This window comes from Nipponia nippon, unplaced genomic scaffold, assembly GCF_047370975.1.
Source record: "Nipponia nippon isolate SJK-2023a ecotype South Korea unplaced genomic scaffold, ASM4737097v1 scaffold_16, whole genome shotgun sequence".
Classification (NCBI taxonomy): domain Eukaryota; kingdom Metazoa; phylum Chordata; class Aves; order Pelecaniformes; family Threskiornithidae; genus Nipponia; species Nipponia nippon.
In genome coordinates, this window is record NW_028262332.1 from 5,098,973 (window position 1) to 6,074,147 (window position 975,175).

Genomic DNA, 975,175 nt, shown 5'->3' on the forward strand with positions numbered 1-975,175 from the left:
ACCAGACAACAGTCCTGTCCCACCTGAAGCGAGGCTTTTCTGGTCACTACATCCTTCCAGCCACTGTAGTAGGTCAAAGCACCTCAAAATTTCCACTCTGTGAGGCCTGAAAGTGCAGCATATTCAGAAAAAAGAAAAAAACCTTGCTGTCTAGGGAAGTGGGTGATGGCAGAGCTGCTCCCAACCCATGGATGAGCTTCCTGGGTGGTCCCAGGCAAGAGAGGAGCGATGAACCCTCTTGGGTCATCTCATTCATGTGGGCTGAGCAGATTCCTATTAGCACCGCATCCAGAAATCTTAGCTAGGTGATGTTTATAACAGCTTAAGGTTTTCAGGTAGGCAGTGTTTCAGGCGTGCTGCATTTCTCCAACCAAAATAACATGGACAGGCATAGTTCAGCTGTCACAGGCCCACCTTTCTACGGTCACAGTGCGACACATTCATGGCACGCCTGAGCAAATACTGGACCCATAAAGTCTGATTGACAAACCAAGTGGTGAGGATGACAGGGGGAGGAAAGAGGTGAACAAGTAGCTTCTGCAGACGCTACACGTACTGGATCATCTGGCAGCACTCAGCTCTTCAGGAAAGCAGTAAGCTCTGAATTTTGGCCTGTGAAACAGCCAAACTGGGCCAAACTGCTTGTCTTTGAGTGATATCTTATTGATGGCAATGGAAGCTGACCTCAGAAAAAAATAAGTGGGGAAGAGAAGCCGCTGCTCAGAAACAGCACTGATTCATGTGTACCACAGAACGGAAAGCTCTTTCTCCCTGCTACTGCGGTGCAGACAGCAGCTACACCCCCTCACACCCACAGCGAACCTGGCCCCGAGTGCATTTCAAAACATAGTTTAATGACAAGGAGCGACTCAGCTGACAAGTAATCCTTTCTGCTGGAGAAGGGGCCTCTTGCTATGTTTAGCTTCCTCCAAAGAAAGAACAGCCTCTTAGAGAGAGAAAAATAACCCAGAGACTTCATCCTGGTGCTTGACTTGCACTATGCAGTACTTGGAAGGAGCAGGACTTGGCAGGAATTTGCATGCTTCGCATTGCAAGTTTGTTTTATAAACCCCCAGCTTTGTTCCCCGGCTCGCAGAGCATCCCCAGCCAATTAGATTACATAACCAAATGAAGTCAATTGCAGACGAGCACAAAAAGCTGCTGTTTGATCTGGGTTCAGAGAAACACCCTCCATCTAGTAGTAGAAGCTAATGAAGGCCGACAGCTCAGGAGGCAGAAGCAATATAGCTGTGCAGGGCTGGGACTTCAAGGCCACCCCTAGCCTCGGTGCAAGCAAAAGCGTGACTGGACAGTGAATCTGCAGTGCTAGCTGTGCCAAGCAAGTCAGATCTTCAGAGACCCCTTCTAGACCATCCTTTCCACCCCTTCCTGTGCCCCCTTCCCCTGCAGCTTTCCCCCGGAACATGAGTCTCAGTTCTCTCCAAATTACTTTGTTTTATTTTAGTTTTCTTCCTGCTCGCTGAGAAGTTGCTGCTGGGATTAAAAAGGCATCAGGCAAATCATCAGTATGAAAGAGACACGCTGAGAAGAGAGCAGATTAACCCACTCTGCAGAGAAAACTCCTCATTTCTGGAGTGTTTGTTTTTAAAATGTCACCTCAATGGGTCACAGAATTCATGAATAAAATCCCATCCTTATTTCCATTCAAAAAGGAATAAAGATTTATTACCCAGCCTCACCAGGAAAGCAGTATTGACCCACCGATGAGTCAAGGTCTACAGCATTGCATGCAGGAATATTTATTGCTTTTAATTACCATAAACTAGCAAGGAACTTGTTTTAATAGATTTTTATTATTATTGTTTTATTGTACTGTGGAAAATGTAAGTGCAGAGAAAAGAGAGACCGAATTGCCAGCAAAGCCTCCTGAGAATATAGTGATGGAATGAAAGACAGCTTGATGCTGATGGGTTAAATAAAAGGTCACTGGCACTCAAGAGATCTTGGCAGCACATTGGTAAACCTGCTTTGAAGCATCATTAACCCCATTTTACAGATGAGAAAAACAGAGGCGCAGAGTAGCCCTAAAGATCTCCAAAGACAGTATCTGGGATCCCCAGGGGAGGAAATTCAGTATCTAAATATCAGAAAATTCTGTCTCACATGGTTGCTTCTAGTTTGCAAACTGGAACTGGTGAATTCAGAAGTGTAGGGATACCCTGGCACTAGAAATTAAGTGAACATTTAGGGAGCAGCTGGTTGATGCTACCCTCTGAAACCACCTGCAGGATCTGGAGACATGTGAGCTCCACAGGGTAACCCAGGTGTTACCCACTGGACATCCCTTGCTCAGAGGAAAGTGAAGACCACCGCCTCATATCTACATCACATTCATTATGCATGGGCATTACTCAGAAAAAGCCTTTCTTGGCAGGCTGTGTTTGAACATGTGTGTGCTAGTCATCATGTTACCTGCTCTGTCTCCTTTCACACATCCAGCTTTCCTTCCCAGCCAATGGTGATGGGAACCTTTCAGCTGGAGAAAAGTAAGGCAGGCTTGGTGCAACAGAAAGTGATTGACAGGCAGCCTGTGATAATGAAGTCCATTTTTATTTTTTATCTCTTGTCGAGGTACAAGGACTCGGCCAGTGTCCCAGGTAATGAGTGTTCCCTCTCCCTCTCCCTCGCTTGGATATGAAAGTGTGTGTAGCCATGTGTGGCTGTGTTAACACTACATTACTAAAACCAATCCCAGGAGCCTGTTACTGCTGCACACCTCACCGACTCCAGCACTTCCTCACGTTGATTTGCATTCATGCAGTTTGTGTAAACAACGCTGTTCGGGGAATATAAATAACTGCAGCCAGGAATGCAGTTCGGCTGCTCGGCCTCAGGAGCTCAGCAGCATCCCTCAGTTGCTGCTGCAGGGCTGGAGCATGCTGCCGGGTGGACAACTCAGATCTATTCCCCAAAATGGAGGATGCTGCTGCACCCCAGCCTTTCTGCCTCCATCCCCAGCCCAAGAAGCCAAGGATGTCCCACTGGAGACTGGTTTTCAAGGGACCTTTCCATCTTGACATGAAAAACTGATGAAAAATCCTGAAAAGAGAGCTCAATTTTCATGCATTCATGATGCTTACATGCTGGGCCCTTTGGGGAGGTACTGTGTTTCAGGTTGTAGTTATTGGAGCTCTCTCTAGGTGTTGATAGAGAAAGGCAGACACCCAGAAAGTGATTCACATTTTCGGTGGTCTGCTTTACCTATGAGATGGCTGACTCCCCCCCATACATAGGATGTGGGGGGTGATCACATCACTGCCCCCATTAAGTGAGATAAACCCATATCCCTCAAGCTTATGCCCCTCTCTTCCAAAGACAGGCTCAGGATTTGTAATGTTTAGCCCAAATTCATTTAAACAAGAACCCCGGTGCACACCCTGCTCAGAGGTATCATAAGAAAAAGTCTTCAGTATGAAATCAGGTAAAACTCTGCCTGTTTCAAATATGCTTTGACCCAAGCTCAGAGATCTAAAGCCCAAAGAAATGCATACACGCACATGTTTGAAGTGAAGCTGCTATTGATCACCATGCTGTAGGGATAGCATACTCATGCTCGACCACCATAATTTCCTCATGATGTATTTGCTTCATCTCCCCTTGACTTCTGCAGGCAGGGGCAATGTCTTTAGAAGCACCACCTGGGAACTTCATGTTAATTAGTCATAAGCTTACATAAAACTCTCAGGTGGAGGCAACCAAACCAGATCAAGTATTTTTTTTCACTCAGAGTAAGAACAAAAACAGCTAAGAGCACTAAATATTAAAGGGATTAAAACTGAAATTTTCTGATCTTTTAAGGATTCACATAAAGCCTGGTCTGGAGTTGCAATCTTATATCCAGATTTGGATCCATATCTGCTCCTAAACTTAGACTAGAAGATGACATGTTTACAATTTTTTTCTCTTGAAATTTAAAATTCCAACAAAATGTTGGCAGAATCTCACAGATTTCTGAAGTCTGCATCTTTGCTTTACATTTAGGCCTTTCTCAATCCTTTTATTTTTTTGCTTTTTCTTTAGCTGAGCTGAAGTAACTCAGATTAACAACACACACTCTATTTAATTGGCTTCATATGGTTCTATTTTAACATTTGGATTAGAATAATATTTCAGAAAATGACTGCTATTATTTTTTTAACAGATGGTGAAAGATCCACCAACATAGGAAGTGAGTCACAAGTTGTACTGTAAATAATAAATAATAATAATAATAGTTCTGCTGACAGTGTAACAAGGGCTCCGATTTGCTATCACACAGGAAAGCTAATAAACCAAAGTGGAAAGCACCTCAGAAATCTTTTGTTTTAATTAGCAATGAACAAATTCATTCTGCCAAATGCTGAACCCACTGGAACACTGGTGGCTTCACATTTTGCTTAGGAGACAATTTGAAAAAGAAAGGAGGAGTTGGAGGGGACAGCCAAACTCTAATGAGAAAATACAGTACATGCATCTCCAGCTGGGTTTCTTTCAGGGCCATTTCACAAGTAGGGAAGTAAAAAACAATGCTGAAAAAATTATAGTGATTACAATATGAATTCGTGCATCTCTCCAGAGCGGTGGCCTTTGCTTAGTACCAGCCCCCCAGTACAGTCTATTTCCCTTTAAAACGCCCATGTGTAAGTATCCTTTCTTATCATATTTGCTCATGGTCGGATGCTGCACTTCATCCTGCAGCCACCTGAGTGGATTTACACATGCTCTTCCCACACATGCACCGCACAGGCTTAGGGCAGCTGTATGCTGTGCATGCCCTGCCACATAACCCTGCACACTCCCAAAGGACTGAGGAGAATCAGGGCGGCCGAGGGGGCCCCCAATAGAAAAATTCAGCCTGCTCACAGATGGACTCTTCTGAGGTTCCTCATGGTGTGGATGGGGATATCAGGTGGTGAGATACTGGGTCCAAGCCTAAATTCCTGCCAGCTAGTGGATGTTTTTTAATGGGCAGTCTGGTATGGCTCTCGTGCATCTTTAGGCAAGCAGGTGAAGTACAATAGTACAGAGGGCTATCATGCAGCAATCTGTGCTCTACCTGAGTAATGCCTATACATCACAGCTGGCCCTATAGATGTTCAGCTATATCATTGAAGAGCATCTACTGTATCATTGAGATCTAATGGTCTATATAATTCCTTTGGTAGTGGGACAACATGGCAATTGATTCTGTAGACAAAGAGGTGAAAGAATGGATGTACATACACAAGACCTTGGCAGAAAAGAAAGTTTGGCAAGCTAACAACTCTGAGTCTATGCCATGCCCTCATTTCCTCCATGTCTGTGTGATTGTCATTGTAGTGAATAAAATCTTTACAACCAGTGAGAGTTTTGGTTGTCTGTTGCTAGCAGAGAAAGGACAAAGTACACACAGCACTGCCCACTCCTCTTGTTGGTTCACAGTCACACTGTGGCTTTCTAACAGTGGGCTTAAAAATAAATGCTCTGGTTTTTGAAAAAGTTGGATTTTCTTTCTTGGTTCAGGTAACAGCAAGGAAATGCAGGCCTGGATTTTAACAGCCCTGCCGACAGCTTTTCTTGGCAAAGGGATAGTCTCAACTTTCATCCATGGGGGACTTTTTGATAATGTGACCCTCCTTCTCTCCCCAACTTCAGAAATGACTTTGGGGATGAAGTCAACATGAAGAGGATTTCATTACTTTAGGTCTCTCTAGGTTTGCTTAGCTGCCACTGCTAGGAGTCACCAGCAGCTTCTAACCCACCTTTGCTTGTCAGAGCTCACTCCATCCTTTATCAAGCTGAGAATCTGGAATAGAATGGAGACAGAGAAAAGATGCTCACTGTCCACGAGGAGCTGTATGGCTGAATTATTGCAAGCAGCCAAGGAAACTGTGACCTATGTGCCACAAATATCTGCAGCTTCCCTTTCCAGACTACAGAGCAAAATGGACCTCTACCAAGGAGCATTTCCTTTATTTGAAATGACTGATGTCCCTCACATTGCCAGAGACTGGCAAAGGACCCTTCTCTGAGCCAGGTTGCCTGACATATAGTGGCTGCCTTCTTACAACCTTTTGTAGACAGAGAAACATGAATGATTTGTTCTCTTTCTTTCTGTGCTGGGCACAGAAGCATCTGGACCTATTCCACCATTTCCCTGTCTGTCCAGCTACCTTATGTCTACATAAAACTACCTACTGCCATAGTACCTGAGTGACTCCTGTATAAAAGTGGCAGGAGAAAAGTCCCAGCAGACTTGAGAGATAAAGGAAAGGAGGAACAGAGGTAGCTTGAATGAGTTAGATTGCAATACAATACCAAGCTGCTGAAGCCTCACTGTTGCACAGGTATGCCAGGCCCTGATTTGCTCTATCTGTGGAGTATAACTCAACATCTGAACTCTAACAAATTCTCTGCAATTTACTCTGAAAATTCAGGTTTGATGGGACATCAAGGGCTCAAGCCCACAATGAGCTTGTTATCTCCTTCAGTGATTGAGTGCTTTAGATTTCCCCAGTGGGGACTCATTCTGACTAGATGTAGGTGTCATTTTCTACATCTGAGTTAATCATCTGGACTCCCTTCATCATCAAGGGAGAGAAATAACACACCTAGGGCATGACTCATCTGACTTATTGGATGTGTCCCTTATGCACATCCAGGGTGCAAGTAATCACCTGTCCTGTATAGCTGCTGAGAGGAAGGAACATACACTTGGAAAAATTCACAACAGGTTAAGCCTGTGCCAGATTTTGAGACTTACCCTATCCCTACCCCAGAGCCTATCTCAGAAGGTGTCTGAATTTCTGAATTCCTCTCATAATTAATTCATAGTTAATCTTGAATAGGTGTGATTTTAATAATCATTCAGTAGATCTAATACTGCAGAATTGCTGCACCATTGAACTTGAAATTACATGAAATGAGACAGCTATTTAAATAATGGCCTCTTCTGAGCTTGGGTGTTTGGGGCTTTTTGTTACAGAGGTATCCAGAAGCAGTAAGTCGCCATCATGATGTTACACCATTTCTGCAGCCATGTAGCCAAGCCATTAATATATTTTAGTGAGTTACCATCTACCTGGGAAGCTACTTGCCTATTTGTCTGCAGTTTCAGAAATGATACTAAGAAAGCGTCTATTCATTGCTTAGAGCTTTCTATTGTAGAATTAAAAATATGATAGTTCTTGTTCTTTGTATTTATTAATCAGCTATAATGAAGTAAAATATTGAGCTTTAAATGACTTTGTACATTAGATAGTTAATGGTCATCTCAATTAGCTGTACTTTTCCCACAAATCTTTTTAATGAAACTACATGCTTCTGGTCCAAAGTTTGGGACAACATGCATACAGTGTGCACTAACTCAGACATTGTACATGTCATGTAAAATAGTTTTGGTGTAGCTTTACTCATTTAACTGAAGCCAAATCTGGAATAAGCCTTTTGTTCTCCTCAAGTTTTTTGAACTTCTCACCTTCAAAATGACTGATGGATTGCAGTGAGTAAATAAATGGAGATTTAATACAAGCTATGATTGAGGAAAGATCTTTAAAGTGACTTAACAACTGCGAAAATGACTAATCATGACTAATAACCAAATAGCTATACATCTGGGGACACAGAAATATTCAAGTGGTTTTTTTAAAGCATCTTATGTTGCAGCAATACCTGAGCCCCCCTGGAAATAAGAAAACTGAGATTTGTCTTTTCAAGTTCATTTTTGCCCACACAATTCATATAAGTGTCCATATGAACTGGAGGATGAGCAAAGGTACAAAATTTAGGTCCTTAGGATGATTTTGCCTAGATTGCCTGTAAGGATTTCAGTGCCATTTATCAATGGAGATAGATACCCTAATAAATTTTAATTTAAAAGTCTCCTATATTGCAGTGATTTGGTTCCGTAAGTTTATAGCATGTTCCAGACATCTTATTTGCTACAGTGCCAGACAGTAAACCCACTTTTTCTTATGGCACCGGTGATACATTCTGGCATACTATCCCATGGGATTTATACATCAGTATTTTCATCCACCTCCTTAGATTCACCCTCTTGCCTTTTTATTTTATATTTCAGATTGTTTTCTGCCATCAAGTTCATCTGTTGGCCTGTGGCTTGCCGTGGGCTTTGGCTTCCTCTTTTGAAGGCTTGGTGGGAAAAGGATGAAAACCAGCAGAAAACACCAACTCTAAGACCAGAAATGTTGTGTATGCGAGGAGGATTAACAGGATTACCCAGGTGGACCAAACAGTTTCTAGCCCAGCCATATGTACAACCCAGAGTATGTGTCTAGAAGTGAAAAGATTTTTCAGTTGAGTCAGATGAGGCCATATATCATTGCGAAAAGATAATAATTAAGGAGGGAGCTTCACAGTCTACATCATCACAAGAAGTCATGTGCTTCAGTTTGCAAGTGGCCACGAGAAGGATCAGTCTAGAACACTCTGAAGAGGAACTGGTGAAAGATATTGGATGGGGAAAATCCTGAGTCTGGTCTAGGAAAAGTAACTACAGAAGAAGACACTATTGTGCAGCCCCAGTGAAGTGGTGTCTGAGTGGTCCACCACTGCAAAAATTTAATAGCCTAGCCTATGTTTGAATCTGTTTGGTGTCATCTGGGGCACTGTTTCTCATGAGCACCTGTTCCTATGGCAGTTAATTGTTAGATCATTTAAAATATGCTTTCTGGGAGGACCTGCCATTTTCAGGACACTTGAAAGTGATGCCATCCAGCCAAGGAAGAGAAATTATTATGTTCTTCAGGAAAGCAGCACAGCTCAATCACTGGGATTTGCACATCCCACAGTCAAAAAGCTGGTCTATTTTATATTAACTTCAGACACTAGGTAAGTTAGAAACCATCAGCATCTCCATGGTAGGATCAGGATTTATTACATTAAAGACTGTGACTTGAAGAGGTGGAGTTTCTCTCCTTGCTCCACATGCATCCTGTGCCTGGCAGCAGGAATAGCCCCGTCCCCGCAGTCCAGCTAACAAAATAATGACCTTGCAGAGATTCTGCAGACCTCAGGGGAAGCAAAAGGATCAACGATTCACTTCAGGACTTTTGTTTTACTCCAGTTGGCCCATGCCCAACCCAGCTTCAGATCAGTTTCCTTCTTAGGTGTGCTTTATCCTTAAGGGAAAAAAATAAAGATGGCATTTTTCAGAGCTCCATCTGGGTCTGACTCCAATGGATAGACTTACGCCATCTTCCCCTTTCCCCCACCCCTGGTCTCTGGTACCCATCTATGCTCTGGGCCCTTGTGTGGTGTTTAGCAGAGTGATGTCTCCCTGTGGGAAAGACTCTGCTATTGAATATGGGAATATGGCAGCAGGAGGAGAAACAGCACAGGAGAGAGCCTTGACTTAGAGAGATTTTCATCACCATGTGCCACCATCTGTGACCCCTTGTATGACGAGCCAAGGGGCTTTTCTGATTCCAATTCTGATTTGATAAGTGGAGGGAAGCATTGGTTTTTATAGCCCTGTTGAACATAAACATTGATTTTTAAGGCCTAATCGTCTGCTGCAGCTGAACAATATCCAAGGATTTTTTTTTATTATTATTTTTGTAGCTGAAATTGATCAGCTGGAGAAGGAAGGAATAAAAAGGAAGCAGAGAAACAGCTGCAGCTTAGTTTTTTGTGTTGCCCAGGCAAGGATGCTGCGGCTCTGTCACTCACACAGCCCCCACTCTGCTGGGATGCTGCCGGCAGCCAAGGATGTGCTGCTGAATGAGCCCTTGTCAGCTGCCATCCTCACTGGCTGGCTCCCTCATAGCTTCTATTTAGCTTCCTCACTGCTCCCTCATAAATATTCACACCACACAGCCAGCGGAAGACATTGTTTTTTCCTTAATTTCCATATTCAGCATGACATCAAAAATGATTCAGAGACAGGTTCAGCAGGGGCTGTGCATCCAGGGAAGAGGACAAGAGAGAGCAAGGTATATGTGTTGGGTGGAGGTGGGGGAAAGACAAGAGCAAGCAGCAATGAGGGAGACAGGAAACAAGGTTAAGAGCATGATGGAGGTAAAGAAAGAGAGCTGGGGATTAACTTGGTCGAACAATCACAGCAAAATGAAGCTGTTCTCATTCATAACCCAGGCAATCCATGTCCTCATCAGGAGGTTTTCATAAGTGATTAATGGTTAATTTGTTAAAATTCAATGAAATCTTGTTTCCTCTCTTTAAATTAGAATTCAGGGAGAGAGGGAGAGAGAGACGGTCCCAGTCATCCCCTGCTGCTTCTCGACAGAATATAATTCATCTGCCAGAACTGGCTATTGCTGTCAAAGGATTACAAATAAAATAGAAACATAGCCCAGGGCAACAGCCATGGAGCTCTGGAAGGCTCAGCTGAGGCAAAGGGGCAGAGCGGAGACCTCGAACCCCTGAATACGTTAGCAGGCAATCTTTGGAATAAAGCCAGAATCGGCATGGTCAAATCATGGGCAGTTCAGTCCTACACTGAATCCTAATCTCCTGCAATGGGACATGATTTCTACTGCTTGCATTATGATAACGAAGGCCCAGGATGAGCCACTAGCACTGAAAATGCATGGGGGGTGATTTCTATGTATTGCATCTGTGAATGTTTGGAAGACATGGGCACTAGTTTATGAAGCAGAACGGAAGGAGCATTTCATGGGACGGACACACACATTGGAGATTGGACTACTTTTTGTTCCTTCCTGCTTTATTTCATTAGTGAGACATTTTACTGATGGTATGTAACCACTGCTTATGTAGAGGAAAAATATATATAATTGGTTGTGAGCCATTACGGAGACAACCCTACTTCAGCTGTCAGACTAATTTGCTTCTATATAAAATCATTATCCTCATGAGATATTTCAGTGTATCTCAAACCACTGAATCTGACATTAGATGTTATGTTCCAAACCACAGACCTTGCCCTTATTTGCCTGAGATGGAGAACGTCAAACATTCATATCTTCTATTGATAGAAAGGGATTTAGTCAACAGTACTCTAGTGGTACATATTGCAACACACAATTCAGTACCTTAGGACTGTCTCTTAGACATCCAGGCTGGAGAAAAAGCTAGTGAGAAACAGCAAAATCTCCACATCCCATGGTGGGTGTTCTAGTAATTAATTAATACTTTAAAAAAAAAAACAACCCATACTTCATTTTCCACTAAATTCAGTTCTGTGTCAGTTACCAACTATGTGATGTTGCTACAATGTCTGCTAGACTGAAAAAGACTGTTTTGCTGATTTTCTAAGCATAAATGGAAGGGCTTTTATCACTTAAGACTTTAAAATATTTTGAAAATATCTTCATTCTAATTTCAAATGAAATGTTAGGTTTTTTCAGGTTTTCTTCTATGATTTTATGAAGTATACAGAAAATTGAATTGTTTCTATTTGATTGTTAAGATGAAATCCATTGGTGCAAACTCCTAGTGAACTTTCAGCATTCCCCCTTTTTCCAGGGACTGTGTTTCAGCAGAAGCACAGCTACTAATTTATACTAACTTCTTTTTTCTGAACTGAAATCTGTTTATCTGAAAATTCTAAACACACTCCATTTGAAAGCTCTGTCTTATATACATCTTCCTAAGGAATGGAAATGGAAAAATGTATGGAAAAAACTTTAAATTACCATTCAATTTCAGATGGTACCTCCAGTTCAGTTACATGTCTTCTCCCGACCATGTAACTAGTAAAAAATGCAATTGCTTTCAACCAGTGTTGAAAGCATGATTGTAATACACCTCTGTTGCTATTAAAAACACAAAAAGAACATTAGTTCATTTGGTGAGCAACACATAAGATTATTGCAGTGACACCAAGGCCTATTTATGTGGTTTAGGTACATTATAGTGAACATCAGTACTGAGGTTTATGTTTTTCTGCCATGGAGAACCTAGCCTTTAATTATGGTAGAAGAGGAATTCTAATCCTATTCCCTAATTATAAAAGATTAAAACTTTTTCTCTGAAAATACTTTTATGAGTAATTTTTTTCAAGATTCTTCCCTTCAAATTATGAGATTTTGTTATTGATTTTTGTAGGGGAAGAAACACCCTTCTTAATAAGTATACTGGTACTGGGCCTCTTTCAAGCTAGCTGTGCGTGAAATAAAAAGCTGAATTTATTCAGATGTTGAAAAATTCTTCTGATGTTTTTGGGAGGTTTTTTTGTTGGCGACTGAGAGTAGTAACTGATTTTCGTACACTTAATGGCTTAAGATACACTTGTCTGCTTTTATGCAGTGCTATCACTGTATAAAGGTCCAACACTGATTTAGCACGATTTTTGGACAGTGATTCACTTCCACTACAAGGAAAGGTGAAAAAAATTAGATCCTCAGTTTACTGACTGCAGAAGTATACCCCAAAAAGTGTTGCTCTTCCAACCTATAGATGTCATGCTGTCTTGCATTACAATTTCTTGTGCTGTTATATCCTGTAATTGCATTTCCCCAGTTTTTTGTGTCTGTATTTTTGCTGTTTCTGCTAAGACCTATGACAAGAGGTTCCAATCAAGATTGAGACCCTGCTGTGCCAGACACAAAACAAAACCTTGTAAGATCCAGTCCTTGTCCCCAGTAGGTTGAATGCTGCAGAGGAAAAGCAGACAGTCGGAAGGCAATCAAGAGGTGCAGAGATAGTCCATGGCTCATTTACAGTCTTCTGGCAGGTTACAGGCAAACCATCAAACTCTGTAACTTCTACCCTGCCTCTCTCTGATGCTTTATTATACTGAATTACATGTGTGTGAGAAACAGTAGAAAGACTAGAAATGCAGAATGGAAAAGGAGTCTGTGGGTGCTCAACATAGGTATTATGTTATTTGAGTCACAATGTATTTGGCCTCTGAACTGGGATTGAGAGGCCTAAAACTTCCACACTTGGAAATGTTGACCCTTCATCTTGTGAAATGTTCTGGCTTTTGTGTGTTTACAGCATCCACCTCAACTCTGCACTTAAATAAATGTTTGTGTTTAATGATTACTCCTTATCTCTCCCATACAGTGTTAATAAGAAATGGAAAATACTTCTGCTGTACTGCATGATCCATTGCACCTGGGCATCAACTTTCAAGAAATGACATTTCCTGAATACTGCTCATTAAGATTCACAAGCGCCTTGTGATACATATAAATCTTATGCGCCCTAGATTAAAGATGGGTACCTGAATAAGAGGCATGTGGAGTGATTCTCCAAAAAGGAGCACAGCAAGAAAATGTCAAAGCAATGAATGGCATGCAAACATTTTCTTTCCAGTTCCTTTTAGACAATATCCCCATTGAATCTAGTGAGAAGTAATACACTATATCCAATACTCAGGTCACTCAAACTGACATAGACATAGTAAATTTGTTAGGAGTTATGCTGATGTACACCAACACAATAGCCAGTCCATCATACTTATTCAAATTTAAATATTTTCCCCCTCTTTGACTTAATCAGAGTTGTTTTCCCCCTGGAGCATCAATAATGAAATATTTGAAGTATTTATTTATTGTAAATTCTCACTTTAATCAAGTGATTCTTCAGTGGACCTCATTTAGCCTTGAAGTAATTGTTTTACTGATGCTTCAGCGTAAAGAGATTAGACAATTCCTGATTAATAAGTTTCAGAACATATTGTCTAGAACATGCAAGCAGAGCATCACTCTTAAAAATATGGCCACATGGATGACAGAGTATCTAGGCTGTGGAGCAGATATAAGCATGCCAGTGGAGCTAGAATTAAAAGCTTGATCATTTTTCTCCTGTTTGTAGCAGGATCCACACGACATTACAGCAGAGGTGGATTGTCAGTGAGAATTCTCCTGCTTCGTCTTAATGAGCTTTCCACTCATTAATATTTGCATTATTCAAATCAATGACAACAAGGTTAGAGGCTTCCCACTGGTTGTTGCAACAATTTGGATTGATTGACGAGTTTTCAGAGAAGAATGAAAGGAGTGAGAAAGAGATAAGAAAAAGCAGTGTACAGTCCTTGGAACTAACGGCCAATGGAGGATGAAGGCAGACATCATTTTCAAGGCAGGAGACAAGTGCCCCAGAGAGGCTGAGAGAGATGAAAAGAGGGAGGTTACAGCTTGTGTAGTAACTGTAATTCTTCCTGGTCAGGGCTAGGAAATGTAAGTGAATCAAGAGACATAAAAGAGGACCGAGCAACACAGTGCACACACTGGTGCCACACAATTGCAACAGAGTGAGAGTCACCAAGAAGAGCTCCGTGGGGCTCAAGATGATTGCATGTATATATAAAACAAGGAGCCTCCCTGAGCCCAAAGTCCTTCTCTGCCAACGCAGTGCCAAGATGTTGAGCTGAGACATTTGCACTTTCGCCCAACACTGTTTTCTACATACTCCTGCAAGGGTGCAAGTGTCCTGTAAAGGCAGCTCCATCCTTTGAGATGGGAGGGAAGAGGACCTGGATATTGCCATTCCTCAATGATCTTCCCTTTGAGATTCTTGGGACTCCTCAAAACGGCCATGTAGAGGATAACATCAAAGGAAAGCCAAGTTTTGTTTTTCCAGTTGATTTTTTGGAGGTTCTTTGGACGGTTTGATGATATCCAAGAAAAACTCATTAAAAGTTTCCTCTTCAGTCTGTGTCTGCTGAAAGTCCTGACCCTTTCTCATTTGCTATAAATTTAGCTTTGGGACAGGATCTGTAAAACAACAGTGAGTCATGACCAAATGGCTAGTAGCACCAATGCTACATACCATTTTGGGGGAAGAAGGTATAATACCTACAAAAAGTGCATTAGCAGTGAACTGGCCATTTTAGCAATTTTGGTAATGTCCCTGGACAGAGTCAGATCATCTGGCACTGTCCGATAACCCGTTTCCTTTGTATGGGTAAGAGCATAAGGAAAGTGTCAGTCTCATCTTTGCTTAGCTGAATCACTGTCTTATCACAGCTCTTATAGCAGTCTGATAAGGCAAAACTGATGTGTCATATGGCCAAACTTTGCATTGCAGCAATCGTCCCATTCCCTGTTTCCATCTCTTCTCCCACTCAAGCAGAACAGAGCCCATGCATCATTAATTTATGTTGCTTGTCATTCTTATCTGTCCCTAGGCATTTAAGACACCAACAGAAACAAACACTAAAACTAAAATCCCACATAGGCATTAAGGTTCAGAGATACTGCCTTGCAGAAAGGGAGGCAAGTTTGGTGGCTAATTAAGACTGGGTATTTTCCTAATGGGAGTTTCCTCCATCTTTGCTTGCTTTCCCACTCATCAGGATGCAATTTTACCTACTCAATACAGTCAGCTTGATTTTGAAGGCACTCTTACATGCTGGTTCACCCATTTCTGGTGAAGAAATTAGTAAGTAATCATGAAATACTGCTAAGAATCCTCACCTTGACTTGTCTCATCTCCACTATCCCACTGTTTCCTGGCTTCCTGGAAGGAATGGATTTGAAAATGTTGAAAATTACAAGGTAGGGGGCTGAGAAACACACGCTTGTTGCTGTTAGTATTATTATCTGAGGAACCATGAACACAGATAGACAGCTTAGGCTGATAGACACACTGCAGCTGTCCCTCAGATCTCTAAGAGAAAAGCAAAGAGTCCATCACTACCTGGCAGTCCGTTAAGCAGCAGGGGAGTAGAAAGGACACGGAGAGGTCAATCTTTGCTCAACTCAAGAAATAGTATGTATAAGGATGAAGGAGATCGTCTCTAGCTTCAAACTACAAGGACGTGACTGATGCCACCTGAGAAAAGAGTAGCAAAGGCTCAGCAATGCCAAGATAACACTCTGGCTGAGACAGAAGAAGAACCTCTAAGCACATTGCTTCTGCAAGTCTGGCCAAAGCTCAGGAAATGAAGATAAGAGCCTGACCAGCGCAGAGGAGACAAGTCTGCAGCCGCAGCGAGTCCACAATAACAGTTCACTGAGGCAAAAGAGAAGTAGCTAAAGGCCATAGAGATTTCACATCATTATCGCTACTACAAGATTGCTATTGCTAAACCAGAACAGAGCTTTCTGCCAGGGTAAGAGCTTTTAAAAGCAGGAAAATATGCCTCTACCAGGAGTCTTTGCCTTGCATTCATATCTCGGCACTGTTATCCCACAGGGTCCCAAATCACTGGAAGGTTTTGGTGGTCAGGAAAAGAAACCTAGGGACCTCTTGAGCACTTGCAATTGGGTCACTGTGGGCATGAGCTTCAGGCTGTCCCATTTGCTGGACCGCAGCACTGGTACCATTAGCAGGGTACCTGCACTGCTAGAGTTATAGACAACACGTGGGAGTTTTCACCAAGTCTCTTGATTTCTCTAAAACTCTTTGATTTAATCCAAAAGCATCCCACACCTAGGATTCCAGGTCTCTACTGACACAGGTTATGCTGGAAGCTAACAGCCTTACTTAATCTGAGCGTGGCTTTGCTCTAAGGACGGGGATGCAGCTGCCAAAAGTAGTCTCCTCTGCTAACCTGCCTTCCCATCACAGGAGTGTGGCTCTGGGGTGTTTGGCTTGCAATCACTCTCTGATTTTCGCACATGAAGGGCATGGGGTCACAAGATCCCGTTCCTAGTGCCAGACAGCGGCACGGGCACGGCATTGCTGGGAGGGAATTCGCACTGTTCATGTCTCCCAGTCTGCTGTTGGGATGCAGCCTGGAGGAAGCTGTCGCCACATGGGTCCTAGCTAATGTGGGTTTTCATACAGCAACAAGAGAGACCTTTTAGGTAGGACTGTAAAATTCACTGTGCACCAGCAGATATAATAGATGAGTGAAGCGTGGGGAGGGGCAGGGGGGAAATAAGAGAGAATAAAAATTAAAGAGCAGTATTTGAAATCTAATCAAATATTCCCTCAATTTACTCACCACCCCTGCAGTGCTGTGCAGCTTTATTAGGTTTTTATTCCATATTCTCTTTTAAAGTGACATTTACATTAATTTACAGTACTAACATGAAACCCTATTTAAAAGCTGAGAGTTTTTGTAACTTTTTATTTTTCAGTGGCTGTCCCTGAGTTTCCAACTGACTAATAAGGAGTCTTTAGTTTAATTTCATGTCTGCAGGAGTGGATCAGAAGTCTCTTCAAGGTGAGTTCCTGCTGCTTTTGTTAAATGTGGAAGGGAGACCATCTTGGTGGGTTCAGGTGGTAATTGGCTGCGAAGCAGAAATGTTCCATTCCTGTGGCCCTCCATACTCCAAAGTGCCTTCAGTGCCTGTAATCAGTGCTGGAGTCTATTCCAGCTTCAAAACCAGGGACCAGCTGCATCTTGGGGGATGCACTGTAATCAAAGTGTCACACAGAGAGGTCTAATTTTGCTTTGAACCAGTGGGATTTTATTTCAGTTCAACAGAGAGGGACCTGGCTGGAAAAATGGGGTGAGCATATGCACCCAGAACAACAGGCATGTGAAAGTTAATTTCCCATCATTTTCTTGGCTTCCCCCCGGCCCCCCTCCCAGAAAATGTTAACAAGTTAGTAGCAATGCCCAGTGCATTATTCAGAAGCAGGAAAGGTGCTAGCACCTTCTTGCCTTGGCCAGAAGTGAGAGCAGAGGATCTTTTGTGTGGTCCTGGGACAGGACAGATGTGCACTTTGCAGACACAGATTCTCTCTAGTGATCCAATTTGTCCCCTTTTCCTACAATTTCTTTCCTTTTTTTTTTTTTATTCCCTAATTAACGCAGGTAATGAATTGCATATGGCCATGGAATTTACTTCTCTGTGTGAAATCTGTAGCAGCTGCATTGTTTATCAGTTCAATATGTTTACTACAGATGCCATTTCTGTGTGACAATTAAGTTGTTTAAAATCTCCTTTTCCCACCCGCTATGTCCCTCCCCAGCCTTCCCGTTTTCTTTCCAACATGCCTCATTACAACCTGATTCCTTTTCCAGGCTGATGACACACTCCAGCTAAAAGATCAAATCTGCCAGAGGTCTGAACCTTGTGTGGCCATTTAAAGTGATAGAAAGTTCTGAAATATTACTGTATTTTCTCTCCCACCAAACACAAGGTGAACTGACCACCAAGGTTGCAAATGATGGAAAATCAGACCCAGAGCCTTTTGCATGAGACTAACAAAAATTGATTTACCTCCCTTCGTTTAACCATGAGTGGATCCTACACATCTTTGGAGAAATATTGTGCTCTTCAGACCTTTTCAAGTATAATGACATCTGAAATGTACATACTTTACCAGTGCTATTGAACTGGACTGTGAAATAATCTTTGAGCAATGTCAATATGGCAAAACACACAGAGGGGGCATGATTTACCGAGGCCATAATTAAACATTGAATTTGCCTCTCCTGTGGGCTCAGCTGAATTCCCGTCAGCAGCCTCTACAGCAAATTGTTGCAACCTAATGTCCTATGTGTTTGGATTTTGTTAATTTATTTCCTGCACCTCATTTTCCTGGAACGAGTGTGGTTATTTATGGCACAGCAGCAAACACTTTACATTTATGGGGGGTTATGAATTTCAGTAATGGGTTTTGTGGCAATTTAATCTGTCCCAACTATGAGGCATTTTACAATGACAATTAAATTATTATTAAAAAAATAAACCTCAAATGACATTCTTATCGCTTATCAACATATCAAAAGTTTCACCGTGTTGCATTTTTGGACTAGGTTATAAATATTCCTCTGTACTTTTTAGAGAATCCTTGCTATAAACTCTGAGTGAACTTAATTAACTTCCACAGCTTATTTGAAAGCAAAATTCTTTACACATTCCACTGTCAGTGAATTAAACATTTTTTTTAAAAAGTCGTTTATTATATGCAAAAATGTATGCCAATGCTTAATATTTGAAGACTTAAATTTGATGTACTACATTTACTCCTGAAGAGGAAAGCACCCCATCGGGCGGGAGTGGTAAGTTTGTGAATTTTCTTGTCCTAACCTCATGGGTGAAAAAGCTTTTATTTCCATCGGTCAGCACTGTCTATGAAAAATGATCAAAAAAGTGTCAAGTATGTTAATTTACACTCCATTAAATTAATTTTAATACTGGCCTGCTGAGTAGCTAATTTTCAAAGCTAAATATCTTGGCTCTTTCAAAACATTTTTTTTTTCTCCTCCAAAATACCCAGAATGCTCCATTTCTTTTCGGGGAGCTGGGGACTTACATCTTCTTCAAAATCCAGTATAGATGTGCAACTCTGCTTGTGAGAGAGAGAACGTAAATTCCCCCTCTCCACCTCCTCTCCAGAGAGTGGCAAATGAAAACTTTCATTACAAAAGACTCCTCAAAGTTATTTTCAAATCTCTCTCTGAAAAAAAATGACCCCTAATGCACTGATTATGGTAATGCCTAGACTCTCAGAGAGACTGGGACTATATTTTGCTAAGTGCTATATAAAATATCAGATGGTACCTATTCTAAAGAGCCTGCTATCTCGGAAGACAAGGCAGACAAAAGGCTGGGTAAAAAGAGTCAAATTACACCTATCTGCAGATAACGCAGGCTGTTCTAATCATCATGGTGCTATCAGAAGGCTTGTGATCAATTCCTCGTTCAGCTGCCGCCTCCTCCAGTTCCCCACAAGCCACAATTATGATTTTAGGCAAGTCAAGGAGTGTCTCTGTGTCTCCACTGCCCCTCTGCGAAACAGTGGCAATAGCGCTGCCCCATCTCATGGAGGAGTTTTGAGGATGAAATTCACAGCTGAGTGAAGGAAGACACATAGGTCATGTACAAAGTCTACACTCAGTTGACCACATTTCTAGCCACAAGAGACTACTGTCTTTTAGATATATATGTGTATATGTGTGTTACATGCTATAAGCACTCATACCCCCTGGGCAGCAGCTAACTCTCAGCTATGAAGCCTTAGCAAGATCACAGGACTAAGTGAACCCTTGTACTCCTTCAGGAAAGCAGTCCGCACTGAATACAATTTTCTTGCTTCCTTTAAATACCCCACATCATCTAAGAACAACTGTATTCTCTGATTTTGGAATGTGTGGAAACGGCATATGCATCATCTTGGATCCAAATTTTCCCCAAAATAGGTGAGAGGCAGAAAAGAGCTTTAGGTCCTCAACTAAAAACCTCAGCTAGTGGTGGCTAATGATCTGCCTTGGTCTCTTCTGTTTCACTAAAATAGGAGAAATCCAGATTCAATACCAAATTGGTGCAGATTTGATATTGCAAAGGATCAGAGCATTTAATCTAACATTCCCACCACAGCATATATCCACACAACCTGTTTTTTTCAGATAGCGAACTTGGCTGAAGTGCAACCTGGTGTTGAGCCAGAACCTCCTTTTTTGAGCCTATATCTTTTAGCATCCACTGGAGCATCCAGTACCCAGTAGCGTGCATTAAAAGAGGAACTAAAAACTTAGCTTACATTCACAAGAAATTAAAATCATATGTGCTGTCAGCCACAAAGCTTGCTGTTATCTGGGACCTGTACAGAGTCTGTTGGAGACATTGCAAATCTTAGTACTATTTTCAGCCCACCCTGATGATGCCTCTCTCCAATGGGACATGTAACACAGTCTTCAACAATTTGTCTTTAAGCAAGAAAACATTACCTGTAAAGAGAAAAATCCCCCCGTAAGAAAATTAGATTCCCTGGGGTAAGGGAGTCATCCACCTTGATAAATCAAACTGCACTCCTTAGCAGCTGAAAGTCAATCTTGTACCTCATAAATCTATGGAAGACATCCTGCAGGTGTTCCAAAGAAGCATCACAGCACCTGCCCAGGTCAAGAGGATTCTCCTGCTTAATTAACAAAGCTATTCTGTTTTCCCCTCTTTAATTCCAAAATGGTAAGTAATTGGGGAATCAGCTTACAGAGATCAAAAGGTCTTGATTGCTAGTAAGCAGCCCCTAGGTTAAATTCAGCCATGGAAGCCTTCCACTGGTGGCAAGAAGAGAAATGTTTACTAGAAACTACAAACCCTATGGTTCAAGCTTATGTCTCTTTCCCACTGTGCCTTTGAATTTAGCTACATTTTCTGCATTTAAAAAGTTGTAAAAAAATTTATAACTAAAATCTAAGGGAATTAAAGCAAAACTTTATAAATGTTTTGTTTCCAAACAAAAATGCGGATGCACCGTCAGAAGTTTTCTTCTCTTTTCAGTTATGTTTTTTTATTTTACCTTCAGAAGAAAAAAATTAGCAGGAGAGGGCTTCCTCCCTCAGGCTGCTTGGTGAACGGATGTTGTTTTCAAGACAGCCCCATGCAGTTCACTAGCAACAACTTCAATGCTCCTAAAATTTCAGTGGCACTGCATGAGAGTCTGGAAACTTGGGGTAAAAAGAAAAAAAGCCTGTGAAATATGGTTTGGAGCAATGTCTTTTTTTCATTCTCAGGATGTGGAAAGAAGAGCTTATCTTTTGTATATGATTTTCCTCTCTTGAATTAAGCTTTTTTTTTTAATTAACACTCTGGACAGGTTTCTAAAATGAATTAACAGTTCTGCCAAAATGGTTATTGGGGCAAGGCATGCTTGTCCTATAGAGAATTTGGGAAGGCGATGTGTTACGCGCTATGAAGAATTCATGACAAGTTCTGAAGAACCATCAGAAAAGCACAGAAATTCACACTCTGGAGTACATCTTCACTGCAAGCAGAAAGTAACAGCATCTGCACAGAGATTTTGTTCCTCAAAAACAAGGGGTAAAGGAAGGAAAAACTTTCTGAATTCACATATTCAAACACTGAAAAATGGCCACAGTCTAGGCTGAACCGATTCTTTCTGAAATCCATCTGCACCAGGAGAACCAGAGCTGTGACTAATACATTATGTTTGGGTCAGCTGTGGATCGAGCTGAATTTGGAAGGAGAAATCTTAGGTCACAGATAGGTGATCTCAGGCAGCCAAACAGGCTTCCCTCCAGCCATCATTGCACTTAATGCGTCTGGAGACGGTATATGACTGCTTCTCCCACAAACTGTAAACCTGATAAGAAATTAACTATGGACAAGAAAAGCGCTTTTTCTTTTTAAAGAAGCATCATAGAATAAGCATTAAATGAACTTAAAGCTCAGCCACTCAGAGAAAGTTGTAGCACATAGATTTGGTGACTACAGATGCTGTAATTCTGCCTGTCTCCAACAAGATGACAATTGCTACAGTTAGCATGCAACACATTTCACTTCAGTAATCTGAATTTATGTGAATTGTGAATTGTTAAAGGTAGCGGTCCAGGCTCTTTTTATTATTAACATAAAGATGGATAGACAACTCTAAAGTGTCGTTCATCCTATTTTATAAACCTTTGTTAGAGAAGCTGTCTGCCCCTCCCTTGACTACAGAGGAAGCTTAGGAAGCCGGATTAGGTAAAACATCAAATTTTTACATGAGTAAAGCAAGAAGAGATGAATCTCATGCTTGAACAGCATGTCATGTATGGTTCTATCTTGACTCTACTATATGTTCATGTATCTCATGGTTCTACAAGGACAAATGGACTCTTGTCATAGATCATAGAAAACTCTATGTTGGAAGGTATTTCTTGCTTTAAAACGCCCTCTTACTTTGGCTTCCTGAAAAATAACTTTTTACCTTTTCCTCTCCATATTCTTTTTCCTAGAGACTGAATAACCTCAGTGCTCAACACTGAGTCCTTCTAAAGCTCTAAGATCTAATAACTCTGTTCCTCCCCCAGCCCTTCATCCTGCAATCCAGACTTGCAGGAAACTGTAACTTTACCTTGTAAGGAAACTGAAGGCAGATATTCCATTAGTTCAGTAAAAATTTGGAGAAAACATGAATTCCAATGGAGCTGCCATAGATTTCCCCGATTAAATATCTGTGTACCCAGATATCGGCATTTTTATGAATCCATGTTCATAGCAACTTCGTCAAGTATGATGAAGGAGAAGACAACCTGGATGGAAAACAGAGCATTCTTGCAAAAAGCCTTCATTCATTCTCCAGAATAAAAGAAAGAATGTTGATTTCTATGCCCAAGCATCCTGAGGGCTGGCTGTGCGCAGTTGAGGCTGTATAAATTCTGCGATCTACATTAGTGATCCCGCAAGGATGACAAGAGGCCTTGGTGCCAGCTTTTGTTGGACAAGACTTCATTCAAATTATTCTGATTTCCCTGACCCCAGAGTTTTGGCTACAACCAAGGAGCCACAGGAGGTTCATGGGATAAAAGCATATTTCAAAATATGTCCTAGTTGGATAATTCCACACAGCAGGAATAGTAGGAATAAGGAGAATATCAGAAAAGTGCAAGAGCAACATATTTTGCAGACACCAAGAGCATATTTTCAATCCTTCAATCACTTTTTGTCATTTTTTTCTCTCTTCACTCTAAGTAACTGAAACAAACATTTTGTCTCATCTTTCAGAAACACCTATTAGCAGAAAGAATAATGTACTTGTAAGGAAATAAGTAAATCAAAAGCAAAGGAGACCTTAATTGTTGAGACAAATGCTACTTGGTCTCTCTTTCTTAGCAAGTTTTCTCATCTAACCTCATTGTTAAAACTTGTTCAGTAAAAAACCCCCCCATGGAGGAAACATCCTGGCCCCTTAGAAATCCATGTCAAAACTCATACTGTCCTTAGTGAGAACAGGAGTCTTCCATATAACTAAAGCCCTATGACAAGTCTCTTTTCAAACTATTTTCATTTATAGGATCAAGAGATCTCAGGACTGGATTCCCCTGCATTCAAATTTCTCAAATTAGGAACAGATTTTCAAAGGAGTTTACTTCCAATTTTGACACATAAGTAAAATCTGGATTGCTTTAAGAGCTCAGTGTCCTGCAGAGAACACTGAGATTCTCATAACCAGATATTTGCAAAGATTCAGGACATAAGGCATCCTCAATGTCCCAGGTTCTTGCACAGGTGTCTAAATAAGAGCTGAGCTCTTTTGAAAACATAGCCTGTATTTTATAAAGCAAAGCCTTCACAGCACTTTAATATCAGAAATCTATTAAGACCTGTTACACCTTTGTAAAATAGGGTCATATTTTTACTCTTCTAATTTTACATATAGATAAAATGAGATACAGAGAGGTGAAGCTGGTGTGCTCAGGATCATAAAAGAACTATAAATTAATGCCGAGTTTGGATGGGAAAGGTCAGACATCACAACTCCCACTCCCTCCTTTAAACACTGGACCCCTAAAGTCCTTAAAGAATCCTTCAAAGTGATTAGAAATCATCAGATTTTATTCCATTTCCCCTCTGTGATTCATCTCACAGGCTGTATGACCTAAGAGCTTCATTCAGGTTTTGGAAGAGACAGAATGAAACATTTATTAATAAATAAAAAGAGTTTGGAATATTTAGCAGGACCAAAGTTTAAAGATTATAAAGATCTGAGGCTCTCTAATAAATATTAAATATACATTTTTCACCTCATTTTTGGCCAGACATGAAATGCAGTGTAGAATTGCAGGGACAATGAATTCTGAAGCCAACAGACCTTTATCTTTGTTATGGGCTCTTTCTAATAAGAAATACTTCTATTCCCTTCAGTTCATGCAAATGTGCAGTTACTCTGATTAGCGTAAAAAGCACCAAATGGCAATGGAAATCAAGGAACCTAATTATTTCCAGCAGTCACTTCAAAGATGCTCCACTGAAATGAAAGACATGTCTCTCACCTCTTGGGCCCTATTATGTTCTAAACTTTGCCTAGCCCTGCTGACATGCCACCTCTGCTTCAGACGGATTTGATGAATCATGAAAACAGCATCATTTACAGTTCAAGGTACCAAAGCAATTTTCCATTGGCACCTTTATGCCCTTGCTGCTGCACAAGAGAAGTGTATGAAAAAACTCCAGCGACTTTTCAGCAGTCAAGTGATTTCTGCAGGGGAAAAAAAACAAAAAACAAAAAACATAGCAAGTATTCTCTGAGAGCACATACATACACGTAGACAATGGTATGCATGTGGGTGGGTGCCCATGTATACTGGCATGTTTCAGTGCTCGCTGTCAGTGGCAAAGTAGGTTTTTCTGTAACAAGGATGCACAAGAAGGCAGGAAAATACAGAGGAGGGTAGCATGTCAGCAGTGTTTGGTGGCAGAGGCTGTAAGGCATCTCAGCATTTAGAGGGGTGAGTTCAAGCCTTTGAAGTTATGCTGAAGGTTGTCCTCAGACAACTCATTGATAACTGGATAACAGCTTGGTTGAACTGGTGAGTTAGGAGCAGCTCAGCATGTTGCTAACTACATCCCTACCCAGGCACTACTGGCTATGGAAACCAGCCTGCCTTGACCACTCTGCCACAATGGTGGACCTTTAATCATGCTTTTATAATTACTGCACCCTAAACACTGATCCCATCTTATGTATAAGTTTGTGCCACTTGCTTGCAGCCTACGATGCTAGCTCAGGGATTGCTGGCAGGCCAGAACAACCCTTCTGTGTCTGTCCATTTTTTCTGCAGTCACGAAAGGTGTGAAGGTCTCCATGAACCATGCAGGAGGTTTCTATGGCCTCCACCTTTCCCCCTTTTTTTTCCTGTCTCCAGAATAAAGTAGCAGGGATGGCCTATTAAAATCGCACCAACCCTCATTGTTATTTCAGTCTTTCTGTAGCAGGCAGTTGTTCTCATTACTTAGTCTAAGGAGGCTACCATTTTATATAGAAGTAATTTCCTTTCTGGAACTGTGTGAGCAGAGTTGAATATATATTTTCCCCCAAAATGTCACAAAGGTTTTTTTTTTCTTAATTATACCCCAGGACATTTCACGATTGCTTGAGAAATGCTGCAAAAGCTTTATTGAACTTTTTTTTTTTCCTCTGGTAAAATCTTCACAAGATGGTGGTTTAGTATTGACAGGTGTGAAATTAAGGGAGTTTCACAGTTTTATACGAGAAGTCTTCTCCATCAATGTGAATGTTAAATCTCAGAATTTTTTTAACTATCATTTTAACAAGGGCTGATATTTTCCAGTAAAAATACATAAAATATCACAGCAGTTTAATATAGTATTCCTTTAACAAAATTTCTGTGAAATATCTCCTGGCCTGACACCCTTGCTTTGACCATTGAATATCAGCGTCATCAGTTAGCCACTGAATTCAAAGCTAGAAGGAGTCCTTTAACGAAGTGAAAATAGGCAGACAGAAACCGATGTAAGCTCAGAGCCCTCTTCCCTCTGCCTCCGAATTCCCACATCTCTTGGAAGGTTGTGCTGGTTTTGGCTGGGATAGAGTTAATTTTCTTCATAGTAGCTAGTATGGGGCTATGTTCTGGATTTGTGCTGGAAACAGTGTTGATACACTGTTAACACAGGGATGTTTTCATTGTTGCTGAGCAGTGCTTACACAGAGTGAAAGCCTTTTCTGCTTCTTACACCACCCCATCAGCGAGTACGCTGGGGATGCACAAGAAGTTGGGAGGGGACACGGCTGAGACAGCTGACCCCAACTGACCAAAGGGATGTTCCATAACATATGACGTCATGCTCAGCATATAAAGCTGGGGGAAGAAGGAAGGGGGACGTTCAGAGCGATGGCGTTTGTCTTCCCAAGTCACCGTTACGCGTGATGGAGCCCTGCTTTTCTGGCGATGGCTGAACACCTGCCTGCCGATGGGAAGGAGTGAATTAATTCCTTGTTTTGCTTTGCTTGCATGCACTGCTTTTGCTTTACTTATTAAACTGTCTTTATCTCAACCCACGAGTTTTCTCACTTTTACTCTTCCAATTCTCTTCCCCATCCCACCGGCAGGGAGTGAGCAAGTGGCTGTGTGGGGCTAGTTGCCAGCTGGGGTTAAACCATGACAAAGGTACTCCTGGCTGAGGTGAAGTGAAATTTTCCTAATTTTAGAGAGTCCATGAAGTTTTTTCATCAAAAATCCAATTTTCAACAAAAGACCTGGATTCTGTTCCTGATCCTGTCACAGACTGTGCTGTAACTTCAAATGAAACCATTAATCTCCCTGTGTTTCTATTCCCCCAATAAAATGACATAGTCGAGCTTCCTTTCTCCTCTTTCTTTGTCTTTATGATTTATTTGTTTTACTTCTCTGCCATGTTTTCACTGTGTATTTGAGCTGGAGGCTGTAAATACTTTTCATAACAACGATATGTTCAGCCTCAGATTTGAAGATCATATTAACAGATCCTGAACGAGCACAGTGACAATTCAGGTTAGGAGCCGATTGACTTAGATCATCTGAAATCAGTTAACTCATTTTCTCATTTAAGTAATTCACTTTCATTATATTCATAAAGTGGCTTTTAAATGCATCTAAAGGGAAATACATGCAGGAGCTAGATTCAAATCCCAAGATCACTTTGAAACTTTGTACGACATTTTTGTACAGCACCTAGCCCAAAAGGGTTGATTCCTTGATTAGAGATGCCTAAAGTCTTTCTATTACTTTTGAATTTTAATCCTCATCTCTCCAGACTGCTGATTTTTCTCCTATTCACTGCCCTTAAATCCAATCTAATTCCAGCATACATCAAACCCTGGGGTAGGTTTTTCTGAAACTCAGCTGAATACATTTTCTTATGTTGTAATTTTTTCCCTTTTTTTGCCATTCCTATTTGCTTAAAAATAAATAGTATCTTTTCTGTAACTCCAGACAGAACACAGAGCGCTTGCCCTATTACACTGCAGCTGAATTCTAAGTATACAATTATACAGGGAGGATCTTTAGATAAACCAGCTTGAGGACTTTTGAACATTAAACTCAAATCAGATAACGGCTTTCATCCTGTGCACTATATTACACAGTGTGCTGCAACTAAGTGGAAGGCTCAAGGGAAAAAAAATATACCTTCCATGGGTATAAAGATGTCAAAGTAATAAAATAAGCAGATGCAAAATCCTCCAAATACAAGAGGCATGGAAAAGATTAAACATAGACTATGCTGCTTGTTACCAACAGCTTGTTGGAATCTCAGAGACTTGGCCTGGCAGAGTCTCTACCTGTCTTTTCATGTGCTGCTGAGGGCTAAAAAAAAAAGAAAAGACCAAATATTCTGGGTGAATGTTGAGTCCCAGATCAAACTGCTAATAGAGTATTCTGTGTAAAACAAGTGAGGCAATTATTCCACTCAGCTGTGCTCTGGTAGGGCCTTAATTGGAAGAGTGTGTTCAGTTTGAGCTCAGTGCTTTATTATACACATATATATTTAAAAAAAAAAAAAAAAAAAAAAAAGACCAAAATGGGGTCGGGGGAACAGAGAAGCAGCTCATCACAGGAACTCACATGTAAAAAAGTTTAGGAGACTAATACTGATGAGGAAAGCTTAATGACAATGGACACCTGAAGTAAAACCCTGAGTAGAAGTAATTATTATACATGCATTCAGCTATGAAATGCAGAGGTGAGGCAGAGCATTTGTTCTCATGGGGATGACATTTAGCCCAGGGAAGAGCAAGCAGCATACATCTTGTGCATCAGATAAAGATCTCTTAAGTCTTATACTGACAATGTAAGACATATTTAGCCTTTTTGCTGGCCATCTTTTATTGTCAGTGCAGAGAAAACCCCATCGCTTCATGTCAATATGGGACATTTTTACACAGGTTTGCTACAGTTGCCTTTAGACTTAAGGGCTTGCTTTCAGACCCGTCAAGCATGTGCCAGCACTGGTGCTAGGCAGAAGTCAGTAATGGTCTCTTCAAAACTGCCTCAAAATGCATTCTTCAGTGCTGTCTGCTCTTTTTCCCCAAGAGGACCATGTAGGGTGTGAACTTTCAGCTGGTTCTCTGGAGATAGCATAAATCCATTGCAGTCAAAGAAATGCATTCTCTAAGTCAGTTCAGAAAAGGTTTATAGCAATAATTTCATAAGGGTCTGAATAAACCAAAGCTGTCTGTTGCTTTGGATTGCACAATTCCAGGTGAGATATATCCTCTTCTGTCCTAACAAACACTTACAAGAAACATTGTGATTTCACAGCATCCTCTGGATAGCAGGTTTTCTCGAAGGCCGATAAGGCGTTGAGTGTGTTTCAGCAGCACAGGGAAGGCAGTTCAAAGTAATCATCTCGATGATTTGCCCAAAATTCTCCCCAAAGCTAACTCTTTTTCCTAAGTTCCCATTATTCTCAACTTTTGCCTCTATCTCTGCAATTGCTAACAATATCTTATTAATCAATGGCACTGATCTCTCAAGCTACTCTATGAAGATTCATTCTTGTGGGGTTTTAGCCCTCACTGAGTACTGGAAAAATCCTGAAAAAACTCACAAGTAACTTTTTTTCCTGAGAACAAACCCATATGCTTCTGTAAAAAATTGTTTTAAACATGTAAATTTATGAGCTACAGAGATCACTGGAGCGAGTGTCTTCTGCCCATGGTAAACATCCACAGTGCAGATCTCTCCATCTCAGCCAGACACCAAGCCACTTTCTGCCCACCAGTGAGAGCAGCACATGTGGCAGTGGCTGCAAGTCATCTCATAACATGATTATCTCATCGCATCTCTAAAGGGTCAGATGAAGTGTGCTTGTGAAGGACTATGCCTCCCAGCTGCTACAAAAGGGAGTCAGGACAGCCAGCTTAGATGCAGATGTCCACACTTAGAGTTAGGAGTAAAGCCAGGGGAAGTGAAGCCCTGTTCCTACACTGACTTGCTGTTTCACCCAAAACAAGTTATTTCCCCTCTTTTCTCCCTTTCCCACTCTTTTTTGCCTTTTGGATGGAATTTGCTATACACAGCCACTGTAAAGATGAGCTTGACCTTCTGGATGCCGGCCCACTGCAATCCATAATACCTGCAATTTGGGAGTTGCAAACACCAGTCCAGTCACTCTTATTTCTCCATCACTGCTATTGCAGGGTTAAAAACCTGAGAAGCAGAATATGCCAGGGGCTGCCTTCACATTGTGAGTGGGAATTAACAGCAACATAGCTGGTTTATTGTAACAATAATAACATTTCATGTAAGGTCTCCCATTTCACACTGTCTTTACAACATAAGATGATCTCTCCAGGGAAGATGAAAAGAATTATAATTACATCTGCAAAAACCCCAAAAACCTAGAGGGGTGTGGAAAATCATTTGCCATAAGGTGTGTGGAAAATCTTTGGGAACACAATACCGGTTCCTTAGGGAAATAATGGTGGATTGGGGGACAGACAGGTTATTTGTTTTGTTTTCATTTCATTTTGTTGCATTTTCACCCTGTAAGATAGACATGGAGGTTTAAAAAGTTGTAATATAAACATATATGCACTGGAAAATGTTGTTTTATAGCTATTAGTAATACCACCTGCAACAGGGCAAGCAGAATTATGGCCTAGAGATAATCAGACCTTATGCTTCAGAGTATATGTTGATTGCTTCTGGTGGTCAGGAAGGAGCACATTACTTCCTATCCCTCAGTGCATAACTGGTTGTGTAGATTATGTGCTATTGTGACAAGACATATACTTTATTCTATAGCATCAGCTAAGAACTACTCTTGTTAGGATATTGGGCTGCACAGCCCAATGATACGAGAGTTTCCTTCAAATATAAAGAGAAAACTAGCTAGGGATGTCTCACAGTTATTTTACATGTGAGGACTTGGTCTACTGGATGAAAAGCCTTTCCCTCCAGTCAATGTCCATCATGGATGTCTGCCTAATAAAGCACTAGAAGGAAAGCAGCCAGACAAGACCCCTGCACCTACAGGACTTCACATCATCTCCACATCACCCAAAGATTCAGAATCAGCATTACCCAAGTCCGTCAGCTCCAGCCTTTGCACTGGGAGAGGCTGCAGGACTGCAACCACTCATCCAATCAACAGCCTTGCAAGGAGCTGAGGAGGATTAAAAGGTAGTTGCACTGCAGTCTTGGTACTGCACTGGAATAGGGAACAAGGGGAGCTGAATTTTCCCCTATTTGTGTCATCACTGACCTTTTAGATATTGTGAAGCAAGAAGTGTCTTTCCAATGCGTAAGTCTCTCATTTGCCACTTCAAGAATCATGAATTAATAAAAATCTCTGTTGCCATTTTGTTGAGGGAATACAGAGGTGGTTCCCCTGAAAAATGGCAAAACTGAAACGAAAATCCAGTTATTCTCTTTCCCAGTCCAGGCCACTGCTTTCCATCACACCTCTAAATGGTTAATTCTGTTTCTGTAGTCTCCTCAAAGTCAAACTTTCATGCTGTTCTTTGTGGATGGCCCTCCCAATCAATTATGTCAGAACAATCACCAGTATGGTATAATAATGTATAATTTTTCATCTAAATTAAAATGTACTTAGGAGACCTTCATTTCCCTCACAATTCATTGCATTCATCAGAAATACAGCAGGAAAAAAAATACCTCTGAGCAAACACTGTGAGTTGTTTACAAATGCTTCAAGTGCAGTAAGACACGGATTGTTGTTCTGCAAGGCCCTCCTCTTCCCATCACACAGGAGATTTTCCAGGCAAACTCCAGAGAAAGAGATAGCAGGGTAGAAGGGCCAACTCTGATCTTTAGGAAAACAATTTGTGTAAAGAGATGGTGTTCCATTAAAAATCTTGTGGTGTGCTGTAAAACAGTAATTGCTATCTATCTAGAGACATCCTCATTTCACGTCTCTCTTAGTGAATGAAACTGCAAATTAATTACTATCTTGTGTATGCATCAAAGACCAATGCTGTGCACAGAAAACATCCAGGGTGAAAATCAGGCCATATTTATTTCAGTCAAGCTGTTTAAATATAGGTGGAAATCGTAATAGTCTCACAAGTAGTTTAGACAAAGCAGGAGAATTCCACAGCATCATCAATAAATCTTCAACTGACTCAAGATATTTTCTTATCAAACTCATTACAAGGCTGTTCATATATAGAAAGATATAGATACAGGTGTGTGTATATTAATAGAATAGAAGTTGGTTTCTGAATTAATGAATAGCACAACATTTCTATAGTCAGAACTATAAGCAAAAATCTTTTCCAGCATAGCTCATTGCTTTTAAATATATTCTCACAGCACAACTGTAGGTTAACTATTAATCCAACCACCCAACCAAAAATATGTAATTTTACTGCAGTCCGTGTTATGCTTGAGTGCACATACCACAAACGTGCACCAACCCCAGAGCTCCTTCACTCTGCTGGCTTCCTGAACCTTGCTATCCCATAGTTTTCTCCTTCTTTCCAAAAAGCTTCCCTGCTTTTACCTGTCCCTGCCGCTGCCTCTGATTTTGCACGTCTTACACAAAAATGTGGGTTACCTGGGATGTGGGTTATCAGAAATCCTCTTTTCAAGCATGATATTTTTAGAGAGACACAAGTTATCTCAAGTGCAAATGATAGTCCTAAAAATACTGTGCTGTAACCCTCCAAAGAAAGCTGCCATATATCATGGTTTTCTTGGAGATTACATGTTTTTTATTCTAAAAAATTTTGGCCAGGTGATTTTTGAGGACTTCATATATTTTTCCAAACAATGATGAACCTAAGAGACCAGGCACCTGCAGTCAGGCTTTTGCTCACCCAGGAACCCCACACATAACCAGCATCATGTTATTGCTGTCATTTTTCTCCAAGCAACTTCTCACTATAAATGACTTAACAGTATCAGTGTGGGCTTACAGCAAAACAATATCACTGTAAACGCTTTGTCCAAAAGATACAGGGCGAAAAATTTCATTACAGTTAGAAGAATCAATTAGCTTGTGAATGGGCATGTGGAAATTTCAATTCTCTCTCGCACAACTACATAATCGAGGGAATGCTTTGATTCTAAAACCAGTGAAGTGACTGCATATTTCAATCCTCAATTGTGTAGGAAAACACCAAATAAGATATTAACAATTTTTCACCCATACAGAAAAAGCTTTTTCTTCCCCCTTTGAAAATGAATAAGAAAAAAGGAAGTAAATTTGAGAATCTCCAACTCCCCCTGCTGAGTTAGTAGGACTAATTGTACAAATCACAACTCAGCAGTGTAAGTAGGCAATTGGCCATGTGGGGCTTAAAAACTCTAATTTCTAATACAATAGCTTCCAGCATCCTCACTGGACATGAATTTCTTTTCAGATGCATCCAAAATGGATGGCACTTTTCAAAAAAAAAAAAAAAGAAGAAGAAAAAAAATCCAGAAAAAAGCACTAGGAGGGAAGAAAGAGACAGAGAGCAAATGCAACTTGCTTGTCACATTGTAAGGGCAGCAGTAGAAGCCATTTCTTCTGAGTCATGCTCTCATCACTGGGCAATGCTGCCATGCAGCAAAATCTGGCTAGGGGAGAAGAGATGGGAAAAAAATCAGAAGAATTGCTTTGTCCATTTACATCCTGATCTCACTTTTTTCAGGGATTTATTGGAATTATACTAATGCATTTTAAAAAAGAAAGAAAAAAGATGGAAAAAGCACACTGTATTTGAGAGGAGATATGAACCATTATGTCTTTGTTTCACCTCAAATATTTATTTGTACATATTGACAATGAACATTTACAGCTGTCTGCTGAGGAAATATTACCCTGAGCTGTTTAAACTGCTGTGCTAATTGACGGTGAGTAGATTGGCAGATATTTCCCTTGGAAGTCCCTTGGAAGCCTTCTCAAGCAGTGTTTTGTATATCTCTCTTCCCCAGAGAATACAAATATCCCTTTCATCCCCCTGCTCCAGCAGAAAGGAATAGGGAAAAAAAGACCATTTGTGGGTTGATGACTATCATTTTGCCCATGTAGTATGTAGTCATGGGTGATAAAGGAGACCTAGTTCTTTGGAGAAGATAAACTTTTTCTGCTAGCTAGGTTTGCATGGAGGGATCTGTTCAGAGCAAAGGAATAATGGAGATTTTCTCTCAAGGCTGATCAGATGCAGGAATCCTTTTTGTCTATTGATGACTCTGCTTGGACTAAAACCTTCTTGCACTAAAACTTTCTTAGGTGAGAACCCAAAACTGGCTGTATACCACAGGTACACCAGCTCTACCCGTCTGCCCCTTGATGAGCATCAATCCCTAGAGGCACAGACATGGGCCACGGATATCCTCCTTTATGAGGACTTCATGCTGTTTTCAGTCCCAGCTCCATTGCACTACGCGAGCACGGTCTTCAGGCTGCATGGCAAAGCAGCCTCCATAAGAATTAATAGGTTTTATTCCCACCTTTGAATAACAGGTGTGACTATGAGTCGTTTTGGTCACATGTGGCAACAGCTCAGAGTGGTGTTAACAGCTCTGGGTGCACAGGAGAACATTTCTGAGTGGAGGGAGAAGTATGGCAAATCCCTTTATACTATCAGCATAGACCAGGCAATGGCCTTTGCTTATGCAGATCATAATCATAATCATAATCATTATCTTTTATGGTGAAGTACTTCAGTATTATGGGGCACAGGTACTTTTTTGAAGTGGTTACTAACACATTAAATAAGGAATTTAGAGATGGGAAACATTTAATAAATGGCTGGTTGGGGGAGCACTTAAACCATAAAATCTGCTTGTGATGACAACATGGCTTCAAGTTTGAGAAGACAGAATCATCCCTGACTTTCAAGCAGTGCTGAGGATGATTGGAAAGACAAGGCTATCATCCTTTCAATGTCTCTCCAACCAGTATCTTCCTGGGGAAATATCCTTTTGGACCGTGATCCAACTTAGCACTTCAGCATTTGGGTAGCTTTAAGACATGCACTGATTGCAAGCAAATGCCCTGTTAAAGATATCATGCAAAGCAAACGTGTTCAGTTCAGGGAGTCAGGATGAGGTCTAAGCATCTCCATGTGAAAGCATAAGTGGGAGTGAGCAGGTCTGTAATCAGCCTGTTTCACCTCCAGGTATCCATGTTTTTCTCCTTCTCTCTCTGTCCCCATGGTGGGACAAGGCTCTGCAACTCTGAGCGCAGATCATTAGAGGGGGGATCCACTGCGTTGAGCTGAGGGGAGGAATTTGTCCTATTACATCAGTTGCCTGTGTAGGCAACATGTCCCCTTTCATTGCTAGTAAGTGATCACGTCTCCTCAGATAGAAGGGCTGATGAAATCAGAGCAGCTTCTGTTGTTTCTGGCTCCAAGGTTAATTTTATCAAAAGCAAAGCTCCTTTGACTGCTATCAGCAGAAAGGAAAGTAAAGCTCTTTTTATTACAGGGATATCAATAGAAGCATTTGTCTGACCTCCCTATCACCTCTCCCCTCCCCACCCCCACTGGCTCCAAATTAGGGATGGGAGAATAGAGCTGATAAAATAGGGCTAAGATAAAAATCTTAATATTGCAGAACCCATAACACAGAAAGTAGGAAGAACCACAACTGCCCAATTTTGACCTTCAAAGATGGCTCAGAAACAAAACCCTAGGACTGCATCTGTTTTACCTATCCCAATCTCTGGAGCAGGTTAAACGAAGCAAACTCGTGTCCTAAACAACCAGGAGTTTTAGTTTTTTGAAGGCAAATCCAGCCTTACAGCAGCATATCTTTCCTAGTGATAGGATACTGGAGACAATACAAATAGTGATTTCTGACGGGTTTTAGCAGCTCCATCTCAGAGCCTGGAAAAAAATTAAGGCCCGAGATGTACAAACTAGAAAAGTGCGAGGTTAGAAGTCGACATGCTGATCTCTACCACTGCCTCAGAGTTTTTTCATTCATTTCCGCACTCTTTTGCCATCATTGTCTAGAGGTATAAGCAAAGGGAAAAGAAGACAAGGAAAAGCTGACTAATTTTCCTGGTTCCTTGTGGATTCCCAGAAAAGCTGATCTTTAAAACAGGTTTAATAACCCCAAGAGGAACAATAACATTAAGTGTAGCTATGTACACAAGACTACTGCCCAGAAAGGGGTGAAAGGATGTCAAGTGACTGAGGCGCTAAAGTGTCACTAAGAAAATGTGGGTTCCATGGCATCGATTTCCTCTGTGATCTTAGAGAAATCATATTGAGTCTGATATTCACTAACACTGAAGCACTTTAACATCATGGAAGAAGTGAAAAGTGAGTGTAAATGTAATATATATACCCACTTCATGGCCTGTTTATGCTGCCAGAGTAGTGGAAAGCAAATTTAGTGCAAATGAGAATCACACATTTTATCTTTCTCTGTCTCAGTTCTGCATCTGTAATACAGAAGTTAATAAAACTGTCTGACTCCCTTTTGCTCTCACTCTTTTTTTCACTATTTGTCAGCCCTGTTTATCGGGTCTATAAGCTCTTCAGTGCAAGAACTGTCTCACAATATCTTTGTACTGCCACTTGCACAAGGCCAGCTTGATCTGAGCTGGTACCTCTGGATGCAGTTGCAGTGAGCTTGCTAATAACGAAGTCCCCTCAACCAGCACAGGGATTCCTTTTAAAGTTGGGAGAGCACCTACATGACAGAAACTTAGTCGGGAGTCTTCATTCATTCTTTCTTTTTCCCTTTTCCAGAGGTTTTTTGACTGTTCTAGGATCTAAGAGAGACATCTGAAGCTGAAGAAAGGAAGCGCCTTGCTCACAGGTTGACACCCTGCCAGCAATCATAACAAACCCTGAAATTGGTATTTTCACCCTCATTTGGATGATCAGGTGCAAATATAAATTTTAATTATTTACATAATTAAGTCAGTAATTTGCTGCCCATCAGAAATGTTTGACGATATTTTGGTGCCATCTGTTTCCTAATTGAACTTAATCTCTAAAAGATGTTACAAAAATATCCACAAAATAATAATGATAACCACAAAACAATTCCCCCTCTTCCCCCCATAATTACTGCTATTTTCAGTCATTTCCTAGGGAAAAAAAGCCTGAGGTTCAGATGTGCCAAAGTCTCATAGATAGATAAGCAATGAAACAATAAAAAAATAAGTGCTCAGAAGGAGTGTTGAAGCTAGCAAGGTGCATAGGGAAGACCTGACTGCAGGGATATAGGTTGAAATAATAAAAAAATCAAACCAGCTCTGTAAGTGATGCCCAGAGCTTGTGATGTCCTCTTACTTTTAACCACATGAAAGATGTCATAAGGCTCCGAATTCACATGTGTAAAAAGAGCAAAATTGCAAGAATGCAACAAGTGGCACAGGCCTGAAAAGACAGCATAAAATAGGAAAATGCTTGGGCATAAGAACTACATCTGTATGCAGGCTTTTCTTCTGTACAGCAGAAAATGTAACCTTTCAAAGCAAATCACAGTTTTGGAGGTTTAGCTCACTGTCCAGCAGCACTTGAGCCAGAAAAAAATGATACAATTGTTTTGGTCCATGAAAATAAGCTGGAAGATCCAAGTTGCAAGCAGAATCAGGAAGCTTGTCTCCACCACTCCTTTGAGTACGGAGACAAATTGTGCAGACTAGCTCTTATTCTCTTTTAATAAATCAGTTTCTCGATTTGTTTTGAACACAGACATTCCAGGATCCCTTTCTGGGTTTGACCGTGTTGACAATTCCTGTAACTGAGCACTGGGTTGCAAGACAATCAGAACACGTTCATTTTTTAAAAAGAATCATTTTATCAAGCCTCAGAAAAGATGCAGCTCAGGTCTGGTGCAAGTCTGGCTTAAAGATTTCGGTTAGTAGTTACTTTATCCCTTGCCTTGTAGGAACGTAACCTTCTTGCTGATTGAGTTGTCAAAATCAAGGATCATCTGATGGCTCCCAACAGACCTATATAAAATTGGTGTACTCAAATCAATTGGCTTTGCTGGAATTGAAAGAACTAGCTGTCAACCACATATGGTGCCCATTTGTTCATGTGGACAGACTCCAAACATCACACCAGTGCTGTTAAAGTCAGAGCTCCTTCTCATAGGTGGCACAAGATTTCCATGGGAAAAACTTGCTGCCTTTTCTTTGATGACTTTTATGACAGGCAGATGGGGAAGATGAGAGATGCAGCTTATTGATGAAATTTGAAGGAAAGCATAAAAATCGCGTTTGTGTGTGTATGTGTGTGTGTGTGCGTGCGCCCACATGTAAGGACAGTTATGTGGAACTTCTGTTGGTATATTCCAAATGTGCCGTAATTATGACAGAATATAAAGATAAATATTTTTCTCTTGTGTCACAAGAAAGTCATCATGCTCAAAGAAAGAATCACTAAAATTGAGTAGCTAATGAGTTTGATAGGAAAGGCATATCACCATCTCTGTAGTCACATTAACTTTCCAATTTCTTTTCTTTTAATCTCTCCTTTCAATTGTGCATGAAGAAATCTGTTCAATTTAGTCTCAACCTAAAGGGCTTTTGTTTGTTTGTTTGTTTGTTATTTAATTTTCAGGAATGCCAGCAGATCTCTCTTTGAATTATTTCAATTTGGAAACAAATGTACTTTCCTCATATATTCTGACCAGACATTTCACACTTTGATTTCTCAAAAGTAGATCAGGATGGACTTGCCAAGCTGCCTTCTTTTGCAGAAGTAGTCGTGACACAAAAATTAAGTCAAGCTTGAAGAAAATTGGATGAGTGGTTGTAAAATTAATAACACCTACACCAGGAAATTGTGAGTTTACAAATTATGGCATTTTCTGCCAATTTGAATATTTTAATATATGTTCATAAGCAATTCCTTTCATGTATACTGGCAAAATAAGTATTTAAGTTTATAATTTTAAAATTATTAAAACAATATTTTACCAAATATATTTAATTCCCAATAAAATCTATCAAACAAGTCAAGTTTCATTTTTTTGAACTTTGAATCCTTCCAAACTGTAGATTCTGCCAAAATACTCTAAGTTTTTTTAATATAATTTAAGAGGCTTAAGATACTGTAAGCCCTTAGAGCAGTTTAAGAGGCTTACTGTAAACTCCCTAAAACTGCAGAGCAATTTAAGCAGTAAGAGCACCGCTAAGGTCCACACCCTAACCTGGAGTAAAGTGGCACAAGCCCCCTGGTTTCAAAAGAGCTTCAGCAGTTTTCCTCTGCCAGGAATCTGTCCCTAAAACTTTAGAAGCCTTAAGCCTCTTTGGGCCCTGTTTGCACAAGGCAAACAGGCACTCCAGCAAGCCCTTGTCAAAACAGTTTGAGCCGCCGTTGCTAGTACAACATCTTGAGTCCAAGCACAACAGACACTGTAGAGGTTTTACAAGTGTTTAAACTAGATCGGTTACTTAATGACCAAAGTATTGAAACTAGCACAATCCATAGGATTGCTCCTCAAGAAGAAAGAGGCACTAAAGGTTGCAGAGTGCTTTGGGGGGCGGCTCAAATATAAGACTTGCTATGGTCACATACAACAAACCATATTTTAGATTACATAAATTACTTCCTGCAGCCTGACTCTTCCGTTAAGAGCACAATATAGTAGAAAATTAGCTCAGCTTGGGAGCAGTTTCTCAGAGAAGTTCTGGCATCCTCCCATTCCCTCAATACCACTCTTCACCACATTGGCATGTGGCCACATCATGTTGTGGGTTCTCAAGTCTCAGCACTCTCTGCTTGGGCACCAAGTTAGTCCTGGACTTGCAGATCCAGAGCAGTTTTGCTTAGTTCACCATGACGATTTGCAGATCCTAGCATGCAGCTCCCAGAAGAGATACTCAGCTCATCCTGCACGTAGTTATTGGTATTAGCAGACGTCTGTAAAGCAATAGTGGAATTTAGCGTGCCCATCACACATGCATCCTCCTTGAGTTTTGATCTGACAGCTGCACCTCCATGTAGGCCAAACTGTAATATTCGACTCAGTCTTGTTGAAGTTCAGTCTGAGACTTAGTTATGGATTTAGGCTTTGTCACTGAGATTCACCTCAGTTCCAAAATGGGAATGTAAACCCTAGGAAGCACTGGTTCATCTATACAAGTCATATCTGGGTGTGAAATGCACTAATGAAGAGAGCTAGGACCTAGTACCTAAAAGGACCTCAATCCATGTGGAGCTTCCAGGCTTTCCAGTCCTTGATTCAAACTGCCTTTAATCAAGGAAGAGAATTGTGGGGGGACAATTCATTAGGGAGTAACTCATCTCCTGTATGATCAGAGCTGAGTATAGAAAATCTTTCCTGTTCTTCTGGAGAAAACCTTAATGGGAGCCAGCGAACAGCTTCACTCCACGCATGCCCAGAGGCTGGATGCCAATTCAATTTCAGCCAAGACCTACAGCCATTCGAATGACAAATCTTTCCTTAACACTCTTATTAAATCCTAATCTCAATCTTATTCATCATTATTAAGCCTTGAAATTGGGCTGAATATTTAAATGAGGTGAAATGAAAAGACAGAGAGGTGTTGGGAGTATGCGAAGTGGGGGGAAGAGAAAGATTTAAAGAGACAACTTGAATTCCCTTCATGAGTTGAAGAGTAATCTATCCAGATTCAGGAACTCATAGAGGCAAAAGATATTCAGACGTAGCTAAAAAGCGGCAGGGGGGGGGGGGATGGAATGGATAGATAATAGAGAGAGAAAAAAAGTAAAAGAAATTACCTATTAGAATCCAGACTTGTAATATTAGTCTTTCAAAGACTTCTTAGTAAAGTAGCAGGGACGTGAGGAAGAGGTTTTGCAGAGCAGAGACTAAGGACATATAAAGAAAAGATGAATTGAGGGATTAAATGTACCGAGGTGGTTTAAGGGATATTGAAATATGACTTCACCGAGGTGTCTGTTTTGCCCAGGCTAACTATGATGATAAAGAATGGGCTGTATCAGCTGGGTCTATGGCACCGAACTCCTGTCAGCTGCCTGACACCACAGGGGAGTGTAAAAATGCTTTTAAGTCTTGAACAGACACTGATGACGTTATTCCTGATTTCCCCATTCTTGTTACAGGAGAATCAGCACCTGCATTGCATACCTTCCCAACTAGGATTTTTTATAACAAAAATATTCTGATTTTGGAAACACAGGAATAAGACATGGGTTTAGTTTTAGCTGCTTAACCATGGAACCAGACCTTGAGACTGACTTTCTCCATGGGGGGCCAGGTTATGGTCTCAGCTTCTCCAGCCCTCTGTGACTCTCAGTATCAATCCAGTGCCAATCCCATCTTCAGACAGTTTTGCTGATGTAAGGGACATCACAATCTGCCTCACAAGGAATGGATATTTTTTGCATTTAAAAATAAATATTCAGATTTGGAGCATTTCATGAAGCAGGGTGACTCACACCATCTGCTCCTTCTGACATTGGGAAGCCTGCAGGTCTGCTTTTCAAATCACATTACATATATATAATACTTTTTTCTCATTGTTCCTTTTCCTTTTTTCTTTTTTTTTTTTTTTTTCGGATGGGACCAAGTCAGAGGAATAATTCCTGCTCCCTTCTCATGGTCCCTGCCTACCTAAAATAATTCATCCAGCTCATTGAAGATTTGTGCATATCCACAATCTGTATCCCAAAATGCTAAAACAATCTATTTAACCTTTACGCCAGCTAATGCATACATTAGAACAAGGACCTATATATGAACATAAAAAAGTGAGAAATTGAAACTCACTGACATAAAATCAAAGAGCTTGGCCATAAAAGGTGTCACTTTTATGTGATTATCTTGCCAATATCTCCATGTTGCTAAACTAAATCAAACTGCAATTTTTCCCACATGTATTGCGTTTAATGGAGTCCATTAATGGCAGCGATTCCTTATAGATCTCCGTGTAATGGAAGAATGGTTCCTTGTGCCATAACGCTGTGGAAGCGGAACCCCCCCCACACACACACACTGCCATATATCTTATGAGCTTGACCTTATATGACTCGCTGTGTCAGGCAACACCAAGCACTGCTTTTGCTAAGACAATGCTTCAGAAAGATAGAAAGGGGCATCAAGGAACTTGCTGCTGCCAGAAACTGGATCAGATCATGCCTAAAGACTACATTCTCCAGCTTCCTTCACTCACTGAGGTAGACACTATGTGCTGCTGAGCTCAGGAGTTGTGCAGCCTCTCAGTTACTGGAGAATTTAGTCCTCAAATTTTTGCAACAGGATCTCTAGCAGAGACACTGATCTCTCTTTTGTCCAGCAGAATGGCTTCACTTCTCCAGAGAAGATTATCTTGTTGACAAAAAAAAAAAAGAAAATATAAGAAGCTCCTTTAATCCATAGATATCAAAAAGTGGAGGCAAGTCTCTGCTTCCCAAATTTATAGCTAGGAAAGTTGAAATCAAGTGATTTCCCCATGTTTGCACAGGAAACCAATGGCAGAGTCAAGGGGCAGAACCCAAGCAGCCTATATCCTTGCCTCATGCTTTTGCTCATAGGTAAGGCTGTCTCCATGTACCTTCAGCTCCTCTTTTCCACTGCCATATACCTATGCTTGGAGAAAGCAGAAAACACAAAGTAGAGGATTTACAGGTCACTCTGTACAGTCCATAATCTGGGAAACCCATGACCAGAGCAGTTAGGGCTGCTCCAGTGTCTCATCAATGTCCTGTGCCCCAGGGGGTCCCTTACACCCACAGCACGTAATGTCCCAGCAATGCTCACTCACTGCATGAATACACACGGTGGGAACAGAGCTTACAGAGGGACATTGCTTTCGTCCTGTACCAGAATGAACACAGATTTTTGAGGGTCACTTTCTAATGCCATTGGTGCTTACTTCTCCCTGAAGAAAATCCTCCCTCCTGAAGCCTGTTGAAATCAATGCAGTGGCAGCACAGATTAATTTGACATCCACATGCTATTTTTTTAAATTATGTTATTAGGAAGATTTTACTCACTGTTGTTTTAAAACCCCTAGAAACATGAAAATTCCATTTTCCCTGCATCTATTCATCTTCATTAACCACGTGCTGATTTTTTTATTCTTTTCTGCTGTTGGTAGAAAATCCAAGCCAATGCAACTCCCTTTTATTTCACTTTGGTATCAGCCAGAATTGGAGATTTCTATGTTCTGTATGTGCCAGTGTCAAGGTCTGTAAGCGTGTATCAGCCAAGAGTGGGATCATTGCTATTACTGTAGCAGCATTCCTGGTCAAATTGAGTTGTTTGTTTTCTGTGTTTTTAAAGCAATGGATTATTTTTTTCTTAGTTGAAACAAGTAACATCTGCTGTCCAGAGTAATATTGCTCTAAAACATTTGTATCAGGGGGAGTAGGTGGGAAGGGGATAAGAAACAAAGAAATCAAAACCATGTACTTTTTAATCATTTTCAGAAGCAAGACAGGATTTTTTGGTGAAAAATAAAGACTGGAAGTGTGTAAGTAGCAGTTTTAAACTTGGGAATTCCTAAACAACTATTTCATGGCAAATTCAAAATTTTGTTCATTCCTTCTCTGCATCACAAATCATAATCAGTTTTTAGCTTGCAATCAAAAAATCTCAAAAAGTCTTCATAAAGAGAAATTCTTCTCCCAGAAGTTGACAGAGATTTATTTCCCAGAAGTCAACGTTCAAGTAATTATTTTGGTTTAAAATACTTTCAACAGCAACTGAAAGAACCAACCAGTTTTAGCCTGGGTTTCTCACCAGATTGTAACATATTACATCATATGACCCAGAGACACTGACTCAGCAGGATTGCGCAGCAATAGGTGCTTTCTATTCACATAGCTTACATGAGCAGCAAAAATAGACTGGTTTGGTCTCTGAAAACTTCAATGATTTTCCAGGTTAATTTTTGATCTTTAATGAATTGATTAGTCATTTTTAATATAAATGCCCTTTCTATGCCATCTATCTCTACCTCCTATTACTAGAGAAAAAAACGTCAATGTGTTATTTCTATAGGCTTCCAGAGGTTGGTACGTGCAAAAGAGCCACTTGCTTAGGAGCTGCGTTTTATGTGTGTCCAGCAATATGATACTCTGCTACAACATTATTTGTCATCCTCAAGAGATCTTCTATCCCACTCCAGCCCTACAGTCCTTCCTGTGGTCACTGGTACTTGGGAGTGCAGAAAATCTTACCATTTTTGTAATGTTAGTACGAGTTTGATAGTGATTTCCTGCAGTATCCCTCAAATCAACTAGTCACCTCATGGGAAAACTGAATGCAAAAAACTTCATCTGTCCTAGTTTTCCAGAATGAGCCCACTTCCATCCTCCCACTGCACCCCACATATCCCTACAGAACAGGGAGGCAGCAGCTATAGCCCAAAGGTGCAACAAAGGAAATGCAAATTTTCTCCACTTTTAGACTATTAAAAATGAGAAGAATATATGATTTTTCCACATCCCTTAAGGCCTTTTTGGTGGAAGTGTGGAGATGAGATTTGAGGATACGGGGTGATAGGACTCCTGCCACAGAAGATTTAATGAATGCATGAGATCCCAGGGCAGTGCGGACAAAGGGCAGGGGCTTACAGACACAGGCAATCCTATGCATTTTGTGAGACAGGTGGCCCTTCAGCACAGGGAATGTAGTTTATCTACGTCCTGAAAGACACCATGTAGTTTTATGGTGTCATAAAAAAGATTATTATACTAATAGGAGTTAATAATTCTAAAAGCTTCATGACCTCTTTGGTCATCTTGGCTCAGCTTCAGCGTGGGTGATTCTTTTTTTTTTTTTTTGTGAGTTGAGTTGGCAACGACCATTAAACATAAGAGGCCAAATCCTCAGCTGGTGTAACTCAGCCTGACTCCATTCAAGCCAGATGAGCTCTGCTTCTGCATACCAAAAGGTGAATCTAGCCAATGGACTTCTGTGATATTTTGCAGACTTGAAGAGAAGAAATGTAAAACTCTGACATGATTTACTCTACCCTGGGATCTCAGACTGCATTGTCCTACTTTTTGTCCTCTGCAGTGTCTTTTGAGTCACCCTTGGGTGTAAACGAGTTTCTGAACTGAGCTGAGCTATCTAGCATAATCATCTTAAGGAAACAAATAACTACACACACTGGCTGGTTTGTTGGTACTGAAAAACAGATGCAGTTTAGCTAATGCTAAGTGCCAGAGTCCTCATGTGTTCTCCTATGAGCAAATCAGAGGACATGTTTAGCAATGGGAATGTAGAGATCACAATATAGTGATTTGAACTGCCACATACTGCTTGGTGATCAGGCATGTCCCTGATGAGAGGTTACTCCCAGTTTCTGCATGTCAGTGTACAGACAGAGCAACAACTGGCTTAAACCTCTTTCTACCATCCAATGCACTAGTCTACTGCATTTAAACCAGTGCATTCACTCTACTGCAGCTCTCATGGTTAGTATGGCCTTGGGAGAAAGACTGCAGCAGAACCAAAAAGGTGCCTTCATTCCTGATTCCAGCAGCTGACCTCATCTCTCTTGCTCTCAGTTTCTGGGCTGAAAACAATACACTGGGCATTAGGTTTTCTGTTCTACAAAAGAGGTTTGCACTGAAGTGCTCAGAGGTGGCTCTCAAACAGGGAGAGGTGTGGCATTATAAGCAAGAACCGTGCTTGGCACACCATTGCTCTTATTGCAGGAGATGTTGGGTTCTCTGTTTCACCATCTTCTCTATGGACATTCTGATGTTTATATAGATATATTCAAATACATACATACCTATACACAGACATACACATACTTTTATATATATATATATGTATACATACATACATACATAAAAGCAACACTGAAGAACTGTTTATTCAAAGCACAGACCTGAGAAGATTAATTCTGTTCAAATGTGAAGGCAGCAGCTTGACTCCTGTGATGTTCTCCCTAAATATGCTAATATATGATCAGAATCAGGCCCCACGCTTCTCTGAGAAAACCCTCAGAAAGAATATTGATATCATGCCTTGTGCTGGCACAAACTAATCAGCATTACCTCTTAGTGTGAAGAATCAGGGCTCAAAATAGTCCACTCCAGTGTCTTTTGATTGCCAAGTGTTTCAAGAGAGAGGAACTGTGTGCAAAAGACTAATAAAACTAAGATCCACACTGCATTTGCATTTTCCACTGAGTTTGCCTGCATTTTGCATCCGCTAAGTACTGTTGCAGCAGTTTCCAAAGTGCGGTGCTCCTTACTTCTGCTGTGGTTGATGGGTCCTAAGCTCTGCATCTTACCAGCAGACCTGCCTCCTCACCCAGGGGCAGAGGCTCCTGGAGCTGGGGGGGGGGGGGGCGTGCAGTGCTGGGGGCAGGCAGAGGTACAGTAAATAAGGGCACAGCTTGAGGTTCCCTGGGTTGAGGCTGAAGAAGAGCACAGAGGACAAGCAAATATTAGCCCAGATTTCAGTGGCTACAAGTTAAACTGGAAAATGAAAAAGGAAAAATTAAATGGGGTGGGTGTTACTGCTCCTGAATCGAGCAGCACTGAAGCTGCCTCTCTCTCTCTTTCTCCTTTCTCTCTCTCTATCTCTGTGGCCTGTACAAACAATTCAGTGTATATGTATTTTTGGCACAAATCACAGTGTCCTGTGATTCTTGATTATAATTATAATAATGGGTTTCAGAAAGCCTGCAAGTGGTTCTGGGAATTATAATAAGGGTTTAGGACAGATATGTTGTTTATATGGTTAGTGTTTGTTGCATATTAAACCAAGTTTAGCAGAATAGCTGATGTTGTAAGAAATTGCAAAATACACAATTAAATGCAAACTAGAGGAAAAACACCTCTCTTCTCCTTGAGAGACAGACACGCTCATATTGTCATCTCCACCCTACGAGCACGGATTAAAGCAGACACAGATGGCTAGTTCTGTTGTGATGGTATTCCATTGCATTTGCCTTGTCTGAATTTCCGTTCCTACAATCTTCTCTTAATTTACCATGAGAAAAATACGTATTTGATCCTTTTTTCTTCATGTTCTACTCATCTCTCTTTATGATTATCCTTGCTTAAAGCATCCAGCCATGCAAAAGCTCCACTGAATCATGCAGTTCCCATTACAGCCAAAGTAGAATTATTCCCAACGATAGCATCTTTTTCCTGAGATTTTTTTTTCCAAGAGTCTTAATTTCTATTCAGTCACATGACAAGATTTCCACTTTCTCCCTTGTGAAATTATTTTATAGTTTAATAGTTTTCTGTAAATTGTGGCCAAAAGCCCCCAAGGTCCACCTGTCTCAGAGCTGGCTCCAAGTAACTGCTGATGTACGCGACCTTGGAAAGGCCCTCTGATTGTAAACATGGAGTCCATAGACGCTGGCTGGAAATAGGGGTCCTTGGAGATGATGCAAAGAAATAAGTGATTTTGTAAAAACCTGTATGAATTTTCTTTTCTTTGTTCATGGTTATGACAGATAGACTCAAACCCACAAAAGGGACTGCTGGAGTCTGCAGGATTTTGCGCCTGACTGAGCAGGAGGAATTGAGATTGCGCTCAGGCCCAAAGTGAGGTTTCTGCAGCAGAACCTGCCAGGCTGCGATAGGACTAAGGGTGGAACCGAGCACCGGCACTCAGGCTCAGCGGGGACCGTGCAATCAATGGGCTTACCCTGGGCTGACTCACCCTGGTCCCCTCTAAGATGGTTTCTGCATGCCTCAGAGCTGCAGCTTTTCTCAGTTTTGAAGGGGAACAGGGGAAAAATAAAGATAATAATAAATAAAACCCATGCATCTTCCTCCTGGCTGTGTTTTCCGAGGCTGCATCTCAATGCCTCCCCATCCTACAGCCAGCCGCTGTCAGATCCCTCTCAGAGAGAGCCAGCCACAGACACCACTGCCTTCCCAGCCGCTGCAGACTGCATGTTGATCGTGTTCCTCTCCTTTGTTAACACAATTGCCTTCACCTTTACATAAATCAGATTTAGAGAACACATTGCGTCTCAGAAGCCCTGGGACACCTCGAGGCCTCTCAGTTCAATGGAGCTCATTATGGAAATCAGCTAAATGCTGAGCAGAGAGATAAGTGCTAACTGTTTACCAAACCCCTCCACCAGAGATATACAGCAAGAGCTAATGGGAGTTCATTTGCAGCCTTACTCAGTCATTCAACCCTCTTTATCTGCTCCTTGGACTAATCTACAGGGAGAGATGCACAAGTTTGCATGAAAGATCTTTCTGTGTAGCTCCTCTTGGACCAGCAGGGTGGGGAGAAGGGACAAGGAGGAGCTGAGGTTATGCCATGAGGAACCAAACAAAGCCAAAATCCAAGTACTCAGCTCCATGCATTCTTGAAGGTTGCTGATATTCTCAGCTTTGTGGTCAAAGCCCAGCTTAAATAGAGATCATCGTGCCAAAGAGGAGGAAATCCTCCAGTCTCCAGTGCTTGCAGAGAGCTTCCATCTCTCCTGAGGATTAATGGCACAGAGTGAGCTAATAGGGGGTGAAAAGAAGGGCTTTCAGAAAGATTGTGGGGAGGAACAACGTAGCTCTGAGCTGTGAGGGGCACAGGTAGCTGTTATGCAAGGTGATGGAGCATCAAGCCTAATATGAAAAGTGGATGTAAAATGCTCCCAGCTGTGGGAGTGGGGAATTCTTTTCTGGAAGCATTTCTCAGCCTGGTCCATCCAGAGGCAAGTACAGGCAATCAGAAGGAAGATGTAGATGAAGATACTACCATAGGTACCTCCTGTGTGTGGAAGGAGGTCCTCAGATCAGCAGCTACACTAGAAAGTCTGAGTGTACCTGTACAGCACACATAAATCACAGCCAGTTCTAGAACAGGCACTTTTTTTACCAAAACTTTTTTATTTAGGACTGTGAAACTTTACCAGCTGGGGAATGTTTTTGACTTGTTCCTCAACTCCATATTTTTTAAGTTTTAAAGTTGTCAAAACATTTTGTTCTGACATTTTCTCTGAAAAATGCCAATTTTCCAGTTCAAGATGACTTTCCATTTTTAAATTAGTGCAGAATTATTAAGGTCACAATTTTAAAATAAACAAAGAGTTATGCTACCTTTTAACTATTTAATTAAGGAGGGGAGGGAGCTGTTTGAATACCAGAAGAAAACACTTCCAATTTTTCAAAGTGAAATATTTCTTCAGATTATAGGTTTGCAAAGGTTTCAGAGATGTCAGCTTCTTGTCTTAATTCAAGAGAGGAAAACATTTCAAGCTCTCCACAATATTTTTGAAAGAGGAAAGCCACTTTCAGTTCTAAAAGACTCCTTTTATGGAACTAGCTCCATTCGGAGGTTCTCATTAACTACTGTCAATGGCTATAATTTTTGTCTGTCCAACATGAAGAAGTCAGAGGGAGTATGATATCCATCCCTGACATACCACCTTCTACTGAAGGAGTGTAGTAAAGGCAGCTGTTTTTCCAAGAATAACCTCTCTCATTAGAATGCAAGCAGACTTTCCAAACTAAGATCATTTTTCTTCCTGTTGTCCCAAATTCCAATACTCTACCCTTTTCAAATGATTTTCAAGAGAATAGTTCAGTACTAGGTTTGTTTAATTTTTTTTATATTTTTTTTTACATCTTGTAAGTTGAACTGCGTTTCTCCTTCAGCTCAGAAAACCAAAGCAGAGCTTTTAGCTGCCACTGCTAACCCCAGCATTTTTGAAATGGTATATTATTTAAAATTTTGGACAAATTCTCTCCTCTCTGCCTTAATAATTTCATGCAAGTAGAGAGGGACAGAGAGTGGAAAGTAAGATATATCTTTGCAGTATTCTATATGTTCTCTAGTTGGGTGGGCTGGATATTCTTGTGTTTTAAGGACAATTTTGTCATTACATTCAGAAATAGTTTTCTGTTCTAAGAGCTGCAAGAGTGATTTATAGACAACACACATAAGGACAGACACCATAACACCAAAATGTCACTACCTCTGAGATGGAACGTGGCAGTTATTGACCAAAATACAGCGACGCTTTGCAAGGGTGAACATGCGGATTACTGAGGAGTCCTGAGTTTAATTTGAAATTGAAAGAGGATTTAAACACGTGAAAACAAAGTTGCCTGCATCAAAACTTTACCAAGAGGCTGGACTACTATTGCTAGTCCCCAGAAATGTTTGTAGGGATTCTTGGTGCTCAGCCCATGCTTAGCTGGTCCCGGCAGCAGGGATGGGAACTGATCCAGCTGAAAATTAATGTCATGAAACTCCACTTGGGGTAGAAACACTTCAGCATTCACCAACTGTTCCTTGCAAATGGTTCATATCCCTAATCACTTCTCCATCCATTTTTACAAATTAGGTCCCTTACATATTGTTTAAGACATTACATGATTAACAGCCTCAGCATCTGAGCTTTCCTGCATTATGTTACAGGAACAACATGATTTGTTTTTACTAGAAGTTCATTTGTATTATGAATGTCTTTTATTACTTTTAATATATCTTAAGTCAGTAGAACTTCTGCTCTTTGTCATTACTTATATCTATTTTCCAGCACAAAGTAAATTTGGGGAGAAACTACTTGCTTAGTGGACCTCAAGGTAACTCCCCCCAGCTGATTTGTTAGATCTTTTTTTTACTTACAAGGGAATTTGGTCGCTCAGATTTTAGCATTGTGCACTTTGGGATCAGGAAGGGAGCAGAATAAAGACATACAATCTGATATTTCCTCAGATGGAAATGGACTTCTCCATTTCTACTGACCTGCTGAGCTCTGCAAAGCTTCCCTAGCAAAACATGCAACTAAATAAACTTCACCTAAATAAGCAGGCATTGTTGCCAGGTGCTTTGAAGCCTCCCCTCCCCTCCCACCTTAGTGTTTGTACCCAAGTCTCATCAAAGCTGCCCTTCCCACCCTGGGTGTTTACATCAGCAATAACTGTACTATTAGCTAAAATCTGCAGCACAAATAAGGCTTGGGCCTAAACTTGCTTTGGTCTAAACTTGCAATCAGTTTTTGAATTTAAAATAAGGAAACTTCTAGAGGATTCAACCAGTCAGAATTGTTTTGCACTAGACAGAAGGGCTGATATGACTAACTAGATTTCTTCCAAGACTGATGTTCTAATTTCTGCAGGGTTTCATGGTGACCTTTGGTGCATTTCATGATCTGGTCCTTTAGAAAGCACTACATTACATCTCAGTCATTGTACAAATAACATCTTGGGATTATAGCCTGCTGTTAATAAATGTGGTTAATCATCAATAAGAGAGTTTCAGCTATTATACCCTGACGATGTAATTTTATACCTCGCCAATCCAGAGAAATCGGTTCCATTCCTTTTAGATTTGCTGAATAGATTTGGGGCCTTTCAAGGTTAATGTCACTAAATCATCTGCTAATTCTAAAGAATCATTTGAGTACCTGGAGACAACATTCTCTTTTCGTATGTCTAAGTTAGGTTTTAAATACTTACTCAGCTTTATATAATCTGCTGGGTTTAGAGGGAAGATTGATATTGTTGTTGCTGCACCAAAGCAAACATACAATGACCTTGATAAGTGGTCTATTTTATGCATAAGTTGCATAGGATGCATTAACACCACTAAAGTCATCAGTCTCAGACAGTTAGATCTTCCCTCATTAAACTCCATTTCACTACCAAGTCAGCTGAAAAAAAAAATAAAATTAGAAGTCAATGAATGGTCTTGTTTGTGGGGAGAAGGAATGTCTGTGCAGAAGCCCAGCTACAGTAATTTTATCTATGCTAGCTCACTACAGGCAGTAGGCTAACCATGCAGCCTGCAGCTCAGAGTGGCTTCACTTGCCTTCCTCTTAACTTACACTGTGACTGAGTGTAGACATACTAAATGTCAGTGAGAGAGCAAGAGCTTGCTGAAGACACATGAGAAAGTCTGGGTTTGTAGACTCTCATCATATGGAAATCATACCAAAGCAGAGTTCTCCCCCACCTCAATCCATTTCTGGTACATTTGGCAAGCAGATCTAGGGTGGGAAAGCTCTCAGGAAGATGGGTGAGGGTTGGTTTTGTTTACTTTGCGCATCCCTTTTTGGCCAGCACCTGCTACAGCAGGACTGAAAAGTTAATTTTGCCTTGTCCTAGATATGTCCGTGAATTGTTTATCAGTGTCAAATATCTATAAATATAAGGCACAATATATATAAGAAGACATATTATATATTAAGAAAATCCTCCCTAATTTTTTTTGAGAGGACACATGTTTATTCATGCATCTGTGGTGGCAACGGATTAAAATTTTTGTAATAAAAAAAAAGACTTTTCAATGCATAGAGTACATAACTTACTATCAATTTTGTAGAAAGTTTCCCAATTTTTAGAATGGCCCATAATGACTTTTATGTTTTAATCTGCACATTAGAAGTATCAGTCTTTGAGGAAACCTGCTCATACCTTCCCACCATGCATTGCAATGAGTATAGGAATGAAAAAGCTTTTCTCTTCTAGTTCTTGCTGACTTCCTGGCTTAGAAGCATGGGGATTACTCCTATGATATTTTATTTGCAAAGTGTTGTGAATCTGATCTATTAAACTTATTTGCAAATTGTTTCACTAGTTCTATAAACAGGATATATAATGGAGGAATAGGGAGGAGAAAATTGGCAAATAATGCTATCAAAATACTATAACATCAACTGAATAAATTACCTGCCAAATGCTGTTTGACTAGTTCCAATGTGATTGTCACAGGTAGAGCCTGAAATCTCATCCAGGCAGGAGGAGTGTATGGAGTATGATTGCTGTCTATAGGGTTCCAGGTAGCTGCAGGATACAGATCACCCTGCAGAGGTACAACCCAACTCTGGGCATCTTTTCTGAAGGAAATTCAGGCTCCCTTTTAGGGTATTCTGAGAATAAAATACCTGCTTGCAGAGCTGCTGTTGTTAGTCACTGGTATTGCTCATAATGTGCTAGGTGCGACGCCGATGAAAAAAACAGTCGCCAGCATTTCCCTCGCTCTTCTCGCTGAAGGATAGCAAGGAACGTAATTTGGTGGCTAAATGCAGTTCGTTTATCTCCTGCCTTTAGCCAACAAATTTATCACACACATTAATATCGAAAGAGGTTAGAGTTCAGTGAATGAAACATTTGTTTTCTTGTGCTCTCTCTATAAATAAACTCTCTTACTTTCATGGCAGTATTTTTACAAAGCGAGTGAGAGAAACAGACACATTAAAGAGACAGTTGTGTGTGTGTGGTGGGGGAGGCTGTGTGCATGTTAAAATGCTCCCACAGCAGACCTCTGTGACTCTGACTCATTACATCTTCTCTCTTTTTTCCCCTCTGTTTTTTGTTGTCTCATAGTTATTAGTCAGCCAGACATTTTTTATCTCTTGGAAAGATACTTTAGCTCATATCCAATGTAATCATCTCAGGGGCTTCTACTTTAGTCCCCACAGGCCTGGAGAAATGACATCTCTTTTACTGATTAACAAAACAATACAAAATGCTAAGAAAAATGGCTTTATTCTCAGCCTTTCATTAACTCCTGCTGTGCCTGTTTGATTTGAAAGAGTTTGTTTCCCAGTTTCAAGCCAAGCTACAATTTCTTTCTGTTCTTTGGCCCACATAATGCAGTTGAGTGAATCAATATTTTATTTGCATCCCTAACAGATAATAGTACAGCAGAGTCTGCAAGACAAAATAGTGACAGCGTCATTATGCCCAGCCCTGCTGTCTTCTATTTCAGTGTGAATTCTGTCACACCACTGCAGCACTATGGGGCTAAGTTAGACCTGAGTCTGAGACAGAAATGAACATAAGCATTTTGATCATTTAAGAGCAAGTGAAAATCCCCAAAAGGATGGTCTGAGATTTGTATGAACTCCACCCTGTCTGTGCCAGCAGAGCAAAAGAAAGTCATGCTCAGAGCAACATGATATAATGTCATGAATGACACAGAGGTGCAAACATCCTGCTTCGTAATTCCACGGACTGAAAGTAATGTAGTGACATTGCACTTAAGTACAAGGAGATGAAAAGGGTAAATATATATATATTTAAAAAAAAAAAAAAAAAGAGAGAGAGAAAAAAGAGAGATCTAAAGCAACCCCTGAAACCTATTTAGGCTTCCCATCCCCACTGCTAGTCAGCTCCTCCAGCAGAAGAAGCATCTTAAGAAATGGAAGAGAAACTTTATAGGGGAGAAAGTAGAGAAAGCAGGTGTTTAAATGACAGCACACAGAAAGGTAGACTGTCTCATAGCCACTAGGATTTACTCTTCTGTCCTGAACATGTCCAGTGGGCAAAACCTTGGTACCAAGATCCCACAACCACCAGCAAGGGTGAAGAGGATTTTGAGAACACCAAACACAGAGCAGTTGGGTTGTCTTGCTTGTTTTCTCTCTTTTTGTGCTTTTGACACAAGACAAATGATGACCCAAACATGCTGGAATTATCTCCTCCCTCCCCCAAGACGTTTCTTTATTTTGTTAAGGGTTTAACTTTTCACAAAATTTAGCTGTGATCAGAAGGATGATGGCCCCAGTCAGAGGAGTTCTATGGTTCCTCAAGAAAGCCAAAGGTTTGTAAGGTCTGCTTCCCTCATTGCCACCCCCAACAATATTCAGCCTTCGATCAGAGTTGTCACTTAGAGATCTCTTGCAATAAGCTACCTTTTTGCATCTCACCTGAATGGAGCCTTTACAGAGTCATGTGGGAATGGGATGGCTCTGCTAAATATCCCACCGGGCACTTCAGCACCTTGGAGAGCTGCCGTGTTGGGGCAAAATGACACACGCGATGCTATTTGTCAGTCACAATGTTTAGGAACTTTTCATTCTATAAAAAGATACCCTTTTTATTATTATTTTAGGGTTTGAGAAAAACAGATATCAAAATATCCAACTTTCTTATAGGACAGAAAAAGTATTTTCTCTTCACAGCACTCTGGACTCCTGAGTATCCATCAGATGTCAGAGTCTCACTCATGACTAAAGATGGCAAATACACCAAAAGAGATCTGGCAAATTTTGGAAATCATGCATTTCTTTCAAAAAGGAATTCATAAGCTCTTGCATGGACTTTCTCAGGGTAGTCAGGTGGGTTGTTTTTTGAACAGTCTGTGCCTTTAGCAACCCTTATAATTAAACTATCTTCAACATCAACTCAGTCTCCTCTATTGCAATCACCTCTTGCCAGCGTGGTTTTGCATATATCTGTATACCCATGTCCCACTCTGCACCACTGGAACAGGCACAACACTTCACTGGCCCAGGGGTACTATATTCCGTAATGTCTGCATCTTTTTTGATACTGCGCTCAGCCAAATACATGGATGGACTGATCATATCCTACTCAGGAAGCGCAAGATTTTCACTCATGTACAGTCTTTCAAAAAACTTCACATGAACTTTCAGGATTTTCTAGCAATTTCACATCAAGACTGATTTTCCCAAGTGGCTGAACCACAAAACTTAACGAAGGGAGTTTGTGATGGTTGTTCACAGAAGTATTTGTCAATTATTTTTTACAGCATATGACAGGGTTCGTGCCCTAAGAAGCCAGCCTAGCCTTTACCCTAGAGGTGAAGACCTTAACAGGCTCAAAATATAGCTTATTTTCTGTGTGGTGGCAATACTCTGGAGTCCCAGTAAAGGACGAGGACCTTGTTGTACTAAGAAAAAAAACTGCAGAGGTGTGCTGTAAAGAAAGTGCGGTCTAAAAGACACTACCTCTGCTCTCATGACCACCTTAGACACTATCCTGGTTTCCCAAGGATTAGGACCACAATGGTTTCACAATTACTGAGCAGTTGGGCACTGCAGCTCTGTCTCATCCACAGCAGGGAGCAAGCTATAAATAATCTTTCTAATTCTCAACGTCTCCTCCCCTTAGGAGATCTCCTTTCTCTAAATATTCCCTCATTTCAGAACTTCTGCTGAAAATTCTGTCAGCAGGGGTCAAGACGTAAAATTTTATACTAGATTTGGCAGAAGAAAGGGTAAATATTTATTTATAGCTCTTTAACAGTGATAGAAAAGTAATGACAGTGACAGTAGAATCCATCAGGTACCTTTATTATCAACATATGGCCTTAAATGAGGAAAACTGTCTCAGGAAAGCAGTGCAGCAGGCCACCACCCAGCCTTCCTGTTGGGCTGGAAGTCAAAATTTTTTAAACTGTCTGCACAACAAAACTTGCAGTTTCATATGGAAATGATTAAACCATTAAGCAAGATTAAAATGTCTCGCATGTCTCCTCACAGCTTTATGAGCTCACCAGTGTATGTTACACTATAATGAAAAAATACAATGTGGAAATGGAAAGTTAGGCGCTATTGAAATACATCCTAAAAGTAGAAGCAAAAATTCCCTCAGACCTTTTCAGGAGGACTTGTTTTGACATGTTGTTGTCAAAATTGTGGATCAAACTGATACATAGGAGTGTTGTTGAAAGGAAACTCAGTGCTGAAAATGACAAGGAAGTTTAGTAAGTGTTGTGAATTAGAGTACAGAAATCGGGTTCCAGTCCCCACCAAGCAGCTCGATGAACTTGAAGATCTTCCTTTCTATTTTTTATGCTCTCTCAAAAGTTAAGGCTGGAGCAAGGACTTTCTTTTTCATGTGTCTAATCAATGCCTACCTATTGCAGTGGCAATTCAGTCTTAGCTGGAACCTTTAGCTGTAAATCATATAATAAACCATAATATTATACAGGTAATCAAATACAGTCCCTAAAGATATATTCAAATCTGCGGTGATCAAGAAGGAATATTTTGTCTGGTTCATTCTTTAAATCACCATCTTATTTCTGATGAATCATGCCTCTGCACCTTCTGCTCAACAAATAGTTCTTTTTCTCCATGGAATTCAGTTCTTATCTTTCCAAATCATGCCATTATCCAAGACGCCAGTTTAAGCCAATTATTATGATATATGTGCCTACTGGTACCTGGACTGCAATCATTAGTCATCTGAACAGGCCACTAAAAAAACATCAGGTTGAAGAGGACCAGCCTGTTGCCACCACCCTCATTGTCCACACCCTGGACATGGCTCTCATCACACTTTGATCTCATGCAGAAAAATATTCTCCACAACTGCTAATGCAGGAGTTTGATTTTAAGTACTCTAAACTGTACGCTTAACCATACATCAACTCAAAGTCTGATGCAGCTTCTGTTAGCAGCTAAGATTGCCCATGACAGACTCTAAAAACTGCAGAAAGCTGCTTTGTCCTTTAATAGTGGATTTCTCTTTGAATGATCAGTGCGGAAAGGCCCATACAAATAATGAATCATGAATTAAATGGCTCAGTAAATAAAAAATGGACTTATCAAGGACACAACAACCACTGTTGTAAGCCAGACCCTCTAGTGCAAGGAAAAGATTGGCACTAATGTGCCACATGCTTCATTTCTTTCTTCATTTACAGAGGGAGCCATAAGCCTTAAGAACGAATGACATTTATATTAAGAGAAAGAAAAAGCAAAACAAAAGTAAAGTCTCCTAAGGAACACAATAAATAATATTGCCAACCTTGAGCAGTCAAAAATGGAGAGTCTATCACCTAGGAATCCTGGAGTAAAAAATCATGGGAATGTTTTTTGTGCTAACTTGGTGGAATTTTTATTTTAAAATAACAATACCTATTTTTTTTCTGGATTTTGAGACTATACAGGGGACTCATTTTATATAAACAGGCTGTCCTTCACAGCTAGAATGCTAAATAAGTTCCTATTTCTTTTTTCCTTTTCCTTTTTTCCTCTTTCCTTTTTCCTGAAGCTGGAGCTCTAAGGAAAATCCCAAAAGCTGCAGAACTCATTGTAAAATTGCAAAAACACATGTCCTGGCACGTCACATTAGTTCTCTTGCACAAAACTGTAGCTGTCTCTGCAGCCATCAGGCTTGAGAAATGCAAAGGCAATGTAGAAGGAAAAACAGCACGATCCTGCCGTCACTCCAGGCCCTGCAGTTGTCCTGCAGAGACACGGACAGCAGCTCTCTCTGCATGGATCTCCTCTCTATTCCTGACAATTCATATGAACCATGGTCCAGGATGGACCATGTTGTGGCAAGGAGGGAGGGAGCTGTCCTGAAATAAGAAGTATTGCTTGCAAAACAGAAGTGTTTTGTGCCACCAGAGAGCATGAAGAGACAAGCACTAATCCTGCATCTTTCCAGTTTTGGAGTGCTGTGCAGGATGCAGAGGCTGTTTGGGACATTGCTCTCACAGCCAGACCCGGAGCAGGAGGGAAGGGTGCACCACCCATGGGTGTCCCAGGGCTGAATGTCTGAGTCGCCAGACGATGGGCCTGTAGCTGCCTCCTCTGAACTCTGTGTCCTCACAGTCTCATTTCCGAAGGGTGTTATTTCACTGCTGCCTCCCAGATAATGTAACTGAATCATTCAATTGAGCATAAAATAGAAATTTGGCTTCTTATCTGCTGGGAAACCAGCTTTACTATTTTCTTTCTGCAAAATACATTTTTCACTATCTTATCTTCTAATAAACAATCCCAGCTCTGCAGGCTGCAGAAATGTTCTGAACACATTTAAGAGACATTTTTTTCCACCCTCTCGCTCCCCCTCTCTCCCTACCCCCTTATCCCCCCCTTCCCCCCCTTCAAAACGTCTGTTTTAAAGGCATATTTTTAAAGGGGATCCAATTTGTATTCCATCTTCCTTTCCTGAAGGTATATATTTTTCATAAGCCTGTCCTCTGCTTTTGAGGCCTCTCTATCTCAGTTTAATTTTCATTCCCAGCTCCCTTTCTTCCCCTGTGCAGAACTGAAACACCAACTCCCCCCACATCCCTAATGCTTTCTCTTGTTTTAAGAAAAAGGCAATTCAGACTTAAAAACTGTGCTCCCCTCCCCTGGACCTGCCACACAGTGCTTGCCTAACGGAAACTAAACGTGTCAGTGAAAGGTCAGCTATGAATTTTTAAAGCTTTCTATCTCACTCAGGCTGACATCAAAAGCATTAGCTGTAGCACTAAATCAGGGAGCGAGGGGGAATTAGAATATGCAACAAGTCCTGCCATAGAATGCGACACAGCAGAGGATATTCAGAGGCCCCTCTCAGGATGGGAAAAGAAGCTGCACCAAAATTCAGTGTCAAGGCACTGATTTCTTGCTTGTCTGCCCTCCTTCTTTGACAATCACACCAGCTAGCTGCCTCTTCCAAGGGATCAGTGAAAAACAGGACATGGAATGAAAATTTAAGAGATGCATCATGCATTGATGTCATCGCTGCAAATCAAAAGCTGATCTGGGAGGTGATTTCATGATTCCCCCTTATATATGACTCTATGATTTTCTCCTCGGATCCCCCAGCTATGCTCTAAGGGATCCTCTCTCTAGGTTAAAGCCTTTCTGGCTCCAAAAAAGGCAGAGTTTTTCTTTCTATACCAAATTAAGAAAGGTAGTGGAACAAAAATCAGTGTGATTCCTGCAAAAATGAGCAAATCATAGAAGAGAGAAAGCTACCATGTCCCAGCAGCTGTATCTTACAATGCACCTGGTTTGTTGGAGGCACACAGAGTCGCACTTGCTCTCTGGACCTTCACCGGCACTCACCTCTGGGGCTCCACTTCTTTCGCATTGTCTGTGTATTTTCTTGTGCTAGGCAGATAGCCGTGTCTCTAGGTAAATTTGTTTTGAATAGAAGATATCTGGATTTGCTGTAGAAGGGATTCAAAGCAACAGCTATATAGTAGAAATTTGTCATTTTGCTGCTTCTTCGCAGGCTGGTGTCACATCCTCATAGTTTGTGTCTCTTTTCCATAAACAATGAGCTCCATCCCAAGGTTAGAGTGCACAATATCACCTGCAACAACAGAACATGGGCACAGTTCAAGAGGTGATTTATTATTCATCGTTCATTTAACAATTTGGCAGCTGAAAGCAGAACTTATCCCATCAGGACTCCTATGTGCAGAGCAGCCATGAGTATGGCACAGATATGTTTTAGTGGGAACAAAGGATGTTCCCACTGAAAGGAAGAGTAAAGTTAAAAAAACTCTGGCACACGAAGCCTGCCTTGGCCTCTCTGCAAATCATTAAACTGGAGTGCAGGGATGTTCAGGAACATCATCTGGAAAGTCTGGCACTAAAATGCATGTGATATCTGGTCTGAAAGCCTTCCTTCCCTGTGCTGGAACAGGCCGATGTGGCTTATGGTTTTCCATTAGATAGTGCCAGATTGGGGTAAACTCCCAGCTGGTCCAACTGAGCCTAATAAGAACTGTCACCAATTGCAATGGGACAAATTCTGAACCCTCAGCAATGCATCTTTCACACCTTTACACCATTTCATCCCCTGTCCCTTTTCAAGCCCTCCACCATACTTGACTGGCTCTTTTCAGACCATTTCTTGATTCCTTTAGAGGAGGATGCAATGATTAGGAGTGGAAGACTTCTGCTTTTAAAACAATATAAATTCATAAAGATTTAAAGTGTTTTGTGGAAATATGTTTATTTTTAATAGAAAACATGTTTCTCATTGTTCTCCAATGTGTGACCACATTTAGTTTCAGCTTTTTATTTCATGTCAGCCATTATATCATAGAGAATATTAATTATGGCATGCTTATATCTAACATTTCCTAAAATCACAAATATATTTCACATTGCGTTACGAAGTTTTAAAATTATTTAATTATGCCCTTGTTTCTGAAATAATTTGGAGGGGGGAGGCATGTAACATTTCCATTTCCTTAAAAAATGCCAACATATTGACTTTTTTCCCATTCTGGATGGAAACAAATTCCAGTGTGTCACAGTTGAACAGAAATTCTGTTTTCCAAACAGCTTCAGTTTCCATCTGTCCATAGTGAATCACTGTCCATCCATCCACACAATCTTTCAACCTTATTCTTCATCCAGCTTTTTCTCTGTGTTTACATCTCTCCATCTGGCTACCCGTATGCTCCTTGATATCTCCATTTACCCTTCCATGGAGCTAATTTTCTACCAGCAGAACATTCACCAAAGACTTGGAGACCAATCATGTAGTCTTCTGAGCTCAGAAATGAAGTGGCAGAGATAAACGCTTGATGAAAAAGTTTGCATCTTTGACTGAAGAATGGCAGGACTGATGAAGAAAAAGTAGATCCTGAACTTCAGGGATGCCTGATATTTGTTTAACATGTTTAATGAGTGGGACAAGACATTTAAGCAGGAAGAATTATGTAGGCATCTATCCATTCCCACTAGAAGTATCACAGTCTTTCTTGATACTGAGAGATCATATCTGTTCATCGCCTTGTTTCTTCTGGCTTTCACAGTACTTTGGCAGAGGGCCTAGCTTTTCCTAGCTGAAGGTGGCCATAAAACCATTAGAGTACCCCATGTTGTTCCATATTTAAAATCCACATCAGATCATTGCAATGGTCCATAAACCCTCCATAAACCTGTGTAATGAGCTGTACTAAGAGACATGGTGTCTTGTTCCTGGGTGGCATAAGGCCAGCCCCTGAAAAGACTGCCACTATGTTATATGTGTCCGATGCACCTTCACAAGAGTGTCCCCATGCACCCACCCAGGTGACATGCCCAGCTGCTAAGATAATCTGTAATGTATTTCTTTTCTTGCTGGAAACCCAAATCTTTTGTTCGTACACCTGGCTGCAAAGGAATAACTTGACTTGAAGACAGTGGTAGACTACAAGATCCAGCGAGTCTTTTTTGAGTCATCCCCCAAAAAGCCTAGAAATAGTTCCTACCACCTCTCACCCAGTTCAGAGTTATACATAAATGCTTGATAAGTGGTTCAGGCCTTTTACTGAACTTTCAAATCATCCCCTATCCCCATCCATATTACAGCTACTGTGCAGCACTTCCATTTATCTTTTGACTGGATGAAAACTTACAATTCATTGCATTGAGATGTTTTTCATTGCACAATGCTCTGTTGCCCTGCTCTCATTTAGAGATGAGTTCGCTAATGTGAATAAAAGGACCAGGATAATCAAAATCCTAGTGGATTTAGGAATTTGAATCTCAGTGAGATAATATCTAACTGCATTAAACTTCTGTCAATAATCCAATCAAGAAGAATAACACCCAATTAAACCCTCACAGAGAAGAAAATTCTGATAGGAAATAAAAATTGTAAATATTTTTTCTGAATTCTGCTTATTTTTGCCACTTTTTTTCTTTGAATTTTCATGTTCTAGAGTCTGAAATATTGAGGGTCATTCTAGTTCTTGTTCACTTGCTAAACATCTCTTTATTGACATAGCAACACTTTTTATTTACTTAATAGTGAAAAAGTCATGTCTGTATTTGTCAGCTAACCAAATTATGTTCAGGCAAAATATTATTTTAAATCTCAAAACAGGGAAAATTAGGGGGAAAATGACAAGTGCTTAGGAAGCAAAAAGGATCTATAACATATACTAATGTACAATCCTACACAAAAGAGCAAAGAATATACTAGAATACATAAATCAGAGAACAACCTGAGTGACAAATGAGTTGTTCTTTTCACTAGATTGCGCATTGGTGAGATTTGAGCTGGAGGACTATGTTCAGGTTTGGCACAGCATTTAGGGGAAAGGTGGACAAAGTGGAGAGAATCCAGAGCAATGAGAATGATCAAAAAATCAAAGGGGAAAGACAGAAGCACTTAGGGTTGTTTAGCAGAAAAGATAAAGGAAGAATCAGGAGGTAACCTCCTTCCAAAGAATAAAAGGTTCAAAAAGGAAGATATAGGGCAAGAAACACGGCTTAAAGTGCAGCAGAGATAGTTATGCAAGGTTTTAGGAAGACATTTTTCTCATTCCAGGAAATAAAGCAGTGGAACAAGTTGCTTGAGGATGGTATTGATCCCCACCACAGGAAGTCTTTGAGAACAAGGTTAAGCCAAAGTCTGGAATGGGAACAGTCTAGCTAATCCTGCACTAGGTTGAAGAGCAGAACAGGTAACCTCTAGAGATCTCTTCTGTCCGTACTTTCTGGAGGTCTGTGACCTACAGATACTTTAACATCGTCCCTGTGTGGCTTGTCAGGGGTACCTGAGATGTCAATTGCTTCATGTTCACATCCCTATCTCTGCTCAAGCTTCCTTTCAGTTGTGACCGAAGCAGAATTTCTAGATACTCTTCTGAAAGGCTTGTAAAGCTCTGGTAAACACAGGGCATGTTGGGTATCCCATTTGGCTCTGACACTTTTTAAAAATCTAGTTATTATTGAAAGTTACTGTGCCAGCAGTTGTATTATTAATACTATTATTTATTATTTATGAAGTGCCGAGTGTGTGCTAGATGCTTATATGATTATACACTGAGTTACGCTGGAGTTGCACAGTCTACTGAATTACGATGTAATGTTATTACCTGCAGCCTTTGCATGAGAATGATATTTTTCATTTACTGTAGTTGGCTCTTTCATCATGTGATGGTCTGAACAGGGTCTGTGAATTTTAAGTCATTAACGTGCTAGACCTGATGCCAAAAGGAGGCAGTGAGGGAAATGGTACCCCCATTTTGTGGATGGAGGATAACATTGGGGCTCCAAGGAAACTAAACATCCTGGTGTCACACAACAAAGCACAAAAGCTCTCAACCCATTGTAAGCTGCTGGTTATTTTTACTGACTTGAATGAGAGAATTATTGTGCCTGGAAATGGAAAGTCTTCATTCCCTTGTGGACTCAGATGGCTTGGCTTAGCTGGGATCCTGTATCAATGACTTCCACACACTCGTTACATATTACATCCAAATGTATTCCCTTTCACATCAATACTCTTTCTACCACCATTCAAGGCAAAGACAGACTGTTCTTCTACAAGACAGAAGAATATGTGTTCTTAGATTTTCTGTATTCCATTCGATACTTGCCACTGTATAGCTATGCACTTGCTCATGCAGTTGTTCTAATGGGACTAAATTTTCAAATCTTTTGATCTCTCTTTACACAATATTTATTCATGTTTTACACAATGTTAATTCATAGTAAAATTCATGAAATTTTGGAGGTACACCATTGACTTCCCTTGCAAAGACAGTCAGGTGGAATAAACAAGATTTTTAAACTATCAGCAGTCAGAGAGAGGCATCTTTATCCATTTAAAAATATTAATCATATTGTTTTTAATCATCATCTGATCAGTTCTCATATCTACACTGTAGGAGTAGGACATTACTATGTCCATACTTCCAACTGCAATTTTAATCAGAAGAGAGACTGCTCTCTGGTTTAATGAAGTAAATGAGACCTCCGGTAATATTGTCTGTGTAATTGACATAGTTCTCTGGGAAACATTACACTTTATAATGAAAATACTGTATATAATTAGGATCTAATAGGAAGAAAATAGTAATTAGGCAGAATTAACTGAACAGAAGTAATCAAGCAAATAAAGGTTATTCTCTGGAGAGGACCCTTTGGGGTTCAAATGTGTACATCCTATGATTGTAGAGAAGTCACAGTAATTAACAAGAGTCTTTTCATTGCATAAGAATAGCCTAACATTGGCTACTGGAATGACCCCTGCAAATCAGAATGTGTTATTTCAGTCCTGTGCTTTCACAGGCATTGCGGGAAGGAGATTGTATCCAACACTGTATGTGCTTGCACAATGGCTTTAGCAGAGGTTATGAAGGCATCGAGACCTTTAATTCTGTTCTTGTCCCAGCCTTTGGGGGCCCTTGTTGCTTTTCACTTTCTCCTCTTGCTCATCAAAGTTTCCAGAGCAGCTTGCTGTACATGAATTTCACAGTAACACTAATCCACATAAGATTTCACAGTAATAAGCAGATTACACAACAGTCCATGAGTGATCCTTTCTGTGGAATTACCAGGGTAAGTCTAGCCAGTTGGTTAAGTACAGGTCTGAGCCCATTCTCACCCACATGGGAAACCTCCGAGCCTGTCCTATGAAACTCTTCAGGCCCAGTTCTGGAGCATGGTTGTGGGGAAAGCATGAGTGTTCCTGCAGTCTTAGGAGCATCTCAGCTTCTCATCCATGTGATCTGGGCAAGGGGGACAGCACAGGACCATGCCTATTCCAGCTCAACCCATGCAAAGTTATCCTGAGAGCAGCCCTTGCTAAGCACAGAGTGGACACTTCAGTCACATACCAAAACTGACAAGGTAGGCAGAAAGCACACAGGCCATGGTCCTGAGCCCATTCCTCTTCTAACCACGTAGACAAAAAGAGAAGAGGATTCAGTCTTGTTCAACAGAAAGGAATTCAGTAGTGTAAAGCTTCTTGAGCTTTGAGACATTTCCATCAAAGAAAACAGATAGCCACCAGTCTAGTATAGCACAACCAAATACCGGTATGAAATGGGATGTTCCTGATAGCGGAGCTCTTGGCACAATGGTTATGTGATCATTATGGACATTGACTGTCACTTTGTGAAGTAATTTGCACCGCTCTGAAAGCCACCCACCTGCTCCAGGACCAGGAAGCTTGCCCAGACACTGCCACCTGAGCATATTTCAGTTCCTCTGTGAGTGCAGAGTGGGTCTCATTGCAGGTTACAGCTTCTCAAGGATTCCTTCTGATTTATTTTCAGAGATTGATAGTAATGGTCAGACAAAGGAAGACAGCAGAAGTCATCCAGGGACCAAAGGAGAGATGGTGTTTTTCTTTCTTCCTCCCACCCTGTTCTCTCTACTGGAGTCAATCAGGGGCAAAGGAGAAACACCTGCTTTTTAGGTGAGCACAAGAGGCTGAAAGCAAAACCACTGATGACCAAAGATCTGTCAGGAGAGAGCTCAGAGAAGTACATAACATGAAACAGGATGAATCCAATACTTCTCTTAAGCAGAAATCATAATTGGACAAAATAGATGAGCCCAGGTGTGGCTTTAAAGCAGTTCCTATTGCTTAACAATACTCCTTCGATTCCTATTTATTTTTCTACTTTATTTATCTATGCATTGATCTTTTGAGTAAAGATGTACTACAACTATCAACATAACACTTAGGGTAAATTAACAACAAGAATGGCTTCATGGATTTTTTATTTTTACTCACATAGAGCAAAAGTGAAGGTCTCACACAGCTCCCAACTTGGATGAGATTTTCTTAAATTACACAGACTTCTTCCAATGAATTTGTTCCTTTAACCACTAACATGTGGCACCAACCACAAAATTCTTATTAGATTGGTAACCATTTCTCACCCTTATCCCTTCACGTTTTGTGAAGTGTGTTGTCCCTTAAAAGGGTAAGTAAAGCATGTTTCTTTAATGTGATGCCTAGTATATCATTTCACCTCTGATCTTTCAAGTTGTCTTGTTGGAACTTAATTCCCCATTTATGCAGATGTAGATGCACTGATTTCAGTGGAAAAAGCACTGCTTTGAGTCAGAGGATTTCAGCCCATTATCCTAGTGTTCAGGTCCATCAATTGTACCTGGCTAAAGCAGACCTTCTGGAAAGGAATTCAGTACTGATCTGAAGACTTCAGGATGGAGAATCCAGCACGTCTGTTAGCACTTTGTTCCAATGATTAATTGTCCTTACTGTTACAAAATATGTCTTACTTCTAATTTGAATTTGTCTGGCTTTAGAATCCAGCCATTGGTTTTTATTACACCTTTCTCTGCTTGATTAGTGTCCTTTAGCACCCAGTGTTTTCTCTCAGTGAAGATACTTATATCCTTTAATCAAGTCACTTTTCAGGCTCCTATTTTGATAAGTGCTTGGGTGAATTGAGGTTAAAAAAAGCTTACAGCAAAAGACACAAGTAGAACTTGTGGAAAATTTTTTTTTTAAACCTGAAATCTCAGTGTAGAAAGAAAAGAAAGGGAGAACTTAAATTAAAATTTTCATAATTTTTTCTCATCTTTTTAAATTTCAAGCTTCATTTTTTCAAATAAAATAATATTTCTGATTATATGTGGGTTTTTTTTTCAGGTGGAAGATGATTGAAATGGAACTATTTTTCCCTTTGCCTGCACTTTTTTATCTAGCCACTTAGATCTCTATTTATAGTCCACAAAGTAAAGTGAATGAAACTCTATCACGTCTCTGAAGGGAGTGCTTACAGAAGATCAGGCTGGAAGAGCTCTGTAGAGCAGAGAGGTGAAATGGATGAGCTGCAGTGAATAGGGTGTCTCTCAGAGGCAACACATTACTCCCTGCCCAGAGGGATAGGCTATGTTTTGGGATCTCTTGAGCTTTGTCTCCTATGCAGTTGGGAATCTCTCTTGCACAACTTTGGAGGTCTTTCAACTGTTTTTGCAGCACCAAATGCCTTGCAGAAAAGAGTATTTCAGCTACACTCATGGTGTTCCCAAATATATCTTTTTTTGTAACAACTGTGGAGAGGTTCTCTAGGGTCTACTTACCCCTTACTGAGCCATGATAGGTACTCACGGTGTGGGTTATAATCTAGCATGGCCTGGAAAAGGACCAATTCAGGAGTATCAGATCCACGCTCTGCTCCCAGAACCAAACTAATCGCCACAATTTTGTCTGGCTCTCAGTGCATGTTGTTAAACTACCTAAGCAATGTTTAATCCTTTTGGGTTTTGATGCATTAAGCAATGGGGGCTAAAATGCACCTTATAGATATAACATAAAAGCAGGGAGAAAAATGTGAGAGAAACATTGGGACTGTACTGGAGTAGGACTGAGTTTTCTTCCTGGCTCTGTTGCTGACCTTCTGGATGAACTTGGATAAACAATGTCTCTGTCCTGTGCCTCAATTTCCCCATCACTAAAATGATTGGGACAAATGAGCCAAGAGTGTGCCTGACCAAATTAAATCTGTGACCAAAATAAAGAGAAATAGAAGAAACAGAAAAAAAAATGGAAAACAAACAAACAAACAAAAACCACCAGCCACAAGCAACAATTGTACAGAGAAGTTTATGAAGCCTCACTTTCTCTGTCCTGGTGTCTGCTTCTGTAATGTCAGATAAGCTCCAAGCTCACTCTACAGCTGTCCTCCAAGGGCACTTCCAGATTTCACTCTACCCAATTGCATAAGTTGAGGAAATTTATAAGAACTTAATGACTTTATAATTCCAGCAACTCTCTTGGATTAGGTGGGAGTGAGGAATGGACTCACAATTTATTCCAGGGAGGACAAACACATGCACAAGAATGATTGCCCGGAAAATCTTTGTCAAACCAAACAAGTTTTTTGGTTTTTTTCTTCTTTTAAAGGTGTTTGATGAAAGGAAAAAACAGTGGGAGGGGGGAACCTATGGAGTAAGAAATATGTTTATGAGATCACTTCATTTAAACTCAGATTAAATTTTTCATTCTATTTGTAGGACACTTAATTCTTGAAAGAAACATTTTTCTTTTCTTTTGTTCAGCGTGTTGGTAAACCTGTAGAAGAAAAAGCCATTTTAGACCATTGAGGTGTTATGTTTTAAGCAAGTCTCAAAGAATGCTTTCTCTTTGCTTCAGAACATTTCTGTCCACTTCTTTTCCTTTTTTTTTAACAGAACTATTCACTCAACTCAGTGCAACTTTGTTGCTGTTTTTAGCCCAGACGTGAAAGCCCATTTTTCCAGCAAAATTACTGCTTCTTTAAAACTTTAGATCAACCCCTAAAAAATAATACTACCCCCCACCCCTTCATGACGTCTTTGAGACTGATACGTAAAAAATATCCTACGGCAGCCAAGAATTAATGTTATTATTGTTCTCTATTATCATGAGAAAAGTATGATCCAGACAAGTATCTAATAGCCACTTGTGCACACCAAAAGCAAGATGAAAAACCTCAGCAAGTTCAAAGTTTGTAGTCCAATTATGTTCTGTCTTGCGGGCCCTCTATAGGGGGTGAAAGTAAAGTCCCTCAAACCACGCCATATCATTGCAATATCTAACAAATCCTTTGGCACTCCAGCAAGGAGTTCAAAGAAAAAGCATCATCAGCTCAAATAATTACTGCCTATATTAAGTGTTTTAATATTGCAGATGGATGTAAAAGGCAAAGGACAATGGCTCAAACACAAAGAGCCTAGCAAAGTACAACCTGGGGAAGGCCACAGATATCCAGCACGTTATCCTTTTCCCTGTTCTGTTCTCTGCAATATTAAACCACTTAATCTGTAATTGCCTAAGCTTATGATGCCTTTGCTTTGAACTCTCTGTAAGAGTGCCATAGGATTTGTCAGATGTTTCTAAAACAAAGTCTGCCAGGAGGCTGAAAGGTCTCTTAGTAGCTATGACAATGGTTTAATGGAATATAATTTCCAGTAAAGGGAACTAATTTAATGTTTTCACATATCATGTAAGCAAAGCACCAGCTGAAAGAATGGGATGAAAATTATAGCAAGAGGCAATCAAGATAAACAGTGGTGTAAAATCATACCTCACCAATGTGCACTAAACATACTGCAGGAACTCGGCTTAGATATGAATTGTGTTTTCCTCTCAGTGAGGACAGCTCAGCCTGATAAAAAGGCACACTAGTCTCGGAGCCTGGCACAGCTGGGTTTCAAGCCAGCCATGCCAGTGATCTCCCAGATGACAGAAAATCACTTCCTCCCCTCTGTGCTCCCTTCGTACTGTTTGTCTTGTTTTGTCTTTCAAGACTGAAAACTCTTTTCTACCATGGACAGTCCCTCACATTGCAGAGTGGCTGTGATAAAGACATCCTTGAGATGGTGCTTGAATACACAGAACAAACATGCAGGGAAGGGAGATATGGCTGTCTGAGGTTTCCTAGGTATGATCAAGTCTCACCATTCTTCCTTAGCACATGGTGAGCAGAATCCTGAGGTACAGTCATCTTGTAGATGTTCCACATTTTCCTTTGATTCCTGTTCAGAACTCTTTGATGATGGTGTGCTTCTGCCAGGCAGCTATTAGCCTCCTCCCCAGCAGTGAATGTATCGCAAACAAGGTGGTGAAACCCCCTCCATGTGCATAGGAGTAGATTCTGCATAACCTGAAACAAAGTCCACCAAGAAGATTTGGCATTTATCCAGCAAAAGAGGATAGATGATGGAGATATTTATTATCATCTATTCCTATGCACTTGTGAGCACATGCTTGTAGGCATGTGCCTCATGTAAACTTATGCAGGAAACAGATATGATGAAAGTGGTTTTTCCAGTCAGAAAATCTGTCACAAGAAGAGGTTTATTGGTGATGTGTCTTGTGGTTTGGGTTTCCTGTGTTCAGGCAATAACAGTCTTGCCACCAAAATAAAAATTTGTTATTCCCCTGTTATTTTTCCCTATTTATTCCTTGGTTGTGGTGGCATATGTTGCTTCCTCTTGTGTGAAATGCTTTCTACTCTCAGATCGTTTCTCTGAAACGGAAATCTTCCCTGTGGCGTCTCTCAGGAGCATTTGCAAAAGTTCACATGGTTTCAGAAGTCTGGAGTGCAGAAGTGTTTAGTATGATTTGGCTGCCCAACTAAATAGTTGCTTTTCGGCATTCTACAGATGTCCCACTCCTGTTCTTTGAAGGAAATATGCTGAATTATTGAAATAAGGTAGAGCCGGGATTATGAGAGGAAGTACCATTTTACGATGAAAGCATTAGCCTTGAATTCAGGAGATATACCTTCTGTTTCTGACTCTGCCACAGATTTTCTAAGAAGCCTTAGGCTTATTACAAAAGCTGAGATCCATTTTTGTCTAACATAAGCCACACAAAATTTTTAGTAAGTTGCCTATGCTCCTGCTACAGTCAGTGGAGTGCGAGAGAGATCTCCAAAGAGAGCTTCACCCCACCCTACGATACATGACTAAGATAAATGAAATGATTCACATTCTGGAGGTGTTTCTCTGCTTAATGCTAACAGGAATCTAAATGACGAAGTTGGCCTACATACCTTTTAGATGGCTAAAATTAGGTGAGATTGCTTCCACCCTTTGTCTCACTCTGTGCCTCAGTTTCCCACATGTATAGAGCTGGTATGGTAATGCTTCTTTCCTCTGTCCTTTTGAATTCACTGGATTCTAAACATTTCTCTTAAAGAAATAACAAAATATAGCCTAACTTCAGCTGAGTCTTAGTAACACAGTTCTATAAATAACACGAATACTTGTTTGGGATTCCAGTAACTACAGCGTCTGAACTCCACGAACAGAGCATAAAACCAAGGAGTGGCTAGAGAAACAGGGTTTACTTGATTAAAAATGTTAAGAGAAATGGATGGGAAATTATCTGGCTACCTTCATTAAACATCTAAGGTATCTCAGGAAAGTTGGATGAAATTAGAAGAAATTATTAAAATGTAACCACAGATATAACTTTTATGATAGTGAATATATGTGCAGTAACTCATAACTAGAGCAGGTTGAAAAATGTTCTACTGGAATATTTTTTCTGACAAAAAAATGGCATTTTATTGAAATCAAACTATCCTGAGGAACACGTCAATTTAAGTCTTTTTTTTTTTTTTTCCTAAGAAATAGAACTGAAATGACATGTTCCCAATAAGGTTCAACTTTATCAGAACAGAATGTTTCAAATTTTTGGAGGTTGAAATGACTCCATTAAAAATGTTTTATGCAGATCGGTAATGCTTAAAATATCAAAACTGGAAGAAAGTACTTGGCATTGATCAAAAATAGTGCACTGATTAACCACAAATTATGTTTTTTAGAAGACTTCTTTTGGAAGAATTTCCCTTCCACCTCTTAAAAAAAAATAAAAAAATCTGAAAGTGTAGACCTCAGATAGTATTCAATATTGCTTCTACTTCGCTGCATGAAGCATTTAACTGGAAACAGATATATCTTCATTTTTATATGTCACCCACTGTTTTAATATATGGGTAAGAGAAAGAAAACAAAACCTTGTATCATAAGTATTTCTGTTGACATGTTATTAACAAAACAGCTACTGAAGATCACAGCTGCCATTGATATATCAGACTATAGGAGCCACCTTCAGAGGCAGAAAGATGATTCTTGTACTTCCTTCAGGGAAGAGTCTCTCAGCTTCCTTCTCAGAAGCAAATAAATCTGTTCAGTCTTTTCCTTCATGGTGTCCTGTTTAATGTGCCAGATTTCCGCAGAGTCCTTTTTTTTAACATATATGTAACAGATTGGACTCCCAGTGCCCCATGCCCTTCCTTACTTGGCAATTCCCTGAGGGTCAGTCTGGATTTCCTCTGTAAGTACAGTAGTCCCCAAGGTTTCTAATTCACATTCTCCTTGGTGAAAGCCCTGCAGCACTCAAGAAAGAGAGAGCTCAGACAGCTCCTGAACTCCATGTTTGACAGACTCCGAAGACTCATTTCATCAGCCGTTAATCTCCCACAATCCTCTAAGCTTTATCTGTTAAGACTGAAGCAAGCAGTGCAGCTTTGCCATACTTTAGACTTGTTATTAGTTTTCATAATTTTTCTCAAAAGAACATAAGACTAAATCAATCTCGCATCCCTAATATGTTGATAATCGTTTTGAAATATTTAAAGCTTCTCTTCTGAAAGCTTCACTGAAATAACCATCTCATCTCTCCCCTGGTGCTTTCTTGGCTCTTATTTTGGTGTTCCCTTTTCCCTTATCAGGCTTTCCCACATTGTTGAATTGCCATATGGCCAAAGATGCTCCTTTCTACTCCCACTTTCCATCCTGGGATTTGCTTCAAAATTTCCTTTTTGTCATTACATTTCCCCATCTGTATTTTCACACTTCTACTACCTTCCCACAGCTGACTTCTGAGGCTCCATGGTCTCTGGGTACCTACCAACTACAGTAGGTGCCTACTACTATAATGACTACAAGGCAAATCTTTTATTAATTGAACATTCCTGCATCAAATCCTGTAAAATTAGAAATGTCTCCCCATCCTGCAAAGATCCCAAGTCATTCCAAGGACCAGACTTGCAGCAGGTCCAGACCCATAAGAGGTATAAAATTAAAACAGATATGACTTTGACAGCAGTGGAACCACACTGCTTTGACCTGCAAAATAAAAAGAACCTTCTTTGTTTCCAGAGTCTACTGAACCACCCTGCTATTACCTGCAGTTAACTTACACTCAACATTTGCATGCTGTTATATGTATATAGATTACAACTCAATGTACTACATCCATCCAAAGGTGTTAAGCCACATCTACTTCGGTGTTAAAAGGAGCTCTCACAGAATTAAGCTGGTTTGACTAACCTACAGGATTGAAAATAGCCCCTAGACAAGCTCTAATGTCATTGCAGCAAGTATTCAGTGCTACTGGACCAGAATGTTTACCTCTGATATTTGTTTTTCCCTGATGTGAATAACCGTGCAAGATAGGGAACTAAGTCCCATGGCACTGTATCCCTGATACAATGATGTATTGAACTCTCATGTGAAGTAATAAGAACTGAAATTGTTCAGCACCTGAGATATGCAGGCCCCAGATCTCTGTGTAGCATCCGCCTGCTTATAGAGATCAAGGCAAGCAGAAAGCAACAAGATATTTAACAGAGGAATCTCTGCATCCCATTGCATACTAATTAAACACTAGACATAGATACATCAGGGGAAGCAGAGGGAGGAAGGAGGGAAAAAAAATCTCTTGGCAAGACAACGCTGCATTTCAATCTTTCACCTTCACTGGGTAATGGGATGTGATGGAACATTAAAACAAACAAACAGCTTTTGGTGTTTACAAGAAATGTTTAAATGGGAGATCACGAGCCAGAGGTGCTCCACAGAACATCTGGAGTACTGGAAAACAATGTGATTACGCAGATGAGTCACATTCATTAGGCTATAAAATCTCCAGTAATGAATGTACGAAAGGGACTTTCATGTAGATTGTCATCTATAGCCAGAAAAAACCCTGAAACCCCTAGATAATAGACTTGGCAGTTCTTTCCCTGCCTGCCCCCTTTTCCTCCTCCCCTTTGGAATGAGATTCCCAGTGTAATTACAAAGCTTCGTGCTTGCAGCTCAAAACCTATGTCCCTGGCGCAGGCGCAGATCTATGTGTGGGCATTAGCTGGGGAGAAAGGGAAGCAGGGATATGCATGTGGGTGTAACACTGCTCAACAGTCACTGGAACAAGACGTTCAGCGTCTTCATCTTCCCTATACACCTAGCACCAGCAGTGGTATAGGATACTTGTCCATATGCCCCCCTCCAGATGATCTCACTGACAGTGTAGACATCTCTTAGGCAGGAAAAGACACAACTTTAGGGGCACCTAGAGACATTTACTGAGTGGCAAGGTGAGAAAGGATGAGAATCAGTTGTTCATTGTTTCTTTGAAACTAGCAGAAGACGAAAACGAACTAAGAGGATATTTTCTTCACACAGTGTGTGGTTCAGCTGTGGAACTCCTTGCCACAGGACACTGTAGGTGCTGCAAGTTTGTATGGGTTCAAGGGAAGGCTGGATGGAAAACTAACATATTGACAGCTATTGAGTATGAAGAACCTGCATCTAGCCTAGAAAGGCTCAGAACTGCAAGTGGACAGTGACAGGAAGGGTGCAGGCAGAAGCAGCACTATGAGATTTCTCTGTTCTGATAGTCCCCCTGCGAGACTACATGAGAGACAGCACTGGACTGTGTAGGCATTTGGTCCAACCTAGCCTGACATTTTAGTACTCCTATATTTCACCTTTAGTGACTTGTAAGACCCGAATATGCATCAAGAGTGGAAGCTGGACTCTGTCACTAACTCATTCCACATATATCACTGGTCAACAAAGAGTCCGACATTTCAGTCATAGCCACAGAACTATTATCGTAGCAGCTAGAGGAGAAAAGATTCCCTTAACCTATTTTAACAATCTTGATGAAATTTCTTTGAAGAGGTCCCCTAAATGTCTGGGCTAGCTCCCTCAAAGCTTGGCCCCAGACACATTTCTAACCAGCAAGTCAGTGATGGCAGAGTTTTCCCTAAAGCAAGGTTAGCAATAGCTTTGACAGATGTTTCAGGATATTTTATCACATTAGACTTATTGGATGTTGTCAGCTAAACTGAACAGCATCACAGCCCCCCTTTTTAGCTCATTCTTGAACACAGATGTTTTAAAATAACTCTCTTGTGGGTTTTATCCATTGCTGCTGCCTGTGTAACATATCATCACTTCTTGAAAGTCCTCATTACTCAGAGGATTTTTTTTTCTAAAGGCCTATTTGTAGACTTGACACCTTTTTTTCATTTCCAGTAGATCTATTTCCCCCTGGACCATGTCTGTCTAGGGAGATCTCATTCAAGGACAATTGGGCTTCAAATTGGGAAATCAGACTACTAAATCCCTTAGTTATCTTTGAAAATCCCATCCTTGAAGCTTAAGTCAGATGAGAACTTCATCTGCTTTCTGTAATTTGCTGGTTTTCAACTCCATTTCTGGAAGGATTTTTTTTTTCATGGGTAGAGGACTGTGACCTTCATATAGAAATGAAATCAGTTCAACAGAATAAACAATAATTACATTTCCATAGGAAAATATATTTTCTATTTTCTGTTTCTGACTGAGGGTTAAATAACTACATCATTGCCATTTCTTTATTTTCTTTGCCTTTTGAGGGAAAACACAGTTACCTGAGCTGTTTTCATTTCACTCGCATCACATATTATATTTGCTCACTTTGGCCCTGTGTCTGGAGTGGCACTTGGGGAATTATGAACTTAGGGATCTTTCCCCAGCTTTGTCCCTCAATGGCCACATCTCACATCACCGCTTTGCTTCTTACCAGTTCAGCCTCCTTATCTGTAAAACACCGAGACACCATTAGCATGCATTAATTAATATTTATAAAGTGCTTTGACATCTTCGCATAAGTACAAAGCCTTCTGATAAGAGAGAGAATGCAAATGTCACATATGTTACTTGTACATAAAGGCTTGAGAGATCTGTCTGTGCTGGGTCCGCAATTCCCGGCAGCACCGCATGATGTGTCGGGGCTCAGAGCAGAGGCACTATGGCAGAGATCTCTAGCCAAGCTCTGTAGACTGAGTATGGTGGCTGCAAAACTCCTATCCTGCATCAGCACAGGAAGACTGTAAGAAATAAAGTAAAGCAGTCTCATTTTTAAATGAGGACAAGTCAAGGCACACAGAAATTTAAGGGTAGAGTTAGTTTGAAAGAGGCTGGTCCTGTGCTGTGAGTATTTCTGAGATTATAGGGATGAAAAGTGGTGTCTTTCAGTGTGAATGAGGATGGAAATTTGAGCCTGGTTGTGAATAGAGAAGGAGAATGGGTCAGATGATTGTTTCAGAACCAGGTATTTGTTTTGCTCTTCCCACAGCTGCTCACTACAGCTTCAAACTGAAAAAAATGAGAATAGGTTTTGTTCACGAAGTACCTAACTGGGACACTTTTGACAATTTCAAAATGTTTGGGACAGTTATATTTTTACTATTATTGAAGTGAAAAACTTGTCAAAATGGCTATCTTCCTGGGGAAAAAAACCACACCAGTGTAAACAGATCTGAATGCTCTCAGGTTAGCTGTTACCTGCATGTATTCATACAGCCCTTATACAGTACTCTCTTTCCCCAAACCTCTACCTGCTCTTCCTTACCAAGTGTTAACACGTTCATCATGGAGTAACACTTGGAGGGATTAAGTAGGTCTTTTCCCACATCATGTACATACCCAAAATTAATCGGGAGCGTGTCTTGGACAGGAGATCTCTGGCTGTGCGTGTCCATCTCCTTCCTGCCTGGCAGCAAGCGCAAGCTCCCAAACCACTTGGACTTTCAGCTACCACTGTGCAATGGCCCTGACAAAACATTCTACACCCTGTTCTCCGTAGAGCAAAGACTCCAAGGCCACCGCAGCCCATGGGGAGAGAACCTGGGTCTGAATTTCCAGACAGGTTTTTCCTAAAGAAGAGTGTCAGAGGCTGCCATTAGAAGTGGGTACCGAGGAGAGACTCCAGCATCTGCAGGGCAGGGGCTTACATTCACCCAAACATCGGCTCACCACTGTCTCAGCCTAATAATGTCTCAGTGCTTCCCAGGATAACAGACTTGATGGATTTCACACTTTAAGGCTTTTTCTTTGAAAGAGCCCCAGCTTTTATCTTAGCAAAGTACAGCTTTGTAACCTAAAAATAGTTTATCCAAGCTCCTTCCATCGGAACAGCAAAAGATGAGCTGGCGACTCTCAATTTTTGGTGCTTCTCTATCAGAAAGATGAAACATTTTCCCTGTAATCCTCCAAAATGGAATGTTTAGGGTTTTGGAGGTTACTGGAAATTTCCCTGGCAGCTGGTCAAATATGTGATCCCATTAGAGGTTCTTTGATGAGGAAGTATAGCTTGACTCAGAGACAAAATGAAGATGGGAGGGGAGAGCATGTCAAGGGAAAAAGAGAAGTAGAGAGAGAAAAGGAAGGGAAAAAAACTCCATGAACCAAGAAGTTTAATCTGCTAGAGTCTGTCTCTTCCTTTCACAGAGGAAGACAAGAAATTGCATCCAACAACTCACATAACTGCCCAAACTCTGATTATGAATGAGCAAGAAGCAGCTCTGCTCTCTCTGTGTAAGGGAATGAGATCATGGGGGTGCCCTTTCGGTTCTCTGAGGGGCCAGAGAAAGCCAAGCATTGCTTCTTTCCCACTGGCAAACCTTGTGGCACCAAGCATGAGAAAGCACCTGGCAATCTGGGATTAAAAAAATAAAGCATCCTGGATCCCAAGCTCTATGCTAACTCCTTGTCAGCTCACTTAGCACTACACATGCTGCAAGGTGCAGCCGGAGTCAGAGCAGCTCTTTTTGTTAGCAAGAGAAAAGGACAAGGAATCATGTTTTACATGCTCCATTGTGAATCTGTGAATGGCTTTGCGGTACATAATGCACAGGGTTTGTTCAAGGCATCAACAAGCCTCCACATCCTGGTGGTACAACCACTCAAAACAGTTGCATTAACCCTGGATGGAGAGGAGGGTGCAGGTGCTTTGTGGTGGGCTCTGTGGCAGCCACGTGCTGCCCAGCCCCAAGCTCTGCAGCAGGCACAGGAACTGCATCTAAGCCCAAGCAATGGGCTGCACCAGCCCCACGTGCAGGAGATCTGTCACAGGCATGCACATGGCTGCTGTCCATCAGGATATCCATCAGGAGATGACCGTGTTCCCCACAAGTCCAGCATGCTACAGCCAAGGGAGGGACGGATCCTTCCCTAGGATGGGTGTTGAATTTCAGAAGCTGCCTTTTTTATTTTTTGGCATCAGACTTACCCACGAGCAAGAAATGAATTCTTAGTATTTCTATTAGAGTGGCAAGACATCAAGACTCATTCCAGCATAATTTTTTACCTAAATGGATACTCATTCTCTGCTCTCTGGTATTAATGAAGAATCATTTGTCAGTAAAAGTAGGCAATGCGGGTTCAGATAAAATAAAAAACTGTTTCTGCCCCCTCCCACCTCCCTGAGGGTGATAGTCTGACCTACTGTCCTGTGCTGAGTTTACCCCCTAATAATCACACCTTTCCCCACCACCCTCAGCAGAGCACACCCCCTCCAAACCTGCCAGCATAACTGCACATGTAATTGTTTCCTAAACTGGTTTCTTCAGACTGGGACAGGATGGAAAAACCTCCTACCAAAACTGGCTTAAGTGTTTGGGTTCTGAGAAGCAATGAAGGTTTTTTTCTGCACTGTGCATGATCATCATTCATAAAAACCCAACAGAGCAAAGTCTACCTCCCTGCTGCATCCTTCTAGCTCTGCTGTCCTCAGGTAAGCAACGCTAAGCCAGATTTATTCCTCCAAACAGAATTTTGGGAAAATGGGGCAGATGGGATGCCAGCTCATGCTCCCATCACAATGGCAGCTTCCCAGTGCTACAGGGAATCAAAAGCACTATACGCTTGTATTAATTAGCAGCAAAAACTGCTATGACTCTGAACACCCAGAAGGAGCGGATCTGATGAGCAAGTGCAGGCTGCTTCTGCATAATCTCTTTTTAGATCAGAACCCCAATTTAACTCAGAGCCAACGGGGTACTTCATAATAGCACCAGCCCGCACAGGTTTAACTATGCCAGCAACATGAGGAATGCGTAAAATGCTGCAAATAAATCCCCAGCTTCAGGAACAGGGTGTCATTCCAAGTGGCAAGCCCTGTTCAGCATGGATTTACGACCCCCGCGGAGGCATGCACTGCCATCTGCTTTCTCCAAGCCCCGCCAAGCAGCCTGCATGAGACGTGCAGACTTGGTCCCTCCGTTTGAGCCTCCCAGAGTGTTCAGAAGGCTTTACACCAGGCAGGCTGCTCCGGTTGGTAAGCTCAGCAGCTGCAGGTTAAAAAAGGATATTAAAGTGGGTTATCTCTTGTGTTAAAAGGGGACTGTCATTTCCTATGAGGAAAAGGGCTAAACACGAGACTGAAAATACCCATGTTTTCTCAAGTCTGTATGTCAAAAGTCTATCTGCATGTGAGTTCATGCATGCAGCTTATATATTCACATAAGCCCTTATCTGTGTAAATAAGACTTTATCTATATGTGCGTGCCTGCATCTCCTACAGGACCAAGTTTTAATAGCCAGATTTAAAATACACTAGCGAGTTTCTCTAATTGTAGGCACCCAGTTTGGGGTGCTTCATTCACACCCTACCACACTTGCACCCTATCACACTCATTCACACCCTATCACACTCAGTCCTATAAATAACAGCATCGCCATAGCAGGAAATATCTTCTAATTAGCACCCCAGACACAGTCTCCTGGCTTGCTTCCACTCCTTCCCATTGGCACAGAGCTGGTGTCTCTTTTATTTTTTTCTTGCAACATTCCCTTAAAGACCCATTGATGTCTTGTTGAGACCATTTGCAAGAAGAAGATGGAAAAAAGAAAAGGTATCCAGTGGAAGGTGTCAGATGATAGTAGGAGATATATCATGTGCCTTCCTTCCCCTGACCCACTACTGAGCACTGCTGCAAAAACAGGCTCTCAAAAACATCAGGGTCATCGCTGTTACAGCTAGAAATGACCTCTTAGATCATGCAGTCCAGCTTCCTGCCTCTCAGGATGACTCCCTGGTGTACAGTTTATGCTGTTTTGTCCAGCCTAATTATCCATCCCTGCTGTTAATGGGATGGAGCACCAAACTCTTCTGACTGCCGCCATCTTTCAGGTATGTTTTATTGTTCTTCCCTTCTTGGTGGTTTATATGATTGATTGAGTTTTGAGACTACATTGTTTTAGGCCCTGACACTTTAAGCCCTTAAAGACAAGTAGCGTCCTCATGGTCTTGGACCTCAGTGCAACATGCAAACTGTAGCTTGAATTTGGAGATCTTTGTACATTAATATAAAAAGCAGACCTTTTGGAAGAGATTAAATTAAGTGTTAAGGAAATTCTGTGGTTTGAATTTGGGATTGGAGGTTTCTCTATCTCATGAACACAAAAAACACACACAAGTTCATGTGTGTCTACAAATAAAAACATAAGCATACAACTGTTTTCCAGATGTACCTATTTACTCACACACACACTATTGTCTGTACATATGTGAGCATGTACATAGGCATGACTACATTCAGTGGCATAAAGTCTCAACTGCCATATCTCAGCCTAGCAAGCAGCTTGGTTTTTCTCCTCCCATTTCCTTTGTGCCCAGCAGGCCAAGACTGGCTGAAAGTCTGTCATGACACGGCAAAGCTCTCATAATAATTCCAGTCTAGTCTAAACTCCTGTGCTGTCCTCCTTATGCACTGAGTGCCTCCTACCCAGGCTTTATTTTACTACATCTGGCACATGCTTTTCATTTCTAAACTGATTTCCAAATGAAAGGAGGCTTGCGTCTCTTGTCTCAGACTTTTTGTCAGAGTGGTCAAGGGTATAAGGTTTTAATGTGTTTCATGAAAATAAGTCATCAGGTAAAGGAGAGAGTGCTGTTAATGAACCTCAGCCCTTGATTAGCCAGCAGAGCATGCTCACAGATCATGGATGCTGCAAATGCACACATCTCAGGAAAAGATTCAGGAGTGAGTCCAAGAGACAAATCTCTTGGGACCAAGCTTCCTTTAGCCCATTGCTTACAGAGCCATCTCTGACTTTCTCCCACAAGGCTGACAAGCTCAGCTCACCCTGTGCTGCCAGGGAACACCTCTCACACTTGCAGTGAGGAGGGAAGATCCTCATTCTCAGCTCAGCTTGCTCCCAGGTCTCAGAGAAGATCCTCTCCTCCTGCCATCCCCACTCACAGTTTCCAGGACACACGTGCTTTTCCCTTGTGTCAGGAAGTTCCCCACCGTTCCCCTTTCACTCGGCCTTCTTCCTGGCCCACATGCATCTGCTTCAGCATCTGTGTCAGGGCTTTGCTATAATTATGGTCTTCTCTGCTCCCACCCCCACTGTCTTCCCAAAATTCCTCACGTCAGACGTTCATGTAAATCTGTTTCACAGTCACATGATGCTTTAAACTAAGCTTAGAAATGTTTCTTTTTAGCCTTTTAACTAGTTCCTCCAAGAGTCACATTGCAGAGCAGGGGATTTCACTGCTGTTTCAGGGAGCCCTGTGGCATGAAAAGGCAGGTGGCACTTTTCACGAGAGGGGACGAGGACTCTGCTGTCCGTGTTCAGGACTCTTCTTTCACCCAGGAATCCATGAGTTCTTCATTCAAGTGTCTGTCTTGCCACATGGGTAAACCACTTAGCTCTTCCCTTTGCAGCACCTCTATTTCTGCAGTAGCAAAGGATGCTAACAGCCTCACTTCTAAGTCCTTTCTTTGCACCCATAACAAAGAAAAACTTTGATTTTTTACTTAGCTGTCTCCTTAATCATAGAATCGTTAAGGTTGGAAAAGACCCTTAAGATCATTGAGTTCCACTGTTAACCTAGCACTGTCAAGTCCACCACTAAACCATGTCCCTAAGCATCACGTCTACCCATCTTTTAAATACCTCCAGGGATGGAGACTCAACCACTTCCCTGACTACCCTTTCGGTGAAGAAGTTTTTCCGAATATCCAACCTAAACTTCCCCTGGCGCAGCTTGAGGCCGTTTCCTCTTGTCCTATGCCTTGTTACTTGGGAGAAGAGACCAACCCCTACCTCACTACAACCTCCTTTCAGGAAGCTGTAGAGAGCAATAAGGTCTTCCTTCAGCCTCCTCTTCTCCAAACTAAACCACCCAGCTGCCTCAGCTGCTCCTCATAAGACTTGTTCTCTAGACCTTTCACCAACTTCGTTGCCCTTCTTTGGACATGCTCTAGTACCTCAATGTCCTTCTTGTAGTGAGGGGCCCAAAACTGAACACAGTACTCAAGGTGCGGCCTCACCAGTGCAGAGAACAGGGGCACTATCACCTCCCTGGTCCTGCTGGCCACACTATTCTTGATACAAGCCAGGATGCCATTGGCCTTCTTGGCCACCTGAGCACACTGCTGGCTCATGTTCAGGGAGCTGTCAACCAACACCCCCAGGTCCTTTTCCGCCAGGCAGCTCTCCAGCCACTCCTCCCCAAGCCTGTAACATTGCATGGGGTTGTTGTGACCGAAGTGCAGGACCCGGCACTGAGCCTTATTGAATCTCATACAGTTGGCGCTGGCCCATTGATCCAGCCTGTCCAGGTCCCTCTGTAGGGTCTTCCTACCCTCCAGCCGATCAACACTTCTACTCAACTTGGGTGACTTAAGACACAGGCAACTACTGAAAGTGCAAAACCTTCAGCAACTTGCACTCTTCCTGGAGAAAGAAAACAGAGAAACTGTCTCAGTAACAGGCAAAGGAAGGGAAAGGCCACCACTTTACTTCCTAATGCTCTGCTAACACCTCTGAGACCTCTACACCTGAAACTGCCCAGGGGCAGTTGGACCAGCCAGTGCCTTTTCCTCTGCCGTTTCCATCATGCTGGTGGCTTTCACCCATCACTGTCAGGAGATGCCGCTTCCAAACTGAAACCACCAGCAAACCTCAAGCTGTCGACCACCTGCGGCAGAGGAGATTGTGCTCACACAGCAGTGAAAAATAGACATGCAGCACCTAGCAGAGACTCCCAGGCGGCAGGCAGGGCTTGCTCTGCCTGCAGGGCTGCCTATCCCAATTGCAGGTGCCAGCTCTCCTAGCTGGTCCTCCTCCATCCCTGTCTGAGGCAGCAGGAACCATGTGCTGAGTCTGCTTCAGCTGGGAATTACACTTTGCATATCTTACATCTATCAGTGTAAAAATAGGATGTATGAATAAAGGGTGTTAAAATTGCCACCTCAGTCTGATTTCTCATGCTCTGTAATATAACATATGGCAGTGACTGAACTCCCAGGGAGAACTCGGGAAGCAAGCAGAGACAAATAAGTTGTTTAACCATTTCAGTGCCCTGGGCATGCTCTGCAGTCCTCCAGGAAACGTTGGTGTGGGCTAAGAGAGGAGTATGCACAAGAGTAAATGTGGGCAGCATTGTCAGTCTCATCTGCCCATCAGGCATGAGACTGAGTGCAGTGCTCTGACCCCAGCAAGCTGGATTACAAGTACCAGGCTAATTGCAAGAGCACCAGAATGCCATGTCACCTAATTTACCTTCTTTCACAGGTTGGCTGCTTTTGCCCTCTCCAGAGTGCAGAGGGTCTTGGCAAGCCTGCTCTGCACATTGCCTGTGGCACTGAGAGGGTTAAAATGAACAGTTGGGCCATCAGCTTTGCAATAGTGAATCTCATCAGAAAGGGGTTAGGACAAGGCAAATGGTGCTGCTATTTGACTTGCAGCTGCAAACTTGGGATGAACCTGCCAAAACCGTTCCTGCAAAGAGCAAACAATGACAAGAAGGTATCTCAGCATGTGGACAGAGTCTGTCAGCAGTGGTTCTGGGCCAGGAGGGCCCTGCTTTTCCAGCTGGACCAGTTGCAGTCACAGAGTTTTACAGGAAGTACTTGAACAGTGAGACACCACATCCCTCAACACTGCTTAATGCAAAGGCATAACAGAAAGAGGAGAGGACATAGCTGCTCAGATTCAATCAAATCCCTAGGGTCAAGATCGTATATCTTAAAGCAGTGTCTGATGGAAAAAGAGAATGATGGGTCGACTTTCAATAGCACAGTGCCCCCTAGCCACCAACGGGATCGTCCCTTGGGTGTTCCAATGAAGGGAAAAGCACCACAGATATGATGCTCCAGATAAAATGGATTTGGCTACAGGTTGTCATTATCCAGAAATGAAAGTGGGCTGGAGGCATAAACCATGTCCTGAATATCCACAGGAGTCTTCAACACATTGGGCATAGCTGGGATTCTGCACATGAACAACCAGGGTTGTATGGAGGGTCTGTGTGCTCTTCACGGTGGTTCTGTCAAACTGGAGGAAGAGTAGAAAGAAGACCCATGAGCAGCCCACCCCCGTGCTTGGACCTTGCCTGTGTGAATGAAGTTGTTCCTGTAACCAGATCGGAAAAAAGAAGAGGGCACTGGGGACTTCGGCCCAGTGTCACGTTCCAGCACACTGGCTTGTGGGCTTTTTAATTTCTTTTTTTTTTTTAACCTGTTTGAGTTTTGCCTTGTCAGGTTTAATCGGTAGTGTTTGTAATTCAGGTAGCAAATTGATTTTTGAAAGTGCTCTGTCCCTATTCAGTTCACGTTACTGTGGATCCTTGCATTAATTATGCACTGATATTGATGTTTTTGTCAGACAAGGTCTAATGTCACTATATTCAGAACTTACTGCTTCCTTGTTAAAAATGTTTCAGAATGTGGCCTTGGGAAAGATACTGTGTGTCACTCTCAGGATCAAAGATAACCTGGCAAGGAAATACTCTATTAGTACTGAAATTCATGTACCTTTTCTCCCTGCTCTACCATCTTTCTTAGAAGGAGCACGGCAAAGGCTGGTAAGAAGAGAGAGGGACCAGAGGATCCTTCAAGGAGAATTGAGCTGTCAACACTGTTTAAGCTAATAGGAAGGGACAACAGTTTTAGGATGCACATTGTAAAGGGAGACAAGTAAAAGCAGTAGTTCACACTTCATGGTCTGTGTAACTCCGTCCTGGCTGCAAAGCTACCTTTCGTTGAGTTGGGAGGAATCAAGGATTTCTGTCCAAGGTCTGCAGGTTGTCTCCCCCATCATGGGGAAGAACTAGGTATGTGGCAGTGTTGTTGGAAACCATCTGGGATTTTGTGTGCATCACAAACTCAGCGCAAGTCAACAATTGATGTCCTTGTGGAAAAGAGAAAAAAAAGGAGCCAGATCTCATTTTGGAATAGTATTAACAAGAGTGTCATATGAAAGGCACAGGAGGTAATTATTCTGCTCTATTTGCTGCTGGTCAGATCTCAGCTGGAATATTGTGCACACTTCTGGGCACCAACCCACAAGAAAGATGTAGACAAACTGGAATGAGTCCAGAAGAGAACAACAAGAATGATTAGATGTTTTGCAAATGTGATTTAAGAAAGACTGAAAGAATTGGGTTTGTTCAGTCCAAGAATGAGAAGACTAAATTGGGGACATGATAACAGTCTTTTAATATATAAGAGGTTGTTAGAAAGAAGATGTTCAATTTTACGTACTAGGGAAGAATAATAACAAATCAAATTAATTTCAGATGTGGGAAAAATGTTACAATTTTGAAGACAGTGAAGTAATCAAACAAGTACATAAAGAGGTCAAGAAGGGTTTTAAGCAAACATCCACCATGCATGCCCATAGTATGCTTGAAGCTGCCTCCATGAAATGGAAAAAAAAGGATTAATTTCTCTAAGTTTCTTCCAGCCCCATATTTCTCAGTCTCCATAATTTGATTCTTGGTTAGTTTGACATGTTCTGGTGAGATTCTCAAAATCATTTCAGGACAGCTGTGCTCATTGCTCTCAGATGTCTTTTGCACACTGTGAGGACCACCTTGTATAACCCAATCTCAGTAGTCACTGATCCCTTAGCTCTGAGTTGGGTTCAGAGAATAGACTCAGACATGAAGAGTAGATTATTTATTTAAACCGTGAATTGGTTTTTGTCAACTGTCTACTTTTCCAGGTCTTCAAAATTGGGATAAACCTGGTTCATAGGTGGCAGGACAAAGTGGTGCCAAGAGACATAGTTATTACTTATTAGAGATGGAAGCTTGTTGCACTTCGTATCTGCTGAAGTAGCCTTAAAATCCCAGTTTAATAACCACGTACCTGCATAATAAACACATTTGCAAAAGCCTCGTCTGGAAGCTGGCGACTTGTGGAATATTTTGAAACACTTTGTTAAACTTGCATTTCCCAAGGAGCTGAGGCACCTGCCTCAGCATCCACTATCAAGACTCAGTCCTGTATGTAGGCCTTCCTGTCAATGAAATCTCATTAGCATCACTTTGCCAAATTAAATGGATTAAAGTTGGGAAGCAGCTGGAATGCAGAGCAGTCACATTGACTGTTGCCTTAGGTTAGACTGAAATTAGCTGGCTTCAGGTTCCCTGTTGCATTTGACATTGCCCACAGTAGCCAAGCAGTACAATGGTTTTGCTTCTGCTTCACAAAGTAAAAACGGCTGTGTCTGTGTGGGTGGAGCTACTTTGTGGTAAGGGAAGTCACCTGGGTGATGGTCATGAATGGCAAAGATAAAAAGAGTAGGTGCCTTTTTGAGGGGACCTTGAATGCCTTTTTCGTGGCTAGGAAAAGTCTTCCCAGCAACTACTAGAGAGATTTTTTTCATCAGGACTATTAAATGATTCATAATTTCATGTATGCTTCTTTAAGCTGGGATTTTCATCCTGTGTACAGGAACATCACTGCTTTGCTTGGCTAGAAATTTTCTATCAAGTATTCCCATCAAAGCTTCATCTCTCCTGGCTAGCTCAGCTGTTGCAGGTGAGAAGTATTAAAACTTTAATGTTTGAAGGACTCCAGGGGCTGAATTACTCAGAATGAATAAACATTCTTTTTCATGAGACCGTGGATTTGGGCCGATAAATAACACTCTTTTACCATGTCTGCAGACAATGGCAAAATTCCAGACTGTGGTACAAAGCTGAGGACAGAAGAGTGGGAAGGGAGGGGGGAAAGGCAAGGGGAGATGGGGAATAGGTCCATTAATCCATCTGAGTAAAGGACAAAGAAAGAAAACGGAGCCTCTAGAATTAGCACAAAGGCTCAAAGGGACGTGTTCAGATGGCCTAAATTCTACCTAAATCTCTAAGTCCCTAAGCCTAATGTTTCCCTATTGACTAGGGATATGTGAAGGCCTAGAACCAGCCAATAAGAAAGTCATAAAGGCTTAGGTGGAATTTAGGCCACCTAAATATATACAAAAATCTTCATAAAGATGGCCTTGATTGTATATGGACACCCCTCTCACCTTTTCACTGTAGAAGGCAGTGAGCCCTTGCCATCTCTTGGAAAAGAGTTTGTTGGGAACACTGTAAGAGGTAAATCATCAACCCTCTGTCTCATGCAACATTTTCTGGAACAGGGAAAGATGTTGGTCTTAGGTCTTTATGCTCATCATTTCCCTAACAAGCTCCAAGTCCAGAGACCTGGTCTGGTTTCAATCTGGGTATCCCCAAAATTTAGATACATGTCTTCTGCAATTGTGATTCAGTATTAAGAATGCCCAGTTGGGAAATTTGGATTTAGATGCAAACTTCTGTAAGTCACTTGGATATGCAAGTCACAGGTGGCTCCATCTCTATCCTTAACAGATGACATCCAAACTCATCTGGGGGGATTTTTTTGGCCTATTCTGTTTCGTTCACACAGATACTTCTACTATGCTATTTGCATCTTTTGCAACCCCCAATTTTCCAGTTGTCCTCCAGCAAACAGCCCCTCCATATAATGACAATGGTCTATCATCTTCACAAAATGGTCAGGGTGGAAGCATGGGAGGTTGTAACTCAAGTGAAAGGAGAACTTTCTGTATTGGAGGAAAAGGTAAAAAGCTGGGGAAGCTGTTGTATACTAAGGCTTCAGAGTCTCTTCTGGGGCCTGCATTTTACCCAGTCCTTGCCTGAGCTCTGCAGAAAGAGCCCAGCCTGTAGTAAATAATTTCTCACTGCAAGCACGGGGATCACGGTCTGGCCCTCAGTAAGAAATCATCAGTAGGCCACTCTCCAGCTTTCCTCTGTTGCATCAGGGAATAAGGATAGAGAAAATGTTCCTGAAATTAATACAAACAAAGACACCCCTCTTCCCCTGGGGACATCTTCATTGCTTTCTATTCACTGGACTTTGCAGACAAAAAATGTGAAATTGAATTCAAGAGTCCACACTGCAAAACAAGGGCAGGAAAGCTATGTTAGGGGAGCATTAAAAGATAAATCTTTCTTTTTTTTTTTTTTTTTATGTGGTGTCTTTCCCTTCAAACCATTCCTAATCCCTTGACTTTCTGTTCATGAATAGATTGAATTTTTCACCATGACATTGCCTAAAGACAATGACCGATTTCACAACAAATTATTTATGTACTGGAATCTAGAGAGACTTTTGCTCATAAAAACACTCCAGCCATTTATCTTGATCTCCTGATATATCAGAGCCACGGCTGTATGTCTCTAAATTAACTGCAGATTAAACAATTCAAGCTGGTTGAAAAGTGTAAATGCAAGAGAAAAGCTCAAAGAAGAAGTTCAATCAATTTCCATGATTGGATTCTTATCAAGACAAAAATGTGAGCAGTTTCCATTGGCCATTTCAGGACAAACAAGCCAGGAGGTAAATAGACTCCAGGCATCTGTGAAGCTATATCATGTGTGCAAGGGAGTACGTTTAAATAAAGCAAACAAGCTTGAGTTTCCGCCGGGGTAGGCGTCTGCATCTGTGATGCTGAGCAAAGTTAGTTTGCAGAATGTTTGGGGGGCTTTTTTTTTTCCCTGACAATTGCTGGAAGATACAAAAATGGAATGACTGCAGCAATTCAGAAGCACGAAACACAAAACAAGAAATCAGAAGAGAAACAAAAATGGGAGCATTGCACAAAAGAGGAAACACTATACAGTGTACTCCAGCTCCCTCGGAAAAGAGAGAAAAAAAAGAGGCTTATTTCTGCAGATCTTCAAACAAGCTTTCTTGGCATCCAGGGGCAAAGCAAATATGCAGCTCAGCTCACTTTGTCTTTTTAGCTCAACAATTTTGATCCTTGTCTATGTACAACTCTTTTCACTCATTTGCATTCAACATGCAGCAAATACATAGGCACTCGTGGGTCCAGTGCTTAATTCTGTTTACATCCATGTGAACTCACACTAATGCCGTTAGTTTGGTTTTCCTCTAGCAACAGAATATCAACATGTGCCCCCCCTTGCCAGTCACTGCTGCTTCTATTAAGATGTTGTCTAGACACAGGGCAATGCAGGGAAACCTCAACACAATAAGTGCATCTGAACCAGTCTTTCAGCTTTGTGAACTTTTTTACCCTATTAAACTCTGATATAAGCATCAGGAGAGATGTGCCCTCTGCTCTGTTCAGATGCACAGAGCAGCGTTCTTTAAAGCATGGTTTTGCAGAGGAAGGAGTGCAGCGACTAATTTTTCTCTTTGGTGCATGAGGGCTGCAGTCCGATCTGGCTCAATCAAGTTCAGCTAATTTGGAAATGATGAGTAAGATGGAGCAAGCTGCAAGACAGTGTAAGCAGGTCCCAAAGTGGGAATTAAGGTACATAACTAATAGAGGCATGTAATCCATACCAATATGGTGTGAAGGTTGAAAGGGACTCTGACACCAAGTACAGGGGGAAACACAACTGGAAGACTGTAAGGCAAAAAAGGCTGCCTTTTATGCTATGTTTTTCACTTGCTTCCTGCCTTTAAAGTCACTGGGGTTTTGCACACAATTTCTACATCCCTCCGGGAGATGAATGAGCACCAGAAAGCCAGAGTTTCTCTGTGTGCACACAGTCATGAGCTGGTTGGTGGGAAAGTACACCAGTGCCCTCCGCAGGAGAGCTTTACCTGGTGTGGACCATGGGGTCATGGGGTCAACTAGATGACACCACAATATCCAAACCTATCTTAATAGGGTTGCATTCCTGGTGGTACCCGTGAAATTGGACTTTTTCTCACCAGCGCCAGGCAAGGAGCACACTCAACTCCAGGGCTGGAGCCAGGTCTTTGGTTCTGAATTCCAGTCTGGTTCATCTGTGAGTGGCTGTGATGCACAGCAAAGGGACAACCATTACATTCCTAAATGTTCAGCACTTTCTCCACAGGCAAACGTACATCCCAGCTTACACACTGATCCCTCCACCTCCACCCAGACAAACTTTCCACCCCTGCCAGCTCCTGAAAGAGTTTGGCAAGTAAAAGGTCATGAGACAGTGGAGGCAGAAATGAGCATGGAGTCTAGCAAGCCACCAAAAGGAAAGTGATGCCTAACTGGGAGATATTATCCCTTCCTTTCTCTAGTTCCATTCTCATTTATCAGCATGGAGAGGCCAGAAAAATAGATACCTCTTTGTAATCAGCACTGAAACCTTCAGGGTCATAAAGCCATGCAAGATGGTGCTAAGATGTGAACGAAGGTGTTTGATTTGACAAGAGCAATGAGCCTGTCCAACAGTGGGACAGGCAGGTATGATACTGCACTAAGCACCTGCACTTCTCAGGCTGAATATTTCTTGCTCCCAAGTATACAGGTTTGGCAACGCCAGGCAGCATATACCCAGCAATGCCCTTTTAGCCTCCATAGGTTTCTCTAACCTGCGGTCTGTGCTCCTGAGCTCAGGTTTCAGGCCATAGAGCCAAGTGGCTGAAACTAGTCACAGCCACAGTGAGAAGGCAAAGCCTTTCTACACCTGGTCTTCAAGAGCCAGCTGGGTTTCTCCATGAGCTAAGGCAGCATGGAAGACACCAAGGAAATGTACTATGTAGACATGGACTATACCAGTCTTCAGAAGGCATTGCCTGCAGCAGGTATGCCACCTGCAGTCAGACTTGTTTCTGCCCACCAAAGACTGGGAGTCAAACAGCTATTCATGACTGTGAAAGTCACTTGCAGGCCCATGGTTCTGCAGTTACTCTGCATGCTGTCCTCTGTTCCTTCTCCTCTCCATCATCATCTATGGACTTACAGTGTCTATACAAATTATTTGCTTCATGCTGATCCAGTTGCACACCTAATGAGGTTTTTTTATTCATGGTTAAATTTAATATTTAAGCATGCTTAAAAAAAGCAAAATGTGGCTCAGGAGTAGCAGCAGTGTGTCTAAGGCAGAACTGCAGGCAGACACTTGCTGCTTAGGCTGAGCCCTTGTCTCCTCATACTTGACATTTCAGAGGGCAGTGCTGGAGTTTGAGATCTGCCCCAATCCCACTCCCTCGCCTTCCCGTATGCGCTCACTGAGCTTCCACAGGGAGTTTAGTGCTTGGCCGTCATCGGGTGCACATGCATCAGCCAGATTGACAGGCTGCGAAGAGAAGGTTTAGAGCTGTCACATCACATCACCACAGAGCTCCTGTGCAGCACACCTGGATCTCCCCCACTGTCAGCAGTGCCAGCAGCCCTGAGATGTACCTGCTCCAGCCTCGGTCTTGGTAGCAAACAGGAGCACCCTGACCTCAGTGCAGGAGGCTTTAGCTTCCATACTCTTTTGCATTCTACTGAACAGTTTAATGATGCTTTTTGTGAGTCCAGACAGAAAGCAGAAATGCCTTTAAAGCAGCAGATAAGACCGAGGGATTAAAGCAATGGTGCTTTCTTCTTTCTTTTACACTACTTTAGAATGGGGAATGGATATTTCAAGGAAGGACCTCAGAGAGAATTACTCACTGCACACAATTTAAAGCCAGAGTCACTGTGGGAAAGCTGAGACTTAAGGCTCAGGCAGGAGAGACCACAGTTTCTGGATTGGTGGCCATGAGTTCCTCCCAGCACTGGCAGAGAAAGGGTTAACCCCTTTCCACCGGCCAGGAAAAATTGCCCTCATTGCCCTCATTGCTAGCAGGGCTGCAGCAGAATGAAAGCAGCTTGAGAGGTGGGACACTATAAAAGGGATGTGCTTCAAGTGGTCAAGGTTTGTACTTAGCGTTACAAGCAGGGGTGGGATGAGCTCCAGGGACTGACTGGGAAGGGGATTGCTTCCTCTGCAGAAAAGCTGGGTTTATAACTTCAGTCTAGTTGTCTTTCTGCTTTATGTATGGCTTTAAGGAGGTGAAATAGCCTTCAGTTGATTTGACATTAAACCTTAGCTGAACAGTGGTTAGATGCCTCCCAGCTGGAGAACTTTTTCCTGCTCTTGCAATAATGAGGAGAGTCAGGGGACTTGGGCTGATCAGGTTTTTTATTCATATGCCAGGACTGAACACGCTGTCACCACACTGGCTGAGTCAAACTGGGCTTTGCCTGGGTGATGGCAGCAGCATGGTACGGACCCAGGCATAAAGTCTCAATCATGCCACTGTTCATTTGGGTTGTTAATATGAGTCCAGCGAGTTGCTGACTCATAGGCAAAAGCCAAGAGTTGCAAAAGCTGGATCTCTCTGCCTGAGTGCAAAGATACTGGGGGAATTGAGAAGTTTCTGGGCAGACTAGAAGGTAGAAAGGAATATCCCTGTCTAGTAGAAGGATTTTCTAGGCATTTAAGGTTTTCAAGTAGCATCAAACTAACAGCACCACAGAAAGAACAGCAGTAACAAAGGGGAGTTTATTTAAGCATCAGCAAAATACACAGTGCTGAGGTTCTAGAAATGTTTCCCTTAAGTTCTTTCGCCAGTAATCTGCAAAACATTATTGCAATTGTCACATCTATTTCATAAAACACCAGGTTCTGTTTACACTTTAAAATATGCAACCTTTTTTTTAAAAAAAAAAAGGTTTTATGCCCTGGGAGTGTGGCTAACACAAATGGAAATAGCATGAACTTTGCCTATTAGCAAGCAGTTTTACTGCAAACACCGGCAGCACTTTACAGGAGCTTCAAGTAATTCTATGTTCAGTCTATATTGAGGAGGAGGAAGACAGAGATAATTCGCAGGATTGGGGTTTAGCTCAGAGAAGAGTGAACTCAGGTGAAACTGAGCCAGGCTGATGAATAAGACCTGATAGTAGCACAATAACAAACTACACTCAGAGGCTGCGCTATGCGTTGCCTTATGGTGACTTGATTTAATAGGGCAGTTTAGGGTTTTTCTGAGAAAAGCCCAGAGCCTAGCCCAGAAAGAAACAATAAAATGAAACAAGGGAAAACCTAGGTTTGTTTTGTTTTTTTTCTTTTGTGCCAGAAAATACAATCCAACCAACCCAATAGCAGGATCTGGCTGGAAACTGTCCAGTGCTCTTCCAAGGAGCATCCCACAGACACTGCAGTGTCTCCACTGCCATCCTGGCCATGGGTTAGGATATAACTGATGTGGCAGTTCTGGGTCTGCACCAGGACCAGGTAGGATGACTGTGGTAGATCTTGGGGCTGAAAGAAGGTCTCCTATATCGTATTCAGCCTCTCTTATTCTCAGAGCTTATATAAAACTGTAAGCAGCTCAGGGGAAATCTTACCATTGCATTTAACAGAAGTTTTTGGATTGCATCCTGTTTAAGCCCTGCTAGTGCATTTTGCTGCAAGAAGAGGGATTAGCACTGCATCCCCCCAGGCAGTTCAGCCATTTGACAGGGGTCCAATCTTCAGGTTTCAGAGCCCTAAATCTTCTCCTGTCCCCTCACCAGACCGGGATGCTTCTCCCAGCCCAGAGGGCTGCAAAGGCGATGGTGCCTGCAAGTGCTCTGAGCAAGGGCTTCCCATCTGCCAGCAAGCTCATAGAAAGGCACCTTGGCAAGGAGGCTGCATATCTGACATGAATGTAGTCCTGCAGCCCCTGTGGATGACATGGTCATGCAGAGGTGAAGGGCTTGTCTCCCCTCACCTTTGCAGATCCTGTCGCAATGAATATGCATTCGGTTGATGCGGGGCTTCACTGAGCAGCCATGCCAGGGAGAGCAGAAATGGACTTCAAGGCACCTTCAGGCTGGATGCATCTCCTCTCCCCAGGAATTCATTTATGGAATAAGCAGAGGCCTCTTTCGAGGCCTGTGTTCCACTAAGTGAATATATAATGATGCAGTCTATACATTTATACATCATCCCCTGCAAACAGGGGCCTATTTAGGACAAGATCAGACTATGCTTCTCCCAGCAGGGGTTGCATTAGCAATTCATTTCATAGCATAAAAGGAGTGTATGGAGACAATCATCCATAGCCTGAATAAAACACTGGAGGAGAAGCCAGGGACCAAGGGAGGAAAAGGATGATTCCTTTGAAAGGAAAGGGGTGGGGGTGGGTGGGTGGGGAGAGGGAGAGAGAGGGAGAGAGAGGGAGAGAGAATACAGCTCCTCTGGAAGGCAAAATCTCCTGGAAAAGTAATCAGAGAGGAAATCTGAGCTGTTTCTTATTATGGATTGATGGAAGAAGAGAAAAAGGGGGAACAAAACATGTATTTCCTCTCAAGATTGATGGAAATAGGACTAGCAAACAAAGAATGTATGAAAAGAGCTTGGAAAGGAAAAGGGGAGAAAATGTTATCAGAGACACATACAAATGCATATGTGTGCATGTGCGTGCACACACAGCCTGAAGGTGATCAGAAAGAATCTGAAGTAAAACAAAAAGATTTAGAAGTCCAGGGATCCTAGCTGAAAAAAATGTATTCTGCCTTCAGGATACACAGACTGAAAGATGAGAAATTAGGGAAAGTTGAAATGGGAAGGTGAAATATGGGAAAGAATGAGGGAGAGAAAAGGAATAGACAGAGGATAGGAAAGGTAAAGTGAGGACTTGTTTACTCTCTCTCTAATAGCCCAGACCTTTCCAAGGTGCATGTGGGATCACTCAGTCATCAAAGGATGTAGCTTTCTGAGACAGAATGAAGCACATGCCCACTGGCATCATTTGTCTTTTTCTCTATTTAATGGCCTTGTTTACATGAGGGCTAACGATTTCAGATGGAACAGCTCCTGTGGCTTTAAATTTGTGGCTGTCTGACAGGAGAGAACAAAGGTCCCAATGAGGGTTGGGGTACTGCATAATCTCCTAACAGAAACCTCTTTGAAACCAAATGGCCACACACAAAAGCAATCCAAAGTCACTGATGACCTTCCCTAAATTCCCTTTATGGCATTTCCCTGCCCTCCAAGAGAGCAGCGGCACACTCAGCTCTGCACACCCAAAACACCAGCCCTTTCCAAAGAGCTTTAACTTCTGTTTAAGGTGTTGGTGTCATCTGATGTTAGCCCTGCACCATTTGTTGATACCAGTGCTGTGGAGCAGCACCAGTATTTAGCAATATCTCTATATAAACCTCCTCCTGCACAAAGTGATTGAGAAAGGATTGAGAGCAAATCATTCCACAACTCAAGCCTCCTCTTCTTCAAAGTGTACCTCTTCAAAAGTACCTGTTAGAATCACTTAACAAATGATGCTCACAATTTCTCTTTTCTTTGGGTTATTTGAGTCCCATCTGCTCTTGAGGGCCTGAGGCACCTTGTGGGTAGCAGCTTTCACTATTCTCACCCCACAAGCAGCAGGCATTTTAAATATACATAATAAAAAAAAACTAAGGGACTGAAACCAAAGGTCTTAGTCTTATATTGCAACCACGTGCATCAATGTGGTGTTGGCTAGCAGCACTACCTTGGCATGCTTACACATTGCAAGGGTAGCCTCTGTCTTCCAGAGTCTCTCTAATAGTGCTCACATCCCTCTTCCCCAAGACAGAGCAGATGCCTGTTTTACAGCACTATTCCTCTGCTATGCGGTCATCAGTGCTGCAAAGCAATATTCGGTCTAAAGACTGTTCTCATTCCCTCTGCTGCCAACCTGAGTGACTGTTGCCCAAGATTTCCTCCAAATAGACAACACAGAGCTGCCTCCCCCCAGTCCAGCCTTCATTTATGTCTGGCCCTGGTTGTTCATGCCAATGAGTCTTCTGAGAAAGCTGCTAATTAAAGGCATGCGATAGTTAAACTTTTGCTAATCAAGACAAATGAATCAAGTCTCGAGTGTATGATAGTGGAGCTGAATCGCTCCTTCCCCCACTCTAGTCAGCCTTCAATTACAAGGCTCAGATATTATCGTGAAATATTTTCCCTGAAGCCCCATTCTGCAGCTCTTGGTTATGGTTCTCCTGATTCGTGGTGTTTATTTAGCGCTATGGGGGTGTTTTGTCAGCAGAACACGCGAGCGTATCCAAATGTTAACGAGCCCATTAAAGACAGACAAGATATAATCGGACCAGACACTCTGACTGACTGGCAGCCGGACAGACCAAAAATTCAAGGAAAAATGTGTTCCTTTGCCCAGTCACAGTGACAGATAGATTTAGGAGAGGAGCTTCAGGGCAAAGGACATAGGCCGGACTGGGAGCCTGTTCCAGAAAATTACGGTGAATGAACCAAGGGAACCATTGCCTTTTTTTAGAAGCTTAAAAATAAACAGCGAGAAAGCTCCTGGAGGTTTGAATGGAAGGAGGATTGGGCCCCGTTTTCACCCTCTTCAGAAATCAAGGGACTTTGCGAAATGCAGATAGCATGAACCAAAGCAGAAACTGAGCTACTGAGTTGGAAGCAAACTATCCTGACCTCTATTACACTTCAGAGTTGTTGATTTAACTGCTGTATTTTCAAACATCTAATTTGCACCCTCAGGTCACCAATATAAAGCTGCCAGACGGAGGCAATTGGAAAAAAAGAGAGTAGTCTGGGCTGGAGCAGAGGGAGGGAGAGAGTTAGAAAAGTAGCAAGACTTGCTGTAAGCTTAAAATCTGCTTGTGTGTGTGACCCGTGCTGCTGCTGAATCAGTGCTTGCTTTGATTTTTTGTTACACATAAACTACAGATCATATTTTTATGATTCCAGTATTTAGGAACAGAGAATGTAAGCGTGCCCATATAGGCAAGACCTAGCCCTGACCGTCTCACAGAGCAGGGTGGCTCCGCTGCCTGCCCTGGACCGGGGGCAGGCTCATCTCCTTGCAGCACCCATCCAGGCCAGCCACAGTGCCCGGTGTTGTGATGTGCCCTGCCAGGGGTAGCTGACTGCTGAGGTGTTGCACGAGGCCACCATTGCCCTTGGAGGCAAGGCAATCACAGGTGTGGGCAGAGCAATCTGCCTGCGTGTTGCTGCTTGGCAGTTGGATGCAAAATGGCGCTCTCACAGCATCGGGTCGCCGTGTGGGCACCGTTGTCAGCACAACTGTTGCTTCAGCTGCTTGCCACAGTTTTAATGCTGTGTTTCGCTCTTTTTGGAGTTTGCCAGAGAATGGACCCTGACATCGTTGCTTCTAATTCTACAAATGTCTTTGCTTTTCATGGCTGTTTGACAAACACGCTTATCGCAAACATATTTCAGTCTCTGGCTGGTCCGGGGGCTGTTTGGTTGTGAGTAGCCACTTAGTTTGTTACCAGTTATTTGAGCTGCGAGATCAATCAGGCAGTCACAACTTCTGTTTAGTTACCAGATCATTCACTTTTTCCTGTTTTAGTGCTCCAGTCTGTAAACCAACCTGCAGTTTTACATGGAAATGAGGGCATTCATCTGGGTATGCACCCTTGTCCATGGTAAAGACAAATGGCTAGTTGACTAATAAGAGAGGTAAAGAATGATCTATCAAATTGTTCTTCCAGTTTTAGGCAGCACCCTGACAGCATGAGTTTGAACCAGCTTAAAAAAGGGCCATTGTTTTCCAGGCAATTGAATGGAGGCAAAACCTCCAAGAAGTTTTGGGGGAAAGAGTCCTTAAGAAGGTAAATACTTGGGTGAGCCATCTCGGTGCTGTGCAAGTTGTCATCTTCAACATACACCTGCCACGAATAGGTTTTGAAGCGCTTCTGAAAGGAGGCATCCTGTTAGGAAATAACCATACGGCTGTCCTGGAGTTTTGGTCCCATTGTATGGCTGCATCACTGCACAGCATAACCCTGGAGGCTTTAAATTGCACATCCAAGCCAGCAACCAAAAAGAACAGTTAGTGCCACTAACAAAAACAACTCTTTTGATCTCCTTGACATCAGTGCAGCAAACATCCCACTCCAGTGCATTCTTGCATAAAAGAGAAGCTTCTTGCTGCTCAATCACACTGCTTTTAATAGCTTTCTGAATGCAAACATCCGCAGCTTTTATTTCAGTTTAATCTGCCAATTTTTCTAAGTCTTTATCACACTTTATCAAACAGTGTATCAGTGTGAGATATCCAACCCCCTCCCCTCAGGCACCTCTGAAATTGAAATCCCAGGAAGACAGCAGCTTCTTTCATATTTTAATTATTTTAACATTTTTCTTTAGTGGCCTGTGTATTATTATGACTTGTTTTTCTCTCTGGAACAGGGCTGTGATCCCACACTGGGTGGGAAATTTGTTTGTCTAGAGCAAAATAGCAGAAAGCCTCTAATGCATTAGATATGGATTAGAGAAATTGTGTTTGGGAAATATATAATCTCTTGGTAAAAGGGGAAAAATAAAAAGCCTATTTCATTTTGGCTCTAATTTGTTTTTCCCCGATTATAATTTTTAATGAAAAAGTGTGTTTTAACCACATGAGTGCTGCCTAATGTGCCAAGTGTTAGGTATAAACTCCATCTCCAATAATGTCTCTTCATTCTTTACCATTGAGGGCTCTGATTCAGGAAAACATTTAACCACATGCTTAAATCCATCCTTCCTGTAGAAAACACTCATGCGTGGAATTAACTTCAGGTATCCTGAGACTAGCTCATGTGCTTAAAGTTTGAGACACTGAAATATTTCTCAAGTTTCAGATTGCCTCCTGATTTAGCACCACGTACCTAAGACATTAAAAATGACATCAAGACTCACAGCAGCTTTGCCAGGTGTCAGCTTGGCCCTAATGTGATGCAGGAGTAGTCACAGCAGCCCAGGCACAGTATCCGCACCCTGCTATGCTGGGTGGAAGCAGGCAGAGGAGCAGGGCTCAGGCCCAAGCACAGATGAGGATCTTGCTTATTATTATTAGGATTTCTTTCACTGCAGGCAATGTTGTTTCCCATGTCCTGCATGGTATCCACTGCTTACTGGACAGGCATTACACCTAATGAGAGGACAGACATAATTAACTGAAGTTCCTGCCCTGTGCTGGACTCAGACATCGTGAGAGCTGGTGATCTCCATGCTGTGCAGGTGAGACCCTGCTGCCTTGCAAGGGTCCAGCTGTTTGCAACAGTGCTTTTCCAGTCTGGTGTCTGAGCCCTGGCTTTTCTCAGGCTCTGCTGCTTCATTGAGTGATCTGATCTGTGTCTGCTGTCCCCGTGTCACTGTAGGCTGAAATGTACCTTAAAGTCTACACATCTATAAGGAGAGCTGAGCCTGTGTCTATAAGGAAAAGGAAGCAATTAGGGCAACAGGAAACTTACCTCTCTCTCCTGCTAATCCTTTCCCCAGAGCACTTGGGAACAACCAAGGGGAAGCAGAAGGGCATGTGGCTGGGTCCAGCTCCCAGCCCCGTCCCTGTCTGAACATTGCTGTGGACTGACCCCCACCTGGAGATTTGTGCACGCCTCTTCCCATGGTTGAGATTCTCTTCTGCTGCTTCATTAACGAAGCCGTGCTGCTGGCCTCCATTTATTCACATGCATGACGAGATGTGCTCAGCAACCCAGCCCATCCATGATTCCATCCATGCAACTGTCCTGAAACATCCTTCAGGTCCTCAGTTTATTAAAAATACATATAAAAATAAATAAATATAACTAAAGAGTCACCCCTATTAGGCAACTGATGTTTGCTGGCCCCTCGGGTCCTCCCTGAGGCAGGTTTTGCTGCATGTCATTTGTGAGAACTCTTGAGGTTAAGCGTAAAAGAAATTGAATTTCAGCTTTTGGAGCAGTGTATTGTGAGTCCAGTCATCAAAGATTGCTGCAGCCCTCTGACTCCGAACACAGATGGAATCCAGCGGGACTGGGCAGGAGGAAACTAGATCCATGTGTGTGGGTTTTCTCTTCCATGTGCTGGTATAAATAAGGAGCGAGAACACTGAAGCATGCTGGACTTAGGTGCTTGCAAACCCAGGCAGGAGAACACAGTCAGGTCTGTGTTCCTCTAGACACAAACCCTGGACGAGCAAGGCTGTTTTCTCCAGTCAGTTAGGTTGGTTTTGACCTTCAAGTGCTACCATATTAATTTAAATAGCCTTGATACCTGTTCAATGAATTGTTCAAAAATTGTACTTGTTCAAAAATTCCAGTGTAACCTTGCCCCTTGTGCCCAGATCCTGAGCTGTGCCACCCTTGGCCCAACTCCTTGGGTTCCCAGCACCTGGAGCACTTCACCTCATCTTATAGTAGCTGGCGTAATTCCGAGCAGCTCCTCTTTCCCCAAGGGGTGGGATTTTAGCCATAAACCATGAGCTCAGGAGATTTTCAGAGCAGCAACCCACTTCTGTCCTCATTCAGGCTTGCCTCCCTAGCCGCTGGGTTGGTTTGGAAGATCTGAGTCTCAGCATTTCCCAGGGTCTGATTTTAAATTCCATTTCTCCCATTTTCCGGCAAATCGCTCCATCTCACAGAGCTTTTCCAGTAACTAGGCATTGTTGGCACAGAGAGGTCAGGCCCATTATTATTGTATTTACTCTGGACCCCAGCTTCTCCTTCTCATCCAATAAATCCATTTGAGAGCAAGGGTTTTGATAGACACTTTAATAGAGCTCTTCTTAACCTGACCATGTTAATGATTTTTTCGGGGCTGGCTCTATGCCAGTTCATGCAGCTCATTAGTTTTTTTTTTCTTTGTTATGAGCTGCATCTTCTTCTTTCTCTCCTCGACTCCTGCACAGTGAAGGTCACTGCTCCGTACTGCCCAGCTCCTGGAGACCAGACCCCAGCACTCAGCCTCTGGTCATGCACCAAGATTCATTCTGTTGCTCAAAGGCCACAAAGATTCCCAATTACCTGGCAAACACCCTCATCCCCGTAGATGACAGTAATATCAGGACAGTTTGCCTCTACTGTGTATACTGTTTATTTTACAAAGCACTGATTGACCTGATCTTAACTGGTGATGGAGAGGGGGAAGGGAAGGACATCTCTTCTTCCTTGACAGGAAACCAGTTCTGAGCTGTGCGCTTCTGATATTGCTGGCCCAGCCAGAGTTTTCCAGCTGTGGTGTCTGGGGAACTAGCTGCTGGACTGCCTCCCTGCTGATGAGCCGCTTTAATAGCAGAGCATGTTTTTTCTTCATCAGTAGGAAGAGTAACTAAAATTGTCTGTTCAAATGATATCTTCTCTCTTTCTACTTTATACTACTGGGAGAGTCACAATGAAGGAAACAAATGACATGGGCTCAGGATGCCGTACAGGGACTCAAAGGAAATAAAATTTGATTTTGAAAGGATAAAATGTTTTGACTTCCATGATGGAACAAGCAATTGTCCATGGATTTGCTGTGCTCCAGAAATGGAACTTCATGCTAAAAAGAGATTTTATGGAGCTCAAGCTATTATCTGATGATGGAGAGCTCCCAAGCCAGCCCTCATTCTCCAGCTGGCTTCCTAGCAGAGTTGTTCTGATAGCACAATATATCCTGGTCATAAGTATTGAGATTCAGTCATCATCAGCCAGTATAACTACACATAGAAGCGATCAGCATATAGTTCCAAAGGCTTCTACCAAACCAATTAAAGGAGATGCTGGAAAAGCACTGGGATCCCAGGAAGAGTGTTCTCTGCAGTTAGAAACATCTTCCAAGGAGAAACTACAAGGTGTTTCTGTTGTCCTCTGTGCATGGGTTCAGGTGTGCTTTAGGTACCATGGTGGTTTCCTGGTGAGCCTGAGAGAACAGGAGACTGGCCATGCTCCCATTCTGCAGGTGCACGAGTCCCACCTCAGTGCATTACTGTGATCCAGAAGGCTGTGAACAGATTCAACGACCAACAGGGATCTGCTTTTTGGTTGTTTGGGCTGAAAAGTCATGAGTATGAAAGCTAGTTTCACTAGCATCTTACTCCTCCCACCCCACAAATGTTACCAGGGCCACTAAGCTTTCACAATACTCAGAAATTTCTTTGAAAACCAGATTTCTACAGATGTGATCCTGGGTTTCCTGAAGCTACAATCTCCTCTCAATAGCTTTCTTGAGCACACAGAGTTTAAATTTAGGTAAATGTTTTCACTTTATTCATTTTCTGGCCACCAAGGCTGTGCTAGCACTGAATATAAGCACTCCAGCAACACAGAGACTAAAGCAATCCTAGGCAGTACCAACATGAGCCTTCAGTGAGGATGCAAACCAAAGTGTTCTGTGACATTTAGGAAACTATCCATCATTGCATTATATCCACAGCATTTTTATTTTCATTTCCACAGTGCTTCTATATAGCTGTCACCTGTGTGAAGCATGCGTAGCAGTTGGATCCTCGGTATTCAGCACTGCCACACTGATACCTACTACAGGACTTACAGGGTAGTTCCTTTAATTGGAAGAAGGGAAAATCTCTGTTCCTGTACTGGAGTTTATTTCACCACTGAATTACACTTACAGTTGCAGGTTTTGCTGGGAAACAAAAGCCTGTATGTCAAAATACAGGGAGAAAGAAAATGCAATCTTTCCAACTAGAAGCCTGACAGGCCAAGCACTGATTGAGATGATCAAGGATGGACTTTTGAGACTGGTTTTACATCTGTGTCATTTTCAAGTGTGCAGTAAATTTTTCCCCAGGAGATAATCCACTTAAGATGCATGTCCCTCTACATTCATCATTCCTGGGCTCGCCTCTTGCGTATTCCATAGGTAATTGCTGCACATACACTTTCTGCCATTTACCTTTCCAAATCACATTTCTCATTCTAATTAAAGAAGTAGGGTTTTATTGTTAATGATGGCCTTGTGCATGGAGATCGTTTCACTGTGGTATGTCAAAGGATGAGATCTGCCCTTCCCAATAGGTTTCCTGCACAGTGAAAGGACAAGCACTTTAGGGAAAGGAATCACCCAGTTCCTTGCACAGTCTGGTGAAGACAGCTCTTGAGTTTCGCCAAGCTCTCTCAATACATCACAGACAGAGAGAGGACTGCAACTGTGACTGCACCCTTTGTGAACCCATACCTTGTGCAAACCAACAGAAGCTCTGATAACCACAAATGATATCAGGGTCTTGATCTCTTCCAGCAGAAGAAAATAATAAACGCACTCCACAGTCCAACACCACTGCTTCATGTGTTTACAGCAGACATTATTCCCAAGGTTTTTAAGACAATGTCTTGTTTTTGCCCTCTAGGAAAAAGCCACTCTCAGACATTCTATTCTAATAGAATATAATTCAGGACATATATCTGGATTTCCATTTTCATATTACGGTTGATCTGTTTTTGAATTACTGCCCCAACTACAGTGCAAATTCTGATTATACAGTACCCACAGGGGCAGAGTCCCTTTGGTTTACACAGTCAGCTTTCCGAAGGAATTCACAATGCTAATACAATCCTATAGGCAGTTTTAAACATTCAGGGCATTCTTGCAATTCGGAGCAGAGCCAGCTGTCACCTGCAATAGCATCTCACAGGCTGCAGTAACGAGCCTCAGGCTGGGTCAGATTCTGCCGGTATTCGCACAGATCTGGAGGAATCCTGCTGATTTTATTGAGGCTCAGCTCTGTTTTACACTGAGGCTTACAGCAGATTTTGGTCCATTCTAACTTCTGTTTGCTAATTCCACCTTTTCTGTTTTTCAGGATCACATCACTCTTTTGGGGATCAGCCATGAGGGCTGGATTCACTCCAGAGCACCTGTGGTATTTTGATAACTTCAAATATTGCTAACTTCTCATATTTAAATATACAACATACAGACAGGGGCAAAGTTTAACTCACTCTAATCAAGTATAAAATGAACCCCGAGCTCACTGTTACACTTTAAAGGAGGGTCTTTTTTATGCTGATCATTAACTGCAGCAGGGATATTCCTTCCTAGAGATTTGTTATTAATGACTGCTGAAATTACTGATTTCAATTAACTATGTTACATTTATATTGAAATACAGTTGGTGCTGCTCCGGGGAAATATAAATACTGAAGAGAGATGGTGCCTCCTCTGTTAAAGAACTGCAAGAACAAACAGGACATGCAGCACCCCTTTAGTTCTGCACAATATGGATGCTGTACCCTCTTTCTCTCTCTTTTATTTTTTCTCCCCTTCCCCTTTTTCCTTCCTTCTCTCCCTCTTGCTGTTAAGAGCATCTCCCCTGCCTGCAGCCATCTGATTCTGTTCCCTGGAATGATGATGCCTCCAGGGACTCGTCACCCTCCCAGACCCCTGGCTCCATGCCTTTTGGCTTTTGAGATATTGGTGTCATTGCTTTCTGCCTCCATGGCCTTTTTCTCAGTTAGGCCACGTCGCCACTGAGGGACATCCAGTGCTAAGCCACCAAAATGGGATTGCACTAACTAACTTAGCACGTGAATTAATTCAATGCATCTCTTTCTTTGCTAGGGAAGGAAGGAGGGAACTGTTGCTAATAGCAGACATTTTGAAGGAGGTTATGCAGAGCTGTGGTGTTCAAAGAAAAGGAAAAGAGGGGGAATGGCCCAGGTCTAGCCTTTTAAAACTAATTCCAGGCTTTAGAGCCTACAGAGTTTATTATTGAGGGTCTCCCTGCCTCCATCTTTTCTCTTTTCCTGCTCAGTACTTTGTGTTGCTCTTTGAGATCTGTGCCCACACTTCTCCCTCTCCTCTCGTCACTCAGTCTCTAGTGTTCAGCAAAACATGAGTCAAACCCTTGCTTCCTACAAAAAGTCAGCACTGGCGCAATGTGGGCTGGACCACGCAGTAGTCTCATAGCGATGCAGAAGGAAAGAATTGTACAAATCTCCTGGCCTCCCCCAAAAGAGATCCTCATTTCTGACAGCTGCATAGGCACTAAGTCCTGAGCTCTGGCTCAGAGATGCCAGCTGAGGTGCTGGACAAGGGTTGGAGAATACAGATGTGGGGCTGCCTCTGTGCCATGCACCAAGCCCCAGTGCATCCTGCTCAGCTTATCCAGGCAACGGGAGATACGTATGTGTGTGCATTGGGTCCCACTGGCATTAAAGGACTCTGTAACTACTCTCAAAGGTTTCTATTATGTGCAAAACTGTCATTAACTCCCAGTGGTGTGATTGCCCTTTATTGATAATATAGAGCTCAGCAATCCACAGCCATGGCTTATTGTGCTTGCTCATAGTGGAAGGAAATGAACCTGCCATCCTTTCTCTCACAGCTTGCTATTAAGGTGTAACATGCACATGAAGGCTACACCCACCCTGACCTGCATTTGCCCACAACGGAGAAATCACTCCTATCTGCCTGAAATGACACCCACCAGCTCTGCTTAACTCCTTGGGCACCTCTGAGCTATAGGCCCAGAGAGGAGAGCTGGGAGCAAATGGCTGGAGACCCCAAGGCCAAGGACCACAACACTGCAGCGTTTCCTAAAATACTTGTGGTGAAAAGGGGCATGGGTCTCTGAGAAGTGACCTTCCGTGAGATTCAGCAAAAACACTGGGCAGATTTGCATAGGCTGAAATTCAAAGCTCTGTGGTCATGTGCAGTCTGGTGTTCTCTTAACATAAAAACATGAAAATATTCCCTCCATAAATACTTCTCATTACCTTTAGGTGATAAAGAACAGCAGCTCTAGGTGCATTTTTCACCATTTGCCTTGGCTGTGCTTTGTGGCTGAGGGAGAGAAGGTGGGAAAAGGCAGGGGAGAGGCTGCTGAGACTCTAGGCCTTGCTGGAACCGTGTCCATCAATCACAGGGTACAGTAAAACTTGATTTGAACCCAGCTTGTGGCACATACTCCAACGCAGGGACCACAAAGCATAAAATAGAAATCAGGAGCAGGGGCCGCTGGGTTTTGTTAGCACATTATTGCTCGGTCTTGTTTCCAGTCACTGCATCTGTATAACAACATCACTTCTATACCATGTAATTAGACACTTAATTTATTAAACAGCAACTGTAGTAAGCAGAAGCGGGAGATATACTTATCTTCTGACAAAGGAAATATGTTATGGGGGAGCGTATACTCTTCTGACTCAGCCTGAGCTGCTTCCTAACAGGCAGAGCACTTGACAGGAAAATGTTTTCTTGGTGTAGACTTTGGACCAGCCCTCAGGAGAGCCAGATTCTGCTTGTGCTGCCCTGCCACAGGTCTGCTGCGTGACCTTGGTCAAGTTGCTCAGTCTTGCTGCCCTCACTTGCCATGCATAAAATAAAAACAGTAATAATCTGGCCTTTCTCCCACACGTTACCTAGTTTGTTCCACTTTTCTTGTCAACTTTTCCAGGAAGAAGCTGTGCATCTTCTTCTGCTTCTGTCGGGCTCTGAGCGCACTGTGCCCCCACATCTCTCCGTGCTCCCCGATAATAAGTGCCTTTCCTTTCAGCAAGGTCAAAGCAGCAGATTTCACAGACTGCCAGAGAAAGGCAGCGTATTCTCAGGTTTGCATTTTCGAAGGTGAGAGTCAGAGAAATAAAGCAAATGCCATCATTCCAGGTCCTCGGGAAGAAATTGTCTAGGTGTGAAATTCAGCTAACAAAAAAAAAACTATTTCTGACAAAGATGAAAATGATGATAGCCTGCTTACTTGCCCATGGGAAAACACATGAGACCCAGCTCTTCCAGGCTTCATAAGCCTGAGGCTAAAGAAAATGTTATCTCTTTATTGAGGCCTAATGTACTGACAACACTACAGTGTGTGAAGCAAAATGTCCTCCAGTGATTCCGTAGTAAGACCTGCTGAACAGCTTGGCTGCTAGGGGCTTTGGCTGAAGCCCCATAAATTTAACATATGGTTTTGCACTGAGTTCAGTGGACCTTAGGAGGATGCTGACACATGGGAGTGCTCAGTACCCACGAGTGCAGATATGGCCAGTGAGAAGGGTATGTCCTAGGTGCATGAGAAACCAAAGCTCCCTTTGCTCCTGGGTCCTGGAGGATATTCAGAACATAAATCATTCTCATCCATTCTTCCTATATCGTGTTAGCAGACCTACATGGTCACAGCTGACCATGCTGGGTAAATAATCTAATGTAATTACAGGGTAAAGAAATGGCAAATTCTCTTCTAAACCAGAGTAGAGCTTGCATCTATTATTTATTAGAGGCAACCAGCAGAAGAGAGCAGGTTACGTGGTAATTACTTTTTGACCTCCTGGAGGTAATTGCATAATCATTTGCAGAGAATTGCTATTACAGTTGGGTGAATCCTGCAAACCATTTTATGTGAACAGTCATTTGAATTTTTAAACCAATTTCCACCTAACTATGGAGTTCTGATAAGGTTGTCTACCACCCCAGTGTCTGAACAGCTTTTTTCCCTGCCTTTTTTGGGGACTTTGTGTTCTTCTGATATTAAAGTAAATGAGCTAACTGGCAGCAATACTCACATCTATTTGATCAATCACCCAGATAAGCTTAGCCCATCCTTTCAGTGGTTAAAAACTGCTCACAGGTTTTAGATCTGGGCAGAGAGAGGTGGTTCCATTTCTGCTGATACTGTCAATAGGTCGATGTCTGTGGAGTTTTCTCTCTGGAGTGAAAATCAAAGTGCTGAAATTCTCCATGAAAATGCAGCCTCTGATGTGGTCACCTCCCTAGGACAAACAGACTTTGAAATAGGATCCAAGGGCGATGGGTTTGCTTGGCTTGCCTTTATTGGATGCCCAGGTCTCCAGCAGCTCAGAAGCTGGACTGCCAAGACCTGTGAGCAGGCACTAACAAGACATTTTCTGGAAGCTTTTTACTAGGTTTGCCACAGCTTTAGCTCCATTCTGAAATAGTGACACATGGGATGACTTGGCCTCTGGACCTTTCTCTCCATGACCTAGAGAGGGAGCCAAAAAGACTAACTCAGAGCAGACAGCCAGAGTTAGGCAAGACAAATCTCACTCTGATTTCTCTTTTAGTCTTCTTTACCTCTTCCCCCAGTATTATTGGTATCCTGGAGCCAGTCCCTAGAAGCTCTGATATTGGCTATTCTTAAATTCTTGAAACTTTGAAACAACTATACTTATGATTGAACTGTTAACATTGGAATCCCATCTGGAGAAGCAATATTCAAATCATCAAGGACATCATTGCACAGTCTTCTGTGGCACACAAGGGTTGTTTTCTAACACCCCTCTCAGTCTATGACTCCCTTCATCTTATCTTCAGAAGCCATGGGGACCCTGAGGGAACATCAGAAACCCTCCAGAGAAGTTTTAGCCCACCTGAAGTTTCTCTGTATTGCTCCCCCTGCAATAGTTGAGCCCATGCTGTTTTAAAATTTATAGTGTAATTGATTTCTTTATAAATCATTCAGCTCTTATTATTTATTAATTCTTCTGTCAAGGTTAATTTGAAATACTTCTAAATAAGGCTTCCTGACAACACCTTTGTTTATGAGATTGACAGCATGCCAGTGCACACTTCTCCATCGCTTGCAAAGGCAATCTGCACAAACTCATGTCCCAAGAAAGGTGATCCTGCTTCATTCCAGAAAAAAGATGCAATGCAAATCACCTGCAGGTCCTGCAGTTGTTTGTCATTAATATTGCAGAATCAGACTTCTGTTGTCTGGACAGGATTCAGATTAAAATGTCATGTGTGAGGAAGAGTGTGGTGGACAACTTGCTGCCATAACTTTGCAGGAAGACAGCCAAACAACACACCAGCTCATATGTATCTGAAATTGTAAAGAAATAGTGAATCAGGGTTTCTCAGATCATCTGAAGTGCAGCAATTATACTTTGTTCTGTTGGATTTGAACATAGACAGAGAGACAAATATTCAGTGGGCACTGCTCATTGAGAGGAATCACTAAGAAACACGATACCTAGAAATAGCAGAGCTTAAGGTAAAAACTGAAGGTGAGGAGCATCAGGAATAAAAAGAACATGAATACTCATGGTGTCTTCTGCAACTCTGCGTGATTAGTTGGGAATATGTCTTACTACCTGCCCTTAATATTGCCTTCTTTCTTTGTCTGTTTTAGCCTGTGAGCTCCAGACAGCAAAGCCCAGATGTCTTTTAATATCTGGGAAGCACCTAATGGTAACATGAGAGCAGTCATAACTGCAGACATTTTGCACTGCTCCATGTGGTTCAGCATGTTCATAAACTGCTGACTCTTATGGCTGCTGTCTGGTGTATGAATAGCGAGTCTTGGCTGTATGATTACATTTAAATGACATCTGCCGCATGTGTTTTCTTTTAAACTGGTAATATTTCAGGTTTCTCTTCCATGACAACAGTTCTGCAGCTGAGGACTGCAGCCCGGGTCCCTGCGTCTTGCTTCCCAAACAGAGGCTTCAGCAAAACACCACCGGAGCGTTACAGGCTGAAGCTTGCCTCTCTTTTTCCCAGCTCTCGCAAGAGAGACCCATTTGTCTGCCACCTTCGCATGTGCAGCTTGGATGCTCCTCTTAATGTGTATTTTGTTTGTTTTTTCCCTACTGTAGGGTGAATTAGCACAAACCTTTCTTGGAGTTTTGACTCAGTTTAATGAACAACTAATGAACAGGAGTAGAACCAGCACAAAAAAGACTGTATTGTGCATAGGTGAGAAAAGGGGGTTTGCTGGATAACCTGGTGTGCCCAGGCTGTGGTTACCGATTTCTTCTTCACTGTGCAGCAAAAGTGCCCAGAGAAGTAATTATTTTGACTTCTTATTCAATCTTCCTCTGCTTAAATTCTGTTCATTAGAATGGGATTGTGCAAAAGGTACCACAGCGCTAGCTGGCATTAGCTGTTGAGATAGATTCAAAGGTGACATAAATGCAGGATTATGCCACACAGCTGTAAATTTAAATAATTTAACGTGAGCCCATGTGGATCAGCGTAAGCTGGCATGCCATGCTGCCAAGGGCGGGGGGTGAGGTGAGGACAACCAAGGAAGGGGGGCAGCATCAGACAGTAACTTCAGAGACGTGAGAGGAGCACAGTGGTGGTCACAGTCTCAATTTAGGAAGCAAACTGACCTAGTAGGAAAGAAGTTCCCACTCAGAGCACCTGAAATAGAGCAGTGGATACCCCCGCAAGAGTCTGTGCTACCCAGAGTCCTAGGGATTATCCTGACTCAAAACAAGTCTTTTCCCTTCTCGATGTTTTTCTTTTGCCTCCCACATTTTGTCTTTTCTGTTTGGGGTTTTCAAAGCATGCTAAGGAGGTTAGGAACTGTGGTTTGTGGGATGTGGATGTTTAGTCCTTTGAAATTTTAGGCCTAAAACTTCAAGACCTTCAAAGCAGGAAAAATATCTCACTCCATGTTTGGAGAGCACCAGGCATCACCAGACCCTGGTATCAGAGGTTGCTGGGCATTGCCTAGCACATATTAAAAAAAAAAAAAAAAAAAAAAAAAGAGCTAGCAAGTGTAGCACAGTGCATTTAGAGGTTTGGGGCTTTTTACGTAAAATTTTACTAATGCCTAAAATTACGTCCTTTTTACACAAGTATTTTATTTAGAAAATTAAAAAAAACATGAAATTGGCCAGTCACACAAGGTGTTCACAAGTTATTCACCTGGTACAAATAAGGGCTGAAATATCACAGCATCCAATGAATAAATTATTTGATGAGCATTATCCTGCTAACTCCATGCACATCTCTGCAGAAAAGGATCTCTGATAACCTTGTGTTTCCTACATTGCTGTCCCTCACCCCTCACTGCCCCCCATTCTTCCCATATAAAGCCCTCTTAGATAAGAAGAAGAGATGATTATTAAGATGGGAGCAGAAGAGCATCCACCAAGGAATACCAATGAAGCAGTATCTTGGTGCATATATTTATCTGAGCCCTTTTCCAGTAAACCATCAGATATAGGCAAAAGAGTGACAAACAGTAAGTGATTCTTGTCATCGGCAGAATTCACATGGAGCCTCTGGTAACTGGCATTTTCTCTCCACAAAAGAAAAGAGATTTAAAGATTTGGTGAATGCTGAACAGTGCATTACAGGCAGCCAACATCAGTCAGCGGTGACCTGGACTGGCTGCAGCATAGGGATGGAGGAGGGCCGAAATTCCTCTATAGAGAGTGGAGAGCTTGCCCAGAGAGTGTGCGATGAGCTCAGGCAGGAATTTATGGTGGATAAAGAGCCATTATTGAGGGACAGCTTTGTAGACTGGAGCCCTGGACCAAATCCAGAGCTACGGGTAAGTGGCTGCAATGCCGCTAACATCAGTTGTGTTTCACACCAGCTCTGAATTTAGCTACCTGTCTCTGAATGGTAGAAGGGTAAACGGCTTGTGTTAGGGGAGGTACAGTATCATCTGGAGTCAGTTTTAATAAAGTCCTACTGACAAACACCCACAAAGTCTGTCCTATTTATCACAGAGAAAGTAGTCCAGATGCCTGAGGAGACAATCTGAAGCATCCCTCCTCCCACAATTAGCTTGAAAGCTCCTAGTTTTTACTTAGGCAGTAGATATACAACATCTCTAGGGGAAGGGGAGAGGAGCAGAGACAGCAGGAGAGCCCTGAACCCTGCCATAATTCCTCCAGCCCCACAGTGAGCTCAGCTGCTTTCTGGGCATGGCTCTAGGGGCAATGGTAGGGGAAGGGCAGGCAAGATACAGGGTACAATAAATCAGTAAAATCACTTTATGATACCACATTTGCAAGGTAACATTGTAGGATAGTGGTATTCTTTATAATTCTTATTTTGCTCATTTTCATTGACTGTTATTTCCATTAGCTTCATTTTATAACAGTTATCACCAGTGACATCAGCAGTCCCCTCATCTTGTGTTTGTTCCGTCTCTCTGTTTATTTTGCTGATAATTTTTTCCCCTTCTTCCCCATTACTTTTTTCTTAAGTAACATTACAGTGAGGTAGAGAAGAGCTGTCCATCTGAAAACTAACCTCTTTCAACCCAATTCTTTTTCTTCATTTTAAAATTAAAACAGAAAACTGAGAAATGGGATAACTGGTTTATTTCTATGTCTTGCTGCTGGCTGGCTGTGTTAGCCTGGTCAAAACTCCATATCCATCTCCAGTGAATTTGTGACTCTAAACAACTTACTGTGTCAGCATCACTGTAACAAGAAAATATTCAATAAACCAGACCTAATTGCATGTACTCACTGAGATTGGGGGTGAGTCTTTACACACCCAGTAAGGAAGATCATGTACATACTCTGGTTTCAACCTTGAGCTTTGGTCATTTCTGTTGAGTCCCAAGCATGCCCACTTTGCAGTTCTCTGTGTTCCTGAAATGACTCTAAATCACATATCGTAGGGTGAAAAAGATCATAAAGGAACAACAAAGGATCAGCAAACATAAAATAGAAGAATGGCAGCCTCCCCACCTTACGCTGCAAAAATCAAAAGGAGTTTTCAAACAGGACCATTTCCAGTCAGCTGGAGATTTAACTCACACAGTAATTTACTGCATCTGCACTTTTTCTGCCCCCCCGCTTCTCGCTTCTCTTCTTCTTTTTCTCAATAGTTACTTTTTTCTTGGCCTATAATAAGAGGAACCTAATGACCAAGCCTTACATGCAAATAAGCTTTTCCCTCCAATGTGTGCTGGGCAGAGGGGGAATGATAGGGGAGATTCATGGGGGAAAAAAAGCCATTTGTTGCAAAGAGCTTTTGTACTGTAAAGTAATTCTAGTATTTCAAGAAAAGGGGACAAGTTCACATAGAAAATTATGCCAACTGAGACTGTTTGAGTCTGCAATTTTCTTTGCACACTGTTGGGGCCAGTGATCACTCTGAATTTGTGGGTGTCCATATCCAGCCCGGCACTTCTTTTTTCTGGGCAGTCCAGTAGCAGCTCTTGTTTGTTAACTGTTTCCTTCTCTGGTGAGTGAGGTGTTTTCCTGGTGATTTTTATTAGATAATGGCTCAGCAGGAAACTGAGCAGAAGAAACATTTTCATAATTGATGGCTCAATTTCAGTCCTGAAAACACTCAATGGCTTTTTCAGCCTCACTAACACTGGAAATTATTAGAAATTATAAACTGAGATGTGGCTGGAGCATATCAAAATGGACAAGTACCAAAACCCTCAGGCTTGATGGGTTTCCACTTGGGGGGAGGGGATGTGTGCAGATTCTTGCAGAATTTCACAGAATTAAGCACAAGAATAATTCTTTTTTTTGGAAAAAAAAAAAAAGGGTGTAGGAGTGCCAAGCTGCAGGGCTGCATCAGGAGCCATTATGAAGTTTGATATGTAAGGAAAAATGAAGCTTAGAATAAGGATTATCATCAGAATTTTCAGGAGAGATTTTCCAAAGGACCTGGTTACCCTGAGACAGAAGAGGACTGACTTCTTCTTTCCCCTCACAGTGAGAGTTACTGGATTTTGGTCTCAGCTCCCAGTGGAAGACCCTCTATGTTCTATATCTGCTCACAAGCACAGGGAAGGAGAATCAGAGAGGGAACCTGCTATTTTGCTTTTGGACACATGTGTTTCTTACTAAACCAGTTTATGCTATCTCAGGTGGTGTTGAACACATTGACTGTTTTTTATTTTCAAAAGGCTAAAACAAGGGTTCAGTGGGACCTTCAAGAAGGGGGTAGAGGTGGTAAGACCTAATGGAGATACAGTTATTTTCTGAGCGTATGAACATTTTGTTTCCCCCATCCCCAGGACATGCTCTGGGATCTATATATCATTCTCCCACAGCAGTGTAACCTGGTGTGTGGAGCAGGAGGTCCCCTAAAACAGTGCTTCTCAAACATCTGAATCCTAAGTGTCCCATAACCTTACTGAGAAGGAAGGAAAGAAATCCATGCATCTTCTTGGATACTGCAGTCCTGGAGACTACCACTTTTAACCAAACAAAACTTAAAATACAGGTTCTTCTATTGCCCTAATTTCACCATACTGAATGCTATACTTGGAGAGGAAGGAGGGGTTATGATCATTTCAAGGACCACCTTCTAATGTTCTCCACTAGTGGAGATTTAGTGATAAACTCCTGCAAGAACAAATACATCTGGACTCACCATATAACACAGAGCTGGTTTGTTTTTTTTTTTTTTTCTCATGGCTCTTGAATGGTGGAACAGTTGAAGAAACAATGCATTTCTATTTTCCACACTAGCCCTAGAAGTCATTAGCAGCTGCTTGACCACAGCTACCCTTGTGCAGTTGCATTTACTCTGCAGCCACAGCTAAGTTTCAGCCTTTGTATATTCTTTTCTTTCAAGGACACACAAGCAAGGGAAGCTGCCTGCCTCCAGGCATCCCTTTCTGAAAGGCAAAGTCACCACAGAATACCTCACCATGAATATATCCTTCCTCAAGGCAGAGATTTTATTGCTGTTTTATTAAATTGCCACAGGACAATATCACTGCCCTGAAAATGATGTTAGGAAAGTTTATGTAATATATGTACAAGGCAGCACTCTGCTGCAGTGATGTTATTTCTACTATGCACATGCACCATGCATTTTATCATGACTAGAGTTAGCAAGAGCAGAGCTGATGGAGGTCCCAGGGATGTTTATGAGAACATCAAGGCTACTATACTATCAGGAGAAATTCCATCCTGGAAATGGCTTCATAGTGGGAATCATCTCCATCTCTGATTTTACTTTAACCAACAGCATCTATTAATCCATTTTACCACCTTGGACATGCGTATCATTGCATTACTGAGGGAATGAAGAGATTAAGCACTAAAAAGTGTAAAGGTGTGTCTTAGTTTTGCTGATGGTGAAGGCAAAAATGATTATAGATTAGATACCTGGAAACATCTGTCTTCGTGTCTGGTTTCCAGGGGCATGCCCTGCTGCATCCTGATCACTGGAGGTAAAGACAGTCTCTCCAAAGAACATGTCATGCTGGATGCCACCGATTCCATCCTCCAGAGCCATGGAGCAAACATAATGGGTCATAGAAAGACCTGTATTAAACCCTGATACAGCCAACCCATAGTTAATTCAGAGTTTTTATGATTAGAAGCAGAAGTTTTTAGTTTAATCCTTCTATGCAGGCATCAACCTGAGGGGTCATCAATTACTTTAAAAGCTAGGGTTTTTTCCTTTTTTTTTTAAGTGGATAGCTGCAAGCTTTGCTTTCTTTTAATGCAAATGATCTTATTTGGACCTGCTGACATTAGAAACCATTGCATGCATTCTGAATCTAGCACAGAGGCAGAGAAAATAGAATATTGCATCAGCTCATTTTATGAGAGCTCTTTAAACTGTGAAGAAAAAAAAAAAAAAAGAACAAGAAAGGAAGAAAGAAAAAAAAAAAAGGAAAACAACCACAACCGTAAGAGAGGATTTACTGGTTCTCTGTCCCCTGGCATTGCCCCTCTTCTCCCTTCTCCCCCCTTCCATTTCCATTGCTTCAGGGACTTTTACTACAGCCATGGGATTAATGGACACCTAATGCCATCTCTGTTTTACAGCCTGGAAAGTCTCTTGTCTAGTTTACATCGATTTTTCTTTTCTGATGCATTTGCAGAATCTGAGCTACCGATGGTGGGAAACATAGATAAAGAGGGAAGACGTGAGAAAGAGATACATCCTCTGCCTCATGCTCCCAGTACTGAAAATGCTTCTAGACTTTGGACCCTGCAGATGCTTCCAGCAGCAAATACCCACTTACTCTTTCCTGCCATCATAGAGGACAGAGGAAGGGCAGCAATGATAATCTTGCTCTCTGGTGGGCTGGTGTTATCCATCACTCAGGAACAGATAGGGAATGCATTGCCTTACAACAATTCCCAGTAGTGCAGTGAGGTCTCTCCTGTGTGATTGGCACTATGCTCCTTTTTATTGTAGTTCTATTTTTATTATAATTGCTATTAGCAAGACTAAGGTAATTTCCCAGGATCTTCTACGTAAATGAATGGACACAATGGTCATACTCATGAGGAAGCTAATACCTACCCTCCCGACTGTGCAGAAAACGTGACGTTAAATGCAGAAGAGCAATGGGCAAATCTCACAAGTCTGAATGGTATCAGAAATACTAGGGGAGGACTAGGGTTTTTGTGAAACTAGGCTTTAGCTGGGTCGTCAACCTCCTTGTGCACTACTCAGCATCATGTCATCCCCAGTGACTCTGCCCCAATCAGGGAAGGGTGCTGCTCTCTGTCAAACCTTACCTCTCTGCATAGGGAAGAGACAGGAGGTGGGAGCACAGCCTACTTCTCAGTTTAGTGGTATTGCTCTTTCTCCTAACAAAGTACTGAAGTAAAGCAAGGCTGCTGTACTGTGCACCTATGGGGTGAAATGACCTGCAGGCATGTCAGCAGGTCAGATCAGATCAGCTTTGGCAAGAAGATTAGTGGGGTAGAAAGAGCTCCATGAGCCTACTCACAGTCCCCAAAACCTCACCAGTAACATTGCAGTACTTGACAGCTCTGCAATATTTTGTTTCTTAGTATCATGCACAGGTGTCACTCATCAGTAATACAGAAAAGATGGATGATCTTTTAGTTAAGATGCTAAATGCTGCCTGAAGCCAGGCTGCTTTTTAGTAATAGTGACAAAAACACAGTGTCAGAAAGAACAGAAGGAAAATGCCATCCTGTGACCATGTTCCGCTCTTGAGCATCTTTGGTGTCAGCTTTGTAAAGCTGTTGGAACAGAAGATGGAAGAAAGGCTGGGAATGATGATTAAAGCTAACCCAACACCAGCTGCGGTCCATCTTCCACTGGCTCAGTGTATGAGTGAACCCTCTGAATAAAGAGTTCTTTCTTAGTCTGCTTTAGATACCTGTGGTATCTTTAAGTATCTTAGAGGCTCCTTAACAGACAGTTTGGATTTCCTGTTAGGCACCCGTTTAACTGTGCAGCAGAGATAGAAAGGGAGGAAGACTAATGCCATCCCATGTCATTCACTCTTTGTCATGCCACTGTGTGCAAGTGAGTGACAATGTTGTAGTTCGGGAGCGGCAGGAGCCATTTGGCTTTGAGTGATGGTGCTGCTCAGGTGGTTACGAAGGCATCTTGTTTCCATTCAACTGCCCCATAATGCACTATCATTTCCACAGTACCCTATCATATCGTGCCAGCATCTCAAGGCAACTGGGTCACGAGGCTTTTTTTCCCACTCTGAGCTCCCAGTTCCAAGCAGTTCTTCTCACTCTGTCATGAAAGGGAGTAAATTGTTGTTCAAACAAGTGTGACCCTGTGCTTTTCTGTCATCAGGACAGCTTTTTAGAAGACATTTAATGCTTAATATGGAGCTCTTGACAGAAATGAGCTATTCCTTGCTGGGCTCCTGACAGACTGCTGGAGAGTCTCAGGAGGGACAAAAGAGATTTATCGGAAAGAAGGTTTTCTACTACAGGCAAGGAAAAAAATAGGAATGTGGTCGTTAAAAGAGCAGAAAGCAGGAAAATGAAAGGAACCACGGTGATAGGTCCTGTTTCCCATCTAGCTGAAGAGACCTGCAAACATTCAGATTAATTTGGGGAAATAACTAGTATCTCAAGTTTTCATTGCAAGAAATTACATGTTGTCATCATTATTATTTATTTATTTTTACTCCAGTTAATAACTATATTCAGGAAATTAAAAGGAAAAATAGCATGCAGTTCTGTCGGGAAGACTGTGAGGAAACAGATCAGCAATTGAGGAGAAACAGTATACACATCTGAACAGCATTGTTTCTTTTCCCATGCATATTTTCACATTTAAGGGAACCTGGGTTTGTTTGCTGTGTTTTGCAAGGCTGGCTTTCATCCTTTTTTCAGGTCCTTATACAAATATCAGCTGTTTGAGGTGAATCCTGCAAACCTCCAGAGTTTCTTTTCTTCTGCTTTTGAAATTCTGCAAATTCGTATATTTATTCATTGTTCACCTCTCCCATTGTTTCACTGTGTGCAAGAAGAATTAGGTAGTGCCTTAGCTGACTGACTACACAGTACAAACAGTGAAGATACAGTTTTCCAGGAGTCCAAAGTCTAAAATCTTTATCATCCTGTGGAGTGAATCCTGAAGGATAAACCAGTGGGAAGAAATCTTTTAAAGGACTTGGTTGCCTTATTACTGTTCACTTCAATGGAAGTTTGACCTCTAAACTCTTCAGATATACTTTGACAATTGCACCCTACATCCATGTATTACTGAGTTCAGAAATAATAAAAGAAAGGAATTAAATATTTAATGAACATGATTTACTGCAATGTGTTCAGCAGCTGACTTGCAAAAACTATGAGGTGATCCAAACTCTCTACACTGTGGGACATGGCTACAAGAAAGGCTGGATGCTATAGAAACTCTGAAATGGGTGGGCCAACAAATATGGTGCAAACTGCTATCACTTCCTTGAAGTCAGGGGAATGATGCTGAATTTCATCTCTTAAGAATCCGGCCTTGAATCATCAAAACTTTCTGGAAAACTCCTAAAAAAACCCCAGACTTCCTCCACGGGAGATTAGAGTTGTTCAGAGATTAAAACGTTTTACAAGTTTCAGATGTTCACAGTCCCATGCAGGGAGACAAGGTGAGTCTTAGAGGTCTCCACAAAGCTGGACTTAATCTAGGAAGGATGGGACCATCCATGGCAAGTAGAGGGAGGAAAGAGAGGGAATTTCTGACAACAATTCATTGCACAGAGTGTTAATCGTCTGCTCTGTACTGCCCATTGCAGATATAGAGCAGAGAGATAGACCTCAAGGATGCTTCCCACAAAAAACTCAATGAAGACCATAAAAGCCACGGGCCTAAGCAATAAATGCTTTTCCTGAGGACTAGACATTTGTCCTTTCACTGTGTGAGCCCTCCATTTCAGCTCACGCTGTACCAATCATCAGACTAACCAAGTCCAGATACAATGCTCTCTTTATTGTTTTATTTTTACCACAAAAGCACCTCAGAGAAATAACCAAGGATCAACACCCTGGCACATTAAACATCTTAAGGAAAGAGAATAGAAAGGCTAGACTGTGCCCCAGAGATCTTACAATTTAATTGAAATTCCAAGAACACATCTAAATTTGAGGAAGGACTTAGTTTATTGCGTTTTTCTGCAAACCAGTTTTCTTATGTTCGTTAAGAGAGAAAGTATCCTTCTTCACCTCTCTGTTCTAAGTAAAATCCTGCTTTCTTCATTCCTTTTTTTCCCCCTCCAAACACAAGAGGAAAAGAGAATGAGAGGTGAGAGCTGATTGAGTGAGCAACAGCAGGGGAAAGAAATGAGTATTTATCAATATTCCTCTCCTTTTAAAGCACATCAATTCTGAAGCTGCTGACAGAGGTCTTGCTGTAACTGCTGGAAGAACCTCCAGGAGCTAATAATTTTATGTTGAGGCTTATGTAAAACCAGTTTTGATTAATTATTGATGCAAAGTTAGGAAAATGAACATTTGCTGTGCCTTGGCACAGCCCTATCAAATAAATGAAACTGCGGCTCCTGCACAGCATGCTGTTTGACCCCCATTCCTGTCTAGCCGCTCTTCATTAGTGGGGGAGGCCTGGGTTCCTTGTGGGGGGCAACGTGTCCCCTCTGCTTACAATGTCCTTCAGAGAGCTTGTTTTCAGGCTCCTGAAATCTAGGAGAAACCATGCCAGGCGCTACCAGCTTTCCTTATCCGCCTCAGGCAGAAGTGGTCCATATTAACTTTCACGTGATCGCTGAGCTGGGCAAATGTGCCTCTTTTTTTAACTTTTGACTTAAGATTAGTACCTGAAATCTCTGTCTTATTTTGCCATTGCTTTCTGGAGCTGGCTGGGGTTCAACTGAAGGCACAACGTTCCCATGTCCAGCATAGCACTCCTGTGGGTTCCCAAACAATGTATCGTGCACAGAAAGCAGTCTTGACAATAACTGCTCAGCAGATTCAATTCAATTCCATCTAATTAAATAGGTTCAGCAGCACAAAGACTGCAGAAATGGCTGCAATCTCATGCTAGACACGCAGCTGCAAAGCTGCAACACATGCTTGTAAAAGGTGCAAAAAGTACATTTAACCTTCTTTTAGTGGCAAGCCCCTTGCAACGTAAAAATCTCTACAGTGCACATATATCAAAGGGCTAGGCTACACTTAAACTTCTTGATGCCAATAGTGAGAGTCAGACCCAGAGATAGATACACACCTCTAGTCTGTATACATCTGTATTCCCACCCCATAGACACACACAAACCTTCTTTTCCATTCTGCAGTACCATTTTTTGCCTGGATCCATCTCCACTGGTTTGTGTGCAGCTGCACTGGTCACAGTGGGAGCCATAGCAGGTGGAGAGGGGAATTTTATCAACTGCTTCTAGGTAACCAAACAGCCTAAGTCATCTTGCCCACTAATGAGCATGTCATACAGCCCTGCTCTTCACTTCATCACTTTCGTGTCCTTTCCAGAGTGATGCCATTTTACATCCCGCAGCCTTTTATAAGCTCCTGATGTCCAATACAGATAGTCTCTTCTTATCATCTTTGTCTTTTTCTTTTTAGCACTCCTGGCTTCCCAGAACCATTTTCTAGGGCCGGCTTTTTTACAATGGTTTCGATTCTTAGCTCTTCACTCTTCCAATTGTTCTTTACAGATATGGAGGGTGGGTGACTTAAAAGCGCCCTGGCTTAATTCAGCTCCCCTTGAACTCACTAGTATAGAAAAACTGAACTGCACATTTCCATTGATTTCAACAGGGGAAGAGTAAGGCAAGTGCATTGGGCTTTAGAAATTCCCCCCCTTGATGTTTTCCCATCACCCTGTTCCCTGTCATTAGCGCACTTTGTACCACTGCTCCCAGTTCTGCTCTATAGTGTGCTCCTATTTTCATTCTCTTTCACACCTGTCCATCTCCGTGCTTTAACATGTTTGAATTTCTTTTTGTGAATTTTGTAGGACTATAGCCCTGTCTTGTGGAACAATTACTGCTGCTTTGTAATGGAGTTTACACTGAGCTATTCTCAACCAGAGCTTCATTTGCCTAGGAATGTATCATACAGCCATATTACGGAGATATCACCTGCAGCCTCACAGCTAAGTAGCAAAGTTTTCTTCTCTTGGACAGTCAACACTATTACCCTCAGAACCAAAAGCAAATTTTTAATGGGAAATTTTCAAATTAAAGTTTGTTTGACATTATAATTAACATGATCTTCACGTATGCACTATTGAAGCAGGTAATATCTGAAATTGTTGCTTCTCCTTCTATTTCCTAATGTCCAATTTTGTAGTGAAGTAGTGGAGTGTATGTCCTTAACTGAGCTGTGAATGGTACCAGGAGCTTTGTACTATACCCTAAGAGCAGTAAGAAGCCATTCACACTCATCTGTGCAAAGTTAAATCTGTACTCACAAAGGCCAGCCTGGAGATCATCCTGCAAACTTTCCCTGTGAGATTTATCCTGAGAGGCACATGGCTTTCCAGCCAACTGGATAAGAGTCCAAAGACTTGAAGTCAAAACCTTAGCGCAGTCCTACCACTTAGGTGTTTTATTCACCTTCAATGTACTCCCATGCAGCAAAATAATGTCCAATGTCTAGCTGGAGCTCAGGCAGAAACTTCAATGTGTGTAGAGACCTGAAGCTGCATCAAGGCAAAAGCCACTACCGGTGCCTTTCACACTTGCTATTCTCATTGAAAATAACCTAGGCAGCAGATCCCTTATCTGAACTCAGGTGCAAACTTATAAAAATGGCTTCTGAGGTCTTATTGATCACTCCTCTCCAGGCAGTTGTACAAGACATTCTTCCCTATGCCCAAAATTATGTCTGAAATCAGTTTAGGGAATGAGCAAGTCTTTTAATTAAAACAGTCTGTTATGATGAATCTGTTATTACAAAGTCTTACCTATGTAAAACATTAATAATAAAAATTTCATTTGTTTATGTCAGCACCAAACATTAATTTTTAATGGCGAAACGTATGAGTTATGAAAGGCATTAATGCAAAACAAATCACCAACTGAGAAGAGAAAGGAAATCCATTTTTTAGGGTAAGCAGTGGGAATGAAATATTATTGTGGTTCTAACCAGGGGAAAAAAATATTTCTTAGAGCTCCAAGAGCAATTAAAAAAACCCAGTGAAGCCTTGGGTTTTATCATCATGCTTAATATTAGTTCTATATCCAGCAAAGATTGTGTCCATTTCATCCAATCCGTGCCTTGATGCCATCTCTGAGGAAGCCTTTTACAGGAAATGACTCTAATTGCCATGCAACTGCCATGAAAGCAGATCGGATACATACTGCATAATAACCATCTCACTGCTGCAAATGAATGAGATCACAGAGAGCCCAGAAGTTAGTCATGCTCGCTTGGTGGGCCAAATTCATCACAGATGTAAATGGGAGACACTCTGTGTGACTTAGGAGTCACTCCTGCTTACATCAGCAATAAATTAACTCCAGGCATTAATTGCCAACTCATTCTTACAGCTTATGATTATAATTCTGCAGGAAAAATCAATACCAGGTTGTTTTCAAAATGGACCGTAAAGGAGTTGGTTGTGGTGGACTGGTCCTGGGTCCATGACAGAGCTACTGAGAAATCATAGCTTTTGATAGGACTTTTCCTTTTGTAGTACCTGGCAATCTCACATTTAACCCTTACTCTCACAACAGTTTCACAACAGGGAAATGCTATTAAGCCCTGAGCAGAAAGAAAATGGTAATTCTTAAGTGCTTAGGGACCAAGTCTCACTGGTACCGGGACAGCTCTTTAGCAGGGCTTAGGATTGTGTGAGCAACACAACCCCTGATGCCTCTGTCCTCAGCAGCCAAGAGCATCCTTTACCACACTAGTAATCTCCCTGATTTTCAGTGAAACTGTCCAGATGCATTGAGTGAGGCCATGTCTCCTTTTCTTATCAGTATGCTGTGGGAACCGTGGCTGTAAGGGGTTTGGAGAATGCCCATGAAGCCTAGAAATAGCATCTATGCATAGCAGAGATACATCAGGACCCAAAATGTTGTGATAACAACAGTCAGTGTGCTGGATGTTGCGCTCTGCAACAACAAGGGACCGAGACAACAGATTTCAGTGATGGGATAGTGTGAAAGTGGCAAAGCAGAACTCAGAAATCACTTAGCTCCTGCTCAAAGGGCCTTTGTGAGCCACATGGGGCACTACCCTGGCACAGCATAATTAACATTTCTTTTCACTACCAGTCTAGCTGTGGCTATTAAAGGACTGCTACAGAGCTAGAGAATGGGGACATCATTTGTTTTTAAGCTTTATGGAACTGGACTTTGTCTTTTTTTCCCTAGTTAAGACTTCAGCAATATAAGCAATACATCTTGTAGTTTCCATCTCTCTCCCACACTCTTCCTTTCTCTCTTTCTTCCTTTCTTTCTTGTCTCAGTATAAAAAAGTTGCTGATATTAGCAATAAAGCAAGAATTTAATATCATCCTACAGGGTGCTACGACAAACTGCCCCTTGGTTCCATCGATTCAACAGGCCTGAAATATAGGAAGGCACCTAAGGGGGAAGAATACAAGATGAACCTTGCAGATATAAATTCTGTAGTATTGGATTTCTCCTAACACATTTCAGGGCTGTGTTGTGTCACACCAGCATCTCTCCCTCTGATGCTACAGGATCTCTGTTACCTAAGCAATAGGTTCTTGTTGGTGAAGCATTTAGAGCAGGCTGTGGTATTTCATCTCAACAATAGCCTTGATATTACAATGTGTGACACATCCACTGCTTCATGCCTCCAATAGAGACACACCACCCAGCCTGAGGGCACCAGAAACCTGTCTGGAAGCAGTTTAAGGTTGTTTTCTTCCTCGCAGTATCAATGTGTGAGGTGATATAAATATAGGAGAGGTTGTGGGTGTAGGGGAGAACTTGTTGTACTGGGTATCAAAGACTTGATAGGAGAAGCAATTGCAAATATTTGGGATGTGTGTGATGCTGTAATCCGTTATTTCTTCTCCCACACACACAATTCCCCTCCAATCTCTAAGTATCCATTTGGCAAGGTTATAAAATAATCAAATCTTAGTCTTTTCCTCCTTTTGGATACTTAGCAAGCTCATTTTCAAAATTCATGACTTGAGAAATGAGATTCGGTTTACCATACAGCATGCAAAAAACTATGAACTTGCCTTTCCCTTCCTCTTGAGGGGAAGAGTCCAGATCACTCTAAAAGGCTTTCTTATAAGTTCTCAGTCTGGCACTTTTCATGATGTTGCATTCATATTACAAATGAAGTAGGCAATTGCCTCCATGCCATCCTCTTGCCCCTTGCAATTAAAGTCAGAGGAGGAGCAAAACAGAATAACTCATTGCACTGTTCTATCACTTTCGCAGTTGGCTTTGACCTTCAACGTCCTTTCATTTGAGATTTTGGTTAATTTAAAATTATACAAAATTGGACAGAGATAGTGCCTGCATGTGGTGCAGAATACAGTAGGATATGCAACAAATGATGTTTGCATTCTCTTTAACAACAATTTGCACATAATCTGGTTGCCATTAGCTCTGTAGGTGAAGTCTCATGGCCAGGGCCCTGAACCAGGCACAAAGATGATGGGCTCATGTTTGTTGCAGGAACAGCACCCTAAAATGCTGTTCAACATGATGTCTCTCATGTTAAAATGATATCAAAAACCCAGAGGTCAACCAGCAAACTGAAAAGACAAAACCATGCTTTTTTGGTGCCACTTTTCACAGAACTCCAAAAGCTTTTTATTTCTTAGAAATGAGAGTGGAGGGTGGGGGGAAATGAGCAGTTTCTGGCCTGGGTTGCTCAAGCTATGGTCTTCCTTGAAAGGCAGCACAGAACTCCTCCATATGTGATAAAGTTTGTGTATAATCAATAAAAAGAACTTGAGATCTACTTGAAAGAGGGAAAGGGTCAGTGTTGATAACCTTCACAATTCTTTTTATTTATTATTAATACCTGCTTGCTGGAACTCTGGCAAGAAGAAAGATGGAATACTAGGCACTAGGACTCCTCTCTCCACTCCCATCATCCTTCTATCTACCCAGCTGTTTTATTTTTCCTCTAACTCCACCTCTTTCAGTCTATTTTATTGAATCTTCTGGGATTGTGCCTAAGAAACAGTGAGTACCTTGGGGCAGCAAAACACAAGTTTCCGAAACAAGTTGTATTCAATATTTTTTTCTGGAACTGCCAAGGGGAACAACTGTGGTAAGGGCTGAGAGTTTTTTTAAAATTTTCTCATCTCCCAGTGTGGAAAATACCTCCATTCCACTGCCTCAGGGCAAAGGACAGGACACATCCCTTGCCACAGTGTCTAGTGACAACATTTGTCCCAGTGCCGGGTGCTTGTGATGTAACAGGACCAAGGTTTGAGAGAGAGAGAAGAGAACCAAATGTAGGACATATAAATTTCTGATGTGCATTTTTTAAGAAAAGGGGTTGAACCTGTGGTAGAAGAAGGCTGTCAATCCGACTAGCAGCCTACCTACTACTTTTGAGCTCAGGTAGCTAATGGCACCTCTGCATGGCCTTTTGCAAACAGGAAAGCTGTGACTGTGCTAAGGGTCAGCTGGAAGCTGGATGGTTGCTGTCAGGTACTGAGCCGCAGCTCAGTTTAGAGCATCCACCCAACTGTCTGTTACCTCCAGTATGTCCAGAAGTTTCAGGACCCACCCTGCTTTCTTCAGACAGGTACCGATTGCAACAGAGCCTCACAACTGACTTTTCAGACATACTGGGCGGGATGCTCAAATGGTCTCATTTAGCCAAAGAGTGGGTCATGTCCGTCTATAATAAAAACCCTTCTTAAAGCTAAAATAGGCTTTCTGAGGTTCTTTATCAACCAGGAATGTCCCTAGGCACAAGACAACTAAATAAATACATTTAACAGCTATATACTTCTCCAAATTCAGAAGATCAATCAATCAGAGCCTATATACACTGTAGGGTTTTGGTGGTGGTTTTAATGGAGGTAGAAAGAGACAATTTCTTCATTTGGGTGGAGTTTTTGCCCTGCAAACTCTGAGAAGCAGAAACCAGTCAGGAACACTGATAGCTTTTGTGTGAAAATTCTCCAGCAACTTTACTGCTGGTACTAAGTAAATTGCTTCAAATTTTGCAGCAGTCTTACAAAATAGTCATGGATGGGAATTTAAAAAAGGTAAGTTTCCTCCTCTTTTATCCTGGATCAGTACTCCTCTAGTCATTCTCTTTCCCTGTCAGGGCAATTGCCCCCAGTTTTACGTCCTCTACTTTCACTGGTACCAACTACCAGATCTACGTTTCCCTCCATCAGCTCTTTCATACAGGAAAAATGCTCTCATGTAAGGTGTTTGCCAATAATCATCTTCAGGTTTTCTTTATTCAGTTATAGCCCAGAATGATTTATTATAGTTATTTCAACTGTCCCTACCCTTTGGCTCTCAAATTATTCTCTTTACTGTTTACTATTATTATTTGTATTATTATAACTTCCAGTTGCAGACCAGAACAAGAACGTGCTTTGCATTTCTCACTGCCCAGATTCCTGCGTGGGTTGTCTCTTTGTTGTTTCACTGAGGGACAGTGTATGTATAAGCTGCAATTTTCCAGTATAGCACAGCTGTAGTTACCTGTGTAGATACACCACTGAATTCACAGGCATATTCACTATTTCTACACATGGATGCTTCATAATACTAATATGAGATTAGAGTTTGATTTGGGGCATCCACATTCTGAACTGTGGGGGCTCAGATTTCTTTCCCCCCCATCTTACAAGCCGTTGCTTTTAACATCCCCCTCAGGATTTCTTCTGTCTATCTGACACCCTTTCCTACTAAGGTGTCCTGGGTTGTTTCTTGTGAAGAAAGGAGGGCAGCTTGACCAGGAGCTTGTTTGCAACCAAATCAGCTCCTTGGACTTGTATTCTCCTGAGATAGTGGTTGCTATAGATTTCATGTTCGTCTAAATGCACCCACACCATATTTTGCTGTGCCTTAAAGTCAATTCATAGCCCTGTGAAAGCCAGGGGAAAACCCCATTGCCTTCATTTGGCTGTAGACCAGACCCGACCCTAACTGGCACTTAAAACTGTCAGCACACAAATGCAAAGCTGTTTAGCCAATGAGGAAGACAGTGCAAGATCAGATGCCATTTGCCACTTGAAAACATAAAAAGCACCCTTTCTTTGAAATGTGATCTGCCCATAATGTGATTTCAACAATGATGTCTATTATTTAGTACTTACTTTTAACTTGAATTTTTACCAGCAGTTTTTAAAAACTGTTCAGTTTTAATCTCATAGAAAGTTTAAAGCAATTTTTTATTAGTGCATAACTCTAAAATACCACTTTGGAATGAAGAATTATCTCTCAAGACTTACTAGATAGGCTTTACTTTACTGTTAGTTAATCTGTCAGTGTTTTATTAATAATCAGCCCTTTTTGTATTGCTATTATGCTTTTTTTTCTATTAACGCAGTTTATATCTCTAGCATCACCATTATAAAGAAGACTGTGAAATATCTCTCAGATATGCTGTGTAGGAACAAAGTAGATAAATATTGCTAACAAATCACAAGCACTATTTTTTGTTGAATTGTCTTGCTGTTAATAAACAATGAAATATTTAATACCAATTTTAAGAAATATTTTTGGAGGTGGAAATCAGATTACGGTATGGCCTACATCCACGTAAGGGAAGAGGGAGGGAGTGGGTATTCTTGTTTTATGATTTTTGCATCGTTGCTTATAATTCATTGTTCGAAACCAGCCCACAGCTCACTGCCTATGCTGGCCTTCATTTGAGTACAATTCTGTAGCAGGAATAGAACAGGCAGAAGCTTGAATCTGGTCTTCTTCCTCTGTTTTAGATTATTTATCCCTAGATATAGTGCACTGTCTTCATTCTTCATTCATTTAAACCCAGTCCAGAAATCAATGATAGCTAACTTAATGATCATGTTGAATTTAATAGGTTTATGCAGAAGGTCTGTGGTAAGCCTGTTGGTTTTACAGAGCACAACTCAATTCACTTCTCCAGTGATTCACGCCAGCATAAGTGAAAGAAAAACAGGCTACAGAAATCCAGTCTGAACATGGAAGCTTTCAGCTCTTCACTAAACCATACTTCTGACCACTTCAGTACATTTGGGTTATTTCATTGTCTACAGTGTTTGCAATCACTCCCCCGGAGTATAATCTGCAACCCGAATTAACACCTTATTTATGCTTTCCCCCTAGTCATTAAGATTGATGTGGAGTAAAAATAGTGCTAATATTGATCCTTTTTGGCATTCTGCTGGACAGTGTTTTTAACCGTGCTTACTGTGCCACTGATTTCTTACCCTTCCTTTGTTGTCTGGCTGGCAATTTTCCATCTCTGTCAATATCCATCATGCTTTGGAGAATTACTTGTGAGGTGCATCTCACATGTCTCGCAGAAACCTAAATAAATGCCGTCTTCTCCCATGTTCATTTTCAGAAGGATCTTACCCTTGACCTCACATTGATTTGGACCCCCCTGCTGAGTAATCAAGTGCTGCTTTGCACACCTAAATTTCTGGTGGGACATTATTTACCTACAATCATGTATGAGGCCAAGGGAGAGCTACTCAAGTAGTTTCCCTGCCCATCCGTAGGAATAGAAATTGGGCAGACTCAGAAGTAATTGCCAGTCCCTCTCGTTTCCTCCTTTTAAGAGTAGTACCACCTGTGGGACCTGATTTTGATCTCGCAGTTTAAAATCAGAAGTAAAACAGTTACAAACCATCCAGCCAAAAAAAAAGTTTCCCAATTTCTCTGATAATATCCTAGTGATTTTTCATTTTTTTAGCAATGTCAATAAAACATATCTCCTTTGAGGCACAAGGCTATTGCTCACCTAGATGCTCTGTTGTGACCATAAAGGGTGAACTCTGTTATAAATATTTATTTTAAAAACTGATTCTGCAGAGGTTAAACTACCTGCCATTACCTTCAGTGGAAACCATCCCATTGACTTCAATGGGTGATGATTATTGAGACCGAATTCTTACCACATAAGACCCATGAAACTAAGCTTTCCAAATGAAGCATATGTGTAAAACCAGAATCTGCATCTTGGGAGAATGAGGTGAGTTCTGCTGGGCATTAATGCCAAGATACACAAGTGAAATTATAAATGGCTCAAGCCAACACTGCATTAAACTGGTGCAGAGTTTAACTGGACCCTCAAGAGCACAAGGTTTTTTCCACCTTTGAAAACATCAAAGAAAATCAGAGAAATAACTTTTCAGTCTAATCCTCATGACCAAAAGCCCTGCTGAGCAGTCTAAGCAAGAAGTAAACATATCAACACAAATGGGAACTGGCTTCTGAAACGAAGGTTTGATCCAGAGAGCTGGATGATCACTAGAAGTGAAAAGGATCAGTAAAAAGGAATTCCACTGTATTCAATTTAAGTATCTGTTTTATCTGTTCCTTATCAACAGCTCTATTGACAAGGTCTGCATTGCTTCCTAATTGTTTGTCCCAGTTTTTTGTGCTTTTCTGTGAAGGGCTGGTTTGAAAAGAGGAGTTCAGTAGCTCAGCTGTGTTATTTGTAACTCAGCCATCATTGATTTTATTCCTTTTCTAGTTTATTAAAGGGCCTGCTTTATCTCTGTTACAACTCCCTCCACACACCCCACAACATTTACTGCATTCTTAAAGCTCTTTCTTATTCAAAACAGTCATTAATTTGTTCCACATATTTTAATCTTCCTCATATCTTCCACTTCTTCACTTACTTCTAGCCCTCAGCAGCCTGGAGAGTGCTGGTAGGGTAAACAGCACAGAGATGAACCCTTCTTCCTAGTGAAAGCACTGCTGCGAGGCTATTTCATGTTTGTTCAGCAGAAACTGGACCAAGATGTTCATCTGTCACTCAAAAGCCTTATGGACTCTTCATGGTGTTTATCTGGTCTGTCTCACACAGGACCAGAACATTCTTCTTGGGTTTCAACCTGCAGGGCGTGAATGTCAAACTGCATCATTGCCTACAATCACACCACTCGTGAAAATTCGTACCAGCAAGGGTCAGGCAGGAAAGCCCTCCCCTCTCTGTGCAAAGAGCAGCTCTGTTGCAGAGAGGCTCTGGTACACGTATACAGAGCAGGGTCTGTGAGCTCTCAGGTAAGTACAATGGCAAAGGCATCAGAGATGGGACCGCACGGCAAAGGCAGTACAAGAAGAGTTGCCAGCATCCTGCCCACTGCTCTGGCTTTGCCTCGGTCAGCAGTCCTGCAAGCAATGATGCAACATTCAATGTAAGACCTCAGTTCTTTATTCAAAACCATTATAAACAAACAACCCAAAAATCAAAGCTGGTTTTCAAAAACAAATCCTCGAAGCTGGATGAAGAAGAATTTCAGTAGACATTCATGTATAAACCCTTTTGCATCCATAAGTTGAACCAATGATGCAACCTCTGGAGTACTGCATGCAGTGATGCTTACCCCAGATGAGAAAGGACACTGCAAAATTAAAGTTCCTTAAAGGGATCTGAAGAAATTCCCACATGAAGAAAATGCTCAGTTCAGTACAAGGACAAATGCAAAAGGGATATGGGAAAATTGTATGAAATGATGAACAGGCTGGAGAGGATGGGCTGCGAGCTCTGCTCTCTGTGTCTCATGACAGGAGAACAAAGAGACAGTTGATGGGATATTAAGCAGCAGCAAATTCAAAACTGATAAAAGGAAATATTTCTTCACTGTTTCACTGCCAGAGGAAACCTCAGCGAATAAGAATTTAACAAGATTGCCTGGGGACTGGCCACTCACTTGCTTATATCTTCTTTAGAAGCATCTGGTGTTAGCCATAGTCATAGGCTGATAGCCATAATCATAGTCTGATCCAGGCTGACAATTGTATTGTTGCCATTTTCTCATGTCCCTTAGTTGTTTCACTTCCCTCCTCCACCTGGCTAAAGCTGATTAAAAATCCTGAAATTAATTTCGCACAACAATTCAAAACTATTTTCATCCCGAAAGGTTAAAAATAGACTCATTTTTTCTTTTCTTTTCTTTTTTTTTTTTTTCTCAGAAACTTATGGTGAAATATTTTAATGAAAACATTTACTGCAAACACAGGTGCTAGTAAACAAAATATGTCACTATGCATTTGGAAAATGTCTACAATTCAAGAGTTTGGGGAGAGACTGAATATTTTAATACAACACTTGCTTTTAATGAAAAATATGCCTTTTTTTTTAAATAAAAAAGATGGTTTTGTTATTTTCTTTTAAAAGACCCTGAAAAATCTTGATAAACTCAAGTCTGAAAGATGAGTTCAAATGGCCCTGACAGGGATTAGAGCAGCTAGGAAACAGCAGCAGGTCTCATCCCGGAGCAGGCACGATAGGTGAGTGGGATTCAACAGACTGAAAGATTTATCACAGGTTGAGGAGCGGAGGAGAGAAGAGGAAGCCACGTCCAGCTCCCGCTGTCAGCAACATCAACAGAAAATCCTTTTTTGACATGGGCAGGAGCAGGACACACTGTCCGCTACTCTGGGGTGGCTGGCAGGTCTCCCAGCGTTAGCCCTCATCCCTTTCTCATCGCTGGCTGTGCAGGGACCACAATGGGAGACAAAGCGCCGGTGTATTCTTGATTAAATTGATGAGATGGGGCTGCTGGCAGCAAATGCATCTCTCTCTCTCGGTCCCCCAGCACTTTGAAATGAGCCGCTCCTCCCTCCATTCCTGCCGAGCTCCAGAGAGAGAGGAGGAAGGAATAGGCATTAGCAGAGTCTCTAATTACGCAGGAATGGGGAGTGCATCCCTGCGGTGCATGGAGCAGGCTGGGGTAGGTGTTCAGCCATTCTGGAACAAGCTGAGTTACTTAAGGTTTCCTCTGTCTGCTGTTATCTTTGTCCCTTTGCTACATATTAATTGATCCTTTCTTTTTCCCTTTTTGGCTGAAACATCTGCTTTTAATGCTCACAAACAATAAATCCTTTCTTTTTTCCCTGCTCGCACAGGATGTAAATCCAAACAGAAGGGGAAATGGGGAGGGGGGGAAAGGGCTGCATGCCATGTTCCCAGCATTAGCATAATAACAGTGATTATGGCTCAGTGAAGCCCTGAGTGGCAGCAAGACTAACCTACCTTGGCTGAGCTAACCTAACCAACGTGCCTTTCCCTAGGAGACCAGGGCCTCCAAAATATGTCGGTGGGCTCACAGGGGTGCTGAAAGTTGGCTTGCCCCCTGCTGTCAGTATGGCTGACAGATTTCTTAAGAAACAGCTAGCAGGAGCAGTGAGGATGTCTAAAACCTTCCCTTTGCTTTAGAAAAGTCAAATAAAATAAAATACTCATATGTAAAATTGGCCACAAGCCTTATCTCATGTGCACACCCGACTGCATCTCAGCAAGGCACTCTGCTGAGAGCATAAACTCCTGAAACGCAAGCATCCAGTTGATCCAGTGTAAGCTGTATCTATCCTTTCCCCCCAAACTCTTGGGTGTCTGTACACATGGCCTGGGCTGCCTCCTGGCTCTCTCCCATCTGCTCACCTGCCTCACTGTCTGCAGTAGGCAAGCCCAGCCTTCAGCAGGGCTTGGAGACCATCACTTTATCCTTGTGGGTCACTGACACATGTGATGAAGTGTTCAGGATGCACCACCTCCAGGAAAGCACCTCTGCCTCAAAGCTCAGGCTGTTACTTGCACGAGGTGCTGCTTATTTAAAGGGGAGGACAGAGTGCAGGCACAGCTTTCTACCTCTTCACACCTCTGCAGTGCTCATGTTTCTCCAAAGTACACGTGCCACCTGCTTTAGTCAAATTCTGTCTCTGGCAAAGTCTGGACAAAAGGTCCTACTTGAGATATGAACACAAAGGAGCAAATACAGGAGCTTGGCTGGGATCTGCTTAGCAGCTGTGCAGGTGAAAAATAGGGAGGTGCACTCTCACTTTCATCTTCCATTTTGTTAGGTATGGGGTGAAGATCTCACTTCCTTTCAGAGGTGTGTGGGTGCCTTGTTCCCCTAGGTGCTCATGAAGAAACTCATTCTTGAGCTCCACACCTGCACAGCCTTATGGCACCTGCTGAAGCTAGGAATTTTGCAGCAGCAGGGCTTTAATTTTTCCATAAATGTGTTGTTATTATTATTATTCTGTAATTAAAACCACCTCTGTGCTCTTTGACTTTACTGCTTTGTTTCACATTAAACAGATCAGCACATCTAGCCACCACTGTGAGCCAGCAGCGTGACTTAAGGTCCCCATAATTTTACTTGTGGCAATACATAAGTTTACCCCTTGTCAATATTGCAAAATCCCTGTAACAGCAGCAGAGCAAGTTATCTGTGCCAAAGAAACACCCCAGAACTGCTGCCGGGGTCTGTTGTCAGCAGTGGGTCTGTTATTCCCACCTGCATTCATTCAGACGTGCCACACTGTCAAGGTATGAATCAACAGCCCCCCACCAGCCTCAGTCTGTGTGTGAAGGGAAAGAGATAAAGTTATTATCGTCAAAGAATACAAACCTACCTTCCAGAGCCACATGCAAGTGAGCCGGCTGTATTCAGCTTTGGGAGCCTAATGCTTAAGACTCAAAAGTCGCTTTAAACTAAATTTTCCCATTTCCAAAAAAAATAAAGTGTTACAACTACAAGCTGTTTCAGCAAAGCCTCCTCAACAGATAATCGGATTTACATAATTGGGTGCTGGTGGGACTTCAATAAATCATCAATGTGGCAGCGTGTTTATTACAGCCACGTACAGTCACTGCTCTTCGCAAATAGTTCCTGGTGCCCAAAATATACCACATGCAACTGAGGGGGAGACAGATATGTGGTTAGTCCTTGTGGACAGGAGAAATACAGACAGGCTGGGCCTAATTGCCACTGAGGATTTATTGCATATCAAGAGCTGTGAGCTCAGTGGTTTGATAATGGGCTGAGGCTCCTTTGACTTGACCACAGGTACAGATCTAGCCTACGGCATTTATAAGACAAGCTTCTAGGAGACAGCTGTTTGTGGGTCAGCTTAAAATCGGTTGCATTTCTCGTCTGCATCAACAAGCCTTGTTTTGATACTTCCATCTGATCACCTCCATGAAAAGCACAGATTCCAGAGAGGGAGAAAGAACTTCACTCCTACTGCCAGGCAGTACTTCCACCTCTAAGCCGTGCAGCAAGAAGGGAAACTGCTCTGCCATTATGGTGGAGGTATATATCTGAATGCAATATTGTATTGATTGCCCACTTTTCACCAGCCCTAGGCTTATGTGCACCTAAAATGAGCTGTGATCCAGCTGTTTCTTCTACACGTCTAAAAAGTGGGGATAAATCCTTCTCCAGGATGGTAGGGCTAAATGTGGGAGAAGGACAGAGGCTGCGAATGTGTTGCTGGTATCTGTGTATGGATAACACCACATGCCAGGGACAAGCAGTGAACAAAGGCGATTTGTGAGTTGGGAAATGGGATTGCCAAAAGAGATGGAACAGAAATGAGGTTTTAATCCCCCAGCCCAATCTTCCCTGGTACTGCCTGTCTGCAAGAGCAGGATTTTATCGGTGTTGTCCACAGGGAACTTTTCTGACCTTCAGTTTGCTGCAACCTGGCAAAGCATTGCACTTCTCTAAGATGTGCAAAAACAAGTTTTCAAAATACACAGATGCTCCTGTGAGCTAGCCATAGCACAGCACAGTCCACACCAGAACACACTGTGTAGACTGAGCCCCACAGAGGAAGACTGCATAGCTTACGGGTCCTGCAAATTCACAGGAACAGGTATATCAACATTTTCTGCACTCTTCATTGCCACTGAGCTGAAGAAGTCAAACACTTTGGGACCTGTGTATTTTCCAGACTAGATGAAAGCAACCTTCCCTATTTGCATTTGTAGGGCTCACCAGGTTAAAGAGGAAGAGAAAACTCTGTATAAAACCCACAGCTATACTACACAGGAGACTGACTTGAGTGTTTGCTTGAAAATTTAGATTTGCTTGTATTGTACAGTCTCCTGCAAGTGTTTTCTATACCCGATTCCCCCACCAACTCACCCCCTCTGCCTGCCTGTCTGCCAGATAGACAATGCCAGCACTAGCATTTTCTCAGCTGCCAAAGCACGTTGGCCTGGGACTTCATTTCTCTGTATCACAAGCTACCAGCAGAAACCTTGTCATTGCAATTTTTCACATATTTTCTTCTGCTCTGTTTTTTTATCTCTCTGAAATCTCAACTCCCCAGCTCATGGCTGTAGGCTATTACTAGACTGGAACAAAACTTATTCTCAGTCCTAAACAAAATGAATAAGGCAAAAGAAAACAGTCACAACAAAGAAAAAGTTAATTTTTGGGGTAATAAGCATCAGAGTTTCCATCTGCACTGGGTCAGGAGGGTCAGGAGAGTGAGAAGGAACACAAGAGAGGATCGCATACCTGCTGTCTACTCTGTGAGCAGTTCGACTGGTGGCTTTGTCTGATGAACTGGCAGGTGACAGGTCCACCAAATTGCTGTGTCCACAATATATCTATCTCATATCATGGCAAATTTCACTTAGAGGTTGTGTCCCAGCTGTGGGCTTGGAATTAGGGCAGCCAAATCTACCATGTATACGGATAGGGGACTATGAGCACTACAAGATGTCTTGCAATGAATGATCCATGATGAGATGCTAAAGCGATGCCCCAGGGGCACAGGGCCGTGTTTGACTAATACAAGACACCGTTCTTCCATGTGCTATCTAACAAGCAGCAAAGCCAGCAGAGTAGGCTGAGGCAACCCTTCCATTTTCTCCTTTCTTTTCTTCCCTCCTCTTTCCTTCCCTGCTTTCCTCCACTCTCTTTTTTTCCTTGCCCCCCCCCCCCCCTTTTAACTTTTCAGCTGAAGAAATGAGGTATGTTGTTTCACTGGCTAAGTAAACTTTGAGGGCTTTAAGAAAAATAAACAGTAAGTCTTGCTCGACAGGTGGGCTCTTCCCCACATCTCAGCACAAGTCACAACCCTAATTTAAAATCTGCAGCCAGTTAATGAGCACAGAGGAGACATAGGCTCGGTGCAGAGGATCTCTCTATCAGCACAAACACACACACACTTCCAGATGTTTCATCTTTTTAATAAAGATTGGAGCCGTGTGAAAAGGAAGGCTTCAGATTTGAAAATAACAAAGCAGGCCACGAGAAGGCTACTTACTCAGAGCATTGGTGCTGGGTTGGGGGCTTTTGTTTGTTTGTTTGCTTAATCCTGAAATATTATGCAGAATCCAGCCCTTGAAAATTTCTTATATTCTTGCACCAAAAGTGGTCTCCAAAGGACTGAGCAAAATCTGCGTATTAAACTACATGTATTCTCCTGCCCACACCCCCTCCCCACTCTAACCTCTCTCCGCACACTTACACAGACACACAACTGCTTTTCATAGCAAGGCTATAATTTAACAGCTAATGCCTTGCATGAGTACCACCCCTTCCCAAATTCTCCTGCTTTTCAGTTTCTATTCAAATTCAAAGCTAGATTATTTTAGCTCTACAGCCCTGGAAAAAAATATGAAATGACAATATTTGAAGAAGCTGCTAGTACTTCTTTCCCCCCTTTCAGTTCACACCCAGGCATTGTCAAGTGTAAGTCTATTCTTTTTGCCTCTGCAGATACAGAGACAATTGGGAGCCCAGTAAATACAATTCCAGAACTGGAACTTCCTATTTTAGACATGAGATAGGTTTTGATTCTCAGGTGAGCACCCAGAGATCTGACTGAAATAAAAAAAAAAAAAAAGCACCCTCTACATTTACACCAATAAAACTGGTCCAGACCATGGCTTGGGACTTACCCAGTTTGACTGAGGCACACCAAGGCCTAACTAGTTGCCTGTGAGGCAATGAACTGGTAGGCAAGACAGGGCTGTAATGCAGCAAGGTTCAGCATTTATGCCTTTGTACAGCACACTGTGCCAGGCATTTGCCCGTCATAGTAACCAATAATGGCCAGCAATGAGGGACATGGTTTGTTTTCACTTAAATATTGTTGTGCACCTAACAGTGAGTGGAGGGGAAGTCCTGCTTAGAAAATACAGCCTTAGATACAGCAAGGTCCTCTGCCTCTCTCAGAGCCAAATCAAGAACTTCCCAACAGGGCTGAACAACTTGTGCTTTTGCTTTTTAACACTGAATTACATCAAGGTGGGGAGACCTTTTCATAATTTTTCCAGCACTCTTTATGCTTTACACCGGGCGTGCCAAACCCAAGCTGTGGGGTACAGCAATGAAGCTGATCAAAATGAGATACAGTGAAGGGAATTATGAAAAAAAAAAAAAAGAAGCATCATAATCAACACCAGGTGTAGGCCAATTAAACAGCCGTTCCCATGTGCTCACAGGAGGGCACTCACTCACAATTTACCCAAACAAATCCATGCTTAAAAACTCTCAGGAGTTTCACAGAAAAATCACATTTCTCTTCAGGGCTCTTTAAAAAATATTTGAAAGCACTTTTGTCTGTACACACCAGCTTTGCACACCAGAAACAGCTCCTTCTCAGCCCAGGAGAACTGATGAACCTGGATTAAAGTGCTGGCAGATGCATTTTCCTTACAAAGAAGTAGGAGTCCTTCTTTCCGCAGCTCTCTTCCTTCAGCTGCCCCCTCTAATCCTCCTCTGACTTTCTTCAAGGGGGCGTTGGCTGTCGGTTCATACTTTCAAAAGGTATCTTAGGGGCAGCTAGGTGTTCAAGTCTGATTTATTTATATGATCCAAGCACCCAGCTCTCAGGCTCCTTTGAAGCCCTCCTTGGATCAGTGGTATCTTTAGTCCAAGCACGCTTTTCCTTTGCTGTCTCATTGTTTGATGTATAAGAAGGTGCATGTCAAAGTAGACAGTTTCACCATGTCCCATCAGAACCTACTGCTCACCCTGCCTCCATCCTGTCCAGAGCAGCTATCTATGTCTCAGCCCCTTTCACTGAGACAAGCACAGTAACCCCAACCATCCATGCCAGCTGTTGAGTCAACCTCCAACCACAGTAATGATCACCCCACATCATGCTTGGGCAGACATACACCCCAGGCCAAGCTCACTTCCCCTTCAATATACAAGTCAACTTGTACCACCTGAGTGTGGTCCCTAGTTACAACCCTGTTTGTGCCAAAAACACCTTTTCTTTGGCATGATGGAGCTAGTTAACTTGATTTGGCTGATGGAAACATGAGATGAATCTTGAGTTCACCCATGTTATTTTCCATTGTAGCGATCACTAGTGTTGATACAAGATACTTCCAGTCCTCCAGTGCCTTCTGAGGATTCCCCCCATTGGTCCTTCACTGGGGGCTCTCCAGGAGGCTCTTGCAATCCACAGGATACATGGAACAGATCAGTAAACATGTAGCAAAGGATTTCCTAGGGTTTTGTATGCCTCTCTCCTCACCTTACTGCCAAACACAAGCCTTAGTGCTACATGCAAAGGACTGCAGCACCAGCAGGAGCACAACCCACAGGTCACTTCTGTAGTGTAGCCAAGTAAAGGTGGGACAAAAAAGCACTATTTTAGGCTCCGAAGACACCAGAAGAGCCGGACTTAGGGATAGGAATCCTCTGTCCATGATCCTGCTTTTCAGTTGATAAAATCCTCCTGTGTGGTCTTCTGTCAACTGTAGTTGAAGCCTCTTCCCCTTACATTTCTATAACAATAAATTCCATCATCTCATGCTGACAATTGATTTTGCATGTGTAACTAACAGGCGTGGCAGGAAAAGGGTAAAGTATCATCCTCTGGGTCTAGACGTGAATTTCAAGGCTGCCTTCAGCTATAAACAGTTATTGATTATTCACTTGGAAAGTCAAAGGCAGAGAGGGATGATGCTAGCTATATAAACCTTGGCAGGACACTGGCTATAGATGCTGGATTGCCTTCATCACACTAGCCTGATGGCATCCGAGTACGTGCTGATCTTTGACCTTGATCTTACGATAACTGAAGAGAGGTCCTGGACCCCATCACAACAAAGCAGCAGCTTTGCCTGAATGCAGTAGGAGATGCACACACCTACCCCTCTTTGCATTCTTCCTGTTGTTTGTGGTCCACAGCAAAATTACAAAAGACAATCATCTGGATGTTGTACTGCTTAATGCTGGTCGTCATCTCTGTTTGAGGTTGTTGATTGTCATCAGGAAGGCTACGGCTGCCTCTGCCACTTAACATTAGGATTTATCACATCAAATGTCATCATCTTTTTAGTTTTTATTTTCAAGGGATTTCAGCTCTAACTATATCATCTAGGAGGGAAAGAAAGTGTGTTTAGCATGAATGAAACTGCCTGGAAGCTCTCCTAAGGGTTTTAAATTTTAGAAACAATGCCAGATTGAAGAAGCAGCTCCCTGAGCAGCAGAGCCAATGAAACTGGACAACCAAAGAATTTATGTCTCAGGACTCAATGCCCCTTTAAAATTTCTGATATCTAAGAAGGGTTGAGCTAACACTGTAGCCTGGGGATATTATTAGGGCTCCTCCTCTCCTCCATCCATCTGTCTGTTTTCTTGAAATCCACAGGAATTTAAGGTTTTTGAGAGGTTGACCCATCTGCCAAGTTCATTTGATGCAAGCCAACAGGTTCTGAGATTGTTACATGGGATCTGATAGCTGCCTGGACACTATATCACAGACATCTCAATTCCCTAGGAAACTAAGCTAAAACTCTTGGGTTCAGTCTCTACAACCTCCTATTGTGCCTAGTCTTTTATAATAATGTACAGTGAGCATGCCCTGCTTCTGCAAAATGCTAACATATTCAGTTTGTGCCAGGGCTGAATAGCTACCCATCCTGCAAACACAATTCACTGTTAGTACCATGCCCTATTCATGGAGAAAATACCTGTATGGCTTGGGGAAGACAATCCTTATGAGCTGAATCTGCAGGGCATGCTCAGTAGGGCTGTCTCTGTCACTGGGGACAAGCAAGATGACAGATGTTATATGAGGCCGTGGCTGAAAGAGGAAAGAAGCAATATATATGTATATCTATCAAACGGCCTGGCTTGTGCAACTAATAACACCAGAGATTAGATCAGTTTTACTAATGCTCATTTCTGCTGTTTCCTTGGGTTTTTTATATTCCCTTTGGCTTGAAGTATGTAAATAGACTGATTACCTGCTTCTTGATTCTGTTTCCAAAACACCACCTTTGCATCGCTTTCGCTAGGGAAGAAAATAATTGATGGTGTAAAACCAGTTATATATCTTTTTATTATTATTTTATGGCAGCATTTCCATCATTGTTATGATTGATCAAGCCTTTAAATCCTGTTCAGAACCTACATCTTTCCTCAGTTCCTGCCACTGTCCATGTAAGTACTACGAGTTCATATCCAGCAATTCTTTTCTCCTTCTTCCTGCCTATTCCTTTGACAGGGGCTGTCAGAAGAGGTTTCCATCTGCTTTCCAGAGCTGAGTAACCGGTTCATTATAAAGTCAACATGACAGGTTGTGGAAAATAGAATGAACACCTTTGCATAACCACTGTATTTATGCAAAGAGAGATCAGCCTTCAGTGGGGTTGCTTATTTTTGCAGATGCCCCTGGGCTGGGAAAACAGCATGGACCAGAGACAGTAAAAGGATTTTTGTTGTCAGTGGTGTAGAAGATTGCAGCTCCAGGGAAAAAAAAAGCCGGACATTAAAAAATAAAGTGCATGTTAGAAAAAACTGAAAATATTAGAGAGAAAGTGTCTGATCTAAATGGGCAAGAGCAGTCGTGTCCTCAGACAGCTGTCTCAGTTTGCCTAGCTTTGAGTTTAAGATAATTGAGGTTTCATCAATCTGAGAGCCTTGCGGAAAAAAATTTAAAAATAGGCAAGGGAGAGACAAGATCTGAGACTCAGATGTCTCCTTTTGCATGGACAAGGTTGTGGCGAGGTCAGGTGGATTTGGGATCCCCTACCAGGCACTTTAATTAGAGACAGTTACATCTCTATCAGGAAGCGCTTTCCCTTTGTAATGTGGCTGTAATATCCTGAGCCAACATTTGCCTTGAAAAGGGTGGCTAAGCAAATGTACATCTATGGGCAGGCTGTGGAAAAACTGGCAAAAGAAAGAGATTTCATCTTCCTCTTATCTCAGTAGGTTCTTGCTGGCATTGCCCCTTCTCATCTCTCTAGGGCAACACTGCAGTGACCACTGTAGAGCAAAGTCCACAAGCAGCTTGAATCCATTTTGCCAGAGATAACAAAGGGTAATAAAAGTCATACTAAAATCATACACATAGGTCTGATTTTGGGACCTGTTTCCCTGTCAGCAGACTTCGCTTACATGTGAATTAGAGGTTAGCATGTAGATAAAGAGAATTTTTCTTCCTTGCTTTGAAGCACCCCTCCAAACACAGTGAACAGAGGGGAAGGTGCAATGAGGATTGCTCACATTTTTCAGAAGTAGAGAAGTGCCTAGTATCTAGCAGGATTGGTGCCCTAAACATGCTGAGCACACACTCCGACTGAAGATCCAGCTGTCTGCAGAGCACATTGCACCACTGGAAACAGGGCCCTAGTTATTCAGAGGGCCTGAAGTTCAACATACAGTGAAATTTCAATTTCACAGGGATTTCACAGCTGAAAACATTCTCCCGCTACAAATAAATACATGAGTTAAATCCATGCATCAAGCACAATGCACACTTAAAAGAATGATTCCCCTGAACTGGAGGAAGGGCCTGTGCACCCATCACAGAGTGAAACTACAATGAGAAATGCAGGTCAGCAGCACAGCCCACATTTCAATAATGTCATCACATTTTTTCTGGACCCATCTCAAGTTGTTTATATCTGAAATTGACACATTTTATTGGGCCTAAGTAGTATCATAAAAACAATAAAAATCAGCCCTGACATTTTCTCCTCCCCTGCTGTCTCAGCTGCTATAGCCCTGACCTTCTCCTGTCTGTATCCAGTCCATATTTCAAAGGAAAAGAACCTCAAAAACTTTTTTGCTCTCCAAAGTTTGCTGCTGCTTGAAATATTGGAAGACCTTTTTGGGGGGTAAAATGACCATAAAAAGTGCTGCTACTTCAGCAACCCCAAAGTTTCACTTCATTTTAAAAAATGAGATCTTAACCAAAAAAGAAGATGCAGAAATGTGTGTGGTAGGAGCGTTATCTATCTCAAGAAAACCAGTGTGGATGGCCCGTGAAGTTAGGTTTTTATCACTCCAGAACATGACTATCTTTATTACATAGACTTGATCACACACAAAAGATCTTAGCTAGTGCATAATAACTTCTAATTCTCCCTGTCCTAAATCCTCTTAGGAATGGGGAAATCAACTCTACCTGACCATATCCATGCACTTTAAAATCTATCCGGTACCACTACGGTCTCCGATCACATCAGATGTAACACAAGTCAGACAGGGTTAGTGCTAGCAAACAGGCACCATCTGACCTCCAGAGTGATCTGAGATACAGTGAATGGTGGTTATGTTTAGCAAGTGTTCACTGGGTCTCTTACCCTCCAACACAACAAAAAAAGAGTTTGATGTCATGGGGAGTAATGGGGTGGACTTAAAACCAAGGTCATTGGTAAAAATTCCTTGGTAGCAGATCCATCGACTCATGCATTGTACAGGAAAAGCAGTCACCTGACACTCCCATTACTGCACTCTCAAAAGATCGCTATCATTATTCTCCCCTTTCAGCACCTTATACAAGTTACAGCCCATCTGAGATCCTCAAGCCAGCAGGATCCTGCACACGGGGTCAGAAAGCACGAGGCAATCCCAAGCATTGTGCTGTGCCTGATGGCCTGAAACAACCAACAGGATCAGCATTCTGCCTCCCTGAAATTATTCATGGCGCCTCAGCTGGACACAGTTTTCTTCTTTACTCCCTCTCCTAAATATATTGCATAGTGAGAGAAATCTTGTTTGCTCACCCCAAATGCACAAAAGGCTGCATTTCAGCAGTTTATGAAGAAAGCATTCTCATATTCAACCTGTAGGTCTGCTGGTAACACCTGTAAAATACTCTGAAACTTGTTGAATTATGTTGTGCAAACACATAGCATCATTGTTTAATCCTTTTAAATCTGTTTCTTTGCACCAGGTTTGCACCAGTCCCTGACAGAGACACCTGTAAAGGGTTAAATCAATAAAGCAAAGAGGATGCCTACAGGCAGCCAGTTCATTTCCCAGCATCAAAGATATTTATACTTTCTCTATGTCTGAGTTATTGTGATAAATATGTTGAGGTTGTATTATTAGTAAGATAGTTGCAATCTCATGGAACTACTTGCTGTAATACAGAATTCATGAGCTCCTGGCAACAGACTGCATTAAACCACTTAACAGAGGTCACTTCTCCAAAGTTTAGACATTTACATTCTAACCAGCAGCCTGGCTGCAAGCAGCGATTTATTCTCAGCTACTCAGCCACCAACCAGAGGCTGCTGGGGTGCTGAAGACAGTGGCTGTGTTACTGGAACACCTTACGATGACCTGCAGGACAAAGCCAAGAGGAAGAGTTAGTTTACACAGACCTGAAAATGACATTTTGTTCCTCTTCTTTAGAAAAATAATAAGCTGTATCCACAAGGTTAGAATAGCTATTTAATATGGCCTCCAAAAACAGGAGCAGAGCAAAGTGAAGGTGATGTAAAGAAGCCACAGGTACTGAGACTTGTAATGAGTGCATTAGTTTTTTCTTAAATCAGCATCTTCAGGGACGGCAGCCATAGCCCGTGAGCCAGAAACAAAGCCGATAGTGCCACCTACTCCTTTGCAGACTAGGAGTCAGTCCTGAATCAGTTTCCTGAAACAAAGGCTACCTTGGAAACCCACCTACAGCCTGCTTGACTGGCAAAAGGAGCTACTAAAGCAAGGGCATAAAAAGAGAGATAGTCTCCATTTTTCTCACTGATTTAGCAGGAAGACTCAGACACAGACACAAACATACACACTTACTTCAGTGGTCAAAGAACTGAAGACTACAGATTGATAGTGGCTTTGATGACTTACAAAAGAGTTTGCATTTCTCTCTGCCAGCAGTTTTCATTACCTGGTCCCCCGCTCTAGATGTCCCAGCTGGGAGAGACTGCTCAGTGCATGAGCTTCCCCCAAGGAGCATTGCCAGATGTGCCCCTTCCAGGTATGACTGCTCACAATCTGCATCCTGAGCATCATTCCCACACAGCCTCTGGCTGCAAGGCCTGAGCCTCCTCCAAAGTTGCAAAGATAGGGTTTGGTTTTTTTTTTTTTTTCAAAAAAAAAGATATATGTTTATTAGGGAAAGAAGAATTATGGGGAAGATGGTAGTAATAAAACACCATTCTGAAGTCTGGGCATTATTTTTTAAAGAAAAGGATTAGTTCATAAAAATGCAACTGGGTAAAAAATAGGTTAGTCCATCACATAAACACATTCTAAAAATAACTTCATTGGATCTAAAACATCTATAGTAACTTGAACTATTTATCATGTTAACATATATCTATAGTCACAATGAATTTATTAAGATGTTATATCCCATAATCTGCCTGATCAAACTCAGATAAATCGTTGTACTTTGAACATCTTGTTAACAAGCAATTAATCACAGCTCCTGAGTGCAGCAAAGGAGCCAATTTTGATATTTACTTTTCTTGGTAGCATAGGTGATGAGCTCTCAAGTCCTTCCTGATACCAGCAGAAGTCAGGTGTGATACACAGAGATGTCTCCCTTCATGCAAAAAATCTCATACAAATACCTGTGATACAGATCAGTATTAAAAAAAAAACAAACCATAAAATTCCCCTTGCACATTCTGACTTCTATGATCTGTACCCAACTGCTTTATTGCCAATATCCCACTTCCCAGCATCACTTTGGTTTGAATATGTCCAAGTTAATGGATGACCTGTGCATTCCTGATTCAGTCTTCTCCAAGTAATGTATATACCAAAAATACCGATCTGGATAATATACAGAAAACCAATTTATTCCTAGGATCAACTGATACTGTGGCATGCAGGGCAAATCCTTATTGTCTTAATCCCCACATATTGCTACCAGGTTAAATACTGGTTTGATGCACCCATATTATTTAAAATTTTCTTTCCCCTCCCTTTTTTTTTCATAAAAACTTCCCAGCAATCTTCTCTCTGTGTTCTAATACTGTAAATAATTGATCATACTGATAAAACATTTTGGCTGGACCAAAGCTAATATTTAACCTCAATATCTTCAAAATCAATCAAAGTAACACTAAGGGGCTCAGCGTGGAGCCAGTTTCACAGGGGCCATTAAACTATCATTGCGGTCTGGGCATTTGTTTGAATAAATTGTTTGTGTTTGTTATCATTTCTTAGTAAAACTAATTAAGGAACTAATTGATTGTTTTGTTGTTCTACTAATTAACTCCATATGGTGCACATCTCCATGGAGATACTGTATGAGTTATTGAAACTTCAGTGATTTAATGCGTCACTATTGGATATGGGGACAATTCTTTAAATCTAAGCATCTTTTCTATTTAAGTCTCCTTTTCAGATGTGCTTTCTGTCTTTTCTGCCTCTCTCTCTGTTATAAACATCCTATGCACCCAATTATATAAAAACAAGCAATTTGAAAGGCAAGCTAGCCAAAGAAGATGGAGATGTGGACAATTACCATGAGAGGAATTTATTCCATGAATAAATGAGGAAGATGCAGGCAACTTTTCTTCTTAGCTTTTTTCTTATCTTTAGGCTAGTGAGAGTAAAATCTTTAGGTTCACGCAGTAGTCAACAGAGCAAGGTAGGTTCCTTAAATCAGTAATTCAACAGGAACACAGCTCCTCCTCCAGCTTCTAGACAAGCCATCCTCTATCTACATTAAAAGCCGAGAAAGATTAGCACATAAATAAGTCCTTCAAGAAATCTCCTGAGTGCCCTCAACCATCACTAAAATCAGGACCTGTGCAAACAAGTCTCAGAAAAGCAATTAGTGGTGCTATTTATGTTATTCTACAGGCAACACCTTTTCCAGGGCTTCAGAAGCTACAGGTTCAAATCACACCTTTGCTACAGTCTCTTCATGCTTTATATTATGTTTGTACAGATAGACCATATGGTATCTAAAGATCCCAAACATCTGTGTAGCACAAGTTATTCATGTTCCTGGGACAGGGAACCTGATCCTATATGTGCCTGACTATTTTTACCCATTGTAGGTCACAGCCTGATACCTGCTCTTGGGTCACAATGGTAAGAATTGAATCCAGGACCTCTGATTTTAAAAAGCATTAGTTTTGTCTCTCAGTCATCACTAAAGTTTGAAGGCAGAGCCATCATTCTATCAATCAGATTAAATTAGTGTAATCATCCCTTCTACTGAGGCAGCAGTTGCTAAGACAGCCCTGTGGTCAGCTCATACAGACTCAGGTTTTACATACCAAACAAAATGCACACTGAAAATTAGGTTCAAAAACTAATTTGTACTCCAAATAATTTTTTGGTGAATAAATAAACACAGCATGGGACATATATTCAGGGCTCTCTTTAGTGGCTGGCTCTGATGAGAGTGCCTGGATAAATCCCTTCAAATTTCATCTGTAGTTGAGCTTAACGATGATGAGAGACTGGACTGGACATAGAAGAATTGCCATAGTATTTCAAGGCTTCAAGCTGTCTAGCTCAGATATAGAGGGCTGAGTGCATAAGCACCATGTTAAAATGACTTCCCTGGGGTCTGCGCTTGATGATGCGAGAAAGCTTTTGAGTTCCAGTGATCCTGAAAGCCACACTGGCAGACACTTTAACTTCCAGTAGAGACACCGATGTCTGCAAGGAGGCAGATGAAAAGGCACTTCCTGGTCTACTAAGTTTGCAGTGGAGCACCTGGAGAAAAACAAATTTGCATTCTTACTCATGTCCTGAGCAAGAAAAGGAAGGAGTTAGAACCAGAATGCTAAAAGCCTTGGTTAGGTTTGGTTAGACTTCCCTGTAGCCTCAGTTTTCCCCATGCTTGAGATATTTTTTCTTGAGTCCAAGCATTTAGGGAGTTCTCTGGAAACCTCAGCTCCTACAGCCAAGTGAGAACTTGATTCAGGGGTTTTTTAGTCTTTTTTTCTCGAAGAAATGAGAGTTATACACTCACTCTGTGTATTCATCCCCTCCCAACAACATTGGAACATGTTGGCCATTTTAAAGCCAGCTGGCCAGAAAGGTAAAGCACTTTAAAACACATTGAACTCCTGTAGATTTTGTCAAGATAGGAGGCAGATTAGAAGGCAGAGACCCTATGCCTTTACTCGGAGAATATCTGGAATATGAGGTCAACTATATTATTAGGTACCAGAAAATTCACATACAGGAAAGCCACTGAGGCTCTCAACTACAAGGCTTCAACGGGGACTCACAGCACTTTGGACATCAGAGAGACCAATACACACAGTATGGGAAGCGAGGCACCCTCACTGCTGTGCCTTTCCAACTGTGCTCTGGTTTGTTTTCAGATAACTCTCTAATTCCTGTCATTGGAGGAAAAATAATAACAGAAATGCAACCCAAAGTATGTTCTAAAAACTCCAAATCCTGAAACATTTTTCCGTTGGTATGTATGTATGTCTACATATATTTATATACACATATATCTGTAAACACAAAATCTCAGGCTTTTTAAGCTAGGTTTATGTTTTGGAAGTATTAGGAGTATAGTCTGACTCAGGGTTCAAATGCCAGGGGCTGGCATTGTTGGACCTTGTTTTTTGTGTCCCTGAGAACATTCATTCCTGACACTGCCATATTACCTAGGAATAAGAGAAGGGGAATGAGCAACAAACACTACCTCTAACATATGGAGGACTTGTCTTAGGTTGATGTCTTCTCCAGTGCACTTGCCTGTAGTTGGTGGCTGCTCCTTCCACCTTTCAGTCTTCCAAGATCCAACAAAAACCTACCAGAGCAACAGCAAACCCAACCAGCCCTCTCCATCCTCAGTTCCACCTTAATCTAGTCTGCTTAAGTAAGGAAAGGTCCAGAACCACCAGGACACTGCCTGGAGACTGACACAGAGAGACAGAGAGAGAGAAATTAAAACAGCAAATAGGAGGACACTTTTTTCTTCTTTATACTCCTTAGTATTCAGCCCTGACCTATTTTAGCCTTAAGCGTTGCGTTGTGACTGATGATTGCTCTCCTCTGGCCTTTGTTTTCAGCTTTCAGATTGTTGATGTATTACAGAAATGATGTTGTCTGAAGCACCTCGGCTGATCACCGAAGCAGCAATCAGCTCACCCTTCGATGAGCCATTGAGAGAGTCAGGCAAGCGGCCGCATTAGCCTGTCAATTTTGGCTCTTTGAACAGTTAGAACAATTTTGGTGAATTACAAGCAATAGAAAATCACTTTAGCTGCTCATTAGCTGGGAGACAGGAACGATGATAAATGCTTGGGACTTTGAAAAGGCTTATGCACGCAGTCTCCATCCACAGCAAGGCCCATTTAACCCTGGTGTTGCTCAGAAAGTAGTGGTAGTTACAAGCCAGATACCTACTAGGCTCTGCTCATGAATTGGCAAAAAACCCCAATCTCTAGCAGAAGCCACAGCTTTCAAAAAGAAGCATCTGTGGGATTTGAACCTCCATATCTTCCCCTGGACTGAAAAAGTAACTCCATCTCACTGTTGTGAGCAATAGGCTGCTATTTTCTGTGCAAGCTAGCTAGCTATGGCAGGGGGACACAAACTCATGAATTTTTGCAGGAACATGGCACAAAGATCCTGTTTTCCGTGGTCTGGTCTATCCATCTGAAACACAGTGACTTCAGCAGGCTTATTTTATTCTATCCACACACACATGACCCATGCTTTAGATGCACAAAAACATGTACTGGACAATGGAGTGGAGAAGGTCTATGGGAGTGATGCAATTGCATTGCTTAAGGTTGCTTTCTCATGTGGAAGGAGACCACTGTAAATACTAACGAGGAATATAAAGGCCTCTTGGCGCAACAGTTTTGTGAGGACAGAAAGTCCTGTATCAGTATTGCAGCCTGCTGACAATGCAAGTAAGGGCATGTTGCAATGTCCTATACACAAGTTTTGGAGGTTCGATATTAATAGTTATGGGAAAGTAACTCAATCATCGTTCTTGAACTGGCAGTTTCAGTCTGGGATCCTCTCACAGGTCGTATCTCTCAGACCCAAGAGGTGAATTATTAGATAAATAGGAGACAAAAGGATGGAAGAAAAAGACAGTAGTAGGGGAAATTCTGATAATATAAATGTAGAGCTGCAATAATCTCAGTACTCAGATGCTCCTAAGTCACTCACTCACACACTGGAAGCTGCTCAAACATCATGGTGATAAATCTTGCACAAGAAACTGGAAAGAAATAAGGATGCTGGAGTGGCTGTCTAATTGATGAGGAATTTTGGAGATGAGGAAAAATGGATCCCGATTTTATCAGGGTACATAAGGCTGCTAAAGATATCCTAGCAATTTGGGCCCAGTTTTGAATTGCAGTATTATTTTAGTATTGGTACCTCACCTGTCTAACACACATTACCTTAACTTAAATAGATAATGACTGTGAGGGGGCAACCACGAATGAGGCCATCTTTATAGCTCAGTCTACAAAGCACCAAGTATCTGTGATGAGGAAGCTTATTTTAAGGACTGAATAATCCAGATCTGGCCCTGAAATTCTGAGCATTCATAGACTGAGCTGAACCTCTGAGCACTTCGTCTCTTGTCCGTTGCTATTTTAGGCAGAGCGCTGAAGGACTGGTTCCTCCCGCCATGTCATTGAGAATGACAAAGCCTCTCTACAGCATTCAGGAGAATTGGATGGATGAAGGACAGGCAGGACAAAGAAGCTGATATTTTGAGGAGCTGCCTTTATTCAGATCAGGTCTTTTAACTTGCCCTCATGCCTTTGTTCTGCTGATTTAATGATTCCTTCCTCCACGCCCCCCTTTTATTTCCATTTGTGTGGATCAACCACAGCAGCAGGAAACCCTTTAATTGGCAAAAACATTTGCTCAGCTGAAGAGGTCTGCAGGTAAAGGAGCACATTCAATGAGGTTCTTTCAGCATGTAGGAGAAGAAATTGCCATATCTTCTCTACTGGCATTAACAGGAACATTTTCTGCTCTTTGGATTTGGATTCTGAGATATCCACAACTGGCAAAATAGGCATTGCTGCTCTGTTTCCCTCTTTTTATCAGGGAAAGATATGGCACAGGAAAGGAAGATGATGACCTGGGAACTAGGAGACCCAAGTTCAGTTCCCTGTTTCACTGCAAGCTTCCTGTTGGTCTTCCAGTAAGCTCCTGAAGTACAACACCTAGTTAGGCATTGCTCTGTAAAGCGCTGCAATACATAAGACATGAAACTAAGTCCGTTGACTTTCAGTTAAGCTTAAGCTCCTAATTCAATACATCACTCTGAATATGTCACTTGGACATCTAAGTCATTCAAGCCATATGGTTTTTAACAGAATCTCAGATCTATCCCTTTACAAATCTGGACCTTAGAGTGACTATTCACAGGTCACCATCTGAGACACAACAGTAACACTCCTGTACCAAGCTGGAGTAATGTGAGATTACTGTACTAAAGCCTGGGGCACCAAGATGTTTCAGTGAGGCATAAACAGCTCAGATCTGCAGTTCTTGAACTGTGGTCCATGGGCTGCAGTCAGTGGTCTGCAGTTGATCTCTTGTGTTTATAATGTAGCGCCATTCACTAGACAAGTCCGTGCCACTTTTGCCACCAAGGCAAAAGACCCACCCAGAAAACTGATAAACTCAGATAACTAGAAAAAGAGACAATTATGCTTTGGAGATTGATAACTCCATGACAATCAAAAATAAGGGAATAAGATACACCTGGAAGACAGACTTACCAGGGGACTTCACTAGCTGACATAGTGAGACAACTGACAGATGGAGGAAAGTGATACACAAGATAACTTGATAAGTCAGATAACTGATGGACTGAGACAACTTTATACTTTCGTTGATTAATACACTGAGGTGTCATAAAAAGAAGCAAACTCGATACATTAGTCCATCTAATATAGAGATGTGACAGATGCATCAAGAATACTGATGTATCAGGACTATGAAACCTCCAGTTGAGCTGGTGGTTATGCCCATAATTGTTACTTTCTGATTCTGCATTCAGATGGACAGAAGCCTGTAGGAGAATATCAAACTTACACCAAGACCTTTTTAAATAATAATTACTCCATAGCAGTGCTGTGAAATCTGTTATTAACCTGAGGCCAAAGGCCACTTTGTTAATCAGTCAGGGCTCATATTCTATCAAAAGAAGCTAGGGCTGATTGCTGGTCTAATCATAGGGTGACAGCAACTGTCAGACGTGACATCTCTACTAGAATAAAAACAACCCTAAGGGCCCAACTTTGCTGTGGGGGTTACGGACAGTGGCTCTTCTGCAGAAGGATTATTGGTTGGACATGGCAAAGTGACACTTCCATAACTCATACACATGGTGACCCTTGGATTCTCAGTGGGATATCTCCCTGCCTCAAGTGCTACAGCAAGTAGGAGAGGACCGGCTCTGCAGGGTAACAGCATAGGAAACAGTGAGCAATGAGTGTCCTCTCCTATACGCACACTTTCGGTTGGTTTTCAGTGCCTGGTACACTGTTTGCTACTGAGAGATGAGTGCAACAAAAGCAGAAATCAGTGGTATGCTTCCCCCGATCCAGTTCCTTTGCCTTACACAGCCCAGATGAAATCCTCTCCTTTGCCAGAAGAAACCCCGTGCATAGCTCAGGACTCAGGCAAGCTCTTGCCAAGAAACGGAAAAGCCTGTACAAGAGTGCAGAATGAGGTGGGAACATGTAGGAGGGAAAAGCAAGAGTACAATGCCTGAGAGCTATAAGGGGGCAGAGTTATTGAAAAGCAAGAAAAATGGGGGAATTGGACTCGGGGGAGGAAATTGAATTGTAAAGGCGCATAAGTGTGCAAGTGAAGCAGGGAATGGACTAGCTACTCTATTATAAAGCAGCTTTTGCCCTTGAGCCAACACTTTGCCACCTGCCCTGGGCAAGCTCCACCCTAGGTTCATCAAGCATGGACTCTGAAGGGAAGCTACAGCAGCTCCAGGTTCTTTACTTTCAGCTGCTTTATTGATATTCTCTCCATCTCCCCTCATCTTCTGCTTGTATTACCGGATTATTGAGTCTCATATTCATCTGTCTCTAAAAGATTAAACTGTCCCCCAGAAAAGGCCATCATGTCCTGGAGGAGGAGATCCCATTTCCACTCCATCCCCCAAGAAATAGAGTCTCTGGAAAGTTTTTCAGGTTGATAGGTTCCCGTCATTATAAGAAATCTTCTGGCTGGAAATGAGAGCAAAGCCTAAGTGACAGATGCCAGCAGGTTTCTATCCCCCATGGCACAAAACCCCATCTGCATCTGAAAGGGAGAGTGGGGAAGTGAGGAATCACTGCAGCCTCTGGCCAGCACGGTGGAGCTCAGCATTTTTGCAGGCTCCATGGGGCAGGGCTGACTTGCTGAGACGCACACAGTTGCGAGACACAGAGGTGTGGGGACTGCTTCCCATGGCTTTTAAAAAAAGAAGCAGCAGGTACCTCGCATAACATGTATGGGGGTCATGAGGACTTAGCCACACTGCTCATTTTGTCTCCCCGGGAGCTGGAGCTTTAGCCACACTCATCTTGTAGATCTGTATTCTTGACCTTTTACTCCTGAGACTGTCTCTGTGGCCTCCAATCTCTGCCTCTTATTCACAACAGCAATTTCCTTCCCATTGCCCAGGTCCAGTCCTCGTCAGTCATCCCCGACCTCCCCCTTTTCCCTCCCCTTCCAGGCCACACACAGACAGACAAAGCTGTGCATAAATCTTAGGGTTTGGGTTTATTTTTTTCCCTTCTCAGATCTAGACTATTGCTCAAACTCTCACTAGCATCCTTGTCTTATCCCCATTCTTGACAGCAGAAACTTCACACTCTGGCCCTTGCTTAGCAGGTGTGTTACTAAGATGCCACTGACAATCATCTGCACCCTGCCTGCTATGCTCCTTTCTCCCTGCCTTCGCTCCTGGTTGGTCTCCATAGTTCCTGAGCACTTCCAGGGTCACAGCCCAGTGCTCCTTTCCTGAAACCACTTCAGCTACTCAGTGATGTTCCCACATCTAGTGCAGTGCAGAAGGAAGCACCTCTTCCCTTCTCCATGTACATGCTTCCACCAAACAGAGCATCCCACCAGAAAGAGCAAGGTCTCTTCATGGTGTTCCCCCATCTGCTTTGTCAGCATGCAGCGAGGCCGAAAAACACCCCACAGCCTTCAAGCCACACTTGAACTATTCCTCTGCTATCAGTCTTCATGCCACGATAACATATGCAAAGCAACACCCACTCTCCACAGCTCCCCCACTGTAAGCCACAAATCCAACTAATTAAAAGCCAGACTCATCCACATCCCAACAAACATCGCGGTACATCTCTGCATTTGCTTGGAGCGAAATGCTAGAAGTGCACGACAGCAGGCTGTCGCTGTGACTTATTACTTTGTCATACTGTAAATATTATACAGGCCATATGGATTTTCAATACCTGAGCACCACACTGCCATTAATATCAAATGTAATAAGATATTATATGCATGACAATCACAGAAAGAAATTGCAAAGCCCAGAAACTGCTTGGTGGAGCTATGCACAGTTTGTTTTTGTCATGAAAAAGTCAGAGGAAGCCATAATGAATCATTTAGCTGACGAATTTTATCTCTTTTTCTGTTTGCAAACTCTCTGCCAGCAGATTGTCATTTTCTCAAATGTGTCCATTATTTGGAACTCGTCAGTGGACAATCACTTATGTGTCTAATCATGGGCCATTTCTGAAGGATTTGTTGTGGGTGTGCATCACACTAAACGTGAGCTGATTTGAACAATTCCCCAAGTCCCGTGATGTGGATCTCTTTCCTGACTGGATGAGATGGTTTGGAAGCCACTGTGGATATTAAGGACTGAGCATCAGAAATCTGCTTAGCATGCCTTTGGCAATATTCACTGAAGAACAGCTAAAAGCGGATTTGTGCAATATCTGGACCACTCTATTGCAGCTGCGTTAGCAGGTCAGGGCTACCTGGCTGCCAGAGGGGGATGATAACACCAGTGGGCTTCTCTGACCTTCTGGATGACCAGTCCGGATGACTGCAGCACTGAAATCAAGGGCACAGTTTTCCCTTGCAGGCACTGAAACCCCCACTGAAGTCCACACAACACCGGCTGCTTTCCTGGCTAATGAGGCTGAGACATTTTCTACTATAACCTGCTAAATCCAGTGGACTTGATGACAAGGAGTTTCACTGAGTTTAGGCCAGCAGGGCCAGTATTAACTTGGAGATAGAAAACCACTGCTTTGTCTCCTGCGGATACTTTTTCTTGTTGAAAGGAAAAAATTGCAAGAACCCAATAGAAAGCATCTCCCTTTCCATATCCTCCCTATTGCTTTCACAGTCTATGCTGGCTGATGGCAATATAAAGACAGTGCCCTTTGAGTATATGTAGTTTATAGGAAGCTTGCACTGACCATTTGCATAATGGACTATGCTCCCTAGTGCAGAGTGTGACATGAATAGCTTGAACACACTTTATTAGAGATTTAATATAGTGCCTTTCACAAGAGTCAAAGCACAGTGCCGAATAGGAAAAACAAGCCACTCAGAAAGCACATGGATAAGCACATAAAGCAAGAATAAAATGAGATTAGACAAGGTGGGGAAAAAGTATAAAAGAACTTGAGTTAGGTTTTAAATGAGTTAATGAGCCCACGGTATGACTGTCTGAAGGGAAATTTCTATCAGGCTGCAGAGCACAAGACAAAAGGCTCAAAGTGTGGAATTTGAAACCAGTGACAACACAGCCACCAAGAATAAATCTGACAGCGAATGCACAGAGGAAATCCAGTGCCTCAATGTTAGCAATAATGATCACAACTTCTGTTCATTTTTATCAGGTGCCTCCTAGCTGTAGCTGTCAGAGGGATTTATAAAGAAGATAGGCTCTCCCGATTTTACACATAGGGAAACTGAGGCACAGAGAGATGGGGTGACTTGTCCTAAATCATCAGTGGAGAATCCAGAAAGAAAAACATGTCTTATGACACCCAGATCAGTTCTTTATTGTCTGTGCCAACAGTTCCCAAACTGGCAATTGGACAACTGTAACTCACAAGGCTGCAGCAAGTCGCCCGCTGAAGGAAAATTGTCATCTACAAATTATTTTCATTTAAAAGTTTGACCCTTGAGAAACACTGGGGAGCATAAAGGGTCTGAGGTCCTAAATATTTGCGACAACTGCATTAAGCCATACAATTTCTCAGCAGAACACATAAACAACTAACTTTCTGTATGTTTCAGATGGGATCATTTTGTTTCCCTTACAACTGCTGGGCAGATACAGGTAGCTCTGACTGCATCTAATTGATTTGCTCTCTTGGCAGAGCTGCAGGTGCAGAGAGGAGGGCACCGGCTGTGTAGATACAGTTACATCTGCGGGAAAGAGAGGGAGAGAAATTGCCTTTTTGAAACCAGTTTCCCATGACAACGTTAGAATGGTTCAAGATAAGGATAGTCCACCCTCCATGAAATACAATAAAAATAAAATATAAAAAGAGAATGGCAACAAGGAGAAAAGCTTTTCAGTCATGTTAGAAAAGCTATTACAAGTAGCAGAACAAGCTTCACCATACCACGTAAAGCTGTATACAGCTGCCCACAGTACAATCAGGTGCAGCTTGAGTGATTTGGGCTCTTCAATAAATCTGAAGCTGAGGCCAAACTTGCAAATATTTACAAAGCTTTCAGTGAACCATCTGCTATTGCCTGGCTCCGTGAGATCTCTTTTTCTTCTTTCTAGCTCCACCTGTCTGACCTCTTCTGCAGCCTTCATTTGAGACACCAAAGAAATCAAACTTCTCTCACAGTTTTCCATCGCTGTGGCTGGTGTGGTCCAACACACCCCTCTTGTTTTATTGTTCTTCTTCACTGCTTTGTCTAAATCTTGCCTGCAGCGTCACTAGGGAAAAGATCAGTCCAAAAAAATGCATGGTTTGGCATTATTAAATCTTAATAATTTCCAGAACTGAGGTCTGGAGAGGAAAAAATGTCTAAAAAAGATTTGTTTATATTGAAACTCTCCAGCCCTTTGCTTACTCTCCTGAGAAACATTTGGATGGAAATCAAGACAGAAGAGACAACTTCTGCTGGGGAGATTTTAGGCTGGTAGAAAGATGGAAGTAAAAGAATGCTTCCTCCCATCCCTTCCCTCCCAGCATCAACAAGGTTGTCCACACACTCCAGTACTAAATGCCTCAGTTTCCCTGAGATAAACTGGTCCTATTGAATGCATTAAGATGACCATTCTGGATCTTAATAAAGGTTATTTGTAGGTAATAAAGTAATACAGTTAACAATCATCAGTCCTCTTGCAATGTGAGGGCTGCAACAGAGCCAGCATGTGCCAGAGGTTCTGCTGGGGCTCAGTGAAATAAAAACAACTTCTGGAAATGTCTGATAAATAAAAGCAAGAGATCTTAATGACTAAGTTAATACATGAATGAAATAGCAGTTTGGAGCTGGAAATGAAACCCAGACTTTTGTAGCTCAGAAACAGGAGACATCAGAGATGGATTTATCTTAAAATGGAAAGACATAGAGTGACAGAACCTAAAAATAAAATCTCATTCTTAGCTGTGCTGAATAGTAAACGATTAGCAGCATCCAGTTGGAAACACCACTTGGGCTATGACAAATACACTGACAAAAAAATCAGCCAAAAACCTAGGGAAGGAGGGCTAAATCTGTACTCTGTCTGCATATAAACTAATGCTGAAACCACCAGGAAGCGTCAAGAGACCCCTGAGCAGAGGAAAGGATACAGAACTGAGCTGTGCACAAAATTTCTTTAAAAATAATTGGAACAACTAACTGCCCAAGAGGAATGGCCTGAGTGATACACACCACAAATAGTGAGCACGCAAGACCTGAAATAAACAGCTTAGAAACAACTCCAAGCTGAGAGCATCTTTCTGACAGATTCAGCAGCGTGGACCTGAAGAAATGAGTAGCCTCATAGCCCCTTTGTGAGCAGTGGCTAATCCCTGATCCTACACACATTTACGCAGAGGAGAAACTTGACACATGACACATCAAGGTTAAAACTGGCAATCAATAGCTACAGCCTAACTTAGATATTCATTTGATAATGAGAAAATTTACCTCTTCATGTGTCAATTTCCTCATATGTAAATTAAGAACTATGATTAGACACCAAGATAATGACACTTGGGCAAACCATGGATATTTTTAAATTAATTTCCTTCTGCTACATACACCTGAAAGCTAAAAGACGAATGGATTTAGCCTGGTTTTAAGGAGAGCTGAGTATGATTTTTAGGACAATACAGACTTGGTTTTCAATGTTTACACAAATTTATTAACTATAAGGAAGGCACTGTCCGACAGCACCTCTCATTTTCCATTCAGTAAAGCACAGAGTAGCCCTTATGCAGATTATTGCAAGAGTGGGGTTTGGAGCAACCAGCAGCTTGAAGGGGACCATGGTTGAAACAAACACATTTAAACTGCTCGTGAGTTTCCTAACTATAAGTATCCTGATATTTAATAAAAGATCTTAATATATACTTGGGAAAACTGGCATGCAGAGCAGATCAACTCCCTAATTGACCAAAGTGATCGAAGAGGTGATATTGCCTTTGTTTGTGGATTGGGATAATTATTGATTGACCCTCCACTTTGAAATGTGTTAAACAGCAATTTTCATACACTTTCAAAAATATACTTGTAACATGACCTGAAACAGAATTTAAGAGACCCCATGCAGAAGCCATTTTCTAGTTCATTATAGATTTATATGAACAACAAAGAGTTATAATAACATGTAGACAAGACAACACGTTGTGCCATTATCAGCCATTGAAATCCTATTTTCTACACCAAAATTTCTAATTAATTACCAATATACATTACATAGTGATAAAGCCTGTTACTAGAAAAGGTCACACTCCCTACTACTTCATTTCACCCTGCCTGCCTGGCTAGGAATATTCACCACCTATCACAGCATCAAATGAGTTCCTACCCATGTCATATTATTTACAAAACCTTTCGCACAGCTCCAATACACTGGGAGTGCTAGTGATAATAAACTCTATTCTGACATATCAACGGCTCAAGGAAATTTTCTATTGCAATTTTCAACATAAAATGAAACATCCTAGCAGGAGCCAAAGCTGGAAGAATCTGTTCTGAGAGAAATGATTTCAGGTAATTTATCATTATGAAATGAAAATGCAAAAGCCATTGAAGTCTCCCGAAACGACACAAATAAACCTATGCTGTAAAGTCCATGATCAGTGAGGGTTTATATTCAGCAGCACTTGGTCCAATAAACATCGAGAAACTAAATCACTCTTCATATATTACAGTTACCTTTCAGGGTGTTAGGCAGGGAGCTCTTCATTGCAACTAGGATATAGTGTAACTTCCATGACATTTCCCTCCAGAGTTTCCCTTTGCTATTAATACTGTGAACAGTAAACTGGAGAACTGAACAGTATACGTGGGGTCAAATGAGATATTGAACTACTGCTCTCAAAACTTGTCCATCCGACTTTTGCTCGTATTGTCTGTCTGCCCTAGGCTTTGCTGAATGCAAACATGGTTGGTGAATGTGAATAGAGGTTGGTGAATGTTTTCAGAAATTATAAATTTGTCCAAAATTGCAGTCCCAAGAGGAAAAATATACAAATATTATGTAATAAGCCTGCATAATGCTTCTTCGAGTAACTGTGAGTGAAATAGGTGGTCTTCTAGGTTCAAATAAAATGTTTCTGTTGGACCTGAATGTGAAATGTATTGCTTTATTGACTGAAGAATTCAAGATACAAACCAAAAGCTTTCTTGTAGAGCTCTAATGAGGATTCAGTGTACTGCTGAGCTGGTGGACTTCCCAATACAAACAAGTCGAGTTCGGACTTTGCGCCTTGCATGACCATGCCAAAGAAATGCTCTGAAAAGCGAAGGTACTTGAACTGCCCTAAGGTCAGCAGCAGAAGTCTCCTAATTCAGGGAGGAAATGCTTGTTTCAAAGACTGCTTTGTGGGAAGAAGAGCACATTATATCCTGCATTCAAAACTTTGCGAAGTCAGCATGTCCTCATGGGTCCATCTCTGCTTCCTGAAATTAGACAGCTCTTCAATTCCTTCATCAGTCTTTGACTGGGAGTGGCTTGGGACCAGAATAACAGATGGGTTTGTAGATGCCAAGGAAAAGGTACGTAGGAAAGGCAGCATGAGGATACCTAAGTAAAAGAAACTGAAGTTGTTACACATCAAAAGTAATGTGCCTGAAAAGTGCTGCATGGAAGGCTGGAATTGCAGAAGTCATGGCAACTTTGGGTTGAGTTTCAGGGGTGTGAAATTTCCACCTCTTTAACTTGTACTGCACCTGATCTGTCTCTAACTGGTGCTATTAATCTCACTTGTCTGCTCAGACTCCTGCTGCCTGATGACTGGGAAAAAAGCAGGGGGTCACTCAAATGGCTCTTTAAGGAAATTTTCCTAGACCAGACACAGATGAGAACTGAGTTATATTTAAGAAGATTTTGTACCATGAGACTGATGGTTCATTGGTCTGATTATGGACAGTTTTGAGCCTCATAAGAGTGGTAAATATCAGGCTCCCTGAGACTTGCTGAGTGTATCTAAATAGAAATTATGCCTTTCTGTCAAAAATGCCTGTGTTTGTGCTAAGAGTGACAATCTCTGTCACTGTAAGCAGGTAAGCAGGGCAGCAGATGATATTAATGAAGCAGACAGAACACTATGTTGTATAAAGGTCCCCATTCTGTTTGCACAAGCAGAAGGTATTGACAGACACGTCCATCTTAAGTCAGGTAGAGCCCACCCATCAGAGGTGTTCACGGGTACTCTACTCCATCAACCCACTGCCTTTCTCCTGCTGCACCCCTCGATCCTTCTGAGGTCAATGTGCCATTATATTCTCTCCCATCGCTCCAAGTACAGGCAGACACAGCTCCAGCTGCGAGAGGCTGCAGAGGGCCAGAAAGTACAAACATCACCTGCCAGCTACCATGAGAAAATACTACCCCAAGGAAATTAGAGAGGGCACACCTGGGGATTTGGTGCAGGCTCCAGAATGGTACTTCAGCCCAGAAACATGCAGGATACTGGGATACACACAGCAATGTAGTATTTAAAGATGAAGAAAGGTGTAGAGCTTGGCTGAAGGCAGCTAAAGAAATAACGGACAAACCCTCTGATCCCTGAGTGATTGTATTAGAGGAAATAAATCCTCACTGGAGCTTGTTTGACTTTCACTCTCTAGTTTCATGCTTGGAAGTTCAGGTCTTTCTTTCACAACATACTGAAAGAGGATTTTCAGTTGATTGGCTCCCACAGATCTCTGAAAAGAGATGTGATGGCACTGGTGTCCTGTCTTCATTGGTACCCAGCAGCATCTCGGAGAGTTAAAATGATGTTTCAGAGAGAGAGAAAGAGAACGGACCTGCACAAACCCTATGTTTCCAGTCAGACACTCTGCAAGTTAATTCAGATGACACAGCTTGGGATGGAAAAGTTTCTTTTTCATTCTGTGTCTGATGCAGATGAAGGGTAATACATATGGAACTTGTTTTTCAGCAGCAACTTGAGAAGTAGTCAAAGTTTTAAATCTAGGGCAAGTAAATCAAGCAGAAATAAAGAGAAAGGACATGCAAGTTGTAGTTGTCCTTCTCTATCACTGAGCATGGAAGCTCTGGGAGGTCAGAGCAGAGGCTGCAGCCAGCATGCAGCACCACAGCGCGTCCTCAATGAGCAGCCCCTCTGCCCATCGCTGCCGACTGCTCCTGAGCCCCCATTTCTTGGTGAAGTGCCACAGATATTGCAACTACCTGGGAAAAAAGAGGAACAGCAATGCTGGGAAGAAACAAATTGTTTTGGAGTTTGCCTGGCTTTGCACTGGCTTTCCCAGTGCAGAGAACGAGGGCAGGGTCTGGCTGGGAGAAAAAAAAAAGAGATTGGGCAGAACATGTGAGGTGGAAATATCACAGTTTAACTGTCTGAACATCTTGGAAATACTATTCATATCCCCAAACTGGTAAACTCTAAGATATTTAAATAAAAACCCATTAACTCCTATATCATTAGATGAACTTCTTTCCCAGATGCTATTCATTTCCCTCTGCACCAAAACTCTGACTGTACTCAGTGGGGGACCTTTTGGTATGACAAGTATCTAAAATGGCCAGGATTTCAGTTATTATAGGTAAGTCCAAAAAGGAAAAACTGGTTTTAGAAGGAAATGTGCTTACACAAGCTGGGTAGATCAAACTACCTCAAATTACAGTAAATTTAAAAATAATCTGAACACCGCTCTTCCTGCAGCCTTGAAAAGCCTACCTAATTTTTTTTTTTAAATGGTTTATTAAAGCTTATTCCATTTTTAGGCATGTCTCCAGTTGCTGGTTCAGCTGGTCCAGGAGCATAGCAAGGACTGGTACGCTAAGCTCCACACATCTCCTGAGAGCTCCTTCCCTTATAAGATCTCCACTGGTTTTGCAAACATTGAAAGCGCTGGTGGGTCACTAAATTAATCTGAATCTAAATTACCAGAGGATATGTCTGTACGCAGAGCTGGGGGGAGGTTGGAGGGAGTCTGGCTGTTGATGCCTTCCTCTTTACAGCTGCAGGGCTCTCTATTGCCTGTCCCTTTCTGAACTGAGCATCCTTCCGCAGTATAAAGCTGTAGGGGCAGGTATTCTCATCCTAATGGAAAAGAAATGCAGGGAATCATTTTCCTCAGCTAAAAGCTGCTGGAAAAGAGAGTTCATTCTTCAGCAAAAAGTCAGATATGGCTTCTTCCTTTTTTCACAAATACATTCAGCTTTTTCCCCCCCCATGTTTACCAGATTTGAGAGCCTCACTGGGAGTACCTCAAAAGGCCCAGGAAAAAAAAAGTTACAGCTCTGTTGCAGCAATTCTGGAAAAAGAGAGATACACAATATCAACAAACTTCAGTGGGATAGAGTGAGGTGAAGCACACCAAAAAAAGTAATCAGGAAATATTTGTGTAAATACTACCGCAGTGCCAGCCACTCCTGTCTATTCCCACTCACTGTCTGTGAACTGAGAGCATCTGTCCACATCTCCATGCACCAGAAGGATTATCAGAAAAAAGAATTTACATTCTGTCAATTAAAATACCATCAAGCTAAGGATTAAAGTCACAAACACACGAATTAGAGATAGTGCCAAGGGACTCTACCTATCTATCTTTCATGACTTTTCTAGGTACATGTCATAGAAGCATTAAAGGCACCTTTAATCTGCTACATTTCCATGCATGGCATTTACTTAAAGCAGTGACCAATGAGTTGTCAACAAGCACAAGGCAAGCACAAACCAGTATTGTCATATGTCTCCCTCTTAGACTGCATGCACAAGTTGTACTTTCCATCGCATAAACTGAAATGTTCATAAAGTGTTGAATATTACTGTGACAGTCACTAAAACACTGCCCTCGAACCTTGTAAAAGTGCCTTTATGCAAGGGATCAAAATAAGAGCTGGGCAAAACTTAACTGACCCCTACCCTACACTGAGGAGAAAGCAGGCTGCTGTGTATTCCCCCAGCATTCGGTAAAGGACTATACACTAGCATTTACAGCATTAATTCATGCTAAATTTTAGCTTCAGGTTAAAGCTTGTGAGAATGAGGATGCAAGCAATAAATGGTTTGCAAAATGTACAGGGCAAAAAAAATGCTTGGTCACATAAAGTAAGCCAGTGATCGCATAAAGTAAGCCAGACCCAAGGAATGGGTTCAGCCCCTGTGCCAGATTGCACATCAAGAGATGAATGTACCAATAGTTTCGTGTTTTATGGTCTGAATTAACCCTGCTGGGGTTTACATTGACTCAAGGTGGAGCAGATGGCAGGAAGGTTTCCACAATGTAACCATGCTACATTTCCAGTTCAAATGGCAGCACTTGGCTCCACTAGCAAGAAGCAAGGAAAGAAGTTTGAGTTATTCTGTATTCCAGTGCAGAAAGACCAAAACGTTTTGATTTCAGCCTAAGTTACCTTCTGGGTATATTCACTGCACAAAATGGCCTTTCTTCCCTGATGACCATGGTGACAGGCAGCACAAAAATGCAATGGAAAAGAATAAGAATGGCATATTTTGTCTCATAACTGTCCTCATATCACATGCTTGGGAAAGAGAGTGTTGTAGAAAAGTCACTGTGCTGGAGCTTGAAAGAAGTGAGTTTAACCCCTGATTCTGCAGCCAGCTTCCTTTACAGTATTCAGGACTTCAATTCCTCCTGTGCTTAACAGAGGAACAATTCTTCCCTTTTCATCATACATTCATTGTAAATTTTTTGTGGGAGGAACTGTGAACATTTTGTGTACTCTGATCAGGAACAGCATCTCCAGTTGCTATCTTAATACTCCGTAATAAATGAGTGTGTGAATTTGTGCATGCTAGGGTCTATTCCCTGGGCTTGGCAAGCTAGCACAGTGGAGTATTTTTCACCCTGCTAGCCCCAGGCCTCGCAGTGCTGTGGCATCTGCAGGAACAAATGGAGTCTAGTTACAGTTAGGGAAGATTATTACAATTTGATTATAGGCTTGGCTCTGATGGTTCACACTGTGCTACTGAGAGACAAGAGGACAGTCCCTGTCCTTTGGAGACTGTGATACAAATGAGGAGAGAGAAGACAGGAAACCCACAGTGGAGAAAATGGAAGAGGCTGCAAACTCAGGGTCATTTTTCTATGTATTTTAACAATGATGGAGTGGCAGCAGCTTTCCTAGCAAAGGTCAAAATTTGTGCACTTCAGAGAGGAAGTGAGGGAAAGGAGTTGTGCATTTTTCCAGAAAAGTTTACCTTTAATCTGCAGCACCTCCACTTACCTCAGTGAATATACTCCTCTTGCTTAATTTCAGCCCTGGGTGGAGAAGGAGCTCCAGGTACAGAGGTGCAACACAAGAATTGGTCCAGAACTGAGGCAGGAGGAGCAACAAGTACCTTAACACACACTGAGCAACCACACTGTAACTCAGCTGTGAACAGCCCCTGCCACCACGAGCAGTCCTGTCTGCACTGTCCTTCATCTTCCTCTCCTGTGTCCCCAGTCCTGTGTTTATGGGACTCTTCCCTCCTTCTAAGCTCTTCTAGTTTTGTACCTTAAGCTTCCTCCGTCAAAGGTACCTGTGTGATTTTTTCAACATGACCTAATGCACACCCACTCCTCCTGGAGCCCTGAAGGTCTTTAATGGTTAGAGGTTATGTCCAAGCCCAAGTTAGCTTGGTCTTTCTAGATCCTTCCAGCAGTAAAACATACTACATAGCACACATTTCAAAAGTCCCTATATAAAAAGGCCAAGCCCCAGTATTCGTATTGTCTCTGAACCCTGCGCTGGTATCTCTGTCTTTTCCTGATTTCTACAAATTGCAGTGATGAAATTCAATAAACACAGGTGCAACCACTGGGAGGAAAAAGAGCATCTTCCCCCTTCTTTTCTTCTCTGCCCTAGCATTGCACTATTGACATGGGTGTAAGCTGCCTTCCAGCTCCCTGCTTTCTCTGGCCTGTTTTTTTCCCTGACTGTGGTTGCACCACTGCCCAAGAGCTCTCCACTGCTATGATGAATGAGCCGCTGCCTGCTGGTGAGAGGCAAACGTCTCAAAACTTCCTGCTGCTTTTACGAGCGCTGAGCTCAACAGCAAGCCCAATCTACAGGCAAGAGCAAAGCAACTAAACAGCAAGCTCCCCACTGCTGCAACCGCTAATGAGCCACTTACTTGGCATGAGCCCTCCTGCTGGCGATGGCACAGCACCTCACTGCCAGCTCCCAGCTGCCAGGCCTTGGGAAAGGGGAGAGCCGCGTAGCGGGGGGAGTCCAGCATTGCGCGTACAAGGCGTTCAATGGTAAAAGCTGGTATTTTTCAGCCACTGTTACAGGGATCTGAAGGGAATGGTTGGGGTTTTTTTTCTTCTTTCTTGCTCCATCAGGAAATAATTCTAACTCTTTGAGTCTGAGGAGCAAAAAGCAACACTGATTTCATCTTTGTGCACCAGGTCTGATGGGAAGCTGCAGCAGTGGTATCCATTTTGTACCTAAACACTTCCTCAACTCACTGACATTACATCAGGTCACTTTGTGGCAATAAGTGGTATCGCACATCTCAGGAAAGCACAGCTATTTACCTTTCTCCTTGGAAGCCAAACTTTCACCGTAATAGGTTGTTAATGTCTTTGAAGTTGCTGGTCCCTGTGTGTGGGAGGCAGCTTACACCTTCAAGCTGCTGTTGTCTGGAGAAAGACGTGAAGGTGAAGTTTAAGGGACTAACTCCACATGACCTTGCAGAATTACACAGCCCTGCTAGGGGAGCATATGAGGCTGGCATGCCAGCCTCCTGTTTTCCAAAAAAATTGTCTTTAAGCAAATGATTATGGCCCAAAATAAATCCTGTGGAAAACACATGCCAGCCCCCTCACTGCATTTTTGAATAGTGTTGCACTGAGACATCACTAAATTCAGTGGAGTTACACCCCTTTTCATCTGCGAGATCCATGGAGTTTGGACCCACTTCTACTACTAAAGGCAGTCAAGCTGCAGCCATTTACACCAGTGTTGGTTTTGGCTTACTACATCTACATTAGTTCTTGGTACAGTGTTCCATGATATTAGGTGCTTTTCTCAAGCAATGAGTGATGAATACACTTATAGAGAACTTTATAGCACTTCAGTTGACAATTTTCTGGGTTGAATGTGCATCTCCATCATAGCAGAGGTCTCTGCACCACAGATGGTGTTTTACATATAGCAGTAAAATGACATAGTTGGACCTGCAGCATATGTGCCTTTGCTGTGTCTCTGTATCCATGCAAGTCCACTGGGTTTCCAGCTAGCTCCCATTTTGCATACATCAGCTTAACATTCAGCAGAGGCAGATGGGATGCTGGCCTCTAGTTTTTCCTTCAATTGCTAGAAAAGATTGCAGTATTAAAGTGGAGAAAAAGAAAATGAACAGAACCTTCCTCATGAACGTTATAATGTTTCCCTGCACTACAAAGCTACCGCTTTGCAATGTTATAAAATTTCTGCTATCACTTTCCCAGTCCCCCCTCAGAATAAATTGGCAATGCTCACTTTCATGGGTTTCCATTTAAGAGAATCCTGCAGGTCCTTTGGTGTTTTTAGCTTGTGAAATATTTCCCACCTGATTCATGAGGATTATTATTAAAGTGAATTTAGCACTGACTAAGGCTCCTGGATTGTCCAGCTACAAATTATTACAGCAGAGACAGGGGAAGATCATTTCCCAGAGACTCTTGCCAGCATGCTCTGTCTGACCTCAACTAGGAGGAAGGGCAGAAGGCTATTTCCCACCCAGGCACTACCTCCTCCACCAGCCCTTTCTGCTGTGGGACCACGCTGTGATGGAGAGAGCTGACTTTCTGTCTTCTTTGCCCTGCACCTTTCTAAGGAAGATGCTTTCTCAGCTGGCGGTGGCTGGGGAACAGTGCTGTAGAGGAGATCTGTGGCCATGTCAGGCCCTGAACCCTGACCCAAGAAGGTCTGGGAGATACCATCAGAGAATGATCCCGCAAGGGCAGTCACAGCACAAGAGCAGAGAGATTGAGGAGATCAAGATACAAAACTTGTTAGCCTGGCTTAATCTCTAATAAAAATGATCTCTGCTTATGCATAGCTGGAAAACACACCAGAAATGTTCTGAAGGGAGTTTGGGGAGATGTGAGCAAGTTCCACAGTCTCTTTTCTAATTCTTCCAAACCATCCATGCCACCCTGATACGCACCCAAAAGAAATTACATTTCTTCCTTGATAGAGAGCAAGGCATGCAATCCCTCCTGGACCAGTCAGCTGCTCAGGGATCAATGTGCCCAAAAGACCCACCGTTCAGGCTCCTGGATGCCTCCAACAGTGCCTCTGTGAAGCTACAGCAAAGAATACATCCAGCAAAGTCGTATCATGCCTTGACAAGCCTTCGTTTCCACTAAAGTCCCTAGACATGAAGCGCTACGGAATTCCTCTCTTGTACAGGCAGGGAGAGAGGCAGTGTGTTTGCTGGCATGTCCAGCTTTCAAGCTTCTCTCCCTGCCTCTCTCCTGCACTGACTCTGCCAGGAGTGATGGTTGTGTTTAAGGGAGCCTATCTTACAGGCTTGTCATCCCTCTCTTACACAAAGACACACATAATTTTACTCCTACCTTCAGTTTTAAGGGTGAAGTAGTAGGGGGTATAAACAACACGAATGCTCTGTATTTCTTTGTATTTTCAGTTAACTGCACAGAATATTTTAGTTCACACTAAAATACTCCTGAAGGGGAAGCAGAACTTTCCTACCCCTTTATTTTTGATACCCAAAGAGAATCAAGATGCAGCTGAGTTGATGATATGACATCAGCTCTCGGTGATGTCGTTTCACACTGTTTGGCAGTTCTTAATCTTAAAACTCCAGCTTCCAGAGCCATGTGATAGGACTCAAAAAACGTAGGAAGACAATGTGGGTGTCTCTCCCTTTTCACTGATGAGAAAAATTTTAAAATTGTGACCATGTGATCCCTTCCAGGCTCTGAAAAGATATGGCAACAAACTTTTGGACCTCTTTCTTTCTTCAGTAAAAAAACTTGTGATTTTGGAGCCAATCTTGTGATTTCTAGAAGCATTTCACTCCTGACTCCTAAATGCTCAAGGTTGGCAACATTGACCCTACCCTATATTCTAGAAGCACATGACAAGGAGACTTGCTACATCAGCTAACTTGTAAACACTGTAAACTGTCTGTATTTATGTTGAATAATCACTTTTGCAGGGCAAGCGAAAAACAGAGCTCATAACACTCAAAAAAAAAGGGGGGGAGGGGGCTGAAATCAATACATCCTTAGCTCTCTTGTCTCAGCAAAAGGAGAGTCTCAGGCAGCTTTTTAACCCCTTCACACTCTAAAGAGGAGGAGAAATAACAGCCGGAACAGGACAATCTCTGTCTTGTCACACTTGTTAACATTACCTCTCTGATCTGATTCAAGATGTTGTGACAACAGCCTAAGCCCATGTCCAATAAATATTTTAAAATCTGAGACATGTATGGTAAAATATTAAGACCCATGGCAAATGTAATGAATGAGCCCATGGGAGCCAGGATCTTCGCCCTGCAGGAGGCAAGAGATGTTGCAGTCAGCCACCAGGTGCCCATGTCTTGTCTGATGCATCACTTAACTGGCACAGCAGACTCACTATGTCCAAAATAGCAGTCAGGCTGTCTCACGGGCCTGCTCACGTCTCTGTCCTCATCCTATTGCCTGTACTAACAGTGAGCAAACACATCACTTTTCCCATCTCATCGAGAAGGGTTGATGTTACAAATGAACCACAAAACCCCTACATCTGCATCCCAGGCTTGCTCCATCCTCCCTGGGTACTTCCTAGTCCCCAGAAGATGCCAGAGCTTTGCGGTGCTGCAAGCTGAGGAAATCAGGCCAAGCCTGCCAGCTCAGATCCCTCACCCTTAATGTATGCAGGTAGCACTACTTGTCCATATGATGTCATCCCAGAATTAGCATGCTGATTAACAGCTGGCTTCCTGCCATTCTAATAGGCTCTAAATACCTCTCCTAGGAGCTCCTAAAAGGAATTGGATTTTGGAAGGGGTGGGAGAGGATATTTTGTATTCACGGGGTCTTCTTCATACCCATAGGACGTTCAGTAATTCTCAGTAATTGTCCTACACTGTTTTTAAAGCTTGTTGTTTTCAAAAAGCATTTAATTGGCAGATGCTCCTGCAGCCTCCATCCCCCATTCCTGGCTCCCCCTTTCCCCCCTTGAATTATTGATCTTTAGCCAGAACAGGATTTGTCTTCATTATACGTGAGCTGCAATCACCACAGATATTAGTGTAAACTCCTGGCAGCAGATTGATTAGTTCCTTGCATACGGAAGCAGGGGGTCCCTCCCACAGCTTTATCAGGGATCCCCAGAGCCAGTTGTTCTTTACGGGACACAAAAATGGAAATTAGATTTCAGTTAAATACATCAGAAATTAGATTAGATGTTATTACTTCAAAAAGCCAAGCTCAGGGAAGCAGTGCACCTCAAAAGACTAAAAAAATATTTTGTATGGAAATATCAGCATCATCACTCCTTGCCTCAGTGATTTCCAAGTGGGAAAGACTTGAGTTTCTCTTTCCACCACTCATGACCAACAGGTCTAAGAGCAATCCTCCTCAGTGGGGTGCAAAAATAAACAGTGATAAGAATAAAAACTCACTCACCCTTGGAAACTAAAACTGCAAAAAGCAAGTCTGTATTCCCCATAGTCCTGGAGCATCGTTGTTGCTGGTCTTTGCTTGTTGTGAGGAAGGAGTTAGAGACCAAAAGCTAGTTGAGGAGAGGTATTCTTCCATTGGGACACATCACATCTGGTGTGTAAGGAAACTTCGGGACATGAGGGCACCCAGCTAGACTTCACTAAATAGCCTCTCCTGCAGTCACAGGTATCTGTGAACAAAGGGTCCCAGAAATGTGCACCAAGGCCACAAAAGCCTTCCCCACACAACAGCACGTGTGGCAGTCTGGCACACCATGAGCACTGGCAATGGTGATTGCAATGGCCAGGCAGCATCACCGCACAGGGCACCAGACAAAACATACCATGTTTGTACAAGACATGGTATCTGGCGACTACAGATGAGAGACTGGCGACACTACTACGTGAGAGACATCCTGGGGCATTGCTGAAAGTTCCCAAAGACAAATGTGACCTGGGATTCAGAAAGAAATACATTGGCACCCACTGGCAGCCAACCAAATGCAGGAAGAGCTCAGCAACATACCAGCAGCTGTGAGGAGAGCTGCTGCAAAGGGCAACTGAGCTGCATAGTCATCACAGGGCTTTTTTTGAGTCTTACACCAAGAATCACAAGAAATGGTCTTTTCCCTAAGGAAAAGTCTGGGAATTTTGAGATCATCACCTATTGGTAGAAAACCTTGTGAAATTTCATTCTATACTTAGCTAGTCCACAGAGTCATTTTCTGACCTTAGCCAAAACAAGCAAGCCCTCTCATCATCTTGTATCCTGATTGATGCTTTTCTTTTGGCTTGGAAAGCTATAGTCTGGGCAATTCCTGTTAATTCAAAATGCTGTTGCAAATGTCATTTTCCCTACCCACCACTCTGACCCCTTCACACTTTCTTCTGTTACCATCCCTTAGCTACTTCCTATCTATCACCCCTAAAACAACTTGTTTCCATTTCAAACCTTTTGTTGACTGTCAGACTAAACTGAGATAAGATAAGACAGCCTAATTACACTGGTTATTTTAGATAGCTCTGATTCCAACCAATCACACTCCAGTTATTACAGAAAGCTGCAGGTTTATTTAAGTAGAAATTAAAGTTATACAGTTAACATTTCTATTATGAGGACTCTTGCAAACAACTTGGTAATAGGCTGTTAGCACTTTTATATTCCTAGCCTCTTTGGCCTGGAAGAACAAGATGATTAACATATGTAAAAGCTCCAAATGATCAGCATCCTTGATGCTGATGTAAAGAACCTCCAAAGAGCCATTCCTCAGACATGTCCTTTTATAACCCAAACCATTTAATTTACATATTCATTTACATATGTCCCACAACACTTTAAAAGTTTCTCGTTGGATTGGTTCAATAGCAATTCATTTATGTTTATCTCACTTTCACATTTGTAACATCATTAGAGTCACAGTGAGCTTAAAATACTGTAACAAAATCCTTGGTGTCGGAACAGCCCCACCTCAGAAATGTCTTATTAAAATTCCTCATCATCCGGTCTCAAAACATCTTCTAATCATATTCCAGTGCAACAAATTAGTAAATCGCAAGGTTGCAGCTCACATTATCCAATTAAATGAAAATGAAGGACTTCAGCTCTGTCAAAGACAAATTATTCCTACTGCTGTTTTCAGCCAACTTGGCCTCCCATTTCTGGTCTCTTTATACCACCACAGCTACCAAGAAATATCCTACAAGCAGTAAAGATACGTTGCTTCAAGGACAATGCCAAAGCAAGTTTTCCAAATGTCCCATTTTCCGTTGCCTTCCATGGACCTTGTGGACTCCCGCAAGGATGAGCCCATGGCCCCCACGTCTGACAGATATTCACTGTTCATAGAGCATCCACCACAATGAGGTCCTGGTCTGAGAACAGCGCTTCAGTGTGCTTCAAGATTAACAATAATCCTTCACTTTTTCAATTCCCTGTCCCTAAAATAGTTCTCATCTTTTGTCACTCTTTCCTATTTATATTGCAAGCTCTCCAGACACATTTTATTTATAAGTCAGCACAATGGAGCCCCAAATTCCCTCATGAACATAGGTGATATTCCTTTCTTAATCATAATGATCAGCACCATCACTGACCCTTTCATACCATGTCCCAATCTCACTGTCATATGCAGCCATTATTTTTGAAGCCATTTGACACATCTAAGGTGGTTAAATGGCTTTCATCATTTTGGCAGTCAGAAAGCTTGCTACCATACAAGGACAAAGTTTCCCAGGAACAGGAAAGCTACTCAAGAACCTTCTTCTCATTTTCCAAAGCTAACAGTGTCACTGACAAAGGCATTCACAGGTTCTCTATGCAATGGGCTAGAATTAACGAAGGGGTGAGTCATTTTTCATTTGCAGAATTTTAATGACTATCAACAGCATTTGCATTCATGACATACCAAAGAGCTGGGAAATTTTTTGCACTTAGGAAACTACATCACTGCAATACTAGTTATGTCAAGGCCTTAATATTTATTTGAACTATTCTTGGCATGTTTTTTCTTCTCAGAGCACTATGGAGCATAGAATTACTGAAGTAAATATATATCCCCACATGCATGTTGCTATAAAATAGTGTAAATATACCACAGAACTGATCATCTCTATAACATAAATATTTTTCCATTGAAGGATCATATGATTTCATGAGTAGAGTTTTCTTTCATTTTCAGTTGAGTAATTGTGAGGCATGTGAATCTATGTCAGAGTGAAAATCCATAGCCAGGATTTTCAAAAGGAATAAAGGATATGGAGTATGTTTTTTTCATGGAGAATTTGGTATATCTCCATTAAGAACCTAAATTTCAGAGTTGTATATACCTCAAATCAGACACTTCCAATATGTCTCCAACTAGAAACATGAAGTGTGAGATAGGCTCTATCATGAGCCACTTCTGAAAAGTCATAGCCTGGCAATCAACTGAACACCAGAGGTAATATTACTAAGAGGTTTCCCCCACATGTTCAACAACCCCAGTTTAGAGAGGCTGCTCATAAGAGTTCAGTCCTGACAGCCAGTTCTGCTACTGGTTTCCCTGGTGAGAATGATGACAAATGAGTGAGTTCATGTCAAGAAAGACGACAGCTTTTCTGATTTAGATTTTCCATCAATAAGAAGAGCTCAGAGAGCAATAAGTTGTGCCTGTCGGGTCAACAACAGATTCCAGAGTGTTCTGATTTTTCATTATTTGATAAAATAGATAAACCTCATCCAACACCTACCCAGCAGTAGGTTAAAACCCTCTCCAAAGAAATTAAACACTCGTGCTCTCATGTCTGTGAATGAAGACAAGTACAGGCTCCTAAGACTGGCTCACATTCAACCAGCCATCAACTACTTTTCCAAACAGAAATACCAATGATCTTCCCACAAGTTTACTAGGAATTAACAGATACAGGCAAGAGTGGCATTATCTGGGAGGGAGGAAGTTAGCAGGTATGAGATCCCCCACTAGCATGATGAAGCATGGGGCATGTTTAGCTTACATGATGGAGAGTGGCAGTGCTGCTATCTGCCCACGCACATACACAAGCATTGCCAGGTGTGTGCATGCAGCCCTGGACATTGCCAGAGAATATATACTTTTTTTTTTTTTTCCAGCACTGTGAGCAGAATGCAAGCTCTGAACATCAGCTCTAAGCTCTCCTAAGGACTGACATGATGTAAACCCCATCATCTCACATAGCATGGCAGGCAGGTATGACAGAAAGGGCTTTGGTGAACCTGGTCAACGGGCTGAGTCTGACCAGAGGATTGCTGCTTCCACTCCTCAAATTTTAGCAGTCCTCAGAGGCAAGGAGCACAAAATTGGGACCAGTAGCTACACTTGCCTCTGTGCCTTAAAGGGAACTTTGATGGATTGGTTTATTTATTTTTATATCTTACGGTAGGAAAGCATGAACATTTACTGATAGAAAACTTATTTTTCTTTGGTTCCAATTCTAGCTGTAGCAGTGCTTTTCTTTTATGTTGGAATATGCCTCACAGTGCAGATTTTCAGCATAATAAACCTGAGCTACAGAACTGACCTGTCACAGATCATTACAAACCCATCTCAGATTTTAAACCCATCACAAAACAGTGAAAGACTCCATATTTTATCTTTTATCCTTTTAACCACAAATATAATTTATTTCATTCTTTGGTAGGACAGTGAACACAAGCATCAGTAACAGAGTAGAGGTACCATTTAAAACAGCTGGGGGAATCTGTAATCCCTAGGCCAACACTGCCTATGTTTTATATGATATTTTGTCTCCTTTGAATTCCTGTTCGTGAGGTTCTATGTTCTGTTGACATTCCCCTACTAATTAGAGAGACATTTTATGGTACCAAAGAGACATTCCTTCCCTTTCATTCCCAGACCTACGAATTCCCTTATTTCTCATCCTTATTTGATCAACAGGTAAAGAAATGACAAATTGGTCATTTACAATTCTCTAGATGAAACCTACATCTCTGTGTGTCTCTAATGAAGCTAGTCTAATGTGTCATGAATTTCTGATGCTATCTTTTGGAAACACTTGCAATGCAAAGCTTGTATGAAACAATGTACCTACAAAGCTATATTTTATAGTCTACCTCCTCACACAGGACTCACACACACACGTGAAAAAACACTTAACAGTAGTTATCTCTACTCTATTGAAAAAGGAACTTTTCAATTTTCAGTTATGTTAATACAAAACCTAATGTCCTGTGGAAGCTGATGCGAGTTGTGCATGCATGAATTATTATCGATTTTCTTGCAAAGACTTATCTCTAGACTACAAACAGTCTCAACATAAAAGTTAAGGTGAAATACTCTCTAAACTGTGTTACACAAAAGAAAACTATTTCCATTCTTCTGTGGGTAAACTGACGGATATTGCTATGATATCTAGTTAATCCTTTCTGGATGAGCATTAGATTTTTCTTGTCACAGCATCTTGTACTAGTTAAAAAAAAAAATGCTGTTGCCAAGGTATTAAGCAAGAAAATATTGAATGCTATTCTTGCAGAAGTAGCTCAAATAAACTATCAATGCACAGGATAAAGCAGAAAATGCATGAGTCAGGCTAAGCCATTATATCTGCTGGGGAGAGTGGGGAGCCATGCACCACACTCGGGCTCTGCCCTGAGCAACCAAAGAGCCCTCCTGCTGGAGATACTGCCTTGTGATTGCAGCTTTGTGTTTTGGTGGTGACTCAGAGTTTAAGCTTGTCAGAAAATAATTATTCCGCCTACCCAGGGAAAACATTGATCTTTACATGAAAACCTCTAAACTGTACACTTTTGCACATCATGTACACCAAACCAGAGATTAATAAATGATGCTACAGTACTTCACAGGCATTTCTACACTGCCTTCATTGTATTTTCATTCTCCTGTGTGGGGTATGCTCAGTGGGTGGACTACGTTTCCCCCAGCACACTGTAATTACATTTCTTGGCAGTTTTCCATTGTTCATCATGGGAGTTCCCAGCTGAAGTGCATCAAGAGTTTTGTGTCCAAATGAGGAGTCCAGACCAAAGAAGATACAGATATGTGAAAGGAGAGAACAGCAATGCACTGATCGAGTGTATTCCAATTTGTGAATACAAAGTTTGCTCATTTTTTCTCTCTGCAACTCCAGACTGAGAAGTTACCTTCTCTTCCTTCACCACTGCTCCATCAGGAAAGCTGCCCGCAGTCAGGGAGAAGGGCTTTTTCCTCAGTGTGTGAATGCTGAAAGAGGACTTCATTTTCCACCGGTTTTACCCTGAATGGAAAAATCTCTTTCTAAACCAGCTGTCCAGGAAGATGCTGAGACACCAGCCATGCTAAAGATAGCAGGAAGGAGCATGTAGTTTCTGATTTTGTTCAGAGCAAGTCTGCTGATTTACTGAAACTACTAAGCATTTGCACTGCTGTAAATTAAATCAAAAGCGGACTTGGACTTAATACATGGGCTGTACTTATCCCCCATAGCTGTCAGTGTTTTGTTTTTTCCTCCCATATCACAAAGGCAAGTAACAGCACAGGATCCCCAAATACACTATCTTCTGTTCACTACAAGGAAAATGAATTCATCCTGATCACTCCAGTAAACACTAAACCCGCTAAGGCACATATTTAATCAAATAATTAGGAGAGGTGCAGGGGAAATGTGTGCTGAAAAGATAATGTTGCACTTTAAAGGATTCATTATTGGTTATTACGTTTTACATAGAATGTCATTCTCTTTACTGGTTAAAGAAAAGGTGAAGGAAGAAAAACAAAGTCATACAGACTAAATGCTTCAGCTCCATCTAGATTATATACTGCTAAGAACCTGCCTGAAATTGGAGGTACCACCTTTCAAAGAAGCACTGCCATTATGTTGCTAACATGGCACTATCTGATTTTCCTCTTTTCAAAGTTATTCTCTACATTGAAGCACTTGAGCAAAGAGATACATGATCATTCTGGCAGAGCATTTATATCCTATAACCCCAAGAATCAGCATCCCCAGCCTGCTTGCAGAGCATGTCAAACCCACAGGAGCATGCAATGCAATTAGAGCCCAGGAGACAAAGGTATATATCACCATCCTACACAGGAAGGCGCCGGAGTATACAAGCACTTGGCAAAGACCGAAGAAAGATGATAAGAGCAAAGTGCAAGCACATGAAGCACGGCAAATAGGAGGGAGATACAGAAAAGGAGGGTGTAAAATTCTGATCCTCACCCTCATGTCAACATCCAGCAGTAGTTTTGATTTAACATGATGTAAATTAAAGGACAATCCAACCCACAAAACCTCTTAAAATCTTTTCCTGTGCTTCACAAACTGCAGGTCTCTTCACCCTCAACTGAGGAGTATTTTAAAGCCAGAAGACTGACAAATAGTTAAAAACCACCTTTTGAAAAGTGTCTGCTGCTGGTTCTGCTGTTAGTATTGAGATTTCCTGTCAGCCTTTACAGAAATTCTTTGGGAGTCTGACAGGATTAAGGGGATTAATACATTAAAGCATTATTACAGCTTTCACAGGGGATTTTCAAAGACTTTACACTGTGATCTATTTGTCCTGTTACATAAAACGAGCATTAACAGGCCGATTGAAAAGAATCACTGCAATCGATAACCTTAATTTTTGTAAACATATTCTGCTATCAGAATGAGGAGTTGAGGTCACCAGTCCTCCCACAGTGTGTTACTTAATTTAAGCTGCATAACTGTATTTTTGGTGTATGCCAAAGGTTGGTCTGGGTGTTATAACCTACTCCTGACAGGGAGAAATTTGTTAATACTGAATCACCAACCCCAGCTTCTCAACACCTATGGTGTCCCGGCTGACTCATTACCTGGATTACACATAGCCTGCTATTCAGAGACCCATGCTGTGACTGTATTGCCAAATGGCTCCATTTGGAGGACAGAGTTTTTACCCTAATTAAATGTTCATGGGTAGATGGGTGGCTGTCAGTTGCTGGGGTACTGCTGATCTCCTGCTGGAGAAGATCATCATCCTGGGGAACATCAGTCTGCCAAGTCCCCTTCCCTGCCCCAGCCCTTCCCAACACCAGCTTGATATTGCAGTCTCCTTGCATGACTAGCTCAAAGAGAGGTAACCCTACTGCCTCCATCCTCCAACAACTCAGCTCACTCCTAATTTATTTCAGGATCATAAGCGGCACTTGCCCTTGCTGATTTTCCAGAATCCCCTCACATGGGCAGGGTCTGCACTCCCCATCAGCACTGCACTCTCACCCTCCTCTGCATTTCTGTAGAAACAATTTCACGCCATCCCTTAGCATAAACTTCAGTGTTTTGTTGAGAAAACTTCCCTTCAAAAATTTTCACAGGAAAAAGGGCATAACCTCTCCCCTCTATTTTCATTCTCTGACTGCTTCTTGTCTCTAAAATATTTAGGCATAGAGAGACAGATCCTCATGTCTTGCAAATCATCATAAATCAGTACAGCTGAGGATCAGGGCAGCATTTTCCACAAATATGTCTTCTAAAATAGAGGGGCACTCTCTTTAACTATGGGCTCTGCTATAGAGGGGGCCTGGGTTCCAAAGCTTTTCCTTTGCCTGGTACATTTGGGATAATGTAGTAGGCACAGTCTTTGCTTATACGTGTCCTGAGCTTCCAGATAGTATAGCCCCAACTAAACTAGCATCTACATAATTCACAGATATTAAGGGATCCATGAACCTCTAAATTAGGAAAAGAAGCATTAAACTTGGCTTTCAGATCAAGACCTAAAATATAGGAAGATTAAACCTGAGAATTTTATTTTTCTAAGCCAGACTAGGTATCCCATTTTCAGTGAAATACGATAGCTATTTTGTGTCTAATTTCCCTAGGCTGTTCTGAAAATCCAGGTACTATGAAATCCCTCAAAGGCTGAGCAGGGGTCACTCACCTCACACCCATTATCTTCTCAAAGTGGTTGCTTAGCCATTGAGTCTAGTCTCAATTAAGAGCTATTAATGAGCTACTTGTATCAGTGCAATGTATATTATTGTATAAACGTGATTGTCAATTTTTGGTTGCTATGAAATGCAAGGTTGGCTATGTGAAAAAGGCTTCACACTGAGATTTCAGCCTTGCCATGCCAGGCAGAAAAGAGTATGTTATCTCACAATAGTTTAAAAACTGGTTAAGGAGTTACTAAAGCATTGAAGCAATCAGTAGTCTGGTGGGTGGAGGGTTAAAACTAATTTGAAGTTATGTTGGGAATCAAAGATCTCCATGTGGGGAGAGGCTGCAGTTGGAACAGAATATCAGGCAGGATTAAAAACAAAACAAAACAAAACAAAACAAAACAAAACAAAGCAACAACAACAACAACAACAACAACAACAAAACATGTATATCCAAATCAACATCCTCTCCCCTGACAGCAATATAAGAATATGGGCTTTGCCTAAGAGCAGGAGACATAGGCACATGATTAAGTAGGTATTGTAAATGGCTTGCCAACTGGATAATGGAGAATCAGAGAAGTCTCTTGGATCTGATCTAAACATAGGTAAACAGAGCACAGTTTTCTTTTATTTCTCTCCTCCTTTCTCCATGAACTGTGCTACCTGTACCTTTATTTTACAAAATATTTTTTCAATTTACATTTAATTTTGTTTTTACTTATATATATATATATATCTATATATACATTTGCCCCATTTCTCAGAGATCAGTCTCAGTTCAGGTCTCCAAAGTATCTGGATTGCAGATGTGGTAAGTTGCGTCTTGTGATAAGAGGTAGGGGCTGGCTCAGGAGATGATCACGCAAGGGGCTGCAGGGAGAGGCACTAGCTGGGACTGCTCCTTGGGTTGGTGAATTCTGTACCATCAAACCCTGCTAGTTTACTTCTGGCCACAATCCTCTCCTTTTAGTTTTGTGGCTCTGGAGAAACTGTCGTATGTTTACTGGATTCAATTGGAATGGCAGTGTGCACAAGTCAGGGAACCTTTTCCAAGTCAGAGGTCAAGAGAGGCTTTCCAAAATTTCTTTACTCCCTTATCCCACCCTGCACCATTAAACCAAAGTGATTTGCAACACCTGACATAGGCAAATGGTTAAAAAAGCAACTCTAGCAAGTGGTTGCTGCTGTTCCTCTTAGTATTGAGATCTCCTGTCAACCCCTTCACAAAAATACTTGGGTAGTTTGACAGGATTAGGAAGATTAATACATAAATGCATTATTACAGCTTTTATAGGAGATTTTCAAAGACTTTAAGAGTGAGATCCATTTGTCCTGTTACATAAAACGTACCGTAATTGTCTTAATTGCTCCACTGTGACTAGGTATTGCTGCTCAAACAGTACTGCATGTCTAATTGTGCCAATTGTTCCAGATTCTTACAGCAGTACAAAAAACCAAGGTGAGCCAAACATGGGACTGCTCTCCAAAGATTTCTCTCACCACAACGCAAATTGCCTCTCTAAACTGGACACAGGGAACAAAACTGATTCTGTAATCCTAAAAAATCCTGTTCATGCATACAAAGCAAATGCTGTGCAAAGTTAGTCATGAGGACAGATTTGTTTTCTTTCACCCACAAAGTAGACATGAGTGCAAATTTCAAGGGAGCAAGTCAGTAAGTGAAGTAAAAAATTCACTGCTGAAAGAGGATGATGTCCTTTTTCCCCTGTGTTGTTTTTGTAGAGGAACCAATCATTACCCCAAAGCTCTTGCTGAAGTGTCATGCAAAAAAAGACAACAAAGAGACATGACAAGATATGTGCTGTGCTGCTTATGCACGGCCATTGGCCTTCTGGCCATGCGGACACCCAGGGATTTGTCAGTGGTAAGAGTCCCTCACTGGAGGCACGGTCATGTATTAATTTGTTCATAACTTTGCATTATTGATAAGATCTGGTTCTCCCATGAAGACACACTAAAAGACATAGGATCTTTATGCCCTGCAAAGAAACATGCAAAAGTGATACCAGAGATACAGCTGGGTGGGTCTCACTTGCAGTGACATTTGAGAGACAATTACAAATAGACGGTAGTTCAGGCAGTTCTCAGTAAAATACTTTTTGCACCAAAAAATGCTGATTTACCATGGAAATATGCAAACATCGTTTCAGCTCCTTCAGGAAAAGTGTGATGGCTAGGAAGGGCAGCCTAAGTTACTGGGGGAAATGACTAGTGGACAAGAACACAACTGGATTCTCACCTATTAGTCTAGCGTTTGTCTAAAAACTGCCATCTGTCAAAAACTGCCATCGTGTGCTTCTAAGAAAAAACGTGAGAATAATTAGAGTAGATAAATGAGTGAGAACCTACATTTCAGGAGACTCTTCTCAGCTCTCAAGTAGATTAAACAATGAAGTACAAGAGCCGGTATCCTTTTGAAAACTCTCCCTGTATTTCCTGGTATATTGGGTTATTCAGCCCCTGTTCCATACCCCAGGCAGATCCCTGGCCACATGCAGAGGAGACTGGCAGAGTTGCCTTGGCTGCTCTGGGGGCTACAAGCCAGTCCACAGGCACCACAATGTACTGGGTCTTGGAGGGAACTCAGGCTGTCTGAATTGGATCAGAATGCCTCCTCATGAATGAAACCACACATTTGCCTCTTCTTCATAGCCTTTCTCCTTTTAGAGAACAAAAATTTGATTATAGAAGTGAAGTAAAACAAACTTTATGACATGGTCACAAATAATCTACCTTGAGTTTTCTTATTCCAGTTATTTCTGAAGTTCTCTTGCGTACTTGATTTCACCTGACTAAAAAATCAGCTGGATTTCCAAAATTTATTCCACAGAAATAGAAATGAAAATGCCCATGGGGGTAGTAAGAGAATAGGAAAAAAGTGAGATCTGCTGTGCTGGAATAAGAATTTATCATTAAGGAAATAAAAGAGTCTTAGGGTTGGGAAGAAGTCCAATCTAATCTACTGAGGTCCTTTGTCCAACTGCGACATCCCCTTCCATAAAGAGAGCAGGTTCTCATTTCAAAAGCATACAAGATCACTGTACAGGCAATTGCTGCTATCCCCTGTGAAAGCCTTTCTGCAGTTAGGGAACAAACAGCATCACACTGATTTCTTTCCCCCCAGATTTGCTACAATGGGAATTGTATTTCTCAGCATGCCTTCTACATCTAAATTATTCTTTGAGTTGTTATGCATTCCATGGGGTACATTGAAGTCACTCACACAACGTCTCCCCATTTGAACTCTCTTGGATTGCTTTGGTCTTTGGAAAGCATGGGTAATATCTGCTGCAAACACAAGCCTTTTTTCTCACCATTTTCTTTAAATTTTTATATACAGGCAGGTTGGGAGAGGTGTTTCCTGTGGTGTCCGTAGGAGCCATGCTCACCTGTCCTCTCCTCCATCTATTTAAATGTCTGCATCTGCTTTAAGCCAACAGAACCCAGCTGTGGTAATAAGTTTGCCCCCCGTGTGTGACTTTGTTAGCACTCAGCTTTGTAAAGAAAGGAGATGGATGTGCCCAAAAGTTGACTGGGGAGAGACTTGAGGCTAAGGTTTAAATATCTGTCACTAGATCATAGAAATAGGGAGGAAATACATATATTGATGGACTGTTTGCATTTCTTCTCATTGTGGGCTTTTAAAAATGCTAATTTGTGGGTTTCAAGCCTGTTAATACGCTGTCAGATCGAGATGAAAAATTATGTAAAGTGCAGTAATTGAAAAAAGGAGAAGAAAAGCACAGAAATTAAAGAGAAATCTTTGTCCTAATTTGATTTGTGACTTCATTGTAACAGAATAAAGCATGTATAGATATTAACAATTCATTTACATAACCAACTCCAATCAAGCAATTCAGATAAATGTGCATTCACTTCTGGAAAGGTGGGAGGATTCATTTTAACCTGTTAACACCCTTCCTTTCAGATACGTTCTTGTCTACTTTCTTCCATTACCAGATAAAGTTGTTTATTGGTGAACAAAACAACTTACTGGATGGTAAAGCATTTAATTTTCAAAGCTTCAGGGTTCAATCAAGGCATTAGTCTTGGTCTACATACACCAAAAAAGGAAGACAGGCCTTGGAAACCAGAAGGAAAAAGGGACACAGTGAAGAAGCAGTATTGCCTGTAGTCCCCGTTTGAGAGATGGGAAACTGAGGCGGAGAATAAACTGCCTTGCATGAGCTCTCATGGGAATTCTTTGGAAAAGGATCCTCTTCTCTGAGACCAGCTGAGGGGTCTCTGCTGCCTCCTCCTATTTGTCTTACATCCTTTATCGTTGTATCTAGGCATCACTGACAAGATTTCTAATAGAACTTGCCACCATTTAAAACACTTCATACCATTTACCACACAAGACACATATGCATTTTTTCTTGCCCGTCACATGCAAAGAAGCAGAGGCAGAGACGTTTAAGTGGCTCATGTGAAGTCAAAGAAAAAAACCCTGAGGCACAATAAGCCATGAGGACTGGCTGATCCCCAAATCTCTGTTTATGCTCAACTTGCCCACAGCACTGTGCCATGAAGGTTGTTGGTTGCTTACGTTGTCCCTGGTCATAATAGAAGAGTTTTGTAGTTCTCCACTAAGTAATAAAACAAAAGGCAGTCAGATTCCCAGATCCTCCATTTATTGGTATAGGTACGACTGTCTTTGTCTACATACACTACTCAAGTCTAATTAGAACTGTAAAGGATTTTCATGACTTTGTAGTTTTCCCTGCTCAAAAGTAAATCCATCCTTAATACCATGGAGAACATGTTCTGAGAAAGTCGGAGGGAAGAGAGAATTAAAGGAAAGCCCGAGTGAAGATATGGGAGAGGATGCCAGGTACAATCACTGAAGCAAATAAAGTGAATTAGTTTGAGAGGCAGCTAACCGTTCTGCTGAGAAAAGGAATGGGGGACAGAATGGCAAAGCAGGGAGATCTGAGTGGTGATATAAAGCTAACAGAGACAGCATTAGGGAGTTCAGCAGCCACATGTTTTGTTCTCATTTACATGGGTATGAGATCTAGGTGACCAAATTGACATGAGGGTTATTTTTACACTATTTGTCTCTGCATAGCAAAGAGCAGAATTTGGCCTCCTTTTTGTCATAAAGTCTTTGATCTGTCACAAAAGAGTGGATTTTTTTTTTCCTCTTCTGCCAGCTGTCAAGTGAATGATGGGTCGATTGAAGGCTTAAGCCACAGAAAATAAATTTTCCAAAGCCAGTTGCTTCCTGTTAGTTTATACACAGTATTAACAGACTTGTTTTATAGCCCATCCAGGATCACTTTGATGCTTAGGTGGCCTACTTTCCACCAAAATCATGCACTCCTTCTGTTTCCTAGTGGCCAGACACCTCGGTGGCTAGGACACTCAGTAGGGAGAGCATAGCAGTTTAGGTATAGTCCCTGTGACATCTTGTTTCTGTGGTCCTGCATAGAAAGAAGTAAGCAGGGATACCAGCAAGACCAACTTTGGATCCTGCAATTACCACTGTCCTTAATAAAGACTTATCAAAAATGGTGTAATGCCTTTCCGTGAACAATTTATTAGCTATGGCACATAATTTTGCCATTTGGAGTTCATTCTGCAGAGGACCAAGATCTGCATTTGCATGAAGGTCTGCCATTCACCGTCTTTGAAAATGCCATAAGACACCTTTTGTATTTACAGGAGTGTAGTTTGGGATAATTCTGGGAAACAGAATGGAATTTCATCAGCATGAATTGAGCCAGTCATGGCCTGGGTCTGCGCTTTGAAAAAGCCGCAGCCACCATTAAAATCTTGTGATCACCTATTGATTAAAAAGAGAATGTCAGGTGCTTCTATGAGTGCAGGTCTAGGTCTTGAAGGCACTAGCAACCATAAAATGCTACTGTTTTGCAGTTCAGTTTGATACACAGTTTACAGTAAGGGAAAATTCCCTGGCTGGGTGTAATGGCCTAACTTTAACCTTTCAGCTAAGTTTGGGGCTTTTGTAGATTTTCTTAAGCTTCAGATAATTTAGAGCTTTTCAGTGAAGCAAGTGTGAACATGGTATTGAACAGAGCATAGACAAGAGATGTGGCAGTGTTTTGACAAGCTGCCAAGAGCACAGGATGCACCTGCAGGCATGTGGCACCAAGAAGGCATCTCCCACCTCCATCCAAGGGGAGACCACCTTGCACTGGGGAGGCTGCTTTAGCCAGCTCGGTCAGTGCTCTGGGGCAGAGGAGATATCTAAGACACAATTTCCATGTGACAACTTCATAGGAAATATAGACCTTAAGGTTGAACCAGATCCAGAAATGTAATAAATAAAACGTTAAAAAAACATTACTCAGTTTGAGCCAACTGAAATACCCTGGTTTCAAAACAGCAAATCAAACTGTTGCAGTTCTCTTTCCCTTATTACAAAAACTAATAAGGTTAACTTCTTCACATGGAAACTTCTTATTTTGCAGAAGCTGCATTTTTCTATTTAAAAAAAAAAAAAAGGTAAAAATCCTAAACCAAGGCTTTCTAAAAGAAAATTTTAGTAAGTTGATAGCAATTTAATTAACATGGATTAACTAATATGGCTACATAACACCTTCTGCTAGAAGATATTCAGTCTATGTCGAAACCAATGTCTTTTTGAAAAGCTGGCTTTTGCAGGAGGGCTGGGCGTTGCACGCCTGTCTCTGGATTCTTAAGCAATCTTAAGGACAATCGAATTTCATTATTATCATCTGTTTTGGAGATGAAGAAAGAAGAGTGGTTTTTTTCTCCCATGGCAAAGACAAGACTCAGGAAAAGGGTCGGCCAGTGAGCAGTGACGGTCTGCTTTGATGGTTTCTTATGTTTGTCTTCTGGCTGTAGCTTCCCACATGCTCGGCATCCTCAGCACCCAGCCAAATTCACTTTCCTGGGATCAGCTGCCTCCAAAAGCACCAACATGCCTGTGCTATAAGCCTGAAATTTTCTGAGCAGTGTTGGAGAAGTGGCTTATTGAGAAACCACTTGTCCACTTCCCCAGCAGTTTTGTTTACACCCATTCCTCTGTATCCAGATGGAAAAAAGCACAGAGGGAAGCAAATAACTGGGCTGATTTCATCTCTAGTCTTCCGTCAGCTCCACTTGCAGAACACTATTTATTTATTTATTTATTTATTTATTTATTTATTTATTTGCACTTCCTTGCTCTGTTACTGAACTCCTGTAATTGAATTGCCCGTACCTATGGAATCCCTCAGTAGAGGAGAGGGAGAGAAGAGAAAGGGAAAGGGAAATAAGGAAAAGGAAAAGGAAAAGGAAAAGGAAAAGGAAAAGGAAAAGGAAAAGGAAAAGGAAAAAAGGAAAAAAGGAAAAAAGGAAAAAAGGAAAAAAGGAAAAAAGGAAAAAAGGAAAAAAGGAAAAAAGGAAAAAAGGAAAAGGGAAGGGGAAGAGGAATTAGGGAAAGGGGAAAAGTGAAAGAGAAAAAGGGGAAAGGGGGAAGGGGGGAAGGAAAGGAAATTATAAGGGAAGAAATAAGGGAAGGGAAAAGAAGGGAAGGCAAGGCAAGGCAAGGAAAAGGGAGAAAAGGGTCCACAATTTGAAAGTGGATGCCCAGGTCTTTAGCAGTAAAATAAAGCTATTAATTGCAGAGAAGTGCAAGCTTTAGGCTGTTCTCTGGGAATGCCCCTCTGCATCCTCCTCACCTGACAGGAGAGGTGCAGCAGGGAGAGGTGAGCACAGTGCACGGGTACCTGGCAGGGGAGGTCTGCAGTCCTCTGGAAGCACTTCACAAAGATCCTGCTTAAATCTATATAAATATTCTTATCTGTGTCCCCAAAAGGCAGCCACAGCTCACATTTCGCCCATCACTGGACGACAATCATGGCTGGGATAAAACAGCCAGCTATACATGCTGATGGACTGCAAAAGCAGCAGTGCATAGTGCCGGTGAGCACTTTGATTTCCCCAGACAACTACCAAAGACTCCTGCGTAGGCTATTGTCTCAGCAGAGATCCGCTGGCTGAGCACTCTCTGAAATGTATTTTCACACTCTCTTTAATATTGCTCAGCGAATGGCTTCATTACGCTTCTCCAGACATCTTCTCACCGTGTCTATCCCAGGAGGACCCAAGCTCTGGGAGAGCATTTTATGTTTGCCTAAAAATGCACCCTATTTATAACTCTGTCCACCGTAGCAGGCAAAGTACTTTTTGCTAGACCCTTTGCCTGGCAACCCCAGCTCTCTCGCGTACACCTAGGTACGTATTTTTTGTCCTCTCAGTTTTCTTATTCACTGAGCCACAGATAATTATTGAGCTAGGAATGATAAAAGACAGGCCATTTAATAAAGTAAAGGAAAACAAGAATAAAAATACGACCAGTTTGTGCATCAGCCAAAATGCATCTGTGCCTCAGAGGTTGTGGACAAGTTTGGCTTTCTTCAAGATGCCCTTGTCTATCTTTCATAGTGGCAGGGAAGGAATAGTCCACCCATAAGTTTAAGGTTCCCTCAAGTCCTCATATTTGTGTGGACTCTTCCAATTAGTTCCCTCCTTTACTGAGCCAGCTGAACTATGTTCTTAAAGTTTGACAACGGGGGTGCACATTCCCCTTGCAGTATATCAGACTCCATCCCAAGGAGATGTTGTGCAGAAGAGATGCTGAGATGTTGCATCCTCTGTCCGAGGATCGGGTTAAGGGTGTGCCCCAGCAGACGGGTCTTGGGAGCTTCCTGCAGAACCAGACCTGAGGTGGATTGGTATGAACCAAGGACAAAGAATGGGCAAAAAGTGATCTTTCAAATAGCCAAGATTTAGGTGTCAGAGGTGGCTCAGGTGGGACTCTGTGGATTTGAGGCCAATTTGCTGGTGATTCCCAGTTCAGTCAAGGCTTCCACAAAACAGAGCATGCATCAAATAGGGAAATCTGTGGCCTTAACAATTCTTGATGAGTGAATGTTATAAGAATATTTCTCAGATTCCCAGCTATTTTCCCCAGGTTTTATGTCCAGATGATACCAATGCTTACAAACAGCATTGGGAGGTATTTCTTAATTCCTGAGTTTGTCACCATTCTTAGGATTTCCTATCTTCAACACTATAGCCATTTTTAATTGTTAGGTCTCACTTCTATCTCACTCAGTGCAACGATGAAAGCAAAACTGTGGCTGCAGCAGGAGTATGTCGCGTGACTGTCTGTTCTTCTGTAGGTGGTGGTGTTCAAAATGGAACAGAGCAATAGGACAGGGACAAAGCCCTTTCCTTCCAGTGCTCTGTGCTTTGGGACAGCAAACAGAACTGCTGCTGTTCACATTTCCAGGCTATCCCAGTTATTTACCCACCAGCCTCTGCTGGGCAGTGGTCTTTTCACCTTTAAAAGACACAATCAGAAGAGCACTCAGCACCAACAGTAACACCATGGACACTTTTATCAGCAATTCCACTTAAAACTGCTCATGTTTTGCAAAGACATCACTGTCCCCTAGTTAGCCAATGTTCATGGCTAGTCATTCCTGCAATGGGAATTTCAGAGCCACATAGCTGGTGAGTAGATCTGGACTATGCTCAAGTAAGTCCTCTGGTAATGCAAAGCAGCACCACTCCATTGCAAATCCTTGTTTGCTCTGCTCATTGTTTGCTCCATGTGATTCATTGTGCTCCTAATCCATCAATGGAGAGGTGGAGTGAAAGAGAGGGGGAGAAGGAGCTTCAGAGAGGCAAGGGACAGACGAAGGGCAGTGTTGTGAATTACAACATGAAGGTGATTTTTACCCTTTATTGTTCAGTGCATTTGCCGTTGACACAGATTATTATTTGGGTCTTAGTTTACTTCCAAATCCAACCACAAATAACTGGGTGTTGTAATATAGTACAAAGTGTTCATACCTGATAAATCCTGCTTGGCTCAAGTACCTGGCTCAGCTGAAAGCATGACAGCATGCTGAGAGTAATTAGTCAAAGTCTCTTCTCTGACCGATCATTTATGCAGGACCAGAGGAAATGTTTGTGATAAAGAAGTCATCTTAGTGATTTCTGCTCCCATCAGCTGTAGACGTGGGTGCATTGTGGGTTCTGGATTCTCCAGCATTTTCATAGCATTGCCAATCTAGATTGAGAAAAAGACGACTCTTGTTCTCTGCATTTTACCATAGTACTTGATCAACCAAAGACACAGAAATATGCAGATATGAATGCAGAATGACCCATATTCCCAGCACATCAAGTATACACCTGCATGATAAACAGATTTTTTACTTGTCAGTGTGTATCATACAGTGAATATCATAGAACAACACCACATCGCCCAGAAGGTACAGGTTCACAGTAGATCACCATTAATATGATCACCATATGTTTTTGGTTTCCCAAAAGACCTATGTCTTAAATTCCCCTGCATACTTCAAAGAGTTGGAATAATCAGTACTTATAGGTGTAGTACTTATGTGCACTGAAAAATTGTCAGGATCTCAGGGGCAGATTCATACCTCAGTGCTGTAACACCTGAAAAAACAAGTGCCTGGAAAAAATAGAGACTTAAGTGATAAAGCTTTGTCCCCTCTATTGTGCCAGGTCCTCCCACACACTGCTATGGAGGGCTGAACACTCTTTTTGTAGTCTTTGGATAGGATCAGTCTTTTTGGATGATTTCTATACATGCTGTCTCCACAGTTGTCCTGTTTCCTATTTTGCAAGACTAAAGTACAGTTTCCATAAAGAAACAAGTTGTGTTTGTATACAAATACGCACCACACAACACATGTGCATTTTGGCATTCAGGTCTTTACGCCTCCCTGTCGATAAATATGCAGCGCAGAATCACACTTACAGCTACAGGCATTCGGCACAATAGATCTCCATCCCAGCCCTGCAAAATGCAAAAGGTTGAAGAATTTATAGTCATCCCATTAGGGCTGCATGTAGCTAGGCATATATGTGGCTACAGATATGCTTACAGTCTTCGCAATCATGCTAACTTGTGGTACAGAGTTTTACATGACATGCATATATGCATGGCCTGTAATGCATGCATACCTTTCAGCCTGATATTCATATGTGCAATGGTAGTCTGGGCAAAATGTGCATGCACCTGCCTCTTCATGCTGTACAGTTTGGCATATAAACACAAGATAAACACACACAAAATCCATTCATAAATTAACACAAGAAGCAAACCTATACTTTCCTTCTCACATGGATATGCACATACAGAACATTTTCCTATATATTTGCAGCAGACACAAGCTTATGCGTGTAATGAAGTCCATGACACGTAGGATCCTAATTGCTTTTGTGAAGCCAGTTGCCTGCAGGCTCAACACCTACATAAAATATCCAGATCACACTAGCTTTTTCTGTCTATAACTCTCTTGATCCCCTTTGCGGAAAGCAGGGCTGCATTAAGAGCTCTCAGAGAGCAGAGCTGATATTGCTAACCAAATTGAAGACACGGCTTTGCAAGATGTTTAAAATCTAGCAAATCTGTAGCTAACATACAAATCTCCAGAGCACTATTAAAAAAAAAATAATCAATCAGATTCATTTCCAGACCTAGAATTTTGGGATGGGTAGCCAGCTAGTTATTTCAAAAATAATCAGCTGCAAATGATCAGTTTAAGGCATTTTCAGTCTGTGAGTCACCAAGAAGCTAAATACTTCCACATGCCACATCTGAGGGGCTTGGATTGGGGTTTAGGCTGCAGAAGGGGTCTTTCGAATTGAACAGACAGGCATTGGGTAGAAAATCTGCTTCAGCTATCATTTTTATTAAGCTTAAAGGAAAGGTGGGGCAAGGAAAAAAGGAAGCCTCTGTGATCACAAAATCAGCTTGTAAGACAGAAACGGAGAAACAGCAGGTTGGATGATTTCTGGTGCCAAAATGGAAAAAACCTGAACTTCCAGTAGCTGATCTCCTCTGCCTCATGCAGAGGAAGAGCAGGGAGTGTGTGAACACCTCAAGTTTCACTGTGCAATTACTGCCTCTGGTTGTGTGCCCCACACAGGCAGTAGGAACCTTCCCCCAGCTCTTATTCAGCCCAAATTTCGTTTTATCAATACCATTCTCTTACAGCAGGGAACCCCTCGTTTTCTCCTAAAGCCCCTGGTATTACTTCTTTGGTGCTCTCACGAATGCTTTTTTCGATGAAAGCACCATGCTCCACAATATTATTGTAGTAGGGGCTTATTCAAACAAACAGCATGGAGAAAACCTATCCCTCTCTTACTTCATTTTGTAGCTGCACATTGCTTTATCCATGCCCACTGTGGTCACACCCATGGGCTGGATTTTTCTTTTCACTTCATTTTTTTTAAGTTTTCATTTGTTTGACTAGTGTCAGATTGACCAAGGAGCAATTGAGTTCCTGGCATGGCTTAATACTCAGCAGTGTTTTATCCTTTCACTTAAGGATCAAATGCAATAACTGGGGACTGAAAAGGTACCAAAGGATTTAATGGATACTAACAACACTTGTAGCTAGCAGTGGGTCCTGGTGGTAAAATGATCCAGATGCCAAAAATACAGAAAACCAAAGGGTGTTCTGAGCTGCCAATGGGGTTTGCTGTATGATTAGCATTAACCCATGCCAAAGCAAAAGATGTCAGGGTTTCAAGGCATTAGTGGATTCCCACAGGGATCAGGAAGTAATTTCTTTCCATGCATCGCACAATTAGTCTAGTGAAAAATGGCTTGCGGGCAGAGGTCATTTTCCTCTGAATCATCACAGACTGTCCACTGCCAAAGGCAGGAAACAATGCAAAATGCTTGGGTGATCTCAGGAGATATGGCAAATCCTGTGCTCCCGCTTAATGCAGAAGCCCAAGCTCTCCTGGTAGCTCCCCCAAGGAAAGTGGAGTTCGGCACAATTTCCACACATATTCGTATTCAATAATTGATGAGCTCAGTGAGTTCCTAGCAAAGTAGCTGCTTCCAGCCATTTCCTTTATTTAAATGTAATTGTTTGTTTAAAACCGTAAAATGAAAGCCCAGAGGGAGCCAGAGAGTTTGACCTACTGTGCCCACTGTAAGAGATCCACAGCCACAGCAGGGATTTTGCTCCTCTGCAATGCTGACACTTTCCAAAAGTTGCTGTTAAGCCCAGAACTAAAGCTCTCTCCCTTTTGCTAAAGGAGTCTCTACTGCCTCTTGGCAAATTATGGCATATAACACCCATGTAAGTGTTCTTTTTCTATTTAATAAGGTACACACACTATACATATTCACCTGCCCAGCCACCATGTAGCAAGCCTACCTTGACATGATCCCAGAGAAATATCTCAGACAAGTGAAGAGATTGGATGCATCATGAAGTCATCCAGATGCTCTGTTGGAGCCTCTTTGTCTCATCCTAAAAGTGGTATCTAATTGTGATCTGTTGTCAAGTGACAAAGGCCAGAAAGCAAGGGACAGACGCTAAATACCTTCCCCATGTGACCCTTGCACTGTAATGAGCACCCAGAAGCCCTGGTGGTTACATTCCCCAAGCTTCCAGCATCTGCAAAGTTAAGGTGAGACTTGTACAGAAAATATATTTCTTCACAAGCTTTCCACTGCTTCCTGCTGGCACTTCTGTATGGGCTGGAAATACCAGGAAAATACCCTTAGTCAGAGATATTTCAGTCCCCTGCCTTTCATCTGGATCTAAGAAGAAATACAAAGTCAGATGAAAGTAGTGCATAAAAGGAAGGAGGGAGTTTCCTCTCACCATCTCAGGAACTCTTTTTGGATTTGGTGGGGGTTAGATATGCAGGTCTGCAGCAGTCTTATCCACCAAAACATCAAGTGTAGTCAGTGTAGCAACTAGCCACACCAGAGCTGTCTGCAGGTCTGCCCTACGGCCATTACCCAGTTCTTCAGACTCTTGGGCACCCCAGGAAGGTGCACCCACATACCCACATACTTGCCATCCTCTGCTGCAGCCCTCAGAGGGACATCCCAGCAGCACCTGGCAGCCCAGTACTCTCCCACGCCCCTTCCTGGGGAAGCTCCCTCACAAAACACCTCCTGATCTATGAAGCCAGGTGGAGCGTTTGCCATACAAACCCCACCCTCGGGAGACATGGTCTGGCCGCATGCAGCCATGTTTCTGGGCTCATTGCCTTTGGGCAGAGAGTGATTCAGGAGACAGCAGCTTCCCTTAGGAAAATTTAGGCATATCTGACCAGTCCAGGAGGGTGAAACGTGCTGTTTGCTTTGGCCCTGATCCTGCAAAGACTGAGAGGTGTGTTAACTTCATGCACTGCAAATAGTGCCACCACAGCTGTTATAAAGGCAGATAGGTAGTTTATCTTGCTCCTCATCCTTGTTTTGCAAAGCAGCTTGACTCTCTTTGCACTAATGCATCCTGGACCGAACCTCCATGTCTATTCCTGAGCATGTTTGTAACTGAGATAAAGCCAGGCTGGGAAGGCAGAAGCACATCTGGCTGCAGGATGCTTGTAGCACCTGAGGCAAACCCCCATGTATTGTGTGTGTGTGGTTAAACCTGCACTGTGTGTGCTTGATAGCTGGGTATCAGCTAGGTATATGGCTATGTAATTATACCGCAATTAAATTTAATAGCTTTGCTAACAGCTCAACTGCAGGAGAGTTTGTCTAAGAATTTTTGTACTGGGATTATTAACCGTTTGATGGCTTCACACATCTATTTACACTCATATACTCTCCCCTAAAATTATATTTACATTCCATCTAGAGGTTTATAAAAACATTTTTGTTGTGATTGTTCTTTTATAAGCCAGCATTTCTCAGTGCAAAACTAATCAAGCAGGGTGGGTTGCACAAGTGGGGCGAGTCCTGTATACTAATGTCCATGACAGGAAGGTCTTGGTCCCATGAGCTGGGTAGTCCTCTGGAAGCAGTGGGTTTAGCTCTCCTAAAACACAGCAAGGAAGGTCTGAGGTTCCCTCAGGAATAGAGATAAGGTGGCACTGAGATGTTGCAGAGGGAGGCAGTAAAAGAAAAGGCTGATGAGGTATAGCATAGAAGCCTAAATTTCAATTTGAGACTGGTACTTTCCCATCGCCTGGTCTGTGCTCTCTCACCTAATGGACTGTGGTGAGCCAACTAAGGACTTCCATCTTAAGGTCCAAGTTTGAAGCAAACCTGGGTGCTGGAAAGAGCCACCAGCTGGTCTATGGCAGCAGCAAGAGCAAGAGCAGTAACCCAGGTTTCCACTAAACAAGATGCTCTCCCCTCCAGATAATTCATTGCTTCAGTAGGTTCTCAGGGACACAGTGGAATATATCTTATCTTCAAGGCTCAGATTTCCATGCCAGTTTAGCATACAGTGAATTTCCATCCTTTTCCTTGTTCAGTTTACAGGACTCTGTTGATCTCTTTATTCTAACCTTTTGTACCTCATAAGGTCTATATTTAGGCATCCTCATTTCTCTCTATTTATTAAGAGCAATGATTTCTGGTTTGCAGATTGGAATCTGCTTAAGCTTTCACTGTGATTTATAAAGTCCTATCTCTCCTACCATGCTAGGTTTTGTTTCTCTGTTTTAACTTGTTTTCAGCTTCATAATGATTTTAATCAGACAACAATTAACGATGCAACTAAGAGGAAGGGACACTGAGGGATTGTTACATCTACTGTATTACAGTTATTTGGATTTCAATAATTCTGTCCTCTTTTTCCTTATATCATTTGGAGGCACGTTACCACAAATGTTTAGCAACATGTTTAATAGTCAATGCGGAGGATCACAGGCAGTGGACATGGTACGGTCCAGTGAAGAGAGCTTTGTGCTAGAAGTCATGATACATTAGCTTTTAATGCAAGTGGTGTTTATGGGCACTGAAAGATATTAACCTTTACCCTGTCACTGCATAATTCTAAACAAGAAGATAAGGGTCAGGCCTTTGGGTACAAGAAGTCTTCAAGTTACTAAGACCCATTGCAACAACCTTTATTCAAAAAAGGTATAAGTTTTGGGAAATATACTGAAAAAGAAGGAAAAAGAAATAATCTTTTCACCTTAACCCTGTGTACTGAGTTTGCATGGCAAGGTTTTGGTGGCAGGAAGGCTACAGGGGTGGCTTCTGTGAGAAGCTGCTAGAAACTTCCCCTGTGTCTGATAGAGCCAATGCCAGCTGGCTCCAAGACGGACTCGCCGCTGGCCAAGGCTGAGTCCATCAGCAACAGTGGTAGCGCCTCTGGGATAACATATTTAAGAAGGAGAAAAAAACCTGCACAACTGCAGCCAAAGAGAGGAGTGAGAACATGTGAGAGGAACAATTCTGCAGACACCAAGGTCAGTGAAGAAGGAGGGGGAGGAGGTGCTCCAGGCGCCAGAGCAGAGTTTCCCCTGCAGCCTGTGGTGAAGACCATGGAGGTTAACATAGAGCAGATATCCACCTGCAGCCCATGGAGGACCCCATGCTGGAGCAGGGGGATGCCCAAAGGAAGCTGTGACCCCGTGGGAAGCCTGCACTGGAGCAGGCTCCTGGCAGGACCTGTGGATGTGTGGAGACAGGAGCCCACACTGGAGCAGGTTTGCTGGCAGGACTTGTGACCCTGTGGGGGACCCACGCTGGAGCAGTCTGTTCCTGAGGGACTGCAGCCCATGGAAAGGACCCACGCTGGAACAGTTCGTGAAGAACTGTAGCCCATGGGAAGGACTCACGTTGGAGAAGTTCCTGGAGGACTGTCTCCTGTGGGAGGGACCCCACACTGGAGCAGGGGAAGAGTGTTTTAAGATTTAGTTTTTATTTTCTCATTACCTTACTCTGATTGGATTGGTAATAAATTAAACTAATTTCCCCAAGTTGAGTCTGTTTTGCCTGTGACATTAAGTGGTGAAAGATCTCTCTCCGTCCTTATCTTGACCCACGAGCCTTTTGTTATATTTTCTGTCCCCTGTCCAGCTGAGGAGGGGGAGTGATAGGGTGGCTTTGGTGGGCACCTGACATCCAGCCAGGGTCAACCCACCACACCCTGATATTAATTTTCACTTTTATGCATCATTAGGGTGACAGTTTTTAGAGAACATTGGAGTATTAGGAATGAATCTTTTCAGGGAAAAAGAGGAAGTCGCTTGATGATGTGGTCTGTTTGATGGCTCCAGCTATCTCCTTGTAGAAGACATTGCATCTTCTAAGCCGCTTCTTAGCATATGACTGCCCCAGAGTATGACAGGTGTCACCTCTAGTCCTTTCATTAATGCAAACTGTGGTAGGGACTCCCTGCAACACTGGAGGTTTTATAACCAGTGTGGTGATCTATGCTTTAACTGCAAGGCATGGGTGAACTGGAGGATATTTTCAGTCTTCGTATTTGAGGCAAACCAAAGAAATATCATGTTATTGCTCTTTGAGTGCTCTCTTCTAATTGGAGTTTTTGGAGGCTTTTCTCCCCACTCCCATCTATGTAATGCAGTTTTCCATGAAATGTATAATGATACATTAATAAATCACTAGGCAAAATAAATATGCAGATCTTTTAGTCATGAATGTTGTGAGAAATAAACCTTTTGTAATTGATAATTAATGTCTTCAGGATCAATATCTGGCAGAAGAACCTATATAGTAAGTCTGAATCATCTATGGCTACTCAGGAATGTCTGATGCTTTAAAAACAAGCCTGAGTACCAGCCAAGTGTATAAATTACAGCTTTAATATAACATAGCTACCCAATGGCTTGAAGTAGGATCTGCTAGCGGCAGACACTGGCCATTTGGCATTTCATGAGCACTAACACATTCTTTCATCATGTTGAGATAGACATAGAGGGAAGAGTATTACTCCAGCTTGGGAGCATATCATACAAAATTCAGAAATGGGCTATCTTGCTTTCTCCTGCTGTTAGTAGTCCTGGGAGGTGCTGTAACTAAAATAATGAAGATACAAAATCCATTGAAAGAGGGTGCAAGAACGGACCTTTGGGATGTATTCCTACATGTGTGCAATTAATTCCAATAGCCCAAGCAGTGACTGCTGCAGCCCACAGAGAGAGCAGGCTGCAGTAGCTCTTGTTATGTTGTGAATCCTGGGGGAACTGATATGCAGAGCAAGTAAAATAATCAAACTCTCCATTCAGGCTTTGAAATTTGAGGATGAAGCTAGACCTCACTGCTGAGATTATCCTGTCCAGCATTTTTGATAGATCTCTATTCTCTGTGTGTGTGGACATAGATGTTAGGTGCACTATATGTCCGTGATATGTTTTCTCTACATTGACACACGCACAGTAACTAAAAGGACAAATGTAAATACACAAACAAATTCAGGCAGCTCAGATTATGTGCCGAGAGACTCAGTTATCATAAAAAGACCAATAAGAAAGAGTAGAAGGATGTTTGACTGCTGGAATGACTCTTGTTTCCTTTTCATTATTCTTAATAAAAGGAGATGGTGCCGAAAAATTGTGTTTCCTTGGTTATTTTTCCCAGGAGATACTTTATAAAACACAGAATATATAACAGACTGTGTTGCAAGCAAATACCTTATTAAGTGAATATAGTTAGAAAGAAAGGGTAACAGAAATGAATGGTAATATTTTTCCCCTTTTACACTTAGTAAAAAGTGCAATAGTTCTTGCTATGGATTTAATAGTAGCTGCCCTCAGAGTGGTAAGAAAAAGAATCTCACAGCCATGGTGTACACAAGAACTTTTTAAAATACTAGTACTGAATCATTAGCAACCAAAAAGATACCGTAAAACTCCTTGAGCAGACAGCAATAAGATTTCACCTGTGAGATCCGGTAGTGAATAGCAGGCATTTCTTCTTCTAGAGTCCAAAAAATGCAGGTCTCTAGGAAATCACATAAGGCCACGCTTAATGGTGGTATCTATGTATGAGCCATTGATTTCCAGTATTTAAGGACCCAATTCAGCAAAGTGCTTAGATATGTACTTGCATCGCATTATCAGGGCTGACTGCCAAGCACCGCCCCTTGACCAAGCCATCCCCAGTCTGCCCCAGGCCCCGAGCCCAGGAGTCCTGCCTTTACCTGCTGTTTCCTGGAATGGAGGGTGGGATTCAAGAGAAACCTGACCCAAAAGCCCAGCTGTTGCCTTGGGCCCCCAGGATGGGTTTCAGCAGCAACCCTATGGGAAGTGTTATGTGAAACACCATATTTGGGATGGCTTTCCACTGTGCAAAATAGCTGCTAATTTTGTCTAGATTCACAAACTTTCCAGTAAAGCCATCCCATAACCTGGCCCATGACTCATAATGTAGGCAGTGCCATCCTGAGACATGGCCCAGAGCGTTGAGCAGAGCCAAGGACAGATGTGTTAGACATGCTGTGCTGCTAATCAGCATGAGGGCTTCCACAGCTCTTCAAATTATTCCACTTTTAGGCATCTAAGTTGGAAACATAAGTGCTCAAGATTTCCACTGTAGTCAACAAAGAGAAGGTGACACATCCAGAGGGGAACTGAGATGTAGGTGAGCTGCGTCCTCAGGGTGTCTGGCTCTTTTATTGACTAAACAAGAAAACACACCGAATTAGTCCCTTAATCTAGGCACATCAAGTGCCCCAAGTTAGCTGAGATGAACGTTAAGCTTTGGGTAGTAAAGAAAATCCAAACCAAAGTGCTAACTGGGGATGTGCTTGTCCAGTGTTTCTCTGGGAGGGAATTTCCAGCTCACGGGTCTGTGTCCATGGGTACAGCTGCTGACTAAATGCAATTGCGTTCATGAAAGAAAAACATCAGTTGACACAAGCTTATCAGCAGCAGCGACACGGTTGCCTGATGGTCTTGTGATCCAATGAAAAGGTTTCTGTCAGAAGGCAAAAGCGGCATCTTTTAGTGAAAAGCCCACCAAAGCGGGACACTTACCAGTTACACAGCCTCGTTCTTCCAGGACAAGCTCTGCCAGCCAGGGAATAAACCTGAACAGCAGAGATAAAGTTGTATTGTTTCCACTGATGCTAGATGACTTTTTCTTTTTCAGCAGAAGCCATCCTATTCAGTTACATCATTTTTTATTATATTTTTTTCCTCAAGGATTTGAGTCACCTTCAAAAGGAATCCTCCCCCTCCTTGCTGCTATCATTCTAGCATCATTCAGTAATGCCTGTAAAAACAAAAACAAAACCTGTGGAGGAAAAGAATATTTTTTTTTAAGAAAAAGAAAAAAAAAGAAACTGCCAAAACCAACCAGAACTTTTATTTCTTGTTGAGTAACCATATTCCATGAGGCATGGCGAGCAGACATTAAATTCTCACTCAACTCAAAGGCAAACCATTATTCTGTAATTTTGTATGTAAATAAGATGTATTAGGAAATCGCTCAAGCAATTAATTAAACAGCTGTTACAGAATAAGTGATAAAGGAAACAGGGGGATGAATATGGGGAATTTTCCTTGCACAGGCATCAGTATGTATTTATTTATTTATTTATTTATTGCTTGTGTAGATGTGCATTACAATTCCTGCATACCTTGGTATCAGCTCTGAGCATCATCAGTGGGATGTTATCCCATGTTGTTGGATCCTGACTTCATTGCTACAAGAGGAACGGGGAATGAAAATGATTTGGAAGGGGACAGGGGTCTGTGGTTGTTGCCATATGAGGCTGCCAGTGGCATGACTGCCAGCCTGCATGCATGGCCTACACCTTAGCTGAAGGGGGGGGGGGCTTTATTAGCTTCCAGAAGCAATCTCTTATCTTTGAGAGGGGCGGTGACCTGGGAATGATGATGCTGATGAGAGTGAAGCTCTCCAGGCCAAATACCAAAGAATGTCCAAGCCTCGGCCACAGCTGAGGTCCAGCTGAAGCAATTCAAGGCACACAGCAAGGCACAATCTGGGACTGATGAGCAAATGAGACAAGACAGATGAAAAGTAGAAGGTAAACTGAGAAAGATAAGATTTTACCAAAAACACACAAAAGGCCTAAAGACCCCAAGTCTGATACTCCCAGATCATAGAATCATAGAATGTCCTGAGTTGGAAGGGACCCACAAGGATCATCAAGTCCAACTCCAATCCCTGCACAGGACAACCCCAAAAATCACACCATATGTCTGAGGGTGTTGTCCAAATGCTTCTTGAATGTTGTCAGGCTTGGCGCCATGACTACCTCCCAGGGGAGCTTGTTCCAGTGCTCCACTACCCTTTGGGTGAAGAACATTTTCCTAATGTCCAACCTAAATCTCCCCTGGCATATCTTCCTGGCGTTCCCTCAGGTCCTATCACTGGTTGTCAGGGAGAAGAGATCAGTGCCTGCCCCTCCTCTACCCCTTGTGAGGAAGCTGTAGACTGTGATGAGGTCTCCCCTCAGTCTCCTCTTCTCCAGGCTGAACAGACCAAGTGACTTCAGCCGCTCCTTGTACGGCTTCCCCTCGAAACCCTTCGCCATCTTTGTGGCTCTCCGCTGGACGCTCTCTAGTAGCTTTGTATCGTTCTTGTACTGTGGCACCCAAAACTGCACACAGTACTCAAGATGAGGCTGCACCGGTGCAGAACAGAGCGGGACAATCACCTCCCTCAACCAGCTAGCAATACAGTGCTTGATGCACCCCAGGACACAGTTGGCCCTCCTGGCTGCCAGGGCACACTGTTGGCTCATGTTCAACTTGCTGTTGACCAGAACCTCCAGATCCCTCTCCATGGGGCTGCTATCCAGCCTCTTGTTCCCCAGTCTGTAGGTACCTCCGGGGTTGCCATGTCCCAGGTGCAAAATCATGCACTTGCCTTTGTTAAACTTCACACAGTTGGTGATTCCCCAGCTCTCTAATTTGTCCAGATCTCTCTGCAGGGCCTCTCTGCCCTCGAGAGTGTCAATGTCTCCTCCCAATTTTGTGTCATTGGCAAACTTTGATAAAAAAACTTCAAGTCCTGCATCTGATCCAGGTCCTTCCAGCTGGACTGTCCTTTCATTCACCTCCCTGGAAACACTAGCTCCATCAATGGAGCAGGATCAAGCCCTCGACAGGTCTTCCCTAGATGTGGTGCATGCAACACATTTCTGAGGTGTAACAGGAAAAAACTGTAAAGGTTGGCCAGCATGAAGAGAACCACAGAGAAATGAAGCTCAGTCCACATTTTCACTCTGCTTGTTCTGCTGGTCCCTCTTTCTTTGCATAGCATTTGGTCTGAATCCTCATCTTGGAAAGATTCCTCTCACCCTCAAAGGTCTGTGGCTTACAGGTATATTGAGGATGTCTACTCCTTTCTGACAAAGCCAAAGCAACTGAGGATGCTAGTTATGGTCGTGGGCTCCTGTGTCATAGTCCTGCTGTTCCTCACTGATGGGACTGGGCTCAGACTCATCTCATGTGCACACATTCAGCCCTTTAGGTACAAGACTGTTGTTTCGATTTCAATAGTCTTTCCATTTTGGTAGCAGGCTTGGCAGCCATCTTCACAGCCATTTCCATTTGCAGTGAGAGCAGCCTGTACCACTGCCTCACTGCAGGTCTGTAATGGATGTGGTCCAGCTCTAGACAAGGTCCAAATTGAACAGAAGCCTTCCAGCTTCTGAGCTGCACTTGTGAGGAAGGGAGACACAAATGCCTTGATGGCCTTGAAAGGTAGAGAAAGGCTAGCAATAAGCAGCATTAAGGGATATATTCACCCCTCTGTAGAGGTCAGCAAAAGACAATGTATCAGAGCCTCTCTCAGGCTTTGAGTGCTTCCATCCTTTCAGCTCAGCAGAATGAATGCACTGGGTGAGTGGCTGCAAACTGAACCTTGTGTAAAGATGGCAGTGTTGTGGGAAACAGGGCCTTCAGAGTATCCATAGCAATTTGCTTAGCTCTGGGCCCATATTGTGTGATGTTCCCAGCCTTATTAAAAAGAGCTCACTGCCTCTCCAGTGGAAAGGATCAGACCCTTGAAGAGATGAAGGATTGTTCTGGCTAGTCAAGGAAGTAATTTTAATTTGCAATATTCAGCTTCCAACTGTTCAACAATAGCAAGAGGTTAACAATGTGGAACTGGGTCTCACTCAGAAGAGACATTTTTTTCTCAGTCACTGTGCACATGTCACTGTCGGTCCTCAGGCAGCTCTTTTCTCCTGCTCCCTCCTCACCAGCTGAAGGGAGCATATGCCCAGACTCCTGCCCCTTGGCAATGCCAGGGACTCCTACCTGTTTGCAGTTTTCAAGGCAGTATCAAAATGAACTGGATTTGAACCTGAAGTCAGTAGTGACTTTTGTCACTCTGCTCTGGCCTCGTGGCCAAATGTTCTCCTTCCATTGGAGGATCCGGAGTTCTCTCTCCAGTCCCGTGAGATTGCTCTTGATTGCAACTCATTATCTCATCTTAGACTTTGCCACTAAAAGGAGGACCCTGGATATTAAATCAATGAGCAGAACAGATCCTCCTACCACACCACATCTCTGACATTTCTGAACAACAGGTGATCCCAATGCTCTCTCTCACCAACAATTTATTCCACCTCCACTTTTCTTGCTAGAGATGTTGCACTGTTCTAATGTCACCTTTCCAGGGACTTTGGAAACCATGAATTGAGCCTCAGGGTAGTAACATTCTCCTGACAAGCTAAACCTTCTGCCTACATCACATAGCAAAGCAGCTGCAGACTAGGTAGACCACCACTGTGGTCATCAGGAATCACTCCTGCAGGCAGGTGAGATTTCACTGTCAGTTTGAGGTTAGTGTTTGCCTTAGCCCATCTGGTAAGCTTAGCTCTTGCAAGAGATGAACTGGAATAAGCAAAAGTAGTGAAGAACATGATTTCACTTGGACTAATAGAGTCTAGGATGACCCCATCTCACTGAGATGCCTAAATTGGGGACACAGCTGCCCTCCGCTCCCTGTATAGCCACAGAGAGGGAAAAGTGCCCTGGAGGGTGGTTCAGAGAGCAGTACCTTCTTTGGGGGTGCCTCCAGAGCCAACCGAGAAAGGCCAGGCTCCATCAGTAGTCCCAACTCAGGAGCTGAAGTTGAATGCCTCAGTGGTCCCAAATGATTTGAATTAGTGCCAGAAAGTGGCATTGCAGCTCCATGTTCTGCCGCTCCACTGTGCTGTGAAAGCAGGCATCCACAGTGCTCCAGCTTCAGCCCATTACCTCCTGGCTGGCCATCTCACTGAAGCTTAGAGGAAAGCTTCAAATGAAAAGTGGACCGTTTTTTTGTGGACAGACATTGGGTTAAGGGAAAAGTGTGACTTGCATCTTGAACAAAGGGTTCAGAAGTAAAGAATAAGGATCACAAAAGTGCTGGCCTCTGGTGACTCCTTCATTAAAGGGACAGTCCAGGTCTCCTGAGAAACAGACCTTCTGTGATTTTGCAGGGCAACAGCTTTTCTGATTTTCGTGTCTTGGCCACAAACAGGCAGTCTGAAGCACAGAAATGCAGGGACGAATAGGCTCCTTTGGGCAGCAAAAGACAAGGATGGATCAGTCCCAGAGCAGCCCACAAAGTGCCATTGCCACATCTTCATGGTGCACAGGCTGCGCCCTTTGGATCATTTCTGTTTCTACCATGTGTCATTCAACCACTTACCACTATGAGTCTGTTCTCCTTGACTAGGAGGAACTTGATACCCAGCTAATTAAAAAGGGAAAAGCCAAGAGCAGCCAGAGGGAAGGGGCTAGCTTTGCTTCTTGCTTGGAAATACAACATTTTCCCCATTTGCTCACTTCCAGAAGAAGAAGAAAAGGGATGCATCATGTCATGGCTCCAAAATGACTCAGTGGGTCGTTCTGATGTCAGATCACCTGACCTCCAATTAACAGTCCCAGATAAGCGAAGGACATGGGTATTTTCTTTTTCTGTCCACACTGGACAATTATTCCAACAGCTGTCCTAGACGTGAGAGATTTAATAACTGAAAATGAAGGACATTTATCTCTGAAGTAACTGTTTTGATAAAAAATGGTAAAATCAATGAATTCATTACTACACACTGACAGTAATACTAGGGGCGGGGGTTGGAGGAAACAAGCTTGTGCTGTTATAAATTATTTCAGTCTGGTGGCATTTTGGTGTTCAAGAAGGTGTTTGTGTGTAATGGAAACATTTGTGGCCTTTATCTGGAATTGCAGTGGTCTAATATGCAGAGCACACCTTCTGCAAACACCACCACAAAAGGCTTCTGAACCACCTGCAATTTCTGATCTACCCTCATCCGCAGAGCTTGTGGGAAATTATATCCAGGAACGCAGTCACTCAACACTTCTTATCTGCTGAGACAACGAGGGAGGCATGGATAGAGATCTCATATCAATGCCTCTGTTCTCACTAGCACTAAAGCCTGAATACAAAAACCTTCAGCATGCAAAAAAGTTAACTTAGCACAAGCCAGATTTTAATAAAGTGACTGACTTAACTGGTTCTGGTAGGGTTAGTCACAGCAGCAAGTGTGTAAGTAGCTAGTCCTGCAGAATGTAACTTTCAGGAACTTTTTTAACATTTCATTTCATAATAGGTGCAGTTTCAAAAATTTTTTCTGCGCTATTGAAAAATTACTACTGAAGAAATGTAGAAAATGTTAGTTTCCTTTGCAAAACCTTTTTAATTACTATTGGAAAATTCCAGCAAAAAATCTTCATTTCCAGTTTTGCAGCCGCTGTCTGTGTACTTTCCTTTCCTTTCCTTTCCTTTCCTTTTTCCTTTCTCCCTTCTTCTCTCTTTTTCCCTCCTGTATTTGCCACTCAGAGAAGAAGGAGGAGAAATAATTGTATTGTCAAACTTTCTTTTACTTTTTGCATGTTACTGAAGAAAGTAAGAATAAAAATATTTGTAACAACATTTCCTTTTTAATAAAGATTATTGTTTTGGACAGAACAGAAAAATCAATTAGTTCTGTTGCTCATTTGGGATTTATTGGACCACCCAAGTTTAGACAGATCCTGAAGACTTTCATCTTCCTTAGAAGTGAAAGGTTTTACCCCAATTTAATTTACCATTATGTGAGGTAGAAATATGTGCTGAAAGTGCCATATATTGTGTTCTACCATCTTGAGGCCGTCCAGCTGTCGAACTGTATAGAAATAACTCAAAACGTTCAGCACAGTAGGTTCACTGGGTGTTCAGTGTAAACAGACACTGATGGGATTTATGGGTGTACCTTCCAACTCTTTTTTCTTCCAAAAAGCAGAGGTGGATTTAGTGACATGAACCTGAAAAACCCCTCGTATGCATTAGCAAAAGTCATTTAGTCCTTGCTCATCACACCTGTGACACTGAAATCTAGCTTGGCAGCTTCTCTCTTCTCATCTTGTTTTGCTTTTGATCCCAATATTTCTTGATGGGGATTTGCAGTGACTGCCTCTCCAGACTGTTCACAAGAAGCCAGTATACGATGTGAAAATTCTAAGCCTGCAGATCTGCACAGCTACACTGCCATCAATGGACTGGGGCCATCTGACACCAGCTGAGGATCTGGCCCATCACCCCTAGCCAGAGAACCAGCAATGGATATCTCTTGACTGGGCCAGTTGACCAGGCCAATACACAGCTCTATTGAGGAGCACAAGAGCTTAGATGCAACAGATAAGTCTGAATAAATCCATGCTGTACTTCACCATGCATCTGCCCTAGAAATAACAGCCTCGTCAGAGCATAGTGTACTGGCAAGAACAGCAAAGCATCCGACATGATGAATAATGTTTACATCGAGAATCCAGATGTCATTTTCCATCCTGTAGCTTTAGAAATAATGGCCTGTTACTTCTTATTAAATCAAGGGTAATCCATTCACCTACAGGCCCAATGATAGCCGTCTCTGCTAATCTCCACTCAGGGAGCTATATTCATCAACAGGAAAGGCCTGTGTTTCTAGCAACAACTGGAAGCCCAATGATCTTCAGCAATGAAATTTCAAATATCAATTAGTATTTTAAAAGTATGGGTCTGTCAGCGCAGTCCAGCTTTACATAAAACCCAGTTTTCCATCAGTAGTGTGACCTCCTGTGTCCTCAAGCATGCAGACCCCAATATGATTCATTTCCTTCACAAACCTTTTTCTTTATTAGCAATAAAAAGCTCAGTGACTCTCTTCAGTGATGATTCTCCCAGTGTCATACAGCACTTCAGCCAGTTCAGTCCTCCTGCGGATGGATCTGACTTCAAAATTGGCCCTGCTTTGCGCTGGGGGTTGGACAACGTGACCTCCAGACAACCCTTTCAACCCAATTTTTATGATTCTATGAGAGAAGTGGTGATAATAGCAACAATTAAAATGCCATGACCTTGAAAAACAACAGAAAGTTCTCTTTAAACAACCTTTATGCAGCTTTTTTTTCCTAGCCGGGCTGAACCACTGACATCCTGGCAATTATGGCAATGTGCACCTGTCTTCCTTTGTCTTTTTGCTGAAGTGTGAAGTAAGGTTATTTTTCTGTGCAAAAAAAGGAAATTTAGAAAACAGAGATTAAATAAACAAATGTGTGACCAATTTATTATGAGATATTTCCACACAGCAAGATCTGGTCACATCTACTTTCAGATTCTAGTCCTTTGCTTTGGGGCTTTTGGACTGTAATTGTGTTCAGTCTTCTATTTATACAATGAATCTATAATGTAATTTCATGAGGTACTGAGATGCACTGAAAAACATATGAGCACTAAGTTGCTCTGCCTAATCCATATGAAACAGTGTTGGAAATCAGCCTGGTAAACATGGCAAGAGAATGAGCAAGGATTTCATCTGGGGCTCTGACACTAATCTAAAAAGGATTATCAAGGAGATAGCCTGAGATGCAGAGCACTTGAACAGAGAGGACAACGAATCCTATTTAAATGAATGCATTGGATTGCAGGTGGCTTGTAAGCGATTAGTACACGGACTTCATACTGACCAAGCCGGTAGGAGTTCATCCCTCACAGCCACTGCACTAGTTACATTTACTGCTCCATTCACCAAATACAAATAGAGGTTAAGAGAAACAGATGATTTTTGAACATTAGCTTTTAATAGGGACAGCATGTCTGGTGAGATTAAAAGAATGAAAAGCCCTTGCTGTTCACAGTTGTAATCCACCCCCAGTTGTCTCACTGTCATTTCTCCACAAGCTTCACCACTTGTTGCTTTGGGGAACCCGCATCAACACAAACTGATATTAAGACAGCCAACGCTCTGTGCTTGGTGCCCCAGCAGAAGGCAATTCTTACACTGAAGTTCACACTATGTGCCAAAGGTGGTGGTGCTTTGTGACCATGCTCCACTGAGCTCCCTGCTCTATTTTGCTTGTCTTACTTGCTTTTTAAATTGTATGTTGTTCCTAATTACAGATCAGTGTGCAACTGTCCATTTGGGATGATGGAAAGCAAAGGTCAGGCCAGCAAAATATTTAATTGCAGTTTTAACTTAAAATGTGAGAATTACCCCTTTTGAAACCAAAGAAATAACTCATTCCCTCCTTTTGTGGCAGAAACCTAAGAGCCTGCTGATTCTCTCAGTCTCATCTGCTTGTCTTCCTCTGGCAAATTGAAGGTTTTTGTGGCTTTTGGCCTTTTGAACTACAGGATTTACTTTCCACATACCAGGAAATGTTTTGTGGATTGTAGCATGTGCAGTCCTGTGTTCCTGTATCCCATGTGCCTGAAGCCAAGCATCTAGCCAAGATCAAGAATTTATGCGATGTTTCAATAATGACTGAACAAATCTATGCTAATTCCATAAAAGAGCTGTCATCCATCCTCTTGCCATTCTCTTTGGTTTTTGGCTAAAAATAAACTATGCATGCCCTGAAGTCCCCTAAAATCTTTGTAGGTTAGTGGGGTATCATGCAATGAGTGAACAACTTAAATATAGCCTCTTTAAAGCCTGACAACTCTTTGCATGCCATGGTGCTCCTAACATACCTGAGTATTACTGCAATCACATCCACCTAGAGCACGATGACTTCACAGTGATGTGGTGATTTCCTGAACTTAAGCACAGGAAGATGGAAAACATAAAGATATTCTCGCTAGTCCATTGCATTCCCACTTTTTTCCCTTTTTTTTTTTTTTTTCCCATTCCTTCTGACTAAGGCTAATAAAGATCATGAGATGGGAAATGTATTAACTATATCAACATTTTTCCACCTTTCACAAGCCTTGTCAAATTCTTTTGCCAGTTTTGTTGAGTAGTCTTATTTCCACACACAAACACTCCCATATCACTATTTTATCAGCGTGGTTCAGTGTATGGTTGAATTAAAAAATTTACTGGATGATACAGAGCATTCTTTGTTTGAAGTGAAGCTGCCACAAATGTATCAAAAGCACCTTTTCCTTTTTTTGCATGCTGTACAATGGAAGCTGTTATGTACACCACAAGCATTTGTCCATTATAAAGTTGTATTTGATTCAGTAAGACTGGAATGAGTTCCAGTAAGTTAAATATCTCAAAAGCCAGGATTCCTTCTTTCTGGAGTTCATGTCCTTAGCTCACTTAGCTTTCCAAACATAAAAGTAATCATAACATAATAACATACCCAGGGGATCTGAAAACCTCACTGGGTAGTTCATGGGGTGTATTAAGCCATCTACCATGCCTTTCATCCACTGGAAGATTTGTGCAAAATAGAGAACATTGTTATAAAAGAAGACAGATCATAAAATAGAGGGCCAAGCCCTCAAGTTGTGTATCATAATAACGCCAGTAACACTGTACTGATTTGTGCCAGCAGAGAATCTGGCTCTTTGTATTTGAAATAGAGGTAAATATCTCAGAGCAATAGAAGTGAAATATGCTTTAGCTGTACTTTAAGGAGAGATTCCAGCAAACTTTATGTTTAAATTTCTTGGTTGATTAGCCCACAATGGCTTCTAATCGCTTGGGAGAATTTTTTAAAATCAAACTTGAATATACTCAAGACACAGAAGCTGAGAAAGTTGTCTGCAGTTCATGGGGCCTAACTTCTATTTTTTAACGGGAAAAAAAAATACTTCAGCTCATTTGCAAATAGCTATTGCATCCAATATTGAGGATCTGAAACTAGCAAAGCCTATTGTTTGAACGAAAGCTCAAAACCTCATTTTCCACTCATCTTGCAAAGGATGTGCAGTCCTGTGGAAAATGATAGAGTAACATTAATATGAAAATGGAGTGATAGATAAATGGGATCTTTTGTGTTTATTTTTTTGAGCTAGCCCTTGCAGGTGAGTGTTTTTTGTGTGTGTTTGAAGATGAGATATGGATGCATCCTAGCAGCCCTCACACAAGACTAGACAGAACAACTTAAATGCGGATCGGCATTGGGTGTAACCCGAAACACTTGTTTTTTCCATGGTGCTCCAATTCCATTCCTCACCTTAACTTTCGCTGCAGCTGAAGGTGCTCAGTACCTCTGAAGATCCAACTAATTTCATGAGGCACATCAGGTTTTCAGTAGCAGAGATAATGCAGACATCGCTGGGAAAGCTGCCTGCACCCCTGACTGCCCATCTGTAAAATGTAACTAATTTCATTCACTGGGGAGTGCTGGGAGGATTAATTGGATTTAGTAGCCACAATGTACTTTACATTGGTTGGGTGGAAGGAGCCTGATAAGAGTTGAGGTGCAAATTTCTCAGAGGTGCAAGGGAAAAACTGACCAAGGAGGAGGGCAATTATTTAAAGAGTCAGTGAAGCAAGGAAAAGACAATTAGCATTGGTATCACCCTAATTCACAACAATTTACAACAATGAGGCTGAGCCACTCTTCCCATCAAGGCCAGAATGCATAATTCCTTGACCTTATTATAAAACATAATTAAAAAAACATGAGCAAAAAGGCTGCTTGTCCACATGGGCAAACAGAAAACTGAAGGACACATGAAGGAACTGAAGGACAATGTTTCTTGGGATCCTGTATCTGAAAGAAAACAACAGTAGGTCTATCAGATTTAGGGGTACTCAATGCAGCCGTGACAAACAGGTGACAGAAAATTTGAATCACACAGCCTCCACTGTATTTTGTATCCATAAGGAGTCTCTCATCTGGACCTTGCTTGCAGGGAATCCCAATGGTAGTGTCCAAATGAGCAAAGAACCACATAGCTGGCCCATTCTCCTGCATTACACAAGGTTTGGTTGTTTTTTTTTCCTGTATTCCTGTAGGTTATCTTAGATGTTAGCCTCAAGTCTCCAGCAATGCAGCATGGAACAAACATTAGAGAAGCAGATGGAATACCAGCAGCAGCAGCATCAATACCTTCTGAGTGGATTAGAGGATGGAGTACAGCTGCCACTTTCTTGATCTTTTATTAGTACATAATGTTATTAATTACAGAGTTAAAGGAAAGACACTTTGTAAGGGGCAAGGGAACAGACCTCTTATGGAATTGTGACTGTTTTATAACATGGTCTTTACGTTCTCTTCTGTGTCTTGTTTTTCGTATGTGGCGTATCTGTTTTCTATAGGAGGATTTTTTTTTAAGGAGTATGTGGAGCTAGGGACTTAGGGCAGGTCAGTTTGCAATAAGAAAAGTACATCTACCTGACCTTACCACCTTTAAAAGTCCCCCCTATGATTTTTTGTTGTTGTTTATGGTGCTTGTGTTTGAGTCTTGTCTGTCCAGGAAGCAGTGGACAGACAAGTGGTAGATTTCCTGTTTAACTGTGATTGCCTTCCTCTCTTCCATTAGGAAAAAAAAAATGTTCCAAAGAACTCCTTAACTCTATTAAAAAGAATATTTTTTTCTTCATAACACTTGCAGAAGATTTCTTATTATGCTGAGGAGGAAAATGTTCATCAGCATTAAAGGGCAAGAGATCTTTGATAATACGAACTTTACACACTGTTTTTCATACATGCATCTCAAAGTCCTTTATAGACCATAAAAGTAACATTTTCCCCATTGTACAAAAACAGAAGGCGAGCTGAAGGTGGAGGCCAGTGGCAGAGCTGGGAATAAAGAACCCAGGTCTCCTAATCCTGAGGATATGTCCACTCAGTCCAGAGATCTCTCTCCTGCCCTTCACACTAGTACATCAAAGTGACACCCCATTTTGACATGCTAGCGTGTGTGCTAAGACTGGTGACAATATTTTAGCCATGTATCATTGCTTGCTACATAACTTCAAAGTTTTCACTAAGCTGCACAGGCTCGCATTGCTGAGTGGGATAGGATAGATTTCAGCTATTTTTCAATGAGGCAGCTATGAAATCTGACTCTCTATCCGACAACATCATTTTTGGGAGAATCCTTAACTACCAAATACAGCATGTCTGGAAATATACACTGTCAGAAATTGTTTTGATGCTTCCATATTGGCAAGGAAAACAGTCTTGGGTACTGCACACCAAAATCCACAATCACCTGTATATATTTGCCCCCTTTCAATTGTCTGAGGGAAAGAGCCAGGCTTTCCCATCATAAAGCTGTGCTAAATGTTAAAAAAGATCGAATAAATCTAAAATCTTCCTTTCCACTTAATCAGCAACATCCTCAGGACTGAACCCCATTTCTCCATCACATCCTCCAAACTATGCTTGTTAGGTTCTTTATAATCTTTCAATGCAAATAAAATTTTCAAAATTTATCCCAAAGGCCATTTGGAGAGATGCTAACCAGCCATATCCTAAAAGCGTGGGAATAGGCAGCCCCAGCCAACATTAATGTGGTACAAATCAGTCTAACTTTACTGATTTTGGTGTATCTGCAAAACGTATATGAGCTGAATATCAACATCCTTGCTTTTTACAGTTGTTTGCAAAACACCTAGTGCAGTGTAGATGTTATTTATAAAACTATTGATTTTTATTATTCATCTTTATGCCTGCCTTGTTCTCTGTCTGCTGGCTGATCACTGTCAGATGTACTAGATTGTACTCATGGATTGGACTGGAGTTGATGGGATTAATTGATTTGATTACATTGAGTGAAATCAGTGGATTTCACATCAAATAGAATCAATAATCTGAATTACATTAGACAGATGAGCAAACATTGGACAGGATCATTGCTTTGGTTTTCATGGGCTGTTACAGTGATTGAGATCAGCAGATTGAATTCATCTGTGCGAGATGCAGGGACTGGTTCCATTTGAATCGCACTGGTGGGCTCAATAACTCCAATTCCTTTTTAACTTGAGATTTTACTGATCTATATTATAATAATTATACCTAGCGGCAATCACCCTCTCTGGTACACACAAGAAAAGTTCATTATATGACACAGAGATGAAGTGGCTCATTTTCCCCCTGTTCTAATTTGGTAAATGGTGATTACAGAGGTAGGAGCTTAGTGAAACCCGATGAGCCTTGATACGTTAGTTAGATTTTTAGCAAGTCATCTTTACTGAGACCTAACTGCATGTAGCCAAGTAAGATGACAAGTCCAAAACTCTTGCTTGCTGGTAGTGGTGTTATTCTCTTGACTATCCTCCAGCATGTCAAACACTTCTGTGTTAGAAGGACAGCACAAACGGCTGTGGCATCACACGTGGCCGTCTTTCTCTTGTCCTTAATCAGAAATGTTGTACTGCTCTCTAATCCCCAAGAGCAAAAAGAATTAATTAGATTTCATCTTTTTTCACTCCTGAATGCTAAGTGTCTCTTCCTTTTTCTCTCTCTTCCTGGAGAAACATGAGGAACTAATGTTTAGAAAAAAATATTATCTTTTGCAATTCCCACATGATGCTGAATTCCATCTTCTGCACGAAACTGCAGTCAAATGTCACTGTAACAGAGGGGTAGGATGTTAGCAGCATTTCCTTTCAATTCAGTGATCAAAAATAGAAGATTAGTGGTCTTTTTCCCAGCTTACTGACATAAAAACCATGGGACTGGTCTGCAAAAGTAAAAGGCAGACAGTGTTGGCAATGAAAAGAAAGTTCAGTGGGTCATGACCGAAGCTGTCATTTGAAAATAAAAGTTCAGTCATATTTTCACATACATAACAATACCAGATTAGGGTGCACAAGACAGAAGTTTTGACAGGAAATCAGGGAGGTTTAGAAGAAAGGATTAGAGACAGAGGCTGCCTTCACCTGCGAAACTCCTTCAAGGTCAGCTCAAATCTTCTGTATTTATCACACGTTTGTATCCAGCAAGCATTTCTTGTTAAACTGATTTAAGTTTGTACTGAAAAATCTACATTATTGCTAGAAGAAGGGAGCTCAGACTCTTGCTCCTTTCTCTCTTCTTCTGCTCTTTAGATTTTCTTTCTGCCTAAGAATTGAGGCCAGAGACTGAATCCACAACTGGCATCCCTGGAGCTAAACAGATTTCCATCAGGTTTGGTGCTAACAGAACCATCCCAGATGAGGGGTGGATATGAAGGAGGGACAAGGCTACGCTTCAGGACACCTGCCTTTCTCTTCTTACTTTACCTGACTACATGGGTGAGTCATCTAATTTCTCCATGTTCTCATTGCTCAAATACACATACAACAAAGGACGTTGTGGCAAAGGACGGAGGATAAAAGCAAAATAAAATTATTTGGAAATATAGACAATGCCAGGGTCTGCCCTTGCATCTTTCCTTTACTTAAACTGTGAACTTTTTATTTACAGCTGTAATTTACAGTTATAACTTACTGTTTATTTACAGAATATTGACTTTATTTTAACTTGGGGAGTCTGACATTTTTATTATGGAAAATGGTTGTGCATTGTACTTATACACAACTGGACAAGGACATTTCCTGGTCTTTGTCTGGAAGGGAAGACTGGATTGGGCTATTAAAGGACAGGGGAAAATGTCTCATTCAGAATATGAAACACATAGCCATGTTCCACTATTTAGCTATTTAAACAATGTTCTCCAGCCTTATTGAATGCTAAGGGATTCGCTCAGTTTAAAAACACATTAACGCAGAAAGTCAGATTCACATGTTATGCACAAAGAATAGAAAAGCTGCAGCATTCAGCTCATTAATATCTCAGTAAGTCCAGCTTGCAACTCATCAATGTTGCTAGCTATCTATTGAGACCTAGTGTCTCTCATCCCCTTCCTCCTGCTCCGTATGGCTCTCCCCCTCTCCCTGTCTCCCTAGGAAGGCTGAATCTCATCTTTTTGCAGTTAGAGGAAACCAAAGTAACTGGACTTGCTGCTGGAACAGAAGAAATATGTGATGTTAACAGTTCATTGAACTGTGAGATGAACAAGCTGGGTGTTGAAAAGGAAATCCAAGCTAAGAGTACCTTTCCAGTGTTAATAAAGCTTTTTCCTTTTGTTGTATATTTCCAAACACTGATTCTAGAATGGTTGTCATCCATTTCCTTCCAGAATTAGACAACAGGACAAGTTTAAGGTATCTTGGACTCATTTATCCTTGCTAAATGATAGCTCTCACTGCTGCATTAGGAGATCTGTTTCCTCCTCCATTTTTTTATTAAAAATTCTATCATGTCTACAGCTGTTATTGCCTTTTGCTGCAAAGTCTTCTACAACAGTTTTGAGTCTGTCTCGCCTGCATCCCCCTTTAAACATGAAGCGATAAGCCAGAAAGCAAGATGTGAATTTACTAGGAACAGAAGCAAGACTGCTTTCTAGTCAGAAGAAGATGAAGCAGTATCTCTTCTGATACATGAAGGCACTTTGCTCTTATATGATGACAATGTTTTTGCGACCCAGACTTGTTGATGATGATGGAGGAGACTTCATACAAGAGCAACCATGACGACAAGTGGAAAAGACACAAGGAGCTGGGTGTACACTGTGAAATAGTAACAGAGAAAAACCCACACAGGTGAAGTTTTCCTTGAAAGCCATGATTTTCTTCAGAATGTGGTGCCTTAGAGAAAATGCTTTCTCCCCCTTTATTTCCAGCCACTGAGACATTACTATAAAAGCCATGTTATTTCCACCTTCTTAGAGAATTAGCATAGATAAGGAAGGTGGAGGTGTGAGCTACTGTTGCCAGATGTTTTTGCTCTCTCTCTATGTGAGCAGATGTTGCATCCAGGCTGCTCTGTGCTATTCTTGGCAGGAGCTAACTCAAATAAAACTTTGCACTACACTTTTAGATGGAGAAGAGTTTTGGTTGTTTTTTTCGGGAGCATTATGTGTAGCAATTGCATAGCCTGAAATGATTTAGAGATCATCTATGTTACAGTAAGACCATTTGGCGTTTACTTTCATGAGCCACAATGGAGACCTCATGCTGCAGTGAGGTTTGTCTTGAATTTGTGTTTCACTGTCACAAAGCCATCATCATCTGCTTCTGCTTCTGAGCTTTATCTTTTGCTCAAGAGAGGAGTACCATATATTATTCACATCGCATTAGTGTTCAGAACATGTGAGGTGCTGGACAAATGCATTATAAGAAAACAGTCCCTGCTGTGAAGAGTTTACAGCCTAGGCAGAAAAAGCAGATGAAATTTAGAGGAAAAGAGATGTAACAAAAACCCAAAATGAGATAAGAAAACATTCAAGGTGTCATGATTAACAGATGTGATATTAATTCTTTTTTTAATATTTCATTTTATTGGCAGAGATGGTTGAAAATTTTTCAAAACTCCCTCCTGCTAAAAAAAGTTCACTGCGAAAACACAAAACCGGTTTTTGTTCTGTCTTTTGAATTGAATTTTGATTTTCATAAATGCTTTTCATCTTTTGAAAACTCAACTGCAGAAGTGCTTTATTAAACCATATTTTCAAAAAATCACATGCTAGACTTGTCTTTAAAAAATGAAGCCAAAAAAAATTCACCCAGAATTATACTCTCGATAAAAAACTCTCCTTCCTTCTCTTACAATAATTCCGTATTTGGTGCAGCACTGACACCAGGTACCGTGTCATATGCTCACATCCTTCAACTTCTATGTTATCATTGCTTTGTGTTCATCCCCTGGTCACCTCCAGACACATCTGCCAGGTATCTCTGTGCTTTATTTTGGCTATTTTCGGTCCTCATGGTGCGTAATCACTATCACACTTACAGCAGCTTTCTCCTCTTTTGAAAACACCTTTTGCCTGTGAAAGACCAGTTCATACATAGCAACTGGGCTTCTTCCAGGCCTGCTTTTGCCAACCATGAAGCTGCTTTCCATCTCCCAGGAGGGTAAAAGTATCTTTCTTCTTGCAAAAATACTGGCCACCATTTTCTATAATGCAAATGCAGGTTGTCCTGGTTTCATCTGGGATAGAGTTAATTTTCTTCTTAGTAGCTGGTATAGTTCTGTGTTTTGGATTTAGAATGAGAATAATGTTGATAACACTGATATTTTGGTTGTTGCTGAGTAGTGTTCATACTAGTCAAGGACTTTTCAGCTTCCTATGCTCTGCCAGGTGCACAAGAAGCTGGGAGGGGGCACAGCCAGGACAGCTGGCCCAGACTGGCCCAAGGGTTATTCCATACCATATGGCATCATGCTTAGTACATAAGCTGGGGGAAGAAGAAGGAAGGGGGGGATGTTTGGCGTGATGGTGTTTGTCTTCCCGAGTAACCATTATGTGTGATGGAGCCCTGCTTTCCTGGGGGTGGCTGAACACCTGCCTGCCAATGGGAAGGAGTAAATGCATTCCTTTCTTTGCTTTGCTTGTGCGCACAGCTTTTGCTTTAGCTATTACACTGTCTTTATCTCAACTCACAAGTTTTTCTCACTTTTACTCTTCTGATTCTCTTCCCCATCCCAGCGGGGGGGAGTGAGCGAGTGGCTGTGTGGTGCTTAGTTCCTGGCTGGGGTTAAACCATGACACAGGTCCAACCCCTACCATGGCATCTAACCTACCGTGGGCTGCCCTAGGCAAAGGGAAGGTTGGATAGGAGTAACAAGGAGGGCAACAGGGATCCGCACCCAGCAAAACCCTTCTTTGTTATAACTCTCCTCCATAATCCCATAGAGAAAGACAAGACTTCTGCTCTGGCGCTGTCACTCCTCCTGTCCCCTCAATTCTACTTTCACAGGCTTTGTTAAACTGCTTCCAATCCTTGTTATTTCTCCCCACTCCAGGGAGTCTTCCTGCTCTTTCTCCTCCTCTAAAACAAGCCCTGCTGTGAGCCTGCTGGGGTGATCACCCATGAGCCTCTCAAACTGAGCTGGAGTTTGGTTTCCATCAGCCATTTCTGAAAATTTCTTCTGACTTACCTAGAAAAACCACAGACCTGGTGGCTCAGATGCTTAGCTGCCCAGCAGACTGCACAGTCATTTACACCAGCAGGACATGCAACTATCAAATCAGAACAGGAATGTCCTGCCCCAACCTTGCACTCATTTGTAGTGGTGCAAACTGTTCCAGAGCACACAGGAGTACTAAGCCATGGTGCTTAATAGCAACAACCTCATTTTACTGTTTAAGTCTCCTGTGTAGTTCCTCTCCATCCCTAGTCTCACCCCCAGCACAGCTCAAGCCTGCTCTAACCGAGAGGAGATGTACCATTCCCTACCCATCACCAGAGAAGAGCTGTGCATCCTTTGGTTGCACACAGCAAACTTATTTTTGTATCTTTCCAGTCTGCTCACCAGTCCTGAGGGATTTGGTGGCTCCTTTGCTGGCTGCACTCTACATCATACTTCTGTCATCTACAGAAATACGAGTTTACCTGATACTGGCTCTTGGAGGATCTCCTATCTCATGAAGACTACAAACATGTATCTCTTATCATAAGCCTGCACATTTATCACCAAAAGTCCAGAGCAAGCTGGTAGCTTTGTAGGCGGCAAATTGTCCATTTAACTATGGGATTTTAGTTGGCTTTTTCTAGCAGGTCTTTTTTATTAGCAGCTCATCTTCAGTGAGTCCTTGAATCATACAATTGCCTTTATGAAACTACAGCAGAGAACATCCTTATTTTATTTTCCTCACTGCCTTTCAGTTCAGTAGCAACATCCTTGAGGTGTCCTGTAAAATCGTGAAACACGGAAGCAATAGACTGTGTTTGCATCTAGAAAAGAGATGGCAAATCCAAGTGTGCAGTCACTTTGATGTGATTTTTAGGAGCAGATGCTAACATGCCGGTGCTAACATGCTCTTTTTAGGCTATTCATATTTCATTAAAACCAAGCAGGCTGCATCACTGTAAGAAGTGGGGGAGAACCACTGTTTTGTGTCATGCTACAAGGCTGAGTTCAGACAGAGAGGGGGGAGCTGAGCAGGCACTGGGCATTCTGTTTCATGGGAAACACCCTTTAGAGGAAAAGAAATATATTCAGAAGTGCAGGAGTTGGAATATTTTATTTTGAATGAGGAGGAATAACTTTTTCTGAGTTTAATGTTAATCTTAATTCTTTTTATGTTTTAATGTTAAATCATTTGGATTCAGAAATTCCACCTTTTTCCTTCCAAAAAAGATCAAAAAGTCTTTTGATATATTAAAATGTCCACATGAAAGTCCCAGCTACTGTCCATCATCTTTCCTTGCATCCCTTTGTGCTGCTGCGGAAATCAGCAACTATTGGATTTCCTAGGTGTGATTCTCCCATCTACATTACAGATGGTAGCTGGTTTTTAAGTTTACTGTATGCTGTATGCTCTGCTTTGTTCAAAGGGAGTGGCTGGGTAGCAAGGACAAAGTCCATTGCTCATCTTGCTGCCACATCATGCATTGGATGGGAAGAAACCTGCACCATCCGTAAGGGCAATGGTGTTTGCCATGTGTGAGAGTGGCCTGAATGCTGCAGGGACTCTTCTGAGTGAGAGTAGCAGCATGAGTGGAATTAGCTGCAACTGAAGAAGCTCCTAACAGTGAGAGTTAGCCTGAAGGAAGCCCACTTCCAACCTATTTTAAGCTGTCTCACTCTATTTCAAAAAATTCCAGGTTGGGTTCAAATAAAATGTAGCACTGGTGTTTAGACGTCCCTTTGGCTTTCTTGGTCTGTTCACATGAAGGAAAAGGTGCTGTTCAGTCTGCCCTAGGATCTGGCCAGCTTGGTCCCACCACCAGTCAGCTCCACATCCCTGCTCCACCCTTGTTGCTCTCACTGTGAGTTTTTCCTAGTTGTATTTCTCAGCTGATGCCGTGCTGTTTGGGTTTGGCAGCAGACACTCACATCAGTAAAACTGGAGTCTGGTTAAATTGCTGCTCTGTTTTGTCCTGTCCAAAGGAGTGTAGTAGAAGAATTTTGCGTTTTCAGGTTTCTAGGTGTCACAGTAGGTTATTGTTCGGATGCTAGTTTCCCATTTGTTATCAACAGCTCAATTTTCTGCTTCAACTGAGGTATGTTTGCAGGGCATTGTGGCTGGTCTTTCTTTGCTTTGTTTTCTACTAGATTTCCAAATTTCCTTTCCTTGCCTCTCCTCCAGCTTATTGAATTCCTATTGACATGAAACAGACTTCACCATCTCAGTTGTTTTTCTCTCTAAGCTTTTCAATGTCTCCACTGTCATCTCTGGTTTTGGTTCTCAGACTTACTTCTCTAGGCTATTTTCACAATTTATTGTTGATTATTGTTGCCACTTTTAGTGTAACATTTATTTTCAGATATAAACTCAGGTTTCACATTCAGAAAAAATTTCTATTGGAAAAATGAAAAAGCTATTGAAATGTAAAACTTGCTGAAATAAATCATAGAATAATAAAAAAAAAAAGTCTTGAAGATGTTCTGTTTCATTTATATAAATATACTTAAAGGAACAGGTGGCATTCCAGGGAACTATCAGCAGATGGCAACTCCACCAGCAGCAAGCTCAGTGGGAGCAAGCTCTGCTACTTTAAGAATGAGGTAACTATTTTTCTCCAGTGCATAAATCTATAGATTATAGCTATTGCTTGACAACCTGCCACTAATTAAATTATAAATGACATGACAAGAAAGAAACACTTTAAAATCACTGGATAACTTTTTGGGACACTTTTAGTACATTTCAGCTTTGCTCCATTTTCTGAAGCAGAGTGACATCTCCCAGTGTTTATATTTAAAGTAAATTGAACCAGTGAAGAATCTGACACATCTCACTTCACAGGAAACTAGGGTGATTGCCGAAGGAGCTGCAGGAGTCTCTGCTAACCGCCTGGGCTCGTTCCTCATTTCCCTGTTCAGTAACTCTGCCTGGACTAGCCATAATCCCTCCATGAGCTGCAGCTGATTTAACAGGTGGGGAAACCTTCTGCAAGTGGGAAGAGAGTTACTGCCCTTCGTCATCCATCTCATGCTGGAGCAGAAATAGCCCTGTGCCTAACAAATGGATGATCCACTAAGGGGCTTGCAGTTCCATGACATTAACCACTGCACATGGTGGAGGCCATAACAAATAAAGTCTCAGGCTCAGATAATGCAGGCTAAGCCCAGAAAGGTTCACTTTTCTCAGGTCCACCAGCAAGGTCCATTGACTTTGGCAGAGATAGTCCATACTCACACCAGTTCTGAAATATTGCTGTATTCATTTCCCTGATACTCATTTCAATGAGTTTCATGCAATGTCATACATTGCTCAGGTTTGCTTTCTAGCTGTGTGCTCCAGGTCATTTGGAGCTTCACTGATGCCGCTGCATGCAAGGAAACAACATGGCTTTTGCGTGCCAGTACCTCACTGGAACCCATGTCCCATCTCTGGGTGCTTGCAGAGCCATGTGTCACCCTGCAGATAATTAGCTGATAAAGCAGATTCATTGCCTCCCTTTTTCCACTGGAAAATGACATAAATCATAGCAGATTTTTTTCTTTGATAACTTAATGCTGCAGATGTGAAGTGTTTGGGGATGAATAGGATTCAGTGTTTGTTAATGAGAGTTTAATGTCTTCAACTTCTGCATTAAACTCCAGTTAATTAATATTCATTCAATTAGAGAATGTAAAAATAAATTATACAAAATTAAGCTTTACACAGGAAGCAAGTGACCTCATTTCTGCTGTTTTCAGGTGCTAATTAGATTAGCCTCTTTCCTATAAAGGGGGAGGCACCAAGCCCTTGCAGCTCTAAAGGGAAGCCTTGCAGTTGGCTGTAGACCTTCTCACCTGGGAGTGCCTGGTTTCAGTCTGCCCTGAGTTGGTGGAGACCAAAAACTACAGCCAGGTAAAGCACAATGATAGTCTGTTAGTCTGAAAAGCTTGCTGGTCAGTAGAAAGACTCTCTGGTGGAATGTTGGTGTTTTTATGGAGCTGGGTGTTGTTGGGAGAGAAGGATATGTGCTCAGCTGGTGGCAAACTGGGAGGTGTGTAATAAGTCTTGGGTTTAGTCTGGTTCTGCCTGCTAGCTTTGGTTGAGAGATTCTTCCTCCCTTTGTTGCTTCCCCTGCCCCCAACTCTGAAACGATTGTCTAAACTTAGAGTGCTTTAGGAAATGCAATAAATGGTGCTCTTTTGGAGTTGAGTGAGTTTCTTTGACTTAGAGAGAAGATGTTGTTCTCTGAGATAAAGAGGTGGTGTGACTTGAGCAAGGCTAAAGGTATGATAAAGCGAGCCAGCCTGAACTGTCTTTATACAGACAGACCACAGGGGTCCTAAATAATCACTATTATCAGCTTATTTAATGTAACTTTGAAGTTGTCCTTGCTTTGAGTCAGGGGTTGTACCAGATGACCTGTAGAGGTCCTTCCAACTTCAATTACTCTATAGTATTATGTTCCTTCTACTTACCTAGATCCTAAAGCCACACTTGTCTTGTGTTGCAGAAATACTGTAAAAGGCAGTGAGAGCCAGTAGAAAACTCAAACTACTTAAATACCTGCTGTGGATTATTGCATACTGTGCTGGGGGTGGGGAGGGGAGTAGTGGGCATAAAGGGTTTATGCTGTTACCTGTTTTATAGTGTATCATCCATCACTTTCCTCTTAATCTGGTAGTTTCCAGTAGACCTGAATATCAATTCACTTTTAAAATGGTGGGGGGGAGGGCATATGTGTGAATAAAACTCAGAGGTTCTATCTTATCTTTGGAGATTGTCAAAAGCAGAAAACACCATTGGATAAGGATGGTTCAGTTACTAAGTGTTTGAGGAACTGGTTTTGTGTGTACTGTGAAGAAGAGTCAGAAGTAGTACAGGCTATCAGTGACACTGCAGTGAGATTGCTTATGATGATAATTACTTCCTGCAACGGAGGAGGGTATAATAAAGTGATAAATGCTTTAGAACAATTTAAAAAAAAAAAAAAAGTTGCAACGCTACTGACAGAGAGATGTGGGACCCGATTGTGTTTCATTATGTCATCTCATCCTGGAGAGAAATGGGATCATTCTTAGCGTGAAACTTATTTGACTCAGGTCATCATAAAGACATAATGATTTGCAAAGGATACACAAATGGACTACAGTGTTACAGCCACAGGCACCTTGGCAGAAAGGAGGATATTTCATGGAAGGGAGGTCAACGATTCTACAAAGGACAGCTTTTCCTTTGCTGTCTGGTCCTGCTGTGGCCCTTTAGAGTAGAACATGATAACTCTACCATGGTTTGCCCCATTGTGAATACCTATGAAGACTGCCATCCCACTGCCTTTTTTTTCTCTTCTACTGCTTTGTATCTTTCTCTTGTTCTCTCTGCTACACCTCCTCATTAGCTAAAATATCTTAATCTTCAGAACCTGTGCTTGGTTTCAAGCCAGATTCCTGCTTTCCTTGGCTCACTCCAGTTATCACAATAGTTGGTACCAACTGTTAGGGCTGTGCTTAAGGCCTCAATTCAGGGTATTGCTTGCAAGAGATGTTGAGGTGCTTCTTTGTCTGTTGTAGGTAATGCTGAGAGGCATGGGCTGCTGTAGTGATTCACTGGAGTGCTTTGTATTCCTCAGTGTCACTCAGACTGTCTTAATTTACTGTGTTCTACTAAGCTGCAAGGGGAGGAGGGAGGCCCCCAAGTGTCAGGTTTATAGAATTGTTTGGGTACATGATATTCCCCTGATCACAATACCACTGTGTGGCAGAGCACTTCTGCACATCCTTAACTCATAATACGTGCTTCAGGTCTACTGAAGTCAATGAGATCTGGTTCTGTGTGCTGAAGTGCTTTGCTGAATTGACATGCTTGTCTTGAGTCTTGAAGTTACTCATCTCTCTGGACCTGGTGCTGTTAGTAATTAGTCCTGCTCCTGGCTTGGAGACAAGCTCCAGGCATTTGGGAAATTGGCAAGGCTGTAACAACACTGATCTCATTAAAGGGTTAAAAAATAGAGCACACTTCCCAGGGTTATTGGATTATCCTTGATCAGACTTGTGTGGGCAAAGGGCAGGACGTTCCTCATCAATTGTTTTCTGCTGTAACCAAGAAAATACAATTGTCCGTATATATCCCCCAAAAACCTCCTTGCCGAGAGGGAGGTAGAATCCTTCGGGAGGTCAGAGATCTTACCCTTCGTCCTCTGTTTTCCAGGAAAGCTTTTCATTACTGAAGTAATGTCTGCTTGAGCAGAGAGCTAACACACACACTGTGCCTCTTAACATCACAGCTCTGCAGGTTAGGTTTCTCCCTAACATGATAGGTTTTCCTACCATATCATCCAGACAGTATCTTTCTTTTCTTCTGTGGTAACTGGGAAAACTGGCAGTTGTGGGTCTGTCAAAAAAGGATACCAGCCTCATATTCCCCACTCTGACCCACTGCTGAGTCAAGAAATGTTTGCACTTGACAAGATTAATCTCACCAACTATTTGAAGACTTTACTGAAGTCTTCCATTTCACTGCTCACTCAGGCTGCTCAGGAAGATCAGAGTGATTGCTGATGGCTTTGCAAACTGCTCTGGTGGACACTGAGTAAATATTTTAGGAAGCACAGCTGCAAAACACTCAAAATCCAGCCCTTTCAATGACAAGCCTTACCTAACCAGCCCAGTCAGAAGGGGAAACACCAAGCCCTTGACCACAAATCCTCCTTGTTATTCTTTGAAGAAGGACTGGAGCCATGCTCAGATACCTCACAGCAGCATACCCTGATTTGCTGGTGTTTTCTGTACTGTGCTTCTGGGCAAAATTGGGCAAACGTGAGGTCAGAAGCTGGGCATGTACCTGGGGCCTCTGCTCACATGCTTCATATCAGTTTGGGATTAATACTTCTGCATGCTGAAGACTTTTACTTAATTCCGTGAAAATATTTGGGGATACCTATGCTTATTGTTCTTTCTGATTATTGAAAATTTATTAATGAGTGATAGGTCTTGTGAGTTAATCATGTGTACATTAAATGAGCTACCAACCAGCTATGTATTTCTGCCCAGCAGCCATGATATTTGGGGTAGACCAGAAGGGATGGATATCCCACTTCAATTTTGAATTTTTCAGAATCTGGGTTGTAAGTATGGAAGGGTTCCTGAGAGTACTTCATGCCCCAGTTGTTACTTACCCAACTGAGTTTGAGCTTTGTACTTGAATTAAACCTTTCAAATCTTAATTTAGTATGGACTGTTTTAACAGCAAATCTAGTAGAGGCTTTGCCATTGCGGCCAAAGCTCTGGGCAGAAATTCAGAGAAGGCAATCCTCAAGCATAGCAGGCAGTTTCTAGGCTTTGGGAAATTAATATAGTATTGCCTCTTAGCCCAGGAGAGAGTCCATCCCTGTGTTTCTTCCATGTTCTCTCAATGGGATTCAAATATGGCAAAGATCTCATTTTAAGCATTTTGAAGGAAATCCAACTGCTTTGTAAATTCTGGTAGCTTCAACAAAACTAGTTGGTATCTATGATGATATCTGAACAGATCTAAGATTTCTCCAAAAGTAAATAATTAGGATTTTTTCCATGTGAATCTCGGACTATACTTAAAATTAAAACAACTTTCTCAGACTTTGTTAGAGCTTTGTATCATTTCCATATGTTTAAAAGGGCTGCACCACCCTTCAGTTAAGGTGTCCCCTCACCTCTTTCCATCTCACAGGTGAAAAGATGGGTTTTATAGTCTAGCTCTGAGGCCTGAATAAGAGGGAGCACTGCTGAGCAAAATGACCTGACTCCTGGTGTGCTATGTCTTCCTAAGTCAGCTCTGCTTATTTCTTTTCATATCTATTACTTCCCCAAGCACACACACACTAATGATACTGGTAATGGCAAGAATTTTATGCTCATTTTATATTTATCTCTCTTTCCTTGGCTTCTGTCCAGTCTGAAAAGTTCCACTAAAAAAAAAAAGATAAAAGCTGTTGTGTCTGAACTGATTATAGGCCATCAGACTTGATGTCCCTTTCAAATTGTGACCAGTCTTCAGGGATGGACAGATCTGTGTTCCTATGTGATGCTGATGGGTCATGCGTTCCTACCAGAGAAAACAGAAGGACGGCAGGCTCTGAAGCTTGCTTTTTTCCTTGGGTGAAGGGGACATTTTCTAAATGGGGTTTTATTACGGTGACAGTTCTGAGTGTGAATCACCCCATTTATGTGATATTTCCAGCAGCTCCACCAATTATGGCCACCTTTGCCATGAAGAACAAGGAAATTAACAGCAGCTAATGGACTGACAAAGCTTTCAGTGCCAAGTCACTAGCATATGACAAGGCAGATCAGTCCCCGCCTGCCTCTTTTCTTATTTTCTTCACTGTCAGATATTTATTGTAATAGTTGAAAGGCAGCATTTAGCTAGCATAGCACTTTCTATTTAAGGTGCTGTGCAGAACAGGGCATTCCACAGATAAAGAGAAAAGTATGTTTCAGGATGATATTGGGACTGAAATGGAAATTGCCTTAAATTGGGTTGGCGAGCATCCTTATTATTCATTGGGATGATTTAAGTACCTGTTTTAGAAAAGAAAAAAGAGTAAAGGGGGTGGTGGGGGGGAAATATTCTAAAACTGAAACTGTTCTCTGCTCACTCATTAAATAAATTCATAACCCAGCAATGCCTCAGGGAGTCTTCCTTGCAGCAACCTCCAGCCTAGCCAGGTTGCAGAAGGACTCTAGGGGTGGTCTGTCTGACAGCAGGTCTCCTTGGATCAGCTTCTTAGAGGGCTTCTGCAGAGAGCACCCTTAGGGGGAATATTTGCTGAATTTGAGGACTGGTAATGGCTAAGGAAGAGATTCTGTCCTTTGCCTCAGACTCTGTGTGCAAGTGCTCCAAGAGGCAGGAGAACTGTCTGATATAGGATTCATGTGGGACTGTCCCGTGAGGATATAGCAGACTCTATAGTACATGCTATTGTGTGATTCACTTTTGTGGAGCAATTTGTAAGCTGCATAGGAAGGTACTAAAAATACGAGCAGCCCAGGATGAAGTCTCCTGGACTGATTAATCTCTCATCTTGCTGCAGGGTTCCCAAGAGATGAACATATCCTTTCCCTTTCCAGTCATTGCTGGTGTTTCCATGGTGGGTGCTTCAGGATTTTCATGACAACACCAGAAAGGACTATTACAGCAAATACTGGCTTTTTCCATCGTCTGGATTGTAGGATTTTACCTGATGAGTCTACAATGAGCCTTTGATAGTATCAGACTCCTAAACACTGGCATCTCATGCCCCTTTTTAGAACCTAAGATTCCTAAAGTGCTTTTGCATATGTACATGCCAGAATTACATGTCACACTTTTGAGTTGCAACCAGTTTGGAGAAGTACATTATTGCAGGTGCTGTGGGGCAGCGATACTGTCCCAATATTCAGAGCAGAAAATGAGGAACTACAGTATCTAACTGCAAATGAGCAAGACAGTGCTTATCAAAGTGTAATTACCCTGATCTGTGACCTTGAGGGAGCTGAGGTTCTGATAAGAAGCCCCTGGGAAGGGTACTCTCCTGTCAGACTGAGAACATGCACAGAGATTAGCTTCTGCTGTTATCCTAGTTTCTCCTTTTTCTTCCTCCTTTTTTCTTTTTCCTACAGAAAAAGCTTTGTGAGGTTTGTGTCTTTAAGATTCCTGGGCAGCAGTCCGAAGAAAATCACTTTCACATCCTTTTTCTGGCAAGGTCTTGGACATTTCTGGGTTCCTCGCTGGTGAACTGTGGGCAGCTGTATGTCCTAGTGTCACCTGTGGTGGTCTGCTCTTGATAAAATTTTATAGTTCAGTATACTCATATTCCCAGTAGCCATTAGCTCTGCAGCCTGAGCATCATTTGATGGGCTGATGGTGTTTAGGGGCCTGAACACACAGTATATGAATAGCACTGAAGGCAAAACTAAGATGATGGTTTCCCCTTGGGCATGTGGATCTTCACACCCTGCTGAAAGCCCTTTAATGGTTTAGTTCAGACATAAGTTTAACTCCACCCTCTCCATCTCCAAGTAAAACCAGATACAACACTTGCGCTCCAAGTCATACAACACAAGATGCCTCCTTAGCTGCCCAGGTTCACCGTAGCAAACTAGAACTGCATTCCACCTATCCTATACCATTTTACACTTCAAATAGCCCCTTCCATCTCAAAGCTTACTTACAAACAATATCCTGCAAGTCCCACAAGGAGAGACTTGAAGAGTGCAGAGCAGAGGCAGTGTCTATGCTTGGCAAGTAGTGTGGCCCTACAGGAACAACTGTTGAGAGCAAAAAAAAGTTGATGCAAAGGCCCAGTACCCATGCTATAAGCATTTAAGGGGAATTAGTTTAGGCTACCTCTGGTCTGCTCTCAAAGCCTGACTGTCAATTAGTGTTCAGAGTACATTAGGAACATGCCTCATCCAAAAGTAATTCAGTTCACGTGCACCGAGCCTGCTTCACCATGTGAGCTGAAGTGTAGTAAATAGGGAGATTTGATATTCAAAAGTACACTTCTGGTCTGAACTAAAGTGAGGATGTAGGTACAGATACACAGGTAATGTATAATTGCCTAAAACTGCAGAACAAATTTTGACAGAGCTATGAACAGGACCAGGCAGACTGGTCTTCTACTCTTCTCTATCAACTGGTGATGCTCTCAACTGAGGATGCTCAATGCATCCTCAGAATGGACAGTACTTCATAGTTCATGTATATTCCCTTCCAATTGGGTTTAAAATATCTAAATGTCCAGCTGGGTCTAAACAAAATTAACTGTATGGTATGGACCCATGATGGGGGGCTAGAGATGAGCTAGGAAAAAGCAGTTGGGATTTCATATATGAACCATATCAAGAGGAAATAGAAAACCTTCCATTGCAGCTTTTGCTGGGAATGTCATTTATAAGCATTTGTCAGAGGATTACTTTTTGTTTTGTGTCTGGAAAGTGTTCATTATTTAAAAAAAAAAAAACTATGAAAAGTATTGGACCTGAGGCAGATCCAGATACCTCTGAAGCTGAGTAAAATTCAAGTCCACAGTTTCAGTTTTGAAATGAGGGTATATAAATGGGGTCCTGGATCTTCCTATCATTGTAACGTATTTTGTTGCCCAAAAAGAACTCAAGTTACTGGAAAAAGAATTGGCAAGTATATCACAAGAAGCTGTGCAGAACTGCTTTTTTGTGTATATTTCTTCTAACATCTCTGACTGTGGAAACCACATGGGTACAATTCAGTTTCACATAACCATGCCTGCTAACCATATATAAATGAGCAAAGCCTAGATACAGATGTACACTGCTCACATAAGTTGGCTTCTGCGTTAGGAAACAGATGTGTTCCTCGTAGGCTTCCTAGGTTATTTAAATATCCAATGCCACTGTATTACATATGGCCCTGACATGGCTATTTTACACTACGCTATTGCTTCTCTAAAATGCTAATAACAGTGCTGTGCCCTCCCATGTTAGGATAAGCGTGGATGTATTAGATCCAACAGGATAACAATTTAATATCCCATTGGAGCAATTCAAGAAGGGCTATTCTGGGGAAGGAGAGGGTAGAAGTTTATTCTTTCTTACCTGCATCACCTTGTGTCTGTGGCTTCAGTTACACTTGGTTGCCTGTACTTCCCAAAGGCTACCACTGGTTTGTTCCAGGGATATTGTGTTCGTTTATAGAAAACCTCTGGAAAGTTGAAACCAGAGGAGACTCTTTCCACAAAGACTGTGTCTGCATTTGTCTTCCTTTCTGTGGCCTCATGCTCATAGGCAACAAGCTCAGAGCTGCTTCCTTGCGGGTTATTTATCAGTCTCAGGAGATTCACTTCCTTTAGGGCCTTTGGGAACATCTCTCCTTTCTCTGAGGTTTGTATGCAGAGTTTTAGGGATGTTGTCTTAGCAAGCCAACACGTGCCCTGAGGGTCCCGAGCTCATCCTGGCCACTGCTGCACTGAGAATATTGCCGCAAGTGGCATGCTGGCTGCTCTCGAATCCAATGTCAGCAATATGAATTGACAATGTCCTGGTAAATCTCAAACTGAAACTGCAACTTTCATTTTGCTGCTAATTGTTTGGAGTTCTTTGAACTCACGTCTGTGGATGGCACTTAAAACTGCCTCTGCCTGGTACTCCTCATAAACAGATGGAGCGTTTGTTGACGTTTCTGTGACAGCTTGAAAACTTGTCTCCTACCTCTGAGCTGAGCCCTTTCTGCCTTGTCCTCCATCTGCCATCTCATTTTAAAACTAGCAGAACAACTCGAGTGAAGCAATTCCGACTTTTTCCATCTGTGCACAGTTAATTAAGAGGGTAATGAGAGCTCCGAATGAACAAGCCCTGCATTAATTCAAGATATGATTAAGGGAAACATCCAAAAATGAAAAATATATATGTGCCTACATACATACATTTATAAAAAGTCTGAGTCCCTTTTGTCTGTCCCTGTACTTGCCAGCATTATGGCTATGGATGATTAAAAAAATAGGAAAGATGACTATGGAAAACTGAGTCTATATTCTGAACGTGAAGTCTGTGTATAAGCAGCTCAAAGGTGTAGGGACTATTCTATTGTAGCCAAGGCTCTGAATGTTGGGTTCCCTTCTTGTAACGTCTGTGTGTGTGAAGACGGGTGCTTGATAGTGGGAGAAGAAAACGCTGTTTGCTTTTTCTTTAGGTTTGAAAGGTGAGCTACAGAACCAAAGGCATGGAGAGATGCACAAGCCAGAGAATTGCCCCAACTGAAATTAACTTAAAATGTATGGTTCTTCATGATATCTGCTTTTGTGGCCATCTCTCTGTGTGTTTTCATCCAGGCAATATGTGATCACATGAATCTACCTTGGGAAATTTTGCAACAAGCCAAGAATGTCACAGCAGTTACTCAATTAGTAATTCTAGCCTAGGCTGGAAAAAGGGGATATATTGCCTAATTTTGCTCTAGGTAGACTAAAGGCAAGAAGCCCAGTCTGGGACCCAGGAGTATGGATCATAGAGGGAGTGAGGAAACCTCCGGTCCTGCAGAGTTTAAAATCAGGAGGAGTGTGGTGGTTGGGGGAAGGACAGGGCCATGATAATGTGGGAGGTGAAACAGGACAGGCAAGAAAAGAGGGCATGAAGACTTCGGAGCGAGCAAGAAGAGAGGGCTGCAGAGCAAAGCAGCAACCAATGAAGACCATCAGCTTTTCTTCCGTACCTTGTGGCTCACTCCAGTTTTGTAACTTGAATTTTACTTTACTGGGGGTGGAAAAATGAGTGGCACTGAAGAGGCTGAGTGAATTCCTGTTTGGGTTTTTTCCCCTTCTTGGTTTCTTGCAGCAGCAGGAACCACAGAAAATATTTCTAAACAAAGCCTGAAATTGGCTGTTTGCATTTTGCCTGTGAAATTTCCTGTGGCTCACAAATTGGACTCTCATCCCTTTGCTGCCGGGGAATGCAGACGCATTAGCAGCGACTCAGCAGAAATCTCAGATGCAGCCAGCAGAAAGGGGCTCAGTTTCACCTGCTAAAGGCTTTATTAATTTTAAAAAAGCTTTCTATGACTCCTGGTGCTCACTCATTGTGCAGCCTGTTGCCTGGCAGATGCCACTGAGAATAACCCTTTAAAGCCTGCCCTGTGTGCTGTTTGCCAAAGGAGGGTTTGCACAGCAGCCTGGGAGATGGTAGATTTGAAGAGCTGGTGGCATTTACACACGGATCCCAAGGAGACAGCCAGAGCATAGTGTCCCAGACCGAATGATTACACAGAGGAACACAGGGTAGGACATAAGCTATCAAAATAAGTATTCTTTCTTATTTCTAAAGGATTTCCAGAGCTCTGTAGGAAACAGGGCTGGAAGGGAAATCAAGATATAATCCCCTGCCCCAAAGGAACATCAAAATTGTCACTCCTGTCAGGCATTTGTCTAATCTGTACTCAGACCTCCCAGAGTGGGGATTTCGCACCCTCCCTGGGCCATCTTTTCTGGTGTTTAACTACCCTTGCTGTTAGAAAGTTTATCTTAATGTCTAGTCTGAATCTCCCTGGCTGTAATTTAAGTCCATTACTCCTTGTTCTACCTGACATGGAGACCAAATTTATTCTCCTTTCTGCACAACTGTTTCTGAAAACAGATATCTTCCAAAAGATGTATGTAGAATTCAGCCTGCAAGGAGGAGCAGGGACACAAACACTTGCTCCAAAGTGCTCTGACACACTTGCATGTCAGGCCTCTCCTTGTTCCTCAAGGTAGTCAATATTTGTACCCCAACACCAGAGCTGGGCTGATTTTTGCACTGGTTTGGTGAGGCTGACTGACACAGTGCAAACCAGAACTGGAAAGTGAATTGCCCAGAGAAGCGGGATATCAACCTGCGTCTACAAAACAAAATTTGCTGCTATACAGTATCTATCCGTACTGCCTGCAATGTGACTTGAGTTTTACAGGCTGGCCTTTGGGAACACCTGATTGTTAGCACTTTTTGCATTGGGACCTTCGACAGTTATCCCTGGGAATAAGGACACGCCCTGTGCAGGTATCCAGAGCTGTTGTCTTACCCTAGTAACCCAAATGCCATTTCTGAGGAGAAGATGGCAAGTTTAACAGTATCCTAAGACAGTGCATTGCCTTTGTATTGAATGTGCATGTACATATGCATAGAGAGTACACACTAGAGCAAAATTGAATTTATAGTCTGAGGTATACTATATTATATTATTGAAGACTTATACTAAATAATCACATAATTATCTGTGTGTGTGTGTGTATATATATACACAGACCAAGTAACAGGAACTGCAGGGTTCTGCTACCTAGAAGACCTAGAAGTCCTAGACAAAAATCTCTGCTTAGGCAGACCGAATACAGGATGGTGTGGTGAGCCTGTCCGGCCTTCTGGGGCTTATAAGCACACAGACACAGGTAAACATTGATCCAAACACAGCAAATTCCTGGGGTACCTGAACTTCCAAAGCACGAGACAATATGTCCCACTGATCAGAGCTTCAGTCACACTTCAGTTGGTCTAATTTTATGGAAAGTAAATTGTTGTAAATTGATCTCCTTTTTTCCACTGCAGTGTGTCCTCTGCTCCGAGATCTAAATCTCTACCATGAACTGCTCCAATGAAACTTCCCAGCTGAGTTTTCAACACTCAAGAAATATCTTTCATAAGGCTTCTCCTTAATGTTCAAACTTTTGGAGGGTTAATCTTCTCATTGCACTTGAACAATAAAATGGACAAGTAGTTTTTGCACAAATCTGAAGAAAATGAAATTCTTCCCCAGGCTGGGAATTTGTTATAAGTTTTCATTTAAAAAAAAATATCCCCCACCTTTCTACCAACTAAGTCAAACTCCTTGAAATAAGGGCTAGTAATGGAAGTGCTGACAGTATCTTAACTAGAGCAGCGTGAAAGGAGTGATATAATAGTTTATTTCAGGTAATGCCATGGTGATTTTTAATTTACATAATGTCAAAAATGCAATATGTGAACTTTCTGAAAGCAAAAAAGGTGGTGATAAAAACATCTATTTATTCCTCCTGCCTCCTTGCAGAAAAGAGAGAATGAACAAAGCCACAAGGAAAAACCTCAAGGCCATGGTATTTGCATGAAGCATGCTACACATAATGTACCCTAGAAATGTTTGAAAGAGAAGCTGACCCCATATACTTACTCTTGTCTCAAATCATTTGCTAGTTTAATAGCTTAACATTTGCAAAATGGTGTTTAGATTCTTTTCCTCCTAGCATTAAAATATAACTGGTATATAGTGAATGTGAGCGATCTGTGGAGGACTTCCAGGTCCCAAAGTCAATTCTCGTAACAGTTCAGCACGGCCTAGCTGTGGATGCACAGTGTGTTGTGAATGGAAGGGCCTGTGAGGTCCAAGAGCTCTAGTAGTATTTGGGCGTTTATAGGTCTGGGGGATTTTTAGGGACTTAATAAGTCAAATACCTGCTTTTTTTTTTTTTGAGAATAAATGGTCCTCGTTCCTGGAACAAGGCATCCAAGTGGCGTCCTCCAGTCCCCAGCTGTGCCACTGTGGTGAGCTCTGGTTCCAGAGCTGTTGTATGTGTTCCTTAACAGGCTTCCTTCTGGCCATGGATAGGAGGACAGATTTTTGCCCTGGGAGCTCAGCCGTGCCATGTGCTGGTGCATGAAGGCTTTGCCTGAGTGAGTGACAAAGGGACACTTAGCCTGCTCCCTTGCCCCACTCCCTTGAGCCAGTGGCTATTTGGAGGACCCTAGCTATCTTAATCACAGACTTACTCTGAGATGATTCTGGAGGTTACTAATAAGTCTGCTGTCCATCCCAGACTCTGTGATATAATTGCATTGGAGTTACTAAGAGGTTGCTGTGAACAGAAAAGGATCAACCAGCTCCTTCCTAAAGAAACTAAACAGCAGATCTATAGTACACTTACTGCTCAAAGAAAGTTCTTTTTATTCCAGAGTAACTGTTTAACCATTATTCTAAAAAAAGAAAATGCAGTTTGGTATAACCAGTCCACTAAAATCCTAGTTCAGAGTTCCTAATATTGAACCAGTCTGAGTATCTTCTGGGACTGGAATTAACTTCTATGGCCCCTTCTGTTAGTAGAGCCCCATCAGGCACTGCTTGCTTATAGATTATTTTATTAATTATCTCTAAGACATAGGGCTTAAAGATCACTGTGGCAGGCATTGTACAAACATAGGAGAAGGAGCATATCGTGTGCCAAAGACTTTATACGGGGTGGACAGACCACGAAATGTGGGGAAACGGAGGTCATGTGTGTCACCAGCATTTCACAGGAGCAATGCAGAAGTGTTCCAGTTGGTATGAAGTTCTCAAAACAGAATTTTATCAGATTTTCAGCATGTCAAGTCCTTGTGCTAGCCCTCCACACAAAGGGTAAACTCCAGCTTGAGCTATTAACACAACCCAGTGTGACACAATAGAGCTTGCAGCCGCTAAAGCAGCCTAGCGTGACAAAAAATTTCTGAGAGAAGTTAATAGAAATCCTGCATGATAAAAGAATCCACAGAGCAAGAGAATCCTTTGTGACAATATTGTACTTTGAATATCATTCATAAAAATAAAACAAATAAGTCAATTGTAAGGTCCAGGATACCATAAAAATGAGTTTGGATAGAGACACTTAGAAGGAAAATTTGCTTTAAATCTGTGTAACCACCTTGAAGCTTCACACATTTACAGTTTTAATCTAGCACATTAGTGAGATTAGTACATGGGGTTTTTGCAATTAAACTGCATATTTTATCACTTCTTCTACTTTCATGCTATATAAACTTCCAGGAAATTACAGGCCTATAAATGTTGCCAGAGCCCTGCCACTGTGGGAGACAGAAGAACAGAGAGACAGAAGCAATGTGGGTAGCCGCTTCCTTTTTTCCCCTAATTGTGTCATTAGTCAATAAAACCAAACCTTCATAGAGGCAATTGTAGGATTAAGACGCATGCATACAGGGAAACTCAGAGCTCAGGTTCCTGCAGAGACCTCTGTACCTGTAGTCACAAATGCTTTCCAAAGAATGTCCAGAATGAGTCTCCTGTCTTACTGAAGAGGAAATGGAAAAGGAGACGGCAATGGTAGCATTGGCAGAGTTTCCCAATGGAGTACCTATTGGCTAAATCATCTCCTTTGATGTTAGGCTAGGTCACTATCTGAGGAAGGAGAACTTTCTGTTCCTCAGCCCTTATGCTTGCCAAGTGCATAGATGTTCTTCCACTTTCTGCCTATGTCCTCACATGGCTATTTCTTCCTCTCCTCCTGTGCTGACCATCAGTTTATCCAGGTATGTCTTATGTTATCACCTTTTACATTGCCTGTGAGTTTTCTGTCTTCCTCAGACATTCATTCCTAGTGTTCCCTTAGTTTAAATCTGAGGTGGACGTTTCTGTATTACAAAAGATGTGTTAGTATCAATGCTTGCAGTTCTTTTTAGGGTTTGAGAAAGCTATGCCTTGGTCATATCAACTGCAGCTCAGCTTTTCCTGCTTGGACTACAGAGCAGGTGAATGTGCTTGTTTCCCATTTTGCATCAGACTCCAATGTTTTGGAGGGTGCAGGAGTCCAGGCATGTCTCCAAGTCAGCCTTTTTCTAGTCATGAACTCTGAGTATTGCACTGGATCACACCTGTGTGTCCCCTGGAGAGAACAGCAACCCTGGAACTTGTTGACCATGTTGATCTGTGGGTCCTAAACTCCAGACACTGTGTCAGAGGTACCTTCCACCACATCCAAAGTGCTTTCAAGCATGTAAAGGAGGTTTGGGCAGTTCTACCAAGTCATATGCTGTAAAAAGACAGATAATGTTCTCGGCAGAAAGGGACACAAACAAGAAAAGGGCAGATGCCAGCATTTCTGGAGATTGAGGCACCTCTGTTGTAGGAAAACAAGTAAATAAGAGCTGAGCTTTAGGCAAGGTTTGAGTAGCTTTAGAGTCAGTCTGGAATCTGATCCACTCAATCCAGTACTGCTGATGCCTCTAGCATTGTAAACTCAGCTCCCTTAAATGTCACTTTGGAAGGTGAACAGATGGGAAGTGGAGCTAGAAATATATAATCATGTTAGACTACTTTTAAGAAATTCTTTTTTTTTAAAAAAAGTTCTTCCTTGCAAGCCCTTATCTACCCTGCATTCTCTTCCTTCCACTCTTTTAATACTAACAGAATTCTGATCTGGTGCACTTAAGCAGATCTTTGTCAATTCAAGCAAACAGCTGAAAGAAAGACCCAGCTCGATGAATGCTGGACATTTCACTGAGATAACGGGAACATTCCATCTGACTGAGCCTGGTGAAGCTCTCAGCATCCCTTCCTGAGTGCAGCTTTTGAGGGTGACCCAGTAGTAACCAGACTTCAGACGCGGTCATGTCTCTGACATGATCAGCAGCCTGGGGAGTGAGAAAGCACCAAGAACTGAAAGCAGAGCTTTCCTCAATGAATCAAAGAAGATTTGCTGAAGCATCTCCAAATAATGTGCAAAAATCTCTGTGCACTTGTGTACCTAGCCAGGAGGGAGCTTGCTTTTAAAACTCCTGGCAAAGCCATTGCATATAGATTATGAGCCTGCGGATTTTGGGAAATTATGGGCAGAATGTAAAGACTCTTGCTTCCTGACAGAGGCAATAACCAAATTCCTTCATCTTACCAACCTACATTTTCAAAACTGACAAGTGATTTGGGATGCTAATGCTTCAATAAACCCACAGCTATTTAGCCTAAAGAGAGCAGTTTCTCAAAGGCAAACCTGTTAAACACATTGCACAGGAGCTCCTCTGCTAACAGCAGTTGTGTCTCCTCCAGAGCTCCTTGCAGATCTGAGATCAGGCCCACCTGCTGCATTAGATGCCTACATGGTAGAGAGAGGGAAGGACTGGGAAAGTAGTGTTTAGTAATCAACACGTCATCGCTCAACGGTCACATCCTAGCTTTGACTTTGTACCATAGTTGCTCTGCTATAGCAAGATTTGCTATGCAAGTGCATGCCTATCACATGAGTCGAGTACCCATCAAGTTCTCATGCATACCAGACACATGCTCCCTTCTGCAAACAACAGAGCTGTGCAAAAGCCTTGGAAACAGGGAAAAACAAATGTCTCTGAGTTCGCACCCCTCCTGTGTAGCAGCCTGCATCAGAACTAGCATGCTGACTCTGCTAGGTGCAAAGAAAGGTAAAGATGCACCTGGTAGATGTAAAACCAACATCCTCAAATATTTTTTAGGTACTTAACTCTACTGCTTTGTCTGGGACAAGCTCAGTCTTATGTACCAGATGACAGTTAATGCTGCAAAGTCCTGCTTTGTATCTGGTGTCCTGAGCTGGCGCTGCTGTGGGACATCAGCAAATTACCAGTGGCGAAAGACTCTCTAGCTCTGCAGTGACACTTGTGATGTTTATTTCCCTTCTACTTTGCAACTACAGACTGGTGGACATGCCAAAGGATCTGCTGGGAATACAAACTTCCCACTGTCTGTTTGAATAGATAACACAAACCCTTCCACCCCATCACAGATTTATCCTCTTGTGATTCCCAAGCCCCCCCAGATCCTTCTATCTCATATTATTGGTGCTACCTGGGGAGAGAACTGGAGAGGGGAATAAATAAATAATGTAATTTGTATAGTCCAGTCTCATTTGCAGTTTGAATAGCACTCTTGTCTCCCACAAACCTACCTGTGTTCAGAAAACTTGGTTCTCTGGAGGGCTGGTTGTGGGGGAAGGTTGGGTGTTTCCCCCCCCCCCCCCCCCCCCCCCGATTTGTGTCTCCAGAGAAATGAGTAAAGCATTACAGATGAATGTGGCATAGAAGAAAGAACATATGCTGTACATGCGTTTAAATAGCATTTATCTTACTTTTCACTGACGTAGTGGTGAAATATGTTCTCTTTGCTTTCAAATTTTAGGGATGAACAGATGGTAGAAAGCTTAGTTTTGGGTATTATGTCCATCAAAATAACCTGTATTGCAAGTACCTCTTACTATAATTAGGGATTTTAGCTGCAGTAGAATCTGGACTCTAGGAAACATCCACTGCAGAAGTAGTATGCCAAAAAAAAAAAAAGACTGAATGTTGTCCTATGTGTGTTTTTTTTGTTTGGTTTTTTTTTTTGAAAAATATAGTTCTTCAATGGTGTGATAAGAAACGCACTCATCTTTTTGGCCCTGCTTTTACTATGGATGGAGTAAAGCCTGAAGAACCCAGTTTCTGATGTGACTCCTACCTCTCCCCATCCCCAAATGCTCTAGTGTACTTCCAAATGTATTCAGTCAGCACCGTAGGGACATACGAAAAGAGAAAAGGAAAGATTTGCTGAAGCTTCTTATTCAAAAAGAAAAGCCCAACAGGCCCAAGAGTGTCTCACCTATTTTATCACTGTTTGGATATTCCTAAAAATTCTGATATTCCCAAAGTAAAATAAATTTGGATGCATGTTCTGCCACAGCCATCCTGCTCTAAATAACATGTGTTGTACCAAACCAGTAGGAAGTGAGGGATTCTGGTGTTGTATAAAAAAATTGCAGTCAAATGCTGCAAAGTAAGCCTAATCCTTTGCTTAAAGTGCTGCAGAAAGGGAAAACTTGGCCCTGGAATTAAGTAAGCTTTTGGGGAGGAGGATCATGTAAAGTATATGTTTATACCGTATCCAGCATGATGGGAAACTCGTCTGATGTTTGCCTCTAGGAAGAAAATGCTTATGTACTGCCGTGTTTGTATAGACATGTGAATGATCTCATTATGGGTTTATATATAGACAGGCAAATTCTGAAACATTCAAAAGCTGTCTTGCACAATTTTAGAGGATTTTAGTTTTGCGTTTCTTTTTTTTGTCTGGTTTTTTTTTTTGGGCTAGTATTTTTTTGTTGTGGGTTTTGTTTGGGTTTTGGCTCTGATCTGCCTCTTCTGCTCCTCAGCACTTTTCCTGGTTCAGTGACTCAATTTCTCATCTCTTTGGTCGGTGTGTGTTTTGCATGAATTTAATACCTGGTCAGCATTATCCCAGCTTTGTGGAGAAGGGTCTCTTATGCTGCCATTTCATTCTCGCAGCTCAGATTCAGGTTAGTTAATTGCACAGAAGGGATCTTCTAGCAATGGGTTTAGAGACTTAAAATCCCAAGAGGGAAATGTATAATTCCAGCCACTTTGCTGGAAGGGTGCCCAACACAGCAGCAGCATTTAAAAAGTCGCCATTTGCCAGTAATAGCTGCAGAGTGGCAACAGTGGTTCGGTCTTTTCTCCTTATGCTTAGAATAACTGCCTCAAGGATGCTGAAAAATAATTATGGGAAACATACTTCAGACACATCCCTCATTTTTAGAGATGTCAATCATTTTAGTCCCAAAATTACAATGTACAATCAATGTCCTTCCCATTATTTTTCCTTCAGGATTGTTTACCTCAGAACTAAAAAAAAAAAATCATTAAAAAAAAAAAAGTGATGGATAGAGTTATCTGCATACAGAGAAGAAATCCAACCATATTTTATTTACCTACATAAATAATTCTTTTATTTAGTGTAGACTGTATCTCACATTTGGGCCCTGTCAGACTGAGATTGTTCTGATTTTATTTATCTACCTACACTGACAAGTGTATTTGTTTAAATTAAAACTGGGGGCTCAGAGACCCGTAAAATGTTTAAACATGAGCACAGTTACAAATTGTCTGGTGTGTATTTACCATGGCCCCCCGCTGCTTGATACGAAGTTACTTAATTGTGCTTGTTTGCATCATCTGTTCTATAATGCTAACAGCATTTTATTCATGTAGTAGGAGCCTATGTTTTTGCATAAAGAGGAAATTATTTTTTTTTTTCTGTGCTGGAGCAGGTTACAAATGCTGGGATTGATCATCCCCCCCCCCCCCCCCCCAAAAAGAAGGAAACAGTTGTTCAGCTTTTTTTATAATTAAATACTGAAAATATTTTTATAGGGATTTTCTTTTTTCTGAAAAACAACAGAGAATTTTGAAACAAAATGGAGAATTGTCAAACCTTATTACACAAAAGAAATAGTATCAGTTTTCATCCATTTTTTTCCTCCACTGTGGTTCTGACATTATGAATAGCTGTTTTAATCTAGGGTGCTGCCTCTTCATGGTGTTTTGGGTGGCTATAAATGATACTGCACCAGATTTAATCTCTTTTAAGGATAATACATTTAAGGGGGCGAGGGCAGGAACCACGTTTCAGGATTTAGCTTCTCTAAAGCTTCTCTTCATGGATCCCTGATTTGGTTTTAAATAAGCCTGGCCAAATGGCAAGGATACCAGCTTCTAGTGTTTCCCTGGGCCAGGAGATGTCATTAATTAGACGAAGGAGGAAATGTGTCTTTGTGCTTTGTATGATATACATAGGTATATACGACATTCGACAAATAATGTGGCTATTCTGCTATTCAGGTCATAAAATTCAGCGCAGTTTGGCTCAGGTTTGTCTGCATGCACTTGTGCCAGCAAAGGCTCTCACCAAGCACACCACCTCTTTTAAAAACATACAGGTCAAGCACGCTGTGGTGTATGTTCAAAGGATAGAAGGATAAAAGCTGAAGCTGTTTACAGAAATCTTTGGCAGTAAGACTCAAAATTCAGGGAAACTGTAATGTGCTTCCAAGTTCTAATCCCTATCCACACTAGATTTGCTAGTTTGGAGTGTGTGTAGCTAGGCTTGCGTTCGAGCAAATCCACACTCGCTCTGCGTGGAAAAAGAGTGTGCTTTGCATCATTTTGATAGAAGGACACGTTTACTAATTTAGATTCTTCCTTTGGAAAAATGTGGTGTAGGACGTAAACTTCAAAGGTAACACTGGGGAGAGTAAGAGCATAAGAACAGCCAAACCAAGAGCCCCATTGCTGGCTGGTCAGTCTCAGGCACAGGGACATGAGCCAGGCAGGGCACCTTCCCTCCTACAGTCTCCCACCTACAAGAAATCTCTATTAAAGCATCTCTCTGTGTTTAATAGCTTCTAAATTTGTTTTCTCCTTTATCAGACCTGTCTGCCTCTAGTTGTCTTAGCAAACAAGAGGAAGCTGATCCCAGGTGCGTTACCCCATCAAGCAGTCATGACACAGTCCAAACATGTCTTTATATCTCAGTATACACATGCAGATCTACACATGGCTGCAAAAGTCCTCTCACAAGTACCTGGAGATGTTTATCAGCTCCCAACTGATAGCCAGACCTCTGCTGCCTCCCACAATCCACCTCTCCCTCCCTCCCTTCTTTGCACTAGGGTGGCTGGGCAGTCACAGTCTTTATTCTGCAGCTCCTCTTAACTCCAGCTCCAGTATGACCTTTTGACCTGTAATTTTTGGAAGTGATTCAGTCTCTTTCCAGTCTCTGGAAGTTAAGGGTGGAGGTCACAGCTGTAAAGGGCTTTATAGCAAACACAGCTTTGTATAGTCTTTGTAACCACATTGCTCATTGTAGCAGAAATAGGTTGGGGCAAGAATTCAGATGTGAAAGCCACACAGCCTAAACTGCACGTATTTCCTTGTAGTTCACAAGGATCCAGTGTAAATCTACCTTACTCCACAGAAATTATACTTTTTCCCATTTTCTGAGAATAAAAGAACACTGGAAACAGGAGCTTTCACTACTGCCCATTAGTACAAGTGCATGCTGTGTTACCCCATTACTGTCACTCTGTCCAATCTTGGGGATAAGCAGAATTTTGTCCAAAAACTTCTGGACAGGTTTTGCAAGAAGCACAAGAGTTATTAGTTATCTCTGGATGAAATGGGGGATGCAATGAAAACATGCCTATCAAAAGTTCACGGGTGAAATGTATCCATCTAAGAGATGACACAAACACTTCCCTACTGGCAAACCAGTTTTTAAGCCTAAGCAAAGTAACATTGTTCCTTTAAAGAATTCTTATCACTTTCCTACCTTGAAACATCTTAAAAACTCTTCTCCTTAACAATTCCAACCGCAGAACTCTGACATGTCAAGGTTATCTATAATTTCTTCATTTCCTTTCAGAAGGGCTTCCTACCTACACACTACATCATGCATCTTTTATTACCACCTTAACGTATTTATAAAATATTGATAATTCATTCCAAATGGCTTTGCAAATGAAGCCATGTGGCATGGTATTCCCTTCAATTAGCAGCGTGTTCATCTGTTTACTGAAATGACCCCATATTCAGAAGCTGTTCCTGAAAATGAGCCCTTAAAATAAGGTTTTGCGTATTTTCAGTTCTTGTGCCGATTTTTGCCTCCAGTGATATTCAACACACACAGAGTAATTTTTTTTTTTTCATTCTATGAAGTTGCTCTCATATTACACTGCACTAACTGGGGACAGAATGGGGTTAGTGGAGCTACTCTGTGTTGGGTTTTTTTTTTTTTTTCTGCAGCAGCAGAGTGTAGGGTAGATTTAGCTGAGACTTGCATTGCTTTAACTGAGAGCAGCAGAGGGTTGCTCTGGATTTGTTCTGGAGAACTGAAGACGCAGTAAGATTCGTCTCCATTGACATCAGTAGAGCTGAGTTTTGAATTGAGCACCCAATGTGTAAATTAACACCTGGAATTAATTTAGCATCACACTTGCTAATGAGAAAATAGAAATGATAGTTTATAAAACAAAGAAACACATAATTCAGGGGAAAGAATAAGTGATGAGGGCTTGTTGAAAGACTCAGCTGCAACCTCCTTCATAAGGCAAGTTTGTTGTTAAATTTAATGGGCAACAGGTGCTGATTGGTAGAGTTATAAAATGAACTGTTAATTTGCTGTTCTAACAGTGGAGAAGCTAAATTATGCAAATTGCTTTTAAAACTAGTCTGTTCCCAGCACACAGTATTACAAGGTAACACAGCCCTTTCCACACCATTATTTTTAGGACTCTTCCCCATTGCCATCACTGGTAAATCTTAACGCTTTGAAGTGCTGCAAGGCTTTGATTCCCTCTGGTCTGCACACTCACCAATGCAGCTCTGTTAGGTGCCGCTGTGCTGTGTCAGCTCGGAAAGGGGCTCCCTTTTGTCACCTGTGTTTGAGCACCTACATGAGTGAGATTTTAAACTGACAGCCCAAAAGAGGCAGCGATGCTTGCTGCTTTCAGAATGACACGCAGGGAGAGAGATCGCGCTGGGAAAATGAGCGTGCACCTCAGCGAATATGCAGACTTCATTCATCTGCTTCACAGCTGCAACCACATCACTCAAAGACTAGACTGGGAAGGTGTCAGCATTTACACTTTATGAAGAATGAAATGTATCCTGCCAGATCTGGTGTTTCCAATGAAGCTATGAAAATGTCAGCCCCGGTAAGCTCAAAATTGAGCACCTGAGCAGATGAAACACACAGCCCATTACGATCAGCATACATGGGGCAACGGGTAGCATGTTTGCTGAGCGCCATATGATAAATGCACTGTGGATGCACAAAGAGCTGCCTCTCAGGATAATGCTGAAACACATTAGGTCTGATGTGTGAGTTGTCCTGGGCTTTTTGTGCCACAGACGTGGTGTTGGCACCAACCACAGTACTGCAAATTTAAAAAAAAAAATCTGTCCACTACGATATCAAATTTGCTCCCGCTCAGAGCGGGGATCAGTGGACCACATTTCTGTAGAGTTAGCCAGAGTTCATCCTGAGGCCATCTTCTGCTTTCATGGGGATGGTAAAGGTAGCATCCAGATCAACATCTTGAACTTTCTTAGTTGGTGCCCTGATAAGTATGTCATTTTTCACATTTATCTAGTGGCCAAGTCTATATAACAATTCCTCATCTTCCCAGGCCCCCTACCAGCTTCTGGGACACGCGTGGGCTCAAGAAACTTGTGTAGCAGGACTGTGGGAGCACTATCCGGCAGGGCTGGAGAGGGGACAGAGAGCAGGAACCTCGACATTCACTTTCGTAACCTGCATCATCCCCCGAAATGAATGAAACAGGTCTCACAGCCTGCACCCGCTGTCCCAGGGCTCTCTGCAGGCTCCCTTGTCACATTGTTGGGACTTCTTTTGGAACCATAGCACTTAGAGCTGTAATTTATTTTTTTGAAGAAATGTGAACTCCTGGATTCTTCAGGGAGAAACTATGTATACTACACTGACGGTAGTCTAGATTTTCTAGCTGTTTCAAACTGGAAGTCTTTGTAGGTTGGGGGATTGCAACATAGATGAAGACTTTTTCAATATCCATAAAAAATAACTTCCAATTGAGCAATATTTCTACCAAAATGGCTTTTTTTTCTTTTCAGTGAGTTAGAGTAATTTGTGCTGGTAGGTGAGCAGAATTCTGCATCTCATATTGACACTGAGGAGAGGTATAAAAGCTATTACACCCAGTGCCAATAGCTTCTGTTTTCTAATCAAAACAATGTCAAATAAGTAAGAGAATAGGAATGAAATAAGCCAGTCCTTTCCAACTTACCTATGTCTATAAACCAAGCAAGAAAGTGTGATGGCATTTCAGATATTTGGAGCAACCAGCTCTGAGGTCTTGCAAAACCCTGTGGTTTTCTTGTGTGTTGTTTGTTTGGGATTTTTTTTATTGCTATTATCATACTCACAACTGTTAAGTGAATCGCTGAGAAGGTTTCAGCTGAACATCCAGCAGAAACATGCCTAGGGCAAGAACAAGGTTTATTTATTTAACTTCAGAAACAAGGAAGGGAGGGGGGATCTCTCATACATGTCCATCTTCACCTAAGCATTGCTTGTCTGTTTATTTAGCCAACATCTGTTCCCTCAGCACATCTATGCCTGGCTCATCTGCCCCCGCAAGACCCTCTGCCCTCCTGCCTTGTGCACCTGGGAGCGAGGAGCTTCTGCCAAAATGCATCAGGCACTGCTGAGGGAGCAGCACACTTCACGTCTCCCTTGTGCAGGGAGAGGAGCTGCTCAGTTTGGAGGACAGCAATGGGCATGTGTACCCCTGCCCCTCTCCTCTGGCCCCTCAGCTCTGCTACAAAGAGCTGAGTGCTTGCAGCCCCCATCTTGACCCCTTGCTTTTGAAGGCACCCCCCACTGCCTTTGCAATCTCTTCGTGAATTGGGCATTCCTTCCCATCCCTGGTGGAAGGGTTTGTTTCCCGGACAGCACTGGCATTTCTGTTTGTGTTGGAGAGGGCAATCATGAAGGGGAAGGGAGGAAGCCCCAGACTGTGCTTCAGGAATACTTTAATTTAAGGGTTCCTAAACTTTTTTGGTTTTGCAGTCATAACCCAGTTCTGTGCTGTGTTGCGCATGTTGGGTAAAGACACGGGCAAACCCCCTCCTCATCTGCTTGTCCTTGTGCATGGAAATGAAAGCTCAGACCAGGGAAGAGATGTTGGGCTGTTCAGGCAGTGGCTTCTCCAGAGGAAACAGCACAGGAGATTTTTGTTATTGTTATTTTCTTTTCCATATCAGTTATGAAGGAGTTTGTGTATGCAGGGTCGTAGATGATTCATTTTGACTAGTTAAGATCAAAGCTCCTAGAGTGCAGCCATCCTTAGTAAAACTGCAGCTATCTCCATTGAGGCAAAGACTTTATATTGCTAAGAAACCATCTGTGAGAGTTGCAGGTACTTTACCAGTTACATCTGCAATGAGCTGATATCTATGCAGAAAGAACTGAAAATCTCAGCTTCTTTCCTCAGCCATGTCTTGGGCTCAGTGTGAGTCCACGGCAGCCCCTCAAGGGCTGCAAAATGATCTTGATTATCTCATGGCCAGGCCAAGAGCCTGTTCAGCATGCAGATCTCTCTCCTTGACATTATCCTTTACCAGGGATAAGGCTCGTGCAGGAGTTGACAGGAGCTCCCACGTTAGCACAGAGGAGATCAGCCATGTGTGCACCTGGCACAGTGCTGAAGGGGTTAACACCAAGCGCAGGAGGGATATAGCCCCCCAGGCCGCAGAGGGGTATTGGAGCACATGAAGGTGTGTCCCAGAGAAGTGTCCCACTACCTCCACACCATGCATGGAGGACCAGGTGTGATCCTGGCTCATAGTGTTCCGCAGCTCCTTTTCCCAACTGGATTTGAGACTGCTCTGCTCTCGTTCAGATTTGCTGCAGTCTCTTCTCCTTTTATTTTTGACCACCTTTTGTTCCCTAGTCCCTCCCTTCCCAGGGTAGGAGGCGGCACAGGTGGCTTTGGCTCCCCAGTGGCAATGGGAAGAGGGAAAGGGAGGTGAATCTGCTTGCCAGGAGGCTCCCTGTACAGAGCACTTCTCATTGCCCAGCTATCAGCATTGAAATCAACTTATTTCCCATACCGAGGGGTCAGACTCTCACACCTCATTTCTTTTCATTAGATCTTTGATTAAACACTTCCCTTTAAGTACACCTGCTGATATCAGTGTTTCCAAGTAGCAGGCTCAGTTTTAATATTCTGGCATCATCACTCTGAGAAGCACCTTATATCTTGTAGCTTCATTAGGTTCATCTAGATTTCTCAAAGAGAAAGAGACCTCTTAACATGGGTAGAGGACACCAGAGTTCAGCCATCAGCAACAGGCCTGAACTGGGATACCCCAGACTTTCTGGAAACATGATATGTACATTGACATTTCATTGATTATTAAATACAGAAATGTTTTTTTAAATAAACATATCGTTACCCTGTTATATTTTATATGTTGGTATATTACTATAGTAACAGTATTATGTCTGTTCTATTTTAAATTAACCTAGGACAAGAGGAAATGGCCTCGAGTTGTGCCAGAGGAGGTTTAGATTGGATATTAGGAAAAATTTCTTCACTGAAACAGGCTGCCCAGGGAAGTGATTTGAGTCCCCATCCCTGGAGGTATTTAAAAGATGGGTAGATGTGGTGCTTAGGGACATGGTTTAGTGGTGGGCTTGGCAGTGCTGGGTTAACGGTTGGACTTGATGATCTTAAAGGTCTTTTCCAACCTAAACAATTCTATGATTCTGTGATGTATGTATGAAATAGAGGGAAGATAGATGCTAATTGGGGAATTTATTCTCAACAAAACCAGAGCTGGCTATCCCATGCAAGGAAGACAGTGCTACCAGTAAGGCAGGCTGGGTGGTGCAGACTCTACCCTGCTCCACTGCTGAGTGATCAGGGACGCGGCGCCTGGAGCTGTTCAAAGTGCTTTTTGTGGTCCCTAAAACAAAGCTATCCACCAACCACATCATCGCCAAGGGGATTATAAGCAATTTGGACTGTTTATTGTTCAAAGGTGATGAACTTTGCTGTAAGAGAAAAAGGACTGCGTTTAGCTGCTTAAATTAGGAGCCAGGAGTCCTCCTCTACTATGTTCCTCACTCTCTTGACCTTAGACCCTCTGCAGGTATTTAGGCATGCCCCTCATTCAGTGGGACACAGTAGATATAATGGCTCTTACCTTTGCCCTGTCCCCAGTGGTGAGTGGGACCAGACAGGGAGTCAGGGACACGTCTTTGAGCGGTACCAATGCCACAGCATGCTCCACTAAAAAGCAAACCACTCTCCTCCTGCACTGCAAATATTTGCCTCCTGCATGACACAGGGACAATCCTGAGCACTAGAGAGCATCTGTGGCAGCAGTGAAAAGACATTAATGAATCTCTGCTGATAAGCACTATTTACTTGTTTTGCCTGACCTCCAACTGATAAACCAGAAGCACGAAATGGCACATGCTGACAAGTCTTGCTGCTCTGCTCTGCTCGAAGAGAGCATTTTTCCTCCACTCAGGTGTATTTGCGTGTTTTTCCTCCCCTAGTTTAGTTCCATGTCACTAAAAACAGTTTACACAGCAGTGGTGAAATGAGTTTGTGCTGTCTCACTGCCTGCCCTGGCTCTGTCTCAGGGTGATATTTCCTCTTCCCTTGCAGTGTCCTTGCTTTTGATGGTCTTTGCATACGCGGATTAAGCTGTGAAGGAGTTGGAGGATGCTACCTGCTTTTTTTTTTTTTTTTATCAAATCCTAGATTAGCCAGAACTGGAGATGAAAGATCAGCCCAAGTGAACTTGATTAGCGGGTGCTCAGGAGATCTGAATTTCACATACAGTGTTATGCAGTCACTTGGACTATAATCCCAGCGCAGTGCTTAATGATATAAACAGTGCTAATAACTGTGGGTCACCTGTCTGGGGAAGACAGATAAGGAATTGAAAATTATGCACATTACCATAGGTGATCTACTACCAAATACTGTTGAGTAGAGACCTCGATTTTTTTATTTTTTTTCCCCTTATGTTCTTGCCCTGATTGCACAGCAAATAAATTGGAAATTCAGAATTAAAAGGTCTGCTAATTCAAATTGATCTGCAGCCTCTAGCACCCTGTTCCCCACAGAAGGTGTAAATGGATCCTGGTATCCACCCTACAACAGCAAATCTTAAGTCTTCTCTGCTGCATTATCAGAAATAGGGGAGAAAAGGCTATTTTCAATGGCACCAGGAAAAAGAAAAGTTTGCAGAGGGAGCAGGTGATGTTCTGCTTTGTTGTATCATACAATTATTTGCTAGCAGTTAATATCCACAGTCCTATTTCTGTCCTTACGAACCAAACAGTAGCTTCAGCTTGAAAGTCATGCTTCACTTTCAGGACAAAATGGCCTGAAAGGCCATTCTGGCCTTTGGAGGGAGCTGGACCTGCCACAACCATTACTGTCAAGCAATGGGGAGAGGCGCAAGACAGGGCAACAAACGGCCCCTCCCATCACTTTTTAGACTAAGGATTGGCAGGGGTGCACAGCATAGTGGAGGATGATTTATTTAAAATCTGACCTGGTAAGAAAATCAGTCCCAGCACCCTAGGGTGAGTTTCGTGGATGTATCTCTGGCCTCTTTCCTATGAGAAGATAGGGAATAACAAATAAATAAAATAGAGGGAATAAATTAACATATTTAAATGCCCAGGTTCAGAACTGATCAGCCTCTGCGATGCCACAGGCAGGATGCCAGCTTTGGGGCAATGCCACAGGCTATCTGGGCTCATGGGACAGTCCCTCCTGTATAGCCACACAACAACTTGCAGGAGATCTCATATGGGAAAGCCCAGGTCATAGCAGCCCAGCCTTGGAATACGCAGACCTCATTAGAGATGGTTTTGGTTTTGGTTTTTTTTATTATTCTTCCTCCTTACATGGATGTAAATTGCATTGGGCCAGGTAGAGTCATCTGCCACCTCTTAAGTGAGCCTAGGTCCTGCAGGGTGAGATTGGGATGGCATGGATTATTTTTGGGTACAACTTCTGAGCCCACGTTACAGCTGCCACCCACCAGGCTGGAAACTGCAGGTGAAAAGTGCCCTTTGAGCAAAGTGAAAATAAAGAGAAAGCAGTGCTGTTACTGTAGATTACATTTCTCTCTGCTGCTAGCCATGTGACAGACAGACTGTGTTTCTCTATTTGTACCTGGAATGCTCCAATTTCTCCCGATAGTCTTAAAACCTTATTTTTAAATCTTTCTTTTGACACTTACACAGTGTGACTTGATTTGATAAATAAAACCTTCTGGTGCTGTTGTTCAGGTCTGAGATTAAACACTTGATGCTCTACATAAGGAAATGCTTTTGATGGGTGAATTTAATAGCTATTTGTTACTAGCAGGACTAAGTTAATTGCAGATGGTTCAATTCACAGGTGAATTGTGGTAGGACCACATAGCCAAGCCTGTGAACACAAGAAGACCCCTTGCTTTGAATTGTCTCTGCTGAATATCACGTTTCATGCTGTTCATGATAATTTGGTGGCATTTTATTTATAAGAACAGAAGAAGGAAAGTTACTTTTCCAGTAACTCAGAAACGACACAAACTAATTTTTAAAATTTACTGTGGAAGATATTTTTTTATTGCTCTGGAGCAATGAGAGCCATATCTGAGTCATCCTTCTCGCTGATTATGTCTAGTTCGTGAATAATACTGCAGTCTACTGTACAAATTTTACATCTCAAAGCTCTTAATACTTATATCTCAAAGTATTTAAGGCACGCTGGCTGGTATAGTTATCTCCTCATGGCAGATGCGGAAACTGAGGCATCAGAGGAGTGGTGTGTGCAGCAACACCCAGTGGATCTGCAGCAGAGTGAGGGCAGAAATGCAGGATTGGACCGCTTCCCATTTCAGCTTGCTCTTGAGTTTTTTGCTTTATTCATGATGATGTTAATTATTTGCATGGCAGTAGCCATTAGAGGCCCAGAAATGGACCCATCTCACTGGGTCCTTCATGTAGTCCTGCCTGGGCACAGTCTGTGTCCCAAGAGGCTTCTGATGCTGTAGGAAAGGTAGATAAGGGAAGGCAGAGAATGACTTACTCAAGTTTTGTCTCTTGAGAGCTGGGTATATGGTCCTGTGTTCTTATATCCTGCAACAGCAATCAAGCTAATAGACCATATATTACAGCTCTTGGCCTTCTTGTTTAATGTAAGAATAGTGGGTTTAATTTAACTTTATTTTATTATGTGAATCTAATGTTATGTTTTCAACTGTTCATTTACTAAATTCCTATGCATTATGGCTTGTGTTGTCCTTTGTATACTGACTCTGCAGTCAGTTTCCATGCAAGATCCGACCTGTAACTGAGAGACTAGTTGGAGAAGTAGAAATTATCCATACCCCAGTAATGCAGAAACACACATGTATATGCAACCCCATTTAAACTTAGTCTGGGAAGGTTAAATGCTATGCAGTCTGTATCACTGACATACAGTAAATTCCTTTGCAGAAGTATGAGCTCGTCTGATCCTGTGAAAAAATGTAGCAGCAACAAAAACATGACACACAAAGGTCAAGGCAACATTGACCCATGAGAACTATCTGCTACAGTCAGCTCTCTCCTTATGCCAGTTTTGATGAAGACATGTCATATTTTTGAATATACATACATATGCATACTTAAATATCTATATAGTTTTAAGGCTTTATTTGTTACTTATTGTAGTTGTCGCTTTTGGTGTATGTTGGTGATACAAATCTTTAAATCCCTACATGTTTGGAGTCTAAGTACTTCATATAGTGAATCTCACCCTACATACGATCAGTTTGATGTAACTGCACTGATGCAGGTCATCTAATTTCTTAAATCAACTTTGAAAGTGGGTAAACTCAGGATAAGAGGAGAGAGGTGATCCATCCCCTATCACGTGAAAAAAAGGAATAGCTGATTGTGCAGTGGATCCAGGGGTCCTAACTCTTGTTTTGCTTTCGACCGTTTTGCATCCCACCTTTGCTAAGTTCCACTGTGAACTTCGAAGAGTTTCACTTTCATATTGATTTTCCGGGTCTCAGTCCCCTAGTTTTAAAACTACTGAAGTGGTAAAATACCTCATGGCATTAAGGACAAACAAACTCTGCTGTTGTCATGAATGCTATTGATCAAAGATCACTTAAACTAACAACATTACACCATGTCGCCCCTGTTAACCAATTTGCTTAAACTGTCCATGTGCACCTGCACCAGTTCCTCTGTTTGCCAAGACAGGGCAGGATAATACTTATGGAAATTCCCACGATATAAGTAATATGGGATGATTATAACCGTATAGATCTTGGCAAAAGGTGTTGCTTAAGAAAGCTCATACTCAGTCAATTCCTGGAGATGTTCAACACAAATAATAGCTTACAGTATGCAATCGGCTTCCTGGCCTCTTGCCTGAACCCTTCATGGTTTCTGTTCTGCTCACGGACTTCTGCATTTATAAGCACTTTCTTTTATCTAACCCTGAGAGTCCATCATGTTTTATTTACCCTTCTTTTAGCTCTACCTATACATTTCCAGCTAGACAAAAATCAATAAGCGTGTTGCTAATTTTATCTGGAAAAAAAGAAAATTTACTAGAGAATTAAACGCAGTTGGTTTTGAAGGCTGGTTTCTGAGGGTTTCTTTTTGTCTGGGGTGGGGGGAGGGTTTAGTTATCCAAACTCACTTGCTTCTTTTTTTTCTTGGTAATCAATGATTGGCACAAGCATGGATTTTAAACATCTATGTACTTAATTGTGCTACAGAGCCAACATTTTTGCAACTGTTTTGATTTGTACCTACCTTTTATAACAGATGCAAAATTAAAAGATAGCTTGATTTTCTAGAGCAATTTGTCAATGGAGCCCTGGAAAAGGCAGGCGATTCCTAGGCTGGCCTTAGGGAAGTTTCAGAGGGCCTAATCACAGCCTCTAATGGGGAAAAAACCCCAAGGTCTTGATACTAGGACACCACTTTGGACCGGGGACCACTTGACTGTACTCTTAACACTGCTCCAAATGCTCGGAGGTGTTGGTAGATTGCAGCCATACTCTGTGCCTCTATTTCCCCATATGTAATGGCAGGGGTTTCTTATATTGACCCCATTTGCCAAACAATGAGAAGATCCGAGTATTGCTGTGCTTATGTCTCAGCCTTTCCTTTCAGCATACTTTCTACGTTTTCTTTACTCTTGTTTGTCTAGATCTGTGACATGCTATATTTCAAAAAAGATATGTAGATTTATTTTCCTTGTCTGTGTACCTAGAGAATAGCGAATGAACATGCAGCATAAATTTAAAAAATAAGTAAGTAAATTAAATAAATATTCCAGTGTAATCAGTCTGCCAGCAGAATCTTTCAAAAGCACAAAAAATATTCAGGGGAGAAATAACTCTCAGTCCATTTATTTGATTCACTTCTAAGAAAAAGGAAAAAAAAAATCGTTTGCTCTTAATTCTGGATGGAAATGTGCTTTGGACCAGATCCTGAAAGATGCTGAGCTCTGAATGTTAGCCTTTGAACACCTTCTGCAATGCAATAAGCACCTTCATCCTCTAGTGAATTCAGTGGGAACTGAGCATCCTCAGCACTTCGCAGGATTGTGCCTTTTGTCAGGAGACTATCAGCGGGGCTTGGGTGCTTATTTGGAAAGAGATACTTCATGTGCTGGCATGATAATAACTAGATCTAGGAGTATCCCCCTGGAAGTAGGTACTTGCTTTAGATCTCATAGACATTGTCTTAATTGTACACTAAATCAGCACTAGATAGGAGACAGTTCAGCCACAGGCAGCAGAGCAGACTGCACTGGTCTCTGGTGATACTATGTATTATCAACCCCAACCAAATGCTTTCTAAATAAGGTTCATGTTTTGTTCCATAAACTCTGCTGGGTTGTTACTCAGAGTGATCTGTTAATGCATCTCTGAGCTAGATTTCCTTTATTTCCTTTCTTCCCTTTTTTTTTTTTTTTCTTTGGTGGATAATAATCAACTTGGAGAGGGTTTTTAAAAGGAGAAAAGGTTATTTCATTGACATCAATTTTTGCATTAAATGTGCACTTGGCCAAATGCCAAAATATTAAATATCTTTGCCATCTGCCCCAGCTGAATACAATTTAAGATTTATTGATTTTCGTTATTTTATTTTTTTTAATTTTAGCTTGAGACAAGGTTAAGACTTAAAAAAAAAAAAAAAAAGTATCTCTTTTCCTCCAATAGCATCATAATCTTTGGCTAAGACCAAACTGCCTAGTGACGTGCAGCTGGTGCCAACTGTCTGGAGTCATAAATGATCTCTTTGGAAATGCTTCCTCCCCTGGAAGCCTGTGACTGTACACAATGATTATGTCTGTATGTGTCAAGAAGAGAGGTTGTGTGGGGAGGTTGCTCCTTTCAGTTATGGGGAGACCTCATTAGAGAGGTTCATTAATGTGCCAGGGATTGCAGTCTGTGCTGTTTTCAAACAGATCTAGGGCTTTCCAGTCACTCTCTTCCTCCAAGGACAGCACCAGGGAGGCAATTCAGGAGCACAAGAAGATATTAGTGGAGATGCTCTGCTGAATGTCAGCTCTTTGGAGGAAGAACTGAGCTTTTTTGTGTGTAGCACACCACAAACCGTGTTCTTGGGCAATGACAGGGATCTCTGGGCAGGAGCCCAACAGTGCGAATAACAAATGCTTAGGTAGTTGCTTAAAAGCTTCCTTCCGAGTGGTGTAGCGGAAGAGGAAGGTGGCATTTTTTAATGCTGAACCACGGGGCTGACGGCCAGGCTTGCATCCCATGGCTGCAAACCTGTGCTATGTAACTTAGCGTTAGTGGTTAGACTCTGCCACTTCTCTTCATCGCCTTTTCAGCAAATCCTTACCAAAGGACACAGAGAGACAAAAAATCTTCTTAAGCCACTGTAGTGATCGAGGTTCAGTCAAGGGCCAGTCCCTCTCATTTTATTCTATCTTGCTATCTGTTTTAATGACCTCCTGCTTTAGCAAGTTCTGCAGCTTGAGTTCAGCCACAGAAATTAATGGGAGCATTCAGAGGAGTTTGATTAGCTCCAGTTTTATTTACATAACCTTGAGCATCACCTAAGGAAAATGCTAGGTATGTTTGCAAGCAGTTATTTGTATGGTATCCACTCCCCTTCCCATCTCCGTAATGTAACATGATTTGCTTCCATGGGGACTCGTGTTATTCAGCTAAAGTGCGCTTCCAGGAGTCCAACTAATGCCGATGGTGCTATGCTATGGTGTGTCATGTTCTTGTACCGTTTCATTATTGTTTTAACCTTATTATGTTATGAGAATCTTTGTGTGGTTTAGTGCACTGGATAAGTGGTGCAGGTCACTAATGTACCTCTAATCTGGTAATAGATAATTAATAATGATTATAGCTTCGCCATATGATCCCACTTCCCTTTGTGAACACTCCAAGTCACTTTATACCCTATTGCCAACTATCTGTTTAGAGGCTGCGCTGTAAACGATACCTTTCCCACATCACCCACCAAAGAAGCATTACACCCCACTGACCTTCACTTCCACCAATTGTATGATGTGTCCATGGGTCCGTCATGAGGACTGCACGGGCCTAACGTGGTCTGTGCTGGTGTTCTCAAAGGGAAGTAGTTAGACTAATCTACAGTTTATCATTTCTTGAAGCATATGCCGTTCAGATTGTGTGAACAGAAAGGGCCAGCTTGCCGGCTTTGTAAATGAAGTCAGATGCTTGTTTGCAGTAGCATCCCTCTTTTGACTTCAACTGAGCTGCGCTAGTGTGCGTACACTGATCTAGCTCTGATGACTGTTCCTCCACCAGGCTGAAACCAGCAGCCTGCAGGAATGGCTGTTTCCCACATATTTGGAAATTCAGTAAGGTCATTTGCAGCATAGATTCTTGCACAAGGGCAAGTAAGATTTTCCCATCAGCGTAAATGTGTGTAGCACCAATACTAACAAACTTATCAAGCTGTGCATTGATAACCCAATCCCCTGTGGCAAGAAACACATGGCACAGTTTTCCTGGACAGAACTGAGCCATGTTTGTTTTTCACCATTACTGCAACAGGAGGATTTCTGTAAAAAATATTTTCGATTTTCTTTTTTTTTTTTTTTTCTCACAAAACATTTCCCTAGGCACAAATTAAAAATAACTGCAGTGTTCTCTGATTGTTAGGAGAACTCTGAGCTGGAGCTTTATAACTAAGATGAGTCTTTACCATAAATCAGAGGAGCCCAGCCTTTATTGCAAGGCGAGCCATTCGCTTCTGGACAGAGTCAGAAAAGGGCAATTTCTCCCTGAAAACAGCATATATGCTGCCTGCCCAGCTCTCCTAGAGAGCTTTAGATTTACTGAGCATGCAGAGCATATTAACTCTACTCTTGCATGTATATCCAGCAGGCATGCAGCTCTTCACTCAGGAGAATCCCTGCGAAGGGGCATGGCTGGAAGCAGGCTGCCATCACTGCAGGATTTTGTGCCTAGCTAGGGGAGCCAAGCTGCATGCCTTGCCTCATGCATGGCCTCAGGAGCAGTGCTGCTTGCCACCTCCCCCAAAGGCTCCTGGTCTGGCTGGTGGTGGGCAAACATTAGCAGCCTAGTAGAGAAGGTGCTGGTGACCCTCTAGGAAAGAAGGGAATGAACTCAAGGCCAGGTGAGGTGTCCTGGCAGGTTGCTGTCCTTCTTGTCCATCACCATATTTGTGCTAGTCACAGGTGCAGTGAGAACAAAAGGACTGGGGACAATGTACCACGAAGCTGCATCAGCAGAGCAGTTTGTCCACCCCACAAGCTACACAGGTGCCATCGGGATCATCTCCCTGACCCACGCAGCCAGGCATCCACCAGTGAAGGATCGGGACATATGAAACCTCTATCCCTGGCTTTCAGGTTTTTAGCCCCAAATGCCTCTAGTAGATGCAGAAAAAGCAACAGTCCTGCAGCCTCCCAAAGCTCTATCCATCCAGTGATGATGCTGTATTTCTCTTTTGCAATCATGGAAAGAGACACATCCTTACTGCTTTATTTATAAATTCCAAAATGAAGATAATGCTAATTTTAAGTGTCCACCAGAATTTCTTTGGACCAAGTGCTGAGATACTGTGGATTGCATTTTATGTGTTAGTGTTCAGACAGCCTATTGCCAAGTTAGTCAGTCCTTAAATAACAAATGGTCAGTGTCGCTATGAAGAATTCTTCACCTGCCCAACAGACAGGAGTAACCCATACAGTAACCAGTACAGGCTATCCCTCTGCTTGTTGTCACAGGAGAGACTGGTTTTAAGGCCTTTTTTCTCTGGTCTTTGTAATCCTGGGCTTTTCAACTTAGGACACTACGCTAAGCTAATATTTTGGTGTGGAAAGGGCTTTTGAACACTGGAATAGGGCCACCTATCAAGCTTTCAAGTTCTGGACTTTTCAGCACCAAGTCCATATGTTTAGTTTATCACATGGGGTTTAGCCTCTGCACCTAAAAAAAAAAAAAAAATTGATATTTTGTATTGATTTCAACCATAAAGTAAATACAGCAGGCCAGATTCTCTGCTGGTTTATACCTCCTCAATGCAATCTTCTGGAGATCCAATAGGATTGCTTGGGATGCCACTCAGGCTAGAATATGGCCCTTTAATATTTGTACAAAATAAAAAAGAAAAAAAAAAACTTTTCATTATTTAATATCTATTCTGGAGTTTGCTTTTCCAAATGTGCAAATACAAATCAATAAATGCTCTTTACAGATGTTCTGAGATGTCTCTGAGTCAGAAAATCCACGGGCTCCCTGAAGAGGGAAAACTGCCTCCATCTTTGGCAGCAACCATAGAAAGGCAGAGGGGGAACAACAATTCTTTATTCTCCTTTCTGCTTGCAAGCATTGTCTATAAAGCATCAGCAGGAAATTCTAGGGAGATTTTGTAAAGTAATCCAACGTGGATAGGTCCATTTAGTTTTGATAGAAAGTCTGTAGGAAATGTTCTAGGAAAATCCGTTGAGATTTCTGAGGGTAATGTATCACAGCAAATGGCCTTTTTAAAGTTTAGCAGAAAGGCAAGAGGCAAGAGAGCATGTATTCCTTATGTTACAAATGAGGCTGGGGTCATAAGTGTTTACAAATCAGCCCTTTATTAAAATCCTCTTTAATAGGGCTTTCCTTAGCACAGCTCCTGTTGAGATTAACAGGCCTGGACATGAGAGGCAGCGATGACAGCAGCCCATTAACTTACTGCTTATGTGACTCTCGTTGAGTCTGGAGAGACCAACTTCCACTGGCAGTAACGAGCCAAGCAAGAGGGCTTCTTCCCTAATACCGCTCTAATGTATTGGTAACCACATTGATCCCATCTTGGCTCACATTATAATATACTGTTATTAAAAGCTCTAATTTGAAACATCAAGATATAGTCAAGGATGTGAGGGCCAGGCTGTGGATTCTCACCATTGGCTCCCACTGAGCGTGTCTAGATGTCACACAGATTGTGTCTTCAGAAAGTACAGGCTTTGCCTCGGGTCCCAGCTCTTACCAAGCTGCAGACTTTTTTTTTTTTTTTTTTTTTTTTTCTTCCCCCCCTCCCCCTGGAGATCTGAGACCAAGGTCTTTGGTAGTGGTGCATCCCTGCTGGCAGAGCACACTGCCATTGACTCTGTTTTTTCTGCATGAGCTGAGTGGTAGTAGGTAGTTCCTGAGACCCGGACTTTTTCACCTGCAGAAGGAGGTAATTTAGCCCCCAATTCATGCTTTTATTCCAGAAGAGCACCAGGGAAGGTGACCCAGTCAGCAGAGTATTCAAGAGACCTGGGTTCACTCCCCATATGTCCTCCTGGATGATATTGTTCAAGGCACATCATCTTGCCATGCCCCACTTGTGAAACTCAATGACACTGACCTTGCAGGAAAAGTGCTGTGAGAGCTGGTTGCTGGCAGTACCCAAGACCTAGCAGGTTTTTCATGTTTGTGATCATTTAAACCATGTCAACCTAGTAGCTGTCAACTAGGGAGCATGGGAGGCACCAGCTGCTGTCAGCATGACTATAGATTGGCATTCAGTGAATGAAGAGGCCACTCATGTTGGCATAATCCAACTCTTATATACCCTCACGCTCACCCTCATTTATCAGCCTATAAATTATTCCGTGCTCTGGTATCTTTGCATTTGGCTCATCAATACTTTGGACAAGATAAGTGTCTCATGAGGTATAAAAATACACAAAAGCTGCTCACTGTCCGTATTTGCATTTACACTCATGTCTTTTGGACATATATTTGTACAACTCCTACTGCCCATCAGTTCATGTTTTGCTGAGTGGGTGTGTAGGGTCTAAGGCAGGTATCATCTTCAAACTCCCCCTGCACCACACCAGTACCTGGCCCCATGTATCCAACCACTCAGCTCAGCTGTGGAGTAAGGTGGTGCAGTTCCCATTGAAGCCAATGGCAGATAGCCGCTCTGTGCCCAGGGATGAATTTGGCCCATTATTTACAAATAATTTAAACCAATTCTGTAAATGTTTGTGTGCCCGAAGGTCTAGGGATGATTTACAGCTCTCTCAAATTGTGTAGACCCTTGATCCAGCAGTGTCATTCACAGTAATGGGATGTCTCAGCTGTCCAAACAGAGACATGTTTTAAATGTTAAAAATGTTCCATGATCGATTTTTTTCTGTTTATAGTAAATGCCTTGATTAGATTCTCTTGTAGGTGCTTCAAAGGCAGACTTCCAGTCACAGTCTTCCCATATTATGAAATCTAGTTCGTTCTTTGCTCTATTTCTTATTTTTCCTTCCCTTAAATTAATTTAGTGCTTGAGAAAGGTGACTGATTGATGGCCCTGAGGACTGAGGCTTTCTGAAGCAGCATCTAGGAACACTGTTCTGCTGCCTGACCTCCAGGCAAAGGGGTGATCTCTGAAGGCAGAGGGGCACGTGAGACATCCATCCCTTTGGGGCATAAGGGGTACCCAAGCCTGCCACATTCTGGCCGCCACGTTAAGGTGTTTAGCTTTATGCCTTAATAAAAGGCAGTCAAATGTCATCTCTGTTTTACATAAAGAGAACTGAGACTGTGAGGAACCAGGTGATTTGCTGGAGCTGGGAGAAATTGCAAAGCAAAGGTGGGAATGGACAAAATATGTCCCAGTTGGGTACTTTAATCTCAGTTTATTCCTTCCTCAGCTGCATTTCTATTAAAAAGAAATGCAAGACGGGTTAAGGTATCCTCGTGAAGTCTGCTCTGAACTGGATTGAGACCATCAATTTATTTCACATCCATCACTAACCAGCCATTAAACGCAATGGCTTTCATTCTCCCTATTGACCTGGTCTGTAATCAGACCAGAGACCTTGAAATGCGAACAATGCTCTATCCTATTAACAGACCCCTGAGCCATCCAATCCCCCTGATAATCGTGTCCTTTTTTCTTTCTTTTTTTTTTTTTTAATTTTTAATGGAAATAGCTCTTCTTTAATCCATATCTCTCTATTGATCAAGAGATCAAGTCTACTTGATGTGCACTGTGTAAGGTAGTATGATGCTAAGAACAGCTTGTGACTTAGTATGAAAGGTTCAGTCTAACTTTCACTAATGAACCTCCCTTTTTTAATATTAGTTAATTTGCAACTTTCCCTTCTGAATTTTACCTCTGTTCCCCCTCTTTAGTCAAGATTATCAGCCTTCCTTCCCCACCTCACAAACTCACTGGCATATGCGGATATTTCATCTACAATGCCATAATGTCATAGGAGTTAAAACAAATAACATGAGCCCACTATTTCTCCTGAGAATATTTGAGATATGTATAGCACACAGTGGCAGAACAGAGCCTCACAGACAGAAAGAAAATTTCAATCCTTTTTTATTCTCCAGATTTGGATGGTTAATTGGTAGCAAGATAAAATTTCTCCCAGAACCATGTAATATAGGAGAGGGGGAACGGTCTTATCGGAAGACTCTCTTGTATTCATTTGACTTAGAGTCAAGGGGGTTAGAGGACCTGTGTTAGGCTCAGAGAAGATTATTTCACACCAGACATCAGATCACATGGAGAGCTCACAACACTTTACTCTGCCCCATTTTCCTTTCGTGGACACCAGTTTGCATATCAGTCTGCCAATACCATATTGATCTAGGCCCTCCATAAGAGGAGGCCCAGGCCTTTTCACTGGCCAATGTGTTAATACTACATTTTTGATCATCACTGTAACGTATTGTGCAGCTTCTTTCCAGTAAAGTTCAGCTCAGAGATACCTATCACAGCTGTCCTGCAGAATTGCCAGTTTTCTCTATTAGACAAGAGATGTTATCCTGGTCGAGCTCTGGGGTTTCCTGCCCCATTAGGGGATCAGGTTGTTTCTACCCACATCTCTGATTGTAGAAATTGCTCTACTTCTCTACTAAATGCTGGCTAGCGTCCTTTCCTACCCTTAAAAATAAATACATCACTGATCCTCATTATTTAATTTCCAAGGACTATACATCGATTGTTGAATAAAGCTGTCAAGAGTGAATTAACAACTCATCTCTACTGTTACAAACCTACAAATTAAGTTGAAAGGGGCCTTAGCTTTTGGATAGCATTCCAGTATCAACTGTCTTCCAAAGCAAACCTCTCTGTACCATCACAACCAGTGATGTCTGCACCATTCCTGTTTTGTTTGGATCATGTCTAACCCCAATTTGTGCTGAAACAGAGCCAGGCAAGAGCCATTCTGGATATCTGTAATTCTTTGGGCACACTGATGGACAGACCCAGATGGTAATTTCACGCGTGGAGAAGGGTTAGGAAGCACGTAAGCCCTAGTCAGCTAGGTGCAAATCTTTTAAGAGCCTAGGCTGGTTATAAAGGAGAACACAGTTAATGTAAGAACTAATTCAGGGTCATGACAAAGCAGAAGGAAGTTACTGTGCATGTTTGAGTTCATTTGTGCACGTGCCTGGAAGAAGCACTGCTTATATTCTGTAATTTCTCTTCACAATATTTTGGATACTGCACTTTAAACCTGTTAAGTGTGAGAAGCAGTTATATGTGGTAGCTAAATCAAGAAATTAACTCCTATTGCACAACCTCCTTCCATTAATTTATTTATTTAGTGAATTTGGGGCTAATGAAAGGTCATGAGTTGGCTACTCCTTATTTTAAGGAACTTCAATCAAGCAAGGATACGCAGCACAGTTTCTCCTTTGATACTTGCTGACATTTGTGATTTTGTGCTGTCCTGGGCTAGCAATGTTTCAGAAACAATTCGCTCCACTTTTTCTTGGGACTTGGTTTCCTTATTGCAACTAGCCACAGGGGAAACAACTATGGCTATGGTTTCTTTGACAAGGATAATGGAGACCTCAGAAACCAAGAGAGAGAAGCATTAACTCACTGCTGTCTGGAACCATACTGCAATCTCCTATCTGGTAATGATCTCTCTACATCTCGTTGCCATGTCAGACCTTTGTTAATTTGTTCTATGATGTTTCTCTCTGTGCTTCTCCCCAGCATGCATCTTCTCTCCTTGTTTCATTTGCTAAACATCATCATGACTATATTTCATTTATAGACCTCACAGTGTGGCATTATACATGCCAGCATCACCAGCACTGTTTTTACAGATGGGGAAAGAGAAAGGCAAAATTATACTAAAGCTACACAGTGCCACTCAGCAAGGTCATAGGAAATGCAGAAGTAGAAATAGGTCTTTGGTTCACTATGACCAGGTGGAGGTGAGATGAAGCAAATGCATTTTGACCAGAGTAAAATCAGAAGGGGTAGGTGGATTTCCCTGCAGGAGCTAACAGCTGGGGTTCACCTGTATCTTTCCCCAGTAGTCAAGCCACATATTGGTTGAGCCGGAATATCAAGTCACATTATAACTCAATTGCACTTGCAGTCATTCACTGCCAATTTTTTTCAAGCCTGAGCACAGCACAGTTGGTCAGGCACAAGGAGCCGGAATAATCGGAGAGGGGGAAAGCACAGGTAATGTCTCCAAATGGCAAATAGCTTCTGAGCTGTTGAATGCACTGTCGCTCAGGAGTCTTGTCATGACGGCTGCCTTGGGCCATTGTACTGCCTGCAGGGCTGTGCTGAGAGCCCATGGGAGATCAGCAGTGTGTCTTCCCGCTGTGGGCAGGAAGGAGGTTTGGGTTTACAGGTGGTACCGAGGCAGGAGAATAAGGTGACTAATAGGAAACAGAGACAAAAATGTTGCTTTAAAGGAGTACTCTGGAAATTATGGTGCAACCAGACTATCATAAGGCATTGGCTGAGTGTGTTTAAGGTGTTACTGCCTCCATAGATGGACGCTGCCACTGCTTCACTGGAAGGGTAATGGTTGTCTATAGGACTTTTCACCAGTGCTATGCAGGGACACAAAGAGTGCTTATACAGGCAGATATAACACATCACCTGAGGTGATCCATAACTGTTTTTAATTAATTAAACTGCTGGTGAAGGTCTGTCTATCTCCTTAGGGCAGAACTGGGGCATGGCAGCCCAGCACAGCAGGGTCACAAGAGGATGCCACCTCTGAATCAGCTTCAGGTGGGATATAGGATGTGCCTTGTCCTTACAGGGAGTTTGATTGTCTGCAAGTTCTCTGAACCTTGGATTTATTCAGTTTGACTGGAAATCTTGTGACAACAGGCTTTCTTTGTGAGATGTTGAGCAGCGCTCCCATCCCTGGCTGCACGATGTCTTTTTAAGCATGACATTCTACGGTGCCAGGACAAGATTTGAAGGGCGTGCTTCCAAATGGTCTCACAACTGGAAATGTTCATGTAGCAGGGGTATGTTACAAGCCAGTCATTCTCCTCCAACAGGAGCTTTCTGCCTGAAATTAGTCCCCTCTGTGTTATGTACCTGTCCCACTACATGACAGCATTATGCAATGGTCCTCGTTGCTATTTATTGTCTGTGACCGAACGTCTTGCATGTGGCTGGGTTGGAATTTGGGTTTTTGCTGATGCTAGGAAACCATGATGCTTTGTTCTGGTATTTTATTTCTCATCCTGTCTCCATTGCTTGGGCTGCCCTTTACTGCATATCCCCCATTGTTCCCTAAGGGTCACCAAGGCACGGTGAGAAGGCCAGGAGTTTTGTGCAATTTAAAATGTCACATCAAAGTAAGGAATTCATCCTAGCCCAGAGACACAGGCTTGAGACTGCTTATACTTCATTCTTGATTATCTCTTAGGTCAAGGTCCTTGCAAGCAGGAATAGCATTTAGAAAGCTCCTTGGGCTCTGCCTCTGCCACTGACCTTCTCTGCAGCCTGAGGCAAGTCACTTCATTCTTCAGGATTTCTGTTTCCCCTTCCACCTTTCCTTCGTTTGTTTGAACGGTGTGTGCTTGAGGCCAGGCAGTATTTCTAAACGTGTATATCTTGCCTAGAGTGACAGAGCCCTGATTTCATTTGGGACCTGAGCTACTGTAGCACAGAAGAATGAACTCATTCCCACCTCTGTGTCTCCCACAAAGTGCTTTGGTACCAGAATGAAGTGGCATTTAATGAGCAAGCAACTCCGTCTTGCAGTCAATGTCAAGGGAGAATGAGGGACACAATATGTCTGCTTACCAGGTATGCCTTTCAGTTCATGTGCATCAACTCTGTATTTCTGGAAATAAGGGAGCAAGATTCTTTTCTGGAGTCCCAAGGTGTTCATATAGCAGCAGAGCCTGTAGTCCATGGATCTGTTTGAGCACCTTCCAATAACAGTTGGAGCAGTAATAGGCATCAAAGCATGCTGGGGGGAAGCAGGATTAATAGAACCCAGTGGGAGGCACGTTGCATCGTTATCTGCTGATGACATGATTAGAACTTTTCAATAGAAGCTTAGGTGTGTTCAGGGGGGGGGGGGCTCATCATCTGGCTCAGGCTCTAACCATCATTCAATCATAAAATATTTTCAGGTGTTGGCAGGTGGAAAATAGAATGTCTTTAAGGAAAGATTTTTAAGATAATTTGAGCACTCTTAGAGTACAGAGGGAGGTCATGCTAATTGTTGAAATCAAGGTGATCTGAAGCCAGTTGGAGAAATGCTCTCAGTCCCATACTGTAGTCCATTTTATTACAGCAAGATCCAGAAGTCCTGCTCACAAAGCATTAGACCATGCGCCAGCTCATGCAGCCATCTCTGAAAAGGACGCTTCAAGACACACAGTGCATTATAAATTGATGTCCACATGAGCATGCATTCCCACTCCCTACGGTAAATGTAAACCCTGTTTTGTTAAGAATTCCTGGCATGATTCTTCTGTTTCCTTCCTGAAACCAAACAAGAAGTCAGGGGACTTAGAGCAGTGCAAAAAAAACCAACTTATATTCAGCTTTATTTCAACAGTCTTTCCCAAACTCATGCTCTGTATCCCCTAATATTGAGAGGAAGAATAATACACATTTACCTAATGTGATCAGGGTAGTTACCCATTTTAATAGACAGTGAAGTGTGAACAGGAATTGTGCAAAGACAGACCTGTATTATGAGGAGGTTAAATATTGTGAGAGCTTAACCGAAATAATACTGACAAAACACAGACTTCTGACTTGCAACCTGCAACTGAAATAATTCAGCAGACTGGAACAAGTCTAGGTTTTGGGGGTTGATTTTATTTATTTTTTTTGTCTTGGAGCAGTACAATTTGTAAGTAAAAACTAGAGCAGTTCTCTGGAAGAGTGGCCGCCCCTTTCCCTCCATGGAAGCTAATGGCTCATCTACCAATTCAGCAGGAGTCAGGAGATAGTCATCTTACTGTAATATCTTTTGTCTTTCTCCGCCGACACATCATTGATGGGCAATTTTTCTAAACAACAGTAAAATTGCAGTGCCTGCTTCTCTGTCAATAAATTCCATTATTTCACATGGAGGTTGGTAGCATAGCTAGAAAATGCCAAAATGATTACATTGAGGAACTACAGATCTGTGGTCTGAGCACTCTATAAATCTATGGACAAAGTTTGATAAAGCACATTGATACTTTATCTGACAAGACCCTGTCTAGATTTATGGGGCTCAAAGCTGTTCGCACTGTCATCCTTGATTCAATTAATGCAAAAGCACTTCCCATCTTTACACTTCTTTCTTGTTGGGCAAAATGTGATCTTGACATTCTTCCCCCACTTTAATGAGCAAAATATAAAGTGATAGAATCAGCCAAAGAATAATAGCATGGCTCTGGAGCTGGTAGGATAATGCAATCAAGCACTTTCAGGTTAATGTGCTGTGATCCATGGAGGATTTGCTTCAGTGTGTGGTGCCATCAGTTTTTCCCTTAATCTTCTGTAGTCCTAATGATGAGCAGCAAAATCAGATGAAATTGTGGCAGGTTGAAAAAATGTTGTACTTTTTCATTTGTTTTAAAGTTGCTAGGATTGAGGCACTGAGAGATGTGGAGAAAGAGTAGTGTCCTGGTTTCAGCTGGAATAGAGTTAATTTTCTTCTTAGTAGCTGGTATAGTGCCATGTTTTGGATGTAGGATGAGAATAATGTTGATAACACACTGATGTTTTAGTTGTTGCTAAGTAGTGTTTACACTAAGTCAAGGACCTTTCAGCTTCCCATGCTCTGCCTGGTGCAGAAGAAGCTGGGAGGAAGCACAGCCAGGACAGCTGACCCCGGCTGGCCAAAGGGCTATTCCATACCGTATGGCATCATGCTCAGTATAGAAACTGGGGGAGTTGGCTGGGGGGCAGTGATCACTGCTCGGGGACAGGCTGGGCATCCGTTGGCGAGCAATTGCATTGTGCATCACTTGCTTTGTATATTATTATTATTATTACTACTACTACTATTTTACTTATTTCAATTATTAAACTGTTCTTATCTCAACCCATGAGTTTTCTCACTTTTACTCTTCTGATTCTCTCCCCCATGCCTCTGGGGGGGAGTGAGCAAGCGGCTGTGTGGTGCTCGGTTGCTGGCTAGGGTTAAACCATGACACGTAGTTTATACTTTAGTACAACTGGGATGTAGCTTGGGGGAGAGGGTAAATTACATTGCTTAAATTACATCCTGCTTCTGTTTTCTGGAAGTGACAATGTGATGGGAGAATAGATTTGGTGCAAGGACTGTCGTGGGGGTAGCTTTTGAGAAATTATTGTTAAAACCTTGATTTTTTTGAGGACGAAGGAGTTCTGTGTGACAAGCATGTCACAGCATGGTTTGGTGAAGTGTAGGGTTATAGCAGCCTCTGTCTCCTGTTCGCTTTTTGCCACATATAGTTGCAATAATGTACTTCTGTAACTTGCTCTGGCTTTGTCTTGATTTGCTTTATTGCACAAAAAGCGTCTCTAACGCTTTGCTGTTGTGTTGATGTCTCAAGCCCACTTTTACATCCCTTAAAGTCCCAAAATCCTGCTGATGTGAGAATTCAGGACTGTTTTCCTGTTGGGATGCAGTTAAAGGAGTGTTAGAGTCAGATATAATATCTGGCATTGGTGTGCATTGCAGTGTTGTATAGAGGTAGTATCTTTCCATGGAGAAATCATGTAAAGCAATTGACCTGCTAGATTAGGACGGTTTGCTGTGATTTCTGCCCAAGAAGAGGGACTTTCTCCTGACTGTGCCTCGCTGAAGTTTGAGGACTGAAGTGGCGCTTGAGAAGTGCACAGGCTTTGTGATGACCCCTGGGGCAGGGACAGATTCACCCTATAGCATTGTTGCCATACTGTGGAGATTGCTTGCTTTCCCCTGACATCGTGTAACTCCTCTCTGCTCCCTGACAGGAATACAATTTACTGCAATTTACTATAAATCCTCATAAAAGCCCTTCTCTTGTGACACACTCAGTCAGAAACCCTAAAAATGACTGACAGGCTCTTCATAAATATTTATGATCTCTAAAAAAAGATTGAAAGAAAGAAAAGTTAAATTCTTCCCTCAATGAAGTTTGACGGTGGAGACTTTTCTGCAACAACCAGGTCTACCCTTCCTCTGGCACGAGCTGCAGGAGCTGGCACAGGAGAAATGGCCTCATCCTGCCCAGCAGAGCTGGCCATGTGTGGGGTAACCCTCATTCCCAAATGCACATAGGTACAGAGAGCCCAAACCAGCCAGTTCGGCCATCGTGACAGAGCTGCATCCCCACGCACAGCCCTAAAGAAGGCAGCCCTGCTCCTTTTTTTGCTCATGGCATAAAATCCAGAGAAAGCATGGTGAGAGTAGAAGTGCAGGAGACCTTTAAAGCCCTAAGAAATTGCCCAAAGTAAGCAAAGCTTCTTTTCTGACTGCCATTGCACAGGGCTGCTGCACTTAGTCGTTCCTACTCTTTTCGCCACAGGGAAGACAATCATGATCCAAAGAGGGTCCTTCAAGGCCATGTCTCCCAAGAGAAATTAGCCACAGGCATTTGAGCCCATCCTTTAAATCCTCTGGGGCTGATTAAGAGTTTATATCCACTTTATTTCACTACTTTGACTTCTGTACTTGTTCAGTTTATAAATAGTTATGACATTTACTGCTTTTAGTTTGGGAGGAAAAAAGCAGAATAGGTTTGAACCAAGCAAAGTATCAGTCTTTGTGATGCAGAGTCAAGCCAAGAGAGGAAATTTGAATGTGGTAAATTAAGAGAATGTTCCTCAGATGAAACTGTCTCCCAATCATAAGTCATGTGACAATAAATTTCCGTTGAGTGACAACAATATTAACAAACTGAAAAAAAGATTGATGTGCATCACAGGTCCATGAATGCAAAATAAAAGGGAAAGGCTTGCTAGCCTGTGATAGGCAAAGTATAAATATGTATCACTTGGTTCTAAAGTGAGTTATGATTACATTTTCCTACTTGTACCTGAAATCTGTAGAGGTTATTCATCTTATCCCTCTATCAGCCACGACAGTTATAGCCATGTGGTGCATACGGCATAGATACCTGTTCAGCAGATAAATCAGCAGGCATGAAGGGACCTGTTGTTATCAATTTGATCTTCAGTATAAATATACAAATATGTGTACAGCATTGTTGTCACTGAGAACAATTTCCCTTCTTCTTGCCGATACATTTTTAAGAGGTTCTTCCAAGAGCCACTTTCCGACAATGCCAGAGGGAGATGGAAGGAAGCAATGATCAGGCAGGAGAACTAGATTTATGGACTGTTGTCTATTTTATTTAAAAAAAAAAAAAAAAAAAAAAAAAAAAAAACCACACTTCCTTCTAGCATCACTTGTCCTCAGAGTACAATGCTGGCTGGACGCAGCAAGCGAGGGTAGGGAAGAGAGGCGACAGGGACAGTTACGGTCAGTGAACATTTGTAAAAGGAAACCATTCCTGATGAGGCTGAGTGGTATTGCCTCTCAACTGGTGCTAAAGAGCTAAAGGTTTTATGGTGCAGCAGAGACTGTAGTTTAATCCTGATTTACCACGGCAGTTCAGCAAGGAGGAGAGACTCATACAGGACTCAGCCAGGCAACTTGAATGCCGCTGGGACCTGCTTGCTGTACACAGACCAGAGAAGCTGGGGAGGGCAAACGAGGGGAGATTTCTTCTCCTTCATTTGCAAGTCAGATCACAGCGACAGGCACAAGGATGTGGAAACGCTGGGACTATGTCACTGCATCACACCAAGCAGCATCTGAGCAGGGGGCACATCAGGTCATGGTCGGATCTGAGTGCAGGAATCAGAGGAACGCTGCTCCAGAGGAGTCCTCCCTCACCAGGCACTGTTTTGGCCAGGCCACTCATCTCGGTCATTCCAGGTCCCAGTCATGAGGATTGGGCAGGAGACAGTGCTGCACAGTCCCAGCTTCTCTCAGCTGCAACATCCTTGCGGAGGTACCGAGTGAGGCAGTATGGTAACAGACAGCAGCTTCTCCCAGCATCAGGGTACTGGAAGATCCCAGCAAAATGGGAAGGCAGTGAGAGTGACTCCAGTGCTATAAAAAGGCATCTTAATGGGCACATTGAGCAGCGTCCTAAGGCCCAGGCTATAAAGGCTTGCCCAGCTAGAAATGCTGATGTGTACTAAAATTAAGATGTTGAATTCACTCTTTGCCTCCCTTGTGACGATCGCTGTGTGCATTACTCCAGTCTTACAGATGAGGAAATGGAGGCTCTCCACATTCACCTGCTCAAAATCTCAGCAAGATGCAAAAGCAGCAGCAGCCATGAAGCGAGTTCCTTGCCCTCATTTCATACATGGTACCAAATATCTATGAAGATGATGACAACATGAAATAGTTTCCATCCTTGACAGCTACATTCTGCCCTCTTACTTTTTGTAAGTCTGGAGGAAAGGAGCGTTACTCTATATAGTTACAATTTCCAGGTAAGGCTGGAATGCAATCTTCTGGTGACGTCTGCCTTGGTAGCCCAGGGGAAAAGGCTTATGCCTGAACAGTTTTGGTTTTTAAATGCTGTCTCTTCTGTGGAGGCTTTTGTTACTTAATTAGTACCATCCATTTAGCTTGCATCACAACTGTGCTCAAGGTCCCCAGCAAGGATAGAGTCCCAGATTTGCCAAGAGGTAAAAAATATTGTTTCCAAATAAAGTATTACTTGGATAGGTCCTTGATAGTTACAAATCATGACCTTCAGGCTCCATCCCATCTTAGAGAACTTATCATCTCGACTTCCCTGTCAGGCAGCCTTGTATTATAAGGCTGTAACACTCATAGCTAGACACCAGGCTGTTACCTCAGATACACTGTGGCTTGGTACACACCCAGGTTATAAAGTTTTCTGACCCTCTCTCCTTGAGCTACAAACCCAAGATTGTGCCTTCATTTTTACCAGCTGCAAATATTTCTTGAAGTATGGCAAGGTTCAATTTTTATTTCCTTAAAGAAACCTCAGGATTTACTCAGGAAAGTCAGAGGTTAATGAAGGTGTGTTTGATTTGGAAATGAGAAGGCAACATGGAAGTGCTGGGGTGCCAGGAGTCTGAGAGACAGGGGAAGCAGCAAAGTTGGCTCTGAAGATGGCTGAGGACGTCACCTGCGAGGCATCTGAGATGCTGCATGCTGAGTGTGTTTAACAGCATGTAGGGAGAGTAGATGAATTGGGTTGTTTTTTCTAAACTATGATACTTTAATGGAAAACAACTTCTGTCCTTCAGCCGTGAGAGCTATTCCTATTCTTGAACTGTGAAGGAGGAGGAGTGAGCAGGAAAATGCCATATGAAATTGTTAAGCTAAATTCAGAGACAGTACATTCTGGCCAACAAGGAAGATGTAACCATATATCACAGCATTCTGTTAATGAGGATTCATTTTTAGCCCAACTTGTCTGTAATGAAAAACCCTAACATTTAATTTCCATAAAGCTAGAATTAAGGCTGACTTTAACCTCAGTGTTCTCTACACATTAGCTTTTTGCTATGATGTAAATCTCTCTGCTCAAATAGCAATATAGGAGCCATCCCCCTACCATAATAAGTGGGTAATGCTGACTCATAATTCATTATACTGCGTAATTCCAGACCGCAAATGTGCAGCTTCCATTGTTGGGAATACTGTCATTAAAAAGGTACCGTTGCTTTAGTAAAAGATTTGTGAAAAGGGACAATTTGTCGCAAATCGAGACTTCTATGTTTGTAGTAAAGTGGTGGTAAAAAGGAGGTAGGTAGATACACTTGTTTTGTATCCATAAAAATTGGAAAACTTCTATTTTCCCCTGCATTTATTTCCAACTATGTTAGTGACTTACATTGCCATGGCAATTTAGGCACCTATTTTGTGTTCTCCAGTACCAAAGTACCTTTGAAAATTTGGACCTTAGACATTACAATGATCATTTTGCAGTTAAAGCTAAAGCAATCCACTACCAAGTGAGCTACAAAGGACAAACCTTTTGTCCCTGTGACACTCGAGCATGCTCTAAATCGCCAGTTTCGCTCACCTGCAGAGTTCTTTTGCATCAGTGTAAAAACAGGACTCAAAACGATTGCAAATGAAAAAGACAGCAGCCGACATGCACATTGATATAAATGAGTGAAAGTTGCAGAACAACACATTATTGGATATGTCTCCATTTCATCCCCTGCCAAATGAAGACACTGTCTCCTTCAAAAGAGGGCTGTGGGGTTTACCTCCTGGATGTCTGGAAAGTGCTCAGAGGGTCTTGGATGGAAAATGCAGAGGAATCACAAAGTATTGTTGCACTAAGGCTGCCTGGAGAAATTAGGAATCCTAACGTTAATTAGAGCTGTGTGAATAATTCATAACAGATCATTTATTAAAAGAATGCTGCTACTTTTTTCTGTTTGCAAATTGTCCGTAAGCAGATGGTGATTTTTCTGGATTGCGTTCATTATTCAAACCTATTTGCTAAATTATTTGGGGGAGTAAGCTCTGCTCTGTGTCTCATTCAGGAGGAGTTAGCTGGGCGTATTTAACGGTCAGAATTCACCATGAGAGTGTTAGTTTTCATTGGACATATTGATCACCTGGTGTGTTTCTGTTCCTGACTGGATGTGTTACCATTTAGAATAGAGACTCCAGCACGAATACTTATATGCTGTATACGGCTCCTTGCGCTCCCCCATCTGTATGCCACATCAACCCACTGTCTCTCTGTTCAGAACTTGCCTTTGCATAGAATTATTCAGAAACGTTTAAATCAGAATAATTATTCCTGAATAGCACTCTCTGTGAGCACTCATTCTATAATGAGTGCTGTGTACCAGTTTAGTTTAATCTGCTTGAAAGCGAGCTAAACTAAACAGGAATAAGGCATGCCAACTGCAAAAGAAAAGGTGCCACAGAATTTAAATTCACAGCCTGTCTCTGGCTTTTAAACACAAAATACCTTTTCTGGGTCAAAGAGGCCCCTGAGCAGCGAAGCTGTGGAAGCTGGAGGATTGCAGAAGGGGAGGGAGAGCTCTGTAAATACCCTGTTCAATGCACCCACTGTTAAGAGAGGAGATACTCAAAGGGACCTTGAGTCTGACCCCAAACAGTTGGTCTTTGATTATACAAATTAATTCCCATGTGTATATAAACCCTTTGGCTCAAGTACTCTCTCTGTTTTGGGGGTGTGCGGCTCCTAGCACAACAGTGCCCGGTCCCTGATGCACAGCGGGGTTAATGAGTCAGCTAGCATCCCATAGCAAGGGCAGAATTAGAATTAGACACCAGCATCCCATGACCACCTCCAAACCTCCATTTCTAACCTCTGAATAATATTACCCCTCAATGGAAGTAAACAGAAAGAAATAGAAAGACTATCAAAACATTGGTGGATAAATATTCCTTCTGCACTACAAACTGTTGCTTACAGCTAGTATTTTTTGGGTAATGATCTGCTTTTAGATTTTCTCCGAGATGTATATTCAATCTCTTTGACACTGTCTCAGCCTTATCTCTGCTCATTTTTTTCCTTCCTTAAATCTCTTTCTTTACCTTTAAAATGCTCTTTCCCCAAGCAGTTACGGGCATATCATTGCCGTTGTGCTCTTAGCATGCAGCTGAACAATTTGGGAAGCAGAGGGAGGCTGCTCACAGCACACTCCACACCCTGGATGCAGCTGAAGAACTGGCTGCAGCTGCCCCTCTACCTTAAGCACCACCAAGTGTGGTGGCACTGCATCCACCCACAGCAGAGGTAGAATTAGAACAGAAACTAGCAGCAGGACACTACTTTTTTTAAAGGAGCTTAAAAATAATAACAATAAATTTTAAAAAAGAGGAAACTTAGCCAAAAAGGTCTTTAAAGTCAAAAGTATGGATTTCATTTTCTCAGACTCAGCAGGAAGGCTCCCTGTGCAATCACAGATGAGATTTTCACAAGTGCTTAAAGCAGTTGCGTTCCAGTAAGATCCAGGCATCTGACTGCCACAGTGGTAGTGGGTGGGGTACTTCTTGCCAAACTTCAGCTGCTCAAGTCTGGGACCTAGCTTCACCTGGCAAGCTAAGGTTCGTTTACAGCCAAAGGAGGGAGAGGCAGTCAGGTGGATGCCTCAGCTACAAGAGATTAGTTTGCCCTCTCCTGCAGCAACAAATCTGCATTAGATTCCCTAGTGAGGCCAAGAGGAAAGATGTGATAAAAACAGGAAAGGGTGCCTGGAAATGTGTAGAAAAAGTACTGGACATACATGTACATAACAGGAGGTTAATTTAGTGCATTAAGAGCAGTCCATCCCTTCTGAGCTTCCCACGGGCTGCAAGGAGGGGGAGCAATTAAGAAGAGCATGGAAAGCATAGAGTAACTCACCAATACTTCTGTATCAGTCTTTACTTGGAGACAAAATTGTGTAGATACTGGGAGGGTTTGCAAGGAGGTAAAATAAAAGATGTTCTTAGAGATAAGATGTTATAAGCGATGTTTGAACTAACTAACTTGAGAGCAACAAATAGCCAAGATACTAGGAGGACACTGGCAATTAAAGAACATGCATTTTAATGTGTGACAGGGCAGAGAGATTAAGTGCAAAACAAGCCATGCTGCTCTGACTGACAGCTCGGTCAAGGGCTGCACTCCACCACTGGCATCCGACCCTTTCCCATCCCATCACTGGCATCTTCTTCCCTCGCTCCACACCATCCTTCATCCTTTAGTCGTGCCTCTGTACAGGCTTGACGTAACTTCCCCTAGCACTTGTTGGTTGCATTAGTCCTTCTTACAGCTTTGCTGTCTAGCAAAGGCTTAACAAGAGTTTAATTCAAAGTCTTTGGTATGTCCCAGTCCCCTGATCCTTTTGCCTCAGTTTCCCTGGAGAGACACAGTGCCAGGCTGGGCTTCTGCTCTGGGGGAGGGCACAGAAGCGTGGTCCTCACCCAGTGAAGAATGAGGCAGCAAGGATCCTTGACTCAGATATACCCTTAGCATGCCATTCCCTCTGTTCCTACAAGGTGCTGACCCCATCCCTTTCTGTGCAGTGGGTGACCGACTCCAACACACTGAAGCCCCGTGAATGTGTTGGTGTAAAGTATCAAGGTGATGCAAAGCTTCGTGCTGACTCTCCAGACAGAGAGGAAACATTCACCCAGAGGCACCACGTATGGTCGAGAAAATGCCTCCCCAGAGACAACTTCAAGCCGAGCAGAGCCATGGCTCTCCCTGTCCATGTATTTTCATCACGATGTTTCTAGACTGCAACAGGGAGTTAAAAATGAAGTTCTGCAGGTCATTTGCCAACCTTCCCACAGCGAAGTCTATAAAGAACAGCAGCTAATGTTTCTTCTGTGCTTGTGTTTCCTGGGTAGGGTATGTTAATATAGCCTGTCTTTATTATCCTATCTGAAAAGATATTTCATTTTACCAGTTTTTACTGCACAATCTCAATAACTGGAACTTGTTTAAAGGCTCACTGCTCCAGGAAAATGCATTACTTCTTGGCTTTTAAATCCGCCAGCTCCCATTTATTGGTATTAATAATACATTGGGAAAGCTGTTCTTTTTATTTTATTTTGGTCCTCTGAATATTTTTTTTTGGTAGCTCTAAAATCAAATATTTAAAAAAGAAAATGTTTTCAAACAGCATTTCTGTATCCTAGAGGTAACCACAGTCTGTGTGCCATTAAGGAGTCATTTGCAGTGTTGAGGAAGGGGGAAAGGCAAAGAAAAAAAAAAAGAGAAAGTAGCAAAACTGTTTCATAATCATTTATGAGCTCACAGTGTCCAGGGAAAAAATTTTTAATAATAAACAAAATACCTAAATTAGTTTCCATTTAAAGTTTAGGCGTCTGTAATTTATAAATGCTATTTTAGCAGAGAAATGTTGATGAGGGCTAGGGTAATTATTCGCATAAGTGGAAATGCAAAACTTTGGTGCTTCTATGCAGTTCATTCTACTTCTGCTAACACCACTGAGCTTTTTTTAAGCTCATCTCACCCAGGGAATTGCTGCCTGCGTGTTTATGTATTTACTGTAGAAGATGCTACTTTTTTTTTTTTTTTTGCCAAGCTAGCATAGGCTTTTTAATCTTTGACTCGTTTCAGCTTTACTATTGTGAAGGAGGATATTAATGGTCAGGCACTTCTCTCAGGAACACTGGTGTAAAATCAGAGTAAATGGGCTGAAGTCAGTGGAATTTCTCCACTTCTTAAGCATAACCATATCAGAATACAGCCCCCAGTGCTCGAAGGATCTGGTAACCTAGGATCACCTCGTGTTTACCTTCATCTCTCTCCTGCTGTGCTAATCAAAATGGGAGAGAGGAAGTTTGGCCAATAACAATTTTTTTTTTCCTATGCTGTATAAATGCAATCCCTGCATTATTATATTGAAGCTGGGAACCTCTAAGCAATTACTTCCCAGCACATTAGTGTCCATGTACTAAATGCTAAAGTGTTTATTCAGTGCATTGCAAGATCAGGTTATAGCTGAGTCTGTCCATCATGCCAAGAAATTATTGCTATAAGTGCTTTAAGAGCATGGCCAGTACAATGGAGATATAACCAAGCTGAAGGACTGCAGTACTCCTGCTCGATGTAGGGAGGTCAGGCATGTCTTTATTTAGAGGAAAAAATAGAAAAAAAGAGGCTGCAAATGTGTTCAGATGCACAAAATCTCATCATCAAACACACATTGCTGTAGGAACCAAAAAAAAGAGACACAAACAACTTCATACTGAAATTGAGTGGAAATTGGAATAGTGAAGGAAATATGCTTTCTTTTTCAATTCCAGATGCTCATGCAGTCTTTTGCCTGGGATTAAGAGGTCACTTATTGCAGCCTTAAAGGATAAGGACTGGGCTAGATAGGAGAAGCAGCAGCTGTTTATTCTGTAAATGTTTGAATATGAATCAGGTCTTCCTTCTCAGAGCTTTGCTTATTACTTTTATTTACCAGGATAATATCAGAAGTCTAATTAATTCTCCCCACCTCTTTCAGTGCTCAGTGTCTTAGTGCTTCTGCAAAGCTGGAACCCTTTAGAGCTTTCTATCTATTGAACAAAATATCCTTGTTTATAAGGATGGCTATGTCTTTATCTTTTCAGCTGAGATTGCCTTAAAATGTACTGGTGCACAGCACACAGATAATGCTGGGGGAATAATCATTTCTCTTTTTTTTTTTGCATTTGGTTATCAACCGGTGGTTTATTTCTGTAATCATCTTTATCAGAGTCCTTGCTACACAGTGGTTAATATTCAGGAATGATTCTTCTCTCTTTCAAAAGTTAGAAACATCAGTTGTCATGAGACAAACTGAGGTCCAGAGCTGTTAAGTAACTTCTCCAAAATCACACAGGGAAGGATTTGAAGGTTGGGATTCAACAGACCTAACTGTGATGTTCAAAAACTGGTGTCTAGCCCTCAAGTACTTCTGCAGACTATTTCTGGGGTGAATTGCCACTCTCTGGAGGTATTTCTGGAGACAACTCTTAGACTGAATGCAGCCCTAAAAGGGGTAAAGTTGGGCATAATAACTGTCAGTCTGGGCTTCTGCTGCGATAACTAAGCCAGAGGACCTGATTTGGGCTAAAACACAGGCCTGAACTAACAGGCCTTCACAGTTGCCTTATTTTGTCGTATTTCAGCCCATTTCCAATCACCACCTTCCAGAGACAAGATGGGAGGAGGGCAGTTTCCTAGGGCAAAGATGGCAACCAGCATTTCACCAAGCCTGCAGCAGACACTGGTGACTCCTGTGCCTCATTGGGATGGTGCCAAGGGTCACCCTGGGGCTGTGCGCATCCCCAGGAGGAGGAGGACAGTGCAGTTGGTGCTCACAGTGATGCACCCCGCTTTCCTGGATCAGGTACCAGCTACCACTGTAACCTTGAGCTTCCCTGCACTGAGGTGACAGCCCCTCCTCTAAAGCCTTGTCTGTTTTGACTGTAAGCTCTTTAAGTTGGGTCTCTCTTGTAATACTTGCACATCCCGTCCTAGAAAGCTGCCACAGTAACGGCCCTTATCTTGATGAAGGACTCAGTGTGCTGCTCTAGTGCATTGTAATAATAATATCATTAGAAAAGTTCCTTCATATCATCCAGCCCAAGGACAAACAAGATCTCCCTCTGTGCTAATTCAACAACGATTTTGTTTATTCTTGATTATTTCTGTTGGTGATTCTTGTATTACTGGAGTTCTTTCTGTTTGCTCACAGCACTCTCTCTGCTGCTAAAGCTTTTCTTTTTAAATATTTCTTAAATATTTCCAATTTTTAAAATGTTTAGGTAATTCCTAGTGACTCCTCTTAGCTTTTAAACAAAGCTTCTTCCTTGTTGTGTCTCTGGTACCCCAAAATACTTGTTCAGTAAAAATAGCTTGTAATAACATTGCGGCCAAAGGAGGTGCATGAGGGAACCAGCCATTTCCTAAACACATCACGAGAAGTTCTGTGTTGATTATGCATTTGTTATTGATAATTATTAATTATATGCTAGTTATCACAGCACTCTTTTTTTATTGGCGTGCTATGCATTTTACAGAGGCAAAAGCCGTTCTAAGAGAAATGGCTGACATTAGCTCAGCACAATGATTAATAACTTTATGATAATGATGTATATCTACTTATCATTGAGCTCTGAAACACACAAGAAAGTCCTATGCAAGCTTATTCACACCCTGCTTGGTACATGAAGGGGTGACTTTGTCGCTGAGATTGGGCCACTTCTAGAGCCAAAAGAGGGAGAGGATAATTAGTCCCCGTTAATTAGTGGAGGGTGGCTGAGCTTGGGCCTCTTGGATTTTTGCAATGTGATTCTACACTTGGATTTTTGAGGGACTCTAAAGATATGCCTAAGCATATGCAGGCAACTGGGCTTCCTTGAGCAGGCTTGAGTTCTGAGAAACACAAAGTAGGGTAAATCATGTCCCTTCCTTGGTGTCTAAAGTTTTGACAACTAAACAGGAGCCACCTCTGAAAATCTTGACCCTGCTGCTCCCTTTGAGCACTTCAGTGCTGGAAACTATGTGAGAGCACAGCCTCAGCCATCAGGATTGTCTCTCTTTAGTGCAACTTCTCCTCCACCCATCCAGAGTACTGGAGGCACAGGGGTGATCGAGATGCACTTTGGTGAACAGAGTCACTCAGGATTTACACCAGCATCCAAACCCTCCTCCTCATGTTTCCTTAACTTTGGCTGTGCCAAGACAGTATCTGTTTTGATTTGCAGCCTCGGTGTTATTTGAATGTACAGTAAGTAGCCTCTTGCTGGCAAATATGAGATGCTGATAGCTTCTGAAATCTATATTCCATCCTTGAGATAACAAGACAACAAATTTTTTACATGTTGGGGAAAAAAAGTGACAAGCTGTTAGGGGAGGAGATCAAGATACTTGCAAGCACGTGTCCCTGTCCCTCCACTCAGGATTCAATCATTTCCCCAAGCAGATGACAGAGTCAGGGTGATGGAAATGTCCCATTTCCCAGAGAGGGGACAAGAGGGAGGGGGAACCTCAGCATTGGGACTGGATTGATTTCCCTCTGCTAGAGCAATTACACTTCCAAAGTGGCAAAAAAATAAATAATAATAAATGAGTAATAAACACCCCATTTGAATCTTTAAATGAATATCGGATTTTAATTATAAAGGTTTAATTTTCAGAATGAAAAAGCTACTTTTGCACAATTACCACGTGCAACTTTTAATTAAATTTCAAGAACTTTCTCTTACTTAAAAAAATCTAATTAATAATACTTAGGGAACTATTAGCGTAAAATAAGTCATGGAAAGGGGGAGAGAAATATAAAACATATATTGTACAAAATTACTTAGGCGAAAGAGAATTGCTAATTCTGAAAACAAAGCCAAAGCTTCCTGCTTTCCTAATTCTGGCCTATAAAGAGCATTTTGCTGAATGAAAGCATGAGAAAGACATGGGAATCATAGGATTTAGAACAGAAAATACTGTTATGTTAATGAGCTGTTGCAGAGACCTGTAAGACTAGGCAAGATGATCTGTTTTACTCGCCAAATGTTCCTTTATTTGGGGGGAAATATGACACTGGTAGATAAGACGGTTCCAGGGAGACAGTGAATGAAGGGGTAAAGAATGAGATGGGAACCCACAGGATTACTCCCCAAAGAGCCTTAAACCCAGCTTCAAAGAGAGGAGAACGAGCCAAGCCTCATCAGCTGGGCAGGAAAACGTGGGCAAAGAGGCAGTACGCTTGTTTGTAACCCGCTGGGAGGACAGGGATGGAAGGGATCTGCAAAAATCACAAGCAAGAGCAGATGAAAGGAAACCTTTCTGAGCCATTGCACAGCCCTCCAGAAGGAAGGCTGGAGGGGACTACAAGGGTCTGTTTACGCCAAATGGTCCAAGCAGAGCAGCCTCGGAGCAGGAGGGGGAACACCGATATGATGTTCTGGAGCAGAAGTATATTACTGCAGGAACTAAGAGGGAAATTAAGTCAGGGTATACAAGGACACAAGGGGGGCAGGCAGTGGTAAAACTTGTTGCTTCACTAATGGAACAACAGCGAATGAGTCACTTCACAATAATATTTTGCCCAGGCCTTGTTCCAGCTGGGTTTTAAATTAACCAGTAGATACAGCTGTCAGCATTTCTTTTATGAGATTGCTCCAACACAAGAAATCCTCCATGGTCTAAACAATGTGTTCTGAAATATCTGTGAGTGTATAAAGGAGGTTGAGCCTGTCTAATCTAGTGCTCTACCAGCATGGCTTTGACTCAGCTAAATGTACCCTGAATTAAACTGAAACCTAAAAATCCTGGACATAGTGTCCTTTATGGCCAGTTCACCCAGAGCAAACTTCCACCTCCATCTCCCTTCAGGGATGGGAGGAAGGATGCAAAACCAAAGATTTGAAGCATTCCTTTAAACAGAGGGTGGGGGGGGGGGAACTGATGTTTGCAGCCCCTTCTCCTAATGAGCTCTCTGGCCAATATAGCTGAAAAATAAATCAATGAGCAGGAGCAAAGTACCTGGAACAGAAACAGTAAAACTTTGGAGTGGGGACCTGCCTGAAGACCCCAAGGGCAGAAACATCCTGCTCTTTGCAGGCTGCTTTTGCAGCAGGCCCCTGGGTTGTGCCTAGGCTGCTCCCAGACAGCAGCTGAGAGCAGAGCATGGGCTGAATCCTCCAGCCTCCCTCCTCCTTTTGCCTGGCCAGCAGGCAGAGAGCCTCTGGGCAGACCGCTGACATGCGTGAGCAAGCCTATTGCTGTCATGCCAAGCTCAGGTAGACCAGGTCCTGTATACCATCTGGGTGGTGTTGTCTGGGTTTTTCTGAAGCAGGACTGGCACATCTGCTGGCTGGGCTGGACTATGTTGATCACTGGTTGGTATGGGTTATACTGCTGGGACTCAATAGTCTTTGGCTAGTTTTCTTTACTGTGATAACTTCTACTTGGTGTTGCTACCCTCACTCCTGTAATGCATCCCACATGCATCAAGCATTTAGATGAAACGTTTGTTGTAGCGTCAGGGACCCAGATTTCCCTTCTTTTTTCTTCTCTGCTCTTGTATTTTAGAGGGTCTGTCTTTGGTGTCTGGTAGGAGAACAGGGCTGTAGGCTCGAGGGTCTCTTGGGCTACAGCCACACAGGGAGACAGGAGATCCACAACGTGCCTGGCACCCTGTGCTCACACCAGAGGAGCAGCGTGTTGTTCCCCAGAAAGCTGAACGTGCAGCAAGTCCTAAGGGCTCACCTGCAGCCCCCATAGCTTGTCTGAACTAACTTTAAACCACTTACCTCGGGATTTGTTGACAGCTTTTTGGACTGTTTCACCACCTGTATTGAGGGCCATAACCCTAAGGGGATAATCTGGAGCTCGCTCAGGTATATCTGCCCCTTTCCACACAAGCCGCAGTCAAGAGAAGTGAGCACAGTGTGTGGGTGCCCTACAACCAGAAAGGGGAGAAAGATAAGGGAGGTAAAGAGAGGAAAGCATTGACTTGAGCAATTTCACATTTAAATCAGTATAAAAAATGGTGTGGTCCAGAGCTCCCGAGTGCCTGGGGCATGTGCTGGACTGCACTTATCTCTGCTCCTCTAGTGGACTAGGAACGGGAAGATATGTTTTTCTCTGGAGCTATGAAAACATGTCACAAAATCTGCTCCTTTTGTATTCCAAATAATTTTACTTTGCAAGAAAGAAACACCCTGGGCTCTTGAAAAACAACCGCCACAACAACAACAAAAGGGAAAAAAAAAAAAAACAGAATAACACCCAAACGAGTTTAGATTCTCACATCCCTGCTAGGATGTTCCAAATATAACCACAAAACACAGTTCTTAAGCCCATATTTATTACTATACAAATCTAGTTTAAAAACAGCTCTACAGGGGTTTGTGTTTAGCGGTAGCACTAGATCAGAGTAAAAAGGACATCTTGTTCCAGGCAGAACTGTAATGCTGCACTGACCTCCAGTGGAATTTGAAGTAATACTCCAGTTGCAGAAGCTTCTTTGCAGCCCTCTGGATTCAAAACTTGCCTTGTTTTGGAGCTTCACGGGGGCATCAAAATCTTATGGGGGTCAGGGAATTTATTACAGATCGCTGTATACTTAGGATAAATATGTTAAAATACTGTAAGGGCATTTGTTCGGAATAACGTTTCCAGTCTAAGTCTAGCCTCATCAAGTTTAAACTTAAATATGCAGGTATTAAATAAGGCTTTCCAAAATCAATCAGCTTGAGGGGGTTTTAATTGATGGAGGTGCAATTTTCCTCCACTTTTCTATTGCAGAGAATTGTTAAAGATGATTAATTTCCCTTTTCCCACCAGAAAACCACTTATTTTGGTTTGGTCACCTAACCAAGAAACTCTAATGATAGTCGCTACGTGGTATTTCCTCTCAGCACTTAGTAGGAGATTTTCAAGGTCAAACAAAGGTGATCAAACAACAGAGTGACACTTCTCAATCTGTATGTGAATGATTGATTGCCCCAATCAGATATTAGAGCAGCACCGCTTGACATTGTGTCCTTTGATATCCTGATCAAAGAAAGAGAAGTACGTAGTACACCCAAGATATTCTCCAGAGTGCCCTAATTTAACAGTCCTAAGGTCACCTGAAGGAAAATGTGGCATCTTTTTTTCTGGCAATCTCTAGCCACGGTGGCTCCGCATCTGTTGTGCTAGGAGCTGCACGTACGCAGAATAAAAAGGCTGTCACTGACACAGATAGCTCACAGTCTGAATATTAGAAAAACAGTTCAGCTTCAGTTTTAAAAGACAACGTTTTCTGAAAAAAGTCCCTTTCCCCTGAAACAGCTAGAGGGCCCTTCCAGGTTGTTCTCTGAAGAGCAATTAGAGAACTATTGTTCAAAGTGTGCTCAACAAGGAGGCAATGAGGACTTCAAAGAAAAGAGGCAGAGATTGATAAAGCCACTCTAGAAACAAGCAGGGGGGAGTCAAACAGGCAAGGGGACCTGAAAGGAGAAGGAGAACAAGAGAAAGGAAGGCAGTGCTCTGGGGGGGTTTCTTTGTTGTTGCTTTTTTTCAAGCAAGATAAAAATATTTCCACTCAAAATATTCAAATGAAGTGAAATGAAATGTTTTGGCTTTGGGTTGTTTAACCTTGTTTAACCTTATTTAACCTTTTTCTAAGTCCTTCACTCCAACTATCCTTTAATCTTAGGCCAAATTTGAAATGAAAATTGCAGTTGGACAAGTTGGAGAGTTGGATTTCCTAAATAGCCTCGCAGGTCCTTCGTGGTGTTTGCTCTGCACCCATCCACATACCCTGTGTGTGATGAGATGTAAGAAGCAGGCATGCAAGGGGCAGAAAGGCAGTGTATCATTCACCATCTTACACCCCACTATGCCAGCAAGATCTTGTTTTGACTCAGAATCATGTAACTTAGCACTTGTGCTCCCAGGACACAAGCATTTTTAAAAATCCCACTCATTTTGCATGCCCTGCTTAGACTATAATTCATCTGAAGCAAGTACCATTGTGTTATGTGTTTATATCCTGCCTATTACAGTGGGATCCTGCTCCATGAATCAGGCTCTTGGTTACTGCTCTGTCATTAACATACAGATCCTCAGGGTGTACATACACATGATCACACGAGTCCACACACACAAGGAAAACCCAAAATTTCCTTGCTGTGGTGGCAGAAGCAGAGGTATAGTTCCTTGGTTTAGATTTTGGAAGTATATTTTCTGATACTTTAAAGCAAAGCAATCAGATACAAACCTGTCTCAGGAAGACTGACAGCAAGGAAAATTTCAGCCCAAATTTTGCCAAAGTTATAATCAACTGACAACAGTGGTTTTATAATGAGAGGTGTCAGGCAACTTCAATAAGTACAGATGCCACTCCACTGTACAACATATTGTGAATACGGTTTAAGATATATGCCAAAATATTTAAATATATAGTGATTTTGGTTTTGCCAAAGACACTGATCCACCTATAATGGAGTCTTCAAGAGATTTTTTTATTTTTTTTTCCCCCTCCGCTGGTATTACACAAGCTACAAAAAACATCATATGAGATTTCTTGTTATTAGTAACATCACAGAGCAAAAGTGTAATGCACAGCAGGTGGAGAGACACTGCGTATGTAATATACTGCCTGCTTACTGGGATTTTTTTGTTCAACAGACAGTTTTTGTTATTGCAATAGGGTCAGTCCAGCTGTGACTTTTCACAGAAAATCCTCCCCGTATGGCTAGAGCAGTCTGAAACACCTTCCTTTCACTCTGGATATAAAACCAGCTGTACTAGAAAGGCCCTGTCGCTGGGTGAAGTCCCATTGAATGCTGTAAAAGGGAGGTACTTGTGAATGTCTTTGGAAGCTGCCAAGTTTTAATGCCTGTGGTGTATTATTCCCTTGGGAATGCATGAAAAATGTCAGTTAGTGAAGCAAAGAAATGGGATCTTTAAAAAAGAAAAGACAAAAACAAAGGAAGAAAAAGACTTAATTGACCTTCTAATGATGATTCTTTGTGAAGATCCAGGGATCCACGATTTCTAATTGAAGCTAGAAATGCATAAACAGTGTCATTTGGGGTAAAATTTACCTCTACGCAGAGCTGTGGTGTAAGGTAGAGGCAATCTTTCTGTTTTGAGCACCAGCATGGGTTTTAGGAGACTCAAGTGCCAAGTGCGATGGGTCCGTAGTGTGACTTTGTTCAGGGCGCTGCTTCTCCCACCTGCTGCGTGTACAGCCCCAGACATGCCAGGGCTGCTGGTCTCGGGAGGGAGCTTAATTCAAAGGCATCATCTCGACTTCTACTTACTTCTCAGAAAGGAAAATGTTTCTGTGTTTAATCTGTTGCCACTCTTTTAGCTTCTACTTGCACGCTAATTGTAATGCAGTAAGTGTAGCAAGTTTATATAATCTATCATATCTTAATTAAAAGGTCTGCAGCTTTCGCTTGGACTTTGTTCATTTCGGTTTAGCATTACCAAAGTAAAGCGATTGGACATTATTGAAAAAACATGTCTTGATGGCACTGAACCAAGACTGCTGACAAAAATGTTGGCAGAAAACTTCACAAGTGTGACTGTTCATCATGCTTTGCAATAGTTATTTATTTCAAAATGTCAGAATTTTCCACAGACCAGAAATTCCCATTCCTTTCTGTTTCTATTACAAAGTACCTCAGCCTACACTCCCCTACACCCAAATGCTCAGGCGCTGAATCTGTAGGAATGCATAGATCAGCAAGACGTGCCAAGAGCTACTGAAAGGATAAACAAAGTTACTCAAATTATTCTTACAAAGCAGAAAAATATGGATGTAATTTTATAAAATTATTTGCTGAGTGTTGAACAATGAGACGAGCCCTCCAGCTCAAGTATATAACATCTCAATTATGCAAACCCTGGATTCATTATTCCCACTTTGATGTCATACTGCATACAAGTATATTGCTGTAATTCCTCCCATCACGTGGCATTACTTTTTAGTACGATATGGAAAACGGTATTTTTGTGGTAGAAATTTAACCTGTCAATTAGTAGGATGTGTATGTTGTGAAAAAGTGGCAGAAGACTAAGTTAGAGAAATACTTTCTCCCTCTCAAAAGGCATGTGATTTTTTTTATTTAAACATTTCTTCATCTGCTTTATTACTTTAAAATCCAAACAACGTTTATTTCCAGGGCCCCAGGTATCACTATCAGACTGGGTAATAGAATATACTGTGTTCTCCACTAGTTCACAGTCTTCAAATCCAAGGGTGGACTTTTTTTAAGAAATCTCTTGTTGAAGTTTCAGTGTTGATGTAGAGTTAGCCTAGTGGTATTCCTGTGGTCTGTGATACATGGTCAGACTGGACTATCAAGACAGCCCTTTGCTGTCTTAAAAGCAGTTCTGGGAACTGGCAGAAGTGTTCACAGCTGCAGTGACCTATAGGCAAACAGCAAAGACTATTTGTAGGAAACAAATTTCACTTGCATTCACATCAGAAATCTAATTTAAAGGATTAGATCACCCCATCAGAGAGCTGAAACAATATCCTGCCACGTATGCCCAATCAAGAGCAATCAACACAGCTCTGAATTTTGTGACTGCTTATAACAAACTGCCCATAAACAAGCTGCGGACCTAGGCAGGAACTTCAGATAACAAATTAATTTGAGCAAATCTCAGCAACAGCTCCTGGACAACTTGTGAACAGAGAGGAAACTAAATTAATCAGATAAATGATTTGCTCAGCTCTGGTAGAAAATGTCAAACACTTCAAAACTAACCTTTTGGCAGCAGGATTGCTCTTCCCGGATCTATTTAAGATTTCTGCCTTCTGCATTTGTCAACACAGCTAGGATGCAAGTGTATTTCAATAAGGGTAATGTGTCATTCTTAACACGTAGGCACAGACCCTCTAACTACCTGCAGCAAGCGTGCAAACTCCGCCACACAGACGGCACTGGCTAGAAAGGCAAATGCTCTTTCCTGGGCTAAGGGGAAACTTTTTCCAGCAGCTTGTAGGTAAGCCTGAGCAGAATATTTCTATTGAAATTGATTTTTCTCCAAAAGGTTTTGACTGCTGTTTTTCTAAGGAATATTTCAATGAGATCTGTTATATGGAAATATTAATTTTGTATTTAGAAATTAGGCACAAAATTAATTTTTCGTGCTGGAAGTTAGAGTATTTTTATTCTGAAAGGTTGCTATAGTGCCAAGAGCAGCGATAGCTCAGCTGGCTCATGTTACCTTTCCCTTCAGCAGCAGGACTCCCCAGCTAAGCCTTGGCTCCCATGCTGGTGCGTGCTGGACCCCAGCTGCCCTCCCATCCCTGCCACACAGCGCCAGGGTGCCCTGTAGGGCTGGGTGCCTGTCCGAAAAGTTTTTCTGGTGGTTGCCATTTTCCTCTAGAGCTAAACCACACTTGCTGTAAACCAGCATAGCACCACTTTCACCTGGAACGATTGTGGCTTTCAGCCAAAAAAAAAAAAAAAAACCACCAGAAAACCTTTCTGTATTGACATGGACAGTATTAAAAAAAAAAAAAAAAAGAAAAAACGTTTTACAAAAGGAGAAGCAGCATTTATTAGTATGGAATAGCTACACATCTTGCTTCATTTCAAACCTTCTAATCGTCAGGAGCAACATTCCCCCTCTTGCAGAGGATCAGCATAAGGTCCCTGCAGCAGCCAGATCCCATTCCTCCCTTGTGCCCCGGGGTGAGCAAAGGATGGGAGTGCGTGCTGTATTTTATACACATGCTTACGTTTCATTGAAGTGAGTGCTTTGCTGAATCGGAGCATCGATTCTTGCCTGCATGGTACATAGCCCTTTACTCTTGTAGGTGGATTCCCCATGACCACAGGTGAGGAGACCTTGTTACACACTGCACACTGGCAGGTCTGCAGCATATTGATTAGTCATGGGTATGTTTGGAGTGGAGTCGTCTCTTTACTAGTTGAAGTACAGGGTGTTCAATGTTTATTGTGTTCTTAACAAAGTCTGTTATCAGCAAGTTTGAAGTTTGTTGCTATCTTCTAGCGTCTTAGACTAATCACAGTAATGAAGGCATTGAACAGAGCCCTTCTCAGGTGGCATTTACCATTGTTTGCTGCAGATAACTTAAAGCTTTCTGATTACAGTCAGCTTTTATCACTTCAGAGCAAATCTACTCCACTGAAATGTGCTAATAAAACCCACGGAAGCAACAAACTGGAAAGAAGTGTTACAGCAATAAAGGAACATGAGGGAAAATGTACAGCTTTTGCCGCTGTTATCATTTTCAATTTATTAAGATCTAACCATTTTTGTAATATGGAGCTATTGCTGGGGGTTAATTTAATCTTCTCTAATACAAAGCTCAGGTCAGTTTTCAGTGTCAATTTAGATGTAATGCATATTTCTGCGTTACAATCAGAGAAACACCCTTCGTGGCCCCATGACCATATGCTCTCAACAATCCAAGTGTAAATGTCCAGCACTTTACACGTCCATTTTATGAGATTAGCTCCAGCCTTTAAACACGCAAGTCCCAGTAAAAACATTTGGCGTCGTGGCTCCAAGGACGGAGCGGGCTACTGGCTGCAATAGAGAAGCACTGAGTTATGACTTGTAGCAACCAATCCACCTGCCGCTTGTGCTCCACTCAGCCAACCATCCTATATTTATCTACTGATTTTCACTGTAAAGGGTCCCAGAAGCAGATCAGAAAACTGCTGGGCTAAATCCTGAGATCTTCATTTGATCTTTGCTGAAGACAGCAGTTGTTTTGCTTGTATAACGGTAATGTAAAATCCAGTAAAGATTTTATGCTGCCACTGAGGAGGCTAAAGACAGCAGCCAGGGCAGCAACCTACATAAAACAGAGAGAGGTGAAAACTGGATCCAAATATTTGGACCAATGCAGGAGAAGAACAATCGATGTCCTCCATATTTGCATGTAGGAGACGCAATATTAAGACCTGATCTCTATAATCACACAAAATAAATAGTATCAAGCTTTGTATCTGCTTTGTATGAGATACACCAAACCGGCTAAGATTTCAATACACATCTTTGTGTTCAAGTTATTTCTTGCAAATCAAGGACATCAAACCTCTTCCATATCCCACCTCCTCAATGGATACCTGGTTTAATGCAGTCCTGCTGTTCTATGATCTCTTTTGTTGTTGTCTTTTCTGAAAGATTCAACTCCTGCTTTTTCTCTTTTGATGTGCTTCTGTGCAGTTAATGCATTCATCTCACAATAGGAGCTGGAGTGGAAAAGCAAGTTACTAGAATATGCTTCCCTTCTTTGGTGCCTTGTAGGCCTCTAGATTTCATTGAACATTGTTCAGCCTCTGTGGTTAGAGACTGCATGTGTTTGGACCCCTTAACATCTACGTGCCCATCATGGGGGACATGTTTCACAACCTACCTCCTGATTCATTATAGCCTCCTGGCTTCATTTTGTTCCCTTAGAGGGGATGCTTTTAAGAAGGGAGAAGGAATGGGGATTAAAGAGGAGGCAACAGATCTCATACAGGTATGGAACCATCTGAGATACCAAGTCTCCTGAGACATACAGGAGGCTTAAGAAGAGGGCTGAGCAAGAAGTGCCATATAATAAGAAACACCAAGACCAGAGAATTGATCTGTCACAGTGCTGCCCCATGTGCCTCCAGGTATTCAAAGGACAGAGTGCTCACCCTGTCCCGGTCCTTATTTGACCCCCACCCTGCTTGTGTCCAAGTAGCTCATAAGCTCCAATATGCTCAGCCTGACATAATTGGCTCCCTCTCCTCTAATGGAGCAGATGGAGAAATTGAATCTTCAAAGGATCTAGTGATTTAACAAGGTCACACAAGACAGAAAGGGCAGAGATTGAATTTAAGTCTAAAGAACTCACGTTCTTCTCTTCCTCTCTCTGGATTCCCATAAGAGCCCCAATTGTAGAGCCAGGGATGGCAGAGTTACTAAACAGAAAGGCAACATATATACAGTATTTTGTTAAAACCCTTGCACGGACATCATACGTTGTTACAGTACCTCTGAGAGAGGCCATGCAAAATCTAGCAGGCAATTAATGAGACTTTCAAGCCAGTGGGTAAATTAGATGCTAGCAGAGAGGCTTCAAGCTTCATAGAGGGCTTGGGGTGAATAGGAAGGGTGGATGCAGAATTGCAACACAGCAGGGAGGGATGAAAGGTATGCTACCCCCTCCCTCACCATCACAGCTCCTGGCACAGGCACCTACGGCGCTGTGCTATTTAATCCCAGGAAATGCAGCAAGATGCTGTTTGTGTGGCTGGTGTGATAACGAATGATGTACTGTGCAGGACTGAACTGAGTTACATTGGATTGTATTACACTGAAGTAGAGTGAGGAAAATACCAATCCTCTATGAATCTCAATGATTGAGGCTGGGAGAGAGTGTGGAATGGCAGAGTCTTTGAATGCTCTGCCTGCGAGGTTGTGTGTCTTGTTTAGAGCACGCTAAAAGGCATTGCTTGCTGCTGAATCAAGATTTCCTCTTAAACTCACTCCAGTAGCTTTCCTGTGTTTGCCTCAAGCCACCAGGCAGAGATTAGGGGTTGTTCCTGACAGAACGACTTCATCCTCCCTGTTGCAAGTGCCTCAATACTGAGGAGGAGACCGTGTGGGGTGGGAAGGGCTGCCCAGGGGCAGCTGAAAACGGCCATGCAGTCTCACAAGAGGAACCCCAGGTACAGACCAAGTGTAGGCAAAAAGCCAGAGATGGACTTAATGAGCTCATCCTCCGCTCTGTGTTAGAAAACACAAAGCTCAGGAAGGCTCATGGGGACTGGGCACAGAGGGCAGAGCAGGTAGGGCAGATGTGTCCCTTCGCTTCCGCACTCTCCCAGTTCCCCAGCAAGCAGCAGTTCAGGAGTTGCATTGTGAGCAACTAATGAGATTAATGCAAATGGGTGTACTGAGTTATACAACATATATATGCCCTTCACACAATGACGGACACCTTCTGCTACAGTTTATTTTTCTAGCAATCATCAGTAGCACTAATAATAATTAAATCTTAGAGGCTGTAATGAATAATACATAGCAGCATTCTGTTAGCAAAACAAAAACGCTTTAAAAGATTTTCTCCTAAGCTAACATCAGTGCTTATTTCTTGCAATGATATTTTTTTTTTTAATGTATTAAGCACCTTTAAAGTTTGCAGTATTGAAACATAGATAGTACTGAGTCACTGATGCACAAAAAAATCCTGGAAACAATTTAAAGAAAAGCAGACACCACTAAGCTGATCATTTTTATTTGTGTGTAACGGGCAGAGATGAGCAGCAGTCAGAGCTCAAGCTGGAGCAATGGACAGGAATGTAAAGGGCTGGGGGGAGGCTGAGGTAGCAGGGTTTGAATCCTTCTGTCTGACCTTGGACACATCGATTAGGGAAGAAATTAATCTCTTCCTGAAGTTAGTCATCCAGCTGAGGCTAATCAGTGAGGCTTCTCAAAGCCAAGGAGAGGACAGTACTGCAGAGAACAGCACCTTCCAGGAGAGTTTCGGTGGCCGAGGTTAGAGGAAGTGATTTGGGCCAGTGTTATCTGTGTAGGTATCTAAAGGTATCAGTCAGGCACAAACATCTGCTGCTCCGCACAAGCACTACTGCAGCTGCAGTCCCACAAATGAATAAAAGTTCTTTTGCCAAGACAGCATCGCCTGTTTCTGGAACTGCAAATGACAGCGTGTTCCCTCTTGCTGCTGCGTTTGCAGGGCTGGAGGAGAAAAATGACTATGTCGAATGTCCCTACTTACACCAGCGTGTAACTATTTGGTCACTCTCAGAGAGGATTCCAAAGGATCATCACTTACAAAGTGGGCCTGTAACGCAGTCATTACTCAAGGAGTAGAGCATCTGAAGGCTGAGACTCTGGGAGATCTGGCCCTGAAAGGGAATGAGCATCTGTCCCCCCCGCTGCATTGGACACTCAGGCACTGCAAAATCATGTGACAATGTGCATGTTACTGCTGGATTCACTCAAATTTAAATATCTTGTCTCTAGTATGCAACATAAGTAGGCAGTATGGGATGTAAGACACCTGGTAAATGAAGAGGTGAAAAGTCTTGGCCATATTTTCTTTTCAAGTATACCTCAGTTGCATGTGGATGTCCTGCTACTTTATAAGTTGCAATCAGCCCAATTCTAAGCAACCATTGGATTCAAGTCCTACAAGGGTGACAAGTCTGGTGTTGTGTTATGCAACATACCAGTCACCAAAACGCTAACCAGCAAGGTCCAGGAGTGGTTGGCTTACTCATGGGACTCTACCTAATGAGTAAACCAACAGTAGAAAACAGCAACACCATTCAGATCAAGAGGGATGGATTTGGAGCTGGCAGCAAATGAACTGCAAAAATAGATGACCTTACATAGCATATTCAGAAATTTCTAAGAAGAGAATGGCTTGCAGGAGACCTGATGCCAAAGAAGAGCAGAACAAAGGCAAATCCGATACAGGACTCAAGAAAATGATTGGAGTTCTTTGTCCAGCTATCAGTGTGACCGAGCTTGTAACCTCTGTCATGCTGCTATAGAAATGCCAATTCAGAGATGGAGCTGGTACTAGAGGGCAGCCTCGACGGCGCTAATACGTCTTCACTGCTTGTGCAACCACTTAGAGACTCTACATCCAAGTTCTCTGGTGGAGTTACACCGCCAGAAGGTTTCACAGAGAGTCAACCAAAAGAAAACATTAATGTGAACCTGATCTGAAGAGCAGAGAAGGGACAATTTTCCTCTCTGATACTAGATCAGACATTGGAATAGCCTACCAAAAGGAGCAACTTGTTTAATCGGTATAATCAGATATCACAGGGATAAGCACAAGATAAATAATCCAATACCAGAGCTACGAGCATGGCATGAATAACACAATACCCTAGCAATGAGCTCAACATAAATAACCCAATACCACAGCAGTGAGCTCAGTATAAATAATCCAATACCATGGTGATTAGCTTAGCATGAACACTGTGATACCACAGCAATTAGCCTGGCATAAATAACCCAAAATCCTGGCAGTCAGCATGTCATGAATAATCATATCCCATACCAACAACCACAGGATAACTAAGGCAGAAAGAAGACAGGTAGAAGAGCACTGGTATGTGTTTATTAATACAGTTAGAGGTTTATACAGCAGTATCAGCTTTGGAGCACTCCCAGTTCTTCCCCATGCAGCCAGCAAAATCAACCCCTGCAGCCACCCACAAAATCAGATTCGTGGGCTGTGCACACAGTGTTTCTGGAGGGGACAAAAACTAGTGGATGAAATGAGGTGGATTTTGAGGTATTTTTAAGCAGGTGGGATGAACCCAGGCATGCAGACAGTATTCTCAAAAGCACTTGCTGTTTCTCTAATTCTGCTCCCAACAAAGTCAGCACAACTGAAAAACTCCTGCGAGAGCAACTGCACCAGAGCTGAGCATCCTCCAGATATCCCCAGCAGCCCACGACCACCAGTCCTGCTCCCTGAAGCGCTGAGCACACAGTGGCCAGCAGCCTGCGTGCAGGATGCAGGCAGAGGGGAAGGATGGGTGCAGTGGGGCTGAAGTTCAGTTTTTCCTGCTGGGGGTCCCTACTACAATACTGCCATGAATCCTGCTCCCTGGCCCTGCCGGCACTGCCAAGTCCTCCTCTGATTATGAATTTTTGCAGTGTTACCACTCGGAGTCCACTTAAATGAATGCTGCATTTATATGTGAGTCACAAATACATCTTTTTATGCACTCTTAAAAACCAGAAGCATAATTACTAAGGTCAATATATAATGTTTATTTCCTTTATAATAGACATTATAATTTCACTTTAGGGAAAAGAAACTGTATGCATAAAAATAATGACAAATATTAAAGTCACCAAAATAATGGAACCAGATCACTCTACTAATCCTAAATTTAAATGCATTAACGATCCCTGTAACATTAAAGGTCTGATAAGCCAAATTAGGTTTCTTGTAAGCATAATTAATCTTCTTTTTCAATGAAGATATTACAAGGGAGTTAATTTGAATCCCAAAGGCATTTTTAAAATTGAATTATATAGATAAAGCAAATATTTGACCTTTTACTGATAATTACTATAAAAAAAATCAACATGCAAATGAAGCTTATGAAAACCTCTCCTGAAAATGGTATTATTGGGGTAATAAAATCCTCTACAACCAAAGCGCAATAATTTAATGACTTAAAAGACAGGTAGCCCCTACCTTCATCTATAATTTGAGAGTATTCAATTACTGTAGTTGGGCCTGTGTTTATTAACAAATAATTGAATGGAATAAAACATAGATGATTATGTCAAATGCACAGATTATCTGGTTTCATTCGTAGGTCATTAAATTTAAAAGACTGCTAGTTTTGGTTCACCTTCTATTCTGAAATGATTTTTTTAGTGTCATTAAATGATGGTAATATTTATTGATTTAAATTGCCCTCTGATTGGAAGGTACTTTTTCATGGCACTGAATCAGGATATTTTTTTAAGAAAATTTCCATTCAATTCAATGGAAACAGCATTCACTCCTTTATCACGAACTGAAGCTCCTAAAATCTCACACAGCTGGAGACTCATTGCTGGATGAGTTTAGGAAGGATTCAGGCTCTTCCAAGGTGCCAAAGGGTCTCTGATGGTGAGCATGGTACCCACAGGCTGGTTGGATTTGCAGAGTGAGACAGGCTGGTGAGGATCTGCAGGATTAAACTGTGGGTCATCAAACAAGTAACAAGATCACCCAGGGAAAGCCATTTTTTGCCAGGGTTTTGAATTAAACTGGAGGTTCCTAATGCCTAGGACAACATTTCCATGTGTTTGCACAGCACCTTGCGTGGGGGGACTGGCTGCCAGGTGTTAGTCTATCGATTATTGTTGCTTACAATCACACATGCCTGCATGGAGTCTGTAGTACAATAGGATAAATCTAGGGCAGTTTCTCCAAAATCTCTGATATTAGTCTAAATTCTTGTCCCTTTTTGTCAATCAGAGCAAAGCAGAGTCTAGCTGCTAGCTGCTAAAATGAGCATTTTTGTATAAGGACCAAGTTCTTATGGCATGAGCCATCTGAACACTTCAACTTGACTGTCATCACACAGGCACGATGGCTTCATTCTTTTGTCCTTGCAGTTGTCTGAGCAAGATGGCCTTCCCTGTTGAGGTTCCCCAGCCTTGGTGCTGGGTGGGCAAGCTGCTGTGAGCAAGGCTAGACCGAGAGAAGCAGTAAGCGGGCTTTGTTTTGTAGGAGGAGAGAAAAAGCACTGAACTTCTCACTGCTGGGTGACTATTGTTGGCCAGGGTTTTTATTAGCTGGAAAAAGAAAGTACAAGAATAGATGCTTATCACTAAAGCCTCAGCTGATATAACAACTAGGTGACGCCCATAAAAACAGCAAGCTTCCTATTAGCCACCCTTTTGGCACATGGATAGCCCAGGAATTAAAGTAAAAATTTTCTCATACTTAGCATTGCTCCATTCAGCCTAAATTTGAGGCCCAACAAAATGCTAGAACTAAAGCTGATATTGTAACCATTCTGCCCCTGTTATCCTGGTAAATTAAGGACTTCAGCCTTCAGATCTGTCAATCAAGAACCTCTCACAAGCAGAAAATTCACTTTAAAAATGTATAAAGAAAACAAAATGCTCTGCTGTCCCTGGCTGCCCACCAGCTCAAGACAATGCATATTGTTATGAGCATGGAAGTATTTCCAGTCGACACCAAGGTGTATTGTGATGACACCGCCTTGGAGCAATGCCGGCCCATTTGGGCTGAATGTGCAGTGAGTAAATGAGCTGCTGTTTCTGAGGCCAGTGAAAGGAAATTTACAGGTCTAACAGTAAGCGGTGTCACATCAAGGAAAGAGTGGTTGTACAGCCATGACTCCTAGGGTTTATTTCCAGCTGTGCCACTGATTCATCAGCCAACTCTGAGTCACTTAAATGTTGAGTTTCTCAAACATGATCTTGTAATTTGGCCCCTCCTTGATTTTTATTGTTGTTGAGTCAAGTACAAGTACTTGGTGAGACACTCCAACAGCTCTCAGCATAGATGCTGCTCTGCTGACATGGTGCTTGGTGGGAATTTCTTTCCAGGAGAGCAGCTAGACCTAACGGGTTGCTTTTGTGAAATTTTACCTCCCAATATATCCTCATTATGCTTGTGTGGCTCCAAGAGCCCTGATCCCTGCTCAGAAACTCCAGGCATTACTGTAATATCAACAGTAACATTTCCAGAAAGCTCAGTATGCTTTGTATGTCCATCTTCAAACTTCTTGAACTGCTCAGTCTTAGGATTGAGTTATCAAGAAAGTCAAAGGAGCAAGTGAAGCTTATGTAGATAGACCTAAGCTCATTTTAAACTAGCTAGCTCAGGCGTCTGCAGTAGTCTAGCAGCACAGCTTGGGTCTCAGTTCAAGGTATAAAAGCCACCTATGATACCGTCAGTACCAAGCAGGCTAGCCAACAGCAAGCCCAGGAGGTGGTGCAGTCACTCTGGGGCTGCTGGTTGGCCACGCTGTCAAGCACTTCAGAGCCTGGGAGCCAACAAGGCTCCTCAGTCCTTTAGGCTCTTTTGAAATATCTACGTAGGAGCACGAAATAACCTGCTTTTGTTCAGATCTGGTTTTGACTTAAATAGTGCTGATGGAAGATGCTCTCCACTACCAATTTTAATCTGTTCAAGGTCATCAGAAGCCTGCAGAGAAGCATCATTCCTTTATCAAGAGACTTTTCCGAGACAACATTAGCCAGTCTATTCTATCTCAAGCCCCTAGCCTTTAGATATAATTGCTTTATTAAATGTCACAAATGCTCATTTGACTTAGATGGTGTCTCTCTCTCTCTCTCAAAAAGAGAGAATGTTAATTTAGACACAGAAAATGGCCCATTTGCTGTTGAATTCAAAGCAAATACCCTGTCTCTGACTCTAAACACAGCCTCTTCTGTTGGAGTGTTTGCAGTAAGGGACATTTAAATGGCCTGAAACAAAGTCATTTTCTTTGTCATTATTACACTGGAGTTTTCTATCTCTCTGATTAGATTAGAATTGAATCTGGTTGAAAGAAATTGAATTTGTACATTTCCCTAATCATACAATCTTCAAACACTGAACTTTCTAGTACCAATTAGTCTGTCCTGATCAAAACGAATCTTCAGAGATGTCCCTATTGATGGGAACAAGCAATGAAAAGCTGTTGATGAAAGTGATGATTGATTGATAAACTGCCACCTGCATAAACACTCTCATGCTCTATGCAGGTGATTGCATTCGTGGCATCTTCAGAGCTTCTCTGAAGCTGGTGACTACTGAAAAACATGCTGGTCTGTTCTGTATTTGCAGAAAATTCACGTCCTTCATTCTTGTGGTCATGATCAGGGTGGACTTGCTCTGTCATGATACCCCTGACTTCCACTTGGTTGAATTCTGGTATTTTCACCTGACCGGGCTGGCAGTAGGAATCTGGTTTAGCATGCTGGGTCTTGTAAATCCCTTCTGTAAGCAGCTAACTGTCCTTGTGCCTTGTGTGCCTCCAGAAACTTCATCCAGGATTCTCTTGGACACTCATATTTAAGCACTGCAATACACCTTTGTTGTAACACTTTATTTTCTGGACGTAGAACTATTTCCATTTGTCCTGTTTCCAAACTGAAAAAACCAACATTTTGTACCCCTGTCTTTTTGCAATAGGTACCATCTCTAACTTCAGTCTTAAACAACCCAGCTAAAGATGTCAAAGGGCGATTCAGTGGCATATCCTCCAGCAAGAAGCAGTGGTGATGTATGTGTGCACGTGTGAGCATGTCAGCAGCACACGCGATAAAAAATTATCTTGAAAGATCAGTGCCACTTGTCAGTCTGTAGCTCCTGTCAGCTGTGACCCCACTGCGGTGGGCATCACCGAGAGCAGGAGAAGGGAGCAGGGAGGGCTGATGAAAGGAGCAGGGGGAAAAAGCGCAGGATTGTTACAGATTAGGGAGTTATTGATGGGAAGTTAATGGCAAGTATTCAAGGCAAAGGAGATGGTTTCTGACAGCCAACCAGAGTTAAATGATTGCTGAAGTGACATTAAATTAAGCTGGTTTTGACACAGATGTATTTACCTCTATGTAAGCAGAGAATCACCTCGCTGGGGCTGGGGTTTTTCTTCATGTGAAGAGTAGAGACATTAAGACAGTTTTAGTGACTGCTCAAATGGAATGTGCTTTTATATTGAGAAGGGTTGTTTCAAGGAAACATCTATCAAAAGGGAAAAAAAGATTTTGGCAAGCAGAAGCACTGTTAGATCAGAACCAGAGAGATGAAGTGCAGGATCATTGTTAGTCGAAGAGTGAAAACAAAATAGGAGAACTCCAACTTTGAAACACTTGGCTTCATTGCTCTTCATTTCTCAAACAATCACAAGTGCCTCAGGTCATCTTCACACAGGTTTTTTTCCCCGCATTTTGAGCACTATTCCACAGGGGCACTCTCTGTGTTAGCTCACGTTTCTGCTGCCTTGTAAACCGATGTACTGTGGGAAAGGCTCTCCTTTCCTCAGAAACAAGATGTAGCCCTCTCTGGCCTGGCTCTTTGGCAATGTATAGTACAGCAGTAGTATTAAAAAAAAAAAAAAATTAACTGTCCCACGTGAAATGAGCAGCTGGGCTCCATCTATAATCAACAGAGAGAGGGAAAGGTATTTCAAGGGGGTGACTCACCATGAGATATGTCTAAGATAAGAGTGCTCAACAGACTTGTCCTCATCTCCACGGACTACAGAGGAGTTTAGATGAGTGGCATAGTGGTAGATGGCAATAATCAGATAAAATGAATCCATTCAAAGTGGCTAATCCTTTCCAGATGGCTTGGGGGATGAACAGAAGTCCACAAAATTGGAGTTTGAGCAAGAAATCAGTGAGACTGCTGAGCGCCCTTTAGCTTTACAGATCGGGAAGGAACAGGGGCGATTCTAGCAAAGCAATGTGACGTGGTCTTTGCAATGCCTCAGAGGGCAGGATGCATTTCTGACCCTCTGGGAAGCCCAAGCACAGGCTGGGACAGCTCAGGTCTCACAGGAGACTCCTAAAGCAGGCAGCACCAGAGCATCTAGTGGCAAAGCTCCTGGTTTCCATTTGTATATCCAGGCTCACCACCACTCCAAGAGTTCATCCCATGGACTCTACACAGAGGATCGAAGTTTGCAGCCTATGCTCTGCCTGATGCAGCAACCTAATTCTTTGCAGGCACCAAGAGGGAATTCTGCTCAGCTTTCTGTGTAGTGGCTTCTAGCGCTCCTTCTCCATCTGGTCCCTCTTGGAGGGACTGCAACAGTGCCCTTCAGAGGGAAGTCAAGGACGGCTTGTCCCACATCATACCTCAGTAACATGTATCAAATAATCTTCATGAACAGTGACACCCCCGTGAGAGAATTACAGTGACACTCATTTTTAGCATCAAACAGTGGCTTTGCAGAGGCTCCAGCTCAGAAGCTAATGAATGGTTGCTCAAGCAAGTTATTTTTTGCCAGCTGTTGGCAGTACTTATTTTGCCTTTAATTGTGCATTCACATGCCTGGGTCTGATAACAGTGGCTGCTGTGGAAAAATGCAGTTTCATGAATAATAAACGGTCCCTCAAAAAAAACCCCACTCTGTTTTAGATACCAGGAACCCCCTGATCCACTGTTGTCAGCTTTGCAAAGTCTGGTATTCACCAACATGTTCAGCATCCTCCTGAATAATGATAATTCATCTGTGTTCACTTCACTAAACTATCATATTTTATGGAAGAAGTTAATTAAATGGTGATTTGCACTTCCGCTGAACATTAAACATTTAATGCAGATGCTCCAGTCATTGCCTGAGCTTTAAAGTGGGAAATGGCTTCAAAACTTCATATTTCCTTAAGAGGTTTAATGATGCTAGATCAGGCTATTTGCATACATACATATACGGGCGTATTTTATACCAGCATTTATTGCAAACAAACCCAGCTTTCTTCTTACCATGTTCTCAAGAATATGAGGCGGGACACACAGATTGCAACTGAAGGGTTCTCTCTGGATGATTTGCCCCTGCCACCATTAAATTAATGGGCTCATTAATGAAAGATTTTCTAGGAAGGCATTAGAAAGGAACAGTTATCTACAGCAGGTCGCCTCTCCTATAATTTAGAAGAAATTAATTGGTAATAAATTAAGAATTCTAAAAATTCATTCTTGTACATCAGGAGTGGGGCTTATACACATTGCCTTCAGCTCAAGTGTCACAGTAAATCCTTTGCAAAGTAAATAATTGTTGGGATGGGGGAGGAAGAAGAAATTAATATTAATGTGCGTTGAGGGGATGACACAGAGGTGAAATGTAAGGCAGCCTCTGGATGGTGTGCAATGAGTGTTCTTGCTTTCTGAAATATGAATCTTCGTAGGAGGTAGTAACATAAAACACAAGATACTGCTGGGTATCTTCCATCCTTCATGCTCTGGGTGGCCCTGATAAATTACACCACTCTTGTCCAAATGGTCCTGTCTGTGTAGCAGGTCACATTGACGGTCGGGTTTTCACTGGCTAAGCAAATGGATGGCTGTCAAACCTTATCTCGGTTTGTTTTTGCAGGACTGCAATGATCGTTTTTGTGCAGAAGGGGTGTAGAAGTGGGCCCTCACTTTTACAGAACTTAGCACTTTTTTTCCCAATTATCCACCAAAAAAAAAAAAAAATTGGAATTGCTTCAGTTTTGGAATGCAATGCGTAAAAGTGGAATAATTTCTTTTTTTTTTTTGAAGTCGCGTGCTTTCAAGTGAGGGAGAGATGGGGAGAGAGCGGAGATGTTTCAACACATCTTCAAAAGCAAAGAAGTTTCATTCTCTCCACCCCCAGTAACCATTTAAAAAAAGAAAAAGGCAAACTTTTTATTTAAGTTGTTCCATTAATAATACTGCAGCTTCTAAGTGCCAAATTGCTTGGGTCTTTCCCTCCTCCCAAATACGCACAACCTCAGTTTGAAATATAAGAAGCTCTGATTTGTCATTCTACACCAGGATTTTCAGATCTAAACTTCTTTTAGCTTTTACCCAATAATCTCTTTCTCAAAAAAGGGCTTAAGCAGTTATTGTTGCATATAACAAATGCACTTAGAGTACCAGTTATGCTTTAATGTACATTAATTTTAGATTTGCTGGCCCTTTTCCAACTAAGCCTGTGCCTAGAATTTTTTTTAGACTATGAAAAATTATTCACAGATATGCCATGCATTAAGTTAGTAAATGAATATAGGTTTGAATTCAATTTGTTTTAGCAAACTACTGTTATAAAGAGTCTAGTGTAGCGTGAATTATTATCCAGATTTACGTTGAGCATCTGACAAAATGTTAAGCTAGTTTTTCAAGTATCCACTAATTCTAAATAAAGGCGGAACCATGCCATTCCTGCATGGCAGTTCCCAATGCCAGCTTCACACTCCATACACGTTTTTAGCTTGATGCTGTTCCTGCCATTGATATCTTCCGTTTCCAGGTGCTTCAGCACAGGCAGGATTTATTCAGAGCCTGATCCATGCTGGCTAGCCTGTTTGGACAGCAGTATATGACTTTTCAGTACCAAATCAACTCAAAGGTGTGTTGTCTTCTGCTCTTCCCATGTCCTAGATGCACTTCAGGACAAAGGGCCTGATCCTGGGTGATTCTGGGTGCACAAACGTAACTCTAAAGGCTCAGTATTTTGGGGGATAAAAAGCTCTGCAGCAGTTTTAGCTGGGGGAGTAGAGCAGTTCGTGCCGTGCAATAGCCCACAGTGATCGTATCAGACCAGACTGAGAGCCGTTTTCCCAAAAGACACAGGGAGAAGCAAAGGAAGAGATGGGTACTCCTAGGCATGTAGGGAAGGAAGGAGAGGGGGATACAACAGCTACCTCCCCTTCAGGTATGTTATCCAGTGTAAGAAGCATTGTGCCTTGCCAGACCCTTCCTCCTCAGCAGGCAACAAAAGGAAAATGTGGGAGGACAGTTCCTTCTCAGCAAGGGAGGATGCTTCTGCCTCCTAGCCTCTGTCTGGTCTCAGTCTAAATCCAGCAGGGCTTAGGTGAGCTTTGCTTTGAATGTAATTTTTTACCCCAAAACATGGTATGTCTGTATGTGCTGGTTTTGGCTGGGATAGAGTTAGTCCTCTTCATAGTAGCTAGTATGGGGCTATGGTTTGGATTTGTGCTGGAAACAGTGTTGATAATACAGGGATGTTTTAGTTACTGCTGAGCAGCACTTACACAGAGTCAAGGCCTTTTCTGCTTCTTACACCACCCCACCAGCGAGCAGGCTGGGGATGCACAAGAAGTTGGGAGGGGACACAGCTGGGACAGCTGACCTCAACTGACCAAAGGGATGTTCCACACCATATGACATCATACTCGGCATATAGATCTGGGGAAAGAAGAAGGAAGGGGGGGACATTTGGAGTGATGGAGTTTGGCTTCCCAAGTAACCATTACACGTGATGGAGCCCTGCTTTCCTGGAGATGGCTGAACACCTGCCTGCCAATGGGAAGGACTGAATGAATTCCTTGTTTTCCTTTGCTTGCGTGCATGGCTTTTGCTTTACCTGTTAAACTGTCTTTATCTCAATCTACAAATTTTCTCACTTTTACTCTTCTGATTCTCTCCCCTACCCCACCAGGGGAGAGTGAGCGAGTGGCTGTGTGGGGCTTAATTGCCGACTGGGGTTAAACCACAACACTGCACTGTCTATTTCCACACTATCAATGAATGTGAACTTTAAGCTTGCTAAAATTGGGATGGGATATGTCAGATGCAGGGCTAGGGGATGGGGACAGAGTTGCTGCCCATCACAGGCTTTGGGAGGAGTGACAAGTCTCTAACACTTTATTGCCACATGAAGAGGAGGCAGCTGACAGAAGGTGTCCAAAGGACTTAAAAAAAACATGGTTAAGGTCTGTATCCTCTTCCAGAGGTCAAATTATATGAGTAAAGCTGGCTTACTCTCCTACCAGTCATGGCAGCTCAGGCAGTAGAAGACAGTCCTCATGGTTAGCAGCTTCAGTCCCTGCTTGAGACATATAAGGAGGAAAATGGTGGATTTACAATAGAGTTGTACTCAGGCCCTATACACAGGACCATATCTTCATCTCCAGAAGGGAGCCAGGCAGCACCATAACAGAACCCCCATACCATTCACACCATTAAACTGCTCTTACAGTGGGCCTGAATATCTGATTAAACATTCACTAGGCTGAGCTCCAGTTTCACCCTGGAAAGAAGCCACCAGCACATCACACCAGCATTGCAAGATTTACAAGGAGCAGATGAAGTCGAGTCCTACAATAGTTCATTATAATTAACAAAGCTGGAATTGCACTGGGCTTTGAGCTGTATATCAATGCTAAATATCTCATTACTAGTATAAAATATTTATGTCTCACGGTCTTTATCACAAATGCAGGCTCGCAGTTAGTGCGTCCTGGTCCAGAAGATGAATTCCATGGAGAAAATGAATTGCTTGGATTAAAAGGCTGGCAGCCCTGCAGGATAAAATTCCTTACTGCACGTGACCCCAGTGATGGAGGAAGAAAAGACAGCAATGAATGCACAGCCTGGGGCTGCAGAATTATGGTCCACTCTCCACTTTTCCCCCTTGCTGTCTCCTTAGGGCCAGATCAATCCCTGGGCTGTCACAGCTGATGGCAATTTGTGCTTTTACTTCATCAAGGACTGACAGGCACTTCTGGGTCCAGTTTGAGCAGCGATGGCAATTGCTGGTGCACATGTGTCCGTGAGTCTGAAGTCTTTCTCTGTAGCACAGCCTGGTCTCCCTCCAACCGGAGTGTCTTGGGGGATTTCCAAGCATTGAGGGGGGAAACAGGGCTGATTTGCTTTTTTCCCTGATCAGAGTGCACCCCAGAGGGGTGGGGGGCTCCTGCACTCAGGAGCTTTGGTGAGCTCCCTTTGGGTCTCCTTTTCTCTCTCCACTGGGAAGGATGCACCTCTGCGAGCATAGCCTTCCTCTGGGCACATCAGCACCCCGTGTGCTTATCCCCAGCTAGGGCAAGGCTTCAGAGCCACTGTGGCCACATGTAAAGGAGAAGTAGAAGTTAATCTTTATTATTCTTTTTAATCTTTTCTCTGGAGAACAAGGGTCAAGTCCTGGGCAAAGGCTGTAACTCGTTTTTGTTGGCTCAGCAGTGCTTCACTGAGGACTTGAATAATTTGGAGGTGTGAATACTGTGCTGGGACTTGGAAGAGCTGCTTCCCTCCCTGCCACAGGCTATCCGTGCATCTAGGCAAGTCGCATTGGCTTGACTCCCTTCCCCTTCTGCAAATGGAGGCAAATGAATGTCCTCGTTTCTTGCCTTTGCCTGGCCTGTTGGTGTGGGGCTGAGCAGGTATTGCCTTGTAGAATCATAGAATGCTTTGGGATGGAAGGGACCTTTAAAGGCCATCTAGTCCATCCCCCCTGTAACTGGCAGGGACATCTACAACTAGATCAGGTTGCTCAGCCTGGACTTGAATGTTTCCATAACATTCCTCATAAGAGAGGTGCTCCATCCTTCTGATAATTTTTTTGGCCCTCCTCTGGACCCTCTCCAACAGGTCTATGTCCTTCTTGTACTGAGGACCCCAGAGCTGGACGCAGTGCTCCGGGTGGGGTCTCACCAGAGCAGAGAGGCAGAATCACCTCCCTTGACCTGCTGGCCACACTTCTTTTGATGTAGCCCAGAATACGGTTGGCCTTCTGGGCTGCGAGAGCACATTGCTGGCTCATGTCCAGCTTTTCATCTGTCAGTACCCCCAAGTCGTTCTCGGCAGGGCTGCACACAATCCCTTCATCTCCCAGCCTGTACTGATACCGATTACCCCGAGCCAAGTGCAGGACCCTGCACTTGTCCTTGTTGAACCTTATGAGGTTCACACAGGTCCATTTCTCCAGCCTGTCCAGGTACCTCTGGATGGCATCCCGTCCCTCAGGCGTGTCAACTGCACCACTCAGCTTGGTGTTATCTGCAAACTTGCTGAGGATGCACTTGATCCCACTGTCTATGTCATTAATGAAGATATTGAACAGCACTGGCCCCAGTACAGACCCCTGAGGAACACCGCTCATCACTGTTCTCCATCTGGACATCGAGCCATTGACCATTACCCTCTGGATGTGACTACCCAGCAAATTCCTTATCCACCAAATAGTCCACCCATCAAATCCATATCCTTGCAATTTAGAGAGGAGGATATTGTGGGGGACCGTGTCAAAGGCCTCACAGAAGTCCAGATAGATGACATCCGTAGCTCTTCCCTTGTCCACTGATGTAGTTACTCCATCATAGAAGTCCACTAGGTTGGTCAGGCAGGACTTTCCCTTGGTGAAGCTGTGCTGACTGTCCCAAATCACCTCCCTGTCCTCCATGTGCCTTAGCATAGATTCCAGGAAGATCTGTTCCATAATCTTCCCAGGCACAGAGATGAGGCTCACAGGTCGGTAGTTCCCAGGGTCCTCCTTTTTACCCTTTTTAAAAATGGCTGCAATATTTCCCTTTTCCCAGTTCCCAGGGACTTCGCCTGACTGCCATGACTTGTCAAGTATCATGGTGAGTGGCTTAGCAACTACATCAGCCAATTCCCTCAGGACTCTCGGATGCATCTCATCGGGACCCATAGACTTACAAACATTCAGGTTCCTCAGGTGGTCACGAATCTGATCTTCTCTTATAGCGGGAGGACCTCTGTCCTCCCAGTCCCCATCAAATGGCCCATCGACTCGGGAGGTGTGAGGAGAGAGATTGCTAGTGAAGACTGAGGCAAAAAAGTTGTTGAGTACCTTAGCCTTCTCCTCATCTGTTGTTATCGGCTTACCACTATTGCTCATCAGAGGGGGTATGCTTTCCTTAACCTTCCTTTTCTGGTTAATGTACCTGTAGAAGCCCTTCTTATTATTCTTCGCATCCCTCACCAGGTTCAGTTCCAGCCGAGCCTTGGCCTTCCTGATCCCATCTGTACACAACCAGGCAGCGTCCCTGTACTCTTCCCAAGATACCAGTCCCTTCTTCCACTGTCTGTGCAATCTCTTTTTGGCCTTTAGTTTGGCCCCCAGGTGATGGCTCAGCCATGCCGGCCTCTTCCCTTCCTTGCGCGATTTACTGCACCTGGGGATCAAGAGCTCTTGTGCCCTGTGGAAAGCATCCTTGAAGACCTGCCAGCTCTGTTCTGCTCCCTTGTCCCTGAGAGCCATTTCCCAGGGAGTCCTGTTGATTAACTCCTTGAAGAGCTGGAAGTTTGTTTTCCTAAAATTCCATTGTACTCTGCACGTGTTCAGCAACAGGAGCAGGAGAGCCCTGATCTCCACTGGGACCTCTGGGCTCCACTCTAGTATGAATAAACAATTTTCCCCTCTGCTGCCTGTTACTCCAAATTTGTAAATAATTCTTAGACTCACTATGAAGCTCAGGTATGAAGGCTGAGCCACCCCAGAGACTCAGCAGACAAGCAGTATGCTGGTACGGGTCTTAATACAGGGAATGAGCAGAGGAGCCCCTGTGCCTCCAGTTGCCCATTCACCCAACGGGCAAAGATGTGCTGGGCTGGTGTCACACTGTCCTCTGTCCCCTCCAGCCTGCAGGTCCCCCTGTACCTTGCACAGTTAATGGCTAAACCCACGGCCTTGCAGGGAACTAATGTGCTGGCTGGGAGAGGGTGCATGCCGGGAATCAGCCAAGTAGGGAGGAAACAGGATTGCCAGCATTTTTTTAGCCACATCAGCTCCTACTAGTGGAAGTAGCAGTGCTATGGATCCCAACCTGGCTGGAGGAGGGCAAGGTGGATGGATTGCTTTGCCCACACCAGCTTTCGCAAGTGAGGTGCTAAACTGTTTACCTCAGCAGCGTTTAGATTCCAAAAGCTGGTATAGCTGTTACCAATACACTCCAAAAAATGAGGCAATTTTTTAAATTCCAATTAACGGGTGAACAATTTTTGATGGAGGGAAGTTGGGAGCATGGAGGCACATTTTGTATACTTAGGACGTGTATTTGGGAGATTAACACCTTCTAGTAAATAGGTATTAACTAAAATCTGTCTGAATTATGCTTCTAATTACTATTTCATTTGCAGTGGTGTTGTATTTATTACAATAAGCTTCTTGTGTATTTATTGTATTATGTATTGGAGTAAGACTTTGGTTGCTGAATGTATGTGTTAAATGCAAGGGCTAATAAGCATTACAGTCAGTATAACTGCAAAACCCTTGATAGGAGTCATTTTATTCAAACCTTGGAACCTTTCTCTTTCATTAAATGCAAGAAATATTCCAGGTGCCCACCTTTATTCCCATCTTTACATGGTATTGCTCAGTCATCTTTGTTTATTATTTCTCTCTCTAATTTTTTAGCATATTGCCTAAAATGCTAATCCTAACTTTTTTCCCAATAATATCTATCTCTGTTGGAGGTACAGTTAGTAGCTAGATCACCTTGTGCTTTTGCTGGAATTCCTGGAGGTATCACTTTGCTGCTATTTTTTGAGATGGACCCTCCCCTCCATTTTCATCAGACTCAGGTAGGCTGCATCAATCCAAGTTTCTGAGCTTGGTTGCTTTTTCTTTGTACAGTGATGGCAAACTACAAAGTGACCTAAGAAACAGCTGTGGATGAAGATCTCACTCTAAGGAGCCCATTCCAGATTTCATGCTATAATATATTGAGTCTTTACGCAAACTCCACAGAGCCAGGACGGCTATAAATTGTAGTTAGACAATTGTGCATTTAATGTTTCTCATAAACGTATAAAGTTTGTCTCCAGAAAGCTATAACAAAGGAAAGCAGATTGAAGCCAGGAAATGTCTCGTTAGCATGTGATGGAAATGTTAATCAGGAGTCTTTAAGGAGGATGTAATTAATTCCCCACACACTGCTGTGTGAGGTTCTTGGGGCCAATCAGGAAGCAAAGGGCAAATCAGTTGGAGGGGGAGGTGGGGAAAGGTTATTCTGCTGTGGGAGAGGGGCTGCTTGGGGTTGCTCTGGGTGCTCTTCCCATTTTATGGGTATTGTGGTTGGCCTGGAGCAAGGACCTACCTGAAACCTGGCCTCAGTTCATGGAAACGGGTGAGTCATGTCATTGCTTTCTGCTTCCTCATCAGAGAGTTGAAGGTATTCATATGCATTCAGCAAAACTGTGCAACAGATACTGATAAAACAAGTAAATCATTTGAAAGCTCTTGCTAAGCCAGGTTCTGCTGAATACCTGGTCCTCCCTCTTCTCTTTTCTTCTGAGTCCCTCTCCCTGCTGCTCTCACACCTGTATTTTGTTTTGCTTGTGCATTCTGCCCTATGTTGACTAGAGTCTCTCTGGGTCAAACAGAGTCTCTGATCTTGTTTGTGAAATGCAAACTAAACTCGTGGTGCTATAAAAATGTCTTATAACAGTAATAATTGTCTGTGGTATTGACTCCTATTCTTACGGTGTATTCTTTAAGCTTTGATCACAACGAATGCCAGGCTCCCTGTGCTCCAAGCAGTGTGGTGCCTCTGATGCATAGCGGTGGCTAAGAGCTGTGCATGCGTGCGTACCTCTGCAGGGATACCCACAACTGCCTCTGGAAAGCAGCTCTACTACACACACAGAAAGTGGAAGGAGGATTTCGTTCCTCCTTGGGGCCAGATAGAGTAGTGCTGTCCGTTTTCAGTGTGATCCTGGAGGAAAGCTGCAAATGCACACAGCTGCTCCAGAGATCTCAGCTAGAGCTTGTCTTGGTCTGGGCAGCCTCTTTCAGAATCTGAGCTAAAAGGTTGCTGTGTTTTTCTCCAAATGAGTTTCATTTGTTTCTATTTCTACTCCAATCAAAGCAGAGCTTCAGCTTTTATGCCGAAAATACAGTCACTGTGTTCTAAACATCCCTCCGTATGGAACCTCCTGCATCTTTCCAGTGCAAAGGGCTTTCCATCTGAATGGAAATAAAAGTTTGAGTTTATTCCCTTGGACCTAAGCACTTCTGTTAGTTATCACTTCTGGTTTGCATCCAAATTTCATCCTTGTTATTGCACTCTTCGCACTCTGCCTGAGGCCTCAGCATTATAACAGAACAAAAATTCCCAGTCCCTGGGGATCTCTATTGATGATGACTCTTCCAACATCTGGGACTCTCCCACCCCAACAGATTTGCAAGTACAGAGAGAGACTCTTATTTTACTGGCTAATATTGCAGAAAAGAATAAAACATGCAAACCAGTGAGACTGTAAACCAAACCCATTAAACCTGATTATTGTCAATTTGTGCCTAGTACCTGCGGCTTGTAGAAAGTTCTTGCCTGTGGTTAACTGGCAATTGTTGTTGTTTATGTGTTTGTTAGCTTGTACCCAACATATGCTTAATGGCTCTTCTGCTCATTTTTTTAGCTGTGGTTTTAATCTCTGTTTTTGTAAGACATTGTGGCCACAGCAGTCACAAACTGTCTCTTCCCTGCAAGGTCTACTGACCTTTTCTAAGAGGTCCCTTTTGTGACAGGCTTTGAACTTTTGTCCTCCTCTCTAGCACTGCTTTGGGCTGATGAACTGCAAGGAAGAATACAATAGTGAAGAAAATATCTATGACAAGAAGTCCTGGCTCAGGGCTGTCAAGGTGGGATCAAGGCCAGACCCATTAGAGAGGGCTGCTAGATTCAAGCGTGATCTGGGCAATGGGAGAAAATATTCCAGCTACTCCAGAGCCAGCTGGTTGTTACTGCTCTCCTCATGGGAGAAGACAAATTTGGGTTTGTTTTTAAACTGGATCTTCTAGTACCTGAAATGGTTTGTATGATGACTCTGGATGTAGGACCCCCACATAGGAAGACATGCCCTTCAAGGATGATTTGGGAGGACTTCAGATACTGTTACTTGGAGGTGATTGCCTGAAACTCCTGTTCAGCTGCCACCTATGCCTAGAGGTGCCTGAACCCCTTGGTGTGGGGCCCTGGTGTTTCCAGAGATCTTTTTCAGTAGAGGAATACTGTGCTTACTCTGTCTATACACCAAATTGTATCCAGAAACTAAGTCTTTATTTAAGTCTCTGAGGAGGCTGGTGTTTTTATTGCATGCATATCGAGACTGGGAAAAATTGGTATTCCCACAAAATGTTGTCTCTGTAGTCAGAGGAAGAAGTTCACAGTGTGGCTGTCCTGGGAGAATTGCTGTCCTAGTGTAAGGAAGGAGTCCAGGATTCATGGTGCAAAGAGAGCAAAGGACCTGGTGGCACACAAACCAGACCTGGGCACTCAGGCCTAAGGGTTTGCCAGTAGCTGTCTGATTTCTGACAACTCTGATATTGGGAATACCCTAATTTCAGCACATGGGCTGTCTCTCAACTACGCTCTTAAGCCAGGGATCAGTGGTCCTTCCCTGGCCTGCCCAGCCAAACCTGGGAGGTCCCAAACCTCTCCTATAGCAAGCCTTTCATGGCAATTGCAATAGCTGCTCTCAACTGGAAAACGAGTGTTTCTGCTCACGTTTTAAACTGAGTCAGTAAGAAATGCAAACTATTAGTTCAGTGCCTGTGTTTCTCTTACGGGGCTGGAGGACTGTTACCTTTGCTTAGCTGGTAGAATAGATATATTCCGTAACTCTTCAGGGAATTAATATTCATGTTATTAATTTAACATATTGGTCTCAGTTCAACATCTTTTTGGTTTAATAAGCAATTGCAGACTCAAAATGATGAGCTTGGTTGAAAATGCTGTACCTCTCTTTGGGGTCTGGGGATGGATTTTTACCAATTAAAGTGGAAGTATGTTTGAACTGCACAGTGGAAAATCAACATCCAAATTAGTAGCATGTAAGATTAAAAATTCTATGGCAGGAGAACCTCACCAGAGACCAGTGTAACCCCCAACTCAACGAGGCTGTCTGGGGGAGCTGGTTTTGCTCCCTTTGTGTAACATTTGTCCATGGGAAGCTCATGGCTCTGACAGGGCGAGGGCATCATCCTTGGGCAGTGCTGCAGCCAGTAACTCTGGAGCAGAAACCCTTCTATGGGGCTGGTGCAACAGCACCACAGTGGGTCTCTGCAGAGGGTCAGGTGCAGCATCTCTTGCCAAAATCTGCAGCCAATCCTGATTTTGGGTATTTGGTTGATTTCTCCCCGCACCCCTCCACCCACCCCACCCCCCAAGCAAGAATATCTTGGGAAAGAGATCCTACAGATGTGAGTCCCATAGCTCCGGGAGGCCCCAAGGTCTAGCTCCTCGCTTTGTTATGGGGTAGCTGAAGGTTTCTGCCAAAGGCATTCCCAAAATTCCCGCTTTTGGGCTCTCTTTCTAGCCTTCCAATTTAATAGGTGTCTTCGTGCCTCCTATCCACTGCTGAAATACAACGTGTGACATGCTGGGAATAGTCTTTAAACCAACAAAGTGGTGATTAGAAAAATCTCTCCCACACTCATGTTGGAAGATACCAAGGTTCAGGCGCTCCTTTATGGCCAGCTCAGCCCCTCCTCACTCCCCAGGAATGATTGCCTCTTTGAAGGCTGTTCTACCCAGAAGGACAGAAAAATATACCTCTATCACCTTCCTTCCCTGAGGTTATTTTCTAATGTGTTTTCATTTTTCAGCCCTCTGTCCCTGTATGGAGTTCTTTTCATGGATGCAGTACAAAGTGAAGCTGATGAGGGAAAGCTGCAGTAACATCAGGTTATTTATTGGAATGGGTAGCAATAATAGATGATTTGGAAGAAGTTTAAGGCTTTTTAATGAGCAATTTATCAGGAACCTGCTTCTGGAACGTACTTGTTGGGGTTTTCTACCTTAGTCCCAAGCAGTGGCTGATTTTTTCCTAATCTCTGGGAAGTACTCAGAGTGATTTGAATGTGATATGAACACCTGAGAGACTATTTTTTATTTCAATTTAAAAAAAAAATAAAATCAAGCCTTTGAACAAAGCACCCTGTTAGCCTTTGTAGTAAAGGTGGGTTTGCTTTGCCCTGCGTTATTGTGTGGCACTGAATTTCACAGCTAAAGTCCACGTTGCATTTCTGAAATGTTTTCCCATCTGTGAGTATGGGGTTGTCACTCCTTCAGTGCCCGGGTGTCAGCGCTGCTGTGAGCTCTTCTGTCCTACTTCTGCTAACCTTGAACGATATTCACTTCTGAAGTTGATATACTTGGTCCCTTCCATCTCACCACCCATATGTATGCAATTGTATAAATAAAGAGATAATAAGACTCCACGCCATTAAATTCAGGGAACTGATGCATTTCAAATGCAGAAAACAGAAGCAACTGAAAGTCTTGCTAATTTTTACACTAATTTACACCAGAGGGAATAAGAAGTCTCTTAAATCAGATGCTAATTTTGTTTACTTAACTTCCTAGCCAGCACAATGACCTTTCATCCATGAGTAGGAACAAATTAGTGCAGAAGTTCTTTGTGGGAGACAGGAGAACTTGCCTCAACCTGATTCTGAATAATACCCAATTAAATGTACTTCTAAACAACTCTGCCTTCCCTCCTAGAAGGAAGATTCAGATAAAAGAACAAAACGATATGCCTTTTATTTGCCACTTTACAAAATCCCTTCACGTAATGCAAACAACCCTAACCCTAGTGTGTCTGATACAGGATTTGCAACGCTCTCAGTTATTGGTAAGAGGATAAGAAGCTTATTACCGTTTACTGGGGGAAGATAAAAGATCCCCTGTTCCCCTTGCTAGGAGGGGAATGGATTTCCATGTTTATCAACAATCAGGAAAGGTGGGTGGGTGGGAGGTATTTGGGTAACAAAGCTGTAAACACACACACACAAAATCTTTCTGGCAGAAAGAAAGAACAGGAGTTCTTCATATTTGGTAATGGGATAAGAGACATTGAACACGCTCTTTGGTGAGATAAGGAGCTTACAGTGAAGTGGAAATGCTTTTTGGTATCAATACAGAGATCTAGAGGCCTCCTGATGATTAGGAAGCAGCTAAGCGGCTACCTGGGGATTTGCGAAGAGAACAGGGGGGCTCTTGATGTGGCAACAGCTCTGGCGCGTATGCAGCCATGGTGCGGAGTGACCAGCCACCTGCAGCTCTTCGTGCTTAGACAGAGGTTTCCCCACAGGCTGTGGGTGGGGAACCAGCCAGTGAGTCCCAGCTATAGGACAGCAAATGAGATGGCAGATCCCAGTTGTGCCTTTGGTCACCATGGATGTGACATAGTGATGGATGGGGGACGGCACCTTCGATCTCAGGGCGTACAGGGCTTGAAAGATATTTGAGATACAGGCATCTCCAGCATCATCCCTTCTGCCACCTCACGCTCTGTCCAGGCCACAAGGTCTCTTCTCCAAGGAAAATCAAGCTGTTTGTGCTTGGCATGGGAGATGGTGATGAGGCAGGAGGAAAAGCAGAAATCCAGACCCACACAGTGCATTTGAAGGGATGCCTGTCCCTTCCTCGCTCTTGGAGGCAACGTTTCATTTCCCTAGCCATGCTCTCCTTGTCAGGTTGATGTAAATTTAATATCTTTGGGTTATAATGACAGAAAACCAAACAATTTCCAGGCATTTGTCACACAGTAAATGAAAGAGACAATGCAGCAGCGGGCAGACCATTTGATTCACTGAGCTGTAAAGGCTGCTGCCCGCAACACCACGTTCAAACACTCATCGGGAGGAAAATTGAGTGAAGCACCCGGTGGGAGGAGAAGTGTCATGGCAGGCTCTGACGCTGCTTGGTGCATCAAGTGCTGAGGCACCGCAGGGGCTGGGTGGGCATCAGAGGAGGTTAAAAGTCAAATGTATTTAAATGTTAAATCTGTGGCACAAGTCTTGTTTAAAATAGGCTCCTTCTAGCTGGAGGCTGGTGGTGTGTTTTAGATATAAATGGCTTTCTGCTGCAGCTGGAGTGGAAGAGGGGTGACCTCTAAGCCAGCACCTGTGCTGTGTTGGTGGCACGCAATATCTTGAACATCTCTGGCACCGGCTCTCCTGCTGCAGCCACTGTTTCCCACGTAACTCGTGGTGCGTGCCTGGTTCGCAAGGAGCCGTGAAATGGCAATGGGGTGCCCATGAGCAAGCCTGCCTGCTGCACTGGGGTCAGCAGGAATTCTTTGGTTTTTCTTCCCCGAATGCAGATTGGGGCACATTGCTCAGGCTGGGCCAGATGTAGGGTCAGCAGGATCTCGTCTGCTCGACTGTGGCTCGTGCTTCTGTGTCAAGGCACAGCTAGAGCAGAACCCCATCAAACTGCTCTTCCCTCCTATCCTGCTAGAAAGAAATAATTCAGCATTTTTTTTTTCCCCCCAAAGAAACTGAGGATGTTACCTACACAGTCCTAGGGACACTTAACAAGAGCAGACATCTAATTCCTCTCTTTGCTCTTTTGTAAATCTCCACCACGGAGTCACAGCTGCTGTTGCATCTATCTCTGACAATGGAAGCTTCTTCTGTGGGTCTCCTCTCCTCCCAGGAGCCACAAGAGGACCCCGGTCAGAGCAGCAGCCTGGGCTTGTGAGGACCCCAAGCACAGATCCAATGGTCAGGACAGCTCCTACCTTCCCTTCAGAGTGACTTTATTCGTAAGCATGGATATCATTATAGCAGTACAATTCCTGTAGCTGTGGTTTTCTAAAGACAGAAATGAGAGAGTCTTGTGAGGAAGTTGGTTTTTTTTAATGTGCTAATGCCACTGAGGGAAAGGAAAAAAAGCTATCCAGCATACCAAACTTTCTTCAAACACATAGAGCTATGCAGACGAGACTGTGCTTCCTACCCCCAGAACTCCCCAGTTTTAGTGCTTTGTGTCAATCTTACACCCTTACCAGTATGCACCAATGTGCCTGCCTCCAGCTAAAACATCCCAGGAAACTTCAGATAAAAACAGTAAGAGAAAAGAGATCCTTTCTTTACTTTGTTTTTTATTCAGCTCTTTAACCTAGTAACTCTAATGTTTCTTTTTTTAGTTTAAACAAGGACTTTCAAGGTAGCAATGGCTCTCTGTGAAAGGAAAGAAGAAAAACATCTAGACTCCCCTAATTTTTTTTTTTTTTTAAAAGTCAGTTTTCACATGCTTGTTAGTTTTTGGTAGCTTCACAGTCTGTCACTTAAATTAATTTTTCAGAGGTAGCCACTAATTGTCTTTATTTTCTGGAGACCCCAGGGTGCAGTGCTCAGAGCTGAGCACTCTGCAACTGGAAGAAACTTGCATTTTCCAACAAAGTACGTTTAGGCTGAGTTGTGACTTAGGAAAAAGAAACTACAGACACCAGTACACCATGGGGGCCGGTTTCAGGTCTTGGGTAGTTCCTGCAAAACAAAAAAACAAAACAAAAGCTTTTGTTAGTTCCTGCAAAAACCAAAGACTTAAATGAGCCATGATGAGGAGGGGTGAACTCCCTGTAAGCTTGTAGCAGAAAAGCATGAGCTAAACGTGGGATCTTGTACTAAGCATATTTTACTATAGGTGTCATGCTGCATGGCTCCTTTTTGGTCCCCAATGTGAAGGCCCACTGCCAGGGGATCTGTTGTCCTCTCTGGAAGCTGCTTCTCCCATTAGGACCTGGGGACCATGCGTTAAGATACAGGGAGAGATTATTTTGCAACCAGCGCTAGCTAATCCTATCGTATTTCTCTCTCCTTCCTCCAGTGTCTGGATGAAGAGCTTGGGAGCCGTCTGTCCATGCAGTGCACAGGTCACTAGGTTTCTTCCCTGGAGAAATGTCCACTTAATCCTCTATATTGCAGTAGGGCCAAGAACAGCCCAGGACCGCTGCTGCCATGTGGTGTGTGACAGTCCTCAGCCCAAAGGGTTCAGACTGGAGGGTTAAATCCATATTCATGGCTCTCCCTCCCACCACACTGCGGATCCAGGACTTGGGCTGCCTCCCTCACAGATGGGAAGGCCAGGAGGATGCTCCTCGGATCCAGATCCAGAGCTCAGGTCTTTTCAGATAAGGATTTAGGTTTGGGCTTCTCTCCAGTTGGGACAGGCAACAGATTCATGCCTCGCTTATCCTCCCCTTGACAAACCCTCCAGCTCAGAGGATAAGCTCCAAGCCTAACTAGTTATCAAAGGGATCCAGATGCCAGCTAGCCGAGTGTGCTTTCTGGCAAGGGCCAGCGTTGCGCTGTGGCCTCTCCAAAGGATTGCAGAGTGGAGTGGCAGTTGTGAAACTGCTCCGGAGGGGCTGGCAGCAGACCAGGCTGCCAGTGCATTTATTTATCGGTGGGAGAAACTTATGCACTAAGTCTATTGAGGTGCACAAGTTATTTTCTTCATGGATATTGCTCTGTGAATTGGGTGGGGGTGTTTATTTTTTAGAGCTGTGAAATGTGTCTGTTGGCTTTAGGTAGGAGCAGAGAAAGAGGATGGAAATGTGTCCCCTCTGAGCTCAGTTTCCTGCTGCTGCATGCCAGTTTTATGGTAAAACTCCCCAAATCTCTAGGTTTTTGGTCTCCACGCTAGGGCCTGAGGACCTGTGGTGGGATCTGTGCTGGTCTGGCAGGAGCTCAGTGAAGGGTGAAACAAGACAGGGAAACCTGCTGCTCCAACCAAGAGTGGGAGAGGGGAAGCACATTGTATTGCTTTTCACAAGAAATAAGAGCGATGCTTTGTGTTTGTTTTATTTTCCCCACCCACAAGTCCTTGCAAGGGCCATGGTTCAGCCTAGCCCCTGTGCTTGCAGCCTCTTCACCACCCAAGCTGCAGGTCCAGCTTGCAGGTCCAAACCCTGCTCACCCAGGGGACCCAGGCACGCGCTGCCCACCCAAAAATAAATCACTGTGACCCCCCTTAGGCAGCTGCTGTCCCGACCGCACGCCCCGTGGCGAGAGGCTGCTGGCGTGGCTCTCCCTGCCCTTGTGCCCGCGGACGGCAGGGGAGTTCTCGTATCCCTTTCCAGATGAATCTTTCTCTCTGGAGTTTAACTCCAGCAAAGGAATGATTTGCTCTTACAGCCTGTTAATGAATTTCTGAAATAAGGAATTAATTACCGTCTGTCTAAATTAGAGTTGTCCTATCCTTTGAGATCCATCTTTTTGATTCTAATTAATTTTAAAAATTACTTTTAGAGTCTTCAGTAGAGATTCTAATTTATTTTACTCTAATATTATTTCTCTGATAAGCAATTTAATTTTTAGATCGGAATCCGCCTAATCTCAAATTTGTCACACAAACTCTGCTCTCTAAGATACTGTTTACAGCTTTTTGTAGATGACAGATCATGATGCACAAATCATTCTTTCTTCTTTTTCCCTTTTAAACACCTGAATGTGTGTGTTCAAAGGAGATTAATTGAAACCCCTCACTGTGCTATGTTTAGGAAAGATCCTTAATATTTTAGAACCAAAACCAAATATTAGTTATAAAGCTTCTCTAATTTCACTTTTTCATGGAGAAAAATGCATGTCTAATTTGCTTTTTTTAAAAGAACATTTGCTTTATGGGTATTTGCTAGAGTTTGACAGTTATTTAACTGGCTGTTTTTATTAACTCATGTTCTCAGCATCAAGTGCAATGGCAGCTGGGGAAAATTCAAATATCAATTTTATGTTCTTATCAAAGCTGCCATCCCACAGGCTGCAATAAACTGTGTTGCAAACTTCATTCTGACTCCTGAATTTGTCCTGCTTGAGTTTTGGACTTCAGATCGTTATTTTTGTTTATTGTGGGGATTGCAACACCTCAGCTGAGACTGCAGCTCCCGGTGTAACCAAGCGCTTCCTCCCCCCGTGTCTTCAGGCCAAATAGAAAAGGCTGTGAAGGGCGAGTCCTCAGCCAGATGCTGCTTTTCATCCTCAGCTGGGTGGCAGTGCCCACACGGGGCCACAGACAAGGACGGGTATATTCGTGAGGCTTGGAGATCAGGGAAGGGCAGCTGGTATAAAAGACTGGGTCTCCATCATGCCGGGTGGTGTGTAGGCACACAGCCCTCTCCTCAGCAGAGGAAAGGATGAACCGGAGTAAAGGGCTGAGCAGACACTGCAGCCTTTCCCTCACTATGGGCATTTTTTTTTTCCTTTTTTTTTTTTTATTTTTCTGTAAAACATGCTTGAAATTTGGTAGAAGGTTTAAAAATATAGTAGCAAGGTTCGGAGACATAACCTGAAGTCTTGCACTGTCTACCAAAATTATAGCAAGCAAAGCCCTAGAGAGTCCTGGAAGTCTTTCTGGTGACCTCAGGGGAATTTGGATTCTCCTGGTATGTCTTATTCGCGGAGACGACCACTGTTGCTGAGTACCTTGCTTGGCTGCTTCTCTGCAGTCCCTCCATGCCCCACCTTGGGGTATGCTGCAGACCATTTTTTGGGCCTGGCACGTGTTGAAGAGCACCGGTGCATGAAGCGGACGCAGTTGCTGGGCTATGCATCTGCTCGGTGTCTAGGGTGTCCTGTAAGAACCTAACTTCCTACATTTGTATGCAAGCTAGGAAAGAAACTCCTTAGTCATTTTGGACAATTTTATATTATAGTTTGTTTGGGTTCTTAAGCTCCTTCTATTTGTATTTTTTAATTCCCACCTGTGTGTGGTATGGATCTTGGATTCTAAGAATCCCAGATGCTTAGCAGATGGTTAGCTTGAAAAAATAATCAAAGAGGCAGCGAAATTCTGTGTTCATGAGCTCCTATTTATTTCAATCTGGTGTTTTGCCTCACAACAAGACTAATAAGCAATTACTCTAGCATCTCAAATGCTTATGCAGTGTAAATGCATCTGTCAACCAGATTCAACATCATCAATAAAGCTGCCAAAGCTGTTCATAATTCAATGATATATGCTTTGAGCATCTTTTTTGAATATAATTTAAAGATTGCAGTCCTATGATTCCGACATTATTTTCTATGTGTTTAAAATACCTCCAGCTGGAAAGATCCATGTATGCATCACATAATCACCTCTGCTTGTGTGGACCACTAGAAACTGTGCCATTTGGCTTGTGTGCCGGTCTTACTTTCTGGCCAGACTCTGACAGGGCTCCCACAAGGGCTGCTGGGGCTGCAAGAGTCTTTCTGGGATTTGCAGTATTTCTTTCCTTCCTTCTCTTCTGGTGAAATTCACCCCTGTCAAGAACTTCATCAAAGTGCTATAAGCCTTATGTGCTGCGCGTGAAGGGAACTTGTTAACAGGGAAGGTGTACTCTGCAATACCCTGGGGGAAGCTTTGTTGTTTGTTTGTTTTTTTTTTAAATATCTTTTGCAGCCAGATATTGTTAGGAAACAGGCTGACGTGATCAGTCTCTACATGTATGTACACACATCTTAATTTCTTTTCTGGATTTCAACCCAATTTGTCAGAGATGTCTCAAATATGTTTTCATTAATGCATATGAACAAATCATGGTGCACTTCTGTAAACTTAGTTTTAAAATTACTTAGCGCTTGAATCCTGCACAGGCATTGAGAGTCCCCCATATGCTCTCCCACCACCTTACACCTCCCTCTTTTCCCCTCGCCCTACCACTGCAACCTCCTTCCTCTGCTCTGCACCTTGCTGTGCAAACATTGTGTAGCGTTATATCATACCAATGCTTGTGGAAACAGTCATGCTGCAGAAAGACATAATATTGATGCCTCAGCTGAAGAAATAGCAGCCCCACAAGCTCAGCTGTTCAGTAGATCCCAACATGTCCATGTGGGAAAGGTGTTCGTGAATGTCCCAGCTGTGGGAGAAGCTTCAAACAGATCTTGCAGTTTGCCCTAAGACACAAATCCATGGGAGATGGTCCTTTATTAGTGTCAGTGCTGGTGAGGGGATACTTTCAACCTAGGGCATCACATTGAGAAAATGAGTATTTTGTATGGCACATGTCAGTTGGTCCAGTTGGTCCCCACAGGTCACTGGTCTGCTGGCGGGGACCAAGACCTGCCTGGGGTCCCAGCTTTCACACCCGTCCACTGCTGCAGCGGGTGAACTTGTAATTACTCATTGGCCGTGCCCAGAGACCTCGGCGATGCTGAGCTCCTGTTGTGCCAAGCACCATGCAGAATCATGCTAAGATAAGCGTCGTCCTCCTCTGCGCTACTGCTTGTACCGACATGAACTAACAGGTGGAGAAATGCGGGGGGCGGAGGGGGGCCCTTTGCTGCCGGCAGGCTTTCGGGCGGGCCGGCTGCGAGCACAACTGGTAGCTGTGCATAGCCAAATCATTAGCAATTGTCCTGGTTTGCCACCTGCCTACCCGTTATTTTCTGATCATGCTCATCCTGTTGGATAGGCTCTCGTTCCTGGATGAAATGAGGAGGGGGCATCAGTTTAGCTTTGCCAAAAGGCCTCCCTGGGAAGCGCCGTGCTCTGCTTGCTGCGTGAAGGATTTCACACACCACTCATGCCATGTCCGGAGGAGCTGGAGAGCCGCAGTTTAACTCCCCCATCCCAGCAGTGCTTCGTGCCCGTTGCTGGGCATGATGCCCAGCAGCTCTCAGGGGCCGGAGCCAGCGAGGCCGGTAATTACTGCTGAGCAGGGTTTGTCACACTTGCATCTTGGGGCTGCTCCTGCAGCCCCTCCTGGTGCTGAGCTTTCCAGCCCCCATAAGCGGAGCTGCCCGGGAGCCAGCGTCTCAACAGGTCTGGATGGACCCAGCTCTGCTTTCCACGTAGGTCTTCCCTCTGAGGGACAGAAACAAACTTTTTGTCACTGTATAATGGGATTATTGCCACTTTCTTGTTTACCAGCTTTCCTTCAGATGTCTGTGCATGGTGGTTTGCTGTCAGGGTGCTCTCGACGCTTATTCTTCCAAGTGTGGTACACATGTTTTCCAGCTTCAAGTAGAGCAGCTAATCAATTGCAAGAAAGTGATGCTCGCTGGAGTTTGGATCCTTCTTATCTCCGCTGCCTAATTCACACAGACCCTCTTGGCCATAGGCTTTTATTGCAGCTCTGAGGAAGGACTGACTGTTCCTCCCATCAGGATCATTTTCTATGAGTCGAAGTCCTCTGTTCGCTTTGCACACTGAGTATGCTAATTTACTCTGCCGCTGTTTTCTAGCCACCCACTGGTGTGAGTTTCTCTTTCTTTTGGTTTGCATTGTGCCTTATGCCAGAGTTAATGGAATACAGATTTCTGAGCAGAGAGAGATCCCAATGATTTTTTAATATTTTTTTTTTAAGTCTCTGCGTGAATAAGAATCTGAGTCTATCAATGCAAGAGGCAATCCTGCACAGTTTAATTTCTCTGCTCTCTCAACTGTGTCAGTTCCTGAAGGGAAAAAATAGTTAAAGCAACACACTAGGAGCAGTAGTCCAAGGTTAGAAAAAGAAGTGTTTTGAAATTGGTTCTTTGGAAAAGATACGTCTCAACTTCAGGCAAGGCAGACCAGGGAGGGTGTGAAGGTCTGAAGGGGAAAAGCTTGGTGTGGGACACCTGCCTGGCTCATGTCCGCAGATGATGCTCTGTGTGGCCCTGGCCATGTTGCACGTGCGCTACAGGACGTGATAGATGTCCGTGTGTCTGTCCTCCTGACCAGGAATCTCGGTCAAGGGCGGAGCCTGTTTGACTCTAGTCCTTGTCCTGTGTATTCGAAAGCTTTCTGGGGAGGACCATGTCTCTCCTTGGCCCTCTGCCATGCCAAAAGCCTGCAGGCAAAGAAGGTGAGGAGGTCAGGGCAGGTTTTAATGTCACCACCACCGCAGAGGTGGTTGTGGGGTTTACCTGCGAGTAAGAGGGGCTGCCTAATGCATGGCTGCATTATCCTCATTGCCAGCCCTGTAAAGTTTCTCTTTTTCAAGAGATTTTGGAGTGATCACATGCTAATCTCTTCCCATGTCAACAGAAAAAACATCCTGGCTGAGGTTTATGCTAAACTGAAAATATTTTGTCCTAGCATTAATTCCTTTATTGGCCTCCAGGAACAAGCCAGATTGCTTTGACTGACCTTAGGTTGGGTGTTGGGTTTTTCATTCCTAGATTGCCCAAAAATTAAGTGCTCATCTGATGAATGCTGGGAAGAGGTCAGCTGGATTGTGTGTGTCTCAGCACTGGGCTGGGTTTTGGGGGTGGGTTTTTTTGGTCTGTTTCCCTGACATTTTGTAAATAGTCCCATCACTGCTGGAGATGAGTCCTCCTGTTTCTGCATGCACACATGTTCTAATAGGTCCTTTGGAGCCTTCAGTAAAAATAGACTTAAAATCCATGTTTGCCGGGAGCATCCTCTGTCTCGACCTGTGAAACCAGCGAAGTCGAAGGCTTACCAAAACACCAGCCATATACAGTGAACCTAGACTTTTACCATTGGGCTCATGAGGAATTACAGGATCGCTTTGCATTGCATATTTTTACACAGGAGATTACATTGCATAATTTTACTCCATTTCATGCTTTCACAGCTGAGAATTTTTTTAAGACCATGCAATAAGTGAAAAAGTGAAGGTGGCTCCCCCCTCCCAGCAAGCTCTGTTCAGCTGAGCTCTCAGCTGTTAAACCCAGCCTGGTTTTATAGCCAAGAGGTACAAAGAAAAAAGACGAGAGAAACATTTACAACACTTTATGAAGTATTTTACAGAAGAGTGATGTGGCATATATAGGCTGGTTAATAGTGTGGTATAAGTGTTTTACTGGTACTTGTAAGTGATGCAATTGCCACACAAGCTCATGCTAATAAAACCTTTAATCGGCACCATATTACTATGGTGTCTTGAGCCAAATCCTGTTGCCATCACTCACGCAACTGATCCGCAGGGAGCTGATGGGGCTCCCTGGGGAGGGAGCCAAGCCAAGGCCCCGAGAGGCTTCCACAGCTACGTGCCAGCACTGTGCAAGCTAACGGGCACGGTGGGCTCAGCAGGTCCCCCACCCCATAACTGATGCAGCCGTGAAGCCTTGTTTTTCCCCAGGCTGGAATATGCTCTTGCTCTGTTTCACAAGATGGTGGTTCTTTGCTCTTTGCGTTGAGGCAACGTGCATGGTTTCTGTAGAAATATCAAGTAGGCTTGGAGGCTGCAGTCTCTGGCGGAGGCGCTGTGGCAAGGGTGATGGCCATGCAATGCCCAGGGTGGCCACTCACCGCAGCATGGCATGGCCCAGGCCTTTGAAGGGCGGAGGGTGTATTTAGACTAGAGAAGCTCCAGGGTTCACCTCTCCATGCAGGAGAGCATGGCAGTGGCTGGTGAGATTCCACTCTTGGTCTTGCTGAGGTTGCTGCTGGGAGGTCTCCCATGGGACACGTCAGCAGGTAGAGCACTGCCGACAAACTCCGGCAGGAGCTGCAGAACTGCTTCTGAAAAGTGGAGCCTGGAGGGAAAACCAGCACCATGCAAGAGACCTTGAGGGTCCACGGAGAGCAGATCATTACAAAGCTTCCCTGCCTGCATAAAATTTTCACGATGTTTCTCAGATTCCCCGTGTCAAGTCTCCGTGTAAATTCTGCACTGTTTGTGGAGGTTACCAGGCCAACTGACTTCATATTGATCTTTCTCTCTGCATTATCATCAGATGTAACTAAAACCAATCAAGGAGCAGCTGCATGCAAGCCCGCATTCAAGCGGACATAAATACAAATATCCGTCCTGTTCTGCAGGCTGAATTCCATCAAACAAATTGGCTTGGGGGTGGAAGTTAGCCCTGTTTCTGCTTAAAGTCACATTTTTCTAGCAGAAGAGGTAGAAATATCGGGTTTCAGAACCATATGCATCTCTGCCTTTACGCCAACAAAAAACAATCAGGCTCCAATCAAAACTTGTCCCCTGTTATCTTGACAGCTGCTGACGATGATGGATGGAGACAGGTTTAGAAGATCAAATGCGAGACAATCTGTACTGCATTTCAAACCACCTTAGGCTTTTAAGTGCCGATATGACATCTGGTGGACTCAATAACGCGAACTGCACTTTAAAACACCTCCGCTGTCCCCATCAACCCTTATTTACCATTGTTATAAATTAATAGCTTTCTCCAAGATATTTTAATGTATTATCCCACATGTGCATTTTGTGTGTTGTTCTGTTAGGGATAGGCCATTGAGTGAAATTATAACCGCATGGTTCTTTTTTTTCCTTAACCACCAGTGGTTTGCTATTTTTTATTATCTTTTCTGCCTGGAGGAGTTTTAGAACAAAGTAACTTTTAAAATCACAGTATTTCTTTAATGCAATGTCTGGAGATAAGTTTATTGTGCTTTTACGGGATATAAGTAAACACATTTCTTAAATATATTCCCATCTACAAAAAAAAATCCTGCCGTGGCTTTAGGCAAGCAGAATACCAGTGGAGACTGTCAGAGCACCAGTGTGTACCACAGGCCAGGCTGGTATGGGTTGGTGGGATGGTAGAATCTCTTTCTCCATTTTTTTCATGCCTTGAGGGCAGGAGAATATGGGGAGGGCTGCGGGGCCTGAGCTGCAAGGGGATGCTGGTGTAGCTGTTTGCCAAGTGGTGCATTGGGATCACAATGTGGATTTCACGGCAAGCGACGCTGGAGGGAAATGATGAGCAAATGGGCTCAAATTATGCTCAGGGGAAGCGGAGAACTTGCCTCTCCCATTCGCAGCAAGATAGGTGCACAATGGAGTTATTTAATTTCATATTACATGACTGCTGGAGAATGCATAATTTGCTCTGATGACTTGAGGCAAAGCAGGTTGGTTTTTCACATCTTTGACATCATTTTTCAAGGCTGCCAACATCACTTGCTGCCTTGAGGGCTAGCACAGCTCAGAGCTGAGCACTCGGATACCTGCCCGCACCCCGGCTGCATCTCACGGGAGCTGTGGGTGCTCGTGCCGGGGCAGGAGGAGGGGACGGAGGATGGCCATGGCACCCCTAAGACCGGTGCAAAATCAGGCAAAGTGTCAGGGTGTGATTTCTCTGAGTCGTGCTGGCCCTGTGTAGTGCAGCTATCTTAATGAAGTCTTAACGAACTGCTGCTTCAGTGTTTTTTGCTTTTGACATTCCTGCTTGAGAATGCACACAGTGGAGTGCAAAAATAAAGATTGCATCTCATGCATAATGCATGCCCCAGCAACCCGCTTCAACAAATTACCCGAGTAGCTTCTTCCGACGGGGTTGGGGGGAAGGAGGGGAAAAAAAAATATTGTAACAAGTATCTTTCTAAAGAAATGACAAGATAAACACATAAAAAATAGGCATGTAAGAGCATTTCTCAAGAGGGGTCAATTCCAAAATTAAAGATGAAGGTTATGTTGTTGCCGAGTACGGAGCAGCAGGTCTGAACGCCAGATGGGGCAGGGGCAGCAGCGGGTCCCGTAGCGCTTGCATGGACGGGGAGAGCCCGGAGCTGCCGCGGAGGTGGCTGAGGGCTTGACTTAGTGGCATTTGGAACTTATTAGAGGAGTGACTTCATGGGTAGATAGGTAGGAAAAGGGGTTACTGTTGGTTTATTTATCACTTTCCATTTGCTGGTTTGCAAAGACGTGCTGCAACTCTACATTGATGCTGAAAGCAAGATTTTTCTGCTACTTCTCTGGAGACAGGAGCGAGCTGTGCAAAATATAGATTTTTATGTGTGTGGGAGGATGGTGAGGAGGGGGACAGAAAGGTAGGAATGGGCCACTAAAGTGACTTGAAATCTTTCTTGTCGCCAGCCCTGGAGGAGTCTTGGTTTCCCCCACTGTTGCCAGTTGCTGCTCTGCAGCCTGGAGAAGCTGGAGGATGAAGCCTCTCCTCCCTGCATGGGGTATTTTCTGCAAACATGCTACAGCCTTTCCCCCTGCAAAAAGGCATAAAGTGACCAAGATCCTTCCCCGTGCGTGCTTCACCCCCCTGCCAAATCTGAATTATTCACTGCAGGATGGCAGGAGAGGCAGCAGCCCACTCCCCTACTCCGAGAGCAGTTCCCTCCGGAGCGGTGCGCCGTGGTCGGTGCATAGCGTGAAACGTGGATGCCGAGCTGTGGGCTCAGCGTCAAACTTTGTGGTGAGGAGAAATGGCATTTTAGGAGCAGAGGGGGTTTACTTTGCTTTTGCTTCACCCTGGAAGGGGAGGGGTTGGCCCGTCGCCCCAGCGGGGCTGCTGAAGCGAGCAGAGGCGGGTGGTTCGGTGCTGGGCTGCCGGCAGCACCCTGCCGAGGATGGGGCACCCTTGAGCGCTTTCTCCTCTGGAAGCCAAAGCCCCTGAACAGGGATGGGAGGGGAGCATCGCTGCAGCACCAAAACATCAGCAAGCACCAAATGTGCTGATAATTGTACCTTGACAATAACGCCAGCGGCTTCTGGATCATTATGATTCAATGTAGGGCACGTTTTAAGACTGTTTGCAATTGGGTTTTTTTCATTTGAGTAATAAAATGTCAGTAAGCCCTGGCTCCAAATCTCATCTTTTTAACGTCATTCACCCTGACGAGGCCAGGCCCGATCCAGCAAGGCGCGTTGGGGTTTGTTTCAGCTTCCTGCAGGCAGGAGATGGGCAAGGCGGGAGGAGCACGAACGCGGAGCAGCGGCTTGGCGCTGGAGGACTGGCGGCCGCAGGTTCGGGCTGGGCTCTGCGCAGCTTCGTCCAACGCTGGCTCCCAAAGCTGCGGCACCGCTTCTCTGCCAGCACAACTTGCTTTTGCCATCTAGCGGCTGTCCCAAAAAGGCTCAAAAATGGACCTGGGGAGTCAAAGTGGAGATCGAAGAGGTCAGGAAGGGAAATAGGGGGGAGAAATGTAGGGGGGGGGGGGTAATCTGTGCTATTCAAGCAGCTTTTTTCCGAGTTGTTACAGACATGAAAGCGAGACCAGCGTGCCCGGCTTTGCAGAGCGCACTGCTGATACCTAAAGGTTAGCGCTGGAGTTAATCGGCCTGCGAGGCCCGGCCAGAGCGCGGCGTCCCCGGTGTGACGCTGCCAGCGACACGGCTGCGCCTGTTTGCAACATCCAGAGGCCAAGTGCCCTCCACCAGCAGCAGCACCCGCACCCGGCGGTGCGAATCGCTGTGCGCAGCCGCCTGGGAGCGGCTTTAATCAAGTCAAAGGGCTTTAATACGCGTAGGAGCGTGGGCTCGTTTGCACTGAAGTGGTTTGACCTCGCAGGCGCTCTTGCTCGCAGCAAAGCCACGCGTCTGCTTCCAGGTTCGTGCTTTAACCCACAGCCCACGCCTGCCCGGGGTGGAAAACCTCTGGACAGCCACGGCTTCACGCAGCTCGTGTCCGCGGGGGACCAGGGGCCAGGCTTTGGCCGCTGTAAAGCGGGATTTTGGTGTCAATAGAATTCCAAAGAGTTTTGCTGCCTTCTTTTTATATTTTTCTTTCCATATAGTCATTTCTGTTGAATTTGGAACTGATGACAGGATTTGCTTTCCGTCTAGTTTAGGAGTGTTTAAAATAAACCCAAAATGTAAAGCGGGCTCGTTCCCCTCTGCTCGGCTTCTCGGGAGGCAGCGGGGGGCGAGCGCTCCCCCGTCCCCCTCCCCGCAGCCCCATGAGGACCCGTCCCTCCCCGCCCCGGCAGACGACACCCCGCAAAGCCTCTCCCTTGCAAAAAATGGAACTGGCAGCTTTTGTCGAGATTAAAATACCACCCAGATCTGCTGCACTTTTGTTTTTAAATGCTTGAATGCATTAGCATTGATTTATTTGTAATACAACCAACCACCTGTGATTTTTGAATATTATTTCTATTTGTTCTCTTTGGCAGAGGCAATTCTAAGGTTCCTAAGCTGGGGCCGCAGCCTCCCGGCCGTGCTGCCGGGGCGGGGTGGCTTGGGGCTGGCCAGCAGCACCAGGTCCCCGTGTGTATCCCTAACGCACGGCTCTGCCCCCAACGGCACTGAGTATTTCCTCTGTTCAGTGCACCTGTGTAGCTGCACGTATTGTAGGGGACCTAAAGAGGAGGAAAAAGCCTTTTCTTTCTCCTTTTTTTTTTTTTTTTTTTTTCTTAATCTCCACTGGCCTTCAGCAGCCTATGAGAGAAAGGCCACAGCCTGTTTACTGCCTGCAGGCCTGGGCAGAGAGCGGAGAGGTTCGAGGTCACAGGCAAGGACAACGGACCCGCCGGTCCCCCGTACCTACTGGGGTGCTCGCTGCTGAGCTGCCCTCCCAGTGATGCTTCCCGTCACCTTGCACATGTAATGAAGCATGGGCAGGAACTCACTAAGCAAATGAGCCCCTCCTTTAATTCCATTTGCTTACGCTGCTTATTTTTCTCACGCATAATTGTTTTTAAAGGAAAATTTAATTTTGTTTAATGGGAACAAAGTTTAACACTCCGTAAGCTCTGTCTTCTGCAGCCTTCCATCTGGTAAGCTTTTTTCTTTTTTAATTATTTTTAAACCGGCCCAGTAAATTGTGTGTGTTTAAGAGGCACTTCTCATCAAGATGAAATACTTTGATCTCGCAGGATCATCTGTTTTTAAAGAGGTAATGATATATCACATTTCCCCCCCGCTAACCAGACCCAGCAGTGGCTGCGTCCCCTCGGCCTGCCCAGCACCGGCGCGGGCGCGGGCTCCGCTGGGAACGGGGTGCAGCAATCGGAGCGGGGCGGAAGGGGAAAGGGGTCAGGAGAGGAGCTCGGAGCGGGCACAGCAGGGCCCATTAAGAAATAAGTAAGTGGCAAATCATCTCAGGAAAGGAAACATTTGATTTATTTATTTCTTTATTTTTAAGTACAGATGGTGTGGGGGGAAAAAAGGCTGCAAGAAGACCAAGAGCCCTGGGTGTACTATATATAGATGTACAGCTGTTTCCTTCAGGTGTTATATCTCAAAAACATAGGATGATTAATTTTGAAAGTTGAAATGTATAGCAGATTCTGATTACATCTGAGTGTCTATAATTTAGCTACTTAGTAAAATTAACTTGACGTTTTTAGTGAGCTGTGAGGACAATAATGTGTGAAGAGACTGAAGAACAAGTTTGACTGCATGCTCTTCCCTTACCTCCCCCCTTTTTTGATTTGCAAAGTTTATTTTTAACTTTTCCAATTTTTCTGGCAGCTTTCCTCCAACCCAGACAAATGAGTTTGCCTCCCCCTGCTGTCAGCTGAAGACAACGACGTTTCATTACGGAGCTCTCCCGTCCCTGGATGGATGGAGGTGCAAGCAGCCGGCAGCCCTAACTCCAGCTGGAGGTGAGGCTGTGGGTTGGGATCTCCAAGGCACAGCCCGTTTCTCCGAGCATGACGCCTCCAGGAAGGCTGCGGGACCTCCCGTCAAATCCATTTTCATTCTTTGGAGAAGCCCATTGCTGTGAACTTGCAAAAAGCAGGTCAGACCAGGGGACCGCAGAAACGGGCACCCTGAAAGTAAGTGCATGGTTTCACGTTGTTTTTCGTTAATAAAAACTCACCTGCGCAATGTTTGTGTGGGCATACGGAATGTGACAGCCCATCCCACTCACCAGGGCCGAGGACCAGGTTATCTGTGACCTGGGCGATACCCAGCTATCGTACTGGCGACCACCCAGAACGCAGGAGCGCAGCTCTGCCCAAAGGGAGGATGCAACAGCTCCGACCCTTTAATATTAAGCTGCAATTTAGAAGCATCTTTGTGGTATTCAGCATGAGCTGTATATCATCAAACTGTTGGGAAACTAATTTGAAGGAAGGAGGGGAGTTCTTCGGACTTGTCTTGGCCTCTAGATGTTGTGCACGTACTACCAGACAAATCAGAACGGCCCCAGCTCAAGGGGTGTAATAGCTACCTAGCTCCACAGCCGTGTTTCAATGAGCACAAATTCATTTTTTGTGAAAGCCTATTACACGTTAGTTATTTTCTAGAGTGCAATATCCAAGGACTCAATATAACCACAACTCTGTGTTGAGATTTCCCAGACCTGGTGCTAACCTCCTTGGATGACGAGGGTAAGTGATCTTGTATAATGGGGACATCATCAACTTGAGGGGAAAAAAAAAAATCATACTTTGTGAAATTCATTTAGTTCAATAAAGCCACGATTGGACCATAAAGTCTACTTTTGTAACCAACAATCACTTTAAATTATGGTCTCGTTAGGGTTAAACGAAACTATTTTCCCCGTTCGGTTTGAGAGCAGGCTGCTGGCAGTCAGCTCTGCTGTGAAACCCAGTGCTCAGGCAGCTCGAACCAAAGGCACCGGGCAGGACGAGTGGAGCGCAACTAGGCATGGTTAATGCTGGTGTTCTCTGGCCTTGCCAAAATATCGCTATTATATGTATCAACATGGGAGATAAAAACCCATGGTAAAAGATTTATTTAAATTTAAGAAACATTTTTCAGAGGTTCTACCTGAAAAATGGACTTTAAAACTGTTTGGCTGTGTCCCTCACGTGGCCTTCTGCCCTCTCTGTACAGATCTCGGGGAGAGCGAGGGGGACAGGGGATGACGTTAACGTTTTACCAACAGCAAGATGTCTTTCGCTTCTTGAAAGCAAGTTTCCAAGGCCCCCGCTTGGCCGTGACAAGCCATGCCTTACCGCGCCTTACAAACACTGCCCGTAAGGACTGGGCTCATTTCAGCTGAACTCAGGAAACGAACCCGCTAACGCGGCTGCTTTGGTCCAGAAGTGCTCCAAACAAAATAACGCAAACAGATTTGTGATTATTTTTCATTTTAATTGTCTGATTCTAAGTAATATTTTCAGACCTACCATCAATCTAAGTTTCTAATAGGGCAATAAGAAAGCTCAGCATCAGGCAGCTTCCAGACGAATCCTCCAGATACGTTGAAAATGCTTTAAAATATTGAACATTTCTCATATTGCTACAAAACAATGACAACTGGCAGATTTTTGTTTAACCTACATTCTTTTAGCAGTAGAGAAACAGTTTGGAAGGTGGATCACATTCTTGACTCTTTCAGGACCTGTTTGACTATAACAACAAATACTTTTATAACATGACAAGTACAAATATAAAATTTCACATGAGCCAACTTTAAAAAAATCTGGATTTTTCTTCAATACCTCCAGTACCTTACTTCAGTAATAAATATTAAAAACCATCTTTCACATTACAGAAAATGTTAAATAAGTTATTTACCAAAAGATTTATTTTTTCTTTTTTTTGGTCAAAGGCTGATTCCATTAAAAGAGCTGAAACAAACATTTTTACATCAATAAATAGTAAGGCATAAAGAAGCAAACAACAATCCCAGGACCAGTCTTTATTAGTGGAACTTTCTCCTTCAGAGAAGCCTTTTTTTGCTGGTACAGGAAGGTGATTTTTGATTCTCAGCTGGTGAGACCTGGTTAGAAAAGCAGTAATTATTACTATTTTACAGTACGTCAAATGCACACAATTTGTCCCTACCCCGGGCCATAATGCTGCAAACGGATCTGTAAATAGGAGCTTCTGTGTTCAGCAAATCTTCAGATTAAAGTGGGGAAGGCTTCTGTAAGCAGAAAGACTTTTTTATGTCATCGCTTTCTAGCTCAGGTAGGGCTGAGACAACAGGAGAGCAGCGCTCAAGGCACCGCTGAGGAGGATTGAGGAGTCAGGGAAAAGGTTAGAGGGAAATTTAAGGAGGGGCTGGGAAATGCGCAATCACTCAGCGTGGAGTGGCGGGAGAAGGATGGGATTTAGGAGTCAAGAAGTGTATTACGCATCCTTCTGGGAGTAAAGGCTGAGCCTTCTGGGAGAAAGCAAATCTGAACAGTGATTACTTAAACACTCAAACTAATTTAATACACAGCATTAGCAAATCGCTGTTTGCAAAAGCTTGCCTGTTGGGCCTATATTTTTTAAAAAAGCACCACCAGTTATTAACACATACACAAGCTTTAAATAAGGGTGCCTTCTGTGAACTTATTCAGCAGACAGGCTATTGGACTGTGATCTGCTGAAAATAAACTACTGGAAGAAGATGACAGACGTGAATATTAACCTAAGGAAAGCATCAGAAAGGAGAGGGTTTAGCTGTTTACATGGTCAGTCATAAAACTCTAATTTAAACATCAACCATTGCAGAATATTTATCATACTAAACTGCTGTCACCCGGACTTGATTCGGTAGCAAACCTAAAGCGAGTCGGACTGATTCTGCAAAATACTACTGACACAGCAATGCGTATTTCTAATGAGTATATACCAAGGAATTAAATGCAAGAAAAAATTCGACTTACTTCCAAGTTTCCTCTAGCCTTCTTCAAGACATCATGAGTTAAAACCACTGGAAAGAAAGAGGAGATTAAAAAGAATACTGCACAGTCTTTCTATATTCTCTGTATTCAAGTCTTAAGACCAGCTATTAAATAATGAATGAACTCACACCTACATGATGGGCAGCAACCAGGCAATCACACACAGCCCCCTGCCACCACTTCAGCTTTCTTACTCACCCACGTCCACAACTCGGGAGGCCTCCCGAGCCCCGTTCAGGAGCTCAGGCTGATGTACAAACCCAAAATCACAGGGCAGTGCTGTACAAGCAGGCAGAGTTAGGGAAGAGCAGGAGTCACCACTCAGGACCACAGGGCAGGTCCGAATCAGCGCCACCACTAGAATGCCGTTTCCTACCCCTGGCCTACGTTCCATCCAGCACATCATCTGCTTTTCAGATCGAAACATCAGGGAAGTGTTTGTTTTTAAAGTTTTTCTACCATACCAAGAACAAGACGTGTTAAAACACGTATAGCTCCACTACATTTAACATCACAGATAGGAACAGCCCCCTGGAATACTGATGACCTGGTTCCCTCGATCTAAGTCATCAAAGGAAGACTTTCTGTTCATTTTAAGAGGAGATGGTGCATGAGCCAACTACAATTTGACCTCTTAGGGAGCCTCCTTGGGCTAGGGGCGGTTCGCAGGAGGGGGAGAAAAATGGTGCAGTGGAGAGGTTATGGGGGACCAAGGGCTAGGAAGAGGACAGATGGCAAAAGGTGTCAGCCAGCTCCTCCAGCAGTTCAAGGACAAAGCAGCCTATATATGCTTAGGGGAAATCACGTCAGTGGCTTGCTCTGAAGGGTTCCAAGTTTCCTCTGCTCATCCAGCTAGTTTGTCTCTGTGGGGACAGCGCGAGACCTGTGCGCGGAGGAGGGGATGCTTCTAAACAAAACTGATATTTAGAAATGTCAGGTTAAATATGTGATTCTCTAATCTGTGTCAGCTCCATAACTGCTGAAAAATACCATTCACAAGTACCAATTTAATATTCCAGTCTCAAAAATAAACAATTTAGCCATAATAAAGATTTTTCATTACAATAATAAGAACCCAGCCACTCCAAGGGTATAGCTGTCATGAGATAATTATACCCTTGGCAGATTACTGCAATTTGGCACTGCATTGTTACATGTTCAGAGGTTCAGATGAGGTTTATAAGCAATGAGTTCTCTCGGCAGAGAAAGCACACTGAAGACTCTGAGCCCCAAGAATGTTCCAGTCTCTGCCTCTAAATGTATTTTGGAACGCTCAGGTAAATAACAGAGGGAACCTGGATATCCTCAGCGGCGTGGCCAGCGAACAGGATGTTTGGAGAATGAAGGAAGGCAAGGTCACCTACTGCCATGCCTTTGCTTTCTCACTAGCAAAAGGAGAAAGGAAGAAATAACAAAAACAAGCGTAAGCATCCTAACAGAATCCAGCAGCTTCATATGATCCACCAGTTTTTTCATAGGCTTGGTCAGGAATTTGTGTACAGATGCAATTTAGAAACATTTCTGAAATTGCTCTTTAAGGCAAAGGTAACTTGACATCCATAATTCCCATAATCAATGAAACTTACGGAAAATCGTATCTAGGTCTTTCTGTGTAGCAGAGTGCTCTCTGCTCATAAAGAACTCTGCTAGTAAATTCATTTTACCTGGCAAAGTAGATTTTTTTCTAAATCAAAAATATTAAATTCAGTACATGAAGAGAATTTAGAGGATGTGACACTAATAGCAAAGCTGCTGCTAGCCAGGCAGTACTTTGCATTAAGGAGATTTCAACAAATGCAGGCTTCATTTTATTAGGACCTAGTTCAGATGAGGTTGAATGACCTGAAAAGGGGTGAGCAAAAGAAGAGAGAGATGTACTGTTTTCCTTTTGAAAGCATGGGCAGGTGGAGTGGCTGGGGGGATAACAATCTGGCCAGAAGGGTAAAATCTCTGCAGATTTATACTCTGCCCAGCCCTACTGAACTTACCCAGTGTACCCGAGATCTCACTGGAACTAGGAACTGACCAAACTAAACCAGTAAACCTACCCCAGGGATATTATTTGGACAGACAGAATAGCTTTGATTTTTATATGACAACCCCCAACTGAGCTATTTATCATTAAAACCTGAACAAAACATAATTTTGGATTTAATATAAGTAACTTGTACATCATTTAATACAACAATCCTGAAAGAAGTGATGAAAACCCAGCCCATAAATGCTTAAAAAAAAAAAAATTAATCTGCAGACAGAAGATACACGTACCTTAGGTATAAAAATTACAGGCTATGGAGCAAAATGACATTTATTCCTCTACACTGCATTTTAATGAATCAAGTAACTTATAGTATTATGGCCATTTTCATAACTTTGGTATGATGTGTAACATTGTACAGTCTAGATGAATTACCGATAATACAAGTGCCATTCCAGCATAGACTAACGAGTCAGTCAGTCCCACCTCTTAAAAGAAGGTAATGAATGATAGTTGTTTGTTTGTTTGTTTGTTTAAGAAAAAAATTAAATCCTCCTCCCGCAATACACATATTGCCATAGCATGAAGGTAGAGAAGAGGTTAGCTCCATTCAAATCTCTTCTAATGAGTGATTATATCTCTTAAAACAGTCACCTGGCTTAACACAGCTACACTATAGCCCATGTCCCCCTTGTTTTCATGGTCCCACACAACTTTATAGATAAAGCTGCTAAGGGTAAAATATACTTTCACAGCATGTCCTAATTTTTCTTTAAAAAATGACTCATAGTAAGCTTTTGTTTCCCTTGTTCTGAGCCTTCTGTTCTCTTGCACTTCTCAGTCTGGTGTAGAGCATTGACAAATCTCCTTTGCTGCTGCTTTGGCTTTTCTCAGTATTCAGCTATCTAGTGCGATACACGCAACAGACAGGCACCTCAGAAAACCTAAAAGCCTAATTCCACATTTATCAAGACTGAGGCAAAAATCACAATTTTGAGAAAGACAATGTCAAAAACCGGCTGGAATGGTCTACAGCAACAGTAACTTTGCCTCTGTCAGGAACTGTTGTAGGATAGAAAACTTGGGGAATGGCAGTATCTGAAATGGAATAACTCAAGTAATTAGTGGCAGCTGCATGGATTGACACATTATCAGTGGGTTGTGTAAAACCATGAACTGCTTCTCATGTTATTCTATGCAGCCTTTTGTAGTTGGGCAACTTCTCTCCACCTGAATGAGGCTCCATCAGTTCTGAACAGTCTGAACCTCATGAATTGTTCATCACTAACAACTGAGTGTGCACAAGGAAATCTCAGTCAGGGCAACTGCAAAAAAACGGGTGCCTATATTCGTTTTGTTGTTTCTCCAATTTTAGAGGTAGCTACAGACTAAAAAAATAAAAAAAAGAACCAGTAATAAAGCATACACTTACACTGGTCAATGATGACTTTCTCCATGTTTTCCTTCAGCTGGTTTGTAGAGTGCAAGCGTTTCACTGTGCTATGTAACTTCTTCTCTTGCTCGGACAGTTTCTTACGTAATCTAAATATTTCTGCTTTCATTCCTTCATCCTACATTGAGAAAAGAAAATATTATATTAAAGCATTATATGAAAGTACTTTGTTAATCGCTAAATACTTTTGTACAAGAGCCCTCAAGCTTCCTTAGAGTATGAACAACTTAAAGGAGTGAAACATCACTGAGTCTCTGTCCTTCCACATTCACCTCCCCAACGGCACATGATTCTATGACGTCTGCCAAGAGACAACTACAATTCTTAGCTGGCTTTTAGTGCAATTAATTTTTCTGCTAGTTTGAGAAAATTCTTAACACCAGCACCTATTTTTCTTTTTAAACTTCCATTCCTCTCTCCTTTTTTTTTTCCCCCTCAGCTAGAGAATACAATGGAGGCCAGTGCTATGGGATCAGCAAGTATCCTGTCTGCCAGGTTCAGAACTTCCAGCTTCTTCCTCCAGTGTCCTGTAGTAGCTGATGTTGCCTTTATCAAAGGGCTGAAAGGCATCGTACAAATGACCGGGACACTTCTATTGCAAAATTATGTGAAAGTATCATTATCCGAGGTTCCGTTTTCATCACCAATTCCAACTAAGTTATGGTTAATATCTTTTAAAACAAGTAGCCCTGACATAATCTGCTGGTATCACTGATCTGGATCCTCACGCAAACTTAAGCTTGTACATTTTTCTTCTTCTTGTGCCAGTTGTTAAATAATAGCACCTTCTGGAATTCGCCCCTAGCATTTAGCTCTTCAGAAGAACAGATTACTCACAACGCTTATGGGGCTGAAGAGAAGGCAGTGAATGCTCAGTATCTTTTAGAATCAAGCTTCAAGAGATATTCTTTCATATACTGCACTTGAGACATCAAAAGCAAGCTAAAGTCCTTAAGATCTCAGGACATTAGATAACAAAACTCTAGAAAAGATTCTATTAGAGCCTAGCTAGGTGCAGTCCTGGGAACTCAGATCCCCCACACATGAGAAGTGACTGATCCAGGTAAGGAGGTTTAGATCAGTATGACACTACAGCAGTAGCTGCACCACACATACACTGAAAGACCTGTGTGTGTGATATGTTCAGATACTGCAATCCAGGCCAACATAGAGCTGTCTATGTAGAATATACACATAAGGAAAAAAATGGAAGTATACACACTGTTCGAGACATCCCAAATAGGGAGCTGAAACATCAGTGAAGTATGTGAGACAGCACAGTTCATTCTTACTGCTTTTGTGATTTTACACATTTAAGGATGCTAGAAAATAACAACAAAAAAATTATTGAAATTATATATAAAATGTTTACTTTCCTAAAGTTGTGGGTTTTTTTTTTTTCCCAGTGATATTCTGCCTCCCTTAAGAAACACATAGAAAAACCGCAGTGAAAACACTTTAGATTTATGTTAAAGCCAGAGTTTGAAACAGTTTCATTACTGAGTGGTGGTATTATGACAGTATAGATAATTCATTCCTCATTCAGTTTACTTCCATTCATTTGCATAGTGCAATCCTTTTTAGTTAAAATGTTATAAAACTTGTCTCGGGGTTTTGTCACACTTTTAAAAAAGCGTCCTATTTTACAGCTTAGGCATCAAAAACGTAAAAGGAAAATGTAGCTCAGATTACATCAAAGTTGCTGAAGTTTCTGTTGTTACTAGTATATACATAATCAAATTGAATTTGGTTCTATAGCAGGGAGTCCAAACCTTTTCTTGTAGAAATGGAATGTTTGCCACCTGCCTAGGTTTCCCAAATATCATGTAACAGGGTTACAGATTACATCTTTAATATAAAGTATTTTGTAAATAAACACCCCAGCGTGCAATACGATCAGGATAGAAACCAGCACACATTCAGCCTTAGCCTTCAGTGATGAGAGCTACCTAAATCCATGTGTCCAGAGACTGGGCATCCTGGGTTCATGATTTTCAAATGACATGTTCCTAAATGGTGCACCTTCCTTGTCACATTACAACAGTTAAAAGAAAAAAAAAAAAAACCACACACAAAAAACAACCCCCAAAACCCCAAAATGAAAGATAATAGTACCTGAGTGCCATGAGTAGTACCGTCTACAGCTTTCAGTGGAAGGGAAACTCTCCAGAGAAGTTTCAGCAAACGTGCAGCCTCTTCTAAAATCTGCTGTACTGTGTGAGTATTTGCGGAAAAGCTATGCAGTGATGCCTGGTCTGGTACCTATATCATAGGATTAGAGACACGTTATATTTTATGCTTAAAACGTTATGAAAATGTAATCTTAATTAATGGGTTAAATCAGTTGGTATGATTTCATATTTAAGATGATGTACACAGCTATTGTGTGCCACAAAAGCTAACTCGTTAGTTTACAAAGACTGCTGAATAATGCATTATCTGAGAATTTCAGGAAGGGAGGGGATTTATCCTAATCAATAACCATGATTAATAATAGATTATATTTACTAGATTTGCTATGCCAAATGGCAATAGTTGGCAACTCTCCTCTTTCTCCATTTGCATTTCATGTCACGTTATTTGAAAGTCAAATGATTACAGACATCAATTTAAGCAATATAGATGTTTCTTCCTTAGCAGACCCTTTAAACTGTTCCATTTAATGCTAAAATAACTATCAGGACACACATAAAATGTTTTCCTCTGCTGACAGATGAGAAAACCAAATTGAAGAAATTGCATAAATGTGAAATAAAGGAGGGAGAGAATGCAAGGGGAGCAAATGAATTACCAGAGCAATGGTGATAGAGAAGGGGAAGGGTAATGAAAGCAAAGCATTCACGGTTCCTGCCCCATGCAGCATATCCTCTGAATACTTATTTAGCATTGTTATCCACCCAGAATCCGCCTGTCACATAAAATATCCCATTTGCTAAGTAGTTTGAAACTTCAGTGATGTAAAGCTTGATAGGAAACTGCAAATTGTGAAACTTACTCCTTTTATCTTTACACCAACGAAACAAGTTAAAAACTTACAGAGAGATTACTTTGCAGTCATTATCAGTATCTTAACTAGGTCATTTGAAAATATATGATACTTCAGAGGGTCTTAAGTGTCATTCAGACATCATTTTACTGTGTGAGCACACATGTGATACCACAAAAAGAATTTCAGAATTGTTGAAGACTGCATCTTCAATAGCTTTACTAATTATAACTAGAAAAATAAGTAGCGCGAATTTATCCATGCAGTTAAGGCCTTCTGGTTTTTGAAGAGCAATGAACATGTTTTTTACCACGTTTATATTATCATAAAACCATAGGGGTGAAAAGGATCTTCATTAGTCACCTAGTTTACTTTCCCACTCCAAGGCAGGAAAGCATTACATGTAATTTTTCAAACATTCACGTGATCTGTTCTCAAAAGCACCTCCAGGAGCAGTGTCTCTGAGCAGCCTCCATTCCAGTGTTTCGCTGTTTTTTACCACTGGCATGTTGTTTGAAATGCCTGATCCAAGCCTCTCCTATTGCGGTTTAAGTTTCTTAGTTCCTTATTAGCTGCCATGGACATGTACAGATTGTTCCTGCCCTTTTGTTGAAGCTTGTAAATAGATTTGTCTTATTTAATCCACCCCAAATATGCTATCATTAACTGTAGCCAGAAATTAACAATATTAAGTAAGAAAAAATTAGCATAAGTAAACACTATTTGTTCTCCTGATTCTGGAGGAAAAGGATGATATATCTCCTCATTCTGGAGGAAAAGGACTGACATGATTCAATACAAGGCAAACATTTTATTGGCTTAAGAATTATTAAGACTACAGCAAGAGCACCATGACTTGATATGACTGTCACACCTGGTGCAGAAAGGATGATACACTACGTCTTAGAAGACAATATTTGATCATTAATGAGACATTCAAGTTTCTAGACGAACTACTGATATTGCTGAAGTGTTCAATTGATACCAGGAAGTGGAAAAATATTAAAAAGCTTCCCTAAATGAAACAACCTTCATTAGCATACATCAATCATTAATGTACAGTTGTCACCTGGTGTTAACTAAAGGGCTGAATACAAGTAAGTGGGGAACTCAATCAGCTGTATATCAGATTTCTTTTAACTGTCTCATATTTCCTGGGTTTATCCCAAGCCTTCACCTCCTTAATTATTTTTATCCTTATCCTTACGTTACTGATACATAGTCACAGTTTAAGCCCTTTCTAAAGCATTTGAGAGTTTTATCTGGGGTTTTTTTGTTGTGGGTTTTTGTTTGGCTTTTTTATCGTTTCCAGTGTAACAATCACCAGTTTCCATAGTAAAAGCAAGTAGTTTCACCTCATTTCAAGTTGCAAGTAAAAGTGAGATTGCTTATTAAAGGACCGGAAATAACTAATGTATCTGTAGCCTCATTAACCCAGAATCACAAATAGGTGCCTGCATCTAGATGAGAGTTCGACTGTCAAGGTTGAGGTGTCCTGACAGAGTTATTCAGTTAATGGTGCCTGCTGCACCATTAACCTAGTTCTTTGCTTTTGTAACCTATACAGTTTGCACCTCCAGGTAAAATTCACCATCGTCTAACAGCTTTCACTGTTTACCTTTATTCCAGGCTCCTGCAGTTTCGTACCAGTGACCTCTCGTAAAGAAATCTCCATTTCTGCTAAAACCTGTTGCCCTTCTGAAATCTGTTTCCGCAGAGCGTTATAATCCTCAATCAAGCCAAGAATGTGGCGCCCATTTTTGTCTGCCCACATACGATGTCCAGGCACAAGACGAGGGGTACATGCCGTACTGGAAGATGAAGTGCTACTGCAGTGTGAAATACTGTCTAAATTGTCTTTAGAGGCCGAGTGCGTACCTGGGACGGAAAAATAGTTTAGATTTTTTTTTATCCTCACTAGACTTCTCTTAAACAGCAAGTCTGGGATACTGATAACACACAATTTAAGATACTTGTGGATGTACCTGCTTTCGCTAGCGAAATGCAATGTCCATGTTTCTGCAGCTTACAAATGTTTCTGCTGGTAGCAGGGCATTTGCAAAGATTTTCTATACATAAAAACAGGACAAGGAAGAGTGTATCAGTGGAAATCAACATGCATTAAAAAAACTTCCTAGCTCTACTTCTGTTTCTTTTTTTTTTGCTGATGCTGCACTTGGACTCAGGAAGCAGGGAAACACAGCTAATTTTCCAGTACCATGCCATGTATCTTCTACTATTTACCTACGTTAATTTTTTTAGCATCTATCCAAAGTTCTAGATATCTCCCAAAATCAAGTCATAGTCAGAAAATTAAAATACATCCTGATAAAGATATTTTAATCAACAAATGTAAGCTTCCCATTAATTCCACAAAAAGTATGACACTCTCCACAGCTATACCATACTTAAGATCATATCTCTATCCCCCGTCTTCAGACCTTCCAAATTCCTTAAGTACCTATGAGTAAAGACTAATCACGGTACATCTAGAAAGCTAACAAATTCAGCTGTTGACATTCCAAGGAGTCTTTCTGGTCTACATCAAACCAAGCTGTTCTAACTCTATTCACCATTTTCTTAAAGAAATAAGGAGCTTCTCCAGCTCTTATCTACTCTACCTGATAGAGGTCAAAAGCAACAGCTAGGATTCTACCTAGAAACTAAGCAGGAACAACTGCAATGTGAGGATACTGGTGGTACAGGTTCCCCACAATAGCTGTTCCACACCTACTTGATCATGCCTGGCCCTAAGGAACCAGCCCCATATGGAACAATCGACTGTAATTTAGTGTTCAAGTATAAAGTGCAGAGAATAGTAGCAACCCGTAAATGTTATCATCTGCTATGTTCCGCATCTTTCTTACTTGTACAGAGTAGCCTAGAGTTATGCTCATTATGTATTTCATCTGAAGTATGATTCTGATTGCACACGATGGACCCACAAAAGAAGTAAGGTGGTAAAAAATCCCTGTTGTGTCTCAGGAGCTCTCACAGTAATCCTCTGACTGGTGCTGTTGCTCTGTGTGGTGCATAAGATTTAGGTAGGCATGGTCAGGTGAAGTGTATGGACCCAAAAAGCCCCGTTATTATTGCTTCCCATAACACAAGGTACACCTGTACAGGCAGTAGGAGAGGTGGCTTTATGCTGGATGTATGGAAAGCTGCTACTATGCGGAGTACTTTAACAGCAAGGAAGAACATTCTTGTGCCCTCTGTATCCCACGTACATCTATATTGGACCATAATCTAACCCTGTGTGTAAACACAACGTTTTCCCTGATTTGCTAAAACAGTATCATTTAACAGTGATTGAAATAAAGGTAAAATATTCCTCAAGGGCAAAAAGGGGACAACTGATTTATACAAAGACCATTTAGTGCACTTATTGATCATTCTTGAGTAATACATCGTCACCCTTAGCAAACACTACAGAGCTCTGCATTAAAAAAAGAACCCCCAGGTAAGCAAAATTCATGGCACTTTAACGTAGGCATCCTTCCATCCCAGAGACTGTCTGCAAGTGCTTTTCTTGAATGAAACGCAAGTGACGGTCGGAGGCTAGAAGACGGTGCAGTGTGCACTTCACCTCCCCAGGCACTAATAGCTCTAACAGGAAAGGGATTTGAAAGGCCCATGGGCAGCTCCCAAACGTACAGCCGATGTTGTATAAAGCTTTCAGAGCATCTTTAAAGAACAAGGCACAGGTTCTACCGTATAACAAAAGCATGTATGGGACAGTACCATTCATGCCTGCATAATGCTGGGCTTCTTGTTGGAATAGATAGTTGATATTCACAGCTGACACTGATCCCACTTCCTCTCTCTTTTCTTTTGAAAGCTGTTCCTCTAATTTCTCGTGCAAAGACTTGTTTGTCTCTATGCTTCTTTCAAGCTGCACTCGCAAACTCTGTATTTCAGTCAAGAGTTCATGTAAGTCAAGTGGATTATTCTGATCTTTTCGGAATTCTTCTGATGCATCACATCTGGGATCTGAGACAATTTCAAAAGAAACACTTAACATCTTTAACAATTAAAATAATATTAGCCATTATCAGAATGCTGAGCAAGTAAATTATAGCCAGCTTTATCCTCAATATTAAGAATTAACTACAAACAGCATTAAGATAATGGTTTGACAAAAAGCATGTCTTAATTGCTTCTACCCTTGAAAGATTTAAAGAGCCAAAAATTATTTTTCACTTTGTCCATAAAAGCTAATAAGTCTCATGCCAAAAGCAAAAAAAATATAATAAAAAGAGAATGAAGAGGATTTACAAAATCTGAAGTGCATTAATGCACAGTCTGGGGAAAGTAAAAGGAATGGGTAATCTCAGAGTGCGGAGGAAGGATGGGGTAGAATTGGGAGTTTAATTTTATACACAGAAGAAAAAAGAAAACAGTGATCACCTCGCAACCAGAGGAACAAATCTGAACCTGAAAAAAGCAAGGGCTGTGTTCATCTTTTCATAGAAGATCAGTACACAAACAATTGCATGTATTCTTTCAGGCTGAAATCAAACTGTTCTCCAGACAGTGGGAAGGGGCTCAACTGCATGAGGAGGCTGCTGCTGCTCTCTAATGACATTACCAGTTCTGCAAGGAGACTTACTTCCATCCCTGAGCCAACTTTGGCTTGAAGCCCTATGCCAACAGGGCTCTTCTGCTGCAGCCAAGCATGAAATACAGTGACAGCAGGGCATATTACTTAGAGTAGCAGGAAGAAAAAAAATCAACTTTTACAAGAACTTCCAATGGGAAATTTGCTGATCCTGTAACGAGTATGCCGCAATGAACAGCATTCCACTTCTTTACCTAACCATACCATCAGCTATGTGGTGGTATAGCTTCTCTAAAAGGGGCAGGAAGAACTCGTGCAAGTCTCATTCCTACCCCTCACCCTTAGTGACAGAAAAGTGGACAGGAAATTATTAAACATCTCATTCAGAAAACAGTGCCAGCACTTTTCCCCAGCCCTAGGGAGAAGACACTACCCTCACATTCAGACAAGAGAAAGCACAAGCTACCTGAGTAAGCACTACTGTGAGGATGCAGCAGCATGTATTTAGATGACAAGTAAGTATCTAAGATCCCCATGAAGCTTATCCAGCCTGAGCCACTGAATCTTCAATATTTGTTTTTAGCTTAGCTAAAAAGATCAAGGAAACTTGGGTGCGCTTAGTCAGAACATATCACACATCTCAGCTTCACAGTTACACTCCTAAGTAAAAAGCAGCATTTTATCATCAAGTTGTCAGTTCTGCTTTGCATAGCAGACACAAGTAGAAACAAAGAAATACTGACCTGGCCTTACTGCCCTTTGACGAGAACATATTCGGAGAGGGAAGGGTTGCAAGGGCTAAGGGTATAGAGACAACTGTACATTTATACCTGTCCTCTTCCTTCTTGACTCTTCCAGCTTTTCATAAACCTTCATCTCAGTTCGGAGTGACTGCAGTAACTTCTCATTCTCAGAGAGCTGACGTTGCTTTACATTAATTTCTGTTTGCAACCTGTTAAGTCCCAATAAACAGCAAAGTAAAGTGTTAAATTCTTATCTTTTGTCTCAAAATCTAAAATCCATTCCCCTCTCCTCCATAATTCTTCCCTTGCCTTTTGAATATATCTATGCACCTCATTAATGTTAATGGCTATGGCTAAACACATGCTTGTCACATTGACAATTTTCTTCTCTAAATGAATGTCTAAATGTGGACAGAATCGATACCTGTTTAATTCATTACGACTGCTGTAAATCTGACATGTCAGATATCTGGTTTCATCCTCCTTTTGGCCAATTTGTTTGTGCAACCTTTCATTTTCTTTCTTAATGCATTCATAATCCTCATGAAGATGCTCAATGATTGCATTCTTCTTAGAAAGAGATTCTCTTAACTTTTCGTTTTCCTTTTGTTTATCTGAAACAAGAAGAAACACAAGGTGTTTGCAGTGCCCGCAACCCACTAAAGCTCTGCTTTTTAATAAAATCAGCTTTTTCAGAGACTGTCAGAAAATAACAGCTGCTCTTGCGAGTTTTAGGATTTCGGATTTTCAATTTTCTAACGACTTTTGCTAGATGCAGTTTCTGTAACGTGCAACATTTAACCCCCAGGACTCCCAAAGGCTCAATAAAAACCTGTGTACAGTCCTATACGCCAAATGCCCACAACACCGTTTGGAATTTGGTCAGAAGGACAGTATTCAACAACTAGTGTCAGCAGGGTCCCAAAGCAGGCACATGAATTCTGCCAATCCTCACAAAATAATGGATTTGACTTCTCTTTAGGAAGAAAAGAACTCAGTAGGATTGTTCTAGGGCTTGTTGCATCCATGTTCCTCTTTGTCTCAAAGAAATCTCTCTCTCCCCTCCTTCCCAGCCCCATTCATCTGCCGAATGTATCCTATCAGTCCTTCTTTCCTCGGCACAAGCTGTTTCCCCAGACTGGTTCTGTGACAAAGAATTGCTGATAGGGGCAACTGAGCATTCAGTTGCAATCAGAAAGGCCTATGGGGACCCCAAGATTTTTGTGACCCTACATTTAGCGTTGGAAAAGGATGCGGCAAAGAAACAGCAGGGAGGAATCGTTCCATCTCCGAACAATCAGAAAATCATTCCCTTATCTTCAGTAGTCCTGTTGAACGCATATGAAAATGGTAACCCCCACGTGCTGTTAAAAATGTGCATCACCAGTCTTTCACTACTGAAAACCTAAGCTAAGACTAGACAGAAAGCACCTGAGACCAAAACATGCAGGAGGTATCTAAGAGGCTTTTCTTTCTCTAGTGCATCCAGGAATAAAAGGAAAAGAAGATCACAAACTCCAGAGATACCGACATTATTTTAAAACACAAGGGCAACAATTCTCTCTTCATCATGGTTCTTATAAAAAAGAAACCCTGATATTATCAGATCATATTGTCAAATGTGGAAACAAACAAAAGCAGGGACATATTAATTTAAAAAGTAGAACTTGAACAAACTGATAATCACCAAGAGGCACTAAAACAGATGAGAAAATACACAACTCTGGAAGAAGCACCAGTGCTTTTACACAAACAGTCTGAATACAGAGACTTATAACCTAATTGTAGGTTAAGCTGCTTTTAAGAACCTAGTTGGCGAATTGCTGGTTTTCTTGGGGGTAAAGAAAAAGGAAGACTTAATATTTTCTCTTCATAGGTGTGAAAATGAGGAAAGTTTAAAATTAATCTCAAAGACTTCTAAATGGATTCCCTCAGTTCTGTTCTCTTCTAAATTGTTTCCAAAAAGAAGATGACTTGGCCTGTCCAGTCAACCCTCTGCAGCAGACTTCGGAACCTTCTGAACTCCTCTGTACTGAATGGTTTCATTTGCAGCAATAATGCTATTCTGTGGCTTTTTTCTTTTTTTTTTTTTTTGAGAGCTTCAGAATGGAAGCATGGGGAAAAAGGAGCAAGAAAATGGTAATAAAAGGCACAGGGGGAAAAGGACAAAGAATGTATAAAAAGAAAGGAATGCAAAAAGAAGAATGGCGAAAGGAAAGTGAATACCATATGGAAAATGCTATGAATAAACAGAAAGAAGGAACATTACTGCTATTTCTTTATCATTGTTAGCCCCAGTTTTAATGCTTATGGTTGAGCATGGAATTTCAAGGGGTGGAAAGAATGGTTAAGTCAGTTAATGAATGGGCTGTTAATATTCTATTGTTTTCTGAACTGAAATGAGTTGTGGTCTACTCCTGTAAAGCACAGTTTTACATTTTTACCTCTGGATCCTTTTGCTAGCATTGCATTCAGAACTTGATTTTGCTTCCTCAGGAAATGTATTTCAGAAGTCAGGGAATTATGCTGCTCCGAGCCATGGATAAAAATGTTTGCAGAACCTATAAATATATACATAAAAGATGATTTATGAGTCATCTCTAGGTCATTAAAGATTAAATAGTTATTATTAAACAGCAATTTAAAAAATGGCAGAAAAACATGTTATGAAAGATATTTCTCCCCTATATATTTTGAAGGTTATCCCTACAGACTGAAAGGCAGTTCAGGTTAATGCCAAGTAATCCAAAGCCCTGCATCACAAGTACCTCTCATTGCTGCGCAACCATTACCAAAATTGCAAAATTATCCCTGGCAGTCTTTACCTACCAGCTAAAATTCCAACAGGACAAAATGCAGGAATATTTTGTGACATTGCTATTCTTTGAAAATAATGCAAACGGTACAAATGTTTTCCATATATTTCAGTCTTGCTCTGTTTCATACTTTGCTGTATTTAATGACACCGTTGCAGAGGACCACTGGATTCTACAAACTGATCCACGGTGGGTAATGCAGGAAATAACGTAAATAGTCTGGTAACACATTTGTTACCATGCCAGTCTAGAGCATAAGGCTGGAGTCACTGTCTTTGCCTCTGCTTACAAATTGAGAACCCATTTAAAGTCCCAGGCATTAGGACTCATCCCTCTTATATTCATGTATTTAACATTTAGATATCTGAGCCAGTGTTGATCAACCTATGGCTTCCATCAATAGTCGTGGGGAGAAACAGGCACCTCCAGAGAGCAACTCATCCGATGTATCCTCTACACACCTCTCTGAGGATGAGATGCCCTGTTCTCCAAAGAGACATACTTTTCTCCAGTGCCTCCCCGAGAAGCTCTGGGTAACCAGCACAGACTTAGATGTCTGACTTCTAGAAACCCTAAGGCTGATGAATTCTACTCTGAGGATCTTATTGCGCTAGTCCTATGAATATAAGTGTTAAATCGTGTACCCAGTCAGTCAAATTCCAGCCTAGGTAATCCTCATAATGTACTGTATTTATGCTACTCATCTCACAGCAATGAGTAATGTTACAGTACAATCTGAAAAGTGCCACATTCCACTCTCGAGGTGGCTGCCTCTGAAATGCAAGTCAAGTAATTGTTATTGCCCTTTAAAACCTGCTTATAGTCAGTAAAACACTTCAGGACCCACTGGAATTAACATTACTATTAAAAGTATTTTTCAGTTGATTGGTTATCCCAGTATCTCCTACGCTTTAAAGCTTGAGATAAGTACATGAGTGTCAACTATTTGGTTAATAGAGAAATAACCAGCTGGCAAAAAAATTAGCTGAATGTGTGAGGAGGATGCCTTTCAGCTCTGGCAGTTCAATTCAATTTGATGTGCTGCACTTCCTCCGAGTAATCTCATTTTATTGTAATCCCAATTGAAGCTTTTACCCACTACCTAACTGGGATGTAGTGTGCCATGATATGCACCTCTTGTCGTTACTGAAAGACTCAAAGGCTCTAGAAGCCTGGCACTAATGGCATTTTACTATCTATATGTTAAAGAGTTGAGGTAGCTATGTGAACTCAAAAGGCTTTTTCCTTTCAGATTTTAACAAAGCAATTCAACTTGAAGTGGCAAGGCTTGATGGTCTCATCTTGATTCTAATTTAATTTATTGCCCATCACCCAGCTTTATCCTATTTGAAAAGTTATGCTATCACAGTTCTACTGAAAAGCTTTGGAATATAACTATTAGTTATCTTACATAATAAGGGATAATGTAGAGCCAGTGGTAATAAGGCCACAATCCTGCAATCTGACCCACTACTGAGACTACTACTTCTGTGCAGAGCCCTGCTGACATCAATTACGCTCTCCATAGATGCAAAGGTCCATCTAACCAGAGTGAAGTGGAGCATCGGGGCCCACAATTGCAATACACTCGAGTTTTCATTATGTTTTGTACTGAAAAAGTGAGTGCTAAAGAAGCGTACCTTGAAGGTTTCAAAGGAAACACAGACTGAAAGACAGGCACTATTGAAAACCCCAGCAAAGAGGAAGGAAATCTTCATTCCCAGGTAAAGCAAAATAAAGGCATACTAAAGCTGAAGATAAGTCTGAGTAGATACATTAGCTACTTATGGGTTAAAAAAAAGCAAACAAAAGCCCCTTTTAATGTTAACTGCTGTTAATAACATTTGAAACCTAGGAATCTCAAAATTAAACCTTTGATTTTATTTTCAAGCCTAACATTTGAAATGATTGAAGCAATTATTTTGGTTCTACTTGCACTGCAAACCTCAGCTCTATAGTAACGATGTAGTCATTACCAGCACTTGAGTCATTTATAGAATACTAGAAGCCCAGAGGCATTTAAATACTTAGAAAATCTAAATATTAAAAATAGCATGGCAAAAATAGTGGGCAGATGTGTGTATATACATCCATATAATATTTATGAGACAAGAATAATTCCGTGCATTAACTTTGGTTGAACAAACAACTCAATATCACAGGAATTTAACAGGCTCTCATCAACAATGAAGTACGTTACAACTTGGTTTTGTTTTTTAAAGGAAAACAAACTAAGGGTATTAAGTTAAAAGTAAAAAATTGCTTTGAATTATTATGTCCAAAAGCTAAAATCTGCTTCAACTTCACTTCAGAACGACTTCTTACACTGAAAGTCAAAAAAAGCCCATCCATTAGGAAAAAAAGTAGCATCATTGCTAGAGATGAATAGAGAGAGCACGCATATCTGATAACATGAAAGAGATCTTCAAAACAGAGAGAAACGGGAAGCACTGAAAGAACCTAGTAACAAAAAGGAGCTGTTCTAACAGGTAGTCGCTTTTTTCCTTTCTTTTCCAAATTTCTCCTCCATGTGTTGGTGGATGCACTAAGGCAACAAGAAGACAGATGGAAGGCATAAGACAGTTTATAAAGAAAATATACTTTCACTGCATTAATGGATGCCCTTGCTAGAATCTTTATGAAGCTGTAAAAGAGTTGGAAGTGTTTCAGTGTGGTTATTTCACAAGAACAGTATGCCTTTCCAGCAGCGTAAATACTTCATGAATGAAATGGATGCTTTTTATACACCTTTCCATCACTGTAAATTATTCCTGAAAGCAAACTGCCATTTGCAGGTAGTCTCCATTTAAACAACAACAGAAATGGATCACGGGGATGATGTAAAACATAATGAATCTAATGCCAATATTAGTGAAACTGAGTAAAAGGAAAGCATGTATGTGTTTATTGCCTGCTTCCACTCTGAGTAATATTGCATATTAATCAACTGTCCTATGGGGGGAAATGGAGAGCAAGAAGAGAGTAAAGCGTAGGAAAGTATGCCTGGTACGGTGTGCCTGAAAAGGTGCTACCAAAGCATCCTCAGTGAAAGGCTGGCTACCCTCTTGTTGAAAAGTTTTAAATGCACCACAGAGCTTGGCTTTCAAAGATGCTGAACACTAGCAACAGAAAGCAGTGACTCTGAATTTGCATACCTATTTTTAGTATTTTTCATCCACTGCTTTATATTAGAGTTTGGAATGAAAACCAACTCTATGTTAAAATCACCATCAGTTTCTGTCAGGTATTTCTCATTAAAAACTTACAATGTCATTTTGTGCAGATCACATTTATCAGGCCAATCAATTCAAATGACAAGCTGAACACCACGGCCTAGGCTCTGTCTTACAGATATTTTGTCCCTGTATGTAAACATAAGCTGGCTTTAAAGCAGTCAGAAAATTCCAGAGAAGGCATCTTCAACAGTCCTGTTAGCAGCGGTGCCGCACTGATCACCCCAGGTAAACACAGAGTGGGGATAGGAAAGCTAATTCCACAGCATTCCTACTTTGGATCAATAGCAGCGGCATAATTTAGAGCAAAGCACCTCCTCCTCTATTCATACTGGGCACAGGCCCCAGTGAAATTATGTTGATAAAATGGGCTTCCTCTCCTGCAACTGCCCCTGGCTGGACATGGCAGAGAATTAAGAGAGGATGACATCCTAAAATCAAAGACCATTACAACAATAATGAGATTCCAAAGGCACAAAAGAAAAAAAAAAGAAAAAAGAAAAAAGAAAAAAGAAAAAAGAAAAAAAAAAGGCAGGCTGTTTGCTGATAACAGAACTAGAAGGGTCTTTCAATTACTCTGCATGAAATTCAACCACAGCATCATCAAATGTCATAAAACTACCTGGTAGTCCTGTTCTCTTAGCAATATGTGCAACTGTAGGTTTGAGGCTGTGTGGTGTACCTGTATCCCATAAAAGATTTGTGCATTGGTACTGGATACACTTCAAGCAACGGACTGAAGGAAGAGGGCACATTAGATCTGTATTTATGCCACTCTACAGGCAGCGTAGAAAAGCTGTGTCTGCTGCTGAAGCTCAAGACGCCGCAGCACTGAGAGAAAGGCACATCATTTTCCAACTGTAAAGGGGTGGGCTTTATTCAAAAAAGCACACAAAACATTACCAGCAGCATTTGATCCCTCAGGCTGTAAGCAGGAAAGGTGGATTTAATTTGTCATGAAATAAATTCTTACCTTGATCTAGTTCCTTGTCTGTTACTTGTCTCTCAAGCTGCTTCCTCAGTCTCTCATTCGTTTTTATGGAGTATTCTAAACGTTGTCTCAGGATTCGAATTTCTTGCAGATGCTCCGTTAATAACTCTAAATAAACCAAGAGACCACTTCTTATTTAGAGTAAATGATCATATTCCTTTACACTATGTACTCCCGTCAAATCTAATGTGTGTTAATACTATAAAAGGATACAGAGCTGTTCAAAATGGCAGATATTAAATATCTGACTCCACAACATTCTCTTTCTATATAGTGCCCAAACGGTGCATTTAGTGAAAACTCCTACTCTACATTTTAACTTAAACAATGGTCCAGTTTAAAGGCTCTTTAAATTTCTTCTTCCTACAAACTGCAGTAGATAACAATTTTATCTAGTTAAAACATTCCCCGTACTGGGAAATGAATCCAAAGTTCTGCAATGCAGCTTCACATTCAGGCTCGATGCACCAATAGTACACATTTTTCCTTATAACAATAGGAAGCTTACCAGAGTAACTCAGATATAAATTTTACTTTGACTTACACAATGCATACCATAATAAATAAATCTGTTCTATCAAGTTTCATTACCGTACCTTTTCCTTCTTGCTTTGCCATTCTACAATTTTTCTTCCATTGGCTGTAAGTTTCAGCTTTGCTCAGGAACTTATCTGTTCTAACTGTCACTATCTTATTTGTCAGTTTATCCATGTCATACACTCCTGGTTTACTCTGCAATATTTTTCTCCTGAACAGTACGTGCTATCTCAGCTATTAAATTTTCATCGCTGCCTAGAACAAACTACTGCAAGCATCACTTGTGCTTAGTGAAACTATCCAGGTCAAACATGACACCACTTATTAATTATGCAGCACTTACAATTCTCAAGGAAACACAACACTGGCTTTTATAAAATTAGAAAATCTTTCTTTTTCAATGTAATAATCTCTTGACAATTGTCTGTTTTCCCCTTATAACTTGTCTATTTAAAGACCGTCTGGAGTACTGTAAAAGATGATAGTCTAAAACAACAAAGACACAAAATATCATAGTTAATTTTGTTTCAAACAGGAGGTAGTTCAAATCGTTGTCATCTCTATATGCCTTATTACTGAAATTGCAATGATTATGCAAGATACTGGAAAGCTGAAGCAGACAAACATTCTTCATTATTTCTTAATTAGTTCCCTTGTGTCTTACTTATCACATTTTCCCAATACCTAGCGAATCTTCAGTGGGAAAAAAATTACCTGGGGGAAACTTGTTTGGCAGAAGCGCCAGTGTGCCATGCTGTCCTTCTAGGTCATGCCTGTGCTCAGGTGATCCCAGAGATGACTTTTCTGACAAATCAAAGTCAGACAAGCTATGAAGAGCAGATGGTACAGGTGATTCATCCTTCAGTTGCTGGTACGTTGTGGTGTTCTTCTCATAATCCCTTTTGTGCCAAACAAAACGTTTTAAAATATAAAAATTATTTTTTTTTACTTTGGAAGCATGACAGAGAGCATGGTGTCAAATTTACAGGACACAGGTAAAGCAAGTGAATTTACGTGAGAGAGCATGACAAAAAACCACACATCAGAGGTATATATCAAGACTGAAATTCCGACCTCCCTGAAGCCAGCAGGAATAACCAAGGGACCTCCAGCCTAGCGTTCACGTTCCAGCACTAGGCAGTCACCTTCGCGTTAAGGGGACCTCAAGCTGCCTTGAACAGGCAGCTGAGGATTTCTGTGGCACAGAAGAATCCCAGGCTGGCATAAAACCAACATATGCAGCATAACACCACCTGCTCCCTTCACCTTCAGCACAAGGGTGTTTTGAGAATGAAGTTCAACAGCACCGTACTTCAGTGATCCTGAGCCAGCCCCCAAGGTCAGGGAAACAGAAAGTTAGCTGACTATCCCTCCTAGCACCTGCAATTAGGATAATATCTGAACATACACAACAGCAGATTATGGCCCATGTTTTGTTTGTTCGTGAAAGGAACAATCCTGGTAGCATGATGCTTCCTCTCAGTATCTCCGCTGTTTGCTGAGAAGTGGGGAAAAAAGCCCGAGTTTATTTTCTGTGGATGTTTTATTAACAAAATCGATATTAATGAAAAAGGCAACATAAGCAAAGCCCTCCCAAAAAGCAAAACAGTGGAAGTTCTGCTACAAAACATGAAGCATCCTTATCAACTTATCAAACAACCGTATGTTTGATCAACATTCAATAGCACTCTTACCTTTGAGCTAATTCATAGAGTACAGTAACTTCTGTACCTATTGATTCTCCTGCAAAGCAGAAATATCTGATTAAAAACAGATATTGAGAATTATACTTTTTTCCCCTCCATCTTAAACTATTTAAATATAGAATGGTAAATTAATGAGAATTTAGAGAAGTCAACAGATACTCAACACACTGTGTATTAATGTCAAATGCTGTACATGAGCAAAACGATTTATAGCCCAGCAACAAAGCAATAGCTTTCCCAGGAGTTCAAAAAAAATTACTAGGTACCACAGGTGCCAGATTTTACAGCCTTGGTGTTTTAGTTAGCATACAGATGTAAAATATTGTGCTATATGGCAAAAGGATTGTGGGTACACGCCACTACTTCTTCAATAAAAAAATATATAAAAACAATTCCATCTCACTTGGATTTTGTCCACCCAGAGTCAGGCTAACCAGTTACCCTTAATGAAAGGGCATACACAGGATTTTGCCTGCAATATTCTCAGTGGTATAGCGTGTGAGCACAAGCACGATTCAGTGCAAGAGACCTGGGCTCAGACACTAATTTGAATACGGAAATAAGAGTTTCGTGGTGTCACCTTGGCTCCCCATATCTTAAAAATTTTGTGCAATTAAGCAAAAGTGGCAGGCAGGAGTTGCACAGCTGAAATTTCAGGGGAATGAACTGAAGGTCAGGATGGAAATGCAGAGACAGACGGTTGTTTATGCTTCTTCTTTACAGTCAATTCTTAGTACGCTGGATGTTCTTTATAACCCTACAAACATCATTTTATTTTAATGTGTGATTCAATGCAACACCATTGTGTTAGATATATTGAATTGTCTCAGTTGTCAGTGACTTTTCATAGTATATAGGATACCATCTGTTGGTTTGGGGACTTTTTTAAAGGCATTTAATGTTTATTCACTACACAGTCTTCTCATTTGTAATGCAAGGAATCTCTGTAGCCACTGAAATCATTGAATACACTCAATCTTTTATTACACGCTATGACACACTAGCCATAATACCTTTTTCTCATATACAACTGCTTTATATGAGCAATTGAAATTGCAACATGCTGCCACTATCTTTAATGAAAGGCAGGATACAGATCATCGTATGGCTGGGCCCTGAATGTTTCTGAACAAAGTGATCTTCTAGAGGCAATTTCAGGCAGACGTAGGGGTCAGGGTCCCTATTTCAGGCCACCTCAAGTGTCTCACTGAAAATGACAATTTTGCAGCTGACATCTATGGAAGTATTGCTAGTTGCTTGGGTCAGAAAGAGCAACACTTGTGAGGATAGGAAAAGGTCTTTCGTGCTGAATTTCACTCATGTTAGCATCCCTTTTCCATCACTTTGCCGCTAACTTTCTTCAAACCATGGACTGAAGGCAATATGCATGATATACTCTTCCTTCAGGTGACAAATGTTGATTTTGATGCTCATTTTACAAAACATGGTCGCATTTTAGCTCTCTATTATGAAAGATAGCGTGCTTTTCTTAACCAGCTAGGCTATTTGGCAGCAAGATGCAGGTCTCTTAGGAAAATAATTAGAAATGTCAGGAATAATACATCTCCTGATATGGTCCCACTTCTCAGACATTTACGGCTTTGCTTTTCCAACTTAATGCTTTGCCAAACAATAGGTGGGGGAACTGGGATAAACCGTCAAAGGACAAGAGCATTTTCAGATGTGCAAGCTCCCATTTTCCAGACAATATGCCAGTTCTCACTGATAACTAAAAGGGCTTTGCTTACTGGTGCACATTACAACGTCCTTTCGCGGGTATACACTCCATTCAGCACTCGGCTTTCTCTAACACCAGGACAACACCTCTCTGGTTGACTTCCCCTAGGACCCCTGCACAGGAGGCTCTTTTTCTGCTATTATGCCCTACAGAAACCCTCAAATACACACTGATTTGCAATACCACAGTCTCTTAAATTCATGAGCTACTCAGAATTCTGAAAGGAGTTATTCTCCTCTGCCTTCTAACCAGATAGATTTTCCTTTTCTCCTCCCTTATTTTAGTTTTCTGTGTGCACCATTTGGGTGGGTTTCTCCATAAAGTCTACGGCTCTTTTCCTTGGTGCATCCAGTGACAGACGATTTTACACCTGCATACAATTTAACTTGTGTTATTTCTACAGGAATATCAATAATGTGCAAATCAGCATAGTATTATCTTCCAACTGTCCCATGCAGGATTCCTTGCAGTTTCTTTAAAGGCATTGGCCATAGAAAATTGCCTAGATGGACTACTCTGTGATAATTTCTTCTTTCACTCTAAAAGCACAGCCCAGATCTCCCACACTGCATTTACCCTTCTCCCAATCAACTGCACTTTAGGGGAAAAACTTCAGGAACCTGTAATTTTTTCTTTTTAGTTAAACATAGACTGTGTTAAACACCAGCTGTGAACCATGCCCATGAGAACCCTTCAATGGAGATACCCTGTGCTTAGGCTCAACAAAGTCAGCTGGGCTGTTTCCTGAAACACAAAATCCTGAAGCCTGCTTGTAACTAAACTTTTACTAAACTATATGCACTATATTTTGAACAGTGAAAATATGCATGTTCTAAGATAAACAACTCAAAATGGAAGGTGTCAATACAGAGGACAACTACAAAAGTAAAATCCAGTCTTGTTGGAGCACTAAAATGTTATCTTCCAAGACAGTGCTCCCTATAAATCATTTAAAAGCAACCAAAAGGAAGTAAGGCTTCCTTTTCACTAAAAAGAAAAAAAAAAAAACACCTTCAAATTTCAAGAACATTAATACCTCTCAGACTATAAGCACAAAATACTGCCACTTACCATACAGGAATTTCCTTTCTAGCTTCTCAAACAACAGTACACTTTGATTCAGTTGTTCGCGGAAGCCTTCAGCAACATAATAATCTACATCACTGGCTTGAAGCAGTTCCTCAAAAGCTTTAATAAGGCTCGTCAGATGTTGATGGTAAGCGACACAACCACCGCGGATCTCTTTAATTTGTTGGCGTTGAAAGAAGAGTTCTCGAGCTTGTGACTGAACTAATGAATCATAGCTGGGAAAATGAAATTATCTTTAGAGTAATTTTCTGACCATAAATAATATTTAAATATAAATAAAAAGTGAATTAAACTTATATTCCAAAGCTATAATTTTATATCACTCAATTTTCTTTTAAAATGCTTTTACAGCCACAATGAGAAATGTATTGTCTCTAACTGCCGAGTTTTGTATTTTGGGGCATAACTTGTGAGTTATTATCCTTCACTTAACTGCTTCATTTATAAGATAGGCAGAAACTAAAGTGATGACTTGTTTGTCTGCTTGGAAATAACCTGGATGGCATGCAAAGGTGTCAAACTAAATAAGAGTGAATACACGAAAAGAATTTTTAAGAATACACATATTTTTCCTGACTGGTTGTCTTTTGTTTTGTTTTGTTTTGAACTCACTATGGTAGAACAGATGGAGCTGTCCCTTCTTCTGAAACTTTCCTGCCGGGAGCACGGTATTGGAGTTTCTGAGCTGATGGTTTCACCCAGTCTGAAAATTCGGCACGTCTCTGTATGTTTGTTACCAGAGACACAACCATGACAACTACTGTACTGTCCAAACTCTTGTACTCCACAAGCCAGGATATAAATTTCCACTCAGATCAACTAAATTTATTCTGCACTTGCAAATACAGACATCCCCTTTATACTGCCACTGTCTCTTTTTACAGACAGACTTCTTTCTACAGAATCATACATTAGCGGAGAGAAAAAGGGAGAGGATCTGAAAAGATGCAGGGGATCAAACAAAATATGGGGCATAAACAAAATCTATGACGGTGTGGGTTGTTATAGAATTTTTATTGTCATTTGTATAGGAAGAAATGCATAACTCACTTTTGGGTCTGTCACTTGTGACTCATGTAGTTGTCCTAGACAGTGGCCATAAAAACTTTACAGCAATCCATACTGTCTCATTCCTTAATTTACACAGTTAGATCTTCCTTTGTAAAATGGATGAGGTGTATTTTCAAGGTATGTAAATTTATATGCATTATGTAGCACGATTGTATTTTATGATAGTAATACTAAGAGATATACAATAGTCCATGTTGGTGGTTGCTCAGTGTCTCCAAATATTTCTACTCAAGCATTCTGAAGAAAGCCAACAGGCCAAATACCTTTCTTTGTTATACATCCTGCCATTCCACAGGCCCTCAGGACAATAAAGATATTGGGGGGCTGGGGGGGGGGGGGGGGCGGGGGGAGAAAAGAGAAGGAGATGTTAAAAAAGGTTTGGTCTTATGGGATCCCAACTTATGTCTGTGATTTGTATATGTGCTAGCCAAAATGCTGCCCGCGGTCTTATCATACAAAAAACCAAGACTGATACTTTCCAGCCCCCCGTAAATTATTTTCCAGCTCATGAGCTTATGCTATAAAATTTCATTCATTAATTTCTCTATATATCTACTTTCACATCCTTCAAAGGAAGGCATTACAGCACTCAACTGCAAAATAAATTATAACTAGAGTGTAAACTTCTTATTTTATACACAAAGTGTGGTCACACAAACAGAAGGGTTAGCATGAATCTGTCAGCCAATTGCCCACGGAAACATTTCTATCTTAAATGAGGTGTTCCATTTTCTTACAATTATCACCTGAAAAAAACCTGAATGATGCAAAACTGTAATACTTTGATTACAGAGATCAGTCCGTCTCACAGAGTAACCTGAGGAGATCTGACTTTGCTCAAGAGAGGATGTCTTGCAGCAAAGAGAGTGGTGGACCTGAGGTGTGGGGAGACACACAGGTGTCTGGCATAGAATCATCACAGAGGATGATACGAGCTTATCAGGAGCAGTTCTGTTGAAAGAGAAATACTGTTTTGTACTTCAAGGCATCTTTGAACTAAACATTTCAGTTGCTTTATGTTAATGTTAGTGAAATTTAGGCTTTACTATAACAACACGCTTCTATGTGAATAAAATTATCTTCCTATTACCTTCCTATGTTATTTGGTATTGCTGTTTACAAAAAGGAACCTGAAACAGTAATAGCTTTACTCACTTGGATGGTGATGTTTCTCTCAGTTTGTTCTGAAGATGATACACTTCATCAAGATGCATATTTGCAATTTGGTTTTTCTCAATTTCTGCCTCATTTGCAGAATGTCGTTCCTTAAGGTTTTGTTCTGTCCATGTATCAGGTCCTTTTGAAGACTCTGAATTCTTGTTTTCAGTGTGGATCTTGTAATCCATCAGCTGAGGTACACTAGAAAATGGTTTGATTTCTTGCATAGCTGTATCTTGCACTTGAGTCACATGTCCTTCCACAGGCAAGGCTGTGTCACTCAAAACTATGTTGGAAATACCACTCGATAAAAGCTGGTCAGAGGTCTGTAAATGAAGCATGAACATTTTGTACTTTTCAAGCTCAGACTTCATATTCTTAATTCTTTGTTTCAATTCTTCTATGTCATCTATGACTTCACAGTCATCAAGTGCATCTGTACGTGTTACACTCAATTGGAGAGAACGCAGGCACTTGGAACCTGAATATGCGGTGGCTGAGTCAATGTCGTCATGTTCCATGGGATGAAACTCTTCATTTATCTCTTTTAATGAATGCTGGATATTCACGTTGCTAATGTTACGATGATTTTGCATTTCTGAAAAACAGGAGGCTTGCGTGTGAATATTAATATTTCTTTATCTCACATTCTGTTCTTAACAGCACTAGAATGAATTCATTTACTTCTATAGTAACAGAATAAAAATGCAGAATAATTATAAACTATACAATATTAGTTTTGGACCTTTGACCTCTTTCTATGATTTGCCCATTAACTCAACTGGCACATCAAATATTTCAAACCCCTTATCACCTTTCAAATAAACAATACTCAAAACGCACCCACTTTCTTTTCCCAAATGATTGAACATTACTTTTGCGATACGCAGTCCTGAATCAGACACCGACAAAGCCCAGTCCTTTCCAGCCACAAAGACGATAACCTCAAACATAAGGCACTGAGATTGAGAAGTAGACTCTATGACTTTAAATGGTTCTTCCTAAACTTCTAATTAAATATTCTTCTTCTCCTCACTTCAAAAATCTATACAAAACCAACTGGAACATAAAGTCAGTGGAATTTTAAAAAGATTATCAACAAAATAGTAAAATTTGAAAAAGGGGCTTTAGTAACTTCTTTTTAAAATGTGTTCTAAACAAAATCCATAAAAATGTTCGGTGTTAAAGGTTTTACTGGCACTCATTTGGCATGCACAGCACATCCCTTAGTTGGCTTTGCCATTCATAAGTAATGCAATCACTCCAGATTCAGACCAATAAAAGCTATATATTCCTACACATATTCTATGTTTATAGTTCTGTGTATGTTGAGGGCTGTATGTGTAAGTATCTAAGAAAATGGTTATTTTCTGGTTATCCGTAAATTAAATTTTCCCCTTCTATTAGTTCTGCAAAAGATCACTACGAATTAGAACCTCCCTTTCAGGAGTCATTCATTGATCTTGCGGAGGTCTTAATACTTTCAAATTGGTTTCCACGGAGAATTCGAATGCTCAGGTTCAAGCTCTACATCTGATCTCGGGGTCGGGGCGGGCAGCTGTATATGAAGGCCCAAGTCAAGCCCAGGCACAAGGAGAATAAAACCAAACACAACTTGAAGCTGCGATACTGGGATATCAATATATTTGAAATTAAGGGTAGATGATGCTCTCTGCAGTATACAGATTGCTGCACACCATTATGTATGTCATTCCAAAGGTTACAGAATCACAGGACAGAAATACTTCCAAGAAAATGCCCATGTATGAATTCAAGAAGACGCATTGAATAACGGAATGCAACACTGAAGTTCATTAGCTTCTCCTCCTTTTCTACCAGTCGGTCGCTGCAGTAACACAGATGTCAGAGAAGCTTGTGCACCGAGATGGAAAAAAGCCAGATACCAGATGAACTCTTAAAGTCTGCAATCCTGATCTCATGCAAACATTCCAGATAACAAAAACAGGAAATAAAAACAGAAATTAGGGAAGAAATATTTCTGATTAGAATACTAGTTATAGTTTTTAATGAAACACTGCCCTTTAATTAAAGGAGAACTAATAAGCTCTCTGTCCACACACAGAGAGGGCACACATAGAGCACAATCCTGCAAACCAACTGACCGGCTTCAATGAGACTACTTACACAAATAAAATTAAAGATGTGACAAAGGATTACAAAATTGGCCATATCCTCTGTACTCTATACACAACACGTTAACCAGGTTATTCAAGCCCTCCCGAAAAAGACTAATGGATGATGCAGAAACACATAATACACAGTATTAAGCCTATTTACATTTTCATTAAACAATTCCATTAGGTTTCAACCTAGTTGAATGCCTTCAAATAATTCAGATAAGCAAAATTCTATCATTCAATTGCTTCATTCCAATAGTTCACAACTAGATGCAGAAGCAATAAGTAACAAACATTTAATTCAGAGAAGAGTTCAGAATTGAGGACACTAGCAAGAGAGATCAGAGTTAGGCATACAACTCGCTATTTTTACTGGAAACCAGACTCATAAATCCCTGTGGCTCTTCTGAAAGAGTAACCCTTAAAAGACCAACTTGGATTCTTAGAGCAATTAATCCATACTAGCTAAGAAAACGAGATTTAAAACCCACAATGGCAAGGGAGACAATTACCTGCAGTAATTTACAATTTTGCACAATCCAGAAGAAACAAGAGTTTTAAAATTTTTTTTTTGTTTTTTTATACTATACCATATAAATGCTTTACCTTGATAGTTTTCCTGGTTTGTGTCCATCGCGTATTCATTCTTGCTCCTTGTACCCAGATCAACACCTTGCAGCTCCGTCTGGATCTCACTATTATCCAGTTTGAGCAATGAGTCAACTGGAGAATAGTGGGGGAAGGTAAAACAGAAGTCAGTAAGTGACTGAAAAAAAATTAAGTGGGGATAGATTAAAAAAACCCAAACAACCAACCACCCCCTCACCCCCCCCCCCAAAACAAACCACCCCACAAATCCAAATCTGGTTCTCTGACAATTTGGAACAGGAAAATCACCTAGGGAAGAAAAACTATTGAAAATGTAATACAAACATTACTGGTCATATGGAACTGTTTGCACGTATTTTTAAAATACTTGAACTAATTATAACTACTAAGAATGTGAATTGCAAAGGCTTCCTACCAACAAATGAAGATAAACATTTGCAAATCCCCTTTGTAATGTACCAGTTAATCAATTTTTAGTGCATTTTTAAATGTTTTATGTTAAGCTTAGAGAAAAGGCTAAAAAGTTTCACCAATAGGAGCACTGATCATAAACTAATCTTCTACAATCTCCCATTGCATCAAGTTTCGGAATCACTAAGGGCGCAGTACAACTGTTATCCAGGGTAAAGAAATCAGCAGGGAAAGGAAATCACAAGACTGCAGCCCAAACAGGTTCCGATTCATTCCAGGATCCAATTCAAAAGTGCTTCCCTCCTCAGAATTCTCCATGGATTTTGCACCTACCAAACTAATTGCCAGAGTCCTACCAACGTGAGTACTTATAATAAGGTTGTGCCGCACCTGTCCCTTACCGCACTAACGTTATCATTAACAACAAAGCCCCTGCAACCTCTGCGTTTGACAGTGGCTGACTTGCTACTTGATTGAATCTTATTTCTTATATTTATACCTCCTCTCTCCCCCACCTATCCTTTACATCTCTACTCAGTTTTTAGTCTAAGTGCATTTTTTTTTTTTACCACTCCAAATCTTTATATAATACCCACTGTTCTCTATCTTACAATTTATCATATTTTGCAATCCAGATACTTTGTCAACAACTGAGTTTAAATTAACCTAGGCACACTGGAAACAGACACGTATGACTGGACTGATCAGTGGAATATTGGAAAAACTTATTTATGCAGCATAAACAAATACAGTATTTTTATAATCTCCTGTCTCCATTACAGACAGTTTTCATTAGACTTGGCATCATATAAAGGAAATTTTTTATTTACCTAAACATTGACATACATGTGTGCATGTGTGGGCACCCTGTGAAACTGTCATTTATTATATACTTTACGCCATGTATACAAAGCACTTGGTATTCCATACAAAGCTGTTTTACATTCTAGTGGCAAAGATAAAAGAAAAAAAAAAAAAAGGTGTTTATCAAGAGCTGTATATATTTGCCTACCCAAGAAAATCGTAAGATTAAGCAGCATTGTACATAACTAAAAATGATCTGGTTTACTTTCTACTACAAGAAAAGCAGCCACTCTTTCAAGCAGCATTACAAGTCATTACGCCTGCTCTTTATTTACCTCTCACTGATGGGCTTTCCTGTGCAGGCTCTTCTTGAAGGTTTTCAGTTACAGACTCATTCAATAATAACTCTCCATTTGTTTGTGGCTCAAATGGTTTGTTTCGTACTTCACATGCTTTCAGACCTTCATAAGGCACCTTGCTATGACGCCGTAGTTTTGAATCTGACTCCCACATACAGGAGTCCAAAGGCACGTTTGCTAATGGTCTGGATGATTTTAAGAGAACGGGCAGACGGGACTTCTTGGGCAGGTAAGCAGAATCAGTCTGAAAAAGGCACGGAATAAAATGGGGAGTTGGTAGCTCGCATGTAACAGTCAAGTAAAAGAAGTATAAACAAATATTCCAGGAAAAATAAAAATTTTCCAGTAAGATCAGTAAGGTGTCACATTAAATAGTTTTGAAAATGAGATTGCAATACCCTTGCAATGTGGAAAGCAAACATTCAGGGAGAAAAAAAACCTATCCTACTGGTTCAATTTTCTGTAAGTGCTGCTTATGCATCCACAGCCACACAGTGAATGGCTCCCAGTTCATGAAGCAAGACAGCAAATCCACCATTGACTAGCCAAGACTTTTAATCAGTAGGTGTATTAGTTAACCCTGAATTTGTGCGTGCCCCGGGAAAACAGTTTCTCACCCAAACTGACCTCTCTAACTGCTACTTCCCAGTCTCCTGATTTGTATCATAAATGTCTGACAGCCCAGTAACTGCTTCCCTTAAATCTTTTTCTTTTTTTTTTTAATTGAGGATCCTCCTAATTTTTCACAAATTACCAAACGTATTTTCCTTTCTTCCTTTTGCCTCCATCCAACGGGCCCTACTTTGTATCAGCCTTCTTTCATACCTTTGAGCAAATCAACATAGCTTTGCATCAGCCACAGAGGAAATTTATTCTGCCATAGAGAAATTTTTTTATGAACAAGAATAGCTTTTCAGCCATACACTCTATAAATTGCTTCCGCAGGATTCCTGTTTCCTACTGTAACAGACATTGTCACTGGAGTTGGGGGCAGAAGTTAAATTCCTTGAGTCACTACATTTTAGTCTCTCACCTTTTGAAGACTGCATAAAATATGTCTTTGTTTGAACCACAGAGCACAGAATAGTGCTATCTCCAAGAAGATAAAAACATGCTATGTGTTGATGAGAGCTACAGAATTGTGTGTAATAATAATGAAAATCAATAATGGCATGTTCAGATAGATTTAGTTTATTTTTTTGCTGTTCATTTGCTCCCCCAGTGTCATAAGTCCCATAATTTCTTTTACCACCCAATGTATTCTGAAATACCTTTCCACATTCATTTCTTAGCAATTATAGTCCTTACACAATTTAAAATAATAAAAAGCAAGTTCCATTTTCCTAATGACGTACTCAATTCCTTTCATACATACATGAATACAATATCATTTGGAGGCTGAAAAATAAATCCAGGCGGGATGAACCTCCTGCTAGTTTTACTAAACTGCACTAATAACGTCGAACAATTTCCAGCTGTCTCAGGGCTGTTGTACAGACATATATGTCACACAGATTACCCAAAGCCAAGTTCAGCTGGCTACATGAAATTATTTATAAAAGCCATTCAGAAGCCAAAGATACACTGCGTTAGTCCCAACAAGAAAGCTTTTAAAGCAACTGACTCAGGGATTGCATTGAGGTTGCAGCTGATAAAACTAGAGAGGAATCTGGAAAATGATGAATCAAAACAGTATACTGAAACTCAGTGAAAACAGAAACTTGAAAAAAAGAGAACTGCAGAAAGAACTCTAGGTATTCCCTGTGGAGGGCACTTTACTTTCCTTCAGAGAGACTGTCCTTCGCTCCTGAGAAGTAAGACCAGCAACTCAAAGACACCGTTAGTGTTCTCAAGCAAGCCATCACAAGCAGATCTTCATTAATAGGCCAGCTAGGTCCTCACCCCCCTTCCCCCTCTCCAACCCATCTTTACTCTTCCCAACTTCCACCTGCCCTCGTCTCGACTTCCACCTGCCCTCGTCTCTTCGCGTGTTCCTGAAGCTGCCCTGGATAGCACCAACACAGATGAGAACGCACATCCATGCCCTGCTGTCTCAGACTAGCCAAGGCATCCCAAAGATGCAGGAGCAGCTATCACAGCAGTCAACCTGCCAAACACAAGTGACCAAGTGCCAAATAGACTAAGAACATTAACGACAGCCCAAGAACATTTCCATTATTACCCTCTTTCCTCCCCAAACATAATTTTTTTAAAGGTAGAAAATTTACCGCCCATAAGGAAAGCTTAAAAGACTAAGAATGCACCTGAAGATACTCTGAAAGATTTTGATTACAAGCAAATTGTTTGGTGAAACAAGACATAGCTTTTGTGAGTTACTTAGGTTTTGATTTTTCAGGGGTATCATAACCTACTGCTAAGACTGGCATGAATTTTCTCGGGTGTTTGCCAGGGACCAACCATGCATGCCAAAATCTCTTCCTTAAAATCCCAAACCATACTGAAATGTTTATGCCTGTACAGAACAAAGTTTTATCGCTACCTCTTGGTTTACAAGCCCCTTCCTTCAGTGAAATGAATCCAACAAGAACAAGCCAGAATAAAAATGAGTTGCACCCACTTGCTAGCTCGCAGAAATCTCTTGATCGCTAAAGTCATGGAAACCATTCTTTGCAAAAGGCGCTACAACATTCTCTGTTAGCATTGCACAAAACCAAAAGCAATACTCTCCTTTGTCTGCTCTGCAAGAGCGAAGATCTTCAAAGAGTTTTCAGCTTCACTTCTGTAACTGCTACTGAAACAATGCACATGAACTCTTTAGTAGACACTGTTTTCCCACTTTTCTGTTTGGGATCACAGACTGCCCGCATACAAAAGACTCGAAAACTTATCTGGCACAAGCAAATTACATCTGTACTCACAAAACAGATTCTGTGCACTTAGGTTCCAAACAAATAAGAAGAACTGCCCGCACAGTTTATAGAGTACTACTGGTCATACTTCTCTAAAAGCAAGACACAATGATAAGACGTTAATAAAAGCCTAAAATTAAGATTTGAGTTTGTTGAAGTCTACCATTAACTCTTTACCGGCATGCTCTCAGACATTATGCAAGTCTTCGATTTTCCAGAACGCATTTGCCATTTACACATAATAAGCTATCAGTTCAGAATGCTCTGGTTCTGCACATCATGAATATCTATGGAGGCATTATATGGGATATCTATATATTATATGGAGAAATAAGGTAGCACAGAATCAGGCCATTATGCTATAAACTATCTCTTTTTCCAAAAGCTATAATATTTACTAGTATCTGGTCCTGGTGAGGATTGAAATTCAATTAATTAATGTTCTAAAGCACACTGAAGTATGCGATGAAAAGCTCTGAACATTAAGAACAATTATCTAAAATATATTTGGCTTACTCTTTTTCTAATTCTAAAAATTACACAAAAGCAAGATTTAATATTAGAAATGAAACATATTTTTCTCTTTTATAAATCTATTCCCCAAGTATCAAAAAGAGAATCTTAAATGAACTTACTCCATTTGTTCTCCTTGTAAAAAAAAGTCTTTCATGCTGTTCACCCTTCTTATACACATTTTCTTGCTGATGTTCTCTTTCTGCATTTAATCTTGAATATTTTGGTTTTTCTTCTGAGGCTCCTTTATTGCCTTCATGTTTGAATCTCATGACATTACTCTCTAAAGTCATTGTTTGTGTAGCTGCATCTTTCAATTCCACTTTCAACAACTCAATATCCTTATTAATCTGTGGCATTGCATCTGGATAAAGCTGCTCTTTCCCATCAAAAGTTGATTTCAATTCTACTTGCTGCGTTAAGAATTTATTGACCTGCTTGAAATGTTTGAGTTCAGCTCTTAGTTGAATAATCATTTGCCTAAGATCTTTTTCATCCTTTTTCTCTGTGTCTTCACTTGAACATTCTTCCTCAGTTGCGTTCAGATGATCTAACAGTTCATTCACAGCTTTCATTTGTTCTTCTCTTCTATACTCAGGAAAGAGAAGAGAAAAGAAAAAGCATGAATTTTGATTTTTATTTAAGCAAACAAGAATACCTTCTAAGAAACTCTTTTGCAGTGTCTCGACATATCTGAAATTCCCAGGAGATTCCGTCTTACTCTCTAATGAATTGCTCACTAATGAAGAGAGGTTTTGAAACCTTTTCACAACATGAGGTATATCATATATTATCTCGTCAGTGCTTTTCTCCTATTTATGACCATATATGCTCTACTGCCCCTCTCCCCATTCCTGAGCAGATACCAAACCTCTGGCAACTAAATCAATTGCTTACGCAACACAGAAATATAAGAAATATGACTGGATTTTCAAAAGAGTTTACCCTCTGATTTAACTACCTTAAAAATAAAATTCTACCAAAACCGCAGGAGACTCTAGCTGTTGAGTTTTTCTGAAAATCTATCGCTTCATGTATTTCTAAGGCAAAAGGGAAGATGGAAACTGAGAAAGCAGCCAAAAGCCTGCAAAAACAGCTCACTGCAGACCACCAAACTGCCCCACAGATAACTAGTGGTCCATGGACAACAGTTTGGAAAGCAATATTTTAAGTGAAACTGAAGCCAAGTAAGAGACATTTAAAGCATAAGCAAGCCCTCAAATTCTACAGATGATTTCATGCATCCAATAGAGAGCTGTTTGTGCTAGTAAACATATAAACCGGCATTTAAAACAACCGCATTTGTATAGCCAGCCTCTGAAATGGTAGAAGCTAACTAGGCTTTTCATGTCTTTCTCTGGCATCTAATGGCATCAGTGAGAATTAAGTTATGCAAAGTACAGGCTCACAACCAGTCAATCTGGCCATTTATACTTGAACATAGAAAAGATTACACACTAGAGTGGTAAAGATGGTGGTGCTGGAATCACTCATTAGCAGACTTTTAAGTAAAGTTAACAAATAAAACAATGTTATCTATTCATCCTCTAAGAGAGTAGTATCTCCTCATTTACCACTACCTAGTGCTTTGACAACTAAGACCATTTATGTGTGTTAGAGAGTTTTAAACAGTAATGTAAAAACACAGAATTGCTTGAGTAAAGCCAACCGCAGTGGATGCTGAACACAGAAAACCCGATTTGACTTGTGTAATTCCACAGGGTACTCTGCTGCCAGCATTGCCGAGCACAACGTATACGGAAGGTCATTCCAATCACTCTCTGGAAAGCGCTATGGCTAGCTGAAGGGGGGCACTGATGGGCACTGAGAAAAGTCCCGTAATGCTGTACATAGTCATTACAGGGTGGAGAGAACTAGGAAAGGAAAATGAGAATGATCTCCAGCAAAGCTCTAATTCAGTTTTCAACCAGGAGATTAAGTAGTGTAAGCATGAAATTGGGGGAAACAAAACTAGTCAGGGAGTGAGTTTTCTATATACTCTTTTCTTGCTTGGTATTGTCCAGTTTCTATGGAAATGAGCATTTCAGCGGGGAATTGATCATAGAATCATAGAATCGTCAAGGTTGGAAAAGACCCTTAAGATCATCGAGTCCAACCGTTAACCTATCACTGCCAAGTCCATCTATACCATGTCTTCGAGCATCGTATCTATCTGTTCTTTAAATACCTCCAGGGATGGAGACTCAACCACTTCCCTGGGCAGCCTGTTCCAATGCTTGACCACCCTTTCAACCATAGTGATCAAACCATAGTGTAACACACACACTTGAAAAACATTGGTTACACTAGGGCTTATACAGATTTAGTTACACAAGTATTTTCTCCTGCATGAAAAGTGACCTAAGTACTTACAACATGGTTCATCTCAGCACAGTCCTACAAGTGATTACACTGGAATAACCCATTAGTCAACCGCAGCACATGGGCACAGACTCCCTAAACTGCTGACAGAGAGCAAACCTCTGTCCAACCAGTTCAGATGAAACGGCAAAGGCCGCAAAGCGTACAGTAACGTCCATTCAACACTAACCCTGTGAAACAGTCATTGTAACTCCATTTCCTCCGTCCTCACTTCCTTACACGTACAATTTTTACAGCAGTAGAGTGTCGTCCCCTCCACCACACCACCTTTCACTGGCCTGTGCTCTCAGATATTTTATTTAAAAAAAAAACCAAAAAAAACCCCCACATAATATCATCTGAGCCCTTTAACACTCCTCGACCCCATCCTGAAAACAATCAGTCCCTACAGTAAAGCTCCGTATACCAGTAACTTTGGAGAGTTTTTTTCTTGTAATGGGTTTTTCATAAGGATTTCTACCGATAGTATGTTTCCTAATTACTTAATTGCATGATAGACTAAAATGGCTCTGAAGGCGCCTTGCCAATCTCTCAGGTAAATTAGACAGTGCCATTATCTAAATTCACTTTAGCAAAATTACTTTATTCTCTTCTCAAATAGAAATACTGTCAAAAGCAGTGCATATCCCTCATACTTACGTAGATTCCAGTACAGATGTTCTATTTTCTCTTAAAAGAGATGTGAGCAAGTTCTCTTCTGTTTCATGTTCGCTCATTCCTATTCTGCCAAGGTGCTTGCCAGTTGTATCATGTTCAAACTGAGGCTTATTGGGACTCCTATAACGTCTATCTTTGCAGAAATTCTCTGAAGAGCCTGATGGAGTTATCTGTTAAAAAATTCCAAACATTTTCTTATTACACAGGTATGCAATGTTCTACTAAATCCAGGGCCGTAATCTTTTTGTAATCGGGTTTTGCAATTCCTGATGCTCTTTATCTACATTAAGAAGCATCCACAGACATTTCACTTACTATTTATTAATAGAAAAACTAATTAACATCTATTTCATATGATTAATTCATAGTGATAGTAGTAAGTAGATTTCCCTCAAGGTCTTTATCTATGAAGAGGCATGAAACTTCTGGAATGTTGCCTGCAGATTGCAAGCTAACTTTATTAGTTCACCTTTGAATCACCTGTCTTTACAGCACCAAATTCTGTCCTGGGGTCTCCAGATGTAAGCCCTGATGACCAGGACAGGATGCAGCTTGAAGTATTTACAAACTGCCAACTTTTTGTATGCAACACCATAGACGTGTCCTAGGAAGTTTCTACATGGGCTCTCTCCAGTAATTGAACCGCCATTTAAATCAATGAAAGTTTTCTGTTTCAATTACGTGAGAATTTACACTGGGCTCATTTGGATACAGTTTCCATCAGCAGACATCAGCAGTGAGAGATTAAGATGTTTAAGAGTCAAGAGACCCTTTACAATACATCATTTACCTGCTTATCCAGCTCAGAAGAAAAATCCAAAGATACCTGAAGGCATACCTAGCAAACAGAGAAAACACAGAAATCACAAATTTCAGGGAACAGAACGTCATTATTCTCCGACATCACTAATCAAAATGCCCCGTTCTGTGTCATATTTTAGCATGTTATAATTTTTAAACCAGAAAGGATCAACTTAATTGGACTCTCTGATCCTCTAAGGTCCCTTGAAACCTGCATTACTTTGTGATTCCATGATGCTTTATATTACCTCACTTTTGAATGAGAGAATAAGAGCACAGCAGATTCCTGTACGTACGAAAACGCAGCCAACAAGTTACCAAGACATTAAGTATTTCAACCCTAAAGAAGGATGTACGGTATTTTTCCCTCAATCATAGCAGCAAGTGAATCTTACACAACTTGGACTGTGGGCCTGGCTGCAATGGCGGCTGAAGATCAGTGTGTGCGTATGTAAAGAAACACAATTTCAAGGGACTCTCTGTCATCCCCATTGAGGAAGATTATGAGTACTCAAACAAGAGAAAACAAGGACCAGAACGAAAGCTACCCTGACTGCAAAACCCTAGCAGCAGAAAAATACAGGAAAAAGCTTTCAGAAACTCTTTGGGATAACAATTAGTTGAAAGCAAAATCAGGTATCAAGAAAAGTATGCTTTGTTTGCAAAAGACTTTGTGTCCTAAGAAAATAGGAATTTTTAGCGGCATGCAGAGAAAAGAGTACTGTACCCAGAGCGGAGCCCTACCTGACTGACCCTCTCAGAAAACTGACTGTTCTGCATCTTCCTGTCATTGTCACCAGCTTCGGTCTGCATCGCAGGCTCCTCTGTTATTTCAAGACACTACACAAAGTATGGAATGATGTGAAAATGTAGCACAAAAAAAATACTGTGATATGAAACATGCATAAATAAGTCAGTGACATGTCTTAAAAGAAAAATAAAAAAAGCCTGTAATACAAAGTAACAAACACTGAATTAGATTTCTTCAACAAGATCAAAGGAAATTAATATAAAAACCAGGAATGACTCATATTAAATACAGTGAAACTTTATCTTATACATTCCTTCATTTTTATTTAACTCTTTCTCCTCGGAATTTACAAAAAAATATAAAAAGCACTTAACCTCTTCTGGCAAAGGACCTCTATATCTTCGGTCATGTTCTCATTGTGCCTATTTTATTTCCCAATTTCCAGAATTTATTTTCATTTGCTACCCAATTCCAGGCTGTTCTCCAGCATCCACAAAATAGATGGTTTTAAAACAAAGCACGTGTAGCTTGCTATACACTAAAAAGATTTACTGTAACACTGAAGGTTACAATCTGCTTTGTCTTGCCCAAATTTGCCCATTTGTAGCAAACGGTGCCAAATCATCTTTTTCTCCCTATTTGCCAACCCATCTCCCATCACTAATATTTCCCAAGCAAAGAGGAGGAGGAAGACTCAGCTTGTTTAGTAGCAGAACCCAAGTTCCTGACATCAGCATAACCGACAGCAAGATCCCTTTGGTTTACGGGATGCTACATCTCGGCAACGGATCGGCAAAGCACGGGACGAGACGCACACATTGCTCCTCTCTCAACGGCAGTGAAGACCACGCCTGAGCGAGCTTCACCTCCACGCAGTTCACGGAGAATATTTTCATCTCGCTTACAACTCACCTCCTTTCCTCAGTTTCCTCTGACAACAGAGGATAGAGTTTAGCCTTGCCTATGTCGGTTTAATACTGATCATAAGAAGAACTCGTATTTACAAAGAATTATTATATTCAATAGCCACATTCTGGCACAGCCTGCCAGACAACAACCTGAGTACAAGAAACGCCTTTCGCCCCACTTTGGGATCCATCATGAGTGACCACCACTCCCCTGGGAGAAGACCAAATTGGACATTTATATCATCTTGGTTTATAGCAACATTTCCCCATCTAATAGAAAAAGATATATAGGATCTTTGCTGCTAGAATCTCATTAAATAGTAGAAGCATGCGAGAGTGATGGTAAATATTAACGATGCTATGCCTAATACGCCTAAACCATAGGTAGGATACAGCACAGCGAATTCAAACTTGCATTTAATAAAAACACTAGTCTTAAAGCACTTATGGCAATAATACAGCACTGCTGTGTATAACAGTCATATTTTGGTACAACTTGGGCTAAAGAAAAATTACCTTAAGACACAAAAAGCAGAATCTTGAGGATAGTTATAGAAAATTGAGATTATAGGTACAGAGACTCAGATGACAGACTGGAAGGAAGGAAACTGGTGCCTAGGGGTCTTAGATGTGATATTTATAGCTTCGATGGATATACAGCGCAGTGCTGAAACTTATGGCATGAAAAGAGAAACCTGCTTCCCCAGTATCACATGCTGGAAGGTCTTGGCTCACGGCTTGTCAGTCCATCACAGACAAACAGGATTCTGCAGGGAGCGTTATTTTTGCTTCCGAAGAACACTGGGAATTGAATGCAAGTGTGGGTTTGGGTTTTTTTAATTGAGTATGCACAGAATGGATGCATAGATATATATATTTGAAATAAATGAGAAAAGCCTTTTTATCTTCCAACCCCTAGCAGTATAAGCAACTCTAATGGTGTTAAGTATGAATTTTAAAAGGTAGGAACCGGATGGCACAGCATATCAATATATTTGCCTTTTACTATTAGAAATCTGCATTGAAAACTAACTTCTGAGTCATGCTTGAATTATTTTGGTATTTTCACTCAGACTTTGTTTTCTAGGACAACACAAAGTAAAGACAATCTGAAAACTAGAGGAAGACACAGACAGGATTGTGATATATAGCAAGGGCATGCATTATAAAAAAATATATTTTTCTTGTAATCATGGGATGCCAAAAGTCCAATAATGTTAGCTATTATAAAAAAAAAAAAAAACAACCTGCTAAGGTTTAATCTTCCATGTGTAGATTCAGGTGTATTAAAATTAAACTTCTTTGCACATATAAGATATCCACCCAAAGCAGCCTTTTATGACTCACCATTTTTTAGTATTTGCTTTTCCCAGACCAGTATTTGGCTTAATAAGTGATGCTTCGTAGAATGAGACTATTACATAGGACCAAGAGGTTATGGCACACTATTACAACAAATGACTGCAGTTTGAGGCTGCTCCTATGGTCCTGTGTCTGAGAGGCTGAAAAGAAACTTTCTGTGCTCCAAGGAATACAACCTAATGTTCAACAAAATATTAAAAGAAAATAAGTGTCTTAAGGCCAGAAAAAATGTCTACCAAGAATAAGCTGCCTGTTTAAAGTATTTCCTTGGAGACTGAAAACCTTGAGAATGTTTTCCCTAAATGAATCGGTGATATGCTTGGTTTGCAAAGATCCCTGGAGCCCTGAAGGCTGAAATCACTGAGGCTGCTTCTCTCGGAGAAAGCAGATGTTCAGAGGACAGTACAAAAACAACCTTTTTCTCTCCTCCTTCTCCCTCCCTTCTGAACATGAAGCCAAGAAATAGAGTACTAGGGGCTGTCAGACCTTTGGGAGATGCCCTGCAGATGCACCAACATGCAGATTCATCTCATTTGTGCTCCAGCTTTGTGAAGGAAAAGAAAGATGAGTTCATTTTAAGAACCTGAGAAGGATACATCTTCCCTTGTCTGTCCAAATTCCTCTTATAGCACATATGTTAGTGTCATCTCAGCACTACCTGCCAACAAATTCTAGCCCAAAATATACACAGAAAAATAGAACTTAGGTTTTTTGACAATGGTTATTAATATGCAAAACACACGCTTGTCACAATCCATAACCCGAAATCCAGGTTGCCATTTACTGTCAAGATTGATTAAATGGCACATTTTAAACTGAAAACTTTTAATTACAGATCCTTTCACTTTTGAGCTCCATAGTACTATTATCATTCTGGCACAGGTTAAAATACTGTATTTTACTTCCCTATTTCCTTTAGCAGAATTTTGAGGTTTATTTATATTTCACAAGCTTCACTCTTTGTCATTCTACACCTAACGTCACGTAGACAGCTTCTTGAGTAAGTAGCCCTACACGCACTTTTCATGCCGCGACAAACGCAGGAGCACACAGTATCTTGTCACGATAATCTTAGCACAGACACGAATTCCGTTGGTCTTAACCACGGCATCAGTGGGGGTGCAGCACCCTCTGCAGGGTGACGAGGCAAATTGCTAAAAATATTAATCTATAGAAAGTGCAGGCACTCTGAAACAGATTGCCCACAAGCTTTTCATGCAAACCTATTACAGTAACATGTAAATTCATTATTTTAATAAAAGCCATGGCACCCCTAAAGGTCGATCTATATTTTAAAATGTATTTCAATTAAAGGCAACACGAGTATGTCTTAAAACTGAAAAAGCAAGAATATTTCATGACTTTTGATGATTGCTCCCAGTGCATCTGCAGCACATACGGTAAGACATGACCCTTTTTCTAGAGTCCTGCGGAATAAACTGTCCTGCAGAAAAACCATCAATACCACAGTCCCAGTTCTAGAATTAGGCAATCCCTACATGTAACTGACTCAAACTATTCCTCATTTTTTGTTCTTTTGAGTTTAATTCAGAAATTCAAGACACAAAATACTAGCACCATCATTATTCCTTTTATATTTTTACCTTCCTATTCAACATGTGGTGCACCAGAACAATGTAACTGAAAGCAAAACCCACGCTACAATATAAAGGAGAGTACTACCAGCCACATTTCAAGTCATACTTTCAAACAAGCTAGAAGGTTCACTAGAATCTACCAGAGCCTCCTGAACATCCTTCATCATTCACACATAAGACGACACATGGGGACCCAGCACCCCAAATGCTTCTCAGTGGAAGTGTTTTGCCAAGACTACTTCTTCCTCAGAGCTAAAAACAGTCTTAGCTTTGGGCAAAAGAATGAAACACCCACCAATGATTACTTCCTTGCACCTCTCAGCAATCTACCACAATGCTGGCCACTTCTTCACATACTTCTATATTCTATATGAAGGAACAACCATGCATTTAAGCGACCCAAAGTGCTGTTCTTTCTTGGTGAACCCTAGTTGTTTTGTAGATGCAGAGGAAATATGAACTAAGCTCTTACGGAATTAGACACAGCGAGAGAATGACTCTTGAACAGTAGACAAGCAGACATTCAGTAATAGCTAAAATGTTATATAACATATTGCTTTCTTTGTAAAATTAACTATTTCCTCCCCATTCAATTGGCAAAACAAATATGTCACAGACCCAATTAATATTTTAATGTGTAAATTGTTTCCTTAAAATCAACTTGACACATCACTGAACACTTGCATTGAGCTGATTCTCTGTTGTGCTAACATCTTAAAGTTGTTTACATCATTAATTTAAAAAGTTATTATAAGGAATTAGCAACCTAAGCCCCGAGGGTTTTACACTCGTTCTGCACTGATGTAAATGACTCCACAAGATATATTACATGTGAGAGTCAGATTCGCTTCTTCAACTCAGAAAACCTACCTCATTGTGGTTTAATATTTTCAGTGCTTCCTTCCCTTGAGAATCTGTTGTACAAAGTCCAAGCTGCTTTTTCCTAAGTTCTTGATTAATCGACTGCAGATCCTTAACCATCAAGAGAAGGTCAGTAACCTAAATAACCACAGGAAGAACAAGCAAAACCAGTAACATCCATACTAGTATGAAACAAATGATGATATATAAATCTCCAGCTAAATCTAAACTGCAGAGTTGGAAGGCCTGGGCTTCTACATCTGCTCATGAGGCAATCTCACTATGCATGAAAAACATGATTATATATTTGTGAGTTAGTGTTCAAGAAATCTTGACTTGTATGACTGTAGTTTCCAACCGTGTTATTGAGGTATCAAGTTTCACAACTCAGTAGCAAGAAGAAACCTGAGGGCACCTCACACCAACAGGATGACTTGAGAAGAATCACTTTAGCGCAAGGGAAACCAGCATTACAGGGAAACAGTAGCATTCAGAAACAACCTGTTCTTCTATCTCAAACACCCTTTATAGGCCATTATCATTCCGAGTCGTTTCACAGATACAAAATCTGAATGGATAATCATGTACAAGACTCTTAAACAGACACTACTGTCACAGACTCATGCAGTGTACGAATAAGACAATGTTTGCAGAAGAAAGTGAAATCTTTTTATTAGACCATTGATATATCTGGAAAAAGCAGATCAGCTTTCAGGCATACAAACCCTATTTGAGGTAAGAAACAGTTTATAAACATCTTTTGCTAGTGAGCGTCTCTGAACCTACTGAAGGGAGTATGTTCAGGGAGAAAAGTGGTATAACCCCAGAATGGGACTGGGACACAATCTGGGGCTTTTTTTATTGACACCTGTTCAGTGTAAGGCAAACTTCTTTCCTTCAGATTACCCACGTCCAGATTTTGAACACCTGCCTACAAATTCAGCTGGCCAGGAGAAATATAAAACTTCACTTATGTCCACTCCCAAGCGACCATATTCAAAATAATGCCTTATCATAAATTGGTGCGTGGATCAGAGGTCACTGCACAGGATAAGGAGTCAGAAGAACAAGTTCTGAACTCCGATTCTGATTTATCGTATGACAATGGTCTGCACATTTAATTTCTGTGAATTTCAGTTCTCCTTATGTAGAATGGAGACAACATTAACTTACCTCAGGGTTATTTTATAACATGCCATATTTACCGAAAGATTTGCAAATCCTGGGATGGAGTGTGCTGTACAGAAGTATAAACTATAGACACCACTACCATCTTCATGATTAATAAAGATGCATGGAATACACGTTGTGAGATACTTAATGCAAAAAATTTTCTTTGGAGTTGGTATACTTCGTGATGACTAAAATATGGTATTGAGTCTGAAACTTGAATCCAGGTATCTAACTAGCATAAAATCTTTGCAGCAAGCCACCTATCTTTCAGCTGATTCTGAAGCTCATGGGTGTAACAAAGACTAAATCGTTCATAAAAGGTGGATCACAAACCACAGAGACGAGAACTTCAAATCCTTTCAGAACTACCCAACTGTACCTAAATAAACCTTTTTGTGAGAGATGTACAAACTACAAACGAAGCAGAATTAAGCCATTGCAAACAGTAAATAATAAAAAAATCAATACCTTTTTCTTAAGTTCTTCAAGAGACAGATGGTCTATCTGTAGGTTTAAATGATCTTGCTCTCCTAAACAGATACTCATATAAGATGTTTGATCTCCGCAGAAAGACAGTGTTTCATCTGTCAAAATAACCAAGGACAGGAATTATTTCAGAAACTTTATTTGCAGGAAAACATAGCATAAAATACAAAGACAGGACTTTTCAAATAAGAACCTACTAGTAAGTCTGTGGGAGGCCAGTTAAAATGTTTCATCCCCCAAAATACGCTTTCTGTTTAATTGAACTAATTTTGTCCTCATATTTCTTTGTGCTTCTGACACATAGACACGCTGTATTTTCTGCGGCTGTACTTTCTGTGGTTATCAGCATGAGCTGTGAATGTAATTCTGAATTATAATTTGCATATTTAGCATTACAATTAGAAATAATTTTTAGGAAGGATAAGTAAGGCATGAATAGTTTTAACTATATTTTAACTATATTTTTACGAACATGAACTCAAGGTCTCCAGGCAAAAAGCCGGGTTAGACAAAGTTACTGCATTTATTTTGCTTTTGGGTCAAAAGATTGCATTAATTGAATTGAAAATAGCTACTTATTAATTTCCTCTGTAACTGCAGGAATGATTTGTTATGTTTCAATAAACACCTGTTCATTTACAATACAGATGACAGTTAATTCTATAAATATATCTCATTAGATAGGGAGGAAGCATATCTAAATTAGGACAAAGAAGAGACATCCAAATCCTACTCCCAGCTCTGACACTGATCCCCATGGCTGCTGCAAGGACCCAGAGCTTCACAAATGATTACTAACTTTCAGAGCCTTCATTCCTAGCAGCCTCACACTCAGCACAACTGCTCTTGAGAACCCAGGAGTATGCACAAGACCCTTTGGCCTACCCTGGTTCTTCATCATCTCTGTGCTTTTAAGGTTGGAAGCTGAAACGGCACAAGCTTACCTTTTGTCACTTATCATAGCTGTCAAGGGAGTGATGCTAAATCTAAGTTTAAAGGGGTAAGTGAACAGGCTTTATTGTTATTTATATATCCCCTATGGAATAAAACAGATACATCTGTACATATGCAGTAAACAATATTTAACAATGGCCACTTACACTATTCTTTTCTATATCTTAAGTATATACTAAAAACACCTCCAAATAAGTACAACAAAAAAGCCAGAAGATAAATTATATTTAAAAGCTCCGCTATTTCTGAATTACAAAATAACAAAACCTCAGGTTGTTTTTTCTGTCTCTGGAAACCCTTCTTCTGTTAGGAGGAGCCCAGCCATTTCCAGAGACACAAGCTCTGTACCAAAGTATGGTGAAATAATAACGTTCCACAGTCAGAAAGTGATCCCATGGCCACAGATTCATTCAAAGCCAGGAATCTCTGACTTCTGCAGAAAACAGTAAATTCTATGGGTACAAAATTGTAGGCAGCTTGAAATGATCACTGCAGTGGAATTGCCATAGAATTACTAACATTTGCTGCATGGAAAGAGAAAAGCTGTCCCTCTGTATATGCCCTGATTGCTCAAAGACAATCTGTTACAAATCCCCCAAATAATTTTCAGTATAGAAAGCCAAAAAGAAGTTTTTCACGCCTTTTTCTACTCTCAAACGTTTCTTCTCCATCCCAGCAAACTGACTGTAATAAAACCAGTTTTCTTTTGTGCAAGAAGATCAAGAAAAGGGATGGGCTGCACATGTATACAGACCTTGTCGGTTTTTAATGTCCTTAATCTGATCTTCTAAGACCTTCTGCAGATTCCGATTAGCTAAAACGTCGTCTTCTAGTTGTTTTCGCAACATGAAAATGTTGTTTAGTTCCGTTTGCAAGCTATTTATACTAAAAAAAAAAAAAGAGGAAAAAAAAAAATCTTAAAAGATTCAATTCAAAACATTTTGTTGTGCACCTCAGCATCTTTTATACTTCCAGGCTTCCACAAAGAGCCCATTTCACGTTAGCCATCGCTGTTTTTCATGACACAGTTACATCATTTTGATGCATAAGAATAAACAAATCCCTTCATAGAAAGATGAGACTAAACCTTTACATATACGTCCTTTTCTTGCTGTTTTGAGCTGTGCTGCTTGTAAGTCAGCTTAAACATGGAAGATATATTCAACCAGCAAACTTCTGTGTAATTCCTTTTAAGGCAAATCAAAATTACTAACTTCTGAAAAGTATGCCAAAAAAATATCATTATCACATAATACTGATGGCTCTGTGTATTCCATTATAAGGTGACCATGGAAACTTTGTTCCTTTGCTACAGAGCTACACTATATAATCTAATGCTCCGCTTAAGAAAAAAATTAAAAATCGTGTTTCGTTGAAAATATGACCCAGACGCAACTGTTTTATTTCTTCATTTATCCGAAAGTCTGTAAAAATTGCTTTTAAGGTCTAAATTGTCTCAATTATCTCAATGGGGTGTAAATGCCAAAACTTACAAATGATAATTTGTCAACGTGAATTAATTCTTTAAGCAGCTTTCTTCCAAGGTGACCACTGAAGCTCTGACTGTAGCATCAGTCACCGTCCCCCAGGCCTTCCAGTGTCAGCACCTCTAGCTGTCCCTTGCTAGATCTTCCCCGTACCCTTCAACAACATCGACAAGACAGTTCTGATCTGTCCATAAAAAGACTTAAGTGCAGTAAAAACTGAAATTGTAATAAAATGTAATAAATTGGATTTAATAACAAATAAATAACAAGGTGTTACTGAACTCATTGTATTATTAATTTTCACATTTACTTCACTCAGAACCTCAGTGTTTTAAGATAAATTAAGCTGCTGTAGAATTTCCAATCCACTGCACATTTTAAATGCCAGAGAATTCAAGAATCTTTAAAAAAAAAATTTAAATCCATCTTACTGAAGACTATACAGGAACATACAGCACATCATACTTGCATGAGAATAACAGCATATTGTAGAAACGCATTAATTAAAAGACAGCATGTATGAAAAGACTCTCAGTCTGCTTTCTGACAAGTGTGCTGTTGTCAGTGTTTCCTGCACAAGAAACTATTGCTTTAACCAATTCTCCCTCGCTCAAGAGTATCTTTGAAGAGAGAGCTCTTAAATGCTCAGCAAAAAATTAAGAATAAAAGCGAACCAACACATTACTAGAAGCTAAGTAAGCACATTTTCTCCTTTTCATGAGGTAAAGGTTTTATAAGGAAAAGCATTGATTCCCTGCTTGAAGAGACAAGAAATGTCTTGGTCCTGACATCCGGTAGCTTATTTTGAAAAATAACCATCCAGGTTGCTTAAAATAAATAATGCCTAAAAGAAGACATGTCAGCAAGAAAACAGATGTTTCCCCAAATCCATGCCACTGCTGATGGCAATTACACAAATGAGGAAGCTGAATTTATCTGCAGGGCTTGTTCATCAGCTCCCCAGAACTTTGGGGGTTCAGGTCTTCCGTCATGACATTTACAGCACGTCTCAGCCCACAAAACTACGAGAAGAAATGAGAAGACCTGCCTCCAACTTTCAGCTCTACTGTTGAATCATTGCCCATCCTCTGCAAATCGCCGCACAACACACACTCCTCTGTGCATCCTATAACTCCGTATCAAGAAAACAGAACTAATGATCCTGCTTCTGATCCTACAGAAGTTAATTGGAAAACTCCTATTACCCTAATGATTATAACTACAGTTATAATGTTCCTCATTTGAAAGATATTCTAAGAAAAACGAGTATCAGAGCTGTTACTTTGCTGTCATTATTACATAGCGTTGACAATCGCCTTACCCACAGAGGGTGTTTCAATGGCAGGTCACACCCTCCATATCAAATATTAAAACAAACTGCCTTCTTCCTTCATTTGGTGATTGTTCAACAGAAAAGTCATGAAAGCCATTGCTATTTTCCCAGAGATAAGAAATAATCTCCATAATCTGACTTCTATCACTATTTCTAATGAAAAAGATTCAAGTATCTAAAAGAGCTTCTGAGCTGTAGCCAAGCATAAGCTGGCATTACTATTAATGCGCTTAATTCAAATACCAGACCTCATCTACTTTAGTGCTACTCGCTTTACGGTTCCAATCTACAGTGGTCTATAAACCAACTGCAAAACACAAACGCACATTCCCACAAAATTGGCAGGTATGAGCCATTGCCTTCAGGCAGGAAGAGTCAGGAGCTAGCTCTCAAATGCTGCCAATACCTAATTAAGATATTTGTAATTATAACAGTAAAAGTAATTTCTTTTATAAAACGTTTAAATTTATTTTACCTAAAGGCTAAGAATTTTCTTTATTTTATCACAACGTCTCCTCAACTGCCAAGCAATAATAGGATACAGAGTAGGCCACAGATTTCTTTCTAAAATGTCGTGTTCTTTGATTTTAAAAGGTTAAAAACCACTTGCTTCTGCCATACTTCTGAATGCTTCACATTGAAAGCATACTATGCAAACTTCAATTATTCTGTTTTGTTTAACCTTCTCCAAAATCTTACTGGCTTATATTCTCATCAAAATTCTCACAGCGCCACTTTTAAGATAAGCATTATCTGTATTTCAGGAGTAAACCACGGCAAATCGGCCAGCACCCAAAAGTTCACTGCGATTTGATTTTTTCCCCTATATTCCAACACAAGACATGTACCTCCTGAAAATCTAGCTGCTTACTTTGGTACCCAAATGGAAGCCTGGCTCAAATGAGATTCCAATCCAAACAGAAATATTTCAGAAACATTTAAGTAATTTAGATAATATAACCCCCCTTACAAAAATAGTTCTCTTTGAAGGAGACTACTACAGCTAGTTTATGCCTTATGAACAATTGGCCAGTACAAAATAATCAGCACTCCAGTTAAGCTGCACCTTTTTTCACAACTTTTGACTTTTGCCCTTTGAGTTTACATTACCCACCAAAACAGAAAAAGTACTTACCTCTCCGATTCCTTGAAGGTCTTCACTAGCGTAGAATAAATATTTTGTTCCTTTCTTAAAGCAAGGATCAGCTTTTCATATTCGGCTTCCTTATTTTCCTAAATTAAAACAAGACCATACTAAGCTTACAATGCCATTTTTAAGTTTGCACGTCGACCACTATGTGTATGCTTGTGTCCTGAAGAAAATGTGAAAGAAGTAGCAACCCAAATTTGCTGAACGGGACTGCCCACCTCCAACCTCTAATATGAATCTGGAAACTATTCATGATACTTAAAAACAGCTACTGTTAAAGGAGGCAAATAGTGTCTCACTATTTTCCTACCGTGAGTCACATATCTGAACAGTGGTTCATCATTTTTATTATTTTTATCACAGTCTAAAAAGCTTTCCCCGCCCCGTCCCCAGCATCCTTACATCCAAAGTGTACAACTTACCAACGCCGGACAACCCGGCAGGCACCTACTGCAGAGGAGGGGAAGGGAAGTAGAGAAGCCCAAGCTCCAAGCACACATTTTAGAACATCGTCCTAAGAGTCCTCCCCGTATTCTGGATAAAATTGACTTTCTTTGGGGGAGAGGTTTCTGCAAATTCTCTTCCGTTTCTGAACGGAAAGGACTGTATCGAGCCGACAATTAAAGGATGAACATGTCAGATACACACTCGTCGAGTCAGCTTTCTGCACACTCAGCTGGCCTCACTACAAGCTGCTTCTTGTGCAAAGAAAATAAAATTGTTTACCTGCAGTCTTGCTCACAGAAGGTATATTATTATTATTAGAATAAACCCAGGCTCTTATGCTACATTCTCAGTAAGGATCCACCAAGTTCCCACCATTTTTTTCACTCCAAAACAACCACACAGCCATTTTTTTCAGCAGGAAGCAAAAAATGCAGCTATTTAAAGGAGTATTGGCTTGCACTTATTACATAAAAATATCTAAGATATCAGCCATCTCAGAAGAGAAATAACTGGGATATCTACAGCAAATTTAGCTGTATTAATGTCAGAGACATACATTCTGCCTCTGGTTGAGAAGAATAGTAGGCCTTGTTGCTTCTCTCAGTTTTCTATTTCAACTGAAAACAAAGGAAGAACAAAAAAAGTGCCACAGCTAAGGGGGAATGTTTATGGCTCTAGCATGACAAGATAACTCTGGAGAGCAAGAATGAAAGGTAATTCTATTTTCTCCGTATTACAACCTCAAGATTGGAAACTAAACTCTCAAGAGATACTAAATCATTAGTGAACAGATCATTAACAAGGAAGAAATCTACACCCAGGGGTTTTAAGCAGCTGTTATTACTCCAATTGCAATTCCTAAGGAAGGAATTGCAACAAAAATTCAGCTACAGTAGAATCTCGTTAATTCACACTAACGATGCAAAGACTCTGTTAATTTGAAGAATTCGGTATTCTGCAAAGTAAACAGTACAAAAGCAAGGACAACTGTTGTTTACTTTTAATTATTTACACCCATACTTCACAGTATGCTAGCAAATATGTTAAATAATATTTTGCAAGTGTAATCAAGTTTTGATCAAATTACTCCCGTTAAGGTAATCTGCATGTCAGATCTTACTGCGGAAAGAGTAGCTTCTACCACCTAACGCTACGGATTCTGTGAAGAAGTGACCTTGCCTTTGTACACGTGCATCATGTTCATCTACCATCATTCCTGACAGTAGCTGTATTCTAACAAACGTTTCCAGGTTCTCGTGCAGTTTATACATGAAATGCTATTCTGTATATGAAGTGCAAAATACTGAGCTTCATATCGAGTTTATTATCTAGATGAGCAGAAGAGAAGCACACAGCGATGGCTTCTGCTGACTGAGTACTGAGAAACACAAAGGCAAACAGATGGAGGTGGGTGATCCAGAGCCCATTAATAAAAAATCTCACAAAAAAAAACATGTAAAACAGTACATCTTACAGCCTGAGTTAAGGAGTCTTATCAATGTGTTGGAATCTCAGCCTTTCAAGAACAGTCACTAAACATAAAATACACAGATTGCAATTTAACTTGGAAAAAGTTTGATCACAATGACACTGATCAATGACATAGAAAGCAACAGGAAGAAAAAAAAAATCTTTTGACTTAATTTAGTCAGTTAACAGTCTGTTAAAAGTTCTAGTGAACTCCTCCATATGTCTGATACAAGCCTTGCAATTATTACTGAAGACACCGCAAAACTATATCCTAATTAAAAGCTCTTTCTGAAGCACTGGCAAAGTAATGTCATTGAAGAGTTTACGGTACAGAAATTAGATAACGGTTGTCACCAATTGTTCAGGGTCTATCGCTGCTGTATTAACAAAGCAGCGTTATACACGGAACCATGCTCCGGTGTCCTATGTCTGTTTTACAATTCACATATTAATTTAGTTCTACATTTGCACCAAAATCTCAGTAAGCTCATGAAATCCTCCCAACTCTTTTTTCCTGCATAACGGGAGACATGAGCTGTTTCTTCATTTCAAATGTCACAGACTATACACAAATTATTATGAACTCTAAATTCAACTCGCTAGATAGAGGTTAGCAAAATCATGAAGAAATATTCTTGATTTTTCAGAATCTTTCATGAATAATAAGGATGGGAAGATACAGCATAATTTTTTTTTTTTTACATTATTACTGTCATTTCTAAATAAAGCGTAGGAGTGAATTATTCCAATCAACTCCCCAACGGTACACAAAACATAAGGCAGCTCTGTAACTTAAATAGACCATAATGCTGTGGGAGTTAATGAAACATTAAACCTCTTGACACATGGTGTGAGGGAAAATGTGTTAGAGGAGATAGCTGCAAGACATCCAGGACCATATTGCAGTGAGAGATTTATATTCCCATGAAAGGAGGCAATCTAATACATTAAAGTCTATATTTAAGTCTGAAATACTATTGCTAAGCAGTAGTGGTGGAAAACATAACTTATTTTCATTAAAGGTTTCTCAAATTGTAAGCAATGGAAGTAAAAGGTTTATACCTCCACAATAAATAACTTACTGGCAAAGTCAGAAGAATATCCAGTTGCCTCACTGAACACTCTCTTGCTTACAACAACCATTGGGATCATTGCAAAACCTCTGAAGGTTAGAGGACGAATAATCGAGAGAAGGCCATAACCTACAGCTCATCACTGATTCATTCGTCCATCCATCCACCAGTACCAGAACTTGGTAACTTCTTCTAACATTGCAGTAAACTTTATGTATGGTCCCCCATAAATGAAGCGATCACTAATAAGATTAAAATTGTTACGGGCCACTGAGTCATATCTCTAAAGAAGAAAATTACTATAGCAAAAGACTTTGTTGGTGACTTTTAGAAGATGTCATCTCAACCACAGAAAATGTCACAAAGCTGATGGCTCTGAGGAACTTATGGCCCTTCTTGGTGATGTGCGAGGCAAGACTACTGGACCATATACTCCCAATATCACTTCATCAGGCTAACCCCTTTAAGATTAAATTTCTGCTAATATGGAAATGGTGAGATACCCCAACCACATCCATTCCCATCACCAGGCCACACTCAGTGTCACAGGAAAAAAGCATCATGTTTGAAGCGTGTGAAGACATGGTTATTGACAAAAAACTTTGCTGTTTTCAGCTATAAGCTAATCTCACCAAATCAGCAATTGAACTACCACCTTGTTTATGTGTTCACAACATCAACTTCAAGAGACTGAAAGCAACAACTACAACACACCGATCACTATTTAATAGACAGGACACTTGTATAAATAAAACCAAGCCAACTACACCCCTTCCCATAATCACGACGACTCAGCACAATGTGCACGCTGCATCAATTCCAACAGCAAGGCACGTCTGCAGTACTGCAGCAACTGCACCAGCTCCAGTTCTCACGACACCCGTAACTGCAACGCTCTAGCTACATCAATAACTTCCATGCATTGACTATAATTTCTCCAGCTGCAGCAAATTAGACATCACAACTGTATGCACACAGTATTCTTCAGTTCCCTGACTGCAGAGTATTAACTCCCTAAATACAGGAGTAATTATAATCAAAGTCAAATATGTGCTGATCATACAGGAATTAGAAAGTGTCTTGTGTCTGCAGAAACATCAGATTTGCCTTGCAGTGTATCAGCTAACTACATTTCCTACTCCACCCTCAAGCGGTATATAAGCTCCCCTTCCCAAAAACAGACATCGCGGAAAGGCTACATTACAGCAAATCCAAGAAGGTTTTTTTTTTACAGTTAGAGAAATCAATTTAGAATTAAAACTCGTATCACTGTGGCCCCTTACTGCAGTATGTGCCGCGTGCAAGATTACATGTGCAACACAACAGAACCCAGAAGCACAGCTCAAGGACTGAACAAGAGTCACTTTTCTCAATTTTGCTGCTTTTCTCAGAAATAAAATGAACCACAAAGGTCTAAAAATCTGTGTTAGAAATATATTTACCTAATAAATGCTCCAACAAAAAGACCTTTGTAAGTATAGGAGTATTGGTTGCGAGAGAAGAGCATTAAGCACAAACCCAACTAAAGCTTCCAAAACTACATGGAGTCCATTGCACTTCTAAATTCCTTGGCTGTAAAATATATTTCATTCCGAGATTTCATAGATACCAGAGTCAGCAGATGCATGACTAACCTAATTATCAGTGGCCTCGCACACTCTCTCTCTAGCCCATGACAGTGGCTCAAGAATCCAAAGTCTAATTAGAAACTGTCATTTATCTTCCCTGGCCTGGCCAAGGCACCCAGCAGAGCTTTGGATGTTGGTTGCTTTAAAATTTATCGTTACATTAAAATAAAGTAAAAAGGTATGATGAAAGAGAGAAAGTTCTGCATCTCTCAATTCAGTTTCTTCAACTTTAAAGATCAGTGAGGCTAGAAGAGCTCGGCTTCTGTTCTCTCTGGTGGGGAGGATCCAGCTGTGCATTTGTTGACAGTTGGTGCAGCACTGTAAAGTCATCAAAGAGTCCAAGGCAGCCAATGAGAGCAGCGTTCTGGACAATCTGTGCCCAAAAACTTATGATTAATATGCCGAAGCGGGTTCTTACAGGAGATATCTTACACAGAGGTTGAGCTGAGCGGACAATGGGTTGTGATTAGGTATTGTTCACAATCACTAAGTGAGACAGCAATAGAGAATAGATCATGATTAGAAGGTGGGGACCGGGTCATTACCATGCATGGCTTCGCTTGCCACTGTTCTCTCTCCTGGTTATACACCTGTACTGGAAGTGGGGTGTACAGAGGAAAGTTAGTGTTTGATTTTCATTAATTCTGTACGATTTTCCATCACTCTTGGGTCCCTTTGTGACAGAAGCTATGTGCATGCACTGCAGTTTGTTTTACAGAGGTAGAATTTCTACTCAACTTTTCACAGACTTTATTTTCTCTGCATGTATATTCATATATACTTTGATCTACTCTGCACTGGTACCCTGGCAAACAGTGATGCAGCTCCTTTACTCTGAGCTTCTCATATAACCCATGACTCAACGTGTGCTTGCATCTGCCTAGTTTAATAATAGTGCCCGTAACATATTAAGCATCTCATCACGAGTAGGTTCAGAATGTGACACAAGACATAGCACTCGTGTTTCCTTTGCCATCAGCTCACTTTATTTTAAACTTCCTTGAGAAAATCTCATTAATGACTGATATATTATTAAAGAAACAAAATAGCTTCCTCCATCACAGACATCCTAGTCTAATTCTTTTTACTTTGCCTGATGCTTTTGGAGACCTTAACATACTAGGCTGCAAACAACACAAAAAAAGACAAGAGATGTACCTTCAAAAGCAGCTTCCTTGTTCAATAATCTGTACACAATAATAAAAATGCACCAATGGAGTCACCGATGGAGTCAAAGTTCTTTGCCTTAAAGTAGTTTTCTTCTTGCCCTAGACATATCTTCACTCCTACCTCCGTTTTTTATCCTCACACTCCATTTATCTCCTGTGGTCACTAGCTCTGTGCAATCTTTCCCCTTATCTATCAGAAGTACACAAACTCTCCTCTGCATCTCTCTTCAGAAACGCAGACACCCTCCCACTCAGGGAAATATGGCTACCCTAATGACCACAAAACTCTACCTTTTTATGGCAGGCAAAACATTTTACACACCTTCTGAGAGTAAAGACTTTAGTGATGCCATATAAACTCATCTGAGTACAATACTATGTATTGTTAAGATGCCAGATCAATACCTCCACAATCATACAAATCATATGACACAATTATTAACAAAGCCATTGTTATCTTTTTAATAATACAGAACATTTTGATATGGTACTGATACGAAGGAAAACCAGCCCCTTGCTACGTGGGTGAATTACAACGTGTATGAGTCCACACCTATGAAGCCAAAGTCAAAATTCCCTTCAATTTGAACTCAAGGTATTTATCTGCAAATGATCAGAGTTATGAAAAACTCACCTCTAACTCTCTGACTATCTTGATGATTGACTGTTGAGACTGTGCAGCACATTTTTCCTTTACTAAGCCCTCATTTTTCAGTTCAAGTTCTTCATTGGCTCTTAGAAGGTTCTTGTACTTATTCAGGAGCTCCTGCAATTCTGCATCCTTTTCTTTAACTGTTCCATCAAGTTTCTAACAAAAGAAAACAATGAGACAGTTTTACAAAATTTACTCTAGTTTTATATTGCAAAATAGACAAACAAAAAAAAAAATTCGGGAGAATATCCAAGGATGATCCAGCACATATTCTTCACGTACCTCGCAAAAGACGACCTCAATTTAACATAATACAAGCAAAAAAAGATCGAACAGAAGCTTTCCCCAGCTATCCAATCTTTTAAGTATTAAAAAATAAGTCAAGGCATGCACCTTGGTCTCCAGGTATAGAGCAACCTCAACTACTACTCTTTGCATTGCTGGTTGAATACCATCGGTACTTTTCAGGGTTATGCCTCCAGCTATAAAAAAACTGAGCAGGGGTCTGTTAATATTCAGGCAGCTCCCTTCTCGCATACATTGTTTTGAATGGGATCCAAAAAAAGAAGATAAAATATTTCAGTATCTATACCTATTCCTCAACTTCTAGTTTCTGCACAATAAACTGAAAATCACAGGCACTTCAGAGCTTTTAAAGTATCTTACTACAACAGTGAAAATTCTATGTATTTCTTCCTCCTCTCTCCACACGCTTCATAAAACCCTAACAAGAAATCTTGTTGAATGCCACACACTCTATAATTATGTGTCTCTTCTGCAAATACAGTATTATAAAAAGTGAAGGATTATCATCAAAATCAACAGTAATTCCAACTACAAATGCGATTTTGTAATAATTTGTCATACAAAATCAAATGATAACTTTCCATTTTTCATTTCAACTTAAGTCTACTTACTTGAAGCAGTAGATCCTTTTGATTGACACTGTCTGTTAGCCGCTTGATAACTAGCTCTTGGCTCTGCAACTTCTGATTGCTTTCACTCAAAAGAATATTGTAATGATGTTCAACTGCTTTTTCTTTCTCAGTCATTTCACCGTGTAATTTCTCTAGTTGATTTCTAAGGTCCTACAAAAAATAAAACGGAATATTTAGCAAATCAACTTTAAAAAAAGTTTAAGACTAACAACCCACATTATTAGCTTAACTTTTCATTGCTTTAAATTACTCATATCACTGAATAGTCTGGAGAATGTATTTAAGTCAGTATCTTTCTCTTGGCATCAATGAACACCATTAAAGAAAGAAAACTTTTAGATGAGGTGTCAGTATTGCCTTCTAAAAATCTCGGTTGTTATTGTTTAAATGCCTTTCATACAGAATGACTGGACTCCAAGGCTGTTGGGAATATCGTGCACGTAGCTGTTGCTGCTGTCAGAATGAACACTCACTTCTGAGTCAATTTACTCCCTTGCTAGAAATAGGAGAAAATTGGTTACGGGTGATTCAGTTTGTCATTTGCTCTTTTTCTCATCACACCGTGAAAATTCTTGCACTAACATTGTATTACTAGTTACTTTTGCATCAAACAAAAGGTCAGAAATGTTAAAACATTTTCTTTCGACAAGAGCACAAACTTCAAATGACCAATCAGGTCGGTCTCGCGATTAGAAGTTGTGAACAGAACTTGACCGTGCTTCTGGCTGTTAATTACTTCCTGCAGCTCCAACATTAGTTGCATCATCTCCACACCTTAGTTTCCCATCAGAGAAATGTATGCTTCTTGTCCATTTTGCTTCTAAAACACAGAAACAAGCTCTTTCAATAGGCTTATGCAGTAGCAAGTCCAAAGGACTCTTGAGATCTGTTAGGATCAACATGGGCTACTGCAGTGTAAAAAGGAGTACCTCCTAGTTTGCAGGTCACGCGTTTGACGCACACCACAATTACAGCTTTCTCCTCTGCGCTCCTACAGATCCTGCTCCACTTCACTTGACAATCCACCGTCTAAAACCGTGGCTATCTATGGGGTTTCAAAGTCTGACCACCTGATAAAGCCTTGAGTTCCAACCAATAACATCAAACAATTCCTCTTCCTTACATTTTGCTAGGAACTGTGACAATCGCTAAATCGATGGAAATATACATGAAACTATTAGCATGTAATTAATAGTCAGTTCCCAGTTACAGAGTGGAAAATATGCAAGAGCACAGGGCAGTAGAAAAATCCGTAACACGGCTTCTCTGTCTTTCCACCTTCTCTCCCACCACCTCAGTCTGTGTCGCTTCAAGCTTTTCTGCTGCTTTGTTGGAAATGTCAACACTGCCCACTGAAGGAGGCACAGCTTGCATACACACTAGCCCCATTTTATAAGCTTTTACTCTGCAAGATCTAGAGCATTTACTGCAGGGATGGTGTGGAAAAAAAGTAGTAGAAACTCGTAACAAAGGAGCTGCTGTCTAAAATTAAACAATTAAAACTTACAGAAGACTTTATACTCTCTAAAAGTCTCTTCAGACCCAAAGAACCAGGTATCGCAGCCTACATCTTAAAACAAATGTTTTCCATTTATTCCCCAAAAGGGCCCATTTGTGAAGTACCATAAGCCCTTTAAATAGTCTGCACATATGGTAGTCACCTATAAACTTTACATTTACCTCCACCGGGATTTAAAATTCAATAGTTGGTTCTTATTCTAAGTACAAAGAAATAGTACTAGTGACACTTTAATTGCCATCACTTTACAAACTGTTTTATGTCCTTTTCTTGACTTAATTACCTTGCTTCATGCAGGTTCACATCAAATCCTTAACATCATTTTACTACTTCAGTGTTTTACTTCTATTTATTTTGCCCATTAAATACAAATTGTCATTTACAATGCCTTTTGGTTTACTTGCTTAATTTTAGCTTCATTACCAAGATTCAGCTAAGAAACCCCTAATAGCTCCCCAAAAATACCCTCAAATGTTATTCCGTTTCAAAGAATGATTAAGCTTAGACCTTCAGTTCTGCAAACTAACAAAGTTAATTTTTTCAGGACGAAAAGAACGACTTGCCTGACTAAGAAAACTGAACAATTGCAGAAGCAGGTCCGAGTTTTGTCTATATACACAAACTCTCAAATATGCTTCTATTTCTTCCTAACCACTAACTATAAATACAAACTGTGGTGTAGCATAGATCTTTTGGAAGTAGTGTAAGGTCTGATAACTGCAAAGTCTTTTGGCTTCACGTTAGGGAGCTCTCCAAGCGGGTCCCGTTCAGCCTGTTCATGTACGGCACGTGAACTGGAAGCAAAGGATCAACTGCAGCGTTATGATTTTCACTGCATTGCAAAGTTCACTCCTTGGCTTTCTATTTTTACATTGTTTTTATACGATTACGTCACTGAGAGGCTTTAAGAGAAGACATTACCTGACAGGTAATTAAACATCAAAGGAACACTTTTGACCTGTCCTGTAACTTCAAGTGACCAATACTCTGTGACTTCGCTTTATGAAAACCATAACCAGCTTTAAGAAGAAAAGATGACAGACATGCATGGATGGAAAAGATGCTGCTGCAATAACAGTACTACACCCCCTATTACCTAACCTCAGTCGTCGTGGGGTACAATACTTGCCAGGTACAGAAACTGTGCTTCTGCCTTTGAAGCAGCAAAAGTATTATAGCTAGGTTTATGGGAAGAGGTGGATTGACAAGGCATACAATTGTGGAAAAAGTAAAAAAGCCTGCGAGAGACTTGCAATTTGCAGATACTTCGCCTCTACTCTTTCTGCCCCCAGAGTTCCCTAAATCCTTCCCAAAGCAAGCTGGAGCTGAAACTGAAAATTATCTTCTTTGCATGAGCTAGAATTCGGTAACACACAAAACTATCCATCACTATAGCAGGTTGCTTGAACTCATTGACCACTCAAATTGTCTGGGAGAAAATCTATTGGATTCTATACATTGACTTGCAAGGATAATATAGTACCTACAGCTCTCGGAGCATAAACTTTGCAATTCCCTCTGCCAACCTTCTTCCCCAAGAGACTTTCCTATGATTAATGATAGTTGAACTAAGAAAAATGAATGTGAAACACTATAATATAGGAGACTGGAGCAGATGCCTCCCCCTCCTTGTTAGATGGAAAACAGGCTGGTGAATAATTAAGTCCTGAAGCTCCAAAACCTCCCTCTCAGGCTAAACTACAGGTAGGAGGACTAAATAATAAATTCTGCCTAATGAGTTATTCTGCATTTCCCCAACCAACTGATCAAATATGAATACCTAGTGAATACACTCTAATTGTCTACGTTTAGGCCTGGAGAGAGAATGGATACTTTAAGTGTTTAATCATGTAAATTTGAACAAAGTCTTCGATCAAGAAGCACTGGGTCTCTGTTACAGACACAGTAACATAGTGGACACAAGCAACATTAGGGATGAGTTGATGTTTATTCCTCATCAATTGTATGTAAGAATATAGGCCCAAAGTTTCTTGTTTCAGAGAGCTGAAGGTGATGCTGAACTACTGCTTACCAGCAGCTTTTGGGAAGTACGGAACTGAAAGAGTTTTTGCTTTTAAAGTTGACCTAGCAAAAAGCCAGGGCACCCGCCCACCCGGAGGCAGGGACATCGCTCACAAACATCTACACCCCTATTGTACCAGAAGACTCCTAATATCGGCCACAGTCTCCGATTTGGATGATCAGCTGCCGTGTAGCAGTCTTAATTTAGTTTAACCTTCTTCCATTGCAGAACAGTAATGCCCAAATCATCTCCGGACAATCTGGGTTTACAACAGGGCAAAAGTACTTTTTCTGGATCTCTAAGGTTTTTGGTTTGTTTGGGATTTTTAATTTTTGTTTGGGTTTTTTTTTTAAATAGATATATGCAAAAATTGGTATTATCCCAATTACAATATATGAAGAGTCATTGAAAATTTCCCTGTGAGTGAGTGAAGAGCTAAGACAGCAGTTCATTACAGATATTGAGGGCATTTTCTACAGTTTAGGCACATTCTTGCTAGTTTTATTCTAACAAAATAGAAACACTGACAAATAGGTATCGCGGAGCGTAAAGAGAACAGAATTTTTAAGGCTGTCTCATAAAAAGTTTGCATCAGATCACTGAAGTGGTTTTCTATTTGTCAAAGAGCAAAATATCACAGCATATTTTTTTACTCCCACATATCTACTACTTAATGGGCAACATTTCACAGGCAACGTTGCTATATCCAAATGTACTAGCAACTCTGAAATTGAAGCAGCTGTTCTGCAAGGAGCGGGAAATAGGTTAGGGATATAATTTTTATAAGACTGCTCATCTTTTGGCAGGAATGCTTTTCCCCAAGGAGCTAGTCATTTACATGAAAAACTTGGACATAATGGAATGAAACAGGCTTCTGTAATACAAGTAACTTTGAATCCCCTGGCAACCCCTTACTCAGTCCTATTTTTCCTGTCTTTCCCATACCGAGTTATATTCTAGCTCCCTTGAAAGACGAAAAAAGTTCTGAATAGCGAAGATAGTTAAATATAAAATACTTTAAATCAATAAAATCTGTTCTTTGTGGCTGTTTTACTGACAGGAGCGATCTGTTCTTTCTCTCCTTAACCTCAACACCCTGAAGAAATTTCAAAGCACACCAAAGACAGAGACTTTGTGACAGCAGCCTAACCACAGTTGACAATCAGCCGAAAATGCAAGTTAAATTGGGGGCAGGAGAGGGCGAGCACTTATTTGTTTGTGGGTAAAGAGATCCCTCTACTGGCTTTAAGTGATATTGCAGGGACAGCAACTGCCACGTATACCTGTGTTAAGGTTCCTATTTAACAATTGAACCAAAACATCCACTGAATAAATACAAGCTCATTTAATCTTTTATGTAGTTTAATATAGCAGCAGACTAATCCCTAACTGAAGAGGACCAGCCTCTGCATGCAGGCAGGACTCTAGGCGAGAAGAATTTAGAAAACTCCACGTGATGACATACAGGTGGGAATTACGTTTTATGTCAAACACTCAGCAGAAGTTGCATCCCTTTTTCAAAGGAAGAAAAGAAGAAACCTGATCATTCACTTCGTTGCATGAGCTGTGTGTGTTGGAAGCAGAAGTGCTTATCTAAACGCCTACAGCAAGGTAAAAAACCCTAAACAGAATATGATGCAAGTAAAATTAATGAATAAATAGAGCACAACATTTTCATGTTCAACTGTCATCAAGTAATCCTGTGCTTTGGAAATGTTACAAGCAAAAATTACTAAATATACAGTCTTTACAGTGACCCTGCTATGATAGCAAAAAGCAAGCTGAAGTTTGGCTTAAGGTTGCAACAACTGGCTACTTACTTCTGTTCTGCATTAGAACTTAGAAGAAAGTTTAATTTAAGTAGTGTAATTTAAGATAACGTGTAGACATGTAACAAGACAAATACAGCAGCAATATAAAACGTACACTGTCGTACATGTTCAGACTCTCCCAGCAGAAAAACTGAAACCAATAGTAACCACGTATTACTTATAAAGGCTAAGGATTTTTTCTAGGACCTAAGACTGTCAAGATGATATTTATTTTAAAATCTTTTTCTGTGCAGACTACGTGCCTGAATTTTCCTCAATCTTCTTGGCCACGTTCCTTGGAACACTGGCATTAGGCAAACGCATTTACCTTTCCAAAAAGTATTCAAATTAAAAAAACTTAATCTTAGAAAAGGACATGCTAGAAATGCTAAGTTATTTTTAAACTTTATGAAATAAAGGAAAAAAGTGATAATAACATTAATGGTTTTGTCACTTCTGCTCTTCTGTAGTTGTGCTTCATCCAGCTCCTTCTCCATTTTCTCTCTTTCTAAATTCAAATCATTTAGCTCTTGATCGGTCCTTTTAATCCTCCTTTGTAGTTTACGATTCTCAGCATCCTTTGTAAGGTTTTCTGAACGCAGCTCTGCTAAGAGGGTCTCTTTTTCCATCAAGAGAGCTTGATAATCCTCAGCACCCTGAAATACAATGCAGCATTCAAGTTCTATAAGGGTATTTTGTAGAGACTGGAAGTCTTTACTCTTCTTGTATCCAAACTCACTCCCCCGCACCTCTTTCCAGTACTTCAAAATTATGGTGGAAAAATACAGTGAAATGACAGTTACTCACACAACAGGGAAAATGTTACACTGAAAGTATTCTCAACTAATGTAACACAGCTTTCAATGACATCCAGCGCAGGATAACAAAGTCTTAGATAACTAAGAATTAGATAAAGGTTGACCTGCAAAGGAGTCCATAGTGCAAATGAGACCATATTATTATTGGTTCCCAAAGCTCTTATTACATAAAGCTTTCTACTTTTGGGTCAGTTTGAATTCAGACCAGGTTATGTAGTTACCAAGTCATCAGCTTATTTTCTTAATATGAAATAGCAAGTCTGATTGGTGTTCTTCCCGTCACATACTGTTACAACTGGCCTCCTTGAAGTTCACAACACAGATGACAGGAGCAGCGGGTTATGCAGCGTGATCTACTCACAGAGAACTGCCTTCAACTCAAGTTTGTAGCTAAGTAGCAGAGTAATGAGGAGAAAGGCTTGCTCTGTCACCCACCGTGCAATATGGATTCTGTGGACAGGAGGGATTAGTTGCACATTTTTTAAACCTAGACTTCTCAAAAATAATCAAGCTCTCATCAAGAGTTAAAATTAGAGTAATATTTCAAAGCAGGACTTCCATGGTATGAAAAAGCAAACCTAAGCTATAGATTCACACACAGACCAAAATGACCAGAAGAAGAAATAGGATATACTTTTCTCAATAGTGCACACTTAAAATTTGGGCTTAAGTGAAATAAATGGCTTTTGAAGAAATGGAGGTGCTCTATGAGAACTAAACATTACTACTCTGAAATCCATTAGACTCTGAAATCCAAAAACAGTACAGTCAGTCACAAAAGCTTTAGGTGTGTGCACTTCGGAGGCAAGCGTACCAACCTCTTCCATTCCTGCTGAGCTAGGAGACCAAGTGGATGAACAAACATCATGATGGAAGGTTCATCACTGCCTCTAATCAGTATCAGTTAGTGTCATCAGACATAGTTTTAGATGAGTTGGAAAACATTACAAAAGACATTATGTTGTCTGTTTTAATATTAAATTCTTACTTTCTCCCATTTTACATTTTAAGACCTTTATAACACATAAATGATCATCATAAAGTCCTTTCTCCTCGACACACATGAAAGCATTACTAAATGACATTTTCACAAACAATGCTCCACTATTTTATAAACAGTGGTATCACATTTATTATATAAATAAATCCAAACAAGTGTCTCATACCCAGTGCAACTCTGCTAACATGAAGAGTGTGCTGTTACCATACTTTTGGAAGAACAACCAAAACATTCTTAGGTCAACAAAGAAAGCTCAACATCATCTCAACTCCACAACTATTTGCGTCTTTATTTTTAACTCATTTTGCTTTCACACATTTCTCCCTTAATAATTCTCAGTTGTTATAAAAGAAAAAACTCAAGAAACAAGATAAGTAATCTGACATTTTAATGCTCTAGCATTTAAATAATTTGATTTGGGAAATATTTTTCACAGTAAGAAAAATTAAACTTTTTTTACACATTTTAAACTACTTTCTATTCCTCTGCTTTCAAAGATACAAAGCACTACCTGCTGTGTGGAATCATGGAGAAGGGAGGAGCAGGGATGGGGGAAGCAACATTAATTGCTTGCTTCTTACCTTGAATTTTTGGATGTGTGCTTTGTGAGTTGCCTCTCTTGCCTTAACCAATGAAGCATTTAGATCTTCTATTTCAGAACCAAGCTCCTCATTCTTTAAGTAAAGTAAAATGAATACTATGTAGAGTTATTTCCAAGGGATGGTGATTCAGTAATAGCTATCAGATCTCATTATCCATTCATCCAACAACACAAGACAAATACTTTAAAGAACAAAGACACCAAATACATCATAATAAATCTTGTATAACAAAATTCTTGTTCTTATACAAACACTCACTCGACTGCCTATACCTCAAGTTAAATATTTCCCATTCTTCCACAAAATCTGAATTTCAGCTGATGTTGACCTCTTCTATTTTAGCTGTCTTTATGACAGCTCCACTTACTCAGCAACATAACATACTTCTCATACCTTTTAAGTGGTGCTCAGGGCTGATAAAAATCAGTGTGCAACTGAAAACATTTTTCCTCAAAGTTCTTAAGGGAGAAAGTATCAGTTAAGTATCCTTTTCCTCGCTTCTCCAGTCCAAGACCCAAAACTCTCGATAAACAGAACTGCTTACAGATAAGACAGCAGCGATTAAGGACCCACTAGAAATCTACTGGCTACAGTGAGATGGTCAACCACCGCCACATACACAACGCACACACCTCTCCCAATGATAGTTCCACAAACCAGCAAGTCATAACCATCATACCTCTTTTTCCTTTGCTTTTAATGCAACAGTTAGCCCTTGAATAGTTTTATCCCTTTTCAAACCATTCTTCTTTTCAACAGCAAGCTCATTTTCTCTCTCTTGTAGCTCTTCTTGAAGTGACTAAATTAGATTATGTGAAAGTTGCATTAACTTCCCACTAAGAGATACTGTAACTGCACATTAATAAGTACATTCTCTCAGAGTTCTTATATCTTATTACTCAGATTACTAACATAAAACATAGTCCCAAAACGCGAGCCATCATCTTAAAGATGTGCCTGGAATATAGTATAAGAAGCCTAATCTCGTGGGCTGGCCGTGGGTATCAGCTTCAGTATTTGATGAGCGTGCCTATCAGCTTTATTGAAAATGGCTTCAAAAACAAGGTGAGCCTCCCTGTCATCTAACATAAAAGAGAATTTACCAGAGGACTTGCTCTGCTTCCTTTCGAGTCAAGGCCTCTCTGTATCTATGAATGCATAACAGAAGAGATCCCAACATGCACTGTAAGTGGTCGAGGAAACAGACACAAACTAGAACTTACCTGAATTTTTTTTTCAAAGGAATTTCTCTCATTTTCGAGCTCCATTCTAATAGCCTATAAGAACAAAACAGTTGTTACAGTCAAGTAAATTAATTCTGAACACAAATGTAACCCATTAAGCACTCAAATGACGCAAAATGAGCTTAAAAACCTTGGGGAGAGGTGGAGGGGAAACGACAAAACTTAATACACGCCTTTTGGCAGGAATATATTGAATCAGGTGCTTCCTGGAAGTCTACAAATCTGCCTGGGCACAGTATGAGCCTGTCCAAACTAATAAGAAAAAAAAAAAAAACAACACACACACAAAAAAACCACACAACATTTTCTTCCGTGAGACAGGACAACTGTACTTGCCGAGTTAATAAAAATGTATTTTTATGTGACATTTCTCTATGTCAGCAAGATGCTTTTATCAAGGGAGATTTTAATTAGCACTTTTCCTTGGAGAGGTTACAGAATTTTTTTTTTAAAGTAATCATATATAAAAACAGAGCTGTGCAAAGGTATTCATCAGATTTTTCTCCAATACTGCATCCCAAAATGATCATACAGTCTACCTCCTATGAAATGATTAAAGATGACCCTGTTTTCACCTTGACACACAAATACTCTTGTGAAACCAGGGTAGTTTTTCCTGATGCATATTGATTTAATTGCAAGACCACCCAGAACTGAAAACTTTTAATTCCACTAATCAGTCCAGTCGTAGAAGGTTCTCTTGTCTATTCTTGACATAAACAAAAAAAAAAATGTGGAGGTACTGATCAATATTAAGTTCCAAAACAAAAGGGAAGAAAATTCCTCGGAAGCATGACAGCCTCCATGACTACTTTCCTAATTCTGCCAGATTTAATTTCTTCTTTGAATAATCAATGGCGGGGGTCGGGGGGGACACACGCAACACAACAAGCCTGAAGTCCTGTTTCTACAGTTCAGTTTTCAGGATACCTGTCTTCCTGTTTAAAAGCCAAGTGAAATAAAAGACTGACTCAGCACCTTTTGTAAGCTAAAGGCTAGACTTTCACTTTGAAATGAAGTGCCTACCTCCCTTACCACAGCTTTTTCTCCAGAGCATAACAGTAGAGATACTGTAGATATGTAGAGATACAGTAGAGATACTTCCCAAAAATAAACTCTCAAGTCACATTCTTAACTTTTACAGTTATGTCACCTATTCAGGGATCTATTAACGTCTAGCATTTTTATACATATACTTCTGCAAAGCAATTGCACAGTATCTGTAATACAGGCATCAAGTCAATGGGAAACATGGCCTCTCATTGAATGAATAGTAAGCACGGATAATAAGGATGAATATTGACCACCAAACCACAATATTACCAATGAATGTTAAGGAAATGGAGGAGGGAGGGAGAGAACAACTGTGGAGAAGAATATTTTTAAAAATTGGCTTAAGTCACTCACATACTGTCATGCACAAAACCTTTAAAATCCTACAACACATGAGATTTATAACATACAACTGTTCAGTCAGTTTCCTCACCTCTATCTCACTATCTTTTTCATGCCTCAAAGCAAGGGTAAGTTCTCTGATTTTTTCTGCTGACAAGTTCCCATCATAAGATCCACTCTGAGACTTTTCCTCTTCAAGGTGTTGAATTATAGCTTCTTTACTTTTCAAAGACAGATTCAGTTGCTCTATAAGTCTAAAATTATAAGATTTTTAATATTAATCTTGCATCATCTACCACCAATTCTCCAGTCATTGCAGTAAATCTTGCAGACAACTTCCCTAGGTGAAGACTCCAGACAATACTTGTAAAACTTGAGAGTACTTTCACAACCCCTTCTCCCTCCAGAGAAACCAGAAAAGGTGCCGTAACTTTAAAGCAAGCAAAAAACAGGGTTGAGCTATCTGCAAAGTGCTCATCCTTACTTTCCTCCAGTACCATTTCAAAAGTCAACACTTAAGCTTCAATATTTTAGTTACATTGTCCTTTATAGCACACACAAAAAGCTTATCAATCTATTCCACTTCTTTGCACATACACCACCATATCCTTACGCGCCATCATTAGTGTCCCTCAAGCACCTGGTTTCATTTATATTTGCTCCTAAGCTGGTTCTCGTTTCACATAAGCAAAAAAAAAGTTAGGTCAGTGCTACCTTCTTTGGTCAATACACATCTTGACACTTCCAGTATTCCAACTGATAAAAACAACAATGCTTGAGTTTTCCGACAGACATAAGGGTTACACGTGAAAACTTTCTGGCATAAGATGCCAGCTGCGATTCTCTTAGTATTTTGTAGCCTAGATGGTGAAAGTATCTTTTTAACACAATATGAATTCCAGATGTGCTACTCCCAGACAAGTTTAAAGCATTGCACGTTAATATTTGATTCACTTCAAGAAGTCAAATATTCTCTTCTTCCATTGGCACTATGTTTTTCTGGTCCTGTGAATACTTACACTGACCTACCAGCATGTAATTACAGAAAATCCTGCTAAGACTGGATCACGGCGGGGGGCAGGGGGAATACTTTCTTTGTCATACTCCCCACAGCCTTCACTTTAGTGATCCAATCCTGACGATTTGTCTCCACACTTTAAGCACTGTTTTCACACAAGTTATAGAGCTGGCAACTCAAGTACCTCTGAGAGGGACTGGTTTTATAACTCCTTCCCAGCTCAAGTCACTCAGGACAGCAACTGTATTGACGCAGATGACTAACAGATGGAAAGAGGAAGACAGGAAAGGGAAAGGGGGGAGATAACCTGAGAGCCAGGTTATAATTACTGTGGTGGCACACAAGTTGCAGTATCAAAACCTGTTAGAACAGTTCCAGAATTTTATGCCACTGTAGACTTCAGAATTGCAGTTTTCAATCTCTGTGCTTTTACAAAAACTGGAAAACGCTGCAAGCCTTGCTTTGGTCCTACCATAATTTAAAACCTATGACATGAAAGCCTCAAGCCAACATAACTTTCGGTTTCCAGGGTAGACCAATTATGCAGTTACTCACAGCGCAGTTACCTGCGGGTTCAGTCACAAACAGGCAGGAAAGAATACTCCAAAGTATAAAGAATCATAATGATCTTTTGATCTCCACTCCGGGATCAAGTCCCCAAACTAACTAAGCTTTAGTAGGAAGCTTGCTTTTACCCTACATATCTTAAAAAAAAAAAAAAATCCTCCAAAGTATTGAGATTTGAGTTTACACATTTTCCCCACCTAAAGTTATTGAGCACCTCACACACCTTTCCAGCTACCTGCCAAACAAAACAAAGCCAGTGCTTTGCAAACACAATCAAAACCGTGAAGCTCAAACACAGTATGCTTCTCTTCCCATCAGATTTACCAGCCTCAACAGATACCTCACTGGCACTGAAGAGCACATTAACACCATGAAAGCAATGAGTGAACACAAATGGAAGAGTCAAGTTCTATTCAGCAACAGTTTCAAGAAAGCAGCAAGCAGGAGGTAAGCTACCAAAGTTACAAAGATGCTTTAAAGCAGGACACGCTCATGTCACATGCATACTGATTCTTTGCTGTGTTCATTTAATAGCTGAACAGGAAGGATGGCCAGTTAACACTCACTCATGGATCTGAGGGTAGGATCAAACTATTGAAACCTATATCCATGTCAACTCTTCACACTTTAAACAGTAAAGAATTCCAGTGGTTAGAAACATCACCAGCAAGACTTCTGACCTGTCTTTCTCAGCTCCTGTAATCATATCCAGATCCTTTGCAGGGGCATTCATAATTGAAGAAAGTTTCTGCTCAGCAGCTATTCTCAGAGCTTTCTCCTTCTCTGTCATTGCAATGGCTTTTTCCACGTCTTCTTGGGCAGCTTTAAGATTCTGTAATTAAAACACACAATCCTGATGCCTATAAGAACAAAATGCTCACAATTTTTTTTCACATACTGAAGTTTCTTCTACCAAACATATGTTGGTATGTTTAATTTAGCAACTTTTACCAAGTAGTTCAAGCGCTTTGCAAATGCTTCTGAACTCTTTTGCATCTGCATTTTCAAGATTAATCCATTTTCTGTGGCACATAAAGAAGGGAAGTTTGTTTCAAAAAAATAAAACGAAAACCCTAACTGATAGCAGAACTGGAAACAAAAGTGTCCCTATGCTATGGCTTTAGAGTTAGCTATTATAATTTGGCTTTGTCCCACTGTCCTCCCACTATCATAATAAATAGCTACACTTAAATTAAAGAGGTCAAAGAAGGGCATTTTTATTCAATCAGAGATGAAATTAATATTCACAGGCTCACTGTAGCTAATTGGAACTCTTCCCAACATAATTTATAATATTTTGCAAGAATTGATAAAGTATGAACCAGCCATTTTTCTCTTGCACAGCAATGGAAACAGAGATAACACGCAGAGATTCAAGTCAACTTCCTCTAGTGACCCAACACATAGAGACAGGGAACACCAAAAAAAACCCACACTTGTCATACACTACATAAAACTTGTTTCAGATCTTTATTTTTATATTGTAAGCTTCCCTGCTGTGCTCACTGAATTTTGCTTTCTACGAAATAAAAGCATCCTTGTAGCCTAAAAAGTAATTCCCCTCTCGCCTTCAAGTCTATACTAAAAAGCATATCTCTTTGGGAGAGGATGAAGAAAAAGTCCTTCACCACTAGACTTCACCACTCACCCCCTCTCCTGAAAAACTGTTCTGCCAGCATTCATCTTTCAATCAAAAGCTCTGAAGGAAATTAATCTTTGTTAGCGTTACCTGCATCTATATAATTATATGGTGCTATGTAAACAAGTGACTAATACTCCTCTGCAGTGTTCACATTCATAAGCACAATAAAATTAATGTGAGAGGCCAACGCTATCTTCAGGCTACAGAAGATACTGTATCACCATGAGATGAGAATATTCTGCCTGTCAGATCTGGGAAATACCAGTCTGATTGGCTGTTTTGGTATAGAATAAGTAATTTAGGAACTTCTCTACCTATTCAATAGCACAAAGAATGCTTTGAGAAATCCCAATTCCACTAAACTGGAAGAAAGGCAACGCAGATTCCCCGCTCCTCCTCCCTGAAGGTGCTCACTGCTTTATGAATACTGCTAAATCATCCTGATAGAAAATACCATCAGGAGATTGCTACCAATACCTTCCACGACCAATTCATTCTTATAGGGATGGAAAGCAAATATTGGAATATACCTACTTGTGCTATTTCTATTTACTTACAGAAAGAGCACCAGACACCTATCCCCTTCACAAACACAGCTACAAAATCCCACACCTGCAGAGAAGTGTATACAGTCAATGATGCAAACCAATCAAGAGCTTATATATTTCTAGAACCTGACACAAACATTTCCAGCACAGACCATTCAATATTAAATTTGTTCTTTACAAGACACTGAACTTCTCCTTTCTTCTGAGGAAGCGTGTTATTCATATAGAGAATTTTTTTTTTGCCTTTACACTACAAAATGAGGAAAACATGAAGCGATTCCCCTGTAAAGATACCAGCAATGGCTCAACAATAAATATAGGAGTAAACTGTCTCAACCACAGACAGCAAGGAATTAAAAAAAAGACATTGTTAAGAATAACCCTGCGGAACAGGAGAATGCAAGAAGGTGATATAGTGACAGCAGAAGCCATGAACATTTGGCAGACAATGGTCAATCTAACAACAGAGTGTAAGGCACGCAGGCGCAACACAGGGAAGCGCCCACCTACCCGCAAGCCACCATAAGGAGGTGGCCGCTCTCAGCCTGTAATGACCACACAAGAGCAGAGATACAAATCTGAGATTCTGTGGCTTTCTATATGGCAATACTGAGGTCCCCCATACAGACGAGCAGGGACAGGAGTGCTTACAGAGTGGTTTCAGCTATTTATGAAGCTGACACCTTATCAGTAGAAGTGTTCAAAATCCAGCCCCTCTTCCTCTAAACAGAGACTGCAGTCCTGAAAACGTAGCCCCTGCACACTGGAATTCAGGAATCAAAGGTTTGTGCTGAATGTACCTCAACACCACCAATAGGTACGAATTTCCTGAAGAACTACTATCCTCATATTTGACAGTTCAAGAGCAGCTAAAAATACCTTCCCTTTCATTGTTTTCTTTTATTTTTTTGTCTAGTTTTGTACTGGCTATTTTTGCAGGAAAGCGGAAACAATTTTGAAAATATAGGTAGATCACAGTATCAAATCTCAGCCAATAGTACAAAGACAGTACCAATTTCTAACTATTCCTTCAGTTTTGGCCACTCACCTCTTCCAGAAAGTTTATTCTGCCAGTCAGGATTTCTTCCACTTCTTGCATCTTCTTCTGTGCCTCTTCCTTCACACGCTGTATTTCGGCATCACCACCCTGGGCCAAGCTTTCAACTGCCTTACTGAAAGACCATAATATAGATAGAAATCCCATTGCATATCAGAGTGGAAAACATTTAAAGTGCAAATGGCTGATGCACAAGCAAGTGTCTTCCACTTTATCTGTGCCTACTTGGCACTTTAAGGTTAAATACAAACATCTGCACACTATATAGCAATTTTGGTGGTATAGCCGAGAGTTCCACACACAAGCCTTGTCACAGTGGATAAGCAAGCACTTTATATGTACGATGAAAAAGTGTCATATTCCCTTCACATTTGTAAAGCTTCCTAACACAGTATCAAGCCTTTGGTAGAGTTGTGTTTTCTACAGAAAGCAGCATTGGAATAAACTGAAGATACACAGCTGTCGAGACCTTTCTCATTACCTTTTCAGTAATTGTTAATACCTTGTAAGAAAAGAACAGCTAGCGTTTCCTTACTAAACAAAGGATGACCACTTGTTTATGATTTCCCCCTAAATTTTGCTTCCTGTTATGAACTTGTGCAAGGTTCCATTCGAAGCACAGCAATACCTTTTGACAGCTACCTGGAGAGACCGAACAAAAATTGATCTGGTCCACAGGATCTACTTGAAACTAGGCCTCTCTGAACTACCAAAAAAAGGCTAATTGGTAACAACTCAATGCCATGTGAGGCAGCCCACACAAAGAGAATTCCATTGAAACTGGGGCCCATGTAGCAGTCAGTAGCTGTCAGTCATTGCCAGCTCGGATTAGTTTTGAACCAGATATCTAGAAGGAAGCAATTTAACAGGCTATTGTCAGCCCTCCCCAGAGCACATTCCACCTTGCTCACGCCATAAGACAACGTAGCACATGTAATTTTAAAGTAATATTTATTTACAAAAGAGGTTTTAAAAGAAAAGCAGGAATTTTAAGTGCATTCATTTTTATAACATTAAAAACCACAAAATTCATTCTAGATTAGTTCTGAACTGCTCTCTCTGCCTTACTGAGAAGTGTCTTGTGTACTGCCTTCCCAATCCAGTGCTGTAAAAAAGTTCACCTGTTCAGACAATTAAGCTCTTCGCTTAACTTCTACAACAGGAATGCTAAGCCACTCCCAACTAGGGGGTCATTTATCTGCCTGAAAAATACAGTAGAATGAAGGATAATATCAAAGTCGCACCATCCAGTATAGCTACATTAACGTGATTGTGCATTTAATAATTCACACATGTAATTTCTGCAATGAATGAAACAATTTCTAGATAAATGCCCTTAAAATACTACTTTGGGATCCTCATATTCCTAAAACATCAAGAAAAAAATAAATAGAAGCAAGATCTTGGAAATCCTAAGTAACAAACATCAAGAAATATACTGGTACTTACGAGGCTTTGATGAGTAGTTTCTCTCTCTCCTGCAGATCACGCTTCAGACTTTCTATCTCAACCTTCAGCTCAATGTTCTAGGACAAAAGAATGAAAGTGCCTGGAGAGAATTCAGAGGTCACCCTACCCAAAAATTATTGGCAATGAGTAGATCACTTTTTGCTTGGACCAGCAAATATAAAAGTATCATTGGGCTAAGAATAGCATAGAGACATCTTAGCTTTTAAAGGACGTATTTTGCAAGGTTCAAGACTTTCGGAAATCTCAAAAAGCATTTAGGACCATCATATTCAAGCAAGACAAATCCCCTACACACACGAACACACACTTTACTACTATAACGAGGAGTAGTGCGGATCATCTTGGGAGTTTCTAGGGCTTCCATGCATGGTTTTTTCTTTGAGCTATGAGCTATTTTCTTTTCATTTTGTTATAAAAACCTGACTGTATCAACTATCAAGTTTTTTAATAATCTTAAAATTATTTTGTTATAGCCTGAGAAAACTACTCATGACATAAGCACACAATGTACAAAGAACTACTTGGCCTGCAAGTTGACAGATACCACTTCAATACATTAGCAATTACAAGAAAGACACCAGTGTAGAAGACCAGGACAGAAGACCAGTCAACAACATTTAGTTGAAACCATGACCTAGCAAAACATCAATGTACTTAACTACTGCGACAAGCATCAAGAGAGACTTAAGTTTCCATCCTATTACAGAAAAGGGACCAGATGCAAGTATCTGTTATAAATAACGTGCTACTGGTTATCAAAATGACTTATTTTCCCTTCTAGAATGCAGGCACCACCAAAGGTCATAAGAAATGCTTCCTATCATCTGTAAACCTCAAAAAACGAGGATGCAAGACACCACTCGGCTCAAATCCTTATTCCAAGTTAAAAAGATACCAGGGTTTTTTTCTACAAACTGACAGAGGAATCAAATAGATTTCCTGAATCCTGTACAAATACGCATTCTTTCAATTTAGAGCAATAAAACTAGAAGCTATACACAACCCTAATACAACTTTATCTACATGCTTCAAAGGAAGCAACTTTGAGCTGGAGTGCCCAAACAATGTCCAAGAAGCTGCACTGACATCTAATAAATCCAGGAAAGAATAGAGGGGTAAACTCAACTGCTCGATAGTAGAAAGCAGAATAACTACATACCAAATTCAGAGGAAGCGTGATGCTTCTATTCCCCATTCAGTGCATCATTTCAGTAGCACAACTACTGAAGATTCATAACCACTTACTGGAAACACAACATCTCTTAGTCTGCCCCATAACTACGGACACTCACGCATTTGAAACTAATTTTTCCACACCTTATAAAGGTCATTTTAATTTAGTTATTACTGAAAAGGATTAGGCCAGAATAAAATAAAGTTATCATACCAAAATTTCCAACAATAAAAAAAGACTCAAAAGTTGAGTAAAACAGGTAACCTCTCTACAAAACAAACTCTTCAAAGAGATATATGATTCTATTAAGTTTTTCTAAATGCATACGATTTTGTATATTTCTTCAGTGGGACCATCAAACTTCTGCTGCATTCGCTCCTCCAGAAAGTATATACGAAGCTTCAAGTTGAAGTTCTCTTTTTTCAGATCAGTGATTTGCTGTGAAATAAGAAGAAAAATGAGCAAATTACGTCACGTGTTTCAAACCAAGTAAAATAAAGAGTGAAAACTACTATCATTTGGTTTTGCTCTCCACAGCACAAGATTAGAATTCAGCCCACTGGACATGGTTAAACATGCATATAAGCGTGGGTGATACACACACACACATATATATTGAAATTGTGAAGGTGTTAATAACAACATACAATACCCAAGTCAAAATGAAACATCCTTCCCTCCAAGATCGTGTCACCCAGGGAGCTCCAAATACTCCAAGCCCTTCAACAGGTTTCCGTCTTCTCCAGCTTCAGCACGTATCACAGAACATATTTTTTTCCCACCATCCCATCCCAGTCATAATGTTTTTTTCCCCCCCCATCTCCATTCCTCACCTTAACAAAAGAAGAAATCCCACTCCAGCCTACCCCTTCTGAATGTTTTGGGGTTTGTTTTTTGGTTTTGTTTTGAATATAAAACACACAAACTTTGTGTGTTTGTGCAAGATGTTATCATTTAGCTTGTGTTTATTTTTAGCCCTGCCAAACTCAGACACTAGCACTTAAGCAAATAACCATTATAAAATAGTATTGTTTAAAAATTTATAATACATGCTGTCGTGTAGACAGTGCTCCTTAGAGCATTCCTTCTTTCAGTACTAAAACATTGTCTGACTTTACACAAAAAGAATCCAAGAGAGTTTTTTAAATCTAGAAATATTAAGTAGTTCTTTCTTCTATAAAATAGAACTTGAACAAAATATAAGATGTCATGTTGAAACAGAAGTATTTTCTTGGCAAAAGCTTAGGATGGCGGCCTTATTCATGGGAAGAAAAGCCACAAGCACCCAAGGCATGTGAGCCCAATCGAACACCACTAAAACCTTTCTCCCATCCCATATTTCATAGTGCAATTCTTTGTGGAAAAAATTGCTTATGATTTTTAACCTTCTAGTAGAAGTAGTAACATAGTTGATGGTTTCATTAAAGAAAAGAGTCTCCCTCTAAATTTTTCTAAGGGACTAAGCATAAAACATTCATTCAAGTAAGACTTGTGTCCCCTGCCAGATGCTTTCAGCCAAAGGAAATCTAATATGTTACAGAGCTACTAATAAAATATTTATGTAGGCTTTTCCAGAACAGTATAGTACCACTTGTAAAAATTATTAGCAATGCAATTCTTAAAATATTTGGCTTGTGAAACCTAAGATTATTTCTGTAACTGCACTCAGAACCTGCATCTGCAAACAATTCTTCAGTTTAATAATCTTTGCCCAGCAAGATGCTTCATCATTATTCACACAAGTAAATATCATCCAGGCAACTGAAAACACGCTTGACTACTCAAACTTTGTGGCCCATTCACAGATCCTGAAGAAGCCTGTCTTTAGAAGCAGTAGCAATACGTATATTTATCTTTGTTTTCCTACAATTCCAATTGGATGACCACAAACAGTAGTGGATATAAACTTGAACTATGCAAGTCTTGACTGTTTAAAGCACGATACCTCATGAGCATCACGGACTACTTGAGTAACTAGAATGACTATTTTGGAACACTCAAATAGATGTAAGTATGAAAACAATGCAACTTTGTATTTCAATTCAAGTAACAGAGCCCAACGCAGAATACTGCTCAAAACTGAAATCCTTATTCAGAGTAAGCAAAGAAATTAAAGATCTCTTAAATGAAGCAAGGCTGCAGAACTGGGCGAGATCCTGCGTGTCTTGCTGGCAAGTTCAGCACTATGTTCAACTAGTGAGTGAAGACCTTATAGCATTTGGTTCGTTTTGTTGGGTTTGGGGTTTGTTTTTTTTTTTAAGCTGTCAGTAGATCATTCCTAACAGTCAGCCTCTGTTCATTCAGAAAAAGTCCAAGTGCCAAAGTTACTCTGAAAACGTATCAGCTGAACTTCTTCTAGTTAGTCTTCACATACGCAATACATTTCTGAGTCAAAAGGAAAAAACAATTTCAAAAGAACCCTGCATTCCTTAATTTCACTCACATGTATTTCAGTGACAACAGAATTAAACCGAAGAGCTTAAGGGTACTATTTTCAAAAGGCAAACAGACTACGCAATCATAAACCAAGATGTGAAACAAATGTTGTCTCTGACACTCAGTTTCTCGGAGGAAAGTTAATTCAGGCAGGCTACAATTAAAAAGTTATAGCTTAATAAAAGACAACGTATAAAATGTGAACGAGTTCACACTGGAAAAGGGATTTTAATGGCAATCCTCTCAACTTATACACTGAAAGACTCGGTCTTAATTCCTTTATGCATTTTGATTTCTGTATTTAAAAAAGGAATGAAAGAAGAGAAATAGCAGACACTTCTTGAAAAACCAGGACAATGCAACACACTCTACACAGAACATTCCACACCACAGACAGCGTGGCAGCAAATACCACTTGCCCAGCTCGGTTTAGCTCCTTTCCAAGTCTGCATAAAGCCATTTTTATGCAAAATGGCATCTGTCAGCAGAGGCTGTGGTTTCACAGCGCAACACGGTTTTTACCATCAGAGGCCATTTTACAACACAGCGAAACTCTAAGTGGGTTTGGGGAGACAAGAAAAAAAAAAAAAAAAACCACACAAATATTATTACTTACTTCCCTGACTTGATACCAATCACCCTTTCTATTCATGAACATCTAATATACCATAATGAGGTCCTCAATTAAAGATGGCTTCCACTTTGCCCATGTAATCACATTTTCTATCACAGGGCAGTTCCTCCCCCATATTGCAAGAAAGTGGGACACACCATAAATACTAAAAATATTTACATCTCTAATACTATCGAGCTCAGCATCTTCTCCAGGTCTACACATAAAAGGACCTTTTCTACATGGATCCACCCTTTAGCCCATGCAAGGGTCATTGCATCCATCCTGTTCTCTCTGAGCTGCAATGCAAAGAGCCCACTCTTTTCATTACTTCCTTCTCATATCCTATATAAACAACATAGCCTCAAAGATCAGCAAATTCATGCAGTAATAACACACACACACAAACCACCTCCAAGCAGGAGATATCAGGATCTTTACCCGCTAATTCAGATTTGTTTTAAAGCGGGATACGAACAGCCTTACCATGTCAGTCCAAAAGCGCATCTAAATGCAGCTACTACTGGATGCTTGGTAAACAGTAAAATGACAAAGAAAGTAAATGCTCTCTTTCTCAAGTTTAGCCTTCTAGCTACCAGCAATCTTAAGGACTCAAAACCAGAAGTTATAGAAATATCTGTTTTTAATTGTGTTTAATGGATCCTTCTTCCTTTACTTGAATAGATTTTTGAGCTTCATTATACTGTTGGCATCCATAAAAGCCTATAAGAAGTTTTACAGCTCAGTTTTAACATAAGGGGCCCGTACGCACCAGGAAGCCAGAGGTCTGTGGGGCAGCCCTTTCTCCTCTACATCACACAGAACAAATAACAGATTTTTCCTCCCTTCTACAACTTTTTCCCCCTGCGCAAACGAACACTGCAGATAACAAACCACTTGCAGAATGTATATTCTAGAGTGAGGTCTTTGGCACGTATCACAGTAAAAGATTTTAAGCCCATACCAACGCCAAGGCAGTGTCTTTCTACCCCAGCCAATACACAAAAACAAAAGAGAAAGTGAAATAGATCCTTCACCAAGGCTTTCCAAAACCAGCTTTACATTGTGAGCAAAGAGCATAGCTTTCTCCTCAGAGGAATATAAGGGCACAAGAAACTGAAAGAAACTGAAAAAAATGAAAGAAACTGAAGAAACACTCATTTCAAACATAACAGTGCTTACAAAAGGTACAGCAGCAGAAGCACACTAAAACTGCAGACGTTTGAACACATCTTAACGACAGCAAGCCACAGCCGTTATCTGTAGCAGTCATCTCAAATTTTTGATTGCTTCCCCTCTACAGTTCCTTCACACAATTATAAGAACTTCCGTTAAACAATTTAAAACTTCTTACGGGGGCGTTGTCCTGCAACACAGCTATATCCCAACCAAATCATCATTCAGCAGTTATAAACAATTGGCTTATTCAATTTAAATAACCAATAAAATATATTAAAAAAACCTAATGTTTTGCTTTATATTCTAGTAAGCGCCAAAACCAGTTTTATCTACAGAACCGTCACAATGATACTACACCTTTACAACGGAAGTATTCCAAGCACACTCGTACATAAGTGTAAAAGGTATTAGACAGCAGTTGAGGAATTAAAAAGCAAAATCCTCTACGAGTCTAAATGAAAATAAACTTGATGCTTCCCTGAAATAAATCAATTGCAGACTTGCAAATCAAGTTCTTATGTTTCTGGTGATTGCAGGAACTTTTGAGGAAAGGGTGCCAATTTTCCTTTCGCAATTTAAGAGCGGCAGTTGGCTAGACTCAACAACAAATTTTTGCCTCTGTTTCTGAAGGCAATACTTAAGAAACGGAGATTCAAAGCACAGATAGCCAGCTAGTCACACCTCCAACAGATCTGTGTTGGCTGACACAAACTAAGAACCTGACCCAGAGATTCAACACTTTAGCCAGCATGTTAGGAATATCTTGGCCATAAATCTGTCACCGAGTCTTATATTAAAAGTCTGCTTACATTTTCATAGTCCTTCATGGTCCGAGCTCTAGCTGGTGAGACTGTATCTTCTGCCACATCTGGTAACACTAGACATTTAAGAAGACAGAACAAGTTCAGACAGCAGAATCTCTAAGCTAGGCTTCAATTTGGAAACAGCAAAGGCCTACACTAATGTAAACATAATAAAAGTACAACACCTTTTGGAAAGCGAGGGAGACCTTTTTTTGTCCCTCGTTTACATTATGCGTTAGTGCTACTAAGTAGTTAGTATCTGGATTTCTTTCTGATCACAGTAAGTTGTCTATCACTTAAGCTCCCGAATTCCAACATCACCCATTTAAACCAAGATGTACACTGAAATTAGGCTACGTGAGGTGCCCTTTCAAGAATAAGTCCTCAGAGCAAGTACAAAGAACTCCCATATTAGAATAAAGTCCTACTAAACTATTAGAAAGCAGTTCAAACCTTTCAGTACCTTACTGGTCACAGGACAGGCTCCACCTTAGACTCAGGGAAACCATGGACAGAGGAAATGGCCAGTATCTATGTTCCTAAAATGTCATCCCTCCTGAACGTACATGTACTTAAACTTCTGTTTGCACACACATTCTGTAACAGCCACATTTAACAGGACTGCATAACTTATGTCCATTCAAATCTGTAAGAGTAAACTTTTAATCAGAATAACGAGATTGTATAAAACATGTAGCACTTATATAATCTTAAATATAAAGAAGAGCTATCTGAGGACTCAGACTGACTCTCATGACAACTAAAAGAAAGTATTTCATTTAAAGTACTTCCAAAATTGTTATGCAAGTCTGTAAAGCAGTCTTTAAAATAACCCCAAAAATACCAGTCAGTGGTTCTTAAATCTTGACATTCTGACTAATTTCACAAGACAGCTCTCCTAGAGAACTTGCAGAGTACAGTAACATTATTTTGCAGCATTGGTATGTTTCTTACATTTGCTTCCTTTTGTGAGCAAATAGATCTTCCTGTTAAACCATCTAATTTGTCTTAGTTTCAATTACCCACTTCATCTATACAATGAAGTCAGCCAAGTTATGTTGCTGGATACAAGCATGCATAAAGAGAAATCAAAAACATACACCTCAAATTTACGGAACAGAACATGGAGCGGTTAACAACACAGAGAGAAGGTTTCAAAATAATACTATTCAGCCATTTTACTTTAAAATAAGTGTTTGAACCAAGTCTCCCACATCTGAAGATGAACAGAGTTACATGCTCATCATATAGAAAAACATACTGAATTACAGCTTCTGTTCAACAGGAACTAGATCAGAAAGCTTCTTAATGCATGAGTAGATAAAAGCTAAGATACCGAGTCTAGATCAGGTCTTCGGGCAGGAACTAACCCTGAACAGCTGAACTGGAAAACCTAACGAGACGCAGCCTGCAACTTCCCTAAAACTAAGCAGAAGATGAAACAGTAGCACTGCCTCGCTGGATGTTTTAAGTATTTTAAGTGCACGCTCCACAAAACCGCTGATCATCTTATGCAAGACTCAGAGCCGTAAGGACCACAGGCAGCAGAGCGGACAGCAGTAATTGCAGCAGTTGCTGGCGTTTTATAGTCTTAAGAAGACATAACTTGCAAAAAGCTGCACCACTTAAAAACATTTTCTGCCTCGTTCTCCCTCAGGCACGAGGTTTTTCCCTCAGGTTTCGAGACCCGCACGCAGCACCGAGCCCCGGGCGGGGCCGCTCCGCCGGCAGGGCCGGGGCGGTGAGGGCTCGGCCCCCGGGCCAGCGGCGAGGCTCCGTGCCGGGCTGCCGGCGCCGCGGGGGCCTGGCGGGGGGCTCCCACTCGCGATGCGCCCTTACCTTCGCCGCCGGCCGGGCCGGGCTGGGGGTCCCCGGGGGAGACGTCCGGCAGCTGGGAGACGCTGGGGAAGGAGGAGGACACCAGTGAGGAGCCGAAAGCCCGGGGGGGGGGGGGGGGGGGTCGGGGCCGGCAGGCCCAGCCCCGCCACACGCAGCGGCGCGGGGCCAGCCCCCGCCCGCCTACCTGCCCTCAAACGCCACCGGCAGCGTCGGGTCCTCCCCCGGCAGCGAGTCCATGGCGCGGCGAGTCCCGCCGGCGGCCGGAGCTCCGGCTCCTTTGTGCGCGGCTTTGGCGGCTCCGCTGGAATTCAAACGGCCGCAATCGCTTCCGCCATCTTTGCGTCGACGGAGGTGAAGCCGCTGAAGCCACCGCGGAAGAGCGCACGAGGCGGGCACAACGGAAACTGGAGGGGAGCCGCCATGTTTGCTGCGGGCGGCGGCTGAGGGTTGGCGGGCAGGCGCCATGTTGGCTGAGGGCAGAGTCCCGCGGGGGACGATGGCGGCTGCCAGCTGGGCAAAGGGAGAAAAAGCCGTCGGGCCCATCTTGAATGAGGGAAGGAACGGGGACGTCCGCCAGCCGCCATCTTTTCCAAAGCAGGCCAGGCGACGAGGTTAAGCTGTCATCTTCACTGAGGACGCAGCGGGGCGTTCCCGGGCGCAGCTGCCATCTTTGCTGAGGGCAGCGCGGGCGCGCCTGGCGAGCCTGCGGCCAGGCGCCAGAGGGGCCCGGCCGAGGCGGGAGCCGGGGCCGGGGGTCGGCGAGGAGCGGCCCCCGCCTGGCCCCGGGCGGTTTCGGGCCCTGCTCCGAGAGACAGGCGTCTGGAAGAGGCTTGTGCTGGGCTGTGCCGGGGCCCTGGCTGCTGCCAGAGCCGCTGGAGCGGATTGTTTCCACGTCCTCCGTGGCGCCAAACCGCCATCAGACGCGGAGAGAGAAATAATTGTGCTTTAGTTTCAAATTTTAGTCGCTATTCTTTGTAACTGGCAGGGGTGAAAATCTGGGAAGGCAGCGGCTCTCATGATCCGTCCTGCATTGAAGCAGGCTGATTTCAAAACAGTCGGGGTTTTTTTGTAAAGCAACGATGGAACCGTTGCAGCTCTCCCGCTTTTTCGGGGAGGAAATGCAATTATGTTGAACATTTGAGAACATCGGCACCTGGAAATGCTAAACTGAATTAAATAGTGCCGTCGTTGCCCCTTCTAGCCGCCCCGCTCGCGGGGGTGCGCAGAGGGCCTGGCGCGGGGCGGCTGCTGCGGGAGCAGGTGGAGCTCCGCACCTCGCCTCGCTTCTCACGCTCGTCGTTCGCTCTCTTTTTTATTTCGTTACTGGAAACCTGTGTGTAGGATCGAAATACTTCCCTGCAATACTTACAACCCCAGCCAGGGCATTATGCTAGGACTTAGTTGCAGCATTACCTGTAACACGAGGAAGCTCCATCCCAGCGAGGCGCCCGCCTGGCGCTCACCCGCAGCTTAACCACGTGCTTAAGCATTAGATTTGGTTTCCTCTTTGGTACCGAGTGTGTCACGTTTCACTTACTCACTATCATCTGGGCTGTCTCAAGGGGATTCTTGCCTGGCTAGAAAATAGGACACGGATAAGGGCTGACCATAGGCCGTGGCAACTCTGCGGGTATATTATTCCAAATTGTCATGGTGCCCCATTACTTCCATTCTCTCCAGGTACCTGCTCCAGCTCTACTCTCTATTCAAAACAAGTGGGAGTTGTGAGCCTGTAAAACGCCGTAGGCCAGCGGTAGCAGCCGTTGCAACCACTGGATGTGCATGGACACAGTGGGCTTCCCATCCCTGCTTCTGTCTTTCAACTTCATGTGTACAAGTACACGATGGAGCCACTGTCGGTGCCCCAAACTGCCAGGAAATGGCAGGCTCTACTTAGCCCAGCGAAGCTCTTCATCTCATCTCCTATCCACTTGGACATGCCTGATGCTTTGCACTTGAGGTCTGACGGCCCTAAGAGACGTTCGGTCCCTTCAGCCCCCCCGTGGCCCTTGGGGGACACTTGTCACCTTACGTGACCGGGTCCCCTTTTGCCGTAGCCTCACCTTCTGCCAAGCTGAAGTTAAGTTTGCAAAATCAGGTCTGCCATATGGCACCAGGATCTGATCAGCCAGTCTGAAATGTGGCTTCACATGTTTACGGAGCAGATCTTCATAAAATGAATGAGTCCACTTACTGAAAGGATGATACCAATTTGCTCTTGTTTAAGGTTACAGTAAGGTGTTACATATTTGATGCATGCCATTAAATCAGCATCCATCAGCCACAAGTACAGCACAAATCATCCGCTGCTTGCGTGCTCTGGGCTGGTAAAGCTCCTCCATGGCTGCAGAGCCCTGGTTCATGTCCCAACAAACAGAAATCAGCAGGGCCCTCCTTGTTAAGATCATCATGTCACGAAATGCCTGTCTGATGGATAAAAGCATATAGATATATACATGTACATACACACAGACATGACAGAAAATTTCCCTGGGTTACTGCACTGCCCAGTGTTTTAAAATCTGCAGCAGCACCAAGAAGCTGCGAGGGGCAGAAAGGGCTGGGAAATGTATTGTTTAGAAGCAGTGAACAACTTGCCTTCTGATAATCTGCTTGAAGTTGTTTAACCTTATCTGAATTAGTAGTACATTTCGGGAGATTATACTAAATCCTCGCACCAGGAAGCCGTATTGGAATGGCGCTTTCCTGCTTTACAAGGCAGCCTGAGATCCTTACCACCTCAGAAACAAAGTCCTAAAGGGAGTCTAGGAAAGAAATGCTTGCGGCGAGTGTAACGGTATGGACGAGTTGACCACAAAGGCCCAAGGAGCAGGATGAAAGCCTGCACCGCGGCTGGAGCGCGATGGTGGCACAAGGAGGACGGATGTCACCGCCAGATGAGCACGGGTCCTCCTTGCCGTCCTGTTCTCAAGCCCCTCGGGACCTGGTTCAGCCTTCAGTTATGCCTCCTCCTGTGACAGTTCAGAGCAACACCCCTCCTAAGCCAAGTCATACACAATCAAACTGTTCTGCTAATGCAAATCAGGCCTCAATAAACTCCCTGGAATTTCACCAGCGTGATCCCTGCTTATATAGCTCTGGCTCAGTTAAACATTGGAGTGAACACTTTGTTTTAAGTGCTTGCTTAATTGATGCTGACTTACCTCTCTTCAAGTTCTTTGCTTAATAAGGGTCAAAGAGTTAGACAGAACATTCAGCAGGAAAGACTAGCCTTTAGCATTTGTATTTGCGTCTGCTCCAAAAAAAATCAATTTCTGAACACTGAGAAGTGAGAAAGAAATGCAAGTTTTCCACAGGCCCTTTTGCAGACACTACCAGAACTATTCAGAACTACTGATGCCACAGATGCGGATTTCAGAGTATGCGAGAACATAAATTTCCTTTGAAAGATCCATTCTGGTTATGAAGAAAAATCTGATACAATATCCTCTTCCGATTTCTAGCTTTGCTCTGTAGGTTCCATTTTTAATGGCTGCATACATCTCTGACAAAATACGTCTGTGTGACTATTACAGAAATAATGGGGAAACAGGCATTGACTGTCCCGCTACCAAACATGTTAATGAAAGCAGCTGAAAGCTGGAATGATTAATAAGCAGATACAAGAGATCATAGGGCTCATTTTTTAGATGGATTATCTGACACAATGTCAACTGTACTTATGAATATCTGATGTTAAAATACATTTTTCTGCCATGGTTCTCATCTCACATACTGGGGTATAATGAAGGAATAATTCTCTTGGAACAAATGTCATTACTGGGATGAGATCAGATTCAGTCCTTTAGGTTTCAATCTAGCTCTGGTTGCTATCAGTGGAAAGACTCCTGCTGGACTTTAATGAACAATAAACAAATGCAAAAATCCAAGTGGCATAGATACAAATTATATACATTTATTTTTATTCATTTTAAATAACATTCTTCTGTATAAATTCTGACATATATTCAAATCATACACTTTTTTTTTTTTTAGAAATGCATTTGTAAGCATAGCATATGCTTAGGAGACGCCTTATTTGGATGTGTAGTAAGACTGATGGGTTTCAGTTGGGAGCAAGTACAACTTTTAAGGCCCACATTTTTCTTATTTTAATCCACCCCTCTGACACATGAAGAGCAGAGTCCTGTGGGAGCTCATTTTAAAACGTCACTTTAAAGAGAAACGTATTTTTAGGATTCAATCATACCCTTTATTTAAAGAAGACTGTGCAAACTTTCTGCCACATTTACATTGCATGTAACATTTGAGACAAAGATGCTGTACAGCAGTGGTTAACCGGCCCAGGACACCCGAAGGATGCTGAATACATCCCCTCCTCTTTTGTAAATGGCTTCCAGCGTACTAAGTTTGCTCAGCCTGGTCCAAGGGAATTATCATGCCAATGGATGACATCTCCTGACAGCTCCCCGGGGCTAGCGCTCCACGCAGTTATTTCTAGCTACAGTGGTTCATCAGATTCGAGATCGTATATCCACATTAACCCAATCACAGTTTTGCATGTCTGCTGCACTCTGTGCTTACCAAATGCTCTCCTGTGTTGTGAGCCATCCAGGCTGCCCCGTGCCTTTGACACATCATTGCTTTTTGCCCTTTAACCGCTCCGTTATATCCTCTCGCCTTTGACTGCAGAACTGAACTCGCCCCATCCAGACCAGCTGGACCCACAGGGCCCTCACACCCCTGAGGATCGTGCCTTGAGAGCTGGTTTCCCATCTTCACCCAGCCCTCACCTGCCTTGTCGTACCTTCTCTATGCTCCACAGCTACCGTACCATGCCATCGACCGCCTCTCTCCGCAACAGCCACACCACTGCAGCCAGACAGCAGCATGCCCAGTTGGGTGATGCACGGTGGCCCTTCAGGAAAGCTATGTGTATCTGTATTGCCACATCAGCCCTACAAGTCACCCAGATGCCTTCCCCTCGTCTTGCTGCCTTCTGAGTTGGGCCTCAATGCAGCCCTGACCGTCCATTTCTGGTGTACCTGCCCACACCCCAACGTGGTGTAAGACAGACCTCAACACCTGGGAAGCTTCATGACAAGCTGTAACACAGGGCAGGTCCTGGTGGCCTTTAGCACCCTGGCACGGGTGTTTTAGCTCTGCACCCCCTCGAAATACAATGCCAGCCTAAGCTGATCAGAGATGTAACTAGCTCAGCTTCTTCCTCACCTCCTGCGGTGCCCAGGGGACAGCTGCATGACTGACGGAGAGAGCAAGGAAGGTCTAATCTCACATCACCAGAGTCGAACATAAAGCTGTTTATTCTTTCTCTGCTGAGGCATCGATCTCCTTTTATAAATGTTGTTCCTCTGTGCCAAAGGCCTGGCTGGCTGGAGGTGGCGGGTATTTTCCTGCTGAGTCACTGTGCCATCCGACAAGCGTTGTCCCAGTGCCACATCCTTGCTGTGCTCCAGTCCCTCCTAAAGAGCGTCCTGTGCTTTCCTCTGCTGTCCAAACCTGGGCAGCCCGGCCCCCCTGCCCAGCCAAGCTTCCCATCGCATCTGCGGGGGCCATCCAGATCCCTTCATCCCGATGTGTGACCCACGGGCAACAGCACGGCTGTACCACCCTCCCTCGCAGACCGACCGCGAGGCATCCCGACCTCCTCCTCTGTTCAAACCCGAGGCTCAAACACAAAGCGTTTAGAATAATTTGGAGGTCAGAAGCAGCCCAGATGCAAACACCTCCTGTGCTGCGGTAGGCATGGGCTAGGAGGGCTCAGCATCTGAACTCACACTCCCGTTTGGCAGATGGTCATTATTTCTACAGTGAGAGAAAAATCAAAGCCTGTTCCTGTTACGAAGTAGCCTACAGTCATACCAAAATTTGAGGAAGAGGTGTTTTGTGGCAAAGATGAAGAGATCTACTAAAATATTTTGGAAACCTTAAAGTGAACAATCTGTCCTTTACTTTGCCTGCTAGCATTAGTCCCAGAAGCTAGCACTTCCTAAGTTACCTTTCCCCAACCTATGAAGTGACCAAGTGCAAGTGTATCACTAAATCAGCACTGCTAAATAATTACAATTTTTAGGAAATTTTCTATTTTGTCACCACTCTGCTCTTTAAAAGTTTGATGAGTAACTCGAGGATTAGCAATATCCAGATTTTCTCCTCCAGTCCTCCCCCGTTTTATAACTAAAAGTAACATTGTTCTGAATGACATCAGCCAAATTCATTACATAAACTAAGGGACCTCTCCCAGGCCCGCAGCAGGCAACGGGAGCTTTTCCATCAGCTCAGGCCTATATGCAATGTCACATCCTACCCTCACCGTTTCCCTTGGTCATCCTCAACTATCTTCCTTCTTACTTGCCGTGCCTCATCTTTAAATCAGGCAGCAAAAGTTTTTGAGGCAGAAATGGCATCTTTGCGCATGTGTTTAGAGCGCCTATTCCCCCCCTCCCCCAAAGTCTCCAATGATAAGAAAAGCCTCCATGCAGCACCAGAAAGCAAATAAATAATCACCACATTCTTCCTACCATTTCTCGTCTTGAGAAATATTTACTTTTGCCTGGCTCTGAGGATGCCTCAGTCAGCTCCTGCTGACCTTTAGCAGGTACTTCATGTATCCTCAGCATCAATCGCTTGCAAAGCACCAACACGCACAGCAATGCAGCTTTAGTTCTGAGGTTGGTCATGAGTTAGGTGAAATACTTGTTTCACGCCCTGCTTAAATGGCATGGTATTGATTTTCATGGGTCGGACCTGGCGGCCCCCCAGCACGGGGCGGGCACGGTGCCTGCCTCGAGGCACGCACGCACACTGCAGGTACCGAGCGAGGAGCTCCGTGGTGCAGCCTCCCTGTGCTGTGCTGCCCGTTAGTTGTTCCCCCTCTGCTAACAGTCCGCCAGCCTCCCACAAAAATCAGGGGAATCTGCAAAACCTAAAGTCTCCTGTAGGTTTTTGACAGCTGATTTCCCATCACCACCTTGTGCTACATAAATTTCCTGAAAGCATCCATGCACTTTTAGCTTTTAAGCGTAGAAGCGCACATCAGCTCCTGGAAGCTCTTCGGCTGAAAGCCGTTTCCACCCAAATCCAGGAGATTTTTGTTTTTGCCCTTCAAGAGGCCAGAAGGCTGCGCTCAGCCCTCCGGCAAGTCTCCCCCGTCGCCGTGTCAGCACGGGAGAGACGGCAACGAGATCCACTCGCATGATGAGCAGCTGCTTCGGAAAAGCTCGGCCATCGAGATCAGGCTCTCAATGCATTCATGACAGCGTATTTGCATTTTGTATAAAGCTTTAAAAGCAAGTAACAGAATGGTACATCCGATTTTTGGACACCTACGCGGCCCTAGTCATGGCAACACTGGTATTCACTCTATCTTTAAAGGAATGGGAAAATTTGACAGATGCAAGTAGGGAGCACTCACATTTTCTCTAGAAAAGAAAGTTATTCAATGACACTAGAAGAAAAGCTTTAAGCAGTCGGTGTTTGCCAGAGTCCCAGCTCCAACAATATTGCCATCTAATTTACAGTATTTTAAACAATCCTCATTTTTTTCTTTTTAAACAACGCCACTAACCGCTGTACAATTAAAATCTAGATGATAAAATATGACTTGGGGAATAGGGGGGGTTGGGGAGGGGTTCATGGTTTTGTCGTTGGGGTTTTTTTGGTTGGTTGTTTTGTTGTCTTTTTTACAAATAATTACAAATACAATTCCAAGTAGATATATTACATTTTATATACAGAACAGACCATTTCTATCAGGGTAGGGTATTAAGCCTAGCTTTTATTTTTACACGGCAACCCTGAGATGTCTTGTCGTCTTCCCTTGCACAGAAACTATACAAGTTCATTAACTCCTTCTAGAAAAAAAAAAATGGATTGCTATGTTTTAATAGCATCATCATCACCCTGTATAAATACTCAGAAAGGGAAAAGCTTAGTCTCTTCCCTAACTCCAATATTTTCATAATTTTTTTTCCTGTTTCCCTGCTTAGTGGAAACTGATAATGGTGACTTTTTTCAAGTGTGCAACTCACTCCTCTACTTGCCTTTTGGTAGTACAGCAAACAATTATTTCCCTTTTTTTGTCCTCCTTTTCAAAGAAATTTATATCAGGAACTAATATGAAGCCTTTCCAAAGGTCTGTTTCCTGAAAATCCACTGTTAATTCATGAGCTACTTTTCAAACTAAAGGATGCAGACATAAGTGTTAGGTTGGCTGGAAATCAAGTAGCTTCTGATTAATCCTGGGGTACTGCTTTCCCCACCCCACCACCTCTTCATAAAAACATTTTCAGATCAGCATAATCAAGTCTTTAACAACAGTGAGTTCTACGGATCTTTATGGAGAACAGGACACTGAATGCATTTCACCATATTACCTGAAATTCGGATGTACTACACTTTTTTCTGTTCACCTGCAAGCTACAGCATGCCCAGTGTTAAGAGTATCTGAAGAGCAAATTCCTCTGCATGGAGCCTTGGCACGGATCCTGATACCCTTCAACAAGCCCCGTAACTTTTTTTAAGCCAACTTCGGAATAGCTGGATCACTTCTTCTAAGCTTTATAATTATGCATGGGAGTCGTCAGCGTTAGCTGTCCGTTCGGCGCGACTTCATTCCCATCGTCTTCCAACAGCCCCGAAACATCAGCGTTGGGTATGCTGTCGTGGTAGCTGCTAAAACTGATGTTGTCCTCTTTGAGTTCAATGGTCCAAAAAGGAGCGTTAAGTTTTCTGTTTTGATACTCACGGTACATGTAGACAGCACCCACAAAGCCCATTAGTAGGACCACAACAATGATGATAACTGTCAAAATAATGATGTTAAACTGAGTCCATGAAACATCTGCAAAAGCAGAGGTACTATTGTCAGAGGAACTTATAGGAAATATAGTCTGTATAGTTGTGGGTGACAACGTACTGTTTATCACTGCCGTTGAAAATGATGTTGCCTTGCTGGCATTTGGAGCAGAAGTTGTAAACTCCCTTGTTTCTGGGCCAAGAGTGGCTTCTACAAAACAAATAAAAAATTATCAATAAAAATATGCTAAGCTGGAATCAAACACAAACATAAAAGATTCGACATTTATATCACAGTTATTATGGCAATTAAGTTCACACTGTTAAAGCTGGTATTTTTTCAAAATAGTTTACAAAAATGGTTAGCCAGGGTTGGACTTGGTTTGTTGTTTTGTTTTTTTTTTGTTTAAATAATGCTGTGTGCTAAGTGCTCACTGACTGCAGCATTCCTGTGAAAAATCTGGTGATGGATGGATAGGTGCAGTAGCCAAGACTCAGTGTTAGATACATGAGCTCAGGAGGAAAGCAAGCCACCCAGGCCAGCTCATGTTCAGCCCATGAAAATGGGGCTCTACCAAGCTCAGCGAGAGTTTGGACTTGGAACCTAGCGAAGGCAGAGTTTCACTTGTTGTCTACGTGGGCTGCACAATCAGGCTGAGAGGACACAGCGACTCCAGGAGCTTAATCCTCTCACAGTGCACTAGGTGCAGGATTATGTTCACAATATTATTATTTCTGCCTTACCTGTACAAGATGATCAAAAATGAAAAAATGAACCATGAGTATTCCACTGTCACAGTGTTTAGCAACAGGTTTCAATATTTACCCTGCTTTATGTAAAAAGGCAAAATAATCCCAGTTCTGCTTTTGAATGAAGAAGTCATACAGAAATCTCAGGCGAACCCCCAGTCTGCATAACCAGAAGCAGAAGGTAACCAAATCACAAGAAAAAAAAAAAAAAAACGACCGTGGATGTTCTTATGAAGCTTTCGAACACAGCAGAAGCCAGTCTGGATCCTGTTTTGGTTTCAGCTGCTGGCATATGTCCGCACACGAAGGATGAGAACATGGGAACTACCAGAGCGTGCCACAAGCTCCGTCTTCCTCTGCAGCCTGTTCCCAGGCACAGAATAGCCAAGAACCTGCCTTGCAGACACGGGGTAGCTCCCAGCTCAGATCTAGGAGTCAGCAACAAGTTAACACTGGAGATCTCCTAGGTGGGATGCAAATTCATTACACCTTCTTCAAACCGGTTGAGCTATAGACCTCAGAAAGCACCATAAAAGCCTGAGTATTAAGCTCCAAAACATAACTAATAAAGCATTTTCTTCACAGGAATAACCTGATCTATTTTAAATTCTCAAGTCCAGGCAACAGGAACCCTCCAGAAGCTGAAGCCTCAATTGACCAAAATGTTCTCTACACCTATTGCTCCACAGGACTCTCTGCACCCTCTTTCGCACTCTCTTCCATTTCTCTTTCTGCTATCAGAAATGCAACTTCATTTTAAACCCACTTACAGCTCAAGCAATTACAGCTGATGGTGCTGTGCTGTATTGATCCAGCTCTCCTGAAGAGAACGTCTACTTATTATGACTGAGGAGGAGAGTCACTTCCGAAGGACTCATTTTGCACTAAGTTGCATCTCCTATGGCAACAGGAGCTGGAAATATTCAGCACTTCTCCTGCCGCGGGCCCTCGGGGGAGCTGCCGCAAGTTAACTTTGGGCTGTCACGTTCCCAGTTCAGGCAACGGAGAAAGAAACTCCTCTGGAGGGGGCATCACACACCTAATTTAGGCTCCTGCTCAGAGTCCCTCCCTGCAGCAGCTCCTCTATTCTTTGCAGGCCCTGCCTTAGGTTGATAAGGATACTCGGGATGCTGAATGCCAGAAGGCATTTCTCTATGGGATAACAGGCAGAATTTAGCAGTAGGAAGCAACGTGACAGGAGCAAGAGGTTCCTGGATACAGCTTTGGGAGAAGGGCATAAGGAATTCAGTCACCCTTTCCAAATTCCTTCATCAACACTCAATTCTTGGCAAACCCTGCCAGTAGCTATAATTAGAAAAAAACAGAACAGAGACAATGGCTGATTCACCAGCAAGGAAACAGGACTTTTCTGGGCTTTATTTGTGAGTCAGCATCAGCTAAGCCCTGGCAAGGGGACATGGGTGAAGACATTTCCTGGAACTGATGGTAACGTCATGGTGAAACAGTGCCCTGCTCTGACCGTGGACTGTCGCTTTTGGGCCGTGACACAGCGCTGCCTGTTTCCGCTCACCAGGGCCGTGCCAGCCCTCCAGATGTCCTAAAGCAGCTCTTTGAGAGCGGCAGCTGTTCAGTCAATGGGCTGCTTTGGCAGCTTTGACACGAGCGTCGTATCCAGCTGCTTGATTGAAATGCAGTCTCTGCAAAGCTTCTGCTACCTCCTGCGATGAATGAGCACCAGCAGGAGCCAGGGCCGCGCCAGCAGCCCACGCGCCAGCTCGCGCGGAAGGCTGTGACGCTCGGCTGGGTGGCGCAGTGCCACGCTGCATCACTCGGTCCTTGCCGCTGTGCCTCACCCTCACAGCAGGAACACAGCCACCCAGGTCGGAAACACTGACTTTGGGCATCCCACATGTCCTTTGAATATTCTCTCCATCAGCCTTGAAAGCATCAAAGTCTTGGTCAGGTTTAAGACTCTGAACAGTCCCTGCGGCTACTAGAGGCTGGTACAAAACACGCTGCCTTTTTTCAACTGCGACCACTTAAGAGTCTCAGACTCCAACAATTTAATCTGCAGATCGGGTGGGTGATGATTTCCCTCTAGAAGCCACTCGAAGCCAGGCCACTCAAATGCACTAGTGGTTTATGAAAACGTTAATCTAAAACTAGTTAATGCACAGTACCTCAGCATGTTGATTTTTAGGCAAATTGTGTGTAAGAAACTGGAAAGAATCTGTACGCCTTTTTAATTGCTTAATAAGAAAGGGAAAAAACAGGTGTCAAGGAAACAGGAAAGCTAGAAGAGCATGTCCCAGTCCCTTTAAAAGGGGACAGTCTATCCCCACATCAGGAATTGCCTATAACAATGCCATTAAAATAAAATGAATGGTGAGAACTGCAAGTATACAAGCAAAGCCATACACATGGATTTTAATGGAGCAAGGTCATGCAGTTCTTTGTACAAAGACAGAGCTGTGCAGAGGGAGATAATGGATGACCCGATGCACACCTGCCATTTCCAGCCCTGTAACGGTACAGTTACCACTAATGAGCATTCAACTTTTTTGTATTGATCACCTCCCAGCACAGAGAAGGATTCTGTGATTACACCTCCAGAGAGCAGCATGGGAGTGAAAACCAACATTAGCGCCTAATAGAAGATCTGAATTAAATCTCTGTTGGTGACAAGGACAAATTTGGGCCCAGATACTTTCCTGAACTCTGGGTTCTCTTATCTAACACATAACACCTGTAATGTTTCCATGCATGGAGCTGGAGATCCACCTTGTGGACCAACCTCCTGATAACCACTGAAGGAGCAACTTAAGAACCATTTTCTCTCATTTTACTCTGAGTCCTCCTGTTATGCAGTAGCCTCTCTAAGTACCAGAGCTAGTTTGCGTCTGAGATGCTACATACAGTGTCTCAGGTGTGGACTGAAGACTGACGAGAGACCTCCAGAGCAGGTACCAGTAAATTCTGGCATTAACTCGTGCAAGTTTAGATCTCACCTCTCTGAGCTTTGCCTTCCCCATTTACAAAGAAAAAAAACCAAAAAAAAACCCCAAACATCTAAACTTGGTCCAAGTAGTTATTGTTTGCAGAGTACGAGGAGTGACAAAATTTATTATAAATACCCTTTCTAGGGAACTAGACAGTGCTATTGAATGGTCTAGTCAATAAGGACAATTCACTGGGCGCTAGGAGATCAAGTATATCAAGCAACAGAAATGTGAAAACCTAGATTTAAATACACCGCAAATAGCTTTTGTTCTCCAGCTTGCTCACTAGAGGTGCCTGCCACAGTCTGGGAATCAGGGTGGTCACAGAGCTAACTCTCAAGCACAGATTTCAAGGCCCACAGGCACCCACATGTTATAAAGGTCTGGTTTCCTTCCCTATACCACAGGCCAGATGAATCTAAACCAAATGTGAACAATTAACAGCATTCCCTCCCCGGCCTTCAGGCAGCTTGTGTCCACCTGAGCCGCACAGCAAGCTTCGACACTGATTTGAGGAGTATGTTTTACCTTTCTTGGTGCAGTTGGTCCCCTCGGGGTCTCGGACGTAGCCGTCCTCACACTCCTCGCAATGAAACCCAGCAGTGTGGTACAGGCAACCGATGCACTCCCCGCTATCCGGCTTGCACACGCTGGGTGACCGTGCTGGGTCCACGTTCCCGTTGCATTTACATCTCACACAGATGCTGTCGGAGTTGTAGTAGCCATTGTCGCACTGGTTGCAGTTCGGGCCAGTGTACCCAGTTTTGCATTTGTCACACCTTGGGGCAGTTTCACCAGGCTCTAAAGAATACAGAGAGGAAACCCGGTGGGTGCCACAGCCCCTTGCAGAGAAGCACCCACTGTGGAATTGTTCTGTGGGACCTGACCACAAGTCACTATGACAAAAATCAGCAGCCACTGAGTATTAACCAATCTCAAAAATTAAGCTGAAAATATAACTTTTGAACTGCAGCATTTCTCTGTTCCTAGGGGGAAAAAAGCTTTGGCGGTTTCTGATGCCTTGTACCAGCCTCAGAGAGCATGCTCAGCATGTTTGCTAAGCACACAAATTATTACTCCTGACCATTCCCATCTCAAACAGACAATTTCAGAAAACAGCTGGAACTATATCAGGGATGTTAGCAATCTACAGGAACTTTTTGGCCTATATGAAGCCAGAGGAGGCTTGACTGCAAAACTGATTAAGGAAATATCAAAAGAAGTCTTACATATGTTTATTACAGCTATGACTTCTCTTGGTTACATCAAAATAGAGCAGGAAGATTGCGGAATCTCTGTTTGGAGTCCCATGGCGATGTTCAGAAGAGGGCTGACAGAGGCATGGATGGCTACGTGGCACTGCTGGCCACCTCCCGTACCTCTCCTGGCTGCCACGAGCCCAGCAGTTTCTCTCTGCAGAATTTTGCAGGTTCTTCAGAGCAGGCTGCAGCCTGTAGCGAAGCATTTCTGATGCCTTCCGCTGCGCAGCTGCTCTCAAAAAAGACAACGCAAGCACCAGGGACACATCCTGGCAGGCACTGCTTCCAGCAAGGTGCCCCAATTCCCACGAATGGGAGATTCACAGGCTATAAACTGCCTCACTAGGCTGATGCACACTGACTGGCAATTTAATTGAAACATATTGAGAAGAGCTACATTCATTATCTGAGAAATTAGACCAAAACGAAAGCCTTACGTATTCGGCAGGTGCCAGTCGATGCCACGGTGGAGCAGGGGCAGCGATGGCAGGTGTGGGCAGGACGGGTGCTTCTGTAGAAGCCCTCCTTGCAGAGCTCGCAGTGATTTCCCTTGGTGTTTTCCTGGCAGTGCAGGCAGATGCCTGGGGAAGGGACAGGAGCACAAGCAACCGTTTGGCAGCAGGAACTGGAACAGAACATTTGGAGCAAGAATCTGCATGGAGCGCTCTCAATTATCAGAGCTCACAGGTGATTTTGGATGCCCTCCGGCCAAAACACGATCCTGGCCTCTTATGACCTTCTGATGGTCGTCCCCCCTCCACACCACACACACGTAATGTGAAAAAGGAGGCAGCTCCAGCAGAGAGGCCCACCGTTCACCGCTTTAAAAGGTCAGTGCAGGTCAACACACGCTAGCAATATTAAACGGTCCTCAAGGAACGAGGCTTCAGTTTGCATCTGTGCCAGTGAGCCGGGATCTTGGTGCTTCAAATCCCTCGCTCTCGTGAGGGACCCCTCCAGTTTATACCTTTGCCCTTTGTTGTGTGGGACCTATTCCTACACCGCAGAGCTGGTGGTCAGGGGTGAGGAAGTGCCACCCTCCTGCTCTGGGGGCAGACGGCTCCGTCCCACCAGTGCGGCTCCAGCTCCTCCATCCCCGTCACGGGAGGAACGTTTGCTACAGGGACAAGGCAGCAGTAATTACTGACCTTCCCAGAGAAACAGAGGGGAACTGGGGGTTCACGTGAGCCACCTCCCCTTCCTGGGGTAGACCCTGAATCAGAAAATCGATGTGCCACATCTTAGCAGAGGCTGCGTCCTAACAGCCCTCTAAATTGCATTTTGATACTATTGTGACCAGAGAAAGAAAAATCTCCGTAGTTATAAAAACACAGCCTCTATCAAAAGCCCATCCATCAACAGGAACATCCTGTAATTCAGCAGGCTCCTCGTCGAGGTGGCAGCGACCTGAGGGAAGCTTATTTCATTAAATGCCGTGTACGAGACTCTGAAAAGGCAGCAGCCACCTTCTCACAAACCAGGGCGGCACAGAGCAGTTTATTCCCTGCATGTATAAGCACAGACAGGAGATTCACTGAGCTAATCTAGCAGTGCTGCGGGGGTATGGAAAAAGACTCATATCAACATTAACCACAGAAAAAATCCTGAATTAGGTTAATGCTGACTGTTAAGAAAACCAGAGCAGATTTTCTTATTAATACTGAAATGGTCTGGCTCCCTTGCAAGCCCAACACACTGCACGGCTCCTCCTCTTCTCTTTCCACAGCGATGACTCTGCAGCCGAGCATCCCTGAGCAAGCCCGGCGCATCCTTGCAGCCGACCCTCGCGCCCAGGGCGGGAGGCAAACCCTGGCAGCTGCCGCTTTTGGGAAGCAGCTGATTCACCCGCACGGCGCGGCTGGCAGCACCCCAATGACTAAGGACACTTGCTCAGCATCGGCTCCCACACACTGTTTGCTGTTCACCCAACAGCTTGTCAGACACGAGCCGGTGGTTTTTGTGGGAGAGATGTCAGGATTAGAGAGGAAAATTATCTGCTGGTCTCGGTTTCTCCAGTTGCAAACCTCGATCAGCTGCTTCAGCGGGATGCCTAGGACAGACTGGCTCGTGGAAGGTCAATTTGCCCGATCAGCACTAAGGGTGCCTTGAACCGTACTCTGCAGGCATTAATGGTGGTATAAATCTGGAATCACACCTGCGTTTTCTGTACAGTCTTGGTCATTTCAGGACCAATGTCTTTCCCATCGGCGCAAATTACTCGCATTTACCTACACCAACCCTGCAAAATGACTGCGTTTTCAATGAGTCAGCAAGTTGCTCAGCCATGCAAAGCACGCATGGGCTTGCAATTAGGTATCGCTGTGGAAATCCTTAATAATTAATAACACTTCCCATCCTGATAATGCCCTCGGGAAGGATCAGACCTCACAGTACCCCAACTGGGAAGAAGCAACCAAACTCATTGCACAGACACAACACAGGGCATGAGGGTCGTGTGGAAGGAAGCGCTGTCGCCTGGGGAGCTCCGGCCACCCCATCTCCAGCCCAGTAATTTTAAATATTCCTCCTGGCCAGAGCAACGCCGGCTGCAGAGCCGGCAGAGGGAGCCCGAAGTACAGCGTTAATGCGGAAGAAACCTTGAAAATTCAACAAAGACAACACACAGTTGAAGTAAAGCTGGGGAGGTCACACAAAGTGCAGCCTCTAGAGCAGGCTGAGTACACTGCCTTACTTATTAGATGTCAGATCTAATTTTTAATTGACTGTTCTCTGTTCTGGTTTTGTTGGGTTCCCCCAATCCCAGCAGCAAATAAAGCAGATGGAGGAAAATTTTTAAGAAGATATTTTTGTCAAATCAACAATAGGTCATTAACCAAAAAGAGGGTTTTTCTTTGCAATGCTGAGGTCAGCGCTGGCCAGCCCCAGCAGAAGCACTGCCTGAACAGCCCCATCCCAGAGGCAAGGTCTGTGCTGGGGTTTGTTTTGGTTTTGTTCTTTTTTTTTTTTTTTTTAAATCAAGAGCAGGGCGAACATTGAGGGAGAAAAAGGAAGAGCAGATTATCCTACTCCTTCACAAAACCCACACACCCAGCTCCAAATCAGTAACACAGCTGATGTGCGCACAGCTTTAGGTACAATCTTATATCCTTCAGTACTGGTAGGACATAAGGACATGAAGTTCAGTATAGGAATGAATGCAATAATTCATCCTCAGGGAGTGTGGATCTGGTGCCTGCCGCTACCCCTGACACCCACAGAAACACCCTCTGTGCCGAGCAGGATCAGGGCATTGGCTGGGCACAGTCAGCACTGCGCCCGCCCGTTCCTCTGCTGCAAACACAGGGGCCACAAGGGAACAGATACCGGTGCAGAAATTGCCCAGAAATACCATATTTGATGAGCTCTGCCTCTCTGCCAGCTACACAAAAAACCCTGCAACATTTTTTAAATTATCACTCCTTTCTAAGCTCCTGGACAAACATTACAGAACTGCATCTCAGCCTGGAAGTTTTGATGAGAATCTGGATTTTGAAGTATGAGTTTTGTTGCTACAGTGGGGATTGCGCAGGCAGTCACATAACATTGCTCCTCCGGGATCTCGCCTTTCAGCGGAGATGGGAAGGCAATTAGGTCCCCGCCTGCCCTCCCATAAGCTATTCAAGCACAGGTGCTTCAACATTTGCACTCCATCGACATCCATGTGAGTGGGAGACAGTCAAAGACATGATCAAGGAAAATGAAAAAGGCGAATTTATAAAAAGTGGGCAATATTAATTAGGTGCTGCCAGTTTTTTCCAGCACTAATCATGTTATCTGTGGCAATAACAGTCACCTTACGTCAGCGCCAGTACAGTATATGTTTCCAGGTAAACAGCAGTTAAACAAAAGCTCCTTAAAAGCCCGTGTTGTGTATTTGTGTAAGTGCAGAGAACAATAGAGCAGTGATTTCTGATAGAGACTGCAGAATAAAGGCTCTGCACTGCACCCTGGGGTAAATAACGCAGCCTTTATTGACTTCCTTGAGAAGAGGACTCGCTCCAACCTTGCCACACATTTTAATTTCAGTGTTAAGGTAAAGACTCTGGGTAGTCAAGACAGAAAGATGCAGATGAAGAGGATGAGAGTGGAGGTCTGCTGAATGAAAATGGCAAAAACCAGAGGCAGAGAAAGACGGGTAAAGCCTGCACCCACCACAGTCACAAAAAGAAAGTTACCTGTTAAGCTGTGGCAGGTTTTGGAGTGGTTGTTGCACTGGCATGGCTCGCAGGTGGTTTCATTAAACCTGTAGTATCCATCACTGCACCGGTCACACTTCAGGTCCGTGACACCAACTTTACACTGGCATTTCCCAGAGCTGCACAGAGAAAAACCAACAGTGAAATACGGATGTGCTGGGAGGCATCCAAAGTACAAACCCATCGTCAGTGTTTTGGACTCCCTTTCCAGAGCGGGGAACTCTGCGCAGAAATGCCTGCTGGAAGTGGGATATAAAACCCATGAGCAACAATTTCCAAAAAGTGATAGGGAGTTGAAGAAAGGCTGAGTGTTTGCAAAACCAGTTGCCCTGATGGCATTTCCAGCTGGGCACCAGAAATCATCACTCGCTCTGGAAAGCCTTGGCCCAAGGCCATCCCCATGTATCAGCCCCCAGCAGATGCTCCAACAGCCCCTCTCCAGTCCCAGCTTCATCAAGCACCTGCCCCGGCCCCGGGTCCCGCAGGACACTGGGACACCCGTGCTCCCTGCGCCTGAACGATAAAAGAGCACCCGTGTGGATGATAACCTCCCCTCCGCATCGGTGCTGAGCAGCACCTCCCGGATTTTCGGCCGAACGGACAATTCCCTGCCCACCACCTGCTTTCCCAGCTCTCCCCCAAGGGCCAGGGCAGCAGCTCAGGTGTCGCACTCGGGTTTCCTCCCCAGCAGCCGGCCACATGCGCTCCCTCCGCTCCTCCTCCATGATCCTGTTTATCCCTTCCACGCAACATCCCCACGGCCACCTGGGCAAGGCCCCTCTCCCCAGTCGACTTCTCCTACCCAGGAGGAGCCAGGGAAAGACAGAGAGGGTTTTCCCTTCCCCTGTGGTTTCCACTATAGCTAACCCCAGGCCGGAGCCTGTTTACTTGGGCACCGAGGCTGACTGCACGGAGGGTGGAGCTCTGCACAGTTAAAGTAGCGGATATTGGTGTTAGTTGGCATGAACAAATACCAGGAGGCTATAAAAAGCAGGGGTTACCCTCATTCCTTTGGCTTTCCATGCCAGTCTCTCCACATAGAGGCTTCAAACTTATTGCTTTCATAAGCAACTTTATATACTAGCAGCATTCAGGCTCAACTCTCAGCGAAATCACAGGAATGGATAAAATGCTCTTTCCCATCCACCTCCCAGCACGGCGACTGCCAGCTATGGCTCATCCCACCTGCGCACCTGGCAAACGCCGAAGCCGAGGGGGAGAGCGTGCAGAAGTGCCTCTCCGTATCTCCGATAGACCTGGGGCGACCTGCGGGAAACCTCACCCCCTGCGTGCTGCGCAGGGAAGCCAGGACAGCAACCCAACCAAACGTGATTTGGTCTCTGCCAGGAGATGGATTTATTTGCAGCTGCAGCGGAGCACCCCTGCACACCGCTGGGTGCGCCCTCCTCTTAGCTCTCCCCCTGTATAACCTCCACCCTATTCACGCACCTTTTTAATTCAGTATTTTGGGGTTCGGTGTGCCGGCACAAAGATGATCTATTGCTCTCCCTCGCTCCTCCCGAGGAAGGGCGAGCAATGCACAATTTGCTTCTAAAAGCCGCTAGAAAAATCAGCTGATTAAAACTAATAGAGGCTGAGGCTCCAAATGGCTTGATGCACTGTTGATGTGTTGTTTTTAATTAAAATGCAGTAGATTGCAATGCTTTTGGGAAGACATTGCTTCTGTTAGAAATTAACATAATTTAGTATTTCTGTTGTTCGTTTGCTTGCCAAAGGAAGAGGAAATACTCAAAGGCACACCAAAATACGGAACTCAGCCCAAGTGGCTACACAATTAAATAGTTCCAGAATATGAAACTTCAGGCATATTCAATGGACTGATTACAAGAAGGAAAAAGAAATACGATGTTTTCTTACTCTCCAGACCATTATCTGGAATTGCAGCAGGCAGATGCAGAATTCAAAGGGATGCTGTTAAGCAGCTCGGTATGTTTGACTTTTAAAGAGCTTTTCACAAGACCTACCATTAATCCAAATGTTGTCACAGTGTTTAAAATAAGAGCAAACAAAAAGCAGTTTGTTTTTATTTGCTTCTGACCACTACCAGACAGCTATTCCTGTAAGTGGGCAGAGGACGGGCAGAGCCAAGCAAGGAAAAGCAACTAATTTGGGGAGATCTGATATTTAGCCTGAAAACTCATCTTCTGGGGATGTGCCCTACGAGTACGACTTTACAGGACCAAGCACTAGAGGTGTATAATCTTCACCCTCCCAGGCTTCCTCCTGGAGACCAGGGTACTCCGGTTTACTCTCTCCTGTCCCTTGATCAAGCCTTTATCTTAATGACACCCTCCTCTTCCTCCCGGCTGGCACCCTTCCATCCAGACGCCCACTTCATTTCTTTCAAGGAGGTTTGTTTCCCCAATGACCCTGCTAGAGCTCAATGCAGCATTTTGGCGCAGCGTCCCTTGGTTTTACTCGTTAGCTTAAAAATAACAGGAAAGAAACCTATTTTAAAAAAAAAAAAAACAGACAGTTTTGGAAAGTTTGGTTTTAATGCCTCTCAAGCAGACCTTTTCTCAACATGTTACACATGGCACAGAGCCAAGTTCTGCATGTGCAAGAATTAAATCACTCAGCAAATATAAAGCTTTGCCTGTGGTCATTGCTTCCATAGAATAAAGCCCCCTTACAACACTCCTTTTCATAGCTCCAGTCCAGTAAAGACTGTCAGACACTTTTTAAAGCAAAGGTCAATGATATAAATGCATTGAAACCACAAAAAAAAAAAAAAGAGTCCTGTTAACAGACCGATTGTGCTCATAAAAATCCAGAAACTTGAAAGAAAAGACCCACAGTTTAATACTTGCACAGTGAGAACTGAACTGGATTTTGAGTATCAGCCAGGAATTTCTTTTTTTGGGGGAAGTGGGGGGAAGGAGGGGGAAGGGAGGAGGGAAACATTTTGATGCAGCAACATCAATTGCTCAACTCCATTTCAGATGATTATTAACTCCACTAAAGCCAGCCAATTTTTAGCTCTCACAAAAGAATTGATGGAAGGATGTGTTGGGACAAAAACAGACTTCCAGTAACAAAAGCCTCCTGCCAGCCTTGGTTTCTATTAGATTTTACAAATATACTTACTTTAAAGACTGTGTAGGTAGTGTATATCACCATCACATCATCCATCAACTTTATATACATTTCCTAACGATTAAAAACATCAACAGCACGAGAGATGGTGGCAGAAGGAGCAGGCAGCGATTACCTGGCCGGCGGGGATAGGGGCAGATCACGTGCAAGGCTCGGATCCGACGCCAAGTGATCCGACCCTCCGGGGCCGAGGGCTACACGCCAGGCTGGGGAACCCCCCAGGGCAGGAGCTCCGGCGCCTAGTTGCCCTCAGCCCTTGGGCTGCATGTTATGCCTTAGGAGCTGCTGTCTCCATGCCTGCAGGGCAACAGCCTGGGGCTGGACGGCGCTCGCGGCAGGCAGGAGGCGGCTGCCCAGGGCAGCAGCATGCCAGCAGACACTGAGGAGAGGGCTGTAAATAAAAGCAAAATATTGGGCAAGAGAGAAGAGCCTACACCCCAAAATATGGCTGCAAAAGCCAGTCTGATTCACTTCCACCCCCCACAGCCCCCTTCCACTCCACCCAAGGGGAAACAGCCACAGGGTGCACGAAATCCCCTCACCTACCAAGTGATTCGGCAACAAAACCTTCCCCGTGGTGGGATTTTACATGGGACTGCAGCTTTACAGCTACAGAAGTTACGGGGATACAACAGAGAAACCCCCGCCGTGCATTGCTCTGGGTGCTGGTAAACAGCAGGAGCGCAGATTATTTTGACCCCGCTTGGAAGTGTCCTAGGAGCAGAGCACAAAGAACAGGGAAACCCAAAATCCCATCTCATGCCTGGCCTGAAGCCGCAGGGCATCATGCAGGTAATTTTCTGCCAGGTCTGGTGGCCAGGGAAGGACACGCCGCTGGGACAGGCTCTGCCTGGGAGCTCGGGCAATGCCCTAACCCTGCACCGCTCGGCACGGGACAGCACAGGAACTCAAGGCCTCATCACAAGGCGAAAAACAAAACCGCATTAAAATATCTGTGATCTGAGAGAGATCGCAATGTGCGGTTGCGTCTGCAATGGGTCTCCAGTCCTCCTCCACAGAAACATCCTTAAGTTAGCGGGGACACAACAGACACAAGATGGATGGGAAGACAGAGGACCATAGCCCTAAGGGCTGTTCAGAGGCATGCTGTGCACGGTTTAATGGTGTAACGGAAAACCCTTAGCAAGCTCTAATAATTTATTTTCTTTTTTTTTCTTTTTTTTTTTTTTTTCCAAGGAGGAGGGAAGGGAGAAATTCATTTTGAATGTTTTCCCAGCTGCCAGAAAAACCTGGATGCCCAGCTGCCATTGAGAGCCCAGGGGCTGCTTGACCAAGTCAGAGCCAGCCAAAACGGTACAGCACCAAGTTTTTGTGCCTTTATTTTTACAACATGAGACTGGTAAGATGTTGGGGCAGGCTCAGAGAAAGAGGGAGCTCCCATGGGTCACAACACGCAGGCGAGCCACGCAAAGCCCACCACGGCTTTGAAGGAGAGCTTTGCCAAACACATTTACCGTCTTTATCTTGAAGCGCAGAGCATATGTATGCACCCCTCACACCACAGCATCTCCCAGGACCACGTCACTTGCCAGGACCGTCCCCAGAAGAGCCAGCGAGGGGCCACGCTGCCCTGGGAAAGGGGAAAGCGAGGGCTCCTGCCAGCCCTTCCCCGACCCAGCGGCATCTCCAGCTTCCCCTGCCGCCCCGTTCCCTCCCAGCTGCTGCCTTGTAATCCTCTGGTTACCGACATGCCCATCACTCATCCCAGCAGGGCCCGGAGGTGTTCTGTAACATATACAATTAACAGCAACGACAGCGCTCCGTATGAATGAGGAAAAATGCGTTGCTGAACTACGAGCATCTGTAAAACAACCCTCATGAAAAGGCTTTGTCACACTTTGATGGAATAAGACAAAAGGATGCTGCACAAGATTAGGAGGATTCAGAAGAGATGTCGCTAAAAATGGTGTGTTTCTCCAGCGAGCCCAGCTCCTTTTGTGCTGATTTTCTGTGATATCTGACAGCAGCCAGGGGATAAATCTCTCTTACATTTTCTGGGCAACTTAGAAAAGTTAACATTTGAAAGTTAAACGCCCAAGACACTTCCATGGAAAACCAACGCTGTTAACGCTCACCTCGAGCAAACCAAGAACCCTCGTAACCCACGTGTTGATTTTCCTTTAGGTCAATACCTTTTAATACCAGCACGTGGGGATGCAGAGAGCAGGAAAAAGCCCCATGTTGGGTTTCACCTCCCTGTTCCCTCAGCTCCAACCAAAGCCACTGGCAGCCAAAACGCCTCGGTGGAAGGGTTAGTGCAACCACGGCCAAGCCCCGCGCCTGCCGCCCCGCTCAGAGCTGCCTTTGTGGAGGGCAGAAGAAGCGGGGCTTTATTGCGGCGAACATTGGGCCATTGTGCGCCACATTCCTCGCTTTGTGCCGGGGGACGGCATCTGTTTATATGGCAGCCCTCGACGGAGCGGGGACACTTCACAGCTCTGAAAGGCCATTCTGTAAATGTCAAAGGGCCACCTTGTCTGGCCACCGCCGCCTCCGCGGCCCTGTCTCCCCCACTGAGGATGCCCCGCGCCGCTGGGAAAGCCGTGGATCTCCAGCCCGGGGCTGTGCCGTCTCCTCTGGGTGCCCTCCCGGCACCAACCGCTGGGACCTCGGTGGCTGGGGAGGGAGGAAGCAATGGGAAGAGCAGGATGGCCCCAGGGAGCAAGGTTGGATGGGGTCCCTGACAGCTTGGCACAAGGAGGAGCGGCAAAAGCTTAACTAACTGCAAAATCTCAACCTCAAATGGCGGGTCCCAGCTTCTCAGAGCATGAGAATGGGACAGGCAACCTCAACACAAAGGAGGATGCATCAATGGGGAAGGCAGGGAGACGGGGCTGGTCCCCACTGGACACACCAGTTTTGCCCAACGCAGTCCCTCCATCCCCCAGGTCTCTACTGATGCCTCCTCACAGGCAGCAGAAAAAGGCACGGGCAATAAGCACTGCCTGAAATCAGGCCAGGCACCACTTCTCCCAAACCAGAATTCAGCCATAAGAGGTTAAAAAGTTGAGCCAATTTTTTTTTTTTGGAGGGCAGTCAATGTTTACCAAAGTGGCAAGTCTGCAACAGACAACACAGGAACAGCAAAGCGGCTGGGAAATCAACAAAATAACAGGATTTCTGAGAAGCCACAATCATTGTAGGGGAGATGATAACAATCTACCTTTCCCTGCCACTGCATCCAGTCACTCATTCATTTCCAATCCCTGTCTGCAACCGAATAAAAATGGGTGCAGGTACAATATTTACCTGCTTGTGGGGGCAGAGAGGAGGAGAGCTAATCGGATGTAAAGGATATAAGAGTCTGTAATAGGAGAGAGATTTAGATAATTAAAGCACACAGAAAAACATGCTCTAACAGGGTATTCTTCTGCTTTTATGATGTCCACATGTAACAATTTCTGCTACCAAAAAAAAAAAAAAATCTGTTCTCTGCAGAGTGATGCTGACAAGGCATTACTGGGAGATAATGAGCCACTGCTTGTGCTCAGCCAATCTATAAAAGGGAGAGCAGTCTTTTTAAAATAGAGAAACAAACCAAAAAACCCCCTTTTTCCCTTTTTTTAAGTAAGTCTTTGAGGTGTTGGGCTCCCAAGGTCTTATCGCCAAAGGGGAGCAGTGCTGCCCAGTGTGGTTTCCTGGACTGCTAAAACACAGTACAATGGAAATATAGCTCCCACGCAAAGAAAAGACATTTCAGAACTGTGATGACACTCTGAAGACAGAAAATGAAGATTTTCTCTATGCAAATTGAGAACTCCACCGCCTTCCCCCAAATAACCTCCTGTGGCTGGGATGGCCCTGGGAACATGAGGTCTCTCATCTCAAACCCTTGCCACGAGCACCCGTCCTGCCCAGGCTGGTGAAGCTCCGCAAAAGCCTTGGATTTCAATGGATCTGCATTTTCTGACTAACAAATTCTGCCCCACGTAGCTTCACACCGCATGATGTTCAAGCTGCATCTAGTCTGTGGCCCACCTGGGTGCTGCTCAACGCTATCAGGACCCATGTTCCTTATCACTTCCCCCCCCAAGGTCCCTCTGCATCTTTCCACATCCCACCACCTCTGCAAACCCAACGTGCAGCTCTCCCTGCCCAGCATCCCCAAGCCTCTTCAGAAACCCCAGCCCTTATTCAAAGACCTTAACAAAGAACATTGTCCAGTGCTGCTGACCTTACTCTCACCAGCAACAGTCCTGCAAACCCCTATGAGTAAGGGTCACAAGATCAGCCTCTCCAAAGAGAAGCCCACTACAAAGAAAGCATACAGCGACGGAGACTGCCCAGCCAACAGCACTCCCCTTCCAGCCTCGCAGCATCCCTGCTCCAGGGGACAGCCACGTATAAATGCTCTCAGGGACGCTCGGCCTTAATTCTTTTTAATACAAACACAAAGCATGAGATCCCCTTGAGGGGGCAAAACATCTCTGAATTAACATTTTGGCATTTATAGGCATGCCTTTTTTTTTTTTTAAAAAAAAAAAAAAAAACCAGAAATGAGTGACAGGAGCTCTCTGACACGACTTATGCCAAGCCTGTGGCACGAACTGTGCGTGAACCAGGATCAGACGCGGCAGAGCTGTCTCCCCAGCCAGCAGGAAGGAAAGGCTGCTCTGTTCGCAAAGGAGCAGAACGCTGCACGCTCGGCCATGTGTTTCAGGGCAGGATGTGAACCAAAGCTAGCATTGCCTCCGAGCCGCGCGTGGGAGCCTCCGCTTCCCATCGCCCTTCTGCTTGTGGGGAAACTGAGGCACGGGCAGAGGGAGCAACTTAAACTGATTCGCAGACCTCAATTTAACACACATCTCTTCATTAGAGACAACGATAGCATTGTATGTGTGTTTAGTTTACAGCTATTTTTGTTAAGGGAACTGAAAAAACCTAACCCAGATTAGATGGTTAACCCAGGTTTAGCTAAACCACATGGCAACCCTTAAACACCCACAGCAGCCACAGCTCTCCTCTTGTTCGCGAGCGCAGGTAATGGTGCAACAGGAGTTGCATCACCTTGTCTTCCCTTGGGACCAGAATAAGTTAAACACACAAACAACCTCCCAGGGAATTCGGGAATTGAGGGCTGAACCCTTCTGCGGGGCAGCGGCGTCTCATAGCATCGTCCCTGCTTCGCAGCCCTTCTCCTCCACTCACATCCCAAATCGCGGGGTGCGAGAGCAGCGGCATGGGGACACTTGCTCATGGGCTAAACACGCTGTCCCTGCGGCTGCGGGGCCACGCTTTGGGGAAAAGCCACAAAGGCTTGTGTGCTGGGCTAGGAAAACCTCGCATGAATGCCTTGCAAGGGGTAAATCAGGGTCATACCCCCTCTCCCTCCCTGCACTGGGGTGCTGGAAAGCCCTGCACCAGCACACAGCAGATGAGCCCAGTGCATCCCAGCGGTCTGGGACCCTGTCGGCTCCCCTTGGCCAGTTTTTACCCATGTTTGCAGACCAGCGTGGGGTTGGCCAGTGCTGTTAACAAGGTAAAAATAAATTAATTAAAAAAAAATGCAGAGTCATTGGAAATCTCCTGCTCACCAGGATGGTACCACACACTGCCTCTTTCAGGCTGGGCTCTTCCTGCGTGCACTCCTGCCCCTTTAAATGAATCAGCCAGAGGACAGGTTTACACAGGAAAATTATTTCCGCATGCATTTAAACAGCTGCGCCTGTACAGCTCCTCATGTCGGTGCACGATTGCTGCTTTGCAGCAGGGAAAGGCTTCCCCCGAACCAAACCTTTCCTCTCACCTGGGAAGCGCTCACCACGTCCCGGGGCTGCCATGGGGAGCAGCCACTGTGCCGGCTCGCCGTGCCACGAGTCAGCTGGGGACACGAGTGGCATTTTGGGCGAAGCCACACTGCAGGACGTGGAGGGCAAGGGTGTGCCAGGCGCTGCAGAAACACTGCGAGGAGCCCCAGCGCTCCCACCACTGCCCTGGCCAGCGGGGCTGGAGACCACTGTCCCCCCAAACCACCTTTGCTGCCTCTGCTTGGCTCCTTGCCCAGCCGCAGGGAGTGGGAGATGAGAGTTCAGGCAGAGGACTCTGTTCACATAAAGAAAAATAAATGCACAGGGGTGCAACCCTGGGAGATGTGGGCTGGCCAGGCTGGAGGTGGTGACCTTCTCCAGCAGCATCACCTTCACCTTTGCCTCCTCCACCAGGTAGGAAAGTTCTTGCTTCCTTGGTGGACAGACAGATGGACAACACAGCTTTCAACTCGAGGTGCTCAAAAGATGAGAGATGCAGCTGGTGGGGGGCAGCTCCTGGCTGGGGCCACGTCACCATGGGCTGGGGCCACCACCAGGCACCCTCCCCACCCAGGCACCGTCCCCAGGGCTTTGCAGCAGGAGCACAGCCCTTCCAGCTCACCCCGTGCACCCACATGAGTCACAAGTCACCGTCCTCATTCTCCACTACCCTGTGACCTTGACCATGGCCCTTGAAACTTCAGCTTCTTTCTCCACCCTTCCTCTATGGACTCTGAACACTTCCAGGCCACAGCTATCTTTAGCAAGCATCTACGCAGCATCTAACCCAGTGAAATGTGGTTTTATCTGAGGTTTCTAGGCGTCACCGCAACAGAGACAACGCATTCCCTGTCTCCGAGATGTGTCAGCCCTCTCCGCACAGCCCAGGATTGCATCCAGCCCCACAGCAAGCTGCAGCTTCAGCTCTACACAGCTTTTCATCTAACAAAAAAACCCACCCAAACCAGAGCACAGAAATCCTCTGCCATCCCAGAGGGGGAACTGTGTGGATCTCCCCAGATAATCAAATTTAAAACACCACCAAAATAGACCTTTGATTAGCGGCCATGGAGTCCATTCATAGCGACAGCATGTCAGGTCAATGTTCACTCCCAAAATCAACTGTCTGCCTCGGGAAAGGGATTTTTTTATTTTTATTTGATGGTCTGCATTCAAGGTCTAGTTAATAAACAGTGTGCTTGGGTGTGCCATCTGGCCAGCCATACAGCATGCCTAGAAATAAAACTAATAAATCGTCATATGGTGGTGCTTTAAAAGGCAGTTTTACAAAAGCCTGGGCAAGCTGACTGAAACCTATCAGGCATGTTTTGTGTGCCCCGAGAGCTGAGCCTTCAGGCAGTCTGCCCCTCGAATCAGCCACTGTCAAAAAGGGTCAGAGTCCAAAATTACGCTGCTGTTTTACTCAGAGACTCATCTGAACAGCAGACACTTTTTTCTTAAGCTAGCACGCAGGAATTCACTTGTGCAAGTTAGAGTTGGGCTGGTGCTTTACAAAATAAATAAATAAAAAAATACAACTTACAATATTTTTAATGTCAACAAAACAGAAGCTGGTTGCTGGTGTTGGGCAAGGCTTGTGTGCCTCATCCCAAGTGGGCACTGCCTGGAGGGACACGCACCACTTACCCAGGGACTTGGTGGCAGGTAGACACCGAACACAGAGCTCCGGACCCAATGTTTTCAGCACAAGAGCCAAAAATCTCATTCCTGGATTCACACACACAGCTCCTTGCAATGCAGAAGAGGCTGTCCCACCCGTCGGGATAGACCCCAACACAGGGACGCACCCCATGCTCCTGCCCCACCGAATTTTGGATCCCACTTCATTTTCCCCATACACATCGCTATGCACGAGCCTGCCCCCAGCCCTACAACACAGACAACTGACCTAATTTTCCTCTTTTTAAACACCCAGAGGTCATCTCCATCCGCAGCAAACCCCACTGAGCAGGGAAGAGAACCACAGAGCGATCTCTGTTAGCATCAGTCCTCCTCCCCAAGTCTTCCTCCAAATTTTACCCTATGCTGCCTCTTCTAAATGCCTGAGGATCCGCATCTCCCATGTCCCTCAAGGCTGTAAAACGGTGCTGAAGAGGAGAAGCTAGGGAGGTCCTCTGCCATTTCTGGGTCCATACACGCTGGGGCTGGGTGCGATGGCTCGCTACGTGCATGAACTCCACCTCGTTCTCCTTCACAACTTGGAGCATCTCACCTTAAGTTCCCAAGGGCGTTTCTTGGCTCGCTTCACACAGTGAGACGTGGGGAGATATCACCCACATCCATGCTTTGCCTGCTGCCCGGTGACTCAGAGTCAGGGCGAGAACACTCCCTCCCAGTTAATCCAGTTGCTCCAGTACCACATCCCTCCTCTCCCAGCTGCCAAATATAAGATTTGCCCTATCTGCCTTTCTGCCCAATTTGCCTTTCCAGTAGATCTGACCAAACTCAGATTTTCTAGTCTGTGGCAAACCCTGATGCTTCAGGACACATCTTCCCATACCTAAAACAACCACTAAAAAAGCAAGTGAAAAACTCTACACTTTCCACCCCCAAGAATCACCTTTTTTAGTAAGAAGCTCACTCTAGTCAACTGGAGCATTGCTTTTAAGTTCTGATTTGTCAGAGCTTATGCAAGCAGAAAAATGCAGCATTGAAACAAGAAGGAAGGACATCAACCCAGGGTGTTTGGAAAAAAAAAATATGTATAAAATAATTACAAACAGCATGTCCCTGCAGAACATTTCAATTCTGACTCAGCCCCAGCCTTGGCAGGAAAGTGCAGGTGTTCAACACACACTGAGCCTGGACCAAACCCCAAAAGACAATTTGTGCAAGGCAGCCGGTGCAGAAGCCCATTGCATCTGCACGCAGGGCCCTGGAGAAGGGTCAGGGTCTCTGAGAACACCTTTGCTGCCGACTTTCCGGTGCCCAGGAAGGCTGGAAGTCACTGCAAGGTGGTTTGATGAGGGCATCTCCTCCAAGGAGAGACCCTGCATCTCACTGCCCTGCGAGCACGAGCAGGGGACCCAAAGGGTCTGGCTGCTGCTCAGACCATTATTTGCAGGAATAAAGTGAAACCCTCAACTCAGCAACAAATCTCTAATGACTGACAGATTACTGAAGTTGGAAAAAAAATAATTGCATGCTGGCTTTTAAAAGGCAAAATGTGAGGGTGGCTGAGGTGAAATGAAGAGGAACACATTCATTATACAAGAGCTCAAAGCATCAGCTACGGCGACTTTCTTGACACAGCAAAGGAGAGGAGGCGGCAGGGTTAAACCCCAGGCAAGGCAGGAGCCGACACTTCTGTCGGGCTGCTGCTGCTTTCATGATGCTCAGCAAGGGCAGAGCACAATGCTTTGCTCGCCTCTGGTGTAACGAGCATCCCTTTGGAAAACATACCTCTCCAAAGCTCCTCCGCTCCCCTCCTGAACTCAAGCAGGAAGGCACTCCTGTCCGATAGGCACTAATGGCATGGACAAGGCATTAGAGGAGAGAGGTTCTGCTTCTGTACAACTCAGAAATGCAAGTTAACTCCCTTGTGGGCTGCCAGGGCTTTTGCTACAGCTATGGGTATTTTTATAATCCAGATCTTGAAAGCGAGGAAGAATATGCTTCATGAATTTTTATAAGGCCGGCTTCCTATCTGCTTTTTTTTTTTTTTTGCCTTTTTTTTTTTTTTTAAATACTAGCACCAGATGCCAAGATCCATTCTTGCCTGATCTGCATCCCAAATCCCAAAATATCCCCAAATCCCAATGCCGTGCACACAGCCCCCTGGGAGGCTCAGCGAAACGCCGCCTTACTTACTCATCACACTGGGCGCTGCTGGAGCCGGCAGGGCTGCAGCCGCAGGGACGGCACTGCTGGCTCCTCCGCTCCGGGTAGAACCCCTGGGCACAGCTCTCGCACCGCAGCCCCACGTAGCCCTCGAGGCAGGGGCACTGCCCCGTCGTACTGTTGCATTCGGCCGCGCTGGCGCTCCCCACGGTGCTGCAGTTGCACAGGTCTCCTGCAAGGGGAAAGAGAGGCTGAAACGGGTGTGCTGGGAGCACGGCGCCGAGCAAGAGCCTGAGCGGGGCCAGCGTCGCCGTCAGCACGGCTGCCCTCCCTTTACTCATCCCAGGTTGGAAACATCGTCGCTGTAAGGATGATATTTGCTTTACAATGTTGAGATCATAAAAAAAATGTTGGAAACACCCTGGGGTTTGAACCCCCATGGTTCGTGTTTCAAATCTCTCTCAAAAAGAGAGCTAGAAGATTACGGGTATAACTACTTAAATAGGTATATATGTAGCTCTATATAATGTCTGTCTGTATGTATGTATACAAACACACACACTCACGGTTGTCTGGTTACGCAACTCCAGGAGCTGACAAGCGTTAGCTGTTGTAATATTAGGATAAAATCAACAACAAGTGGCAGAATCACTGATTATGAAGACCCTCCAGACCACTGGAACACCTCCCATTTACCAAGAGGCTGGTCTTTACGACACAGGACACACACAACACACCTACACGATGAACCAGCACCAGCATCTCCCACTCCTGGAGAACGGACACAGAATTTCCCGATGGGGAGCTGAGGGAGCAGAAGAGCTCCAGGCATTTGGGCCGGTGGCAGGGGTCCTGGCTGCACCAGCCCAAGCTCCCCTGAAAATCTGTCCTCGGGGGAGCACTGAGCACGTGGAAACGGCTTTAAATGCTGGGGTGGTGGAGCTGGGGCAAGACGGAGACCTCCTGGCTACCACCCTTCACCACCTAAACCACAACGGGCCACCTTCAGCCCCGTGGCAAGTGGGGACAGCTCTGAGGACCCACACATGTGCCTTGGGGACACTCCGTCACAGGGGTGAGGGAAAGCACACACCGAGCAGCTGCTTTCTTGAGAGAAGCAAATCTTTTGATCAAGTGATGAATTCCCAGTCCGCCTGCACATTATTTCTCATAATGCTTTAAAGCACCAAATGCACCAAAGAGAACAACCTCTCCCCAGCAATTTGTTTCTGCCAAGGGTTTTATCTCCATTCCTTCATTGCAAAATACTTAGTGCCTTAATAATTTAAAGTCTTTTTCTACCAATGGTGAATTATAAACAAAGATTATTTACAGAAATAGTGCATAAAGCGTCAGGGGCTTTATGCAACCGTTGGTATTTGTTATTCCCCGAGAAAAGCCAGCATTCCAGGCACTTCACAGAGAGGGGAGAGGCCAGGTCTCCATCCCAAGAAAACTTGACTTAAACAAAGCTCAAATCATGTCAAGACCACCCAACACTAATGCTCCACGTCAGCACTAGTATTTCAGGTTATTTAATATTTATATTGCACACTTGTGCCCCAAACCAATGGAAAGGGCCTCAGCAGGTGCCTGGATCAAACCACACTTAAAATCCAGTGACTTAATGAAGATTAATTTATGAATATGTAAGTAATCTGCTGAAATCAGATCACACTGAAGATGTCCAAGTGCCTTTGAGAATACAAGCCCTAACGTCTCCCCCATCACAGCAGCACTGTAAAGGCTCCCCGATGTCCTTGCCCTGGGTGCGTTCCCCAGTGGACTGCAGCAGAACGGGAAGGCAGATTACAAAGCAGTTTGGTAAACATGTTAAATGAACATAAAAACACAATTATAGGTTGACTTTTAAAGGAACGCTACAAGCTAAGTGGGAGGAAGGATCCCCCTCTCCCCAAAAAGGGACGCGTGAAGCCGCAGGACCTCTCCAACCAACAGACAGCCAGGCTGCGGCACCCCAGAGCTTTTACTTTTTATCTGTTTTCTTCCAACACACAAAGAAATATGAGTTATTGAGCTTTATTACCCTATCAATACATCCACAGATTCCCCACAGAAGTCATTTTGTACCTACACACCTGTGAAATTGCACCTAAATTTTCTTCAATCTAAACTAGCAAATAGGACAAACACCTCAAGATCTGCAATTATGCACTTCAGCATCCACTTCACATAATGAACTAAATTCCCATCTCAATTATTCAAGCCAAACCTTATCGATTTGGGCACTTGGGCTGCTACCAGCCAACAGGAACCGCAAAAACTTGTTGCGCAAAAGCGCTTTAGAGTTTGTCAAACATGCATCAAAACAAATTTACCTTTCAAAGCTCGTTGCTAGCAGTGCTATTAGACCTGCTAGACTTGATTAAGAAAAGAAAAAAGCATCGCATCAGTTCTAATGGCTATGTGAGGTGCTGAGAGGGCAGGTCCAGCACAGCGGCGATGAGCTGCCCCGTGCAGAGACCCCCTCGTGCCGCAGGAGCAGCGTAGCCAGAGCCGGCTGCACGCCGAGTCCGTCCCAACACTACAGCAGCACCAGCCGAGACCTGAACTTCTTCAGCTGGAAAGAGATGGGCACTACAAGGCAAATTCCCATTCAAAATGCTGCTGTTGATGGGGAAAAAAAATTATTCCATACCGACGAGGGCCATGCATAAGCACTGCTGTGCTCCTGCCCTCTCCATCCTGCAAACCAGCACTGATGGACACGGCTCGCCAGGAGCCATCAGAGCCCAAAAGGACACACGGGCACAGCCGATACCTGGGCACATTGCTGTAAAAATCAAATAGCCTTATCCACAGTGAGAGCCTAAAAGATCCTTAGCTGAGATAGGGCTGTGCCGTAGCAGCTTTATGAACTTGGTTTTGTGGCCATGCTTGTACTAGGGGAAAAAGGAGGGCTGTCCCCAAATATATTATACTCACAGGAGAGGGAGGAGCTGATTTTGACAGTGTATTACCTTCCATGAAAATCAGCCATGGCAAAAAAAGTTAAAAACAGAAGTCAGAGAAGAGGGGCTGCATATGCTGGCAAGAGCCTCACATTTCTTTCGCCCTTTATCAAAGGACCTCAGTCACCCATCAAAAGGGTCCGGCCACTGCCAAACTGCAGTGCAACTCATTGGGAACGTCATCGCTACGTACAGGAGCCCCATGTGCGCTGGACGGCTGCGGGAGGCGAAGGCAGGATCCATCTGGGGCCCGCTGCCTTCTCTGAGGGATGCAAACACAAACAGCCTTGCTGGAAAGAGCAGCTGACTTTGGGTTGATCTTGGCAATGGCACCAACTACTCAACCAGGTTTTCCTTCCAACGGCAGGGCTGTTTGTGTGCTGAGATGCTTTTGGAAAGCCATACGCTTTCCAAAAACACACACAGCAACTTCCCAATGCCTTCTTTTTTTTCCTGCAGGTCTTTGCCCATCAAAATTGCACAAAGCCAGGTCAAAACCTGGAGGCAGCTCAGCCTCAGCAGCTGAACTCAGTGGCAACGCAGATGCCACCAGCTCTGCACACGCCAGTTCCCCGGGAGAGTGAGAAATGCTGCAATAATCCAAAATAACACAGGCAAAAAGCAGCTTTTTGTTCACAGGCTGGTGGAGCGGTGGCTCCAGCTGCCTCAGCAGCAACGGGGGAGGCTGGTTCTGCTGCCGGTGGGGGCACGGAGCCGGGCCCGTCTGCTGCGGAAGCAATCGGGAAGCTGCGAAATCGCCCCCGAGTGCATGATAAGGCATGACGGGGCAGATACAGAAGACATCTCCCAAAAGGGTAGTTTCCTTCCAGGCCCTGCCTCCCCCAAACCACCCCAGAGATTTTTGGGGAGGAACGGTGGCCCGCTTCAGGGCAGCAGCATCACACACGGTCCCCCCTACCCACACCCAAGACACCCTTGCTGCACCCAGCTCGGCTCATGCATCTGGCTGGCTGACAGAGCCCCAAAATGCCCTAAAGCCCCTTTGCTTGGGCAGCAGGGAACCAGACAGCAGCATTAAAATCCATTGCTTAGCGCAGCGTCGAGGTTTGACATGATGATGTACCAGACTATGAAAACCCGAGGCTTAATTTCAAAGACACTTTGTTGTCCCGATAGCAGTCGGGTTCGAGAAGGCGAGAAACATCCACAGCCAGAATAGGAAAGCGGTAACAAACATCTACCTTAGACGTCTGGGAACACACCAAAGATGAGCACTACAGAAGAAGATTAAGGAACATTATGCTGGCTCCTAGCCAGAGCCTGGATTTTTGGAGCCTTTATTCAGTTTTCTCAAGCAAACGTTTTGCTTTTGAAGGTAACCTTCAAAAACACCTTACCGAGAGCTTCTGCAAACGCAAAGGAACACGCAAGGATGGATGAACCCCAGCACTGCCCCGCGCTGGGATGCTCAGCCATGGTTGGAAGTATTGTGTTGAGGTTGGGATAACACCATCTGCAACGGGAGCCAAGGACAAAGACCTCTCAGGGATGGGGCACTGGTCCAAGATCCAACTCCTGGCTCTCCCTGACTTTCCATAGTCACTCACCCTTGCTCTGCCTCAGTTTCCCATCTGCAGGGTGTTCACCCCCCCGCCCAGGGCCTCTGAGCCCTGGTCGTCTCTGCCTCTGCTTCCCATTTCTAAAACGTTGAGGTTTCCCTTCCTTCCCCATAAAGCACCATGCAACAGCTCAAAGCACTTGGCTATCAGTGATAAAAGCCACCACCTTTGCTCGTGAACGTGTTGACAGGCTTTAATTAATTAACAACCCAATGACGTTTTGAGATCCCAGAATAGAGGCACTATAAAAGTGCGTATCACTGCCACATGTTACTCCTTCAAGCAAAAAAAAAAAACAAAAACAAAAAAACAAAAAAAAAACCAACACACCAGACTGCTCCCTTCATGAGCAGCATTTTAACCTTTACTTTTCATTGCTTAGAGGCAGGTGGAGTAAAAGAAAAGGTTTACAGTTTGCTACAGCAAGGGACACGCTGCTGTATGGGAGACACAGATTTAATACGCAATTTCAGTTAGCTGTAACCCCGAATTGATTAATTATTATGCAAAAGTCGTAGGTTACTAATAAACTGGAGAATAGTTATTTCTATTTTTTTACTGCATTGGATACATGCCATGGCTGTGAGCAGCACCAGCACAACCAAGAACCTGCCAGGTTTGCAGTGCTCGGCGCGAGCCCCTCCAGCCCACACCCCCGCGCAGGGATCTCGTTCTCCAAATCCCACCCCAATGCAAAGCAAACCCCAGCGACGTCCCAGCCTGAGCCAGGTCTGATGTGAGACCGCGTCCCTTCATCTCCATCCCCTCCCAGTACTTAGGTAAGGCTCATTCTGGTGTAAAAATAATTTCCCGAATTATTTTTTCACATCCTTTCAGACTACCAATGTTTTAAGTCTTCACACGTATTTTAAGTGTGATTCCTTCTCCCATCCAAACCACTTAATGAATGAATAATTTAAAAACAAGTGAAATATTTACAAGTGGTAAAAGAAGAAATCACTATGAAACACACGCAGATGTCTATATGAAACCATATTTGCTGGGTACACCCTGAAACAGTGCAAATCCTGAATGAAGTCACCGACTCACTGGGAGCCGACATGGAAAATCCAAGATGCACATTTTTTGTTAGAAGAACACGCAGCTGAAAGAGCAAGCTGTGAAGTCCCAGGGATGCTCTTTATTGTCCTGCTTCAAAAACATCCCCAGAGAGACAGCCATTTTCTATTCTCTGGACTAGAAGATAAAAAAAAAAAATATATATATATATATATATAACCTGGAGGTACTGTTAGTTTTTTGGGTGCTAGTGCTGCCCCAGCAGCCCTGGGAGCCAGAGGTGCGGCACCAGTGTGGTATCCCACTGGATTTAAAATAGCAGTAACGATGCCAGGCTTGGGGCATCTCCTGCCATTTGTTGATAGAGGCAAAGCCAGACATCCTCACCTCCCTCCATCGTTTGCACCCTAATTCCTCCCCCTGCACACGTGGCTCCAGGTGGGCAGCCCAAAGCCCAGCCAGCCCGAGGAGGCACCCACTTCTTGATTACCAAATGCTTTTAGTTACACTGGGTTTATACCAACGTAATCTCACTTCACACCAGTCCGACCTCCCAAATATTAACACACCACCGACTCAATATCCCATTCATTTGCACAGAACAGATGAAGCTAGTGTATTCACGGCATCCCATCCCTGGAAAGGCTCCATTTTGGTATTAATATAGCCGTTCCCCCCCCCCACCGCCATACTTTATTCCCAAATTCAAGCCCTACCTTCTCTCCATCTTCCCTCATTTCCCCTTCTCAATCCCTCTCCAGGCACCATTTCTGACAACACAGGAATAAAGGGATCAGGCAGCAGGTTTAAAAATCTATCCAAGGCCATTTCCTTTCCCCTTGTAATTAAATTGTGGAACTCATTGTCAGGGGATGTTCTGGGAGCCAGACATACCTACGGCTTCAAAGGAGGACTGGATAAGCTCACGGAGGATAGGTCCACTGGCAGCTATTAAACGCAGGGACCTGCGGGAAGCATCCTGATGGGAAAGTCCCCGAAACGCTGGCTGCAAAAAGTCAGGATTATGCCCGGTCCTCTTGGCATCTTCTTCTGGCCAGTCTTGGATGGGTGAAGCTTTGGTCTGACCCAGCCTGGCAGTTATGATTTTCTCCCTGTTTTCACTGCTCAGGGACAGTTGCAGCTCCAGTCCTCCCCCCAAACAAACAAATCCCCTTTAAACAGTTAGACATGGCTATTTCCACTGGGAATTTTTTCTTATTACAGCCAAAGATGCAGCTGTGCTGCACCGCTGCTCTTCCCCCATCACCTCTCAACAGGGTATTTCCTTTAACCCCAGGAAGATATTTCATCCCCTCAATACGATCCACCAGTGGGCTAAACCTCCCCTAGCAAACTGGACGAAGGTCAGGACAGTGCCGTCCCAGCATGGGATATACGATAACAAGAGCATCTGTGCCATCTGTTAAAAGAGAAGGTCCCATTTATCCCAGCCCTTGCAGAACATTTTACTGAGCTCCAGCCCGTCCCTTCTGCATCTCTGATGCCACCAGCTCAGCGTGGTCAACTCTTGCCCTGGACTGGCTTTTGCATTGAACTCTGCGCTCCTCACTTGGGTAGCTGAGTGCTACCAAGCTGATGCCGTGAACACGGGAGATGTTACTCCAGTGTAACAATGCTTTTGCCTTCAACCATTGCAGGCAGCGTGCCTTCACCCCATGGCCTGCAGCAGATCTGAAAGGGTACAGGCTGGTTGAGCTCTCCCTCAGGGAGCTGAGGAACATCTGCCATGGGCTAAGAGCTCCTGCAAGAACGGGATCAGAGATGAGCTGATGCACTGTAACTTCTTAAAGAGAGGTGTGCTGCCGAGCCCTAGGATTCATTCGCATCTAGACAGCACTCCACACAAAATAATAGTCGACTCTTGCATTACGAAGCTGCATTAAAGTGCTCAGACCTGTAATTCATTCTCACTTGAGGCTATAATGCGAAGCCAAAGCAGTAGGAAAAGGATCTCTGCCTACCCCCAAAAACGTGTCTTCTGTTATTTTGCATTCTGTTTATTACTGAGTGCATCAGATTCAGGGCACTTACAGACTCCTTCAAGCTCAGGGCACTGCAGAGCCAGGCGTGCTGCTGGTGAAGAGAACAGCATCATTCACATTAATGCTGTTAAGAGCTTTACACAAGTCACTTGTGTTGTTCCATAAAAGGATTGTATGGGTCAACAGAGAGGAAAAGACAAGGATTTCTCAGTGCTTATACATCACTTGTAATATCGTTAAAAGATTAAACATATTTATCGAGGAAAAATGAATCAGATTCAATCTCTCTTATCACTTGGAAAGAAGCACAAAGCCAAGGTCCCAACTCTCGGGGTCACCAGCAGCCACACAAGCACTTTTCCTCAGCGTCAAGCAGGCAGACTTCGGGTTTCGGCCAAACCCTAGCTCAGCCCAGCCCATGTCACCCCTCTGCCTTTTCTTTGCATTTTCAAAGGGATGCAGCATCACTCCCCGCTTCAGTTCACAGCCCTCCTACCCCACCAGCCGCGAGCAAAGCGACCGCTCCTCTCCTTCGGCTAACCACAGCCAGGACTCACAGGCCTTAAACAAATGCAGAGGCTTCTTACTCCTGGGATTAGTTATTTTTATTCCTTTCCTGCACCTGCAATTGACCATACAGGCATTTGGTTTCTGAGGAGCTCCTGAAAATTCCTCAGTGCAATGCAAGCACTGAACAACTTTGTTGCTTTCCCTTCCTTTTTGATGCTAAACAAGTTAGCAACCTGCGCAGCAAGCTTTGAACCAGCTCATTCCCCAGTAAACGTGCATCAAAGAAGTCAGACTCACAGGTGTAAAGCTGTCTTGGGAGACTAAAGGATCAAACCCTGCAAACATAAGCAAAAAAGTAAAACATGGATTCTCATTAACCTCATATTCTTCCTGCACTGGGAGATCCCCAGCTCGTGGCACCACCGAGGCTGAGAGCAGGGCAAAATACCCGAGGAGCTCCCATCGACGAGACAAGAAGATGTCAGAGAAGCAGGAGTGGCCCAGTAGTTAGGAACCAGATTATAACGCAGAAAGCTGTGCAGGAGGGATTACACAACTGCAGCTAAAGAATTATTCCTATATAACAATAAATTTCCATACGCAGACAAAGCCTCTGGATCTCTACTAAGCAGACTGCATATAAAGAAGAATGTGGCCCTAAAGTGTTTATGATACAAGAAGCTACAGTAACTTCAAATACATCAAATAAATGCTTGAGGATTATGACCTCAACAGCTAAAAAATGGATCCAAGCTTTTTAATTAATTTGAAAATAGTTTTGTTGGCGTTTTACTTTAGTTGGTTAGATTTTCCCACTAATATTTCCACAAACGTCTGCAACCATATAAATATTCCGTGTTTCTGTTTGAAAATCTCCATATTTTTACCACCCAGCGTGTGACACAGCCAGCCCAGCTCGGGGTTTAGAGATAAACAGGATGAAATGTAACTTTGGCAAACACCTCCACAACAGCACCCAGCAACCCTGGCAGCTCATACCCTCCTTACAGGCGTACTTTCTGCAGCACCTCTCAGGATTTGTCAGCAAAATGCTTTACTTCGAAGATCAAGACACTTCACATGGGACAGGGCTGGGAATTTATTAGCAGACTTCAATTTCAGTATCTATCAAGCATGTCCTAGCCGAGAAAGGGATTAAAAAAAGCTGCATGAATAATATGAACTAGAATCATCCGTTGAAGTCTTCGTGTGCCCAGATCCCTGCAAAAAGTAATTAAAACCACAAACTTTACTTGGCGCTTTGGGGAATTGCAGCTAATGAACGAACGCGTTAATTTATACGGAAGCTTTAAAGGCAGTACGAAGAAAAACCCTGAGCAAAAATCATCCTTTCAACCGTTAGTGTTTGGACTATAAAGTTGTGTTGCATGAATAACCAGCAAGAAAACAGGGGTTAGGAGATGAGTTGGAGGATGAGCTCGGATGAACCCCCCCCTCTTATCGCTTCCCCACCCTTCCCAGCGAGGCTCCCAGCACGCAGCCAGGGCTGGCAATTGCCTGGGTGAGGGAAGGGGTCGGGGTTTAGCTCAAGCTGGCTCCTCCAGTCCAGCTTCAGACTCCTGCACGGGCTTGCACATACATGAAAACCCAAGTTACTTTGCCTTCACTGCTGCTGCTTTCCTATTTAAAAAACACAACTGCATTGCAGACGTCCCCCAGGATGGACGCTGCAGGGCAGGATTTAGGTACATTAATAGGATATGATGGGGAAGCTCTACCCTTGCCACTCAGGAGGTATTTATTCAGCGGTCCAGGAAGCCACAGGTCTCCAGGCATCTCCCAAGCCACGAAACCCACCCATCTGGAGATGGCAGCAATGATGGCACGAAGCAGCGGGCTCTTCTCAGGAATCCCTATCAGCCCAGTAAGCGCTGACCCCCCAGTCCCATGCAATGACCAGCCCTCCCTTCGGAGGATTTGCTCCCACTTCTACAGCCGAGGGAAACGGGGGAGCCAGGCCCTCCCGGTCACTCACCCTGCTCTGCAGGGGAGCCCAGGGATAAATCACCCTGTTGAGGAAAAATCCCTTGCTCCTTAATTTTTGGCCCAGACGTGGCTGGAGCAAAAGAAGGGAGAAACGCCCCAGGTATGTTTGCATTTCAAGTAGAGCAGCAACGCATAAGCTGAGACACTAGCATGACATTAGATCTTTAAACAAAAGGTTAATAAGGCTTTTTTAAGCCTGTAACTTTCCATATTAGAAGAATTAATCTCTTTTCTTTCCCTCAACACTGGTATAAATCAGTTGCAGCCCCACACAGTGCTCATGCTGAGATAAAACAGGCAGGTGACACCAGCCCAGGCTCAGAGCCATGCAGAAGGAGGTTTGCCCCAGTCCCAGGGACATACCCGATTCCCTCCTCAGTTTTCAAAAGTCATAAATTTTTAGATGCTTCTCTGCAGTGAATGTCCAAACCTTTCAACAGCTGCCTCCATCCAGCCCTGAGATGGGCTGATATGCCATGACGTCCCAGGAGGGAAAAGCCGCATCGCCATTAAGCAAAGGAAAGGATTTGTGCATCCTTCTTGCTCAGCAACAAGCTGCAGACTCCTCTGGGTGACATCTCGGCAATGGCACGGTAAAGCCTTTTGTTTAAATAACAGTTGGGATCGCTACTCGAGCTTGTTGCAGTAGAGATAAGCAAAACTTTCTGTTCCTGATGCGCTTGACAGCACCCACTTGCCCAGCTGCGGTCGGAGGCACTGCCTGTCAAACAGCCGCAGATTTTCCTTGGCAGCAGCCGCCTGGCTGAGAGCAGATGCTCCTGCGGGACAGCCCTGCCTGCGCAGCCCTCCTCCTCCTCCCCAAGTAAGCTGTTGCAGATGTCTCTCCTGAGCAATTCACACCCTGACAGCATCAGCACTCCCCCGACACCTTTTGCAGGCTTCCAAGACCAGGCAGCAGTAACAGCCAGGTGTGGAGTTTAAGACCCCCCCCTCTCTGTCCCCCTTCTCAGGGATTAGTTGGGGTGCTGGCTGGGGACCCGCAGGAATGAGCTCACACGCCACGAAAAAGGGGTAACAACAAGGTGCTACACTGGGGCAACTGGGTGGCTCCTTCAGCATTGCAACTGGTGCTGCTGGAAGGCAAGCGGTGTGGGATAAAGCAGCTGAACAAGGCAGAGCTAACTGGAAAGAAATATAAAAGCAAAGAGCAGGATATAAAATGCAAAAGCCAGCAGGCTGGCGGGAGGGGGGAAAGAGAAACCAGTTCTGCAACACCCATCTTCCACCAGTACAAAGACAACTCTGCGTGAACCCATCTGATCGCTGCCCAGCCAAATAAGCCAGAAAGCTCAGCTCAGCGTTTGGCACGCCGCGTTAGCCCTCGCGCCCAGCTGAACCAGCACAAACCGTTTGATGCTGCTGAAAGCCCCACAACGCCATCAGGTCTGTACAGGAGAACTTCATCCTTGAGCCGCCTTCTTCTGGCATTAATTTGTTGTGACCAAATCAGACACTGTTGTTAGTGGTATGAACCGGTGCAAAACACTCAGGTGTCCCCAGCCGAGGCTCCCAAGGGCTCTGCCTCATTAAGAGCATCTTAAGTTCCCATCCATCAGCTGCCCACCCAGGATAGTGGGTGCAGCCACCAGCCTCATCCCACAGCACCTAACGGGTCTCCTGCCAAGCAGCAAGGACCTCCAGCAGAGGACAGAGAACGGGTAGTGGTAACTCCTCAAACCACCACAGCTGGTCTTGCTCTCGTCACTCCTGTAGAGTCACTGCCAAGAGCCATCAATGAAGGTGAACCTCCAGGCAGGTTCACACAGAACCCACGATACGTGAGCTGTGACCATTTGAGCAGCGACATAGAAAATTTAAAGGCTGCATTCTCCATCTTTGCTCCTTTATGTCACACCAAGGCTCACCCAGGAGCCATGGTGCAGAGACGACGCCAGTGCAGAGGTGAAGGGCCCAGTCCGCGGGCCGGCACGCAAACCCTGGCCTGGCTTTATCACCTTATTTCCCTTCATGTTATCAGCTCTGACCATCACCCAGTGAATATCAGGACGCATTAAGGCAGCATCCCACTGGCAAGAGAGCTGCATGCTGGCAAGTTAAACAATACAAGCAACTTCTCCTTGCTTGAATTAACAAATAAAAACTTCCTTGTGAGGAATCCTAGTAAGATGCAGATTACAGCCACTAGATACCTTAAATATACAGCAATTAAGGAAGGCATCACCAGAGACCTGCGCTCTCCATCACTAAGACAGTTACGAGCTGCAAGTCAAGAAGGGCAAATCTTCTGCAACCCCAAAACCCCAGGTGAAGCATGCAGAGGAGAACTCCTTTGCTCCACTAACGAAGCCAGGGCTTGCCTCCCCCTCTTTATCCAAGAACTTTTTTGCACAAACTCAGTGGCTGTTGCTTGTTCCCCTCTCCCGAAGCTGCCCATGCTGCCAGGGCTCCACTCCCAGGGAAGCTGCACAGGCTGCAAAGCAGGGACTTTGTCCAGGTTGCAAGGAATTAATCTGCCCAGCTACAGGAGCTGCCTCCTGCCTGCACATTTGTCTGACACAATTAAGTTACTTAAAATGAATATACATTGCTGCAAGGCATGCAGCCTTCCAGAGCCTTTTCCCCTCTGGACCTTGCCTGCTGACAGGCCTGCAGATGCAACAGCTTCTCCTTTCCTGAGTCACTGCAATTAACTCCTCATGCTCTCAGTGTTAAATTCAGCTTCAGCAGGAATGGATGCGATCTCCAACCTCCTCCTTCCAGACCACCCCGGACCCAGCTCGGTGCCCAGCATCCACTGAACTACCCACCCCGAGAGCTATGGGGGTGCAGACAAGTGGGTTTTGCAGTCCCAGGCCATCGCTGCCCCAGGTCCACAGGCGTGTTCACACTGCCTTCGATAAGAAAAGGGAATGGCCAAGTTCAGACTGCTGTAAAACCATTTTTTGCTTAGTACAGAAATCATGCATCGGGGATAATGCATTTGCTTCAGCACCCTCAGCTGCTGTGGCTGAAACCTGCGCCCAAGGGAGGTGAGCTGCTGGGGACCACGACAGCCTACATCCCTCCATGTAGGTACAGCATGGTACAAGCCGCAGAGCTTGGGCCTCTGGGGAGGTTTCCCAGTGAGGCAGAAAATACACATGGCTGATCTCACTGCAAAATGCATCTTTTTTTGGTAGCAAAGACATAACCCAATTTCTTTACACCAGAGGTAGCCATGGTGTAACCAGGTGCTCCATCGACATACAGAGGGAGCTGCAGCTTTCCCTCGCCACTGACACTAGAGCTACCAAAGCTTGCTCCAACATAGCATGGATGTGGTAAGAAGTCATCCTTTTTCTTTCTCTCATTTAAAGCAGTCGCTCTTTCACTAGGAGGAAAGACAGAACAAAAGCGTGGAGATGCTAACAGCAACAGCGCAGGCATGCAATCAACCCATAATTCAATACAAAAATGCTGGGAACCATGTCCTCCCCCAGTGAGGCATCGGCGAGAGGCAGAGGAGCACTCTGCATCTCCTGGAAGCAGCAGATGCTCCCTCAGAGGGCTGCCACGGCCACCCGGCCAGCTTTGGGGCACGCACAACCTCTGGAGAAGGCCTTCACCTTTGGGGGCAGCGCACGCATCATGCGCAGGTTTCCCTCCGAGCGAGCAGGAGCGCTTTTTAAACTGCTCTAACCATTCCCCAAGATGTGAGATGCCTTCAAAGGGAGATTTGGAACATCCATGAGAAGTGGAAGATGGACCAAGGGGGTTCACGCTGCTGCAAGACAAGAAGCAAGGTCAGACCCTGAGCCCCACCTCAGGGCAGGACCCACTCCTCCAAGGCACCCTGCGGACCACGGGACCACGCAGACACGGGTGTCCCCCTGCCCCATGCCACCGGATAATCCCCCGGCTGCACAGGTGCTTCCATGACGGACCACAACACCCCCTCTCCGCCCAGCTCCTCCAGAGCAGACCTCCCTCGTCTCTGCGGCAGGACAGCCATGGCAGTTTAAGATGAACAAAAACCAACGGCAACGTGAGCAGTTCTCTTTAAACCCTTTCAAGACAAAATCGCTGAAGGGGCTCGTGCACGTCTTCTCAGCTGTTTTAGCATGAAGTGATGCTCTCCACAGACACAGGGCAAAGGGCCACCGTGCACAGCTCTGCATGCAGGCTGCAAGAGGCATTTTTTACAAGTTTTTTTGCTTTTTTAAGGAGGAAGAGAGGGCAGGCTTGCTTTGGAGAGTTTTAGGCCATTTTATGTTTAAGCTTGTGGAGAAAATCTGGAATGAAAACTTTCATCAGTAACTCAAGCAGGTGCCCAGGGCAATTCCTTTCAAGATTCAGCTCCTCCACCGGAGGAGCAAAGGGACAGACCCGCTAACAAAGGCTTCTTTTATCCACACTGTTAATAAACACTCACTGAAAGTGTTAATAAAAAGAAGCTTTACAGAGCCTGAGCTAAGACCCCTGTCCATCTCAGCTTATTGCATTTTCAAGCTTGGAGATCAAGTGAAGCCCCAACACCACAAGATTCATTCCCAATACACTTTCCTAAGTTTTTTCCTACTCTAAATAAACATATTTAAATGCACACTTTTACTCATCACAAACAGCAAAGTATCTTTGTTCCTCTCTCGTTCACTTTAAAGGCTGCACAGGGGAAAGGAGAGGGGACTTGAAGAGAGAAGAAAACCCTTTGACGGTCTGAAGCCAGCGAGTCCTGGTTCTCTCATTGCTCCCGAGCTCAGTTCCAAGTTTAATAAAGGTGTTTTGTCTCCTTGCTTAATAAGTGGAATTACCATAGCAGAAACTCCAGTGGGGGAGAGGGATAGCACGAAGCATGAGTAATCACAACTGGTTTCGGGCAGGTTTTGCCATTTGGGTCCTGTTTCAAGGTTATGACGACATAGCGCTATGGGCTAATTTGGAGTTACCGTAACTCTTGCCAGACAAGGAGTTGTAAGTTATAATGTGCTGCAAGCAGGGAGAGATAGTGGGATAGGGCAAAGAAAATACCTTCTGAGCTGGGAAGAGAGGTGTCCTGCTCCATAAGTTTTATTCCCTTATTTTATAATGCAACCCTGTCTTTGCCCTGCTACACTTTGCACGGGACATGGTGATGCGTCTGCTTCCAGCTCACATTGGGTGACTTTAATTCCCCCTTTGAGAACTTGTTTCACCTTTGCCTCCATCCAACACCAGCCAGACTGGGTTGCAAATACTGCAATGAGATGAAATTTGCTGGCAAATTCATGGAGGAGAAGTTTAGCTTTCAAAGAGGGAACTGATACAGGCCAGGGCACGTCATGGAAAAAAAAGACACCTGGATGGAGAAAGCTGTCAGTTATCACTGGAAGCGGGGAACTGCAGCAGATCCAATATCATCTGCCAGGGACCCGCTGAGTGGGAGCAGACAGCGGCAGGGGACATCTCGCTGCAACTAAGCTCCAAACCTTTCCCTATCAACTGCAAGGATGGCATAAATCGAGAGAGGACAAATCCACCCCATGCACAGGGAGCAGGGACAGAGTCCACTCGCAGGGGGTTTCTGAGGGCAGCCGCCAGCCCCTGCCTCCCGCTCACCTTTGCTTTAAATCCCCGAGCCCTGCAGCAGATTAATTACCTCAATCAAGGCTGCACATCGGCTTTTAATTTCTCTCTCCTTAGTCATCACACTGCTGCCGACACTGACGGATGCTGTAGCTCCGTCCAGGGCTGGCTCCTGCCTCAGCCACGAGGTATTGCCTATATTTATTTCTAGCAATAGTTCACCTTCAAAAGGAAAGTGTTTCCATTAAACAGCACAAGTTCAGCAACCACAAATAAAACAGTGACTTAATGTCTAAGCCAATTCTCTGAAACCTTCACAATAAATACCAGGCCATCCATGGAGTACAACAGGTAGCAGCCCTATCCCGCAGAACAGCCAAATCCTCTTTAAATAGGCAAAACCTTTAAAAGCGTGACAGGGAGGACGGAGGCAGCCAGGCACAAGGTTTTCAGGCACGCTGTGCAGCACTCCCCGTCTCACCCACAGCTTAGGCACTAAGCTAAGACCAAGTCTGAGCCAATATGCTAAACCCAAACTACTGATTTGCAGGGTCAGCGCCAAGGCCCCCCAGCAGCACCACACCACCGTCTTGCAACCAGGATGGCATCACCGAGCGAGAACTGTCCTCGCCAAAGGCGGCATACTCAGTTTTGGACTGGCAAAACCAAGCCTGATCCCAAGTCAGAGATACTTAAAACCACAGAGCTTCCTCTGTAGCCAGCAGGTCAGCTAGAAGAGGTTTGTTGACATTTCTATCCCAACCATTTCCCAATTTTTGAGGGCTTTATAATGACTGTTTTGGCATTGCAGAAGGAGGAGCAGTGCCTCCTCTTCCACCAGCTCTGCTGCTGAAGAGAAACCCTGCAAAAAGAGCATCTGAGTCCTGTCTGCAAAGGGGCATCCAAAATCCTACCAAATCCAGGGGAGCTGGAGGTACCCAACACAACCCTGGCAATGCACAGAGAGGCTCTAGCTCCATATGGCCGATAGTATGCACACCATTAAACATATTACCTGGTATTACATATATATATATATATATATATATATATAGGTGGGAGAGGAATCACCTCTAAGGCAAGGGCCATCTAGCTCAGATACGTACAGGGCAGCGGACACAAGGGAGGTCCCTAAGAGGGATCAAAGTGATGGGTGGTAGAGCAGAGAGAGGAAGGCATCGATTCCCCAACCCACAAGCTTAAACTCACCACCTACACACCTACTGGAAAGCTTTTAAGGTGTCTGTAAACCAAGAGTCAGTGACAGCCATTGCTCCAGGCACCCCATGACACCAAACTGGGGTGCTGGGGGGAAAGACCCTCTCCTGGGCACAGCAGGACCATCACTCCCTCCATCCCACCCCAAAGCTCACCTTCTTCTGCAGGCAAACCAGCACCGCCCTCGTACCCAAACGCCCCTTCAGAGATCACTCCATTTCTTGTTTATTTTTCATTTTAAATGGATTAGACATGCACAAAAGCCTCCCTTGAAAAGAAACAACCAAGATGTGAAAAGAATGGGAAGACCCAACTGCGAGGCGTCAGCACTAATCCATGTCAAAGGGCATGTCGTCGACAACTTACTGTGAACTTCCAGGAGGAAAAAAAGTAGTCAGAAGAAAATAGTTAAGTCCAGACAAATGTTTGTCATTCATTATCTGGAGTCAAGTTTGCATTTCATAACAACACAGCCAAGCCAAAGCAAGCACGTTAATAATAAAACATCTTTTACAGGGAGCTACACGCCAGGCGTGCAGCCTGCCCTTGAAGGGAGAAAGGCTGGAGGCAGGTGGAGGCTCTGTTTGCTTTTCTCCGATAACAGGTATTTAGTTTTCTACGTCACTTCGCTTTATCTAATAGCCTGAAACCCGGCCGAGCAGCCCGGCTCCACCTCCCCATCTGCTCCCCTCGCCAGCCGGCCCCGCGGCAGAGGGGATGCAGTGCAAGACTGGACCAATGCCACGCAGCCCGCTGGCTCCCCCCGACCCAAACAGGGGCACCCCCAGTCCTGCCCGGGAACTGGGGAGCATTGCTGGAAAACTCCACAAGACAGATCTTAACAGGACGCAGCCGTTCACAGGGAGGGCAGTACCGGGCAATGGGATGGCTGCACTCCTGTCCAAGTCACACAGGGAGCTTAAAAACAAGGCAAATCCCCCCAAATCCTTTCTCAAGCACTGGGACCGGGAAAAAACCCAACTGACCACAGCAGGGAACGGCGAGCACGAAGGGACAGCTCTTATTAGCTGGGGAGGCTCCAGCAAAGACGTCTCTTGTATTGGCACAAAGTGAGCAAACACCCAGCCCAGGCAAGAGCCGACAGGTCGGCATGCTCCACTTTAATTCAAATAACCCTTTGGTTTTGATAAACAGCCTGGAGCAGATTCCCCACCTTCTCTGGATATCCTGGGGTCCTAATTGCATCCCAGCCCAGCTCCCCACGCCCCTCAGGCTGCAGTTCGGGGTAGGAAGAGGTGCACAGAAACAACCCCCCGTCCGCAGGCTCTGCCTGCTGCAGGCGTTGTGCAAGGCACCATGCCCTCTTTCCCCATCCAGCAGCACCGCGAAGGTGTGGATGGCTCTGCCCCATTACTCATGCGCCTGCAATCAAGACATGTTTCAGGGAAGCAACTCGGTTTGTAGAAGCCGTATCCATACATACTGCCTGTTCCCTCCACGCCTGATGCAGTGCATCCCTCCCAATTTTTCCCCCAAATAAGTGGCTCCTTGCAGTGCTCAGGTTAGCACGTCTCCATTTGGGGCAGGGAAACCAGAAAACCGTCTACAATATTTGCTTTGTTCCCAGTGACAAAAGGCAAGAGTTATAGCAGACAGAAAAAGAAAATATATTAAAAATATATATATAATACATATGTATATATATGTATCTTTGAAATAGAGGGCAGGAAGAAAAGGGAATTATTGAAGTTTTTTTCATGGACCAAGAAGCTTTGAAAAATTTGGAGGGAGGGAATAAAATGTCAAGTTTAAACTGTTTTCAATGGAAAAGTCCATTAAAGGAAAAGGGGTCTTTTGCAAAAAGGTGTACATTTTGCCGATTTTGACAAAAAGCTCTGTTCAGAGGAGGGAAAAAAGCCTTTCATTAAAGGTTTTCAACTAGCATTGCTTTGCATCTTTACAGCGCTGCTCATGAAAGCATCCTCACAAACCTGTTGTTGCTGGAGCACGATGCGCCCAGGGAGGAGGCATGTCTGACCAGGGGCTGGGTGCGGGCAGGGGCTAGGAGACAACCCTTGCCTATACCGTAAGAAGAAGCAGGTGTTATAAAAGGCAGGGGGAAAAAAAATAAATTAAAAAAAAATATATCAACTTCCCCTCCTCTGTTTTGCCCCCGGGGAAGGGAAATGCTGATCCTCCAGCTCACAGATGGTCCTCCTGGAACGACCTCCCGATTTCCACCCTGTTGGCCACGTCTGGTGATGGGGAAGGATTTTAGAGGAGGGATGAAGGACATCAAACTCCCTCCCCAACGGCAGCGGCAGGAGCACCGCACATGCCGTGCGTGCCGCAGGATGTGCCACGGGATGCGATGGGTATTTCCCGGGATGAAACACTGCCTTCGCCCACCGGTCCCTCCCCAACCACAACCACATCTCACGCCGCAGAGGAGGAAGCTGCGGGTCGAGCACACACCTCCCCAGCAATTAAAGTCATTTTCTTAATATCGACCAGTCCCGGCCATCCTGTGACGGGCCACAGAAAATATTAATTATACCCGCTCCAATTTAGACAGGTTTCTTTCTCATTCAGATGTCGCTGGACCTGAGTCACAGCCAAGCTGGGATTCAGCAATTGCACATGAGGAAAAACTGAGCATCACCTGAACAGTTCTTTTTCCACCTTGTATCGCCCTGAAAATTCAAACAACCGCACATGCAGCGATCAATTTAGAGTAATGCCACCAATGAAACGCTCAAATTAATAGCAATAAAGTGTAAATGCTCCACATAACGGCAGAGCCATGCTTGGGAAAACGATCTGTGAAAGCTTAAAAACCAGCACAAGATGAGACCACAGGGGAAAAAAAGCAACAAAACAAACAGTCCATTTCAATATCCTTTTCATAAGCAACTAAAACGAACCCAGGAACACATCAGAGAATAATCATTTAGCACAGATCAAACAGTAGAACTAGCACATTAAAAATACATGCAGCATTAATCAGCTACACAGAATTATATGCCATCATTTCCATAAATAATACAGGATCAAAGCAGCCCAAGCAGCACTATCAGTTAATATAGTCAGCCAGTCAGTCAAAATAGAGTAAAGCTGCCTGAAAACTGCGGCAGTATAATTTGGCAGGAATAAAGCAGATTCATCTGAGAAGTGGCATGACCAGTTAAACGGGTAAAGGTTACCCGCAGCATCTTAATTATACAGAGGTGATGCCACAAATGAGGGGGGGGGGGGGGGGAATAAAAAAGAAAGAAAAGGCTAATGCAGCTTCAAAAATATTTTTTTTTTAAAGCTTAGGGAATATCAATGTATATCTTGTCTAGTGATAAGCCCCCTGAAGCCAAGGTGCAGGGGAGAGGTGGGAGGACCAAACCTGCCAGGAACATCCCCAGTGGCACCAGTCCCATATCGGGGCTGGCTGGTGATGGCTGGAGCAGGGGTGAGCCCTGGGGTTGCGGACTAAACCAGAGCCCCTTCCCCGAAGGCAGAGCTTTACCGGAGGGGCTCTCCTTCACCAAGGAGAAATATGCCAGCTGCAGAAACCATCCCGCCTGCTCGGGGTGAAGGCTCACCACCAAGGGCCTTTAAATATACATGCACCTATCCATGCATATCAAATGCCTGTGTCATTAAGCCTTTTGCTGAAAGGCTGCAGAGCCATTTAGCTGCTGATTTTTAAAACAGGCATGCAGAGCAGTGCGAGCTATAAATAGCAGAGATGCTTGCCTCGTCATGTTTCTGGTGGCTTATTTATAAGGACAGGGGGCAACTGAATTAAAAATGTTAAAAAGAACGACTTGGGCTTCTTCCTGGTTTCGCCGCCAAGCTGCCTCAAGAGCAAAATCTTCGAGGTTTCGCTTTTTTCTTTTTCCAGGCGAAAATCAAATGCCTGTCTTTCATGCTTAGACTCTGAATCGGTTACATTTACAAGGCAAATTTTAATTCATACAGCAGGTGTTCAGAAAAAAAAAAATCCTACTTTAAGCAGCACAAGACCAAACTAAGGCTTCGCCTTAGTTCATGCAGAGGAAGCTCCTCATTTACTGAAATAGGGAGCGTGTGTGCATGAAGCAGGAGCAGAGGCCGCAGAAATCTTTCCCAGAGGAGGGGGAATAAGAGTCCTGAAGGGGGTTGAGCAGAGCTATTGCCAAACACGAGGGCTGGCAGCCCGTCTGGCATCATGACCCCACTACATTTCATGTGACGAAGGACGATAGGAATTTTGCATGGGAAGATCTGGATGAGCATCAGCAAGAGGAGGAATTCAGCCTCCAACAAAAGAGCCGCTTCAGGCAGCTCAAACCGTCCCCGGCCGATTAGCGCTCCGGCAGCGCGTTTAGATGGTCTATTCTTCACAGGCAGCTAGGCGCAGTCCAGAAAAACCACGTGAACCAAGCATCATGCCCTCTGTATTCAGTGCCTTTTTAAATAGCTGGGGAAAACAAGGGGTGACAGCCAGGCTGCCCCGGACCCGCTCAGCTACAGGACCCCAACCATTTTGGATGGGATCTGCTCAGCCGTAGGAGAAGCTGGACCGCTTTTCCAGCATCCCTGGCTGTGAAGAAGCAGGGAGAGTGGATGGGAAAAGGAGCTGGGGGAGGATGGCGGGGGAGAGCAAGTGACCCCATCAGAAGAAGTAAAGTCACCACCTCTCTGGGACTGGCGGATGCGGAGGAGCGACCAGCACTGTCGGGAGGTTTCCCATTGAATTAGGGGGGGGAAAAAAGTCGTGTCCAAACAAATGAGATTCAATTATTCCAAGTCCAGAATGTCTTGTTCAAAGTGCTTCCAGATTGACAAGCTTTAATCCAACAAAAGACCCCTCCAGACAAGCCCTGCCGGGATTTTTGGGAGCGTTTCCCCCCAGCAGGGACCCAGCAGCCCCCAACTCCACACTGGGGCTGGATTTAGCCCCAAGTGCAACAAGGACACAGATTTTACAGGGCAGCCTCAAGGCACAGGACCCTCGAGCTTACTGGAAGCAGAAGCAAAGCAAGAACAACCATTTCATTTCAGTGTGACCCAACCCAAAAGTCAAATTAAAAAAAAGCAAATAATTTCCTGTGAACCAGAAATCTTGGTTTTCAGCCAGTTTAATGAGACTGAATTGCAACCTGTTCTGTTCTCCTGGGGTGGTAGAGACACACGACCCCCCAAGGCAGGGCAGATGGCTAGATTGCAACCTAGCCTTTAGCTCATAACACACATTAATATCCCCAACCAATTATAAAGTGCCAGACCCTGCGCCTCCCCGGCCCCCTACTCCCACCGAGCGATGCCTCGCTGCACAAGGCAGCCCTGTCGCGCTCAGAGACGCAGCACGAGCCGGGGCAGCAAAGCCTGCGGATTTCCAGGACCTCTGAAGCAAGTCCAAGCCCTTGCTGCAACCTTATTTAAAAGCTCAGTGAAGTCTCAGGTGCAGTCTAGGTGCTGCACAGCAATCCAGCTCCTTAACATTTTTTATTTAAGTGCTTGTCAGAGCTAAAGCAGAAGGAGCCTTCCTTTCCAGCCAGATGACTGCAAGAGAAATCCCTGCCTTCAGCACCAAGCATAGGCATGAGTTTATTTCTAATACTAGCAGATGCGTCACACCACTGCTAAGATCTCGGCTGCTTCTTGGAAGCACCAGTGAGCACCCTGGATCTGCAGCAGCGCTTCCTGACACTCAGCTGGTGTTGGCTCTGCAAATATTAGCACCAGCACAATGACTTAGCCCTGTGTATTTATAGGCCACAGGCTCTTGTCAAAAAAAAAAAAAACCACCTCTAAAATCTTTCCCCTGACTTCAGCAGACTCGCATCCGGGGCCTCTGTTCCTCAGGGACGGCTTGTTCTGTGCTTCTCTGCCCACAGCCACGGGGTGTGGGAAGTCCTGGATGTCCCTGTCCTCATGCTGCTCACCCGCACACAGCTGGTGGGGACGGACTTGGGTACAGGCTCAATGCCCACCATCACCCATCTGGGTAGATGCCAAGATGCTGCAGCCACCTCCAAGGACTATGGTTCCCTCTGGGATGGACTTATTCGCCCCCTGAGGTTACACCTCGGCATAGCCCATGAGATGAGCTCTGCTGCCAGCCCAGCACCATCGCTCCTTAATTGCAGTGGTAGTTTCCCCTCCGGCACAGCCCGGTCCACACCGGGCAGCAGGCAGGATCAAGCCCAAGATGCCTCCCCAGGAAGAGGCACGGTCCACTTGCACCCCAGCAGGACGCTCCAGGGGCAAAACCAGCCACTGGCCGGGAAATCCATCCAACACTCGCCCACGCACTTCCCAGCTGTTTGAAGACACAACCTTTGCACCCCATGCAAACCCCAGTCTGTGTTGCAAGACTGTCCCCGTCCCTCCCGCCCCCAGTCACACTCCAGCACCCTGACCACTGTGTGCTGCCCCAACTGCCCCAGCCCCCGGGGACCACAACCACCCTTGCAGAGCCCGGCGGACCACTGGCATCTGCAAACGGGGCCAGGACACCTCCTGCCCACTGCACAGCTTCACGCAAACAACTTCATTTGGTGTTTCAGCAGCTTTGCTGCAGAGGCTGGCAGTGGCCTCCCCACAGGCTGGTGTTTGGGTATTACTGGGAGCAGCCAGATGAATAACTTCTACCCACCATGCAGCAGCAGCCCTATTTTACATGTGGTATTTTCCAAGTGGCAGCTCAGTGATGTGATGATGTCCGAATCTCAGCTATCATTTAAAAGAAACCAAGCAAAATCCCAGCACCGCTCCCTGCAGAGGGAAGCTAACAAGCAAGACCTTGGGTGCTCCATAGGTCCTCCCAGAAATATCCTAATTTTTTTATGAGCATCGCTAAGTCCAAGAATCTCAAAATCTTGAGTCAGGACAGTTGGATGCCTCTGATTCAAGAATGACTCAGACAGGAGCGTGGAGGCAGGGAGGAAGGCAAGGGAGTAACATTTTCTGCTGTGGGCAACATCCCTTTATTTTAAGCTCAAAGATACAAACCCCACAATTTATTACTTGATTCAAAAAAAGCGTTCTTTACCCTGGCTGCTCCCATACTGATCTCAAGTAACACAACCATATTCCTTATTCTCAGCCTTCATGTCTGTAACTTAATTTCCATTTCTATCAAAAAAAAAAAAGTAAATCCCACTGACATCTTGAAAGCGAGCTCTCAGTAACCACATTGAACACAACACCAAGCCCTCAAATGAGGAAAGCCTAAGCTGCCTTCCCGAGCGATGAGCAGAAGGACAGCCCCAGCTCGCCCCACTTGCCCCCCGTTGGGTCAGAGGCAGAGCAGGGGCATTCAGGCAGGTGCCTGCGTGTGAGCCCAGCGCCGAAGGGCAGGACTTGCGCTTACATCTAAAGAGACAGATTTTTAAGGCTGCAAAAGTCCATTGCAAACATAAAGTCTCACCTACTGCTCAGCCCAAGCCTTGGAAACCAAGCCTGCTGCATGGGCGTTAAACATTTACATGCATCCCTGAGAGAGTCCTGTGTCACGCTGAGTATGCGGAAAAGCTGATCACGGGGCAAACCTGGGTGGGAAGACCTCTACCAAAGGGCTAACGGCTGGAAAAGAAGAGGGAAGAAGAGTCACACAGAGCTGCAAAAGGGACCAGCACTGGCAAGATGTCCCAAAACTGCCTTCAGCAATGTGGCCATTCCTGTCCCACCAGGACTTGAGAGGCCCCAGTCCCGGTGTGGCAGGGTCTGGCTGTTGATGGCTCCATGGCTTGGGCCAAACTCTTTCCCCTATAACAGTACTGCTGGTGCTGTAGGGACCCCTCACAAGACCTGCCCCCATGGTGCCTCCTGCACACAGGGAGCACATGGACCTTTCTCCACGCACTGTGCACAAAAGCAAAACCCTCCACCTCTCCAGCTGGATGATGAAGAAATGAAGCCAGCGCTCATGACTGGGTCCACTCCTCGCCCCACTGCCTCTCCTGAGCCCAGCCAATTAGCCAGGCCACCCCCCATTGCCCCAGAGATTTGCCAGGCTCCTCTTTACAAGCTAAACCCATCAGTTAATCCCACCCAAAGCCGCAGCCACCACCCGTGGGGGGGCCCTGTCTGCACCTCCTCCATCTGGGCTGCGAGGATCCCAGCAAGAGATGGCCCCATGCCGGAGGCTGGAGACCCATCAAACATCATTGCACACCCTGACTCAGCTTTCACCCATTTCCGCAGCAGCGCGGGACGCCTTCCCGTGGTTAACTGCTCCGAGCAGCCGGGCCACCTGCATTTCCTGCCCTGTGGTTGCAGCAGAAATTGCTCATTGTCCACTCCCATGAGGTGCAGAGGTGAGGAGCCAGACTCAAGGTCATGTCTGGGACCTGGCAACCTAGGAAGCGTTACAGAAACCATGGGGAGGAGAGAACGCAACAGCTTGCGAGATCTGAAACACTCAGTACGGTCTAAAGATGCCTAAAGCCAGGGTTTGGGTGCAGCTCTTCTGCTGACCCAGCCGCCGCATGGGGACAGCCAGGCTGTGCAAGGAGGTTTGGGCTTTTCAGCCCACCCATCTGCTGTGCGTGGGGCTGGAAAAGAGGCAGAACAAAATGTCCTTCCGAGAGACCCATATTGTTTAACACCACCGTACAGAAATGGGTAGAATAGAGAAGTTTTGTTCTTTAGGCAGGGAAAGTCCAACCAGGACTACGCTGGTCACAGCAGCTGCATCTCTGCTCCAACACCACGCATCCGAACAGCAACCGTTCCCAAGTCAGCTTCCCCAGCAAAGCTGCAGCTTTTGCTTTAAAACAAGACTATTTTGTATAAAAGGGAGGGGCAGAGTCTCCGTGGCAGGTGTTCGAGGCTTTGGCGATAAGGCAGGGGATACTTCTAAGCTTGTCTCCACAAACATGAGGATTAGCAATTTACCGCTCTTAAAAACAAAATCTGGGATTTTAACATGATCACAGGCTTGGAAAGAAAAATAAACATCGTAGAACTGGGAAAGGGAACAGAACGAGAAGGGAGCAAGCAGGCAGCTCAGCAGTAGCTGAAGTACTTCTTAAATCAGAATGAGAAAAATGCATTAAAGTCAGAATTTAAATCTTGGTGGCACTAAACAAACACAATGTGAGGACTCACACCAATTTCTTATCAGTAATAACAGCATCAGCATTAAAGGAAGCCTTTCTAATAACATGCATGAGAAAAGGCCCATTTGTTTCATGCAATAAAGCATATAATGCATTAGTTCCTTATTGAATTGAAAAAGTAATGTTGAAAACATGCTTGAATTAAAGAAAAAGGAAGGTTCCAGCTAAACCTGTGGTGCCCACTGGCTTTACTGTGCCTTCAACGCTTAACACCCTTTGGGAGCAATCCGCTGTGCAGGACTCCAGCAACGCTCAGCACGGAAAAGCCCCACATAAAACCCACGGAGACCAGCTCCCGCACAGACCATGGCCATACCACCCACCCGTACCACCTTCATGAGCTCCCACGACGTGCAGGGGGTGCTGCCGAGCCCAGCATCTCCTCCCGCTGCCGCCTCATCCCCCCAGGTGCCCTAAAACCCACCAGACCCACGAGCACGCCAGCAGTCCCCCATCAGCCAGGGTTAATCTCAACCTCCCACACTAACAAATAACAAATTAGCCTGTTTGAGAAAACATAATCTGCCCATGCATTCCTACCCTGGCCATCACTGTGGAGTAAAGGCACCAGAGAGCAATTTTGAGATCAAGTGGCTGTAGCCATTAATAATTAGCACTTTAAAACTTCAAAGGGCGATGCTGGCCTCCACAATAAAAACTCAGCACACCCACAGACGGTGGGGAAGAGTTATCACCAGCACTCCTGTTTCACAAGCGAGATCTGAAACGCAGAGGTGAGGACAGCCCGCGGGGGGGGTCTGCGGCAGCACTGGGATTAGACACAAAACCTCCCGACTTGCATCCCTGACACCTCCTGTGGCAGCAAACAAAGGGACGTTATGTGAGCACCATGCACGGACACCCAAGAGCATCCCAAAGGCTTTCCTAAACCAGCGACCTCATGCCTTGCAATACCCTCGCGGGACACTTGTCACTTGGCCCATATGAAAGGGATGCTCTCAATAAAAACATTGGAGCCTGGGATGGAAGAGGCGGTGCCTCTGATGACGGAAACAAACTCATCACACAAGGTCAGATAGGGAAATATTTACTTGACACGACTCAGGGCAGGTACACGCGTCCCCCGTTTGGGGCCCAGAAGGTCGCTCCGTGCTGCACATGCCAGGTGAGTCGCTGAGCCGATGACGTCTGATCACGGCACAACAGAGAAAATCGCTTTTGCTGTAAGAAAACTCAACCCCTCCTATCTTTATCGGCAATTCCTAGTCTTAAGCCATTCTGTCTCTTCCAGAGAAAGACAGAAACCTCAATGGAAAAAGGAATTAAAGTCTGAAAACAAGAGACTCCAGATCTTCAACTGATTATATTTCTAGCCAAATAAAACAGGTTGATTAATCCACTTGTTCAGACTGCTACAGCTACCAAAACAGCAGAATATATCCCTTTCACATTAGGGGAAGCTCACCACACTTAAACAAACATCTTCCAGGCAAGGAGAAAAAATAAATAAATAAAAAAAGAAAGAATCAGTGCTATAGCATTTGCACGTGTCTGAACATAAATCTTTGGAAACGTGAAGCGAAGCCAAGTTCTCTGGTGAAATAAGTGGACAAAGCTCCATCCATGGCTCCAGCAGAGTTTTGTCTACTTCATCTATAAGTAAACTGGAGTCTCAGCTTCAAAGACCGTCAGTGTTTTCATCCCCTGGCATCGTCACTCAGCGCTACACCCAGTGAGAGCTTCAGCTGAAAGCACAGCCCTCCCGTCCGCCCTTTACCTCTTCCCTCCTCACTGATAGTTCCATTTATTCCCATTGCCGTAATGCTTTCCTCAGCTCCGCACAAGCCCCTTGACTGTGACGGGGGCAGGATTGGGCCTTGAGCAGGCTGCACTGAGATGCACATTTCCCAGAGCAGAAAAAGTCCATGGCTCTTTTCTCCCCTCACACAGCCATCGGGTACCACGCTAGCGTGGGCTCTTCCCAGCACCTGCCGAGCTGCAAAAGCGCCTTCAGATACAGGTACGAACACGGGCTCCAGCGACACCAAGTTATCGTTAACCCCGTTCCGCTGCCGGCACGTGGAGGCCGGGGAAGCCTTGATGCTTACAGAGCAACTCTGCCTCCGAGGGAGCCCCCAGCGATGCTCAAGGCCAGTGTCCAACAGGGTGGACGCTGCCCGATGCGACGGCGATGGGAAGGACCTGTCTTAAACTCCTCCACGGGGCGCACGGTGCCCTGACGGACGCTTTGGGGAGCCAGGGCCAGGGCCGCCCCGCTGCGCCCCAAAGCCACCAGCAGCGCCTGTAACACCAGCGGCACGGCGCGGGTTTGGTGCACCTGCCCCGCCAGGCCCCAGCCCGGGGCCGGCACCCCCGCCCTGCCCACCCGGCCCCGCATCGCGCACAACGGGCCGGGCCGTGAGGTGCTCGCGGGGGCCCCCGCAGCCGGAGGGGGCCCGGGGAGCCGCCGCCCGCTGCGAAGCCACCCCCGGCCGCGCCTTTGTCCGCCCGGCGGAGGGAGGGCGGGCGGGAGGCGGCAGCCGCGTCCCGCTCCCCGCCAGAGCCGCCGGCCCCGCTGCCCGCACCCCCCGGCCCCGCCACGGGCACGCGTGTGCCGCTCACCTGCGGGGCCGCTGCCCGCGGCCGCCTCCTCCTCCTCTTCCTCCTCTTCCTCCGCCACCGCCGCCGCCGCCGCCTCCTCCTCCTCCTCCGGGGGCGGCGGCGGCGGCGGAGCGCTGCCCCGGGCGGGCGCGGCGGTGCCGCGGGGCCGAGCCGGCGGCGCGGTACCGGGGCTGCCCTCAGCGGGGCCGCCGCTGCCGCTGCCGGGCTCGGGGGGCGGCGCGGCGCTGGAGGGCAGCCCGGCGGCGGCGGCCAGGAGGGCGGCGAGGCAGAGCAGGGCGAGCCCGGGCGCGGTCCTCGGCCGGCGCCTCATGCTGCGGCGCGGCGCTCCGCCATTCATTCATTCATTCACCCAGGCGCTCCTTCACCCACCGAGAGGGGCCAGGGAGCGGCGCCGGGGAGCGGGGCCGGGCGGCGGCGGCTCCCGCCCGCCTCAGCCGGCCATGCCGCGCCGCTGCCGCTCCGAGCGCCCCTCAGGCGGCTCCCGCCGCGCCCCGGCCCGGCTGACAGCGCCGCGCCCGCCACCGCCGCCAATCAGCGCCGCGCCCGCCCCACCTGACGGCAACTTTGGAACGCTTTGTGCGCGACGCAGCCAATCAGCGGCCGCCGGGGGCGGGCGGAGGGGCGGGGCGGAGCGCGGGGGGGGCTCGGCGGTGCGGCATTGTGAGGGCGGGGGCAGCGCCCCGGCCCCCCGGCGGCCCCGCCAGCCCGCGGCCGCACGCCTCCCCTTTATATCTGTGTGTGTGTCTATAGTCTATGTTTTTAATATACATTTTTTAATTTTTTAATATTTTTAATATTTTTATTATTTTTATTTTAAACATTAAATCCGCCCCCCGCTCCCCCCCAGTTTTGCAAAACAATGAGGAAGGCGCCGGGCCGCGCAGCGGGACACAAAGCGGGTCGCCGGCGGGTCCGTCCCTGCCGGAGCCGCGCTCCCCCCTCCCACCGGTGCGGGAGTCCGGAGGGGTCCGGCAGGTGGGGGGGGGTCACCGTCCCCTCAGCACCCCCCCGGCCGCCCCTTGCCATCGCCCCCTGCCCGCTCCGCCATCCCGTCCCCACGCCCACGGTAATGCCGCTGTTCCCCTTTGTGCTGCTCCTCTTCGGGGCCGGAGCTGTCTCCCACCCGGCGCGGGTGCAACCCGGGGTCCGGCCGTGAGGACAATGACACCTGGGGGAGCACCCAGGCCGCCCCCCACCCACGGTCCTGCCGGGGCCGACACCGGGAGCGACCTTGCCCAAATCCCCCCAGTCCCGGAGGAGCGATCGGCAGCGCGGCGGCGGGGAGGAAGCACAGTGACACATATATTAATTATTTACGGTACCCAACTGGGCGATCGCTGGTTCACACGCGTTGAAGCAAGACGCAGGCGTGCGCCGCCAGCCTTGTGCGGTGGGGAAACCGCTGCTCTGATCAACACAAAGGCACGTGGCTGCACGCCGGGGTGTGCCGGAGCAGCTGGGTGGGCCGTATGGAGCCATATGGGCAGCAACCACCCCTATGCATCCCGCTGCAGGAAGGTCCAGAGCGGGATGGTGCAGAGCACTGGGGGCACGGTGGCTCTCAGCTGCCCATCCCTGCCCGTAGGTGCCTGGCACCGCCAGGCGAGTGTTTACATCCTCTCGTGTTCCTGCGGGAGCCCGCGGGTGCTGACAGGTGTCTGGGATGAGACAGCCCCACCTTCACCCACCGCGCGGCCTAGGCTGCGAGTCCTTCCCTAGCGCAATATTTAGGGGTTGCCTACAAGGGAAACGCTTGCTGCTGTGGGCTAATTATTCTGCAATAACTCACTACTCTTCCCCCGTATCCATTCCCTTCTCAGAAATAAATGGGACTTTATTCCTGCATAATAATACAATTATTATTCCCCAGCAGCTATGCTGCGACATTTCCCCCATGGAGACAAACCCTTCTGAGATTTGCTTTTTTTAATTGTTGTCAGCCTGTCATTCCGCATGGGGACCGAAGAGTCCCTCCGATCGGGGGAATACAGCTGGTAGAGGGGGAGGATGGTTTGCTGATCAAGTCTCTCCTCCAGCAATTCGCACAAGGTTATTGTCTGTGGGAATGGGAAGGAAGAAGCCGAGCGGAGGAACGATTGTTAAGGAAAGAGTTGTCTGGAACAAAGAAATTCCGTAGTTTTAAATAAAAGCAGTGCAGCCTCAGCAGCCAAAGGATGGACCCTGCGCCCACCTCCCAGCTCAGGGATGCTCCCCGCGGGGGCACGAGAGCCCGCACAGCGCAGGCTGCCAGATCTGCTCATCTGGTTTCCAAAATATTATATTCTTCCTTTCTGCTTGGGAGGAGCAGTTAAGCACATCACAACTTTTCATCTCTTTATCCTCAGGCGGCCTCGTGCTGTCACCCCGACACGGGAGGGAGACAGGAGGGTCCTGCCTGGGTCAGGCGTCTTGGGGCATCCTTATCGCAGCAGGGCCCATGAAGGAGGACCGGTCATCCCTTGGAGGAGGGATCATGCGCAAAACCAGAGAGTACTTCTGCACATCTGGCCCAGCTGGCTTATTTCAGTGCTGACTTATCGTGAGAATCATTATAGAGAGCTGCAGAAATACAGCTGACTGTCTCTGCTGCGTCGGTGGTACACACAACCCAGAGCCCTCGTGGTAACGCCACGTCCCGCTGGCAGCAGGGGTAGAAACCCACCGGGCTGAATTCCCACGTTCATGGAAATCACCACCAACCCCCAAGGCTGTGAGTCTCCGCAGCAAGGGCTGGGCACAGGCTGTGAAAAACGCTGGAAAAAGGCTATGGAAGATGCTGGGCGGAGGGGACAGAGGCCCCGGGTGACATGTCCCAGGCCCTGTGCAGGGACAGCTTCAGCAGGACTCACCGCTCCCCCTGTTGATGTCCAATATAGTTGCAAGTGCTCCACACCCCTGAACACCAGACCCAAACCATCCCCAGCTGAACCCCGAAAACCAAGCGCCCGAAAAGCCCCTGGCCGCTTCCGAGGACGTTCAGCCAGGGATGCGAAGGGCACAGAGCAGACCTGCGCGGGCACCGCGCCACCGAGATTTTCACGCTTCCCTTCCTTTTATGTTTTCAGTTTGCAATGCGAAGGTGAGAAATGCACGTCGGAGCAGGATGGATCCTTGGGGAACGAGGAGGGCTGATGCAGAGGTCGGGTTGCGAGCAGGCAGCCCAGCCTCCATGCCTGCCCTTTTCATAAGTTTTAAGGGTATCGACATCCTCCCTGGAACTGTTCCTGTTCCATCAAATCAGCAAGATTTTCTTCCCCAGTGGAAAGTTTCCATCAGATATTTAGCAACCAGCTCTTTCTCTGACCTATTTGCAAGCCCCAAGCCACCCTCTCTCCCACCCACTGCTTGAAAGGCTTGATAATTCCATGAGATGTTAATTCTGACACAGCATAACGCATGATACAAAAACTTTTCTTTTTTTTTAAATTATCATTAATTGCAACGCAGGAGTAATGAATCCCCTCTGCAGACTTAGTTTTCAAAGCACCCAGCAGCGTTTTACTGCCCAGCTCCCATTAGGTCAACGCGTATGAGGTGGTTTCTAACAGTCCCGTGTGCCCTGGGGTAGGTAGAGCCCAGAAACAACGCGGCTGCACAAATCCGCCGTGGGGACCAAGGAGCAAAGCTAAATCGCAGCCTGCCCCGCGCGTGGAGGTGTTAGCATGTGGCTGCCTAAAAAGCACGCAGCAAAGGGGCACTGTTGGTTTTAAACATGTCAGGATCATCTTTTAGGGCAAAATTATGCTCTAAATGCGAAGGATTATCAGTGAGACCCCACGTGCTTCATCAGGGCACGCAGCCTGTGAGCCTGAGCCGCACATGATGCTGGAAACTTTTCCACCTTCGTTGAAGAGCCCGACCCAGTGGGTCTTGGCAGGACTTGCCCCTGAGGAGGGTGCTCTCCCCGCCCGTTGCAGAGCCCTATCAAACATCGCCCTAATTTATGGGAGATCAATGTATTCTTTAGGTTGCACATCCTCAGTGACTATTTTCATTATTCCACAGGCACATTTATCATTTGTTTAAATCACCAAATAAAGGGTGGTTGAGAGTCGAAATCCCCAGCAGCATCTCTGCAAACCCATGCGTGAGATGCAGGAACCGACTTAAAACACAAGCAGAAGTCATGGCTTTATTTTCACTTCTGGAGCCGAGTAAACAGCACGCGTGTTGGGAAGCAAATAATTTTTAAAAATCTTTCTGTTTTCATGACCAGGCCAACATTAGCAACAAGAAGACTGCAGTTAGAGTGCAGAGCTCTGTGTCTTCATCTCTTTCTCGATGTATTTTAAAAATAAAACACCTTGTATGTGGTTGTTCTGAAACGGCAGCCTTGCCTTAGCTGAAGCGCATGCATTGCCTACATTTATCCCCTGATTTGAATATAAATGAAAGCGAGTGAATTAAAAACGGAGCCTGGAGAGCCGTCTCTGCAGGCGTATGGCTGCTGGTGGCGGGGCTTGGCGGGCAGCAGGCCCACCTTGGCGCATGGGAAGAGCATCCGCACCATCACCGAGCCTCCGTGAGCCGACAGATTCCGCCTCCTTTGGGGTCCAGTTGTGCTCACAGGGAATTTACCCTTGTATGTGTCTCCGAAATAACAATGTTCCTTTAAAAGTGCCTTTGGCTGACTGCTCTGGGCATAAACCCCATCACTGCAGAGCGGCGCTGAGCGTCCCTCCCTCCCGCTCTAGGCAACCCCCCAGGAGCAGCCTCATCCCAGCCCCAAGCGCAGCGGGCCTTTGCCCTGGCCACAAACCATCCCACAGCCTCCACAGGCCTCACGCACCTTTATTTTTTTTTGCATAAAGAAACTGCAGCGATGAAATAGCAGATGTCTGGCATCTTTCTTGCAACTTCCCAGACAGCAGCAAAAGTCACATCCCCGGCCAACGGGGCCGCAAAACGCCGCGTGCCGCAGCAGCCGCCGCTCCTACTGCGAGCATAAATAAACCCAGTGTTAGCACAGGTCTGTTGTTATTTCAAATAAATGCAATTAGCAGCCAGACCTCCCTCTCTTGCAGGGGGTGAATATCAGCAGCAGGGAGCAGGATGCAGTGATGGTACGTGCACCGCTAATGGGTCCCAATTCTGCACACGCTTAAAGAGCGGCCTAACTTTAAGCACATTGAGGTCATAGAAATATAAAACTAAGCTTCTTTTCACATCAAAAATGTCCTACAAATGCAGAAGACCGAATAAATTGGCTACTGCTTAAATTTATCACTGCCCTCCAAGAGGCTGGATCCAAAGGGCTGAGCAAGGAGGGACAGGCTCTGCGCTGCTGACTCCGATCGCTCAGAAACTACAGTTTCCCTTCCATGGGTAGTTGTGGCACTTTCCAATGTGTTTTTATCTCCAAATCCTGTTGTCCATCCCAAATTTCCCAGAGAAAGTTTTCAGAAGCGTTGATGGAGAGCGATTGCATTTGCCGTGTTAGTTGAAGCATGGCAGCAGAGGAGGCTGCCCCGGGCGCAGCGGGAGCGCAGCGGTGCGTGCAGCCTGCCAGGGGGCAACCCGGGAACCAGCAGTTCGCACACGTGGGAGATTGAAATGAAATTCATCTGAGTGGTAACGTCAAAACTAAAGTGAGCGATTTGTTGAAATGAAATGCTTTGGAAAAAAATTATCCTCTGAAGGTCAAAGCAAATGGTTCAGATTTTTTTCCCTGTCAATAATTTCCTACGTGTTCCCACAAAATGGTTTGATTTCAGCAAAACCACTCTCTCCAGTAAAAATTGCTTCCACTGAAACACTTTCTAGCCCTCCCGCTGCCAAAAGAGCTTTGCCTGCAGCCGAGCTCCCCGCAGAGCTGCAAATGGGGGCCAGACCCCCGGGGCTGGTCTGTGCCTGGGGGTGCTGGCCCCGGTGCACCTCTCGGGGCCAGTGCCGCTCGGCTGACCCAGGGAAGCTGGGTATGGCTGCAATCACACCCATGTGCCCCCACGGGCAGCTGCTTCGGGCTCCCACCCACAGATTTTCCTTCCCACTCCCCTCTTGCACACACATCTCACGTGGGTGCACGCATGCACACACATACTGTCCTTGTCACACACACACACTGTCCTTGTCACACGCACATACTGCCCTTGTCACACACCCAACAGATTCTCTCTCCACTGCGCACACCGTGCTTCACAACCAGACATTTTCTCTTGCCTCCGACACAGCCTGGAACAAGCCTCCATATTTTTCCCCTCCAGCCCAGCCCAGCATCGCCCTGGACCCCTCTCCCCAGTCCCTGGCTCCGGGGATGCTGCACTCCTGACTTCGAGGGGCATCCCTCCATAGCAGGTGCTTTCTGCTCCCCTTTTTACTTCTATTTCTGTCAATGTGGGGCCCAAAGGAGGGACAACCCTGCTGCTTGGTAGCAGCAGAGGAGCATCCCTTCAAATAAGATTTAGAAAAGCAGTGTAGGAAGGTTTTCCGTACTGCACATCCACAGAAGAGAACAGCAAATCCTCTCGTCGTTTGATGGCAGATCGTGGAGGCAAGTCCTTGAGCGTGAGACACTGAGCTACCAGGGATTATACAGTTCCTTTGAAAAAGGGCTTTTCTTCCAGATCCCTTTAGCAAATCTCCTGCTATTACCCACCCCAAAGCACTGGTAACACTTTCAATCTCTCCTGCTTTCTGCCACAGACACACATTTTGCCTTTCACTCCAGGGCTCGGGTTTTTTCATCCACTATTGAAAGCACGTTATTGCCTGGGACATGGGGTGGGAGGGGATCAGGGACTGGGGGGCCTGTCCAAATTAAACAGTGATTCCCACATAATGCAGGGGACTGGCCACACCGAGCCAGGTGCTCTCCCCAGAGCCCAGGCTCCCTCCCAAAACACTCAAGGCCGATTTTGGTATTTGACTCTTTCAACGTGTTTGTGTTAATGAATCCCCACGAGGCCCCGGCAAGGCTGGGGCTCGTCCCGGCTCGCAGCAGGGACCGTCGCTGCAGCATCGCCTGAGGAGCGGGCTGGGGGGATGCGGCTGGAGTTGGGATCAGGCTGGACCGAAGCCCAGCTAAGCGCAGTGATTGGGACAAGACGCTGTCAGCGTTTGACCATTTCAGCTGCCAAACCCTGCATTCCCTGCACGATTCAGGAGAGTCTTGCTGTGTATACAGGACAAAAGGTCCCTGATATTCACAGAGGTGCAGGTCGGACATTTAGTGGCCATTTCAGCTCTCCCTGGACAATCCATCAGCTGCCAAAGCAAGACCTCTTATTTCTGCGTCTCTATCAAGGGCCCAAGACTGAGCTTCATCGCTACGAGGAGAAGCCACAACCAGGCACCGCCGGATCCCAAAATGCAACCACACCTTTGGTGAACCAGCTGCTCTCAGCACGTCCCAAAATCCAACCATGCCCAACTGCTCGCAGCTGCCCGGAGCCAGGACGCAGGCAATGGGGTGGATGCGAGGAGCCTGGGAGCAGGCAGCGGGATCGGCTGCGTCGGTGGGAACAAGGCCAGGCACGCAGCGAGAGCAGGAGCGCAGAGGAAGGGGCCTTCCCATTGTCCAGGACAAAAGACCAGATGTGCACCCAGGGTAGGGAAAATCCCACCCTCTGAAAGCCAGACCTGGCGTTTCCACTCAGAAGGGCCTCAAGGCTGTCATTACGAGTGCGTTCTGCACCAGTGCAGCTAGGCCCCTTCTTAACCGATTTCATTAATTCAGGACAGCGACTCGTCCCCCCGCTTACAGCAGGTTATCCCAACCAGCCGTACCCTGGCCAGCCGCTCCGCACCTGCAGAGGTTTGTGTCAAGGAGGTCACTTTTGCTTGTCTCTGATTTTTTTTCTTAAAAGCCAATAAGCAAAATAAAGCCCCATGATGGATTTTTTTTCCTTTCTTTTCTTGACTACATCCTTGCTCCCGAGTTAATGTCCTTCATTAGCCCTGGTGGATAAGCGCAAACATATGTGCTAATGCATCCTTTTGGATGCCACTGCAATGCTGAGTGTATCCATACAATCATCTAAACCCATGGATCTCCACATTAAGCCCTAGCCATTAAGCGCTAGCTTGTGCCTTAGCTAACACGTCTTTCAGAAAAGAGCCCAGTCTTCATTTCAAGACACCAAGAATGAAAAAAACACCATTTTCCTTTGGATTTGTTCCAAAATATTGGACCTGTTGGGGTTTTTTTTTAGCAATGAAGGTGATTAATTTCCAGTTTGACTTCATCTGGCTCTTGCTTCCAGCCATCCGTTTGTGTTTTTCCCCCCTGCTAGATTACAGAACCTGCAATGCCCGCTCTTTTCTCCCCGTGAAGGTATTTATACACTGTCACCAAGTCACCTCTCAACCTCTTTTTTTAATAATGCAAACAGATGGAGGTCTTTAAGTTCTCCCCCCTGTAAGGCCATTTCTCCAGTCCTTCAATCATTTTTGTAGCTCTTTTCAGCACTCTCCAACACCCTCTCTTAAATGCAGACACCTGAACTGGATGTAAAATTCCCGAAGCAGTTTCCCCAGTCCCATAAAAAGGTAAAATCCTCTCCCAGCTCCTACTCACCATTTCCCTTCTCACGCACCCAAGAATCTCAATCGGTCCTTTGGCTCAAACATCGCGCATCGCCAGGAAGCTCCCACCGAGCTGGTGCTGCACTACAACCCCACCTCGAGTCCTTGCAGAGAACTAAACCAGCCCAAAGCACCCCCTTTGCTAAGGCTGGAGCTCCTTCTTCCTTCCTAGGTGTTCCTCACTGAACTGCTCTGATTTCACATGTATTCAGGCCATAATAGTGTCTTTTGGTCTCTTGCTGTAAATGGATGGTTTGCGAAATGCTGAATACTGACCTATAACCTGGGAAAAGGGAGATTTTTTTGCATCAGATGTTACAATTTCCCTGTTGTCCCTTTTCTCCTGTTCTCTGTCATCACCACTCCTGGGTTTTGGTGCTCAAGGGTGGCAGACATCCATCCATGGCTGGGCTCAAGCCTGAAGACACTTGCAGAGCAGAGGATTGAGCCAGCTGGCCACAGCTGGGTCACGTCCAGGTGCTACGTGAGCTGACATTGCTGTGAACGTGTGCTGGGCAGCACGGTGACAGCGGTGGGGAGCACGGCTGGCAGCCAGCGCGGCCCCAAGCTCATGCCATTTCCCTGGGCAGGTTTCAAAAGAGATCAGCACTGGTAAAAGGGAGAGATTTTCGGCATGGGCATCTGGTGTGGCCAAGCTCTTCTGAGCAACGCAGCTGCCAGCAGAGCTTCTGGGAGCTGAAATATCTGAAACTCTTCTCCCTTTCTTTTCCTTTCCCAGTTCAGCATTGCAGCTATAGTGTATACACACACTTTTCCATCTGGGAACAACTATCCATCAGCATCCTCTGGGCTGCAAGCAGCATGGTCACTTATAGGCAGTATCACGGGACAGTTTTAAAGAAATCTAAATAACATGCTGGAAAAAAATGCTTCTTGCTGGAGAGCTGCTAACAATTCCCTCCTCTTTAACCAGCAGGTGATTTCTCTGTGGCAAACACCGCTTTTGTGGGAGGAGGATGTTTTTTCCACTGGGAAATAGCTAAATTCTCGGGAAGCGATGCGAGGCTTGGCCTGCATCCATCCCCCTGATGTGGACGGCCGCGGGGTGAGCAGGGGGAGGCAGGCGGAGAAGGCAGCAGCCGACCGCTGCATGTCAGTGTTGCTCCACGCAGCGCACACAGCTGGGCAACATCTGCCTCCCGCGCTGGAGAGAATCTGCTCTCACCTAAAGCACTGCGTTATTGGGGGGATTGGGGCTCTGAGGACGACGTGACAGCACCTCCCAGACAGAGGGACAGGCCTGTGTGTGTGGCACAACTGGTCAACGGTGCCCACCTCCTACTGAGGGCTCAAGGGGTGGGAATTGCATCCCTGGTCCAGGAGAAGGTGTCTGGCTGGCAAGCCAGGGGAGCATGGCCCTGGGCTGCAGGGACACATCTCACCCCGCTCCTGAGCCCCATGCAAAGCACAGAACCCCTCAAAATCCCGCCACGGGGTCCAGCTCCGCATGGTTGCAAGGATAAAGGATAACCTAATATTCCCGCTCCTGGTTTCTATAGGGGCTGGGTTCAGAAGTCAAAGCCAGTGTAGCCCCGGGCAGGCGTGCTCCAGACATTACCCTTGTTCCCAGTGCTGTGCTGGTGTAACCCCACCAAACAGCAGCGCCAGGACCTGTGGGCCCGCTGCTGGGCTCCCCAGTGTAGCAGCCTCCCTGCACGGCTCAGCCGATGCCCAGGGCAGAAGGGATGTCATGCAGAGCATCCCACTGGGACTGTGCATGGCTGCCCATGAAACCCCGCCAGTAATGCAGAAGAGAGACAAAATCCCTACATGATGAATAATTATTGCCAGTTAGTGATGTGGGGTACTCAAACCTCCACACCAGCCTCACACAGCTCTTGCTGAATTCAATAATAACTCATGCTTTTGACTTCCCCCCCATCCCCTCCAGGTCCTATTGGAGAAGAAATCTATAATTTGGGGCCCGGATTTTCCTTCTATTGCCTTGGTAACATATTTCCTTGTTGTGTCCATCACCTCAAAGAATTATATGTTAAAGGTGTGAGGAGAAAGGTGAAAAGCGGCGTGGCCGCCAGAGGAAACCCATTGTCCTGGGAATCCAATGTGCTTCCCACCTGCAGACTCACGTCTATGATTAACCACACAGGTGGCCAGGGCGGACCCATGGTTTCATGAAAAGGGAAACAAAAGATAAGCATTTTGCTCTGATTTAGTGGAATAACAGTACTGATGGTGCCTCATGAAAGGGTAGACGGGGAGCTGGATTTATGTTGTGGAAACTCAGCTGTCCAGAAGTGAACAAAGCTCTTGTTGACTTTGGGGGCAGAGGAGGGCGTTGAATTCAAAGGCTGCAGATTTGTTGGCTGCATGCCCAAGTCCTACAAACAGCCAGGAGGGCTTGTCCAGGTGTTTCACCAGGCATGAAGTGAGTCAGTTCAGCTCAGGAGATGTCCTCTCCCTCCATTTAGAAAATCCAACATTGGGCTCTGAAGGGGAAGCCATCCTCTAGACCAGCAACGCTTCTCCATGCTTCTTGTCCCCGTCTCCAATAAAGGAGGGGGTGGGACACTTCCCAGCCTTAGGGGGAGGTCCTGAGGATTGATTCATCAAATCTCGCAGTGGTAGCATTTCCCCAGCATCTGCCCCCACGAGATCTCTGGTGCCTGCAGACCCGGCAGGTGAGATCAGCCCCACTGCATCCCCGGGAGCAGCCTGGACGGTGCGAGACAGCAGCCACCACACCAGGAACATTGGCAAAGGGACAAGGACATGGATTCATGGGAATGACCAGGAGCTACCAGCTAAATAGCTTTGGGCTTTTTCATGTGTAAATTTAGTTCTAGCATTAGAGTTTGTTATACGGCATCATTTGTTGCAGAGAAAGCACAGCAGTCGGCAGAGACATTGCCCTAGAGAGAAAGTGTCGTGATGCCCCATCACGCTCTCAGCCACATGGGCTGTGCTAGAAGAGGGTTAATCATCTCTTTTTTTTCTTTCGAACTCATTTGCTACTGCAGTATCCACAAAACGCCGCTGTGCTCCAGGGAGATGACAGGCCAAATCCTGGCTCACTTCAGGCCTGAACACAACAGGGAGCAATCAAGCTCGAGCTGTGAAGCCAGCAGTGATTCGTGACCCTGGTCTGGTCGGCCCAAGAGGCTCCGTGACCCGCTGGGGAGGTGCCGGGGCAGATTACTCACACCACAAGTATGAGCAAGCGGGGAAGGACGGCCGCGCAGGGCTGCATCGCAGAGCTGGAGGCTGAAGGCAGAGACATGGAAAGTCCACGGAGATGCTGGGAGAGCCCCTCAGCCTGTGCAGGGCCCCATGCATTGCCCAGTGCTGGCACCACCCAGCATCCCAAAACCTTGTGAGCAACTGCATGATGGGCAAGACCGCAGAAAATTAAGCCCTGGGTATGTAGTCCTGCAAGGCTTCCTCACCCGGACCCTCGGTGAGCTTGACTTGCGTGAATCCTGCAAACCTCAGCTTTGCAGCTAGGGATTAACTTGCAGACTGCCTTGCGGGCACTAGGGTGCACACAGGAGGCCCCAGCCTGACAGCTACTGGAGGACCGGAGTCGTTTTGAGGATCAGACCCGTATTTTGGCTGCAGCTTGGCTCACTGCACTCTCTAAGCTGGACCTGAGCTTCCCCTCCCCAGCTTTGTACTACATGGGTGTTTCTGTGCAGCCAAGAGATTTGCTCGGAGACTCTAAGATAAACTTGGGAAATATTCTCTCAGCCAGGAAGTTATATAAAGTGCATTCCCTATGATGCACGGTTTCTCTGTCAGCACCGTCGTGCCTATGCAAGGAATATCCATGGTGATGGTGCCCACAGCATCTCGCCTGTATCGCCTGCAAATAGCAGAAATGCAGCTCTGATTTAAATAGGTGCAGGTGCTTAGAAAAACCACTTAAACAGAGTCATTATTCTGTTGGACAACACAAGCGTGGCAAAATGAAAACATCAAAAGATCACAGCCATTTCACAGAAACAACATGTTAGGGACAGAAAGAGAAACACATTGCTCTTACCGAGTCACAACATCCTCTTCCCAAACTTTTGGAATGAGTTATTTTGAGTTTTTCCATTTTGAAACAATTTTTAATATCTAATTTTAGACTATAAAATAAATCATCAGGAAAACAAAAATGTATTAAATTATTAAATGTGTTTGACCAAGCACAAAATATTCTTTCCAGCCTAACTCTCACAGAGAATTTTGAAACTTTCCAATGTCTCTCCTGGCTGGAAGAAAAGTCCTCGCCAGATCGCGGATACCCAACCTGTCTGTCCACAGCAGACACAGAGAAGGTGTATGAACCCAGCCAACAGAGCATTGCATTGAAACCCTCTGGCTCTGCTACCGAGACTTCATCCTGAGGAGACTGAGACGTGATAAAATTCACCCTTGTTATGAGAATCAGCACAGGCCGCTTGAGTTATTTTATTCTTCAGGGCTGCTGAAGCACTGAGGTCTTGGATGGGTGGTAGCACAAGGGTCATCATCAGCTTTTCACCTGGAGAGGGGATCCTGGCTCCAAAGTGACTTTTATTGCTATAAAACATCTCCAGTACCTTGTGCTTGAAGCAAAACCTCCTAAAATGTGGATTCTTCCTGACGCTGTCCCAAATTTCCTCTGACTTCAGAAAGTCGTTCAATCTGGATGCCCAGCCACACGGTGAGCCGGGCTGGAGGGGAGAGAAGGGGATGCTGTTTCCAGAGATTGAGTGGGTGCTGTGAATCTGCCAGGGGGTAGGCTTAGCCCCCTTTTCCAACCAAAACGTTCATCAAGGTCACTACCGTGAAGAGCGGTCCCGCAATGCCGAGAACCTCGGCTTCATGGACAGGTAGCAAAACTGCACACCTTTGCGCAGTAAAAAGTGCATGGCTGGTATTCCCAACATTTTTCCACTGTTATTATTATTTACTTTGTTGCATCCACATAATTAGGGCTTGCAAGGAAAAATGTGGAAAAGGATCCCATCCCAGCATAGGCATAGGAAGTACATCAGGAATATATACAGGCATATGGTTTTAAAGCTAACTTAGCTGCCAGCCCGGCGGAGCATGCGTATGGCTGAGCCACCAACGAAGGGGAGCAGAAAGGCAGCTCGTGTGTCTGGTGACCCCCTTTGGCCACGAGAGCCACGAAAACAAGACGGTATCTGAAAATTTGCTGCTGCTCTGTTTTTCTACCATGCCAAGGAGTGCACGGCACCTTCTCCTGCCTCGGCCCTTCCCCATGTCTTTCAGCCACATGCAAGGCAAGAGCAGCCCTGGCTTATACAGGGGACTTGTTATTGAACACCCTGAGCGTAAGGCATGTTACGAGTTATTTGATTATTACGCTGAAGTGGTTGAGGGACTCGAGACATCGAGCTGGGGATGGTTGAGCCATCCCAAAGGGAAGAAGGGAAGTGGGGCTTCCTCTTTTTACAACCAGGGCTTTGTCTTTCTGCTTAATGCAAACACCAGGCTCTGCCATTCCCCTGGATCTGAGGCTCCCGGGTGGGTCACAAGCTCAGATATTCACTGCCCGAAGAACAGCAGCATCCTTCTCCAGCATACAGAGCCAAAGAGAAATCCCTCCTTTCTGCAATAACAGGCTCCTTCAAGCCCCTTGCAGTACATCTATTCATTAATTCACCCAGAGCCACAATCTAGCCACATGTTTCTGAGCAAATCCAACCTCCCCTGTTAACAGTCAGCATTTACAGCACTCCCTTATATATTTTCCTCTGCTACGGACAGGATCGCATGTTGTTTCCCAGCTCTTTTGGAGTGGTCTCCCCGTGGTTACCTTCTCCTCCTCTGCCTTCCCCAGCTGCTCCTACCCCGCTGCTTCTGTCCCCATCCCCTGCAAGGAGCCCTGCAGGCGACAGGCACCAGCCAAACAGCTCTACCTTTTTTTCCTCAGCCCCAGAAGCAGAAACTTTTGTTGTTAAACCTCTTGGAAAAAAAATGACTGAATAAACGCCATAGGAGGAGAAGTTCCATTTCAAGATCTAAGCAAAGTCAGGACAAATTATACAGACCGGCAGGAGAGGGTTACTGTCCCCAAAGGGCAAGTGAAGGGCGGAAGACAGGGGAACACAAAGGGAAATGCTTCATTAACTCCTCCTGAGGTTATCTGCTCAGTTTAAAAGCTAATGCCTCCTCTGAAACGGTACAATGCATCAGCTTGCAGCCCAGTTCATTACACAGCTATTCCGTGCAGGCACACTTCTACTGGGGCCTTTCTTAGGGCTGTCTTTGACCAGAGCCACCTGCCACCACCGAGCCAAGCTAATGATCTGCCCCTCTGCTATTCTTTTCATGTTTTCTGAAATCACCCAGCTTTATGATCCTCTTCTCCATTATCCAGGAATAGATCTGAAACTAAGTGGCTGCGGTCTATGGGGGGATATTGTTCTTGCACTTCCCCGAGTCCTTGAGGACTTTCAGCTAGACTGAGCTGTTCGGATGAGCACACCGATAAGTCTCGGCATGGCAGCATTGGAGAGGAGTGGGTTTTATGGGAACTGAGATGCTCCAGGGAATAAAACCCCCTGGACAGAGTCCCCTGGAGCTGCCAGTGGCCTCCCTCTTTGACGAGGACATGGCTGCACAACATCTCTCCCACTTGGCTTTACCCAGCGGGCACCAAATATCCCGGCACAGGCTTTTGTTACGGCTCCAGGCACCTCATCCTGCAGGGTCCTGTCGCAGTGCCCGTTTCTTCCTTGTCTCTCAGACAGCTGTTTACATTTTTGTTTTGTGTGAATAATCTCAAATATGAAGGCTTTGCTTTGCTTTTCACCCCATTAGATAATATTAATTACTGCAGGGAGCCAAGTAGCTTGGAAAAAGGGGAGGAAAAAAACCACTCTGGAAAAGTTGCAGGCCTTGCAAGTATTTAAAGGGCCATCTGCATCTCCTCCAAAACTGTAAAGACAAATGAGAGCAGCAGTAGCGCATATTTATTCAGTAGACATCATGGCAACATTTCTGCTCCTGTCTCAGCCAAGAATTAGCACCAAAAATGTAAGGCTTGCTATTCTTCAAATGCTCCTCTCCGTTGGGAATGTAGCAGAGAGGTTGTTTGGATGCATGAAGGGACCCGACCTCTGGAAGGAGTCACCTGGATTTTTGGGTCAAATGCCAGCTCGGCCCTCTGCCTCCTCCCTCCACGTGCATCTCATCTGGTGACTTCCCCTTTAGAGATGCTGCACGTCTTCTCCTAGAAGGTTTTCCAGCAATGTTACGGGTTGGCTGGCCATCGGAAAGATACTTGACTCAAGTGAACTAGCAGTATCCTCCGGTGCATAGGGATGCAAGCAGAAATGCAGATTTCTGATCCTTACCTACTGCCCCATATGCACGGATTCCCCTCTGTGCATCTCTCATTGGGGATTTAGGTACCATCCCCAAGAGAAATATCTCTTCACTTCACATCTGGACACAAATATTGGTTAGGCATAATAAGGAAAGACTGAAATCCATTTTAACATGTGCAGTGAGACAAGCTGTTGAAGAACAATAATAAATAACAATAAGTTTATTAATAATTCATCCGTTTCAAGCAAATATCTTCTCCAGGCAGTCATTCCTGCCTACTGCCTCTCTTTGATATTAAGCAGGGCTTCTTAGGGCTGTCCCTGACTTTTCGTTTGGGTACCAGCCAGCAAAGCTTCCAGGTGGATGATGCTGATTTACAGCCCATCTACGTTTGCTGCTATATTTACACTGGGTTGGGGTTTTTTTTGTGAATTACCTTTCAGGATAGTCATCAGTTTTGAAATATAGGAAGGAAACAGCAGCAGCTGGAGGAAACCTAAAGTGAAATTCAGTCACAAATCTTGTATATTAATTCCTGTTCCATCCCTCTCCTTCCCCAGCACTTGCCTTGGGAAGTCATGCCTGTTACTGGCATGCTTTTCGCCAGAGATATTATATTGCTATAAATGTCAGACATTTGAAGAAGAATACTATCTATTAGCATGTAAAAGAGTATTATTGTCTGCAAGTTACTAGGTTCAAAGGCGGCATTGTGCTTGGCAAATTGCTGTCTGCAGCTCCCAGCAAACACATCTCCTAGTACCCTGCTCCTGGAGCTGATGGCACACGGTGTGTGGAGACAGAGGTTCTCATCCAGCCGCAAGCACAGTGCTCAACAAAGGGAGAAAATTAGGTAGGAAAACTGTACAAATGTCTTCAATACCTTTTTGTTATTCTTTTAAGTTACTACTAACTTTCCCTTTTAAAGTAATCTTGGCTTCTAGATCTTTCCTTCTACTCCTATACTGAAATGATATGAAAACAAGAGAGACCTTCAAAACGTGCCCTAAATCATCTGCTGCAAAGGGAGAGCTCTGCTCGGTCCCTGGGAAGGAGCCAGTTTGAACCATCTGAGCATCTGGCTGTCGACTGGAGGGGCATGGTGCTCTCACACCCCAGATGTGCTCCTTCTGACAGGTGGTAGATCCTTTCTAGCTGCTTCCCCAGCAGCGACTTGTAGCTGCTTTCCATTCCCAGCCCCTCGCAGGACAGCGGGGTGGGGTAAGGCAGAGCTCGGGGTGTTGCTGTTATACTGCAGAGTGCGGGCAACATGGCTGCACCTTTGAACTTGGGTTGAAATGGCATCTTGGCACGCTCTGGAGTGCCACGTATAACTAGTGCTCAACTCCTACAGCCTTGCAGCAGCCAGCTCAAAGCATTTATTAAAGAAGTGTGAGTCATGCTTTGTCTTGCAGAGGAGAATCCATTTTCCTGGTCCTGTAACTCCGCAAGATCTCAGCTCCACAGGCATGTCTGCTCCTGGGCCACCCGACTCTCCCTGTCCCTTCCCGCAGCCCCGCTCCTCCTCGGCTCCCATCTGCTTCTTCCCACTTGACTCATTCGATGGAGGGAGTTGTATTTGTGGGTGTTGTGCCTACACTTTAGATTTGAAATTTAACTATAAGATGCATGAATTGAAGCTAAAATCCTTGCTGTGTGAAGTGTGATAGTAAGCACCCAGCACCCAGGGTGGCAGCTGGATGTCTCAGGTAGGAGCAGATGGCCCAGGAGAAATCACAGGGTTTGCTGCCAACTCTGGCCATGCTTCTGTGGGAAACAAATAATTGTGGGGAAGGACATATGGATGGGTACAAAACTATATGCAACGCCTATACTCAGTGATCTACCCAAAAAATCACAGCAGCACAGACACCCCATGGAGCTGCGCTGGCCCCTCTCTGCACCTCGCAGCAAAGCACGTGAATTTGGGCAGAGCACGGTTTCAACGCGGGCAGCGAAGCTTGTGCCCGTGAGCATCGGGATTAGAAAAGAGCAATAACCACAGCGCCTTTGCAGCAATAGGCTCTGATGCAGAGGAACTGAACCGGCTTTGAGGCAGGGATTTGGGGGAAGCCAACGCAGAGCAGGTGGTTAGAAACTACGTTAACAACCCCGTTAACAAGCACTGCAGATTAGACCCAACAACGGCTCATCAGCATTCAGTCCAAAGGCCACAGGCTGCAAAGGGAAGAGAATAGAGGAAGAACAAGAAGGAGGGGAGATGAAAAGAAAGCAGAGATGGGAATTGGTTTTAATAATATTGTTTCCTAATTACAGCATGGCACAGAGAGCAGATGCAGTCTGCTTTGACGTTTACAATTCAACAAAGGACGTGCCAAAAACACGGCGAGCAAACTGCTAACACGAGGGAGGCAGCAGCAGCACCTGCAGCGGCAGCGGTGGTGCAGCACGGGGGGAGCGGGCGTCCAAGCATCCAGCTTGGGGCTGATGTCACCCTGTATCGCTGCTGCCCAGCACCCTGCTGGGGTTTCTTTTGAAGCTACAAAAAGCAATTTAAGGGCTTTTCCTGACCTCGGTCAGGAGGTGTGTTGGTGAGGTTTGCAGGGAAGGGGAAGCACCTTCCTCAGAGCAACAGGTATATAGGGTGAGGGATGGCACACGCAGCACCTGGTGTGGAGAGGCACATTTCTCCAGCAGCTCCGTGCGCTGGGAGTGGGAATGTCTCTTCAACCATGGCAGATCCATCCTCCCAGCACAGCAGGAACATGTTGCTTTCCTTATTACATCCTGAAACATTTATGATGGGAATTCAGTAGCATTATCCCAATATAAGAAACCAAAACGACTTATTGCACAACCCAGCAGCACAGCTGGGGCTGTGGGACAGATCCTTGAGCCTGCCCCTCGCCCTAACTGCTGCCCCACAGGAAACCGGGCGAGGATGGATATGTATGGGGTCGGTCCACACCGTCCCCAGCCCAGGGCCCATGTCTCTGAGCAGTGTGTGTGTAGGAAGAAGACTTCAGACTCCTGAAAAACTTTCCTGCAGCTTGGCACGGCATCTGTAAGTCCCTTACACTCATTCGAGCTGTGCACAGAAATCCACAGGATGAGGAACACTAATGCATGTTTTGGTCCCAGTCCAAAATAAACGCCGGCTATAATAACCCTCATGGGAAAGCTAAACAGAGGACCCCTTTGTTAGGGACAACTCAGCACGTTACGCTTCATTTGGGCCAACAGCACTTCCAGCACGAGGCTCGGGGCACCATCTGCTTGATGTGGGCAAGGTGGGCTGAGGCCAGAAACCAGAGAAAAAGGGGGATCTCGGGACAGGGAGCTTCGGATGATGCCTCTTGTGTCTCCCTGGCCCATAAAGACTCAAAAAAAGCTTGGAAGAAGAAGGACTGGCAGGTATGTTGGGCCCATTAAGGCCTCTGCTGGAGGTAATGGTTTCTAATGGGGCAGGGAGCAGCGGTGGTGTCTCCTGTCCCACTCTCCTTTTGTGTATGAAGGGGTCCTGCTTCAGGATCCTCTCTCTCTGGCTGGTTCCTGTTTGGTTCCCTTCAAAAATAGCAATAGAGGAACAGCAGCATCGGATGAAACCTTGTGGCTCTCTGCTGAGGCCGGCACAAGCTCTGGTCATTTGTGGAAGCTTCTATACTGGTGTAAACATGACGGAGTGACGCAGGGGAAGGTCTGCCCTGACCTGAAGGGGACAGGAGGGAGGGATGGCCTGCAGGCTCCTGCATCAGCTCCAGCAAGAGTCAACGGATGCAAGGTGGTAACAGAGACCTGTGGCCCATGTCCCGCACCTGGCAGAGGTGCTGATGAGTGGGACCAGCCCCAGCAGGACATCGTCTGGCTGATGGGAAGGGGCTGTGCTGGCTGGGGTGGGAGGGACTCCAGGAGGCAGGGAGATATCTCCACCACGAGCATGGGCTGCTCTCCTCTCTGAGGTGTGTGCCAGGTAAAGGATGTCCTTGCTGTCCCAGCTGCCAGGTAAGGCCATGCAGTTGGGGTGAATGAGCTCTGCAGGTTGCGGGAAATGGCTGTGTTTGGGGGAGTATGGTGCAGGGGCTGGTGGGGTGAGGAAAGGCTGCTGTCCCCAACCTGGGGGATGCGGTAACACGTCTCCTTTGGTGGCTTCACTGAGCACAGGCTACTTAGGAGGTGACCACCAACATGAAACAGCAGGCTGGCCCTGAGTGTTTCATCCCAGTGCCTGGTGTGCTGAGGCAGGGATAACCCTGGGTGCTCGAGGTACCTGCCTGGGTTAGCTGTGTTTTGCTGCCTGAAACCCAGGAGGGTACCTGGGGGGTTTAATTGCTGTGTAAAGTCAGAAACAGCCTTTCTGGAGCGGGTTCCCAGCAGTGGCAGCTTAGGGACTTCTGGGGAGTGGTCCCTGGCTTCTGCCCACCCTAAGTGTGCAGACGAAGGTGGTGGTGGTCCTGGGGGCCAGCTGGCCTAGGAGCCAATATGGATGCCAGTACCCCATGTAACTGTAACTATCGTGTAACCGTCTGTCTGCTATGCGTTGGACTCAGATTTGCTGGGAAAAGCCTTGTTGACTTAAAAAGAGACAAAAGGAGGGGGCACGAAGCACGGAGGGAGTGACTGTGATGGGCCTGTGGCTTGAGCTCCTGCAAAGTTAATGTTGCTCCCCCACTCATGGGTGAGGTTCCTGGTGCTCTCAAAGTGGAAACCCAGATACGTTTCAATCCCACAGGGGAAAAGCAGGAGAGATTTATTTTTCTGACAGCTCACTTATGATGTACAGTCATCTGGCAAAGCAATTTTTTTTTTCCCCTCTTATTTATGAGGGCCAAGGGAGTGCAGTGCTGCAGAGGAGCAGTTATTTGCAGCTAGGGTGCCGTCATTGCTGCTGGCAATTGCTGCTGATGGGGGGGTCCTGCTTCTCACCCTGCGGCCCTGGTAGCTCAGGGAGGAGAGAGGCTTCCGCAGCAGGCAGGGAGTTCAGAGTCATGAGACGCTGCTGTCTTCATTGGCGCATGTGAAAATTGCATTGGCTCCTCAATGGTATTTAGACTGCTAAATTGTGTTGTTCAATACCAAAGCTGTGGCTCAAAAAAGATGTAATGCTTTCATCGGCTTAGGGGGAAAAGTGTGGAGCAGAGAGGGGTTACTGCTGTTTTCTAGCAGACGTGGCTGCAGGTGGCTCTTCATCGGACGGAGCTGGCATGTAACAGGCCAGCTGCAAAGAGCCATAGGAAATCTGTCTGTAGCTCCAGGGTGTGAATGGTGCATGTGAGGATTGGGGCTCAGGCCCCGAACCTGCAGCTTCCCAGCAGCTGATTTGAGCAGCAGAGCAGCATTAGGTGTCCGCAGATGTGTTGTACTCCTTGGTGGCTCTTGGGAAAGAGGAGTTTTGGTTCCTTTATGCTTGTAAAATGCTCTGCTAGCCTAGAAAGGAAGCATTAGAGATGTGCAAATAATTAATTGCTAATTAGTTGGGAGATTATTCACAGGATACAGCCAGAGGCTAAGCAGTTCCTGCAGAGGCCGTGCAGAGTGCTGTTATCTGTGCAGGGTCTGCGTGGTGGGTGCTGCAAAGTTGCCATCCCCAAAGCAGCAGAAGGTGCAGCAATAGGAAATAGCTGAGAGGAAAAAAAGAGGTGCTTTGGGAGCTGGAAGGGAGACCAGATGGTACTGGGAACGAGGGGATGACAGGGTGCCCTTTGGGTGGATGAGAGCAGTCAGAAATGGGATCAAAGCCTCTGTCATGGGCATCCTGAATCGGCTTTCCCAAGGGGGGCATTAAACAGAGCCCCTGTGGATGCTGCAACAGAGGGAAGAGTGGGGGCTTTTCAGGGGAGAACCGAAGCTGTGTGTGATGATTAGAGGTGAATTGTCACCAGCTGAGTTGAGCTGGAGGTGGGATTTAACACACCTGTTTCTGGGTGGTCAGCGAGGTGTGTCCCGGGGAGGTGGGCTCCTCCAGCAGCCCTGCTCCAGCCATTGCCTCCCCGCAGCGGGGCTGTCTCTGGGATTGCCTGGGGTAAGCGTGGGGGCATTTTTTGCTGTATAAACTGGTATGGGGGTGGCCTGGCTGGGGTGAGACTGGGGAGATGTGCACTGGTTCCAGTATGGACACTTCCCCCAACAACAGCAGGGTAGCCAGGGGCTGGGGCTCACAGGCACGGGGTGGGGAAGGGGGCAGAGGTGCAGCCAGGTGGTTAGAGCACCCTCCTGCCCCGGCCGAGGGATTTGCTACGGGCTTATAGGGAGCTTGCTTCCCCCATGGCAATGCCCATCCCTGTTTTACACCTCTGAGACTGGGTCGGTGGTTGGGGGTGCCACTAAGGGTAGCGATGGTTTCTCTGTCACCTTCACCAGTCTCTGTTACCTGTACCTCTGCACTCATTAACATGCAAGGTTTCCCCAGTTTGCTTTATTTATAAAAATCCTTGCTGTTGAATGAGCCATCAGACATCAAGTTGAATTGACAGCAAATTGGTGGTGAAGATGCAAACTTGAGGCATTCCCAAACTTCCTTTTCCCCTCTACCCGCCATGCTGGCCCCTCGGCACTGCTGGCTGCGGGGCTGCCCCATGCTGGGGGCTGAGCAATGCTTTTCCACCGGTTATTTTAAACCCCTGTGGCTCCTGGCCTGGTTCTTGGTGGAGAAGGATGGAGGGGATGGCCAAGGTCCCAGGCAGCAGCTGACATGGCTCCTGTTTAACAGAAATCACCTTCCAGATGGGCTTTTGGCTCTGGTTTAACTACGCCAGTCCTGAAAACATATACCAGTGAAACATGCCCAGCTCTTGCTTTTTCAAGCTGTTTGGTTGCCCTCTGAGGACAGCAGTTGCTTGGGTCTTGAGGAATGTCCTCAGTGACTGAAACAGCAATACAAGGTATTGCATGAATGCAGAAAGGGTTAATGCACTTGGGTTGAGGTTGAGTTGAGGCTGAAGCTGCTCACCTCAGTCCAAACCAGGAGATCTTCCTGCTGGGAGCAGACTGATGCAGCTTCTTCAGCGTCAACGTGGGAAAGCGATAAGGGGAGGCCCTCTTCCCGTCCAGCTCATGATCTGCAGTAATGAGAACTTGGCCTCAGTCTGCTCTCTGGGCTGAGAGCGAAGGCAGGAATTAAAGCATCTGGGCCCTGGGCAGCTCGTGCGTTTGGGTGGTCCTGCCCCGGCGGGGAGTGCGTGCTGGCAGTGCTGAGCCTCCACCCTGCTCCAGCGTGAACGTGGATGAGGAGGGAGTGGGGATTTTGCAGTGCAATAAGGGCCCTGACGGGTGGGCTGAGCCAGTGGGGACCAAGTCCTCCGGCTGGAGGGTGGCACCTGGGGGGAGCTGGGAGCAGTGCCCCGTGCAGCTGGTGAGTAGCTCATGCCACTGCTCCCCGGGGCTGGCTGGTCCCCAGCAGACATACCTGCTTTGTTGGCTTTTTTTGTTTTGGTTTGCTTTGTAGAAGTTCAGTTTGCTGGTTTTCTAGTGAGGCTCTTTAGCTGTGGTGGGTGTAAATCTCGGGAAGGTCCCTGCAGACCCAGGAGAAATGTGTCCCTCCAGGAGCTGCCTTCCCGTGGTGCAGCATCAGCTCAGCTGGGGGTGGCGGTGGCTCCTGAAAGCTGCCGCATCCCTGGCAGGGGATGCAAGGAACCAATTAATGTCAGTTGGTTTTTTATTTGTTCCCAGCTCTGGCTGACATCTCTGGATGATAACTAAGGGTGTAAAGAGGTCCTGCCCATTGCCTCCTGCCTGTACGGGTAAAAGAGTGCCAAGCCTGGGTGGTGCCTGGGGCATGCTGAAGCCCAATTAATGTGCTCAGAGAGGTTTAGAGAATGAAGCTCCAGTCTCAACATGTACATGATTGATCATGGTGTCTTGTTTGGTTGACCCATGGGTGAAGCTCAGAAAAGAGCCACCTGTGTCCTCCTGTTGGATCTCAGTGCTGCGTATGCAGGAGAGGAGCTGCTGGGGGGATCTGTATCTCTCCATAGGTAGGTGCCTGCTGCCGTGTAGTTTGTTAAGGCACATCACGTGCATCTCTTCAGGCCTGTTACCTCTCCTCCTGCACGATCAGAGAAGACAGTGCCCAGATCTGGGGAGCAAAACACCCCAAGGGGGCTGGACCAGAGTCCCCAGCCGTAACAGCAGGAGATGTTGTTTAGGGAGATCGTTTTAAGGAAATCGGATGTGAACTGATCTTCTCTCTCAGCAAACTGCCAGTGGGTTTCTCTAACTCGCAAAAGGTGTGCGGCATCCACCAGCAGATGAGGCACACGCAGGTTTTCTGTGTGCTTTTACCCTGTGTGCTGGAGATGGCAGCAGAGCACTCCTGGCTCCTGTGCATCTCTGGTGTTTAAATGCGCTTTTTCTCTCTTTGTGTCCAAGACTGCTAGAAAGTTGGAGTATTGATGGCTTTTTAAAGTGCTTGGTGTGTTTGTGATTGCCGGTCAAAATATGGATCGGCTCGTATGTCTTAACCATTCATCAAATTGTGTTTCCATTGATTTTCCTGGGATTGTTGTTTTTCTGAAATTCCAAGTCTAATGGAAGATCTCAAAGCCGGAGGCAGCTATTAAATCATCCAGTCTTACCTACCGTACAACACAGGCTGTGCAGCTCTGTCCTTTGGGCTCTGTACCAAGCTGGTATTTGATTAAAGCAGACTTCTCTGTGTTTGCCTAGAGGCTGTGTTATTTTGGGGAAGGGACAGCTACCTGGTGACTTCCCTCCTGGGGCTGGTATGTTTGTGTCTCACACTAAATTGTGACTGTAACTGGAACGTGCAGCCTTTGTTGGTTTTAATGCTGTGTTTCTGGGTTGGGTTGGTGGGAGCTCACAGCAGATGCTTGAGTGAAAATCTTCTGGCCCTTAATGGTGGCAGGAACGAAGGGGTCAGGTGTGGAACATCCTCAGGGATGTGCAGGACCTCCCTGAAGGTCGTCCAGCTTGGTGGTGTGACTGTGTAAGTCCAAACACGTCCTGCTTCATCTGCTTGGGTCGTTAGGTTCCCAGAGTGATTATAGGTTTCTAGAGAAAGTTGAGGGGCGCAATGAGCTGCAGGTAGATGCATAGACTTGCTTCAAAGCCTTGCAAACAAGAGCATTGGCAGGATGTGGTCTCCATGTGATTTGCCCTACCTCAGCGGGTGTTCGGAGGTATAAATACAGGTATTTAAGTAGCAAAACATCATGAGGTTGTGCCAAGGGAGGGCTGGCTGCAAATGTGCCTGTTCTCACGTGGTTTCTCTAAACACCTGCTGTTGGCCACTGCTGGAGACAGGACGCTGAATTACAGACATCTTTGGTCCAGCCCCATGTGTTAGCTTTTGAGACTGTTGCAGTGAACGATTGCAGTTGCAAGCTGGCAGCCTGTCTGGCCCAACACTGGGGAGGGAAAACATCCCCTGGCAGCATCTATAAATTTGAGGCGACATATTTGATACAATGCACTGACTGCAGTGGTGTATCATCTAGGAGGTGAGGAACTGGGCTCAGGAGGCCCAAGACTCAATGGACCCTGTGCCTATCATCTCCTGTAGGGATGCATTTAACTCACTTCTAGGTAGTGATGTGAATTAAACTATCTGCCTAAATGACAGATCTGGGGGAGTCTAACAGCCGCCGACATTATCCGTCTCCCACCCTAGTACACTTACGCTGCTGAGTGAAGAGAACAGTCCGATAAAAGATGAAGTGTCTTTGTAACTTGAAATGATAAAAGTGAAAACAAGTAATCTTTTTGTGGCACAGCTTTCATTTTTGGTTTGAAAGGATCCAGTGTTTCATAGGACTTATGTGGAGGGACAAGAATAACTTTTTGGTTTAGTTCTTGGCAAAAGCAGAGTTTGTTTTGATTGTGTTTTTTTTTATTTTAAAACAAACTTTTAAATATTTTTTGGCTTGAGTTTTTGTTGGAAATCCAATCCCCTTACACACAGATTTTTTAATTGCTTCTACAAAAAACAGCATTGAGTGGAAGAATGTTGTTCTGAGCTGCAGAACGTGTACAGCTCGGCACAGCCGACTTCAGCCGTCGATCTGCGCACCGCTTCGAAGCGGTCCGAGATGGTAACTCGGGAAAATGAATTGATGTCAGTAGGTCTGAATGCATGATGTGGAGACCTGTGCTTCCAGCCTGGGGGGGGAAATGGTGAAATCTGCGGCAAGGTCTCGCTTGAGCTGCACCACAAGAGGGCAACCCGAGGCCACAAATGCTCTGCTCAAGCCTGGGAGAAGCTGGTAGGAGCACCGGGGAAGGAGGACATGCTGGGAGAGGTAGCCAGCACCTCCCTGGAGCAGAGCAGGACCTGCCGGAGGACAGGGTGGCTGTGGCACCCTGAGTTGTGGGTGGCCGCACGACTGCATGCAGCAGTGCCAATTGCAGGTGGTTTTCTCAATGGGGAGCAATTTGTTGGCATTTGTTAAATTCCTGCCGGATGCTTCTCTGGTTTGTGGATCAGGGCAGAGGTTGCTGCTATCAGTCCAGGTTAGTGCTATGGGACTCTGCCCCGTTAATTAATGTCTGCCAACATCCAAAGCAGAAAAGTGGCTGAAATTAAAGGTGCAAAATGCATTTCCTAGCAGAACTGACGCAGGTGCTGTTGCTGCAGGTCTTGGAGGAGGCTTGAGGTTTCTGTGCAGCCGAGACATTTTACCCTGCCCCTGCAGAACAGCCAAGAAGGCTCCAGCCCGTATGCAGAAGGCAGTGATACAGGGCCCCTGGCCAGCCTGCAGCCCACCTTGCCCAAATCCCATTGCAGCAATGGAAAATGCAATTAGGTATTTGGTAAAAGCCCTCCCTGCAAAGGGTGGCCGAACGCCGAAGCGAGGCCTGGGGACGTGGTGGAGCATTGCAGGCTGTTTGATGCTGCGCAGAGCCAGATGCTGTACCCTGCTGTCCTGGTGGCATCTGCTGCTTCATGGCACCCTCCTCCTGCACTTGGAGGGCAGGGGATACAACGTGAATGCAGCAGAATATCAAGCTGAAATTGGGAGTAGAGAAATAATTCCCAGCTCACCACTGGCAATGTGAGTGGAAATGACCCTGTGGAACCAGACAATGGTTTTAAACTTCTCTGATGCTGGAAACATCAGTCTGGAAATGGGTGGAGTAAGCTGAAAATGCCTTAAAACTGGTTTAAAATGGCTGGATTTTCAAAAGGGAGTTTGGAAAAAAGCATGTCCACTTGCAGAAGGATGAGTGATCCCTGCCTGACAGCCACGCTCCTGCTGGAAAGGGAATTCCCTACCGGGAGGCGATTGCTGCCCGGCAGCCCCGGTCATGTTGGGCTGAGCCGTGCTGGGAGGCTGTGCCAAGGCTGCCGTGTTCGCGACCTGACTCAGAACAAGGGCTCGTTTAAACAGTAGCAGGAGCTCAATTAAAATGGAGACACTCTAAATTTAACAGTACGTAATGGCAGGAAAAACAACCTGCGATGAGTTAAAGAACTGACTCAGGCCAGCGAAGGCCAGTCCTGAAATAGAGCTCGAATGGGGCTTGTTGAAAATGCTTCCATCAGAACAGTTTCCTGATGGAGAATTTGGCATTTCTACTCAAAGAAATCTTTCAAGAAAAGCATCTGCTTCTGTGGAAAATTTCATCTTTTTGGGTTGGAAAAATGGAGCATGTGAAAACTGAAATCTTTCAGTCCAGCGATGTGTCGTGCCAGTTTTCAGGCAGACTCCACCTCTGTGTTGAGCTTCACTTCTCATTCCTGTGGTCCCCCACTCGTCTTTACAGGAGGGGAACCCCCTCTAATTATTAAATCCACTCCTCCCCATCTCCCAGCTTTTTTTAGCAACTGCCATACACACGGTTAAAGCCTCCCCCTCGGTGGGGAGGACTGTAGGGTCAGCTTTTGGAGCAGTATTTGTGGCAGCTCCCCTGGGACACCAAATGCTCTCCACTGCCTCCACACCCTGTCCCTTCTGACATGGGCTTCTGGGAAACCCATCTCCATCCCATGCTGATGTTTTGTGCGTCCTGGGAGGTGCCTGTGACTGGACAGCCAGGAAAGACAACTCATCCTACCGGGCTTATTTGTGACTTTCCTGAATTATTTTGCAGCAAATGGTTTGTTCTCCAGGTGTTTCTGTATTTCCTTGCTGTCTCCTTCCTCGTTTCTATTCCTGTCCCTGAGCACCCAACTCCTTATGGAAATCTAAGATATCAGATGGAGAAGTTGCCTACCCAGGTCCATGCAACAGGGTCAGAGCTAGTCCTAGGACCTGTTTGTGGACTCAGGATGTGTTGCCCTGTAAAGCAAGCATTGTTGGACGGACTTTATTGTGCCTTCCTTCAGCAGCAGTGAGAACTTACTCTTCAAAACGGAACGTGTGGGAGGCAGCAACATTACTGGGTGACACCAGGGTGACACATGAGTTTGGGTGTTGAGGATGGCTCAGAAGAGGCCTCTGCATTATGAGTAATAACCCTTCCAGTTATAGTGCCTAGGATAAACATGATGAAAGGGAAGGAGATCAGTGTGCAGGTGTTAGATGGAAATAAGCAGTTTAAAGCACATAAATGGTCTAAAAACTGTTAATTGTGCAACTGTCCTCCATAGCAGGCCTCATTGCCCCACTACTGAAAGCTGAGGCTGCTTCTGGAGGCAAGGCATTGAGCTCCAGCAGTGCACCGGTGTTTGCTGTGTTTGGCAGGTCCTGTGTTTCCCAAGCTATCTTCTACTGGTATGTTGAGCTGGAAAAAACATAGTGCATGGTGTGTTTTGTTTTTAATGGCAGTTCTGCTTCTGTATTCAACTGGGCCCAAGAAGAGGAAGCAGTCTTAAAGGTGTTAGAGGCCCGGGGGACAGTCTGGGTGTCGGAGCAGTGTTGGTGTGAGGTTTGGGCAGGGTAGGGTTGGTTTGCTTTTCTGCCACGATTCTCCCTGTCTGTACAAAAGAACAGACCGTAAAAAGGAGATGCACCTAGCCCTGGATGAGACCTGCAGAGGAGATGCTGGGTGGTTTTGAGTTCTCATTCCAGTTATCTGTGTCCTTTCTGCCCATTTTTCCCCTCCCAGTCATCGACGGGGGTAGATGATGCTCATCTGATGGTGCTAGGATGTGCCATGTGCCTAAGACTATGCAGTGCTTTGAGGTCCTTAGGCAGAAGGACTTGCAGAAATGTTGAAAAGAAATAATCATATGGCGGGATAGTCATCATAATCTGCAATAACCCAGATCTGAAACAATCTGATACAGAAGTGCTTCTATCCACTTTTTAAACATTACCTTCAACACTTTTCCAAGGCTGGAAAAGCTACAGGGCGCTTGCAAAAAAGATACTTACGTTCACGCTTAAGTGCCCAGACTTGAAAGTAGTGGGGGAAAATGTCTTAAATACTATGTTTTCCTCAGACCACATCGGCAGCGAGCTGGCGGAGGCTCTCTGCAGTCAGCAGAGGGAGTGCCTCACGTTTGTGTCCCATCACCTGGAGAGCTGTGCTGAGAGAACTGCTTTAATTCCTAGCAGCCCTATGCATGCAAAAAAGCCTCATAGAAAGGGGGTTTTGTGCGTGTATGTGGTTCTTTGAGGCCTGGGCATTGTCATGAGATGGGCTCACTGCTGATGTGAGCGAGGGGCTGGGCTGAAAACCTGCTTGGACCCTGGGATGAATGTGTTTTCCCCACGTGAACTTTATGAAAGGACTTCTCAGTCCATTTAAGAAAACAAAAAAGTGTTAGGAGCAGAGGCTTGGCCAAAGCTTGGGGTCCCGGTGTGGAGACTGGAGGGAACAGAAAAGCCTCAGTGGAGAGCATTTTCTAAAAAAACAACCCAGGTACAGGCCAGGCTTGTGTTTCTGTGCTAGCACGGGGTCTATTTACCAACCTTCCTCTGCCCATAGAGAAGCAGAGAGGTGTTTTAAAGAGAAAATAGGAGAGAGCCTGCTGTCCCAAGAGCTGGTGTGTCCTGTTTTCTGGTGTCTCGGGCTATAAAGGCCTGTTAAAGCACAGGCAGGGCGCTGCAGACTGACAGATGTATTGTTTAACATCAAGGCCGTGTGACAGTGCCGGCTCCAGGGCAGGAGCAGCAATGATGGAGAGCCCTGCGTGCAGCTCCCCTCTGTCCCCATGGGATGCTCCGTGCCCCTTTGCAGGAGACGAGGTCTCACACAGGCCCCATGGGCCTTCCCTCTCCTCCCCCCAGTGTGGGCCTGGGTCTGTATTATGACAAAGCCATTCAATCAATTGTATTTACGTGCCAGGTTTCCCCATAGCTCTTGGGAATAGGTGTGCTATTGTCAGAGGCAGCCTGTTCTCTTCTCAGTGGCCGAAGCATCTCCTAACACCGGGGAACTATTGATTCTTCCTCTGCCGCCAGGATTTTTGAGAAATGAAACGGAGACAGAAGGTACCAGCTTAACAAACTGGTATTGTCCCAGTTGACTTTATTTGCCTCTGCTTCTTGCAGCCTCAGGGCACTGATTCCCCCACCCCACACCCTGAGCAAGGCGGTCCTGAGGTCAGGCTCTGTCATGCTGGGGGCCATGCTCCCCTTGACAGTCTGCAGCATACAAAGGGCTGATGAGAAAGGGATTCAATCCAGTGTACTGGCATTTGTGTGTGGTGGTTGTATTAAAAGTACTTGCTGTCAGCCTAGCTGTCATTTATAATTGGCTTTTATTTTCCTGTGTGCCTCCTGGCAACAGCAGCTCTTCCCAGGCTGCTAGCAGGGTGCTGGGTCTGGGAAGGCTGCTCAGTGCCTGAGAGGTACGTGAAAATGGTCAGAATTGGCTCAGGAAGGGTAACGTGGCCCCTTCTGCCTGTCTTTAGGTTGCCTGAGCATCCCACCAGAAGCATTTCCCTCCACAAACTCGCTGTCAAGCACTGGCAAAGGCCATCTGTGTTACGGCTGGGTGGCTTTTGATTTACTGGGGAAAGTGCATCACGTTTGGGGTGGGCAAGTTTGCAGTCACTTGGTTATGGCGCAGTAACCAAGTTATCATGCAAGCACTTGGTTATTTGGGGGAAGGTGGAGGAAGGCTGGGTTTCGCTGTGGTGCTGCCTGGCCGTGCTCACCAAAGGAGCACCAGAGAAGAGTGCTCAACATAATGCATTTAGGCCTGGAATTAGCTTTTATCATTATGGTATTCTTATGCATCACAGTTACATAAAAAGCAGCAAAATGTGTGGAGAATAGGTGAGTTCAGAGCATATTTATAGTAACAATACTGTACAACGCAGACGGGGTTGGAAGAACCTCTTGCAGTTGCAATCTCAAATGCTAAAAGCAGAGACCCCCTTGGCTCAGGCCAGTGAGCAGTGCATGGGGGTGAATTTGCACCTCGGAGGTGGCTTGCCCAGGTGAGTGCCACTGATCTGCACAGCGAGAGTTACACCAGCTGGGCCAGCCACAGCTTCTCTGTTTTGAGGAGACACACTAAGTTTTGGGATATCCTAAGGTACAAATCTTCTACAAGTTCTGAGTTGCTGTAAAGAACCTTTTTATTTTTTTAACCTTACCCCTAATCCTGGAGCACCTAAAGTTGCAAACACTTGAAAGTCATACCAAGATTTCCTTGAAATAATCCCCATAAGCATTTGAGATGTCACTGTTGTGTAGTCTGTGTATCCTAGACATTACTAGTTCCACCTGATTGCATTGTTGTGTTTGCAAATAGAATAATCTAATGACCTAATTTCTGAAGGAGGCCTGTTATTTATTAACTGTGATGTAAATTGTACCAGCATCAGAATAAAGAACATCAGGGGTTTGAATTTCTGCTATTTTTAAAGATCCAAATCTCTAGGGCAATTAATCATTTTTCTGACATATTGAATTCAGTCATGTGTTATAGCAACAAAACTTCATATGGGCAGTTTATGATGCAACATTAACTTGTCAGCAAGAAGGACAATTCATGGCTGTCTATGAGTAGCAAGTGGCAGGCATTTGGACAACTGTCCGATAGTTTTGCAAGTATCAGCAAATTTTGTTGGCAAAGCCTATGTAGGCAGAGCATAGTATGTGCTTTTGCTCATATATATTAAAAAAAACCAACAAAAAATATAATCCCCTGCCAGGAGTTTCCACTTATTTTCCATAACAAGAGCTGGAGGGTCTGTAAAAGCTGGCCTCATAAAAAGAAATTGCATCGGATGAATTTTTCCTTTAGAAGGAAGATGGAAGAAATTTTAGTTTGTTTGGATGCATGCTTCTTCCTTAGTTTATCAGCTACGTTAGTGCCATCTTCCCAAACTGTAGTTTGTCACCTACGTTAGAGCAGCAAGGAGGGCTCTCGCTTAGAGACAGGGACTGTGTGAGCAAAGCGATGGTGCCTGCCATTGAAGCGTACAACGATAAGGGCATGGGAGCACCAAGAACAACAGAACAAACTGCGTTTTTCAGAAAAAGCAATGGCCTTGGCACACCAGAAGCCCGGCTGTTGTTGGGGGGCAGGGGGAGGAGTTGAGATATTGGAGGAAAAAGCTGCAAAAGCTTTGAAGGAGGAGAGGGGTACGCTTTGCTGTTGTTTATGGTGGAGCTCTGAAGGGTCCTTGAGAGTGCGGGGAAGCGGCTTTGCTTTGGTGCAGTAGAGAGAATGACAAGATAAATGCAAAAGGAGGAATTACACAGGGGAAAGGCAAATAGATCAAGTGAAATTTTTACGGTACTGTTCCAGGCAGATACACGCTGAAGCAAGACTGTCTGCCAAGGCCAGAGGAAAGGCGGCTGCAGCAATCTGACTATGAGCTAACACGTGGACCTGAATGGGGATTTTGGCAGGGTGGAGACAGGGATTTCGGCAGGGTGGGGGAATACAAGAGGCCATGTTCTTGGAGTGGTAAACCCTGCGCAGTTATTGTGCTTGAGTCTGGTCTGGGAGCAGGGAGCAAGCTGAGTGAGTTGAAGCAATGGCTGGGTTATTGGCAGGAGGGATGGGAAGGTGGTGGTTCACAGCAAAGACATGTTGGGGAGGCTTTCTAGGGTGGTGGGGAGAGAGATGAAGAATTTTAACTGGAATAAGGCTGGGTTGAAGACTATGTATACACCAGAGGACATAGGTGGGAAATGAGTGGTAGGTGAAGTAGCATGAAATTGTTTATGTTCCACAAGGCAAGAAGATACTAAGGATTAAATGTTGAGGTAGGTGATTATGAACTGCTCTTCTGCTCATAAGTGGGTTTAGACTGAGCCTTAATACAGGATTGAGATGATGAACTAGGGAAAGTGTGGGGGTAGTGCTGGCCTTCACCCAGCCACACACAGACCAGGCTGAAAACGCCCAACCTCACAGCACGCTCTCCCCGTCCGTCAGCGGGGGATTTGGTGCACAGTGGAAAAAGCAATGCTCCAGAAGCCCACTGTCAGTGGGTAGTGGGGTCTTCAAAACACAGCTGGAAAAGAAAGCATAAATGCAGAGGCTATATAATGCAGGGAGGCTATATAATGCAGATGCACACACAGTGTCATGTGCACAGCGTGGCTCTGCGGCGTTTCTCCAGCGCTCCAAAGTACCTTTGTGGCCCAGGAGGAGGCTGGACTCTGCAAGGCTGCTTCTGCATGAATGGTTGCGGTTTGAACGGGATACGTGGGCCGTATGTATGGCATGTCCTGGCTGCTCCTCCCTGACCACAGATCACACCCTTTTTCCTGCTAAGGGATGCTGGCCTCATTCTTCTAGTTGGGAGCAGAGAGACTTAAACTACTTAGGTTTAAGCTGGATAAAAGAAGCTTCTATAGCAGCAACTTATGATGGAAAGCATAAGTTACATGCCATTTGGGGATGGGAACATATGGCCTCCAGTATCTTCACATACCTCCCAGAACACAGTAATTTTTGTCTTGTTTGTCTCACATCAGTTGATTGCTGTAATGTGTTGAAGACTGACTTATGAAGGACACAGACACAAATTATCCCAATCAAAGGCAACAGAGGGAGTATAATAAGAGATCAGCTCGGCTGAGTTGGGAGCTGCTCAGTGCCCTGAGACTCAAAAAGGAAAGACAAAAAAAAGTAGAAACTAGATCAAACGAATAGGCATGCCTCCAAAAAATAGTAGAAGGAAAAATCATTGTGAATGAGACCAAACAGGCAGCTATCCTATGCCTACTGCAGAGGGAAGCTAATGTTAAAAGATGCGAGAACATTGCATGACTTCAGCATGTCCATCCAAACCTGCACAACTGCAGTTTGCTGTTTCAGTTAATGCTCTGTGGGCATTGATGATGGTATGGGCTCACACTAGAGGTACTTAAATAATTGGCTGGGATAAAATTCACCCTGAAGTACCCAGAATAGTGCCAAAGAGGTTTTTGAGCACCAGTTTGTTCTTGGCTCTCTTCAAGGACTCCTGGGGATGAGTGAGGTTACACAGAACTGAAAGGGCAAACCTAGTACTTGGCTTTCAAAAGTGGAGGGGGCGGGGGGGGGGAAGAAACTAGGAACTACAGAGCAGAGGAGCTTACCTCTGGTGTCTGGAATAAGGCAGTGGCTTGTGACTGCCTAGGGGATAACAAGGCCTTGTAAAAAATACAATGCCTTAAATCAAGCAAGTTTGCTTCAGCGATGTAGCAGGAGGGATGGGGATGGATGTTATGGATGGGGAGGAACAGTAGATGATGATGATGTAGGTAAGGTTTTTGATGTTTTAGTTCTTGATGTTCTTTTATACAAACCAGAAAAACATGGCGTAGATTGTAATTTGGCAAGGTATATATCAGTAATTCATTTCAGTTACTAATTACTCTCAGGGAATATCACCAAGCTGGAGGTGTGAAGAACCTCTTAGGTTCCCAAGAGGTCAAGAACAGTGCAGTGCCGCTTTGTGCTGGTTTTAGGACCACTTTATAGCTGCATTAATAAGCTGCATGATAGGATAGGACATAGTCTTATTAGAGTTGCAGGTAACAGCAAGGTGGAAAGGCTTCAAACATACTGGAAGATGGGATTCAGCTTGATCTTGAGAGAATCCCTCCTAGAGGAGAAAGAAACCCTGCATGTTTCTCTAAAAACAAGAGTGAATATACGTGGGAACAGTCCACTGCATAATTGCAGGATGGAAGAATTTGCCACTGCAATCCTGTGGAAAATAATCCAACATTTCTGTGAATCACAAACTAAGCACAAGTGAAAAATATCACGCTATTGTGAAAGGGGGAGGGGGTAGATTAAGCACCATACAGGGACACATATACCAGAGCACTGTTTCTGTGAAGCTGCCTTCAACTCTACATGCTTGGGCAAGGCTTCTGTAGAAGACTGACCCAACTTTGAACTTGCGCTGAAGGAAAATGGGGCAAGATAAGTCAGTTGTGGGGCAAACAAAGAGAATGATGAGAGGTGTTGGCTTTGCCAGAAGGTCCCCAGAAACTGCCAAGAGATGGGAGGGGAGATAAAGGGGAGGTACCACATTCAAAATTGGGAAGAGTTTATGGGAGATCTCTAGATAAATAGGTTTTTTCAGCTCTCATGCTGGTGTTTGGGAATGTTGGGACAGGAGGAAGCCATAATCTGGCAGCCAAGGCTCACTCTGCTTCTGCTCACCGTGGTGCTTGGCAGCGGTGTCTTCACCTGCTTTCCCTCCAGTGAACTGCTGGCAATGCCTAAGACATAATCTCCTGTACCTGTTGCTTGGGAACTTCTCCAGATACTTCCAGGTTGTGATAAAGTGGCTCTGTCCTGCTCTTTTCCAAGAGACAGAGTAACTTGTGATAGATATACATCCACAGAGAGACGAGTTAATCTGCGTAATGTCAGTGGGTGTCATGCAGCGTTAACAGTACAAAACCAGCTTCCAATGCAAATACAATTCAGGGAAGCAAACCGGCCATCCCACAGTGTTAGCTTCTTTCAAATGTAAATCGAGATACCACCTGGATTTTTTGTGAAGCTGAATTTCAGTGCAAAATTTATCAATTTGAGCTTACCTTCGCTCAAATCCAATAAATGGCTATGGGTTGAAATGTTTGTCTGAGTTAGGAAAAACATGAGGTGGCTTTCAGGTAAGCATCACAGGTAAAAATCCCTGTTTCGGTTGTACCTGTGAGGCTTTTCAAATCTACTTTTCTAGTCAGAGATAAGCAGGGGTAAATGTTAAGTGATGGATTTTCAGAACAGTAATAATTCTTTCCCTCAATGACTGTTTTCTTTGTGCACTAGCAGTTCATTGTCTTGTGAAACCTGAAATGGATTAGATTGCATTTCTTCTTTGTTTTGGGGTTTGTTTTTTTTTTTTTGAGGACTTACGTAAACAAGGCCTGATTCAAAGCAGCCCATGCTGTATTCTTAAGTATAATAACAGTCAGATAAGGCCACTTGCCTCACCCACAGGGTAGCACGGTGAGTCTGTTGTTGCCGGTTAGGGGCATCTGTTCTGAGCGTTTCTGGGGCAGAAGCTCTGCTTCTGAGACAGCTCCATGGGTTTTCCAGGGAAATGCTACTTTTTCAATTCTACCAGAAAGAAAAAGCAGTCCTCCACTAGAAGAAGAATCAAATTATGGTCTCTAGAACTGACTGTTCTGGTAGAGCCCAGGATGGGGGCACACTGATGTTGTGCATATCTTTTCACTGGAGAAGATATTACTGTTTATTTTCATGTCACTTTAACGATGTGAGTAGAGATGCCATCCTGGCACTGCAGAGTGTCATCAAAGGTCTGCTTGCAGCCAGCTTTGCAGTGATGTAGGTTCTTGTGATGTTCCTGCAAGTTTTTAGTGATGCTGGATCTCCTGGAGTCTTGAGCCTTTATCTGAGACTGCGATGTCAGCTTACCTGGGGTGCAGGCTGGCTGCTACTCATAACTGGCTGCAAAACACAAATGCTGTGCCTTATGTAGTAAAATACCGTGTGCAAAAGCTCTGTATCTGCTGAAATGTCTTTTTGCACATTGTCAAACACTAAGCAAACCTCTCAAAGCCTCCATGAAGCCTTGCTTTACAGAACCAGGGCAAACCAAGTAAGCGTAGGGGGTTTGTTTTAACACAGATGAACTATTTCAGCCTTTGGTAGTTCTCCAAGCAGATGCCAGCTACTTGGACACAGAGGAGCTTGCTTATTCCTGCATTCCTCTCTTGTCCTGTGCCTCAAATTCCAGTGCACTGATGACGCAGCCAGAGGTGCCCTGGTTGGTTTCTAGTGAAGACAGCAATATATTTTCCTGTCTACGTGTTTAACATTACCTGCACATCTTCCCCCAGCTCCTCCACCGCCCGTCCCAAAGTGCACAAACTTAGACCCTGTCACCCCTGCAGTCTGGAGCCTTATTTTTCATCGTCAAATTCACACTGAAGGGAGGGAGTTTGAACCAAAATTCCTGACTTTCTTGTTGCTCCTGGTCTGTAGCCAGAAGGCCTCAAAAAGCCATCTTGCTGCATGCCAGGCAGCTGACAGAACACCTCCTGTCAGCCCACTTGTCTCCACAGGGAGGGGTTTATCCTAAAGTTGCCTGTAAAAAGCAATTAAACAAGGTGCCCAGGAATGTATGGATTTCTAATGTTTTGCACTTTACCATGCACCGGTTGGTACTGGCTGCACAGCAGACCTTATTGGGTTTGTCACTGAAAGCTTCTCCCCATCTCCTGCCTCTGCCTTAGCAGATGACTGCTCCCTGCGAGAGTCCAGCTGGCTGTCCTAGATGAGATCGCGGGGCCTCTAGTTTGTTCTGATTCTTTCCCTGCTTGCCAGTCTTTTGACAGAAACCTTCTAGGCTTGAGTAGGAGGATCTCTGTCTCGGGGATCTTTGCTTATTAAAGCCCAGCTCTTTCATGACGACCTATTACCTTCCCACGGCTGCCTGATGGTGAGCAGAAATGCCGAATCCATATCAGAAGCACAGAATGTGTTTTAAAGTGACAATTGCTTCAAGTTCAAACCACTCCTTTGCACAAGTGCTTTCCTGGTGGATGTCTTTTCTTGAACCTGTCTTTTTTTAATTTTTTGTCTCTGGTGGATGGTGTTGGAGCATTCCTTGGCTGTAGCATGCGAATCCCTCAAAATCCCTTGATCCCCCCTGTCTAGTTTCAGACTTGTTTATGGAACAGAGTCTGTGTAGGTATTAGTGGCTGAATTGGCAATGGAGGAGCAGAAATGTATCACAGTGTCAGACTGGATTTTCAGCAGTACTTGGCATAGGTCAAAAAAAAATCATGTCTTCATGATTGCCTCCAGAGCGATCCAGGCTGGAACATCCTCTGAGCAGAGTGGAGCTGAGCTGGGTAGCCTTTAAATATGAAAAGTAAAATTTTAGCTATAGTATCTTGGCCAATTATCCATGTTGACTTGGCTGTGGGACCTGACGGCACAGCCGTTCATTCAGTAAGTTGGCTTCTGGGGTCTGACAAGACAACGCTGGAAGCTTCCTCTAGTCTTGCACCCTTCCCCCTCTGTGTACATGAAGCCAGTGGGGAAATGCAGTGTTAACTGATATGTTGATGGTTATCAGAGATGTTTTCCTTTTATTTAATCCAGACTTTTCAGCATCTCTCTATCTAATGGAGCAGCATGTGACTATGCACAGCTAGTCCCTTGTAAGAGAGATTACATGCTTGGGAACAAGTGAGTTTCTGCATCATCTGCCATGGACTGTTGACACCGTATTGCTGATGTACCCTGCTGATGGATCCCATGCGTTTCTATCCAGACTGTGGTACAGCTCCATATTACGTCCAGATCTGCCAATAAAATTACTGGGAGGCAAGCTAATGCAGGAGGAGGGGAAACCTCTTCTGATCTGGTGACAGCACGTCCAAAGCTTGCATTGCTGCTTGGGTGTGCAATGAAATAGTGGTGGTCTCTGGAATGTCAGAGAGTCTATGGCCTGTTGCAGGTGTTGGGATGACTTGGGAGAGCTGTTTAGTTGTTTTGGCTGAACCCCTGATGCAGCAGAGCAGTCTGAAATGCTCTCTGCAAGCAGAGATGCCAAGTCTATTCATGTTCTGATCGGACTTAACTAGAACTACCTGCCGTTGAGGTTCTGCTTTAATTATCCTGAATCTTAATGCAATATGTTAATTTCTGAGTTTGCATTGCTCAAGAGAAGAGCCCAGCATTCTCATATAGGTTCTCACTTCATTAATGTATGATCAGCCTATAACAGAGCATTCTCTGGTATTAAAGTGGCTCCAAGACCCAGACAAAACTCCTTGTGGATGCCAGCGGGCCTCAGCCAAGACCCAGAAGAGTCCACAACCGCCTTCCTGTTGAGCAAGTCTCGGATCAGAGACGGCCACCTCCCTGCAAACCCTTTTCCCCCATCTTCCTCCTTGTTTGAAAGAATGTTGTGACTGCTTTAGACAGAGAAAAGTTCCTGCACACCTCGCTTCTCCTCTGTGTGTGATGCTTTCATGCAGCTCATTTCAGCCTGGCCTATTTTGGGTTTCCAGGTCAAAAGCAGGAGGGCATCACCACCGAAGACCCCTGTTAGCAAGGGCTTTGGTGGCTATAATAGAAGGATGCCTTAGTGTCCTCTACCCCTCCTACCCCATCCTTCTTCTGCACAAATCCTCTCTTCTTTGCAAATTGAAAGAGCTGCCTGATGAGGGCTGTGGGGATTACCTGGTTGTGGGCATGAGCTCGGTGATATTTTGAGCAGGGGCATGTGAGGGCTGGGTGCGGTGGTGCTGGGGTGCAGGCTGTTTGCCTGGGAGATGTATCGGGCCTGTGTAACTTTGCAAGGACCTTGCCGTGTTACACAGCAGCTTTGTGGCTGAGCAAAAATAAATGAGCGACTTATCCCACTGCCAAGGACCGTCAGTGGGAGGTCAGTGTTTGATATTTCCACACCCAAAAAAGCAGCCCCAAGCTAGAATTACAGTACAAAATACCCATTCAGACCTCTCCAGCCTTCTGTTTTCATTGACTTCCATCCCCTGCTTGTACACACAGAGTCCCTTCCTTTCCAAAAGAAAACAGTATTGCTGATAAGGGACACTTATCTCGGCAAGTCATTACAGAACAAGTGAGCTTTTGTGTTTGCATCTGATTCCTGTCGCAACGTTAACAAACTCCTAGTATGGAAGCTTTATTTCCACTCTAAAGATGGCCCTTAGGGTACTATGTGAGGTGCATTATGTGTCTTTCAAATACTTCCCACAGATGTTTCTTCCTTCCTTAAAAAGGAAAAAAAAAATACTACTTAAGATTTCAGCCTTCCATTTGTTCTGTAAAGGATTTTTTTAAACAATGATCCTTGGCTACGCTGCACATGGATATTTACCTTTCCCGTACTCTGCTGAGATATTACGCCTTTGTTCCTTTCAAAGAATTAGCCAGTGCTGGGGTTTTCTCTCCCATCGCAGCGGGTTCCTGTTAAAAACTGAACGCTTATCCACAGTTTCAGTAGTTCAAATTTAGTGTGTTATTTCCAATTGCAAGTGTTGGGACACAGCACGTGCCGCAGGTAGGTACCGCGGTACTGTGATACAGGCATTCATAGAATCATAGAATCCCAGGTTGGAAGGGACCTCAAGGATCATCTGGCCCAACCTTTCTAGCACAATCTAGATGAGATGGCCCAACACCCTGTCCAGCTGAGTCTTAAACGTGTTCAGTGTAGTGGAGTCAACCACTTCCCTGGGGAGGTTATTCCAATGATTGACTGTTCTCATTGTGAAAAATTTACCTCTCGTGTCCAATCGGAATCTCCCTGAGAGTAACTTGTACCCATTACCCCTTGTCCTCACCATGTGACTCCTTGTAAAAAGGGAGTCTCCATATGATGGAGTTCCTTGTGATGGAACCTCTGCCCCAGAAAGGCTTTCTGATATAAGTGGAGAGCTCAGCACCTTCCAAGGTAGTCCCTAACACAGAGGACTTTATGGAAGAAAGAGGGTTTCCAGGGCAATTTCCAAGTTATGTCAGCCTTCTGTAATTCTGTCGGGCTTTCTATCGAAGAAGGTTGGACTGCTTTCCAGGTGCCAAGGACAAAACTTCTGCACCCACCCAGGGAAGCGGGTCATATAAAAGTGTCACCAAGAACCAGGGAGTCTCAGGGATGGATGTGGCTTTCCTATGGACTTCTGGTGTGATGACATCTGTGCTCAGAGGGTGCAGCACCTGCACTGTAACCTGAGGCAGAGCAAAGCTATCCTGCAGCTCTCCCCAGTAACACTTCTGCAGCTGCATGGTGTGATAGCAAAGTGTGTTCAAGCTCAACGGCAAGTTGGTTGAAGCACGGAAATAAGAGGGTGGGAGAGAGGGCTCTCCCAGCACAGTGTCAAAACAGCTACTCTGTATCTCCCTCCTGCAGCCAGAATCTGATGCAATTCTAATTTTGATTATTTCCACCAAGCAAACTGGAGTGGGCTGTAACTATCCTTGACAAATAAACTAAAAATGAGCTGGTTGGAAAATGTTCTCCTTCTGATAGGAATTTTTTTTTTTTGTAGGGAAAAACTCAAAGCCAGAATATTCCAATTCTTCTGTGTCACTTTGTGTTGTGCTCTTGCTGTTCGTCAACAGACCTCCTTGCTCGCACTGAGAGTTCCCTGATGCACGCCTGTCTCGGTTCGTGTGTCGTGGGAGCCCCAAGCAGTAGCGTTGTGCGGGATGCTTTGTGCCTGGGAATGCTGCCTGTTAGGAGCAGAGGGATTTTGAATAACTGATTACAGCTTCCCATGAGATATGTCATGTTTTGGGTTTTGTTCAGAAATTTTTGATGTTCCTTTGGAAGGAAAGGTCACACAACTCTTAATCAGAAATCTAATTTTCCAGTGAATAAGTTCAAATGGATTTTCTTTTCTATTTTGTTTTCCTTTGCTTTCCACCTTTTAATTAAAACAGCCCAGTTTAAAACAAATTACTCTTTAAAGAAGTCCTGTTGACATACCCAAAACATCCGCCATCTCTAATCCTTTTTAAATAAAGATTAAGTCTGTGGCCCGTTCCAGACACCTGCCCAAATATATGAGCCTTGCAGTATACTCAAGCGTTCAATCATTGGGATAGTTTTGGTCAAAGGAGAATTTCTAAAGCCATCAGTAAAATGTCCCCAGTCAAAGGAAATGAGAACATGAAGTCGTTTAGAGGAGTAGGAGGCTTGGTGCCTACTTGGGGATGTCCTCCTTCAACTGTGCCAGCTCTAGCAATATACACAAGGAGCTCTTAAATGGCTGTATGTCCTACGAGTGTGCACACCTGGCTGGTTAGCCCTATAGACCGCTTTATATTGAGTGTGTGTGTAAAGGTCTGAAAGATTTAACTAGCTGCTTCTTGTAGATATCCCTGAGATATATTTAAAAGCATGAATAATTTTAAACATTTAAGTAGTCTTCAGAGGGATTACTTGCATGTCATGGCATGTAGGCTGTAGCTTGCAGAGCTCTTCACGAAGAGTTACGTATCTTTTGGCCTTGCATTGGAAAAGGGAAATTGAAAGCGTAGTAAATGGCAGAGCTGGGACTATGTCCCAGCTGACTCTGTTTCACTTGCCGTCTGTCTCTTATCCAGCCTGGTGCCTGCATGTTGCCCTTTTCTGTCTGTAGCTAATTGTTGCTGCTACTCAAACTTTGACAGACTAGTGAACGCGGTGGAAGCTGACTTTTAAAAATAGAAATATTGTGAGATGCTGGATTTCTGTTGTCCTCTGGTAGACTGTTTTCCTCCTACCTCTGTATCCCAGTTGTGTTCCAACCCCTTTCCCAGCAAGGGGAGCTCACCCTCTGACTGCAGTGGGAGCAGGACTTGTTTTGTGGGCATAGTTTCTTGAGGTACTGGTTGGATCTCAGTGGATGACTTGTGCTGAAAGGCAGGGGTGCGCATCTGCAGCTTGCAGAATTCAGCAGAAGAGGTGGTTGTTTGGTTTTTTGTTTTTTTTTTTTTGTTTTTTTTTTTTTTTAAAAAAAACACCTAGCAAAACAAATGCCTATGATACTTCTGAAACAACTCTTTTACTTATTTTGACTATTCTGGCAGAAACAGCTTTAACACCCTTGTACGCACTGTACTGCGTTAGCTGTAATGACTCTCTACTGTCATATAATCTAATTGCAAAAATGGACCAAATTCTGCCAACGGCATGAAGCCAGAGCACAGAACTCCAGAGCCCTAATCCCCAGCTTTATATCCTCCCCTCTTGCATGTACTTTTTTCACCTCCAATGAATAGAAGGCTTCAGCTTTTTAAACTCCAGCAGGACAACACACGTGTGGACTGACTCTACCACAAACTCCTCAGTAACACTCTCACTGTCTGGGGGAAGTAAATATGCGAATTTCAAAAGTCTTTCTGTGTGGAGAATCTGTTTGGATTTGCGCAGGAAGTGGGGAGCAGGCATATAGGTAGCAATATTAATGAAGTTTTTTATAAAGACTTCATTCAAGGCTTTCAAAGAAAATATAACTCTTATGGGACCCACAGTTTATCTGCCAAGTCCAAGAATCTGGTTGGAATTTAAAATATATATTTAAAGGTCTCTGAGAAGTAGAAGATTGGAAGGCTGAGCAGCACATGGGAAGTTCCTGCTGGAAGAGGACACTGGTCACTGGGGGGCTATGCTCTGCAGTGGGGTGCACGAGCCATCAGAGAATCACTCCTTCTCTTGGCTGGAGAGTAATAGGAAGAGGAGGTGACTAGTACAAATCCAATCACCACCTTAAACCGTTGTGCCATGTTAAAGTGGTGAAGTATGTCCAAAAGTCCTCCTTCAGTTGATGGACATATGTGCTTTTGCAAGACCTTGAGTTCAGACCCCTTCCTTCTTTCTCCCTCATGGGAGATGGCTGTGTTGGCTCATTTGCTGCCTTAAAAATGCTATTAAATAGTTTTGGTTTGTTTCCTTGAGGGTCCCAAGGTTGCTCGTTGTGGGATTGAGAGAAAAGAGCATGCACCAGTCAGGTAAACTGGTCAGAAAGAGTACACTGAGGAAGGGATGTCCAGGCAGGACAGAGGCAGCAGCCTGGCATTTGTAACAGGCCTTTTCCATCCCTAAAGTCCCTGATGTGTCTAAGCCCTCTGGGGAGAGGGGAATCAATCTGAGAAGTCTTTTGCTTATAATTTAGGGAAAGCTAGTCCCCTGACAGGAGCACAGAGGTGTCCATGGACATCCATGTGTCCATGGGACATCCTGCCCAGGAGTAAGTGGCATGTCTTAATGATCTCGGAGGATCACAGCTCAAGAGGGTTCCCTCCCAGCCTTGGTTTTTCCCCCGGGTGCAGTAATCTGTTTCCTAATCTGCACTGGACGGTGATCAGAGACTGAGGCCTGCTCACCTCTTCCTTTCTCAACTGGAGCCATGGTTGGCTTTGCTCAGATGCCATACAACTGTAATACTCCTGTCTCCTTTGCGATGTGTACCTGTGGCTTTCTTGGAGTCTCTAGAAGTCCTGTTCTGGGGCGTGAGGTTTGTCTGTGTGTTTGTGTCATACAAAAGGCGATGTATTTGTTCACTGGTTTGGGACAGATCTTGTTAGCTTGGACAAGAAGCAAACAAGTGCAGGCCTGTGAAAGATCACTTTTAAACTTGACTGTTTACAATAAAAGGAATACACGTGTTCCGGACATCCGGGCAACGCATGTGAGATGTCAGATGTGCTTGTGCCAGCAGGATGGTCCCTGCCCAGAAAGCTTTAACAGATGATGTGAAAATGCACTGTTTATGATGATTCTACTCTGACCTGGCAATGATCCACTTTGTGTATTGCCCCTGTGCTTTGCACTCCTAGTGCAGGCAAAGTAGTATAGTTTCAAAGTCAAATGGCAAGAGCACAAAGCTTCGCATTGACCTTAATCTTGTTTAGAAAAATCAGCAATGCTAATTTGGAGCGAAGGCAGTCTCTGTCCCTGGGTCAAAGACCCTGAGAATGTAGGAGGACTCGTCGTGTAGATCTGTCCAGCCTCACGCTCCTGTCCCGAGCAATAGCAGGAGCAGCTAGGGAAGAGGGCAAAGACCAGTACATAGTGATAATCTTCCCCCCGTGTATGTTTTTCCAGTGACTTCTGTTTAGGGGTTTTCTCAGCTGGTGATATTGCCTTTTGGATTTAACATCCATTGACGGATTTTTCCAATTGCTTTCTGCGACATCCCGTAACAATGACTTTCACAGTTTAATTACGTGCTGTGCTTCGCTGTGGGGCTGCTTCACACTCCGACTGCCTTCATTTTGCCAGCGCTATGCCCAATTTCCAGACCTGTATTGATGGCATCAAGCTGGTTAGTGTGTATACTGGACGTGACACCTTAGGTACATCAATAGCAGTTTAACATGGCGGGAAGGATCCTGTGAATGCTGGCTGCATTGAGCTCCCAGTGTTTCTTTCACGTGGTATCGTTATTCTACCTATTCTGCTACATTTTCACCTTTGCTGGGTCCTGGCCAGGTGTCACTGTTTAATGCAGTGGCTTTGTTGATATGTTACTGATAATCCTCTTTTCTTCTACCAGCCTCACAGTCTCACTGTTAGCAGAACAAATCTCTATTTCCACTGCCAGGGGATTCGCAGGAAAATTCTGGCTCTAGTTAAGCTGATGATAAAAGTCTTGGGGGTTTCAGAGTGACCTCTGTGCTGTATTTCCATATCATCACAAGACTGTATCTCAGTGGCAGCAGGAGTAACTACCTGGAGAACAGGGTCAGACTTACTCAAACAATTTGTCAGGCTTTAAATAGTAACAACAAAACGGGGCTCCTGTTCTGGGTTTGGTGCGGAGGCCTCAGACAGCTCAATCCAAAGTATATCTTGAGTTCCCATCCTTTCCTGACCTTCTTTTCACTGAAGAGCAGATCCTTACACTTTAGGTCAATGCAAGACCAAATATGAGTGTTTACAGAACAAAAATAACCCAAGGATTTTTTTTGCTTCAGCATCAAATGAACAGAAAGGATTTCCAAAAAAACATAACTTGGAAATAGATAATAAAATTAGTGAGGAGGCTGCTCTCAGGAGCAAGTTTACAGGGAGAAGTCAGGATTTTTTTTTTAAGGCTAAAGTAAACTTTGAAAATGCCCACCCTGTTGAGAAGGGTTTTTTTTGGTGACTCTAGTGGCTGAAACACCCAAAAGAGGGAGGATATTTTGGCATGTGGGACAAACAGAGGCTAACAGGAGCAGCAAACTTGTGACTCCCTCCATGTGTAAACTGAAGGTGATTCATCAAGGTTTTTATTTTAATAGCAAGGCCACCAAGCCAGCTGGAATACATCTGAGGTGAATGCCATGGAATAAAAGGATCAGCTCAGGACAGCGGAGCGGTGACCGGATGCCAACGCCCCGTGGTAGGTACCCAGACTAGAGGCTTGTCCTACCAGTGGTCAGGTTGCCAGGCTCAAAGGAAAGAACGGGCAACTGCTGCTGCTTTGGCAGGGAGGAAACAAAAACAAGGACTAACCACTCCGGCCCTTTGGACTTTCATCACTTTTGTATATGGTCTGTTAAGTTTCCATAGGCCTAAAAACTGGAAACAAGCTGGGGCCCTTTTCTCCCCCGTATCCCCAAACCCAACTACTTTTATTCTTTGGCTGTGGAGAAAGGAAGCTACTTCAGTAGGAAACGGTTATTTTAAGACAATCTAGGAAAGGCAATGGCTTTTAGCCAAATTAATAACATAACGCAACTGAAATGTTGCTTTTCATGTAATGCTTCCAGTGTTAACACAATAACAAAACGCAGTGACTTTCTGGAGCTGCTGGTCCTTAGTCTGAGTAACTGTACTGCCTGCTCACCTCGCTCTTCTTCCAGGGTGTCAGCCTGGAGCAGAGTTATTGCTTCTTTAATTCCAGCCAACAGAAAGGCAAGTGGATACATATTTGAAGGGGTAACTTGAGGCTCTGGACCTGCTGAAAAAATAGCAGCTTTCCTCTGGAAAACTGAGCATAACTGAGAGCCTCATGCATAGAAAATAATCTCTGACTTCTTACAAATAATATTAAAAAATCGTATTTACTTCAGTGGACACATCTGTGCTTTTAACTGTTGATCAACAACATGCAGAATGTATGGCGTAAGGGAGAAGCAGTTGTATCAGGGGCTGCGTGGCTGGCATACAGATGAGCTCTGACAGCTATGCTGATCCAAACTTCAACCCAACTTTGGGGGCTCTCTTTTTCATACTGTTTTGCGAGACAAAAGCACACAAGAATTTTGAGGTAAAATGAATGTTAAAGACTAGAGGTTGAACCCAAGTGTTCTGCCTAGACACAAGCTTATTTTGCATATACCTAAATAAGATTTAAGCTCCAGTTTCCTGGCATTTTTGTGTGGTTTTTTTTCTTAAATATATATAAATGAAGAAGGTGTTTATTGCTGAAGGAAATGCAGTGGGAAGAGCACAATTTTTTTTGGCTTTCTGTCTGGTCTCCACAACAGTGACAGACTGTGAAAATACAAACAAATCTTTATTTCTGGACTAATTGCATCAAATTATTCTCAGCTTGTTGTAAGCTCCTGGCTTTGAGCGAAATACAGTTCTGTCACCCTGTTTTCACACTCCTCGTTGCTCCATACACCTCTGTTCCCTCTTTCCTGTTAGTTCTTCCCGTAGCCCTGTCCAGGCTATTGAAACCTGTAAGCTCATCCAAAAACTACTGAAAGACACAAAGCTTTCTTTTGACTTAATGAACTTTAGGCACATAAAGCCTAAACTAACAGAGTCTTGCTCCCAACCCATCTGTGGAAACAAATTCAGACACAAATTCAAATGCTGGTTTGGAAGCACTTTTCACCATTTATAGAATACTTTGAGATCCTCAGAATTTTGTTTTCGTCCTTACCGCCACAGAAAAGTCTTCAGTAATAGAGGAAGATGGTGGTTGATTTGATTTGTTTGGGGAATCTTTTCGCCTGGATTTTCACAGGCTGGACTTGCAGACGGTGCAGCCGATGCCCTGCTCCTGCTGCACAAGAGGCCTTCCAGTTGGATGCCAACCACCTCCCCAGAACCCCTGCTGCTTCATTTAACTAGTTGCACTGGGGGGAATAAAAAAAAGTGGTTTTTCCTCCCTGTCAAAACCTTGTCTGATGTATTTGACCTCTGTGTTCTGTCTTGTTCTAGTGTATCAAGCTAGTCCTGCTGTCTCTCACCAAATAGGCCAGTCGCAAATGCAGACTTTCTGCTTCAGCTGAGGACAATTTTTGCAACTGCTTCCACAGTCTGACCTCTTCCATGAGAGAGACAGTGAATGCCCCTGCTTAACCTAGTGAGAGGAAGTGGTGTGGTTTAATAATCAGTTTTCTTTTAAATCCATCTGTTACAAGTAATTTGTGTACATTAAGGATATCATCATCAGTTTAATAACAGGGGTGGAGACCCATATATAATTTCAGATATGGAAGAAGGGTGAGGACAGATGGGAATTTTCCAAACAGCCCCTCTAAATCTTCGTCTCGGGTTCGTGGCAGAGAAGTGACTCTGAAGGAGGGCAGTCTGAATATTGGGTGTTATTATGGGACAGAGTTACGGAGTCATTTAGGCACTGTAGGGGGTAACAGAAATATCCCCCTGTGATTCTGTTCCCTTGCCTCTTCCTCCAGCCTCCCAACCCATGTACTAAGTTATCTCCAACAAGAGCACTGGAAGCACCAAATGGGAGTTTGGGTTTGAAATCTAGATCCGTTGGGGTTTTTTTCCTCTCTTCCTAAAGTCTGATCTTGCACCAAATATTATAGAAGATCTCATTGGCTTCAGAGATTCAAGCTGGGAATTGCTTTATGTTTTAGAATCATTTTTCTAAATGATGCTTTAAAAGACTTTTTTTGCTTCTGCTCTATTAGTTTAATGCATTATTTTGGCACAGAGGAGGTGGAGCCCGTAATATCCTGTTCCTGAGGAAGGAGTGCTGGGTAACACTGTGAGCCACTGTTCCAAGCATGAGCTTATTTACTTTAATTAGAAAGTGCACTTGTTAAGTCCTCAATTAATTAGGTAGAGCAGCACCTATTGAGAACAGATGAAAGAGCTACTGTGTGAGAGGGGGGAGGGAGGGGGAGATGTGAAGGATGAAAAGAGAAAGATAACACCAGTGCTGGAAAGTACATGGTGTTAGAGAAGCCAGAAAGAGATCACAGGTACAGCTCTGTTGGACCCTAAATTGGAGTTGCTGTTCGTAAATTGGCTTCAGGTATGGTTGCTGGTGTGGATTTTGTGGGATTATTTGGAGTCAATCTGCAGTTTTAAAGCAGACCATTGACTAGGACTTTGAGATGGATTTACTCTAAGGTCCTGCTCTATGCCCTGCACAACTTACCATGTTCTAGAGGCGGTAGGTCAGTCAGGAATATCTTGACTAACCCATGGTCCTTGGTAGGGCAAAAAATACAGCAGAAAAAGTGCAGTAGTTTGTTTTAGACAAGAAATAGTTCAGTCTGGTTTAAAAGACATTTGAATGTTTGCTGCTGTTTCATTTCCCTTTCTCTCCTTTTGCGTTTTTCTTTGAATTAATATATCCAAAATTTCAAAGCAAACAAGTGAAAATCACAGTTTTGAAAGAAAATTATCATGTTATGATTCCAGAAGCACACTATTAATACCAGATGTTTAAAAAGTCATAAATACGTTTCCCAAAAATAAGGAGACTGAAATGATACGTCATGAATAGTTCTTGCCTTCTGACTTCTGCAGGTCTGTAGAGCTCATGTCTCAGGTTTGCAGAATGCTTACATGGAATAGAGGTTTTGCGGGTTTGAAGCAGAAGCTGAATTTCTTGCACAAGATTCCAAGAGTTGGGGTTTTAAGCAATATGCCAAGCATCATGAGACTTTTGATAAAATCAGGCAGGGTTGCCAATTTTAAACTTAAACCCATCTCCTCATCTAGAGGTTCACTTGAACTCCAGCCCAAAACCAGTGGAAGAATTTTGTGAAGCTGGGCTGAGCCTTGGGACTGACCCTTTGCCTGGCAGCCCGATGTTTGCTGTAAAAGTCTGTGGTCATTTTAAACAACGTGGCTAATCAAAAATCCATTTAGCGGGTGGCTGCAATACTCTCCAAAAAGTTCTGTGTTGACAGATCAATACTCTGGTGCTCTAGATGGATAATAGGTTTTCTGTGATCCTCTGTGCATATGAAGCTTTTTCAAACTTCTCCTGGAATGTATATGCAGGAATGTTTCAGAGGCTTCTGATGAAACTTTATGCTCTAATGATGACTACGTAGCAATTTCCAGGGAATTGTAATAACATAATAAGCCAGTCTTTTCAGAGGTTGAAGGAATCTTTCCTCAACATTTCTGAGGTTCACTGTAATTCCCTGTCTTTTCCATGTAGGAGTGCAAGTGTGGTTCCACGATGGATAAAGGCAGTGTTCGTGGTGGGTAGCAGGAACACTGCGAGCTGTTGTAAGCCGTTTCCCAAAACCTTGGAATATTTCTAACAAATAAATTTGTGTAATGGTACAGGATTAGGTAATGGCAATCTTTGGAGCCTGACTCTGCTTAATATTCATTTCACTCATATTCCACTCTGCAGTGCCTCTGAAAGCAGAAGCTTGGTGTGAAGCAGAAGCTTTTGGCAACTGAGCCAGTGAAATGATTACTATGAAAATAGGATCGTTTGAAGGAGAGGAATGGGGTTTGTATGTGTTAAATACAAGATGAACAGACATCTTTGGAGATGTGCTTTCTGTCCCCGAGTGTAAGAGGGACTTGCTGCGCTATTCCTGCTGCTATTCTTTCATTTCTTTCTTGGCTTTGTGAATGTTAAAGCGAAATCTGAACACTCGGATCTGAAGAGTCCCTGCTGTCTCTGTCTGCTTCCATGCTCAGTCCAGCTGCTTTCGCTCTCTTTGCTTTTTGTGCCCGTGTGCTATTGATGCTGCAGCCCCTAAAATGCTGCACTCCCTTTTATTGACTTTGTTCCATCAGTCTGTACTGAAGCCTTTTCTCTCTTCCCCCACCCCCCAATACACAATTTAACCTTAAATAATAACTGCGGCTTTAAATATAGTAGCTAACTCATGTACAACTTTGTAAATCATCCTGGGAGGTTTTGTATGACAGAGACAAGTTCTGAACCATAATGACTGAGGTTTCTGAGGCAGCACAGGCATTCAAATACAAACCTTTCATTTACTTTAACGAGGAACAGAAATCTGTGTGTACATCTCCAAAATTGCTTCAAAATACTTAACTGTTAATGTGTGAACAATCCTGTCGCCCCTTTGATACGACGGTGTCCTGAGCTGATGCTGCTTTTCTGGAGAGTAATAGCAAATGTCAAAACAAGGTTTGCTTCCTTTGTGGAAGAGGAACCTGTGATGTGGACTTAGTGGCTTTGATGTCCCCACCAAACAGGGGAGAGATGCAAACACATGCAACTTCTGGGCGCTTCAGCCCAACAGCATTTCTCAGGCTTCAGGCATCAACTTTGCCTCAGGAACTGACCCTAAGCTGAAGCCAAAGAAACAGGACAATGATCTTGCTGCTAATGCAGGTCTAGAGTCTTGTGGGTGAGTAGTAAATATCCCCACCACAGACATTTCTTCCTAGCTACAGGCTCACCTGGGCTGTGAAAAATAACTTGGAAGATGTGCAAATTGGGAACTGGGCAAAGAGTTCTAGATGAATCATTTACATGCTAGAAGTTGTTCACTTTAGGTCAACCAAAGGTATTTGTGAATCTTGCCCAACTTTAAGTACTTTTCTGCTGGAGAAGGAAAAGTTGAAGCAAGCCCAGGAAGCCTTCTCCAACATTTGCACACTGAAACGTTACCTTTTTTCATTTCAGAATTTTTCTGAAACAAACTTTGAAAAGTAATCAGAAAGTTTTGGCTCATCATGAAATACCTAAGGTTTTATGGTACCCAGAGTATTTTCTGTTCTCAGCACCAGGGTCGGCTACAAGAACAGCCTGACTGTGCTATGGGCCTGCTGCAAGCCACTAGAAATCTTTTCCGTTGGCATTGCCACATTTCTGAAGGGGAAGCAGTTTTTCAGCTTTGTGTTAATTTGATGTGACTAAGACTGTTTTACTTGAACAAATGCTTATGGAAAGCAGACATCCTATAGAATGGCAGTGCTGACCGATGTGATCTTGAAACGAGTTTCCCAAAACTTCTCAATGCACCTTTGGCACCAAAGCAATGAAGCCTGGTGAGATTCTGCCAAGTCCTACAGCAGCTAAAATCATGCACACATACGCATAACTTTGACGATGAGAGACAGAAAGCTAACTACGTTTTAAACTCAGCATTCAATAGAGTTAATCTTTATAAGTTACTCTTAAAGCAGCCCTAATTTTTCTAGCAATGACTTAAAGGAAGCCTGTTTGGTTAATACAGAATGAATTATAAAAGTAATCTAAAATTCCCTAACACTGTTTCTCTGATTTGTCTGTACTGAGGGATTCAAAGAGCAGGGGAATAGTTCGGGGGTTTTAGAGTGGTTTTATATTTTTGGTGCAATCCTGAAGAGTTGCCTTCATTGAAGTACCAAAGCTAGACCACTTGACTTGTGTAATTGGTCACAGCTGAATTCAACTTGGACTTCAAATCTCAAATATTGAATTTGTGCACTGTGCAGGGTTTTCAGAGACAAAATATCCATTCATATTTTTGAAGATGAAGGAACTGCAATGCCTTCCCAAAATGATAATAAGCAGACTGAGAGGCTGGTTTTACATTGTTAGGGAGCCATTTCACATTCAGCTTTGCTCAACTCCCATGTACTGGGCTGGGTTAAGGAGATGGGAAAATGAGGTTGTGTAGATTCGGCTATAGATTGTAGAGAGTGAAGTCTCACAAAGGTTATCCTGTTCTTTCTGCTTATTTTCAAAGGCTGGCGGCAATATCTGAAGATGTACTGCTCTAAAGATATTTTGATCAAAAGCTAGAAAATTAGGCCCATTAAAGCATTGATTGAGGCTACTGAAGTGACTGTTGTTGGATTTAGAGGCACAATGTGACTCTGCCCGTTTCTGCTGTGACATTCAAAGCGGAGCAAATTAGGAGTGCTAGTACTAGCCCTTCTGCAGCAGAAATATCAGAGTAGAGACAAATAGCCCCAGGCAATGAGCTGCCAAGTAGTGGAAACTGAAAAATCCATTTCTAGTTGTGCCAAAATGTCGGAGACCTTGAACGATGCTGCTGTGAGAAAGGCAGGCGTTCAGCACAGCCTTTCTGTAGTCCTGCGACAGGCTGAGGGTGGATGTGGCTCATCTTCACCCTGACGTGTTGCATTAATCGTGTTACAGCTGGATGCTTGACTTTCCCTCTGAAGAAGAGAGATAATGGGTGAAAACAAAGTAAACAGATGAGTTTAGGAAGGGAAGTTGAAATTTGGGAAACATACCCACAGAGGAGTGTTCGGCAGGTGTCTCAGCTGGAGAGATGCCTCATGGTGTCAGGTCCCTTCTGCATTACCTCAGGAGCGGAGGTTTGTGCCTAGAAACACACGGGTTGCTTCTCAGAGACACAATTGTCTGTGGGGGGATTAAGAGGGAGGATCAGCTAACCAGCTGGCAGGCATGGCTAAGGCCATGGCCTCGGGCAGAGCGAAGGAAGTGAGCGGATGGCAGGGAAATGCAGTGGTGTAGCTGTGGGAGCTGAGGTGCTCCGCGGTGGGAGGCTGCCTGCAGGCGCCATTTCCACCGGCAGCCCTCCACAGCGCTCATCCCACAAGGCAAGACCTCAGCCCAATATCTGCTAGCACAGCTTTGAACATGGCTGATCTTCGGAAAAACGATGTCCTGCTCTGGCTGTGAATGCCATCAGGCCTTGCTGAATTCAGGTGGGCATTGCATTAGGCTGGACACATGAGACGAAGCCTGGTTTGAAGACCTGTGCCCATGCTGCCACTGGGACCAGCCTGGGGCAGCTGTGGGCTCACCAGCCCCGCACCTCGGTGCTGCCACTTGTGCTCCAGGCCTCGGGCTGCCTGGGGGACATTCAGCCAAAGGTTGCTCCGATTCCTCTGCTGGAAGCAAAATCAACATTTGAGGATGTTCAAACTCTCATTGCACAGAGACTATCTGAAGGGGAAGGTTTTGGTCTGTCTAATGGCTGAGCTCAGTCAAGGCCTGATGGGTCTCCACTTGCCAGAACCATGGTACCAGGCCAGTGGCCAGGTGAGGTGGACATCTGCTTTTCCAGGTGGGTTAGGCGGCAGCTGAGCCAGGCAGCGTCACGCCACGGGGCTGAGGAGCGGGCCGTGGACTGCTTCCCTCCTCCTCCTACTGCAGTCTGCTGCCCAAGGGCTGGTGGTATTGAGCTGAGAGTGGAAAGAAGGGAAGGACAGAGGAGGGCACGTCTGCAGATGGAAACATGCGGAGCTGCGTAAATGGGGTGGCACTGGCACCGGGAGCCTTGTGTCTTGTCCCCATCCAGCGGCTGGCAGGTGAGGGCAGCTCGGAGGCTTCCCCGAGGCCTCTGGAGGTGCCCACCTCCACCTGAACTCATGGCAAGCTGAGCACACGAGCGCTTTCCAAAACCTCTTTTGCTTCAGCTTGAGAATGAGAGTGCCATGCTTTGAGGGGAAAAACTTTAAAAAAAAAAAAAAAAAAAAAAAAAAACCAACCTCAGTGCTGTGGGACAATGGGATTTGCACCATACTGTTGTCCATCATGCAGAAACAGCAGGGTCCTTCCTGCACGCAGCAGCCTCCTTTGCTCCCTGGCCCCAGCATGTGCCGAGGAATGTCTCGGACAGCCGTTCATCTAAATCTGGTAGCAAAGCGATGGGTACTTGGGTTTGGCTTGCTGGAAAGCACAAGTGTGTCAGCTGGGGGTCTCAAGCCCCCGTCAGTTTGTGATGTGCCATGTTAGACTCCATCGGTTGTGCTTAATTACTCACCAAGTCACAAGGGGGCACCCATGGCTAAAGCTTTAATTAGCCATTAAGACCTGAGAGCCTTGATGTCCCGCAGGGTTTCCTCTGGCCCCCCAGCAGGGCTGTGGCTGCCCTCTGTCAGGGGTGGTGGCTGCAGTTGGGAGGAAAGGCAGGGGAATCGGAAATCAGGTCTTGGCAAGGTGAGAAAATTTCCAGTTACTTTTCATAGAGGAGGAATCCTAAGACACTTCCCTTTGTCTGGAGGCTTCCCTTTGTCTGCTGAAATCATGAAATATTAAGGTAGGACCATTAAAACAATCCTTTTAGGTATTTTGCTTTATTTTTTTCTCCAGACAATGTTTGGATCTTTTTTTAGTTTATGACAAGTTCAGCACCAACTGTTACACTAACAAGAGACAGTCCTTTATAATTAAGGATAGGTTCATTTTTTGCAATTTACGGATGGAATTAGATTTCTGGGATAAGGGTAAAGCTTTCTAGTGACTTTCTTCGTGTGGTATTTATGTAGCAACCTAGAATTTTATAGAGTTTTTACAGTTGCATAAGGACTTCAAAATACCCATAAGTAAGCTGGTACTTCCCTGTGGATTGAGTTATTGTCTTAACTTTTCTGTTTATTTTCAAAATTGCTGATTAACTCTCAAAATTGCCAAACACCTTTATCCCTCTGTGTCCTTCAATAAGAGATATGGTGTTCTACATTTCTAAAATGGGTTCTAAATTAAAAGTTGAATGGAGATCCTGGCTGTCTTCCCCCACCTTCTCCCCGTTCTCCTCTCTGGACCGTGCTGCTTCCACACCTGCATTAGTGTTTCCTTCCAGCAATGTTATGCACCTGTATAGGTCCTTACAACTGCAGCTTTAGAAACTCAAAACCACAAAAGATGAATTCCATCGGCGAGCAACACCGACAGCACTAGTAGTTCTTTCCTCCCCTGCACCAAGAATGGAAGGAGCTTTTCCCACTTTGATCAGGAAAAGCCTGAGCAAATGGATAGGCTCTGCGGCATATCCCAGGGTCACGGAGCAGGAGGCAGGGATGGGAGCCTTGCACTGGGGGGTTCCATGCAGGGAGCCTCCCTGCTCCTCTTTCTCCTCGGCACAGACAGCATGAGACTGCTGTTTTTGTGCTGCTGCTGCCGGGTGTCTGCACGACAAGGGTAAATGAGCCTTGAGAAAGTATCACGCAGGGAAGAAATCCTGGCACTTGCCAGTAGAGCTTTGCTAGCTGTAGAAGTTGAATCCCTGGAGACTCCTGTAACCCCACAACCCTACCTCTCTGCTTTCTCACGATTGTTCTCACCTGGCACACAAGAAGCCCAGCAAAAGCAGAGGTTCCTAATTGCCCTTTTTTTTTTTTAAAGCAGACCACTCTAATTTCTGCTGAGTGAGCAGAAACTCTCATTAATTTGGAACAGGGAGGGAGGAATGTGTAATGGGCAAGGAAGCATGGATGAACTCCACACTTGTCTCCGCAGTAAATGAACCTGCGGTGAAGCCAAAAGCCCTGTCATGAGCTCTGGAGGAAGGTGCAGTTAATATCTGCAGCTTTATGGCATGCTTGCTGTCCAAAGCACGAGAGCTTCACCCTCGCATGTCCACAGCCGCTTTGATTTTTGTAGTGGTGGAATTTAATTGTAGGTTTCTATTTTAGTGCCTTTTTTTTGTTGGTGTTCTTTAAATATTCTGGCTACTGTGAATACTGTTTACTCGGGGACAGTGGGTCAAAGCTAGAACTATCAGCTTCTATCAGCTGCTTTCCAAAAATAAATTGGCAAATTTGTGGTAACTCATTATCTTCAGCACATGGCTGATGTGTGTAAAGCCCGCCATCCTTGCATGCATACAGCCTAATGATGTTAAAACAGGGAATAGTCACTGTGATATGATACTCTTGAGTGGCCTGAGAAAGTTATAATGTGTGTTTCTTTCAGCTCAGTGCACTAAAAAGAAATTGTGCTGGGCAGGGCTTGCTCAGCTTGTCCAAGTCTTAGGTTGTCTCTAAGCTTGCTTTGTCTATAAGTAAGGGAAGTGAGGTAGGATGTGAAATTTGTGGCTTATGTGGTCTGGGGTTAGTGTCCCCTCAGGGCTCTTTTTCCCCCTTTTTCTTAAAAATTTCAACTGTGGAGTCTTCAGTGCCGGGAACATTTTCTTTGCACTTGTCCAGCCTGAGCACAATGAGGGCCCCAGCTGGGTGCCTGGAGTTTCTATAACATGTTGAATAATAGGAGGTTGGACATGACCAGGCTTCTTTTGGTACGATATAGAGGGGATGTACTTTGCTGTATGCACACACATGTCCTAAGGAAACTAATAACTTCTGTTGATGTGTATGGTCTAAGAGGATGTTAAAAAAAAAAAATATTGCAGTTCAAAGGATGTGGGGAAAGATCTATATAATAGAAAAAGAGTTAACACAAGGATGCAGAAGTGAAGAAGAGGCATGTGTTAAAGAAACCATAGTTATTCCAAGTCCAGGAAGAAGGTGTAACTTCTATTTTGAGCCTCCCAAATCCATTGTGAATGTCTCTTGCCATCCACTATAATCTCTGAACTCCGGTAAATCCCTGGCAGTGCTTGTTCTGGGATGCTCCAACCAGGAAGAAACTTGCAGATCTTGCAGCTGCCGAGCCTCGTACTGAGGAAACACCTGGGTTGTGCCAGGCTGATGTGCAGAGAGTGAGACCAGCCGATACGCTGATGTGAAACCCTGGATCTGGTTTGAGCTGATAGGTAGTCGCTTCAGAGCGTGCTCTGATGTCCCAGGACAGTCCCAGAACCAACCAGTGTGAAATGCTGTTAGTTTTACTTCCATGCTGTGTTTGGTGAGGGCGAGGATTAGCCAGCCTGGCAGGAGCAGCGCAGCCAGCATGTGAGGTCCTCCGGTAGCACCGCAGCCGGGCAGTCGAAGGCACAGAATGTGTAAAATTGAGCTGGATTTGCTGCTTTGTGTGAAAGTCTCTTTCGTTCCAGAGCCTGTGTTTGTCTGGTGGTTAAAGGGAGGGCAGAAAGCCAGGAGAGAGCAGGGATCCTCTGAACCCAGCCAAAGCATTTGTCAGGGCAGCTGTCATTTTTGTGCCAGCCTAGTCAAACCAGGGGGAGCATCCAGTTGTTTTGGGGGTGATTTTTAAGCAGGGGAGAGAGCAACGCCTTGGCAACAGTCTTGGAAACGATGGTCATCTTAGCTTATCATTTCGTTTCCTTTTGGAAAACCACAAGAACGAGCCAGATTGCTTTGTGTTAGGACACCAAGTTTTTGTGCTGATTGCATGTAGGAGAAAAATGAGGCATCTCAAATCGTAAGATTGTTAAAATGATGCCCTGTGTTTGTCAATTGATATTTTACAAACAGAAGAAAAAAATAGGTAATGAATAGAAGAAGATGAGGGAAGTGTTAGGATATCAAATGAATATTTTTGGGTGTAAGAAACCCTTTTGTACGTACAGAGAATTTCTGGGTGGTTTGGGGTGCAGATGTGGGGTGTTTTTGGAAAATCAAGCTGTTGAAACAATGGGTTTTGTGGGTTTTGTTCTGGGATCACAAGTAGGGTTACAACAGTGGAAGCACCTTGAACCAGTCGTTTTCAAAATCATTGGTGTTAGCATGTTAGCCTCCATCTGTGTTTACAAACTGAGAGTAAGAGCTTTATTTCCATTACATTAACGAAAGCTGGTTTTTAAGAGCCTTACAAATAACAAAAGATCCAAAAGCCCTTTGTCAAATGCAGGTCTGTGTCCAACATGACTTTAGAGTGGGCTGTTGCTCTCCTTTCCCCTCCTGGCTTTCATCCCAATCTAAAATGGTGGTTTAATTATCCAACGCCCTGCACCCAATTTTTCTTTCTCGTTTTCTTTGGTATTTAAAAGAAAGTTGGGCAGGACATTAATGTGTTCCACCCCCGTAGTTTATTTAAAGCCCATCCTGCTCACATTTTGGTCAAGCTTAGCAGAACTCTTCCCTTTGGAAGAGGATCATGACATACTAACCTCAGGGGTTTCAGCTGAGATGTGCTTGTTTGACTTTTCCCCGGGTTCAGTGACCTGGTTCCTCTGTGCGCCCTCCCTGATGTGAGCAGAGTGGAGGACACTTGAAAGAGAAAGCTTTGAAACTTGCCCGATGTTCAAAGTGTCCCTCCCACACTGTTTGCATTGGCTTCTCCTTGTTTCTTACCTTCCCTTGTTCCTTGTGGGTCCAGTCTGAAAAAGGACTGTCTAAATAGAAAATAATAATATAAACTAAAAAAGAGTCTTTTTATTATAGTTAAGCTGGAAGGATTAATGGCAAATTCTTGCAGAGCAGGCACTGTAACAGCTATGGTTACTGAGCAACAAGCCCCGGAGCTGGTTAAGCACCCTTTTGCTTGTCTGTCCTGGACACTGTAAAAGGCTCATCCAAATCCATCCTCCCTTTAGTGCCACAGGGCAGCCTGTTGTACTCTAGAAACATAAAATAATTCAGGAACCCAACTTTAAGAACTATTCCCAAACTCCCAAGCTTTGTAACTTGAAGCATTAAACCTTTATGGTAAAATCTCATTTGAGAAAGGTGTTCAAGCCAGTGGGCACAGCAAGTACTAAAACTCCAACCCAGTCCTTGAAAGCCAGTTTCAGGGTTGGCTTTATGTCCCAGAAGGGGAGCAGGTGGTGTCAGGATGCGGGATGCTGACTGAGCCGGGGCTCCGCCAGCTTCTGCTAGCAGCGAGGCGTGGGTGAGGCATGGGCAGGACGCGCCCCGCCAGGCTGTCCTGGCTGCTCTGGGCAGTACCAGGGAGGCTTCCCTGGGCCTCCCGACTGCTCTTTCTGCTGGGAGTCAGGAAGCTTTGTGCGGGTGTCTGGCGGGGACATACTTGGCAGTGCCAGTTTCCAGATGGCCTAAGGTCATGCTCACAATGTCATAATAAAGATAATAGATTTGGGGCTGCTTTTCTTTGCCTTCTGGCTTGCAACTTTGTTTAGTAGAAGTCTTTTCAAATCTGACTTTTTCATTTTTCCTTCTAGAAATACAAACTACTACCAACATATTTTGTTTGATCTCTTTGAATAAGAAAAGGATACTCACAGTCCTAGGGCCTTAGGAAACCTCTACTATTGCTCACTTCTAAGAGGTAATAGCAGAGCACTTTGATACTTAACACCTGCCCTGCAACCACTGGTCCCTGTTTGAGAAGATGCAAGGACTAAACCAAACTGTTGACGCTTTGCGTCACCATCACCCGTAGGCTGCTTCCCAAAGCACTGTACACAGCTGCTCTGCTGGCTTTGGCACTTTAGGACAGGTAACACTGTTAAGATTTGCCTTTCTCTTTTTGGTGGCTGCTCGAAGTCTGTCCAGTCCCACCTTGCAGTGCTGAGACAGACTTTCAGTCCTCTCACAGACATGTGGAGATAGCCATGCCTGTTTCTTAACATCTGGTGATCTTGTTTTGCTAGAGTCTCTCTCGGGGACTTACAGGTATAGGTGACCTCTGTTCTTGGCACCTTTGCACATCTGTGTTCAGCCAAGTGTTTTGCTCCTGACTGGAAATCACAGCAGGTTGGATTTGCTTTCCCAGACTCCCTCTTCCTTACTTTGCTCCTCTGCTTGATGCCTGGAAATCCTGCTGCCTCGCTCAGACTGCACTGGGAAATCTTAGATGCTGGCTGATGCAGGAAAGGCAACCAAAGCTGGCAAAACTGGTTGGCTGTGGTTTGTGTAGTCCATATTCTGCTGCTTGTTGCCAGCAGCATGGTCTCCCTGTGTAGCGTGCCATATTATTTACATTTCTGCTCAGCGTGTTCTTCCCCGGCACAAAGAACAAAAGCAAGTTGGTATGGATGGGTGAGAATGCATAGCTTTGTTATTAAAATTGGGACTTTTCCTGCTTGGACTTTTGCATTGGAAATAGCATGCAGTGATTAATCTCCTCCTGGCTTTGTTCTTTTATGGCCAAGGGATTGGCTCTTGGAGGACTTCCTCCTTTTTTGGAGGGGCTTTGCAAGGTTGATTAATCTGTAGTAATAGTGGCTGAAGTCACCAGAGTTTCTATAGTGACCAGATGGAGATAAGAAAGTACTTGCTAGTGGTGGTTGCCGAAGATGCTGGATGCCAAAATTAGAAACTGGTTTTAAACAGAACAGCCGAGCAAAGGAGCTCTGTGGCTCCACAGTCAGCTTGGACCTGAACATCCTCTTTGTTTGGTTGAACAAAAAACAGATAAACAAAACACTGAAGGCAATTAGCTTTGTTTGCTTGCCTTTGTCCCCTCTTCCCCCAAATCATTGTAAAATTAGGAATAATGCCAGTGAATTCTGCAGCTATTCAGTGGACTAAAGCTGGTGCACAGGAGATGAGAAACAAGTAAGTATGATACTGCTCTTTTCAATAATCAGCCCATTCAGTTTTAGCTTTTATTCCATTTACTTTCTCTGTTCCAGATCTAAGGAGATTTCTTTGATCACTCTTGTAAGTGAAAGTACCAAGCATTGCTGTAACCACATATCTAGGTGTTGGTACCACGCTTCTCCTGGGAAGGTCTCTGCTTTGCCCTACGCTGGCAGTCTCCTTTCTTTAGAAGTTTTACTGCAGCCTCTTGGTTGTGTCTGGGGTTGCAGATGTCACCTGTGGATCAGATAGCATGTCAGCGAGGGGGTGTGCTGGGCATGGGGCCGTGCTGTTAAGGGACAAATTTCCTGGATGTGCATGCCATGAAGCTCACTACAGAAAAGGGCTAATTCCAACCTCCCCCTTCTTACAAAAGCTTTTTGTCTACCATGTGCATTGGCTGGGACACAGCTCCCATCAAAACTTGTCACATGAACACCGCTGCATAAACCAGCTATGGTGTGGAAACCCGCAGGCTGCTGGGAGGGGACCAGTGCTGAAGTGCCATAGGTAACGTCTGTGCTGTACAGTACACGAGGCAAAGGCAATGTCTCCTGATGGGGAAAAAATGCAAGTGTGGGGACTTTTGGGGGCTGGAAGCACCCAAGCTGACATTAAGCCTACCTGAACTTGCTTTCACCATAGCCGCAACCCTCAAGCACCACTCGGCCCAAGCCTGCCGTGGAGTGCACCCAGCCCTTGGCCTTTCTGTACGTGGTCTGTAACAGCCACACGGGAGAGGTGCAAGGCACTGGGTGGGAGTGGGAAACGTGTTCCCGCAGTCAGCTGTTTACTCCTACAGGTCCTAAAAGTTTCGTTGTGGGTTTTTGCATGAATATGCTCGCTCCGGTCTAAATGAGGGCTTTGTGGTCCAGCCTGTTGTTATTTGTAAAGAGCTCTGGGAACCGCTGCACAAACTTGGCTACGTGACTGCAGTGGAAGGTGACAGGCGTGCAGGGCCTTGGGGCAAATGCAGCCCAGGTTGAAACAGCCTTCCCCATCCCTTCAAAAACCACCTTGTCATTTGTGGGGACAAATATGGGGACTTCCCATGTTGATGAAATGAAAATGAAAGAGAATGTTTGGCTGGGGTGCTGCTGGTAGCTCTGTGCGTTGTCTCCCCAGCTCTGTATCAGTCTTTGCCTGTGACAGTGACCTTGCTGCTGCCTCCGGCTCATCTCCCTGGTTAATCGGGCTCCTCCCTGCCTTTCCAAGGCTGTTACAAGGTCGTGTTCACAGTTTGAGGGGCTCTGTGTGAGCAGTGCAGCAGGACAGGCCATAAATCACTGATAGCTGTGGGGCCGCTGGGCCCCGTTAGCGGTGTGCTCAGCCAGTGCCACGTGGCAATGCTCTCCGTCCAGGATCGCTCCGGAGGGACTGGTGCTCAGGAGCCTCCTTGGGCTCCCTGGGAACACCCCAGCCGATGCTTTACCTTCTCTAACCCTTTTAGCATCGCTTTAGACATATGGCCTTTGATGTGACTGCAGCTGTTGGCAGCGTGGAGTCTGCCCAGAGGGCAGTGAGCTGCCCACAAGCACCACACTTTCAGGATCTGCCAGCACAGCCTGAGAGCAAACAGGGTTGGGCTGGAGCAGATCACTCCAGACATTTGCTAATTCCCAGGAGTGTCCCACCTCTATCTGCAAAGCTTTCTTGCAGCTGAAGGCTGCTTCCCCCCACCACCGCTGTCAGGGTACCCAGGGAGGATGGGGTGCACACACGCAGTCTAGGAGCAGCACGGAGGCACTGTGCATTAGTGGTGCAGAACACAGGTATTGAATCTCGCAGCAGAGACAGGAGCTCTTTAAGGCCTGTTCTGGGAGAAAGACGTCTGGAAGGGGTAACTTGTGCAACCCTACCCTGTGGGAGATAACACCCACCCCACACAAACCGGTCAACGCTGCTGATGGGATGACAGCAACAACTGCCCCAACTTGTGTCTCCTCTAGGTCGTGACAGGAGGCGAGCAAGGCATGTCTTCACGCCCCGGTGCATTAATAAGCTGTTCCTAGTTGAGGCTGGTTGATGTCAGTTTGCTACCTTCACTTTATGTGGTTATTTCTGGCCAAGGAAGCTTAAGCCTTCAGTGGGTGTTTGGTATGTCAATAACTATAATTAAGCTTTTGTGGTTCTCTTGCAAACTCTGGAATCTATAATTTCCAGTATAGTCCCCTCCTAGTATTGCTAGGGGGAGAAGGTGGTCTTTGTTGGACTAAAAAAAATAATAAAATTTAAAAATCAAAGCTATAAAATAAAATGCTGATCAGTGCCATTTACAAATATTTTAATTCAATGTTATTTCCCCTTTAAAAGAGGAGGAAAATAGAAAGCTTTGCATTTCTTGCTATCTTCCAGCTACTTTGGGGAAAGTTTTCTACCCAGAAAATAGTTTGTTCCTGTTGTTTAATAATGACATGTCAGAAAAAAAAAAAAAAAAAAAAAACAGCTCGGGATGAAGGGGTGAAGAGTACAGAGAAACTTTGTTTGCCCCACAAGGTCCCTTTGCTGACCACGTCCATAGGACAGGCGTGTTGTGCAAGACTTGCCAAGTGCAATGGTGTCGAGGGGAGGCTCGGCGGACTTGCGGCATGGTGGGGACAGATTCCTGGGTTCTCCGTACTTTCCTACTCACTGTGATCAGGATGGGACAAGTTACTAATGGTCTGATTTTATTTTCTGAAGTTGGGGTGATAAGTACGGCTCCCAGGGATTGCTTGGGAATGTGTGAGTGCTCGGGCATCTCTCTCAGAATTGCACTGTTGTGTATCTGGGGCTTTCTGTATATCCAGCTGGTGAATCAGGGAAAACTGCGTGGGTGGGTGATGAATTAGAGATCACACTAATAACTGCAAAGTGCTTTTGGGATGCTATGATGAAAGGCATGTTAGGGGCATCAAAGTGTTTTTTGTACTAACGACCTGTTCATCGTGCGTTTGATGGGGATGGCTGATTTGGGTGTTTTGTGCGTGTTATTTCGAGGAAAGCGAAGGTGAGAGCCACATCACCCACATCAGTTGGCGACTGAGGCGGTGTTAGCCATTTGACGGTGAGGCTGTCAGGTGCACTACGTCGGTGTTACAGAGAAAATACTGTACCTGCTCCCTGCCTGGGGCGCATCCCCCGACAAGAATATTAACAAAGTATTGTTGCTTGTTCAAGACTTTGAAGATGTAAAATATTAAATAGTCTCATTTATTCCATTCTGCTGATTAATGCAAGTCTTGCAGTGAGTTTTGGCCTGGTTTGTGTGCGAAGTACGAGATTTGATGGGAAAAGAGCCGCTGTCAGAGCTGTTGGAGAAGAGCATCTCAAGATACGCTGACCAGTGGAATGAGATTAAAAGTTGCCTGTTTGAATCTAAACAAGAAATGGTCTAATGTTAGCTCACAATAAAGAAATACCAGAGACAAACAGTATAAGAAGAAAGGCTGGTGTTCAGGCTGGCTATGAAGCAAGATGACACTGATAAAGCATAAATTTCATTTACGTAGGAAGCAAATGTCGAAGCACGGCAATTTTGCCAGTGGAAAAGTTTGCCGATGACACACAAATGAGATCTTCCATATGAAGAGGGATTTGACTGTTTTCTGAGAAATTGGAGAGTAAGCAGTGCTTCTTCCTTGATTTTTGGAGTGTGCTTGACCCTGAACTAACCCTCATCAGTGACAAGGCTCTTCTTCGGTCCCACAGACTTTGGGGGAATGGGAAATGGGAATGAAATGGCTTGAAAATGTCTTGACTTGTGGTCTGTACAATGGCTCCTCTATAGTGATGCCACTGGATGCTGCAAATGAGGACTTACCCCCTTGGCTACATTTCTGAAATTTCTAAGGGCCAAATTCTCTGTGCTATTCCACAAATAAAAATTTCAGCTGAAGGCAGTTCATTGCAGTTCTTGCTGTACTGTGAGCAGTGGAACTGCAGGAATTTTGCGAACTTTCCTAACATGCACTCCTTTTTTGGGGGTTGGTTGTTTTGTTTTTTTTTTTTCTTCCCCTGAAAGCATGAAGAGGTTGCTGTTGAGCGTTGGCAGTATTTATGTATTTATTTCTGTTTGCAAGTATATACAAATCTGCTCCCGGGTCTCTACATGGTGAATGGGGGATGCCCAGCTGCAGTCAGTGGCACTCTGTCAGTTTATGTCAAGAACAATTCTGGCAGCTTAAATCCTCCTAAACCACGTTAGGAAGGCTGATACGCTGCCTGCTATAGAGTAGCTAGTCCAGGAAACAGTTTTCTGGTGCATCCCAGTGACTCTCTCTTCTGTAAAAACTTGAGGTATCTTGTGCAAAAGGATTCAGAGTTCTTTTTTTAAAACAATCCTAATAGGAATAGTGACTTCATTTATGTAGGATTGACCAATAGGTAAGACTTTTGCTAGGAAAATCCTAACTAAAGTAAAGGCTTCTTGTTCCATCCTGATTAGCAGTGCGGAGATGCCCATCGTGCTGCACACACAATACTCTGGTTGCCTGCTCACACTGGAAATTCAGGCACTGCAGAGCTGCATGGGCTTTGGTCCAGGTGTGTAGTTCAGGGGGATTTGCCTTTGGCAGGGAGAAACTGCCTTCAACAGACACATTGATGGGATGAGAGTCCCTAATGCTCTGATTGTTGCTTTAGAAAAGGGATTTATGAATCACACAGAACAGACGAGCCCAAGAGCCTTAATGTGGGTGGAGGGAGAAGACCAGCAAAGCAGTTTGTCACAGAGGCCGAGAGCCAATCTGTTACTGGTAGATCTTTCCTTTTCAATGGAACCGTGCACCAGAAAGGCTGGAGTCAGCCGTGGGTGTGTACAAGCGAGAAGTCCTGCTGAAACCAGGACACGTTCTGGAGGCCTGAGAAGTCAGTATGAGTCTTTCCGTTGGCCCTGACAGGCTTTGGACAGGGTCTCCATGCTGGGAGAGCTGGAACAATGCTGATTAAATTGTTTATACTGTATCTAACTTGCTGGAACATTAACCACTTCTCATTTGGCACGTTCAGTCCCATTAGGGCAGAGCTGAGTGCATCCTGAGAGGGTGTTTAGTGGGCATGGAGCTGGTCCAGCCCCTGACATACCTGGGCCTTGTGTCCACCAGATCCAGCGGTGAGTCTAGCAGCATGCAAGGGCTCCTGAGCTTTTGGTCCTTCATGGAAGGTCCCACTGTGAAGCTGTTTTGATGCGCTCTGTGCAGTACAGTTACATTTAAATTACAATAAAATTTAAAAAAAAAAAAAACCTACACCCCAAGCTCTGAAAACAAACAAGCAAACAAACACAGTCCCCTTCCATGAAACACATTTCAATCGCTTCATTTTATTTCCCTCTTCTCTAGGGAGGAGGGGATTTATTTCACCAGTGGGTGTATAAATATTGACTTGATTTTTTTTTTTGGACTTGGAGGAACAGAGACACAACCAGGTCTCTTATTAGTTCTTACCCAAACATCAGTAAATACAGTCTTTCTGCAGTGGCTCCAGTTTGGAGAGCTTTACCAAATACTATTGCTATTGAAGTGGAGAGAGAGCAAAAGTGTGCAGATGTGAAGAAGTGTGTTTGCTGGGAAAAAAAGAGCCTATTAGCTTTGAAGCAGATTTGTGTACTCTTGGTTAACGTACCGAGCATGTGAGAAGGGAACTTCTCTGTGAAAATGGGCTGTGTCTCTGCTTTGTGTGTTAACAATTCAAGAGAAGGATGAAGAAATCGAGCATTGTTCTGCTCTAAGTGGCACAGATTGCGTTTCAGTCAGCGCAGATAAAGCGCTAGGAATTGTCTACTGTACTCCAGAAGATGTATTTGAATTGCATGTTTAATCAGCCGGGTTGGTTTTTTTTTTTTTTTACGGGACTTTATAGCCAGATAAAACTGAATGATCTGTAATGAACTGTGCATCTGGACGATGGCAGGTTGTGGTGAATATAAAAGCTGGTTGGGAAATAGATTTACACTTTCTCCTGCAGGAGAGGCTGCTGCCAACTGCATAGTAAAGTAATAACAGTTCACTGGCAGCGCTTTATGTCTGAAGGTCTTAAACCTCTTTACGCGTAAGATGATCTATATCACAAGCTTCACTCTAGAGACAAGAAAATAATGGCACAAAAGCAATGGTTTAAGTTGCTTCAGGTCACCCTGCTGGTCACTGGAACAGTGAAAACCAAAACGCAGCTCTGCTGAGATCTAGGTTAGTGTGTGATGCTTTGGGCACTGCTGCCTCCGGGCAGAGAAGAGCCGACTGCTTCAGCCCGAGACATCCAGGACCAAAATGGCTCTTAAGGAATGAGGCGACACCTCTTTCTCACTAACCAGCTACATCACTTTTCACCAGAACAGGGATGAGCAACTGGCGGCAGAAATAGCTGAATACAATTGCTAAAGGAAACTATGTCAGAGCACCTTGTATCTTAGATTAAGTAATTCTCTGTGAATGGTTGGTTTGCATCTTAAAGTTACTCTCGGGCCACACGAATCAAATTGCAGTTGTTTTGGTGTTGATACCTCAGAACTTAGTGGAGCACAAGCTTTTGCTGAATGTACGTGTGTGCACACATGCGAGGGGTCTCTCATCCTTGTCTGCTAAAGAAGCTTTTTTGGTGTCGTCGTGAGCCCAGAGCAGCAGGAGCCCAAGAGATGCTCATTGCAGCTCTCTGGTCTTACTCTCCCTTCAGTTTTGCTCTGGACTGACTATTTCCACTTCAATTTCTTCCTGACACAAGGCAACTATGATTTCTCTCTTACAAGTAAACTGCTCCCCCAGGCCTGCCCAACACCAGTACGCAGGGGTTACCTCTCCTACAGCAGCTGGAACTGACAGCTTTCCACTTTCAAAATCAAAACCAGAAACAACGAATACATCTTGTTTTACTCATAAAAAACATTTATTTTCTTTCTGTTTTAAAGAGCGTTATCTTAAATGTTGGTCATAACAAAAAGTTGTTTTCATGTTTTCTAAGCTGCTCTTCCTTTCCCCTTCCCATTGAAACTGCTCGGAATCTGGCCCAAGCTTAGTTTCTGTTTGTCTTGCACAAAATCTCTGTACCAGGCATTTGCATTGTAACGTGCTGTTTCTTGAAGGCCAAGATCTTGCACTGATTTCTGTCTCCCTGTCCAACTCGCCCTTGAGGCTTGCTGGGTGTGCAAATGGGCTCCAGCTGCCATAAGCGCCATGTTCTCGTGTTTAGGCACGTGCATCCACAGTGCAAACAGCATCTCTTCTCTGAAAGGACGTAGCGTGCCTCGGTAGTCGGTGCCTTCCAATGTTTGCTGCCTGCAGCCACCTAGCCGTGTCCAATGTATTCAGAACAGGTCAGGCTCACTGCTCCCTACATCGGTTCTGCGTTGCGTGGGCAGGGACCTTGGCACAAGCACTGGTCCACACCTGCGTCGTGCTACCGGGACATCCAGAAAGCTCACAGACCACGCTAAAGTGGGCAGTGCTGCCTAAAATTCATAAGCATTGTGTATGTGTGACTTACAGAATTTCAACTTAAATTTTACACGCTGGTTTATGCTTCCTGCCATAGTAAAATATGCTGCTGTAGTAGCAGCCACAGGGGCAGTTGTCCTTAGTATGCAGGACAATGTTTAGATCACCAGGCACTTTCACGTACTGGTGTAATGCCCATCTTTGCCATGGGAGAAGGCACTCTCAGGGTGGTTCTGTTTCATGAAGAAAAGATGTGCTGTTTCTTTAGAGAAAGATCACCTTACCTGTGCTCGCCCAGGATAGCACACGTCCGTCTCCACCAACCGAGCAGGGTCCTTTGGCACGCCGGTGGGAAAAGCACTCGTGCTTGCTGATGCATTGCTGCATTTAACCAGCTAACCTCCAGACTGGAAGAATTGCTGCTCCATGTGCAGCAACCCAGTGGAGATTTTTGAAGGTGGATTATTTTTTTTCCCCATGGTAAAAGGGTGAAACTGGCCCTGGTTATCTGCTGTGCAGTTCAAAAGGTAGCACAGGTCACCACCCTGTGCCGAAGACGGCAGAACAGCCTGGTCTGGTGTTTAGATTGGAGGACACGGCTCAAAGCTGCCAAGCGCTGCTGACTCTTGTATTCTCTGGTAGTACCGGTGAATAGATCCTAAAGCAGGGGTAGACTGAATCCAGCTTAGGAACAGATGGACAAACAAGGAAAATAAAGGGATGTTACCAAAACCAGGCAGCCTTTGCCTGATATCTTAAAGACAAGCAGCATCTAGGAGCTGTAACATCTTCCTGTCGAAGCATGGCGATGCTTTACTCCATCGTGGCTTACCTGTCAGTTCAACACTGCCTGCTTGTAACATCAGCTGAACAATTTGCTTTACAGCCATCCTGTAAACCCGTACTTCTCTGAATATCTAAATAGAAGCGTATGACAGAGTTGTAACCAGCAGGCAGCGTTTCCTTGGGAAGGGTGGGCTTGGACTTGTATCGCTGCATTGTGTTTCCTTCCATTCCAACGGAAAAAGGCTTTGTTTAATAATTAACAGCCATTCCTACCTCTCCCCCGGCTGGGCAGCCTGATGCGATACGGTGTGTCGCTGAAAAGCACAGAAAGATCAGTCTTTGCCAGACATGGCATCCCCACAGCACCGGTCAAGAGACAAAAGCCTTTACTGTTCCCAAAAAGAATTTAAAACATTTTACATCAAATGGCTGCAGAAGTTCAAACGTGTCCCTGCTAGCCTGTGGCACAGGATGGGATAGGGTTTGTCAGAAAGGCTGCAGAGAGGGGGAAAATAGCACTGGGCAGGAACTTGGTTACATACATGATTTTTGAGCTTTCTGGACATCTCCTCCTGTATAATTAATACTCTCCATAGCGCACTGGGAACAAGAAACGCAACCCACAGCAGCTTTTGCATCACAAAATAGCTGTCAAACAGCAGTCCCTAAAATCAGAAGTGCTGCACGTTCTGCTCCTCAGCTGAAACCTCGTATTCTTGCAGTGATGGCTGAAGCCAGAAAGAGAAAATGAATAGGAGCATCAGCTAACTGGACCCCAGCTGGGCCAGCTTCTTCAAGATGGAGAACTTGACTCTGCCATGGGTGGAGAGACTTCTCAGCAGCCAAATGAAGTTCTTCAGCAGGTTTCTGCTCATGACCAGGTCCCTACAGTGTAGGGAAGACTTTAGTCTAGGGCTTGAACTACTGCCAGTCATTCGAATAGAGCTCATGAGTGTGAGAGGTGCCAGTATGGTCATGTTAAATAGAGAACCTGAACAGAAAAGTCGTAGAGGGATTAGGAAGTCCTGTGCAGTGAGTGAGCATCACAGCAAAGTGTGGAGCACATAAGGGCAGAGGGACTGGACTGCCATTAAAGGGAGCAAGAAGGGATAAAAATGGTTTCAGAGCCACCCCAACAGCCAGGGATCAGTACCAGGCTCCCTGCCTACAGCTCTGCAGGGGCTTCTTGCTGCCAGGGCTGCTGAGGTTTGCAGTGTAGGTGCTAGGTCAGCCCTTGACAAGACATCCCCAGGAGCTGGAGACTGGCACGGCCAGGCCCTCCCATGCCACTCCCTGGGTTACCATGACTGTGTGGGGGCTGGGGGATGAGTCCCGTTTCTGTGGATGGCTAATCTTCTGCTCCTGCTGGGTTTATAGGCGTGGATTCCGCCCTCCCCAGTAGCCCTGCTCCATGCAATACGTGTTCCTGGGCCATGCCGCATGGCCACATAGCTGTGTCCTCCCACGATGGCAGAGACCATCACCCCTTCATGGCACTGGCGCTTCCCACAGGGTGGGTTCCCTTTTCCCTGTGGCTCCAGCACCTCTTAACCAGCTACCAAGTTTAGACACCTCCTGTGATCCGGGCAGGGTGCTGATCCTCAGCCCAAGGGGAGTGAAAGGCTCTTTATCCCACCTCTCCTTCGCATGTTTGTTCGATCCCTCCCACGGGTTTTTCCGGTGCCTTGGGTTTCGCGCTGCCTGTGCCTTCTGCCTGGGCATGCTGCAATTTTAAATCTGAATAGGGTATTTATCTAAATATATCCAAACGTATCCCTATAATTCCTTGTGAGTTCTGGGGGCAGTGAGTGATTCAGGATAGTTTTCTGATTTGTGCAAAGGTAAAAATGATTGAACTGTAATTCAGTGTTGTCCTTCAGGCCAAGCCAAACTGGGAGGGCAAGGCCCAGGGTAGCGTCTGGGGTTCCTCTGGTCCTGGAGGCCGGGCACTGTGAGTCGCGTAGCGCAGCTGTAACGCGTGCTCGCCATGGCTCCTAGATGCCTTCACGCTTGGTTTTCCAAGAGGAGCAAAGGTACAAAATTATATTAATAAGAGCCTTGATGCTTAACTAAGCTACGGGTCCTGAGGAGAGGTGGGTACTGATTCTTCTGGAAACTGGCTAAAAACGGACAAATATTTTAAGTGCAGTATTTATTCAGGCAGTAATGACATGCTGCTTTTTTGGAGAGGTGCATTTTGTCAAAAGCAAGTGTTCTGTTCCCCGTTCCCAATGTTGTGTGGTGTGTGGTGGCATTTCCTCCTCCCCTGTACTTTTCTTATTTTGGCTAATTAAACTAGAACAGTCAATTCCAATTCCTTTTTTTTTATTTCATTTCACTGCTGTGCTGATTTACTTCAGTTTATTTAGTGTTTTAAAATGGCTTCTATTTAAATTTGGAAGGGAAGAAAAATAAATCTGCTAAATATATTTCTATTCAGATCATATGTTGTGGCTTTTCTCTTTTTGAAGAATGAGGTCTAATTTTTGAACCTGAATTCACTTGGCACTAGTCTTGGCTTCAGCAATGTTGGGTTTCCTATTGTTTTAAACTAATTCCCTTTTTCCTACTGCTGAGCTACATTTATGTCTGCATGCTAGCAAAGCTTTTCTGCATGTGTTTGGTTTGAAAGTGTTCATCTGAGCACAGTTAAGTATGTGCAGAATATTTGAGGACGGGGCTCTCAGTGTGGTTTATGGTGCAAGGCTGGGGACCTGAGCGTTGCCGGTCCTTGCCAGCTACCTGTACGCATCCTATTTGTGTACGCCTTTGCAAAAGATGCAGGACTTCTTTTGGCTTTCTCTGTCCTGTGCTCTGGGAAGCCGGGGCCTTGTTCTCTTCTGGGTAGCGTGGGTCTTTTTGAGGGGAAAGAAGGTTACCAAATACTTGTTGCTTTTGGAAGAGAAAAAAGGTAGAAAAGAGCAGGAGTATACAAGGTATATTCGACAGCACAGGAATTTTCACACACTTCTTTGCAAAGTTTGTTGTTGGTGGTTTTTTTTTTTTTAAAGATTAAAGCTTTATCTTAAACACTTAGGCTTGGCTAGAGTATGTTTCTCAGTGAGGAATGCGTGACTGATAAACACGGAAAAAACAGCTGGGGAAAAAATAGCTAAGAAAAATAGAGATTTTACGTGATTTCTGACAAACTACGTGGCTGCCTTTTGGCCCTGAAGTCCCAGTCCTCAGAGCTGCTCTGGATGGGTTGTCTGAGCTCCTGGGTCTTCAGAGGGTTTGAGACAGGTTTGTCTGTGCAGAGGAGTTTCTTACAAGTATCTGGGTGTGTAACTTAGCTGCGCTCTTCTGAAAAGGTTTTCTTGAGGACACTGGACTGAGAGGCTGTTAGTTATCTACCCCAGTCATAACACTGCTTGTTTCAAATTTTTTGTTGTTGTTAATTAAAGCTTCATCTGTGTAGCAAGCAAGGAAGCAAAATGCAGATGCTTCAGAGCAAAGGTATGAATGAAATTTTATGCCTATAGAAACTGGGAGATGCAAAACCACAGTCCCGGTAAGCAACCACAACTAAGTCAAATATACGTATTAAAAGTCCTCGGTATGCACGGGAACAGAAGACGTCATATATGCGGGAGATCTGATTTATGGTGGAAACCTTAATTTTTGGCCACATTCGGAGGTCAGTTATTTGAGTAAAACCTGCATTGCTGAGTCAGGCCAGTGGGTCCTTGAGTCTTCGGCTCGGAGCGTAACATCGCTCCCCTCTAGCTTCAAGTTCAGGTACGCGGTGCGTCGATGTTGACCCTGTTTATGGCTGTATTCTTTTCATGGGCAGTGTCTAAGCTTAGTGCCCGCATCCAGGTTTGAGGTGCTTTAGTTCTGCCTGGTCCTTCCCCCTGTCTCGGGGGATGATGCAGCCCCTGTCTTTGTGGAACGAGACCCTGGGGTGGCTCAGCTTTGATGCCCAGACCTGTGTTGGATGCTCAGCACCCTTCAGGACCTGTCCTTTGCCCTGTAGACCTCGCAGCTCGAGCCTGCAGCCTGCCCTCCACCCTGGAGCAGCAGTGACCATGTAGCTCCTCACCCCCAGCCCTCCCCTCCTTCCTCCAGCTTCATCCCAGCTCCATGCCTTGCTGGTGGGGTGCCCGGGGTGCCCCCCTGCCTCCCCATGCCCGCAGAGCGGCGCTGAACCTGCCCCTCGGAGGCTGGATCTCTGCTCATTAGCTGATGTTTGCTGAAACCGGATACCTGGGGCACCCCAGCCAGCAGCGGAGTCCCCTGCCTGCAGCTATTTAAAAGGACAAGGGCAGCCTTATAATTTCCACCTCTTTCACATCCATGTCCCTCCCAGCGCCCGGTCCCAACCTCTCTTCTCTCCTGGATCCCTGCAGCATCCATGACCCACGAGTGGAGCGACGGCCGGAGGGAGACCTGCCCACGCCACTCCTGGGGAAGGATTATCTGTTGAACTTGGGGGAACCTCAGGCTTGCCAGAAAGCCTTGGCTCGCTCAGGGCCCGTGAGCCTGGCAGGCGCTCGCTGGCTCCCAGCGCAGGAGACACCTTGAGACTGACGGGGAAGGAGGGAGGAAGGAGCTTGGGGTTGTTTGGTGGGGTTTTTTTGCTCCTTTTGCTTTTTTTTAATTGTTATTATTATAAGAAGTAGAAACTGCCGTAAGCTGCTGGGACAGATGAATGCCAATGAACGTGGGGCTGTGAGGAGACGGTGCACAGCCTCTCGCCTCGCTGCAAAGTAAGTGCCCAAGGCGGAGACGCTGTGCAAGGGGGAAGGGAGCAGGGCCGAGGGGGCACCCAGGGGTGCGGGGAGGGCTCGGTGTGGTGGGTTGCCCTCGCCTGCCTGAGGGAATCCCATACAGCCGAGGGCTTTGCTGTGTCCTGGTGTGGACAAGAGGGATGTGCCGGCTGCCCTGGGGTGTGCACAGTGGCTGGGTCCCAGCTCAGTGGGACTTTGCAAGAGCTGGAAGAGGAGGGGGCACAGGGATGCAGGTTTTGCCCATGCTGGCCAATGCAAAAGTCCCCTCTCCTGGCAGAGCTGGCTAAGTGGGCTCGGGATCTGATTTACTCTGATGGCCCGTGCGTAAGAAAATTCATTCCCCTCTCCCTGCCCTCTGGGCTCCAGCTTCCATCACTTGGTGCTGGGAGGAGGGTGGGGTCTGGAGATGCCCCGCACCCAGTCCCCTGTCCCCCCTTCCCTGGGGAAGCAGGGGAGGCTTTTCTCCTGCGAGCCTGAGCCCCCTCCACCGGCTCCCAACTGCCTCCGCCAAGCCCCGAGCCCAAGGGAAGAGCCGTGTCAGGTACCTTGGAGCACGGGTCCTTTGCCAGCCCGTGGCGCGGTGGGTCGAAGCCAGTCTGGGCAGAGGGCTCCTGGCCCCGGCAGGCGAGCGCGGAGGAGCAGCGGTCTCCAGCAGCAGCCTCCCCCAGACCCGGGGCCTGTGCGTTTCCTCCGTGGAGCCTGGAAGGGGTCTTCAGTTGCTTCTCGGCAGCTCTTCTGTCTGAGAGAGTTTCTTTTTTTTATTATTTATTTACTTTGTGTTATTTTTTGCAAGTGCTTCAGTATTACAGAGGAGGGCAGCAGAGAGAGGCAGCAGAGACATCCTTAAATAATTTTCATTTCTCAAAATCTGCCTTTTCCTCTTCTCTCTAAGTCCAGAGGAGAGATCCTTGGGGGGGTGGGAGGCACATCTGCACTGCAAATAAAAATAATAATTACAACCACCAACCAACCAACCAAAAAAAAAAAAAGTAACAGCTAAGAAAAAACACTCAATCAAGGACTTTGGAAATCAGAGATCACAGAAATTGTACCATTAATAAGGAGGAAAAAAAAAAAAAAAGGCAAGAAATCCAGCGACCATGAGCCAGCCTGGCTTCCTAGCGTGTACTTTCTGTTCTCTCTCCTTTTTCCCAAGGTAATTGCAGTCTGCCGAGAGGGAGTTAAATGGGATTAAAAGATCTGTGTAAGCAAAAGGACCCAGAAGAGAAGGAGGAAGGAGTGAGCCGTCCGGGCCAGGGGGTGTCTTTGACACAGCTGAGCCCCTTAGAGAGGCAGAGAGCTGAGCTCCTGGGAAGGATGTACCCACAAACCGGCCTGTCCCCCTTTTTCTGATGGATTGCTGCAAAAATTGCCCGAAAGAGACAATGCACTAAACGTGATGGAGCCGGAATCAGAGCCGGTCTCCAGACTCAGAGCTACAGCAGCAGGCAGGGGGTGAGTACAAAGTCCGACTTCTCCCGGCGCCGGGGAAGGGGCATCCCGGGCGGGGATGGGGGTGCCGGGGGATCCCGGGAGGGCTGCGGGAGGGGAGAGGCGGCCCGAGAGGGGAGCTCCGCTCCCGGGTGGCTGGGGATGGGGTGGGGGAAGACATTCCTTCTGCCAGGGGATGATGTGAAAACTCCTGGGCTGGAGAGGAGAATGGGCTGGGAGAAGGGAGGCCGCGCGGGAGCGGGAGGGTGGGAATGGGGCTGGGGTGTGCGGAAAGGGGGTGAGAGCGGGGGGCTCGGGGCCGGGAAGGGCAGGAGGAGCCCCCCCCCCCCCCCCCCATTCCCACGTACCCGGGGAAAGGAGCTCGCAGCCCGGGAACCGGTCCGGGGGGTGGGCGCCGATGTCGCGCCCACGCGAGATGCAGGAACGGGCAATCCCAGCTGCCCGCTGCCCATCGCCCCCCGACGCCCTTCCCGGGCGGGGGCAGGGGCAGGCTCCCCAGCCCTCCCGGGAGCGGGGGAACGCCGCTCCCTGACCCGGTCCCGCGGGGACGTGGGGGCACGGGTACCTGGCGGTCGCTGCCGCCGCGGGAAGGGCTGCGGCGCGGGCGGGGGCGGGCGGGCGCCGGGCGGCATGCTCGGGGGCTCCGGAGCCGCACGGGGCACCAGTGCTGCTTCCCATCCGTATGCCTATTTATGAAAAAATTACAGCACACACCCTGCCCGTCGTCTTTCTCACAGAGCCGGGGCCAGCTTTTACTATTTTCATTGTTAAATTTGTTGTTGTTGTTATTTTCCTGGGGACTAGCAAAGGGTTAATCCCTCTGGTTGCGTTGTCGGATGTAATGATGATTTACCGACACTCCCTTGGAAAGCCTGGGATTCTTCTGCCTGGCAGTTTGAAAAAGTTGTGTACAGGATCCCTCTGCTCCGGCCAGGCTGGGGCTGTGAGATGGGGTGAAAGGGTGGAAAGGGGGCGAGGGGATTTGGGGGCACCCCCTCCACCCCGGGGGTGGCCGCCCCGTTCGCGCAGCGCTGGAGCCCGGCCGGGGCTGAACGTGCAGTTGCCTTTGTAGGCTCAGCGCAGCTCTGCCTGCCTGCATGTCTATCCCTGAAGTTATGCGGAGATCAGAACCGCTCCAAGGCGGCAACCAGCTCCCCTTGAGAAGTTTTGCCTGTGTTTATATACTCACAAGGACCCAATTTCAGTGCTTTAGGGTGTTTTTTTTTTTCCCCCAGATGTGGCTATGGCACGTCTGGAGATGCTGGTAACTGCAGCATCTCCCAGTTGTACCTTTTTAACGTTGGGCACGGTCTAGAGGGAAGTGCCTGCATGGGACCCTGCGAGGGTGGCTGTCTCTCAAAAACGGAGTTGAAAGGGGAACAGACAGATAAGGATTCCTTTGAAAGACCAAGAGCAGCACGGCGTCGCAGCGAGGGGAAGGGCCCCGATGCCGGGGGGATACTTGGTAGGAGGCACAGTCATTTCACAGAGCGCCAATTTCTGAGCAGGATGGAGAAGTTGACCACAATCGTGCTGCAGATGAGGACAGGGAGATCCTGCTGTTGGACCCTGCCGAGGCCAGGGTTAGGAAATGGGGACCCAGGAGAAGGCAGCGTGGCTGCCTGCTCACCGAAGGTCTGTGTCTGTTCTTGCATCTCGGTGTCCCAGGCCAGCAGCGTGCACAGCCGCACGGGGGCTGAGTGTTGCAGTCCCATGGGAAATGTGTGCTTTGATCTTTTCTGGTGACTCTGAATATGTGTGCCTTTTGTTCCCAGGATCTCCTCTGGGTTAAATACCTCGCCAGCGTGCTGCTGATCCGTTCCCTCCTCAGCAGAGGTCGCTTGCTACCCTTCGCATTATCTCTCGATGGGCTTTTTGGTGCCGGGTTTTGATTTGCTTGGCAGAGTTGAGTGCTGTGCACCGTACCATTCCCACAGCTGGATGTTCCTGTTGAGGCTGTTAGTCGTGGAGAAGGTCCTCTGAGCCCAGAGCTGGCTTGTGCCTGGGCTCGCCAGGCCACTCTTGTGCTGCCAAGTCTCCCTCAAGGCGGGTGAGGGTGATGCTGCCTGAAGGCAGGTCGTAATGGGAACCTTCTGGTGTGTTCCCACATGGCACCGGGCGTCCCGCTTGTCCTACAGCATCCTCTGAGAGGGGCTGGTGGCTGGGGAGCTGCCAGAGCTGCAGGAGACCCATGGATGGAAGTGGGAGGGCTGCCTCACCAGGGAAGGAGAAGCAGTTGTAGAGTGCACTGAAGCCTTGTCCTGGCTCGAGCAGCCAAAGCTTGTAAAACCAGAAGAACACAAGGTTTGACATGCTCTGCAAGCTTAAAATGCCCCTGTTGATCATTTCCATTGATGCATTTTTACTGAGCACAGGCTCACTAAACCACAGAAGAAGGTTTTGCATTCAGCTATGCATTGAGCATGCATCCAGACCATAGCACTTGTGCTGTTCAGTTGTGGTTGTGCCACCTTGGCCCCTTCCAGCCCCAGTGCCGCGTGCTGGCCGTGGAGGAGGCTTGCCTGATGCTCCTGGAGGCCTCCCATGGGTGCCTGCTTGTTGTCACAGCCCTGGGTGGGTTGGCAGAATGCCTCTCTGGGGGCTGCCTGGCCCACATGCTGGACGAGAAAGCCACAGGCACAGCGGTACAGCACCCACCTGGCACCACCAAGGTAGGTCAGCCCCTAGGAAGGCCTGGAAGGGCTGGAGGAAGGCACGGCTCCTGTTTGAAGAGGAAAAGACCATTGCACACAAGCCGGGCAGGTGATCTGGGGACAAATTATGGCACTGCCGGGCAAATTCAGCAATGGGAGCAACAGGCAGGCAAATGATGTGTGTGTGCCTTGGGGTAGAGAGAAGGCAATTGCACAGCCTCCTGGAGCTGTGTCCCAGGAGGGAAGGGCAGTGTCACAGCCAGGGTTACAAGCTGAAGTCCAGTGTCCAGGTCCCCCCCCGCTGTGGCCTTGATGTGCCGCTCTGAGCAGATCTTTTTAATAAAGCTCCAACTTCATCCCCTTTCTGCGATGGGTTGAGGGAATAAAATCTGCCCTGCTTGAAAGCAATGTTTATGGAGATTACATTATTGACCAAGTGTCACCCGGGTCTTGTGGTGAGGGGGCTGTAGGAAATCTCTGACCAGAGATGGACACAGAGCATGTGGGGGTTTTTTCCCCCCTCTCTCTTTCTTTGCCAATTTGTTGGGGGCATAAGTAGAAATGACGGACGCTTACTGAAGTGCAAATGGAAACAATGGGGAATTCTATACGGCTCTGCCAAACCCCATTCACAAAATGAAGGAATGCAAAGGCGTTTGTTGGAAGGACAAAAAAGGAGTTAGATGACAGATCACGCTTAGCACTTCTGTTTGTGGAGGGCTCCAGTTACTAACTGAGAACACAAAGGCCAGGGCCGGTAGCGAGTGTTGTCACTGCACACAGCAGCAAAGTCAATAACCCAGGCAGACAGGGGCGGTGAGCAGAGGACACCACCTAACGGGTTGTCAGGAAAGATCCCCCGTTGTCGGAAGGTGCTGGGAGGTATCTGGGAGGGGGTTTCAGTCGTCACAGCCTCCTCAGGCACCCTTGCATCTAGCAGGTGAGGAAGCAGGCTGTCCCCAGCAGGAGCTCAGAGGAGCTGGTTAGCTCCGGACCAGCTTTGTGCAGTGAATACATAAGCTCTAGTTCCCAATTAGGAGACAAGGACCAGTAGTTTGAAACCCATCAGCCCTCCGTCTGCAGATAAACCCTTGAACGACCAAGGTGCGAGGTGTCTGCAGGAGGGAGGATTGGCCACACTTATGCTTCTTCTCCACGTTCTGCGTACCTGCAGATCTGCTTTTCCCCCCTGGAGAAAACCTAAGAGGAGCTATAGGTGCTGGGGGAGCAAATATGCATCCAGACCCACCTTGTGCCTGGCCAATACATAGGCTTTTAGGAGAGCAGAGCTTCTTTGCAGCATTTGAGCCCTCCTGCGGTACCATTGCCAGGAGCTGAGGTCCATCCCCCTTGTGAATGCCATTCTGCCCTTTCATCGGGGCCGGTGAGCCGCTCTTAGACTACCAGAGGCCTCCTCTGAAGGAGGCAGCTGCTTTTTCTGGGCCACAGTTGCGAAAACCCTGAGGTAAACCTCTACAGGCACAGCACTAAGGGCATTTTCGTCCTGAATTAAGATTAGATTTGACAGAAATGGTGCCAGAATTCCCTGGGGGTTTCTGTGTTTGCACACACGCCCCAAACTCTGGGGCAGGGTGGAGCAACTGAGACATTCCTCTTCAGGATCACCCCAGGGATGGGTTGGAGTCTGGCCTAGAAAGGTTCCCATCCACTTGGCCTACTGGAGTCTCCAGTAATAATGGTGGGATAATCTTTGAAACCCTCTGCTTTGTGCTCTGCTCGGAGTGCTGCTAAAGCTCAGGCAGCCGTGCTGACATCCCACTGCTTCATCCCTTCCCCTCGTGGCTGCACGTGCAATGAATCTGTAGTTGTCATCTGAAAATCTGTTTTGAGAAACGTGTGCCCAGAAGCAGTGGGTTGGATTCTGGACGGTTTGTGTACTTGGATGACATTTTGGGGAGCTTTTTTGAACATTCAGATCTTAGAGGGGTATTGAATTTCATTATTCCCCACTTAATGTCGACAGTTTCTAGATAACTCTTAGATTTCTCAGTATTTTGAAATGACCATGGAAATGTATCTATCTGTGCCATATCTGCTTGTCTGTTTTCTCCTTTTTCTTCAAAATTTAGGTGCTGAATGGGGGTTAAAAATGAATGCCATTTCAGTCATCTCAGAAACTCTCCCCTTGGCATGCTGAGTTTTGTAACAGTGCCTACGTGCACCAGACAAAGTGTAATCAATAGCTGGTTTATGCTGCAGAAAAAGTCCAGCAAAGGACTGTGCAGGGTCGATACAGGGACATCTACATAATGATATGTTCCTGTTGCTCTCTCCAGAAACCACAGGTGAGAGGAGAAATACCATAGTTTCCAGAAGCCCCAGAAAGAGAGCAGAAATCTGCTGTGCAAAGGATGATACTAGCACAAAATAAGATTTCTACCCCAAAAAGCTGTGAGTGGAATTGATGCCATGGTGCAATTTAAAGCCTCAGTATGTAGGTTGTGATTTTTTGTTTCCTGTTGACTGTCAGAACTGCTTGGGAGTCTTATAAAATATCACCTCCCATCACGTGCAAAGGATCTTAAGCAATATAGACTTTTTCTTCTTTTAAAATACATTGTCTGATCTACAACTGAAAATGTAGATTTGCCTTTCTTGCAAAGCAATTTTCAGCATCCAGCTGGCTTTCTGGTCTTTTGGACAGAAAAAAAATGCACCTGAATGGAGGAGAGTGGGGGAAAATCGTTTTTCCACCCTGCAAGAATGTTTGCAATTTCAAAGACATTTCCCCACCGCAAATGAGGGAGAAAAAAAAATATTAAATGCTACTTTGGGCCCTTGTAATATTTACTTCAGCTTTGGCCCATCATCGAAGCAAACAAGATGTCAAAACCATTTGAACCTTTTTTTTTTTTAAGGCAGGGGCAAAACTTTTAATTCAGAAATGCTGAAATTGTTCCGACCAGTTCCAGAAATTGTAAAGTTAAATTAGTTAAATTGTTCCGACCAGTTCCAGAAATTGTAAAGTTAAATTAGCTGATCACGACTATTTTACAGGTTGCTTCAGTTTTGCCAAACTTTTTTTTTTTTTTATCGATAATTCCTGACCAAGCCTACCCTAGAGACTGTGGCCTTACTATTGTCTTTAGTTCAGTGTAGTGCTTTATTCCTCTGTTACAGCAGCCAGTGGGTGTCAGGTGAGAACCGGTATGTTCAACAGGATTTTTCCTCTACTTTTGCTCTTGAGGTTGCCACCCTGAACATGATTTTACTGGGGCAAGTAAAATTTTACTATAGCAGCAAGACACACTGCACAAGCCACCTGGAGAGGCAATAACCCTTCTTTAGCCCCCAAGTCACAACTTGCTGCTCTCAGAAGTCTGATTTCTTAATGCTCAGTAAAAAGACAGCAAATGAGTCTGGAAGCTGAAAACCACAGCTTTGCAACTGTATGCTAATTAGCAGGCGTGATTTCACCAGGTCTCCGGATTGGTGCGTACCACCACGTGCAGGGATCATAGAATCGTTAAGGTTGGAAAAGACCCTTAAGATCATCGAGTCCAACCGTTAACCTGTCACTGCCAAGTCCACCACTAAACCATGTCCTCAAGCACCACGTCTACCTGTCTTTTAAATACCTCCAAGACCTCCTGCCTATCCTGAACCCCCAGCAGAAGTGGTGCGCTAGACCTTCTGGTTGCTTTTTGTAGGAACTCCTTAGGAGCGTGTTCTTGGCTGCTACCTGCATGCACCTGGTCCTCACTGGGAAGATACTAAAATCACCATCAAGGCTGACAAGTGTTATTGCTGGTCTTTGCACTTCTCTGTCTCTCTCTGTTGTTTCTTGCCTTGCACTTCTGACGCTGGTTAGTTCCCGTGGACTGATCGCAGGAGTTTGCAAAAAGTAGCTAAGCAAAATTAAGCTGTAGTCAGTAGCTTCAGTTTGCTATAAAGGGAGTTTGTCTGCACTGGAAAACTTTTAGGGTTCACATGAGCTTGCATCATAGGTATTTGGGGGCACTTCTTCACCTAGTGCCTATAGCAGTGGGATCCTCATTCTGGTATTCCAAGGCCCTATGCAATAAAAGAAAGAAATGCCTTTAGTGGGTAGCTCTCGATAGAGTCTCTGGAAATCACTGGTTGTGGGAAGAAGCAGAGATAAAGGCAAGGTGCGTTTGATACCTCTATATAAGGAGAAAAATCTTCCTTTACTATTGCTACTCAAGTTGCTTATGCAATCCTGTGGCTGCAAAGTTGTAACGGAAAAAGAGCCTGCATTATAAAATTCTGCAATAATTAACAGCCCCATCAGTCACAGGTCTGCCATTTGGAGCTGCTTTTGCTTTTTCCATTAAGTTGGTAAATTTTGCCAAAGTGTTTTTCTTCAGTGTTTTGGCATTTGGCCCCACTCAATTCTTACGGAATTGGCTGTGCGAGGGGTCCAGGAGCAGGGCTGAGGCCAGCTGGATCCCACACTGCACATTCGTCTCCTTTATAGCCCCGTCAGTGTCGCTGGAATGAAATTACGTGCTGGATTTTTCCCCTAAGGCTTGTTCCCCTCACTCTGTTGGTCAACGGGGATTTTGGAAGCAAATCTGGGTTGTGAAGGTACCCCTCCAAAAAAAGATCTGGACTTCAGTTAGGTGTGTTGTGTGCACCAGTGTTTGTATGTAGCTGTACAAATCTGATCCTCACCAGAGAAAAGGGGTTCTTAACACTTGGGACTCCTGCTGCCATTGGAGATCACATCATGTTGGTCTCCTCCTTCCCATCATCTTCCTGAGCTCTCATCAGGCAGTCAAGCCCAGCTGCTGATACCTGGTGAGGTCTTTGCTCCATGCACGTGTGGAATTGTGTCCACGTCTTAAAACTCCATTGCTCCTTTAGAGGTGAGCACAGGAACGCAGGTCTTTCCGCAAAGTGGATTTTAGCCTCTTTTAAGTCATAAAAAGACTTCTGCTGGAGGTAGCCTTGAAGGATCATCCTATTCTGCTTCCTTTCCTACTTCCCCTGAATGAACTGGGACAACGGCTCTCCTTGTACTCAGCTGCGTGTTCAGCCCGAGAGCTGTGTCCCATGGGATGAATTGGGCAGAAAACACCCAAGTCTCCCCAGCCGGAGATCTCTTGAGCATAGTGAGGGTTTCCTGGTTAGCACATGGCTGGCTATAGGACATGGCGAAAGAATAGCGTGATTTGGCTATTCCAAGCTGTTGTTCCTTCATGCATAAACTAAAGCAGCCCCTCCTGATATGTGCAGCCCAGTGCTGGGGTAATGGAAACAGCAAAGAATGATGTGGTTCATCTCATTTGTTTCCCAGCCGATGCGAGGCCACTCCAGCATTTAATCCCTTCAAACCTTAAAATATTAGTTAGTGGCTGGATTCCTGCATGGATTTTTACATTCAAGGCCAGGTTTCCCCACTGATGTGTAAATCACTGTGGCTTCACTTGAGCTGGGGGACAGAGTCTCCTGCACTGGGTGAGGATCTGGCCCAGGGTAACACATTGCCTCAGAGGATGCTTTCATGGGCTAAAGCTGAGACTTGATGGCAGGAGAAGAGTGGTCCCTAATCCCATTTGATAAATGATTTGTCTTTGCCAGATCTGAGGAGAGGAGCGAGCTGCACTTTGGCATTGCTTTGCATATCCCAGTGTTTGCACTGGCTTGGCTGAAATGAAGAACAACCTGTGGATGTCCCACACTGCTTTCTTCTGGCTGAGGACTTTCTGTAGTTTACATTTTTGTCTCTGTTCCTCCAGCAGCTCTTGCTGATCAAGCTGCTGAATATCATCTCCAGAAGATGAAGGAATTCAATCTTCAAACTTTCCACTGACAGTTTTAAATGAGCTTAACCAAGGAGCTTCCTATGTTCGTTATTTGGCTACAAATCGAGGAAGTTGGCGGGGGAAGAGGGGGGCTACAGCTACCTATCTGGTAAAAGTGTTCCTCTCCGCTGGCACTTCAAGGCTTAGTTTAGCTAACTGAAAGGTTTGTCCAGTTCCCTCTCGGGCATGAAAGGGTCTGTGAGTGCACTGCGCTTGGGAGTCTGCAGCTCTCACACTTTCTAAAATTTCCTGCCATACCAAGCTAATGAGAAAGTCGCTAGTGGCAACAGGATAGGGTGCTCAGTGGTTAGAAGCTGCCCTCATCTTTGCATCTGTGTGTAAAAAGAGCAATAGATCCATGTAGGATTTCATATGTTTAGAATGTTTTTAAGCATGTAGTAAAGCAACAGGACTCAGAATTTGTTTGCTGAGATGCAGGTGACACGTCACTGCATGTCAGCCCATTTTCTACCTGTGTCCTCACAGACATGCACTCCTGGCATATCTTTTGACCTTCCAATTTTGAATTATTTCTCCATCCTCTTGCATTTCTGGTGTCCTAGATGGGATGAGTGCCAAAGAGTAGCAGTAGCGAAGGGACGACTGACCTAGCACTGATGATATTACGTCTCAAAACACTGGTGTGGTCCCCTCTAGTACCAGTGGGAAAACCTTCCACTGAACCCAGTGGGCTTTAGATGACTTTTAAGTAGTAAAATGAAATCTCAGTCAGAAGCAAGCGCTGTTCTGCTGAGCACCCGTTCTCCATTTCCCGGAGAAATGTGGATGCTGCCACTGACTTCACTAGAGAAAGCCCTTAACAGAGGGGCTACTTTTTGTTACTCGTGTTGTAGAAACTCATTATTTTTCTTCTCTCCCAATTTTAGGGGATTCTGCTTTCTCTGGACTGTATTATGTTTTACCTGGTTCCTGGGATTCACACAGGGAAATTCTGAAGGTAAATTACACTTTCTTTCTTTTTTTTTTTTCTCTCCTCTTTCAATCAAAGTAAAAGCCAAGGGCTTTGGTATCAGTTTAGGACCATCATTTAATAATATCTGAGCCTCGTGCACAGAATTAAATGCATTTATTGGTGATCTTTGCCGTACTGATGATATAGATGACGCAGTTAACAGCTGGCAAAAGAACCAGTTTTTTACAGGTGATTACGTGCCCCACAGGATTTTCAGAAGTGCCTGTCCATCTGGTGGGAATGAAGCGCTTTGTGTCTAAAACGTCACCGGCATCTACCTGCACTCGCTAGGACTTAACTGCTTTTTTAGAAAGTGCCCCTGGAGGCTGGGGCATTAAGGAATTAAGCGTCTCTGGTAGACGCTTTTTTCCTTGACTTGAATGCAACCCGATCGTGCCTGTGCAGGCACTTAGGATGTTGTGCATACAGAAATGATGCGAGTTCTAAAAGTAAAAGCAAATTTAAGGACAGAAAATCCCAGAGGGGTGGTTAATAGTAGAATGACTATGTCTGGCTCAGTCTCTGTGCTGTAGGGGAAGTATTCTCTAGGGGAGTGATCATACACCTTCACCATATCTTTACACCCCTTCTCCAGGCATCCCCTCCCCAGTGCTGCTGGGACAGGACAAAAGGTTGGGCTACAATAATCGGTGACCCCACAGAGGAGATAGAAAGCTTTAGAGTCAACAAAAATAAAAATAAATGTGTCTTTTACAGTTGATAGTGGGAGCTGAGCATGTCTGCAACATCTGTTTGTAAAGGAGCCATCTTCTCTTAAAATAGCAACACCTCTTCCACATGGATGCTTTACACGAGTATATGCTGGAACTGAACAGCCTCCTCTGCAATCGGTAGACAATAAGTGGACTAGCAGGCTCCAGGGCTCTCCTCTTAGTCTCCAAAACATGAAGGAAAAATAGAAAGTTGGTCAATGCTCAGCTGTAAGCCAGCCCATGGAGCACTTTTTACAGGGGGGGGGGGGGAGGAAAATACATCCCTGCCATCAGCAATTTTGAAAAATGTAATATTTTCCAAATTCTGCTTCAATGTAGAAGAGGTGAACATCTGGCTGAATTACTTAGTCAAGCAGTTTTCAGAGCAAGTTTTATGTCAGCTCATAAAGAGGCAGAACAAATACTGTGTCTTGGCGTCCCTTTTTTCAAGTAGATTTTAATATGCTGTTTAGATTCATCTTTCTTCATCATTTTACTCCCATGATAATTATGGGATGGTGCCATGTCTTTTGATTGTTACCATCAATCTAAAGGAAACTCTTTCACTTCACTCCTACTGCATTACCTTAGTGTGGTAGGTAACTTCCCTCTGAGATACTTTCCCTATAATAAAGGAATTTAAAAAATCTTTCTTGGTTTCCCCCCAGTCAGACACAGGCTGCTCTTCTGGGTACCAGACAGTAAAAACTTCCAAGGAAGCAAAGGCTGTAAGGAAACAGTGACCTGAGACTGTATTATCACTCAGGATTTTCAACCATGAGATTTATAAAAGCAAATAAGAGCTTGTTCATAGGTTTGTGTGAGGATGAAAGTAAGGCAATGCCGCGGGCTTTTGAAAACACTGCAGTTATTGCTATAAGGCTTAGGGGTCTTCCTGCACACTGGAAAATCGGGGAACGCAGAGGATGATTTTTCCATAAGTGTTACAAATCCAAAAGACCATGAGATTAGTGAGTTCACCTGATGTGCACTGACTGTCTGGGCAGTAACTTTTGGAAATGTAGCGTTTATTCAACCCAATTTTGGCTGTGGGCATCACATCTCAGCTGCTGGAATCTAGGAAGCTGCAAGTTATTTTTCTCCTGCCTTTTGGCTTCTCTTTCTTATAAAGCTTTTTGCATGGGGAAAGCAGGAGGGAAAGAAAGAGGTGGGAAGGAGAGCAATAAAACATTTTATCCCCTCTTTCAGAGATGATCATGTGATTGTTCAGGAATCTCTGTGCATCTCACTTCATGCACAGAGTCTGCTAGAAGTTTTTCCCAGTTGCTCAAATGTTGCTACAGGAATGTTGCAGCTAGCTTGAAGGTACCTGGGACCAGGCAGCTTTAAGTGAATGGTTTTTTTAAATAATGTGTTTTGATGGAAAAATCTACAGAGGGAAAAATTTGAAGGGGAAAAAATGCTTTGCTAAACTTGGAGCTACTTAAGGAAGCCAAAATTACCTTGCATTTTACGTTAGTTGATGACATCCCATCATCCCGAGGGATGTGCCCCACCAGCCCAGGGCAGTCAGCATGGGATGGAGAGGCAGACGGGCTGGGTGCGCGGGAGCCCTGAGCTGTGTGCCTGGACCTGGTGCTGGAAAATCCACGTACATGTCCTGCATGAGGTCTGTTTTAATCAGGTTTTGCGTAGGCATCTAGAACTTGGCTCTACCTTAGTGGGTTTTGAGTGAAAGGAGTGGTTGGGTTGTGCTTTTTTTTCCTTAAGCACTGTTGGATGCAGTTGCTAACCAGGCAGTTGGATTGGTGTTGCAAACAGCAGCGGCATCCTCTGAGCCGGGAAACATCCTTATGTCTTTGCAGAGCAGCTACCAAATGAATAGCTCCTGGAGTGTAAACCATCTCTGCCTAGCGGAGATACGCCACTGTCTGTCTCTGGAAGAGAACCTTATAATACATGTAGAAATTGGAAGCTGGAGTCTAGCTCCTAGTTTAAGTGGTAAATTTATTTCCTTACAGCTAAATCCTGATGCCTTTGAAGTCTGTGGCAAGGATCCCACTTGAGTTTGCTAGAGACAGGCTTTGGCCTTTACTATTCCACGGGCTCTGGAGATTATCCAGTATGAAGATACTGCTGTGATTCCTCTATTCAGTGCAGAGAGGGGAAGGCTCTACCTCTGCTATGCTGAAGGACAGCCCCGTTGGGCAGAAAAACAGTGGGGGACCAAGGATTTCTTACTATGGTGGAAGTACCATTATTAACACTTATATATGCTGTGCAGTAAATTATCCCCTCTGCATAGAGAGGGAAAATTTCCCTCCCCTGTCACATCTGATGCATCTTCTCCAGGGTAGTCTGCTAGAAAATGAGTCAAGCTGACGGAGGTAGGAATAAAGCTGAGCTCAGACAAAGTAAATATTGATTGACTTGGTCTTACATACCAAAATGGCCAAGGTTTTTGCCAAAGTCAAGGAACAGAGGTTTTCTCGTTATCCTCCTCCCTTCCTGGCCAGCAACATTACAGGCCTCAGACTGGCTAGAGTCTACAACCCTTCTGGCCAACACCGAGGATCTCAATTTTAAGTGCCAGTTCTCCAAATATTGGGTATTGTGCTGAATATTTCATAGTTAAGGGTGAAAGAGGCTGAATTCCAAGGCCCCTTTAGAAAAGGAGTTTGTTTTTTTCTTCAGACAACCTTTGATTTACTTTTCCTTTTAATCTAGGAAAGCTGCAATCCCATGATGTTAGCTGATCTGCAGCCGTGATTGGCACTGCCACATTTCTTGATTGTTAAATTCTTACCTTGCAAGATCAGCATTTGGATTATACAGCCCAGGCTAGCTTCCCCAAAGAGCGCTTAAATACACAAGAGTTAGCTGGTCATGGAGTAATGGGGGTTGCATTTGGGCAGGGAAGAGGGAAGGAAATACATTTATCCTAGCTCATTTTCAACAGCGGTAGTATCATGGTAATCAGTATAGCCTTACATTTATCTGTCTATACCATGTAGGTAACATCCTTTATTAGACCAAATGTTTGAGCTGGAGTAAGAGAACAAGCTTTTGGGCACATGAGCACCTTTTTCAGGTCTGGGCACATTTACCTTTGCAGCTTTACCTTTGCAGCTTTTCTCATGTAGACCTCAGCATCTCCCCCAGTTAAGTAGTTCAGCTAGACTGCTGCCAGCTGGCTCCAGTTTGTGTTGCTGTTGCCTGCTAATCTGTCTTGGACTCCGAGCTGTGTGTGACTTCTGTTAGACCTTGGGGCCAGAAACCAGAGGATTCTGCTTGTCTGACCCTTGCAGACTTTTCCTGGAGTCAGTGGAGAAAGATAGGTGCCTCTGGACAGCAATCCCTCTCACTCTCTCTTGAACAAGGCACCCAGCTCCTAGGTGACAAATGTCGGAGGCCAGTGCTTCTTCTACTGCCTAGTGGCAGCCATAACTAATTTCTCAGCTCTTCACAAACCAAGTCTGGTTCCTCCAACTTATTAAAATAATTTAAGGCTGTAAGATGATCTTCTGGGGAAAAAAAAGTACTGCTGTTGAGAATGTTAAGTGGTTCAGTGAAATCTAGGTGCAATTTTTTTCATGCTGGGAGGCACCTTTGCTTCCCTAAACTCTCCAGAGTCTCAAAGATCAAAAGCTGCTTCTTACTAATTTGGAGAGAGACAGATACAAGGCTTTTGCTCCCTTTGAAAGTTCTGTTCCTTGCCTTCTGGGGTTATAAAATTTTGCAATCCCAGCTCAGTCTGTTGTTCAAATTCCTTTCCAGCTGTGTGGTCAGTACTCAGAATTAAATCCCAGAGAAGTGGACTATTGGTGCTCAGTGGGAAATTTCCTTGTAGTGAAGTCAGCTCCCTCCAGAACATCTGGAGCTGGTCCCTGGTGGGACAGGAGAGCTAGCCAGATGCACCATGGAGCTGATGCATTTTGGCAATTGCTGATGACCAAGTTGAGCATGCACTTGCTCCTCACGCTATGTGCAGAAGACCTGCATGCTCTCTGTTCTGATTATTTGAACATGTATGTGTGAGAGGATGGTTGGGGTTTCCTGTGTCCTGTTACCCTTTTGCATGGACTGGCTTGACCCCCGTACCCATCCAGCCCTTGGGTTGCCCAGCACCTCACATTTTCTCTGTGTCTCCCTTTCAGATGTGGATGTTCTTCAAAGACTGGGCCTGTCAGGGAAAAGGCCATCGAGCGGATGGTCCTCATCACGTACGGTTCCTCAAGGGGTCATTCCTTTCAAATCAGGGGTTATCTTCACTCAGCGAGCACGTGTCGAAGCACCGGTCAGCACCATCCTCCCCACAGGCTCCAGCTCTGACCTGCTCCTAGTGCTGAGCCTCTGCTCCCACCGCATCAACAATGCTTTTCTCTTTGCTATCAAGAGCAAAAAGAAAAAACTGCAGCTGGGGGTCCAGTTTGTGCCTGGGAAGATCATAGTGTATGTGGGCCACAAGCGCTCTGTATATTTTGATTACAATGTCCATGATGGCCAGTGGCACAATATGGCCATCAATATCCGTGGCCAGACAGTCACTTTATTTACTTCTTGTGGGAAGCGCAGAGTACATGCGGATTTGCATTTTAAAAAGGACGAGGCATTGGATCCACATGGATCTTTCCTCTTTGGGAAGATGAACCAGCACTCCGTGCAGTTTGAAGGAGCCATCTGCCAGTTCGATATTTATCCTTCCGCCAAGGCAGCTCATCATTACTGTAAATACCTAAAAAAACAGTGCAGGCAGGCAGATACCTACCGGCCAAACCTGCCCCCCCTCATCCCCCTCCTGCCCAGGGATCCCAGTGCCTCCCCACGTACCCCACAGCATATGGACCCCTCGCTGCAGGGTCTGAGAAACCTGACCACTGCTGCCCCATCCTTGGAGTCTGGCAGGGTCACTGCACCCCTCAAGTCTCGGGGTTCAGGTGCAGCAACCGCCACCTTGGTGTCATCCCCACCATCGCTGCCAAAACTGACAACCAAAGCCACAAAGGTCGCAGTGGCCCCATCTTCTGTTCCATTGAGTACTGAAACACAGCCACCCACCCATTCGGTCCCTCGGGGGACGGTGACGACCCTCAGGGTGTCTCGGCCCACTCCCAGCACACGCATGGAGAAAAATCCCCTTCCCACTGCCAAAAAGGCCTCACCAACAAGCCAGAGCCCTGCCACAGCCGGCAGGAAGGAGTCCAAGCAAGAGACCAAAAAGAAGATCAACCAAAAGCCCACCATTGAACCCTCTGAAGCACCCAGTACTGTAAAGCCAATGAGGAGGATGACTGATAACACAACCAGCAGTGTCCACTTTGTCACCCTAAAGCAAACCCTGCAGAACCCAAGCAACGGGCCCATTCCAAAGAAGCACGTGCCGTCCCCCACCAGGAAAGTGGATCCTAGTAACATCCCTCTGGTGTACACCAAACCACCCCTGGGGTCTGCCCGTCCCGTCTCCAGAGCCAGAGCACAGGCCTTCAACCTCACAACCCCAGCTGCAACTGATGGCTATCAAATCTTTGACCCGCTCGGACCCACTCCGTTTCCGTTTTTACTGGGATATCCAGGAGTGAAAGGAGAGAGAGGACCTCAGGTAAGTTAAAGCTCTTAATGCTAACTCTTTCCAGTTGCAGATTAGCTAAATGGTTGGCAGACCATAAACCTATAGAAACAAGGGTTTCTATAAAGCTTAGTGGAGTGTGACAACTTGAAGTAGCAGCCAAGCACTATTACATTGCTGATGATTACAATTTTAGCATGTATCTTATTGTAAACTTGAGTGCTCTGTGGTGGTGGATTCCCCTTAAAAGTTTGTGATTAAAGTTGCTGCTTAATGGTAGATTTAAGAAAAGAAAAGAAAAAAAAAATCCCACTTTCCTGCCTACAAGTTGCTGGTTAAAATTTTGATGGCCAGGTTGGGGCTCTGTTCCACACCACTGGTTTTACTCAGGGCCAAGAGGACAGAACTGCCAGTTACCTTCCAAGGAAAACCCAGGTGCCTCTAAAACGTGCCACAAATTAACTACTTCTTAACCCTAGTTATTAATATGTTTTGTACCTGAAACTCCCATTTCCAGAAAAGTGCCCTGTTTCAGCAAATGCAACTACAGAGGTTGCTTCAGGATTTATTTTTTTTAAACACTCTCCTCTGTTTTTAAGGTATAAGTTAATTTTTTTTTTTATTTCTCATAGCCCACACTTAAAATGTACAAAGAGTTTCCTTTATAAATTTAACTACTGCATTCCACACACAATAACCACTCTCAGGGTGTATATCTTGGCTATCGTAAAAGTATACACACATTTTGTAATGCTAAAAGCAGTCAGGCCACACTAATTATCTGCTAGCTTTTTTTTTTTTTCCAAATGCAAGAATGCAAACAGGATCTTTAAACTGGCCAACTTTTAGGAGGATTTAGTGTTCCAACCGAAGCCTTTTGCTATATTGTGTATACGAGAGAGGGGTTGTACATGTAAAATAAGTTTCTCCCAGACAGAGTCTTTAGTTGCCAAGTTCCAGCCTAGAGCAAATTTTTACAGCTGACTTCTTAAAATAGTGAAAGAAGGGTTTACAATGGAAATATTGAGACTAGCTTAAGGAACACAATCGAGAGCGCTTGTCTGCAGATGTGCTGCTCCTTGTTGCAAGTAACACCTAAAGTGAAATGGTTGTGTTTTGCTAAGCCCTCAATGGTGCTTGCCCTCAAGGTTTGCATTTCGTGCCTGTCCCATTTCAAAGCAGCGTGGCGATTTCTCTCCTTGTAATTTGGGTGGGGAGTCACTCGTGGGGGTGTTTTGTTCGAAGGTTCCCAGCTCTGGGAGAGGTGAGGATGCTGCCCCGGGCAGGGGGGTGCAGCGCAGGCAGGCCTGCGCCCCTGCCTGACTTTACAGGCACACATCCCTGGTGTAGTCTTTGTACTTAGAGAAGTTTTGCTAAATCCCTGAGTAGACAGAATGAGCTTCAGTGATTTTATCTTTGGGCAGTCTTCTGTGTTTCGTGGAAAGTCATTTCAGGCATATTTCCAAGAGGAGAAATTCAGCAATTGTGAACTTCTCTTAAAACACTACTTACCTGTAAGGGGTAAATCTGGGTGGCCTGCTCTGAGCCCAATGAAATCCTGGCCTTTTGCACCTTCTTGCCCTTAAGTGTCATGAGGGTGACCAAGCTCCAAGCCCCCACTTCCCCCTGCAATGTAAAGAGCTTATTATTGAACTGGAGTGGAAAATCCCTCTCAGCTTGTGAATCATAGCAAAGAAATGGATTCAGGCTGTGGAGGGCTGAGGGAAGAGATGGCAGGATTTTTCCATCCCCTCTGAGAACAACTGGAGTCCTGAATCGAGAGGAAGGAGAACATTTTAAGGCTCCGTCTGGCCTTATCCTCTTTGACTGCTGGAAACAAAGTCGGCACTTTGGAAGGGAAAGGTTATGGCTCGGCTGGAGCTGGCTGCCGTGTGGTGCTTGATAGCTCCTGTGACTCACTCGGAGATCTCTGTACCATACTGCGTTGGATGTCTCTGACGTGGGAAGAGAAAGGGGAGAAAAGACCGGAATGGGGATGACATGTTGAGAAATTAATGTAGTACTTCTATGGCCAGACGAGCATGTTTCAGAACAAGTGCTGATAAATGCTCCGTGCTTGAGTAATTACCTGGCGCCGTCTCCGTGTTGTTGGGCAGACGTTTCTGATGAGGTCAGTACAGCCCTTCCTGCTCTGCCGTGCAGTATCGCACCCGGCGCTTTCCCTGGACGGGGCAGGTTATGGGCTGGGAATGTCATACATGGAGTCTGGCACACGGGTGGAAGGATAAGATGATTAATTAGTTTTCCCAGTTTTGTTGCCTGATACAAGGTCTCTTCAAGACGACTGTCACGCCGGGCAGAGAAGTGTGAATGGGAAACTCCCTTCTACCTTTTCAGCAAGGATTGGGGCGACTTTGGTAATGGTTTATGGGCAGAGGCAGGCTGGCAGCCAGCAGCACCCTGCCTGTCCGGCTCTCCACTTAGAAAGGACCATCTCTCACCCTCATCATCCCACAATCGGGATGTGATTGACAGCTGGGGTGGGAGGCAGTGATGACTCAGGCACTGTGGTCTCTGCAGTTCTGGCTTTGTGCATGCTACCAAAATAACTGTGGCATCGTCCTAGCTGGGCTGAAGGGCCCCTTCCCTAGAATTGAGGGAGGTGCCCGCATGGTTAGAGGAGTGCAAGCAAGGGGCTGGAAGGATCTGTTCACCTAGCAGTAAACGGCAGCGCCCTCCATGGATTAATCTGTCCCGAAAGACCACCACGGTGCTGCGCAACAGGAAACGGAGACGCTGCGTCCCACATGCAACTCATGGCAGAGCGTTAATTCTTCAGGAATGTTGGGTTTTTCTGGGCGGATAGAGAAGGAAGGGTAATGTGCTCTTAAAAAAGAAAAATTTCTTGGGAACCATTAATAACCACAAGCATTTGGGATCTCGGCTCTACATTTCTTTTGGACGGGGGGAAGTAGCAAAAAGAACACCTAAGCATCATGCTACGTCAGTAACTCAGCACTGACTCAGCAGCTGGCAAACGTCGCTCTGAATCATCCCCACGGCTGCAGCACCTCTGCCGAGCCTCGCTCGAGATCTCCCGTCCCTGTGCGGGGCCAAGCAGGCCTTTGCTCGGCTTGCGGAGCAGTGTGACCCCAGCACATGGCTGCAAGTAGCTTGGACACCCACAAAAGAAAAATAGTATTTTGTTGCCAGCATGTCAAGCCCTTGCAAGGCTGTGATGTGATAGGTGTTTTGAATCCTTTGGCGGATGGGGTATTGTTTGCTTGTCTATACCAGCAGCAGGTTTGATGGGGAGATTCAGGGGGCTGTAGCCCTCTCCCCTGCCCATCAGCACTGCCTGATGGGATGTGCATGCTCTGTGTTACGTGGTAAAGCTGCAGGAAACCCATTGCCCTGGCGCAGCCCTGGGGTCTAGCTGGGTTGTACGCAGCGTACCCCAAGTTGGACTTTTCTCCTCCTATACAATAAGGCTGTAATTCCATAGCTTTTTTGCCCCTGCCAACAAAACGCCCCAAATTGACTCTTTTGACTAGTGTCCGAGGGTTATTTTTAGAGCAAGAAAACCATACCTGATGCTGAACGTGCAGAGGAGTGGGCTGAGTTCACTAAGAGGCTGTGGAAGCACTGAGTAACGCAAGAGGGGCAGGGAGGGAGGGAGGCAGCGTGTTTCAAATGACTCCCCAACTATCCAAGCCGGAAGAGTCCCCGGGCGGGTGTGCCAGCAGCCTCCAGTTTCCATCCGCGCAGCGCGGTACACGGCCAGGAGCCGCAGGTTCGAACCCTGGTGTGGCGGTGCTCTGGCAGGCAGCCTTCTTTCAAAAGCAGATGTGTTTCGGAGCGCGTCCCCAGTCTAGACTGCTCCAGCTGCCATCTTCCGCACGAGCAGTTTGTCTTGGAGCCCAGCTCCTTTCATAAAGCAGCAATCCTTGCCAATTCAATCAGTGGGTAGGGGAGAGAGAGGTGATTGGGAATGCTGATAAAATATGAAGTGCCTATTTTCAGTCCTCCTTGTACCAGAAAAGGCTACTCAGGCTGACAGCCTATGATAAATTAAGGAACACACAATGTGTTTGAATGTCTCTTAATGAATGAGTCATATTAATAAAAAAAAAAGATCGCATGCTTTGTGTAATACATGGGAAAAGTTTTAGCCTCACTCACACAGTTGGATCATAATTTTTTGCTAATTTAACCAGAACTATCCCCAAAGGGAAATCTTCTTGCAGGCAAATGACTAAGCACCAGAGAGCTCTATTTGCGTAAGACAAAGCTCATTTTGAAGAGCAGTAGTTGAAAGTGTGATTGAGATAAATGTGCTGCAGGGGATATAGGGATGTATTGTATAAATATATACAAGTATTTTTATAAATCTTTAAAAATAGAAAGTGAGTGATAGGGTATGGGATCCCCCTATTTCTTCACAGCCTTTCAGAGCTTCTTCCAAGGTCTGAGATTGCTCGAGAGCCTCCTGCAGAGACTGTTCCCAAAATGTCTCTATAGAAAAGCCACTTTCATCAAGCTGGAATACTAAAATTTTGCTATGTATTGTGCTGCTACTCTATTAGGAATCCAATTGTGGACAAGGACTTTTCTGTAATAGGTGTTGTACAGACCCAGAATAAACATCTGTGTCTATTGTGGAAATCGTATTACAAGACTGGCTTTCCACCAACATCTCAGTTCCTGCCAGATTTATGAGGGCTTTTTCTTTTTAGACTGGTTGAAACCCAGATGTGTCCAAATTTAATATGATAAGCCTGCCTTGGAGAAGAAAGTAACCAAAGTGCTGGGTTGGTTTCTGTGGTTTTTTTTCCCCAAAACTGCAGATTTGTTTTAGGCTGTACTTCAAGCCAGGTTTTAGTTTAGGCCCTGTCGCCCTCTCTGCGCAGTGCCTGGCAAGGACAGTGAGGTGAAGCAGGGTTGGCATGTCTTTTGAAGATGAGGTCTTCTCCTCCCCTTCTGTTCTCCTGAGCAGGGGATTTTTAATTCCAGTGCTGCCCCTGTAGCTGCTCAATCCCTCCACGCTGGTGCTTTCCAGACATACACGACTAAATGGTGGATTTGTGGCAGTGGCCTTGGATGTGAAATATGCCTCCTCCTCCTCCAGGAAGAAAGCAAGGCAGGTTCTCTATCTGCAGGGGTAAAGTCACTGATCAGAACTTGATGGCAATGTGAGGAGAAGCTTTTGATGCATTTTCTGAATTCCGTTTTAAGTTGGGTTTCACCACATGCAGTTAGCATCTGGGAAAGAAGAACGTTCTCTCTTCTCTCTTCGGTCCCTGCAGTGCAGGATGCCCACCTCTGAAACAACCACTTCTGGGAGAAAGGAGAACTGTGCCACTAATGCTGTGCAGGGGTACAGAAGAGGGGAGGTAGCAGCCTCTCTCTTTAAGGAGAGACCTTAAAACATAGATGTGTCAGTCTATCAATGTGCACTGGAATAGGAGCTGAATTGTGTCCTGAGTAATTGTCTGCTTTTTGCTAGGAGGCTGAGTACTTGCCCCTGGGGAAACGACTACAGGAATACTTTGCTATCTGAGCAAGCTGATTCAGCAGTCATTCAAAAGGAAGCCAGTCGTTTCCCAAATCCCTAGCACCAGTTCCTGTACCAATTGTGCTTCCCTTGAAGCCCTCTCCGAACAGGTTCAGCCTTGCTCAGGCTTTGAGATCTGAAGGCACCCAGCTCCCAGCGGCATTGCTGCAGGCAGAGGAAGCCGGGTGAGGGGGGTCATGATGTGGGAGAGGCAGAGGTATAAACTGGCTGATCTCGGCAGCAAGAGGAAATGGTGAGATTTCTTTTGTCCTCAGGGTTCGATGTATTTCCCTTTCAGACAACTTAATTTTCCATTTGCAATTTGAAGCTCAAAAAGCTAAGGAAAAAAAGTCCCCTTTGCGCTAGAGAGTTTCCCAGCAGCAGCTTAGAATAAATCCTATAATCGTTTGGTGGGATCAGGCATTGTTGCTAATGCTACCGTGGGAAACCGAGAAGGGTTAAACTTTTATGCGGCTGCCATTAGCTGCTTCACAGAACTGTTCAGGCTGGTTAACAATTCAGCTGTTTGGCTTGAGAAGAGAGAGTATCTGCTTCTGCCGTGTTTCTCCTTGATCTCTGATTTTGCGTTGTGTGATAACAGGGTGTATGTTCTCCGCCACCAGTTTGCAGAAGGGAGTAGGCAAGAAGCCAGAGAGACAAGAACCAAAGTGCGAGGAACGGTAGCTCGCTGCAGGAGGCTGTCAGCTTTGCCGACCTCGTGGGGCGTCCCTGCAGTGGGAGGGCAGGAGCAGAGAAGTGATATCTTCCTCTGGCTGCCAGGAAAAGGAAACCTTCCTGCTTCTCCGAGCGCTGCCCACTGCTCCCTATGGAATTCCCCAGGGATGCTCTAAAGGGTACAATGGAAAGGACCACACAGGCTCTGTGTGATCAGTTTAACTCTTCCCTGCATTAGGGGTGAGAGTGGAGATGTCTCTGGTGAGTGTAGGGGCTGCCTGGGCGTTACCTCCAGGCAGACTCTTACTGGTTTGCTGCGCGGTGGCTCGTTGATAGACGCCTCTTACTCTCCGTGTCTGAGAGCCTTGCATTTTAAGTGGGATTGCATCCATCATCTGTAAGTAGCTGGGCCCTGATCCAGTCTTACTCTTTTCTGGCTGCTGCTGCGGATGTGCATTTTTCTTCGCGTGTATTTCGGAATCGCTCTCCCCAGCCAAAGCCAGTTGTCTGACGTGGGCCTCTTGTTCGAGGACTTGAGCTGAATGATATAGAGGCATATGTATAGGGCACGGGGTGGAGGAGAAATGAGTCACTAGGAAGGCACAGTACGTGTCCCATCCGATCCAACCACCAAGGAAGCATGTGAGAAGCTAGAAGGTGGTCTTGCAGTGTATCGTGTTTAACAACTGCCTGTGTTCATCCAGCTACCCCAGTCCTCTTCCACCTTGGCTTGCTTCTAATTTGTATGTGGTCATGCTCTTGTCTTATGCAGTTAACATACTGGCTGGCAACTTTTAGCCACTTATCCTACGGTCACCTTATTCCTCTTACCCTTCAGGAGAGGGGAAAAAAAAAGGCTGAAGGAAAGGCAAATTAAACCAAAGCAAAGTGATAGGGACTCCTGAATTATGTACTGCTTTTTCTGTGCTGGTCGAGCTAAATGCCTTTCCCTTAACTCCGTATTCCCACTCCAGTGCAGGTATTAACTCTCTCCTTATATTTGTGTTAGCTTCAGTTTATTCCGAACAGCCCACATTTTTGGAGAACGTTTTTACTCAAGTGGCCAAGTGCAATTGCAGCTGCTGTTAGCAAGAAGGTGGAAAAGGTCACCTCAAATCTGGTACGCACGGAACGCAGTTCTCGGGCAGTTGCATCTTCTCTTTTACTTCTCTTTCTAGGGGTAAATGGGGATGGGTTTTGATGGAGAAGAGGTTAAGGACTTGAATTAATCTTTGGTAAACTCTATCCACTGTCGCTGGATCAATTGCATCGGATTCGTGTTTTGATAGTTATCTTCCCAACTAAAAGGGCAAGGGGATTTTTTTAATAAAAGCCTGGATTCTGGAGCAGAATTATACACGAGGCTTAAAAAAAACCTTACATTCGTGTGTCTATTTGCACAGCTATATAATTGCATTATGCATGGGGCCCTGAGCTGGCACAATGGCAGGATAAATTCTGTGTGTATTGCTAAAATGAGGGTCAGCTGTATCAATGAGGGTTGTTAATACAAGGACCAGTAATACTGTGTTAGGCAGCAATAAGCAACTTGCAAAGAGGTCAGATGAAGCGTCCCAAGCTACAGAGGCTGGAAATCTCCAGGACAGGCAACGGTGTTGGGTAGTAGCAGTGAGTGATATGGTGGTAGAAGTCCATCCCCGTGTGTCGACGTGTGGGGCATTAGCTATTCTATGCTGTGTAGGCTCTTACACTTTTAAAACAATCCTTTTTTTGTCACCTTTATTACAGATAGAAATGACTACAGAAAAAAAATACATTAAGATTCATTTGATGACCTGACAAATTAGTAGCACAGAGACACCTACCCTGGGCTTTGCTTACTCCTCCCCTGACTTTTTTCTACTGTACCAAGTTTGGCTGGATGTCTTTTAAAAAAGATCTCTTTTACGCTAATTAATTTGCTGCTTATGTATAAGAGGGTTGGTAACATCAGGGGAATGTTTATTCGTCAGTTACCCATATGGTTCAGGCAGGTTTCCTCTGTTCAAAATCTTATCCTGCGCGTGAGGTTTAGGGTAGGGATCTCCAGGGCTTATTTTTGTTACTAAATCACGCACTTGATGACTCCCGTATTAGACATCGTGAACTTCTCACTCTTCCTTGGGGCCAGTAACACGCTGCAGAGCCTGAGCAGTCCTGCCTGGCAATCCTTCAGCAGCAACAGGGCCAGCCTCGCAGCAGGCTCCGCTCAGGGCGATCGTGCACGTGAGGTCCTACAGAGACGACCCAGCGGGAAGGGAGCGAGGCCGTGCTGGGGCCAGAGTGCGGCCGTGGGGCTTGCGCAGCACCTGCTCTGTGCAATGCACCCATCTTCCCCGTGGAGCGTTGCTGCTGCGCGGTTGGAGAGCTCAGGCTGCCTTCCAAACATCCTTCAGTCTGCTGCTCTGGATTGCTTTCTCCCATGGATGCAATGAAAACTTGTCTTTTGTAATAAGCTACTAGAATATAAATCCTCTGGGAGACACTTTAATTAACAGTTATTCTTGTTAGACATGTTTGGCTTGGGGGAAAAGAAGTTTTGAGGAGTTATTAGGAGTTGCAAATGGCTTTCCAGAAATGCGAATTCTCCAGTCCATTGAAAAAAAATGAATAAATAAATGAATAAATTCAAAGGAGTTCAAACCCCATTGGTTAAGTATTTTTCCTAACCTGTTTCAGATCAGTGTACAGCTGGGCGCCTGATATCTCCGCGTTGTTCTCACCCTGTTCCAAGAAGCCCCACTACTCTGACATGTATGAGTTGACCTCTCCTATATTACAGAGCCATATTTAAGAATTTCCAACATTGACATCAATTTTATTACATTTTATAACACGCTGCGTTAAAATATGAAGTGCTGGGATATGATTATGTTGCAACTCATGTAGGAACCTACAATACCAAGAACTATACATCCTCAGCTGGTATATATTACACCACACAATGTTCCTCCCTGGCCAAGGTGCTAACACATTACTTCTGTTGCATGCTAGCACGTAGCAGGAAACTCCAAAGCTGAGAGGCAGTTGTGTTACCCCTGTTACAGCACGGGTCCAGGAAACTGGAAGCGTGAAACACAGCTGTGATCACGGGAACGCGGTCCACAGCAGAAAGATGTGAACGCTCTGTCTCTACTCCATGGAAATACATGCTTCTGCAGATGTTATTGTGCATGGCTTTTATCCCTTTATGGTAACAGCATAAGTTGAAGGGAAATTCTGGCTGTGGTGTTACAACTGGCCCTTCTCCCCAGGTCTTCTCCAAATGGTTGTATTATGGGTCTCCCTGAAATACTGTCAGAAGCACCATCCTGTTATAGAACCATCATTAATACTTATTTTTATTTTTCTAGGGTCCACCAGGTCTGCCGGGCTTACCAGGACCACCTGGCAAGAGAGGTTCCCGCGTAAGTGGTTTAAAAATTTCTCTCCGTTTGTACTTGTATCTGCCTGTCCTACTGTTCCAAGGGCTGTTGTGTGTTCCTGTGGCTGAGTAATGATTGTTTCAAACCCTACTGCTGAGGTCTGGCGTTCCTCTTTTCTTTCACTCCCCGTTCCAGGTTTTCAGGAGGCCACACTTGTGATTTGCAGCTTCCCTGAGCTAAGGTTTGGCATCAGCAAAGGCTGGGGATGAATATTTCCAAATGGCTATCAGAAGAATGAGCTCTGTCTGTCTCATTTTGTTCCCAGTATCCATTCCTTGATGCAAACCTAGTGCTAAACATTAGCTTTAGCTGCTTTTTGTTCTGTCCTTTGCTCTTCACAGCTTCCCAAATTGCTTCCTTTGAGGTCCTTCACTATCACTATGCCTTCACTAGTGGGACCAAGGACTCAACATACAAGGATGAGCTTTTGTGTTCCCCAGAATGAGACCTGCTCTCTGACTCCTTTTTGGGATCTAGAGCAAAATGTCTGAGCTTTTCTACAAGATCCATTGTAAATTCTTGGATTTCTTCCTCCCTACGTTAAATTCTGATGCAGATCCTTGAACATCGAGCGCTATGCTGAGGAAATATCTGGTGCTGAGTGCTGTAGCTAGCTGTGAGAAAAGCTTTGTGCATTGGCCTAGCTGCAGAAGTAGTCTCCCAAAGCTGGGCAACACACCTGACCTGGATACGGTTAACTGTTGGCACTATTTTCACGGTAGCAAGGTGCTGTCCCGCAAGGTACGGTCATGGAGCCCATTTCCTGAGCACTGAGCTGATGTGGGTTGGGAATCAAAAGATGCAAGTGTCTGAGGCTGGAAGGAGGGAATATTTGGATCCTTGATCCAGGCAGCATCCTGGCCTGGCAGTAGAGGGAGATTTCCTCACACATACTTGGCTAAATCTCAACCCCATGTAATGTCTTTAAAGAACAACCAAGAGGCTAAGAGCTAGAAGGCTGTGAGGACTCTTGTTACAGTCCTGTGAGATCTTGCAGTAACTAGTAAAGATAAACGCAGCTCCTTTCTACAACAGTAAAACCCAAAAGGTCTGCAGGACCCCCTGCAGCCTGGGCATGGGTGTCAACAGACCTGAACACTGATTTGGGCTATAAGCGCAAGGCATTAGATAGCACCGGGCTCACGTGTTTTATGGACAGGACAATCTGTTCCACGCTAGATATGTTCTTTAGTGAAACATCAGCACAACTGGTTGTACAGCTCTGTCTTCTGTTTACAAATACCTGAGCAGCAATCACATTAGCAAATTGCCTGGAGTTTGCAATTCTTAGCAAGTCCCCATTAAGGCTGAAAGTTTATTCTTAGCCCAGTTCATGACTCAGGAGAGGTGTTTAGTGTTACGTCTTGCAACCCTGTGGTGTGCAAACTAGACTCCATGTCTGGAGACCCCAGCTGCATCCCCTGCCTGCTGTGTGAATGACCAAATTCCAGCTCTACATCCAAATTCCACTGCCTAGCAAAACTAGAGTTTTTCTGAAGAAAAAAAGCATTGTGAAAGCTGTGTCATAACTTTCTGTGTTATTCCCCAGCTGTGGCATGCTCCATCCTATATTTAAGATGATCCTCTGAAAGACAATAAGCAACAGAGGATTTCTGAGTTTAGTCCCTGCCAGAGGTGCTGAGAATCGGCCCAGGAAAGAATTCCCAGTCAGGAAGCGCTCAGCACAGCTGAGCCTGCCTTGGCGCAGACCTCTGCAAAGAGGCTGTGCTAATTTTGGGAGGGGGCAAAAGGGTCACTCTGTAAATGTCTGGCCTGGAACACTGGAGACAGAACTGCTCTGTGTACAAGTTGTTTTGACTTTGCAACATGTTTCTAGTATTTTTTTTTCTTGTGGATCTTTGGGGTTTAAGGATTTCATTGCAAAGAAGAAGAGCTGCCAGAAACTAAGACAGGCTTAGGGGAATTCTTGCATCTTTTGCTTTTGCTGTGCACGAGCCACTTAAAAATAAATGTGCAACACTGCAGGGGTTGTGTTCTACCTCTGCCTAACCTGATCCTCAAACAACGCAGCCACACAGTTCTTACACCAGCCCAGCCCATGGGTAACCCATGAGGTGTCCCCAGAGGCCCCAGCCCAAGACTGGAGCTCCTGAGGGGAGGGGAATATTGCATGCAACTTTGCAGTGCTTGATGCCAGGGGAAAGGAAGGATTTTTTTTCTTGTCACCAATGCAGTTTATGGCATAAAGCATGAGACATAATTGCCCTTGTTGTAGCTTGCATAATTTCTACGTTATTAATGCTTATAAAGTTACTTGGCTCATTTAAAAATCTAGTCACAGCATTTGACTCATGACCTTCTGTGGCTGTGAAGTCCATAAAGTGGCTCTTTTGCTGATGTAGCGCAGTATTTCCACTCCTTTGAATTCTATATTGTCTCTGTTTTATTTCCCTTTCTACCCTCATAGTGCTCAGGATAAAACTCAAACTCTGATTAGCTTTTGCTTTGAAGGGTGAGATTGTGGTCAGTGACAGTTTGTAAGAAAAGCTGGCTGATCCCACGATTCTGTCTCCTTGTTTCCAGCAGATAAGTATCGCTAGACTTGCCTGTACAGTCTGAATGTTGCTCTTCCATGTAAGCAATGCTACCTGGTTTGCAATAACAAGTGCCAGTCTTTGTAAAAGCACGAAAGAGGTTGTGTTCAGGACACATCTTGGCATTCAAGTGCAACCCAAGGCAGGGTAGCTAAGTGGACAGTGGCAGTCGTCTTGAAAATTACAATTTCTCAATTTTTTAAAAGCCAATCCCCATTTTAGGAGCATGGAATTAATTTTACACCCTATCGCTCAGCATCAGGGACCCACTGAGACAGATTGAGACTATACCTATGCTCTACTCTCTGCAACTACGAAGGCAGAGATATATAACAAATGAAGGCTGGGTGTTTCTTGTTCTCATTATTGCCTAGGGACTTCAAGGGAAAGGAGTAAAAATGTTGCCGTTCTGATAACTGGAAATGATGGCTAATAACACTTTCTCAGGAGCTCTGCAAACCTGTACTGGTGTATTGGTCATGTGCACTTTACAGGAAGGTTTTCTCTCTGTCTGTATCCAGCTAAGATTGTTTTCAGTTTTTATGTCTGCATTAAAGAATTTGAGGCGTAATCAGGAGATCTGTCCACACCACTTCTGCTCGGATGAACATGCCATGTGCCTTGGCAAGTGTCTGTGTAAGATCTGAGGTGCCTCCTGAAGGGAATGGCGGTTTTAGCAGTGAAGAGTTTTCCCGGGTTTCTGTGATGTGGAAGCACTTTGCCAGGCACGTAGTGGGATGCCTTTTCCACAGCTGTGTGTGTGAGCGGTGGCACTCAGGTACATGCAACCAGCCCCGAGCAGTTCTGTGCAAGCAATGTGTTGCATTTCATTTCTGCAGACAACCTTTGCATTTCTTCAAACATCAAGGTTTAGCGGCGAGGCAGTGACCGAGGCTGGGTTCTGCTAGCAGAGCTGTGCTAACAAGCTCTACAAGTAACTGTCAACAAAGGGCTCCCGGTGGAGCAGTAACTTCTGCAGCATTGTAGCTTATTCCTGCCTCACCCGGGACTTGGTTAGCTTCGCTCCCAGGTTGTCTGCATGAGGGCCTTTTGCCAGCACACCTACGTTGATCACAAGTTGTGACTCGTTGCAGTCCTCACTGGTATAGCTAGACCAGCAAACTAACCACGATTTAATCAGGTCTGCAGAAGAGTACTGTGAACCATGATGCTCGTCTGGAAGGCAGCATTTAAGACCGTGTGCAATGTAAACTCCAGTTATCTGTCCACCTCCTACGTGAAGGAGGCAGCAAGCCGACATGTGACATACAGGAGTCCGGTTGTTGGCTTCGCTCCTAGGACAGCAAGAAAAGAGCTGTGGTCAAACTTTCCAAAACACTGAAATAATTTAGGAAGCCAGCTCCCCCTGGAAGTCAATCTCCCTCTCTAACTCAGGTGCAAGGGGAGTGTTTTACCCATGTCCGTGCAACGGGTCAGAGGCAGAATTGGGCATAAAAATCCTGGCATACTGCAATTGCTCTTGTTTTATTTAACCTCTCTGATACAATGCAGGAGAAATCCAAATGGATGGGTGAAGAGAATATGTATGCACTTCCCGATGCTTTGGGATGCTCTTGCCATCCTCCTGTGAACCTTAGCAGCTTGAAAGGTTGCAAGGTCCCAGTGTAACGTGTCCCTGTCACATTTGGTCTGTGGTTGCAAAAAATCTCTCTTTCCTTCAAAATGCAGGGCTTCCCTCCTAAAACAAGCAAGAACTTAGTCAGCTGTAGAGGTTCCCCAGTATCCTCATTCCATTTGGAGGATTTTCCAATTTCTGAAAAGAAGTGTTTAAAGAAACAGTTTGTTTGGCTTCACTTCAAATATTTAGCTCATTTTTCAGCAAGCCAGAGGTCAGAGTGGGATCTGTAGGTCAGGAGCAGAAAAAGTTGCTTTACACAGTGAAACCCCAAGACATAATGAGTTTTGAATGAGTGGTCATTCCTCTGACTGAAGCTTTCTAGCATTTAGCAGGAGTTAGGAGGATTTTTTTTTCCCTCCTTGTGAATGCTGGAGGGATGGGGGGAGCTATGCACAGTTGCACTTTTGTTAATTTTTGCGGGCTGTGAACCAGTACACATAAAAGCGCTTCTGTGAGCAGGGTCCCATCTCCAGACGCGTCACCGAGATGAACTGGATGGCACACTAGTTCTCAAGTAGCATCGTTCACATAAAAGACATTCCAGGGAGATTACAAACCTGTCACCTTTGGGAAACCCCCCCTCATTTGGAGAACACATTCAGGGATTGTTCTGGTCTCCGTGCCACTGAGCCTTGGGCTACTGCTGTCCAGTGGTAAAATTTTCCATGGAATTTCTGGTGCAAGGCTTGGAAGATTTCAGATGCAAGTTTGCTTGCTGCTAGATGGGATTGTTTCAGCAGTTATAAGGCAGCTGAAGTGGATGGCTACACAGGCACGCATGCAAGTAGTAATACATGCTGTGGGATTTTTTTATTCAGTGGTCTCAGCGTTGTGCTATCCTGCGTGTAGAAAAGAGGAGCAAAACTAATGTATTGATGATAAATATATTTAGGAGAATCCCAATTTCTAGATATGAGTGGGAAATTGAAATAAATCCAGGACAACATGAGTAAAATATAGCAATTAACTATAGAACTACAAAGCAATTAACTCTTGAACTGCTTGTCCATGAAAAGAGGGCTATTTCTGGCAGCACTGCTGGGTGCAGTAGGAGAAGAGGAATGAACATTGGACTGGGTTTAATAAAACAAGGGTGGGTAGCTTGGGGGCATGATGACTGTGTTATTGGGGCTTGCAGATGGGTGCTTGGATTAATTTGTAAGGCCTGCCTGTTCAGATTTTGTATTGCTAACAGCTCCTGAGACGGATGCTGTCCCGTACCTTTTGTTACCCAGCCCATCTAACTGTACCACACCGCATCTTCCTCCTCTGCCAAGAATGTGGGTGTAATCACAGATTCAGGACTAACCGTGTTGGAACACATCAAGATCAGTTATTTTTTTACCGTTTTTAGGACTACTGCCAGACCACACCCTTTTCTCTCCACAGTTAGGAGAGCAGTTTAAAATGTCTAGCACGAGCCCCAGCCTTGGTTACAGCAGTTCCTTGTGTGCCAGACTGGACTTCCCACTGTCACTTCATCAGCAGGATGTGGCCACTTCTCACTAGGATACGACCAATTGGTCTTTGGGAACAGGATGGGTTTCTGACCTTCCTTTGCCTGGATTATAAGCTATGAGTCTCATTGAATTCAGTGGTAAAGCCTCCATCTTATGTCAAGAGCCTGTGTTTCTCATAATCACGTTTTGTCACTGGATACTAGGACTAGATTCTTTCTCCCCTCTTCCCTCCTTTTTGTTAAGGCTTTTTATGATTGTATTGCTGTGCTTTGGTTCAGCTCTGGAAGAGCCTGCACCAAATTTTGCTGGAGGTGTGATTAGTGTCTTATCCAGGAGCCCTTGATTGGCAGCTGAGCTTCCTACGTTCCAGGTTTCCTCCTGGAAACTATCGTTTTCAGCTAGGAGTCACACCAAACCACGCTGTTCCCTTCAGTCTGACGCTGTTTTAAGCCTGCCCCAGGCTATGGTGGAGCATGGATTTCAACTAACTGCACTGAAATGGGCTTTGAGCCAAGCTGCCTGACTCCAGAGTTGAATAACAGCTGAATTCCCTCCTCAAATCTAGCAGCAGTCTGGATTTATGAACCCTGTTCAGAGCTACCTAGATTATTGCTTACGTGTAAGAGCTTTTTAGGAACTCATCTTTTATAGAGACTTTACTGTTCTGATTTCTATCACTTAATATTAATTTTTATACATATTTGAGACTTGGAAGATTTGGGTTGAAGCACTTTTGCTACCACAGACTTGTCGAATTACCTTAAGCAGCACATTGAGTCTCTGTTTCAGTGTCCCACCCAATGAGGTGAACAGATGATGCCATAGTTTGCTGGGAAGATGAATTTATTTAAGACTACTTGGTGCTCAATTACTCTGGTTACAGCAGCTACATGGGTTTTCAAATGACAAGCTGATGCTCAAACACCTTAATTTTAATTAAAGTTGTTGCAGTTTCATTGGAAATTCACAGCCAGGCTAAACTATCGGAGAATTTCAGGCTGACAATTTGGAAGGAAATTAAGAATGGGACAATAAATGTATTTGGTTTCAGGCTGAAAATTTGGAAGGAATTTAAGAATGGGACGTTAAATTTATTTGGGTAAAAAAAAATGCCATTTGAAAAGTTCAGCCCCGGGCTTTTAATTAAACAGCCTCTTACAGCAGAGCAGCATGTGTTGTGAAATAGTACTGAGCACTCAACAACTGCCTATACCGCAAGATACAATAGCTAAATAAAAAAAGCCATTATTTTCTGTTACAGTGTAGTAAAAATAAAACTGAATAGACATCAGCACACTGATGTTCTCTCCAAAGAGAGCAAGGGCACTGAACTTGGATGGCAGTCGCATGTCTAACTGCGGTGATTTTCCTTGGAAATCAGACCCTGAAGATTTTGGCCCCGCATGTGCTGAAGAGCTCATCGGAAATACTACAGCTTACTGCAAAAGCGTCTGAGTAGCTTTTTATCCCCTAGCCTGTACTCCTCCGAACTAGAGGGTACATTACAGTGTTCCTCACGGTGGTGTAAAGCTCACACACAGTCTTGGCAGAACAGGAGCCCTTGGAATTGAATCTTCAGGTTGTTTCATCTCCCAGGAACGTGTTCAAGAGGACTTAGAATTGTTATTACTTCTGCCTGAAAGGTTAACAGATCTTCTGTGCTGTATACAATCCCAGGATAAACTATTCTTAGCTGCTTATTCCAGATAACTCCCTAAATAGCCTTTGGAAAATTTGCAAGGTTGTTTAAGATAGGATGCAAAAGGAGATACTGCTGTATGTGATCTGAGGTAGATACTCTGACAGTGTCATTGGCTTGTGAGACCTATGCAAAAGTACAGATTTAAATGGTTTAAACAGGGACTTACATCTGCTCCCCCTGTTTTACTGTCCGGCCATCCATTCTCTTTCTAACCTCTAAAGGCAAAAATCTGGTTTCTGGGGAAATGAGTTCATCTCAAATAGCTGAACAATTTAAAATTTCCCTTTAGTGATTAGTTGTGTTCTCTTCCATTTTGGCCAAAAAAATTGTTAACACCCTGCCATGCTTCCACTCCTCGCTGCCTACCTCCATCTCTGTCTGCTGGGGCTCCTCGCAGAGCTTTGACTCCCCTGGCCCCAAGGTAGTTTCTGTTCCTGGTTGTGGCATGTTTGGTGTACCCAAATCGTCTTCTTGTCATGGCACATCTTGTGGCGACAGACACACATCGCCTTCTCTAAAGGTAGGTGGGAACCAGCAGCCAAGTTTCACCGCTCCGAAGGCACTAACGAGGGTCCTGTAGAAGCTTGCTGGCTGCTGGTGCTGTGCCGTTGGGTCTGCCCACAGCACAGCCCGAGACTTTCTGCCGCTCCCGGGACTAATGCAGATGCCTACCGACTCCTTTTGACTCTGTTTTGTGTTTGTTGTGTTTTTTAGGGTCCCCCAGGTCCCCACGGAAACCCTGGCTCCCCTGGCCCCCCAGGCCTGAAAGTAAGTATGAATTGGTGTGAGAGCTTTGGCCTCCCTGTTTCAGAGGACGTTCCAGTGGGGGAAGCACAGACTTTTTCATCCCACTCCGTACAAAATGACGAGTAGCTGAAGCCGTTTCTCCCCTCCCCTCTGCTCACACGCAGGCCCTCCAGCAGCACAGCCAAAGCCTTTTCCTGTGCTTGTGAGAGACCCTGCTGTGCACCTCAGTTCTTGGCTCTCCCTAATTTCAAAGACTGCCTAATTAGGATCCTGCTTAAGCCATGCCTGTGCTAGGGAGCAGACTGCTATGTTGAGACAAGGGCAGTAGAATCCTCCCACTCCAGCGCCTCACCAGGTCCAGATTTCTTTCCTTTCTCGTTTCTCTTCTCTGGATTTTGCAGCCTACTCATCCACCTTTGGGTCTGGACAGCAGGGGGGACTGGCAGCACCCGGCTTCTTCTTCTGCCTCCCTCCTGCTGAAACTCCCTCGTCTTTCCTTCCCTCTCCAGAGTTTCTGGGAACCCTGATCTCCCTCAATCCTCCCAAACTCATCCCGTTGCTTCCTTCTAGATGTCCTCATCTCTCCCACGAGGTCTCCCAGACCTCCTTCTGCAGTGCCAGGAGCCCTGTGTTTTGTCCTTTTCTCCTGTCCACACGTTTCCCCCCAGGGTGCCGCAGCCGGGTGGGAGCTGGACCTTGAGCACGGTGGGAGTCACCCTCCCCGCAGCCGCACTCCCTCCCTTCGCGTGGGACTTTAGCACAGATGCAGCTCCAGTGTGCTGCAAAACCCTTCGGAAAGATGTTTTCATTCCTAGTTTATTCTTGTGTATAAGGTTTTCTGTTACCTAAAGATTGTGAATTTCCTGGGAAATTGGTTTGGATTGTTTTGGTGTCATTGTTTACACAGAAATAGATTTATATTTTGTAGCACCTATCGGGGACTGAAGAATAGTTGAGTTTTGAAAGGCAATGCTTAATAGAGGTTTTCACTACTAAGGAAGCCGTAGGATGTCTCACCCAAACAGAGAGAAAGGTACAAGCAGGAGTCCTTTCTCTTCATGATCTCATCAGTAGGCAGAGATGTTATGAACACTATTGATGCTCTGGGAAAAAGATTCTGGAAACTTGGCATGCTGCCTCTACGTGATTAAAAATTAGGCACTGGAGACAGGCTGGTGAACAGCAGCTGTTTTAAATTCTAAAGTGTAGTTATATGGCCTGAAAAGTGAGGCTGTAAAAGTTCTACATCTTAGTGTTCTGCATTTATTCTCCATCAATGACTTCCAGATCACACTTGTTGAGCTTTATAAGTCAAATCAAAGTTCTTTTATCTAACTTCCAGTCCTGCAAATTCAGCCTGGTCCAATCTGTAGAGTCAAACTATGTTTCTATGCTATAGGATTTTTTTTAAAAAACACTTTTAGCCTAATGCCTTGTCAGAAATCATCATTTGGCTGTAAAACTGTATTCAGTTGGCCTCCTACTAGAAATAAAAACTTCCTGTAAGCATTTTTCCTCCATCTCGATGCGCAGTCTGGCAGCAGGAACCCCTCAGCAGACAGATAGCTGTAATAGTCTGCAGCAGAGATACGGTGTCATCAGTCTGTGCGATATATTTTAATTTTGTCCAACCACCATTTGCAGGGTTAGGCTGTTCTACATGATGATTCATCAAAGGAAGTATTCAGTTTGCAATGGGATGCAAGAGCTGTAGCTCAGCCCAGGCCTGGGCATAATTTCACCTCTAGCAGGGGAGAGCCTGCTAAGCCATGATGGCAAGATCTTGGCATATGAAGCACTTTTTGGAAGGTGTGTATCAGATCCCAGAGTTTTGACTTCCTTCCTTCCTTCCCTTCATTTCTCTGGTGTTACACCAGTCCCAGAAGACGGACTTTGCACAAAAATTTGGTGTTTCACCCCCTTACATTTTAAATGCCTCTACCCTTCACCAGGCTTGACAAGCCTGCCCCTGGGACCTGATATCTTCATAGTGGGCCCAGCCCATGGCCAAAGTTATAGACTTGGGAAAGCTCAGCCTGGGCAACAAGGCAGGGTAGCCCCAAGTGAAACTTCCCTTGCTGAGGGCCTTCAAGTGGCTGCTGGACTAGGTCTTCCTTAGATAGCAGTTAATACCATGGAAAAAACAAGCAATCCAAGAAAGGAAACTGAAGTTTCCCAGATAGATACAGCTTGGAAACAATGACTAACACCGAGGCATTGTCACTTAGGAAGCAACCCAGGAGCATAGTATTTATCAGCTGAATTACCAGCGCACTCATAGGGAGGGCAATCAGCTGCGTAGGAGGGGTGTGGTGTGGCATTGCAGCTGGCAGAGGGGTGCGTGTGCGTGTCTCCCGTCGGGTTGTGTTGCACTGGGGAGCACCAGCGCTGTGTCGTCGGACTGCTGCATTTCTGAATCTCTCCTGTGCAGAGTCCAGCTTACTCTCATTGTCGCAGCTGAGCACTTGCAGATCCTTGTACTTAGGAAGCCGATCTTTTGCATAGAGCTGTACGTAGCTATTGAGCCGTATTCCCGCTGATCTGTTTAGGCAAGGTTCCACTGACTTCAGTGGTGTTACACCCACTCATGCCACCTGAGAATTTCACCCATCAGGCTTTCTCAGCAGTTTATAATGTGCAACTGCTTAAAGAGGGCTTCTTGCCACTTTTTGCATTCTGTTTGTTGTCCTTGGCAGTTGCAAAATTGCTATTGCATCTAGTTAGCAAAGACTGATTATAGTAGATAACCTCTTAAGTGGCTGTAGGTGTGTGCTGGGCTAGGGTTGTGGCTGGCTGTGTGACCTGTAAGCTGCTGGGGGGGCAGGAGGGACGTTTTTGCTAAGGACTAGATGTAGCTCTGAGGATGCCCTGACAGAGTTTGGGACTGGGAGGAGGGTTAGCTGTCAGACAGGGTGTGTTTTTGAAAGCCATTACAAGAGCTGGGTTTGCATCTCTCCTCTGGAGGCTTTTGGCATGCTTATGGTTTGCTTAGTTAGCTGCTCTGGATAAATCTGCCATTAAAGCGCTAGGAAAAATTGAATTTTCCTTTTAGTGAATGGTTTGGCTCCAAGATAGCTCATCAGTTTGGCTCACTGATGTTTAAAATGCTATTAGTGGGATTGCAAAGCTGAGGTGTTTAAATTGCACAGCTCCAGACTTCTCCCAGGTAGGGAAAAAACAGAAGAAAACAATTTCTTCCTTTACAGGAGGAAGTACCGTGCTCAGTCAGTTGGGATGGGAAAGAGAGAAGTTTGTGGGCACGGTGCCGAGGCTTAGCGATGGATAAGGCTTAAGCTAATTCTCATGTTGTGGTTGCTGTGCGAGACAGTTGGGCAATTAATCCACAATTTCAGCCCTCAGCATCCAGGCATCTGTTCCCTCCAACCCTGATGCCACCTTGCTGATTAACCTTAGGGAAGTGTGATCCTACTTGTGGCCGAGTTCTCCGCCTGTGTGATGGTCTCAGCGGTGTTGAACACAGAACTGTGATGCAAAGCACGGTCTTTGCTAATGTGATCTGAAGCTTTCCAAGGAAAAATGTAAGAGGCTTGTATTCCTTTACATGGCTCGAAGTCATTGCATTGAGCACATGGCAAGATTTAGGGAGAGTGATGGGTGTCTACCTGCTGCAGTAAATTAATTTTGCAGAGTAGAAATTAATATCCTGCGATCCTGAGGACTGCTCTAATCTGTTCCAAGCAGTTGTAGCACCCACTGACTGCTCTGAAGTTCAGAGTGGGAGAATTGCCCTGATAACAGCTGCATGCAAACCAAGATTATCTGCATGACTTCATTTACTGTTTGGAAACCAGGCAGCCTTCATTCAGAATTTGTGCAGATGCATCTGTCTTGAATCAGCAGTGCTCCCTACAGTCCGTAGCCAAGTAGTCTCCCTCCCTGAACCCTGCAGCTTGTGGTGGATGGTGGAGGAGGAGAAGGGAGATTTACTCTCTGTGCAAGGTGGGAAGTATGTGTCAAATGTAGTCGCAATGAGGCTGCATGGAAAAGCTGCTCAGCTAGCTATAACTAGACCTTTGTGCTGCTAATGAGAAATGCCAGTTAATAAATATTATTACTCCTTTGTAGGTCTTCCCTTCCCCTCAAGCACTTCACTTAGCAAGCATTCGTTAACCCTCACAACTGTCCCGTGCTTGGTGGTTGGTTTTGAATCCCGTGCTGCTGATGTGGCACACAGAGGTTGCGACTTATCATCCCAGGGGTGTTAAATGGCCAGTGCCACAGGGGTACCTGTGTCCTGGCTGTACCAGAAAAGATGTTGTAGAGGCCTGAACTGCTTTGTGTGCTAAGCCTTACCTCTCCCCTGCCAAAAGAATCTGGCATGCTTCAAATCTCTTCTAGTGTTTCCTATTTCTATCTCTCACCCTGTTAGGTGCGCAGATCACCTTCCCACCTTGTAAGAATTTGAACTGGGATTTTCAAAGGAATCTACTGGAATTAGGAGTTCAAATGCTCCTGAAATTCCAGCCTGTGTTCGTCAGAAGATCACAGTCTTAAATTGTAATTTCTCTCATCACAGTTGTTAAAAAGGAAAATAAAGAATGCTGCCACTTAAGATAAAGTGTGCCTCTTTCTTCTGCCAGCCTGAAAGCCTCACAATTGCTCTGGCTGTTGGTAGTGTCTAATTAGTGTAACTTTCGCTGCAGTTTCATCTGTTCCCCACAGTTAAAAAAGCAACAGCAACTAGCAAGTTGTTAAGAAGCATGGTTTAGCTACAGTAATAGGCTTGGTAATTATTTTTGTGATGGTAGTTGTAGACAAGAAAGAAATCACAGCTGTCTAGTCTAATAAGTATCAAAAGTCCTGCCATTGCCTTCTTCCAGTTATCCTTTCTTTAGTCAAGTTAATATAGTCAAATACTATTTAAAACTCAACCCTTCAACAGCAGCAATCACTCACCAAAACCAGTCCCAGAAAAACAGCTATACCTGGGGACTTTAATACGTTTGGGATGTCGGGGCAAGATGGAGACAAAATAAAATGTTTCCAATTTGGAGGCTTGGTGGAAGCAGAACCACATCTATAGCCTGGGTCCTTGGATTATGTCATTAATTAAAGTTTTTCATTTCAGGGTCAAAAAGGTGATCCTGGATTGTCGCCTGGAAAAGCGCGCAATGGACAGAAGGTAAGATGTTGCCCAGAGTCCATAGGCATCAAGGCCACAGTGCACTTTAAGCCTTGTGCATGCACGTGGAGGGAGTCCATACTGCAGCCACAAGCATCACAGCTACTCAAGTAGACTTAGGACTGAAAATTAAGTCTTAGACCCCAGATTCAGTACTAAAGAGAGTTAGCTAAGGTGTTGACCACAGTGCAGTGAAATGCCTGCTGCCAGAGCTTTTTGTTGTCCAAGCATTTACCCATTTTATGCACAATCTGCAGCCCAAGCTTAAGTCCCTGCTGCTGCAAGCATGTGGCTACTTAAGCTAGGTATTTAAACCAGCGCATATGAGATACAGCCATACCTTGCCAGCTCTGGGCATGCAACTGTAGAAAGAGGCACTCCCAGTATAAGCAATAAAAACCTTGAAGGCAAAGGAAAGGATGTTGTTGCTGAGGAGCTGAGAAACAGTGCTTTGCCTCACATCACGTACGCAGCCTACAGCAGATCGAGACTTTGAGCACAGCCTCGCTGTCCCACTGGTGGAGAAAGGGAGGCTTCTCAGACCATTGCGCTGCCAACGCATGGACCCTGCTCTGTGGTAGCCAGAGGCCTTTCCACCAAGGTCTACTCAAATGAACACAAAGCACACAACAGGGAAGCGTAGCTGATTTCCGGATTTAGCAATTGTTAAGGATCAGAGTTCTGCTAATTCTTTTCAATAAGTTACAACTTCCATTTTTGCTGTTTCACAGCTGAGCGATTTTTACTGAGGACACGAGGCCTCACAGAAGTCTAGAAATGAATAGAAGACTGATCAGGGCTCCACAACATCTACCTCAATTAGTTCTTTCAGTGGTGCTTGCACAATACTTTATAACTCATGTCCAGGGCAAGAAGCCTGGTTATCTTCCTTTCATCATAAGCCTCGCTTTAAATGTACGCTAATAGAAAGCATCAGCCATGAAGAACGTAGGCCCTTCATTTGAAACCAGATGCCTGGATGAAGCACAGCAAGCCACACAAATGCAAGATGGAGGGTGACACTAGAAAACATTGAGATGGCTAAGTCTGAAACGATGCTTTTAACAGCATGAGATGCCTTTTGAAATTTCTGTGTGCTACATTGGAATGGCATCACATGGAAATCATCCACCCGCAGAGTCTGGAACCATTTTCTTGCAAGCATGCTCAGTGTAAGAAAGGGAGAGATCCAGATCACTTTTAGCTCATGTTAACAAGGCTTTATTCCTGGTAGCAGTAATAGAAACAAGGAGTTTCCAGCAGGAGTTTGGAGCGATGCCTAATTTTCAAGCTAGATACCCCAAATGTATTTTCAGTAAGCAGGCACAGTACAGTGGTAGAAACTCTAAAGGGATTTTTGATCCTAATCAGAGGAGGCCAAAATGGGCTTGTTTGTACAAATGGATTGGATGTTAGAGAGATCTCGCAGCAAAGCATTTTTCCATTCCTATGATGATTTGGGTATGCCAGCTGGGATGTGATGCAATCCCTTTTCAGAAGGACAGGCCATTGAAAAAACCCTCCTACCAGCAGCCTGTAAAGGTTCAAGCCATGTCATACAGGCAGGTTAAATAATTATACCCTCAGCGCCATCTGAACTGGAGCCGTGGGCTGAGCCAGTGCAGTAGCATAGTGTAAGCACAGTCACAGGATTTGGCAGGAGGTACCTGTTGTTCTTGTTGCATTTAAAAGCTAAAATTTTCTTGCCTTGGCGATTTAGATGCCTATCAAAAGGCAAATGAAGCATGTGACTGAATGAGATCATTGAAAAAAAAGTATTCATTCTGCTGGTAAAAAGCTGGACTCTGCAGCTGCCATTAATTAACTGGGTTTATTATTTATATGAGCCAGTTAATAGAGATGATGTTTAAATCTACACTTCTTATCCAGTCAGTTTTTGAAGACTTGCAGTTAGAATCAGAAATATCAATAGTTGGCTGCTACTGTCAGCAAAATAATTTCAGTAACAGTACGCTAGGCATAGGGAAAATGTTGCTGAAAACTAATTCAACTTGCTTGCTTCCTACAGGGAGACGTGGGCTTACCTGGTTTGACTGGGTTCCCTGGACCACCTGGTAGAAAAGTAAGAATATGTTCTTTTCTAGTATATTAGACCACTATTTTTATTTTAAAATGTTCTTCTCTAACTCTACCCAAAAGGTTTAATTAACTCCTAGTACCCAGCAAAAAAATCTTATGCCTGTTTCGCAGGTGTACATAAACTGGGACATAGGCTGAAGCAACTGCCTAAAGGTTGTACCAGCAAGACTATGTAAGAGTATGAAATGAAATTCTGGATCCAGATTTCTATTCCTTCTTTGTATTCCATGTCCCATTGCACTGCATCATCCCTCTGCACCCTGACACTGGGTCTTCATCAGCAAGCTGAATTTAGGTCTGGTTCAGCCAATATGTTAACTAAATGGATCTACAACCGACATCAATACTCAAAGGTTGGATTCAGAACAGGTTTATGCGTTCCAAGGAAACCCTCACTGTCTCTCCTGGTAAAGCACATTTCAAATGAGATATCTGTATGCCTTCCCTCTATTTCGCTTGGAGACTGACAGCACTAGTCAGGTTTTACTTTATTTGCTTCCATATTGATGTTTCAACACTGTTACCATCACCAACAACATACCTACGCGTAAGTAAGGATACGTAGGAATAGAGCACAAGATCATCCCTGCCTTCATGTTGCAGCAGTGTGTGTACTTGTATGCATGCGTGCAAGTCTGCACAGCAATACCTTAGCAATCCATACTTTGAGCTCACGTCTTTTATACATCAAGGACGCTTCAGTTGACATTCTAGTTCCAGGCTGTGTTGGTAGGTTGGTTTGTTTTTTCGGAAGCTGGGCCTGTTGCAGGGAGCTGTTTGATAGTTGGGCTCAGCGGACGTGACTCCCCTTCCCAGCAAGCCAATACTGACGTAGCAAAGCTGAACAGTTAAAATTAGCACCTTGTTTCAATCACTTCATCAGTCAACAGGCCGTTGAAGAGATACTGTTCTTCAGGCCAATTAGCTGCCCACAAACACCTACTCAGGTATGCTTTAAGACTCTGGGGAGAGAAAGAGGGTGTGGAGGAGGCTGAAAGAAACCCTCCCTCTCCGTGATTGTTTGTTGTATGCTTTGTATTGGAATCAAATTGCCGAGAGTAGGGACTGGGTTCGTTTTTCTGCTCCCAAGGCTGGTCATGCTTGGGGTGCTGTACGGAGCTAGGAGCAATAAAGTGATTAATTACCAATCTTTTGCTGTCACAAACAAGTTCTAACAAATAGCGTGCAAAAAATACCATTTTCCTGGTGTAACAGCTCATAAAACAAAACCTTGTGGTTACGATCAGCAAAATGCAATGTCAGGAGTGTAAGGACTCGTAGTGGAAAAAGTGGAGAAGGAACAGGAGATTGAACAAACATTCCTGAGTCCAGCACATGGCCTTCACATCTGATTTCGGCTCCCCCAGCACAGGGCAAAGGCAGGGATATGCTTCTGTTTCTTCAAGTAATGAGCAAGTTGGATGCTGAAATTTTTCCTTTGGTGCAGCTTAAAAAAAACACCTCCCAGTAGCACTAGTCTGGCAGTGTTTTTGGTGTAACCTGGCTTTTATTAGCATCCTGCATTAAGAAAAAATTTACAGCTGTTGGAGAAATGTTTGGAAAAAATCTTTTTTTATCTGGATTCCCTGCTGGCATTCTCCCAGTGAAAATATGCTGGTGTTTGGCTGAAGGTGGGCAACACATCTTGGCTACCAGAAAACAGCAACGCCTTGGAAATGGACATCCCTCCTGTTCACTCCATGGAGGGACTGTGAGAAGAGCTCTAAGGGCTTTGACCTGAAAATGCTATGTAGAAACTTTCAAATAGGCAAAATATTTCAGCAGGGGAAACAAAATACTTTTCCCACTAAATGAAACAACTGGCTCAGCAGCATGAGCTGAAGCCACAACCAAGTAGCGAATGGTTTTGGATAGTGTGGCTCACACCGCAGTGCCTGCCTTGTGAATACAGACCTTTGCTCTTTGTAGGATTGGGGAGTCTGATCTCAGAGCACCCCCAAAGTCACTTTGCCTGCACCCATCTACCAGTATAGGAAACGGCGGCGGATGTAATTCTTATCCTCTCCACACAGAGCAAATGTTGGTTTTGCTGACCAGTGGTTCTCAGGAATGGTGGCAGGACTTGGCTGTCTGCTCTGTCCTTCCCTCTGGTGCCTACGAGGTGTCTGTGGGCTTTGGCTTTTGTTTGTGGGCTGCAGACTACAGCTGCTTTGCAGATACATCTCAGCAGAGCAACTGCATCATTGCTCCCAGCCATGGAGGAGAAAATGGTTGTAGCAAAGTGCAAAATTGTAGAAGACAGCAGCAGTGAGAGAGAAAAAGCTTCGTTAAAGTCACTCGGAGAGAAAAGATAGAGCTGGGAATCGGTCAGTGCTTCAAAACACATCCTGTCATGCAGATCTCATTCGCTGGTCTCTTCACTCTTCACATTTCCTATCAAAGTGCAGGATGATCCTTTTTAGTTAGGAGAGCGTGGATTATAAATATCATTGCAGATGAGTAAATCCTTCACTGGAGTGCAATTTCCTTTCTAAATCACAGCCCTTTGTGTTGAGCACCCTGTAATCATCAGGAAGTGTTTGGATAGAAGAGCAAATGCAGTTGTTTTCATACCCTCTGCCCTGTCATTTTAGTGCTATTTGAAGAGGATTTTAGCAGGTAAATACTTTCACGTTGCAGCCAACTGTTAGCATGCACAAGCTTTTCTGTTTTCTGCTCGGTATAATTAACCTGAGACAGAAATAGCTGCAGTATACTATGAAGAAACACACATTTGAAGCTTCCCAGAGCTCATTATATATAGTGAGGAGCACATTTAATAGGATGCAACAGTAGTAGAGTGTCTACATATTTAACTTAAGTGCCATTCACTTACCATTATAGAGATAGCAATTGAATGCTTGGTGCAGACGTTAGCTCAGGACATGCTTTGAGCATCTCAAGGGGCTATCATCTAGCCACCTGCTCTGGGTGGACATTGCAGGCTTGAAACGCCTGTCCTGCAGGAACTCGAGCAGAACAGAGCGATTTGGAGCAGCCAAGCTAGGCACCTCTTTCTTATCAGTGGCGGGAGCAGGACATCTCTTAAGTGTTTATATGCATGGAAGGAGGTGCTCCAGCCGTCTGGAGATAAAGGTAGTTCCTACTCTAGGCTGTGGCTGGAGGAGTTGGGCAGAGGCTCCAGGAGGAAACCCCGTGGGCAATATGCTAAATCCCAGGGCATGTCTGGAGATGCTGAACGCAGGGCTGTTTCTGTTGGCAGCTGTCTCTGGAAGAGGCGAGGGGGTGCCAGAACAGACTCTGTCCGTCTGCAAAACGCCCTGCTAGTCCACGCTTTAGGGATGGGTGATACTGGTACTGGGCTTTCCACAGCTGGGTGGGTCTGCACCTTCACAACGTGCCTTCACCTTCAGGGCAGACACCCAACCAGGGTAGAGCACCCTCCCTCCTTTTGGCTGATGCTGAGCCTCTGTCGAGGAGCCAGGGAGAGGATAAACAAGAGAGGATCTCGTAGGGCAGATTCCTGGAGAGGGGCAGGGAGTCCCGTCTGCTGGTCCTGCTCCAAGAGACGCTGAGGCACTTCCAGTTAGGAGCCACTGGCTGAAATGCACTAACGGTACTTGGGACTTTCTAGGTGGTTCAAATAAGGGCCAGCCGGTAGCCAAATGGCCTTTTAGGTCAGCCACCACCTTCTCAGGGGGTGCAGCTCAGTCAAAAGACCAGGTTGTGATACATCAGCAAGGTCAAGGAGGAGAGAATCGGTGAAAAGGGAATCAACATTTTTCCAGGCCAAAATGTCTGAAATAATGAGCAAGGAGGAATGCAAAGGGGAGTGGGTAGTAGCCAGGATGGCTGAGAGCATTGCATACCTCCGCCAGCGAAGGCTTAGGCTGCAGGTCTGGAATAGCCCATGGGAAGAATAAAAAAGCCGTTAAGCAGAGGTGTGGACCTGGGAGCAGAAACAGGCCTGGGTTCATCTGGTGAGTGAAGCAAAAGGCTGAGTCCTCGGCCAAGCCAGGGTTTGGTTATGGCTTCCTGAGCAGAGGGATGCTCCCCTGTGGGTTTTGCAGACGGGCAGTGCGTGCCGGCAGCCCTGGCTGGGGACAGGGCGAGTAGCAGAGACCGAGTTACAATTAGCAATTGTAACCCACCCTGAAAGCATTGTGTTATTTCTGTAGTATTTGTGTGAGGATTGCTTCTTGTTTATTTTCTCTCTGCATTTGTTTCAAGTTAAATTTTCTGCCCTTTTTTTTTTTTTTAATCTTGCTAGTAGCCCAGCTAAACAGTCATCTCTGTACCTGAATTTAATCTTCTGATTTGCTCTGACTCCACTTGATGGAAATGAGTTTGTTTTAAACAGCTGAAGCAAGATAATAAAGGAGAGGGAAGAAAAATCTGAAGTGCCTGTGACTTGCAGAATTTACTCAGTGTTTGAAGAAAGCTCTATGTAAATCCTGGAGAAAGCAAACTCTTAAAATACATACTGATCAGTCTGCAGTTGAACAGGCTACCTTTGTCCTGCCTCAGTGTCTGCATCTCAAAAAAAAATACTGAAAAACTGAAGCAGGTTTATGAAAGACCTGTGAGAATGATTTGAAGCCTCCAACACTTGCCAGCTAGCAAGCTGGATTAAGAAACTCATTCTAATTAATTCAGCAGAGAGCAGGTTAAGAGACAGCTTGCTCACTGTTTTAGGTAGCTTCATAATGAAGGACTCTGGGTCTTGTCACACCTTGTAATAATTAGATTAGAAAAGCTGGAAGCTAGACAAATTCAAGCTAGAAACAAAATCAAGATAGTTTCTTGTGACAGTAAATGGTTATTTTGATGTTTCCTATGGCATTTCAAGCTCTAAAGCGAATGTGAGCGACTCATGCTGTGTAGTCCCCCAATTTGCCCAAAGCCAACATTTTACCCTACAAGCCTGTGGTTTCCTATGGATTAAGGGTAGCTCTGCTAAAGGTGTAGATTACAAATAGATCTGATTATAGACGCAACTCTATGTCTGTGCATGGGGCAAGTCCTTCCTGAGTAACCACCAGGCCCGAGCCCAGCGGGTGCAGGCTGCTGCTGCCACACCGCATCCCAGCAGAGCCTGGGAACGTCGGCAGGGTTTGGGTGATGCAAGCACAGAGCAGCACATTAAAAGTTTGCATGACTGTGTAGTGCCATCTCATATCTAAAGACCTGCTTCTCCTCAGAACCTTACTCCCACCTGTAAAGAGAAATTCAAACCAAAACCAGATTATTTTATTATTTTTATTATTATTATTATTATAATTCATCTCTTTCATCCTATTTCAACAGGGATATAAAGGCTACCCTGGACCACCAGGTCACCCTGGAGACCAGGTGAGTCTTCCCAGTTTCCAGCACTGAACCTTTTAAAGAGAGCTGGATTTGCTGACTCTGCTGCTAGTTTGGATCCTGTACAGCCTGCTCGGTGCGGACGGCCAGCTCCGTCCAGGGGCAGGCTGGTACGCACAGGGGATGCGCAGTCCGCTCCCGTACTGCCGGCAGCTGCGTGCATACGCTGACCGAGCATCAGCAGGTTGGTGGGAAGAGACTGCCTTGGAGTTTCTAAATTTAATTTCTAATTTTTATTGCTCGACCACGTTAAGTTTACGTGGTGGAAGAAATACCAGTTTACCTTGCTCTCCCTTTATTTTTCCTTTTACATTAATTTCACCTGGAGTTTACTAACCACATCATATTAAGTACTAACATGTAATTCCCCTCCCATTCTTCCTCTCCCCTTTTCTCCCCCCTCTTTATTTGGTTAAGTCTGATGTTTGCAGTTAAGAAAAAAAAAAAAAAGGCAATGAATAGCAGGCCCTGTTAGCAATGATGTTAAAGGATATTATACATGAATCCATCTAGTTTTGAAGAATTTTGGCAGTGCTTGCCCACCAGTAAAACTGTTCCATATGCCAAATATAGATGCAGCCTTACACCTTCTCTTAGCCTCCTTGTTTCAAACTATCTGCTCCTTTCACTGCAGATGGAGGAAAAAGGAGAAATAGCAACACTTGCTTAATGTACGGATCCTATTGACTTGGCTTCTGTGTGTTTTCCCCTCTCATTAATTTATTCTACTGTCTGCCGTTAATATTTTCTTCCTCTCTATAAATTTGCATCAGGTTAATCTATTCCACCCTCCTTTCCCCCCAGCTCAAAGAATGAAGCAGCTAAAAAGGCTTCCCAAGTGTGACATTCACCTTACCTTCTGTGCCTTTTCTTTTTTCTTTCCAAAGGGCGAACGAGGACCAGATGGAAGTCCAGGTGCCAAAGGTTATCCTGGCAGGCAGGTGCAGTAAATCTCATCGTGCTGTGCACAGACTAGGGATTTGGGTGTGCAGGTAGCTAAATATATGCCCTGCTAAATACATGCCCTGCTAAAGACAGTGCAGACCTCTAGAATGTGTCTGTATGTTTTCCTTCTCCCCTCCCCAAGATTCTGTATCAATGACATGGCCTTTCAACTCTAGAGGACACTAAGGTTGTTAGAAAGTATTTTACGTCTATGATGCATAAAACCTGAGTTTCTACAGCAAAATCTGACAAATTTTTGCTTCAGTATAACAACGGGGGGAAAAAAGAAAAACAACACAGCAGAGCAGAGAAACATACCTGCAAGCTGCTAACCTTTCATTTTTAGGCACATTTTGCATCTAATGTTGAACATGTTAGAAATCTGGGACAGAAGGCGGCGTATTACCGACAGAAAAGATTTAGATGAACTCTCATTAGTAACATTCACTAGCATAATCGTATATATACGTACCTATAAAATTATACATGGACCATAAATATACATAAAAATCATATTTGCAGTTGCACAAAAGATGATGAAAGAAAACCAGGTCTTTGTTTTCATTCTGAAAAAAATGCACAAAGACAACTTTAGGAATGGAGGAGTGTGCAAAGGAAAATGGATCAAAATTGGACACTTTATTGTCTTACTCATGTAAGATGCTGAGTAGTAGGAAGAAAATTAAGAGGAAGAATTTATAAGACCTGAAATGGAATCTGTTGGAGGGCAGAAGACCTGGCCCTGTAAAATTTCACAGGCAAATGACTTTGTCATGGTTTTCTAAAATGGACACGTTAATTAATGTTGGGTTCCCCCACATTTATATTTAAGTACATAGCTAAGAGACTAGGCAGATGTCAAAGACCTCAAGCAGTCTGCCATGAGCATTTTAGACTTGTCGTGAGTTCATATGTGAGTTTTTACCCAGATGTGCAGGTTGTTGGACTAAATGTGAATTAGATGTGCAGAACAAGTCCGCCTTCCCCCTGCCTCAGACTGTTTTAAATTTGAAATTAAATTGATACCTCGCTTAGCAAATTTTAGGGGGAATGCACAGATGCGTGCTGGAGAGCGCGGATAGGAGAACTGGATGAGAGCTTTATGCACCTGACTAAATGCTCCATTCATACTCTGAAAGGCTCTTAGAGATTTGCATGCCAAAGAATCTCCTAGGTGTGAATGTGTGTTAGATGCCTAATATGAAGCCATCGGAGCTGTATTGGTCATACAAGGTTAATGAATGCTGTTCAGCAATTCACAGCAGTATTCTACCCATCAGATAAGCAGGGTGAAATCTTTGTGCTTGACATACGAAGAACAAAAGTGCTTTCTTAAAATGTGGTTTGGGTCAGGAAAGTGACTTTTTTGGTTTTTTAAGGCAGCTTTTTCAGCATATCTGAATGCCGTGTGTAGCCAGCATCAGAGCTGTTTACTTTACTGAGATTTTACTACTTGTTACTCCTGTCAGCTGTGCTGGCTCTGCAGTGCTATGGGAGAGAGAGCTTGGCTCTGTTTTGATTTGCGCATCATAGGCAGAATTATTAACTTCACTCTGATGGATGAAATCTTTGGCAAAGATGCATGAGCCAGGAAAGAGCACAACCTGACTTTCATATCCCAGGCTGTGTGTGCAGTGCTGCCAGCTAATGAAAATATGGACTTAGCCTTTTCTTTTTTTTTCCCCCTTTCCAAAAAAGCCCAACAGCATTTGGAACTTGAAAAAAATTGACCTGGAAACTTGCTAGAAGACAAGAAACATGAAAATTCATTAGGCATTTTTGAAGGGTTCTTTTTCACAGTGCTTTAAGTGAGCAGCGATAGGCATAGAAGTAGAATGGGGAATGTATTTTCAATTCTTTCCATAGCTGTTGATGCTGCAAGGAGTTAGAGATATTGCAGTACCTGCGCTGCTAAGTGACTTTGTAGGCTGTAGAAATTGGAGGGGCTTTCTCACTGCATCAGGGCCAGCCTGTGTTCCCTAAACAGGTATTGAAATACATTTGTCTTTCGCTATGCATGTGTTCAGTTAGGCAGGAAAATGAATCGAGAGCTGTTGGGTACAGAGCATCGCTGTACGTTGCATCTGAAGTGTAACACAACCTCTGTGCACCCTGCTGCATCAGCCTTTTTGGTCTTTGTGATCAGAAATCTCTACTTCAGCCCTGGGGAAGGTTCACTATGTGCAGCAGTCTCAGATTCTGCAGAGTCCCAGCTCCCCAACAATGGGAGATTTGTTATTTGTATCGCTTTGTCCTTTTTTCTCCTTTGTTGATATGCCTTGGGCTCGGCACTGAAAGCAGAACCATGCAGGGACAGTGCTGGGGATTTGGCACCGCTCATTAGGTTAACTTAAAGCCTGTCCACATTTGTCTTTGTTTTTTCCCTTCTGTTCTAGGGTTTACCTGGCCCCATAGGGGAACCTGGTCCAAAAGGCAGTCGGGTAAGCAGCCTTTCATTTGTCTTTCCTCTACTTGTTTTTACCAAAGGCTTCTTGAGAAACTTTATGCTTAATTTTGCAATCCTGAGACTAGTTCCTTTAATTCATTGGATTCCGGGGATTTGAACTGCGCACCACTTGTTTATTGAAGCACTGCTGAATTTTTTAAATTAAACATGGAATGTACCAAGATCAAAGTTCACCAACAGTGCTGAAGATACAAAGTCAACCCCTTCAGAGCTCACATTGCAGGAGAGGAAAGAATGGCATACAACCTCCTACCAAAGACCAAAGCCTGAACTTTCTGCAAGCCCCATCTCCCAAAGGCCTCTTTAGTTTCAATAAGTGTGGTTCAGCGGTCTTCGACCATGCTGAATATGGGCTCTTTTGGGTATAGTCCCGAGTTTGGGAGTGATTTATGTCGTTATGGAGAATAGCAAACCAGCATCTTGAAGCCATACAAATACAAACATTAATATCTCTGTTCTGCCTGGTTTTCCTCACCAAATTGAATTGCTGAGGGTTCGTTCTCACTGCAAAGGATTTTTTTTTTTTTTACCAATTAAGACTCTCGTTAATCACATTTTGTTCTTTTCCTGCAATTATAAATTCACAATGAGATTCTGAGCCAATAAAATCCCCCCTTTCTCGAACATGTGATACTTTCTCTATGTGCAGTAAATTCAACCAGCTGGCTTTCATCATCACTAGGAAAACTGAAGGAATAAACAAATGCTGACCCTGTAGCTAGCTGTATTCCTGAGCTGGGAAGGGAGATGGCATGTTCAATGCCCTGCAGGAGAGGAAGATTGACACAGCACAGCTTGCTCACCTTATTTCTGCAAGTGATAAAAGTTTTCCCTGGTGCATCTCTTTCACTGGCCTAACCAGGACCTCATGTAATTATCATGGGATAGACATGCAGAATGTAAGATGTGAAAATTATTTTCCACTTTGCACCCCTGAATGCTGAGGACTGAAATATTTATAGCTACCCAAGAAAGCCATTTCTCAGTTCAACTGTAGTCAATCAAAATTGGGTACTAAGGTGAGATATCTGCATTTTGTGGATTGAGGGAGCCAACTGTGGGCTCTTCTCCATCCCCCACCTCTATTTTTATTTCTGTAGGAAGTAGTTCAGGAGTTACATGGTTTATCTTGGGGTTCAGGAGGCAAAGGCAGACAGCATCATTTTCATGTAGCCGTATTTCCCGGCTAGGTATGATCCCTAAAGGAAGCGCAACCTAACGGAAGCAATGGACTGGTGAAAAAATTTGTTGGGATTGACAGTAAGAGATTTAGCGATGATGGAGGAAGAAAGATGAGAGAAAATCAGTGTTAACACTTGGCTCTTGTAACAGTGAGGTGCCACTGAGGGGGCTCCCTGCTGAAATTCACTTCCTCTTGATTCTGCATGTTTGGCACAAATTAGTCGTTTGCAAAGGACCAGCACACAAGGTAACTTTGTACTAACTGCTGAGCAAAGAGGATTAAACACAAGGCTTCAATTGTTGCAAGGGAAGGGAAATATAGCATTTGTGTCCTGTCTGAGCAGGATCCTAAGGCTGTAGAGAAACATTGTGTACTTGAAAATGCGATGCCTGCTGATGAGTGTGAAAGGAGCGGATTTTATGTGAAACACGTTGGTGCAAAGGAGGCTTCTTTGCAGTTGGGTGTCAGAGGATCCGTATATGTGTACAAGTTGAGCCTCATACACCAATCCTAAGAGCCTGAAATAGCATGTTCAGCCTCTCCCTGCCCAGGAAGGGCCCTTGGTGCTTGGGTTGACAAAGTGTTTGCGAAATGTCTTGGTAGTGCAACAGAGTTTGCAGGGAAAGGTTTTAGGCAGAACCATTACTGATTTGCTCCTCTCTCAGGAGCTGTTGGCAGCCTTGCATGCCAGGAGGTGGTGTTTGCGTGAGAAGGGGCTGCAGTGTGTGACCACCATGCGACATAAGGCAAGCAGAAAGGGCTTGGTACAACAGGTCATTTTTGCAACACAGTTGGGAATGAGTGCCAAAGGCAGGGAAAGAGAGAGCCCTCGTAGAGAGGAAAGGAGGTGTAGGCATGTGGATTACTTTTGCTATCACTCTTGCTAACCTTGAACCAAGCTCCGTTTCCCTCAGGTACACTCAGAGCCAGCCCAGGTAAGGTTGCTTCTTGCTGGCCTCTTCCTGCCTGGAGTCCTCATGATCCCTGGTGTGAGGGTATGTGCCCTTGGACTACATCGTGGAAGCCAGCACCATGCAGTCCATGGGCATATACACTTGCCTCAAGGTTTATTTCATCACGGCTGCCATTGACCAACGCTGGAGGATGCTCTGCTGTCCAGGAAAGACAGACTGACTGGTTGCTAATGGAGAAGTGTATTTGACTACTTGTTTCCTCTTTTCTTTAGGGATATATTGGTCTCCCAGGATTATTTGGGCTACCAGGGGCTGATGGAGAACGAGTGAGTATTTTGTGAAGAAAACCTTAGTGTGTTGCTTGAATACAGTTCTTCAGAGCCTCTTGTAACCTTCTCTATCCCTTGTTCCTGAGGAAAGAGGCGAGCATGCCTAATGTTTAACCATGCCTTCTTTAGCCTGTTTCTACCCTTGCATGAAGACCTGTGTCCCTGTATGGTGTCGACATTCAGCTCAGGAAAACCTAGGCTTCAGACAGGGTCATCAGACCTCACTGTTGAGTAGAGAGGAGTTTTTCTATATTTTCCTCCACTTAAAAACCTGCCTTCCTCCTCCCCCTTACTAGTTCATCTTAGTGGGATGGGGCAGGGAGGAGAATGTACGTGCAAATTCCCTGCTTCCACAGGAGTAACATCTCAGCCACAGTGTCCCAGCATTTTGGGTGTCCAACTGGAGGTGTCTGGAAAGAGCCTGGCTCCTGGAAGGGACGGTGCCTGGGGCTTTCTGACAATGGCTTTCCTTCCAGTTGCATTGAGTTGGGCAGTCAAGACTGGGGCCTGTGGATGGGCAGCTGTGGCTGCTGTTCCCATGTATCCTCTCTTCCCCCCATCCTTTCCATCATGCCTTCTCCAAACCCATGTGTTCAGAGCTTTGCAAGACCTCCCTTGCTTTTTTGCTCTTCTCCCCCACATCCCCCCACCTTCCTGATCTCTACCCATCCAAGGACCCCTCTTACCACTGCAAGAGCTCCTAAGGAAGGTCGTTGTAAGATGAAGACTGTTTTATTTCAGCTTTTTCTCCCTCAAATGCAAGCTCCAGAAACAAGAGAGGCCCTGGGAGCATGTGGGAGTGTGTGTGTGTGTGTGCCTGCCTGAGAGGGGAGTACCCTGCGCTAGAGTCACTGATTTAATGCTTGTATAACTAAATAAGAAACATAAACAGAAGTTATCCAGTGAGCGCCTTGGCAGTGGCCTTCATTCAGTTCCAGACCAGTAGCTTAATGACTGCTCCTGCTAAGCACAGCTTCAGCCTGTTGCCCTGGGTGGGGATGCTGCCTGCGCCTGTCCTCAGGGAGGGCCGTAGTTAGTGGGTGAAGGTTAATTGTCTTCTGCTCTCGCAGCTGACTGCAAGTAGCTGACATTTTGATTCCTGAACAATGCTGCAGTCATTAGCCTGTTTTGCATTCCCCTTTCTCTTCTAGTGTTGTTTTGTATTGTTGTTTGGCTGTTTGCATTCTCAACCAGACCTATTATTTTTTTTCTCTGTGTGTTTTCCTTGCAGGGGATCCCTGGAGTTCCTGGGAAGAGGGGCAAGATGGGTAGGCCGGTAAAGTTTTTCCTCGTCTATTATGCAGACCTTGTTGAATGAAACTGGAAGCAAAACATCTGGCTTTTGGCTGGGTCCCTTCATATCTTCTGAAGGGAATTAAATGGGGAGATCAAACAAACCTTTCCATGTCTCTCTTCTCAAGCAGGAAGAAAACTGAAGATACAAATATTGTTCTCTTCCTTTCTTCCATGCTCTGCCCACTTCACAGGCATTTTTGTTCTTTTTCGCACTGTCTCCATGCTCCCTTGGATCTTACACTTCCCAGATTCTCTTCTGCAACGTCTTCCCCTCTGTCCTCCCTCTGGCCAGCCTCTTCCCTGAATGCACTTTTTAATTCCCCACCATGATGGCAGCACCCCAGGTGTCTGTGCTCGCTCCATCACATCTAATGCTCTGTGCTCCCACCAGTCCCATCATGTTTGCCTCTTTTTGCTCTGATTCTCTCCAACCCTTGGAGAGGGTACCATCTTGGTTTGTATAATGCAAGCACACTTTTGTATTTTGGACCTTTTTGTCCTTGGTGGTGGTACAGAGCTAAAGTAGTAACAGAAGTGACATGAAGACATGTTTAAGGAGCAAGGAGACCAGGTAGATTTGAAAGCTTGGCCAGGAGGAAGACGTGTTTGCAGGTAGGGCTGAATACAAGGTGGAAACTGTGAGAGCTGCATGGAAGAAGGGGGTTTGTGCTGACTGTAGCAAAAACCAAAATAAAAGCAGGCGGGAAAAGTACTGAAATGAGTTGAGGAAACAGGGAAAGGACAGAAAGGAAAGCCTTTGCCACATCAGCCTTCTTCCAAGCAATTCTGCGTGCTTCCTTCAGCAAAATGTATAAAGTTTTTTGCTCCAGGAGTCAGTGGAGGCATGTCAAGCAGTCGGGCACGTTCGTGCTCTGGTGTGTTTCATTGCCTTTGCACCTTGTCCTTCATGTTAGCCTGAGTTTCTCTCAATCTCTTGACATTGTTGCACTCACAGGCTCCTTGTAAAACATCCACTCACCCACACACGGAAAAACCCAGTGCTTTCCCCTTGTCACCCTTGCATGCGAAAGCGTGCTTTCCAGGAGTCCCACGCCTACTGCTTGCTGGTGTTCTCACAGTAGAAGCCATGCAAACATCCCGACAGTGCCACATTCGTCCCGGCTGGCTGTTCTTCTCTCCCTGGGTTGGGGGGAGGTCGAGCAGATTTTTTTGGGGGGAAGTAGTGGAAATCTGTACCAGATATTACCATTTTGTAAGCTGCTGGTTGCACCAGAAACCTCTGTGATGAATAATTGCAGAGAGCCGGTCGATGTAACGATGACTCATTGACCAGAGTAAAACAAACAAAGCAACTGTCGTTAGGTACAGGGTTTCTGCTCTCTGCCTTCTTTCTGAGCATGCTGGAGGCTCAAAGCTTTCCAGCTGTTGTTTGGCTAGCGTTTGCAATCTTCCAGGCAAGAGTTTTTGTCTGGCGGTCACTGTTACAAACAAGGGGCTCCCCTGAGATCAGCGGGGAATCTCTCAACCGTGGAGGCATTTAGGCTGGGATCTAGAGAAGGGATTAAACGGCTGCACGTGAGCACCTTTGTTCTACTCGGCTCTTTCAGAGAGTTTTGGCTCCATCCTCGTTTCATGATATCAGGTTTAATAAGAGATCTTGAATGGACCGATGCTGACGATTTGTACTTCCGAGTGTGAACAAAAAGATTGTGACATCCAGAGTTATTCAGGAAGTCACTGGGAGAATGGAAAGTAGGAACCAGCTGACCTGGTTCCCTTCCCAACACTTATCTCCTGGCCTGTGCTGTCTCCCAGCTGGTTTGCAGTGTTAGTGAGCCTGCTGTGATTTTTCTGGTCTCTCGCATCCCCACGCCGCTACGTTTGCTGGCGCAGCTACTGTTCCTGTTCTATTTCAGTGTTGTCACTGCGATGGAGAGCTCTTGGAAGCCCTTATTAGCTACCATCCAAAGCTAGTAAATGTTCTGGAGAGTAGGGAAGGATTGGTATCAAATATATTTCTCTACCTAGTTTTGTTTAGGATGAGAGACGGCAACAGATTAAGTGCTCAGCAGAGGAGGAGCCGGGGGGCTGGGGGAGTTTGCATGTGACACCGTGGGCCTCCGAGAATGATGTAAGAGGGAATGATTAAAATAGAAGAACTGGACATGAGTCAGATCTTGAAACCCTTCCAGGGAAGTGAAGTTTTGCAGAGCTGTGAGGGACATGGTGAATCTGTCGTGGAAACAGCTGACTCCACCTCCCGCTCTGCTCTCCCCACAGCACATCAGCAACGTAGGAGGCGAGTGCATTTCTAGCGTATGGACCCTGGCGAACTCCTGAGCAAGGAGAGGGTTGGGGGTGGGCTAGGGGGAGAATCGTGGTTCAAGTACAATGCACTGGGGAGACTGAAATAACATGAGTCTGTACGTCTCCGGATTTGCTGCCTGTTTTGGAGGTAGGCTGGAGGCCTGGAGTTGAAGCAACTGGTTGCTTAAACTTTCAGTCTTGCCAATGCAGTGGCTGAAAAGAATGGCTTTTTATGGTGGTTTTGTGGATTTTTATGGTGTTCAGTTGAGCAGCTGGCAAATATATATATATATATATATATATATATAAAATAGAGGATAAAAAAGGCCCTATTGCTGTGAGGGCAGCAGGGCTGTGGTCTGCACCATGCTGGGGGAAGGAACGACAGAAGCTGTTGTTACCTTCTATCTTGGCGTGCATAGGCGATTTATCAGTCCTAATTCGTCTTTAGAAAGGAGATGTACTGTTACTGATGGAGGTAACCCAGAGGAAGAGGAGATACAGCTAGTCATCGTTCAAGGAGTGCGAAGCTGAAAGTGATGTGCTTGTCTTGTGCTGTGGGAGATGGGTAGCTGCGATCAGAAATGTCTGCACTGCAGATTATATTAAACTTCAAATAGAGTGTAATATTTTCAGTTCTCTAGCCCTATTAGAGAAAGAAACTTAAAGGGCAACTGTCAGGAAATGTATCCAAAGAGCTTTGAGCTCTTTTTTTTGTTCATCTTCGTTATTGATGGGTGCTCGTATCTCTTTTTTCATGTGGAGTATCAATACTGCACCAGCTGTGCTATCTTATGCCTGATTTTTCCTTACAATGTGTTTTATTAGTAGTTTTATTTTAAAAGGGATAGAAAGGAAGGAGCAAAGTTTAGTTCCAAGACATACTTAGTAATTCTTGGGTTTGTCTGAGATCTATTCACAATTTAGCCAAACACAGCTGAGGTTTCCTTATATTTTTCTGAGAACTTGTTGGTGCTGCTGGTCCTGTGCCTGGAGCTCAGTTGAACGCACAGAGCGTTGCCGTGTCAGGTACTGTGCAAACACCTTGTGAAAGAAAAACCCGGGCCCAAAGAGTCCATCAGATTGGATTACAGAACAGCACAGGATCAGGCCATCCCCAGGGCTGGAAGGTTTAGGTAACAGTAGCACGAGCAAGTCATTAATACCACAAGCTGGCATTTCGGCTCCCTGCCTGTCTGGCTGTGCTCATCGTTACTGTTCTTTCTTTTGTCCTCCTGTAGCTCATGTTTGTGAGTGATACGCAGCTGCGTCCCGCCAGCTGCTGGGTGGCATGATGGGGGTTCCTGCCCGCCTGCTAGCCTCAGGCCAGGGAGGCAAACGCCTCCTGACAGCACAGGCTCTGCCATCAGCGGCCTTAGGCAAGCGCCAACATGTTGCCGAAGCGCTGCTCTGAGGAGGTGGCTTGACAGGTGGAGTAGACTGTGTAAGTAGCAGGCACAGAGGGAGGGTTTGCACTCAGGATGAGTGGCCGGACAGGCTGACACCTCTGCCTGGGAGAATGGCTGGGGTCTGCCAAGGCAAGGCGGGGAGATGCTGCATTGCTTGGTGGCTGTACAGGAGGAAGAAGAAGATACGGGACTTGGTTTCTCCCCATGACACACCAGACAAGCTGTTTGGCTGTTCTTAGCTGTGTGCAAAACAGGGATAATGTACTCTGCTCTCCTTTGAGCTCAGCAGCTGAAACTTAGCGTGTAAATACCAAGGATTACTGCTCAGATGTCAAGGAAGAGCTGCTATAAAGTGGCATGTGGATTTTACGTATTAGGGATCAGTGCATAGTTGAGTCTAGAAGTCTCCCTTCCCTCTGCCTGTCAGCCACAATGTGGAGGTTGTGGGAGCCAGCAGTGATCTGGCAGCCACTCTAACGTAGCCTCAGTATTTGTTGTGAGCATCAATGCGGTGGCAAGCTGCCGAATCTGGCATCCATTTTCCATGAGCTGACCACAGTTGGGGTCCCCCTTGCCAGCTCTCAGCTTGTAATGTGGTGGCGCCTTCTTGCCAGGCTATTTTTCATGTCTACTGTCTTCTTCTATGTTGACTTATAAAGTTAATGTCTTAACTCCTGCCTCCAGTGAACACCAAGTCTCAATATATTCTTTTTTCTTCATCTGATAAGTTGTTAGAAGGGCACGTGATACCTCTGCACTCCCCACCAATATGGGTAGGCTGTTCCATCATATGAAAAGACATTGTCTTGTGGGAGACACTAGACAGCAAAAAAGCAGGGCTGCCTTTGGGTTAGGAAGGTTTCGTTTTACAGCTTCCCCCAACCTTTTGATATGTGGCTAAGATAAATTAGTGGTGAACGTAAGTGCATGGGGCTTTGCCAAGTTACACAGTCTCAGCTGTTGTCCGTGCAAACAATGGGGGGACATGTTTTGCCATGTGTCTGGAAAGGCTGGCATAACCACAAATTACTGAGAAAATAAATTTTGCTCCTCTCTGTAGGGACTAAGATGATAAACAACTCCTCTCTTCTTTCTCCAATCTTTTCTCTGCCTTGGATGCAGCTGAGGTCCTTCCTTGCATTTGGAGCGAACCAAGCAAGAGTCTCCTGCACTGCACAAGTTGAGATTTGGGAAACTGGTAACAGCATTTCAAACTACCTCTTCTTTAATGAATCATTGCCAAACTCCAGTTGACTTGAGTGGGCTCCCTGGGGGTGCAAAGAGGCAGCCCATACGGCTTTCTCATAAGAAACATGACAGAGGCATACACCCTAAGAGCTCTCACCTACAGCGCTGAGTATTGTGGCTCAGATGGGCTGCTAAGGGTCCAGCTGTGTCTCTTTTGTCACTGAGACCTTGTTACCTACCAAAAAAAAAGGAGGAAGAATAGGGCTGTACTTCTCTTTAAGCACTGAGAAACGTTTTAAAGAAATATTGTAATTAAAATTGAAAAATTTCTAAAGAAGTAGGGATAAACTGTGGTTTCCCACCTAGCTAGGTGGTAGTTCAGTGCGTTGGTCAACAAGCCACTTCCTAAGATTTGGAAGAAATGGGAATGATTTTTTAACTGATCCTAAATGATGTTATCCATATAGGAATGAGAGGAAACGGCCTCAAGCTGCGCCAGGGGAACTTTAGGTTGGATATTAGAAAAAACTGCTTCACCAAAAGGGTAGTCAAGCACTGGACCAGGCTGCCCAGGGCAGTGGTTGAGTCCCCATCCCTGGGGGTATTTAAAAGACGGGTAGACGTGGTGCTCGAGGACAGGGTTTAGTGGTGGACTTGGTAGTGATAGGTTAACGGTTGGACTCGATGATCCTAAGGGTCTTTTCCAACCTTCATGATTCTATGATTCTATATATATCCTCAGAAAATAAATATTTGCTCTTCCACGTTGCTTCAGTGCTCAGGCCTAATTCACCTGAGCATTTGGTGAACTCATCCTCCAACCCATAAAGCATTCCTTCCCAGCTGGTGTCCCAGTTCAGGTTCAGCTGCAGGCCCTGTGCATACAGAGATGTGCTTTCAGATGTGGCCAGCTAAAGTGAGTGGAGAAATGTGCAGGCTGAGGACCTATTTGTGCAGGTAAATCCACAAGATGAGCTGCAGGAAGGAGCACAAATGGCCTGTAGGAGCTGAAGGACAGGACTTGGGTAGATCTCTCTGTCTTGTGCCAATACCCCAGCATAGCACTAAAAAGTTTGGTGCCTTCTTCAGGAACTGATTGATTTTGAAAAAAATAATATGCTTTTAATCATTCTGTTTGCATGAAAAGTCAAGTGGAGGCCTGAAAATGAAAATGAAATGAAATGAAAATTCATAATCAACAAAACTCCTCTGTTACTGAGAGAGTTTTAGTTCATTGGAGTTTTAGTTAATTGGATTTTTCCTGTTAGCTATCTAAGTCAATTCTTTGCTATAATTTTTCTTTATTAACCTGAATTTTTAAAATAGATTTGTTGTGAGCAATCAGTGACTTTTTTAATGCTTAAGTTGGGCACTGAAACTGGGCAGCTGGTCTCTTCTCCCCTCTGGGCCTGGTTCACCACTATGAAATGCAGGCGCAAGCCCAGGGCAAATGTCACCATCCCTTTTTGGCCTGAGTTGTGTTTGACATGTCTGCGGTTTCCCAAATCTCTGTGGTGAGGTGCTTGCATGGTTACTTATCACTCTGATATCAGCACGTGTTCCTGTGTTCATGATTACATCATCTGAATAGCCTGGCCAGGTGGACAGTATTAGCATGTATTTAATTTTTTAAAGAATAGGCCAAACAAAGTACTGAAAACACAGGGAAAAGGGTTTGAAAGGTGCCGAGGCCCATAACTTCTACTGAAAGAAAAGAAACAAACCCAAAGATGGTTTGTGTCCAAGAATGTCCCTAAGTGACTTGTCCATCGTCATTCAAAAAGCTCATGAAGAATTGAACCAAGGTCTCCTAAGCACAAGAGCATCTTTCTTCCTTCAGGGAAACATTCATTCATAAATCAGATTAAAGCCCAAAAATCATTTTCATTAGAAATTATAAGGAAAAAAACAATGCATCTATCACTTTTGACTCTGAAAACATTTCGATCACTAAAGCTGCTTGGCTTTCTTAAATAGGAGGCTGCTTGGTTTGGAAATCTTGGCCATAAATAATTAGGAACGGTGGCAAATTCAGTGCTCTTCAGCATTAGGTAATTGGGGCTGTGTAATCTGCAGATGGAGCAAAGCAGATGGGCAAGAGGGTGGAGGGGGGCGGTCAGTTACCTTCAGTGATGTTTGGCTGAAAGGGCTTCAGGAGACTTTTGCTCATGTTCAGGTGGAACGAGCTGCCCTGGAGGGCTGTGCGCCCACAGCTGGAGGGATAGTTATGTTTAACAATGCCACGACAGCTTTATCCAAAGAGGGTGTGACACGGAGCTGTGAAGTCTCCAAGGGAGAGAGAGCAAACCTCCCTTTCGGGTGACAACGGAGCAGAGCTGCAGCAGGACCGTCAGTCCCGTACCCAGCGCAGGATGGCATCGCCCTTCTTTGCAGGGATGAAAGCTGTCACAGTCCCAGGTCTAGACTGAGCAGAAGGCAAGTGCTCCTGCATAGCTGAGTGAATTAAAGCTAGTGAGCAGGCACGCCGGGAGCACAGGGTTTGCCAGGCTCCCTTTAGGGTGACTCTCGCCGCTCTGGGAGCCAGCGCTGGGTTGGAGCCAGCCTGCCTGCCTTCGCGCCCACCTGTGGAGGGGCTCACGTCTGCTCTCTCCACCAAGAATGCTGTCAGAGGTGTAAGCTGCCAACATAAGCTACGCTTGTTTATTTTATTCTCCTTCTTTTTTTCCAGTGAATGCCTTCTCTCACCCTCAGCCCTGCTTCCCCACCACCACCTTTTTTTTTTTTTGTTTAAATTGTTTGACTTGCAAGCTCCATCCCTGGGGAGACTCCTGGGCAGTGATTCACCTGGCCAGAGCCAACTGGCAAATAGAGTCTTTCGCAGACAAGACAGGAGGGCTGGTTGGTTTGAGCAGCTTCACCTTCAGCCAACAGGAAAATAAAAGCCTATTTTTGGAGAAGGATTCTGTTGGCGTGAAGACCTGCCAGGATTCCTCAGAGCAGCAGCTGCCAGACTGCCTCCCTTACTCTATCAGGGAAAGTGTTTTAAACTGAATCAGATGTTGTATACATACAGCACACCTGAAAAGGCCTTGGGGAAGCAAAGGACACGGTGCATCTCACCCGTCTCTGCTTCCCTGAGGACAGGTGCTTCCAGGGACAAAAGGCAAGAAGTGGTGGTAGCTGCTCAGACCAGGAGCAGCCCTTTGGCTGACAACAGCAAGAAAGGGCAGGCTGCTCTGTTTGTTTTAAGCAGAGGAAGAAAGGGAGGGGAGGTGGAGGGGGATGTAATCCCCTGAGGCAGGAGGAGCTGGTTCCAGTGTCCTGTCTAGGTCTGGTCGTTCTCAGCAGGAGTCTCCTGGCGTATGAAAGGATGCCCTTTGCAGGCAGTGTGGAGGAAAAGGAGTTAAGGTGCTATTGAAGGATGTCAAAGATAGAGATTTAGTTACTGGTTTGGCTTCAGACTTCTCAGTGTTACCTGGGATAAATCAGTTTGCATCTCTCTCTGTCTCAGTTCCCTCTCTGACAGTGGTTCCTCAGCTTCACCAAGTGCAGCGAGGACAAACTGTGCAACCGCTGTAAAGCTCTGCTTGGGGTGGGGACAGGAGAGCACAGAAGCACATGGATCTTGCTTAGTGCAAAGCATCTGCTCGTATGCTTTTTCTCCAACTCCTCTTCAAGCCTCATCTTGCTTCTTTCATTGAACTTTTCCTTCAGACAATGTGAAATCCATTCAGCTGGACTTTTTTCCCCACCTCCTCGTTGTATTTCCTAGCTGTGAGATAGAGCCAAAAGTTTTGTCATACCTGACTTCACCACTGTGGAGGAGCACCCCACTGGCTCTCAGCCAACCTGTTAGTCGAGCATTTTCATCCTGGCTCTGCTGCCATTTGCCATCCCTTCCTGATCCTGGTCCTTCTCTAATGTCCCCTCCCTCCCACAGAGTGGGCAGGATGCATGGGTCGATATTTTTCACTAGTGTGTTTTTCCTTGCCATCCCAATTCTTAAGCATAATTTCCAGGGACCAGTCTTCCTGGAAAAACAGCTGCACCCTGAAAAACGGTGGATTTTCTGTACCAAAAAAACCTCTGCACTCACTTTGGGGAGGTCAGGAGACTCTGAATGTGCTGGGCTCTTTAATCTCTTTCACAAGTCTCCTGTAATGGGCTGCCAGTTGCGACCTGCCTGTCCGCCAGCACCATAAAACGAGCTTCCTGCCCCATGCGTTCTCCCTCAGTTTGGGCTCCTCAGGCTGCTGGAGCAGTGCACGGGAGAGGAGAGGCTTACAGGAATGAAACAAATGGGATGACAAAGTCCGCTTGTAATTTCTAGGCTGCTTGTTTCGGTTGAATAGTGCTAGTTTTGTTCCCGGGGAACATCTCTGTCCTTTGGGCTCAGGCAGGAGGGGAGAGGCATTGAAAAAATAGCTTTTACAGACATGTGAGATCCAATAAATTAGGACACTGTGGTCACTGGAACTGTTATTGTGGTTTAAACTGCTACTGCTTACCCCATGGAAAGAAACTGCTTTCTTTTTCATTAGGGGCTTAGAAGATTGATTGTTTCCTGCTGTGCACAGGACTGTGTTGGGATAGCTTTCACAACCTGGTTTGGGTCTTTGGAGACTGTGTGGATGCTGAAATATCCTCCTTCGTGCCACAGCCACCAGCCTTGGTCTTATTTAATGTGTAAAAGACTGCTAATACTTGTGTTGTCAAGCTCAAATATTGGGCTAGGATGTCTGGGGTTAGTTGAATTGAAGCTGCTCTTTGCATTTGTCTCCTTCTCTAGGTTTGTTTTACAGCTCGGGCCAAAAAGTACCAGGGGACCACTCATCACCCCAGAGATCTGTGAGCCTAGGCAGGGAGGGGGTGCTCATGCCAGCAGAGCAGATGGCGTGTTAAGGAAGATCAGGTGTTGGCAAGGACGGGGCTTCGCTGCTGAGTGTTGTCTTGGGCCTGGCTGTTGTAGCAATGATGCCAGCCCATGCTGTTCTGGGCTTTCTTCTCTGTTTTCTGCCACTTTGACCCTTTTTCATCCCATCTTCAGGATGGGCAGAAACCCCAACTCTGCGGGGTGAGACACAACGTGCTGTGAACGGGTTTTATTGTCGAATCTCTTACGTACTGGGTAGCTTGGCCAAGTGACCTCAGGTACTCAGCTCTCTGCCTTCAAAACAGGAATAATCTGCTTTTTTAAATACTTGGAGATCTATTGTTGGAAAGCCTGTGTAAAAGTTATATTTTTTTTAACTCTATTACCAAGTGCCTCAAATCTCCTGTGTCTTTATCTTTAAGCAGTGAAGTTAGTACGAGAAACTGAGGCATAAAAAGAGATTAGTGGGAAACATATGAATTTAAATAGCTCTTTATCTGGACACTTTTATTCTGGCAGGGGAGTTCATTGTTTATATCACGTTGGAAGAAATTTAAACCAAATTTAGAAAATGCTCTTAGTCTGGAGCAAGCATTCCTCTAGATGATATTATGCTGCTGTAGTTATAGTGATTTAATTGTACTATTCAAAGTAGTAGAACCTTCCCACATTGGCAAGACCTCAGCAGCCCCAGGGCCAGGCTGCTCAGTGGCCTCCATGGGTCACCCTGTGCCCAGCTCTGCCCTCTGAGAAAGGGAAGATAATCTGGGGGAGTGCTGAAGGCTGTGACTGAAATCTGCAGCAGCGTAAATACAGTATCAGTCTATGCACACTCATATTTTCCTTGGCAAGTTGTATGATAGTAAACAGCAAAATATTCCAAGGCAGTCTTTTCTTTTTTTTGTCTTGACTGAGCAATGAGTTTTCCCTACACATCTCTGTTCTGATCTTATTGATTCAGTATGTAGCAGAGTTATTTTTCCGCTTTTTTCATTAAAGAAAATTGTAGCCCCCCTGCCTTCTTGTTATATTTGACGTCTTTGTCTCTAGATGGCAGAAGGCTGTTTCCAGCGGTTGCTTACCACAGCTTCTTGGCATGTGCACAGGCTTGAGGGATGTAGTGCCCAGCTGGAAAAAGACAGACAACTTTCCCATTCGCAGTGATGCCCATAAAGTAGAAGTATTGAATCCCAGCAAGCAATAGCTTGTGTGCATTCAGGAGTGCGTACTAAATACTGCGGGGAATTGGTACAGAAGTAGTGAAATGCTGGGTCTGAAGTCAGTGGCAAAATTTTGGTTGTCTTAAACAGGTCTCCCATCTCTCACCTTAGTTTTGACCAACTATCTTTTTACCTAGTTGTGTTGACCAGGAGTTGTGAACCCTCGAAGGTGAAGGGAGGTCTTGGATGACATCTTTAACTGCAGAGCTTTCCAGTATAGTTTTCCTGTTCCGTCCACTGTGATCATTTCAGTTTTCAGTGTTGCCGATAGGTTTCCAGATAGCTCGTTGCTGTTGGCTGTCGCATTTTGCTTCCCTCAGGTTTGCTTTTCCAAGGTAACCAGTTTTTGTGGTATACAGGGGAGCAGGCAGAAAGGAGCATTGCTCTGGCTCAGCAAGGACCATCCCCTCCCTGTCTGCCCCATCCCTGTCTCTTAAGCTCTTAGCTAGCCCAGAATGCAGTTGTGTTGTCCTTTGTAACTCACAGCCCGGCGGAGCCAGAGAAGGGTGTAAGGCAGTTCTACTGTGACTCCTAGTCTGAGTCAAAAGTAACGCACCCACTAGCAGTTGCAGCGTGTTGGTGTGTCTCTGGAGCGAGTCTTGTGGTGTAGCCTCATCTAAGCAATACTGCTTACTCTCCAAGACTGCTGCACCATAAACAGAAGAGGGAGCAGGGGTGATTGGAGCTTTGTTTTGCAAGTTCCCACCCCGAACTGAAGCACACAGGTAGATGCTCTGGCTAGGGAGCCTTTTATATGCAAATATATTCCTTAGTTTTCCATCCTGATGCCCACAGTTAGAATAGTGTGGAGCATAAAGCAGGGGTTTAGCCCTGGCTGAATGAACTAAGCCTGGGGTTAGGCTCTGAGTATGCTCTGTCCATGGGGAGCTCCTCTAGCAGACGACGATTTCCCTTTTGGCTCAGAGTCGAAGGAGGTGGATGCGGTGTCATATTTTACCTCACTCCATCTTAAGGGGCACGCAAGAAAAAGAAGTGGAGCATTCTCCTACCTTGGTGTCACAACCTCCCAAAGCACCCTCCGCTGCAGCTGAAGTTCAGAGTAGCCCCGAAGCTGCTGATGTTTGAGCTGATCCCTGATAGCCCTTGGCAGCTTGCTCCCTGCCAGTCCTTTGCTGAATGAAGTTCAAGCTCAGGGGAAAATTGAGTCCAACCCATCTTAAACTCAGCTGCTTCCTCCTTGAAAATGCAGGTGTAGTGACTAAGAGGGTTTACTAACCAGAGGTTACATACCCCTGTGCTGAGCTCTTTCTGGGGGAGACAGAGCACGACAGGACAGGGGAGAGCAAGCTGCTGTATGATTTGTTTGTAACAGGGAATTGGGGGGCTTGGGGGAGCACAGGGTCTGTCCAAGAGTGCGGGAGAGAACGTGTTGCACCACCATGTTCTGGCTCTGGCTCAGTACCTCCACTCCCTTTTCTATAATTGTTTGAAGTCTTCCAAATTTGTATCCGATATAATGAGATGAAGAAGTCTTTTGTGGTGACTTTTTCATGTAGTAAACATGGTCTTTCACAGCTCTGGGGTGTGGACCGTAATGAGCTTGGAACAGTTTGTTCCTCTGGCAAGCTGAAAGGTCGTGAATGCATTGGAGTGAATTCACTAGGCATCTTTGATCAGCTCCATTAAGCATCTGCATGGGCTCCAACAGGCATTACGCTGTTCAGCTGTCCTCTGAGAAGGGGGTACTGTTAAAATGACTGTGTTAGTAGACACGATGAAATAATTCAGATTGACAATCCATTTTTGAGGATAGGCATTGCAGTGAAGTTTATGAATTGTTCCAGAACATACAGGATTTGGGATTGACTTTTAAGGAAGCATCCTATCAGTAGGATATTTCATCCTGAAAGAGGATAGAAAGCACTGTATCTTTAAATACAGAGTTTGATCTACCAAATGTGGGATTATCATTTCATGTGTAAACTACACGACATAATCTTCAGGGCTGTATATCCCTTGTTGGACTTACTGGAGTACCTGGGTTGAACCAAAAGGAGGACAGAAGCACTGATTTCCACCCCTTCTCTCTGCTATGCACACTTCACATTGTCTTTCAACATGGTGCTGCAAAAGCCTTGCCTGCCATACGAAGCACGCCCAGGCCTGATAATTGGTGCTAAGAAAAGGCACGGCCAATTGAGGGCTGGACATAGCCTGCAAGACAAGGTGTGAAGGCGTCAGGTCCAGCAGCCTCAGCAATGGGTGCTTTTCATAGCACGGCCAAGGAAAAAGCCTTCCTGTCTCCTCGCTGATTCTTCCTCTCAAGGCTCCTGTTAGTTAATGTGCAGCTTATGGCAGAGCCTTGTAAACGGTACTTCTGGTTACCCTTCATTGGCCCCAGGAGAGAGCAGTGAATCAGAGCTCTTGGCCTCGTGTCACTTCTCACTGAGCGGATGTGCTGGTGGAGCAGGAATGGTCTGGACGAGGACAAGCAGGCTGGCTGGCCCACGCTTCCTTGCGACCTGCTGTCTACCAAAGTGCTGCACTGAGTGCAGGGGGAGCCGTTTTTAAGCTGACTGTCTTTACACAAGGGTGCGTCAATAACTAATACTCGTGTTTCCCTCCTCTCCTCAGGGTTTTCCCGGTGATTTTGGGGAAAGAGGACCTCCAGGCATCGATGGGAACCCAGTAAGTTGATAGCTTTTTCCCTTCCTTCTTTCTATTGCAGTACTGCATCATGCTAGTTAGAGCTGAAAGAAGCTTTTCAGTTTGGTGGCAGCTGCTAGCATTTTGTTGTTGTCCCTCCTGAAAAACAAGCATACGCCCCTGCCCTGCTCAAGCACGTTGCGAGTTCCTGTGTTCAACTCAACATCCTGTAACTGCCAGGTCATCATGTTGCCATTTGCTTTCTGTCTCCGTCTGTCGCCTTTCTTGCGCCTTGGTCTTGATAGATGCTTTCTCATCCTGAGGACATGACTAGAAGAAAAATTAAGAGAGAAAAGGCAGGGATGTTGCTCCTGATGAGCAGGCAGTGGTTGGAGCGTGTCGTCCATGCCACAGGGCCTGATGCAAAGCCTGTGACAACCACGGGAATCACCTTGTTGACTAGTGTGCTCTGGATGAAGCTTTGTATCAACATAGGAGAGAGACATGGGCCCGCAGACAGAGGGATGCGTCATCATAAGGCACCACAGATGGCTACTTGAGTGCACAGGAACCCTCAGAGGAGCAGACCATGTACTCAATTGTGTAGAGGTCTGAGGTACATAAAGAGGCACGTTCCTCTCCTTTTCACCACATTTCATTTTCTGATGCAGGTTAGCAAGCTGGTACCACTTGGTTTGCATCTCCCTAGCCTGTAGAAGTAAGCTTCTAAAGTACTCCAAGCTCAGTACCTTTCCTCATCTGAAGTGAATGTTAATACCGGTGCAAGAAGTGCCAGATTCCCCGCACCAGTGTCTGGGAGCACTGAGGGACAGACACCATAGCCCAGGCTTCTGCTGCCCTGCCCCATGCCTCAGCCAGCCCCGGCACTGCAGTGGGAGAAGTCCGGAGGCTCCTGAGTTCTTGGCCTCTCTCTGGTCTTCATCTGACCCCTGCTGGCTTTCGAAGAATGGGATGTGTCTCCTGGGAACTGGGTCAGGGTGGCTCCAGAGACCATTTAAGCATCTGGATGCTGATAAGGTTTATTTTGCTCTGCTCTTGTAGCACTTAATACCAAACAGTTGGGTATGTGCTGTGTTTTCCTCTGCTCACAAAACATGCCCTTGTGGATTACAAAAGATCTCAGATGTATTAATTATTCTAAATTATTTTCTGAATGACTTTGTCAGTTCTCCCTCAATTAGCATGTGAGCAGTACTGATTCATCTTTGAAATTCCTGCTTAGTTATTCACACATAATCACAGTGCTGCTCTTGGTGTTCGATGGAATGATTTGTGTGAAATAACCCACTACGCATGTGTGTCTTCAAGTTCCCATTTCTCATATATGCCGCATAAAAGTTATTTTCACAAGTGACTCTAACTAGCAAGCCAAGCTCAGCTACACTCCAGCCTTTGTGGGAATTCAGCACAAGAGTCACAAATGCAGTGAACTGGAAGGATTAGATTCCCAAGGAATACTTCTGCAGGACTTTTCTCATCCTTCAGTCAGCTTAAGCCATGGGTCAGGGTGGAATCAGTAGTCCCAAAGTAGAAGACTTTCTAGATTGTATTTCCAGCCAGCCCACCAGGAAGAGCAGGAATCCTGGAGGTCAGAAAGGCTTTTTTTTCCAAATAACTTGTTTTGTTTTCTTTTAAATTTGCAAGTTGTCTAAGCCCCATTCAGAAGATGTGCTCAGTGTTAGCTGAATGCCAGTTCCCAGAGCATCAGAGAGCAGCAAATGTCCCTTCCGTTAATTCATCGAGAAGGATTGCTCTTCTTTCATCTTATCAACGGCTTTTAAATATTAATGTGCCTTGGAGATTGTAGAATGAAAACAGACTGTTTCGGCTGACTTAAAGGGAGGTTCACAGGGTCACAAGTGGAGTCACAGATGCAGAAAAATGCCAGAAAGTCTGTTTGTGGAACACACAAATATGCCGAATTTGCTAGGTGGAGTATGCAGCTAAACTGTAGGCAGGCGGGCAGGCTGCCACGGGTCCTGAGCTGCCCCATCCTCTGTTTGAGCCACTGAGCCCTTACGCTGCTGCCGCCTCTGCCATTGCACGGGGATGGCTGAAGCCGACAGTCTCTGATCTTCTTTCCATCCCCTGCAGACAGAGCAAAGACTCTTCCAACCGCAGGGGTGTTTTTCCCTCCTACCGACTTGCGGAGAACTGTTGAGCCATCACATTCCAGATCCCCGTTCCCGGAGCACTTTAGCCACTCCAATTAGTCTCTTAATCACAGGAATTAGACATGGGAAAGGACTGTTGATTCATCTCCTTGTCTCTTGTCCCAGTGCCCAGTTCATGCACTGAAAAAAGGAGAATAGAGCCCAATTTCCCTCGCAGGTCAGGGGCCAGCCTGTCATTACTGATAGCCAGGAAAGAGCACCTGTAAATCCACCATTTCCCGGGCCAGGGAATGGCTCAGATTAACAACTAGTGCTGTCCACCTCTCCCAGGGGAATCTACCCCCTCCTCTTCCAAGAGGAAATCCTCTTCTGTTAGACGTGAGGCCCTGTGTTTCCACATTTTCTTTTTTTCTTGAGGATTACCCACGTGACATAACTCAGAAATCTAGGCAGTCCCTCCTGCAGCTGGTGGGACCAAAAGCTGACGGTCCACCCAGTCTTCACCCTCAGAGCCTTCACAGCTTACTGGGAAACCCAGGCCACCGTGCAGCTCCTGTGTTAAGCATTCCTGGGGATATTCCCTCTTCTTGCTGAGCCTAGTAATGCCAGGCCTTGACTAAAAGCTTGAAGCCGACCTTATTACAGTAGCTCTGAGGACGCAGAAATCCCACCCGTGAGGAACAATTGCTCCACAGATGTCCAAATTATGCAGGAAAGGAACCGGCCATAAAAAAGCAATTTTAGGCTGGTTGAGATTATGAAACGCTTTTTGTGTGTGCTTGCCCAATAGTCCTTTACTCCACTTCCCATAAAATAAACACACGTAACCCTGTACCCAAGGAGGCTGAGCACATTTAGTCACATTGCTTCCCCTTCTCTTTCGTTCTTTCACCAGGCAAATCTTTCCATAAAAGGGGAGCTTTATTGCACTGAAGGGGACTCCACCAGATGTGCACCATAAACTGAGCTGGTCTGTCAAAGAAAGTAGCCAGCGTGATCCAGAGCAGGGGTAGGGTTGTCTGAGCCAACGGGAAGTTTAGTATTTCCAATGCACTTGTTTTGAGAGGCCCTGTTGGAGACAGAGGTGCATAAGAGCAGGTCCTGGCCCTGACAAGCAACCCACTGTCAATGCGGCAAGGGAGTGGGTGATCCACTGAGGGAGACGCGGGGACAGGCTGAGCATCACATAGGGATTGCTAAAGTCCTTGGGTACCTGGATAGGTGATTTGTGTGGGTCTGACACAGCTTCTCTCCTGCGCTTTACCTGGAAATGCCATCAGGCACCTGCCGGCACTCCGGGCACCTGCATGTTTTTGGAAAGCTGGCACGGAGGGAGTTTGTGGTGAAGCTGAGAATTCAAACCAGCCCCACAAACCCAGATAGCAGTCTGTCCCTTGAAGTGATGCACTGTGAGGTGCTCATGAAAAGCCTCTAAGAGGAGCTGGTGCTTTCTAGAATGCCCTGCTTGGGAGCAGTAAGAGATGGCAAATGGGCACAGAGCCCAAGATGAAATCTCTGCAGTCCATCTCCTGCTCTCTGCGGTGTGATTAAAAGTGACTCGTCCTCCAAGCAAGTGCTGGGTTCCCTGCAGAGAGCTCCCTGCTCCAGGGACAGAGGTGCTGAGCCAGCTCCCTGCAGATAAGCTGCAGTCCAAAGGTTAGGGGCTTTTTCTGAAAATGAAAGAAACAGCTAGTTGATGGTCTGGGTGGGAGCCCAGATGGATGAGGCAGGGTGCAGAGGATGCTGCTGGTTCCCCACCTTAAACCAGCTCTTAGATACAGGAGGAGCAGCCTTGAGCACCCTGTGTGCCAAACACGCTCCCTGAGCCCATCAGCCAGCACCAGCAGCTGGCATACCCTCTCTGCAAATTATCCAGTTTAATTTTCATCCAAGTCCTCCTTTTCTTATGAGTTTTCTTCTTCCTTAACCACTCCCCAAAACCTCACCTTTCCCAACACAGACCAGCAGCTTTCCTCTCCTTCCCACCTTGGCTTTGGTGCCCCTGTGCCCCCTCCCTACCCCGGTCCCTCTCCCTGCCCATGCCTTCATCTCACCTGGGGCAGGCTCCCACCCACTCCCCTGCCCGCACAGTGAAATGCTTCTTTTATCCAGCCTGCTGCTGGGAGGGGAAGTCAGCCCTGCAAATAACGGCCGAACAACAAGCAGCCCTGTGTCTGGAGAGGCTGCGCTCGCAAGCGCACTCGCTAAGATGGAGGCTCTCAGTCGGTTTGGCTGGGGAAGGGGCTGTGGGGGGGACGGAAGGGGGAGGGGACGGTCTTTTCCCTTCCTTCAAGTTCTTGAAACACTGAGCTCCCTTTCAGCCTCTGTTTGTCTACAAAGTGTCCGTAAACCATGTTTGTCTTTCCTTTTAGGGAGAACTGGGAGCCCCAGGTCCTCCTGGAGTCCTTGGACTCATTGTAAGTACAAAAACAAATGGAGATCTGGCTTCCTGGGGCTTTAACCCTTTCAGCCTGCATAACTACGCACAGATTTTCTTCCTGTGGCAGGGCAGTGAACAGGACGACGGTTTGTCTGGGGAGAGAGGAGGGCAAACCCTTTCTAAGGAAAAGGGAGCAGATTAAAGGTTTGCTGTTAGTGCCCTTATTCCTAGATAGCTTACCCTTTTGATAACATTTACCAGAGTATTTCTTCAAAGATGCAATATTTATTCCACACGAGGATCCATCGTCTTTTAAAAAGCAAGCCCCTATAAGCAGTAACCTAAGGACGCACAGTTCTTGCTCACTGGAGAGACTGTGGGCAGGAGCTGTCTGTCCTCTGGGTATACAGGAATTTTACAAGCACTCTCACCATCCCATCACTAATCCAGGTACTTATGCACACAGCCAAATTCCACCCTTCATTACGCTCTTCCCCAGCAGGAGATAAATGACTGTAAGGATGGGTGGCAACTCATCCTCTGGCAGCTGCGCTGGGGGTTAGTGAATGCCCAGCTGAACATATTAGGGTTTATTTTTAGGTCTCAGTACTTGTTTCGAGTTATTTCCTTCCACGCACAAACAGTGTTAGGGTCTGTTAGTACTACAGCATTCTTTCAAAATGATTCCTCCTCAGCTGATAATCCATGAAAACTTCACTTGCAATGAATGGTTAAAAACCTCCCCCTTTTGCCTTTTCATAGCTTAAATTATAGGCATGTGTATGTCAGCCGAGAGCAAGGCCTCGATTGCCCTAGATATTGCCCAAATGTAGAGCACCAAACCCAGAAATCTTAGACTCCATGGGGGAAAAGCAGAGAACATGGTAGAACAAGTGTACCCGTCTTGCAGATGGGGGATTGGGGCAAAGGTGGATTAAGGCTTCGCTAAGTTTTTTGTGGAGCCAGGAATTAGGTCTGTGTTTCCCCTTGGTGGTGGAGATGAAAGTAGCTACTTTAGCCATAGCAGCAGAAATGATGTGCTCTTGGCAAAGCTGTAAGAGGAAGATTGCTGTTTAAAAGAATACGATTGAAGGTATAGTCTAAATTGGATCATGTTTCTCCTAGCTTTTGGAAAGATTTATCTTAACCTGGTTGCTATTATCTCACAGATATTTGTTTGTTGGAAGGTGAAAGGTCAGACACAGTAAATGTGACTAAGATCTTTTCAGAGATGATGGAGTCAGGCGGCTGCCTGTCCTCCCCTCCTAGGTGCCCCCACCGGTGCCATGCTGATACGTGCTTGGGATAGATCGCAGGGGCTAGGAAGGACAGGTTTTGCCTGGAGATGATCTGCAATGAGGACAGGCAGTGTGTGGTTTCTAACCTCCCTTTGTGATCATGATGGTTTTGTCCCACGTTGGCTGCAGCAACCCAAATGGCACCAAATTCTACGTGAGGTACAACTAAATTGTTTTTTCTCCTAACTGGCCCCAAGGTCTGGCATTGCATGTCCTAGACCAGGATTTAGCTCCATCACTGGGTATCCGGAGTCTGTCACCTTCTGTCTTGATCCATTGTTATGTTTCCATTGTTATGTTGGTTTCTACTGACACCTAAGTTCTAAGGTTTTTGCTGGAAAAGGGCAAAACCAGCAGTTGTCCTTCTGCTGCTAAGCCTGGTCTGTCTTAAATTTTAAATTTCTTCTCTCTTCCCATCCAGACAAAGAATCATTATTCCTGTTGTGAGCTTCTTACTAGCCTTACTTCTAAGGCAGAAAGTCAGTCCTTTGCAATGCTGGTTTTTCAGGAGTCACTTGCTGCAGCGGTAGCCATCAGCTGCTGTCTTTCCCAGTTAATCTGTTGGTACCGCTCTGACTAGATAAAAATTTCAAACTGAGGTTAAGGCCAAACTGAGTCAGATCTTGTGTCCCGGGGTAATATGCAACTCCTGAATTCAGGATGCTGAAGCACCTCTGGTGGCATTGATTTAAGAATGACCTCCTCTGTCCTCCTGGGGAGAAGGGGGCACATCCATCCTGCCTTCTCCTCTCTGCAGGACAGCACCAGCCTCATTCCCGGGGCTCTGCAGCATGGGGCTCACGCTGCAGGGTATGGAGAAGGCGGCTGGGTGGTTGCTCCAGGCTGGCCCCGGTCAGTCGCTTCCTTCCTTCCCAGCTACAGCCACCCCCGGGGGACCGGCCGGGTTCCCGGCTGCCTCCCCGTGCCCTGCAGGTGTTTGGGTTCGCTGTTTAAGAGAGGCTGAAGAGCAGAATTAGATGTAACTAAAGCCTCTTGCTCTCCTAATTAACTGTGCGGGCAAAGCTTTAAGTAAACGCGTTTCTACAAGAAGCCTTTATGCTGGGAGGTATGAAAAGACATCTGTTCAGGCGGCTGCAGCCCAGTGCTCCCAGTGTGGCTGCGGGCCCATGACTGCTGACCAGAGAAGCGCTCCTTCAGCAGAGCCTTCCCTGTTTATTTACACATTGCAGGCCAGGCTGGTGCACCGTATCACTGACTCCCTTCACGGGCAGAAAGCAGTCAAAGCCTGTTTAAACGTCAGCCACTGAAGGCTTTCTTTTATACACGCACACGCAGGTACACACAGCAACCGTGAACGCCAGTGTCCTCCTGTGCTGCAGTTTCTCGTCCAAGTCCCAGTGCATGATGCCGTGCTGACTTCTTGCGCAGCAGAATAGCCACGCTGATGAGATGCCCCCGTCCTTACCTCCTGTTTCTCCTCTTTCCTCCCCATATCACTTTTAGATATCAGAGCTCAGTAGCAACCCAGATTTCTTGACTATTGCCTTTTTTGCTGCTTGGGTCTGTGTCCCTTGTAACACGCCCTCAGACTCCCTCCAGAGAACTCGGGAATACTGTGGAAGATTCTTTCTGAGAACATGAGTTACTTCATGAAGAATAAGTACACTCCAGGATTGTCTTAAACCAGCTCAATATTTTAATTTTTCAAATAGTGGAAGATGGAAATTAATCCTTTCAAAAGTTAAGAACAACATACAAAAAAAAAATTTCTCAGATCCTACCACAGTTGCAGACTTCAAGGTGGTTTCTTAATCAATTTTCCATTATTTTGCCATTAATTTGCTAGCCTATTTTTAAGTGGACCCAGGAACCTGGCTCCTGTTTTTGGATTCTGACCGCACTCCCTGACACCCATAGCTTCTGTGGTGCGGGAGCAGGATGCTCACGGGTTCCCTTGGCATCCAGCACACTCTGCCCCATCGCCGTGGCCGTGCACAGGGCAGCAGCACGACGGGGCCGGGTGGGCTGATCGTGGGGGACAGCTCGCATCTCCAGTGTCAAGCTGCTTTGGGGTCTCTTCTTTGTGGCAAGAGCAGGATGCGAATAGGAGCTGCTTTTCCCTCACGTGCCTGCGAGGCAAACACCCTGTGCTGCTTTTACTTAGAGGCTATCTACACATTAAAAGTCTCTTGACTTGTGCCAGAATGCTGCTTCTGCTGAAGTCAGTGGTGCAGTTCCTATAAATTGGGGGATACTGAGGGACCAGATAGGAGAGGAATTTCACACCACATACAGCTATCTGTTCATTTTGCACCTATTAACTTTAGTAATTTTCTTTCCCTTACTAGGGTGACATGGGCCCTGTTGGACCGATAGGCTATCCAGGACCAAAAGGCTTAAAGGTGAGAGAATAACTGAGCTGTGTGAGCTTTTGTTCCTCCATGGCAGGGCTGAAGATTATTCTGTTCTTCTGGGTGATGGTGGTGGTCCTGAGAGAAAGGATGGGTAGTACTAATGCTTGGCCATGGACCCGGGCACAGGACTGTTGAACGCAACATCCCACTGGCGTCTGCAGTAGGTGTAAGCCAGTGGAGAATCCCAGCAGCAGTTTCCCTGTGTGCCTCCAGCCCACGAAGGGTGTTTAAAGAATGTGTGTTGGAACACGCTTGGGAGCAGCCTGGCATTTGAACTTGGGGCTGTGCCAGGCCAATGCTGTAGCCCTGAGCCACCAGCCCTATCGGGGACATCAGTGTCATACACCTGAGCAAGCTGTCACAGTGGCTCAGTCTCACTCTGGACTTTCTTTTGTTTCAGGGGCTGATGGGAAACCCTGGAGAACATGGACTGAAAGGTGATAAGGTGATCTGAATACTCCCTTATTGCACTGTGTTTTAATTTTGCATGTAAAAACCCCTTTCTAGTTTCTCTTTCTTATTCAGCACCATGGTACTGGTTCCACTCTGACTGTCTCTTTGCTCCCATCCTCCCTCCTTTCTTGACACTCCAGTTTTGATTTTTCTTTCTTTTATGATATCTGCCCCATCCGCTTTTCCATAGAGCTCTAGTGTAGATCAATTATGCTCAGATCCTCTTTGGAGCTTCTGTTTCACACTGATGATGAAGGTAACTGTGAGATTATCTGGTGTTTCACTGGGTTTTTAAGGTTTTATATTGGTTCCATGATGGGATAGGGAGGAGGATGAAGACCTAACAACACTGCCAGTGCGTTTGCATTAATGCATTTGGGGGAAAGACATGATGTGACAAAGCGGCACAGCTCACTGGTTCGGGCAAACCAGCTGGGTCCCCGGGAAGAGCTGTTCTGTGTTAGGTACCTCTGCTGCTGTTTGGAAAGGCTTTCCTCGGTTCAGCTTCCTGCCATGAGGAAATTGCCTTATGCCAAACTGTGATACAAACCACTTCAGAAAAAGAAAAATGGAGAGGGGCATTGATCGCAATGATTTGGTGCTGCTGGCACAGAAACACACAGCTTGAGCTAAATCAGCACAAAGCTGTGTGTGTAAATGTCTCACTGTCATGAGAACCATCGTCCTACAGATATTCGACTGTAGGATTTGTTTAGTCTGAAAGAGTGGGAGGTACAATCATTTATTGTTGGCTCTGATTGCTCAGGAGGGCAATGGAAAATTGCTATTAAGTGTATTCTCCTCCTCCTGTCTGATGTCTTATTCTCTTGTTAGATGTTTGCTTTTAGAGAATGATTTAGCAGCCCAAAACTGCACATGGGGGAAGTAGTGTCAAGCCAGTTGATTCCACTCTCCTTATATTATAGCAGCTCTTTGCCAGGGCTCCTGTGTCTGCAGTTTCCATTTCTCCCCTGTGCTGCCTGTTCACTTTTGTAGAGAGGAAGGCCAGGGCAAGAGAAGGGCTTTTTCTTTAGGACAAGCTGGTTTCTTGACTCAACACCAATTCCCAGAGCTCACAGGCTCTTCTCTCTGCTCCTTGGAAGAAATGGTTGAATATCTTAAGAATCACCAACATTTAAATCACTATTTAGCAAAATTAACCTTCCTGGACATTACCGTCTCTATCACTTTACACAGACTGCTCTGTTTATCCCCAACATTTCTCCAACCGCTACTATAACAGTAAACAAATGGTTTGCAGCTCTCCCTAGAGTTATCCTTACAATAATTCCAAGTGCAGAATTATCCAGCATCCCCCAATAACCACATGCTCGGTCTTGCAGCCTCTCCCCTGAGGTGCAGGAAACCTTTCACTCCATCCCTAGCTACCTCCCCACTGCATTTTCCTTGGACAGGACAGCCTTCCTTCCTGGCTTTTGTTACTGCCCTTTCCTAATCCGAGACTAATAAACCATCTCTCTTGCACAAGCCTCCTCTGTCCCTAATGAGTTGACTCTAGTTTGAATATCCTGGGTGCTATCAAACACTCAGATCAGATGATTTCGGGGTCAGAGAGAGCTTCCAAACAGCTTGTGCATATCCTTTCCAGCAGTCCAACAGCCAGAGGGCTGGGACATACGAGATAAAGGAAAATCAGACCTACTTAGGCATTGACGGCCACAGTTCTCATCTGCTCAGGTGAAGGCACGCAGCTCTGGCCTTGCAGTTTTTAGGCAAAGCATCCGAGTTTGCTGTACCTGTTTGAGTATAGCTGAAGTTCATCAGCTCTCCTTACATTTCAGGGAGGATTTGGCCTGAAATAGCTTTGTGGTTTTTTTCAGTTATTTGGTTTTCTGATGTGCTGCTCAGCTATTTGGCCCAGTTTATAATACATCCCTTTTCCAACTGATCAAAAGGCTGTTGCATTCATTTACTCACTCCCATGTTTCTTTAGTGAATGACACCTTTAAGCATTTTTATTTTCTCTTGCTCTGATTTGGGCATCATGAGTAAAAACACTCATCCCTTCTTACAGATTGTTTACATTTGTGTTTTAATTGTTTATGCTCTGGTACCACTAAGGAATTTAAATGATATCTGGTATTGCTGCTTTTGCTCAGCTTGTAGCAAGGGAAAAAACTCTGCCTTCAAAGAGCTTGTGGTCTAAATGCACACGTGGTAGGAGGAAGGGACATTTATGCCCTTCATGTTGTGTGAGGGCTTCTGAGTTGCAGAAGTGACTGAGGTGGAGGTTGCTAGAGGTGGGAGGTACGCTCTGGCCTCGTGGACCCTCTCCTTGCCAGGATCACCTTTCCTCTTGCCGCCTGCCTCATTTCAATAAAAATGTTTTTCATCTCAGCCGTTAGTAAGAAGCTGCATCCTAAATCTTTCTTTGCCCCCCTTGTTTTTACAACATGCTTTTTAATTGAAGCTGATCTTGGAAATACCTGACTTAAGGAAATCCCACATATAGGAAAGTAGAGCAGGATCTCTGTGTTCTCTTAGTGCCCACTTGGGCTTGGGTCACAGGATGGGCCCTGCCTGGAGCAGAGGGACTGACTAGTGTCAGAGTCTCCCTTCTGTAATCTCCCACCAGTCCTGTCACTGCTAGTGTCTGCTGCTATTGCTATTTTTAGGCTGTGACATCTTATTTAAAGGCTTTCTCTGGTTGCTTACTGTTCTTTTTCTCTCCATTAGATTTTGACTTCATTATAACCCTCCATCATCTTCTTCAGACAAGCTGTCTTACTGCTGTGACCAGAAACATAAGCAACCTCCCTGACTCTTGTATTTATTCTCTCTGTCTGTCGGTCTGATAGTTTGCCTCTTGCCATTCTTGAAACACTTCCAGACCACGGTTTCATGCAATCTGCCTCTGCAGAGATCCTTATTCATAGCTTGGTCACCTCCCAAGTAACAGAGTTCCCCTCTCTGCTGGATGTTGAAGATACAATTACAAGGGTGAACTTAGCTCACCAGTTGGGGATGACAGTCCAGCCACCGTGGAGCAACCTTTCCCCTGCACATTGGTGTGGCTCAAGAGCACCCATCCCACTGTACTACTCTATGAGCATATTATGAGGTCCCTGAGTTCCCTTTGAAGAGCAAATTATTTCAGACTTCCAAGCTGGTGCTGCTTTCCTGCAGTGCATTCACCAGGAATGCTGCAAGAGAAGAAAGGGCTGGCACCATACCATGCAGAGCCAATGCACAGCCCATACAGCAGAAAGCTGTGTTAGAGTCCTGGAGTCCTGTTTACACCCCAGCTTGTGAACAGAGTCCAGAAATCAGTTGAAGACGCGCGATTTTCTGTAGGGGTTGAGCTGCCAACTGTCCAAGCATCTTTCCTGAGACTATAGGTGGGCACCTCAAATGGCTAGTCCATCTCTGAAAGACGTGAGCCATATGCTAAGTGTGTTGAATGTGCAGGATGAATGCATCCAGGTACTAGCAAGCACAGATGATGTCCAGGCTCAGCCAACAGTACTTGTTGGCCTTTCTAAACATGCCCATTCCAGCAGCAAATCAGCACCTTACACCAGAGAGTCCCAGCCTACCAAAGGCTGAATCTTGTTTGAAGATGTCGGGTGGATTCTCTGGAAAGCAGTTTCTAATAAACCCGTTTAGAAACAGAGGCTTTTCCCAAAGGGGTGTGAGGGATTATTGCAGAAGTGCAGTAGTCTCCCATTACATGGCCAGTGGGGAGGGGGATAAATGTACTGCCTCTCCCCTCTTCTCCTCCACCATGGTTTTCAGAAAGCTGGTAAACAGAGAGTTAAACTTCATATAAAAAAAAAAAAAAGGGGAAGAAAAAAAGAAAAGCCCTAGACATTTGGCAGCATGTGAAATGCTGGGTCAGCAGGGGCAGAGAGTGGCAAACCTCACTGCTCTGTGCTGACAGTAATCAGTAACCTTTCATAATTAGTAATTCACGGCAGATGAGAGCAGCCTTGGGGCCCTCACCTTCCATCTGCTGCCAGCCAAGGACTAGCCCAGGTTTGAGGGTGAATAGGGATGTTGAGAGTGTCCCACGTCACTGCAATGCTGCATCGTTCAGAAACGCCGCTACCATTCCCCTTTGCCATGATAGAAATAGAAACCTGCTCCAGCAGTGAGAGGGTTTTCCCCTTCCATGAAAGGGTGTTTTTCACTGTTTTTTGGACTTTGTTTCCTATGTTTCCTATACATAGACCTGTTGGAGAGGATCCAGAGAAGGGCCACAAAACGATCAGAGGGATGGAGCACCTCTCTTATGAGGAAAGGCGGAAAGAGCTGGGCTTGTTCAGCCTGCAGAAGAGAAGGTTGCGGGGTGACCTTAATGCAGCCTTTCAGTACTTAACAGGGGCTTAGAAGAAAGATGGGGGCAGACTTTTTAGCAGGGCCAGTAGCGACAGGACAAGGGGTGATGATTTTAAACCAAAGGAGGGTAGATTCAGACTGGATATAAGGAAGAAATTTTTTTACAATGAGGGTAGTGAAACACTGGCACAGGTTGCCCAGAGAGGTGGTAGATGCCCCATCCTTGGAAACATTCAAGACCAGGCTGGATGGGGCTCTGAGCAACCTGGTCTGGTTGTAGATGTCCCTGCCAATTGCAGGGGAGATGGACTAGATGGCCTTTAAAGGTCCCTTCCATCCCAAAGCATTCAACCATTCTGTGATTCTGTATTGCCACACTAATGCTAACCAACCCCTCCTGCATCCCCCATAAAAGCTTGATACCACAGAATTTAATGATGTTTTTTACAGTTTCAGTTTTCCCACAAAATGGGTCATCCTTCTGTTTCCATTTATATGTTTTCATAGAGGCAAGGAGAGGGGACAGAGAGGGTTGCATCTGCTCTTACAGGGAGAAGTGGAATTACTGTGTAACCCTGAAATAAAGAGTGGTCTTGAGAAAGCCACGTGATGTGATGAGCACAGAGGAAAGGTGGAGGAAATCTTAACTACTTGTTCACACAAAGGAGTTTTATGAATCAGGCCATCTGTAACTTGTAAAGGACATGGCTCAGTAAAATACCTCTAGTAGTTTTGCAGTGTTAGCTCCCCTTGTATTGCTAAGCAGAAAGCCTTGGGAAAAGAGATGTCCAATTGAGAGCAAAATGAGTTTTTTGCACAGCGACCTCCTCTGCGTCCTACAGACAGCAAACACACCTCGCACTTGCAAATCTGTCACTTCCCTTTCTGTGCCGTGTGGTGTGAAGAAGGGCCTCAGGGTCTCTGAAGCTACATTTCTTTTCATAGGTGAAACATGAAACGTAGGCAATATCCCATGGGCAGAGCCTGTTTGCAGTTTCAGATGATACGTTCCTCCTCCTTCCCGTGAGCAAAGTCCTTGCAACCCCTTTTTGTCATCTTGGCATCGCTTTTTTTAATAATAAACATGCCTGACCTCTTTCCTCCTTGTTTTTTCCTTCACGTTAAGGGCACCCACCGTGAGTCACAGTTTCAGATTTACTGTGCTCAGGGCAGGTGAAAGGGGATGCTCTCGTCCTCAGTTTTTGTTTAAGACACCAATCGCCGTTGCAGATGAATCATTCATGCTGTGATGTTTTGCTGTGCTATCGCAATAGCACGTGAACATCTTGCATGTAGCCCAGCTAAAGAGAAGAGATGTATTTTGTCTTTCCTTCTTCCTTCTTACCCTCTCTAATGCCCATTTCTCAGAGGTGTTTGAAAATTGTTTTCTCTGTCATGCAGTCGGTGTCCCATGTTGCTTAAAGGTCAGTGATAAAGGTTTGTTCCTGCCTTTTGCTATGCTCAGGAAACTCTTTTCTTACAGTAGGCATTTCTTAATATCCAAGCATTTCTTCCAAAACAGTATTTCAATGGCCACTTATGCTGTCCAGGTAGAAAATTGCTTAATAAAAAAAAAAAACAGAACTTTTTTTTTGACCCTCAGCGTAGGTGATAAAGACAAGGAGTTTTCACAGCAAACCTCTCACTTTCAAGAAAACCTGTTTTCCTGCTGTCTTCTGGCAGGAGCCAGAATTAGAGTTGCCTGCCGATTTCAGTGTTTTAAGCCTTGGACTAGGTAAAATAAGTAGAAAATTCAGAGAAGATGAGAGAAATCTGGCAATGGTAGGAAAATGAGCTGGGCCATACAGTAGATTTTTTACCATCCGTATTGTATCTAACACTTCGGGTTCATCTGAAGTGAAGCTGTGTAAATAGCTGATTGTTTCCATTTGCTTGCATTGCCAAAACAAAAAAAAAAAAAAAGGATAGATGGAAAATAGTTTAGATGAAACAAAATGTTGGTTATTTGACTTAAATTAAAATATTTTAGGTTAAAAAACGAATGAGTAAAATTAATTTAACTTTTAAGAGCAACATTTCAATTTTGCTATATAAAAGATTTGTTTTGAAGATGGTTCAGTAAAATGTTCTGGGAACATTTACCAAAACATTTAAGCAAATTTAGCATGAACCCATGAAATGTTTCCATCATGGAATCTGCATAGTTCTTCATTATTTTTCTTCTGAAAAAGTTGTCTCTCAAAAGTCTTTCCCAACTCAAGCCTTAACCATTCACAATTTCATTATCCCCTGCATGGTACTGAAGTCGTTAGAATTATTTCAACTCTCTGATAACAAGTGGGTGGTTTTTGCTTGAGTAGAAGTAGCCTTCCTCTGTCATCTCTTTGTAGACTTTGGCTCTGTCGCAGGAGTCCATATGTCTTCCGTGTGGACTATGTTTAAACCTATAGCTCTCTGCTTTTGTATGACTTGTTCCCTTACTAGGAAGCCAAGTTAGAGGCTTGTGCTGTGCATGGGATGGAGTTCCTCTAAGTTATTTCTGTTGGGTCTTGTCAGGGTTCCAAGTTTTTATAGTCATTCCTTCTTTGGCTTCCCAAGTAGAATTTTCCTTTCCTACCCCATCATTGACTCATCCTTTAAGTAAATCACTAAATAAATAAGGTTAGAAGGGACATCAAGAGGTCATCTGGTCCAACAACCTACTCACAGCAGGGCTAAGAGGTAATGCAAGATAGCGCACCGCTCCTAAGAAAACCATCAGGGATACTTATTTTCTACCCAGGGAGTCAGAATCTTTTAGGATGGTCCAAAGAGGGGAAAGAAAGATAGCTTGGCTAGGAAATACTGTCAATGACGGTGTGCTCAAAGATGGGATCCCCATCCCAATGAACACCAGCCTACCCCTCCTGGGGAATCTCATCCTAGATATTGGCAGTGAGATGGTACTAAAGCATAACTGGAAGTTACTCTTGTTTTCTTACGGAAGACGATTGATCTTTGATGCCAGCACTAGGATACACTCACAGAAACCCCAAGTATTGTTTTCTTTTCTATAGAGCCTATGAGAGAAATAATCCATTCATCAAGAACTAAACTAGCTCTTCTGTTTAGCTGAATTTTAACGCTTCACTGCCTTCACGGTTGCTCTTAGCCAGAGGAATGTAGTCTATCTTCTTGCAGCTTCTATAGAAACACAAGCTTGGAAATTTATATTTTTCTCTCTCCTGCAGTTTCGTTTCTCCCTTTAGAATCAATGTTGGGAAATACATACTTCATGCGGGATTGTTGTTACAGTTAATACGATCTAGTTTGCCAGCAGCTCAGTTTTGAATGCAGCTAGTGATGAGACTTTTGCTGTACAATGCACCGTCTAGCATCTACCTGGGCGTTTTGGCCATTGCTGTTGCCTATTTTAACTCTCTGGTGATGTGTATCCAGGGTGATCAGGGAGGAGCAGGTGTTCCAGGAGATATCGGCTTCCAAGGAGACAAGGTAATTGTTTTTCTTTTCTCCATCATCTTTTTCCCCTTACATAGTAGTATGTGTGGCCACCAGCTTTCTCAGCTCATCTTAAGCCATGATGAGCTGGAATTAGCTGCATCCTGCTGTCAGGTTCACCTGCTTGGATAGTTCTCCTTTGGGGCACACCGTGCCTTTCTAAAATTCATATTAATACATGGATTTTGTTGTTACTCATAATAAAAGCAGTTCTGCTAGGGACTTTCTATAAAAGGAGCCATATCTTCATGCAGAAGCGATGGATGGGATTGATGGGGATGGGTGTGAACGTGTGTGGTCCAGCGGCTGCAGACTTGGAGATTTTGTCTGCTCAGTGCAGCAACTTAAACCCTGACCCAGTGAAGCACTTAACGCCATGCATAACTTCTAAGCAAATGACTTTTCCCCTGTGACTACAACATGATACTGACTTCAGCTGACTAATGCTGTACTTAGCACTGCACTGGGGCCTACATGGCTCGGAGCCACAACTAACTCCAACAGCTCGTGTGTTCTTCGGGGCTAAATTGGGCCCTGGCTTTAGCAGAAACATCTCACTGACGTTAGTGCAACTGTCCCAGCTCCTTGCAGGCTGAGCTTAGCCCTTAGAAAGTGCTCCTCTCTCTGCTGCAGAGGAGCTGGAGCCTGGGGAATTGGTATTTTTTGATGCTTCTTTGTGTTTTCTGAAAAAACATGTGTCTCTCTCTCAGGGCAGCCAGGGTTTGCCTGGGGTCCCTGGGGCACGAGGGAAAGCAGGCCCCCTGGTAAGTAACCAAGTGTCCCCTGCTTCCTAATCTCCCTTCTAAAGGTTTAGTGCCCAGCTGGAAAGGCAGCTTGGCAGGGGTGTGCTGTTCTAAACAGGAAAGCCAATAGCCAGGAGCCAGCTCACTTTTCTCCATGTTTTTCTGATTTCTGCAGGGAAAAGTCGGTGACAAAGGTCCAGTTGGGTTTCCAGGACCACCCGGCCCTGAGGTATGTCCCACCACCTCCTTCTTGCATCTTTCCTTTCTTTGGTAACTTCTGCGGCATCCTTTCTTCAGCAAACCCATGTGATAACACTTCTCTCCCGTCTCGTTTTGCCTCTGCAGCAGTAGTTATTCGATGTCTGCAGCTTGGCACCCCACTGAGAATCAGCTCTCTGATAAACACCCATGTGGCATTTGACAGACTGTTAGAGATGCCTATCTCCTTTCCCCATTAGAGCTTTTTAGCTCTCGAGCCCTGTACAGGCAGGCCCACACCGGGTTTTGATTAGGAGGCATATGTATATAGCTGCTGCTAATTCGTACAGAAAGCAAGAGCCAAACGCTGCCTCCGATGTGGGCACCCAGCCTGACGGAGGGAGGGGACGGCTGCCACCGCTGCTGCTCACTGTGACACCTGAGCTCCAATACATTTACCTGAGCTCCAATACCTTTACCGAACCAAAACTGGTGTGTTCTGGGGTCAGAGCCTTTGCTAACGATGGGCAAATGGATTGCATTAGCATAATGGCACACCAGGGCTCCAGAAATGCCGAGGCAGAAAGAGCTTTGCTGTGCTATAGGATTTACTGTTATTTAATGAATTGAGGCCCACTTTTGTTCAAAGTGGGAGACAGGGCTAAGTATCCATCTTGTACCCTCTGACCACTCTGCGCTCAGATTTCCTGATCTCCAGTTACCTTTCCAAGCCTTTTTCTTCACAGTCTTCCCATGCAAGTCCTATATGTAACAGCTTGTTCTGTTCTTGAAGGTCAGTCCCCAAAGATTGTCTCTAACCTGGCAAAAGCCCCAGACTGTCTCCCAGCCACCGGCCAGACTCTGTGAACACTGGTCTTTCTACTTGCCGTGTTGTTCTCTGGCCCTCAAAGTTGTTCTTCAACTGCTTTTGCAGGGCAGAACACTCATTTCTTGAATCTTGCATCTCACTTTCCACCTACCCTCCTCTTCTCAGTGTAGGGCTTCACTTCTCTATTAGGGTATGATGGTACATGAGTGGTGATGAGTGGTAGGGAGGACCAAGATGGGGCTCGTGACCCATTCTACATCTCATGGTTTCCTGGTTTTTCCTTCCACTTTTTGTCATAGATATTGTGGAGGGTTTTTTCAGTTTTTCCCCCCACAAAATACCATTTCAAGTTGAAAAAGACCCTTACTGCCCTTACCAAAAAAATTGTCACGGTGATACCTTAAACACAGGACCAGCTTCCCCCGGCACATTGTCATTTTTCTCCTTCATAAGCAACCAGACAATGTCTGTAAGATGCTAGAGAGCCGCTTCCAGCACAACTGATGGTCTGTTTTCCCTTCATCAGTGTTCTGGTGTTTTGCTGGGTCTGGAAGGGCTCTCAGTCGAGTGCTGCCACTTAGCAATCGTTCCTCTTTGTTGCTGTTGGAAATAACCACAGATTCCTTTGTTTCCCCAGCAAAGGGCTGGTGGGTGGAAAGGAGTCACTGCCTGGCTGAAGGCGGCAGCTAATGAGCATGTCAGCACCTTTCCTAATTCCTCGCCTGCTTCCCTTTGTCGCTGAGGCGTGCAGTTCGTTTCTCGGAGCAGTGAGATTATGCACTGACTCATAAAGATTAATTAAAACCCAAATTGCTGTTTTTAGCTGTGTGATGACAGGGAGGCCCTCACAGCAATAAATCTTCTAAGAAGATGGACCTAAAGGGAACTGCTGGGAAAGGCTGCTCTTGAATCAAACCGATAGTGCTGCTCCCATTGTCTTGTTCATTCCGTCTAGAAGCCGCGCGGTGGCCCACACACGGACAATGCCAGCGCGTAACAAATGTCTCTGCCCTTAGCCTTTAATTAAAACTCTCACAGAGCCTTTCCTCTGAAGCTGACTATAAAAGTCCACCTATGCACCCTGACTATTTCTCATTTTCTTCAGGGCTTCCCAGGTGACATTGGCCCACCAGGAGAAAATGGTCCTGAAGGCCTGAAGGTGAGTGGAGCAGAGACTGAAGTTCTGTGTGGGGTGGGAAGCAGCCAGGGAAAACAAAGTAGTGGGAAGGGGGGGAGAGAGAAAGCCCTGAAGATTCCTAAAGATTGTCCTGGCCAGCGTTTCAGCTTGGTCTGTTTGACTTGAGGTCCCTCCAAGTGCAGGGTTTTCTTTTTTTCAATTTTTTTTCTGTAACAAAATTGACATTGGATGATGTCCCATGGCTGTGAAAGAGACTTTCTCATTTTAATTGCCCTTCTGAGCTTATGTTTCTATTTTCTGAGTATCTTTTCCTTTGGCTCTTTCTCAGGGAAAGCCAGGAGCACGAGGTTTACCTGGGCCAAGAGGACTGCCTGGACAAGAGGTGAGTGTCTTCAGACCAAAACCAGATTGAATTTAAAGAATAATGATGAATTTTGAATATTAATTAAATACTCCGGTCCCTCTAAATCTGGAAGCAGATATTAATATTCAGTGATCAGAGACCCGCAGCAGAGGAGCTTCCACTAAGTTGTAGCCCTGTGATCTTTGCTTCCAGTCACTGCTGGCATCTGCTGACCCTAAACACTCTGCATTGGCTTTTCTTCTAAAGTCTGTTCCCCCACACCCACACGCATGCAGAACGGGTGTTAATGCCCTTTTCCCTGCACATCCCCTTGCACGGGCATGCCCTGACCCAGCTTTTGCTTTCTGCTCCTTTTAAGTGTGTTTTGTTTCAACTGTGAGACCTGCAGTCTCCACTCTCTCACACGGGGCAATATCCTTATGTAAAGAGAGCACATAAACTGAAATTGCTGTTCTGCAAAGATTCATTTGCTCCAGCATCTCAGAGCTTGCAGCTTTCACTTACCACTTCATTTGAAAACTTAAAGCTTCATTCCACTCACAATCACTAACAAGGGACAATTGTCATTGATTTTATTGTCCTGGAGCTGCAAATACTTTATAGCACCAGCAGAGAAGGCCTGAGTGCCCTCTGTTTATCCTTTTGTAACTCCAGTGACTTCAGTGTAGTTTCTTCCCATTTAGGCCCGTTAAGTTTTTTGTCCAGAGTCATGAGACATTGTGCAAATAATACTCCGTGCATGCATGGGCTGGAGCTCGGTCTGATAGCACTAGTAATTCTTAACTTCTGGGAACTCTTCTGCTTGCTCTCTAAATGGGATTAATGCAAATTAGCTCATTTATTTGCACGAAATAGGAAAAAAAAATTCTAGGCGATTTACAAAGGGAATCGAAGCCCTGCATTCCAGGTTCAGGCAGGCATGACCAAGCTGCCTTCAATTTACTCTAGTTAGTGAGTGTAAAAGTAAGACTGAAGACATGGACATGGAGTTCGACATAAGCTGTGCTGAAGGACTTCGAATGTGCACCAGACCACACCACTGTGCCTTTATGGCCGCTGTTACCTGAGGCGGTAGGTCAAGGCTGTGGATTACATCTTTAGAAATGTGGCATATTGTGGGTGTTTTGTCTGAGCCCATTGAGCTGGGTTCCTGACTTCCAGTCCCGTCTTCAGCCCGCCAGCTCGTGCCACTTCATTACCACGGCTGACCACCTAAATGAGAACAGCCAGAACTGTGGCTGCCAAGGGTGCTTTTAATTTCTCTCTTGGCAGTTGGTTTTAGACACTTGAGATAATTTTTGCGAAGCTTAATTGAAGGTCTCCTAGAAACTGTAGATCTGATCCTATCACATTAGAAATTGGTGTAGAGCCAAGGGAGAGGACCGAGTCCAATTGCTGTGTGAGATTTTGAGATAGCTCCATCCTGCAGCATGTATAGTCCCATTTGAAAGCAAAAGGGAAACCTTCGTACAGTTGCCAAATGGTTCTGTGGGAAATTTTACAACACCCTTTTTGTGGGGGAAAAAAAAAAAAAGGGAAGAAAGAAAGAACAAGAGTAAGAGCTCTACAGCATTCGTATCCCTGCCAAATCAAATGAAGCAGAGTCATGTGAGCATGTCCAGAGTACCCTACGGGTCAAATCCAGCCCATGATAGGCCCAATCAACTGGCGTTGACTTTGGTCAAATTTTGGATGGCCTTTACTGGCAGGACTTGACGTTAGATTTTTTTTTTCCTGAGATGGGGAAGGGAGATGAGAAACCTCAGAAGTGCTGAACTGCCTGCTCTAAGATTCAGAAGGACTCGGTTGTTAAAATGTGCCAGCTGAGCACACAGCCTGTGTTTAATGGCTGCTCATACTGCAGACCTTTCATTCTTGTTGCATGGTGAGTCCAAATTTTGTCACTACTTTGCCTTTTATTTTAATTTCTTTTCACCTCAGGGAGATGAAGGACCCTTAGGACCACCAGGAGTCCCTGGCCCAGAGGTAGGTTTCAGTCATTTACTCAGTTACTACCAGCTCTGTTGACCTTGCAATGGAATTGTAGTTAAATTAACATAAAGCTTCAAACTTCCTGGTTTGGAAAGTGATCTGCCCTTCTAAGAAATATTGTATTGTCCAGGGCTTGGTCCAACTGCTTGATCCAGGATGGCTGAAAGTCAAGGAAGTGTCTTGCACAGGGTTTTGAGTGGGACTCTAATTTTATAACTTGCTTAAAGTCTCAGACCTTGAAAAACCCTCTAACATTTAAATAGTTCATCCTCAAGGTAAAGCGCATTGACTGGAAACCATCTCTGTAACCAGCCCTGATGTTTCTTCCTTGATTTATAGTATTTTTCAATGAGTAGAGGGAAAAGCCAGAAAAAAGACCAGACAGTGAAACAGAGTCCTTTTTGACCTCTGCATCACTCTGAACTCACTGATGTATCACAGAAATACAGTTAGAAGCAGCAAAAAGAATATTATCGTATCTGTGAGCTTGCCAGCTCGGGATTTTTTAATGTTTATGTACATAATTGTCATTGCAGGATAGTAAAGTATCTTGAAAATTGGTAACTGTGCTGGAGCTTCTAGGTGGATCGAAAATAAATGTTTTATCTTGCATTTCCTCCACTATTCTGGTAGACACTTTTATTCCTTTCTGGAGCAACGGAACAAATCCAGTTACTCCAGTGCCTGGGACAGCACCATAAATGTTCTTCTAGCCAAAGGGAAAGCTCAACATGAACCTTTTGGTCTGCAGGTTTATTTCTGCTTTTCTGAGCTGTAGATGTGAACGTCAGCCTGTCTTCCCCCACTGTAGGGACAGTCCTACTCCCAAATCCTCTCTGGATGGAGCCAGGGATGGAGCCCATAGGAAGCTTGCATGGCCGAGTCCCTGACAGCGTTAGGAAAGTACCATCTCTGAATGCTCAGGCTGCTGGTGTCCTTGCTGCATTGCTACAAGAAAACTGCTGGAAGTAGAATAAATCCAGCTGAATGCAGCACATGATAACCTAAAGGGCAGCAGCAAAGCCCTTGGCTCGGTTGATTATAGTCCATGCATAATGTTTCTGATGTGATGTTTAAGTAATGGAATGGAGCTGGAGGGTCAGAAATGGGCTGAAGCTTGGAGTAGCTGCCTAGGCATGTTCCCCATGGATCAAACCCGGTGTCGCTTGAGACACAGAGCTTTCCTCTTGTGTTGCCTTGGCCTCAGTAAGGACTGCTACATCCCTAGCACCCTGAATTCACTCGGAGCATTGCTTGTAAGTTCACAGATGCACTGCTGTGACCAAGGGCAGCTGCAAGCTTTTATGTTTACTGTTCTTCCATGTATTTCAGGGTCGATCTGGCCGGAAGGGATTTCCAGGGAGACCGGGTCCTGATGGTCTAAAGGTGAGGAAAGAGTTTGCTCATGATCAGAGAAGCAGTGGGTGGATGGGAGGAAAGGAAGAAGGAAATATCTTCTCTCAACTTTACCATGGTCCAAGCCTAGGGTATTCATTCCAGAGAGGACAAGGGACACTGAGGATTTCTCTTTTTCTCTGAATTTTGGTCTCTCTGCTTCTGCTTGGTTTCTTCAGCAAAAAGAACGATGGTGCATTTTTTAAGCCATGTGCTTTATTATAAACAAGTGTGTTCCTCCTTTGATATTAACCAACGCCCCCCCACCATCTCATCTTATTTTCCATTGCTTCTCCACGTTTTTGTTCTAAAACAATGCACATCATTCCTATCTTTGCTGCCTAATTAGCAGCAGGAGCCATCCCAGGGCAGTACGCTCCACAAACCCACACTCAAAAAGAAAGAGAAAACCCAACAAAAACAACCTCTTCAAACAGTAAATAGCAAAAATGTGGTCTGGCAGCACATCTGGAGTATCTGCCTACTGAGAAAATATAGCTGCCGTCACCCGGAGACAATCCTGGTTAGCGGTGAGTCTGGCCTCTGGATGGCCTGTCCAGGGGCACTTCGCCGGCCTTCGCGTGGTGCCACGGCTGCCCTTATCCCTGGTGGGTTTGAAATTCTTCTCCTCCTGCTGCTTTTCTCTTCACCCCTCATTTTTCTCATTCTCTGAATTTCTCTCATCCTGCACTGACTTAGCTCATGTGAGTTCTTTCTGTGGTTTTCATGTGGATGCTCCATGTGACAGTAACATGCCTATGCTTGAGCTTTTGCAAGAGCAGAATCAGGGTGCAGCATTGCCTGGGAATATTTGGGTTGTCTTTTTTTCTTGTGACGCTTCTGCCAGCAGGTGAATTTTCTGGATCTTTTCTCCTCTGTCATTCAGGAGCTAGACCTTCCCATCGTGTCCACACTCTTGCTTTCCCTAGATGCTTCTCAAATTCTTTGGTTAATCGTGGTCTTTTCCTACTTTCTTCCTGCTGTTGATTTGTTTCTGTCTTTGCCTCTCTGTTTTACTTGGGTCAGAAACACCCCAGCTTCAGGAACATCTCTGATGAAAACTCATGCCTTATTAAACATGGGGATAAAGCAACCAGGACTAGGCTATGCTACAGGAAAGCAGGCAGCTTATGTTTCAGTGTCTGAGTTTGGTTTTGTGAAGGTTATTTTACCACAGCAGGACCAGCTGCTTTTGGGGCATTTCTGTCCAGATCAGTGAATCTTTGCTCCGTGTTTGTGTCAGCTGTGTTTCTTGCTTTGGATTATCTTTAAGGTCATACTGGGTTTTGTAAGATGACGTTTCTTGCTGTTTTTCCTTGATTTGCACACAGCAGCCCAAATCATGGGTGTACAAAGAATCACAAGGGTCTGACTGGGAGCAACAAGTAACGTGTGTGCCTTGTCTCTCCTTGTCCTGCAGGGTGAGCCAGGAAACCATGGCCGACCAGGGAAAGTTGGTGAGCAGGTAAACTCTTTGTTTTCCTTGTCTGTTTGATGACCGCCTCTGTACAATGTCTCCTGGATGACCAGGCTGCAGGCAGAGGATGGGGCTTCTGGCCACCTCAAACCTGTCCATAGTCCTGGTGCTCCAGCTGGGGTGCTCTTAATCTGGCTGAAGCTCCTGGTGAACAGCACTGACAGTGACCATGGTGTCTATTTTAAACTGGAGGTTTTCCCATAGGTAGAGCGCTCTGATAAAGTCACAGTTCAGGTGGATGTGCTGTCAGTACTGGCAGCGGTACAGCACATACGACCGCTGTGCTTCTCAAGGAAGCAAAGCTATGGCCAGGAAAAAGATTACGCATTTCTGTGTATTCCTCTTATCCCTAAAAGGGTGGTTTCCAGGCTTTGCCTATGTAGGTTTTAAGGGTAGGATCCTCTGCTTTGGGATCTGTGCTGCTTTGACTCCTGTCGGATTTTTGGGGGAGCAGAGGAGACAGCAGCTGAAGAAAGCAAGCCCTGGGGAAGAGAGGCTCTGAGCTGTGTTTCACTGTACCGCAAGAGAGAACGTTCTGCTGGGGTAGCAGGGGACATGCATCATCCCTGTAGGCTTCAGGGGAACCACAGTCATCAAGGAAAAAGAAACAATTGTTCCCATGTCTCTGTGATTGAAACCAACCAACTTGTCCACCACCAACCCTGAAATTGCAGCCACAGAGCCTCCAACATGTTCAATGCTTTCGTATGTGACCACACCAAGCTCGCTGCAGCAGCTGGCCCTGGGGAAGAGGGTGTTGCTTCTCAGCACAGCGGTCCTTCCCAGCCCTTTCCCTGCCGAATGGTCAGCAAGTTTGGTTTAGTTCAGCTTGTCAGCCTCTCTGGCTCTTCTTTCCGCTGTATGCAACAGCTGAGGGTCGCTTCTTCCATGGGTTTCTGACCAAGCAAGTCCAAAAAACCAATGTGGATCCTTTTCAGTACCAGCAATCTGAGGAGTCTCAGTATATATCAAGGATAGTTATTTCTATTTGGAAATTAGAGGTGTTTCTATATTGTGGTTAATAATTTACTCCATGAAGAGCAACAACAGAAGAAGCAAAGTGGTTCCACACATGTGACTTCTAGTTGCAGCTTTATCAGATTCTGCACGATCTCAGGCAACACCTTCCAGTGCTCTGTGCCTCAGTTTCCCCTTCTGTGGAAGGCGTGAGACAGCTCTGAACAGTGTTTGGCACAATGCCTCCTGTTTTCAGGTGGCACCTACAGATACTGTTGTATTACAGTTAAAAATGGATATTTAGAGGTGCTTTGAGATCCTTAACAAGATGTTGTCCTTGAAGGACAAAGCATCATTAGGATTATTATTCCTTAACATCCCTCAGGACTGACCTTGGATGAAAACTGTAGGCACTGTTCACCAAAAAGAAAACACAGCTGGCCTCTGCTGACACTGAAACCAGCACAGTGGTACGAAAGCTGCCTGTATTATTCTTAGTCAATTAGCCTCTGTCTAGAAATATCACCCAGAAAGAATTTCCATTTCCGTACCAGTCAAGTCATTAGAACAAAAATGTTGCACCAGGTTCGTGGGAAATAACCTCCTTTCCCATCACACCTTTGCTGAACAAAGCTGGAGTGTTGGATTTTCATTCCTCCCTCCACCTAAGCTTCAGCATTTGGTGTTGGGGCTGGGTTGGCTTTTTGCAGAGCTCTGAGAGGTCGGGCTACCAAGGTCACTTGGCACTAAAAGACACTTTCATCTCACCCCTGTTTTCTCTTGTGGAGGCCTTGATGTTTTCTGTTCCGTAGGCGCAATAGGAGTGGCCAAACTTTTCAAACTTGCTGCTCTGCCCTCCATACGAGTTCCCTCTGAGTGGAAACCCCCAGCATAACAGCATGAGAAAAGATCAGCCATCCATCTCACTGGAGTTCCCTTCCCTTTCTAAGGGACATCTGTTCAGGCAGACATGGGAGTTTCTGTAAGGTTTCCAGTGACACTTGAGCTCTTGTTGGAAAAATGAGGTTTTAAGCCACAGGGCAGTCCCTGATGCATTGTTTTCCTATTGCAAGGACACTGACTCAGGAAGTTCATTCATAAGATGCTTGTTGTCTTCATATGCTGGAAGGACTCCAGCTGCTGGGCTCCCCTGTACCCTGGAAATGTGTGATTTAACCCTTCCTTGCCAGTAGATGGAGGCAGAAGAATATGAAGAAGAATACGGGGCCTCTGGCCCAGGCCACCAGCCTTCCTGTTCTGGAGCTGGGAATGCAGAGCAGGAGAATGCCACCGAAATGTCCGTGCTGAAGGTCAGGCAGTCCTGCGGGAGAAGCAACACCCAGCAGAAGACAGGAGAGCAAACTGGGGAAGGGTGCTGCAAGCCCATGGACCCCCCCTGCTCTGCACTAGAGGCTGAAAATATCCGTGAAGAGTTGTGCCAGCTGAAAGAGGCTAAGGTAGACCTATGTCCTTTATGGGAATGAGGAAGTCCTGTCATGGCAGGAACAGCTTTCTGAATCCCTCCTCCTGTACAAGAAGTGACAGCACTTCTCGCTTGCGTGGCAATGTTGGGGTCAGCCACGCACCCATCACACCGTGCTGGGAAGGGCAGTCACTCCACGGCCCCTTGAGGGTATCTCTTCCCTCGAGGGAGAAGCACGTTGTCGCAATATCAGATATTATTCTAAAATAATCTGTTAAAGGAAACCAGCACCACTGGTTATCTCCTTGATGTATTTTCCTTGTGCTGCTCTTGCAAAGGAGGGATGTGCTATAATGTCAGTTTTGCAGGTGGGGCCTCACCTGCGGAGATATGCATTGACTTGACCGAGTTCAGGTGGGTCGCTGAGAACTGAGCAGGGAATTGCACTGGCATTTTCCATGTCTTAGAGCAGCACCTTTCCCAATGCATTTACCTTCTCCTCCAGAGTGTCTTTCTGAGCCGCAGACCTCTCATTCAGGGGTTTACGGGCACTGTGGTGTACGCAGCCTCTTTGAGCTGAGGAGGTGTTTTGTTAGCAGGTCTCCACCTTTCCTTCCCTCGCTCCCCAGAGGGCAGTGGGAACCCAACGCAGCCTCGGGGTACGGCTGAGCTCCGGTGCACAGGGGGTTAAACCACATGGCTTTTCTTTGCGGGTCAGAGCGTCCTCCCTTAAACTGTGATATTTACTGTTTTACTTTCCCTTTCTTTCATCTGAATGGGAGGATTGTACATTTACTCCCTCCCGTCCTTTGTCCCTGGTTTGTTTTGTTTTGAGTTCTAGCGAACCAGTAAAACAGAAAGGCCATGATCGGTTCCTGCTGGGAGCGACTGGCGGTCCCGTCCCTGGGAGACCCTGCTCATGCTGGGCTCGCCTTTCGGTTGTTTCTCTCAAATGGGCTATGATTTATGCAAGGCTTCATTGCTGACTTGCTCTCTGTTGATGGAGCCAAGAGGGGGGGCTTAATTATGACAGGGCTGGACAATAAATGGGGTAAGCCAGACAGGAGTTAGGAATTACAGCCCGCCGGTCCCCCCCTTTCCTTCCCCCAAAGCCCCCAGCAACTTTTTAACAATCTCCATCCCTTTTCCGCCATGCCCTTGGCTGGGGAATACAGCAGACTGAATCATGAGCGACATGCTGAACTCCCCGTCTAATATAAATGTTTTACATTCTTTCCTGTATACTGTGGGCCTTTATCCGGGCAGCCACCGCTGCTGGGACTTCACGTGCATCATTACACACACTGCCTGGAGTCGTGTTTGATGCAGGGCTTCTTTTCAACCCTGGGAACCTGGGAAAAATATGTTATGCCGCAGCCATTTTAGTGTAATGGCCACAATTCATGTCTGCTTTGATTTAATATTTGCTACCGGTGGCTATTCTGGTCCTTAAAACCTAAATCTTTTGCTTCTTGTGTTCTTTTTAGTGCCTATCCCATTTTGGCTGGTGAAGAATATTGTTACCCAATCTCCCCCAGTTGTTTCATATACTCCCAATAATTTACTAAGATTTATTTTGTCTAGACATATCTATCTAGTTTTGCGTCTGCTTGCAGACACAGCAACGTTAGTTAATTTAGCCCAGAGCAGACAGCATTGGCTGCAAACACTGCAGAACTACCGTGCTGGAAGCCTGGCCACGTCACAGGGTCCCTGCTCTGCCGTCTTGCTTCAGTCCCTGCTCTACCATGGTCACACCGTGGGATGCTCCTCTTGCTGGCTACACAGGGAGCAGTGACGTCTTCCCTTGAGCAGAAACACGATCTACCAGTGTAGACAGAATTTTCCCCAGTTTTGAAGTGAAAACCAGGCCAGAAATTTTGGCTGCGCTCCCCCTCCATCCTGACGTTTACCCATGCCGCAGGTGCAGTGTTTGCCTCTACCCGGCTCGCGTTGGCAGTGCCGGCAGGTTTCTGCACAAGCTGCGATAACAAATGGCGCATCTGTGACAGCGAGAGGGCTCTCGGGAGGGTGTTGGGTTTGTGGGCTGCTTGGCGTGCTGCAGTCGGTGCTCTGCAAACCGTCTGTAGAGCACCACCAGGTTGGCGGGGCAGCACAACTAGTGTATCTCGCTTCATGACCCTGATTCCTTAGAGGCTTTTTGGCGTGGGAGCTGATGCTGCTGTGGACGGCGTATCAGAAGTATTAGCCTTCAAGCCTGAGTTTGGATATGCAGCGCCGCACCCCAAGCCCCTCAGAAGTGTTTTTGAAACAATCTTGTTCTGAATGGTAACATCTGCTGCAAGAGCAGGGATCTCTTCTTCTTCAGGGACTGACCCAAGTAACCCAGAAACATCCTAAAGAGAGCATCTTCCCAGAGTTCTGCAGTTTTTCTGAGAAACTGGAAATTAAGGAACAGATTTATTCTTTCTCACTTTATTATCTTATTTTTGCCTAGCAATGCCTTTCCTTGTTTCATCTCATTGCTTTGCCATTCTCTCCTTTGCCTCAACATTTGCCTTCTTCATGGCCTTGGGCTACTGGAAAACTTCAGTAACTGGATACAGTTATCAGCTGTGTATCTGCACTTGTGTCTAATTGAAAGGATAATTGATTCAGCAGCCTTCAGCAATGCCACCCAGTGGCAACCTTGCATATGCAGATATTGCAAATTTGCCTGCTCTCCGTTTGGTTCCTGGGCTGGGCGATCTGCTGCCGAGTCCAGCGCTGCTTTGCTCCCACGTGTGCCCTGGCCATGCAGCCTGGCCGCCACAGCACGCTTGCGCACTGGGAATGCTTCGCCTTCGAACACAGCAAAGACCATTCCAGTGCTGATGTCAGAAGGGTTGGTGACGGCCAGCCCCCGACGGGATGGTAGAGCTTTCCTGGTAGTAGCTGTCATCCCATGGTTAATTGATATTTCCATCGTGGCACAGTGGCATGCCAGTTTCCTGGGACATCTCTGGATAAGTTTCTAATGCAAGCATCTAACTCCAGGTTCTGACATACCCGCTGAGCTCTTTGCCTTCTCTCATGAGTTTTTTCCAAATGCTTTCCACCTGGATGTTTCTCCCATGCCAAAGTGTGACACGGGCAGCTGAGAGCAGAGTGTGTGGCTGCTCCCTGCAAGAGGTGAAGCCAGCTGAGCCCACCAGCATGCCTCAGAGAGGAGCTCCTGTCTCCGATGATGTTCAAAGGATGGCATTTAATTGCACCGTGTGAGGAATGTTAATACATAAAGTCTCTTGGTGTTTGGAGTCGTCGTCAGCAGCTGTTCCCTCTAAAAGTCATTGGAGAGGGACCCACGTTGTGTTTCATGTCTCTCAATGGGTCTGCTGAGCCTCACACACATGAGAATAGCAATGAAGCCAGTTATTTTGTGCTACAGCTTTACGTTATGAGCATAACTTCATGGAGAGAGAGAGGCTTTTGGTGGCAGGAGGAGTTGCACCACCTGTGAGTAGGCTGCTGTGTGGGTGCTGGATGCTTCTCTGTAGCTGGGGGTATCATTGTACGCTGTCAATGCACGGGTGTAAACAGAACCACAGCGATGCGCAGGCTGCAGAGAGCTCTGCAAACTGCACACGTGTCAGGCCAGCTGGGAGCAGAGGAAGCAAGGAAGAGAGGAAATTTTTGTTTCTTTTCTCGCTGTCCCCCCAGAAAGGAGACAGCAGGGTGAAAAGCTCCCCCTTTTCCGAGACCACACTCCAGAAGCTGCCTTGCTAGTGTAGCTTTTCCCCCGTTGTGTTTGTTCAAGCTGAATGTTTTCTTGAGTGTGTCATTTGAAAACCTCCTTGATGTTGAAGTGAAAAGGTGAGATGCATTTGCATAGAGGAATTTTACAATTTATTATGAGGCTTTCAAATTATTTTTAAAAACAGGAGTAGGATGATACCGCTGGAGAATCCATCCCCTGTCTCTGACTTGCGCAGCAGCCACCTCCCAGTACCACTCAGACTGTTGCCTAAAATCCAACAAGCTGGGGCATGGCTTAATTTGACACCGTCCATGCCAACAGTGGGCAAGTTATGAAGTGTTTCAACAGGAGATGAATCCCTTTAGTTACAGACTAATTGGAGGAACTAAATATAGATATCTATCTCCCAATGACCCTTGCATGAGGATCATGCAGTGAGAGAGAGCAAGCCTACCGTGGACAGTCCCTTGCATCTCTAGGACCAGCAACCCTCTGAAGTTGGTAGGGAGGCTGCTGTATTTTAATTCTGAGGAATCTTAGCTTGAGATTACATCTGTTTCCATCTTCCTAATTAAAAGCAGTTCTGTTTGTTTCTTCATTATCCCAAACGTTGTTAAATCTTGACAAATCCTGAACTTAGACTGGGGTTTTTTTCCAGGATAGTTTCTGAGTAGTGTGATAGATCTGCTGCCCTGCTGGCCCTTCTGGCTGTGTCCTTGGACCTTTATTTCCTACTGACATCCCAACAGCATGACATTATCCAGGGCAAAATTAGTTTGCACAAGGGTTTGAGGCAGCGCAGATTAACCCAGAGGAAGTCTACCCAGTGCAGCCGTTAAAATGATGGTAGCTCTCGGAGTCTGTGCAACCCAGGGGCTCCCGCTGTTGATGCTCTTGGGGAAGCTGCACTGACATTTTGGGAAATGCTTGCAAAAAAACCACACTATGGACTCGGCCTTTCTCTGAAACGTGCTTAACTCATCCCCTATACTGTGTGTTGTGGCTCTTGCAGATCCTCGTGCTGCCATTCCAGCTGGCGCCTAAAGCAGAACCAGCTGTGGAATTAGACATTCCCATGGCCGGGAGCTACTTTGTCCGCTCTGGTAGCCAGTAGGAATTACTGAGCAGTATACGAGGGCTGCTGTGCTATTTCAACCAGCAAGGTGGACCAAAGAAACTGTTTACTTTCTCAGCAAACAAAACTGAAAATTAATTGTGCTTTTCTCTTTCCTCAGGGTCTAATGGGTTTCATTGGTCTGGTAGGGGAGCCTGGAATAGTGGGAGAAAAGGTAAGATTGCTTGCAAAGAACTGGTTGTTGTAATTTTTGCAGGATGAGGGAGACTGGGGCAGGAGGAATATTGTGGAGATTTGTCATGTCAGTGCAACACCCAGCTGGGAATGCGGCACATCCAGGGTGTCTGAGCTAGTCTTGGGCCAGGCAAAAATAATCCACTTCACATTTAGGAATGAACATGTGCTTGCCCTCCAAGGAGGTGCTGTGAAACGTTCTCTGAAAATTTAAGCTTTATTCATTTGTAATCTGCCAGAAAGCTTGTATTCAACAGTCAGTTCTGTTTTTTCTGGGAATGAGGGACCTATCAGCCCCATGTTCCTGCTCAAGGGAGGAGTCCAAGGAGTTCAGGTTACAGATTTGTGCAGAGGTGTGTCCCAAGCCCACGCTGAGTTGCCAGTGGGGTCGTGCAGGACCAGGGCTGAGCCTGCACTGAACAGGAGGTCGTCAGCAATTTCTCAGGTGCGGAGAAGGTGCAAGAGTGCAGCCACCTATCCGAGCAAAGGCTGGTCCAAATATTTCCCTTTTTATTTGATGAGGACCATCCCGTCCGGCTGCCCCTGTGGTTGCATTGGGCATGCTTACTAAGGGCTGGTGCCCTCTCGTGTACAGTACAGATATGTACTTCTTTCAGGAAGAAAAATGGCTTTATTTTCCATAAAAACGTAAATGAACATTAATTTGTTTTCTATTAGAGTGTAAAATTTTATTCAGGAGTAGCTTCCAAAGACAAATCATCTGTGTCATTCATTGTATCTCAGTTGCAGACTGCTGGTTTTCATTGGTGGTTTAATTATTCACAGGCCAGCCATAAAGATAGTAAAGAGCATAAAACGATGCATTCCACACATCAGTTCTCTCTCTCTCGCTTTTACTACTTCAAGGCTTGTCCTCTGGGTAATGACGTCAAGGCTCTGTGACAGTTACACTGTGTTCGCTGCAAATGCATTTTATTGCTTGTCTGGAGCAGCCTTTGGAAAGCCCGTTGCACTGATGGTCTCTGGTGGGGCAGTAGCAGAAGCAGGCTCAGTTCAAACTGTCAAGGCATACAAGAAGTAAAAGGAACGATGTGATGTGGGCTGCGTTTTACAGAAGGAAAACAGAGGAATAAAGAGTCTGATATGTCCAAGGTGGTTACACAGAAAACTGGTGCCTCAGTGAGCTGTCTCAATGGCAGCTGCAGCCCTGAATTGAATGGGGAATAAGGGGTCTGCCATGCAGGAGACGTGAGAAGATCTTTTTTTCCCACTCCAGTAAATTCACATCTGGCCCTACGACTTCTGTGCCAATGCCTTGACCACATGAGCTATCCTCATCTTGCAGATCGACTCTGTAACACGATGATGTTATGCTGGTGTGCAGGCAAACCCTGGCTGTCCTTTGAAAATCTGCTCTAGGAGGTCCTCAGCACAGCTGTGATTTCTATCAGACGACTTCTCTACCAGGACAAACTTACCGATGACAGAAATAACTATCGTGAAATCAAAACCTCAACCAGGCCTCCAGTTGGCATAGCATCCTACAGCTTACTATGCTGTTGTGAGCTAAATGAAGTGGGAAATATGCTTTCATTAGACATAGCTGAGTCAGCAATCTCAATCCTGAGAGCTGCAAAACTTAAGACTGAAGCCAGTAGAATCCAAAGATTATCAAAGAGAACAATACAGTTAAGACATACTTAATAAAATCCATGCATTCAGGGGGAAAAAAAATCCTTGCATTCATTTACAAGGGCCAACTGGTGACAACACAAACTCTGGGGTTTGTTTTTAATAAGCTGCTTAGAGCCCAGAAAATATTTCCCCTTACACTTTAGCTGTTGGAAGGTAGGTCAGATTTTGGGCGTAAACTACTTGGCAGCATTTGCTAACTCCTCCTTCCTCATCCCCCCAGGCATACAAACGTAACACACCTAATTCCCAGTGCAGTACCGGGGCTGCCAGGGAGAGTACAGGCAGTTGCGGTGGGAATTGCCACTGTCTCCAAAAAGGAGCAGTGGATGTGCCGTCGCTAGAGCCATGCCTTCGACTCGCCCTTGTGTCAGCAGGTCATGGTGGTGGTCACGGTGGTGCTCACGGAGGCTTACACCTCGTCTCCCGTTCTTGGCTGAGCTGTAGCGCCAAGGATGTACTCAGGGGAAATGAGATGTTCTGCATGTGGGGATAAGTAAGACTGTTGGAATTAATAAGTGATTTTTTGGTATGTTAATTTTTTTAATGCCAAATGGTGGCTTGTTTTAGAAGGGATAGCACCTTTAGGGTGGGCCGTGGAGACATCTGGCTCTGAACCCCTCGTCAACGCAGACCTCCAGATTGTTGTTGTTTGCACTGTGGTGAGCCACAGGATAGGGAGTCCCCGCAAAACGCCTACGGTCTCCTTCTGAAAGCACCAGCCATCTATTCCAGGCAGCATCGCTTTTTTTTCCAACTTGATTCCCTGCTCTCAGCAGGGCCTCATGACCACAGCTTTCAAATCCATGCCTCTAAAAATGCCAGAACGTGTAGGGATTATGATACTGCAGAACAGAGAGGGATGTCATGGCTTGGGTGGGGAAGGCTGGAGATCTCCTGGGATCCAGTCCTAGCACTGTCCGGAGTTGAAGGTGGTCTTGAGTGCATTGCTTGTTTCTTGTTCCTCAGCGGTTTGATAGCAAAGTGAAGTCCGCTTTCTTGGGATACGGAGGATTAGCTAATTCTTGCTGTAGTTCTTTAACTACTCTGATGAGATGGATACTTAAGAGAGGGTGATGATTACTCTGTATTGGAAGCCTTTCTGGTAGAAATCTGATGGCATAGACTGCTATTTGTGGATCTTTTAGTTGTTTCATTGCTCTAGATCCCTGTTGCTGCCAGCTCAGAGTGCTTGTTAGCAGAAGTCCTCACTTCCCCATGCACCTGTGTCTCTCCTAGGGCGACCGCGGCTCAGTGGGACCCCCAGGCCCTCCAGGAGTCAAGGGGTCGATGGTAAGGAGTAAGTCTGCATTCTCTCGCTCTTGCTGCTGCCTCTCTCTCTCTGTCCTAGTGAAGGGTACAGCTTCTCCTGGTCTTTTAGTTACGTGACAACAGCTGCAAGTTCTTCCTGTCTCTGTGGGGATGGGAATGGCCATTTGACTACTCCCCAGCAGTCATGTTCAGCAGTCTCCCCTTCAGAGAAACACTGGGTTTCGGCACATGTTCTGCAGCTCCATCAGCTGAGGACCTGTTGTGTCAAGTAGAGATAACTGGGAACTGCAAGCTATGGCACCTGAAGGGTTGCCTGTTTCCAAGCATCCTGGCTACTAAACAGATGGGTCTGGGAACAAGGATCTGTTGTTCACATCCCAGCAAGTTGCCAGGGGCAGCTGGAGATGTGGGGCCGCTTGGGCAGCACGCTCATGGTGTTTTGCTGTGCTATGTGCACTGCCTTTTGGGGATCCTCATTTAGGAGTTTAACAGAGGGGACCTCAGCCAGATCTTGTCTCCCTCTGATAATTACCTCCTCTCTATCATAGTGCAAGACCCAAAGACAGATTTTCATATTAATTCAGCCCGTTCTCTTCTGGGCTGTTCAGAAAATCTAGCTGCTTATATTGCCAGCAAGGTTGGAGCTGGGCTTTTGACAGTCTGGCCTTCTCCATCTGCCCCTGAGCAATTCTGCCCTGACAAATAACAGACCTGCCTGACCTTGCAAGCAACCGACAATGCCTTTTTTCCTGTCTTCCCGCTTGGAGGAAGAAGGGCTGAGCAGATCCCGAGAATTCACACCAGGCATGTTCTTCTTCCTTCCCTTTTAGGGGCACCCTGGGACACCAGGAGGAGTTGGTTTTCCTGGGATCCCTGGACCAACAGTAAGTAAAGGCTATCATCACCTTGTAATACCACACACCAAAAATCAGCATCCCGTATCCTGGGCATTCGTGGGCTGAGTCAAGCAACTGTGTCCCAGTTGATTTGAGTTTGATATGAACAAGAGATATGGGGAAGGGATGGGGAATGGGTGGGAGCAACATGGAAAGAGATGCTAAAAAATAGCGGTGCTTAATTCAAACATCTGGAGCCCATTTCCCTAGTGGGAGATCCAAAACTCAGAATCCAGACTCAATCTTTTAGCAGGACACAAGCTCGCTAGCTCAAGGTGTTATTGCAACTGGGAATTGTTAGCGGCAAGGTGACCGCATCATGCAACACAGCAACCGTATCACGTGGTGACCACATCATGCGATAGAGCGACTGTATCATGTGGTGACTACATCATGCAGTGACTGCACCATGCATTTTCAGAGACCCTCGCCGGAGTGAGAGGAGCAGCAGAGCAGCTGCCCCCAGATGCACCCTCCATCTGGATGGGCTCATCTGGTGCATGTGCAGCTGTGCCCGGAGCGTGCAATTGCTGCGGAGGTAGATTTTAGTGTGGCTCCAGTTTCCCACAGCTGTTGTTTAGATGGAGCTCCAGCTCTCCCAGCAGCACAAGTGCTGCTGTGTGTCGTTTGCTGGAACCAACAGAAAGGCGGCTCTGGGTGGGTACAGGGAATGGATTTTGCTCAGTGTGTGAATTCCCACAGTGTTGTTAATTGGGAGGAAAATCACAGTAGTGAAATGCCCGGGCAGTGCCAAAGGTTTGGCCTCCAGATCAGCAGCAGCTCGGCCCACTGCGGGGAGCTCGGGGACGCTCTGGACCCACCAGCTGCAGCCAGCTGCTGGCTGGGGAGAGATTTCACAGTTGCGAGTCAATGGAGGTGAGGGAAAGAAAAGATCTGAGCTCAAGCAGCACCTCGGGGTGACCCATCCCTAGCTGAAGAGCAGCAGCGTGGCACTGGCCAGGCCCTTACAAAAAAAGGAGCATGATGCTGCCCACAGCCCCCAGCAGTGAGCGGCTCTGTGGCCTCTCATGGCAGCACTTGCTGTTGACAGCAGGCTAGGAGGCAGCTGGATATCTCTAGATGTCCCTTTTTTAGCAACTTTCCCAGCACATTAGCTGCTGCATGGCTTGGGGACAGCTGGAACACTAGGCAGGCCCCCTGCTTACTCCATGCCCATGAGCACGGGGGAGGACAGGAGTGCGTCCTTGGCAGAGGTGGGTTCTGCACTGGCCCTGTGGCAAAGAGCTCCCAGTCCTGAAGCACTATCTAGTGCACCACTAACTAATACCTTTAGCTGAGGCTGAGTTTTGTCTCACTTCAGTGGGGTACGACGACAACAGTATGAGTTGAAGCATCAGCTCTGACTGGAGATGTCGAAACCTCTCTGCAGAGCTCTGGGAGCCGAGAGCGTCCCCAGGTCCTTCCGCTTCCTTTGGTTCCCTGTTCTCCTGCAGGCAAATAACTAACAAGTTCATCCAAGCAAAATGTTTCCTCCAAGACTGCATTTTAAAAAGGCATAATTCAATAAGTCAGACTTCCCCACAAAGCCAGTAAATCAAATAATCCCCTAATATCAAATGCCCGCTCATTAACTCCAGCTGTTTCTGCCTGTTTCTCCACCAAACATTCATTATTTCCTTTCCAAGCCAGACCTGAGGCACACTGCTGTTGTTTGTCCTAAACTGTTAAAATCTTTGAACTTAAGCTATCCAGTGAGCCTTAGCAGCTCTGATGGCTGATTCGGTAGAAGGTGATTAGAAGCAAAGGTATAGTCAATGGTAGGAAACTCTGCCCTTAATTTCAGCTCTTAATTTCAGCTTTTTTAAATTGAGGCTTGTGAATTCCTTTTTCCCCTTCTTGTTCACAGTCATGGTACGTCTTTTGTGTTAATACACAATTTTGAAAATAATGTATACATATAGGTATATTAGAGGTCACTCATCTTCTCCTAAACAGTTCCATGAGATTCCAGCATGATATCTAGTTGTTCCCTCAACATTTTGCCATCACAATGAATGTTTCTGTGCTTGTATTTTCATAAGCTATTTGGGATAGGCTGAGACTTCCAGGAGGATATTCCTAATACCAACGAAGAATTTCATTTCAGTGTGTCTTTATCATAAAAATCTCTATAAAACAGGCATCTGACACATCTACTGCTTGTCTGTGCCAGTCACTACTGACCTCACTAGCAAAACCGAGATTTACTGTGATTACAAATATAGTTACAGTCAACTAACTTTTCCATCTTGAGTGAGAACAGCTAAGCATTTGTATTCTGAACTTCTATGCCATGCAGAAAGACACCTCCATTCCAAAAGCAAAATCTTTATTAGTGGCAGTGGTACAAGCAGTAGGAAGATCACAGTCCAATTTTGTTCTGATCTGTGGTGGAGTTTGCAGGGTTGACAGTTGGTAAAAGCTATTAATATATAAACAGCAAAACTTGAGGTGGAATGTTTGAGAGAATAAGAATGGAATGTGTCATTTTGAGGTTTTCTTTTCTGACAGCAGAAAGGCACTAACTTTAAATACGTATTTTTAAAGTTATAATACAGAAGTAAATCCTGTTAATTGAACATACCCTTTAATTTTTGAAACTGATAAATACTCTAACAGAAAAAAAAAGCTGTTTAATTTTCTTCTGCACTTTCTGTATGCACATTAATGAATCAAGTGTGTACAAATCCACGTTAAAAGAAAACCTGAAACCTTTCTGTAAGTGTAAGAAGAACAGCAGCAGCATCCACAACACCAACAGTCCGAATGAAATTAGCATCTCTCTGCCAGCATGAATATTTATACAGCAGTAACAGGGCAACAGTTACTTGAAGATAAAATCAGTATTTGGCTGAAAAGGTCAAACTTGGATACCTAAGATGAGGTGTCTGATTTTGTATTTGGACAACGGAAAAACAGATCCTGGTTATTATTATTTTTGTACAGATACTGAGCAACAGCTGCTTTTAATAGCTTTGGAGGGGATTCTGGATGTTCGACTTGTCTTCAAATCACACCACTTACACAGACAACAGGCTGCAGATACTTAAGCACGCAAACCTCAGCCAGGATCCTTGGCCTAAATGTTCACAATCCAAAGACAATCAGTGAGTTAAAAAAGACCATTTATAGACAAGTAAATACGGTAATGTCTTTGGCAAGAGTTTAATGAACCAACCTGCTGGTCAAGGGTCTGCATCTGAGGCCCCTGCGGATGACGTAGGGATGTGGGGTCTTACCAACAGCTGCTGCCTTCCTCCTCCTCCATCTTCATTTTGTTTCCCTTTTCCCCTTCCAGGGTCCCGCAGGAGTCCGTGGTGCGCCAGGGATAAGAGGGATGAAAGGCCGCAGGGTAAGCGCTTTCCACGAGCTTTTATCCCTCTCCTCTTTCAGCCGTTGGAAAAGTGATCTGGTGGATTAGTTTGGGGGTGTGAAGATGAGCAGCAGTTGGGGCAGCGCCTTCGCAGCCATGTTTCTGCTGTGCATAAAGACTGCAGTCATTGAAGCAAGTCTTACTTGGGGGGGACGCAAATGCAAGTGATGTGTATGAGCAGAGGGTTGTCCCAGTGTAGAGTTTATTGTGGAAGTGGTCCAGCTTCTCTTTTCCAACCACCTGCAGTGTCAAAACAGGTTTTATGGACAATTCTGGTGAGGATGGTGAAGATTTAGTCATCTGAAGACGTAACTGGGCTGGGGAGAAGGGTGCAGGTAGAAGACCAGAAAAGGTGCCTTTGCTGCCAAGGGAGAGAGAGCAGCTGAGATGTGAAGTGTTGTAATTTAACTGGAGGCAGATAAAGGAGGAACTGTTATGCCATGACATAGAATTAAGAGACGAGGCAGGCAGAAACGGAGCTGACAAGGAGCCAAACAGCCTACTCTTCCCATGTCTCCCCTTTCAGTCCCGCAGGATTAACATCTTCTGGCAGTGTTCAGCAGGGTTGTGAGAAAGGTGTGTTTTGCATTGTCAGTAGATCAAATTATCAGCACACTCTCTGTCTTTCTATGGGTTTTTTCCAGCCCATAACACAAGCCCGGATTTATCTGTACATATCTAAACAGTATGACACTGGAAGCATGTATGAATCCTCGCTCTGCCTGGAAAGAGCAGACCCCAGCTTAGTACTGGGTCACGCTAGCATCACTGACAGCGTTACAAGTACATGTTACACTGGATAAATATTTCACAAGCACTCTGTGTCAGTTCATGTGTGCTTCTTCCTGCTCTCTTTGGGTGACAGCCGACAGCAGAATGACCTCTAGACCTGCCAAAGCTGCTTGTTTTCCTGCCGGTGGCATCCAACCCATGTCCTACTGAGCTCTTCAATCTTTCTTGTTCTTCAGCAGGACATTTATTGCAGGAGCATCCCTGCTTTGGGCTGGTTTTCCTTGTCCAGCTGCTTTACAAAGTATTAATAGCAAGTGCACATGGGTTCTGCTGAAGGCCCCAAAACCAACATATTTTGCATTTCTCCCTCCAAGGATCTTATGATATCTGTTTCCATGTTTCATTTTCAAAGACGTAGGCTGGAGTAAACTATACGTTTTACCCACCCCCAGTCTCTGCTTCTACTGCAACTCCTGCTCGGGGAATTTGGGACAGCCAAGGATTCCATATGTTTCCTTATACCAGAGCTAATACTCTCTTCGAATAGCTGGGACCAGCAAAAGGAAATGGAATAACCACCTAGAAAGCTTTATAACCACGGAGTTATGTACCCTGGAACTGCTTTAAGCTTTAAAAGCACAGCTAGAAGGACACCAGTAACATCCAAGCCCAGCAGATGCATATCAGGGTTCAGCTTTTAACTTGTGGCTGGGAAAAACAGCTTCCTTGCCTCTGTTCTCCTTGGTGGGAAGGCCCGTGGATCTCATTCCCCAGCTTCGCTCTCAGAGGGGCCCCTGGGGAGCAAGGTTTCGCTGTGGTACATAGCAGCAATTAACTGAGCTGGCTGGGACATCCATGATCACAACAGATGAGAAACTGGAGGCACTTTCAATGAGAAGGCTTTGAATGGACGGTGGATAAAACTACAGCGCAGAGCTGAACGGGAAATGCCTTCTGAATCCAGGCTGCCGACTGTGCAGACTCTTGGAGAGGTGGGTCCTCCGAGGAGATCAGCCGTTTCTGCCAGTGCCTTTAACGTGTGCAATGACAGAGAGAGAGTCCCAGCACTGCCTTCCCCAAGCTGCCAGCCAGGGATGCCAGCCGCATCCCTGGCACTGAGCCTCTCCTCACGGCAGGCAGCCGCGTGCAACTGTGGTGCTTGGCTCTTGCATTGTGCAAGATTCACTCACGTAAATCTTTTTCGGCTTCTTACATCTGTGTTGGCCTAAAATCCTCAACCCACGAAGAGAGTACAGCTGACCGGGCTGTTTTCAGCTCCACTTGTACTGTCAGGAATGACGAAGGGGATATTTATTATCACACGAGGTAAAACCAAGAGCAAAGTTGGATTCAGCTCCAAAGAAAGAAGGTTGGCTGGCACAGCAGGGACCTGCCTTTGGGTGTAGCTAGATCCAGAGAGAGGATGCCAAACCCTCAGGAGAAATCCTGCAGGACACCAACTGCTGCCAGCACTGTCCCTCCTCAAGACGACGTACCGCATAGTAGAGACGTTCAGCTTCATGGCCTTGCATTGCGTTCCCTCTCCAGATGCTGAGTCCAGCAGACCGTGCGCCAGTCGTTCCCCCTGGACATTTCTGCACTGAGGAAGCCCAGACTTCAAAGTGCATCCCAGCCCTGAAAACCAGAAACGCAGCAGTGGCTCTATCGCAGCTGGCTGCAGAGCCCTGCAAAAAGTCACCCCAGGAAGGGCAGGATGTGGAGGCAGAACAAGAGGCAGTGCCCAGGGAAGAGGGTGCATTAAGGTCTTGGTCTTGCCCTAAGGACACCGGTGTCAGAGTCTCTGTTGCTGGTGCCCTGCGCTGATCCTGCCCTCAACACCCGCTGCTGGACTGTGGCGTGGTGGAGATTTGGTGCGTTTGGGCACCGCAGTGGTATAATCAGTACAGAATTTGCAAGACAGACAGACAGACATCCTAAGATCCCCAGCAGAGAGGAAGAGCTTGGGCTTTGCTCTGAAATCTTACAGATTTCAGTGAACATGATGTGGGAAAGTTGGTATTGTAAGGACCAGCAGATCTCCTGCCTGGAGGATTTCTGGTTTGTATATCTCTCACACATTTTCCTTCTCTTCGTACTCTCAGAAGATATTCCAGGCACATAGTATTCTTTGTCTTGTCCTGCTATTCCGGCTCTTGGTTTTCTCAGGATGGGGAAATGATCCCCCAATTGTAATTTCAGACATTACGCTCTGTCTATCCTAGTTTACAAAAGGGACGTAATTCAATTCAGAGTGGAAACATGAATGCAGCCTCTGCCAGATGTTTGTGGATTCCATGAGCTCTGTTTGTGGATACTTCATTAAAGTAATTTTGCTTTTGAAGGAAATGTAAATAGTAAATATGGTTTCGATTGTAAAGAACAATGGAGACTTTTGGGGGTCTGTATTTATGTTGTGATAGCTTTTGTATTGTCAAGATATAAGTACAAATTTTAAAAAGAAAATTCTTTAAAGAGTGTAACCTTCTTTTGAGTCATGACAGGGCTATTGTTCCTTCCCAAGTCTTTGTTTAGCCCATGAAACTGATACTGAACAATCTTCCACAAACGCGGTTTCCCCTCACCTCTTCCCTAAGGACAAGAAACTTGGACCTGTGAGCCCAGGCTTATTTCCCTTCATCCGTACTCAGTGTAGCGCTTAGACATGTGCTTAACATTCAGCTAGTGACAGCTATGCACATGTTTAAACCTAATTATTTAACCAAATCAAGGTTTAAATTTGGAGGTGGCTGATTCAGCAAGTCCCTCATCCTATCTCATTTAAATTCAAAAGCACATTTCTGTTAATCAGCTTGTCACAGCAGAAAAACATGTGGTCTCCAGCATCCTCTATTGAGGACAACGATATCGAAAAGCCCAAGTATTGACTGAGAACCTCTACAAAAGGCTAAATATCAACTGGAGCCATGACTTTGTATCTCAGATCATAAAGCTGCACCTGAAATCCTGCTGTAAAGTGACTTACCTTGCCCCGTTCTACTGGCCAAGGTGTCTGTCAATATTTCTGGCATTTTATCCTCTCACTGGAGGGATTGCTGAGTGCCGGCTCAGGCGACTCAGAGGAGCTTTTCAAGTCCCAAAGCATATTTCTCTTTTCCACCGCACCATTCATTCATCAAGCCCCTGCTTTAGCCGTTGCCCAGGTGAAGCCTGCAAAGAGGAGATAAGGCGTGCGCACCCGCGCTCCCAGTGCTCTGCCGCTCCGTGCAGGAGGGGACTGCCGCCTCCCCGCCACACCGACCCGACGCTTCGCAGCATCGCTGACCAGGAATTTGTAAATGCTAGGGATTTGTAAAGTGGTGTTATCTAAGCAAACCTAAAAATAGTTGCTTTTTCCAGGCCCAGCTGAGAAGTTGTTCATGGAGAAAAAGCAGAGGTATATTGTTTTACTCCCAGGGATCTCTCTAGTTGGCTGAAAAAGCATTAGATGTGTTTGAGGAAAAGTTAGCGACAGATCTATGGCCAGCGATGTCTCCCTTCAGCCTCAGTCAAGGCATCTGCTTGCTTTTCATTTGGCCAGACTGTGATAGTGAAATATCAATATTTGGATAAAGGGGTAAGGAAGAAGCTTTGGATTTCTGGAAGGGAGCTACTGACTGCTTGTTCGTGCTGCTGCTTCTGCGATTCAGAGGCTGGTTGCTGTCTCTCTTTGAGCTCTGAGTATCTGTTTAAACAGGGGGAAATGCAGCGCTGCTTTGCGCTCACCTTGTTGAGTACTTAGCTCTTTTCTGCAGGAATGTCATCTACTCTAGCAGTCCGGTATACCTCTATTGCCCTGCATGGACTAGCAATAAACCCAAGTTGCAAAGCCTGGAGCTGAATTCCCCTGCATTTGTGAGCTGACGCTGTTCATATCTAGCCAACATCGTAACACTCTGTTTAGTCGGGGGTTGCTGATGGTGCTGCTCAGCATTGCACGTCTCTGAGGGAAATGCTGTCCTGGCCAGTGTACCCACTGATTGAGTGGCACTGTGACCTGCTTCGCTACCACTGCTGGAGCCTATGTTAACAATAACTCATGATCGCAGGGGGCAGAACGTGACTGCAGGTGAGACTTGCAAGGATATAATGCTAGCTGTCTACTACCTAGCTCCGTGGGGACCTACGCAGGGATTACAGTGAGAAATGTGCCCACATAAGACACTGAAACTAGAATTTAGAAAATGCTGGGCTCTGCCCAGCCCTGAGTATCTCGCTGCCTGCTGAGATCTGGGACCTCAGCGCAAAAGTGACTTACTGCAGCTGGAGCATCGGCATTGGGACATAGGGTCGCAGAGCTGTGATTCCCTGCACAGTACCAATTTGGCTCCTCTTGCCTGACCACACGACCAAAGGGGAAACTCATCTCTTTAGGTAGCAATGAGTAATGACACTTGGTCCTGTGGCTCATGCGCTGCGGTGGGACTGCCCAGGCACATCCCTGTGCTGTGGCTCCCTGCATGACCTCGGGTGAGCTGCTTTGAGATGGACATGGTAGTGCCTTTGAGCCGCATATTCATGTCCAGCTGGCTTTGGTGAAACAGTTGAGCAGGTTCTCAAATGCTCCATCAGCCACAAACCTGTATTTCTCTGTGCCTTGGCTGCCCATGTGCAAAGAGGCGGACAGATCTCAATTTAACTCTCCTTTTTTTTCCTTGTTTACATTGTAAAGCTACTTGGAGCTTGCACTGTTTGTACAGCCCTGGCCCAGCGGGACCTCTCCTGAGCTGTGTACTGCCATATAAATACTAACACAGACTAAAGAAAAGCTTCCTTCTCTGTTTCATGGGCTTCTAGAGATGCTGACACCAGTGATAAAGCCATGCCTTTCACTGCACCCTCCTTACCCAGCTCTTGGGACAGGTCCATGCTGTATGTGCCATTAGGAGGACGTCCCACAAGATGCCTCTCTACACGCTCGCCCTGGTCCCTCTGCCGTGCTCAGGGCAGGCATGCCTGGCTGTTCAGTTAATTTTGAAGCACTGAGGGTCCAAAGGGGGCCTGGGGAGCTGAGCTCAGCCCTGCCTGCAAGTCCGAGCCACGGGTCTGCAGGGGAAAGGCACCGTGCTGTGCCTTGCGGCGTTTGGCATGGGATGCTCCCTGGAGAGCTGCCAGGACCTCACTCACTCATCTCTAACTGGCATTGTCAGTAAAAGAGAGTTTTAAAGATTTAACTAATTGACTAAATGTAGTCTTTCCTGTCAGGGTGAATTAGGGAAAGCCTTTATCCTGGGTTTCGGCCCAGTAGGCTGGAGAAGATGAAGCTTGCCACATGCATTTGCGAATACGGGGTCACTTTCTCCTTCTTTAGGTCAGATGCCGATGAGATGTGTTGTGATGGGATTAGGCAGGTGACTGCTGTGAAGTGAGATTGCCCTGGCAGATCCTGCGATGCTGGTGACAGGACTCTGCTGGAAGAAATGAGGATACCGTAAACACTTCCCCAGCCAGCCAGCCCTGCCAGGTCGGACCACAGAGAACCACAGCCATCACTGCCTGTGCTGCAGCGCTGAGTGAGGCCTGAGGGCACCCAACAGCCTCCACCCAGCTCAGAGCAGCCCAGCACTGGCAAAGGGGTTGGACAGGGCAGGACAGGCTACAGAAGTTGGGTCTGGAGGGGCCAGACATCCCACTTCCCTTCCCCGGCAGCGTCTGTCCTGGAATGGAAACCTCTAACCTGGGTCATCACTGTTGTTTCCATGTCCCGCTTGCCTCTGATCCTTGGTCCCACCTTCTGTAATACCAGGGCTGAGCTATTGAATCCTTCCCCTCTGCACAAGCAGGTCACCCCATCATCTCGGATAGTAAAGGCATAATAGCACAAAATACAGAATGGCTGCTCAAAGAGGGGAACAGTTTGTTTTCCAGGGAGGATGAGAAGCTGGGTGGCAGGGTGCTTTCCCAGGGTGCCAGGGCCATACACATCCTGACACCTCCCTTCTCTTTGGGCAGCCCAGTGCCCAGCCCAGGGCAGGTCTCTGTATTTTGCTGGGTTGCCGGGTGTCCCGGTCACTCCAGGCAGCTCCCCAGATGCCTCCAAGCCTTGCTCTCCCGCTACTCCAACTTACAGTGCTGTCTAACTTAAGCTGCCAGTAGCCCTGCTGTTAAATGACCTTCTGTTTTCTGTCATTGTGCTTTGAGGTTTACAGGGACATGGATTAATAAAACCTTTGGTCTTTACTGCTCTCTGATCTAGTGGCCAGCATGAGCCAGGGCACTTGGGGTCTAGGGCTGGTGAGAGCTGCCATTACCTCAGTGTAGCAAAGCGCCGACCTGTGGAACACCTCATCTGGTTGTGGTGTTCCCATCTGGTGCACAGTCCTTCTTGGTCCATCTGTCCTGGAGACCAGGCTAAGCATTCTTTAGAACTGTGTCTTACTGGCATGCAATACAGGCTTTTGGTTATTTAATCTCTGGTACACTCAGCGGCACGGGGTTTTGCCAAGCGCGGTAGAAGTTTTTGCATTATTTTATATTGACAATGTTTGTCTGCTGTAATAATTTGGCTACGTTTCCTATACATCTTCTGCTGCTACGCTGCCTTTCTTTGTGAGTCTCTCTCTCTTTGCCTGTCATACTGGAGTTGCTTTTCTAATGCGTTGGCTCCCTAGCCCTGTTATTACTTTTGGCACTCGCTTTGCATCCCGATTAAGCACATTGGCTCCTGTTTTCTCTATTTCCGCATTGGCCTGCTCTCAGGATTCCTCTTACCACTACATTCTAGCACCGCTCTGTGTTTTTATTTATTATTTATATTGCAGTAGCGCCTAAGAGTCCCAACTGAGCTCACGGCCTGATTATGAACATGACGTGCGTTAATAGAGTCTCTTGATATGCCCTTTTTTTAGTGTTTTATTTCCCCTGACCACGGCTCTGTTTATTCTCTGTCAGTGTGACACACTGGTTTCTGGGGTTCAGAGCGCTGTGCGTTCAGCTCTTGTGAAATAAGCTTGAAAGCTAGATCACAGTCATCCCCTCTTTGAGACCAGTGCTCTCCTCGCCTAGCGCCCTCTGGAAGAGCAAGGACACCCCTTCCTCGAGGATGCCCAAGCTGTACCACGAGATGTTCAATTTTAGCTACTTGCGTCCAGGATCGCTCTCTGTCTGGACTCTTGTACGTGCCATGAGCATTTGCAGCAGTGTGTATGTCCCGTACACCTCCCAGGGTCCCGTACACCTCCCGAGGTCCTCATGCCCACTGCATGCACGTGCACATCCAGGAGCAGATACCGGGCGTAGGACCAGACGTGCCAAAGCAGGCGCAGCGGCTGCGCTCCTCCCAGCATGCATATGCATGAGCACCTGCCTGATCCCTAACAGCAGCCAGTTCTTTAACTAGCAGGTAACTGTAGCTGAAGGCTTGGCATTCGGCGGCCAGCAAATATACCCTGCTCTTTGGGAGCAGTTTGGGGCCCAGGACAGCTGTGAAGGTGCTGTGTATGGTGGGGGGCTTGTGTGCCTCTCAGTATTTTGTAGCTTTATTGCACTGGCTGAGATAGTGTGGTGTGCCAAGGGTTAAGGGTAGGGGCAGTTGGAAAAGCGGGGTTTCTGGGAAGGAAGAGGTTCGCTATCAATAAGGCTAGAAGTGCAAGTCTGTGCGTTGCAAAAGCCTTGTCATGTAACCGTTGTCTGAAAATATGGCTGTTCCTGGCCTGCCTTTCTTCTCTGGCTTTGGTTTGTGGTTGGTAGCTGGTTTAACAGGAATAAAAACTATTTTGGTGCTGTGTGCTGGTAAATGGTGAGAAATGAAGCAACAAAACACAGAAGGGATCTTTTGAGTCCTGGGCTCCAAGCTGCTGTGCTCAACCCAACCAGGTACAGGTTGGCTTAGCCAGGACTGATCTCATGGACTTTCCTGGTGGCCAAAGCTAGGGTGACTGCTGTATTTTCCAGTGAGACATATACTCTGTGTTCTTATTTTTGCCTTTTTTTTGCCTTTTTCCAGGGTGCCAGAGGGCCTGATGGGCCAGTAGGCGAGCCGGGGTCACGAGGTGTCAAGGTGAATGCCAGTGGGTGGCCAGGTTGCCCAAGGCTGCTCTTTGCTGTGTTGTGAAATGCTCTGGACAGGATCAAGGTCACATCCTCCTCCACGAACAGGGGATGCTCAATTGCTCCATGAGGATCAACCAGCAGGGATGAGTCTTTCATGCAGCTGGAGTAAAATCTGTCCAACATGGGTACCAGGGCCCTCGCTGCAGGGGTCTGAGACCCTGAATACAGAGGCACTCCACAAATATAAAAGGGCCTCTGTAAAATAAAGGGGTCCCTCGCAGGAATGGGAGTAGCTTTAACTGTCAGTGAGCGCGCTGGACTGTTACATCTGAACGAAGCACAAAAATCAGAGCGATTTAACATAACTGGTAAAATATGACCTAAGGGAATAAGTATCTGTTCTGATGTACTTCACGTTAATTAGATCAGGATAGGAAAAAACACAGGGCAGGAGACGCTAGTGCAAAGAGAGCCTGGCTAATACCCTGCCTGAACAGACCCTCATCCAGGTCGAGCCTGCTCCACGACAGGCTTTGAGAGGGGTGCATGGGAGAGTTTCTCCCTTTGGCAGCAGCCTGATGTGAGAGCAGTGTGGCAGAGCTGGACCCTTGTCCTGCCATTGAATGTCACAAACTCCATCCCCTGCATGGCACGCATGGCCCTGTGAATACAATTGGGATGGCAAATCTCCCTTATTTCATGCCCTGCCAGATAGGGCTGGGCCAAGTCTCCGGAGAATCCCAGCTTCCTCCAGAGCAGTGTTTGCTCAAAAAACCTTAGGTCATGCAGCCCAGTGCCCACACTCCCTGCTGGGTGGGGTGTTCCTCAGGGCAGGACGCTGGGCATTTGGCCTCTCAAAAGCTGCAGGGAACTGGAGGGGATATTTGACATGCAAAAATGCAAGAGCAGATGGACTGGGGCAGATCATCATCGCCAGTATTGTTTGTGTTCTTGCCAACATGCCTTTGTCTTTTTGCTTTGCAGGGCCGACCAGGGGAGCCAGGCAAGCTGGGGCCAGATGGGCTGCAGGTATGTCCTCTGTGAGAGCCAGTGCCGGCCAAACCTGGCATGGTGTCCGACCCCCATGGGGTACCCACACGTACACAGTGCCCAGGGAGCTGCAGCTTCTCCTGGCTAAAGCGCCACAGGTCTCTCAGCACATTCCCAGCTGCTAATTGCTGTAACTGTGTGTTCACAGGGGAAGATGGGTGAGACTGGGGAGACAGGAGCACGTGGCTTCCCAGTAAGTGTCTATCTCCTGTGCTTCCTTTCATAACCTCGGTTTTATGCAAGTCTGTAAGTTTGGGTCCTGGTCCAGGAGGAAGAACCTGGACAGTGTCTCACACTTACGGGGCCACCTCTCCACTCCTTTTACTGGAGTGTTTGAGATGCACAGCACTGCCAAGAGGCACAAAAGATTGCTATGGGGTTGGAGCTGACCTTGGTATTTTCAATTTTTCTAGGGTATCCAAGGACCTTCTGGACCTCCAGGAGCAAAAGGGGCTCCAGGCGACCCGGCAAGTGCCTCATCACTCTCTCTTCATCTGTCTTTCCTTGCACACACACAAATACTTCATTTGTCTCTCTGTCTGTCTCTTCCCCACCACTCATTCCCATTCCCAGCTTCTCTGTCCTTGCCAACTGCAGCATGGCCAGAGATGTGAAAGACTTGGCTAGAGTCCTAGGAAGCATGAGGAAAGACAAGGTCAGACCCCTGGAAAGCAAAAGGGGGCCATGGATCAACCAGGGAGAGTGTAGGATACAGCCTGGGATGCATTTCGGAAAGGAAGGGAGAAAAGAAGGGCAAGGTTGTGTCTGGGATAGGGTCAGATGTAACACAAGTTGGGCTGGGCTGGTAGGTAGAGCAGAAGTGGGACCAGGAGGGAGGCTGATGGTGTCAGAACTGAGCCCAGAGCCTTGGGGAAGGCACTGGGAGGTGACAGGTGAAGACGCAGACCTCAAGGAGGGCCAACAGGACCACCGAAGCAGGAAGAGGGGTCATCTTCTGCTCTCTGTGTCTGTGGGGACTGACCTGGGCTGTCAAGGGATAGGGTAAACTAGGCATTTTCAGTTGCTAACTGCAGTTGTTTCAGGTAGGAGCCAGAAAGATGAAGGGCCTTCTGTGCTGTTTGCCTAATAAGGTGTCTCAGCACACCCATTGCTGGCTTTTCCATCTCACTGGCCATCTCTGGCACACTGCATAGCTCCACTGTGATGTGGGAGGGAACTGGTGTTTTATCTTACAGGCCATGAAAGCAATGGCCCTTCAGAAATGAAAACAGTTGTATGAAAAGAGCCTTGTGTCTCTGTTTTTCAGGGTCCACAAGGACCACAGGGGCCACCTGGGCCTTTGGGAGAAATTGGGCATAAGGTAGGTCTGACCTTTGCTCCTATTTGTTTTCCCCTTACATCAAGAGTGGTAGGAGTAAGAGAGGAGTAAATGTGCAGAGGTGCATCCTTCCACACCTGGGGACACAAGTGGGAAGGATTTCTCTCAAGTCTGAAAGCCAGCTTCCAAAGCAAATAGTGAATATCAGAAATTCAAGCATCATTTTCATCACAGCCCATAGACACCCAGTTGGTAGACGTGCAGACCCGTCTTCTTGACACAAGAAACATTTCAAAGCTGACCATGCTAACAAGCATGTCCCGAGCATGGCTCTACGACCACACCAGAGACCACCTTTCTGCACCAGGGTGCAGAGTCAGGGACCAAATACAGCAACAATTCAAACTGAAAACCGGTCTTTTCTTTCCCCCTCTCTGGTGCCATTGCTGACAAGACACAGTTTTGTGAGCCAGCCCGGATTGCTATGGTAGTCCCATCACAAGCCGCTGCAGCCAGTGGAAGAAGCTCAGAGAAATGCCTTTGCTGCTGACTGTGCTTTTGGGTTGCCGTTGCCATGAAGCAATGGCACAAACACACCATAACCAAAGCAGCAGCAGCTGCCAAACAGTGCCCTGATGGAGTGCAGGAGATGCCTCCATGGTTTCCCTCTAACTTGTCTGCAGTCTTGGCTTGGTTCCACTCCCCTTGAAGTATTATAGTCTTGGCTGTTTATATTAGATGTGCCAGTTCCCCTTGGGTAGCTCCCTTCTGTAGGTCCTGAGCTGTAATATAGGTATGATGTTTCACTTGGTTGTGAAAACAGCAGCAAAGGTGCCTTTTAATGCAGCCTACTGCAAAGTGTATGAGTCATGAAAGTTTCCATTCTCATGGCTGCTAGACTAGATGGAACGAGCTCTCAGCGTGGTAAACCACACTGGGGAGCTGGAAAGCTGCTACCAAGCCACTCTGGATGTTGCCAACCAAGAAAGTACAGAGCTTTATTCAAATCTGTGACTCTTCCAGGAGCCTTTCTCTGCACTGGCACCTCTGGAGAAACCAAAGCAGGATTTTTGCTTTCGTTGGAGCTTGAATTTTCTCATTGCGTGACTTGACCATTTGTTCGTAAACCCAACATGCGCCCTGCTCCCTCCTCTGCTTGAATCCATTTCGGCAAGCCAGGAACTGGCTTTATTCCCTGGACAGCCGAGTGCTCCTTTTACTATGTGCTCTTTTTTCCTTTATTCCTAACTGCAAAGAGAAGAAAGATTGTTTTCCGGAAAGCAAATATTATAAGTAAATAAACCACTCAAATCCTTTAAAGACAAGCTTTGCTGTCCCATCTTTGGGCTTGTTTTCACAGATTCTCATTTCCCATGCTTCCCAGAGGTAGTAGAAAATGTACAAAGATTAAAGCTCCCAATTAATCTCAGTACCAAAGGTATCTAATGAACGTGACCCCTCTATCGCAAGGCTGCACATGGCAGCTGGACACCGAGTAACAGTTTGCAAGGTCATTCTCTCATCTTCCCTCTTTCTATCTTACTTTCCATAGTTTTCCAGGTCAGGCACTCATTTTTGGCTCCCTGAGGGATGCCAAGTGCCTCTGCCAGGGTCTGTGCTCAGATAGATAGGGCCACGTTGTCTCATCTGCCAGCAACTTTCTTTCAGTTAGTCCAGCCTGGCAGCAGCCCTGGCCTGGGGGTTTCTGGTCCAAGCCCGGCCGTTGGCATTAGGATGTTTGCTGACCTGTTAAAGCCAGAGAAAGTGGGTGATGGATGTCAAGGCTAATCTGGCCAAAGTTTGCGCTGGAGGGTTTGGTGTAACCTTGCTGTTCTTGGCTCCCTTTAGCTGTCCTGGAGCTGGCCGCAGTGTTGCGCCCCTGCCTCTCCAGGAGCATGGGGCGAACAGCTCAGCTCGAGGCTGCGTTATCTGGGGCAGCTGCTCCTGCACAGTCAGGGCAGTTCACTGTGCGTGCAAACCCTGAGGCTGAGGTAGCGCCTAACCCTAACCGAAACGAGACTTGATGGTACGGAGAACGTGCTCACGCCAGCCATAATGGAGAAGTGGGATTGCAGGGAGCGAGAGCACAGCTGAGCGCTTTCGTTACCCACTCTATCAGCCAACCTGCTGGGCCCTTGTTGAAGGGCTTTCAAGTCTAATTCTGGACCTTTTCCCTTCTTTCCCAACTAGCCCCAGTGCTGCTCCCCAGCATGGTTACTAACTTTAGAAAGCAGAGGGGTTGGAAGGAGTTAGAGAGGTGCTTGGCAGAGGAGGCTGGGGGGCTGCCACAGGGCTGGGGAGAGGGGAGGCGAGAGACGAGCAGAGCCCTCCCAGGAGCCAGGCGCGAGGGGGTACTGGGCCTCTTTGATGCTGCGTACCTTGAGCCAGCTCCGGGGAGGTAATTACATTGCAACCAGGGCTCCGCTGTCCCAGGAGGGCTCTGCTAAAGGAATTATGTCTTTGATCTTGCTTTCTACTTGGTTACAATGGGTTTTTTCATTATTTTTTTTTGTTTTCCAGGGACCGCCTGGCTCAATGGGACAACCTGGCCTTGCAGGTGAACCTGGCATGAAGGTAAGAAAAACCCTTAATGCAATTTCTCTGTCAGACCAAGGAGATAATAGCAACTTCTGTTCCTGCAGGACTGGGTAACATTGCAGTTTCACCTTGCGGCAGCCAAAGCAGACAGCATATTCAACAAAAGATAAAGTTTAAAAAATAAAATCAGGTTGACTTTAAGCCCTTGGTTACAAACTCCTGAGCCTCATCCCGAGGGGAAGGCTGTCGGTGCTGGGGAGAAGCACTGTCCCAGGGGTCTTCTGCCTCAAGAGCTGCGAAGGGCCTTGGAAATGAAGCTCAACTCTTCTGCAGATCCAAAATCTGAGTAGAGATCTAGGCAGCTTCTAATTTGAAACAAGAAGAATCTTAAGAAGGTCCCAAACTTAAAAATACCCTCAGGCAAGGTCCTGCCACAGTTTCCAAGCCTCAGCTCTGTGGGGACTGAACTCCTCTAATGGTTATGGGGGAAGGGTGCTCTGCTCCAGAGCCATGAATGCACCTTCTTGTCCATATGGAAAGGCCTATAAAAACCATCTCTTTGTTTGAATAAGATCCCTGTGCTGAGCAGCTCAGAAGGGTTTTTATTTTATCCTAACCCCCTTTCCGCTTGGTTTGAAGAGTTTGCTCCTCTGTGGAGAGCTTTTGAACAGACTCTACGTGGGGATTAAATGCAATTTCCTCTTTGCTGTCCTTCGCTCCCCACCCCCCGCCCCATCCTTTGCCATGTTTTCCTTGGCAAATCTTCTGACACTTCACTGGAGCTACCGTGTCTTTGGCGTACTGATACTGCACGAGTGTTTCGGCTCCCATGCTCCTAGCTGCCACCCTCAGGAACAGGACACGATGATTTGCACAAACAGCCCTTTACCTGCTGTCAGTGCAACACGTCCTTGCTGGGGAGCCAGAGAGTGAGAGTCCCATGCTGCTCCTTCTCCGAAGCTGGGAGGTGCTGGGACAGGCTGGGGTTGCTCTGGGCAGTCACTGCTTGCAGACCAGTTTGCTGCAGGACAAGATGTATGGACAGGTCAAACCGTTCTCCTCTTCTGCCTATGTGTTTCCCGAGCTCTCTTCCTTGCAAAGCACTTAGCTGAGATGGGCACGCATGGGAGGTAGCTGCCCTGTGGCCGTTGTACCCCCAGTGCTAAATGGCAGCCTCACAGCCTGTTGCCAAGGTCCATTTGTTTGCCAAATCCAACACCTTCAGTGCACTCATTTTGGTGCCGTCAGAGATTCAGGTTCTTCTCCACCCTCCACAATCATGCTGGGGCTCAAGGAGCTGTTGGCTTTCTTCTCCCTCATGCCAGCTGTGTCTGCTGCAGCGCTGCATTGCACCCATCATTGCTGCTTTTCCTGGTGAAGGGCCATGCCGAGGGAATATCTTCTGGCTCTGCAGCTGCAGGCAGCACAAACCACTCCTTGACCCCTGTCCTGTTGGGCATCGTTGCAACAGAGCCTGCGAGGCGTGCACTCGCCCTCTGTGAGCAGAGGCGCTGGCGATGCCAACCTGTCCTTTGGACCCCCTTGCAAACTGAAGTGAAGGTGTTTGTGTGGGAGAAGGAAACAAAAAGCCAAAACGAGGGGTGCGATGGGAAGTGCTTCATGCTCACTTGCTGTCAGTAAACAGCTTGTCTCCATGTCTGTGGTTCCTTCTTTATAGGGTGATCCTGGCCAGTTGGGAGTCCCCGGAGAGCAAGGCCTCGTTGGCCAAAGAGTAAGTATGGTCACCTTCTGGTAGGGCTTCTCTGCTGCGCCAGTTCCCCAGAGGCTCTGTTCCCTGTTCGCCCACAGCCTGGGCCGACAGACCCTGCTCCGGGCATCCTGTAACCCTTATGGCCCTTGTTTCTTCTGCGGGTGATGGAAACACCTTCCTCGCAGAGCCTGTCAGCTTGAGCTCACCAGCTTACCTGAGCCTCCCCGATGCTACAGTGCGGCTTTGCCAAGTGCTGTGACAACCTCGCGTATGAAAGGGGCAGTGTGGGAACAGACCCGTCCTGTTCCCCAGCCGAGCGCAGCCGGGAGGGCACAGTCTGCACGGGGCAGGGAGATGCTGGAGCAGAAGGCGGGCATTAAGCACGGAAACACTGGCTGCACTATGCACACGGAGGAGGGAGCCAGGGACGGGATGAATGCATGGATTGAAGCCGGCAGTGGCTCTTGTCCCTTCTTAGGACTAAGGTCAGTTGTTGGAGCAGGATGGGGAAGCCCCAGGTTAAATGAATACAGACTGAGCCCCCTTTTCAACACAGGGAAAGAGGTCTTCCCGCAGGCCAGCAGCAGGGTCTGTGGAGGAGAAACTATGGCTCAGAATAAAGCAAGAGGCTGAACTCCTGCTCTTGCTCCAGGGAGAGCTTGTTCAGCATTAGAGTATGAGACAGGACATGTGTCAAAGTGCAGGGCTGGGCTCCTGTCACTGCAGCCTGACTCACTGCCACGAGTCAGCTGCCAAAAGCATGGGAAAAAAAGCATATTTGGGTACAGCCTTATGTTGCTTGCTTCTGTCTTGCAGGGAGAATCAGGGCTGGAAGGGGACAGCGGGCCACCCGGGCCGGACGGTGTCAAGGTAAACCTCACTCTCATGGTATGTTTCAGCTCTCACCCACATCTCCATGCGCTCGGGCCCTCTGGTTCCCGGGGGCAGGTTGAAACCAAGGGGGTTGTTGGGTCCTCTCTGCAATAAGCCTCTGCCCTGCTCCCTTTTTCTGCAAGTACACAGAACGGACTCCTCCTGTTTCACTCCTCTACCCACATTTTTGGCATCTGATCAGATCTCCAAAAAGGTCAACTTCTTCAAAATCTAGTTTCCAACAATTTGTCTGTTTTATTTGAGTCTTTACAGATTAATTTTCCAACTAACCAGGAATTCCCGGGCCTGGCAGGGGAAATCAAGAATTGTCCGTCACTCTCCCCTGCACTGCTGACCAGAACATTGTTAGCAAGTAAAGAAACCAGATCCCCTTCCTCTTGGCAAAACCCCAGGTGCTCGCTCAGGGCTTGCACTGCGCTCTTTATCTAGCTGCTGTGAGTTTGCTACCTTGCCTTTGGAACAGGACTCTGATTTCTGTCCCTGTACAGCCGGCCTTTCCAAACAGGCCAACAATTTTGTTCCATGGAAAGAAAAAGCAGCCGGTCCCACAACAATGCAGTTTATTGCTTCGCTCTGGTTAAACTATTTGCCATGTGTCTCTACATCTGCTTATCTCTGAATGTTGGACCAAAAGACGCCTCCTTCGAGACAGTCAAGACTTCTGTATTCTCTTACCACCTCTAACTGTCCCCAAGAGTTCTTGAACCAAACCAGATCTTTTCAACCTGAATGTGTCTCTGGGCAGTAGAAGAGCCACTGCTCACTGCAGGAGCATTCATTTAACCAGGAGAGATGTTGCTATGCTCTCGCTAACACAGGTGCAAGTGGAGAACGACTCCATCAAGGCTGGTTGGTTGCACAAGCGTGGGTGCTGCTGTCAGTACAGAACGGGCCTTGTGATTGTCTCCATAAAATTTTGTGCCATCAAATGTAAGACCGGTGATTTGACACGCTACCTACTGCTTGGACCACAAATCCTTCACAGGGGCAAGATGACACTGTTTCGCAGTGTTTATTCGAGCCCTGGGCTGATTCCCATTTGGCAGCAAGAGCCAAGCGGCCGCTCCAGACAAAGCCGTCCTATTAAAAATCTTTCAGCATCCCGAGCTCAGAGCTTCTGGGTGAGGCACGGGAGACTTTCAGATCTTGTCTGTCTGTCTCATTCCCGTGGGAGTTCAGGCCTTATTGCAGGAGAAGCAAAGGGGTTCAGATTACCCTGTGTAATGGGGGAGTTCCTTCTCCTCCAGCCAAGAGACTTTATAAAAAAAGAAACCTGGTTTTGCTCATTTTTTAAATGTCAAGCGTATTATGACTCATCCTCATTCATCCTTTTGCTTGCAGGCTCTCTTCCTCTCAGACTCCTGAAATATTAATTATGTGGTGGGTTTTTTCCTTGCAAGAGCCGTGTACAGTGACCCATGTGTTGTGTGGGTATGAAAAGCTCCCACTCTCCTCTCTTCCACAGGGAGACAAAGGAGAGCAAGGCCCGGAAGGAGAGAAAGGAGAAAAAGGCAACGAAGGACTGAAGGGAAAAGAAGGGCCTCCTGGATATCCCGGCATCACAGGTGTCCGAGTGAGTCTGCAAAACCAGCCCGCTCCCCTCCATAGCTGGGCCGTGGGTTTCCTGTAGGAACTAGTGCTCTCCTCCCGGTGCTGCACGGGAGGCGGTGCGTCTATCTCAGATCGCCAGGGTATGAGTATTGGCCCAGCACAGCTTCTGCACCCTTCATAGGGCCACCTGCACTCTGCTTTCCAAATTAGCAGTTGCATCTAGCCCCAAAAGGATCATCAGAGTGCTGCGTGCTCTTGTCTAAATCCCTGCATGCAAGATGACTTTAACCTTCCTTCTGGCTGCAGCGTGAGCCCAGAGGTGCAGTACGTGCTCCCCAGCTCAGGCGTCGGGGCACAGCTGGCACACACCGAGCTCTGGCCTGCAGAAGGCAAACCGGCTCAGCTGAAGAGTCGAGATCCTTTTACAACGAGAGGACAAAAGAAAGTTTGCAGTCTTGTGTCTGGGAGGCTGGATTGCATTTAAATCCTAGCAAGAAATAAATAGGCTTTTTCTTTTTTTTTTTTTCCTTATTTTTATCGACAAGGGTAGTAATTACTGTAGACGTTAATACTACTATAACAGGGCATGCCATGTTGCAGCAAAGCACCTGGGGGCAGATTGAGAGGGAGATGCAGGCAGTGAACCAGGACACTGCTTAGGGCAGGAGGTCATCTGAGATGTGACTTGTTGCAAATGTCATAAAGTATGTTATTTTTGTGAAAAACTACATCCAGGAGGCTGTTTGGTCTTTCAATCGAGATACACACTTGAGATGTGGATCACTTCTCTGGTCTGCCGTAGGCTTTGGGACACTGTGCCTCTCTACTGCATCTCTAAAATGGACCAGCTCGCAGGGTATTAAAGAGGGATGTACAGAGGGCTGCGAGGAGCTGAGTTTCTCCTGGCTGTCACAGCTGGCCTTGGCCTGGAGTTTGGAAATGGCCAGATTTTGCCTTCTCTCACTCTTGTTTGATGATTACTTGCTTGCTTCTGGTTTTCCCTTCTAAGGTTTCCCCCTTAAAAATAGAAAACAAATAGAATAAATTAGCAGGAAATTATTCTTGAATCCTCAATGAATATCCTAGGCATTTCTGGTTCCCTTGGAGTTCTGATCTCGGTGCCATAGAAAGAAAAAATGTGATTCTGGCTCCGAGATGAGAGCTGCGGGGCCAGAGGAGTCAGGCAGGGTCTGGCCTGGGGCTCGTTCGGTGGTGCCAGATGGAGAATAGGTCTGCCCAGTGCCCCAGTGGGCTGCTCTGCAAGCCAAGTCAGGCCCTTCTGCTTGAAATGTGGAGTTTATCAGCCTGATGACATGATTTATTCATTGTAATTATTGTTGTGGATCAAAGTTGTAGGAAGCATGGACTCACAAGGCTCTTTCTGTGAAGCCATAGCCCGGTCGAGTCGGATGCGGCCAGCCTGGCCAGCGTGGCCGTGCTCACCCATAGCACAGGTCTTGCTGCTCCTGCAGCCAGAGATCATGCCAGCTCCCTCCGGGAGGCATGTGGTCAGCCTTGGCATGTCAGAAGGAATGAGTAGACCAAGTTTGATGGCAGCTCTGAAATCCCTGCCCGGGATGGGTGGGAGGCAGCAGGGCAGGCAGGTAGCTCTGAGCACTGGGTGGATGCTCAATGTTGAAGTGTGTTGGTTTTCCCTTTGGTGATGTTGTGGCTGGCTAGGAGGAGGGCAGGGAGAAGCGTGTGAGGGGATGGAAGCAGCAAAGGGGCTGGATTTCTGTTATTTTGGGGCTGAGGTTGGGAATTGAGCACTGACTTGACTAGAAAGTGGAAACATTGGCTTAATACTGCGGTGCAGCACCATAAATGTGCAGAATAAGGCTGTAGTCCTGCCCCAAATAAGGCCATCCTTGGCCACAGCCCCTGTACCCACAGAGAGCTCTTTGCAGGATTGGGACTGTACCCCAGGCGAGGGGTGGTCCCCAGTATCCCAGCTCCCTCCCAGCTGCAGGCTGGCATGGCTGGACAGCCGCCCTCAGCGCCCGGCCCTCCGCGTGCTGTACTTCTGGCTGGTTCACATGTTTATATTGTGCATGTTTTAGGAACCAATAAAAATACTAAAATCATGCAAAAGCCATATTAAGTTATAAAGTATAAAATATAGATTCTTTCAGACTCCATCCCTGCTGTTTGCCAGCATGTCCCTGGGAACATGATGCCGTTTTCTGTTTTGTTTAAAAAAAAAAAGTCAATAGAGCCAAGATTCCTGCTCAGAATCACTCCCTTTTGGTTTTTTTTACTGCAGAGTGCTTTATTTCCATCTACTATTTTAATATGCTTCTTTGTATATCCTTATGTCTAAACTCAAGCAGACTTTCAGAGACCTGCGCAGGCTCCAGATAGCACTGCCTCTTCTGCCAAACGCCTGGCCATTACCTAATATACAGGCTGGTGTTCCTGTGCTCGCTGAGGTAATTTAAAGATGGAAGTCCTCTGACAGAAGTACAAATAGTTTTTCTCTTTCCATTTTTTCTTTGAGACTTTTATCCTACCTTCCCATGGAGAAAATGTACAAATATCATTGGGATCTTCCCTAGATTTCTGCGAAGATAAAGCTGACAGCTCAGAGATGCAAACTGCTAGAGATAACTGCAACCCTCTCCTTTTCAACTGAGGATTGGAAGCTGAGATATAAAGTCAACCCATCCTCTGCAAGACATACCACAAAAGCCACCACAGGCACAGCCCACCACAAACGTGTACAATGGACAAAGATAACAAAAATCTTGTCAGGGAAAAATCCTGAAGGTATTCACCCACGGGCAAGTGCCAAGGTTGCACAGTGACAAACTCCTGTCCAGGATTTGTAGGGTGGCATGGAAATTGCCTGGGGAAGGCGTGGAGGCACTTGCATCGCAGGGAGGAGGCATGCTGGGTTTGCGTGTGCTGCAGATACTGTGTGTTTACACATTACGCACGTTGCATATGGTTTTAATACATGTGGTGTGATAGTTTTATGCTGTCCAATGCTCAGTTTAGATGGTTTTAAAGAGAACTTCATCTTTAGCTATTGCATCTTCATTTGGTCTCTCCTGGCCTGACACCCAGGAGTCCTTACATCCATGCTTCACTGCGTTCCTGCCTGGATCCACTGACTTTTCCCTGGGCTAGAGATGTTTGCTTCTGCTCCAATATTGTTGAGATAACCTGTTCATCTACAAAGAGGCCAGGGGAGACGTTAATGCTTCTGTGCTCTTAGCAGGAGAGACACACACAAGGATCTGTTTAGTTACCTGTGCCAACAAACTGACCTCCATCTGGGAGTGTGTAGCTCATCTTCTGCTTCTGGAAGAGATTCATGTTACCTCGAGGAAACTGATGCCCATCTGCAGCCGTGGACATAGAAACCAGCTTCTCCTCCGCTTTGGCTTGGCCCTGTGTTGCCCTATGCCTCAGCACTAGAGGGGACCCACAGAGACGTGCCCTCCACAAACAGCAACAGCCCCTGGAAAAACCCTGTCCCTGCAGCTACGCCACTTCTTGAAGATTCTTCCTTAACACCACAGACATGTTTAGTCTTAATCTTTATTTTGCTTATGTCTAAAGGAACATGACACTTCACTATCAAGTGTCCTCTTGACAGATGTAGGAAATGAGGTGCCTGATTGCTCTGAAATGATCTGCCTTTATCGCTGGTACATTTTGCACATACTGGCCTGGGGCAAAGGCCTGGTGCTGGCAACGCCCCGTGTAGCCGCAGAGCAGGTGGAAGCTGGGGAACTTGGCAGGGCACATACAAGCTTGCACACCACGTGGCAACGGGCCAGCACAAGGGATGGAAAGAGGTTAGCAGTTCTTCGGTCTGCACAGTCGTAGGGCTCCCTGAGAGACAGCAGATGAAGGGATGTCCTGGAGCACCTTCACAGGTGCTAAAGCTGGAGGAAGCATAAAGGGTCAGTGCTGCCCTTCTGGGTCATGCAGGAGATGTTCATCCGGCGATTGATTCCTACAGCCGGGACAAGTCTGGCTTTACTGAGCCAAGGTTCTGTTTTCCAGAAAGCTGTCCCGATGCTGATATAACATTACCAGCCGAGCACAACCAAACTTCCCTTGGTGCTTAAGAAACATTTTTCAAAGATCGTTAGCTTTAACGTGGCTCAGCCATTTCCAGTTAACATATCTGAAAACCGGTTTCCACTGTGGTTTTAAATCTCAAACAAAAGCAGCAGGGAGGCCCCAGCTGAGTCTCCAGGGGTAGTTTGTACATGTTTCAAAGCCAGTGGATTTCAGCAAACAAACCTGGCAGCTGAGATGGTCCATGAGTCTCACAGCTGTGGCTGGCAGGACTCGAGGCAGCTGGAGCTGAGATACACAAGTATCCGCTATCTTTTGGTCACTTTGTCCAAGTTCACACTGCTCCGTTCAACTCCAGTTCCTGCTCAGCAGCGGGATGGGCCAGTTGTCATAAGAGAGAAACCAGGGCACCTGAAACACTAACACACAGCTGAGTGCAGGATCCACTTCAGATTTCAAAGATCACATCAGACATGTGCACCTTTCCTGAGCAGCTGTCTTGTATATTATCTCCTCCCAGTCGTTTCCATCTTCTTCTAATACAAAATTGTTGCCTTCCCTTGATCTTCACTCTCTTCTGGACTTGGCCATTTGTCCTCTGGTTGGCTTGTTTGAGCAGCAAAGAGCTGAAGATCTCTTCCCCTTGCAGAGCACCAGGGACTGTTTGGGCATCTCCATTCAGAGAGACTGGCTGGAGACGCAGATCCTGGGGTCAACAGTGCGGGGAGCAGGAGCAGGAGTTGTCCACTGGAGATCCAGACTTTCTGTACAGGCAAGGCAGGACAAGGCTATGTCTCTGCAGTTTGTGGGGAGACTGGAAGATACAACAGCCTGTCGAACCTTGGCATGGCATCCATCAGCAATGCAAATGTCACAGTGTAGTTTGCCAAAATAAAAAGCTAATCTATTTGCCGTCCTGTCATTGTATGAGGGGATGGTGCCACGGAGCCTGAAATATCCAAACAACGTTGTTGGAGAGTAATGTACGTTTACAAAGGATCCAGCTGCCAGTCAATCCTGCTCTTCACAACAGAGGATAAGAGTCAAAGGTTGAAGTCACTGGTATGCAACCATCAACCTGGACACAGGCAAGTGGTCCCTGAGAGTAAAACCCCCAAAAGTGCTCCTCTGCTGCTTCTCCTCTCCACCTACAGAAAATACGGCATTTCAGCCCTTCCCTCGGAGGACAACCAATCCGCCGGTGGCTGTGTGAAAGGCCCAAGCCAGTTGGCAGGAGGGAGGTGGTGGGTTTCCAGCTGCTCTCCATAGCTCTGCACTGTGGTTTTCGTAATGTGCTGGTTGTCATACAAGGCAGACATCTGATAGCGAGGTTTTTTACAGTTCCAGGAAAGCAATTGGAGAGCCTGTAGGTAATGAAATACAACATGCTCTGAAACAAGAAAATCCCTCGTTGTTCAGCAAAACTGGGAGCCGAGTTCTTTTCTTTTTCCACTTCCTTTTTAACCTGAAATCCTATCTGCAGTGTCATTCAAGCCACGTCAGGACTCGGAAAGCTTTGAGCCAGACGCTCCGATGGTATAAATCGCCATAAACAATTACATCAGAGAAGATCTGGCTGCGTGTGCCGGCCCTGCTGCGTGGTGCAGATGTGCACCAGCAGACCAAAAGAGCTCTAAGGGCTGGTAAATCCTTTTGCTCTCATGCGACAAGGTCCAAAGTCCTTTTGTTTGGTCTCCAAGAAGGTAGAGTGACGGAACTGGGCTGGCATGGAGAGCTGAGAAGGTTTTTCGAGGGAACTCACAGTGTTTTGAGAAGGATAAAGCCACTATCCAGCCCAGTACAGAGCGCTGGGTGAACTCGTGGCTCTTGGCTCCAGTGCTGTGGTCTCAGCCATGTCGCTCCCCAGAGCGGCAGCAACTCTACACAGTATTGGATGTTGTCCTGAGGACAGCATCCTTCCCATCATGTTCTTGTTTATCCATCACCTACAGGCTACAATCCTGAAGTGGAAGGAGGACTTGCTGGCCAGGATGGACCTTCTGCTCTGAACTAGCAGAGTCGCTCCAGAAACGGCACGCTATGGTCACAGCTGAGATGGGGCTGGTTTCTGGGCTCTGTAATGCCAGGGTAGAGCAGGAGCTCATTCTCATCCGAGGCGCTGCTCTATTATGGAGTTGTCCAAACATCACTTACAGCAGAATTTGTCCCAGAGTGGTTTTTTGCTCTTTGTTCTTTTCTGTTTCCTGCCACTGAAAACATGATTCAAAGATTTTCTGCAACAAAGTGCCTCGCTCTGCTGTCTCTGAATCCAGCCATTCACTCTGAACACATGAGCTCAGCGACAGCTGGCAACGCCACATCACTTATATGGCATTCAGCTCCCTGAAAACACTGAGGCTGCCGAAGGACAATCCGGGAGTCCCTTCTGGTTTTAATCTCTGCTGTCCATGCAGGAATCTATGCTTTTTTTGATAATGTGCTGAGCTGTTTTTTCCAGGAAAAGCTGGGTTTTGTGCCCTGGTCTATGGGTTGTCTGTGGAGCTCTTACTTGAAAGGATTTTCAAGTTGGAGGGGGTTACCCTTCAACTGAGCAATGGAAGGAATGGAGAATACTGGGCTCGGTGTGCAGGGGAGGGCTGTGGCAGCCCCAGCAGTGTGCCAGAGGTAACAGCGAGCACTTCACACCCTTAATCTAGGAAATGAGTATTGTTACCCCTAATCTTGCCCTTGAATAACGCGTTAGCAGTAGAGGCACAAAGTAGTAAAGTGACTTGCCCAGGGTCATGCAGGAGGTGGGTCGGTGGCAGGGGCAGAGGGACGGGGAGCTCCGCAGCCCCACTCCTGTGCCCTGTGCAGTGGCTCGGTGCGGGCTGCGTTGGCCCGCAGGCCAGACACATCTCAGTAGGTGTTTCCTGGCACAGCTGTGCTTGTCAAAGGGCACGGGCCCTTTGCTGCAGAACTGAATGTCTCCTGGGCTTGTGCATGATCCGCATCCCAAGCCACAGCTACCCCTGCTGCACGGGAGGAGGGGACAGATCAGGACACACTTTTCCTGCCCTACGGCCTGTCCTTTCCAGTAGCTGCTACATCAGCAGGGCCAGTTCCTATACTGGAGTCTAATTTCTATAGCTGAAGGTGCTTGCACTTGGCCATGGCATGTCATTGTGTAACAGCCTTGGACTATCATTATTCGTGTGGACCAATATCTAGCAAAGCCGTAAGCAGGTATTTGCCTTGCATCAAAAATCAAAGGCGAATAAAGTTGCTCAGGAATGTAGTCAAACGTGCTTAAACTCTCCCTTGAACGGGGCGAGAGCAAGGGTCAGGGCGAGTGCCTCTGCGCAGAGCTGCAGCCCACAGGTCTCTCTCCTTCCCCTTCTAGAAGCGATGTTGTCATCCCTGGGCAGCTCTGCCCTTAGCTGCAATCAGCATCTCCTCCTTTTGCTTTCATAATCAGTGCATCGCTGATGGTCCTAGGCTCAGCCTCTTCTGTAGAAGTGTAAACGTCCCATTTTATGGAGAGATACATGCTGGATTTTCTTGTTTGGGACATTTTATTGTGAGGGTTTTTTTCCCCTTTGTCTGCTATTCTGGTACCTGTGACTCAACCCACTAAATCCATTGAAACCTTCGGAGTGGACCAGCATTGCCTGTAAGCCCTGGGAATCCTGCAGGGAATCACAGAGCTCTCCCAATCCCCAGGGAACCGGTGCTTGCAGCGACCGAGGTTGCTCTCCTGCAGCGGAGGGGCCGTTCGCCCTTGCAGTGAGTCAGCCAGCACTGCCTGGCCTCTGCTGCTCGGGAAGGCAGGCTGATCCCAGCTGGTCTTCGTTTAGAGTTAATAGGAGTCGAAATGAGCCAGAATTTGAAATAAATCCCATTGACTTGGCACGGTTTCTTTCCTGACTCAGACGAAGGAGATGCACTTTTTGTGCAGTTACTCCCAGATTCCCCTCCTTATTGCAAGAGAGGATTTCATTCCCCTCCTCTTCCACAACCCCAGGGTATCTGTGTCCTTCAAAAGGAAGATATTAACCCTTAGTGTTTGGGGGAGGAAAAAAAGAGCACAAGTAGTGCTTATTAGTGTAAATCGGAGTTATGCTGCCCAAGCGCTCTGTCTATTCCTTTCTTCCCAGTTATCAGCTTCCAGCACTGGCTAATTCTTTGGAGCATTTTGGTGTCATCGTGTATGAAAGCTTCACAGCTCAGTGGGGATGAGAGCCTCCACTTTTCCTGAGCTTCCCACCCACCGATCAAGCCTTTTGGTGGCACTTTTGTCTCCTGTGCTTCCTTAGAGATGCGGAAATAGAGGCAAAGAGGGGGAAAAAAGGGATTTTCCCAGAAACAACAAATTAGTGGCAGTTCAGGGCTATCAGACCAAACCACACCAGCTCAGAGCGCACAGCACTGCTCTGTACATGATTCTCTTTGCTGCCTTATGCTGTGACTGCTTAGAAAAAACAAGTTAAATAGACCTCGTCATCCACAAAACCAAAAGTGGCATATTTCAGAGCAACATCTTCATGCAGATAAGAAATTGCACTAAAGCAGAGAGTTTGGGATACAAGATTTTGGGTTGGATTCCACATTTTAAGCTGAGGAACTCAGCTGAAAGGAAAGTCGGAGTGACGCTAGCTGTAGGCTTTCCATCTGAGATCTTTTTTATAGGATTTCCCCATCTCGCTTTTTCTTTGAATTCAGCCAGCCAGCTCTACCTGCACTCATCACTCGGGTTTCCACAAGCAGGCCAAGAGCCCATTACTTCCCAGTGATCCCAGTGAAGCCCTCTGAACCTCACAGTACAATTGGGTCTTTCTTCTCAAGAACAGTTGAGTCTTTCTTCTTTCCCCATACTCATTCAGGAGCTGCTGCCCTGTCTCCTCCCCTTCCAAACTACTGCTAGGCAGAGTGATTATGAAATGTGTTTCTTATAAATCCGAAACATTTATGTCTTCAAATGCCCAGCCCCAATAATCCCACTAATTTCCTGAGTGCTTGTGAACTGTCCTCCATGGGGGGAGGCTTCTCTCGATCAAAGTTTATTAAGTAGAGGTTCTCATATGGAGACATTGCTGAGCGGTAGGAAATGATATGGGGCTTTTTCATTTCCCTTTAAATGAGCTCGCTGGCTGGGCCCTGAACAATATGGGCATGGTCATCCTATGTTTCATGCTTCCTACCTTTATTCCTGCCTTAGCTTTTCTGCTCTTTTACATCCAGTGCCTCAAACTATCACCATTTTTTTCCCCATCACCATTGGCACTTTCTTTTCTTTACTCAGTAGCCGCATTCTGGTTCTTCTATTTCTTCCTGCCTCATTTTTGGTAGGGAGGAGTGACCTCAGACTTTCACTTAATGACATCAAAAAAATTTGAAAATATACTCCCGCTCCACAACAGTCCTGAGTAATCCTGAACCTGCCTGAGATGGGCTTTGGGAAGCGCTCTCATCGGTACTGTGCCCTCGTAGATCTTCCCTCCTGTGCCGTGCTGTAAGTCTGCAAGCAAAGCAGAAACGTATCCATCCTCTGAAGTGCCAAGAGCCACAGTCCCCCTTGAGTCAAACCAGGGCGGTGAGTCACGTCTCGGTAACCACTTCCCCGGATCTAGTGCGTGTAGCAGAGCATCACCGAATGTGGGGGACGTTTGGGTCAGCATTTTAACACTGCTTGTTGTTTGGCTCCATTTGGGGCATATCTCTCTGCAGTTCATTCAACTTCCTTATTTTGTTTTTCTGGATGTTTTTGTCGTAACATAGATTTCAACTGTTGATGTCTTGAGAATTTAAAGCTGGGCTGCTCATCTCTTTGCTCCCAATAAAGGTTACTGCTGTGCCGTGCAAGAGACCTGACTTTGCTGCCAAGGCCATCAGCAGCTGAAAGCCTCTTTTTTCCTTAAAAATTAATCAATTTGCATTGGAAAATAAACTATCCAGCTTTTCACTTAGGGGAATATCTAATGCCATACTAAAAAAAACTTAGAAAATTTGGTCCTTACTGAAGCTGGCAATGAAATTTTAGACCTAAGATGATCGTATTTTTGCTTTCCTTGGATATTTTTGGCATACCTGAAGGCATGTGACTTTGTAAAACTGCTGCTTTCCACTGTCCCTGGTCACAAATACCATCATCTTCTGGAGGCACTGATGTGCTTCTCTAGCGAAGAATGCAGTATATAAAGAGAAATCACTATTTAAAAATAATCCTGCTCACAGAAGAAGCTTGGAAAGAAGATTTGTTTTCTCAGCAAACTGGTAACCCAAAGCACACAACAAAATGTGTACAAACCCCGAGAATAAAAGCATCAAGTGTTTAGTGCCTTGGCACACTAACCCAACTGATTTGAATCCAGCAAAAAGAACTTGGAATTAATTATTCTTATGTATAGGCTTTTGTACATTTTCTGCCCCTCGTTGCTGCCTCTGCTAAAGAGTAGGAGCCCTAGGAACTTCACATTGCAGTGAAAGAGGTACCAAAAGATGCTAGATTCCTGAGGTACTTTGGAGGCCCTGAATGAAGTTACAATCTCACTGAATTTTATTTTTATCCTTTTTATTGCCCCCTGTTCTGGCCCTGATTTTCCATCCCTGGACAGATGAGTCAGAAGAATGGAGAGAAAAAGGATCTGACCTTTTCTGAAGGCTACCAAAGTTATTGCTGGGCTTGTTATTGCCTGTGTAACATTTGGCATGTGACAGTGTGGTGATTTCTGGGAACTGTGCACACCACTGCCTATGTGCCCTGTAAACGTCTGGGATTGCAACAGTCGGCAACCACATCTGGAACATCACAAGTAGAGATATTGCATATCTGGGAACCCCAGACAAGTGTTGAACTGCCTCTAAATTCATCTGGGCAAAATTCCTGCGCAGTTGGAGAAAGCACATCCAGGAAAATCAGACATATAGTAGGCTTCCCGCTCACCAGCAGAGCTCTGCTGGCCAAAGTCCTAGAAAGCATGCTGGTAGAGCACAGAAATGTCCTCTGCTGATAGAGCTTACTCCATTCGAGGAGGTGACTCAGGCTGCAAGATCCAAGCCACGTCTCTGCTGATGGTGTCGCCAGCACGGTTTGACCCATTTATTTATACCAGCAAATCTTTTAACCGGCAGATGAGAGCTGACAACAGTGAGGGAGGCTCAAAGGAAGATCTCTTTGGTTTACTGCGAGAGACAGCTGGTCTCACTATCACTGACAAGAGTTGGAGATGCTGCCAATTTTTTTTCTCCTCCAGCAATGAAGAAGGGGCCGCACCCCAGCTGGAGGACCCAGGAGAGCCTTCTGGAGTAGATGAACATCCCTGCTCAATGAGGCCAATGCGTCATAAGGGGGAAAGCCGGTACAGGCAGTTTATTGGAGCCCATATCTGTGTTCGGACTCCACCAAGAGGGAAAGACAAGCTGAAGGAACCCAGAGAAAGCTGAGCCCCTGTTTGAACATGGCACAGTCTTCTGTAGATCAAGTTTATTTTTGTGAGCAGGGCTTCGACTGTCAAAGTTGGGTTTCATGTTTTGTTTTTTTCCTTCTCCCAGATGACTCGAACCCTATATCTGTACTTCATGACTGTGGGTACAAGCATGAACTTGAATGCTGACAGATTTTAGGAGCAGTGTGGAAATTTTGTTTCTCAGATGGGCAGATTTAAGGCCTGAGCCTGTCTTCTCAAAAAGCAAAGACGTTTCCCGGTGCAGAGTAGAAGCAAGTTTCAGTCATTGCTTCCATGGGCGATGCATCCAGGTGGGGGGAACCAGGCTGTACTTCAACTCTCCTGAAGTAGCTGCGAGATCCTCGTGACCTCCCCTGTGAACGGGGTCTATCTGCCCTGCACAATGATACAAGGGTACGTCTCATCAATGCACAGATGTCTGCATTTTTTACAGACAGTGCAAAGCATCCTCATCCTGGGGATGGAACCGTAACATGGAAGTATTTTTTCAAGAGCTGTTACAGCACAGCAATTCAGGAGCACATCTGAGTGTGCAAAATGACTCTACTGGAGAAGATCAAGGGCTTGGCCATCACTGGGGTCAGGAAAAGATTTAGATTAAAATAGGCTTTCTCCTATTTGCAAGAAACATCTATTGCCCGTGCTTCCAAAAGATCTTAGTGCACAGTCCAGGGAGACTGATGGAAAAACACTATACAACTAATTAGAAATCCCAGTTGTGTCTTTATTTGTTCACATCTTGTTTTGACAGCAAATGTTTGTGAGTGATTCCACTATTCGGTCTCCAAATTTTCAAGCCGCTAAGCATCACTGCAGAACAGGGTCTGCGAGCATTATTGCTGCTTCACTACACACATCCCGACCGATCCGTGGGGAAGTTGAGGGACCTGGTACCAGGTCCAGTGGTGAGCTAGCTGCAGAGCTGGATGGGGATGGCCATGTCCCAGGCTGATGCTTTCATTGGGGAGGGTTTCTCTGTACTCCTGTCAAAAGTGTAAATCATGTGGGTGACGCTGGAGGCTTGGCACCCACAATTCATCGTGTATTGCGGCTGCTCAGCGTCTGTGGGAAAATAAATCCAAAAGTGATCTCTTGGAAAGTGGCAGCAAAAAATAGCAAGGAAAAATCCCGAGCAGTATGGAAGAGACAACAGAACAGGAGTCACGTACTCCTCGGCAGGGACCTGTCCTTTGTGAAGCTCTACTAGCATTGGCAAGGCAGGCTCTTGAAATGTTTGATTTAGGTAAAATGGAGCTATCCCCTTCAGGGAACTGAAGAACTGGCACAACTCTTTAGGGCTATAATAAGTCTGAATTGCTCCTTTGTGTTAAGAGCAGGCACTTATGAGGCCCATGTTTCAGATCAGAGTGAAAACCCTCCGATACGGCTAGCTTTATAAGTTGCTTTTGTTCAGCTGAGGCTGCACCATCAACGGTGGTGAAAATTATACCTTCTTAACTGGGAAGCGGGAGAGCAGAGGGAGAGATGCAGTGCGGGTGTGTAGATGCTGTTGAAAAGTTTGTTGCCATTGCCAAAAAGCATGAGTTATTTTCTTCAGTGATACTTTTGCTTCTTTCTGTCAAATCCAAAATATGTTGTCTGCCTTGCAGCCAACGGGATCAAACACTGAAAAAATGAACTCCCTGGGCTCCCTAAGGAGGGTGTGCTATACTTAGTTGCTCATCACAGCTAATTTCTGCTGTGTGCATGCAAGGAGGGACGGCAGGTTCTGCTGCTGCGGGGCACCCACGCGAGGTGCACAAAGCAAGCCAGCATTTCTGTCTGTCGTTGCTGTGGCTCCCACCTGAAGTTTTGGATCCCACTCCATTTCTGGATGCCCGATCAGTATATTGTGATTTCTCTGTGCGGTGTGTTGCAGTAATAATAATACAAATAGAGGGAAGGTTTTTGCACTGGGAGCAGAAAGCTGTGCATGGCAGGTGGATAGAAAATGAAACCACTGCCTGTTTTTACAAGGTAAAAATAAGGAGAATTGCTGTTGAGGCAATGGTTCTACTGCCACTATCCTAAAACCATATAAAAAGTATCAATACCCAATTCAGTGCCATACTTGATGGTGAAAAATACAACTCTGTCTGTAGAGCAGCGGTGCACAGATGGCAGCTCTGTCTGCAGACCAGAGGAAGCATTGGGGGGGGGGGGGGAGGGCAGGGTAAATGCCTTTTCCACATTTCAGCCTTTGCTGTAGCAATGCCTGTGTAGGTACCGTTTTTCAGTTCAGTGGGTGCTGTCTGCAAGGAGCACTTCTGAGATCCCTCTTTTGCATCCTTGAGGACAGATGGACACATCAGATGGCAGTTTTCCATCACCTGCCTTTGACATGTGATCTGAAGATGAAAAATACAACCTCTCAGCCACGTTGCCCCACAGTCACCTGGGCACAGAGAGCTTTCCACCTTTAAGCAATGAGGTTTCCTGCTCCTCCATGTGTTGGAGCAGCTCAAGAACAAACTCAGCCATACTCTGACTGTAATACCTGCGAATCGTGGCCTTACCTGCGTGACTTCCTAGCCTCCTCGTTGGCTCCCGTGGGGGTAGGATAGGATGGGTGAGGACACTGTCAGGGTTGATGAGTGTACCAGGGAAGTGGCCTGGGAGTGGCTGGTTGGGATGGGACTTCTTTGCTTTCCTATTCCAACAGGTTTTTTTTTGTTCTCCTAGGGACCAGAAGGGAAACCAGGAAAACAGGGGGAAAAGGGCAAGCCTGGCCAGAAGGTAGGAACATCTCCCATTGATAACGTCTCCTCCTCTGGATCTCCCTTTCTTTGCTCATCTTTGATATGTATCTGTAGAAGCAGTTTTGTCCTACATTAATGTCAGTGCTTTTGTTCTGCAGGGCAGCAAGGGCTACCAGGGGCAGCTCGGCGAGACAGGATCTCCAGGGAAGGAGGGGCCGAAGGGGAACCAGGGCCCTAAAGGATCCCGAGGTACCCTGGGACCTATGGTGAGAAGAGCTCTGCAAATGGTTGAACACAACACGCAGAAACATGACTAGCAGTGGTGGACACAGGCCTGAATGAAGCAAAGAGCCCAACAGAGGCTTCAGGGCACAGAAAGTGAAATTACGTTAGATGGGTTTAATTGGTCAAAACAGCTTAAAGCTTGCTCTGAGCAGCACAGGAGAGACTCCATAATGGTGGTTGTGTTGGTGCCCCATGAACCCAGCTCACATTGCATCGTGGCGGTTCTTCACAACTCCCCAGATGGACTGAAATATTGGGGATTTTTCTGGAGAAGGGAGTGAGCTGATATAAGCTATTTTTTGCTAAGACTTTTCCCATTGAGACTGCACACTCATGGCAAGAGCTGCTTCCAAGTAAAACTGTGTTGTTATAAGGAACTCTGCCTTGGACTTCTGCCCTGTTTCTACACCCACTTTTGATCTACTTATCTCAAACACTTGTAGCAAGAAGAAATATAGCAGGGGAAAGGATTTGAGTTGGGGATTGAAGGTGAGGCTTTCAGAGAGAGCAACAATAGTATGGCAGAGAGGGAAGAAAGTTAATTTGCTTTAGGCACAGGAGACACATGCATTGGGACAGCAGCAGTAAGTAATAAGAACCTCCTCATGTATTGCAGGCTGGTAAGGATACTTCTTGCACTGTATTTGGTAGAACTTAGTGCAAAAGCAGGAATTATTTATGAACCGGGAATTGCGGTGATGTTTCAGAACAGTAGCAAATGAGTGATGGAGTAAAGGTTCCTCTAATAGTGTTTTCCTGCACTAAAAATTATGGCCTCCCCATATATCCTCCCTTCATATTCTTTGGCAAAGCCTCCATGGGTTATTTCACAAGGAAGCAAAGCAACATCTGAGCAGCAGTCTGTTGGACTGAACACGCCTCTGTCTTGTGGAAAGGGCTTTCTTCCACGCTAAATGGGATTATATGGACAGTTTGCAGTTCACTTTAATCTGATGATCTGATTTAAACCCTTTTGTTCAATCTGCTAAAGATGCAATAAACAGCTCTTGCAGTGCCCTCATCACAACCCAGAAAACTCTTTTCTTGGCCTCAGAACCCACACCAAAAGGTTTCCTCCCAACAGTTTAGGATTAGTTTAGGATGCATGAGAATGGTCTCGCTGGTGGACTTCGTAGCGCAAAGCTAATTTGAATATAAAGATGTCCAGAAGAGCAGATGAAGAGCACGCACTCTGCAGCCATTTCTGGTAGTAAATCTGAATGAGGTGGGGAACCTATTGCTACAGGCTGGCAAAGACATAGAATGGACTCCTAGCATAACTCTCCATGTGTAAGAGGTTAGAGCCACGCAAGAGCATTTCAGATGGCTGCAGCAAAGCTCACTGGTGGCCAGGGGAACGGGTGGCCATGCTTCCATGTGATGCTGAGCTTTGCTTTGCATAGCCCAGTGCATCCTCTTCTTGTGGGGTGATACCCACAGCTACTCTCATGGTGCTTTCTGTTCTTGCCTCTCCAGGGTGCCCCAGGAAGGATGGGTGCTCAAGGGGAACCTGGCTTAAAGGGTTACCAGGTAAGGATTTTATTTTCATCCTCCAGCTTCTATCTGTTCTCAAATGCAACAGAAGTGCCACTCCAGGAGGCAAAATTGTTCTGAAACTATGATTTATTTCTGATCTTGAGTTCAGTTTAGTTCTTTCTCTAGTCTCCATTCGCACCATCATGACTTCTGCAGATATATTTAGTTCACCTCTGCCATGACCCATGTGTTCCTCCAAAGCTGGGATGCACAACACAGGGCTTGCAAGATCTGGCAGAAACCAGGGGGCACCTTCAGTCAAGCAGCTCTTTCCTGTCTCCTCACATGCTGTCTGCTCTCCGCAGGGCCATGCAGGACCACCAGGGCCAATTGGACCACCAGGGCCAAAGGGGGAAAAGGTAAGTTCACAGAGTTTAGCCATCTCATCTTCCATTGGCACAGAAGCTGAGCTGACGTAGAGACAATTGCCCCGCTGCCATAACACCCATGCATCCGCGCTCTCCTCCTCTACCTGCAGCAGAAGCAGAGGTGCCTCCTCTACAGCACGGCCACCTATGTAACTCCTGCCGCAGCTTTAGTTCTGCAAATCAGTGCCAGGACACCAGTGCCACTAGCGCATGCTTTCCAGTCACCACGTGTCCTTGCGCCGGTGGCTGAGCCAGCCGGCATGCGTTCTGGGGACATGTTTTTCCTGCATCCACAGAAATTCTGCTCAATCCCCAAGCCGAAAGAAATCAGACTAGTAGCTTTCTGCGATCAAGTCAGAATAACACCCTGCACAAACTAGCTGATCTTCAGCAAGCTGCCCATCTGTTCTTAAACCAGCCGATAGCGTGTTGTAAGCGAGGCAGAACTGGTCTCCTCTCCATTGCCCTTGCTCCATTTTCCTCATCGCCTGCCACCCCCTTACCTTGCTCGTCCCCCCCCACCTCTCGGTGAACCCCCTTGCTGCAGCTGGCCTGAGTCAGAGCGCTCTTTCCAGGGCGGCTTTCCCCTTGTGTTTTTCCCCTTTTGCTGAGTCAGCACAGCCGTAACCAGTTCAGGCTGGAGAAGTGACTCACGCTTTAATGGTTTCCTGTCGGTGGAGCTGGCTGCTCCACGCTCCGAGGACGGCCCAGCTGGCGTTGGCTGTACTCGCAGTGTCGCTGGAGCCCCTCACGTGCCTCCAGTAGCAGCAGCAATGCTCCCTCTGTCAGTGTCAGAAGGAAAGAGATGGTAATTGGGACTGGGCAGTTGTGGGGTCCCCATGAAGAGGAAAGATGCGTGAACTCCTTTCGCTCATTTTCCACTCCACGTCGCCGAGAGAGCTTTCGGCTTTTCCTCTGCACGCAGGTGTGATTGCAGCCGTACGTGTGCAAGCAGGAGCTTCATTGCTTGTAAAAGGAGTTTGTAGGACAGAGATCCCAAGGGCTCGCCTTTGCTGGGGCTTTGAATGTGTCCTCTCAGCTCAGGCTCCTGGGTGTCAGGACACCCTATTCACGCTGCTCTCTGTGCTCTGCCTGGATTCTCCTTGTGCAGCAGTGAATCTGTGCTGGTGGCCGGCAGTCAGTGGGGCAGGGCAAACTGTTGTGTTTCACTAAGACATTCACATGCCTGCGAAATTTTGCTTTGGGGCTGAACAATGGTCATGCTGCTTTTTCTCTCATTTTCTGCTGCTGAAGCACATCCATGGAGGAACAGCTGGTGATGTTCCTGCCGCTCCACATCTCCATCGCTGCCTTGCTGAATCTCCTCTCCACCCCCAGCCTTTCTAACGCTGCCCCGTTCGCTTCCCAAGCTGCACTTCTTGCTCTTCAGACATCAGCAGCGTTCCTCCTCAGGTGTATTCTGCTGAGGGGCCGAGCGGGAAGCGGCAAGTGTTAACCAAGCGCAGCCAGCCTAGGATAATAATGCGAGAGCTCACGACCAAGCACACTGTCAGTTGAGAGCCTGGCCAGAGGTTTCTCACAGTCCCACTGTTGAAACTTGAGTATCCTGGCAAAAAGTCATGCGTCATGACTACCAAAAGCAAGATCAGCCATTGGCCTTACAGCAGAAGTAAGAGATGTGCCGCTATGTATCTCTGTTGTTTAAATTGCAGCTGTTGTTTTATTTTAAAACATTGAAAGTTGCCATCTTCTTGAAAGCTCCCATCGTTTCAGTAGTAAATGGTCCCCAAATTATTAATCTGAAGCGCTCAGTGAAGCACTCTCCCCTTCACCAACAAAATATTCTTCTGCAAACGGACACGAGAAGAGCACTCCCTCAGAGATAACATGGATCTTGTGTCATCAGAGCACAGCAACGCTGATGATGATAGAATGAATTCTGCATGCAAGTATCCAAGCTGAAGCCTGACAAAGACACGAAAGCATCTCCTGCATCCTGCTGAGAACAGTCAGATCTGTTAATGACCACTGACAGCCGGATCTCACTCACGTCTCCCTGGCAGGTCAGCGGGTCTGCTGGCACCTTGGTGGGGAACAACTCCAGCTGAACGAGGAGAGCACAGCATCGCGTGCTGAGCCTCCAGCACCGTTTCCTGCAGCATCCAGGTGCTCCACAAAAGTCTTGCATCTAAGTTTTCTTATCCATCCTTCCTTCGTATCTCCTAAGAGTTGCCTGGATCCCAGCCTAAAGACAGACAGATTCCTTCCCTCCGGACATCTGTAACCTCGCACATGCGTGCAAACATGAAAATGGAAGCCTGAATCTGAAAAATGAAGAGGAAATGAAAATGGGACTGTGACTGCTCTGTGAGCTTTAAACAACGTGGGAAACTTAGCTGTGCTGAAGAAGAAGAATATATAATGGTGGGGAAGGTCTTCCCTTTTCCAGAGAAGAAAGTGGCTTGGTGAGAGGCATTATTGTGGAATCCAGCTCCCTTGTGCCATACCAGCCAGCTACTCCACCGCATTTAATATGTTTACAGCTCCTCAAAGAGGCCTTGCTCAGAGCAGACGCCTGCACTTGGCAGCTGCTTAAAGCAGTCCAGATGGGATCCTTTTAAAAATTACAAACTGGTGTATCTCACTTTGGGACAGGAGCCAACAACAACAAGCCTTCCCTTCTTCTTCATGCATTTTCCATTTGTATCCCAACATGTTTACTTTGCTGCCCTTTACTCTAACTTTTTTTCACTGCAACTTTCCAAAGAATTAGCGCAGACCTTTCATCTCCTCTTGAGCAGCTGAGGCATCAGGAAGTCCTGGAGCTCAGCCTTGCAGTCCTAGGGTTGACCAGGCTGCAGGATTTTCTCAGTCAGAAGACAAAGGACAAGGTGGGAATTAGACTCAAGGGGACACAAAGCCACAATTCAGCTTTGGGGAGAAAGTCTGAGAGTCTCGATGCTCTTCCAAGGTCCCCAGAATTCTGAGTTTGCTTTGAGTTCATCACGCTCGTCTCGGCTCCCAAATGGCAAGGTGTTCACATCCTGTTTGGGAAGAAGCAATCGGTGCCGAGACTTCTGCATAGTAACACGTATACTGGGATTTTTTTTTAACTAAGACGTGAGAAATGGTGGCTTTGTTTCCCTTCTAGCCTACGTTCTTTTGATAGTGGCTAGAAAGCAAACCAGTTGCCAGGTATTCTGCTGCTGAATTCAACCAGCAAGTTCAGTGGGGCTGGAAACTGTTGGCAGAGCCTATTAGGCATTATTTTCCTTTCTCTCTACGCTCCCACCCAAATTTCTTCATCCATCTTGCTCAGTACTATATTCTCAAGCCATCCTGGCACAGTTTCTCCCTATATATTTCTTCTACTGTGATACCTCCCCAAAACCCCAGACAAGTATGCTGGAGTTCCCCACCCAGCACAGGCTCTCTTAAGGACACTGTAACCATAACCTGTGAGTATATATGAAATCCTGGCAACATTCACCCAACACGTGTCGCAGCAGCAGAGAAGGAAAACGCCACTGTCATCAAGCATGTAATGGAGAGAGATGCACTGAGCTCTTTGCTACCTGTTGAGGTTAACTGCAAGAGACACTGCCAAATTTTGAGCCTCATTCTACCAAGCTGTAAATGTCAATACTGGTGCTCGGCCTGTGAGAAGTCAGTGTGGGTCAGCGCGTCTCTCTCAGCAGTGGCACAGCCCTGATTCCAAGCCGTGAGCCAGTTCCTACAGAAAAGAAGCTATTGGCTCCGCTATCTGGGTTTTTTCGCTGAGGGCTATTCACTGCTCCAGGGGTGTCATTACCAAACATCACACACAAGCAAAGCACCCCAAATGCCTTCTCCCAGACACAGAATCACTGAGAAATTGCCCAAGCACCCTTACTGTCATCAGCTGCAACTCAAACAGAAGATGAGAGTAGCCCAGACAGAAAGTCAAAGACAGTGGTAAATACACCAGAAAGGGCTGATGCAACCACTGAGAATTACAAAAGTCTGTGGAAAACTTGGCTCTGCATAGCTATGGAGATTTGGATGTTCAAGGCTCTGGAAGTACCCCAAGCACTCCAAACACAGAAGCTCCACTGTGTGTGTCCACAAACACTCCTCTCTCCACTAGCTGCAACATCAAAGGAGCTCTGAGACATGTTCATCCTCAGGAGCCAGAGTGCCAGAGACTCAGTGATATGAAGTAGCCAAAAACTGGAGGAACTGGACTGTAACTGTCTTCTATGGGGAGGAAAGAAACAGCCATCTCCAAGCTAGACTCCAGAGAAAATAGGACACCATGCCCCTGAATGACTTATACAACAGAATTAAAAAAGATAGTGTCTGTGTTAAGTCTTGAGGGATCGCTCTGTGGATGTTTTAGAGAGACTTCAGTTATAAATAATCAGGGTGGTGTTATCTACCAGCCAAACCATGAGCTCTGAGCTCTTGCTGTGGAGCATCCCATCGAGTAGAGCTGCTCACACAGTGAGTGTGTAAGGGGCTGACCCTCTCACCTGACCAACTGCAAGACAAGCCCACAATGGTGGCACACAACCAGGGACACATCCAGACCACCCTTGTTCCTGTGACAGCCCAGGCAGCACTCAATGAGGGTGGGGAAATGCTTGATTAAAGAGTTTGGTTTGACTGTCGGCAATAAAATTCAGAGGCAGAGAACTATTTCCCATATTGTCGTAATTACGTGCTTCTTGCTTAGTTTTAGGAATTGTTGAAAATAACTCTTTGCACCTGGTTCCTTAGGGAGGACAGTTAGATCTGGCAGCAACAACCACCATAGAAACCAGGAAAGCAATGTGAAGAGTCAGTGTGCTCCAGGTTCTGAAACAAAACAACAACAAAAAAAAAAGCTGTTTAGACTTTCTTTGGATGAAAAGTTAGTAAATTCAACAGAGGCTTTGACTTAGGAGCCTGTGATATGGGAGGACTGGATCGGGTCTGTACAGAAGTATCTGTCATATAATCTGCTGTCTATGTTAATACTAACATTTTTATTCACAGGGAGAACAAGGTGATGATGGGAAGGTAGAAGGCCCACAGGGACCACCTGGAGACAGAGTAAGATGTTAAATCCCTTCTCTAATCAGTCCTGGCCTGATTTTTGCAGGTGGATTAGTTGGGTTGCTTCCTTACTTCTGTAGAACATGCACAAGCCATTGAGATATTATGGATGCTAGATTGTTTACATCCACCTTACATCTTTGTTGTGTTGTTGTAGGGCCCCTTTGGTGACAGAGGTGATCGAGGGGAGCCTGGAGACCCTGGTTATCCTGTGAGTCTTATTCCAAATACACGATTCAGAAATGTTTGTCTTGGGGAAGTGCTTCCTATCTGCATCAGCCTACAGAAGGTCTACCCTTTGCCCAGTAGTCACGATTCATAACCCGCTGTTGTCCCTTGTCAACTGCTGCACACGGCTGTGTTTCAAACAAGCAGTAATTCAGATATCTTTACCTAAAGTGGTAAAAATTTTGCTGAAGGCAAATGTAGGTCCTGTAGGTCAGCGTCTCACAATGCCGTGCACCCACCTGAGCACACTAGACTGAAAGAATGAACAGGACCATCTCATCAGAGGTATTTGTGATTATCAAGGAAATACCCTGGGGAAGGTGTGTACAAGAGGTCATGTCAATGCTGGAAAAAATTCAAGATTGATGTGCCCACAGCTGTAGACGCTTTCATGGGAAGATCTCTGTTAACTTGGAGGTTTGGAAGCTTCCAAGATCTTATCAGGATTTCTCTCAAAAGCAAGACCAGGGTTGTGCATTATTCCCCTGTGCTCCTGATGTCCTCTTCGCGGGACATCTCCAGCTGATTGATGTTGATCTGCAAAGGCTTTATGGACTAAGTATTACCTCCATCGAAAAGCAGCTGGTCAGAGCGACCCATTGCAGTATTGTACAGAAGAGTTTAAATTCACCAGGGCAGCAGTACTGCTGCCTTATTCTGTAGGACAGCAGCCTCCAACTGTTTGCTTACATTAATGCTGTGTGTATTTACAGATGCATTAGAAAGCCTTCTTTACTGCTTAGATGGCGATTAGCAGTTCCTCTTAGCTATTCCTTTCCAATGCGTATCCATGGAGCATGTGCACTACCTGCAAGCTTCAACATTTCTGTTAGCAGAATGCAGCTATGTATATCTTCTCCTGCCCCATACAGCATGTTACATCCATTTTTGTTTCCCATTGCCACAAAAGTACCCAAGAACAAACACATGTTCCCTCTCCGTTTTTTATTTAAGGGTCAAGAAGGGCTTGATGGAGAAAGAGGAAAACCTGGACAGCAAGGCTTACCTGTAAGAGATGCTGCTTTATTGTAAGCTACCCAATGTTGCGTGCATGTGGAAAACAGATGCAAAAAGGAAGGCAGGTAGGAAGGGCTGCAGTAGGGAATGTGTGGTGAGCTGTGAAATGCAACGTGTGCATTTCCAGAAGCCGGGCCAATAGATTGGGCATTTTGAGTCATGTGTTGAGACTAATAAATGGGTGACGGAACAGGGGGCACTCCCAGAAGCCTGTCTCCAAACCTGCCTTTTCTGAATGATCCAAGAGGGACTAGAAATCTTAGGAAATGGGCAGTGGGAGATAACAATGACAGTGGAAGGGTCCGCTTGGAAATAATACATTCGGCGTGCTGCTGGTGAGAGCTGGTCCAGTGTGAGGTGAGACCGTATTATTCTGTCTGCATGGTAGAATAATGCACTTAAACCAGTGCATTTATGAAAGACTAAATTAAACCCAAAGTTAAGGGAAGGACTTTTTATTCCCTTGCTACATACAGCGGCATCTAATTTGTGTATGTGACTATTGCAACTGTGAGTGCACAGCACATTAAATGTAGTTTGTATTGGGAAATAAAGTTGAATCAATTCCCGTTCTTTGTATGGCTGCTGGGAAGAAAAACAGATTCTATTTTGGGGTAAGATCTTAGTGCTCTGTCATATGGCCTAGAAATGGGTAGAGCTGCTGCATTCCCCAGTGGATGTAGTCTATTCTGTGAGGTGGAGGCCCCTCAGATGTCAGTGTTTCAGAGGGAAGCAGGAGCTTTGGATTGTCTTTAGTAAAGAGCCATTAGAAACACGTGGCTCAGAAACAAGCTGAAGAAGGAAAGCTCTGCAGGTGTGTCCTTACTTACCATTTCTTTGATATTAGTCCAGAAATTGCCCCTGACACAAATACACACAAAAAAACCCTGGATGGTCAGAAGAAAAGATGGAGACGTGTGTGATGGGGAAGAGACCAGTAAAGAGGGTAATGAAATACCCTCTCTGCTTCACTCCTCCATAGGTAGCTCTCTAATATCTGACATCCAGGAGAAACCAAGGAAAGGGCTGCAGCATGCAAAAGGGAGGTAGTACTGACACTAAAGATGTAGTCACTGTATAAACTGCTCGTTCTGCACGTAGCTTCTGCAGTACCTTTCTCAAAACAGGCTCCTTCCTGCCCACTTCTCAGCACTGTTTTCTAGGTGCCATCTGGAATTTAGTGAATGATTTCTGTGAATACAAACACCACCCAAGTGAGGGGGTAGCATTGCTTCTTCTCCAGTTGACACCTTGTTAAATGCTCTCTGGAGACAGTTCCTTGCTCCCTTTTCCCCAGGAGGCCTGTCTGAGCACAGGCTGTTCCCCTGAATTGTTTCCATACGGTCAGCGTTGTTAGGGCACAAAAAATGCTGTTCTTTTTACCTCATGCAAAATACTGCCAGGAGAGAATTTCAAGCAGATTTTTCTTGCTTATGTTTTGTAGGGGGATCCTGGACCACCAGGCCAGCCAGGAGCAAAGGGATCCAAAGGTGATGTGGTAGGTTTCAGCAGGAAGGATTTATAGTGTCCCAAGTTTAAAGAAAATGTCTAATTAAGAGGACTCTCATGTTTTTCCCCAGCATGTGTGATTTGGCCTACGGTCTATGCCTTGAAAGACTGTGAAGAACCTAGTGGGAGGGCTGTAAATATGTATTTGAGTGCCCAAGCCCAATAGTTTGTTGGTTTGGTGGAGCTGGAGAAGATCAAGACAATTACAGCTCCAGCATAATGGGTGAATCTTGGGCAGGTCTTTAGTCATTGCCATGGGTTGTGTCTCTTTCCCATACCCCTGTTTGTGGTGCCTCCAGCCACAGCTGGCTCGTCTGTCCCTAAGGAGGTCTGAGCCAGGCAAGTGTCTCTCTCTTTCACGTAAACATTTCTGCCTTGAAACCTTCCAGATTTGGAGTCCATTTACCCATGCAGTTATGTTTCTTGGAAGAGTCCCGCTAACTTCTTGCCCTTATTGAGCAAGAAAACACAGCACACATGGGTTCTTCAAGGTTCATTGAGGTACCTCATACCTATTCCTACTTCCACATCTGGCTATAATGACAGCTTGCTAATTATTCTCACAGATCAGGGACTTTATTTGCTAAAACATAAGTATGTGAGCTCAGTACTCAGCAAATTCCTGCTCCCTTTTGGCAGATGTCAGGATTTTTAATCTGACACTGCTGGGGTAATGCCAGAAGATAGTTTAACCTACGGTAGGTGTTCTTGGCAAAAAGCGTACCAGGCGATAAGACAAATAAACTCTACCCATCGATGGACAATCTGGAACTGCCTTTGGGTCTAATGAATAGCAGAGAAAGCACCCCCAGGAGCATTTCTTTCATGTAGCTGGCCTGCCTGGTCCTCTGCAGATGGAGAAACAATGCGCAGAAAATGCAGTGCTTCAATTTAAAAGTGCTTTAGTACATGACCTCACTGAGAGAGCCCTAGTGAAGGTGATGAGGCTGAGTTTTCCATTCATTCTGCAGAAATTAATCCTTTTTACAGCTAATATACCCCAGGAGTATTTCTTTTATGTCTTTACTCACAAAGCAGCATTGCAAATTTTAGCCACAAGGTACCCTTTTCATTTGCATTAACTTTCCAAAATAGAGGGAGCTCCCTCACAGAGAAAAGCTGTTACTGAATGCCCTGCAGAAGACTTGCCGGGTCCTTGGTTCGGCGCTGTGCTGCCAATGAACTGACAGAGGATGCAGGTTTTAAGCATCTTGTTCTAATGTTTGCCAGTGCACTGAGTCCTCCCTCAAGTTCATCCTGCTTTATTTGTCCTCATCTGCTCTGTATTAGGAAAAATGTAGGTCCTTGCCTTCTAGCTATCCATTCCTGCCCTAGAACTCTCAAGACATACGAAGAATCATTTGTAATAAAACCAAATAGCAGTTCATTCCCCAGTGTTGGAGCAACTGACTTTATAAATCTCTTTTTTATAAAACTCTTTCCAACCATTATCCAAAAGCACACCCTGAAGTCAGGCTCCCAAGTGGAGTTGTGCTAGAACTGCTGCAATTTTAGATGTCTTTCTTTTTTCACTTGCAGGGTCAAAAAGGAAAGCAAGGAGCACGGGGCAATGCAGGGAGCAGAGGCTCACCGGTAGGTAAAAATTCCGTTTTCTGCCCCAGCAAATGCTGTCTGGGAGCTCCATCACTAACACCTTTGTGATTTTAGGGCATCCTTGGGCTACCAGGTCCTCGAGGAGTGGTGGGAAGGCAGGGTCAAGAGGGTGCCCCTGGAGTGGATGGAGTGCCTGGGAAGGATGGTGTGCCTGGGATGCTGGTGAGTTTGCAATTGTAACCTTATAGCGTCAATAGCAAACGCAATTTAGGAGCTCGAAAACTAAAAGGTAGCACAGGAGAAATGGATGTAGTCCAGCTATAGATATTGCAGTTTACATGTACCCGGAGTGGATCATATGCTCCTCTTCATATCTCACATGCACATAGAGGCAGCAGCTGCCTTTGCATGGCCAAGTCTGTAAATAAACCAGTGTTTCTAGCCTGACAGATACTTGCATGCACAGACTTCTAAATACATCTCTGCAAATCCACCCATGCCCAGATGCATGGTGCTTGCTGAGGGCAGAATCACACCACTCCCCTGTCCACCCAGAAGCTGCGCAGACATGGAAAAAGCGTCTTGTTTCATAACCTCTTCTGGATTTCTTTTCTAGGGAGAGCAGGGTGATGATGGGGAAGAAGGTGTGACAGGGATGTCAGGCAAAAGAGGGAACCCTGGCATACCGGGACTCCCCGGGGCACAGGGACCACCAGGATTCAAGGTGAGTTTCTAACTCCCTAAGATACTGCTACGAGCAACCCAGTCTGTGAGCCTGTTGTCTCTAGAGCTTGGATTCTCCAAGGTCTAATAAAGTCTCAACTCCTGCTGCCACCTTTCTCTCAGCTAGAGGCTCAGTAGATCTTTCTCTTTATCCATCCATCCATCCATCCATCCATCCATCCATCCATCTATCCATTTTCATGACGCTGATGGCAGCTGAATGTCCCAGAGACCTTTCCTCCTTAGTCAATGTTCACTGAGCTCAGGAGCCTACAGACACACGTACTCACACTACGAACACTTCAGCCTTCTTTCATTAGAACCCTGGCTAAAAAACCATGGCCATGGAGAAGTTGCAAAGGAACTGCTACAGCCTGCCTGTAGGACGTCCAGGATGGACAAGTGCATGGGAAATTCGGGTGTCCTCTAGCTGCTGCCCTGTGAGGCCTGAACTGTTGAAGGGAAATTTGTGCTATTTGTTTTTTAGTATATATTTACTGGATTGGAACAGCTGGAACCAGTATGGGCTCGGACATTGCTCTGGGTGGAAGCAGGGACAAGCTGCTTTAGTGGCCTTGGGGTTTCTTAGTGGTCCTTGCCCTGGTCCAGGCTGGCCACAGGATCTAAACTGGACCAACAGCAATTAAGCCATTTGTAGAAAGACTCTGTAAATAGAAAGAGTCTGTAAATAGGAAGACTCCAGCTGGGTTTGGGGAGACTACCAGGTCTGATTTCAATTATGCCTCCCATAACACATCACTCTTAAACTGTCACTTGCTGCCCTCCAGCTGCCTTGGGTAGAATCACAGGCCGTTACCAGAAATGACTGAAAGACCCTTGTGTCGTTATGACAGACTCACACCCTGGCTCCAGGGAAATTTGTTGCCCCTTTTCCATCCTAGGCTCTTGCCACCTTTGCTCGTCTCTCCCAGTCTGCCCCAGATCGAGTAGCTGGGGCTTGTGCTGCTCCTGGTGCTTGGCAAGGGGAAGAGGTGGGGAGCAAAGTGTGGTGCTGGGTCTCGGAAGCCCCTCTCTGGTCCTTAAGTTGTGGAGTTGGTGCTGGGAAAATGTTGGCTTTGCAGCCTCTGGATTGAAGTCCTCCAGCTGAAGTCTTGGCATGTCTTCAACATTTTAGATAGATTAATCATCAATTACTAGCCTGTTGCGGGGAAGAGATTATGAGAAACTGCAGGGCAGGACAGACAATGTACAAACAGAAGACATTTTACCCCCTTGCTGTCCTTAGCCCCAGTGCAGGCAGTGCAGCTCTGCTGAAGCTCCTGCTTTGTGTGAAGCTCGGGAGGGGACACAGCCATGCCCATCACTGGGCTCACACTGTGCATCCTGCAACAATCTGCCTTAGCAGACCTGAGGCATCTCCTGATGAAACCACATTCCTTATCCTGATGAGCCACTCTTTTCCAGCTTTCCATCTAAGGCTATTTCGGCTGAGTGTTGTTATATTTAGCTCCTGTCCTTTGGAATTACTTGAATTCTGTTATTTTTAGGGTGAAAGAGGATTGCCTGGACAGACTGGCCAAACAGGGAAGCGAGGATCATCAGGAGGAACGGGCCTTCCAGGGAGCCCCGGCGATCCGGGACCCAAAGGACAGCCGGTTAGTGATGAATGGAGCTGATCAGACCTGACTCCAAGCTGTTGCCTGCAGGAGAGGGTGTGGATCCGCAAGCTGGGATAGCAGGGTGAACCCTGGGAGGGTCTTTGACAGGGGAACCCATAACCAGCTTGTGCGTGAGTGCAGGAGCGTCGGCACAGCTCTCTCCAGCGTGCACAGTTCCCTGCTCTTCACTGCTCGCTTGTGCACAGAGATGTCTAATCCACGGCTGCGTTCCCCAGCCCAGCGTGACCATTCACGTCATCCTCGTGCCTGTGGTTACGAGGCCATGGGGTGTGCTGGCAGCCAGGCTGCAGAGCCGTCTCAAACACCCCTCAGCAGTGTCTTTGAGGAGAGCTGTTATGGGAGTGGGGCATGGAGCCTGCGGGAGGTGTTGAGGGTAGGAGGTGAACTGTGCACTCCAAGCCATCCAAAAGGTGCAAAGGAGGGTCTGTAGCTCTGCTGGGACATGCAGGAGGTGCAGGAGCAGGCATCATCGGTGCAGTTTTGAGGGTAGTGGAGCTGCGAGTTCAGAGCACGCTGTGGGAGAAACACCGAGAGCCCTCAGTCAAAGCAGAAGTTAAATTCCCACACCTGTCTCCAAGGCAGGCTCCTAATCCTTACCGCTTTTATTTATTGTGCTGGTGGGATTGCCCAGTTTAGCACTGATGTGTCATGCTTTATCAGCCTGAGGCTACATTGAGAATACTTAAGCTATTCAGACTGGGACCAGCATCGGAGTGTCTAGTTAGGCCACAGATGTAAAACTAACATGAGGAAAAGAGAGATTAGGACTAATACAAAACAAGGGACAAGAGTAACCCCAACTACCTCAATTAAAATATACTTGTTTGTATATTTCATATAAAACCCTGTGATGGCAGTATTCAAGCTGAAAGATCATAGCCAACAACATAACAACAACATCATTTTGCCTCTTGTGTGCACAAGTGGCAGGTTCATTTGCCCAGTATTGCTGTTGTCTGCCTTGCTGCGTAACCAGTGATTAGGTCCTCTTAGCTGAGATGACTCCATGGCATTTAAACCCTTCTGACTTCCCATTTACTTTTGCCCAAAATTCCTCTAGAAAGAGGGCTTGGTTGGTTCTCCTAACACAGGAAAGACCTTAGTCCTCCGTTAGTAACAGTTTTCCTTTCCAGGATCCATAAATGGGCAGTTAAATCAATTTGTATCCTTGGAAAGATTCTTACGCTCCACCGAGTCCAACCAAGCCCTTTCTTGCCAAGCAGTTTCTCACTGTCGTGGCAGGAAAAACTTCCTGACAGTGAGATCTCTAGACTGACTCTGGAATAGCCTGGTAATAGAGGTGGTGGAAACCCCATCGCTTGAGTCATTTACAACTGGGCTGAACAAGACATTGTAAAACATCCCATAAAGTACAATCCAGCGTAGGTCACATAGTCCTGCCGAGAGGCCGAACAAGCCTTTTCCATCTCTGATGTTCCTAAGGCTGTAGATGAATCATCTGGTGTATGTTTCTGACCCATTTTTTTAACCGTTGAATCATTTCACATTTTGACATCTGAGAAGCCCAGAAATATCAAAGGACATACATCTCAAACGTGGTGAAATGAGGGTGTTTATATAAGGACATGCTACCCGGTGTGGTTTTTTTATTCTCAGAGTGCATGCTATGTGCTAATCCAAGCTTGATGGCCTTCCAAATATTTTATTATTATTTTTCTTAAGAAATTGAGTAAAAATCCCTGCAGGGTTGAATAGGAAAAGAATTAGGGGATACGCACAGTTTTCCTGGGTTTCAGTGGGAGGTTATGTTGTAAGAACACGCACTTTTTTGACAGGTTGAATGAGCATAGTTTGAAATTATCCTTTAGTAGGTCAGTCCGGTTGGTATTAGAAATAAAATAAGAGCTTGTTCTAAAGAGCTTTGAGGCTGGTTTTTTGCAGCATGAACTTCCAAGATCAATCTCAGAGTAGATGCTCTCCATCCTCCTTCTGCTGACTGTGGTCCAAGCTAGACAAGCATCTGCTAGAAATAGTGTAGGTATGCCTCCCATTTTGGGGGCAAAAATGCTTAGTCTCTGAGATCTAAGTAATCTACAAGTCTATGAGATCTTCTGGAGTTGCTTCTAGCCTGATGTTTCTGTAATTCCTCCGTCAGATTTCTTTCATACTTCTTTCTCATCAGTCCTGCTTAGACTGGAGAATACTACTGGATTTCTCTTTCTCTGAAGCTGCTGAACTCTTGGCGCATCTTCGAGTGGCCAACCGTTCAATGTGAACTTACTGTTCCTCTTTGTTCTTCTGTTTGTCTTGGCTGTTATTTGCAGGGAGACTTTGGCGAGGCAGGATTTCCAGGGATCGCGGGCATGTTTGGGCCAAAGGTAAGAGGCTGTCTTGTGACCAGTTGGCTTTCTAGTCTCTCTTTACTGGGGACAGACAATGCAATACTTCTCACAAAGACTTTATTAGCAGCTCTGAAGAAACTATTGAAATTGAATGGTGATTCCAACTTGCTTGAGTTTATGCATCTTCATTTGTTAAATGAGTGTGCATTTACATATGCTTTGTTGGAGCTTATTCCTGTTAAAATGGGTAGGTGGTAGAGGGAAAAGGGCTGTCCTATAGACCCCGGAGCTGTTTTCCCCACCTGAACGTCTGTCAGACACTTCTATTTCCAGCATCAGTCATCAGTCTGTACCTGAGGCACCGATATGCATTCCTAATGTTGAGAGCCTTGATTTGAAATTCAGACTCATTTTATCAGCATGTAATTTTCCTGGTGAAGGGGGACCAGTTTGTTTTCTGTAGAAAGTTAAGGGCTTGCAAAACAGGAGTGGGAAAAGAATTTTTAAAAAATTGGACTTTCCCATTCCCATCTACAAGAGGCAGCACCTCTGTCCTTGCAGCAGGGCTGTAAGCAAGGGCATAAACACGCAGTATGTTTATTAAAGGGACCTGGTGTCTCATTTTTGCTTGCAGGGCCCCCCAGGAGACCTTGGTTTCAAAGGCATTCAGGGACCACGTGGGCCGCCTGGTCTCATGGTGAGTAGTTTTTCAGTTTGTTTGCTTTGGGAGGATTTTCTTCCTTCTTCCATCCTCTATTGCTGTGAGGCTACAGGGTGCTGTAAGGAGCACAGTGCATGGTTCACCGCATGCCTGGCAGACAAGCCACAGCTGTGGTGCCACCTCTGAGCCACTCGAACACATCTGTAGGTAACCACGCATGCACAGGTCTCTTCTGCCTCGGGGACAGTCATGCTGCTATGAGCACTGCACAGACCACTCCAGCTACACTGAAATCTTTCTATTTCTGGAATTTCTGTGGTTTCACATGGGTCATGACAACCATACTATGAGGGCTTGTGTCTTTAGACTTGCATTTTGAAACAGTTTTTTATTTCAGCTACAGCAAATACCACGATCTGAAAAAGTGGCTGAAAAGTGGCAAAGAGATTCAGTGTCTTTTCTGAGCCGGCCGTAGTGAAAGCAGCCATCAGTTCCCATGTGGTGGTTCACGCATATCTTTTCTTTTCTAGGGAAAAGAAGGAATTATTGGTCCGCTTGGCATTCAGGGTCCCACGGGAAGCCCAGTAAGTATCTGCTTTTTTTCCTGCCTGTATTTTTCAGAAGAGCATATTGTTTGAGATCTGAGATGCTTGAGGCCAGCATAAGTAAATCCCAAGTCCTGCTGTAACAAAGGAAACAAAATGGTCTTTAAGATGAGCAGCTTGAGAGAAGTGCAAGTTTAGTCTCTGGCTGCATATATAGTTGCAGGGAGATTATTAGCTTAAAAGTGAGGAGCTACTCTGCCTAAGTGCAAGTTTTCAATATATTGGCTCAGACTAGAAGACAAGAATGTTATTGCCATTTTTCAAAAGCAAGCTGCCAGATTTTCCAAAGAACTTGGCCTGGGGGCAAGAAAAAAACACACAGGAAAAACAACCCCAAAAACTGATAAATGTGAACTGGGAACAGCTTGATTCTGGGAAGTGTTGAAAATCGCTGCCTGCCCCAAAACGCCAAAGGCGCTGAACACGGACTAACATTCAGGTCAGTGCTTCATAAAAACATGAGCATGAAGTTATTCAGAGTTCGGTACAGAGGCTGCTGCTGGCAGGGATGCAAAGCAGTAAGATGAACTCGGACATTGCCAAAACATCCAGTAATGGCTATTTTTTTTGCCTCGGGATGGGTGGGCCAATACGACGACCTGAGCTGATTTGTTTAGAGATGCACTTGGGTCCTTGCAAGGAGCTTCTGGGTGGCAACACATCCAGGCAGCACAGCTTGCTAACAGTCACTGACAGCCACCTCGTGTGCTTTAACAGGGGCCCAAGGGAGACAAAGGCAGCCGCGGAGAACTGGTAAGTGCTGGTCCGCACCCCTGGGTGCATCCTGCCGTAAGAGGGTCCCTGCCATAAGGCGTCCCTCTCTTTGAGCAACCCAGAGTCACGCTGGGCTCCACTGCACCCGCTTGGGCTCTGGCTCAGCGTGGTGGCATCAGGCTCCCACGAGGGCAAGACATACACATCTATACACATGCACACACACGTACGTGCACACACACCCACGTGTGCTCATATACGCCCACTCTGCTGTTAAAATTCCCATTTACTTAACCCAATTGCACAGCAAAAGCTAACACTTTCCAGATGTCCATGGTGTCTCCAGGAACAAACTGCAGTGAATGGCAGCTCAAAAAGCCACAGGCTGTCCCTGCCAGGGGCACGGGACCTGTCTAAGTAGCAGCGTTGCCCAGTGCAGCCCCCACAGCTCGGGGAGCAGTGCCAGGGTACCTTCTCGCCGTCAGCTCTTCCTCTGGTCCCCTTCTTGCGGGGGCTCTGAGGGACTTTTACACCTTCTCATAGCTCCTTGGTGTTCTCACCATACAGGGGATGTGTGGGCTATACTGTATACGTGTTGTTCATCCTCCTTGTTACCTATAATGCGGGTCCCCCGGCTCTCTGGGGTGCTTCCTTTAGCAGCGAGTGGTTGTTCCGGCATGCAGGGGCTTGGTCCAGGCATGGGAGCCCAGCAAACACAGCTGTGTGGCCAGTGCAGAAGGCTGTTTCATGCCTTCTTCAAATGAGACCTCTTAGAAGCAAACGCCCCACAGATACCCAAAATCCCAGTGCACATTTCTAACAAGCCAGGGCGCTGCCTCTGTTTCTTCCTGCTCACCGTTTTCCAGCTCCGTGGGCACGGCAGAGGACAGCATGCTGGTGGGGACCTGAGCCCCAGAGCGAGCATCTGCTGGTGTCAGGGCCATCAGCATCCTTTGCTGCAATAACCTCGCTGCCGTTGCCAGACACCATTGGGCCCCTGTTTTCACTGTCCTTCCAGTGCAGCACCCAGCCCTTGTGCAAGCACCTTGGGAACAGCACACAGCTGTACAGGGAGATTTTGGGTTATTTATGAGCATCTTCTGACAGCATCTTCCTTTTTTTTTTGTTGTGTGTGGTTTGTTTTTTTTTTTTCCTGCAGGGTCTGCGAGGTCCAAGGGTAAGTATTTGAAATCACTTTTTCTGACTAATGTCTTATGTTTAAATAAAACAGTTGCTTGTAGCAAACGTAAAGCTGCAGGGTGGGTTATTGTGCACACAGGGAATGTGGTAAGTACCTGGGGATATGGCATTAGTGATAGTTAAGGAGCTGAGGGCTGGGAACAAGGGATGCAGCAGGAACGGAGCAGATGCATACAGATGCACCCAGAGTTGGAGATGGAGGAAATAGGGCCACCTCCCGTCTCCTGACGGTTTGAGGGAGAAGATGCTGTAAAATGTCAAAAATCTGGAGGATTTCAGCGGGGAACAGATTCACGCTGGCAACAACCGTGAGAAATGGAAATATGAACTGGAGACATTTCACTAACTGATGCCACTCTGTCTTTAGGGTCCTCCAGGCCCACGAGGACACCCTGGCCCTCCGGTACGTATATGTGGAAAGAGTTCAAAGACATTATTGAAACAAGCTAAAATTATTGCCATGATAGTCTCCAGAGGGACCATTCACTCACTGGAAATTATAGCTTAGCCCCATTCCTCATATGCAAAAAAGTGTGTGTGAATGGACTAGTGTTTCTTGTGCTTTAATCCAAACCATCTCCAAGTATTTTATAGAGACAGCATTGTTGCCTCTCGCACTCGTCGGCATTGAGGGACTCCAGGGGAAAGAGGATTTCAAAAGGACATGAATGACTATCTTTGCAATAGCGACTGCCCGTCTTTCTCGCTGATGTCCCTTTTTTGCTTTGATTTCTAGGGACCGCCAGGAATTCCAGGCTCCTTTGTAAGTTGCTGTTTTCTGTACATTTGTTAATGATGCTAATAAGTCATGCAGAGCCAAGGTGCTGATGGGACATCCAGAAAGAGCTGCTGGGACCCTGGAGACACACGCTCAGGTCCAGCAAGAGATGCTGTGTTAGCAAAGCAATGCTTGAATCGCAGCCCTAGACCGAGAAGCATTTGCTTGCATCAGGGCACGTTCAGCTTCTAACAATCTCAGTTACCATCTTTTTCACCCACACTAGCAACAAGATGGCTTTGGGGCAGCTTTCCGGACACTAATCGACTCGAACACTGCGCTCAAGACAGAGGTAGGAGGGTGCTTTTGAACTCACTGGTCTTTGCTGGAGCTGTAGGCTGGGAACGGTCACAGCGTTGCTTGTTCTTTCTGTGTGCCTAAAGTTTATGTACACAAGGCTCTGGTTTGTCTGCTGTTCTCGTGGAATAACTGGGGTTTATGCATGCAAAGATCCAGTTAAAGGATGGGTGTGGGTTTTGAAGCTTCAGACCTCATGACACTGCCGTCATGACTTTGCCAGCGCTTCAGAGATGTCGCAGTCAGGACAGTGCAAGGGCTGTAGCTCGCTGGATGCCAGCCAGCACAGCCTGTCTTTGACCCGCTGAGTTTCTCCACAGATAAAGCAGAAACCCTTGTGGTTACAGCACCTGGTGCCCCCCAAGGCACACCTGACTTTGCCTCCTTTTCTCTCCAGGGTTACCAACACCCAGACCTTCTCATGCTGGACCACGGAGGGGAGATCTTTAAGACTCTACACTACCTCAGCAACCTCATTCAGAGCATCAAAAGACCCCTGGGGACCAAGGAGAACCCTGCACGCATCTGTCGAGACCTCATGAACTGTGAACAGAAGATGAACGATGGTAGGAACCCTGAGTGTGCAAAGGCTGCATCCTCCCAAAGGGCCATTTCACATGGGCCAAGCAGGCCTCCTTCTCTGGGACCAGTAATGCAGAAATCAAAACTTTCCTTTTCTCCTTCACAGAAAAGTTTAAGTGTCCTTGTTAATACCCAAATCCTCTGTTTTTTCAGGTACCTACTGGATTGACCCAAATCTTGGCTGTTCCTCAGACACCATACAGGTCATCTGTAACTTCACCAATGGTGGGCAGACGTGTCTCAGCCCCATCACCGTCTCCAAGGTACACACAGCTCGACCCCAGCACGGCATTTCCCATACCACTGTTACAAAATATTTACCAGGGGAGCGTTGTCCCAGGACACTGGATGGTGGCCACTATGACACAGCATGCTGGTTTCTCCTCGAGGCAGTTCGTGTTGCTGCAACATTCCAGACTGCTCTCGCGCAGTTAAAAAATATACCTAAGACTTGTTGACTCTTGTCAAGACAAAGCAGTACGTTTCCAGCAATGTTTAATTAACGCATAACCTTAACAGAGGCCAGTAATTTTGCAAACACGCTGCTCCCAAATGCTTTGTTGAATTAACTTACGTTCAGGTCACTTTTGCATTTTGTTTTCTGCCACCTGAAAAAGTGAGGTCAGCTTAAATATACAAGTTTCCAGTGAAGTTAATGCTACAGGATTTTTCTTGAGGAAGCACCTGTACCAAAAAATACCAATAACAATATGCGGGTTCATCTGCAGATGAACTAGAACCTGTCACTTTGCTTCTTTGCAGAAGCATGTATTGAATTCAAAGTTTCCATTATTTTCCTCCTACTTAAGGACCTGACAGTTTGTTCTGAAAAATAAAGGACCTGCTGTGTCCCCATGAAAACTTTCCAGGCTGACTTGGCACCTGGCCCTTACGCCCATTCTCAAACCAGATCCAATTCTGGGTGCCCATGTGCGGCCACCTCCAGACTTAAGCAGAGTACAGAGACCACCTTTGCTGTCCCATCTCGCACTAACCCTGCCGCTAGCTCCCTCCAGCCCCGCGCCAGGGGGTTTGCCCTAACATCTCTGTCACCTTCACAGCTGGATTTTGACGTCGGTAGAGTCCAGATGAACTTCCTCCGCCTCCTGAGCTCGGAGGTCGTGCAGCACATCACCATCCACTGCCTGAATACCTCCGTCTGGCGGGAAGGCTCATCCGAGAAACCTTCGGAAAAAGCCGTGCGCTTCAGGGCCTGGAACGGACAGATGTTTGAGGCAGACGGGCAGCTCAGGCCAGAAGTGGCAGCTGATGATTGCAAGGTACGTTGCTGCGAAAGAGGGGAGAAGTGGAGAGAAATGCCAGGCTGAACCCACTCAGGGCACACGACAAGACTCGAGTATACCTGTGCTTCTCACTCCCCCCCAAACAAGGGGAAGAAGGGTCTAGTTTACCTGTCCACCACTTTAATTTTCCAGTCCGGGTGCTACAGCAGCTCCTGTTAAGCAGATCACCTTCAAACAGAAAGCAAAAAATTGAATTCCAAAGTTGTGTGTCACATGTAGCAGCAGTTGAATGGCAGAAGGGGGAATTGGCACCCAGCGGCGGTGGTCTTGGCTCTTGCCTGATGCCATGCTGTCGTTAGCCCTGCATTAGGGGTTTGTGTTTGCCGATGCCATTCCAAGCTCACTTGCCATCAACTCAACCTGGATAAAAGGTTCCCCAAAATGCTTTCTAAGCCTCACCCCAGACCCGCTCAGCCCAAAGGGCAGCCCCTTGTCTCACGTAGGGCTTTTCAAGCTTATACCTCAGTGAAACGCATTCCTTTCCAGCAGGATTCACCCCCCAGTTAAACAGCTTTTTCTCTGTCCCTCCTCCCTGCACAGATCAAGGATGGACGCTGGCATCGGACTCTCTTTTCATTTCGGACGCAGGACCCTCAGCAGCTGCCAATTGTCAACATCTACAACCTTCCCCCATCCGAGCCAGGAAAGCAATATCACCTCGAGGTCGGCCCCGTGTGCTTCCTTTGAACAAAGCCATCGAAACCGGGCTCCAAGGCTTTGACGCCAGGTTTGGCCTATGTCTTCACACAGGCTCTCCCACCTCTTGGCAGCAAGGACAGCTGGGCTGTATCTTTTGGGTCAACTCTTGCTCTAGCCTTTGGCTCAAGGTCTCAAAGAACCCGTGATCTACTGAACTAAGCAGATTGTTGAAAGGAGGAATAACAAGGACGTAGGGGAAGCGGGTATCAGTCGGGACGTGAACGGTGAAAAGGGATCAGGGGACTAGATGTTGCAAGCGGTTCCACACACAAAGCTTTTTCCATGACCAAAGAAAATATTGAGAGAAACCTCAAGCAACTTGCAGCGTGTGTTTTCCCTCCCTCCCCCATTTTGTCTTACCTGGTTCCTGAGTTACCAAATGTTCTTTCCATTGAAAAGTAAAAGATAGAGCTTCCCTCTCAGAGCTTGTTGCCTTCTGGATGGCCACGTGCTGCATCAGGTCTCCCAGGCGGAGCTGCAAGTTGAATCTGGCTGCTCTGTGTACCAGAAGCATTTTGATGTGCAATATTAGAAGAAACAAAATATATATATTATATTATTTAAAGCAAAAAGAAAAAGGAAAAAAAAAAAAAAAAAAAGAAACAAAAACCTAAGTTCCTCCTTCCATGGGTGAGTTTAATCAATGTCCCTTCTCTTGCGTGGTGTTGGGGTAGGGGAGAGTCCTGAAGGCAAGGGGGGAATGGAAGGAGAAGAAGGGAAGAGATTGGTGCTAAAATAGAGAGGATGGGCTCGTCTGATTTGTTTCTACCTCTCACTGTGAAATCTCTGGTGCTCTTAAAAAAGTGTGTTATTTTATATATATGACTTTAAACTATTTAAGGTTGTGAAGGTGCTACAGTGTCTTGCCACAGACCCAAAAAAAAAGCCCATAGGGCCATCTCTCTAGGAAGAGAGGCGGTTACGATCTACAGCTGAATCAGAGAAACGGTCACCTTTAAACGGATCCTTTAATCGCCGTGGATGTCAAGCGTGTGCAACAACTCAAAGCGTGTCCAAAATAACTTACAGGATATTTTAAAAGCAAATTTGCTTTTTTTTTTTTTTTTTTTGTAATTAATCAGCACTTCACTGCTTTGGGAGGGGAGTGAGGGATACAGCTCATCTGGAAGCACTGAGCCTCAGAGAGAGCTATTTTTGAGTCGGTTGTCATGTAACTAGTTTTGCTGTAGTCGCGTTGGCCACGCGTCTGCGCCAGCTCACGCGTGCAGTGATTCCCTGGTCTAAGCTCGTATTTAAACCCCAGCTCTGCAACCCTTCTGTCTGGCCCCTCTGTCAAGACTGACATGATGGTACCTTGTTTCAGAACCCAGCCGGGCTTGGAGGGGTTTTGTTTTGTTAAGTTTTGTAGAAATTTAGTATCTATATGTAAATTTGGAGGATTTTTTTTTTTTTAAAGAAGATAATTATGGTAATCTTTAATTCTATATAAGGAATAATATTGATGTAATCGGAGCTGTACTGTATCGGAAATGCTTCAGTGCCTGTTTGGAGTTTTCATGTCTCATATGGACTATGGATTTTATTTTTTTGAGGAAAAAAAAAAATTATATGTGAGTGAGTCTCTCTTTGTGTATTCCTTTTTTTTTTTTAACTACTGCCTGCTGGTTGGTTTCCAACAACCATCGGAAAAGGTTAACAAGATCTGTCCCAAATACCTCACCCTCCACGCAGCCCTGCCTCCGCTCAGAAATACCTCACCCCGGCACGGCCGGCTCGCCCCGGCACCCCCAGGCCAAAATCACCATCGCTCACCGCCTGCTTGTTGCCTTCCTGTGCGCACACACTCCTGCGCTCCCGGGTTTCTCCCTCTCTCATCCTCTCGCCATCGATTTTGTGTGTTTTCTTGATGCTGGAGTTACCATTTGTTCTCATTAAAGCTTTTTTCCTTTTCTTCTTTTTTTTTTTTTCCTGGAGTTTAAATAAATATTTAAAACTGAAGCAATGAAATGGGACTGGTACAGTTTTTTTCACTTCTTCAGGGTGGGTGAGAGGTGCAGAAATAGCCCACAGGTGCCAGCGTTGGTGCAAGAGCCCAGAGCCCCGCAGCGGAGCCCAACCCCAGCCCTAGCCCCTTTCTCTGGCGCCGGTCCCAGGACGCCCTGCCCAGCCCTCAGCACGATGCTGAACACAGGACAGGGCTGGGACCCCGATGGCTGCCCACCCTGTGCGTCACCCCACCAGCCCATCCCTCACCCACGTCCCCATCCTGAGACAGCACTGGGGAGCAAGAAGAAAGAAAAAAAGTAAAAATAAAAAAAAAGAAAAAAAAGAGCTGATCTTTTTCATTGCTGAAGCCTAAATCACATCTCAGTTGCTCCAAGCCGATTTTGAAACCCAGCTTCTCCTTGCTCAGGAGGTGGCCTGGCCCCAGCCCAGCTCATGGACTAAAACCACGGCTGTCTCTGCTGGCACAGGCAGCGCTCACGCTGGGGACAGCAGGGAAGCCCCCGTGGCCTCCAGCCGGGGAGGGGGACACAGGGGTGACCCCCCCACACCCCGTCACGGGAGCGGCTTCGGCTGGTCCCGGGTTGCGTCAGGGGCTGCGCCGTGTTTGCTCACCCCGTGCCGTGCCCGTTCCCGGCAGTGCTCCCGCGGCCGGAGGGGCCAAGGGACCCCCCCCCCAGGCACGGTGACGGCGCCAGGTCCGCTTTGGCAGCGCGTTTAAAACCGGCTCGGTGGGGGCTGACCGTCTCTCACGTGAGCCAGCCATTCCTGAAACACATTGCTTGCGGTCAGGGAAAAAGCAAACATTTAATAAATAAATCAATGCACTTAATTATGAGGGCAAAGTTGGAGGAGATGTAAGACATTGTTAAACAGAGAGATTCTGGTTGTTCCCCTGCCTTGTGCACCCCTCCACCCCCAGCCGGGATTTATTAAACAAGTCTCTATCTCTACCAGTTATTTTAGATTACTTAAAATAATCAGCTGTGTCTGTTACCAGCATTCTCAGGCCAAAGGCCACTTTGTCACTGCAAGGCTGGGCTGAGACAGGCAGCACGCACAGCAAAGCCACCTGCCCGCAGCAGGGAGCTCAGCTGGACAGGGCAAAACCCAGCAGCGGCCGCGGCGTCGGGATCCCACCAGGCTGCTGGGGGCGGCTCGGGAGAGCAGCACCGCTGCGGCGGGGAAGGGGGCGTTGGGGCTTGGTTTTGTTTTTAAATGGTGCAGCTTACCATAGAATCACAGAACGGTTTGGGTGGAAGGGACCTTTCAAGGCCATCCAGTCCAACCCCCCTGCAGCGAGCAGGGACATCTTCAACCAGATCAGGTTGCTCAGAGCCCCGTCCAGCCTGACCTTGAATGTTGCCAGGGATGGGGCATCTACCACCTCTCTGGGCAACCTGTGCCAGGGTTTCACCACCCTCATCGTAAAAAATTTCTTCCTTATATTTAGTCTGAGTCTCCCCTCTTTTAGTTTAAAACCATTGCCCCTTGTCCTATCGCAACAGGCCCTGCTAAAAAAAATCTGTCCCCACCTTGCCTATAAGTACCAAAAGGCCGCAGTAAGGTCTGCCTGGAGCCTTCTCTTCTCCAGGCTGAACAGCCCCAGCCCTCCCAGCCTGTGCTCACAGGAGAGGTGCTCCACCCTCGGATCATTTCAGTGGCCTCCTCTGCACCCGCTCCAACGGGGCCATGTCTTTCTCGCATTGAGGACTCCCAGCCTGTACGGGGCCTAATCCTGCTGTGCACACCGAGCTGCAGAGCCCCGTCCCCAACAGCACCCACGCGCTTCCCACCCCGATTCCCCCTCCCCAAGACCAGACCTGAACCCCAGCACCAGCCCCGCGCCCCAGCGAGAAGCGACGCCGGTGCAGACCCGCGGGAAGCCCTCACAGCCCGCAGGCGAGCAGCCAGCCCCCAACCATCGCCACGGGCATTGTTTGCCCTGGGGAGGAAAGCCACGTCCGGGGCCACGCGGTGCCCCCGGGGCCTCCAAACACACCTGGAGCCAGCCGAGTCCTTTGCCAGGCACTCACAAAATTAATTGCTGCTTCCGAGAACAAAAGCCTGTATTGGTGCAATGTGGGGTTGGGGCTTTTTTTGGTTTTTTTGGTCATCTTTTCTGCTGGAGCAATCCAAGCTTTTGCAAGCGTAACTTTCTCCAGCTACTATTGCTTCATGCCTGAGCAAACAGCCAGCGGCTAAACAAGCACATCGGGACTGGGGACATCCAGCTTTGCGGGCGGCCGTATATAAGGGATGGAGCTAAGCCACGTCCCGTCAGAGCAGGACCCTCCTCTCGGCCGGCCAGGCGATGCTGGCCTCCCTCGCCCTCCTCCTGGGGCTGCCGCTCGCCCTTGCCACCGAGCCCCCCAGCTGCGCCCCGCTCGTCCCGGTCACCTTCGACGATGCCACAGTGCCTAGGGTAAGCCCTGCCCTCAGCCGGGGCGCCCGTCCTTGCCTTTCCTATCAGCAATGCTCACAGTTACGGGTCCAGAAGAGGTTATGAACCCAGTCGGCAGCTTGACTCTTATCTCACTGCCTGTCCGTGCTTATTTTCCTAAAAAAATCAAGACTGGTGCACAGGAGCATGGGGACGGGGTGAAGCCCTGCAGCTCTGCACCCATAAACTCATGGGCAGGCGCTTTTGGAGAGCTCCTGCTTCCATCTCCCTGTGCAAACCAGGCTGAGCAGCACCGTCCCCAGCGCTTTGCTGCTCAGGGCACAGCATCTGCTATTACTCACGTGGTGCTCGCGGGTCAACCTGGCACAGACCCCGACCCTTCCCTGCTCCTCTCCGCAGCTCCTGGGACAGTGGACCTACATCGCTGGCGCCTCCAGGTACCCACCTCACCTGGAGGAGCTGAAGGCAGTGAAACACGCGGTTTTTTCCTTCTTTCCCGGCAGCCACGAGGACGAGCTCAATGTCACCGAATCCATGAGACTGTAAGGATGGGGATTCGCCCCCCTCACCTGGCTCCCCCGTCCCCAGGGGCATTTCCACCCACTGGTACCATCCTCCAGGCTGACACACCCCCACAGAGTTGGGGCTGGAGAGCAGCTATGCCAAATTTCTTCAAGCTCTGCAGCCCGGCTCAAGTTCAGAATCCCTTGGGTTTGGTTGGGGCAGCCTGGGGGGTACTTGCCCCATCTGACCTCTCTGCCCCGCAGGAACGAGACGTGTGTGATGAGGAACAACAGCAAGATCCACGTCTTTCGGCACAACTCCACCCTGGTGCACGGTAAAGCCCCAGCCGCGGCGCAGAGCTGGAATGGGGGGGGGGGGGGGGGGGGGGGCGCCACACTTTGCACCCTCCCGCTTTTGCCCCTCGGTATTTGGCACCCTGACGCCCTGGCACCAGGCCCTTTTACACCTAAAAACATGTCTGGAGGTGGGGGGAAAAGGTTTCCCCCGGCCCATGCAATGGGTACAGCAGTACTGTGAGACCCAGCCAGGCCCCACTGGGACGAGCTCCGTGGGGTAAAGGGGGTGAGCAGCCCCCGCCACGCTGCCAGCTCTGCCCAGGCCGAGCCCCAGCATGGGGCGACACTCGCCAACAGGGGACCCTGCTCTCCCCGTGCCTTCCAGTTGATGACCAGGTGTTTTCCATGGCCGAATTGATCCAAAGCGACAAGGACCTGCTGATCCTGAAGCACTTCAACACCACCATCCTGGGTCTGAGCCTCTCGGGTGAGTGGATGCTGCCCTGGACCCGTGGGGCACATCCCTGCCCGGGGACGCATCGATGGGCACAGGCATACCCAGCCCTCACGGGCAGGGCAAAAACCCCCTTTTCCCCCCCAATAGGCAGAGGGGAAAGATGGGGGCGGGCAGGCAGCAAGCTCCCCATCCACACCACAGCAACCACCAAGGAGCAAAGCACCCCGTAAAACTCCCTTTTCTTTTCCCCCTTCTCCTTTTACTGCCCCATTTCTCCGGCAGCGCGAACACCCAACGTTAGCAAGGAGCACCTGGAGGAGTTCAAAGCCCACTTGCACTGCCTGGGCTTCACCGAGGACGATGTGTTCTTCACGTCCGAAAAGGTCTGAACCCCTCCCCAGGGTGGGCGAACGCCAGCCCGGGCCAGCTCCTGCCACCAGCTGGGACGGGGGTCCCAGGGGGGACGTCAGATTGGTTCCCCCGCTGCAGCCCCTCTCCTCCCCGGTCATTCCTGGCTCTTGGGGCAGTTTTGGGGCAAGGGGGCACCGACAGACGCTCTGCCCCTCTCCTGCAGGAAGCCTGTCCCCTGCCCAGGGAGAAGACAGGCGAAGGCGATGCTGAGCCGCAGCTGTTGTAACCCCCGTGGGCTGGGTCGGCCGCTCCATCCTCATCCTCCTCCAGCCCCTCCGTGGGGACGTCCCGGCCAGGTTCGGCTCAGCCTCAGGACTTTCTATCGAGGTTTCATTTTTCCCTCCCAGATGAAATGTGCCATTTCCCTGTTCTCACCTGGACCCAAAATAAACCCCTGTGTTACAACCACCTACCGCTCCTGCTGCATCTTCACCAGGACTGCGGGCAGGACCCCCTCCTGCCTGCCCTGTCCACGATGCCGCATCTCCGAACCTGCTCAGAGGCATGAAAAGCCCTGGACAAAACCCCGCCGGGGCCGAGTGTGGCAGCCATCGTCCCCTCCAGCCACAGGGCATTGGGATGCCAGCACCCACCCGTCATCACTGATCCCATGGAGACAGATACTCACAAACCCACCGACCCCTTTGGGCTTCCTCCACCGTGACTCAAATCAAGGCAGTTTTAGCACCCAAACATCCCACCTTGAATTTTCAAGTCAAATCCCATGAGGCTCTGCCTGCGCTGGGTGCTTGCACAGGGGTCACAGCGGGTTGGGGTGACATCGCGCCTTCCCTGGGTGTCTCTGAGCAGGGGAAGGGGAGAGGACAGGAAAAACCATCACCCAGGGCCAGACCGAGGGACTTGGGCATGCTCTGCTACCGGCAAGGAGAAGGCAAACAGAAATAAAGCCAGCAAAGAAGGTCCTGCCCTGCCCGGTGGCACAGGGACAGGAGTGGGATGGGGGGGGTGAGGGAGCCACCACCGGGGACGCGTCCGGCAGAACCAGGGTGACCTCCTGGGGCCCTTTCTGCCCCATTTTTATGGCCTGTTTTGGCAAGGAGGGGGAAAACACCTTCCTGCCCAGGAAGAAGGGGGCTCTTTGAAGCCCCCCAGGCTTCCCCCAAGGTGGAGGGCGGCTGCCCCCCAGCCAGCGCCGGGGTGGGGGCTGCACGGTGCCTCATCGGCAGAGCAAGAGGGGACTACGGTGGCTGCTCACGGGGAACAACACAGGCAAATTTAGGGCAGATTTTAGTTTTAAATGCAGCAAGTGCATTGCCCCCATCGTCTCCAGTCACATCGACAGCCCGCAGCTATTGACACTCACTGATGGCAGCCACAACCGAGGCTAGGGCAAGCGCAGAGCTCGGTGCCAGGCACACGGCTCTTGCCTGGGCAATGTCCCCAAAAGGGGCTGGTTGCGTCACTGGTACAGAGGCAGCAGCCCCCGGCACGTCCCGTCCCGCCCCGCAGGGCCGCAAAAGCAAACGGCCGAGTGAGCGCGTCCGTCCGTCCAGGCCTTCGCTCGCTCCTCGCTTGCAGGCAGCCATGGCCGCGGCCGGGGTCGCCGCCATCCTCAGCCTCGCGGTGCTGCTGCCTGCGGCCGCCTTCCCCTGCAGAACCCCACACCCGCAGCGCCCGGACAACACCACAGCCTCGAAGGTAGGAGAAACCTGAGCCCCGAGGGGCTGCCCCACTCCTGCAACGAGTTTGTGTGTGCTCTGCTAAGCCTCAGCGTCCCCTGGGAAAGTGGGAAACCTTCCCTTGCCCCCCGGCACATCTGCCAAGGCGCCCTCAGCAAAACATCTGCAACAGACAGGACATGTTTGCTTTCCAAAACACCTCGAATTACCCAGTTTTCTCGTGGTTCCCCAGCAAGTCCCAAAGGCGACCTCGAAACAAGGGGGGCTGGCTGGGTAGTTTTTGGTGCAAATCCCCCGCAGCAGCACGGGGCTGTCCTGGCCCTGCCGCACCGCGCAGGGGGCACTGGAGCCAACGCCAGCACCGTTTCCCAGTCCGTCTGTTTTTTTTCCCCCCTGTGCATTTGCACAAGTTTCATTTTGTTGCTGCCAGTGCAGTGCAAGAGGGAGAACTAGCAGAGGCCTGAGGTCAAAAGTAACGATTTTGCCATAGGGAGTGTGGAAATCTCTTCCCCAAAGCTCCCCCTGCAAACCCAAAAGCTCTCACCGCCCTGCCCCTCTCTCCCCGTAGCTGCTGGGGACGTGGCTGTACGTGGCCGGGGCCGCTCAGTTCCCCCGGCACCTCCTGGAGATGCTGCTCATCGACCACGGCCACCTCCACGTGGAGCCCCACGCCAGCGAGCGGGAGCTGCTCATCACCCAGCGCGTGGCTGTGTAAGACGCAACCCTCGGGCCTCTCTGCCCGGACCCATCTCCTCCCACACGCTGCCGCCCCCGCAGCCGTTTCAACACAAGATACAAGCAAGGTTTCAGACTGGTTTTCCCAAGGAGAGAGTCTCTCATGGCTGCTCTGTGCATGCTTTCCCATCCCTCCTCTTCCTCACCCCTTCTTTTATTTACTTATTTCAACAGCCCCCAGGTTTAGGCAAATTTTGCAGGGCACAGAGGTCTTGCAGGCACCAACCCCTGCAGGCGTGGAGGACGCAGGCAAGGAGAAGACCTTTCCAGAGAAGACCTTTCCGAGGTCCCTGGGCCACGGCTGCTAATCCTGCCGGGCACCAAAAGCTATTTCCCCCCACCCAGGGTCAGACTTTAAGGGGATGAATTTTTCTGGGCCAACACAGGCAGCCCTCTGCAATTTCAGTTATTTTGGGGTAGAAAACACCTCGGCACCAAGGAGGCCTTGAGCTGGGCAGGGCAAGGCTGAGACCAGGAGCTGCAGGGGGAGGTCAGACAAATGCACGGGAGAAATGGCTTAGTTTTAACAGCGAGAGCAGTTAACCCTGCGGAGGAGCTGGCACAGCCGGGTTCCCAACCCACGGCTCGGGGCACGTGGTCCTTTCCAGCCCGTGCGGGGGGATCTTCGCTCTCCTTCCCCATCTCACTCCCTTCCCCTCTCTCTCCAGGGGGGACCAGTGTCTCACCAACAACTCCACCTACTTCGAAATCGCCACCAGTAACACCACGCTGGTGAAGCACGGTGAGCGGCACTGGCGGGCACAGCCTTCGGGGTTATCACCCAGTCTGGTTTTTGGAAGGGCTGAGACACGCAAAGGGCCCGTGTCGATGTTTTACATCATCTGACACATTTTATTCCCGGGTCACTTTGTCGGTTCGAAGCCTTGGTGGGCTCCAAAGGGCTCCCCGGGGCCGGGGGCACCCTGGCTCTAGACCCCATGAAGCAACGCCATGCCGGGAGCAAGGAGCAAACCTGCTCACATTGCAAGGAAGGAGACCGCCTCATTTGTAAAGTTATTTCACAACCCCCGTGGGAGAGGAGCGGAACATTTCTGGCAGGTTTCAGCTCTGAGACCAGTTCCTCCTCACTGAGGACGGGGGTGAGCCATTTGGGGTGGGAATTGCAAAGCCCACAGGCGCAGTTGGCGCTGACCCTGCCAGGATGGCATCGCTGCGAGCAGGGAACAGCCGATCCACGCAGCTCCCCCTGCTCATGCCCCAAGCGCCAGCGAGCCACGCCACCCAGCACATTGCAACGGGAGGACAGGAGCCGGGGGGCTTCGGCTCCTTCACGCCCCAGGCCCACGTTTAAGAAACCCAATTCAAATAAATCGAGAGCCGAACAACTCGCACCACGTCAGATCCGGGGGGCTACAGGCATGGCCCACACCCGGGCTGCAGTTTATTGCTGCTGCAGCACTGAAAACCTGAATATTGTGGCTGTTCCCAACCCCGATTCTGTTCTCTCAAAGCCAAGACCCAGCAAACCGTGGGGACGCTGATGAACCTCAGCTCTGAAGACCTTTTACTCATCCAGTACCAACTGCAGAGGGACAGGACGTATTCGGGACTGTATCTCTATGGTACGCAAACTCCATCCCAAAGTAACTTAAAGCTATCGTGGGACACCAAAACACGCACATAAAATTATCAGCTACAACCACGCAGAAACTTCATTTCGGCAACAGTCAGAGACTTTCCTGAGACGGCCGCCCCAGGGGTCACGGGGGTATTTACAAATCCCATTAAAACCTGAATCTCCTGGCAGAGCAGAGAGACCAAGTTAAAGACAAAACCCGCTTACGCCATAAATATTCAAAGAACAGGAAGCAAATACAATTCAGCATCAATATCATCGTAAAATCTCAATATTTCCAAGCCAACCATGATTTTTCAGTACTTACCTCCCAGGGCAGAGCACGTGGCTCTGCAGTACGGGCACAGGCAAAGCCGATCAGATCTACCCACAGCCCCATAACACAACATTTTAGACCTTGAGAAGGCTTCCCACTGCCCTTGCAAGCTGCAAAGCAGCTGCTTAAGAGAGTTTGAAGACACTTAGAGAAAACTGCCTGCATACTCAGCCTTGGGCCCTCCTGATGCCCAGGAACATCAGACGATTCTGTAATCCATTTAAGCAGACAGGACCAGAGCTCTCTGGGGAGAGGGTTAAAAAAAAGTGATGCCCAAAGGTGATTTTGTTCAGGTGTATTCACCACGGGGGCTGAGAGACCCCAGCAGAGATCACCTCCGCAGCGAGCGTTGGTGGGAGCATGGGGAAGGGAGGCAGCAAGGGCAGGGATGCAGCACGAAGGGCCGAGCCGAGGCCATCAGTCCATATTTAATGCCTGGCAAATGCTTCTCCTTTTGCAGCCCGAAACCTGAGCGTGAGCACAGCCCACCAGGAAGAGTTCGAGCACCACGCCAAGTGCCTGGGGCTGAGCGAAGAGGAGATCGTGTACGCGCCGTGGAAAACGGTACGTGGCTGCTCACGGGCGGGCGAGGGTCGGCAGAGCCGCTGCGGCCCCCCACCCCGGGCAGGGGTGCCAAGAGCCCAGGCTGTAGCTCCAGCCACCAAACTGGGGTCTTGGAGAGAGATTTTCAAGGTGGTGGAAATGATTTAGGGGGCTACATAAAGGCAGGCTTGCTTCGACAGCAATAGTGGTTTAAAATAACACCCCCCTGCAAATATGTGACTCCCCAAGGCAAAAACTGCACCCAAGCATCTCCAGTGGGAAACCTGGTGGGAAACCAGTGGGAAAGCCTGCCTGCCCCTGCTGGGGGAGAGACATCTAAAGCATGGGATTTTTGCCCCGAAATTCCTGATTTTGCCCTGAAATTCCCCATTTTGCGCCCCAGCAGAGGCGAGCGGCCCCCAGGAGCTGCAGCAAGGGGCAGCAGGGGCCGGTGCCCCGGGGCGCTGCACGGCCCCGCTTCAGGCGAAGCCACGGCAATTTAAACCCCTAAAAACCTCGGGTTGTTTTCAGATCGGGGTTTGCTTTTCTGGCACCCCGAGGTGCTGCGTGATGAGCGGGTTCCAAGCCTGGCTGGCTGTAAATGAGGTTCAGGAAGGCTGCTCAAGCCAGTCCTCCTCCCGCCCCGGCACGGGGATGTCCAGCTCCTTGTGGGCTGGGGTCCAGCCCAGAGCTCCCGGCCCCATGGGACATCAGGAAAGAGGCAACACCATCCACTCCCACAAAAACAGACTTTTTCCTTTAGTTTTTCCATCAAAACATTAACCAGCCCTAGCCCTAACCTCTGCCACCCGATTTAGGACATTTTATCCTGCAAATGACCCAGTCCCCAAGCCAGCTTGATGGGGCTCCCTTTTGCGAAGCGGGCGGTGAAAAAATACCTTACCTTTTCCTGTCCTGGCCATCCATTCCTGGCCTGGCCATCCATTCCTGGCCTGGCCATCCATTCCTGGCCTGGCCTGGCCATCTGCTCATCCACAGCAGGAGACTCGGAGCTTCCAGAGGTGCCCAAAACGCTGCTCCGAGCTGCCGGACGGGACCCGACGTAGCGCCCAACATCCCCCAGCCTCAACGTGATGCTTTTAGAAATATCCCCCACGGGTTCAGGGGAACTGGGGACAGGGACGCAGGCAGAGGTGGAAACCCTCGTGGTGGGGCAGGGGCAGGTCTCCTCTCCCCGTTAGGCAACGGGCAGCACCTGGGAGGCAGGGCCCAGCTCCCTCATGAGAATTAACAGCTGAATCACATTTAAGTTTGGCCAAGACAAATTACATGTAGAGCAAGCCAAGGGGAGTGGAATAATCTAGAACTGCCTGTCCTTACAAGCCCTGGTGCGATTGCTCTTAGCAGAGAAGGGTTTCATGCCCAGCTGAGGGGCAGGGCACCGTGTCTGAAGAGTAAAATGAAACCGATTGAACAGACACAGAATAGATTTTGGGGACCTTTGTCATCAGGCTGAAAGAGGCGGACGTGAACAGAGCCCTGGCGCAGGGACTCGCGTACCCCTGCCCCAGTCCAAGGCGTTAGCAGAGCCTAAACCACGCTAATTCTGAGTGCCTGGTAGCAGGAGATTTTTATTTCTTAAAAAGACTGAATCCCCCTTTCCTTCAGAGCATGCTTACGGCCCTGCCGGCGTAGCACAGCTTTGCTCCAGAAACCTGCTTTCCTCCTCGCAGCACAGGCGTGGAAAATGGCACCGGCAGCAGCTCGGCACCCGGAGAAGCAGCGGCTGTGACCGGGGCCGCGTGGGGAAGCCCCTAGCTTCTCTAGGCCCTCTTAGACTTATAAGCAGACAAAAAGGAAAAGAAAAATACTTCTTTCTTTAGTAAATTCCCTCCTGCTGGTGCGCTGGCAGTTTCACTTATCCCATCATTGTTGTTTTGGAAGGAGCTGTGTCAAGCTGAAGAAATCGGAAAAGGAAAGGACCCGTGCACGGAGCCCGTGGCTGCGGTCCCGGCGTCACCTCCTCCGGGCGCCCGCCAACCTGGGAGCACCGGTACCTGATCCCACCTTAGCCAATAAAGGTTTTCCTCAAATTCGATGCATTTTGTTGCTGCGATGCTGGAGCGCAGGGGTTCGGAAGAGAGCAGAAGCGGGGCTTGCAAAAAGAAATTGAACACCCAGTTCACCTCGTGTGTCATCCAGCTGGGAAAAGCCAACCTTAAGCAATCGGGGATGCAAGACGAGGCGACACGTGGAGGTTTTTTCAGCGCTGACTCCGTCCGCTCAGCTTCACACCAAGCTTGCAAAGAGCTCTGCTAAAAGAGCAGTCCTTAAATGAAGCAGTAAGAGAGGCTAACCAGAAGAGGGCAATCATTAACTATTTTAAATGAGTGTGCCAAGGATTTGATGAGTTACTGGAACATACAGAAGGCTGGAAACTTCTCCTTAACTGTACAGCCTGAGAGGAAGAGGCTGCTTAGCCAGAAGCGATGCTCTTGGCAGCAGCGTGACTGCCAGACGTAGCCCAGCTGGGGCAGATGTTCCTGCCCAAACCCTTTAGACTGGGAAAGAGCTTCCCAGTAATGTTCATCCACAGCAAGGTTTGCAACATAATATGACAACACTGAAAAATTATCCTCCTCTTGCTAACTCAACCCCGGCTGGATTTTTACTTCACCAGAAAAAAAAGGGTTGTGTTTCCTCATTTCCCAAGCAGCTCGGCACCCCGGAGGCGAGAAGGTTCCCATCGCTCTCGTGCCTGCGGCACGGCCCGCGCCGTCAGGCCCCTCACGCATCCCTCATCGCAGCCCCAGCCCCGAAGGGAGGAAAGCACGGTCGCTCCATTTGCGAAAGCAGGGGGAGTTTAAAAAGAGGCGGCTTTTGCTGCCTGTCTGGAAAGTAATTCAGTCTCAGCTCTAACCTAGTAATTAAGCACTGAAAATATCTCTCTTCCTTAAAAAGGAAGGAAAGGAGAAAAGCTGGAGGGCGCACAGCAAAGCAGAGGGCCCTGCTCCTCCTTCTGCACCACCAGGGTGCCCTGTCCCTGTACGGCACCGTTCGCCGGGCAGTGTTTCAGCGTCAGATTCCTGTAGTAAAAATGAATTTTACAAGGTCAAGTACAGCCAATTCCCTCCTGGTCTCAGGAATCAGGTACCTGACCAGCCCCTGCTTCAGACACATCTTTATCAGCTTGCGACACAAAACATAACCCCCCACTGCGAGGAGCGGGACGCTTCCAGGGTGGGAGAGGGCAGCGGTGCGAGAGGGGATGCTGCCAGCAGCCTTCAGTGCTGCGGTCCAGAGAACGTCGATAAGCGTCTCAGCTGACCGAAGCTGACACCGCTGGAAAGCAGTGGCTCAGATTACAAGGACCCAGACTTTATGAGTAGATTTATAGCTGAATAAAAGTCCTGAATTACAGTCAGAGCCATAAGGAACTGACAAACCCAGTCTGGCCCCCGCAGCAAGTTTTGTTAACGAAATCAGAGGCCACTTGCCCTACCCGCTGTGGCTCCTGAATGACCTTCAGGGATAGCTCCTGGTTGGTTGTGTATTTGCTGAAGAAAATATTGTACAAAGCCTTTCTTTTGAAAACCCTGTAAAGCCAGGTTCCTTCGAGGGCGTAAGTGGACGGCAGAGTTTCCAGCTTTTCTGGGAAACTCGCTTCTCTGAGCGGAGAGTTATGGATATTGCACAGACGAGCAAAGTCCAGCAACACGCAGAGACAGGTTAACGGTATCTGAACATCCCTGACTCATCACTGCCATCTTAGCCTTGATCTTGCTGATGCTATCTTTAAGAATTCTGTTCTCCCAGGGCCTCGCAGGGAGGATCCTTCCCAGTGTCCGTGTCCTTGGTGAGAACCATCCCAGGCAGAATCTGGCCACGAACAGCACCAATAAACCCCATCAAGAGAGAGATGCAGACACGTGGTATCTCTTTGACAGACCTTTATTAGCAGACTGTTCCCTACATGAAGAATCCGAGTTAGATTTGCATTGTAACAATTTGTGGTTACAGCTACAAAGATGGTTGTCATTTTGCATTGATTTTTGCATTCTGATATTCGTATTCCCATTAGGCCACACTGGTAGGAAGGAGCCACTGCAGAATTTATGACAGGTCTCAAGAAGGGGGGTGGAAAAAAAATCACATCACTAATCCAGATTGGTTAGATTTCCACGTGGTTAACTACTGACAGCACCGGATAGTCAAGGCAGAGCCTCACCTGGAAGACTCTCCATGAACCACCAAAATCTGTCAGCAAAAAAGCAGCTGCTGAGTGCTAGCAAATCCTTTTCCAATTTCTCGCACACCTCTCCCCAGTGCCCGTTTGCGTGTGAAGAGCACTGGCTCAGCAGCAGGGGCTGCTGATTCAGCCTCAAAGCACAACCACAGCAGCTTGTGTCCAAGTGCAAGTTTCCTTCCATCTCTCTGGAAACTTGTATTTCCTTTAGTCCCTGAGATTTCTCCCCTCCCCCCTCACCTAAAAATTCCCCAAGATCGCTCTCAATTAGCCGTTGTGACATCCAACATACACAGACCTTCTACTTCCCAACTTCAGCCATCCACCTGAAACCCTTTCGGCCATGCACCGAGGCAATCCCAAAATAAGGCGAGCCTCCCGGTGCCCCCTCTCCCCTCCTCCCACGGTACTGCGTCCTCACCAGCTCCCTTCTCTCCTACGGCTTCTTGCTACAGAATTTCTCTGGGCTGAGGTCCTCCAGCAACAACCCCAGGCGTGGGAAAGGCAGCTCAAGCCCCAAAGGGAAGGTAGGCAAGCGACTCTAGCATCCCTCCCCACGACTCAGCTGTGTGATGCAAGAGAACAAATAGAGAACTTTTTAAAACAGGAGAAATACAAGCACAGTAACAATATTTAAACAAGTCTATAAAAATAGTCTGACATAACTCTGTTCAAATAAATACAAAATAAATATGCTTTAAGCAGTAAAACAGTGGAATGCAACGCTGGTCCATTTTGCCCAAAATGAAAAGTTGGATGAGGATCTCCCAGGCCTCAGAAGCCAGATCCTATCAACTAAAGTAGCCCATAACGCAGTCAGAGAAATTTTAAAGCCATCTCTTTCCCTTAGCCTTACAAAAAGCACCCTTTGAAAGAAAAGCAAGCGTGTCTTCAGGACTGAAAGCTCACCTCTCCCAGTGACAACCAGCCCCTCTCCCTAACACCCCTTCCGACAGCAGACATACTCCTGGCTTGGGGACTCCATCCCGCTAATGCAAACCTGAACGTCAATCTACAAAGAGGTCTAAAGAGATAGATAGCAGCGTAGGCACAGGGTTTGGAAAAGGTCCACCAGCTACCCTCGGCACCAGGCAGAATGGAATTCGGAGGTCCATGCAACGCTGCACAGGGGCTCTCGTGTCGTGCTGGGAGCACAACTGCACAGGAGCTGTGAAATATTGTCTTTTGTTCACTAAAGCCATGCATCAAGGTGCCAGTCCATCCAGGGCTCTCCTGCCTTCCCCCTTCCAAGCCCCTGCTGAGTATAAGACAAGCCAATCCTGGCATGCAAAAGATACAGGCATGCAGGCTCTAGTCTGCTGCTTCTGTTAGTAAGTGCATCTTGTTAGTGGATTTATGAGACACACTTAAACCTATAAAAAATAAATAATCCTAATTCTTCATCAGGCTGGCCTAAATAACCTTCAGCCCAACTGGATAAACCGCTGCCCACCAGCCCTCAAAACCAGTATAGTTCAAAGTTACATTTCATGTCGAGTCTTGGAAGCAGAACATGAACGTCTCCTACCCAAAGGAATATATGTAAACATAATAACAAGCCTGGTGTGGCAGCAGCTCCTACACAAGGTTTGTACAAATTTAAACAACAGGTAGGAAGTTTAACAACTGAATGGAAAAAGAAGCTCTCTGAATGGAAAAAGAAGCTCTTTCAGCAAGTCAGAAGGTGCTCATCTGCAGGCAGCTCTGTACACACAATTCGCTGAAAGCAGAGCTGTTACCCAAATCTTTGCTACTCTGCCATACTGCTGGGAACTGACCTCAGCAACTCACGCCTTAAGATTCTCCCAGGAGTTCGCCTCTTGGTCTCCCAAAAGGCCCAACAAAAAGGACCCACGTGATGGTTTCTGTGGAGCTCGGAGTAGCAAGATGGCAAAGGACACCAGATCCTCCCCTTCCCCTTACTGACTCACAAACTATCCGAGATTTCACAGCTTTGCTTAGTCAGCTTAGTGTCAACACATTCACAGAATGAGAGATGGCTATACGTCTTGGGATTGCACCCCAAGATTTCAGAGTTCAAAGTCCTCGACATCTCCTGGTCACCGTGACTGCACGCCCAGAGTCATCTTCAAGTTTTCATAAACCACGTAGCTGATGCTTACAGCTGGGATCACCTTCATAAAGTTCGGCGCCAGACCCCGGTAAAGACCAAATGCTCCCTCTGTCTTCAGAATGTGTTTAAACAGTCCCCTCATCGTCACTTCGGGCGCACCCTCCACTGAAGCTGCAACAGGGAAAGCCACAATAAATAATGCAGCCTACGTGGTGAAAACACTTTAAGGTAACACCTGTCTCGCAGAGCAGTTCTGATTCACGTGCTTCTTGTGGATGTTCACAGACCAAAGGTGCTTCACGGGGGATAGCACTTAACTTCTCAGCAAGCTACGACAGTGCTGCACATCGCAGCCATTTTCCCAAACTGCTCTGCAGACACCCTTAGCCCAAAACTCCTGATTTGAGCCAAACAGAACCTCTGTCCTGGAGGTGCTCGGCCCAGATGCTAAGGGCAGCACAAAGTCCACTGTCCTCTTGCACCATGGCAAACAGCCTCCTGCTCAGCTGCACAAGCCAGTTAAGGCTGTTGTTGCAATGTTTACACTAGAGGACCTTTACCCTGCTCAGAGGCCGTCACAGGAGTTCCCACAGTTCCCAGAAGTTCTCACCTTGGGCCTGCATGCGTGTCCTCACAAGAGCCAGCGGGTAACTGGCAAGCTGTCCACAGGTACTGGAGATAGTGCCACAAGCCAGCAGAACAAAGACTCCGGGGTCAGCGCTGTTGACAGCATAGCGTTGCAACCAGGCATTTTTTAGTGTCTGGAAGGAAAAAGCCAGATGTTAGCAGTGAAGAGGCAATCAAAACAATATCACGTTACATAAAAGATCTAGCGTAAGGGCCCAGAAAGCTATGCGCTAATTCAGCCAGAAGCACTAGGCTTCTCAAATCTTTCTGAGCTACTGCTACTGTAGTGCCTAGGGAAAAATCCCTTCTTTAATTTTCTGCTGCAATTTTCTCATAAAAAAAAGAAACAAGGAACCACACATGATGTTGACTAGGAAAGGAGAATCATTGTATTGGACTATCTTTTAGGTGATTTTGGCTAAAAATCCATTTGTGCCCGTAAGGCTGACCAGGAAAGCTTTACCTCCTGTAGTAACTGACAGGTCTGACAGTGATACGGCTACACAAGCAGCACAGCCCTACAATATGTTAAAGGCTTCATACCTCATAGACTGCCAGGTCAATACCAGCATACGGAATGATTCCTAGCATGTTGGGGATGTAGCCTTTGTAGAAGGCAGCCATTCCTTCCTTCGAAAGGATGTTTTTGGCACAATCCCACATGCCTGAATATTGTCCTGTCTTCCTTAGAGCCATCCGTGTTTTCAGAACCTGAAAGACAAGAGTAAATACCATGAAGGCCTACAGGAGAATCAATAGGAGAAAAATGTATAGACAATGTCATTCTTAAGAGCGTGATGGTCAGGACTATGGCAAGCATCATGCCAGCAGTATTACCTGATATCATCTCTGAGAACTCATTAATTAAGCTATAATAGCACTAGTGTTCTACCCACATTTTCCCACCTTGGCACCTTGCCATGACCCCTCGGGGGCTGGGCTATCAGCCACCTGCCTCACCTCCATCGGGTAGATGCTGCTCTGTGCAATGGCCCCAGCCAGAGACCCAGCTAACAGCCGCTCGTGAATCCTCAGCATTTCTTGGTCAGTACCAATGAACCGCTTGATCTGTAGAAGCCAAGACAGACAGACGTTGAGGATCACTGACTTATCTTAGCCATCTTTTTCTTTCAGCCTGTCCTGCTGCAAACCCTTTTGCAGCCAGACTTTGTGCCCTTTTACTCACCTGCTCATAGGCCATGAACTTAATGGCAGATTCCGGTGCAATCTTCAACACATTGATGCCATTCCCTCGCCACAGTGACCTTGGTCCACCCTCTCGGATCATTTGAGTAAAACCACCAACAATGCACATGTTGTTACTGCGGGAGGCATGAACCTAGGAGAGAGAGCGCAAGCTTGGATTAGTTCCAGTCCTGATTACGACAGTGCTACGTTTTTCCGTAATCCAGGGACAAAAGGGCGCTTTTTTATTTACCCAGAGATTTGCCAAGGCTTTAATCCCTTCCAGATAACTTCTACAACAGGAAAGCAAGCTTCTTTTCTTTTTTCCGAAGCCTAGTGTTAACTAATGAATCTAATCAATATCTCCCTCTGGAATGGGAGGAAAGGTTAAATAGGTAACTCCCATACCTATCGTAGCATCAGCTACCCAGTGTAAACTTCTCAGCTGGCTCAAGAGCAGGTACGGTGACAAAGCAGGCTAAAATCAAGTTTTTCTAACTCCTTTCTAACACTGATAATACTTACACTGAGTACGAGCTCTGCCAGCCGACCACCACAACCACCTCAACTCTCGTGGCCTCGAGGTCTCTCATGGGAACACAGGACTTGAACGTGTTTCACCAAAACTCAAGTTTTCCAGTGCTCTAAACCACAAAGCTCTCTAACTACTGACAGTTTTCACACATCTACCTCCCAAAAGATTCTCTATATTTTTTCTAGTCAATGAAGAATAACTTTTTAACGTGACTTTATCATTCAAATAATCCGAAAAGCTTTCAAGAATAGCAATATAAGAGCAATGAGATTAATCCCGGCCAGAGTGCTGTACTGTGTTGATGAACATTATCACCTGCTAGGCATCCAAGAATATTACAGGAATCTACGTGGGTATTCAGACAAACTGGAACTGCTCCATCATACCTGCATGAGCACTTTCAAGCGGTCCAAGGGAGCTGTACAGGTTCTGGAGACGGCACCTGCACCTCCACCTGCAACCAGATGTCTCCACCACATCCCTGTCTGCCTCTCTTCCACTGTGAACTCATCAGGGACGGTCAAATTCTCTCCTACATCAAAGATCTGCAAAAGTTTAAGGTGTTGAAAAATGTTTCATCAGCTAGTGATCTTGCCAAAGTTTTATTGCTCTTTATCAGTGCTAAGTGTTGAAGTACTGGATATGCTTATTCCAAGTCGGGAGCTTATCTATAGCCATTAACTGCTGCGTCTGGCCACAGGAACTGCCACTGCTGTAGCATGTCACAAGGGGAACCTTCACATTTAGAGATTTCTGTCCAAGGAGCTGGCAACTGCTGAACATTTGCCTGCATTGAAATACTGTGGATCGTAGTAAGGGACAAAATGACCAACTGCAGGCAGCTGCATGGCAAAAAAGCTGGACCTCTCTGGAACCTTCCAAGCTTGCAGCCAGTTTAATCTCGTTATATGCTATTTACACACACAAATATCTCCAGGAGGGACGGCTGCCTGTCAAATCAGTTTCTAGTCTTAACAGGTCCTGAACCAGCATGGGCTGGCCACTGGTATGAGCTCTTAGAGGTGCAAGCCAAGCGAACACCCTCACCATCTTGCAGAACGTGCAGTTGTTATCACCTGTGCCAGAGGCTTCAGAAACTGTGCCAGTGATGGGTGGCAAGATAACAGGACAGGACAGGAAGCAATTGGGCTTCCAGGGCTACAAGGCAGCTACTGAACCATGAAGAGGAAGATAGGGACTGCCGATAGCAGCTCCTGGGGGCCAGGACTCTGCCTGAGAAGCTGGGGAAAGACCAAGACCTATTGCAGAGGAACCATTTCTTACCGTGGAGTGCTTCCAGTACAGGATGATTTCAGGAATGTTCTCCACTGGGTGCAGCAGGTGATAGTCTCGCCACTCATTCCAATCAATTGTCATCGTCCCATTTTTATCCATGCTAAAAAGATTTATCATTAGATGAGTACAGACTCCCACTGGGTGACAAATTCCTCCTCCCCTTCCCTTTGATTATTCAGGCCTACACCAAAAAAAGCTTTGCAAAGCAACTACTAAAAGACTTCTAAAGAGACACAAGACAAAGCTCGGAGATCTTCTGTTCACCAAACACTGCAGAGAAGTAGAAGTAGGCTCCCTTTTTCCACCCCTCTCTCTCCCCTTTAACTGACCCACAGGAGTAGTTGCACCCCCTCCTACTGAACTTAGGGACATAACTGACACTGAAGGGAAAATAATACTTACTAGGTGACAGGACCCCAGAAGTGTCCCGTCCTTATTCTGACACACAGGCAAACAGACAGAGGGAAGGTAGCAGAGGAAAGAAAGAGGAAAAAACAGCACAAATAAGTGGTTGTTAACATGTTAGTGCCACATGCATAAAGCGCTCAGCATTTCCGAAGAGCAACTGCACAGTCCCTCTCCAAAGCAGCAAGCTCAGGGCAGCAGGACAATCAGACAGGGATGCAAATCAGCTCAGGTGCAAGCACTTCCCCACAACAGGTCAGTAAGATAAGAGATTCTGACAGTAACTCTCCATAATGCATTACAACCTCCTAAGTGTCAAGTCATGGAAAAAAAATAAAATTAAGAGTAACGGTCAAAAAGGGAGGAGCTGAAGTCTCCGGAAAGTGTGTACAGGGTAGAAAGAGGAGATGGGTTCCACGTCCCTACACTTCCTTCTAACCCCCTCAACAGTAAAACAGAAGAACCAGCTGCATCCTCACCTCTTCAGTATTTTCTCAGCCTGCTGTTCAGAGATCTTGACTCCCAGGTCCCGAAGAGACTGTACAATCTCCTGAGCATCAATACGGCCTGCAAAGATAAACCGGTGAGCTCAAGTATATGTATTAACAAGCTAACACATGCAGTAGTCTATTCATGAGCATGAGAAAGGTGTTTACCATCATTCTTCTTATCCAGACTCTTGAAGACCAGTCTCAGCTTCTTTTCGTGATCTTGGAGATAGTGAACAAATTCCTCAAAATCCAGCTGTCCATCCAGGTCCTTGTCTCCAGCCTTCACAATTTTCTGTTTAGAAAACAATCAAAAACTGTCAGTTCCGTCTTTCATTCAGACGGATCTGCCCCTTCTACCGTATTTAAAGATCGTTTCCTACATGACTTTGACTTTTCCTCCAGAAAGTAGATGACAGAATTATGATAATTCCTCAAAGAAATGTGAGCAAAGCAGTGGTGTAGAGGAGTCACCTGGTTCCAGGCACCTGTCTCCCAAAGCTAGCTACGCAGTGAAATGCCTCATGCTTTTATCAGGGATACTCTGCTAGTATCATGTGTCTAATCTCAGTCCTGTATCTTGACTAACACCTTACACAGCCCGTGTAGAGGTTCCTGAACTACGTATGAGGCAACAGATTTGTACAAAAAGTGAATCACAAAACTTCAGGTAATAAAAAAACCTGAACAGGAGAAGGAATTTCCTGCCTACTACGATTCTTAGAGAAGTAAGCTCCCTCTGGCAATAACTAACTCCAACCAGAAAAAGCCTGTCCAGCTCTAGTGGACACAGCCGAAGATAAAAACCCCTATGAACTGGTTTAGGCACCCTGGAGCTATGTGCTTTAATTATACAAGTTTCCATGAGATGCATATAGAACAACAAAAGGTTCTTAGTAGGACGAAGCGAAAATCAAGATCAGACTCTGTGCCAGACATCTAGGACAAGGTAAACGACTAATTAACTCACTCCAGCATGGGGCAATAGCAGATGGACTGTCCTATCTAAGGGCACGTGGCTACTTGCTGACAAGAGAGGTGATCTCTGGACTGCAAGAATGTGGCTCAGGGAGTTCCCAGTCCCTTTCTTGTTCAGTCACTTGCCTTTGACAGCCTCTAAATCTTTTTCAAGATGAATCAGTGAGCAACGCTAAATGAGGTGTGATTCAGTCTAATGCATCACCTAAATTTTTGTTTTAATTCTTGTAACATTTATATGAACAGCAGGTGGGTTGTTAAGGAAGCTCTGAGCCGAGATCAAACACTAGGCTAACCCTCTGTTCACCAACATTTTGTTCAATATTTAGGCTTCAAAGGTAATAGGCAAACCTAAGCTTATTGTGATACTTTCTCAGCCTATGAGCACCAGTCCCCTTCATAAGCCTTAAGTCTTTGTTTCAATGCCATTTTAAATTACTTTGATACTAAATACTTCACTGTTAAAACTCTCTCTCACCCCCTCGAGTCCTGTCACTTTAGCCCTAATGCTATGAGGATTATTCATAATCATTTTATGAATCTTAAATAAGAAAGTGCTGTCCCAGCTGCCCTGACATTTGAGGTGTGCCCAGTATTCTTAACCCGCAATTTATCATATGACTGTTGTAAAGTTCAGATATGACCCCACGTTCAACTTGTAGGCTAAAGATAGACCAACACCCCTCGCATGTCAGCAGATTGGCCTTCAACAGCTGAATCAGGGCTTCCCTCTGACTGGCAACCCCCAGCCAGCTGACAGGCACCAATAATTCGGAGGCACTGTAAGAGATGCGACTGTGCAACTGCTCCTCTTCTCTCAGCAGACCCCTGACAACCGCAGGGATGTGCAATGAGTGATCGGAGACGGCAGGTAACAAAGCTGCCTTGCTCTGCTAGCCTTCTTCCTCCACAATCACAAAGCAGAAGTGCTGCAAGCCTGTCGAACAGTAACCTGCAACCCACGTGTGAAGGGCAAGAAAGCCAAGCTCCCAGCATCTTCTCCAGAGATACGAACAAATATCTGCCTGCAGCTCTTCACCTTTAACTGCAAATACGAAATATCCGTAGAGAGAACTGCTCATTAACAGCTCTATCGGCTGCAGACGTTTCTATGGCCACCTGCTTAACCCACAGCCCCTGCAGCACGCTTTGGGACCCCACACGTCTTAAAGCCTGCTACATCCCCTGTTTGTGTATCTGCACAAAGGTATAAAAAGCCTACCCAGCTTTGCTGTTCAATAATCAGCTGTCTGGGCTCTTAACAGCCTGGTCATGAAAATCACACCAGCAGCAGCAAGCTAAAAGCAAGGGCTGCGACACAGAGTCGGACGGAGTGCTCCACGGATGCCGTGCATCTCCCTTCTGCAGCCAAGGGAACCGTTCTTGCACAACCTCCCCCGGCTCAGCCCACCCAGCGCCGCTCTCATAGCGCAAATCTGCTCCCCCTCACCGGGGTGAGACCTGCATCGGCTTGAGCCGTCGACATTAGGTGACACCTCCCGCCAGAAGGGGGGCAGGCGGAAGGGTGTAAGAAGGAAAAGGAAGAGGATGTGAAATGGCGTATTTGAGCCGACCAGTTAAAGCAGAAGAATCCATAGTTTGAAAAAACCCCTTTTTCTATTTAACTTGCATTGAATCAACTGGTTTAAACAGTCTTAGAGGCACCGAGATCTCATCAGATTCAAGCCAAAAGAATCAAAAAGAAAAAAGAGTCCACTCCACACTGCTTTGGCAATCCCTGCCAAGGGGCAAGAGAAAGGTGGCCACGCTGTACCCAGCTATTACGACGGAGCCGTCATGAACCCCCTCCGAGCAGCCACTGGGGCTGCTGGAGACCACCCCTCCATAGCTCGCTCCCTCCCGCTCCTCCCTCGGGGCCATACCTGCTTCCACTGGCGGTAGGTGGAGAACTCCCGGGAGGGAATCAACAGGCTGAGTCGGAAGATAGATTTGAGTTCAGCCGGCAGCCCCTTCGACTCAAAGTATTCAAACTCCGTCTGCGACTCCCCGAACACTGGCACATACAGACAGAGGCAGAGCATCTTTCTGAGCCGGAGACTCAGCTGCCCTGCTCAGACTGACCGGGAAGGGAAGTAAAACTGAATGATTCCCCTGCCCCGAGCTAATTTCAGTGCGTAGTGGAAAGGAAATGCCAGCAAATCTCATGACACATGCCTATGAGCGCACCGGCTTCAGGGGGATTGGCTGTACAAGCCCTGCCCTTCTGCTTAAAAGGGAAGCCCTGGCTGTACAGTCCCACCCAGCTGCCAGACACCAGATCCGGAGGAGGCATGTGAGCTGCCTCCCATTGCTCAACACCAGCCTCCCATTAAGACCTTACATCACACACACCGCAAGTTAACTCTTACCGGGCGTCTCATTTAACCCAAGAGGCTTTGGCCAACATCCAAGACGCTCACTTGCTGTTCCTTACATCCGATCGGTCCTTTCTGCTCCTGTGCTCACCACTCCAGGGATTTACACACACAGCACAGTAGGGACCAGGCTTGATCATAACCTCTCCCACCACACAACACAGGAGGACTCTCACTGTCTTCCTCTTCCCAAAATTCTTCCTCTAAAACACAGCAAGAGCAAGATGCCACCCACTTACTGCTGTCATACACGTTTGGGATATCCAGCTTACACAAAAGCCTCGAAATTCCACTTTTATAAAGTTATTTTCCTATGCCAGACTTGATTGGCTTTGGTTGGAAGTCCTCCCAAAAACACTTGTGCCAGCTAGGAGCAGGCAACCCCTGCACACCAAGAGCTCCTCTGCAGCACTCAGGAGCTGCTAACATAGGCAGCAATAAAGCCTGCGGAGAAGGTTTGCCATCGTGCTGGATACCCAGAAAACCACCAAAGTCAAGGGCAGGCTTCAAAACAGACCCAGCTGCTTCAAAGCCTCCTAGCTAAGCATCCACACAGCAATTACAACAGCTCGCTAGCCTTTCCTCCTCTCCCAACTACAATTAAACATTGCAGTTGGATACGCACTATAATGAGAAGTGGCCCGGGCAGAACAACATTTTCCAGTTTCTCCCATTTACAGTTTAACCACTTTGTAGGCGAGTTCCTGAGCTTTCATCAGGAGCAAGCCAGGCTGAAGAGGGAGTGTGGCACAGGCATCATTTAATGCAGATATAATTACAGGCTTCTGAGCATTTAGTGGAGTTTGATGTATGGGATAACACCTAGCACTACAGCAAGCGTACCAAAGAAGTGCAGCAGGTAACAACACTGCTCAGTACAGAATTACTAATTGCTAACATGAATTTTAAAATAAAGTTATAGCCTTGATATTTGTCAAAGAGAAACTATTATACAGGGAAGATGCAAAAACCCATAGCCAATAACCAGAACACTAAAATCCTGCCTGCACATGAAGTAACACAGCATGTTTGCTGAACTGGTTTACGCCAGTCCAGCTCACAGCTTTCCCCACCACTGCAGACACAGCAACATTTTCTTGTGGTTGCTCTGTTTAAACAGACTGCCTGGCCAGTGCAAAGTCCAACAAGCACTCCCCTCCTCAGATCCTAATGCACAAGGGGCCTTTACATCTTTACCATGGTATTTTGTTCTTTAGATTTAAAGAAAAGCCAAGGTCTGTAATAAGCTGTTTGTGGAGCTGCATGTCAATCACACAAATTGGGAATATTTAATCTGGGGCTTTATTTCAAGGATTTTTTTTTTTTAAGCTTAATAGATCACGACTCGCAGCAATTCGGTACCCTTGAGAATCGTGACCTACAACGGTTCCCTACGCCCTCCCCTGTCACCTCACCCACCATGGCACTACTGCCACGTTACCTAACCAGGCTTAACCTACTCCCTGCTGACGTCTCTCCGCACGAACCAGGATCTTCTCAGGGACTCCAGATCCTCTTAAAGATCAGCTACAGCAGCTCGCTACATGCACACCAACAGCACACCCCAGCCTTCCCACCAAGCTGGGTCTCACTTCAAGCAGCCCCCTAATACCACGCACCACCAGCCAAAAGCAAGCGCCTTCATCAGCCTGACCGAGGCCAGCAGCTCCCCCCTGCCCAGCCCCAGGTAGTAAGTGAACAAATGTAACTCAGATTTGCCCCACCAAGCCTTAAGATCCTCCGTGGTCCTTCCCACAAGTTGCCAAGCATCACTATTATAGCTGCTTGGCAGCTCAGTTGCTATGCCAACATGATGCAGATTTTCCTAATAAACTCTGTCTGGAGTTGGCAGCTAGAGACAAAAGGCAAAATCTGCACATTTTAGGAAAAAAAGCCCTACTACCTACGTCAGAGGAAAGGAGAAAGGTAATGAGGTTAAGAAAGCTGATTTTAAGCAGGGTATTAATTACAGGACAGCAAGCTAAGAAGGAGAGACAGATTACGAATGAAGTTTATACCAGCAATTCTGGTTACAATGACAAAGGGAACTTAAACAGGCATTAACAAGTATTTAGATTTCACCTAAAAGAATCCTAGTAAACCTGGAACTACTCAAAAGCAAGACAGCTCTCCAAAGCTGCAGGGATCGGTGCTGCTTGACCACAACTAGTACAGGGTCACTGCCCAAGTCAGCGGACGCAGCCGGTCCCACTCCCCCGGCTGCGGTGTGCACGGGCTGCACCGCTGCGGGCAGCGGCACACCCACCCCAGGGCTTCAGCCGCGACCTACGGACAGCACATCCCTCATTAGCGCCGTCTGTTCCTGGTCAAACCAAGGACGGGGCACAGAGCTCAAATAAAGTCAGTCCTTTCAAGTCACTCCTCCCTCATCCCTCTTCCATCCACCAATTCTGCCAATGAAGCCAGAGCTGGACCTACACGTTTTTGGTCGATGTGAAGCCAGCCTAGCTAACACCCTCCTCTGCTAAAGGGAGCGCTAGATGGGTCCGTCTTCCTTCTATAGAAGTCTCGCTTTTCTTGCCATCAAGGAAGCTGCAAACTCATTGTCCATTTTATTTATAGGATTTGGTTTTTATTTAAATGCTGCACGAGTTACCAGTTTCAACACCCTGCCATTTCAGTGCTAACCTTTCCAAGTCATTTGTACTCTTCTAGGCATCTGCTTCATCACTGGTTTACTACATCAGCTCCAGAAGGTACCTCCCAAAGGATGGGAGGATGCAGCCATACAAGGAGCAGGAAAGTATGCTGTTTAATTTTGAATTTACTTTGCTAAAAAAAAAGTCTCTAAAAATACCAAGTGCCAGTGAGCGTCAGAGTCGCATAACTAACATCCTCCTTCACAGGCAAAACAGCTTTCTGGGCGCGTACACCATGGGCCAGAGAGAACCGCTATTGCTCGAAGCTTTCACTAGGCTCCACTGACTTGGTATTTTTTTAATTTCTGGAAACTAGTTTATAATTAATTGTACAGTACAGAAAGTCCTCACAAAGCACAAAGAGTGTAAAGTATATGAAGGAGAGGAGTTAATCATTTAAGAGACCCCAGCAGAGCAAAGAGCTGCAGCCAGCCAAGGCTGTGCAAGGGGAAGGATCGAGACCGGGGAAGGCAGACAACACTACATGGTATTTGACATAAACGTAACCAGGAAAGGTGACCTGTTCCACTGACAACACATAGATCCAAAGTTACAAGTCCAGATGGTGACATCAGGGGCAGATCAGACCTCTCTCCTGTGTACACACAGCCAGGGGCCAACGCATCACATTTGCAATCGGTATTTTCTCTCACATTTGCAGAAACAGCCTCATGTTGAAATCATTACCTTCAAGCAAGGATCTGAGCAGAAACACGCCAATTGCAACGTGAAGATTGAAGAGCCAGAGCTAGGAAGCACCTCAGGTCAAATTTATCGATACATGCAAATTCCTTACAGTAACCAAAGTTATCGGGCATGATATTTTGTCTGGTTTTAGCAGATATGTAGTTGCAGGCTTTTTTACAAAAGAAAGTGGCACACCAGTCAAGAGACTTCTCCCAAGGTCACAGACATTCAGTGGCAGAGAACAAAAGCTATGTGTCCCCCACATTTTCTTTAAACACCAAATAATACTGTTTGCTCGCAGTGGTTTATAGTCTGTCCCTAAGGCTGTATGAGACTTTTTGCAACACTTCTCCTTCAGACGGGTAATTAGAACACAGATATCTGATCAAGCACAAACAAGTCACTGGAGCTTAACAAGTTACTGTCCATCAGCTGAGCCACGACGGCTGGATGCAGTATTAGCCGGCCTGAATTGCAAGGTAAAACGTATCTGCATAATCCTCCACAGAAGAGCTTTACGCTGCGTTTTACTTTACAATCAGGGCAGGCTAAAATTACACCGTCAACCTCCTGGCAGATGGGAAGTTGCTTCCTAAGCTGCAATAACTCCATTTTACCACATCCTTATCCTCTAGGTATTTCTCCATTAGCCAGTTTTAGGGTTCCTATGCAGCAAAACTTCCCAGGGTCACACAGGAAAGAGGAGATTGGCATCAGCTTTCAGAGAAAGCTTCACTTGCAGGTGTGAACAGATGGGCTCTCCCCGACTGAGGGACCATTGTTCCCCGGGAAGACACCAGAGATTTTCAGCCCTACGCTTTCAAGGTTTTCATCACAACCGCCTTCAGTTCTGAGCCTCTGTCCTTCTTCAGCCTCTGTGCACAAGAGTCCTCCTCTTCTCAAAACGCGCAGGCTCCTCTTGTTGAAGGGGATGCACAGTGCTAACTGCTAACGACGGGGATGAAGGCAAAAGTCCCTGCAGATTTTTCAGTCTGATTCAAGCAGGGAGTGGCTTCCCCAGAACGCAAAATGCCACCCTGCCTGTTTCCATTCAAAACGGCAGCAGAAAAGATATTCATCCCCTCTACAACATGAACCTGTTCGTCCCCCATTTTAGAGAGAAAGCTTACAGCAACAACCATGCCCGATTCCCTGTCAAATAAGCTGGATCCTGCAAGTCACGCACCCCTACCGCTGCTGCAGCCTTTTGGTATTATCCCAAGCTTCTGCCACTTGCAGGGGTTATGCCCGACTCCTTCTCCCCTAATCCCAGGTCGCACCCTTGGTCTTAAACCACACGTAGTCAGAGCTGACTGCACCATCCTCAGGAGGGATGGACAGCATTCCCTCCCCATCAAAAATAAACCAGAATTGCAGTCAGCCAGCACCGTGCTAGGAGCCCAGGCGCTAAACTAAGCAGCTTTTGTTCGCCTCCCCCCAGACAAAGCCTCACCATTTATTCTCCGCCAATTGTGCGCACCCACCACCTCCCCGCTCTCCCACCCCCCGGGAAGTTCCCGTCCTCACGCAGGTTTTAGTCTCTCCCTTATGCCACCCGCTCCCCGGGGACAGCCTTTCCTCTCTTCCAGGCTGTGCCATTCAAATCATACAGCCAGTTACTCATTTGCTCAAAACATGCTAGCTTTTCCAGAGGCTTGCCAAATTACCAGAGACCGACTCCGGAACATTTTAGGATCTATTTGATCTTTTGCCGGTCTCCAGTGCAGGGGTGGGACTCGCCACTAGCCGGCATTATCATTCCCTGCCCTCTCAGTCATGCTTCTTACAAGTTGCCCAGGAACCTTCGAGACCCCCACATTCCCCCTTGCCCCTAAACAGCATTTTTCCCCCCTTTGAACATCATGCCTGAAAGGTCAGATCACCTCCTCTCTTCACAGTCATTCCCCTGGTCCCCCCGCATTTCCCTTCTAGCAAGCACACGCATTGGACCCTGCTCCCTTTTCCTGTGCCTCTCCCCCCTCCCCAAATACACACACACACCCCCCGCTACTCGCACGCTCCACCTGCAACACCCCTGCTCCCGGCAGACCGCACACTCCGCTGTCATGTGCGCCAACCCCTCCTCAGGCCCCTGGATATCCCGTTACCTTTGGAAAATGCTCTGCGGGTCCAACCACCAGTAGGATAGTTGGTCTCCTTTCAGTGGGATCAGTCCCTCTGTCCTGTGGCTTCCCCAACATCTTTGGCCCTTTCTCCCCGGGGCCTGGAAGTGGGGTGATGTTTCTGGCCTCATCCTCTTTTTCATCTGCAGGACCTTGGCATATGGCCCTGGGAAGGAAGCTAGACAGAAAACGCCAAAGGGTCTGCAGCATTGCTGCTCCAGCGAGCGTCCCAGGCAGGGAAACCCTGCGCGCTCGGGAGCTGCCCGCTGCCAAGGATGATGTGACTGCACTACCAAGCACCCCCAAGACGGGAATCGGTACGGCAGCCAGCGGGAGGTTCAACCCAGCGACTCCACGGGCTCAGATTCTTTACAGACCGCTCCTGCAGACGCTTCCTGCCTGCCTTTTGAAATTGCTGCTACTGCAGTCGTGCCTGGCCTGACAAGCAGCTCATTGTACCAGAGCCTCAGAAATCTGATGGTAACAGACAAAGCACAAGACCCCTGGCACAGAGAAGCCGAGACGCTGAGCTTTGGAGACTGCTTGGACAGAGAAGCCAAGATGCTGCGCCTAAGAGGAAAGCTAAAAATGAACCTCTCCGAGAGAAGCTTCTCAGAGCTGCCAATTAACCCGCGCGTCCCAGCTCATCCTAACGGCACATCAGACGAGCAGCGAGGCTGAACACCCAGGCTGCGTCCCCACTGCAGCAGTGCCCAGCCAATCCTCGCTCCCAACACTGCGGTGCTCCGGAGCAAGGCAGCGCGCGCAGCCAGGCGGGAGCGCGCCCTCAGCGCAGGAGGCATCCCGCAGAGGAGCGCGCCTGCCAGCTCCGTGGGCAGGTACGGGCAGGGAGTGCAGCAGGGCAGCTGTCCGGAGCGCAGAAGCCACGGCCCGGAGGCAATTCACCAGCGCAGGATTGTCCGAGGCGTGTACGTACCCGCTTCTGGGGCTCGGCAGCTTCGGCTGCAGCTCTTTGTTAGAGCAGCAGATGGTTCTCCGGAGAGAAGCCGGCTTTTCCCAGCCATGGCTGAATTAACCTCTAACTGCACCCTCTCTCCCTGGTCTATTATAGTCTCATCCGTCATTACAATAGCTCTTTGGTGCTGCATTGTGCTTCTGCCATTTGGCTTTCAGCGCAACACAGCAACACGCTTGCACAGCATTTAGGGCTATTCATCTATGCAAGATCTAATACACAGTGGTTAAACTATTGCCGATCAGTCAAACAGGCCGAGTTCTGCTGAAGGAGCCTTTAACCGTACAGCCAAGGGTAGGATCAGCCAGCGCAGGGCTACAAGCATAGACCGATATATAAGCACAGAACACATGACATTCCCCAAATTTCTACCAGAAACGGCATGTTTCCCCTCTGCCGCCACAGCAGCAATTGCTCATAACCCCAGCTGCAAGGCTGGAGCTATCGGCCCCCCGACTGGGGCACCACCAGAGAAGTCAGCCCACCTCGGTGGAACCGAGCAGCCCACATCTGGTGGGGACAACAGCAGGCTGGAGGCAGTAAGGGCTCATTTTCCATTTTAAAGGACCAACAACTTACTTTGTAGTCCTAGACTCTTGCCTGCCTTTTGCATCTACAGACAGAGGGCACTGCATGCCTCGCTTTCCCAAGTATTGACTTTTCCATAAGAGAACGGTTTGGGTTTTTTAACACGCAGGGTAAGTAAGTACAGACCACAGCTTCCATCACCTGAGGCTCCCTACCCACAGCAGCACAGCAAGGTCCACGGTGAGCAGGGGACCTCTGTTTTCAGCTTGTAACTTCTGAGAGTGGCGGACTGTAGGAAACTTTTGTTTTACAGATATTAGATATGAAAATACAATCCAAAATCTGGAAGGACTGCAAGCTTTCAGGAGCCAATCTGCAAATAAATTTTAGAGGTAGAACAAGAAACATCACACTTTCGTGAATTTGCTAATGTTGAATTCCTCTAACCAACCTGAGTAATGGAAAAAGTGAGAGACAAGCACATAGAAGGCATCACATTAAAGAATTCTTCTGCAACTGCTCTTCAGAGTTACTTAAGAAGAAAAAAATGCTGTTTAATCCTAAGGTCTGCATACAGTTCACAACAAAGTTTTTACCTTAAAACAACACACACGAAAAAACCACAACAAAACAGAAAAAAATACAAAATTCAGGGGCGGTAACACTGGGGTGAGGGTGCAGGGAAAGCCCTGTCCCTCTCTCAGGAATGGCACGGTCCGGTTCTAGTCGGGATGTAGTCAGAAGCCCAGGCACAGGCAGAAGAGAGTGAGGAATTTTTGTCGTGCCTCGATTACCTTGAGCTGTTGCCAGTCATCACAACTACAAGCACAGAAGTTAAACTATTTTCTAAAACGCAGTGATTCAGATCCTTTAAGATGACATTTGAAAGTTTCTAATGCTGTCAAGCCACAGGAGGAGCAAAGCAGATTTTCTGAACTAGGCACGGTTCTTCAAAATCAGCTTCTGTTAGCCTAAGGCTGTGGTTTCACAAGAAGCAGCAAACCGATCTGAAGCTTACTGTCGCTAAGAAGTCGTCTCACACACCCGCGTCAGCTCTGTACTTACCTTGCTCCCATGCTCCTCCGACAGCCTCATTAACCCAGCCAAAAATCACAGAGCTTTCTGCTGGGCTAACCAGTTGAGGCCACTCATGGATGGGGTCCAAAAAAGCCTGACTGCTTTTTCCCTGACTGGGGAAAGGGCATTAGAGCTGCCCGCGGCGGCGGAGGCAGGCTGGCTCCGCTGCTCACAGAGCTACAGGCCACGATACAGAAGGCAAAGCACCCGCGTGGGACTTCGCATTTGTCCTCAGTGGTCACATAATGCTGGGCTGCTTCTCACAAGGACCCGTTAAACCAGCTGATGTCACTTGACGCTATTTCTTACAGCTTCTCTGCATAGTATTAGCTTTAGTGGTGTGTGCATGGCAGGGACCCCATCTTCCTTTGTTCACGCAGAGATTGCATAGCAAAATAATAATTTGTGCAAGAAATTACATGCCTGGGGTGCAATTAAAGCAGAAACTTAGCAATGCTTCCTTGGCCTTTGTCCTCACTAAAGGAAGCCTCAGAGGTATTCTGCCACCGCTCTAATGCACACAGCTCCTGCAGAACAGGCAGACTTTTCTAATCATATTTGGGGGGGGGGGGGGGGGGGGGAAGCATTTCTTTTACCAAGTGGGGAATTTTATTAGGTCAGAATAATAAACCTAGTAATGGCAAGATGATTATAGCTAGAGGCAAGACAACTGCTCTCCTACAGGGAATCTGTGGGGAAGTATTATCCTACCACCACCACCACGAAGCCAATCATTCACACATAAGAAAAGATGCAATAAAGACCGAGTCCAGCCTGAACGGTGACACAAAGGAACAGATGAGGAACAAAAATTCCCTTTTTCTAGAAATCATGAACGAACACCTAGACTGCATGGCAACAGCTTTCCCAACCTAAGCTTCATTAGGAAACAGTCAGCCCTCCAATTCCAGCTGTTCTCATGAACCAAGCCCAGGATTTTCAGGGCAGAAAAGCGCCAGGACTGCTCTGAAAGCCGGCTCTTGGCCGGCACACCAGTCCCTGGGGACAGAAGGCGCCTGTGGCAGCTGGCCTCAGAGCCCTACGCCACCAACACGGATAGTCATTAGATAACCCGAGGAGAAGCCGACAATAAAAGTCATGTAATCTATCCAAACGGAGACAAAGGAGAAGGGAAAGAGCAAGAGAGTGACGTGTCTTGCTTAATTAAAACAGTATTTTCCTCAGTACTGCAAGCTGTCAGAGGGAGGTTCTGTTTCAAGCCGCAAACCCAAGGTATCTTGTAACCTCTTCAGCCACATCATGCAGGCCACATCTTAGTACCTGCTCAGTTTGAAACTCCAGCTTTCAAACAGGCACTTGCCCTTTCCAGCCTGGTAGTACCAGGCAAAAATTCAGACTCAGACTATTTGCTTTAAGATGGCTTCTAGAAGATGTTTGAGTAAATGCACAGCGTTTTCCAGCAAGAATGTGAGCCTCGTCACCAGACAACTAGCTACCATGTAAAAAATGTGGGAGGGAGGGTGAAGAGAAAGGGGGCAGAGGGAAGGGAGCCGTGCTCGGAGCAATGACCCTTCTCCGGCGCAGGAAGAGCTGCCACTGCGGTCGACGTCTCCAGTTCCTTAGGTGACCCCGCAGGAATCGGCAGTGACTCATCTCCTCTGGGAGCTCTCCTGGAAGCACCCCGAGGACCGCTGCCTACGCTGTGCCACCCAGAGACAGCAGCCAGCCCACCCCAGCTGGGATGGGCCACCATGACTCTTTCAATCACCTCTTATCTTCAAACGCAACTTCTGAAAGACAAAACTTTAAAAAAAACAGTAAGTACTTCCCACTTTTTAGAAAGCCGACATTGACCCTGCGCAGTGCTTCTTGCACCACGCCACAAAATCTAAACATCTTGGCCACTGCTGTTTAAATAATTAAACTGTCTAGTGACATTCAACTACATTAATATATTAAGGTGACACGGCATAGTTCAGTGAACACTACAAGGAAACCCAGGTCGTTATAGGAACGCTGGCACAAGTGATTAGCTATTCTAGTTGATATATTAAGGCAAGCAGGGGCCAGTGCCAAACACAGATACAGAGAGTGCTGGCCAGGGACGGGGAATACACAGCCACTGCCCAGAACAGCAAGTTCCACCGAGGTCGTATTTTATCACATGAAGAACCAGTGATTGACCAAGAGAAAGGGCATCCTTAGTACTCAGAAATTAGAAAGTCAGCTTCTCGCTGCACTAGAAAGTTAACCAGGAAAATAGCTAGCGAGAAACGATGGCCCTCCGGCAGCCCGGGCCCAGGCTTGCTCTCACACAGCCCCTCTTCTCCATAGGCTCAAGGATGTAGATTCACATAGCAAACAGCTTCGCCTTTCCAAGCAACTCATGATCTAAAAATTTCAACAATTTCTCTTACGGCAGAATTCTCCACTGTAAGCCACTTTAACTGCCAGAAACTCCCCTGCAGCTCGCTGCACGTAACTTAGAAAAACTCAGACGTCTCCATTGCCTCTCTACATTGACGCTAGTTATCACAGCTACGCCTCTCCACTCGAGACAAAGTCTGGGGCATCATTAAAGCGCGCTCATGTCCCACATTCAGAGGGACAAATATAGCGATAGGACATGAACAAGAACAAAGACTCATTTACCATTTGCTACAAGTAGGTCTGAAAGAAAAAAAAATCCCTCCCCCTTCTCCTCCTCCCAACACCATATCATGTTATAATATATGCAACAGAGAGCATGGAACTGCAGCATCACCATTTTGCAGGGCTCTCAAACAGGAGACCAAGTCCTTATTATGGCTTTGATGTCATTTTATTAACACTTGTCACCCATTTAAGGGTTCTGCTCAATATTCAGCCAGATTCGTCACTGGTTTTGTTTCTTTTAAAAAAAAAAAAATTAAAAGCAATAGTAAGTATACTGAAGCCCTGGGGTTTTTTACCTGCCCTTGTCTCAGCAGTCTGACTAATAATCCAATGTGGATAAGGATAAGGAGACATTTTCCACTACTTACCAAGGCATCTAGCCCTGGTCACTAACTAACGCCCCACAGAAGACGTGCTGAAAGACCAAAACCCTGCTGCATATTCTGCACAGGCACAGTCAGTTGCTTTGGATCAGTTTTGTTGCTCCTTTTCACTGGGGCTCTGGGGATCCTACAGGCATTCACTTCACTACAGAGCTCGGGATACACACCATCCTGTGGGAAACATAACACTGCGAGGCCACATCAGTGACATGCCGGATGCCTTTCTGCAAGAGAGGCTCTCGCACAACGTCGACATTTAAAATTGATATGCTCAAGTCAAAGTTGCATCTCCGTCTGACAAAGGTCAGCCAGTATCCTTCCTTCATTATCGCTCTGCAAACAGGACAAGGGTCTCAGCTAAATAAGCCTGAGAACCACCAGGCTTCTCCAATTTGCTGCAAGGTAGGACGAAAAACAGTCCTGGAAGAACGTCGCAAGATTGCATCTCTCAGGAGTTATATACCTGGTCCTGTACATACACAAACATAAAGCAACACTTATCCACAATTGTTTGTTTATACACAAGGCAAACTTACGCAAGAGCGAGTTTCTCTTGTATGTATTTGCATCCAAAACCTCTCTTCCAATCTAGCCCTACCATGAGTGGACATGCACCGCCAGTTTAATACATTAATCACGCTAAGGCACGTCTGATGACCAGAGACCGAGTAAAGACTTTCACCATTGCTGGGCGAGATTCCCTGGTCTCCAGCATCCCTCTCCTCCTGCCCTCCCGTAAGACCACTGGCTCCCGGCAGAGCGAGGAGCGCAGGCAGCCAGCGTGCCAGCAGCCTCCCCCGACGGTCAGTGTCGCAGCGCACCCTCCAGTCCAGCAAAGCTCTCGCGTTAGGAGGCTGCTGGCCAAGTCTATTAATAACCGACGCTGCGCTGAGAAGTTTGCTTGTGCCAAAGCCAATCCCTGTATTTCTTCTCAAAGGCTGTGCAGTGGCTGTCGAGAACTCCTTTGATTGATTACAAAGAGTTCATTTGCATCTTTAGCATGCCTAAATCAGAGAAGGTAACAGAATACAGAATTCACACCAACTCATCCACTTACCGCAGATTTAAAGGCTTTATCTACAACTGAATCATTGACCTACAGTTCTGCTCTTGCACCAGGCTTCCCAAGTGCATGAGAACAGGGCCTTCATCATACCACACGTTTCATAATTTACAAAGAGCAAGAACAAGCCCCCACTCCCTACAGACCCAGCAAATATGATCTTTTTTGATTGCTATTTCAATGTGCATTATACATAAACGTGATTTAACATGTTATTGAAAGCAGTTTCACCTTGTGTTAAACTGGTTCAGGGTATCTGTGGATATTTGTCCTTCGGGATTAGTCAGGAGATGGCTGGTTGAGAAGCTGTTGGGAAATACCTTTCCGCAGAAGGAAGGATATTAACTGGAATTTCAAACTGTAACACTGCTTCATTTGTTTGATACGACCTTGTGTTGCTCAACCCTTCATGATGAATTACAAAGGCCTGGCTAAAAGCTCCACAACTGCCCCAGCAGGATTCAAGACACACAAGCCATAAAGATGTTGTATCTAAATGTAGATAGGTTTGGAGAGATAATTCAGTCTAGATTACAGAACGGTATTAGAATTTTGCTCTTTTTATCATAAACAGACTTCTGAAAAGCCATAAAAACCTCAGGTCCTCCTCTTCCAGATGACTGTGAATGGAAAGCAGGTAAAAGCATCACACAGAAAAGATTCCCTGCCTCCTCTGCCCCTTACAGTTTCTGAGAATTTTAGTACATTATGCATAACATAATACAGAGTATTCAAAAGTCCTGGAGAGTAAAATAGTTACAGAAATAAAAAGAGTCTGAAAGGAAGAATTAAATGATGTCATGACAGAAGATAAAGTATTGATCAGAAATAAGATTAAACTTCTTTATGATTGCAACTGCTACAATAGGAGTTTCTCAATCCATCCATGGAGTCGCTTGCGAAAGAGCTCACTGATCAGCTATCCCAGAACAGCATGGATACAGCATTCTCTGACAGCTGGAAGAGTCCGAGACACGTAGTTAAAAAGCAAAGGCATTCAGAGGAGACGCCTGAAGCAAACAGAATGCCACAGAGTCCGGCTGCAGCAGCGCAAGCAGTTATGCTTCTTCGGTACACGTGAAAAGTGAACAACAAAACTCATGTGGGAGTGTGGACAGCCAGAACTTGGAGATCAAAGAGGAGACAGCAGGCAAAGAAAGAGGTGGTGAAAGCAAACGTGAAGATCTTGGCAGAATGGGAGCTGATGTAGTTTCATATGGGGAAGCTGATACCGAGGCAGCAACAGGCAGTCATATATATGAACTTGGGAGAAGAAAGCATCACAAGGCCAAGGAGGACATCATCCTTACAGCGGAGGCAACTGGACAGTTGTAACTGAAAAGAGACAAGGGTTATGTTTGCTCTGTCTCTTAAAGCTGAGAGAATTAGTCCACCAGAAGATGCTCAGCACCACCACAGAAGAGGTAGCTGCAGACAAAGTTCACCACTTCAGTCTGTCTCTAGGCAGCTGGGATCAATTCCACCAGTTCAAACTGTCTGGAACTTCAGCAGCAGAGAAGAGGTTTTAGAATAGCACTCCAGCCCTGCAGTTAATCGGGATCAGTAGGAAAACAGTTATATTAGCAAATACACAAATGCTACCATTATACATCCTTTCAACAATACGACATCTCCAGATACAAAGTAGAAAACATAGGTCCAGTTCAACTACCCGTATTTTCATTAAGTGCATATTTCCAGTTCCATAAGTCTATATAAATATTTTCATGAGGGAAGTCAGAAAGCAGCAGTAACAGGAGATTGACTATTCCAGAGGTAGATGTAATTTAGCAGTAAAAGACTATCCCTTTGCACAGCAGAACAAGAAGGCCTTTAAAAAAATTCTTCACATGGTTATCACTTTACTGCTCAAGCAAAGTGAAGTATGTGAATTGCTTCACACTAACCAGTGCAAACAAGCGTTTCTTTAGAAGGCTCACTGATTTGGCACGCTGTATTTGTCAAATGGTTTAAAGATAACAGCATGGGTTAAAAAAAAAAAATGCATCGTTTACATAAGCAAATTCCATCTCAAAGGACATCTAAGTACAACCCCTTCTCTCCCCCACCACAGAACGCCACCTCTAAAACAGAAGGCAGCAATTTTCCAAGAATGCTACAAAGGGTTTTATCTCAGTAAGAACTCTCAAGCATTGAGGGACCCAAAATACCGCTCATTTTCTTTTCAAGTTGCAGCCCAAAACTATTATTGTTACCACAAGGACTTTTAGCCTACTGACGCAAAGAAATTAGCGACTCATAGCTAAGACTGGCGATAACCTCACATTACCAGTCTAATATTTTCTCCATCTGTCTCCCAAACGTTAAAGGTAGCTCCCGTATCAAATGTACTGTTGCATGGAAGGAAAAATAAAACGCACCAGAGCCACCAAGTAATTAACTAATCACAAGCAATCCATGTGATTTATGCCTAAATCAGTCTCCAAACACCACGTCCAATATATCAAAAAGGTTTTCATCTTGACGCTTAAGCACTTTTCTTGAACGCGACTTCACATTAGTTATCCCAAGCGTCAAGGTGCCATTCTTAGCTAAGGATGGGGCAGAAAAAGGAATGACTTATTAATAGAACTGCCTGGGAAACAGGAAGTTTATTTGATTTTCCTAAAAATTACACAATGCAGAAGCCTTCTAGCCAGCTCTCTGAGGACTGTTCCCACATGTTTAACTGGAACTTCAGAGTTTTGAACTCTGCATCCTTGTTCTTAACGGACACTTTTTACGCTGCTGAAGGGGATGCTTTGCAATACTAACAATGCTCTACAAACTCTATTCATCTAACCGGCCGCTTCCCGCGTGGCGGAGGAGAAGGCAGAGGAAGCAAAGGGCTGAGGAACAATACTGACAGACAGGGGCTTCAGCAGAAAGACCGGATTGTTAAGCAGCATCCAGACAGCGCTTCCCTCCGACAGAGCAGTTCCAGTCCCTGCAGAACCGTTCCTCTCGGCCGCTCCCGCAGCGTGGCACGCAAAAAAACTATCTGTCGGGAAGTAAAAACGCATTTGGTTTTATGGTGCGTCCTCCTAGCCTGGAGAACGTCAGGCTGGATTGAATAACATGCCTGGGAGGAAGGGGGCATGCAAACCGAGACGGGCGTGCAGGCGTAAGCACAGAACATTCCGGTGGATGAGAGGCTTTTGCCAGAGGCAAAGGATTCGGCACCCATGGGTGGCAGCAGGTCAGCATTTCACAGGGCATGCACAGGTGATTTATATGGTATAATCAGATTTCATTACCAAAACGCACACAGCAGAAAATCACCATGGCACTAACGTTATTTTTAGAAACAGCACAACTAAGCCACTCACAAGATCCTCGCACTGCCAAAGAATTCTCATGCTTTTCAGCAGGAAGGAAGATGACAACCAAAAAGAAATGTTACAAGTTAAGATGCTGGAGATTCAAAGTTAGAAAGGAACTAGCAACTCTGGAAAGGACAGACACATGCAATTAAAGCACCCAAACAAACTGGGGCACCGCTCCCAAAGCGGGGAGAGAATAAGATCTGTCACTTGAATTAGATGCCTTTTCAGTGACTCAGAAGTTATCGTTAAACTCTTCTTCCTTCCTGCAGGATTGAGGCACTCCGAGACGTACGCCCTGACTGCGCCCAGGTGTTTATCTCCTATCCTCCCAACGTACTCAGCTTTTTTATGGCCCTGCATATAAAACACAAGAGACTCCGCAGGGACAAACTGTGCGAGCCCATTACTCCCATTCATACAGACGCACGGTACACTAATTACAGTGAAACAGAGCAACGTCATGGTGAACCTTGAAGCCTCAAATCCTCAGGGTACGACATCACACAAAGAGCTGTGACCACAAAAGGGCGCAGCTCCCAATACCGAAGCAGAAAGTCAGTGCGCTGCGCGTGTTGTATACCCCGTGCGCAAACTGTACAAATACAGCAGCCTTCCTACATTTTAAGATATTTCAAACTCCTTAAAGTAGACCAGTGAGTTTGGCATGTATAAGCCATCTTGGGCAAGAAACTTGAGTAGCAACGTGGTGCCAAACAGTAATGTGAGGAAACGCAAAGACGCAAGGAAAACTGCACGACAACCTGACTGCACCTATCCCTTCCCAAGAATCTTTTGCAAATTTAAGTAAGCATGCGAGCTTCCAAGCCCTCGGACCTGGAGAAAAAGGATTTTCTTTATGGTTCCTCCTGTCCAAGCAATAAGTTTTCCATCTTAAATTTCCGCAGTTCATGCCGTACGTGTCTACAGGTAGTAAGCAAGCCGATTCCTCCAGGTTTAGCGGCCAAGTCAGCAGGGCTGCTTTGAGGGGAGAGCGCGGAAAAGCCCAGCCGAGCAGGGCAGCGCCGTCTCCCGCCCCGCACACGCCGGGGCCCTGCCGGCTGCGCAGGAGGAGGGCAGCTGGATGCGGGTGCGGGCATGCAACAAGCAGGCGCCTGCTGCCAGCGTTCGCCTGGCGGGGCCGCTCCCCCGGCGAGGCCCCCGGACGGCGGGGCCGGGCGAGCTCCGCGGCACGGAGCCGGGCGCCGGGGCCAGGCTGGCGCTGCGGGGCGGACGCGGGACGAGGAGGGCGGCCAGCCGCCCCCGCACCGCCCAGCAACACGGGTCCGGAGCCCGGCCCGGCTCAGCCCGGCCCGGCCCAGCCCCGCCGCCCGCCGCCCCCCCCCCCGCTCACCAGAAGGTCCAGCTCGGTGCGGTGCAGCCCCAGGCGGCCCAGGCCCACGGCCAGGTCGTGGATGCAGAGCGCGCCGTCGCGGTTCACGTCCAGCTTCTGGAAGAGGGCGCGGAGGCGCCGGTCCTGCTCGGAGGCCTCGCACAGAGACCGCCCGCAGGGGCCCGCGCTCCCGCCGCCGCTGCCCTCCGCCCCCGTGCCGGGCGCCGCGCCGGCGGCCCGCGGGGAGCCGCAGGGGCAGAGGACGCCGCTGACCACCGGGGAGGCGAGGGAACGCCGCGCCCCCGGCATCGCCCGCGCCCGCCGCTCTCCCACACGCACCGACGCCGGCAAATGGCGGCGCTTCCGCCGCCAGGCACCGCCGGGGAGCGCTTCCGCCTTCGCGCCACGCGCCGCCGCCGTCACGTGACGCTGCGCGCCGACCAATGGCAGCGGCCCGCGCGCCGGCATCGGCCAACACGCCCCCGCCTACGCCCCCAGCTTCCACACGCTCCCACGAGCTGGGCGAGCGCTGACGTCCGAGGGACGCCTTCCCCTTAACCAATCGGAAGAAAACACCGCCGGGGGCGGTACAAGCGCCTGAGCCAAACTGCTATTGGCTAAGCCCCTGGGAGGAGGTGAGGATAATGCGACACCATGTCCAATCAGATCAGGAATCGGGGGTCAGTTTGAGCTTGACGGACGCGGCACGTATCCGGTAGCTTCCAAAGCAGGCCGTGCTCTGTGTTGATGGACGGGAGAAATACCCAATGGAATTAGAGCGGGGAAATTCATGGGCGGGCCCAGGCCCTCGCAGGCCTCACGCAGGCCCAGTAGCCTGAGACGAGCGGCGAGGCGGGGCCGCCTCTCGGCCCCCCGATGGGCAGCGCGGCTGGCCAATCACAGCGCGGCGATGCCGGCGGCAGGCGAGACCTCCGCCTGACGGGCAGGTGGGCTGCTCAATCAGACGAGGCGGGAAGGGGGGCCGATTCTGGAAGCCATTACGCCAGCGCCGCAGGGCGGAGGCCGTTGAGCGGGGTTTGCTGGGCGGCTGCCGTACGCAATTTGCGTATCGTTGGCGGTGCCAAGGGGGGAGCGGGGCGGACGGACACCTCCGGGCCCCGGGGGGCCTCGGGGCCCCCCCTGTTGTCCCCGGCCCCGGGGGTGAGCGGGCCTGGGGGGGCCCTGCCGCCCCTCGGCCCTGCCCTGCCTCCCCCAGGGCCCCCCGGGCCCCCCCCGGCCCGCAGGTGTCCCCCAGCGCCCCCTCCTCCGCGCCCCTCACGGCCATGGCGTCGCCCCCGGCGCCCCCAGCCAAGAAGCGGAAGATGAACTTCTCGGAGCGGGAGGTGGAGATCATCGTGGAGGAGCTGGAGCGAGGCAAGCACCTCCTCATCAACCACTTCAACGCGGGCGTGCCCCTGGCCGCCAAGGCCGCCGCCTGGCACGACATCCTGCGCCGCGTCAACGCCGTCGCCACCTGCCACCGCGAGCTGCCCGAGGTCAAGAAGAAATGGTCCGACCTCAAGACCGAGGTGCGACGCAAAGTGGCCCAAGTGCGGGCCGCCATGGAAGGGGGAGGCGAGAGCCAGAACGGCAACGGCAACGGGCCGGAGAGCGAAGACCCGACAGGCGCCGCCACCGCCCCGGTGATCCTCACCCCCATGCAGCAACGCATCTGCAACCTGCTGGGAGAAGCCACCATCATCAGTTTGCCGAGCGGGGACTGCAGTGCCGGTGACGGGACCGAGATACCCATCACCGCGTCGGCCACCACGGTCACCCTGACCCAGAGTGAGTGCTGCGCCTGCTGAAGATGGAGGGGCGTACGGGGGACCCTGACAGCCGCCCCTGAGCGGGGAAAGCCCCAGCAAAAGGAAATCCCCGCGGCTCCGTAGTGAAAACGCCGTTCCCCGTACGTCCTCCTGTTGTAGGGGAGTGGCTGCAAGATACGCACGGACTGAAAGTCAGCCTCCATAGCCGGGTTCGGCCTTAGGAACAAGGGAAGCCGGTGTCCTTTGCACCACGCAGGTTGTTCAGTCCCCCTCTCTGGGAACAAAAGCAGGGGGAGAAACACCTCCAAGGCTGATTTCGCAGTCCGCCCCAAAGAGCCACTGTCCTTCTGACAAGTGCCATTCTGGGTCTTGTCTTTGCCCTCATGCCGCTTGGAACGATTGTTCCGAACTGGAGGTTGAGAAATGATTTTGTCTAGACAGATAAGGCATGCCCTATTCCTTTGGACTGTACAGCCTAGACGGAAGCTCGAATGAGGGTGGAGTAGACTTAAATAGGCCATTTTGTGCATTGCTGTTCGTTGTATGTTATCTCGCTGAACAGGCCGTATTCCTGTGATATTCAGTGAATAGTCCTGTAGATAAAAATCCCCGTATCGCAGCTACTTCTTACCCCCTTTCTGTCCTTTGTTCTCAGTTCCTGCGGAGACAACCTACCACAGTCTGGAGGACGGAGTTGTGGAGTACTGCACAACAGAAGCCCCCACCACAGTCACCGCCGAAGCACCCTTGGAGATGATGGCACACCAACACGAAGTGTCCACGAAACCCCAGGAGCTGAAAAGCCGAATTGCTCTGAACTCAGCCAAGCTCTTGCAGGAGCAGCGAGTGACCAACTTGCACGTGAAGGAGATTGCCCAGCACCTGGAGCAGCAGAATGACTTGCTGCAGATGATTCGTCGCTCTCAGGAGGTGCAGGCATGCGCCCAGGAGCGACAGGCACAAGCCATGGAAGGAACACAGGCGGCGCTGAGTGCCCTCATCCAGGTCCTCCGCCCCATGATTAAGGACTTCCGTCGATTTTTGCAGAGCAATACACCCAGTCCGTCGGTCACCGCTGACCCCAGCCAGACGGGGCAGCAAGATGGCATGATCCAGTGAAAGAAACAGTGATCGGACGTCATTCTTGGAAAAAACCTGCCTGTGCTGCCGGAGGACACAGGGAGCGAGGGGTGCTAGCTCTTGTCGATACGAAACGGCTCACCTCAGAGTCTTGCTGAGCCTGAACAGCTTTCTTTCTCTGCTAATCTTATGCTAATCTGCCTTTTCAGACTCATCATACAGAGCCATAGCAGGATGTGTAATAAACCAGGAACTTAACGTTGGTTGCTTTAGTTCCTCAGACAATAGATTTATTAAAAAAACAGTTATTTTTTTATTTCTATTTGGAAAAAAAACTCTCCTCAGTATGACACTTGTCTCTGTCTCTCTCTCAAGATCTATAGCCTTTAACTGACTTCTGATGTGGAGAGTCTTGTTGCGGTATCACAGCACTGCAGCTGCCAAGGTACAGTTACCATAAACTGTAGTGCACGGTAGTGAATGCATTTCTGTCTCTTGCTGAAGGTGTTTCCTGGAAACGTGGTACCAGCTGTGGTACAACCTTCTCTCTGCACCGAGAGTTATGGATACTGCCCTTGGAGCGTGACATCCAGCCTGTGCAGACCAGCGCCAAGCCTACCTGCAGTTTAAATCCCACCTGCATCCCCTGAGGATATAAATGGGATTAGAATAGTGCATTCGCCTCATGTTCTATTTGCGTGCGGTCATGAAATTTCACTATAAACTTGGCAGATGTGATGAAAATTTTATGTCTCGGTTACCAGATGCTGTGCTGGGATACGTATCGGAAGCAACGTATTGCCTGTCTCAGTATAGTTAATACACAGGGGCCTGGATGAGTTTCACTCCGGTGGGTGTAACGGGTGAAACTCCATCTCTGTCTCATCTGCATCGTTTGTCACCTCCATAATACCTTGATCCATCAAAGTGGAACTGGACTGCAGAGCTTCAGCCACGCACTAATTCTCAACATTTAGGAATTTATCAGCCACTGAGTGAATTTTGGAGCATTATTTGGTTCTGCTGGTGGCAGTGGTATTTGTTCTGTACTTGTCAGAAGCTGGAAGCGAGTACAGCCGTTCTTTGTTAGCCTGCTCTAGCTGGCTTCCAGTGGCATGCTGAGAAATGGGTCTGAGGTTCACCTCACTGTTTTCTTGCCGTTATGCAGGGTAAAACGTTTGCAGCCACTTTTCGCTTCTCTGAGGTGTTCAGGCCGTGGGGCTTGGTCCTCAATGAGAAAGCTTAATTTCACAGGATGGTGAACACGATTCTCACAGACTTGCAGTAATGTCATAAACTTTTAGATTAAAAGCTCCACTTGTACGTGCATGGAAACAAACATAAAAAAAAAAAAAAGAAAAAGAAGGAAGCGTAACTCTTCGTCTCCCTGTACCTTGCAAAGTGTGTCACATTTAACAGGCTTGTTGCTTGCCAGATACTGCTTTTGAAATGGAACTTTTTCAGAGCTGGTATTTGCTTGCTGTGAAGTCTCCTTTCGGGCTGAGACGTGGTGAGCAACAACTGATGAGGGAGTGTGAATTTGCACAATCAAACTAAACCTTTACACAGCCTTTTGGGGGGGATGCTGCTGGAGGACCCCCGGTTAGCGCAGTAGGCGAAGAGGCTACCGCTGCCTGTCTCTGGCCTTTCCTCACCTCCTCTCGTCTGCAAGTCTGACGGGGGAGGACAGACAGCGCCGTGAGAAGGGTTTGGCCCCTGGAGGACTCCCGACCCTTTGGCACCGACATCTCTGTGCTGAGTCAGGGCGGCGTCGGCTGCGCCTTCCCGCCTTGTCCGGCATCTCGCCACATGAGTAACACTCGCCTGACTCTTCCTCTCAGACTTCGTGGAGTCAAATCAATTGCTCAATTGAAATTTATTTTTAAAGTAAAAACTATGTCATATGTGTTGGTTTACCTCATTTGTGTAATGATCTCTCCTTTACAAATATGAATTTTAATAAAAAATACATTTTTGGTAAACAATGTGTGTCAGTACATCGGCATGATCCAGGGCAAAAACGAGTTCACGACAAGTTTGCAACACGAAATCCTCGCTGAGAAAGGGCCAAAGCAAACTGTGAACAGCCACGTGTCACCGTCGCTTTTTCTCTTGTTCGTGAACTCTGTGGCCTTGTATTTACATAATTGTGGTCTCTTTTTTTTTTTTTTTTTTTTTTTTAAATAACAGCTTTTACAGCCTTACCTTGGAGCACTCATTATTTCATCGTGTATGACAGATTACCAAAGTATACTAATCTCCCAGCTGCTCAGAAGGTGCCACAATAGCCTGAAATGGTGGATGAAGTACCAGCCTTTGGCTTTAAATTGCAGTGTGTGTTTTTTCAGTGACTAAGCGCTTAAGGTGTGTTACTCTTTCATAGGAATATACGTGTTGCCCTTGGAACCACCCATTTTTCTTGTCTTTTCAGGGTAAATATAGAGCTTAGTCAAGCCAGCAGCATTCGGGTGCAAGTTCCGCATACACATTTTTGTCTCATTAAAAAGATGGAGCAACATTTTAAATACAGGGTGAGCACTGTGACGAGGGGCTTGGTTGTTGCTCATGATGAGGTCATCAGACTTGGGGAGGGAGAGAGAAAAGTGTCCCTTAAAGTCAAAACCAGGAGAAACAGGTAAACAGGGCACTTAACAGGGCAAACATATGCAGGGCGCTCAACAGGGAACTGGTGCCCACACAGAACAAAAGCTAAGGAGTAACATCTATGTTCATTTGTGCTCCTCTACTGTTCTTTTTGTACCTAGAGATTTGTATTCAGCATCCAGAGCGGGGAAGAGCCGCGCAGGGGTGTTCTGCCACAGGGTACCTCGGAGGCGAGGACGAGCAGCCTTCGTACCTGCTGGAGGAAGAGAAGTTCAGTGAGGGACTTTTGCTGGGTCAGAAGATGAACAGCACCACTAGCTGCTTCAGGAGCAAAAACCCTGGTTGTGATGTGTGCAGCTCAGGCACGGCTTTCCAGGAGATGGCACTGTGCAACGGGGCAAGGCGCGGGGATCCTGAGCTGCGGCAAAGAACCGCGCACTGCAGGGCCCTGGCAGGATGGTCCCAAAAGTGACCCTTGTCATCCAGACCGTTTGTGATCCTGCTCGTTCCGCTCACTGATGAATCTTTTCAGGACCGAGAGCCCTGAGAGGAAGAAATTGAATGGGCAGAGCTCAGCGATGAGGAACACTGGTACCCCTAGAAAAGTCAGGATGCCTGGGAACACAAAACAGGTCCCTCTGCTTCCCACAAACATGGGCAGAGGACACTGAGATGTCAGGAGCTCACGGCTCTCTTTGGGGTGAGTTCACTGCAGAACCGAACCGGCAGGCACAAAATAAAACCCCACACAAATTCTTTAATTATAAGCAAAGGGACAGTTTTTAAGATTTTTAGAAGACGCATAAATACGTCAGTATCCCACAACTACAGTGCGCTGCCATAGCTACATCGCAGCTCTGGGAGTGGATCCCCGCCAAGGGACAGAATGATATCACCTGCGTATTCACCCAAATTACCTCCTCCAGCGTGTTTTTAAAGTTTGTCAAGCCTGTTTTGGCAAAGCATTCTTCTGGCTTTTTTGTGTTTTTGTCCTGTTGCCATCTGAGAGGTTATTGCCAGCAGGTACTGTCAGCACAAGTGCGGTCTGTTAAGTATGAAAATTGAAGTATTTAAGATTCTTTGTCTTTCTTGAAAGCATCTGACAAGCAGCTTCACACAAATGATCGGCACAGCTTCCAGGCTGCGTTTTGCGAGCAGGAGTAAAGCTCACATCGCCTGGAAACTGGGCTCGTCAGCCCTGGGTTCCCAGCCCTGCAAGGTGATTAACCCAAGGCAGAAGCCCAGCCCCAGCAGGGGCAGTTTTTGTTACCTCTGCCGCCTGGGATCCCAAATTAGAGGTTGCCCTGCCAGGGAACCACGGACTTAGAGTTGTTTCTGCTCCGTTTGGGGTAACAGCGGCATTTGTGGGGCTGCAGCCAGAAGCACGGAACCAGCGGGAGAGCCCACGGCCAGCGAGTCTCTTGTCCAGGAGAGCGCTGAAGGCGACACCTGGGATAGACACAGGATAATGCTTGATAAACACAACAAGCCTCGAGGTGAAGCAGGTTCAGTCTGCAGATTTTGGAAGGGGCAAACCAGCTCCCGACAGGCCTCCCGGAAAGAGTCCTGCCGCACATTCCCAGGACACACTGGAGCAGATATGGAAACCAGTAAACAAAAAAAGCCAGGCAGCTGGATTTTCAGGTCTGGCCACATGTTTGGGAAAGGAATCTACTGACTCCAGATTCCTGAGCTCCCTTTCTCTCTGTGGATAACAGGATCCCCATCCTGGCAGGCCAGAAACCCACTGTGCAGGTGTGTCCTTCGCGTGTCCAACAGGAAACCCAGCCCGGCACAGAAAGTGAAACAGTTTTGGCCTTTATGATGATGAGTTCAGTTAAATATGGAACGAGCAAAAAACACAAGCAGATCAAAGTAGAGCTCACAACCTGTTATTAAATTAAGCTGAGAAGACGCAAGCTTGGAATAATGCCACACCATAGGATAATCCTATGTAATGAGGATAGATCCCTATTCCCCTCGCAGGGTTTCCGGCAGCCTGCGCGCTACGGACGGGGCTCGCACCGCTGCAGTGTCCTGCCCCGGGGCCTGCACCCTCTGCCCCGTTTCGGGAGCTCCCCGGCCCGGGTCTGCCCCCGGCGCTGGGGAAGGCACCCACCCGCCATGCAGCAACTCGGAGCGGTGCGTTGCAGCTGCTTGGCCACCAGCAGCGCAAAGAAAACATTTATAGCATAAAGCGTCGCGTGATAATCTTTTCTTTTTGGATGACGAGGCTGAAAGCTCATTAACGCTATTATAACAGAGGGTACAGGTGCAACAGAGGAGAGCCATTATTGCGTTTATGCTGTTGCAGCAACGGGTATAATTTAGTTTTCAAACTTTAATCATTTGGCTGCTAGGACAAATGGATTAGCGTAATGATGTTTTCCAGAGGAAGACGCCAATGATGTAGTTTACAGGGCTCGATGATTTGCTCGCGTATCTGGGATTCCCATGGGATAAGAGATAGGATTTGATGGCTCACCAAACGCATTACAGAATCTATCTCGCTTCACCTCCCTGAGTTTTGTCCCCTCTGAATTGATCTTGCTTTGTTTCTTCCCTGCTGCTCTATCTCAGTCCTCAAAGCGGGAAGGGAGGAGGCAAGAAAAGCCACCTCTGTCCCTGCTCGCTCACGGTCCCAAGGCGAGCAGACCGTAGAGATCCCGGCCCCTGCCCGGCGAGACACACCTCGGGTGACAGCAGAGGTGAGGCCCAGGCTTAACGGCAGAGGCCAAGCTGATAAATTATCCCAGACGGATAAGAGGATGCCCTGAGCCAGCAAAAGTCGAGGAAGTGGTGGCGGCACTGGGGAGCGGCATCAGGAAAGGCTGAGGTCAGGCAGAGCACGGGGCAGGGAGGTGGCTGAGGTTCACGGAGCAGAGGTGAGGTGGGCACGGTGGGGCCGAGGTTGTGGAAGAGACATCAACAGGATCTGAGCCTGGGGTAAGCAGAATTAATAAATATCAGAGCGCCCTGTTCACGTACACGGCCCCTTAGTGAATGGATTGGACCTGGATCGGAAAATAATATTAAAGCCAGTGGGATGGTGGACGGACAGAGACACCCCACGCTCACATTCCCTCCGTGGTGCCTCCGTGGGGCTCAGACTCGGCCCCGCTGACACCTCTCCCGGCAGGGCACGTGTTTGGAGGAGCACTGTCCCTTTAAAAAACGTGAATTTGTCATGAAACAATTATGCAGCATAAACACAGAAAAATCAACAGGGTGAATTTCGAACTAATAAAGATTTAATCTCAAAGTCATGAGACTGCGTTTGTTAGGAAAATATACATACCCCTGAGAATCCAGCTACGGTTGCTACATTACACACTGTTCAGCAGCTCACTGGGCATTTTTCCAAATCCGTTTATTTTTAACATCAGTCACATTATTCAATTAATTATAAAAACAGTGAGGTTTTCAAGAGATGGTTCTGATAAAACTGCAGAGTAAATATGCGTGAGAACAGCAAGGATTAAAATCTCTAAACCTTAGCATTTGGGGCTGTTGCTATAAACAAGAGAAGTCCGAGGAGGAGGTTATTTATCAGAGAATCATACCAGATAACACACGGCCTCCTGCCACACCACAAACAGAGAGATCATTTGTTCTTTACCTAGTGGTGGAAGCAAAAGATCGACACGTCTGTCAGCGGTACGCTCGGGGAATGAGAAGTGTGAGGGACTGGGCTGGATTCTTCAGATGCTTCCAGCATTCGAGCATCCTAGCTTGGCCAATATTAAATATTTAGCAGGCTGAGCTCTTTCACAATAAACAGAGAAACAGAAAGCAAGAAAACCCAGCCCATCTCTAGCAATGTCTCGAGGCCTTAAAAACACCAAATATCAATTGATGGGACGACTCCAGACCTACCTTTAAAAGCAGCCTCCACAAACCCTGCTTCATGGGAAGACTGGTATCTCCTGCGATGGTTTCACTGTACTGATATGCAATGCTTTCCCAGCCCAAAGTCTGTGTATCTGCTTAACCTGGTAAGCAAGAATCATAACAACACATTTGGCTTAATCCAGCTTTTAACTTTTATCCAAGTACGTTGCCATGTACTTTTCCCAGAGATTTTTTTTTTTTTAAAGACTCACATTGTGGTAGAATTGTTTGATAGCTCTGGTATTGTCTGCATAGATGGCAAAGATTAAAGGCAAGGAGTCTGGGCATCAAAATCCGGCAAAGAGAGAGAGGACTCCCTGGCTTTCATCCAAGCTTTGCCAGACAGGCAAATCCGCCTTGGGAAAAGTCCCTCCCTTGTAAGCCTCAACTGCTCTGCAACAGAGACTCTTGGGCACATCCCTAACTTTAAAAAATAGGCAAATCATGTTGATGATTGCAGACTCCTTCGGGACAAGGAGAGACATTTTGTTCTGCTTGCCCTTAAACGATGGAATCCTGCCTAACCAGGGATCCCAGCCCCAGCACAGGACATGGCAGCAGCACATAATAACAGGGAGACATTTTGATGAAGAGATGTGCTTAACCGGTTGCCACATCTCACACACGGAGGGGTGAGACTCCAGCTCCTGGCCCTGCCTCGCGCTGCCCACAGGGGTGTGCGGTGCCAGGGCCTCCCTCCCACTCTGGGCCAGCCAGCCCAGGCCCCGCTGGTCAGCCTGACCCACGGCCCGCTATGTGGTACCCAGAGGCCCAGAGCGAGGACGAGGAGGCCACACTGCTGTGTTTGTGACATAGCCGCTGGAAGAGATGTCACCGAGAGCTGCCTGGGCAGGGAAGGCACTGGGACAAGGACAGAGCAAGGGCTGTCAAGGGGCAGTGCTGAAGAGGGCACAGAGAGACCATGTCTGTCAGAGCTGTCTCTCCCATCACCTCAGCCCAGGCAGGGACACCTCGACTGCAGGCTCCCGGAGCCGAGGCCCGCCGTTCCCTCAGCCAACCCCGCACACTCCAGTGCCAGCTCGGGGCTGCTCGGCCTGGGGAAGGACTATGGGGCATCCTAGGGGCGCGGGAAGGCCCGTGGGACCCCCTACCCGGGGGCCACACGACCGGTCAGGCCGCGCTCCCGCCACCGGGGCCGCCGCAGAGGCCCCCGCTTCCCGCCCACCCCCTCAGCCGAGGGGGGCGGGACTTGCCCAAACCGACAGCCCCTCCTCCAATCCCCGCGCTTTCTTCCCCGCCCCCGTGCCGAAGCAACCAATCAAAGTCTTGTTCTGCTCGGCCCGCCTCCTTGCTGCTTGCCCAATCGGGCGGCGCAGTTCTGGTGCCCCTGTGCCCCCTCCCCGGGGAGGAGGGTTACGTAGTGTCGGGTTGGTATTCACGAAGCGCGGCGCTGGCGTTGCTCTGGCTTGGGGTCGCCTACGCCGTTAGCGTAGCGGCCGCAGTTGGCGTAGCGCTAGCAGAGGCGGCTGTGGCGGGGAGCAGCGGTGGCTGTGGCGGACGTGCGAGGAGAGGGCAGGAGGTGCGAGCAGGACCGGGCCGGGACCGGGCCGCAGGTCGGTGGAGGGGGCCGGGAAGCGGGTTGAGACCTCCCGCAGGTCGTCTCGTTATTTTGGGGCTGGGGAGGAGGGGTGAAACCTGGCTGCAGCTCGGTGCACAGGCTGGGAGGGGGGGCTGAGACCTGGCTGCAGCTCGGTGCATGGTTCATGGGGCCAGAGGTGGGCTGCGGCCCGGCCACGGCCCAGTGCAAGGTCCCTGGGGCTGGGAGAGGGGCTGAGACCTGGCTGCAGTTCACTCTGTGGTTTGCAGGGCCGGGAGGCAGGCTGAGACCTGGCCACCATTCAGTGCATGGCTCAGAAGGTGAGCTGAGACCTGACCACAGCTTAGTGCATGGCCCAGAGGTGCCAGGGGACGGGCTGCAACTTCACCACAGCCTAGTGTGTGGTCCACGGCACCCGGAGGTGGGCTGAGACCTGTCTGCATCTTGATGCACGGTCCAGGGGGCTGGAAGGCAGGCTGAGACCTAGCTGCAACTCGGCGCAGGGCAGGTATGGCTCATGGAGGGGGCTGGTGGTGCGGAGCAGTCACCGATCTGCCCCCTTGCTCCGCTCAGAGTGGTGCCTCTGGGGAGGTGCCGGGACCCTGGCGCAGTGGGCAGAGCTGGCTGGATTCACCCGCTGCCACCCCAGCGGGAGAGGGGCTTTAACCCCACACCCCTGCAGGCAGCAGGAGCTTTGCCTGCGTTGGTTTGCAGTCCTTAATTCTTAGTGTCGGCGAGGATTGTTTACTGCCTGGTGTTTGTAACCTCGTCCCTTTTAGATGCTAATCAGCTCTTGGCCTCCCTGGCTTAGGCGTTGCGTAAATGTGTAATGAAATGACCGTCTCCAGCCCCAAAACTGAACTGTGCAGGGCACGGCTTGGTGTGGACCTGGTGTTGGGGGAAGGCAGCGTACTCGGTGGGCCTGGCTATTGGACAGCCAGATGACCTGATTTGGTTGTTACACTGTGTAATCTGGAGCAGACTGCTTTTTTTTCCTCTGTGCTGGTTTCTCCATTTATAAGATGCAGGTGCTGATACTTAGGGCTGGTCAGAAAAACAGAAAATAAACAGATTTTTGCAAACCTAAATGATTCTATGATTCTATTCTATGATTTCTTGAGATGGCTTTGCTTAGTCTTGTTAGACTACGTGTTAGATGGACCTTGCTCTGTAAACTGCTTCTAAAGATGATGGGAAATAGAGCAGATTTTTATTAGCTGCTTTGCAAAACAGAAATTATGAGGGGATGACAACAGTGAAGCTTGCTCTAGGCAAAAAGGGGAAAGAGGATGTTGGGGCCAGGCTAATTGGGGCCATACCTCTTGAGACTGGTATGAGTCTGGACTAAATAGTACCCATCCAAACAGGTTTTATAGGAGGAGGAGGAGCCCAAAACTGGCTGGGACTAATTTACTCATTTCCCTCCCAAAGGCTGACCCGAAGACCTGTATCAAGGAGTTGCACAAGAGGAGGAGACAGAAGCTGGAAGCTTCTAAATGTGCTGCCCACAGACTTAAGGCTTCTTCAGAGACTCGGGATGACTTCCCAGGAGAGATGCTTTCTGGAGGGGTTGTGCTGAAGACGGAGCACTGCAGCCTCTAACTGGGACAGCTCCTGCTGGTCTGGAGCTGAGACCGACTTCTCTCCCTCCCTTTTCCCTTGGAGATGTTGCAGAGATTTAATCTGACCTCTTCCTCCTCACCTGAAGCCTGCCGTGGCGATGATCCCGCAGCCGGATCCGACCACCAAAGAGAAGAGAATTGTGCGTTTGAAGCTGGGCCATCGTTGTAACTGAACTGGAACTTGCTCCCTGCTTGCGCTGCTGGAACGAGTACCGTTCCTCTGCTTGTCTGTGTGTGTTTTGAGCCACTCCTCCCCAATCTTGTTTGGAATTCCTGGGCTTTCCACGCTGAATTTGCCCATGGCTTTCCTGATGAAGAAGAAGAAATTCAAGTTTCAGACAAGTTTCACTCTAGAAGAGCTGACTGCTGTCCCCTTTGTGAATGGGGTTCTGTTCTGCAAAATCAGGCTGCTAGATGGAGGAGACTTTGCTAGCTTATCTACCAGGTAAGAAGCTGCTTGCAGACTTGTTTGCTGGCTGTGCTTCTTTCCCTGGTTATTCTTCGCTTGAGCGGTTTAGCATATGGCTACCACTTGCCTACCCCTTGATGGGATTTTAATAGTTCTGTTGTAGAGCTCCACATGCCACATCATTCTCCGGAGCGGGGGAAGAACATAGCTGGAGTGCTGTGAACCTGGGTGGTGTTGGCTGATCAGAGCTGGATTGCATTTTTCAGAGATGGGGGTCACTCCCCTGAAATGGACGGGGGTTTGTGGACGAAATCCTATCTTATTTTTTTTCCCCTCCTTGCCCAAGTTCTCACATGCCGTTTCAGACCCTATTCTATATTGCTTTCATGCCTGACTTGAAACTCAACTCTGTAGAAAACTGTATCTAAGCAAATCAACCCTTCCCAACTTTGCTCTCCCCCTTTGCTTCCGAATTACTGTTCTTGGTAAGAGTAGAAGTAGCTTGCTTTGCATTGCAAATTGCTGTGAGGGAAAAATGCTGCCTGGAGTCAAAGTTGTCAGTGTTAAAGACACAGTTTATCTCCTTGAACTGATGCCATTGTGTCTCCAAGTATTTTCTTTTTTATGTGATCTGTCATATTGGGATCGTTCTGCTGCACATCTTATAAGGTTATTCTGCCATCGTGTATTGGCATTTCTCTTGACTCCTTCAGGCAGGTCTGTCCCCACTCCTGCTACTAATTGCTAATAAAAACTTGCTTTGTTTCCAACTATGCACCAGCAGTATGCAAACGCAAATTCCATAACAGCCCGGACTTGCTTTCTTTCTGCCTCAAGATGTGAAGGAAGCCTTCAGTGGCTTTCAAAACTTGTTTTTTTGCTTTCCTGAGTGACTGCTCAGTTTTAAAGGTACAGGATTGGTTTGTGCTAGCTGTTAACTGCTTTCTCCCAGAGCTAAAGCCTGGTTTGGTCTGGTTTTCCTCTTTGTGGTGCTGCACACTGAGCTTTCTCGTTTCAGGAGAAAAGATTTTATTGGGCAAGCGTAAAACATTTCTGTCTTGCAAATAGAAGTGATAGGGCATTGCTCAAAGCTTGGGTTTTCTTCCAGAGGCAGGGTGCAACCTCATCTGAAGTCTATAGAAGCTGTGGGTGCAGAACACCTCCAAAAATGGACTTTGAATTAATTTCTCTTTTGAAGAAAATCTATCAAAAGAGCTTTTCCTTATAGTGTTCTCCCTTGAGGCTAGATCCTTGGGTTTGGTGGAAGCAGCTTATCTAAGGAATTCAAACAGTATGTGAACTTGGAAAGAAATTAACCCCTCTGCTTCCCAGAGTCACAATAAAATGAGTTGAACTGGAGGGTGTCTCAGGAAAAGCCTGTGCTGAGAAATGTCGATCTCCCTCTCCTTGTCGTCCCTGAAAGCCGCGTCTAGGAGCCGTCGCCAGGGTTTGCTGATGCTGCCAGCCGTTCGGGTTGCAACGGTTGTTTTCTGAGCTGGCTGGGGTTCAACAGTTCGCTCAGCGTGGTGCGTTGCAGATGTGTTCCAGCAGCGAAATCATCTGTAATTTAAACCAAACACGTACATTACTCTCAACTGGCTTGATTGCTTGTAAACGAGCAAAGGGGAAGCAGGCTGCTGGGTTTGCTGCCTTTCCCCTAACCTGTCTGTACTCTAACTGAAAGCACATGGAAACCTGTTCCTGCTTGAAAAGTTACTGGTCTCAGTGGTATTGAGTCATTTGACCTTTTCCAAATATTTTCCCCTGTTGCAGTTAGAGAAACTTCAGCAGGGATGAATTTCCAGGAACAGCGAGGAGGAGAGTTACTGTGTGGAGAGGCTCCCGGATCATGCCTTGGGTCTGCTCTATGCTCCTCTAGTCATTTCCATGACCTTTTTGCTACTCTTTGCATCTGGGGAAAGATTAAAGGGAAGGAGATGCTATGTCCATGTTGTGTTAGAAGTCTGTAGATTATTTAGGATCTGTGATCGTTTCTCTGAAATCGACCACTTCCAAAAACAATTGCGTTTGAGATTGTAATGTCTGTCAGGTCATCTTATGTGAGTTGCTTATGTAAAAAAAGTCTGGTGTTTGCTCTGCAATCGATTTGGGCTTCTGTGGTCCGTGGCAATAGGAGGTATGCAGCTATAATAGAGCAGACCAGTAGCTCTTTCTGCCCGTGAGCTTTCAGAGAACTGATCTGAACAAGGTGGCCCATGTCATTCGGAGTCTGTAAACGGGGGGGAGAAGTAGGTATAGGAACCGTTCATGGGAGGCACTAAATCAGTTTCCTTTTTTCTCAATGAAGTGACCTATGATGTAGGCAGAAGAGTGTTGTCTGAGAATATAAGAATCTCCAGAGGCAGATTTTTCAGGTTATTTACAATAGACTTGGCAGCTTGTGCACGTCTGTGGCGAGAGGTGGGGATATGATATATCCAAGGAGTTGCTGGGTGGCGCTGGGTTAATTTGACCGGTGAGCAGAGCAGAAGTGGAGGCTGTACTGCCAGTTTGCGTCAGTCCATTCTGGTCCCAAGTCCACTTCAGCCTGGGTTGCAGGTACCTGCCGCAGCCTGGTGCCGTGGGTCCGGCCGGGCGTATCCCGGGCTGTGAGCTGCTCACACCTCCTCTGCCCAGGCTGGGACAAAGCAGCCTGGCTGGAGGGGAACCTGTCTGATATGCATTAAGACTTAACGCTCTTAGGAATTCAAGGCACTCTGGAAAAGGTCCAGGTCCTGTCAGCACATTCGGCTTCAGGAATCTGCCTCTCTTGGGTTTTCTGGTTTGTTTTTTTTCTTGCAGGCAGGTACCCTTTTTCCACATTTGCCGTGCTCGGGCCTTGCATTAAACCACGGGTATTTTAGTGACTAAAGTTGCAGCTGTAAATTTCCTTTCGCTCATCCTTTCCCCTCCTTTTGTAAAGTCTCCTTACGCACTGGCGGGGCTTCTGAGGATAAGACTCACCCGTTTCAGTTTACAGTGCTCTGCGTGAAAAGCATCTATTGTCTGCAGGTTTATCGCCCTCCTGCTGGATTATAGAAGTTGGTCTTCTGAAAATGCATCTGAGCCAGGTGTAGGCCAGGCAGGTGCTGTATTTCCCCATGGAGAAGTCCCGGTATATTCCTTGAATAGTATTAATCCAGATACTTAAATAGCACAACCACCAGTGAATTCAGCTGCCTCCCAAGTAGCTTTAAAAATAGCAAACACGGAGCAGTAGGGATGTATTCATGGCAACCGTTTTTGTGAAGCAGATGGGCTGCTGCGTTTTGTACCAGTTTGAGCTTTTTTGGGGGGGTGCGCGTCTTTGTTCCTAGAGAGATGATACGATAAGCTCATCGGGAGGTTTTGGATCTGGGGATTGGCGCAGGCAGCAGCCTGGATGTCCAAATGAGTGCCTGAAGCTACAGACTGATGTAGTACGTACATGTACATCTTTGGGTATCACAGAAGAGGAAGACTTGATTAAATTCCCTCCCCCCTCTGCTTACAGCATCGGTTAGTGTTGAGTGACAGCCAGATGCTCTTTGCCTCGGTGCTGATTGATTTCTGGCTGTGTGTTGGCAGCGAGCGTTGCCGGTGCATGATGTGAAGGAAGTGGAAAGCCAGGTGTTATCCACAGACTCCTGACACTTCATCCTACATTGTTCTGTTAGCGTGCCAACAGTTTCACTCTGGTATTTCTGGATTTGAAGGAAGGGATTGTACTGTGAAAGCCCCTGGCTGACTTCAGAGGAAAGACTGTTTTGCATGAGTTGAGCAACTTTGAGGGCATTTCCCACCTTCCTCGTTGTCTTCTGAAGGCACCTCAGACTGTATTTCCTTTGGGACCGTGCTTTTCCAAGCATATGCAGCATTTCAGCGTGGTTTTCTGATCCTGGCACTCCTGCGCCGGTTTGAACCAAAGAACATAGTCTTCTGCAGCCCAGCAGCTGTGTGCGTGCTCCATCTGGGACGAGCTGACCCTGTTAGGGTGGTCCGGCCTCGCCTCCAAGTATTTTGGTGCTGTAAGCCTGAACCAAGAATGTTCTTAGCCTTGCAGTTTTTAAGAGTGAAAGGCCGCTTCCTGCGCCGCGGGCTTTTTTTGTGTGCGTATGTAAAGCTGCATCCAGAAAGGCAAAGGAAATGCTGATATTTGGGGAGGCACCTCGTACCGATAGTTCCCTGTGGACTGCGGTCAGCTTTGGTGTAAGTGTGCCTTTGTCATCCTTATGTAGGTACGGACCTAAAGCTACTTGCTTTCCTCAGCTGGCGGGATGCAAAGCATTGTTATATCCTAGTGGTACACACAACTTTTTCATTTCTGTAGGATGTAAGTAAAGGGGGAGAAGCACTGCCCTGCTAACACCCGGCTAACACACATTCAGAAACCTTTCTGAAGGGAGGCACAAGTCGTACCAGCTCTGAAATGCAGCTATGTCTCAGTGGTGAGAGTTGGAAATCAACTAATTCACTGTGTTCACGTAAATAGTCACCGTGCCTGATGTTACAGGATCCTTCAGGTTCACCACGTTGGGCTCTTTCATGCTGGAAAATTGTTAACTGTTTGGTTAATCGGAGACTAAAGGACTGATTCAGCCCAGTTGAGATCTGAATCTTCACCACTGTCTGCCTTTAAAAAAAAAAGGTTAGTTAACTAAATACTTTCTTCTAGAGTCAGCGTCCCCAAGAGGGGAAGAAAACTAGCTGTAGTGAAAGGAGAGGATCGCAGGCTGAATTCTGCCTCTTGACTTGAGGGGGATTGCCAGGGTGTAGTAGAGGAAGGAACTTGGTTGTGGCTCTGAACTGTTCTCCCAGTTCCATATTTTAGGACGATGTGCGCTTGGCTCTGTCCTCTGCTAGAGCACGTGGTGTCATAACGTATTTTAAAAGTGGTTTTGTTGCAAACGTGTCTGAAAATGTAGACCTTCCCTATCTATAAATATATTCCTAATACACAGATCGAGAGAGTGAGGTTTAATGCTCCAGAGCAGCTTCACATGCTAACATCTTTCTGTCCTGGCTGCAGCCTCAGGAGTGGGCTGGGGCTGTTAGTGGAGGAGGCATTTGAATACAGCCTCTAGAAGTGATTTGCAATAAAATATAACCTAGTTCAAGATAATATTGAAGTGTAGTACCTGCACTGCTTGCATTCTGAAACAAATATAAAGAGCAAAGATGAGAAAAAGGGGTTTCATTCCAGCAGTGTAGCTAAATGTAGGTGAAAGTTGTGAGAGCAGAAGCAGTGGATGAGGTTTAACCTCTGGCAAGTTGAGGGTGTTGGAAAAAGTGCAAAAGTGACAGAGCACCGCAAGGTCCCCGGCGCAAACCATCTTAAGCTGTACTTTGAATTTGCAGAGCATTTCTTTCACCTTTTCTGGGCTCTGGCTGCTGCACCTGCAGGGTCCGACCGCAGAGGCTTTGGGGTGGGTTGATTTGCTTCGTGCCGGACTTGTCTCTTCCTGTTGCGTTGATCGCTGCGTTGGAGCCTGTCGCAAGACGGGCAGAATTACGTTAAAACTTTCCTGCCACGGGGGCTGTATCCTGTTGAGTAAAGAACAGTCTCTGTTCATGCTCAGACTCCTGTTCCGCCTGCTCTTGCTCAGTCAGGGGCTGCTTTGTTGACCAGAAGCTGTAATCTAAACCTCTGTAACCAATACACTGTGTGTACAGCACTAGTAAATATGTTCGGATACAGCCAGCTTTCAAACTTCCCCCTCATCGCCGATTCTGAACTGGCATTGCTTTGACAGCTAACTCTTAGCAACAGCCTTATCTGGGTGACTTAAACAGCCCTTGGCTCAAAAAATTACTCATTGGAAAGTAATGTTCTACTTTGAGACTGGGGCCCTGTGGCCCGCTTGATTTACAGGGTGGCAACGCTATCAGCTCTGGCTGAGAACAAGGGGAGGTAGGAGAGGGTGCCCCCCCCCCCTCCCCCCCGCCCTTTAAGACATGTATTTATTTCTGAAATTCAGGGGAAAACCTAAATGGCTTCCAGTCTGTTTATTCTTTGTGCTCTTGAGCTGCCATCAGTGTTGACTCTAGCTTTGTAGCTGTATTTCAGAGGAATTCATGCATGCCTTCGGGAGCCCGTGGTCTCACTGCACAGTGGTTGGTATTTTAATAGGCCATAAGCTGCCAGTGGCAAGTTGTTCTGGTACCAGTTTCTAGATAAATGAGGTAGGTACAGATTTATTTCTTATTATTATTTTATTGCAGGAAGCTACATCTGGTAGTGTTTCAGGAAAGAACCCAGCGTCTCCCTCACTTCAGGGCAAGGCTGGATGCTCACGAGCCTGATGGAGCGGGATGGTGAGCTCTCGCAGCATCCACCTGCGCTTGGCTCCGTAAGGTCCCATCCGTGCAAGGACAGACTGATGTGGCTCTGTACGTGGCCCCCCTTTTTCAAACAGGGTATGTGCTGCATCCTCTGTGGGCTGCCGGCTCTGCGCTGGGCTTGCAGCCTGCCCTGAAACGGGTCGGGTATTATTTTGTAGCTGTGGCTCACTGTATAATAAAACAGAAGCCTTTAGGAGTGCCCTGGACCAACATTTGGATCTGTTGTTTCTTCTGTAATGGCCTGTGACCTCATATCAGTAATCCGTGCTGTAAAGGTGATTATTTCAGGTGTTATTTCAGCTGGCTGGATGTGTTACCCCACCCCAGTACCAGCCGCTTACCCTGCAGGATGAGAGGCTTTTTTTTTTGCTTGCCATTTATTCATATTATGCCTTTGTGCACACGCTGGGAGGCACGATACACATTGTTATCGTAACTCTGGAATTGGCATCATGATCTCTCTGGTACCATACAGTGGGACTCAGCATCTCGTTTTAGTGCCTGGGTTTGAAAGGCACTTCCCACTAGACAAACAGTTGTGCCTGTGTTCGCTGGATGAACAGCCTTCTTGTTTGGTGTATTTTTAATCTGATGAGCAAGAAAGGGAATTGTTCTGCAGGATTCGAAATTGCTGATCTTCATGGATGTCATTTTCACGTGCTTCTCGTGAGTCTCCTGTGTAGCCCAATTGATAAGGCTGAGGCGAGGAAAAGATCGAGGAAATGGGACTGGGTTATGGGGATGAGGAAGAAAACAAAGGGGAAGCACATGGCGACTGGAGGCTTGGAAGGAGGCAAGTGTGGAAGAGACAGGATGTTCTAGATATGCAATAGCGTATACAGTCTGTATAACGGACGCTTTCCCTGCAGATAGAAAGTAGCTGAGCTGGCAAGAGAGCGGGATTATGCCTTTCCTTTGGCTGAATTTATCATACTTCATTGGTGAGAGGAGGCCTTGAAGGAGGTCCCATGTTGTAGTAGGAGATGGGACTAAAGCTAAAAATACCTTTACAGCTGCGTGCTGTATTCTAAATAAGAAGTGAACACTGTCTGTTGAGCATGAAAGCACCGAGGGTGCTTACATGGGAGGAAGGAAGAAAGTATATGGATTTACTGTCCTGGAAGGGCTAGAAAGCTGCAGCACTAACAAGCAATACAGTTTTAGGGACCTACAGAGACCATCACCCCTGCGTGTGGTTGGTAACTAGCCTGAAATGCGCTTCTCTGAAATAAACAGCTAAAGCTAGAAAACTCTCTTTTGGGATTGCGGCTTCCTAGCGCTGCATGTTTGCCTAAAGGACGCAAGTCCCTTCTGTTGCCATTCAGTGTCTCAAATGTAGAACATGAAATTTAAGGTCCTGTTCAGTGCCTTTCAGAAATTACCAACCTTTATGCTCCAGTCTGGCTTTGCCAATGGAAAAGCAGGTCAAGGAACCCGTAATAGGAAACCCTGGGAAAGCGATGTGGCCTCAGGGTTTAAGTTCGGGGTAGTCAGGTACCGCCATTTTTGCTTCCAGAGTAAAACTTTGTATGAAATGACTGCGGCAAGAGGTTTCGCTAATGGATATTGGGTTAATGATCAACAGAGACTCCCTCCGCCAGCTGCCACATGAAAGAGCGGTCAGCACATGCCTACCTGTGCTCCGGCGCTGCGGCTGGAGTTTTCATTCCTCCTGAAAAGCGAGTGGTGAGCGTCAGGAGTACGAAATGGGGTGGCCAGAGTGAACCCTGCCAAAGGTTTCCCATTGCCTTGTTCTCTGTCCAGTCACTTTTGTTTCCAGTCCTTAAGGGATAATATTGCTCATCAAAATAAAAACGCAAATGGCCAGGAGAGGGGGAAGGAAAGGCTTGTCTGGAAAAACTCAGGCTTAGAGAATTTTTTTTTTTTTTTCCCCTGGCCTTGCCTCAGGCTCTTTCAGGCTTTATCCATGCTTGAAACAGCAAAGGTGAGGTCGGATGTGGTATCATGATTTTCAGTGGATTTTTTGTTCGCATGTGTATAGGTTGGGGAGAGGGCTGCCGGCTTGGCTGTGTTTTCATCATGCTTTTTCTGTTTCTCTTGCTTGTTCCTGTTCTTCCCATCATTGCCTAGGCTGTGCCTGCGTGTCACAGAATATGAGGGAGGAATCTAGGATATTTATAATTCAGCAATCTTTCCAGATCTCTTAATGCTCCATTTCCCTGGAATGGAGCGTTCACACTTTGATGTAGGCTTGCAGTACCAGGTCAGCCCCAGCTAGTGCAGTGTCCTGTTTCCAGACGAAGCAATAAGGGCTGTTCAAGAGGGAGTCTGCTTGCCTCTGTTAACCGATTAATTATGGAGTAACCCCTCTGTAGGAAAGCACTTTTCCTGGCTTCTGTCAGCGGCCTGCTATGTTTTATCTCATAGTTCAGTAACACTGGGCAATTGCATCTGCATAAATGTTGAATTCCTTTCAAGTGCAGTGCTGCTCATCTTCTGCTTTCAGTAGCCTGCAGTGCTCCTTGCTGCAAGGGAAATTCTGCGTTGTGGAGAAGTGTATTTCCTATAACTGTTTCTTAAATTTGTTGCCTTTTGCTTTGTTGAATACCCTTTTTCAGCTGTACTGGCAGTAGCTGGTCATCCTCTGGCCACTGTTCTCTTTAAGGTCTGTTTCTGATGTAGGTTTATAGAAGGGGTTTTCCTGCTTTCTGTGCAAGTACGTCTGTTCTTGCAAAACAAATCTGCACGTTGTCTTCCCTCCAGAAGTGATGCGTACACATCTCCACTGTCATTTGTTCTCAGTAGGGGAGAATCAAGGGAATGTGTCTGAATACAGCTGGTAGTGACAGCCACAGAGGAGGTAAAAACTCTGATCCTCAGAAACCTGCTGCTGCCAGCTGAGCAGTGGGAGCCTATGCTGACATCTCCCGGGGGCTTAACCAGCACTGACTGCTGTTGCAAAATGCAGAGCTCTCCCATATTCTGCTTTTAACCAAGATGCAATTTATGAAATTGCCTTTCCCTGATTAGGACAAGTTGCATCATGAGATATTGGTCTTCATTAGAGAATTGCGTTTGTCTGGAGCTGTGGCTTCAGAGGAGCAAAAGCAGCTCTAACTGCTCTGTCTCAGACCCCTTTCTCCTCGCTCTTCTTGCTGGCTCTGGCACCGTGGCATAACACCAGGGCTGACAGGCTCCGGATTCGGGGCAAAAGGGAAGGGAGAGTTGGGACAGGCAGGGTCTAGAAATCCCAGCCCGTCAGCACCAGTATGGTGATGAGTCAGGGGGCAGCAGGCTTTACTCAGCAGCCTTTTTTAATTTGCAAACCTCTTCTGCTGAGTAGTCTTTTTGCTGATAAACCCTAACAGCGAGAGATATTGGTGGAGGGGACGGAGGTTCAGTGAGAACATGTTTGTACCTTGTCCTTAAAACCAGCGACCTGGGTTGTACTGCTAAACGGTGCCTTTATAAAGGAACAATCATAAACCACCTGTATTCGTCGTGGAATTAAAAGGCTGCTGTTAACATACAAAGGGCTTTCTCCTGGACTATTGTATTGGTTTTGACTCAATGTATACTGTATAGAAGTGACTCATAGGGGAACATGTCTGAGCACGGTAGGGTGTTACCTCTTGGGTAACTAAACCTACTTTTAGCACCGGGGTTGACTTCAGGCAGCTTATTTACTGCAGGGCTCTTCAGCGTACTCGAGCCAAATTGCAGTGATGTTACATTACACGGTATTAATGAAATTAGTCCAGAAATGAACTTGGCCTTGTGTGCAGGTTAATTTGCACTATCAAGACTTCTCTGGTACAGCTATATTGGCAAACTCTCCTGGTTGAAACAGGGCTGATATTGGCAAAAAAATGTCACTTAACTATTCTGGCATCGGTATGTCTTCACATGCCATGAATCTGCCTTAGAGGCAAAAAGATTTGTCTCGGTGTACATCACTTGAGTCGGAGGTGTTGTTCCTAGTCTTGTGTCGATTCCTGTTCGGGTTTTCATTTTCCAGATTTACTATCCCAGCAAAGCCCTGGAATATTGAGTTGACCTGTATCTTGATTTTTCTCATTTTGGGGGCATGTGTGGATGGTTTTTGTTTCGAAAGGTGGCTTTCTTTTTTCTTTATAAGAGCATCTTGTTTACAAACACGGCTTTCTTGCATCATGGAGTTGTAGCCACCTCTTGTACCCTGTGTGGTAGGGATATTATCAGAGTTCTCCATGCCGGAGTTTACATTGCTGTCTGCCTTCACTAGGAGTTTAAATTTACTCAGCAAAAGGCAAATCTGGAATCTCTCAGAACAACAGCTAACACTTAGGGGATGAAGAAAGTTTATAAATATATCAGCAACGGATAATCAGTGAATCTTCATTTTACATCTACAGTCTGCCAGAAGTGAAAAGGCTTTCGAAGCTACAGTGTGCTACAGAAACACATTGCCTCTGAAACGTGGCGGGTTGATCTACCTTAACCTTATAAGCATCTGTACAGCACAAACCTTAGAGGTTTTCTGAAGCGTTTGGGACCTTCTGAAGCTTTAGTTCCTCTGTCTGTTAGAACCACAGAATTGCGATTTGTCCAAAGGGCAAACGGGCCCTCAGAGAGTCGGGGATTTTTTTTTTAACCTCTCTTTTGTGGTTTTTTTTTTTTTACTGTGCAGTCGACTTGGTGATGAGCCTGAACACCCCCTCCCTCTGCGCCCTCCATCCCCTGGTCACAGGGAGGTCTCAGCTTGGGTTTGCTCATCCCCTGTAACTCCATCGGCCTTGGCCGGAGGCGTATGTAAGAGTTCTGGAGCCCTTTTAGTTCAGTTGTTCCCATGCCTGTTTTACACATAGAGCACATTTGATCGTTCAGTGGTCATAGTTGTGGAAAATCAGATCTGAAAGGTGTTTATGCCCAGAGTTAGACAAGTTCTTCAGAGTGTGCTGGGTGTGAACGGCAAGGTAGCCCAGTCTTTGCAGCACAGAGCAACCACAGGAGCAAGAGGAACGACACATCTGAGAGACTGGAGAAGGTAGCACCAACATACAGCAACCTGAGTGTAGTAGCTGGTGGCTGACCTGGGCAGACCCAAGGGAAATCTGCAGTGCAGACCTGTTCTTGCTTCTTCTCTAACCGAAATCCTTGTGAATTTGCTTGTGAGAGGAAAGCACCGGTGGTGGGCTTGGCAGCCCGGCACGTGGTTCGTTCTTGGCTAATCCAGCTCCAACGTAGTCTATCAGAACAACAGAAGTAGGAGTTGGTGTGGTGACTCAGTGCATGATCAGAGTTCAAAAAAAGCAAATGCGTCTTTCAGCGTTCAATACGCACGTTATTACAGACTTGTGTTTCAGTAACTGAGTCATCTACCCAGTTATTCCTTTCTTTACACTTCAGAGTTTGGTGGTTCTTTGCTTGTGATGTTTTTGCTCCTGGCACGTGTCCCTGGCCTCTGACCAAAAGGAGCTTGTGCTCTGTAGATGTGGCAAGAAGTCCTTGGATATGTGCTGCTTCGGGCTGGTCTGTCTTCAGCACAGTGTGTAACAGTAGATGTATTGCACAGCATTTACTGTTACAGCCCCTTCTTGTCCTTGTTCTCCTGATGTCTGGCTTTTCTTCTCTGCTTCAAGATGACAGAATGTAAATTATAAATACCTCAAAGCAGACTGGCTTTGCTGGGCATGTGCTGTCTGTAAAGTGCCATGTACACGTCCCTTGCTGCTCTGCAGCTGAGTCTGTTAGAATTATTTCCCTTGCCTTCTCCCTGCTCCACCCTTACTTACCCTTCCAAAACTCATCTGACTTGTTCTATAGCTTAAGTTTTAAAGGGTCATTATTCTGTGACTTTCTTTCTCCATTTGGCACAATTTTTACTTCGTTATGCAACTTCTGCTGCAGCACTCGGTCACCAGCTGCATGCTATTTTTTAATAACTTCCATTGTTTCTCATAGTATTTTTAACATCGTTCATCTTAGGAGGAGCTTAAAGGTTTTAAGACTTAGATACAAGGAATGGTTGGAAATATTTTTTTTCTAAAATAACCCCCAGTGCTAGGTTTTAGAAGCCCTGGATGTACTGGAAAGTGTGGCTTACCCAGTGCAGCTATCTGGAGTACATGAGATGGACTGCACTGGAAAGCTCTTGCCTATGGGACGCTCTGTGTGAGGTGCAGGATTTCATGTCTATCACTTATAAAAGACACACGTCTGGATGCATGTGACTGGAGTCCAGACATAACCGAACTACTGCCTTTCAAAGAAGCTGTTGATACACAACTAGGAATGCTGATGCTGGAGGGTTTTCTACCGGTGATTGACTGCCACCCCCATTCTCCAGTAGGTATTATCACTCCCTGGCTTGTACTGGTGGACCTTTATCAAGATTGATCACTGCCTTGGAGGGAACTGTAATACGCAGTTCAAAAGCTGCGCTTCTACGGAAATAGGCTGCTTCTGGAAATAAGGTTAAAGCCATAAAAAGTCAATCACTTGCCTGCTAGATACCAGCTTATTCCTAAGGAGGATTTCTAAGTCATTCTTTGTATCCTGTTTTGATTTCATGCTCACCTCGTTGTTTTTGCTCCAGTTCTTTCCTCGTCTGCCTTTCACATACTTGGTGCTGTCGTCGTCCCCTGTCCCCCAGTGAAACGGTCTTGACTGCTCCTTACCTTGGTTTCTCAGCTGTGGCTGAAGTTTCTTCCATTAGCTTTTTTCTTTCCTGTACAGTTGCTGTTAATCCTTTTTCCTGTATTTGTCTCTTCTCCGGTCAAATAGGGATTATGCAGGCTGTGCTGTTCACTGTGTAGGTGGAATCTAGTTTCCTGAGCTGACTTTCCCTTGCTCCTCTTTCCCGTTCGCTCTTCACCCACCTCCCCACGTGCCAGCGAACAGCAGGAGCAGAGGTACATCCATCCCCTGGTGTGAGGCAGAACTGAGCAAGCATGGTGAAGCCCTCCAGAAGTGTTGGAGCTTGCCTTGTTCCCCCCCCAAAAACGCTGGGTCATGCGAGTGCTTCGTTCTAAAAGCATTGGTGTTCAAATTTGGCATTTAGAGAGCCCATACCTACCTCCCCTCTGGTGTGAGTGAAGAACTAAATTGCCAGGTATAAGCTAACACCCAGAGGGGGCTGTGGGTGGGTGTCCTTCTCCACTATGGGTCATTGGAATGGATTTGCTGGGAATTCAGAAGTGAATTTTGCAAGTAGGTGGTGGATGTGATGACCTTACTGCTGAACCCTGGTTTAAAACACTTGCAGTGAAACATCCAAATAAGACTTGCTTCAAATGACAAAGGCTTGCTTAGTTCTCTTAGTAACACAGTCTGCATCATCTGTCTCCGAGCCATTTTTCCATCATAACTGCTAATGTCTACTACACAACAACCAGCACTTGTCAGCTGGAGAATACGGGGTTGTTTGCAGTGGGGGAGATGTCCAGCTCTTTGGGTTGGCAGTTGTTCTGGTCAGTGATGTAAGCCCAGGCAAAACAGAGTAACTTTATTGTTGGGAGCCCTTTCTGTTCTTCTGCTCAGGGAAGGCAAAACCCCTCCATGTAAATGACTGGCCGTAAAGCACTTGTACGCCTCCAGGTTAAACTGTCTGGGGTGTCCATGCATTGTGTATCCAGCTGGGTTTTTATGATCCTGTATAGTGCTCCCCAAGGAGTATAGTGTGTCACCTCTCATTCTTGGGGTACGTTTCCACTGAGCTTCCCAGCACCGATTGCTGCATCGTATTTGCTTCTGCTTTCCGCCTGTGTTTGACCTGCATGAGCTTGATAACAAGATAAAAAAGACAGCAGCCCTAAGCCTTTACTGCTATGATACATGCCCACACGGCTGTTTGCTGTGCTGTCTGCCGATGGTGCCTCTTGTTTGCTGTTGATTTCTCTCCTTTTCCTTGCCAGGCATCTGGATGGCAAAGCCTCAGAGCTGCAGTTTTCTTTAATAGTATGTGCACTGCAGTGAAGTGCCCTGTCCTAAGCACATTATTTGGGGATACCTACAGGTTCTGGATCATATATCTAAACCAGCTAATGGCTAAATGAAGGCTCACTTTCTATTTTATATATATGTTCACCCACCTTTGTATTTTCCATGCTCTATAGGCAGTGATTAGGCCCTCTGTTTGTAGCAGAATCTGCTGTGTCAGTAGGATGGTATAAATTTTGGCGTGTTGTGAGCACAGTGGTGCGAATACTGGTTACTGACCCAAGCATCTTAGAAAGTCAGTTTTGGAACAGGTTTTTTCAGGGACTTTTCCTTGCCCTTACGAAAGGTCTCTCCTACAGCTTTGCACTAGACAACCTGGTTAAAATAGTAGCTGTCTTCTCTGGGGCATAACATAGGATTGTTCCAGACTTTGTCAAGCTAAGGGAGTGGCAGTGATCCTGCTCTAATTCAGCCTTCAGAAGTGCTGGGGAATAGATAAGGCTGCCTTAATGGTGGGTCTCTGCAGCTGAAAGCAGAGCTGTGTAAAGAAATGCTGTAGAAGATGCCCATCAGATGCAATCTGCTGAAATAACTTGGTTTTGTTTTTTTTTTTTCTTTTCCTCCCTCTGTGATTGAGGGGATTGTACCTGCATTGCTGAGGTTGTGTTACCTTCCTCCCCAGAAGACCCTCTGCTAGTGTGTGTCAGGGCTCCTTCGAGGGCTGCTTTTCAATGCGTCCCACTTAAATGAATCTGAGCTGGGACTTGGCTCCTTGGCCTCTTTAAAATGGTGTTATCTTTCTTGTGCCTCATCAGATCGAGATGCTGCTTCAGTGATGTTGCTCTCCTGCGTGCAGTGGTGAACCAGCGAGGAGGACGCAGGGCAGCGTCTGCTGCGAGCAGGCAGGAGGATTACCTCTGCTTGAAGGGTCTGACACAGATCCACATCTCCGAGAGGGGGGACAGTCAGCGTGTGGATTGGGCAGCAGAAATAGGAAAGCTTGCCCTCCCTCTTTGTGTAGATGAGGAGGAGGAAATCTGAATAAGAAGCTCTTTGTGTGCACTTATCTATATACTGTCTCATTTAGCCTAAGGTTTTCCCACATCTGCTCCTGTGCATGAAACATCAGACTGAGACACATTGCTCTACTGAAATGTTTGGCATTAGAAAGTTATTTTTTGTTGCCGTTGCCCTCCCAGTAAGCCTGTGGCCTTTTTATGATGTTTCGTACTTTTAACTGTCTTATGTCTGACTGCTGCCGTAAAGTAAGAGTGAAACATCTGCTTTTCTAAATGTTCCAGCAAGGCAAAACTGTTTCAGCGGGTTGTGTGTTTGAAGCATGATACCCGGTTGGGCGCAACTCAGCTTTGAGTCTGTAAATAAAAGTTTTAATCTCTGTTCTGGTGTTTCATTAGCTAGGTTTTCATGTGGGACAGAGGCCCGCAGTAGCCCAAGATAGCATGGGTCGTATACATGGCCTTTTTCTAGAAGCGTTTGCTTTAGCTAACTTGCATTCATAGTGAGCTTTGTGGCTTTCTGTAACAGTGCTACTCTGTCCGTGGCACTAAAATCACAGTTGGTAAACATCTCTTCTCTAAAATCTGTTCATCGCGCGTTCCTCCGCCTGTCGCCAGAGCCGCAGTAAGGCTGTGCGTGAGATCTGAACCCAAAGAGGCCTTGGTGGCTTCACCGAGCTCACTGCTTCTTCTCTAAAAGTAGATAAACCGGTGGGTCACTGCTGTGCATCGTTCCCCTTACTTGGGTTCACGCCGTGCTATGGTGAAACATTTTCTAATTGCTCTTTTTCTGGTAAATCTTCTCTCGAGAGGTAGGATGGTGGCTGGGGGATGCAGTAAACCGTCCCTTCTGGCTGGCCAAGGAGCTGGAGGTAGATGAGCAGCTCCAGGGTTGGAAGACCTCGAGAAGCTCTTTCTGGAACTCCACTTCTCACAAGAGCTGCCACAGGGTTGCATCGCTTTATTCTGAGGAGGTATATTTAGGTCTGGAAGAGTAATTACACAGCTTTGACTAAGTTTCTAGTCAGAAGAGGGCAAAGCTTAGCTTGGCAGGGATTCAACCTTCTGGGAGTCTTTTTGCAAAATGGTACAGACGGCTTTTTTAAAATAAAACTTCTGAAGACCCGTTGAATTGGCACCTAGTACCAGGCACTGGTCTGATCTATTTCTGGCTCTCCAAATACAGAGTACAGCTTAAAATTAGACACTTCTGGTTTTAAGCTGTTAGTTTCTGCTTTGCTTTTAGGTGCCTTGTGATTAGGATGGAAGGAAACGCCTCTCGGTGCAGCCCTCACCACGCTTCTTGTGTGATTTTGGTTTCTGTGTGATGGTTCCTAATTGTACATCAGAGAATATTCTAGGGCTAAACACAAAACTGCTCCTCATCTGAGGCCACTTTTTTCCCTATTTTAGTGTTCTCTAATTACCAGCCTAACGATAGCTTGATGGGAGGTGGATAGACAAAGCCCATCGCTTCCCCACATGCCATCTTTTGGAAATGTGGAACTAATTTTGTAGAGTTTGGCTTGAAACAATAGTGCTGTCGCTTGCTTGTCTACCGCTACAGACCCAGCCCCCACCCTTAAAAGCCATTCTTTAAAGTGAAAAAGAAAGCTGAAAGTCATTGTTGAATGACTGTGAAACTTGTGACTGGAAAGCAGCTCTGCATTTTATCTTGTAAACTCCTTTCCACCCTGCGCAGACTATTCCAAAGACATAAAAAGCCCCAAGTTACGCATGCACCTGCAGCTCGGGTTCGTGTTCACAGTGCTGTGGGTAACATAACCCCCCCAAATCCTTTTCCTAATCCCTTGTGCCGTGTGGTATCTACAGCAGTTTTGGAAAGCAAACATACATCCTTAGTAAGAAGCAGAATGTCTGTTAACAGATCTCGTGCTAACGGCAGATTAGCTATGAAGGAGCTCTTTATTTCTAATGGGTACTTTTTGCCGCGTTTTGAAGTAATTAGCCTTCATTGGACTTCGCAGCATCCAGCAGATGCTTAATCATAGCTGCATTGTAATGTGAGCAAGAACTCATGAGTAAGGAAACTCGCACGCTAGAGCAGTTCTTGCCGATCCCACTGACGAAGCAGCTGCGGGGAGCCGGGCACATGCGATGGGCGTTCGGGAGCTGAAGCTTGGTCGCTTAAATATTCACTTGTGACAGGAGTTAGAGCTCTGAGCCACGTTTTATGAACGAGGTTTGCAGCAATGGGCTGTTGTACCTGTCTGATCGGAAGATGGTTCACTTGTAGCTGCCTTCCAGGATTCAGAAGCTCTGGTGTCATTAGCAGAATTAGCATTAGCCTTGCTCTCTAGAAAATAGTGGTTCCTTTTTAAAGACGACTAATGCTGCTAAAATATTGGGTGTTTTCTGCATCCCATGTACCTTCCTTGCATTTCTGAACCATGTGAGTTCGCAAGTGTTTTTCTTTTCTGTTAAATGCCTTTTTTCATCTGTATCTGAGTTTTCCTTCCTTTAGGTCATTAGAGATACCTACTATTAAGTCAGGTTTAAGGTACCTCATATCTGAAATTTAACTTGCCTAATTTGGCTGGCTCGGTGAATAATTTATTATAGGCAAAGCCTTTTTAATTCCTCTGGAAGTGTTTCTTCTCCTGTCTGAAGGAGCTGGAGTGAGCTGAGTGGAGCAATGAGAACCAGATCTCATCTTGAATTAATCCCAGATTCAAAGGTATTTTTGGCACTTGGATGTCTCACTTTTCAATGACTTCAATAGCTAGCCTGGAAGGCGTTTAAGTTCACTTCCTTAAAGGAATTGCTGCCTTCTGTTTTCCCTGGTTTTCAACAGGGATGATCAGCCCTTATCTGCATTACAGAGGATTACAGGTTTCAGTTATTTGTCAGCCGCTCCTTTTCTATTCCCCGTGTTTGCCTTGGCCAGCATGTTCAGGTCCCACAAAATAGCTCCGAGGACTAGAGGGGACCTGCTGGGTCAGGATCCAGTCCCAGGTCCTGTCCCGTTGGGCTCACCTGGAGGTTGCAGAAGGGTTTGTTGGGCTGTGCACCCACTTCTGCCCCTTCCTTCCTAGGAGGAGAGTTGAGGCAATACCAAGACTGATCCTTCTCCCCTTTGCCACCGATCTCTTTGGCTCACATCGTGCCAGGATCAGATGGTGGGAAGCCTCCCTTTCCCTGCTAAAGCAAACATGTTATCGGGTGCCCTTGCCCCTTTGTCCTGTGCTAAGAGGAGAGATAAGAGTGAGATGCAAACTTGCTAGCTCATAGCTGTCAAAAGTGCCTTCCCTTCCCCCTGCCACGGCCTCATTACTTTGAGAACTTAATTGGCTGAGGGCCAAGCTCAGAGCCATAAACAGATCAGGTCCTGCAGAGGCTCCATGGGGAACCAGAGCCCCGTGGAAGGAGCCGCACACCTTGTTTCTGGGCTCCTTTGAACCTGCCTCCTTTGAAGGCTGAAATCCAGCTTCCCCCGAGGGCTCTGCAGAAGCCAAAGCTATACCTGAAGCGATTCCTGCGCTCGGGAAGGCTGCTTCTCTTCCTCCTGCGGCTCAGGCTATGGAGCCATGCACTTCTCCACTTGCCCTGGAGATGCAAGTAGGCTGCTCAGAAACTGTGCAAGGAAAACTGCCTCCTCCCTGGCTGAGACTGCTTTATGGTCTGAACCCCCCCATGATTTGAAGCACAGTGTTGGCTTGGTGTGGTCCTGTCCGCGTGCACCCAGGATCATTTCTGTGTGCGTTTTTGTCCTCCTTTGAGCTGGCCGTCCTCACTGGCTTCGTCCCAGCATAAGAAGCAGGATGGCTGCCTGGGAAGGACAAGCCGTCCAGGACACATAGCACGTTTGCTGTACAAAGGCTGTACAAAACAGGCACGTTGTAGGAAGATAAGCTTGCGAACCTTCAGCCCAGTTCGGTTACGGAGGTTGGATCCATCCGGGCCAGACGATGAATGAGCTAAACCGGCTAAGCAGGAAACGTTGGAGAGCTTGTGAGAGCTGTAAAGGCAAACTCTGTTGATGAGTTGATCAGTCTTCCCTGTAACCTAGGTCAATTTTGCCTGTATTGACTAGTGAAAAGCTTAATTCTAACACAACGCCTTTGTGTGGTGCAGTTTCAGGTGGTGTGGACCAAGCTGTGTTGTAGAGGATCTTTGCACGCCAGGTCACCAGGCATTAAAAAAGATACTTAATAGTCAGGATTGATATGGCTTTGTACCTTTATTTAAAGGCTGTTGGTTTTTTGGTTTTTTTTTGCTTTCTCATAGAGAGGAAGTTCAGGAAAACTGTGTCCGCTGGAAAAAGAAATTCACTTTTGTGTGTAAAATGAGTGCCAACCCAGCCACGGGACTCCTGGACCCCTGCGTCTGCCGAGTATCTGTCCGTAAGGTGAGCATCTAGCTTCTCCTTCTGGCAGGCAGTACTGCCAGTGTACTGGTGCTGGTTACTAGCTGCTTTTTTGGCAGCAAGAAGAATTGCATGGACAGTGGTGGGAAAGAAAGATTGTTTGGGCCAGGATGTGACTCGAACGGAGCCTCTCTCCCCAGCAAAGGTGCTTGACGGAGGGTGGGAGTGACCAGGGTGGTGGTAACCCTTGAGGGAGAGACAGAGGTTTGTGAAATCCTGAGAGCAAATTCCAGGATGGAGTAATGACTTTCCCCGTTTCCCCAGCACATAAAATAGCTGCTTTTCCTGTTTGTTTTGTCTCCCGTTATAGGAGCTGAAGGGCGGAAAAACGTACTCAAAGGTAAGAGCACAGAAAGGGCAAATGTGGTAGAGTGATGATGGTCTTGTCTTCTGTTAGTGCTTTACACCCATTAGAAACCAGTGGCTGCTGCATGAAGCAATCTGGAGAGATGGTCATTAGTTCTTAGTTTAAGCCTGAGTTAAGTGATTTCCCGAAAAGATCAACTTGCTGGGACAGGATCCAGATTGCACTGGATGTGGATTTGAGAAGGGGGTTGGGAAGATGATCTGCATGTCCTCAAACTTTGGGGAAGTTCTGAGTCAGATATGAACTCTCTGGCTTCTGGCAACGTCTTGCTAATAAAGAAACACAGACTCCGGTTCTGTTCTCCAGAACGCAGCAGCCAGCTGTGGCTGGGGTAGGCACCTCGCTGCCTCATGAGTGCAGGCAGAAGCCTCCAGCAGAAATCACCACCTTCCAAAGCACAAGAGACACTGAGGCAAAAACCAAACTGAACAGCAGGGATGTTTTGGTTTGTTCCCCACCATTTTCTATGCTATGGGAGAGACAATGGGCCACCCCCTTCTCCTCTTTGTGCTGGATCAAGAGACAATGTTGGCTTAGAAGCTGAGCTCGCACAGAGCCCGAAACCATGTTTGTTTGAAAATGAGTCACTGCTGCTAGTTTCTAATAAACAGATGTTCAGGTCGCACACAACCTTGTAAGAATTTCTTCTAATTGATATCCTTCCTGAGACCATGGAGGCAACTGGCTTTGAAGGGTGAACTGCACTTGCTCCTGCAGTGCTGTGTGATGGAGGGCAGCGTTGCTGCCCACACCCGTTCCTTTTTTGTTGCGAATTAGGACATAGTCTCTAGGGCCATCACTTTCTCTTTCACTAAATTCACACTGGGGGGAGGTTATTCCTCCATTCTGCAGAGCTGCCTGTCCAGGGAGAGCAGCATAGCTGGAGGAAGAGACATGCCTCTGAGACAAAGTAAATGTATCAGCCTGCTCCTCCCGCAGTGTCCATCCTTGAGCTTCCCACAGTGTTTGGAAATGCAGAATTAAAGGAAGCCTGAAGGCATGTCTCCATGGTGGAGTTAACCTGGGCTCTTATTCAGGCCATGTTCTAACCCACTTCCCTTTTACTCAGTCTCCAGTTGTGTTTAGTGGCATTTTGGAAGAAACCTAGTTGCTCCAGCCCAGAATTAGAGACCAAAGCTCAAGTACTTGTCGTCTCTTGGGCTGGTATCTTGCTTGGTCTCCTGTGAAGAAGACAGGCACGTTCTCCTAGAATTCAACAGAAGATGACCCAAACTTTTTGGCAGCTCAGAGACAAGGGATGTCACACCAGACACAGTGATTAAGCCTTGAAGTCTTGCTCTATGGACCACACTTGTACGAGGCAGGTCCTCGTGGCAGAACAGACTTACTTGGGATTCCTAAGGTTTCTAGCAGAAATCTGTGGTGTAAGTTCATGCAACTAATTTCCCATTCTAAACAAGGAGTCCTCACTTTTTTAAACTGTATTCATTCAGCTGAAAAATCCTCCAATTGTGGCAATGTAGAGGAAAGTGCAGCCTGGGAATGCCCTCTTTACCTGGTCCCCCTTCAGCAGGGACTGAGAGCGATGGAGCTGTTTGTGCTCAAGACAGAGTTTCCATCAATTTGCGCACCTTTTGGTTTGACGTTAATGTCGCTTCAGTGTCAGGGGTTATAGAGCGGAAGCCAACAGGAAGGGCTGATAAAGCGGAAACTCCTTCCCCAAGCTGGAAGAAACACCATCAGCTGGCTGGAAAACTGAGGAAACTATTCCAAAAGGTTACATCTGAAAACATCCTTTTGTTAAGGGATCCTTCCTCTATATACTGGGAGTCTGCTTCCTGAGAAGAGCTTCTGACCTCAGCACACGATACGGGTCGCTGGAGGTTTCTCCCACGCTCTGCCCTCCAGTGTCGATCTTCTCGGAGAAGTTAGTGCTGTGGTGGAGGAGGAGGGATCTGGGTCTGGGCCACTCCTGTGCCATGTTGTTCTGCTGATGTGGTCGTGCCGTGTCTCCTCTGTCCTCCAGTTTTGTCACAGTGATGGATTGCAGCTCCCTCTGTGGCTTTCTCTTGTCCTGTTTATCTCTGAGAGATAAAAATTCACTGGTTTTTCCTTATCGGTGAATATTCAGCAAGCAGCATAGCCCTTGGCTAGAAGAGACAGAGGAACATCTACAGCGAGGGCTGGAGAAACACTTGTGTTAAGGGAATTCTTAATTCTTTTCAGAGAATAGAGGGAGAAAAGGTTATTCTTTTCCCTTCCTTTTTTGCTGAAGAAAGGTTCTTGCTCTATCCCACGTTTTTGGGTTTGTTTTTTTTTTTTTTTTTTCCTTTGCCATCAGGTCTTGTTCCCCTTTGAGAATGGGGCGGAGGAAGCAGCTACGCTCATCTTGCTGCTCTCTTCGCCTGAATCATATATCTTGTGCAGACTGTGGTTTAGACTTTTGATTTGGAACAGTGGGAGCTGGGATTCATACGGCAGTGACTGTGGTTTGTGCTGTGACTCCCTATCAGCTCACGCAGTTGCCAGAGCACCACATTTCCTTCGGATGGTGCTACTGTCTGGGGCTCCCCGTTCAGCTGTGTCATCTGGCTGTCAACACTAAGGCAGGAGAAACGCACTGCAATGCACGGAATAACGGCTAGGTCTGAGCTGCTGCTTCTCCACCTTCTCTCCTTGTTCTCCTGGAAGCTGACCTGTATGTTGAAGCGATGCAAACTTTCCGTGCTTGGACGGTTTGGCCAAATATGGGGTACAGCATCTCTTCCTGATGAGATTAGATGAGACACGACTGACTTTTATTGCTAAAGCTCTGCATAAAAGAAGCTGTAACTTTTTCTTTGAAACGCTTTATTAATACACCAGGAATTAGAGCAGAAAAACAAAACTACTCTTCATTGTGTTTATCTTTACTCTAGAGGCATCAGTACCCTCTTTGAATTTGCCTGTGATCTTCAGCTTTCTGTCACCTTCCCTATTTGCTTCCCCTTTGTTAGAGAAGGTTTAGAGAGCTCACAACTCAATCTCTCCAAATATTTCTCTTCCCTTCTGCCTGTCAAACATACCACTGCCTAGTTAAATCTTAGTGGTATTAAGGAAACTGTGCTCCAGGAGTTCCCAGCCCCGCAGCTGCATCTGCGGAGGTGAGGCACGTGCACTGCTGCGTGGCTCTGGACTTCCAGCTTGCTGTGCTGAAAGTCTCAGTTTTGTTTTTCAGGACAGCGTCACTTTCCTCTGTAACAATATCCTTTCATCTCCTGGTTCACATGCTCCACTGCATTCTGGGATGGCCTGATACAAAGAGAGCCTTATTATGTTTGTGTATGTGTGATTCTGTTTTTTCCACATCGTTGACCTAGTGCCTTCCATGTCCTTGGTTATGCAAGGACTGCAGGCTGGTTAACACTGTCCTGGCCAGACCACTACTGTACGTCCTTCCTCCACGTGGGGCTGGCTTCCTGAAGGCCTCCAAGCATCCACCTGGCTTGGGATTGGGAGCGTGACCCTGCCGTCCTCGAGAGTAGGGGGTCTTCACGGCCACGACTGTGTGTGTACCAGCTCCTGTTTCTGCCCTCGCTCGCAGATGCGCTCTCTTCCTTTGGTCTGTGCGACACCGCATATCCCTTTACTGAGTGATTTTTTTTCTTTTTTTTGTTCTCTCCCCTTCCCCTCCATTGTTTTCTTGGCTACAGCTGGGCTTTGCTGATCTAAATCTGGCAGAATTTGCGGGCTCTGGGTCCACTGTCCGTTGCTGCTTGCTGGAAGGATACGATACTAAGAACACCCGACAGGACAACTCCATCCTAAAGGTACGGCAGCTGGTGCTGCTACAGTGGAAATCCTACTATTGAATTCGAAAAGATTGCAGCCAGAGTGCAGTGCTAGGCCTGAGAGAAGGTCCTGTTATGTACGGAGACAGGATTTTGCTTTTATGCTGCTCGTCTGACTTGGAAAGTTTCCCATTATCAGAGTTGCCCTTTGATATCTTGGCATTCATGTGGCCAAGTGATGACCCTCGATAGCATTCTTTATCATCAAAGAAAGTGTGTACAGGAAAGAAAGCATGTACAGGAGTGGGGAAAAAAGTTTTTTTGCAATGCAAAAAGTGCATTGTCAGGGTGGCCAGGCTGGGGTCCTGTGAGCCACTGCAACTTGGAGTTACTCATGCCAGTGATTTGGGATGGGGGGGGAAATACCTTGGTAAATCCCTGGGGCTGATTTCCTTTGGAAAGGACCTAGGTCTTGCTAATCTTTACACCTAGCCCTTGACCTCCTGGTTGTTGTGAAGTGAGGAGCTCGCCGCAGCATGGCTAACGATGTGCCTTGTCCCTCCTCCCCAGGTCACGATTGGAATGTCCCTGCTCTCGGGGGACCCCTGCTTCAAAACGTGAGTTTCTGGGTGCTCGCCCCATTCTGGGCCAACCAGGACACCTGGTTCTTTTGCTGTTCTCTGCTGGAGACTAAAATTGATGGGGAGGGGGAAAAGATACCCTTGATACTGGGAAATACAGGGGAAAGTTTGAAACTGGTGGTCTGGACTGTTGAATCAGCCAGAATAGCTAAGCCAGCCTGTGCTGTTGGTTGATTTGTTCTCTGCTCTGGTTTTCCCAGCTTGGTTTTTGGTTGTGCCAGTATTTTCCCTGCTAGTGTCAGTTAGGTTTTGGAAACTAATGGATGTTAATAACAAACTTCATGTTTTGCATGAAGGACAGAATTCCTCATAGCTCTGGACTTGGTTTCATTGACCTCTGAGAAGGGAAAGGTGAATGAAGAAAACAATCTTGGAAATGGACACACTTCAGCACATATCACACAGGATAAGATCTTGAATTGAAACAGCAACACAAATACTGCAAGGCTGAAACATTTTAGTTCTCCTTTTCTTCTACAGGGACCTAGGTTCACAATTTGTATTAATTAGCGCAGGAATTGCAATCATGTACTTTTTTAAATGCATCATGATAGGAAAGAATAAGTAGAGGTAAGCTATGAAGCAGTTTTGTTGCTTAAAAAATTGTTGGGGCTCAACTAACAAATACACCGGCAAGATGTACCTTCACGCTGCAGCATAGCGTTGCAAGGCTCGGCAGTCCAAGGCAGCCTGCCTTAGCGTGCTGTAAGGCGTGTGACTATACAGGACTGGCAGGTGCTGATACAAATATTTTGCGTTGACTCCCAACAGTATGAGAAAAGAAAGCTTTACCTTGAGGCCATCTCTTGTACTAGTGGTATTCTGGGCTGAAAAGTTTAATTTTAGGAGCTAGCTTAAAGTGTATAAATTAGCTTGCACTCATGTTATAAAACGCTGCATAATTTTTGGTTGGTTTCTTTTGTGAATGGCTTTTCATAGTGCTGCAGCATTTTCTGAGACTTTCAAACCCTAAATGCCGTGTCATCTGATTCTGAAAAATTTCCGCTTCGGAAGGAAGCGTAATAAAGAAGTTTTGGATATCTTAAACCTTAACTTTGTAACCGTAACAGATGTTTTAAATCTAGGGGACTAGGATGTCTGGCAATAATATGTCTGACAAAAATACCTGTTGCGCCTTCACTGTGGAAGCAAGTCCCACTGTTAGAGTGCCTGAAAATTATGCAGGATTGGAGATATATATATATCCATTTAATATAAGTAGGGTCAGTCTGAAAGTCAAACCTCCTAATTTTCTTAAAGGATTCTTGCAGTCATTCCCATTTTTTCCTTATATGTTGACGATGCGCAAATGTCTAAAAATGGAAGCTTTGCATGTAGAATAGTCCTTGATCAGTAGAGCTTTTGCGAAACGGCACTCATTAGGGGATTAGGCAGGAATTAAACTGTGCTGGGAAATCGCTTCCGAGCGCTGACTTTCTGCAGCAGTGGGATGAACCTTCTCCTCCTGGGTGCCGTGCAGGAGGGCAGAGCAGGCTGAGCTGACCCACGGCTGCTCCGACAGCTGCTGCAAGAACGGTTTGCTTGATAAAGGCTGTAAAGGCCTTATTAAGCTGCAAAGCAAAGTCCCCAAAGTACCCAGGTGTGTGTAAATCACTGATAACATGATTAGGGAGGGTTTTTTTTTCCTGGGGAAGGCATGCTGTGGGCTTCCTGAAAGGCTGTTTGGCTGCCCATATAAAACATTCCCAGCGCTTTATTTTTTCTCCCAAAATACTGCAAAGGTCCTCTCACGTAGCATCTTCCCTCCGAGCTCCAAGTGAGACAAATGAAAGTTTTTCTTTCTCACTCCTCACTTAAAAAGCATAATATGATCCATTAGTTCCAGTTCAGACTTCGGGCTACAGGGAGGTTAGGGCTCCAACAGGAATATTCACTTTGCCACGCTGTACATACCATGGCTTCCACCCAAAAACACTTCTGGAGGAAGGGAGGGGGCTCCAGGCACTCGCCGCTTTGCCCTGCAGTCAGCATTTACAAAGGGATGCTGGGAGCACGCAGAATAACCAGAAAAATAATTTTGACAGCTGGAAAAACACTTTAGTCTTACTGAAAAGGAGTTTAATCGTCAGTTAAAAAATGGAAAGGTTATTTGATCGTTGTAAAAGTACTCTCATAGGGGGAAGGGGTTGCTGGGATAAAAGGTTTCTTTTTGACCTGAGTCAGAAAGGTGTAACGAAAGGGTGCTGGAATTTAGAGCTGGACAACAGCAAACCGGGTCCTGTTTGTGAAGCCAGCTGACTGCTGGGCACGTGTTGGGGGAAAAGGGCAGCTCTGGATGGTCTTCTGGAGGGTACTGCAGGCTCTGAGCCTCTTGTCCTGTATAAATGATTGAATGGTCTCTTTTTGCCTTAATTTACCTCAGAAACTTGCTTTTCCTTGTAATGCAGTCCAGATGCAGTATGAGGTAGGAAAGACCAGAGTCTTGCATGTAGGAAAGCAAAATCCAATGTCACGCTGTGTCACAAGTCACAGAGGGCTGCCAGCTTCGCCCTCCCCACAAAGGGTGGGTGCAGGCAGGGGGACCCTCTTGATAGAGCAGAGTGGGAATTGCTGGTGCAGTGGGGTGATTCCCGGTCCCTGCCTGGCAGTTTGTAACCTTCTTCACTTCTGATTACAGGCCTCCTTCCACCGCCAAATCCATCACCATACCGGGACAGGACTCTACCCTGCAGCTGACCTGTAAGGGCGAGGGAACCACAAGCAGCAGCAGCAGTTCAGCCGCAATTGGCTCTCTGCGTCAGACCAAGCCAAGAACTACCATTCTCAGCTCGGGTATGAATGCCCGTCCTGGAGCCATGCAACGCTTGGCTGTGCCTGGACACTCTTTTGTTTTTCCCAGCAGTTGCAAGCACAGAAACTCTTCAATTTTTCATGTTTTCTAGCACCCATCCTCACCCCTCTGCTCATTAAGGAAATTGAGAAAAACAAAACCTTCTATTAAGTGCAACTGAGGAGAAGCAGCATGAATTTTTGCCACACGTTTCTGTTAGTGGAGATAAAGCAATTTGTTCTTTTTGCTGGGGATTTAATAATTCATGTATTGCACTCATCCCTGCTTTCCATTGTGCTCAATGACACTTAACATTGTTCTCCACTCAGCTATTCTGTTGCTCAGGCTTATCTTCTAGAAAAGTTCCTCTGAAGGTTTCAGAGGTTGGTTTGAGGTCTAATGGCCTTGTTCCAGCTGCTGATGCGGGGTTCTTTGGCTTTGCTATGAGCCCATTTTCAAGGGCACTGCACTTTCCCATAGCCTTTTTTCTTCCCAGCACACTCCAAATGTGCAGGCAGATACACTGCACCAAAATAGCACTCTAGTCTCATCGCCTCAGTGACTTAGCACAGTGTGCAAGTGCCCTTCTTAAAAAGCTGGCTAACGTGTTACACTTGTGTGCTTTTGGATCAGCTTGCTGCAAGAGAGGCAAGCAGGGGCAGTAGCAGAGCAGCAGAGGTTATGCTGAGGTGTCTGTATCAAATTCAGATGTGATTTAAATGGCACGGGCTCTCTCACCAGTAATAGAAGGGAAAAGGTAGTTACAGGAGAAGCACCCAAACGGAGGTTGTAATACTTTACTGCCAGTGGCCATTTGATGCTTTCTTGGTCTTAGGTTAACGCTTTTAATTATAGGTAGCTGCGGATACGGCCTGTCCTTCTAGATCCTTCAAGCCCCCAGAGATGCTTGTAAATTCAGGTGCTGGATGCTAGAACTGGTGATAAGCTTGACAGAGAAGCTCATTGTTGTTTCCCATACTCCCCAGCTGCTTCTAAGCTCTGTGCTAGCCTGTACAGCAGGGCTCTGCCAACAGACTTGCCCTTCCCTTGATCTAGTGTCCCAAGATCAGCCTCCAGTCCACGGTGATCAGCAGGCAATGTGCTGGCTTGGGTACGGTGTAAGTGGAGTGCCCTGTTATTCTTTGGCAGGTGTCCCAGAAGAACCGGATCAGAACCTGTCCAGCCCGGAGGAAGTCTTCCACTCGGGGCACTCACGGAACTCCAGCTACGCCAGCCAGCAGTCCAAGATCTCCGGTAACCATTTATCCAGATGGCTCTGCCAGTACTGGCCCTATCCCTTTTTTTTTTTTCCTGCAACAAGCTGTCATGAGAGTGATTTGCAGCCATCTCTCTTGCCCTGCTCTTTAATATCAGAGTCTCCTGTTTAGTCTCTGCAGATGAGCTCGTAGATGTATGTCTGAACCTCTGTATATGGGAGCAGAAATGCTGGTCCGCGGCTGCCCTGCCTGTTAACTGTGCTGTTGGGAAGGGGAGATCTGGTTTGTAATCACTCCGTTTTTGCAGGTTACAGCACGGAGCACTCCCGTTCTTCTAGTATGTCTGACTTGACCCATCGCCGGAATACCTCCACCAGCAGCAGTGCCTCTGGAGGGCTGAGCATGACAGTGGAGTGTCCCGAGGGAGAGCGGGACCACAAACTAGAGAAGCCACCTCGCCCCCCCAGACCAGCCCTGCTGCTGGATAGACCCTCCCGGTAGGTAACTGAGGAGCAAAATGCCTTCGCTGGGAAGGCAAGACAGAATCTACTCCTGTGTCTTGGTGCAGTGGTAGATTGGATTGTAGCCGCTGAGAAGGAGACTATTGCCAAGGGAAGCAGGAGAGTATCTAAAGTCTGTGTCTTGAAAAGCTGAGCAAGTTTTCCTTTTATTTTTCTCTCTGCAGGAGGAAAAAAGATTCAGTGGAGAGTCACCCAACCCGAGTGGATGACACCAGGATCGATGCTGATGATATAGTGGAGAAAATAATGCAGAGTCAGGACTTCACAGATGTCAGCAATACTGAAGGTGAGAGGATGAGTCTCAAAGGGGAGGTCTCGGCTGTTCTTTTAGCAAGGCTGCCAGGCTTTTACAGTCAGATCCGATCCACCATGGACTCCCTTCTCCTTTGGACAGCAATTTGTTTTCAGTGCTTGCTAGGTGTTTCTGTGGTAGGTAAACAAACCATGTGGATTTGAGAGCTGCACATCCATTAGCAAATAGCGCTTGCTGCTGTTCTGTACCCTACAGCAGAGGTTGAACAGTAGCTCAAACATACAGGATGAGAGGGGAAAAATACCGATTCTTCAGTGCAGTGAGAAATCAGTTACATCAGCTCTCTGCACCGCTCTAGTGGCCTTCGTCCAGGGTCAGCCCAAGGGTATTTATGAAAGTAGGAGAGCACAACTGGAGGGGAAGCAGCACATCTCTGCAAAAAGATGGAAAGAAAGGTGGGTCACAACATGCTGGCGATCAGGTCTGTCTGAGAGCCCAAGAAGGGGTCTGCACCATTGCAGTCACAGCATCTGTTAACAGCAAACTAATGATATCACCGTATTCGTTTTAATTTTCCAGTTGAGCCTAGAAATCAATCTTTTTCATCTAGTTGAGGTTTTTCGATAGGTTTTAAACCTGAGCCTAGCTTGTTAGTAGTACTTCTACAGTTAGTCACCTTAAATTGTCGCATATGGCAACATTCTTATCATATGGGGATTTACACCTTGCTCAGCATGGGTTAAAGCTAGACTGAATGTAGCCACCTCTCACCAGCAGAACAGGCTGAGTTTCTCCTCTGGTGAGCCTACAAAAGCAGCGTGAGGCCCCACATCTCATCTGTTCAGATGTGTTTAAGCTGACCAAGAACTTGCATCAACGGAATTGCCTTAAAAGAAGCAGCTGGAGGAGTATCACTGAATTAATTTCTCTGCGTTTACTCTTCCAAAGCTCAGTGCTGTGCTTGATTTGTACATGAGGCTCCCTTTCAGAGCAAGAAGAGGAGTTCCCAGGGGCTCTGTTACTGTGGGAACACCAGAAAGTGTGCATATGCATTCCCAGAAACACGTTTGTTCCCGTGCTGACCATCGTGTAATGCGGCTGGGAGGGGAGCACCTGGCAGCCGTCGGTAGTGCTGGATTTTGATGTCTCACTTCCTTTTCTACCTGCAGACAGTAACCTGAGGTTGTTTGTGAGCAGAGACGGAACAACTACATTGAGTGGTATTCAGCTGGGAAACAGGTAGGCTTCCTGAAAGGCTGACAGAGGCGCTCCAGAGAGATTAGTTAGATGTTTGTACCCAGGAAACTTTAACCTTTTGCTACAGGAGAGATTTCTAAACATCATGTGCTACATGGTGGCTTTATTCCCACATTAACACCCCTGGGATCCCCCTGGTGACAGGCTACAGCTGCACTGGAGTATGAGCGCAGTTCTCAGCAGGAGCTCAGAGGGATAACGTGATCCTAGTTGTAAGATCCGAGAACAGAAGCCAGGAATAAAAGGACAAAATGGTAGAGGTTGGTTCCTGTTTGCTCCTGCACCCGACTGAAGGCAGGGAGCTTTGCCTCCTGCTGGCCTGCAGCAAAACTGCAGCAGCCTGGTTTATTGTCCCTATTCCCTGCTTCCTCCGTCTTTGTCGAGAGCTTGTTCTCTCATGAAAGACTTCTGAACAAATAAAACTCTTTCTTGCCACAACAGCTCTTAGTATAGTGTTTTGGCTGCTTGTGTTTGAGCCTTTATAGCATCTTTTGAGGTTAAAAAAAAGCAATCATGGTAATGCAAAGATGTGTCAAGTCTGTGACAAAACTGGGAGCAAAGCAAAGCCAGGAACACTGGCTCTTTGCGCAGGATACTCGCCCCTTTCCTCTGTCCTTTAGAAGGATTCATGTGCTACACCCAGCTCTTTCAAGTGCTCTAGTGTTAGCTTGCCACGTAGCTGTCTGTTTTGTGTTATGAGGGTTGACTTCTTGCCAGACTGACTCGTTATTTTCAGTATTTTGTGTGGGGTTAGAGGGCGATGTTTGTGAGCGGAGAGCTCTGAATAAGAACTTGCTTGCTCTAAGTGACTGAGGAAAACAACCTGGCTTTCTTATCTTCTTCCACTCTGCCTCCCCAGGGTCTCATCTGGAGTTTACGAGCCAGTGGTGATTGAAACCCACTAAATGTGAAGAACAGGGTAGAGCTGCTGGAAACAGGCCCCCTACCCAGGCCGCTGCCACATGGATGCCAACCTTTACCTCTCTTCATGCAGCATTCCAGAAGGGATTTCTCCATGCCCCTCCCCGTACGTTTGCACTGCAGAACTACACCGAGACCACTCCAGATCATGCACTTTCCCTGCGTTGGCATTACCCTTCTCCACTTCCCGGTTCTTCCAGTGCCTGCCTTCCCCCTGTTTCTGATCAGACGCAAGGTGTCTGTTGGGCTTATCATTAGTCCTGGAGGATGTTGATCATCTGCATCCCTCACTCCACCCATTCACTTGCAACAGGGGACTTCTCAGCTTCTTTCTCCCCAAAACATTGGGTTATACCACTGTGAACTCTTCAAACCACTGGGGGAGGGGGAAACCATTCTAACCAAACTGAGAGCTGCTTGTTGGTGACGTGGTGAAATGGCCACTTGCAGGATGCTTTATTCCATTGACTCTGCAAGGGAACATCACCTTCCAAGGCAACGGTTTTACTGAACAAGGTATTCTACAGTGTGCACTTCACCTTCCCACCCTCAAATCCCCAAACATCCTCTTCTCATAGGAAGTATCTCCCAAAAGTGCATTTCAGAAAACTACCGCAATCCAGATGGGAGTTGATAAATGGTTAAATGCTAGTGCTTGTTATACCACTAACTGCATTATGCCCTTCCACTGCTGGGCATGGAAGGGCAGTGTTCATCTATTAGCATTAGCAGGAGCACTTTAGAGGTTCCACATTTTACCCAGAGGAGGCTTCTACGTGCTGTCCCAGGAGCGTAATCCCTGTTTGCTGGACTGATTCAGCAAATAGTCCCTGTTGGAGCTCGGAATACAAAGCCTCTTTTTTTTTTTTTTTTTTCTTCTTCTTTGGCTCAGGAAGGGAACTGCCCTTCTTGGACTGTGAAAAGAATCTGGCTATCTGATAGTCCTCCCCTGGGCCAGAGCAGGATGCAGTTGACTGCAGTGGTCTCTCCGTTGTGGTGGTGATTAACAATTGCCTCTCTTGGCCTGGGCCAGTAAGGGAATTGGTGTTGGTTGGCCTTTCTTGTCCTGTCAGCAGGGATCTATGCCTGAGCTGGTTCCTTGGCTGGGGAGAAGCCGCTGTCTCTGCCTTCAAGGGTAGAATGGGTGTTTGCTGCTGCGTTAGCCACAGCAGCCGTTCTTACCTGCTCCGTGGCGAGTGAACTCTTCTGACAAGGCTTCAAACTGTTTTCTGGTTGATCTTTCAATTGCTCTTCTTTGGGTTTGGTTTCTGCAGTTGTTTGACACTTCAGCTGCCTCTTTTCCTTGCAGTGTGTGGCAGAGATGTTGGTCCCTTTCAGCTCCCACTTATAGATTCTCCTGGCAGCTGAATTGCAAACGAGGATCTATGCAGACTCCAGCCGTGGGCCGTCAGCAGGCTGTGCTTGCAGCCCTTCCTGTACAGAGACTCTCAGCCGATAAGCTATTTCTGTGTAGTGCCCTTTCCTCTTTTGCCAGTGTACTGTAGTAGCACTCAACAGCCGTGCACTCGGAGCAATGGCACGCTCCCGGGCATGGCTGGGAACGTGCCCTCCTCTGACACACGTGTGCGTGCACACTCGCACAGGCACATACTTGTCCCATTCAGCAAGGAAAGACTTGTAACTGATCACGTTGTTGTTCAAATTCTTAGTTATTGTAAAGCCTTTTTTTTAAAGGAGGAAAAAAAAAAAAGGATTAATTGTGGTCTCTGTGACCAGAATGCATGCAGATGAGCTACTGGAAAAGAGAATTTGGCAGAATGAGAAACAAGGAATGAAAGGGCCTTGATTTATATATATATTTTTTTTTTTTGCCCTGCTAGCAAAGGATGGCTGCATGGGAGGGTGCTAGGCAGTGTGGCAAAGCTATACAGCTGCTTACTCTGTTTTGACGGTTTCTCTCTTCAAGTCAAGAGGTTTCTTTCTGTATTTGGACAGACCACATATCCTATATGGATCTTTTTCACCCTTTCCCTTCAAAGGGAATTAAATTTGGATTAGGGTAAGAAGGGGTACAGACAACACCTTGGTTTGGTTTAATGTAGGGAAAAAGGATTGGATCTTTTGAGTCTGTCTAGAACAAAAACTCTTTCACACTTGCTGGTGTTTTTTAATGGTGATCTCTTCTTCATTCAGTCTGGGTAGGTTTGGCACTTGCTAGCAGGCTGGTGAGCATCCTGCCCTGTTCCTCGGATGATGCATGTCTGCAGGAAGGGGAGAACTGCTTGCTTTTCTCTCTCCCTGGGGTTCTGCCAGAAAGCCAGGCCCGGCCTGGCCCTCTGCTCAGGTCAGGGTGAGGGCAGAAGCAGGCTCAGGCAGCAACCGGTGTTCCTGCCCTGTCTGCGGGTGGCCGTGCGGAGCCGAGGGTCGGGCTGCTCCCCAGCACCTGCTGCTCCCCTGCGGCCAGCGAAGCCCCTCGGGAAATGGGGTCCAACCGGGACTTGAAAGGAGCAAACATAAGCCAGGAAAGAGGCCAAAACCTAGCTTGCTTCTGCTGCTTTGCTTCTGTTCCCATGAAAAACAATGGCAGTCACTGTCAGAGCAGTTGGGAGCCCAGGGCTTGCTTCTGCTCCCGTTGGCAAGAGTCGGCTGCTCTGAGGCGCTGGCAGCTCGGCATGTCACCAAATCCCCAGTGGGACAGAGGGAGGAATCTCTTCCCGGCAAAGCAAGAGGAGAAGCAGTTGAGCTTTTCAGAAAGCTGGCCTCATCTTCCCAGGCTGGCAGAGGCGTAACCTGCTCCATCGCATAGCTGTGGCCAACCTGGGCATGTCTCTGGCTTCTCTGCCAGTGGCTTGGCACATCACTGCTTGCAGTTTTGATAACTGTGTCTCATAGGGTATCTCTTCCTTGTTTCCACGTTATTATTGACCCCAGAGATCCTGGTCTTTATGTAGCTTTTTAGCTCTTCTACCCCTTGTTTTGAATAAGAAAGCAGCCCTAGTCGTTCAGCTGGGTGCAGCACAGCCAGGGCTGGAGCACCCAGAGCGGACCTGGAGGGAGGAAGGAGCAGTCTGTTCCTATTTCCAGATCCCACGCGGAGCTCCCCCTGCGCGGCCATCGCGAGCGATGCCCAGCGGTCCCTGGCCGGTGGTGGGCGTACGAGGCGGTGGTGATGGAAGTGGGGTCGCTTGTCCCGGAGACTCGCCGCCGTCTCTCGGGAAGCTGCGTCTCGCGAGCACTTTTTTCCTTGTGGCATTGCTGCCGTCTGTTCCTTGTCGGACTTTGAACATTTAAGAAGTGAATCAGTTTCCAGACCCAAACCGCTGGCTAGTTTCCTTTGGGTTTTTTTTGTCATGAAGTTTATTGAAATTTTTTTTTTTTTATAAACCCAGCAGGCTGGTGTTTTTTTTGACTGCATTATTGTTTCATTGATATTTTATTCCTGGGGGGCTGAGGGGGGGATCCTCTTCCCCACATTGTTCCCCTTCTCAGGGGATTCAGAGGTGGCTTAAACAAGTACAAGGACCTTATTGGCAAGACTCTGCATCCCCTGGGTCTCTGATGCTGGCCAGCGGGGCTGCTCACGCCTGGCTGGCCCTGCAGAGCAGAGCTGGCTCTCTGCTCCAGTCTCGGGGCCAGGCAAAACTTGTGGGCTCCGCTCTCCCAGTTTCCTGACCATTAGTTGGTGGAAGCCTGTTGCAAAGAGTTGGGAAGTTCAGTGTAACTTTTTTACTAACTTTTTTTTTTAAAACCAGTATAAGCTGAGTGAATGTCCAAAAGAATAGGCTTAGTTGTGACTTGGTGAAGGAGATGAGTTTCAACTGGAAATTGTGATTGGAAAAAGGGGGAGAAGGATGTTGCTCCTCCATCTTCTTTTGTATGGTCGGCACTTTACACGGGGGCCTTCGTGCTGTCCTGACCCTCGGTGCGACGGGCAGCAGGCGTGTGATCTCTCCCCCCCCCATTGCCACATCACTTTGCCCCCTGCAGAAAGTTAATTAGCCCTTTTAAATGTGTGCTTCAGTTTTTAGAGGGTTCCGAACCAGGCCAAGACCTGAAGAATACTTATTTCATTCTCATCTTAATAGGAGGGGTTGACGTTTTATTTATTTTTGTCGTTGCTGTTTTCTTTTTAAACTGGTGGCTGTGCAGCTGGACTCTGCGCACGCTGTTGTGAACCTCTGGGAAAACCTCACTCCAGGTACGCTAGAGCACCTAGGTTAAACACCCCTCCTGGAGAGGGGACCCCCGCTCCCCTCCTCGCTGCCTTACCCGGGAGCTGTGAATTCACCCTCCGCCCCTCCTGCCCCGTCCCCTGCCACCCTGCCTAGCCTCTAGCTGAACCAGTTCTTGCTCTGGTGACTGAGCCCTGTGGACCAGGCCGGTCCCCAGGGATGAGCTCCTACAAACACTGCCTGGTCGCAGATGTTTGTCCTTGAAAAGCCACTTCCTCGCTGGGGGGGGGGGGGGTTGATGAGCGCAAAATTCCCCCCTCCTGCTTCCCTCCCGAGAGCTGCGTCGTCCATCAGCCCACCCGCACCACCTGAGCCTGACACCCTCCTCAGCTCCGCGTCGCCCCTGCCCTGTCTGGAGGGAGCGGACGCGGAAACCTGGGAAATGAAAAAGGAATTTGGATGAAGCTGTGAGCGAGAGGTGTGGCTGAGCCTCAAACACAAGGAGTAACGGTAGAGCCCGTATTTTTGTGGGGGGAGGGCGGGGAAGGGGAGATCATGTTTTATTTTCTTGAAAGTTAATTGAGCTTGGTGATCTTCAGATGAGGCGCGCACTTGATTTATATCAAATTCTATAGAGAGATTGCTGATATTTTTGGAAAGGGAATGGGTCTATGCAAACTTCCAAAATTGCTTGAAAGATAGTTTAACGTTTTTTTACTTTGAAATCTAAAGATAAATCTAACTTTTTTCTTAAAGCAGAAGTGCGTTTAGAAAGAGAAGCTACTTCCACTGCTCTATTTTGATGATGATTCTTGGAAAGTTTGGGCTGGAGGGAATGACTATTTTTCACCATTTTTATCTTGCTCCTCTAGTTTTTTGTTTCTTTTTCTAACGGAATGCTGTGCCGTCTTTGATTCAACAGATCGTGTTTGTATTTTCTGTATCTGGTTCCTAACGTAGAGAAATAACAAATATATGAGGAAATCAATATAATGTCAAATGTTGTTATGGTTTGGGGGGAAAAAATAAAGGGTTTTGGTACTTCACAATGATCCTTCTTGCTTTGTTTCTTGTTTTAAATGTATTTAAATACCTGCTAAGGAAGCAGAAGGGTGAGACAGAGCCTGCTAGCATGCAGGGCCCTGGAATAGGATTTAGCTTTGCCCTCTGGGATTCCCTTGGCGGCTGGGAGTGGAGATCCCTGCCAGCCCTTCCCTGCAGACGGGAGAAGGGCTGGAGGGGGGGAGCTGGCAGCACGGCACAAGTCCAGTGGATGCAACAGCCCGCAATCCTGGGGGAAGGCGAACTGGTGCCAGTGGGCTGGCCACGGCTCGCGTCCTAGCCCAGGCTGGCCTGGGGGAAGGTGCTGCAGCCCCGGGGGGCTCCGGGGAACGCCTGCGGGCCGTCACGGCTTGTACCAGGGCCGCCCCTCCTCTTCCACCCCAGCCTGGCAATCCCATTAACAGAGGCTGGAGCCAAATTTGGTGTCTGGGTGCTCGCTGCTGATGCGTGCAAAGGCTGGAGGGGACCAGGGCCCCTGGGAGGAAGCGGCTTTGCCTTCCCCACCCTCCCAAAGCTTCGGCCTCGCACGCTGCTCAGCTACACCTCAGGGGAAGGCAGGGCCTTCCCCTCAGCTGCCTTCCCTTCCTCAGACGATCCTGCTCCCTTGTGTTCCTCGGCGGCTGGGTCTGGCTTTTCCCTCTCCTCCAGCCGCAGCGCGTGGAGGAACGGCCGGGGCGCCAGACGCGAGGGCGGCGGTGGCGCAGTGGGGTTTGAGCTGTCAGTTTCAAGCCGGGTCGCTTCCATCAGAATGTACAGACGTGGGGTGGCGGCTGACACCAGAGCGCCCTGCTGCTGAGGAACCTCGCCCAGGCCTCGGGAGCTTCGCGCCTGCCCTGCCCCTCCGCCATCGTTTGAGACGGCTGTAGAAAAGGATCTTGGTGCTACGGATGAGACCCCGAGGGCGGGGGCTCCGCTCCGTGCCAGGGCCCGGCAGGGGAGGGTCCCCGCCCCGGGCAGCCCCCGGGGCAGCGCTAAGGCACGGCGGGTTTCTGGGGACCCCGTGTGCGCGATCACCCGCCCCGGGACTACATGTCCCGTCGTGCCCCGGGAGAGCCGCGCCCACGCTTCCCACAATGCCGCGGGCCCCAGGCCGCCCCTGCTGATTGGTCCTTTCCAGCCGAGAGGAGGGCGGGGCTGGCGCTAGGCGCGCTGATTGGTGGCCGCTCCCGGAAGGGCGGTGGCGGCGGGGAGGGAGGCTGGGGCTGCCGGTCGCCATGGTGAGTGGGGTCGGTGCGCCCCCGCCCCGGGAGGCCCCGAGGGGCTGGCGGGCACGGCACGGCCCCGCTCGGCCCGTTACCGGGGGGGGGCCGGGCGGGCTCGGACCGAACGCGGCCGGGAGCCAGCGCGGGGCCCCCTGGCTGCCCGCCCCCGGGGGGAGGCTGGGCCCCGGCCGCCTCCTGGGGCCTTTCCGGGGCAGCGCCGGTGCCGGCGGGGGTCGGTCCCTGGGAGGACCGGGCAGAGCTGCGGGGCTGTGAACTGGCCCGGGCGGGAGCGCTCCTGGCAGCGGGGCCCGCCGCTCTCCCCGCTGCCCTCGGGGCGGGTGTTTCTGCGGCAGGGGGTCTCCCCTTCCCGCCCCGCCTCAGACCCGCAGCGGTGCGGTCACGTAACCCGGGGCCGAGCAAACAGCAGGCGCCCGTTAACCGTTCCCGCGCGGCTGCCGCGGTGCGAGGACCCCGCGCTGACTCTCCCTCCCGTTGCAGGCCACAGCGACAGACCAGGTGGTTGGATTCGGCTTGGTCGCCTTCAGCCTCGTTCTCTTTGTCTACTACACCCTCTGGATCATCATACTGGTATGGGTCTCCTCTGGCTTTTACAGTCCCAGTCGCTTCCCACGCAGGTGTTAGCCCGGGCTTTGTTTAGGTGCTGATGTCCCCGTGTGCCTGAAGGACTCTGCCTCGCCAGCTTCTTGGTTACAAATTTCAGGGCAGAGCTTCCTCTGCTGGCACAGCCCTTGCCCCTTCTGGGCGTGCCTGCCCTTGCCTGGGCAAGACCAAGCTTCGATCGTGCCGCCTGCCCTGCTGCTCTCGGACAGGCTGACCCGGCCGGCGTAAGACCCAAGGCTCACTCGGACCGTCAGCGAGAGCTGAAATCTGGCTCCTCTGGACGTGTTGTCACTGGTGTTCGCATTTGCACTCCTCCAGATTCCTGGCTGTGGTGGGCGATCACAGAGGGAAACGTAACAGGAGACGATTCTTACCACATCTGGAGCCTGGTAGGGAGGAGAAGAGTTCAGGGAATGCAGAGCTCTGGAAAAGTGATTGTGGGCCTGGTAGTTTGCCCACTTCTAGGGACAAACCGGCTGGGGTCATTACTGGTTTTCTTCCTTGAAAGAAACGTCCCCTCCTGAGCTTTCCAGGTACGGGAGGCCTGGTTCAGCCTCGGGCTGATGTCCGAACTCCTGGCAGCTTCCCCTCTAACCTCTGAGAGGTTTGAATTCCCCTCTTGCATCTGCGTACTCTGCTCCCCAATGTTTCCACGGTCGGTAGTCCCAGGAGCGCATGGATGCGCTCACTGCTCTGTAGGAATCCTTACACTGCTCTCTAGTGTCCGGAGCCTTCCGCTGGCCTCCGCAGAGGGATCCTGGCGGGATCGCCATGAAGCAGAGCCGGTATCGGCCGCTCCCTTCTGCAGGGCAGAGTCCGGGGATTTGCTGTGTTCAGCACCAAGCGGGCGGGCAGCCGTGCCCACCCTGAGCCCCCGGGGCTGTGGGACCCCTGTGCTGGCCTCGTGTAGCTGCCCCTCACTGCCTGCTGAACGCTGAAGCCTTCGCTGCCCGCCCGCTGTCGCGTCCCTGCAGCTGCGGGCTGAGCCACATGCGGGTCTGGGCACCTTATTTTTTTTTTTTTTGCTATCTCCTCACACCTGATATTTCAGTCCTGCTTTCGAAACCACAAGGCTGCAGGTGTCGGGGACTTGGACGGGTGTTGTGCCCACCTTCTGACGCCCCTCTCTGTCTCCTGCAGCCCTTCATCGACAGCGACCATGGGATCCACCGGTACTTCTTGCCTAGGGAGTACGCCGTTATCATCCCCGTGGTGGCCGGCCTGCTGCTGCTGCTATTTATAGGCGAGTGTTATTTCTGTTGTTCTAATTAGAAGCTTCTAAATTAGGAAGAGAGAAGAGGGTTGCTGAGGGGTTAGCTAACGTGCGAGACTTGCGACATGCTCTCTGTGGCTCCTGCTGCAGCTCTGCCTGGCGTGGGCTCTCAGGGCCTGTGTTTGTGTGTAATTTTGGCTGTTTGAGCCTCCGGACAGCGGAATTATTTCTCACTCGCTCTGCTGTGGTTCTGTTTCTCACTACAATGTGTTTTAAAAGTGCCTGTAATTGAAAGTTTTCTGGCTGAATCTGCTCTCTCTCTCGTGGTAGGCATTTTCATAATGGCCGTGATGTGGAAGAACAGGAAACCTGCCAAGAAATCGGACTGAAGGCCCAGCTGAGAGAGATGAGGAGAAGGCGCCCACCCTGCGGCGGCGTAGGCAGGCAAAGACTTTGCCTGCAGCACCAGGCAGCGCCTCCTCCAGAGCGCCCAGCCGGCTGCGCTGTCCCCTGTTCCGTCCCGCAGAGACCAAGCCTTCTGTAGTTTACAACTTACTGACCAAAGGGAAGCAAAACTGACCTCCGGGGCTCATCGTGAGAGGGACCAGAGCCCCGGCCGCGAGGGACCCGTCCCAGCTCTGCTTCGGCCCGTGCTGGCTGGAGGAGCTGTAACCGCCAGAGTGCAAGTCGAGCCCTGAGCCCTGCCCGCTGCTCAGCCTCCGGGTGATCCTCTTCCCCTCTGCTAAACAAAGTCGTTTGTTCCTTCTGGGGTTTTTTAAATGTTTACATATGGTTTGTGGGGCTTTTTTTAAATTGGATTCAAGATTGAGAGGAAAGAAATGAGACTGAGGTTGGAAGAGGCAGGCTTGCGTTCTCCATTTGCCTGCGGGAATCATGGTGCTGGTGGGCTCTCACCTTTCGGAAGAGGGACCCCCGCGAGGCCGGGCGTGCAGAGGAGGCAGGGGCAGTGCCACCGCTGCCCTCTGCGGCCCCTTCTGCCAGCGTCCAGCTGTGGGGACAGCAAGGAGACACCCTGGGTCACAAGGATGTGTTCGGCTCTGCTGCTGACGTGTGCGGCTCCCATCACTGCCGTTGGCTGTTGGCCGGGTTCCTGCGCCCGGACAAGACTCTGCGCTCCAAGCTCTGAGCGGGCAGACGTGGTGGCACCCTGTCCGTCCCCCGGGGGGTTTCCTCTCCTGGCAGCAGCTGCTGCCCCGTGGTGCGGTGCCCCAGTGGCTCCCCCGGACCGCAGCGAGCGGCACCACCCTCAATAAAGGTTTGCAAGGTCTCGGTCCCTGTCCTCCGCCCGTGCCGAGGGGGTGCCGCAGGCCCGCCGAGATGGTTTCTGCTGCGTGGCCCTGGCGGTGCCTGACACTGTGCTGGGGAAGGTCCTGCCCTGGGGCTCTCGGGGGGCTGTGTCCTGCCACTGGAGACAGGCAGGAAAGTGCCAGAGGGCCTTGTGCTGGCGCTGCTGTGCTGGGGGCTGCTTCACCCGCCCTGGGGTGGCTCCAGCAAAAGGAGGGCAGATTTGGGGTGCTCTGATCCCTCGCACATACTGTGAACTTCCCCTACCAGACAGCAGCGTGTCCCATCGCCTCCCGTCCTGCCAGGGGTGATGCTGGTGGCTCGGGGGCACCCCGGGTGCCGCGGGTCTTGGCCTGAACCTGGCTGTGGTTTAACCTGCTGCGTGGCCGCAGCTGGTGGCTGGTCCAGAGGCGAGGCTCCGGCTGGAGCTTTGTTTCCAGTTCTTGGGGAGGCTGCCTGGCCCTGCCGGGCTGCCCACCCACCCCGCTTGCCTGTGGCTGCGCCCTCCCTGAGGTCGGGTCCTCCATCTCCCCATTTTCCCCTGCCTCTGTCTTGCTGCTGCCGCTTCTCCCACTGAGGAATCCCTCGCTCCCAGCCCCTGGGTCAGGAATCCCTCGCTCCCCGGCCCCTGGGTCAGGAATCCCTCGCTCCCCGGCCCCTCGGTCAGGAATCCCTTGCTCCCAGCCCCTCGGTCAGGAATCCCTCGCTCCCCGGCCCCTCGGTCAGGAATCCCTCGCTCCGCAGCCCCTCGCCGGCTGGACGTGGCTCACCCACCCCGTGAAGGCGGGTTTGGGCTGGAGCAGGGGGAGGCAAAAGGGGGACAAATTCAGTCGTGTCTCCGAGCAGCTCCAGGTGTGTCACCTGGGCGCGGGAGGCTGGCACGGTCCCTATCACCTCTTTCCTCCCGATCAAAGTCTGCAGGGGACAGAGTTGGGACCGGTTTCAAGGTTACTTCTCCTATTTGTCAACAGTGGGAGAGAACAAAGTCCCGTACCCCCGCCTGGGCAGGCAGCTCGCTCTGGGGACGTTTCTCACAGGTGCTCTGGAGCTGGGCCCTGGCGTGAGGGGCTGTGGGTGACCAGTGCCCCCCCCGGGGCCATCGGACGGGGACCGGGGTACCAAGAGGCCTTGCCTGCCGCGCTCCTGAGCCATTTTGGACCATTTTGGTCTCCGGGCTGTTGCCGTCACGCGTGAGCTCACCGGAGTCGGGCCTGGCTGGAGGCGGCGGTGCAGGGAGGGGGGAAAGGGGCTTTGGGACCCGGGGGGGTGGCTGCGGGGGCCCCCCGGGCTGGAGGGCAGAGCGGGAGGGGTGGAGAGGAACGGGGGCCGGGGCCCCGGCAGCGGGCGGGCGGTGCGGGGCTGCGGGCGCGCCCCCGGAGGAGCCGGGGCCGGGCGGAGCGGGCGGGCGGGGGCGGTCCCGGTCCCGGTAGTGCCCGCTCGGCTCCGCTCCGCCCCGCCGCGGCCCCGCCACCCCCAGCCCGGTGCCGCCCGGCCGGGATGCGGGCCCCGGCGGCGGGGACTCCCGGCGCGGTGAGTGGGGCCGGGACCGGGGACGCCGCTCCGCGGGGGGCTGCACCCACGGCGGGGCCGGGACATGGGGGGGTCCCGGGCTCGGGAAGGGCCCGGCACAAGGCATGGGGGGGGGGGGGGGGGGGGGCGTGGGCATTGGGGGGCCGGGGGCCGGGGGGGCCCGCTGGGAGACCCCGCCCTCGGGGGTCCCCGGCACCCCCCTCGCCCGGTGCCGCCGCTGAGCCCGCTCTGCCTGCAGGGTGCGAGCCCCCACCCTCCAGGTGACCCCCGGACCCTGCCGGGCGACCCGCCAGCCCCCCGAGGATGAAGATGCTGGTGAGTGCCCGCCGGGACGGAGGGTGCGGGGTCCCGGCGGGGCGAGGGGCGTGGGGGACCCCCGCAGCTTCGGGGGGCCGCTCGCCCCGAAAGCGGTGCTGGGGCAGGGCACGGCCCGGCAGCTGCCGGTCCCCGCAGGCAGGACGGGACCCCGGCCCCGTCAGCGTGGCCGTCCGGCGCCTGGGCCACCGCTGCCCGCAGGAAGCGAGCGAGGCACCGGCTCCCAGCGCTCCCCGCTGCGGCTCCGCGCCGCGCCCCGGCCAAGGCGCCCCAACGCCCTCCTCCGTGGGGCTGCTGCCGCACGGCGCCATGGGGCCGGTGCACGTGGCCGGGCCTGGAGAAACCGCCCCGCTCTGCTTCCAGGTCCGGCTCTTCCTGACGCTGGTGTGCGTGGCGGTGGTCACCGTGCTGTACGTCCTGCTCTGCTCCCACGCCTGCCTGCGGCCCTGCTGCCGGGCCCCGGGGGAGCGGGGCAGCCCCACGGCACCCACCGTCCTCCGCTTACAGGGGTACAGCCGCGTCCCCGACGGGAAGGTGCGTGGGGATGGGCGAGCACTGGGGCTGGTGGGGCAGCTCAGCCCGCCCGTGCCTCAGTTTCCCCTTCCTTAGGGAAGGGCGGATGGGGCTGCGGTGTGTCCGGCCGCTGACGGTGCGTCTCCCCACAGCCACTGGAGCGAGCGCTGTGCCGCCACTGCGCCATTGTCTCCAGCTCGGGGCAGATGCTGGGCTCACGCCTGGGACAGGCCATCGATGGGCAGGAGTGCATCCTGCGCATGAACCATGCCCCCACCACCGGCTACGAGGAGGACGTGGGGGCGCGGAGCACCATCCGGGTGGTGTCGCACACCAGCGTCCCGCTGCTGCTCAGGAACCAGCCCTACTTCTTCCAGCAGTCCCAGGAGACCCTCTACATCATCTGGGGGCCAGCAAAGAAGATGAACCGGCAGAAGGTGGGCTCGACTTACCAGGCGCTGCTGAAGGTGATGGAGACATACCCGCACCTGCAGATCTACACCCTGACCGAGGAGAAGATGGCGTATTGCGACGACGTCTTCCAGAACGAGACGGGGAAGAACAGGTACCGCCGGCTCCCGAGGAGCCCCTGTCGGGTCCCCCTGCCGTAGCACCCGTGCCCCTGTCAGGCACCCATAGCCCAGCTGGGACGGCAGGACCGTGCCACCCGCTCCAGCGCAGCTGCGGTGCTTTGCAGGATGAAGTCCGGCTCCTTCCTGAGCACGGGCTGGTTCACCATGATCCTGGCCATGGAGCTGTGCGAGCAGATCTGCGTCTTCGGCATGGTCAGCGACAGCTACTGCAGGTGCGCGCGGGGCGGCGGGGGCGGGCGCGGGGTGGTCCGGTGTCCCCCATGTCCCATGCCCACCCCGTCCCCTCCCGCCAGGGAGAAGAACCACTCGAGCGTGCCCTACCACTACTTCGAGAAGGGCCGGCTGGACGAGTGCAAGATGTACCTGGTGCACGAGCAAGCCCGCCGCGCCGGGCACCGCTTCATCACCGAGAAAGCTATCTTCTCCCGCTGGGCCAAGAGGAGGAACATCATCTTCACCCACCCGTCCTGGGCAGGCGGGTAGGGCGCCAGCCGTGGGGTGAGGCAGTGGGGACCCCAGCGGCGGGGCGGCTCTCATCCTGCAACGACGTGTCTCGGCTCTGCCGGTGCCACAGTTGAAAGCCTTTTGCCAAGCCCCGGAGCAGGGAGTCTCCGTCTCGGCAGCGGCAGGGCCGGTTCCCCCAGCCGGTGGGTGGGCTGGGACCCCCATGTTGGTGCACAGGGGGCATGAGCTGGACCCACGGAGCCCCATCAGCTCTGAACCTCTGCCCGGATGGACCCAGGATGACCACGAAGGTTTTCCACCCACTCTACTGGGATGAGTATTTAATGTGGGATTAAACATTCGCACTGCTGGGCTCCAGCGCGATGCAGGGCGGAAGAGCTCAGCCCTACCAGGGACACGGTCTGGTGCCTCTCCCAGGGACGAAGCTCTACCGCGGTCCTTGCCCCACGCGTGCCCTGAGACCCGGCACCAGGTGTGGGGTGCAGGGAGCCGGGTTCGGGCTCCCCAATCCTGCTGCCTTCTGCTGCTCTGTGCCCAGCCAGGTCCCTGCACAGGTCCCCTGCGTCCCCCCGGCTGGGAAGCCCAGGGGCCACACACGCCGCAGGGGCTCTGAGTTGCCTTGTTACAAGTGCCCTTGGATTCAGACCAAAGCAAATGTGGCCATTAAAAGCATTTTTAACTCTGTGGCGCCTCATGCTGTGCCCCTTGCAGCTGTGGGATGGGATGGGGGATGGCAGCTGGTCGCAGGGCCGTGGTGTCCCTGCTCTCCTGCCAGGCTATAAATAAGAGGGGGAGGTGACGAGGGGGTAGAGCTGTGCCTGAAGACGGAGAAGGGTGCTGAAAGCCGGCGGTCAAGATTATTTTGGAACCATCAGCTGCTTCACCATGGGACGGGCGCGGGCGCTGGCCCTGGCGTGGATTTCGTGCTGGGTCCAGGGTGATCTTTGGCCCCATTGGGCTCAGCGCTGCCAGGCTGCAGGCAGGGCGGCTGCCAGCTCCTGCATCCCCAGAGAGACGGGGCATGGCACAGGCACGCGTGCGGCCCTGCGCCTGGCTGCACGGAGCTGCCGCAGTGGCTCTGTGAACCCAGAACAGATGCGACGCATTTGGGTGGGCCCGTAGCGTCTGGGGGGCCAGGGCCGGGCAGGAGGGGCAGAGGGATCCATGCTCACTCCCGTTTCAGCTCAGGCCAAGTGCTGGGGTCAAGCAAGGAGCAAGGCGGCTGGGACCTGGGGATGCTGGCAGGGGGATGCAAGCGCCAGCAGAGGAGCCCATGGAGCTGTCGGTTGGGTGCTCCAGCTGCCACGGCCCCACGCAGGGAGGGCATCGCTAGCACAGAAGAGCCAAAATCCCTCTGGACAGGCCTCGGCCGCCGCAGCGGTTCAGTCCTCTCCTCGCCCCACGGAATCCCCCGGAGCGGGGCCCCGGGCTGCCCGGCCGCCGCGGGGGAGGCAGCGGCGGCATCCCAGCGATGCGGCCCCGCGCCCGGCAGCGGGTCAGGCACCACGTGCTGCCCCTGGCACTCGCGGGCAGCGCTGCCGGCTCCCCCCCCTCGCGGGCTGCCCCCATCGCTGCCCGCACCGCTGCCCTCGGAGCTGGGACGGGTCCGGCCACAGCGGGGGGGGACAGCCCCGGCCTGCCCCGTCGGCCCCGGCGTGGGGAGGGCGGCGCTAGGACCCCGGCGGCGCTTCCCAGCCCGGGCGGGCGGCGCTAGGACCCCGCGGCGTTCCCCGGCCCCGGGCGGCGCGCGGCTCCCGGGGCTCCGTGGGCGCGCGGCGGCGGCCCCGGGCCGGGCGGCAGCAGCAGCGGTGGTAGCAGCAGCAGCAGCAGCGGTATCAGCAGCAGCATCGCGACGCACTGCGGAGCGGAGCGGTCGGTGGACCCGGGCCAGGGCCCGTTTAGCCGGTGCGGGGGACGGAACAGCGCCGGGGCCGGCCGGGGGAGCGGCCCCCGCCCCGCGGCTCCGGTGCAGGGTGGACAGGGGACGTGCACCGGGCTGGTGCGCGGGGAAGGGGTCTGCTCCTTCCCGCCTGGACGCGGCCGGGCTCCGGCCTGCCCGGCTCCTGCAAAGCGGGGCTGCCGGCGAGGGCTGGCGCCTCCAGGGGTGCGGGGGGGGGGGGGAGGGAGGCTGCACCCCGGGGTGCGTGAGGGCTGCACCCGGGGAGCAGGGAGCGGTTGCACGCCGGGAGCAGGGGGGGTTGCATACCGGGGTGGGGGAGGATTTGCACGTACGAGCGGAGGAAGGTTTGCACCCGGGGCGGGGGGCGGGAGAGGGTTTGCACTTCCCGGGATGCAGGGGGGTTTGCATCCGGGGCCGGGGGAACACCGGCACATGGGGGTGCAGGGAGGGGGCAGCCGGGGAGAGCGGCTCCGGATCAGCCCTTCCCCGGCAGAGCCGCGATGTGAGCCCCGGGCCGCCGCCATGGCGCTGCTCGCCGGAGGGGCCTGGCAGCCCCCGCAGCCCGCGGGGCGCCGGGGCTGGAGGAGGAGGTGACGCCCCCCCGCCGCAGATGAGAGCCCCTGCCCAGGTAAGGCCCGGGGGGTCCCCGCCGTGGGGTCCCCGCCGTGGGGTCCCCCATGGCCTGAGCGCTACGGAGGGGGTGCAGCGGCAGGAGCGAGGGTCCCGGCTCTGCTCCCCAGCCTGGGCACGGCGAGGCCCCAGCGTGCCCGGGCTCCCCGGGTGGGTCGGCACCTTCCCAGCCCTCGACACCGGCCCTGAGAGCCCTTCGGGGCCCCCCGGTCCCCCCAGGGGTTGAACCCAGGCTGCTGCCTAATTTTGCATCCCTGCTCCCCCCCAGGGCAATTAGTAAAGAGGCTTCAGGGTTGTTTTTTTTTAATTTCTAATTGCTCCGAGTATTCCAGGACCAGCCGTGACTCACTAATGAGGACTTCAAAAAATAAATTGGGTCAGTCCATTGCTGCGAGTGGGGGTTAGAGCAGATCCCCCCGGGGGTGAGCACCCAGGGTGCACCCTGTGCACCTCGGGCCCCAGGGCCGGGGAGGTCCCTGCCAGCTCCGGCTGGATCTGAGCCCATGCGTGAGCTGAGTTGTGCAGGTCTCAGTTCCTCTCCCCCCAGCTGGAGCCGGTTGTTTTAATGGGATTTCACCACGCGAGCAGCAGGTTTACCCTCCCTGACCCTGCGGGTTTGAGCGGCTTTGGCCCCGCTGGCCGGGGATAATCCTTCCCGGGAGCGCAGCCCGCCACGGGGATCTCCCCGGCACGAGCTGCGGTCGGGTTTGGCTCCTTGGCGCTGCAGAGCTCGCCCAGCCTCTGCCCACGGCGTTTCCCTTCCCCGCACCAGTGCTGAGGGTTTGTCCTCCCCTTGAAAGGGGGACCTGGGGGTCTGGCTGGGCACCCGCCCCATGGGGCTCTGCTCCGGCACAGCCAGGCCAGGCTGCCCAGCAGCTCATCCCGCGTCCCCGCCGGCCCGGCAGTCTGGGGACGGGAGCCCAAGCGCGGTGGCGAGGGGCCGGCACTGGGGGTGACCGTGTGCCTTGCAGGTGCTCGTGGGACGCCGGCGATCGCTGTGCACTGAGGCCGGCACAAAGACATGAGTGGCAGCACGGTGAGTGCCGGGGAGTCACCCTGGGGACACCGGGCATCCCGCTGGGGATGCCGCCGGGAGCGGGGCCAGATGCTGACGCCCGTGGGGTGGGGGCAGCGGCTGACGCTCTCCCCCCGCCCGCAGAGCCAGCGTGCCGCCGCCCTGGGGGTCCTCTTTGCCCTGATCATGTTGCTGATCATCTACAGCTCCGGCAGCGGGAGCGAGGTCTTCCCCTACAGCCGCCTGCGGGGCAGAGCCCGCCGGCCCCCCGACCTCAAGAAGTGGGGGGTGAAAAGCGGGTACCTGCCCGTCTGCGGGAACAAGGTACGAGCTGGGTGGCGGGGTCTGGCGTTAGCGGTGGGCGCAGGATCCAGCCCTCCGTCGGTGTCCAGCCAAGTCATCCCATCCAGTGGGACAGTGGCTCTGCAGGGGACAGCGGTGCCTTGTCCCCTGTTCCAGCTCCGTCCCTCCATGCTGGGTCACAGTGACACCAAAAGTCACCTGCTCACGGCACTTGTGGTCCCCAGACCCTGACTGCCCGCTGCCACCAGTGTGTCATCGTCACCAGCTCCAGCCACCTCCTGGGCACCCGCCTGGGCACGGCCATCGACGGGGCTGAGTGCACTATCCGCATGAACGACGCTCCCACCACCGGCTACGAGGTTGACGTGGGCAACAAGACCAGCTTCCGCGTGGTGGCCCACTCCAGCCTCTACCGCGTCCTCAAGCGGCCCCAGGAGTTCGTTAACAAGACCCCGGAGACCATCTTCATCTTCTGGGGGCCACCCGCCAAGATGCAGAAGAGCCTCCTGAAAATCATCCAACGCGTCAGCGCCTCCTTCCCCAACATGACGGCCTACGTTGTCTCCCCCGGCCGCATGAAGCAGTTTGATGACCTGTTTCGGGGGGAGACAGGGAAAGACAGGTACCTCGGAGCCTCCTGCACCGTGTCCCCCCCTTTTTCCGCGTCCCTGGGGCAGAGCTTGGGGCTGCTCCATGGGCTGCACTGGGCTGGAGGTCCCTGGGGCAGGTTGGGGACCCTGGGGGGGTCCGTCATCCACGTCACCTTGTCCCCATCCCCCCCCACCCCATTTCTGCTCCCCAGGGAGAAGTCGCGCTCGTGGCTCAGCACCGGCTGGTTTACCATGGTGATCGCGGTGGAGCTGTGCGACGCCGTCCACGTCTATGGCATGGTGCCACCCAACTACTGCGGGTAAGGAGACCACCAAGCCCCCACCCCGGACCCCCCAGCCCCACTGTGGGGCTCACCCCACGCTCCCCCCCCTCCCACAGCCGCCGGCCCCCGCCCCGCCGCCTGCCCTACCACTACTATGAGCCAAAGGGCCCCGACGAGTGCACGACCTACATCCACAACGAGCGGAGCCGCAAGGGCAACCACCATCGCTTCATCACCGAGAAGCGGGTCTTCGCCAGCTGGGCCGGCCTCTACAACATCACCTTCTCCCACCCCGCCTGGCCCTAGGGGCTGCCCCCCGCAGCTGGGCAGACCCCCCCGGAACTGGGATGGATGGGGGTTCCCCTGCATCCCCTGGGGAGCGGGGAGCAGTGGGAGCCAGGCATCGGGGTGCCACTGGGTACCTCCCACGGGACCGCCACCGTTGTGCAGGGTGGCTCCTCGCACTTGGCATGTGTTGGGTCTTGAGGTTGTTGGGGGGGGGCAGGTGGTGAGTGCAGGGTTTGGGGTCCCCCCTCCATGGGTGGGAGGTGTGGGGGTGAGATCCTGCCCGATCCTGATCCAGGCACATTGCATCCCCTGCGAGCACACGAAGGGGTGCCGGGTCCCCTTGCCTCGGTTTGCGGCTGCATCACTTTTGGGGTGCACAGAGACTCTTTCCCCCTACCCCCTGGGTGGGGGGACCCCCCTCTTGGGGCTCAGGCACCCTCTGCCATCCCCAGCACCCCAGTCCCGGTCCACAGGCATCCTTCCCTCAGCAGAACCCCACAGTTTTCAGTGGGACCCCATGGGGGTGACACTGCCACCCTCAGTGCCCCAGCACCCCAAAACCACCCGGCCCCTCCCAGCACCGCCGTGCCCCACACCCACACTGCCAAAACCTTTTCTAACCGAGCAATGGGTTTTTTGGGGGGCTGTTGGTTTTTTTCTCCCTGCTTCTGGTCCCAGGGTTTGTATTTGGGTTCCCCGACCGGAGCAGGGGGGGGCTGCTCGTTAGTGGTAACGAAGGGGCCGGCAGCAGCCTGTGGCTGGGTCCTCATCATTTATTAATTGCTTATAAACTATTTAGAAGTGGGCACGTAGCGGGGGGGGCCAGCAGTGCCCCTCAGCACCCTGCGGCGGGGGGAGGATTTTGTTACTAATTTCTCAGCAGCGGAGAAGCGGGTTTGGGGAAAATAGCTAAATACAGTGGGTTTGGGTGCTGAGCCCTGCCAGGGCTCCGTGCCTCAGTTTCCCTTTGGCTGTGGCCCGTCCCCGTTGCGGCTGGGGCTTTGGGGGACTTTGTGCCGGGGGAAGCCGCGGGGTTCCCGTGTTTTGTAATGGTTTGTACAGGAATAAATATTGCTGCAGTCTGTTGCCTTGGGCCCTGGCTCCGGGCTGGGATTTTGGGACTGGGCCGTGGGTGCCAGCGGTGCCGTTGCGGGGGGTCTCGGGCCCCCCAGCCCACAGCGGTGCTGGCCCTGGGCACTCAGGAGGGTGTGGGAAGGGGACCGGTGTGTCCAGGCGGGACCCGTGTCCGGCAGCTGGCTGACCCCGGCTGTGAGCCATCCCCGCGGTGCCTGGCCTGGAGCGGGGGGCAGCTGAGACCTCCCCAACTTGTGTCGGCCGTGGGGTGCAGCCCCGGAGGAGGAAAGGCAGGTACGGCCGCTGCACCCCCAGGGTGGCAGGGTGGGGGTGCCGGGGGGGTGCTGCCGGTGGCTGGGGACAGGAATGGGGCTGGGGCTGGGGGAGGAGGCACGGGGAGCCCCGGGGATGCCCCGGGGACCCCAAACCCAGCAGGGCGGGGGCTCCCCCCGTAGATGGGGAAACTGAGGCACGGCGGGGGTGCAGCACCCCTCGGCCATGCAGGGGTTAACCCCATCCCTTTCCCCGGCCCCCCCTCCCCCGCCGGGCCGGCACCGGGGGGACCGATGCTCCGGGGGGCGGTGCCCCCCCTGCCCGTCCCCTGCCCGTTCCCTGCCCGTCCCCTGCCAGCTGGGCGGCAGCGGCCCCGCTCCCGGCATGCACCGCGGCGCCAGCAATCTATATATAGCGGTAAAAATAGCCGGGCAGGACAGCAGGCAGCTGCCCGCGCTGCCCGGCCCCGGCCCCGCGCCCAGAGGTCGGTGTGTGCGTGTGTCCCCGGGGGTCCCGGTGCCGCAGCCCCGCCTGGGGGGGCGGCCCTGCGGCACCGGCGTCTGGGGGGGCTCCGGAGAGGGGGGCTGTGCTGCAGGGGGTGCGGGGGGGCGTTGCAGGGGATGCTGAGGGGCTTGCATGGGGTGCTGGGGGCATTGGTGCTGAGGCACTTGTGTGGGGGCTGCAACCGTTGCATGGGGTGCTGGGGGGCTTGCAGCGGTGCTGGAGCCATTGCAGGGGTGCTGGGGGGCTTGCAGGGGACACGGGGGCTTGCAGGGCATACTGGGGTGTTTGCATGGGGTGCTGAGGGGGTTCTGGGGTGCTGGAGCCATTGCATGGGTGCTGGGGGCCTTGCAGGGCATACTGGGGGGCTTGCATGGGGTGCTGGTAGGCTTGTAGTGGTGCTGGAGCCATGGCATGGGTGCTGGGGGGCTTGCAGGGGGTAGTGGGAGCTTGCATGGGGTGCTGGGGGGCTTGCAGTGGTGCTGGAGCCATGGCATGGGTGCTGGGGGCTTACAGGGGGTGCTGGAGGGATTGCAGGGGTGCTGGAGCAGCCCAGTCCTGAGCCTGGGGTGCCGGGGGGGGAGCTGGATGCCGATGGGATGGGGGGGGAGCTGGGTGTGGGGGAGGGGCGGGCTGGAGCTGGCGGTGGGGTGAAATTGGTGGGAGCACCCCGGGGTGCATCCCGCGATGGCTTTTGTTGGGGACTCCCAGGCCACGCTGCAGCCCCCACCCACCCCCTCCCCAGCCCCGACCCCCTGGGCTCCCCAGTCAGCACCCCCTCCCCATCTCCTCAGGACCAGGCACCTCCACACCACCCTCACCCTGCACCCACGGGCCCAGCGCTGCGCTGGATCAGGCCCCGAGCCCACACCGAGGGCCAGGGCTGCCCCCAGCCCCCCGTGGCCCCACCGAGGCTGGTGCCAGTGGTCCTGGGGCTTGGCACCCCCCACAATTGGGGACCCCAGGGGTCCTGCACCCTCCCAACCCCACCCAGACCCTGCAGAGGCCATCCCAGGGCTTCAGCCCTGCAGCGCAGGTGGGACGTGACCCGGTGCCAGTTTCAGCCCAGCCATACTTAGCCTCTGCCCTTTGCCGGCTGTAACACAACCTCGTCAGCAGCCGCCGGCTCGTTTGCCCACAGGATGCCCCATCCCAGCACCCCGTCCAGCCGGTTTGGGGTGACGCGCTGCGGCCAAGCGGGTCAGGTGCTGCGGGGCGGGGTGTGGGCAGGCGGGGTGGCCAAACCACCCCCCGCGGTGACGGGGGTGCAATGGGGTGCTGTAAGCCCCCCCCTTAGGGCACCCCTCAAAAAATCAGCCCATGGGGACCTGGGGGGACACTGCCTCCATCACTCGGTGTCCTGGTGACACCGGTCAACCCAAGCTGGTTTCTGGCTGCTAGGCAGCACCCTGGGCGTGCAGGGATGTGGTCAGGGCAGGGGAGGAAGCCGGTAACGTCACCGTGTGTCACCCGGCATGGGGAAGCCCTCACCGCAGCCGGATGTGGCGGTGGCTGCCGGGAGCAAGGTAGGTGATGGCTGTGGGAAGCAGAGGTCCTGAGCTCCCTATTTTAGGGCAAAGCTGGGGATCGGGTCTTCCACCCCACCATCAGCCCGGCAGAAGACCTGATCCCCAGCCTGGCCACAGAGCTGGGTGCCAGCATGGCAGGGAAGGGAAACCCCTGGTCTCCTCAGACCCCGGCCTTGGGGACCCGTGTGTCCCCGATGTGCTGAGTTGCTCATCCTGCTCTTCTTCCCTTGCAGCCTGAAGTGCTCCTGTGCCCGGACCACGGCAGCATGTCGACAGGTGAGTGCTCTGCCCCCCTTACATCCCTCCCCCCTGCATCCATCTGCTTTGCATCCGTCCTCTCTGTCCCCCCTTGCATCCATCCCTTTGTCCCCCTCGGTCCCCCTTGTATCCATCCCCCTTGCATCCGTCCCCTTGGTCCCCCCTTGTATCCATACCCTCTGCATCCTCCCGTCCCCCTTGTATCCATCCCCCTGCATCTGTCCCCTCTGTCCCCCTTGTATCCATCCCCTTGGTCCCCTTTGCATCCATCCCATTTCCCCCTTCCATCCCTCCCCTCCGTCCCCCCCATTCATCCCTTCCCTGTCCATCCCCCACATCCCTCCAGCCCGCCATGTGCCCCATCTCCCGTCAGTCCCCACCAGCCACTTGGCTCCGTCCCCAGCCCTGGGGATTGCCGGGTGCCGGAGGAGTTGAAATTTCAGCCGGCTGTAATCAGGAGATGGGAGAGCAGCCCCAGAGCAGCTCGGCTTTATTTTTAGTTCTGCCTCCCCCCGCGACATCGCACCCCGGCATCGTCCTGCACCGTGGCTGGGCCGGATCCTGCAAGTGGCACGGGACCCTGCGCCTGGGTGCTCGGCAGGGGACAGGGCGGTTAGTGCCACCTGCACGTCTGCCACCAGGCCCAGGGACCGACGCTGGGGTTCAGGGGCTGTCGGGGGTCGCACCAGGCGCTTAAGGTGGCCATGCCAAGCCAAGCCTGCCGCAGCCCCCATTAGCCCCCCAGCGCGACGAGCCGGTCGCGGGGATGGATGTGGCCGGTGCCTGCCCGCGGTGGAGCCGTGGACAGTGACCGTCTCCAGGACGCCACGCGGCAGTGGGATTCCAGCCCTGCGGCCAAGGCGCCCTGGGGTCTTTGCGCTCAGCCGTGTCCAGCCCAGCCGTCCCAACGTGCCCAGGTGACGAGGACGAGGGGCACACGTGGCTGCTTCCCACTTCGCCTTTATCCCCTGGGGACCTGGCGTGGGTCCCCTCCCTCCCCGGGGACACCTGCCCTGGATCCTGCCCCCCTGGGGAGACCTCGGTCCCCAACATGCTTTCTGGCTTTTGATTATTATCTTTTTCCTTTCTCTCCTCCAGAAAAACTCAAGCATCACAAAATCATCTTTGTGGTGGGTAAGTCGGTGTCTGGGTCCTCCCGCTGGTGGGGTCAAGGCCACAGCGCAGCCCCATCCCCCTGCGCCTCCAGGGTTGGGGGGCTGCAGGGAGAAGCCAGCGCCCAGGGCTGGAGGCTGTGGGACCTCGGCTGTCCCCGGGCGCTGTGGGCTGGCCGTGGCTCCAGCCCAGCTTCTCGAGGCCATGGTGGGATGTGCTGGGACCGGGAGGGCACCTCTGACCGGGCATGGGGTGGCAGCATCTGGGGTGATGTGACAGTAAACACCTGGGGGGTGATGTCCTGGGTGCCATCGGGCAGTGATGTCCTCGGTGCCGATGGGGAGGTGACATCCTGGGTGCTGAAGGGGTCATCACACCCTGGGTGCCACTGAGACAGTGATATTCAGGTGCTGATGGGGTGGTGGTGGTGTCCTGGGTGCCATCAGAGTGGTGGTACCCGTGTGCCAATTGCCAGCAGCCCACGCCACCCCCAAGGACCTGGCATCTCCCAGCCCACCCCAGGAGCAGCTCTTCCCATCCTTCTGGTGCTGGGCTTGGGGACGCCGTCCCCCATCTCACCGGGCTCTGGGGTCTCCTGTGGGTCTGTGCTGCTGCTTCCATATACTCCTCCAGCTCCTTACCCGTGGCTTGGGGCACGTGTGGGCCTCGTGTGACTTGCAGGTGGCCCCGGCTCGGGGAAAGGGACCCAGTGTGAGAAGATCGTGCAGAAGTATGGCTACACCCACCTCTCCACGGGGGACCTGCTGCGGGCGGAGGTCAGCTCGGGCTCAGAGCGGGGCAAGAAGCTGCAGGCCATCATGGAGAAGGGCGAGCTGGTGCCCCTGGTGAGTCCGTGCAGGCCACCGGCTGTGGCACAGTGGGGCATGGAGGCAGGGGTGGCTGTGGGGACACCAGATACCATGGTGACGGTCAGCACGTGGCCTGGGGACACCTCCATCCCTGCCACCTCAGGGGGGGTTGCAGCAGGGATTGGGGGTGCTGGGAGGGGGCCATGTTGTCCCACGTCAGCCCTGGCAGCTCTGTCCCCCCCTCCCCAGGACACGGTGCTGGATATGCTGCGGGACGCCATGGTGGCCAAAGCGGACGTGTCCAAGGGCTTCCTCATCGACGGCTACCCCCGCGAGGTGAAGCAGGGAGAGGAGTTTGAGAAGAAGGTGAGGGCTGGTGCCATGCCATGCCAAGCCACCCACCATCCGTGAAGGGGGTCTCCATGGTGCCAGCAGCAGCCCAGCCTCCCCATCCCAGCAAAGATCCCATCCCAATAGGGTCTAAACTGGGCACCATCCCAGCCAGCAGGTCCCCCTGCCTTGGGACAGCCTGCACCGAGGGCGTGGGGAGGGGGGACATCTCTCCAGGGTGTCCTCAGGCTGACAGAGGATGACCACAGTGCCGGCGTGATGGCAGAGAGCCGGGGCTTGGCCAAGGAGTCCCTGCGCCTTCCTCTGTGTGGGTCTGGGGGCCACGGCCCCATGCGGAGGGAGGCAGAGGATGGCATGGGGACATCTGTGACCCCCGTGCTCACTGCCACCATCTCCCCAAACCAGACCCATGCTGGCTCAGCGTGGTGACAGCCATGTCCCCCCTGCCTACAGATCGGCCCCCCCACACTGCTGCTCTACGTGGACGCGGGGAAGGAGACGATGGTGAAACGCCTGCTGAAGCGAGGCGAGACCAGCGGGCGGGTGGACGACAACGAGGAGACCATAAAGAAGCGTTTGGAGACCTACTACAAGGCCACGGAGCCCGTCATCGCCTTCTACAAGAGCAGAGGCATCGTCCGCCAGGTAAGCGGGGACGCGGTCGATGCCGATGCCCTCCAGCCCCATGGCTCGGGGCACCTGTGGTCCCAGGGGAGGGGAAGTGGTGGATGGGGATGACGAGGGAAGGGGGTAAAACTCAGAACTAGCTCGTTTGGGGTGGGCTTGACCCCTCGGAGCCAGCCGGACCCTCCAGTTCCTGACATGGAGACCCCCTCCAAGGATGGCCCTGCATCCCTTTGCCTAAAATTGGCCCTGATTTCTCAACCCACGGCCAAAATCTATCCCTGGAAGAGCTCCGGCCACGCCATCCCCTCAGGTGACCCCGCAGCTAACCTCTCTGCACCCAGCTCAACGCCGAGGGCTCCGTGGAGGAGGTTTTCCAGCAGGTCTGCTCCCACCTCGACAGCCTGTAGCCGACCCCCCGGCCCCGCTCCCCCCGCCCCGGCGCGCTCCGGCAGAGACAGCGGAAGCGGCTTTATCCTGTTTTCGTGGATGGAGCCGTGCGGAGGAAATTTCAAGGACATTGTGTTTGGCTCTTTCCCGTCTCTCCCCAGTAAAGTTCACTTTAATGAGCCCAGACTTTATCTTTTTCTTCTGTCGCAGGAAATGAGTTTTTCTTTCCAGAGAATTTTTTTTCCTCCCCCCTTTCCCTCCCCAGCCCCTCTGGAGCTGATTAAGGGCAGGAAGCGGGTGTTTATCCCACTGGGGCAGCGGGATGCTGCGCTCCGAGGAAGGGAGGGAGCATCCCAGCCGCTCGCCCCGGCTTCCCAATCCACGGCCTGCAGGGAGCCTGCGGCCGCATCCCGCAGCCGGTCCCGCTCACCCCAGTCTTGTCCCACTTACTGAACCGCCTTGTGCCGTGGGTGTGTGTCCCCATCTGAGCCGTATCCTGCATGTGCATCCCTTGCCCCTGGCTCTCCCGCAGGCTGCTGGGGTGGGGGGCAGCTGGAATCAGACCCCGCCGTGGGCCCAGCCGTGCCAGGATGGGGATTTCCACCACTTTCATGCCTTAGTATTTCCTTGCTTTTTTTGGCTGTCAGGGTTTTTTGGGGTACGTGGTGGCTGCAGTGTGGTGTTTTGGGGTGGCACAGCACCCCAGAGCAGGGTGCTCCCTGCCCCGCTGCGCCTGGGCACCTGCTGCCATCAGTGCCACCTCTCAGCCCAGGACACAGCCCTGTCCCTGGGGGCCCAGGGACGCGCTGGGGCCACCAAGCTGAGCCTGGCCACCGGCCTGGGGGTCCTCGTGCGTGGGGGTCTTCATGGGCAGTGAGTCGCAGGGCCCCAGCAGACAGGCAGTTGGGGGTGCTGGTGTGGGGGACAGGGATTTGGGGGCTCCCCAGCACTCATAGAGCTGCCCAGGCGTGGGCAGAGCTGTGGCAGGGCTCGGGGCTGAGGTTTACCCAGCCACACTGAGGGCAGAGCCACGACCCCCACAGGGCCCCCAACCCCTCACTTTTGGGCTGCTGGGAGCTGGGCACAGAGCCAGGGGGCTGGGGGAGCGGCAGTGCCGGGGGCAGCCGAGGCCACGGGGCTGGAGCGGAGGAAGGAAGCGAACGGGAAAAAACAAAAATCCTCAAGAAGAAAACCCAAACCCGCCAGGCTCCGACCTCAGCCCCATGCCTGGGGGGCAAAGGAGCCACCGGCAGAGCCTGGGGTGCTGCGGGGAGGCAGCCGGGCAGGAAAGATGGGGCCGGGCAGGAAAGATGGGGCCATCCACCTGGGCTGGGGCCCTGCCAGCACAGCTGAGCCAGGGCTGGGGCCGGCAGGTGACCGCCTCTTGCTGGTGGGGACAAGGGGACAGGAGGGACGGGCGGTTTGGGATGCCACAGCCTAGAGCCGTGCAGTGGGGAGTGGGGTGAGCTGTCTCCCTTGTGCCTCCAGCCCTCTTTGGGTGTGTTGTGAGCGTGCCTCAGTTTCCCCAGGTGGTGAGCAGGGTGGTGGGGCTGGGAAGGGAGACACCACAGTGCCCAGTGGGACCGGGCACCCTGCCCTCCTCCCCAGCACAGCCCCTGGGTGCTTGGTGATGGGTTTTTAGATGTTTTTCCTCCAGCTAGAAAGTCTAAGGCCACCCTGTAAGCTGCGGGGGTGGAAAGATGCTGAATGGGGCACAGGGGGCTGCGTGTGCGGCCACCCAGCAGTCACGGCCACCCTCCCGTCTGTCACCCTGCAGCCACCGCCATCCCGGGGCCCAGCGCTGAGGGCCTCTTGCTCATCGCCCTGCCACGTCACCGTGGGGAGAGGGGTGCGGGAGGGCAGGCGGCCCCGTGCCTGGTCCTGGTCCCCAGCCCCGGGCGAGCACCCGTCCCTGCGGTCCCCAGGAGATGGCAGTGCTCTGTCATGGGAGATGTCTGCTGCTCACCCCAGGATCAGGGACATCTCCGGGGACATCCTGGCTGGTGGGGACAGGCCTCGCTGCCTTCCCTGGCAGGTCCCCATGCCATTCCCCTGCTCACGGCCGTGGCTCAGGATGGAGACCACCCCCGGCACGGGGCTCCCGGCTCCCAGCCCCACCGTTAGCTGGCTGAGGGCTCTCACCTCGGGCAGCAGCCCCTGGCACATGCGGGAGGAAGGGACAGGGGTGCAGGAGGGGTGTCCCCAGCCACCCCATGGCAGGGATGTCCAGGCAGTCCCTGGCTGTGGCCTGGCCAAGGGTACAGGCAAGGCAGGCAGCTGTGCCATGGGGCCCTCCGTCTGCCCCACGGCCCCCGGCTGGGCATCCAGGGCCACGGGGCAGTCACAGGCCTGGGACGTGGTGACCCTGCTGGGGTGCTGGCTGGGAGCAATGTGGGCTGAGTTTTGGGGTGCTGTGGGGCAGCCCCTGTTCCCATCGCCTGGGGCTGCCCCTCCTGACTGTGCAGGTCGGGCAGCGTACATGGGCTGATTTGGGGGGGGGGGGGGGGGCGGCACACCCCACCTGCCCACTTCCAAATCCCTGTGTCCCACCCCTGTGCTCATCAGTGCCAGCCCGGGGGGTCCCTGTGTCCCCCCGCTGCCCGAAGCTCTTCCAGCGCACCCCTCCGCAGGTGATGCCCCGCACCGCGCTGTGGGGAAACTGAGGCACGGCGCCTCCCGGGGCCGTGAGGGGAGGGTCCCCCCCCATTGCGGGCAGCTGCCGCCGCCCCCCCGCCGCCGGCCCGGCCCCAGCGCCGCCAGCGGCATTTCCTCCCGGCGCGGAGCCGCGCCGCCCGCGGACCCTCCGCCTCCTCCTCCTCCTCCTCCTCCTCCTCCTCCTCCTCCTCCTCCTCCTCCTCCTCCTCCTCCTCCTCCGCCGAAGGGAGTCGGTTTCCTGCCGCCGCCGCCGCCCGGCACTCGGCGCTGGCTCCCGGGGAGCGGCCGCAGGCGGACATGGGCCCCCGCGCCGCCCCGCTCCTGCCGCTGCTGCTGCTGGCGCTGCTCCGCCGCCCGGGTGAGTGGGGCTGGGGCAGCCGGGGTGGCACCCCCGGGATGGGACCCCCCGGGACGGCACCGCCTGCGGGAGCCGCCGGTGACTCCGTCCCGGAGCGGCCCGGGCCGGGCGGGGGATCCACGGCCGAAGGGGTCCCGGCTGCGCCGGCACGGGCAGTGTCCCCCCCGCCGGGAGAGGAGGGCGTGGGGGAGGGCCCCGGGGTGGGGAGGGACAAACACCCCCGGCCCCAGTGGGGGGCACACGGCGTAGCCCCGCCGCTCCCTGGGACCCCCGAAATCCAGGCTGCGTCACCGGGGCTCGGGAGGTGTCGAAGGCGCCGATGTTGCGCCCTGGGCGAGGCAACGGCACCCGAGGGGTCTGGGGTGGCCGCTGTGGCTCCGGCGCTGCGGGGGTGTGGGGTCGAGCGGGAGTCGGGGGCGAGGAGTGGGAAAAAACCCGTACAAGCCCCACGGGGGCCGTGGGACGGAGCTGGGGGCTCATCTGCCTCCGGAGCAGCCGGGCAGGGAAGCACTAAAGCCACCCCGAGGTCCCTGCGAAGCCACAGGGGGAATGTCAAGGGGGGACGTGCCCAGGGACACCCGTGACGGACAGAGGGCAGGGAGCCGGGGGACACGGGGACGCGACCCGCTGGCAGAGGGAAAGGGAACTGGGAAGGCAGCGGCAGCCCGGGGAGGCCGGGGTCGGCAGCACTGCGTGTCCCGGCTGGGTCGGTCCCTCCCGGCCGCCGCGGGGGCCAGCGCCGGTGGGTGCTGCTGGGGCGTCCCCACTGCCAGGCTCGGCACCCGCTCCCTGCCTGCTGTCACCCCACGGTCCCTGCCCAGCAGCTGTGCCAGGCAGTCCCTGGCCGGTGAGGCTGTGCCGTGTGGGCCGTGTCCCCGCAGCCGTGCCGTATGGTCCCCATCCTACACAGCTGTGCCATAAGGTCCTTGGCTCCCGTAGCTGTGCTATACAGTCCCCGTCCTATGGCTGTGCCATGCTGACCCCATCCTACATAGATGTACACTAAGTTCTGTGTCCTGTGTAGCTGTGCCATACAGTCCCCGTCCTATGGCTGTGCCATATAGTCCGCATCCTATGTAGTTGTGCCACAGGGGCCCTGTCCTCCCTGCCTGTGATGTATAGTCCCTGTTCCACGTAGCTGTGCCAGCTGGTCCCCATTCTCCACAGCTGTGCAATGTCACCTCTGTCCTACGCAGCTGTGCCATACAGTCCGTATCCTTTGTATTTGTCCCATACAGTCTCCATCCTATACGGGTGTGCTGTATGGGCTGAGTCCTATGTAGCTATGCTGTATGGTCCCCATCCTGAGTAGCTGTGCCATATGGTCCCTGTCCTATTTAGCTGTGCTGTATGGTCCCCATCCTACGTAGCTGTGCTATACAGTCCCCATCCTACATAGCTATGCCATACTGTCCCTGTCCTCCATAGCTGTGTAATGCAGTCCTTGTCCTAACTGTCCTATATGGTCCCCAGCCTATGTAGCTCTTCCATATAGACCATGTCCTATCCAGCTATGCCATACCACACCCAATCTATGCAGCTGTGCTATATGGTCCCCATCCTGTGTCACTGTGCCGTATCATCCCTGTCCTATGCAGCTGTGCCATATGGTCCCCATCCTGTGTCACTGTGCCGTATCATCCCTGTCCTATGTAGCTGTGCCATATGGTCCCCATCCTGAGGAGCTGTGCCATATCATCCCTGTCCCATGTAGCTGTGCCATATGGTCCCCATCCTGAGGAGCTGTGCTATATGGTCTCTGTCTTGCGTAGCTGTGCTGTATAGTTCCCATCCTGCGTAGCTGTGCTATATGGTCCCCGTTCTGCGTAACGATGCTATATGGTCCCTGTCCTGCCTCACTGTGCCACACAGGCCGTGTCCTGTCCGGCTGCTGTCTCTCTCCTGCAGGGACCCATGGGGCTGGGGGTGTCCACAGCGGGCGCAGTGCCGGGGGGCTGGGGGTGCCCATGGTGGGCACGGGGCCTCGCAGGCATGGGCAGGCTTCCAGGGGCAGGGGGCTTTGTGCTCCCCTGGCAGGGACTGCTGCTGCTCCCCGCGGGGTGAGCAGGGTGCTGGGTCATCCCTTCCTGTCCCTGGGGAGAGGCTGCTCGGTGCCCGGCTGACTTAGGGGCAGGAATGATGTGGCCCACGTTAGCCCCAAAGCCTTGTCCCATCTGCCCCGTTATCTGAGCTCCGATGCCACCTCTGCATGGTCCAACAGCCAGCGGTGGCTCGGGGGGGTGACAACCCCCCTCAAGTTTGCAGCATGGGGTCCATCCCCATTCCTGACCTGGGCTGAGACCGGCCAGCTCGTTACACAAGTGCCAGATGCCGGGATTCCAGAGCGGCGCTGCCCGTCCCATGGGGCATCCTGCGCCGCTGGAGCCACCCCGGCCCCACACCCCCAGCCCAGCACCCCTGGCGTTGCTCTCCACCTTTGATCTGCTCCCAGACAACCAGGCATCGCCCCCCTGACCCCTGGGGAGCCGCAGCAGCACCTTCCCCGCTCCCTGGTCCAAGGCCACGCTGGAGTGAAGGAGGGGGCGGGCGGCTGGAAAAACATAAAGTGGATTTTCTTTCTTTCTTCCTTTTTATTTTTTTTCCCTTTCCCGGAGTACAAAAATAACAGTGCCCTTATCTGATCGCCCCGGGCGGCCCAGCTGAGCCCCCTTATCTGATCCTGACATAATGCTGGAGCCCGCTGCCTTCCCCAGGGACTGACGGTGCCCGGCTGGCACCGCTGCCCCGCATCCCCGCCGCCGGCATTCCTGCCCTGCGCTGGGGGCGAGCCTGGCTGTGGCCCCCTGGCCCTGCCCAACCTCCCCATGGGATGCTGCCAGATGTGTGATGAGCTGCCCGTCCTCTGCCTGGCAATGCCAGGGGCTGCGCAGCCATGTCTGGTGCAGTTGGGGCAGGAGTGGAGGGGAAGAGGGACGCAGCCTGCGGCGCCCAGATAAGCGGCTGTTTATCTTCCTCCCGATGCTGCCGGCCGTGCGGCCGCCGCGCCAAGGGGAGGAAGCACTGGACAATAGGTGGGCCCGCGGCAGCATCACTGGGGGGGTCTGCGCTGTGACCCCACTGCAGTGGCTGTGCCACAGCCATGGCGAGACACGGGCTGGGGACACTGCAATGGGCACGACATGGCATGGGTGGCCCACTGCCGGCTGCCGCATCCCGAAGCCTCGATGCCTGGAGCATCATGCCGTCTGGCCTCAGTCCCCACAGGGGCGGCTGCGTGGCCCTGGCATGGGATCCAGTCACCTCCCGGCACGGGGTCCAGTCAACTCCCAGCGCAGTGGCTGGAGCCACCAGGGATGGGAAGGATGGGACAGGAAGGGACGGAGCTCAGTGGCCACCTCTAAAGCAAACACAGCACCCCAGGCACCGCATACCCATGGGGAGCCCCCGGCCATGCCTGTGGGTCTCCATCCTGCCCAGCCCCTTGCAAGGGGTCACCCATGGGTGCGAGCAGGTCCCCAGGACACCTCCCGGCACAGGGGCCAGCTTGAGGACAGCCTGGCCGCAGCAGGGCTGCCTGGGGCGGAGGAAATGGCCGAGGCAAATGGGGATTTACAGGATCAGGCCTTCAAACGGCTGTTTGCACTCAGGATTTCCCTTGGCAGCCGCCCGCCGGCCCCGCTCACTCGTGCGCCGCGTGGGGGGTTCGGGATGGGGCGAAGCTCGCGCCTCGGCGCCCGCAGAGGATGAGCTTTACGGCCATTTCCATACCTGAGCTTCCCGCTTTCCTGCGGCACGGGGGATGCGGGGGGGCTTCCTCCACTGCCCCGGCGTTCGGGGCAGCCAGGCGCGAGTTTTGGCACGCGGCAGCGCTGAGCGGGGACAGCGGATTTTTCCAGGCCGGATTCGAGGGTCATTAACGAGATTGCGCTGGGGGCCGGCGGCAGCGGACGAGCCCCAAACAAACACGTAGCAGATGGTCCTGCAGGCGCTGTGACGGCAGTGGGGCCGTGGTGATGCCGTGCTGGGGGCTGCGCCGGGGCTGGCCTTGCAATGCAGCCCCCTCCTGCAGCATGTCCCCCCCCGTGTTGTGTCACCCCACGTCTGTGCGGCGGGGACTGACGGTCTCTTGTTTTTCACCCAGACCCTGGGAGAGCCGAGGGCTGCGACCTGCAGCCGGTGACGGCGAAGCTGCCCATCACCCTGTCCTATGCCACCAGCACGGTGCCGCGGGGCTGTGTCAGCAGCAGCTCCACAGGCACTGACCGTGAAGTCCACATCCTCAGCGTCAAGTGGTCCAAGGTGAGCAAGCGGTGTCCCGGCACATCACCCCGGCACTGTCACCCCCACAGTGTCCCCGCTGGGCAGGGTGTCCTGGCTGTCAAAGCCGCTTCCTCTAAGGCACAGTGAGAGGACCTGGGTTAACCTCTTCCATGGTGCCTTTGCCGAGCTTCCCTTCCCAGCACAGCCGTGGGTGTCTCTGGCCCCGACAGGGATTTTAAGTCTTTAGAGGCAACTTCTCTAACAGCCCACGCTGCCGGGGCCATCCCTGTGCTGGATGTCCTGGGAACCTCTGTTTCCCTGGGGAGCTGAGGAGCAGGGCAGAGCCACCGGCACCTGAGGGGGACCACACCGGGGAGGGAGGGATGGAGGGAGGCATGGAAGGAGGGACGGGGGAGGGACGGAGGGAGGTATATCACTTGAAGGTGGCCACACGAGTGGAAACCTGGCCACCAGTGTTGGCACAGCCTGCTGAGGGGCGATAACAATATTGTGGGTGCCCCGGGCATCTTTCGGGCGAGGACCAGCACAGAGCAGCAGCAAGGCTGGGGCTGCATGCCTGGCTGGTGCCAGTACTGGTTGGCACTGTTGGATGGGTTTGCACCGGCACGTGGGTTTGCACGGCTGCTCTGCAGCCTGACCCGGCTCCCCTCGCGCTAGCTGGGTCCCAGCAAACCCAGCACCCCATTTTGGCCCAGCCCTGGGCCGCCTGGCGCCACGCTCCCCCCACCGCCTCCCAGCTCTCCCAGTTCTGCTTTTCAGGGGGAGGCGGGAGCCACACCGGGAGCTGGGGGAGGGTGGGTTTTGCAAAGGCCCCTCTGCCCCAGCCTGGTGTGACGGGGCCCTGCACCCCAGTGCATGGATGAGTGCCGGGGGTGCCCCGGGGTTGTCACCAGCGGCGGCAGGGGACACGCACTGATGTCACGGCTGCGGCACTGAGCCCTGCGGCGCGCGGGGGGAGCCAGGCAGGGACGCGGCTCCACTTATAGAAGAATTACTGGAAGCTGCTTTCTATAAGCAGATCCCCATGATGCAAAAAAAAAAAAAAGAAAAAGAAAAAATAACCTGAAAGGCGGCGGCGGCAGGGCAGCGGCGAGGCTCCCGCCACTTGCGCAGCTGAACAATGGAGCGCCGCAAAACACGCGGCAGGAAAAACAGCCTCCGGCTCCTCCCCAACGCCCAGGGCCACCCGGGGTCCCCGGCCACCCACGCTCGCCACGGGGCCATGGCCAGGCCGGGATGCCCACGGCCTTGTCCCGCCGGCCCCATGCCCAGCCCTGGCAGCTGCCTCCACCCCCCCAGTCCCCGGCTGGTTTTCCTTGCTCGCTGCCTGGCTCAGCACTTTGCGCACGGTGATTCAGGCAGCAGTTGCCAAACTTAGCGCCTGGCATTTCGGCTTCCCCATCCGGATTTCCAGCTGGAGGCCGCCAGGCAGTGCCGGCCACGGGGAGCGGTGCGTGCCACCGCTGTGCCCCCAGCATCCCTGCGTACCAGCATGGCCAGTCCCGAGCCTGAAGCAGCTGCACGGTGCTGGGATGGGGCTGGGAAACCCGCGGGTGGATATCCCGGTGCCCAGAGTGGGGATGCTCCAGTCTTCAGTGGGGGACGCCCCAGTACCTACAGTGGGATGCTCTGGTGCCCAGGGTGGGGACGCTCCAGTCCTTGGTGTGGGGACACCCCAGTCCCCAGTGTGAGGATGCTCTGGTTCCTGGTATAGGGATGCCCCTGTCCCTGGTGTGGGGACATGCCAGTCTCTGGTGTGGGGACACCCCAGTAGGGACACCCACACCACCCACTGTGGACCAGTGGGGTGACACCCTGGTGCCCAGTGCAGAGATTGCGCAGTCCCTGATGCAAGGGTGCCCCAATCCCCAAGGCGGGTGCCCAGACCTGAGTATGGGGGTGCCCTGGACCCCAGTGTGGGGATGCCACCATCCCCAAGGTGGGGATGCCCTGGTCCCTTGCTCAGGGGAGGCAGGGGGTGTTTGCCCTCCTGGTGTGGGTACACGTCCTCGTGGCATCTCTGCGTCCCCCAGCCTGCCCCCTAAAGCCGGCCATGGCTGCTTCCTGCACGGCTCATGCTCGGGGCCAGCCCAAGGGCTCTCCCTGCTGCCTCCAGCTCTGGCGGGGTGGCCAGGGGGCAGCCAGGGAGGTGACAGTAATTGGGGCTCGGTGGCCACGGTGGTGACACTCTCCTCTTCTTTCCCTGCCAGGACTCTGCCTTCCCGCTGCAGGTGTCCGTCACGCCGCGATCCGGTGGCTGCACCCACTCAGTGATTCTCATCCTCCTGTGCGCCCACTGCTCAGCCAACGTCACCTCCCCGTGCAAGGACCTGCTCATCCACACCGTGAGTGCCACAGCCCCGTGCCAGGAGCAACCCCAGGGAGCAGCAGGGTTGGGGCCATCCCTGGAGATGTTTGGGGGGGGGGTGTCTGGAGGAGACCGGTACCCCATCCCCAGAGATGATGCTCATGGAGCCCCAGGGAGGAGGGGACGCACATGACCGCTGCCAGCAGCGCTGAGCACGGAGCTGGCTGGGCAGGGAATGACGCACAGGGCTGGAAAAAGCTCCCGTTTCCTCCGGCTGGCAGGAGGAAGGTCAGGGATGGGGTTTGGCTCCAGCGAGCTGAACCGGGGCTGGGAGCTTTGTTAGCAAAATAAACCTCCTGCTTTGTTTGTGGCTAATAATAAAGTGGGCTGAGCTCTCCGCGTGCCGCCGGCCGCCCACGCCGCTCCCAGCCCCAAAAATCCCTATTCATCCCGGGTGACCCCCATCCACAATGGGGCCGGGGCTCCAGGGATGCCCTCCTTGGCTTAGCTTTACACCCGCATCCTCCATGCTGGAGGAAAGGCTTTTCCCGCTTTCCCCACACCAGCCTGTGCTGGGGAGGGATGCACCTTGCCCCCCCGATCCCTGCTCAGGCTGCCCCTCGCCCTGCAGGATGCCCTCCTCTTCCCGGGGACCACCGCGACACAGGGCCCTGAGCTGCCCACGGCCACCGGCGAGGGCCAGCTGCTGGCCTGGGCTCGGGACACCTACAGGAGCATCACGTCCTACAGCGAGCTGCGGGACCCCCGCTGGGTCCAGCTCCACCTGGGAGAAGGTGCGTGGGGCCCGGGACTGGCGCTGGGGGGCTGGGGTGGGCAGCGATGCTCTTCCTGCTCCCAAAGGGTGACAACGCGCTGGGGCGAAGCACGATCCCAGGGGAGACGCTATGGGGACCGATGCCCCTGGTCCTGAGCGTCTCGCCACTCACCGAGCCTGGTTTGGCTTTGGTGACCCCCGCCACCTCTGCAGGCACTGCCAGACCCCTGGACTGCATCCCCCAGGAGAACTTCAACGCCACGCTGCACCTCGAGACTGAGGTCTTCTTCCACGGGGTGAAAGGCTGCTCACGTGGGGATGCCCAGAGCACCAGGGCTGCCCACATCGTCCGCCTGCAGCCTGAGCCCAGGTACCGCACAGTGCCGGTGGTGGGACCCCCGGGGGTGGCAGCGGGGTGGGATATGCTTGGAGATGCTCGGGAAGGGGTTGGGGTGTCTCATAGGCAGACACCCACCCCCCACCCCCCCCACCCCCCCCCCATCCCAAGGCGGGGTACAGGACCCGCCAGTCTGGGATGCTGATGCGGGGCGGGGGGAAATCTCATGGTTTCACAGCTCCCCCATCACGGAGGTGAACCTGTCCCTGAGCTGTCCCGAGAGAACTGTGAGCAACCAGATCCTCATCCTGCAGAGCTGGGCCAACTTCACCTGGTCCCTCTCCGTCAACAACAACTGCCACATCCAGTTCCTGGTAGGGCTGAGCAGGACGTGTGTCCCCCACCAAGGGGGCTGCCAGATGCCCAAGAAATGCCGGTGGCATGGGAGGGTGGCAGGAGGGCACCTGGGGACATTGGGCATGGGGAGGTGGCAGCCCCCTCACTGCAAGCCCTCCTAACGGGGACAAACCCAGAAGCTGTCCCTGCCTTGAGCATCCCCAGCTGTCCCTGGCCCTGCTCAGCCCCCCCCAATGCTGCTCCCCCACCCCGTAGGTCTCTGGGAACTACAGGATCGCACCCATCTCCTCGCTGCTGCTCCCTGGGGAGCGCCTGCCTGACACGGAGCAGGGCCTTATCGCCAAAGCCTTCGAGAAGAACTACAGCGTCATCGCCTCCTACTCCACCATCCCCGCCAGCACCCACGTCAGCCTGGAGATCCAGGAGCATGGTGAGGACCCCGGTGCCCCAGGGCAGGGTGGGATGGGGGGGTCCCGCTGCCCCCGCTCAGCCCCCGTCTCCCTGTCCCACAGAGGTGGTCAGGGGGGTGCCTGTGACGCCCGCCCCCCCAGCACCCACCACCCACTCGCTGCCCCATGTGGTGCTGCTCATGCTTCAGCCCTGGAAGTGCACGGACGAAACCATGGAGATCGTCATCGCCAGATCCCACCTGGAGGTGAGCGGTGTCGCGATGCCTGCCAGCATCGCCCAGTGGGGCCACATCCTGCTCCGGGTGCTTGGGGTGGGTGGCATGGGGCTGTCCCCAGCTGGTGGGTGACCGCCAGGTGCTTTTCTCCCAGCCCATCAAGGACGTGGTGAACATCACCCTGCGGGACATCAGCTGCCAGGCAGAGAAAAACGCCACTCACTTCATGCTGAAGACCCCCCTCAGCCACTGCGGCACCTCGCTGGAGGGCAGGGGCCACGCCAACAATGAGGTGAGGGGGGGGCGGCCATGGGGGCTCCAGCAATGCCTGGTGAGGCTTCTCCACTGGGACCTCCTTGCTTTTGCATGGCTGGAAACATCCTGCTGCAGCCCAGGGCAGAGCCCTGCCACTGCGCCCGGGTGCTGGTGGGGATGGGGGGGTGGGATCCCCCCCATCCCATCCCAGTGGGGACAATACACCCCAGCAGCGGGGACCACTTGGCTGACCCAACCTTCCCCACCTTCTCACAGCTCATCCTCAACCTGGCCAAGGGTGCAACGTTCCAGAGTGTGCGGGTAAGAGCGGGATCTCCCAGCGGGCCCAGGGGTGGGACTGTGGGAGAAGGGGTGCCGGTGCCACCACCAGCTGGGTGCTGGGCGCCGGGGGGGTGGGGGTGGGGGGGTGTGGCCTCAGTGCCTTCCCCATTTGCAGGTGGCCTTCCAGTGTAACATCCCGCGGGAGCTCTTCCTGCGCCTCTTCCCCACCGCCGCCTTCGAGGCACCCCAGACGGAGCTGGAGGTCAACAAGGAGGCCTTTGTGCAGGTACCACCACTGGCTCGGTGCCCGGGCTGGGTGGGGTCCAGCCGCCCCCGGGCCAGCAACCCTGACAGTGTCCCCCGTCTTGCCCCCCGTGGCAGGCATCCATGCGGTGGGAGGACCACCCGGCCGACCTGCAGCTGAAGGAGTGCTGGCTGGCGGCGGCGGGGCAGGAGCCGGTGCTGCTGGTGCAGGGCGGGGAGGCACGTGGCACGGGGGTGACAGTGCTGGAGGGCCCCCCCAGCAGCCACGGGAGGAAGGTCTGGCGCTTCCGCTTCACCTACGCCATCCCCGAGGGCGGGCGCATCCCCTTCTCTGCCACCCTCAAGTGCAAGGCCGGCTTGCAGGTCAGCGTGAGTAGATCCCCACCCCACGATGCCACCGTGCTGGTCCCCACCATCGGCGGTGGCAGCCTGGCGGGTTTGTCCCACGCTGCTGGGAGGCAGAGCCCGGCCGGGAGCAGCATCCCCGGTCCCCAAAGAGCCTGGGGGCTCCCAGCCCTGTCCCCCTGCCAGAGTGCAGGTCCCCCCTCTCTCACCCCAACCTCCACCTCTGCAGAACAACACCATCTTCGAGAAGGTCCTGGAGGTGACGGTGAAGGACAGCTGGCGGCCACCCAACAGTGAGTTTGGGGCAGGGGAGGGGGCCGGGGCTGGAGAATGGGGGTGGGAAGGGGACCCCCCCAGCATGGTGGTGCTGACGGCCTCATCCTCCCGCAGACCGCGGGCTGGGGCTGGCCGCCGTCCTGGGCATCACCTTCGGCGCCTTCCTCATCGGAGCACTCCTCACAGCCGGGCTCTGGTACATCTATTCACACACCCGTGAGTACCCACCATCCCTGGGGACCCCCGCAGTGGGATGGGGGGGCCACACACATGTCCCTTGCTGGGTTGCCCATGTTCCCCCGGGCCCAAAGCCCCCTGGCCAAGGTCCCCAGGTGAGCCACGGACCAGGCTGCTGTGTTGCCATCACCCGTATGGCCCTCCTGGCAACGCCACAGAGGAATAACCCCACTCGGGGTGGCCACAGCTCCCCAAGATCCCCCCCCTACTGCCCTGGGGTCCCCCCTGCCATCTGCCCTCCCTCCCACTCCTGGTGCCACCATGGTCCCCCATGCCCATCTCTATCCCAGGGGCTCAGGGGCCAGCTGGGGAGCGATCGGGGAGCGTTCGTGCATGGGGGCTGGAAGGTCCTGTGGGGACAAGCCATGGCCACCACCGGCCGCCCTGAGTCTGGTTTCCCCTTGGTGTTTCTCCCCCCACCGCGGCCCCACGGCGGGCGGCATGAGCCAGGTCCCATCTCCAAACTGCAGCCAGTTTCCAGCACAGCGCCAGCCTCGGAGAGCAGCAGCACCAACCACAGCATCGGCAGCACCCAGAGCACCCCCTGCTCCACCAGCAGCATGGCCTGACCCCTCCGGGCCCCCCCGGGCTCACCCAGCCCCTGGCCGCCGGACTTGGGGACCCTCCCCAGCCCCATTAAGCTGTTTTTTTGTCCCAAATCTCAGGCCAAGCCCGGAGGGGGCCTCCGTTACTCATTCAGTGAATGCTTTGGCCCCCCAAGGGCAGCCCATGCTGGGGGGGGGGCACCCTGCAACCCCCCCGGGACCCCCTGCTGCTGGGTGCACCGGGGAGGCAGAGAGAGCAACTACTGCCAAAGCCCCCCGCAAGGCTCCCCATCAAATGGGGGGGGAGGCCCAAAAGTGGGCATCCCCAGGACATGCCCCAGCACTTGGGGTGACCCCCACGCCCCTCCCGCGTCCCCCCAGGAAGGCAGCGGGCACCACTGGGAGCAGCAAGAGGTTTATTGGGGGCGGGTTTGTGGGGCTGCTGCCCGCCCCATGGGGCAATGGGCAGAAACCACCCCCCCCCTCAGCTCCCCGTCCAAGTTACAAACTCTTATTAATAATAATAAAAATCTGCCCTATATTAAATTAGTCGCACCCCGATGCCAAGCCTCACCCTGGCTTGAGGCTGTCACCTACCGTCCTCCCCAAAACTGCCCACCCCCCTGGGCGCCGGGACCCCGGCAGAGCCTGGAGCAGCCCCCCCAGAGCCCAGGCCCCCCCCCCAGTCAGTCTCACCAAGGTGGGCTGGGGGCCGGGAGCGTTCCCCCCATGGCCAGTGGCCCCGGGGGGGTCACAGGCGAAAGGCACTGGGGTGAAAAGGTCTGAGGCGGGATGGGGTTGGGGGTCCCACGTCCCCGCCCCGGCTGCCGCCGAGCGTCATCGGGGGCAGAACCGGCGCTTCAAGTAAAAAGAGGTGCAAAGCCCCGTCCCCCCGGCGTTACTGGGAGAGCGCAGGGTCGAGCAGCCGGAGGACCCCCCCCACCAAGTGCAGGCTGCCGGTGACCAGGACGCGGACGGCGGCCGCCTCCCGCAGCAGCACGGCCCCACTGCTGGCGGCGGGGTGGGGGTGAGCCCCTGTGGCAGTGGGCGCTGCCAGCCAGGGGTCCCGGCCCTGTGCCACCCACCGCAGAGCCTGGGCCAGGCAGGGGAAGACGAGGGCTGGGGAATTGAGGGGTCGCGGGGCCGGGGGGACGAGGAGCAGGGTCCCTCGGGCAGGGGCCGGCTGCAGCAGCCCCCCCGCCCGCACAGGGGCTGGGAGCCAGGGGTCCTGCTCCCCCTTCTCCTCCAGCAGCCGGGTCCACGTCTGCTGGTTCTCCAGGCAGCGGGTCAGGGCGTTCTCCAGCGTGACATTGAAGTTTTGCTGGTCTGGGAGGGATGGGGGTCAGGGATTAAGGGGGGGGGCTGGGGAGGGGTTGGGGATGCGGGGGGGGCCGGGGGAGACCCCGGCTCCCCGGTACTCACCCATGTTGCTGGCCACCGACACCTCCATGAAGTTGGGGCAGAAGACAGCGTAGTCGAATTGGCAGGGCTGTGGGGAGAGGGAGGGTCAGCGCTGTGGGAGCCCTCAGGACCCCCCCGTGGGATTTCCACTGGGACCAGTCCCACACCAGCAGGGTGACGGGGGTTTGGTCCAGGGAGGGGGTGATCCGAGTGCCCCCCCCTGCACCCAGGGCTGCGAGACCCTTGTGGGGGGCACAGAGGTGGGGTACAACCAGGGACAGCAGGGTGGACAGACAGACAGACAGCACAGGGCATCAGCTCCACCTCGTGGCTCCCTGCACCCACAGCAAAGCAGATCCCAGCACAGGCAGAGAACCCAGGCGCCCGGGCGCAGTGACCCCCTCCACGGCCCCCCCAAAACCTCACCAGCAGCAGCTTGAGCAGCGCCGCCGTGTCCCGGTCCCCTGTGGCGTTGAAGAGCAGCACGCGCACCTCAGAGCCGCTGCGGGGAGAAAGCGTGGGTGGTCCGTGCCCCGCGGGGACCCCCAGCGCCACCACCGCACCCCACCGAGCGCATCCCCCCTTCTGTCTCCTCCTTACTCGTGGGGCTTGTCCTGGTTGAGGGCAGCCTGGCGGAACCAGCGGACGCAGGCCTGGACGCTGCTGGTGGTGTGGGCCCCGTCCAGGTACCACGTCACGGGGCCGTGGGGCAGCACCTGGGTCCGGCCCAGCCACTCTGTGTCCCGCAGGCCTGGGGGGGAGAGCACAGGGCATGGCTGGGACCCCCACACCCCCCTCCAGCACCGGGACCCCTGCAGGGATCAAATGCGGGGCGGGCAGCCAGGCTGTGCCCTCTGGCCCAGGCAGCAGTGGCCGGGGGCCCAGCGTGGCCCCCCCGAGCCCTGCAACATGACGGGGCGGGGGGGTCCCGGCACAGCCATACTGCACCTTGGATCATGGCATCCGTGGGTTGAAAGGCGGGCGCCAGAGGCACCGGCCTCCCCGCCAGCTCGGCGCCTGGCGGCACCTCCTTCAGCTCCCCGAGACCTGAGGGGGGACGGGCACGCCGCTGAGACCCCGGGGGCCACGGCGGGGTCCGGCCCCCCCGTCCCCATGCCCCCACCTTACCCTGGCAGCCGCGGCACTGCAGCCATGACCGCGCCAGCTGCAAGGCCAGGGCGGCGTTGGAGCGCTGGTGGGTGCCCGCCAGCCCCAGCTCCAGCACCCGGTGGCCCCCCTCAAAGGCGTCCAGCTCCGGGCAGAGGTAGAGGGGACACTGCAGGGAGAAGAGGCTGAGCCCCCCACCATGGGGTATCCCCCCATCCACCTCCCTGGAGACCCAACTCACCTCCCGTTCCTGGGCTCGGTCCCTCAGCACCTCCAACGGCCGCTCCGGCTGCGCCACGGTGAATGCCGGCACGCCAGGCTGCGAAGGACAGGGGTGCTCAGGGCCGTGGGGGAGCACACCCCAAAACCACGAGAGGGGGGAACTGGGTGTCCCTACCTTAAAAATACCCCCCTTCTGCCAGGCGATCTTCTCCATGGTGTCCCCCAGGATGCTGGTGTGGTCGATGCCCAGGGAAGAGACCCCACACACCACTGGCGCCCTGGGGACGCAGTGTGGCAGTGTCCCCGCTGTCCCCCCGCCGTGGGGACACCAGACCCTGGCGCCCCAGGGGACAGGCTTGGCCCCACCAGCTCCTACCTGATGATATTAGTGCAGTCGTAGGCACCGCCAATGCCAACCTCCACCACCGCCAGGTCCACCTGGGGACAGAGGGACACCAGAGCCATCACAGGGCTGCCAGCAGCACGTGTCCCCATGGATTTGGGGATGTGGGTGGGGCCACCACCCCTCCAAACCTGTGCCTGAACATGGGGGGGACCATCCACCGGGCACAGCATCCCCTGGTTACAGCCACAACAGCCTGATTGATGCAAGTTCTGCCCCAAGTGGGGGCTGGACCCCATACCCCCCCCCCCCCAAGGTCCCCGCCAACCTCACGTCCCCACCACAAGCTGGAGGCCACCACCACCTACCTTCTCCTGCAGGAAGACGTGGAAGGCCATGATGGTGAGGAAGCGGAAGTACGCCGGCATGCTGGCGTGTGCCGGGTCCTGCTGGGCAGAGTGCGTGTAAGGGGACGGCACGGGGCATCCCCAACCGGCGCTGGGGCACATGGCCTCAGGGGGGTCCCCGAGGGAGGGAACACCCCCCCACAATCCCCGCCACCCCCCACCTTGGTCTCCTCCAGGCGGTTGTAGACGAGCCAGAAGTACTTGCTGAAGAGCTCCTTGCTGATGGGCTGCCCGTTGATGCGGATCCGCTCGCGCACCTGCACCAGGTGAGGGGAGCTGGGGGGGCAGAGCGGGGGGGGCACGGTCAGGCACAGTGCCACCGGCCCCCCAAACCCTCCCGACCCTCCCTGCCCACCTGTAAAAGCCCGTCTTCAGCCCGTAGCTGCGGAGGATGCACTCGGTGAAGGCGCACGTCGAGCCCTGGGGAGACGGCAGCGTTAAATCCCTCCGCACCAGGGCAGGGGCAAACGGAGCCAGAGATGCCGGTAGCCCCCCTGTTGCCCCCCCAAGCCCCCACGGCACCGCCCGCCCGCCTCACCTTGCCCTTCGTCCCTGTGACGTGGATGATGTTCAGTCGATCCAGGTCCTCGACCTGCCGGAGGTCAACCACCCCGTGAGACCCCCGCGGCAGCTAGTGCCGAGCGTGGCGGCACTGCTGCCGGGATGGGGGGGGGGGGGACGATGACGGGGACCCCCCTCACCTTCAGCCCGCTCCTCTCCAAAAAGCCCTGCATGGCTTCCAGCTGGGCCTGGGGGTCGCCGCGCTCCCGCTTCACCTGCTCCAGGTAGCTGGCGTTGGTCTGCAGGGTGTTGAGGGTCCGGATGGCGTCCTGGAAAGACCCCCAGGGGCGGTGAGCATGGCGCCCGTCACCATGGCCTCAGGGCTGCACCCACCATCACGGCGCCGGGGGCCAGCCTGCCCTGCACCCACCACACCCCAACCCACCCCATCGCTCTTGGTCCCCTCGGCTGCCCACGCCAGCAGCATCTCCTCCGCCATGGCCCCGTTGGGGACGTGTCGGCAGTGCCAGCGCCTCTCGCAGGGACGCCGCGGGGATGGGCTACTTATCGGCGAGGGGAGCCCGCCCCTGCCCGGGTGCCCCTTGGCCCCGCGGGGGGGGCACAGGGCAGCCCAGCGCCCAGCACCCACCGCTGCCGCGGCGGGACAAGGCCGCCCGCGGGCGTGAGCGGGCGGCACTCCAGCACCGGCACGCCCGCCTCGCTGGGGTTTAATTAGAGGCGCAGTCGAAGCAGCAGAGCTGCACCTGCAGGGTGCACGTGGGACAGCCCGGCTGCGCGGCCACGGCTGCAGCCGCAGGCCGGCGGGGCCACCAAGCCCCCGATCCCGCGCCGGGGGGACGCGGGCCTGGCCCTGGCACCGCCGTGGGGACGTGGCGGGGGACAAACCCGCGTCCCCAGCGCGGGGACGCCCTGCCCCAGCAGCCGTGCCCCGTCCCAGCGGAGAGCGGCGCGGGCACCGGTGCCGCTCCCGGCTCCCGGGGAGGCTCCGCGCCGTCCCTCGGCCCCGGGCCCGACGCCGCCGTCCCCACGACGCCCGGCAGCCGCGTGGGCCCGGGACGGCCCCGCCCCCGCGCGGGATGCGCCGTGGCCGTCGCTGCGGGCCGGGGTCCCCCCGGTGCTGCCGGGGGAGGGGGGAGGTTTGCGGGGTGGCGGTCGGGCACCGGCTCGGAAAGAAGGGCGGCACGGCGAGCGGCGGCTGGAGCGGCCCGGGGCTGCGGGGGGTGGGGGGGGGTCGGTGCCCCGCCGTCCCGGCCCCGCGCCCCCCCGGCGGCCGCAGCCTGGGAAGGGGCCCGCGGTGCCGGGCTCCCCCCGCCGCCCGGTTCGCTGGTGCTGTCCCGGGCCCAGCCCCCGCCGCAGCGCCCGCTGCGAGGTCCGTCCCCGTCCCCCCCGGTACCTGATAGTCCATGGCGGGGGCGCACGCCGGCCGCGTGCTGAAGGGGCGCCCGGTGGCTGCAGCCCGCAGCGCCCCCCGCAGCGCGCGCAGCCCCCGCGCCACCATCCCGCCGCCCCGCGCGCCCGCCGCACGCGCCGCCGCCCGGAGCGGGACCGCCCCGCCCCGCCCCCTCTTCCCCCCCCCGGCCCCCGGGCCGCCATCTTTGAAGCGGGCAGTGCGCCGCCACGTCGGAGGAGGGCGCCATCTTTGCGAGGGGCAGCCGGGCCGGGCCCCCTCCTCCTCCTCCCGCGGAGCCGCCGCCGGGCGAGGCGCGGGGGGAGCCCCCGGCCGCCCCCTCGGTCGGGCACAGCCCCGGGCCCCCCGCCCCGGCCTCGGGCTCCTCAGCAGGCCAGCCCCGGGAGCCCTGGCCCCCACCCCGGCCTGGCACAGCCAAAGGCCGCGGCACAAGGGGCCGCGCTGGGGCCCCCCCGGCTCGCCCTCGCCCGGTGCCACCGGAGCAGCCAGGCTGCCCCGCTCACGCTACCCGTGCTGCTTCGTTCAGCCGCCGCAGCGCTAATTGCGCTGACCCTCCCGTTCACAGCGGTGAGGGGGCCTAGGGTCCGACCCCCCTCCCGGATCACCGGGGTGCTGTTTTACAGCACCGCCATTGAGGCAAACGAGCGACGCAAGGTTAAAACCAGGCGTTTGGGACAGGAGCGTGTTTATTCACAACCGGCGTGAAGTCAACTGGCTTATTGCTTGCAACCAACTTCATTTTTTGCAAAGAAACCAAGTCCCCCCCCCAGCCGTACACTGTTTCGGAGCCCCGCACCAAGAGAGATTTACCTTGTACACGTCCTTTATCATCCTCACTTTTTGTCCTGAGAACGGCCCCGCTCACCACCGCTCCCTCCCCTGAGACCTTATGCTACCGACGTGGCTTTTGCCATTAGTCTAGTTAACGGACAACCTATCAAATGCCAAAGGTTATCACCCGCTGCATGTCGTACACGTTATTTGTTTGAAAGTCCTGGGATCCGTGGGGCTCACCGAGAAGAGGGCCAGCTGCAGCCGACAGCCATGGAAGACAAAGTGTTCAGCGAGCAGCTGTGAAGGAGCACTTCGCTCTGGCAGAAGGTACGCGCACACCGTCACGGTGCATCGGGCTGCTTGCTGCTCGCGGGGAAGGCAGTGGTCTCACTCTAGACCCATACAAAGAGCTCCAGGATAGAGGAGTGAGCGGACATGTGAGTGTTTAAAGTCACCCTGCTCCCAGCACAGCGTTCCCAGTGCTGCCACGCCATCGCGGTGAGGCTGAGGCCAGCACTCGCGACTCCCTTCCCCATCCAAACTCCCACCGCAGCCAGCGCTGCGGGGAAAGCAGGCAGTGGGCTGGGTGTGTCCGACAAGACTCCTAATTGCAGTTTGCAATGAAGAAAGCATGGACGCCGCATGCTGTTACAGAGACCGACGATTCCCACTGTAAATCCTGGCTGTATGGAGCATCCAGCTCTGCCAGCCACCCCGCGGGTTTGCCCAGTAAGCCCCTTTCTTGGCTAGAGCCCAAACTCCAGTGAGTTAGTCACGCTGTCTAGAGCGAATCTGCCTTCCCCAGGACACCTCCGCGTTACTCAGAAGCACCTGCCTCGTCCTACATCAACGCTTCAGTGTTCAAAGGATACGTCCTGCAGGAGCTACGGCCAACCGGGAGAGCCGAGACACCTCCCAGCAGGGCCCAGTTTGGTCCAGGGCAGCTACTCCCAGTCCTGCTGGTCACAGCACCGTTTGCCAAGAGCCCCAGCGCTGACAGAGCCACTTTCTCCATCACCAGGTCCATAACAATCGATCCGCAAGATTAATGTAACCAATACAGACTGTTGCAGGGGGGGCATAGGCTCCATGCCAAAGCTGCAGGGAAACAACCGCAGGCTCGCCGGCGTCGCCTCCCCAGTCACGCGGCTCCGCGGTGGCTGAGCTGCTGCACGAGGAGAGGAGACGGCAGAGCTTGGTTAAAGCCAGCAGGCACTTCGCCTTGAAGAAAGTCCTTTCCCAGATGGAAGGACCTCGCCAGGACATCTCCGCTCAACGTGACCTGCGGAGGAGCCCAGCCGGGACCCCACTGGGGAAGCCCCTGCTCAAAACACCCTGTCGAATTCAGTCTGGTTGGTGGTGGCCGGGTTCCTGCCCTGGTTAGCCGGCTGCTGGGGCATGTGGCCACCCCTCCTGCGCGGCGGGGCCAGGTACTCGAACATGGACTGGTTGTGGGTGGACAGCATGTTTTTGAGGTCCGAGGGCATGGGATCTGACCAGAAGAAGTCGTGGTTCAGCGCATCGTCGCTGTCGATCCGCTGGGCGGGATCCAGCACCAGCAGCTTGTCGATGAGGTCAAGTGCGTAGGGGTCTTTAACGTAGGCTTTCAGGCGATCCTTCACCTTGCGCTTCTGGCCCTTGGGGAGATCCAGCTTTTCGTACAGCTCGTATTTATCCACGTTCGGCCAAACCTGGGAAGGGGCAGGAAGGGAGGGTTGGGAAGAAATAGTTACGGAGAGGAGAGGACAAGCCATTTTTGATGCTAACACCTCAGGCAAACCAGGGCGAGGTCTGCTGAGAGAACAATACTATTTTATAACCTCCAAGCCAGCAGACCTCATTCCCACAGCGTGAAGGAGGCACTAAAAGAGTGCACTAAAGCCTGGAGACATGTGGACAAGTCAGGACAGAGTCCTCCTGGTGTGGGAATGGCACACAGGATGCTCCTGGATTTCTGGTTCTCCCATAAAAGAGCTACTAGAGAGCACGGCTCAGGCCAGTTACAACATCCAGAAAGGTAAAATGATAAAACTTACCGCTAAATAACAACCTGGATGTGCGTGGTACCTTTTATCCTAAGAAAGCAAAGCCTGCTGCAATCACCAGCACTTAACCCTGGTCCGGGAGACACCACAGCAGGGATTTACATACAAAAGAAAGCACCTTCAATGTATGTACATGACGTATGTAACAGAGGCGTCAGGCCTCTGCAGCCGCCTGTGCGAACTGCCTGCCTATCGCACCCTGCAGATTACAGCCCTGGCCCAGAGACCCCTCAGCTCCGTCCCCACAAGAGGGCAGGACAAGCCGCTGTTCAATAAGGAGCTGAGAAAGGGCTGAGTGCTGGCACCAGGGCCCACCCCACGCCACAGATCACAAGCCAGAACTAAAGAGGCTTTTCAAGGTGACCACTGCAAAGCACCTGAGACCAAACCCCTCAACACAAAACAACAAGCTCTTCTTTAAGCAGAAATTCAGAGGGTGTTTATGACAGACAACCCCCAAACACAGACTAGAACACATTCCTACAAGTAACGTTCCATTCTTTCCCACCCAGCGCAGCCAGCATCCTCTCAAAAACAAGGACGTGACTCGCCCCTGCCGAAGGAGGTCTGGGAGGCAAAGTTCACCCTCTTCTCCTAAGGAGGTTGAGCACAAGTAACGCGACAGCTGTAGTTTTACACACAGCAGCAAGGAAAGTGCAGTGTCCCATTGCGCACTGGGCTCCCAGGAGGCAAAGAGCACTTGCAGGAGCTTCCCCAGCCTCCCTGCCGGCAGCGGACACACGCCAGTGCCTTGAACGCGCAGCAGCAGCCAGCGCACAGGGCAGGGAAGAGGCCCAGGAGTGCCGGGTCTCAGACCCTGCCCACACCACCCTCTTTGCAGCTCTCCTCCTGCCTTCCGCAGCTTGCCCGTGCTCTCGCCCTCACCTCCGGCGTGATGGATCCACAGAGCTGGCTGATGAGGGTGAGCTGGTGCTGCTCTGTGTTCCCCTGCATGATGGGGCTGCGGGTCCACATCTCTGCCATGATGCAGCCTCCGCCCCAGAGGTCAATGGGGGGACCGTAGTCCCGCTCCCCTAAATGGAGACGCTGCGTTAGTCACCCGGGGGCACAAGAAGGGCGGAGAAGCCGGCAGAGCCCATCACCTCCTACCTAGGAGCAGCTCTGGTGGCCGATACCACAGAGTCACCACCCGGTTGGTGTAGCGGTTTGGCTGACTGTTCTTAGCCAGGCTGAAAGCTCGAGCCAGTCCAAAGTCCGCAAGCTTGAGGACTCCGTCCCGCGTGATCAGGACATTTGCAGCTTTCATGTCTCGATGCAAGATCTGTACGAGGACAGACATAAAAAAGTTTAGCCATTAGGGTAACCTCCTTGGTTGCCTGGTGCCAGCAGGGCACTCGGACTCCGGAGGTGGAGGACAAGGAAGGGCTTCCCTCCAGCCCGTGCTAAGGCATCCGCTCCTTGCAAGGCCACAGAGAGCAGGGTGACCTCGGAGCACAGCACGGATCTGGCCTGTTACCTTGTTCCTGTGGATGTAGTAAAGTCCATTCAATAGCATCTGCATAACTTTCTTGATCTCTGAGAGCGTGAACTTGACGTGGGCATTGCTGAGAAGGCCAGCCAGGTCGTGCTCACAGAAGTCAAACACAAGGTAGATACTGCCCTTGCAGCGGTTGTATGGAGAGGCTACGGGAGAGGCAAGGAGGGACTGTCAGCAAGGGACCCTTAGCCCCGTCACAGCTCCTCCTGACCTCCAGCCACCCTGCTGCTCATACAACGCTCACTAGACAAAACCTCAGGGCACAGGAACACCGAGAACCAGGGACAGCCTGCAGGCCTCAAGATGCTTCGTAAAGAGGCACTAAGACAGCACAAATAGCAATGGCTGAATAGGAGATGAGGATCGGAGTAGTGAATGCCATCAGACAGGCAAGGGAAGGGCATGAAAATCTTTGAAAGCTTCTTTTTGTCTTGTTCTGTGCACGTACTGCCTGTGGGGTTTCCTCCCTGCAAGCTGCGGCCGGTAGGTGCACACACCACTAGCTGCCAGACAAGCACTATCGCTGATTGCATCAGTGATAGAGCAGGCACCTGCGAAGACAGCCCCAGGAAAAATGCAGAAACAGAGAAAAATCTATCTAACGTAACGCTGGAAAGTGAGGTTTTCTGCAACCTCAAAGCATCTACAAAAACGGACTGATCTGGATCAAAGTGATTTAAAACTCCAATTGCAATTTATAGCCAACAACAGAAAACCTCAAATGAAGCAATCGATTTCAACCTTGTTCCTAGAGCACACATGCAAAACATTATTAAAAAGAAAGGCTGATTTTCATCAGCTGTCATCAGCAAAACCTGCTGATCAGCAACTCCAACCGGAAAACGACAGCTAAGCTCAGCCCCCACGGAAACACACCGCTCTCCTCTGCCAGCTAGACTAGGTTTGCAGTTCCTGACACAGATACGGCCCTTACCGCACCTTTCCAGTGTAAAAAGAGAAAAGCGTCAAGTTTGAGAACAGTAAATACAACATTTCCACTTTACTGGCAACTGAGGTCAAGGTGGATTCGGATGAAAACTGGAATTCAAAAAAAAAACCCAAACAAGTGACTTGTCTACAAAAATATTTACCTTACGTACGCCAGCCACGCAATCATCACAACTCGTTTAATCACACAATGAATTAAAAATTAACTTCTTGTCAGCATTTCTACTCGTACTTGTTCAGACAATATCTACACGCAGTGGAGTACCAGAGTAACTTCAAGTTCCCAGTCCTAGGCCAGGGATTTCTACCAGTTCAGTGACCGGACTTTTAAAAAAAGTCCACCACCAGATACATGCCACTTTCGTTTTTATTTAACTGAAATGACTGACTAGAGAATGGCAGGCTTTAACATCAGCTGTCATTTCCAGAACTGTTTTTCCAGTACAAATCCATGTAGGAGAATGATACATAAAAACTAGCAAATGTTTTAAAGCAATTTCACTGGAAACGGAGCCAGGCCAGGTGCGCTGAGCATGCCAGTCACGCAGCAGTGGCACGCCGCGTGAGGTGGAAGTGCAGCTCAGAACCGCCCCACGTGGAGCCCCAGCCCTCACAGCACGAGCAGTTACTGTCACCCATGGAAACGCTGAGCGCGTCTCCAGCTGGAGCTGTGTCATCGGCTCAGAGCTGCCACGAACCATCCTAAGCCGACTGCGAGGGACGGCTCCAGCTCCTGACAGGGAACGGGCTGCGCGCAGCCACAAGATCAGCTCCATGCTGAGAACCCTCTACTTCAAAATCTCTCTGGCACTGGTTTATTTAAAGCCTCTCAGAGAGGAGTTTTCCAACACTGGCAGGATTCACCGCCATGGCACAAGCATATCCTAGCAGGACTGACAACAGCTTTTTCCACCCAGGCTGCAGCAACGTCCTAACCCATCTAGAACCTGTTTTCCAAGATGAGTGTACCATCACCCCACATCACATGCAGGAACAGAGGCCCGTGCTCAGCTAGAGGACCCCACTCCCAGCACAAAACACCAGCCTGCTCAGCGGCGAAGGAGGGCAGAAAGAAAACCAACAGCCAGCGCGCGAGAGACCCCCGCAAGCTACCTTTGGTCCTGCAGATTTCAATGAGGTTCACCACGTTCTCGTGTTTGAGCAGCTGGAGGATTTTAATCTCTCGCAAGGCTGTGATGGGGAACTGGAAAGGAGAAAGAGGACAGGGATTAGGAGCACAGGAGACCAGGCCACCTCTGCCTAGAAAGCAGGAGAGACGTGACCGCAGCAGCTTGGCAGGGGACCTGCTCAAGCAGCAGCATGACAGGGCACTGAGGGGCAATCAGAGCTTTAAAACCAAACACCAACACTGGGATTGCCAAAATGTATTCACCATTGGGCCACCGTTGACGAGACAGACTCTGCCACGAGACAGAGGTGTTTGGGTGGTGCCGAGACCGGCACACAGACACCCCTCCCTCCTCTCCCCGCACGTTTGTAACAGCTTAAACTGCAGGGCAGCCTCCCCAGCTGCTGCCTGCACTGTTTACGCTGTCGTTCTCTCCTCAGTTTGTCCCATCTCTGCACACCTCTGAGCACATGCCTTTCACACGTTACCCAGTTCCTCCACGAACGACAGCCAGCGTGGAGCCCTGCGCCAGGGGCAATGGGGTTTTGTGCAGGGGGATGGACGCGAGGGCAGTGTCACCTCCCAGCAGCCGTCCCGCACAGCCCAGTCACCTCACAGCTACAGCACCACACTGCTGCCATGTGCCTTTGCAGCCGAGAAGGTGCTAACAGGCCGTATGCTTTGGCAGGGCACCACAAGACCCAACGTTATCACAGTATCAGTAGGAGAGGAAAAAGGCCACAGCGGTGGGATCCTGTCCACACCCTTACAGGTTCGAGACCTGGCACATTATATCAGTAAATGTTGTTAAAGAACAGAGTGAAAATGCATCTCTGCCATCCCAAAGATTACCTTCCACCTATGTACCCCTCAGTCCAGGCCTTCCCAAACACAGCCCGCACTTACCCCCTCCTTCTCATTTTCCATCAACACTTTCTTCAGCGCTACTTTCTTGCCCGTCTGACGATGTTTGGCTTTGAAAACTTCCCTGTAAAAACAGAAAGAAATCTGTAAGCAGCACAAGGAAGAAGGGAAGGAGCCAGATGCTCCTGACCAGGGACAAGGCCAAACAAGACACACTAGAGAGCCACACAGACAGCTCTGTGCTGAGCCTAACCAGCCCGGCCATGTCCCATTTGGACCAAAGGCCCTCAGGACGGGCTGAGCCAACCCAGAGCCCACAGCTCCCCCAGCCCCGCGAGGATTTTGGGCGAAGTTGCACGTTTTGGGCAAAGCTGCAGGTCCCCGCCCTGACTGTAACTCTCCTCGGCCAGAGCCTGGGACAGCGTGGGGCCTCGGGGTGGGAAAAAGAGGGCTCGGGGGCGAGGCTGGCTCCCTGGGGCCGGAGGGGTGACTGGGGAAAGGCCACCCGAGCAAGGGGCACTCAGGCCCGGGGCGGGCAGGCTGCGGGTCCGGGCCCGGGCAGCAGGCCCGAGGGCGGGGTAGGCCGGGGAGGGCCGGGGCCGGGCGCGGGGCGGGCCGGGGCCAGAGAGACGCTCACCCGAAAGTGCCCTGCCCGATCTTGGCGAGCTTCTCGTACTTGGAGACCTCGTCGCAGAAGGGGCACTCCACCATGTCGTACTGCTTGGCCATGCCGCCCGCCGCCGTTGCTACAGGGACGCGCCACGCCCCTTCCGTGGCGTTCCCCGCCCCTTCCGGTACTCGCACCACCCTCCCGCTACCGCCCCGCAAAGCCTCCTGGGACTTGTAGTCCGGCGGCGGCGGCCATGTTGTCACCCCCTTATCACTCCCCCCGGGGCGCTGGGCTGGGCTGGGCTGTTCGTGCCGCTGCCCACAGCACCCCTCGCCCCGCCGTCAGCCACCCCAGAGCGTGCCCCCCTCCGTGCCCCAGCATCCTCAAGGAAGCAGCTCCCTGAGCCCCCGCTGTCACCCATGTCCCTCCGCACGGCCCAGGGCACCGAGCGGCCCCCGCTGCTGGTGGCCCGAAAGCTTGTCACCGTGTCCCCTGTGTGCTTAAACCCACCGGAGATTTAAGGGCACTTCTGCTCCCTGGCTCTGCACCTGGGGGCTGTGGCGAGGGGACCCCCACGGCCGGGGCAGGAGGACCCCGAGTTCCCGCCCCGCGGGCAGAAGCGTGCCCAGCTGGGGACACCGCCCCGGCAATGCCATGTTGGGGTGCAGAATGGCTTGATTTGGGGTTGTTTGAAACCCGTCCCCAAGAGCCCGAGTGGAGATGGCTGCCGGCATCCCAGCCAGAGGAACTGCCCAGTGCTCCCCAGGGACGGGGACAGCAGGGACAGCGGCTCCCTACCAGGCCCAGGCCACCTTGTCCCACGTGGAAATGCCCCCATGGGGCACCCCGAGGTCCCCCAGCCTGAGAGAGCGGCTGGTGGCGGGGGGCTTCCGCTGGCAGCGATGCCATCTGGCTGTCACCCCGCAGGGCACGACGAGGTCGGGGGCTGAGCCCCAGATGTGCATGGCGGACCCTCGGCTGCAGGCTGGCACCCTGCTCCACAGGGCTGGCACTCTCCTCGAGGGCTGGCACCCAAGGGCTTTTGGGTGTCCACTTCTGCCGGGGATCCCCAAACCAGGGCCCCAGAGGTGGCCCCTGAGCAGACAGGCGGGTGCGAGCAGACACGGGGACTGCGAGGACGGTGGGGACAGTGGGAGGGAGGGCAGGGACAGGAGCGGGGCCAGGAGCAGATGACAGCACTGGGGAGGAAACGACGAGCGATGAGCGACTGCTGGGGGGGGGCAGGAAGGGAGGAGCGGACAGGGAGAGGCTTCACAGTTATAAACTTGTCCCTCCTGGTCCCCGCAGCCTCCGACCGGCATGGCCATGGCCGAGGGTCAGAAGCGAGGGGGCTTCAAGAAGTTCAGTAAGTGGCCACAGGATGGGGCGGGTGGGTGATGGGGTGCCCACCTGGACAGCCTGGTGGGGAGAGGGGGATGCATGAGAGCGAGTGTGAGTGTGAGCGTGAGTGTGTGCTCACACGCTCCCCGGGTCACTACCTCCCGGGGCTGTTTGGAGCCAAGACGGGCTCTGGTCTCGTTAGGAAGCTTGTTGGGGTGAGGGGCTTTGGGGGTTTCCATCCCCACAGCTGGGAGTGAGCTCGGGTGCTGTTGGCTCAGGAGCTGGGTGCTGGGATTGGGACCAGTCTGCTGCAGCCCAGCCCCGCACTGGGTGCCGGGATGCACCCAGGAGGATGCACAAGGGGGTTTGTGGGTCTTCACTCCCCAAATCACATCCTTCAGAGGGCACGGCTGGGGGTGCAAGCCGGTGCCAGGGGCTGGGGGTGGACAGGCCCCCCACCCCAGGGCGCTCCTGCAGCACAGGGACGGGGGTGACATGGAGGAGCTGGGGTGGGAGCCTGGGAGCAGATTCCCGCCGGCTGCTCTTGGAGGAAGCACTCGGTACCCGCCGGGAGCGAGCTCTGCTCTTTCTCACAGACCTTGGGTTTCCCCCAGAGCCCCAGGAGGCAGCTGCAGCAGCCTTCACCCCGCTTCCCAGCGCTGGGCTGTGCGGGAGCCGGCCTTTGCTGCTGCTCTCTGCATTCCTGCTGTGATGCCGGCGCTGGAGGGGGGCCAGTCCCCCCACTCCCCTGGGAGCCCTCCACTGGCAGAACCCACGGCCCCATCCCAGCTGGGATTTTCCTTTGTGGTGGAGAGCGGGGACATGGGGAAAGTCCCAGGTGTTGCCTTTCCCATTCGCAGTGGAGGACGCTCAGACCCTGAGGGGATGTATAACCCAAAGCAGTCTTGCCTTTAACCACGTCCAGGCCACGAGGTTTCTGCCATGCAGAAGGGCTTTTGGGCTGCTGCAGCCCCTTGCATGGCCCTTTGCCCCGTCCGGCTGCGGGGATGCCCTGTAGAGCCCATGGATGGTGGCAGGAGGTGGGGGTCCATCGGCCGAGCAGCCCCCGGACGCCCAGTTCCTCGCACAGCACCGTGGCAGCGTGCCGCTTCCTGCCTTGGCAAACTCACCGTGCCCGGAGGGGAAGCGGCTTTGCAGAGCCCCGGGGTGGTGTAAACGTTGCAAAACCCCCAGAGGCACCCACAGCACCAGGGCTCCAGCAGTGAAACGCTGCCCTGCAGAGCTGCAGCCACAGTCCCCTTGGCCCCGTGTGCTGCAATCCTCTTGCCAGCACCGGCACTGGCCTGGGGTTGCACCGCAGCGGCATGCAGAGCCGAGCTGGGGCCGAGGTGTGAAATGCAAAGCCGCCGGCTGGGTTTATAAATACTTCTCCAGCGAACACTTTGCAGGTGGCAGCTGGGAGCTGCAGGGAGGCTGCGAGGGGCTGAGCGCTCAGCCGAGGAAGTGGGGAGGTTATCTGCTGCCCGCAGCCAGGGCTGTTGCATGAGTGCCGCCGGTCCCCACACCAATGGTTGGTTCCTGCTCCACCGCGCTGGTGACAGACGTGCACACGTGAGCACGTCACACATGGCCAGGCCTCCCGTCCCCTGGGGAGATGTAGTGTGTCCTATGCTTTCATCCCGGAGAGGGCAGGGGGTACAGCCCGCGGGGCTGCCCCGAGGCTACGGGGATGGGCACAGCTGCCAGCCCTGCCCGGAGTGCCCTGGAGGAAGCAGGGAGGTGGAGGGCGGGAGGAAGAGATTTGAAATAATTTCTGGCATTGCCTGCTCACCAGGGCTGGGTGTTTCTTCCTCTGCCCCTACAAGTGCAGTGGGGAAACGCAGCCACTAGATTTGCCAGGGCACAGGGGACATTTGCTCCCCGAGGGATCAGGACAGACCTCCCAGGGTCCTGGGACAGACACCCTGAGCAGCATCACATACACCCCATGCCGGGCTGGGACTGGAGATGCAGGGTGTAACAGTGTTGATGCCAGGCTGCACCGCAGCACAGTGCCCCGTGCCCACCCCAACCCAGGACCAGGGGCCCTGGGACCTCCCACCATCACCGCATGCCGGCAGTAACCCCACACTCACCTCTCCTCTCTCTTTGCCAGAGTTTTTCAAGTTCAAAGGCTTTGGGAGCCTGAGCAGCATCCCCCGCTCCTTCACCCTCCGGCGCATGTCCGTGGGCCCCAGCTCTCCCGACAGGCTGGGGCCGGGTCTCCCGCCTCCCCACGGCTTCCTGGAGGAGCCCTTCAACAGCACCCAGGATGATCTCAACACCATGCCCAAGAGCCCTGGTCCCTACGCCCGGTCATCGGACATGTACAGCCACATGGGCACCATGCCCAGGCTGAACCTGGGCAAGGCAGGGAAGAGCTTGGAAAAAGCCAAGAGTAGCCAGAGCTGCCGAGAGAAAGGGGCCCCCAGCAACAAAACCCCCCGGATAGTTCTGCTCCCCAACCCCAAGTCCCCCGAGACATCCGGCACTCCTGATGTGGGCACGGACTCACGCTCAGCCGCTGGGCAAGCAGAGCAGGAGGAGGAAGAGGCTCAGCCCATGGACACCCCACGAGCAGCGATAGCCAGGACGGACCGGGAGCCTGCGGGGAATGTCTCATGCCCGGGGAGAGAGGCACCGAGCTCCAGCCTGGCCCCAAACCCCAGCCAAACCCCGAGCCAAGCAGAGACCACCGACGGGTATCTGCCAGAAAAGGAGCAAGAGCATCCCAGCAAGAGCTTCCTGGACAGGTACAGCCCCGTTGGGTTTGCTCTGCCTTCCGCTGGGACCCCCTTTCTGTCCCCCCGGGCAACAGGAGGGGGCTGGGACACAGCGGGGTCCCTGCGGTGCCCCCCTCTCGCCCACAGTGCCAGCAGGATGTACCTGGCTGGTGGGACGGCGTGGCTGGAGTGCTCCGTACCATGGCCAGGTCAGCAGCTCCATGGAAGCGAGGTTTCCTGTGGGATTTCTGCTTCCTCCTGTTTCCGGACGGGGTGGAAACATCTCGCAGCCCCGCTCAGCCCCAGCGTCCCTTTGTCCTGCCGCCGGCTCTGTTCCAGCGCTGAGATGCATTACGAAGAGCTCAGACCTGCACTGTCGCGGCCCCCTCCGCCTCTCACTCTCCTCTTTTCCACCCCATCCATCCTTCTCCCCCTCCCTGAGCGTCACTGCCTCTCTCAAGGCACAGGAGCAATCCCCAAAACCAGCCGCCCCATCCCCGTTTCCATTGCCTGCCAGTAAACCCCCCACTCTGGGTGCAAACCCTCCACTCCGGGAACAACCCCCACCTCCAGGCACAAAACCCACCCTCTGGGGGAATCTGGGGGCTCAGCCCTCTCAGATGAGGGTTGGATTTTTTGGAGGGTTTTGACCTCAGAACCAACACGAGGGATTTTTAACTCCCTGCCCATCACCTGAGCATCTGGGCACAAGGGGCCAAACGCGCCCCCAGCCCAGCAGCACACATAGGACTGGGGGCACGGGCAGAGGCGCCGACTCCAATTTTCTCCCCAAAACAAGGTCCCATCGTACCACCCCTTCCCTGGCCCGACTCTCCTCTCTCTGCACTTGGGTGGCCCCTGATGCCCCTGTTCCCCCCACGCTGCCCCGGGGCCGGGGGCTCCTCGCCCCAGCGTTGAGCGTTGGGGAGGTCCGGGTGGCCCCAGGAGCGGGTTGAGGAGGAGGAATTCGTGCCGGCAGTGGGAGCCGGGCTGTGCCGGCCACACATTCCTGCCGGCCGCGAAGGGAGGGCCAGAGGAGGGCTGGGACGGGAAGGAGGAGGGTCCGCCACCGCCTTGCGCGCCCCGAAGTCCCAACGCTCAGTGCAAGGCGGGAGAGTGCCTGGGAGAGCTTCTCCCCGTCCTGGAGCGGAGGCGCTCTCCGAATCGCGCAGGGCCGATGACAGCGGTGGGCAGGAGGTTTCCCACCCTGGGACAGGGCAGGTAAGGGGTCCCGGTCCCCCAGTCACCCCTCGCACCCTGGCACAGCGGAGGGGATGGGGAGGGAGAGGCTGGGAAAGGGCTTTGCTTGGGGTGGGCACAAAGCCTCGACGTAGATGCAGCCGGAGCCGCCGCTCGGCCGCCCAGGTCCCCGGCCCGTAACGGCGTTTGCTCATGGAAAGAGCGAGCGCATCGGCTGCGGCTGCTGAAACCGCAGTCAGACCCGGCGCCAGGGCAGAGCGGCTCGGGGGCTGCGGTTGGCTCGGGGGGCCAGAGGCTCGGGGGCTCAGGGGGCCGGCAGCACTGCCACGTCCTCCGGCGAGCACAGAGCCCCAGCAGTGGCAGAGGGGCCCAACGGAGGGTGCGCGGGGCTCACCCAGACCCTCTGTCCCCCAGAAATGACTTGGGTCCCAGGCCAGCGTGCCTGGGAGCCGAGCAGCAGGGGAACGTGTGTGGGTCACCCAGGTGTCTTAGCTCTGGGAAGTGGGGACTTGTGTCCCCAAAAATCAAGGACCAAATGCTCTTTTGCATCATCTGGGGCTGCCCTGATGATGGGCGTAGCCACGCTGTTTGCCAGGGAAACTGAGGCATGAGAGTGACCAGAGCAGGACTTGGCATCAGGGACATTTCTGTCCCTCCATGCTCCACTTGGAGCCCCTGCCACAGCCCCCGGCTCCGGGAGCAGCCGTCTGCCAGAGCCATCCCCATGGCCGGGCCTGGCTGTGGGGCCGGCGGGCGGAAGCAGGACCGGGATAGTGCCGCGCCCCAGCCCTTCCTCCTGCGCAGGCACATCCCTGGGGATGGGGACAGTCTGTTCCCGCCAGGCCGTGGCAGGGGACAGGGCTGGCTGCCCAGCACGGGGCGCGCCCATGCGGAGGGACCGAGAGCGGCACGCGGAGGGGGGGGAACGAGCATGGCCACGTTTTCTCTTGCCCCCCCGGAGCATCCCTGGTGAGGACAGACCCCGAGGCAGGATGGGCTGGGAATGCCCACACACAAGAGGGCTTTCCCAGGGATGCTCCCTGCATCAGGAGGGATCAGGCCCTCAAAGGGGGAAATTGTGCTGCTGTGGGATGGTTTGCAGCACCCAACCCGTGGAGCTGCTCGGAGCGAGGTGGTGGCCGTGACTCCGGGCAGGGACACGGTGACTAACGGGAGATGACCCGCAGGCAGGTCATAGAGCGGACGTGACTTGACTTCCCTCCGCGCGCGGCCGTGCGTGAGGCACGGGAAACGCCACTTCCCGCACGACGCAGGCAGGGCGCTGCCCGCAGCTGCCGGCAGACCCCTCTGGCAGCATTGCCAGCCAAGACCTTGAAGGGGGCAGCTCTGCGGGGGGGAAACTGAGGCACAAGGTGCCCAAACTTGGTTCCCCTGGGCGGCAGCCTGCACCAGTGTCCGAAGATGAGCAGAGCCTGGGCTCCAAACTGGGCCTGGACCCACACGATCACCCTGGACCGTTCCCAGCAGCCAGCCCGGAGCTTGGTACATTTGGAAGTCACTGTGATGCCTTCTCAAGCCCAAAAGGAGCAGCCACCCCACCAAAACCTCATTCCCCGGTGCCACCACGGTAGTGCTGGGTCCCAGCGGCTCAGCCACGGCCGCGCTCCAAAGGCAGCCCTGGAATTTCTCCCAGGCACTCGGCTGCCCCCAAAAATGCCGTTTCCTCCAGGAATGTACAGAACCAGGGGGGCTGCGGTGCTCAGCCCCCCCTCGGCCCCAGCTGCTGCCCTTCCCCGGTACGGGGGCCTCCCCTGCCCGGGCCCTCGCAGCATCTCCCAGCTGCTCCCATGCTCCCGATTTCCTGCCCAGAGGCCCCCCGTCCTCCTGCCAGTTTTTCTCACGGCTCTCGCAGCACCAGGCAGCTCTCTGCGGCCGTGTGAAAGGCAAACAGGCTGGAGAGGCAGTGCCGGGGTGGGCAGGCAGCCCACAGCTGCCTGGGGGAGTCTGTGTCCGTCTCCCCTCCCAAATGCTCCTCTATTTTTTTCACCCCAAAAAAGTGTGTGCTTCATTTCCAGCCCCTTTTCCCCTTCCGAGCGGGACAGCCAGGGATGCAGTTTCAGCAGCGTGGGCTTGGAGAAGAGGAGCGGGGCTTGCCCGCTGCAGGGCTGGATGCCCCGAGGGGCTCATGCTGACCCCGGCAGGACCCACTGTAATACCAGTAGGGCAACGTCTGGCAGCAGTCGCCTCTGCCATCCCTGCTTCCCTTTGGGCGACTGATTTCTGAGCCACCAGGCACCATCCCTAACCTGGAGGGAGCCCACAGAGGAGGAATTTGGCTCCCCAGGGATGCCACCAGCACGGCTTCCAGGAGGGGTTTGTGTGCAGGACCCCCAGCAGCTCCCCGTATGAGGCGGGGGTCCGGCCGTGGCTGTAGGCACTAGATGGAGCGAGGCGGCTCCTGGCAGGGAAGGGACATCCTGGGTCTGTGACGCCCTCGGATTTGGTTATTTCTTAGTTGCAGCTGCCTGCCCTTGTGCTGGCAGCCTGCCATCCCAGGGCCCTTGCTGCCACCCCGTGCGCGGGCAGGCAACCTTGGCAAGCAGTGGGATGGCCATGCTGAAGCTTGGTGCTGGGGAGGTGACAGGTACTGGGTTCTGGTTAAAGAAGTCTGGATTTTTGTATTTTGTTCTGAAAGGCGAGACCTCAGGGTAGCACATTCCAGCTCAGGCTGTTACAGCCTCTCTCCCCTTGAACTCTCTGTTGTTCCCCTTGGACTCATCCGTACAGACACATACCTCAACCTACAAGAGCACAAAAAGTAGTAGCAGCCTTGCTACATGCTCAGGAAAGAGCAGCAGCCATCTGCATCCCCTATGAAATGATGGCAAAGAAGCTGCTGGATCAGCTGCGTCTCAGGGTTGTTGGGTTGGTTGTCAGTAGAGCTAAGAGTGAACATGTCACCAAGGAGAATGGGAGCTTCTATTGCCTGTATGCTGGGAGTGCAAATCTTGCAGTCTCAGCCAGGATGTCGCAGTTCCTCCCCGGCTTCAGTGGGAGTTTGATTTCTGTGGGGTTGCACGAGGCGATAGAGAAACAGTCAGAAACGCTCGTCGGGGCAGTGTGTCGCAACAGCCGCCTCCTGGGAACACAGTTCTGCTGGGGAACAGGGCACAGGGCCCCCCACCTTGGCATGCACCCCCCAGCACTGTGACCTGCGGGGACCCAGCCTGGCCACTGGGTCTCCCCAGCTCGGCTCACACGGTTCCAAGCCGATTTGGGGAGAGATCCTCTAAAAAGGCCTCATTCTTCCCTGATCGCATTAGGGAGACTAAGCCCTGCGCAGAGAGTGGGCACGGAGCGGGCAGGACCAGTGCTGGGGCCCTGGGAACCTCTCCCAAAACCGTGGCCGTGCTCTTGGCCCCGTGGCACAGACCCCTGCTCCCCCGGGCTGTGCCACCACCGCCTTTGACCTGACTGTCATGACTTACTGCCCTTTACTTATGTATTTTTATTTTTCCCCTTCTAGCCACCACGATGGCCTGGAGTCTGGCAGTGAATACGTGAAGGTAAGACGCTGAGCGCGATCACAGCCTGCCCTGGCCAGGTGCCAGTGGTGGAGGGGGGATGGTGGCCTAGGGGCTAGCTGGCTCCTACACCGGGGGGTGCCCAGCTCTGCATGCCGTGTCCCAGCACCTCCTCCAGGCTCTCTCTTTAGCCCTGGAAGAAAAATGGCAAGGCCAGGGGAGGTAGAGGAGACGCAAACCTTATGTGGTCCCCCTGATGCTGCTCCCACAGGAGCTGCCTGCGTTTCGTGCTCCCCATCACTTGCGAACGCCGCAGACGCAGGGGCAGCCTCCTCCCTCCGCCCCCACGTAAAGAAACGGAAGGATTTGAGCCACTTTCATGGCTGTCACATGAAAGTCAGTGTAAATCTCTCCAAATCTCTTGCTTATTCTCCAGAAAACTATTAACATTCCTGAGGACTCTTCATGTCTGGCCAGAAATTCATTAGTGAGGCGCCTGGCTCCGGAGGAGAGCGGGCCCTTTTGCAGGAGGCTGCTGGCACGATGGGAGCCAGGCAGGAACGGAGGAACGGTGGCAGGGATGCTGTGTGGTTTGGGGATGGAGCACTGAAAACCTGCCCGGGTGGTCACTGCCATGCAATGGCCTTTGGGGAATTTGTTTGAGAAGGGCTGGAGCCTCCTGAGTCCGGTTGCCCAATGGGGATGTAATGCCGCTGGGCAGACGTGGTTAAGTGACTTGAGGCGCCCGGTTTGGGTGGTGTAATTAGTACAGAGCCCTCAACCTTCATCTTTTGGACTTGTGGCTCTCGATGGCGGCTGTAGCCAGCCATGGAAACGTGGGAACTCCCCATGGTGACACTGACCGGCAGGCTCAGGAGAGAGCTGGCTGGACCCTGAGCTCATCTGCTCCTCCTAACGGGGGTCACCCCCCTCCGGGTCCAGCCTTGGGGCTAACGAGGACCCCGCATGCTGGGTCTGGCAACCGGCAGCCTCTGGGCAGTGGGGTCGGATGCCTCTTTTTGACCTGTAGCAGAGCGATCCCGTGGGTGGGGTGTCCCTCCTCTCCTCTTCCTTTAGCCGTGCGGGACTGGCAGAGCGGGAGCTCACGGGGCTGGAAGGGGGACATGTGCCAGAGCAACGAGGCTCCGATGGGAGCCTCGAGGCTCCGACTGGGCTTTGCAGGGTAGAGCCCTGGCGTGGGGCGCCTCAAGATGCACAGGAGACCTCCTGCTCCCGCGTGCGAGGGCAAGGAGGTGGTGAGGGGCAGACCTGGATGGTTTGGGGTGTTTACCCTTGCGCTGTCAGCGTGCGCACCCAGAGACGGGCACATTTTATGGCTCATGAGTTAATAGACTGAAACAACATGGGTATGGAGCAATGGCTATGGCTTTGCCTCTGGGATCGAGCTCTTTTCGGTGAGCCAGGAGAATTCCCTCCTCTCCAGGCACATCCCAGACCTGAGCCATCTGGCCTTTATTTCTCCCCCATCCCCGCGGTGTCCAGACACGGCCCGTGGGCTGTGATTTATACACCGCTTCCCTTCGGTCACAGAAGCAGCTGATGGCTGCAGTGACAGCAGCTATTTTAGTCAAATAAGTAATTATCTGGAGTGTGAGTGACCGGGATGATGGGGGCACTCGGGCTGATTGCAGGAGCTGTGCCTGGCTGGGAGCCCGTGCGGCTGCAGGGTGCTCAGCACCCAGCAGTATTCGGCTCCAGGGTTTGCGGGATTCAGGGTGGGAAGGTGGCTGCTGGCTGCTGTGCCTGGGATCCCTTGGGAGCAAGGGGGGACGGGGCTGGGACCCACCACTGGAATAGGTCCTCGCTTTGTGGCTTCGAGGGAAACGGGCAGGGGTGAGGGGAGGAAAGACAGGAAGAAAAGAGCTGGTGAAGGAGTCAGGAGAAAGGAGAGGATGCGCTGCAAAGCCTGCGTGAGCAAAGGCTCACGGGCAGGTCTGTGTCCAGAGGTGCACCAAGGAACTGCCAAACATCAGCCCTTGAGCTTCGGCCACAAACCGGCCAGGGCCAGCTCTCCCATCACCCGGCCTGCCGTGATTAGAGGTGCAGCCAGGAGCTAGGGAGGGTCGGAAAGCCAGGATCAATAAGCACTTGGTAATTAACGTGCTTTAATAGTAGCCTAAGGGTTGGTGTTTCCAAGCTGCCTGGGAGATCCGCATGCCCGGCTCCATTTGCTAACATCCCCGCCAGCCCAGCTTCGGTCCTCGCACAGGTGAAGGAGCAGCAGAACAGCGTTAGCCTCCGGGAGAGCAGCAGCCGGTAAAGCTGTCACGCGTCCCCACGAGAGCTCAGTTGGAGGTTTTCAGCTTCCCCCTGCGGAGGGGCAGCACGGGCACAGACGGGGGGCATCGCCTCGCAGCGCCCCATGAAGCGCCCACTCGCTCCCTCGGCGAGAGCCTCAGAGGGAAAGCACAGAGCCCGTCGCGGGGGAGAAGCCTTGGCAGAAGGATGACTCACTGTCAGATCCTTTTGGAGCAGCGTCTCCCTGCACGCTGCCATCTGGTCTATCCCTCTATCCCATGCAAGAGGAGAGGAGGAGAGCCTGTCCTGGCAGGGCTGCAGGCACCCATGGGATCCGTGAGCACCCGCCGCCCCGTCTTCCCTGCCCGCAGGCTGCGCGTTGCCCCCGTTCCTCCCGTGCCTCAGCCCTGTCCTGCTGCAAACCCGCGCTGCTCTCCTGTCTCCTCTCTCCCCTGCAAAACCAGGGGCAGAGCGCGGGCCCTGCGAGTGCCTCCGAGCTCTTTGTTCTGTGCGGAGGAGCCGCTCGGGGGACCTGTCTCTCATCAGCCCTGGCTGCTGCCTCCCTGCCTGGGGATGCGAGGGGCCCGTTTGAATTAATTAGCGGGGAGGCTGCAGGGTTCCGCGGTTGGTGGCGGCAGGAATACCTCTCCGAGCTCACAGCATCCCCTTGGGCAGGGGTGCACCGGGAGGCGTGGGAGGTCTTTGGGCCAGGACACGCTTTGCGGGTGGGAGCGTAAAGCCCCCTGTTACCAAAGCATGGCCAAATCCAGGCCGTGCCGGTGTGGGACAGACCTGGAGGGAGACCAGCTGGGTGCGGGCAAGCAGGTGCCGAGCTCACTGCGGGGTGCTGGGGGAGCCCCTGCCCGTCCCCGTGCGCAGGGCAGGGCATCGGCAGCGGGTTCAGGCAGGGATTCTGGGTTTTTTTTCGAGAGTCAGGGCTGGAGCGATGCTTTGAGTCATCAGCGCTGCCTCGCGCATCCCATACGTGAAACCGTGGCCTTAATTAAACCGAAACAGAGCCTTAATTAAACGCAACTCGGAGACGGCCTATGCAAGAATCAGGCAGCCGGCTCCCTGCCGCGGGAGGCAGGCACCGGTGTCTCCCCCCAGAAAGGCATCACTGGGGTGAAGGTGAAGGAAGACGAGGTGGGCGAGGGGCGAGGAGGCTGTCCCCGACCCGTGTGTGTCACTGGGGAGAGCGGGTGGATTTGGGATGGGGAGATAAGGGGTGCTGGGTCCCCTCAGGGGTGCCTGGTCCTCTCAGAGGAACCAGTTCCCCTCAGGGCACAGGCAGCTGGGGTTGCTGGTGCCCCTCAGGGGTGCCTGATCCCCTCAGGGGTGCTGGGTCCCCTCTGAGGAGCTGGGTCCCCTCAGAGGAACCAGTTCCCCTCAGGGCGCAGGCAGCTGGGGTGCTGGTTCCCCTCAGGGGTGCCGGGTCCCATCAGAGGAGCTGGTTCTCCTCAGAGGTGCTGGGTCCCATCGAGGTGCAGGCAGCCAGGGTGCCAGTTCCCCTCAGGGGTGCCGGGTCCCCTCAGAGGAGCTGGTTCCCCTCAGGGGTGCGGGTCCCTCAGGGGTGCCGGGTCCCCTCAGAGGAGCTGGTTCCCCTCAGGGGTGCGGGTCCCCTCAGGGGTGCCGGGTCCCCTCAGGGCGCAGGCAGCCGGGGTGCCGGTTCCCCTCAGGGCTGCCGGTTTCCTTCGCGACGCGGGAGCGCCGGGGTTGCCGCTTCCCCCGGGGTCGGCGGCGGCGGGGCGGGCCGGGGCGGGCCGGGGCGGGGCTGCCGCGCCGGTGCCGCCCCCCGCTGCCGACAAGGGATGAGGTAATCGGGGAAGCGGCTGAAATTGAAGCCCGGCGGCGGCAGCGGCGGCAGCGGCGGCGCAGCCCGGGCCGGGCCGGGGCAGCCCCGGCCGGGCGCGCCGCGCCATGACGGAGCGGTGCAGCCTGTGGAGCGCCCTGTCGGCGGCCGCCTGCTGCTTCTACCGCGGCTCCTTCATGCAGGTCCAGGTGAGCGGGGGCGGCGGGGGAAGCCGGGGCCGGCCCGGCTGCCCCGCGCTCGGCGCAGGGACCCCGCGGGTGCCGCCGGGCAGCGGCTCCGTGAGCCCGCACGCGTGGGGAGGGCGGCGGGGGCACGGGCCGAGCCCCGGCCGTGGGGCAGCTCCGGCCCCCGGGCTGCGGCGCTGGGAGAGCGGGGGCGAGGGGGCGGCCTGCCCGGGGAGCCCCCCTGCCCGGGGAGCCCCCCTGCCCGCAGCACGGGGCTGGCAGGGCAGCGTGCGGGCAGCGTGCCTGCCTGCGGCCGTCAGGGAGGTAGCGAGGGCGAGATGAGCCAAGCACCGGGTCGTGGGGTGCAGCTCAGCCCCCTCCACGGCCGCTGGATCCCCCCGGAGCGGCACTTTGGACAGGCAGCACAAGTGTCCGAAGGGAGCCCTCACCTGCAGCAGACCTGACGTAGGGGGGCATTTAGCATCCCCCAAAAGATGGCACGGGCTGGGAGCATCACTGAGCGCAGAGGAGACTGAGCCCAGATGAACACACGGCTCCGTGGCCTGGGTCTCCATGTGCGTGCTGCACTGCACAGGTCTGACTGGTGGGAGAAAGCCGGGATCCATCTGTCACCTGTCCTGTGGCGCTTCCAGCACCGCTGCTGTCTGGGCACGAGTCTAGGTGTCCTATTTTTGGACTCTGGCATTTGCAGAGGAGGGGCACGTTGCTAGGAATTGGTTCCTTCGTTTACCGAGTTAGAGAGCAAAGGTGTTCAGGATTGCAAGAGCCAAGCAGGCTCTGGTCTGAAGCAAGAGCTGTAGCATACTGCAAGTTAGAAGGGAGCCGGCGGCCAAGAGAGCTGGCAGTCTTACTCAGTACTCCTGCTGAGCGAGGTAGGTGCCGAGCTTTAGAGATTATGCTGGGTAAGACGGAGCCCAGAAGCAGCATTTCAAGTCTTGTCACGATTGCGGCTGATCTCAGTGCAAAGCCAGGGATTTTGATTGCTAGTGGGGGTGAAGAAGGAAAAGCAGAAGAGCTTCTCCTGGTTGTCTGAAGGCCACTGAGCAATGCAGGGGGATGTGCCCTGGCACAGCGACCCTTGGGCTGCACATCGCAGGGGTGACGGGGTGCTTTCAGCGAGCTGCTGCCAGAACAAGGGGGATAGGTAGGCATCTGGCTCTCGTGCAGAGATGCGAGAGGGGACGAAGGGCACTCCATCCCGACCCCAGGAAGAGTTAAAAGTGGAGCCCTAAGTGCTCACCTGGCTCCGCCAGATCTTTCACCATCTATTTGTGTCCAAGCGTGCCCAGCAAACACACACTGAAGTCCCCATGAATGACTGGAGCGCTTCCAGCTGACAGCCGCATCCCTGCTCACCGCCAATGGCAGTGCACCCAGCCAGGGAAGCACTGACATCATTTCTGGCCAATAGCAGCTCCGAAAAGGGATGCAGCAGCAGCCGCTGCTGCCGTCTTGGAGTGAGATAAGTAATATATAGATGGATGGAAATGTGTGTATACACACACCCCATCACTGCACTGGAGACCCACTCCCCCAGGGCAGCAGTAGCAGTGCACTCCACCACCCCACTGCATGACCTGGGGCACTCATCCCACCTTAGAGCACCCAGATGTTCCCGGCCATCAACCCCAGCTGCACCCCACCCCTGCCAGCCAGACATAATTGCTCCAGAGCTGCCACAAAGGAGCACAGGCAAGGGGAGAGGAGACCCTGTGGGTAGCCAGGACCAGTCCTACAAAGGGCTTTGAACGCCAGAGCAAAGATCTTGAATCAAGGTCTGCCTTCAGCGGGGACTAACAGAGATGTGGCATACCCAAGAGATGCCTTCAGTCACCCATGGGGTGGACAGATGGGCTGGTACCTTCTCAGAGGCCATTTAGATGCCCAGAGTCATTGTGAGACAGGACAGAGGAACAAACAATTTCTTTTCCACATGGATATCAAGATCAGTAGGACAGACTGGCTCACAGCAGGGCATGCGGGCTAAGAGCAAGCCCATAACAACTTGAGGGTTGTTTGCGGTGGGATTTTCTCATTGTGGTCATGCGGGATGGACTAACCATTCTCAGGTGGTACCTGGCAGCTGGACTGGTGAGCGCAGCAGTCCTGCACCGGGCAGGCACACAGGCCAGTTCTTGGGTTTGCCGTGATGCTGGCTGTCTCTCAGCAAGGATGTTTGCTCTGAAATACTTCACTGAAGTAGCCCATTGCCAGGTACAGAGGAAGCAGAGAAGACTCCTCACGCAATTCTAGGGCTTTCCCCATACACCTGCTCCCAATGGCTTGTTACTCCGTTTCCTCCCAGTTCTGCTTCCCAGGCCCTGCATCTGCTCCAGCAGCCAGAGCAGGGGTGGAAAACTCCAGAAGGGGCTGGGATTTCCCTAGCGAGGGTCCCAGCACAGGGCAGGCGGCACAAGAGCAGGAGGGAGAGCAGATGCGCTCGGTGCCCCGAGGTTAGTCAGATGTTATCGGCAGAGGAGCGGGGTGGGGTGCGAGCGCACCTTGTTCTCCAAGCTGACTTCATCCTCAGCTGCAACTCCTCCAGATCTGGGAGGGGAGAGCAGGAAAGCAGACTGCAAATCACTCCTGTTTCATAAGATTACCTTTGCGAGGAAAGAAAGCCAGCTGCCAGCCTTTGTAGCTCTCCTTACACCAGGCAGAGCGACAGCCACCGTTTTACATGTACCACAGCTGTCAGCACCCTCCATCCCCCCAGCTCTTGCCCTTCCACTGCCAGTTCCAGTCCTTGCCCCTCAGCTGGGACTGGAGGTGCTTCCTACCCCAAGAAAGCAGCAGGGAGAGTCGGTGAAGCAGGCAGGGATGGAGAGCCCCAGGAATTGCCTCCTCACGGGGGCTGCCCCCATTGCACAGCGGCACCAGAGGATTCCCCAGCCCCGGGACCGTGAAACAGCCCATCAGGGCGCTGAACGTGACGGAGGAGCTCTCCTTTCTCCAGCCAAGTCAGCTTGGCTGCTGGTTGGGATTCCTCAAGCAGAGCTTGGCATCGTCTCTGGCAGCTCCTGAGCTGGTTTGTCTGGTGCGGCTGGTTCGGAGAACTGCTCTAATCCCCATTTCTTCCCACTCAGCTGGAAGAGGCCTTGGGGCTCTCTGTGCAGGAGGCCAGCACCATGCACTCGAGCACTAGTGGAAGTCAAGGTTTTTTCCCCACACCCAACCCACTAGTATGCAAGACCTCACGTCGGGCCGTACATCTTTTGATGTCCTCTTGGCGCAGCCGAGAGCGCCAAGCAGTGCCCTTTTCAGCACGGCGCTCAGACATCCGCTTACACGCTCCTGACAGCGCTCGGCTGGCCTGCGCCGCCTTGCCATGCCGTGCCTCGCCAGCACCCGCGCCTCGGCGCCCGGCCAGCTGGCAGCCTGCGAGCCGGTCTCCTCCGAGACACGCTACCAAGTGGAGCAGAGGAAAGCTGATCACTGCTGAAGGGCTCAGGGGCTGGAGGAAGCACGTCCCTCCACAGCACGTGCATCTTTCGCACCAAGGGCTTGCGGCAAGCCCAGCTCCTGCGTAGAGAGGGGGGCAGCCAGGTGATTTCGGCAGCAACTAGCATGCATTGGAAGAGTGCGAAGGACTCACGAGGACGAGTCCCCAGAATCACATCACACCAAGGAAAAGGGCTCCCCATGATCAGTCTGCTGCTGCCTCCCCAGCTATTGTAGCCACAGAGTCACTCCAAGCAGTGACTTTTTGGAGGCCGTGCAAATCAGATGGGATCTCATCGCCCAGCCAAGGAGCCAAACGGACAGTGCCCTCCGCATGGCTGGAGAAGGTGCCTCACCACACCCTCTGCTCGCAACTGGCCTCCCTCCCCCATCTGCAAGATGCAAAGCCTCCCTCGCCTCTCCCAAACCTCCTGTTCTCTCCTGCTAGCTTAGCACCTGGCTCCTGGCATGGATGCCAGCCGGCTGCGGCCCAAATCCAGGCTTGGAGACGCTGGGCACTGCTCAGCTGGGTTTGTGTTTGTTATCCTGTGCATTTGCATGGGGAGGATTTGGGGGAAAACCCAGACATACAACGCTGAGCAGAACAGGCGCTAATCCCTGCTCCAGGGGTGGCGGGGGAGCACGGGCTCCAAACCGCTCCTGGATCAGCTCTGACGGCTTCAGCCTGCACAGAGAGGAGAGGCTCCCTGCCCTGGAGTTCGGGGTGAGCCGTGCCGCAGGGAGGGTGCTGCAGCCAAGGGTCCCCCACTGCCGCTCGGCCGAGCCAGGTCTGCTCGGTGGCAGCGGATGGGTTGTCATGGAAACGGCATCTGCTCGGCCTCAGCCCCTCGGGAGGCAGCCGGACCTCGGCAGCATCCGCTGGCTACCATTTATTTTTAATAGGGTTCAGCAGAACTGGGTGGCTTTGTCTCCACGAGGGCCCCAGAGCAGCAGTGAGTGCTCGGCTCCCCACAACCCTCAGTCAGGAGGGGACAGTCAGGATGTGTCTCCCGGTTCAGGTCCCCACAGCTGTAGAGAGGACTCTCTCATGGGGGGGGTAAACACAGTCGGATAATAAAGTGTGAGTTCAGTCCGTACTGTTTTCACAGGCTGCTTCCACTGTCCCAGCACCTTTTGACTCAATAGGAGTTGGGAAAGGAGGAACAGGGGCAAGGCCAGGCTGGTGAGGGCAAGCCCTGGAGAGCACAGTCCATCACACAGGCCCTTTGCAGCCTCCTTCCCCCTCCCCAGGCTGGGGCAGGGTCCCTGGGACAGCATCGCTGCTACCACAGGGGATGGAGCATCTGCCCTGGGGAATGGGGGGCCCTGGGGTCAGGCTCCTGCTGAGGGACTCGGTGGGGTCCCAGGAGCACCCCGAGAGCAGTGGGCACAAGGCAGGAGAGCAGCACAGTGCTCTACGCTTTCCCCTGCTCACAACTGCTAGAAGAGCAGAGGGAATCAATATGGGATGCAAAGGATGAGGTGCTGGGCAAAGGGGTCAGCTCTGAGGCAGGTCCCTGGTACATGGGCACGGGGCTGCAGCCCCCGGTGCTCTGGGGAACCAGCTGCTGCACAAGGCCAGCCATCAGTGCCAGGCTGCTCCTCCGGCAGTGCCAGCAGGGTTTCAAGCCCGTGCCTGTCCTCCGAGACACCAGCAGCATCCTGCCCTAACAAGCACCAAGGAGCTGGGCCAGCCTACAGTGCCTCCTCACGCTGGCACTGCCACCGGAGGGGGAGCCAGGCCACAGAGCCACCCTTGCTGATGGGAGCGGTGCAAGAGGACCCCCCAGTAGCCCCATCCAAGCTCCCTGGTCCACAGCAGTGGCACATACGTCCCCCTTGCAGGGCAGCACACATCTAGGGTGTGGGGGGAACCCAGGAGTCCTGGCTCCCAGGCCGCTCTACCACACGGTGCTGCCAAGGCACCGGTGTTGGCACCACAGCAGGACTCGTCTCAAAGCCGCCACGTCGACTGGGGGAACCAGCTTTGCGTGGGGAGCACGCAGGAACCCTGAGCCTGCACTCGCCTCCCCAAACAAGCACTGACTCCACCATGCCGGCAGCTCGGCATCCTCGGCTGCCCTCTGGGAATGCTGGCAAAGCAGCGGGCAGGGAGCGTGGCGGGCTCCAGCTGACAGGAGACATGACGCTATCCCTTATCTCTCAGGGGGAAGGGAGGGGGCAAATTGCATCCTCCAGGCTCAGGTGCACCAGTGCCGGTAAAAGCTAATTTCGATGCAGAAGGTTCCCTTTACATTTGTCATTACTATTCATGCCACCATCAGGCTAAACACAGCATGTTAACCCTTTGGAGGGGGGACTGCAGCAGATGTTTCAAGGAGGAGGAATAATGCAGGTTTCCTCCTGGCAGAGCACTTCCCATGGTGGTTCAGACCTGGAGATGTTTGAGAGGGAGCTGAGGCAGGTTTTCTCCTGCCCAACCACACCGGGGCAGAGGGGCAGCATGCTGGGGACAGGGTGGTCAGGTGTGATGGGGACATGCCCCTCCAAGTGCTCCTGGTGGCAGGACCTGACCATCAACAGGCACATTACCCCACCCGCATGCTGTCCCACAAGTGGCGATCCTCACACACAGCTCTGGGCTACCTGTCCCCTGGGGACAGGTCTGCTCCTGGAGGGTGGCATCACCAGTGCCACGGAGGGTCCTGCAGTCCTTATGTGGGGACCCTGCCAGCCCATCCCAGGGTCAGCCCTTCCCTCCCCAGGCCTCGCACTGCTGCGCCAGCTGACACTCCCTCCTCCCCTATACAGTTCTCCAAGGAGAAATACATCCTCGACTCATCACCGGAGAAGCTTCACAAGGAGCTGGAAGAGGAGCTGAAGCTGAGTAGCACCGACCTGCGCAGCCACGCTTGGTACCACGGCCGCATCCCCCGGGAGGTGAGGAGGGGAAGGTGGGTGGCTCTGGGCACCCTTTGCTTGGGCTGCCTGGGGAGAGCACCCCGAGGCCACACAGAACCACCAGCCTGTCCTCCAGGGAAGCCTTTGGGCAAGGGCTTCACTAGCTCTGGGCTGCCTGGTTTTGCCACGGGAAATGCCCTCCTGCGGCTCAGAGCCAGGGCCAAGGGGAACAAGCCAATGCCCCAAATAACACCCCAGTGGGGCATCCGCCCGTGCCCCCTGGCCCCTCCAGCGTGGCTGTGCCTGAGCCACTGCCCTGTCCCCTGCCAGGTGTCAGAGAGCCTTGTGCAGAGGAACGGCGACTTCCTCATCCGCGACTCGCTCACCAGCCTGGGTGACTACGTGCTGACGTGCCGCTGGCGCAATGAACCCCTCCACTTCAAGATCAACAAGGTGACAGTCAAGTCCAGTGAGGGCCATACCCGCGTCCAGTACCTCTTCGAGCAGGAGAGCTTTGACAATGTGCCCGCCCTCGTCCGCTTCTATGTGGGCAACCGCAAGGCCATCTCTGAGCAGAGCGGAGCCATTGTCTACTGCCCCATCAACCGCACCTTCCCCCTGCGCTACCTGGAAGCCAGCTACGGGCTGGCAAATGGCAAGCATGGGGGACCCCACAGCCCCACCACCCAGAAAGGGGGGCACATCAAGAGGAGGAGCATCACCATGACGGACGGCCTGACAGCAGACAAGATCACCAGGGCTGAGGGGTGCCCGACCAGGTGAGCACACGGTCTCATCCCAGCTCATCTGGGCAGAGGACCAGCCCCTGGGAAAGAGGCAGGGCCACACTTTGTCCCTGCTCCCTGGGGGCAAGGCAGGGTTTGGGGATGGAAACTCCCCACTCAGGTGTGGGGAGAGACCAGCAAAGGAATGGGGGAGGAACTGGTACCCAGCTGGAACTGGGGTTTTCTCACAGGCCAGCTGCCAGCCACGCTGAGCTACCGCAGCAGACACCCAGCAAGCAGACATGACTTTAGCATCGCAGGCCAGAAGCCAGAGTGTTTTACAGTCGCTCAGTCCAGGATTACCAGCGTGTCAGGGCTTGTCAGAGCCAGGGAGCCGAGCTTTCCCAGGCAGACACAAGGGGAGAGCCAGTCCCAGCCACCAAGAGGGCATTTATTGATTTGTTTTTGAAGGGCCCGTTTAGTTTTAGAGCCCTTTCTGTTCAGCCGGAGCATGTGCAAGGAGTTACCAAGTGGAGCTGAAAGCCTGATGGGCAGGAGGAGATGGATGGAGCTGTGCTGATGGGGGTCTGCACAGCCCCCAGATCACAGCCTCTGCATGGCTGATTTGCCTGCGTTAACCTTGGAGTAGCTGAGCTTCTCCAGAGGTGGAGAAGGAGATTTCCTTTGCACGGTTTGCTTTCAGCAGCCCCAGGCTGCCCAGAGCCCATCAGGGAAGGTAGAGCCACATGTACATCCTCACACACAGCAGCCGAGGGGGGACCCATCTACTCCTGCCTCCCCAGCAGGACACAGCCTGTCCCACAGCCTGTGCTTGAACCAAGCTGCTTTCTCACCACCCCAACCTTCTCAGCACAAGGGCAGGAAACAGGCAACCAACTGTTACAGCAGGGAAAAGGAAAACACTCAGACTTCCAGGAGAGTGTATTTGTTTCCAGAAGGAGAGCCCAGATCCATCAGTCTTCCCTCACCACTCACATTTTCCCCAAACCCCTTATCACCACTGCTGCTCTCCCATCCTCCTCCCACCACAGAGGCCCAGTGCTCAAGACTGAACACATCACAGCAGCCCAGCCCTCACCCATGGCAGGGAGGGCAGCAAATTACCTGCCACACCTCCCTGCAATCCTCCCCACACTCAGCCCACCCCAGACACAGCATCTCTTGCAACATAACTGCTGCCCACCAGCCCAAGACCTCCTTGCTTGCTACACAGCTCCTTGAGCACATGGCACTGCAGCCCACTGCCCCAGGCACCTCCCTGCCTCCATCAGGCACCCACTGGGCTCCGAGTCCAGCTTCCAGGCACTTTCCACCTCTCCTAAGCTTTGGGTTAAAGCAACAGCTAATCTAGCCATCCCAACACAGGTCTCAGATGGAAATGGAGTAACACATCCAGCACCAGATACCACCTTGCAGCACAACCCTAGAAAACTACCCCCCACGACTTTTTTGCCAGACCCACTTCCCCACAGCACCCTGGAGTCATCTCACCCCAAAGCAGTACCTTGGCACCAGGGCATCCCTCTCCTCTGCTCCCCAGAGGCAGGGCTGGCTCTGCCTTACATAGGTACCGATCTGCTCCCAGCTGCCTGCAGGGACTGCCCACTCATTGGTCCAGCTGAGTTCATTACAGGTTCAGCTCGTTATGGGTAGCTGTGGAAGGAGGTGATGACCCGAGGGAAGGTGATGGGGCAGCAAACCCTCAACCCAGCCCCTCTGCCCTTGCCCGGACCCTGTTTGCAGGGACTAACCTGCCCCATCTGCCCCCTCCCAGCGTGTCCCTGCCCCACCACAGAGACATCATTCGCAACTGTGCCGTCAGCGTGGACCAGATCCAAGACCTGCACTCCCCGATGTCCCCCATCTCCGAGAACCCAGCGTCACCCGCCTACAGCACGGGTAGGCATTGCCCCTCCATCCCACTGGGGACGGTGGGGATGTGGGTCAGGCTGGGCTTGGCATGGGTGTGATGCAGGGACCTGGGCGGGGGGATGGAGCTGGCTGTGATAAGTGCCTGCATCCCTCCTTGCTAGCGAAACCCCATCTGGCTCTTTGCACGGCAAAGAAAGCTGTCCTGATGGAGAGCTTGAGCTGAGGATGGGACCTCAGCCAGTCCTCAGCCGCATCGTCATGCAGCTGTCCTGGGACCAGCTGAGTCCGCTCGGGCAGCAGGGCTTTCCCTGAGCTCCGTGTCCCCGGGCTGCTGCATCGGTGGTCCCTGTGCATGTGCGTATCTTCAGGCTCTGATAACAGGGTCTCTCCTGCTCCCTACAGTTACACGGCTAAAGCCGCATGCCTGCCAAGCGGTCGGGATTGCCCCAGCGTCTCCGGTCATAAGAAGGTCCAGCGAGCCCCAGCTATGCCCAGGGAGCAACAGCAAACCCCTGCCAGACCCTGCCCACAGCACTCACTCAACTCCCTGCCATGGGTACGCCCGCGCCTCCCCCTCTCCCTCCGTGAACAGCTACAGCGACCCGGACACGGGGCATTACTGCCAGCTCCACCCCACCTCGCCCGTCAGCAGAGACCGGCCGGCTCATGACACCAAGCAGCTGCCCACAAAGAGCTATGTGGAGAGGCTAAAGGTGGAGGAAGGACAGAGAGGGACTGTGGAGAACGGCTCCGGGGAAGCAGAGGCAGGGCAGAGGCTGAAAGGAGAGATGGACTTCATGGGCTTTGTGCCCCCCACCATGGAGACAACCTCCTCCTTCAACCCTGCGGCCTTCCAGTCCCTGCTTATCCCCCTGGAGAACAAACCCCTGGAGATGGCCGTGCTCAAGAAGGTCAAAGAACTGCTGGCAGAGGTGGACGTGAAGACGCTGGCCAAACACATCACCAAAGTGGACTGCCTGGTATGGCCAGGGCCAGGCGGGAGGAACGGGCACCGCTGCCGTCCGATCGTTCCGGGTTGGCAGGGGATCGGAGCACCCCCGAGCATTGGAGCATCCCTGCTGGGCTCTGCCACGCTGCAGGCAGAGGCTGGGCTGGGGCAAGAGGCTGCCCGAGGGCGCTTCAGCCTCTCCTCAATTAACAAAGGTCTAATCAGCTCTTGCCTTTCTTGCCAGGTCGCCCGGATATTGGGTGTGACGATGGAGATGCAGCGGCTCATGGGGGTGAGCTCTGGCATGGAGCTGCTCACTCTGCCCCACGGCCACCAGCTCCGCCTCGACCTGCTGGAACGGTACGGCACGCCACGGCGGAGGCGAGCCCACCGGGCTCCCCCGCACGGCACAGCCCGGCTCCCCTCGGGTGTCCCCAGCTTGGCACAGGAGGGGTCCACACACCTCCCAGAGCGGAGGAGCCCCGGCCGACCCCCGGGAGCATCCCCAGCCCCCCCGCGCTGACCCCGTTCTGCGTCTTGCCCCGTGGCAGGTTTCACACCATGTCCATCATGATCGCCGTGGACATCCTGGGCTGCACAGGCAGCACGGAGGAGCGGGCGGCCCTGCTCCACAAAACCATCCAGCTGGCTGCCGAGCTGAAGAGCACCATGGGGAACATGTTCAGTTTTGCAGCTGTGATGAACGCCCTGGAAATGACACAGGTACGGGGACGCTCCCTTCGTCCTCCTGGCCTGGGCTCAGCCCCCTCACCCAAAACACCTCCCTCTCCCGCTGTTCTGCAGGCTCCAACATCCATTGGGGTGGGAGAAGGGGGAAGATGCCCAGGGAGAGGCGTGGGGCTGCATCCGCTGGGGTGTAAGCAGGGAAGGGGAAGAGCTGTCCCCTCTGCAGAGCAGACAGCCCAGTCCCGCCGGGATCCGATTGTTTTTCGGTGGTTGGGCTTTTTGTTTTGTGCTGGGCTGTGTTCCTGGGAGGAAATGAATCTGCCCTCCGGTACAATACAAATCAGTCTCAAGGCTGTGGCAGCAGCGTCTCCGGGCCACACTGCTCCCTTTGGAAGATGAAAGGAGATTAAAATTCAATTTTAAATCGAGCCCAGCTGGGAAGTCTTGCTTCCTGCCTGCACAAAGGAGGTGGAACGGCTGCCCCCTCCCTGCATCTCATCTTCAAGGCCGCTGCGACGTGGGGAAGCTGCTGTCCTGGGGCTCGGGGCGGGGGGAGAAATCCTGAAACCAGCCTCGGTGCCAGGGATGTGCTGTCTCTGGCCGTGAGCGCTGGTGGAGGGGGCTGTTTTGGGGAGCGGAGGCACTGCTGTGTGCGAGGCTGGGGGCCATGGCCCTGGGGCCGGGCTGTGCCCCCCTGGGAGCACCCTGCGAGCCCGGAGCTCAGTGCCCGGGGGCTGCGCTGCCCCCAGCACCCTCCATCTGCCCCATCTACTTTCAGATCGCCCGGCTGGAGCAGACCTGGATGGTGCTGCGACAGCGGCACACAGAGGGTGCGATCCTCTACGAGAAGAAGCTGAAGCCGTTCCTGAAGAGCCTGAACGAAGGGAAAGGTAACGGGAGCAACTCCCCTTCTCTCGCCTGCCTGCTCCTTCCCGCTTTGTCCAGGCATGGCCTTGCTGGGGGGGACGCGTTTGGGAGCCCTGACCCCCTCCCAGCCAGTGCCAGGCGCTTCCCCTCTGGCTGCTGAGCCGCCCCAGCACCCCGCAGGGCCTGTTTGGCCTCGGCTGCCCCTTCCTTCCCAAGGAAGCATTTCATAACTAAATAAAACCAGTGGCTGGGCACAAACACAACTCAGCCAAGCCAAACCCTCGCACTCGCATGGCAGTGCGTGCCAAGCCAAGGGGACAGGGCGGCCAGTCGGGGAAGATGAAAAGCCACGTCTTTCCAACACCCAGCACTCTGAGCTCTGCAAACCCCCTCCTCATCGCAGCCCCGGGAAACACGGATGCAGGCCGAGCAGGGACAGCGGCGTTCCCCTCCCGGCACAACCAGAAAGCCTGGCTGAGAGGAGCTGGTGTTGAACGGAGGCGATGGCCTCGGGCGCAGTGATTGCAGAGCCACAGCTGCTGCTGTGCTGCAGCTGAACCTTACAGCCTCTCCCGGGAACGCGGTGGCAGCCCGGCTTCGCAGGGCTGTGTGGTCACGCGAGCGCTCCGTGGGGCCGGGGCAGGCGGGGAGGGGGACACAGGGGTGCGGGGTCCTTACAGTGCCTCTCTCTGCAGAAGGGCCGCCGCTGACCAACACCACCTTTCCCCACGTCATGCCCCTTGTGACTCTGCTGGAGCGGGATGAGGCTCTCACAGACAGCCCGGAGCCCTGGGAGACCACCGACAACGGCGTGGAGGTGGTCATGGCCCACCTGGAGGCAGCGCGGATGGTGGCCCACCACGGCGGGCTCTACCACACCAACGCCGAGGTGAAGCTGCAGGGTAAGCGATGGGGATGGCAGAGCCCCTTTCCCTCTGCTGCATTCCCAGTGTGCAGCTCCAGCCCAGCACCAGGCGGAGCATCCCAAGGGTGCAAGGTCCCCATCCCGTTCTGGGGAACTGACTCTCCCTCTCTGCAGGTTTCCAGGGCAGAGCGGAGCTGCTGGAGGTCTTCAGCACCGAGTTCCAGCTACGGCTGCTCTGGGGCAGCCGTGGGGCTGAGAGCAGCCAGGCCGAGCGCTACGAGAAGTTCGACAAGGTCCTCACCGCCCTGTCCCTCAAGCTGGAGCCAGCGGTGCGCTTCAGTGAGCTGTAACCCCCCGGGCACTGGGAGACCCCCCCCCAGCTCCCAGCCTGCCCCCGCAGAGGCTGTGGGGCAAGGGATGGGACCGGGCACCTGGCACCAAGAGGAGAGATGGCCCAGAAAGGCGCTGGATCAGCAATTTTGAGACAAAGAGGAGGAAAAGCAGCCACCTCCCATCTACCAGCCACCTCCTCAGGACACGACAGGCCAGGGGGTCCACACCGCTGCCCCCAGGGACGGGGACAGTGTCTGGGCAGGCCAGCACCGGTGTCCGCCATCCAGCCCCACCGGGGTCCGTGGCTACCCGGTGCCCCTCACCTCGCCCTTCACTTTCATTTCTTTTCCATCTCCATCTCGCCCACGGCTGCTGGATCCCGCTTGTAAATGCATTTTCATGATCACTTCTCGACGTGAAGAACAGTTCTTGTAAATAATGAGGCTCATTCGTTTCGTCTTGTAAATACATGTACATATCTCATGGGTTTGGTTCTTACATAAAATAAAGTTTTATGCTGCTCCTCGAGGGGATCCCCTCTCCCGCGGGTGTCATTCAAAGGCGGCCCTGGCCCCCGCGGGAGAGCAGCGCCCAGGGGAGGGGGACCCCCACGCTGAACCTGGTCCCCCGGCCTCCGCGGTGGCCCAGTGCCCGCCGCTGGCCGGGAGGGCGGGGTGGGTGCCCCGAAGCAGCCGCCGTGCCCCGGCCCCGCCGCAGGATTGGGCCCGCCGGGAGGCGGGGCAACACGGCGATGCCCCGCCCGTGACTACGCCCCTCTTATCATGGCCCCGCCCCCCCGCGGGGCATGCCGGGAGCTGTAGTGCGGGCGGTGCCGGAGCGGGCGGCCGCCATGGCCCCCGGAGCGGCGGCGGCGCTGGGCCTGGGGCTGCTGCTGGCGGCCGCCGCCGCCCGCCCCGCCGCCGCCTGGGACCTGTGGGCGCTGCGCTGCGGCTTCTCGGCGGACTGCGAGTGCGGCTTCGGGCCCGATCTGCGCGGTCAGCGGGAGCGGCGGGCCGGGAGCGGGGGGACGGGAAAGGGGCGCCCCTGAGGCGAGAGGCCCTGAGGCGCGGGGTGCCGAGGGGCGGGGGAGCCTCTGGGGACGGGGACTCCCAGGCCGGGGAGGCGGCGGGCAAGGGGGTCCCGGCAGCCAAGGGGGTCTGCGGGAGACCCTCCGTTCCCGGAGCGGGGCGCAGAGGGGGCTCCCGGCCTCCCCGCCGCGCCGAGGGGCAGGACCGGGCGGCGGGGCCGGTCCGCAGCCTGGGCCGGCTGACGGGGAGGGCCGGAGGCGGCAGCCCTCAGGGACGGGCCGGCCGCGGTGCGAGGCGGGAGCTATTTCAGGCGGCGTTTTCTAAGTCTCGATTTGACTTTGCTTCAGGTCTGGAGTGCGACTTGGCCACGAATCTGGTGGGGCAGCCCCTGGTGAGGCAGCAGGTGATGAAGGGAGTCAGGGAGTTCCTGGAGAACCGGAATCCGGAGAAGCCCCTCGTGATGTCCTTCCATGGCTCGACTGGAACAGGCAAAACCTATGTGAGCTCCATGCTCGTCCGCTACCTCTTCCAGGGTGGGCTGCAGAGCCCCTACGTTCACCAGTTCTCCCCCATAGTGCACTTCCCCCATGCCGAGCAGATAGAGCAGTACAAGGTAAGGGGCGCCTCTCAGCACAGTACTACTCGATTGGGGTGGTTTTTTTTTGGTTATGTCCACCTTGATCCTCAGTAGATACACATTCAGGCTGTTTCCTGAAGCACAGCAGGAATAAAAACTCTTTTGTTTTCACCCTCTCAGACAAAGGCGGCTGAGTGAGTGGCTCCACACACTGGCTGAAGGATCCACTAGTAACCGTGATGTACTCTGGCACTCGGTTATCACTTTTGTCTTCCCCACAGCAGTCCTTGCCACGATCATGTTCTCATTCCTTAAATATTTACACAGCCCTTTGAACGCACAAACAAAAGTGCTTCACTTAGATGAAAGGAACTCATATTCTCCCGTTGCTTTCCAAAGAGCTTGATGGCTGTGAAAACCCGCGTATCGCTAGACTTGTAATCCCCTCTTCACAGAGCAGGCAGCTCCTGAACAGCAGCTTTAGACTCTTAACTGTGCCACTCTGTCTCTTAAAGCTGAGAAAGGGGAGAAATCAAAATGTGAAGGTTAGCTGCCAAACCCCCAGCAGAGCAGGGAGTCAGTGCACCGGGACGTTTGCTTTCTGGGTGTTTGGAGAAGTCATTTGTTGTATCGTGTCCTTGGAAGAAATGCTTTCAGGAAGGTAAAACCCACACGGGGTGAAGTGCTTCCGTTGAGAGTTATACGTGCCCCCAGGTGACGTGAGTGGTTTTGCGTTGGTTGGCATCTACACTGAAGTAACTTCAGCCGTAGTAGAGCCAGAGCTCTTCTGGCTCAGCGCAGGCACGTGGTTTTGCACCAGAACAGGAGCTGGCAAAAAGCACTCAGTAGCTGGGAACTGTGTAGGTACACAGTGAAAGAGAAGAACGTGGGGAACTGTAGGAGTCTGAATCCCCAGCTTTAGTTTGCTGCCTCCTCCTTTAAATCTGTAATAAAAGATCTTCAACGGGCTAATAAAGCCAGAAACAGCCACTGTGCGAAACCCAGAATAAAGGAGGCCTCCCCGGTGCTGGCTGTTCCTGCTCCGAGTAGGTGGTGCTGTGCTGCTTTCAGCACCTTCAGCTCCGCTTGAGCTCAGGCCTCGGCTCTTGCTCTGGGGTAGCTCGAGCCTCCCTCGCCGCCCTCGGTATCTTGCTGCCTTACGGCTTGGTGGGTGTTTTTCCTAGGAAAGCCTGAAGCGCTGGATCCAAGGGAACCTGACAAACTGTGGACGATCGGCCTTTCTCTTTGATGAGACGGACAAGATGCACCCAGGCCTGATCGATGTGATCATACCGTTCCTGGGACCCTCGTGGGTTGTGTACGGGACCAACTACCGCAAGGCGATCTTCATCTTCATAAGGTAAGAGAGGCCCCTCTGTGCCATCACGGGGCTTCCCAGCGCACGGCTTCTCGTTTGGGCAGAGGTCATGCCTGCTTCAGAGCACACACGTGTTTTGCTTTTCCTTCTCCAAGCCTTGAGCCTCTACAAATACCAAGAGACACTATTTCATTGTGAATAGACAGACCTGGAGAGGCTGAAAAAGCTCTCCTGTCCCTGTTTTTGGCTGCCTTTACAGGAGTCGCATTAGGCCAGGCAGCTGGGAGATCCTGGCTCGCGCTCGTGCAGGCTGGAGGGTGCCAGATGCCACCTCTGTCCTGCAGCACCGTTTTCCCGGATACAGGCCAAATAAGCGTCTCATTCTTGTGCAGCAACGCAGGAGGGGAGCAGATCAACGAAATGACGCTGGATCTCTGGCGTGCCCGCAAGGACCGGGAGGAGATCAGCCTGCAGGACCTGGAGCTGGCCATCTCCAAAGCCGTGTTTGAAAACCCTCAGAGTGAGTCCGCGAAGCGGAGCCCTTCCTGCAGGGTCAGAGCCCGGCAGAGGGAGCCAGGCCCATTCCAGGCAGCCACCGACACCGCCTGCTGCCTCCCAGGCAGCCAGAAAGGGACGACAGGGTTTTGCGGGAAGAGAACTGCGATCCCCACGAGGTTTCCTGGCGAAGCGAAGGAATAGCCCGGCCTTCCAAGCCAGCAGACCTGCTGCCACGTTTAGCAAAGTTCTTTGGAGACAAGGTGTAGTCGCCGTTGGGGGATGCAAACAGCACAGCACGCTCAGCGGAAAGGCACCGAGCCGTACCCATCCCCGCTGCCTGCCTGCTTGTCCTTGCTTTGCCCTTGGCACAGGGAGCAGAGCTTAAATTCCGACTAGTCAAGCTAAATCCTCCCTTTCCTGGAGGACAAATCTATTGGGGGGGGGAAGGGGGAGTGACAACTGATGGGTTCAGCTCTCTCCTTGTACAAAACTGGAGCGGATCTGTCTTCAGCCGAGTACTTTGGCTTTGCACAAAGCAGCTCTTTGAATTCCAGGGACTGCAGAGACTTTCTGAAGGTAAAACCTGTCTCTTCCTTCGCTTTTGCAGGTGGATTCTGGAAATCTGGGATCATTCACGAACATCTCATTGATTTTGTTGTGCCCTTCCTCCCACTGAAGCGCCACCACGTAAAGCAGTGCGTCGTCAGCGAACTCATCCAGCAAGGCCTCGAAGTACGTCCGGATGTTGTCCAGGAGGTGGCTGACAGCATCCCCTACTTCCCAGAAGAAGAGAAAATATTTTCATCAACGGGCTGCAAAACAGTGGCCTCTCGGATCAGTTTTTTCTTCTAGTCACGGGCGAGGGCTTCGCTCAGATCCATAGGGGATGTATACGGAGCTGTAAAGCGGCAGAACCCGGGACTGGCGGGACGAGCAGCGGGAGCTGCGTGTTCCCCCTCGGCAGCACGAGCGCTCTCCTGCTGAACTCCTCTCTCCAGCCCCAAGGAGGCCGCTGCAGGATGCGGCTGCGGGACCAAGCGCAAGCGATGTGATTTAAAGCACTTTACTGATGCACCCCCAGCCGGGTGCGGGTGGACACAACCAGCCCGGCGCACCGCCCACGACATCTGCGACGACGGGAGGATGCCAAGAGGGCCTGCGGCGTCAGGGAGGTTTCTCACCCTGTCAGCAGCACCCACCTGCAGCTCTCCTCTCTCCTGGCAGCTACTGATCTCCAACACATCAAGATTCTGAGCCCACAGAAGAATATTTCTTTCGTACAGCATTTTAACAGTTGTTTTTTTTTAAAAAACCTTTTTAAGCGTGGCTGTGCCTCAGCTCCTTGGTACAACGCGACAGCGCTCGTGCAGACTGCTGCAGCGCTGGCCTGTGAACACCTTCAACGTTGCAGCAAAGTTTTCTTTTCAAGGAAGCTTTAGAGCCAACTTCTTTCCAGCTTCCTTTCACCGTGAATAGGTGCTGGTAGGGACCAGCTTCACCACCAACCAGCGTGGGGGGGGTAATGCGGGAGATGGCAACACCCGATCTGCCAGGAGCCAGGTTCTCCCTCCCACCCCCTTGTCCATCTTTCCCCTAAGGTCCAAAGGATTTCCCTGCAGCAAACCAGGAAAACAACAACAAAAAGACTTTGCACTTGTTTTACCAGCTACAAAAAATTCCACTCCTACCTCCAGGGGAGCCCACGGTGCCACTAACGGTTTTGAAAATTCCTTTTATTCCGTGATGATTTCTACAGCAGGCTGAGAGTTGGTGCTATGAGCTGTTGAGGCTCTTGTACAGCCTTCTGCTGGTCAGACCTTGAAGGCCTTGGCTGGGCCAGCGTCCGTTCAGCTTCCGGGGAGTGTCACTTACGCGAGGGACCTGGGGACAACCTAGAGCAGATTAGTGCTCCGCACTGCCAGGCACGGGGTGCACAGCACCACTGGCCTTCGCCCAGGTTTTAATCTCCTCTGTGCAGTCAATTATGGGAGAACAGGTCAGAAGAACCAGAATCATTCACTCTCGAGGAACAAACTGCCCCGGGGATGGGTGCAGGGACGCTTCCCGAAGCTCCCGATGCTCCGCTCGGGCCCTGGGCTGAAATGAGCTGCCAGTGCTTGGGACCATTCCAGCTCCAGGGCCGGAGCTTTGGGGTCAGCGATTTCAGACACCACCCAAACGCTGCCCGGGATCTGGCCCACGGACTCAAAAATTCTGCCTCTTCCAAAAATGTTATGCATTTCTAATTTTACAATAAATCTTTTATGAAATAACGGTTGGGGAAGAGTCTTTTACTTGGATTCCTTACTGCCGCTAGTGCGGAAGGACTTGGAAGATTTGCAGTTGCATGAGAACAGCTGCCTGATGCGATGGGACTTTGGGGATTTAGCGGCACAGAGCTGACGCTCTCCAAGTAGGTAACTGGAACAAGGCAGCGGCCTTTCCCCGGGGAGGAGGCGAAACAGCAGTCGCTGGCCCAGGCGCCCTCCGCAGAGGAGCCGGCGCAGGTCCAGGGAGGCCCCTGGGTCTCTCTGCCCCAGCGGCACTTTTCCCCCGCTGCAGAGCACGTCCCTGCGTCCCAAGGCCGCGGTCGCAGGGCTACTGCCAGCGCAGCAGGGGGTGGGAGCCACGTCCCCTCCTTCCCGGGGAGGGTGGCTTCGCAAAGCCTGCCTGCTGGCCCCGCACGTGGGGAGCCGAGGCGCGGTGGCAGACCGGCCGTTTCTGCAGCGGCTACGGCTGCCGCTCCGCGCGCTGGCTGGGTGCGAGATCCAAGCCTGCAGCCCCTGCCGCCGCACCCCGGGCTCGCTCACCCGAGTCGCTGTCGGTGCAAAGGCAATGCTACAGGCCTGCAGCAACCCCCAAAGCAATCCTTTGTCTGGGAGGGCTGAGGAGGAGCGAGACACCTGCTTGCAACAAGGTTCCCAGGCCAAATGCAGACATCCAGCAACCCACCGTCACCTTTTGGGCAGACCGCACCCGCCCACCCGCTCACCTCGCCACCACGTCCTGCCGTCCCTGCTCGCGCAGCACCGCTGCAACCCGTTTCTGCACAACGCGGTTCCCCGGGCTGAGCTCCAGTGCCTGCTGGTAATCCGCTAGCGCGTAGGCCAGCTCCCCCAGGCGAAGGAAGCCGTCTGCAGCGAGGCAGCATCGGCGTCTCGGTTAAACGAGAGCAGCTGGGGGCTGGCTGTCACCCTCGGGCTTTGTCTGGAGCTCTCTGCGCCAGTGGCAAATGCACACGGCGCGTGTCCAGCCCAGCCCAGCCACAAAGATTTCGGCATCAGTAGCCAAAAGCTCTGAGCTCTGCCGGGCAGGAGACACAGCCAGGTCTGGAAGAGAGCAGCCATTCCCAGCCGTGCCCGCAGGACAGGCCATGCCGGGAGGGAGCCGAAGGCCAAGGGCCGGGTGAGCCAGGCAGGGCTGCCCCCACGCAGGCAGCACCGCGAGAGCCTTCCTGAAGTTCGGCATGGCCGACTGGAAGTCGCGGAGCTGGAGGAAGGCCTCTGCCCGCCGCTCATCCAGCTCTGCCCGCGCCACGGACAGCCCGCAGCCCACGCCGGCCCAGCCCGGCGCTGCTCGAACCACCCCGCATCAGCGCGGCGAGCGGCCAGCGGCGGCCCGAAGCCAGACGCCAGCGTGAGAGCCGGCCTTAACGATGCCGCCCCCCTCCTCCGGCTCCCGGCCTGGTGCACCCCTGCCCCGCCGGGGACCCTTCACCCCCCGCGGACCCAGGCTGCTGGCTCTCGAATGGCAGCCGACGGCTTCTCCCGCCGCCCGCCGATGGAGTCCAGCCCTGCGGAGAGGAAAAGAGCCGTGAGCGAAGCCGCGATGTGCGGCGGGACCGGGGGCCGTCACACGGCCACGGAAGAACGCGCTGCTCCGCCGGCAGGGCCGGAGGGGGCTCGGGGGGCCCCGCATGCCCCCATCCAGCCACAGCCAAAGGCCGCCGCCGAGGGCGGGGCGCGGCCCGGGCCCCGACAGCTCCCGCAGCGACTCCGCTTCCCCGGGGCCGCAGAGACCGGCTGGGCCCGCGGACGGGGCCTCTCCCAGCCTCCCCCCCGCCGCTCCTCCGGCACGGCCGCGGCAAACGGCCCGGGCCCGCACCGCCCTCCCGGCGGAGGGGCCGTTCGCAGGCCGCGGCTCCCAGTAACCCCGCAGCCCGCCCTGGCTGCGCCGCCCCGGCCCCGGCCCCGGCCCCGGCCCCGGCCCCGGCCCCGGCCCCGGCCCCGGCCCCTGCGCGGGCGGAGCGCGGCGCTGCCCACGCCGCCACCCCGGGCCCGCCCTGCCGCCCTCAAGCAAGATGGCGGCGCTGCCCGTAAGCAAGATGGCGGCGGGAGGGGCGGAGCGGTACCGGGCTATTGGCGGGGCGGGGCGCGGGCGTGACGTCACGGGGGAAGGGAGCACGCGGCGCCATGCTGGCGGCGGAGCTGGCGGGGCGCGCGAGACCGCTCGTCAGCCGGGCGGGGCCCTGCGTCATGGTCGGGCCGGGGGGCGGGGCCCAGCTTGAGGGGAGGGGGGGGATCGGGGCTGGGGGGATCAGAGCTGGGAGGATCGGGGCTGAGGGGATCGGGGCTGGGGGGGATCGGGGCTGGGGGGATCGGGGCTGGGGGGATCGGGGCTGAGGGGATCGGGGCTGGGGTGGATTGGGGCTGGGGGGATCAGAGCTGGGAGGATCGGGGCTGGGGGGGATCGGGGCTGGGGGGATCGGGGCTGGGGGACTGGGGCTGAGGGGTGCTGGGGGGGATCAGGCCCTTGGAGGGGCCGGGGGCTCATGGTGGCCCGGCAGAGCCCCGTTGACGCCTGGCGTGCAGGTGGCCGGCCTGGGCAACTACGGGCTGCGGGGGACGCGGCACAGCGTGGGCATGGCGGTGCTGGACCGGCTGGCCCGGCAGCTGGCGGTGGCCGAGGGCTGGCGAGCGGACAGGCGGTGCTGCGCCGACGTGGCCCTGGCCGCGGCCCGCGGCCTGGAGCTGTTGCTGCTCAAGCCGCGGAGGCTCATGAACGTCAACGGGCTCAGCGTCGCCAGCGCCGGTGAGCGGCTGGGTCACCCCCGACGCCTGCTGTGCCACCGGGCCCCGCGACGGCCCTGCTGCCCCCTGCCCAGCTCTGCGGGGTCCGGGCCTGGTGAGCCTGCCTCCCCCTCATTTCTTGGGTTGTATTTCTGTTTCCAAAGCCGAAATCTACAGCCTCCGCCCAGAAGACATTTACCTGGTTCATGACGACCTGGACAAGGCCCTGGGCAAGGTGGCGATCAAGCTGGGAGGCAGCGCAAGGTATGGGCTGGCCCCAGCTCTCCGGTTGCGTCAGCTGGTTCGAGGCCTCGCCATGCCCTCACAGGCACGTGGGCCGTTCCCGGTCCCGGCCCACCAGCCTGGCGGTGCTTTCAGCCCCAGCGCTAGCCCTGGGCCCCATCCCAGTGGCAGACGCAACAGCCAGCTGTTTGGGCAGCCTCCCGGTTGCTGCTCTGACAGGGAGAGCACGGAGCCTCCTGGAAGCGGCTGTGGGCTGGATCCAGCCCATCGGCTGCACCACATGGGCTTTTTATAGCACTCTGCCTGCCCCAGCGCCACTCCTGGGGCAGCCTTGAGACATTTAACCTAGGAAATCTTCCACTGCGGGCCAGGGCAGGGATGGTACTGGGCCACGGCGCTCAGTCACGCACGCACCAGCTGCAGCAAGAGCTGAGACGCGCAAAACGTGCCGTCCCATCCCTGCTTCCCCTCGTCCACCCCTCCCAGCCACGCTCAGCCCCAGGGGCTGGATGTTCCTGCAGAGCCAGGGCATGGGGGCTGCAGCCCCTGGCTGGGACCACGTCCCTGAGTCCCTGCAGCGAGAGACCCCCAGCCCATACCAGGGTGGGGGGGTCTCTTACAGACTAACGGTGGGTTTTCTCCTTCTCTCCCAAGGGGACACAACGGGGTCCGATCCTGCATCAGTGCTCTGCAGTCCAACGTGAGTGGGCCCCGATGGAAGGGGATCAGTCCTGCCCCCACCTCAGCGCATGGCTTGTCATCCCCCCACTCCCATTCTTCCAGCTCCCCTCAGACAAGCCCCTGCTCCCTTTCCTCACCCCCCTTTTCCCCTTCCCCTCCTTCCCTCTGCTTCCCCGAGGGCTGATGTCGGCTTGGCCGCTGTGGAGGACATGGAAACAATTAGTTTGAGTGGCTCTGCCAGGCCTGGCAGGAGCCTGGGATCTCAGCACAGCCCAGCAAAAGCCTCTTCCAAAATCATGTTTCTTGGAACAAGCACCCGAAACCACCTGGAAAACATGAGGGGCTGCTCCCTCGCCACCCAGCCCCGCTCACAGCACCGTCCCCTTGCCCCAGCTCTGTCTCAGCTGGGCCCTTGAGGTGAAGCTCCCCCAGCTCTCCTTCTTCCTCCCCAGGAGATGACCCGGGTCAGGGTTGGCATCGGGCGGCCGGAGGGTGAAATGACGGTGTCCAGCTATGTCCTGGCTCCATTCAGCGCCGGGGAGCAGGAGAGGCTGGAGCAGGTCCTGGCTCAGGCAGCGACCTGCCTGCTGGAGCACATTCTGCAGAGGAGAGCGCCCGTGGGGGAGCCGGGGGACAGGGGCTGACGTGAACCCCCAGGGACCTGCGTAGCCAATGGACAGAGCGCTGCGGGCTCTCCGCGGTGACCGTGGTGCGGAGCAGAGCCGGCCGTGCCGTGCAGCCTGGCCAGGCACTGGGGCAACCCCAGTCCGTCCCCACGCGGCTACGGGCAGCTCGTGTCCCACTCAAACCCCTGCAGGGGCTTCACGCGGTAGTTTGGCACAGAAATTAAATAAACCCTCGCCCCTGGCTCTGCCGTGCTCCTGCCCGTCTCCCCTGCGCCGCCTGCTGAACTCCGGCTGTCCCTGGCTCTCTGCAGCTCAAATCCGTGTTCCCATCCATGTTCCGCCAGCGCAGGCTGGAGGGAAACTTCCAGTGGGAAGGGGGAAGCAACAGGAGCGACTTCCGCAGGATCCAAAACCACTTCGGCTTTGTTGAGAAGCTGTGGAAGGCACGAGTCGCGTGGAATCTCACAGCTCAGCAGCGCATGAGGGCTGCTTCCACTGAGCTGTGGCAAGTTTCAGGGCTGGCCTCAGTTTTTGTTAGGTGATTTTCAGCCAAACCCCAGAGTTTCGAACAGCTGGAGGAGTTCTGGCTCCTCCTCGCAGACCCGTTACAGGTCTCATGGCAGAGAGGGCAGCCCGAGAAGCGAGGTCTCCACACCACTGCAGCTTCCCAAAGCCCCAGGCTCTGCTGGCACGCCCTGGCCAGCTGCACGCCCTGGCCGGCTGCACGCCCTGGCCGGCTGCACGCCCTGTGAGCGTGGCTGCACCGAGCCCCCGCGCAGGCAGCTCCTCGCCCGCATCCCAGTGGGCGCTGGAACGAGCGCCAGGACCCTTGCTGGGTCATGCGTGCTGCAGCACTGCTGCCGCTTCCTTGCTCCGCTCCAGCTGGCACCAGACCTTCCTCCGCTCCAGCTCCTGAGCTCCTCCTGTAGCCCTGAGGCTACCTGTGACCAGGGCACAGGCAGGGAAGCAAAGGTGTCCCCAACCTGCCATGGGTCACTTCTCCACCCTGCTGCATTGCCCGTGCTTGTACTGGCTGAGACCCTGTGGCTGCAGACCTTGCACTTGGCCGTCTCCTCCCTGTTCTCCAGTAGATCCACTCGGATCTTCAGGTCCCGTGTGATCTCCTGGAGCCGGTTTTCCTTCAGGAGGTCCCTGCTGCAGCTATTCAGCCTGCCCCAAACACTGCTCTCCTGGATTATTTGGTGGTCTCAGACATCCCGCTGTGGGTCTTGGCTACCAAGGCTTCTACCCACTGCTCCATTGCCTTCATCGAGCTGTGGGGAGAAGAGGGGCGCAGCCCCCCAAGCCCTGGGTGAAGGTGGCAACCCACCATCCTGGGGCTAAGCCCAGCAGCTGCTCCAGGGCCAAAAGGGGCAGCCAGCTGCCAGGCAGGGGTGGAGAGAGGCGGCAGCTCTGGGGGCCTGGCAGGGAGCTCACACCTCCCCAGATCACCCAGACTAGGGCTAGTTGCAGTAGTTTTAAGGAAATAATTGCTCCTCCACCCCAGAAAATCCTCAGTTTTCAACCGAACATCATCCTGCCGAGAAGCTGAGGTTTAGCACCAAACAAGCCGGGGCTCTTGGAAAGCAAACACCCTCCTCCAGAGCTGGCCACAAAGGTGACAGATGCCGGAGCCCAGCAGGACTCGGCTGCACACCTCGGTGCTCAAGCTGGTGTCGGGTTTACAGTCCCAAGGCCAAACCTAGCACCGATGAGGGAAATCCTTTCTGTCAGCATTCCCAGGGGAGAGCTGAGCTCCGCGGAAATCCCACCCACCTTTTCACCCCCAGATCCCAAGGGAGAGCTCTGGTCTCTGTCTCCCACCCCACCTCCCTCCCTCCCTTTCCCCATTTCAGATGTCATTCCCAAAGCCATCCCCAGCCGGGGGAAACACCAGACCCTCACCACCGCAGCTCCGAGGTGACCCCGGCGGGGCATGCCCTGGGGACCTTACACGGGGCGATGCCACCCGGCAGAGCCAGCACCTGGTACGTCAGCTCAAACACAGTGTGCTTTAATCCTCCCTGGGCTTCGGCACAGGTGAGGGACAAGCCCAGTCGGCGGCAGGAGGCCACGTGTGCCACCGCGGGAGCCAGCCCCCGGCCTGAAAAACACTCCCCAAAGTCCAAGCCGGTGGGAGACGGCAGAGTTGGCATCACTCAGGGCAGTCCTGGAGACGTGGCCTCAGCAGAGCCGGAGCACAGCGCTCCCCCGGTCCCTCCACCAGGCAGGGAAAGGGCTCTCCGGGAGCCCTGGGGCAAATCCTGCCTCGGATGGGTTCCCCCCGTGCAGATTCAAAGGACCCTGGGGGGATCTGTCCAGGGCAGCTGCATCTCTCAAGCGGGAGCAGGCAGGATCAGGCCACTGCCTCACGGTGCTCCCAGCTGGGTCAGAATCCCTCGTCCCTAGGAGGCAAGGACGCAAATGTTAGCGGTCAAGGCAGGAGCAGCCCCGACGCGTTCACGCCTGCAGCAGAGGCGGTGGGAGGATTGTTTTCCAGCCTCCCCCGGTCTGGCTGCTCCCAGGGAAGCTCTGCTGCCAGCACGAGCAACCTCAGACAGGGAAAGTCTGACCCGGCATTAACCACGGAGGTGCTGCCTTAGGGCCAAGCAAGCGCGGGCGCTCGCCTGCCTGCACGGCCGCCCCATGGAGACACAGCCCCAGGGAGACCTGCTCTGGGCGGGAGCAAGCAGCACCGGGGTGAAACTTTCCCCTGCGCAATGCCCCCAGCTCTCTCCAAACCAGGGTGACTTTTGCAGGAGGCAAAGGAGCGTTGTCCCGTCCTCACTTGAGGGGCTGAGGAGCAGCACGGACTCGGGGAGCGGCATAACCCAGTCCCCTGGCCCCCTCCAGCCCAGTGCATCCCCATCCCTTTCCCCGCCTGGAAGAGGTCTCATCTCTGCTTCCCAGTGCTTTGAGTCTGATGGGGAGAGCTGCTGCGGCATGGCAAAAAGAAACTAGGCATCCGGGACACATCCGAACACGGCGCTTGCAGGGAGATGCTTCCCAGTCACTCTGCCCCCTGTCCCCAGCACCACGCGCCCAGGTCCCACGACCTCGCTCACCATCAGAGCTCGTCGCGGGCTGTGGAGCGGAGGTGGCCGGCACTGCCCTGTGAGTCCCTCAGGGTCTTCTGCGAGCCAGCCCAGTCGGTCTTCTTGGTATCGTCGTCCCAGATGGTGGAGGTCTCGGTGTCGCTCAGCCAGTTGCTGTCCCCAGCGTAATGGGTGGGATAAACCAGGAGGGGGTGAGCCGAAAACACCAGCAGGTCCCGGGGGGCGAAGTGCCGCTTGTAATCCTCGCTGGCGAAAGTGGCACGGACCCGAGAGGAGAAATTGGCTTACAGAGCATGGCCTGGTGGAGCCGAGCTGGGGGCCTGCCCTGCGCCGCTGCTGCCTGCAGCGCCTGGCTGGGGAGGGACCGGGGAGGGGATGGGACCCATCTCTCCCCACCAGCCTCGGTGGCATGGAGCCGGCCCTGGCACAGAGCAGGTCTCCGGCACAGCATCCCGCCAGCCTGGCCCCAGCTGGCCCCGGGCCAGGGCTGTCTGGTGCCGTTATCCTGGCGAGCATGGGACTCCCAGCTGCTCCTGGTTCACATCCAGAGCACTAATCCGCCCCTCTGTCCACCTCCAGCCTCCCTTTTACATGCCTAATCCCTCTGTTTCGCCATCCTGCTCACTGGCTTTCCCACCCCCCTCTCCCCCAGGACACCCAGCCACCAGCACTCGCCCACCCCCTAAATTGCCTCCCCCTCCCCAGACACAGCCTTGCCGCTGACCCCCCCCCCAGGAAGAGGGGCGTGGACGTGCCCCAAGATGGGGCTGAGACCCACAACCAGGGGCAGGGAACCACACAGCCCCCCAGCGCCGGGGTACAGGGGGCTGCTCCCCCCTCACCATGGGGCCAAGACCCCTGTGCGGGGCCAGCATCGAGCCCTGGCTCTGTCCCCACTCCCGTCCCCCCACCCCACGCTGGCAGAGGGCCATTTTCCAGCGGCTGGCAGCCAGGCAGCGGCTGGGGGGAATGAGCTCATGCTACAGATGTTTTCCTCCAGCATGAGTAATGCTGGGGGGGGAAAGCAGGGTGAGACAGTGACGGCGGCGAAGAAACTCATGCTCCCTCACCGGCATGGCCATGTCACTCCACCAGCAAGCCCTCCTGCACCCCCTGCTCCTTACTTGGGGTGCTTGTCGTACATGATGGGCAGGAACTCGTCCACCGGCAGCATTTTGGAGAGGGGCTCTGCAGCCAGCAGCTTCTGCGCCCCGCGGCGGGAGATGGCATAGGCCAGTGTCCAGTACGAGTACCCAGCCACCACCAGGTTTTGCACACCCTCCACGGGCACCTCGTCCTCCGCGTTCACCTGCTTCCTCCCCAGGTAGCTGCGGGGTGGCCACCGAGCTGTGAGAGCCAGCCCCTGGGACCCGCACCCCGCGTACCCCCAGCCCCAGCACCTACATGAGGTCCCAGTCCTGCTGTGCCCCCTCCAGCTCCTCCATCAGCTGCCGCAGCCGCGCCGGGAAGGCAGCCTCGAAGCGCACATCGTCCTCAAAGACCACCGACTGCTCCAGCCCCCGCGACACGATCTATGGGGAGGGGGCAGAGGTGCAAACCCACCCCAGCATGGCACTGGGCCATACTGGATCCACTCACCCTGCAGGACACCCCTATCCCCAGGTTCTCCAGAGACCTGATGATGCTCACAGGGTCCCTGCCCCATGCTTGTGGCCCTTGAGGACCCCATGGCTCCCATGGCTCCCACGGCCCCGTACCTCCTTCCAGATGTTGTAGTGGCTGAGGAAGCAGCCAACCTCGCCCTTGGTGAGCGTGCGGCCAGAGAAGGGGTCATAGTACCCAGGGAGCAGGTCCACCCCCAGCACCTTGATGTCGCTGCTGTTGAGGGTGCTGCAAGGCAAGGGGCTGCATCAGCAAGGCGTCCCCTCCAGCCACCCCCTGTCCGCTCCCCAGGGTGACAAAGGGGGCTGGCAGAGCAGGGACACGTCTGTCCGCAGTCACCTCCCATCCACGGCGTCCACCACCCGCGGGGCGATCTCCAGCTCCCACAGGGATGCCAGCATCCGCTGGCGCCGGTCTGGCCTCCGCACCAGGTTGATGAGGAAGATCTGGGGAGGAAGGGGAGAGCCCCACCGAGGGGACATGTTGTCACCGGGGGGCACACAGCCTGCCCGGCCACCGCACGATGGGCAACAGGGGGCTCGGCCAAAGCCTGTGGCGGGCTTTGCCATGGATGGATGCAGCCAGAGGGACGAACAGGGGGACACGGCAGGGTCCATTGGGCACTTACTTCATCAAAGCCCATTTTCGTGAGTGGCTTGGGGAGGAGGGAGATGTGCCTGGAGCGCTGCATGGGGGGGCCATCCACTGCGGAGAGAGGGGACACCCCTTCAGCAGAGCCCAGACCCCCCTGGCTGGGAACCAGGGCCGACAGCCCTGCCCCGGGGACCGGCACCAGGTCCCCATCGCTCCTGGGGCAGGGGACACCTCCAGGACCCCGCCACCCGCGGGTACTCACCCATGGCCTCCAGCGTGAGATGCACAAAGTTGGCACGCTCGTCCTCCAGCGTCTGGTGGGCCTTCACGGGGACGTTGATGTAGCCGAAGCGCTGCTGGTTACACAGGTGGACCTCTGCGCCTGCCAGGTGGGACGGGTGAGCACCACAGCCCCCCCCAAACCCCCCAGCCCCCCAAAGCCCTGGCCCCCTGGCCCTCACCGGCTGCCTGGCAGGAGTAGGCGAAGACAATGATATCGTCGAAGGCCCAGGTGTAGTTGGGATGGGGCGGGTAGAAAGCCAACCGTGACGTCTCCTCCTTCCGCAGGTCGATCAGGAAGGTGGCATAGACCATGGGGACAGCGAAGCAGCCCACCTGCTGCCGGTTCTTGGTGGGGAAGTAGTCGGCCGTCCGGCGGTAGTACCCCTGCAGCACACCGGCGTGATGCCTCATGGTGGGGGGCTCTTCCGCCATGGCGGGGGGGCGTCCCCTTCCCTGAGGCTTTCCGGGGACGTACCTGGGGTGTGATGCCACACCAGAAGTTGGAGTAGAAGGTCTGCGAGTCCAGCATGGGAGCCACCACCGACTTGTTCTGCGCCATGAGAAACTTGAGGGTCTGGTTGTTGGTCAGGATGCTGTCGGTGTCCACAAACTGGGGGGACGGCACAGGTCCTGGAGGCGTGGGGACGCCCGCCTCGGCCCCCACCCCGCCGACACCCTATGTCCCTTACCAGGACATAGTCCGCCCGCTGCTCCCGGGCATAGGTGAGAGCCTCCTGCTTCAGCCTCATCAGGTTTTCATAGCGTTTGTCACTCCAGTGCTTGGGCCCGAGCTCGTCGGGGTAGGAGCTGGCCGGGGGGGAGGCAGGGGTTAACCCCACTCGCTGGGAACGCACAAACTTGGTGCACGCCGCCGTGTGCCAGCCAGCTGAGTCAGCCCAGCTCTGCCTCGACACCAGCTCCTCCTGGCAGCGTCCCCAGCCAGGGAGCGGGGCGCTGCTCCAGGAGCCCCTCGCAGCCCACACGGGCACCTCCCAGCCTCACCTGGGCTCCTCCTGCACCTTCCAGGCCACCGAGTGATAGTCCTTCCCCACCGCCCCCAGCCACTCCCGCAGCATCGCCGTCGTGTTGTCCGAGTTGTGGTCCGTCGCGCACCTGGGGTGAGGGGACGTCAGCCTCTGGGGGTCCCTCCCGCATGGGACAACCAAGGCCCCCTCCCTGCACTAGCGACGCTCCTGGGGCCAAGAGACTGAGCCAGCGATGGACTCGGGACCATAACACGTAACATGTAATTTGAAGGAACCGAGGCTGTGCTGGTGGGAGGGGGAACACGAACGGGTAATTTCTTTCCCGGTGCCGCCGCCGACCGTGCTGTCCTGTGGCTCTCGCCCCCTGTCCCTGCAGCCCAGCAGCAGCCCTGGCCGTGCTTTCCCCATCCCAGCCCCGTGGCTGCCCACCATGAGCAGCATCGGAGCACAGCAGCTTCATCCCCCTGCCCGTGCACCCCACTGCACCCCACAGCACCCCTGTGCACCCCGCAGCTCCGGCACCCAGAGGAAAGGCCCCGATGGCAGCAAAAATCCTGCTCCCCAACCCCTCCCTGGCCATGCACAGCCGCCATCAACTCTCCCACCCGACTTCGTAACGATGTTCACGGGGACCCCAGCACAGACGGGGCTGAGCCCCACCTTACTCTGGGGCAACCCCCAAGTCCCCACACTCCCCAGCACCCTCAACCTGTCAAAGCGCCCTGAGCTGCCCCCCGGGCACGGGTGTCACGGCGACCTCCTGGGACGTAGGGGACAAGGCAGGACCCGCGTCCCCCCCAGCTCCCAGCTTTGCAGGCAGCTGCTCTTGAAACACCCCGCAGGGCCCTGCGGCCGGGGGCTGCGGCAGGCAAGGGCGAGGGCCCTCCGCTGCCAGCAGCTTTCCCCCGCCCCAGCGCAGCCGCCCCTGCCAGGACCCCCCCGCCAGCCCCCGCCTCAGCCCCCTGCAAAAGCAGCTGCAGAAAAGTTTCCGACGAGCTCAAGCGAGAGACGGCGGCAGCGGAGGAGCGAGGAATAGGAGGGACGGGGGGCTCCTCTCCCAGCCACCCCGCCAGCACGGTAAAAGGGAGTTTGGGGGGTGTCTTTGGGCAAGGGGGGGCTGGGGCCCAGGCCTGCAGAGAGGGGGAAGGCAGCGTCTGTCCCTGACGATGCAGAATCCCCCCGAGCCCAGGGCTCCCCGCCCTCGCCAGCCCCACAGCTTCGGGAGGGGAAAGGTGGGGGTCCTGCCCCCTTGCCGCAGGGCAGCACCCAGCCCCTCCCGGGTCCCTGCTGGGTCCCACACCCGGGGCAGAGGCACCCCTCACCCTTTGGGGCTGGGGGGGCTGTTACCACCAGGGTCCCTGTTCCTCCAGGTGGTCCCCGTCCCCCCATGGTCCCCATTCCCCCCCCAGGCCCCCATTCCGCCGGATCTCTGCTCCCTCCACGCAGGCCTCCGTTACTCCAAGATCCCCCCAAGTCCCCGGTCCCCCCACTCTCCCCAGCTCCCCAGTCCCCTCCCTCAATTGTCCTTTGGGTGCCCACTACCCCCGGGCTCCCCATTCCCCCCCCATCCCCCAGGACCCCCGCTCTAGCAGCCCCATCCCCCTGGGGCTCCCTGTTACCCCCGGGTCCCCGTGACCCCAGCATCCCAGCTCCCCCCGGGGTCCCCATTCCCCCACAGCCCCCTCCTCCCCCCGGACCCCTGCTACTCCCCGCTCCCCCGGGGGTCCCCGCTCCCCCCGGGGGTCCCCGCTCCCTCACCACAGGGCGATGCTCCCCGCGGGATAGTCCATGCGCTCCAGGGCGCCCAGGCAGTGCGGCAGGGAGTGCTCCGCGTTACGGGCCAGGAGGGCGAGCACCACCCGCGGGGGGACCGGGCCGGGCCCGGTGCCGGTGCCGGTGCCCAGCAGCAGGAGCAGGGCGCAGAGCGGCCCCGCGGAGCCCATGGCGGCGGCGGCGGCGGCGGGCGGGGAAGGGGCGGGCTGAGACCCGCCGCGCTCAGCGCACCCCAGCCCCCGCCCCCGGCCCGGCCCCGCCGCCGCTGCGAGCCCCGGGGGCGGGTTTGGGTTGGGTTTCTTTAAATAAAGCCGGTATCGGTAAACGGCCCCGCACAGCCCACGGCCGGTGCCCCCTCCCCGAGGTCCCCCGGGATGCTCCTGGGCATCCCCCAGTGCCCCCTGCCAGCGCCGGGTCGGGTCCCCGCGGTGCCCGGCACGGCGTGGGTGGGTGGTGGGGAAGCACAAGGGGATGGGGGGGCTCATGGCTGGAGGGGATCATGGCCAAGGGGGCTGGTGGGCAGGGGGGATCATGGCCAGGGGGGCTGCTGGCCAGGGGGGCCTGTGGCTGAGGGGGGCTTGTGGCCAGAGTGAGTCATGGCTTAGCGGGCTCATGACTCTCCCCCATCACAAGCCAAAGTAGCCCACCCCACCAAGCCATGTCCCACCCGGGCTGCCCCCACGGCTGCCCATGTGCAGCCCCCCAGACGTGCCTGCAACGTGTCCGAGCTTTGGGACATTTGGCCAAAACCACTGGTTAACCACCCAATCCATAAACACGGCTGTCAGCTCCCGGAGCAAGCGCAGGCTGGGAGGAGGCCGCGTCCTGGGGAGCAACAGCTCCGGGCACCCCACCGGCGGTGCCGCGCACCCCTGGCTGCGGCGGTGGCACCGCGGCCCTGGCGAGGGGCCCTGGCCACGCGTGGCCAAACCTGCACCCACCCGCAGCGGGGCGAAGGCCTGGCCGGGCTGCTGCTCTCGCTGGCTCCCCACGTCCCCCCCGCTCCCAGGGGAGCTCCGGGAAGGCTCCGGCAGGGTGCAGCAAGGGGGTCGGGGATGAACAATCCAGCAGCACCTGAAAGAAGCAACGGGGAGGGGGTAACACACGGGGAGCCCCGGGGAGCCCTGCGGTGGCTGTAAGGAGAGAAAAACTGTTTACAGCCCGAGCTCGGACAAGTATTTCGGGGAAGGGCTCCGTGCCAGGGCGGCTGGGCGCTCCCCGGCGATGCAGAGCTGCGGGAGGGGGCAGGAGCCCAGGAGCCGAGCACAGCCGGACCCCACGCGTGCCCGGAGCCCACCCGTGTGCGCGGCCCCCCCGGCAGGGCTGGGCTGGGCTGGGGGCAGCCCCCCTCCCCTCCGCGGGACCCCCCCAGCGCGGCCCCGCGGCCCGGGAGGGGACGGAGCCCAGGAAGGGCCGCAGAGCGGCGGGGACGCCCGCGGAGCCCACGGCTGGCGCCGTCCCGCGGGGACCCCCCCGCCGGCCCCGCCCGCGGCCCGGCCCCGGCCCGGCCGCTGCTGCCACCTCCCGGCACCGCCGTCCGGGCGCTGCTGGGGAGCGGGGGCTCCGGCGCCCGATGGAGCCGCATCTGATCCCGTGTCCCCACACCCCTGCATCCCTTCCCTTCTCCATCCCTCCATCCCTCCGCCCCTGTATCCCTGAATCCATGTTCCTCTCCATCCCTGCCTCCCTTCTCCCCTACGTCCCTGCATCCCTTCCTTTCTCCATCCCTGCATCTCTGCATCCCCACATCCCTCCATCCCTGCATCCCTATGTCCCCACATCCCTCCATCCCTGCCCTTCTCCATCCCCACATCTCTTCGCCCCTGCATCCCCACATCCCTCCACTCCTGCATCCCTTCGCCCCTACATCCCTGCATCCCTTCCCTTCTCCATCCCTCCATCCCTCCGCCCCTGTATCCCTGAATCCATGTTCCTCTCCATCCCTGCCTCCCTTCTCCCCTACGTCCCTGCATCCCTTCCTTTCTCCATCCCTGCATCTCTGCATCCCCACATCCCTCCATCCCTGCATCCCTATGTCCCCACATCCCTCCATCCCTGCCCTTCTCCATCCCCACATCTCTTCACCCCTGCATCCCCACATCCCTCCACTCCTGCATCCCTTCGCCCCTACATCCCTGCATCCCTTCCCTTCTCCATCCCTGCATCCCCTTGCCCCTACATCCCTTCCCCTCTTCATCCCTGCATCCCTTTGCCTCTCCATCCCTGCATCCCTGTGTCCCCACATCCCTCCATCCGTGCATCCCCTCCTGGAGGTCACAGAGGGCCCTGCCCTGCCCTCAGCACCTGGGAAGGGCAGAGAGAGATTTCAGTGCCAGATATAACAGGATTTTGAGAGGCCTGGATCCCAGAGAGGCCGAGCAGGGCAGTTCCCAGCCTGCAGACTGGGATGAAACCCCGCAGAGCCCTGACACCCCGCACCGCGCTGGGGCCGGGGGGGCTGGAGCCTGGATGTGCCCGGGCTGGGGCCAGCCCTGGGATGCCGCTCTATGAGCAAGAGCAACACCTGACCGCTGCCAGCAATTTTTTTTCCCAGCACACTCCCCCGGTGTGCTCAGCCCCCGCTGTCCCCCGCCCCGGGGACGCAGCATCCCTGGCCCGGCGCAGTTCGGCCACCCACACAGCCCCGGCCCCACCGCCCCGGCCACTGCCCACACCGACCCTCCCCGGCTGCGGGCTCGGGGACTGGAGAGGGAGAGCCTGCCCCGTCCGCAGCTCCACCGCCCTTGTGGCAGGCAGAGGAAAGGGGCGATATTGCTGCACCCTGATGTGGGGAAACTGAGGCACGGGCCAATGCGACGTGCAGCACACAGATGGGCCGGGACTGGCAGAGGGACGAAGCATCCTGCGCCTGCCCTTGCAAGCTCAGCTGGGGTCAGAATTCTCCCTGCCTTTGCAGCCAGCGTTGCAGCCTGCCTTCTCCTGCAGCCCGGCTGCCACAGGGCTCACGACGGACCCTCGGAGCCCGCTGTGGGCCAGGCGATGCCTTACAAGCAGCTTTGGCCATGCAATGGAAAAAAACCGCACAAGCGAGCTCAGGGAGAAGGGAGAAATGGAGGTTACCTGCCAGGGCACCTGCTGCGTGGTCCTCGGGGTGATGACCCACCTGGCTCTGCGCTGCGGCTCAGCACCTTCATCCTGGCCACTCTGCTAGCCCAGGGCTGTGCCAGCCCCTGCGCCCCAGGAGCAGGACTGGCAGGCGGGGTGGCAGGTCCCCACAGGGCTCAGGGTGTCCCCACAGGGCTCAGGGCGTCCCCCTGGCTCCATGCATCCATGGCGGTACCTGTAAGGCAGAGCTGACGTCAGGTCCAAAAGCATCCCGCCCGGAAAAGTGCATTCCCATCCCCGTACTGCCGGGCAGGCAGCAGCGCTGCACGTTTCCAGCAGCCTGGTTTCTTTTCTTTTTTTTTTTTTTTTTTACAGGAAAAAGTTGCTTTTGGACCCAGAGCTGAGGCTTTTGGCCACCTCCGACCTCTCTCCACCCCTTCCTTGAAATTTTCTAGGATTTTCAGCAAAGTCTTTGAAAAGCTCCAGGTTCCTCAAATGTCACTTTTTTCTGCTTTAAAAGACTCAGGTTTGGTTGCAGAAAACAAATATATAAAGATATAGATAGAGATATATATATAAAAATATGTATGTATAAATGCAGAAATTCTGGGTGTATGTGTGTGGCCGGGGGGTTGGTACAAGTGCCCCAGCCACCAACAATTTTTTTAAACTTATTTCACAAGAAAAAGCATCGCAGGGGCCCAGCCGGCTGCGCAGGCCCGTGGTGCCCCTGGGTACCCCTGGGCACCCCGAGGGTCCCCGCTCCCACACCATGATGCTGCCCGAGTGACACCGTCCTCTCCAGACCACTGCCCCGACTTGTCCAGCCTCATGACCCCAGCCCCATGACCCCAGCCCATTTCACAGGTGGGGAAACTGAGGCACAGAGCTTGCACAGCCTCCCGGCAGCTGCCTGGCCAGCAGGGACCCCGGACCCGAGGGAGTACCCATGACCCCGCCATGCTCCCTGCCCTGCCAGCCCCTCATCCTGAGCTGTTCCAGCTGTTCCAGCTGTTGGGTAGCTCAGGAGGCCGGCGCTTCCCTCCCAACTGGGTTTTCCTTCCAGGTCTCTGCTAAACCCATCACATCCGCAGGCGCCGCTCTGCTTTCCTCCTCAGCAAGCTGCTCCCGCGGCGGGCAAAAACAATGGATCTTCCCACCCAGAAAAATCCAGGGGGATTTTGGCCATCTTGAGTGGATTTTGGCCATCCGGGGGGCGGATTTTGGCCACCTGGGGGGATTTTGGCCCACCCAAGAGATGCTCTGCCAGAGGAGCTGGAGGCCAGTGGGAGCAGCATCCCCATCCCAGCTGGTGGAGATAGGGAAACCCGTGCCACTGGAAATGGGGCACAGATGCGTCGCTGGCCCTGGCGTCCGCTGCCTGTGTCTCCCCCGTGCCTCGACCCATCGGGAGACAGCCTGGAGTGTTCCTGGTGGGCTGCGAACATCGCGGAGAGAGAAGCCTCCCCCAGGGCCCCCCTTTGTGCCCTGCTGGGAGCAGGGAGCCAGGGGCCGTGCGGGATGCTCTGCCTCACCTGCAAGGCACCACCGCACTGGGAGCCACGTTGGAGCCACACGGACACGTCCCTCCCGGGTGGCACAGCCAGCTCGGCCCCAAAATGGTCCCTTTTCTCCCCAGGCTGGACCACATCTGCCAGCATCAGAGTCTGTGGTGCCCAGGGCCAGCGTCCCCTGGCTCTGGGTGTCAAAGGGGACCCCGGGCACCCATCAGCCCTGGGAGCGGGCAGAGGGACGCCTCTCTCAGCAAGGGGAAACTGAGGCAGGAGGCCAACCCCAGGCTGCCCCATCCCCGCTGGGCAGGGAGAGCCCGTGCACCCTGCCAGGACTTCACCCCCGGGACATGGGGAGCTGCTCTCCATCCCTGCCGCTGCGCCCTCTCAGAGGGACGGCAACAGAGGGGTACCCCGATGGGACAGGTCCCCCCCCACGATGCGCTGACCCGTGTGCTCCCATCCCCTCCGTCCCCTCCCTCCTCTCCCCGCAGCGGGGCTGGCGGTCGGTCCCCGTCCCAACCCGGGGCAGCTGTGACCGAAAACAAAGCTGTCCCCTTCGGCACAATACCCTTCTGTCCCCCCCCCAGATGCTGACCGCTGGGGTGGGCAGCGGCCGGGCTGGAGGCGTCGAGGGGCCGTGCCAGGCCCCCGCTGGCAGGGGACAATGTTGGCAGTGATGGAGAGTAGGTATTTCAAAAGGTTTTGTTTTCGGGTTGACCCGCCGAGCTGGCGTGACCCTGCAGCCCCCCACCCAGCCCTGCTCCTCCGTCCCAATAGAAACCGGCCACATTCCTGACCTCGGGACGGGGGGGGAAGTTTCAAACCTCCCCGGGAAGGAGACAATGGGGGTGTCAGGGCCGTGATTTAGGAGGGGGGGCTCTTTCCATCACAAAGGCGAGACAAAGGCGCTCGATGCTGGGAAAGGGGCTTCAGCGGTGGCTCAGGAGCAGGGCCATGGTATTGTGCCTGGCCAGCCGGCCTCGGCGGCAGGGCAGCCATGGCCCACCAGGTGCCGCCGGGTCCCACTGGGTCCCACTGGGTGCCACCAGGTCCCACTGGGTCCCACCGGGTGCCACCGGGTCCCATTGGGTGCCACCGGGTCCCATTGGGTCCCACCGGACTCCCCATCCCAGCCCCTATCGCAGCCCTTCCCGCGGCCACCCTGGGGACCAGGGTCTGGTGGCTTTGTGGGTGTCACCGTCACCCATGGCAGGAGGGAGCAGGTCCCCCATCCCCACGTGGGACGGCTGGGGCACCCCCAGTGTCCCGCAGCACCCCACACCAGCAGGGCTGGCCGGGGACCACCCTGTCCCAGGGGGCTGTGGGCACCCCACGGGTCAGGGCTCGGACCGGGGCCAGGCCCCCCCGGGCAGCTGTCCCTAACACGGGGGGACACACAGCCCCACAGCCCCGAGCCCCCCCTCTGTCGGCCCTCCCCGGGTGTCAGGGCCGGGGTCCCGCTCTCCTCTCCTGGGGCCAGTGCCGGGGCTGAGGGCCGGGCGAGGGATGAGCAGCTCCTCTGTGCAGTGCTCAAAAGGGGCTTTGTGCACCCCGGGGCCGCCGGTGCCCAGCACCACCCAGCACCGCCGGCACCTCGCAGCCTGTGCCCCCCCAAACTCCCCTCTTTCCAGCTGCCCCCTGCCCCAGCCCTCCTCCTCCATCCCTGAGGGGGCTGAGCCCCAAACCACGGCAAAAATCCCCCCCAAAAAGCCAGGAAACTGCTTAAGCAGATGCCCAACTTACAGTGTCCTCCGCCGCAGAGCTGAGCCCACGTCTCCGGCCAGCGTCCCGGTGCCGAAGGGCTCAGAGCTTGCACAGAGAGGGGATTTTTTTACAGGAGAAATATTTTTCTCCCGGTGCTGGACGGCTGATCCGAAGGAAAAGCTGGAAACAAGTTCATTGGCTTTTCTCTCGCTCCCTCTCCTTGCCCTAATTTTTATTTTCCTGGCAGCCGGCGAGAGGAAGGGAGCTGGCAAGGTGATGCTTTTTTGGGAAGAGGGGAACTGGTGGTGAAAGAGGCATTCACCGCGCCGGGAGCCTGGGAAAGCCGAGAGCCGGGGGGGCCGGCGGGAGGGCGGGAGCCTGATCACCGACCGCTGTGCCGAGGCTGACCGGTGTGCCGAGGCTCACCGCCGTGCCGAGGCTGACCGCCATGCCGAGGCTGGCCGCCATGCTGAGGCTGGCCGGCGTGCCGAGGCTGGCCAGCGTGCCGAGGCTCATGGCCGTGCCGAGCGGAGGCCGGTGGCAGGTGGAGGGGCGCCGGCGGGATGCACCGGCAAACCAATGACATCATGTTGTGGGTTTTTTTTTCCAGGATGAAATATAATTTGCAGACAACTTCCCCAGCCGCCCCCGAGCGCTGGGGCTCGGCAGCGAGGAACAGGACAGGTCCCCCCAGGACACACAGGCGCCCACTGAGGGAGCGCAGGGCTGGGCCGGGGCTTTATTTTTTCTCTCTTTTGGGTCAGAAAAACTACATTTTAGTTCCTAACCTGCTGGCACCGTGCTCCCGGCACACGGGGCAGGGCCGGACAGCGGCCGAGCAGACCGTAGCCCCGGCACGGCCGGCGCCAGCACCCCGTCGGGGACCCCCCCATCCCCATGGTGGGGCAGGATCCGTCCCCGGGCTGCCCAACCCGGGATGGCTCCTTTCGCCTCTTCCCTCTTAATTTTGTTTAGAAACTTGTCAGGTTGGTACATAAAGGAGGTGGAAAGATCAATCCCGGCTTTTCATCAGTGTGGGAAAAAGTATTTCACTAATCCATATTTATTGGTGTAAGGAGCCGGGGGGGGAGGGCGAGAGACCCTAATGGTCAGGAGCAAAGGACAGAAGGGACAGTTTAAGGCTGCCCTTTTCGGAGAGGTCACATGTCACCAAAATCTTTCGGTTGTCTCGGGATTGGTTACATTCTGTTCTCTTTTTTTCTATTGAGGTTGCCAAGCAACTGGCTAAGACCAGCCAAGATATTTTCTTTATTACAAGTGGAGCAGAAAGCAGCAAGGAGGAGAGAGATAAAAAAAAAAAAAAAAAAGAAGGGAGAGAAGAGAAGTTTAGACAATTAACATTTATAGGATCACATAACTTCATTAACTCGGCCGAGATTTGGGAAAGAGACTTCAAAAAAAAGGTGGTGGTGGGGGAGCCTTAGGAATTAAAGCGAGTTAAAAGGCCGGCAGGTCCGGGGCTAAAACAATGCCGGAGAGCCCGGGAGCGGCGACGGGGGCTTCCCTCCGATGGCTCCTGCTTCCCGAAGAGCCGCCGGTCCCAGGCGGTGGTTGCGACCCAGCGCAGGGGCCTTCAGCTGTTGCTGATGCTGCTGTTTGTTTTTTTTTTTTTTTTAAATGCTGGATTTCTTTTGGTTTCCACACTCCTAGGAATTGGGTTTATTGCTACCAGCGCTGGCAAGGAGGTGTGGGGAGGCGGGGAGCCCTTCGGAAGGAGACGCGTGGCCGTCGCAGGAGCTGGGCATCCCCCGGCCCCGCGCAGGGGCTGTGGGAAGGTGGCTGTCCCCGGGCCCTGGGACACGTTCGTGCCTCCGCAGGGTGGCCAAAACCCCCCGAGGCCTGGGAATGAGCCTCCGTGGGCAAGCAGCCCCCGGCCACAGATCCCTGCCCCGCTGGTCCCTGCTCAGAGCTCAGGCCTAACCCCAGTCCCGGGCTCTCCCCCGCCCCAGGCCTGGCCCAGCCGCCGGCAGGGGACATCGCTGCGGGCCGGGGACAGGGAGCGGGGGCACCCCGCAGCTCGGCGGGGCTGGGCTGCTCCGAGCATCCTTGGGGCCGCGGGAATTTCTCTCCCAGCAGGAACCGATCCCTCTCCCCATGGGGCCAGACCCTGTGGCCAGGACACGGGGGGGGGGGGGGCGGTGAGGAGGGGCAGGGACCCCCCCAGCCTCCCCCCAGCCCCCCTTGGTTGTGCCCAGGGACCCCGGCTCCCCGGTGACACCCGAGGGGGCGGCAGGCGGCGATGGGGTGAAGGCAGGGCCCGGCTCCCCGCTCCTCCCGCGGCTGCGGGGACCCCCGGCAGGCCGGGGCTGGGGGGTCCCCGGGCGGGGAGGGGCGGGCGATGCCCCCGCTCCCCCGGCCGGAGCCCGCAGCTGCCGGCCTGGCAAGTCGGTAATATTCATTAGGGGAAAACAATGAGCGTTATTTATCCCCAGCACTTTCCCTGCCGTGGGGGGCCGGGGTGGGGTGCAGGTGACCCCGTACCCCACGGGGGGACCCGGGCAGCGCCACCCCCGCGGCAGCAGGACCCGGGGGGAGGGGGGTCCCCAAAGGGAGAGCGGGGGGGTGGGAGGGGACCCCGGCCCCAGCCCTGCCCGGCGGCTCGGGGGGGACCCCCGCAACCCCGAGTGGGGCCAAGCGGGGCCGGGACCCCGAGGCAGGGCGCACCCCGGCCCCCGAGCAGCGGGCCCGGGCGGCTGCGGGGGCTCCGGGCCGGGCCGAGCCGGGCCGAGCCGGGCCGGGGGCTGGGGTTTGGGAGCTGTGTCTTTAAGAGATGGCTGGCTCCAGGTTGCAGCTGCTGTTTCTGTGCTATAGAGACAGTGGAGATTCATTACTCCTAAAACACAATGGGCATTTATCACCCCGTGGTGTTATTCAAATCCAGTACCAATTGAAGGTCATCCCCATTCTTTTCTCGCCGGCTCTGCAACACATTTATTGTTGTGCCGTTCAACTAAAAGCCCTGCCCGGCCCCGGCGCAGCCCGCAGAGCCCCGGCGTGCGCATCCCTCCCGGGCGGATTTGGGACCCTCCCGGGTGGATACGGCGTGGAGGAAGAGGGGCAGAGCCGGGGCGGCTCGGCCGGGCTCCGGGCCGGCGGCAGGTGCAGCGCTCGCCCCGCCGCCGTGCCCCGCCGAGCCGCGGGGGCCGCCCGCTCCGCCCCCGCGGGACGCACTTTCCGCGCCCCGTGGAAACTCGGAGCCCCGCGGGCCGCCGGGGCGGAGGGCGGCTCGGGCAGCCGGGGGTCCGCCGCTCGCCCGTCCTCAGCCCGTCCCCGGGGGGGACCGGAGCGGCCCCGCCGCGGAGCGGCCGCGGCCCCAGCCCCGGCCCCGGCGGGGGAAGCGCCGGCAGCGGGCCGGGATTTTCCCTGGCTGGAGAGGGGGGATTTGTTCCCAACTTCGTGGGAGCCGGTCGGTGAGAAGGGGCTGGGGGAGAAGCCTGGATTTTTCCTCTTTTTCTCTTCTTTTTATTATTATTATTAATATTAATAATAATATTTCCCCCCCCCCGGTTGGGCATTTATAAATTTCGGCGATTTGTCAAAGTGCCCGAATTTTGAGGGCGATCCGCTGGGAACTGCTCCGTTCCCCGAGGCGGAGCGGCGGCGGCCGCAGCCCAACCGGGCCCCGCTGCCCGCACCCCGCCGCATCGCCCCCGCCGAGCCCCCGGGGCTGCCCGAGCCCCCGGCCCCGCCGCACCGAGCCCCCGCTCCACCGGGGCTGCTCCGGCGGGGACGGATCGCTGGTTTTCGTTTTCTGGCTTTTTATCCTTTTCATTTTTATTTTTTTTTCCCCGCTTGATGTTGGTTTAATTTTTTTTCTTTTTTTTTTTTTTTTTAATAAGGGCTGATTTTTTTTTTTTTTTTTCCCGGAGGGGTAAGAAACGAGTTGATAAAATCAACCCCCTCGCGGTGCCATTAAATGGAAGCCGGGGTGCGAAGCGCCGCGGCTGCGCTAGAAACTTATGGGGGCCGGGGCCGAGGCGCGGGCAGCGGCGGGCAGCGGCGGGCAGCGGCGGGCAGCCGGCTCGGGGCCCCTGTCTCCTTGTTTTCCAGGCTCCAGCCGGATTCCCCCCCTGGAAGATCCCGCGAGCCCGGGATGGGAATCTCCGCTCCTGATTGTCCAAACGCAATTCTTGTGCGATGGAGCCGTACGAACCAAGAATTGTGTCTGGACATCTGTAGCAGAGGTTTCAACTCCGCCGGCCGGGCTCCGGGAAGGCGCTTCGGGGCGGAGGGAGGAGGACGGCGCTGCCCCGGGCCCGGGGCGCGGCGAGGGACCCGCCGCAGCCCGGGGAAGCCGCAGCGAGGATTTCAAGGAAATTAAATCGGCGCCGGCGGCGGCCCCGCACCGCTCGGCGATCGCTCCCCACGCCGCAGACAGCGGCCGGGTCCCCGCCGGGACGGGCAGGGAGCGGGCAGGGAGCGGGCAGGGACGAAGGGGCCGAGCCGGGGGCGGCGGGGAGGGAGCCGAGCGCGGCGGGCGGGCGCCCCGGCCCTGCGGCTCCATCCCGCTTTATCCTTCTGGTATTTCTGTTTATTTTTTTATTTTATTTTAAATTGCGTTTTCATTTCGTTTCATTTATTTCGGCATCCCTCTGCACCGGGGGGCGAGGTCCCCGCCGGCCGGGACACCTTCCTCCTCCTCCTCCTCCTCCTCCCGCCGCAGCCCCGGCTCGCCCCGGGCTCCCGGAGGCCGCTCCGGCCGCTCCGGGTCCCCGCCGCCCGGGCAGCGGGCGGGCTCGGCGGCGAGCGGCCGGGCCCCGGGGCTGCCCCCGGCCGAGGGCGGTGGGGCCGGGGCGGGAGCGGAGCCCGGGAGCGGAGCCCGGGCCCTCCCGGAGCAGCCCCCCGAAACCACCCGCGGGAGGAAGGCTCGCAACAGAGAGGCTTTATGACTCCGCAAGCCAAGCGACTCGGCCGGGGCTGCCAAGGAAACCCAGGAGGAGGAGGGAAGCATTACAAGATCCGAGCAAAATTTCACCAAGAGCCTATCTAGGACAAAGCTGGAGGCAGAGAACGTTTTAAACAGCTTTTATTTCAGAAACTTTTTTTTTTTGTTGTTACAGGATTTTGCTGTCCCCCTCTTCTCCCCTCCCCTGGCTTCCCTCATCTTCCCATTTCTAGTTTTTTTTTTTTAGCAATGATTGGCAGTTTTTACTACAGCAGGAGCTAAGCCATCTGGGTCTACCTGCGCTAGCGAGGGGAATAACACCTCCCCGGGAAGGAACTCGTCCTATCGTGAGCAAACAGCTGGGGGGGATGAGCACAGACAAGCCCAGCCTAAGGCAAAAATGCAGTGTAGAGGCAGGGCAGGCAGCAGCGCTGAAGACGAACCTGCCTTTTCCCACTTGGGTTTAAGTCCGTTTCAAGCTGCACGCCACACAGGTTCGTTGTTTTTCAGCCAGCTCCTACCGTCACCTGGAATCCCTCTCCGCTCCCCCGGCCCGGCAGAGCTTACGGCCGCGAACGCAGGACAGAGAAGAGCCCTCGGCCCAACCGTGTCATTTACAAACGGCAAAAGCTGGACTCGAGTCGCTGCGGCTGGATTTGGAAAAGGCTGAATATCGGTTCGTTACCAGCAGCGGGCTTGAAGTTAGGGTTTCTCAGATGCAGCAGCACCGTAGTCCGTGGGTGCTTTTAGTTACGCAGGTTGCGGTGGGGTAAAGGCGAGAGAGGAGTCATCGGAGAAGTCAGACGAGGGAATTACTCTTTGGTACTCCCTCCGCGTCAGACAGAGTAACTCCTCTGTCAGGCGCAGGTCGGGAAAGGCTCCTTGTACGGAGCGCTCCGGTGCCAGGCCAGGCTGCCCGAGCCGGGGCTGCTGCACTGCACTGCTCACCGCCTCCCAGCTCCTCCTCGGCAGCTCCCGGAGATCGAGGACGGGGCGAGCAGTACGTGGTGCAGATCAGCTCCGAGATGTGCACCGATTGAGCTTATGGCACCGGCGAGCCCTCCGCCCCGGGAGAGCCGCTGCTTGGGCAGGAGTGCTGCCGCCGGGACCACCGCGGGCTGCCGGAGCCGTGCCGAAGCGCAGGTGAGCAGGGCAGGGGGGAGCGCAGGAAGGACAATCCCGGTCGGACACCCCTAGCAGCTCGCGCAGCACGTTTCAGGCCTGTTGGCACCATCACTCTCCTCTCTGACCCCGTCCCTGTGCTCGCGCCGTGGCCTCCCGGCTCGCAGGCCGGCCAGTCCATTTGTCCGAGGAAACTTCTGGAAACCGAACAGCATCCGTGCCCTAGCAGAGCCGCGCACACCCACTTCCGCTGCGCTCACGGGACTTCCTCAGGGTGCGCAGTAAGAAGCCTCCCCCTCCCACTGATGGAAAGGGTTAAAAACCACTGACTTTCTTTCCCGGGTCTCTGTGCTTTAACCTTCAGCTCCAGCCCCAGCTCTTCCCCGGCCAGGCTGCAGCAAGGCAGCTCCCCACCGCTCCCCTCCTGCACAGAAGGCGAGGGAGGCTGATCAATTCTGTCCATCGTGGTGACAGAAAGATAATTTGCTGCCCTTATCACTCTGCGCTGTCTCAGACCAGGCACGGGTTTGTTTCCCCTCCAACCAAATGGTTATAAATTGACATTGTTCGTGGGCTAGTGCTTCACCCTGCCTCAGCTCAGGTATGAGAGAGGCATAAGGCATCAGAAAAACAAAACTAAAAAAGCCTATTTCTCTCCTACTTCCCACAAATAAATATCATGACAAGTGGAAAGCCACTGCAGAGGGCTCTTAAGCTGTAATGTCTGCCACCTCAGAGAAAAACTAGTAAAGTCACCCTTTGTTTCCTTGCGCTTCATGTCTCGCCCTTCCTCTGGCTCGTGCACAGACTGTACCAACACAAAGTATTGTGTTAAAAGAATCCCAGTTCCCAGCACCAAGGCAGAGGCACCCCAGCCTTGCCCCGAAGCAGGCAGAGCTCCCCCAGAACGCCCCACTGCCTGCGAAGACAAACCATCCTACTCGAGGTTCAGCACCCCTCTTCCTCCCATCACAGAAGAACAAAGTCGCACACTCTGCGGGTGCTCTCTGCTCGTTAGGGTACCTGGAAGCGCAGTCAGGAGAGGTGAAATGAGGACCAAAAGATGGATGCTGTTGTGGTGGACAGCAGGCCGCGTGCTGGCGGGGCTTTATTGGGATGTCTAGTAACAAGTGAACGCAGTGGGAAGATGCAGAGACCGGGCACAGGCAGTTCAAGAGAGGTCTGGGTGGGTTTAGGTTTTTGTTTGGGTTTTTTGCCCAGGGATTTGGATTTACATCCTCTTGTTTTTCCAGGAGTTCACCCGCCATGCAATGTCGAGATGAAAAGCACATTATCCTGGTCCTGGAGTTTATAATCCAGCTCACCCTGCAGGCCAAGAAAAAAAATGAAAAATGGTTTAAATGTCATTTCCGAATACTAGCTGCAAAGAGAAAACAGCTCATAAAAAGATGGTGAGGGTTAGGGAGAGCAGAAAGGGACAGACTGATGTTTTCATCCTAACGGAAGCAAAGGTGAGAGATCAGACAGGGAGCTGACGTTCATTATCCCACACCGCTTTCTGGACCAGGGTTTTCACAGAACAGGTGGTTGCCTGAGGCAGGAAAGCAGTTAGGGGCTGTTCCTTGTCTGAGCACAACAGTGGGCTGAAAAGGGAGAATATTTACCAGTTGCCTGTTTGGGCAGAAATCTCCCCAGGGCTGCCCTCACCTGCTATGGCACCACCTTACTCGAGCGAAGGGGGTCTGCTTGGGGCCGTGAAGCTGCCTGGTACCCACTAAGATGTTACCCCACGCGTGGAGGAGACCTGTGAGCGGGCAGAGGTGCGAAGCCCGTTGCCAGAGGCCAGGGAATACGGGTGGCCTCTTCAGACACTGGCTGGCTGATGAAACTCAGCAGGTTAGAGAAAGGCTCCAGGCTTCTGAACAGCCACCGTACAACACAGGGGGAGAGATCCCAGCCTGCCCCTTCCCCCTCGACTAGGAGATGCTTTGCTTGGGGCAAGAATCAGAAATAGCTTCTCTGAGAGCAACCACAGAACAGACAGAGCAATATTTTCAACAAAAAAAGTCAAACTGAAGGAGTACAGACCATTAGTTCCCAGTCTGCGTCGTTGATGAGCACCAAAATTCCTGGCCTCCTGCAGAACAGAGAGAAATAATTAGGATACGGGGCTGCTAAAAAGCTTCACAAATAGTTAAGAACAAGGGATGTTGCAGCACAGATCACAAGCTGACTGCCTATAAAGCCAAAGAGAAAAAGGAATCCTAGCATGGAGGTGGAAGCAGGTACAGTCCGTGCCCTTTCTAGATCAAATAAAGGGGAGGCAGGAGCAATCCCAGAGCTCATTTGAATCAAAATGCACCATTCCTGAGGATGCTCCGAAATGACTACATTTCCGTAAGATGCAGAAAAGCCAGGTAATTAAAACCCACGCACTAGGGTCGAGCGCAGAGAGCTCGATGTGAAGGTAGGGAAAGCTATTCCGGTGCCCCTACCAAAGGCAGTAAACACCCGGGATCCACTCCGAGCCCCTGATTACAGGCAAAGGGATTCCCCCTCTTTGATCTTCAGTGTCCTGCAATTGTCTCTCCTGTTACCAGGGGACCTGGCACACGCTTCAGCTCACAAAGATCCGTGACGAATGTTAAACACCCCCAGCGCCACCCCGCAGTCAGGGATGCTTGCACAGCTCACTCTGCTCCATTTCTCTTGGCTTTTTTTTCTTTTTTTTTTCCCCCCTCCACGAGGTTGGCCCCATTTTGACAATAAAAATACATTTCCCAGAAGAAATATTTGTTGGCATTTCTCCGAGTGACTGCTTCAGTCCCAATGATGTCAGCAGGGAACGGACAGACCTGCTAAAACTCCAGGAATTGAGGATACATGCGCTACGCTGCTCCAGGTGACAACTGAGAGAAAGTACATGCGGCCCTGCTTCACATTTAAGGTTTAAAGATTTGGGGCGAGGGCTGCAAAAGACGCTCTCCGTGGAAGAGCGAGAGATGTAGCGTGGGACACCTCCCATTATCACTTTAGCAAATCCCGTATTTTCATGGTCGTTAACTTGCTTCTTGCAACCAACAGGAAAAACGTATCCCAAATCACGGGGATCAACAGAGAAACACACAGAGGATTCATACCAGCTGTACTTACACAGATTCCCCTTGCATAAATAATTCTGGTCGTTCTTTCAACAGATTCTGTTTGATCCACTTTAGCAGGTTTCTGATATCCCCTGAAAGGAGAAAAGACAGCAGTTTACAAACTAGCTGACGGCTCCTAGCTGATGCCAGAACAAAGTGATTGTTTATCCACAAAAGAGTAGATGAGGATGGATGGGGATAGCTGCAAACCTCCCGTCAAAGGAGCCGCCTAACAGGATTGCCCCTCACCAGCAGCTAACGGGCGGTCCTGCCTCAAGGGAGCTCAGGGCTCTGCCCCAAACCCCGCGGTTTGGCAGAAGAGGTTTCCCGCAGAAAACGCATCCCACAAAGAACGAACGCAGTTCATGCAGAAGTGCCAATCCCGCAGGAGACGGCCGATGTTCAGATTTCTTTCACACGCCTCACGTCCTGCGCGTTCCGTTATCACCTAACAAACTGATGTTTAACTCTGTGTGTTTAATTAGATTTAAAAAGTCCAAACAAGCAAGCCTGAGAACCTGAAAGGAGTAGACACTATCGGTACCCAAACCAGCACCAGCTCTCGGAGACACGAGTTCTGGGGCACAAACGTGTGCATAACCATGCATTAAACACGCACGCAGGCACCGGCCACAGCAGTTGTGTTTTGGACACCTGCAGTATCGCCCAGCATCACACCTGCTGTCGTGGCGTGTTCCCCACGCCGTGCCTGCTCCCTCCCTCTACACTTTGTGCTTATAGCTTCTTTATTAAAGCTCAGCCTTTATCTTTCCATTTCAGTAGGTGACAGGAAGGATTTGTCTTCATGTAAAAGGAGGAGGAGACACTGCTGGCGGGTTTTTATAGTATCAATTTTACTTTGTGAGGCAAAAACAATTTCTTTAGTGATAGCATCAGTTAATTTCCTATTGGAGAGGTGAGAAGCGACAGAGGGGGGGAATAATCCGTTACAGGGTTTAGAGAAGCTGACAAATTGCAATGTGGAGTTCTCCTGCATTTGCCTCTGTATTTCACCGTTCCACAAACCACTTCATCATTCTGAATCCACAATCAGTTATTCTCCCGGGGCTCCTTTAAACAGCCCTTTGAAAGCCCCGAAAGAGTTTTGTTTGTTTTCGAGGCGCGAGGAAGCTTTTCGAAGGCACAAATCCACCAGTGAGGGCTGGAGCCCTGCTCGCAGGACAAGCTGGGACGGCGGGATGGGTTTCCACGTCTCCCTCACGTGTGGTAACCTTGCCCTAGTCACGGGGAACCTTTCTGCACGCACCTCTCCGAGCTAAAATCAAACTGCGTACGATTCCCCGTGTGTTTGCCTCATGACCAGCAAAAATAAATGCACTTGTAGCGGCTCGACTCAGTCCCTGCCTTACCCCAGGATTTTATGGGATCGTGGATGCTACCCAGAGCAGAGCTGGGATTCTTCTGAATAACGTGACCCCCATCACTTCTGTCACACCAAGGATGAACAGCCCTGGCGTAGGCAGGTGCACATCAACTAGGCGATGGGGACATGTCCATCTGCAGCAGATGGGGGCCTCTTTTCCCAGGGAAGGGGGGAGGGGGACGCTCTCAGATTCCCTCTCTTCCCCCCCGGTTTCCCAGGGCATCGGTGCCTCTGGATAACAGCCTGCCCCCCGGCACACCGGTCCCACCGCGGGGCTGCCCAGAGCACGACAGGTATTGCTGCCTCCGAGCACTGGATCGCTCTGATCAGGGCAAAAAGAGCTGCTTTGTGCCTTAAAACTGCCCGGTGAGTTGAATCACCTGCCTGGGGCTGACCCCTGACTCCCTTGTAATGATACCCAGTTAAGAGCACAAAATAGACCATTTTCTGCCGCCTTCTTAGCGACATGCACCGGGGATGGCAAGTGCTGCTCAGAAGGTGTATATATACCATGGTGGTCGGTCAGCCGCCAGGACAAGAGTTAACTATATTCACCTTCCCCTGAAAAATGCTGCTGCAACGTAAAGCCCTCAGGATCTCACACCCAAATGACTCCTGCTCTCCATCACCAAGAAATGAAAGCCGGAGAGGAAGAAAGATGGAGAGGAGCCTTCAGGAGAAGGAGGGGGGGCACAAAGGGGACACCAGCCCCACCGCAGAAACACCCGCGAGCTGTTTCATATTTATGCACTTGCGGCAGGGCACACAACAATGAGCTGTGCCATATACCATTCTCCTTGTGTGGAATAAGCAGCCCTTTCCTCTGGGACCTTTCAGGAGAGATCATTTAAACAGAAACACGCTGCACCAGCTGGATAAAAGACAGCCACCTAGAAGCAGCCTGGACGAAGGGGCGAGAGGACTGATTTATTCGAGGCTGAGCTGGAAGACTCCCCTACCCCTACTCCTTCCATAATAAATGTTATTTTCAGCCCCACCTGAGCCTACATTCATTTACTCCTCCCCAGAAGTCACGTACACACATACTGAAGAATTTAGACAGCAGGAAAAAAGCTGATACCCCTGTGCATGCCTGGAGCTTCCCCGCTCCAAACGGCAACGAAAATTAAGACCCCTTCTCCGCAGCCAACCTTAAGACATAATACTTTCGGCTGCTTTCTCAGCATTGAATTTTTTCCCCCCACCTTCATGTCTCTACATTCTGTACACTGATATTACTAGAACAAATCAATTATAAAGGATGAAAAATGACCAGAGCCACACCAAAACCATCTCCCACAAGTAAGATATTGAAAAGGAACAAGATTACTTCCATTGCAAGTGGTCTGGGGAGAAGCCATGTTGCAGCTCAGTGCCTCGAATAGCAGTCTCGATCAACAGCTCAGGACTCTGTATGTTATCATGATGGAAATAATAAGAAGTAAATTATAGCACAACCGCTTCACTCTTACAGTTGACATACGTAGCATTCCTAGGACGTTTTCTTTGTGACACTACGCTACGGGTCTAACAGGTTTCCAGCTCCCTGGGCTGAGGATTTGCCATGCAAACAGCAGGTCCTCTACAAATGACATACAAAGAGGGAAAAAAATCTCAACCTGGTCAGGCACCACATCCGCTGACAAGCTAAACCATCACTACGACACAGCAATTTTACACTCACGTCGGTTCTCAAGCTGGCCCCCATCACAGAACAGAGGCATCTGCTCTTTGCAGGAGCTCAGTTGTACGCGCGCTGCCATTTGGCTGCAAAAGCAACCGTGCATTTTGGCCCAGGAGTGAGGTTCAGGTGAGAACTGACACAATGCAGCATTTTGCTCCCACGTCACCAACTCAAGTCCAGCTCACCCAAGTCATGATATATTTTTATCATTGCTGCATGGTCTCAATGAAATCCTTTTGGTAGCCTACTCCGTTTCCCTCACAGCAAACAAATACCCACACCAAAAAATCCACTCTAATTATTGTTAACTGTCCTCGCCATTGGCAGCATCGGCAGAGAAGCCAGAGAGAACTGGCCAAGGAAGCTGAAATATTCTCAAACTGCAAAGGAGGGACTGAAGCACATGGTAGGAAATCCCTGTCTCATTTGTATACAGAGACAGCTTCTGTTGCCTGTGCTAACAGTACATCAAACGGCTCCAAATTCTCAGGAAAAATAATCTAAAGTTAATTAAAAAAAAGAAAAACTGACAAACGTTTGAGAAAACTGCTTAGTTCAAGTGCACAGATGGGAGCTCAAATCCACAATACATGCATAAAACAAATCACCCAGTGAAACACACAGCTCAGGAAAACGAAGTGTGTGCTCGCAGTGACACAAAGTCATTGGCTTGTCACGCAAGCGGACAGGATGCAAAAACTGCAGCGAGCGTGCATACAAAAACCCAACAGCGTCGGCTCATTTTCAGCCCAGCTGCATCATAAACACTCCTGGTTGTGGCAGACAGAACTGCACAGTCTGCTCGGTCCTCGTGCGTATCCTCCAAGGCCTGATCTTCTGCATTACCCCAACTGTTCCTTGATGAAGAATCTGCTGAGCTTCCTCTGCAAGAGAAATGCATCTAGGACTCCATTTACCACTGCCCAGAACAAGAGCCCAGGTTCATTTGCACCCTCAAAACCAGGGCTGAAATCCATAGATCTTTCCCAGCTCAATAAAACCTCCTGGGCCTGACAGATTCATCAGTGATAACTCAGCAAAGGGGGCACTCGCTGTGTGCAGAGAGCAACCAGGTGCCTCGCATAAGAAATACCAAGCTGGGTGTTGCACTAGAAGGATCTCGCACCGAACTGATAAATGTGCAGAAATGCAGAAGGATTTTGCTCAACCGTAATAGCAGTTGACACGGACACGCAGCTCTCGGCTCCCAAGGAGCCGCACAGGTTGCTGGCAGATACACGCACACACACGCAATGACCAGACGCCTTCGCGTCCCCTGCCTTAAAATCCACGTACAAACCTGCACAAAGCAGCCAGTGCCTCGAAGGGCACCCAGAGGGTGTAATTGCACCCATATTCTTGCCCTGGCTGCAGAACTGGGAGTTTATTTCGGGGAAACAGGGGAACCCTATAAAGGCCGAACCATGGAAAATTCCCTTCTGGTCCGTAATAAATAAGACATATGCAGCACTGGTCACTAAGGGGTCAGTGCTGCAAGAGCACTGCGCTTTCCCGGGCCGCCTTGCGGATACCTCCCTGTGGGGTACCATTTCTTTGACCCAGAATAAGATCATTTATCATACTGACCATGGCTGAGCTCCAATTTGCTGAGGTCACTAACTCTGGACGAGCGCCGCTCCACCCACATTCTCAGCCACCGGCCTGTAACCATGACAAAGCCCCTTCCCTGCCGCTCCTCTGCCATTATTCCCCCTGCCTGCATGGAAATGTATGAAAAGACAATTTGTATCCCTCTTTTCCCGCTTAAGCAGCTTGTTTTTAAAACAGACCAGCTCCCGATACCTGCCGCCCCTCCAGGTGAATGCCTTCTCTCTGCTTGTGAATCTGACGGCCCTCCAGGAATCTGCTCTCTAAAAGAGCTTGTTACAAAACCTGACCTAAGGGATCCTTCAGACTCCTCCAGCCTCCCATCTGATATGCAAATCATTCACTGAAGCAGACGATGGTGTGCCATAAACTGCAGAAGAAGACCTGGAATAGCTGATATAAATGGAGTCACAGGCAAATGGGTTCAGTACTATGCAGCGCGAGCAGCAAGGTAAAATTTTGCAGCAAGAGCAAAATCCATTTTCTCTGACAAGCACACAAGCCAATCCTACCACGTGCTGGAGTGGGCAGTGATTTAAGTACTAGGGAAAAAACTAGGGCGTAACTACAGCCAGACACAAGAGAATCCCAGTCACTGGTCTCATCTGTTCTCGTCTGCTACAAATGAACGTCAAGGTCTTGGCTTCTGTAATTTTTAATTGCGTTATGACATCTTTTTCTCACTTCACAGCTAGAAGAGCAATGCTGTTCTCCATTTCCTTCTGTCCCCACAATGGGAAGGGATCACAGGGGGTCTTTCATAGCCCTCCTGTTAGCAGCGAAGACTCAGATCCCAGCCATCGCCCAGCAATTCTCAGCCCTGAGATTTTAATCACGACGCTCATGAACTGGAGAGGAGCTGCTTGGGATCTTCCACTCCCTGTTAGGAGAACGCAAGTTCAAGGGATCTCCAATCCCACTCACTACCCAGCAGCAAGCCTCCAGATCCATCAGCTCCCATGACAAAAAAAAGCAGCTCCGAGCTGATCCTCAGGGTAAACCTAATCCCTACTCATTTCCAAAGTCAGAGCATCTAATCCCGTAACACCCAACGCTATTGTCACTTCAGGCTCCCAAATAAATGCCAGTGCACCAAACTGTCTCTTTTAATTAGGATCACAGATCACTAGTGCTGGCCCAGGGTCTGGCCTCCCGTTCAAAATTGTCAAAGGAAGGAACCGAGACAGCCTCAAAGACTATCGCACCGGCAGTGAAGTCCCAGACTGGGAATCGCAGACATTAAAAATAACATCTTGTTAACAGGTCCTGTGATTTTATCCCTCTGCCAGTGCAGAATTTTTCTCAACAAAAGACTATCCCGAGCCTTGCTCGCTCTGATCTTAAGATGCTTGAGCAATGTAGACCTGCTACCAAACCCCAAGGAGACTGTGCCATGGTCTAATAGTTTTGCAGTCAGGAATCTTCTGCTAATGCACCAAACTCCCATTTCTTCAGCCCTCTCCATCAATCTATGCTAGATGATATTGCGTCACCCTGGCTATAATCTGTCCTTCCCAGTGATAAAGGAGATATCCCACCTCATCACTTTTCCATTCATTTATCCTGCTTAACCTTGAATGTTGCTGGTTAATTTTTTTAAGCTGCTCAGGAAGACAATTCAGAGAATGCATTACTAACCGCGGGCGTAAAGCCATCAAACTGAAATTTCTCCTCTCTCCTATTTTCCCGGCTTCTGGGTTCTGTGTGCGTGCACGCGCACCGAGGGTTAAAAAGGAAAACCTTATCGCTATTACAAGAGACCACCCAGAGCTGATGTGAGACCCCAGACCACAGAGGAAGGTGGCTGCTCCTGCCAGCCTGCAGAGGGATTCCCCGGCAGCCTGGCACTGCCCTGCACGCAGAGGGAATCCCCTGGGCTGGGCTCTCCCTGGCACTGCCAGCTGGATCAGAAAGCGCCTTCAAGTCACCTCCTTGCCCCGCTCCCAGCCCGGCTGGTGGCTGGTGTCCCCTCTGGCTGCTGGATGAGTCAGTGTCTCAGCTCAGCTCAGGAACTGCCATGATTTTATTCCTCTAAATACAGAAACCATGCAGAGTCCAGTCCTCGCCTCTCGCTTTGCTATTATTAGACTTTCATATACGGCAAGCACCATTAAACCGATTCCTGTCCACCCAACCCAGCCACCCCCACAGATACTCCAAGCCCCTCAGTCTTACTTGAAAGGGGAAAAGAAAGGGCCAGTGAGATGATCAGGGTGGAGGAGAGGGGGGGTAAGATTTACAAGTGAATGGAGGTAAGAATGGAGCAGTTTGTGGGATAAAGGGGCTGCAGAGGGAGCTTTACAGATGTGCAGAGGGACGGCGGCTCATTGTTTAATTAAGCAGAAAGTGGCTCTTTTGAAAAGCAATTTTGCACAGGAGCTCTGAGCTCAGCAAACAACTCCTGCGAGTGAGGGCAGGAGGAGAAAGGAACAGCTGGCCCGGAGCCGTGTGAACCGCATGCTAAGCGGTTTAAAGGGCCCGGATCCTCCTCCCCAGCCCTGCTCCTCTGCCACCCTCTGAACAGTGCTGTCAGCACGGCAAATCCCACCGAGAGAAAAGAGAGAGTAGCGAGGGGGGGCTGGCACAGAAAGGTTATCCTGCTAGGTGTCGGCACTGCAATACAGCGGCTGGGAAGGAGGGTGGAACAGCCAGGCTTTGTTATCCCAGGGATTTGGTCACACACAAGAGCTGGTTTCTCGGTGCCTGGGAAGCTCCTTCCACAATGAGTTGGGATGAGCTGATCCGGTAACGTGGCTCTGTGGCCTCCCGGGAGAGGGCTGGGACTGCTCCTGTGAGGGCGCGCATTCGTTTCCCCGTTCCCTCCGAAGGACTCGTTCCTTGCGCAGAAGCGATGCGTGGCCTCGCTGGGACGGCGACCCGAAGCTGTGCATGCAACCGCCGTGCTGAGTCCTGCGCCAGGGCTGCCAACGCGGCAGGGACCGCTCAATCGCAGCAGCCCCGCAGCATCACGCCGGGCTCCCAGTGCTGCAAACGCATCTCTTCATGCCGATTGCTGGAAGGAGCAGCCTGGCTGAACTAGTCCAGGCTGAAGTCCCACCCTGGGTAACCCACTGAGTCCCCTTTCCTTGCCAGCAAATACATAATTACCTGCCTAAGAGACATGCACAAGCAGGGGAATAACCCCAAAGTCCTTTGAGACCCGCGAGTACCATACTCTGTGGTTAAAAAGATTTGACTGCACGCAGTTCCATAGAGCTTTGGGGGGGTGTGTGTTTATCATTCTTTTAATAAGTCTCTGCATTACCAAATATATTTTTACTCCTTCTTTGGAGCAAGTTTTAAGATGTTCGGAATAATAAACAGAGCCATAAAAGCATTCCAGAATGTTAATAACTATGACATGCTATCTAGCAACAGCACTGGGCATTTACAGACAACCAATGCCAACTGCTGCTCTTGATTTTACACGTTGTTTTGGCATAGCACCCCAACCAACTCTGAACACGTGCCATGCTGTATTTTTTTAAGCCACTCTGCCTGTCACACAGGTCTGATCTCTTGAGATCCCCAGGCTCTTTTCCGAGAAGATGAATGCTCCCAACTCCCCAGCAGTCCTCCATGCTGTGCAGAACGAGGCCCCTGGAAAGCAAAGCTCCCGAGGAGCAGGCCATGCTCTTCTCTACGGGGATTTAACATAAAGAGCACTTGGCAGATTATTTTAATTTTTCTCTCTAAAAAAAATCTGATTTGCAACAGGCTTTTTCCCTGGGGTTTTGGTAAAGAGAAACCACAAACAATTACCAAAACACACTGATTAAAAATTTATCCTTCCAGACTTGTAAGTGCCAAAACACACAGTGAATTCCTGATTACCCCAGAAGGTCCAAGCGACCACTGCTGAAACTGGTCACTGCTGCTCCAAAAACACAAGTCCCATCACCAAAATCACAGAAGCTGAAATTCGAAGCCCTGGACCTGCAGCCGAGCAGCCTGCAGCACAACTGCCAGGGACTTTACAAACAGCCCCAACCTCCAGATACAACATCCAGTAGCGAGCACAGCAGAGGGGTTTTGTAAACACTCTGCATCAGCATGACGCTGCTGAGCTAAACCTGAAATGACTACAAGGGTTAAACCATGCCAGTGACTTCCTACTCTTCCAACAGCCTCCATGCAATTCGCATGGCCATAGACAAATCCACCACTGTGAGTCCCAGCGAGATGGAGGAAGGAGCTCCGGCATCACTTGCAGAGCAGTCATACAATGATCTATTTGATTACTGAAGCACTTGGTTAAATTACTGTGGCTTGTTTCAGGAGGAGGCTGCCAAATACATTTTCAGTTTTTAATTTAGGGTTTCTCTCTTTTATGCTCCATTGTCTCTAATAGCCTCTTAGATGCTTGAAAATAAAGTTGATTTCCCTGCCAATTTAATCCTCTCTCCATGTAACAAATATCGTTATTCCCCCAGCTGCTTTCTCCCACACACACTGTTTTTATGCAGAAGAAGCCAACAGGGCATCAATGCCTTTAGATCCTCTAACAGCATTACCAATGAGATCATCAAAATGGCCAGTAATTTGGGACAAGATTCTTGTTTAACTTGAGGTCTTCTTTCTGCAACAGCTCTAAAAGATTACACAGTCCTGCACAAAGTGTGGCTTATGTAAATCCGCCTCCCTATACAGATATATCACACCTTTTTAAGTTGCTACTTGGCAGCAACTTCAACACGCAGGCTAAGACAGCTCCGCTTCGGAAATAAAGAACTGCTATTTTACTGATGTTAGGATACAAAAAGCCCCTTGGATAATAAAAATAGGTCCCGCCACACGGCTGTACCCCTCGTGGCTTGCTCTTGTCCCATTTGCAGCTTCCTTCCTCCCGCCTTTCCTAATCCCTCCAGGAGCCCATCTCCAGGCGTCAGAAAAGGACAGAGAAACAAACCTTCTTGAAAAAGTTAACTGGATCTGGAACCCACCTACTTTCCACCTAGTGCCTGTTACCAGGAAAAAGGCAATGACCACATAATAATCTGTTCAAACAGCATTATTATCATTCAGAGAACACCGCCGTTGTCCACTATGGAGCACAGCTTGTTTTATTCCCAGAAATATTTGTAGGTATTTCTTCATATAATTTTCCACCTCCCCTCACCTCTAGGTTATATATAAAAATGCCTAAACAATTAAAATATAGCTGGACCCAATGTCCCAGAGAGAAGCAGCTGCTCTGCAAAAAGGAGGACAAAGACAAAAATAACCTAGAAAGAAAGGAAGAGTGGGTAAGAGAGGCGAAAATCGCCAAAAATAAGCTTGTCAGCTAATGAAATCAGTTAAAATGGGGTTAGAAGTGTAGCTCTTCAAGCAGTGTTCATACTACAGATCTTTCCTCAGAGTATTAAGTGATGGACATACAGGGTAAGGTAAGCAACAGGATGCACTGAGTAGAACTGAGCTGCTTTATTTCTCTAATCATTGTAATTCTGTCTGCACAAGGGCAGCAGGGAACATACTACACATATATCTTTATTTACCCAGAGATAGGTGAAATAAACTTTCTTAATGTGAATGGGGAAAATACAAGGCATTAGGAATAATATAAAATTACAAGAGTTTAGCAAATTTCTTATTCACATGCTTCTGATCCTTTTCTACCGATTCCTCACTTCTACAACATAATTCTCATCCAGAAATATTATGAGGGGTGTCTCCAGCAATCCCTTACTGTCAGACATTAACCGCACCTCTGACTACCCCACCCCTGTGCTGGATGTAAATGTCACTATAGCAGAAGCCTCACAATTCAATGTTTGCTCCTCAGCCGCTGCAATCCACAACCTGCCCCAAAACTGAAACCTCCCTGTCACTCGATGCACATGAAAACAGCAGGCTGCAAACCAGGGGAGCACACCGTCCGTTCTGCCACTCTTGGTACAGGGATAGCAGCTTCCGAAAAACAAGGCAGCGTGAAAAGCTGGGAGCAATAACGTGTTAGATTAATCTGGAATGAATCACCGGAGATCATGAGTTTGAACCCTGAGACTGAGCCAGATCTTCAGGGAAAGATTTATCCTTTAGGATAAATCCAGCTCCTAATGAAGTCTATAGGTCTTCCCAGCAACTTCAAGTGGGAATGGATTAGGCCACATACAACTGCACCGCTGACAACCATCAGGCTAGAAGAATCATTCTTGGATATTAATCCCCCGCTTCCCCTGGCAGAAATAGACATCTCATGTAATAACGCCTTCTTCTTGAGCATCCGATCATGGTTTGAACACCACCAACGTGCTGGATATCAGTGGGTATTTTAAATTTACAGAACACTGAAGAAAATGATGCTCTAGCCCCCAAGTTTATAAACCAAGTAAATGAGTGTTTTGGCATTTCTTTACTATCTTCCGTTTAAGGATCTTAAGTGCTTTAACAGTGCTGGAATTTAATGCTGAACTCTCTTGTGATACATGAAAGTAGCGCTACTACTTCACTAGCAACAGGGGAAAGTTAAGCAACACGACTAAACTCACAAAGCAAATCAGCATCAGGTCACGTTTCTGGATCCCTAGGCCCTGTCCTTAACCACAAGATAACACACTATTCCAGTGCTGCTATTATATTTGAATTACACGTACTTATGTCCAGGCATCAAAAGCGCTTCTACCAATCTCTAATTACTTCCAGGCATGGCAAGAAGATTTCAGGCCTCAACGTTCACAGCACATAGATTATGGCATTAGCCATTCATGAGATATTAGTGGTTAACATTCCGTGATGCTTTGTATTATTGCGGTTTATAATCCCACTCTCAAACAGCATAAAGCATTGCTATCTAGCTGGAAGAATTCAAAACATACCTGCGGCAAAATTACGTTGCAACTGAAGTATGCACACACATAAGGAGAAACAAGAGAGTTAGTACAGCACTTCTCAGTATTGATATTCCAAATCACAAACCAGAGATTATGACTGTTTATCACTGGGACACTCACGTCTTTAGCTTAACAGCATCCTTTTTTTTATTGCAGGGAAGGCTACAGGCAGGATGTCCAGTGTCACATTCGAGCATTAGTTTTGCCATTTTCAACTGCATAGTTGCATATAAAACGATTACATATATATACTTGAAAGTCAAACAAGTAGTTAAAATACATTAAAGTTACCTTGCTATACACACACCCCCATATATCTATACACTACGTATGTATGCACACATACATATATGCCTCTTGGAAACCTCAGCACAAGCAAGGAAAAACAAGGGAGAGAGGAGGTTATTGGTGGTTTCAAGTATCAAGCAAGACAAACGTAGATTTGATGGAAACACTCAGAGGCAGTTGTCTATCCAGGAGGAGGGAGGCAAAAGTCTTAAGGAAGGACTCGATTCACAAGGGCTTACAGCACAGGAAAGACGCTCAGATTATTTCTGCTTGGTATTTACTTTGAGGACTACCCACCGTCTGCCAAGCTATCTGATCCACGGCATGTCTGCAAGTGCTTTTAAAAGACATTGACTCTTGTTGCCAACTAATGAAACTGCTGTACAAACCAGCTTTGTTTCATTTGTTGTCATTCTTTGAAGTTATCCAACAGGTTCTGATACTCACAAGGCTCTGGTTGACAGGGCAAAGTCACCTGATGCTTTTTGACACCATCGAACAAGAGTTCTGCACCACCTCTGAAATAAAAACAATGAACCACTGAGATTTTGCTTTATTGTCAAAAGGAAGACAGTACAAAAGAGGCGATTTACATAGATGCCACAACAGAGAAAACAAATGACACAGACTATATTTAGCACAGGATTCTCTTTGTCTTGTTTTCCTCTCACAAACCACAAGTTTGTGGGGGAAGTTGCCATCTCCCATCGCCAACGCATACAGGAGGCTCCGTCGCGGGCCAGAACCCCACGGTGCCAGGCATCGGCCCAACTGAACAGGAAGATGGCTCCCGTCCCAACGCGCTTACAAACCGCCGCACAGCGCCTAGCCTAACGCCTTCCCTCTCCCTTTAGCGATCGGCATTGCTTCAAGTCAAACAACATTACAGCCACCATGCTACATCCAACATCGCTCGTCCCTAACACCTTTTAGCCAGAAGTCTCAAGGCATTTCAAAGAACGTGAAAAATCGTAGCATCCTTCTGGAATAAATATTCCCCCCCGTTTCCACTTGTAAACAGAGAGAGGAAATGACTCACACGAGGTCACACAGCAAGTCAGCTGCAGAGCCAGCAGTCCTTGAGTCCTGGCAACCCTTTCTTGATCTACTTACTACAAAACGTTCCCTCTCAGGAGGGACTTGACTGGGAGAAGCAAGCAGAGCAAGCGACGACGATGACAAGTTAAAGTAAAAATGAACAAATAAATAAATACACAATCTTCCTCCACTGAACAACCTGATTAACATCCCTCTTCTGATATTCAGAACGCACTGGGGGACTAGCCTCAGATAACTAAGCGATGGCTTCTGCAAGCACAAGAGGTCAAGTGTGAGCAAAACAGGCAGAGGCTGGCAAGTACAGGAGCTGTCCTCGCACCTGAATAAAAATGGGATTTAAATTGGGTCCAGGTACTTCGGCTCTTAGGAAAAACAATTCATTTTTGTAACTGCAACTTACAAGCCTCAGCAAGCTCCTCACCCACATTCCTTTTCTGGAAAATGAACAATTGTGAAAATCTTGAGCTTTGCAAACATAACTTAGTTTTCCTGATGTTGTGAGGCCACAGGCCAAGCTCAGTCTTAGAAGATTATAAAACTTTATCATGTGAGCAGGGAGATGGATAATAAACATGAACGCTACTTCAAGATAGAGGACACACAGGCAGATAGTGTGAGCTCTTGACTCTAGACTGAACAGGATGGCCAAAGTTTTAACAATTAGGAAACTCTTAAAACCCTCAACTCACTTGATACTCAACTGAAGTAGAAAAATGACCAACCTGTTTTCAAAGGGCACATAATTGTGGCAAAATGTTCTTCCAATTTAAACGTAGATTACTTTAGACAAATTTTCTTATGAAGTTACTTTCTAGAAACTTATTGGTGCCTCACATCCCTTGGAAACCAACACAATAAAGAGAAGTATTTAAAATAAATAATCCTTGCCTAAATATCAACAAAGATACATCCAGACGTTACTAAGTTCCTTTAAATTCAATATCTAAAAATGCGACACTAGGTTTTCTTGGCTCTGCAATGGAAGAGCACAACAGCACCCTTGTTATGCCCTCGGCAGCATTACTTATATGCAGCAACTCTCCTAAAGAGCACTCTGTTGGTGTTCTTCCACCAGCTCACAAAAAATAGTTATCTGAAAATTGAAGCAGCGATTATTAACACGAGCCGAGATTCATGCGAGAGAACAAGTCGCAGCAATTATATGAAAAACATTTTTTTATGTAATGAAAACAAGGTCACGCTTTGTTACAGCGGGAAATGTAGATTGCAAGATAAGGTCCTTCTGTAATGCGCTAGCTGTGGGGAACTCAGCTGCGATTTGTACATAGAGAGCTCATTTATGCATTTCCAAGGGAAGCAAAAATGCATCTCACTCTTCTGGGAAAATTAGGAGAGTTGCTGCAGCTGGAAGTGGGAAAGACTGAGGAAAGGATTCTTAAGGAGGAGGGTATTTAAAGGGTTATGGCATTTCTGTGTTCGTGAAAGGGTGGGAAAAAGCAAATAAATAGTAGCCTTTTAGCTTCTGCTAAAAGGAGGCTTTAACAAAATAACACAAGTATTTCCACAAATATGCACAGACTTCCACTGCAAACACTTCAACATCCCAGCACCAGAGCGTTACCAATGCTGATACTACAGCAATGCAGACCTGAAAACCTAAATGCTACAAAGCGAAAGAATTTTACACTGAAGTGAACTAACTGAAACACAAAGCAAAGTGATTGTGGATATACACACACATAAAAACACACATATATGTATATATATACAGGTACAGAGAAAAAAAGCCGAAAAACGAGTGGAAGGTTTTTATAAATAATTTTAATAATTAAAAAAAAAAAAAACAACAAAACGGTTAAAAGGGGAGAAAGGAAAGGACTTGTACAAGACGCTCAGACAGACGTAGGCGAGGCCAGGCCGCCGCCTCGGCGCGGCGGGGCCGGGCAGGGCAGAGCAGGGCAGGGCGGCCCGGCCCCGCGCTGCCTGGGCAGCACCGAGGGGCCAGGCCCGCACTGCAGCGCTGCGGGAAACCGTCCCGGCGCAGCCCGGCCCCCCCCCGGCGCTGCCTGACGCCCCGGCCGGGTTCCCCGGGGGCGGCTGCACCCGCCACCCCGGGCCGCAGCCCCGAAGCCCCGCGGCAGCGGCAGCCGCCGGGCCCAGACCAGCTCCTAGCGGCCCCCCAGGCCGAGCGCTCCGCCTCAGGGCCGCGGCCGCCTCACCGAAGGGCCCGGCCCGGCCCTACCCTCCGCCCGGGTCCCCGGCCCCACGCTGCGGCCCCCAGGCCCCGCCGCCGCCGCCGCCCGCGCTCACCCGAACTCCACCTGCAGCGACACGGGCGCCGCCATCTTGGCGGCGGCGGGCGGGAGGGGAAGGCGCGCGCGGGCCGCGCCGGAAGTGCCGCGCCGGCTTCCGGCCGCGCCGCGTTGCCCGGCAACGGCGGGAAGGAGCGGCGGCCCCGGCGGGCCCCGCTCCGCTCCCCGGGCCCGGCCGCGGTCGGTGCCGGCGGGCTGCGGGCCGAGCGCCGCCGGGGGGCCGGCCTGGCCTCGGGAGAGCCCCCAGCGGAGCCTCTGCAGCGCCGGGGCCCAACGGCCGGGCGCACGCTCTCCTCCGGGCTGCTGGAAGGAGGCCCGTTCCCTCAGAGGTGTGCGCCAGGCCCTTACCCCAGGCCCTTACCCCAGGCCGTGTTGTTTTAAAATACCTATTTCTGCCTTAAGTTCACATCTTGCTATACACAGAGCCCTTTTTCACATTGTGAGAATGGTTCGGCTGCACAAAGTCAAAGAGCTGCAGCAGGCGTTTCCCAGCGGCGAGGCCAACCTGCCGCCTCCCAGTTAACGTGAATTTGTAGTGGGGAAGCAGAAAGAGCCAGGCCGGGTGGCCCAGCGACCTGTCCCCGCCATGGAAGATGGGCTTCTGCACGTTGGGGAAGGCGGCAGTTCAGCATCTTCTGTTCGGGGCAGCCTCTCCCAGCGAGCACGGCCCCGCGGCACCCGGCACCTTCCAGCACGGCGTTAAACAACGCGGCTCGCATCTGTCGCCTGTTTGTTTTCTCCTCCCGTCCCCAGAGGGAGAAGCGTGTACGCGGGCGGGATGTGGCCATGGCGGTGACAGCTGGGCTGTGCAACGGCGCAGGCTCTTCTCCCCCACAACATGGAGCTGCGCTGGGCAGCGCCGGTGGAAAAACTGCAGCCCCTTAACCCTCCCTCCTCTCAGCGGAGGGTTTGGATTTAAAAAATACGTGTACGCATGCACACACGCACATAGAAATGTAATATATATGCATATATGTGGCGCTTTATGTGTAAGGGGCATAAATTTACGCAGACAGATTGCTCTTCGTTTATGCTAACGGGGGTCAGAGTATGCCTAACCCCGAGAGCAGAAGGTGGTGGTGTTTGTAATGGCCTTTTGTTCTCGGAGGAGATCATTCTCCGGGCTGGGCCCCAGGAAAGGCCGGTCCCCAGCGCAGATGAACGCTGCCGGGGTTACGTGATGGCAGAGACGTGAAGCTGTTGACCGTGGTCTTCATCCAAAAATTCCAGCTGGATTTCAAATATCTCTAAATCCCGAGGCTTTTGAGTATCTCAGTGATACGGCCCAGGATGTTGAACCGTTTTTATGGGAAACCGGCTGAGGAAAGAAGCCTTAGACAAAAATCTTGCTTCTATGCACTTCAGAAATGACTGAAGCACTCGGTATGCAGAGGATCTGGCAATCTGGACTCCAGATCAGTGTTTGCAGTTATGGTTTTATATGAGCTATTCTTCTTGCTTCCAGAAATCATTTATGAGGCCAAATAGCAGGAGAACTGGCTCCTAAAAGAATCTTGATTCCCGAGTTATAGAAATACAACAAAATATTACAGCTTTAGTGTTAGTACTTCCCCGGAAAAGTAAAAAGAAATTAAGAAGAAAGAGAACAGTAATCATAAATACCAATTTGGCTCATTCAAGCATTCAAAGCTGGTTACTGTTCACAGTTGCCCTGGAAATACAGTCAGCGAGCACGTGAGATATGGGGGACGTTTTTACGGACATGGTGTGCTTGGGAAGAGGAGCGAGTCCCGTCTTCGTGCTGGGTGCTGAAATCAGAGCATCACAAATTCTCCGGCATATGCTCGGGGACAGGGAAAGCAAGCACGTAATCTCCTCGAGAAAGTGTAATGCTGACATCGTTATTTCTGAAGCGCCGTAAACATCGATGGTGCTTCATAAACAGGTCCATAAAGCAAAACTAGATAAACCCAGGCTGCTGCCTTGAACATGTACCTCGGATTCCGTTCGCTGTAACACGCCTCGGTCAAACCCAGGGATGTGTCACTGCGCTTCACTTAAGCTAAACCTCCTTTTTTTTAGACCCAGTTTTCCATGCCGGATCCCTCACTTGGTCCCAAGCGTGGAAGGGCACTGGGCAGGACCAGGCATCCCCAGGCAGCCCCGGTGCCCACCCCGGTTACATGGGGCAAGAGGCAGCCGACCAGGGTGCTCCGGCTGCGCCCGCTGGTCCCCTCCTGCAAAGTCAACCGCGCCAAACAAAAGAACAGGTTGGAAATTGAGCCTGGGTTTAATTTCTTTTGTCTCAGTCCTGGCTTTTTTTTTCCCCCCTGCCGTTTGCACGCTTTTTCTCTCCCTTTGAGGCAGAAGGTCCATGCCTCTGCCCCGCCGCCAAGGGCTTATTCTGGAGGAAACGGTTTAGGTCGCCATCACGTTTTACAGGGAAATGTAGTTTATAAATACGGTGGGGCCTGGCGCTACGAAGAAACATTTTATCAGAGAGCCCCGAACTGACGATTCAATTATTTTTCAATGAAACATCAGGGGAATGCGCAAACAGCTGCTCGCATCCTTCCACGCAGCAAGTCAAACTTCAAGGGGAACAATAGCTGGCGAAAGGGGAGCCATCGCGGAGGCGGTGACAATGGGTTTCCTTACTCGGGGCTTTGTTTGATTTTCCCCGTCTCAGTTTTGAACTCCCTCCGCCGGAGAAAGGCGAGGGGGTAGGACGGGGAGAGGGGGAAGCAGGCAGAGGGGAAGGAGGGTCAGTGGGAGTTAAAGCCTTTTGCAGCCTTTCTCTCCCATTCATGTGGTAATTGGGTGTCAAGCAGAGATCAGTAAGATGGAGCCCGGCCTCTGTGCCCGGGTTAAACTGCAGCAGAAAGAAAGCGGGAGCTGAACCGATGGAGGCCTGAATGTCATTAGGGCGGGAGGAAGCGGCTCTCCCCCAGGAGCCCTTCTGCCGGGGTGCTGGGCTGGGGGGGCCGCTTCCCATTCAGGGCATCCCTGAAAGCGGCCAGACAAAGCGGGAGGGCGTCGGAACAATGCCGCACCCCCGGCTCTACCTTCAATAGGGAGCTCTAAACAGGCGTTTAACCTTCAGAATAGCTGAAAGTGATACTCAAAGCTGAGGAGGTGCTGTTAGCCTCTTCCTGCGGCCCAGCCGGAGGCCACTTGGATGGCCGGGGGCGAGGAGGGAGGCTCTTGCCCGCCCTGGCTTCCTCGGCCCCCTCGGTGCGGTGCAGGGCCCCGTGCGGGTCGTGGGAGGCATCGCCTCCAGGGCAGGATCGGACCCCGACTCCTGCCCGGGCTGGCGAGATGCTGGCGGCCCTGGGGAGGGCTGCTCAGCACCCTCGGAGAGGGGGCCGGAGGAAGGCAGGGCCCTACCGAGGAGGGGGATGTGGTATAGTAGGGGGTCGCATCCCACTTCACAAACCTGGGGTTATTTGGCGAGGGATCTGGGGAGATCTGGGCAGCGACCCCCCTCCCGAGCAGGGGGACATCCCGGCCTCAGACAGAGTCGCCATCGGCTGCGATTCCCGGGGTTGCCAGCCTGTACTGCCTGACCCCAGCTGCCCAAAGCTCTCCCACAGCCTGGCCTGGCATCATTTGTGCCTACGGGTGGGATTTTTAATTAACCAGGATAAAAGCCCAGGTTATTTTGGAAGGTGGGATTTGCCACTGAAACCGGCCAGGCTCGAAAAGAGCAGAGCTGGACCCGTCCCCGGCTCCCCGAGCCTCACCCTGCTGCACAGCCCGGCCATCCCGTGCTGTTCAGGAGCTAAGCATCAAACAGCCCTAAAGACATTCGCTTCCCTAGCGAAGCCTTTCTGCTTTAAGGAGGAAAGCTGCTGTCCCTTCCCCGCCGCACACAGGATGACGAGACGCAGGCGCTCCCCGCAGACCATCATTTTGATGGAATCCCCTGCAACGCAGCCCCTTCAAACTGGAGGGGGAGAAGCCGTCCCTGGCCCTGCGCCTGCTTACACTGGAACCACTCAGGGGAATCGCGTATTTCCATTTCTAAAGAGCGCACCAAAGGATAGGCCCGTCTTTAGTCCAGAATATTTCCCTGTCGCTGCTTAAAGGCAAAGCTAGCTCGCCAGCGTGCGGAGGAGCGGGTGGCTGTCATTGTTTGGGAAAACTCCAGCATGCCAAGAGTGGCAGGAGGAGGCTGGAGAGATGCGGCGTTAAAGATTGTCACAGAGTTTCTCAGCAGCAGAAATTCATTTCGCCCAGAAAGGTCCTGAGCCGCTTGCAAAGCCCCTGCCTGCATTTAGGCTAAAACATGCTCCAGTTTTGCTCACCAAGCGTGGCCTGGCTGAGCTGGACCTAGAGCTGGAAAGAGATGCTGATCAGAGAGAAAGCTGCAGCGTTATTTTTCTTAATATTATTGCCACTGTCCAGGATGCAGGGTCTGGGAGGAGCAGTCATCTCCATGGTGAAAAGTACATTTGGTTTGTAAAGCTCTTTGGCTTTGCTTAAATTAATAGGCTAATAATAACCCAGGAAAGGATTGTAATGTTTTCTTAGCCTCATGGAAACAGCTTTTAAAGTATTTTAATTAAAAAAGAATAATACCTCATACTTTATATATAGTGCTTTTATCTATATACAGCTGTTGAGCCAGACTGTAGCTTATTGATCAAAAGAGAGAGATAAGTCTCACAAGGTGTCTCTAATCATAGAAAGAGGATTCAATTAGCTTCTTCCTTAAAATCGCACAACTAAAAAGAAATTAAAAAAAAAAATCAGACTATGATTAAGCACTGGCTGCTTCTTTCCAAACACCTCTCTGCTGGAGGCGCTTTGTCCCAGCACTGATCCCGGCTCAGTACCGCACTTGCACTTGTATTCCTGGGCTGGGAGCTTCGGGGACGCTTGCACCTAGGCTTCATTTTTCCAGAGGAGCTGGGACTTTAAAACGGCATCGGGATTTCAACCCAAAGCTGACAGCCAGCAGAAAAACTCTTAACTGGTGTGGCTGGGTTTTGCAGGCAGTCTCGAAGCATTGCCAAGCGCGACACAGCCCTCCTCAGTAAGGACAAACACAGCGCAGACGGGGAATTGTCCCCAGCCACCAGACCTCCAGCAGGGACCAGAGCCGCTACTTTTAATCCTCCCAGCGCCGCAGTGCTGTCAGCGCGCCAGGCAGGGTGGCTCCTCGCAGCTACGAACGCACCTTCACAGGGCTGCCCTCTCCTTGGGAAACCCGGCACGGAGGCGTGCGTACGTGGTGTGTCCTCGCCCCAGCCCTCCGGCACAGCACCGCGCTCCGTGGGTACCGCTGAGCTCTGCGGGACCCCTCTGTCGAAGGCCTGCGTATCAGAGCTCCCCATGCAGTTTGCTGAGCTGGTTCCCAGTCACTCAGCACCCGCAATCTCCCCAGAACGGGAGCTCTCACCTTGGGGAGGGGGGCCCATCCTGTTTCTCTCGCCTGCACCCTGCAACTACGACCTTCCTCCCCCTCGCAGCCAGCTGGGAACGCAGGGCTGGGGCTGAGCTCCATGCTATGCTCCGGCCAGGTCCCAGCTCCTCGGTTGTGTCAGCACCAGCAAGGGCTAAATCCTGCTCCTTGCATGGGCTCAGCTGTGCCTGTAATCCCCATCCATCTCCGAAACCCAGCAATACCAGCCGGTCTCCGCTTGGATGGGCTTACTTGCAAATAACTAACAGCCATACTTCCATAAGCTTCCAAAGCTATTGGCATCTGTGTTTAACAGGCAGTGCCCTGAATGCGGAATTTGCTTGGCTTTTTTAACCTAACCTGCTCTCAGACAGACAGAAACACAGCGCCGAGTCTTTCCCCGTGGCCCCTCTTCCTTCGGAGTGGTATTGTGTGCAGGGCAGCACGGCCATCTCCTCCAGCAAGGGAGAGCAGCACTCCTGTATCCCTTCAAACCCCCCATCTCCAGACAACGACCCCCAGGGCTGACTTCGGGGAGGCCAGGCTTTCACCCGTTCCCTTTAGCGGAGGGCTGGGTGAGGCCGGGGTCGCTGCCCACCACCCACCTGGCACAACGGGGTGACCTCGGTGCTGCCGAAGTCTCTGCCAGGCACAGGCTCCGGTCAGGAGCCTCAGTGGAGGAGAACACCAGCGCCTGGGATTGCCGCTGGCCTCACACCCAGCACGATCATCCGTACCCGAAACTGCCTCTCCACCTGACGGGGTCTGCCCTGTCCCCTGCGTGGGTAACCCCCCGCTCCCAGTGCCCTGTGCCCCCCACCGCTTCCCAGGGCTCTGAAGCCCCTGGGGGGGCTGTGAGACCCCAGGGGAGCCCCTAAAGAGGTCCCCTCCCCGAGGTCAGACGTTTGCCGAGCCCAGCCCGCCCTCCACCGGCGGCTGCGAGAGGAACAGCGTCCAAAAGTGGGACCGGAGCATCTGCAGAGGTGGCAGCCATCGCTGCGTCCGATGCAGCTCCGAGCTGGGCCTTGCCCAGAGTCACTGCGTCCAGGGGACTGAATAAGCTAAAAGCTTTAAGTTTAGTTTGAGATGCTGGAGAAACCATCAGTTTGAGCATGCCCGAAGGGGGATCTGGTATATAACGGATGCAAATTTCCAGCACTTTTCCCGTGGTGCATCTCATCAGGCAACACACTTCACCCAGGCTCAGGCAAGACATTTCTCCCTGGTATCTCTGTACCACGAAGGAGCCGGTTTCTCCTGTCCCCAGGGTTGGATGCAGAAGGTCTAAAAGATGGTTCTGGCAGTGAGAGAAGGAGAACGGGTACCAAAAAACTTGTCTTCAAGGACAGACAGGAGCTGGGAGGTTAAGCGTGGCCAAACATGGAGAGAAGCAGCAGGAAGAGGAAAGAGGGAAAAGGAGAGGGGTGGAGGAGCCAGATGGGCCAAGGTAAACAGGGAGAACTGGGCCAGGACAAAATGGGATGGCAACGCTGAGAACAGGACCAGGAGAAAGGGGGAGCGGGGAGTCGGTGGAGGGGTCTGGGGAGGGTCTCATCAATAGGTTGGTTCCACACCGCCATCAAACCCAGCAGCGAGGGGCTTGCTTCCCCCTGCTCCCAGGTGAGCTAAAGTCCGCACAGGGAGGTCGCGCTCCGGAGCGGCAGTTCCCAGTCCCCAAACCGGCACAGTCCCCCGCCTCCCCACACGGAGCAGGACTGCGCAAGGAAGAGGTAAGAAACTCCGGCGTAGCCCATACTCGCATTTAATCGTAAGGACAGGACAGACTGGGGCAGGCAGGTACGCTGGTGTGGAAGCACAGCTAGAAGAGCAGACGCACCCTGCCCTCACAAAAGACAGACGTCATTTTAAGGAGTAACCCTGCTAAAAGCACAAAAACAAATAATAAAAAAAGAAGAATAAACCCCAACCCAGAGTGTTCTCTGAAAACATGCGTTTTCAGAGAAACAGACATTTCTGCGTGGTCTCTGAGGACTGGAATTGGACATCGCTGCTAAGGCTGTTTCACATCAGACACAACGCGGGGAATTCACACAGCGCAAGTCAGGTGTTTAACATGGACATTTCAGTTCGGGGCCCGTCTCCTGCGGTGGAGACAGGGAGGGCTCTTGCAGGAAGGGATGCAGAGCATGTGAAGTCAGGCTCTCCCAGAGACCAGCCTCCCCAGGAGCTTCTCTCCCCTAGGCAAGTTGCCTCCTGCATTCAGGGCACAGACACCGCAGGAGGAAAGCCCCGAGAGCTGCTCCATGGTGCTGAGTACATCCAAGCAAAGGCAAACCAGGCCCTTCATTCCCACTCTCCCACCTGCTTTCTGCAAGGAAGAAGGTGCACGAAACAAGGCTGCGTCCATGAAAGGTGAAAATAAGAGACCCAGAGAAGTGTCCACAAGATAGCGGGGCTCGCTCATGTCCTTCACCATGGAGCAAGGCCACAAGGACATAGATGGCTGCACCCACGCTGGAAGAGGAGAATCAGTCCCAGATGAGCGTCCCGTCTCCCTGTGAGAGAAAAGGGCTCTCCAAGAGAGGACAGGTCTGGGCTGCTCCTCCACCTACTGCACAAACCCAGGACACATTCAAAAGTACAGACAATAAATTAAGATTGAAAAAAACAAAAAAAGGTCAGCATGTATTATATATATATATAATATAATATAATGTGCGTGTGATTGTGAAAAATAGAAATGTCACCCCCAGGAGAGAGCAAGGCATGGCAGAAACTGTCCCTGTCCCTCTCCTGAGCCCAGCACTACCCTGCTCCCCTGATTCACAGCAGAAACACACCAGCAGGGCCACGCAGAGGGCAGGGGTTGCGCCTGGCACCCAGCTTCCCTCTGCCAGCGGGGGCCCTGTGCCAAGGAGGAGCTGGCTGCTTGGTGGAGGAGTGGGGAAAGAGCCCAGCACTGGTCCCTTCATGGCCTTCACAAGGAAGGGTTGCTGCAGGCAGGAAAAGGGAGGGAAAGACAGGAAAAGCGAAGTGGAATGGCAGGGTCACCCCACCCCTCCTCAACTGGCCGGGGCCCTGCCCCTCCCGTGGCACGGGACCACCACTGCTGTACCAAGTAGAAAATAAAGCCATAATGAGTCTATGCTTTGGTATGTAACCATCCCCCTCCCCTTGGTCCCCCCTGCCTTCCCCCCAAACCATTATCTGTAAAACTTGTCAAATAAAATCTCTAGTGTGCCTTTATATCGCTCCTTGAACCTTTTCTTCCCCAGCGCCTGCCTTGCCCCCATCTCCCCAGCAGGATTCCGGGAGGTGCCTTGCTTGAGCCCCACCAGTTACAGCTTCTGCTCTCCCGACTGGATCCTTCCAAACGCTTCCTGGTCCAACGGAAGGTAGCGGCCTTGCCTGGAGTCCAGGAAGTACAACCTGTCCTTCACCAGCGCGGGGTCAAAGCCCTGCTTCCGCAGCTCCATCTTCTGGAACTTATAAGTGCCTGGAACGGGGAGAGAAGAAGGAATGAGGGGTCACTGGCTGCACACGCTCCCGTCCCCACCGCCCCTGTGCTGCCCCAGACCCAGCCTTGCACCCCTGCACCTCCAAACCACCAGAGGAACTGGCTAGGGGCTCTATGGGGCAGGGGAGCTCTATCTGTGGGGCAGGGGGGGCTCCATCCTGACCCTACTGCAGATCGGCCTCCGTAACCAGGTTTCCCCCCCCCGAGCTGCGCGCCCAGCGCGAGCGTGCGTGCCGTGGCTCACTTGTCTTGGAGACTTCGTGCAGGAACCGCAGGAAGACAGGCCGTGCGTACAGTGGCAGTGCCTTTTTCAGCTCGCTGGCAAAAGCTTCTAGGTCACAGGAGTTTTCCGGGTCGGCGATGGCTGCCATTCCTGCCTTCCCTTCAATCCCTAAGAGGCAAAGAAGGGATAGCACTCAGACACACTGTCTCTGTAGCATCATCTCCCTCTGCCCCACACCAGCAAGGCCCCTGGCACAGACCCCGCTTTGTAGCAAAGCGCTGGTGCGTCTGGCTGTGTCACCGGCTGTGTCACCACCCTGCGGCTAAGGCTGCCAGCGACACCCTGCGGTCACGGTCACCTCCTCCCAGAGGAGGCACTTGTAGCCTGTCCAGAAAGGACGCAGAGTCCTTCCAAGCCAGCCAGAATCAGACCAAAGCTTGAGAGAGAGAGGGAACCCTCTGATTCCTGCTAGGCCCATCCCTGGTGACCTCTTCCCAGCTCGCCCATGGGGAGCCTCAGTCCAGCCTCTTGCAAAAGGACACGTCAGTCCGGACGTGAAGGACACGCTCACATTCAAGTGCCGGAGGCCCGCCTGCCTTCCCCGATCATCCTCTCCCCTCTCAGCTACCTGGGATCTCCACCCCATAAACCACCACGTCCGTCAGGTTCAGGATGCGGCTCAGCGTCCCCTCCACCTCTGTGGTGGAGACATTCTCCCCCTTCCAGCGGAACGTGTCCCCGGTGCGGTCCCGGAAGTACATGTAGCCGTATTTGTCCATCACCAGGACATCCCCTACAGGAAAGTGAGGAATAGGCAAAAAATGAGGTGTCAGAGGGGCTAGGAGCAACCCTGGAGCATCTCAGGGCAGGGCCACTAGCCTGGGACAGCTCCCACAGCCACCCAGGTACCCTTCTCCTCCGCTCTCAGCAGACGGAAGGGCCGTGCTTGCTTCACCTGTGAGATAGGCAGCGTCCCCTTTTGTAAACACGTCCTTGGCGATTTTCTTGTTGGTGGCTGACTGATTCAGGTAGCCGTCGAAGTGCTGCAAGGGGTTGCTCTTGACAATGCGGCCCACCAGCTGCCCTGGCTCCCCTGCAGGGAGAAAAGAGGGGATGAAGGGGGGAAGCCACCACCTGCACCCAAGCAAAAAGGGTGTCTAATGGGGTTGGTGGGGTTTAACTGAGCAGGGACCCAAACCTAGGTAAATTATCTTGAAGTATCGGGAAAGACTTGCACAGGGCTGAGGAGACTTATCCCTGTGGTTGCCCTCACCTGGTTTGCAGCGGATACAGACACCATCCGGCCCTCGGATCAGCTCCATGGTGTCTTCATCCACCCGTACCAAGCCGATGGGGTACACGCTTGGTAGGATCCTGCTGTTGAAGCCACACGACCCAACCTAGGACAGAAAGAGCTCAGAGCCATGGCTAGCAGGGACATCTCTCCTATCCCGAGCCCGCTGCCCACGCACATCCAGGATACCAGAGAGCTGGCACCACAACAGAACAGCCAAAACCCCTCCAGGCGGATGGCAACCCACGCCAAGCCTCTTGGAGCACAAAACCAGAAGCATACAGTCTGTCTGGGTTTCCAACCCTGCCCAGGCCAGCAGGCACCCTCTGGGACTCGGGGAGGGTGGTGGGGCCTTACATTGTTGTCGAAGTTTCCCAGGCTGCAGTTGCACTCGGTGGCCCCGTAGAACTCGGCCACCTGGGCGATGCCGAAGCGGGCCATGAACTCCCGCCAGATGGAGGCACGCAGCCCGTTGCCCAGTGCCATGCGCACCCGGTGCTGCCGCTCCACCGCCTGGTACGGCTGGTTCAGCAGGTAGCGGCAGATCTCCCCGATGTACTGCACGATCTGGGAGGGATGGAGAGGAAAGACTCACTCGGACCCCTCCGCGAGGCTCCAGGATGTTTGGGGTTTCTTCAGGACAAGTAGGAATGGCACAACACACCCAAAGTCCCCTAAAGAGGCCATGGTAAAACCCAGGTGTCCTATTAGCTCGTCCAGTGCCTGTCCCTCCCTGGTTAACCCACTTCTCCAGTCTGTGAAACCTATCTGAGACCTCCTGGCTAATGCTGGAGCACGGGAAGGGTTTGGACACGTGGAGTTACCACCCCAGGTGGGAAGGACACAGCCCCACCACCTTGGAAGGTGGTTTGGGATGGACAGGCAGAACCGGTCCAGGCCTCCCCCTCTTCCAGCCGCTGGGCTCTCCCCAGCATGGCACAGATCCCCAGGCTCCGCTCCCCAGTCCCGGCTGACCCCTTGCCTCACAGCCTCACCGTGCAGTTGTATTTCACACAGTCCTCCCAAAAGTGCGAGGCCGAGAACTTCTTGCGGATGACAATCGTCATGCCCTGCAGCAGGCACTGCCCGACCCCCACGATGTTCCCTGTGGAGAGGCAGCCAGGGCAGCCCTCAGTCCCCAGACACCTCTAGCCCAGCCCGCGCAGGGAGAGGCCCGGCAGGGCAAGGCGGAGGCCACGTGCAGGCTCACCGCAGATGGGTGTTCACCAAGCCAAAGCCCCCAGGACCACAGACACCGGGGAGGAGACACGTGGTAGCAAGATCCGGGGCAGTGCTTTGCACCTAGAGGTCCTAGCACGTCTCAGCCAGGCAGGCAGGCACCACCCTTGCCCCTGACTTTCCACATGGAGCAGCAATAAGGTGCAGCTATTCCAAAGCCAGGCTAGGAGCTGGGACAAACTCCCCACACACACACTCCCCACTCCAAAGGTCAGCCAGATCGATTCTTGGCTCCCGGGGAAAAAGCAGAAAGCCTTGGTCAGACACTGCCAGCAGCTCCTACTCGACATGGAGATCGCTGCGGCACCAGCCTCCAGCCTGAGCCCTGGGCTTGGCTGGGGGGAAGAGACAGTCCCGGCATGCAGGGCTCACGTTACCTGCAGCATGGTAGAGCGGGAGGCAGTCGTACATCACATCGTCGGGCCTCATGCGAAAACCGTAAAAAACTAAGCTGGACATGCGGAAGTACCTGGGGCAGAAGAGTGAAGGGACAGGTCAGCAGCAGGGCCAGAGGTGCTGTGCTAGGGCAGGGCAGAGCTCAGCTCTGGCCTCCCCCAAGCCGCTGCCCACGGCCTTACCGGCAGTTCACCACAATGGCAGCCTTGGGCAGCCCCGTCGTGCCAGAGGTGTAGATGTAGAAGAGTTTATCTGGAGAGCAATGAGAAGGCAAGGTCACATACCTAATCTAGGAGCTGGCTGAACCGGGAGAGGGGGACAAGTCAAATTTATACACTCTGCTTGTGCCAGCTGAGCCAAAAGTTTGTTATGTGACAGCACCAAGAACATGCTGGGTTCACCCTGGGCAGGTCAGGTCTGTTGGACACATGGAGGGCACAACAAGATACTGCTCCACACAGGGCCGGGCTTCAGGCACTGCAGTAACACCCATCCCAAACACCCCAGGCCCTGCTGCAGACATCTGCTATTGGCATCCTGAGCAGACATTCTTGCCAGTGTTGTAACTGGCTGATCCACAAAAACACCACCACGAGTTGGGCCCCAAACATACCAAGAAAGCCCTTATCAGGAGGGGTTGGCTGGTGCCGCTGGGCCACCTGCAGGAGAGGGTCCAGGTGTTTCGCACCAGGAAGCACGGACTCGGGGCTTCCTTCCCCGGACCAGAAGAGACGGATAGATTTCTCCAGGGAGGGCTGCACTTCCTGCATTGCTGAGAAAGTAAAGAGGGGAGATGGAGAAAGACCGCAGGGTGGTTACAGCACAGAGAACCCCTGCCCTCCCAGACAGTCTCAGGGAGATGCTGCCCCGGGTAGCAGTACCCTCGCTGTGCTCGGCAGGGTCCCCAAAGGGCTGACAACCATCCCAGGTGGATGTCGTTCCCATGATTAACAGATGCTGGGGCCACAGCCCAGGCCTCTTCAGGGACTAGAAGATCCTGTTCTCCGCCTCTCCCCAGCCAAAACCTCTTTGGTGCCAAGAGGTCTGTTGACACCATCAATCTCAGAGGCGTGGGCTGAAACACAGGAGGAACTGGAGCCGAGGTGCTGCAGGGATGTGGCTAACAGCCACAGAGAGCAAGGGGAGGCTCCTCCCGTGCAGCGGGGCAGGCCCAGCCCCGCCCAGGGCTCCACACAGGGGATGGACCCGAGAGGCACAAGGAAGGATCCTCACACCCAGACTGGCCTGCTTGGGAGCCAGGCAGCACTGAGCTCCAGATCCTGCCCAGCTCCAGATCCTGCCCAGCAGCCAAAGGGACCAACAAGAAAAAAACCAGATCCAATTCCAACTGTCCACTCTTTTCCAGACCCTTGCTCTGTGGTGGGCAGCAAAGCAGCACTAAATCCATTGACAAGCCCCCCCGAGTTCAGAGCACCCCTGATGCATCTGCCTGCCCCTCACCTTCCATCATCTCCACCCCAAAAACCACAGCCTTGGAGTTGGAGATGGTGATGCAGTGCAGCAAGGCCTCCATGCGCAGGTGGGAATTCACGAGGGCGGTCTCCACCCCAATCTTGGCCAAGCCGAGCCAGAGCCCCACGTACTGATTGCGGGACTCCATGAAAAGAGCCACCACGTCACCGGAGCGGAAGCCTTGGCCGTAGAAAAAATTGGCCACCTGGTTGGAGTACTCATCCAGCTGCCGGAAGGTCCAGCTCTCGCCCGTGCCTTGGAAGATCAGTGCCGTCTTCTCTGGATACTTTCTTGCGGTCTTCTGGAAGATCTTGGCGATTGTGTTCTTCTCCCTCACGTGCCTCCATACCTGCCACTTCACCCGCAACAGGACCAGCCCCGTGCTGCCAAAGGAAGGGGAGCAAGAGGGCAGCTGCTCAGTGACCCCTGCAAAACCACTTCCTCCAGCAAAGCCAGCACAGAACGAGGACCACGCGAGGAGCTGCAATACCCCAGCACTGCTCCAGGCTTTACTCTAGGTCAGCAGCAGCTCTGGGTGCTCCCCTGAGCTGCGTGGACATAGGCAGAGGTCCTCTGCAAATATGCTTATAGCCAGGAACTGATGGAGGCCAGGGAGAAATGTGTTTTGAAAGGCTGCAGACAGGGATGCCCCTGATCAAAGGGGCATCTCTGAGCCTCTGGTGCTCTCCAAGAGGTGCCACCGCTCCCTCCCCACAAATCCTTGCCAGGAGCTGGCACAGCCTGGTACCAACTCAGAACTGACCCTGCACAGGCACCTGGTGCCACACCAGCAGCTTTAGGAACAGGGTGAAGTACAAGGACAGTCACTAGACTTCAAGCTCAGCTGAAATCTATCCTTCCTGTGAAAACTTTGCCCAAGAGTTTGGAGCCGCCTGGGCGCGGCAGAGGGACATCTCCTTCCAGCTGGGCTGGGTGCCAGCAGAAACCCAGGGCTGCGCAAGAAGCTGGGGGCTGCGCTCACACATACACTGGGGCAGAGCAGTGGGCCAGGGGGAGGGTGGATGGCCGGGCCATCCCAGCCAGGACACCTACGTGACATCCCTTCGTATCGTCTTGATGAATATGAGGAAGAAGTCCCATCCACCGGATCCCAGGTAGAAGATGAAGAGAGCGGGGATGGCCTGGGCCCAGGACAGCTCCAGACTGACCCTGAAGAACAGCAGCAGCGCTGCAAAAGCAGCCAGACGCAGCATCGTGGCCTGCAGAGAGAGAGAAACCATGGCCATCAACCCATGCACACTGGACTCGGCGATAATGAACCCACGGGCGGGGGATGCGTTAGCAGCCCCCAATTTCCTGGATGAGGGCCCTGAGTCACCACTTCTCCTGGCAGCGAGGACGTAACCCAGCAGCCCAGTGCTCCCACAGATGTAGCTTTACTGGACCTTGGAGATGGCCTCCAATTAAGCCGCCAGCACAGCGCTGACAGCCTGGCCATTCCCACCTGGGGAGCCACATCCTGCACGCCAGCCAGGGCACGGCTGCACCCCAGCAGCATGAGATGCAGGATAAAGCCACTTCACGGATGTGGGAGCGGAGTCACGGCAGGAGACCTTGTACAGATGTTTGGCAATGCCAGGCAGGGCTGGCTCAGCCCCCCACCTCCAGCCTGACAAAGCCCAGCTCCAAATTCCTCCCTACCTCAAGGATCCCTCCGTCCCCATAACCCAGGTCTCCCTGTCCCCCCAGCACCAGCTCTCCTGCATGCCTGGCTCCAGGACAGCCAGCATGGCTGGTGGGAGAGCGCAGCTTCACGCGCTCCCCAACACAGCTCAGACAGGAACAGGGACAGGAAACTCAGTCCTTTGAGCTCTGCTTGTGTTTGCAAACCCTCATGTCGGCAGGCGGTTTCCTGGCCTGGCTCTGCTGGAGACGCTGCCAGAGTGGGTCAGGGATGAGGCCAGGCGCAGGCATGCCCTGGCCAGGCTGGAGTGGGCAGAACAAGGGCTGTCGCTGCTGCCCGGAGCACCCAGACTCCCGGCCCATGCCCTGGGGACAGCAACTCAGTCTCTGATACTTGTCCCCCCAAAACTGCACCTCTGTCCGCATCCCAAACACATCCCAGATGTGGCTCTGCGACTCGCAGGAGACCGCCATCTAGCAAAGGCTCTTTTTGGGTGACAGCATCAGGCAGAGGAAAGTGACAGCGATGCGACCCTTGCAGCTCAAGGGCTCCTAGATAAAATTGGTCCTTCCTGGCATGGATGCAGGCGAAAGAGGAAGGAAACACTCATGTCATTTCCCTTTCCCTCTTGAAGGTGGATTCACTGCTCCAAAGCTGGCAGCCCTAAATGGGCTCTGCCACAGCTGGCAGGGCTGGGAGCCAGGCTTGTGGCTTTCTCTCTGCTCTGTGCAGTTCCTCCAGGTCTGGGGAGCCTCTGCGGCTTTGGTAAGAGATGCTGGCAGGGTGGGAGCCGCGGCAGCCGCCACGTGGTCACCATGCCCTGGCATGTCACGCAGGCTGTCTCACCCCTGAGCCGTGCCACCGGCAGCAGGCAGGAACGCACCAGAGCGCAAGATGCCACTCTCGGGTGGGGGTGTGGGGACATCCTCCTGTCCACAGCCCCTGCCCAGAGATCGCCCCTCATGCCAGTGGCCTCTGAGCCCTCTCCAGCAAACACCTCCCAGGCCTGAAGTCCCACAACACAGTCCATCGGCCTTTCAGCAGGGCAGGACCCACTGCATTTTTGCCTAGGAGCCTCTCTCTGCAGTTAAACTCTTAGATCACCATCAGTCTCCTATGCCTTGGCCAAGACCCGGGCCCTTCGTTACTTGCTCACATCAAACAGACAGACGTGGAGAGCCGGCGGTGGGGGAGCCACACTCTGTGTGGGCAGCAAGGCGCTTAATCTCCCACTTGAAGGCAAGACGAGCCCAGACAGGCCCCTGTTATCCTCTGCTCACATCTCTGCCTCCCACCGGCATGCCCGGTGCCTCCCACCGAGAGATAACCGGTGCATTACTGAGAGATAACCGGTGAGAGATTACCGGTGCGTTACCGCCAGAGACCTCCATCCCTGCCGTTAAGGATTCAGGTCTTGTCTAGCTGCATCAGCACAGAGAAAATTAAGACCTGCCTGTAGCTCAACAGCCAGCGGGCACGAAGGCAAACCACAGGGATCCATCACCCCGGGGGCACAGAGACTGGAGGAGAGCTGGGGAGAGGGAACCAGCCTGGGGAGCAGGTCGCAGCGGGGGACAACAGGCAGGCGAGCGGGCTCCAAAGAAGCCCCAGCACTAATGGCCAAGCTGCAGGGGCCAGGAGATCCCCAGAGGGATCTCTCCAGCGTGAGCAGCTGGGGAGGCACCTGTCCCCCCACTTGGCCCTGGGCAGGGTGACGGGGATGAGCCTGACGGCCCCGGGGAAGGATGGGGAGGGAGAAATGGGGTCCCGCCGTTTCTCCCTCCCTGTCCTTCCCCAGGACCATCGGGCTCATCCCCAACAGGGAGGATGAACAGTGCAGCCCCAGCCCCATCTGAGGGGGCAGAGGGACCGGGAGGCCCCTGAGGGCCTGGCACCGGGGCTGCAGCCAGGACCCTCGGCCAGGCTGGGGAACCGCCCGGGAAGAGCCGGTATCGGCGGGAGGAGCCCCGCTGCCCGCTGGAGGAGGAGGCCCGCGGAGCCTCATGAGGAGACCGTGGGGCTGAGGGACCCCGGTACCGCCCGCGGAGCCCCATGAGGAGAGCGGGAGGCTGAGGGACCCCGGTACCGCCCGCAGGGCCGCGCCGCCTCATGAGGAGACCGTGGGCCGCGGCGGCCCCGCCCGGCCACCCGCGGGAAGGCAGCGTGGCCGCCGCGGCGGGGCAGAGCCGGCGCCGGGAGGTCACGGAGAGGGAGGACGGTGCCGCGCTCTTACCGGGCTCCGGCGCGTCCGCTGCGGCCCGGCCACCTGCACCGGGAGCGGGGCCGGGAGCGGGAGCGGGGCCCGCCCGCCGCTGCGGCACGGGGGCGGGGCGCACAGCGCGGCCCGCCGGGAGTTGTAGTCCCGCCCGGCGCCCGCGGTCCGGCCCCGCGCCGGCGGATGCGGCCCCGGGTAACGGCGGGGCTCGGGGCGGGGCGGGGCGGGGCGGCGCGGCGGGAAGAGGCGGTGAGGGCGGCGGGGCAGAGCGAGGGCTCTGTGGCGCAATGGATAGCGCATTGGACTTCTAGCGCGGCGTGACGGGAGTCATTCAAAGGTTGTGGGTTCGAGTCCCACCAGAGTCGCATTTTGCCGCCGGGGCGCGGCAGTTGTTCTCGGGGTTCAGCGACCGCAACGGGCCCGGGGGGAGCCGCCAGCCCCGGCCGCTACCGCCGCGCAGGGAGCCGGCTGCCCGCGGGGGTGGAGGCCCCGTTTTCGGAGCGGGGGCGAGGGGAGCGGAGCTGTGGGACAGGGCGCTGCGGGGGGCTGACAGCCGTGCCCCCATCCCAGCCGGTCGCTCCGCGGTTCTGCATCACCTCCTTCGCCACTCGTTCTTATCGCATCCCCAAAACGGCTCCAGCAGCACGGGCGCGGACCGCTGCTGGTGGCCGTGGTGCAGCCACCGCTTGTCCGCAGCAAACGTCCCCCAAAAAAATGCATTTTCGCATGGCTTGTGTCTGACCTGCCCACTCCCCTCCTCTGCCGCCGCCGCCTTCCTTCTCGCACGCCCGACAAGCAACAGCCGTGGCGAACAGGAGCCGCGGTGGCCGTTAAGTGATCCGGCTGAGCAGATGCAGTTTAAAATTACATTACGTGCCATTTCTGTAGGGCTGGCAGCAGCCCACCGAGCAACACGCGGCTGCGCGAAGGCGGCACAACCGCCGCCGGCAGCCCGAGCGCTGCACGGCCGTGCTAAATAACCCAAACTGCAGCGAAACCCTCTCTCACAATCATCGTTTCCCGCATTTCCTTGACTGCTGCTCATGGCTTCTGGAAGCGGCGAATCTTTGCTTCCCTTCGGTTTAACCGCCCCAAAGCTCCAACACGTTTCCGATGCAGAAAAGCGCGTTTCCGGGACGTTTTAGGGCCAAACGCTTCTTTTATCTCAACCAGTGCAATAGGACAACCCCCCACTCTGTATGTTTTACAGCAGCTGAAGGATGTATTTATATGATATCCTTTATTATCTGCTTGAAACAACTCCACAGGCCAAGGGGCCTTTTTTGGAGAAAAACCTGAAGTATGGCTGGTGGCAGAGGAGATGGAGGAAGGTTGAAAATGGGGAGTTGGGGGCACAGGGAGGAAGCCAGTCCCTCTGTCCCGGTGTCTGCTCTTAAATGTAGCCCAAAACCCAGGAGTTTTGCCCCTGCTCGGCCTCCTGGGATGGAGCAACTCTGACCCCTGGTCGCACCGTCAGCCCCTGCTCCTGCCCGTCTGCACCAGCATCCTGCGGGAGGCTGGGACAGGGCCAGTGAAGCTCACAGCGGGGCAAGGCCATGTCCCTCGGCTGCCACCAAAGGACTCCAGTCAGGGCACCCCCTCCTTCCCCCGGGAACCAGGATTGCTTTAGGAAGCCCCCAGCCTTGCCCCCCTCCTGCTCCGCACCCCGATCTTCCCCTGTCCGGGCCTTTCTGCAACGACCACCGCAAGGAGCCACTCAACAGCCCAGCACCCCCAAACCCCAACTGGAAAGATGGGGCTCCGCAGCCCATTTCGTGCCCCGTGCATGCCCTGCCATCGCCTACCACCGCAGACCAAGAACTGCAGACCCCGCTGGAGCCAAAAAGGGGTGAGGTTTCACATCAGATCTCTCCCTCAGAAGGGGAAGGGTAATGAACCACAAGCTCCACCGTGGATTTTATTAAGCAAGAAGGAATTTCAACAGCAAACCCACACGTACAAAGAGCCCCCGGCCTCGTGGCTCTCTGCCCTCACACCCGGCAGCTCTGCACTGCAGCCACTGGCCTATTTAATTAACCCAGACAGCAATCAGCTCCCAGACGCAGCGCAAGCAGCCGCCATTTCTGCAGTCGCAGGATTCAGCCCCTTATTCCCGATCGTGTCATTTTGTTGCCCAAGGAGGAGACGATTCCTGTTGAAAACCCAGTGCAATCACGTGGATTTCAGCATTTTTGACGGGGGGGGACTACAGGGAGACACGGCAGACTGGGGTCAGCTCTCCAACAGCCAATCCGGCAGGGATAATATCCAAAGGTATTTCCCTGCCCGCTCCTGTGGGCATGCAATCACGCACCGCCTGGTTTCCAAGGTGTGAGGCACATCCCATATAACCCATTAGGAGACCAGTCAGGCACCAGTACAAGATGGGATTTACTGTTGCACACACCAAACCTGCCCCTGGGCTGCTCTGTAAATCACTGGTTTAGCCCCAGTCCAGGGCGGCCCCAAGAGTTTCGGCCTCGATCTTCCCTGGGGGGGTGGGAGGAGGGATTTACCTATACAGACCTGCAGAAGGCCAAGTTTGCTCCGGTGTGTTGTAAACCAGCTCTGCTCCCGCCCCATCCCAGCATTTCAGAGCATCAGTACTGGAGCCAGCAGCCAGACCCAGCTGGCAAAGGCACAGCAGGACTTGCCATCCCTCCGCTGAATCACAAACAGCAAAAAGGGTCAAGTTTTGTCACGGCACAGGGAGGTGCCACTTGGCCTCTACCAACAGGAGGGTGCCAGCTCCTGGCAGGAGAAAACTCAGCTCCCGGGTCCGTGGTGGCTGGTGGCAGAGCCACGCTGCGCTCCCGGGCAGGAGGAGATGGAGCGCAGCAGGGGACGGTTGCTGCCTGCCAACGGGGATCCCCTGTCCCCTCCCCACCTTGAGCTCTCACACTTGAACGGCCGGGGGAGGGAAGATGCCGATCTCCTCCCGCAGGCACGCCACTGGCTGCTCCCAGCGCTGCTCGTAGTAGAAGTTCAGGATACAGCTGGCATTGCGCCCGCTCCGAATCGCCCAGGGAACCAGCTCGGTGGCCAGGACCCGCAGCTTTCTGGAACAAAAGATACAGATGGTGACAATTTCGATTCTCATGTTTTGTTTTACTTTCCATCTCCAAGTCTCCGGCAGACGCCAACCCCATGCGTCCCACGTACCACAAGCCCCTCCACCCCTCTAGCATCCCTTCTGCTTAACTCACAGGGGAAACTGAGGCACGGAAGACGACAGTGTGCCAGGAAGGTTACAGTCGGCAGCAAACCCAAGACCAGACCTCAGGTTCTGCAATGCCCAAACTGTGCTGGGCCACCAAAACAGATGTGCTGGGGCAGGGAACGGCCATCAGCGTGGTGAGGGTCCTGCTGCCCCTCAGCACATGCCCAGCCAAGGGCAGCCAGGCCTGGGCATTGCTCCCCCTGCCTGGCACAGGAGATTCAGTGCTGGAAGCAGATAAAGCATCAGGTTCTGTTTCAGTGACCAGGCAAAGCTGTGCCTCCCACTGTCACCGCTTCCCTGGGCCATGGGGAGAGAGCAGCAGGTTCACACGAGGGATCCCTGACTGACCCCCCCCGCAAACTAGCAGTGTCCCCTCTTCGTCCCCAGAGGACACCAGAAAGCATCGCCCAGGCTGGTGTGTCCCCAGGGCAGAGGCTTCCTCCTACCGTGCGCTGAGACGGATGGGGCCGAACGCTGCTCCCAGGACACACATGGGCAGCCCCGTCTGGATGGCTTCGAACCACTTCACCACGACCTCGCCTGGGAGGGAGCAGGGAGGCTGTGAGCAGGCAGGGCGCCTGGGTTGAGGGCTAGCCAGGACTGCGCGGTCCTGCAAGGCAGGCTGTGCGATCTGCCCCTTCCCGAGGACGGCTACACAGCCGTCCCCTCCGCCTCCGCGGCAGGACTCGGGAATGCTTCCCAAGCCTGGCCGTGGCCTCATCCCATGCCAGGACGAGCCTCGTTGTGCACCACCCACCCAAGAGGGATGGCCCGGGGCTCCCGGGGGAGCAGCACCCTGCAATCGATGCCCCGTGAGCTTGGGAAACACCTCCTGGGCAGGCTGGGTCCCTGCAGATCTTTAGCAATGCAATTGCTGAGGCCTGATCCCCCCCCCCCAGCTCTCCCCGTCTCTCAGCACGGGACAGACCTTTTACCAACGCCGCCAGGCCTCAGCCAAAGCCTGCATGGGAGACCTGACGTGCCGGTTCCCGCAGGCTCACCAGCAAGGCTTGACTTGCAAGTTGTTATTGAGTCAGACGCAAAACGAGGGCAAAGGACACGGGGATGCGCAGATAAGGAGCAACCAGGAACCCCCCCCACACACTTCTGCCTTTGATCAGGGCTTGCGAAACATCGCTCCCTCGGTGCCACCCTCCCTGCCAGGCAGCCAACACCCACCCAGCCACCCAGCCGCTGCCCGCACCCAGGGCTCGGGCAGAGCATCTCCCAGCAGGGGAAAGGTGACATCTTGCAGGCTCTTGGCCACCACAGAGCCAGCGGTGCAGGACAGTGACAATGCAAACTTCCCCGCGCACCTCCCCGGTCTGAGGATCGGGGAATCCGACCTGCCCAGCCCGCTCCGTTCCTGGGAGAGGCGGCCGAGCACCATCAGCGGGGTCTGGCAGCGCAGCCCTCTGAGCCTGCTGCTGCTCACCTAGCATGTTGGTTGGCATGCCCAGGAGGGTGTGCATCAGGTCATGGACTTCTCGGTACCGCTGGATCACATATGCCAGCTCTTCATCATCAACAAACTTGGGTGGCATCCGGGTGTCTGGAGAAACCTTCTGCAAATCCAAAGAGGTCCAGTTCAGCCCCTTCCAAACCTCAAGTTTCTGATCCTGTTCTTTAATGAACAGAAGTACGTGGCCCGCTCCATCAGCACGTCTCCCAGCCCCTGATGATGGGGGTCAGCGTCGTTTACACAGATGAAACCCAAGGACTGCACAGCACTAGTGACACATCCAGCATCGTCCAACACCCAGCATCTCATCCCATCCCCCCGACTCCCTCTCATTCCCGAGGGTTCCCCACAGGTTCCTCCACGGCTCCAATCTCCCTCTAAAGCGCATCCGTGCTCCCGGCACAGGGATCAACCACAGCTGTTTGCACCCTGTGAAACCCCACACTCACGTTATCCTCCAAGAACCGGACGTACTCTCGGCCCAGCGAGCCATCCGGCAGCCCCTGCAGCCTGGCCATGTCCAGGGTGGAGAGACGGATGCGAGGCCGTTCCCTGAAAGCAAAACACAGGTCAGTGAGTCTCCCAGTGAAACCCACAGTGGGGGGTCCTGGAAAAAAGGAGCCCCTGGAAACCCCCATCCCCTGCCTCTGCCCTTCCCGGGCATTTTCCTTGTACAGATCCTGCCTGCTCGCTGCAGAGATAGCACCGTCCTTGTTTCTGTTGCTGAGGCTGGGACACAAATTGCTTAAAGGATCTATCTGAAGCCTTGGCAATAAAGGAGCTCTCATCTTGTGCCCCTGTAAAACTCTGGATGGTAAAACACTGGTGTCCTCTGCACCGAAACGCTGCCATGCGGGCTGCTGGCCCTGCACAATCCCCAGCAACAGCTGGCCCTGGGGGAGCAGAGCTCTTTAGCGTCCCTGCAAAACAGCCGGAGCTTCAAAGGAACAGCCCTAAAGAGGGGAGGGAATTTGTTCTAAACGCAGGTTTAATTTCTTTCCTGCTCAGGCTTTCACCACCAGCCACGTGGCAGCCATGCATGGAAAGGTCTCCTCTCCAGGCTGCTGGCAAACAGGTGCCAACAGCCCTGGCACTAAACAAAAGCCTTTTTATTTCCATGCACAGGATAAATTCTTCCCATGATAAAAGCCCTGCAGTGGATCCAGGAGCTGCTCAGCTCCTCCTCCTGGAGCAGAGGTGCCAGAGAGATAAGCAGGACTCGCACCAGCTTCACCCTGGCTGCAGATGCAGAGACCTCAGCAGCTTGGGGGATTACAAAAAAAGGACTTGTGTGCACAAATTGGACCACTGCAAATCCCTGCAATACCAGAGGGCAAGGAGCAGGTGGGGACATCTCTCCCCAGCCCTCGGTGCCTTTGCTGTCCCCTCTCCCTGGGCAGCTTCTCTAGGGCTCAGCCCCATCCGGGGGCTCAGCTCCATCCTGGTGCTCCGTGTGCTTTGCCGGGCCAGCATCTGGAGCCAGGATCAGGCTGCTCTGCACAAACATACGGCAAAAGGCAGCTTTTCCCCAGCTCCAACATGGTGCAACCCAAATGATACACAAGCGGCAGGCGTGACACATAACCAGGAGCAGGGAGAAGGCAAGCAAATAAGCAGTAAGATCGTGGTTAATAAGAGACTCATGAAGTCCCTCCTGGTCCTCAGTCTTGCTGCGCTCGACAGGTCCCTGTGGACATGGAAGCAAAAGTGATCAAGTCTTAACAAGGAAGACGAGACGTGGCCTCATTTCACAGCTTGGGGAGATGCTGTGGGTGCCAGGAAAGAAAATACAGAGGCGTCTAAGGAGGAGGCAGACCAGTGGAGACAAAGTCTCCAACGCAAGGAGATGCAGCAGCAGGCCCAGGGGAGGAATCCACGGACGTGGTGGCTTTTCATCGCTGCTCAGCATTCACATCCATGGATTTCTCCCCTGGGCCTGCTGCTGCAATTCCTTGCGTTGGCGCCTGCCAGTTCCAGCAGCGAAGCAGAACAGACAGACAGACAGCAGTGCCTGAAATGGGGCTGGGCCCAGCGGCTGCAGTGCTCTTGCCCTTAGACTTGTCATGGCGCTCTTGTGATCGTTAAAAGAAAGTAAAATAAACAACCTGGAGGGTTAGAGCTAACAAAACGCCTGTGCTGCTTTCAAGCTGGGGAGCGCAGGGCTCTCCCTTCACGCGGCCCAAGGAACGTGCTCGGCCTCGCGTCGCCCTCCCCACCACGAACCGCACAGCGCGGGAGGGGGGGATGCGGAGGGACGCACTGGAGGATGCGGTAACCTTCAGGGTGGTGTTTCATCTTGTCTCGCAGGTTGGGCAGGGCAAGGCAGCCTGTGGTCTCCCCGAGGACTGCCACCATATCTGAAAGAGAGACCAGAGAATGACCCAAGAGTGGTTTTTGCAACACCCAGCTGTCCTCGGTTAGCAGGTGAGGAAATGGGGCAACGAACCCCTTGGCCAGGAGCGGCAGGAAGCCTGTGGCAAAGCAGGGACCCCACGGGCCACGGATCTTCAGCCTCGGGGCTGCTCTACCCTCGTGTCACCGAGGGAGGGATGCAGGAGCAGGCATGAGGCCTGGGGGGCCAAGGAGGAATGAGATGGGGCTGGGTGGAGTTGCAGGGGGTCAGGAGGAGATCACCGGGGGGTGTTTGGGGTTCCTCACCCCCTCTCTTCCACAGCCTCCTGCCCTGGGCCAGGTCTCAGCCCTGCACTTGCCCCATTACTGAATGTCTCACCCAACAGAAGGAGAAATAAAGTCCCCTGAGAAACTCCCAGGAGACACGGGGCAGGATTTGCTGGACGTTAATGAGAGCCCTGGGTGTAACGAGCTCCCCTGGCCCGGCTTACCGTGTCTGTAGGGGTCGTAGAGAGCCATAAACGCCGAGCCGGCAGCCAGCAGCGCTTTCTGCAGCGGGCTGGTGGGGATGTGCCCGGGGTACAGCTGGTAGCACCCTTCCTCCTCCTCCTCCTCCTCCTCCCCGCTGCGTCCATCCCGGCCCCGCGGCTCGGCGTGGCTCAGACAGGCCCTGCCTGCGGGGAGCAGGGGTGAGGAACCGGCCCGGCGGCTCCCCGGCGCCCGCGGGCCGCGGCAAACGGGGCGGGCACCGCCCGGGCGCCCTTGGGGCTGCCCGCGGAGGACGGGGAGCGGGGCAGGGGACGGGGACGGGGGGGCACTTGCCTGGGGAACCGGGACCCGCCCGCAGCAGCGGGACCCCCGCCCGCAGCGCCGCCGCCGCCGCCGCCGCCCGCCGCAGCAGCCGCATCCCCCCGCCGCCTGCCCCGGAAGCGGCCGGCGGAGCGGGGCGGAGCGGAGCGGGCGGCGCGGCATGGCGGCGGTGCCGGGCGGGCTCTTCGCCGTCTACAAACCGGCGGGGGTGGCCTGGAGTCGCGTCCGTGAGGCAGTGGAGACGCGGCTGCTGCGCGGTGAGCGCGGCGGGGACCGGCGGCGGGACACCCCCCACCACCTCCCGCCCCCGGCGGCGGGACCCCCCTCACCCCGGGCCCGGGGGCCGCCGGCGGCGGGACCCCCCTCACCCCGGGCCCCGGGGGCCGCCGGCCGCCCCTCACCGCCCCCCGCTTCTCTCGCAGAGCTGAACGCGGCGCCGGGCCGCGCCCCGCGGCAGCATGTCCGCTTCTTGCCGGCCCCGGCCGGGGGCGACGGCGGAGCGACTGGGCTGGTGGCCACCAGGGTGCCGGTGCTGGCCGACCACCCCCTCGGTAAGCGTCGCGGCGGGGCCGGGGCCTGGGCGGGGGGGGCCCGGGGGGGCCCCGCGGTGGCGGGACCCGGGCGGGCGCTGCGGAGCGGCCCCGACGCTGTCTCCGTTGCAGTGCGAGGCCCGCGGTTCAGGCGGCTGAAGATGGGAGCGGGTCACCGGCTGGACGTGAAGGCCTCGGGAGTCTTCGGTGGGTCTCGTCCCGGAGCGGCACCGCATCCCGCCGGCTGCAGGGCCAGGGGTTTCTGCGTGGGGACGAAGCGGTGGACGCTCAGCCTTTACACAGCGGTAGCCCCGGGTCTCGCAGCCCGGGGTGCATAAACGCTAAAACACAGAAGCAACGATGCAACGAGACGCTGGCAGTGCCAGGAGAGGGGAGCAGCCCCTTGCCCCCAGCGCACAGGGCTTTGCTGTGAGACACCGAGCTCCTGCCCTGACACCGTCGGTGATCTGCCGCGTAACCCCCGGCTCTGCTCCGCCGCTTGAATTGGCCTCACTGTGGCCGGCATTTGCCCTGCCCGGGTGGAAAGTTCTGGGGAAATCCAAGAGCCCGAGTTACAGCCTTCCAGCCCTAATGCCAGGCAATAACTTGGGGGTCTGATTGCGCTGCTCAGACGTGACCTCTAGGGCGACTTGGCCCTGTCCGGGGGGGAGAAAAGTACCGTGAGTGCGCAGTGCTGTGTAAAAGCACGTCAGTTGCTTCCCATGTGGCTGAATAACGGGTTCCCCATCTTCTGTGTTTCAGTACTTGGCATAGGCCACGGGAACAAGCTCCTCACTGATCTGTACGACTGCCACCTCACCAAGGTAGGTGATGGCTCCGAGGGGCCTCGGAACATCCGAGCGCGACCTCGCGCTTGATTCCTGCCCCGGTGCCCCGGGCTGGCCTCGTGGCGGTGATTCTGCTTCTGAGCCTCAAACCCCCCAATGCCTTTGAGAGCTTTTTAGGGTCCCGAATTCATCCTTCACGTGAGCATCCACACGTGGCCGTATGAGAGAGGATGCTGCTGTCTTTTTGTGCAACATCATCATAACCTGCACTTCCTAGCAGCTGCACAGCAGAATATTGCTACGCAATTGCTTGGAGTGTTTCTTTGATAAATTGCACTCTTTGCCCTTCTTCAAGGTTTACACTGTCGGTGGGCTGTTTGGTAAAGCCACTGATGACTTCTCAGACACAGGGAAGCTAGTGGAGAAGACAACATTTGGTAAGAAACTCAATTGATGTGTTTTTAAACAAAAACAGAACACCAAATAGCATTTTCCCTGGTAAATTGCACCTGGCAAAGCATTTAACCTGGTGATTGCACAGAGACAAAAGGCGTGCCTGCCATGCTTTCTAGTTTTTATTTGTGCATGCAGTCCGCGCGCGGTCCTGACGTTGCAGTCCTGTGCTAAATACAACCGCAATGTATAGAAAGCCAGCGTGAGCCCTGATCGCGGTGCCTGCCGCTGGATTGGGTGGGATCCAGATCTCTCCATAAATCATACCTAGAGATAGCGGTTAGCAGCTTTCATTGAATGAAACTCTTCAAACGCCCGGTAAGAGAAACTGGAGCCAACCTCCTGAAATCAATTAAGCAAAAAGATTCTTCCCTTTGTGGGCCAGCGCCGCGCTGCTCTGTGCATTACCACGGCACAGCCAGAAGTGACGCTGCTAAAGCCACCTCTCGGCGGTTCTCATCAGCCCAGTTCGACGTGACCGCCTGCCAAAGGGACAGCAATACCCCGACAGCACGTTTCAGACTGCTGTCTCTTTCCAGTGTCTGGGTGGCTAATTGAGACTTTCTTTCTCCCTTAATATTTGCAGATCATATCACAAGGGAGAAGCTGGAACGGATTCTCGCCGTCATTCAAGGAACAAATCATAAGGCCCTGCTGATGTACGTATCCAATGGGGAAATGCAGCTCACCCGATCTGACTGCCATTTGCTGGTCTTTAAAACAAATGGGATGACTTTGTTTGCCAGAATCAGTCTTTCAAGGTTGGAGTGCTAGACAAGAACAGAGAGGTTACTCTGTACTCTGGTGAGAGGTTGCAGCCCTTGTATCTTGAAATCTCCAGCTATTTTAGGACCTATTAGCTACATTAGGACCTACAAAAATATCTTGTAGACATGACCAAGTACCTCCCTCCCAAACCATGCTACACAACTGAGTATATATAGCATTAAAATGTATGCAAAGACATAACACATAGGCAGTTTTAAGAATAAAAATTGCAGCTCTGCTTTATCAGGGGAGAAGATATTTTGAATCCCATTGAAGAGAAGTAGTAAGTGTCTGCTCTGCTCCTTTTTTTCTAGGCATTCTAACATTGATATGAAAACACAAGAGGCGTACGAGCTGGCTGTCAAAGGGTTGATTCGCCCCATGGGAAAAAGCCCTCCGATAATCACAGCAATCCGATGCCTCCAGTTTGCGCTTCCAGAATTCCAGCTAGGTAGGACTGGTACAAAAACTACTGGGGAAGTCTGAGTATATATTATGGCAAATAAGTCGGTAAACTAGTTTCTTATTCATGATTTAATGCAAAATGAGTTGGTGGGAACTTTGTATCAACTTGTAACTGGCAATCCCTGCAGAAAATTTAATCATTTGTAGTTTCCAAAGTCACAAAAGCATCTCCTCGTTAGATGAACTCTTTCGTGTGGTGGAAAGATTTTTTCGGCAGGGCAAGATCTGAAACCCTCACAGTACTGAAGCTGCTGTAGTGAATCAAGCCAGCTGCGCGCCTAGCTCACAGGTTTTTCCCTGCCAGTTCCAGATACAAGGCTGAGACAAGAAAATTGGCATAGTGAATACCTATGGGGCAAAATTCTTCCTTATCCCAATGTTTCAGTGTAATACAGTTCAGTGTGGTGGTTTGTTTTTTTTTTTTAAAGCATAGTTTGCTTTCCTGCAACCGGTCTCCTACCCCTCACAAATTATTTGCCTTATTAAAAAGGTACCTTTTCTTATCCCCTTTGAAATACCTAAATTTCTACATTACTCTCCTGTATCTATGGGTTTGTCTTCTAAAACATTCACTTTGGGAGGTGCTAGGACACCCTGCAGTATTCCAGAAAATCGGAGTCCACTCGTGCTGTATCTTAAATAGTCTCTTCTACCAAATCAGTTCTTTCAGCATAACTGTCAGCGATGCCTGGATTTACAGACCAGGTCTGAATTTATGTCAGTGCTTTGCTGCTTCTGACGGAATCTCTCTGTCCTTCTAGAAATCCATTGCTTGCACGAGACGCAGCAGTACCTCCGAAAAATAGTTCATGAGATTGGTCTGGAGCTGAAGTCATCTGCTGTGTGCACGCAAGTGCGAAGAATACGCGACGGTGTTTTCACACTGGATGATGCTCTCCTGAGAACGCAGTGGAACCTGCAGAGTATACAGAATGCAATTCGGGACTGTCAGCTTAAAGTGAAAACAGAGATAGAGAAAACGCTAGGCCATCAGGAGAGAAGTTGTCTTCCTAAGATGGATGCCGAGATGGCCCACGCTGCAGAGCGCTGAGCCTGCGCTGCGGAGGGAACGTCCACAAGCGATCTCTGTAGCGCAATGACGCAGCTACGTGCTGACAGCATGATGGACAGCAGAAGGAAAGAGGTTAATTGCAGTTCACTTCCACCCTTTCCTTGAGATGACTTTAATCAGAGAGGCATTTTTTTCACTGACAGGCTGCATAATTTTTTTTTTTTAAAGCATTGCGAACAGTTCATTAACAGGAGTTAGCTGTGCCAAAATTCCTGTTGACTTTGGGAACGTTAGGTTGCTAAGGGATATAAAAACCCATCCCCGAATTGTTTAGCAGCAGGAAATACCGTGTCTTACAGAGCTGTATTCCCTTGATTGCACGGGTTTGTCTGCTCCTTGCAACTGGCAGCATAACTTATCTACTATATGGATTTTATTTTCCCTCTGTTGTCCTAGAGTATTTTTTTTCCATTAGTCCTGCTTTCAGACACATAAGAGCTCAAAATCAGACTAAAAGAGGGATGTGCAGGAGAAAACACAGCTTACGCAAAGCAATGCAAGGAAATGGTTATATCCAGAGTAGGCGTGTGACAAGGGAAGAGGCTTGTAACGGGGACTGATGCACAAGAAATAAAAGTGACCTAAAGGGGAAGAGGCTGTTTCTTGGCTGAGTACTCATCTGTGAGCACACGGATTCATTTAAAAAAAGAGCATGCTGCTATTTTTTTTTTTTTTTTTCCCCGGAGAAACCAAGGGTATTCGGGGTCTTCGGTATCCTGCTCTGCAGCAGCTCCATGCAGACAGCACGTACTGCCTTTCAGTGAAACTCTGTAAGCTCTGTGCTACCATTTGTTATCCGTTAGCTCACGATAGCTGGGTCGGACTTAGCAGAAACACACTTTCTAAATTTAAATTAAAAATCTGAAGTTACACTTACCATTATTGCACTCGGTGTTTTTCCAGCTATACACATGGTTAGAGAGTTTGGAGATTTACTTATAGAAATAGGTAGAAGGGATTTGTTCTATTCCTCTTCTGGATTTGGACCAACGCCCACATATTTTATCCTCCACATAGCTTTTAAGGTACAAGAAGTAACTCTGGGAGGAGCGGTAAGAGGGGCCGTGATGAAGTACCCAAGTGGCCGAGTCCAGCCCTGTCCTGAAGCATCCCAGGAGTCATTCGCTTACACCCTGGAATCTTTCAGTTGCTCTGGGTTTCCCTGCTCTGCACAGAGCAGCCGAACAGCAGCGGAGCGGAGCTGTTACCGTGCCAGCTGCAGAGCCGCAGGGACTCCCCGAGGGCGGTTTGCTCTTACCTCAGCTGGTTGGTCCTGTGCGCATCCATCCTCCGTGGACGAGGGACTGGGGCCAGGGCACCGTCCTCAGACCACCGGCTTGTGCTAACTGAAGTCTAAAGCCATCACCACGGACGCGTGAGTTCTGGAGCTGGGCAGAACAATTGCATGGCCACAGCTGCAAGTTTTAATGAAGGAGAAGGAAACATGGACTTCTCAGTCCTTAAATAACCTTCAGTAACTTTGGTAATGGAGTATACTTCATCTCATCTGGCTTACACCTTACGCAAACGGAAGGAATTTCTGTACATATTTCCCATTGCAAAAAAACATTTCCAGTTGCTTGTGCCATTGCCAGACGAACATTTTGCTTAGAACGCTCCGGGCTAAACCAGTTCTTTCACACAGAAAATACCAGCCAAAACAGCAACGCGGGTTTTAAGAACAAAGTTAGCATTTCCCGGTTCTGCCCTTCTTGTGACTTTTTTCCTCCCCCTAAAACTACTCCAAAACACAGGAGTTTTCCACACTTGGCAAGAGAGGGGTGATGGTGGGGAGGATGTGCCTGTAACCGTACCCGCGAGGGTCCATCCTTAGAGGGCCACAGCGAATACCCTCCAGAGAAGCGGAGCTGCACGTTAGCAGAGGCTTGCTTGAATGAATCACTGAATGCAGATCCCTTGTCTGTCCTCCCGCTTTAGACCCCTCCCCAGGGCTTTTGTGGCAAAACAAGATACTCGGTGATGTTTCTGCACCAGGTCCAGAACAGAGAGCACAAAACCAAGTCTCTATTTTCAGCAGCAGCCTTTGTGACCGCTTTCTGGTTTCCAAGCACTCTGAAGACAGATTCATTTGATTCAAATTTGGAAGTAATGAGCAGACCACAGCCTGGGCCTGACTGGAGACCACGGGGGGAACTTACTGGTGGGAAGGTCTTAGAAGTAGAAGTGAGCAGAAGGACATCAAGCTCGAGTGAAAGAGGGACAATGGATCTGCAGTCAGCAGAGCACTTCATCATTTAGAACTGCACGAAGCAGCCAAATTTAGTCTGTACAGTCACCCTCAATCCTAGCACCTGACATCGAAGCATTCATGCTCTCAACATAATTTTGAGTTTAGGACACCGCTCACTTTCACGGTGACTCTGCATTTAGAGGAGAGCAGAGGTAATTCCGCACCTCCCCATTACATGGTAGTGCTGCCGCACTGCCTCCATTAAGAGCCCTCAGAAAACATTTGAATAATAGATGTTATAGTCATCTCAGAATATAGTCTAAGAATTTGTTGCCGGGTTCATGCAATGTTTGATAGGCTCTTAAAGTGAATTACTGAGAAATGTGATAGCTGCTTTATTCAGACCAGACAGTTCAACACAACTTCACATTTTGCCATTTACTACAGAAATGATACAAAACCTCTAGATACCAGAGCAGTTAAGTACAAAAACAGAGAACACCCAGACTTATCCAGATTTGATCATAAAACAAAGCAAAACCCCCAAACCACCACCACTTCAGCCTTCTTCCCTCCCTATTTCTGAGGGTTTTTCTTCTTGTCTTTCAAAGCAGCTATTACATTGCACATTTGTACGCCCGCACTTCCTCTGTCCATTCGGTAGCAGCTGCTGCCACCTGCAGATGAGTGTATCCAAATAGCCCCTGGATGTTGTAGAGAAGCAAAGCCTCAACGGGAAGAGTCTTAAGATCAACCTGAATTAAAACCTTTCCAATAAAAAAATAAAAATACTGTTGATCAGGTAGTAAACAAAATTATCTGAAGTCCTACATCCCTTTCCCACAAGCAGGAAACAGTTGATAGATTGAACAACTTTCATGTTCCAAAGCTTCCTAGAAATAAGGCTGTTAACCCGCACTCTGTTGCAATTCTACATACATGCTTCTGAGGCCACCTTCTATCAGTTCTAAACCGACACGACACCAAAACATAATGCCCAGTAACAGTCATTTCTGCAGGACGTGGCAGCCTTCAGGTTCAGGACTAGTCGCTAAGCTCCAGATCGTATTCGGGGTAGAGCTGCTTTGTAGTAACCCCTCGGATAACAGCTAGAAAAGAAAGAAATACCATCGCTTTCATGAAACAAAGATCGCAGCAGTCAGAAAAGTTGTGTTTTCCTCCCAGTGGCCCCTATCCATCCCACAGAACCTCCCATAGCTAAGAAACCAATCTAAGGTTTTGCAGCTATGCCTGCTGCTTGTCTCAACACTTTTTTTAAGCATATGAAAAACAAAACTGGCACAAATTAAGAAGACTTATCAAATCTTGGTCACCCATAACACAGACTAAAATACCAGTAAATAACAATTATTTCACATGTTCAGTTCTAAAAACATCCCAAGAAAATAACAACAGAAGCGTTTGTGCTTGCACAAGTGATTGGGTAATATAAGCCTAGAATTGAAGAATCTTTAAAACAAGCTTGGCCTTTATGGCGTAGCAGCTTCTCTCTGTCTATAGGAAAACACTGATTAAGAAGTTAATAGCCTTCCCCTTCCTTACCCAGCTTGCCTAGCAGCATCTGTCCTGCGTCTTTAATATCATTATACTCATGGAGCAGAGAGATGTGCTTCTCCAATTCCTCCAGGCTGTAGCCTCTGCAACAATAAAGCCAGAAAGGTCAAAAATGACACAGCGGGATTGCTGCTGCTGCTGCACAGCAAGTGCTGCCGCTACCGACCAAACACGGCAAGGATATCTGAGATACCCAAACCTGGCACCTCTAAAGCAGAATCTGAAGGCAGCAAGTACAGTTGCTGCAAGTCATAAACACAAAAGCTATAAATGAGCAGATCCTCATTTTGAGGGTTTTTGCCACATTCAAGACTTATCAAAGAAAAAGAAAAAAAACAATCCACCCGAATCTCAGAATCAAGGAGAAAGAGGAATAGGCTGTGGTGAATTAAGCTTATATGTATCTCTAATCTGTAGCTAGGGAAAAAAAAAAAGGGTTTGTTTATCCTTGAGGCTAAAAAAAAAAAGCTTTGGAACAGCCTTTGTTGTTCTACCATTTCCATTTTATGCACTACACTATCTTCAAAAATATCACTCCTTCGCAACGAATAACCCACAGAGATTCCCTCTCTTTAAAAATCAAGCAGCAATCTTATCTCAAAACAGTTGCTAATAAGCAGCTGCCACAGTCATAAGAAACCACGATAAACCAGTTGCGCCATCCTGTACGTGGCACCCATCCTGCCAGAGCGTTCTTGTCTGGAAAACATCTCTGCTTCTTGAACACAAAGGTTTAACCCACTCGCCTCAGACACAAAACAAGTGAACACTTGATCGAGATGGAACAAAAAAGGAAACAGTTTTATCTGGGACTTGGCAGGTCATACAAGTCACGAGCTCGATTTTAATTCTCACATGAACAAGCTCTTCTGGTAGCATGATGTGCTGTAATGCCATGGTTAAAATTATTTGTTCCCAATTTACACGTAATAACCTCAGCCACATCTGGGGTAAAGTTAAAATCTTCTTATCCAAGCTCCTAGTAAAACTTGTTTTGCTTTACCAAATAAACCAGAAAGAATTCCCTCTTGTCTTTAACGGGTCCCACAACTCAAAACAACACTGTAACCAACGGTGTATAGCACCACGATAAAAATGGCATCATAAGAGGTCAGCTTATAGCCATAATTCCTGGACCATATTTGATTTTAAAAATAAAAATAATGGAGGCATCACATTGAGCTTGCCAAGGACGTACTCAGACAATAATTGTGCAATTTCCTGGTCTAGAGCAAGGTCTTTCTGTTTCAGCTCTTCAATTTCATTCCGCAGGGCTTCTGCGCTGGCTCCGGTCGGTTGGCAGGACCCCGGAGATGGGATCTGTAGAGCACAGAACACGTTTAACACTCGCTAACGCAGCACCGGGCGAGATGCTACAGTGCTGGAGGGCAGCGACCAGAAAATACACTGTGTATCACGGGATAAAAAAAGGAGAAAAAAGAGAAGGAAAACAAATATCTCCTGGGCTGGGCGAGGCTCAGGTAAAATATTTATCAGTTTCGGGAACGCCAGCCCGCTCTGTGTCGTGTCTTACAGCGCTCTGCAGATTTACAGTGTAAAGGGAGAATAAAGAAGTCACAACTTGGCTTTTCAGAGCAGCTCCCAGGACGACGCAGAGCGAACCCCGGGCCCGGCGGGCAACGGGAGCGTCACCCCCAGGGACGGGGCTCCCGGCGGCGCCGGGCCGAGCCACCGCAAACGGGCGAGCGGCTGCCGGGGGGCACCGCCCGCCGCCGGCCCCGGGCCCGGCCCGGCGAGGGCAGAGGCCGCTCCCAGGGGAGCCGCCGAACAGGGCCCGCCTCCCCCCCAGCCCGGGCGGCGACTCACCGGCGACGTGAAGCTCCGCCGGCCGCCACCGGGGGTCCTGGCAAAGCAGAGCGGCGCCGCGTCAGAGGCCGGAGACCTCCGCGGCGGGGCCGGGCCGCGCCGCCTCAGCGGGGGCATGGCCCTGCGGACAAAGCGAGGGAGGGGGCAGCGGGAAACCGGCTCCTACCTCCTCAGCGGAGGCCGCGGGGGCGGGCAGCGGCCCGCGATCGGCGGGACCCCCTCGGCCAGGGCTGCGCCTCCCGCCGGCCCGGCGCCGGCTGCGCCGCGGGGCACGCCGGGAGCTGTAGTCGCGCCGCCGCCGCGGGGCACGCCGGGAACTGTAGTTCCCCCCCGTCAGGGCCCTGTCAGGAGAACAAACTTCCCCCTGTGAAGCTGCAGGTGGCACTTCGGTGGGGCGGGAGATAATTACCCCAATTACCGCAGCCGAGGTGATGACACCCGGTGCCTTCAAAAAATGCCTGAGAGCCACCTCAGCCCTGGGGCCGCAGCCCGGACGGGGTCTCAGGAGAGCGGCGGGGTCGCTCACGCAATTATTATTTTTGTAGGGGAAAAGCTGCCGCCGCCCGAGCCGCCGGCTGCCCCGCACGCCCTGCCTGCCCGGGGGGAAGCGCTTGCCGAGGGCCCAGCGCCGCTCCTGGGTGTGCCGCCGTACCCCGCCAAGGCCCCCGCTACCAAAACCTCGCCGCGCAGACCCAGCGCGGCTTCTTGGAGCGGCACAGAAGGAGCCTCCCTCCCGCAGCTCGCCTGGCCTGGCTGGCGCAGGCAAACGTGTCCCCGCGCGGTGCCGGGCGCCGGCGGCAGCCGTGTCCGATTCCCTGGGCTGAGCACGCGAGCCAAACTCCGCCGTCGCCGCAGCAAAGGTCAAAGGACTTGGGAACGGGATCACACACCAGCAAAGCGCAAGCGCCCGCGCTAACCGCGACTTCAAAGGGAGAGCTCGGCGATCAAAGCGACGCACATAAAATAGAAAGCTCTGCGGGTCTGTAGGACGTGCCCTGCGAAGGACGAGGGAGGCCTGCCCGGCTCCCCAGGCGTGGTTCTAGCCAGGGGCTGCTCTGGGCAATTGGGTCAGTACAGGAGCACGGAGCAGCGCGGGGCGGCAGCAGGCAGGGTGTGACACACGAGTGGGACAGCGCAGGGTGTCACGCAGGAGCAGTGCAGGGTGTCACACAGGAGGAGGGGAGCAGCGCAGGGTGTCACACAGCAGCGGGTCAGGGTGTCACACAGCAGCAGCGCAGGGTGTCACACAGGAGCGGGTCGGGGGGTCACACAGCAGCGGGTCAGGGTGTAACACAGGAGCAGCACAGGGTGTCACACAGCAGTGTGTTGGGGTGTCACACAGCAGCGGGTCAGGGTGTAAAACAGGAGCAGCACAGGGTGTCACACAGCAGTGTGTTGGGGGGTCACACAGCAGCGGGTCAGGGTGTAACAGAGGAGCAGCGCAGGGTGTCACACAGCAGCGGGTCGGGGGGTCACACAGCAGCGGGTCAGGGTGTAACACAGGAGCAGCACAGGGTGTCACACAGCAGTGTGTTGGGGTGTCACACAGCAGCGGGTCAGGGTGTAAAACAGGAGCAGCGCAGGGTGTCACACAGCAGCGTGTTGGGGTGTCACACAGCAGCGGGTCAGGGTGTAACACAGGAGCAGCGCAGGGTGTCACACAGCAGCGTGTTGGGGGGTCACACAGCAGCGGGTCAGGGTGTAACAGAGGAGCAGCGCAGGGTGTCACACAGCAGCGGGTCGGGGGGTCACACAGCAGCGGGTCAGGGTGTAACACAGCAGCGGGTCGGGGGGTCACACAGCAGCGGGTCAGGGTGTAACACAGGAGCAGCGCAGGGTGTCACAGAGCAGTGTGTTGGGGGGTCACACAGCAGCGGGTCAGGGTGTAACAGAGGAGCAGCGCAGGGTGTCACACAGCAGCGGGTCGGGGGGTCACACAGCAGCGGGTCAGGGTGTAAAACAGGAGCAGCACAGGGTGTCACACAGCAGTGTGTTGGGGTGTCACACAGCAGCGGGTCAGGGTGTAAAACAGGAGCAGCGCAGGGTGTCACACAGCAGCGTGTTGGGGTGTCACACAGCAGCGGGTCAGGGTGTAACACAGGAGCAGCGCAGGGTGTCACACAGCAGCGTGTTGGGGGGTCACACAGCAGCGGGTCAGGGTGTAACAGAGGAGCAGCGCAGGGTGTCACACAGCAGCGGGTCGGGGGGTCACACAGCAGCGGGTCAGGGTGTAACACAGCAGCGGGTCGGGGGGTCACACAGCAGCGGGTCAGGGTGTAACACAGGAGCAGCGCAGGGTGTCTCACAGCAGCGGGTCGGGGGGTCACACAGGAGGAGGGGCGCAGCGCCCGGTGCCAGTCGCAGGCCGCGGGCGGCCCCCAAGGGCGCCGGGCCGGGAGGGGCGGCCGTTGGGCCGGGCGAGGGCCCCCCGCGGCAGCGCAGGCCGGGCCGGGGCGGGGCCTGGCGGCCGCCTCCGCCGCTCCCCGCCGCGGCTGACGTGGCCCGGGCGCGGGGCGGACATGGCGGACGGCAGCAGGCAGAGCAGGCTGGCGGCGGCCAAGAAGAAGGTGAGGGGCCGCCGCGGGCCGGGCCGGGCCGGGCCGGGAGGGGACGGGCGGTCCCACGGGCCCTGCGCGGATCGGAGCCGCCGGGCCGGGCCTCCCCGGGCCTCCCCGAGGGGCGCGGGCCAGGCCCCCCCGCCGCCGCCCCGCTCGCCCCGGGCCGGGCTGCGGTGGGGCCGCCCGGAGCCCCCGGGTGTCCGGCGCTGCGGCCGGGCCCGGCCCGGGGGAGGCGGCCGGGAAGAGGCCGGGCCTGGGCTGCTGCGGTGCTGTGCGGTCTGCCTGCTTTGCTTCCGCGGTTTTCCCTTCCCCCCGCCCACCCTCTTTTTTTTTAAATTTTTGTCCTTAATTTTTCCTTTTTTTTTTTTTTTCCCCCTTAATTTTTCCCCCGGGACGGCTCGGCCCCATCCGTCCCGGCGGGATGTGCCTCTGTCTCAAAGTCATACGAACGGGAAAGTGTCCTGGAGCAGTTCAGGCTTCCATTTTGAAATCCTCCGAATAATGGGATCCTTCTTTTTATTTATTTATATTCCCCCCTCTGCGGCTCCGGAGCGCGGCCGCAGCCTGCCCTGCCTGCCCGGGCTCTGGCGCAGCGGGGGCCGGGGGCAGCGGGTAATTGACATAGGTGCCCGGGCCTCACCTGGTTTGGGGCTTAGGTGTTCAGTAACACACGAAAATGCCGGAAGACCTGGCAGGATGACAGCTCGTCGGACTAGCTTGTCCTGGGAGAAATGGGTGCGATTTAAAAATCAGTTGGTAGATTGCTTGTCCCCTTAGTTCACAGTTACTACAGTATCTGTATTAATGTGTCATCTGCGGGGATTGTCGTTTTCCTTCTTAAAATCTTACACAGAGTGGAAGATCTTACTGCCAAGCACTGCTTTTTCACTTTGCATTCAGGATTCATTGCCCTTTATTAATTTTTCCTTATTGCTCTTTGTTATAACCCTAAAAACCCCCAAAATATTTCTTTTAATCTCCTTTTAGTTGCAGTATGGACTATCAAATTGTTTCCCAAGAACATCATTAGCTGCACGCAGAAGTTGAACGTTTACATCTCTGAGCCTCTTGTCATAAACCCATCACACTAGTTCTTACTTTAGGCTTCTCTGGACTTGTTTTTTGATTCCCCCCTGCCCCCCAAGGGACAAACTCTTTGAAGGGCATCTCTCTTGTCCTTTCACTTGATCTGTTTTTTTACCCAGTGGAGTTTGTTGGGGTTTTTTTGACGTTATAGAAGGTATATTCTGTTTGGACTTCAGATTATTCTTTTTTCACAGCTGAAGGAATATCAGCAGAAGAATAACCCTGGAGCAACTGCAGGAACCAAGAAAAAACGAAAAACTAAAGAAGACAGTAGGCCCGGGACTCCCACCAACGATGACCGGCAGCCTCCAGAGAACGTGAGTGTCTCAATCTGTCTCCCAAATCCTTTGCCACCTCCTTGTTCTTTGGTTTCCCGAACAACATGACTAGAGCCAGGAAAGGGTTACGCTGGTGTAAGATGTGAATGGCGTAGGTGCCTGTGTTGCCAGTGTACGAAGTGTGCTACAATAGTTAGCAGCTACCTCTACGGGAAGGAGCACGCTCGAGTCAGGGCATGTGCCGAAGCGGTGCCCGATCATACAGTGCTGTCACGCAGCTCTGGGTGTGTCCAGAGCTGCTGTTTTGAGGTGCGTGCCTCTAACGAGCTGGAGGATGCCGGTTTCTTTGGCTGCCTTTGTTTGACATTTTCTCTCTGTCCTTTTCTGAGCTGTTTCTCTTTCCCCTTTTCTTTCGCCTCCTTTAGATTCAGAACATTCTGAAGGTGCTGGTGTCAGACCTTAACCGCTCCAATGGGGTAGCCATACCCTCATTGGACAAGAGGAAGGTGAGGCAGTGCTCGTGTCCCTCGCAGTGACTCGCTCTCCCTACTGCATGCTTCGGGTTCTGTTTACACCGACCTCGATTTTTCGGATGGAGCCTTGTCCTGACATATCCACTGTCAGTTGCTTGAGTTTTGTTGCTGTTTTTATTAACATGAAGCTATTTGTTAACATGCGTTTCCATTGCTCCTAAGTGCTTCTTTCCTTCTGGTTTGTGTCAAACTTAACATGTGAAAAAGTGAACCTTGTCAGAACCTCTTCCTTGAGACGGTTGAGCTTTGAGGAAAACCAGGAATTTGGGGTGAGGCAATAAAGTAACAACCGCTGAGGAAAACTGCACTAGTGAGAGGCAGTGTTTTCTTAGTCTGTATTTCTCCTGTTTTGCACATCGTTGCTTTATTTCCTAGAGCCCCGTTTCTGAAGGGCATGTTTCTGCTCATCTCCAGGCAAGCAGCTGCCCTGAGGAAGCTGTGTTAGTTATTCCAGCCAACCCATTTTATGACAGGCGATGAAACTTGCACAGGTGATGTACAGTCTGGCAAGTACCGCAGGTTTAAATATGTTTAGGCAGGAAGTCACATACTTCAAGTCAAGCATTTACAGGCTTTAGCGTCTTCATATTCCCAAGCTTCTGAAGAGGAAAGGGCAGGAAGTATGCCAGTAAGCGATAGAAATGTGTTCAGGAGCAAACTTAAACAGCCTTTTTAAAAAATGTATTTCAGACAGTTTATTTAAATAAGGTTCAAATTGTGGTAGAAACTCGGGGAAGTCAAATTGTGTAGCCCAGAATTTTCTTCCAGTTTTGTTGTACCAAAGCTCTGCTTTTCATTTTCACTTGCATCATATTGGTAGTTTATTTCCCTACCATTGTTTCACTTGAGTTGTCATAAAGTAACTCATTGTTATATTTACTGCATATCCATGTGTCTCCAGCAATAAATATAACTATAGTAATCACCAGGGGTACCAGAGAGATGCAGTGAAACCTGCAAGGAGTTCACTCTGAATTGCCTTTGTATCCCTTTTCTCCTTTTTCTGTGTGATAATACAGCAGCTGTTCTGTCCAGCACACAGAGCGGACAGCAGAAAGCTTTCCAGCTGGACCTTGTCTGCGTAGGTTGCGTATCAGTAGAACCTGAGTGACACGAAGACTTACTGCAAGCTTTGTGGGTGCGGGATGTGCCTGTCTAGCATCAGAAAGCATGTTTTGATTGAAGTTTCACTCTGGTCATGGGGACTGTTTTCACTTCACACTCGGAAGCTCAGTGTAAGTTAGATCTCAGAGAAGGAGACTTGTTTCACATTGGAGGGTGAGATGAAGATGGGTGCTCCGGTGCTGTTGCTGAGATGGCATTTGGTCTTGCAGTGAAGAGCTACCTGTGTCTGCGGTTTTAGTCCTGTTCTGAAAATGGAGAATTTATTACTTCTATTTGTTCTTGTTTTCCCAATTTTTTTTTCTGTGCTTCCAAGAGATAAATTTTGATCTGATTGGCTGTTACGGAATTTGTGCATTATTCTGTCTGAGGTTTTAGGAATAATTTGAAAACTAATTGCAATATGTAATGAAAGAAAGATTTCTCTTTCCAGTTGCTGTCTTGTAAAAATCCTGAGTCAGGAAAATGCTGTTCAGAAACTTGCTTGATGCTAATAGGGCGGAAAAGCTCATCGTTAGCATCTGAGCTACTGCTACCATTGGTGTCTTAATGTGAGGCAGATCCCTCCCATCTCACCCACTTCAGCTTTCTTGGCTGTGAAACACAGAAAACCCAACAAAATAGGAGCCTTTGTGTGAAAGCAAATGGATCCGACTATATGCTAAGCTGAGCAGAATTACTAACTTTTTATTCTACGTTATTAGAACCTCACAATGCATAATTTCCAGATAAATGTTTTCTTCCTAACTCATTCTGTTTCCAAGAAATTCAGCTGTTCAATTAGTTTTTTGGGTTTTGGGTTTTCTTATGTATTTCAAAACTGCTTATAGTGGAAGAAGAAGGGAGTTCTTGTGGTTAAGGCATGTTGCTGGTTTTTGCATCTTGAAGCATTAAGCAAAAACAATGTCCTGATCAGAAAAAAATTAAGGAAACATTTTTGAGATGTACTGGGGAAGATATTCCTTCTGTCCATCTGATGTTCTACATTGATGAGTGTCTGAACCAATAAAGGTGAAGTCCCTGTAACTGGAGGAAGTAAGGGAATTCCTGACCTTCCTATAAGCACCCAACCTGTATTGCTCCTTGAGAGCACAAGTATCTGGCCTGCTAAAAAGAAATGTAGAAAATTCTGGTTGTTTCCCTCTGCAGTCTTCCAGCTTATTGCTTTCATTAAATCTGTCTTCACTGTCACTGTATTCTTGCTGCTTGGTTCATGAATGAAGCGCTGAGCAGGTAAACAGGGAATGCCAAGAGAGAGATTTCTTGTTCCCTGTGAAGTGCCAAGGAGGAAGTGACTGAAGTAGGAGGGAGCGCTTTCAGATGGAACAGCAGAGAGCTGCGGTGTATTGGTGGGGTTGAGCGTTGACAGATGATCTCATTTGCTTCGTAGTGTTGTTAAATGATGACTTACTGGAGCTGGATGATGAAATAAAACAAATTGCCATAAAACACTAGAACGCTGCTCTGGGCCGTTATGGCGCTCTGATGCTGTACAAGATAGATGAAATTCTCCAGTTCACTGTGGCTTGGTAGAGGTGTCATCGGATGCTATTCATCCTCCCACCAAGGCTGGATGAGAACTTGCATCGCTGTCCAGAAATAGTTTTTTGGCCCTTCTCTTTTCTATTTAGATTCTTCTAGTCATGGGATTCATAGCTCCAGCAGGGTCGCAGGCACCTGCTCCCAGCCACACTGAGTTTGGCCTGTTCATAAATGTCCTGTTTCTACTTGTGGTCCATGGCCTGCCACAAACCTCACTGAGTTTTAGACGGAGCATTCGAGTTTGACTAACCCAGTTTTCAAGTAGTCACTAACCTGTTCTTTTCCATCTTAATTTGCATACAGAGATCCGTGTTTTCCCCAGACACATCTTGCAGGTAGTGCTTTTCAATGACTACCATCTGGCTTTGCCCTCGCTTGCTTTTTGGCGACTCCTTTGCAGTAAATCTAGTGTGTGAACTTAGAGCTGGGTGACGTTATTGCCCCGTGTTAAAGCAGCAGGTTTGATTATGGGAGACCGGTTCTTCAGACTGGCTCTGAGAGGGCGCAGGTCTGGGACAGTGTTTGTTCGTGGGTTGATGGAGTCACCTGTTTGCTCTGGGGAGAACACAGGTTCCCTTCCATGTGTTTCTAAATGATTGATTGTTCACATCTGTCTAGTTTTCACAGGCAGATCACAGGTGATGTGTTCATGTGTGTTTTCATTCATTTTGCATGAAGGCTGTAATTCCTGTGATGTGTTTTGTGACAGGCATACTTTGACAGTGATGTTGCCACTCGTAACGCTGAACAGCTTGCTACCGATGTCCCTGTGCTATCTAACAGCAACAGTCTACCTAGTTGTGGTTCTGTTCTGCCTGCTCCTGGGAGCATGCAGCTGACACAGGTTTGTGAATCATCATGAATATTGCCATTGAACCATTCAATATTGGTTAGTGATACCACGTTTTTTCCGAGAAAGATGATCTTCATCAACACGACGTGACTAGTGCAGATTTTCTCCTGTTAAAAATGCTTCATTCTCCACTCTCCATCTAGTCATCATCTGTCTGTGAGAGCAGAGAGAGCACTAGCGTGCACATGCCCCTGTGTGTCCCAAAGCTGCTATTTTCCTTCCCCTTCTCTCCTATTTCATTAGCAGAAAGTGCCCTTACTAAGACAGAAGGTCCCCAGTCAGATCAATCTGCATCTCCTTTCACTACTTAAAGATTCAGTTGAAGTTTTTCCCAGCAAAGCAAAGTGTTGATTGTACTGATAAATAGTAACAGCAAACATAAAGCCTTTAACACTTAAATTTCTCCATTCCAAGAAACCCAGGCTCACACCACTCAGAAATTATGTGTAAGCCAAGACTGAGTTGGTGGTTTTAAGTTCATCTTTCTTTGGGAAGCAGTAATTACAGGTACTGTGGAACCAGAGCCCAGATGTAATCAAGTCTTAGTGACATATTCACAAATCTGACTTCCATCTTCTTTTACAGGCTTGTAAATTTTTGTGTTTCAATCCACAGATTCATGAAGCTGAGGATCATAAAAACACTTTGGATGAGAACAGGTGAGTGTCTGTGTTTGTTTATCAAACAGCTTTGCAACGGGATCCCAAAGTGTCCCAACAAATTACGGTTTTATTCCTCCCCAGTGCTGTTCTGATTTGGGCAGTTCTCTGGGAGAAATTTTCATGGCAATGTCTTTTTTTTGTTCCCAGGTCTTTCTCGTCAACAGAAAGTCTCCGCCAGTTGTCTGAACAACTCAATGGCCTGGTTTCTCAGGTATGGCCTCATTTTGATCCATTTGTCTTATTAATTCTCTTGATATTTGATGTGGAGCTTTTAGCAGTCAGCTCAAGAAAACACTCTTCAGTCTCAGAGGTGTCTGCAGACATCCTACCAAACAATAAGATATTTAAGCACCGAGAAGCAATGGTTTAGGAATGTAAAATTTCAGCAGTAGGAAGAAAAGCAGAGTGGGATGAATGAACAGCATGTATTCATGGAAAGATGTATTCTTGACTTAGTGGAAAAGAATCTGAAGTCAATCTGCATAATGCACATCAGCTTGTCACAGGGGGAGTCTGCATCTATCCTTAGCCAGAAAAGTATGTTTTCTGTACCTGTCTTGGTACTTTGAAGTGAAAGGTGCTGTAAGAAGTATTATTATGATAGTTGGTTCTTACTTAATGGTGATTTGGTGCCTTGGGGAATAAAACTGACTTACTTGACTGGTTTACTTCTAGTCTACGTCGTATGTGAATGGGGAAAGTGCTGTTTCTTCCACAAATATTAAGGAAATGGAAGTAAGTTGTTCTCAATCTATCATTTTTTTTCTTTTTTCTTATTTGCTACTGTTGATCACTTATTGGGACTCTCCTTATAGCAGTGTTAATGAGATCTAATTGATGCATAGTTCACATAGCTCACTGTCAGGTGGTGTCTTGTGCTGTAATCGGGTAGCTGTGGTCAACAGTAGGAGGCAGGTATCGGAGGTGTTTCCAGTTTGGGGACTGGGGATAATCTGGCTTCCATGCAACTGCAGTTCTTATTTCTGATTCACTTTTATGTCAAAATGAAGCCTCAGCAGAAATGGATAAACTCTGTTGACGTCCCAGCTGCTTTTGATGAAACTGTAGATTTTGTTTTGTTTGGAGAATCTGATTATATCAAACTGTGATAATGATTTATTTTTCTGTCCTTTTTAATTATTGCCTTTTTCCTCCCCTTCTCCTCTCCTGCTCCTTCCTTTTTCTCCTGTCTGCATGTGCCCGTCAGACACGTTACCAGGAGCTGGCAGTAGCCCTGGATTCCAGCAATCTAACTAACAAACAGCTCGTTACAAAGATAGAGGAATTGGTAAGAAACAATCCAACCGACCAATTTGACATTGTCTTTGCTGCTCCTCCATGCTCTCTGGGTGTCTGCAAAGTTACGGGTTCTCTCATAGTGCCACAAGGAAGGCTGCTTACACAGCACTTTATAAGGAACAAAATGGGCTGTATGGAAAACCTGTTAAGAGGATCAAAGTCTAAGGCCGCTTGTGAATGTATTGGCTCATCTGAGGAACAAGAAACAGAGTTTTGTTGTTTCCATTTCAGTGTGCTCTGTTGATCTCATCATGCTTTCCCTGGATGATACGCATCCTGATAAAACAGCTATTTCTGGTCCTGATCTGAATCCCTGAAATACAGAATTCTGGTGCTGGCAGCAGTGTGAAAACCTGTTTCTGCAGGTGGTGATGCTGTTCTAAATATATCAGCAGAGTGGGAGCAATAGGTCTAAGAGAGAGCTTGGGGCTGGTTTCTGATCATATCCTCAGCTTCTCTTGGCACGATGAATGAACTGCTTTGTCCTGTGGCCTGCATGGATTCCTGCCGCTGCTTTTCAGCCTTCAGCTTTAACACTGCAAGAAATGCAGCTAAGTGGACTTGTTTCAGTCTGAAAGAGCCTTTCTTGTGTGAAATCCTTTTCCCCATTTTGTTCCTCTCTCAAACTACCCTCTTCCCAAAGTTCAGCACTTCCCTGTGTACCCCATGACCCCTCTTGTTGTTTTACTTCTGAAGAGTTCTGGGTTATTTTTGTTCCATTTTGTTTCTTGTAGTCTTTTAGCTGGGCTGCAGAGCACCTGGTATAGTGTACTGCCCACCCAGGATTCTCCTTGTTTGCCTGCTTTTCTGTTTGCCTGGAACTAAGTAGGGCCTTTGCTGCATTTGTGGTCTTGCCTTTGCTTTTCCTGGTTATGTTGTGCACTGGCATTGCTAGAATCAGAACCTCTAACTCATGCCTAGGTAGACAGCTGCCACTTTTGTCTCCTTCACCCCGTATCTAAAGATGCATACAGTCAGCAAATCTCCAAATACTTGGAATCATAGAATATCTCAGGTTGGAAGGGACACGTCACCCAGAAGATTGAAATTGGCTAGGACAGAATTATCCCTTTTCTTTGCATTTGGCTTCAGCTCCTTCTCATACCACCTTTTGCAGAAGCCTGCCAACGTAAGCGCGGCTCTGCGTGACTTAAAGGCCAGTTGCTAAGTGGGATAAAGGTCTAAGGTCTCGGTTAAAGGAAAAGACTACATTTTTTGTTTGGTTTTTGGGGGTGTTTTTTGTGGTGTTGTTTTTTTTTTTTAAAGCATTTTTTGGTGATTATCCTCATACACCAAGATTACTACGATTAATTTTATACATGTGGGATGCAAGTTTAACTGAAGTTGGTGGATGCTCAGGTTTCAGTAGTGGTATTTGAGAAGAACTGTGGTAGTGTATTGAGCAATGAGAAAACATACCTGGCATATGAACTGAAGGAAGCCCCAAATCTGTTATTTTTAATAGCTAAGACGAACTTCCTAGTCTTCTACTGAAGGGATAATGGAAAACCTGTGTGCATTACTGGGGCATGTATCCTACTTCATTACAGTGAAAATGTGTTTCAGCAGTATGAGAGTATTTTCTCTTAATACTGGCGCATCAATTTTCTTCCGTAGAAACAGCAGAACCAAGAAGCAGTGAATCAGCTGGAGAAGGTAAAGTGTGTCCTATTTTTGGGTAGATACAGAAATAGATGTCTCTTTCTCTGAGCAGTAGAAAGCCTAGTGGACTGTGGCGCAGGCCTATGTGATCTTGTCTTATCTTAGATTCAGTTTCATTTGTAGCATAAGGTTGAATATTTTGACTTCATGAGTTAGGCCTGGCAGGTAGCCACCTTCTTTTGACAAAAGCTAATATTTAAATGCTCGAGTATTGGAGGAGTGCAGTGGAGGCAGGAAATCACAGTTTAAGTCCTTGGCAGTAGCTTGCATTCCAAACATTGCCACGTTTATGCTAGCGGTGATTGCGCTATGCTGTCATTGCCATTCTGGGATGGATAAATAATGAAGTAGTTCAAATAATGGAAGACTGAAGTATGTCTTTAAAAATACCGGTATCATTTAGATGCTGGAAGTACTACCAATGAATCACTGCATTTTTAGTTTGACATAAAACAACAAGAGTTAACTATTTACACTTCTGTGCTGAATAGGCATCATTTGTTTATACAGGAAAAGAAGGAGTTTGAACAGAAATTTTCTAAAGAGCAAGCAGCACTGAGGGAACAGCTGCAGGTAAGGCAGTGCCTCTATTACAGCAGTATCACCTGGCTTCTGCTGTTTTCTGGCTTACTGACTGCTCACAGTCTTCATCCTGGAAGCCGCATGAGCCCATTCCTTCAGAAAAACTGGGAGAGTCAGTCAGCCAGACTGTACTTAACTGCAGGAGCTCTTTATCTTTACTGAATTATCCTTTCGTGGCAACAGTGATGTTGCAGTTACAAGCAAAGAAGTTTTGCACTGAGGTGATTTTCCTTTCCCGAAGGTTCATATCCAGACTATTGGAATTCTAGTTTCTGAGAAGTCTGAGCTGCAGACAGCCCTTGGACATACTCAGCAAGCTGCACGGCAGAAATCAGGTAACTGACTGTGAGCACTCCAGCTCAAGCTGTTGGTTAAACTGTGGATTTCAAGTCACAGACATGATAGTTGCTGGCAGGCAGCTCACAACACTCGCTGACTCCTTAATGAGCAATACTTGGCACCGTCACTGCTTCTGTCATCATAGCTGCCCCCAAATGGGAGCATGTCAATCCCATGGCAGTTGAGGTTCTTTTGTGCATCACTAAAGCCTTGTCAGCCCTGTTTGGGCCTGGTGACTACCCCAGACTGTTCCTTTCTGACTTTCTTCTGATTCTTTTAAAACTTTGTTCCCTTTTCTCTCCCCTCCCTCCCACACAGCTGTCATGTTAATGTAGGTTTTACCCGAGCCTTTCATTCGGAACTAAATTTGAGAAATTTATTCTATTAGGAAAAAAAACCCAACCAAACAACATGTTGTCTATTGTTCTGCAAAGGAAGTTTCATCATCTCTCTCTAAAAGTGAGGAAGGTAGTTACAGAGAGCTTTACTGCCCAGAGTTGCTAATGATTCACCTGTAGAGCCAGGAGTGGAACCAGGTCTACTGACTTAGAAAGCCCTGCGCTGCCTTAAGAGCTTGTTGACAAAGTAGAAAGTGCTGTTCAGCCAGTTCCAAAAAGCTCTTTGTGGTGTAGCGTCAACTGACTCTGCTCTGACTTGTTCAGGAGAAGCTGAAAACCTTGCTGCTCGTTTACATTCATCTCGCCAGAGGGTATCGGAGCTAGAACGTACTTTGTCCTCCATCTCTACGCAGCAAAAACAGTCAGAGAAGGTAAGAGTCACCTCTGTTTATGCTTAACCAGCAGCTCTGCCTTTGGCTATTTGCTTGTCACTACACTACTGCAAAGGCTGTAGTCCCTGCTTAGAGAAGAGGCAGAAATTAACCTTGTTAATTGTTAATTAACCTGGTAAAGCCCTGTATTCTCCATGATCAAGGCAAACTTCATTCAGGTTTCTGTGACCACTAATCATATGGTCCAGTGGCTGTCTTCAGATCTGGCACCTTACTTCATTACTTACTTCTTGCCGGCTCCACACAACAGAAGCCTCACTGAGGCCTCGTCCCCGGAGGGTCTCCATCAAACAGACACTTCAGTATTGGTATTAATCCAGAAGTTTGCAGAAATAACCTCGTGTTCAGTTAGTAGCATCACATTTGAAAAGACTGAGTGGACTTACTCCTGGCAAATTCAGGAGATTCTAAGCAAACCTGTCCTGAGGATTTTGCCAAAGTTATGACCTTTTCCACTTTAGCTGATCCGCTAAAGGTGAAATGAAGTATTTTTTGAACATCTTATTTGTTTTCCTGAAGTCTGTAGATGACTCAATAATTTCCTTTTTCTCCAGCATAATAAAGAGTTAGTGAAGGAGCGAGACAACCTGAAACTGGAACTGTACAAACGAAGGTAAGTCCATCCTGCTTGTTACTGCAGAGTAACGCTACTCTTCTCAGTAGAGCCACAAAACATAACAAGGGGCACAGACCACAGGTGGTGACTTGGGAGGTTGGATGTTCTATTAAAAAAAAAAAAAAGTCACTAGCTATGATGTTTCTGTGATTCTAGCTGCTATGAAGAACTGGATTGTAAATTTATGACATGGGTATCAGCAAACCCATAGTACGTATAGTGACGCCACTTAAATTTTTTGTTTGTTTCAGCAAAAGTAGTGAGGAAATAAAGCAGCAGAATTCGGAGCTGTCAGAGAAGGTTCACTCCCTGGTTTCCCAGAACGCAGCTATGAAGTTGGATATGGAGGATTTGCATAAGAAACTGGAAATGGCTGAACTGATGATCCAACAGGTAACGATAACGCTGCTGGGATGCCAGGGTAGATCACACTGCTCGTTGGAAGACTTTGCTTCTGACAGCGGGGGCAAGACTTCACTCTTGTTTTTAAAGGAAGGCGCAATATCCCATCAAGACATCCTCTTAGTAAAAGGCTTTCAGTGAGGCCTCTGGGGAGCAGGACGTCTGTATCCTAAGGAGTAGTAGGTTGAAAGACAATGTGACACTGGTCTGCTAAAAGCATGTTATCCAATATGAGAGGGTGACTGAACATACCAAGTGTGAAAATACGGTGACTTTTCCTGCCTGTATCTGTTCAGCATTTTGGTTACTCGGTTGTTGTGCAGTCTCATTGAGAAAGCAGTTGAGTAGGGGCGGTGTTTGTGCCCACCCTAGCAGAAGGTGGTGAACTGGACAATGGCAACTTGAAGGTCAGCTGGGGAAAGCTCAGAGGAGCAGCCAGTTAGAAAGGGAATGTTAGCAGTTCAGAGAGCAAGCCTGGTGTTAAGGTGAGCCTGTGAGGGAAGAAACTGCTCTTTTTTTTTTTTTTTTTTTTTTTCCAGACAGTGGCTTAAGTTACCCTTGAAATAAAGCCAACTGCTACTCTTCTGGGAAAAGTACTGTATCTCAACTGAACCAGCCTTGCTACTTAGGCCACTGACATGTTCCAGACATTGGCTTTAAATTCCTGACATGTTTGACAACCTTTAAGGTCACAAGCTTCTATACCATCTGATCTGGCTGTGTAATACAGACTCTGGAAATGCACAAAGTTTGAGAGTCAAATGATTTAATTAAAGTGCATTTTCTTAATTAAAAAAAAAAACAACTAAATATAAAATTGCTAGGGAGGAGCTGCCCAGTTCAGCCTGTTTTACAGGGCTAAAATCTAAGCATTTTGATTTTAATCCCCCCCCCCCCCCCCTTTTTTTTTCATTGAACTTGACTGTGAGTTGGAGCACTTTAAAGAACTAGGGAAGGTTACAACATGGATCGTGTGGCAGGTTACTATCAGGGGAAATGCTATGCAGAAATCGAATGTTAACGTTTTGCCATAACTTTTTTGGTTTTGTTGGCAGTTCTCAAATCAGGCAGGGAGTCTGGATGCAAACCAGCAGTTGCAGATGGCACTGGAGGAGAAGGCGAGCCTGGAAACCCAGGTTGCTCAGGTAAGAGGTTGTACGAAATCCGACCCAAATCTTGATGTCTGTAAAGAAGCTTGTGTGGCAGAAGAACGCAGCCCGAGCTTTGCATCAACACTGGTTTCTTCAAGCTTTATCCCTTAAGCAGTCACTGCCAAATTTATTTAGCCAATACAATTTTCTGTGTGTTCTATTTTGTTTTGAGCAGCTCTCAGAGTCACTTCACCAGCTGCAGGCAGAAAGAGATCAGTATGTAGAGAAGCTGAAGGAGGAGCGGAGCATTTGGCAGCAGCGGGTACAGCAGCTCTCTGAGCAGGTAACATCAGGGGCAGTATCACAGCTGCTTTTGACAAACACAGGCAGGACTAAATGCACCATGAACGCTGTTTTAACTTTCGCTTGTGTGGCCTTCCAGGTCCACACAATGGCAGAGGAGAAGGAGAAGCACATGGCCCAAATTCGGGAGCTGGAAGCCAATGTTACAGAGCTGCTGAGCAAATCAGGTAGGGCTTCCACAGCGGGGCTTCAGCTGCAGGGTACCAGCTGGTTAACTCTGGCCCCACTGTGCAGGAACTTCTGCGCAGGAGGTGCAAGTAGGCCTGATGCTCTGAAGCCGCGAAGGCAGCTGGAAGCCTGGTGACCCAAAGAAACCTTTCATCGTAGCAAACAGCAAGTGAACTACTTCGACTGATTGACCAGCAGACTGTTCGTGTCTTTAGTATCTGCCTGGCGGTACTGCCAGCCTGTCTGGCCCGGGAGTTTGGGGCGGCAGGATGCCCTTGCTAGGGCTGTGAGGGAGTCAGCAGCACACGGCAGGATGCCGTGCTTGGTTTTGGGGTGGTTGTGCTCCTTCATTCCTCTCAGTGCCCTGCAACGAGGATTGGATGCTGCAGGTGGTGATGCCTTCTGGGTCACAGAGCCCTATCGGTTGGGCTCTGTGTATGTAACAGTGATGTGTACTACACAGCGCTTTAGCCCTTTGACTGAGCTGCTTTTGATTCCGTTTCCTCAGCCATGAAGCCCATGGATGTTGAGCCTTCCTCGCCAGCAGGGCCCACAGCAGCTGAGCTGAGTCTGCAGGAAGAGATCCAGCGGCTGCAGCAAGAGAAGGAGGAACTGCATGGGCAGTACCAGGCCCAGGTCCGGGACAACGAGCAGCTGAGCCACCTCAACCGGGAGCAGGAGGAGCGGCTCCTGGAGCTGGAGAAGGCTGTGCAGCGCTACAATGAGGAGTCTGTGGACAGACAGCAGATCCTGGAGGACATGCAGAGTGACAAGGCCACAATCAGTAGGGCACTGAGCCAAAATCGGGAGCTGAAGGAGCAGCTGGCTGAGCTGCAGAATGGGTTTGTCAAACTGGTACGTCTCTTTCGTGCATCTTTTCCCACTGCTTCCCTCACTGGTGCAATCCTTTCATAGCACAGATGTAAAAAACTGGCAGAAGCGTTATCCGTCTCTTGTCCTCTGAGGCTATGGATGCTCCGTCTTCTGTGATACACTGCCGTGCCAGGAGGCTCCCTGTAATTCCTTACTCCCGCAGGTGCTCTGGCAGATGAGCCAGTATCTTCGTCCAGAGCAGTTTCCTTTTCCCTCTCATCCCCTGGCAGTCACGCTGTTTCTTTCCCCGAGTATTCCTCCTCCCCTTTTACCCTTGAAGATACCTGTTTTCTGTTCCCTGTATTTGCCCATGAGGAAGAAGTTCTCAGCAGTCTTCTCTCCGGCTGCTGTCATTCTTATCTGTCCTGGAGCTGAATCCTTACTCTTGTTTGCTTCTTTCAATGTAACAGCTTCCCCTTTGGGGCCCTGGCAAACTGACACATGGTCTAGCCGATGATTTTTCTTTGGTTGTTTCTGAACTCCTTGTTTTTGAATGTCTGTGGCTCTGTTTGGGATATTCATACCACCCATCTGCTTTGGAGCTGACAGGCTGTGTGATGTGCCAGGCCTCCTCTTGGCACCGTCCCAGCACTGGTTCCCCTGGCTCTTTCCTTGCTCTTCTCCTGTCTCCTGAACCGTTCTGTAAGTTATTTACTGCCCCGAACAGTCAATTTATGGCCCTTAGTTACACAAGGGATGGCACCCTGTTGTCTTGGGAATGAACATGGTTTATTAAGCGTGTATGTTTGTGTTGGTTGGGGCAGTTTCCGTATGCAGTGGTGTTTGTCTTGCAGACAAATGAAAACATGGAGGTTACAAGTGCCCTACAGTCAGAGCAACATGTAAAGAAAGAGCTGGCCAAGAAGCTTGCGCAGCTGCAGGAGAACCTGGGAGAGCTCAAAGAGACGGTAAGCAGCAGCCGGTGGGATGGCAGGGCAGGTATGTAGCGGTTTATGCAAACTGCTGGCAGCTTTCCAAACTCGGATGGAAGGATGGAAATTGATATTGTAATGATCAAGCCGGGAGCCTTCCCCCATCATCTGCTGTCTGCTGTGGGGGACCAGCATGTGGGGGCAGATGGTGGCTGCCCGCCTAGCTGGTGGCTTTGGGGCAATGTTGACAGTTTGGATCATGTCACAGGGATCAGCTTTTCTGGCAGAAATGGTTTGATGTGATGGTTCGATCTTGTTATGTTAGCTGGAACTGAAAACACAGGAGGCTCGGGGGCTGCAGGAGCAGCGGGACCAGTACTACGGCCACTTACAACAGTACACGGTGGCGTACCAGCAGCTGTCTGCCGAGAAGGAGGAACTGCACAAACAGTACTTGCTTCAGACACAGCTTATGGATCGGCTCCAGCACGAGGAGGTTCAGGGGAAGGTGACAGTGGAAATGCACCTGAAAGAGCTGCAGCAGACCAAGGTAACAGTAAAAAGGGGCAAGTGGAAAGACGGAAGAAAAAGTGCTTAACTGCATTAAGTATTAGTTAAGCAAAAGGTTGGACCAGATGATCTTTCGCAGTCCCTTCCACAGTCCTGCTGCCTGAAGATGTAGTGACTGTTTGCAGTCTGGCTTGCACAGGTTTCAGTGATCTCCTTCTCCCTCGCAGGAAAGTCTGGAAGCTGTAGCTAAGGAAAACAAGGAGCTGCAGGCCCAGATCAGTCAGTTAGCAGCAGACCTGGATGGCAGGATTTTGCACCGACTAGATGGTGAGTAGCTGCAGCTGCTCTCCAGGGAGGAGGTAGAGCTGGGCTCTCTGGGGTATTACTTCTTTGTTCACCTTCCTCCTCGTGTACAGGAGACGGAGTTGAAAGTGAAGCAATGACCGAAGAAATCCAGAAATCTTCATTTGTGATCCCAGAGACGTTTGAAAGCCATGAAGAAATGGTGAGTCTTAATGGGTAGAAAAGCCTTTGGTTTTAGTTCTAAACGAACGTCTAGAAAAGGAGGCGGGCTGAATTGCAGAGAGAATCCACTGGGCGCGTGGAGAAGGCTGTTTATCAGCTGTGCTCCCTACCAGCTGAGGCGCAGTAACGAGGGAAGCGTGACACTTCCTCGTGCATAGCAGCAAAAACCCAAGCCTTCTGCAGCACCCTTGCAAGACAGGCTGGAAGTCTGGCAGTGGCTTTAATTATGAAGACAACTCAGCTGGCAGAGTAGCTCTGTAATTACAATGATGGCGTTCTCTTTAGTTTGGAAGGCAATTTGGAAATGGCGTTGAATATCTACTAGATTTTTCTCTAAGTACAGTCATAATTGGAAAATACTGCGACCAAACAGATACCGGGAGAGCTAGTATTTAACCTGCATGTTTGTACTACTTGGGAATGAGAAAAGATGCAGTAGTTGCTGCCTGGTTTAGTTCCAGGGCCGTCACTTAGTACTTGGTTTCGTACCTATAAATAGAATGGGGTAAACTGTTACTCTCTTTGTCCTGAGATGCACAACTGATGGTGCTTCACACAGGAGAAGCACTAACGTGCATACTCTGGAATTCTTCTTAGGTCGCTTTCTTGACATCTGCCATGTCCCAAGTGGAGAAGGAGCGGGAAGACCTGAGGCAGCAGCTGGCTGCTCAGAAACAGCAGTGCAGAAGCCTCCTGCAGCAAATAGCAGCTCTTAGGCAGCAGCAGCAGCAACAGAGCATCGCGCTGGGTGGAGGTAAAAATGTGGTGCAGTTTGGGGACAGTGTGAATACGGAGGCGTGCCTCGGCCAGCGGCGCTGGCCCCTGTGAAGCGGATCTACAGGTTTTGTGAGTGCATCATGTCCAAGGAGGAACTGTAAATTACACCTGTCCCTTCCAGATTCCACTGTGGATACTGTTCCAGTGGAGGTTCACGAGGCTTTGAAAACTGCCATGGAGAAACTACAGGTAAGCAAAGGATCTCCTCTTCTTTCAGCCCTGCTACCCTGCTCCGCTCGGCTTTCAGCCAGGGCCAGACTCTTACAGCACACGCAGACAAATTGCGGGGGATGTTCCATAGTAAGAAGCTACTTCCTAAAAAGCTGATCAGTGCTTGTCTCAGCACAGGAAAGCTTGCAGCGTAACTCCCCTCCCACCCCCCCAGACTGGGAGTATAAGGGCCTGACACTCATCTGTGGTCTTTTTCTGAAGAAATAGCTGAAAAACAGACTGAGGATCTTCACCCTGCTGGGATGAAGCAGGTGGTCTGCAGTCTCAGAGCCGAGTGTGACCAGAGTTGTGCTCTCCCAGCAATGAGAAGGTTAAAGGCGCTTTGTTTCATCAGTCAGCCTTCTGCTTCCCAAAATGCAGAGCTGCTTGGTTACACCTTCTCTAGCTCGCTCCCTCCTCTCTGTTCCTTTTTAGCATCAAATTGGAGCCAAGTTGTAAAGGCAGCAAGATTTATTCCTTAGGTTCAGACCCATGTGAATGGAGGGTGTCGTCTTTAACGCAGGTGTTCTCTGTACACGAAGCAGTTCAGATGATTGATAACAATTTTTTTGTTCAGTCCCGTTTCACAGACCTGATGCGTGAGAAAGCTGATCTGAAGGAACGGCTAGAAGAGTTAGAACATCGCTGCATACAGCTGTCCGGGGAAACAGACACCATTGGTATGTTTAGGCAACAGCAGCACAAGCTAAAGCTTGCTCAGGGCATTATTTATTTGGGGAACAGAAGGCCCCCAACAGCTTTTGGAGCTACCAAGCAGCTCAGGTCTCCTCCTGCTGCCTAACTAGGCTCGATCGCCAGTCCAGGGCTGGCTTTGCTGGAGCCTCGTGCCACACAGTTCTGTGCTCACCCTAAGGCTGGTACCCCAGTCGTGCTAACGCTGACTCCTTGCGCTTCTCTTGTATTCCAGGGGAGTATATTGCATTATACCAGAGTCAAAGGGCTATCCTCAAACAGCGACACCAGGAGAAGGAGGAGTACATCAGCAGGTTGGCTCAGGACAAGGAAGAGATGAAGGCAAGGACTCTTTTCTGTAGTACTACTCCAAGCGGGGCAGGCCGGGGGGGGCACTTGCACAGCCCAAACCTTCGCATGTTGTCCTTCAGCTAGCTGTAACTTTGAAGTTGCTAATTTTGTGACAGAGGCAGGACTGGAAACTGTAGCGCAGTGTTTGTGGCCACAGGGATGTGCACCTTTCATAGGCTTTCCTTTACTTTGGTGCAGATGAAACTACTGGAACTGCAGGATTTAGTGATGCGTCTGGTCAGGGAAAGAAATGAATGGTACAGCAAGTATGTAGCAGCTGCTCAAAACCCCGAGCTGTTAGCAAGCCAGAATGAAAGCGTGCTTCCAGCAGAGAGGTGCATTGAACTGAACGCTACCGATGGAGAAGGTAAGCCGCAGCCAGGATGAGCTCTGTAAAATGGAACGACCCCAGGTCTCGGTGTCGTGCGCGGATGGGAGGAGTTACCTGCCTGCCTTGTCTGTGTTCCTTACAGGGTTACGAGAAGTGAATTTATCAGATGAAGCAGAACAAGAGGCTGCTGTTCTTCATCAATCCGGTTTCTCCCCTATTGACAGTAAAGCTGCTCAGCCGAGCCAAGAGGACCCCACAGCAAAGCAAATAATGCAGCTTCTCAGAGAAATCCAGAACCCTCAGGAGAGGCTGGGCTCCCTGCTGGAAAACCCCTGCATTCCCTTCTTCTACCGTGCTGATGAGAACAACGAGGTCAAAATCATGGTAGTTTAAGTGGCGCTAAATCTTATTTACAGCCATTTTCTATGAGCCTGAAAGGACTTAACTGACTGGTACGTGCCCATACCTCTGCTCGGTGCCCTTGGTCAGAACAGAACCTACTTTAACGACATCAGGAAAGAGGGATTGCACAGACGGAACTTGAGCATCAGACCTCATCCTCCCTTTCTCTTTCTGCTGTTACTTGGTGTGCTCGGAGTACAGGCAGACGGGAACTGATCCCGGGAGGCAGCTGGTGCTGCCGCTTCACCTGGGCTGGGGGGAAGGGGATTCCATGACTTTGGGCAAAATGACTTAATCCCTGATCCCAGACTCCGCAACCAGCGTCGCAGCAGTGACTGAGCAGCGGTTCTGATCCATCGCTCATGACTGTAATCAGCCTAGGTCCTTCCAGGGCTCCCCAACTAACTTATTCCGGTAACGAACTCTTTGGACTCTAAACAGGTTGGTTTTGTTTCACACTATGTATCTTAAACTTCTTTCTGCAGCCTGCCTCTTGCAACCGTGTCTGAAACCAGCCTTGCCGGCCTCCAGGAGCCGAAAGGTGCGGGCTCCTGGCCAGCGGGGCAGCACTACAGCCCCAGTTACTCTCAGCGCTAGGGGAAGGGACGGGGGGTTGCCTTTTGAGTCTTTTTGGTTACTTGACAAAGCTTTATGTGATTCTCGGGAGTGGGGTGGAAATGTAACTGCACTTTGAAGGATGATGTGTTTCGCTTGTATGTGTCTGAAGGTTTTATTTATTTTAAAAAAAATGGGAGAAATAAGTAAAAGGAAACCACTTAATAAACATGCTTTGTTTTGAATTTCTGGACTCTAGGGGGTCTAGTTCTCCATCACTTAGGTTTCCTCTTCTCCTGTTTTGGTGAGGAGTGGAATCCAAGATCTTGTGGCCCCTCTTTAAGCTCCTGGGCCACACATCAGCGACAGAGGCATCACCCGGCTCTGCCTCGAAGCTGTAGCCCTAACTCTAAGGAGAAAATAAAACATGGTGGGAGGAGAACAGCCCCTGAAGCAGCAGCAAAGCCAAGCCCCTGGGAATTTTTGTTGATATCCTGCAACTCAGCCTGCCTCTCAGGCAAGAACTGCCCATTCCTAGGATAGGTAGCGTCATGGAGTTTTAAGGAAAATGGCAGGGGAGGTTTAAGGGAGCTGGCTGTCACAGCTGTGCGATCCGGACACGGCCGCCTGGGCTAGCGCCTCCAGCAGCAGCACCCGCCGCCACCCTGCCGAGAGGGGTGCGAGCACAGGAACACGGTATCAATTTTGGGGTTTGTCAACAACAACGAGAGACCATTCCTTCCGTGTCCAAGCTGGTCAAGCTTTACAGAGCACAGCAGAGCGCGCTTTCTTCTGCTGCCAGAAGCAGATTAAGTTGTTTCGCTTTCAGATGGTTCATTTTGATTTTTGCATATACAACTGAAAAAAGCGTACTCAGAACAAGCGGTGCTTTCCTGCAAACCCACCAGGGGAAGATGGAAGCTTTCGTTTGCGTGGCGCTGGTGGTGGCTGGCAGGAGCGCGACACAGGCTGCACGGGTTGGTGTACATAGCGTACCTCTGTAAAATGCTGTATATTCCTTGAAGAGACTGAGCCTTTTGCAGTGTTTATGGCTGCTCAGGCCATTACTGAATCTGTATCATAACTAATGGGGGCAGGGCTGTGATTTAATACAGAGCATTCTTGTAAACGGAATAAATATTTATTGGGTGTTCTACTCTAGTACTGTGAAGGAGACGAGAACAGCAAAGGAGGTCTGCAGTCTGGTGCAGAGGTGACTTAATCCTGTTACAAATGTGCTTTCTGAATAAACTTATTCTAAATCATCTTGAAACGTAGCCAGGAAAGAAAAAAAAAAAAAAAGAATGAATTCTTTAATAAAAAGAGCTGGCCCAACTCTCGAAACACCTGCCCTGGCATCAAGGCCCTTTTCCCTTAGCTTTCATGAATGTTTTCCCACAGGTAGACTGCTGACAAGCCCGAGGCGTTTCTCTCGGCTAGCGTTTCGCATCCAGA

At 47.7% G+C, this 975,175-nt stretch overlaps 25 protein-coding genes, 1 long non-coding RNA gene and 1 other non-coding gene across 78 annotated transcripts; 17 read left to right on the forward strand and 10 right to left on the reverse strand.

The window, feature by feature from the left end:
* The first annotated feature begins 282,534 nt into the window (after positions 1-282,534).
* Positions 282,535-335,769, forward strand: LOC148056222 (uncharacterized). Of its 3 annotated transcripts, none has more exons than XR_015703673.1 (3): positions 282,535-282,685; positions 324,462-324,769; positions 335,630-335,769. It is a non-coding gene; the product is annotated as an uncharacterized LOC148056222 (long non-coding RNA). The 3 variants fall into 3 exon arrangements; XR_015703671.1 differs by lacking the exon at positions 282,535-282,685 and adding an exon at positions 303,648-303,748; XR_015703672.1 differs by lacking the exon at positions 282,535-282,685 and adding an exon at positions 323,510-323,764.
* On the reverse strand, positions 326,037-409,963 carry CDK5RAP2 (CDK5 regulatory subunit associated protein 2). 8 transcript variants are annotated; one of them, XM_087752810.1, is made up of 39 exons: positions 409,570-409,959; positions 409,386-409,447; positions 407,553-407,620; positions 402,843-402,953; positions 401,321-401,397; positions 399,863-399,986; positions 397,305-397,456; positions 395,131-395,293; positions 393,624-393,677; positions 393,080-393,199; positions 392,380-392,472; positions 390,418-390,636; positions 384,607-384,777; positions 383,672-383,845; positions 377,236-377,333; positions 374,035-374,165; positions 372,309-372,424; positions 370,677-370,805; positions 365,932-366,027; positions 365,177-365,224; positions 364,369-364,556; positions 361,470-361,935; positions 357,941-358,208; positions 356,388-356,504; positions 353,641-354,241; positions 351,397-351,629; positions 348,576-348,624; positions 347,596-347,780; positions 346,327-346,452; positions 341,749-341,865; positions 339,729-339,918; positions 339,392-339,513; positions 337,745-337,993; positions 335,986-336,069; positions 335,619-335,878; positions 333,130-333,276; positions 330,994-331,132; positions 327,566-327,612; positions 326,037-326,688 (listed from the first exon to the last, which is right to left on the reverse strand). In XM_087752810.1, the coding sequence occupies exons 1-39, from the start codon at positions 409,926-409,928 to the stop codon at positions 326,629-326,631; spliced, it is 6,213 nt and encodes a 2,070-aa protein (XP_087608936.1). In that variant the 5' UTR covers positions 409,929-409,959; the 3' UTR covers positions 326,037-326,628. The 8 variants fall into 8 exon arrangements, 6 of the variants coding, with proteins under 6 accessions (XP_087608936.1, XP_087608938.1, XP_087608939.1 ...); XM_087752812.1 differs by lacking the exon at positions 365,932-366,027; XM_087752811.1 differs by lacking the exons at positions 326,037-326,688; positions 327,566-327,612 and adding an exon at positions 327,627-328,968 and having other exon boundaries at positions 409,570-409,960.
* Positions 409,964-413,281: 3,318 nt separating this feature from the next.
* MEGF9 (multiple EGF like domains 9) lies at positions 413,282-468,957 on the reverse strand. Its single transcript, XM_087753311.1, has 6 exons — positions 468,493-468,957; positions 440,045-440,246; positions 427,308-427,447; positions 423,570-423,713; positions 422,402-422,674; positions 413,282-418,374 (listed from the first exon to the last, which is right to left on the reverse strand). The coding sequence occupies exons 1-6, from the start codon at positions 468,827-468,829 to the stop codon at positions 417,920-417,922; spliced, it is 1,551 nt and encodes a 516-aa protein (XP_087609437.1). The 5' UTR covers positions 468,830-468,957; the 3' UTR covers positions 413,282-417,919.
* A 19,306-nt stretch (positions 468,958-488,263) lies between these two features.
* COL27A1 (collagen type XXVII alpha 1 chain) lies at positions 488,264-706,244 on the forward strand. 4 transcript variants are annotated; one of them, XM_009476232.2, is made up of 64 exons: positions 488,264-488,286; positions 514,318-514,418; positions 542,094-542,183; positions 543,361-543,659; positions 552,987-553,057; positions 557,904-559,345; positions 568,856-568,909; positions 576,998-577,051; positions 582,120-582,173; positions 584,203-584,256; positions 589,542-589,586; positions 590,489-590,542; positions 592,943-592,987; positions 595,383-595,436; positions 596,671-596,715; positions 610,250-610,303; positions 614,769-614,813; positions 618,384-618,437; positions 618,850-618,894; positions 626,601-626,654; positions 627,371-627,424; positions 627,579-627,632; positions 629,536-629,589; positions 629,897-629,950; positions 631,874-631,918; positions 633,257-633,310; positions 634,740-634,784; positions 642,109-642,162; positions 645,075-645,128; positions 645,938-645,991; positions 649,302-649,355; positions 658,051-658,104; positions 659,082-659,126; positions 659,296-659,340; positions 659,561-659,614; positions 660,415-660,468; positions 662,947-663,000; positions 664,643-664,696; positions 665,492-665,545; positions 667,035-667,142; positions 681,241-681,294; positions 681,416-681,523; positions 683,019-683,072; positions 683,384-683,437; positions 688,424-688,480; positions 688,641-688,694; positions 689,666-689,719; positions 691,173-691,226; positions 692,777-692,830; positions 692,906-693,013; positions 693,408-693,515; positions 695,023-695,130; positions 697,440-697,493; positions 698,092-698,154; positions 698,649-698,702; positions 699,441-699,476; positions 700,597-700,614; positions 701,005-701,040; positions 701,374-701,400; positions 701,642-701,707; positions 702,110-702,278; positions 702,448-702,557; positions 703,356-703,574; positions 704,139-706,244. In XM_009476232.2, exons 4-64 carry the CDS (start codon positions 543,604-543,606, stop codon positions 704,283-704,285), a joined length of 5,244 nt encoding a protein of 1,747 aa, XP_009474507.1. In that variant the 5' UTR covers positions 488,264-488,286; positions 514,318-514,418; positions 542,094-542,183; positions 543,361-543,603; the 3' UTR covers positions 704,286-706,244. The 4 variants fall into 4 exon arrangements, with proteins under 4 accessions (XP_009474507.1, XP_087609233.1, XP_087609234.1 ...); XM_087753107.1 differs by lacking the exon at positions 692,777-692,830 and having other exon boundaries at positions 691,173-691,218; positions 692,925-693,013; XM_087753108.1 differs by lacking the exons at positions 488,264-488,286; positions 514,318-514,418; positions 542,094-542,183; ... (6 more) ...; positions 584,203-584,256; positions 589,542-589,586 and having other exon boundaries at positions 590,493-590,542; positions 596,671-596,707.
* Positions 706,245-708,556: 2,312 nt separating this feature from the next.
* On the forward strand, positions 708,557-710,736 carry LOC104022489 (alpha-1-acid glycoprotein 1). Its single transcript, XM_009476220.2, has 6 exons — positions 708,557-708,687; positions 709,066-709,208; positions 709,434-709,504; positions 709,852-709,953; positions 710,206-710,306; positions 710,498-710,736. The coding sequence occupies exons 1-6, from the start codon at positions 708,577-708,579 to the stop codon at positions 710,558-710,560; spliced, it is 591 nt and encodes a 196-aa protein (XP_009474495.1). The 5' UTR covers positions 708,557-708,576; the 3' UTR covers positions 710,561-710,736.
* Positions 710,737-711,861: 1,125 nt separating this feature from the next.
* On the forward strand, positions 711,862-717,398 carry LOC104022478 (alpha-1-acid glycoprotein-like). The gene is made up of 6 exons (XM_087753310.1): positions 711,862-711,993; positions 712,543-712,685; positions 713,378-713,451; positions 714,182-714,292; positions 715,083-715,186; positions 717,071-717,398. The coding sequence occupies exons 1-6, from the start codon at positions 711,880-711,882 to the stop codon at positions 717,185-717,187; spliced, it is 663 nt and encodes a 220-aa protein (XP_087609436.1). The 5' UTR covers positions 711,862-711,879; the 3' UTR covers positions 717,188-717,398.
* Positions 717,399-719,061: 1,663 nt separating this feature from the next.
* SLC25A25 (solute carrier family 25 member 25) lies at positions 719,062-746,437 on the reverse strand. 6 transcript variants are annotated; one of them, XM_087752704.1, is made up of 11 exons: positions 746,126-746,437; positions 726,151-726,277; positions 725,974-726,061; positions 725,492-725,527; positions 725,078-725,189; positions 724,180-724,338; positions 723,260-723,412; positions 723,034-723,141; positions 722,617-722,784; positions 722,057-722,207; positions 719,062-721,617 (listed from the first exon to the last, which is right to left on the reverse strand). In XM_087752704.1, exons 1-11 carry the CDS (start codon positions 746,411-746,413, stop codon positions 721,433-721,435), a joined length of 1,575 nt encoding a protein of 524 aa, XP_087608830.1. In that variant the 5' UTR covers positions 746,414-746,437; the 3' UTR covers positions 719,062-721,432. The 6 variants fall into 6 exon arrangements, with proteins under 6 accessions (XP_087608830.1, XP_009474024.1, XP_087608833.1 ...); XM_009475749.2 differs by lacking the exon at positions 746,126-746,437 and adding an exon at positions 734,791-735,471; XM_087752707.1 differs by lacking the exon at positions 746,126-746,437 and adding an exon at positions 728,844-729,572.
* A 620-nt stretch (positions 746,438-747,057) lies between these two features.
* NAIF1 (nuclear apoptosis inducing factor 1) lies at positions 747,058-750,932 on the forward strand. The gene is made up of 2 exons (XM_009475737.2): positions 747,058-747,892; positions 748,529-750,932. Exons 1-2 carry the CDS (start codon positions 747,388-747,390, stop codon positions 748,990-748,992), a joined length of 969 nt encoding a protein of 322 aa, XP_009474012.1. The 5' UTR covers positions 747,058-747,387; the 3' UTR covers positions 748,993-750,932.
* A 5,873-nt stretch (positions 750,933-756,805) lies between these two features.
* EEIG1 (estrogen-induced osteoclastogenesis regulator 1) lies at positions 756,806-795,526 on the forward strand. 7 transcript variants are annotated; one of them, XR_015703689.1, is made up of 13 exons: positions 756,806-757,022; positions 758,438-759,073; positions 778,504-778,624; positions 778,953-778,982; positions 782,663-782,779; positions 783,311-783,357; positions 786,020-786,174; positions 787,322-787,426; positions 787,697-787,886; positions 788,075-788,196; positions 789,333-789,402; positions 790,280-790,857; positions 794,452-795,526. XR_015703689.1 is itself a non-coding variant. In XM_087753007.1 (13 exons), the coding sequence occupies exons 3-13, from the start codon at positions 758,928-758,930 to the stop codon at positions 790,323-790,325; spliced, it is 1,149 nt and encodes a 382-aa protein (XP_087609133.1). In that variant the 5' UTR covers positions 756,806-757,022; positions 757,276-757,514; positions 758,438-758,927; the 3' UTR covers positions 790,326-795,526. The 7 variants fall into 7 exon arrangements, 6 of the variants coding, with proteins under 6 accessions (XP_087609133.1, XP_087609132.1, XP_087609138.1 ...); XM_087753007.1 differs by adding an exon at positions 757,276-757,514 and having other exon boundaries at positions 790,280-795,526; XM_087753006.1 differs by having other exon boundaries at positions 790,280-795,526.
* Positions 795,527-796,670: 1,144 nt separating this feature from the next.
* DPM2 (dolichyl-phosphate mannosyltransferase subunit 2, regulatory) lies at positions 796,671-799,862 on the forward strand. Its single transcript, XM_087753264.1, has 4 exons — positions 796,671-796,753; positions 797,237-797,326; positions 798,500-798,602; positions 798,903-799,862. The coding sequence occupies exons 1-4, from the start codon at positions 796,751-796,753 to the stop codon at positions 798,959-798,961; spliced, it is 255 nt and encodes an 84-aa protein (XP_087609390.1). The 5' UTR covers positions 796,671-796,750; the 3' UTR covers positions 798,962-799,862.
* ST6GALNAC4 (ST6 N-acetylgalactosaminide alpha-2,6-sialyltransferase 4) lies at positions 799,710-803,977 on the forward strand. 3 transcript variants are annotated; one of them, XM_087753262.1, is made up of 7 exons: positions 799,710-799,848; positions 800,849-801,067; positions 801,646-801,722; positions 802,086-802,256; positions 802,388-802,800; positions 802,933-803,040; positions 803,122-803,977. In XM_087753262.1, exons 3-7 carry the CDS (start codon positions 801,711-801,713, stop codon positions 803,309-803,311), a joined length of 894 nt encoding a protein of 297 aa, XP_087609388.1. In that variant the 5' UTR covers positions 799,710-799,848; positions 800,849-801,067; positions 801,646-801,710; the 3' UTR covers positions 803,312-803,977. The 3 variants fall into 3 exon arrangements, with proteins under 3 accessions (XP_087609388.1, XP_087609389.1, XP_087609387.1); XM_087753261.1 differs by lacking the exons at positions 799,710-799,848; positions 800,849-801,067 and adding an exon at positions 801,241-801,407; XM_087753263.1 differs by lacking the exons at positions 799,710-799,848; positions 800,849-801,067; positions 802,086-802,256 and adding an exon at positions 801,226-801,407.
* A 1,046-nt stretch (positions 803,978-805,023) lies between these two features.
* Positions 805,024-809,396, forward strand: ST6GALNAC6 (ST6 N-acetylgalactosaminide alpha-2,6-sialyltransferase 6). 4 transcript variants are annotated; one of them, XM_087752860.1, is made up of 7 exons: positions 805,024-805,165; positions 805,687-805,821; positions 806,795-806,859; positions 806,983-807,162; positions 807,366-807,763; positions 807,944-808,051; positions 808,132-808,454. In XM_087752860.1, the coding sequence occupies exons 3-7, from the start codon at positions 806,845-806,847 to the stop codon at positions 808,319-808,321; spliced, it is 891 nt and encodes a 296-aa protein (XP_087608986.1). In that variant the 5' UTR covers positions 805,024-805,165; positions 805,687-805,821; positions 806,795-806,844; the 3' UTR covers positions 808,322-808,454. The 4 variants fall into 4 exon arrangements, with proteins under 4 accessions (XP_087608986.1, XP_087608987.1, XP_087608988.1 ...); XM_087752861.1 differs by having other exon boundaries at positions 805,030-805,198; XM_087752862.1 differs by lacking the exons at positions 805,024-805,165; positions 805,687-805,821 and adding an exon at positions 806,178-806,199.
* A 657-nt stretch (positions 809,397-810,053) lies between these two features.
* Positions 810,054-815,404, forward strand: AK1 (adenylate kinase 1). 2 transcript variants are annotated; one of them, XM_087752974.1, is made up of 7 exons: positions 810,054-810,134; positions 811,914-811,956; positions 813,037-813,072; positions 813,733-813,896; positions 814,110-814,226; positions 814,665-814,856; positions 815,180-815,404. In XM_087752974.1, exons 2-7 carry the CDS (start codon positions 811,947-811,949, stop codon positions 815,243-815,245), a joined length of 585 nt encoding a protein of 194 aa, XP_087609100.1. In that variant the 5' UTR covers positions 810,054-810,134; positions 811,914-811,946; the 3' UTR covers positions 815,246-815,404. The 2 variants fall into 2 exon arrangements, with proteins under 2 accessions (XP_087609100.1, XP_087609099.1); XM_087752973.1 differs by lacking the exon at positions 810,054-810,134 and adding an exon at positions 811,543-811,677.
* Positions 815,405-818,105: 2,701 nt separating this feature from the next.
* Positions 818,106-829,594, forward strand: ENG (endoglin). 2 transcript variants are annotated; one of them, XM_087752977.1, is made up of 15 exons: positions 818,106-818,238; positions 822,341-822,498; positions 824,691-824,825; positions 825,420-825,582; positions 825,777-825,933; positions 826,139-826,274; positions 826,513-826,687; positions 826,770-826,912; positions 827,037-827,174; positions 827,414-827,458; positions 827,595-827,705; positions 827,801-828,046; positions 828,258-828,321; positions 828,419-828,520; positions 828,992-829,594. In XM_087752977.1, the coding sequence occupies exons 1-15, from the start codon at positions 818,178-818,180 to the stop codon at positions 829,108-829,110; spliced, it is 1,953 nt and encodes a 650-aa protein (XP_087609103.1). In that variant the 5' UTR covers positions 818,106-818,177; the 3' UTR covers positions 829,111-829,594. The 2 variants fall into 2 exon arrangements, with proteins under 2 accessions (XP_087609103.1, XP_087609104.1); XM_087752978.1 differs by having other exon boundaries at positions 829,012-829,594.
* Positions 829,595-829,783: 189 nt separating this feature from the next.
* FPGS (folylpolyglutamate synthase) lies at positions 829,784-835,385 on the reverse strand. Of its 2 annotated transcripts, none has more exons than XM_087752980.1 (15): positions 835,307-835,385; positions 833,268-833,396; positions 833,105-833,158; positions 832,922-832,986; positions 832,728-832,842; positions 832,528-832,605; positions 832,193-832,254; positions 831,992-832,094; positions 831,836-831,913; positions 831,616-831,763; positions 831,436-831,534; positions 831,088-831,238; positions 830,914-830,989; positions 830,509-830,575; positions 829,784-830,412 (listed from the first exon to the last, which is right to left on the reverse strand). In XM_087752980.1, the coding sequence occupies exons 1-15, from the start codon at positions 835,325-835,327 to the stop codon at positions 829,985-829,987; spliced, it is 1,674 nt and encodes a 557-aa protein (XP_087609106.1). In that variant the 5' UTR covers positions 835,328-835,385; the 3' UTR covers positions 829,784-829,984. The 2 variants fall into 2 exon arrangements, with proteins under 2 accessions (XP_087609106.1, XP_087609105.1); XM_087752979.1 differs by lacking the exon at positions 835,307-835,385 and adding an exon at positions 834,482-834,612.
* Positions 835,386-836,595: 1,210 nt separating this feature from the next.
* On the reverse strand, positions 836,596-842,539 carry CDK9 (cyclin dependent kinase 9). The gene is made up of 7 exons (XM_009476915.2): positions 842,392-842,539; positions 841,797-841,878; positions 840,875-840,965; positions 838,793-838,959; positions 838,426-838,597; positions 838,201-838,349; positions 836,596-836,961 (listed from the first exon to the last, which is right to left on the reverse strand). Exons 1-7 carry the CDS (start codon positions 842,481-842,483, stop codon positions 836,596-836,598), a joined length of 1,119 nt encoding a protein of 372 aa, XP_009475190.1. The 5' UTR covers positions 842,484-842,539.
* Positions 842,540-843,631: 1,092 nt separating this feature from the next.
* On the forward strand, positions 843,632-868,525 carry SH2D3C (SH2 domain containing 3C). Of its 4 annotated transcripts, none has more exons than XM_009476917.2 (12): positions 843,632-843,730; positions 845,822-846,458; positions 851,116-851,155; positions 861,584-861,712; positions 862,004-862,452; positions 864,194-864,318; positions 864,694-865,271; positions 865,485-865,600; positions 865,792-865,963; positions 866,706-866,817; positions 867,490-867,696; positions 867,834-868,525. In XM_009476917.2, the coding sequence occupies exons 1-12, from the start codon at positions 843,685-843,687 to the stop codon at positions 868,007-868,009; spliced, it is 2,787 nt and encodes a 928-aa protein (XP_009475192.2). In that variant the 5' UTR covers positions 843,632-843,684; the 3' UTR covers positions 868,010-868,525. The 4 variants fall into 4 exon arrangements, with proteins under 4 accessions (XP_009475192.2, XP_087608824.1, XP_087608826.1 ...); XM_087752698.1 differs by having other exon boundaries at positions 864,215-864,318; XM_087752700.1 differs by lacking the exons at positions 843,632-843,730; positions 845,822-846,458 and adding an exon at positions 847,520-847,649.
* Positions 868,526-868,790: 265 nt separating this feature from the next.
* Positions 868,791-873,686, forward strand: TOR2A (torsin family 2 member A). Of its 3 annotated transcripts, none has more exons than XM_087752703.1 (5): positions 868,791-868,987; positions 869,368-869,519; positions 870,782-870,957; positions 871,308-871,435; positions 872,021-873,686. In XM_087752703.1, exons 1-5 carry the CDS (start codon positions 868,798-868,800, stop codon positions 872,263-872,265), a joined length of 891 nt encoding a protein of 296 aa, XP_087608829.1. In that variant the 5' UTR covers positions 868,791-868,797; the 3' UTR covers positions 872,266-873,686. The 3 variants fall into 3 exon arrangements, 2 of the variants coding, with proteins under 2 accessions (XP_087608829.1, XP_087608828.1); XR_015703657.1 differs by having other exon boundaries at positions 868,793-868,987; positions 869,368-869,633; positions 871,308-871,673; positions 872,021-872,159; XM_087752702.1 differs by having other exon boundaries at positions 868,804-868,987; positions 869,368-869,633.
* A 2,123-nt stretch (positions 873,687-875,809) lies between these two features.
* Positions 875,810-878,220, forward strand: PTRH1 (peptidyl-tRNA hydrolase 1 homolog). Its single transcript, XM_087753196.1, has 5 exons — positions 875,810-875,891; positions 876,225-876,444; positions 876,587-876,686; positions 877,320-877,365; positions 877,799-878,220. Exons 1-5 carry the CDS (start codon positions 875,826-875,828, stop codon positions 877,988-877,990), a joined length of 624 nt encoding a protein of 207 aa, XP_087609322.1. The 5' UTR covers positions 875,810-875,825; the 3' UTR covers positions 877,991-878,220.
* A 1,750-nt stretch (positions 878,221-879,970) lies between these two features.
* Positions 879,971-892,847, reverse strand: CERCAM (cerebral endothelial cell adhesion molecule). 4 transcript variants are annotated; one of them, XM_087752931.1, is made up of 15 exons: positions 892,610-892,847; positions 889,368-889,587; positions 887,228-887,360; positions 884,530-884,640; positions 884,217-884,334; positions 884,003-884,137; positions 883,707-883,911; positions 883,508-883,627; positions 883,280-883,356; positions 882,991-883,097; positions 882,747-882,879; positions 882,433-882,560; positions 882,153-882,356; positions 881,038-881,274; positions 879,971-880,377 (listed from the first exon to the last, which is right to left on the reverse strand). In XM_087752931.1, the coding sequence occupies exons 4-14, from the start codon at positions 884,601-884,603 to the stop codon at positions 881,040-881,042; spliced, it is 1,536 nt and encodes a 511-aa protein (XP_087609057.1). In that variant the 5' UTR covers positions 884,604-884,640; positions 887,228-887,360; positions 889,368-889,587; positions 892,610-892,847; the 3' UTR covers positions 879,971-880,377; positions 881,038-881,039. The 4 variants fall into 4 exon arrangements, with proteins under 4 accessions (XP_087609057.1, XP_087609055.1, XP_087609056.1 ...); XM_087752929.1 differs by having other exon boundaries at positions 889,411-889,587; positions 892,610-892,846; XM_087752930.1 differs by lacking the exon at positions 887,228-887,360 and having other exon boundaries at positions 892,610-892,846.
* A 6,822-nt stretch (positions 892,848-899,669) lies between these two features.
* On the reverse strand, positions 899,670-916,917 carry URM1 (ubiquitin related modifier 1). The gene is made up of 5 exons (XM_087753306.1): positions 916,830-916,917; positions 913,947-914,017; positions 901,713-901,794; positions 900,648-900,696; positions 899,670-899,924 (listed from the first exon to the last, which is right to left on the reverse strand). The coding sequence occupies exons 1-5, from the start codon at positions 916,862-916,864 to the stop codon at positions 899,856-899,858; spliced, it is 306 nt and encodes a 101-aa protein (XP_087609432.1). The 5' UTR covers positions 916,865-916,917; the 3' UTR covers positions 899,670-899,855.
* Positions 916,918-924,774: 7,857 nt separating this feature from the next.
* On the reverse strand, positions 924,775-934,287 carry SLC27A4 (solute carrier family 27 member 4). The gene is made up of 13 exons (XM_087753303.1): positions 934,181-934,287; positions 931,356-931,522; positions 930,291-930,685; positions 929,443-929,601; positions 929,012-929,081; positions 928,811-928,902; positions 928,190-928,299; positions 927,552-927,761; positions 927,174-927,300; positions 926,856-926,993; positions 926,529-926,693; positions 925,922-926,068; positions 924,775-925,656 (listed from the first exon to the last, which is right to left on the reverse strand). Exons 2-13 carry the CDS (start codon positions 931,514-931,516, stop codon positions 925,499-925,501), a joined length of 1,932 nt encoding a protein of 643 aa, XP_087609429.1. The 5' UTR covers positions 931,517-931,522; positions 934,181-934,287; the 3' UTR covers positions 924,775-925,498.
* A 148-nt stretch (positions 934,288-934,435) lies between these two features.
* On the forward strand, positions 934,436-934,527 carry TRNAR-UCU (transfer RNA arginine (anticodon UCU)). The gene is given in 2 exon segments: positions 934,436-934,472; positions 934,492-934,527. It is a non-coding gene; the product is annotated as a tRNA-Arg (tRNA).
* A 1,540-nt stretch (positions 934,528-936,067) lies between these two features.
* On the reverse strand, positions 936,068-942,149 carry COQ4 (coenzyme Q4). Its single transcript, XM_087753168.1, has 7 exons — positions 942,015-942,149; positions 941,688-941,866; positions 941,105-941,201; positions 939,294-939,396; positions 938,818-938,947; positions 937,829-937,922; positions 936,068-937,221 (listed from the first exon to the last, which is right to left on the reverse strand). The coding sequence occupies exons 1-7, from the start codon at positions 942,101-942,103 to the stop codon at positions 937,059-937,061; spliced, it is 855 nt and encodes a 284-aa protein (XP_087609294.1). The 5' UTR covers positions 942,104-942,149; the 3' UTR covers positions 936,068-937,058.
* On the forward strand, positions 942,138-946,958 carry TRUB2 (TruB pseudouridine synthase family member 2). Of its 2 annotated transcripts, XM_087753166.1 has the most exons (8): positions 942,138-942,263; positions 942,429-942,557; positions 942,669-942,743; positions 943,299-943,360; positions 943,680-943,761; positions 944,364-944,436; positions 944,860-944,996; positions 945,772-946,958. In XM_087753166.1, the coding sequence occupies exons 1-8, from the start codon at positions 942,167-942,169 to the stop codon at positions 946,059-946,061; spliced, it is 945 nt and encodes a 314-aa protein (XP_087609292.1). In that variant the 5' UTR covers positions 942,138-942,166; the 3' UTR covers positions 946,062-946,958. The 2 variants fall into 2 exon arrangements, with proteins under 2 accessions (XP_087609292.1, XP_087609293.1); XM_087753167.1 differs by lacking the exon at positions 942,669-942,743.
* Positions 946,959-948,644: 1,686 nt separating this feature from the next.
* On the reverse strand, positions 948,645-951,809 carry SWI5 (SWI5 homologous recombination repair protein). Its single transcript, XM_087753169.1, has 4 exons — positions 951,676-951,809; positions 951,047-951,168; positions 949,837-949,931; positions 948,645-949,382 (listed from the first exon to the last, which is right to left on the reverse strand). The coding sequence occupies exons 1-4, from the start codon at positions 951,790-951,792 to the stop codon at positions 949,318-949,320; spliced, it is 399 nt and encodes a 132-aa protein (XP_087609295.1). The 5' UTR covers positions 951,793-951,809; the 3' UTR covers positions 948,645-949,317.
* Positions 951,810-954,081: 2,272 nt separating this feature from the next.
* Positions 954,082-973,965, forward strand: GOLGA2 (golgin A2). Of its 12 annotated transcripts, none has more exons than XM_087753142.1 (28): positions 954,082-954,242; positions 955,514-955,636; positions 956,023-956,103; positions 959,504-959,638; positions 960,263-960,306; positions 960,457-960,520; positions 960,985-961,044; positions 961,517-961,597; positions 963,226-963,264; positions 963,781-963,843; positions 964,094-964,187; positions 964,854-964,960; positions 965,536-965,594; positions 965,849-965,990; positions 967,055-967,144; positions 967,326-967,433; positions 967,533-967,620; positions 968,130-968,476; positions 969,289-969,402; positions 969,692-969,916; positions 970,104-970,203; positions 970,293-970,381; positions 970,999-971,155; positions 971,300-971,367; positions 971,966-972,068; positions 972,317-972,423; positions 972,631-972,799; positions 972,906-973,965. In XM_087753142.1, exons 1-28 carry the CDS (start codon positions 954,195-954,197, stop codon positions 973,154-973,156), a joined length of 3,156 nt encoding a protein of 1,051 aa, XP_087609268.1. In that variant the 5' UTR covers positions 954,082-954,194; the 3' UTR covers positions 973,157-973,965. The 12 variants fall into 12 exon arrangements, with proteins under 12 accessions (XP_087609268.1, XP_087609278.1, XP_087609274.1 ...); XM_087753141.1 differs by lacking the exon at positions 954,082-954,242 and adding an exon at positions 954,667-954,845; XM_087753143.1 differs by lacking the exon at positions 954,082-954,242 and adding an exon at positions 954,860-954,968.
* Positions 973,966-975,175: the final 1,210 nt, after the last annotated feature.

What these genes read in the sequence shown, in the direction of transcription:
- COQ4 (XM_087753168.1), bottom strand. Translation starts at nt 942,103, where the DNA reads ATGCGGCTGCTGCGGCGGGCGGCGGCGGCGGCGGCGGCGCTGCGGGCG. An exon ending in GGTCCCGGTTCCCCAGGCAA is followed by an intron (nt 941,867 to 942,014) that starts GTGCCCCCCCGT and finishes CCCCGCAGGCAG; the next exon opens with GGCCTGTCTGAGCCACGCCG. An exon ending in TCCGGTTCTTGGAGGATAAC is followed by an intron (nt 938,948 to 939,293) that starts GTGAGTGTGGGG and finishes TTGGATTTGCAG; the next exon opens with AAGGTTTCTCCAGACACCCG.
- TRUB2 (XM_087753166.1), top strand. Translation starts at nt 942,167, where the DNA reads ATGGCGGCGGTGCCGGGCGGGCTCTTCGCCGTCTACAAACCGGCGGGG. An exon ending in GCTGGCCGACCACCCCCTCG is followed by an intron (nt 942,558 to 942,668) that starts GTAAGCGTCGCG and finishes TCTCCGTTGCAG; the next exon opens with TGCGAGGCCCGCGGTTCAGG. An exon ending in ACGACTGCCACCTCACCAAG is followed by an intron (nt 943,361 to 943,679) that starts GTAGGTGATGGC and finishes CCCTTCTTCAAG; the next exon opens with GTTTACACTGTCGGTGGGCT.
- SLC27A4 (XM_087753303.1), bottom strand. Translation starts at nt 931,516, where the DNA reads ATGCTGCGTCTGGCTGCTTTTGCAGCGCTGCTGCTGTTCTTCAGGGTC. An exon ending in ACGATACGAAGGGATGTCAC is followed by an intron (nt 930,686 to 931,355) that starts GTAGGTGTCCTG and finishes TTCCTTTGGCAG; the next exon opens with CACGGGGCTGGTCCTGTTGC. An exon ending in GCCATTGTGGTGAACTGCCG is followed by an intron (nt 928,903 to 929,011) that starts GTAAGGCCGTGG and finishes CTTCTGCCCCAG; the next exon opens with GTACTTCCGCATGTCCAGCT.
- NAIF1 (XM_009475737.2), top strand. Translation starts at nt 747,388, where the DNA reads ATGGCGTCGCCCCCGGCGCCCCCAGCCAAGAAGCGGAAGATGAACTTC. An exon ending in CACGGTCACCCTGACCCAGA is followed by an intron (nt 747,893 to 748,528) that starts GTGAGTGCTGCG and finishes CTTTGTTCTCAG; the next exon opens with TTCCTGCGGAGACAACCTAC.
- ENG (XM_087752978.1), top strand. Translation starts at nt 818,178, where the DNA reads ATGGGCCCCCGCGCCGCCCCGCTCCTGCCGCTGCTGCTGCTGGCGCTG. An exon ending in CCAGCTCCACCTGGGAGAAG is followed by an intron (nt 825,583 to 825,776) that starts GTGCGTGGGGCC and finishes CCACCTCTGCAG; the next exon opens with GCACTGCCAGACCCCTGGAC. An exon ending in CAGCTGGCGGCCACCCAACA is followed by an intron (nt 828,322 to 828,418) that starts GTGAGTTTGGGG and finishes ATCCTCCCGCAG; the next exon opens with ACCGCGGGCTGGGGCTGGCC.
- COL27A1 (XM_009476232.2), top strand. Translation starts at nt 543,604, where the DNA reads ATGGAGCCGGAATCAGAGCCGGTCTCCAGACTCAGAGCTACAGCAGCA. An exon ending in AGGGATCCAAAGGTGATGTG is followed by an intron (nt 691,227 to 692,776) that starts GTAGGTTTCAGC and finishes TTTCACTTGCAG; the next exon opens with GGTCAAAAAGGAAAGCAAGG. An exon ending in AGGGACCACCAGGATTCAAG is followed by an intron (nt 693,516 to 695,022) that starts GTGAGTTTCTAA and finishes TGTTATTTTTAG; the next exon opens with GGTGAAAGAGGATTGCCTGG.
- SH2D3C (XM_009476917.2), top strand. Translation starts at nt 843,685, where the DNA reads ATGGCCATGGCCGAGGGTCAGAAGCGAGGGGGCTTCAAGAAGTTCA. An exon ending in TCACCAAAGTGGACTGCCTG is followed by an intron (nt 865,272 to 865,484) that starts GTATGGCCAGGG and finishes CTTTCTTGCCAG; the next exon opens with GTCGCCCGGATATTGGGTGT. An exon ending in CGCCGAGGTGAAGCTGCAGG is followed by an intron (nt 867,697 to 867,833) that starts GTAAGCGATGGG and finishes CCCTCTCTGCAG; the next exon opens with GTTTCCAGGGCAGAGCGGAG.
- EEIG1 (XM_087753007.1), top strand. Translation starts at nt 758,928, where the DNA reads ATGGCTTTCCTGATGAAGAAGAAGAAATTCAAGTTTCAGACAAGTTTC. An exon ending in CCAGCAGTCCAAGATCTCCG is followed by an intron (nt 787,427 to 787,696) that starts GTAACCATTTAT and finishes CCGTTTTTGCAG; the next exon opens with GTTACAGCACGGAGCACTCC. An exon ending in AGATGTCAGCAATACTGAAG is followed by an intron (nt 788,197 to 789,332) that starts GTGAGAGGATGA and finishes TTCTACCTGCAG; the next exon opens with ACAGTAACCTGAGGTTGTTT.
- SLC25A25 (XM_087752704.1), bottom strand. Translation starts at nt 746,413, where the DNA reads ATGCCGGGGGCGCGGCGTTCCCTCGCCTCCCCGGTGGTCAGCGGCGTC. An exon ending in TTCTGGGGTCCTGTCACCTA is followed by an intron (nt 725,190 to 725,491) that starts GTAAGTATTATT and finishes AAATCTTTTTAG; the next exon opens with CATGGATAAAAATGGGACGA. An exon ending in GACACGCATGCAGGCCCAAG is followed by an intron (nt 721,618 to 722,056) that starts GTGAGAACTTCT and finishes TCCCTGTTGCAG; the next exon opens with CTTCAGTGGAGGGTGCGCCC.
- TOR2A (XM_087752702.1), top strand. Translation starts at nt 868,843, where the DNA reads ATGGCCCCCGGAGCGGCGGCGGCGCTGGGCCTGGGGCTGCTGCTGGCG. An exon ending in CTTCGGGCCCGATCTGCGCG is followed by an intron (nt 868,988 to 869,367) that starts GTCAGCGGGAGC and finishes ACTTTGCTTCAG; the next exon opens with GTCTGGAGTGCGACTTGGCC. An exon ending in CGTGTTTGAAAACCCTCAGA is followed by an intron (nt 871,436 to 872,020) that starts GTGAGTCCGCGA and finishes TCGCTTTTGCAG; the next exon opens with GTGGATTCTGGAAATCTGGG.
- DPM2 (XM_087753264.1), top strand. An exon ending in CCCTCTGGATCATCATACTG is followed by an intron (nt 797,327 to 798,499) that starts GTATGGGTCTCC and finishes TGTCTCCTGCAG; the next exon opens with CCCTTCATCGACAGCGACCA. An exon ending in GCTGCTGCTGCTATTTATAG is followed by an intron (nt 798,603 to 798,902) that starts GCGAGTGTTATT and finishes CTCTCGTGGTAG; the next exon opens with GCATTTTCATAATGGCCGTG.
- SWI5 (XM_087753169.1), bottom strand. Translation starts at nt 951,792, where the DNA reads ATGCCCCCGCTGAGGCGGCGCGGCCCGGCCCCGCCGCGGAGGTCTCCG. An exon ending in ATTGCACAATTATTGTCTGA is followed by an intron (nt 949,932 to 951,046) that starts GTACGTCCTTGG and finishes TTATTGTTGCAG; the next exon opens with AGGCTACAGCCTGGAGGAAT. An exon ending in GATGCTGCTAGGCAAGCTGG is followed by an intron (nt 949,383 to 949,836) that starts GTAAGGAAGGGG and finishes TTTCTTTTCTAG; the next exon opens with CTGTTATCCGAGGGGTTACT.
- LOC104022478 (XM_087753310.1), top strand. Translation starts at nt 711,880, where the DNA reads ATGGCCGCGGCCGGGGTCGCCGCCATCCTCAGCCTCGCGGTGCTGCTG. An exon ending in CACCACGCTGGTGAAGCACG is followed by an intron (nt 713,452 to 714,181) that starts GTGAGCGGCACT and finishes GTTCTCTCAAAG; the next exon opens with CCAAGACCCAGCAAACCGTG. An exon ending in TGTACGCGCCGTGGAAAACG is followed by an intron (nt 715,187 to 717,070) that starts GTACGTGGCTGC and finishes TTGTTTTGGAAG; the next exon opens with GAGCTGTGTCAAGCTGAAGA.
- ST6GALNAC4 (XM_087753262.1), top strand. An exon ending in AACGAGACGGGGAAGAACAG is followed by an intron (nt 802,801 to 802,932) that starts GTACCGCCGGCT and finishes GGTGCTTTGCAG; the next exon opens with GATGAAGTCCGGCTCCTTCC. An exon ending in GTCAGCGACAGCTACTGCAG is followed by an intron (nt 803,041 to 803,121) that starts GTGCGCGCGGGG and finishes CCCTCCCGCCAG; the next exon opens with GGAGAAGAACCACTCGAGCG.
- GOLGA2 (XM_087753141.1), top strand. Translation starts at nt 954,735, where the DNA reads ATGGGATCCTTCTTTTTATTTATTTATATTCCCCCCTCTGCGGCTCCG. An exon ending in CAGTGAATCAGCTGGAGAAG is followed by an intron (nt 963,265 to 963,780) that starts GTAAAGTGTGTC and finishes TTGTTTATACAG; the next exon opens with GAAAAGAAGGAGTTTGAACA. An exon ending in AGCTGCACGGCAGAAATCAG is followed by an intron (nt 964,188 to 964,853) that starts GTAACTGACTGT and finishes TGACTTGTTCAG; the next exon opens with GAGAAGCTGAAAACCTTGCT.
- CDK5RAP2 (XM_087752810.1), bottom strand. Translation starts at nt 409,928, where the DNA reads ATGGGCCCGACGGCTTTTTCTCCCTTTGCCCAGCTGGCAGCCGCCATC. An exon ending in AAAAGGATCTACTGCTTCAA is followed by an intron (nt 383,846 to 384,606) that starts GTAAGTAGACTT and finishes TTCTTTTGTTAG; the next exon opens with AAACTTGATGGAACAGTTAA. An exon ending in CTTCTGAGCTGGATAAGCAG is followed by an intron (nt 364,557 to 365,176) that starts GTAAATGATGTA and finishes ATTTTTTAACAG; the next exon opens with ATAACTCCATCAGGCTCTTC.
- LOC104022489 (XM_009476220.2), top strand. Translation starts at nt 708,577, where the DNA reads ATGCTGGCCTCCCTCGCCCTCCTCCTGGGGCTGCCGCTCGCCCTTGCC. An exon ending in GTCACCGAATCCATGAGACT is followed by an intron (nt 709,209 to 709,433) that starts GTAAGGATGGGG and finishes TCTGCCCCGCAG; the next exon opens with GAACGAGACGTGTGTGATGA. An exon ending in TGTTCTTCACGTCCGAAAAG is followed by an intron (nt 710,307 to 710,497) that starts GTCTGAACCCCT and finishes CCTCTCCTGCAG; the next exon opens with GAAGCCTGTCCCCTGCCCAG.
- PTRH1 (XM_087753196.1), top strand. Translation starts at nt 875,826, where the DNA reads ATGCTGGCGGCGGAGCTGGCGGGGCGCGCGAGACCGCTCGTCAGCCGG. An exon ending in AAGCTGGGAGGCAGCGCAAG is followed by an intron (nt 876,687 to 877,319) that starts GTATGGGCTGGC and finishes TTCTCTCCCAAG; the next exon opens with GGGACACAACGGGGTCCGAT. An exon ending in TCAGTGCTCTGCAGTCCAAC is followed by an intron (nt 877,366 to 877,798) that starts GTGAGTGGGCCC and finishes CTTCCTCCCCAG; the next exon opens with GAGATGACCCGGGTCAGGGT.
- FPGS (XM_087752979.1), bottom strand. Translation starts at nt 834,586, where the DNA reads ATGGTGGCGCGGGGGCTGCGCGCGCTGCGGGGGGCGCTGCGGGCTGCA. An exon ending in CCCCCGCCATGGACTATCAG is followed by an intron (nt 833,397 to 834,481) that starts GTACCGGGGGGG and finishes GGGTCTTTCCAG; the next exon opens with GACGCCATCCGGACCCTCAA. An exon ending in TCACAGGGACGAAGGGCAAG is followed by an intron (nt 832,987 to 833,104) that starts GTGAGGCGGGCG and finishes CCGTCTCCCCAG; the next exon opens with GGCTCGACGTGCGCCTTCAC.
- CDK9 (XM_009476915.2), bottom strand. Translation starts at nt 842,483, where the DNA reads ATGGCCAAGCAGTACGACATGGTGGAGTGCCCCTTCTGCGACGAGGTC. An exon ending in TGGAAAATGAGAAGGAGGGG is followed by an intron (nt 840,966 to 841,796) that starts GTAAGTGCGGGC and finishes TCTCCTTTCCAG; the next exon opens with TTCCCCATCACAGCCTTGCG. An exon ending in ACTACATCCACAGGAACAAG is followed by an intron (nt 838,598 to 838,792) that starts GTAACAGGCCAG and finishes GTCCTCGTACAG; the next exon opens with ATCTTGCATCGAGACATGAA.
- ST6GALNAC6 (XM_087752859.1), top strand. Translation starts at nt 808,024, where the DNA reads ATGGCATGGTGCCACCCAACTACTGCGG. An exon ending in GTGCCACCCAACTACTGCGG is followed by an intron (nt 808,052 to 808,131) that starts GTAAGGAGACCA and finishes CCCCTCCCACAG; the next exon opens with CCGCCGGCCCCCGCCCCGCC.
- URM1 (XM_087753306.1), bottom strand. Translation starts at nt 916,864, where the DNA reads ATGGCGGCGCCCGTGTCGCTGCAGGTGGAGTTCGG. An exon ending in TCGCTGCAGGTGGAGTTCGG is followed by an intron (nt 914,018 to 916,829) that starts GTGAGCGCGGGC and finishes TTTTTATTTCAG; the next exon opens with AGGTGGTGCAGAACTCTTGT. An exon ending in GCCCTGTCAACCAGAGCCTT is followed by an intron (nt 901,795 to 913,946) that starts GTGAGTATCAGA and finishes TTCTCCTTTCAG; the next exon opens with GGGATATCAGAAACCTGCTA.
- MEGF9 (XM_087753311.1), bottom strand. Translation starts at nt 468,829, where the DNA reads ATGAATGGCGGAGCGCCGCGCCGCAGCATGAGGCGCCGGCCGAGGACC. An exon ending in GACTGGCACCTGCCGAATAC is followed by an intron (nt 422,675 to 423,569) that starts GTAAGGCTTTCG and finishes TGTATTCTTTAG; the next exon opens with AGCCTGGTGAAACTGCCCCA. An exon ending in GACCAACTGCACCAAGAAAG is followed by an intron (nt 418,375 to 422,401) that starts GTAAAACATACT and finishes TTTGTTTTGTAG; the next exon opens with AAGCCACTCTTGGCCCAGAA.
- CERCAM (XM_087752928.1), bottom strand. Translation starts at nt 886,456, where the DNA reads ATGGGCTCCGCGGGGCCGCTCTGCGCCCTGCTCCTGCTGCTGGGCACC. An exon ending in AGCGGGCGGACTATGTCCTG is followed by an intron (nt 884,138 to 884,216) that starts GTAAGGGACATA and finishes CCGTCCCCCCAG; the next exon opens with TTTGTGGACACCGACAGCAT. An exon ending in ATGTACGACAAGCACCCCAA is followed by an intron (nt 881,275 to 882,152) that starts GTAAGGAGCAGG and finishes CACTTTCGCCAG; the next exon opens with CGAGGATTACAAGCGGCACT.
- AK1 (XM_087752973.1), top strand. Translation starts at nt 811,627, where the DNA reads ATGGGGAAGCCCTCACCGCAGCCGGATGTGGCGGTGGCTGCCGGGAGC. An exon ending in GAGAGGAGTTTGAGAAGAAG is followed by an intron (nt 814,227 to 814,664) that starts GTGAGGGCTGGT and finishes CCCTGCCTACAG; the next exon opens with ATCGGCCCCCCCACACTGCT. An exon ending in GCAGAGGCATCGTCCGCCAG is followed by an intron (nt 814,857 to 815,179) that starts GTAAGCGGGGAC and finishes CTCTGCACCCAG; the next exon opens with CTCAACGCCGAGGGCTCCGT.